This window comes from Meriones unguiculatus, chromosome 1 (genome assembly GCF_030254825.1).
Source record: "Meriones unguiculatus strain TT.TT164.6M chromosome 1, Bangor_MerUng_6.1, whole genome shotgun sequence".
Taxonomy (NCBI): domain Eukaryota; kingdom Metazoa; phylum Chordata; class Mammalia; order Rodentia; family Muridae; genus Meriones; species Meriones unguiculatus.
This window is the reverse complement of record NC_083349.1, coordinates 92,332,474-93,485,906: the sequence shown is the minus strand read 5'-3', so window position 1 is coordinate 93,485,906 and position 1,153,433 is coordinate 92,332,474. Positions and strand designations below refer to the sequence as shown.

The 1,153,433-nt window shown below is 45.0% G+C and overlaps 8 protein-coding genes and 3 long non-coding RNA genes across 19 annotated transcripts; 5 read left to right on the top strand and 6 right to left on the bottom strand.

Annotated features, from left to right (window-relative positions):
• Positions 1 to 93,410: 93,410 nt before the first annotated feature.
• On the bottom strand, positions 93,411 to 105,337 carry LOC132648715 (uncharacterized). The gene is made up of 5 exons (XR_009587104.1): positions 105,208 to 105,337; positions 103,336 to 103,489; positions 101,835 to 102,300; positions 95,745 to 95,854; positions 93,411 to 94,412 (listed from the first exon to the last, which is right to left on the bottom strand). It is a non-coding gene; the product is annotated as an uncharacterized LOC132648715 (long non-coding RNA).
• Positions 105,338 to 131,685: 26,348 nt separating this feature from the next.
• On the bottom strand, positions 131,686 to 293,528 carry Srbd1 (S1 RNA binding domain 1). 3 transcript variants are annotated; one of them, XM_021652684.2, is made up of 21 exons: positions 293,416 to 293,528; positions 285,333 to 285,412; positions 282,489 to 282,669; positions 280,178 to 280,543; positions 271,369 to 271,535; positions 269,195 to 269,312; positions 267,543 to 267,681; positions 262,150 to 262,246; positions 259,712 to 259,847; positions 256,115 to 256,218; positions 253,403 to 253,510; positions 250,338 to 250,495; positions 246,884 to 246,974; positions 246,163 to 246,270; positions 201,948 to 202,039; positions 196,824 to 196,906; positions 154,441 to 154,547; positions 153,215 to 153,391; positions 148,642 to 148,797; positions 135,273 to 135,457; positions 131,686 to 132,510 (listed from the first exon to the last, which is right to left on the bottom strand). In XM_021652684.2, exons 2-21 carry the CDS (start codon positions 285,410 to 285,412, stop codon positions 132,221 to 132,223), a joined length of 2,943 nt encoding a protein of 980 aa, XP_021508359.1. In that variant the 5' UTR covers positions 293,416 to 293,528; the 3' UTR covers positions 131,686 to 132,220. The 3 variants fall into 3 exon arrangements, with proteins under 3 accessions (XP_021508359.1, XP_060219404.1, XP_060219400.1); XM_060363421.1 differs by having other exon boundaries at positions 148,642 to 148,794; XM_060363417.1 differs by lacking the exon at positions 293,416 to 293,528 and adding an exon at positions 289,662 to 290,328.
• Positions 293,529 to 319,430: 25,902 nt separating this feature from the next.
• On the top strand, positions 319,431 to 802,087 carry Prkce (protein kinase C epsilon). Of its 2 annotated transcripts, none has more exons than XM_060363396.1 (15): positions 319,431 to 320,608; positions 497,748 to 497,811; positions 609,413 to 609,572; positions 611,301 to 611,335; positions 612,582 to 612,667; positions 616,921 to 617,050; positions 626,844 to 626,986; positions 629,541 to 629,637; positions 632,124 to 632,323; positions 635,127 to 635,300; positions 703,367 to 703,521; positions 765,536 to 765,674; positions 772,482 to 772,670; positions 776,684 to 776,830; positions 798,845 to 802,087. In XM_060363396.1, exons 1-15 carry the CDS (start codon positions 320,261 to 320,263, stop codon positions 798,989 to 798,991), a joined length of 2,214 nt encoding a protein of 737 aa, XP_060219379.1. In that variant the 5' UTR covers positions 319,431 to 320,260; the 3' UTR covers positions 798,992 to 802,087. The 2 variants fall into 2 exon arrangements, with proteins under 2 accessions (XP_060219379.1, XP_060219384.1); XM_060363401.1 differs by lacking the exon at positions 798,845 to 802,087 and adding an exon at positions 781,743 to 781,772.
• On the bottom strand, positions 635,930 to 636,713 carry LOC132646266 (uncharacterized). The gene is made up of 2 exons (XR_009584377.1): positions 636,592 to 636,713; positions 635,930 to 636,437 (listed from the first exon to the last, which is right to left on the bottom strand). It is a non-coding gene; the product is annotated as an uncharacterized LOC132646266 (long non-coding RNA).
• On the bottom strand, positions 689,569 to 695,383 carry LOC132648677 (uncharacterized). Its single transcript, XR_009587088.1, has 3 exons — positions 695,096 to 695,383; positions 690,736 to 690,991; positions 689,569 to 689,924 (listed from the first exon to the last, which is right to left on the bottom strand). It is a non-coding gene; the product is annotated as an uncharacterized LOC132648677 (long non-coding RNA).
• Positions 802,088 to 883,502: 81,415 nt separating the features above from the next.
• Positions 883,503 to 963,041, top strand: Epas1 (endothelial PAS domain protein 1). Its single transcript, XM_021643571.2, has 16 exons — positions 883,503 to 884,092; positions 928,603 to 928,793; positions 937,001 to 937,152; positions 937,562 to 937,646; positions 941,224 to 941,342; positions 941,453 to 941,658; positions 950,548 to 950,654; positions 954,373 to 954,520; positions 955,096 to 955,310; positions 956,285 to 956,481; positions 957,217 to 957,327; positions 958,355 to 958,860; positions 959,635 to 959,761; positions 959,952 to 960,069; positions 960,278 to 960,451; positions 960,849 to 963,041. The coding sequence occupies exons 1-16, from the start codon at positions 884,067 to 884,069 to the stop codon at positions 960,998 to 961,000; spliced, it is 2,634 nt and encodes an 877-aa protein (XP_021499246.1). The 5' UTR covers positions 883,503 to 884,066; the 3' UTR covers positions 961,001 to 963,041.
• A 75,738-nt stretch (positions 963,042 to 1,038,779) lies between these two features.
• Positions 1,038,780 to 1,044,764, top strand: Tmem247 (transmembrane protein 247). Its single transcript, XM_021643575.1, has 4 exons — positions 1,038,780 to 1,039,013; positions 1,039,655 to 1,039,969; positions 1,042,467 to 1,042,808; positions 1,044,615 to 1,044,764. Exons 1-4 carry the CDS (start codon positions 1,038,897 to 1,038,899, stop codon positions 1,044,762 to 1,044,764), a joined length of 924 nt encoding a protein of 307 aa, XP_021499250.1. The 5' UTR covers positions 1,038,780 to 1,038,896.
• Positions 1,044,765 to 1,064,180: 19,416 nt separating this feature from the next.
• Positions 1,064,181 to 1,067,326, bottom strand: Atp6v1e2 (ATPase H+ transporting V1 subunit E2). Its single transcript, XM_021643572.2, has 2 exons — positions 1,067,223 to 1,067,326; positions 1,064,181 to 1,064,947 (listed from the first exon to the last, which is right to left on the bottom strand). Exon 2 carries the CDS (start codon positions 1,064,859 to 1,064,861, stop codon positions 1,064,181 to 1,064,183), a length of 681 nt encoding a protein of 226 aa, XP_021499247.1. The 5' UTR covers positions 1,064,862 to 1,064,947; positions 1,067,223 to 1,067,326.
• Positions 1,067,327 to 1,080,714: 13,388 nt separating this feature from the next.
• On the top strand, positions 1,080,715 to 1,115,994 carry Rhoq (ras homolog family member Q). The gene is made up of 5 exons (XM_021643578.2): positions 1,080,715 to 1,081,190; positions 1,081,736 to 1,081,794; positions 1,110,324 to 1,110,488; positions 1,110,765 to 1,110,860; positions 1,112,819 to 1,115,994. Exons 1-5 carry the CDS (start codon positions 1,081,049 to 1,081,051, stop codon positions 1,112,972 to 1,112,974), a joined length of 618 nt encoding a protein of 205 aa, XP_021499253.1. The 5' UTR covers positions 1,080,715 to 1,081,048; the 3' UTR covers positions 1,112,975 to 1,115,994.
• Positions 1,113,170 to 1,142,143, bottom strand: Pigf (phosphatidylinositol glycan anchor biosynthesis class F). Of its 6 annotated transcripts, none has more exons than XM_021643577.2 (6): positions 1,142,028 to 1,142,143; positions 1,140,209 to 1,140,457; positions 1,138,226 to 1,138,317; positions 1,136,585 to 1,136,701; positions 1,125,059 to 1,125,167; positions 1,113,170 to 1,113,473 (listed from the first exon to the last, which is right to left on the bottom strand). In XM_021643577.2, exons 2-6 carry the CDS (start codon positions 1,140,434 to 1,140,436, stop codon positions 1,113,360 to 1,113,362), a joined length of 660 nt encoding a protein of 219 aa, XP_021499252.1. In that variant the 5' UTR covers positions 1,140,437 to 1,140,457; positions 1,142,028 to 1,142,143; the 3' UTR covers positions 1,113,170 to 1,113,359. The 6 variants fall into 6 exon arrangements, with proteins under 6 accessions (XP_021499252.1, XP_060219359.1, XP_060219366.1 ...); XM_060363376.1 differs by having other exon boundaries at positions 1,140,209 to 1,140,453; positions 1,142,028 to 1,142,118; XM_060363383.1 differs by lacking the exon at positions 1,142,028 to 1,142,143 and adding an exon at positions 1,141,852 to 1,141,873.
• A 93-nt stretch (positions 1,142,144 to 1,142,236) lies between these two features.
• Positions 1,142,237 to 1,150,130, top strand: Cript (CXXC repeat containing interactor of PDZ3 domain). Its single transcript, XM_021643570.2, has 5 exons — positions 1,142,237 to 1,142,387; positions 1,144,887 to 1,144,952; positions 1,145,624 to 1,145,678; positions 1,148,524 to 1,148,627; positions 1,149,239 to 1,150,130. Exons 1-5 carry the CDS (start codon positions 1,142,372 to 1,142,374, stop codon positions 1,149,301 to 1,149,303), a joined length of 306 nt encoding a protein of 101 aa, XP_021499245.1. The 5' UTR covers positions 1,142,237 to 1,142,371; the 3' UTR covers positions 1,149,304 to 1,150,130.
• Positions 1,150,131 to 1,153,433: the final 3,303 nt, after the last annotated feature.

Below are 1,153,433 nucleotides of genomic sequence, written 5' to 3'. Positions count from 1 at the left end.
AAACCTCTTTTTAAAAAGGCACTAGTCACCACTATAACAAAACACATGCTCTGGACCAATAAAATTTAATGTCGAATAAAAAATACTTGTTTACATGCATTTTTATTTGTATTTATGTAAAAGAAACCAAGCTCTCCTAAGATGCTCTCCTTAAACCCCTGGGTGCTGTCTCCTACTTCTCTGCTGAATGCGAAACCCACCCATTCCCCCTTCCCCTGCAGAGAAGGCTGGCTTCCTGGAGGGCAGCGCAAACTCGGGAGTGAAAACTTTATGATCCAAAGCTTAGTGATGAAGTTGATGGGACAAATGTTCTATAGACAGGCTGCAGGCATGAGATTTAAAATTCACCTCTCTGTCCAACGTACACTTGTGGACTCCAGGCAAGAGGAGTCATCCCTCTACACCACCGGCAGTGAAACAGATGCACATGGCATGTCAAGCACAGTAACGAGGTAGAGACCTTGCCCCCCCACCCCCCCACCCTACACCCCCACCCCACCCCACCCTCTCCCACCCATACCCTTACCGCATACACACCTCCCCTCCCCTCCCCCCTAGTCTACCTCATCCCTACCACACACACATTCCACCTAACCCCACTTCTGCCCACCCCCACCTCATCCCTACTCCACCCCCCCACCTCACACCCCTACCTTCCCACTCCTGGCTGGCCTTTTGCTTGCTTAGTACATAGGTTTCCACTGAGCTTCCCACTCAAACACACACCCCCTGCTACCCCTGCACCGCCATCATTTCTTTTCTTATGGAGGCGAGGGAGTCGGGGGTTGTAGATGATCAAGAGGTGCCTTTTTGTTGTTTTGTCCTGTTTGTTGTTGTTTGTTTTTCATTTGCCTGCTTGTTTTCTGAGGAGAGAGAAAGATGGTAGGGAGCTGGGTGGGTGGAGAGATGGCGAGGGTCTGGGAGGGGACAGGGGATGGCAATGAGAAGAAACTGTGACCAGAAAACACTGTAAGAATGCTTAATAAAAAGGGATATGGTATATATGTATGAACTCTTAAAAAATAAATAAATAAAAGTTGAAAAGAAAACATTGCTTACCAAATTTAACTCTTTACCTCATCACCAAAATAATGAAGTCCTCAGGGTAGAGCGGTTCTCACTTTAAGACACAGCTGCTCTGTTCCATCTACTCTAAGCTCCCTGCTGGGAGTCACGGGCTAGCCCTCGCTGATCCCCCTCCAGCCCTGGGCGTGCCACGTCTCTCCCACGTCCACAGCACAACACTGTATGCGTCTAGTAGGGCTACTCCTAACAATAGGCTCAACGACAGTTTCTTGTGAGCGGCGTTTCTCTTTCGAGTACTACCGGAATAATTAGGAGCTTAACATTTTATTCAATAGCAGTTTAAACAATTCATCAGGCGTATTAAGTAGACACCAAACTTTTCAAAAGGCAGGAGAAGGGCCGCAACGGCGGAGAAGCACACCCTGCAAGCTGTTTTCCAGTGTGCAAACGAGTGTAGCCACCACTAATTCTTCTTTTCCTCGCCTGGAAGCCTTGCAAATTCTAGACAACCGACTTCTCTGTCAGGGTTCAAAAAGTGAATGAAAAAGTAAAACTAAACTGACACCATTTTTTGCCCATGATGTCATTTTCTGTCTCCCAAAGCCCGTGGGACTGATTTTGATGTCAGGGTGCACAACTCTGCAGTGACAGCCCCAAACGCGGTTGAAGAGGAAAATAACCTTTCAGCTCCGCAGTGCTCATTTTCCCCCGTGAAGACAAATATAGCTTGGGCTGAAATCACTTAGTGTCAATCAAGGTAACCAGATCAGCTCAGCGTTAATAATGAATTTGATCACGTGCCCCCGTGGAGCGAAGAGTGTGAGCTAGCTGAACACTGCTTCCATGTGACACCCACAGGCTCCTGTGTCGGACCATGGTTCTTCCAGCCCAGCTGGGAAGCAACAGGGTAATTTAATCTGCCACCCACTCTAATTGCTAAACTGAGAGAAATATCAGGGTTGCCAGAAAAGGGCTTTCAGAGCCCAGGGTCCAGGCTTGGTAGCTAGCCCAAAAACTGAGTCATTATAAGGGGTACACTTAGGTTTTTCAGGGCCTAAAGCTTGCAGAAATTGAATTTCTTTTTAAGGAAAAAAAATTGCAAAACAGAAAATGAGAAACGGAAACTTAAAGTGGCTTCGTACAATTAGAAACCTGCAACTTAAGCTCTGTTAGCATCATAGGGAAGCCACCCCTGGTTGTCATGGAAACCAGCAGTTGGTTAGTCTCCTGCTTATATCCTAGACTCTGGGTTGTATGAATCATGGCAGTATATCCTCTCTGCTCATGGAATTGCTTGTACGTTTCCACAGTCTCTCAGGTGAAGATGTATTATACTATCTTGGATCACAAGAAGAGCTACTGCCAATCCCTCTTCCCGTCAAATACAATGTTGTGATCTCCAGGCGGTATGCACCTATTATCTGTGACATCAACTTTTAAAAGTTAAGAATACATTCCAAATACCCTTACATCCTCCTATAACTTTCTGTTGACCTCTGAAGAGAATAACTATGTATCTCATCACCAAAAGCCAAACGACAGGACAACAGAGTCAGTGGAGGCCAATGAAGCACTCGGCTTTCAGGCAGCTCAAATACTGCCTGTCTGAGTTAGGATTTATAAGCAAACTAAAATCACTCTCAACACAAATGAGAAAAATCAAACAGAATGTATTTCCTGGGATGTCATTTTGGTTCAACATTTCAAAACAGTGTTCAATTAACATACTAAAAAGAGAGAAAAAAAATCTATGATCATCTCAACAGAAGCAGAAAAACAATTTCATGAAACGTAACACCCACAGCAAGCTGACTCCTACAAGCTGGAAAGACTTTCCCCCCTTGAGACAGACTGTCAGCTAGAAACTTGAGCAAATGTCATACTCAGAGATGAAATACTGTAATTCCCGCTTCTGGTGTTCACAATTAGAAAGAACACCCATCATGATGAAGTCATACTGACCCGGGTAGAGGTCCTAGACAACCCAAAGATGAGAAAAAGTAAAATACAGAGATTTGAAACTAAGCTGCTGGTGTTGGCATACAACAAAATTATATTCCTAGAAAGTTTGGGAGAAGCATCTGGAATAAAGCAGAGTTGATTCAGTTAGATGGTCAAATACCATAGTAACATTTGAACATTCACAATAACTGGTGCAAAATATCATGAAGAGAGACCTGCTCGTGAAAACGCTCTGACTTCAAAACATCTCAAAGTGCTCAAGATCTAACTGAAGGAAGACAATAAAAACGTTATCAAAGGATATACAGGAAAACCCAAATAGTGAAGAGCATGTTTGTGTATCTGCCTCAAAAGATGCTCAGTGTCCTCAAGTCACCCTATAAATTCTGCGAGATCAAGATCAGTTCACAGCAGAACTTCTGAAAGGACTTATAAACAGGGTCTAATGTTCCTCTAGATGAGGAACGCAGACTGCATAAGGACATTTGGGAGGAGCTCTAAAAGAGAACATGCTGTTCCCAGTTTCTGAAACAGACGTAGAGAAGCTGGCTCAAGGGTGAGTGAGAAGGACCCACAGAACACACACTCTGTGACCTTAAATGGCACGAGACGGCATTAAGCACCGAAACATGTCTTTTTGATCTTCCCTAACTCTACCATGAGAACCAAGCTGGCGTGCCAGGCATGGTGAACGGCCAGGGGAAGCCTCCAGGAGATAGGAAGTCCTCAACAGAATTTTTCCAGCGTAGACGTTCCCAGCCACAATACTGCCAAACTCCAGGACACTTTTACAAGCCACATTAGCCAGACCACTATCAAGTTCAATTTCTGCTATATTGCTATCATGCCCAGTGCTGCACTAAACACAAAGGAAACGACAATAAGCAGGCCCAGCACGCCTGCAGGCACTGGAACCACACAAACAGGCCATCTGGGACGCCTGGCTCTCGTCACCATTCATCCTCACGCCCATCTCTTGCTGGACTACTTGGGGAAAGTAAAAGAGCATGTTCTCTCCTTTTGAGTCTATTTTTCAAGATGTCAGACACATCCACTCATCCACTAAGAGGAGCCGAGCAGGACAGACCTGGCCATTGTCTGCCGCAATATCAAAACAAGAGCACAGAATGAAACAGGACATGGCCTTCTTGTGAGTAAATGGGACCATGTGCTTGAGCCACAATGAACCCTCTGCCAGTCTCAGCCCAGGACTGTGGGGCCGGCCCTGTGATGGGTAAGAGAGCAAAATTTACTTCCCATCTCAACTGAACAGACGGGAGACTCAGAAACAAGGACGAGAAGAGAGGGAGGCCTTTAGGCAACTCTTTTACTGATCAAATAAAAGCTCTCAGGACCATCTCTGATGCGGAGGCTGAAGAAAAGTTTTATTTTTGCAAAGGACAGTGTTATCCATGGCTTGTAGCAGGTTTCAACTGTAAGGCAGTTCTCTTGCTAAAACTTTTCTTTCTGACTACAAGGTCAAAACTATACCAAAGTTAGGTGGATGAGGTTTTCAACAAAAATGTCTTTTAAATAGAGGCAGGTGGGGGAGATCTGCAAGACTGTTTTTTTTTTTTTCCAGCACTCCACAGTACTTTAATTACGGTAACAGTATGACAATTCGCAACACCTTTCATGTGAGGTGATCAAAAGCCATTTTATCACACTCGCGCTTTTATTTATATGAAGAAAATCTCTTCAGATTTCAGTGAAGAGGTGAGATTTATTACATATTTGCATCAAAGCTACCAACCCATATACCTGACAGCAAGTCATATTTTACCAAAAATGAAGCCTTAAAATTTTACTGTCATGAGGTTCGCAGTCCTTGCCTGTATGTTAACATTCCTGCCAAGCTTGCCAAGAGGGACGGCACCTTGAACTTTCCTGACCCTATTGTGTCAAACACATCTTCCATGTGCTCCGTACCTTGCCTTGGTTCTTTCTGACAGTTATGTCTGAAGTTTAAAAAATTCTCCACAGGAAAAATCCTCCCAATTCAGCACATGCTTTCTGTTCACATCTGGAGCCAGGCACAGAAACTGCCCGCCCTCCCCATCTTGGCTGCCTTTTCCTGACAGAATCAAGGCAATGTCCATCTCCCGACCTAGGAGCTAGCTCTCCTGAGTCATTCCTAACCCTTGTCTGCCCTTCAGAGGTCTCTTCTCCCTTCTAAGGTTCAGAGTCCTTGACTATACTAGAGTCCTCAGATACACCAAGAACCCCACAAATATTTTTCTCAACCAAACTAGTTTCCCCAGGGCTCATTCAGGGGGTGGTGACCCACTCCTATAGGCCTCTTCTAAAAGTAAAATGGCGCCATTGAGAAAGAAAAGGGATATGTTCAATGCTGAAACCCAGAGACAATTGTAATTCTCAAAACATACCAAGTGTCCTAGTTAGGGTTTTATTGCTGTGAAGAGACACCATGACCACGGCAATTCTTATAAAGGAAAACATTTTACTGGGGCTGGCTTATATTTCATCGCAGCGGGAAACACGGTAGCATTCAGGCAGACACGGTGCTGGAGAAGGAGCTGAGCATTCGACATCTTCATCCACAGGCCATGGAAGTGAACTGGCTTGAGCTTCTGAGACCTCAAAGCCAGTCTCCACAGTGACACATTTTTCCAGCAAGGCCACACCTACTCCAACAAGGTCATGCCTCCTAATAGTGCCACTCTCTGGATACGGGAGTCATTTTTATTCAACACACCGGACCCAAGCAGTTGGGATCTTCAGCCAGGCTTCTGAATCACTGGTTTCACAGCCTCTGAAAGACCCCAGCTCTAGAGACTGCCAACAGGTTACAGGAGTAAACCTCTCTACCGTCCTTCAGTTGACAGCACAAAGTGTGATGGCTAGTTCTGGGACGGCAAAGTTAAGCTGGTGTCTAGAGCTCTGTGCAGCTGTCTTGGCAGAATGGGAAAGAGCTGTGGCCAACCAGCAATGTCCTCAATGAGCAAAGGAAGAGAAAGGCATTGGGGACTTCCCTCAACCCGTCCCAAGGCAAGAAGGAGACCCCACAGGGAAACACTCGGGCACTCTGATTTGAATAGACCTCTCGGCCAATGTGGACAGGGTTGTTAAAAAGACATCTAGCTCTTCTCTTTTCCAAGTATGATTAGCTCTGGTAGATTTAAGATTGTTTCTCATTCTCATGTCTGGCATCTGGTTATTGGAACCCAGAGTTAAGGCCTACATTGTAGGAGGGTGGAGCTGGGATTGGTTAACTGTTTTTGTCTCTTCAGCAAGTTAGTTAGAATTCATCAGTTGATGGTTCAGTGCTTAGAACAGAAAATCACAAGCTTCATACAAGGCTCTTTTACAAGAGAATTCTTTAAGCTACAGAGAATAACAATGGCAGCCAGGTTCAATTGAAGAGGAAGTGGACTCCACTTCTTTAAACTTGTGTCTGTTGTGTTTAAAATTGCATTTATATGTTTATTGTGTGTGTATGTTGTATGTGAAAGAGCATGTTCAGATGCTGTGCCTGGCAGCATGAGTGTGGCGGTCAGAGGGAAACCTGTGGGAGATGGCTCTTTCCTTCTACGGTGGGAGTCCTGGAGCTTGAACTCAAGATGTCAGGCGTGTGTGGCAAGCACCCTTCCCAGCTGAGCCAGCTGGCAAGCCCCAGGCTCTTCGTGAGGGAATGCCCAGCCTGCGCAGTGAAGGGCATTCAGCCCATCCAGTGATCTGAAAAACTGGTCTGAATAATCATACTATGGAATAGGTGGGAAGATTATGTTGTTATTCCTGACAACTCATCGCTAATCTAAACTGTTTACATATTAATATAACCGCACACACTATACCTGGTTATATTCATAACCACATATTTGTGTTACTGCTTTAGTTATATCTGAATGCTGTCAACTGTGATCATTTGTCAGATTACTTTCTGCGCTTGTGGCTGCCGATAAGTGACAACGTTAGAGGGATCTTGATTGTTGTGGTCTTTAAGAATGCAACTGGCAGTAGGAGATTACAAATGCAATGAAAAATAGCGATTTCTACAGTTTTCTCTCCCCTAAACCAAAGCTGGCAGCTAGATAGGCTCTGGGCATTCATTTTCATGATGCAGTCCGGAGCATCACAGTGCAGAGAGGGAAATGACAAGCCCGGAGCCCCCTGGGTGCTGCACACCCCGGCTTGCCTGCTTCCTTTAGGGCAGTCGTTCTCAACCTGTGGGTCAGACCCCTTTTGGGAGGGGGACAAAGACATTTTTCATAGGGCCGCCTGCATATCAGATGTCTACCTTACAATTTATAACAGTAGCAATATTACAGTTATGAAGTAGCAACAAAATAACTTTCTGGTTGGGGGTCACCACAACTGTATTACAGGGTCACAGCATTAGGAAGGTTGATAGCCACTGCTTTAAGAGCTTTGCTCTCTTGTCCATGTCATTTGTACCCAGTCACATCTGTGCTGGAGTTATTCTGAGCAGTTAATATGAGATGACGCTTTGGAACAATGTCTCATTTGTAAGTGTGACATAATTGGTTGTTATTTCTAACACTTTATTACCACAGATTCTTTTCTGCTTTGTCAACGAGGAAACTGAGGCACAGAGAAGCAAGAGGACCAAGTGCCTGCAGACTGGGGTTGCCGCTTTCCTGGTCTGGCTCCCGAGATCATTTTGATAACTATGATATGGCCTGGACAGCAACGTATGAGTGTGGGGGAGCTGAGGACAGGCCTACAGAAGAGTCAGCAATGTTGCAGGGAATAGGAGGGGGCTTCCCAATGGTGAACTCAAGGTCGGAGGCCACTCCTGAGGGCAGATGAGGTCATCTGGGATGTGATAGGAGGGCACTGAGGGTGGAAAGGCCTGTGTCTTTTGATCACACCTGTTAGGATAACCAGCTTCCTCTTTTCAGAGTCCTCCCACCTAATTCAGAATCATGTCTCCAGAGGTGACACAAAAGGAACCTGGAGAGTGAGAAATTATCATAAAATCTCTATGCTATCACTCTTATGTTTCAGTTTTCTGCCTCTCATCCCAGTACTTCCCCCCTTCCCCTCGTGTTTTATAATAGTGAGGAAAGAAGTGTCACCAGGCTGGGGAGAGAGCTCCAAAATATAAAATATAAAAGCTGCCCAAGCAGTCATACCTGAACTCAGATCTCCAGCACCCACACAGAAAGCTAAGAGCTCTAGCAATGCAGGGACAGAGTCTCTGGAGCTCACTGGGCAGTCTTGCTGAATTGATGAGATTTAGGACCAGTGAGAAATTCTGTCTCAAAATGAAAGTGAAGAGCAATGGAGGAGGATGCCCAATGTCAATCTCTGGCCTCCTTGTTCCTGGACACATGTGTATAGAAACACACTTGTGTGCACACGTGCACACATGAACATGAACACATCACAGAGAGAGGGAGGGAGGAAGAGAAAGAAAGAGCCTCATGAAATAAGCCAGTGGCTCAGACCCAGTGTCTGAAAGTAAAACAGTTTATCCTCATCAGTGAACCCTCAGAAATTTTTCAGTGTCCATCCTGCTAGCCCTGAGTCTACAGTGAAACTGTCACACAAGATGGACGGTGAAGCACACTAGACTCTAGAAGAGCAAATGCGCATTGGTCACTCGAATGACACTGGAGTGAGAGCCACTGAACTTGAAATTAAATCTTCTCCTCATCTAAAACCACCTGTAGGCATTGATCCCACCAGTTATGAAACAGAGGAAGAGCCAAGATGAGCTCCAAAGGGCCCCTTCCAGCTGGGACCCCACTCCCAAGAGTGTCTGCACATAGCAGGCCATTCTATTCAAAGCAGGGCTGTGCCGTCAGAGCTAGAAGCTGGGCATCCAGCACCCAGCTTCTACATGCCTGTTTGGAGTTCCTCTTTTCTGTTTGAGCACTTCCATGCCTCCCTGTAGAATCTGCTTTGTAGCTTGAAATGAGATGCCTGTCTCCGTATTACTATCCTCACGCTGTCTGAATGCATTTTCAAAGCTCACCGAGCTCGGCAACCTGTGGCTCTGGCTTTGTTATTGTTGGTTGGAGTCTTGCATATTTGACTTAAAAATTAGCACCGAATGTGGACTTATCTGATCAGGAAAGCATGAAATAGAAGGAATGGGTAAATTTCCTTTGCAAAACAGACAATCTTGAGTGTGTTTTTCAGGCTGGAGATTTGCATCAACTTGAACAACACTGTGGTTCTCAGCAGGCAAAGTGAGTGGCAATGAGGTCGCAGGGAGGGCAAGACAGGAAAGAGCATGGGGAAAATGGCCTCATCACTTGGGCCCCCTGATGACCTCTCACCTCTTCATGATTCTTCAGCTTTTAGATTCTCTCATTCCCTATTTCACTCTATCATGGCATTGCTGGGTAGATGAATGGAGTGCAGACAATTAGGTGTGCTGGCAGGAAGCAGAAGCTCTGGGAGGGCAGGGCTTCCCTACATCGCCCTCCTCAGGCCGAAGCCCCTCCCTCCGGCCGAAGTCCCTCCCTCCTGCTGAAGCCCATGCTGAGATTTAAACATAAGCTTACAATGACAGGCTGCTTTACTCATCCTTGGGGCCTTGGGGCTTGGTATGCAGATTCAAAAATATGTGTTGAATTTCTTAAACTCTAGCTTGACTTATGAGAGGCTGACCTTTATCAATTTAATTAAGCAGGGACAGTAAACAAAATGCCAAAGTCCTCCCAGTACCCAACAGGTCCCATACAGTTTGTCTCCTGCTGGGTTTCAGTTGCTCACCTCACTCTGGCCGCGCTGATGGACCTTTGCTTTGGACCTTCTCGCGCCCTCAGACTCCTCCATCAAGCATTCTGAGCTAACTCTCCCCTTTCCCTCAAGTTATTTGCCCTCTGTCTAAGGCTTGCTCAACATCCTATGCATGCATCAGCTGCCTTCTACTACAACATTTACAGTTCTTGCCTTCTCCGTTCTCCAAGGTGACATTTTGGCCTTCTGCACATACTTCTTATGTTGTATGGTTATTGTTTGTCTTCCATCTATTAGAAGGTAGGCTCTATAAAAGGCATGAGTTTTTAACTTGCTGATCTATTCCAAGGTCTTAGCACAGTGTCTGACGTGAACCAGACATGATGAGTTAGTGAACGGATGAATAAATGGATGAGTAGATTTGCAAAGTCACTCATGGAGAGATTTGCAAAATTATCTCATGGAAACTTTTTTCCTGGCCTACCCAGTGTTGTTAAAACTGTAAACTGAAGTCAGACTACTTGGAGCTACTGGGTCACTGAGATCAGGGGCTATGCTGTCTTTGTCCAGGGGAGAAGGAGAAGTTGTGGCTTGGGTCACTGATCTAGGTGTGGTTCTTGGAGACAGGAATGGAGTGCAGATGGCAAAACAGACAGACTCGTTTCTCATGATAGAGACTCAGAGGAATTCTCCTTTCCATCAGAGCCAGGGTGCAAAATACAGCAATTCTAGATGTCGAGGAAGAATCAAGCTGTGCCCCCCAGAGCTGGTAAAGGACCAGCACGAGAACCAAGTAGGGATACAGGAGCAATCTGGTGGACAGGTGTGGCTTCTTGTGAACCCAAGCAAAGGAAGCACTGAGCAGAGGACAGTGGCCAGGATGGGAGACATTCCCAGAAGGTGTGGAATCTCAACCAGGCTGTTGAGCCCAAATGCAGACAAGCTGTGGGCATCTGTATGGAGCACACCTCGGCTGATGGGAGCTGATGCCTTAGGATGGTCAGCTGGCAGCATCCAAGAGAAAGTAGAGTCAGAGCCCCGAACCGGGTTAGCACAGCCTCAGTGGCCAGGTGAGCAGTAAGATTTAACTGAACGCCTTCCTTCAGCATCTCCTTACCTAGGCCTGTGCTGGGAACTGAAGACAAGGCACACTGAATGAAGGAGGCAGCCGGGGCCAGCCACAGCTGTGGAGAGAGGAGGGGCACAGGCCAGGGCAGCTGGGTAGGGCTGACTCCAGTACCCAGACACTTCTCCTTGGAGAAGATGGCTGAGTCTAGGCCCTCTTTATTTGGCAAGGCATTGCGGAAGCTTGACCACAGGATCTCGGTGCTGCTGACTGAAAGCCTTACTGCATCAATTGCCATCTCCTCCTGATCTTTCCTCATGCAGGAGTCCTGGAGAAGCTGGTGGGGGGGATGCAGGTGACTCCGGCCCTGTGAAGATTGCAGCAGGCATGGACACGGCAGCTCCCTCCTGCCCCATGCCCGGTCGCAATGGTTTGTTGGTACTAAACTTGAAAAATAAAAATGCAGCGTCCCTTCCTCTCTCCTTCCTCTGAACTGGAGGGGGCCCGTGTCCCCACCCGTCAGCTGCAGCAAGACAGCCCTGTGTACAGAGATCCTATCAGCCCTGAAGAAAGCAGAAATATTAGACGCAGCTAAATAAGAAAACACAGATTATTGCCGGAGACCCCTAAGGCCTACTTTGTCTGTGCAATAGTTTGTTTTACTTTTCACAGAATTTATTTTGGCTGCAGCCAGATTGATGGTGATTATATCTGAAATCCCTCCCACATATCTGTCACATAAACACTTCGTTTAACTCAGGTTTGTAAAAATCTACAGGCCAACTGGGAGCCTGCTTGTGGATTAATTAGCAGACATTAATGCAGGGCGTCTTGTCACTGAGATCCAACCTGGTGACTTTTCTCAGGAGTTCGATCTTGTGGGCTGGATAAGGGAAGCCAAGGAGGGAATAGAAAGAGAAGAAAGAAAAAGCTACTCCCTGCCTGGGCTGATCAGGGATACAGATTCCTGCCTGTAGAGTGAACCAATTCTGGTCTGGCCAGAGGAGGAGTGTTCATCGGCGTTTTGAAGTGGATAGAAAATAAACCCTTGCTTCCTCAAAGTTCCTGTTGATATCATCACTAGACCCAACACCTCCCAGAGGGGGAAGGGCCTTAGGGGCCAGGGCCTCTGCGCAAGCAATTAAAGGGAGTTAGGAAATCAGGAGCCCTAACAGCAGCCGCCCTGAAACACAGAGGGCCCCAGATCCTGCTCCCCCGTGGTTACCCTGGATCTGCAAGCTCTGGACAGGATTTCTTTCTGTCTGAAGGGAGCGTGCCCCTAGCAGGCTGCATATGCCTACCAGCTGCTGCTTTCCTTCTGCCTCTGCAGGCCAAGACAAGAAAAGCATTATTTCCTACTGGCCTTCTAATCTGCAGGGCCCTGACTCCACAGGCCTGCTCTGGGCATGGTAACTTAGGGCCTCTGGGGCCAAATTCCCCTCTGCTTAGAAAGGGCTCCTTTCTTTTCCCCGTCCCATTTGCTTTCTATTTAGGGTGGGGCTCCTACATGAAGCGGGCTGTGCTAAAAGCCTGTAGGACTTCATCAGGGCTGCTCGGTTCTCAAAGACTTTCCTACATCCTCTCTGCTTCGGGAAGGTTGTTCTCTCTGCGTGGATAGCCCGGGCCTGGGAGAAATCTGTTGGCCAGAAAATGAAGTGTGTGTGTGTGTGTGTGTGTGTGTGTGTGTACATGTTCACATGCATGGAGTATGTGGGAACACATGCTTGTGTGTGCACATTCATGCATTTGGTGGCCAACGCTGGGTTTTCCCTTGATTGCTTCCCATCCTAGTTTTCTGAGACAGGCTCTCTCACTGAACTTGGAGCTCGCCAACCGGCTAGGCTCACTGGCTGATAACTCCAGCTACCTGCCTTTCTTGCCTCTCTCCAGTGCTAGGGGAACTTACTGATGCATGCTGCAACGCTTGCTTCTAAGCGCATTCTGGGGATCTGAACTCAGGTCCTCAGGCTTGTGCACAGCAGGCCTCTGGACTTTATGTGCAGTGCCTAAACCCCCAAATCCCAGCCACTGAGCTCTGTGTGGGTCCATTTCACAAAGGAGAACTATTAATGGTGAGGGATCCAACACAGGAAGTGGGCCCCGCCTTTACTAGGACGTGCTTCTACACGCCACCCCAACACCACCCCTGCTTTCCCGAAAGGCATGGGGGGGGATGGCACATGGGGAGAATCTGCCACTCACCCTTGTCTTCGCTGGGTCACTGAGACAATCAGACCAGAATCAGGTCCCCAGGCCCCTGTTTCCCTTTGTGTAAGGGAGGAGGGTGCACTGCCCTGGGCCTGGCTCCTAAGGCTGCTTGCCTCTATTGCACCTTCAAAGAACCCCAGAACTGGGCCATCCCCAAGTGTTCAACCTGCAGCAGACCGGAGGCCAGAAACCCGCTCCAGCCCTCTCCAGTTACTAACCAAACACTTGTCTTTCTTCCTGGCTGAAACTGAACGTGCCTGTCTGTTGCTCGGAGTTCTTGACAAAGAAAGCAAATTTTTAACCCTTTCCCAACAGCATTTTTTTTTTCTTCCGCAGCACACAAAACACAAGGCACCAATTTGTCTGGCTGACTCTGCTCAGACCTCAGCTGGGGCTGTCTCTTGCCAGGAGAGAGGCCTTCAGGAGCCCGGAAGAACACCACATTTTTAGCTTAGCTTGCCCTAATTTTTCACTCTGTTTTTTTCTTTTTTAATGTGTCACTTTGGTAGTCTGATTATTTCGCCTCCTTTTAAAACAAAGGATGCCATTGTTTAGCGAGCAGGAAAGGAGGTTTGGAGGTGAGAGGAGGGTGGAGCAGGGATCAGGGTCAGGGGTCACCCTCGGGGCGAGCATAGGTATCCCCTAAGGTGGACACAGAGAGTAGGTAGTGTGTTCACTCCTCAGTTTTTCACAGAGCAGTCTGACCATTAACTCTTCATCTCTGCTCCTGTCTAGAGAGAAGGAGCCTGGTTTAGCATTTTGATCTTCTGACCAAAGATTATTTAAAAGCCATCCCCACCACCTAAACCAAGCCAACTTTAAAAAAGCAACCTTGGTGGGGGGATAGTACTATGGAAACAACGAGAACCCAAATCCTCCCCACCCCAGGGTTAAGGACATTGGTGAAAGTGAAATGGTGAGCCGAGCTGGGCTCTGACTCAGAGACCCAGTTTTCAGACTATGTTGCCAGATGCAAGCTTTCTGCCTTCAGCACAGACTTTTCCTATAACAAACCCACTTTTGGGGTCATCCATCAATACGTAAGTACACACCTGGGAGATGGGGGACAGGTCCCCATTTTTCTGGCTTTGTAAATACGGAACTCATGTTTCTCCAATTGACATTTGCAGAGGAATGATCCATCAAAGCACCGCCCCTCCCAGAACAATTTCAAATAAACTGGTGGTGAGCCCTGCACCCCACGCCCTGCACCCCGTGCCCTGCACCCCGTGCCCTGCACCCCGTGCCCTGCACCTCATGCCCTGCACCCCACGCCCTGCACCCCGTGCCCTGCACCCCGTGCCCTGCACCCCATGCCCTGCACAGTAACAATGCCCTGCCAGCATCTTCCTCCTCTGAATCCTGAGATGGATGTGTTGTAGTTTCGAGCTTTTCACCCATGAGGTGGAGAAAGGAGGGCACAGACTCATTCTATAACCACTCTGCAAACAGGCTGTAAACCAGAACTGCAAACCAGCAGTTCAAGACAGAGCAGCATTGGGAAAACCGTGAGTGTGTGGGAGAAACTGCCGGGAGGCAGGGACCGCGGGCAATCTCTCTGTGCTGCACCAGGAGAAGACTCAAACTGGAAAGATGTGAGCAGGCCACCAGCACTGCCACACGGCTGGAATACCAACTTCCCTATACCATAAAGACCTGTTTCCCTGTGTTAATTTATTCTTCCTAGGGCTGCTCTTTGCAGAACAGATGATCCAGGTAGGCGAATACTCCTTTGACTGAATATGCCCATCAAATACTTTTCACAGAAGGCAAGAGGAAAGTCTGCCAGTCTACCCTTCATTTACACATTGAAGAAACGTGGCTTTAAATGCATGCTGAGCACGATGCTAGCCAGATTGTCTATGAGAATATGAAAAACATGGAGCTGAAGCAGATACGGCCCTGGATTTCATGAGCCTACAGTCTGTCTCCTAGAGAAGATGTTCACATAGTCACTGCCACTGTGACAGGACAGGGGCCTCTGAGAGGCAAGGGCAAGGTCACGAAAACTGCCGCAGGGAGTCTTAGCCAGAGCTACCTGGGAGATGTACCACTCTGGTCCCATAGGACCTCTTCTCGCTCCAAGCCCAGCCTGGTGGTGCCCAACCCAGGCAGTTTCAGCCACTCTTCAGAGTTATGCACAGGCCACTGTCACACTTGCCTCTTGGATGTGGAGACGGAGCTATAAGGAGGGGCTTGTCTGTCCCCAGGAGACGGCTGACTCCTAGGACTGCCTGAGGGAGGTGTGCTCGCTAGTTTTCTGTCAACCTGACACAAGCTAGAAATATCAGGAGAGGAGGAGCCTCAATTGAGAAAATGCCCCCATAAGGTCCAGCTGTAGGGCATTTTCTTAATTATGATTGATGGGGAGGGGGGCTATCCATTGTGGGTGATCCATCCCTGGCTTGGCGGTTCTGGGCTCTATAAGAAAGTAGGCTGAGAAAGCTGGTAAGCATCGCTCTCCATGGCCTCTGCATCAGCTCCTGCCTCCAAGTTCCTGCCCTGCTTGAGTTTCTGCCCTCACTGCTTTTAATGATGAACTGTTATATGGGACCGTAAGCAGAATAAACCCTTTCCTCCCCAGGTGACTTTTGGCTGTGGTGTTTCATCATAGCAATGGTAACCTTAACCGAGACAGGAGCTCCTCCTGAAGGAGGAGCTGGGGATGGGGGAAGCTCCTGAGAGACAGCAGCATGGGGGAAGGTCATGTGAGAAGAGTGAAGGGACTGTGAGAGTCCAGTGTGGACGGGCTGTCATAAATGAGCACCAAACCCAGGTGAAAGTGATAACTGCTGGGTCAGACCTCTCCCGTGCTCAGACAAGCACCTCCTTATGGCACAGTCTCCACATCCAATGGGCAAGTGTGACTGTGGCCTGGGCATAACTCTGCAGAGTGGCTGAAACTACCTGGGTTGGGCACCACCAGGCTGGGCTTGGAACAAGAAGAGGCCATATGGGACCATAGTGTTGCACGTTCCCACAGGTGGCTCTGTCTGTTAGGCTGGCTCATGGCTGCCATCTTTACCTGCTCAAGTTCCCGGCCAGGAGCCTCTGTTCCCTTCATTTATGGCTGACAGAGAAACACATACCTGGAATAGCTGTGCCATGGCAGGCCCACTTCTGCTCACCCACCCACCACCTCAGGCAAGCAGCACACTTCCAGTTTGACAGGCTGCTGCAGCCTCGCACTTAATTATATTGTCACACAAGCTTTCAGAGATTCCACGAGGAGAGTTTTCTGAACGAAACTTAATTCTCCTCCCAGACCATTCCCTGGCTCCACTTGCCCTCCCCTTAACACTCTCTCTCTAAAAAGCTCAAGAGAAAGTCCTTTGAGCCCGACAGCCTGCTTGGTGTTGAAAGAGGGTGACAGGAGGAGGCTCCCCAAGTCATTCCCCTTTGTTTTTCAGTCACTCGAGGCTCAAGTTTCTACTTTCTGAGGCTGTACAAATGACAGAGGTGGAGAAGCCACCATTAGCAAAGTTCTGCAGAGAAGTAGTTTGGGGGGAAATGGGTGAGGAGCGGAGGGGGCAAGGGAGGGAAAGGCTGGCTGAAGCTTGGGTCACTTTTATTCACAGGCTTCAGCACTCTTGCTCATTAATCATCAAGACCCCAGGCCTCTTAATCTATGTGACCTGGCGATGTTTTGAGGTCCCCTCGAATGTGATCTATTACGTAGCCTGCCCAAAGTCCACAGACCTCCCCCAATGCTTCTCTTGATGGTCTAGATAGAGTTTCAGTTCTCTCACCTTTTCTTTATCCCAGACTTGTTTAGGGGAAAGGCCCCACGTACACTCATCCCTTCATGACTTGCAGAGAGGAACAGTTTTGTTGAAGGTGCCTGCCAGTCTCCAGCTTTAATCCCAGAACAGAGTCTACTGGCTCTGCTGAATTTGTCCCTGTCCTCTGGCTCTGCACCTCCTCCCAGCACACTTTCTCATCCTCCTGGTCTGGCCCACATCCTCCTAGTCCTTCTCCAATATCGTCTCCCACCCTGCTTCACCTTCCACCCTGCAACTGTTCAGGGCTCTAACCTTGACCAACCCTTCGTTCATTCGCAAAGCTTTGCTCAGTAGCTGTGGTGCCCCTTAAATAAATACTATTACCACCAACAACAGACACCAGCTCGAATGTGTAGAGATAAATACATATGTGTGTTCTGGCTCCAAGTCATCATAAGTAAAAATTACCACAACACAGCTTAGCTATGTAGGCTCCCCCTCCCCATCAATAGCGCCTCCAGCTAGCAAATGAGGAAGGAAATCACTGGGAAATGCATTATTCATGAGCTCGCCAGAAGCTGATGACTGGCAGCGATAAGAGCCCCAGCGTGAGCTGAGCGCAGTCTGATAGCTCCCTATCAGGTCAATCTATCCAGCTTGCTTCCTGTTTTCTGAGCAGGAGATCGGCTCTCATCACTCTTCTCCTCGCCTTCATTCAGGAGAGTGGGTCATGCACCTGTGGGAACTGAACTTGTCTACTGCCGGGGTCACCACACGTGGGAGAAGGGGGTGAGCAGGATGGAGCTGGGGAAGGAGCCACCGATTTCCTTCAGGGGACAAGCTGATGAGAGCTTAATTAGAGTTCTTTCTGCCTTGCAGCTCTTGAACACATGCCTTCTTGTGAGCACGGAAGACTCCCTCTCAGCTTTGGAGGAGTCCCATAAAGAGATGAAATCTCAATATAGAGGGAGCCTTTCCCCCAGTGGAAAGTGCCCCAGAAGTGTAAACATAGAGGAACAAAGGTTGAGATGTCCTGTCCCTTCTGCTCCCAACTCAGTAGCTGCCGCAGGAAAGAGGATGAAAGGGGAAGAGGGAGAGATGTAGGGCAGGGATGCCTGTTCCCCAAGTAAGACGGAGAGTCAGGAGGCCACAAGAAAAGAGACCTGAATTATTTCTGAAGTGCCGTGTGACCTACAGTGGAAGGGGGAAAACTGAGGAATGAAAAAAATTTGTTGGCTTCAAATTAAATTCCAGATCAGTTTCATACATAATTTATATACACTCCAGAAATGTGTTATGTAAATGAGCACAATGTTTCAGAGAGCGTCAGTCAACACAGCACCACATACACAGTGCTTGGGGATTCCAGGGCCGTGCATGTATATCACAGACAACCCTGCTAAAGAAACAGCAGCATCTGTGTGCTAAGATCTCATTTGCTCCTGAACTTCTAGCATGCTGCATGGTTTGTATTGAGAACGCAGGATTCACATCAAAGATCAATGGGTATCCTGCTGAGAAGAGTCTTCCAGAGGCCCCCTGTGGTAGGCTCCTGTCCTGTTCCCTGTTTTCTCCCTCTTCTGATGTCCATCTGTTTGCCTTTCTGAATGGGGATTGATCATCTTACCCAGGGTCCTCCTTCTTGATTAGCTTCTTTAGGTGTACAGATTTTAGTATGATTATCCTAAATTATATGTGTAATATCTACTTATAAGTGAGTACCATGTGTGTCTTTCTGCTTCTGGAATACCTCACTCAGGATGATCTTTTCTAGTTCCATCCATTTGCCTGCAAATTCCATGATTTCCTTGTTTTTAATTGCTGAGTGGTATTCCATTGTGTAAATGTACCACAATTTCTGTCTGCATTCCTCAGTTGAGGGACATCTGGGTTGTTTCCAGCTTCTGGCAGAGAATCTTACGAAAGAAGGGAGAGATGAAAGACATGGAGGGGACAGGAGCTCCGCAAGGAGAGCAATGGACCAAAATATGTGGCCTCAGGATTTTTTTCTGAGACTGATACTCCAACCAAGGACCATGCACAGGGATAGCCTAGAACCCCTGCACAGATGTAGCCCATGGCAGCTCAGTCTCCAAATGGGTTTCCTAGTAATGGGAACAGGGACTGTCTCTGACATAAACTCAATGGCTGGCTCTTTGATCACCTTCCCCAGGGATGGGGAGGGGAGCAGCCTTGCCAGGCTACAGAGGAAGACAATACAGCCAGTCCTGATGAGACCTGATAGGCTAGGGTCAGAGGGAAGGGGAGGACTATCAGTGGACTTGAGGAGGGGCATGGGAGGAAATGAGGGAAGGAGGGTGAGATTGGGAAGGGACGAGGGATGGGACTAGAGCTGGGATACAAAGTGAATAAACTATATTTAATAAAAAATTAATTAATTAAAAAAAGATCAATGGGTAGAGTTCCAAAGCTAGGGGGCTGGAAAGGAGGACCACATGCAAAGATGCAACCCTCCAGCCTCCTCTGTGGGGTTAGAAGGGAGCCCAAAGTGGTATCCTCGCCTTTTAGTTCTGGAAACAAAGATGCTCAGGTGTGGGTGAGTCAGAGAGCAGCCAAAACAATACAGGGACAGCAGTACTCAGAACAACACGAAAAGGAAAGAACGAACAACTTAGTCCAGCCACTGCTGGGAAAAGCCCAGCTTCTTCATTCTTTCATTTTCGTGCTGTGCTGATGTTTTCATATACACATAAGGCTTAGAGCAAGGACTGAGAGGGAGAAATGATATCCTGCTTAGCAAATAGAGGAATTGTTGGATCAAGTCCACTTCCTCAAGCTTGACAAGGGTCCTCTTGTTTGAGCTACATATCAGTCTATAATTTATTCATACCATAGCAGTTACCCAAAGAAAAGGTCTTGCAGGATTCTCGAGCTCAAAGAACCAGGATCCCTCCCAGAGGGCAATAGCAAGAATATCAGAGGAACACATAACTTTCCCCAAGCCCACGTACCTACAGTATTCTTCAAAAGATGCCGTCTTCTAGCCTCTTGCCCACATGTGGCATCTGTGATACAGAGCCTGGCACCACGCAGAACCAAGGCTGCTGGACTCATGATAGCCCACAGCCCAGAAAGTCGCCGGAGACAGTTCTGTTGTCTCCTTCCTTTGTGGGTCACAAGATAGGTCTATTTTGTGTTACAATGGAAAACAACCATCCAAAGCCTTTCCTTTCCTGAGCAGCCCCATGATACATGTTCTGCTACGAAACAGCACAGGACAACAGAACTATTAAAGTCAGCCTAAAACTGTCTGCTCCCTCACCTGCACGTGGATTTCTTGGAACATTTTTTCCTAAGACCTGTTTACCAGCAGGCAGCAAACAAGGTATCTCATTTTCAAATAAGGCTGAAAAATAGATAGTATTCTTCCTATATATTCAATACACGCTGAACTACTGAGGGCACTGAGAAGTACTGTAATAAGTGAAACTTGACTTTGGTATAGGCAGCATCTAACAATTACTAAGAATGGACATTTTTCTCCCTTAGCAAAGCCAACACCTGCAGACTGAGATCATTTTAGTTAAGTGGATATTGGTCTTCCTCTTCCCCATTTGCCCCCCTAAACTTTCTTTTCACCACCTCACCCAGTGAAAACCAGGAACCAAAAATGTTGGTTGAGTGGCCAAGATAAGACCCTCAGAATGCCTGTGTGACTTTAGCCTGTGATTGATAGTTCTAATGGCCTCAGTTCGTCCATCATTACCTCACAGGTGTTCTTACTCCCTGGTTTGCATAGGCCTACCTCTTCCCTATTCCACCTCATGCGCTTAGCTATGTCCAGTAGAAATGGTGGTGCGCCAGTTTCCAGGCTGAGCCTCAAGGGCTGGGTGGCTCCTCTTTCTCTCTCCCACCCGTGCCATTGTCACAAGACCATTCTCAGGCTGGCCTATTGGCGAGTGAAATGATAGTCAGAGCAGAACTGAGTCATCCTCGTTATCCCAAATGAGGCCAGCCCTGGATCAGCCAGTGACCATCAGCCCACTGCTGAATATATAAAGGAGCCTAGGAGAATGGCTGGTGGCTCTAAGCGGACCCTGAAGGGATGAACAATGTGTACCTATTGTCGAATGTCCCTTGTCATCATCATGCAGCATTCTGGAGGTGATAGGTAGCTGATAGTTCATAATGGAAATACCAAGGACTGTGGAGTTAGCATCAGCCGTGTTTAAACCTGCCTTGCCTGTAGACTGTATGTGCCTGAGCATGATATACAACTTCCGTTGGCTAAGCATCTTCATCTGTTGAACAAGGATGACCTCCCAGCATGAGAATCAGGACCAACTTAGATAATCTACAAAAGCACCAGAATAGGGCCTGTCACGCAGTAGGCGACTGACTTTCTTTGGTCTGGAATCCTGGTTAGCTGAGTGCAGAGAGCTTTTGGCTATGACTGTATCCTTTGGATTCTTTATTCGTAGATTTGAATAACCTGACGTTTGCTGCATAAGCCTGGTGACTAGAGTTAGATCCTTACAATCCATGAAAAGGTAGAAGGAAAGGACCACAGAGTTGTTCTCTGACCTCCGCACACACAACATGGCACAGGTGCCCTCATCCCCCCATGATACATACACATAAGTAATAATTATTATGGCTGAAATTTTTTTTAATGTAATATGTATTTGAAATCAGAGTTCACGTGGATTTACAATAGCAAGAGGCCATCCTGATGCTTCAATTTCAATGCCAGTGGTCCTCTGTGTCACTTCTAACAGCCACAGGGAACCCAACTGAGCGAGCACATTTATATCATTTGGGTAAGGAAAAGTGATACAGACACTAGGATAGACCAGGTGGCAGCACTACCTAACTTTCCTTACCCAACAGGAACAACCTAAGAAAGAAAGACTTACCTTGATGCACACTTCGGAGGGAACTCGTCATGTTGAGTGGCTGGGGTTCCATCCATGGTGACAAAGACATGAAATGGCTTATCTGGAAGTAAGAAAGATTATAACCCCCAAGGCCTGCCTTCATAAGCCTACACCCACCAGCTAAGGCCCTGATCTTCCACAGCCTCCCACATGAGCACACTAGCTAGGGGCCAAGTATTCAAAGCCTGTGGGGGACTTTCCACATCTAAACTCTAGCAATGATGTCATTGTAAAACAGTAGATAATGAAAAATAGGGATAGCCAAGGCAGGTTTCAAAACTGACATGCAATATAATAATTAAGCCCATCAATGAATATTTCGTTTCCTAAGTCTCTGTAGTCACTACAGAGACTGTTGAGGAGGAAACATAAGCAATACCTTTTTAGAAACTGCAGCTCCCCAATGACTAAAAGAGAAGCTTTGTTGCCTAAAGTAAAAAAAAAAAAAAAAAAAAAAAAAAAAAAAAAAAAAGTGTTGTCTAAGAAACTTCACTTCTGAAGTGTGCCAAAACCAGAGGGCTCAAAGTTACTGGAGACTCAAGAGAGCCACCGTTCAAGGCAGTCTTTCAAGGCTGCAACAGTCCAGGGGTTAGCATTGGTGACACTGGCCTCTTTGGTGCCCCTGGCCCAGCTTATTTCTTATTTCTAGTGCTTAAGGGTGTCAAACAGGAGTCGCAGTCTGGCCTAGGAGAAAGCCGGCTGCTTCCCCTCAGCCCCACTGTAAGCTCACAGGCCCTCCATATGCCACTTCCTGTTTCTGAGCCTCCCAGTGAAAACAATGAGGGAGTCTGAAGCAGCCCAGCCAGGCAGTCCTAAGGCGGCCACAGCTTATGAGCACGGAGCCCTGGCTTATACAGGAAGTCATAGGGTCCTACAGCGGAAGTCCATTTCCAGTTATTACCTCTAGACAAATGGCTTTTAAATTACACCCTAAAAGGCTAACAGGCCATTTGTCTTTGCAAGTAATGGCACAGAAATACAGTGCCACTGCTGTCCTCGCTCTTCGAACGGGGGGTGTGGGGAGCAGAAGGCAAAACACTTCGAGGACTGCAGTCAAAAAACAAAACAGAGTAAAACAAAATTTGTTAGCCTCTCTAGAGCTAGACTCGGGCGCAAGGTAAGAGCTAAACCTCCAAGAAGGTGAAACCAAGGCGCCAGAGCTAGGGAAAAGCGGAGCCAAAACCTGCGATGGGGCATAGAACTGAGCTCAGGAGCATGGCAGTGTCGAAGAGTAGACCAGAAAAAGCCATGTGGCAACCATGAGTGGCCCTCAAGCAGGTAGACAACCTGGACTTCAGCCTTCAAGATTCAACCTTGAAGGCCAAGGACTTCCCAAGGCAGCGGCCAGCAGAGGGAGCTGCCCAGATTCCCAGCCCAGCATCTCTCATCACTCTAAGGAGATACTAAAAGCTAAGAACTGCTACCCTCGTGAGACCAGGCGTTAGATCTGTGGCATGTTATGAATAGGGAGTCATTAAACAAAGAATTCTAGCATTCCTCCTCCAAGCTCTGAAGCCTTTGTTTGCCTTATTAGTGGAGGCCTGTCAGCCCCTCAAGAGCTGAAAGGTCCAGAAGGTGAAGGAAGCTGTCACTGCACCGCTTCCACGCTGACAGTCTGCTGCGATGCCATTTCAGCACACAGCCAGCATGGAGGCACCAAGTTGTATTCCTCTTTCAGTTTGTGGCCTCCCCAGGGCACAGCAGCCCTCGGAGCCCCCAGTCTGGAGCCCAGAGAGTCATACCGAGGGGGCCTCTGAGAACAAAAGCTTCCAGCTTTCAAGAAGGAAGTTATCACTGCCTCATATTGCTGGATTCACCTCCTTCCTCGGGGGAGTTGCTACACAAGAATAATCCTCCGTCTCCCTCTTGCTTCCTTTCCTGGAAGGATCCCATAGGAGCAGTTCACAGTGGCTGTTCAAGACACTCTGTGCACTAACTTCAGGTCCCTCAAACGGGACTTACTCACTCACAGCCATGCCTAACATGCAACAGATAAGCAACATATGTATCCAGAAGGGCTGCTGTTAGAAAAAAACAGAGATACACTTAAGAAAACAAAGTATGCAAAGTTTTCATGCATTTGCCAACAGAATGAAAAGTCCAAGAGAGTTGACTCTTCTGGGAGAAGCCAGGTTGCTAGGTCCTTAGACCGATGGTTCTACTTCTATCAGCTATTAGGGACACCTCAGTCAAAGTGTAAGAAATACTTTACCAACAAGACAAGTTGCTAACAGATTTGGGAAGTCTCTCACTAAGCCTCTCAATGTTTTTTCTTTATGATAATAAGAAAAATGGCATTGATGCTCTTGGCTTCATCCTAAGCCCTTCATGTTGGGGTATCTCCTTAAGCATGGCAACTACCCAATGAAGCAAAGACTACTATTATCGGCTATATCAGAGTTGGAGGGACTTGCCCAAGGTCACACAGCTTCAGAGTGCTGACATCAAGACACCAAGTAAATATGACATCAAGTAAATATGATGCCTGATCCTGCTTTTTTCACTCTTCATCTATACAGACTCACATGGTTCCAAAGGTCTCCAAGGCTCACAGCTGAAGAGAGGACCCAAAAGAAATCCTGTTTTCCCATGGACTCCTAAGGGGCTCTGGACAAATTTGCTGTAAGGGACAAGAACTTACTCTCACGTCCAAAAGGTACTTCCTAGAACGGCACGCTAGCCTAAGGCCCTGCCCTCTGCAGCTGCCTTTATACAAAGCAAATAGAGGTTGCTTTGATCCACAGGATCAAGCGAGAAGGTAATGTCCATGCAGGAGGTCCAAGACAAGAGGACAAGGGGAGGATCATGTTACAAGACCATGAGGCTTTGGTGGGAAAGCATATTATGTAGAGAGACCGCATCTTCCCCATGGTCCATGGATGGCTGTGGACAGTAACATGCCAGATCAGAAGTCTTTGGTTGGATCCCTGAGAATATGGGGCTTCTTATTAGCATTGACCTGAGCTTTCTCTCTGAATGCTCACCACCCCACCAGCAGTCATGTCTGCTTTCTTAGCCTCAAAACTTCCCTAAATCCATATCTTCAAATGAGGCCTTCAAGCCCAGGGTACCACTTAGCTAAAGATGTGAAGAAGAGGAGATTTTTAAAAGATGTAAGCATTGCTATGACTTGGATGCAACTGGGACTCCATCACACCCAGTCACTTCAGCCTTTTCATTTTAACCTTAAGCCGGTCATCCCATATTGGACAAACAGTCATTCTCAAACATATGTGCTAAGAAGAGTATACATTGGCTACACGAGCCTTTCAGCCCTTGATCCCTCCTCATACCTCATATGCTCCTTCCAGTTCCTAGGTCCTCCAGCACAGACCACCAAAGGACATAACGTGGAATCACTCATTCCAGCCTCCAAAGTATAATTCCATCTTTTGCCCTTGAAGGTGTCCCCTCTCCTCTCCATCACTGACCACTTCTCTAACACTGACTCCATCAATGCTTCCCTACATCCATCAGTGTTTACATCTCTCCCAGGAAAAGCATCGATGTTGTGAAGCTCAGCTCCTGCCTGCGTTTCGGTATGCTTTGGACTGCTTCAGTCATTAGTTCTACTGCCCACACCTCTCAGGCTGGGTGCTCTTTTCACAGTCTCATCAACCAGGAACAGGCTGAGCACTCCGCAGGAATTCAAACAAATCAACCAGTGGTTGGTTATGAGTTATATCCAGACACTGGCAGTCCCCTCTAAAGATGGGGCCTCATCTTCCTCATCTGTGTAATGAGATGATCCTGAACTATAGTCATCTGTCCACTAGAATCACCAAGGAACATAGTCACAACAGTGAGGGATGTTCCAGGGATTTTGGTTAGATAGTACTGAGTCAGACTCAACACTGATTTTCATCTATTGTTTCCTTTCCTTCCCTTCCCTTCCCTTCCCTTCCCTTCCCTTCCCTTCCCTTCCCTTCCCTTCCCTTTCCTTTCCTTTCCTTTTCTTTCCTTTCTCATTCCAAGTGATTTCAGTGTGCAGACAAGGCTTCAAACCTACTGTGCAAGGTCATCAAAAAGCCCCGTGAAACCCCATGATTTTGTGGGCAGAAATGACTAGGATGGTGTTCCCCATGACATCTTCTTCGAAAGAACAACTAGTTGAGAGCCCTGGTGACACACAGGCATGCAAGGACTGCAGTGCATGCTGTGTCAAAGCTCTGTCAACACTCAGTCCTGGCTGTCACCAATGCCTGTGGCAAGTTTCTCCACGGGCTCTGCTCCAAAGTCAGGCCTATCTCCAAAGGACTCTTAGACCTAAATGAAAGGGTTAAGGCTTCCCACCAAATCAGTCACTCTCCCACATCCCACAACACATTATGTGCTCTTTAAAGTGTCAAAGGAAGTTCAGGATCGCTGCTGGCAGGTTGCGCCAAAATTCTTGCCTGAACATATTGGATTATAAAATATGTGGGCATGACAAGCATAACTGACAGATCGAATGCCTAATACTAAGTGATGTTTAAAAGAAAGACATGTTTTTTCACTGTTGTGGTTTAGGGTTTGGGTTGTTTTGTGTGTTTCCTGGGTGTTTTCATTCTTTGCTCCTTCTTAAAATACGGTCCGGACTTTGAGTTGTGACATCAATTAAAAACTAAGCTAATAAAAACCCTAAACCCACAGGAACACATTAAAGGCCACTTAAGAAAGCTAGTTCCGGCTCCTTTTCAAAGCCAGATCTCAGACACCAGACCATGTCGGGATACACAGGCCTACATTATTCCCTGGGTCTAGAGTCTTTTTGTAACCTTCACTCATTGTGGGGTTCATAAATGGGACAAATTCATATTCTCTCTTTTTCTTTCTCCCCTTCTGCCCTCTCCCCAACGTGTTGAAACAAGCACAGTAATTGCATTACCAGGTTTCCAGGGTTAGCTTTTGGTTCAAGGGGAAGAGCTAGGTTTGAGCTCAGATCTGTAATTAGTGTGGGAGGGTAATTAGTGGCGCACAGCAAGCAAAGCTGCTGTCTACAAGGGGCCCCGAAGACAGTCTATTTGTTCTGTTTCATCAAACAATTTAATCAAACACTGAGTGCTTTGCTCAGAGGCTTCACAAAACAAATATTTGCTGATTGATTGAGTCATTAAATAACTGGTCAATTCAGTTAAACCAGCTCTTTGCTGTCTGGTGAGCCAAGGAAAGAAAAAGAATTGACCTAAGTTTTTGCTTTTCAGAAGACAGCTTTACTGAAGAAGGGCTGGGGGAAAGATGCTGGGAACTCTCTTTTCTTTCCCCTTCATGCCTTCTCCAAAGCAAATAGCATTTAACAAACAACAGGCTACAAAATGGAGCTCAAGAGACAGATCTACAAGAGGTGTTCAGAACTTGACAAAGGCTCACACCTGAGCATCGCGTTCTCTGGGGTGTCCCTCAGGAGAGGTCTGGGGACCATGTGTCCTGCGGTGGAGCAGCCACAGACCCTGAGGCGTGCTCTCTAGGTGCCAAGACAAAAATGCAGTGTACTACCAGGTGTGGACTGGATGCCAACATCCTGGGGCAAAGAGGAAGTCTAGTTGCTGGTGTCTCGCCATCTTTGCTACCTTTGCCACAGTTAGCAGAGTTCCAGGGCCTGGCTGGAGGCCCTCCTCTACCCATGGAGGAGATGCCCAGTGGGGAGCCAAGTGTTTCAACATGCTTTATTTTTCCATTCTGGAGCCACTGACCAAGAATATTTGTCTCTGTTGGGGCCAGAAGAAAACAGTCTGCCCCACAGCAAAGCAAGGACTCCAGCTGCATGCAGAACACCTGCCTGGAGGCTCTCTGCCCAGGCTGAGGAATGGCAGGGTCACAGCTTTCCATAAAAAGCAACTTAAAGTGACACGATGTTAAAGTCCAGGAGTCCGAAAAAGGCAAACAGCCCGTCACCTGTGAGCGATCCCCTGAGCCGGGCACATTTTTGAGAAATCCATCTCACAAATCGCTTAGTGTTTAACTTGAAGTCCATTTGTTAATTTGATAAACACGGACAAGATACTGACAATACTTCCTTAATCCAGGCAGGAAGGAAGTATCTAGTGTCAGCAACTCCAGAGCCTCTCCAGTCCCCCTCACCTGAGGGCTGGCTGGGGTGCACCTGGGGGTGACTGGGAGGGAGAATGACAGCTTAGACAGAAGGTGGAAGAGCAGGGGTCTGTCCAGGGACTGCAGAGCTTTCCATGTAGCAGCACTCTTGCCTGGGGGGTACAAGAAGAACCCACAGAGTCCCTTATAGTGGGAGAGGAGCCTGCGGAACATAGAGGACTTCTCTTATTTCCTGACTAATTAAATCTCCAAGCCTGTCCACTGGGACCTGCTGTGATGATTAATTTTATCTGTCAACTTGGCTGGGTAGGGTGCCTAGATATTTGGCCTAACATTCTGGATGTCAGATGAGATTAACATTTACATCAGCAGACTGAAGAAAGCAACATCCCCTCCAGGACGGGCACAGCCTCATCCCGTCAGCTGAAGGACTCGCAGGAGCAGAGACTCGTCCCCAAGAGCAGGGAGAGTGCCTCCAGGCCAGCTGGGACTCTTCCCCAGTCTTCTGCCCCCTGGCCTACCCTGTATACATACACCCATTGTCTCTATTCTGGAGGGAGACTATGACAAATAGTTGGTGTTTCCAACCTCACCTTACAGATGAGGGGATAGTTTTGTGAGCTTGGGTGCCAAGACTGAGCCACTGTGATACACATTCATAACTCAATTCAAGGTAGGTTAAGCACGAAAGATTGGGTCTCACAGAAACTGAAGGTGGGAAGAGTTGAAAAGATGAGAAAATGGTGGCCATTAAGAAGGCAGGGTAGACATACTTCAGTGCACAGACCCTAAGAATATAAGTCTGATGGGAATCTTAGGCTTCATGTCGGCCCACTAGTTAGGGGAGTAGGGGACATCTCTGACTATGTTGCCTGCTTTTTGATCACTTCCCCTGATGGGACTTCCCTACCAGGCCACAGGGAAGGAAGATGAACTCAGTCCTCATGTGAATAGATGAGCTGGGGTGTCTGTGCAGGGGCCTCCTCTATTCTGAGGAATAGGAGACAGGAGATTCAGGAGGGAGGTTGGGACTGGGAGGAGAGTAGGAAGGGGCCTACGACCGAAATGTAAACAGAAGGGAACAATTTTTCTTTTTCTCCAGTGGATTTATTTCTGTCTCTGTATTAACTCAGTGCGCACAGTGGACAAAGTTTCCTCCTTTAGGCTTCTCCTTTGTTCAGGACTCGGCAAGAACAAGGTTGTTAGGTTTTTTTGTTTGTTTGTTTTGTATTTTGGGTTTTTATTCTAGTTTTTGAGATAGGACTTCTCTGTGTAGTCCTGGCTGTCCTAAAACTCACTCTGTAGACCAGCCTGGCTTTGAGCTCAGAGATCTGTCTGCCTCTGCCTCCCAAGTTCTGGGATTAAAGGTGTATACAAACTCCCCCCAACACACACACATTAAGTTCTTATTATAGACTTGAAAGCAAACAATTCTGATGGTGGGCATGTAATCCAGGTGCCAACCTCTTATTCAATCATGGGATGGAGCTGACATCAGTACTGCTAACATGATGGCAGGCAGAGGCCTACCCTTGTGACCAATGAAGTAGGATGGAACAGGAATGTCAATCCCCAAATTGACAAAAACGCTGCTGTTTCTCAAACCTCTGCTACAGAAACCACAAAGAAGCCTCAGGAAATACACAAACTTCCTCCAGGGCCCTAGACCAGGAGCCTCATCTGTCTGCTTTTCCTGGAATGGCTTAGGAACACAAGCAGACACTCAGTAAACTCAGCCATACACTCCCCACTTCATTCTATGTGCTGTGTAACCGCTGAAAGACCTTTTCTTATGAAATCAGAAGTTGTGGTTTGGCTATGCAGTGTCTCTGAAAAGGTCTGCGAGTTGAAAAGTTGGCTCTCAGATGGTGGATCCAGTCACTGAGAGGATCATGAAGGCTCTGATCTAGGCAATGGATTCATCCCTTGATGGATTCAAAATCTAGTGGCATAGTTGGATGGTGGGTCTTGAAAGAAATAGGTCAGGGGACTGTCTTGTTCTGTAGCCTTCTCTGTCTTGCTCTCTACTTCCTGCTCCACCATGTCCTCTCTGCCTCACAACAGGCCCAAAGCAAAGGAAGCCAAGTGGCCATGGACTAGAGCCTCTAAAACTGAGGCCCACTATATGTTCTTCCTTCTTGTATTTTTGTAAGGTTTTTCTTTGAAAGGAGGTTGGGGGCACTAGAGATTGAGCCTAGGGCCTCGTACCCACTAGGAAGTGCTCTACCATCAAGCTATTATCTTTTATTTTGAGATGGGGGTCCTGCCAAATTTCCCAGCTAGCCTTGAATTCATTCTGTAGCTCAGGTAGGTTCGATTTAATTGATGCTCTTAAACACAGTTTTCTCAGGTACTTGGAATTACAAGCCTGCACTACAGCTGGATCCTCCTTTATGTCAGGTATTCCATCTCAGCATTGAGAAAGGTAACACACTGTTGTTAATATCAACAAGCAATGCAAGTAAGAGGCTAGAAATAGGAATGCAGTGACCCAGTATGACCCTTTCTCTACATAGCTTACACGCTTCCTAATAGCTGGTCACTGTGCTGACTGGGAGAACATCACCTCATCCCACCCTATTCCAGATGAGAACAGTGACATTCAGAGATTTATGTGGCTTGTGTTGACTTGCCCAACATCACAGTACTTGCATTTCTCTCTGTTACTTCCCTTAGGTCAGGAATGATATGGACCTGTTTGTGCTCATCCCAGCACTGAGGAAAGTGGCTCAATAGTTTTCACGGTGAATAGTATGTAAATGAGCAGCAACCTGAGGGTCTCTCGGTTAGACTGTTCCATGTCTACATTTTTCTCCAGCCAATCCCAAATAACTTTACAGGCCCTGATGGGTCATGGGTGGACTATATGACTTATCCTCTCACCCTCTGAGGCAGCCAGAACCCTGGACCAATAGCTTCCTCTGACTTCTTTCAGAGAAGATGCAGTCTTTTTTCCATCGATGCCAAGCAATTATCACTAAAGAGCAAAGACTCTTCCTGCTAATAAAAAACTCAGAAGGTGGCCTGTGTCCTTACCGTAAACCACATTGTTTATCCAAGCCTTATTCGGTGATATTTGTAAAAATTGCTCCATGCCCTCTGTCTCAGGAAAATAACTGCATGAGTCCTCATGAGCCAATGGTTTCCCATCTTTAGCTAGAAAACTCCAAGGGTTGCTTCCTTTTTGTCCAGATTTCATCTCAGGTTGGGGGATGGGGAGGTGGATGTTTCCTCTGGTACAAAGATGCTACTCCGGTAGAGGGCCAAGGCCAACAGCATCTGGCATTCCTCACATGAAACCCAGAGGCTCTAAGCCTGATGCCAGGACTCCGCAATGCCTTTCCTGCCAGGGGATTATGTTCATTTGCACAGGATCTGAGACAGAAATTCCAAAGAGATGATACTGGAAACCGAAGGCCTATATCATATTAATAATACAGACAGGAAGGCTCCCTCGGCAGCTGGTAGCAAACGTATATTAAATAAAGAAAGGAACCTGGCTCTAGCCCAAGACCCAGCAATCCAGCCAGGTCATTTTAGATTACAAATAGAAACAATTAAAGCTTATTGGGTTCATTACAGACTTTGTCTCTGGTTAGCTATTAGGTTTCTGCACTTACATGCTAATTTCTGAGTCAAGGGATCAGAAATCTCCCCAGATTAGGTATCTACCACAACTCAGCAGGCTGCACCAATCAAGTGGTATTTACACTTTCCTGAGTGCTCCCTGCCCATGCGGGGTGCAGCACTGAGCCGCAGCCAGTCAAACGAAGGCCAGGTTACAAGCAGAGAGGAGAAACCTCCACACTGGAGTCACAGGGGGCTGCCGCTGGGAGACATGGGAGAGGCAGAACCTAAGTTTGACCCGTTCTGACAGTAGTCTGCCAGAGTACCTCAGCATTCACCTTCCCTGACTCCAAATCCCACATTCCTATACCCACTATCCCTCAGCCAGCAGACAGCTCACAGTGCTAGTGCCAAAAGCAATCACACAAGTGATGTGAGCTCTGAAGAGGACAAGGAGAACCTGAGGTCTCTCAACTATATCCCCTGATCAGGCGTCAGCTGCTTGGATGAGGCTAGCTGATCAGTGATGGCCCCCACCTGGGCTCTGGGCCCACCTGGGCTCCTCTTCGCACGCAGATCACGAGTTCTGTAATTTTAGCTACTTAGCCTCGGCGGCCTCATCTGTGAAATGGGGACATCCTTCTGAACAGAGGTAATGAGGTGGTATAAGAACCTCCACTGGACACTGCTCGTTCTTGTCTCGTGTCCGCTTTTTCCTGCGGACATTTATTCTCCATGCAGGATCTAGGAAGAGCGTGTCCGCAGGGAGCAACAGCACATTCTGCACTCAGGTCCTCAGGGCAGCACTCACATGGGCCGGGACAGGCATTGCCAGTCCATTCACAATGGAGACCCCGAGGTTTTATATTTTCTTTAAAAACACTAGACAAGCTGGCCACGGTGGCCACACACCTTTAATCTCAGCACTAGGGAGGCAGAGGAAGATAGATCTTTGTGAGTGTGAGGCCAGCCTGGTCTACATAGTGAGTTCTAGGCCAGCCAGGACATAGAGTGAGAGCCTATCCAAAAATAACAATACAAACAAAACACCAGACAAAACCAGGGCAAAAATATGGGGTCTTGATCCCTACCAGTTACACATTTTCTGTGTACTGAGACCATAGCCAGGCAATGAGCTATGAGTCTGTTCTGTCCCCAGTTCCAGCTGCTCTTGGGGTTCCTCAACTCTTCATTTTCCCAGTAAACCCTGAAATTTCTGGAACCAGAGTCTCAAACTGAAAGGACCCTGGCCTCAGTGGCACATCTTGGGGTTTTTGAAAATGTCCCTGTATCATATGTCTAAGAAAATAAAACACTGTTCTGTGGGCAATTCAGCCAAACAGATGGCTACAACAGTCCCCATGAAGTCTCAGCTTATAGGCCATGCAGAATCCACAGTTCATCGGATAACTTAAGAGGTTTGTGCATCTATGAAATACCTTTGGTTTCACTACACCATTTGAAAACCCTTCCACATTTTAGTTCCTGCTAACTCAGCAAGGCAAACATAGTTTGGGTTAGGGCTGGCAGGGAGAAGATACTCCTGTCCTTAAATCCAATTCAACTGGCAGGCAAGATGGTCCCTAGTGGGCTCTATCCATCTTCATTCTTCCCATAAGCTCCTTGCTCCGCACACTTACACCCACTCACACCCATGTGTACAAACGCCTACCCCACCTCAGGGACTTTTGAGCAATCTGCACAGTAGTGAGAGCACAGAGGCGTACGACATAATGCGTGCCAACAGCCTCACGGAGCTCAGTGCTCTGTTCCCCTCCACCAGCCTTGGCACCATTGCCCCGGGAACTGCTTTGTAGGCACACTTAATCATCGGCTCTGTAGTCACTGAGCTCAGACACTGGATCAGATGTCTGGAGGTCCCCTCAGTAAACTGCAGGTCACATAATTCATCATGATCCCTCACTCCAGCCTACACTTTATGTGCTTCAGAGGACACACATCCGATGGCGAGAGAGATAAGTCCCTGCTGGGGGCCTGTGAGGTGAAGGAGTGCTCTAAAATGGAAAAAGTTACTCTGGTCCAAAGAGAAGCAGCTGGTTCAAAACCTCACAGAGGAGAGGGAGCTTCCCAGGGGACTCCACTCCAAGTCTCCATCTCTCTCCTTGTTGGAACCTGTGAGGAAAATGCACATGGCCCCTCTCTGTGCTTCAGGCAGAGTCCTGCACGAAGCTAGTTGTTGGGAGAGGGGCTGAACCCTAGCTCATGGTCTGAATGAGGAGCTAGAGACTGACCAAAAAGCAAAGATGCAAATCCTCTGAGCCCAGATGACTGTACTTGCTTCCAACCTCAGGACTTGGGACTCGACCTTGCAATCCTCCTTGCAGCGTCCTTGGGCCTCAGGGTCGTTTGTCCCCAGGGGCACCATTCATAGTCACCACAGGGCCTGGATCTTTCAAACCTCTCCCTGGCCACACAGACAAGCAGCCAGACAAGCGATGGAAAGGCCGCTGCACAGCACCACGTAGACACATCACTAACTGTTTCCAGCTGCCCCAAGAACCCTGTGCTATATGAGGTGAGACCCGCAGGGTTTCACTGTGGAGGCGAGGACAGCCAAGGGGCATTCTCTAAGCTTTTTTCTATTGTCCCCCACTTGATGAAAGACTTGTGGTTGAACCTTTATCTTCCATAAACATTGAAAATGTGGTTACCTTGATTTCCATGTCTCATTTTCATTTTATTAAAAAAATGGCTTCCTTGCAGTAAAACATCTGATACTCTGGATGTTCTGCTGAAAACAGATGTTTCCCCATGTAATAGACGTTGGCGGGCCTCCGTGTGCCTACCCGCCTCACGCTCACACTCAGACACACATGCACACACATGTATCTCATGAAAAGTCAGGATAGCGTTGGCCCCCCCAAAGGACCATAGAATCCGAATACCTACAGAGCCCTTGGGCTGGATAACCTACAGCCAGGATGCTTTTGAGTCAAGAGGCCGGAGAAAACACAAAAACACCAACCAAAGAGGTCAAGAGGCCTGAAACAGCAGCTGTGGCCCATGGCTTCTAAGCTCCTGTTCTAAATGTGTCTGCTGCAGCTTCGTGTGTCCTGCTGGGTCTTGTCAGACCACAGGGGAGGAGACACAGCCTAGCTCTCTGCTCTTTCTGCTTCTGTGGGAGACAGGACAGGGTTTACAACCAGACAGGCACAGTAAAACCCCATAAAAACCCCACAACTGTTTTCGCCAAAGCTTCAAACAGGTCCCTTTGTCCATTTTTCCTCCCCCCCCTTTTTTTTCATGTCACAGTCTTAAGATGAATAGAAGCTTACAAGGACCCCAGATCTTTAGCAAAGCCCCCCTCTTTTTTCCCCACCGTGGATATGTCGCATCCACCAGCTTTATAGTTCAGACATTGGGATAGATTTGTTCACTCATAGCCCCACGAATTTGGCTCCCCATTCCTTCCAAAGGCTTCCACAGAACTCGCCAAATCACCTGAACCCTGTCCCTTCCTTCAAATAGATGCACGTTCATTGAGAGTCTGAAAACTGAAGAACTATCAAGACCCAAAGGAACCAATCCCTCACCAGTGGCTTGGGCGTTGGGAGGGCTGTTTATGGCAGGAAGGACGCCACCTGCTGGAGGCGGTGCTTCCACCCGCTCTGTGCCTGGTTCCTCCTTAGCCTCCCTTTCTCCGCCATCTGCCCTCCCTGCCTCTCAGGTTCACTTCAGATGTTGCCCATAGCTCCCTCTGAGTGTCTGTTTCCCACAGGCTGACGCTTTGTGCAAGGGGTCCCTCGAGACCATTTTCCTGGAATAAGCTATGTTCGTGTCCATGTAACCTCATTCTCAATAGGATTTGTGGACGTGTAGAGAAGTCCACATAAGATGGGGAGGGGAGCGGGCTGTTACAGCAAACGAGAGAAAAGCAGGTAGAAATGTAAGGTGGAGCATAAATGCTTGCTAAGGAGAACTATAAATTTGACTCTGAGCTTTCAGATGCTTCAGAAAAGAAGTAGTTCTACCAGTTCCAGGACTCACTACAAACCATGTCTCGGAAGACTCACAGCTATTCCGGGTGGGTGAGAGTACAAAGCAGTTTCTCACATGGACTTGCAAAGGGAATCCACGGGTGTTGTGGTACACCAGCGGTTTTCATCTTGAAAAACAAAACCAAAACGCCTCAGCGAGATAAATGTTCAGACTATGTTCATTTTAGGATGTAAAGAAAGGTAACAGACAAAAAAAATTTTCCTGGCTGAAGGGCTCTATTCTGTGCTCAGGATGCCATCCACACCCTGGTCCCTCAAATGGCCCGGGCAGACCCACTGGGCACTGCATGAGTCACTGTATTCAAAAATTTCCAGAGGCATGAGTCCCCGGAGGGCTGGTTAAGTCAGGGATCCCATAGCCTGAGGCAAACAGACTCCCACGGAGCCCTCAGGACAGAGGGAGCCTGGTGTGTGGCCCAGGTGATCTCACGTCCAGGCCACACACTAGCACCTCAGTCATCCACCGAGCTGGGTGGTAAAGCCCTGACCTGGGCATCCCACCTTCACTGAAAGTGGGCGCCCCTGTGAATGGCTCAGGCAAAAGAAACAGTTGAAGACGAGAAACTCTGTGCTACAATTTGGGAATGGGACAGAGAATCCCCCCACCTCCTCCCCAGCAAAATGCCTTCTATCTTTACACAGGCTACCCGCCTCCTCCTGTCCTCTGGGCTGTGGGAGAAGCAGGGATCAGTGGCAACCCCACCAAGGATCAGAAGGGGGCACAGAGCTCCCTAACCAACCGGTCAATAACAGTGTGCTGTCTCCTAATCCAGCCCACCCTTCACACTTAGGCCGGCATGAGCCCCAGGAACCCTGCTCTCAGCGCGGTATCTCTGTAATGCACTTGCAGGATCTCCCATGGACTAAGCTGTTTGTCAGGCTGTCTCATGTGTAAGAGGTTGGGGACTAGATCCTGATTCAGAGCCTGTTGCTCCCACTTACAAGCTGTGTGTCTTGGGAAGTTCTTGAGGTAGCCAGAGGCCCGTTTTCTTCATTTGTAAAATGAGGTGGGGCTCCTGTCAAGGGCAACACATGCCACGCTGTGAGGCAGTAATAAAGAATCCCAAGTGTCAGAAGATTAAAACAAAGCTTCATTGTCTTTATTCAGGCAAAGTCAGATCCTGATCCAGAGACCTCCCCGAGGCAACCGTCGTCCGCACGAAACCTCCACAACATAAGCTGTTTCAAGTATGTGTCTGTCACCCTATCAACTGCATGCTTCCCAGAGACCTCTCAATGCATTAGCCAGGCACATCACTTCCACATCAACCACTGGCCAAAACCAACCACAAGGTCCTGCCTCCAACTAGGGTGTATCTGAGGACAATCATAGACAAGACCCAGCTATAAGGAAGCATTAAACATGGCGATGTTGAATGAGGTGCTGAGAATAAGAAAAAAAAAAACAACAACAACATAGTAATCCATGTAACTCCGTAGTCTGTTTTTTGCCAGAAGCTGGGTGAATGTTCAACTCTTAGCTCTTCTTCTGTTCCGGTTCTCGTCTGTTTTCTTCTCAGCCCATTGCTTCTTTCACTCTCCAGACTTAGGTGTGGCATTTCGCATTTCTATGGTACTCATTATCATCATGAGACTCTACAAGAACTCTAGATGCTACAACAGCAGGAGGCCAAGGAAGAGTCCTCATCTAGCACAGAAACTCTCTCTCTCTCTCTCTCTCTCTCACACACACACACACACACACACAATTTCTCTTTCACTTACACACACACACACAATCTCTCCTCTCTCTCTCTCCCCCTCCTCTCTCTCTCTTTCTGTGTCTCTCACACACACAAAGAGCACACTTACACTTGTCAGTGAGCACATCCCAGAGGCTGACAGTGTTTCATCAGCACTTCCATCATTCCCTGAATTGCAGGAGTGAACGCTAACACAGAGGGAAGAACATTTCTAGGGGCATGAAGTGGTGAATCTTGATTCATAAATGCCACTCTCTTACGTGTGAGAAGGGTGCTGATGCTCCTGCCGAGCTTGTTGGGCGCTGGATGGACCCCTTGAAGAAGGCCAGGATGCTGGCCCTCTTTGCTGTGACATCCTAATGCAGTGGTTTAGACTTGGGCTAAACACTGACAGGTGCCAGATCCTTTGGTATGTGTCTCTAGGAAAACTCATCAGCAGATTCCTTTGAAGATCTCAAATGTTTCTCTCTGTCCCTCGGGGTTTCTCTCTTCAGAGGTCTCTCTCTGTCTTCCATCCCCTAATTCTCTTTACAAGGATAATGGACATACCAGCAGAGTATACAAACCACTATCCTCCTACATCCAGCTCACTGGAAGGAAGCTGTCTGGTACATCTGGGGTTTGCACAGCTTCCGTGGGCTTTCCCGCCGAAGCCGAGCTCTGGGGAACAGCTCCCGGCTGCAGCAATCATAACAAGGCTCCCTCCACCGTTACTCCACTTTAATGCCAGCTTTAATGCGGGCATCTGGGGACATGTGTGCTTACGAGAAATTTGTAATGAAAGAAAAAAGAGACCAGTCTGCAGTGGGGATGGGAGGAGAGGGACCCAGAACACCGGGAAAGACGGGCCCCTTCACAGAGGCCGCCCCAGGCTCTGGGGACAGGGCAGCTGCCCCGGGATGTTTAAGATACCATTTGATCTCTTGTTAAGTTCCACATGGCTTCAATTTCCATGCGCTCTGAAAGAGAATGGAATTAAGAGTCAACAGATCCATCGTGTCTCTCATTAAAGATGGACCCTTAATCTAAAAGGAGAAGAAGAAAGGGGAATTCCACTCATATAAAGCCTACTGTGTGCCAGAACCATGCTGAGAGTTTTACCATCTCGTACAAACACACACAGAATAAAGCTTTGTTATTATCTATTGTGGTAGACTACAACAACAACAACAACAAAAAATCAAAAATAGCCACAGCATTTTGTATTATGTTCTATTAAAAATTAGAGTCGGTTTCTCCATCCTTTGGATCAGATTTGACCATCTTTCTCTAGCAAGTGGGGCTTTGAACACTTCACCACTATATAACTAAGTACAGGGTGGCTTCCTACAGAATGAGTGGTCAAAGAGAGGACACTCCAGCTAGTCAAACCATCACTGCTAGGGTCACAGGCACAGGAGTAGGCTATCTTGGACCACCAAATGCCAAAGAAGATAGCCCGGGCTTAGAACATTGCCTATTCAACCTACAAAATCATGGGAAATACTCCATGCTTATGTCTTAAGCCACTGTGTTTGGGGGAGTTGATTCTTCATCAAAAGCTACTTGATGCAGCCCTTGTGACTGAAATAGCTTGAATCACTTCTCCCAGCTCCCTCCGTTAGAAGAGCATCAGAATGAGGACTTGGATGTGGGTTATACTCCATGCACTGGCCTCCTTGTTTCTTCCCTAGAGCAGTGATTCTCAACTCTCCTAATGCTGCGACCCTTTAATACAGTTCTTCATGTTTTGGTGACTCCCAAACATATAGTTATTTTCATTGCTACTTCATAAGTTGGCTACTATTATGAATTGTTATGTAAATATCTGTTTTCCCACAGACTTGGGTGAAGTCTGTGAAAGGGTCCTTTGACCCTCAAAGGGGTTGTGACCCACAAATTGGGAACCATTGCCCTAGAACAAGGTAACAATGGAAGGAATTCCTGAGAGAAATTTTCCCTGAAATGTGCTAATTCCAAACATGGTAACATGGTCACCATTCCACATTGAGAAGCACTGGCTCTCTGCAGTCCTCTGAGGCTGTTTCTGCCCGGGTGGACTTCCCTTCTTACAAAGAGCACAACATGGAGCTACAGACTTCTTTCTAGGTAGAATTTTCACAATCCGAAATGTCTTCACCACTTCTCCTTTTAAAATTCCCTGTTCTTACCTTAGAAAAAAATCTTCAATGGGATGTGGCAACCCTGGTGAGTTCTCTGGTCCTCAGGCTAAAAGAACCACCTCTGGCCAGGTGTGAAACTGTTCGATTAACCTGGGATCCTCCTTGCTTAACAGTTATTTTGAAGGGAATCATTTTGGATTTATACATTCACCTCCTGAGCAAGCCATTTCCTAGCCTGATACCTTGTCTCAAGAAAAGCTTGCAGATGCATAGATTCACCAGGCTCAAGGACCCCGGTGATGACATAGTTATGTCCCATCAGTAAGCTCATGTGTGCAGATACCCACAGGAAAGTCTGTTACACTTGCTGGCATGACCTCAGGCAGCCTATGCTCCCTAATACAAGCTCTGGACATAAAGCCAGCCTTTGTCCTGATTCGAGGGTGATTTTAAGGAGAATCTGGAAAAAACCACTGGTATGCGTCAGCATGTCAGAGCTCCCTTTCAAACACCCAGTTTCCCCACTTTTGAAGGGACCCTAGCTCTTCTCTCACGTCCCTGCCTCCCACAGGTTTTATGCCCTGAAATCATATTCCCTCTGCTGTTTGACTATGTGGGCAAGACCTCCACGAGGCTTCCTTCAGCTGTTCTCTTTTGGGGGTTGGTGAGACAGGATCTCACTGCAGCCCAGGCTGATGTAGACTCTAGTAGCTCAGGCTGACCCCAAATTCACAGAGAGCCTCCTCTCTCCACCTCCTGAGTGCTGGGATGGCAGGTGTAAGCCAGAACACTGTGCTTTGTTTCAGTTTAATTATTTCTCGTCCTCCACTTAGACTAATCTATGTGCAATGCTAAATCGGACTCTAATCACATCTGGAATTTTAGATAGGAACTCTTTCATCTACAGTGAGGAGGAAGATTGTGCATTAGTCTAGTTCATTACTTAAAAGCTGAAGAGTGAACAGGTTTTAAAATGCATAAGGAGAAAGTAATCTTTTGATATGATTAATGGAGTACATATGGAGCCAGGGATTTATGCTTGAAAGCAATTGTGTGCAAAGAAATTAGCAGCTACTAATTGCTTTCGGGAGAAAATTGCATCTTATTACAAACTATTGGATTTTTTAAAATGAGCTTCTTCCCAGCAGTGTGAGCATCTGGATTCCCAGGAGCCAGAGGCACTGCCAGAGCCTCCTTCCAGCCGGAAGACGGCGTCTGCAGGCTGCTGCTGTACTGTGCGTAAGAGGCACTGCAGATGGAGGCTTGTCTAATGTTCGCTTTTGCACCACAGAGGGCCAGCGGGAACAGCAGTTGTTTGAACTCACTAGTCTGAGCTCAGCATTCTAACTCTCTAAAGCCGAGGCCTTGCAGCCTCCTTTCTCCTCACCTTCTATTTTACCCCCATCTCTGACCCCAACCCCGTTCACAAAGAACTCCTCTACCCCGGAACCACTTCCTCCCCATTCTTCTCTCATCTAACCCTGCAGCTGTCAAAGCCCACTCAGAGCAACTTGTTCCCTGCTCCCTGTAGATCTCATACAGTAGGGCCTGGGCCCCGACCCAACATCAGCCTGGAAGAAGTCCGGCGAGACCTCCTCAGGCCTGCCTCCTGATCACCCTAAGGAAGGAGACGGTGGGGCTAGGACGGTCCTCAAAAGCTCAGACACCTTCCCAGGCAGCACCAGCAGGCGCCCCATGCCTCACTCTGGGCGCTGATGTGCCAGGCTGAGAACGGCGGGGTTTTCCAGAGCTCTTCCTGGGCTCTACAGCATGGCAGGAATCCACAGGGCCTTAGCCTTGCGCGGTTTCTTCGGTAACACGGAATGGTCTCTGAACTGAGCGCATGGGCCCAGCTAGCGCCATGGCCTTGATTTTACGGATAGGGGAGTGTGAATTGCAGCCAGGCCGAGGAGAGGCTGCAGCCACGATGAGGGAGTCTTCTATGTCACAGCACCCCACCTCTCCTCCAAATGACAAGGGACAGACACAGCATCAGTGATGTTAGCCGTCCAAGGCTTTCCTCCTCATCCCTGCAGGAAGAGTGGGCGCCCCCAGCCTCTTTCTTCTGCTCATGGAGAAGACATCAGTTGGCCCCAGGGGACCCAAGAGTTGTGCTCTGAAGCACAGGCCTCGCTGGAAGAGCAGTCACTTGGGCCATTCACAGTCCTACTTCAGGCAGTGAACTGAGCTTCCAAGCACCTGTGGTCACACTCCCTCTCGTATCTGGAAGTTTGTGAGGTCACACACTGGCAGCCCGTGCTCCCGGCCCATCCTGGTCAGCTCTAGGTCCCCTGGGAGCTCCTGCCAGCTGCAGAGGAAGACAGGCTGGACCTCCACAGAGAGCCCACCTGAAGCCTGCCTGAGGCACATCTGACACTCAGACAGTCAACGACAGATGGAGGGTAGAGCCCTTTCCCTCCCTGACTTGCTGGGAAGGATAAGTGAGACAGAGACCGTGGCCAGTTAGCAGAGAGTGAAACTGTAAGGTCACCTGGGCTACCTTCCTCACTCTGGGGTACCATCTGTGCCCAGTGCCCTACCCGCAAGCCTGGACCCCATAGAGAGTGAGCCTCGATCTGGACCCATTTCCCAGAGCCCACCACACTCAGCTAGGTGCTGCTTACCTACTACATCCTCCAATAGCAATGCTCCCCTAAATACCACTGGTCCCCTGTACCTTAGAGACCTCTGTTGTGGACCTCATGTGCACATCTTACTCTTGTCACCCAGGCCAGATGCCTGACAATATTCCCCACCAATTAATGGTTGTAATAAAATTTTTTCTTAACTATTATCAAAAGTTAAAAGTTCTGTATATCATACATAAGTGCTGTACAAACATATATGTAGGCAAACACTCATAAACATAAAATATAGACAAATCTTTAGCAAAGTTCTGTATATCAAAAAATAAAAAAATGATAACCCCAGAAGAAGGGATATACTTGTAAATCACAAATCTGATAAGTGAGTGATATCCAGGATGTATAAAGAAAGAACTGAACAAGCTGGGTGCTGGTGGCACACACCTTTAATCCCAGGGCTTGGGAGGCAGAGGCAGGCAGATCTACAGAGTGAGTTCCAGGACAGCCAGGGCTACACAGAGAAACCTTGTCTCAAAAAAAAAAAAAAATCAACAATGAATAAAAAAAAAAAAAAAAAAAAACAGTTTTTTAAATGGACAGAAGACTTGGAAAAACGCTCCTGTCTGAGAAGCTACAGAAATGGTCAACAAGCACACACGAAGATGTTCAATGCCACCTCAAGATGCCACCCCACAGCCCTTCAGATGGAGGCTACTGTAAATAGGTAAACAGGTAGCCAGGGTGAGTGAGTATATGGAGGGACCAGACCCTTGTCCATTGCTGACGGGACAGAAATGACGGAGCTCGAATGGCCAACAGTACAGTCGTCCAACACACAGTCTGAAGGTGTTGCCGCACCTGGGAATAAACGCAAAAGAACTGAATGACCCTGACTATAGGACTGCCATGCACAGTGGTTCCAGGGTGGAGCGACCCAGCGCCCTCACCAAATGCCAAATACAATCGCTTTGAGGTCAGACTTCCCAACTCTAAAACTTGGAGAAATAAGTTTTTGTTATTTACGAACCACATATTTTATTTTGTTATAGTGGCCCAAGCAGATTAAGACAGATCTGCAAACACAATGAAATATTATTCAGCTTTAAAAGGGAGGAGAACTCTGACGCCTGCTACCACCCAGATAATTCTTAAGGACATTATGAAAAATACAAATGTTGCATGAGTCCATTTATCTGAGGACACTAAAGCACCAAAACTCACAACAACAACAACAAAACGAATGTGTTCTCAGGGGGTTGAGGCTGGAACTAAGGGGTAAAGGAAATAGGACATTTCTGTTTAATAATCACAAAGTTCCAGTCCCAGGTCGCATGCACAGTAACAGGGGCACACCTATGCTCAAAATGAGTATAAATAATAAATGAACCAATGAGAGCTCTTAGGTTGGAGCCTCCACACCTCCACTTCCTACTACCCACACTGTCAGCTTGTGTCAAGCCATTCCCCAAACATGCCTCAGGCACCGCGGTGCGTTCACAGTTCACCCAACTTCTTCCCAGGGAACTGTCTATAGAAACACAGCAGCATGAGTTCAGCACCGAAATGCTTCCATCAACAAGGGTAGAAAATGCCCGACCGGATTGTATGTGAGGACTTAACACCTGCAAACCGGGTCCGGGTCCGGGTCAGCTCTACCTTGGAAATCCCCGTTTTCTGCATGATTTGACACAGGCTTTTGATTTTGAATGTCTGTCCCACCAGAAGGCCTCCCGTTTGGGTTTGTTTGATTTCAGATAAAACATGAGTCATTTTTAATCACGTTCCCGGGATTGCACAGGACAGCACTACCTGTGAGACACTCTCAAGAACTAGAAGAAGCCGTAAAATACAGCCTGAGCTCATTATTGGACATCAGGTTCAGGAGGTAGAGCTGCTTCTGAGATGCATTCATTTTGAGGATTCTCTGATTTCAGGACACAGAATACAGGCCAGTTGTGGAGCCTGACCTCAGCTCCTGATTCATCTCCTACCCTCAGGCCCTGGCCACCCATGACCCTGGCTGTGGTATGGTCTACTTCAGCTCAGAAGCCTCAAGCCTTGACCTTGCTCCCCTCCTCAACACTGCCTCTTAGCCAGGCATTTCCAGAGTGACCACCAGCTCTGGATAGCCTACCTCCTGCCCTCAGGGGTCAGGTCACCTCCCTGTTTCCTAGAGCAATCATCTGACGCTTGTGGCAGTCACTGTGCATTGAAGGATCTGCCAGGACATCAGGTTTCCCCAGAGCAGTGCAGACCCACATCGACTCATAGCAGGCCTGCCTTCCCCCACCCCCCACCAGAATATCTGTCAGGAGAGCATAGGGGGAATCTGTAAATGTGGGTTTCCATCATCTCACTAAGCAGACCCGGCAGACACACCCTGGCAGGCATCTCCAGGCTCTGTGCGACACAGACCAAGGAGGAAAGACGAGCTGGGCCAGGGACGCACAGAGTCAGGGTATGGCGGAAGAAGTGAAACAGAGGCTGAACTGCAGGAATGTTCTCGGCTCTGGGTGACAGAACTTGCGGAAGCAGGCATGCAGACAGATAGAAAGATAAACACAAGCTCATCTTACTCCCAAACTCAAAAGCAAAAGAAAAGAAATTGAAACACATCACATGTTTCTCTCTGCTTCCCCTTAAGACACAGGAGGAGGGTGTCTCCTTAGCACCCAGTACACAGCACCCACTCAGTAAAGAACACACATGCTGTATGTAAATGGACAGGCATATGGGGGTGGCCGCCCCACCAGAACCTCCTCTTCACCTGGAGCCAAAACAATGGCTCAGTCCCAGCACTGTTCCTACGTGCGCTCTGACCTCGAGCAGCTGCTTGTGCTCCTCAAAACCTCAGTCTCTTCAGCTATACAGCGCTGTCTGTACTCACCAGCCTCACCAAGCAAGCACGGCGTGATGGAAGATCCAGCTTCCCTTCAAACAGCTTACTGCCTGGTCCTGTGCTGCCCATTACAGCAGCCACCAGCCACACTATTGACTGCTGGCTGGTACAAAATACACGCTGGGGCCCTGGGGAGATGGCTCAGCTGGTGAAGTTCTTGCCACTAGCACGAGAACCAGAGTACAGATCCCTAGCACCCTTCTGGAAGCCGGGTGCTGTGGCTTACTTACTCCTGTGACCCCAGAGCTGGGGCGGTGGAGACAGCCAGATCACAGCGCCTTGCCAATGAGCAAGCTCTGGGTTCAATGAGAGGCCCCATCTCAAGAAGGAAGGTGGCTGGGTAATGGTGGCCTGTGCCTTTAAACCCAGAAGTCAGGACGAAGAGGCGGATGATCTCCAGGTTTGAGGCCAGACTGGTCTATAGTGCGTTTTCCAAGACAGCCAATGATACACAGAGAAACTTGTCTCAACAAGAAAGGGAAGAAAGAAAGAAAGAAAGAAAGAAAGAAAGAAAGAAAGAAAGAAAGAAAGAAAGAAAGAAAGAAAGAAAGAAAAAGAAAAGACAAAAAAGAGTCATAGAGGAAAACATCTGACAATGGCAACTTTGGTCTCCACACTCGCATTCAGCCATACACACATACACACACAAAAATATATATACTGGGGAGTGTGTGTGTTTTAATAAACACAAAAGACATCTTGTTGCCATGTTTAAAAATAGCATGAAAATTGTATTGGATAAAACATTATTAAAATGTCTCAGTTCTTTTTGCATCTCTTAGTGAGGCTACATTTTAAATTGCATGTTTTAAATTGTATGGTATGTCCCCAAACAGTGTTGGTCTAGAGGACCACAAAACACAGGAATCCATTAGCAAACAATAAAGCGTCACAAAGCACAAAGTTAAGAGCAGGTTACAGCACCTCATGACTGCTTGGTGGCTGAGAGTGATTTATTAGCACACAAATACTGACAAGCCTTGAAATGCAAACCAACTATGCTTTCGTCTCCTTGAATCATTTTTCATCAGCAGAGCCAGCAAACATCAGAACTCTATGCAACTCTCAGGAAAATCCAATCCAACGCTTCATGATTTTTTTTTTCAAAAGAAGAATTTAAGGTTCAGAGAAGGTTGACACTCAGCCAGGATCACACAGCACGCTGTGCATTAGCCAGTGTTTTCCGTTCCACCAGCATGGGTCTTAGAGCTTGTCAAAGCTTTCTATACAAAGATTCCCAAATCAACTTCCATAACATTTCTAGAAAATAACCACACCTACATTAGACAGATAAGAAGTTAAGGCCCGAAGTGACAAAGAGACATGATCTATTGTGTCTTTGAGGTAGCCATAACCCTGACCTTTTACCCCCTCTCCCCCCCCCCCCAGCACAGCCCAGGTTTCCTCCCCAGATTGGATGTACTGCTCTCTCAGTGTGTCCTCCTACCCTGTGCAGGAAGAATTACCCATGAGCATTCTTCCACCTAATTAAATAATGGAACCACACTGATCCTTCCTTCAAGGCCCAGGGGCATGGCTTCCTCTCTGCTCCAGATTTGCTTGGGAATGTTGATTTTTTTTTTTTTAATGGAATGAAAAACACCTCGGCTGCAATTTTCAAATCAGCTGCAATTTTCAAATCAGAAACAGCCTCCAAATCCTCACTTAGCAGAGAGTAAGAGGCCTCAAAGGATTCTGAGAGCCGAGGGCCACTCTTCCCTTAGAAGTGGGGCTTGGAGAGAAAGAGAGATCATCTCTCTATCTCTATTATACAGTCTGCAAGATGGTGCCAGCCAGGTGTCCCAGGATTCAGATGAACGAGGTGAGATTTCTTCTCCGTCACTCCTCATCTAACACGGGGAGATGCCATGAGTGGCTGGACTGCCACGCAGGAGAGGATAGGCACCACACCAGGGACTCGGCGTGGAAAACCACAATCCATGCAGCCTTCCTAGAGGAGCAGTCTGACTTGGGTCTCAGAACAGGCAAAAGCATTGTAGGTTATTTCTGGCAGAAAAGTGAGATCATACCAATTCTGAGGACATGTGACCTGGCCTGGCTGGTCCTTCCTGGGGCGCTCTCCCAGGCTCTCCCTGAGCCCAGCTGTTCCGGCAGCCATGGTAACTCCCTACCTCTCTTGGGATTCTTCAACCCACAACACAAGCACCCAGGAGACAGGCTAGGCAAGCACCACCACATTCACTCTCCAGGCCATGAAAGTCACCCTGTGTCCTGCAGCTCAGCTCTGCCCCATTCACACAGCTCAGCAGCAAGGCATGTGAGGCCATGGTTCTCTGTACCCTCCCTCAGCTAGAGCCAGGTACCACTCGTGGGGCACTTTACATGTTCCCTGTGACTCATCTTAGGGCCTTTATCTTATCTCCATAGAGGATCTCTTCCTTCTCACAATACGAACTACAGTGCTGGGCACACAGTAGACTGACAGGCAGACCAACACAGGTAGAGTTATAAAAGAGAGCTGTGCTAGAAAAGGATTTCAAATACCACCATCACCATATCAATCCACAGACGCTTTCTCTGGAGGCCTTCTTCAGCAGAGCTAGCCCCACTGGTTGTCCCCTCAGGACAGACATCATGCCCATCACTCCTCTACACATACCTTCCTACTTGGCTAAATTGACTTTCTTAATCCCCAGCTCACCTGCCACCCTAGGATTTGACCCTCAGACTGGACAGAAGGTATAGGGGAGTGTCTATCTGTACCTGTAGGGGTGAGCTATGTTACAAAGAATAAAAATAGACTTGTGCTGACCACTAAGCTATTCTTTTATTTTTATTTCTTTATTTATTTTTGAGCCAGGGTTTCTCTGTGTAGCCCTGGCTGTCCTTGAACTAGTGCTGTAGACCAGGCTGGGCTCAAACTCACAGAGCTCCACCTGCCTCTGCCTCCCCATTGCTAGAATTAAAAGAGTGCACCACCATACCTGGACTCACTAGGCCATGGGGGGGGGTTCTTTTCAAGACAGGGTTTCTTTCTGCAGCCTTGGCTGTCCTGGACTCGCTTTGCAGACCAGGCTGGTTCCAGACTCACAGAAATCCACCTGCCTCTGCCTTCCTGAGTGCTGGTATTAAAGGCGTGCACCACCACGTCGGCTTCACTAAAGCCATTCTTAACTGAGATGCACAAGTATAATATACACAACAGATTTCGAAGGCTTAGTCCAGAGCCAAAGAGTTCATTAATACTGAATGTATGTGGAAATGATGATGTTAGACATATTTGGTTGAATAAGGATTATTACCACATTCATTTTACTTTTATTAATAGGGCTACTAGAAAAGCAAAGGTGGCTCATGTGACATTTTTTTCCCCTTTGGTACCATTCTGACTTGTAGAGAGGTCTAATCTGGAAAGGAGAGGATATGAACATCTAACTGAGAGTGGCACATGCATGCGTATGAGTGTGTGTGTGTGTGTGTGTGTGTGTGTGTGTGTGTGTTGGAGATCTAGAAGGGAGGATGTCAGAGGCCAGGTATTCTCCATGGCCTGAAGGCTTCTGATTCTGTGCTGGGAACATATCTAACCAGAGATACTACTGTGGCCTCAGGAGACCCGGACAGGTGCTCATGATGAGGCTGTATCACTAGATAAATTGGATCCCAGGCATGAGGAATGGAGCAGACTGAAGCTCACGAAACCCAGGAGCCAGCCCAGGTCCAAGTCTTGTGCAGACCGCCTCCCGCCCCTGCCCTGATGATGCGATTGCCCGGAGTCCTCAGTTGGAGCAGAGCAATCTGAGTGAGCATCCAGCTAGGACTCAGAACGCCCCTTCACCCACAGTGGGAACAGGGAGCTGGTGTGAGCATGGGGCCAGAATATCCTTCCCACAGCCACTTAACAATGACTGGCCCGGGGACACTGATGTGCCCCATCCAAATTCTGAGGATGCCTGGTCCCTGCCACCATTGTATGAATAGGACGTGCGGAGTTTCCGCACTCCTGCAGCCTGGTCTCTCTGAAGCTTTTCATTTTAGGAAGGCTGGAACCACTTCAGCTGTGTGAGTTTGCTGAGGTGTGGGTACACACCTCTCTGAAGCATTAGAAGGATGTGGGTGTTTATGTTCTATGCTGTCTGCACAGGCCTTTCTACTGAACTTACCACTTTCTGAATAGTTTATGGGAAGTGAAAGAAATAAATGAATGTGCAGTGTGGCATCACTGGCATGTTCGGGGTATGTGGGGGACATTAAAGGCACTGTTGGGATTTGATAACAGCTGCCAAAAAAGCTTTTTAAGAGTCATAAATGAGATAAAGATAAAGTAATAAAGACAACATTTAAAAAAAAAAGCCTGGCAAGGACCAGGGGCAGGTGTTTCCCTTGCTGGCGCTAATGACCTGCCAGAGTCTGCTGCTGGGAAGCATGAAGGCTCGCAGAAGCCTGGGGCTCAGGGGCTAGGAGGCCAGGGAGGCACTCTCTGGCTACCTACATGGTCCAGTCCTACCTGGACAGAGTTTTCCAGGATCCTAGCCTGGCTTGGAAGGCCTCTACTTCCATGCTTCCAGCTGTTAGCATCCCTGCCAATCTTCCAAGCCTAAGCTCAGCACCCTTTTCATCCCGAAAGACCTGTCTTACTTCCGCTCCCCTCCCCCTCTTAAGTGCACCTGGCTCACCCTGTCTCCGACTCTGTGCCTGCTGCCCATGCCCCCCCCCCCCGAATGGCTCGGCCAGTAATGTAGCGTTCCCTGGCTCCCCAGCCAGGAGCTCCGCTCTTCAGGGAAGTGTCAGTTGCACCCTGGATGCCGGCACAGTCAACACTGTGGTTTGTCTCTGCCGAGACTCCTGTTAAAACTCAATCCCCATGTGAAGAACTAGGAGGTAGGGCGCATGAGTTGAGGAAGTCGTGCGGGCTCCGCCCTCCTGGGTGGATTTCTCCATGTGTGGATTAGTAGGCTGATGGAATAATAGGTAGGATGGCTCATTCTGAGACCACAGAGAAGCAAAAGCTAGTTTGGTTCTGTCTCCTGAGTGTGCGCCCCACCACCACCACCATGTGATGACCTGTGCTGTCATGGGACTCTACAGAAACTCTCCACCAGCAAGGAAGCCCTCACTGGATGCAGCCTCTCTGCTTTGGACCTCCTGACCTCTGCCACTGTGAGCTGAGTAAGTCTTTAGTCTCTATAAATGGCCCAGTCTCTGATGTTCAGGTATAGCAACAGAAAATATACCTAGACTCTCACGGGGCCAACAGACCAGACCTTGTAGGTACTACTGTGGCTTCTGCTGCTGTTTATCCTCCAGCTCTCCTCTCTTTCAAAGGGGTTTCATTATGAAACTCTGAGTCAAATTCTGACTCATGACCAATCCAGTCTGTTATCTCAATGGAGACACCCAAGGGAGCAGAATCACAAGAGCTGTGTAGTACACAGAGAATAACACCCATTTCTGTCTTTCTTCACTGGGCTTACTCCCAGCATGCCTGATGCTACACTACCGGGGAATAGTGGGATGGGGTGGGGTGGAGAGGGGAGGGAGAAGGGTTAGTTATCGTTAGCTAGCTAGTTAACCTGAACCCAGGTTCAATGGGGCAGACCCCAGATGTCCCAGGAAACAAACTGTGGGAGCATAACTCCTCATCAGGACCCTCCCCCTGCCCAGGCCTGAAGCAGGATTGGAAGCCAATGAATATGCTCAGGGGACCCAGTCCAGCCCCCTTCTCCAGCACCAAAAGAAGCAAGCGAGAGGCTCCAAGGTCTGGCAAGGGATAAAGCACTTGATGGTCAGAGGCAGGGGACAGATAGAGGGGTGCAAACTAGTTTGCAACTAAGACCTCACCTTCTGCCTAGACCCGTTCCTCTGAGGCACTAGACCCACAGCTCCCAAGAGCATGCAGACCAAGCCAAAAGTAGGGCCACCTGACACCCAGTTCTGAAGGTCTCTCACTGGTTCATGAGCTGGAGCATCCCTCCAAGTTCTCAAACACAGCTGGGGAACCCACGAGTTCTAGTGTTTGGGAGGAAGACGCGTCATGGTGGGAGCCCTGGAGAAGCTCGTGGGAAACAGGGGCATTCTGCACAGAATGCAGGACAGCTTCCCCGAACATTTCTGTCACTAAAGGCACCTATGTCCACCCCAGAGCTGGCCTCTGCCCGATGGTGTACAATTCAACCCTTCTCACTGCCCAGACAACTGCTGCATATCCCCTACCCCACTTCCTGTCAAGGCCTCAGGCTTGCAGCCTCTCCAGGCTTCTCTCCTCCTCACCAAAGCAAAACAGTAATGGCAGGGATGACTTGCGGTTGTCGTGTGGCTCAACCGCAGAGTTGGCCCTTGGGAAGTGCCTTGGGAAGTATTCTGCTGCCACACAAAATCCTGTCTGGATTTTCCATCCTCAGTTCCCTTTTAGGTACAACTGAGGGCCCTGAGAGGCCTGGGGCCAGCATTGAAGAAGAGAGGGAGGAGACACAACCTACGTTGCTGCTGCTGGAATCCTGGCCCCCATCTCCTGTGCACCGAGGACACAGCACGAAACAAGGGCCCACACCCCTTCAGTCTCTGCGCACTTCTGAGCTTCTCCTGAGTGCTCAGGTTCCCCCCCGGGGTTCTGCCCTCAGGGTGTCCAGGCACCCTGCACACTCACATTGGACTTGAAGGAATGAACCTTAGCCAGGTTGGGTGGGTTAGCAGGATCTCGGTCTATCAGTGAGTTGGGGAACGGGGGTGGCTTTTCCAAGACTGTTTTCAGTGAAACACCTTTCCTTTATTTGGGGGGCAAGGGTTAGATGAAGCTGGGGGAGTGGGTTAGGGTTTTTGAGGTGTGTGTGCATCCTTGGCTGAGGTGCTGGGAATGCTTCAGGGGCTAGTTGGACGTGTCTTTATAAGAAAATAGGAAGTTTTAACCTGAAACCTGGCCACCAAAAGAGGTGACTGTCTTGAAGGTGACAGAGGGGTGGGTTGAAAGGCTACCAGCACTGACGCACACGGGTGGAGAACAGAGAAGGGACAGCCCTCAAGTTGAGATTTTTGGGTTTGGACACATCTCGACCTTACTCAACCTCCCCCAGTCGCATGGCTCACATGTCCCATATCCCGGTACAATGATACTGCTGTCCCAGGACCACCCTGTGAACCACAGCTATAGAACATGGCATGCATGGACTTTACTGTGTTGTCACAGTATGTCCCTATCTCCCAGCATGGCGCTTTTCACCAAGGAAGTGGTTAAGAACAACTGTCCTAGTTTTTGTGTGCCTTGATGCTTCTGTGACCACCTGGCACATAGTCTCACAGGTCCCTGGGTGTGAGAAGCCTGTTTTCTAATACACCTCCGCCGCTGGGGAAACCACTCAACCTGAAGTCCCTGCAGACATAGCGCAAGTTGGAGGATAGGTGGAAGATAGCAGCACTGCCCGTCGAAGCTAACCCCTGCCATGGCCAGTGTTATTAACTGGCCTGAGACAGAAAGGAGGCATGAGGTAGGCAGTAGGGTGGAAAGCTGGGCAGTCTAATCCAGAGCCAGCCACCCCAGCCTTTCCACAGCCCACCAAGCCTCCCATCTTTCTGTTGTTCCTGTTTCCTTCTCCTCATCCTCTCTGCCTTCTTTTCATCTACTACTCTGGTTTTCCTTCCAGTATCTTTTGTTCTGTCTTCATCTTTGAAAATGTCTTGAACGAAAACAAGAGCCCCTCCCAAGATCAGTGCTGAGTTTTAACCTCACCTCTGTTTGAGATCAAAACTCTGCAGGTACCACCAGCAGCAGGGCGACCCCTCCCATAGCGTGGCCTCCATTGCATCTGCCCAGACTTAGAGAAAACTCTCCCAAGCCTTCCTTTACAGTCGGCTCATTGCGCAGCCCAGGGCTTTTCTTTCTTCCTTTCTTTCTTTCTTCCTTCCTTTCTTTCTTAGATGAAAAAGAAAGTAAGATTAGAAAAAGAAGTCTAGGTTTATGCAAATTAATTAGGGAGCCAGAAATAAGAGTTTGGAAATAACTTTATTTTACCAAATTTTATTTTAGAATAATTTTAGACTTGCAGAAGTTGAGAGAACAGTAAAGAGAGATTGAATATACCTTTCACTCAGTTTCCCCTGGTGTTAACATCTTATGCAAATAGTGAATATATGTCAGAACTCAGAAATTCATGTTGTTGTATTATAATTAAGTCCATACATTTTTGAAGTTTAAATAGTTTTTCCACTAAAGTTCCTTCCCTCCCTTTCTCTAGGATCCAATTAGGCAAGTAAGTGGCTTCATTCTAACTTTGGTTTTGGGATGCAAATTTGTTCTTAAGAACTTTCTACCACAGCACCTGAGGGTGGTTCACCTAGGAGCTGCTATCAGACAAGGTGACTACCCTGCTGGTCATTTACATTTGTCATGCAGAACAAGCACTTCCAGGGAGGAAGATGGAAGAACATTCCTTCCAGACTTGTGTTCCTGGGAACAGTGTTGCTATATCTGGCTAGCTTACCACTGGACGATTCTGGCGTCCCATGTCCTTGTTAGGACAGTGCAATTCCCAAGATAAAGAACGTGTTTATACGCAAAGTGTACCCCACGAAAGATTCATGTGTTGAAGGCTTGTTCCCTAGAAAACGGGTGATGGAGAGGTGCTTAGAACCTTAGGGGTCTTGTGAGAGCCAAACTTATGTTTTAATTGCCATGCCAGCTCCTTCCTGAGACACTAAGGGCAGGGATTTTCAGAGTGTAGATTGGTGGGATTTCAAGTCCTGAGCTTGGGGAGCTCAGGGGTTGGTGGGCTTTCTTGTACAGGGATTGGTGGGGTTTTGTCCAGACTTTTCACCTCAAATTAGTGTAATCTAGGATGAGTCCTATTGAGTGGCTGGAGATGACAGTTACACAGGTGTGAGGGGAGGAACTGAGCTGCTGGAGCTTCCTCAAGCAGGCGTCTGGCCACTTTTCTACCTTGAGTAAAGTAGGCAAAGAATCTAAAATTTACAGAGTCCACTGTGAAGGCAGCAGACATTATGAAGCAGGAAAGGTGTAGGTTCCCATAGCAGTAGGCTGAAGCAGGGATAGTCACCATGGACAGCTACTGCTGACAGGTGCTGCCATTTTGTCTCCAGCCCCAGGGAGGGAAGGCGGGAATGATTGCCCTGAGGGGGAAAGAAAAGGCTGGCAGTGTGCTGCTTGAAGCTTTAGTGGCCCACTGCTCAAAAGCTAGACATAACTCTTAGGGAAGGGAGGAATCAGCTTTGGGGGGCTGCCTGGATTCATTGTTGTCTCACGGTTTGGGGAGGCAGCAGCAGATCGCCATAGCTTGGGGGTATCCGGACTGCTTGGCTCGGTTTACAGCAGCTTGCCACGGCTTGGGGCAATTTCTCCAACCGCTGCTGTGGGCCACCACTGAGGCAGGCCATACAGATCAAGGTTCCACTGCAGCAGCAGCCTATTTGCTCCATTGCAGCTACAACAGCAGAGCCAGAGGATCTGTCACTGCAAAGGACTGCAAAGTGGCACAGCTGGCCACGGCAGCGATGAAAGTCCTACAGTTCCCCAGCTCTGAAGCTTTCTCACTGAGTTACCCCCAAAGCTGTCCCTATGCTCCAACATCTAATTCACAATGCATGTGTAGGTCACGTGTGTGGAGCTGTGGTGCATGGGATCAGTGTCCTCATTTTGCTTACTGCCCAATTTCTTTTAGCTGTGGATTGCAATCCCATATGAGGTCATGTAATTAAACATAGGCGGTCTCGTCCATGCCACATCATGTGACATCACCGCAGCCTCGGCTAAAGCGAAGCAGAAGCTGTCCGCCCTGTGCAGGTCATCACCACACAAAGCCAGTGAACGCCACCAGACACACCTCAGCTCAGATTTGAGACTATCTCACATTCGAATTGCTGGGCTTTTAGTGTTCATACAAAGGTTTCTGCTGTTACAGAAACCTAACGTTTAACTACAGAAAATGAAGACTTGTTTTCTACCACCTCTTCAAGTAAGCAGCACATTAGCATATCTTAGATTATGTTTGATCTTAAAAATTACTGTTTGAGTTTCTGACTGAAGTTCCATTTTTAAACATCACTTTAAAAAAAATCACTAAATGAATTTTGGCTTGAGATCAAGACAGAATTCCCAACAATTTCTTAAATAACCTTAAGCATCCTTCTGCTATTTTATATTACCTATGAAAAGCAAAATTCTGAACATTAACAGTTATAAAATCAAAATATTGATCAACACTGAAAATCATTGAAGACTCTTCACATCCTGCAGTATCAGATATTTAGCCAAGACTTGACCTTTACATAAAAATAAATAAGTACATCCAATTAGTATGCAAATTTTCTTTTGTCTTTAATAAATGATAAAATTACATATATACAAAATAATTGTTTTAGAATAAGCTTTTTTATGATTGTGGTGGTTTAAATGAGAATAGCCTCTATGGGTTCATATGCTTGAAAACATGGTCCCCAGTCGATGGAACTATTTGGGAAGGATTAGGAGATGTGACTTTATTGGAAGAGCTGTGTCACGGGGGGGGGGGCTTTGAGGTTTCAAAAGCCTCCTGCGATTTGCAGCTCTCTCTCTCTCTCTCTCTGCTTTGTTGTGGGTCTCAGCTGTCCCTTTATTCCACCACCATGAACTCCAAACCTTTAAATTAAATAGTTTCTTTTATAAGTTGTCTTGGTTATGGTGTTTTATCAAAGCAATACAAAAATAACTAAGACAATAATTATTCTCTGTAAATGATTTATTTGCATATTTATTTCTTATATACCCAGGGCCTCATAAAAAGTTTTTTTTTAGGTGAAAAGAGGTCATAAATAGAGAAGGTTAAGGAAACCCTGCCTAGGGCGCAGGGTGGACAGGAAGATGTGCAGAGACAAGGAAATCTGTCTATGATTGGTTGGTCCTGAGGACTTCCCTCCTAATCCACACGTGATTAGCTCCACAGTGCAACAAGGTCCACTCAGAGTGCTGTATGGAAAGGTCAAGGCCAGGGTGAGCTACTCCTTACTCCATGGCTCTCCACACAAAACCGGCTTGTCCAGCAGCCGTAGGCCATGCTCACAAGTGCCCACGGTGGAGGGGAGGTAGGGATATATTCAACATGCTCCCCCCTCCATCCTTTCCAGACACAGCACACCCAGATGTGATGTTATGTGTCGACACCTTCCACCCCCTCAAACCTTCACTGGATGACAAAATAAAGAGAAGCAATGGGGCCAAGTCTTGCTCTTCACAGGAGGCCTGGTTTATTTGTTTTGCTGAGCTGGCCAGCTGCAAGCTGTTTGGTTTGAGGCTGGGGGATTAGTACTGTTTTTCTTTCAGCATTGATGGAGTCAGGTGAGAGGAAGGCTCCAGGGTTGAGGGTCCCCAGGACCTGGACTCTTGCCTCCCATTTCTCCCTGCTATTGCTTAGAATGTCTCTCTCCTCCAAACAAAGTTGGAAGATTCTGATTTTCAAGGGAGGGTGATTCCTGGATACAGACAGCTGTATCTGTCTGTATCTGGTCTGCCCCTAGGTGAAAAGATGGTTAGCCCTGGGGCTCTATCCTCACCGCCAATGACCCCCCCAGTACTGCCACCCTAATACCCCCACACTCAGTACCCCCACACCCAGTCCTTCCACCCCCAATCCCCTCACCCCTAATGCCCTCACTCCCAACTACCCCACCTAGTCTCCCAGTGGAAGTCTCATGGGGAAAGCTGGCAGAGGACCAGGTCCTCTGTCAGGCTGCTGCACTGCTAGGGCTGTCAAAGGCAGACTCTCAGCTCTGTCAGGACATGCAATGAGTGGTGTCCACAACGACTCTGTTCTCAAATCCATGAACTACAACTACCACTGATACCAGTTCTCCAGTGTATAAGATCTATACTTTCAGTCCTAATTTAGATGAGCAGCAGCTAAGTTCTGTTTAATGACTCATCTGTGTTGGTTCTTCCTCTTAATTTGATCAAAGTTCTTTTAGGGTGGACACATTTTCCCACAACCCAAAGAACTGGTTGAAAAATGATCAAATCATACTTGCTGAAACATGAAGCTAGAAAATCAACAGACAAGCGAATAATTGGACAAATGAATGGCATGTATCCTTTACTGAACGCTCTTCACAGCTGGACTAGCCTTTCTGGGCAATCTCCAACAACTTGTGTTGTGTGCTTGCCATAGCTTTAGGTGACTGGGATTCATTAATTAACAAAACAAAAAGTCGAAAGTCCTCATTCTCATGGAACTAATATGCAAGTGTTAGAAACCCAAATAATAAACATTTGAAGAAAAATAAATACATGCACAGGATGTCAAGTGGGAGGAATACCATGGAAACAACAACAACAACACAGAACAGGGTGAAACGGCTCGAGATGTGGAGGGTGGTGCTGTAGATGTGGACATGGCAACATTGAGCAAAGACTTGAGGCAAGGAGGGAGGCAGGCAGGGAGTAGTAGGTCATGGGAATGTCTGGTGACATTCCAGGAACAGAGAATGATGGTGCGGCTTGTCAGTCGGAACATGGCTAGGGTTTTGAAGAGCTGTAAAGGGACCGGTGGCTGGAGTGGAGTTGACAGAGGCAGGGTAGGAAATGGGTTTGAAGTTAGGGTCAGAAGGTCTAGCTACATGATCCCATAAAGCCTCAGGGAAATGGAGAGCGACTAGAGGATGTCGAGAAGAAGGCATGATCTGTTTCTATCTTAAAGCTCGTGCGCGCTCTCTCTCTGCCTTCTTCTCCCTCACTCTCTCCCCTCTCTCTCTCTTTCTCTCATAGACTTCAGAGAGACAGGGGTGCAACACTGCTAAACAGCCCAGGTGAGCAGTGATGTGGTCCCAGCCAGGACGGGAAGCCTGAGGGCGATGAGCCTGGGTAGCTAGAAGAGCGGAACTGTGCCAAGTGAGATAGAGATGGCTGTGGATGAAGGATCAGCCTTAAAGGACCAGGGAAGTGAAGAGGGCCAGCAAAGAAGACCAAGAAGCAGCAATCCTGGAGACTGAAAACAAGGAAGACAACAGCACAGAAAGAGGCCATGAAGTGGACAGGACTCTATCAGTGGGCGCAGCAGCACGCATAACGGCAAATGTGTGATGGAAAAGGCTGGAAGATTCTGTTTAAGACAGACTGGGAGGAGACAAGGGGTAGAAGTGAAACACAGAGAACTTTCTAGAGCAGTTTTGTAGCCTTGGGGAGCACACAAAAAGTTTTAGGTAAATTGGGCCCCAAAGAAGGTGTTCTTAAAACTTAGAAGTCAACTTCCACGTGCATATGCTGTTAGGAATGATTCAGGAGGAAGTGAACAGCTGGAGATGTAAAAAGAGCAGGAAATATTGCTGGAATGGTGTCCTTGACCAGGTGAGAAGGGCTCAGATGAAACAAGTGGACAGACTGGCTTTGCAGAGGCACACGGCAAGGCCATTCTTAATGTCAAGAAAACAGAGGACACAGTGCAGATGAGGGGGGTGAGGGGCGGGAGGAGAGAAAGGGAAGCTCGGCAGTCTATCAGCAGGAGGGATACAGAGGAAGGCATTAGAGGTTTAAAGACAGAGGTGAAGGTGTGGTCCTTCCTCTTGGCGAGTGGGAAGGCAAGGTGTTCAGGCCATAGTGCATGGTAATCCATGGGCACGGACTGAAGAAGAGAACATTCAACATAGTTGTGGTTATCTACCTACCCCCCCCACACACACACCAAACAAACATGGAGTAAAAGAAAAATTGGACTTAACCTTGGGGTAGCTTGACAAGGAGATAAGGGGACGGAGGCGTCAAAGGGACACACAGGAAGGAGAGATTATAACGATTGGCCACTGAAGGTAAGTTTCACTCTAGAAAGAAGGGTTTCCGGCTAAGTAAGTGGGAACATGTGAGGTCTTCTGCTTTGCCAAGACTGAGCTGTGGATGGAAAAAGTCTGAGCCTCATTGCCCGGAGCCGTCATTAGCTCAGTGGCTCCCTGATGACTTCATGGAGGTGACCTGCCCGCTGAACCTGCTCTCCTAATCAGCTCACCAAGAGACGGAATGCAGCATATGGGTTGGCAGAGGAACAGACGTAAGGGGCTGTCATATTTTATTAAACTTGCCATTAGGCCACCATGGAGGACCCCATTCACAAAAAAGAAAAAAATAAGCTTTCCTGCCTCATCAGCCAGTCTGGCCTCAGCAGGAGTAACTCCAGAAGCTGCCTGGACCTTGGCCAGGCCCCTCACTTCTCCCACTAAGCTGAGGGAGCAGCACCGGGTGGTTGTCTGTCCCGCCTTCCTGGAATGGTTGACCTCCCACCCAGTCTGTCAAGCCCAGCACAGTCCATGTCCTCTGAGTTCTTAGGGATGTCAGCATTTCTGTCCTTAGCTGCCTTGCTTCAGCCAGCCCTCCACTCCTCCTTACCTCCCTGGTTCTCATCAGGGAGGTAAATGGACCTCAGCAGCAAGCCTCATTCTTCTCCGTGCACACCAAGGATTGACTGGTTCTGCCTTGCCTACCCACTGACGGACAAGCTATCGAATCATGATAAGGACAGTAAACACGGCAGTGAAACACTGTGAAGATAAAAACCGCATCTCCACAGCTCACTGTTATGCTCAGAACCTGACACACAGCAGCTATCCAGTCTTTCTTTCCCTTTTTCTTTTCATATGTGTGTGGGTGTGTGTGTGTATGTATAAAATATAGATACCTGTACGTGAACTTACAAGTGGAGGTCAGAATTTGAATTTTAGTGTCTTCCTCCATCATTGCCCACCTTATATGTAAAGGCAGCGTCACTCACTGCACACAGAGTACTGCCATGGTTAGACTGGCTGGCCAGAGTGCTCACAGTATCCTGTCTCCATGCCTGTCCCTCTCATCACCCAATCCCACATGTTCTGGGATTCCCAGTGGCCTGCCATGCCTGTGCCAGATCTGTGTTAACACTGGGGATGCTGGTGCCCAGGCCTGCACGGTGAGTACACCACCTGCCGAGCCATTCCCCAGTCCTCCGGGTGTTTAAGTCTTATGAATGAACAAAAGTCTCTCCCACATATTATCTCAATGAATTCTCCCAACAACCACGAGTAAAAGCTGACGCTGTCCTCGCTTTACAGACGAGGAGATCAGCATAATAAAGAACCACACAGTTATCACGTGATCAAAATAGAAGCCAACTCTGCCTCTGAAACCCACACGGGAAGAGCAAAGCCACTCTGGACCCACTAAAGACAGAGCCAGGGGTTACAAATCAAAGGCACTCCCCAGTCAAGCTGTGTTTGCACTTGGTACAGCTCAGAATTGGGACGCTCAAGGCTCCAGGAAATGGCTTTGGCTTACCTTACGCTAGAAAGCAGGCCCATTGGTTGACAGGACCCGACCCCTCAAACAGCTTCACCTCAGGGATGCCAACTGACCGGCTAGATTTTTAGAGGTTCATAAGGTTAGGGTTCAGAAATTCCTCCCACTTGTGGCCATCCTCAGGCTTCCCTCACGGCACATCCATGTGCTCAGGTGCATGACTGAGACACCAAGTAGATACCAAGTAGTCCAACTACCTGCAGCAGGCACAGACGGCACCAGCTGATACCACCTGTCCAGCCACTTCGGGTAAGAGAACCCGTGCCCACACTTTAGAGGGGCGTGACTGTCCCCCTACGTTCTAAGCTGGAGGCCTGCACCAGGAAGTATCGTGTGCTTTCCCACATCAACTTACCTGCACGTGAGCATGGGACAGTGTCTGAAGACTTTCCCCACTGTCACTCCTGGGAGCGGTGACTCCTGCTATCTGTAAGGTAGATGCCAGAGGTGTGAAGCAGACTACACTGTACAAAACAGCAGCGAACACAAAGGAGTTGTTTGGCATAAAATGCCATCGGTGCCACAGTTGCAAAATTCCAGGCAATGCCCCGAAAAGGAATGCGTGTTACCTCCCCTGGTTCTTTCTTCTTCCTCTCCGAGTTGAAGGGTGAGGTTAGTGCACTCTCCTAGATTCATTTATTAGCAGAAAGTACAGGCTTGATGCCATGGCTTGCACATACAGCATCTCTGTGAAATGGCTGGTGTGTTGGAAGTTTAGTTGTAAGCTCGTGAATGCAATCACTGAGAGGTGATTTGGAGAACTCTGATGGAACTGGTGGATGAATCCCTGGATTCCTAGTTTGATAAGATTGCTGGGAAATGGGGGAAATAGCGGGGGAAGCCTGAGGAGAGGAAGCAGGCCACTGGGACTGTGCCTCCGCCTATGGTCCCTTGACTTTTCACTGTGGTGTCATACTCCCGTCACCATGATAGTCAAAAACCAACGGGACTATGTGGTCTTGGACTGCAATGTCTGAAATTGCAAGCCAGAATAAATTACTCCTCCCTTACTTTCTATCCTATATTTTGTCACAGCAATGACTATGTGGTCTTGGACTGCAATGTCTGAAATTGCAAGCCAGAATAAATTACTCCTCCCTTACTTTCTATCCTATATTTTGTCACAGCAATGGCAGGCTGTGACACACCTTGACATGTTGGTGTCATTTCAGCAGCCCTGGCTGCTTACGTCTGCATCTGCCACCAAAGAGAATGACCTTTTTTGCTTGTGGCATTGTATGTAGCAGTCTTTTGTTGTAGTGGCTCAGGCTTCCCCACTTTGCAAAGGACAGTCTGCAATGACAAGTTTCTAGAACTGAAACACCCTTTTGATTTTCACAGTATGCCTTAATTTTATAGAATTTAGGAGAACAGCAATGTGGAAGTCTCTAAAGGCCTTCTAGAGTCATCAAGCAATCTCTGCCCTTTGGCTTACTTTTCCAAACCATCTGGTAATTGTCTGAGGTGGTCTTTCATCCTAGGCACAACTGGACTTCAGATGGGAGTAACTTAGTGTAATTTCTATTCTCCTATTCTTTTATTCCCCCTCTTTCTCTGCAACAGCCCATGGCATGCAGAATAATGCCTAGCCTCCACCAATATGTATATCCAAGCCTCTAAAACTTGGCAATTCCTAGCACTGAAAAGCAGGCCCGGTGACTAACAAGCTAGACTCCTCAGATAGCTCTTACTCATCTAGAGCAGTGGTCCTCAACCTGTGGGGTTGCCTTTCACAGGGGTCGCCCACCTCCGACCATCAGAAAACAGGTATTACATTACAGTTCCCAACAGTAGCAAAATAACAGCTCTGAAGTAGCAACAAAAATAATTTTATGGTTGAGAGGTCACTGCAACATGAGAAACTGTATTAAAGGCCCAAAAAATAGGAAGGTTGAGAACCATTGATCTCGTATTTTGTCAGTCTAGTTACCTGCAACAGGTACAGACACCACCTGAAACTTGTGACTGTTGTTAGGCAGAGGAAGTACCCCTAGATTGTCCAGGTAAGCCTGACGTCATCACAAAGGTGCTCATAAGTGAAGGATGGAAGCAAGGGAAAGGGTCAAAGGAAGTAGTGCGAACAGACCTGGCTGGCCATTGCTGGGCTTGAAGATCAAAGGGGTCTCAAGCTAAGGATGGCAGATGGCTTCTGGGAACTGGGAAAGAAGGAACTTAATCTTTCCAGAGCCTCTAGAAGGAATCGATTCTACTGACATATTGTTACCATGAGACCCACTTAGGATTTTTGACCTCACAACAGTATAATGATGCCTGTTGTTAGGCACCAAATGTAACTCATAACAGCAGCCTTTGGAGAGAAGATTCACCAGACATCCCTTCCCCTATACCCACACACGCACCCACACCCACGTTTTATTCCTCTTTCCAGTTTAGCCTCTAAGGTTCTATTTCTCTGTGAAGGTCTGAGTTCGTGTGGAAGACACCAAAGCTGAGCTGGGGCATGTCTGTGGCCTCTGCAAAAGCCCTACCAGCAGCAAGGAACTAACACTAGAGAGGAGAAACTGCATCCTCACTAAGCTGCAAAGGGAAGGGGTCCGGTGAGTCACAGGTTGAGAACCAATTCCTCTTAAGATGTGCTTTCTGAAACACATCACCTGGTTCCTTGGTTTCGGCTACAAGCTGCTCATCCGCTCAGGCGGAAGGCCGCTCAGCACAGAGAGCATCTGCTCCTGCAGGGATGGCCACTCCTCAGAGGGGCTCAGTCCTAAGCCAAGGGGACCCATCGGAGTGAGCGAAATGGAGGTGGAATTAGCCAACCCTCTAATTCCAAAGTGTTTAGCTTTGGAGCACAAAAAGTTAAACACCTTCTTGCAACACGTTGTAAACATGTCAGTGTGTTTAACATGTTAACTGTGCTCTGTTCCCCTGCCCATGTGTTTAGAAAAGAAACAGGTTATGATGTTTAACTAGTAAATGGATGTATGTGCTCATAGCAGCTAACACTTTTTAAACACTTGTGGATGCTTAAAATTATGATGTGTTTAAGATTCAAACACGTTTGCTTTTCTACACTCTTAATCCAATGAGTGCTGGCTGTGCTCTTTGCTACTCACAGGGCTTGTCCACCTTGCTCCGGTCAGTCTGCAACAACTTCCTCCAGCTGCTGACTGACCTTCTTTTCTTTCTCTTAGCATTTTAGTCCACACATGGACCCCTTCTCAGGTGACAACATCAAGGAGGAGAGTGTAAATAATAGTCATTCTTCAGAGGACGTCTAGAACCTTGTTTAAAAGGGTTTTCCTGGAACCCTCTCTGGGGCCTTACCAACTCCATAGATGATTCCGGAAATGTAAAATGAAAAGGCTTGAAGTCCTGTGCAGGCCACACAAAGTGCAGAAGCAGGATAGGGTGAGGCCAGGCCTCCAGATGCTCTCCAGGCTCTGCTCGATTGTCTTCTCGGCCTAGTCTTTCCAAACCAGCATCCAGAAAAAGGTGTGACAATTAGCTTTCTTCATCCCTGTACGAGCTCTCACACTGCTGTCATGGAAGAGGGCTGGAGGGGTGGAGGGCTATTTCTTTCCTCCGTCCCTCTGTGCCCTCTCACCTCAGGGCTCTTTCTTTTCTTCTCTGAGGACTCCAGGGGTCTTCCCCATGCCCCCTTGCCCCCTCTCTGTCTTGGTCACTCCTCCATGCATTACCCCTGCCTCTAGGTCTGCCTTCGAATACCAACCCTAGCCGTGTGTGTTTCTTGCTAGCATCTCCAGCCACCTTTGCCTCCTCTCCATCCCTCATATTTCCTGCTCTGGGGCATTTAAACTGCCGTTCCCAGGGCCTGAAAACCATTCCTTTCTTCGTCCCCTCCACAGGCAGTTTTGAATAGCAGAGCCTCAGGAAGGCTTTTGGTGCAGGTCAGATTGCCCTTTTCTACGCTGTCCTACCCTAACACCCCTGGAGTCTCCCCTCGTAGCACCTAATTACCATTTATTTAGATTTGTTTTCCACCACTGAGCTCAATTTCCAACGAGAGCTGGTCTGTGGCTTTCTCGTTTACTATTGTATCCCGAACCGATGCCTGACACATAGTTAGCACCTAATGAACGTGTGTCGGATGGCCAGTGGGACTTCCAGCTATCCTGCTAGTCTTGAAGGAAAGAAAGGTCGCATTATGTGTTGGGGGCTGGGAGCGTAGTTTCCCACCTGGTGCAAGCTGTTTAATTTCTCCAACTCTCAGCCTGGCAGCATGCCAGGTGGGAGCTAGCTCAACTGAGCAAATGTTTATGAAGCCGGCCAAGTGGATGAGAGCGGTGCTGGACACCCTGGGGTGGGGGATGGCCGAGATGAGAGTCGGTTCCTCCCCTCCAGGAGCTTTGGGTTTAGTGTGTAAGACAAGACTCCAACAGGACTGACCTTAGTGTAGGCAAGCCCAACAATGCTCCACGGTAATTAACAGGGTAAGGAAATGCAGAGAAGAAAGAAGCCACTTCAGAGCCATACAGGCTGGTACAGAGGGGTACAGAGGAGGGGCATCTGGGCTACATTTACAACAGGCAGGGCTTCAGCCTGGCAAAGTGAGATGTGAGAGGGGATCCTCTCAGTCATGCAGAGAGTAACGACAGAGACAGGGAACAGACCTGAGGCATCTGGACCAGCCTAGAGCCACCTGGGACAAGAATGAGAAAACGAAACTGAGTCGGTGGACTGGAACACCAGTGGGCAAATGAACTCCAAACCCAGTGAGGGGTGGCTAGTGGCAGGCCGGGCGCAGGGAGGGAAGGGTGAGAGTCACGTGTTAGTGTGCATCCATTACTTTCCTACCAAGAACTACCTGAAAGAAGCAAACTGAGGCGGGACTATGGCAAACACCTTTACAGGCAGCAGGAAATGTGGGTCTTGAAACTAGAACCTGGGCTGATATCTCCACACCGTCAGGGGAGGTGACCTGTTACACAGGCAAGAGAAGAGCTGGGCATGGTAGCAGATGTCCATAATGCTAGTGCTCCTACCAGGACACGGGGGACAGAAACAGAAGAATTCTTGCAAGCTAGCTAGTCTGGAGTATGCAGTGGGGAACAATATTGAAGACAGGGATCTACGCCCAAGACTGTCCTCTGTCCTTACAAGAGTTACATGTCTGCAGTTACACTCACACATGCAAACACACAGATACACAGGCATGCACACAGGGACATACACAGGCGCACACACACAGGCATACACACATAGATTTAAAAATAGGGAGGTAAGGGAAGGGGTGGAGGATGAGATCTGGAAACGGTTAAAGACACGGCAGCTAATCAGACAAAAAGGAAAGGGAAAGAGAGGAGCCCAACAAGAATGCCAAGGCCGCAAGCCTGAACCATTGGGAACACGATGCTAAAACACACTTTAAAAGCAGGAAGCATGGGGCCAAGAGAAGTGGTGCAGGTCAGACAGGCTCACCACTACCCACGGATGAAGCCATGGCAAACACCTTTACAGGCAGCAGGAAATGTGGGTCTTGAAACTAGAAGCTGGGCTGATATCTCCACACCGAGGACAAACAAAGAGAGTTTACAAAGCAGTAGGCGCTCTGGACCACAGCAGCCCCTGTGTGCAGGAAAGGCATGGCAGTGTGTACATATATTACTGTATCAGATACACACCTTGATGTCTAAGTTAAAGATGAAGAAAATGTGTCTCATTGCATTTTCTCTCTCCTTAGAGACTAAAGTCCCAACACACAGAGGCAGCCTGTCTTCTGGGTGTTGAAACCAACCGTGAGCAAGCCCAGCGAAGGACAAGACTAAGACAGAATGGCATCGGGGCCTGGAGGTAGTGACAAGTGAGCCAAATTATCTCAGTGACACAGCACAGGAAGACAGGGGAGGCATGGCTGGCCGTACTCGTTTATGTGCTGTCCAGGGAAACTGATAGAAAAGCATCCCCCTCTCCACAGTGATGACCTTTCTCCCCGCACAGCTTCTCACACCGAAGCAAGGTGTGCACACATGCATACACAGTCCCACCCTGCTGCTGACTGGATCCGACCCGCAGAGACGCGGCCCGGGCTTCTAGTCTCATAGCAGCCTGTGAGGATGGCTAACGGCGGTTCCACGCGTGCACGATATACCCACGGCCAGCAAGACCGAGCCTCGGACCCTCTACTAGCAAATCTTCCCAGGGAGTGCTAGTGGAAGAGACATGGGTCAAAGAGAGAGGAATGGGCTCGGGAAGGGAATCTTACAGGGTAAGCGATATCAAGGTCTCCAAAACCAACCTTAAAAATAATTAATACGTAGAGAAACAAAAGAGGCACTTATTTTCCAACAATAGCAGTCAGCCTATTTTTATGACTAACGATTCTCACTAGTCTCAGAGCCTCAGACAGAGGGCGCCACCAACGCTTGAGCATCTTTGAAACGGGCTCTCATTTTGCTCTTCCCCAGGAAGTTTACAACATCCGGCCTTCACACTCACGGCATGTGGGATAACCTCTGTGGGCAGCAGCAAAGCCATACTCTGAGTATGACTTAGACGCCGTTTTTCCTAGCTTTCACTTTCTGTCATTCCGCTGGCATTGGGTGAGTGGGAGGCTGGGTCCCTGCAAGCGCCCCAGAGGCAGCTGGCTCTTGAGCACCCTGTGGATGCTCTGCAGTTTTCCGAACCAGGTAACGTCTTGGGAGATACACTGAAGTGTTTAGACTTGAGATTGAGAGTAAATAAATGGTTCATTTCCTGAGAACAGCATTACTTCTTGTATGGCGTGGGCTCAGATTTCAGCCGATGGTGCCCGCGAGCACTGGGGGATTGTCAGCTGGCAAGTCTCGGGATTGTTGAGGACGCCTGCAATGCACATGGGGTAAGCTGTAAAGGTGGGTTACCATACCACTCAAAGGGCAGTCCAGGGCCAGTGCAGGGGAAACTTTACCATGATTCCCTAGAGCACTGTGTCTGAGAGAACACTGCAGGTGTTTGAAATACGTTTATGACATTTTGATCTGTTTATTTCATTGGAGGGGGTGTACATCATCACAGCGTGCATACAGAGGTTCAAGGACAGCACGTGGGCTCTGGAGGCTGTCTGTATTCTTTGACTTGTGGCACCTTTGTTCATCTTTAAAGTCAATGGTGTACCATTGTAAGACCTGGGGTCTCACAGCTTAGGAGTTCAATCGCACCCTTCCCAGAAACTCCCCCAGACCAAGACTCGTTGCAAAAGCAAGAGGTTTATTAACCATTGTACAACGGGGTCACCCCTGCTGGTCAGCAAAGAGTGGCACCGGGAGACAAAGGCCTTTAGGTTTTTAAAAGAAAAATTGCGGGAGATTTGAAGTTCTAGTTTTGGCAATTTAGGATTGGATGAGGAAACTATAAAGTAAGATAATTGGTTAGTCTTAGGTGCTCAAGCTTGGCCAGTCCTGCCAAGTGTGGATGCAGCTGCAATTGAAGGTGGGGGTAGTTAGCTCATCCTTGAAGATTAGGGCTGCAGGCTCTTGGCTGGAGGTCAAAAGCTACTCAGAAGAAGTCTAGGTTCGTTGCTAAGAAACGCTATCTCAAGGACAAGGGTCTGGTCATTCTTTTGCTGAGTGAAGGTCATTGCTTGCTTGCCCTTTTTTTATATCTGTCCTCACAGATAGGGTCACATTCCTTCACTCTCTGGAAAGGTACTAAGAGGCTTTAGCTTAACCTGGACCTAAAACTCAAAACTATAGGCTTTAGAGGACATATAGGTTACAAATTTAGCCTAACCCTTTCACCATCCTCAAATTGCTTCTGCAATCATACCACCACGTGAAACCCTGACCTTCATGCTTCTGTCTTATAAGGACACTCTGGTGGAGGGCTCAGATGAAGAACACTGGGTATTCTCTTGCCTCTAACTCCTCAACTGAAACCTACCTGCAATGTTCTCTTACTATGCAGAGAAACAATTCATAGGGCCACAGATATCTTTGGGCTACATTATTCAGCCTTCCAGGAGACACATATATTTGTTTGTCCAACCGCTCTCTAACCTCACTGTGCAGGAAGTGGCCAGAAGATGACCTCCAAGTTAATGACTTCCCACACTGCCTACAGTGATACATCTTTTCTTTTGAACTGCGTATGGGAACTGACACTGGAAATATGGTACATTAAGGGAGTATCTAAATCTACAAACAACAATAAGTGTTCAAGGAAGTTCTAGAACATTCCATGTATGAATAACATGCAGCTACTGTGGATACTTGGTACATAACCAAGCAGCTAGACTTTATGGTCATTTTTTAAAACAAACTGCACATTTAAAAGACCTCAACCCTGAGGCAAACACATTAGCAGGAAATAGGTATGTTTATCCCAAGTGTCCACACAGGCTCCTCACTCTATCTGGAGGCTACATGCCTCTTTTTTTTTTTTTAATTATTACTACACTTTTAAATATCTGCAAAGAGCAAAGATGACTCTGTCATCAGGAAGCTCTCCCAGTGAAAATGGGGGTGGAGGTGTCACCAGAGAGTGGTTATCCCTTGGAAGAGAGACTGTGCCAGCTGTCTGTGAGCTCCTGTGGCTGGTAAGTCTTGCTGCCCTGTGCACTCAGGTCCTAGGTCCTTCTTTCTGTGCACCTTCCCTGACAGACAAGTCGGGATTTCTGAGGGAGGTAGGGGGCCCACTGAGCCATCTCGGGTAACAATGCTCACGCTCCAAGACGGCACATTGATAAGCATAGGCTGCTGTTCAGGTCGGCAAGAGATGATGGAGGCAAAGTCTGGGTATGAAAAGATAAAGAAAAGATAAGCCATCTTCCAGTGCGGCAAGGAGACGTGTGAAAAAAACGAATTCCAAGCAGGAGCTCTACAGCAGTGAAGAGTACAGATCTGAGGCCAGGCCATTCCTGGGGTGAAGTGAGTGACAGCTAGTATGTCACACAGACAGACTAGGAAACAGGCCCATTCAAAGACGGCAGACTAGTGAGAACCACGTGAACAGCAGGAGGGAGACTATCCCATCACAGAAACATGTCTAGCCAAGCATTTCCACTTGAAGAGATGCATCTCAATATAAGACAAAAAGCCACAGAGCAAGGAAAGAGCCATGGGGGCGGGGCTTGAAGGGAGAATAGGAGACCACATAGGCTCTGCAGTGGGAGAATATTAGGGCTTTGGTAGTTATATTTACTTAATTAAAAAACTTCTAAACAGAGGTCCCCTGCATGAATGGCCAATGCTGCTCTCAGAGTCAGGTATCTTAAACAAGAATCTCTGGGCTCCCTTTGGGTTATTTGCCAGAGAGCATACACATACACAGAGGTGGTGGGGGTAGAGGAAAGAGAAATAGAGAGAGAGGAGTTTTCGGAACAATGAGGGTCATTGACATTGCTCTTGGTCACCCTCCAGAACTGGATGGTAAGACCCTATTGCTGACGACACCACAGACTTGGAATGAAGGTACAGATGAATCAAGCTGGAGCTGGATGCAAGCCTCCTCACTGCTGGCTAACATCCATGGTGCCATGGCTGCTGGGAAAGAAAAGGCATCAAGCATCTTACCCAGCTGTGGATGCTGGGTGCTACTGACCTGCCAGGCAAGATGCAACCAACCACTCTCTCACTGGATTTGAAGAGCCCATAGGAAAAAGACATACCTGGTACTATTAACCAAGCACACCTCTACGGCTGAAGGCGTTATGAGCCCCAGGACAGAAGTACTGACATTAAGCTAAATAAATACTAGCCAAACTGCCTTCTAAACATTTATGTTCCTAGACTAGTACAGCCGTCCCCGGTAACCAGAGAAGCTTCTTTCTGCAATGGATAATAGTTGTTAATACAGGCACTCCCAACTGGTCAAAATGAAGGGAAAAAATGGCTACTGAGTGTGCAGTCCTAAACTGGACCCAGGGGAAAATCACAGGAAAGAGGTTAGAAGGACGGCAAGACCTGGAAATTGGGGGGAAATCCTTCAAAACATCTTCCAGCCATGACATGGCTGATGTAAGGATGGACACAGAGGGCTATGTCTACCCACACAAGACCTTTCACATAAAAATAAGACATGAAATTAAAAGAGGGAGGTTGAAAAGAAGGGGTCTGCAGGACAGGGAGGTGGGTAAGAAAGGGTAACTTGGGTGGATATGTTTATGATATATTATAATACATGTATATTTGTCTACATATACATACATGTGTACTTATATGTGAAACTGTCAAAGACTTAAATTTTTTTTAAAGGGAAAAAATAATAGTCCTAATGTTCAGGTTTATGAGCTTCATTTGGTGGAATACTATCCATCCTCTAACAATGTGTTTGAGAGAACGTTCAAGAAAGAAAAGATACTCACACTGTTGGCTTTTAAAAGCAGGATATGAAAAGCAATATATAAAATTACTCACATAGTATAATCTAAGTCCACAGCAAATAAGTAAATGTGTAGTTAGATGTCCCTGGGGGGGGGGGAACACTCCACAAAGCTGCGTGCGCTGTTGGGACCCTACCCCTGTGCACGGTCTTCCCTGGCGCCATCTGAGTGGGCAATGGAGAGCATGAGCTCGGGGAGTACTGCCTAGCTCTTCAGGGCCCTTGCCGCTGGTGCCCAGGCAAGAACTGAAGAGCTGAACATGGTTATTTTAAGGCCAGACCTGCAGTTCCTTTTGTTAATTATATATATATATATATATATATATATATATATATATATATATCTTCTTTCTTCAGAGACTTGAAGTTGTTTTTTTTGTTTTGTTTTGTTTTGTTTTGTTTTTTTCATACAAGTCTTTCCCTTGCTTAGTTAGAGTTACACCAAGGTACTTTTTGTCCTTTGTGGCTATTGTGAAGGGTGTTGTTTCCCTAATTTCTTTCTCAGTCCATTTGTCTTTTGTATACAGGAGGGGTTCTGATTTTTTTTGAGTTAATTTTGTATCCAGCCACTTTGCTGAAGGTGTTTATCAGCTGTAGGAGTTCCCTGGTAGAATTTTTGGGGTCACTCAGGTATACTATCATATCAACTGCAAATAGTGATACTTTGACTTCTTTCTTTCTGAATTGAATCCCCTTGATCTCCTTTAATTGTCTTATTGCTTTAGCAAGGACTTCAAGAACTACGTTGACGAGATATGGAGAGAGTGGACAGCCTTGCTTTGTCCCTGATTTCAGTGGGATTGATTTAAGTTTCTCTCCATTTAGTTTGATGTTGGCTATAGGCTTGCTGTATATCGCCTTTACTATGTTTAGGTAAGTGCCTTGTATCCCTGATCTCTCCAGGACTTTAGACATAAATGAATGTTGGATTTTATCAAATTCTTTTTCAGCATCTAAGGAGATTATCATTTGTTTTTTTTTTTTCAGTTTGTTTTTATGGTAGATTACATTGATAGATTTCTCTGTGTTCAAGTACACAACAAGGACATTTGCTTAACCATGTTTGTAGTAACTTTATTTGTAATAGCCAGAATCTAGAAACAACCCAGATGTCCCTCAACTGAGGAATGGATACAGAAATGGTGGTACATTTACACAATGGAATACCACTCAGCTATTAAAAACAAGGAAATCATGAAATGTGCAGGCAAATGGTGGGAACTAGAAAGATCATCCTGAGTGAGGTATTCCAGAAGCAGAAAGAGACACATGGTATATACTCATTCATAAGTGGATATTAGACCTATAATATAGGATAATCATACTAAAATCCGTACACCTAAAGAAGCTAAGCAAGAAGGAGGACCCTAGGTAAGATGCTTAATCCTCATTCAGAAAGGCAAATGGGATGGACATTGGAATTGGGAAAAAACAGGGAACGGGACAGGAACCTACCACAGAGGGCCTCTGAAAGACTCTACCCAGCAGGGTATCAAAGCAGATACTGAGACTCATAGCCAAACTTTGGGCAGAGTGCAGGGAATCTTATGAAAGAAGGAGGAGAAAAAAGACCTGGAGGGGACAGGAGCACCACAAGGAGATCAACAGAATCAAAAAATCTGGGCCCAGGGGTCTTTTGTGAGACTGATACTCCAACCAAGGACCATGCGTGGAAATAACCTAGAACCCCTGCACAGATGTAGTCCACGGCAGCTCAGTGTCCAAGTGGGTGTCCTAGTAAGGGGAACAAGGACTGTCTCTGACATGAACTCATTGGCCTGCTCTTTGATCACATCTCCTGAGGGGGCAGGGCAGCCTTACCAGGCCACAGAGGAAGATAATGCAGCCAGTCCTGATGAGACCTGATAGGCTAGGGTAAGATGGAAGGGGAGGAGGACCTCCCTATCAGTGGACTGGGGAAGGGGCATGGGAGGAGAAGAGGAAGGGCAGGATTGGGAGGGGACAAGGGGAGGGGCTACAGCTGGGATACAAAGTGAATACATTTTAATAAATTTAAAGAAAAAAAATTAAATACATTTGAAATGCTTCATCCTCCAGTCAACCCATGTATAAAACAAAACAAAACCTACCACTAAAGTTCATATAGAGCTGGGGTGTGGTTCAGTGGTAAAGCACTTAGCCAGCATTCACAAGGCCCTGGGTTTGATTCCCAGTTCCACAAGGAAAGACATCAGAATCCCCACACCTAAAGTTCTCACATATTCATAATCCCCAAACCCGCAGACTGTTCCCGAAGGTGCTGGCTGCTGGTTTCTGCCAGGGCTCCTGGATTAGCAGCAATTGCCTTGCAGCCATGTGAAACCAGTCGTAGGTGGAAAGGAAGCCCTCAAAGCCCTCCTCCCCCGTGGGCTTACCACCGTCATGGCAGAACACAAGTCTGAGTCTTTGCTAAGTCAACAGCTGCTTAAATACCGCCAACCCTGTGCTCCACTTTTGGGAACAGCAATGGTTGGTTTATAACCCAACAAGGCTCCAAGCCGACTGAACTTGCACCCCACTTTAGCTCACGCTTCAGGAGGGAGGGCAGTATAAAACGATACTCCTTCCCTCTGTCCTCCCAGGCCAGCTGACCTAGGGCTGACTGTACCTTCCTTTATATGACATAATAAAGACAATGAATGACCCCCCACACATTGACCATCTCCCCAGTTGCCACAGCCTCAGACAGCATATGACTGCTCTTCTAAAATCTGGGAGTCCTATCAGGGGTTTCTCTTCGTACAAGAGGGCAGTAATGGGGCTTTCCTGGCCAGCACACCTGGTTCCTTCTGGAACAAGACAGAGCTTCCGGCAAAGCTTGCACGTCCCGGGGAATGCTGATGCTGCGCGGCGACTACTTTAAACGAGACAAGCCTCCCCTAGCCATGCATGTTTTCTAAACTTAGTTTTAAAGGTGTCTCCTTCACTATCCAGTTAGGCATCTGTGATAATTTACTGCTCCGTGTCCACTGAGGGCCTTTCGAATGTTGATTCTTGGGTGAGTCTCTCAGCCAAACCCAGGACTTAGAAATATGGCAGGTTTTGCTAGCTAGCTTGCTCTGGGGGGTCCTTTGTCTCTACCTTCCAAGGCTGGGTGGGGCACCTTGCATGCCTGGCATTTTTGTGGGCTCCTGGGGATCTGATCTCTGGTCCTCACACTTGCGTGGCAAGCGCGTTAACTACTGAGCCACCTCCCCAGGCCCATTTATTCGTTTGAGACAGGGTCTTACTGTGTAGCCCAGGCTCCTTTAAACCCAGTCTTTTCTCCTCTGTCTTCTGAGTAGCTAGCATTACAGCCATGATCGCCACACACAGCTTGGCACATACGAATCACACCATGCCCACCCTGTCCTTACTGCCCGGCTGCCGTTCACAGCCCAGCAGCCTGCAGCCTGTACCATGGCTGTGTCCTCAATATGCATCTGTCTTGGGTCTAGACCTCTGTTGCAAGGTATTTTTCTCACCTCCCTGTGGTAACTAATGGACTTTGACTATAGCCTTGATTGATTGGGTGACAAAGTAGCCAGGGTCGGAGGCACCCTAGTGACTCTTTGCGCAAGAAAGAGGCGTCCAGGGCACATTCCAGCCCTGTCAGCATTGGCTTAGCCCCTTGCGGTATAAAATCTCACGCCTGGAGCCGTGCGAGCTCCTGGTACCAGCTGCAATTTTATTGGTGGTCTGTGACTTCAAAGGCCTCTCCTTCTGCATGGCTGGGCCAGGCAGTCTGCTGAGCAGAAGGCCCGTCTCTGCCAGGGCACTGGGGATCCCCCGGGAGCTGGACCCAGCTTGCCTTACCTCTTTCTCTCATATCCAAGAAAAATCTTTTTCCCAGTTCACTGTGGCCAGGACACACAGAAGGCAACTGCCTTCTTGGGAGACTTCTCTTAGGCCAGTGTGCACCAGGTTTACAGGGATCTTCTGATCAAAGATCTGTTCGCTATTTCAATTAGCTGAGGCTCTCCTCTTTTCGTAGTAGAGAAAGCCCTTGCAAGGGTGTGGTCTGGGTGACTCCAAGTTCTCACTTGCTGCCTCTTTCTTTCTCATCTAGCAAAGAGGGTGACGCTAGAGCCTGGCCACAGCCTCATGACTGTCTAGAGGTTAAATATGGAGAAGCAGGTGGCAGAGCTCTGGGCAGAAGGCATCAGTCAATCCATACTGCTGGGGCCCTTCTCTGGCAGTCCCAAAATGCAACCAAGAATAGTATTCAATGCTTTCAATATATCCAATGTCTGTATTCAATATATTCAAATATCCAACATCTGAATCTTCAATCTGACATTCCCCAGCCATGATCTTTTGGGAGAGTAACCCAAGCCCTCTGTCCCTCAGTTACGTCATGGGGATTAGTTAACATTGGTGAAACATACCAGTAGTCCCTGGTAGCACAGGTGCTGTGGAAGTGTTTGCTATTACTGTCACATCCACACATATGTCTCGTCTTGCTTATTTATTCCACATGAATATGTATGATCTGCCGATGAATGAGATGGCCACCTTCCAGTGCTTCTGCCTTCTTCCCACTTCTCTACAACACAAGCAGGCACACACATCCCAGGCTGGCATGGGAATTGAGGGCAGCCCAGCTTCTGGCTGTCTTTACTTACTTGTTCAGTGGCCGTGGGCAGGTTCAGTTAAGCCCCTGCGATGCAGTGTCCTCCCCTGCAAAGGGAGTTAAGAGCGACTGGTTCCCCAAGACATAGAGAGTTTACACGGGGTTTCAGTAAAGCCACCATGAAACATGAGCTGAACAGAACACCTGGCCTAGAGTGGGCATCTAGTCAGTATTCGTTCTCCCCAGGACATGGAACATGATAGCTCAGTAAACACTCGGGAGGTTGTGGTCCTTTCTGAATGGCATGTGTTCCCTGCAGATGTGGCATCAGTGACGGGCCCCGCCCTCCATCACTGCCACACTTCCACAGTGGCCTCTCATGGAGTGCACTAGACGGGTTGGTTGGCTTGAGCCCTTTGAGAGCAAGCACTATATCTCTTCCTTCACACCTGGCAGCATCTGGTACAGCTTTGCAAAGCCGCAAGACATAAGCCCACAGAAGCAGCCTTGGGCCATCTGACCTCCTATCCAAGGGGGAAAGTGAGAGAAGCCAAAGAAGGCCGAGCTGCCCTCCCTCTGCCCAGAAGCTTGCCGGAGACGGTGAGTAACGGGAATGGAAACATGACAGTGGGAAAACACACACCATTTTGAAGTCCGCCCGCCTGGGAGTCAAGCCGCATTGAAAATCAATAAGGCATTCAAGGCTGGGAGCTCAGAGCGCACTGGATACCTGTTGGGCCTCCTTTAAAGTAGGGAAGCCTTTGAAGTTGCAGATGACCAATAAAAATACAGCTGGCATTTACAACTTCAACCTTTCTGCCTTTGCTTTACCCTCTGTTGCTAATGCTCCACACGAAGGTACCTGAGGCAAGAATCTTGGCCTGGGACCACAGGGCCCCGGCACATTCTGCCAGCACGGGCAGGCTGTCTCCTTGGCTTCACTGGCCAGGCATTGACTGACTAGGCACCCTGCTGGGGAAAACCTGTCAAGTTTGGGCCATTAGCGTCTCCAAAGCGTGCAGGATAACGTGAGGTAGAAGCACTCTACGTTGTGGCCAAGATCCTCAGAAAAGCTCTTGTCCTTGTCAGAGACCATTCCTCCAGTATGTGGTCTCACCCAGTGTCTCATTCTGCATTTGTTTATGAGATGAAACACAGGAGCCCCAACACGTAATGAGGGTAGTCTACACAAACAGAGAAAGAGTGAACAGAGCTAGGCCCTCAGTCTACACAAACAGAGAAAGAGTGAACAGAGCTAGGCCCTGACTCCCTGCAGGAACACAAGGATTAAGGTGTGCCTTTGGAGGCTCTCTCCACTTCTCCCATTTCCCGCCTCACATTGATAAGAAGTCCGGGGACCTTAGCGTCCATTCAGTGAGCATGTAACAATTCCTTGGAACCAGGGCCTCAGGGCCCAGCCAAGAACATGAGACTCAGAGACATAAACCATGCTGGGGAAAACGTGCAGAGCAACCGCAGAATGAATGGACGTTAATACTACACAGTATATATAGGCGATGTCAGGGCTAATGACCAAGCTGAGCTAATGTCAATAAACAGAGAACTATTAGGAAATTCATTTATCAAGGCCTTGTTTATACTCCTATTTGTCAACCAAATTATTTGTTTGACTTGTGGCCTCCTCGGTTTCTTACCGTCGCTTCTGTCATCAGCACAGCAGAGCTAGAATCTCACACATCGGCCCGGGGAGCCGTGTGGGCAGCACACAGTTCAGCGGAGCTGTGGGGGCCAGCCTTCCTGGGGGCCTGTGTCCAGTGAACAGCCACTCTTTAGAATCGATGACTGGCTGGACCTTGACTGATCTGCTAACTTACTGCTTTCTGCTTCCCGAAATCAGCTGGAGAGTAGGTCCTCCGAGCTCTCCCTCCTGCTAACACAGCAGCAGGGATAACATGGGGATTAGCAACTTTCTGAGAATTCCAGAGTCCTACCCTTACCGATTGTGATCTCCATAACGTCACCTCTCACCGGGCCTCATATCCCCCATGCATCTGTATCTTGCTTTTCTCTGATTGTCCCTCCCCCTCCTCCACAGGGCCCCTTCCTATCCACAGAATCCAGGAAGGATTCAGCACCCCTCAACCTTCTTGGATCTTAGCAACCATCTGCTCCGCTGACATCAGTCAGCCATGGCTTTGCCCCCTATGCTGAGCAACAGGGCAACGGTGGGTAAGTTCCTGGAGGCCTGCTGATCCTCACAGGTCTGTGCCTCAGACTTCTGTGCCTCACAGTTCTGTGTTCCAATCCTCGGCCCTGCTCTTCTACCAATACCCATACATCTGTATGTTCATGGGTAATGCTGGACCAAGAGTATGGTACTCAGTGCAAATGTAACTGTCATGAGGAGGCTGAACCCCTACTGGCATCCCTGCTTAAGGCCCTGCCCATAAAAGGCAAGCAGGGAATGCTAACAGTCACCCTGGTACTGAAGAGGTCCTTTCCCTCCTTCATCTCCTCTATTGCACTAAGTCCTGGGGTTTCCACTCTTCTGAGCTGGGGCTTCCTATTCGGGAAATAAATGTGAAATGATTCCTCCATTCCAAGTGACAGACCACAGTAGGTTTCTGAGTAGCAGGCAGGGGAACCCACCTCACAAAAAGTCAACGTCCTTGATTACTTTGAAGGGAAAGGGGCGACAGGCCTTGTGGGGAATGAGGCTGAGGATCTGATTTCTCTAGAATCACTGGCGGCAACATCGATCCTCAGCGGCCATGCCATGGATTGCGACACATCTCAAAAGAGGAGTCTGGAAAAAGCAACAAGAACCTCTTACCTTCTGCAAAGGGCTACTGTGCAGTGCGTCCCTTTGTAGTTGTGTGTGTTTGGGGCTGGGGGGGAGTCAAGCCATCTTGGAAAAATCAGAAAGCAGATGCGCCTGTAATTGAACTTGGCAAGGGCAATAGAAACCTCGTTATGGGTGTTACAGCCACTCGCACCTCAATTAACCTGGGGGGCCGAGGGGCTGTTGGCTGCTTTGCACAGATGGCTGCGGGAAGAGATTTAGGTGCTCAACCTAAAGGCCCGTCCATGCCCAGCCTGGGTGCAGAATCCCTTCTCCAGGCTTCGGAGACTGAGGCCCAGGAGCGTCTCCTGTCCTTGGCGCCTCTCCGGTGAACTCCCAGTCGCCTGGGCCACCAAGCCCACCCCAGAGCAGACCCAGCGCAGCCCGAGGCTGGCTCTGCTCCCGCAGCCACGACCTGTGCCGCGTTTTACTGTCCGTCATTTACCATTCTGACGGGGAAAACAAATTTAAAACACCTGGAAATTTATGTCTCTGATGGGTCGAGTTGCACTGTTCCATTATATTAAATAATCCAGGCTGTGTGCTTCAAAGGAGGCCGGCCTCCCGGAGGCCTTTGTTAGCTGAGCAGGAGCGGGTGGCCTCACCTGCGCCTGCGCGGAGCCCGGGAGCAACTGGGCCCAAGACTCTTCCCACCCCGCCCCACCTCTGACTGCGCCTGCGCCCTGACAGCTGCAAGCTTGGCCCTAAAGCCCAGGCTGAGGGCCAGAATGACCCCTGAGGCCAGCCATGTCGTTCTTTTCATTCTCTCTGCCACCTGGCAGTCCTTTCCTCTCACCTGAGCACACTCGGAGCTTGAGCGGGTAAGACCTGCCTTCTGCGCAGGCTTGAGTTCCAAGTTTGAGGTCTCATGTCTCAGGGAGGCGTTTACTGGCTCTGAGTTGGAGAAATGGTTTCCTCTCCTGTGTTAGCCGGACAATCCCAGTGGGTAATTGTGTGTATGGCCCTCTTCACTCCCCAGCCACACACCAGCCCTCAGACCTACCTAGGAAGCAAAGCTGGAGGCTCTGAGCTTCTGTGCAGTTGTTTGTCTTGCTATTTAGCTCTTGCTATCCTGGAACTCACTATGTAGGCCATGCTGGCCTTAAACTCACAGAGATCCACGTGCTTCTGCCCCTCCCAAGTGCTGGGATTAAAGGTGTGCGCCGATATGCCTAGCTTGTTCCTGTGGGTTTGATTTCCCCTCCTGGGGTGAGAATTCTAAGAACTGAGAGAGTCCTAAAAGTGATTTGTGTCTTCTGATCCTGGCCCTGGGATTAGGTCACTGGCCGGTGTAGATTCGTCCCGAACAGACCACAGCTGGCTTGGATGTTGATACCCAATCAACACCCCACTGGCCACAGAAACAGGCAAACAAACTGTCCTCGGGGAACCTCAGGAAGAATCAGCGGCTGGAGGCACCTTACCCCTTCACTCAGGTCTGCAAATTGGAGGGGCCGTTTAAATTTCATACCACCCTGAACAGGAGCCCTGACAGGAAGTGCCCACCTCTGTAGGTCCTCGACAGTCTTTCCATGTCTCAAGGAAACCTTGGAGGTTTGAAGTGGTTTGTTCTGATCACAGGCATATGAGAAAATATCCCTCAAGTCACTGTGTGGACAAGGGAAAGGCTATGAGAAGCACCTGGGCATTAGAAGAGAACCATTGCCAGCATCTCGGCATCAGATGGCAGTAGCCGGAGCTGGAAGAGGACTCCAGAGAGCTACTGGTGCAAACCTACTCACAGGCAGGAAAGGTATTCAATCTCAAGGAAAGGGGTGAGCATCGGCAGCCTGTGATTCTGCTCTAACGAACGAGGGCTATCTCTAATCATTCAGACTGTACAGCCGAGAGGGTGTCTTTCAACCTGAGCAATAATGACGATACTTTATTACATGATTGTTTGCAATGCGCTTGCTTGCTGTGGCTCTGCATAGCCTCATGCAGCAGTCGGCAGGTGTTTGTGCCACTGCCTCATAGATTAGGTACCTAGTAGACGGAATGCCAGTGAGACTGTTCTGCGTGCCCTGCCTCCATTATCTTCCATGGGCTTGTCCTCATCCAGGGTGTCCTTACGTGGTTCTTGCTCTGAGTACAAGCAAGTGTTTCTCATTTGCTTTGTCAGCAATTTTATTTTTATTAAAGGCATAGATTGCATTCCCAATTACAACGATAAAACTCCAGATTATAAGATTATGTTTTAAGTATGATTCCCAGCTTTGAAAACAATTAGGTCACACTCACATAGAATAAAATGAGCAAAAGAAAACTCAGGAAACTAATAATCTGTGGTTACCCTTGAATTATGAGAACGTAGGTGACCTTCGCTGTCATCTCTCACCTTTCCATGCAGTTTAAGACCTTAAAACAGCACGTGTTAGTTTTGAATTTTAAAGTAAGATGTTTTACAAATTGAGTTTTGGCTCAGCAAAGCATGCAGGAGTTAAGATTCAGCGTGGCCCCATCTGTATCACTGGGAGTTTCAACATGGCACCAATCCAGTTGGGGATGGCAATTACCAGGGGAGAGCTTGTACTTTAGCACCCCAAGGAAAGCCCCAAATTAATGGCTGTTAGCCATCACAATGGCCGATTTCTCAGGGATCACTCCAATTAGGGTCTTCTCCACGGCTTACAACACCAGCCCTCCAACTTCAGACAAGGAGCATCTGTGGCACAGCTGGAGCAGCTGGGTTGGAAAGTCAATCACTGCCCAACAACTGTGCAACTGATGGCCCATCAATCAGAAACATAAGGCGCCCTCTCCATCTACAAAGCACATACATTTGCTTGCAAATCTGCAAATGTGCTCAGCAGCCTCGGGGCCTCCAGCCCTGGAGAAAATGCAGCCCCAGTCACTTCTGCCCATAAAGAATCACAGCCTGGCACCCCTGTGTGGAATGCTCCCACTTTGGGAGCCTGCCTGGGCAGTCTCCTTGGCCCTCAAATCCCCATCCATCCCTTGGGCCCCCTGATACACTTGGGGTTGGCTTCGAGGGTTTTACAGACCCTGAAAATTGCCCTGCTGTCACTCTGAGAGAAGCTGCACATGCATGCAGAGTTTAAGGCCCTGTAAAATGGCTCTCCTGCCTACCTGTGTCCATTGTTCCTGCTTTCCTTCTAAAATCCCAACTTTAACAGTGGCACCACGCATCTGTGATCCCAGCGCTTGGAAGCTCAGGGCAGGATGATGATGATTTTGGGAATAGCCTGGGCTACTCGGTGAAATGTCAAGAGAGTGAGAAAGACAGAGATGGAGGGAGGGAGTCGAATATTTTTTCTCTAGATCATGGTTGGGTGAAGAACAGACTTATGTGTCTTAAATGCCTATATATGAAGTGATTTCTGGGGTGGATTTATTTTCTCAGCCTCACAGAACATTGCTTTACACATTTTGAAGCCTCCAGGAAGTAGACTCTGAATAAACACACAAACAAAAGACCTCATGTCCAACTCTGTCCACTTGAAGAATATCAGAGCCACCTCTGCTCTTTCTGTCCCCTCCCTGGCCTCTGGAGAAGATGGGCAGACTTGAGGCTTTGGCTCCACTGGCCTGTAAAGGTAGCCCCGCTAAAATCAGCCGAGCCATTTCATATGTTTCCTAATAATGATGATGACAATTATCGTATACTGCTTTGTGATTTCTAAGTTATCTTGTTTGATTCTGAAAAAGCTGTCAAGTAAGCATCATAATTCCTGGAAAAAAAGAAAGAAAACTAAAGAGTAACTAGAGGAAAAGAATATTGGATAAATGTTTATTATTGGTGTGTTTGACCGTATAGTAAGCACTTTTCAAAAGTGATGTCCTTTGGGTAGACTTGCTAAAGTGAGGTGCGAGTGCACACACACACACACACACACACACACACACACACACACACACGAAGGCACGTAGGCACGAATGAACACATGCATAAACAGGGTTAGATTGATTTTACACAAAAGGAATGAAAACGCAGACTCAGAAAGGAGACAGAATCAGAGAAATTGTAGGCATGATAAGTTGCCTCCTTGCTCCTTCCAGTCAGCAGGAGCATGGATTATGGACTTCCACATGGTTTTTGGTGACAGCACAGAGCATGAACACAGCCCCACTGCAGTGGGCTCATGGACCCAGACGAGACCCTTAGAAGCAGCCTAGACTGTGGACATCAGCATGGCTTCCAGTGGCAGCCCAGGCCAGTCATATCAATATGGCCCCTGGCAGAAGCATGGCCCACAGATGTCCTCATGCACTTTGGTGGTAGCTTGTGACATGGACATCAACCCAGACCCTGGCTGCAGGAGGACCATGGGCCCAGACAAGGCCCTCTGCAGCAGCATGGAACTGGACATCACCATGGCCTCAAGTGACAGTGCAGTCCACTCAGGTCAGTATGCCACCCCCTCATCCCCCAGTGGTAGCATGGCCCGTGGAGATCAATATGGCTTCAGGGAGCAGGGCAGACCTCAGACATCATGGCCTTTGGTGGTAACATGGGCCATGGACATCGATATAGACCCTGACGTGGCCCTCGGTGGCAGCATGGAGTTGGACATCTCTATGGCTTTAGGTGGCAGTGTAAGCCATTTGCATCAGCCTGGTCCTCACCACTGTCATGTCCAGTCACATCTCCAGTTTTGCCTCTGTCCACAGCGCATATACAGCTCCATTTTTCTATCTTTCCCAGGGGTGGCCTGGGTGTCTTCTGACATCTAAGCCTCAAAGGCAGGGTGGCCTGGGTCTGGTTTTGTTTTTAATTGACGTGTAATAACAACAGACATTCATGGGGTTCCCGTGACATCTCAACACACGAGCACAGTGCATACTGCTAATCGAATCAATGTAATTTGGACTACAGCTCTGTGAGCCAAGGAGTCCTAAGGAGGACTGGCAAGATGGCCAGTGTGTAAAAGCATTTGCCATGCAATCCTGACTACCCGCATTTGATCCCTGGAACTATGGTGGAAGGAGAGAGCCAACTCCCAAAAGTTGCCCTCTGACCACCACACAAACACTGTGGCATTCATATACTCCCACCCTCATCCATCACAAACGTACACTTTTTAAAGAGTAAGTTAGTAGAATCATTGCTACCATCATGGAAGATTTTCTGGTTGGTTGATGACCTGGAGCTCAATATTTCTTATAAGTAGCAGGATACTGAACCTAGAATAGGCCAGTAGAACTGAGGTCAAGGTTCAGACTGACTCCTTGGAATGTTCCCTGTGCCCCAAACTAGTGCAACATATCCCCAAGACTAAATGGAACTTAAGGATTTTGGAGGTGCCGTTCCACACATACCAAATACAATGCCAGGCCATCTCTCAGTCCTTACCCACTAAGTCTGGAACAGCAAGCTGGGTTTTCTCTAGAGGGGATGCTTCCTGAACCCCAGTGTTCCCCACTACACTGCTTTCAGAGAGGAAGGGCTGAGCTAGCTGCACTTTTGGCTTTAGCAGCTGGGCCCTCAGTGGGCAGAAGAAAGGGCTGTGGTGGATACTTTTCCCACTCTGACAAGCCACCAGAAACCCCCGGGCAAGAGAAGCAGACTGCCAAATCATACGGCTTCTGGGGAAGAGCAGTGAAACCATGGGAGGACCTATGCACAGGAAGGAAGGAAGGAAGGAAGGAAGGAAGGAAGGAAGGAAGGAAGGAAGGAGGGAGGGAGGGAGGGAGGGAGGGAGGGAGGGAGGGAGGGAGGGAGGGAGGGTGGGTGGGAGGGAGGGAGGGAGGGAGGGAAGGAAGGAAAGACAGATGGAAAGAAGGAAGGAAAAGCAGAGAACAACACTCTGAGGAAGGAGGTGCTAGGAATTTTCCAATACTAAGGGGTACTCATAAGATTGAAGTAGTCACTGAGTATAGACAGGCATCCCTGTGGAAATGCAAGCCATTGGGCAATGGGGATCAGAAAAATGTCTTGGACCTGCTTCCAACAAAACTCAGGAAAAGATTATTCTAGTTAGTTCGTGCCCAGAAGCTAGAATCTCTGATCAGTTTTATTTTTTAAATATTTTAAATTTTATTTTGTATGTGCATGGGAGAGGTGCCTATGCATGCCTTCATGTGGTCAGAGGACAATTTGTGGGAGTCACCTTCTACCCTGTGGGTCCTGGGGATTGAACTCAGGTCATCAGGCTTGGCAGCAGGTGCTTTTAGCCTCTGAACCTTTTCATGGGCCCTAGAACTTTTTTTCATTTGTTCTTAGGTGAGGAGTAAGATCAGATCCAACACCAGGAAGGAACAGAGCCAACCAGCTACTGTCACCTGGGGTGGGGTGGGGTAGCTGTCCAGGTGCACAGGGGGATACATGTCCTGATCCGGGACATACCCAGCAGGCCAGTAGGCTCTGCCTGTACACCCAGTTCTGCCTGCTCTTTGCAGAAATTCCCGGATCCCTGACAGCTCTTAGTTCTATTTGCCGTGAACACAGACTGCAGAACTTTCAGTTGTGGAATAAATCCCAAGTTCTACAAGAAACAAGTCTTGTGGAAGGCATCTGATTTCTTTTCTTGCCAGTTGCTGCTTTTCTTAACTTTGTAACTTTTAGTTTTTCCCACAGTTTATCACTCTGGAAAGAATGTGGAAATGGGGCTTTTACATGTTTGAGAACGAGAACAAACTCCTGTTGGAAAAAATGAAATCTCCAACCTGGAGCCCCAAGCGCGAGTCAAACTTTCCACAGTATCAGAGCCTCTGCTTGCAACCTGAGAAGCAAAATTAAGTTGTAATATTCCGGAAAATAGCTAGGGCCATTCAGAATTCTACTTCTGGCTTCTTGGCTGGATCACAAACCAATGTAGAGGCAAAATTTAATTACCTGTCAGGAACTAAATAAAAAGTCTGCTTCATCTAATACTCCCAGTGTGCAGGACAGCTACAAAAACAAGTCTGACACTCAATCGATTGGCTGTTTACAGAGGCCTAAAGAGGCACCAAGACACATGAGCGAGATGCTTGGAGCTGGAAGTTTTCACCGTTGTTTAAATGCATTTGCCAACCGCTCTGTCTTCCTGACCTCCACTCAGAGCCACTGCCTACCCACAAGAGACCTTGCATTTATGTCTTTAAAATATCCCATAATCTTCCTTTTCAGAGGTAAACAATGGCCTCTAAGGTGAGGCCTAGGGCACTAGGTTATATATACAAGAGAACACCCATCTCTCCAGAGCAGGTTCTGCTCTGGGAGAGCTGATGTCTAGCATCACACCCCCCAGGCTGCTCTTACTCTCAGCAGTACCAGCGAGTCACGGTAGAAAGAATATCTTGGCACCCATTTGGGAAGCAACGCTGAAGTCACATCCATCACTTTAGACTTCATTTTCCCCTACTGCCACCTGGAGAAACCTACTCTGCCTACTCACAGGGCAGTGGTGAGTCTGAGTGTGAGTCAACGAATGGAAATACAAAACGCCCCCAACAGGCTCATGTGTTGAATGCTTGGTTTCCTGCTAGTGACATTGTTTTGAGAGATTGTGAAACCTTAGGAGGTGTGCCCAGTGTAGAGGAAGTAGATCCCAGGCAGTGTACATTTGAAGGTGGTACCTTGTCCTTTGTCTGTGCTTCCTGACCTTGTGAGGTAAAGAATGATGGTGCTCTACCCAAGCACACGGTCTTGTACTCCCATAGTCTGAATGAACCCTCTGAAACTGTGAACTAAGGTAAAGCCTCCCACCGGCAAGCCACAGTCTAGAAGTTTGTTCACAACCAGAAGAGTCTCCTCAGACAGGCATGAAAGAGCTGGGCCGCGTAGGGAGGTGCTCCCGTGTTTATCAGTGTTACTTTTATTGTCTGGTGTTGAGGGTCAGAGGTCAGGAAAGCAATTGCCATCTTGGGAAGGTGGTTCCCCACTGGAGAACAGAGACACCCATGTGGACTGCAGGGTGGAGCTGGCAGCAGCTCCCCCGAGAGTCTTCGCAGTGCCCTGCCTCCACTAGAGTTTTGCAGAAAGCAGAATGGCCCAGAGGAGAGCTCAGCACAGCCCCTCAGCTTCAGGACGCCCAGAGGAGTTTCAAAAGCAGCAGCTGGTTAGAGATAAAAATCAGACTCAAGACTAGGGGAAATACGGCTTTTAAAAGTAGGGTGTCCAGCCTGAAGTCAGCAGCGGTGCCTCTCGGAGCCAGGGGTGTACTGATGTGCTACCTGGATGAACCCCTTAACTTCTCCGGGCCTGAGTTTACTTGTAAACCAGACTCTGAAAACCGTCATGTGAACGCTTGAATCATCATAGCTTCAACTTTCTACCCAAAAACCTGAAGGACGTCCCACCCTCATTAGCCTCTCAACACTGGCTCCCTGGCCCAAGTGAGCACATCCATCAACTTAAAGACACCAGGAGCTCAGCAGGAATGTTGGCCAATTAAAGAAGGTTTCCCACCCTCCCCCAGCCCCATGCCTGGGCTCTGTCACCCCAGCGGGGCTCCCAGGATCAGAAGGCCCTAGTACCTCCTCCCCAGCTTGCTGACATGCAGGTGACTAAAGCTGGGACCGCTCTACCTCCATGCTGTCCATGCATCGTGGTCGGGGCTCTACCCATGTCTCCATGCCCCAGCTTCGTGGTTTTTCCTCTAACCACCAAAGACGTGTCCTACTCTCAGTGCAGAAGACCCAGGTGGCCTGAGCATAGCTGGCCCTGAGCTGAGAAAGGGTTGAATGACTATACAGAGCTTCTGCCTGCTCGCTCCGAGAGCAGAGCGGAGGAAGATGCTTCCCACATGTCTTTAAGGATCTGATGATCAAGGAGATACTGAATTTCTAAATTGCTCTCCTTGGTGCTTTTTCCTAAACAGTGCTAATAAAATCTTAAACCACGTGGCAGCCCGCTGCTCATCAGCCCTCCGCTGCCCTCAGGGTGCACCAGTCTGTGTGTGTTATAAATAAAGACTAAAATATGCAGCTCACGCCACACAGGCTCCTTGGGGCCCACGGGAAGAGAGCCAGCCTCCTACCTGATGCCTGCTGCCCCCAGTTGGGGGAAAGCTGTCCCGACAGAGTCCTTGCCTGAAGGAAGCTCCCTTGGACGTTAACAAACCACTACAAGGACCTGCGATCCATCCCTGGAAGCCTGGTTTAATTATTTAGGAGGAAGAGAGCGTTTGCTTCCCCCAAGCTCTGCAGGCCCCCAGAGCCCATGAAATCATTGTTCAATGCTTATTAGCCCTGAAGGCCCCCCAGGCACAGTGTTGCAGAGACCTCATTTCAATATTTACCACTTAGATCACTTAAGGGCTGTCAGCTTTAATAACATTTTATCAATTGGATACTTATATTATTCACAGCTTCATAAAAATAACAAGACCTGCCTTGGCATTTCAATCATACCCGCACTAATTTGGGTGACTGCTCAGGGATTTCATTTTTATTAACATTTAGATCCGAAGTGGCTGGTTCCCTTCCGAGATGCAGCGTCTGGGGCGGGCAGGCTGCGAGGAGCTTCCACAGAGCCCTTGCAGGACTCCGGACTAGTGCTCAGTGCTTAGGATGGCTTGGGGGCTGGTGGTGGAAAACTCCCTGCTCAGACCCTGGAGGATCTGGTCCCAGCTTCTCTCCTTCCCATTCTCTCTGGAGGATCTGCCGCAGGATGCAGTCCAGAGATCTGGCTTACCGTAAGCCCTCCCATGCTCACTGAGAGCCTGCAGCCAGCCAGATGCCCAGCGTGGGTCTGTGTAGTCGTGATGGGCCTGACTAAGATTTCATCATCTTCCTCGGGCCCCACAGCTCTGGCCTCCGCGAAGCCTCCCTTCTTCCTGCCATGACTCGAACCGCCCCAGACTTCCGCATTTTGCTTTCGGAAAAAACTGGCAACCTGATTTCTGACTCAAAGATATTTGCTGTTGCTGGTAACTGTAGGACGGTTTCCTCACTTTTGAGCCTTGAACACCTTGAACAGCTTCAGAGCTGTTGGAGGACACAGCACTTCCTACAGCGGCTGCTCCAGCTCCAGCAGCTCTCAGCGCCACTAACCACCACTGTCCCAGACCTAGGATCCCCCTTTACTCTCCAGTGTTTTTCAGCTCTGCTGAGGCAGCCGCATCTCCAGGCTTGTGCTCCCCTGTGCCCCTCAAATCCACCTACCTCACCGAGACCACGGTGCTACAACCTGACCTAAAGTCCCATGTGTGTGAGGTGCTCTCAGAACCAGCTCTGGGTTTTTCCATAGGAACAAGCCCAATCTTCGCAATCAGGACTTCCGGAAGTCAGTTTCTCCCAGCTGCCCCCAGCGACCGGTTGCGGCATCCCGACAGCCCCACAGAGCAGCCTGTGCCCTGCGGAGAAGGGGCCAGCTTGAGCACCTGGCCGCTCTCTTACCAGAGTCCTCTGACCACAGACACACCCAGACTCAGTTCACCTCCGTAAGTGGTCCTGTCGGTAAATGTCTGTTGCTCTGACTTCTATTTTAGAGATGTCAGCTGCCTCCCACACTACCGGGCTGTGTATGTCCGCCGTGGGGGGTGCCCCAGGACAGACTTATCCCCATGCCACCCAGGTCGCCTGTCCTTCCAAAGGTTACACGTGGCCAGAGTAGTCACAGGACAGGCCCTACCACCCACAGACTGCGCCTTTTGTTACCGACAGAGGTGTTGATCCCTCCCCAGTCAACAGCTTAATTAAGTCCTTGGAGATGAAAGAGACATTTTGACTTTGGAAGCTGATATTTATAGACAAGCCTCTCCCCAGCCCCCGAACCGGAGGTGTTAACAACTTGAGGGCTAAATCAAATAAAAATTATAAAACTCATTTCTTCACTCTACAAAAATTAGCAGCAAACACAGACCTCTCCGGATTCCGAGCTACCCCAGGAAGTGATGCCCCAGCGTCCAGCACAGGTCTAGGCATACAGTGGCTACTTGGGAAGCATTTCCTGAAGTTTTTTAAATTACATTTTATTTCTCTATTTATTATATGGAAAGGGAGGCATTCATGTTGTGTATGTGAGCTCAGAAGACAGCCGCGGGAACTGGTTCTCTCCTTCCACCATGTAAGTTCTGGGAATTAAATTCAGGTCGTCAGACTTGGTGACAGTCACCCTTCCCTGCTCAGTCACCCTGCCAGCCCATTTGTTGAACTTTACATGGCAGAGGTCACTGTGGCATAGCGGTTAAGAGCCTGGCTTGCAGTCACCTTGTGACTCAGCTTCTTGGCCCTGGGTAGGCTGCTCAACACCTTTAAGCCTCGTCTTCCACAGCTGTCCAATGGGACAATAGTTCTACCCGCCTACCCCTCCCCACGTCGGTAGCACTGTGTTTGGGACATAGAAATATACTCAGCATTGGCTATGTTGAGCAAAAGTGGTGCTAACAAACTCAGGCCTTCTGTTTCTGCGGAGGCCTTTTGGTCACGTTGAGGATATTGCCTAGACAGCTCAGTTCTATTTAATTAAATATTCAAGGCCCTGCGTTTGAGCCCCAGAACGGCACACAAAAAGAATATAGCAGCTTCGAATCGGGTGCAGCAGCACACACCAACAATCTGAAAGATCAGGGTTGTTCAAGGCCATATGAAATCTGAAAAACAACAATGTCAGAATGACTGTTGAGAGACTAGAAGCCGAAGGCATGGCTCGGTGTGCTCGGTGGCATAGCTGCTGAGGAAAAGGCTAATGATTCCTCATAAAGGAGCCCGGCTTGGTTCTGGGAGAACAAGGCGGGAGGACTGTGAGGTCAAGATCAGCCTGGTTGTATAGCAAGTCCCTGTCTCCAAGAGAAAACCGTTAACCATCTCAGTGTGCCACATCCAGCAATTCCTCTGTGTGTGTCTTGGCCTGTTCTGATGGAATGCGAAGAGACAAATCCATAGAGAAAGAAAATGGAGTCATGGTTGCAATTTTCTTTCCCTACAGTTTTGGATCACACCAATGGGCACAAGTTTCTTTTTTTATCTTTCTTCTTCTGAGACAGGTCTAAGATCAGCCTAGATTATGTGGCTTCAGATGACCTTGAACTTCAGATGCTCTCCCTTTCATCACTGGTGCTGAAACTTCAGGCACGCGCTACCATGTCCAGTTTATGTGGTGCTGGGGATTGAACCCAGGCTTCGTGCATGCTTAGGGAAGCACTCTGTCAGCTGAGCTACACACCCAGACACGGAACACCTACTTGGCATAACAGAACTGTCCTGGAATTAGTGCTGAGTTTCAAAGCCGCTGAAATACATTCCCTAAAGCAGTGAGTTTTGTACTATGTGAAGTAGATCTCAATTTCCAAAAGGATATATGGTCCTCCCAGGGACCGACTTCCAGCCTTCACTCCTGTTATACCCTCGTGAGCATGCTTGGCACAACCCCCCTTCACCCTTCTGTCTTATGCTTGGTACAACCCCCCTTCACCCTTCTGTCCTACGCAGTATAAAACTTCTGATACTTTACAATTTGCAAATCGCCTTCTCATTTGATCCTTGAAACAGGCAGGAAGGCATCTATTTCTGCAGAGGTAGAAACAAATTTAGAATTATGGAACACCACAGCCAGGATCACTCGGCTAAGTGGACAAGGCTGATACTCTGGCCGCCAAACCCCAGTGTCTTTTACTCTCCCTCTAATCACACACACTCTGACCAGTGGCGCCTCAAGTCAGCCCAGCCTGGAGCCAGCTCCAGAGTCCCAGCTTGCCTCTGCTTTCAGCCCTTCCCATCATCCACACCCACAGCTCTCCTGACTCTGTGGGCCTCCAGAGCTGTGTCCTGTAGGTCAGAGACAGACACAGACACAGACACAGAGATGCTGAGAAATGAACGCCCTGCTGAGAAGTTCACCTGCTGCTGACATTGACGTTAACCGTGGCAAACGCTTGGGGACAAGAAGTCCCTGTTTGTTTATTTCTGTCTCCTTCTTTTGACCTGTACATCTACTCGACTTAGAAGATGGCTTCTCGTGATGGTCTGTAGCTTTTACACAGAAAGGTGAGTGAACGAGATGCTAGGGGAACCCTAGCTTGCTGGGTCAGGGGAAAATGAAGGCCAGATGTAAAGAGGCTGAGGGGTGAAGAGAGCCCTCTGTTCTGGGTGTTGGAATGTAGGATGAGAGAAAAGTAAGAAGGAGGAAGCCAAGGAGAACATATGTGAAGGGGCCATGAGAGTATAGGGGCAGAGATGAAGCAGGGGCAGGAGAATGACCAGGTCACAGGCAGCAGGGTAAGGAGGAAGGGCCACTGTGTGGGCAGTGGCAAGTCCCCTGGACTTCCTGAGTAGAGGTCTGGTAGGAGAAGCTCAAAGGTACAACCAAGACACTTGCTCGTGGGCCCAAGTGCAGTTGGCATGAGCAACCAGGAGGCATGGAGGTCACCGTATGAGGAATGGAGCAAGCGACATGCATTCAGAAGTTCACCTAAAACTTCTAACTGGGAGATGAGAACGCTAGCATTTCTGGTTCTGATGGGACATCCTTGGCAAACTGTTGGCTTGCCTCTGTCTGAACCCCTGCAGAACAATGTTGTGTCCATCAGCTGGCAAAGGCCTGTCTTTAAAGGCTTTTAGGAACCATATCCTTAGATAAATTAAACCTTCCACTCATTGGCTCGTTCTACTCTGAGGGCTGTTCAGAAATGTTCTTGCTCATTCTCCTTCACAGTAGTTGCCGTTTCGCCTTCTATTGTGAGCCCAGCTCTTTCTCAGTGAGTCCTCTTAGCTCTTACAGGACACAGATCTTGACACACTGAACTAGCCTACGCACTTGGTGTGTGTGTGTTGCTGTGTATACCACTAAATGACAGCCCCAGCCCAGCTTGTTCCCTTACAATTCTTATCTTATAACGTACTTTAAACATTTATGTGTATGTGTATATGTGAGAGAGAGAAAATGACAGAGAGGAGACAGACACACACACATACACAGAGACAGAGAGAGAACATGCATGTGGTGGTCAGAGGACAGCTTGTAGCAGTCAGTTTCTCCTTCCATCATGAGAGGTCCAGGAATTGAATTCACATTGCTTGGCACCAAGGTCCTTTCCTGCTGGGCCATATATGTGGCCTTTATAAGGTGTTTTCTAGAGAGAAAAAGTTCATGTTTGTATTTCCTCTGAGGTACTTATTAATGTCCCTTCCTCTGGTTAGCACCAGAGTAAAGGCACAGTTTTATGTCTTCCTCACCTTCCAGGTTATCTGTCTCTGTGCTTGGTCATGGGGACAAGAGAACAGGGGCAGAACCTGGAAGTAGATGCATCAGCTGTGACACAGAAGCTTCTAGGAGGAAACCAGGTGCAATGACAGGTTGTGATGTCTACCTCTAACAAGCCTGAGAATGAGCAGTAGTTATCAAGGAGATAGTTCAACAACAAAGACTGCAGGAGGATCTATGGTTCAGACTAAACACTCTTGGCCAAACAGCCTTGAGCATCACTGGAGCCATTTTCAGGCATGGGCTCTGAGAGGTGACTGGATCGTGAAAGCTCTCATCTGATGAATGATCTGCAGCAATGCCAATGCTAAGAGGGGAAACTGGGCAATTGAGCATGTGCTCTTAAAGAGTACAGGTTGTTCCTGCTCTCTTCCTCATCTCTCTTCCTACTTTCTGAGGGAAGCAGCTTTCCTTGTAACCAGGACTGAGACTTCTAAAACTATGAGTCAAACTAAACCTCTTCTTAAGCTGATCGGTCTGCGACAGCAACAGAGAGACAACACAAGACTCTCTAGAGATAGACCAGGCATCCAAAACACAACCACCCCAAGACCAGGAGACAGTGGCATTGGGGAGGCTCTGCAGCAAGTAACCAACAAGCCTCAGGGCCAGGGGCTTTGTTTGAAGATTGGCATTCTGTGAAAGCATCAAAACAGGCCCAAAGGCACCTGCATTTGGATAAGGGACCTGGTCTTGGGCAGGATGTATGTCATTGTGAGTGTTGGTATAGAGTTCTGGGGCACAGGTTCTTTGGGGAACTCACCTCCTTCCAGTGATCCTTGCAAACCTTTGGCTCCAGGAGAGCCAGTCCCTCCTGTCATCGATGCACTCCCCACTCTGTTCTTCCATTCTCTGCTTCCCTTTCTCTAGGTCTCCACCCCACCATCTGTGCTGGGAAATCCTCTTCACTACCTCAACATCTTCCTTTGCCTTGGTCCAGCTGATGGGTGCTGCTGATACTGTATCCGTCTAGTTTTGAGATGCCAAGTTGCTGAGACCATTTCTAGAAAGGAGTTTCATGGTTGCTTACCAATGTCACTCCAGGTGTGGGAGGATGGGCAGCTGCTGTGACTTCTCAGTGTTTTCAAACCAGCCGCCAAGGCTGGGATCAGAAGGGAAAGAGTAGCACATGGTACTTGAAGCTGCTGAATTCAGCGTTGGAGCAGAGCTGCCTCAGTCCCTCCTTCTGAAGCACAGAATGAGGGCAGACTGCAACGTACCAGGGAGGCATTGCCAAAGGCAGGAAGGCACACTCTCCACGCCAGTGCAAGGCTCTGGTTGTTTACAACTCCTCCGAGCTGCACTGGTCCTTGGCTTTGCTTAGTTTAGGAGGGAGAGTGACAGATTCAAGAATTTGTTCCATGGAAGGGATTTTTTTTTTCAGTGTCAAAAGGAGGATGCCACCTGTCTCAAGTCCCCTCCCCCAAACCTAACAAATACATAGAGGAGCAGGAAAAGGTGACAAAGGAGTGGATGTAGTTAGGAGAGAGGCTGACTTTATACTAAGCAACTGGAAAAAGTATGTGAAATTTCACCACATATTTAAAGAGCTCCTATCGCGACTTGGACATAATCCTGCATATGAAATCTTGTAATAGAAACTGGCTGGGAAAGCTATGTGTGTTCTTATTGTAAAAATACCACACCCTTAACGAAGCACTGGAAAGTCCAAGGAGGCCACCCTGATGGACCACAGCCAAAAGGAGGGCAGACTATCTGGAAAGGATTGGAGCCTATCAAGGCATTTGAGCAGGATTTTATGCAAATATAATCAGCTCCAAAATCAAATCACAATTATTTACTCCAATATCTCTGGCCCTCAGTAATGCCAGCATGTTTCCCTCGCCAGCCCCTTGCCCTGTCAAGAAGAGGATAAAATAGGATTGTTTACTTTTATTATTACACATCCTGTTACAAACCCCACTGTTGCTAAGTATGTACAGAACCTTTAACTAAAGAAACTAATTGCAAGCCACTTTCAATATCTCTTGTTTTTTAATTTAATGCCCTCGGAGAGACATAATTGGGCTGGAGGGAAGAATTTTCACTGAAGTCATGAATTTGCTATATAAATACAAACAAGAAAGAAAGCTAATACAGTAAGGGAATATGGGATTAATTTTGAAATTGTCTGATTAGTGGATTCCTGCCCATCAATAATTGCCTTATATTTTCCCAAGGCCCTCTCTTTATTGGAGTTTGGCACTGCATCTGCCCACAGTCTGTCAATCAGCCTGCGCAGCTGGGAGGGTCTGGAGACGCCACAATTGGAAGCCTGCTGGGGCGCCTTGTTAGACAAAGCAATATATCCCAGACGTGAAAACACCCCCATCTCAGCTCGGCTGCTAACGTCTTTACACTCAGTCCTCCTACACTGGAGTCTGGCCTCCGTGGGACAGGGTCTGATTTATTTATTTATTTTTAAGGAAAGAAAATAAAAAGTCACAGTTGCCGGCTTACATGTATTTTATGGGCCTGGGCTCTGGTGGAGTCTGAGGTCAGAAACACTTCCTTCTCCCAGCAGCCAGGTTGATCAGCACTGTCATTAAGATGAGCTGGACAACAGCTGGAATTCCTAAAGTCACATCAGCTCTGTGGGGGATGTGCTTCCTACATGTAAGACTGAAAGATGAGCAGAAGGACAGGAGCAAGTATGCAGATGGCGGGTTTTTAAGTTAACTAATTCTGAAAATCTGAAATGTTTTTCCAGCCTCCAAAACATTTCCTGACTCTCATCCCTAGGCCTGGAGCTCCAATCATTAAAGACTCTTGATCAGAGAAGGGAGAGACAAGTTTGTTGGCTGACGGCACCATAAACATCTCTTCAGACCACACTTGCTATCACACATACACACAGAGTTGCAGCCTGGCTAATGCTATGTTTATACCATGTTCATTTCCAGAAATATTTATGTCTCTCTATCTTGCCAGCAATCAGTCAAAATATACAAAACGATCCGCATTCAGGGATGCTTCCTCTGGAAGACAAAACAAAATAAGACAAAGATGGCTCGGATCGTGCTTGTTTCTGTTTTGTTTTCTCATTATCTACTGTTTGCCTTCCCTGTTGGGTAAACTGAACATTTGTTTTCAGCAGGGAGTTCGTGCTTGCTAAGTAGAAAACATGCTGACTGGAGCATCGTCCCTGGGCAACAAGGTGAGGTGATTAGCTACCCAAAGGCAATGTCCTCTCAAAGTCTAGGTCTGTACTCTTCCCAGTGGCCAGGACTAGCTTTGGGTAGCATTCTTCATCCTGCAGTGTAGACATCTGTGGTGGTCTCAGCCTACTGGGTACAGGGTCAAGTTCTGGATCTACTGCAGCTCTGGTTGCTTGCTTCAGTGGAACTGATAGCTTCCAACTGAATTCTCTCCACTGTTGCCAACATCAACCCTTGTCATCTCCTCCTCCCCCAGGCCTGTATCATTTGTGGTTGGTAGAGATCACTGCCCACATGGATTGTTCATTTCACATGTATGGAGAATCTCCTAGTGCTATATACCATGCCTGCACAGATCCACATGAGAATATATGCACCTATGCCATTGGCTGTTATGTCCCTGCATTCTGCCTGGTACCTGAGAGATGCTCAAGGAACACCTTCTTTAGGTCAGGTCATAGGAGCTTACAGCAATCACCTTCCCACGAGGTAACGGACTCATGGCTCCAGCATGGCAGAACATCTTTCCAACCTCTAATTTTTCCAATCTACTATCCCTCCAAGATCCTTTGGGCACTGGACCAGTTTCCATTCTTACTAGAAGGAAAACGATTTCTTTTCTTTAGAGGGACTGGCTAAGGACCTTCCTTCGGGCCTTAATTAGTTTCCAGGACTGTACAGTGCGCTCTTCCCCAGATGTGCTCACCCTTCCTCTAAGCTGGTCTCATCACTCCTGGAAAGGCAAGGTTACCCCTTTGATCTTTCTCTTCTCTCTGTTGCTTCTCTTCTTCCTTCACCAGTGACAGTCTGCCTGCCTGCAGAGCCCAGCTATAATCTGATGGCCTCCAACTGTACTCCCTCCACTGTTGTCAACACCAGCACCCTCATCTCCTTCTCCCAAGTCTTGTATAATTAGCATACATCATATCTGTATAAATATCACTGCCCACATGGATTTTTCCTTTCACGGGTACTGAGAAATGCATGTGTACCATGCTTGCACTGATCCACATGAGAAATACACACTCATGTCATTGGCTCTTATGCCCCTAGTACCTGCATTCTGCTTGCTACCTGAGATATACTCAAGGAACACTTTCTTTGGGTTGTTTTGTTTTTTGAGAAATGGGCTTGCTATAGAGCCTTACTTACTTGCTAAGTAGGCCAAGCAAGTTGGCCTTGGATTTGTGGTGATCCTTCAATCTCTACCTTCCAAATGCTGGAACTATAGGCTTCTGTCACCAGGCCTGCCCAAGGAACACCTGTTGAATGAGTAAATTAGTGTGCAAATAGATAAGTGAATAAGTTAGAAGGAATATTGTCCTCATTATCACAAACACAATAACTTTCGTGGGGTAATCAAAAAAGCCTTTGTGTGTGTGTCAGCGGGGGGGGGGGCAGTGATTTGCTGAAAGAAAAAGCACATAGACTGATATCCTCAGTCATAAAGAGAACTTCTGGCTCCCATGACAGGGCAAAACTCCTGTCTAGCAGAACTAGAAGGGTGTGCTATGGGGGGAGAGGGGTGCTGGACCTGCCTTCCTGGTCTCTTCCTGCAAGTCTTCTGGTGGTTTGTATGAGAGTGGCCCCCATTGGCTCATATATTCGAATGCTAAGTCACCAGGGAGTGGAACTATTTGGGAAAGATTAGAAGGATTGGGAGGTGTGGCCTTTTTGGAGATGTCACTAGAGGTGGGCTTTGTGTGAGTGGTTAAAAAAAAAAGGCAAAAGCTTTGAGTGTGTTCTTTCTTGTCGATCAGTCTTGTCCACAAAGACAGGCCGCTTTGGGAAAGAAAGGTACAGTTGGGAAGGCAAAAGGAGGATTTCAAAATGGGAGTTTAGGTGTGTTTGCTCTTGTCAGTCTTATTATTGACTCAGGTTGGACACAAATACCACAAGTAAACATTATGCGAGGAGGAAATAACTGCAATCATGGGTACCAGACAGGAAGACTGAGGGACCTGGAAATAGGTCGCATCTCTGTTCCTACAGATCCCATTGCATTGAGGTCCCATTTTCCAGCAGAAGCCTAAAGAAGGTGGTGTGAGTTCACTTATATTGCAAACACGTGCTGTGGCTTGTCGTAAAACAAATGGTATCACCTTTGATTCTCCGTAATTATCACTCCAAAATGAGAGCAAGGAGAGAGAAAGTTCTGAGGCGAAGCTGCTCCCTAACCAGAAGGCCCAAACCGTGCGTGTGACTGATGATGTGATAAGAGGGTGTGGACCATAAGAAGAAAGCGCGACATCTATTCCAAGGTAACAAGTTGCATATAAAGAGCTGGGAGCAGTCTGCATATTAGAAACAGTTTCCACTCATTCATGTGGAACAGAACAATCTGCAGCATGAAAGGAGGGTAGTAACATTTGGCAGGCTCACTGTGAGCCGGTGAGAAGGCATAAGAGGAGAGATTCCTGAAAGAGACCCTAACTTAATCAATCACTCGTAGCAGGAGGCTGAAGTAGATCAAAAGGGCTGTATTGGCTCAGGCATGCACACACCGTATCAATCTCTGGCCCAAGCGTGGAGGCTCCAGGCATTGCCTCACAAGCATGCCCAGAGCAGCCTGATTTTATTTGTAAACGAATGGGGAAGGCTTGAAACACAATCTCAGGCCAGGCCCATGGGCAGGGGCCACGTGAAGGAGGAGTCAGGACCAAGTGGAAATTCCCTTGGATTTATCCTCCCACTGATTCCATTCCTGTGGTGCACATCTCCAAACTGACAAATTAGTGAGGCTCCATCTGAGTCTTAGATTTTAGGAGGTGGAAAAGGGCCTGAGGCAAAAAAAAAAAAAAAGAAAAAGAAAGAAAGAAAGAAAGAAAGAAAGAAAGAAAGAAAGAAAGAAAGAAAGAGGGAAAGAGAAAAGGAAAGGCCATAGCTGGCCTGTGCCAATGACAGAGGACTAGCCTCATTGGTTTATATCTATATGAACTTGACTCTCAGGGACAAAGAACTTACTTGTCTCCTAGATGAGCATTCAAGGGTCTGGCCCAACAGCCAGCCTTGGCCAACTCCCTGAAGTAAGCAGTGCCAGCCACAGCTTTTTAACTTACATGGGAGGAATTAATTTTCTCTCTTGCTTATCTTACTTTTGCATTTGTATTATATACTTTTAAGCTTTGTACTCTCCCTTGGAAATATTTTCATAGGAAGTGTGCATGCTTTGAGGCGACAATCAATGTCTTCTTGAATTCACTTCTCTCCTCTGAATTTGTAATGACACAGTAGTAATAACCTGGGGAAAACTGAGAAAAGAGCCATCCAGGTGGCCCTGAGGTTTGGGTGAGAATGAACCTTGCACCACAGCTGAGAATGTATTTAACATTCCCTCATTCCTAAGCAGCACACTGATCTTGATTCTGCCTTTTTAAAATTTTCTTCTCTCTTCCCTTTGCTGCCTGGAGTAGTCTTGCTGTGCAAGACTCAGGCTCAGACCAGCAGTGTGACTTTTAAGACTCTGAAGTGTGATGTCAAACATTCAACAGACCTCATTGCAGCTCCCCTCTCACTCTACTCTGCTGGGTGTCTGAGGGTTTTTTTAGGATCTGGCTAAAGCAAAATTAAGTTGGGGTTTGGTGGGATGCATTTGCACAATTCACCATCTCTACAGAGAACTAAGTTCTGACTAGCTGCCCTCATGAAAAAAAAAAAAAGCTAAACTCTTAATTTCACTAAAATTATGTCAAACAAATCAAATAGTTCCAGGGTCCTGGGAAAAGATGGATAATGCTAAGAGACATATAACCAAAGGCAGTCTACCTCAACTGTCCAAGATAATTTCAATTATTTTGACATCTACTCTAACATTCTCTTGACCTTTATCTCCATGCTTTCAAACAAAATTCTAATGCTTCACTTTTTAAATAAAAAAGAAGGCCAAACTTGTGGCTATACAAAACTCCCCTTACACAAGTAATCTAGTTTCTGTATAGGAAAAGATCTCAGTTTGGTTTTGAATATTATAAAATTTAAAAATGAAGGTAAGTATTGTCATATAACTGTAAGTTTGTTGGTTTGTGAATGTTAGATACTGTCTACTTATTTCAGCCTGCCTACTTCTCTCCCATTTTCTTTCTGTGGTTATACTGGGTTGTTTTGTTGTGTTAAATCAATGAACTTATATTTTATATGACAGGACTAATATTTTTGTAAACACTAAGCAGATGCATCATAACTTCCTCTTGTATAATTACTTCCAACTGGAAAGCTGATATATTTTCACCAAGAAGTTAAGTGCAAGAGTGTTGATAGCAAAGTCACAGCACCCTTTTACTAAATTTCACCTCTGACTGTCAGTAGCAGAGTGGGTAAATTGTGATACACAATTAAGCACTCTGTATGTCTGAGAATCCATGAACTACCATTGTGTGCAATGACACAAACTGATCTGAAAAACATAGTTAGCAAAAGAGATAAGACACAGCAGAAGCATATGAACCTTACATGGACACAGGTAATGTGTTTACTTGGAAGTTAGTAAATATTCTAAGGGAAGCTCAATGACTATAAAGAAGCCCAAGGAAGGCCTCTGGGTGCTAGAAAGACCCTATTTCTGGGCAGCTTCTTTTTTACATAAGTATATTTATATGTTTTGCCCTGTGAAATTTAAAGATATGAACATGTGCAATTTCTATTTTTCTATGTACATTTTACTTCCATAAAAAATGTAAATATCATTATAGAAAGATGTTTACATCTGTTATTAAGTGATACCATGTGACCTCCCTGCTTTTAAAGATTTTCATTTTATTTAAAACACATCTTTATCCCTTTTCCTAACCTCTGCTGTTTCATTCCATTTTCAGAGTATATTTACATTCTCTTCTGTAACCAAAATTCCAAGTTTGTTTTGATTTATTCCTATAGTTAGGTAGATCATCTTGCTGATGTCCCCAGTTCTCTCTTAGGGGATTAATATGTGTCTCTTATTTACCAATCAGGTTCAGGGACACAGTCATCCTCAAGTGAGTCTGGCATGTTCGAAACAATGTGTGGGTTGGGTTTTTTTGTTTGTTTGTTTGTTTGTTTTTAAATTTTATTTTAGGGTCAAAGCTTGACCAGCAATAGAAGTCTCAGGTCATACTTTATTGAGAAGGGATATTCTATCATCTTTTTACCATGGTGAAGTGGGTCTGATAAGCCCTATAAGTTACCTTCCCATCAGAAATCATTCTTGCTTGCCAACCTTCCCAAAGAATTCTTTGAAGTTCAGCACTTTTAGGAGTACACCCCTCCCAAGTGACCGTTCTGGCTAAGGATTTCCTAGTGCCTTTTCCTCATAAAGTTTTATACTTTTAGGAAATTTTTCCTGAGTTCTATCTTTAAATATTTGTTCTGTCCATTACTCCTGATGCCTTCTTTGAACATTTTACTTAGTTTGCTTCTCTTGTCTGTCATTTTTCCCTCAAGGCTTTGCTACTTGGCAACTTGTTCTGGTTTCCTTTTGCTCTGGCCTCTCACTTTTAGCTCTGTTAGTAGTCTTAACTGAGTATGCACACACTCAGGCATAGGCTCTCTAAGGATGTGAAAGTATGGGTAGTTTTAAGAGCAAAGATGTCTATGCTCTCAATTTTCATATGTGTTCTTTCCAAAAATTGATCTGCGAGGACACACATCTGAGGTTGAAACGTTCTGTTTCTTATTTTTCACTTTTCTGCCCTTCACCAACCCTGTATCTGACAGAGGGCTAATATGGAGAATATATAAAGAACTCAAGAAGTTAAACAACAACAAATCAAGTAATCCAGTTAAAAATGGGGTTAAAAACAGAGCTAAACAGAGAATTCTCAGTAGAGGAATATCCAATGGCAGACAAACACTTAAAGAAATGCTCAACATCCATAGTCATCAGGGAAATGTAAATCAAAACGACCCTGAGATTTTACCTTACACTCATCAGAATGGCTAAGATCAAAAACTCAAGTAACAACATAGGCTGGAGAGGATGTGGAGGAAGGGGAACCCGCCTTCATTGCTGGTGGGAATGTAAACTTGTACAACCACTTTGGAAATCAATCTGGCACTTTCTCAGACAATTAGGAACGGTACTACCTCAAGTCCAGCTATACCACTCCTAGGCATATATCCAAAATATGCTCAAGTACACAAAAAGGACATTTGCGCAACCATGTTCGTAGCAGCTTTATAATAGCCAGAATCTCTAACTCAGATGTCCCACAACAGAGGAATGGATACAGAAATTGTGGTACATTTACACAATGGAATACCACTCAGCTATTAAAAACAAGGAAATCATGAAATTTGCAGGCAAATGGTGGGAACTAGAAAAGATCATCCTGAGTGAGGTATTCCAGAAGTAGAAAGACACACATGGTATATACTCACTTATAAGTGGATATTAGACATATAATATAGGATAAGCATACTAAAATCTGTACACCTAAAGAAGCTAATCAAGAAGGAGGACCCTGGGTAAGATGATCAATCCTCATTCAGAAAAGCAAACAGGATGGACATCAGAAGAGGGAAAAAACAGGGAACAGGACAAGAACCTACCAAAGAGGGCCTCTGGAAGACTCTACCCAGCAGGGTTTCAAAGCAGATACTGAGACTCATAGCCAAACTTTGGGCAGAGTGCAGGGAATCTTATGAAAGAGGGGGGAGAGAAAAAGACCTGGAGGGAACAGGAGCTCCACAAGGAGATCAACAGAATCAAAAAATCTGGGCCCAGGGGTCTTTTCTGAGACTCATACTCTAACCAAGGACCATGCATGGCAATAACCTAGAACCTCTACACAGATGTAGCCCATGGCAGCTCAGTGTCCAAGTGGGTGCCCTAGTGAGGGGAACAGGGGCTGTCTCTGGCATGAGCTCAGTGGTTGGCTCTTTAATCACCTGAGGGAGGGGGCAGTCTTACCATGCCACAGAGGAAGACAGTGCAGCGAATCTTGATGAGCCCTGATAGGCTAGGGTCAGATGGAAGGGGAGGAGGACCTCCCTTATCGGTGGATTGGTGGAGGGACATGGGAGGAGAAGAGGGAGGGAGGGAGGGTGGGAAAGGGCTATAGCTGGGATACAAAGTGAATAAATTGTAATAAATAAAAAAATTAAAAATTAAAAAAGGAGAGCATTGAAAAGCTGAACTATGAAAAACAAAAGAAAGATGACTCTTCAGTCATCATTTGAAGTTGAGAGTTCTGTCTAAATCAACATATTGTGAATTCACTGTAGAGGAGGATGGCAAGAAAGATGGCAGATTTTGTCTGTGACTCTCACCTTTTCTAATCCATAACTATTGTCAAAGAGTCTTTGGAAGTGAGTCAGGCCAGACAGGTTCAACATTTACAGCATCTGCGCTGAGGAGAACAGGGATCTCACCCTTTATGCTGAGTTGTGCACAATGAGGGCAGAGCAGATACAGTATACAGAGCCCACAGCCTCAGGGATAAGGCTGGCACTGATGAATGCCAAGCTACATTGCCCCTAGAAAGAATCATATGAAAACATTCAGGGAAAAAACATGATATATCTTGTCTCCATTAATCCGAGAATTTTGAGTATCAAAGTGTCAGTCTACAAATTGCTATTTCTCACTCTGCACCAATCTTCATGATGGAACTTGGAGACCCTTCCATCCTCCCATTCTTTGGTCCTCACAGATGCATATCACATGGTCTTGAGAAGGAAATGAAAAGAAATCTCACACTAATTTCCCAATGCTTGTAGCAGGAGAGTGTTGCCTCTGGAGATAAAAATAAAATTATATAAATTAGAATTTAATGTTTCCTTGAACATTTATTCAGACGGATAAGAGAATATTTTCATAATCTTTTGCCAGTAGATTATGAGATGCATTAAGCTCATTTTTGTTTGATTATATGTAGCAAGAATTTTTGAATCTTTGTTAGTTTAAAAACCACAGAAATGTTATAAGAATATGTTTTTGTCTTAATCCCAGGAGTGGGGATATGGGGCTGCTTTGTAGCAGCTGACTGTGATGTGCCTCATGCTCTAGCAGAGGGGTGATTTCTCCAGCAGTATATAGTTTCTGTGAGTTTGTGATGTTTGGAATTCTTGGAACTTATCAGAAGATATGTAAATGCTAGAGCCCCAATTGTTGGTAGTTGGATACTGTTGATTGTAGTTTATCATGAGGTTATGAATGAAGAAATGAGAAGAAATTAGATATCCTGATGGCAAACACCAAACTTACCCCAAGGAACTCGACACACCTAATCAACAGAAAGTAGTCTAACAAAAAGGGTACCTTCTTTCCCCTCTATCCTTTTTTTCTCTCCTATTTCATGTTAGGGGGTTGAGAGGGAAGAAGTAAAGCAGTAGAGATGGGTGGAAGAAAAAGGAACACACAAAGTAGCCAACGCCAGCCACAGGTACATACACGGGCACATAAAGCACATGCCACTCTCCTGTTCTTTTCTCCTGGGCACTTGGTGGATATGGGCGCTATAGAAGGGATATGTCCTCAAGTCTACCGTAGAAATGCACACAGCAACAACTAATAGCACTTTATGAGTCCTCTGCTTATTGATGGCCCAGTGCCTTCCACAAAGGAGTTGAAAATGCAATCTGAAAGAGAACACCTTCCCCATACAGGCCTAGAATAAAATGTTCCCCAAACATATACTAGAACATGGTACCCCAAACTTTCCATGGCAGTTTCACTTAGGGGGAACTCTTCCATCTCCATAGAATGCTTTTCTAATAATATCAGAAGCATAATTACAAAGATGCTCATTTGAACCATTAAGTGAATTACCAACTGCTCTTGTCAAGGTTCAAACTTTCTCCATCTGTCTTTGTGTCCTTTTGAGATATTATGGGATGTTCCAGGAGATGAGAATTCAGCTTGAAGCTACCTCGTTCATAACAGCAGATCATTCTTTCTTGAACTCTGTAAGAATGAGACTCTTCTGAAAATAACAAGAATAATTCATTGAATTTATTAAATTTAAAATTTAAAGGTTTGGAAGAGGGGCAGAGTCGTCAGAAATTTGAAACGACTGGTTGGTTCTAAAGCTGGGGAAGCACAGTCTTTTGCCCAGGTGGGTTCTAATTCTAGATTTTTGACAAACTGGAGGCAGAACTTAACCCAGTCACCAGTCATCAATATTTGAAATAATTGTGATATCACATATGACTTTGGTATGGGGCTGCTCATAGCATTGAAACATTTATGTCTGTCTACCTAAGTAAAACAGGGTCTTATATCTATAAAAGAGGAGTATAATTAATGCTAAGGCTGCATCAGTGTGAAAATCAGTTGTATTTAGTTATAGCTATGTGAAGTAATTGGGAAAAGCTTTATTATCAAAATTTGTAACATTTACTTAGCTTAATTGTATACCAATTGCAGTAATTGGTTCAAAGGAAAAAGAATCCTTAGGAGGCTTACAGATAGATGGAATTATAAACTATTACATTTTAATTAAAATCAATTTAAATAAATTAATTTAAAATAATTTTAATATTAAATTTATTGCAGAGAAATATGACAAGGTAAGCAATAGCTTCTTCTAAATGTAAAGATATTATGTGGGGATAAAACATTACAGAAGAAGAAAGAAAATAAGAGGCTCAAGAGAAACAGAAATTGTATGAACACGGCACCTTCTACAATAAAGAGTTTGTGTGTACATTTTGGTGTATATCAAAGTATTCTGATATTTAATTTTTTGAGACAGGCTTTTCCTGTGTTGCTCTGGATAATCTGAGACTCACTATATAGACCAGGCTGGCAATCCCCCTGCCTCTGCCTCCAGAGAGCCGGGATTCAAGGCGTGTGCACCGTGTTTGGTATACTGTGATATTTATACCTGAATGGAGTTAAAACTTGTGCTGTTCAGGTGGCTCTTGGATTGTGATTTGCTGATCCCTCATCTAGATCTAAGAAAAGGGTAGAAAAAAATGTTGATAGTGTACAGTTGGGAGTCAAACCTGCGTTGTGTCTGTAGCCACCAGATTGTGAAGAGGAAGAGTGAAACAGAAAAAAAAAAAAAGAAAAGAAAAGAAAGAAGAGGAAGGGATTTAATTTAAATTAGTTTTCTCCCAGTAACCCAAAGAAGTGGCCCACGTGGCCGGCAGCTGGTGAGCAGTGACGCTGTGCCCTCTGTGCAGCTCTAGTCTCATCTCACTGAGGGACACAGAACTAATGGTCATGGGGGAGGTCCATCGGGCCAGCCAGTTCTTGTGCATGCTCAGAAGCACACACTAATGTGTGCCTCCTTCTTTAGCCCACTTAATTCCATGTCTGTAAACTCAGGTCAGGCTTGGGAGCTTCCTGCCCCAGCCTGTACCTTTCGCCTGCTTCTGCGCGGAGACCTTAAATGTCTCACTGCAGACTGTTCCTCAGCTCTAGATCTGTGGTGATGGACTTCTCTGCTGCTTTCTGCCTGCTGCCAGCATCCACAGCTTCTGGCTTGATTTTTAATTCAGTTTGAATAGCTCTGCCTTCTGATCAAAGAATATTTTAAGTAATTGTTGATGTTAGGCCTTAAAACTAGCCCACTGTTGCTTTCTATTTGTCCCATCCGAAGTAAGCTTTCTGGTACTCCTTTCTGTCGTTTTATAAGGACATTAACTGAATACATTTACTCTTGCATTTCTTTTTTGATTAGTTTGTTAATTATACCTCATTTATGAGTCTTTTCATGGTTACTCTGAGATTTCAGCATGGATCTTGATCTGTAAGAACCCAACACAAACTCCTGTTTTAATCAATGTAAAGATTATACAGAATTTTTCATTATTCTTCATTTTTCTTACTTTTAGTGCCATTTTCATTGTTTCTATTTCTACATATTTTAAACACCTCAAGATAACATTTTTAAGAGTTTGAGGACAGGAGCTCCACAAGGAGAGTAACATATACTGATTCACATGTTTTTCTGGCTTTCTTATAAAGATATGCTGGCTTCATGGAATGACCTGGGAGATGTTTTCCTCTTTGATCTTCAAGAAGTAATTCTGAGAAATTAGTAGTTTTTCTTCGATGTCCGCCAGACTTCACCAGTAGGACTTAACAACTTTCTTTGCATGAGAAATTTTAAGCTCTAAATCCAATACCATTAACAGATAAGACACAGTTCACATTACCCACTTCTTCTAGAATGAGCTTCTGGACTAAGTTTATGCTCCCAAGGAATTTGCATCTAAGTGTTGAGCCAATGGTCACAATGCTGTCTTTTGTCCATCTCTGCCCAGGGTAGAAGGCAGACAGGGTTTATTACAAACTGAAGTGAAACACTACGACAGGGTAAGAATGGCCAATAGTCAAAGAGACCATTGTCTCAATCCACATTTTAAAATTCATCCCTTGATAATTTCATGCATGTACCTTGATCATAATCACTCCTCATTACTTTCTAGTATCCCCTTCTGAAATGGGATACTCTACACTGCTTCCCAACAACTTTCCATCCTACTTTTATGTGTTGTTAAAAAATAGAATGACTGACTGAATTTAATTAGGATCACTCGCATGAACGTGGGTGTAGGGTTATTCACGGGAGCATGGACTTACCAGTGGCTACATCACTGAAGATAAATAACTGTTAATAGCTACTCAACAGGGGTGGGGTCTCCTGGACACCTTCCTTATTCATGTGGGAATGTTGAAGGGCTTTGCTATACAGGCCAGCCTTGTAGACACTGTTCTGCAAGGGAGCAGCATAGGTGTATGGAAACACGGGAAACAGAAGAGCCTGGAGCGCTGCATCACGGGAGTTCCCCCACATTGGCCCCAAGTGATCTAGGCTGACTCTAAATCTATGGGAAAAAGCAGTCAATAGTCTTTGGAAAATGGCAACATTCACCAGAGTCTCACGGCATAGCTATGGTTTTCATGTATTAGTGTCTAAATCAAGAAATTACCAAACATGCAAAAAATGTAGGGCCAAATGACCCAAAGTGAGGAATAGAGCAAACTGCAGAACCGACTCACAGATAACACAGATCTAGGAGTTACCAGCACAAATTAAAAATTACCAGGTAACAAAGCTCTAGAATCAACAATGACAAAAAGAATCAGAGGTAAAAGCTTGGGCTGAAAAATAGCAACTGACATTAAAAATTCATTAGACTTAAAAACTGAAAGGGCATAGGAGAAAAAAAGGATTTACTAATAGGTCATTAGAAGGTATCCAACCTGAAGCAAATTAGGAATAAAGATGGGTTCATTTGTACACGCAACACTAAAGTTACAAGATTGCATTATAATTACCAAATTGCTCATTCTGAAGCTGTTATTTTTCATGTGCTGATTGTCCTACCATCAGGGCACAGCAAACACAATGGAACAACAGCCACAGAAGAATTCTGTCATGGCCAGCAAATAGCGTGCAATAGCACATTAGAGCAACACTCTCAAGGTTCTCTAAACACTTACAATAATCTAGAATTCTACGTTCAGTTAAGCCATGGAGAGAGGGTAGATAGTGGTAGTTTCAGACATTTAAATATCAAAATATCAACAGTCAAACATTTTATTTCAAGAAAACATTAAGAATATATTCTGGTTAAATAACAACAAAAGAAATGCAAGAAAGAAAACTCCAGTTTCAAGGAACAGTGTCACCTACCTGTGAGCATGACTTAAAGATGTATGTACAGGCTAGCAGATAAGCAGCAGGCTTTGAGGAAAACCCACCCCAGTTGGCCACAAAGAATCTCCTTCCAAAGCAGAGTGGATGTTGTCAAAGGTTAGTGTGATAAAGGGGATGGATGCTTTAATAGTATGGTGAATGTGTGTGCTCTGTGCTATAAAGAATGTATAGACTATAAGCACCAAGAGAAAAAGGTAATTAAGAGGCTGAAGCAGAGGATGATGTGTTAGAAAGACAATAAACTCCAATGTATTACCTTTCTCAGAGCGTATGATGGATAAAGTGGCATTTGGAATGTTCTGCTGCAACAATAAGGGGCACAGGACCTTGTTTCATTCATTCACTGTCATTAAGTTTCCAGAAACAGTATTTGAAGCCACAGTTCATCATATTTTCATAGTCTACAATAATTAAACCAAATACTTTTTATCCAGCTTTTAAAACTGGAGGGAAAAACTCACAGAGAACACAGTTGTCTCAAACCTCAGTGTTGTAGGAATGACAGAGCACTAACAGATGGTGCAAAGCAAAATTTGGACAGGCAGGCAAAAGAATTGTTCATTTTCTTACTTCGAAAAATGATACTTACATGTGCGTTTAAAGGTAGGAATGAGTAATTTGAACTCTACAAGCAAGAACTAGAGGTTTAAATGTTGAGGGTATGAGAAATAGCCAAGAGAACTACAGAAGTAGCCAAGAGAACTAAACTAAACTAAACTAACGTTATCAGGTCTTCATTTTAAGATGGAGAACTAACGCTAGCTCCAACCTCTTATGCCTTCTAAATCCACCAACAGAAGATGAATACAAGAAGGAAGGAAGTCAAGAGACATCTATAACCTTGTACCATAGTGAAAATTAGACCGGGGGCTCATGTCTGTGGATCTCAGGTTATCAACAGTGCACAATTTTTCATGTTAGTGATTTACCCTGAGAAGTTCTTTATCTGAATGGAGTGGGGTACGCCTTCCATTCTGGCTATAGAATTCTTTCTCCTTTGTAAAATCACGTAGCTAGAAGGCCCTTGCAAAGAGAACCTTTAAGCCAGTAGAGAACGGTTATTGAGCAGCCCCAAAGAACGAATAGTTCTTGTAAATAAACTGTTGCAAAGTCTGAATTTATCCTTAAGATACATTCCAGTCAACTTCCACACAGGGCTTCTCTGAGCGTTAGAACTCACTGTTGACCTAGAAAGTGCTTGGAGTCTCTGAGATCCTTTCCATAAGGAAAATCCTTCTTTAACGTCTTTAAAAAAATAACTGAAAAAGAAAGTAGGGATGGTTTTACAACACTGTGGTCCTTTTAAAATACCAAGTTGTGAGGCTGGGAGATGGCTGAGGAGGAAAGTGATTGTAATTCATGTGTGAGGACCTGAGTTCAGATAACCCACACTACACAAAATCTACAGTGGATACTAGAAGACATGTTTGCAAACCCAGAAGCAGGGGCAGAGACAAATTTCCCTAGACCCCCATAGTCAATCAGGTTCAACAAGCGTCCCTGCCTCAGAAGCTAAGAAAGATTGGGACTAGGCAGGCACCTGTTGTTAGCCTCTGGCCTCTAGATGCACGCACACGCTCATATAAGCAAACATACACACATTAGCACACATACACCATGCACACATATTTTTAGATTGTGCACTTTAGGGTGGCAAATTATATTGCATGTGAATTGTGTTTCAATGAAACTTTTAAAAATGAACCAGGAAAAATGCAGAACAGATAAGAAAACAAATCTAGCAAATGTCAGAAAAAAACATTGTGGAACAACAGTTGAAAATGGTGACCAAATAGCTTCATGAAGATTCAAAGGATAGAGCAAGGACATGGCTTCTCTGAGTCACAAGTATAAAGCACACATAAAAAGAGCAAAGAAAGAAATGAAAAGAGGCCACAAGAAGATAAAACTGAACTGAGCAAACCCAAGAACATACGGAAGAGAAAAGTAGTGACCCTACAAAAATGGAGCTTACACGAACAACAGCTAGGTATCAAAAGAAGCTAAAGATGTGGAGGGAACTGAGACAAGTAAAGGGAAAAAGGAAACAGTTTTGAAGAATTCATGTATGTGAGAGACTGATAAAGAGTCACAGTTGAATTACATTTTGTAAGACAGCAGAAAGATCAAGCGCACAACACAAAATTCAAAGGATAATTCAAGAAAGTCTTCTGAAATAAGATACTTGAATCTATAAATTTCAAAAGCACCTCATCTTCCAGGAAGAACTAACAGAGGTTAATCAGCACTAGAACATTTTCTAATGAGGTTACTGCACTTCAAAAACATGATCATTCAGACAGAAAATCAAACCGCTTTGGGGAAAGGGCAAGGAATGAGGTGGGCTTTAAGCTTCATTAAAGCAATACTCTGCATTGTAGAAATTTGCTGTCTTCAAAAACCTCAGGAAAACTATGACTAAAGAATTTTTCTTTCCAGGCAAAGTCCAGTTCAAGCATAAAGAAAATATGTGGTTTTAAACATACAAATCTTCAAGGAGTAAGGAACAGGAATCCTTCCTTTAAAACTTCTTTTAGGGGGCTGGGAAGATAGCTCAGCAGTTAGGAGCACTTGATGTTCTTGAAGATGACTTGGTTCTGTACCCAGTACCCAGTACCCAGTACCCAGCACCCATATGGTGACTCACAAGTTTCTGTAACTCAGATCCAGGGCATCCCAACACTGATTTCTGGCCTCAGGTACACACTGGTAGGCTTATATACATGCTGGCAAAATACACATATGGATAAAATAAACCTTAACAAAAGAAAACAAAACAACTACTTTAGGTAGCAATAGTGCAGGCCTGTAATCCCAGCACTTGGGGAGGCAGAGGCAGGAAGATCTCTGTGAGTTCGAAGGCCAGCCTGGTTTTCAAAGTGAGTCCAGGATAGCCAAGGCTACACAGAGAAACTCTTGTCTCAGAAAAACCAAAAAACAAACAAACAAAAAAAAATCCCCACAAAAACAAACAAAAAAAGTTCAATAAGTTAGAAAAAGAATAGTACCCTAAACTTAAGTACAAAGAAAGAGAGATGACTTGGGAAGCTGAAAAGCAACGATTAAAGAGTTAGAAAAGAGGGAAGCTGTAGTGTTCTCAACAAACACATTTAGCTAAGCTAATCAAATGGTAACAAAGAAAGGACATGTCAAAACCATCAAGTATGAATATGGAGGAAGAAGCATAACTCTGAGAACATCAGACTTGCTCAGCTTTATAATACTGTTGTCCCTCTGTGTCTGTGAGGGATTTGTTCCAGGACCTCTGTGGGTACCAACATGTGTAGTTGCTCAAGTCCATTTGTATCAACTTACACACATCCTCTCCTACACTAGAAGATAGTCTCTGGATTTATCCTGCAGAGGCCATGCTGATAACCGTTACACTGTATTGTTTAGGAATAATGACAACAAAAAGTCTGAACATATTTAACACAGATGAGCTCAGATACAGGAATTGGATATAATGGGATCATTTATTTTATTTTCGTAGTCATTCTTTATAATTAACTTGGGCAAAGGAAGGAAGGAAGCAAGCAAGGAAGAAAGAGAGGAAGGAAGGGAAAGAATCTGTGTTTCTGTGTTCAGCAGGAAAGTCTGTGCTAAGATCAGACTGGAATCACTCTTGGTTCTGTACAGCATGCACAGGCTCGTTGCATGCATCTTGTTCCTGCCTCTATTTTCCTGTTAGTTTGTCTTCAGGAAGTCTTCTTGTTTTGGTTTTGTTGAATGTTTTTAAATTCATGACTCCGATGTAGTCCCTTGAACTTAGTTGAGTGAATTCTTTCAGATTGTGTTCATTTCAGCAGGTGTCAAGAACACAGTTATTTTAAGCTATATTCTTGGCTTGAGTCTGGGGTCACTCCGTCATATGAAACCAGCCGCAAGAAATGGCATTTTTGATAGGATGTATGTTCTTCCTCCTCCTTCTTTTTTAAACTGTATTTTCTAATTTTAAGTTTGTTTTTAATTGAAAAGAATTTAAACCTTTTATGTTACTAGTTGTTTTCTGTTTCCTGTATCACCTTTTGGAGCACTCAACTGCCAAACTTTACTCAGTCCTCAGTTCTCGCTTACTTGTATAGAAGAGTCACTGCACGCTGTCTCCAGGGCCAATGTTGTCACTGCGCTCGGGGTGGACGCTCTTTGTCCTTTTGGTTTGTTTTTGTTTTTATTACACATAGTGGCAGGTCTAATCCAGATCTTACCAAATTACTCCAGAGAAAAATTCACAGACAAAACCTCCTGGGGAGGACATCAATGATGAATGGACTCACCTGAAACAATAGAGCCATTGAAGCAGGGCAGCCAAACCTGCTTCCTCTCAAGACAGAGTTGATTTGTTTAATTTCTGAAAGGTCATTTGCCTTGGGAAGGGGAAGGGAATTCTGCATTCTCTCCCTGGGTTTGTAACTCCATCCTCAACAGCTGCAGGGACACGCGCACAGGGAGCCCCCGCTTCCTTGCTATTCACTCAGAACCACTTGGCAATTTGCTTTCATCACCATGGCCTGCAAAGGGTTTTACCTGCTAGACGTCAAGCTTTCCACAGAGGAAAACTGCTTTCGAGCTTCTCAAATTGCCAAACCAGGCACCATTCCCTTCCCGGGTCCATTGTAGGATTGACCTCAGTTCATCAAAAGTCCTAATGAGGGTAGCTATCCATTGCTGACTCCGAATCAGGGTCTAATCATCTTGATTTTAATGTTGCAATGTTCTGTTCACCACAGCAACTGACCTAGAGTATCATATATATTGAAATGTCTCCCATTTTACAAACTTCAGTAGACCTTCTTAAGGCACAAAGGAAGAGAACCAGAGATGAGAGACACAACAGGTAAGATAACAAATGTGACAGAAAAGCACTTAGTGTCCCAGAGGGATTTTGAATAATAACTACACCAATGTATTATTGGGTTTGTAGCATATAGTTATAACCATCACACCACTGGACAAAAGTTGTATAAAAGAGTATCAAAGAGGGCAGAGTTGCAAAGGAGTCGTGATGTTTCTGTATCTCAATGAGATCAAGTCAGTGTGAATCTGAGGTTGGTTGTGCTAGGTTAAGACTTAGATGGCAAGTGTGGAAAGTAGTACAGAAATCTAAGCAAAACTATCCAATGCAAAGAAAACTACAAGTCAACATCTGTTACAGATACAGACGTAAAATCCTTCAGCCAGCTACCAGCCAAAAGCAACAATATATAAAAAGGATCAGATGGCATATAAGTTCCAGGGATTGCTGTAACAGCATATCAGGAATGGGTATCAGTTCTGGATGCTAAATATCTGTGATGAATGTGCTGCACATCTGTTCTAGAACTCTCTTCTACCATGGCCCCATGGCATCTGCCAGCCTAACTTCCATCTTCACACAACTTTCTCCCTGGGTCCGTCTGTGTGAAAAATCTTCCTCTTTTATAGCAATGCCAGTGGTGCTGCACTGGGATCCACTTTAATTGAATAGGACCTTATTTTAACTAATTACATCTGCACTGACCTTAAAATTTGTAACTGAGGTCATCATATGCTGAGGTACTAGGGAACAGGGCTGCAACACATGCCATGACCAGTGTAATTAAGGTTGGGTTAGCATTTTAAAATTATTTAACATAACACTCCATATTAGAAGACAAGATCAGAACCTGTGTTATTCTCAAGATGCAGGAGGACTACCCAAATTCAACAACTCTTACCAAAAAACAGTTAGTAAAAGAAAGAACTTAAACCTCATAAAGGGTACATGGCCTTACACATATACACACAGTACACACACAAACACAAATGTATGTATACACATACACATGTGTATGCTCACACACACACGAGTTCACACACCAAAAAAACCAAAAAAACAAAACAAAAAAAAAAAAACAAAAAAACTCTACAGCTAATATCATACATAACAATAATAATAAAAAAACCCTGAATGCTTTCCTAAGATTATGAACACAAGAAGAATGACCACTACCATCTTTTTCTCAGCTGTATTAAGGCTCTAGTGAATGTTCCCAAGATGGCGGCAATCAGTGTGTACTGTATCTAAGGGGCAGAAGATCAGAGACTTGGAAAACAGTGAAAACAGGCAGCTGGATCCAAAACACCTGGACTAGAGGAGACACTTCAGGAAACAACCAGATCCAGCCCTCAGTGGCCGTCTCCCAGGCTGGGAGTCATGAACTGTGAACCCTCTGCCCTTCCACATATTAGAGAGAGTGAAGGACCCCAGGTTCAGGGACCCTCTGCTCTAGCAGCCAGACATTGGGTCCCTCCTACTCCCCCCCAACCCCTTAAGGGCAGCATCTGGATTCCTAGGACACCATCCCAACCTCTAAACCTTGTTTCTACTGGTCCCCCTGTGGCAAACAGGTAGACAATAAAATCATATGTAATTCTGGATCCAAGATGGCGGAACCCAGACAAATTTGAGCCCCAGGAGTGCAGTGTTTGGTAGGCCTGTAAACCAAAACAGAGCTGCCTTCTGAGGCACCAATCCCCAGCTATTGCCCCCCGAGGCAGACAGCTCCCCATCTTGTAGCTGCCACCGGAGGCATCCATGCACCTGCCCTTCAAGGCAACCACGCTGGCAGCCCCTGAGGTACCCACACCCATGCCCCTGCCCTTCAAGACACCTGTACCTGGGCCCCTGCCCTTCAGGGCACCTGTGACTGTGCCCCGCTTTCTCAAAGACAGACCCGAGCATGGCTGCATCTGAAACACCAACACCCATTTGTGTTTCCCTGGACCTCTCTTGTCATCCTGGAGACTACTCCAGACTCTAGACTCCAGAGGTGGGTGGAACCCCCTTTCAGTGCAGGTTCCAGAAACAAACAGTCAAGGCTATGAACAACCAGATGTCTAAAGGCCATCATAGGAAGGAAACAGGAAACAGGACAGGAGCCTGCCTCAGAGGGCCTCTGGAAGACTCTACCCAGCAGGGCATTAAAGCAGATGCTGAGGCTCATAGCCAAACTTTAGGCAGAGTGCAGGGAATCTTAAGGAAGAAGGGGGAGATAGAAAGACCTGGAGGGGACAGGAGCTCTACAAGGAGATCAACAGAACCAAAAAATCTGGGTACAGGGGTCTTTTCTGAGACTGATACTCCAACCAAGGACCATGCATGGAGATAACCTAGAACCCCTGCACAGATGTAGCCCATGGCAGCTCAGTGTCCAAGTGGGTTCCCTAGTAAGAAGAACAGGGGCTGTCTCTAACATGAACCCAGTGGCTGGCTCTTTGATCACCTCCCCTGAGGAGAGATCAGCCTTACCAGGCCACAAAGGAGGAAAATGCAGCCAGTCCTGATGAGACCTGATAGGCTAGAGTCAGATAGAAGGGGAGGAAGACCTCCCCTAGCAGTGGACTTGGAGAGGGGCATGGGACAAGATGAGGGAGGGAGGGTAGGATTGGGAGGGAATGAGGGAGGGGGCTACAGCTGGGATACAAAGTGAATAAACTGTAATTAATATAAAAAATAAAATTAAAAAGCCCAGGACATCATGGCTCCACCAGACCCCCACCCCACCCCATGAATAATCTAATGCAGCTGAAACACAGGAAAATGACCTTAAATCTATGTTTATGCACTTATTAGGGGCATATAAAGAGAAAACAAATAAATCTCTCAAGAAATACAGGAAAATACAACCAAACAAATAGAGGCCGTCAAGGACAGACAGGAAAGCACAATCAAACAGATGAAGGAAATGAATAAAATTGTTCAAGACCTGAAAATGGAATTAGAATAAATAAAGAAAACGCAAATGAAGGAAACCCTGGAGATAGAACCATAGAGGTAAACATCACCAACAGAATACAAAAGATGGCGGAGAGAATCTCAAGCGTTGAAGATACGATTGAGGAAATCAATACATCACTCAAAGAAAATATTAAAATAAAAAAATTTCTGACATAATACATCCAAGAAATCAAAGACACCATGAAAAGACAAAACCTAAGAATAATAGAATAGATGAAAAAGAAGATTCCAGGCTCCAAGGTCCAGAAAATATTTTCAAGAAAATCACAGAAGAAAATGTTCCCAACCTAAAGAGGTACATTTAAACATACAAGAGGCCTACAGAACACCAAATAGACTATACCGGAGAAGAAATTCCTCCCGCTACATAGTAATCAAAACAGTAAATCTATAGACCAAAGAAAAAAAAGTATTAAGAGTGGCAAGGAAAAAAGGACAACTAATATATAAAGGTAGACCTATCAGAATCAAACCCGAATTCTCTACAGAAACTGTGAAAGCCAAAAGGGCCTTGGCAGATGTCATGCAAACACTAAGAGACCACAGATGCCAACCTAGACTACTATACCCAGCAAAACTTTCAATCACCATAGATGGAGAAAACAAGATATTCCATATACAAGACCAAATTTAAACAATATCTATGCAGCAAACTAGCCCTACAGAAGGAAAACTTCAACCCAACAAGGTCAACTACACCCAAAAAAAAACCCAGGCTATAGATAACTTCACAACAACAAAGCCCAAGAAAATAAGCATACACACTATCACCACCAACTATACAATAAAAGGAACAAGCAATCATTGGTCACTAATATCTATCAACATCAATGGTCTCAACTCTCCAATAAAAAGACTCAGGCTAACAGAATGGTTGTGGAAATAGGTTCCAACATTCTGCTAGATTCAAGAAACACACCTAATCAACAAAGATAGGCACTACCTCAGAGTAAAGGGCTAAAAAAGGTTTTCCAAGCAAAGAGTTCTAAGAAGGAAGCTGGAGTAGCCATCCTAATATCTAATAAAATAGAGTTTCAATCAAAATTAATCAAAAGAGATAGGGAGGGACACTTCATTCTCATCAAAGGAAAAAAAATCCACCAAGAGGACATTTCAATCCTGAACATCTTTGCCCCAGATACAAGGGCACCCACATAAAAGAAACATTACTAAAGCTTAAATCACACATCGATCCCAATACATTAATAGTGGGAGACTTCAACAACCAACTCTTACCATCATCAAGATCATCAAGACAGAAGCTAAACAGAGAAATAATGAAGCTAACAGAGGTCATGAATTAAATGGACCTAATAGATGTCTACAGAACTTTTCACCCAAACACAAAAGAATATACTTTTTCTCTCAGCACCACATGGAACCTTCTCCAAGATTGATCATATAGTCAGTCACAGAAGCAAACCTCAACCAATACATGAAAATTGAATTAGCCCAGTTCTTTATCAGATCACCATAGATTAAAGCTAGACCTCAACAACAGAAACAACAAAAAGCCTACACACTCATAGAAACTGAACAACTTCCTGCTCAGTGATCACAGGGTAAGGGAAATAAAGAAATAAATTAAAGACTTCCTAGAATTCAATGAAAACCAGGGCACAATGTATGCAAACTCATGGGACACCATGAAAGCAGTGCTAAGGGGAAAGTTCATAGCACTAAGTGCCTTCATAAAGAAATTGGAGAGATTAGCAACTTAACAGCTCACCTAAAAGCTTTAGAAAAAAAGAGAAACAAATACACCCAAGAGGAGTAGATGGCAGGAAATAATCAAACGTAGGGCTGAAATCAATAAATTAGAAACAAAGAGAGCAATACAAAGAATCAACAAAACCAAGAGTTGGTTCTTTGATAAAATCAATAAGATAGACAAACCTCTAGCCAAAATAACTAATTAAAAACAGGGAGCCAGCACCCAAATTAACAAAATCAGAAATGAAAAGGGGGACATAAAAACAAAGACTGATGATATCCAAAAAATCTTTAGGTCTTATTTCAAAAGCCTGTACTCCACAAAATTGGAAAATCTAAAGGAAATGGACATTTCTTAACAGATTTCATAGACCAAAGCTAAATCAAGAGCAGGCAAACAGTTTAAACAGCCCTATAATCCTTAAGGAAAGAGAAGTAGGCAGCAAAAGTCTCCCAAGTCCAGGGCCAGATGGTTTTAGCTTGGAATTCTACCAGAATTTCAAAGAAGAGCTAATACCAATACTCTTCAAACTATTCCACAAAATAGAAATAGAAGGAATACTAACAAAATTATTCTATCAAGCTACAGTCACCCTGATACCTAAACTACACAAACACTCAACAAAGAAAGAAAATTTCAGACCAATCTCCTTTATGAACATTGATGCAAAATTACTCAATAAGATATTTGCAAACTGAATTCAAGAACACATCAATACATCATCCATCATGATCAAGTAGGCTTCATCCTAGGGATACAGGGATGGTTCAACATATGAAAATCCAATAATGTAATCCGCCATATAAACAAACTGAAAGAAAAAAAAATCACATGATCATCTAATTAGATGCAGAAAAAGCCTTTGATAAAATCCAACATCCCTTCATGATAAAAGTCTTGGAGAGATCAGGGATACAAGGCCCATACCTAAACATAATACAGGCTATATACAGCAAGCCAATAGCCAACATCAAACTAAATGGAGAGAAACTCAGAACAATCCCACTAAAATCAGGGACAAGAAAAGGCTGACAACTTTCTCTGTATCTCTTCTAGAAAAGTTCTAGCTAGAGCAATAAGACAACTAAAAGAGATCAAAGAGATACAAATTGGAAAGGAAGAAGTTAAAGTATCACTATTTGCAGATGATATTATAGTATACATAAGTGATCCCAAAAATTCCACCAGAGAACTCCTGTAGCTGATAAACTCTTTCAGCAAAGTGTCTAGATACAAGATTAATTCAAAAATATCAGTAGCCCTCCTGTATACAAATGACAAATGGGCTGAGAAAGAAATTAGGGAAACCACACCCTTAGCCACAAATAATATAAAATATGTTGGCGTAACTCTAACCAAGCAAATGAAAAGAAATTCGAGTCTCTGAAGAAAGAAACTATAGAAGGTATCAGAAGATGGAAAGATCTCCTGTGCTCACAGATCAATAGGATTAACATAGTAAAAATGCCATTTTACCAAAGGCAATCTGCAGATTCAATGCAATCCCCATCTAAATACCAACACAAATTTTTATAGACCTTGAAAGAACAATTCCAAACTTCATACAGAAAAACAAAAATCCCAGAATAGCTAAAACAATCTTATACAATAATAGAATTTCTGGAGGTATTGCCTTACCTGACCTTAAGCTATACTACAGAGCAGTAGTAATAGAAAGTGCATGGTACTGTCATAGAAATAGGCTGGCTGATCAATGGAATCAAATTGAAGACCTAGAAATAAACACACACACACACACACACACACACACACCTATGCACACTTGGCTTTTGACAAAGGAGTCAATATCATATAATGGAAAAAAGACAGCATGGTGCTGGTCTAACTGGATGTCTACATGTAGAAAAATGCAAATAAATTATATATTTATTGCCCCGCACAAAACTGAAGTCCAAGTGGATCAACACCTTGACATAAAACTAAATCTGCAGAGGAGAGAGTGGGTAAAAACCTTGAAATCATTGGCACAGGAGACAACTGACTGAACAGAATACCACCAGCTCAGGCTCTAAGACCTACAATTAATAAATGGGACCTCTTGAAACTGAAAAGCTTCTGTAAAGCAACAATATCAATAGAACGAAACAGCAGTATATAGATTGGGAAAAGATCTTCATCAACCCTACATCCAAAAGGGGCTAATATCCAGAAAACACAAATAACTCAAGAAATTAAATACCAACAAACAAAATAATCTAATAAAAAATGGATACAGAGCTAAACAGAGAATTCTCAACAGAAGAATTTCAAATGGTGGAGAAGCACTTAAAGAAATGTTCAACATCCTTAGTCATCAGAGAAATGCAAATCAAAATGACTTTAAGATTTCATTTTACACCTGTCAGACTGGCTAAGATAAAAAACTCAAGTGACAACACATGCTGGGGAGGATGTGGAGAAAGGGGAACACTTTTCCATTACTGGTGGGAGTGCAAACTTGCACAATCACTTTGGAAATAAATCTGGTGCTTTCTCAGAAAACTGGGAATACCTCAAGACCCAGATATACAAACTCAGTCCTCATGTGAATAGATGAGCTAGGGTGTCTGTGTATGGGGGCTCCCCTATTCTGAGGAATAGAAGAGAGGAAAGGTGGGACTGGGAGGAGAAAAGGGAGGGGCTTGTGACAGAGATGTAAATTGAATTAATAAAAAATGCTCTAGTGAGATCAACTGGTGTTCCACTCAAAATTAACAGAAAGGACTATGTCTATTCATTAAATGCACCATCTTATATAGAGAGAAATACCAAGAAATCCACTAAAATAAGTTAGTTTAGCCAGGTGGTAATATACAAGATCAAGACTAGAATAAAATAATAAAAAGTCAATTATATCTCTACTTACTTTCAGTGAGTGTACAGAAGTAAATATAAGGAGACAACCTCATTTATAATTATATCAAAATGAGTAAAATAGGAGTAAAAGTAACAAAGTTGGAAAAACAACAAAACAGGTGTGAAAGAAAAACAGATGTGAAAGAAACGTAAAAATAAATGGAAAGATCTCCCATGCTAATGACTGGAAATCTCAAAATTGCCAACATGACAGTAGTCTCCAGTTGCTCGAGGCAAACAACAGGACCCTACCAAATCCTCAGCAGATGTCGCTGCAGAAATTCACAAGTTCATTCTCAAATTTGTAAGAAAACACAAGGGTCCCAGAATAATCAAGATATTCTTGAGAATGAGGAACAAAGAGTACTCATATGTCCCACTCACTCTAATACTACAGTACTCAGAAGTATATGCTGCTGAGTACTGAGAACGATATTCCAATGTTCTCTGATGAAGTCGCTGGGTGCTTCAACCTCACTCCAGCACAGGCACCATGCCCAGGAGCCAGAAGTTGGGTAGGTAGGGAGGTAGGGAGGACCTGGGGGATTAGAGGAAAAAAAAAACACATACCCATAATATATTGTATGAAAATTTTAATTAAAATATTAAAATGTGTTATAGTGAAAGAAGGAAAGGAAAGAAAGAAGAAAAGAAAGGAAAGAAAGAAAGGAAGGAAGAAAGAAAGGAAGGAAGGAAGGAAGGAAGGAAGGAAGGAAGAAAGAAAGAAAGAAAGAAAGAAAGAAAGAAAGAAAGAAAGAAGAAAGGAAGGAAGGTACTGACCTAAAGGTCTATAGGACAGAGCACAACACCATGGTCAACTGATTATTAACAATGTCATAAGACAAATATGGAAGAAATGAGTTTGTTTGTTTGTTTGTTTTTTTCAATAAATAGTGCTGAGATAACTAGAAAACCGGATACTGAACAGGCCAAAGAGTCAGTTTAGGCCTCTGTCTCATTCCATGCATAAATAGACACAGAGTTTGAGGACTAGATAGAAACTTGACTGTTTCAGCTGAAATTATTACGTATAATAATTTTATATGTGATAAAAAAGAAAGCTTGCACCTCAGCCCCAGCCTCTTGAACATGAGGATTATCAGGATAGAATCACCACACCTGGTTTAAAATAATTAAAATATTGAGAAGAAAAATATGCTCATAAATCTTTGGGATCTTAGATTTGTCAATAGTTCATTAAACATGACATCAAAAGCTCACAGTAACCAAATTTTAAAAAAATTAAGTAAATTAAATATGAAAACTAAAAACATGATTCAGAAAACATTAAGGCAGGGAAAGGATGAGCAGCAACATGGGATAGTTAGTAAAAGCCGTGTGTCTTTCTACAGAACATACAAAGAACACTTACAATGTAGACAGGTATCCTAACTCAAATGCAGCCATAGACATTTCCTCAAAGCAGATATATGTACAATCAGAAAGCACACAAAAACATTAAAGACATCATCTGTGAAACAAATACATAACACCAAAATCACCAAAGTGGCTACAACTAACAAATGTTGATGAAGATGTGGAAAAATGTAACCTGTACAAAGTGCTGGTAGAAATGTAGGGTGTGCTGGGCTTGGTGGCATTCACCTTTAATCTCAGCACCCGGGAAGCAGAGGCAGGCAGATCTCTGTGCACTAAAGGCCAACCTGGTCTATATATAACACATTCCAGGTCAGCCAGGACTGCATAGTGAAATCCTGTCTCAAAATAAAATAAAATAAATAAAATAAATTCGTACTTTCCAATAATTTTATGCATAGGTATGTACCAAAAGACACACCTGGAAGGGTAGCTACACAAAAACACAAACATGAATGTTTATGAAAGAATAGTTATTAATAGCACCAAAGTAGAATAATGTGGTGCTCATGGACAGAGGGTCAGTGTGGTATACATACACATCACAGATTATTCAGCAATAAATCACAGTGCTCAGTCATGTTCCTCACAGATGACCTCTGACAACATGCCAAAACGGTCATAAAAGGCCACATAGCCTATGATTCCTTTCATATGACATGTCCAGACTGGGCAAAGCCACAAAGGCACCAAGTGGATTTGTCATTGCCTGGAGCTGAGGTTGATGGTAAGATGTGGAATTAGTACTAATATTGGCAAGATTGTTGGGGTGAAGAAAATTCTAGAGAATTTACTGTGGTAATAGTTGCAGAGGTCTGGGAATAGCCTGAGGCCCATCATTTGTACCTTCTATTATTATGTTACTGTCATCTTTTGAGGCAGAGTCTTGCTGTATTATCCAGGCTGGCTTTGAACTCAAGATTTCCCTTTCCTCAGCTTCCTGAGTAAAGAGAGTAAAGGCATTACTACCAAGCCCAGACTGGTTTGTATGGGTATATTAAATGGGTATATTGTGTATATTTGATCTCAGTAAAACTGTTAACTGAAAGTAAAAGCACAGGGTACAGTTTCTGGAGGTGAAGTGTGGCTGCAGACTGTTTTCTTTGGTCCTGGCCCTGTTCGCTGGGGCCAACAGACTGCATTAATGAAGGGTTGGCCAAAACCCAAAGGAACGCTCTGCACTGTGCTTTGCTTTGAGCAATTTATTTTTAAATAACCCTTTGTCAAATTAGACATACACAGTCCAGTTTTGCATATCCTCTCCTAGGGGTTTTGCTGTTTTTATCTTGGGGATAAAATAGGACATGGAGAGTGTTTTCCTCTTTGAAAGATGTGGGTTAAGGGCCATTTGTCAGCTTTAGTTTTCTTGGCCCTTGACTCACATCCATTTTCAGCTACAACAGCTTCCAGTATCAATCGCACAGCAGCCAGACTCCCTGAGCCAAAGCCATCTCCCGACTGCTCCGAGTTTTTCATTTTCCTTCATGGATGTGCAGCAGCTGCTTGGACGTTCTCAGAGGGCTAGGTGGGAGCAAAAGGAATCGAGGGAGCAATGAAGATGGGCAGGTTCTGGGCCTGCACTACCTGGGGCAAGGAGCATGGATTGTAGTTGAGGTCCCCAACTCCAGAATGAAGACAAGGGATGATGGGGAAAACTGGTGTGGTGAGGGATCATGATATACAGAAGCTGATCGCATTGGAGGAGACCAGTCCTAATGTAGTATTTTGTACTGGTTCTGTTCCTGGGGCTCCCCAGGCTTCTGTGGACTTCCTTCATCACCCCCAGTACCACCCCTCTCAGGCAGGTGTTTCATGAGAAGCCCGGATGCTACTGTGGTCACGTGGATAGCTGTTTTCTCTTAGCAGGGCATGAAGACAGGCAACAAGAAACAGACTCAGCACATGACCTCCAGCACAACCATTGCCACAAGCATCCAAAGTGCTTCTGGCACAGTGATCTGGCCCCACTGAACCCACCTCCTCACTTACTGACAACCAAGTAAAGGTTAAAAATATATGGGAAACCTGCGTGTGGTCAGGTGAGCACTGAGCAGTCAGGCAGACGCTCATTTCTTCCTTCCCCAGTTCAGAGCCTCCATCCTTTCAAACAGTGACTTCCAACTTGGTGACTGTGACCTGGCCAGGCTTTCCTATGAGGCCGTGAACAGCTTAGCCGGCAGCTAAGTTTGTTTGTTTTCTCTGTTGCCTGGGCTCTTCGATCATCTCTTCCTGCCCTGGGATTGCAACCCTCAAAACAACCTGGGTATGTGAGATTTCTCTGTGCTCCATTTTCTACAGAGAGAGTCTGAGGGAAACACACCAGGAAGAACTAAAGTAATGGAGAATGCAGGTCATAGCCAGAGCAGTGGCTAAGAGGGTCAGATGTCTGGATTAGCGTCAACGGTGGTGGACACACTGAGGCCACGACCCCCATGGAGAATGCAGAGGAAGACAGAAACTAAATGCTCCTGATTCATGCGAGTGGGTGGAAAGTGAGGGCTTCTTCTGTGGCAGGAGGAAAGCATATAATGGTGAACTTGGTTTTGCCTAGGAGGTCTGTAAAACTTTTCTGAGATCCCAGGTGTGGTGAGATGACTCCAGGGATCTGATGGAGGATGAATGTGAAGACTCCGTAACTGGAAGTGTTGATCCTCCTTGTCAACTGGACTGGAGTTAGAATCACCTAGGAGACACACTTCTGCCTGTTTCTGTGAGGGTGTTTTCCCAAGAGATGTGACTGAGGACCCAGCCTGGATGTAAGCAGTACTAGCTCATGGGCTAAGGTTCCAGGAAAAACAAAGGACAAAAAGCTGAACACCAGCATGCATTGCTCTCTGACACGTGACTCACATTCCAGCCTTTACATCTCTCCACCATGAAGGCCTGTACCCACTTTGAAAGCATGACCCTGAGGTAAATCCTTCCCCACTTAAGCTTTTCATCAGGCATTTGGTCACAGTAAGGAGACTAGTAAGGAGACACAGGAGGCAGCTTCGTTTTCACTCCTGAAAGATTTCTTCCAGGCATGACCTTCTCTTTTAAAATGTCACAAAACCCAATAAACAACACATCATATTTTACATCTTAACCCTTCATCAGCATACAGTGGCGGACATAGAGCACTAAGACCTCGATTCCATAAAACCATATTGATCCTTAGCTCTGGACATCCAAACATGCTTTTACGTGTCAGAGAAAACCTTCAGGACCAGTGTTCCAGCGACTGTTCCCACAGACGGTGCTTTTCTCGCTGCTGTCACACAACTCCTGACGGGACAGTTAAGGGAGGGAAAAAGGGAAGTCTTTTTGTTTGTTTTGGCTAAGGTTTCAGATTTCAGCCCATCACAGTAAGGACCGCCTTACGGCAACCAGGAAGTAGACAGCACAGGACCAGAACCAGGGACAAGTATAACCTTCAAAAGTCCATTTTTAAGAACCTCATAGGCCCCATCTCCTAAAGCTTCTACAGTCCTCACAAGAGAGTGCCACTGTCTGGGAATAAGGGCTCAAACAACAATTCTACCAGGGGCAATTAGACTCCAGTCAGGACCTGTGATAAGGGAGACATACTGGTGTTGATATGGCTCCGGTGTCGATATGAAATTATCATTCAGACTATACATATCATTCAGACTATACAATTTAGCAAAATAGTAGTTAAGGCCCCAAATTATTAAAGTCTTCATGGGAATACATAGGTCTGGGAAGTGCATGAACTATGAAAGTGGCTACATTTTTACACTGTCAATGTTTTAATCTCATTATTTGTACATTTTATAGCACAGTATGTTCCTTTTGTAATCAGGAAAAAAAGGCCATGAAATTATGATAAAATGGCCCTGAAGAACTTCAGGTCCGTGTTGGTTAAAATGACAGTCCACTTAAGAATTCAATCGATTTGGGTTATTAAAGGACCGAATTACACCAACTTGACCAAATGGGCATTTTGTGCTCTAGCTTCATGAACACCTTGACAGCACAAAGCAAAGACTTGAGAAAACGTTTTTTTTTGTTGTTGTTGTTCTTGTTGTTTTCTGTTGCCACCTTCCCTTTACTGAGGGAACTGAACCTGGTGTGCAAGTGTCAAGTGATCCAAGCGGACAATCACTGTGTCACAGCGACATCCATATGCAGGCTGCCATGCAGCGAATTTCACTCCCTGCTGTATGGGGTGGAAGGTCTTGTCCGAAGTGACAGCATTTAGCAAGCATTAGGCTCACACATGTTACTTGGACGCTTTGTAAAACACTGCAGTAAATCCAGAACTGTACTTTGCCTAATTACTTGGATAAAACGGGATTCTCAAATTTCGGTTCTCCAATGACACAAGCCATCACCCACGCACCCCGCCCCCATGTCTTACTCACCATCGTCTTTTCAGCTGTACATTTTCCTGCTCACGCCAGGCTACACAGCATACTAGGCCCCTGCTGGATGACCGTTCTGTTAGAAAAAGCTCCCTCTCACTTCTCTGTGGCACTTAGAGCGGAACTATCCTTACTTCAGTATGAGAATTTTTCTCCTCTAAGATACCTGAGGGGTGGGTATCAGAGTTTTCATGTAGAGACCCTGGAGTGGAGCAAGGCAGCAGTGCATCTTTTCTGGGGGCGATTCTTAACTTCTAAAAGCTAATACGCGTAGCGCTGTTAGGTCCAGAGTCTGCTAATCCTCTCACCTAAATAAGAAATTCAGTCTGTGTGAGCCATCCTATGAGCCGAATGAGAAGAAATCCCATCTTTCTTCCTGTGGAACAGACAGAGTTGGCAAGGAGCCCAGTCATTCAGGGGTTCTCCACGATCTGTTCATAAAATCCAACTCATAGTTATGACTGAATTTAGTCAGGAGGCTCAAAATGAAGAGACAAAAATTTATCTCTGGTTTTTCCATCCTGTGCCTTCTAGCCATTTGCAATTTTGAGGCAAGCGTTAACTCTGAGGTGAGAGTTAAATGCACACCATCCTGTCCTCACCTGAATACTCTATTAACCCAGAGCTAAGCTTTCTAAAGTCCCATGGCTTCCAGAATGATGAGATAACACTAATATTCTTCAGGGGCCCGCAGGCTGGTGAACTCCAAAATGCCCATGATACTGAGCCTAATGAATCTTTGAGTAATGCTTAAGTTCCAGGCCCACTAGGCTGCAGACAAACTCCACTCATACCTGCCTCATCCTAGGTGCCTGGTTCAGGGCCCCATCACAACTGCCTGGGAAATATCCTTCTGATTAGAATTTTTGGTTCAAAGAGTATGCTTTCTTCTCCTATTTTCTTGTATTCCACATAGCTATTCAAAAGTTTCTCCAAGTCCTTCTCTATTTGCTTGTAACCTTTAGAAGTAATTTTATTTATGTTTAACCATCTGGAATTTATTTTGTGTGTGATATGACAATATAATTTTGTCCCAATTCAAAATACCACTTGTTAATGTATACAGATTTCATCAAGTTGTTTTGTTTTGTCCAGCACCACATACTGTTTAAATGAGAGCAGCTTTAGTATATACTTTAATATTAGATGTTTTAATCTAAATTTCCAGCTTAATTATTCTTTCAGAGTATTGTTTTGCTTTCCATATAATCTTTAAGATAAATTTAAACAAATAAGACACCTGTTTGGAATTTGGGTAAATGTGTCAACAGAGTCTGCCTTGTGAGGTGCTATTTTTGAAGCTCTGGAGTTTCTAATAGAAAAAAAAAATCCTTTATGTGTATGGGTGCTTCATCTGTGTGTGCTGGGTACACCCATTAGCCACAGACCCCTGGAGCTGGAGTTACAGGAGGCTACGTGCCACTCTGTGGGTCCGGGGATTAGACCTCTGAAGAGCAACTGGTGTTCCTAACTGTTGAGCTCTCTCTTCAGCCCAGAGCTGGCCTTTTTATTATGTGCAGTGCAGTGCTGACCACTCAGCAACATGGCAAATCTTAAAGTAGCTGATCTTTTTTAAACTATTCAGTAGTAAAGTTTCATAATTTTTCATCTTTTATATTGTTTGTTGAATATTTGATAATTTATAGTGTATTATTATAAACAGGAATCTGTATTGCCTAATTCATTTATAGTTTTATTATATGCTCATTCATTCATTGATTTTTTTTTCCATTTTTTTCCTTTTTAAATTATTTTTTTTATTATAATTTATTCAATTTTGTATCCGGTTGTGGCCCCTCCCTTGTCTCCTCCCAATCCCACTCTCCCTTCCTCTTTTCCCCCTGTGCACCTTCCCTAGTCCACTCATAGGAGAGGTCCTGACAGAAATACCTGGAGGGGACAGGAGCTCCAAAAGGAGCCCAACAGAGCTATAAAAACTGAGCCCTGGGGGCCCTGAAGAGAATGATACCCCAAACAAGGACAATGCATGAAAAGGACCTAAAACCCTGGCTCAGTTGTAGCCCATAGACTCAGTCTCCAAGTGGAGTCCCTAGTATGGGGAGCAGGGGCTGTCTCTGGCATGAACTCAGTTGCAGGCTCTCTGATCACCTCCCCCAGAATGGGGCAGCCTTGCCAGTCCACAGAGGAAGACAATGCAACCAGTCCTGATGAGACCTGATAGGCTAGGGTCATTCATTGACTTTTATTGAACAACTATTATATCCTTCATGAAAAAGATACAGCTGGGACCAGTGGTGTGTATCAAACGAGGCAGTCTGGAGCTACTTTGATCTTCCACAATGCCAGGATGAACTCAGCAATCCTCGCTGAGCTCTCGCCATTGCCCCGCAGTCAGCACAGCCAATGCTCCAGGTAGGAGAGAGCAAGGACAAGGCAAGCGCTTCACCTATTCACCTGCTCTACCATTCCTAGAAACTGCTCAAAAGGTGGATTCTGTCTATACCAGACTACCTTCAATAGCTACAGTTTCCTTCAATCAGCATTCTCTCAGCAAGAAATAAATTCTAGTATTATGGAAAGATTTGAGAGTTTATGATTGAAAGCCATGGATTCTTGGAGCTTTTTTTTTTTCTTCCCTTCTTCATGTTCACCTGTTTCGCTAGTGGTCTTGTCCAGTAATTAGTTATAGGCTTTTCCAGAGTTTTCCCCTGAACTTTAGTCTAAAATAGTTAACTGCCTGTGATGGCCAGCTTTTTAAAATTAATTAATTACAATTTATTCACTTTGTATCCCAGCCGTAGCTCCATCCCTTGTCTCCTCCCAGTGCCACCCCCCCTTCCTCTCCCTCTATGCCCCTTCCCTAGCCTACTGATAAGAGGACCTCCTCCCCTTCGATGTGACCTTAGCCTTTTAGGTCTCATCAGGCCTGGCAAGGCTACACCCTCCAGGGAAAGGTTATCAAAGAGCCGGCCCCTGAGTTCATGTCAGAGACAGCCACTGCTCCCCTTACTAGGGAACCCACTTGAAAACTGAGCAGTCTATGGGTTTCCTCTGAGCAGGGGTTCTAGATCCTCTCCATGCATCCTTGGTTGGAGTATCCATCTCTGCAAGACCCCCTGGGCCCAGGGTTTTTTTGTTTTTTTTTTTTTTTTGGCTCTGATGGTCTCCTTGTGGAGTTCCTGTTCCCTCTTCTTCTATAAGGTTTCTTGCACTCTGCCCAAAATTTGGCTATGAGTCTCAGTATCTCCTTCGAAACCATGATTGGTAGAGTCTTTCAGAGGCCCTCTGTGGAAGGCTCCTGTTCTGTTCCTTGCCTTCTCCTACTTCTGATGTCTATCCTGTTTGGTCTTCTGAGTGAGGTTTCAGCCTCTTTCCTAGGGGCCTCCTTGTTGTTTAGCTTCTCTAGGACTATAAAATCTATAGACTATAAAATCTATAGTCCTAAAGCAGCTAAACAGGATGTTCAGTTTTAACTGCCCACTCAAACCAGTCCACAGTCACCTGGGAAGAGAGTCTCTGTGAGACTGTCTAGATTACGTTGGCCTGTACTCGTGTCTATAAGGAATGTTTTTAGCTGCCCACTGTGGGCAACACCCTCCCTGGGCTCTGAGTCCTGGACAAGATGAGTGAAGCTGAGCTGAGTTAGCATGCATGCATTTATCACTCTCGCCTGACTAAAGGGTAATGTGACCAGTCCTCTCTAACTCCCGCCACTGGGATTTCTCTGCCATGCCAAGATGGACTATAACCTGGAACTGTGGGCCAAATAGAACCTTTCTCCTTTAAGTTGCTTTTGTTGTGGTGTTTTTATCACAGCAACAGGAAGAGAATCTAAGACACTACCTAGCCTAGCACGCCCACTTTGCTGTGCTCTACTGAACTCCTCAGATCCCACTTGTACCAGATGAGCTCCTCACTCAAACTGCTCCTCTCACAGCCCTCCAGCTCAACAGATACCAGCTCTAGGCTCCCGGTGACCAATGATAGAAGCCTTGGAATCATCCTTGACTTATGTCTATTTCATCTGGAAATCCTATTTGCTTACTTCCACATATAGCCAGCATTTTGTGGGTTTTGTGCCATTTCTACCATGTTTTAAGATTTTTAATTACTATTTATGTGTATCATCAGTGTGAGTGAAAGCCCCATTGGCCCACATAGACCAGAAGAGGGCACTGGATCCCTTGGCATTGGATTAACGGGATGCTGGAAACTGAACTTGGGTCCTCTGGAGAATCAGTGAAAGTTCTTAACCACGAGGCAACCTCCCCAGCCTCTATTACAAGGTCGCCATGTTTTATACCTGTACTCCTTTGCAACCACTAAGATCTTTATCCACAGAGAACCCTTTCAGATTCTCAGCTCCTGACGTCTAGTGATCGCATTCTTATCTTGTTTCTACCTGCCATGTCACCACCTTTCTTCCACCGTCACTACCAAACCTTACGAGCTTCAGACTTGGAAGGTTCTGCACCCCAACAGGCAGCTACCCTCATTTCTTCCCCAATGTTCTTCAGCTCACCGTGCAACCCTTTAGCCTGCAGCTCCTCACTGCCTCTCACTTTCCTTTTCACCAGGTCTGAATTTCAGTTACTTCCTTCTTCATCCACATGCACTCAAGTTCCTGCCTTCTCACTTACTGTATACTCACTACTACAAATCCAAGTAGACAGCCTCTCCACCCGACCTGACCCTGCACCCCACAGCTCATGTGGCTGGAGAAAAGCAGACCATGAAGTCAGCCGCCCTTCCTCCATGTGTGAGTACAGGCCTCAGCCTTTTCTTTTCTTTCCTTTTCTTCTCAATCCTCTGACCATTTCCTTATTTTACTAAGAAAAATGGAAGAAATCCAGATACCTTCTGCTAGTTCTCACATGCACCCCTACCTCTGCCCATATACCTCATCCCCTCTCCTACCAATATGGATGAACCAGAGTATTCCTAGCTTTTAAAAAAATTATTTTTTATTGTTTAAAACATTTTTAAAATTTAAACATTTCGATCATATTCTTCCCTTCTTCATCTATCCAACTTTACGTTCTTTCTAAACAAACAAAAAAACAATACAACAGAAATTCCCCAAACCAAGAAAACAATACCATGACCAAAAAAAAAACAAAACAAAAAACAAAAACCAAAAACTATTAAACTGTAACCAACTAAAAGCTCACTCACTCTCTCTCTCTCTCTCTCTCTCTCTCACACACACACACACACACACAAACACACACACACACAAAAAAAACCTCTGTGGAGTCCATTGTTCATTATCTGTTAGTCAACTACTCCTGAACATGAGGCAAACTGATTTTCCCTCTTCTTAAACCACCCGCTGTGAACTGAATTCCATTTGAACTCACTCAGTTGAGGACATCATTCAGTAACTTTCTTGTCCTCTGTATCAAATGTCTGTTTTCATTTTTACACAGTACTTATTTTCTCGAGAAATACATAGAAACTCTCTTGGCTCCATTTCACCTTCTAGCCATTATGCTATTTCTCCCTCCTCTATAGGCAAACTCTACAAAAGTGTTTTATAGTCACTGTCTCCAACCTAACTCCACCTCTTAAACCCACATCAATAAGAATTGCAAGGATGAATGAGATATGGTCTATATTCTCCCAAGTTGGGCTTCACACACACACACTGCCCTAGCCTTCCTCACACTCATAGCACACATAGCTGCTCAGGCTCCTTCACCCAAAGCACCCAGGAGGAGGAGCTCCTTCCTGAGAGCACCCTGGGATGTCACCAGGCACCTATCTGCACACCATGAATCAGAGAACCTTGGGAAGAATGAGTAGGAAGACCAACTCAAAATAACATTAACATTCACTGTCAGGTGAAGACCAGTAAGAAGCAGAAAGAGCACAGGGGAATGAAACTGCCAGGCAAAGAGGACTTCAAAGACACCTGTGTGTGCTGGTTAGAAGTTAGAGAATAGAAAGCCAGCAGGCAGAACTGTCATGAGATACACTACTTCCTGACTACTACCACTGGGTGATCACATGGTCCCAAACAGCATCCTGAGGACAAAAAGCAGCAGCACTGAGATGTCTGCAAAGTTCATGGGTGCTTACTTACAAATTAGGGATTTTCCCAAGACGAACAGACTGGGCTAGCCACACTTCAGTGTTCCCCCTCCACACATTACCCATGGACTGTCAGGCCCTCAGCCACAAAGGCTTTACTGGGTCAACACTGGAGAGGCAGTGGTCAGTGTGGGCTCTACTTACCTCATTTGACCCTGAATTGTCAGGCAACACTTATTTCTCCCTGAACAAGAACAGAGAGTCAGGGTCACTTCCTCCACTGTCCCTGGCCCCTCTTACCTGAGAAAGCATGCCCTCTATGAGCTACTGTGTCAAGTAAAGTCATTTCTTGAAATGTCTAGAATCTCCCCTTTTCCCCAAGCCATCTTCATTTCAGTGTGGATTCTAGCATTCACTCAATAAACACAGCAAACCAAAGTCACTAGCCAGTCCTTTATTGTAGGGGTCAATACATATGTTCTAAGGAACACATGAAATCATTCACTTGAGAGTCATAGACACATGATAATCTCTTTCACTGGTATATTTTTACTTGGTTTGGTAAGCGAAAACGATGATTATTACAAAAATTATGAATTATGAGCAAAAGTCCTAATAACAACTCAACAGAACGGCAGGATTAAAGCCTGCCGGTGTCAATGTGTCAGCCAACACTGCGCACTTCAAATAAAGAAGACACGCTACCCGGGCCCAAGGCAGCAGAAGAGGGCAGGCAGACGTGAAGCACCTGCTTTGAAGAGGGCAGTCAATGAGGGATTCAAAAGGTAAAAGTGCTGCTCTCACAGCAATGAGGACGCCCGTTAGCTTTTTCTGTAGGCGAAGTCAGGATAGTGTGACAGCACTTCCGCCCAGGCTTCCCTCTCCCCCAGTGTCAGGTTCCCTAAGCTTCTGGCTTGTCACGGCCAGGCTGTAGAACGGAGGGGCACACTGGTGCCTGGCCTTCCGTGGGGCACTCACAGCACCCGGAGGAGGTCCAGCGAAATCCTGGACCGGGGGGTGTCAATGCTGAGGACCCTCACTTCGACTCTTTCCCCAGGGCCCAGGCCCAGGCTCCTTCTCTTCTTTGTTTTGGATAGCTTTGCTTCTGTTATGTTTCGGATGGGAATCAGCCCCGACTTTCCCACTCCAATATTCACAAAAACTCCAAACAGAGTGGCATTCTCCACTTTACCTGTAAGAACTGTCCCGACCTGCAGATCTTCCAGACACACTATGCTTCTCTTGAAGTCAGGTTTATCAAAGTCTATGAGGGAAGAGTAGAAACATTAGTGTAACCGAGAAGGCACTGTACTTAGAGGGCTGGTGTTCACTGTGCATTGATTGATAAGGAAGCCCAGATCAATATTGCTCTTTGAGGGGAGAGATAAAGAAGCTAAGGACAGAAGCCTGTCTTGAGAAAAAACACATCCTGGGACAAACAGTTCTTGAGAGAAGACAAACCAGTCAAGACAAACTTCTCAAACATTTTCTTTTCTCTGAATTCAGCCTCACTAACGTGAAGATGAGCTCTGCCTGGGAGGATTTGGTCTAGCGGTCTCATTTTCTGCCCTGTGAAGAGCGGAGTCTATCTTTGCTCAGGGACTACACTAGACTAAATCACAAAAGCTCAGAAAGTAAGAACCCTCTGCAGGGAGAGGGGATCTGGCTTTCAGTGTCTGGATTCTTAAATTGTTTCAAGGTGGTAAAGTTCCACTAGCTTTTGGACAAATGCGGGTGAAGTCAAATGGTTTCTCTCTACTTCTTCCCACAAACTGGGAAGTCAGGAATCAATTCTTTCTGTTTCAAACTCATTTAGTCAGAATGTATAGATTCCCCATTAAATATGGCTCAGAAACACAGCCAGAGCTGGTCTTCCCTCTCTTCCTTTGCTTAAGCTGTCTGTTTACTGACTCCTGTCATTAACTCATGGCCAGCTGCTCTGCTGGGCTCGCCATCTCAGGATCTTTACAGCCCTTTCCTGGCCCATCCCAGTATACGTATTTCTGATCACTGAGGCTAAAAACTGAGCACAAAGCAGGCCAAGGGTCACTATGGCTCTAGATAAAATGGAACAACAAAGGTTCTATGTGAGAGTGAGATGAGGAGTTTACACGGGGCTGTAAGTTATCCGTGGCCTGCATTCACCCCTAGGGCTTAGCTCCCCGCTCTGGGATCACTGACTGTTGACTCTAATAACAAAGAACACATTCTAGCTTGGATCTCCTTTCCTCAGACCTCATTCTCCCCCATCCAATCCAGTTCCTTTTCCTCCACAGCTGTTGGCTTCACCCTGACGACTTGTTGAAGCTATCCTTTACATTTGTACTAACAGCTGGTCACTTTTCTTTCCCTCCCCAGTGCAACCACCTTAAGACCAGGATCTTTGAGAAGCCAAGCTCCCCCACTCCTACAAAACAAGACCAAGCTCCATAAACCCCAAACCTCACTGTCCTCATTAAACACACCTGCATGGGAACTGACACTGGGATTCCACCTGATGCTGAGGCAGGAACCTCCGGTAATTAGAGCCACACAGGGTGAGGCCATGTCAAAATGAAGTGAAACTAGGGTGCCCAGGGCAGAGGCAGGATGGTCTCCAGGCCTATGTGGTGGTTTCATGCTTAGAAATCTCTCCCTCTCCTTTTCTTGCAGAAATCCAGCTGCTACCAATACCCAAGGAGCTCTAATCAGCTGCTCGGTTTAGTTTTGCATGAAAACCAGAGTCAGAAACCACTCAGCATGTTCCCCAAGACAGCCTGGGCCACTGAGAAACCAGAAATCCTCCATAACGTATGAAAATTTTAACACTTCAAGAGCCAAGGCAGCACATACAATTAGGCCACTGTCACCAGCTTGCTCTTAATTAAGGAAACTAACTTGCAAGGAGAGCTTTCATAAAAAGAACTTGATTATGAGAAACAGAATGTTGAGTATAAGGAAAAAATGTGGCCATAAGACAGGACATACTTTGGAGAAAATAGAGAAAAGAGATGCAATACAAATACTCTAATATGCAAATGCCCAAAGTAAAGTACTACCTACTGACCTCACCTCCAAAGTATGATTCATCTGCCTCTCCCTTTGGGAGTGTGTTGTGACATAACTATGGCAGAAATTAGTTGTAGAGTCTGCTTACGGAGAGCTGTTTGACATTGTGCCTGTCACCCTGGAAAGCTCAGGTCCCTGTGCATCCTGCCCAACAGGAGGCTCATGGAGGAGGGCCCACTGCTTAGCTGGTTTAACTGTTAACCCAGGTGCCTTTGTTTGAGTTCCACATGTAGCTGAGCTAATGGAGCAATCAACAGCATGACAGAAAAATAAAGATGGACAGGAAAATCCAGTTCTGACCACCTGTAGCTAAAGCGGCTTTGTCAACAATCCAGTGCAGTGCCCAGGCACATTACCAACCCACCCTGCATGAGAGACACTGATCCGAGAGTCCCTGCAAGAGACAGCCATGGCATCTCATGGCTTCTCACATTTCTGGCACTGGTCTTACTCAATTCTGTCTCAGCGGGTCATTGCTCTCAACAACTATCACTACTGCACTTCCTACTCCCCCTACCTGCACAGAAAGACAATCATCACAGAGGTATCATCTTATTTGCTCAGTGTGCTCAGCAATATGGACTCCAGAAATCTGGAAGGCTGTAATTTAGGAAGAAGACTCACTTTTTGGTGTAAATGGAAACCTTTACCTTCTGCCTCTTCAGATATAAAGACAGTTTAGAGGAGACACAGGGAGAGCAAGGCCTCTGTGCATACAGTGGCACAGCATGGCACGGCACAACACAGCATATCTGCTGGTGTACTGGCAAATAAACATGGACAAGGAGTCAGAAGTCCTGCTTCGGGTATTGGTGCTAGATAGAAATTGGAGTGACTGTGAAGGATGAGCCGACCCTCAGCTCTGTCATGCAGAGTATGAGAGAATCTGTTCTGCTCCTGGCCCCCAGGAGTTCTGAGGACCAAAGGTGATGATGGCAGCTCCATGAAGGCATGGGCTACAATTCAAGCTTAACTTACCTGTTCGGAAGTCAAAGCTTTCGGGCTGGCTCAGACCGTCTATGATGACCTGTAAGGTCTGTGCGGTTGTCTGCAACCTTTCTGCAGTTTTCTCTATGCCTTCTTTTCCAAGATATAAATTTATTTTTTGTTGCATTTCAGGCTTTCCAATCTCACGTAGTGTCCCTCCAATGAATGACAAAAACCTTCATTAGGAAGAAAAGCCCAACATTTATCAGTAATACTACTTTTTACATTTCCTTACATAGGTCATCTTCAAATTCTCTTACCCCACATAAGAGCAGAACAAGTCTCTACTGAGAGTCCACTGTAAGCTCCATGCCGCAGTAAGTGGTTTAGCTAAGGGGCACATGGGCAAGAGGAGGAGGTGGATTTAAGCTCTGTGCTAATTTTCAAGGACAGCACCTGCTTAGAGTTGGCCCGGGAACATTTTACACTATGCTGTTCGTGACAGTTTAGTGTAAAATGTATATTTCCTATGTAAGGCTATCATTATTTATCTCATGTTTCCTATAGTTTTCAGTTAGGAAAACATTTAAATTTAGTTTAATAGTCAAACACAATTTATTGATGATATGTGCCAGGCACTGCTAGCTTCTGACACTTGGCTTGGGATCCATATCCTTTCTGTATGTATATATATGCCTGTGGCCTGTGATGGGAGAGTGACCTGCCACTGCCAGTTCCGATGACATAAATGCCACTTAGCTACACATAAGGGAAACTGCATAAAAAGCACGAAGCATTCAACAAGAAAGTAAATCCCAGAGGGCAGCTAGGGGTGGGGTGTGTCAGTAGTAGCATGAATAGAAGAACCTGGGTACACCCCATAGCAACAGAACACTGCAAAACAGGGTATGTTTTATAGTTATTATTATTTTTTTTTCAAAAGGAGGAAAGTAAAACCGCAAGGCTACAATCTGAAGTTGTATGCTCTGTATATACTCTATACACCACAATAGCTGTGATGTTTCACCTTTGCCATGCTTGCTATGCCCCTCCCCCACTTGCCTGCACAGATGCTGCCCAGTTACTGAGCTGAGGTAAATCCATAACAACACAAAACAACAAATTACAGTTAAGATGCAGTTCGCTCCAATTTCATGTGAGTTCTGGGCCATGGCTCCCTTTCTTGACATTCCTTTCCTGGGTATTTTTCTACATCATTAAGTTCCATTTCCTATGATTAATAGCACTTTAAAAATGTCAACACAGTAATCAGACAGATAGTGATACTAACGCCCTCACATTCTTTCCTCTAAGAATGCCTCTTGAATACAGGAAGGGAAAAGGAAACTGCTGGAGGTTTGTCTCTGCAGCCATCCCACGTGGCAGGCAACTGCACCATGCAGGATGGGTTGCTGGCCATTCCCAGGCTTTGTGTGTACTGTGCTCAAGCAGAGCAGACATCTTCAGGGACACTCGGGGGCTGACAGTCTCATGGCTGGTGAGGAAAGGCTTCTCCCTCACATTTAACTGGGGTATTGCTTGAGTTCAAATGTGCAACCCTTCTACATTTCTAGAGCCATAGTTTTGATTTTTAGCATCCAACAAATTCTTCTGAGGATACATCTTAGCCAACAGTCTAAGAAGACTAAAGTGATGCTTACGTCCTTCTTTGGAAATATGCATCATCCAAATGGGAGGCCAGGGAGATCTGACTCCTTAGTCTGTGGCTACAGCCCTCCTAGAAGGGGAGAGGCAGCAAGCATGTTGTGTCTGTGCTGACTGGTGGACCGCAGCACAGTGGGCTAGTGACAGGGCCCAGCTGCTGGAGCTCTGACTGACAAGAGCAGATGACACAAGGCCGTGTCTGCTCACAACTCACTTCCTTACACAACTTTATCAATGAACCCTGATCCTTTGACAGCTTTTTCTGGTACTCACTGACTTGGTTTTACTGGTGCAACTGATTACTATGAAAAACACCTTCCATATCCTCCATACTCTGGCTCACACCCATTTGTCAATTAGTGGATTTGTTTATTAGCTGGCGATGTGTTAATTAGCCTAAAATTAGTGGTCTTTTAGAATACACATATATTTTAAAATTTGTAACCTTGAATGTACATACATATAGGTTATAAATCTATAACTTTGAATAGCACCTAGCAATTAGCAAAGCTATGGCAAGAAACTCCCCAGAGCACCTAGTCAGCAGGCCCTTGGGGTCTTCAGATTGTACTGTACATGCGTATGCACACACACTCACTGGAGGTGTTAGCTGCCACACAAGCATTTCCTTATTAAAAAGTCTGTTTACAGTGACTGCAGATCTCAGAAGAAAGTCGGTCTGTTTAACCTGGGAGTGTATTTCATATATTATTTTCATCCTCTCAGAAGCCTGAGGGGCAGTAGCCACTGAAATCAATAAGAAAGCACCACGTCTGCTTTCAGCTAATGCTCTGTATCGATCAATCCTATTTTTAAATAATGAAGGAACAAAGTTAAATAGTTTTTTGATTTTGAAAACTTTCTTAAAGCTAACCAGGTCACAGAGAAAGCCAACAGAAGGCAGAGAAACTGGGAAGAGAAGTGGAGCCAGCACTAGGAGGCTCTGGCCCTGACTGGGTCCCAGAGACATTTGGCAGTTCTGATAGGAGATGCTTCCTGCTCAAGCCGCTCCACAGACCTGGCTTCTCCACAGACCTGGCACAGGAAAAGTAGTCCCCAGATTCTAAGCTGCACAACACAAAGAACTTCCTAGCTCCAAAGCACAAAAAGAAGGCACACATTTTAAGAAGCTTGGAGCCCATAATGATAACTATATACCATGTACTGTGCTAGCTGCATATTCTCATTTAATCACAACAGCCTTAAGAAGGAGAAAACAAAAATTGAGGGAGGTTTAATAGCCTGTCCGAGGCCACAGAACTATTCCCATTCACTGGCATTTTATATCAATCACACAGGTGTCCATGCCACTGAGCACATGTAAAATTACTGTTCTATTTGCTGAGACAGAAAACACAATGTGGTGGGTAGTACTGCGCTAACACAATTTAATGGCAGATCACTTCCGAACATCAGGCAGTTCGCACCAAGTAAATTCCACAAAGAACTTACATGCATAAGCTTTTAGGTGGACAGTTCTGAGTCAATGAGTTATTAAACCATAGTCTCGTTTTCTCTACTGTCTCTGGAAGGCTTTTTCCATTTGCTAAGGACTGCTGTTGGAGCTGCTGTTTTTATTTAATATGTAATTTCATCCATCTTACTTAAAGTAAGAAAGTAGCATAAATGCAACAAATGAGCACATCATGTTCTTTTAGCACACATCTGCACAGAGTTAAAACAGAGCTTGCAGCACAGACCATGCTTACTTCTCAAATGCAAAGCTACACAAGCTAACACTGCTCATGTTTTCAAGAAACGCTTGCTACAAAGGCTGGGTCTCTCTCCACGAAGAAAAAGAAAAGTCTTTGCAAAACTTTCCCCCAAAGAGTAAGGAATTCTCCAGATTTGTAGGACTTTGGAAATGGCCATTCAGATTTACGTAATCATTTCCAGCCCAGGGATTTAGGAGCTGAGGGGTTTGTTACAGAGAGCAACATGGCCCCTGCAGAGCTCAGAACCTCTGTGATACAACACCCTCACTTTACAACCCATGGAGAGTGCCGTGCTACCACAGCACAGTCCACAGCTCTCAGACACTTTCATAGTTGCTCCATTTTATCTATTCCTTTTATTGGAATTTTGTCAACAAGCACAAAATTAAACCCAAGAGCACAGCCATTCTGGAAATGAAAGGAAACAGAGAGAGCAGGTCACAACTGCCAGTTTATGGAGAAATTCAGTGACACAGGCACATTTAGCTTTTAAACTGGGGTTGTGTGTGAAACAGTGGGGCGCTGACCATCAATGGTTTGCTACTCTAAAAAACCCCAGATACTGTGCATAGTTTCAAATCCATCACTGTAGAAAGTTGAGAAGAAATTTGAACTCAATGTGACAAAAGATAAGAGCCTGCTTTGCCCCTGCCCAGTCTGCTGTATCCAGGCGCGAAGCATACAGTGAGTTCAGCCTGGCTCGATGGAGAGGGTGCCATCTTGACCCTATCAGCTGTCTTGTGATCATGTCAGGTGAGACATGGGAACTGCACTTTCCTCATCACTAAGACCCTTCCAAGCTTCTCCTGGGTAAACCGACACAGACCTGGCCAAAATTCTTAAGAATCTGGGTTGGTAAAACCCACCAAGCAAGTATAAATCCAACTAAAGTGTGTTTGTGGAAGGCCCCAGAGCTACCAACTGTTCCACAGAAGCAGAAGCTAACAGAGTGCTAGTGAAAATGGTATTTAAGTGGCTTTTCTTAGCATTTAATCAACCACAGAAAGAACAGAGAACTCTCCATCAGAATGCACAGCCAACTAGTTTTAAAAACACAATCCAGGCAAAAACCCTGAAACGTGTAATGGGACCTGCTCTGACGGCTCTCACACACTGCCCTGGAAGCACAGTTTTAAATAGTGTGAAATGAGCCAGCATGAGGCACCTGTAGAGTAATTTTGTGGCGCCATTTGGAATGTCTTCAGAATGTCTCCTGTGTCAGTGAGTAGCAGAAAGTCACCAAGAAGCAAGAAGCTGCCGTGGATGGAGGAATGCAGGCTTCTCTTGAGCACTGGGCTGTCATCTGTTTTCACCTTTGCAGACTGGTAGATGCTTCCTTCTGTTTATGGGCCAGTTAGACAATGCTCAGCCTCACTGCCTGTCCTAGTAACTGCAGTAGAACCTGTCCTCAGGAGCTGCTTCAGTAACACTTCACATTCCTTAGCACTTCAGCACAGAGAATTAACTTTGCTTAAAAAGAAGAGCCAGTTAAATGCCTTCACGTGCCTTCTGAAGTTCAATCAGGATGATCGGACAGTTAGAGAAAGTTGAAGATGACACTCACAGTTTAACCAAAACACTGAAGACTGGTGAGGCAGTAATCAATGCGATTAACAGCAGTAATCACTCATTTGTGAATAGCTTGCTCTGAGCCTCATACTGTATGAGTATTGCAGTTTAACACTAATTTAAAAGCAGTACACATGCACACACTCATACACACAGAAATACCACAATTGATGTATAAATATCCAGACTCCTCTTGTCTTAATAACTGCCTTACAAAAACTTTACAAGTGTTTTAAGGAAATCCATTTTTTCACAATTTTAAAGAAAGCACTCCACTCTCCCCCACACAAGAGAGCCCAGTGAGTGTGTGTGTGGGGGCAGGATGACAGCTTCCCCTGTTTGATCACCTCCTTTCTAGTGAGCCTAGATGTTCTCAAATACACAGGCACTACCTCAAATAATGAAGATTTGCTAAAATCAAAGCCTTGTGACAAAGGAATGTGACAAAATGCTGAGGCCAATTAAAAATACACCAGAAAAGCATGCTTCACTTTCTTTCACACACATTTCTTTTGTGTGGAGGGAGACTACACTGAGAAAGCAGAGCCTTGGTCTTGAACACTCTATCAGAGGACCGGAGGAAGACCAGGCCAGAGATCACTTCACTTCCGCCTGTCCTCTTAGAGGCAGGGTGTCTGTTCAGATGGACACATACCCTCAAAGTGCTCCATAAATCATGCATTTCAGTCTCTGGAGAATCTTACTGTAGACATAGCTTTACACACACGAGACTCAAACCCCGAGAGACTGAGTGATGACCAGACTTAAGTAAAACTTACAGTCCCTCACATCTTCATCCATGCCTCACCCCTTACTTTAGAGGAGCGTCAGTGCAGACACAAGATTGAGACTGCAGATAAAATTTGGCACCCAGAACTACTGTCTGGGAGCAATTTATTATTATTTTTTAAACCAAATTTGAAAGAAAGAAACTTTGGCTCTTTTTGAGTTACTGAGTAAGGGTTGGACAAAATTAAGTTAGTGGTTTCAAAGGCTGCAGCCTCTATATAGTTCAAAAACACTGTGTTTAGAATTAATATAATTTAATTTACTGCCTGTAAAGCCATAATGTGGATTAGTGCCTGTGACTATTTGAAAGAGGAGGGTAAATAAAGCAATGCTATTCAGAAGCACACAGGCAGCTGACAGAAGGAATGGCCGAAGCAAGCCACTCTAGTGCTACTTGGACCAAGCCCAAGTGACAGGGGAAAACACCCAAGAAACAGATTTCATACCACAGGGCCAATCATCAATGGTGTTCCTCTCCAAAGACTAGCAGAGGCTTACTGGCATCCACCATTTCAGCAAGCCTCCTGCCTTCTGAATGGTCGGGGGACACTGTGTTAGAGTGGGGATGTGAGGTTGAAACAGCTCACTTATGATGACGCAGAACCAGAAGACAAGCAGAGACCCAAGGCCATAGCCAGCTGGGAGCAGGAAGGAGAGATAACAGGAGACGGAATCAATACCTTCCTGAGTGTTAGCCTCTAGGGTGAAGGCTCTAAACTTGAGCAAAAGCGGACAAGGAGAAGGACAGACAAGTGCTCATACAATGGAAGATTCTAAAGCCAGCACACTTCCACGGCTGGCTGGCAGCTTCTCTGTTCTCTTCCACGGGGTGTAGTAGATTGTTCTATGGTAGAAGGTAGAGAAACCAGCGTTCTTGGGAGCTGGTATTAATGTGAATTGGGAATGCTAAATGTGCAAATACATCCAGCTCAGATGGTAGTACAGGAACCAGCACCACCTTGGAGAAAGTATTGTGCCTTCCCATGCTTTTTTCTATAGCTTAGCTGACAGCACCTTCCTGATGACAGTAAAAATAACAGTGATCATACAGTCACTACCATGTCCCAGGAGCTGAGTATACAACATGCATTTACTTACCCAGGCCCATCGTGTCAGCACTATTTTACTTAGTTAAATGGACAAGAACACTAAGGCCAGGGAAATTCAAAACCATTCTCAGGTCAAATATCCAGGATCTGAACCCAGAAGAGACCTGAACTTCCTAGGGTTCCCCCCTAGTTCTGTCAGGAGCCTGATGTAGGCTGTGCTGGAACAATGGAATGTTCCACATCATGGCCTGGCCATCCAATTCTTCAGCAGTCAGATTCTCTTTCATCATTTCCTCCTTTTGTGATGACACTTTTGATATGCTGCGTATAATTTCTTGGGAACTACTGTGAGACATTTAGATTAAGTAATTATTATTTATTCTTGACTAAGCTTCCCAGCCTGCCCTCTCTAGGGACCTGTGTTTCCACCTTTCCAGGGCTGGAATTACAGGCTGGTCATTGTGCCCATCCAGAATTTACTTGGTTCTGGAGATGCAGACTCTGACCCTCACTCTTGTGTGGCAAGCACTGTGCCCACTGAATCATCTCCAGACCTCCTGTTTGCTTTCGTCACAAAGAGTAACTTAAACACCCTGTATTACAGTTGCTTGTCAGTTAGAAGCTTCATTCCTAGCTGGGCACAACTTGGTGTACAGTCATGAAACCTCTCTATACAGTTCTGAAAGAGATGCCCTTGCTCAGGGTGTTCAGTGCTGGGGGTTTGTCTTCTGCCTCACCTAGGGCAGGACCTCCAAAGAATTTTCCCAGATGTCCTACTGCTAATCCATAGGCGCCAGTCAGAATCTTCTACGCATCAGATGATTCAGTCTACTTTGGGTCTTAACCCAACATAACTTCTCAATCAATCAAAAGTCAACATTGTTTGGTTTTTTACAGGAGCTCCTCCCCCTTCTGCCAAGCTTCTGGGTCTATTGTCTTAGACCTGAATTCTAAATTTATGGTTGTGGATGCTCTCAAAATACAGTTTGCTGCATGGACTGCAAGAGCCTGTTCTGCAGGCAGATCTGAGGTAATAAGGGAACTTCCATAGCTCTATTATTTCAGCACTGAGCTGATAAAACTACTCTTTGAGATCTGCTTGCCAGGCACATGACAAGAGCACCATATACCTTACTCCCACTATGCTGTCTTTAAAAACTCTCCCTAATGGCCCGAATGGAAATAGCATATACTTTATCCGTGTGCTGAGTGAGTCATGACATGAAATTTCCTGGCATTTTTCAACTTAAGCCGAGAGCACACGGCACTGGCGCTTGACTATCTACCAGCAGTGCATCGAATTCTTAACACAGCGCGCTCCGGGTGAGTGCCAGGTCTCATGTGATGCAAAGGGCACAGCAGAACCTGCAGCCCAGACCTCCCTCCTCTCCTAAGTCAAGGGGAAATCAGATACGTGCTGGGCCCCTAGACAAACCAAAATGGTAAGACAAAGGGAGAGGAGGCATGAACCACACTCTTGACGGGCACACCTCCACTGTCACACAGTGACAGTATCCCACACAGTGAAACCACCCACATGTGGATATGGAAGCATTTCTCCACAAGAAATGCAGGAGGAAATGCCCATGACCTTCCTCTGCCTGTCGATTCTGTAAATTCTGAGAGGGCCCTGGGAGCAGACACAGTGCTCTGGGAAGATGCATGGGGACTCTGTTTGGAGGGCTGAAACCTTTTTGGCACACTGTGATTCTCAAAGAGGTACTTAGTTGGTATGGGGTTGGAGCAAGCATGCCAGGAAAGGATGATCTGTGTGTTCTAGCAATGACTAAGTTTGTACAGAAAAAAGTGTTGGAAGCAAAGCTAAACATTTCACATTGTCCTGCGAAATGTCATTCCACATGGTTTCTTTTCCTCAGTGTTCTCTTTCATTCTCTCTGTCATTTTTCCTGATCAGTCTTTGCAGGGCGCTGTGGATACAGTGTTGAGCCAGATTCTGATAGTCTCTAGCCAACTAGAACTTACAGCCTACAATAACTAATGTTTAATTTAATTGCTACCAGCCTAACAAATCTGATGCCAACTTTTCAGATGCATTATTTATGTTATGGGTTCAAGAAAATTTGTAAGGGGTCACAACTTTAACTAAGCTATTATACTGTGTCTTTTTTTGGGGGGGCGGCATGCAAGTCTATTGTGAATATGCAAGATCAATATAATGTGATTAATGACAAATTTTAAATCTAATCCTACTTTTCTTGATTTTATGTGAAATGAGTCTTTCTTAAGCTCCCTGAGCTCTAGGATCAGCTCAGTAGTTTTGTCTTTAAAGACTTATTTTTGTTTGGTTTACATTTACATGCACGTGCTGTGCATGGTGACCACTGAGGTCAAAAGATCTCCTGGAGCTGGAGTTATACATGGTTGTAGTCACCTGATATGGGTATTGGGAACTGAACTTGAGTTCTCTGGAAGAGCAGCAAGAGCTGTTAATCACAGAGCCATCATCTCTCCAGCCCTGTTTTTTTTTTTTTTTTTCTAATGGTTCCAACATTACCATATGAATTTTGTTACTCATCATCTGGGATGCGTAGCACACTGTGGCAGGGTGTGTAGAACCGATGTGATCCCCATTCTCAAGAAGCCTACCAAAGCAGGGGGATAAAACATTCTCAGATACTAGACTAGAGGTCAATAATTAGTAAGTGTTCATTGTGACGCTCAAAGGTATCTCTATCATACTTGATAAGAGCCATCTTACAAGATCAATTTCTAAACGTTAGTGCTGAGAAGCTAAAAGATGAACTGAAATCATCTGATAAAGAGGGTTGCAGTTGAAGCAAGATTTCAGGGCAGATCAGCATTTTATTTTAAATACACGAGACAGTGCTGCGTAGGCAGCTGGATGAGCTTAGGAGCAGCGCACGGTGATGGTCTTGAGAGCCCTGGGAGTGAAGGCATCACGGGGCAGTACCGACTCCAGCTTTTCAGCTTCTCACTTTGGCACCTCTTCCAACAGGGACTCTCTTAAACTCTGTCCTCCACAGAGTCCCTGGTGTTCATGTTCATATTGTTTTTGTCTTCCATAATTTGTTACTGTATTTCATGCAATCTGTCAGCGAAGCATATAGGTCTATTCTCAAAATACACAGTTGGAATGTACACCTGGCTCAGCGTGGCTGCTGCTGAGTATCAGGTCCCTCTCTTGACTTGAACTATTGCAATGGTCTGACTGATCGCCCTGCTTCTCCCCTCCCCCACCTTACACAGCAGACAACGGCAGCCTTCTCACATGTCTGTCACATCACGTTACCCTACAGCTCCACACTCAGCTGTGATTCTCACTGAATATTAAGACCACATCCTTCTGAGAGCCTTCAGTTGGTGGTGTCAAACATGGCAGAATGGGTAATTGGTTTAAGGATGCTTTTGAGGTCACCGGTTGAGAAAGTGATCTCAAAAGAGGAATAAGGACAGAAAACTAAGAGAGAAAAAGGAGTAAGAATTAGAGGCAAACAGTTCTAAGACATTTGGTGATGAAATAGAGGCACACTGGGCTACAAGTTCTAGGGAGAAGACAATTAAAAGCCATTTGCTGCTGTTAGCTCTTAGAAAGTAGGGAGCCCCTGGATCATAGCAGCAAGAAGTCTGTCAGCTAAACCAGTAAGAAAGGTGGAGGAGACATTAAATACAGAGGCACTCCTAGAATTTCAAAAAGCTAACATACATTATTCATCTAGCTACCACTTCCTTCCTTTCCAGGAAGAACAGTAAGGACACAGGCATCAAGACAACAGTCAGAGTCCTCAACAGTGGCATGGAAGAAGCAAAGTGGAAACAGAGTCCAGAAACAGGGTGGCTAGGAAAAGACAGAGAAGAATGTAGACAGTCCAGGGTACAGCTAAAGGGAGGCGATAGTGGGGAAAGTCTGAAGTTCTTCAGTGAGAAAAGAGGTGAAGTCACCCTGCAAGTGTGAGAGGAACTGGAAACAAGGTAAAAGAATACAAAAGACAGTGTGCAAGGGGCTGAAGGAATGTTGGTTTTCACGTTCTAGATTTGCATCTATCTTTTAGGGCATGTTCATCCACTTGTTTCATTTGAATTATATCAGTCCTCATACTTTCTTCTGGCTTTAGGTCCCTCTATTCTAGTTCCTACATCCTCTCTCAAACAGGAAGAAAGCAAATGTAGGCACTATTGATCTGCTTAGTGTGAAACGCCTTACTCTAAAACACAAGACAAGGGAATTCTTTTTACTGCAGTGTTCAGGAAACACATCTTCAGCAGAACAGTATACAACTCCACTGCTCTAAGAACAATTCATTTCCTGCAGGCCCCTCAATAAAATAAAATAAATAGGCAAAGCTTCACTCAGGAGGGGAGGAGGTGTCCCTTGAGAAGTAGGAAGGACGCTACCAGCCAAGGATGCTGGAGAACATCCAGGACAGATACTCCCGACACTCACTCTCCTTCCGTATGGGTGACCTCATTTTGTCAACACTGCACACAGTCTTTAAGAGAGCAACACTCTTGAAAGACCATGACCACAGCGACATTGTTCAAAACTGGCTCCAGTTTTAAAAGTATGATTCTGTGAAACAGCTCAGGCTTTGAGTGACAGCAGACCTGGCTCAAATCTTGCTTCTACTAAGATAAGTTGTCTCAGGTGATTTATTTTCTTCCTGTGAGACTTGGTCAGCCTGATATGAGAATAGCAACGGCACCAATTTCCTGGGGTTGCTGTGAAGTGTACACACCTTGTTCTGTCTAAATGCCTGGTAATGAGGAAGTAACCAATGGATGTTTGTTCTTCTTACTGGTCTATCAACAACTCCTTAATTCAGCCTGAAGTGCATTCTCCTCTCTAACCTGCTAACCACCCTGTGCCTCTTTTTACTGACTGAACCACCTGACGATGTAGTGCAGATGCCACTGTCTCATCTACATGAATCTGCAAGACATCCCTGTCTGGATATGAGCTCTCCTCCCCACCAAAAAAGCTCCAGGAGTCTTCAAGAATTAACATTGTCCTCCATTCAGTACCTGGGAACTTAAATTCTGTCCTATTTCAGTATGCTCCTGGAGGGGCCCTACCACATTCCAAGTGTTGAATAAAATCACACCAACAAAACCCATAGAGTAAATATTAGAACCATAAGGAATATATTTTTAAAAATAAGGAAACACCAGGCTTTCCTGAGATGAGGATACAAAAGAAGGCCCATCTTACATAAAAGAAAAATAATCAGTTCATAAACATTAAACATTCCTATTTCCAAACCATAACATTATGAGCAAATGCAAAAGGTAAATGATAGAGACTAAGTTTTCAGCTCATCCAATGACAGATTTAAGTATACCAAGAACTGAACAGGCAAATGGGAAAGAGAGAATCACACAAACATGGTAAGAATCGTACAATTAGGCCTCTGCATCTGCTTGTGCTGCCTGCAAAGACTCAATCAAGTACAGACCAAAAACATGTGGAAGGCTGAGAGATGGCTCAGTGGTTAAGACTTGTAGGAACTGTCTATGTTGAGTGTCATTTAGATGAGGTGTGTGAAAGCCAGAGGTGACTACTACAGCTCAGGACCCGACAGTTACACACCAAGGACAGTTCAATAACTACTCATTTCATTTCTAAGTTTCTTAGGTTATGAGGGGAACTATGTAGCAAAGAAATTTCCTATCAGCTAATCTACAAATGTCTTGCTCCTGGACAACTAGGCCACCCTAAAGAAGCACAGAGAACAGCAAGTCACCAGTTGCGCACACAATATTGCATACAAGCCAGTGATATTTAGCAAAGTAAGCAAATACATATGATTTAAAAGCAATCTACAGATCTCATATTTTTGAATCAATCAAAGTTAAAGCAAACTGGTTTTAAAGCCATTACTGTATAATCTAGTCAGAACCTTAGAACGTTTTGGTTATAAAGTATAGCAACTCACAGGTTTTGAACAAACAGAAAAAATTTTAAGATAATTAAATATGTAACTAAAAAGTTGTTTTGGGGTCAATAAGATGGGCTAGTCGGGGAGTCTTACTGTCAAGCCTGATGACTGTTCTGTTCTTGGGACCCACGTGGTAGAAGGAGAGAGAGCTGATTCTTCTTGCTAGCTGTCCTCCAACCCAGCTCCCCACATGTACATACAAATAAATATAATAAAAAAAAAAGTAAAGCTGTTCTCTTTGAATACCTTACATTAAGTTTCTCTTGTACTGAAAATCATCTCAGTATCATTCTCTGTTAATGTGGTCCCACTAAAAGAACATTAGACCCTAATAACCCAACAGGACAGAATTTCTTGGTAAAGTTGGCTGTTTATACTTTCAAAAAGAGCTTTGTCTTTCGAAGAGCAGTTATACCAGGTGCTAGTCAAGTGAGTCATGCTAATTTCCAAAACAAATAAACTGCCATGCAATTTCCACTCCACAGATTTCTCCCCTAGAACCAGGCTTATTGGCTTGACATGGCTCCAGGAATAGCGGCTTCACTTCTCACTGCTGTAAAATAATGTGTGGCCAACTCACCAATGTAGAACACCTAAAAACTGTCGTCATGTCAAACCCAGCCTTGTGTCTCAGCTCTCGTTATGCCCACACAAGGACCATGTGCTGTGCAGAGCTCGCAGGGCAGATAGAGAACTCTGGAGCTGGCCGCTGGCTCACCTGACTGCCGTGTCATAGGATTCCGGATGGATGCAAGTCTGGTCCAGGGGGTTTGGTGTGAAGGTGACATCTGCTTTGTTCTTCTTTTTGCTCGGCTTCTCATTCGTGACCACTGCAGCTCCCTGGCTCTGGCCTGAAGAGTCAGTGCGCTGACTACTATAGTCAGGTAAAACCATGATAAAACACATTCAAAGAGAGAAAGTTGGGCAGAAAAGCAAAGAAACTTTAATCAGTCCTCTACTATGCAAACCATACACAACAATCATTCACTTCACAGAAACTACCACATTTTGCTTAAAATACTATTAATACAATTTTCTGTTACTCAAAGCCAGAACCATTTCTACACAGTTCAGTCCATGCAACTGGTAATCTAGGGGAAATGAAGAAACAAAGTCTTATCATCATAGTAAGATGGCAAAGATGGTTTCTCAGAGCTGAGGAAAATTGAGTTTCCAATAGAACCTACTGAGTGCAGAATGAGACCATGAAGACAGACTCACGTCTGACATATCAATAGGACCCTTCAGAGTATGTATCTGAAAAAAGACAATGGCTGTCAAAAGAATAAAGTATTTAAGTTAAGGCAAGCCAAACCAGACTGGCACCAGGTTTCACACTGCAAACAGGAAACACAGTCTGAACACAGACAAAGTAACCTTGAAGGTGTAAAGAAAATGCCCTGAAATGCAGAGCCAAAAAAGCATTTATTAAGAGGACAAACCAAAACATCTCCAGACATGTAAGAACTTCAGCAAAACCTACTCAGCCTCTCCAGGAGTATCTTACATATGGACCCTCAAGAAGCAGTGACTGAAAACAAACAATAATATGTACTATAGAAACGGTGGGAAGTACAGAATCGAAAAGTGACATTAAGCAGATGCTTATGTTATTAAAATGTATATATATATAAGTGTATATATAAAAATCTAAATAATGCTACCTATGTATGTCTGTATGCATGCATTCGTGTGTGTGTGTGTGTGCGTGTGTGTGAATCTCACCATGCCGTGTGAATCTCACCATGAAGGGAAAACAGAGCTAAAGAAAATCAGGTTAGGAAACTGGGGAAAGTCCTAAGTTTCTAGCCTTTTTCTGGAGGACAGACCTGCTGATTAACTCCAGAGGTCAGTTCAGGATGGAGCAGAAATTGAGGGAAGGGCCAGCCAATGACTAGAACAACTTGAGGCCCATGTCATGAGAGCAAGCCCCCTCCCTTGATACTATTAATGATACTATGCTATACCTGTAGACAGGAGCCTAGCATAACTGTCCTCTGAGAGGTTTCACCTAGCAGTTGATGAAAAGAGATGCAGAGACCCAAGCCAAACATTAGGCAGATCTCAGGAAATCTTGTGGAAGAGAGGGAGGATGGATTGAAGGAGCCAGAGGTCAAGGACACCACAAGAAAACCTACAAATCAACTAACCTGGGCCCACAGGGACTCAATCATCAGCCAACAAACATGCTTGGATAGTAGAGTCCCTACACAAAATGTAACTGAAGTCCAGCTTGGTCTTCACACGGGACTCCTAACAGTAGATGCAGGGCTCTCTCTGACTCTGCTGTCTGCCCTTGGATCACTTTCCCCACTGGGCTGCCTTGTCTAGGCTCAGTAGGAGAATAAGTGCCTAGTTCTACCTCAACTGAATATGCCAAGGCATGCTGACATCTATGGGAGGCCTCCCCTACTCTGAGAAGAAAGGGTGGGAGGGGAGAGGAAGCTGTGATTGGGAGTAAAGTAAATAAACAACAACAAAAAAGTAAAAACAAAAAGAAAAGCTGAGGATAATGACTGGGAGGGCAGAAGGTGTCCAGCTTTGAAGCACCAAGGAAAGATAAAGCTGTGAGAGGAAAACAAGGAGTGACATGAGGAGAGTCTATTCTGTTCTTGGGACCCACATGGTAGAAGGAGAGAGAGCTGATTCTTCTTGCTAGTTGTCCTCCAACCCAGCTCCCCACATGTACACACAAGCAAATACATAGAATAAAATATTTAAAGTTGTTCCCTTTGAATACCTTACATTAAGTTTCTCTTGTACTGAAAATCATCTCAGTATCATTTTCTGTTAATGTCTTCACATGAATTCAACAGAGAACATAAAAGAAGACTCAGAAAGAAGAATGGGAAATATATATAAGACAGAGATTCAGTGCAATTAATTAGTTAATACATACAAAGGCATCAGAGTTGGACTAAGGCAAAGCATGAGGCCACGTTTATAAGAAGCATCAAAAGTTAAATGCACAGATGAATGAAGATAACACCAACACACTCTTGCAGAGGCAAGGAGAGTGGCAAGGCTAGCGGGTCACAAGGTTTCATGGCAAAAATCACCAAGGTAGCAATTTACACGATATTCTCATTAAAGGCATGAAGACTAACAATAACAACTTTTTTGTACTGATATCAGTTGAAAACTATAAAGCTTTACAACAACTCAAATGTTTATCAATAAGGCAATGATTGCATTAAATTATAGCCTATCTGTAAGTTAATTAAAATATTGCATGAGGCTTGTAGAGAATGACAGGAAAAAAGAAAAAAAAATCTGTTTATAATGCTTGGGAAGAGATATGAGTAAAACAAAGTTTCAAATAGATATAAGCACCTGCTCACACTTAACAGTAAATGCCACATACAAAAGGGTGACATAGAAACACATTTACAGTGTGGAAATAAGAACAAGAAACTTAAAGTGAGACAGCAAGGTACAACTCACTTCTTTTTTTTTTTTTTTAAATACTATTTGAATTTTCTGACTAAGCTTTTAAAAAACATATAAGTTAATAAATAATTCTTTAACCTCAACACTTTCACTTGTGGCTTATGGGTTGTGTGTGACATATGGAGGCCAGGGCTGCCTATCGGGCGTCTTCCTCTATTCAACTCACTGGCTCGGACAGGCCGGTGGCCACTCCAGCATAGCACCACAGTGAGCACAGCCTCCCTGGACTTTAATGTGGTGCCAGGTGACAGAACTCAGGTCCCCGTGCTTGTTTGCAGCCTCAGCTTCTGGGTTTTGTAATCTGCCTGGGAAAGTATCCTACCAACCCACTATTCTGTAAGAGTTCCCCACATATTCTGGTATACTTACAGTTTCTCTCTTTACATTTAACTATTATTATTATTATTTATTAAAATGTATTCACTTTGTATCCTGGCTGTAGCCCCCTTACTCATCTCCTCCAGGGTCTACCTTCCCCCACCCTGTGCCCCTCCTCTAGCCCACTGATAGGGGAGATCCTCCTCCCCTTCCATCTGACCTTAGCCTCTCAGATCTCATCAGGACTGGCTGCATCATTTTCCTCTGTGGCCTGGTAAGGTTGCAGCCCCCAGGAGGAGGTGATCAAAGAGCCAGCCACTGAGTCCAGGAAAAGACATGGAACAGGACAGGAAGGAGCCTGCCATAGAGGGCCTCTGACTCTACCCAGAAGGGTATCAAAGCAGATGCTGAGACTCATAGCCAAACTTTGGGCAGAGTACAGGGAATCTTATAGAAGAAGGGAGGTGACACATTTAACCCTTTGAGCTATGTTACTGAAAACAAGTGAGTTGGTATGCATATCCCAACCTTCTGAGTTACATTTTTCTGTGATTTTATGACAATTTTCTACCAGTATATGAAATGTCACTTTATCATAAGCTAAATTCCAACTCTGTGATAGTGCCTTTGAGATTTTATTCTGTTCCACTTACTTATCAAAACCCAACTGTTTCATTATTACTCTTATTACTGAGCTTTGCAATGTATTCTACCATCATACGTAGCTGACTCTCCATTAACCTGTTCCAGAATGAAACTGTTTTTTGCATGACCTGTACGATAATTTTGTGAAGAGGAGAAAATGTGCGTTAATGCGCCAGGAATTCCCAAAGGGACAGATGCATAAAGACTATTCCTCCATGGTTATAAAATGCTATCAAGTTTATCCACGTTCTCTGCTTTTGAGTAACTTGGACTAGAAGGGAAGGACTCGATTCAGCCCACACAGCTGGTGACTGGTGGTTGCTGTGAAGTCAGCAGAGCACTGTGAGCACGTCAACTCTCAGTGCTCCTTCCCTCACCACGCTCCCACCATACAGTGGTTCCTCCCTTTCCCCTGCTGTGTGGCTGTAATGCGGCTGCACCATGTTTCTAAACACATCAAAGCCGGCCCTGCCACAGGACTTCTCACACTTGACACTTGCTCTGATCCTTGTGCAGCTGGCCCCTTCATTCCACTCAAAACTATGCTCACATAATTTTGTAATACGTAATGCATCTAAAGCAGCTGCTTGGCTCCACAGGACAGCAACAAGTCCCTTAATTTTTACAGCACTTATTTGCCAGCTGAGACTACCTGTTTTACAAGTTGGCTTATTGTCCTTCCCAAGCATTAAAATATGACTCCATGAGAACAGGCAATTGTCTGTCTGCTGACAGCTATGTTCCCAGCCTAGCACAGAACATACTCAACCCCCATAGGGTGAAAGAATGAACAACGAGCATCGAGCACTTAGGCTATCAGCAGGGTAACAGTAACAAGACAGGAAGCTGGCAAAGCCACCAGGGGTGTCAGCTTTTACCTGCAGAACGTCTGGATGTAATCCTGGTTGATTCTGATGAAGCCAGCACACTGCTGGAAGGATTTTGGACCAAGCCCTTTAACCTTCCTCAACTGTTCTCGGTTGATGAAAGGCCCATTTTTCTCTCGCCATTCAATAATATTTTTGGCTCTGTTGGCATTGAGTCCTGCAATATGCCTAAAAAAATAAAGAGGTAATGTAAAACAACAGAAATAAGAGTAGGAAAAAAAAAAAAAAGAAAGCTCTCACCTAAAAATGCACTGGCATCAATCACCTGGCTCCTAAAATCAGCTGCAATTACACATTCCTGTATGTCTAAGCGAATGAAAAGCAGGACAAGAGAGAGGGGCAATGCAGAGCAGTTGTTGCTCGTGGCACTGGTGGAGCTCATGCAGCAAGAGCATCTGCACCTGCACATGGCTCACAAGCTTTGCATCTCCTGACTCCGGGAAGCCCTTCTGCTTGGCTTTGTACAGTAGCACGACATTATTAGCATCTTCGGGTCTGCTGGGTCCTCAGATAAGGAAAACTGAAGTACAGAGATGGACTTCCCTGAATGGCAGGGTTGGCACAAAGGCACAAAAACTGTATCAATAAGGAGTTTTCTTGCTTTCAATTAAAAGATTACTGGTACAGAGAACCCTAATTCTACTGTGTAGTTCCAAGCATGGAATTGCGACTTTCACAGATTTGGTAGGTAGTGGTGTCTTAGAACATAGAGGGTCTTTTTCCACCATCACCATTTCAGTGAGTAGGGTCTAGATCTGGGAACTTCACACAGCACCAGTAGACCTGTATATTCAGAACATGAGGTGAACCAAAACATAAAAGAAAAAGAAAAGGGACTCTTCTATAATTGCCAGGAGAACAGTCAATGTTGATAGGTGACTTATGGATCAGGGAGAACCCAGCAAACCACCTTGGACCCTCAGAAGGCCTCCCATTTGGGTTACCTTCAGCTTTGGCAGATGTGTGCAAGAGAAGGGCGAGTGACAGACATCTTCACTCCACCGGGGGCGGCAGCACTTTCTCACGCTAACCTTACTTCCCTTCTGTCAAAGGTTGCCACGAGCCCTTCATTCCAGATGAGCACTACCTTACTCAGTGCGAACTCCTGCAAGTCTTGCCTTAAGCGACACTTTCCTCTCTAGGCATCCCACAGGAACAGAGGAAACTTTATACACATGCCCCCTTCTCTTAGCCAGCAAGTTAAACTCTTGTCTCACCTTAACAAAACCTCAGAACAAATGTTAATATCCACTCCCACAAAGCTGACACATTCTTCTACAACACTATCCAGTGTTGCCTTGAGTAAAGTCTGGGATACATCATGCTGAAAAGACAAAGATGAATAGCAATCAAAATAAAGGAGATGCCATTTGTAGGCTTTTATTTCTGCCCATATTCATTGGTATCCAACTAATACACACCATGGGAAATTCCTTTATTCCTCTTAAGGACACTATTAACAGATGAAATTAAGGAATTTGCTTCTATACATTCTAAATCATGTATACCCCATTCACATACCAAACACTAATGGAAACGGAAAAAACCTAATAGGCTGAAGATGTACTTTTGGTAATGATGTCCTTGTAGATGACGTAAAACTCAATCCCTAGGAACCGACCCAAGTAGAAACAGAAAATCTGAGCAGATCTATCAAGGGTTCAAACTCTAAATCTTCCAATAAAAACAAAACAAAACAAAAAAACCTTGGGTCTAGATGCTTCCTTGGTGAATGTGACTAAACATTTCCAAGAATAATTACTGTCAATCCTTCTCAAAATCTCCAATTACAAGAGAAACTGCTTCTCGCCTCATCCTGCAAGCCCATTATTAACACCAAAGCCAAACAAAGACACAACAGGAAAACAACACCCCTTATGAAAATACGTGTAACACAGTACTAGCAACCCGAATCCACAAGAAAAGTTACAGCAGCTTAACCAGGAATCCTTCTCATTCAAGGCAGTGATAGCCAGTTTGCAAAAGGTGCAGCTATCAATTAAGGCAATGCAGTGTCAAATTAGATGTACAATTCTGAGTCTTTATCTATTGTAACCCTGTCCCTTTCAGGAATATCGCCCTGTAATTATGGTAGTGATACTAGGAATAAAAAATAAAAATAAAAATTAAGGTATTTTTTTTAACTTTTTAAAAAAAAGGTAGCATAACCTTGCCATACATAAAATGTACTTAATATGAATGAACTCAAGAACTGAATACACATATTTTAAATTGCAAATAATCCTTGACATTTAAAAGTTTTAAATTTAAACTCACAAAAAAGAAATATCTTGAGAACAGAATGCCATTTCCTTCTTAATCAGGGCACCAGAGACTGCAGCCACTCCTTCCTGTGCTCTCTTCCAGCTGATGGAATAATTCTCTGAGCTCCCAGTGGTCTTTGGAGATGGGAGTTTTGTGGGGGTTCCTTGTATGCACCTGGATGACAAGGAAGCTGTCATCCATATTTAGGTGAGAGCTTTCAGGGAAGCAGCTGTTTGGGTAGCCAGGTAAGCCCCCGAGTCAGCCTTATTAAATTCACTGCTTCACCATATCCAGCTGGGGTAGAATCTTTACTTTGGTCAGCCACAGGTGCTCTCTCTGGGCTCAATAAATGTATCTCTCCAGGAGAAGTTCACACAAGTAAAAAAAAAAAAAAAAAAATTTATAGTTTTCCATCGAAGACACATCAGTGCGTTTTCCAAATAGTAAGAACATTGTCACACATATGCATATTACAACTATTAAAAACAAGAAATTAACGCATAGGCCCATTCAAGTTTTCTGAAGTATCTTAATTATTCTGCATAGAATTGTGTTACCAATCCAGAACTCAACTTGGGATTATAAACTAAATGTAGTTGTTTCTACATATTTTTGTTATGCATCTTCCAAATGGTTTCTACTGATCCCCAAATCTTATTATTCATGCATGTCTGTATGAGATGCATTAATGACTATTATGTAGACCAATTATTGCTAATATTAGACCAAACGGGAATAGTTATTTTTTTTTACCTTGACTCAATCAAAAATATAAGAAGTGAATGAACAAAGCTTGAGTGTATCATGGAGTCTCACAGCATTGCCTTCACATATTCAGAGCTGGAAAAAGCTCACCAACAACCTACCAACATTATGTGTTTGGCTCCCACATATACATAACGTAGTGCTTAACCTTCTAATAATAGTGTTAGTCACTTTTCCATCACCACGTTAAATAGTTGACACAAACAGCTTACAGGAGGATTTGTTTCAGGTTTCCAGTGTGCCGGGGAGAACATGGTAGAGCAAAGCAGTTCACAGCACAGTAATCAGGAAGTGAAGAGAGATGGAAAGAGACACAGGGCAGGATACAACACCCAAGAACACGCCTGCATTCCCTGCCCCACATCCTACATCTTCTGGCTACGTACTATGTCCTAGTTTGAAGAACCTCCCCAGATGGAGGACGCAGGCTTCAGCACATGCGCCTTTTCCTGTGTACTTCATATACAAACCACAACAGGTGGTAAAGTTAGTATAGTGTTTTCAGGACATTTTTTTTAAAAAATTAGATTCTATTGTAAAGAGTGACATATGCTCAAACACATATGTGATGGGTAATATGTCCATGATACAAATGCACTTCCTCCAATGGGTCAAAGGGAATAAAAAGCAATATTCTAAGCCAACCACGTTAGTCCTACTTCATTTACTTATTGATGCTAAATAAAATGTGAGGGTAAGTCTGTCAGGGACTTAGAGTGAGATGCCACTATCACTCATTTGAGGTAATTGGGAGCTTTGCACCATGTGACAGGACAACCTTGAGAGTAGCTGACTCATTGAGGATGGTCTACATAAAAAGTCAGGAGCTCCAGAATGAACAGGCTCTGTACTCACTCCTCTGGGTTTTGGGTAATGAGGGTTTCCTCATTGCTTGACAAAGAATAATATATGTTTATATATATATGTATATATATATAATGCTGTTCTGCTGTTCAAGCAGCTCTGAGCTGAGACCACTAGTGTTTTTCTAAACAAATGCCTTATCTAAGGACTTAAAGTCTAGCAAGGAAGATAGAGACAATAAAAACTTACTACTAAGTATCTCTGAACCTTTTTTCTCCACTCAGGCATTATTTAAAGTTTTATAACATCATTTAATTAAATTATCACATCAATCTATAGCATGCCTCTATTTCTCACAGTATCGTCACCATAAGAATGTATTCTAAGGAAACAGCAACACAAATAACTGTAAAGCCAAGTGTGTCATTTGTGTGCGCACATGTGTATTCACATGTGCAATCTAAGACTACATCCACAGGGGACTCAGACAGACACATGATCAAGCAGCTACACAGTGTAATATTATGAGACCAAAAAAAAAAAAAAAAATCAATCAACCAACCAAACAGCAGAGGAGACCAGCTATTTCACCAAAATATTTTATACAAAAATATCCATGGCAATCCTGAGCTATAATGTAGTCCCTCAGTTGTATATCACTTATGAATGCACGTGGGTACTGCTGTCTGCCATCATCACAGACATCTCTGATGATTTCCTCCACCTTTCTGCTCAGGAAGGAGTTAATATTCTCTTGTCCATCTGGGGAGGAGGGACTCCTAAAGGCCCCACACAGTGCCCTGACACTGGTTAAAGCAGGAGTGTCCACGGCTACTCCTTCCCAGAAATTGTGCACAGAGCTCAGTGCTGCCAGTGCTGGGAAGTGATGTGCATGCAATATCTCTCAGAGATTCGGTGAAAGCTGCGATCTGACACAGGGCTCTACCTGAAACCACTGGTCCAAGAATTGAGGGCCCCGGGATTGACTGCGAATAATCCCAAGGGCCTCGGCCAGAAAAAGTGGGCCATTCTATTTATTTTCAGAAAGAAGTTACCCAACTCTGCTTTTTTTTTTTTTTTTTGGAAAGTTATGTGAATTATATAAACAGATGCCTTTAAATTTAAGGACATACTTTTTGGGCCATTATATTTTTACATAAAATTTATGAGATTAAAAAAAGGATTATAAATGGTCATTTATACTAGTCAGCTTTTTTTGAGGTCAGAATCCACATTTCTATTATTACTTTACCACAAACTTCAGAAGAACTGCTCACCAAACTGCTAGTTTTATTCTGTCCTGAAGCACCAAAGTTATCTCACAATGTTTCTTTCTTTCTTTCTTTCTTTCTTTCTTTTTTTTAAAGCCTTTCCATATGCAACAAAATTTCACTTTATATATTCCACACTAAACTTCAAGTTTATTCCTTTGTAGTTCTCTGGCACAGTACTCTTTTAGAGTCTTTATTTAATTATCATTCAGGACCTTACCGGTCCTCAAAGATGACCGAAACACGGTTAGAAACTAACTTGCGAAATGAAATGGTGAGGCAACATCAGTTTACAAGGAAAAGTCTACTCGATTTTAAGCAAGGCAAGCTTTTCCTGATTTTCTCACCCTGCATCTACTTTGCTTTGATTGACTAGTGGCAGTTTCTAAGAGTCATCCAGGGGAGTGTGTGAATGACCCATGAATGAAAGAAGTGACAGGAGCTGGGGAACCATTTGCGAAAACAGAATAGAAGACAAAGGTCTTTATGAAACCCCGTGGAAGACAGGACAGAGATCCTTGAGCCACTCTGTTCTAACGCTGGCTAATCACAGATAATTGTTACTGAAAGAAGACAAAAAATGACTTTGCAAAAAAACAAGAACAACAAGAGTTCTTCAAAAGCACATTCCTTAAAACACGCGCACTGAGCACCACAGAGGAATGCTGCGCTTCAAATGAGTAAACCATGCAGTGGCTTACTCACTGTGCTTATGGGGCCCTGGAGTTAAGATGGCAAAGGGCACTAGTCTTTCAGCAACAAAGGGATTTTCAGGATTTGGAAACAGACTGAAATATGGCCAGTGGGTAGAAGAAGAAAACAGGACAGGAAGAAGTCCTTGCAAATCCTCCTGATGAAGCATGTGGAAAGGGAGGCTGGCGACTGCTAACACGGTGGTAAGCATTCATTTTGCATGAGTTTTTACTATTTAGTGGGAATCAATTATTCAAGCCAATTTGACAGAAAAATCCTTGGGACTACAACTTATTTGCTCTGCACAAGACAAATTGATTAATTTTTAAAAGCCTAACCTTTCCGGGCATCAAGTGAGTATCCACAGATGTTTGGTGAGATTTCTTCACTCTGCATGGCCAGACTCCTGTTTCCATGACACAACGCACCTTTGGGAATCTTTATTCAGCTCACAAATCTCCAGCAGCTTTTCTGTGTCTGGCTTGATGGTATCTTATGTTATATACACCTTAACATTTGACAACTGATTAGACAATAGGCAATGCAGTGCTATTATCTGAGACAAAGGTACTAAGTAGGAAAACCACATAGAGCACACCCTCAGTTTCTAGATGTGAGGCAGTCTTATGAGCTGAGGAGGTACACACTGGAGCTTAAGAGTGCCAACAAACTGGGATTTTAGGAACATACCACAGAAAACTATGCCTGAAGAGCAAAGCTCCAGATGTTTGAATATGAGATACCGTACTTAGTTAAGATGAACACAAGCCTAGACCTCTATCTAGGACAAGAGTTTATGATAACACAGAAGAATAAGCTACCCAGAAGACGGTAGGTCACATAGAGATTCCCAACATGACACAAAGCCTGGAAACAGAAGATGCTCTATCCTTATCAATTTATTGAGGGAAGACCATCGCACTCCACCTCTACCCCAGATATTTGGTTGAGATACCCCCCCAAAAAAAAACCCCAAAACTAGTAGGCTGTTAGAGGCCCAGGGTGAGGCTAATGTTCCCATTTCAAAATACCCTTTCCACTTATGGGTCCACGGTCAGTTCTATAAGACATTAAAGAACGAACTACGACTGTTCTTCCAGAGGACAGGAGCAGGCACGGGACTTTGTAACTCATTCTAGCCAACATCACTGCTATACTAGGTAGAGACATTTCAAACAAACTATAAGCCCAAAACTCTCATGAACAGAGATGTAAAAATCCTTACCAAAACATGAACAAATCAAATTTAACAAGTTACAAAAAGAATTATATGCCATAACCAACTGCCATTTATTCAAGATATCAAAGAATAGCCCCACACTCAACAATCAACCAATAAATTCTATCTACCCCACCAGCAAGCCAAACTACATAGTTCTATAAATGGATACAGAAAACATTTGATAACACTCATGATAAAACTAGCATTTTGCATATAAAGGGAACACACTCAATTTGATTAAAACATTTATTTAAAAAATAAAATCACAGTAGAGAAGACACAAGCAGATATATTAACATAAAGTTCTGTCACATTTCAATTAATCAATGAATGAATGACACTTAAAATAAAAGATATCATTTACTTTTGCAGTTCAGAAATAAAGAATGTTAAAACTATATATGTAAGTAGTCTCTGCTTCTCTCTCTCTCTCGTGTGTGTGTGTGTGTGTGTGTGTGTGTGTGTGTGTGTGTGTAGAAAACCACACAACTCTGGCAAAATACACTAAAGAATTCAATGAGTGGAAGCTATTATTGTTCATGGACAGGACAGTCCAAAGTCAGTTCTTCTCAACTTGATCTATAAATTCAAATCAATACTAGTCAAAATTGTAGCACATTATTTTTAGGATACCAAGTTGGTCCTAAACTTTATAGAGACTAGGTAAGACTCAGAGTGACCAACGCAACACTGATGAAAAAGCAAGGTAAGAGGACTGACAAGACTGAACTTGCTATAAAAATTTGGGGAGGGTACAATGACAAACAACAGATTAAGGGAATAGAAACGCCCAGAAAAAGTCTCATACAAATGGAAAGATGCAATCTTTGACAAAGGAACAGAAGCAACAGTGAATCAACAACCATGTTTTCAATAAATTGTTACTACAACCACTAGACAAGGAAAAAATATTAAAAATTAATATAGACACAGAACCAAAGTGAATCATGGACCTAAATGTGAAATCTGAAACTATCAAATTCTTCACCAATCACAAGGGAGAATTCTAAGTGACCTGGCTTATAATGGGAATAAACTGATAAGATGACTTCATTAACTTGAAAATCTTCTGTTCTGAAAAGGACACTGTCAAGAAAGTGACAAGACAAGCCGCAACTTGTGAGAAAATATTTGGAAAAGTCATATCTAATAAAAAAAGCAGATTTCACAGGGATAGCAACCAAACATGGCGTAACAAGTTACGATAAGATTAGATATATACCCTTACATCAAGGCTGAATGTGGCAACTGAGTAGGAGGGAAAAGGCTCAAAAGCAGGCAGAAGAGTCACAGACAGGCCCAACTCCCACTGTTAGAAGTCCCATTACAATACCAAGCTATACAGCCATAATATATATGAAAGGTGAAACCCAAAAACTATTTTTTTTGTCCAAAATAAGCCACAAAAGAAAGAAAGGAGGAACAACTGGCAGATGAGAAAATAAAGGGAACATTCGCCCTCAATTCAGCAATATAAACACACTTACTATATTCTAGTGAAATACTTCAATTAAATGACAAATTTGCCTTTCATCACTTAAAGTCTTTGTATTTTATTACAGAGTTAAAAATTTTTATTAATAGTAAACTTAGCTGAGGAGATGGCTCCATCAGTGTCTGCCTGCTATATAAGCATGAGGACCTGAAAGAGACGCCGGCACCTGCAAAAACAGCCAGGTGGAGGGCTGTCCTCCTGCAGTCCCAGCACTGTGGAGGTGGAGCAGGCAAATCCCTGAAGTTCATTGGCTAGCTAGCCTAGCTACACTGATGGGCTCTGGGTCACTGAGAGATCCTGTCCCAATAAATAAGGTAGAAAGCAATGAAGAAGATACCTGCTGTTGACCTCTGGCCTACATATGCATGTACACAGTACACGTGTGCATGCATACACACACAAAGAAGCAAAACACCAATTCTGATGATCTCAGCTAACAGTTTAGAAGGGAACACTGATATTCCACTACGCTGTCCTTATCTTAGGTTTAATGGCTCTAGAGCAGAAGTCTGGGTATTTGTCCTATGGACCGACAGCAGATGACTTCCTAGATACTTCACACCCCTGACTTTAAAAGAGAATTTTCTTCTATGTGAAGTAATTCTTTTCAGAGCTGGAATCACTCTCATCATAGCCTTCCCAGACTACGGGAGAACTAAAAGAAAAGGAGTACAGGTAGATAGCGTAAGCTTGCTATTAGCTGCTTGTTTGGTCCCAATCCCTTAAAATTTGGATCTCACCCGTATAAGTTCCCTGTGATAATAAAGATTTAAATAAAATAGAGCTTTTTTATGAATCATGAAAATAAGAAATGAGTCTTTTCATATTATCCTAACTGTTCAGTGTTTACATTTTAACCAGCCCAGGCTTTCTCTGTCCTGCAGCAGGTGCTCTTATGTCCCCTAGTGGATACAGGATGATATAGTGGAGAAAAGACAGGCAATGCTGGCTCAGCAAAGACCCACAAATCCAAAATGCCTGCCTTGCCCACAGACCTCTATAACCCAAGGCTCTGTATGATCCACTTGGTCATAACAAGGAAAACATTCACACATCTGAACTGGGCTACACTTCTCTGCCTCATGTGTGGCCACCCAGCTATAACATAATCTTGGCTCATGACATATGCATGAACAAATGTATACCAATTAGTGACAAAGTTTGACATGACACAACACAAAAGAGCCGGCATTTCCACTGTAAATCTTTATTTTTAGTGATTTGTGGCTTAGTCAGAAAAGCAGACTTCAGAAAAAAAAATAGTGAAAAGACTTAGCCACAACAGAGATTTTTTTTCCTTCTAATAAACTAAAAATAAAACCATGTAGAAAATCTGATCTGAGCTACGGGACACGGACACGTCAGTAGCCTGGTGCGTAACTGTCTAAGGTGGAGTCGCTGGAGCGCAAAGAACAAACGCAAGGTTTTTGTTGTTTTTGAATAGAGAAAGTTGTCTGGTGACACCTCTAAGCTCTAAAGATATATATTTTTTTCCAAATCTCTCCCCCTCTCTCTCTCTCTCACACACACACAAGGTCACACACATAGCTGACTATCAATTGGCTGTTATACATTATTATTAGAGATAGCTTCCCCCAACACTGATCCACAGTAGCACATTTCTTCAAAGTTTCGGCATACAGACAGAAGGCCAGGTTCTCTTTGCCTTGTGGATCCCTTTCTTCAAGCTGCCATGGCAGCAGAGAGCCTGAGGCATCATGTGGTCTACAGTAATCCTGCACTCCGAGCTTTCTGCATTGCTAAGGGTAAACAATGAATTCTAACCTTCTGCTCTCTCATTTCCTGTTTTCATCTGTGTTCATATGCCATGCACATACCTGTGAAGAGTGAATACTTCATTTCTTTACTGGCATATTTGGTACACACTGACTGCTGAATCTTGTCATTGTCATTTGTATTTCACTGAGCACTAGATTAGTTGAGGATGTTTTTCTGTGTTCATGAGCCACTTACACTATTCTCTGTATTTCTACTTCCTGAGGCCTTGCTGCCAAGTACATGGTAGGTACTCAATACACTGGAGAAAAGAGGGACAACCGGGGCCAAATTTCTTGCTCTTGGATTCTTCTTACAGAGGCTGAGAAACTCTTCTAAAGAGTTTCCCTAAAGTCAGAAGAGATGCTGGGGCATAGAACAGTCTGACACCATGACGATATTAGAAAGAAAGCCTTTTTTAGCAGTACAACCAACAACAAACTCAGAATGAAGTTGTGCGCTAAAGCATAAGATGTTCTAGCATCCTATATAAGACTGACCACAGGCCCTTGTATTCCACACTCACCATGTCTGAATGAGAATGGTTTCTGGGTGAAGTTCTAGATTAAGGAGTTCTCCTGCTCATTCCCACCTGAGTCAAAACAATTTCTGATGCTCTGCACTGCAAACTTTCATGTCTTTTTCCTGGAGATCAAAAAAACTTAGCACCTATCATGAACTCACTTACCATCTTGAGCTCCACTAATTTGACACAACTTAAGAGACAACAGAAACTGGGGGATCTGAAACCAAAATACGAAGAAATTCTACAAAGCTCTCTCCAGCTCTCAGGCCAGCCTTGAACAGTCTTTCCTAACAGCGCTCATCACAGCCAGATATCACTGTAACCAGCAGCCAAAAGTGACTCAGAGCTGCTGCTGAAAAGGCCAAGTGGCTGCACGCCCTGACAGGCAGCTGACAGGTGTGGACACAGTTTGGTTTCCAGGATGAAAGCGCCACCTTTAGAGCCATTCTTTCGGACACAATCTGTCTGTTATCTGAGCGCTCTGGAGGCCAAGGCAGGATAGTCTCTGCAAGTCCACACCTGGTTTTCGAGAGGTCCAGTCCAGTGAAAGCTGTGTAAGGAGACCATGTTGACTTTCTTCTTTTCTTTCTTTTTTAAAGATACAGTTCAATATATGACAATTAACCCTTCTCCAGAAGTATCTCCATGGGTCATGACAGGATTAAGCAAAACCATACCCACTTGTTTGTTTCACAGAGCAATGGCTTGTAGGATAAGGGTAGCAAAGGAATATAGATGTTACCAACTCCTCAGAAATAAGAACTGAACACTGTCCTTACAGGTCAGCCACACAAGGTTAGGACTCATATACTCACTCACTATATTAATTCTTCAAACCACTAAGGAGAATAGTTTATTAGTGTAAGGTTTGGTTTTGAGCAGCTTGTTTTAAATAAGTTTGGTTTTTAAGATGAATTTGCACTCTGTTTCCAGAGTTGTTTGTTTTCCTGACACTGAGAAGAAACAGAAGGGAAAGGGAGCCACAGAGGGCCCTCTAACAATAGAGGTATTGCTACTGTCTCAGTCATAAGGACAGAACTGTCAGGAGTATGTGCTGTTCTCAACAGAAATTCAAGAGACCAGCACAGACCATTCTAATAAGAAGCAGTGGTAAGTGTCACCCTGTGTAAATGCCACACAGTGGACTGGGCTGTCACCCAGACCTGAATCCAACCCAGCACTGCAAAAAGGAAATCAAGCCAACAAACCCCAAGTCATCACAGGCCACCACTAAGGAAGCTGAAACTCCTAAGGGGACTGTCAGTTATGCCCACTGCCTGTAACCCTGTCCTCCTGATTGTGAGAAAGACCTGTGGTTTGCTTCTGAGTAGCATGTGGCCGTCATTCGTGACTTGAGGTTACATTATGGGGTAAAGACAATTATCTAATGTTGATGAAATAAGTAGTCACCCAGGTGGCAAGGAGTTGTGGGTGGCCTCCAGGAAGAGCTGAGGCTGGTCTCAGGTTTTTTAATACAGAGAAGCTTTAGTGAGGTTTGTAGCTTCACTAATTGGGTAAATGTGTTCAGCTGGGAGTAGAGGGATGCTGAGAGTTCTTTTTTATGCCTAGGTCTGGGCTGCCTCGCAGATTTCTAACTTGTAAACTATAGGTAGCACATATGGAGGTTAGGAGTTCAGAGATCTATAGGACTAAATGGGTGGACTGCCTAATCTACAGGTCAGAGGAACATACTGTCCATGAAAGTCTTGGGAGGAGGACAGTATAGCAGAACAAGGGTCCAGAGCATTGAGGAACAAAAGTGGAAATATAGTCTCTAAGTAAAAAAGTCCTAAGAAACCTGAGTACAACTTTTTATACAGTTGCTCTAGACAAATGATTCTGAGAACTCCACCAGTGAAAGAAGGAAGGCAGCCCTCTACTGCTTTTGCCAGCGCAGTCCCCGGGCCTTTATACATGTCCACCAGCTCTAGGATCAGGTGCTGAGTCTATAAGAGCAGGTATTCTGTAGGTGACTGGGGAGGAGCTAGATTTCCATATGAACTATCATTTTGCTCAGCTGTTTTTCACATGAGGAGCAGAAGGCAAAGTGCTACCAGGAACCCATACAAGGCTGCCCAAGTTCACCCACTTCTTCAGAGAGGATCCACTTTAAGTAGTAACATAGAAACATTAATCCTGGGTACTAGGAGATGTGTACAATCTTGGAATACTGTCTGAACCCATCCCCATAGGCGTTGGTATAAGAAACATTGTTTCCCCATGTTATAGAAGAAGAAACTTAAGCATAGACAAGTTAGGTAAAAAGCTGAAGTTCATACTGGCAATGCAGCTGAACAGAAAGCCTCCATCTTTGGAGCCCAGGCATTTACAACTCAAGCAAAAAACCCCAGCTTTTCTGCTTGAGGTACAAAGGAAACCCTTTGTACCTTAGCTCTCTGATCTTTTCTAAGGGCATGTTTTAAAAGTAATCATCAACATACCTTTTTTTGTTTATACTATTTCCCACTCATTCATACGATTTGCTACGACTAAAACTGTTCTAATTGAACAGATAAACTTTAAAATTCTGTATTACAAATCTTACATAAGTGGTAGCTGTGCGCAATTTTAGGAGAAAAAGAAGGTAAGTGATTTCTAAAGAAATGACATGGTAACTTGCTTTGACAGGGTACTAGTCTGATCTATCATAAAACTATAATTTACTTTCTCCTGTTTCCCTTCCCTCTAATTTTTCTATCCTTCTGTCACTAAGAAGGATCAACTGTACCATTTTATCTGACACACGGAAAATAATTATGCTCAGCCACCTAAGCAACTTGGCTATGAATGACAGATGTACTTCTTCATCCGGGGAAATGACTACTTTGGGACAATGTTCTTTCACAGAACAGTGTATGTGGGGCTGACATGTGTGCATGCACATAGCAGAGCCAGGCAGGAAGAAGGACTGTATCTCATCAACTGGTTTCTATTTGTTGGGCTTTTTTCTGTCTGGAAGAAATATCTAAATCTGATTTTAAACAACTGCATTTTAAGAGATAGGAAGGAGATGTGGTGACACACACCTTTAATCCCAGCACTCATAAGGTAGAAACAGGCGGACCTCTGTTGACAAGGCCAATATGGCCTACAAATCAAGTTCCAGGACAGCGAGGGCCACATAGTGAGATTCTGTCTCAAAAACAAGACAAAACAAAATCCAAATTTGGAACTGTACCTTCTGCCACAAAGAAGAAATAACATTACATTACTTGGTTTCCTTGGTTGAGCTTTTTCTAGAGCCACAATTCAAAATTCAACATTTTTTTTTCCTGTAACTAGAAAATAACTGAGGACAAAACAAGGGCAAAGGTCAAAGTCATCAACTGAAACTCAGCATGAGGTAAATGCCAGCTGATGATAAAGTTGTCAGTGCTGAATAGCAAAACAGAAAAAGGAACAGTGTGACAAGTTTTTCAACAAGATAATTTCCTTTTAAATAACTGTCATTTACTCTGTAATTATGACAACCCTGCTATTTTGATGCTAAGGCAGCCCCTTTACTTTTTCTCATCTCAAACAAGGGAAAACTTTTGAAATGCATCAGCTCTCCACAGCCACACTGCCTTAGTTATCTACTGCTGTGTAACAAATTACCACAAGCCTGGCCACTCACCACAAGCACTTATTTTCTGAGTTTCAAAATGGCTCAGCAGAGCCTCTCAGGAGGGTCTCCTATGAGCTTTCTGTCAAGAAGCAGGCTGGACTACAGCCAGGTCAAAGGTTCCTTGCAAGGTGGCTCACTTAAATAATTGCTGGCAAGAAGTGCCAAGTTCCTCAGAGGATGCTGCCGCCACAAGAGGCTCCCGTCCTCACCGTATAGGTCACTACATGTGGCTGCACATGGGTGGGGAATTTCCTTCCCAGTGAGTGAGACATGAGGATAGATCAAAGCAGCTGTTCACTGAAGTCTAGATTATCTCATACAAATGGGTCTCAGGGATACACCACTAATCCCCCTATAAAGTGCTAGGCAGAAAGGTTAGTACCATGGGGAAAGAGATGAGATCAGGGTATGAATACCAGAAGTCTGGAAACACTGACAAGTATCCTGGAAGCTGTTGCCACAGTAGACTTTTATAAGATGATACTAGTCCATGAAATACTAGAAACTGGCAGTTCAGTGTCCAAGTGGGTTCCATGTAATGGGAAGAGGGACTGCCTCTGTCATGAACTGCTCTTTGATCACTTCCCCCTGAGGGGGGAGCAGCCTTATCAGGCCACAGAAGACGACAATGCAGCCACTCCTAATGAGATCTGACAGACTAGGATCAGAAGGAAGGAGAGGAAGACCTCCCCTATCAGCGGACTTAGGGATGGGCATGCATGGAGAAGGGGGAGGGAAGGTGGAATTGGGAGGGGAGGAGGGAGGAGTTTATGGGGGGATACAAAGTGAATAAAGTATAATTAATAAAAATTAAAATTAAAAAAAAGAAATACTAGAAACTGCTGCTACATAGCAGATATAAAAAACAGTAGGTAAGAGAACACTGTTCTGGTAATAACTGAAACACAAACTAGTTACTGAGCTTTTACCTTTTTTATATAAAGGGGATTGGCTAACCAGCCCTTAGATGTCTTTCTCAATGCTACCATCTTACAATCTATAATTTTATAAAAGGAATGGTGCAGTCAGCATCTGAACTCAAGCAGCTGGGACGCAGAGCCCATGCTACCTGGTTCTCCCACCAGCACTCTTTCACGGAGCTCTGCCCCAACCTTTCCTCCCTCCCTTTCCATTTTATGGCAGAGCCTTGCTGAGCTGCCCAGGCTGGCCTCCAGCTTGGGTGGGCCTTGCCTTAGCCTCCAAAGAGTTCCTGTCATCTTAGTGGCTTCCTCTGAATGTACTTCTCAGTGTCCACCTGAAGCCAGAAGAGATTCTTGGTACCAGTCAAAACCAAGGAAAGGCAGGCCTTTGCTCTGTGGCCCCTCGCTGCGCAGGAAACACACACTTCTGACATAAAAAGCAAAGCTAGAAACCAATCAGAAAGAATGACACAAACTTTCTCAAAAACATTGCAGAGGGGCTGTACAGATGGCTTAGCCGTCAGAGGCACATGCCACAAATCCCAATGACCTGAGTTTGATCCCTGGGACCCATAGAGTAGAAAGGGAAAAGCAACTCCTGCAAATTTGCTTTGACCTTCATATGTTTGTGTGCCCCCCTGTCCACACACATACACACAGACACACAGACACACACACACACGTAATAAATTAAAAGAAAATATTACCAGAGGACAAGGAAAAATAAGAGCAAAAATCACACAGCTAAATTGGCTCTTCATTTTAAGAACTCGAGGCTGCTATTGCTGTTAAACGATACTGAAGAAAAACCATCAACATTTCAGGCTCTGAAGAATGACAACTATCTTTCAAATAGTTGCAAAGGACTTGACAAACACTTGTTGGACTAAATGGAATGTGTCTTAGCTTCTGTGGTCAAAATTTCTGGGACTCAGCTGAATGGTTCTGGCTTAAAACTTCCATGGTTTTCAACACCCCATAAACATTAACATTATTAATGCAGATCTGCCACATGAAATATTCTACCCATGTCCTCTCCGGCAAGGAATTCTCTTTCTACCCATTAGTCTCTAGTGACATATTTGTGGCACTTACAAATTTAAAAGGCTGTTGGAGTCTAATAATGGAGTCTTAAGGAGAGTCGTATGGGCATAGATCAGAAAGAACCAAAATTAATTTCTGAGAATTTACTGCATAGGTGAGGGGTCACAGTGAGGCAAGTTTCTCTCTACAATGTGAAATTACAGAGGCAGTGCCTTACAAGGGTCAAGAGAAACCAGAGGAGGAGTTAGTACTAGTCAAGCCACGAAACCCAAGTTAGAAACACATGAAAGAAACCAATGCATGGACAACATGATGAAATCCACACACTGTCGGGACTTCAAGCATGCCTGGGACATACTTGCTTTAAATAATGGCTATTATTAGGCACCAGACAAAATTCTCAGTCACTGAGAAAATTAACCTATGAAACCTTTCTATCTCAACAAGGACTAAATTTAAAGATGTAAGTTCTAGACTTCTGTCCCAGTGAGGTTTAAGAAAACATGAAGAACAACAAGAAGTAACAGGTTTTTTGTTTTTTTTTTTCCTTCCAAATCTTCTGTGGTGTGCCTGCCATGAGAAAATGTCAGCAGCCTGGGGCAGATGTTTGCTCAGGGCCTCAGTACTAAGCAGTTTGTGGAAGACGGTGGAGGCTTGCACATTCACAGAGGGATGGAATTGAGGAGGGGGCTTCCTAAGTCAGGGAGACACCCTCTCCAGAGCTCTGACTTGGGATATATGAGAGACCATACTGGATAAGACCAGCGGCATTTATTCAAAGTCAGCCTATACATCAGTAGCCTTCCAAGAGGGTAAAAATTAACAGGCCAATGACTGATACCTACTGGCTTCACACAGGAGCCCAGCATCTGAGCAGTGTAGAAACAGAAGCCCAGGACACACAACGATCTGTACAGGGACCATTCCAGGCTCTGTCTTCTCTGCATGATTTTAGTCCCTGTCTTCCTCTGTGTATGTGCCAGGTGGACTATGTTCTCATAAGGACATTGGTCACTAGATCAGGGCCCAATCTAATCTATTATGGCCTTATCTGGTAAGATATCTCAAATAAGATATTTCCAACTGAGGCATGAGTCTTGTCAAGATGCTGCTCAACCATGCTCAACCCAAGACTTAGCCCTGAACAGCATGTAAAACTCTATTCCACCTTCCCCCATCTGAAAGAAATTTATACAGAGACACTTGTCTCTTTACTGAGAGGCTCTATAAAGCCACAGGCAGACACTTTCCCCTCATTTTGTTTAAAAAAAAAAATCAAATCCAATTTGTGTTGCCAAACTACTTATGAGAGTGGGGCCTGCCCTGGAGAGTATCTGACCTACCAGTGACTATAACGTTAAAGAAATTTGCTATCTCCCAAGAGCTATCAAATGCCAACAGCACCTGAGCTAGCAGGACCTTTCTTTGATACTCTTTAGGAAAAAAATAATTCTTTAGCTCTTCTCTCTTCATAAATCACAGAATGATTTAGCTGGATGGAGTCTTACCCCAAGATCACCACCACTCCCTTTTTACTTGGTCTTTCTCTCTCTCTCTCTCTCTCTCTCTCTCTCTCTCTCTCTCTCTCCCTCCCTCCCTCTTGTCAGCACAAGTCTTTAAATTTCCTAATGTTTGTTTTCTCCTCAAACTGCGCTTCTCTTTGCCCCACTTGCTCTTTTTCACTGTAGACCTGCATATGAGTGATCACTAATAACCAAGTGACAGAGTCAATATTAGGCTTTCTTGAAATCCCCTCTGCCAACAAAATGAGTCCAAAACTCTTCAATTTGGCTTCAGACAGATTCTTAGAACAAGGGAAAAAAGCATCTACATTCTTTGCCAAAACATCAAGAATGGTCTCTAGCCCAGATGCTAACTAACATTGTCCCCTCTGAAAGCTCCTGAGCTGGGCTTCCACAGTCCACATTGTTCTCAGTACTATCCCAAGCTCCAACTTGCAGCATACCTAGTACAAAGTCCTACATTGCCCACATTACTCCAAAAGTTGTCCACAGTACTCCAAATATTGGCATGGTCAGGGCTGTCACATACCCAGTACCGATAGCCCATAGTCAGGCACCAGCTTCAGTCTTAAGTCACTTTTGTACTGTGAAAAGACACGGTGAGCAAGACAACTTACAGAAGAAAAAGTTTCACAGGATGAGTCCATGACTGGTATGACAGGGAGCACGGCACTGGAGCAGTAGCAGAGAGCTTACATCTCAAGCCAAAAGCATATGAAGGCGGGGGTGGGCACCCTAACTGGGAATGGCGCTGAGCTTTTGAAACTCCCCCCACTCCCTGCCAAACACACCACCTCCAACAAAGCTACACAGCCTAATCATTTCCAAATAGTTCTACCAACTGTGGCGCAAGTATCCAAATATTTGAGCTTTTGGGAGCCATTCTCATTCAAACCAGCAGAAGCAACAAACAACTTCAGAAGTTCAAAATACAGACTGCTCTTCAAGGGAAATGAAATTCAAATCACCAATGATAGAACTGGCGGTATAAAAGAGAATGAATGCAGAAAAATCTCTACAGGAAAATTATTTTCAATCTGAATATCTGTACCTAGTGAAACTATCATTCAAGCATGAAAGTAAAAATTCTTCAATATGGCATTTACACACCTCCCACGATTCTCGACCAATGCGACCAATGCAGATAGTTAGCTGTCTTTTCCTCCTCCCCAATACAACTGACACACATACTGTATTAAACTCTTCACACAGTCTAGAGCAGAGATTACTTCTGTGGCTTTCTTCTCCTTGCCCTATGCTTTGTAAACAATTACTTTTAAAAGGGTGTGGTACATTTTTGAAATGGGGCTTGGAAAAGACGTGATTTTTGCCTTCATGAGATTGTTACAAATTTTGAAGCATAATTATTTTTTGTTCCATAGAGAAACCAATTTTCTCCCTCTAAACAGAATCACCAAAACAGCTTCTTTTGTCAAAAGAAAACCAAAAGGGAATACTACATACGTATCTGTGATAGCAGGCATTAGGCACACAAGGCTATGGTGGTAGTACAAGAAAGGACTACTAGAGAGTTTATTTTATGTGCTTGTGTCCAGGTTATGATTCCAAATACATGCACAACAACACGGGCTGAATGCACCAAGCTACATAAGGATTAAAACACTGTTCCTTGGAATAGAGATGTGTACATCAGGTTTTTATGGTAAACACCGTTGTTTCTTTTCCACATCTTAATACATATTGAATGATAGTCAGTTGAAAAGCAGTAAGATACTAGTTAATAAAAGTATAAAGAACAGTACCAGGAACCTTGGTTATCATTTGTTTGCAGTATATAAACAAGAGAAGCAAGTATTTTGTTTGGTTGGTTTTGGTTTTTGAGACAGGGCTTCTCTGTGTAGCTCAGGCTGTCCTGGGACTTACTTTGTAGACCAAACTGGCCTCAGACTTAGAGATCCACCTGCCTCTGCCTCCTACACACTGGTGAGGAACAATATTTTAAGGGAAGTTTTCTAGAGGTATTGGTATATACTCACTATACATATAAGTTAGCTTTTAAGTCCACAGATTTTGAATCCAAGTAGACATAGCTTCAAATCTAGGCTCTACTATTAAAAAGTATGGGGTCTGTTGAACTTCTGTTATTTTATCAGTAAATAGGGGAATATAGTCCCTGCCTCTCTACAATTAAAAATGGCACAGAGAGACTGTAGCTTCAAAACTGTATTGCTTTTATTAATAAGGCTTCCCTGATGATCTGAAACCCTCTATAATAATGCAATTGGAAATGGGTAATTTTATTTCAACTATATAAATTGTTGGGAAGCAAAACTTGGGTAGTATACTAAAATCCATGAATATTAAACTTGTCATTTTTGTTCAATACAAGTGTATTTCTTATCTGCATTTCTGCCTTCCACAACTTCAGTTTTGGTGGCTAACCTTGACCCAAAATTTAAATGTAAAAATTCAGGGAAAAAAATAACTTTAGTTTCAAGTTCTACTGTATTCTGCCTGTCCCAGATGTCTAGCGCATCTGACTGTATTTACTGCCTGCCTGTGGAGTCATTCAGTGGGACCTTAGTTCAGAGCTCATCCCAGCACCTCGGTGAATAGAGTATTGATGACAGCAATTTACACATGCCAAAGGGAGGGGATAAAGTATTCCCTTTAAGTGTAAAAACAAATGTGAGAAAGGGAATATAGAAAGACCATGTTCACATTGTGCAGTTCATAATTGGTCTGTACCGTTATTACTGATAATCTCTCACTATGCTGACAGTAGAACTTAAATTTTTAACATGGGTACAGTATATATATTAGGGTCTGCTACCACACGTGACCTGAAGAATCATTTAGGGTTTTTCCAATTTATCCTTGTGGGTAAAAGTGGTAAGAACTACTGTATTCTCAATGAACTTCAACCCTGAACTTGAACTATAAGGGGAAAAAAAAAAAAAAACCCAACACTAAAACATTGTATCTTAGACCAACAATCTTGGAGGCATGCTGTGTAGATCTTGCTCATATTCTTATAGGTATGTATGCTTTCCTTCTAAGGGTAAAACAGCAATGTTAAACAACTTATAGTAATATGAATTAAGTAAGATTTCTGGAGACAGCTATTCCAAGGAAATAAATTTAGGCTTCCAAAGGCAATCAGAAGCTGAACATATGGGTATGTGCCTACAGTCTCAACACTTAGAAACCCAGACAGCAGGGGTGTGTCTGGTTTAAGGCTAGCATGAACAATTGTTGGGGGTTGGTCTGATGCTATGTATTTTAATGCTAATTACTAGCTCCCCAAATCTGGTCCCTGCCTGGAAAAGTACATTCTCATCTACACCTGTCCTTATATAAACCTCAACTAAAAAATTACTCCTGTTTAAACAATAAATAGCAGATACCTGGGCAGGACAAAGGTGAAGGCAGAGCTAAGGTTCCTGGGCTTGGAGGACACAAGAGAGAAGAAAGTCGCCATGGGTTATGCAAAGAGAGATCAGTGTAGGCAGGAAGGCAGGAAGGCAGGAAGGACTCCGAGAATGGCGTAGATGGAGAAAGCCACCCAGATGAAGAATAAGAAAGTATTTATGGAATTATGGATGGTAGGTAGACCAGACAGGAATGGTTAAGGCAGATGGCATGGGATGGGGGCTAGGAGATATGAGATAGTGTAGGTAGAATTATCGACCCAACCAAAAGTGTTATAAGGCAATTATAAAATCTAACAGGTGTCCATGTTTTTATTTGATTGTGATAGTGAGTGAATACAGCCATAATAATTATACGGTGAATAATAAACATATTTAGCCCAACACCTTTTATTACAAGCAATAATGTAAAATTCTATTTAAAACAATAAAAACAAAACTAAAAGATATCAGGATTGACAGTGATAATCTTTCCTAGTACTCTGTCTTGACAGGAACCAAACTGTCCCATAAAGATATTCAAGATAAGCAGCACACAAGTAGATGAGAGGGGAAAAAGTTACTTAAATCTTCCAAAAGATAGCAGATGGCCATAAAAAAGCACAACAGGCATATTTTCATAGTAATCTCATGAGAATGTTGCTACATAGAGATCAAATATAGATACAGTGAGAACCTGAAATGGGAAAAGCCCTTGGCAGCTAACAGCTTTAGGGAGTGGCAGTTACATATAATAAGATACTGAATGAAAAAGTTTCCTTGAAGCACAATTCATGTACTTAGCAATTACAATTCGTGTAATTCATGTACCTACACCTAGTACCCTGTCCTTGAAATTGTCTACTGATTGAATAAGCAGATGAATATTTGCATAGTATCATGTGCAGATCTGTATAACAACATGTAACACACTTTCCCATAAGGAATAAATACATACCACAGTAGGAGTGTATTTCCAAAAATTTCAGATCCTCTATACTAGAAAAAAAGCTTACAATATTTAAAAAATTTTTTGTACTTGGTAACATTAAGTTACAAATTAAGAATTTCTTTTCAATTAGTATTATATTTAAATGAAGGCCCATCCTAGTCCATTAGGTGTTCAAGAGGGGAAGAAGACGATGACTACATATGTCAATTAAAGCAACTACAGAACAGAAGGATGTTGGGATGAATGTCCATCAAGTTCCTTTTAGAACACATAAGAAGCATCAGTCTTGGAGGGAAAATAAAAGGCGAAGTGCCCCATCTTGGCCAAGTAGCACTATTAAATTCAGATGCAGGGTTCTATTTAGTTTGGACAGGTCCCAGCCACAGAACAAAGTCAGTCTGTCTTGGTACCATAACTGAATTCTACAAGTTAACAGCTTTTCATGAAAAGCTGCCATTTCAAAATGTCAATCAAGTCTAAGCATAAGTGGGAACTCCTGCAGAAATAACCAGCTGCAGGTTTGAAAAACATTTTTCACTGAAAGTGGAAACACAAAAGATGTTTGAATGGGATCTCTTTTCATTCCTGTAACAGTAGACGGCCATTTTCACAACATCAAGGACAGAAAGCAGAGGACAAAATTGCAAATAATGTCTTGAAAGGGTTATTTGCAGGGGTGATGACTGATTCAAGTTACAAATGACAGAATTATTGGCAAATGGGTTCTCATTAATATGAAATTGTTTGTTTCTCATTATGTGATCATAGTCTCAGACTGTGTTTTAAATTACACTTGAATGATTGTGCCACATAGAATGTATTGTAGACTTAAGTTTTGACATTTATTTTCTACTTGTTTATAGAAACTGATGATGATATCTCCTGGCTCTCTGGGAGAAAAATGTACTGAGGCTCAGGAACATATAAAAAATATCATTATTTTATTGCTCAGAATACCAAAGACAATAAAAACATTACAAATCAATACTAAACCTGTCTTCAAGAAAGATCTTTATGTAGGCAAATCTATAATACAGTGAGACCAAAGGACCAGTTCTAAATGTAAAACAGAAAACACAGTTAGTGAAGAGCTGCCAACCACGCATCTTCAGCAGCAAGCAACAGTACAAGAGTAAGCAGAAGAGAATGTTCAGAGTAGAAAGGGGAGCCTACTAGTAGCGTCTAGTTTATGCCTTGTTAGTCAAGACCCTGGTTTAATCTCCAAGACACACCCGTACACACATACACACACACAGATATACATGCACATACAGTATATATGAGAAGGAAGAAGAGAAAAAGAGAAAGTTTTTTTTGTCTTAAATAAACTGATACATTAAAGATTTTCCGAACAAAATTTCTTGTATCACACTTAAATATATTTTTTTTTCTCGTCTGTTGGCAGCAATCAGGGCAGTTAGTTCATAGAGATGGTGACCCTCCCAATACCAATCCAACGGCCAGGCTGTGCAGCAGAACTGGCATCAACGTTAATCTTCTTTTATAGACACAAAACAAGACTGATAGTTAAAAAGCACTACCCTGCTGCACACATCCTATTAGGCCCTGTTAGAATTACGTGGGGCCCCAAGTTAACTGTTTTCATGTCTTTCCAAGACTCACAGAACCTCCTGCACTGTATTTACATATTTAGCACACCCTATCTATCTCAGGGTCACTTAAATAAAAAACAAAAAGGAAATTAGAACCCCATCTCCAAATAAATACTACAAACTGTTGGAACCAAAGGAAGCTTTTGTATGGTGGTATAATGCACAGACATTAAAATTTGTGTTTAATTTTTTTCAGCTCAATTTTGTTTTTCACAGATTTGATCTTCTACTGTATTGTCAACACACACGCACACGCGCGCGTGCGTTTGCACAAACTGGCCACATTTACACCAACAGCAGATTTGATTTTCGTAGGTCTGGTCCAATGGACACATCTATCAATTGGCCTAATAGAGATCCTTGGGTTCCACACTTTGGGCAGACGTTCTCGTGGGCTTACACAACAGCAAAGCCCTTAAATAGCATTTAGTAAATTCACAGTATTAAGTACACAATGTGGAAAGAAGGACCCTTCTTTCCCAAAGGGTCACAACTACATGCATCATCCCAAAGAAATCTGAACAAGTGTATCCGATACCAACAGACATGTTTCTAAACACGGACACTTGCATCTTAACACGATGGGGTCTTCTGGTTACCTGAAGAACCTTTCACTTACTGCTGCCATATTCACAGATCTTTCTGTGAGAATATCTAAGATTTATGTGAGTTCTTTGAATTCCCGTGTGTTCAGTTGTATTAGGTTAGAAAGCTTGTTTAAAAAAACGAAAATTGGTCATGGTAGAGAGCATGAGTTCGTTACCAGTGTCACCCAAACACAGGCATTGCTTTCACTGGGATATTACAAATGAAATGGCTAACGCGGCATAAACTGTATACTAGGTTTAGTTAGAATGTCTAAAGCTATCACACTAGGCATCCATCTGCAGTCCCTGTTTATGGGAGAGAAATATGTAGTCATTTGAAGTTCACAATATGTATACTGTGTTTGTAATAACTGCAGATTTTACAAGCACATTATTCTTTCCATTAGGATTAAAACCTCACCAAATAGCAATTTGTGAAAGAATTCTAGCAGGGCCCAGAGCCCAGAACTCTGACCTCTGATGAGATACTTGGCAGCAACAAACTCTAGGTCTAGGCAAAACATCTGGTTTGAGTTACACTTCCTAAAAAAAAAATAGCCCCATGTACTGGGGGAACTGGTATTCACTCAGCTTTGTATATATACTTTGACTGACTTCAACATTTCTACAGGGGGGAAAAAAGAGGAAGAAAAAGAAAAGACTGCACTAGATGCTTGTCAATCATGACCAAGCTCCTTGGTGGCCCCACCAGAGTGAAGCACTCTCACTAGACAGAATAATCGATTTCATTCCATATTGCTCATTATTTTCTGTATAACAGCATACAGTCTACAACAATGATAAAACAAGCCCGACTTTGTTATTAATAAGCAATGTGTTTCTTTAATCATTCTGCTTACATGAGCAGAAGAGAAAAAGGCAAAACCATCACACTTGAGGGCTCTATAGATTTCACAAGGATTAAGATTTTTAAAAAATTAGTTTCCTAACTAGTGTTTCTTTATCTTACAATTTACAAATTCAATGTTAGTGGTGAAGTTTGGGAAGAAGTTCTACTCTGAAAGTCTGATTTATGAAAGATCTCAACTCAAAACTTGTTCCTCTAATATTGTAGGTAAAGGGGGAAAAAAGTGCTGCATCACTCACAAATATAAAACAACCCAGAGACAGGGGATAATCTAAGGGTTTTAGTCCTCTCCCTTTCTGCTGCACAGTGCTAGGGGAACAAATGTGATAATTCACCCACTGCAATGCACAAACCTCTAGCTTACTTTAAGTCAGCAGAGGGCAGTTTTGAAACTGTTCCCACTTCCTGCACAAATCCACAGCTTCTTGAGGATGTTTTAATACACTGGCTGGAAGATGATCCTAAAGCAGAGGGATGCTGTGTGAACAGTAAAGCAGATCTAGACAAGCTGGCTTTTACACCACAGGCTAGTGGGCAGCCTTAGGGGACACAGAACAGTGGCTGTTCAGCACAATACTGCCTACCTTGCTGGCTATTTGATGTGAAACACCTAGTAAAAGTCAATGTACACCATTCCACTGTAACTGTCTAGAATCCAGGTCATACGGGATAATCATGGGAGCGTGATTCAGTCTGAAGAACCTGGGAGAGCTTTGTTAATCTTAGGTGGTAGCAAATGGCCATTTTCTCTTTCTAGGTATCACCTTAATTTAATTATTACTTTTGTGAGTAGAAGCAAAAATGTATTCAAATTCAATCTTTTGAACAGCATGGAATAAAAAGCGAATGAATACCTGGGCAGTTATGTACAAATTAACTTTCTACTCGGTGCCACTCTGAAGGACCCATCAAATACTTACATGTTATGAAACATCAACATCCTTCTCTGACAAGTACCGAGACCTGCAAAACTCACTTTACCATACTTCAGGGAGCAATTCATGAATGAGTATAATTATTTATACTCCGCTACTGTATCAAAAAACAACAAAAACAAAAAGGAAAAAAAGGAAAGGAAAGGAAAAGGAAAAAGGAAAGGAAAGGCGTTCCTGTCCACACTGCACAGACCCAGCATCCAGCATTTGCATGGTCCTCATTTATCACAACTACTATACACCATGTCACAAAATATGTGTCATCTTAACATCATGTAATTTTTAAACATTTATATTCCTACTACAAAGTCTTGCTTTCTTCTATCCTGACCTAAGAATAGAGAATTTTGCTTCTCTGATTTTTTTTCTCGTTGCATAATTTTACATAAACTTTCTATTTGCTAGCTTTAGGCAAATACATGTAACTCAAATTCAACAACTCTTATTTCTACACTCTAAAGACCTGTTTGTACACACAAATTCCGTGTGTGCCTTAGTTCATGATACAATTAATACTTTTCTAAAACATACCCATTTCATCAACAAAAATAAACAGAGACCAACAAGACATATGCCTGTTTTCAAATGAATTTAATTTTATGAGGTTATATTGTGAAAGTTAAAATGCTTATTAATACTTTCCTACTTCAACATAAGATAATGCAAACCTGCTGGTTCATTTCAGAAGAAAGGGTGGTGTAGAAACAGCATTAAGAAATGCATGCTCTATTACAAACATGCACATTTAGCTGTAGGTATATGCTGGGAACGAGTGGTAAAGTTTTAGAATAATCATTGCCCTCAATGCCAACTTTAGTTTTATGTGAAAGATCACTTTCCCTTAGCAACATGAGCATGTAGCCATTTGTACTTGGGTCAGAGCTGACATGAGGAGTTTTCATCTTGTCTGAGGATGATAAAGAGAGCCATACTCCTAGTTCTGAAGATAGAAACCAACTTCCCGATAGTGAGAGCAGCAAGCAAACCACCTTCCTCAACACTGCACAGGGCACACAGTGAACCCTGAGGGCACAGGACAGAGAGCTGGACCTAACACTGAACAGAAGGAACAAGTAACAGCAGCGGTCTGTAGTCTTATACTACTTTTACATTGGAATTAAACAACAAATGTTCTTTTCCAAAAAGCATTAAGAGCACGCCACTCTCAACCTCATGCCTTTTTAAAGCTACAGTAACAAAGGCACATTTATGAAATAAGCCCCCACTTGTTAAAATTTAACACTGCCACCATCACTGGAGTTCACCTTAGTGACTTAGACAAATATAAACAGTTATAAACACTATATGTTTTATGGAGTTCTATGAACCAGGAAAAAAGTCACCTTACTAATAACTTCTGGCAAATGCAAATGGAAGCTAAACTTGGTTTGCTCACATTTTCTGAGTTCCCAAAATATAAGCAGCAGTGTGTGGAACTTAACCCCTTTCGCTGAAAGACGTTTGCTCATTTCATTTTCCACGCTGGCCTTTCTGGGAAGCAGGAGGAAAGGTATTACACGGAAAAGCATGGAAGAACTGAAGGAGCGCAGTCGATATTGGAACGATCGCTTGGGGGTTTACGAGGCACGGCTCAGCTTTTCAGAAGAGCGAGCTACAGCCCTTGCTACCCGTGAAGCTAGAGGCAGAGAGATCCTAAAAACAAGCTCTATGAGACACAGACATATCAGCTAGCTAGCCAAGGCGGCCAAAGTGCCCCACAAGTACGTTTCTAGATCTGCTTTGCTCAGCAAATGATGGTCCAACATCCCCAAATACTGCACCATCTAATACTGTCCTGGAAAATGTTAATTCAGAACATGCTAATGACTACTGTCATTTAAACAGCCTTTCAAAGATATATTGTTTCAGCCGTGTTAATATACTTTGTGGAGATTCTGTAAAGTTTGAATATAATTTTCGAGTCATCACCTGGATGACATCAACAACAACACTTATGTTAAATAAGCCCAAATTTTAAATAAGTCCAAATCATATTCAGTTGAGTAAATTTTAATTTGTTTTCATTTAAGGTCTTCTAAAGTTAAGGCCAGCATGCTGAAGAAAAATATTAAACTACCTAGAACCCTGTGTCAACACATGATGCTACTGGGAATGGTAAGTGAATTAATTTTCCCAGGAAAATTAATTACTTATGACTTACAGTTGTAAAAGCAAACAGCGTAACTGTGGATCAGCCACATTCAATTTCTGTTTGTAGTAGCGATTAAATTAATCTCATATAATTCACGGTATGTAATGGAAAGCAGAGCAAAACTGAAATTCTAGACAATGACTGACAGAGAAAAATGTATATATTTATGAACCTGATTAAAAATTAAAGGCCATAGATGTTATTTACTGGATAATAACGTAGTATATTTTAATGGCCTGAACATAATGGATTTTTAGCTGTTTTTGAGAAGGCATTACCAAACAATACAGAAAATCAAATTAAAAGGTATAATAATATCCTGTGGTGTCTCCTAGTAACCTATTACTCCCCACACAGGCCATTAGAGTCAAGATCTGTACATTTTTCATTTATAAATGATTGATGTTTATCCACATAAACTTGGAGGAGCTGAAATGAAATACAGCATTAAATGATTTGGGGATGAAGGTCTCAAAATTACAACTAAATTTTCTTCCCCTGACATGCAAGCAGAGAATTACCTTAAATGGATCCTCTGTGATTCATTCGTTTGCCTCAACTGTACATCTGAGAGTCCTAAAAGCAACAGGTCCAGGGTCCTGCCACAGGCACAGCTGCAAGCACAGGAAAGCCCCCTCACGCTCCACCTCCCCCTGCGGCCACCATGGCAGGGTCTTGCTCTTGGTCTGGATTCCGACACAGTAGTGCACAGCTAGTGTTTTAAGATAAGGACTAAATGCTGACACTAGCTGCAATCAACAGCTTAAAAGCAGTTAAAGAAATGCCATTTTCATGGTGTAATAAAGCTCACAAAGTCAGAATGTGTCAGAGCTGGTAATGACTCCCAAGTATTAACTGTCACTAGGGACCTGGTGACATCACTAGATGGTCTAATTCCCGTTAACAAGACTCATTTGGCAAGAGGAAGGATTTTGATAAATACTTTTAAAATAAAGTAAAATATTTTTATGACTTATACTTTTAGAAAAGAGATGAAAGAAACAAAATAATGAAAATATATATTATAAAATATGTATTTCAAAATTTTCCACACATTTTAAATACATTCTTTTTCCTAGTCAGTCTCTCCCCCAAAAAAAACAAAAAACAACAACAACAAAAAACTACTATTCACTGTATCTCTTAGAACATGTTTTTATACCGAGAATAACTGTTAATTTATGTAATGCCTTTATGACCAGAGAGAGGGCAAATACTACTTCAAGTATTTTAAACTCCATTGTAATTGCAAATGTATCATGCCAACAACAGAGCAATGAGAGACACACACACAAAGTAAAAGCAGAGCATCACACTGCAGTCTAAAGGGCGTTCTCTAAGGCATGCTGCACGAACAACCAGATGTGACTTAAACAGGGATTGGAAAGCAGCTTTGATTCTTCAGTAGGGTGTCATGAACAGCAGAAGCTCACCTTTCTGGTTTCTGTTCCTACAGCATGTTTCCTCATTTCAAATGGGACTCTCAGCAGCGCGGATTGCAGTCTGTTTATAAAATGGCCTGGAAATGTCTCTGCAGTAAGAGGCACATTCCAGTTCTTTCCAGCTGGTAGAGCTACCCTGGAGGCTGAGCCATCATTGCAGATGCAAAGAACTTTGATTTAACTCCATTTCCTTTCATCCCTTGCTTCACCTAAGTGAAATGAACACCAACTGTGTTCTAGGAGAATATGTCAAGAAGACCCCGGGCAAGTACGAATGGCCTCATAGATCAGAACATATTTTTCTACTGTCTGCATATGTGCAGACTACATCCATGTAAGCAGGCAGGATCCGTGTAAGCGAGCAGAAAACAGAAAGCCTTTCAGGCAATGGGTTCCCAAGAAGGTAAGCATTACACTGAGACAACCCCAGAAAACATGCATAAAAAGCCCCTCTGCGTTCCCTTCAGTTCAAAATGTACTTCAGAAGTTTCCTCAGGCATCTTTATTTTATTACAACCCATATCCATATTTCAGTAGAATGACTACAGGAGAATCACTAATTTTTTATCTAAACGATGACGTTTGGCAAACGTTATGTAACCAACTATAAATCTACAACAAGCCTCAAACACTAAAGAGCTAGTAATTGCATGATTAGAAACAGCTTGGTTATGAGAGAGGAAAGGCAGGCTGTCAACAAACAAACAGCTGCTTTTTATTGCCAATGCATAACCAGATCGTGGGTCCCAACGAACTACGGAGTTTGTTTCTGCTGTAGCTGCTGTGTTTGTTTTTAAGCATTCTGCCCTGTTCTGCTCCCACCTCCAGAAGAGCGAGTCAACTTGTGCACGGATAGCAAGGAAAGCACTATGGACCTGGATAAACGTGGTTAATCACTAACAGGCGCCTCACGCGCATGTTCCATCCAGCTCCAAGAGCCCATCTCTCCCTGTGGCAAGACGTTCCGTCATTACTATTGGTGAGAGGCAGCACAGCCTCATTTCCTCATTCCTGCATTATGACCACAGCAAGGCTGCCACTCTGATCCTTTGTTCTGGAAGTTTTGCCCACAGATTCTTCTGTCCTCCTGCCTTTTGGCAGACAGGAATGAGCATGTTTGTGTGTACCAGTATGAACTGAGTGACCTTGACATTAAATGATTCTATGAATACTGGATAAGCTTAACATATGAATAAATGTTTGGAATAAAATGGACTTTAACAATAACAACAAAAGGCCAAGAAATCTGAAAGTACATGGGATTCATTCAATATCTCCTAAGAAACAAAATCACTTTCATAGCTTTCTTCCAGCACTTACATGTCTACTTTTTTCTTTCTCTTTTTAACATTCTTCTTGAGAACATATAGGTATCCTTATTTTCCAACAAAGCATGAAGAAGTGAAATTATTTCCCCGGGGAGACATGGCAAAGGTAAAGCCAGAGTGCCCCTAGGCTATGTACTCTCCACTGAACCACGCTGAAGTGAGGATGGTGTCATGAGAATGTTTATCCAATTTAAGTTTAAGACAGGCTCTGTCTATGTAAGAATTTTAGCTCTTAGGGAAATTCTGATTAAACACACCCTGAATTACAGCTATTCAACTGCAATGAACATAGTTTTGTGCCCCAGATACAGTGACTAACCAAGAATTTTAATCTAGAATTCAAATTTCCTTTGACAAACTTAATGATAAATGCAACATTTACCACATTTTTTTCTTCTTCTTCCTGTCTCAGTTTCAACTGCAAGGTGACATTTCTGTTAGGCTACGCTCACAGAGCAGACTCAGTACTGTCTGTCTTCTGCTGCTATCACTGGGCCTGGGCTCAGTTAATGCTGCTAACTTTTGTAACATGTCTACAAACTTGTATATTGAAGAACCCAAAAAAGCTGTCTAAATTTGTTAACATGCATCTTTGTAAAGTTCCTGTTGCAAACGATGATTGGATCACTTTTTAAGGAAGACTATGAATATTCAAAGTATATGAAGGGTAAATGAGCCCGGAATGAGGGACTAGGAAACAAACTACTACTCAGGAAGCTACCTGTAGCCGATGAGAAAGATGTACAAAGATGTGCACTAAGCAAGCAGACACAGTGGGGCTAAAGGCAACTAGGGATCAAGCCTTCTCTAGGACAGGCTTTTAAATAGCTGTGATGTTCTGCACTGAGTTGTGGTAGGTATCTAGGTATCTAGAGAAGTGAAAGTAACAGACAAAACAAACAAACAAAAAAACAGCTCCCATGAATAATTGCTAAATTTCAATCTTCTAAACTGTACCAAAAACCAGTATGAAGAGAAGTCCACTTTTACAAAGTCACACATGGTCCAACAGTGTATCTCTCCTAAATGCTATCCTCCCAGTGAGAAGACACGGGAGTTGGAGAGACCCAGCCAGTATGGCTAAGGTAAGGTTTGCCTACTCTCCAACGTCTTTCAAGATTAAATTCCAGCCACAGTTGGGACTGTGGCATATTGCCGAGGACAGCTGAAGCAGCCTGGCATGCCTGGGCACACTGTCACCAGGATGGCTTGGCTGTAATGACTAGGAAGCATCTGTCCAGGTGCCACCACCCTGGCCATCCACAGCTTGCAGAAACTGCAGCCTGCACTACCCTCTACACTCTTTAAACTACACAAAAAATGTTTCTCCTGCCACTGCCAACCCTTCCTGGAAAGTATGTTCTGGAATGATCATTTTTGGAATAAATTTAGGACTCTGAAGGAAAATGGAGTCTGCTAGCCCCTAAAGACAAGACAAAATAGAAAAAGGATTGGTAATCCTTACCCCATGAAAACTGGGGCTGTGTCAGATACTTAACCGCCTTCATTTTTTCAACACAATGCCTGACTGGTTTCTAGTGCCCCTCCCCCCCCCCCCGGTCTATAAATGAGTGGTACTAGGCAAATCTGGAAAATGAAAGAGTCTTTCAAAAATCACCCCGGGAAGATGACCTATTTTCACTCACCTTCTAGGCAGGTTCACATCAGATTATGCCTGACATGGCTCACCTCCAATAAAAACAACCTTTCTCGGCCATTCAATGGCTGTTTATAAGTATACAACAGGAGCTTTATAGGCACTGTGAGCTTGTTAGACGCTCAGGTCCTCTTCCGACCTCACTCTGTAGTACACACACCTCTGTGTGGTGTAACGCCCTCAGCTCCTTCCACAACCACCCTCCAGCTACAAATAAACACTTGTGGGGCTGTTGTAGGAGACTTTGTGTAGCATTTGTGTGTGGATGCTGAGCAGAGAGGGGAAGCCCTCAGATGCCTCACTTCTCCCTAGCTGCTATCTAATTCTACAGTCATCTTCATTTACTGAAGCCTAGAGGTATCCAATTAGTCAATGAAGTCTTCTTCTAAGGCGCACACAGGGGCTTGGAATCTGTTAAGATATGCTACCCATTTTCCTAATGGCCTCACACATAGATTCTCAGCCCCGCTTTCACCTTGAGGTCACTGGCAAGGACTGTTTGGATTAGATTCAGTAAGTGCCCACAATAAAATAAAGGAAAATTTCAAGCTTAAAATTAGACAAAAAATATTACAGAAAGAGAGAGAGAGAGAGAGAGAGAGAGAGAGAGAGAGAGAGAGAATGGTGTTGTAGATAAACTTCACCCTCTGGTGTCGAAAGTTGAGGCCCACAAATCAAACAGCAGACTTGTCTGCAGAGCTGGGCTTTTCCACTGCACTCTCAGGGAATCATGCTGCGGTTAGTTGAAAGTGCTATTCACATAATAAATTAACCACCTCATTTCCTTCATCACCAACATATACACAGCACCCCCATGCAGATTTGTTTTAATAAAAGTAATAAAGCAAGCCCGGAGGTTATGCTGCTATGACATAATCACACCTCTGAGATTTAAAAACACTCACTTGCACATCATTCCTCAGAAGTCTTTGCCCCTCCAACAAAACCTAACTGTACCCATACCTTCTGGGCCCATTTATTCCAAATAAATAATGAAACAAAAGACTTGGTGCATCAGGAGAGACTTCTCTTTCTATTACACATTTGCAAGCGCACACTTTTTAGTAAAACTGAACAACAAACAACTTGGATACCTGATCTTAATTATTAAAAAAATACACACATCATCCTAGTTAACAGCATCCTAAGACTCCAACCAAGTAGCAGTCTCATCCCCAAATAAAGGTGTTTTCTAAAATCAGTTGTTTAAAATGCCAGGCAACAGATGCTTTCCTTCCTGTGGGCTGAGAGATAAATTCTATACAATTCCTAGCAAATGAACTTTCTTGCTAGGTAATGGTATTAAATATTGAGAATAGGAGAGAAGGGGAAATTTTTTCATAAATTCACACAGTCTTTCTTTTCTCTCTTGGATACTACAGTGCAAGTGTCCACAGCAAAGATGGATTTGATAGTGTCTCATGCAGCTGGTGAGCTCACACTGGAACTCAGCATGGCTGGCTCTCCTCTACTGTGTCACATTCTAATCACTTTGCAGAGTCAGGGTTCAGGGCTCGCCTGCCCTCTACACCCAAGTCCTTTCTAAGGGAATGTGGATTTAATATGTCATTATGCTACTGACAATGCCTTTCTGTGGATGTAAAATATAATGGAATCTCATGAACAATTACAATGACTAGTGTTGCTTTTGTAAAGCCCATGACTAATGGCCCTCCACATACACATATAAGCTAATGATCAACATTTCTGAATGTATCAGATATCAAAAATTAAACAGTTTTTAAATGCCCGGTTCACAGTGGCCTTTTTAATATTTACATATTTTCTTTCTTTTCTCAGTCACTAATTAACTAGCACAAATTTATAGTCTTACAGTACTTGGGTTTTCAACTAAATTGAAACCAGGACACATGTGGCATGTATACCACACATGTATACCAACAGCCTCTCAACTCCCCCCCACATGTGAACATTATTACATTGCAGATAGTTTTTTTTTCCTGTCAAAAATTGCATACAAGATTCTCCATGATGTGCCAGTAACCCAGACATAATTATATCTCCAAACTCAGCAAAACAGAATGTCCATATAAATACTCAAACTGAATATTTTTAGAGTAATCTTAAAGCAGTTTAGTATATATACTATTCGTCCCTATCCAACCAATACGAGGTTTAACATATTAAAAACTTCCTAAGGGCTCATATCAAACAAAGATCAGTTAAGAGAGCCAATAAACTTCTATATTTTTATACACTTTTGTTTTAAAGGAAAGATCCTGTTCTGATGCATGCCACTGGAAGGAAGGACTTTCTGATAAACATTGTTAGATCAAAGGCCATAGAAATACTGATTTGCTAATTTCTAACCCTAGAGCAGCGTCCACCCCATCTGTCCTGGTAAGAATTGCTTCCATGGATACAAACACACAGTTCAGAGGAGAGAGAATGAAGAGCGGTGTGCAAAGAGCCTTAGTTCTTCCATCAACAGTAACCGTTTTTTCCTCAGTCATTCTCCAAGACACAAGAAAACAGGGGAGGAGCCAGGTGGGGAAAACCAGCTCTTTCTCGTACCAGTAAGATCCTCACCAGGTGGTGAGAATTGTTAGTGAGAACAATTTTCTGTTCTCACTCATATCAGAAAATCATACCTACTCTAAATTTTCCGCAGGTTCCTTACTCAGCCTCCAGAGTAAGGAACTGATTGGGGTAAGGACTGGTATGAAGAAAACGACAGACTGATTGACTGACACAGAGAAACAGAAAGTTGGGAGTAGGTGGCCTGGGTTCTCTGATGGAGAAGCCTCAGCATCCCTGAACCTCAACATGTTTATTAGGTAGAGTTGAACAGAGAGGTGGATTACTGCATACAGCCCAGCAATGACTATCACATACAGACAGATAGGGAGGCAGGGCTTATGGTATACACCTGGATCAAGGGACAGGCTTATTTAGGAGCAGTCTCTATTAGGGAGCAGTCTTCAATCTATAAACATCTGGTGGGGTAGGGGGAGCTATGGTGGACATTTTCTACATATACTAGCAACATTCACACATGAACCAGAAGGGAACGTTTTGCTCTTTCCCTATGTGCTTCACTCAAAAGGATGGCTCTGCATTTTCCCATAGGTCTGAGGCTAGGGTCCTTGACGTGGCTGGCGCTCATGTCAACAGCACACATTCACTCAGGACTTCACACTCTCAGGGCTTCCTCTGCTCCAAAATTTTTCAATTGCTAATTTGAACTGAATATTACTCTAGGAAAACAGTATTATAGAGCATCTTCTGGAGGTGTTTTATGACCTCAGATTACTGGATAAATGGCATATTTAGAAGAGAAGGAATTACTTTGTTAAAGCGTTAATTAGTATTGCCTCGCTGTACTGGACATAAAGCATTAAGACAAGGAGCTGCAAGAATGTGGCATCAGTCATCAGGTCACTACCCCAGCTTTGGGCCAAATCACATTTACAACAAGGCCAGCAACCTATTATGAACTAAAGCTAAAGGCTTGCAATCCCCAGTAGGGAAAAAACAGCTCGGAGGCTGCATCAGTGTTCCATAGTACATGTTGTGCAAATGAGATAAAATATGTAAATGACAGAATATGTAAATAAGACAAAAATCTTCAGGTTACCAAGGTCTTAACAGTAAGGCTCTACATAAAACCTATATGCCAAATATAACTTACTAAAATGGGGAGTGAGGTGCGGAGGCTATTTATGAAATACTAAAAGCATATCATCTTAAAGAGTCTACTGCAACTATTCAATGAAATGAGTATCAGAGATGAAAATGCTACAAGTGAGGCACCTGCATGTGTGTGCACACAATCACACCAGTATCTTCCCCTCACACATTCCCCTGTGGCAGTGAACATTCTGCTGGAAAGTAGTTCAAGTACCTCTACAGCCAAAGAACTGTGAACTGAACATAAAAAAATGAAACTGAACATAATTTGTAAACTGAACTTAAAAAATGAAAATTTTTAAGAACCAAAATTTAAGACTAGAAGAAAATATGGGAAATTTTTAAGATATTTTCTAGAATGGAGTTTCATAAAGAAGAGAGAGAGAATGGCTGTTGATACAGAGAAGTGGTAGAACATTTGCCTAGCATATATATGGCCCTGGGCTCAATCTCTATTATCAGGCACACCCATGAGCTTCTCCAAGTCTTCTCGTCCATTTCCTGCTTAGGCTCCTTCTGTGGATGTGTATTCCTCACACACTCAATTTTTTCCTCCTCCAGTTCACACTTAAATTATTCTAGTGCTGACCTTTATAGATCTGTAAACGTGTCTCTATCATACACCTCTCATTTAGTCCTGAAATCACTGCTGATTTCCTCCTGTTATTCTAGTCAAACTATTCTTGTCATTGTCACCACTGACTTTTTCATTATACTAATCTTAGATTTTGAAAATATATAAAAATGTATATACTAATGAGGTATTAGATGATGCCTACTATATGTATACATCATAAAGTTTTTTTAATCAGGTTAACTATATCTATCTCTTCAAACATCAGTTTGTAAGGTAAAAGCAGGCAAAGCCCTTGCCTCTGTGAGAATAGCACACAACTGTTACATCCAGTCTCCCTGTGGGCAGCAGTGCACCAGAATTTCTTACTCTTACTTGAATGTAATAGTCATCAGTAACCCCTTCCCCATTTCTCCCTCCTTCCATTTCAACCTGAAATATGAAGATGCACCTTACGTTATATCTCACTTTCTATTTGTGATATTTTATATAATGCTGGTGTTTACTTTCTCGAATGCTTGGCTTCCCTGACTGAAATTTCCTGATCATCCTGTACACACTGTGATGTACACTCAAGGCTCTAGAAGTCTTGTGAAAATCCCATTTTGATTCGTTAGACTTGGGTAAGGCCTGGGAGGTCTTGAGCAGGGTGAGTGTCTCCCCATAATATGGGTGGTTTCTGGGAACACTAATCTCACTGGCCACCTCTGATCAAATGAACCAGAATTTATATTTTAACGAGACCTCCACAGGGATTTATAGCACAATCAAGATGAGAAGCATTAGAGACCTGGGCTCTTAAACCTCAGCTGACTAAACAGGCTCTCCACCCCAAAACTTCTTATTCTATAGGTCTTGAAAGGTCACAAGAATGTGCACTGTAAACCAATTCTAGAACAATACTGAGCAGCTTCTAGGATCCCACAGGACGTGAATACTAGTCATAACGAACTCTGTTGCCATCTGAGGTCCAAACCAAATCAAGCAAAATGAAATCTCTGAGGAGTACGATTATTATTATTATTATTATTATTATTATTATATTTTTATTATTTTTTAAAGCTTTCCTGCTTAACCTAACATTTCTAATTCAGATCACTTTGGAGTAAGAGAAAGGAGTAGTGCCAAAAAAAGCTAACAACAATACAGGATGAGCGGTCAGATTCGGTGCCACTCTGAAGAACGTTATCAGTGGTCCTATAAATGAACATTAGAATCTAATAGACTGTCTAGGCGTGATTTCTACAGTTACCAAGGAAGCAAAAGAAATGACATTTAATCATAAAATTCGCAGATCATGTTTGTGAGGTGAATGTTTTCTCATGACAGTATCAAAGCAAGCATTGAAGACTACTGAACTTTGTACAAGATTAAGTCTCAAAGAGAAACACCTGCATTAGCATTATGAAAACAGATATAACCTATGCGAGTAATTTTTTTCATTTTTTACTGAAAAGTGAAAAATCTTCTGATTATATATAAAAAAAAAAACCTCAACTCTCATACATTTAGACACAAGTGTATGAGAAAAACTGACTGAAAGTTAAAGTTCCCACATTAGGGCATGCTGAGCATGTGACCCAACTTTTGTGCATATTTTAAAGTGTAAAATACTTAACAATTGCTCTGGTGTACAACACTGAGGAAGACACTGTACAGTGCCATTCAGATCCTGCTGCTTCCTGTGCTCCATTCAAAACAGCTGTTGTCTCACGCTCTTGCTCGTCCCTGTATCTTTACTGTTTCGACATCTTCATGCCTGTATAGCCAGAAGGGCCTTACATCTTAGTTTTGTGTCAGCTGTGTGCTCCTATATATACGACACCTCTCCCTGTCTCACTGTCTGTCTCTCTCTCAGTATTATCTTTCATAATACCCAGTAGCTCTTCCTGGGTCATTTCACTATATAAAATATTGAATAGTGTAAGTATATTTGTCTAGTTTTTCTTTCCATTTCAGACAAAGGACGCCTCTGCACATTTTCACTACTATAAACACTGTTCAGGAACTTCTTGTACCTGACTCCTTGCAGCAACATGAGGTGATTTTTTTTTAGGCTCTGCACTTCTAGGAACAGAACTGCTGAGTTCAAGTCTCCACCTCCAACTTCACTGATTTCTAATTGCTCTCTAAGAGATTGCACCACTCTACACACCTACAAGAAATGTTCATGATCACCAATGTTCTCCTTGTATGTGGCCTAATAGTTTTCTGACCCAGAAACATTTTAGACTCAGGTGTAATTTCATCTTTCCCTTTATTGTCACTTTTTAATGTAATGTGCGAGTTTTTCAATGCTCATGTTAAGTAGTGTTAAAACATTGAAAATATCTTAAAGTTTTATAACTCATAATAGATTTGTGCTAATATATAAAAACTAGAAGAAGTTAAGTAGAAAATGACATTAAGTGTGGTTTCAGGACCAAAGTTTATGACATGCAAAGGGCAAGCAAATAACAGATAAAGAAAATTAGACATGTCACTATTTACTCAAAGCATTACTTGTAAGACGTTCTTCAAATAATATTAATAATTTACAACAGGGCACTTGTATGCACTGTCTGAAAAAAAAAGAAGCTAATATTTCAGTGTAGGAAGATTAATTTAACCACGTATAAGAAAACTATGCAAGAGATAATTTTAAAACTGAAAATCTGAGTAAAGATTAACAAATTCTAATATATAAGTTTGGTTCACACTGTTTATCAAGGTCAAGCTACTTGTTTACATGCAGTTAAGTTGTAAGTGACGAAACCTCTGAAATCAGGCTCTTTAAATACCCTTTTGAACTCTGTATATAGAGATTCAATACAGACTGGGTCCTGCTTACTTAAGGGATGAAAATGCAAAGTCATTGAGGCAGGAGGTAATTTACCTACTTAGTTAGGTTTCTACTACTATGATAAAGACCATGACCAAAAGCAACTTGGGAATGAGAATGTTTATTTGGCTTAGAAGTTACAGTCCAAGGAAGGAGAGGGGGACCTCCCCTATTAGTGGACTTGGGGAGGGGCATTTGTGAAGAAGGGGGAGGGAAGGTAGGATTAGGAGGGGAGGAGGGAGGGGTTTATGGGGGGATATAAAGTGATTAAAGTGTAATGAATAAAAGTTAAAAAAAAAAAAAAAACAACAAACAGTTACAGTCCATGATTAGAGGAACCCATGGCAGGAACTCAGAGGCAGGAACTGAAACAGAGGCCATGGACTAATGATGCTTACTGGCTTGCTCCCCACATCTTACTGAATTTGCTTTCTTATACAACCAAGAACCACCTGCCCAGTGTCAGCCCTGCCTCTGTAAGCTGGGTCTTCCTACACCAAGAAAATCTGTCTACAGTCCACTCTGATGGAGGCGTTTTTCCAGTAGAAGTTCCTCTTGCCAGAGAACTTCAGATTTGTGCCAAGTTGACAAAAACCAGTCAGCACAGTGGCTAATGCCTCAGTTTGAACATTTTCTGTTACCCCTTTGCCTTGGTGAATGCACTGGTGATGATGATAGCAATAATCTAAGAAGTCACCCAGATAAGTATGGGTATACTCAGAAGAATCTCACTATCATGACACATTACTCAGCAGTTCAAATGTGTTTTCAAAGATCTGAACAAATGACACCAAAAAAATCAAGAAACCTTACTTTTATACACCTAAATACACCTGGTAACCCCTGCAGGTTAACTGGAAGTGTTCTACTGACCCAACACTTTTCACCATGAAGAGCTGCCTTTGTTTTGTCTTGATTTACTTGTTTGCTATTATACAGGATTTATCCCACAGAGGAAAAGAGAAGATGCAAATTGCTACCTAAGGTTCTACCCAAAAGTCACGCATCTGGCAAGGCAACTTCGCCTTTAGAGTGACTCCTGTCGTTCCCAGTGAGGAGTAAAGACGGTCTAGGTATACAGTCCACTAAGGGTTCCAAAACACAACCATTTCATGCTATATCATTACCAAATGATCTAACAGAGAGGTACAAAAAGAGGAAAAAGGGTTATTTTGAGTCCTTGCTACTTGACTGAACAGCCTCTTTACCAAATGCAGGTGCTAGTGAATGGGAAAGTACAAGAACATAGTCCCAAGAAGAAATAAAGAACCAGTAAATGCAACTTATTTAAACTTAAACTCGGGGTACGACAAGGCCAAGTTAAGCTGTCATTCCTACATCCCACAGAGCCCAACCCAGGCAGCTCTGCGTCATCCTGCTCTCACCCAGGAGTGTTTTCTTGGGAGTAACACCAAGCCACTTTCCAGCAAAGTCTTTAGGGGTCGATCAGGGATATGTTGTCATTCGACCACACTGGCTGCCTTGCTCTCCAGAAATAACGACAGGCATGTGTTTTTAAAATCAGCTCTCCTCATTTTCTCAGACAAGAATTGGAGTGCTGCCGAAAAGATTTTAGCTGCTATTAAACCAAAAGCATTTTAGTTTCCATTGAAATTACACTGTAGTTTCTACTATTTCATTTAACTTTCTTTGTTTGAACACTTTTCACTTTCTCAGTCAGCAATGTTTACCTGGCTATTCTTGTGTTTTACGTCAGGATGAAATTTATATCAAAATCACAAACTGAAAAGTCAGTCCCACTATGGTCATATTGAAAATACACTGTATGAGGCCTTAATATTAAGTGGTCCATTGCCTGGGATATAGAAATAAGTATGTATTTTACAATAAAATTTCAGAACATATTCATTATAGAAAACTCCAAAATCAAAGCATATAAAAATCTCTCATCATGTTTAACCTGCCAGGTGCTGTCTTCTCTCTTTAACAGAAATTCACAGCTGCATTCTGAAACTCAGCTTGCTTCTGTATTAACAACTTTATGTAACTAAAAAACATCATTTCAAGAATAATTTCTCATATTAATAAACCCTCCTCAAAAAAGTGATTTTTGTTGTTTATTTTTGAGACAGGTCTTGCTATGGTACCTAGGGAAGATTGGACTCTTCTTGTTCAGTCATCCCAGTACCGGGGATAGCAGGTACTTAGGAGTTTCTGAAGCTCAAAAGTCTGCATTTTTAATGGTGACGTGCTATGCACAGGCTCTTGATATATTCTATGTAAATGTTTCAAATAAACCAACATATAAACATATATAAATCAAGAAGGAAAAAGACCCTTAAACTCTTAATAGTAAATACATAATTACCATACAACACATATGAATGAATGGCAAATGATTTCCCTAACACATCACCTGGCTTCACGCTTCTGTGTAAATAATGACTTCTACGTGTTCTGGGCTGTGGCTCCACCAGGCTTTTTCTGTATGAGGCTACTGTTTGTATCTTTCATATTCAGTCAGACTTTCATCACTGTGACAAAATACCTGAGCAAAACTGTTTAAGGGAAGAAAGATTTATTTGGCTCAAGATGTCTCACAGACCTTTCTCAGTCCAATCAACACTAAGCATCACAGACTACAGCTGGCTCTACCACCAGCTAGCATAAAATGCTAGCACTCTCAGCTGACTCTCAACACATGTGACATGTCAATCCAAGCCTTGCCACTGTGTGATTCCAGGCCACAGCATTTTGGTTTTGTTTTATTGTCAAATGATGTGGTGGAGCCGAATGATTTCTAGAGTTTCTTCTACTTCGGTAACCACAGAGGCCATGACTTAATATAATACTTCTTTAGAGAAAAAGTATAATGCAACACCACTCAAATCCTATGGAAGTTAGAAAAATACTGTACTTCAGATCTAAAAAGCACTTTCTTGCCAGGAACAGAGTCTATATTTTCAGCACTAAGAAACTGAGGCAGGAGGATTGCCATGACTTTGAGTTCATCCTGGGGTACATAACTGAGCTCCAAGCAGCCTAGGCTACAGTAAGACCCTTTATCAAAAACCAAACAGCAACAAAAAGGACTACTTAGGGGTGGGAAGAGACAAAGTCTTGCACATTGGCCAGGCTGGGCTCAAACTTAGGAAATCAAGGACTTGTCCTGTCTTAGCCTCCAGTAGTTAGAAGTTCAAGTGCATATCACATGGACAGTTTAGAAAAGAACTTCAACAAAGGGGAGAATACTTTTGACATGAACCTTCTGGACTCCATATAGAAGACTTTAGACTATTCTGGGTAAAAACCAAAATTAATAATGACCAAATAGAAATGAATACAGAAAGGTCACAGTAAATACCAGAGGCTCCAGAGAGACCAGTAACAATTGGAAGTTCATTCTGGTTTAAACAAAGAGCCACACAGCCCAATGGTCCACACTCCTTCCATTTTAATAAAATAGTTGAAGAGACCAGCTCTCCAAATCATGTACTTAGTTGAACTTAATATTTTTGTACCAGCACACCTGGACTAATGTTTTCAAAGTCTTTAAATCTGACTATAGTCAATTCAAAGCCTAATCAAAATAATTAAGACAAGAAAAAACAAGAAAGAATTTTTCCTTTCCCTGGCAGCTTTAAACTCTCTTCCTATCAACTGTATAATCTTTAATGATGAACATCTATTTCCAGTAATATCTAAGTACAATGCCAGGCTTAAGCATGTTCTTTGTATTGACGGGTTTCAAAAACTAAACGATCCACATTGCTTTACCTGGTACATTCCAACTCCGATGTGCTTCGGCTCAATTTTCACTAGCTCAGCTAATGGATCTTGAACACGCCTTGCTATGGAAACTGAAAAAACAGAATCAGAAAACAAGTATGACTTAATGTGAAAAGCAGTACTCAGATAATTATGTAGGCTAGTTTCTCATGATACAATCACTTACTCCTATTCCTCTAGTGCCCACCTCCAAAGACCCAACAATTTAATTAAGCTTTCTCTTTTTTTCCAGGCAAAAAGGAATGAATGCAAGATTTCAAATTTAATTGTGTCAATGGGACCCCAGAGATTATTTATTATTTTTGAGACAAGGTCTCCTACTGTGGCCTAGGCTGGCCTGGAACTTACTATGTGGCCATGATAATCCTTCTACCTCAGCCTTCTGAATGTTAGGATTGTAGGCACAAGCCAGCACATCTGACTAAGACTCTAAGACATTATTAAGACAAACCTGGAAAGGACTACAGATTGAGAAGAATAAATAAATATTTTGCTCCTAAAATTACCCAATTATCTGCACATAGGTAGAGAGCCTCCTGGTTTAAAGAGTATGGAGAAATTTGCTTCAATTAATTTTGCACTGTTACCAATATGACACGTCTAATATTCTTTTAAAAACTAGATCCTGCTAATCATGACTAGATGTTAGAATATTATAGAAAGGCATCCAGGTTATGCTGGCCAGTAAATACACTTGGATGATTATAAGATATACAAAGTATGCTCTGTAATCTACATATAGGCTCTAATCACACCCCTTTCCTCACCATTACAATTCAGAATCAAGAAACCTGGAACTATGGAAATCTCCTACTATAGAGGCTTCCTAAAATATATACATGTAAGAAAGGAACCTGAATGGAATGACCAAATAATAGGGGAAAGAATGCCCCACAAGACATGCCACCATGTATAACCTCCAGTGCCAGGAATGGGTCCTATCTGGTAAAATTATTGGCCAAAGGGACCCATGGAAACCTCCAAACAACACAGACTATTGCCAAGGCTACTGGCTACTCTCTTTTCCTGCTGCCTGTTGATCCAGATGTAGAACTCCCAGCTACCTGTCTAGCACCATACCTACCTGCACACTTCTGTGCTTCCCACCATGATGATAGTGGACTAAACCTCTGAACTTTAAGTCAGTTCCAATTTAATATTTTCTTTTATATGCATTATAGTGGTCATGGTGTCTCTTCACAGCAACAAAACCGTATGACAAGTATTTATTTTTAAAGTTTAGCACTCATCTCATTTTATCATTTTCCTTCTTATCAGAAAGTATCCTACTTAGCTTTTGTTGTTGTTTTTTGTCAACCTAACCTAACACCTCCACCAGAGTAGCCTGTAAACAAGTCTTTAGGGCATTTTCCTGAATGTGAGAAGGCCTGGCTCACTAGTGATGCTGGCTGGACAGGTGGTCCTGGGTTGAATAAGGAAGCAGGCTGAGCAAGCCATAGGGAGCAAGCCAGTAAGCAGCACCCCTCCCTGGCCTCTGCATTAGCTCCTGCCTCCAGGCTCCTGCCCTGACTTCCTTTAGGGATGGACTGTATCCTGTGAGCCAAATAACTCCTTTCCTCCCCAAGGGGGATCAGGGTGTTTTATCACAGCAATAGAAACTTAGCTAGGACAGAGGAAACACAGAAAATTAATCTTCCTGGTGTCATAATTTGAATAGTCAGTGCAAACAGATTGTAACCTTGACCTTCTACAATTGTGAACAAGAAGCTGACAATTACAGAAATATGATAAACCGTTTCTAGCTTCACTATGATGATGAGTTTGTTAAAATTCATAGATGAAGTTTCTTAAAAGGGTAGACTTTGGTTTACATAAATGTATCTATAAGCTGGCTGCTGTGCTACTAGGGTGGCTGCAGCAGGAGAGTCATCAGTACCAAGGGCAGAGACCCTGTCTAAAAAATAACATACCTGTGTGTATGTGTGGACATACTCCTCAAATGATGAAAATGTTTTGTTTTTCTGAGAAAATGGACTTCTTCCTATTTTTCATCTGAATAATTTGTTTCCTCCCAGCAACTTCTTTCTTCTACTGTCTTCTGAAAAGGTCTTTAATAATGCAGGGTTTTCTTACAGGAGGTGACCTCTGATTTTCCCCTAGTAGTATGGTTCTAAAAAGCTGACTATAGTATTTTACTCAAAGAAGAAAGGGTGTTGGGACCTTCTTTGGGCAGCCCTGATGGATCGTGAGGAACAAGTCAAGGCCATGAATCTGCATGAAAGCTCAGCTCTCTGCTAAAGTTCTGGGCAGCACACCAACATTTACACAGCTCCCTCCCTGCAACAGCGATTCCCACTCTAATATTTGGATATGCCCATTACTGTAGGGACTTTCCATAAAATCTGCTCAGTGAACAAACCTCCAATCTCACACAAAGACAGAAAAAAAGCAGTTACACTGTATGAAGGCCAATGTCTCCTACTAAACCAAGAAGGAGGCATTTTAAATAAATAAAAAGTCAGTGCAACTTACTGTACTCACAATGTGCAACGACCAACGCTTACCAGGTTCTAGCATGTTTAATTCACTGCACCAAGACAAAACCCTGAACCCATTAAGCAGTCACTCCCTAGTGCCATCTCTCCCTAGTCTCTGACATGCACACCTGGCTGGCTCTCTACACATCTGCCTATTCCACACGCTTCCTACCAGTGTCTCACTATACTGTGTGCTGTCTTTTGTGAGTGGCTCCTTGGACTTATCTGAATGTTTTCAAGTTTCATTCATGGTGTGGCAGGTTTTGGTACCCTGGCCTTCTTATGGCTGAATAATATCCGAGTGTGTGGAAACAATGTATTTTCTTTATTTAGCCACCTGCTGCTGGACACCTGGAATGTTTTGTGGCAAGTACTGCTGAACACTGGAGTTCAAGTACTTGCTTGGGTTTTTCTGTTCTATCCTGGAGTAAACAGCGAGGAGCACAACTGCCAAGTCATGTAGGACTGCTAGGTTTAAAAGGTCTCTTTCAACCAACCCTCTTCCTTGACCAATTCTGAAGCCCTCTCCAAAGGTATTTCACAGCACTCCATGAGTCAGTAGGGGCTCCACCATCTTCCGAATGTGTGTTTTCTATTATGCTATCTTAAGATTCAACTTGGTTGGGGCTGGCTGGTTCACTTAGTGTTCCTCTATCTGGCTTCAAATTTCAAAACATGCGGTAGCATTCTCTCTTCTCATTCTTTTTGTCCTTGTTTCTATCATTTTTAAAAAGAATTTCAGAAAGCAGGGATAGAAGGAAGGCAATATTCACTCTCCTAGGTTAACTCAGAAATCAACTAGGTATAGGAACACAAGCATTTGATACAAGAACAACTGCATTCAATAAGCTGATAAAAACATGTCATTATGAAGGTATTCAGCTAGGTTTTAATGCTTCTAAAATGTTAAGATTCTGTAATATTATAAAAGAGCAAATTAATACAGGATTTATATCAGTCTGTTTACAGTTCCTATAACAAAATACTTGACACTGGGTCATTAATTTTAAAAAGAGGCTCATTCAAATCAGTTGTATTCCATAAGGACAAACTTTGAAGACTTAAGTGTCTTGATAGGATGTTTTGAGTCAGAATAAATGAAACATCAAACTTGCACACTGATGTGAGCTGAGACGGAAGGAAGGCATACTTGTAGTGAGTTACAGACTGAAGACACAATGAGTAACACTGTGAAATCAGAGCAATAGAACCAGGCAGTGGCTTGTCTCTTTTTCATCCTCAGAGGGCACTGTTGGCCACTGGAATCTGGTTTCACCTATAATTTCCTGACCCTGTGCACCTGCACAGGCCAGGAGTTAAAGAGAAACAGCAGTGGGGAGGCCCACGGGATTGTTCCCTCCCAGAAATTATGGCAAAAATATTCTTCCCAACACTCCATTGGAAGATAAAGACAACTTGGGCAGTTCTTTTACCTTTTTTTTTTTTAAATAAAGAAAACTATTATTTATTCACACATTCTATATACAAATATTACAAAGTGTGTGGCTTCTTTAAGCCTTAGTTTTTTTCATTTGTAAAGTGGGAAGAATGACCATGTTTGCGGGGCAACTGTGAAGATGAGGTAATGTCAAATGCAATGTTGCTGCACACTGCGCAGGAAAGACTAGGATGAGCACGTCCCACCCTGCTGCCTCTTCCAGGACCATCACTCACGCTGTTTCAAGGCAAGCGAAAAAGGGAGAACATGGGAAGGAGGCTGAGCTGGTGTGATGGGGAGACCATCACAAAAGAAGCAAGGTTTGCTCTTTACAAGACAGTTTAGCCAGGGACTTGCCTCATTTCAACAATCAACTGAAAAAAGGCAACAGGGTCTTTTGGCTTAAAAGAAGTTTTTAAGCTTTAGATCGATGCAAAAGTTTTCAAAAATTATATTTCCAGGTATAGAGCAAAAGAACCTAAAAGTTAGTGAAAATATTTAAGGACAAAAATTAAAACATGAATTTCTAAGAAAGTAGCATAAAGTAGTCTCCATTACTTAGAAAACTTATCAGTCCAGATGTAAAATTTTATTTGTACCAATTATTTCCTGTAGATGCCTCAAAGTATTTTAATTTTCTATGACAAAATCTGAACTATTCCACAACCTAGACATCAAAGCAATCAAGAACAAATAAAAGAAAGGCATGCTTTTTAAAGCAGTGCATTACCATGACAGCCTCAATCAGAAGCCAAGAGAAAATATTTTCAGTTGCCAAGCATTTAGCAACAAACCAAAAGTGTACGTATGTTTACACACCAGAACCACATGTTTTATGTTTATGTTACTTACTGCCAAGAAAAGACTATAATAATTATTTCATAATTATTCTATTCTCTTTATTATTAAACTCTGGCATGTAATTTTAATAAGACATTTTATGTTAAATTTTCACCATTTCTAGAGTACTGCCAGGTGTTTGAAAACAAAAGAGGCCTCTTCCTCATGGTTTTCATAGTTCCCAGTGTTAGTTTGATCTATAAGTTACAAATGTACAAGTCTTATACATGGGGCACAGCTTTTTCACTTTCATGGATATGTAAGATATTTAGTCTGTCAGATACACAAATCTAAAATATTGCAACCCTGTGCTGGGTGATGCATCCAGCTTCTCACCTGCACTTCTCAAGTTCGGGTCCAGCCCCGGCATCTCTTTGTTAGCTTCGGGGCTAACGCTGTAGATAGAGGCCCCTGCTTCACTGACGATACTGAGAAGACAGAAAATGGCAATGTTATTCTCTATACTCTCCACCTGGTCAAAGAGAATAAACGAAAGTAGACATTACAAGAATAGCAAGGTAAAGTGCTCTCTTCAGAGCTCAACGAGACCTAGAGTATGGACCATTCCCCCATAGAGCGATAGTGAGTCATGTTTACATGCTTTCCTGTACTGCAAGGCTTAAATCCATGATGCATGCATTTACCAGTGAGAAGGGGTTTATAAACGAACACAATGAATACTCTTCCCGGATGCCAACTTCAAAAGTGCCGCAACAGAGTTAACTTCTCTTGTGTTAAGTGGGCTTTCTTGACTGACATTCATGATTTCCATCTGAACCGACCACCCTAAGCATCTTGAGAATACAGTCACAGGTGTGGAAGTGAAGTGCATGGGTGGACATGCAGGAAGAACCACTGCCACAAATGCTGCTCTGTTATTACCTGGTCGAGTGTATTCTATGTATGCAACAACATATGCGGAGAGGAAAGGTCATGGAGGCTACCTCCACGTCTTCTTAGGAGGTCAGTACTGGAAGCTGTCCCTTCAGACAGGTACTAAAGCAGTTGGCTCATCATTTACTGAATCAAAGCACCACACAAATCACCCCCTTGTTTCCCTCTATGCCCCCCAGTTCCTTACAGACCCACAGTGAGGACACTCCTACAGACACCCTTTGTACACTGGCTGACAGGTGTGTGCTTCATTAAGCATTTGAAATTATGACATAAAGCAAAGAAACACTACTTTTAAGCAACCATAAGACCTCCATCCAGGTATGAAGATTCAAAGAGAATCATGTCTTTAGTCCTCTTTTAGCACTTCTCTCATTCTGGGTTCCTCAAACTCCACTGCAACCATCTAAGACAAACTTTGATAATTTTTAACATATTTCTCTTTTCTAATAATAAAAAACTGAGTAATCAAATGGAAAACTCTCAATTGAAATGTGGCAAGTACAAGTCAATAAATGCTTGAGATTATTCCTAGCAGTGGTTCTCAACCTATGGGTTGAGACCCCTTTGGGGGTCAAATGACCCTTTCTCAGGGGTCACATATCAAATATCCTCACATCAGATATTCATACTATGACTCATAACAATAGCAAAATTACAGTTATGAAGTAGCAATGAAAATAATTTTATGGTTGGAGTCACCACAAGATGAGGGACCAACTGTATTAAAGAGTGAGAGCATTAGGAAGGTTGAGAAGCACTGCTCTAGAGCCTGCAGACAGGAAATAGAGCAACTGGATTGAAAAGCATGGCTGCTCTTTGTTCCTAAGTAACACCACTGTCAGAGTAGCATGGGAGGTAGCAGGGCAAACTTCTGAAGCACAAAGACAAGTACTCCACAGAAATACACTCATGGCGAGTTAGGGCCTATGTACATGTAGGTAACACGCTCGAGGTTACAGCTGAGCAACTGGGCTGGGTTTGTGCCCTAACCTGCCTGGTCCCCAAGTGTGAGCTCCAAAACTGCCACAACTGAGTGGCCGCTAATGAGCTACACTACCTTCACTAATGCAGCTACGTAGCTGTGTGCGGCGCCTCCCCGTGAGCTACTTGCCTAGCAACAGGTCCCTACAAACTCTCTCCCCGGCTTCATGTAGGACCCAAAGAGAAACTGAGGTTGTTTCTTTAGAACCTAAAGCATGTCCAACATCAAATGAAACTCCTAACTTGAGACCAAGTTTAAATTGTACTTTTCCCTCCAACATAAGACCCAGATTATCCTCATCTTCTACTACATAATAATCAAAGATAAAATGCAACATAAAATAAAACAAAGTAAAGAAAACATAGGCTGGTGAAACGAGTCAGCAGACAAAAGTGTGTTACCAACCTTGACTACCAACCTGAGTTCAATCCCGGAACTCACACGAGAGAACTGGAAGGAGAGAACTGGCTTCTGAAAAACTTCACTAGTGAGCCTAGGCACGCATGCCTGCACATCCTCACAATAATAATAAATAAAATAAAAAATGTAAAGTCCATGAATTGCAGAATCTTGGTGTGGCACAGCAAGATGAAGCTAATGTCACACTAGGAGGGAGTTCAGTTTTAATATGCAGCAGTTTTGTAACTGGCTTTTGAATGCCTAGGCAGTGAGAAAGAAGTAGGTTTATTTAAAACTACATATGAAATGCTTGAATTTAGGCCCACTTTGCTTTAGGAAAATAGGTTGTAGTTCTCACTGGTTATTTAAGAAAATCTATAATCTCCAAAAAGGTTATGAAACTACCACAGGAGAAGACTATTCAATGCTCAGCTATGGGAAGGGCCATTCCAACACAAACCAACACTGGCTAATAAAGTCCTTTCCAAAAAAATTAACTAGCGACAAAACGCAGGCAGCCAGGACCCATTATATTATGAAAAGAATATTTAAAAAATTTTTCCAGAAATGTATTTCATATCATTTCCAGAAATTTGCAAAGTTACAACAATTTAAGTGAAGGGAACTTAAATGTTAAGTTAAAATTTTAACTAACTGTGGCCTTTAGTAGCCGAGTACCTGAGAATTTGCCAAGTGATTCACTGTCTCTTGGAGGTTATAATTCTCGACAAGCTGAGGGAAAAGTGTTGCAAAGAAAAACACTCAGATAATAAATATTCCTCTAAATTCCATGCTGCCACTTCTTTTAAATAGAAGAATACAAAACAGATGGGACACATTACACCCAAAATTTTAGATTAACAATAATATTAAATCAATATAAAATGTAGTAAATTTATTATGCCAGACTTACTGAACAGTGCCCAATAAACAGTTGGGTACTAATCATGGATCAGAAAGCCAAATAATCCAAACAAACACAGAAACCTCAGTATTGATTACTCCAATATCAAACATATACTGCCTAAGATATGTATGTGCTTAAATAAAAAAAAAAAAAAAACAGAATGGTGATAATATTTTCCATGAGAACAAAAGCTCTGTTGCCCCTCTCCCACCTTTTCATTCCTGTTTCAAGTTCAAGGGCAGACACTCAACAGAATGCACATCAGACTTATTCAGGCATTTTCTGTTTAATGGAAGTCTCCAAGTGAACTAAAAAGAATTACCCCAATGGCCTGTAACATTAAGGAACATAAAGAAAACAACATTGAACTTTGTAAAACATCGTCTATAAAGATGTACTGAGCACTCTATTTAAAAAGTAAATTTCTCTCCAGTATAAACTAACCTTAAAATCATAGCAATCTGATCACTTTATAAACTTGAACATAAAGCCAACAGGAGTAACCGGAACTTATTATTTGGGGGAATTATAAGTGAGAACATTGTCAATGAACTAATGTTTGAAGAATCTCAAAAAATTATGACAGTCCTTCAAAGTATGCAGCTAAGACAAACACTGACCTGGAGACAGCTGACATCTTGGGCTGTAACATACAAAGGCATATTCAGAAGCCAACATGAGTTCCATTTCCCCAGACCCACAAGCAGTATGCTGACTCTCTAGAGTTAAATGTGTAACGTTGGAAACATTTTACCTAAACACTATCTTGGAGTCTTCTGTGCCTTTTTACACTTAAAAATCAAGCTATACCTTCATAAGCTAAAAAGTCAACCATCTATAATACAGAAACAGTTATTTTCAATTCACTAAAAAATTTTTCCTAAAACTATTAAAGTAAAAATGGTCTATTTTGTACTTCCTCACGTAAAATTCAATGATGCTGTTTATATAAAATAAACCATAAATCAATAATTGATTCTTCTTTTAAAGACATGTCAATTTAAAATTGAAGTCTCTCAAGTAGCTCACGGGGAGGCGCCGCACACAGCTACGTAGCTGCATTAGTGAAGGTAGTGTAGCTCATTAGCGGCCACTCAGTTGTGGCAGTTTTGGAGCTCACACTTGGGGACCAGGCAGGTTAGGGCACAAACCCAGCCCAGTTGCTCAGCTGTAACCTCGAGCGTGTTACCTACATGTACATAGGCCCTAACTCGCCATGAGTGTATTTCTGTGGAGTACTTGTCTTTGTGCTTCAGAAGTTTGCTCTCACATGAAAGACTGTAAGTTGATAAAAGCCTTTAAGGCCAGGTTTGTGAGTACTTGTTTTAGTGACTTAGATCTTAAGAGAGTGTGGTGCCTTTTGCTCTCTTTTTTACAAAATGAAGATGAAAAGTGAGACAATCTGCATAGGAAAAGGTTGGTTCCCTAGTGTTTCCAGAAGTTCCTAACAAGTCTCGCATCCACCTAAAAGGCTATTGGAAGCTTCTGCATGAATGTCTTCCTCTCTCGCCATTTTCCAAATATGAAAATAGCTTTGCTGTTTCCTCCGATTTTAAAATAAGTTACTTCCTTCCTTATGCTAATGAAATAATTTAATTCAGCAGTAATTTACTTAAATAAAAATGCAGTTGTGCAGGTAGGATTTATCCATACAGAATGGTGTGTTTCTAATTCTCTCTAAGACTGTAATTCTTTCTTTTTCTCCACCTAACATACATGCACCACACGTTCGCTACACTGAAAAGCTAACATTCCACTCAAGTCTTCAAAACAATTTCTCTAAACGCAGCTCTTCCAACTTTTCAGGCTGTAACACTCATGGAGAGACTGAATGAGTCCATTAATCTCAGTACAAGAAGCATTAGAAATCTGACTCTTGTGCTTCTCTTGGGCTGTTTGTTTGTCTAGTCCAACTCCAGTGCATTGGTTTTATTTTATCTTACTCTATTCTATTTTATTTATTGTATAATTATCCCTTAAAAATACTAACAACACACACAGTGATTCCTGCTCTGCCCATGAGTTAGTCTAGTTATGAAGAATGAATGAATAGTGGCTTATATTTTAAGGACAGGTTATAAACACAAAACTACAACTAACTCCACAAACAGAAGGGCTCCAGGATTCAATGCTTAAGGAATACAGCAAAGCTCTTTTTAACCCCTTTATGTAGTGGAGCTTACCATTTCAGAGAGTTCACACTCACTACTTCAGTAGGTAAACTAGCTGGGCATGGCATTATACCTGTAACTTAAGCATGGGACAGGTGGAGGCAGGAAGGCCACAAGTCTGTTTAGACTATGTAGGGAGAGCCTGTCTCAAAAATCAAACAACCAACTAACAACAAAATCAGAGGTAATCTGTTGATGATCAGGAAGATGATGGTTTAAAAAAAAAAAATCAAACACCAATAAGGATGCTTAACTATAAAGCTTAGTGGTAAATTAAAATTCAAGAAAAAGTTACAAAATTACTCTTCCTGATCTAGTGATTATATTTTTTAATATGACATAAATTTAAGAAAAAAAACACAAAAAATTAAACAGTACTGTTCATAGTCCAAAAGTGACCAAAAATAAATAAAAATCAAATACCTACCATTAAAGGGTTCAATGAATGGAAACCTAGGTTGTCAATGAAAATTACTATCATATTTGATTTCATATAAGATACTTGTGATAAATTAAGTGAAAGACTAACAATAAAGCTGCATGTCCACAAGATGTTGAGCTTTAAAATACATGTGTAAACAAAATAAAAAAAGTTTCACGTAAAGTGTAAGTACCTAAAAAGAAATTATTCCTTTTATTTTCTGCAATAGCCACATAAATACTTATTTGTAATTTTTTAAAAAGCTTCAAATGTAAGTATAGTTGCTAAATGATGAGGAAATATGCTACTAAATAATGGCTAATATTCTGAAATGTTACCAAATTTTAATTCTTGTATTTCAACTTAACTCTGGACAGACATACTTGGTAGTGACCTCTGAACATCACCTTTAGATCACTGTTGACATGGTGTTTTCATGGCTACATAGAAGGAAGGTCACTGAGCAGAAAACTCACGTTGGTTTTACACACAGGCCTGATAAGAAGCAAACACACCAAGAGAACTTTTACAGACAGGACACGTTACATGGCCCTAGGTGTGCCTCTCTGACTTCTCGACTCACTGCTCACAACGTTGAACATGAGAACCCATCTGAAAGCAGCCCAGGAAGGAGAATGAAGAAAGCACTAAGGAAGAATTAGAAAGAAAACACACCTTACCTCCGTGCTCCAACAGCTGGGTGGAGCTGCATTTGCCTTTAGGTGTGTAACACTAGCACCATCTGGTGGCAAGCAAGCCGGGAGCAACTCTTCAATCAACAATTGGGAAAAGTCTTAGCACTGTTTGAAATAACGACCATTTTCCTAAGAATAACAGCAGCAATGGTGCTGGCCTCACAGAGGATCCACCATGCGCCTGGGTAGATTTAGAGCACACCACCCACGAGACCTCCACGTGCTCCCAGGTAGATAGCCTCTCAAATGTCTACAAAGCAATTTCAACAGGACCAAGTTCCCTTGGCTTATTTCCCCGCAGTGCCTCTCAACACAGTGGATGAAAAGAATACTTTCTAGGCACAAAAGAAGCCTTAAAAGGGCAGATCCAGATTAACAGCTATTTGGAGTATTGAGGTTCCTCATAGCACTAGCCACCAATCTGCTATTCACAAACAAAACATAATAAAAACAATAACACACACACACACACACACACACACACACACACACAAACTGGGTATTGTGCTCATGCCTGCCATTCCGCATGTGGGAAGTGGGAGCAAGAGGTAGAGGAGTTCAAGGTTAGCCTTGTCAGCATGGTAAACTGGAACCCTGCCTAAGATACATGAGACTGTCTTTGCAGGGCTGGAGACACTGGTCAGTAGAAGCACTCGCTGCTCATCCGGAGGAATTCAGTGCCACGTCAAATAGCTCACCATGCCTCCAACTCTAGCTCCAGGAAACCTGATGCCCTCTTCTGCCTTCACGGGCACCATTGCATGGTACAGACATGACACCAACACACTTGAATAAAAATAAAATCTACATTTTAAAAAAGAATCAAACAAAAACCTGAATGAAAGCAGAGAATCTGACTCTCCTATACAGTGCCATGGACTTCTGTTCACACACTGAAATGGGTGATGTCTCAACATGTTAAGACACCTTATATAGCTATTCATGGATCAAGACTGATACACTCGTGAGATATGATCAAATGCAATTATAGGGGAAATCAAACCACCAAACTGAAAGAGAAAGGAGATGGGGAGCCTGTCCCCTATTGCTAAGTTGAGCCTCCTCTGACATATAAGCAATTACAATAGAAGGGGCAGAAATAGAAAGTGCTTATCTTCCTTCTGTGTACTTCTCATAGTAAGTATAACAATTCTTTCCCCCAAACCTTCATTATCATTTTTCACTTTGAAAAATCTTTCACACCCAGCCTCCCCCATGTATGAGACCAACACAAACTTGGTCTCATAAGCAAGCCTTAAGGTCCTCCTGAACATAGGACAGAAAGAGCAGCTCTGCCCACTACAACAGAACTGCACAGCTCCAGAGTCATCACCAACACCACACAGAAAAACTCAAGAAGGCAGGAAGCTCTGAAATCTTGAGAGTGGTCTAAGTCTATCATTAAATGCTCTTTATCAATACTTTGAAATGCATGGACCTGAAAACATGTCAACCTACCTGCAAGTCTTCACCACACCTGAAAGTATGATGAGTCTCCTGATTTACAGTAAACTCGAAAACAATAAGTGCATATTGTCTTGGTTAATTTACTTGTTGCTGTGATAAAATACCCTGTGAAAAGCATCTGAAGGGCTTGTTGTGGTTCTCAGTTTTAAGGTACAGGCCCTCATGAAGGGGAAGACCTGGCAGCAGGCCCCAGAAGCAGCATAAGCAATCTGTTGCACTGCATCTGAGTCTGGAAGCAGAGACAGTGGATATAATGCTCAGCTAATCTCCATGAACTTCAGGACCCAGGCCCAGGAAATGATGCTGTCCATTGTTAAGTATAGCTTCTCTACCTCAACTAACCTAATTAAGATAGTCCCTCATGGACATGGCCAGAGGCTCATCTCCTACATGATTCTAGATCCTGTCAACTTGACAATCAATTTACCAGCACAGAATGAATGAAAATCTGTCTACCAGTAAGCACACTGAAATCAGACTGCTATACCCATTCTCGATGAAACTTATTCCAAAATGTTCTTTACTGTGTAGTCAGATTCTAAAACCTCAGAGTCTTAGACAAAGAGAGTATTAATATAATACAATATTCTAATCCTCCAGTAAGAGCCCCATAACCTCATGCTGAGTAGTAAAGGCTCTAGCTAAAACAGCAAAAGCGAAACTCTAAACAAATGACTGGAAGAGACACAAGTCAAAGCGAGTGAGAGGTATATTTTAAGAGAGAGGGAGAGATTGCAAGTGGTTCCTCAAGCAATCTCAGCCCTGGGGAGGCTAACTCAGGGAATCAGGAATGAGGATGAGGCCAGCCTGGGATGTGTGTGTGCGTGTGTGTGTGCGTGTGTGTGTGTGTGTGTGTGTGTGTGTGTGCATGTATATTTGAGACTGGGTCTGAAAAATAACACACACAAAGTGGTAGACACATTAAAAGAGAAATACAGCAAGATACAGAAGAAGATGGAGTTTGCAACAATAGCCCAGATCTTTCATCTGCAGTCAATAAAGTTTGCACCACACTTTTAAATTAATACTTCTTAACTGGAATTGCTCACAACTGTGATTCCACAGACTGGTGACCTGTCATGCTCTGGATACCATACCTCTTTTTCTCTCCCTCACTTAGAGTTGTTTTATCCCCATCAAGCACTTCTATTCCTTCACAAAACAAGCCTCCTCTCAGAGGGGTCACATGTCAACTTCGCCGAGCCCCCAAATAAGCAAGAATCTAGGTACATATTCAACCTACCCGCACTCCAAGAGCATTCAAGTTGGATATCCAGGCCCTTGTGGAGCAGCTTCCACCATCAGAATTCCTTCTGGCCAATGCTGAAGGAATTCCAAAAGCACAAGCCAGGTATAAGATCTGCCCTAGAGCAAGCCTCTCTGTGAGTGTGGTTTGGAAGCATAGCCTGCAGAGTGAATGAAGCAGGGAATGACAGCTCAGTCCAGCCAGCTGCTCCACTTATTCTTTATCAATCGCCAGATCTTCACTTTTCCAGGATCACTGCACACTTCTAGCTCTGCTACATTACACTGTATAAATATTTAGAAGAAATAATTCGTTTCAAGGATCTAAACTTCCACTGTTGTTATGGCAAATGAACCTGTTTATGCTATGTTTGTTAACTAAAGCAAGGCTAAAGAGCACAGGAATTTACTAACATGTGGTACACAAACATTACCATCATAAAGCTTCTTGGGGGAACATATCAAGAACATGAAAGAAGTTTATTTTTACTTGCTTTGCCCTGTAATTTCCTTTAACTCTACTAGAACAGCCCTTAATTTAAACCTTTCTTGCAATTGCAGGAACAGGGTAGACTGAATGCACAAAAACTAGATTACACTCTCCACACATGCACTGCCCTTAATTCTAGAGTAGCAATTCTCAAAGTTCAGCCTGCATCAGAATCAACTAGAAGGCTTGCTTAAACACAAATGGCTGGCCCTCACCCTCACAGTTGCTGCTACACTGAAAATGGGAATTTGAATTGATAACAAGTTCAGTGGCAATGCTTTGTCTAGAGTCCTAACTTGAAAATGTATAAAATGTTCCTAGATGCATCTGATTCAGGAGTAATATTAAGATAGTTTATCTACAAGGTGAAACCCAGAATCACGTTTACTCTTTGATGATTTGTTTATAACCAGTAATGCAAATCCCAAAATGAAGAAACCATAAATGCTATAACTATTACCTAAGATGCATATTCTGGATTCTATAGAAGCTGTTACACTAGGAAGGATCCAATTAAGAGATGAAGAAAGACAGGTTGAGAAATTCTTTATATAATTCAATTCGACCTAAAGCAAGGGTTTTGTTGTTGTTGTTGTTATTGTTTTGTTTTTTACTGACTGTTTTATTACAAGGCTTCCAATATAAAATATTTTCAAATATGTATGATCTATTTCATGGATCTTATTAATGTATAAGTTATTTGTCCTCATTGCTTTCTAGTTTCTAATTATATTTCCACTCACCTTTGTAAATTATACTACCACGAGCAGGCCTGTTGACCAATATTCACTCTTCCTTTCCCACTGTGTCACTCAAAGCCACTTGAGAGACAGTTTCCAAAGAGAAGCCACAGTTTCCCATGTGACCTAGTCTCACCAGTGCTCTGGATCCCAATAATACAGTGTTTACAGGATCTTCTCATCAACTTTTTACTTTTTTTCCCTTTAATTGAAAATGAAGTCAAGGGAGCATCTTTCCTAAATCATCCTGAGAGCGGTTAAGTTAAACTTGAGATTCAAGGTAAATGTAACTTAGGAAATAGTTTACTCAATTGCATAGTCAATTATAATTCACTCCTAATTTTGCACTGTAAGCATAAACAAAGTAATAATAATAATAGTAGTAGTAGCAGCAGCAGCAGCAACTACAGTCTTCTCAACTTTCACTTTTATGCCAGAGTTTAGTTCCTTTCTTTAATCCACTAAACATCAGTAATATGAGGAACAAACTAAGTTATCACTATTTGTGCCTTAACTTAACTGAACAATTATCTGGTCTTCAAACTCTAAACAGTGGAAGGAGAACAACGGAAGCGGAACAAGGACCTGGAACAGGCGCTCTTCCTTCTGGGACTGAAGATGTGGAGCCACAATTACACAGCTGTAGCCCAGCTCCAAAGGCTGCTGTTTCCCACTTCAGTTTTAATAAGCATAAGAGGTTGGGAGGACTCCTGCCTGAACTCTTACACTCATCTAATGAAATCCAGAAATGGTTCTTAAAGTATTTCCTTATCCAAAAAGCATTTTACTGTCATACAAAAGAAGTCCAAGAAAGAACATAAATAAACACACCAAAATCTTGAACACAAATTTTGTGTAATCTCTCTCAAAAATAAGGGAACTGGCCCACTCTTCAATTCACCTACAAGTGTCCTCAGACTCCTTTGGGGATGGGGAGGATGATCAGCGATATCTGTCTTCATCTTACCTGAAACTCCTAACATTTTCCAGCAAGCACAGTTTCCAAATGGCAGGTGTCAGAACACCTTAGCATCACACATGGAGCTGGAGGGCAGAAAAAGCAGCAGCAGCAGCATGTGGCCATAGCACAGCCACAGAAGCTACCCAGAAAGCCTGTTCTGGAAAGAGCAAACCTCAGACTCAGTTAAATCAGCCCAGTGCCAGATGTCACTCTCACGACAAGGCTGCAATGCCTAGGCTTAGCTGCCCAGAGAATCATTCAACTCAAGGCTCTCATAAAAAAGGGGAGGCAACTGAATGCAATGGCAGATGCATGTTCTGTCTACATAACAACTTGGCCCAACTGGATCTTCCTCAGCAGAAGAAAATTGTTGGAGAAGTCTTTGTTTAGTCTACAAGTATTACTCTTTCAAGGCCATCTTCTGTTATTCTAAAGTAAATAATATGAATCTTTCACACTTAGCTAAATGCACTTTGTGTCCCTTGACAACAGGAACATGTGAGAAGTCAGTCAAGTGAGCAACTGTCATTTCCTAAAGATCACAGAGCAAACCTACATGAACTACAGTAGTGATGGCATCAATGGACAACACGACCTATGGCACCACTGTTGCATCGCTGAGCAAAAAGGCTTACTTAAACATGTGACTACATACAGCTTTCCAAGTGTACAGCACGGCCAACGCAAACACCCTTTCATATTCACAGCCTTCGAGCAAGTCTGCACCATACATAACCTCATTTCTGAAACAGAACAACATCAAAAAGGAATTAAATCAGAATCATCTGAAACCAAATGTAAAACCAAGATTCAAAACAAACAAACAAAAAAGCCAAGTCTCTGGACTAGCACATCTCCACCCATGCCTGTCCTCTCAGGCATCTTTCTCCATGATCTTTCCCAAAATAAAACTGGCAAAATGCTCAACTGTGTTTCCTCTCTGAGCAGATCTCAGAAACTGTGACGGTGCTGGAAGAATAATGAAAGCTGAGAATACAGGAAACAAATACATTGTTTGCTCAGGGAGGAGCATTCACCATCACATCAGCAGGTCAAATACATTAGAAATTAAACAAATGAGAACGTACTCAGCTCAGCAGGATTGCCACTGATACAATCCATCCATGGAAAAGTAAATTCAATATAACTTAGGGTTTTGTACCCAACTAGAATCAACACAGACAAGTACCTGCAATCCACCTGATACACCCCAACACCAACAACTCACAAGACAAAGCACACAAAGAGGCAGGGCTCTGCCTCGGTTGAGGTTAATGCTTTAATATAAAGGAGTCTCAGGTAAGCAGCCTTTTGAAGCATCATGATACAGATGGTATTCTCATTCTCTCATAAATTGTTTCTTTCTTCCCACTAACCAGATTTTACCCCATGACTGTATCACTAATCTTCGTACATTTGCCATACATTTGTACCCATTTTCCCACAGATACCACTCAGTAAAGCTTCCATTATCTTGCCTTGCTATCTAAGCAGCTGGCAAACACAGTTGCTGTGCAAACATAAAGACCCTAGTTAAAATCCCCAGCCCCCACATTAAATGCAAGATGTGACCTACATGCCTGCAGTGGTGGCACTGAATAAAGAAAGGAGGATTGCTGGAGAACAGGGGGTCCAAGTTCAGTGAGAGACCTTGCCTCAAGGGAATAAGGAAGACAGTGACAAAAGAGGACATTGTACGTCTTCCTGTTTTCCATACGTGCATGCAAAAGTGCATATCTCTGCATGTACACTACATGCATACACTATATACAAACCACAAACATTCATACATAAATATAATAACATACCATGAAACAAATAAAAACACCATCTTAGAATTGCATTCATGTAAAGATTAAAGATACTCTCATATATATTCTATAGTTCAAAATCAAATTATTAAATAAAATTAAACCTCAGTAAACAGAATAAAGATAATTTTTCTAAATTAATTTAATATCTTGTTCACTATGTATTTTTGCCATATCTGCTGTCTTTTTTCCTATACCCTTTGCTGACTTAAGTGATTCCAGACGTCCCAGAAGTACTTGTTTTTCTGTTTTACACATTAAAATGTAAGGCTGTTTTCTTTCTTTGTCATAAACCTGGAGAAGAACCAGTTTGTGCTCGTTACTAGAAAGATGAGCATGGGTGGAAAGAAAGGGGGATGCTTCTCCTAGGAATATTCACTGTGTAAGCCATGCAAATGATAAACACAGGAGGTGACAACTGCTGTCCTGGCATCAGGCTGATGTCAATTTCAAGTGAAACACAAGCAGGTCAAAGACGAGCCCGATTCAAGTACAAGCCCCAGTGCTGACGCAGGGTTGAAGTAACTAACAGTCAGCAGCTTTCCAGCTTACTTAGAAAAGATGGCGAACCAGGCACTTTAAATTATCACCTGGCACTCCCAGGAAACTCCTGGATCAAACCAAAGCACAGACTGCTGTGCTTATTAAAGTCATTGAACATTCGTGGAAACAAAATTAAATCCACACACAGTCTCAAGCTACCAGCATTTTCTTGGCTTTTCTTAACAATCTTAAAACTTTATTTGGTTGGACCTAACTTTCAGCAAATAATTTTTATCTTAATAAGTCTCAATACTAAAATAAAATCATAAAGTGGCAGGAAACAATGCAAGGAGGGCCGACAACAAAGAGGTAAACCATACGCTGCTGTCCAATCTTACATTTACCTGTCCCTTCTGAGCTTCCTGCTCCAAATAGGTAAAACATGGACAACACACAGTCACAGAACTTTGTTCATATATACAGCATTACTAACAGAAAAAGGTCTATAAATATTCTTGGAATTAACAATATATTTTAATACAAATTTCTGAAATAAAGGGATGTTTCCAAAGGTAAACAGAAAAGTTATAGCTGCCGCTGACATACACTTAACACAATGTATGAAGTAAAATGTATCAGCAGTATAATCTGACTCAAGAATTTAAACTGCAGACTCCCTGAGTCCTCAGAACTGGAGAGCGCTCCAACAACAGCAGTGTGGGACAGATGGGAGAACTTGCAAGATTATTTTATTTCCCTTAAATCTGATTTAAGCATGAATTTCTATTTAAAGTAATTTTTAAACAACCTGATATCTCAGAAACATGACATAACTATGGGCTTCCGTTAATTTTTTTTTGCGCTAATTTCAAGTTTCCTAACTCAAATTTTTAGAAATTTAAGTAACACTAGTCTTTTAGAATAATATTAAAACACTTATAGTCATATTCCAACTTAGTTTTCATGTGCAAATTAAAAAAAAAATTAGGGGGGCTGGAGAGATGGCTCAGAGGTTAAGAGCACTGTCTGCTCTTCCAGAGGTCCTGAGTTCAATTCCCAGCAACCATGTGGTGGCTCACAACCATCTATAATGAGATCTGGTGCCCTCTTCTGATGTGAAGGCATACATGCAGATATTGTACACATATTAAATAAATGAAATTTTAAAAAAATTAGAATATAAACTCAAGTCCATGATACCCTATGTTAACACTGGCATTTTTATGAACAAGTTTAACAAATGGATTGTTAAATGTACTTTAAAAGTGACTCTAATAAAAAAAAAGGTGTTTTTTTTTTTTTAAATATCCCATGTCTTCATGGGAAAAAAAGGCCATTAAATCATAGGTATGTCACAATAGTAACCAAATATGTTAGACCCTCCCCCATATTTACATGGCAGAAAAAAAAAAAAGGAAAGGAAAACAGGAAAGGTGGAAGGAAGGGAGGAGAACAAGAAAAAAAGGGAGGGAGAGAGAGAATAAAAATCCATTAAAATTTTTTAACATTGGCTGGAGAGATGGCTCAGGGGGTTAAGAGCTCTTCCAAAGGACCAGGGTTCAATTCCCAGCAACCACATGTAACTCCAGCCCCAGGAAATCTGAGGCCCACTTCTAGCTTCTGCAGGTACTGCATGTACATGACGCTCAGATAGGCAAAACATCCAAATACATAAAACAAAAATAAATGAACCATGATATATTAATAGAAACTAAGAATGTTTTCTAATGGAAACCAGGGTCAGTCAACACTGAGCGGTCTACTCCCCATCTGCTCATCTCTCTCCTGGAGAGCATTCGGAAGGTATATATATCTTATGGGTGTTTTCTTCACCAAGAACAAATCATGGTCACCGTTGGTAGGTTTGAGAGTATTCTTTTCTAATCACATCTAGTAGACAAGAAACAAAAATTAAGAACATGCAGAGACAGAGAAAACCGTGTCTAATGTATACACTCTGCATTTGCTTCAAGGTTTACTCCATTGTTTTTCCATATTAAGCCACAGAAACACACACAAATAATGTCATTGAAATTAATCTACTTTACCATTTTAAAGTGGGGAGATGTTAAAAGTACTGTTCTAAGAAGACTGTCAGAGCCAAGCTACCTCCTGGGCAGAGTACCTGCTTAGTTCACGCAAGGCCCAGAACTCCATCTTTGTACTACAAAAAGCTTTAAGAACGTAGACTATAGTATATGGAAAACAGGGCATAAATTTCATATGCTGTATACATCAACTTACTGCCCTTCTGGAAAGCTTTCGCCACAAAGAATTTATCACGTTCTGTTCTGCCCATAGTCTAATATCAATAGAAAAATGCCCAGCGATGAAAGTCTTTGAGTGAAGCAACTATACAAAAGCCCGCCAAGCAGCTGGGACTTGCCTAGCAAATGGCTCACAGGGACTTTCAAAGGCAGTTCCCACACTGAGGTCACAGTCACAGTTAGAGAAGCCTCCATTTCAGGCACGTGTCTAAATTCGTTCCCTGAATTGTTTCTTGTCAAATTAAAATGTCAAAAATTATTCTATCAAATGTTATCCCTAAGGAATCTAAGCTCAATCCAAAGAGCAGCTACCAATTAGCAAAGATGGGCTTCTGAAGGGAGGGGGCGTGCATTTCTATTAGTATGTGAAATTAGCAGAGTCCAAAAAGGAAAGTTTCATCTCAGCAGTTAGTTTAAGTGCTACTGATAGCTATAATCACATGCAGGCTGCAATTCCGACTGAAAGGCTTTTCAAATGAACAAACACAAAGAAAATGGAGAAACACAAGTGTTTTCACGGTGAATGACTGCCTAGGATTACAGAACTGTAAGAAGCCAAGGCTAGAGATCCAAGTATTCCTGACTATTGTGAACTAACAAACTCAAGTCAAATGAACCCTCATTCACTCCCTGACAAGGCCAGTGCACCTATCCCTTAGCACAATAACCAATTGAATTTCAAGTTAGACAACGGCTTGGAGAAAATAAAATTCTCCACAAGTCATTCACTATTCTCAACTGCCTTGAATGAACAAATGAATTCCTCTAAGAAAAGCATCTCCTTGACCTGAACTTTTCTCTGCTGTCTTTTAAGGTCCCTTTCCAGGTAACAGATTTCCTGGCTCTGTGGTTCACCTGATGACAAACAGACCATTTCCCATTCAATCTACTTACCTCATCAAGACTGTGAGAACTCAGTTGTGTAAAGAATCATTCTCAACAGTCACCTGCAATTACAAATGTTTGACTTGATCACAGACTTCAAGGCCAATCTCCTTTCATGTTTAAATACCCACATAAGGGCTCTCCAAGAAGCACAGCATGGCTGTTTCCTCTGTTTTCCCTTACCGAGCAAAGGGCCTGAGGTACACTGTCATGTCCATCTCTAGCAGGGTAGCACGAAGACCCACAGTTTTGACAAAGGGGTCTCGTGGTTAGAACATGGCTTTCCTAAGTGACTTTCTAACCTGAAGACTACTTAAAGAAAACATTTTCATGAGATTGACCCCATTTTTCCAGGTTTCTACCTAAAGAAACCATGCATTTTTCGGTTTGCCTTCATCTGCACAACCTGTATGTATTCAGAGGCTTCCTGCTGAACCAGTTCCAGCTGTTCAGTATAGTTTGAGTAAGGGAGGGTAGCTGTCCTTCACACAATGACAAGACAATCTGCATCTATACAAGGCAATCTCATCAACAGGCAAGTTTTACCTACTCAGTAACAAAAGCTACTTTAAACATTTAAAGAGCAACATGGTTTTTGGCACACTAAATCAGGGATTTTTTTTTTTAAGCCAATATGTACCAAGTTCTTTGCTATTTCTGTAGGACAACCAAGACTCTAGACAAAGCTTCCCTTTTATGTTATGGGTAGATTTAGGGACGCTCATTCCTCTGAAGAATTTTCATAATGCAAATATCCTTCTCAATTCATTTTATATGCAACATGGGAGTTCACCAACTATCTGACTAAAAAGCAAAACTTTTACAATGCAAAAGAATATTGGTAAAACAAATGCTTGCCTTTTCTAATGCTTTTAACTTCAACATGTCTATTCAGAATTTATGTAAGTGAACAATACCTTTCCTTATGCCAATGTCATATTTATGCTAATCGTGGAAATACGAGTCCTTCGTGTTGTTGGGAGAGAGAGCTTACCCCTTATGCTAAATGTAGCTTCTGTTGAGGGAAGTGAGAAGCAGTACAGGCCCCATGCTGAGGACCAGCCAAGCACAGAGCCCTCCACTCAGGAAGCACACCGGAAAGTCAGCAGTCAAGCTCCCCTCTCAGATGCCTTCCTTCTGGATCACGCCACTATTTGCTAACACTCAACCTCTGTTCCAGCAGAACCATAAGCCCTGGACAGCACAGTAGCTGTGGCAGAGAGACTTCACATTTCTTCCCCTGCATTCTTCATCAAGTGATAAAGTGTTAGTCCACAGGTAATTCTCAGTGACTATTTCATGACATTGACTAAGATCACAGGCTCAAAAATTCTCTGAAAGATCCATTCACCTAGAATATATCTTTAAAAAAAAAAAAACCTGACTAGTTAATGAAATAATTAGCTTCAAATAGCACAGAGACAAATTAGGTTCATGCTCAATTCTAAAATGTTCAAGAAGATGAATGATTCAGAGGAGGCATTACATTCTACAACCTTAGTAAGTTTAAAAACTACTTGAAAGAGTTCAGGACCTCTAAAAAAACAAAGTATGTATGGCCTGATTTGAAGGTATTGTGGCTCCATTCTCAACACTATTAATGAGTTAAGCAAACTTCTCAATTCTGAGAACAAATTCATCTGAGTCTCACTCAGAAGTTTCTTTTATGCTCAAAGGAAAAGGCTTACTGACTCCCAAGTCAAACCCTCTTGACTCTACTGCCTATTTGAATGGGAAAGGCAAAAAGGCTACAGAGTGTACAGAAATAGCTAGGATTCAGAATCTGGCCTCAAGTCTCCATTCCTGACTCTTTAATCCATATTAGACTGCAATTCAGTTTCCTAGATACAATCAGGGATCACTGTGAGAACTGAATGAGAAGAGGTATACAGGTACTTAGTACGCAGCAGTACATTCACTGGCTATTACAATGTATGCTCAAGTATAAACTACAATATCATCAACTAAGGGCAAGCTTTCTGATTTCTTTAAGCCTTAGTAATCTGTTTATATAACCAAAGAAACAAAGCACCTGAAACTCTCAGTAGATTCCCAGGCATGGAGCATGTGCCTGTAATGCCAGCACTCAGGAGAACCCCCAGTGTGGGCCATCTGGAAATGCTGTCTCACAGTTCCCAACGTGAGAGACAAGAGCACACTCTGCACATGTGAGCTAGAGCTGAACGGAAGAGCAAGTGTGTGTTTACTATGGAAAGCAGTGACCAGTGTAACTAATAAGTCCAAACAATCCAGACAGTGCCTCACAATTAAACAGGAATGCCACTGACCAAGAAACAAATGTGAGAAAAGAGTTATCTCTCAATTCATCTATGAGAGAAAGGGGGAAAAGACTGTTTTAGTGGGACACTTTATCTCTTAAAGCGGAAAACAAAAACAAACACCACTCAGAAACACAGACACTTCAGCTGATTTTATGGTAAAAAGAGGAAGGAAAATAATTTTCTCCCATGTCTACAATAACCCATAGCTGAGATGAAAACAAATATGTCACCCTTCTAGACTGTTCTTGGAAAGAAGCAAATGACTTGGGAGAAGCTGGAACTGTCTCCGCCCTGCTGGCTCCATCATTACTGAAACCAGTGAATTGTCCAAGTCAGACTGTCCAAAGGAAATAATACCTGTTTTCATCTCAGTGTCTCTGAAATACTTCCCGAAATGTTCCACATTTTATTTTAACCACTTCAAAAGTTATTAACTCCTTTACACCTTACAAATTTTATAGCACTGGCAATTTCCAAAGCATTTTTAACCAAATACTCCAAATCCTACATAATAAACAGCTGAGATAGACTATATTCTTCACCACACATCCTTATTCAAACCTCTAGTCTCCTTAATTTTGAAGGGAATTGTTTCCTGATAAGAAAACATCATTAAGCAATATGACAAATTAACTTGGATGTTAATGATAGTTCAAGAAAACAACTTTGCAATACAAAAGGAATGAGAGTACATAAAGTCATATCTTACTAGACATAAAATGTAGAACCTTGCAGAATCAGATTTCCTATTTGGTAATAGCTTCTCAAGTCAGCTATAACTACACAACTAAATAACACACTGGCTAATAGGAATACATGTAAAATAATTTTTAAAATCTTCACAACAAACCTATTATCAGTCTTTGAAACAGTTCAGAGGTCAAGGAACTATGAAGGTTATACCAACAGTTACTGGCACAGGTGGTTTCTACAAGCCTGATTCAAGAGCCTGATTCGTGGACACTACTTTCAACTATTTGTTATATTCACGCAATATAAAGATCCTATGTGGCGCACATACTCTTGAGAAGCAGGTATTTGGTCTATGCTTAGACTGAAAACCATGCCATCTCCTAAGAAGGCAGTGACTCTATACCACAACAGCCTCTCACCAACAGATAGGCCTTCTCCTTGGGTAGCTCATCACTGACTTCATAAGTAAGTGTGGGACCAAAGTAAACTATGCGAGGAAAACAATCAAGAAAGACCTGAAAGATCATATAAATACTGTGATATTTCTGGATTATCTTGACACAGAAAGATCACTGCTAACAGGAGGAGAAAGTAGAAGATGAAGAAGAAAAGGAAAAAGAAAGAAGGAAGAGAAAGAAGAATGAAGGACGGATAAGGAGAGAGGAGGAGAAAGTGAAAGATGATGAAGGAAGAAGAGGAAGAAAAAAGGAGGAAGGAGGATGAGGTGGAGAAAGAAAAAAGGAAGAAGTAGGGAGGAGGGAGAAGAAGAGGAGAAAGTGAAAGAAGAAGATGGAGGAGGAAGAGGAAGAAAAGAAAGGAGAAAGGAAAGAGAAAGAGAAAGAGGAGGAGGAAGAAGAGAAGCAAAGAAAGAAGAAAGGAGGATGGAGAAAGAGGAAGAGAAGGAAGAAGAGGAGGAGGAACCATGAAGAGGCAGGCCATAAACTTATCTCCCCATAATCATCATGCGTGCTTTGTTGGCTGGAGCATGGCCAGTCCCAGAGACAAACTCTAAAGAGAGTCCTTGGGTATACCTGTGATTTTCCTCAGCAACTCTGGACCTGTCTTCAAAGTCGGTTGTCTTTTCTACCCTGCATAAACCACTCCATCCAACCATGCAGCCTTGACTTTGACACCAGTGGAAACATCTCCAATGAGTCACTTTAAAGTAGTGCAGCCTATTATGTTCACTTCAAAAATAAGACTTGAGACTAAACCACTGAATATCCATATTGCATGAAAGATTAAAAGGAGAATCATTAATCCTTAAAAAGAGGACAAAAAAATTCCAGATATATAAATAAGAATACAGGACAGTACACTATTATATTTCAAAAAAACATTAATAACCAGCAATTATTCTGATTGGCAAAATCATGTTCTTAAATCTCTGTCAAAAAGAGTCCATATTAGGAAAAGTAACCATAAAATAAATATATAATAAAATGCTGCTCACAAATCCTTAAAATGTTATGTATGAATCATTAGTAAAGGAAAAGGTGAATACTGCTAATATTAAGTTATATAACAAACACATCCACAGAACAGAGGTAAATCTGGAATCCTATCCACCAATGAAATAATGGTTATTACTCCTGAATGAATTATTATCTACCATTCAAACTACCTGCAAAAGTCCATATCTCCTCAAAAGCAGCACCAACGTCCTTATTTTTTAGTACCATAAGCATAACAGGATACATTCTAAGTTTACCAAAACAAGCAGTTTTTAAAATGCTGAATAGTACACACACACACACACACACACACACACACACACACTCATATGCTGACAGAAATTACAAAGGAGTTCTAAAGAGAAAGGCATTTTGCAAATATAAATGCAAAACAAAATACCCTAGTGCCTACATGCCTTGGTTATGTAGAATACAGTAGCTATCAAATACTCAAGTGAGTTACCATGTGAGATACTGCTCTATCCTTGGAGACATATCAGTGAACATGTGCCCAAATGTTCCTTCTACCTGTAGAGCTCTACGTGTTAATGAGTATTAACTAGTCCTTAAGCTTAATCTACAAAAGCCAACAGTTAAAGCCTACCAGTAATGTGCACTGCAGCAGCAAAAAAGCTCAAACTCGCAGACAGTGAGTGTTCCAGAAAGGTAGGGGGATCCACATATAAGTCATGGGCATCTCCAGCCCACCAATACTCAGCAATAGTAGATATTATTTAAATATGTCATTAAATCAGTTCAGACATCATTAAAACATATTTCCCCCATTGTTTTGCCATAGCAACTCCAACTTTTCAGTAGTTAGTGCTGTTTTGACATCTATTTTATTTGCTACCCTCTAATATTTTTGTGAGTGTTCATGTTGCTTTGTGATATGCTAGCTTAGTTTCAATTTTTCTAAGATTTGACTTCTTCTGTTAGTGAGACTTTTCACTGAGAAATGCTGTGGTGAGAGGCAGTCTAAATAACAAGTAGGTTACAATAGGGTAACTCAGAGCTGGAAAAGCTGTTCAATCCCTTAGAAGAGATGAAAGCTGTTCCAGAGCAGAGAGGGGCTGCTGCCACAGGCTTTGAGCATGCCCACAGCCCAGTTTCACTGCATTAATTTGTCAGAAATCACCTGCTGACTCAAAGGCAAACTTCACTCTCAACCGAGTCTTTGAATACGTATAAAGTTTCAGAAATACTTTGCTTGATCTCATTTTAACATTTTATTATAAGAGTAATCTATGATAAAAATTTATGTCTAGACGATGCAAAAAGCTCTCAGTGATGAGAAAGTACAATGACAATTTAATAGGCAGGGTTTTAACAGTTGTATAAATATAGTGTGTCTTAAATTAATAGTGTCTCAGATTCACTGAAATACATTAATATATTTGGCCTCCAGAATAATCCTATTAGTATTATTATCATCTCGCTTTTATACAACTCAGAAAACTTAAGGTTAGTTCATTTACCCAGGGATACAAAAACTAGCAAACTATCAAAGTTGGCCTGGAATGCAGAACTCTTAACTCTGCTCCATTTTACCTCTCTGTTAATTAGCTCAGTCCGCACTGTCTCTTCAAAGAGTTTCCTAAATATCTAAGCAATTATCACCATTATCACCTCTCAATTTACTTGAGATGATCTCAAGAAAAAAAAAAAAGATTCAAAGAACATGATGAAGCCACATGTGGCCTGTTACATCAACATTGGTTGGGAGGGGAGAGACAGGAGAGGACCAGGAATTCAAGCATAACCTCCACTACATGGCAAACTGAAGACCAGCGTGAGACCTTGCCTCATAAAACAACAGGCAGAGCAGTTTTGTATAGTGATCTCGAGCTAGAAAGGTAACCACTGCCATCAGTTGCTTGCTTTGGGAAAGAGAATAGAGAGCCTGGCAGAGGTTCAGGGCCTCAGGTCACGCCTTTCATTTCCTTAATCCACAGCACCTTGCTGGGAAAGAGAGAGAAGCATATGTAGTCATCTTCCACTTTACACTTCTACAACATGCCCAGGCTTTCTTAGTATTAAAACAAGGAAACAGTCTTTATGTTGAGGATGGATTGTAAAGGGATAGTTTGGAAAGGCACAGACCATAAAAAATGCCCTGAAAGTTTTCTATATAAAGAACTCTGCTATAGACAAAGAACTGGGTTTATTTAAACACAATGTCTGTGTGAGTTATTTGGTTTACATTAATGAACCAACAAGTTACAAACAGTAAAAGTGAGGTTTTAAAAATTCTATAGCTACCATTTTATCATCTTTCTCAAGAAGAAACAGGAGATTTGGTTTTATCTACCTAAGGTGTCAAGAGGAAGAGGAGATGGCAACAGCCTAGGAAAAGCATACAAAGAGACAAAGAATTTATCTGATTTATGATGCTTTCAAGGAACCAAGTGCTGGCATTTTAGGGTTACAAAAGGCATTTTAGTGTTACTTATATTTGATTAAGTATGATTTCATGTGTCCCCCACTTCTAAAGAATAATTCATTCACACTCATTTCCTTACATATACGAAACATTTACCATATATTTTAATCTTATAACTCTAATAACTGTAATGTTTTTTTAAATATACATATATCAGTGCTCTATCTGCAAGTACATCTGCATGACAGAAGAGGGCATGAGATACCAGCATGGCTGGTTGTGAACCACCATGTGGTTGCTGGGAATTGAACTCAGGACCTCTGGAAGAACAGACAGTACTCTTAGCCACTGAGCCATCTCTCCAGGCCCATAACTGTAATGTTTAGTGAGTCAAAAGAAAATTTGAAAGAGCTGGAAAGAGGGATCAGAAGTTAATATAGCATATACTGCTCTCCCAAGGGACCCAAGCTCAGTTTCCAGGACTTGAATTGTGGGCACAAGACCACCTGTAACTTGATTTCCAGAGGAACTGGCCTCCTTGGACCTGCATTCACCTAGAACACATATGCATAAGTTAAAATAAAATATAAAATATTTTAAAGAAAAATTTGTTAATGGAATTGATTCAACCATACACACTAATGTAAGTTAAAATAAAAAACTGCTTGTTTTGGCTGGTGAGATGGCTCAGGAGGTAAAGTATTTGTCATGTAAGCATGAGGACCTGGGTTGGAATACATGTAACACTAAGTACATAATCTCTAATCCCCAGGTTCCTACAACAAGATGGGGGACAGAGAACTGAGAATCTCTAGAAGGACATGGGACCCTGCCTCAAACAAGGTGAAAGGTAAGGACCAGCAGGGGAGGCAAGCTGTCCTCTGGACTTGTTTGTGTTCTCTCTCTCTCTCTCTCTCTCTCTCTCTCTCATCTGCTTGGTCATTTTCCTGGAATTTTAATTCTAGATTCAATATTTTTTCCTCCACAGAATTTACCATGCTGTATGATAGTAGAACCCTTTCCTAAAATAGTAAGTCAAGCTTGCATATGAAGAGAATGAAACCTGTGGGATGAGATGGCCTAATCAAATCTAAAAAGCTATTAAGTGATACAGTAGGATTTAGACTCAGGTAGACTAGATACAAAAGTGACACCCTGAAGTATTTCATTGTACAAGTTCTTCCTGTCCAAACACAAGAAAAAATGATATTTTGACAAAAGCAGCATTATATATGTGTGTGTATGTATATATACGTACACACACACACACACACACACACACACACACACACACAAATACTAAAATGACAAAGGGTCTTTTTCACCAGCATAAAGAGCAAAGCAAGCCGGGCAGTAGTGGTGCACACCTTTGATACCAGCAGAGTATTTCAGGAGGCAGAAATAGGTGGATCCCTGCGTTCCAGAACAGCCTTGTCTACCTAGTGAGTTCTAGGATAGCTGGGCTACACAGAGAAACCCTATTTGGAAAAACAAAAACAAACAACAAAAAAACCCAGAGGAGAGCAAAGCCCCAAAGCTAACATATTTCACAGTAAAAGATTGGCTACATTTCCTTCCAATATCGGAGTAAGTTGAGAATAGCTGTTGTTGCACTAGGGATTTAAGTCAAGGCAATTGGTTAAGAAGAAGAAAAGACGTCCAGTTGGAAAAGAATTGAATCTATTTGTATAGGCAGATGTCAGACTGCATACAGAGAAAACAAAGAAAAGCTGAAGAGACAGCCCAGTAGGTAACATGCTTGCCTTACACAAGCGTGAAGACCAGAGTCTGTATCCTCAGCACCCACAAGTGGGACTTGCCTGTGATCCCAAGCTTAGGAAGTGGAGACAGGAGATCCTTAGAACAAGTTGAAGAACTAGACCAGCTATATCAGTAAGCTATGAGTTCAACATATAAAGTCAACAGCAATGAGGGAAATAACACCCAATGTCATCCTCTGGCCTACACACACTCTCACACACACACACACACACACACACACACACATCCATACACATTCAAATGAGTCCCAAATACACACACATAATCACATGCGTACACATGCAAAAAGAAATCAAATTTTTAGAAAAAGAATAGAGGAATCAAAAAAACACATGACATGCTGCAAGGCTTCAAAATAAATAATCAGTTATAAAAATAATGTATATGTATATGTTATATGTATGATAAATTCAAGGCAACACCAAAAGTGAACAAATCACAGATACAGGCATATACATAGGCATTCATCAAAAAATAAAAATAAAAAGGTAAGATAATCTTCAAGACGAAAACCAAGCCCCAGAAGAGACCAAGCAACTGTGTTCTATTTGTAAAAAGGAATCTTCATCAAAGATAGCACAGGAATCATCAGTACAGAACTTGAGAGATCTCTGTAGAAAAGATGGGAAACGTAAAGGAAGACAGACAGGGGCTTCCAATGGACTGATAATGTTTCATCTTAAACTAAGTGTCAGTCACACAGTTCATTAAACACCACTGTCCTGTTATTGTGGTGACTTTTTTAAAGATAGGAGACGAAGTAGCTCAGGCTGACCTCAGTTCAGTAGCTGAAGATGACTATGAACTTTTGACCTTCTTGCTTCCATCTCCCCAGCAATGATCCTCAAGTACATGCCACCATACCAGTTTATATGAGACTGCAGAGTCAAACTAAGATTATGCATTCTAGGCAGGTACTATACCAACTGAGCTACATTCCCCAGACCCTCTAACCCTCTATGACATTTTCAAAAACATTTTAAAACGAATAAATAACACTAGGTTTTAACCTAGAAGGCATAGCATTTTTTTTTATTCTTCATAGGCCTGTGAGAATGTCTTTACTAAAAGGTGTGTGTGTGTGTGTGTGTGTGTACACATACAATGTACACAGGCAAGACAGGGAGGTAGTTAGCTTAAATGAATTCAAATCTAGGACTATAAATGATCCTCAAGTAACAGCCAATATCAGGTGCAGTATAAAGATCATTACACATGAAGTATATCAGCAAAGCACATACAAAGTTTTGGGAGAATTTAGTGGAGGTAAGTTTAATTCCAACCTGAAATACCTAGTAGGATTTCATGAAGGATGAAGTATGCCAGAGGCTCTGAAGACTATCGTAAGACTGTAATAAGAAAATGATAAAGAAAGGGTACTCCAAGAAAGAAACATTGAAACAATAACATATACTATGCATTAGTCACTATGATAAAAATAATAGCAACTCGTGGTTGGTGGCTACATACTATGTACAAGAACTATTCTGAGTATTTTTAATGCCTTACTCATTTTAATCTGCAAAAATAAAAATCCTAAAAAAAAAAAAACAAAACAAAAAAACCAAAAAAACAGGTAATCTTCAGAAATGAAGAGACTGAGTAATGAGTGGCAGCACAGTAGGGAAGATGATGAAGAAAAGATCTGCAGAGGGACAGCACTTGTGGATGAGGGAAATGCCTGACATGTACATAACCTTAGTAGTGAGGGAGGCTGCATAGAAAACATGCTACCAAACATGTCACACTATCTAAAGGGATTGTGGACAGCCTGAGCTACAGAGTTGTGCTGTCTCAAGAGGGTGGGCATAAGGGGCATGAAACTAATAAGCCAAAACTGAGGCATTGCTGCTGGGCTGAAGTCATGTGGACACTAGACAAGGTTTGTTTACTCTTCAGCTCCTCTGAGCCTAGCACAGCCTCAGGTTCTGAATAAATGCTTGCTTAACTGAGGAGCAGATGAATTTTGATGGTCAAAGGACAAGTAACCAGCAGAAGATTCCTGAACACACGAACAAAGGTGAAAAGTACAGCGCAATGTCGAGCATTCAACTGTGGACAGGAATGCCAAGAAAATACTTCATTCTATGACATGCCAAGAGGACAAGCTCCCAGAAGATACGGAATTCAAAAAGACCAATACATTGTACATCCCCCACTAAGCACAAACCTCTCAGATCTCACTAAGGAAAGTAAGCAAAGAGAAAGAGGGGGTGGCAGTGAAATAAATGAAGACGAGCAGAAAAAAAAATCAAACTTGAAAGATCTGAGACACTGAAGAGGCATTCCTGAGATATCCTCCGATCAGTGTCTTCATCTTCTTCTTGGGTTCCAGAATAGGATATGCAACAGGGATCTATTTGTAAAAAGGAACCATCATGCAAAATAATAGAAGAATTGTTAACACTGAATGAGAGAGAGGGAAATGTCTGTAGGAAAGATGGGAAACACGAAGGGTCTTTCTGTACCCAGCTAAATTCTTTAAAATAAAAAATACTTAGTGTTTGGTTCAAATTTTAATTATTGCTTTTCCCACCAAAATGTAAAACATCTAAAAGTGGCATCTCCTAGTGAGAATTAGACATTAGAAAGTTTCTAAAGCCTTGAAAAGTACGAAACCCCCAAAGGAGGAGAAATAAAGACAACAGGTGTCTGACTTTCTCTTGTATAACTAGTAAATTCCAATTCAAAAGCAGCCTAGAAGCCTGAAGAGAAGGGAGTCTCTGAATGCTAGACGTAGAAGCTATGGTTCTCATAGGATGGAGCATCCCCAAGTATTTCTCATTACTGAAGACATTCTAAAGACTTTGCATTTACAGAAGAACACGTTTTGGCAATACCAACACCTGAATTCTAAGTCAGAAACACCTCAAAAACATTACTGAAAGTGACTAACATACCAACTGGAAAAATGAAAATTTCAGTGAAGACAGCAGCATGATTTCAAAAACTAGAACTACCTAATTCAAACCTGTAATGCATTAATAGGGAGGAGTATCAAACTTCTTACGGTCCTTTGTAGTCCTTAGACTCATGAAAATCACTATGTTGAAAGAAGAAATAAAAATGCTTTTAGGAACCATATAATTTTAAGTAAACACAGCCACTAAATGTGCTAAGTGTCTCAGCTGTGAACTTCGCCATGGTCTGCCACACTGCATGCAGTATGGGCGTGGGAGATCTGCGAGGGTCTGTGGAGGTGTAACTGGGCTGACCCATGTGAGTGTGGGCGGCAGCATCATAGGAATCCAGACCTGAACACAAAGTAAAAAGCCAGATGAGCATCAGCACTTCTCTCTCTCTACCCCGACTGTGGACCTGTCGTTACCAGTCACCTCACATTCCGACCTCCATGCCTTCCAGCTGCCGTAATGGACCCTAGTTCCTCAAGCCAAGAGTTAAAATAACCCTCTCTCAGCTACTTGATAACAGGGTAGAGAAAAGTAACTAAGACACCAAGCAGATATATGAATCAGTCAAAAATATATTGAAAACTGCTAAGCTGACGGCTCATTTGCAAGAAGTTGCTGACTATCAAGCAGTTCATAAATATCACTTCCTGTCCCTGATTATAATAACTTGTCAATCTAGAATACCTTGTAGTTAGAATGTTTGAATAACAACAAACATAACACTAGGGTGAATTTATGTGCTTTCACTGTGTTGATCCTCAATAAGGTAGAACACACAAACCCCAGAATCTTAAATAAATAATCAGTAACAAAAAGAAAAAAAGTGCTTTCAGATTTGTTGTCTGTGACTATAATGAGTCAAAACAACTTCTTGTTAAGCATGATGGAGCACAACTATAACACAGCACTCTGAAGGCTGAAGCAATCCTATCATGTTTGAGGCCAGCCTACATAGCAAGACAGTTTCAAAAGACGTAAAAACTACATATACAAGACTATTAACTAAAGAGGCACAGGGGTTGAAGGGCAATGGAGGCAGACAGAAACATCTGGATCTTCAGCCTTTATTCTGCTCCCTATTTCTTAACAAGTATCTTTTCCTACCCCAGGGGCCATTCTTTGAATGGCAAACAGAAAGCCACATATGAAACCTGGCAATGATAGCAACAACTTCTATGTTGCCTTTATTGGCAAGTGTGTAAGGTATGCCTCTCCCATCTGCCTTTCTTCATCACTAAGTTTGACTCCAAATAAACTGCACATATGTTCATTCTTCACATGGACTAGGCTATACCTCTTCATAAGCTTCCAAAAAGAGATCTCAGCAGTTCATTTTGTATTGATTATTACAGAGTGCCAAAAATAATCTGCCTTTCAGGAAGAAACTATTATTAAACTCCTCCATGTCACTCAAGTGTGGGTATCTTATATTCTACCAAATCTTTAGTCTAATAAACAGCCATGACGAGGGCTCAGTTAAAATTTATTTTCACATCACATATGATTAAAAATAAGCAGATAACTGCATAGAAAATTATAGGATATAAAAATACAGTAATTTGGGGGTTAGAGAAATGGCTCTGTAGCTAAGAAAGCTTACTGCTCTTTAAGAGGACTTGCGTTCAGTTCCCAGTGCCATCAGGCAGCCCACAACCCCTTGTAACACCACTTCCAGGGGATCTGATGCCTTCTTCTGGCCTTCTGGGGAACCTGCATGCACATGGGATATATAAACTCACACAGGCACATAAAATAAATAAATCTTTTAAATGTATCTATTATATATCACACACCAATTTGCAGTATTTTACTTGCATACAAATATACATTAGCATACATTGTTAACAAGCACTCTTATTATAATAGATTGTAAAAGACTTTTGTAAGTCAGTGGTATGTTAACATGTTAAAAATAAAAATCTGAAGACAAACAAATATCACTTTCTAAAACAGGCCATAATTTCTTTTTTCAAGTTGCATGAGGAAAGTCTACAGTAAAGATGACAGTATAAATCCTGAGAAACTGGTGACAGCCTTAGAAGTAAACAGCTTTTAACTGCTTTTTTAGGTAGGAACCAAAATGCAACCAATATTCACAAACGGAAACAAAACAGAAACAAGAATAAGTTCAAAACTTAGCTACAAGAAGTTGCACCCTCAGACATTTGGTCCCAAAGAGCCCTCAGCCCCTAAGAGATATATCTTCGGGAAACATATTCCACAGCACACATGGCCAGCCTTCTATTTTGACCCTACTTCCTTTGTCCTTTCTTCAGATTCTGTTTCTCATGAAGTGGATAAGAATAAACAGGCCATGAAGTTCAATTGTTTATACAATCTCTGGAAAAGATACTGACACTGTTTTTTATTTATTCTGTCACAAAAGTCTGAGAATTTTCTTTGGCCACTCTTTTCAAGTGATAACCAAGGCACATGCTTGCTCCATTGAATCATAGCAGTGTTCTGATCTGAAAGCCCTCAGCACACCAGAAAACATAAAATTGGACTAGGAGAAACACAGCTAAAGGAGCACGCTCTTAGCCTCTCAATTACTCTCCTCTCTCTGACTCAGTACTGTCTCCATCACTACGGTCACCACCACTGCTGCCATTCCTACTACCCACCCCCACCTCATCCCATGAACACTTGAAACAACTGCTTTAAATTTCTTTTAGTGCAGCAAGCAATAGCTTGTAAAAGGATGCAAACCAGCTGAAACATTTGACAGACAATGTTAAATACCAGGGAATTCCTATCAACCATTTTACTTTAAAGGGGACTTTGATGTTGGCTATCTTTCATGTACCTCTTTCATGGCACATTAATAAAGAAAATGGAGCTGAAGTAAATCAAGACCCAAGGTCACGTCTAGAATTACAGCACTGTAGGTACCTGATGAAATGCGGATTAATGCTGCATGAGTAGTGAATAAATAAAAGCACCTCAAGCCACCAATCATACAAGCTTTACAAGTGCTTCTGAACTTTCTTCTGCAACTAGACCTGCGACACCTTTAATCCTCCATGTCCCGGAAACCTCATTATCATAATAGGAACCCAAATGTTAGGGTTCCTTCAATATGCAAGTGCTATGAAGCAGAAAAGTAATGGGAATTAAGTTGGGTGTAACCTTAGAAATGTGCGGATGTGGGGAAACTTAAAAGTGGTATTTCGCTAAGTTAGGAGGACCTAATTCAAAGAGTTAGCCACATAAAACACATTAGAATAATAATAAAAAAAATCCACCATATCATGCCAAAATCCACAAATAAGGTGAAGTCAGAGCTCTTATTTTCAACTCTGAGTTTCTGGCCCCTGAATCAGCAAGTCCCACAGAAACAAATGAAAACTTTCTTAGCAAAGAATACCTATAATTCTGAATTCTTCTAACACAAATTGCAAAGAGAGAGAACCTAGTGATTCTCTGTGACCCAGACAGGAGCAGTAAGAAGCAATTTACATGGTCCTGAATAATCAATGAAACACTTCTTTTTCAACATGCTGGCCAAAACCTATGGAAAACTTAAAGGTATCCAATGTCACAGAAAAGACTATAATATGAATGAGAGCAGACTAAGAGCTCATCTCAAAGTACATGGCTCCATTATTTTGTTACTAGCTCTCAAACGGAATTCACACGGCAACTATGAGCAGAGCTAAAACTACTTGATGAATGTCCCAGTGCTTGGCCTGCCTGTGCTCCCTCTGACACAGAATCCATATAGACTGGACACTACGGGATGGCTATTACTGAAAGGCAGGCTCTACATTTCCTGTAATATGGCTCCAAGAACAGCATGAATGGAGAGGTAATAATTCCACTCATTTATTTGTAAGAGTTTTTAAAACTCTTCTTTTAAACTCAACTAACATCTGTAGAGAAAAAAGTCGTACTTATATGATATATATGTACTTGAAGAAATAAGTGAACTATAGACATAAAAATGGATGAATTCTTTACTATTTTTACAAACACAGGAACACGTCAGTTTAAAGAATGTAAAATTGTGGATGCACAAATTGAGACTATAGAGAAAAATATAAAATAATTGTTCGAAACAGGCACTATTTTTTCCCCATAACCTAAAGGTTATCAGAAACAAAAGTCCAAAGTTCATCACTTACTATAGTAATGTTGAGCACTCTGCTGTTTAATTGACATCTACATTCTGTTACAGCATGTGCACTTGTCTAAATAGAACATCTGTTTTGGTTATATTACACTGTATCTTTGGCAAGAACTTACAATAAAACTAACAAAAACAATCAGGAATCTGAATTGGAACTGGCAACAAAAGTAGATTTGTAACCAAAAACCTTAAGATGCAAAGTGACCATCCCTGGGCTCTAGGCCAGTTCTAATCTAAGTCAATAAACAAAGATCTACAAGAAGGGATGTAGTTAAGGGTGGGTTGGGGCAACTCCTGCAGATATTTAAATTGGACTTGGAGACACAAAAACACATGGGTTACCAAATTGGTAAAACACATTTTATTTTGATCCAAAACTGTCAAACCGAATTCAAATCTAAACATTCTTTTGAAAAACTCTCCCCTTATTACGTATTCCTCATGCCCCCTTTCCCACTCTACTTAGCTGAAGCAGTCTATTTAGCTCCATATGTTTAAAAGCACCCTGGCCTTTCAACAAAAGGAACACAAACTTACTTTTAAATTGACTGACTAGCACAAATATTCCTACAAGAAGCCTTAGTAAGAAGATCCAGCATGTACAGCCATGTGTGGGAATGGAGAGAATACTGAGATGTCAAAGCAAACAACATTCTGCCATACCTTACACCCCAGGTCATGACTACAGAAAATGCAGAATTGAAATACCTTAATGACTTAAAATGACCATGCTGAGACCCATAAAACAACTGAGGCCATCCCAAGTTCCAAGATTAATTCATGCCAGACACGAGACCACATGCCTGTGGTCTTAGCATTGCAAAAGCTAAGGCAGGAGGATCACAAGTTTGAGCCCTGCCTAGGATACATAATGATTTCATCGGATGTCCTTCTTATTTATAGAAAAGGCTCCCCATGTAAAGAAGGGAAGGAAGGGGCTGGAGTGATGGTTCACTGGTTAAGTGCGATAAGTCTTCTCTTCCAAAAGCCCCAGGTTCAACTCCCAGCATCCACATGATAGCTCACAACTGTCTGTAACTCCAGTTCCAGGTGGTCTGACACCCTCACATCAATACACATAAAATAAAATTTTAAATAAATTATTTTAAAAAGGGAAGAAAATACAATAATGAGAAAGAAGTAAGAACGATCACATTTTCTCACATAAAATAGTACTGACTTCATAGCATCGTGGGTTTTACACAGCTAAATATATCTGGGAAGTACAGTGAACTTCAGTAATTTGTTAGAAAGTAAATTTCTCTCAACTAAAGCAAACGGAAAAGGTTCAGATGGTTCATGAAAGAATTGCCCACAATCAGAAATCAAAAAAACCTAAGAAAGCATCCCTTCAAAATCTGCACCAAATACCCTCTAATCCCACAAGAGTCATTTATCCAAATGAAAGTTCAAATAAGACTTATCTAAACCCTAAGATCTTTCTGATTTTTTTCAGGTACTAATTTTAGGAGCTCAGTGTCCACAGACTTGAAAAGCATGCCTCCAAATCTGACTGTAATACCCAGCGCTTGTGTGTGGCAAAGCACCGGGTCCCTTACACCAGATGCTAACCGATATTCCTTGGGGAGCCACACAGCCACATCTCTGGTTCGCTCACAGTGTCTAGAAGCACTAGCAAGAGTGTGGCTGAGATCAGCAGTGTTCACTAGTCTGGTGTTAATTTCTAAGTGCACACTGACTTCCAGAGATCACTGTCATCTTGCCTGACAAGAACACATGGAACAGTCACTTTCAGAACTTTATTTATTCTTTGGCGATAATAAGCGCTTGTCTCCAGTTTCCACAATACCTCAGCAACACTGTGCTTTCCCAGTGTTAATCATAAATCCACCCAGAACATCAGGAAAGGTTTCATCTGCACAGGGTAATGAAATAAAAAACAGAGCCCCCCCCTTATTTTAGAGAAGCCCTATTTTGATTAAGTCCTCTTTTCTTTAATGAAGCCCATTCCTATTTTCAGCCCTAAAATGATTTTATTTCCCAAACCTGAAGGAGAGGTGAGCAACTCTACTTTGTCTTGGCCATGGAAGAGGTTTATGGCAATCAGAATTAGATATAAGCAGTGGGATCCGTTTATCACTCTTTCCCCTAAGAAAATCATTACAGGCCTTTCATGTTATACTTAGCACATCAGAGAAGGAAAGTAACTACATCTGGGCCTTAACTGAGTCTCTGAGAACTATTTCTGATCTCCCCTCCTACACTTACCCTGGTTACCCGCACTTTTATCAGCCGTGTATATATCTTTGCAAAAGTCATTCTTGGTAGGAAGTCTGCAGTCAGGACATATAAATTGGTTTTCACTTTCAGTTTCAATTTTTTTTTTTCCTAGCGGCAAAGCCCTAGAAACCAATGTACTCTATTTAGACCATGATGGAATATCTGCATATAAAACAGCATGATTACATATATAAGAGCTAAATCAGATACTAAACACTAGCAGATGCAAAAGAAAATGTTTGAATATAAAAGAAAATTTATACCAATCTTAGTTTAAGTAGAGAAAATTCAAACTCTTTAACACAAAAAATTACAACACTCTTAATAGATTGCTTAAAGCAATTATCTAATACATTGTAACAAATATAAGAGTTGTATAACGAACCAATCACCCAGTTTTGGTTTTCTATAGTAATTTTATATTCTCCTTTGAATAAAAATCTACTCCCAAGAGTTAATCTCAGTTGGCCTACTAGGAGCCTTCTCTCTTACAATGAAATCACAAAACCCTGACATGTGTCAATAACCAAGTGCTTAGAAAGTTTTCTTAGATACAAGAAATCTTACTGAGAAAATTCTATCATTAATTTAAACTTTTCAGAAAAACTTGGGAAGAACTGTGTTTTATGGTTGTACAGGTGCAACCTTGCTGTCTGGGTGAAATATATTGTGCTTTGTGAACTAGTGCCCTATTTTTTTTTTTCATAATGAGGCTATTTTGTCATTTTCTAAAGTAGCCCATCTTCTATTTCTAAAAACTTTCTACTTGCTCATTAAAGAGTGCTACTGGCCGATTCTCTCTCTTAGCAATTTTCAAGGTTTATAATCTTATTGCCTGATTTCATATAGCAATGAACCTCAAACTTCACTGATTCTGCTACTAAAAATAGCAAAAATGCTGCATATCACACACACACATACATACATACACACACACACACACACACCCCAGACATGCAAGCTAAACGGTCATGAGATGATGTTTGACCTATTGCATAAGACATACATTTTTTGTTCTTTTCAATTAAAATGTTTAACTTTCACCAGTGGACTGTATCTACATTATGAAAATCATGGCTCTAGAAAGCTCACATAAGAATACTGAGAGTAGATATCTAAACGACACAGATAAATTCACACATACCTTCGTTCAGCTTGGGTGGCTTTCTCAAGACCACAAAGAGAGCATTTCCCATCTACCTGAAATCTTCACTGCTTGCTCCTCTGTTTGTTTATTCTTCCTTTGCATTTAATTGTCTATGTGTAATTTATCACTAATTCACATGCCATATATAAATCCACACATATTGATCTGTAAGTTTTCCCTCTAGGATAAAAGCTTCCAGAGCAGTGGTTCTCAACCTTCCTAATGCTGCCACCTTTTAATACAGTACCTTATAACTGTAATTTTGCTGCTGTTATAAACTGTAATGTAAATATTCAGTATGCTGGATATCTGATATGTGACCCCCAAAGGACTCTTGACCACAGGTTGAGAACCATTGTTCTAGATGCTTTGTCTTGTTCACTGCTTTCATTCATAGCATACAAAACTGTGCCTGCGAGTCTGGATGCTAGTGGTATGTCCTGACTACATGGGATAAAGTACCCATTATGGAATGTGTTTGTTAGGATAAAAGCTACAAAGCACTCACACACATTTGCCCTAAGAAATGGCTGTGTCTGGGTATGAGGGCTAGGAAGAAATTGTGTTTAAGAAGGTGGCTGAAATGCTGCAGCTCTTGTTGCACCAACATTTCAAAGGCAGGGGCACCTTAGTTGATGCATGCCATGCTAGAGATCTTCATGTGGGCACGTTCTGAGTTTTGTCTATGTTCCCTGGACTATGGGAACCTTAGAAACTTGATCTGGAGAAGGGGCCTCTCCTGCAAAGACCCAAAGGAAGAAAAATACAGCATGGACTGCAAGACGAGGAAGAAAGGCAATTACTGCAAGCACAAGTTTATGATAAAGGAACTCAAAAACAACAACAAACCAACCAGAGCTATGCGCAGAAGTTAAGGGCCTCCTCCAAGAGGAGGCAAGAATGATGGAATAAAACAGGCCTGAGTGGAAAAGCTTGTGTGCTGGGCTCTAAAGAGATTCTATCTAAGAGCTTTCAAACACAAAAGGCCGAGCCAAAACAGTTAGAAGCCTAATCTCTAAATGACTCATAACTGGCCCCATGGAGAAGACACCACAACTTTCTAGTGAATGGAATCTAAGCAAACAAGCAAAGAAAAGAGTTCTTGAAAATATCATGAAAGAACCGGTGATCGTATTCGATCCACCAAGAGAACCCTATCTCCAGATTACAAACACCCTCGCTTCCAAAAAGCATTTTTATTTTCTTATTAGCCTAAACTCTGACGAATCAACTTAGAGGGATCAAGCTACTGAGATTGGGACAAAGAAAAGAATCACCAAGGAGAGGTAAAGCCACTCACAATAACTGCCAATTCCTAGAGGAGTATTTTCTGGAGGGAAACAGAACTGTTACAGAACAACTCATAAAGCCCTGGTTATTGTATTAGAGAAACATTTCAGTTGCTGAAATGATTTGGTTCTGATGACTGAGAAAGACTAAAAAAGCTGTGATATCTGCCATTATTCAGCCATCAATGACCTTCAATTCATTCAAAGATAGGTTAAATAATGAGCTGGGATTTGGGGAGGAGCTCTCTTCCCACAGCTTGGTGAGACTTGCTGAGTAAACTCAAACTTGGGTGTGAAAATACATGTGGCATTGAAAATATATAGATATATGTATATATATAATCACTTAAAAATCTATTGGAATTTCTGAGTAGTAGAATACAAATTAGTTTTGCTTTCCTCTGTATTAGAACAAAAGCTATGCCTTGTACAAATTTCCTCGTGATAACCCAAGGAAACAAGTAATTCTGTAAAGTGTAAACTGAGATGATTAAAAATGGACATCTTCCAAGAAAACAAACAAACAAAAGCAAAAAACAAAAGTAAACAAGCTGGGCGTGGTAGCATATGCTACCTGCACTTGGGAGGCAGAGGCAGGCAGATCTCTGAGTCAAGGTCGGCCTGGTCTACAAAGCAAGTCCAGGACAGCCAGGGTTTGATACACAGAGAAACCCTACATTTAAAAACCAAAAAAATAAATAAATTTTATTTATTTATTTTATCTTCAAATTTTCTTCTATGATCTGATTTCTTTCATTGGTGCCTAAAATCCAAAAAAATTTTAGACTTACAGGAAATTTTCCTTTGAGCAGTATTAGAGATCACATACCTATGTTGTCTGTTACTTACAACTGAAAGGCAAAAACAAAACATACCATCTTAAAGGCATCTGTAAGTGCGCATGAAGGAAAGACATACTAAAAGAGATGAAATGGATGTATGAAGTTTTCTTTCTGAAGCCTATGCTGAGAGTAGGAGCTGAGAAGAGAAAATATACTCTAAGACAAAAATAACATTTTATGTTCTAGATTCATGGCTTCATGGAGCTTCACAAACCCCAAGGAATGGTAGACAAAAACAAGGATCACCAAAGGTGTTAACTAGAGATTTCTGCCCCAAATCGCTAGTTAGGCCCTTGGCATTATGGTGAACTAGAAATGAATTCACCACATCCTTTACCCCAGAGATCACAATGAAAACAGACTGTCCTAAACCTTGTCACAGGCTAATGCAGGTACCTCACGGATGAGAATACAGAGCCCTACGTCATCTCTCCAGTTTGCAGATTAAGTTTACACTACCTGAGTAGCCAGAAGGAAAAAACAAAACAAAAAACAAAAACAAACAAACATACTGATTCCAACTGATGTCTATAGGAGCCAATAGAAGCATATACAAAAGTTTGAAGGCATACACACTCAATCCAGGGCCTGGAAAGGTCCTACAGAGAAAGGCCCTGGAAAAGCAAGATTTGCAGCAGAGACTAATGGCAAGGAATGTTAGGCTACAATTCTCAGACTATGAAATAGCATGCTCGCGATGACTAAGGAGGAAAAAGCAGGCTGAGGGCATGTTCAGGAAGAACTAAAACCTGTACGAGTGACCAAGCAGGTATGAGAAAAGCACAACATAAGAGACAAAAAAACAGAACTGAAATTTAAAATTAAATGTCAATTCTTTAAGCACTGAATGACAGATTTGGTGAGTGTTATTAAAACTACAAAATTTCTAAGAAGCTTATAGTATCCTTGCTTTTGCTAACTAAACATTTCTTAAATAGAAAATAAAAGGCAAAACTATTTTTTAAATTGATAGATTAAACTTCTGGACTTCATCAAAATTATAAACTATTTTGCTATTCAAAAATTTCTATTAAAAAGCCCAAACTGGCATATATCTTATAAAACATACACCTTGTAATGGACCTAAAGGTAAAAAACAAATATTAATACCTTCATTAAATAACAGAAAGAAAATAATTTAATTTTTACTGAATGTGTATGTGTGTGTGTGTGTGTGTGTGTGTGTGTGTGTACACATAAATAATGCACATATGGAAATCAGAGGACAAACTTCAGACTGAATCTTACTTTCCACTATATGTGGCCTGGAAATCAAAGATTACCAAGCTTGGCAACAAACATCTAACCCTTTGAATGTCCCATCGCTCTAAACATCAGAGCACTAATCAACCAGTATTTTAGGAAGAAGGAGACAATCAACCAGTATTTCTAGGAAGACAATCTAGCACATGGGTTTTGCTATCCCAGCATTCTTCAGATAAAACAATGATGAGTGGCTTCCTCAGATCTATAATCCATTGCTAGAATGTATTCAGTATATAATGCAAGTATATGAAGATGTCTTAAAAACACATTTATTTTTTAAATCTATATTCCATTACTAGAAGGTATCCAAAGAAATAAAGGTAAGTGCAAAGATACAAGCACAAAAGACTTGATTTAGCTTAGTTTAAAATGATCATGATTAGAAAACCTTCAGCTGTCAAGTAGGGATGACTAAAATTGGGTGTAGTCACAGAGACGTCTATCCATAGTGATATTTAAATGTCATGGAGTACATTGACAAGCACAGGAAGATGATAACATACTGAGAAAAAAAAAAAACAAAACATAAATTTCTTACAATTGTTAAGAGTTTCTGGAGGATACATCAACTTATCTCAACTGAAAAAACAAAAAAACTTATGATTCCTTAAATTATTTTTTTCCTCATAATAAAAGTTGATAACACACTAGAATGAAAGAATGAGCATCATTGTGCATTTCCCAGATGTTTACTGCCACGGCCTTCTTCCTAGTGTGATCTGGCCACTTCTGTTCCTCAGTAGCCAAGCCTCAGCTACACGTAACTTTCAAACCCCAATCCCCAGCCTCACCACAGCATCTGCCTTTGCTACCTTCCATCATACACTATACTTTTTCAAGCCATTCCTATTCTTGCTAAGAAAAGCGCTCATTGGAAAGTAAAATTAATTCTTCTTTTTGAGATTTGCCTGCTAATATCCATGTGTATAAGAAAGCTTTCAGTACAGAAATATAAACAAGTCAAATTGCAGCACAAACTGTTCTGCATTTCTAGACATCAGGCTCACAGTGACCTCATGCATCCATGATGCTCCAAAGTATCCACAATGCTGTGACTTAAAGAAATCTTCAGTGGAAAGCTCGCCAAATAGTAAAACATCCCATTATTTCATAATATGCAACTCTACCATATTATAATTTTATTCTCAAAATCAACATCTATCTTGGAAAATATATTAAGTCTATAAAATCCTAAATGCTCAAATATCTGAAAAATTTTAATGGTGACAGGGCACAAGTGAAAAATTCCATATATAGTTTTATGTGACAAGTGCTGGTCAAAGTATAAGGCACATTATAAATATTTTATAATTACCTTTAGGCTTTGTGTATAAGGTTTACATAGAACATACAAAAAGCCTCATGCTTCAGTTTGAGTCTTATCCATAAAATGTTATTATGTATAGGGAAATAGCCCCCCCCCCAAAAAAAAACCCAAACATTAAACATGTCTGGTGCCAAGCATTTTTTAAAAAAGAATTACTTATTTATTACATGTACAGTGTTTTGCCTGCACTCCAGAAGAGGGCACCAGATTTCATGTTGAGCCAGCATGTGGTTGCTAGGAATTGAACTCAGGACCTTTGGAAGAGAAGTCAAAGCTCTTCACCTCTGAGCCACTTTTCCAGCCCGGACACAGGCATTTTAGAAAAGAGATATCTCCACCTATCCTCTTAAGAAAATCTATCTGATAAAGATCAGTTTAATGTTTAGTGTTAATAAAAATAAACGTAGAGCAGGCTACGGCAGGTAAAGTACTTATTGCTCACGCCTGAGAACTTGAGTGCATCTTCCCAGCAATCACGCAGAAGCCATGTACTACAGCAGTCGCTGACGACACTGCGCTAATGCGGATAGCGACAGGAAAATCCCGGTGGTTTTCTAGTCAGCCAATCTACCCCAACGTCCAGCTCCAGGTTTAGTGAGAGTCTCAACCTCAAAAGATAAGGTTAAATAGAGGTTAAATAGATGGTACAGCAGTTACGAGCACTTGTTGCTCTTACAAAGGACCCAGGTTCAATTCAGTTCAGAACCATCTGTAACTCCCTCTTGTGGTCTCTGTGGGTACTTGCATGCATGGTGGGGCACATACATATAAAATTAAAAGAAAAGGAAGAAAAGAAAAAATATAGAAAGAAAAAAAGAAGAAAGGTAGAGAACAAAAGGAAGACCATTAACACTGACCTGACTTCCACATGTGCATGCACACACGCGCACACACACATACACGACTTAGATTTATCAAGGTAGACCTGTAAGTGATGAGCTTACACAGCGTTAGAACATGATCCCTTGACGTGAGGATGTGCCAACAAAGCAAACATTTGCTACATATATGTGAGCACAATGTCTCCTAAGGGCTAAGCACTTGTACATCTTAGCATTGTACCTACTATGTGCGAGAAGACTGAAAACATCACTCTACCAAAAACTATAATGAACTCTATGGACTCTACAATATTTCATGAATTTGCAGTAACACTTCAAACTTCAAATATAAGTGACCAGCTGAACCCCAGTCAAACTCTGCCACTTGGATCCAGTTTAATTTTTCCCCTTTATTAATTACAATTTGACACCCTGGATGATTTTCCCCAGTGTTGGTATAATGTTCTTGTGGAATGTATTATCTGGTTTCAATCTGGACATTGCATTGTGATACTCATCACCTGTCTCAAGTTTGTGTAAACATGCCACCATTTGTTCTCTATAATTTCAATGAAACAACCAGCCAATACAGTGCAATGGAGAGAATAGGGTGGGACATCCTGGTCTGGAGTGGGAGGAGTTGGAAAGCAGAGATCCGCAGGGCAGGACTTGGAACCATGAAGAGAGATGAACCATACCTAAGATATGACTAAAAGCAAGTATAATGTGGGAAATCTGAATGAGAGGAAACTAGGCAGGCTTGGAGGTTTACAATGGAGTAGCTATTGCCCAGCATTGCGCTCTAGGTTAATTAAATAAATCCTAGTCTCTGTGTGGTGATTTGGGTGGGTATACAGCAGGTTTAGAAATAACCACTTTTTAACTAAAAGATAAACCAATAATAAATATTAATTAGCCAAACACCCCAGGGTATGAGAAGTATCAGCGCTTACAAAGTATTTCAAGAATACAACAGAGAAGATGAATGGTTGTAATTTAAGCAGTAAGGCATGATATAAATCATGGCACATCTTGACTTATGCCAGCAAATCAAGATAAAAAGCATTGAACGGTGGATATGTAATGTACTGGAGGCTTCATTAAGATGTTTTGAAAAGATTTAAAGGCAGATGGTAAGTATCTGACAAGATTACAGAAATACATAAGAGAAAGTATGAAAAATGACAGACAGAAAAATCATGGAGACAAATGGAACGTCACAGCAGGTGAGAAAAAGAGGTTTCTTCAGACACTTTAAACTGCCAAATGACAACAAAATGAAATCAAAGACCAATTTTCCTAATGCAGTCACTGTAAACTCTGATCTATCTGCAACACTCAGACTTCAAGAGCCCATAATAAAATGCTAGCAAATAGATCTGAGCAAATAGACAAGAACATGAAGGAACAGTACTATGACACAGAGGTCTAGAATGAGAGTGAGAACAATGGCAACCAAGGAACAGACACTATACCTCACCATACGAAGATTAAAAACCCTATGTAACAGTTTCCCAATATTCTGAAGACAGAATGGAAGAAATGAACAGTGAGCAACATACTATGTGTCATACGTATTCTAATACAGAACAATGCAATTATACATTTCTTCAGTGTCTCTGAAACACTGCAAAACCAAAAATCCATGTGCCCTCTCACTTCTAGAAACTTACACATCGCAACTACTATATACACCAAATGGCTTGAATACAGCACTTATTTTTAATTACTATTGTTTAAAGATCAATCATTTTTATTCAATAGTTTAATAAATCCAGGTTTTTGTGCTCTCATTTTTCCTAATATTATATACTATCTAAAGTTCAATGAAGGCCTGCTCCATGAGCAAATTTGGACCAAATTCAAGATGTTTTCACTGCCTGTATATTTTGGTATTTTTGAAGCAGGGCCTTAGTCTGTAAGCCCAGGCTGTCCTCAACTTGCACCTATCTTCCTGCATCAGCCTTCCAAGTGCTGGGACTACTGGTATATATCATCAGTTCCAAAAGCAATTTTTTATGATTCCTAGGTTGTGTGTGTGTGTGTGTATACATGTGTGTATGTGTGTACATATATTTATATAAATCATTACAACTATTCTTGAGATACTTATACCAAATTAAGATGAACAGATAAGAATGAAATTGGCTGTGATAAACATAATCAGCTATAAGCAAGCAGTACAATCAGCTTCTTAAAGTCCTGGTGCCCATCTGCAGTTATCAGAATAGGGAAGATGTACAAGATACCCAAGCCAACTTCCCAGCACAAGAGGCAGAGGGGAAAATACTGAGGGGAACTTTCAATCTGCTTCTTTCCTGAGCCACATCCCCAAAGCACATAGTTTCCTCTGACATTCTTTCAGCCCTTTTCATTAACCTGAGTTTATTTTGATGGCTTATTTTGATTACATTCTCTGCTAGGTAAGCCCCTCTTTTCAGCCTTTCTTAAGTGAACCCTAGAATTCTTCTTGTGGGGGGCTTACTTTTTATATGCTGTGTTGATCCTGTTTACATCCTGTTCATTTACCGTTCTTAGTTACCGTTCTTAGTAATAAGCACAAGAGGATGGCACCGGAGCGAGCTTCATTAAATACAGACACTGTACTTCTCTATCACACAGCTGAACCCGTAGGACTTACAATGTGCTGAAAGGCAGAAGCAAACCTATGAAAAATGACAGCAGAGCAATGCATGCGCAGGCCTAAGAGGCAGGGACATAACTCCTAACAACTCAAACCAGCTGCCCGCCGGTATGGAATGGGAGCACTTCAGGAAGAGAAAATGACAATGGAACATCAGAAATGCTTTCATTTGCAACAATTATCTTGGCTCTCAGTTCAGCAGACAGAAGGGTAAGGTATCCACAGTCAGTCTTTGCGAATTTGGTGTTCCACCATATTGTGAGTTAATACTTAACTAGAGTCCTCATGTCAAGTATAGTCTGGGAGACTCCAGGTGAGTAAACCAAGCTCTGACAGGCTGCTGCTGTGAGAGCTTCTGACCTGTTCTAGTCACTCCTGTGATGTTCTTATTAACAGCAAGAGGCAGTCTGAGAGGCAAACAAGACATATATTTTCAAAAAGGAAAGAAAAAGTCATCACAAAAGAATCCTGACGTGTCTTATACTCTCCAAGAAAACAAGTCTCCCTATTGTCCTTACCAGTAAACAACATCCAGTGGTGCAAAGTAATTTTTCATTATCAGGTCAGCAAAGTACGCTTCAGTTTCCCGGCAGGCAGTTCCATTTCCAATCACCACTGTGCTGCAGCTTCAAGGGAGAAACAGAATAAAAACCTGGATGAGTTGAAGGCACACTCTGAAGTCGCCAGAGAAAGCTTACGGAGTGCACCAAGTGCCAGATGCTACTCTTACTCTCACATGTGTCCCTGCAGCCTCTCCACTGCTCTAGGCTACCATATGGCCCTGCATTTGGTCAGGGGACAAGGGGAGAAGCAGTTTACTGTCACCTTAACAACAGTCAGGCAGTTTCTTTTCTCGTCTACAAAGAGCCAAAATAAACGTAAGTAAACTCAGGCTCATTCTAAGCCATAATAAAAAAATACAACTAATTATATGATGTTAATTTCTGCAGTTCTAACTACTACAGTACCCCTTCTTCAGGGGAGAAAGGAAGGAAGGTAAGAGGGCTAGGGAGGATCTCCCAAGTACCACATCATCAGCTCTATTTAAAAGAGGGCAGAGAGGGAAACTCACGCCCTCTCCATGTACGCATTCTTAAACAATTCGCCCCAGCATTGTGCCCAAGGTCCCTTCTTTCTCCCCAGGCGTTTCCCTTACTTCCAAACTCCAAATTAGGAGCTACAAAAGTACCTATGATGGCCAAGCCGCTAAAGTACTGAACAGGCTATTTATTTTCTTACTTGAAATCCAGCAAAAGCCTCTTGATCTTCTCTGCCTCTCGGAAGCCTTGCCCACAGTGCAAATAAACCACGTCAGTATGAAGTATCTGACCTTAAAAGGAGGGTAGGAGGTGTAAAAAGATGTTTGCAAAGTATAACTCACTACTGTTTCTATTAAGCAAGTCACAATGGAACTGTCTTATCTTTTCAAATGCAATCTGAGGGTATGTGAGATGCCTCAGAAGGTAAGTATGCTTGGCACCGAGCCTGACACCCTTAGTTGGTTTCTGGGACTCACACAGTGGAAGAATAGAAATGACTACTTCAAGCTCTCCTCTGACCTCCATGAACGAATGGCTGTACATGTTCACATCCACACAAATTAAAATGTAAAAGGGATCATTAAAATGCAGTCTGAATCATCCATATTCACTAGATCAGGTTTTTCTGAAGCATTAAAAAATGCTGTTACTTTCAAAGTCAAAGAACTCCGCCTTTCCACACAAAATCTTTACCAGGTGGGCAGTATGCTACGGCACCTACAGGAGACATAGTTTTTTTCAGTAAGACCTCACAGTAGCTACAGCTCACACTAACTGGCTACCTGCTACAGATCAGGCTCAATTATACTGTTCTTTTTCTTTTCAGTTGTCAATATATGAACCTGTTTATTCTGATTCTCTGAGCTGTAGATTTTAAAACTTCAGGCTTTTTCTATCTTGCATTATGCATAAAGTATCTTATTTTTAACTGAAGTAAAGTTTCAGGGTGATCACTCAATGGACAGAAATAAATGAGCCAAGTAAACACAACAGGGAGCTGATAAAAGAACCACAGGATAAGTAATGCCCAAGAAAGCAAAGGCTAAGAGATCAGTGAGACTGAGCACTGAGAAGGCTGACTTAGGGAGAGTGCTTCAAGTTCTAGGCCAGCTAACCTCACCAAAAATAATTAATGAAAAAAGGGGGAAGGCAAAAGTATAACAAAAAGGAATTTAAAGTAAAATATTTTTTCAAAAAAAATGCTTTCAACAGTATTGATTAAGAAAGGGATGATATAGAAGACCAAAAGAGTCAAATAACCTGGGCCCAGGGGGACTTACGGAGACTGAAGCACGAACCAAGGACCATGCATGGATTGGAGGGAGCCTATGTGCAGCTTACTCTTCATGTGGGTTCCTACTAAAAGAAGCAGGAGCTGTCTCTGACATGTGCTTTGTTGGCTACTTTCTGACCATGACACCCTGGTGGGAGCTCCTTGCCTGGCCTCAGTCAAGAGGATGTGCTTAGAATATGCTGGGGTAGGTTTGGGGGGCTCCCCTTTTCTAAAGGGAGAGAAGGGGATGTAGGAATAAGAGAGAGGGATGGTGGGACCACGAGGAGAGTTAAGGAGGTGGATACAATCGAGATGTAAAGTGAATAAATAAAATAAAAAAGAAAAAGAAAAAGGACCATACAAATATATTAGAAATAAAGAAGGTATATAACCAGGGCTACAACAGCTTTAAAAAAATGAGACTTAGAGTAAATGATGAAACATAAGTCCTGAACAAAACTTTACCAACGCAAACTTGAGAAGAAATTTGTGTTTCAAATTATAACAAGAACACATTAACCACAATACTGAAAACTAATCTACCAGTATGTTCAGAAGATGATACTATCTTAAAACAAGTGTAATCTGATATTCTCTTAACCACTGAGCCATCTCTCCAGCCCCGTAGTCTGGTATTTTCCAAACAAAACTCCTAGCTGGACCCAGAATCCCAACAGTCAGAAAGCTAAGGTAGAAAGATCTCAGTTGGGGTTACATACTGAATTTAAGGCTAGCCTGGGCTATAGACTGAAGCTTGTTTCAAAAATAAAACAGTAAGAAAAACATCCAAATACTGTGATTTATCACAGTGGCACAGTAAAGGACAAGCACCTCAGTGAATACAGGAAAAATAATGATACTGTCGACCCTTTCCATACATGAGAAAAATTAATAAAATAAATGACAACTAGGAAAACAAAAAGCAAAAGCCATGGCTGTATCTATAACAAAGGTAACAAACAATCCCCACAAAACCAAAACCCCAAGCAGGTGGGAATGGCACAGCACAGCTAAAAGACCTCTACAGGAGGGCTCTAAGGGACAGAGTAGAGCAAAGCAACAGAGGTTGTGATGGACTGAGAGAGGCGCTCCCGTACTGGACAGCACAAGAGTCAGTCTGAGAAGGAGCTGACCCTGCACCAACCCAGCACAAAGGCTGCCAGTAACCTTCTGAAGACTGAGAAACTGATCCTCATGAACTCCGGAATCTACAGAAAGACAAAGTATCAGAGTGCAAAGAAAGAGCTGGGACAAGAACTAAACCAAGCAAGTCAAGGACAGACTGAGATTAAAGAGGAGATAGCTACAGAGAGCCTGTCTGAGAAACCATTAGGTCCCCTGTCCACACTTGGCCTACAGGTGACTTTTCTAATCACCGGCACACATTAGAGAAAGCTAGTTTTAAACAGTGAGAAGCCTGTCCTGACCCAGCTTACCTTCTTGAAAGTACTGGAAATATAACCTAAAAGGATGACAGACACAACAAACTGAATACAGAAAGATATTTGCTTTACAGCAGAAAATAAAAGTCTAGCATGATAATACCCACAAAACAGAGCAAGACATATGAAAATAAGATTTTAAAGAGAATGTTAGAGAAACTATGAGGATAATAATACATATCAGAATCATAAAACCACATGAATGAAATATCAAGAATTAATTTCATACGGAATAGAAAACATAGTTCTGGATTTGGTACCACATGTACCAACCCTGGGATAATACAGAGAAGGACAGCATGGACCTGTGAAAGGACAGTATGAAATAAGAAAGCTCCAGAGACAAAACCAGCCTAAAGATACAAAACATATGTCCTCAGAAAGAAAGCAAGAGATATCAAAGATGATAAACTTAGAGTGAAGATCACGTACATCTATATAACTAAAAGAAATTCTAAAAGTATAAAAAACTAAATAAAGAGATATAATACTATAATAACATTCCGTAGTAGAGTTCATGCAGACACATTCACACTGTTTTATGGTAACACAAAGAGAAAATTTTGGCACCAGAAGGAAAAGGACATGACTTTTAACAGGAACACTTATAAGACTCTGAGTTAGACATGCAGGTAGGTAGACAGACAGATGAGTTTTTAAAAAATGTGACATCTTTAATTACCAATAACCAATCCTCACATCTGACCCTAGTTAATGCTCAATATATTTCAATCCACTGACATGCAGGAAGGGGATATACACGTGATGGTACGAGAGTTCTCACCCAGAAATGAGGGAATACTCTGATTCCCTCTGTCCCATGAGAAAACAATTTCTAAACCACAAAAACAAACATTAGTTCCAAATCTTCACGAAATCTATTAAGTGAAACTTAGGGTCAACCGAAAAGCTCTCACAGGAAAAGCTCAAGAACTTACTCGTAGGAGAAATGATCGCTAGTTTGCATCCGTGTTTGTAGCCAGGATCTACTCCCATCAGGGTGCGGCCTGGAACAGGACTTGTTAAAAGGAGTTGGCGGAGGTTCTGTCCAAACAGCATTACTGACTGCTTCTCTGCATCTGATGTCAGTTTGGCTCTTTAGAAATGGAACAGAAGGGGATGACAAAAAAAGTACTTAGTTTTTCATTCATCTAAATTTTCTTTGTAGAAAATGAGCAGAATTTATTTTGTGTGTTCATTCCTCAGGGAAAACATCCCACCCCTGAGTAACACTGGGTCTCCATTTGCTACTTTCTGCCACAGCAATATGACACCACAAACAATTCTGAAGCAAATTGTCTAAGTCTATCAGGTGATTAAAAATATAAACCCAAAGCAAGAATGACAAAGCGCTGCATCACAACAGCCTCCACCACCCTTTAGTTCAGTACTTTGACTTGAGTCTCAATGGCATTGTCTACGCTCCTCTCCACAGCTACTGTCACCTTCAGGCATTCAGCAATGCCACAGACCCTAACGGCTAGTACAGAACCAAGCCGCGTGTAATCATGTCTCTGTTTCATCTAGAAACTGCTAGAAGTATATGTTTAATACCTTGTAGGATAAAAATATAAGTTAATGATAGGCCTAAAGGTAGCTTGGAACTTGAATCCCTCAATGTGTCATCTCTTGAAATTTATAAGAATTATGTCAGAAGAGGCATTTCTTTTCTATTAGGCCAAATAAGACATAAATGTCACGGGCTACAAGAAAACTGAGTACAAAGTAATTCAAAATGTGGTGTGTGTGTGTGTGTGTGTGTGTGTGTGTGTGTGTGTAGGGAGGAATTATGTCAGAAGAGGCATTTCTTTTCTATTAGGCCAAATAAGACATAAATGTCACTGGCTACAAGAAAACTGAGTACAAAGTAATTCAAAATGCGGTGTGTGTATGTGTATGTGTGTGTGTGTGTGTGTGTGTGTGTGTGTGTGTGTGTGTAGGGAGGGAGGGATTTACATATGTGAAGATGCACACTACTGTCTGTTTCTCTGGCTTATAAAGATTTGTTCTAAAGATTTTCTCTCAACGTCTCTTAACACTTCACTGTAATTACCTAACTTCTGCAAAACAGGATAAAAAATATCATTACAAGTATTGTAAATCTCATTTTGAACTTTGCTTATTGTGAAGTCATTGGTCAATAGTCTTTTCAAGGAACAATGATTGATTTAAGAGACACAAAGCTGAAAGAGCACATCCTTGCCCTAAAGATCACTGCATCCTGGAGGAAGCAAAATAACAGACAGAGAAGACTAAAACAATGAGGAGTGCTAAGGTTAATAAGAACCTAAGCCAGGAGCAGCTCAGGCGAACAAGCAGTAAAAGTGTGTAGGGTACACAAACAAAGGTGGGGACAGTAGACTGATAACCTAGAAATGACTCTGCACACAACGAGAGTGGCATAGAAGTCTACAGCATTACAGAAGAGGAGCATGCTCTTGCTTACCCACAATGTAAGCCAAAAAAAGGACTGCTTCCTACAGAATCCTACACCACACAGCTTAGCTGCAATGAAATCATTCCATATGCTATAAAGCAAAATGTCAAAATACCAGTGGATGCTGAATGCAACATGAAAAAACAAGGAAAGAGAAAGAAGTACCACATTGAAATTTTATAAAAGATTATTTTTCCCTTCAAAACAGAATGAATGGGGCCCAACAGTTCACTTGCTGCATAATCATGGCAACTGGAGTTTGGATCCTAGCACCCACATAACAAGGTGGGTATCCTAAAAATTCCTGTTACCCCAGCTCCAAGCAGAGTGTAGAAAAGTACATTGCTATGGCTTGCTGGCTTTCAGCCTAGCTCAGACACAATTCCCACGTTCAGAAAAAGATGTCCATTTCAAAAGGGTACGTGCACACAAGCACATACCTTTCTGCCTCTGCACACAAACACTGCACCATGTATATACATGTATACACACTCACATGCACAGACACACACAAATAAATAAAAGAGCATAGCCCTTAAAGTTCATGCTATAGCAAAAAAAGCCAGAGACTTGACATCACATGGGTAACACAGAATTCCAAACAGAACAGTATCTGTAGGCTACTTAGACTATGGAGGATGAAAAAAGACAACGTGGTACAGAGCAAAAGAAATTGAGCAATGGAGCGCCTCATCTTTAGAGCCCTACTTTGGACACTTTGAACTCAAAAGGCCAAATGTACAAGGGAGGAATAGAAAAACACCAGTCAGCTAGAAATCCTAGTGAGCCGACAGGACGCTGCAACTCCACCCCCCCGACCACCCCCCCCCCGCAAGGAACCTGTCTGAAGCCTACATTAAAAAGTGGGAAAGAAAGTGCTGCTGATCCATGGTCCACATGAAGGACTGCATGAAACCATGCTGGTCACTGGGAACTCAGCTACCAAGACAGCAGTAAGAGAAAGTCAGGAGAGAAAGCAAGGCTCTGCTGCCCTGAGACTGTTCCATGTCTGCTAGCAGCACATCTGCACCTCACGACTTCCCATGAGCCTGCTGGCATGGTTCTTTCAATCACCCCTCATCTGTGCTAGCCATTGCTCATCCAGACAATTCCCACTGGGAGATGAACACACACAATTGCTTTCTCTCCTCAGAAGAGTAAGATCGTCTCGTCCCTCACCAAGTTCCTTATGCTTTCTTTGGCTGTGTTACCTCCCAAAAATGTTTCCAAGTAACCTCTCCATTAACTCCTCAGTTTGTTTTTCCCAAGCCAGATCTCTAATCAATAAAATCATGTTTGGCTTGGTTGTCAAACTGAAACATCAGCAATTCAAAATTGGAAGGGTGTAGACATTAAGTGTTCAGGACAAAAAAGTGTATCACAATTAAGAAGACTGCTCTAAGATATATAATGGGAACAAATCTACAGAATAAAACCAAGGCTCACACTGAAGACCTGGTTTGACTTAGTTCTTTAATGTGGTTCATATTTGCAAACATTTACTCCATATCCCATGAAGACCATACATAATGATAAACAGTTCACAAAATTAAACAAGATGCATACCTGAACTCTCTACAGAGGAGAGGAACAATAAGGCGTTTAAAGGAGTCATCCAGTGAATTATGTAAGATCTTCATTAACTCTGGCCGTGCGAAGCCACGTGGCCTCCACCTACAAGAAGGAAAAGCTTATGATAAAACCCAAGTGACCAGTCAGGGAGGAAGAGGCAGGAGGATCTCTGTGAGTTCAAGGCCAACCTGGTCTACAAAATGAGTCCAGGACAGCCAGAGCTACAGAGAGAAACCCTGTCTTGAAAAACAAAAACAAAAACAAAAACTCTGACGTGACAATGAGAGTCCACAAAAGGGCACCTGAACGAGAGGAGTGGTGAACAGAGAGCGCCTGTATGGGGATCACAGTAACACAATCTGGAGGGAGAGGCTGTCCTGAGGCTGTGGTGTCTGAAAGGGACTACATGTCAGGTGGAGGGGGGCTTCTCTTGAGGAGGAGATTGTTTTGTTTGGGGGTTTTGGTCTGGTTCCTCTCCATAGTATCACTGGTAAAAGTGAACTTCTGAGACTTCTGGAAGACACCAAGACATCCTTACAGCACAACTAGAGGCTGAGTTTCACCTTCCCCAGCCCACATGTGGAAGCCTTACCTAGTGTGAGGCGCCTACAGAGGTACTACAGCAGCAGCAGCATTCGATAAAGTCAAACAGCCATTGCTCTGTCTCCCTATACCCTCTGTGACATGAAAAAGTGGCAGAAGACAGCCTCATGCAGGGCCTGAACTGTTAGCTCCTTGCTCTTCTACTTCCCCACCTCTAAGACTGAAAAAATAAATTTTTGTTGCTCATGCAACCCAGGCTATAGTGTTTGCTTTAACAGCTCTTCTCATTTCCTTATCTCTTCAATGAGATTAAAAATAGACTCCCAAGCCTTGGTTCTAGACACTCTCTTTCTCTTGGTAGAAAACTTTGACTTAAATCTTACATATCTCAAACTTAACAAAAAGTCAATATAATTCAAAGTTAGGTTCTAAAACCCAAAGACTGTAAGCGGACCCTGCTCTCACCAGCTTCTGAGCTCTTAATTTACCTCTTACACAGTCTCCTTTTCCATTTATTATGTGATACACCAGTGAAGATGTGTGTCACTGACAATAGGGTTTATGTTATATTATATCTAATAGTTCTCACTCTCTTCTTCCCCACCTCGTACACCTCAGATGAGAGGGACAATGTGGACTGCTGTCCAAATGCTTGCTATAGTTTAAAAATAAACAAATATGATAAAACAAAATTGCAGCAGATCCTGATGACATACTTTCAAAAAAGCTCAAAACCCATAAAACTAAAGTTAAGGCAAAGTTGAGCATCTTCAACTTAGTGGAGCTCCAACATTTCGGAGCATCATCTGTGCACTTCCAAAGAGAACCTGACCCCTTCTCAGGCCACACTATTCTACCGAGAGCATGTATGCACACTGACCCCTGCCCAGGCCACGCTCTCCTGCCCAGCAGCACGAAATCAAGCTGAACATAACCAACTGGACACTGGAGAAAGAACAGAAAAGTGAAGAGAAGCTGTCAGGGACAAACTCAACCACACAGACTCCAAACCTGCATTCGTACCCAGCATTTCTGCACCCTTCAATGTCTTCTTCCACAGAAGCCATTAGCAAAGTCTGAATAGTTTTTAAGAAAGCTCATGTACCTTAAGGTGATCTCTTTGTAACTTATGCTAAAAATAAAACTTCAGTGGACACACAATAAAGATCACATAATAGCAAATAAATGAATCCCTTCCAAAGGATGTTAGGTCAGCAATGTATAGGTTTTTTTTTCCAACTTAAACAAATGTGCTTTTAAGCAAGACATATATTTCATCATTCTTTACACCCAAATCTCTGTTACTCCTTGGAAGCAGATAGATATGAGTATTCCTCTCCATAACATAAAAAACCGTTGGTGCTGGGGTTCACACTTTCAGACTTTCTGACAAGCCCATTACAACCTACCCAAGCTTCTACAGCACCATTCACAATGAATTCTCTTGGAAGCTCTTTTCCTTTTCTTGCAGTTACTTTTTCTCTTGCTGCTCCTTTAGCTCTGTGCTCAATAAGTAACTGAATTTTTCAATCCCATAATAATTATGGAACCAAAATCATATACATGTTTTGTCTAAGGCTACTTTATAAACACATGACTACTCTGAAGTAAAAGTGCTCTCCTCAGAGACAGTCAGCATTAATAATCTCTTATCACCTTCAAAGATATTTTCTACTTAGGTATATTTCTCAAACATACTTACTTATTTGTTTTGGTGAGAGGCAGAGTTTTTCTGTATAGTCTTGGCTGTCCTGGACTCACCTTGTAGACCAGGCTGGCCTTGAACTCACAAAGATCTACCTGCCTCTGCCTCCCTGAGTGCTGGGATTACAGGTGTGCGCCACTGCACCCTGTGACTTTTCTTTATTCTTTTTTTTTTTTTTTTGGTTCATACTTATTTTGTAAACATTAATTTATTAGACACACACAGAGGATAACTTCTAGGAGTTGGTCTCTCCTACTAGGGACCAACCTGAGGCAGCAAGTGCCACTAAGCAATTGCTCTGCCCCGTGCCTATTGTTTCAGTTCAAAAATGAAATAACATTATTGTCACTTGTTGTCCCTTGCTTTTTTTAACATATTGTGCATCTTTTCATATCAATACACAAGAATATCAGAATGGTATTTCAGAAAGCAAATTTTATGGATAGCCATAAACAGACCTGTTTTGTATACACCACCTACAAAATTCGTTCTTCACTCCGTCAGGAATGTTGACCTTGACTGTCAGTATCTTCAAATTCTCTCCTCGGTTAATGGCCAGAATCTGACACAAACATATGGCAAAGACTGACAATCAATGAAGCAATGATAAACGTAACCAGTCAACATTTATGAAACAGATCAAGCACCTATCTAGCCAACAAGAGTATCATTTTTATTATTTACAAATGATGTATTAAAAACAATGTTTATACTTTCCTCAAGAAACACATCTCTCTCATAAGGAAAATCATAGCAGGGGCTGGAGAAATGGTCAGTTGGAAAAGTGTTTGCCACACAAGCATGAGAACCTAAGTTAAGATCCCTAAATCTACACAGCAGCAGAGAATAAAGGCTTGTGTCTGTAATGACAGCAGCAGGGCGGCAGAGACAGACAGGATCCTAGAGCTTATTGGTCAGCCAGCCTAGCCAAATCCATCAGCTCCATGTTCAGTGAGAGACCTTATTTCAAAATCTAAGATGATAGGCTCAGGGGTTAAGAGCATTTGCTACTCTTTTGGAGGGTTTGAGTTGGGTTCCCAACACCTATGTCAGGCAGCTCACAACTGCCTTTAACTCCAGCTCCAAGGGATCCTACTGCCCCTGTCAAGCAAATGCATGAGCTGCAGGCATGGGCATGTGCACTCATAAACACACACTCCCTAAAACCCATGTATATATAGAACCCATGATTCATGTCAACTGACTAAAATCACCTCCACAGACTTACAAACACCTATAAAATCCAGCAGCCCTTCCTGAAGAAAGCACTCAATAAACTGAGAGTTAAAAGTATTTTCTTAAACATGAGAAATCAGAGCTGGAGGCAGAAACTGAATTTACAACTATGTGGTGGGATAAAACAGAATTATTACAGAAAACAATAGTAAGGAAGAAAGACTAAATACAGCAAAGGATGTGGCTCAACAGAGAAAGAGGCAACAGAAAAAGAACAAGGATTCGAGATCTCCAGGGAGAATACAAAGGCTGAGGTACAAATTCGTGACCTCACGAAGGAGAAAGAAAACAAGATGCAGGAACAAATGAACTTAGTAGAAGAGCAACAGCTGTTGCAGCGCTGCTTTCCCACTGCCATTCATCACCCCATACCTCTATCTGCTGAAGGTTCCTCTGCTGGCCTATGTACATGGAAGATAAAAAGTATCCACTGCACAGAGACCAGAGAGCTGTCTGTTGACCAGCAGGACCTGTCAGGCATACGAGAACCTAAGAAGTTCTTAAAAACCCAGGAGTGTTTTTCCAACTAACTTTCTAACACTACTCTATCTCCTCAGGGTTGAGCACTCTCCTCTCCAGACGCCTGTATCATAATTTCACTTCAGTCACTAACTCAGGTATGACATGTGTGAAATACAATAGTTTAAATATACGCACACAAACAGACACACACAAGGATAAAATTAGATATCAAAGTCATTTCTGCAAAATAAATTTTAGTAAATTTATAGTTTTTAGCAAATTTATATAGTCACTGGTACATTTTTAGATATATTATGTATGTGTCCCTGTCAGCCTCTGTATGTCTGTTTGACTCTGTGAGTGTGTGTGTGTGTGTGTGTGTGTGTGTGTGTGTGGTGTGTGTGTATTACTATGGATTAGAAGCCAGGGCCTCCTAACTCTCTGCAACCACTTTACCAAAATTATGCCCTCAGCCTTCCCCCCAAGCCGTATTACAAACCAATGTTTTATTATCTTACATCTGTAATCTATAACTAGGTAATTGCAGCTGCACTGCATCTACACTTTTTAAATTACTGAAATTTTGCATTTCATCGCTTATGACAAATACAGTGCACAAAAAAGTAAAACAAGCAACTTTAGACATAAGAAAGGAGGGATGGAGAGTGGTTAGATTCCTTGCAACTCTTACTAAGGACCAGAGTTCGGTTCCCAGCACTTACATGGAGGCTCACAACCATCTATAAACTTACTTCCAAAAAATCCGATGCCTTCTTCCGGCCTCCGTGGGCACTAGGCATGTCATGTGATACATATACATACATGCAGATAAAACATTTATGCACATAAAAATAAAAACAGTAGTGAACTATTTCAAACCTTCAAGGGCAGTGGCCATGTCATCTCTATATGGCAAAACCCACTGCAATATAAATACTCAAGTATCTGTGGGATGAGTAAACACTTTTCATATCATGTTACAATGAGAAAAGTAAATTTCAGGTTTATGTAACCATATTTTTTAAGTTGCATTTTCATAATTAAATAATTAACTATCACAGAAAAAGTAAAGAATTCTAACATGTTTCATTAGCCTGTTCTCAGCTGTAAAATGTAAGGAAAATACATTTTGAAATGATTAGCGAGGACTTTCACTTTGGGAAAACACCAGCAGTCTCCTAACTCAAACCACTCCCTTGCCTCCCAAAAGAACCATAAAGCCAATAAAATGAATAACTGAAACAACATAGGACGTCTTTAGCATTCATAGGACACAGAAAATTAGACTGGCATCAGATTTCTCAAAAGAACAACAACAACAAAAAACAAAACAGCATTCACTTTTTGGGGTAGCAGATACATAACACTATGAATCACTAAACATCAAACATGTGGTAAAGAGTGTACATTTTGTATTGTGAACATTTTACTACGGTCAAATTTAGAAAGAGGGGCTGGAGAGATGTCTCAGTGGTTAAGATCACTGTCTGCTCTTCCCTGTCTGCTCTTCCAGAGGTCCTGAGTTCAATACCCAGCAACTACATGGAGGCTCAAAACCATCTATAGTAAGATCTGGCGCCCCCTTCTGACACGCAGGTGTACATGCAGATAGAGCTCTCATATACATTAAATAAATAAATGTTTAGAAAATTTAAAAGGGAAATGAATTATGACTCCACAGCAAAATAAAATCTATAGAAGTCTGTCTCAAGTACATCTACTCCACATGAAATATTAGTGTCCTTTAGGCTAATGAAAGACACTAAACCACAGCTCAAAGCCATATACAGAAATAAAGAACACTGGTTCTGATAACTATTTATGTAAATACAAAAACCAGTGCTATTGTGTTTTTCATTTGTAATGCCTCTCCTGCCCCTGTGCTATTTAAATCAGATTCTGCACAGTAAACAGCCTATGACCATATTTAGTAAAATAGATACTTAGGTAGACAAACTGAAAAATGAAATTAGAAGGCTGACATATAATGAGTATGGTTCAAAAAGCCAAAGGAGACCATATACACTGTATTCTAAGTCAGGCATCAGACCGTGATCTTCTTGGGAACAATTTGTGTTCACACCTAAACACACTGGGAGCAGGGTCTAATGAATGTCACTAGCCAGAAGCAAGTCACCTGAACTATCACACTGTCAGCTCTGTTAAAAATTCTCAGTGTCACTAATTTCTCTGGGCCTTAACTTCTACATTTGGGAAATCAGGAAAATATGACACTATTTTACAAATCTTACACAAACTAGTCAATAAGATACTTGGCATAAAACGTCTCAGTTCCTAGGAAAGTGTTACACTCATCATTACTGTTCTCAGCATGCAGAGGCAGGGCCTTTATTTACCTGGTGATGGTGGATACTCCTTATGTTGCAGGAAAAGTTCTGGTAAAGCTGAAACTTATCAACATCTTTCTCATTTAGGTTTTTTGAGGGTACTTTTGCAAGAGATGACTGAATACAAATATATCTATGTTTGCACCTGGTCAGATACAAAAACATCAAAAATAAGCATTTACATTTATGTGTGTTTTACATTTTATAAATTTATATAAAAAAGACAGAAAAAAAGCTAAACCATTATCAAATGAAATTTGGTTAATGATGCTCAAGTAAGAAATTGGCATTACTAATCCATCAAAAAGACTCTGCCAGCCAGCACCTTTAGTACAGGGGATCTCTGTGAGTTTGAAGCCAGCTTGGTCTACATCGCAAGTTCCAGAGCAGCCAGGGCTACATAGAAAAACCTTGTCTCAAAACAAAATCAAGGTAGCATATACCCTGAGGTCAATTTATGTGTCAACATAAACTGTCCAAAATGCCTGAGTTCAGATTTATCTATGTGCACAAAGGACTGAAATGATTAATGGGAATCAGATCAATCATCTAGTCACCCTTCTCTGATTAGTCAGGCATTCAAAGTCAACTTAAATATAAAAAGGAGAAAAGGAATGAGTACAGGAAAATTCAGAAAACTGGTACAGTGGGTTAGAGAGATGGCTCACAACCAAAGAGGTGAAACTGGTAGAGGAAGGAAGGAAGGAGAGCTTTAAATCACTGTCTCTGTACCCCTGACCATGCCCTACCCTACTTCTCCTGCCTCTGCCTCCTCAGTGCTGGAATTAAAGGAGTATGCCACCACACCTGGCTTAATGTCTCTTTTAAATAATATAATGTAATAATAATAACAATACCCATTTTTAAATGAAATAGTAAAATGTAAACCCAGGCAGGCTCTGGCAAAAGCACTCTGATCCCATAAAACTATGGGCTGTGATGCCACCCAGGGGCAAGCTGTGCTCTCCAAAATGCACTTCTGGTCTGAATTTTCACCCCTACCTAGTATCACACATTGTCACGGCATCCCAACCGCAGGAGCGGTGATGGCTTTATCGGTCTAAGTAGGTTTTGAAACACCCAGTAGGCCAGTGAGGCGCACTCAGGACACTGGCATGCCTGTGAAGGGACTGCCTTCACGGCACCAACGAGGAGGACCAGGAAAGTTCTACCAGGGATGTGGGCAGCATACTGTGATGGGGATGGGTTCAGCACAGTGACTGCAAAAAAGGGGAAAAGAAAGAAAGGTAGCCTGCACTGCTTTCCCTCACAGGTTCCTGGCTGCCATCCTGTGAACTGCTCAGCTCCACCAGACCCTCTCTACTGTGCTGGTCTAAGGTTCGTGAATCCATGAGTGAAAATAAACCTTTCCTCCATTAAGGTGTTTTATGTCTGATATTTCACCACCATGACACCAGAGGAACTAATACAACAGGTAAATACTGGAAATTACTTTTAAACTGAGCACACACAGCACAGTCCACATGTTAAATGAGCAATGCCAGTAGCTCTAGAAGAATTTGAGTCCCCCCAAGCACAGGTTTCTAAACTATTCATCAGAGGCTCCTTTAACTGCCTGAGAATGAAGAGGATAAGAAGGCAGAGTTCCAGGCACCCTGCCTAGACTCCAATTAAAACAACTTTAGCTATTGAAAGGACCAGACTAGCCTCATAAACTCCATTTTGAATTTTAGGCCCCATGTCAAACTAAATTCTCTCGGTACTTTTCCAGAAAGCGAAGGACACAGGCAGAGATGAGGAAGCGGGCAAGTTGAGACAGACCCTTGGACCCATCCTGTTGTAAAAGAATGACTGGCCTGCAATTGCGAGATATCGTTGCCAGGCAACTAACCCAGATAGCCCACCCATGGTTTATGACCAGAGTCACCATAGCCCCGCTTCTCAGAAAAACCACAGGATGTGCTAATAGCTCCCACTGCCCTCACTACAGCAAAATCAACACATAACAGGACATTCCAGGTGTTGCTCAGGATCAGATATCCTCCATGGCAGGGCCAGGACTGACTGGTCTTGGTGCCTAGAATAGACCAATTATTTTAAAAGTCAACTTCCCTATGGTCAGGCCCTTTTACCCAATCATGTAACACCAAGGCATGTAACTCCCTGCTTGCAGTTTCTCTCTATAAAAACCAAAGCTTGTTGTTCCTTCCTGCATTGGCTTGAATAAACCTCTTGCTGTTTGCATCGATCCCACTGCTGAGTCTCCTTCATGCCACTCCGTAGTAACTGGGCTCTTGCTGGGCCTACCACTATTTTAAATATTAGGGTTCTGTTGTTTGAACAAAGAATTCTAGTACCAAAATAAAGAGAGAAAAAAAAAAGCAGTCTGAAAACCAAATTTTAAATGAACACTGGGTTAGCACTAACCATGGGACCTTAACAGCATGAACCCCACAAAGCAGAAAACTACCCAAAAATGTACTTACGTGTCCCGAATGAAGTCAAGTGTATCTTTGTCTTTAGCAATCATGTCTGCTAAAATATGCTGTACTCCTGTTTCAATATCCTTGAGCTCAGAAAGGCCTTGAGAAGGGAGAGGGAGACCAGAAGAAGGTATAAGATTGGCTGTAAGGTCTATAATTAAATATATTAAACTAAATTTTACATTAACAAATTTAGGAAAGAAAGGCATCATGAGTGACTTGCATCCATACCCAAAGAAACAAGTCTCCAGAAGCAGTACGGCAGGCTCTTTCCTAGCACACCACATGCTGGTTGCCCACTCCACCACTTAACACTCTCAGGACCTTGAACAGGTTTTAACTGCCTTCTCAGTTTCCCATAAATATGGAGTAATCATTATCTCCTTCATGTGGTTTCAAAGATTAAATATTGTAAGAAACATGTATGTATCGATCATATCCCAAAATATGTAATTTTATGAGTTACAAAAATTTGCCTATTCAAGCAACTTCATTCATACTGACTGCTATTTAAGCAGGAGGCATTTCCACACTGTAAGTGACCCATCTGAATTTCTGAGATCCCATAAAGGCGATATCATCTACAAAAGCAGCACGGAAATACCTGCAAGCACTCGCCACTCCTGATCTCCAGCCCTGATTCTGACGTAGAATGGCCCCTGTGCTGTCAACTCATACACTGACAAGAGAGTATTTGGACTACTCTCTTTGATTTCTCGGCTTCACTGTTCTACTTGCATTTTGCTTTTGTTGATTTACATTAGGGATTTGTTGGTATAATGTTCTTTTGGAATGTATACAATTTACCCTTGTTCATTCAAATGCTGATTTCTCTACCCCACTATCTGGTTTCAATCTGGACATTGCATTGTGATGCTTACTCTAAGCATCACCTGTCTCAAGTTTGTGTAAACATGCCCCCATTTGGTCTCAATATGTCAATTAAACAACGAGCCCCAATGCTGAGCAATGGAAAGAATAGGGTGAGATATCCGGGTCCAGAGGGGAGAGGAAGGAAGCAGGAGGAAAGTAGGGGCAGAGGTCGTAGGACAGGACTTAGAACCATGAGAAGAGATGAACTGGACCTAAGATATGTCTAAAAGCAAGTATGGGTAAAATATTAATGGTAGGAAACTATGCAGGTTTGGAGGTTTTGGATGGAGTAATCATTGCCCAGCATTGTGCTCTAGGTTAATTACATAAATCCTAGTCTCTGTGTGGTGATTTGGGTATACAGCAGGTTTAGAAATAACCACTGCTTAACTAAAAGATAAATCAATAGTAAATATTGATCATTCAGTGTCATATATATGCTTTTCTGTGAACACAATTTTCATGAGAAAAGGCACAAAAGCCAAAGGCAATAGGACAAACTTATTTTGGCATAATTAATAAAGATAAAAATACCTATTGGTTTATGTATTAAAATAATCTATGGTAACTACTGAAGCAGTACTTATTTTAAAGAAATATGAATTGAAATTAATAGGAATTCTACTTATATATTAAAGAAATTTCCCTTTTAGGAAAATTTCAATGACAAGTTACTTTTACAAATGGAAACCCATGTATGTCAAGGATTTAGAATGGCTATAGCACACAGTATGCGTTCATGTGCTACTAGTTGGATCTTGAGCTAAGAAAACTATTCACTCTGCAGTAACATGTGGAGCCCCAAGCATCTCAGAGCAACATTACACAGAGAAATTACAACAGCAGGGTGATAACTCAGCAATAAAAGTGGCCTACAATGAAAACCATTACTGAAAGCAGCTAACAGAAAGAAAGTACAAATTTGCTACAGCAAAAGGACTTTGGAAAACCCTCATCACATGGGAGAATACCACTTGGAAGTCTTATACACTCAGTGAATGTTAATAATTAAAGTTATGCTAGGCTAAGGACTGTCCTTGGTCAAAAATGCATCCTCTCTGATGATAGGAGCATTCACATATGATTCTGACAAATGCTTTCTGACCACTGCTAGGGAGAGGCCCTGAGTTACCTCTCTGCAGTAGTGGTTCTCATTGGAAGGTAGAAATTACAGTTATTTGGGAAGTCTTTTCATATTGCATGCCTGCCCGACACCCTATTGCTCTTTTAGGCTTAATGCAGGCTCCAAGGTGAGTGTGTCAGTAAAATCAAGAGAAACAAGAAACAGTGAACCAGGAAAGCAATAATAAAATCTCTTCGGGGACAGAATCTAAAACATTTAGGAATAACAATTGTGACTGTAAAAAGAATTAAAAAGCCAACATTTCTTTATACTATATTTATACTTAGACCTTCTTACAGGACCTAACAATTAGGCAATTAGGTGCACCTCAGCACAGGGACGCTGGGACCTCAGGACAAAGCCCATGTATGGTATAGTCTATGTTTTCATTCAGATCAAATTCTTAGTGGCCTTCTACTGAGAAATATTTTATATATATATATATATATATATAGAGAGAGAGAGAGAGAGAGAGAGAGAAAGAGAGAGAGAGAGATACACACATATACACATATACATATATATGGTTTCTAAAAATATTTCTTGGAGGAATGATGGGAATGATTAAAATACTTCTTTGGAAAACCAACAGTAACGAACTTGAAAGTGATCATGTATATGTATGGAGCACAAAGAGTGAGGGAAAAATTAAAAAGAAGAAACATATCAAACAAAAATTTAAAAGCAGGATGTGGTGCTTTGAAAGAGAAATGTCCCTCATTGGCTCAGGCATTTGAACACTTGGTCCCAAGTTAGTGGCCGTGCAGGAAGCTGTATTCACTGGGCCAAATTTTGAGCGTTCAAAGCCTTGCCCTACACTCAGTTTGCTCTGTGCTTCACACTGTGGTTGAAGATGTGAGCTCTCAGGTGACTGCTGCTCTCACCATGCCTACTGCCCGCTGCCATACTTCCTTGCCAAAACAGACTCTTATCCCTCTGGAACTGTGAGCTAAAATAAACTCTCCCAGAAGTTGCTTTTGGTATGGTGTTTTATCGCAGCAACAAAGAGTACGAACACACAGTACATAGTTACAATTCTATCAACTAATTATAACTCTTTGTATTTGTGACTAGAATCAACAAGTGAGTAAAGCCAAGAGACAATCCTGCTGTGCCTGTAAGAACCACAGCAATGATGCAGAGTCCTGAGCTAGTCACACGATCCCAAGTGTCATTGCCTGGTATCAACCATCATGTATCCCATATATCGCCGTATGTGACAATCAAAAGGGATATAGTCAGTATGTATGTTTAAACCATAGTTTAGTGCTGCTTTCAACCTTGGCGAGAGAAGCATCTTTTGTAGTGTGCTTAAGACTCATAACTAATAACTAATAAGACTCATAACAGACTCATAAGTAATCAAAGTGCTGAGAATGAGTGACTATGGGGTGTTTACCCTTAAATAGCGCCTGTATAGCTACCCTACGACTCTCAAACAACCAAAGGGGGGGGGGCAGAAGGAACATGGAAAGATAGGGTAGAGTGCTGTGAAATGGTGTATTTGTGACAAGACATGACCACAACACTCATGAACTCACTGCAACTATGGTTACCTGTACAAGATCTGTCAACATTCCTGCAGGCAGCAGTGACAGATACCGCATGTTATACAACAACAAAAACCGAAACAAAAGGAGGAGACCTGAGCAACCAAGGTGGGAAGAGCACGTGTTAAAGGGTTTCCAGGGGAAGCGAGAGGAGGCAGCTGGGTGGATATGATCACTGCATATATGGATGAAGCTGACACAGAAGAGAAGAATTTAAGAGAGATGATTAACATCTTTCTTAAATTTTTTGGTAGGAATACAGTAGACCAGGGAACCAAGGACACTGGACCAAAGAACCAGCATAAGGAACAACAGGGAGCCAGCCCCCTGGAGCTCTTCTCCACACACAGGCCCTGACCCCAGCTGGGAATCTCAAGGCTACTAAGGCTCAGCTAATATTAAAATATAAAATGCTGTCAGCAAAAGCAAGATCTGCATCTGATGAAGGCAACACATGAAGAGAGCCCTGGGTTGAGTTCCCAGAACCCTGCCCAGAAAGAAAATGGAATTAGACTTTGTAAGATTGTAACTGAATAAAGCAAATTACAGCAAATGAAAAATTAAATGTTGTAAATCATTGAAAATGTAACTATAAATAAGCATTAAAAACTAATATGGATTGTATTCATTTCAATCTATCTCTAACTTCAAATAATACTTTATATCACTGTCCTTTCCCAAACATATTAAAATTATGTTTCTGTGAAAACATAATGTGTATTTTATAGACACATATCTCAGTTTTTAAAAACATAAAATCACACTGGCTGAAATATGGTTGATACACTGTATTTTCCTATAGTTAAATACACAGTATGAATTTTGTAATCACAGACTGGCCCCTGTTGACATGTATGTCTCCCAGTCTGAAGAATCAACACCAAGTCAAAAGAAACTAGAACAAGTTGGAGTGGACTTGCACACTCACAGGCTAACTAAGCCTGGAAATCTAATGTACAAGAAGAGGATTACAACTCATAATATAGCATGGAGTTCGGCAAAGAAAAGATTTGATTCCAGGTCAGTTTTGCTTGACTACAAAACTCATTTAATTATGCATATCAAAGCACTGTATCTTAATACAATTAATCACTTAAACAAAAGAACCAGTTTTTTTGAGAAATATTGTAATTTCAGCTCAAAGATGAGGCAAGAAAAGTGCAAATTCAAGTCCAAACTGAAGAGTAAGGCTAGGAAGAACAATTCTCATTTAAATCCTTCCCCTATGCCATATCATTCTTTTGCACACAAAGGCCAGAATGTATTTGGAAGCCCAGTTTAGAAACAGTCCCCTTATTACTTAGGAAACAGAAGCTAGGATCAGGCCCCAGTTTACACTTTGTGCATGCCAGAAGTATTAAAATGCTTTTTGAAGATATCTGAGTTACATGGTTTTAAAAAGGCAGAAATTAAATAAAAGCTTTGAAAGATAACAGAAGACTCTATTAGACAGTAATGTATAGGATTATTTGGAGTTAGAGATGGATATGGAAGGATTTCATTTAAAAGTACAAATGTCAATTATCTTAAAAGATTAATGAATTAATAATAAAACTGAGACCTTCTATTTACCAAAGATGGTGTTAAGAAAGACCAAATAGAAACTAGGGAAATGTATATTGTGAGAATGTATCTTAGAGATACTTGTAAATGAAAAAAGACACCTGGCAGAGAGTAGGGAGATGATCAAAAGCAAAAGGTTGTCCAGGACCTGTTTGTTATAACCACTTGTTCTTTATCTGCTGTTAACAGATGTTTGTACAGTCATTGGTGAAAACATGTTTAATATAAATATTTGCATTCTAAAAGCTACGCAACATCCAGACTGCCATCTTGCAGGAAGCCAGTACCTTTAACATCAGGTCTCACATAAGACAACAGGTTGAGCTGCCCCGGGTTCTCCAGCAATGTCCGCGCTGCTCCTTCTAGTCCCAACTGTTTTGCTCTCTGGGCTTTGGTGCCCTTGCTCCCTGTTTTATATGGAGCAGACTAGGGGAAAAGGCAAATAACATATCACAGGAGTCTGTTTTACCAAGCCAAAATTAGATTAAAAAAAAAAAAAAAGGATAAGGGGCTAGAGGACACAATGAGAATGCCATGAACATCCTTCTCTCTGCTCTGTCCTCTCCTCTCACAAATGAACTCTATGAACTACCTAAGACTATGGGAATGTCATGTGTTATATCTTTATCTTTATAATTTTCTATGGGCTTAATATATTTTTGCTCGGATTTACTTATCTTAAAAACTCATCATGAGGACCACAAGGTCCTCCTCAAACAAGCAAGCTCCTATCCAAGTTGTTTCGTGCAATGCTTAATCACCCCCCACCCCCCTTTCCTCGACCTACCACCTGCTGGCCTGCAGCTTCCCTTCCTACATAGTTTGCTGGAGTAGTATCTTGAAGATACAAGGCACTACCTTAAGGATAACGATTTTCAGCCCTTATCTTGCTAAAACCCCTCCTACGTTTGCCTATTCATCACCTCATTCACAAATCTCCTTCCTCCTGACCCACATACCATCACCTCCAGATTCTCTTCATAGTTCTCTGATCATTGTTTTCAATGTGTCCTCTAGATTCTCTGGCTCACTTGTATTTCAAAAAGTGCTAGTGGTCAGTCCTTACCTGCTTGTCCACAAACCCCTTTAAAGTGAATTCTTTCAGTCTCATAGCTTCTAATACAACCCTACCAAAGAACCCATGAGGGGCTGGCTTTTGTGAATACCAAATCCCTCATGGAAAATGGCATGGTGTGTCCATACAACCTATGTACTGCTTCCTGTAAACTTAAATCATCTCTAGATTACTTATAACTAAGACAATGTTAGGTGCTATGTAAACACTTGTTACATTGTATTATTCAGGGGACAGTAATTTTTAAAAGTATATACTTGTTCAATATGGATAACGTTAAAATATTTTCCATCCACGGTTGACTGAACACACAGATGTCAAGCCAACAAGCAACCAGAGTGCCAACTGTTCCAGCTACAGGCTGAAGACACTCATGTGTAGGACTCTAGTTCTGCCATCTCCCTTGCATGCCACACTCAAACAATCTCCTTCCCTACTTGACTGGAGATTCCTTGAGGGCAAGAACTATTTACTATATTGCCCATATGTAGAAACCAAAGTTCCTGGCACACACAAAAAGGTATCCAGTAAATATTTATTGATTAAAGGATAAAAAACCTTGATAAATAACAGTGGCTGATGGCTTTAGCATTTTGGTTTTTGTTTGGTTGATTGGTTTTTGGTTTTTCTGTTTTTTTGGAGACAGGTTTCTCTGCAGAGCCCTGGCTATCCTGGACTGGCTTTGTAGGCTGGCCTCAAACTCACAGAGCTCTAACTGCCTCTGCCTCCCTGAGGGCTGGGATTACAGGCATTCACCACAGCACCAGCTTGGTTCTAGCTTTTAATGGCTTGGTCTTCCTTAGTGACAAAAAGATCCCAAATCATAAGCATCTAGGCATTACATTAAGAGATAAAGCTCCTTACCACGTGTTCCAGTTCTTCAAATGTTTTACAGTTCAACAAGGCTTTCAGCAAGCACTCAGACATCTTCCCCTCCTTCTTAATTTTCTGGATTGTACTATGAACCTTCTTCGCAACGGCCCTGAAATTAAAAACATACATAATAAGTACAACCTGTATGTCCAACCTTTCTTCTCAAGGGTATCTCACATTTACAGAATAGTTGCAGGGAAAGTAAAAGATAACACAAAACTGTTTTTTATCTTTGACTCATTTGATAGTAACTTCACCCCAAATACTTTCGTATGCATTTACAAGAAAGAATAACCTACAAAGCACAATCAACCCATGAGTATTAGGTAGTTGACACTGATCTATCACTGTCCTCTCCCTCGTAGACCCGAGGCCCTTTTTAGGTGTCAGCAACAGCACTGGTGATGGCCTCTGTGGATTCTCTCCAGAATATGGGTAGCAGTCAGATGTGGTCTCTTGGAGCTGAATCAATGCTCCAGGCTCTCCTGGATTTCAAAGTCTTCATACTTTGAAATATGTCCTACCAGTTACTTTGTAATGTCTTTTGAGTCTGGGCTCCTGTGATGTTTCCTTACAGCTAAATTCTGGGGCCTCCTGGCAGATATCACACAAGTTACACTGCTCTTTTTACTATATCTCACTGAGGGGGAAATGGTTTCAGTGCAGCCTATCACTCACAGAATGTTACCACTTGAGGAAGAAGACACCTGTGGTTTCAGATACCAGCATTCTCCTTTTCCCTTTGTAACTAATACGTGATTTGTGGAGGATACTTTGAGACTACCTTATTCTTCACCAAGCTTCAATGTATTCACTGATTCATTCATATCACCACAGACTTATGGTTTCTTATTTTTATTTAGTGATTATAACCCACCGTTGTGACATATCTTAATGCTCATATTATCACTGGTTTGGCCAAAAGTATTTCTTTCACGCTACTTGTTATGCACTTCTGACTTGTCCCTCTTATTCTCTGGGCACTTTATTTTTTACTTTCTACAAAATATCCTAACTCATTTTTCACTTTCCCTCCTAAGCACTGAAATCATAAGAATGCCACCCAGAAAGCATTTGACTACTAGGTGTGCTCATTGTTACTAGAGCAAGGCTGCTCTGGATGAGCATACTTAGCACATTTAACTGGCTTCTAAATATTATTCTCCACTGGCAAGGAACTTGGGTTCCATGGAGAAGAGATGATTCAGGAATCAATGTAGATGGGTCAATGTACAGATGGGGCACAAGGAAGGGCAGTCACAGCACTTCCTCTAATTATCAGTAATTCTTTTTCCCTGTGAATATGCAATCCTGCTGTACGTGTCATGCTTGCCATCTTATTTCACTACCTGTTCTTATTTACAAAATGTGCCTAGCAATGATATTGGTAAAGGTGGCATGACAGAGGTGAGTACCAGCATGTACACATTAATCCAAGGCTCTCTACTTCAAGTCTCTATTGCCCTGATTTCCCTAAAATGATGGGCTCTAACGTGCAACTGGGAACAAAATAAGCCCTTTCCCCCTTAAGTTGCTTGTGTTGGAGCATTTATCACAGCATCAGGAGAAGAAATCAAGACAATATCTGTTCCTAAAAGTCACCAGCAATACAGGAGAGAGTTATTTTCCTTCGTGACCACACAGCTGACTGGAGCAGCATCATAAGGGTCACTACAACATCCTGCTAGCCAGGATGAAAAATAAAATTCATAACATTCAAAACAGTTTCTGCTGGTTTTAACTATAATGAAATTGCAATATTAAGTCACTCTATCATAGGTTAAAGGCCGTCTATCCTGGCAAAAACTCTCCATTTGGGGACTGTGGAGTGGTAAGAGTTATGCAAGCTGTTGAAGACATAGACCAACATTTTTAGTTTCCTGTTGGCAGTCTTGATTCTGCCACTATATCTAATCATTTCAATGCGAAAAACAAATGATGGTCAAGTCCTATAGATGCATGCCAAGGTAAGCAGTTAGTAGAGGACTCCATGTGCTAACAAAGTAAACAGACCTGCCTTTATCTGCAGAAGAGGGCAGTACTCAGATGACAACAATTTAAAAAAACAAAGCACCAGAACTGTCCAAACAGTTGCTCACTTGTTTCCTTGCTTCCCCTCATGAGCTCAGAGCCTATGACATCCATCCCTCCCTCGGGTTTTTTACCGTAGCTCATCTAGGGTTTGGCGAACTTCTCTCAAGGAATCAGCATCAAGGTTATTAATAAGCTCTTTTCGATAGCGCACAAGGAAGGGAATTGTGTTGTCATCATGAAAGAGGCATATGATGTTGGCACAAACCCAAGGTTCAATATTAGTTCTCTCAGACAAAACCTGCAAAGAAAGATAAACAGTGATTCAAAATACAAAGGCTGTAATCCCAAAATTTCAAAGGCTGAGACAGGACTCCCACAAATCTAAGACCAGCCTAGGCTATGAAGTAAGATCCTATGCAAAATGATCATCATCACCTGAATAACAAAAGCAATTCAAAACACATGATAGAATTGTTTTCAAAACAACAGATGCAGTAAATGACTGAACTCCAGAGACTAGAAAGATAACTCACTTTCTAGGCATCTTAACTACTGATCCTAAAGCTTCGCAGTCATTCTAATGAATGAATATCAAATCTCTGGGGAGGACAGCAAATTCACATCTCCAGGCTTGGCTCTTCTTTACATTACCACTAGATCTATGAACAATAATTTAAGATAATTTCCCAGGAAACTAATGGGTATTGCAACTCTGAACTTGTAAAGTGAGCTTCTTCCCAAACTTACTCACCCTCCACGTTTCCTCGTGTAACAGTAACTCAAACTAGAAAAGCAGCTGCTTCCAATTCTTCAGCCTGATTCATTATAAGAACCAGTCAATGCCAACCACAAACTATTTCTCTATTGTCTTCATTTCTTCTACCCACATCACTGAGACAGCCTTTAACTGTTCCCCTGCAGGATCTGCAGACTCACCTATTCCTATTTCTAAGAAGAGCACTGTGAATATCTTTTCAAAATGTATGTTAGAACATGTTTAATTGGTGAAAACCATCCCTGATGTCCCACAGTACCTGGAATTCAAACCCTGTTAGACAACTAAACAGGAATTAGTAATGTTGGAAGCCACTGAGGGCAGACCCGTTCCCCGTGGCTACCCTTGGACCCTTCACCCATTTACCTGGTAATCAAAACTTTCCTTTTTTAGGCCTCCTGGCTAAAAGAACAAAATACCTCTGACCCTGGGAGGTATGATATTCTGATCTGCTCCAAAGAGTAGACCATTGCATACTATTGTTTCTTCCAGGAGAAGTTAATTCAGCTGGCGTTATCAATTATCTGGAAGGAATATGCCCCATCACACCCCACCCCCAGAAAAGCTGTTTTACCTGAAAACATGGAAAGAGATAGAAGAATAATTATTTCCTTACTCCTCTCAAAAGCCTCTACCCTGATATACTGACTTACAGATCTTCACTGTTAAGCATTTTTTTAAGTTCTAAAAAGCGTAACTTTTCCTTTCTATGTCTTTTTCTAAAAGCCTAAGCACACTTACTCAGTCTAACCATGTTTCCTTGGTAATCTGGGTTTTCTCATTTATTCTCTGAAACTTACCACATCCTTCAGCCATGAGCTGCTTGCTAATCTTCAATGCTGAGCATGATTTTCTTAAACCGTAAATCAAAAATCATCTTAGGCCATGCTAATGCAGTGATTGTGTGTGCCTGTGTGTGTGTGTGTGTGGGTGTGTGTGTTTGTGTCTGTGTGTGTATTTATGTATGTTCCAGGACTAAGAAACAGCTCAGCAGTAACACACTTGCCTAGTATACATAAGGCCCTGGGTATAATTCTCAGCATCACAGAAAAGTAAAAACCAGCCCTCTCTCCAAAAGCTAGATGGCAAAGAAGCCAGTCAAAACCTGACCTCCCACTTCTGCGGTGCAGCTGCTGATGTACCTTGAACCTGCTACACTGTGAGAATCCATGAGCTCTGTGGACTACAGCCATAGTTCAGTCAGTGGTCCTCAGAGCAACAGCACCATCTACAGCCCCAAGGAAAATGCAGATTATTGGGTCCCATCTAAAATACACTGACCCAGGAACTCTAGTAAAGCCTGACCATCCTGTGGCATAGAAAAACAAGGCAAACAACAACAATAAAAGCAGAGCACAAGCCTGAAGAAGTGGAAAGGCAGAGCAGGGAACTGTAGTCTTTACTTTTAACCTATTCACATTAATTATTTATTAATGTATTTACTTGTTTACTTACATAAACCAGATACGGAATAGTTAAGGAAAAGTCAGAAAGAAGTGAAGAGAGAAAGGGACCACAGGGAGCAACACCATAACTATGTTAAGGCTAACTTTTACTTTGTGACTGCTGCTTTATGCCAACATCTGTAAAAGACTTATTGTGTTCATCATTAATGCTTGAATTATATGAGATAGAGACTAATATTATTCTTATTTTATACACACAAAAACTTGAGCCCAAGAGTAAATTGCCATAAGTCTCACTAGCCATATTACCTCTTCAAAAATTCAATTTGTATACAAGGCAAAAGATTTATCAGGCAAAAGTACAAAGGACTTAAACTGTCCCCTGTCCAGAGTACTAGAGCAAGTGGGACACAGTGCCTTAACACTGCCCTCTAGCTGTCTGTTGCAAACATCAGGGAAGATGCCCTCTCCCCAAGTGTCCAGAGATCTCTTCTGAGCTTGAGGGTTGAGGAAAACTCCCCAATCTTCAGTGAGAAAGACAACATCCTGGCATCAGCCAATCCACTACAGCTTTAATTACTCAGCAACATCTGCACTCTAAAAGAGTTACCACCAAATTCAATGACTCACTAATGAATAAGAGAGAATTTTCTATTCAGAATCATTCCCAAGCCAGCAACTTGAACAGCTCCTTCTGAAGTTGCTGATTCTGACTATTCACCACCTGAACTAAAGAGCTGATTATGTCACTAAGTCACGCAAAATGCTCATGTAAAGACAGCAGTGGGGACAACTATTATACACTGCCTGAAGTCAGAAAAGAGGTTATAGGAGAGGGAAGTGGAGATCAGAGGGGGATTCTGTTGTTTACAGCCTGGAAGTTGTTGCTTGGTTACACTTTTGAATACATCAAAGTGTGCTGACACACCCTAACACAACCCTAACCCTAACCCTAAATCTAACCCTAACAGTAACCCTTACCCTAGCATAACCTTTATCCTAACCTTAATCCTAACCTCTATAAATTCAACCAAATTCTAGGTTATAATAATAAAAAACACTTTTTAATCTAGTCAATCTCTCCCAGAGAAAACAGGCCACATCTACCAAGAAGTGTTGCATCTATAATTAATGCAGAATAGCAGTGTGGTAGCCAGCTCAGAGACACAAAGGGAAAAGTCTCCCTAATGTAGGAAGCCTTACTATGATCCACAGAGCAACTGCACCTGTCCAGGCTCATCCTCAAAATACAGAAACTATATCATATCACAACTTTACACAGTTTAATTCTGCCAACACCTAACTGTGCTGGTCGCCTTTTCAGTTTTTACTAACGTACTGCAAGGGACAAAAGGGGCCTTAAAAAAGACAAGTTTCCCATGGCAGCCATACATTCACAGTTTGGGAACAGGTGCAAATGGGTGCATTACTTCAACGCAAGAGAGCAGTCCTCAGTCCCTGGTCAGGAAATAGACACAAACTATGCCCGTAGGTAAAGTCTAAACTCTAGCTAAGCAATGGAGCTTGCCCACTAACATAAGATGAAGACAGCACTGAAAAGCCAGTGGAATTTCCAGAGTTAAGAAATATACCTCAACAGAAGGACAGAAGACCAAGGAACAGTGTTGAGCGGGGCCATGGGAAACAGCACTCAACTGAGTGACAAATGACACTGCCAAAGTGTTCTGTTAGTAAGAATTAATGATTGTATGCAATTAGTTTATAGCAACCACTCCCTTCTGGAAAGGGTTTGCCTCCAAAACTTGGACATATGTTTTATGGAAGAAGGTATGTACACTGAAGACATTTCTGTCAGCCTGATCTTTATGCAAATATTCAAGTCGCCCCAACCTCTTGAACATGCAGCTGATTCTCTCTCTGCCTTGTATTACTGGCTCTCCTCACGACCATGTTCTCCAACACCTGCACTAGTCTCAGCTACAACTAGAAGGAACAACACAGTTTTAAAGAAAAATTATTTTCTGTCCCACAAAGTTTTCGTGTGTGTGTGTGTGTGTGTGTGTGTGTGTATGTGTGTGGTGTGTGTGTGTTGGGGGAGCTGATATTTAAAAGCACAAAAAAGAAAGTCCACATAATAAGTAAGAACTGTCTGGAGAGTCAGTTAGGGAAGGGTTTACTAGGTTATAAGCATGTAAATTCCCAGGCAATTTCTCTACTTGAAATATGCTTGCCTTTAACAAAGCTGCCAACAACAGGTTGCTCAACAATCACAGACAGAGAGTTGAGATTCCCTCAGGAGAAGACAAGGGCTCCACCCAAAACCAAGAAGCTATCTACAACTGATAACCACTAGCAAAGGAAAAATTTATTTTCTCCGATGGAGTCTCAATTGGTATATTATCCACATTTCAAGGCTGTCACCATGCTCAAGATGAGCAGTTTGGCCATCACAAAACTAACACAGGCTTATTTTTGTGGACTTTCTGTCCCATTTTGCTCTGAGCATTTTTTTTCTTGTCTTACTAGTCTTCTGTATGTATAGTCTGGTTTCTGTTTCTTGTGGTTTTGTGATGATGGGTGGTATTTCTTGGGATCTTTTTGTTTGTCTCTGTTTTTTAAAGAGAAAGGAAGGGTGTGGAGCTGGGTGAATTGCGAAAATCTGGGAGGAGCTGGGAAAGGCACGTAATCAGAATGCATTACATTTAATTTTTTCAATTAAAAATAAAATCGCTTCCTAGTAACAGGAGGGAAAACTGCTTTGAATGTAGAGAGGGGACTAAGTATATCCATATCTTCCAAGTAGGCAAAGGCCATGAAATATTTCAAGGCCTTAAAATGAGTGAACATGTTTCCAACTGACAGTGGAATTAACACTGAATGCTGCTCCTCTGGGTTGCAATGAATCTTTCCTTACTACTTTGCTTCTGCCCCTCACCCTAGCAGTTAGGCACCCATTTCTTATCATGCTTTCCCCTCCTGATTCTCAGCAAGTAAGCTTACCTTGCTCTTGGAATGTACATTACAAAATGCCTTGTCTAATGCGATCTTACTAACAAAGAACTCATCAGCAAACTCAAGTAATCGCCCCTAAAGCTGCTGCTCATGGTGGCTCACACTGACAATCCCAGTAATAAGTAATTTGGGACCAGAGCTAGTTAAGTTCCAGGCCAAGCTGGACTACAGAGTGAAACCCTGCCTCAAAGAAACAAAAACAGATTTAAAACAAAAACAATTAAAGTCCAGGTTAACATATTTCAGAACAAACTTTCTCTCAAAGCCTGGAATCAACTTCAGTGATACCTGTTAGAGAAAGGATACAACCTATGGAATCCTACACTGAGCTAGCTGTCAGTAATTTGTAGCTTTTAGATGGGTTCTCTTTAGCTCCTACTGTTAGTACTTTGACCTCCCTACAGTGTCAGCAGGAAGTAGCCAGAAGAGAATCTATGCCCGTTATTCACTTGTTAACAAAAGGCTGAAATGGTGTGCTTCAGGACCAGGACAAGCAGCTCCAGGTTCTCTCAGCGTTCCCCAGCCCCTTACCCGCTGCCTTGCATGGCTGGCAACCTCTCTATTGACAACCCTCTACCCTAAATTTTCCAGGGTAGAGGCTTCCCTTACTCTTGACCTTGCAATCTGACCATTTTGTTGCTATAATTCTCTCTCTCAAACCCTTGCATGACAACCAAGAGCTGCTTCCAATGAGCCTAAATTTATATACTTTAGCTTACCTTATAAAAAGCAGCCCAAGCTCCCCATTTTTTAATTATAGAAAAAGGGAGGAATGTTAGTATTTTGGAACACAACCTGCTCCTGGGTTACCCAGCAACTTATGATGTCATCATGTGTCACCAGCCAGGTGGCCACACCTGGAAGGCATGCTTACTTTGCCCCTTAAAGGGTTAACCCCAACACGTGGTCGCTCTCGTACTCTCTCTCACACTCTCCTCTCTTTCTCTCTTTCTCTCTTTCTCTCTTTCTCTCTCTCTCTCTCTCTCTCTCTCTCGGTGCCCCTTCCCTTTTCTCTCTCTCCCCATGTACTGCTCCCCCCACCCTCCTAATAAACTTCTTTCAGAGAATATTGGTTGACACCAGCCTCATGCTTTCTAATAAGTAATAACACCTACTATGAAAACAAGAATGTTTCTTATAGTTGTCTCTTGCCATACTACCTTAAAGACACCTGATCTCACCTGAAACTCGACTCTCAAGGACATTTTAGATAGCCTACTCACACATTGCTCATAGACACCTGCCCACCCCTACACACACATACACACACACACACACACACACACACACTAAACAAATGTGAAATCATTTTTTAAAAGCAAGTTCTTGACAGGAACGTTTAATTATGCCGGAGGACTTTAACCAAGATGTCACTAAAGGACGGCAGGGTATTGATAAAAGCCAATACCAGAATGATTTTAGATGCTGCTTTAATCATACAAATCACACAAATATCTAAGAATCACACAGCACATCACACATTTCATGGGGAACACAACCTGATATCAGGTATGGGCTTGGACGCATTGCCTCAGGTGTTTTAGTGTCTTCTGGGCCCCGGAGCTTCTCTGCTCCACAGGCCTCAAACGTGTAGGAAGCCATGGTTTCTTGGATGCCACCTTCCAGGGCCGGTTTGTTAAGGTGGTCTGGGATTGATCAACAGCCATTTGGGAATTGGCTGGTTATTGGCAATCCTGTAGCCTCCAGTCTGCGATTTTTATACTTTATTCCAGGGCATTGCTCAGCTTATCACTCTTTCACATGCATCAGCTGCTAATCAGCTGCCATTACCTAATTTCACTATCTAATGCCTTAAGGGAGCTTACTTAGTTATTGTCACTAAGAGTGTTTCTTAATCTCACCCTGACAGCCTTGCTGTCTTACAAGCTCCTAACGCCTTAAGGGCGTTACCTAGTCACTGTCACTAAAAGTATTTCTTAATTTTACTCCTGACAGCTCTGCTGTCTTACAAGCTCATTACAGTTCTCATCCCTGTAATCTAGAGAAAAATAGTACAGTGGGGCTATATTAATCTCTTCTCCCATGGCAAAGGGTGGGAGACAGGACAAGAAGCAAATTGCCTAGAGAAGGCAGCTCTTCACTATGAATGACTTATTAATATGTCTAAAGCTCAGAGGGCTTCAAGGTCATGGAATCCCTCCTCCCTTCCTCCTGTACACTGTCAACTACCAGAGGTGGACATACCTTTGTAAAAGAAATAAGCTTAGCAGCACTAATAAAGGGCAAGGATAGGGCAGCGACATGTCCACTGACCCTGTGGCTCTGGACCAAGGATGAAGTTTATAGAGGGCCTCAAGGGTAAACTTGGTGCAGGTGGCCTATGATCTACCTATTCTGTGAAAGCATCACCTTGTAAAGCTAAATGAGTGAAGCAAAGGAAGACTTAGAAAGCTATTTACACAGCTTCTTAAGGACTCTCTGCACGGTATATTTCAGTAAAAACAGAAAGCTGAAAGACAACATTCTAAATTCCTTAGCTTGCCAAAGAGAAGAAACACAAAGACTTAAAAACTACTAGTGACACTCTGTAGATAACAGAAAAAACAACAGGCCCAAAACCTGTCCCTCTGAAGAACAAAGGTATCACAAAGTCCCAGTCTTAAATCCCAGAAGCCTTGAGCTCTACAGCAGCAATGTATAACAGAGGAAAGAATTCCTTTCAGAATGTCCTTAGGACAATAAGGAGAAAGATCACCTGTAGGCATAAGGTCACTGTATAATTCAAATGCTGATTTCTGTACCCACCCACCCCCATATCTGGTTTCAACCCTTATTCTGAGAATCTCCTGTCTCAATGTTGTGTAAACACTGCTCTCCAATTGTTCCCCCCCCCCCCAATAAAGCAGCTTACAGCCAATCCTGGAGTAGAGGAGAAAATAGGGCTGGACTTCCTGCCAGAGAGGGAAGGAGGAGCTGGAGGAGGAAGAAGGAGATAACCACAAGGAGATGTCCAGGAGCCACTAGGAGAGTGAGCAGGGAAAGCTACAAAGTAGAAGTATCCCTGGGATGTATGCTAGGAGGAAGCCAAATTAGCTTAGGTGGTTAAAAAGAGTAATAGCTGCTCAGTTGTTTTGTTATGAAGCTTATTATTAAACAAATATTAAAAAGTCTCAAATTATTTAGGTGAAAGCCAGGTTAAGAGAGAAATTGAGTTTTATTGTATAAAAATAACAGTAACAGTTAACCTCATCTAGCCTGAAATGGCCCCAGAATATGTTGGAGCACACAAGGTTAAGGCTCACTGCTCATGAGCCATTCTCAAAAGGAGCTTAAAAAGATGGGGATGGGGGCAGTGGAAAAGGAAAGGAAACCAGGGAGAAATCCTCAAGTTAGGATTCTTAAAGAAACTGTCTTTGAAACATTGCTGGGTCCATGTTCCTAATATACTTCGTGCTTAATAGCCAGGAACTTAATCATGTATACTGCTTTTATAGAGAAATACAATCCAAATGCAAAACAAAAATGTAGAGTGAACCTTTAAGGGCTTCCTCTGTTGGTGTGAAATATTATGATTTTATAATATTTCCCTGCACTGTGATATGCAGGAACACACCAGGGCAACGACCTCCCTTGGCAAGGGCATAGGTCACATCAGTGAAAGAGCTGCTGCTGATGCCAGATTACAAACAGTGGCCACAGCTTGATTCCAGAAATCACTGGCAAACTGAAAAGGGAGGTCAAAACTGCCAGCACTTCCGTTAGTGACCACAGTATGTGTGCCAGTCCAGGACTCACAGCACACAAGTGATACAAGGATGCACTTACCTGCACTATGTCCCAGTTCATTTCCACCTCCTCTGTAATGCTGTCAGGAATCTTGACAGGCCTCCCCTGAGGACATGCTTCGGTCCTGATCCTCTTTAAAGGGGACTGACCAAACGTGAAGTCGTCTTCACCTTCTTCCTTCTTGTGCACACCTTCCCCTGCAGTGCTTGTTGAGGACATCTCCATGTTGCTATTTCCACCTTCCAAGGGGCTAGCATGGCTGCTTTCCTCATCAACTTTCAACCTTTTCTTGGCCCTCTGCACTGTGTTTTTTTGTTTTTTTGCTGCAGTTTTCAGAGTCTTTGTCATATGCAATTCATGATTTTTCTCTTCCAAATTGGCATCAACAATAGGCACCGGGCTATTCTATAATTCACAAAGAGAAAGCATGAGAATTACAAGACTAGAAACCAACTGGTATATTGCTCAGAAGTTAAAAAAAAAAAATTCAATACACACAACAACTTAAATGGACATCAAGGGAACTATGCTAAGTTGGGAAAACCCCATCCCAAAGGGGATTGGAAGTTCAACGTCATCTTCAGTTACATAGCCAGCCTGGGCTACATGAGACCTGTCTTTAAAATAGGCAGATAGATAGATAGATAGATAGATAGATAGATAGATAGATAGATTTGTTTAAGTAAATTCAGACACTGATAAATAACCAATATAATAAGATCAAAGCCAACCATTTAGAAGGAGAAGAACAGCATCCACATACCTGTGAAATTCAGAAGACTACACTACCATCTGCTCAGACAGAAGACCAGGAGTAGAAACAGAGCAGGAGCAGCCAAAGGCAGGAAGTTTACTTTTGTTTTTTCTGAGATAGGGTTTCACACTATATCCCTGGCCACCTAAAACTCATTATGGAATCCAGACTAACTTTAAACTCACAGCAATTCTTCTGTTTTGGATTCCCAAGTGCTAGAATAACAAATGTACAGCACCAGAGCTAGCTTTGAGAGGAGGCTGCCCAGCAGCCTACACAGGTATCTAAGAAGCAATGCACAGCTCCACTGCGTCCTACCAATGTCACTTTACCTGACAGTCATCTCAGCACTGGGGATGGTGGCAATAACGCAAAGAGCTACCCTTAAGGAGCTTAAAGTCACAGGCCGGCTTGTCCATCACTCAAGCAACATAGCACAAACTCAGCTCCCAAGAATGTTTCAGTGAAAATTAAACTTCTATCGGGGATTTTTCCACAATAACTGACAGTGAGGACTGAGAACCATAATAAGTACCTTCTACCCCAATGCCAACCACCACATTTATACTTGAAATGCACAGTAGGCAGCCACTGAGCCTGCACCTGCACTCAAACATAATGGATCCAAGCGGAGACAGGAAGATAAAATGGCTGGGTCTACAACTCACAACCTAATCAAATGAATTGGCATAACTAAAAGAATATACCCATCATAAAGGAAGCCATCCAAGAAACAAAAATAATCTATAAAAGACCAAGTATGACCAGCCTTCTTCTATCTAGAATAGGGCAAATAAAAATCAACAACTAGATTCTGAGTGTCTCAGTCCCCATGACAAGAGAACCTGCTGTGAGATGGTGCTCCAGACTACCTTAACGCCACACAATTACACCCTGCAAGTGTCCCTGAGGTGACCAGGGACAGACCACAGGAGTCAATCAATAAACCCAAACAGGCTTGTCTAATTCCTATTCTCAGCCCATGCTCATCAAGCAAGTTTCTATTTAATGCCCTACTTTGGCCTCTAAGAAGAAAAGTGCTGCCAGTAAGAGTTTCAAGTGCTTGTGATGTAAGTATCAATTATTAAACCAGCATTCAGTGTACATACATCACTCTTGCAAGCATGGCTGATATAAAAGTACCCCTGAGAGGAATATTGGCTTTTGAACTGCTGACTAAGAAACCCAGTTCCATCATTCACTATCTGTGTTCTAGGAGTAAGCCACTTAACATCTCTTGCCTTGGCTTTATCTGTAAAATCAGGAAGGTAGCTGCAGCACTCACAAAGGTTGTAACAATCAACCAAGATCTTCAGACTGAAATGTTGAGCATGCTGCCTGGCTAATAATACACACAGGTATTTGCTGAGATCACCATCCAAACCATCACTTCCACACATAGCACACCTCCTCAGAGAGGACAGTGGAAGAGCTGAAGAAACAGGTGCTGCAATGGTTAAGTATTCCTGAGACTATGACCAGGGAAACCATCACTTTGAAGTCTTTATCATTCGCAAGATCTGTCCTGCTCTGTGTAAGAAACAGCCCCTCCTTGAGGCAGAAAAAAAAGGCCTTCTCACATCTAACACCACCTACCAGCTCCACCTTAACAGCCATGTCTTTAGACACATCATCTATCTGTGGGGTGTTCTTCTTCCCCCTCAACCCCGGCTTTCGTCTGGATTCCTTGGAAGCAGGCTGCTTTCGGTTTCTGGGCACTTTCTTCTGAGGTTCCCAAATGCTATCTTCTTTGTCATCTTCTTCAGAGCCAGACGACCTAGAAGAAAATGACAGGAGAACTTCCAGGAAAAATGAAACTAGATGACAAAGGGAGAAAGAGATATATGCTTCTTAAATAACTGGAAATATGTGATATAAAATGGAGTGATATGGACACAGGCTGTGAACAATTACTCCTAAGAATTGAACAGGTGACTGGAGAGCCTCGTAGGAGTGCCCACTCCATACCACACACACAAATCACAAGTCTCTCCACACTCCTCCCCACACCTGACGAGCATGCACACACACCGGCATGACACAGAAAATCAATCATTACCTTAAGAAACTTAATGGGTCATGTCATACCATTGTCAGCGTGAGCCTTTCAATCTTAACAATAAAAAGCACTTAAGTTCCTAAATGCCAATCAAATCCATTTAAAATGTACTAAGTTATTCAAACCAATGAAAGCACTGAGAAAGAGCCTTTAAAACACCCTAAACTGCATAAAAAGCCAGCACCAAGACCCTTCAACTATTTTATTGAATAAAATAAAATAGTTTTCCTTTCAAAGAACAGACCTCTGCCCTGAACAGATGGGATCAGGTGTAGCTACGTTGCTTTTCCACCAAGAATCAGACTCACATCAAGAGGAATGGCAGCACAACCCTCCAGCCCATCTGATTCACTCTATTTCTCCCCTAAGGAGGCCAGTAGAGGTGGGCAGAAAGACCTGAGATTAATCAATGAGGCTGTCTGGGTTCCTGAATGGTCCCAGCTCTACCCTAAGGCAAGAACCTGACTAAACGACTTCCCAGTTGAATTATGTTCCAAGAAGACATAATGATGGCAGGCCAAACCACTGACATCATCAAAGAGTTCTTTTCAAGGTCTGTAAGCAGCTTGAGACTAAGCAAAACAAAAAACAAAATCACTACTGAGACAGTGGATTCAAAGTGAACTATAATTTAAAAACCAGTGTTCTACCAGATATTTTCTGAGTACTCGGAGTCTGAGGGTAGGAGGGTCACAAGTTCTGACCATGCCTTTCTTCAGTCCTCTTCCCCCTTTTCCTCCCCAACCTTGAAATGTCTTAGTCCTCAGCACTATCTCTCCAGTTTATGTCTTATTCTACAGGTCAATAAAGACACCCCAATTTTACATCTCCAGATGACATTTCCCTTCCAGATCTACATTCAACTAGATATCTAACAATCACTACTAACTTGCTAATGCAAAAAAGAATTCTTGGTTCTAACACTCATATCTATTCCTCTAGTGTTCCCCGGAAGCCTGTAACCATCACCATGTCCTTTCTACTCTACCTTCAGAAATATATCCAAATCAGACTATTTCTCACTTCTACACCAACCTCCTTGCTTCACCTCATACTTCTGTTCTTCTCCCCTTATACTCTGTTATGCACCAAGAAACCATAAAAATATTATACAAACATAAGTCAGCTCAGGTCAGACCACTGCCCACAGCACTCCAGTGACTTCCCAACTGACTTCAAATAAAGCCCTACCACCTCTTCAGAGGCTCTGAGATCCTGTTCCTCAGAGGCCCTTGGATCCCACTCCTCATATAGGCTCTTAGATCCCACTGACACTGATTCCAATCTTACTTTCTACCACTCTCTGATATGATGGCTCCAAACTGGCCGCAGTGCTTTTGCTGCTCCCCAAACACACCAACTTATTGCTGTCTCAGTGTCTTTGTGATTGCTGCTTTCTGTTTGTAACGTAATCTAACTCTTGCTGAGGTACACTCCTTGCTTGTAAGCTTTGGGTCACTAGACTAACATACCCTAACTTAACAAATGGCTTATTTATCTCAGTCTCGGAGGTTCAATTCCAAAATCAGATTGCCCTCTTGGCTTGGGCCTCTGATGAGTCTTTGCAGGTAGCAAAGGCAGGATTTGCTGAAACACATTCACATCTTGAGGAAGAATCTGCTACACTTCTCTTGGTGTAAGAGCCTCAGACTAGGCCCCAACTATTAAAGGTCCCACCACCTCCAAATACCACTACCCTAGTAGTGACATTTGGGGGACATTTATCCAAACCACAGCAACTAGCAAATCTCAAATGGATCTCTTGGTATATCCTATGAAGAACACCATGAACTACTGTATCCAAAATGTCCCTCTACCACAACCACACAGCATGCTCCCTACCCCCTGCCTGCTTTAATTTTATCTTGTAATACTAGTATGAACTAACACTAATCACTTAGTTTTTTAACAAATGTCAGAGGCATATGTTATATAGCAAAGATTTTCAACTGAGGATGATTTTGAGCCCCTGGGACATTTGGAACTGTCTAAAGACATTTTTGATTGTCACATCAAGAACTATTGCCATCTGTTTGGTAAGGGCCACAGATGCCACTACACATCCTACAAAGCATCAGGCAACTACCAACACAAAAGGTGACCCTACACACAGTGTCAATGCCGTATGAGTAAGAGCTACTCTAAAGCAATGTAAACAACAGTTTGCCTTCTTTTACCCCGTCCAGAGTAAACATTAAGTAATATGTTAGTTATCTGCTTTCTTTTTCCTGGATCACAGCATGAGTGCAACAAATAGTTGTTGTATGGATGAAGAACACATGCTTCTTCAATTCAAATGACTTAAGTGTCTAAGTGACAGACTACATTACTTTTAAAATATCCACCATTCCCCCAACAACATATTACACTAATATGCTTACAACTCAGAGAAGAAAGAAAATTCATCTTTGGATTCCACATTCTTGGCCTGTATTTTTGCTCTTCTTGGCAATGAAGACATCTGGAAGAAATGGAACACAAAGTCAGCATAACATGAATAGTTTTATCATTTCGTCTGGCTACAAAATGATTCTCCATTCAAAATTAACACTCCAAAAGCTTTGCTGTTAGAAAATGCTATAGAAGGGAGAAAAACAGAAGATTTATTCACAAGCCCAAACACTGGCTCCTGACAGGATGTAGCCTGCTGATCAGAAGAAGACTGAGCAGCGTTCCAATGGTCTCAAAAGTGGGACCATCTCTTGAAAAACACAAGACCCTACAGGTTTATTTTAGAATTAAAGGTTTAAGTATTCTGCATATGTTGTTTTATGGTGACACTGCCAGTCAAATTATAAAGTTATCTATTAAACTATTTCTTAAATATAAGAATTTTTTCTCTTCTCTAGCTTCTCATAACATTGAAGTGTCTTCACAAAATTAGGAGTCAAACAAATGCCAAACAACTGAGTCAGCTGCAAGCTTATTCCTAAAACAAAACAACATCTTCCTGCAGTATAAATGATTAACCACAATGCCATCACAAATACTTACCATAGTCAAAGGCCCTGCACTAAAAAACAATAAATAAATAAATAGAATTAAGACAAATGACAAGAGGCATCACATAAGTAAATAAATTCACCTAAACTGGTAAGCATTTATTACCCAAAGAATGTCTGTCAAACCATAATACTGCAATAGATGGCATGTTTAGAATCTTTTAAACAAGTTCCTGGACTAGTTGCATATTGTAAGCCTCTGGTTCTAACACTACTTATAAGAGGTGGTAACACCTCACAGAAATACCAAAGAGGTTGAAACAAAGAAGAGCATGCTTTCCAGCAGCTCTGTACAGTGAGTACAGAATTATGAGGCAGACCATTTATATAACAGAAGAACAGTAAAAAACAATCTCCTAGCAGCAGACAGGATAGACACTCTCCCTAATGAATTATAACCAAGGAATACCTATGGGGGGGGGGGTCATGCTTCCTCAAAAAAGTAGTTCTAGCTATTGAGCACAAGAAAAGAGGCAAAAATGACTTCTTATAGACATTTTACCATAATAAAAATAAAATGTAAAAGAGGGCTGAACAGGAATGTGGCACACCTTTAATCCTTGTACTGGGGAGGCAGAGGCAGGAAGATCTCTAAGAGTCCTAGACCAGCCAAGAGCTACATAGTAAGATCCTATCTATAGATAGACAGACAGACAGACAAACAGATAGATAGGGATGGGTGGATGAATGGATGAATAGACAGACAGATAGGCAGGCAGGCGGAAGTTGGTGCCAATTCAAACCAGGTCAGGGAAGATTTTGCATTCACTCTGTAAATGGTAGTGAGACAAATAGCTGCTCCTCTGAAGGAAAGCAAGTTATTTAACTCCCACGCCTTCCTCAGGAGCAAAACCATGCTCTAAGATTTAAACTACACAAAACAAAACTTTCCAAGTTCTTCAAAAAGCAAAGAGACATCTTCAGAATGTTGACAAGGATGAGAAAATGCACGTGTCACTAGGCATGACTGAAAACTCAAATGCAAAAAAAGTAATAGATGTTATTACATAAAAAATTAAAATCCCAAGGAGTCCTTGGGGCATTTGAGAACCAAATCAATTTGTCCTTCAATCTCCTTAAATTTTGATTCTAATTTTTTAAAAAGGAAAGAAGGAGAGAAGGACAGATGGATGAACAAAATGAATAGGAAAGAAAGGTAGATGGATAGCAGAAATGATTGCTGAAATCTTTAGGGGCAAGGGTGAGGGATCTGGGGCTGGGTACACTGTGACAAAGAGTCTTTCTAGGTACCCTAGCCTGCATGTTACCAGGCAACTAACCCACAAAGAGCCTAAAAGTTTATTTCCCAGGACAGAGTCAGCAGAAGACAACAAATGCAACTGTATACAGAGAAAGCGTTCAAACTGATTGCTAATCACCAGTGAGGGCTGGAGATACAGGTCAGCTAGGAGAGTATTTGCCTGGTGTGCATGGAATCCTGGGTTCAATCCCTAGCACCTTAGAAACCAGAAGTGGCAGGGCAGCACTTGGGAGGTAGAGGCAGAAGGATAGGGAGCTTAAGGTTTTTCTCAGCTACAGTGAGTTCAAAGCCACCCTGGCATACAACAGACCCTGTCTCAAAACAAACAAGCCGGGCGTAATGGTGCATGCCTTCAGTTCTTCGAGTTGGAAGCCAGCCTGGTCTACAAAGTGAGTTCCAGGACAGCCAGGACTGTTACATAGAGAAACCCTGTATTGAGAAACAAACAAAATAGCCACCACTTAGATCCTTGTCCTCCAGGAAAGAGAATGGGAAGTCTCTTCCTGGGAAACCTGATCCCTGCATAAAAATCTAAAAGTGCTGGGAAGAAGAGGCAAGGTCAGACAGAAACAGAGGTCAAGACCAGCTTGTGCTACAGGAGACCCTGCCTCAAAAAAAAAAAAAAAAAAAAAAAAAAAACAGTTGGGGGGGGGGATCTAAAGGTGCTAACTTCCCCTTAGGCAACCTTCCCAGGCTCAGCTCACAACCCTGCTATATCCCAGTCTACAGCACACAGTAGCATCAGACCACCTCCACCAAGATCTGGCTTTATACAGTTTGTTATCTCAATCAACTCAAGACCATAAACAGTAAGCAGAAAACTCCAGAATAAACTACTACTACGTTTCCAATTGTACACTATTCTAAAGCAGCAGAATAAAATCTCTATCCTGTTCCACCATGAATTATCCAGTACAAATGATCCCTCTACCCAGCAGTAATTCTGTACACACCAATTTCTGCACGTCAGTGATTTAGCAGTCACTTCAACTGTCACTGTCTCACAGTGCTTGAGTTCAAGAACATGAACAGCAATGCTGACAATTTTATTACAATATTGCTATTCTGTCTTGTTAATGGTTGTTAATCTCTTAATGTATCTAATATATACATTAAGCTATCTATAATAAATATAATATATAAAACAAATATAAAAATAAAATAATACCACAGATATGTATACATAGAAAGAAACATGGGTATATGTAGTTTTCAGTACTGTTAAACATTTCAGACCTCTGTGGGGGAGGGGAGTGCAGCTGAGGTCTTGAAAGGGAAAACTACTACACCTTAATTCAAAACACAGATTATTATATACCAGATTATTATATACTATTGCTCTACTTCAGCCTTAACAGGAAGGTATTTAAAAAAAGAAAGATAAATCCTTGGCCAGTCCATGTCCTAGCTCATTGTCTAATGCTGTGATAAACACCATGATCAAAATCAATTTGATATAGAAAGGATTTATTTCCTTTTACAGGTTGGAGTCAGTCCATCAAGGGAAGCCAAGGTTGAACCCATAGAGGAACACTGCTTACTGGCTTACTCCCAGGCTTTCATTCAGCTACCACTCTTATTCCAGCCAAGCCTGGCTGCTTAAGGATGGCATTGCCCTCAGTGGGCTGGCTCTCCAACATCAATTACCAATCAAGAAAATGTTCCACACACGTGTCCATTGGGCAATTAAATGAAGGCAATTACTCGACTGAGGGAAAGCTCCCTCTTCCCAGGTCTGTGAAGCTGGCAACCAAGATTAAACATCACAGTTAACATTTAGATTAACCTTGGGCCTTTAAAGGTTTCCCTAGAACACATACTTTGGACCACCTCTTTGGTAAATAGTCCAGAGTCAATGTACCACAGAAAATTGGATAAGACATGAGTATCTAGTTACAAACAGAAAAAATATAAGTCAAAAGAAAGATGAGAAAGGAAAATATGTATGGATACAAGCCAATTTCATATAGATCTACTTTTGAAAGCGTATACACAGAAACAAGAAGTTATCATTTGCATGCAACTACCTATGTCAAGTATCTTCTCAGGAACTTGTATACTGCACTTTACCTGCTTCTTCACCTCCATTCCTCCCCATGTCTATAAAACTTGATGGGGTAACCAAAATCTCAGTGACTGACATGTCTCAAGTGCAGATAATGTGTCACAAAACAGGGACACATTCTGAGAAACACATCATTAGGCAGTTCTGTCACCTGAGCATCACAGTGCACATACACAACTAAGACCACTCTATGAGAGTCTCGGAGAAGCACTTTCTGGAGTTGTACATTTCTGTTGGCATCTTGATTAGTTTCTTTAGATGCACAGATTTTAGTAGGTTCATCCTATATTATATGTCTATATGAGTGAGTATATACTGTGTGTGTCTTTCTGTTTCTGGGACAGCTCACTCAGGATGATCCTTTCCAGTTCCCACCATTTACCTGCAAATTTCATGATTTCCTTGTTTTTCATTGCTGAGTAGTATTCCATTGTGTAGATGTACCACAACTTCTGTATCCATTCTTCAGTTGAGGGGCATCTGGGTTGTTTCTAGCTTCTGACTACTACAAATAAAGCTGCTACAAACATGGTTGAGCAAATGTCCTTTTTGTGTACTTGAGCCTCTTTTGGATATATGCCTAGGAGTGGTATGGCTGGATCTCTGACTAAAATGCTCAATCCCCATCCCGAAAGGCAAAGAGGATGGACATCAGAAGAAGAAGAAAACAGGAAACAAGTTAGGAACCTGCCACAGAGGGCCTCTGAAAGGCTCTGCCTTGCAGACTATCAAAGCAGATGCTGAGACTTATGGCCTGTTGGGCAGAGTGCACGGAATCTTATGAAAGAAGTGGGAAATAGTAAAATCTGGCGAGGACAGGAAATCTACAAAGAGAGCAACAAAACCAGAAAATTTGAACACAGGGGTCTTTCCAGAGACTCATATTCCAACCAAGTACCATGCATGGAGATAACCTAGAACCCCTGCCCATGGCAGTTTAGTGTCCAAGTGGGTTACATAGTAATGGGAAGAGGGACTGCCTGACATGAACTGATTGGCCTGCTCTTTGATCACCTCCCCAAGGGGGGAGCAGCCTTATCAGGCCACAGAAGATGACAATGCAGCCACTCCTGATGAGATTTGATAGACTAAGATCAGAAGGAAGGAGAGGGGGACCTCCCCTATCAGTGGACTGCGTGAAGAAGGGGGAGAGAAGGTGGGATTAGAGGGGAGGAGGGCGGGGCTTATGGGGGGATACAAAGTGAATACAGTGTAACTAATAAAAGTTTAAAAAAAAATCCTAATTCCTCTGTCCCAGACTTAGATTCAGATTTATGGGCTGGAGAATTGGCTCAGAGGTTAAGAGCACAGGTTCTCTTCTAGAGGTTTTGAGTTCAATTCCCGGCAACCACATGGTGGCTCCCAACCACCTATAATGTGATCTGATACTCCCTTCTGGCACGCAGATAGAGCACTCAAACATTAAATAAATAAATCTTTTTTTTAATGATTCAGATTTATATAATAAACTGCCTCTGGAGGTCTCATAGTTTCCCAAATTTGACACATACATATTGGGATTCTTGATAATCATTTCTCCCTAAATCCTGTTCCTACTCCTCTTTCCAGTCTCAATATCCATCCATTTGCTAAAATTTTGAAGACTTCTAACAGCTTCCCTGAGCTATAACACAAAATACCCTGCCCATGCTTAAAATGTTCAAATATGCTAAATTTTGATATATGTAGACACATTTTCACACTCAAAATAAGGAGTCCACTGTCCACCAGTGTTACCTGTAAAGCCAAAAATGAGAATCTCTTTTCCTCCATCTCCAAAATCCAGTCCATTAGTAAACTATATGTATTCTTCCTCCAAAACATATCTTACTTCATTAGTAGCTCCAGCTAGCCCCTAGTCTCTTTCTGTCTTCCATTGCTAGAGCAGAGGATGAGACTCTGGGAGGTAATTAATAAAAACAAAATTCTTTTGCATAATTCCAGAAACTGGTAAAAAGGTCTTCTTTCTGCATTATCCGGAAACAGAAGGCATCACATGGCTCATCTAATCTGCATTACCTTGCAAAGGCTCTCCCTCCAAACATATGAATCTGGGGATTACGCTCTAGGTACTTAGGGACACAAACCCCAGTAGTTTCCATCTCTTACCTAGACTACTGCACGGACTTCTCAGCTGACCGTAAGCTCTTCCTCTCTTGCTCCTACACCTAAAATGTCCTGAAAACGTTCAATGACTTTCCACCTTGTGCTTCCAAATGACTCAAACTAAGATGCTCTTCAGGAATGACACATTCCACTTCTACTACATTTACGCCTTAATCTCCCTGCCTGTTTCTAGTCACCATCTTTCCCACACCAAGTTCACTCTACCTGAAATACACTATTCCTATTCATAGCAAACATCTGGCTACTTCTTGCCCCTTAGATCTAACCATTCTTTTACCTAAAATGGGGTTTTGTATCCTGTTTTTCCCCTTCTATCCTGTACACAGTAATATACAAAGGATGCTAAAAGCACATAGCATTCTGGCACTTGGGGACGCAGATGCAGGTAGATCACTGTGAGTTCCAGGCAGGCCTGGTCTACAAAACAAGTCCAGAACCGCCAATGCTACACAGAGAAATCCTGTCTCAAAAAAACAAACAAACAAACAAAATCCACAAAGCATTTTGTTTTCTGCCTGATCCCCTCCATTCAGCAAATTCAGGGAGAAAAGGAATACATTTGTTCTCCTTCAGTACCCAAGAACCTAGAATCTAACAGCTGATCTCTAAGTATTTGCTGACTAAATATTTGTTCAAATATGCTCTCTTGAGCAGGGCATGGTGGTACACACCTTTAATCCCAGCACACATTAATCCCAGGCATGGGGATGTCTATGAGTTCAAGTCCAGCCTGGCTACACCATGCCAAAAAAAAAAAGAAAGGAAGGAAGGAAGGAAGGAAGGAAGGAAGGAAAGAAGGAGGGAAAGAAGGAAGGAAGGAAAAGAAAAATATGGTCTCCATGAAAATAAATGCATTTCGATCACTGTTAGGCAGTGCCATGGATAAAACTGACTGTTATCTGGAAAAGTTGCTGGTACATAAGGCCATTCCTATTCTTTAGTGACTGGGAATATTCTCTCTTCTGAGTTATTTTATCTCTGTGGGGATGAGCACATTTCAAATTTAGAGTTGCTCCGGTGACAGGAGGAGGCACGAGAAACTAGGAAGAAAAGAACACTCACTCACACACACACTCACACCAATATTCTGAAAGGGGAAACCTTCTAGCCCAATGGTTCTCAACCTTCCAAATGCTGAGTCTCTTTAGTTCCTCGTGTTGTGGTGAGCCCCAACCATACAGTTATTTTCGTTGCTACTTTATAACTCTAATTTTGCTACTGTTGTGAATCGTAAATACCTGATAGGCAGGATGTCTGATATTTAACCCCTTTGAAAGGACTGGTCAACCCCCAAAGGGGTCGCGACCCATAGGTTGAGAACCACTGGTCAAAAAAACCTTAAAAGGCATCTGTTTCCCTAAGGGGACCAAAAGTGCTTCAAATGTCAGCAGAGATCCTCACATGATTACAAAAAAAAAGAAAGAAAGAAAGAAAGCCCTACCTAGCAGGAGAGTGGCTGCTGTCACTCTGAGAAACCCTTGCTGTGCTCTTATGAATGAGACTCCTGAGACTCAATGGGATGAAGTGCTTTACTCAAACGGTAGAGGTACAAGACAAAAGTCCTAGAACTCAGGGCCACAGGCACCGAGACTATCCCCGTTTCTCATTGCACATATATTAACGACAAGCTGCCGTGTGGGAAACTGCTTAGCGTTCTCATTCATCCTTTTCCTCAGCTGTCCGAGTGCCTCCTCTGTGCCGGAGCACTACTGGAGAAGCAAGTGCTTCCTCCCTCACCTCAGACTCTATGGTCAAAAAAAATAAAAGTTTAACAAGGCTCGCCCCATTTTCTCACGCCTACCAAGCGCTAACAGCTGGTGCATACAAAGGATTTTCCAGGTGTAGACTGTGTGATAGACAGCTGATACCAAAATGTGGCGAAACTTCATTTTAAAAACTATTCTTTCACAAACGAACACTCAACGTTAAGTGATCCCCCAAAACGCCGGGGTCGAACGCCAACTCGGGACAGCCCGAACCACTGCCGCCAGGGCAGACGCAAAGCTCACCTTCCGGCCTGGGGAATCAGGAGACAGGGGCTCTGTTGCAGAATCTTCCGGTTCCCGCCGGAAGTTTTTTCAAACTCCGGAAGTTCCGCTTTGCTAGCCCCCCCTCCTCACCCTACCTCCGGAGCTGGACTACCAGGGCGGGGCGGGGCGGGGACGGGGGTGGGGACGGGGCGAGGAAACTTGAATCTGTGGGGAATTTGGCCACGCCCTTACCCAAAGGACCGGGTTACGGTTTGGCAAATGTACAACCACCTCTGTGCTTCCCTTTTTCCGACCTCTCTTGGATGGGTTCTTTTCACCCATCCTTTTGTTTTGGGTTTCGTTGTTTTGTGTTTTTGAAACAAACTTTCACCCTGTAGCCCAGTTCGGTCTTAGTTCGCCGCGTTGACTTGCTACAGCCTCGGCCATAAAGCCCATTTCCATCTTTTTTCTTTCTTTTTTCTTTTTCCTTTTCTTTCTTTCTTTTTTTTTTTTTTTTTAATCAGGAACGGTTCTTTTCATTGCATCATTCATTGGTAGTGGTAAAGGAAAAGAAGGTAGGCTCTTGTCACTTTTAAACGTTAAGTGACGTCCTTACTCGTGTTTTCAGTGTATTTCATTGTTTTCTAGACTGAAATAATGGGTTTTGCATCACTTTATGAAAATGTCGGAATATTTCCACCGTTGGTAAATCCTTATTCACATTGATTTACTTGATCAATGTTAGCTGGAGAGCCCTCAACATCTTACTCTGGTCCCAGGCAGTTTAATATACTGCTAAGTACATCCATTTGGAAGCTCAGTCGTCTTAGAAACTTCCTAGAAGATTTGTGCAAATTGCATTTTGACTTTGGACCATCTCCAAAGTTTCCTTAGGTCCCATCTCCAATTAACCCTCTACCTGTTAAGAGACCAGAATACTGGAAATAATAGTCACCTGATCATTAACTTGAGGCAAACACAGGTCTTTCCCAGAGAATAAAAAAAAAAAATAACGACTCCATTTCATATTCAGAGGCATAACCACAATTCTGATAAACTAGCTTACTCAAGTTTTCCTTTATATTCAGTGTCCCTGTTTTCCTTGCTCAAAATGTAAAAATAGCTTGACATATGTACTTGTCAAGGAAGCCTAGCAAGCCAGTTTGGATCCCTGGAACCATGTAAAGAAAGAACCAATTCCACAAAGTTGTCCTCTGACACAAAAATAGCTTCTGCCTTTTAATTAAATTAGGCTTAAATAACCTTTTGTCCAAAAGGAGGCAGATTTTTGTTTTGTTTTGTCTTGTCTGTTTTGGTCACATCAAATGCCCAAGCTGTTGCATAGTCAGTTCCTCGTGAATAGAATGGCAGATTCTGTACCTGGAACCACAAAGAACTCCCCTACCGCTTCTGGGTTAGGAAGAGGCCTGATTTAAACCCTCTGTGACAACCTGAATCCTACCTTTTTCTCCCCCAGTCATTCCAATTTAAAAGCTATAATGAATTCTCCAGCAATTCTTTTTGTTTACATTGAATACACCTCAAAATAAGTTCCCAGAGGAAATTAAAAATTACTTTTCTCTTTCAGTGTCAAACTTTTCATCAGCCCCACTGAACACTAAGCTCACAAAAACAATATAAGAAGTTTTAAATCAGAGAAGTGGGAGTGTAGTTGTCTAGATTAGAATTTCAGCTGTCAAGCAGAGCATGACCTGCAATCCCAGCTTGAGAGCTGCAGGTACAGCCTCAGCTATATAGTGAGTTGGAGGCCAGCCTGAGCTACATACAATTGTGTGTCAAATAACAGCGTCACAGATCAGAACCCATGAATGGACTGGTAAGAGAGCTTAATGAGTAAAGGTGCTTCTGGTAAGTCTGATGAACTCCAGACTCCACATGGTGGGAAGAGGGAGCCTCCTCCTTTAGGTTGCCCTCTGACCTCCATACATATGCACCTGTACATACACACAAAAACATGTAAGTAAATAATACGTAATATAAAATTTTTTAAAGGTGGATTTATTTTAGAAGAGTCTGAAAAGAGCTTTATTCTATTAATCTATCATTACCAGGGACTCTGGTATGCAAGGTATGAAATGATCCAGGAGTGGGCCTTGCTATGGGTCCAAACCCTGTCTTGGAAAAAAAAAAGTATGTTTTTGTTTGTTTGTTTGTTTGTTTGTTTGTTTGAGACAGGACTTCTCTGTGTAGCCCTGACTATCCTGGGACTCACTCTGTAGACCAGACTAGCCTCAAGCTCAGAAATCTGCCTGCCTCAGCCTCCTAAGTACTGGGATTTATGGCATGGCTCTACAAAGTATTTCAACATGATTCATTCCCTGAAGAAATTTGCACATAAGTCTAGAAACTTGATACAACCCAAGCAAGGTAGTGAGATTTATGGCTTGTGTTAAGCAGGCAATAGCCACAGTATACAGTGAGGAGGAGAATGGGAGTTGAGCAGCATATTGTTGGACTTTAACCAACAGCAAGGTTATTTGCCTTTCACATAGGACATAGAAAGAATTACTGTAATTCAGTGAGAATATGGACAACACAAATTGAACTCCTCTTCCTCCTCCTCCTCCTCCTCCTCCTCCTCCTCCTCTTCCTCCTCCTCCTCCTCCTCCTCCTCCTCCTCCTCCTCCTCCTCCTCCTCTTCTTCTTCTTCTTCTTCTTCAATTTCTTCCACTTCCTCCTATTCTTCCTCCTCCTTCTTCTCCTCTTCTTCGGAAGTCACAAGGAGATGAAACTGGGAGGACTGGAAAGTGAGTATGAGCAGAGTTCATGATGTGAAATTCCCCCCCCCAAAAAAAATTACTAAACTAAGCTAAACTTTATAAACTAAATAAATAAAACTAGTAAGGTTTTAGACATGAGACACCTGGGAAAAATAAAAGTTGGGGAAGAATCATCTAAAACTATGCTTGAGGTGGCTTACTCCAAAGGCAAGCAAGATTATCCAAAGGCCATTTCCCTTGGAATTCTGCAAGAGAGCCACTCCCACCACAACTGTCAAGGAGAATTTGTAAACCCTTAAGTATAAAACAGGCCCCTACATTAAAACTGCCTTTTCTCTTGCAGCTATTGTCCAATCTCTTGTTTACCTTTGGGTCTTAAGTACTGAATTCCAAGAAATTCCAACTGGTTTTGACTTACAGCCTGGGATACTTTGGACACTCACCTGAGATTATGTTTTAAAGTAATTAGAAAGTGTTTGGGAAGTGTTAGACTTTGCTTCATTTTAGTGCCCCCAACATTAAGGTCTCCTATGGTACTCACTGGTTCATTACCACTTGTGTGTTATTGCCTTGTTTGTGAAATGTTTCTCTGGGTTTTATATTGCTGGGAAAACATAAAAAACAATTTTAACTATGTACCATTATTGACGACCCACTTTATGCCAAGAATTAATTCTTTTTGCATGTTCCTGTGTATTCATTTCACAAATGAACTAAATGAAATTTTGTTATCTTTTTCATAAATGAGAAAAAGACCAACTATAGAAGGTAAGTTAATTTATCTAGGTTCACATTTGATACTAAGTTGCAGACCCAGGATTCAAATTCACCATCTACTTTGCTTCATAAGAAATCCATACACACTGGGTGTGGTGGCACATGCCTTTAACCCAGCACTCTGGGAGGCAGAGGCAGGTAGATCACTGTGAGTTTGAAGCCAATATAATTTACAAACCCAAGTCCAGGATAGCCAAAGCTACAATGAGAAATCCTGTCTCAAAACAAAAATAAAAACTAAAACAAAAGAAATCCATAGAGCACCAACTTAAAAAGAACCTTTCTTCTTTTCTGCCACAGTTCTCGTAGTTCTAGTAGGTAACTAATAATGTTTGACAAGTAATACTCAATAAAATAGTAGACCAATTCCTAGACCAGAGTAAAGGGAACCTTCCCTCATGCTAGAAGCATAGCTGCAGCAACTGCCCCGCAGAAAATAGGGCCATCAATTAAAACATACTGTACTTTTGAAGATGCATCCAATCTACAGCTGGGCGTGGTGGCCCATACCTGTGATCCCAGTGCTCTGGGAGGCAGAGGCAGGCGGATCACAGGGAGTCTACAAAGTGAGTCCAGGACACTCAAGGCAACACAGAAAAACCCTGTCTTAGCACCTCCCCCCACCCCGACAAGCAAACAATCTCATCCTTAGAGTCAATCACTTACTGTAATGATTCTTTTTCAGTAGATAGAACGGCATTATTTCTGTGTGTGTCTATCAGAGCGTTTCCCAAAGACCTTTGAACTTAGCAGATGAAGGATGATCTCTATATGATGTGGGTGAGCAGTGTCCAGTTGTCTGGGACCTAACTAGAACAATAAAGGCAAAGGAAAAAGAAATGCTGTTTTCCATAGCTAGACCATCCCTTTTATCCTGACCTTGGAATTCGAGGACTTGCATCCTTTTGATCACCAGTTTCTCAGGATAGATTCTGGAGCCCCTGTATTTAGTGAGCCACGCTCCCAGCTTCCCTAGATGGACTATTGCAGGACAGCCTCCATAATTGCACGAACCAATTCCTGTAGTAGATCCCCTCTGTCTGCCTACCTGCTTACCTAACTGTTGGCTTACTTTTCAAAAAACTCTTTAATTTACATTTGTTTTATCTTTTTCTCCTTACTCCACCCCAATCCCTTCCAATACCCCAACATCAGGTAGGAGAAAGGGTTAGTAGGAGAGGGGGTATAGTTCTCTTAGATGCTTCCTACTGGTTAGGGTTGTCAGGTTCCTTGCAGTCAGTCAGTCCTCCTTTCAGAAGATCTCCAACTTCTTGTCTCACAACAGCAACCAGGAGTTACAGGGGAGAAGCAGCAGCAGCCTTGTGCTTTTTCAGAGCTCCATACTCTCTGGGCTCTGGCATTTATTCCCTCTCCAGGGTCCTCAGATTTAAACTATCTGCAGCTGGCAAAGAGCTCCTCTCAGAACCTGCATGAGGCAAAAAGCCTGCTGCTATGGACCATCTGAATCAGTCCCACATCCCACGCCTGGGACCAAAACAAAAACCTGTTTATATCCACAACACCTGGCTACATAACTCATCTATGCATCGATCACATTGGCTCTATTTCTCTGGAAAGACCTGACAACTATGAACAGTAATAATGAAAGTGAGTTTCTAGCTATACAACATACAAATTGAGGTGGTTCTTATTTCATGAATGTGCGTAGAGGTTTCCATTCCACCAGGAGCTCTCAGTCCCAGACAGTAAAACTCATTGACCTCAATGAACTTCTTTGAATAATTCAGCCAGAAATTTACAAATTTATTGAAAAATCTAAGAGATTGGAACACAAAACGGGACTGCCTCTGTTTCATAAATAAAAGGGGGGGGGCGTCCTTGGTATACCTTCCTAAAGTCTTGCTAAGTAACCTAGACTGCTATGTGGAGTTCTCAAACTTAGGACAATGGACTGTCATGTTACTCTTTTGGTCAGACTGAAAGCAGCAGTTGTGAGCCAAAAGTGATAGTCTAGTGTTTAAGCCTGATTTTTAACCAATATAAGTTTGTTAGCCTTGCTTATAAAAGAAGAAAGATTCAATGAATCAAATTCCTGAGGCTTGGTTAAATATCAAACCAATCTGGAGGAGGCATAAATTAAACCTAAAAAAGTTAATTGTGCAGCTTTTTAAAATAACCGAGATCAAAGGGATTACATGTATTTAAATTTCTCACATGAAATAAATGATGAAACCCACACATTGGGTTATATTATAGAATGTAATTTCTATTTTGAGCTGAAATTTTGGAATTGATAATGTTTTACTCCATTTTATTTTTTTATATATCAAAGTATTATTTTACTAGATACAATTAAAAACAAAATTAACACTCAGGTAAGCTGGAGAGATAACTCAGTTGTTACGAGCTGCTTACTGCTCCTACAGAGGACCTGGGTTCAGTTCCTAGGATCCAAGTAGCAGCTCACAACTGCCTATAACTCCTGTTCCAGGAGAGTCAATGCCTTTTTTTTTTTTTAATCTCTATGGGGATCAAATAAAAACATAGACAGTAGATAAATCACTGTACCTACTGAGAGGTTCACTATTCTACTCATCACTTGTCTAGCAAATTCATAAGCCAGGAGTCATTTGGTTGGTTGCAATTAGACCTATTATACAATTTCCTCCTGATAAATGTCTCATCAGGGACTGCCTCAAAGATCTAAATTCACTAAACCAGCTGAGAGCCACGTATGGAAGCCCCAGAGGGCTCATTCAGATCCAAATGCTGCCATCTGGTTGAGTTGCAGGCAATAGATGAATGGCAGCATAGGGAGCTTGATTTAAGTTGGTTTGGTCTAGACTAATCCTAAGTGGACATAGCTATATGTCTTTTATATATCTGAACTTGATCTTAGATAGATCTAGTAGTTTAGGCCCAAATTCTAGCTTAGTAAACAGTGAAAAAAAAATCTGAAAACATTTACTTGAGGGTTAAAAGCCTTGCCACACTCACTGAGGACCTGAGTTCAGTTCACAGTACCCATGCTGGACAGTTCACAATGACCTGTAACTCCAGGGGTGTCCAATACCCTTCCCTGGCCTCTGTGGGGATCTTCCCATGTATGCACACACACACACAGGGAGATACACAAACAGATACATAAATAAAAATGAAGCAAAACTTTTTAAAAAGTTTACTGGAAACATTCAGTAATTCTTACAGTCAAAAATTTAATACTAAAGTATTCTTATAGTAACTTAAATTCTTATAGTATAGAATTTAAATTAAAAACAATTGTTTATCAGATCAGTTCATGTCTAAGTACATGTACACTTTATTTTTTTAAGTCAGGTATAATTTACATAAAGTAAAACTCAACATATGTGTGGTATTTGTGTTTAATTCTTTGAGACAGAGTTTCTCTCTGTAGCTCAGGCTGGTCTTGAACTTGTGATCTCCCTACCTCAGCCTCCTGAGTACTGTACATGAGTACACTACCATGGCAGGATAAAATTCAACTTTTTTATTCTAACAAATATATACAGTTGTGTAATGAACAGCATACTTAGTCAAGTTATGGAACATTACCATCATACCCCACATACACACACCAAACAAAGAAACAAACAAACAAACCAAAAATCCACCAATGCTTTTTTGTAGTTAGTACTCCTACCTGACTGGAAATCACTGATCTGCTCTCTAATCTAACAATTTTACCTTTTCCAGAATCAGAATTTCACAGGCTAACCATTTCAGGCTGTTTTCTGTCGGTGCTTATAATGCCTTTGGGATTAATGCATTTCACTGCATGTGTCAGTAATTCATTTCCTTTGATAACTAGTTAGTTGCATTCCATTGTGTAGCTCACTACAGTTTATCTATTCCTCCTGTGGGCATTTACATTGTTTCTACTTTATGACCATTATGAATAATGCCGCTGGAGCAACCATATACACGTGTCTGTGTGGACAGACGTTTTCATTTCTCTTGTGTAAATAAATATCTAAAATTGGGATTTCTGAGTACATAGTATGTGTGTTTAATTCTATATGAAACTATATTAAAATTGTTTAGCACAGTAGCTGTAATATTTTTCATTCCTAGTGCCTAGGATTTAAGTATGAAAATGACTCCCGTAGGCTCATATATTTAATCACAGACATCTGCACACACACACACACACACACACACACACACACACGTAATAAGTACACAAAAAATTAAAGTATTTTTTAAAGGTAACAAAATAAAAATAATAAATGGATAATTGTAATTCATCACAGGCAACTACCAACATAGCACACAAACACACAAATTCTTTGTTAAGGCAACTTTTATTCGCCTGATATAATTGTCATCTTGTCTTACCGCCTTTGTCTGCTAAGCTAGGCCTAGTACTGGAAGCTTCTAGCCTCCTTACAATCTTATCTAGACCTAAAATGTTTCCAGCCTCTGGGACTTACAGCTGAATAAGCTTACCCTTTCTAGTTCTTTCTGAACTCTGGCTGGCTGGTTCAACTCAGCTGTTCTGGCTCAGAACTCCTCCTTTCCAGATTGACTGATTCAGTCTGGCTTCTCTCAGTTTCTCACTGAATAGCTCTGCTTGGCCTTTAACTCTAACAATCTCTTCTAATTTTCTGGCTCCTCATTCTCTGTCTCATTCTTTTTTCACCTGTATCTGTAAAACTTTCCCAGTAATAAAAACTGCTTCTGAATTCCATGCACTGAGCTGCCATGAACTCAGCTCCACTGCACGGCTTCTCAACTCATTGACTCAACTGAGCCGCCTGAATGGAACTGGCTAGAACTCAGAGATCTGCCTGCCCTTGTCTCCTGAGGGCTGGGATTAAAGCCATGTACCACTATGCCTGGACCTAAGCTTCCCTTTCCCTAAAATTTGCTCTAGGCTAGGCTGGCCTTGACCTCAGAGGTCTGTTTGCCTCTGTCTGCTGGGGTTAAAGGTGTGTCTGTAATATTGTTGTATTAACATCCCTCTACAGTTGTCTTGGTTTATAAAGAAAATGGGCACGTAGCCGAGAATTCTTGAAGAGAGCCACAGGCAGGTGGTATCGAAGCTGCCAACAGCTTTGACATCTATGACTTTCCAACACAAGCATCATTTCAGTCAGAAACATTCTTTATAGAAAGATGACATAAATCTGTGCTGACCTATTATATATACAAGCTTTAAATGCATTCATTTATCAATGCAAAAGAATGATTTAAAGTAGTAAAAGAAAAGCTTCCCTCATGAGCCATGGAAAGTTAGGTAAGTTATGAACTGGGTATGTTCTGAATAGGAAGAAATCCAGACAGGTTACCAGGAAACTGTTTTTGGATGCCAAAGTTAGAACTGAAAGGGGGTATTGCACATGTAAGGGCCATTCATAACTTTCTACTGTGAGATTTGTCAGCTTGGAGGTCCCAGGTCTACAGTTCCTGTAACTGTCAGGCCTGTTTCCAGAAGTCAGAAACTAATGTTTCTCAACCCAGAATCGTCATCAGGATCTCTTTCATATGGTGATTCCCTGCCCTCTAGTTCTTCATTCTGAGCAGGAAGTCTTCAGGCCACTGGCATAAAGCCTTGAAAGAATTACTTGTAGAACTGTGCCCTCTTCCTCTCTCCTTTGCTTGTTGGTCATAACGTTGATAGTTTTATTCCATCACACATTATGATGTGCTGCCTCATCATAATGACCTCACCAGAGGTCAAAATAATGGGTCAACGAGGCATGGAGTTGAACCTGTTAACTGTGATTCAAAGTAAGCCTTTTTTTTTTTCTTTTCTTTTTTGTCTCCAGTACTTACTATGTTATAGACCAGCTGAGAAAGTTACAGCCCACCTTATACATAACACCATGCATCTTACAGTTCTTTATTTAAGCTGGGGACCAAGAGTAGGCTAGCACCTCAGAAAATCTCTTGGTGTGAAGCTCAGAGTTCTTAAAGACAAAACCCACAATGACATTATTGTCAGGTGTAGCTCAGGAGAAGCTGGTAACATTTGTCTGTGCTATGCATTGAACATATATATTTTGGTTATATGTTTGGGCCATGATCAGGGTCACGGAAAGTCCCTCACATGTTGCCAGAGTGGATGTGACCATTCATGGGTTCAGGGACTAAAAATCACCCTAGCACACACAAAATGGACTTAGGGTAAGAGCAGGACAAAATGGTGTGATAGAAAGCTGGTTAACACATGGTAGTTGTTAGGTGCTTTGTGCAAAAACAACTGAGATTTTGTGGTGTGTGTGTGTCTATTGTTCAAGACAGAGTTTCTCTGTATAACCTCCTTGGCTGTCCTGGAACTCATTTTGTGGACCAGGCTGGCCTCAAACGTACAAAGATCCACCTGCCTCTGCCTCCCAAGTGCTGGGATTGAAGGTTTACACCACATGACTGGCTCTACAACTGGGATTTTGTTTGAGTGAGTTCATTTTAAGAATTCAGCAAGAGGCCAGCCTGGTCTACAAAGGAAGTCAAAGACAGCCATGGCTACCCAGAAAAAACCCAGTCTCAAAAAAAAAAAAAACAAAAACAAAACAAAGAATAAAAAAAGAAAAAACAAAACAACAGAAAAGAAAAAAGAATTCAGCAAGACTTCTAGCAACAGTGTTGTAAAAAATTCAAAACCTCCATGAAACCCCTGTCAAACAGGCAGAGAAGCTGCTAGAAAGAAGAGTTTTTAAGGCCCTTTGCTATGTATTTTGAGTCTTTTTCTCAACTTATCCTTTGAGTTTTATTTGTTTATTTTCCTAGCTACGGGCATCTGAACTGACATTTCCTCACAATGATTTTTTCCATCTAAAACTGTTTGCGTTTATATTATCAACCTCTGAGATTTGTGTCCTATTTCTAAAGGACTTTCTCTTCCAGAGAGTGAATCCCTTAGTCACTGAAAGACAAATGCATTATCTTGCATGAGTTTTCTGAGTTGTTCTGGCTGCTTGATGAGATTTGGTAAGAGTCCTGGTGGGAAAGTAGAATGATGTTCCAGGCCCTTGGTTTGGGGAAATTGAGAATGTTTGAAATCCTGTTCTCCTGTGACAAGTTCCTCTGCTTGTTCAGGTGTCAGCTGCACAGGCTTCCAAGCACACTGACACCCGCTCCTCACACCATCCTGCCTGAACCCTGGACCCTTTCTATAAAGGTGCTAGAGTTTGAATCAAGGGCTCGCATAGGCCAGGCAAGCTTTCCGACATGGAGCTGTACCCGCCTACTCCTCTGGGAATATATGCCTTTTAATCAAATTCCAGAGACTGTGACGTGGCTCATTTACTAGACATCCATTTCCAATGCCTGTCTTAGAAGGCCATTCCCCACCCCCCTGATTTGGTCAAATTTAAGCTATATCTGCTATAGGAGAGTATATGAGTCAGAGTCCCAACATGACAAACTATATACAAGAGTCTGGGACTGAGTAAAGAGATCACAGGGAAAGGTGGGAAAACATTATTGCAAGTTCTGGGCAGGAAAGGATGAAGGGAAGGAAGGGAGTCTTGTACAGTTGGCCCCTTTGGAAGAAACAGTGGCTTTTGGTTTAAGGACACAACCAACCAGGGTTTGTAAAAGCAGGCAATAAATGCCACCATTTCATTCCCCTCTGTTCAAAATCTTCAGGAGTTGAACTGAGAAGGTGGACATGAGAGTCCCTGAAGTTTACCAGATGGTAGCTTCCTTGGGTATCAAGGAGGCTGGAGAGAGGTGGCAGGTGGCTCTGGAGGGACAAAAGAAGACACCTGGCACAAGGACTGAGGAAGAATTGTCGCATGGGGTAGAATGTGTGTGACAGAGAAAGGAAAACCACCATGGACCAAGTTATCCAGTTGCAGGAAAGAGGGTTGGGTGTAGCTCAGTTGGCAGAGTACCTGTATGGCATGCATGAGGCCCTGGGGTTCATATCCGATACCACATGAAACCAGGCACAGGAGTATATGTCTTTAAGCCTAGCACTTGAGGGAGAGAAGGCAGGAAGCTAAGAGGTTCAAAGTCACCCTCAGCTATGTATCAAATTTAAGGCCAGCCTGGGACACCTGAGGGATACCTTGACTCAGACACAAAAGAAAGAGTAAGCGAGGGTCAGAGCAATGTTTATGATCTAGTATTTAAATAAGAAAGCTCCATTTTCTGGAGATGGAGACACATTTCTATTCTTTAATTTTGAAAATAACTACAGGAACCACTTGGTGTTTGTTACACATTAAGATATCAACCTTTTTTTTTCAGTGCTAAAAATTGAACCTAAGACCTCATCATGTATGCCTGACAAGCGTTACCTCCCAACCCAAAGTTATCAATCAGGTTAAAGAGTAAATTTATGTAAAATTAGGTTTGTCCTAAGTCTAGCCTTAAAGCACTGGCCAGCTGATAAGAGTGAACCACAAAAGACAACAGAAATTGATGCAAATTACCCCGGAAGCTGCCCCACACACCCAACTAGTATTGACTTGGGTTCCATCTTTGTTAAGTTGGAAAGCTCTGGCCTTGCTTCTACTCTGTATTAAATGTTTTTACTGCTTGAGGCCTAACATCAGCTATTCATACGTCACAGGGTTATTGAGATTAATTTTTCTCACTTTAATATGACCTTATATAGAACCTTCAGAGTGGCTTTGGGAATGGCTATTAGCTCACGTAAATACCACGAACAGTTATGAATCAGCAATGGTGTCTCGGTGACATGCCCGAGTCTTCTAGCCACTGCCTGTGGTCACCTCACCATGTTTGAGTGATCATGGTGACATGACTTGTTGGCACCAATGAAGGTTGTTTTTTTTTTCTCTTTCTCTCTCTCTCCTTATCCCCTTGCTGTTGCAGGATATTTGATCACACTGTGAACCCTGAGATAGGATTATTTACTAGAAAAACCTGTTTCAAGTTGCAGTGTGGCTTAGCCTTAACACACATTTAATCCAAGAGCATTCTACCTGAATATTGTAAACAGGATTAAATAAAGTCAAGAGTCAGAGCAAGCAACCAGTTGACAGGAAGCAAACATAGGATTATTAAGAAAAAAACCATAGAGAGTAAGAGGAAGTCAGGAGGTCAAATTAAGAGATACATAGGAAGTAGAAGAAAGGGACATTCAGTTTGAGGGGTTTCTGAGACAGTGTGGGAGAAGGAGGATTCCTTCAGGAACATTGGCTGAGGAAGAAGGTCAAATGGGTGCTTTCTCTGCTCCTCTGAGCTAGCAGGCTTTCACCCCAGCATCTGGCTCCTGAGTCTATTGGTAAACTTGAATGGCTGAGAGTTTGTTAAAAACACCACCTCACCCCAGTGCTGTTCAAGGGGTCTTCTGGAAGGCAGAATCAAAGCAGAACATCTTAAGTACGTACTCCTTCCCTGTGGCAAAACGCTAAGGTAAAGAAAGCAGGGCGACAGAGTTCTGTTGAACTCAGTGGCAATGAGTGAGGCTCTGGGTAGCGTTTACGGGAAATGGGTGTTTGGGGAGGAAGGGTGATATCACTTGGAGCCAGACTCTGACCTGCTGCCAGGCTGGGCTTTGGATGAGGAATAGTACACCTAATGGCATAGTCCTGCCTTCCCTGTGCTGACTGACCTTCATTAAGAATGAGTGGAACACTGAACAAAGCAGTGGGGTCCAAAGGATTTGTGTTCAGTTGTCCTTTATAAATTGGAATCTATTGTTAAAATGTCTTATTTATTAATATAGTTTTTTTTTTTTTCTAAGACAGGTTTCTCTGTATAGCGTTGGCTGTCCTGGATTCACTATGTAGACCAGGCTGGCCCCATACATCAATCCACCTGTCTCTGCCTCCCAGAGTGCTGGGATTACTGGCAAGTGCCACCTTACCCAGCTTATTTACTAATACAATTATTTCATGCAAATATAAGAAAAATGTCAGAAATTATGTCAGCTCTGGAGTTCCTTACCTATATTCTTATCTATACTTGTATTCTCCAATCTTAGTTCTTGAAATTTTTGTTTGTTTGTTTTCGAGACAAGGTTTCTTTATATCCAGCATTGGCTGTCTTAGACTTGCCCTCAAACTCACAGAGATCCCCTTGTCTCTGCCTCCCAAGTGCTGGAAGTTATATATTGATTCTTAGGTAATTTTCTACCAATTACACTTGACTCTAATCTGACAAGTCAGATTGAATCTGGAAGGTTTGAGGTTTGATGGTGTCGGCAATGATATATTGGTGGAAGTGATGAAATGTGGGTTAGGGTCCATCAGATGACATTTGGGATAGAGGCCTGGTAGAACCATCCAGCTAAGCCATTCCTGGATTTCTTAGTTTGGGAACCATACAATATATGCTTACAGCTTTAAGCTTTAAGGGTTTAGGGTAATGTGTTTCACAGCGACAGGAGACTAACACGTGAACATTTGAAGGGATCTTGACAAACCTCAGAGTGTCCCAAAGACTATCAGGTGTGTTGCTTGGGTGTGGTGGTTTGGATGAGGATGGTCCCGATAGGCCACGTTTGAGTGCTTGCTCCCCAGGGGGTGGAACTGTTTGGGAAGGAGTTACAGCCTTGTTAGAGGAGGTGTGTCGCTGGGGGCCCAGCTTTGAGTTTTCACCCCCCCCCGTTTCCCAGTTAGCTCTCTGCCTGGTGCCTATAGCTCTTAGCTACTGCTCCAGGGTCATGCCCACCTGCCTGCTGCCATGTTCCTTGCCGTGATGATCAGGAGCTCTAAATCCGGAAGTCCCAAATAAATTCATTCTTCTCTAAGTTGCCTTGATCCTGGTGTCTTATCACAGCAATCGAAAGGTGATTAAAATGGTGGGGAGTGCTCTTGAGGTGTCTTGTCTGGGAGGAGGGAGTCTAACAAGGTCCTGTTTGTGTACTGGAGACTTGTAACTGTGAAGGGCAGACCTGTCGTGTGACCCAGCAGGCAAAATGCTAGCAGAAGCATGTTTAGAGTCTCATTTCAGAGTCATTTTCCAGCAACCATAACTGACCCACATGAGAAGGGCATCCTTAGGGAGAGCTGGCAGATGGGCCCTGAAGGAGGCTTCATGATGCTTGACAGTGCTGTTGCTGAGAAGCCTGTGTGGAAGAAATGTAGCTCCTTCAGGACACGTGAAGGGATTTTTTTCCCCTTCTTTGGGATGCAGATTTAGGACCCTTAACCTAGATTTTGGAGTGGATCACAAATGAGTTCTTAATTGAAATATAAAGAAATGTTCTCTCTCCATTAAACTACAGATTACTGACATTTAGGGTCTCTGCCTGACATTGCGTTCTGAACAACAGAGTGACAGCTGTCATCTTGGAGGGACAATTTTTTTTTCCCCCACAAAGCTGTTACATGGGCTCTTGTCTCTAGAGGTTTTAGTGCTTTTACCAGCCGCCTCTGGGCTGAGAGCTGCAGGGTGAGTAGGCGGCTGGGATGGCCAGCTTCTTTTGTAGGATGAGAACGCTGGCACTCACAGATACTAAGGGATTCACTCCAGTTTACACAGCTGGTAACTGGTCAGACAGGGACTTGAAACTTGGCTCCTATCCCTGTTCTAATAGAAATATCACCATGAAATTGAGCTGTAGGTGAGTAGGTGAGGGTGGGAGGCAACCAGAGAAGCCTTTGATTGGCTTCAAAGCTAATTAGAACAAGCAAACCGCTGAAGAGGAGCTCAGCCTTAACTTGAATCCCCAGAACCCTTCCCAAACAGAACCTCTCCACTGCTTCTTCTCAGCCACACTCATTAACTCAAGGAAAAAGTGTGTGTGTGATTGATCTGAAAAATTGGATAGTTGGACAGTTTCCTTTCTGGGAAAAGGACAATTATTGTCTAAAGAAGACAGGAGGTGGTTAGAAGGGAGCATAATTTTCCAAAATGTGGGCTAGAAGAGAGAAAAAGGTGACAATAAACAGGAAATTTGGGGATTTAAACATTGTGTTCCTCTGGTGATATGTTCTTTGCTTAACTTTTTCCCTTAAAAGCTGCTGCTCATTTGAAAGATTTTTTAGAAAGGCTGGAGGGAACGGGGACTCTGGCTTTGTTTCCAGTTAATCGATACCTGAGACCTCCTGGCCAGGAACAAACAGAATGAGCATGCTTTTTCCAGGATACTCTTGTTTTCTGGACCAGGGAGGGTGGGTTGGGAGCTAGGGGATGTAGGCTAGAAAGGGTCAAAAGCAAGAATATCTGCCAAGGTAACTTTCACGCATACCTATGCCAGTCACAAAACCTGGGCAGTGACGAGCCCAGAACCTTAGGAAGGCCAATTCTCTTTCTTTGTAGTGACAGGTAGTCCCAGAGGGAATCAAGCAGCTAAAGCCTCCAGGGAGCCCCATGAAGGCTGTGCCTCTTCACCCACAGGGGAGGCCACCTAAACTGTCCTGATACATCATCTGAGACCTGGTTGTTAGGATCGAGGGATTCTGATGTGCTTCTGCTCTGCATAGGCAGAGAATGGCCGATGTTTCTCATCCATCCTTTGACTTCTTTCTAGAGACTTTTCTGGATTCCAACAGAAGGTAGCAATTCCTAATGTAGAAAACATGGACTCTGGAGTTAAATAGATGACCTGACTCTGCTTCCACTGCGTCAGAACTGGGTGATTGTGGTCTTGAAGCCCTCCATGAGCCTTTGTTTACTTGTAAACCCTTACTTCCTATTCAAGGACAGTGGTTCTCCAAAAGCAGGAATTCCTAACCCTGCCACCCTGTAATACTGTTCCTCATGTTTCGGGGACCCCTGACCATAAAATTACTTCCTTGCTACTCCATAACTGTACTTTTGCTACTGATCTGAATTGTGATGTGAATATCTGATATGTAGGATCTCTGATATGCAACCCCTGTGGAAATGTCATTTGACACCCCCCCAAAAGGGGTTGCAACCCACAGGTTGAGATCCACTGTTCTAGAATGTCCTTATGGGGTCAAGTGAGTTTTTTTTTTTGTTTGTTTGTTTAATTAACATGGATCTAGCTCATGATACCTGCACAACTGGTATTAATTATTTGTCCCCAGCTGCCTTTCCTACCTCTTGTAGATTTTCCATTTACTTGAGTTGCCTGGGAAGATCCATTTGAGCAGATCAATCTGTCAAATGTGTACTTCTGATGAGAACCCAAAAGCTCACGGTGAGGTGCTCTGTATTGTCTCCACAAACTTCCTGGTGCTGTGATGAAATACCAGCGCTAACTTTAAAAAGTGTGAAGTCAGTTCTCTTTCTACTATGTAGGTCTCCAGGATCAAACTCTGGCCACCATGTCTGGCAGCAAGCACCCTGCCAACTCAACCTATGGTGCTTTCAAAACAAACTCTATTACCAAAACAAACTCTATTCTAGATCATAAAGTAAGCCCCAACTTACATATAAAATATTTTATGTGATCATGATATTCAGAAAGAGAACTGGAACTCTATTATTTGTAAATAATCCACGCATCAGAGAAAATATGTCAAGGGACATTTAAAAATGTTTTAGAACTAATGAAGACTATATAACTAAAACGGCCCTCAGAGGGACACTTCAACCAGTAAATGCTTAAATTTGAAAATAAGAATAGATAAAACAACAACAAAACTAACAAAAACAGAACTAAGATCAATATTATCCAGGAGTATTGATGCAAAAATCCCTAACAAAATAATGGCAAATTGAATACAGAAATATATAAAAATCAATGTCTTATGACCAAGTAGAGTTTATTCTGTGAAGACAGGCTTGTTCAATATCTTAAAACTGATCACTGTAGTATACTATTTTAAATAAAATTTTCATTCTTTTATTTTATGTGTATGTGTTTTGCCTGCCTGTATGTCTGTATACCATGAGCATGCAGTTGCTGAGGAGGCCTTTAATGGCACGGACCTTTAATCTCAGCACCCATGAAGAAGAGACAGGCAAATCTCAAGTTCCAGGACAGACTGGTCTATATAGTGAGTTCCAGGTCAGTCGGGGCTACAGACTAAAGCTATGTGTGTATGAGAGAGAGAAGGGGCTGAGGAATCATTGGTTCTTAGCTAGAGAGATGGCTCAGAGGTCAAGAGCAGATACTGCTCTGGCAAAGGACAGCAGTTCAATCTTTAGCACCTGTGTCTGGTGACTCATAACTGTCTGTAGCTCCAGCTCTAGAAGAATCTGTTGCCTCTGTTCTCCTCATATATCGACACCACACACACACACACACACACACACACACACACATCAATTTTTTAAAATATTGAAACCTCAGCAATTATAATTGTTCATTTTTGTTATGGGTTACAAAACATTAATATGTGATTTAAAAATATTTAGGGAAATTTAGCAATAATATTTCTTTGGTTTGATTTAGGAGTTGTTCAATATTAATGCCTGCTTCATAGGTCTCGGCCAATAGTGGTTGGCTATCTCTGCCGTGAAAGAAAAGTGGAACATTTATTGAAATAATTGTAAGATACTTCTCCAACTCCACCCTCCATCAATGTGCCCTAAGGAATTTGCTGTTGATTCTTAAGCTATGACATGTGCAGATACAGAAGAGAGGAAATGAAGCAAGCACTGCTTTTCAGCTCTTGAGGACACACAGCGACAGACAAGGTAAGTGTTGCGGCACCAGGGTCCAGCCCTGCATGGCTGCACTCTGGTTTTCACTAGATAAGAGAGGGGCATGTGTCTCTAGCTTGCGTGGAAGCTTAGGGATGTGATGTCATGCCCAGCAAGGACATGGACTTAGTCCGCCTTATATGGCCACAGTTGTCAGCCCTGGCACCTGAGGCCCATGACTCAGTGTCACCTCTGTTTCAGTTTGTCCTCCATGAGACAGATAACTAAGCACTTCTTTGCAGCCCTGCTAGGGAGACACATCTATTGAAGTTTCTGTTGGTTGAAATGAGGGGAGAACTTAGCCTCAGCTGCCCAAGGAAGCTGGCAAGCCATCTTGGTTCTCTTGTTGTAATTTTCATTATTATTCAGCTTCCTTGAACATTTCCCTTGCAGCCTTGAGTATTATTGAGCAGGGTGTGGGGATACCCAGACCTGGGCTTTCAGCCATTCTTCGTGGGATGCTGGGCCCAAGGAAAATCCCTTTGTGTTCCATGAGTCACCTCCAGGGAAGAGGTTGCTGTCAGCTGGTGAAAAAGGGATTAAGAACGAAATGTTCCCTAGGGAGGGCATTTCCTGAGAATTACTTGTGCCATGTGCTGTTCCTACCCATAATTCCACATGCTTGTCATTCTGTGTCTCCTACACTTGACTGTACTGCGGCCCTCGAAGACACAGGTAGTTTATTCAGGATCCCAGAGCAAAGTCCCCGAGTGTTGGATCCCTCTTGCACACCATGCTGTCCTGGAGAGTCAGGCATGCAGGCCGGCCATTGTATTACCCAGCTGACAGCGCTGAGGAGTCTCTGTGGGAGACATTGCTAACAACATTTTCTTTTCATTCTTTCATCCATATGATGTTTATTGAGAGCCTAGTGTGTGCTGAAGACACTAGCAAGGTCCCGAGGTATGCGGCACATGGCCCCTGATTCAGAGAGCTCGCTAGCCAGTGGTCTAGCATTTCTGTTTTCTGTTGCTCATAACAGGCCGTCACAGGCTGGGGAGGCTGTAAAACACACAAGCTTCTTTGGTCTCAGAAATGCACTCCAGTAGCAGGAGGGTTTCTTGTTGGCTGAGTCAAGGTTTGAGGTGCCACAGAACTTTACTTGACAAGAGACAGAGGAAACGTGTGTGTGTGTGTGTGTGTGTGTGTGTGTGTGTATCCTCTGGTCTCTTCTAAAGGTAACGGCAATGAGGCAGAGACAATGACTCAGTGTGTGAAATGTTTGCTGTAGAAGCATGAGGACTTGAACTCAGATCCCTAGTGCTCACATAAAGCCTGGTGTTCAGGGAGCTCCAGGTTTGGTGAGAGAAAAAGAATAAAGTGGAGAGTAGCAGAAAAAAAAAAATCACCTGATGTTAACCTTAACTTTTGCCCTCCTCATGTGCATGTACCTACATGTGCGTGCACACACACACATACACACGCACACAAGTACACACATCCCACTGAGTTAACTCTCATTTTCAAGTCTTGTGCGGTTAGTTAGCGAGAAGTTTGTCCAGCAGAAATGCTTCTATCCCCTTATTCAGGTCCATTTTCTGACTCTGCTTTTTCAGAGGGCCGTTCCTCATCACCGGAGGCCGAGGGGCCCTGTCTCTTCTCTCTTCAACCTCCCAGCGCATTATGGCCCTGGCTGACAGTTCAGCAGTGTTTGCACTATCATCTCAGCAGTGAGCATTATGCCCACCGAAGAATGATGATGCATTTAAGAGAAAGGCCTAAGGAGAAAAACAAAAGAAACTAAAGAGGAGGTAAGGGGGAAAAGCAGGGAGAGCTCAGATGTCATGGAAACCAGAGAGAAAGAATTCCAGGGAGGGAAGGAGGGGGGGAGGGAACCCTGTACTCCTCTACTGCAAAGCACAGCTCAGTCAGGTGGAGGCTACAAACCAGGGCTCAGGATGGGGGGGAATTAAAGACTGTCCAGTAAGCACAGAGGGTGGGCTCAGGAAGGAGTGGGCAGTGCAGAAATGGAGACAGAAAAAATAAAGAACTTAAGAAATGAGAGGAGGAAGGAGGGGGGCTGAGTGGTGGCAGGAGAGAAATGCGAAGTGAAAGGTTAAAAATACCCTATCTAAAATAGGCGAAAAGCTGCGTATGCTTCATTCTTGTATAGAGTGTGTGGGGTAGGCATCAGGCTTCAGAATTCTCCTAGGACCATGGCCCATAGTATCCTCCTGCTTTCTAAGTTCCTCTTAGGGGCCTTTTCCAAAAACCTAGTCAGAGAGGAGCAGAAACCTTTCCGTTGTCTACCCTGCTGTCCCCATCCAGAGACACTTTGCAGATGCTCAGCATGAGACACCAGAGCCTCTGGAACCCTCTTCAGTCTCAGGCTCTATTCCCCAATCCATTTAGCCTTGGCTTGGATTGTCGTGAGCTGAGGGACTCAGCAGCAACCAGAGAGAAACCAGACCAAACCAGGGCAAGTGAGGGAGGGATGGTCCTCATTAAGTCAGCTCACAAGGAGCAGAGACCTGCAGTGACTACCAATGTCCACTAGAGGGCGCCATGGGCTCACGGAGCCGGGCACGAGGCGAAGGGGCTGACTGCTGCTCAGGCATGAACCATCCTGCTGACTCGGGGCACTCTTTTGGACACACAAAGGAGAATACGCAAGAGAGCCATTTTCTTTTAAATACTTCTAGAGCAAAAGCTATCAATGCAAAAATGTCCTTTCTGCTGGACTCTTTCACCCAAACAACTTAAAGAACCCTATCATTATCATTGCCTCAGAAGAATCTTTCTATTATTATAGTGTGCCCAAGATACCTGGGAGTTCCAAGGTGAGGGATGCTTGAGCCTCGGAACATTTAAACTTTTGAGGGGAAATAGCGGATTAAGATGGGTATCAAATCGCTGTATCATGAAATAGGAGGTACAAAGAGGAAGTGGTAGAGAGTTACAGAAGAGGGCTGCAACTTCAGCTAGGACGGTGATGCCCTGTCCAGGGAGGGCCAGGGAGGGCCTTTACCAAACGTAAGACCTCCCAACAGTGCAGCTGTTACAACAGAGCAGGTGGATTTAACCAGTTCTGGTAATACATTTTATTGTGCCTGATTCTTATCAGTGATAAACAGCAATATTTTCTGCCCTTGAGACCTTGTTGATCCTGAAAGTTACATGAGAAAGTAGAAATGGATCGGCTAAATGTTCAGAGTGTGGTAGAGGCAGGGCAGCCAGCTGAAACACCTATTGCACTTGTACAGGGGTCAAAAGTCACATGCTGACACTGATGTATCTAGAAGGGACAGGAGTCAAACACAGAGGTTAGGCCGGGCATGGGGGTGCATGCCTCTGCTCCCAGCGTTCAGGAGTCAGAAATTGGGTGATTTCTGTGAGTTCCAGGCCAGTCTGCTCTACAAAATGAGTGCCAGGTCATCCAGAACACACAGTGAGACCCTGTCTTGGCATACACACACACACACACACACACACACACACACCTTTAAACACACAAGACAGATAGACAGATGGTACAACGTCCCCAGTGAGAGAAGTTGTGTTCCTGGTTCTAGCTATCGCTAGTGGGTAGCGAAGACTTAGCCATTTCCCAGCAGTATTTAATTGCCTGTGGAAGACCCTGCTCTGTGGCTGTCGCCAGGTATACCCAGGCAGCTTGGACACAGGAACAAGAGTGATGCTATGGGCATTTTGTGGAGGTCTTGCATATGGGGACTACTGATCATATCACAGCAGCATGCCTGAGTTAGTCTCAACTAATGAAGGCTCCACCCTGACTAGTAAACAACTAAATGAACTGATCTAGATATCTCCTTGGCTGAGTAAGAATTCATCAACAACTATTTTCTTCAGAGCACCCATCCTAGAAGTAAGTGTGCGTGTGTGTGTGTGTGTGTGTGTGTGTGTGTCTGTGCATTTTCTTGAGGACTGAACCCAGAGCCTCTCACATGCAAAAACACACAACAACCAAGCTACATAGCCAGTCCTCTATGCCTGATTCTTTTACATAGCACATACTAAGAAAGACCTTTGTGTTAATATGAATATTTAAAGGTTCTAGACACAGCACAACATGTGAGAAAGCAGCAGATATATGGAATGTTATCTTTATGCGGCATCCTAGCTGGTGGAATGTCATCCCAGGGAACTGCGGAAAGAAAGGAACCAGTCCATCACCTCCCTGCAACCATTCTTAATCTTTATGAGGTGACCATTGATCCCTCTATCTCTTTGCAGATTCAAGTGAAAGTTGCCCTCTGAGTCTCCGCAACAGAGTTCAGAGTGAACCAGGGCCAAAATAAGAAGCCCTGGCAGGCCAGGTAAAAACCAGCAGACAGAAAGGGGAGTCTAGGACAGAGGTAGGAGTGTGCTGGAGGGGGCGGAGCTGTGCTGGGGCTGGGTTGGCAGGACCGTGAGTGGCTTTTGTCACAGTGCCGGTGCACCTCCCCAAGCCCAGGAGGCTGAATCCTTATAAGTGGAGCTTGTAGGGGATGAATGACAGCCCCTGACCAGGGAGACCTTTTCAATGCCCATTGTGTCTATAAATGGCAGCAACTTGAACAGCGGGGGTGGGTTGGGGTGGGGGGGTGGACAGAGATATTAGGTGAAGATTCTACCCCATAGCTACATCCCTGACATCAAGCTGTTTTTAAAAGAATTAATTCTAGCAATGCTTCTCAACCACTGGAACAAGCAGGTCAAACCCATCAGCATGTCCGAGATTTTAACTGTTAGATTCCCATGAATCTCATCTCTTGTTCCTTCTTGCATAAGCCATACTAGATAGCCCTTCCCAAGTGCTTCCTGATCTGTTCTCTTTTCCTCCTATGTCTTTCCCTTTCCCCTGATGAACGTTCTGGCTCAAAGGGCCTTGTAGAGATGCTTCCCTAAGCTCCCCCAGGCAAGGGATGCTGCTCCTGTTCCCGGAACTGTTGCAACACGGCTTGTACCGCCCTGGGCAGCCTTGCTGCTCTGCTCCACTCATCCTTTCCCCATGCACCCTGGCTTGATCATCTTCCTTACATTCTTTCATCATTTCTTTTTCTTCCTCTCCTCTGCCCTGTTCTCAAAGATTATGAAATAGCAGAACCATTGTTACAATTCAAAATGGCATTTTACTCAATGTAAAACATAGTTGCCTTCCTGCCCTTTACGCTGGGTACAGGGGCCAAGAGAAGAATGAAATATGCAGTAATTATGATCAGAACTTTTCATTCTAGCTGGCAAGGACCAGTTTTCCTTCCCATCTGGAGTCTGAAGCAGGTTATTTTGGACCCACCTCTCCTCCAGGTAAATTTAAGAGTGCTTCCTTATATGGAATGTAGATATACAGGCCCTTGATCCCAGCACTTGGGAGGCAGAGACAAGAAGATCTCTGTGAGTTTGGGGCCAGTCTGGTCCACACAGTGAGTTCCAGGACAGCCAGAGCTACATAGTGAGACCCTGTCTTGAAATCAGGGTGTGTGTGTAGGGGTGGGGGTGGGGTGTTGACAAGCTGGTGCCTCACATATTAATAGTGTCCCTGGGGGAATTTTCATGTGGCTAAACTGGAGAATGAAAAGGTGAGAGATTCATTTAGGAACAAGGATGTAAGGAGAGCAAGTGTTTGCTGGAAGAGCACCAGCGTCCTCCCTTTTGTTATAAACGTTCATCCAACACGCTACTGGAATTTTGTTTGGCCAGGGTGTTTCATCAAAAAGACCTGCAACCGGAAGCAGACTAATACTGCGTACCCTCGAGACCGCAGTCTGACTGTGCACACGGGCAGTCTCAAGGCCTTCCTTTCTTCTCCTATAACCTTAACCAGGATGCAGGGCAACAATGCTGGGTGTGCGTGACCTATCTGTTTTGGGTTTTAAGCCTTTAACATGCTTGCCTGGTGGAAACTGGGTGTGGGAGGAGAGGAAGGGAATAAACTATCTCAAAAGTTCAAATTCATACTTTAATTCTAAACGTATTTCTTGCTTAGTTGGCCAAAAAGAAGGGATTTGGGTCAAAAATGTTCACTTCCAATTCTATCTGCATGTCAGATAGGGCCAACAGACCACATTAGAGATGGTTGGGAAACAGCAACCAGTTAAGTCAGGGTCTCTTAACCTCAAGACATGCTTGCCTTGCGGGACTCCCCCGCAGGGCCAGGACTAGGGGAGGGCAAAGGAAGCACCTTTTGTGAACCATTTAAAATGATCTAAAATTGGCATGAACGTTCTGCTCATCCTGGAAATTTATATTACCTTTTATTTTTTTTTAAAAAAAAATACGACTGAAACACTTTTTTGCTTAGTGAATTTTTGGCATTCTTTAAACTTAGAAATGTATCCCTACCATTTTTTTTTTTTTTTAAAGCTCTGGGCTTGCTTTCTGAACATATATTCTGAAGATAAAGTCTCACTTGCCATTACTTTTTACTGAATGTCCTTAAAGGAAGTTTTGAAATTATGATTATTTTAAAATTGTCAATATCTTAAGACCATAATTGTTCCAAGGATGCTTTTGTAACACCATCTGTATACAAAGTTATCCAGGGCTCAGGGGAGGGGCGTGGCTGGACTTTGGGAGGAGGAGATCTGCCTGTCAGTGAGACTCCTGAGCTTTATTTATTTATTTTTTTTTGTGGTCGTGGATGCCCTGCACTTGATACGTAGTTCTTGGACGCTGACTCTTTCCTCATCTTTAAACCCCAGGGAATGATAACCCTTTTCCACAGAGGGAAAAGTGAACTGGATGCGGTTTGTACATTTCGGTCATTTGATTTATCAGAGTCGCCAGATAAACACTCTGCTTTGCACGATCCCTGAAACAGCAGGGCTTGCCTTGGCACACGGATGAGGGCGGAGGTTTTCTTTTTCCACTCACAGAGCCCGGAGCTGCGGGACCAGCCCCTTCCCGGGTGCAGCCTGGAAGTTCCCGCTGTGCGGCGCCCCGGGCCTGGCGCGCTCCCCACGGCCCTACTAGGTTCCCGGTTCCCTCCGCGTAGGGCCATCCCACGCCGGCCGCCTTCCCCATCCCGGTCCCCGGAGGAGGAAATTCTTCCCTAGCAGCCTAGGGCTCGCCTCACGTGACCAGCCGCCGCCGCCGCTTCCAGGGAGAGTTTAAAGGTTACGGAGGAAATTAGCATGGATACAGCCACTGGCCCCCAGGAGGGCGCACCCGGCTTTCCCGCAGCCCAGACGCCCGCTGTCAGCGTGGAGACGCGAGCCGCGTCCCCTTAAGGGGCACACACGAGGTCCCGCATATGTAGGAGGAGTCACTTTGAGAAATAAACAGACACTCGAACCGGGCCCGGATTCCACTTGTCAACAAGTTCTCGCAGAACGAGCAAGTCCGGGGACAGATTCCCTGGAGGGGGGAGAGTCTCCCCAAGGAAAAGGAAGAGGAAAATTAGGTTTCAGAACTCACACCCAGCTAAAGAGCTCGGCAGTCCGGGCGCCCCCTCCCCCATCGCGACACAACAGAGAATCCCCGGGCAGAGTGACAGACAGGCGAGCTCGCTGTGGGCGCCTGAGCACTGCCGCGGACCAGGCGGGGCGGGAGGGGAAGGTGCCGAGTCCTCTGGGACCCTGCGACCCCGTCCCTCCTTCCAGCTCCGGCTCTAAACGCTAGCGTTGGCCGCGGAGTGTGCGAGAGGCGCGCCGCCCGCCGTTCTCCGGGCGCAGATCCGAGGCGCACAAGCTCGGCCTGTGACGGTCGCCCCCGCCCCCCCGCGCCGCCACCCCCGGGGTCCCGGGAGGAGTCCTCCCCCAGCTCCCCCGCGCGCCGCCGCCACTGGACAGGGCCGGCCCGCTCTCCGCCGCCTTCTGCTGGGTTCACTTTTCCCGTATTGCTCCCCCAACCGGCAAAACTTTCTATTTCCCCAAACAGTGGCGCGCGCGCGCGCGCGTGCACACACACACACACACACACACACACACACACACTCGCGCGCACACACACACATACACACACACACTGACGTCTTTTGCGCATTTCCTGCATTAGAGGGAGGGAGAATCGCTCCACGGCGATCGAGGGAAGGAGTTCGCAGGCTGGGCGCTCCGGCGGGCGGCGAGCCGGCGGGAGCCGAGAGCGCAGACGCGGGGAGCGCGGCGGGCGGGCGGGCGGGCGGGCGGGCGGGCGCCGGCGGCCGGGAGGAGGGGCCGCGCCGAGTCGCAGTCCCTGCCCCGCCGCCGCGCTGCGCACCGCCGGGTGCCGGCCTGCGCCCCGAGCCCCGAGTGGCGGCCACCTCCACCTCCCCAGCCCGCGCGGATGTGAGATCCCGGGCGCCGGCTGCGGCGCGGCACTGCCTGGCCAGGGAGGCGACGGCCGGGCTGGCTGTGCGGCTTGTGGATTTTTCAAAAATTTGGCTCCGAGGAGGACCATTTCCTCTCGATATGCATCCCTCCGGATAGACTGCACATCCCTCAGTCCGCCCTCCGCCCCGCGCCGTCCGAGGCAGGCGCTGGGTGGGCGAAGAGGATCCGGGTTGAAATCTGCGCCCCCGGTTCTCGTCTCCGCCCCGTCCCGCTGCCCCCTCCCCCTCCGGGAGTCGAAATTGCCCGGGGATTATGTTTCCGAAAGGTAGGTGAGCGCCGGGCGCGGCGCCTGTTTTTCCGTACGCGGACCCGAAGAACCGGCGAGGCGGCGAGGCAGCCCCCGCAGCTTGCGGTGGAGGCGACAGCTCGTCTCCTCCCGTGGAGGTGTCGCCGGTCGTGGTGAGGGGGGAGAGACTTGCTCCCAAAACGGACGTCTCCGGCTCTCCCCCCTCCCTGTTTTCCGTTAGGAATCCGGCGAGGAAATACATGCACTCTCTGAGAATCGCCGGCGCCAGGGCGCAGCGCCACAAGGTGTAGCGAGTGAGCGGGGTGGGGCGAGAGGGGACCCAGGAGTCCCCCAGCGCCTGCTGTCTGCTCTTCATTCTGCCCTCGGGGCGGACGGAGTGACCCCGGCCCTAGCTCCCCGCCCCGACCATGGTAGTGTTCAATGGCCTTCTTAAGATCAAAATCTGCGAGGCCGTGAGCTTGAAGCCCACAGCCTGGTCGCTGCGCCATGCGGTGGGACCCCGGCCGCAGACATTTCTTCTGGACCCCTACATTGCCCTTAACGTGGACGACTCGCGCATCGGCCAGACAGCCACCAAGCAGAAGACCAACAGTCCGGCCTGGCACGATGAGTTCGTCACTGATGTGTGCAATGGGCGCAAGATCGAGCTGGCCGTCTTTCACGATGCTCCTATCGGCTACGACGACTTCGTGGCCAACTGCACCATCCAGTTCGAGGAGCTGCTGCAGAATGGGAGCCGTCACTTCGAGGATTGGGTGAGTCCAGCCCCGCCACGTCCAGGAGTCCGGGGTCCCAGGAAAAGACTTGCTGCCTCAGCGTTGGTCCTGGGGTTCAAGGCTGTGTGTTTCTGTATACATATAGTCTCTATTCCCTTGGGGAGGGATTATTACGATTTATTTCATAGCTGGAGAGACATACACATTAGGTAGATGAGATATGGCAGATAAGCCCTGTCCCCTGTCACCCCTGTTCCCTCCCGACAGGGGGGCTTGCATACTGGGAGAGCCCCAGAATGCAGGTGCATAGGTTGGCGGGGAGGGGATCTGCTGCCTTCCACAAGTGCCTGGTGGGCTGGCGGAGCGCTGTGTGTGTGTGGGTGTCTGTCCTTGGAGAGACACGTGGAGCTCGGACTGGAGGTTTCTTGTGCTTGCTGCTTTAGCCTGGGTAGCCCAGTGAGTGGTTTTATACATCCCTGTGGTGGGACGCTTCCTCCTTCCTAAATCACTGTTTAGCTCATCAGCTGACATACAAGAAGAGGTGTTCACCCCCCCCCCCCCCCCATATCCCCTCTAGAGCCCGGAACATCAGGCCAGCTTGTTTTGCCCATCTATTGAGAATGCTGCATTTTAAAAAGGGCTCTGTTTGAGGTGGTAGGAAGTCGGGACTCTGAATCTTCCATGCTCAGATTGCCAAGATACAGTAGGATCAAACACTATTTCTGAAATTGAGTTAGCTGTTAACGGATCACACTGTCAAATGCTAGGGATTTGGAAATAGGCCTTGCCATACACCTTAAGCCAAACACATTCAACCTTGGCACTTGGACAGTCAGAGAAGCCAGTCCTCCTCCATCCTCTCTCTTCTTGCAGAAACAGTGTTATATTAAGAAATGAATGTCTCTACCTTCAGGTTTGTTACATGTTTCTATCTGGAGCGAGTGTTGCTATGGATGAATATATTTTCAGGATTCTTTGGTCTGCACAGGGAGCTGTCTGCTGCTTCCTGAGGAGTTGTAGAACAGTCACTTTGTGCGGAAAGCACAGAGAACTTCATGACTATGTTAGGGGTCAGAGGGTGCTCATGCCGTTGGTGTATCACTTCACATCATGGTTTTAAACATATGTCCTCAAGGACATGGAGTTTTTTAGGGAGGGGGGAGCCTTGTTCTTTTTACGTTCCTGGCTGTGATAGAGCCTTCTGGAAACCATGGTTACTAAAGGGGCTTTTAGCGCAACCCAGGTAAGCCCCGGCTCAGTGCGAGGAGCTCTGTGGCTCCCACTTTAGACAAGCAGGCAAGCCTTAGGATCCAGAACTTAACGGCCCTCCGTCCCGCTGTCACGTTACAGCTGTCCACGGTGATGTCCAGAGGGGCATGGAGGGATAGCTAACTTCAGAAGGAGTCTTCAATGCTGAACATCTGTGGTTTTGTATAAAAAGGGGAAGCAAACTTTGACTAGAGCATCAGGAAGGTGGGGCCTGTTGCAGGAGGTGCTAGGAGGGGATAAATGGTGGCCAGAGAGCAGGGAAGATGAGCAGCAGGTCTGGCTTTTCCACATACACCCGCTAGTTGGAAGGAAGTACCTGAGTTTTTCTGGTAACACTGTACTGGGGTCTACTCCAAACACAGAGCAGGACGGGATGCTGCTGTCTCTCCTCAGCTTTTCTAGGGAAGTGGCAGCCCAGGCAGTCCAAGGTTCTTACATTTGTGCTGGATTTGGCTCTAGACCAGATCTTCTAGTGCACAGGCAACATTTCCAGACAAGGACATTGAGTTCCAGAGAAGCTAAGTGGATCCCCAAGGTTGCATGGCAAGCACAGGTGGGTTGGAGGCTGAACCCTCACCTTCTATTGCTCACTGTTTGCACAGTGGGGAACAGCCTGTCTGGGCTCCCAGGCTATTTATTAGCCCTGCAGATTCATATGCTGTGGCCCTGACATTTTTATTGTGTGCGATAACATAAAGTGCTTTCAAAATCATTATCTCTTCTGCCTTATAGCAAGTGTGAATTGGATATGACAGGCATTGGACAGATTAAAAACAAGACTGAGAGAAGCCCAAAGAATGAATCAAGTGGCGGAGCTGCTTCTGACGGAGGCATACTGTGGCTGCTCTCTCAAATGAATATGGGGACCACAGCAACTAAGCTGCCCAGCCTGGAAATGGGGACCAGGAAAGGGGCCACCTTCCCCATGTTTGTCACCCAGGTATTCCTGCAGCATCACAGCTGAAGGTGGAATTTTCTTGGCTCAAACTCTTGTGCTACCTTCTTGGAAGAAATGAAGAGACGTACCCTTTGGTAGACATGGCTCTGACGCCCGGCCTGAAGTTAGGGGGTGTGGAGAGCGTGAAGGAGAGTGGAAAGCAGCCACTTCTATCCTTACTGTGGAATACCTCAGCAGGCTCTGAACTCATCTAGCCACTGAGTTCCCCATTTTAACTAACCCAGGGATTAAAAAAGAGGCCACAGGTTACTTTCAAGGGGCTTACATTTCTGTAGGGAAAGGACAGTAACGCACACACACACACACACACACACACACACACACCCCACTTAGTAAGTGCTAATTCAGTTCCAAATGAGCGGTACTGTAAGTAGGTTGGAAGTGCAAAGCCAGGGTGTGCTCGGAGGGCTGGGAGAATCCAGTAAGGCTCCTGGGAGGAGACACGCGCATTGAGGGTAAAGGTGTGGGTAACGTTCAGAGAGGACACGCTGTGCCAGGCTTGGACACCGAGGCAAGAAAGGTACGGAGAGCGCTTGTTTTCAGTGCTGCGGAATGGCTAAGCATGGCTGAGCTGAGGGCAAGGCAGAACAAAGTTTCCCCAATTTAAGACTTTCCATTTGAGTACGACTGGAACCAGAATTTAATATTGAAAACAACAACAATAACAAACAAACGATTTTTTTCCTTTGTACCGTTCTTTCCTCAGGCCCTACTTTTCATAGATTTGGTGGTTTCTGTTTTGTTTGTTTGTTCACATTCAAATACATGTGGATGTAAAATATAAAGAAAGGAAGCTCATCCCGATGCCTTTTAACATCCCGAGGGATGGGGGGCTGAACGTTGGAACTCCAGAGCAGAAGAACATTTAGAAGACTGAGGTAGAAACTGTCGTCCTGACAGTGAGACGAGAGACTCTGCAGGTTGTGACGACAGCAGGGGCTGCTGCAGGCAAAGCTGCTGCAGGCAAAGAGAAGGAAGGGCTTGAGCGAGCCTTTGACGAGCCAGATGAAACGCTGCTGGCCTGGTTGTGCACAGGAGTCATTAGGGGAAGGTTCTGGGATGGTAGAGGCTCTGCCTTGTCTGCTCAGAGATGTTGATTTTGTGGTTTGGGATAATCGGGAGGAATGTGAATGTTTAGTGGTGTGTTTCTGAGATTCAGACCCCGTTATCCTTACTTTGAGAAACAGATCTAGAGGAGGAACTGTGAACAAAAGGACTCCTCATTCTGTGCGGGCCAGAGCTTGATGCAGTGGCTTTCTTTTTTGATGTCCACCTGGCTTTTTCTTTCCTTACTTATTTTTGTTTACATAGCATGCACTCTTGTGTGTGTGCATGTGTGTGTATTATGGATGTATGTATGGAGGTCAGAGGATAACTTGGAGGAGTTGTTTTTCACCTGTCACTCTGTATGTTCCGGGATCAAACTTATAGTCAGTTTAGCAGCAGGCACCTTGACCAGCAGGCACCAGCCATCTTCTTGGCCTTTCACTTTATTTTTTGAGACAGTCTCCTCACTGAAGCTTGTTTCCATTGATTTGGCTAGCCAGCCAAACTATGTTGGAAGACATCTTTGGTTTGTGCCACTCCCTTGATTTTTCTTGTCACACATGTATGTATGTGTGTATTAAATTTGTTTATTTTGGTTCCCTATGACAGGGTTTCTTTATGTAGCTGTGGCTGTCCTGGATCTTACTTTGTAGCTCTGGATGGCTGTGAACGCAGAGATCTGCCTGCCTCTGCCTCAGAGGCAGAGCTACAAAGTAAGATTAAAGGCGCTTGCCAATACACCTGGCATAGATGCATTAATAATGTAGTGGCTATGTCTGAAACTCATCATCCCTTGAGAGGCCGTTCCCCAGAGCTTCTGTCCTAGTTTGCTTTCTGTTGCTGAGACCAAAACCAACATGGAGAGGAAAGGGTTTATTTCATTTTGAAGTCCATCCGTGAGGGAAGCCAGGTAGGAACTGAAACAGAGACCATGGAAGAAGGCTGGTTGCTGGCTTGCGACATCCAGCTCAACTTTCTTATATAATTCAGGACCAAATGTCTTGAGGCGGCATCACTCAGAGTGAGCTAGGACCTCTTGTCAGTTAGCAGTCATGAAAATACACCACAGATTTGCCACAGGCCAATCTGATGGAGAAGAGGTTCCTTCCTCCCAGGTATGTCAAACTGACAACTGAAGCTCACTGTGACAGCTGCTGAAAGTACATGCTGGGGCTATTCTGCCTGGGTTTGAAAGCCACCATACCCTACTTAATTCTCCTGTGACCTTTATTGAGCTATTTAACCTTTCTGAAATTTCATTTCTTTCTCTGTAGAAGGACGATGGTAAAATCATCTGCCTGAAATAGATGTTGCAGGGAAACCGAGTTTATACACACACTGTGCTTGGACCAGTGCCTGGCCCTTAGTTTCTGCTCCAAGGTTGTTTAATAGTTGCCCTGTTGTATACCCCAGCACTGGAAAGGGTAGCCCAGCAGACCAGCTCTGCCCGGGTCAATAAAAATCACTTGGGGAGGATCTTACAGCACCAGTACCAGAGTCCAGCCCCTAGCATGACATTCTGGGTGGATCCTGGGGACACAGCCCTGTAAAGCAGGCCTCCTCCTGATGGTGTCTTTGTGCATCTTTGTCTCCTTAGGGCATTTCTGTAAAGTTTTAGCATCATTTGTTTTTTAAAGACAGAATGAAGTAGAAAAGATCTATAAAGCAGATATGGCTAGGCTGGAAATTTTCCATCCTAGAGGCCTTCCCTATTCCAACAATTTTTAGCATCTAATTCAGTATTGCTCCCCTTGGCATATAGGGTGTTGTCTAGCTGTCTTATTGATTCCTGCTTGGGCTAGGGCTAGCACATCCAGATTCCTGCTTCATGGCTGGTCAAGCATTATCCGTGGTCTGTCTGTCTGTCTGTCTGTCCCTGTCTGTTTGTCTCTCTGTCTGTCTGTCTGTCTGTCTCTCTCTTTCTCTCTCTCTCTCTCTCTCTCTCTCACACACACACACATACACACCTCTACCATGTAGCCAGTCTGGGCTACATGTTAATATTTAAGAATATTTAAGAGTCTGGGCTCTTGCTCCCTGCCGTTGACCTGTCTTCGGAATTATTGAGTTCTCACTGTAAGTCCCAGACACTCACTGGTTATGACTTTGGACATGTGACTTAAACCCCAGATACCTGTTTCTTGGTTTGTAAAATGGGGAAATGATAATTCCTACCTCTTAGGACTGGTGTGTGAGTAAAGTAAGGAAGCCATATGAAGCTCTCAGCAGAAGATTTGGCCACATTGCATTTTAGCAATTCTGTTAATATCTGAAGATATTATATGTGTAGCTGTTCATAGATTTAGCATCTTAAGATGAACAGATGGCCCAGTGAAAGATATTTTTTCCTTGCTTTGTGAATATATTTTTTATGAAAAGTCTCAGATAGTCTAAAAGTAAATTTAACTTACTTATACTTAACAATTTTTTTTCTTTTATTAATTCTTTGAGAATTGCATATGAAATATATTTTGATTATAGTCATCTTCACAACTTCTTCCAGATCTACCTTCTTTATCCACTAAATTTTGTGTCCTTATTTTTCAAAACTCATCAACTACAGTCTGTGCTGTCCTTATACTCTTAGGTGTGTAAACATCCATTGGAGCTTGGTGGACAAGCCAGTGGCCCTACCCTTAACAACAACAACAACAACAACAACAATCCTATTTTCCTTCCCCTTGCTATTACCAATCGCTTATAGCTCCTCAGCTTTTGAAAGCAACTTAATCACTTGTCATTAGATTGCTTTGGAAGACCTAAGAATTGTGGCTGTTGTAGACACAGTTTCGTTAATATGGAAGCCGATTAGTGATTAGAAATAGGAGTATTTAGGAGAGGGTGTTTGGTTTGATTGTATCAGCTTGATTTATCTTGGTGGATTTAAATACAGTTTCAGTGCTGTTACCTTAAATTCCTGACTCCAGGCCATACCAAACTTGAAACTCCAGAATTTATATGTAGGCCTTTCTTATCCTCAGTGATACTTGATTGTGAACATATCAAAATCAATACATGTGGTATTGTTTCTTCCTCTCAATCTAAGCTACTTTTCCTCAGCTCAAGTGACAGCAACTCTGCCTTTCTAGATGGAGGCCAGCAGCCAGGAGGAGCCGTTCCTCACGCCTCTCATTTTCCCCTCTACCCGGTATCCAGTCCATGGCAGCATCTGCTGTATTCTGCAATATAGCCCAAGCGTTACCATTTTCCATGCCTCTCCTGGGCCCAAGTCACTTATGCAGTGTCTGGATTTTCTCATCAGTGCCTTAATTGGTTCCCTCCTTGCCTGAACTTTGTCAAAAGAATCTCTCAGGGAGGGGGGGGGAACCAATTCCTTCCTGTAAGACAACCCAGCCAGGCCTTCTGGACCTTCCTGGCCCTGTTGCCTACTGCTCTTCACCTTGTTTATGAGTCTCTAGTCATAAGGCCCATAGGCCACCTTAGACATACTCATCACATACTCTCCTCAGTTTTCATTCCTCTCTCAAGCATTAATTCAAATGTTACATTCCCAGTAAAGCCTTTTCTGGTGGTCTTGTCCAAAATGTCGCTCTCTTTCAGGATTTATGACTTCGTTTTATTATTTAATTATTGTTTTGAGACCTGGCTTTACGATGTAGCTTGGGCTGGTGACAAGCCCTCAGTCCTCCAGCTTCAACCTTCCAAGTGCTGGGATTACAGCCACCATGACTGGCTTTCCAGATCGTTTTCTTTCTATAGTTTTAAAGGCTTATTAATTTTTAAAGGAGCATACAAGTTCAAGGGTTTATCGTGGCATTTTTATATGTATATTTCATTGCGTTTTGCTTGTATTTTCCTCCCCATCTCCATTTTGTACACTCCTTTAGGTGGCCTCCTTTTCCTGAACGCTTATCTTTGTCTCCTACACTTTCTATTTTATATTATGTGTTCATGGATATGGAACCACACAGAGTCTAGGTAGCCTTTGACTACCTAGTGGCTGCATCCCTGAGGAAAACTGACTTTCCCTCTCCAGCAGCCATCAGTTACCTCAGCCAGGGTTGGGCATCATGGACCCTTTTCCGCACATGCTAGGCTTTTGTCTGGCTTGATCATGTATGAGTCCTATACATATAGTCATAGCCACCATGAGTTCATGTATGCTACAACCCTGCCATGTCTGGAAAATACTGTTTTGCTGTAGGCATCTAGTCCCTTTGGTCCTTACCATCGTCCCTTGCTCTTTTTCCTAGGGATTCTCAAGCCTTTCAGGGAGAGGCTGACGTAGATGGCCCACTTAGAGCTGAGAACTGCACAGTCTGGTGTCATTTGCACATAGACCTGTTGTGGATCTCTGAATTCATCTCTACATACTGCAAAAGGAAGGTTCTCCAATGAGGGTTGAGAGATTCACTAAGTTATGGGTTTGCACAAACAATCCCTTTGTGCAGTTGACAGTGAGGAGGAAGAAGGGAAGACTATTCTGCAGAAGTCTTTGAAGACTGGCCGGAGAATGCTCTGTTGTCTCCACAGGTCAATTTGCACTGTACCAAAGACTTCTTATGAGGTCTGAAGTTTCTAAAAGTGGGAGCTGTGTACCCTGTGGGCACCCAGGGTCCACACAAGGTGCTGTGGTAAGAGGAAGCACAGAGAGCCCACTTGTCCTTGTTTGTAGAGTTTAAATCAAGTGTAAAGTCTTACTGGGGTGTTAGCTATAAAAATGCCTCTTACCGTTGGCAGTGACAGGACGTGAAATGCAAGACGTCAACCCCTGAGCTCGTGGAGCTCACTAAAGCATATGTACCTGCATAGCTTCCAGAGGCTAAGAGAACTCCAGAGCAGCGCTGCACTGTTTTACATAAATAAAAGCCTCACTTGGCAAAACACATTTCTCTTCAGGTCCCTCTGGGTATAGATGGGCTTGTTAAGTAATTACAATCTATTATAATGTTAATCAGCAGGGCTGCACCTGGTTGAAATTTAGTTTTTTGACAGCAACCATATGAAGTGGCCAAAAGCCTACGCTGGGCTGAGAGAACCAAGAGGACAGGAACATACCGTGTCATTGTAACTCACCCATATCCAAACAAAATAGAAACTCCAGGGGGAACAGGTTTGGACTCTATAACATCCTGCCCAGAAGAGAAATTCAAGCCTGCCAACAAACCTCAGAGCTGCAATGACCTCCTGCTTCCCCTGTCTTCCCATCCTATCTCCCTCACCTTGAAGGGTTATGGAGGTCACCTTTAAGCCAGATGTGGCACTGAGCTCATCACCTAGGAAGCATTTAAGGCCAAAAACATAACCATTTCACAAAGCAGTTGGAAAACATCATGGTGGGTGACTCTAGTTTATCATTTAGGGGGAAAAGTGTGCTTTCGTTTTGGCTACATGCATCTTGAATAGAGCTGTTGGTTTGTTTTTCAGACAGTAGCATCCTTTAATGCCAGTCTTCTTGCCAGGCAGATGGAAGCATCTGTGAATGAGAAGTGTCTCTTCTCGCTCATCTGAAGGCTCTCCAGAATGTGAACTGTTCAGGAAGTCTGGGAAGCCCACTCACCAGTTAGTTGATGGACTGAGAGGCTCCCTCTTCCAGGCCTGTCTTGTCGGAGCTCCCCAGTGGATTCTGGGTGTGCTCTTAGCAACACGCCCTCTCAGCAGAAAAGGAAGGTGGTGGGCTGCACAGAATATGCCAAGCAGTGGCCAGAGTGGAGTGTTCATGTTTTCATTCTGGCCTTCCTTTCATCCTCTCCGTGAACTGGATGCCTTCTGTGCTGGGCACCATGTCACGTAAGCAAATAGCCTACTAGGAGACATGGCATTTATCATGGAGTATCAGAAATACATTAGTGTAAACTACCAACTGAGAGGACAAGCCCGGCATGATCTTTCAGAGTGTGCCAACACCTCAGCCTACCTCTGCAGAGATGGGGAGGCTGGTATTTTTTCTGCCTGGGGAACTCACTGACTGGAGAGTCAGGTGTCGCCTATCAGTTAGTGGCACTGCGCTTATATTCCACACGTATAATTCAGGTGTTAGCAAGGCCAGCACTTTTTGGGGTCCTGCTGACGATGGTATTGACTGGGCCCTCGAACCCCACATTTTGGGCTTAGACTATGCTCAGCAGTCTACCTCCCCATTATATTTTGTCTCCCCCCCAAATTGTCTTGTTTACGATAGACAATTGTCCAGTTTTTATTTTCTCCTTCTATTTTTCACCATGTTGTAAGACCACAAAGTTGTTTTCCATAGCTTGTTTTTTTACCGTTTGCACTGACGGTTATTTCAGCCATTTTAGGCGGCTGAGAGACTCATCTGTCAGCCACTGGAGAGGAAACATGCCATCAACCTGTCTTTGTCAACTGTCTCATAAGGGGGAGGAGCCCTGTGATGGTTTCAGGTCTCGGTGATCATGGAGTCTGAGAAGTGTAACAAAGTCAGATGCACCTTCCCGAGACAGAAGAACCATAGCAGGGCTGGAGAGATGAGATAGCTCAGTCGGCACAGTGCTTGCTGTGAAAGCGTTAGAATCCATTTGCTCCGGGAGGACCAGTGTAAATCGCTGGGCTTGGCAGTGCATGCCTGTAGTCCCAGAGTTGAGGAGGTAGAGACAGGGAGTCCCTAGGACTTGATGGGCAGCCAGTTGGGCCTGCAGGGTGAGTTCCGGGTTCAGTGAAAGACCCTGCTCGAAAAAGACAGTGGAAAGCACCTGAGGTAGACACAGCATCAACATATGGCCTACACACACACACACACACACACACACACACACGACATGTATGTGTGTGTCCCTGTGAATACGTGCATGGACACACACATACTCATACACACATTCACATAGATGATGACCCCCAAGCAAAGGGAGTTGTTCACCTCTGCGTAGCCAGACATTTCCCAGGTGTATTTTCTTATAAATACTAGTATTTGTGAAACGTCAAGAACTAGTACTTTGCAGATATAATCTATATGTATATATCATAATTAGATAAAAAATGAGCCTTCCTCAAGTGGACCTCTTGGAAAATCAGCATTAACATCCTGTGAAATAGTGGGTTTGAACAACTGTGGGAATTCAAGGGACAGGAGACGATTTGGGTTCTGGTAGAGGCGATGGGGAGAGCCTAAGGGACCTAGACAAATAGGGAAATATTTGCAGAGGCTATGGGAAGAGCCTAAGGGACCTAGACAAATAGGGAAATGGGGCTATAGGACAAGTAGGTCTCACAGTAGCTGTCTAAGGCAGCTGCAGCTCCGAGGCCACAGATGCAGAGTTTGGCATCACTAGCTCATATGCTTTGCTTAATATCATGCAGTCAAAATTTATGCTAGAATTCAAACCCAGGACCAGGGTTGGGGATGTAGCTCAGTGGTAGAGTGTTTGCCTAGGATTCAGGAGGCTCACTGCAAAGCTGGGACTAGCTGACTCCACAGCCCACATTCCACCCTTTAGCTTCATGAACTTGAACCAGCCAACCTTAGTTTCATTAAGAATGTGCTACTGATAGAAAACCATTTTCTATCCCAGTCAGGTTGTCAAGAAGTATTAAATAAATAAATAAATAGGTTTAGTTGAGGATACTATATGGGGGATTGAGGGCAGCCCTCATACTTGATTTCTTAACAACTAAGAGTTTGATGTATAGTGAGTGACTTGATTCAAACTCTTACCCCTAAAAACATTTCTGGGCATTCCTGTGAGGCTAATTGAGGGGGGAAGCTCCACCTTACATGCATTGTCCCAGGAGCTGGGGTCCCGGAGAGACTGAAAAGGAGATGAGCTGAGCACTAGTATACCTTCTCTGAGCTTCCTCATTATGAATGCAGCAACATGGCCAGCTGCCTCAGCTTCCAGCCATCATGGCTTCTCAGCCATGATGACTGTTTTTTCAAACTATTGAGCAAAATGAACTATCCCTTCCTTTTGCTGTCTTTGACAGGTATTTTCTGGCAGCCATAAGAGCCTTCCCTTTTCTCCTTTGCTGCCCTGAATATCTATTGTTTTTCTTGCAGCTACCCAGAAACAAGATTCCAGATGCCCGGTTAATTTGAATTTTAGATAAACAGTGAAGACTTGGTTTTTTGTTTTGTTTTGTTTTGTTTTTGTTTTTGTTTTTGTTTTTAAACCAAAGATGTGTCCTAAATATTACACATGACATACTTATACCAAAAAAAAAAAAGCTGTTGTTTACCTGGACATAAAATGTAAGTGGGGGCCTTCTTCTTTTACAGTGGTGTTCTGGGTCCATGTATGTTCCCCATAACCCTGGTAATTAACCATGGCCATGAGCAGGAATGGATTGTCATGCTTGTCATCTTGTCTCTCTTGAAAGACAAAGGAGGGACATTTAGCCTTTTGCTGAAATAATTGTATCAGTAATCAAAGTTAAGAGACATTTTTGATTAACAACTCCCTTCCATTGCCCATGAAATCACAGTGGTCACCACTGCTCTCGGATGTATCGTGGTTACTTTCCTAGTGGTTGCGACAAAATAGCTGACAAAAGCGACTGACTTGGTTTCATTTCCTGTTGCTATGTGAAGATGCCCTGACAAAAGTAACTTAAAGGAGAGTTTATTTGGCTCACAGTTTCAGGTTACAGTCTATCCTTGCAAGGGTCAAGGGGGCAGGGTGTCAAGATGGCAGGAATTTGCAGTAGCTAGTTACATTGCATCAAGAGCAGAGAGCTATGAATTAAGGCTCTGGTGCTTGCCTTCAGTTCTCTCTGCTTGTCTTCAAGTCCAGGCCCCACCGGCGAAACCGAGCAGCCCACATTCAGTCTTCCCACCTCGAGGGACGTAATCAAGACAGTCACCATAGGTATGCTGGCAGGCCAGCCTGATCTAGACAAGCCTATCTTGAGACCCTCCTCCCAGGTCATTCTCAACTCTGTCAGGTGGTCATGAAAACTTAACCATCTCAGTGACTTTAGGAGAAAAGCTTCATGGGGCTCATGGTTTGAGGATATAATCCGCCACGGTGTGGAGAGCACGGTGGCCAGAGTGTGAGGCGGCTGGTGACAGTGTGCCTGAAGTCAGGAGGAGGAGGAGAGATGAATGTCTTGGTGCCCAGCTCACCTTCTCTTTTTATTTTGTCTGGGACCCCATCCTGTAGGATGGTTCCTCCAGAATCAGGGTGTCTTCGGAAACTCCCTAGGAGTCATGCCCAGATGTCCTGGGTGATTCTACATCCTGTCAAGTTGACAGCAGGTATCAACCATCCCAAGGTGAGAGGTTCAGTTTATGCATTGCCCTGTCCTTTGCCATGGGACCCTGAACCTCTCTTCCTCCCATGGGTGACTGTCAGGGTTCTATTCCCCAAAGACGCACAGTGCCTGATCAAGGTGACTCTACTGGTTGTTTAGAAAGAATATCTTATTTGAGCACAGGTGACTGAGAACTAAGTCATGGAGAAGCTCTGGAGTTAGTTATTGTATATTTGTTAGTGTATGTCTAAGGAATTTGTGTGAGATTTGTGTATTATTGCTGTAGCATGGACCTTCCCACTCAGGCCAAGGGGTTGTCCTAGCCCAGCCATTCTCTTCACCTGGCCCATTGCCCCCCCAGGGCCTGTGGGGGATACACCCACTTTCTTTTCTTTCTCTTCAAAGTGGTTCCCTTGACTTTCCCGGCAAGAACCTCCCTGATGAAGCCTGGCCTATTGTGTCCTCCCTTTGCCCTCCTCTCTCTACCCCAATTCCTAGAACACCCATCCCAACCACCCTCTTTCTGGGCAGCTCCTGGCTCCAGCTCTTTGGAGTCATGGTGGTGTCTATCTTCTGTCTGTGTCTCTGTTTGGAAGCCTTCTCGTCTGGCAGTTTATGGTGTGGGAGCTTCCTGCCTGTTCTCCAGCAGGAAAGAAAGATTGCTGACAGGAAGAGTCTTGCTTTTGGTGCCATCACTTGACGTATTGCCTTGTGCACGGACATTGGGTTGGTTAGATACAAATTTAACATGGCCACTTGAGCAATATATGAACTTTAGTTACTTCTGCTGAAGTGGTTTCCTTGCTTCCTCCCATAAGCAATTAGAATGTGGTGTTAAAACTACGTTTGCATGCTTGTGTGCATACAGACACTTTAACATTTGAAAAGGCATGGGAAAGTATCGATACTTTGGCGTGACTTTCAATCATTTATTCATAGTCTTGTATCACCTTTAAAGTTATAACTATAATAATAACATTACTGTTTTATAATGCTGAGGGTAGAACCCAAGGCCTTATTTCTGCCGGGCAAGTGCTTTATCATCACCGAGCTACATTCCAGCCCCAATTAAAGCCATATATATATATATATCCGTGAAGCAGAGAGCACAGCGTACTCCTCCAATCCCCATAGTTTCCTCTGTTGTGATTATCAATGGGCATGTATTTTAAAACTTAAAAGTTGAGAAGGATGCGGCAGAGTGCCAGATGTTGAAGCAGGTAACGCTGTGGTTGCCATAGCGCCAGGGTTCACGTTAAAAGGATGTGGGCTCGAATCTCTGCCCCACTCCCTTGCCACTGACCCAGCGACATGACCTACGGACCAGTTGCATAACCTCTTTTATTTCTTCATCGGTAGCACAAAGCCTGCAATCTCTAGCTAAGTGCGTTGTTTGGAATAAATAGCATAGCGTATACACAGTGCTTAGAAAATGCTTGTCGCATGATAAGCACACAAAAATGTTAGTTATTAGGACTCTATTGTGAAATGTAAATAGTGACTTCTGTGGTTTGAGACTGTGTTGTTAAGGAGGCTGTCTGACTGAATTCTGTGGGTCTGACTATCGCGTGGGTTTAGGGGTTGCCTTTCATCTAAGGGCTACTTCTTAGACAGATGCTAGTTCTCATTATAATGAGTTGCATAGGAAATGGCTGTGGTTTGCCAAGTTTGTATTTGCTGCCCGCTTTCAAGCATTTATAGGCCAGTATATATTCACAAAGTGCTCCGTTCACAGCTAGCTTGTTTATTTTTCACCAGCCCAATGCTGCTGCTAATGAGCTCTGTGACCTTATCGAGGAAGCTTAACTTCTCTGAGCTTAGGGGTCTTTCAATGTGAAATGGGACAGTCACATTGGCTCTAGTCACCTCACTGGGTTGTAGACCCTTAAAGAAGAAAATGTGTCACACACATCTAAACTCTAGTGAGGAGCACTCAGGGATTTGGGGGAAAGGGATGATATCTTCATCTGAAGTGTGTTAAGTGAAGGTTTGGAGGTGAGAGAATGTCTCCTTGGTAGGGACCAGATTCAGACTCACCCCCAAGGTTCATCAACATTTAGGTGTCTTAGCCAAACTGTCTGCCTCACTTGGAACATTGCTAGGGGTGAAGGTTTTAAATTTGCTTCTAGGATGCTGCAGAAGGCGCCCTCCCCTCCCCCGCAGGGGACCGTGGGTTTCGGCTTCCTTATCCCTACAGGGCTCTTTAAGAGGTTTTCTTATCACTGCTTATCATGACTGTGTGCAGGCGCCCGTACAGCCGACTATTTCAGGGGAAAAGGGGAGGAAGACAGATAAGACCAGGTTCTGAAACAAGCAGAGGTGTGGGGGGGTGGGGTGGATGGAGTCACAAGGCTTTGGCTAAGGAAGCCTCTAGTGCCTAGAGGCCAAGTTAGGCCCCCGTGAAGGGGATTTACAGCTCAGATGGGTGTCCTTGGCCCTGCTAGGCGTGTGCCAGCCTTATTTTTGTGTTGTATTTTCTGTTGTGCAGGGGGCTGGGTCCTGCTCTGTTCTGCCACAGGGCTGGCACAATGAGGGGTTGTTGCGCCCACATTTGAAAAGACGGGTACATCATCAGTCACAAGGAGGGCAAGATATGAATACAAGTACCTCTTGGCAAGGACCATGGCAATCAGTGGCTTCAAAGGTTAAGATGCTTGTAACGGAGACTACACATTCTGTTTTTAGTATCAGGGACTCTGGGTACGTGTTCGTGTGTTCATGTGTGTGTGTTATAAATAGTAGGTAACATGTCCAGATGCCGTGTGTATTTGCTGGCCAGAGGCGTAGCCTTCTTCACAGTGAGCTTGACGCGTTCCTCTTTAGCGGGATCTGGGTTTTAGGGAACTCAGCAGAATTTATTTGTTCCTTTCCAAATTTAATCTTTCTTTATTCAAAAGCAAAAGAATCTCCTTATTCTTTTGCTACCCCTCTCTCCTGGGGATCGAACTCTGTCGCTTAGTGAGACTCCCGCTCTAATTAAAATAAATCTGAAATGACAGGTTTAAATTTGAAACCGGAATGCTTCTAGGACACTTACCTGCATACAAGGCATTGTGATACTGACAGTATCACGTATGCAGGTAAGTCCTGGTTTCTAAAACTTGTGGCATTTTTCTGAATGTGTTTGTGTGTATGTATTCACACGTGTGGGGTGTATATGTGTATGAGGGGTTAATGTATATGTGTGTGCAAATGCATGTGGAGACCAGAGGTCAATGCCAACTTTTTCCCTGCTTTTTTGGTTTTTCAGGACACAGTTACTCTGTGTAGCCTTGGCTGTCCTGGACTTGCTTTGTAGATTAGGCTGGCCTTGAACTCACAGAGATCTGCTTGCCTCTGCCTTCTCGGGTGTTGGAAGAGCGGCTCTTTCTCTACCGTCTGTGTTGGAGAAGAGTCTCTCCCTAGAGTTAAGCACTCATCTGCTCTGCTAGTCTTGCTAGCCACTTTGTTCTGGGGATCCTTTGTTTATGCCTCCTAGATGCTGGGATTATAGGCGGCCACCATATCTGCCTGACATTCTCATGGACTCTGGGGCCCAAACTCTGGTCCTCACAGTTGCAAAAGTATCCAGCAAGGCATCTCCTCAGCTTCAGTTTTCACCCAGGTGGAGGTAAGAAAATAAAGAAGGGTGCTCTGAACTTAGTACCTCACATTCTGTATCAAACAGTTCCGTAAAGTCTGACATATTAGGACTATCCAGGGAGAGACAAAGAAAGTGATCAAGTAGAATGGATCAGATTTACACGCATGTAGCGTGCTTCTTTGCCTGCCTGCTCTCCAGAACTAACCCTGTAACAGCTAAGGATGCAGATGTACCCCCATGAGCTGAAACCTTCTGTTTTCCAAGAGCCCCCATCTCTTACAGTCCTTGCAAGTGGCATTCAACATCAGAGAGTGATGCCTCTGCATTTCTGGTGGAGCCATTGGCATTCAGGGTTAGAATTCACAGCCTGTAGTATATGGGTTTCCCTAGTGTTGGCTGCATCCCAGCCAGCCTAGCACAGCTTTGCCTCTTCTGATTACCATGCAGAGACTTAGGAGGATGTGGTGTTTTGTCTTCATCCATCATGAGACTATACAGTGTTCATACATTTGCATAATAATATGCATTTTCTCTCTTCAAGCTAGTATGGTGGTTGTCTCAGTCACTGTTCTCTTGCTGTGAAGAGACAGCATGACCACAGCACCTCTTATGAAGGAAAGCATTTAATTGGGGCCTTGTGCACAGCTTCAGGGACTTAGTCCATTGTCATCATGGTAGGGAACACGGCAGCAGCCAGGCAGGCATAGTACTGGAGGAGTAGCTGAGAGCTACATCCTTATCTGTAGGCTGAGAGAGAGGAAGAGAGAAACATCGGGCTGGGTGTGGGCTTTTGAAAACCTCAAAGCCCACTCCCAGTGACACACTTCCTACAACAAGGCCACACCTCCCAGTCCTTCTAATCTTGTCAAAGAGTTCACTCCCTGGTCACTAAACATTCAAACATATAGGCCGTTCTTATTCAAACCACCACAGCAGTAAATATGCTGTCTTAGTTTGACATTTGAGAGCAAGCCCAGGGAAATTATGTGATGACTTGCTGGCTGAGGCAGATGACCAGCACCCAGATCTTTTGGGTTTTTAGGATACTGATATCCAAAGCTATTGATGTCAGAACTGTTGTGTGTGGATTATCATCATTCATGAACACATTGATGCTCTATTCAAAAGGCAGAATGCTGTCTTTTTTCCTTGCTGTCTCCTTTCTTTCTTTCTTTTCCTTTTCTTTCTCTTATGGACAATCAGGTATGGGAAATGCATATTTTCCTTCCAACTGAAAGAATGAAAAAAAAAAAAACAACCACTGACTAGTATCAGATATCATTATTTAATCCTTCATGAATGAAATAAATAGCTCAGAAGGTAAGTTATTTGATCAAGTAAAAAGAATATCCAGTAGACATAGAAGATATGGAAGAAGAGGTTTCCTGATTTCCATGGTGATTGTAGTGTTGTAATCGACTGTATCTACTACCCATCCATCCATCCATCCATCCATCCATCCATCCATCCATCCATCCATCCATTTTTTTTTTTTGAGACAGGGTTTCTCTGAGTAGCCTTGGCTGTCCCAGACTTACTTTGTAAACCAGGCTGGCTTTGACCTCATAGAGATCTGCCTGCCTCTGCCTCCTGAGTGCTAGGATTACCACACCCAGCTCTCATCTATTCATTTTTATCCACCACCGACCCATCCATTCTTATCCATCATCCATCCATCCATCCTTGTCTGTCATCCATCCATTTCTCCTTATTTATCATCTGTCTTTCCACCCACCCAGTCAGTTATTGGTCATATAGTGAGTGCTATGAAATTTGTCAAAATGTTTAGTACAATAGGAATTTTACATATTCTTTACGTTGCTCAACCTTGGCTGAGGCTGTGGTGAGCACAATGTTCTAAACTCATCTTTTTGGTAGCAATAAGCACGTGCCCAGAAGTGGTTGGTTTTTGTGTGTGAAGAGGGTGAGTAAAACTAGCAGAGGGAGGACCTTTGCTTTGGCTTTACTTTTTAGATTTGCTTTGCTTTAGTTGTGCCTTTTCTGTCTCCCCTGCTTCTAGAACTCTGTAGAATCAGGATATGTTTGCTTTTGTGACTCCATCAGCCCACTGGAATGACTTGATTATTGTTTTTTGTGATGGGGTCCATGGCTATCCTAGAATTCACTATGTAGGCCAGGTTGTTCTTGAAGAACTCCACCACCCATTGCTCTCCGAGTGCTGGAATTAAAAGCGTACACCACTGTATCTGGGCCTGGCTTGATTCCTTCGTCACTGAGACAGAACAGTTCCCCTAGAGCAGGGATCCCCAGATTGTGCTCCACACAATCAGAGGGGTTAACGAGACATGCATGGTTAATGCTCCCTCAGGCCGCAGTCAAGCACGGTGGGAAGGTGGTGGGCTGAAGGAGCTCAGCACTCTGGAAATTAGCACAGCCCCCGTCTGACTTCTGCTTTCTCTAGATGACCAGAATGTGAGCAGTGTTTCCAGAAGCATTTCGTCCTGCAGCACTGTTTGGGGACAGTACTCATAACTCTACCTGTCGTCTGGGAAACACTTTCTCCTAGTCTTCCTCCTGTCACTTAGAGCAGATAGTGCATATTTAGGGTGAAGCTAATGTGCTGAGCAGGAAAGAGCCATTGTTTATTGATTGATTGATTGATAGTGTTTTTTTGTTTTTCCTTTTTTTTTTTAACCCTAAAGGCTAATGTTCTGTTCGTTCTGTCTTTCTCATTTGTTCTTTCTTTTCTTTTCTTTTTCAAGACAGGGTTTTTCTGTGTAGCCTTGGCTGTCCTGGACTGGCTTTGTAGACCAGGCTGGCTTCGAATTCATAGAGATCCTCCACCCTCTGCCTCCCAAAGTTCTGGGCTCACAGGCGTGCGCCACTGCACCCAGCACCTGTTTTCTTTCTTTCTTTTTAAAAAAGATTTATTTATTTATATATATGAGTGTTCTGTCTTCCTGTATGTCTGCATGACAGAAGAGGGCATCAGATCCCAATATAGATGGTTGTGAGCCAACATGTGGGTGCTGGGACTTGAACTCAGGACCTCTGGAAGAACAAGCAGTGCTCTTAACCACTGAGCCATCTCTCCAGCCCCTGTTTTCTTTTTTTAAAGTATAGTCCCAGCTAGGTGTAGTGGTGGTTCTAGTTAGTCCTAGCACTCAAGAGGCAGAGGAAGGTGGATCTCTGTGAGTTCAAGGCCAGCCTTGTCTATATAACAAGCTCCAAAACAACCAAGGCTACATAGTGAGACCTTGTCTCAAAACAGAAAGTAGACTGCCATGTGCTGGCCCCCAGCACCTGAGCCTGAGAAATAGAGAAAAGCTTGGACTGTACAGTTGTTCATATATGAAAATAGTGCAGGCACAGTCTTGAGTAGCAGGACTTTGCAATGATAGTGTAGGAGTTCATCCTTGCTGTGTTTTTGGGCAGTGGCATTTATAAAACAAAACCCGCTCTGCCCTTCTGGAGACTGTGCATATAGAATGACACAGGCCAAGGTCAGGCACAGTTCAAACTCTGCCCTGAAGGTGGACCTCAGTATTTGGTTGCAGAGATATGAGCAGAGTCTGACTTGCAGACTGACTTTGGATTCTGGTCCTTGTCTTTTAGCTTCCCAGCTTCTCCTAGCTTAGCACTCATTTGAGATTCTCCATTTCCTTGTGTCTGGGAAACTCATTGACAGTGAGGTGTATAGATGAAAGGCTCTTTCTGAAGCTGACATTTAAAAAGTTTAGATTTTATTTTCTGTGTTTGGGTGTTTTGCTTATGTATATATATGTGCATCACATGAATGCCTGGTGCTCATGGAGGTGTCATATTCCCTGGAACTGGAGTTACAGGAGGCTATGAGCCAACATGTGGGTGCTGAGAATCAAACATGGATCTCTGGAAGAGCAGCAAGTGCTCTTAACTGCTGAGCCATCTCTCCAGCTCATAAGGCTGGTATTTTAGATGAGTTGTGTAGAGGGGCATATTCTTTCTCCCAGAGAGCAGCACTTCAGCCTTTCATGTTGTCACATATCAGTGACAGGTAAAGGGTGCTAGAGGGCATTTGAACCAGATCCTCACTGTGACAGGGCTCTGACTAAGACCTCACTCTGTCAAGTGCTTTAGGGTCTTTACATAAACTTTGTGTGATGGGTCAGGATCCAGCTCTGCTTTCTGGATATATTTCTTGATTGCATCGCATTTAAGGGCTGAAGGATTAGTGCTTTTCCACTATAAAGGAAAAACAGGCCATAAATGACTGAGGAATTTTATGGCTCTGCCCAAAGCTCAGATTGAAAGCCAAGGGAAAAGAAAACTCCAGCTTCCTGATAGAGTCAAATGGAAAAGAGAAGGCAGCTGTTGGAGCCAGAGAAGGGAGTCTACAACAGTGACTGTTCTGGGGTTCTCAACAATTCAGGTTGCATCCTTCCTTCCTTTTTTCTTCCTTCCTTCTTTTCTTCCTTCCTTCCTTCCTCCCCTCCCTCCCCATCTCTTCCTCCTCCCCTCCCTCTCTTCTTTCTCCCCTTCCTCCCTCCCTCTCCTTCCCTCTCTCCCTTTCTTCTTTCTTTGACCTTTGGCATTATTTCAAGCCTCATCTTTCCTTCCTTTCTATCCTTTCTCTTTCTTTCTTCCTTCCTTCCTTCCTTCCTTCCTTCCTTCCGTCCATCCGTCCCGTCCGTCCGTCCGTCCTTCCTTCCTTTCCTTCCTTCCTTCCTTCCTTCCTTCCTTCCTTCCTTTTCTTTCTTTTTTATTTTGAAATTTTCATTCATGATACTGTGTTTGTATAATTTCCACTCCCATCCTCTAACTTCTCCCACACCCCTCCTCAATTCATGACCTCTTATTCAATTACTATTACATATACAGCTGGCTGATCCCATTTAATGTTGCCTTTGTGTGTTTTAGGGTTGGCCTCTTAGGACTGCATGACCTATCAGGGGACTTGTCCCTAGAGAAGACTGATTGTCTCTCAGCAAACATTAATTGCCTGTAGCTCTTCATCTAGGGATGAGGCCTTGTGAGACTTCCTCTCATGCATGTTGGCATGTCATCTGGCCTTGCCATTGAGCAAGGCAGGTTTGGGTGACCGTATTGTTGAGGTTTCATGGATGCGGCTTCCCTGGCATACATAGAAGACACTATTATAGCAGATGTCTTTGTCCTCTGACTCTCCCAATCTTTCTACACCTTCTTCCACAATGCTGCCTGAACTGCAGGTGTAGTGCTTGTGCTGGTGGTGTATGAGTTGGGGTTAGACACCTCATGGTCAGTTGTTCTCCATAGCTGGCCAGTTGTGGCTCTCTGTAATGGTCTCTGCTGCAAAAGAATAAGCTTCTTTGATCAAGGGCAGTAACTACATCTGTGGGTATAAGGGTAAGGATTCAGAAATTATGTTGGTTTTGGGAAGGAGCGCTAAGTTTGCCTCTAGGGTCCTTAACCTCACGAGCCACAGGTAGTTGGCTACCTGTCATCCTCATGACCTTGAAGGCAGAGTAAAGCAGACACTGAACTTTCAGTCCGAGAAATGAATGACAGAAGTAATTCTCTTTGGTAATAAGATTTGTGTGTGTGTCTTTAGATTATGACTTTTATCAATCTGTCTTCCCCACCCCCACCCACTGGTGTGTGTTTGTGTGTATATGCAGGTACATATACCTGTGAAAGTGTGTGTGGAGGTCATAGGTCACCTTCAGGAACCTTTATCATTTTCCATGGTTAAGATGAGGTCTGTCATTGAACACGGAGCTCACTTTACCCCCTGAACTGTGTAGCCAGGAAATGCCCAGGATCTCTTTGTCTCTGCCCTATGCAGGGCAGGGGTTACAAGCACACATTGCCATACTTGGCTTCTGAGTGTGGGAACGGGGTCTGAGCTCAGGTCCTCTTGCTTGCATGGCGCTTTAGCCACGATTCACCTATCAAGTACTGCGATTTCCACCTGCCTTCCGTCATCTGCATACCTGATCTTTAATTTGGCACTTTACGTCAGAGAAGGAAAGGGGAAGGAGTGTGATGAGTTTCTGAGGTTGGCCAGCCCCAAAGAAAGCAGGCAGGTCCCAGGACTGGGCTGCGCTGTCATTTACAAACATGCTGCACAGTTCAGAACATTCCAAGTTCCGCACTAAGGCAGGGCTGAGACAAGCACGTATTAGTTGTCCCCACACTGGCAGATGGTTCCTCGGGAGCAGCATCTTCGTGTGCGCCTTCAGTTCCTCTCAGCCTGCTTTCCCTTGCTGTGGGTAACAAGATAGTTCTGAGTCTGCGCTTGCTTTCTTTATCCCGTCTTTTACTCCAGGGCAGCAAGAGCATTTGTGTCTTCTTTTGGGGAGATAAATACAGTCATGTTCGATGCCGTTTATCATTTCCGAACTGGAGTGGATCTAAATGAATCATCCCAGATGCATTTAATAAATGATTCTCCTGGGTATTAGCTAATTTTAAACCGGTCTGACAAGTTTCAAAGTCCGTTTTGGGGAAAACTCAGTGGTGCATGTCCAGGTTGGGCTGTGGCTTACTGCTGCCTAACCTTGCTCCTCTCCAGCAGGCTGCTCTGCTGGGAGCGGCTATCGCTTGCCATCGAAGGTGTGGCAGAACGGACGATGGTTCCTGGCTGGGCTGCAGGTGATGGAGGCACCAAGAGTTCAGGCCTCTGTCTATCACCTTGCCTGCATTTGGGATTCTCGGGGTCTTTAAGACTTGAACTGTGGCTCGTAAAGGGGCCTGGAATTGGGTAGGATGCACCCTCTACCACCATCAGGAGGCCTACAGGTTGGCAGCATGGGCAGGCTGGGGAGGGGCAGGGTCTCCCAGTAAAAGTAGATCAGCATTGACTGATCTACCTCAGGCATTGACTGGCTGGACAGCTTTCTGTCCCTGACAGTCGCTTCATGCTGAGTTTCTGCTGTGGCAGCTCTCTGCTCGATGCCAACAGTTACGGTGGTGAATGGACAACAGTTGATGTTTCCTTTACTTTTGTGTTTTGGAGAAGTTGAGCACCACAGCAGGAGGATCTTCTTGGACCTGAGAACCTCAGTGAACCCCAAGATGGTTTCAGGAAATATGTGGCTACCTAACCATTGTTGGTGATAGGTTTCCCAGGATAGCCCCTTGGTTGCTTCTCTACAGGGCGTTTGGCCCTGCAGACCTGTGGTGGATCTGCTCTACCAATCCGTACAGTCTGTTGTTTGCCTACCAAAAATAATTCGAGATAATTACAGCACATATTTAATAATGTCTTCAAAGCTTGCGAGCCAGATCTACTCTCATCCCATGCAGTTCTGAATTCCTCAGTGTGAAGAGGAGAACTAAGAACCTAAGACGAAAGCATGGATAGAGAGTATGGGGGTTCTCCTGTGAAGCAAATACTTATCCCTGCTCATGGGAAAAACCAGAAGCATGTCAGAGGTCAACTTTAAGTATCTTTTTCAAATGTTCTCTACCTCACTTTTTTTTTTTTTAAGACAGGTTCTTTGAACCTGGAACAGGCAGATTCAGTGAGGCAGGTTGGCCAGCAAACAGAAAAGCACTTTTTGTTTCTTCTTTTTCAGTCCTGGGATTAAAGGCAGCACCACCATGCCTGACTTTTTAATGCTCTGATGTGGATGCTGAGAATCAAACTCATGCTTACATGGCTACATGGCTTACATGGCTACACACGCTGCCAACTGAGCCATCTCCCCAGTTCTTTTGCTGTTTTTATAAACCTGTATTGATTACAGAAATTATCGAGATTCATTATGACATTTAATACATGTATCTAATGTGCTTGGTCAGATTCATTTCCTAGTCCTTCTTATTCACTGTGATGAGACATATTTGTTGCTAAATTATGATGAAAGGTTGTTATAATGAAAAGGGCAGCGGACTACTGAGTCCACTTTGCCCGTAGGTGACAATCAAGGCAGCACATCCTGATGGGGTCAGTCACCGCTGTCGGGGAGAGGAATCCAGCATGCCCATCTCTTTCTAGATGACTCGCTCATTCAGCTCACCAATATGGCACACCTACCATGGGCTAGGCCTTGTGGACACGACTGTGAAACAGGATAGATAGGGGCTTTGAGTGTGTTTAAATTAGGGAACAGATAAACAAAGGGAATACTTTTCACATAGCATGAAAGACGTTGTGATAGCTGTCACCAGAGCACTTAAAGGAGCCCCCGACCTCGTCTTGTGGGACTGGGGAGGGCAGAGCAGTGAGACTGCTGTGAACTGTGGTGGGCGGGAGTGAGTTGGAGGCATGAGGACGAGACAGAGTTCTGTTACCTAGCATCTGTCTTCCTCCCTCCCTTCTTTCTGACTTAGCTGTGGAATTGTGAGGGGCCACTTCAGGTGAAGAGCAATTTGGGAGTTTGGGCTTTTTACTGGGAATAATAGAGGAGTCAGGGAAGGATTTTAAGGCAAAGAAATAGCCCAGATTAGATCAAGACTTTATCTGGACTAACGATAGAAGTTTTTTAAAGGTGGTGACCCCTTAGTTAGTTACGAATACTGTGACCTAGCTGGGGATGGCAACACATACCTGTAATCTCAGAGTTTTGGAAGGTGGAAGAGAAAGCAATCAAGAAAACAATCAAGGTCATCCTAGGCCAGATAGCTTGAGGCCAGCCTGGGCAACATTAAATCCTGTCTTCAAACACACACATAATCACTCCCTTTCTTTCCTCTCCTCTGTCTCTTTCTGTCTTTGTGTCTCTCCCTGTGTCTGTCTTTCTCTGTATCACTGGCTCTGTCTCTGACTGTCTGTCTGTCTGTCCATATATCTCTGCCTCCTTCCCTCCCTCTCTCCCACTACTGTAACCTGCTGTCAAATTCTACTGACCTGACTTCTGAAAGGGGTAGGCATTGTTTATTTGATCAGTGCTTTAGATCTAGGTGTGACAATCTGTGTCAGAGATATGGCTGGTGAGGCAGTGAAGGGGACCACTGGAATGAGAGTGAGGATGGGTGATGTGAGGTTTGGGACCTGGTAGAGCTCCATTAGCAGCTTGTTCATTCTCTTCTCTGTTTCTACAAAGGTCAACAGCAGCTTCATGTTGAGTGCAGCCCAGGAGTCTCTTAGAATTCAGCCTCACAGGCTGCTGCTTTGTCTACTGATCTTGAGGAAAGCTTCATTTTTTTTTTTTTTTTTTTTTTTTTACCCTATGCAAAGGATGGTATGCCAGTTTCTCCCTTTTTAATCTATTCTCTTTTGGGGTTTGAGCTTTATGTATGGGTGATGTCAAAACTTAAAGTTTCCTTTAAGTTTTAGACTAGTTGTGAATCTATGTTCAGATATATTCAGAGCATACCATGCTATGAATTACATCATGACAGATTCCTTGTGTGCGCACACACACACTGAGGACTGAATATACTACCTAGGCTTTCACTCAAGCTGAACAGCACTTACTGCTGAGCTACATCCCCAGGCCTCCAAATTTAAGAATTTAAAGGGTCTCTTAAAAAGATATAATGATAACCCTGCCTGTAATCTCAGCACTCCAGGAGGCGGAGGCAGGTGGACCTCTGTGACTTCCAGGCCAGCATGTATACAGAGTGAGAACAGGACAACCAAAGCTATGCAGAGAAACCCTGTATTGAAAAACAAATAAAAACAAACAAGCAAAAAAATGTAATAATAAAATAATAACAAAATTAAAACTGACAAATTTTATTTTGGCAGTTGTCACTGGTTGAGTTGTATGGTTTTGGTGACATCTCTGGGTGACCAGGTTTTAAATGTTTCCCCTGTGTTGTTGCACTCTGCAGATTGCAAATGTTTTGTAGCTGATATTGACAAATGAAACATACATTTGCTAGCTAAGGTGACCAGAGAGTTGCAAACTTTTTTTTTCTTGTTTTAGAGGCATCAGAATGTACATGCATGAGTCAGAGTCTTAAAACAAATATTATGCCAGAACATTTTACAGATGGGAACTAAGAAGCCTAAGTTAAGAGTCCATAGTAAGGAACAGTTTGGGAGACTCTTCAAGATAACCGTGAAGGCTGTCTGGAAGTTTGCTGGTTTATCTGTAACCCCCAACCCCCATTTCCCGGTGGGGAGTTTTAGATCAGTCTCGGCAAACTCTGAGAGTTCTGGGCATGCAGCACATTTTTAAATTCTAGAGGATAGGGGAAGAGGAGCCCAACTTTGGGAGCGTGTGGAACTTGAAGCCAGCACGACGAAAAAGAACATATGCCTTTTGTTTGTGTTCTGTCCCCTTCCCGTTACTTTGCTGTGTCAACCAGGTGCATCCTTGGTGAGGCCTAGGCAAGCAAAAAGTGTTTTAGTCTTGAAGTTGATTGTAAAAGGAAGACCTCCATTGCTTTTGAAAGACAAAACGTGACATTGTGGTCTCTTTTTCTTTTATTTCAGTAGTGCCTGACTTCTACATGGCTGACTGGAAGCTGTTCAAATTTTGAGAGAGAAGGGAGGGGGCACGCTTTATTTTGGATCTGAAACAGTTGTGGAAATTTTTATCCTGGAAGGATAATTTTTCATAAATGTGGCAATGATAAAATCTGCCCATGGCCTTCCGTGGCCCATACCACCCTGCCAGTGCCAAACTTCACAAACACACCTGTCATTTCCAAAAGAAAAATGAGACATTGGAAGCCTGTTTATTTCCACTGGGACTGAGATCGCCCTCCTTTAAGATCTGGTATTAATACTTTACCTCTCTTCCACATGGATTCACAAGCTTTTATTGCATGCCTACCCTGAGAAAGGTGATGTTGTAACGCAGTGCCCTGCAGTCAATTTGCAAGGCAATGGGGAGGACAGGACACAGATGCTCAGAGCTGAGTCTGTTTGAAAGCCAGGTAGGTGGTGCACAGAGGAAGCCGTGGAGATCCAAGGAGGTCGAATCAATGCATACATGTATGTGATAGTTTAGGCAGTCTTCTTGTAATGGTTTAACTGGAATAATGGAATGGGCTTGAGTAGCCTATGCGAGGGGTATAGGCACAATGCTTACCTGCAAGGGGGTTTTGCTAAGAGTACAGAGCCTTGGATTACAGACTCATGTTAGGCCCTTCTGTGGATTTCTGGATGGACCTCTGTAGGTGCTTTGATTTTTCTTTATCCAGCTTCCTTCTGGCTGGGACAGAGAGGGCTGGCCAGCTCAGCACTTCCAAGTGTGACCAAAGGACTCTGCTGTATGAAGGTGAAGTCCTAGTGGAGCAAAGGACATGTGGAGTTTCTTCTCCAGAGCTAGGCTCAGCCTGTTTTCAGCTTTCATTTCATGCTCTTTAAGTGTGGGAGGCATGTCCTGTATAAGCAGGCCGCTTTGAGAGAGATTAGTAACTGTTGAGAGAGAGGCAGAAAGAAAGATTCAGATAAGCAGGGGTGAAAGGTTAGGAGTCTGGGCTGTCACACACAGACCAACACTGCTCTCTGAACAATAAAAGTGACCAGGCGAGGCATGGGGATTGCTTTGGTGTTCCTGCTGTGTAACTTGTGGGGTTTGGATACTTGGCTCAGCTATCGTAAGGGAGCCAGCACCAACGACTGTTCCTTCCACGTTAGGAGCTGCAGTATGTCGGGGTGCAAGGATGCTGCTCCATGGGTTCCTCTGGCCTTCAGTGGGATTTGGGATGAAAAAATGGTAATGTTTCCGATCATGTTAATAGGACCTAACCTGTGGGGGATGCTGACTCTTGTCCCTTAGGCTCCAGTCCGTGCTCTGACTGATGCTTTTATGGTACTTAGAGTTAAACATTAAAGTTGGACTGTTTACATGCTCAGGACATGACAAGCCAAGCTGGGAAAGAAAGATAAAGACAGTCTGATAGAGCACACCTGACCACAGCCATCATACCCATGCGCGCACACACACACGTGCACACACACACACACACACACACACACAGCCCCTCAGATTTAAGGCATCTTGTTGGTAAATGCTTTTTGGGACAACAGGCAAAACTGACAACAAATGTGGATAATGTAATCACTCTCTAGCACCTTCTACAGTTTAGCCTATGCATATAAGGAAGATGTGGCTTGTCCCAAGGTACTCGAGATAAAAAACAGACTATCACATCCAGCAATTAGAGTGAACATAGATCCACGAAAGCTCTTCTGCAGCACGGTGGCTCTTTGTTCAATGGACATGTATTGACTGTGTTCGAGGCCCCACGTTGGCTTTTAAAGCTCCGATAACTTAGGTGTTGCAGTCTGTAAGTATCTTTTCCAGAGAGAACCATTTCTTCATGTAATCACTTGGGCTAATCACTTCTCTCCCATGACCGTGTGTCAAAGGCAGTGGGCTTATTGTAGGCCTTCATCAGATGCTTTTCAAGTGGCCATTTGGAAAATAGTCCCACTACACCTGTCTATAAATAGTTGTGACATCTTCAGAACACACAAGCAGGGACTCATAATGTTTATAAACAGAGGGTTAGCATATCTATTTTGGTTTTAGTGTTTATGCCGGTGAGGAAGGCTCCAACAGATTTCTAGAGCAATCATATCTGGGAGAATATTCCAGATGATATGTGGTTCTGCTAAGGTTACTCCTCCTTGACTAAGGGGCTTAGGGCTCAGGTTATTTCTTGGTGTCACACTGGCCAGGACCACGTGAGTGGACATGATGGATACTGAGAGTGGGACACCATGTGCTAAGACGTGAGAGGCCTGTTGCTGTTTGGACCTCAGAATGGCTGTTGTCCCTTTGAGCGTAGTTAGCGATCCCTACTCTTGTGAGACGCAGTGTCTGAGTCATTCATTTTGCCCCACAACATCCTGTCTTCAGTTATTAGAGGCCTTCACATACGTTGGCTTCTCTTCTCAGCTGCCCTGCCTGAGCAGTATGGACACAGAGTTTTCCTCCCTTACAAACTTGGGTCTCATTTGTGTGTACAAAAGGAGGTTGATAGCCTTATTAACATAGAGGAGTGGTTTTTTTTTTTTCATTCAAAAATAATGAATTGATGTGTTGAACTTAAAATGGCTCTGTGAAGTCATTACTGATATATAGCAAACCATATATTTAAAGTCACAATTTTTGAGTTGAACTTGATAACCTGATTTCTCATTCATTCCACCCCAGCCCACCACAAGCCACAGTAGATTTAGTGGTCATGTGAACTGACTATTCCACAGTGTAGGCAAGAGACTGTGATAGTTGGGGTAGTATGGGAGATAACTTGGCTTGTATGTGGCACCTTGATTCTTGTCTTCTTCTGGGGTGAGGTGGTTGTTCCTAGCATGCAATAAAGACTGCTCGTTGGTAGACACATGTACAAAACCATGAAGTCTCCATGTCTGTCTGCCTATCATCCATCCATCTATCCACCTTCCTCCTATGTATGTATGTATGTATGTATGTATGTATCTTTCTATCTATCTCTCTGTCTGTCTATCTTGCAGTGCTGGTACTTGAACCTTAGGCCTCATTCATGCTTGGTGACTACTCTACCATTGAGCCCTTTTTATTTCTTTGATTTTTTTTTAAATGGGGGAAGAGTTTATCATGGTATCAGCAACTGTAGTCCCTTGATCTTCTGGACAAACAAAGCCAAGATTTGACTTCCTATGGGTGTTGGCTGGCTTGGGTGGGGTGGAAAGTTTTGTCAGGGTAAGTAAGTTCATAGGCCAATCACTGCAGACTCTTTCTATCTCTACAGGATCTCTTTCTCTCAGGAATTCTCTTTGATTTTCACAAGCGCTGAGCAAGTCCTGCAAGGCAACTCAGTGCCAGGGCAGCCCAGTGAGTTTTAATTGATTCTAATTAGCACCCCTGAGGACTGGAACCATTTTTCCCCAAGCCATCCGCCAAGTGGCTTTAGGAACTGTGAGATGTCTTTCTTCGGACTCACCAAAAGGGTGAAACTTCTCAGATTCTGCCTTCCTCTGAAACTGGACAACAGTGAGATTCAGCAGCAGCAACCTGGGGAGGACAGTGCTGGGCAGGCAGCCTTATAGATCCCACTGTGGGCCTAGGACTGCAGGGAAAGGACGCTATCCATGGTCTTTGGTCTCATAGACCTTGGTCTTTAGTTGGAAATAATGAGAGATGGAAAGGAACCAGATCTTTGCATTTCTTTTCTTCTCTTTTGAGACAGCATTCCATGTATCCAAGACTGGCCATGAATTTACTGTGTAAGCAAGAATAATCTTGAACTTCTGATCCCCCTGTCTCCACCTCCCAAATTCTGGGACCACTGTGAACCTGGTTTATTTGAGGCTAGGATTGAACCCATTTGTATTTTATTTGTATGCTAGGCAAACAAGCATTCTACCCACACATCCCTATCCCTTAGTTTTGTTTGGTTGATAGTTTTGAGATAGTATCTTCCAGTTGCCTGGAACTCAGCAGATTTGATTGCCTTGGAATTTACTATCCTTTCACTCCTGCCTCTATCTATCTATCTATCTATCTATCTATCTATCTATCTATCTGTCTTGCAGTGCTGGGACTTGAACCTTGAGTTTCATTCATGATTGGTGAGTACTCTGCCTGCCTCTAGTGAAGGGATTATGGGAATATGCTACCATTGCTGGCTGAAGCTTCGTTTCTTGGAAGTAATATTTATGGCTATCTTAGCACTTTTTTTTTTAAACCTTGAATGTGGTATTAGACCTAGGACAGTACCCTGATGCCAAGTAAAAATGGTATGACCCTTGACAGTCTTAAGTGTCCCCCCAGTTACACTCACCTGGATCAGGTGTCTGCCCTTAGTGGGGTGTTCCTGGGTTTCCACGCCTTGTCTAGACACACATTTTCCACTGATAGCTGGTTCTTGGTTATTTGTGGTGGGGACTGAAGGAATGTGGGATGCTAAATCCACAGTTGCTTAGGGCATGATTCGCGTACACCCAGAGAGTAGCAGCTGGGGGTGGGGAGGAAGAAGCGGCTCCATGAGAATGGGGAGGAGGGTGACCATAAGGGATGACCTCCCTGTTCCCTGTGATCTGTTTAGTGATGGGTACTCTCTGCCTGCCTGAAGAATGTGCTCTCGGAGACATCCACAGCCACTGAGCATATCATCATTGGTCAGTGAGTCCCGTTTTCTGAACTTTCATCTTTTCGATTATAGTGACTAGGAAGGTCGTGGGCCCTGGTAAAGGAAATGAAAGACATAAGGGAAGAGTCAGTCAGATTGTGAAAATGGGCTGGGGGATTTCTGTCTACGTGCACAGGCAGACTGGAGGCTGGGCAGTAGGCTGCTGGCCTGGACTCCTGGCCACCCTTCTGCCTGTGAGGCCTCTGATCTGTGTTAAGAGCCCATTATTTCATTAAAGTGTTGCTTGTCCTACTCAATTGATTTCACCACCCAGTAGTGACATGTGACTGAAGGGACTGGCCAAACTGAGGCTGTGGATTTCTCATGCCTGAGTATGTGGTTGGGGTGGGGCAGCGAGAGCACACCTGGGCCTGAACCTTGGCTCTCTTTCCCCTTCCCAACTGGAAGCTCCATTCAGATGGTGCTTTTGATAAGGCCTACAGTATGGCCTGTGTGTCCAGGATGAGGAGGCACAGGACTTGTGTGGCCGGCAAGCCCTTTTGTCGTTACAGTAGGATGTGTGAGGCTGGCAGCGTGCCTGCAGTGCACCATGCAGAAGAGCAGAGGGGAGTGTCACAGATGACAGCAGGCCGGAGGTGTCTGCATGGCCCTGGCACTCCTTCCAGCAGCTAGTCCTGGCTTCCCTTCAGTCCCCTTTCCCCGCTCTTTGTGGTGGAAGCTGCCGAGCAGTTGAGAAGAGAGGCCCAGGTGCCCGAACCACTGCCAGGGACTCTTGGGCAACTCACATTTGGCCAAAGGGAAGAGCTGGTCCCTCACCCCCACCATGTGAAAGCTAAAGGGACCAGGGAAGATCATGTGCTGTTTAAGCAGGCGCTCCAACTCTTTGTGGAATACAGTGCTTTCTAATTTGAAGAAAGGGAAAAAGTGATAGTCAAGTGAGGTGGCATCACTCACTTATCACTCCAGCACTTGGAAAACTGAGGCAGGAGGATTACCATGAGTTCCACGCTAACTTAACAAACACAATGAGATGCTCTTAAACACACACACACACACACACACACACACACACACGCACACACACACAGACACACACGAGTGTGGGTAGGAAGATTGGCTTGGTGATAGCATACTTGCTAACACGCATCAGCCCCTGGTGTCCACCCCTCACTCTGAACTTGGTCGTGTGCATGAGCACCCTCCTTGGAATCCTGACACTTCTAGCCCATTACTCAGCATATATTTCCTGAAAGCTGAGAAGACACAACTGCTCTGATTCAAATAATGGCCATTGTGCCAGGAGGGAGTGCCAGGGAGTTAATTAAAACAAACAGAGCATCTGCCAGGTTTCCTAGGGCAAGAAAAATAGTTTTCTTTTCCCTCTGTGATCTTGATAACACCCTGCAAAGTGCAGGCTTTTCTTTTGTGTCACTCCAAGTTAGTTATTTAGCAAATATCTGCTGAATTTCCATCATGACCTTCGATACTGATTAGACACCAGGGATGGAGCGGGACTGACAAATCCCTGGGGTGGGGCAGAGCTGGGAAAACAGAAGATAGGTCCCCAGACCTCCTTCTGTGGTGACTAGGTAGGCTGCCACTCAGTATATACCAGATAGAAGTTGGAGGTAGCAGACAGTTAATTGTGATTTTTGCCCATTGTTGGCAGGTTTTCAGGCCACGAGAGCAGGAAAGGGAACTGAGGGCAGCCAGGATGGTGCTGGAAGCATGCGGGCAGCTGTCCCCCCCCCGGCCGCTTGTTACATGTGATGCTCAGCCTCCAGCCAGCATGCTTCCAGCCCAACAAGTTTCTGACTGACAGCACAGAGGTAGGATTTATCTGATGCCCCGTGAATACATTAGGCGTTTGGCTCTACACAGCTTTCCATCCCACCAACTCTAGGGTGTGGCCTTCATTCACACAGTTCAAGAAGGCTGCCAGAACTCCAGCTGTCACAGAGTCATCCTGAGAGAAAGGAAGGCATTCTTACTTGCTTTGTGTGTGTGTGCACGTGTGCACACATGTACGTGCACATGCCAGCAGCATGCACATATGTACAGACATATGGAAGCCAGAGGTTGACATCTGGCATCTTTCTCTGTTGCTCTCATCTTATTTTTCAAGACCGGGTCTCTTGCTGAGCCTGGACCTCACTGATGTTGTAGTCTTTCTGGCTAGTGACCTCCAGGACTCTTCCTGTTCCTGACTCCCCAGTTCTAGGATTATAGGTGCCACTCCCTGGCCCAGTGAGGGTGCTAGGGTTCCAAAATCAGCTCCTCCTGCAAGTACTTCACTGAGCCATCTCCCCAGGCCCTTGGTACTTGCCTTAATGGAAGATCAGAAAATATAGTATTTATTCAAGATATTTAATTGCATGGCTGAAAATTGAGTTATCAGTCATGAAAGGAGGAGAGGCAGTAGATGTTCTGGTGGATGACTGGCAGTCTTTTGCCACATGTGTGGTGCCATGGTGTGGGAAGGCTCTGTAGGAGTGTGGAGCATGACTTAGGCCTTCCTCGAGTGGCTGACATTTGAGTGTGGCTGCTTGAGACCCTGTACATTGCAGACTTCTCTTCTAGGTGCATATACCTGTAGTAGAGCCTGTTCAGGCCAAACCTGGCAGTTTCTACCTACAGGAAGAACCCAGACCACCTGGGAGTCCCAAGGGACAGTTATAGTTTTGGCCACTAGGTTTTGGCTATTATTATTATTTAAAAATTTAAGTACAGGGAATTTGGCAGGAAAAAAATGGAGAGAATCACAAAGAACGTTTTTAGAATACAATCTTAGTCCCTTGTTTTATATTTGACCTTCACAAAACACATGCCTGTTCCTTTAAGAGGATGAGGCAAGCAGAAACCCAGAAAAAAACATGGCGGCAGTGCTGCGAGAGAAGCCTAGAGAAAGACCTGGACTCAGAGCTTTTCCTGCTCGTGTTGTGTTTTACCTGGACTCCAGAGCAGGCATCAGCACCTTGATCTTCTTTCTTTCTTCTCCTCAGGGTTTATGGAACACAGAGTCAGCAAGATGGCACGAGGCTTAAGGAGATACGGTGCCATAGACAAGGATGTCTGCTCCCACTGCTTCCAGCCACAGTAGTTCTTGGGGGTGGGGCTGTAGCTCAGTTGGTGGACGGCAGCATTTGTGGTGTAATGAACCCTGACTGCCAGTAGCTCATAAACTGGCTGCGGTGGTGATACCACATATAATCCCAGCACTTGCAGAGGGGAGGTAGAGGCAGGAAGATTGGTAGTAGCTATGTAGGGAGCCTGAGGCCAGCCTGGATCACATGATACACTGCACCAAAACCCAGCAGCAACAAAAATAGAAAAGAAACAGGCAAACAGAAGGGGCTGTGAGATGGTTTAGCAAATGGAAGCACTTGCTTCGCAAGCCTAATGCCCCAGAGTCCGGGCCACTCTAACCACAAGCTCTGCCACTGAGCTACCTACCAACAGTGTTTCTCATGAAGACTGCATACACGCGCTGGTTTGTAATCCCGCCTCCAAAATGTTCTTTGGAAATATGTGTGTACAAAGATGAGATGAGGGTGGTAGCTGAATTGTCTGAATGGCCCCTGTGGCTCCGAGTCATTCTGTTCGCCTGGAAGCTGGGAAGGAGTGTTGCCAGATTCTTGGGCAGCTCAGCAGTGAGCCAGACTGCCTGAAACCAGAAAGGTGCTTCAACTTAGGCCATCGCCCTAGTATTTCAGAAAAGGGGAGATTCCTCACCACCCAGTGATTACTCTGTGCCTTACCATGCCAGGGTGATAAGCCTAGAGTTACTCTTCAGTGGGAAAGCCCTGGCCTAGCATATTTTGAGTCCTGGGTTTGATTCCTGGCACCACCAAAAAGGAAATCGAGAAGAGAAGAAATGCCATGACAGGGGCAGTTCTGCTCATGGTAGTTCTCTGTGTTCATCTCTCTCTGTCCTGGCATCTAGTGCTCTGCTTGGAAGCCAGGGTGAAGGTAGTTGCTGGCCATTCTGGCCCCACCCCTTGGAGTAGGAATGCTAACACTCAGATGATATGTACCCTTAATTGGGGGAACTCCAGCTCTCTTCTCGTACGAATGCCAGCTGGGAAAATCTTTTCCGTCACCTGGGTCCCAGCAGGTGAGAAGCCCTCTGATTGGACATTCACAGCAACATCAATTTGACTTGGATAATAACCCAACCTGTTACTCAGCCCACTGACATAATTATAGACAAGGAAATTGCTAGGAGAGGTCCCTGAGCAGTTGGCCAGAAGGAAATCTTTTCAATTAATTAACGAGTGGGCAGGTTAAAAAGTTTTAATGTACATAAAAAAAAAATTCTCTAGAGTGAAATGTCAGAGTTGTTATTTGCCCAGAAAAGAAGAGAAGGAACTAAGCTTGATGGTCAAACTTGGGTTTTTAAGCTCTTTTCTCCTTCAAAATATTATTTTAAAGTACATTTAGGTTTACTTCTACTTCCCTACTCAACCCCAAAATAAGGTCAAATAAAATAACTGGTTTATAAACAGTCAGGGATAGAATTTAGCAAAATGAAGAGAATTTAAGTAGGATGACTGTCGTACACACAGCAAATAGGGCATTGCTTTGGGCTTTGTTGATGGCCAGTGCCTAAACCACCAAATGAGTGTGTTGATTTTGTGGGTTTCTTGAAAGAGAGCAAGTATGTAGATGCTCCCCAACTGATGTAACAGTGCAGCTTTTGCATTTCGAAGTCAGGACAAGCTAGGAGCAGAGAACAGGCAAGCACAGAGTTTCCAGAGGAGCTTGCTTTCTCACTGTTTGTTGTGGTAAGTTTTTAACTTCACCTGTGGCCAGTGCTCCTTGATCCCTGAGTCAGCATGTCCTAGCTGAAGGGACTGTTGTGTCAGAAGGTATCTGAATGGCCTGTGCGGGCATGATTCATGAGAGTTGCTGCCTTTCGGGAGCTCACGTTTCAAAGCACATGGAATGGTGCAGCCAAAACATAAGAACACAAGGATAAAAGAACATGGCATCAGTGCAGGCACGGATGAGCCTTGGGGTACTCTGTCTCAGGGACACCTCATAAAAGAAATGGGTTGGAGAAGCCTAGGAAGCTGGAGGCCTCCTTCCTGCTTAACAAGAAAGAAGCACAGCCCACGGCAGGCACACTGGGGACAGAGATTAATTCACAGGGATAGATCCACCAACTAAGCTGTCACAGGCCACGCAAGTGAAATAAGACCAACCAGGCCCCGCCTACCTGGGGAAACTAGAATGCGGGCATCACTAGGAAAACAGCACAGAAGGGAACAGAAAGGCCAGCAGGCCTGCCCTCAAGAACCTTCAGTCCACTCCTTCCCTTTGGTTTCCTCATGGTGAAGTGAAGGCATTGGTGAGTCAAGGTCTTTCTCCTTGTTAACCATGCCATAGTGGGCAGTGCTACACTGTGACCAAGTGAGTGGCTCTGCATAAACCAAGTGGGTCACAGAACAAAATAAAAAATACACAAAAGTGGACAGGGACATGATGGGAGGAAGTGGGCATTTGTGAGAATGGGAGCAAAGAAGAGGGTCAGATGATGAGTGTGACCAGAATTTATTATATATGAATGCAATTGTCAAAGAATAAATTAAAGTTGACAATGTAATTTATTTTGTTTTGTTTTTTCTCTTCTGAGACAGGGTCATATATGTGTGTATATTCAACATGCATATATATTGGATATATTGAAGTAAGTCTGGAAAAATGTATATATATATATATACATACATACACACACATATATGTGTGTATATATATATATATATACACACATATATGTGTGTATGTATATATCAGACTGACTTCAATCTCAGTCTATAGTTGAGGGTGACCTTGAGATCTTGATCCTCTTGTCTCCACCTCTCAAATGTTGGGGTTACAGACGTGAATCCCCATGCCTACTGCAATTTTAAATAAGGATTTATATTGTTAAATGCATCAATAAATTTGCAATTTCTTAATTATATTTATATTTTAATATTTAAAATTTAATAAATGAATATAGTAAAGAAAGGCAAATGGTTGGACATTAGTCCTGCTCTTATCTCAGACTCCCCTTCCTTCCCAAGAGGCTGGCGCCTTGTGTATCTTTCCAGAAATATCCTGGGAAGATTACAGTTGTATCTTTGCTTCTTTTCCTATCTACAGATTTTGCAAATTGTTGTTACACTTGTTTTGGGTCACCTTATTGTAAAGATGCTACACTGGGTAACTGGCTATGCTCAGGAAGTACTCTCACTGGTGCTTTTATGAATATTTTGTTTGTTTGCCCAGTTCTTGTCTTTACTTTCCTACAGCTCTTCATCCCTGTGACTTCAATGGTTAATTTAAAAAGATGCCAGAGATGACTGAGTGAGAAGAAATGGTTGTTAGAAACCAGATGCCTCACTCCTCTTGGGAAACACAGATCCAGATGTTACCGGTTTCTGACCACAGTTAGGTGTGGAGCAGGGCGAGGCTGCTTCAGTCTCCCTCGTCAGCAGAGCAGAGCAGCAGCGGGGAGCACATCCTCCCTCATGGTAGGGACGGTGGGGACCAGAGCTTCATGCAGGTGAAGCTGTTTCTGAGAGTGAGAGGTCCCTGCTTAAAGCCTTGATCTAAATGTACATTTAAAACTTCATGGCTTTTCAAATGTGTGTAAAAGACTTCTCTTTTTAAATGTATTTTTCAAAATCCCATGGGTTACAGATGAGCCCCGGAAAAGAGGATCGAGCAAGGAGCTACAAGTAAGAGAGTAATAGAGTTATGATTGGTAGAGAGTCCATGTGATTGCTCCTGAGCTCACTGGGTTCAAGAAGAGGGACTGGTGTGCTTCGGGGGATGGGCGTGTGGGCAGCAGTGAGTAGATGACAGAACACCCTGCTGTTCTCAGGGTTTAGGACCAGCTTGGCACAGGCCACACTGGATTTGGCCTGAGGGTACCAGTAGGGACACTGTAAACTTATTTTGGAAAGTACTTTATGTTTAATAATTACAAAAAATGTTTCAAGACAGTCATCATGGGAAAAGCCTGAACTGTGAGGAACTTTCTTCTCTGTGGCTTAGCATTAGTTTTATTTAAAATTACCTGCATGAAAACTGTGTTACCAGAGGCCGTGTCTGTAGTCCGTTGAAATTAGTCCATTGAAATTAACTGCATGGGTAGCATCATATTTCCGAGCTAAGAGATGAAAGATGCAGGGGTCTTGGGAAATCAGGAAGTATGTCCATTGCTGGCTAGGCCTGGTGGTTCTGTGTTTCTACACAGTGGAGAAGAATGCACCATCTGCATTTGCATTTTCGTGGCAGGGATCATCTTTTTGCCACCCTCCAGCTCTGATTTCCTCCCAGGAGCAGGCTGGGTGCACCTGTTGCTGGCTGGCTGTGTCCCCAGAGAGACTGTGTTTTTTTGCTGTGACTCAGACGTATTATTTATGGCCACCACGCTGGTGGAGACCAACAGACAGACAGCCTTAGAACTGCTTCCTCTCTGTCCATCAAAGGGTTTTCTGGAATGTTCCCCACAAGTTGGTTTTCAGCATGTGAATGACAGAAGAATGCATGATCTTCCCAGCCTTCCCCACAGCTGTGTCCTTCTGACACAGGCTTTTGGTTCAGATGTCCTCTTGGTTGACTTGAAATCAGTTCAGTGTCAGTGACGGGCATTTTGGTGTGACATCGATGAGCCTCTTCTTTCGGCATGCAAAGAGAGCCTGCATCAGCTGTCCATCTCCTTGCCCCTTCTGGGGAATCCAACTTCTGCTGGCTGGTATTTGAGGTCATTAGCTCCAGGAGGCAGAGGCTTATGCTAATGGGGACAAGGTCACAGTTTTGCACTGGCAGAGAGTCTCTTTCCTGTAGTAGGCACTCGCAGGCCAGCCACCTGCTGTGACAATGCTCTGGGAGATATTCGGAGACCAGGTGAGAGAGGTGAGGGACAGGTGACTTGACTGCAGTTCAATTCTACATTTTCTGGATACAAAGACTACCTCTGAGGTTCAATTAGTTGTGCACCGATAGTTATGCCTTTAAAAAAAGAAGGTCCAGCAGGATGGTTCAATAGGTAAGGACACTTGTTGCTAAGACTCCGGAGCCCATATGGTGAAAGGAGAGAAATGACTGTCAAAATTTTCTTGTCCTTGACCTCCACATACATATCATGGCACATACATCACACACACATACACACACGTTCACACAGAGGCACACACATGCATGCATGCACATATGATAATTTCTCTTTTAAAGGATGGTTTAATTGGGTCTTGTTGTACAGGTCCATAATCACAGCTACTTGGGACCTTGGCTATGGACTGAGTTTATGGCCAACCTGGACAGCTGAAAAGCAAAACAAAATGCAAAAGGAAAACTCAAAGGTAGAGTTCTTGCTAAGTCTGTACGAGGTCTGGGACTCAATCCCCATTATCCACCCTGGGACATACAAAGGATCATCTAAATATGAATGACACTTAATTTTTATAAAATCTTCACCCTTGAGAAAAGTCTCTTGGTGCACAGGCCTCATTTTCTTTGCAAATTCACTAAGAAGGTAATTCACTAAACATCTCAAGGACTCTGTGGACACTGAGGGGTCACAAAGCAAATGAGAGAACATTGCTACCTGCTTCTGTTTCCCAGGGCTGCCACGGCCAAGTGTCACAAACCGCGCTGCTCGCAGGAACGGAAGTGTATTCTTGGGAGCTGCAAGTTTGGAATGAAGGCATGGGTAGGTCTGTGTCCCTCTGGAACCCAGAAGGGAATCTCTCCTTGTCGACTGCAGCCCCTGGTTGTCCTAGCACAGCCCCACTTCTGGCTTTGTCTCTGCAGGGTCATCTCCCCTCCGGTGTCTATCTCCTCTTGTAAGGACAGAGAGTCATTGGATCCAGGGCTCGCCCTAATGGCCTCATCTTCACTTGATTATATCTGCCAAGCAAGGCCTTATTGCCAAATTGGGTCACAAGCACTGGAGCTGAGGGTTAGGGTTTCTGAAAAGTATTTTCTTTCTTTATTTTTATTTGTAAAATTTTTTAAGGAGGATGGGATACAAAATTTAGGCCAGAATAATAACTTCCTAATACTAACATACTAAGTTAGTAGGGAAGCTGATGAAAAAAAAAAAGACCGAATCAGTCGAAGAGGGGGTAGGGCAAGCAGTGTGCAGAGGCAAAGGGAGTGTTCATATGCATGCTGTGGTGCATGCGTGTTAACAGATGCACACACGAACAAGCAGCATCTAGAATGTTATGTAGAGTTGTTAAATTATGGAGTCTGTGTTGAGGTCACCCTGCCTTGTGGCCTTGAAGGATGGGCAGAATTTCAGTTATAGATGAAGAGGCCATGGAGGGCTTTTTAAAATGATCACATGAAAAACTGCAAACGGCCTGGCAGTCAAGATGCTTCTAGAAGAAACAGAGTCAAAGGATTGGAGACTTGTGAAATTCTTTATTAGGCCAAGGTATTTCTGGACAGCTTGAACTCAAGAATGGTGATGGGCTGAGGAGTTAGATAGAGAGAGAGAGAGAGACAGAGACATACACACACACACACACACACACACACACAGAGAGAGAGAGAGAGAGAGAGAGAGAGAGACGGAGAGACAGAGACAGAAACACAAGAGACAGAGAGACAGAAAGACACACAGAGAGATGGAGACAGATGCATACACAGAGAAAAACACACACACAGAGTATGTGTGTTGCAGATTGGGGTTGATGTAAGATAGTTATGCATTGTTAGGTGCAAGTTGGTCAGAGGACAGCTCACCCTGAGTTCTGGGAGGGCTGGCGGGAAGGGTGGTGGGTTTTTAGAAGGTGGGTGAGTCTGAGGGAGGATACTCAGTGTGCTCACGAACACGAACATGTTGAATTTGAGATCATTGCAGCCGCCAGATAGAGGTGCCCAGTGCCGAGTTAGAAACTTGAGCTTGGCATTCTGGAGGTGAGGCCAAGGCCAGTGGAATGGCTGCCAGTTGACAGTTGAGACTCAGGAGTGGCTGAGGTGACCTAGAGAGAAAGTACAAAGAGGCAGAGGGAGACTAGGCCTCAGCCTGGGGGAGTATGCCCGGGTGGACAAGGGTAGCAGGCAGAGGGGATGGAGGTGAAGGCAGCAGAAGGCCTACCTCATCGTAGCTGAGAAGAACGGGGAACGAGAGGCCCGTCTTGAGAAAACTCCCAGTGAAATGACTGCCGCAGAACCCAAAGTGTAAGAGGCTCAGGGGACGTGGGATGAAGGTAGTCAAGACCAACTCACTCTTAGGGAGTAACATGAGAAGCAAAAAGGAGTGGGAATCAGGGCAAAGAGAGGAAATTCTTAGTGAGGTACACAGAAAAAGAGGACAACTAATTGATGAGGAAAGTTTTGGAAAAGACAACAGACGTGGGATTGATATATTGCAGGGAGAGAAATTTCATGGAGATTTTCCAGGGAGTTGTAGGGAGACTAGATGCGGGTCATCGGTGTGAAAGAAGCTGAACTGTGGGGATTTTCATCCAAAGGGTTCGCTCTTGCAGGCGGTCATCTGCTGTTCGGGAAGACTGAGGAGTGGGCTTGCTGACCCATAAAGTAGACCTGGGAACTGGGGTCACTCTCCAGCTCCTGAAGTCTCCCCAGCATTTATGGATGCTTCTAGGACCGAGGGGTAGTTGTGCTTCCCGGGTAGGTTTCTGTAGGGCAAGTACTAGACTCTCATGGAATGTGTCATCTTGGGGACAGACAGCCTAAGGAGACTGACCCAGAAATAACTAATTTCTTCTGTCACCACTCAGGACAGTGGCCATGCTTTCCGCCTTGCCTCTGCTTCCCTGTGGAGCTCAGTTTCTGTATATGAGGTGTAGGGCAGAAACCGGAGCATGGGGTCAGGAGCGTTGGGGCACATATCACACTGTGCTCCATTTTGTAACAAAGAGGAGTGGGTTTTCTGTGGTTGTGGGCCTTGACAGCAGGCGTGGCCTGCTCGGGCCTCGTGGAGACAGGAGTTCCTTGGGGCATGTACACACATAGTTGTCCATTTCTTAAAAGAAAATCCAAGTCATTGTTGGTAACAGCGTTAGAGAACGGTTCCTTCCTGGATGGTGTGAATGGGTTTCTATGGGCTGCTAGACAAGTGATTAAGAAATGGCATTGAATCTTGGGGATCATTGAAGAAGAGGGGGCAGAAAGATTCTAAGAGGCAGGGGCGGTAGATGACTACAGAAAGACTATCTTCCAGACACAGCATAGCGGTTACACAGTGGTTGTGACAGGCTTAATCCGGACAAAAGCCCAGCATGGAGCAGAGAGGGGGGCACAAAGTCCCACCCCCAGCTGAAGAGTCATTGGCAATGGATAGCAGCTAGGAGAGGGAGAGTCAGTTTTCTATAGGGGCATTGCCCCTGGGAGATGGGACTGTGATCAAGTGGAAGGCCGAACATCCAAAAATATACCCTCAACAAATTGGACTTGATGGATTTAAAAAAGGAGGAGGAGGACGAGAGAGAAAGAGAGAGAGAGAGAGAGAGAGAGAGAGAGAGGACATAAAGTAGGGAAAGGGGTGTATGGATCTGGGACGAGCAAAGGGGAGGTGATATGATCTAAACGCATTGCACAAGGTTTGTTAAGAACTAATTTAAAATGCGAGAAAACAAAAGAAATGGTACAGTAGGTAGATGGAGGGGGGTGTGCAAGCAATGTGCTATGTTCTCAAGACACCCAGGCTGGCCAAGGTTGTGGGGATTATGTTAGGGGAAGGGGGATCTGTGATCAGATGAGGTACCTGAATTGGTCAGAGATCTATCAGTCTGGATTGGATTGTGAGATTTTTTTTTTTTCTTGAGAGTGAAAGCAGGCTGCTGAAAAAGATAAGATCATGTATGAGGCTGTTACTTTGAGAACAGCCTTCTGTATGCCTATGCAGTGCTAAGCCCTCGTGCGAGATGGTCTGGGCATGTCCCCTGCCCTTTCAGAACTCATGGGACAGACGAGGAGGTCTTTCCTAGTTTGTCCATCTTGGAAAGTCAAGGAACTTTCCTCATATGCTTAGATGTATTCTTCAAGCCATGTCAAATTCAGATTATCACAAAGCCTAAAGATGTCTCAGTTCTCTCTTTTCCCCCCTCTCTGCAACTGTGTTCTCCTGCTGTTAGCCTCTAAGGATCTTGGTAACATTCTCTTTGCATTTCTCTCTGTTTCCACAATGCCTGTAATGAAGCCCCCACCACCCCCAGAAAAGACCCAGTCTTGTACTGCAGCTTGAGCACTGCCTACATTTTAATCTTCCTTCCCATCCCTGCAGGGCGATGGTGTCTTGTGTGAAGCAAACACAAGCACAGCTTTGTGGAATAACTGCCCACCAAGGAGCTCTGTGAAGAAACCCTGAAATAACAAGAATAGAACATGTGCCATGGTTGTGGGATGTAAGGGCTCACAGGGAAGAGGTGGGGAGCAAAGAAAAGAAACAGATTTTAATGTCAGGCTGACAAGAGTTTATTATACACATCAGCGGTTAAAATAATTACCTTTAAAAAAATTATAAAAAAGGCTTTCTGGGGCCCTGTTAAATACCAACCACAGTTCCTCTATACTGGATTTGCTGGGGCTCTGACAGAGACACCTCGTTTCTCCAAATCTCTGTGAAGGTTTTGGCAGGAAGCTTCGGAGATACACGAGTTTCTCCTTGTCCTTTTACGGAGTTTCTGTCGAGGCGCTTCGTGCCTTTGCTCTGATTTCTCTGTTTCGTGTCTTCATTTTTGTATTCTCCTTCCCTCAGGGCTGCGTGGTGGGCGAAGAAGCCAGTCGCCAGGCACCATCTTTTCATTTGCTTTGAAACATCGAGGCCTTTCTGAATAAGCAGAAGACATGACAGCAGTCTGTGGGGGCGAAAAGGGGCCCTGGGAGCCTGGCTCTCAGCTTCTCATCCAGCTAGAAATGTTCTCATGTGAAGCAGGGAAGGTTGCCTTCCAGATTGTTCTGGCCGCCATGTGGAAGTTATTCTTCTAATTATTAGAATAATATTCAGAATAATTAGAAACATACATTATTCTAAGATTATATGAATATTAGAATCATATAATATTAAAAAAGAACTAATAATAATCAGAGTATAACATTCTACTATTAGAATTTCGGATACATAGATGCTCTAATGGTCTTAACCTGGCAGTTGAGGACCAGGAGGTGACTGCTTAGTGCTTTAGAATGTGTGGCTAGTTATCATGTGATTCTGGGATTCCACTACAGAGCTTGTATTCTTTTCCTGGGTATGATTTCTCTCTCTCTCTCTCTCTCTCTCTCTCTCTCTCTATCTATCTATCTATCTATCTCAAAGGTCAACCAACCATGGGTGCCATCCCTTCACCATCATCCATCATTCTTGGTTTCTGAGATGAGCTTTCTCCCTGGGACCTGGAACTCTAAGTTTAAGCTAGGATGGTTGGACAGCCATCCCCAAGGGATTTTCTAGCCTCTGCCTGCCTAGCGCTGGGAATATGAGCCTGGGCTACCCCACCCACCTTTTCCCCTGGGTGCTGGGGATTGAAGTCAGGCCCTTATGCTTTCATGGCAAACTTTACCACTCACCTATCTTTCTAGCCCCTCCCCCACTTCTTTTTGTTTCCAGCTTCCTTCCCTGTCTTGGATTTATTTTGTACCTGTCAACAAGACCTATTTTCGGGGCAAACTGAAAGCAAATTCCTTCCTGACCACACCTCTATTAATGAACATAGTAATATGGAGATTATCTCTCCCTGAGATTGGATTTGTTCCAACATCACAAGTGGATGTTGCTGAGCAAGAAGCCTCCGATAAAATGGACCACTGTCATACAGGGGACAGTGATTAGTTCCCCTTTCCAAGAGCTGGTGTCCTACCTGTGTGCACCTGCAGCGCTAAGAGGAGAGCGCCCCCTGCTGGCTGTACCCTGCCCCCAGGCTGCCCCAGTCCTGTTTGCTCTTGTTCACGGGCCACTACAGAGCTCTGGCACCTCAGAAAACACTGCTCTATCTGGCCTCTTGAAACGGTGTTTTTGACTCTATGATTCTTGATCAAAATGTGAGTTGAAAAATATATTATTCATCTAACAAAGGCGATAAGAACTAAAAAAACAACACAAACCCAAAAGAGTAAAAGATGTTGACCAGAACTAGTAAGAACAAAGAAGTGGAGGGGTGGAGTTCAGCTGGAGCTCTTCACTTCCTACGGACTGGTTGGCACCATGGAGATTGTTTCAACCCGAGAGACATACCCCCCCACCGCCAGAAAACATAGATATTTACATTACGACTCCTAACAGTAAAAAGATTACAGTTATGCGGTAGCAACCAAAATAATTTTGTGGCTGGGGGTCACCACAGCATGAGAAACTGTATCAACAGGTCTCAGCATTAGAAAGGTTGGGACCACTGCTCTAGCACGATGCTGAGCTCAGTCTTCAGGTGGTTTTCTTGTAGGTGCCGTCTTTACCTGAATGTCCCGGGAGCTACCTGCTTACATTCTCGGGAGCTGCCTTGTTTCAGACGCCTTTCCCTGAGCTTCCTACTTCCAGAGTGAACCGTCTGGCCAGCTCCACTGACCAACCCAGTTCCTAGCAAGTGTCTGCTGCTGAATCAGCACCCACATGTCCCTGCAGGGAGCTGGAATTTGTCCCTTGATCCTTCAGTTGTATATAGGTTGAGTATTTCTCATGCAAAATGCTTGGGACCCATAAATGTTTCAGGTGGAGCTTATTAGAGACTGGACTCTCTGTGATGGTTGTACAAGGTTAAATATCCCTAATTAAAACCCCCAAACCTCAAAATGTTCTGAGTTATAGATAGAAAAAAAAGATGGATTTCAGAGCATTTTTGGTTTTAAGGATGGTGATTTTCAACCTGTATTCCTTTTTTTTTTCTTTTTCTCTTACATCAAGAGAAAACGAGCATATTAAAGCTCACATGCCCATCCTTTCCAGCCAGAGTGAATGGAAGGCAGTCTTCTGACAGGAGAGAAAGGGGAAGAGGGAGAGAGAGCAATTTCCATTGAGTTGCTGAGCCCATGTCATCTCCCTGTAGACTTTGTTTCAATTTCCAGCAGTCATGGCTGTTGTGGACATCATTTGGTATTGGCTTTCATTTCCACAAATGCCCCATTGGGTGTAACATGCCAATACGATACCTGGCTGCAGCATGGGAGCCCATGCTCATTTTGTGGGCAAGCTTCTGGAAAAGTGGCCACATTAGGGGTTTATGTGTGACTTACAACCATAGGTTTATACAAAACTACCCAGATGAGGGGAGGGGTATATGGAGGGAGGAAAGGGAAGAAAGAAATGTTGCAACTAAAATATAAAAAAAAAGAAAAAAGAAAAAAAGATTATGTGATTTTGGTGAGATTGTTTTCTTCAAGGATCCTATCACATTTATTTTGGCAAAAATCAACAGTTTGACTTGTTATAAAATATTAACCTCCAGTTGGGTGAGTGAGCAAACAAAAAGGGCTGTGGGGTGAGGGTGGGGGTGGGATGCCAGTAGCCGGAGGGGATGCTTCTCCTGGGGGCATAGAGCTGAGGTGACAGGCTTGAGTTTGCCCAACAGCTCCACTAATGATGTCAATAAACAGCAAGCTAATGGGCTTCCCAGATATGTGAAATCCAGCAGCTGCTGCAAACAGCAGTGGGGTGGGGGTGGGGCAGGAGGGGAAGATAGGAATAGAGAAAGGAAAAGGAGAGAGAGAGAGGACCTGTGGAAAGGGCGCCAGTTATGTGAGCAGGGTTAGGATTCAGGTTTGAGTCCAGATTCTCAGCTCTCGGTGTGACCACAAATACATTATGGAGCTCACTTGGACAAGTGGCCAGGCTGCGGCTGCCTGAGGGTGACGAAACCCAGGTGTGGTGCGAGCCGTCTGGCTTTCTTAGGGTCTGGGTGTGCGTATAGATGTGAGCGGAGCAGAGGGGCTGCAGAAAGACAATGTGGCGGCCTCCCCTTTGCAGGAATCATGCGTGAGCTTAGAGAGGCACCTCCAACAAAAGGCGCAATTCATGTATTAAGGGAGGCCAACAAGTCACGCCTTGCAAGCACATTACCTCACTCTTTATAAGCGGGGCTCCGTAGTTTCATTGGGGCTCCGTAGTTTCATCTATTTTTATTTGTAACAGGCAGCCCGCACCTCAGACAAGTGGTGTGGTTTGCTGTTCCCACAACATCTCTCCCTGCCTCTTTCGAAGCTCTGACTCATGCCATTCAACTCCCTTTCCCCTCCCCGCCTTCCTGGCCCCTCCTCACAAGCTCCAGTCCTTAGGAAAGACACCTCCTTAGGTCACAGAAGCCATTTGCATTTCTCTTTCTTGGGTGCATCAATTTACTGCCTCTTCATTTAATTTTTTTTTTTTTTTTTTTTTTTTTTGACAGGATCTCACTTGCATAGCCTAGGCTGGCCTCCCAAGTGCTGGTGTTATAGCTGTTTGCCACCATGGTGGTTATACTCACTCAGTTCTTGTCTCTCTCTTCCTTGCTCAGGGTTAAGAGGCCAGCAAATTCATTTGGGACACAATGGGCCTCTTTTTCTCTGTCATCCCCAGTGTCCCCATTTGTTGTGGTGACACTATCAGCACTCAAGAAACATTGCCTGATAAGAAGGGTGAAGGAGGCCCAGCGAGTTACTAAGCAAAGGAGGGAGAAAGGGCCACGTGGCCTTTCTCTCTGCTGCCACACAGGGTCTCTCTGTGAGTCTGAAGAGATATCATGAGGGTGATGGATTGCTGATTTTTCCCAGCAGACATGGCTCTGTAGACCGTCTCTGTACACAGGCTAAGCCTGTTTTAGCCATATGTGGAAACGAAAGCTGACTTCAAGGCAGCCTGACATGTGATTTATGGTCCTGAAGGATTATTTATTTAGCACATTCGGCATGTGTGAGTGTGTGTATTGTGTGGCAATATCTTTCTTAGGGTGACACAACATACAGGCCTACTCATCACAGAGAGAGAACCATGATAAATTAAAGTACAGATACCCCCCAAAGTCCAACTTGATGAACCAATGAGTTTTATTGAGGTTACTTAGAGAAATGTAGATGAGGGGTTACTTACAGGAGCTGAAATGACTCAAAGATAGCTACGTCACCGAGGCTCACTCCGACACTGATGGTGACTCACGAAGTTGGGGACCTGGAGCTCACTGCACAGCATGCAGGCAACTCAACAGATTAGAGAGTGTCCTTTCCAAGTGCCGCTCTGGTCAAACCTCTTCCAGGCAGCTGGGCTGGGCTTCTTCCAGGTAGCTGCTCTGGTCTGAGTCTTCTTTGCAGCATGGTTTTGCTGGTCTGTGAGGGACTCAGCTTTTATTGCTCTCTCTGGCAGGAAAGGACCAGGAGAATCTGGTCAGTTTCAGGGACTTCCTGAAGCTATTTTTAGTTATTTATCTTCCTGTTTAAGAAGCTTCCTGCGGGAAGGAATGTTTTGATCTTCGAGGAAATGGCTATAAAACATGGGAAGCTTAAGGTGTTCCAGGTAAGACCTAGATCCTTCAGGAAGCAAGAGGTAAGGGCAGACTGCTATTGCTGCTGTTTGATGTGGAGGGTGAGGCGACAGGCAGGCATCTCAGCATCACAGAAGTACTAGTGTGGATACCTGTCTTCTGGTCTGGAGTAAAGATCAACACCTTGATGAGGGATTGAGGCAGTGCAGGGGGCTGAAGAGTCCAGGAGGAGGTAGGCAGGAGGCAGCTCTCTCTCGCTCTCTCTCTCTCTCTCGATCTCCTGTGATTGTCAGAGGTAGGGAAGGGGAAGTGGCCAGGTTTAGTCTGTTGAAGTGGTTAGGCACAGACCGTAAAGTGAATGCCTGCAGTAGGGCTGGAGAGATGGCTCAGCAGTTAATGGAACATTTGATGCTCTTACGGAGAAGCTGGGGTCCAGTTGCCAGCACCCACGTGGCAGCTCACAGCCGCCTGTGACGTCAGCAGTCCTAGGAGATCTGACACTCTCTCTTGGCCTCCACAGGCACCAGACATGTGTACAGTATACATACATAGACACAGCCACTCACACTTATACATTACATTAAATACATGACAAGATTTCTCTGGCTGTCCGTGGAACCATGGCTGTCCTGGAACTCACTCTGCAGACCAGGCTGGCCTAGAACTCACAGAGCTTCTGCTCCTGAGTGCTGGGATTAAAGGCATACACCAACATTGCTGCCCAGCACTTTTTTTTAAAAGTGGGTACCAGCAGTTAACTAGTCAGCTTGAGGTTGGGGAGAATATGGTGCTGGCCTGAGAGCCAGGATCTGAAGGTCTATGCACTATCCGTATGTGATGGTGACAGCACATCTGTCTAACAATCCTGTGTGTGATGACATGCACCCGTAATCCTGGCCCTTGGGAGGTGGAGGCAGGAGAATCTAACATTTGAGGCTAGCGTGGACCACACAGAAAGAGCCGGTAAGAGCCTGTTGCAGAACAATAACAGCAGCAAAACCAAGACAAGCAAAGAAACAACAAACCCAAACCCCAGACCAACCAAACAGAAGAGAATTCCCAAGGAATGGAAAATTGCAATAATGGTGACGTGAAGGCGCAGAAGGGGAGGGCCGGTGTGCGGATATCCTATAGGAAGGGCTCTGACCCAGGCCCAGGATGCTTGAGCTGAGGTGTGAAGGAGCATGGGAGAAATTCATTGAAAAAAGAAGAGTGTGACACTCTTCTTTCATGTGATCAGTTTCTTCAAGTGCTGAGGGCTATGCAGGAGATGAAGCTGAAATTTACCCTGACTATGATCTCAAATGTCTTTATTTTTTAATGTTAGGGTCCTGTATGTTGGCCGGGCTGGCTTTGCAGTCACTAGGTAGCCCAGGCTGCCTTCAGACTCCAGGTGATGCGCCTGCCTTCATCTTGTTAGTGTTGGGATTCCAGGTGTGAGCCAGCACGCCCCATCTAATCTGACCCTGAATGATGATTATTCCACAAGCGGATGCTGTGAGTTGAAGCCTGACAGCCCCCTCAAATGTTATGTTGGAGTCCCAACCTCCTTGGTTTCATAAGCAAGGACTGTATTTGAAAGTAAACTCTCTGCAGATAATAGTAAAAATGAGATTATTAGTGTAAGCTTGAGTCCACTATGATCAGTGCCTTTGTGGAAGTGGAAAGTGAAATGTAAACAGAGGCAGACTCAGGGAGAGGATGCTGAGGCTTGGAGGCAGGTCTGGAGTGATGCTGCCAGGAGCTATCAAATGCCTAGGTGATTCAGAAGCAAGGAAAGGAAGAGCCTCCTTCGGGGGCTCCTGAGGAACTGTAGCTGCCTTGGCCTGGGGCTTCCTGCCTCTAGAACGTTCAGAGGACACGTGTCTGTTGTTGTGACAACCCAGTTAGTGGTTCAATGCTATGGAGGCCCTAGGATACTCAGACACTGGTGAAGGGAGAAGTGGAGGGCTGTATTGAAGACCAAATGATGGTATTTATACCCAGGACAAGGCCTGGATCATAATGGTCACTATGAATAGTAACTATTGTCTCAAGGGAGGAGAAAACAGGGCAGGTCCTGTTTGTGTGGCGTTGGGTTTGTTTTTGTGTTTATTTTTGGAAAACCTGGAAATATTCAAAGGTTAATTTGTACAGACACCATACACACCACACACACACACACACACACACACACACACGCACATTTGACAATGGTAGCCTTCATAGACAATCCTTACACAGCTTGAAACATTGCTCTGTAAGGCTGTAGCTTCATCAGAAGTTACAGATTTAGAAAGCAGATGTGTGGGTATGGAGATGGCTCAGCAGGCGAGGGTGATTTCTACGCAAACGTGAAGACCTGAGTTTGAATCACCAGCATTCATGCAAAAAGCCCAGCATGGCCCTGTGTGCCTGTGGCCATGGAGCTATGGCAGGCATGGACCAGGGCATCTTGAGGGCTTTTTGGTTTTCCAGCCTCACTCCAAGTTCAGTAAGAGCTGATGTCTTAAGGGAATAGAGTGGAGAGTGGTAGAGCATGCCATCCAGTGTCTTCCTCTGGCCTCTGCATGTGTGTGGTGGGTACATGCACTTGCAGACACACATGTGCATATACCACACACACACACACACACACACACACACACACACACCGCATTTAAAAAAGTACAAATGTATCATAGAGACCAGAAGCTACACTAACTGACAGGTGACTGATCCCAGAACCTTCTTCAGTGTCAGTTTTGGTGTCTGAATGGTTAGTATAGTCCCCAGAAGGGCATTTGAGAAGAGGCAATGCAGAAGAGAAAGCAGGTTCTCTTCACTCCTCAGTTCCCGCAGGCATAATCCAGATGCAAGCGGCCTTTTCTTATGGTCCAACCAAAATGCTAGCCTGGTAAGGGATGACCTTTCACCTGGATACTCAGAGCCATCAGGAAGTCAAACCTGTTTCCTTTCTTCCTCTCTGGGGCTGTTGAATTTGTGGTTCAGCATCACCAGGAAAATGTAAGGATGAAGGATACAGTTGGAGTGGGTACCACTGGCAGAGAATGTTGGGATGTACAAGCCTGCTGAGGCATGTGGAGATTTGTCAGCCACTGAGGGATAGATGTAGGGTTGGGGGGATTAGCCTGGTCTCCGGAGCTAGCTAGCCTTGACTACTCGTCTGGCCCTTGTTAATGGTCACTTGTGTTTCTCCCAGTGCCAAGTTTTCATCTGTAAAGCATGGGTGACAAGCAGTCCTTACATTCACGCCCCGAGGTCGCGGTGTCTGTTATCTGCCAGGCGGTTGTATGGCTCGCAGTTGAAGAGTAGCGCAGAAGAGCAGCATTCATGGCGCGTCTGCCCTGAACGGAGGCTTCCCACTTGCTGAAGGCTGGCTTCTGAGGTAAAGAGTAGCATTCATGGCGCGTCTGTCCTGAACGGAGGCTTCGCACATGCTGAAGGCCGGCTTCTGAGGTTAAATATCTAGTTTTGTACCTGCTTCCACACCTGCCTCCAGACAGATCTGTTTACTAGCAATAGGACAAGATTTATCTGTGTTGGTATCCAAATTGCAATTATTTCTCTTAGTGGAATCTCCCTTTTTAGCATAAAACTCTGGAGAGGGGCAGTGTCGTGTATAAATCAAAGATGAGCTTCTGTTGTTGAAAGGAGGGTAGGGCCACCTGTCTCCATCCCTCTGCCTTTTCCCTCAGATGATGTCCCAGAAGGAGCCATTTGAATACCTTATGTTTGGTGCAGAAAGACCAGACACTGCCAGAAACTGACTTGAGAAAAGACGATTGTTCTACAAGAAGACTTTTGAGTCTCAGGACTCCTCAGACACCCTGTCAGGGGACAGTTAGCCACTCGGGCGGATAGGGGCCTCTGCTGTAACCACAGTTCTAGGAGGAAGTGTGTAAGAACTTCTGGACCTGAAGTCCTGTGTTTGTTTGTTTGTTTCTGATAATGATTATTCTATCTCATTAACCTGAGTTGGGGGCACAGTGATCTCTGCTGCGTTTGAGTCTCTAGCCCATAAGGAAATAAAAGCTGAGAAGCTTCCTGAAGGCAGGGCTTTGTGTGAACCTCACAAGATCTCCCTTGGGAAGGACACATGGAGCCTTCCATCCCTGGGAAGCTTTTTCTTTAGACTTTATTTTATTGTCCCACATAGAAGTCTTCACTTTTTATGAAAATTCTTTCCTGGAACATTTATTTTGTGTCTTACTTAAAAACAATAATTGGGCTTCTGTTACATTCCTTCGGAAACTATCTGAGCTATGCAGCCTGTTCATTCCCCACCAACAAAAAATTCATTTTCTTTTATCCATATGCTCACAGAAGGTAAAAACCAAAATAACTTGTTTGTTACTGGTATTAAAATGACAAATGTATCCTCAAATATCAAATAGAGAGTAGTGAAAACTTAAAATTCACTTGGAGTAGGGGAAATTGGAGAACGTTATTATAACATCCATCCATCCATCTATCCATTTATCCATACATTCATCCATCCATTGACCCACCCATCCATCATTTAGTTAGTGCAAAGTCTTGAGACACATGGGTAGACGTACCTACATAGAGGAAGATCAGGGACTTCCTGGTAGGAAACCTTGAATAGCGTGTGGAATTATTGGCATTTTATCCTTATTTCTTATCTATCATTGTTTTTTTTTTTTTTTTCCCATTGTGCATGTAGAGCATATAGACTGTAGATTGTCTGGTTTTCATATTTTTCATTTCTTCCCCTTCATTTTCCTCCCTTCCTTCCTTCCTCCCTCCCTCCCTCCCTCCCTCCCCCCTCCCTTCCTCCCTCCCTCCCTCCCTCCCCCTCCCTTCCTCCCTCCCTCCCTCCCTCCCCCCTCCCTTCCTCCCTCCCTCCCTCCCTCCCCCCTCCCTTCCTCCCTCCCTCCCTCCCTTCCTTCCTTTTTTTCTTGAGACAGAATCACATGTAGCCCAGCCTAGCTTTGAATTTTTCTGTGTAGTTAAAGGTGGCCTTGGACTCCTGGTCCTCCACTTTCTGTGGACTGTCACCTCTCGTTGCTAATTTTCATTTACTCTGCAACCCTCTCTCAGTAGTGATTGGGCAGTTGGAGAAGGATGGGTAAGGCTGCTTTTTCCTTTTGTCGTCCACTCTGGTTAGGTCCTAATTCACTGCTCACATCCTCTGTTGGCATTTCTGTATAAACTGAGACATTATGGAGGGATGACAGCCTGCAGCATCAGGTCCACTTGATTCTTAGCGCTAACTCTGCTGGTCACTGCCTGTGTCCCTTGTCTGAAAATTTAATGTGCTATATCAGTCTTGTAGAGTTTTCAGAAGGATGAAATGCTTGGTATGGTGCCCTATAAATGTCAGCCTCTTTCTTTCCTTCTATTCTCCAGGTGTCAGGCAGGAGGCTTCACCTAGAAGGCTGTGTCTAGGGTAGTTGAGTGTATGCTGTGGATTGGATACGTGCCCCCAGCACGTGCTGTGAGAGAGGTGGTGGAACCCGGAAGAGGGCAGACGTTGTGGGAAGTGTTTAGGTCACTGCGTGTTGTCCTTTGAGGAGATTAACGCTGTGATCTTGGAGTTAGTTCTTCTGAGAGTGGGTTCTTATGAAATGGGGTCATCCCATATACTTGGCCACTTTTATATATGTGGCCATTTCCCTTTCTGCTGTGTTCTCACATCACCAGGTACTCCCACCAGAGGCTGAAGAAATGAGGCCACCCAGCTCCCAAAACTCTGAGCTTTGTAGAATATCCATCTTCATATATTTTGTTTGGTAACAAATGAACTGCTACAATACAGTGTTTTAAGGCTCAGCTTAATTCTTATGCGTATTAAAAGACTATCAGATCTGGCTTAGGAGTACTGAAGTTCTAGACAGTGGTCTTGACCTTCCCAATGGACTCACAGTGCGAACTTATGTAACTATCATAATTCTCAGACTTTCTTTTGCTCCTAATTTACCATCTGTCAAACTGAAGCTTGGTTGGTCACTCTTCTCCCTACAGGCAGCTGCTGAGACATGGATGAGATAAGAGGAATGAAGTATTTTGAGATTTCTAAATCTTAAAATTGCCAGAGAATTACTATTATCTCTGTTTGGGAATGTCAAACGTTAAATTTCAGTTTCTCACTCAGGATCATTTTGTAGGTGTTTCTTTAATAGAACATGTTTAATGCATCCTTGCCCCTGGATCTGTGGAGTTTGGCTCCAGGTGACACTAGGGGCCTGAGCTATCATTGTACTCTCAGGACACAGTCTTATGTCAAGAGAAGCGATAACCTTTATTTTACCTGCTTAAAACGCTGATTGCAAAGGAATCTGGCTGAGACTTTCCAAAATAAATTTACCTTTGGGTTGAGTCCAGGAGTGGAAAATTTTAGCTGAAAATGTAGTTTGTCAGAAAAGACAAGAATGATTGGATATGGCTTTAGGTGCCCATCAGAGAAGGCTGAGTGCAACCCCATTGGACCACCCCAGCCCTTTTTGTTCATAGGTGAAAACCAGTGGGTGAGAGGCATGAAAAATCTTGAGGTTTGGCTGTTTTATTCCCACTGTCAGATAAACCTCAAGGCTTTGGCTTCTGGAGTGATGGGTGGGCTTGCTTTAGTTTTGTGGTTTGATGGCTTTTGGCTATGTAATTATTTCCCTCAGCCAAATATCCCTGAATACCCTGACATGATGCTGGTGTAGGTAGCTTTCCCAGGCATAATTCCTATAATCCACAGAGTGTCAAGAAGGTGCCTATTTTCAGATCAAAAGCTGTTGACCTGATTAAGCCTTCTGTCTTGCTTTGGAGCTCAGGAGAATGAAGTTTGTCCAGCACAGTGGCTGCCGGGACCCGGGGGTTTTTTGAAGATGGTTCTGAGCAGGCTTTTATACCAGCTGTCAGATGCTCCAGGTTGGATGTCTGTGCCAGTCTCTCTGTCCCTATTTACTCTGTTCCTGAGGTCATTGTGGCAGATGAAAGTATCTTTGGTCTTCGACGTTGGTCCTTGAACTTGATAGGGCTTGAGGACTATAAAGCATTTCTATTCGGATTTCAGCCACAGGAACATGTCGAGGGGAAGGCTAGGGGCTTAGGTGGGATGGGGAGGTGTGGAAGCCGAGTGGAAAGGCCACACAGCCCAGTTGAGAGATGGCGCATCCCAGCTGCTATTGTAGCTGGCCGGAGAAAGTGTTACACAGGATTGCTTTAGACCAGTGGTGCTCAACCTTTGGGGGTCAAGTGACCCTTTTATAGGGGTCATATATCAGATATCCTGCATATCAGATACCTACATTATGATTTATAACAGCAGCAAAATTGCCATTATGAAGTAGCAGTGAAATAATTTTATGGTTGGGGGGTTACCACAACGTGAGTAACTGTATTAAAGGGTCACAGCGTTAGGAAAGTTGAGAACCACTGCTTTAGACTCTCCATGGAAAACGTCCTTCCTTCCAACAGAGGAAATAAGTGCACCTGATGGTGATGAGAAAATGAGGCTCCAACAGTGCCTGCTTCTTTTTAGCCAGTAGAAACCCCTCCCCCGCTTGCCCTTCTAGTCTGACTTGGCAGCCCTGTTCATTGTCACTCAAGTTCAGGGGTCTTCCAGCAGGGTGTGTCAAATGGCCTTGATTGAGGGAGGTCTGGATGCCTGGGCTCTGCCCGTGCAGGGAGCAGACAGATGCAGAATGATCTTTAGAACCTGTAGTTCTGCTTTTCATCAATTCAGAGTGTGCGCGTGTCGCGGTACAGCCTCCCAAGTCTCGCCCCAGCGGCGTCCTTCCCTGTTGATTCCGAAGAGGAAGTTGATGTTGGCTACATGACCCAATGGCCCACAGCAAATTAAATCTCAGCAGAAGGAAAATGGGAAACTGCATTCTATGTGTAAGAACATTTAAGAGCGCTGCAGGATCTGATCAACAGCAAGAACGAGCTTTCATTGGAGCTTTGTCTTTTGGTCACAAAGTTGCTTTCTCCTTTTTTATGCCTATGAGGGTGAACTTGGGGCCGAGGGTGGCTCAGTTTTTGAGCTGAGTAAATGATGGTGCACACTAGCCTGGTATACCTTCCGAGGCTGATGGGAAATGGAGTCCATTTCTTTCTCATACTTGGGAACTAGAGAACCCCTTCTAGAGACAGGGGGTCTAGCCAGCAGAATTCTGGGACTGTGTAACTGGATTCCTTGCAGTTCAGCATATTCCATATCCATGTCTGAGAGTGTTATTCTGGCTTTTCATGAGTACAGTGGAAGTTCCTATGGGTCACAGCTTATTTCACTGGCCCACAGTGCCCGCTTGGACCATGTGTCCTGACAGTTGCCAGGACTTGGACCATGTGTCCCCATGCCCACTTGTTAGCTATGAATGCAAATACCCGAGATTATTGCTATACAAAGATAGCAATGGTTTGGTTTGGTTCACAGTGGTAGAGGCTTGAGTCCATGACCAATTGGCCCTGTTGCTCTGTGTTAGGACATCTTTGCTGGAGTACAAGGCAGGAAAATCTAGTTGTTTAATTGCTGGAAAGCAAAAGAGAAGAAGAGACCAGGACCCCACAATCCCTCTCCAGGAGCCTGCCCTCAGTCACCTGGCTACCTCCCACTAGGTCCTGAATCTTAAAGGCCCCCATCAGTACCCAACAGCATTGCTCATAGGCTTTTGGAGGGCAGTTAAGACTCAGGCTACAGAACCATCTCTGGAATATGGAGGCTGCTGTGTCTTCCTCTCATCAAGACTGAGTCTTACATTCCTGAGAATGAAATTGTTAGCAGACCTCTGCCTTCACTGGAGAGGCAGGAAGGATGGGTTGGTAATAACACCTTATATTCCCATATAAAGCTTTATGCTTTCCAGAACCCTTTAAACACTGATTATCTCATTCTAACTCCAGAGCAGCCTTTATTATCCCTATTTGATAGGGTGTGTGTATGTGTGGCAGAGAAAATGTGTCAGTTACCCAAGGTCACAGAGTGAGTTGGTAGCAAGTTCGGAGGCTATGTCTATTCACAGATGTCAGAGATGCTCCCTCCCCCCACCCCCAGCCCCCCAGCCCCCTCTCAGTTTCTCTTCTCCAGGATCCTTAGAGGGTGAGGATGGGCATTGCTTCTGTGGGCCACAGTTCATGACGAATATGAAAGAAGATGGAAACAGCTCCTGCTCGCTTCCCACATAGGTGAGCTGAGAATCTGCCTGTGATGTGAGAGCGGCAGGGAGGTGGCTCTGACTCTCTCCTTCTTCTTGGCTCCTGGCTGCCAGGCCCGGGAGCAGACCTAGAACCCCAGGCTGATCCTCCAGTGCCTCCTGCTCCAGAATCCTGTGGCTGTGGTCAGGCCTGTTGAATGGCAGGTTGCATTTGAGTCCTTCTTCTAGTTCAGCAGATTCGCAGTATGCCTTATTTGCGGCAAGCAGCGTGTAGGAGATGCCAGCCGTGCTGCAGGGGGCTGTGTCTATTTCAAAGGGTGTCCTGAAGAGCATCTCTGCCACCCTCCCTGCATACCAGATACTGGACACGAAGGGCTGCCAGACTCTCTTTGATATTTTCCTGGGCAGAGCTAGTTGCTGACTTATGTGGGGGCTCTAGTCTGGGACCATCAAACGGCACAGAGCAAAGTCACTGCTTTTGGCAGCAAAGGTAGCTTGTGTGTCCACTGAAGCCTGTCTACATCTTGGAAAGAGAGTTAGAACACACCATTTCTCTCCTTTCCTCTCCTCTCCCCTCCTTCTATTCCCTCCCCTTTTCTCCCCTCCCTCCCACCCCCCAAGCCCAGGTTGTCCTCAAACTTGCCATCCTCCTCCTGCCCAGACTTTTTAGTACTGGCATTATAGGCATGTGACTTGGCTTAGACAATGCCTCACTGTGCTTTATGCCCAATGTATGACCGCATGGCCAGCTTTTGGCTAGTGGAATGAGGATGAAAGGAGCCTCTTAGATAGTTTACAGAGTCCTCCTGGGCAAGCATTCCCCTTCCATTGGCCTGCATCAGCTATCGGAGTGGTCTTGGCCACGGGGTGAAGGTGGCAAACTCACAGCAAAGATGAATCTGGGACTCCAAGTCTGCTTGGATGCGAGCCTTTCCTGTGATGGGAGGTGCATATTCTGTTACCCTAGCATAACAGCTCCAGGACTGGCTTGAGCTAGGAATATGCAATCAGGGAGGGGTTTGGGAACCTACTTGAGCTAGATTTTCTGGCTCAGTACTCTTGCCCGGAGCCCCTTCTGGGTGTAAAAAGTGTAAGGGATGAGGCAAGGACTCCAGCCCCCCACTTCTGAAAGAGGAAATTGTGCCAAGCCCTCTAGATTCTGCCAGGGCTGGGTGGCTGTGGGCTTGTCCCAGCACACTCAGCTGTCCCTGCCAGCTCAGGGTAACAGCTGTTCTAACCAGGCTGAGTCTCATACCGGGCTCTCGGCCTTCTACAGTTAAAGCCAGAAAGCTGGTGTATTGGGCCATGCCTGAGTTCTGGTGATCTTGGCTCTTGCTGCATTACTCATGCCCACAGCTATTGCCCTTGGACAAGGTCCCTCTCTGGGCCTCCGCATGGTTCCTTTCCCTTGCTGGGTGTAGGCTAGGTAATCTTTGATACTTGTGAATTTGAGTTTTGAAAACATTAATCCTGACCAGCACACTATGTATTCCCTGACAATTTTTGTAGTTCCTGGGCCACCCCACTCTACTCCAGATTCCCAGGCTGGACCTCTGCCTGAGGACAGCTGCTGTCCCATGTGGCCCACCCCTGTGAGACTTCGAAACCTAAACACTCTTAAGGAAATAGTGTCCTAGAACTAGGGAGGTTCTTCTCTTGGTAAAGTCCTCGCCACGCAAGCATGAGGATCTGGATTTAATCCCAACACCATGTAAAGCCAGGCACATGCCTGTAATCCCAGCCCCAAGGTGGGATGGAAGGAAGATTCTTGAACATGGCTAAGTTTGTGAGAGACTTTTAAAAAGCAAGGTGAAGACTGGAGAGATGGTTCAGTGGTTCAGAGCACTTATTGGCCCCTCAGAGGACCTGGGTTTGCTTCCCAGCACCCCTGGTGTGGCTCACAACCACCTGTAACTCCAGTTCCTGGGGGTCTGAAACCCTTCTCTCACCTCCATGGATACCAGGCATGTGGTACATGCACACATATACAGGCAAAACATTCATACACACGAAATAACATGAATACATCTAGAAAATCAAGTGAGGTGGAGAGTGATTGGTGAAGATATCCAACATCAACCTCTGATGTCCACATGCAAGTGCATGCCTACCCACATATGTACACAGGAACACACACACACACACACACACACACACACCCCTACATGAGTGTCTTTATACACCCACACAAAATAATCAACATTTCACAAGCAGTTTCTGGTTGTGAAATGTTTATTAACTGTGATATTTTGACCTCCAGTGAGAAGAGATGGGACATTTTTCCACTGAGCCCATGTATATTATTTAATAGGCACATTGAGGGCCTGCCTAGGTCCTGGGCATTCTGTCTGTATATTGACCCTCCATCCCCTGTATCAACTTGATGATGTAGCTGCTGTTTGTATTGTCATATGCCTGAAGAGGTGGCAGAACAAGCCCTAAGTCTTCCAACCACAAGGCCAAGCTGAGATTTGAACCCAGGGAGCCTGGCTTCGGAGTCCATGCCTTAGGCCACAGGGATACAGAGCCTCTCTTCTGGGTCCCTTCAAAGTCCCTGCATCCCAAGCACCTAGCACATTTTGCCACAGGCTTTTCTTGCTTCAGAATCTAAGCTTTGTGCCAGCTGAGCCCTGATCATTCTCTGAGAAGCTGTTTCCCTTGTGTTCCTCCGTAAGAAGCCTGCTCATAGATTAATGACCCTGCTGTGAGGCTCTGTGCCAACACTCCTAGGCCCAAGAAGTGGCAGCAGAAGGCGCTGGACAGCGTGGCTCCAGCATGGCCCCGAGTCTGCCGAAGCCCACAGAGCTGCTGTCAAGAGGATTTACAGCAGTGCTGACTGATACCTCACTCTTGCCAGGACCTATTGGAGTGTCATGGCCTGTCTGAGATGGCCCTGCCATGCAACTCCTCCCTTCCTGTCCAAGGCCTGCAGAACCTCACCTGCCAGGGACTAGGGTTTTTGCAGCCCATGGGTCACATGCCCAGCGCTGGGCTGAGAGAATGGGTGCTTTCTCTCTGCTTCACACCAGGTGGGAAAGGCTGATGAGGCAGACTGTTCTGTCTGAGCTCCCCTTTATCAAGTGCTCCTCATCCCCCCTGGTCCTCCTCACAGTTTCCAGGAATAAAAAGAGTTGGGAAGACTGGAGAAAGCACAGATTCTGGCGCCAAACAGTCCAGTTTTTCGTTCACCCACTTTTTAGCCATGCAGCTTTGGGCAAGATACCCATCCACTCAGTCTGCTTCCTCATCCATAAAACAGAGATCCAAAAAAATGAAAAGAGTATCTGCCTCGAGGAAATACTGTGACGGTCGAAGTCACAAACAGCTGTAGGGAAGTTTCCACAGAGCTGGGCACAATGCAAGCAAGGGGCCGTGGACTTAGGCCAAGAACAGGGATGCGGGCCAGGCTTTCTGACCGTAAAGCACAGCCCTGCGACTTACTCCTGTGGGACTTGGGCTAAGTTTCTTAACCTCTCTGTGTCTCAGTCTCCTTATATGTAAAATAAGTCTCTGTATCATAGGTTTATTGTGGGGTGTAAATGAATCGATACTTGTGAAGCCCTTGGAGTAATGATGCCTAAGTACTCGTTTTCAAAGCTGTGTAAGTCATTAGTACGTACTGGCTCTCATTTCAGTCGTCATCCCATCATTGATAACCGTCTAATAGCTGCAAGACAGACACTTATTTCACTGGGTAGATGAAAACTTAAGGAATGGGAGAATCTCCAGCTTAACTCCAGGTTACATATCTGAATAATGACATCTTCATACTCGCCTCTGTGTCTGTCCTGTAGTGCTGTCTGCACTTCCTGATGTCTAGATAATATTATAAATGGTTTTGTTTTTATTTTGGCGTGTGTGTGTGTTGTAGGCCAGAGATCAGTGTTGGGTGTCTGCCTCCCTCACTGCCTTAGCTACCTTTCTAATGCTATGACAAAACATCATGGCCAAGGCAACATTTAGTTTGGGTGTTCATAGTTCCAAAGGGTTGAAGTCCGTGACCATCATGGTGGGTGGGGCCTGGAAGCATGGCGGTAGGCTGAAAGGCAGGAATAGTGCTAGAGCAGTAGCTGAAAGCTTACATTTGATCCACAAGCTTGAGGCTGAGGGAGCTAACTCGCTTAAGCTTTTGACACCTCAAAGCCCACCCCCAGAGACACACCTCCTGATCCTTCTCAAAGAGTTCCACCAAATGGGGATCAAATAAATGAGTCTAAGGAGGCCATTCTCAATCAAACTACCACATGCTCTACCTAAAGTTTTGAGCCAGGGTCTCTCACTCAATGTGAAGTTCACTTATTAGCTAGACCAGCTGGCAAGGAAGCCATTAGGGTCTTCCTGTTTCCACCTCCCTAGTGCTGGGGTTGCAGAGATGCACCGCCATGCTTGGCTCTTCATGTAGGTGCTAGGACTCTGCACGAAGGTCTTCACACTTCCACAACATCTCCCTGGCGAGACCAGCTATCAAAGATTCCCCCAAATGGAGGCCTGTCTTATGGGTGGGTCTCAGGAAAGGCTGTCCTCCTTAGCAGGGCATGTGCAGCCCCTGGACCCCGGTGAACTGGCCATTCCTGCCAGTTTGCATTTGTTCATCACCTGCCACACCTTCAGGGCCTGGACATGTTGCTCCTCTGCTTGGAAATGCTTTTTGCTTCTACTATGTCTAGCTCAAAGCCAGCTCTGTTCTTACACAGGGCTGGGCTGTCCTTTTTACACTCCCTTCCGCTTGTGATAGGGTCTTCATTCATTGGGAAGTTTTCAGCGTCTCCAGGGCATATGTCTTTGCTTGATGAGCAGGAGTCCTGCATCATTTATCTTTGTGTTTCCCTCCTTGAGCCTGGAAGTGCATTTGACATATGGTAGACGCTCAAAGACTTTGAATGGCTGAAGAGTCATGCCAGTGACATCACTATCACCTTGCTTGCTATACCTGGCATGCCTATTAGGATTTCAGAGCCCGCCCACTTTTGATATTTATCCTGGGCCTGGCTTAGTGGCTGGTTTACAGCATTGTCACTCATATGCAACCCCATCTCCCCATGCCTCACTTGCCCCACTTGCAGGTGATCTGAAGTTACCCTCTCCACCAGTGTCTTGGAAATGAACTTGATATGAACACTGATGCAACAATGTGTTTGGAATGGATCTCCAGACATGAAGAGGGTACCAATGTTTTTGTACATCTTGCCCTTAGATTAGTCAGCTCCATCACCTGGTCAGGTGGGAATAGCCTGACTAAGGAGAGTAGAAGCCTGAGGGAGGCTAAAGCATACATTTCCCGTACCTGGCATAGCTGGGCAGTGCCTGGTGATAATGGACATCTGTAAAGACTCCTGTGTCTTGCTAGCCGCAGGGCTGTGCTGTCTCCTTCTGTGTTCCTGATGGGGCTCTGGGTTCACAGGGAGCCAGCCAGCGTGAACAGGTGATTCTGCTGTAGGAAACTGCAGCCTGAGAGCAGGCCAGTGCCACAGCACAGGCTTGTTACTGAAGCCACAAATGGGTTTTCATCTTCAACCAGGAACTCATGAATATTTATAGATTGAAAGATTAAAACTTCCATAAGCAAGAGCTTGGCAGGCCCGAAAAGGGGAAGGCAGACAAGCCTAAAGCCTTGGTACTAAAGGCTTCTGATGCCAAATGAGACATGAACCTGGGAACGGTGAGGGTTTGCTGACAGCTCTTCACCAGCACCTGCTTTAGAAGCAGGTCTGCAGGCTTAACAGAGGAATCTTTGTTTACACAAAAGGACTTCAGTTCTGTACAGCATGGTTTGTAAACTTGGATCTTGTAAGAAGTAAAATGTCTCTCTCTTGCTGTCCCTGCACTCCCAGATTGAGAAAAGAGAGAAGTGGTGGAGAACCTAGGGCTGTGTTCTTCTTATGTTGCCAAGGAAGAAGTAGAGGAATACATTTACTATCATAATTATTTCATGAACAAATGGAACATTTACTTCAATAATTGAATATTTCTTCACTGAGAGCCAATGTGACCAAATCCTAAGCTAAGTGGCCGGGTGATGCAGGCAAGGCAGGCCTGGTCTAAAGAGTACAAAGAGCTCTCAAGGCAAACAAGGGGCTAACATCAAAGAGTGCCGAGGAGGCGTGACTTCTGGAAGCTTGGCTGCAGAGGGACCTTGGGAAGGCACAGTGAAGCAGGAGGGGTCGGAGACAAGACAGTGCTCAAGCGGAAAGAATGCACATGCCAGGGTTTCAAGGTGGGAAAGAACATGAAAGGCTTTCTTGACTCAAGAAGCACTCACTCACTCACTTAGAAATATATACCACCATCACTACCACCACCACCATCACCATCATCACCATCACCACCACCACCCCATCACCATCACCATCAGCATCATCATTACCATCACCACCACCACCACCACCATCACCATCACCATCACTATCACCATCACCATCACCATCATCATCATCTTTTACAGTACTGGGTCTGGAACCCAAAGCCTCACAATGCGTTGTTAAGCATTCTAGCCTGACGCTAGCCTGGACTTGAGTGCCATTTTTCTCTGGGTGATCTTATTCTGTTTGGTCTTGTCACTTGAGCCACACTTAAATCCTTGTTGGGAGAACACTTCATTTTTTTCCTTGCCTTCTGATGCCTTGACACCCCTGGTAGGTGCTGATGGACCTCAATCCTATCATTCACTGGCTTTTGGAGTCTTGTGGGACTCAGTCTTTAATGACATGCTGTTTTTTCTATGGTGGACCTTGGCTCCTCCTCTTGGGTGGAGCTTCCCTTTCATGTTTGATTGTTTTTTATTGTCTTCTGAAAAGCTCCAGCTTCCCCCTGACCGCCCCCCCCAAAAAAAAAGCACAACCCTTGGCTTTTGTTCTAGGATTTTTTCTACAAGTAGTCTCCATAGAAACAGCCTAGTATATTCTCAAGAGTTGAATCTTGTCAGAAATAAAACCTGAGTGCTGAGGGGACAGAGAGGAGGTGAGCTGGGAAAGGGAAGCCTATGTATGCAGGATGCTGGGAGCATTTAGACATCCTTATACCACCTCTGGCCTCACTGTTCTGAGGTAAACACATCAGCATCTTATAGAGTCTTGGGTTATAACCAGGGTCACTTGGGTTTTCAGTGACAAAAGTCAGGCTTAAGTTTGTGCGTGTGTGTGTGTGTGAGTGTGAGAGTGAATGTGTGTGCGCGCGCCCTTGCGCATACATGTGTGTACTTGTGGAGGCCAGAGGACAATCTTGATTTTCCTCAGGAGCTGTCTGTCTTGTCTCTTGATATAAGGTCTCTCGCTGGGTCCTGGGATTCCCTGTTGGGGAGAGTTTGGTTGACCAGCAAGGCCAGGGATCTTCCTATGTCTACCTCCACAGCACTGGTGTTAAGAGTGACCACGGTCACACCTGCCTTTTAAAACACGGGTTCTGGGGACTGAAGTCAAGTTCTCGTGCGTGCCATGTGAGCACTTTGTGAACTGAGCCTCCTCCATTCTGGGCCCTTTGGACACAAGAGCTGGAACAAACCCTCTGCGCCACCGTGCTTCACTTCCTGTGCTGAGCCGGAAGCTAGCCTCAGTTCCCGAAGAATGATGGCTTGAGGGGCACCAGCTTTTTTCCTTTCCGCTGTGGCTCGTGTCACTTTGTGTCTCCCAACTCTGCCTCTAGATCGCTACTCCAGCTTTTTTCGCAGTGTCTCCTTAACCACATCAACTGTGTTCTTGGCGGATCATTTGTTGCATCTCTTTTCCTGTTTGGGGAAAGATGGGACTCTTGTCCTTCGGGACAAGTTGAATAGTATCAGCTAGAGATATCCCAGAGTCTGTAAGACCTGTTGTTACTGCACCCCTCCTCCCTGCTTTCACCCTCCGTGGTTCTTCTCATCACCAAGCACCCCGGCATTCCCTCCCAGCTGGATACTCAGAGGTCTGGGGTTTTTAGACTTTTGTTCCCAGTGCTGGACTCAGCTCTGAGCTGAGTCTTAAGTCACTGTGCCAGTTGTGAACTTCTGAAGTGATTCTGAAATCCTTCAGTTCTTTCCCAACTTTCTGCACTTGTCTCTTACCTTCATGAAGTAGCCAGCAACACTAGACTCCTTGGCGAGGGCTGTCTCTCCCTTTCAAAGGCTGGTGCGGTGGGGATAACCCTGCTGTAGTGCACCTGTCCAGAGCCATTGGGTGAAAAGGACATAAATCCCGCTCTGTGCATTTTGCAGTCGGATGGCTCCGCCCAGTGTCGTGTGACTGTTGGGAAGGAGGAGCAGTCTAGTTTGGTCCCTCTTAGTTTCTTTTCCCAGCATCCAGCTCTGAATGTGGTCCCACACTGAGAGGCAGGGAGAGCTGTCCAGGGGAGCGAGGGAGCAACGCTTGGAGAGCAGAGCTTTATCCTTTCCCCCTCTAGCATAGGGCCGTTGTTAATCTCTGTGTCATCCATCTTTTCCTTCTGCTTGCTCACAAGTGGGCAAATGTGCCTGAACACAGACACACTGGCATTTTGGAGAGTTTTGTTTGCATCAGGAAAGCTGGTACCGAGTTCCCCCTAAAACACATTTCCAGGCTTAGTACACCTCCGTGGAGCCCATGGGACATCAATGTATCCCTTATTGTTGGGGTTCTTTGAGATTTTAAGGAAACCCTGAGACTTGTGTCTTCAATGGCAATGATGGCATCAAAGTTACGGAAGGGGCCCCATGAGAATACCTCAATCTGGCTTCTGCTTCTGCGCTTGGGAACTCCCATGTGAAGGGGCAGCTAAGGCGCCCACTTCCCACTGACCTGGCCACTTCCTCAATCTCATCATCACTCATTTGAACAAATGAGAACCAAGCAGAAGGAATGGCATTATGTGGTTGTTAATTGTGGGTAGAGGCTTGACAGATGTCCAGTCCAGAATACCAGGCCTCATTCATTTTCTGGGGATGCATTTATGCCTCGGATCCAGGGGCCATTGCTTGTTTCCAAGAAAGGCATAGATACAGGAATATCTCCTCCACCTAGCCCAAGAAACCAATGGTTGTTTTCTTAGGATCCCTTAAGGGCAACATTCACTGTCTTTGTTGATCTTCCAAGATTGTCAGCCTTGTAGACCAACATGATGGGTTTCCCAAGTTTACTCACTCAGCAAAGCTGACGTTTAGGCAAAGTGACTGTTACAGGCCTGTCCTGTACCTGCAGCATGTTGAGTAACATGTGTGAGTCTCTACCCATGAGGTACCAGGAGCTCTCTCCCCGTAGTTAGGACTGCCAGTAGTATTGCCCAACATTACTGAATGATTCTAGCCTTGATGGAGCTTCTCAGTTGAGGTCCACTTGATTAGCACTTCGTTATCGTATGTGAGAGGCTCCAGTCATTTGAGAGGGACGTGGTAAGGGCCACTAAGTGCTTGCCTGTCATTATTTGAAGTCAGTACATCAGTTCAAGTTAGACCACCTGGATTGTAGAAGCCATTCACTAATGCTTTGGAAGCAGGCTGTGAGAAAGCCAGACTCAGACTTGGGAAGACAAGTCCGGTCATTGCATAAAGTTAAAGAAATGTAAGTTGGGAGTGGTTGTATCTGCATTCCTCTGGTATTTGAGATGCAGGGAGGGAGTTGTGTCAAATGGTGTGCCATTGTGATCTCAGCCTGTTGACTGGTAAGAGTTAATTGGGGATTGGAGAAATTGGCGTTGCCCTTTGTAATAGTTTGGGGAGCAGTGTTGGAAATCCATTTTTTCCTGTGAGTAAGACAGAGAAGAGGAACCAGGGTACTGAGATCATAAAGATAAGAAAATGTCTAAGACAGACAACTGTGGTATTTGGCCACGTGGTCTCTTAGATGAACACACTGAATCTCAATAATTCTTTTGTCTTTTTTCTTGCTTTCTTTTCAGCACCCCCCACCCCATCGTAGAGCTGGGATTCAGATCTGGTTTGTACATGTCAGGCAAGCACCTTAGCTTTGAGATACACCTCTAATTTATAAATACTAATGGTTGCTGTTCATTCACATCCAGCAGTCAAATTGCCCAGTAGTCAAGTTGCCTATGTAGTTCTAACTGTCCCCATAGGAGAGCACCGTTTCATTTGTTTAGACTTGCTTTACTGATCTATACATCATTCATTCATGCCCTTATTTATTCTGAAGGTGAATTATGGTGGGTCCTGGCAGTGGTGGCTGTGGCATTGGGAAGGAAATTGCTTATCTTCCTATATGCCAGTAGCCTTGGATTTACTGCTGAAGATGGTCATCACAATTAACTCCCAGAAAGAGACTGAACTGAGTGGTATTGGAAGAACAGGTAATTGCTTGGCCTTCTCGGGGAGTTTCTCTGCCCTGCCCTTTAGAGACAAGGAAACTGAGGCTTTGTAACTTGCCCAAGGTCAGCCCTCTGTTTAGAGGCAGACCCAGATTGTGCAGTCCTGAATTGACCTGGGGAAGCAAGACACACCCTCAGGGAAAAGTAAATGACAGCAGGGGTTATATAACCCAGGATAACAGTGTGGAGAATGTAGCAGACATCTCAGACATGTATGGTGACATGCTAGTTGGCATAAAAAAGATAGGTGTCAAAATAGTTCAGAAGGCAAAATGCTCCAAGGCTGGAGTTGGGCCATCAGGAAATCTCAGTGGACTTGGACAAGACCCTAGGTGGTGGACACAAAGCAGTGGGTGGCTCACATTTAGCTTCTCAAGAAACACAGATGGATTGTAAGCAGCTTTCATGCTTATGAACTGATGGTTCTCAAACTTTTGGGTCTTATGACCAAAATTTAAGTTATTTAAATGTCAACATTTCAAAATTATTAAAGACTCCAGAGAATCTGTTTTTGTGGGTGATAGCTGCCAATATTTACACATAAAATGAAAATAGGTACATTTTAAAATTAATTAAAATTAAGCCCATTGAATGTTAACATATACAATGCATTTTCAAGAAACATAATTATATTTTTCAAGTAAAGTTCATTGAAGCATAACATCATTTTATATTTTTGAAAACTCCTCTAATATCCAGCTTAATAGGAGTCAGATAATGCATTAGTTGGCTTCTGCATTTAAACTATTGTGATCTATCTGTCACCCATCTTGTAGCCCACTGAGTCTCCAGAAAGCGAAGGAAGTCTATTGGAATTATTAGGAGAATGATTTTAAGCTCAGAGTTCTTTGAAAAGCTCTCAGGGAGCCCTCCACCCACTCAGGTGTTTAACTTTTAACCAAGGTGGAAGAGGGTGCTGAACTTGGATGATAAGTTGGGTTTTGATGGATCTCCCTTGGGACTGGGGAGGAAGCGGGAAAGGAGATGGCCTCACCTTGGAGTCTGAGCATAGTGACAGTGACTGATCCTGTCTTATATATGTGACAATGGCACCTTGGGACTGTCTTCTTCAAGATCCACTGTGCATTGCAGTGCTGAGTGAAATGCAGTTACTCTCTTTCCTGTCAGTGGAAAACATTTGGGAGGCAGTGTCTGCCCTCTCCACGCTCCCAGTCTGCATGGCTTCCACGTGTGGTTTCTCTGGCTCTACAGATCCTCAGTAGAAGATGCTATGAATCCTCCCTGTTAAAAAATGCAGTGGGGGGAAGCGAGGCCCCTGTAAGTGCCAGAATCCAGTTCTCATGTATTTCCAGGGCAGTAATTAGAGGGTGGCTGTAATGAGTCTCGGGAGTCTTCCAGGGCCTGAGGTTGAAGTGTTAATTTCCAGCCCAGATGTGCTTTGGGGCTTCAGGGTTCTTGGGCGAGTGAGCCCTGCTTGGAGTTGTTCATGGGGAATGCTGTCCATTTTCCGAACCAGCTTGCCCTCCTAATGGCCGTGACTCACTGCTCACTCCTGCCCACTGTGGCTTTTCTGTTTCTCAGGACAACTCGCTGGTTTTGAGTTTAACATTCCAACACATGTCCTTGAAATTTTTTCATGTTGTGGTGACATGGCCATCCCTTTAGGGCCCCCTTTTATAGTTCTTGTTTTCCAGAAGCTTAAGCGTTCTGGAATCTTCTGTTGCCACGCCTGGTTTTAGATGCTGGACACTGCTGGCATCCCAGCTGTAGAGTTTTTAATCTTATACAAATATTGCTGACTTAGGGAATCACATATAACCTGGATGCCTTTGGCTGCTGACATGATTATCTTATTTGTCTTGGTTTTATAGATCGCTCTCTGGGCTAGTTTTGGGAGATAAAAGGGGGATTAGAACTGATTCTGGATTCAACTTTGGTGCTTGCTAACTGGGTGACTTTATGGAAGTCACTTAACCTTTCTGGACCTCCCTTTTCTTTTGGGAAATGAGATTAATAACTCAAGTAAAGACCAAGTCAATATCTACTTAGTTTAAGAGTTCTTATAAATTCACCTGCCATTTGCCGGCCAAATTTTCTAAGTAAAGATATGTACCTGCATGAGTATCCACATACAGTCAGTCAGTCCCTCATCTGCCCAAGTGAAGTTGGCTTTGTATGACCAGGCATATAACTTGATTAGGGAAATGGTACAGTTGTCTTCTGAGAAGATAAGTTTGAGTACAAGACTGTTTATCTCTTTAGGGTACAGCTACTCACTCAGCTTGAGCTGAGCTCAGGGTCTTTTGAGAGATGTGGTCAGCTGCTTTGGAAGTCTCATGGGAATGATCTGTGAACCAGGGTGGGAGACAATCCATGACAGAAAATTCTGCTTGTCCCAACCAGGGCATATGACAGGCAGTACCACATTTCAGGGTGAGGCTGGACTATCAGCAGAAGCTTGGAGGATGGGGTTTGAACTCAGCCTGAAGAGGTAAGAGGATTTGGACCAGGACAGAGGGCCTTCTAGGCCGCTTAGTTAGAGGATTTTACCAAGCTTTACAGAACATCTGTCATTGCACCCAGATGCAGGGCTGTCATGAGCCCTGCTCAAACTGGTTTCTTGCTTTCACAGTGGTTTCTGCTTCCTGGCTGCACATTTGGGCATTCCATAAGGTACCAGAAGTCTGGGAAAGCAGGAAGGAAGGAAGCTGCAGGCCCCACCGCTTTGGCCTTGGCTAGAGACAGTGCTGTCCCATCTAGACACCATGCCTTGCTCTCTGTTTAGATGCATTTGGGGAAAACTTGATTTAGTATTGTTTCAGAAATCCCATAAAAAGCTGGTCTATACAGATTAAAGGTACGATCGGTTTTAACTTCAAGAACAAAGATCAAGGTTAGGGTGTCAGGGCTGAGGATCTCTCTTTCTCTCTCTCTCTCTCTCTCTCTCAATTCTAGATGAATTTCTTTTTTTAAAAAATAAGACCCCAATTATCTACCCACTACCTAGATGGCTAGAAAGTTCCCCAGAAGCTGGTATAGCAAAACAAAGCAATGCAAGCAGTGACATTTGTGGCTAACCACCCCCTTCATTAACAGCAGCCCCAGCCCTCCCACACCAAAACACACACTTCACCCAAGTTCTCGTGCCTGTCACTTCCTTTTGCCATGGTGAATGTGCCTCAGGATGACATTTTACATTACAGTTGTAATGTCCACTTCACATTTTCATCTTTGCATCTCACTCACGGGCTTCTGGAATGTTTGAGTTGGGAGGGAGATCGTCACTATAAATGTCTCATTTACACATAGGGAACTGAAAATGAGGTTGTATGTCCAACTTCTCCTTCGCAGCTCACATAACTCTTCAGAATCTGAGTCGGGTTTTCTCAGCTGCCTCTTCTTGAGGCTTTGTGCTGAATGCTTCTCATGACTCATATTGTTTACTTTTCATAACAAGTGTTTGAGGAGACCAGCATCCCTTCCTTATGGTTGATGAGACTGAGGAGTGTTCAGATATTGATAGGTTATTGTGTGAGGGTTTGGACTCAGGAGGCAGTAGCAGGGTTCCTAAGCAGCTATTTCTTCCCCAGCTTAGGCCTGTATCTCTTTTATCCCATACTTTCAGGGCCCTCATGTTCTCTTTGCAAAGGTAGGATTCTGACTGTGACTGCCAAGGTGACTCAGGGCCCTGAGGCTCACGGCAAGTGCAGGGAAGCCTTGTTCTGTGGTTCAAGGTCCTTACCTTGGGACTTACAGAGCGTCAGTAAGTCACTCACTTGGGAGCTGATTGCTGGTTAATTTGGAGAGTCAGGGAAGTGGAAGGCCCAGGGAAGTCTACCTTTCAATTGACACATATCTTCTTAGAGGTCAGTTGCTGAACAGTGGACTCCTGCCCAATGGAACAGCTGCTGCAGATGTGATAACATGCCAAGGGTGTCTGACCTTCCATTTCTAATATCTGTGTCTCCCTTGCAGACTTTTTTCTTTCTGTTTTAATTCTCCCCTACTTATAGTAGTGGCTTGAACGATACTACCTAGACCTCGTGGTGCTCTGATCACTGACATCTTATCGTAGTAATAAGAGCACCTGCATACCAATGATTGGATCTACTTTTGATTCCCAGCATTGCTGGAGGCTTCACCCTTCACAGGAGCTGAGTTTTCAAATCTCACCTCCCCCATCTCCTTGACCAGGCTGCATGCTGGCTGGACATTGCTGTCGCTACCCTCTACAAGAGGAAGAATGTTCTCGGCACCTCACACAAGGAAGGGCTCAGTATGGCAATGGTATAAGGTCCATATGAGGTCCTAGACTAATTTGGGGGTCTAAAGAAAAGCATAGACCAATATGGAGGAAATCTGTGGGTCATGGATGAAGTTTTCATTTTTTTTTTTAAAGTGTTAAATCATAATCTTATTGTTGGGCAATATTGTTCTGACAAAAATGGCTGCTGTTGAGTCCGTTAGTTTATCCTGAACTAGGACAGAGAGGAACGAATGGAAACTGCACATCAGACAAGAAGTCATGGTGCTGAGGGTGCCAGGCCAGAGGAGCTGCTTGGGACTTTAGAGCAAAAGAGTTTTTAACTGTCAACTGTTTTTTTCCTTGATGTGTTCCTGCCAAGAAAGTTTTCATAAAGACAGCAACAACAACAAAAAACATTGTCTGTCTGTCCAACAAATTATGGATGAGAGAGAACTGTTATTTGTAAATTTGTGTGTGTTTGTGTGTGTCCATAGACATGTGTATTCAAGTGCATTTAGTCAAGTGTAGAGGGCAGAGGTTGATACCAGTATGTCTTTATCCACTCTTTCTTTCTTTCTTTCTTTCTTTCTTTCTTTCTTTCTTTCTTTCTTTCTTTCTTTCTTTCTTTCTTTCCTTTCTTTCTTTCTTTCTTTCTTTCTTCTATGTATGTATGTATGTATGTTTGTTTGTATGTACGTATCTCTCTCTCTACCTACCTACCTATCGTCCGTCCATCCACCCATCCATCCATTCATCCATCCATCTGAGGCAGTACCTCACCTCACTGTTTCAGCTAGACTGGTAGGGAGTATGCCCCAGGATACACCTGTTTCTCCCACCTCAGTGCTGGGGTTACAGACACATGAGTCCAGGATGCTTTTCACATGGGCACTGGGGATTTGAACTTGGGCCCTTATGCTTGTGCAGCAAGCATTTTACCCATGGGGCCATCTCTCCAATCCTGCAAATTGTAAATAAACTTTTGCATTCATGAAACATAAAGTTTACAATCAAGATTTCATGGGTAAGGAAGATCATGTGCTGGTGATTAATTAAAAAATTTTGGAGGTAAAAGAAATGGAGGCGTGGAAAGACTAGAGATGTTAGTTACCAGCAGTCAAAGTCTCAGTCAGGTATTTCCAGATTCTTGACATCTTATTCAAGAATGAAATAAAAGCCCACATGGATTACAAAGTGGTGAAGAAACTTTATTTTAAGCAAAGCAGCAGTAAGTAGTAGAAAGGAAGACACTGTCAAGAATGACGGCAGCCTACATGAGTGAACACACTACCTGGGGTCTCTTTTTATGCAGTCTAAAGGAAAGAGAGTGGTTTGGGTGGTTCTCTATTTGAATCACTATACATATATTAGCTTATATAATCATTTCTCTACCAAGTATAACGAGTTAGATTTGAATCGTATGCATTCCCAATTATGCAGAGGTGTAAGGCAGTGAATGGGGGATTCTCCCTATTTACTTGAAGGCACAGTTTTGCCTTACTGCACATGCACTCTAAACTAGTTCAGGCTGTATTTCCCTTTCTGATAGTGCTTGGACCTAAGGAAAATATTACTGAATAGAATTTGCCTGAGATTATTATTATTAAAGGAAAGAGAAATGTATTGCGGTGTTTGGGATGGAGTTTTCCTATAACTAATGGAGTGGAGGTGATGTCCTGTGTTGCCAACAGGTTGCTGCTAGGTGCATTGTTCCGAGAGGTTGTATGCATAGCCCAAGCCAAGTGGAGTCCAAGTTGCTAAGTCAATCCCTATGTGTGCCTGCCTCAGGATCTTGGGTGTTTTCTGGCCAGGAAGAACACTCAGAAAATTGCTGTGGGCACTGGGGAGACTAGTAAGAAAGTGATTTTTCAGACTAATTGATTTCCATGCATAGTTAGCACTTGCCTTTGTTTTAGAGAGGAGGATATTGTTACTGGTAGAATCAGGAAACCGAGGTGTGCTTTAATGAAGGATGCGTGACAGTTTTGCTTATTTGACATGGTGTTTTCCTGCTGAGTAAGGATGGCAAACGTGTGATAAAGAGATTGTCTACTTTCCCAGTTCACTTCTTGGACCAAGAGAATTCAATTCAACTAGAAAGCAGCCTGTTCCCTGTGGCTTTCCCATCATGCTTTTGGACCATCGGTTCTATGATCTGTATAGGCTTAATGCACAAATGTGGGCCCTGGGAGAGATGCCCAAAGACATGAGGAGGTAGAATAATATGAGTAACAAACATTTGTCTGGAAAGATTTTGTTTACTATAGCTCTTCTGGAAGCAGAAAGTTAAGTTTCTTCAGTTCTCATGCTTGTTTTAAGAATGACAGAAAGATTTAGAGACATTAAGCATCTTGATCACAAATACAGCTTTTCTGTGCAGGAGACCTACGCCTAACAATCAAGGGCCTTTGAACTTCCATATTTTTTTTTTTTTTGCTACTACTGGGGGCTGCAATCTATGATGCAAATGAGGCTTTGATTATGACCTCCCACTCAGCATGGATGCTTTCCCCAGCAGTCTGTCACAGTCTTTGAAATTCTACCCTTAAGAAGCCTTTCCTAGAATTGAACTCTTGTTACGCTGAGGAAGAACCACATATCTTACCAGTTATTCGAAGAGCATTGTAAGTGAACCTGATGTTAGCTTTACCTGAGTCAGACTGTGATTGGCGGGGAAGAGAGAATTTACGGTCCCAATGCATGTCAGTGCAGGCAAAGGGTATGGCATGGGGATGCTGAGGACAGGCTTATCCCAAGGACTTGACTTTCCTCTTTGTGGGCCCCATGTGTCCTTGTAAATACATCTAGGCAGGTTGATGGGAAGGTATTTGTGTGTGCTGCATCTCTGAGCCCAATGCTCCTGGCATCTCACATGTCACTTAGGTTTATGGCATTTATTGATGTCTGCCTCTTTGAAAAAAGGTGTCAAGCCCGTCTATATGGTGTATTTTTTTCAGATGACTTGTTTGGGACAATGGCAGTGGTTATAACAGCATTAATACTGTAGATATCACTTTCTTCTGCTTCTGTAGTATCTTGCCTGGAATTCCTCAAGTCAGTACCTAATAACAAATTTGGTATTTTCCTCTTCATTTGCTTACCTGTCTCTTTTATTGTCACTCTCAAATAGGATTTCTTATCTGGACCACAGAACAACAACAATAACATATTATCACCATACATTATGTACAATGGTGAAGAGGGGAGATGCTAATTCATTATCATCCATGGACATTTACGATCAGGCATGACTAACTTCTTAAGGTCAGAAAGTAATTATGTTGGGCTTTGGGAGCTCTTCAGTTTCACCACATAGCACAAAAGCAGCCATGAACAGTAAAAATAAATCAGTTTATTTGCTAGACCAGGCAGTGGCTGAGGGGAATTGCATCCTGGTCATTCTCACTGTTTGCAATGGCTTAGCTTTAGGGACCCGCCTTCTCTGAGAACCTTCCTGAGGATGTCCTGGGCTGGCCGACAGGGAGTGCCAGCAATGGTGGCTGGTCCAGTAAGTGCTCAACAAATGCTACTTGTCCATGAATTCACTCAGGCACTCACTCATTCACTCACTCCCTTTCTCACTCGCTCACTCAGCAAGCCCTTGAGGACCTGCTGTGTTCTGGCAATCATTCTAGGTACTTGGGATTCATCAGAACAAAAACTGGCAAGATCCTTGTAAAACTGCATTTTAGCAAAGGAAGGCAGATGGTAACTACTAAATAACGATCACTGGTTAGGTCAATAATCAGTAAGGTTGTATGAGATTATGTGATAAAGGTGGACAAAGAGAAAGCTACTGAGTGTGACGAAGTGTGTTGGAATTCTCTGGGGTGGTGTGAGATGGGCAGGCACTTTTCATCCAGGCTGTTTAGCACTGACCTCATCGAGAGGGTCAGATATGTACAAAGACTTGATGGAGGTGATGGAGTCAGCGAAGTAGCTGACCTGAAATGCTCGTTAACCCAGCAGCGGCATGCTCACAGAACATACTTGCTCCACCAGCGTGGCTGGGGGGGGCAGGGGAGATTGCCAGGGCTTAAAGTGACTCTGCCTTGGTATCTTGGGTTTCCTTCTGCTCCTCTTGAGTCACAAGGCCACCAGGACCTGCTGACTTCATGGTATTCGGGATACAAAGCTTTCACAAGGGTGTCAGTTTCTTGGACATACTTCCTGGAAGGCAGGGCCAGCCCCTCAGTTTCTGTGTGGCTAGGTGGCACAACGTGGGACAGATGATTGAGGCTGAGTGACTGTGAAGTGGTTAAAAAGGGTATCATTCAGGCTGTTCAGCTTAGATGTGCAGGAAATGTGTAGCCAATGAAAAATATTCAGCTCTGAAATCTCACATGTCTAGTTGAAGCTTCTCTTAAGCAGCCGTTGCAATTTAGAAAGGTAGTGTGTCCCTCCATGTCAAGTAGCCTGAGTGGTGGCAGTCAGCCAGGGACAAAAGAGAAGAGATGACTTTGTGGTGAAGACTGGGCTCAAGACCAGCTCTCAGGGGAGACGGGTGCTCAGGGCTAGGTGCCCTGCATGCCTTCTTGGAACAGAAAGCCTTAATACCTAGGCTAGCATGTGTCAAGATCACCCTGAAGCCTGTGCATTAGATTCTCAATAAACAGCTCACCTAGTCCTGGAGGCCTGAAACACTCATACTCTGGGAGCATGTTCTGCTGATAGTACATCCCTGACCCCCTCCTTTCCAGGACTGTTAGACTCAGATGAAAAGAGCCCCAGACTCTCACAAGTAAAAGCAGCCAACGCTGGAGGATGGCTACCAGGGTCAGAAAGCTGAGCCCATTCACACTGCCTGAGGGAATTCTGCAAGGCCATCCTTGCCACAGTGTTCCCTTTGGCTTGGCTGAGATCGATTACAGATGTCTCCCTCTGCCTGCTCCTGCTTCCGCCACTCCTTCCCCAGGGGATGACCTTGGAGTAGTACCCAAGAAACCCACTGTGCAGATCTCCATGACAGTCACCAGTCCAGGTCAGCAGCTGGTAGAAATGCCCATGTCATGGACAGGTTCCTTAGAGCCTGGGGCATGATGCATTTGTGACACTATATGGTTCACCATCTCTATGGCATGGCTTAGTGTTTCTCTGCCACCCCATAGCCCGAGCCTTATATTTTGGAGCTGAACACTGATCTCATTGATGTGGACTCTCCTTTGGTGCCCTGAGTCCTCAGGGAGTATCACTTCCACATGAACAAGTACCTCAGTAGTTCAGTAAAGAGCAGTGGGAGAAACTGAAGGCACGTGAGGTGTGGGTTTGACTCGTGGTTCTTGGTTCTCCTTTGTGTTAGCTTTGACAGCCGTGGATGGGCTGTTTAGTTCCTGTGCATCTCACCTTCATCCTCTGAGGGTGACTCTGAAGTCGATGAAGTGATGTCTGCAGCTTGGTATATCTGTGCCCATGCTGCCTCTTTGTACATTAAGAGGAAAGGAAAGAGGATGGAAGCGTGTCAGAAGACCAGAGAGAAAATACATGCTTTCATTGCCATTTTATGGACGGGAAACGGAGGCTGGTGGAGAGCAGTTCACTCTTCTGAGGTCAGAGAACTCTAGGCTGTGATGGATGGGAGGCAGGACTATGTGATGTCAGGGCCCATTTTTCTGTGACTGGATCACATTACCAAAAGCCCTTTCCCCCTTGTGCTTAGAGGGGGACTAAAAGAAATGAGTGTGGGACAAGACAAACACAGAGGATCTGCCTCCTCCTGGTGGCTCGCTTGAATCCTCTTGCCCTGGAGCCTGCCCGTTACTCTGACCTTGTTAGCCTGTTTCACAATGACTCTAAGCTCCTCTTGTTTTCTACAAGGTGCTGTGGTTGCTTCAGGGTTTGGGGGGTAGAGGAGGTCAGGGGTCATCCTCATTCCTGTCACTCTGTCAAGCTTCTGGAGAACACAAAAAGCCAAACCACTTTCCTCTCATTGTCCTGCATGTTGCCCTCCCTGAGAGGTGAGAAGAATGAGCCAGTTGGAACATTAGACAGCAGAGAGACCAGGACCTGCAGCCTCGGGTGTTGCTGAAATCTTACAGAGATGGATAGGAGCAGCTGGGGAAATGAAAGGGGTGCCACAGTGAGGTGGTGAGACCCACACTTTGATCTTGGGGAATGGAACAGAGCAGGGGTTGTAGAGCAAAGAAGAGGAGCATGGCCACTCAGAAAGCAAACAGCCATTTTCTAGGGGATAGATGCTGGCCGTTCATTTACTGCTTCTGTGTGCCGTCAGAGATCTCTGGTCGTGAGAGTCTCTGCCAGTACACTGTGGGGGCCTGGACAGTTCCCCAGGGGAACATGGTTCTGCCAGCCCTGCCAACACAAGACCAAGCATTCCTCCTACACAGCTGTCTTCCACATGAAATCCTGCCGGGGAGGCGGGTGAGCCAGCGAGTGAGTGAGAATGAATTACCCGTGGCCCACGTCTTGGCTGGCGTGCAGGCTGCCTGCTTGCTTGAGCTTTTCCTTCATCTCTTGGATAAATCAGGAACACTCCTCATGGAATCATCCTGCCCTCCCCACCCAGCCTGCGCCTGCCAGGCCCAGAACGCTCTGTGCTTCTCCTCAGCACTCACACATACATCACCTGTCTGAGTTTGATGTGGGCAGCCGAGGGTGGTAAGCAGTGCCCCATTCACATGACAGGAGACCCAGAGTGGGAGTGGACTTGTCCAGGAGTCTGGGCTCCTGCTGTGTGCCTAGCAGAGGACTCTCGGCTCTCGGGTCTTTTCCTGGGCATCTGCCCCTCTGCCTCTGACACGGAGATGCCCCTGGGATCTGTCTCCACTGGGTCATCTCCCTCCCCTCAGCGGTAACATGTGTAATGTCAGGGTCCAGGTGTGGGCTTCCACTGCGTGGCCCTGTGCAGGTCTCCCCCAGCCTGCCTGAGCACTCTCTGCTTCCTTTCTGACTCTCTTTTCTGACTCTCAGATCTGCCTCTCTTCGTTCTGGGCACCAACAGTGTCGCCATCTGCTATACTGAGTGTTTCCAAATGCTGTGTGGGCAGCCTCCCAGCACCCCGAATTCAACAGCTCTACGAGTGAACCATTAGCCCACTGCTAGCTCGAGCTTCTTGTGTCCACCTGCACCTCTGTTGGTCCGGCCATGATTGCTTGGACTCCAGTGATACTCCGTGGCACCTTCCTCTCTGTTCTGTCTATTTGCCATTTCCCAGAAGCCACAGTGTCTCCTGTTCATAGGCTTTCTGCAGGCTCCTGGAACCTTTTTCTTAGACTTTTTAAGAAGTTCCTCTTACCTGGCTTTGGGACCACCCATCTACCCTGCCTGTAGTTTCATTCTTCAACCATTACAAATTGTGTGAGTTAAAACCATTAAAGAACACAGATTTAACTATGCGATTTATTTTCTCAAGTCTCCAAGGTTGGCTTAGCCTTTCTGATTCAGTGTTTCTAAACTCACAGACAAAGGATATCTTGCCCACAATTGCTTGTTTGCTGTTTCCCATAAGGCTTTGAGGTTCCTTTGTGAATTCGTTGGCCTCCCCTAAGTGCCGCCTTTTCTCCCCATTCTGTGCAGTCCCAGCAGTGCTCAGAGGCATGTCTCCCCCCCCCTTTAGTTTTGATTGCCTTTAGGAGAGAGACAATATTTGAATCCTTTTATAACTGTAGTTCTGCTTTGTATCTCCTGTTGAAATTATACTGAATCCTGGAAAGAGTCTGGGTGAGGTTTTGAGGAAGCCTAAACAGATGCTAATGACTCTTAGATGCTTGGTTAGTCCATGGGGCTCATGTGTCATGTGCACTTGCTTGACTTTGGCTTAATAGTTATATTGTATTGAAGGGATAGCATCTCTTGCCTCCCTGGCATTTGCAAAGCCCTGGGTCTCATCCCCGGCATGGGAGAAGAAGGCAGGTAGAGAGGCTAGGGGTTATGATGCATGCCCGTTTCCCCAATTACTTGGGAGGAGGGAAGGGAAGAGAGCCTACAAGTTCTAGATTAATCTGGACAACAGAGCAAGACCCTGACTCAGCCACAGCAATAGCAGCAGCAGCAGTAGGGCCTGACGGCTCCTAAGGCTACAGTGCTGGGAGCTGTGTTTTTAGAGACCCAAGAGGTGGACATTTAGTGTCATGCCTGTGCATGGCTTACATGGCTACTTTATGAGCCTTACAGCACCTTTGAGTAATTGACTTTGTTGCCTGTGTATTGTTTTTATGAAGCAAATTAAGGGGCTTTATTGGTCATGTAATGGTCTGGGGACAGATGGAGGCAGAGTTGAACCAACATGTTCTGATGGCATCATATTGCCGTCTTTGTCTAGACTGCTGAGTTCTGGTTGGTTATGTCCTCAGGTAAGCGCATCCCAGGTGGAACGAGAAAAGACTGTCACCAGCCCTGCCCTTACATTTAGCTATTAATGTCTAGGGAGCACAGAATGTTAAAGGAGCGTGTGTTTCCTGGTAGCCAGGAGATGTCAATGGGAAGAGCCATCGCCATGGTACCGAGGGAATGTGGCACTCTGGAGCTGAGTGTGGCCTTGATTTAACAGAGGAGAGGAATGGAAACTCAGAAAAACTGAGTAGATCACCCAAGATTGTACAGCAGAGCAAAGTTCGTGCTGTTTGAATTACTCTACTACATCACTTTGAACAGTCGGTGTCTTTTTGTGTCTAAGTTACAAACCTGTTTTGTACTGTAGGGACAGCTTGTTTGCAACCATTGCGAAGGTTGCAAAGAACACTGCTGTGTTCTTATTTTCTTCTTCCCGGTTCCTTTAACAGCCTGAAGGCTCAGTACCCAGTCCCTTTAAATTCTTTTTTTTTTTCTTCTTTAAAAAACTTGATACGGATCTCAAAAGTATTATGTGAAATGAAAGAAGCTACCACTAAAGGCTGCATACAGCCAGATCCCATGTTTGTGGAAAGACAGTGTTGAAGACATGAGTGTCTGCTGGGGTACGGTGGGGCTGAGGGCAAAGGATCATGGGAGAATCTTTTAAAGTAACATTTTTTTTCTGTCTTGATTGTGGTAGATATTATAAGATTGTACATATTTATCAAGATCATTGGGACTGAACTCTAAAATAGGTCCATTTTATTGTGCGCAAATTATGCCTAATGTTAATAACCCACATGCTTAGCTCCTGTTCAGGCCTGAGTGATGGTGGGATTGACAAGTTAATGAACATCACAACTGCAGGCTGTGGTGGACTGAAGCTTGGAGAAGCCACTCTAATCTAACATTGAAAAATAAGAAACCACAGAGTATTAAAGCCATTCAAGAATAGATTGCATTCCCTTGGAAAGTGATTAAGTCATCCATCGCAGGCCTTCAGCTGCCACCACCATCCTACCAAGGCCATGACACTGTACCACAACCCTCTTCCCTAGGTTGGAGGTGGAAGCTATCGAGGAAGTGTAGCATCTGAGAATCGAGGCAGAGGGCTTAGGTACAGCATGGGGTGGCAGAGCTCAGAGAAATAAAAGACTCAGGAGGAGGCTGTGTAGCCTCCACTCCCATAGTGCTGTGCGATCAATGCTTCTCAGCCAGCTGAGGGGATGGGAGGATCCTGGGAAAGCCTGGCAAATGTAGAGCTCCCTTTGTCCTTCTTCCCTTCTCTCCTTATTCCTCTACAAGGCCATCCTAAACATATCAAGACAAACCTAGGTGCTCCCTTCCTTCCACCCCTTGCCCCGCTTAGGAAGTCTCTCTGGGGACTCCTCCCAGTCTTTCTCCTGCTGGTGTTTGTATTCACTGCTCTTTCCAACTCCCAGCCCCTTCCAGCACATTGCAGTCTGGGAACTGTGCTTGAGCATGTCGATCCAGCCACTCTCTTCTGCACACTCAGAGGCTACAGTTTCTTCCTGCCCAGCTCTGTTGCTGCCTGGTGTCGTCTCTGACACACTGCTTGACAGTGAAGTGGAGCAGCAGCAGAGGGAAGGATGCTGTGTAGCACACAGTACACGGCAGCTTCTGAAATGCCAGTTGCCTTTCTGCTCAACGCCAGCTTTCCTGACAGAGAACTAATAGATGCTTTCAGTTGTGCATGTGGATTTTCTGATTGAAGACACCTGATTAAAAATACATAAGTTGCAAACAATTGTATTCTTTCTGAAATGGGCTGGAAAAAAAAAAGACAGAGAGAGAGAGAGAGAGAGAGAGAAAGAGAGAGAGAGAGAGAGAGAGAGAGACCTTGTTTACCAATCATTCCAAGGAAACAGGAAAAGCTCTGGGGTGGAATTACGGTCCTGGGGAGCCTGTATCAGGGATGTCAGATATGACGGTTTCTATGTGTGCCCGTAGGGAGTCACAGATGAGGGGAGCAGGCTCCTGCTGGGTAGCAGGTGAGACCCGGAGGCAGGAAAGGCTCTTAGTTGTGCAGCAGGGACAGGCGGCCTTCCTTGAGCTGAGAACTCAGATGGTGCAGCATATTCTGGCAGAGGGCCGACGCCCCAGCCACATACAGCTTCTGAGAAACATTTCCTCACTCTTCTTTATAGCTGACTTCCAGCATACACAGATCTGACACTTCAAGGCTTTAAAGTTGCACACCACACCCCATCAGTGGTAGGAAGCTAGAGAAGGTCTCAAGCCACCTGAAGACAAATAACAGGGGCCCTCCTCAACTAAGTGCTGAAAGCTTGGGGCCTGGCTATGGTACAGGAGCAAAGGAGCAGGCCCCAGATTGAGCTAGCAAGGCCCTGCTTGAGCACAGCCTGATATCCAGCTTTCACTGGGTTCCCAGCCAGACCCCACCGATCGGCTGGGAGACCTTGCCAGCACGGCCCAGCAGATGCAGATGGCATGTGCACATTTTGGGTTTGTGCCCAGGCTTGGCCAGTGCTGCTGACAGGCTGTGGGCTGTGGTCTCACGAGGGCAGGTTCAGGAGGTGGCTCGATGTTAATGTAGCATGTGCTGGATTCCTGGGCAGGTGGCCATGACCGAGAAACTGCACAGGGCTTCTCTGCCCCAGCAGCCACCCTCCCTGTGGGCCTGCAGAGGGTCTCCTGTGACTCTGATCCCTGAGAACTGCTCAGCACCCCCCCCCCCCGTGCACACTTGAATGTCTGTCTCGTGCTCTGGGGGATGTTGGAAAGGTGGCTGTGGTGAGACTGCAGGGCTTTCTTCTGTCGTCATGCCAGGTGTCTCCTCAAGGAGTGTTTGGATGTGATACCAAAAACTGAAACAAGAAGAGCAAGAATGTATAAACAGGGACACATCAAACCAAAAGCTTCTGCACAGCAAAAGAAACCATCAAGCAAATGAAATGGCAACTAAGGATGGGAGAAAATATTTGCAAGCTATATTCAGGACACGGAATTAATAGGAAAAGATGCAAGGAATGTACACGGCATGCTAATAAAGAACAAAACAGACAAACAAAACTCATTTTTAAAAAGGAAAATCCATGAGCTGCAGAGATGGCTCAGCAGCTAAAAACACATGCTGTTCTTTCAGAGGATCGAGGTTTGATTCCTAGCACCCACCCAGAGGCTGACAACTGTAATTCCAGTGGGATATGTGCCCTCTTCTGGCCTTTGCAGGCACTGCCACATATACACACAGACAAAACACCCATGAACATAAAATAACTATAAATAAATCTTAAACAATAAAAAGGGAAAACCCTAGAGCTACATGACCCATGACTCATGGAAGGAGACTCTGTTCACCAGCTCTTCCTATCAGGTTCACTGAGCATCTTATGAAAACCCACCCCAGAGACTCCGTTCAGAGAATGTATGCTTTAGCTGTGACTCCCACCTGGAGTTTTTATGCCAGAGAAACAATTTCAAGTAAATAAATACACAAATAAATGAAAGAGCCAAGGGCCTGAAAAGACATTTTCCCAAAGACGACAAAGAAATGGTTAACAGATATCTGAAGAGAAGATTTTTTTAAGCTACACTAATCATCAGAAAAAAACAAAAACAAAAAAACCGAAAATTACAATTGTGATGAGTTACCACCTTATACCTGTCTGGATGCTGTTAGCAAAACGACATGTGTTGGTTAAAATGCAGAGAAAAGGACGCCTTTCAGTAGTATTGGTGGGGATGTCCTTGGTAGCACCATGATGGAAAGTATGGTGGAAGTCCCTTCAAAAGCTTAACCCAGCCCTACCGTGGGATCCAGTCCTCTCACTTCTGGGTGTGCAGCCTCGTGAGATGAAGCTCATTGCTTCCAAGAGGCATCTGCGTCATTATGTGAGAACACCCCAAGTGGTGATGGGTAAAGAAAATGTGGTGCATAGAGACCACGGAGGTTATTCAGCTTTAGTAAGGGAATCCTGCCATTCATGACAGTGCAGACAGTGAACTGCGTAAAATAAGCCACTCGTTGGAAAACAAATTCTGCGCAATCTCTTGTGTTCGGGACAGAAAAATAAACTTATAGACACTGAGTAGAATGGTACTTTGGGAGGCTCGAGGGCTGGGGAAGAGAGATGTTGGCCAAAGCGTACAAACCTGCTATTGTGAGATGAATTCTGAAGACCTAATGTGTGGCATGGTGACTGTAATTGACAGTTGTGTACGGCCTGTTTGAAACTTGCTGAAGGAGTGCACCTTAGAAATTCTGACTGCAGGAAAGTAGCAGAGCCTAGGACTAGCTATTAGCTAGTTAGCCGGTTTGTTGGAGGCAATCATATCTATGGGGTATGTGTGCCTATTTGTTTTTTTTTTTTTTTGGGGGGGGGGGACGACAGGGTTTCTCTTTGTAGCCCTGGTTGTCCCAGAACTCAGCCTGTAAACCAGACTGGCCTGGAACTCAGCGATCCTCCTGCCTTTGCCTCGTGAGTGCTGGGAGTTCTGAGTTCTGCCCAGCTAGGTGTGTGTGCTTTAAGTCTTCTTAGTGCATATGCGCTCTGAATGCGTCGCACTTTGCATGTCAGTTATGCCTCAGTGAGGCTGAAAGGGACAGGTTGGTAGAGGTCCTCCTTGCTGTCTGTTCTGTCCTCACATGTGGAGGCCTGGGAGCCTTCGAGGTCGTTCTGGCGCTCTGCTGTCTTTGAAGTTGCTGAGGAGACGGGAACCAGGAGGAGCTGATGGAGGAAGTTAGCTCATCCCTTCCCACCGAGCCAGCTCTGCTTTATCTTTCAGCTCCCACCCAGCCTGGCCACATCTGTATACATTTATTTATCCCTCATATCCGTATTGTGGGCGTGGGTACTCCCCTCCCCCACCAACTGCTTCTTCAAAACTTTGCCCCCAAGCAGGAGGCTTTTTAGACTGTGTTTAGTCCAAAATGTTTGAGCCAACACATCCACAGAGCCTGGTTCCGGCTCTGGTCCCCACAGATGTTTGTCAGCTTGTGAGCCACAAACGTAGAAAACTGGCCTGGCTAGAATGACCTCATCCCTGGGCCTGGTAAAGGGCGCAGGGACCTGAATGTACAGGAAGACGCCTGACCCTGGGAGCTGAGCGGATTGTGGATTTGGCTGTTATTGTTTTTAGATAGTGAATGCAATAAAAATGACATATGGAAAAGAAGCAGATGGCTCTGGGTTCAAATCCTCAGCCATACTACAGAGCTCCTCTCTAAGCAACCTTGGGAGATTGCTTGTTTCTAAGATTAGACTGTCCAGGAAAGGAAAAGATGTTATCCCTGTGTGGGTTATGAGGAGTACCAGGAACTATATCCACCAAGTTCAAGTTCAAGAAAGACCAGGATCCCGGGTGGCTCTCAATCAATGGTAGTGGCTGTTACTAGGACTCTCACATGAACAGTCTACAAGGACTGCTTTCCAAAAAGCCTTTCCTTGAGAAGGCAGTGGTTTTCTTTCCATTCTGGCCACATATCAGAGTCACGTGAGGGTTTTTTTTTTTTTTTTTAACTGACTGGCCTGGTTTTTGAATCCTGGCATTTCTTTGAGAGTCTCAGGCCATGCCCTAGAATCTGTTTCTCCAAGTGTTCCGGGAGATTGCTCTCTGTTTTAGCTCAGAGGAATGAGTCCTACCAAGCTGAGTTCAGAGCAACCTTGTGGAGCCTCATGGAGCGGTGAGGAGCCATTTGGCGTGTCATGGAGGGGCGAGGGAAGCAGGGCTTGCTGGGCAGGAGGCTCGTTTCTGCAAACTTGAGCTCAGTAGTATCTTCCCACCGTTCCTGTCACCTTGATCTTGGAGAGCACTGCATTCCTCACGTTCTCCTCACTCCTGAAGCAAGGCTGGCAGAGGTGACAGAAAGACCTGGCAAGGTGGCCTGCACAGTTGCTGCTTTGTCCCTCTGCTCTGAGAGCCCTGTGGAGCTCTCTTTCTCCATCTCTCGGAGCACGGTTTGTTTCTTTTCTCATTCCTGTTCTAACTAGCCTTTCTTTTCTTGCGACCTGCAGAGATCTGACTTCGGATGCTTTCTCGCTGAGGTGGAAAGATGAGAAGGTTCCACTTTTCTCTGCCTGTGATGTGAGCCCATCACTGCCCTCAAACGGAACTGGGTATGACACTGAAAGTATCGGCCTTTCGCTCACAATGTCAGCCCATTTTGCTTCCGGCAGCTGATGGGGTGCTTTGGGCGCTGACCCGCCTCCTGTGTGTGTGTCTCTCATGGACACATGTGTGACCCAGCCTCATGGAGCTTCCCCTGTATCTGAAACACGGTGAAAGCAGAACACCATCAAAGCTTGTGTGAAACTCAGAGTTCGGATTTCTGTGTTTTAGTTTGTTCGGTGGCATCTCCCTTCTTTTCCACCACATTTTTATCCTTTCTAGCCCCAGGCCGCTGCAAATGTCAAATGGACGGCCTAGGTGATCATACAGATTCAGCCACAAACTTTGCAACTTTTAGGAAACTAAGTTTTTCCCTCATTCATAAATGAGTGTGTGCCCACAGGTGATAGCTAAACAAACAAACATGCAAACAAACAAAACAGACAGTGGAACGGAAGGAAATTAGGCAGTAGTCCTAAGTGTTTCTATCTCTGCCCCTTGCCTTTTCCTCCCTCCCTTATTCTCCTGTCTTTTTCTTACTTATGGCCTTCATTTGTGTTTGCAGTGAAAACTCTCATCTCACTCCAGTTCTATGGCTCCAAATATCCTCTATGTGTGAGGATCCTTTGGTTAACCCCCCTCCCTAATACACACACACACACACACACACACACACACACACACACACACAAACACCTCTCCTCTTAGCCAACACTTGGATGGTCAGCCATCTGTGTGCATTTTGTACCCCAGCTCCCCAAATCTGCACCCTCAGCAAACCTGCCATCCCCAGTGTCTAGAAGGCACAGAGTGGGTGTTTAGTAAACACTTGAAGAACAAGAAATAAGGAAACAGAAGTCTCCTGTCTGTGATTGGGGAATCTGTGTTTGCCATCTCACTCTATGGTAAATGAGCTTGGTGTGACCCACTGGTTACTTTCTTTCCACCCAGTGTATAACTTATGGAAATGTGGGCAGTGCGCCTGTGCATGCCTGCACTTCTGCGGTTTGCATCTGGGCAAAGAGAAGTGCATTCTGCTCACCTAAGGCATCACGTGCCTTCCCCATGGCATTCAGTGTTTTCTTCCTTATAGTCCTACAGAAACGGTGCGCCCAGCTCTTACAAGCACGCATGTTGTACCTCTTTCCTTTTCTAGTTTTACATGTTTAGATTTTATTTTTATCTCACGTGCATGGGGTTTGGCTGTACGTGCACTGTGTGTGTGCCGGGTGCCTGTGGAGGTCAGAAGAGGGAGCCGGATCCCTTGGGGCTGGAGTTGCAGGTGCTTGGGAACTGCCATGAGTGCTGGGAACAGACCCTGAGTCCTCTGGAAGAGCAGCCACTGCTCTTAGCCACTGAGCCACTTCTTCAGTCTGCTCTATCCATTGCTTCACCTGTGTCTTCTTCCCAAGGAGAAAGACTTCCTCATTGTCTCAGGAACATGTCATCGAATTCCTTCCCTTAAGTTTCCTCTTCTGGTCCAAGCCTGGAACGCACCTCTCTATCCGTGCCCAAGCTCTTCCACAGACTTCCGACCTTCCCGCCCCGCAGTTCACGGATTGCATGATTCTCTGCTTTCTCTAGTGCTGACCCATATTGGATCTGACCCTGCCTCATTTCACATGAATTTGTCTGGTTTCCTCTGAGACTGGAACCTCTTGAGGCCAAGACATTTGTTTCTTATTCTCTTACATCTTCATAGCACAATCACGAAGCAACTGAGTAATTATTTTCTCTCTCTCTAGTTTTAAAACAATTGTGGTATGATACACAGAGTACAAATTGTACCATTTTAATGAAGGAGGGAGGAAAGGAGAAATGGGAGTGAAGGAGGAAAGGAGAGAGGAAGAGAAGAGAGGAAGAAAGAGAGAGAAAGAGACAGAGAGGGGGAAAAGACAGAGACAGAGAGAAGGAATGAGAGGGAGGCAGAGACAGAGAAACAGAGTTAGAAACACACAGAGAGACAGAGAAGGAAAGAGGGAGACAGAGACAGAGAGGGAGACAGAGACAGAGAGGGAGACAGACAGAGATAGGGACAGAGAGAAACAGAGAGACAGAAACACGCACAGAGGGTGAGGAAGAGAGGGAGACAAAGAGACAGATAGTGATAGGGAGAAAAGGAAAGAGACAGAGAGATAGACAGAGAGAGGGAGACGAGGAGAGACAGAGAAACATAGAAACACAAAGAGAAAGAGGGAGACAGAGAGGGACAGAGAGAAACACAGAGAATGACAGAAACACACTCACAGATACACACACACAGATAGACACACACACACAGACAGACAGACACACACAGATAGATACTTGTGGTTCCTCAGGAGCTTTTAACCTCCTTTGAGACAGGATTTCTCCCTGTACCTGGGGCAGCGAACTCCATGGATCCTCCTATCTCTCTCCACCTCCCTGGCTCTGGGATTATAGCCTGTGCTTCAGTACCTGGCTATCTTATGTGGGAGCTTGTGGTTTTCATGCTTGTGTAGAAGCACTTTGCACATTGAGCCATTCCTCCAAACCCCCTCTTTTTAATAGTAGTGATCATTTGCATTTTTCTAATGATTTCTGGTGTGGCATCCCTTCATGTGCCTACTAGCCAAATGTATTTCTTTGGAGAAATGTCTGCTCAAATTCTTTGTTTGTGGTCTGGGGGATGTCTGTCACCAATCCCTGAGACCTTCATAGTGAAAAGAGATAACCGATTTTACAAGCTGTCTTCTGAGCACTGTGTGTGTGTGCGCGCGCACACACACAGAGAGAGACACACACACACAGTAAATAAATAAATGCAATCTAAAAAATTAAAACTATTCTTTGCTTTTAAAATTAGGCCTTGCTATTTTTGTAATGGAGTTGTAGGTACTCTTTAGATAGTTTGGATGTTGACACTTTAAAGATAGATGGATTGCAACAAGTTTTGGTGTGGATCTCATGAATAACTCACAGCAGCTGATGGTGAAGATGTCAGCTGGCAGGCATTCTGAATGGATAGGTAGGTAGGTGTCAGGCTATTTTCCATACCTAATATCCTGCAAAATCCACAACTCCCCTGAAAAGGTGTGTGGAATCACTTCTGTTTTATGGAGGAGACCCGAGGCTCAGAGGAAGCAAGTGATTAACCCGACGTCCCTGAACCTAGCAAGTGGCAGAACTGAGGTGTGTCAGACCATCCTGTCTGCCTCTCCACACTGCCTGCTGGACCTGCAGCCTTCATGAGAGTGCCAGGTACCGGGGGTGCAGGAGGGAGCGACAGCTCCACACACATGGTGGTCCTTAGTCCTCTTGCCTGGATTTTGTTAAAGAAACGCCTGTGCCTGGCTAACAGCTGCGGCAGCATCCCACAAAATGCCCTTTACTAAGGGTGGCTCCCAGAACGACTCAGGTCCCCAAGGGGGCTTTGTTCTGGTGTCTTTATTCTCATAATCTCTACTCCCCTATCATTAGCTCAGGTCTTCTCAGAGAAGCACATCCACGTTCATCAACTTGATTCAACAGAAGTCAGGGCTTGAAAGTCAAGCCTTCATACTGGCCAGGGGGAGGGGAGACGGTCCTTGATGAGCAAAATCTATTTATGAAAGAAATAGGCTGTAAATCTTCCAGTAATTCCTGGGTCAGGAGCTGCTCTACCCCTCAGTCTTCATTTACTTGGGGATTGAATGACCATCTGTGGCATGTGGCTTGGCAGTCCATGGACGCATTCTGATACAAGACATGGCCCAACTACTTGGATGGATGCCTGACATGAACTAAGAGGCTATTATAAATTCGCTTTGAAGAGAGATTCCACTAGGCATGGAACGACATTCAAACACTGTGAATTGCCTATTTAGAAGATTGTACCACATAAAATGAGCACTGCTAATGAGTAGCTTTTGAATGCTTTCATTTTCGTAATCTTTTTGTGGAACTGCCTTAAGGCGGTGGTTGCATTAGTGGTGGGAAAGGTAGCTTCTTCCGAGTCTGTAGTGATGGGGTCCAGACTCGATATGTGTTGTCCCATCTTTACTCCCCCATTCTGCACCAAGCCTCCCCTTTCCTTAGAAAATGGGGCACAGGCTCATCAAGGAGGGCAGGAGGAATGCTCTTGACAACTCCCTGCAAGCATTCTCCTGTAGACATTCACAGAAGTCAAGACGTGTGAAAGGGTGAGGGCTTTTCTGGGAAGAACACATTTTCCGTGTCACAGGGAACTATGGCGAAAGCTCGAGTCCTTCTACTATGGCTGGCTTGACTAGGCCCCTCAGGACACATGGTGAATAATATATTATCTTCAGTGACTCCTTTGCCCTGTGCCTCAGGGTTGTTAGGCATATGCTAGAGATACTTTATAAATCTCACTATCATCTGACCGACCCCAGAATATTTTCATCACCACAAAAGAAAACCCCACACTTACCAAGCGGCCACTCCCACCTCTTCCTTCCCCAGCTCCTGGAAAGCTTAATCTGTTTTCTGTCCTGGTTTCTGTTTACAGAGTCTTGGTTTTCATGTAGATGGATGCATACAATGTACAGGCCCATGTCACCACCCCTGGTACCTCCTTCCTGAGCTCTTCTCTAGCAGGAGGGCAGTACTAAAGTGTTGAATCCAGCCTTGGGGTCAGAGGCAGTGAGATGGATTACCTGGGGAAGTTACATGCCACCTTTGCGCTTTCAGGGCTTTTGGGACAGGGAAGTGTTTCCCAAGTCTGGGGCCTTGGGCAAGTTATTATTTCTTTGTCTTGGTTTGTGTGCTCTGTAACATAGGGGTGTACGTGTCTATGCCATGGGTATTTCTGAGGATTAATAAGGAAAACAGTGGAAATATTTAGAGCAGTGCTTGCCTGTGGGAGTTACCCAGTGTGGATTAATACCTTGTTCCTGGTGAGTATCTGATGCCAGTGTGTAGATCGAGCCCACAGCATTCACTAGGCAATCTTGGAGGCCCTCCAGTGGTCTTTCTCCTTGCTGTCTTCCATCAGAGTAGGCCTGAATATTGCCACTAGCTCAGTGCTGATCAAATCACTCCTTACTCCTAGAAACATCTGCGACTCTCCATGCCTGCAGGAGAGAGTTCTGGCTCACTAACTTGGCATTTGAGGCACTCTGCACTCCTCTTGCCTGCCCTCCTGGTTTCTCTTCCATTCCCCATCCTGCTCCTCGTGTATGAGGCCCCACACGTGTGAGTGCCTGGGCTTCCCTGCCTTCCGGCCTCCTGTCCACATGCTTCTCTCTGTTGGGAATGGACGCCAGGCAAAGCTCTGCTCCTTGCCTTCTCATGAGGTTTTCACCGCCATAACACTATGGAAACCTCTCTGAGGCTTAGAAAGTCCATGCTGGAGATGCTACTTGGCCCATAGCAACAGTAACTGAGCTGATGCATGTGGGCGATGTCTGGCAATTGTTCAGTGTGTTATCGTCCTCCTATCACATCAGGACCATTTATACACATCTGAGTTCTTAACTAGGCTGCAAATTCCTTGAGGGCATCCTATGCCTTCTTAATCTCCATAGAGTCTCATTCATGCTTAGTATTAACGCCCTACCTGGGGAAAACTTTTCCTACCATTTATGAAATTGAAATAAAATGCTATCCACCGCTAACCCAGAGTGCGAAACATGTGATGCACGATGTTATATGTGTATTATTAGATACCTTTATCCTTCTGCATTTCACTTACATATGTTGATGCCGGATAAAATCTTCACTTGCCATCAGGTACTAATTGGGTTTCTAAAAACAGTTGCTGTGTGTAGCACTGGCTCCTCTAATCAAATCAAAGACGACAGCTCTCCGAAGGAGGCTCTTCCACAGCACTTAACACTAGGTTGGGGAGACAGAATTTGATTAATTCCTCCCTGATTAATGTAATTGACTTGAAAATTCACCAAAACAACATTTTTTTGACAATACGAAGGAGTGAGAATCTTTGGTTATTAACCTCCGGATGTTCTTGGAACTCCTCCCTCCAGACTAACCATGGTGAGCATTAAAACATGTCTCTCTCCCGTGCTATAACTTGCATTTATTGAGTGATTGGTGTGTGCTAACTGTTCGCCCGATTTCACTCAGGTCCTGCTCTGTTCCTGTTGGGAGGCAGATGGTATTGTCCTCATGTTATAAAATTGGAAACTGAGGCATGAAAAAGTTAGTGTAGCCAAAGCCACGAGGCTTGTAATTACAGCATCTACTAGCTGAAGGGTCTTACCTCTGTGTTAGGTGGCTTTCTCCTCACCTTCTTTCACATGTCCACAGAGCCAGCCTACCCACACCTCCCTCCATGTTTCATGGCCCACCCCCTAACATGAGCACCCAAGAGCTGGGATTTCTTGGACCCTGTTGATTGTGTGCTGTTAGTTTGCTGTTAGAATAATCATTTCACCTCTTTGAGGTTTTTTTTTTTTTTTTTTTTTTTTTTTTTAAGAGCTGGTTTCAGTGATCTCCATTATTCATCCAGAACATTCTGTGATTTTTTAGGAGTTAGACACTAAAGGACACTAAAGCGAGGCCTGGCTTTTCTGCAGGCTCTCTTCTCTGCCTGCACCTGCAGGCATATTATCTTTCATAGCACGCAAGCAGGCGGTCAAGTCACCCTGACCCAGGTAGTCCCCCCAGCCCCCGCCATGCCTGTGGAAGCTCACGGAGAGGAGGAGTCCTGGTGGGGTGTACTGAACAGCAGAGACTTGGTGGGTTATGTAAGCCATTTATGAGCCCATTCATTTTAATAGTGCCTGTACCCTGTGAACTGCAGGTGGGGCTCCTGCTGTTTACAGGTCTTCCTGGAGCACGGGCTTAAGAAGAGGGTCCTGAAGATTTATGGGTGCTCCCGAGGGCATACACATTTAGCCAGGCCCGTATCTTTCCCTTTTCTTCCTCTGCCAGCCTTCTTGGCTAAGGCAAAGATGGTAGGATTAGGTTTATCTGAGCCCCATATGGAATGTATATACCTCTGCCATTTGTAGGTCAGGCCCTGAGTAACGTCTAGGTCACCTGGCACTGAAGACAGTGAGCCCAGAATCACCAGAAAGCTAATTAAGAGAGACGTCTGGTCTCTGTCCGCTCCAGACTTTCTGACTCAGGCCTGGGTCAGAGCCTGGTATTTACATATCTAGCAAGTTCCCTAGAGACATGGAAGCATGGGTCTAGGGATGAGCACATTTGGACAGCCAGTGTGCTAGAGAGGTTCTAGAGATGGTTATGTCCTGTGCGTCACTAAACTGAGGCTAAATGGAAAGGTTTCTGGCCAGACTTTTAGATGGAATCCATTTAGGGGTATCCCAATAAACAGAAGGAATAAATGCATGTCTTCTTCACATCCTGTCATAATCATGGCTGTCGTGATTATGGTTGGCTGCGATTCGGGTGTTCTGAGACCACCGTAAGGTTGAGGCAACCTGACTGAGTTGTTGTGCGTTCTACATCCACAGAACTTTCCTTTACAGCCTCACTGCCCCTCTCCCCCTGGGTGCCAGCTCGCGAGCATGCTTCCCTACCTAAAGCTTCTTCTCTGTGGGTCTGGCTGTTTGGGCTGCCTACACGTCTGTGCACCGTGTTTATGCAGGGTTCATGGAGGCTAGAAGAGGCATGAGGTCCCCTAGGACTAGAGTTAGAGCCAGTCCTGGAGTGCTGAGACTCAAACCTGGGTCCTCTTGAAAAGCAGCCAGTGCTCTTGACTGCTGATCCACCCTACTTTTCCTATTACAGTGTTTATACCTATAAAAATAAGGAGGCTAGAACAGTAAACTCAATCAACTAGGTTTTTAACATTGCTGTTTACCTTTGCACAAGTGTTCTCCAGCCATTTCAGACATCTCAGCACTCCCTCCCAAGGGTTTTCCACAACATAGGACGCTTTTCTTTGCATAACCACAAAACCATGACCACGGCTAAGTGGTCCAACAAGAGTGCCTAAGTATTATTATGTGAATATTTAATAGGCAATCCATACTCACATCTCCCCATTTTTTTTTTTTTTTTTTTTTAGTAGTTCCAGTTGAATTGGGAGCAAGACACATGCATATTGCCTTCATTGCTAGATACTTTTTCTTTTGAAATTTTGCCTTCAGGGGCAGGAGTGGGGTCTGAAGTGCTGGGAATAGACACTGCTAGGTACCCAGAGCTAATGAAATGCTTCTGAAGTAGGAACAGAAGCTGTGGGATTGGATAATTCTCGGGCAAGAGCCATGAGCTGTTTCCATTGCTTGCTCAGCAAATTTTATTTTGTTGCATTTTCTCTGACCTGGAAAGGCAAAGAGGCTGGGCATATGACTTTTAGATCAATGAGTGGGTCTTGAGTATAAGTGTGTATATATTGGATTGTATTTGTAGAGTGGCTGTATTGCTGTATTGGGAGAAGAGATCTCAGCCCTTAAACTAGCGTGTAGCTCTCCAAGAGGGCTTCGGACCTGTGCTTTCTTTCTCCTCCTGGTTTGTTTTCTCCTTCCATTAAAAACCATAGGGCTTCTGATGGAAAGTACTGCCTTCAGTTTCAGGCTCTGAGAGCACATGCTCACCTAGTCCACTTGGGTGGCCTGGGCTCTCTCCAGGATGATAAATGAATAGTGATGGCTGTGCCCGCCCCCAGGCCCTGGCCTCCTGCTCATCCTTCACGTAGGTGTTTTGAACATGTTACAGACTCCCTTTTAGCCTTCCCCTACAAATCAAAGGTCCCTTGATGCAGTCTAAATGCCATGGTGTACCCGTGGCTGGGGCTGACACAGCTTAGCAGGAGAAGCTGTCCTGCGTCACAGAGCGTCAGCTGTACCACCATATGGCCTACGACATGGTTCTGTGTGATGCTGCCAACGGTAAGCCTGGCTGAGAACTGAGGCGCAAAGCTGCCAGGATTTTTCCAGACAGGCACCTGGTTGTTACGGAGGGGTTCAGGGGGTATTTACTTACTTATTTTTACTGCAGCTTCGAAGAGGAGACACAGGAAGGCTCTGCGGGGAGATTCTGTGAGTGGGCCTTGGCAGCAAGGTCTGGGGGCTCAGGGAGCATGCGTAGGCGATGGACTTGTTTCTGTCCCATGAAGTTCTCTGGTGCTGTCTTCTAAGCATTAGGGGCTGGCGGAACAGTCCCTTACACATTCATGTGTGGTCCTCTGTGTCCTGAGAGTGCCAGCCACTTCGTGTCATATTGCTTTCTCATTATCTGTTTGGACTGGAAGGCCTTTGAAGATGGTGATGTTGATCATCTTGTAAATTTGGTACACACGGGCACTCAATAAATGTACATATATTCCTGAGGCTCAGAAAAGTGAGGAGAAGGAAGCATGTTTACAGTGAATTAGGTTACACGTGTGTTAAAAAGATAAATCTGAGGCAGTGCTGAGTGCCACAGTACATCCAACCTGCTCCAGAGGTGCTTCATTACAGTGTCACTGATGGCTACTGTGCTGTTGAGAAACAATCCCTTATCAGTATCATGTTCCTCATCTTCTCTTGCCTGAATGCCAGCTCCTCTGACCATCAGCATCGGCTCACATTTCTTACAGTAATTATTAGGTTACTTCGTGATGTTTCTGTTGTAACCACATCTTACCTTGATCCAACTTGGGCAAATAGAAGCTATTGATACTATCTCTTTCCATTCCTCTGACTCTAGGGTTTACTTATACACAGTAATGGGTGCTTCATGATACTTCAGGAAAGCCTCAGAATGGTTCTCTTTGAATCCAGTGAAGGGAGAGCTTTGGTGTTGGCTTCCTCAGGATCGCCTTCCTAAACATGGTTGGATTGGCCAGATGCCCTGCCTGCACTAGGAAGGGCGGAGGATGGAAATCAGATTTTATGTAGAGAAGGTCAAAGGAGACTGTGAACCCTCACTGCTCTGACCCATAAAGAGGCATAGTTAAGTATTTTGGAACCACTGACTTCCATTTGCATGATAGACACAAGGTCTGAGCTACCAAGGACTGTGAAAACTGACCACAGGGCAAGGTGACAACAAACGTCTTGATGACTGTGGTCTCAGTGAATGAAACTGATGGGAGTGAGTCAAACTAAGAAAGACAAACGTGCTTATCAAAGGGAGCTCCATCTTGCTGTCTAGGCCCTTGAACTTCAAGAACTCAAGTCTCCAGGCACCAGGGGGTAGAGCGGAGAGGTTAGTTAGGGTAGACCACTAACACCTTCCCCCAGGCTGTTAGTGGTCTAGCAGAACAGAAAATGCGAGGGTAGACTGAAAAGGGTGGGGAAGTCTAAGGTTTCAGATTTGGAAAGTAATGGCCATACAGACTCTTTGGAAAATATTTTTTTATAGCAACCTAAAATACTGATAGCTGACCATCAACTGCCCATCTCTGGGTAGTTAGGCAAGATAACAAAGGTGGAAACAAGCTTTTCTTGAAATTCTATCACTCCAGAACTCTCCTATTGTAAGGTTTCTATTCTGTTCTAAATCTGGAAGCTAACTCTTGTGCAGTTTTAATCTCGTACAGGAATGCTCATGGAAGCTTCATTTTGTTCCCAAACTGGAAACAACCCAAATGAAGAGAATGGATAGACAAACCAGCCTATCTGTACAATGAAAACAAGTTAGCAATATAAAAAAAAAGAATGTATCACAATAACTGCTGAATGAAAAAGCCAGATACCCTAAACAAACAAACAAACAAACGAAAAACCCAAAACAAACACAAAAAGCAAAAAATGAAAACTTCCCAAATCCCCCAACCCCTCAAAACCCCAAGCATACTCCATGATTCCATTAATCAAACATTTGTAGTGCCGACCAGTAAGAAAGTGATTGCTGTGAGATGGAGGTGATATGCGAGGGCCAGGGGAGAGGATGCAGGCCTGTGAGGACCCTTGGTGCTAAAGAATATTTTACAGCCTTGGGTCTGGTGGGATGTGAGCATATGCTAATGCTGACCTAGGTTTCCTCTCTAAATGCATTCGATTCTTTCTGTCTTCAGAGCGTTTCAAGAACACTGCTAAAAATAATCACGGTAGCTGGGAGATCCGAGGTTCTTCAATTGAAAAGGCCGTTTTTGTGAGGTCCTTGCAGCTGCCCTTTGACACCCTCGGGGGATTAGTTCGGCGACCTCTGAGAGGTTGAGCAGCCAAGAAAACACAAGTCTCTTCTATCAGATGGAATGGTGTTGGCATAAAACCAGTGCATATGTCTAAAATCGTGGCCTTCCTGCCACCTATTCCGCCTTGCCTTGGGTCAGAAGCAGTGGGATCAGCTGACCACGAACTGAAGCCTTTGAAATCATGAGCCCAAATAGATATTGCCTGCTATTGAAGTTGTTAATGCCAGGCATTTTATCACAGTGATGAAAACCTCGATGACACAGAGTGGGTGAAAAACGCTTTAAAAATAATTTTAACTGTGACTGGTTGCAATTGCCAGCGTGGAATTCAACAGATACAGAAAGCTGACTCCACATTCCTTCCCCTGAACTGGAATTAATTTATTTTAGTGGAAATGAGAAGAGGGGAAAAAAAATCAGCTATCCTCATGGAACCGAGGGGTGCGGGAAAGGACTCCATTATAGCTATGTATATGGAAGGAGCTGGGATGGCAGCTGAGCTGACAAGAGTAAGAGGTGCTGAGGGGGAGGGGGAACCAGTGGGAGGGAAACCAAGGACGAGGGGTGAGAGGTGGCCTTCACTGAACAGAGAATATTAAAGAAGGAAGGACTGAAAGACAGACCCACCAAGCTGTGACAGTGAATAGAGAGGAGACCAATGTGGAGAAGGTCATGGGCACAAGTGGACCAGGGCAAATCAAGACTGGATGGACAGTTAAGGGGAACGGGCCAGACGAGGCTGCCTAACCATGTCCTGGCTTCTACCTGGAGGCACTGGGCAAGCTCGGGATATATCACCTGACACTTCTCTCTCTCTCTCTCTCTCTCTCCCTCTCTCTTTTTCAACTGTAAAATGAGAATGATAATTACACAGACCTCACAGTGGTACAGTGAGCAAGTTCCTTGCTTACCCTCAGGCGTGTGAATTTGTCAGCACAACACCTACAACCGCCTTTCTTACAATGTTCATTGGCTCTTTCCCTCACATATTTCAGGACTCTGTTCAAATTGAGGCTCCACGAGAGAAGCCTTTGCTGACCACCAAAATGAGAATGAAAGTCTACTCACCTGCTACCAGATAGCAACAATCTGTATCCCTTCATTTGTGTGGATCTCTCCCTGCCCCCCCCCTTCTTTCTGATGGGATGTATTTAGCTTTGTAGAGTCCATGATGAGAGGGCCTCTGTCTAGTCTAGAGCACTTTGTGGCCTCGGAGAGATACCCAGGGTGTTTGCTATGCCTGTGGTAGATCAGACAGCAGTCTTGGGCCTCGGTCTCTTCCTGTACATTACGGAGGTCATATACCTGAAGATCATGGGGCTTATGTGGGTAGTCAGGGAGTGACATGATGAAAAAGGGGGGTGGGGGGACATGGCAACACATGACAGTGGATTAATTTTGTGTACAGGCTGGTTCCCCGAGGGCATGCGATTAGGACCTTCTTGTAGTTAGCCTGGTGTGGAGTATTATGGGATCCTAAGGGGGAAGTTTTGTTTCACATTGTACTTCTGATCTAGGCCAGTGTTTTTCGCCATTTTCTGTATCTGTAACAAAATATACGAGATCAAATAATGTACAAACGACAAAGCTCATCTAGCTCTAAGTGTGGGGACTGGCGAGCCCAAGAACATGGCACCCTGCTTAGCCCCAGGTCAGAGCCTGCTGGCACGGCCCTGTCACCTGCTCAGCTTTGGGTGTGAGCCTGCCTGCCCCCCCCCCCCCCCGTTAACATGACAGGGGCCTCCTATGCTGAGATAGCAAGTGGTCTTGCCTCTTTCTCTTTTCTTTTAAAGCCATTAATGCCCACATAGGGGACGACTGTCAGGACCTCATTTAATCCTAATTACACCCAAAGAGCCCATGCCCAGAAACCACTAACACCCTTGGGGGATTGCGCCGTTAATACGTTGGTGAGGTTACATTTAAACAGCATCCTTACCAGTGCTCAACCTGTGCCCCCAACTTCTTGACAACAGAGCACAAGTCACTTAGCATAGAATCCACCCATTTAAAGTGTAGAGTTCAATGGCTTTAAAGAGTCATTTATGCAACCGTTAGCCCAGAGCGTAGGACCTGGCTATCACTTCAAGGAGGAAGGATTGCCCATTAGCAATCCTTATCTGTTCCTCGCTCCCCTTGTCAACTAGTAATCCAACTTTCTGACTTTTCTTTCTTATTCTGCTGGAATTAAATCATATAATTTGTGCTATGTCTGGCTTCTTTTGCTTGGTATGTTGTCATTAAGTTTCATCCATGTCATAGTGTGGGTCCGCAGAGTGCAGGCCCTTTTCGTGGCTGTGGCCTATTCTGCTGCAGTGAATTCAGTGTGTGCTAGTTTATTGGCACATGCTAGTTATCAGTTCATTAGCCTCTGGATAATTATTTTCTTGGGCCGTTCTGAGTAAGTCTGCTATGAATGTCCACATGTAAATTTTTGCCCTTCAAAGCTCATGCTTTTTGGGACTTAATGCATGCCATGCCTCCCACATGCTGCTGAAATGAGAAAGTAGTATACTCTCTTCCGTTGAAGGCGTCTTTGACCAGGGCTTTCCAAGCTCTCCCCTCTGCACTGGGGCACTGTGCTTTCTCCGAGCCCCAGCCCACATTTCAAATCCCTGTTCTACACACTTGTGGGAAGAAAACACACCAGTGCAAGGCAGTGTTGATCTGTGGCAAACGAGTGGGTTGCCGGGTCATAGTTTACTATATTGAAGCAGTCCCACTGTGGAGGGCAACCAGCTCCAGGTCCTGAGCAGAAGGAGCATATTAGGCTGGGGGGCGGGGCCCTAGAGAGGAGCTGACACATGTGTCAGAAGAGCAGCCAGCCACATGGCTTTGATTTACCCATGTCAGTGCAGGGCTGGGAAGAGCTGGGTGGCTGGTTTGTGCCTTGAGGCTTCCTTACTGCCTAGCCTTGGTGGCCTTTCATAGGCCCTCCCCTTGAGCTACTGAGGGAACCAGAGCAGGAGGAACTGGGAAGGGGTGGCAGTCCCGCAGTTTAGCAAGCAGTGCCACGTCTTCAGGGCTCCTCATTCTAATCTGAAGTGTCAGCTGTTAGCCTCCTCTGGTTCGAACATGGAGGCACCTTGGTTCTGACCTCAGGAGAAGTAGCTGGTTGGGCTGGTGGGTAATCTGGGGAGGGGAGCTTTGTGAGGAACATCTTTGCACGTCTGCACCCATGCTCCCGCATAGCTTTGAAAAGGAAGGGAAGGATTTCTTTGGGAAATCTTGGGTTAGTCATTCTCACAGCTCTTGTCTGAGGCTATCTAGCAAGCACCTGCGACTCTTTTGAGTCTCCTCAGTGTGACTGTTTAGATCTTTTGGAGTTGTGGAAAGGCTGGAAGCAGCCCCGCATCCAATTAGGAGGCTAAATACCTGTATGTAAATAAGCTACAGCGACAGGCATCAGAGAGGGAGGAGGCTTTTGAGACCAGGGCAAGGCAAGTTGGTTTCTTGGAGGAGGCAGCCTGTGGAAGGTAAATACAGTGGAGGTGGAAGGTTTTGTTTTTATGTGGCTTCCTCTGTCTGAGGGTGGGTGCACGCCACTGCATGCCACTTTGTACATGAAAGTCAACATAAATGCATAGAAAATTGAGCTATAAAAAGAATAGAAAGGAAGAATGAGGAAAAGCAGCTAATACCACAAGCCTCATTCAACACTGGAGTTTATCTGCCTGTGTTGGCAGCTGGGGTGAAATGAAGTCCAAGTTTATTTCACACATCACCTTATAAGGGGAAAGTCTATTCCTAAGGAAAGTAAAAAGGATTTTTTTTCTACAATCATTTTCTTAATGTGCGAATTGACTTAAAGGACTCATTGGCATAAAAGACACATCAGTGACAAAAAGCCTCTAGAAACCGAGAGGGTTGCACACAGAGAGGGGACATACTGAAGCTAATTCAGATGGTTTCTGGGCTAGCGGGATCTGGAATCTGGGGACCCTGGTCTGATAGGACATGAACCAGCACATTTTCTAGAAGAGTAGGCAGGAACAGGAGCGGAAGCTCCTGAACATGTGGCCATAATGACATTATACCTAGCTAAAGGATGTGTTTCCCTGCCCTGTGTTGTGTAATTCCCATGGATATTGAATGTGGTGCTGATTGTTTTGATGTTCAAGGTCAAAAGAAGAAACACATGTCTGACGCTGGAATCCAGAGCTGGTCCTGTCTTATAACCAGAGCTGTGTGGAGTGTGAATCTTTGACCCATGTTAATTGGGGCACTAAAACACTCATTCTTGTCTCTGACAACTTTGAAAGCAATTTGAAGTCTAAGTTGTGAAAAAGAGGGATCAACATAGAGAAAGGATTCCATGCCTGCAGGTGGCTTTGCAACTATTCCTAGAACTGATAACTGTCATTTACGAAATTGGCAGCATTTACTCTGTTCTTAAGCATTTTATCAAGATGATGGCTATGTCATTCTCACAACCAGAAGCATGTGCTGTTCCTGGACTCTGTCACAGGCCTAGAGTGATATAGATATATTCTGAAGGCCCAGCCTGAGGAATACTCTAGCTGAGACTCTCCTCTTGCTGTGTCCTTCTCCTCCCTTCATTCCTTCCTCCATGGTGTTTGGGATGTTGTGCCAAAACTCTTTTGGCCTCCAGCAAGCCCTTGGCCTCTTGTTTGAGATAAGTACCTCTCTGTCTGATTTCAGACCTTCCCTTATGGGTTTCAGACTGCCATGTTCTGTTCCCAGGGTCATGGCTTTGGTGCCCTTCCTCCTTCAGCTAGTTCTGTCTACAACCCGTGCGTCCTTTCCAAGAATCATAAAAGCCGAGTCCAGGTCTCCTTGTTTTTAAAGCTTGCCTTCCCTTCTGGACCACCCAGCAAGTTTCTGTTTCCCATCTGGGAGATATGCACATTAGGCGCCTGGGAGGGTCCAGGCTGGGCTTCTACCATGCTGCTGACCTCTCACCTGGGTCCTTGGGTTGGTGTGGCTACACTCTTTGGGAGCAGCTGCCAGATAACATTGTGCGTTGCCATATGAAAAATACTGTAAAAAAATATGTCAAGGTTTGAAGTCTCATCGATGGAGGAAAACAAAGAGAAGGAGGAGGAAGATTTGAGACTCCTGTTACCTTTGGCCATTAAGATCAGTCTACATCCATTGGAATGATTGTATTGGAAGAGATTGTATAATCTGAGGTTTCTGCCAAATTGGTCCCACTGTGTTGGAAAAGATAGTGACCAACTAAATGAGGTTCGGATTTACACCCAAATTCCAGGCTTTGTTGCTATTCAGTGTAACTGTTTTGCTTCTAGCTGACCTTTGTCACTTACGAATAGGGTTGGATGATCTGGGTAGCTTCAAAGTTACACTCCTGTGGGCTTGGAGGGAATTCCCCTCTTACACACCAGGACTCCCTTTTATTCTTTGATGCTTTTGAAGCTCCCACGTACGGCCGGCTGTATGTGGGGCTGTCCGGCAAAGGGAAGGAAGGAGTTGTGTAGGAGGTTCGCTGTGTGTGGTTGTGGCATTGTCCAGCACACCTGGCACTGCACGAGAGCTCTGTTTCTTCCCTCTGCCTGATAGATGCTGCCCACTGACCCCCTCATTTGAGGCCAGTGCTGAGCTAAATTATTAAGCACAATTATTAAGCACACTTGCTTATTTAATCAGAAACCTAACACACACTTATCAGTCTGCTTGACACATGAGAAAGTGGCACGGATACACTGGGGCCCCCTGTGCTGTTGGGGGGGGGCTAGATTATAATGTGTAGAGTGGTCTTTGACTCCTTGAAAGAACTTCTTTTTTTCTTTTCTTTTTTAGCCAGTGTAGGTCTTTGTCTTGGGCCTTTCAGGGAAATCCTTGCAGGGACCGCTCTGCTGGATGACCAAGGCCAAGTTTGTTCTGAAGGGAAGGGGCTGAGATGACTTCACAGCATTCCTTATCTTCACCAGCCCAAACCAGACCTCCTGCTGTCCAGCAGAGTTCGGGAAATGTGTAGGCTTGGTTTGGTTAGTCAGTCACTCTCTCTCTCCCTAGAACTTCTCTCTGAACAACCCCACCCCTCGCTGACTTCTCTTCTCCAAAGTTCTCAGCTTGGGATGCTGTAATACAGAGTGTGGAGGATGCCTTTCCTGTAGAAGACCTCCCCTAGGCTTCTGGTACCCAGGCTCCTCCATTCTTTGTCTTCCCTTCTGTCCAGATGCAGTGAGTCTTGGAGTAGGGAAGGACCTGAGAAACATGTCGTTTAATTCAGGTGGAGAGAGAGGAGCAGGTCTTGAATCTCTTTCTCGTTAGAGAGAAAAGCTTACATAGCTGTTCACAAAATCTCAAGCCAGGGCAGGGCAGCTCCTTTAGTAAGGCACTGTCCTTATTAGTGGGGAGGGCCTCAGTGTGATTCCCCAGGAACCAAGTTAAAACAAATTTCAGATAGGGCATGGTGAGAGGGGCTTGCAGTTGGAGCCCTTGGGAGGTGGGGCAGGAGGATCACGGCTCACTGGCCAGCCAGCCTCCCCTACTTGTTGACTTCCAAGCAGTGAGAGACCCTGTGACGACAGCTGAGGTTGTCTTGTGGCCCCTGCATGTGCACACACGCATGCACACACGGGCATCTCAAGCTGAAGTGAGCAGATAAGGGATGTTTGCTTCTAGTTTCTCTCGGTGGACTCCTTTCCAGACTCCTGGTTTTCTCCGCTGAGATCTGAATTCCATCTACTTCATTAGAACCCCACACTTTATCTGTTCTAGGCTGCTTCTGAGTATTTGTGTGTTGAGCCACAGTATCTTAGAACTAGGAGACTTCGCTCACCTCAGAACCAAGTCCTTGGATAACTGTTTCAGTCATTGCCTTTTTATCTAATGAGGCGAATGTTGTCTCACCATGCAGCGAAGGCCAGGAGTGTCCAGAGTTGTCCTCATCTGCTTTTCTTCTTTAGATTGTTTTTAAAGCAAAGATGGTTTAGATGAATATCAGTAGGTGAGTTATTCAGTCAGCCAAAGACCTGATATAGCGAACTTACACACACACACACACACACACACACACACACACACACACACGGTTTCTTTGGGGTCCTAGCTTTCTAATCCGTGGTCAGTTGGCCTTAAAACCTGTGGTGAGAACACACATAATTGATGGAAGCATGCATGATGGAGTGAAACCGTTTACTTCATTGTACAGGCAAGGGGAGGTCTAGGGTCCCACAGTTCCATTCAAGGGAACACCCCCAATGACCTAAGAAGCTCCCAGGAGTCCCCACATTAAAGCTTTTCCATTTCTAAAAGTGACACACAGATGACCAAGCCTTTAGCATTCAGGCCTGTAGGGGACTTTCAGAATCTGACTGAAACAGTGAAAATACTGGCTCCACTTAATCTACATTTATTTGTTACAAGATGGGTGAAATCGTAACTTAGCTGAAGAAATTCAAACACATGTTTTACTAAAAGCCTCTAATTGAGGACAGAAGATTGTAGCTCAAAGAAAGAGGTGCTTATGGCAGACAATTAAAGCCAAGGTAGCGCCTTAATTAAGGATTAATTGATTAAGCAATTACTCAATTAATCTTCCGACTGGTTTCTGCTGTATCCAAAATTCAGTCTTCGAGCATGGCCCATGTTTGTATGATCGAATAAAGCCAAATATCTATGTCTGAGATTAATTGAGGGAGGGAGGGACAGGCCTCACCTGCACACCCATCAGATGAACTCACACCTGAGACAGCGGTAGTGGCAGCAGATCTCAAGCCTGTAAGCGTGTACTACAAAGTTGGGAAGATCTCACCTGGGCAATCGGTCCAGAAGTGAGGGGAAGTAATCACTTCTATGCCAGAAGCTCAACAGAAGAGTCAGTATTGGCTTATCGGAAAGTACCATTCAGTGTATTGGAATACAATGAATTGGTATATTGGACTATGATTGTCTTTTTAAATCAACATCAAGATCAGCGTGGATGTAAGCACTTAGTTTTTCTGATTCACTGTTACTTCTTCTGATGATCTGACTCAGTGTCTCGGAGAAGAAGGAAACTTTGGCATCTCTCATCCCCGTAGCCCTGAGAGGAAGACATGCCAAGGAGCCTGGACACCACGGAGCCACCCCCTTCTTCCCTGTGGCTCTGACCTTGGGCCCTCCTACTGAAGGTCAGCCCTGGAAATCCATCACTCACGGTACTTGCTTTCTTCAAGCCTGGATGGGGGAATGCCTTAGCCTTCATGTATTCCGGAGGACTGGGGGACGTCAAGAGAAATTTACCCACGTGTTTCTAATTAGTCTCCACTTCATTCTTCACTGTTTGCTTTCCTTTGTATTTCTTTTCAAATGGGTGTGTGTGTGCTGTATGATGATTAAGTCTAGAAAGCAAGCATTCTGAAGAGATTTTTCTTGACCCCCCAAAAAAAAGTTTAACACTTATTGGGAGGTGTAGTTGATGATCAGAGAGTATGCATGTTGAGTTGTAAGGTGTGAGGCGTGGTGGGCCTCAGGGAACGCTCTTTTTGGACCTCCTGGTGCCACAGAGATGAGGGTCACTACCTCTGAACTGGCCTCCTTCTCAATTTCTTCTCCCCAAAAGGCTGGTATGCTGGTTTGCTTCTGAAGGTCTTCATTCAATAAACAGGCCGCTGCCTTTCTCACTCACTTCTTTCTTCCTCTTTTCCTTTCCCTTTTATTTGGGGGGAAGGGTTGATGAAAAGAAAAAAAAAAGGTCAAGTATCTTGGCTGAAGTTGTGATGATGCTGGAAACACAACTGTGGGCCATTGACCCCCCATATCCTGGGCTCAAAGATGAGGCCACCCAGCAGGATCCTGGGCTCCCGTTCAGCCCTTCCCAGAACCCGGCTCTTGTCAGAGTTTGCCTTTTAAAAATTAATGTACAGAAGGGGATTTCCCCCTCTTCTGGACACCTCCCCATCTCCCACTTCTTCCAGAAGGCTCTGGTCAAGTTTGGGAAATTGAATGACACTGGGTAATTGAAAGCTGCATAAAGAACCAAGAACTCTATTGCTGAGAACCAAGAACTCTATTGCTGTGAACTTGCAGTTTCAGGAATTGGTTCCAACCTGAGACCCCACCCCTACCTCCCAGCAGCAACTGGGAAAGTTAAACACAGAAGATGGGGAAGATACTCTGGCAAACACAGCAGTTTCCCCATGATGCTGGCTGGTGCCCAAACTGAATCCCTGTTTATAGGGATTTGAAGCCTTGAGCTGTAGCGGATAGAAGCCAGGTCTGTAGACACCAATGTCAGTTAAGCCTTCTGTTCACCCCAAACTTCAGCCCAGGAAAATCAGCCAGAAGAAGGAAGAGCGCTGGTTGTTTGCCAGCTGAGGAACATGATACCAGTCTCCTTCTGAGGGCTGGGCAGACCACCGTCAATGCTCAATGAAGACTTGAGCAAGAGGCTAACCTGGGACTTTCTCACTGGAATTAGGAGATCAAAGTGAATTCACAGGTTGGTCCCATTCTTCCTTCTGGCCTCCGCTCCTATTGCTTTACTCTGTGTTGGGTCTTGGAACATAACTAGAGAATTAGCAGAGATCCAGAGAGACGCAGTGAGGAATTGTGATAAATCACTGTGGAAGAGCGAGCAGCAACATGGCACAACCCCAGTGATGGACTTTGGGAAGGAATCTCAGACCCTTGGGCAGCCTAATGGGCCAGGACACTTTTTGGTTAGAGTGAAGAACTTACCTTGAGTTTCCATTTCTACTCAAGTCATGACAGTGGCACCAAAGCGGAAGTCTCAGCCTGTGGGGGGTGCATACTGTGTCTACTTTGGTCTTTGGATTTGCTTTCCATGCATGCATACTTTTCAATTTAAACGGAGCTGGGTGACTAATCATGAAAACATGGAGATAGACAATAGTTTTCTCAAGTAATTCTCTCTTTCTGGGAGGAAGGCAGTGAGGATGGGCTCAGATGCCTGACTGGAGGCACCTGTGCTGTTTGTTACTGGTTTACAAAAGTGAAAAGTCCACACAGCAAATGTCTCCCTGTAGCCAACCTCTTACTGAGCAATTTCCAGCACTTTCAGAATTCAGACGAGTGTGTATTTTAGCAAATGCATTGTCTCAGCATCTTTGTTTTGCTTATCCAAAACTCTGGCTATTTCTTCTCATTCATCCTCAGGGTGTTTATGTAGAAAAAGAACATGCAGTCAGCTCAGCTCATACTGCAGAGGGAGCTTAAATACTGGGGTAGCTCTTATACCACTGAACTCTGTTCCATACAGAATTCTTAACCAGAATATATTACAGGGGCACTTTTCCACCTAGTCATTATATCTAAATTTTAGTGAGGGTCAGAGGAATGGGCTTACAAAGCATTTGCCTTCACTTTCATCAGGCCATCTGTGGCTCTGCTGGGGTGACCATGAGGAAAGGTCCAGGTATGGTCCAGGTATGGATTCCTCAGAGGGTTGGTTTTATTGGTGGAAGATTTAAGGCCTCTCTCTCTCTCTCTCTCTCTCTCTCTCTCTCTCTCTCTCTCTCTCTCTCTCTCTCTCCCTCCAGTCTTTCTCTCTTTTGTTTTTTGAGACAGGGATTCTCAGTGTACACTTGGGTATTTTGGAGTTGATTTGTAGACCAGGCTGGCCTCAAACTCACAGAGCTCCACCTGCCTCTGCCTCCCAAGTGCTGGGATTTCAGGCAAGGGCCACCAAGCCTAGCTAAAGACCTTTCTCATCCCACTCTTGAAGCATCATAGTATCAAGTATCTTCAGATCATGTGGCGCTGGAGCATCATGTGATAGTAAACTTTTGTGGGAAGAGTAGACCCAAAGAGCCTGATTTGAAGCAGTGAAGCTAATACTCCAAAATCTGAGTCTTAGGAAGGTTCTGGTGCTGTGTGCTGGCAGTACTGCCAGTGCCCTGGTGAGCAGCGAAATTGTTGGCCAGGCCTTGTGGACAGTTATCCAAACCCAGATGCCCAGGATCACGGAGAGGGACCTGGAGGAGGCCCAGCTTTCCACACCTTTCTCAGCCAGATGTTTCCCAGCGGGTGGACGTGACCTCACAGTCAATCTGACAATGCTGGTAGTGGGAGGAAGTCAAAACAAGAAAAGAGCCTCAGCAAGCTGCTGCATCACTCACTGTGCACTTCGGGAATGCTTTCTTCCCGTGCCCTAGCCTGCTCTGACTCTAATTATCTCCAGTGACATCTGATTGACTCCAAATGACACGGTCTGTGTGTGCCCCATGGGGGATGGGTTGGGAAGGATCAGCCCAGAATCGTATCACATTTCATGAGTGGGGCTTTCATGGCACTGTCCAATTCGTTTAGCAGTATGGGCACTCTGTGTGTGTGTGTGTGTGTGTGTGTGTGTGTGTGTGTCACTGTGTGTGTGTCAGTCACTGTGTGTGTGTCAGTCACTGTGTGTGTGTCTCCTCTCTCTTTTTTTTATTTTTTTTTTCTGCAGAAGCCTACGTAACTGATAGTTGACTATAGGAAGTGACATGAAATAGTTCTTTTCTCACCCAGAGCCCCATCTGGATAATGGACCAAACAGATGGATAAGAGAATGGGTGTTGAGCAATTACCGGCTTCTTTCCTCTGTGTTTATCCAAGTCTTGTTTCCTTCGAATGCCAGATGAAGGCCACCCTATCTGTACCTCTAGTAATCTGTCCTTTTTCTGAACATGTACACCAATTATGGCGTTTATCAAGCAGCTCAACACAAGTTTCACCCCTGCTCTTGCTGTTTCACACACCTACTGACATGTCTGACTGGGGTTCAGCAAAGTCATTTAAGATCCAGCAGTTCACTTTTCATTAACAATAAGTTTGACCTGTGGTACGGTTATTTTCTTTTCTTTAAAGGTGTGTTTTTCAGCTTGCTGTCACTGTAATGAATTACTCAAGATAATTAGCCTCTGAGAGAAAGGTTTGTTTTAGCTGGCGGTTTGGGGGTTCCAGTCGATGATCTCCCATTTCCTGCAGGTCTCTGGTGTAGGTGCTGGATAGCGAAGGTGAGAGTGTTCGACAGAGTAAACAGCTCATCTCATGGTCAGGAGCAACAAGGTTGAAAAAGGGGCTGGGGGCCTGCCTTCAGTCACCAAAATACTTCACACCAGCCCCCCCACCCAGTGATTTCAGTACCTCCCAATGGCCCCACCCCTTCAGGGGCCATTTTCCATTCCGATCCTAGTGATGAGCTTTTGCGTGTGGTGTGCATGCATCCATGCGTCTGTGTGTGTGAGTGTGTATATTTTGCTATCCTTTGCATCTTAGGGTTATTGGTAAGGGTCAGGCCCAGATATAGATCTAGGATATTTTTTGAAACTCACTAAAGGGAATGCTAGTTCTAAGTCCTCTAGTTCCAGCACTCTGGGTAAGAGAGTGGTGTTGGTGTGGGAACAGGGGGCTTCTGAGAACAGACCACTCCAACCTGAGACCTTATACTCACGTTGTCAATCACTCTATACCCCAGGATGCCCAGGTGATGTGCGTGCAATGCAAAGGAGGCAGGGCTGAGAAGCGCCCCCTGGTAATTTGTCCATAGAACCCTCCTGCCTCTTCTATCCCTCTTCATCTAGGCAGTGGTTCTCAACCTTCCTAATGCTGCGACCTTTTAATACAGTTCCTCACGTTGTGGTGACCCCGATCATAAAATTATTTCCACTGCTACTTCATAACTGTGATTTTGCTACTGTCTGAATTGTATTGTAAATATCTGATAGTCAAGATATCTGATAATGTGAACCCCAAAGGAGTTGTGACCCACAGGTTGAGAACTGCTGACATGGGGGCTTCTGGAGGAGTGGATACTATCCGAGCAGTGGTACCCCATCCTCAGGGACTGCAGTTGGGGGAGTGATGCTCTGTTGTCCCCCTCCTTCGCAGAGTTGTCTCTCTTCCCTTGACTTGGCCCAGCCCTGAGGGACAGTCTGGAATGACTATCCAGATCGATCGGGCACGTGGGAGCCAGGCTTCCTGTGTCTGAGACACAGCCTTGGATGTGGCTTTTCTATTTTAGGGGTGTGATGTTGCTGGTTTGTTTTAGAAAGGCAAATTTTGCCTGCCTTTTCACACTAAGGTGGATTATAGTTTTGAGACTCGGTTCTGGGAAGTCAGGTGCATGCTACTTCCTTTACTGCCTTGCTGGGTTTGCGAGAGACCCCTGTTTTCCCAGCAGCATGGAGATCACTGGAGCTGTGTACCTTCCGAGGAGGACAAGGCAGGGAACAGGGCAGTGCCAACCCTCAAACCACACAAACACCCTGTGATTTAGGCAGGCAACAATTAAGGTAATCTCTCCATCTTAGGTGGATGATGACATTGAGACAGGGGCACCAATGCTCTTGACCTGCAAGTCACCACCGGCCGCATCCACAGTGGATTGCCTCTTCCTTCCTGAAAAATCTAGTGCTCCTTGCCTCTTGGAGACAATGAGGTCCTTAACCAAGGGTGAAAAAGACCTGCTGAATCAAAACAAACACAGGCTTTCTTTTTATACATTTCTTAGGAAGTCATTAAGGAATTATTGAGCTGATTAATGTGGGTGGAAAAATATTTAAGTTTGGTCATTGTTTAGGCCGGCTAGTGTGATTGCGTTGGGAACTGGCTTAAAGATGGTTTCGTAGCGTTCTTCCCAAGTGTCCTTTTAGCTCTGGGGTGCTCAGATCAGGTGACCTCTAGGTTCAGCAATGGTGCTGGGTGTGTGTTTGGGGTGTCCACTGGTGAGCGATGAGCACTGGGGGTGTTGATCAGTCCACACTTCCCCTGCCAAGCTGTCTTCCCTTCCTGTGTTGGCCCAGATGGTGATGACCTAGGTGAATTGGAAACTGCAGGAAAACAAAAGGAAGGGCTCAGGAGGAAGGAGCAGGCAGGACATGTTTACTTGGGCGGCCAGGGGCTGGCTTAAGCTACATCCTTGCTCTGGCAGAGGCTGCTGGCTGTCTGCTGGGGAAGAGCCTCTCAGACAGCTAATGAGAGGTTCCTCTGTCTTGGCACTGCCGTTTCCCTCCCCAGTGGGTGGGGACAGGGAACCTGTTGGCCACAGGCTGACCTCTCGCAACAGTCCGGTGCACGTGTCTTCGAGACTCAAGCACAGCACCACACATGCTCTGCTCTGCTGCCCAGAGAGCCGCCTTCGGAGCTCCGCCCACTGTGATGTGGACTAGACCCTGGCCGCCGTGCCCTTCCTTCTCCTGTGTCTTTTCTTAGAACTTCTGTTCCGGTTTCTCACTTGCCTACGACACAAGGGAGGTCGAGTGACTCTAAGAGTGACTCTTGTGTGTGTGTGTATGTGTGTGTGTGATGTATGAGGTTGTGTGTGGTGTGTATGTGTGTGGTGTGCATGGTATGTATGTGGTGTATGTGTGTGTGCATATGTAATGTGCTGTGTATGTAGTATATATGGTGTTTGTGTGTCTGTGGTGTATGTGTGTAGTGTGCATGGTGTGTGTGTATGTGTGGTGTATGCGTCTGTATGTGGTGTGTGTGTGTGTGTGTGTGTGTATGGAGTCCCCACCAGATAGACTATATGTCTTCCTTTCCAGGGTCTCTTGCTAGAGACATGAATGACTTGGGGCATTGAAGACAGAACTGTAGCCAAGTGTGCAGCTGCTCCAGCTTCCTGGGTGACTTGCTTGGTGACTGCCATGAGGGCCAGCTTTAGTCCCCAATTCTGAATGCACATCGTGGGCCAGTGAGTGCAGTAAAGGAAGGGCAGCCCCTCCTCAGCCTTTATTCTCCCTAGAGCTCTTGGTCATGTGGTTGTCCCATTTGGCAGCAGGGAAAACCAGGGCAGGCGAGGTGAATGCTTGGTTAAGCCGGGAGACACAGTTATTGGGTAGCAGAATCAGACTATCACCCAGAGACCTGGTACCTACCTTGGTGTTTCATCTTCAGGAAGCCAGAGGCCACAGTGAAAGGACTGAAAGGAGAAGGCAAGCAGGCGTGTTGGGCAGGAGAGAAGGAAGTGGTGCAACCGGGGAGAGATTTAGGAGATATGAAGGGGTGCCCAGGCCTCACTAAATGCAGGCGTGCATTTCCCAGCGTGTGTAGATTTTATTACCGCGCCCTCATCTTTCTCAGTCACCTTCCTAGTGGGATGACCTTACTCTGGGCTTTCTCCCGCAGCAAGTGTGCGGCCAGCCCCTGATGACTGTGCTGGGAACAGTTAAGTGGCAGCGGACAGCTTACTGGCACACGAGCCCGGCATGTGCTCACGTTCCGTAGGACCTCAGAACAGGCTTTGAGTGGAGAGGGCCATGTGGGGCTTTGGGGGCAGCAGTCTGGGGAAGAAGAATGGGAGCTGAAGAAAACAGGGTGGCGCCACTCCCAGCCCCCACTCCCCCGTTCCTATTCCCATTCCCCTACTCCCCCACCCCACCCACATTGAACTGGAGCCTGGAGTGGTGTCTGTGATGGAACAACCTCTTCGCTCTTCCTTGTTAGGTTTAGAGTTTGGCTCATTTGCATGCAGTGATGTTGTACAAGCAAGGTGACTGTGGCAGTGTGGCCCATACCACAAAGGCTTTCTCCTTCCATGTTCTCTGTGTTCAGGCTTACTTGTGCTCTGGCTCTGTAGGCCGCAGGAAGCTTCACAGCCCCCCAAAATTTCTCAGGGAGACCTTTAAAGGCCATGACGCCAAGAAGATCTGTCCCCAGGATCTACAGCTCTCCAACTGTGCTGTTAGCTGGGGCCAGCTGGAAGCCATTGTCATTGTCCTCAGGAGGAGGGCCTCCCAGGTTCCGAAGGAGGAATCTTTATGGGAGTAGGAGTTGAGATATGATCCACGTCTGTTCTCTTGGTCAGTCATGTGATTTTGGGCAAAGAGGGGGACAGAGGCAGCAAATCACTGGTCATTACGCTTGACTTTCTGCTCAGCCCCACCGAAGCAAGCACCGCGTCGCTGTTCTCTTCCCTTTGTGGATGAACAGCCAGCATTGACGGTGCCCAGCGGCCAGGAATGGACCACAGGTCACTCTGTGTCACTGCAAAAACCTTCATGACAAACAGAGCAGACTCTGTTCCCTCCCTAGGAGCTAGCTTCTCTGTCCTAGTTTGTTGTTTCATAGTGATAAAACACTGACCAAAAGAATCGTGGGAGAGAAAGGGTTTATTTGCTCGTAGCTTATAGTCTATCATCAATGGAAGTCCAGACAAGAACTGAGGCAGGAGCTGAAGTAGAGATCGTGGGGGGATGCTGAATACTGGCTTACTTCCCCTGGCTTGCTCAGCTTGCCTTTCTTATCCAGCTCAGGCCTACCTGCCCAGGGAGGGCGCCCCCACCCACAGAGGGCTGTGCCTGCCTGCATTAATTAGCAATCAAGAAGCTGTCCCGCAGATGCTCAGAGGCCAATTAGATGGAGACAATCCCTCTTCCTAGGTATGTCTAGGTTTGTGTCAAATTAACAGAAACTACCTGTGGCATCCCATGCCTCTCTCTTCTCACCTATAAAGTCAGGACTGCCTGTGCGCTCCTTGATACAGTCATTCTAGAATTCTGGAGAGAGACTACTTTCAAGTGCGCCTTTGCCTTGGGAATGGGGATGCTTCATGAATGATGGGGAGGAGGTCTAGCCAATCACACTCCTGTGTGTCCCACGCAGCCCGCCTCAGGCATGTGGCTCTGCAGACTGGTCACTCAGCTTGCCTTTTTGACGATCCCAAGTGTCACACCTATCTGTCGCTCCCAGGTTGTCTGTCCTGATGCTGCTTAGCTGGGGTCCCTGTCTACACTGCCTTAGAAGATGGAGCCCTCTTAAAAAGACCCAGGGCTAGAAGAAGCAAGAGTTTGTCTGTCTGAGCAGTATAGGAGGGTCCTTGCCTGGGACGTATTGCAACCAGTACCCTTTCCTTGGTTGGAGTTTTGATTGGCTCCTGTGCCAATCATGGTCTCATGGAATGAACTGAAGCTGTCCTGGTCATGATGAGAGTGGCCTTATCATGCTCCTGAGCTTCTACCCTTCCCATTTGGAGGTGTTTCTTAAAACAGATGTTAAAACAGAGGTTATGGATATAGGACAGAGCACGTTCCCATGGGAGAAGGGGAGGGGACTGTGAAGGCAAGCTTGGCATGGCCTTGATGATTACATTCCTAGCTTTTCTGTCTTTCACTCGCTTCCCCTCCCTCCTATGCTTTGTCTCTGTGTCAAATCACCCTTCTGCCTTCCACTCATGTCGATCTCTCTGCTCTGGGGGGAGCTGGATGTTAGGAGTCAGGCATGACCCTTTGTGTGACCTTACTGAGCAGGCAATATGAGAAGTGGCATCCAGCCAAGGCTGTGTCCAAGTCACAGGCCCAGGCAGACAGTCAGGCTTGGCTTCCCAAACATCTGACCTCCAGCTCTGCCTCCTGATCAATGAATCCATCCAGGATGCCTGGTCACCCTGACTCTGACTCCCTCCCCGAGGGGTCCACCCAGTTTGGACAGAGCCAGCAGAGCCTTTCCCATGGGCCTCTGGGCCCTGGCCCAGCTCCTCCCATTCCTGAAGCTGTCTCCAAGTCCAGAGTATCACACTGACCAGAGGAAGCACAGCCACACAGCCCCAGCAGGGTGTGGTGAAGGAAGTTGTTTTTCCTAATGGTAAACAGGATAGTAAAGCAACAATAGAAATGGGGACACTTCACCGTTATCCTCAAGTGGGTCCCTCTGAAGTCTGGACAGTCTGGTGGGAGTGAGTCCCAGGAGCTCAGCACCGGAGAGAAAATGAGGGTGTTTTGAAACTGTATTTTGTGGTAGTCATTTTACCCACCATCACTCTGCATGGATGTTCGTTGATACTCGCAATCTGCACCATAACACCTATTTATTCATGAGGAACAAAGGCTTATGGACTTGAAGTCAGTAACTCAAGGTCATGCGGGAAACCAGGCTGCTGGGGGTCTGTCTTGCTGCAGAGGTTACTCTGTGGGTATGTGTATGTTTGTATATCTGTCTGTCTTTCTGTGACTCTCTCTGCCTCCTTCCTCCGTGTGTGTGTGTGTGTGTGTGTGTGTGTGTGTCTGTGTGTGTGTGTGTGTGTGTGTGTGTGTGTGTGAGTGCATGGAGCAGATTTGTAGACATGGATTCTGAGTGGATGCTTGCAGCATTTGAGCTAATGAAATCCTCCTACCAGCAAGAATTTATTCACACTCGCCTGCGTGTGTGGGAGCACTCTATGTTTCTTTGTTTAGCTTTGTTTTTGAGACAGGGTCCATGAGACTTTGGAACCAGAGCTGAACCGAACCTCAGATCTCCCTGCCTCCTCCTCCTTAAGTCCTGGGCCATTAGGTGTGTGCCTGTGCTTGGCTTCTGCGGCATTTGAAATAGAAATGACTACCCTGGCCATTTCTGTGTGGTTGTTATTTCCCCTTCTTCTTGGAGGATGGAAGGGAGTACTGAAATGATTCCAGATCGGGATGCAGAACACCAAAGATTGAAACCCGTAGTCTGACCCCTTCTCCCCAGCTCTACAATTTCAGTTCAGTCTGTCATCTTCTGGGGCAGTGCAGTAGCATCCTAACTGCTCTCTGCTTCTCCCTATGGCCTTTCCCCGTTGCCCCAGCTGGCATGACTTTAGGTTATGTTATTTACCTGCTTGGGATCCTGGTGTGCCTTCACTTAGGGTAACAAAACAAAACCTTTACCGTAGCTTCTAAGGCTGGGCCTAGCGGACGTTCCCCATCCCCCAGCCCTACAGTGGCACTTTGTAGTTTTGTCTTCCAAAACTATTCTACTGGATTCTTGTTCTAGGCAGTCTCCTGCTTTCATGATAGCCCTCCCTTCACCCTGGATCACTACTAATCTGACTCTTCCCTTCAAGGCTTTGAGCCAAAGTCCTCACAGTAAGCCCCGCCCTGAAAACTCTCCTTAAAACCATAGTGCTCCTCTCAGCTGTGGCCCTACTCCTCCTGTGCTTATCACAGTCTAAGACTTCATGTACTTTGTGTATTTACTTCTGGCATGGAGGCTCTCCAAAGAGGAGAGTTCCGTGCTCCTCGGTGTAGCCCGAGTACTTAGGAGGGTCAGGCCCATAAGAAGACCTTTCAATCAGTATTTGATGAATGAATGAAAACACAGAAAAAGTTCAAGAAGGAGTCGCAACGCAATTCCCAGGGTTTCCGCCCTATCTTTCGAGTAAATTTAAAGATTGACATGCATGTGGAAAGTGGACAGACTCTCATATGTTGGGTGTGACACCGTCTGCCCATTATTCCCCAGAGAAAAGGCAGACTCAGAGAAGATAAACGACAGTGGCCCCAGCCACTGAACGACAGTGCTGGGTTTAATCTCAAATTTGGCCTCAAAGCCAATAGTTGTACTTCCCTGGAGACAAAAAGCACCACTAATCCAGGTGTTTGTCCCGTGCTACCCTGCAGCTGTGTGGAATCCAAGTGTTGATGTTCAGGTCATCTGGACCCTCTACCTCTGCCTCAGTACCATGTGACTGGGTCCTTAGTCAGTTATTTCTTTTTTGAGATGACCACGAACATCGACAGCATCTGTAGGGACCTTCTCTTCTTAATCACAGTCTTGTCTTTGCCTAAGTTTCAGCTTAAGCAATGGCATGGGGGCATGCCAGCTGCTGAGTCCTGGAGCCTGATCCCACTGTAGTTGTGTTCTCTCCAGCCAGCCTTAGCTGCTGGTTCCCTGAGGGTAGCTTGCAGAGGAGTGTGGTCAAGGCCGACTTGCTGTTTTTTTTCATCACCAGTCTCCTCCCTAAATGAGCACGCATTGCTCATTTTAGAAAGTATTGTTCAGGTCTGTGGGGCAGGGCCAAAGAAGATGCGATGGAGTGTGAATTCATTCTTTTGACATGAGAAATTTCTGTTCTGCTCATGGAGATTAGCTATATCATAGGAAATCATCAGCTGAGCCTAGGCTGCTTATATAACCACAGTGAGCCCGAAAGATCACACTGTCTAGTGATGGCATCATTGTTAGTTTGTGTGAGCACACTGTATGATGCTTGTGACAATGGTGATGTTGCCAAGCTATGCATTTCTCAGATTATATTTAACTATTGAGTGTTGATTTCATTTTTAATTGATGAATCAGTGACATCAAGTATGACCTACACGCTGTGTGCTAGGCATGGTTCTTCAGCGGGTACCGTGAAAGTGAAAATCACTATATTCATGTGTGTTGTCTTTAAAAATGAGGAGAGAGAAGTGAGGACAGTACAGTAAACAGAATATCAGTCTGTGGAAGGGTGAGAGGCACCTGACTATAGCCTTCTGTGACAGGGGTAGCATCAGATCCGAATTCTGCCTGGGGTTGTGATAGCTTGCATTTTGGAAGTAGATGTCTCTTTCGCCAAGTGAAGGAGAGCCTCCTCCACCACCGTTGACTACTCTGGGGGAATGATTAAGAGTACACACACATTTACACACATATAACCCATTGAAGCCATTTGGTTTTACTGGCATCAAGCATGCCTTTTAGAACACTGAATTCCAAAGAAATTCGGGTTCTGTAGAATTCCATAGAGACAGAGTTGCCCTTCTGCCTTGTGTGTTCCTCAGGGGACCCATATTGAGTCAGTGTGCAAGGAGCTGGTGCATGAAAGAGAGAATGCACTGAAAGCACTCTCTGGGATTTTACTGACCAGTGGAGTTGTGTAGAGTTATCCTTTTGCATGCGAGGATAATTAATTAGATATTGAATTCCATGTATAACTGGGGCTTGAAAAGAGAAGGTTCCGGGAACAGACAATCTGCCAGGACCCTACTTAAACCCTCCATTCTTTTTGAGCTATTCTTCTGGCGTTTTCCTTGAGGTCAGGGGTCAGGTATTGTTTGATGCCTTCTGTGCTTCAGCAAGTATAGCCCATGAATTCTTCATGCTTGTTGACCTAGGAGGAGCTGAAATCGCCTGGACAGAGTGACCAGGAATATGCATACTGAAAAGTGAAGGATTAATTTTTTAATTAAAAATTTAAATTTTACACGTGAATACTGTATTTACATCTTTTCTATCTCTTAATCCTCCTCACCTAACGCTTCCTGTGCTCCCCCAAATTTCTAATTTATTCTTTACACACATACACAAAAACCCATTTGAACACATACACATGTGTACATACATATACCTCCTGAGTCTATTTGGCGGTGTTGTGGATGAATGTAGATGTGGTTAGGGCTGACCACTTGGGATAAGATGTCCTCTCAGGGAGCCTGTCTCTGAAGGTAAGTGATTCTCCTCCCTCAGCAGCTATTGGTTGCATGAAGCTCTTCATTTAGGGGTAGAGCCTTGTGAAATTTCCACTTCCACAGTGGCATATGAGCGGTGTTGTCATTATGAAGGGCTTGCTTAGGCAGCCATATTGTGGAGATTTCATGAATGCAGCCTCCCTGTCATGCTGAGAGGATGCTATGCAGCAAGTAAGGGTCCTGGTCCCCTGGCTCTTACAGACTTTCTGTGTCCTACATTTACCCTAAGCCTTCGGTTGTAGGAGTTGTATTGTTGATTGGGGCTCAGCACCCCACAGTCATTACTCTCTACATTTGAGCCTGCTGTGTGTCACTGTAATAGTGTCCACCTGTTGGAAAGAGAAACTCTTTTGTGAGAGGTTAGACCTATACTTGCTGTAGGTGTGGGTAAATATCAAGAATGAAGTCAGAGCTGGGCGTGGTGGCGCACGCCTTTAATCCCAACACTCGGGAGGCGGAGGTAGGAAGAGCGCTGTGAGTTCGAGGCCAGCCTGGTCTACAAAGTTGAGTCCAGGACAGCCAAGGCTACACAGAGAAACACCAAAAACCAACCAAACAAACAAAAAAGAAGTTAGACATCCTACTGGTTTAGGAGAACGACAGTGGTAGGTTTTCCTCTAGGTTCCATGCACTAGTCACGGGCAGTTGGCTAAGCTTGAGGTATCGGGCATGAATTTGTTCCTATTGAGTGTGCCTTAAGTCCCTTGGACAGCTGTTGGTTACCTCTGAGATGAAAATGTCACTTTTGCATTCTTGATGGTATCTTTCTGGCCTGGTCATTGTTGCGGCTTGTAGGCGTCACAGCTAGGGAGGACTACTCAATGCTTTTCTCCTTTGACAGCTTCCACAGTGCCTTCCAATACTACAAGAGCTACTTCCTCAGGGTGACCTCACAAACAGACAAACAGACCAAGCAGTCTCTCATTCACACTATTGAAGAAGCTTCTTCTCGAAGGGCTTTGGCCTTGAGCTCAGGGTTTGCTGTAGGTGGTCTGCTTGCAAACTTCTTTGCCTGTGAGAAATATTAACTCAGATGATTTAGCCAAAGCCACATACCAGGCTTTAATGATGGCATTCAGCCCCTGGTCCTCCTCTCAATTCTTCTCCCATCATGTGCTGATTCCACTTAAAGAAGCCCATATGTGCATATGTGATCACAGCACTTGGGAGAAGTTTCCGGGGGTGGGGGTGGGGCAACAGCATGATCTTTTGCTATAGCTCACTTTGGTACCAAAAGTCTCCAAGAAAACTCCTAGCCCTTGATAACAAGTCTCTTTCCCATTTGAATGTCCTCTGGTGTTCATGTGAAAATTCTGAGTGTATGAGACAGAATAAAAGAGCTGGGGGTTGGGGCTGGAGAGATGGCTCAGTGGTTAAGAGCATTGTATATTCTCTTCCAAAGGACACCGGTTCAATTCCCAGCACGCACATGACAGCTCACAACTGCTTGTAATGCTGTTACCAAGGGTTGTGACACCTTCACACTAATGTGAATAAAATAAAAGTAAATAAATTATTTAAAAAAAAAAAGTTCCCTGGGAACAGTGTGGCCCAGTGGGGGAGAATTCAGGGTCTAAGAACTGGATGATAGGTACCAGCACTGGATAGGTACCAGCAACTAATGGGGGCTGTGTGTTTTCTGTTTCCTGACCACAGTTCTGGCCACACAGTTGTGAGGTGGGTGTCATCAGGACCTAGATTTCTCCCCTCTTATAATGAAGCCCTGGAGGAAATGTCTGAAGAATGTTCAGGGAAGATGTGATTTCAAAGTGTAGAGAATCTCAGACAGCACTGGCTAACCCCCTTGGCTTGCCTCGCTCTTCCTCCATGCTGTCACTGACAACAAATCCAGAGAGATGATTCTCACTTGCACAGGGACCCATCTTTCGAGTGACAGAACTGAGGCTAGAATGCATGCCCACCCATTGCATGCCAGACACATCCTGGCGCCCTGCACAGGCGATGTATAATCACCAGCAACTCCCTGTGGTAGGCAGGTACTTTGTTTCCAGATAGAGAACCTGAAGCCTAGAGATGTTAGGTAACCCCATCAAGCTCATACCAACTCAAGACTGGAACCCAGGCTCACAGCGGAGCCCCGCGTGTCCTTCATTCTACAGTAGTTCCACCGAACATTGCCCTTTCTCCATAAAGCTGTGGGGAGAAAAGATAGTAACAACAAGCCAACACATTTATCAAACTCTTGGTCCTTGACATGGGCAAATGTGTTTAGACAATGTATGAATTGGGTGGAGACCTGGAAGGTGGTTTGGACATAATAGTGAGTCAGGGTAGCCTTTAGGCTGCGTTCTCTTTACTGGCAACATTGGGGAAGAGTCAAGGTGGGAGGGGCATGTTGTGAGGTACTTTCTGAAGCTCACGGCTGGTAGGAAGAAGTGCAGCTTTGGTCCTGAAGCCCTGGAGAGCTAGGAAGTGGGATAGCAAAAGAAGAAATTACTTTAGTTTACATTACATGAGAGAGGTGGAGCCTGACGCCTCCTGTCATGTCTCTCCAGAGACTGACCTTCCAAAATGATATGCCTGGAACATGGAGTGTTCATGGAGTTTGTCTAGAAGAGTCCCTCCAGAGAGGGACCATTTCCAGTGGTCACATGACTGCTGCTTTCCAGATGTGGAAAGCTGAGTCATGGTTCAGGCGTCTAGAGAGTTCTCACTTCTTGCTGTTCCTTCTTTGAGACAGAACCTCCACTTCCATTCAATGGTCCTTCTCCCCTACTCCTTCTGTTTTCACTCTCTGACCCCACCCACTTCAGAGAGACCAAGGATCTCCCTGGGTTTCATCATCAGTACTGTGGCTGTCCTGTTGTCCCATGCCTCAGGGTAACCTCTATCCCACTATTATGGTACACTAATGTAGAATTTTCCTCTTTGTGGCATCCATTTCAGAGAGGTTTGTTTCCCCTCTCAGTGGCCTTCCCCTCTATTTGCATAATGGCAAGAAAACAATACTGCCACCTAGTGGGAGTTCGGAATGTGACCTTTGGCGCGCCTCCTCCTGACCTCAGAGCATATGTCCTTAGTGTTTCAGCAAAGGGCTGGTGCCAGGGCAGCGTGTTCTTACTACAGTATGTGTCCTGAGGGACTATTTCATGTGCATGTGACTGGATCTTAGAAACAGGTTCAGAGTCTGCTCATTCTCCTTAACAACGCCTCACAGAAGTCCAGGGAGGGAAGGACTTCCAAGGTAAGTTAGTTAATAAGTGTCTAACTTACAACGTGAGTTATCTAATTAATAATGTGAATCAGCACATCTGTAATTTGTTTTGAATCGGACTGTTTTCAGCCATCTTCTGAAAAGTCAAACCACCATCCTCTTTTAGCTTAAAAAATACTTTTGCTGTAGTGTGGACCCTCCTGGACTGTCCTCTGGGCTGTGCACTGCTAGGCGAGGACTCCAGCACTGAGCTACATCTCCGGCCCTTGCTTTTTTTTCTTTTTTTTTTTTTCTTTCTTGAGACAGGTTTTAGCACATAACCCAAGGTGCCTTCACAGGCTTCTCAGTACTGGAGTTATAGGCATGCACCTCCTTGCCTGACCTATTATGGGAATTTTATCAATACGTGGAGGAGCGCATTTTTATCTCTGTTCCTTGCCATTGGTGCTCTCAGATGGACTATTTTAGGTGATGCTCCAAACAACCCACGTTGCTTCTGCAAATATATCTGGTCTATCTCAAAAGATAAGGGCATATCCAAAAATTACATAAGCCACAGTAGCATCATCACACTTTTAAAAAGCACAAGTTCCTTTATATCATCAGTCTTTGATCTGTGGTCAAACTTTTTCAGTTGCCTTACAAGCTTTTAGCACCTAATGTTGTTAGATGTTAATGATGATTCTTCATATTGCATTTGATTACTGCTTTCTAAGTCTCATTTGATCCACAAGTCTTCTTCCTGTTCTTTTTTTTTTTTCTCCTTTCCTGTCTTTTTTCCTCTGTTGAAGAAGCTAATCATTTGTAAGGTTTCCCACATTCTTTTTGTTTGTTTTGTGAAACAGGATTTCTCTGTGTAGCCCTGGCTGTCCTGGAACTCACTCTGTAGACCAGACTGGCCTCAAACTCAAGAGATCTGGCTGCCTCTGCCTCCCAGGTGCTGGGGTTAGAGGTGTGAGCCACCACCGACCGGAGTTTCCCCACATCTTTAGTTTTGCTGAGTACATCCTCGCAGTGTCTCTGAGCCTGGTTCTCTGTCTCTGTATATCTAACAAAGCAGTGGCTAGTGCCAGGACTCATGCCAGGCACACTTGAGGTCTTGACCGATAGGCTGGTGCTCCTTGAGTAAGGGCAAGTGATGACCCAGGGCAGGGTGATCGTTGGCTCTCTGACAGAAAGCCATAACTCACATGTCTCTGCTTTGGTTTGCTCTTTCTAGGCACAGGTAGAAAACAAAACAGTCATGCTCCAACCCCAGGTGGTTCCTTTCACTGGGGGCCCTGAGACCATCTGATGCTGACATCTGATCCCTTCTGACTGCTTTCTTTTATCATAGATCATGTCTTTCTCCTCGCAAGGTGGTATGCACTTGCTTGCTTCCATTTTAGTAAAGGAAGCACCAGAAAGTTTTTCTTCCTATTTCTAAGCCTTTTCAGCTGTGAACACTGCTGAGCCACCGAACACAGCTTAGCGGTTACAGCTCAGTGTACAGGAATTGCCCGAGCATGTGGTGTCCTTGCGTTACAACTCCATTGGAAGATTGCTTCATTTAGAAACCTAATATCTGACCTGGAAACCTGCATCCCATCCAGACCCTGGGAGCCGGGCTTCAGCCACGTTCTTCTTGAGTGATCAGCCTGAGTTTTTCTTTGTCTTTGATTAGCCTTCTTTCATCTTTAAATGGGAATGACACTTTCTGTTGATCGAACATTCATGCCCAGGGCTGCTCACCAGCAGCCCCTAGGTAACTTCTGCATTGACGTGATAATAACACAACTAAGACTAACATCTCATTAATGTCTCAGCTCAGGTGAACACAGGGTTTTCTTTGGACTTTCAGGAATATTAAACGTCGTTCTTCCTCATCCCTTTCCTGAGGTCACTGGAAGCTGGGGTAATACTGGGTTGGTTTCTTTAGATTTTGTTTTTTATCGTTATTCGATGTGTCAACTCATTGTTGGAAAGGATCATGGGTGATGGCCTGGAACAGGATTCTGCCACCCTTTTCCTTAGACCCCTTTACTTTAAAACTGTGTTCTAAACCCTAGAATCAACAGCAAAGAGAAGTGAGGCAGGAGCCTAGTCTTTGCTTCTCTCGGTTCTTCTAGCCCATAGGAGGATCTCACGCAGATGAGGACACACGAGGATCTGTCTTCACACTGGCGGCCAATGAGGTGGGAGGTTTCTCTCTCCTTAAAGTTGCCCTCTATACTCTAGCTGAGTGAGGTTTGGGAGGGATAATTTCTTGACTCAGCTACCGAAGCTTCGCCAAGCCTTCTCTTGCCCTCTCCTCTGCGCCCTCTGGCACTAGCCCATCGAGAAGTCACAGGCTTAGCTGGCAACTCTCTGGCATGTATACCGGTTTGGGGATCATACTTGGGGGCTTTCTTAGAGGCAGTGAAATATAATGAAATAAAGTGTGGATTGACCTGGGTTCAGATTCTGAGTCCCCACTTGGTAGCAGCTTGGTGATGCCGGGAATTCTGAGCCTCCGGTTCTTTATCTTGTAAGTGCGCTGACGGTCCCTACCCCAGCACTGGCGTGGTTATACTCAGTGGTGCAACCCTAGTCTGTGGCATGCATGGCATGTTTCATCAATAGTGGCCATTGTGGTTGTGGAAAGACAGGGTTGAATCTAGTCTCCATGGAAGAGGGGATGAGTGAGATTTAAGATAGAAGGCCAGTGTTTGCAGGATAATGCGTGCTTTTGTTTGTCCCTTAGAGTTGGGAAGGATGGTTGTTCTTCATTAAGTATTGGCTTTTCTTTTTCAGAATCTATAAACAGTTTTGAGATAATCAACTCTCTGTCCTATAATCCTTTGAGTGTGCTTTTGGATGATTATGTTATGCATACATGTATATGGACATATGTGTATGCATGCATGCACACATGCGCTTGTGCAAATAGCACGGGGGGAGAAACTCTGTAAATCGTTCCCCACCAGCTGGCATTTGATTTCTGGCAAGCTGTCAGCTAGCCACAGTTTCCTCCCTTCAGAGTCAAGACAGCAAAGCAGGTTCCCAACAGTTCCTGAGGAACAGCCCTTCAGATGGCTGCCGTAGGGGCTTCCTCTTTATCCTCTCGTTACTTTTTGTCGGTGAATTTTGCTCTTACAGTTTCAGGATATAATCAATTTATTCTCATGCTCTTTCTCCATCCAAATCAGATTACAAATATAAATAGCGGCTCTGCTGGCCCACTGGGCAGCGTGCACTCGCAGGCTGGTGCTTGGCAGTCCTGGTTTCCCCACCCTAGCCAGGCTAGGGCTGTCTGTTTGTTTTCAGTGGAAGCTCCTAGTGCCGGGATGGCTTCCACCTCCTTCACACACAGCCATCTCAAACCCCCCTTTGTTTTCTGGGGGCAAAGGACAAATGCTCAAGGTTTTTCACTGTGGTAAGAGTGCCAGTTCCCTCGAAGGCATAGTCCTGAGCTGCTGCCCCGTGGTTGGCCTTTTAATGCAAAATTAAAACAGCCGTGTTACACACACATGTGCGCACACACATACATACATACACTCACATGTACATTCACAAAATACACTCACATGTACACACTTAGACACTCACACCACATAAAGATCCAGTCACAGTCACATACACACTCATCCATACACACACTTACACACATAAACCCATACATATACACACACTCACACACACATGCATGCACACACACATATACACACACTTGCACACACATAGTCACAAATACACATATTCACACATGTGAGCACAGACTCACATATACCCTCTCTCTCAAGGCTTCACCATACTCCTTTACTGTTGATTCTGCTTCTAGGAACAGAAAACCAGTGCTGGGTAGGAGTATTGGGCCAAAAACAGTGGCTTTCTTTTGCTGTACCTTGGTTATGACCTCATGCAAAACTGCCATCTCTCTACATTTTGAAAGTGCATCGTTCAGTGATTGCATGGAGGTGGCTTTCTGATTGATGCCACTTCCAGCGATGGAAGTACGGTAAACTAGAATGCGGTTCAGGCTTAGTGTCAGGCAGGACCATGGTGCTCTAGATGTGGGGATGCTCAGGATCCCACTTGTTTTTTTCCCGGTCATGCATTTCCCTTGGTGTGGCTAATGAGCTACCAGTATTAGTGTTTGTCGTGAGTAGGGCCTGTGCAGGCTTTGGCGTCCTGCTGCAGACGCTCTGTTTCTACATACTTTCTTGGCTACAGAGTGAGGTCCTGTATCAAAAACACCAAGTTCCCCTGATCCCTGGAAAAAAAATCATGGAAGTTGTTGCTGCTGCCATACCCATTTCTACCTTGATCTTCAGGCTGTGGCTTTGAACCATGTTAGGACCTACTTGGGAAGCAGTTTTCATTTCCTTTGGGTCAAATGTGTTCACCAGCTATTACCCTGTTCTCAATGTCTATTCACTTGTGTCAGGCAATGTCTTTCCCTCAAGGACCCGAGGATCTGTTTGACAAACAGATACAAAGCAAGGAATTCCGTGTGCTAGCATGAGGCATGGACGTGGTTTAGAGGCGTAGGGAGGTCCTGGCATCGGTGGGGTCCGGATGAGGAAGGTGGTAGGACCAGAAGTAGAGAGGACAGCAGTCTCTATGGAGGGACCATGGCCTAGCAAGGAACAAAGCTAGGACTGTTCCTCTAGATTTCCTTTGGAGGAGATTAAATGATAATCAGATTAATTGGGGTTTAGTGGGAAGAAAATCAGTAAGTCAGCATCCCGTTGGGGTTTTCAGTCCAACCCCACCCTCCCAATGTGAAAGATAGTGTGGTGGATTGAACAAAAGGGAATGCCCCCCCATATGCCTGTAGGTTTCAATATTTGGGCCCCAGTTGGTAGAAGTATTTGCGGAGGATTCGGAGGTGTGACCTTGTCAGAGAAGGTGTGTCACTAGGGATGGGATTTGAGGTTTCCCAAAGAATCTGGACATTCCCAGTGTGTCTTTATCTCTGCCTCCTGCTGGCAGCTAAGATATGAACTGTCAGCTGTGCCTGCCACCATGCCTGTGCTCCGCCATCATGGACTCCAACCCTTGGGAACCAGAGCTCAGGTAAATGCTTTCTTTTATAAGTTGCCTTGGCCCCGGTGTTTCATCACAGCAATAAGAGAGTAACTAACAGATAGGGTCTCTGCATGACGTGTTCCTCGCCCTCCTGAAACTCACTATGTAGTTCGGCTGGCTTCAGACTCACAGAGTCGCACTTGCCTGTGCCTCCTGCTGGGATGGAAAGCATGTGCCACCACGCCTGGCTATTTAGAAATAATGCCTTCCCATTGTAAAATTTCAAATACAAAAGTAGTACATGAGCTGAACTTTGATTTAGCAACGAAACAACAACAAAACCTTCTGCGAGCCAAGTATGAAGTTCAAGAGCAGACCAGATCTAACTGACGTGACTAGAAATCCAACGGCGAGGCTCAGGCTCTTCACTGGGATAGTGTGTGTACATAGGAGGGGACCCTGCGGTTCGGAGATGATGGCATCGCTCCTTGTGTTTACTGTTTACTGTGGTGTGGGGTGCATGGCTGCACACATTTACCACACTCGGAAAACTGTGTGTTTAATTTTGGGGTGGTGTACTTCGTTTGATTGTGCCTCAGAAAAGAAGTTCTCTCTCCTCTTTTTCTCCAGTTTTTCTTCAATCTTCCGATAACATCAGGGAAACACTCAGCTCAGGGTGCCAGTACCATTAACCTCTAACACTTGCTCATTTCCCCTTTTAAACAAAAGCAGACAGCCTCAGAATAATATTATTTTGTTTTTATTGTAGCAAAAAATTTATGACTAATAATATTAGTTTTCCTAAGTAGTAATACTTTTCCTTTAAAATTAACACCATGTAGCGAGGCATAGAGGCACACGCCTTTGATCCCAACACCTCAGAGGCAGAGGCAGGTGGATCTCTATGAGTTCACGGTCGGCCTGGGCTACATAGTGAGTTCTAGGGCCATCTGGGGCTACATAATGAGACCCTGTCTCAAAAACATAAGACAACAAACAAATGACTGCTATCCAAGAAAGAAATGTAATCTGTAAGCATATACTGGCCAAGATTTGAGAAAACTGGTAGGGTTGGAAATACTTCAGGGCAGCGGGCCTGTTGAGCTGACAGGTGGGTTTTACAGGGGAATGAAAAGCAAAACTCTTTTTTTTTTTTTTGTCTTGTCATTCCAAATTGTTTGGACGTTATGTGTAGTTCTTAGCTTTGTTTCTTCTTGGAGTCAGGGCATTAAGTGGAAGGGTTAAGCTCAGGGCATCTGTGGTGGCCTAGAGGTCAGTCTGTCCATCCCAGGAAATGGAGCAGATGTGAGGTTCCACCAGGAAGCCAGGCTCTGACCTCTGTCTTCCGTATAGCAGTGGACAGCTGGAAGGCAGTGGGTGGTGCCTGCCACAGCGCAGTGGAGACAAAGGATGCAGAGGCTGCCTTGAAGGTATTGGTAGTCACCCAGCACCTTCTAGGGATCCACTGGCAATAGGAAACAGCCCTGTGTCTCACAGCCCTGCTAATCACTGAGGGATGGCTAGTTACCTCCTTGTTCCCGGGCACTGGTACCTTGCAGACACATGCTGAGATATTTGTATGGAGTTGGTAATGTCATAGGAAGCTTCTGGTGTTTTCTGTATGTCCTGTGTTCTCCCTTGCCTTCTGGGTTCCTGTGGCTGTACTCGCCAACATTTCCTGTTATGCCTCGCCTGATTGGTCACCCAGGAGGATGTGTCCCAAGACTCCAGGAGAGGCTACAGTAATGAGACAGTTCAAATGACAGTTGCTATTTAGCAGCCTCCTCCTCGGGTTCCAAGAAAACTGTGACATCAGTGAAGTTTGTATTCCCTACCCCAACTTCCGTTTCTGTGCCTGCCCACTCCTTCTCTGGTGTCTGCTTTCAGCCATTTTATCTTTAGGTTCCATCTGCACACTGCCTTACTCACAGCAACCGGTATAGCTAGCAGACCTGGCACTGCGGGGCTCCATTTCTGAGGTGTGGGGACAGGTGTCAGCCCTGAGGTTCAGTGAGAAGAGGTGGGGGAAGGTGGCTGGAGTCCAAGTGTATTATGAAGTAGTAACAGTAAACCTCCCGAGGGCTCGCCATAGAGAGGGTATGTCTTGTAGGTACTAAGTTCTAACAACCTACAGAGGAGCCACTGTTTGTGATTAATTGTCATTTAGTTAGCTAGCTAGTTCATGAATTTGCAGTACTGACGATTGAACCCGGGGCTTGTGCATGCTTGGCAAATACCTTGTCCCTGAACTACAGCTCTAATCCAAGATAGCCACTACCGCTAGCCCTGTTTTACAGATGTGTGGGTGGGGGTGGGAAGATGGAGGGAGACTGAGTGTTCACACAGTATAGCTTGTATAAAGTCACACAGGACTAGTCTAGTGAGGAGTCAAACCCGGGCCAGCCTGGTTCCAAAGCCTGCTGTTTGCCATGAAGCTAGTATTTCCCGAACTTGCCCAGCGAGTCACCCGAGGCTTTGGTTACAGCCCAGATTGCCATGTGAGTGGAATGGCTCACGCTGTAATCCCAGACTCAGGAGGCTGAGTTAGGAGGAGCCACGGGAGCTGCCGACCTCTCCCCCCCCCCTGCCCCCAAAGTCCAGAGTTCACAGGTGAGCTGCCTGACCGGATGACCCACAAGGTTGGGAACTGCTCGTGGACTGGAGACTGAGGGATGGTTTCCTGCTGGTGGCTAGGCTGTATAAAAGTGAGGTGCTGTGCCCCAGGCTGGGAGAAACCAGCCTTCTATTAAGACCTTGCTGGGGAACACTTAGCCTCTGCCATGAGCTCATAAGCCTGGACCACAGCCCGGCTTTCGGGACTTAGCCTAATGCAGTCTGGGCACACTTAGTAATTTCATCTAGACTGGTGCTGAGACGGACTCAGAGAGCAAACAGAGTGACCAGTAGAATGAAAATGTAGTGAGAGGCAGAGAAGGGAACGAAAACCAGAGCAGAACGTCAGCTAGAGTGTGGGCCAGGCGCTGTTGGCAGAATAGTGAGGCAGAGCCTGTTGGGCTGAGAGGAAAGTCAGCATGAGCTAAAGGCCAAGTGCTGTCCCACCCAGGCGTTTCATGGGGATTACAGGAGGGGTAGGTAGCATGGTAGGTTGACATGGGCACATGCTTCGTCCTCAGAGTAGATATGCGGTTGAATGAGAGATGGGGAAGACATAAACACCCGAGTTTCTCAGCTTCGCTGTGGTGAAACTGGGACGGGGAGGACAATGTGAGAGCATCGGGAAGTCTTCAGGATGTTCAGAAAACACACGCACGTGTTCCTGCCTCTGGCTTGGAATCTCAAATTCACTCCTAGGGCCTGTGGTATTTTTAGCTTTGTTATCAGGGCGCAGAGTGGGTTTTCAAGGGTTGTAGGATGTATCTATTCAAGTAGCCTACGCGACCCGATGGCTCCTCACTGTAACATTTTTGTTCTACCAAAATACAATGAGAGGAAGTGGAACTGCAGGAAATGGCCACTATATCAGGCCCTCTGTCATGGCCCAGGGTCCTCCAGGATTACCCAGGTCCTGACCATTGTGCTGGCAACCTTGAGTAGCCCCTTGCCGTGGCTGCTTGCTTTCATCTTCTGCAGGCTTACTGGGGGACTGTTGGGAGACGCGTGAAACCTTTGCAAGTTAATTTGTACGTCGTTGTGCTCCAATGCCTTCCACAGATATTCTCAAGCATGGTGCCTCTCCAGCCAAGCAGCTGGCGGCATGATTTCATGGTCCTGATGGTGGTGTTGGTGGTGGAATTGGGGAATGTGGTGCCATAGCTCGCCAGAGACCCGAGGCCAGTGCCTCCTTTGCAAAGGAAACAGAACAAGCCCTCACATGGCCTCTCAGCTTACTTTAGTGACAAAGGGAAGGCTGAGAGTGCTGTTCTCTGAAAAGGCTTGTAGATGTACCTCTGACAAGTCAGGAGGCCTGGGGAGGAAGGAGAGCTGCTTGCCTTCTGTTCCCTCTGATTCAGTCCGAAGCTCCCTTGTGTCCTTCCTGTATTGAAGGCTGTCTGAAAAGTAAAGAACCTCATTCTGCCAGAGTGGAACCTAACAGCAAGCCACTGGGTTCCAGGGGAGGAGGCAGGCTGTGGCTCTGCGCCAGTGGGCATGCTCCCTTCTAGCTCTGGGCAATGGGGCCAGCACTTCCCTCTTTCATAGCTTTCGTCTGCCTCCTTTTCTTGAGGCCTGGGATCATTTGATTGATCCGGAATACTGAGCCAAACGAGGATGACTTAACACGTGCAGAATGAGATGGTGAGAGCTTTCCATAAAGGGTTATAGTTTCCTTAAAAGTGGCCGTTTCCAGATGTGGCTTAATGCCCGCAGTCTGCCCTGCACTCCCTGACTGCTAACTTGTTCGAGGAGCTTGAGACCTGGCACCGCATGAGAGTCCTGCCTCAATGTTTCCAGGCTAGGCCACCCTTCTACCATCCGTGGGGCTCGGAAGCCGAGTCCACGGGGCTGAGGCCTGGAGGTAGCTGGTGCGCTCAGGGGCTTTGCTGGACACAGTGCTCAGTAAATGTTAAGTTACTACCAGTAGTCAGTAGCCACTTCTCATCACAAAACACACAGGAAACGGTTCCTCCACCGTTTTACACCTTGCCCTGGCTGGGACACACAGGGGACCGCAGTGACCGAGAATGGCTTCCACCGCCACGCTGCTCACGGTAGCCACTTGCCAGCTGTGTAACTTCGGGTGATCCTCTTAACCTGTCTGAGGTTGGGTTTCTTTCTTTGCAAAGGGAGGGTGAAGAACAGTTTCCATATCCACACTTATTTTTAGGGTCAAATGAGAGAATGCCTTTCTTAAACACACTCGTGCTACCATAACCATTGATAAAAGGCAGGGAGCACAGTTTCTCACCTTCCCTTGCTTCTGAATAGGTGAAAGCAGGGCACTGAAGAGGGGTCCAACAAACCGCACACCTTTGGAAGCTGAGGAGGAGAGAGCTCTGAGTGGCGCTTTTTTCCCTTTTGTTGAATCTGGGCAGCTGGCACAGATGTGTGGCTCTCAGTCACCATGGTTCTAGGTCTGTTGGAGCTGAGGCCCTTCCTTGCTGTGTCTCCTTCTTCTCCACTGTCATCAGCTTTTGGTTAGCTAACAGACTGAGTAAAGGAGAAACAAGCTCAGCCTTCTCCCCAGCTCCCCTTTTAGGAAACCTGAGAGCTGACCTGGGGTCCCGGTGACCGTGTTTTCTTGTTGCAAGAATTCCTAAACAACCCAAGCTTTGGTACCCAAGTTTTCCACAATAGTGGTGTCACCCGAGCTGTGGCCTCGGCTTCCTCATTTCTCTTCTACCTTCGAATAAGCTGGTGGCAGGCTGTTAGCCAGTTCCAGGTTCCACGTCTGTGATCAAAGCCGAGCACTCTGCTTTGATTGATGCCACTGGCAGCCATCAACAGCAGTGATTGTTTACATTTCCTGGGTGATGTATTTGGAAGCAGGATCTGGGCTCAGCTGGAACCTGTGCTGGTCGTCAAGGACAAGGACAAGGTCTCCTGCTAAGTGGTTAACAGTCTGACTGGAACATCAAGCAAGGAGGATTAGAAGTCACAAGTGTTGAGACTGTTTAGGGCCTGTTTCAGATACTGGTTGTGGATTATCAAGACACCCGTGGAAACGAACGTAGATCAAATCCACAGTAAACCCACCTCTCCGTGGCCAGATTCTGGTCATCCCGAGAGCTTGTCTCTTGTTGCCCTGAGTGGCAGCTGAGGACTCTGCTGGAGACGCAGAGAACACAGATGTTTCAGCTTGCTGCAAATGGAATTGGTGAGCAGTCAATGCAGAGCGCTTCCTCAGGCGTGTGGCATCATTGATTTATGAATTATGACCCTTTTAAACTCTCTGCTTGCTTTCTTAGATATCGACGTTTTAAAAAGCGATTTCTCATGTGGGTCTCTTTCAGAAACGCACACACACACACGGCACGATTATAACTCTTCTGCCAGAATAAATGGAGTGGAGTACTCTGCACTGGCATTTCCTCTGAATAATGAATTATGCAGGGAGTGATTTCTGTGTTTGGAAATGGCAAATGCATTGCCAAGACCTAGCGGAAGGAATTGCATTCCAGGGCTGGGTTTCTTATCTTCTAGGGAGGGACTCACCAAGCTAGAATGAAGCAAGGTACTTGCTCCTTCCCACTCATGCTTTACTCCAGGGCAGTTCCCGGAGCATACCTTCTCTGTGGCTCAGGGTACCCGGGGAAGAAACTGCACATTGCTGTCACTGGAAATCTTAGAAAGAGCGGGAATCTCACCTGACAGCCTGGCGCCTAAAGGGAGTCCAGGGATGCTGGTCTCTGATTGTTCCCTGTTCTCTCCTCTTTTTTTTTCTGAAGGTCTCACTTCACTCCAAGTGCCAGTTTGGACTCTGACCATAATAGCCCCCCCCCTTTATATTTATTTGAAATACTGTGTGTAACTCTAGCCACCATTTTTGGACAGCCTATGGTATGCTGTGGAGGAAGGACTACTCTTAGTCTCCTCCCCTACTGCCTTTCCCCCCACCTCCCTCCCTCCCTCTCACCTTTTTTCCCTTATGTTCTTCTCTTCTACTTCTTCTCCAATATCAAACCATAAAGAGGTAGAAACCTCAAGATGGCAGAACTAGGAAGAGCAGTGATTCCGTCTCAGTTGTTCTTGTTGGTTTATTGTTTACAAGGTCTTTCCCTTATCTCTACCTACTTGGCATTGTGCTGTCTTGGCTTCTCAGGCAAAGAGCCTGTCTCTGTTTTCCTGAAGAGGCCATCACCATGTCCTGTTTTCAAGGTCCTCCTCTAGGAATTCCTGAGAGCTCATCTGATGAGTCTCGTGGGCTCTGGTCCTTCTTAGCTGCAGTGTGTGGCTAAGAAAGCCCGGCTTTCCCTTGGAGTGTCTGCTCTGGAGGCATCTTGGCCCGTGCTCCTGGCTGCACCACTCTTCCCCTCCACCTTTGGTTCATTCTCCTCCTCCACATTCACACGCTGTTCACCCTCATGTCTTAAACACGTGAACACTTTGTCCTGCCTGTTGTGTGCTGCGCGCCCGTGTTGGCTTCTCTCCCCAGTCCAGACATTGCAGTCAGCTACTTTATAACACCAACCCTGGCTCTCTGAGCTCTGTGTCCTTCCTAGGGGCCTTCGTCCCCTTTCTTCCCACTATCTGCTGGTCCTTTTCCACGTGGCTAGGAACAGAGTGGAGCTAAGCAATACTGAAAATGACTCTGAACACCTGTTTGCGCCAATCTCTGCTACTTGGGGAGCACGGCGATGCTTTTACAACAGCAAGCATGTGGAACAATTGGAAATAATAGAAAGCAAACACCGCTCCCTCCACCCCTTCCACCCCAAGCAATGCCTGCTTGCATTTCTTTGACGGCAGTGACAGTCATCTGTCTTTGCCTATGCCGTGCTTTCAGTGGACGATACCTTCCCCTTGCTGAACCCCACTTACTTTTTTGATGTTTTCTTTGGGTCCCCAGCTAGTGTCAGCACCTGACTGCTTGTCCTCTCTATGCTAACAAGTGTCAGGGCTCATCTGTAGAGCAGATAAATTAGTAGACCATGCAGTTTCTCCATGCCGCAGTTTCCTTGTGGCTAAGAGGATAAGGATTGTTTTTACTTTTGTGAGATGTAAAACGCCAAGTGGGTTGATGACCCCTGTTATGCCAGTAAGCCTTAGTAAGTGGTACATGTGTGATCACTGCCTACTATCAGGCCTCTTATTACTTTACTGCTATTACCAAACGGAAATGATCAGCCAACTTGAAGTTCTTGAAAGAGCGCCGTCTTCCCTTGACTACAGCAATGCAATTCCAGGTAAATTAGCTGTTAACCTCTCTGGCCTCAGCTTTACCATCTGTAAGAGGGGTTGTCTCATAACTCCTACTCATTAGGTCGCTGAGACGATGAAATGAGAGCACATAGGCAAAGTCCTGAGAGAAGTGGCCAGTAGGCCCCTTTGGTCACTAAGTGGGGTGAGCAATTGCTGTTTATGACCAAGTTTTTCCCTCAGGACCTAGGTCAAGGACTGTGGAGCCTGAAAAGATTTCAGAGGCCACATCAGTTCTTAAACTCTGCAGATAAAGATCTCAGAGAGTACTTTCCCAGGGTCATCAAACCCAGCTTAAACAGGGTAGTCTTGCCGGGAGGGAGAGGACAGTCTGGCCGGGCTGTGTTTGATGTCTTCATAGATGGCCACTTCTGTGAAATAGGTCCAGATTCCATTGTTACCTCCCTGTCCAGGTGAGCAAGGTGTGCCCTAGTTCACTTTAGCAGGATACCTGGTCACCTTAGTCCTTTTCTCTACACAGGTTAGGGGTTTCAGGGAGGGAGCCACAAGTCCTACTTTGTTCCCCATCAACTGAAGAGGCCACTCAGCCTGGCTTGCCTAAGATAGTCCAGTGCACACCAGAAGACCCAGTAAAAAGGTCTTTGCCTGGCTCAGAAGCCATATTTTACGGGCCTTAGTTGTCTTCCAAGCATCAGGCTCAGGTCATTGCTGCCTCAGTTTACACCTTTCACAAACTTGCCGAGCTCACCAAACTTCTGGAAGGAGACAGAGATACTGAACATGTGGCAGGTCTAGAAGGCCCCACCCACCGAAGGACAGCCATTTGGAATGGCCGGCTGCAATATACATTCTTTCAGGGTTGGGTGTCACTTGAGAACTCTGGCTTGGCTGAGGCGCCTACTTCCCTTGCTTGACACTACAGCAGGGTACCTTTGGTGCTCTCAGCGTTGCTGCTGCTGTTCTGCATGAGCTTTACCACATCTAGACAGAGGTGTATGTCACAGCTGTAGCATTAGCTGGGTTTTAGCTGCAAGGAAAAGGCACATTGCTAGGCTGGGCTCACTGAGTCTCTTGGCTTTCAGGGAATGGAGGCTTGTTCTGGTCTGTGTCTTACCCAGCTCTCCCGTGAGGCCTTTGAAGGATGATGATGGGAGGTACTTGGTGTCCTGGGTAGGAAGGGCAGATTTGACAAGTCTACTTTCTCCAGCCTTGATTTCAAGGAATCTAATGAATCCAGTGGGTGTACCTATGAACCACACTCCAGTGGGGTCCCTTGTAACTATGAAGCACACAGCGGAAGGTGCTGTTCCACCGTGTTAGGCTGGGTGAGGTTACAGAAGGCAGGTGGGAACAATAAAAGGTAACTGTAGTTTTTTTTTCTTAAAAAGAGGGAATTCACATGTATAGATCATATAATACATATGATCTAGATTTTGATATGCCCGTTTAATAGATGTGGCAACTGAGGCTCCCAAAAATTATCACCTGCTTTGTAAGTAGCAGAACTGTGATTTGAACTGAGAAACCAAACTCTTTCCACTGAAACTTAACATCACTTTGTGCTTTGCCTCCTGCTCATGCCTGTAGCACTTGTAGCATCCATGAAAATCCTGTACCATAAGCCTAAATACTGAAAGGTTATAAGTCAAAGAAACAGAGTGTTAAAACATGTTTGAGTCTCCTTGCCTGATGCATACACCTTTAGAAAGATACATTAAACACACACACACACACACACACACAATGTATAAAACTGGGACTTTAGTGGTATGTTAACAAAATATTAATTCTAGTTGCACATTTGATTTGTGCTAGTTTTTTATTGTTTTAATCTGTACATGAGTCTTGGGTTTATTAAGTCAAGAATTTGTAATATTGTTTCAAGGTATGTATAGGTCAGGCTCAACAGAAGTCTCTCTTCCTTCCTGGGTGTTTTCTGTGATTTGGGAGGGACCTGGGGGTGTGCATGTATGTGTGTGTGAGAGAGGGAGAGGGCATTTGGGGGATGGGAACATAATTGCTCAGAACATGCTAGGTTCTAGGCAAACAGTCTGCAGCTGAACTATACTGCACATGACCTTTTTTTCATTTCTTTAAAAATGTAAGCATTTTCTTCATTATTGATTTTCTTTTTCCTGCTTTTCTTTTTCCTGATTTTCTTTTCCTGTTGGTTGGTTTTGGGTTTTGAGACAGGGTCAAGGCAGGGAAACCTAAGGAGAACTGGTTATGTGGGTCATCGCCTTCACGGTGGTCAAGCTGAGTAGTATTTCCCCATAATCACCCAGGTTGTGTAGCAAAGAATAGATGAAAATGTAGTTTCTGGGGTGGGGTGGGATGGTACAGATGCCTCATGCTGCCTGGAACTGGACACTGTGATCTAGTAGAGCCTAGAGCAATGCTCTGAATTCTGGAATGTCAGGGTGTTTCCAAGAGACAAGAAGGAAGAGAAGAGCAATGGGGTATAAACGCTCAGGGTCTGGTGATTGCAGGCCAACTCTTGATGCCCAGATAGAGAGAGTGCTTCCTAAAATCCTCAAAGCCAAGGCTCTGACTCCAGAGAGCATTCAGATTACTTAGTTATTGATGGTGGTCCCCTGTTAGGTTGGAATGGCTGGAACCCTGTCAGGCTCCAAGGAAGGTTTTAATCAGCGTTGGGCATGGGATGGAGCACAGGCAATAAGAACCATGCTTGAACTGGGGTTTGAGAGCAGCCTTCGTCCTTCAGAAGCAGGGGCCAGAGAGAACAGGAAGGAATCACAGTCTGGCTGGTGGGCAGGGGTCAAGGCCATGCCTGAAGCCTCATGTGGAGTTTCAACCTGGCAGTTCAAATCAGAAGAGCAAAAGGAAGTGCTAACATTTAAGCTTGGGGGAGGACTTGGAATTGAACTAACATTAAGGCTGGCTTTTCTTTTTCTGCAAATCTGCATTGACTAGCTTCTCTGCACCTCTGTATTCTACTAGGCATTTCCAGGTGGGAAGGAAGGAAGGAAGGAAGGAACGCTGTCTGAGCCAGTTTTAGAAGCCGGGTAAGAGTTACTCGGGAGGGTCGTCACTGCTGAGGGAGCAGCGTGGAGCAGAATTGGTGTGACCGAGTGACAGCTGAGCCTTGCGTCTAGTGCTGGTGTTCTAGAATTCATGAGTTTTATGAGAGTGGGGTCCTGGCGTGCCAGGCTCACGAAGGCCTCTCTTTATCTCATAGACAATGGTGGAAAAAGTCAGAAGCCAAAGAGCAGCCAGGACAGTTTGGGTTATTTTCAAAGACCACTTTCAGTTCTTCATTAGAGATTAGGTGTGACTACAATCTTCTCAGAGTTGGGTTTGAAAAAGCTAGAGAAAAGAAACAAGTAGATCGCTGCCTTGGAGTGTAGGCAGAAGGGGTTGAACTCCCCTACCCCACACAGCCAGGTCCCATATATGCTCTGTGATGGAGGAGTATTGGGTATGTCGGAGGGCAGGGGCTTGGGGCTGGGAGGAGTAGGGTTATGGCAGGTGGAGAATGCTCCCCAGGTTTCCCACTGGGGTGAGCTTCCAGAAGAGAACATGGGATCGTGGAGAGAAGATGAACACACTCTTTTGGAGCTGGATAGAAAGGCTCTGGAGCCTGAGAGGCACAAGGCAGGGTGTGGGGTTTCCTGGAAAGGGAAGCAGGGTCCCAGAGAGGACATCCCTCCAGGCCCAGGTGTCTCCTAGCTGTCACCAGTGGGTGAGTGACTTAGTCTGAGGGAGGCCGTGAGGTCTGAAGGAGATGCCAAAACCTAGTCTAGAACCCCAAGTTCCAAGCTTGCTACTTATGTTGGCCTTAGGGTTGGGGCCTCACTTGCTCCTCTCCTTCCCTTCTGGAATGATAGAGTTAATGATGTCTTGTCCAGGCTGAGAGTGAAAGCAAAATCATCATGTATAAAACTGGGACTTTTGTAGTATGCTAACAGAATATTAGATCTTCTCCAGTCTAAGCCATGTTTTCCCCTTTAGCCTCTTAGAATTCCAGATATATCTTAAAGGTAGCCTGCTGGACTTAACTGGCAGCATTTTTTTCTTCTTTCTTAATAACACATGAAGGAGTAGTCTGCCTTGCAGTGATGGGGCCTTAGACTGGATGAACCACCACAATTAATGCGAGCGTGCTTTGCAGATCTCGACAGAGTGGACTATTACAAGGCCTGTGACAGCTTGCCTCCCACCGAAGGTGAGGCTCTGCCTTCTGACTTAATCTTCACCACAACAAACAAATTAAAATGTATTATGGCCCAATTATGAAAGCAAATGGCCCAAGCCCTCCAGGGAAGCCCAATTACTTCAGAATGTGCCGTTCAGCCCCCATCCACAGCCAGGGACTTGACAGATCTTTAAAAGCAGAAGGGTTTGAACACACGCAGGCCTCCCTTTGTTTCTTTCATGGAATCCAGACTTCAAACTTCGGTGAGAATTAAGATCAGAGGACATAGAGATGTCTGCATATACACTGTAGACACAGGCATGCGATGAGATAAGTTTTCCTAGGCTTGGGTTGATCTGGAATCTGCCCTCAGCACTAAGGCCATTTTTTTTTAAATAATCTTGCCTGTTACACAACAGTTTTAATCACAGATGGAGGGTAAACCTCTCTTTGGATAGAAGGTGCTGCTATCGCCTCATCAGCTGCTGGCTAAGGAAGGCTTATGTGTTACATCGCTCAGGAGGAACCTGGGTCAGAACCAGGTAGATAACTGTTTGGGCAATATTCTAAGATGAGGCTTTGTGCACACACATGCTTATTTTGGATGTCTAAGTACAATAAAATATGTCCTGAGAGGTGGTACTGAATTCCAAACAGAATCCCAAGATGATTTAAGAGGAAACTTGGTGCTTGCCTGCTGCCAAACCTGATCACCTAAATTCAATCCCCAACACACACATGGTATAAGGAGAGAGCTAACTCCCAGAACGTACCCTCTGAATTCCCCACATATGCCAAGGTTGCACATATCCACATGAACACATGAACAATTTAAATAATTTTCAAATTTAGAATCAAATAAAGAGATATAGCCATTGCTGTGGGAAAGAAAAGAAATTCAAAACTTAAAATGGTTCAGACAGTAGTGAATCTTAGAGGAGCCATTTTGTTTTTTAATATGTTTGTTTGTTTTCAAGACAGGGTTTCTCTGTGTAGCCCTAGCTGTCCTGGACTCACTCTGTAGACTAGGCTGGCCCCAAACTCAGAGATCCACTTGCCTCTGCCTCCCTGAGTGCTGGAATTAAGGCGTGTGCCACCACATGGCCCAGCTTGGGCCATTTGCATTTTTGATAAACAAGCTCTGAAGACAAACATGACCATGTAGACATGAGACAATAAAACATGGGCTCTGCCCAGGGTTTGAATTGAACAAGATAATCTTCTCATGTAGCTGTGGCAATGTTGCATTACAAAATCATACATGGAAATTAAGTCCTGGGGTGCAAATCCTGAATAAGTGTTTTGGTTTCTGCTTAGCATTACAAGACCCGGTGCTGTCCCTAAACACAGTTGAGTTTTTCTGTGTCCATTTCCCACTGAAATTTTGCCATGTGGACAGTTTGAGCTCCTCCATGGGTCATCACTAAAACGTAGCCTGTGACATGCTTTTCCTACTGGCATTGTCATAGATGGTGGAAAGGGGCTGCTGGAATCCCTTTGGCCCTGCTGGTCATGTATGGCTTAAGGGAGTAGTCACAGTGCGCTTTGAACTTTAATCCCTCTCTGGTCCCCAGCTGTAGTTGGCTGCTAATATTTATTGATGGTTGGAAATGATCAGTGAGTCTCCCTAGCCATAAGGAGTGCTGGCTCCCTTTGTGGCTTATGCTCCACTTAGGTCAATGGAACAAATGTTTAGTAAATTGTTCCTGAAATGTTTTAGTAACAGAGTGCTTCCTTCTGAAGTATTGTGTACACTCTAAATTTAGTTAATTTTATAAAATATATTTTTAGGTGGAGAGTCCAATAAAATGGTCTGTCTGTCTAAACCTGCCGACCCATTCTATAGAAATTTGTTTTATGGGCAAAACTGGGATTTAGTGCTCCCATATCCTTGTCTTTGGCCAGCGTTAGTCCAATCAGGTCATGTAGCACTGTGTTTCTCCCCTTTCTGTATGGGTCATCCAGCTGCCTACCCTGTTGGTGGTTCATCCAGCTGTGTCCCCAGCCCTGCAGCACCTAGGCTGGCATCTTGCCTCATGGCTCCATGCCTGACTCTAGAGTGGGCTTTGTGAGGACACTGCAGCTATTGGAGTAGACAATTTGATATAGCCAAAGCCAAGAGCTGACCTAATCCTGACCAGATATCAGCTACTGGGAGGGGCTTTAATATACCATTGCCCACACTGCTGTCCTGAGCCCTGGGGAGAGGACCTGAATATGCCACCTAAACACGGCTGCTGGTTATTCTCAAGGCCGTCTAAAGTGAAAGCCCATGGTATCAGGGGACAGGGCAAGCCAGGAAAAGCTTGTCCTTTTCAGGATCAGCTCCTCCTGTTTTGTGTTGTATGAGCTGGCTAGGAAGACAATAAGCCCAGGGCAAGCTCTGCAGGCTGCTCTAGACCTCGTTAGAGCAGATGCCAGGAGGAGAGCTTCTCTCCTTGTAATTCAGCACAGAGTTGTGGGCAGAGAGAGTGAGCACGAGAGCTCTTAGTCCTCCTAAATACCCAGGACTATAGAGACTGAGCGGTTGAAGTCTGTAGACTTGACCCTAATGATATGTATATGGAGATTAGCGGTACAGGAATGCCAACCAGAAACCCAACTGGATTATTTCAAAAGCATTATCTGTTCATTTCCTTCAGACAAACAAATTTTAAGCCTTTTAAAGACCATTCAGTTAGGTTTATCGACTGTTTTTGTACATTTACTATGTGCTCTGCTTTCCTGAGAAGGAAATGATGATTCTAGGAACTCTTTCTAGAATGAGGCTGTATATATGGAAACAAGAAAGCACAAACACTCACACACACACACACACACACACACACACACACACACACCTAGCACACAGACCCAAGTCAAAGGCTTGGAATAGCTGAGCCAAAAATATCTTGTTCTTGTTCTTTCTAGATGCTGTTCTGAACACCAATTCATCTAACTTTCACAGAACTCTGTGCATTTGACATTATTATGCATGTTAACTTTTAGACAGAAGGCAGGGGTTTACAGAGGGCAAGTAACTTGCCGAGTATCACACCTCTGGATTCCAAGCCAGAGTGGCGTCACGTTTCTGTGCTCCCACGCATGGGGCCCGCCCGAAAGTTTTAAATCTGGTGGAAGATGATTCTACAATTAGAGCTGCATATTTGGTCAGGATCGGTGTCACTTCTTGATGTTTAGCCCCGCTCACAAAATGCGGTGATATTGTTTATTTGTGTCAACTCTTGACTGTGGCTTTGCACCACCACCAGCATTTGAGATGCAAACATGGAGACCCTTACTGCATATCAGGAGCTCTAGGGATGGGGTCAGAAACGTGCTCTTAAGTAAGCCCAGTAGGTGAGTCAGATGCAATTCAAGTTTGAAAGATCCAGCCACATCATCCCTCCATCACCAGTTTGACCTTCTCCCCCACCCCCACACTTTCTAAACATTCCTTGCTCTAGCCAGGCTCATTTTCCTTTCGAAAATACAAAAAAGCGATGGAGCACTTCCACCTTCAGGCCTTATTGCGCTGCCCAGGGCAGTTGGGTTGTTCTTAGAAGTTCACACATCCTCCAAGGCTGACCTCAGCTCTCATCACGTAGAGTGCGCCTCATCAGGTCGGCTTGTCCTGCTCGCTCCCTCGCTGGTCTTACGATGGACCTCTCCTTGCTGCTCAGTGGTCAAGAAACTGTCCTCAGACCTTAACTAAACGCCTGGCTAGGAAGGACTGGATCTCCAGTTCTTTCTCTCCTTTTCTCTCCTATAGCACTCAGTGTACCAGGGAAGGGCACATGGCAGGCATAGCTTATAGACCTGGTTTACTGACATTTGTAGCTAGAGAAACAGAACAGTTTCAGATCGTCAGGGGAATTCTGTTTCTGTCGTCTCTGATGGAACATCACGATCAACACTAACAACCATAAGGAACTGTTATTCCCTGGGTGTCCGACTTTTCACATCATTAGAGGAAACTCAACAGGTGCTGCCGGAGCGTCAATTTAACAATTATCACTCCTTCCTGGCTTCCTGTTTGCTTACTGTCTGGAGAAGGTGAAGTCACCAAGTGAAGCCAGCCCTCCCTCCCTTTCTTCTGCTGCTGAGCCAGCTGCCAGGGAGCTGCAGGGTGGGAGCCCTCACTGTGTGTGTGTGTGTGTGTGTGTGTGTGTGTGTGTGTGTGTGTGTGCGCGCGCGCGCGCGTGCGTTGGCAGAGATGGAGCCAGTGAGGATTGTAGACACCTGGCCTGTCCAGCTGAAGAGGCCCTCAAGGCTGCCAAGGTTACTTGTTGTTCTAGATAGGAAAGTGTAATTTTAGGGCTGGAAGCTTTGGAGCTCAATTCCACGTGAGCCATCTGAGGCCCAATGAGGGGAAGCATCTTAACTCCATCAGCAATGACAAGAAGACTGGATAGGATCCTGGCTCCTCTCCTTCTTAGCTTTATGCTCACTCCCAAACATGTCTGGATTAAAGTGAGTCGAATGGGCATTTAGGTGTCTCTTTATTATCCCTCTCTCCATGCCAGACCAGTTTTCCTGAGAGGACCACTTCCCTCCTGCCAGCTCGTACCTGACAGTCCAGTCTTCCCAGCTAGTACCTGACAGTCCTCCATCCTCACTGGTGACACCTCTTCTCTGACATCTGTGGGCATGGGGGCTGAATGAGCTCTGGAAGGAAAGGGACTTGATCTAGATGCATCTAGGACTAACAGGAAGGACAGGGACCCTTGCCCTAGAATGGAAATTCTGTAGGCATTTGTTCAGGCCTCCTGGGATGAAGGAGGGTGTGGGTCTGTAAGTTTATGTTAGAGGCTGGCCAGTTCTGAGACCCGTCCTGCTTTGTGATCCTGTTACCAGGACTGCTGGTAATTAGGTGTCATTCATAATCGTTTTTGATACTAATGGCCACCTAGTGTGTGACCTTGAGAAGGGTTTTGAGCCGTGGCTCTGTGGGGAAGAAAGCACCGTGACTGACTGATGGCGTCTGCCAGGAGCAGTGGAGTCTGCAGCTATGCACAGATGGAACCGCCACAGAGTCTGTTAGCGACAGTTTCTGAAGTCATTCCATTGTTAGGTTTGGGGGAATGGAAAATTCCCAAAGAAGAGTATCTTGAGGAAGAAAAAACTCTGGCTGGGAAGCCCATGGAAGACAGGGTGCTCTTACCAGTGGCGGCCTGAGTCTTATTGTCAAAGAGAGGGGTATCTCTCCCTCAGGAAAAAAGGATTAGTATTTTTTTATATGTGTATTTTGGTTTTTTGGGTCTGTGTGTTGAGTGTACATGTGTGCACAACATATATGCAAACAGTGGAGATCAGAAGAAGACTTTGGATCCCCTGACACTGGAGTTATAGGTGTTTCTATCATGTGGGTGCTGGGAACCCTGGTCCTCTGAAAAAGCAGTAAACACCCTTAACCACTGAGATTATTATTATTATTATTGTTGTTATTATTTATTTGTTTGTTTTTAGTATGTGTGTATGCTGTGCCCATGTATAGGTCCAAAGGTAACCTTCAGGAGTTAGTTCTCTCTCTTTCTGCAGGTCCCAGGAATCACACACATGTCTTTATACTTACCTGGTAAAGCAAACACTTTTAGACATTGAGCCATATTGCCAGCCATAAAAAAGGATTATTTTTAAGGATATTTTATTTAACATTTTAAATTATTATTTTGTTTATAAACGTGTATGTTTGGATCAAATTCGTCTCCTGTTCCATTCCTCCTGATCCTCCCAAATCCCACCTATTAACTTTTCTCTCCCAATTTTTTATGCTCTCTTCTCTCTTTAAAAACAAAACAAAACAAAACAAGACCCTCTGAGTCCATTTAGTGTTGCCCATATGTGCATGGATGTGGGGCCGTATACTACAACACAGCTAGCCTCCCAAGGCCTAAGTCCCTGAAGAAAACTGACTCCCTCTTCCCAAATGGCCATCAACTACAAAAGCTTCCCAAACAGAGGTGGGATTTCATGAGTTCCTCCTTCACCAACACTGGGATGTTGGCTGGCTTGATCTTGTACCAGTCTTATTCATGCAGTCACAGCCTCTGTGAGTTCATGTGTGCAACTTTGATGTCACATCTGACAGCTACGGTTTCCCTAGAGACAACTGCTCCCCCCTGAGTCTCACAGAATTCTCATCCCTGTCTTCCTCAATGATCCCCGAGTCTTGGAGGGGAGGTGTGTGATGGAGATGCCCCATCGAAAGCTGACTACCCTACAGATTCTTATTCTCTACAGGTTTATCTGTTGTGGATCACCATTTATTGCAAAAAAGTTTCTCTGATGAGGGTTTAGAGATGCACTAATTTATGGTTTAAAAAAAAACATAATAAAGTGAATAATAAATAAATTTAGTGCATAATAAAGTGTGTGTGTAGGGTAGTTCCATATTATGTCCATTTAGCAGAATAGTAGAACTTCTTCTATAAGAAGCTCTAGCTTCTTCCTGAGGCTGGTGACATAGCCAGCTGGCTTTTTGGCACCAGGCATGGGTTTGTCTTGTGAGGCAGGCTTTAAACCTAATCAGTAAGTCTTTGGTTACTGTGTGCCACTATTACAACATTGGGTATATCTTGCAAGAAATTATGTTACTGTATCTCAAGAGTTTATAGCTTAGTAAGATGCTGATCAATTTTCTCCCATTGTAGCATGGGAGAACATAGAATCTTCCAGAACTATGAAAGCTAGCCTGTGGGGATGAAGCTTCCAGGTCAGTTCTAGCTTGATTTCTCCATGTCCTGTGATTTAAGGATGTAGTATCTTCAGCAATAGGGTCTTACTGCCAAGTTCTGGAGGGTTTCCAGGGGCAATGGCAATAGCCTATAGTGCTTTGGGGGGAAGTCAGTGTACCCCACTAACCAACTGAAAAGAGGTAAGCCATGCCTGGCACTGTGCTTGTCACTTGATAAACCATGGTGTCTTGGGGAGGCATTGTCCTCCCGCATTATAGGGTAATCATTTAAACCCCTTAAACATATGTATGTACGTGTAATTTAGGAGGCTTTTATGGTAGTAGGTTACCGTATGTCATGTTGAAAGGCTTCAGTGTTGGTTATCCCTCCCCATACTCTCTTTCTACCCTACTCTTCCTGTTCCATTATTCCCCTTTTCCTCTTCACACCATTTGTATTCTCTCCTCCTTCCTCTGAACCTTACCCTGCCTTCTGTGGGCGCTCGAACTTGAAAACATATATTTAAAGGTTCAAAGATAGCATCTCATATGAGAAAGAACATGCAGCATTTGTCTGTTTGGATCTGGGTTACCACACTCAGGAGGAATATTTCTACTCCATCAATTTACCTGAGAATTTCCTAAGTTCAATTTCTTTACCACTGAATAATGTTCCCTTGTGTGTGTGAACAATATTTTCATTACCCACTCTTCTGTGGATGGACATCTAGGGTGTTTCCATCCCATGGCTATTGTGGATAGAGGAGCAATGAATATGGATGAGTAAGTATCTCTGTAGTAGGATACAGAGTCCTTTGGGACTATGCCCAGGAGTGGTATGGCTGGATCATATGGTAAATCTATTTCTGGCTTTTTGAGGATCCTCCACTCTGATTGCCTGGTAGCTGAACCAGTTGGCACTCCCGTTAAAAGTGACTTAAGTGTCCCCCTTTCCCCGTATCCGTGCCAGCGTTTGTTGTCCTTTGTTCTCTTGATCCTAGCCGTTCCGACGGGAGTGAGATGAAATCTCAGAGTAGTTTTAATTTGTGTTTTCCTCATGGCTAAAGATGTTGAACATTATAAAAGGAGTCTTGGCCATTTGCATTTAATCTTTGGAGAACTCTGTTTTGTTCCATGCCTCAAGTTTTGAATTGTTTATTTTCTTAGTGTTAGTTGTTTTAGTCCTTTGCATATTCTAGACATCAACCCTCTCTCAGATGTGTAGCCGGTAAAGACTTCTTCCATTCTGTAGGCTGCCTCTCCACTCTAATGATGATCTTGTTGGCTAAACAGAAGCTTTTTTAATTTCAAGAGGTCCATTTGTCCGTTGTTGATCTTAATACTCCAGAGTCCTGTTCAGAAAGTCCTTTCCTGTGCCTATAAGTTGAATCCTAGTCCCTACTTTATCCTCTAACAGAGTCAGGGTATCAGGTCTTATATTGAGATCTGTGGTCCATTTGGAGTTATGTTCTGGGCCGGGCATAAACTCGATAGTTTCAGTCTTCTGCCTGCCACTGTCCAGTTTGACCAGCACCATCTGTTGAGGATGCTCTCTGGGAAAATAATTATTAAAGGGTAATTTAAAAGTAAAGCAGTGACTGCCAAACACATGTAAAATAAATGCATCGTTAATATTTTACTTAACTCACGAATGGGGCAACCAGCAGGATGTTACAGCTGGCTCAAGGGGGAGTTTCAGTGCACCTGTGCTGGTTAGCAGGACTGTGGAAACGAACCTAAACTTAGATGCAAACATAATCAGTACCGACCACCTTCCTCTCTACTGGACGTGGCTTGTGCTTCTGGAGTGTGCACTTGGCCTTGTTTACAGCATTCTTTCCCTCACAGAGTTGTAAAATGACTCAAAGAAAGCCAATGTGGGGTAACACGGAGGTTGGCTTTGGATGGGAACTCCATTAAAAATTGTGTCCATTTCCAAGTCTCATAATTTTTCGTGTGTGACAAAATGCAGTTGAGGAGCATGACAAGAATACAGCTGCTTACACTTACAGAAAGCCCTTAAAAGGCATCCTGAATGCATTTTCTTAGCTCCCGTGGCCAGAGGTGAGTCACATGGCCACCCTCGTTTGTGAGGGAGGTTAGAAATATGGCCTGCATGTGTTCTCTTACACAGGGGAAGGGGACCATTGACATGAGTGCATCCAGTAGCCTTGCCTCGGCTTTGTTGCAGCCATGTTTTTTTGGTTGAAGACAAGAGAGCACTAGAGTGTAGAGCACTAGAGTATCAGGAAACCCATGATACATGTATACAGTGGACTATGACACAGCCCTTAAAAGGAGGCAAGGATATATGTAGTGGCAGAGAGATACCCAAGATTGAATACATACCAAAACACACATCCAAAAGAGTGTATAGCAGACTCTTGTTTTAAGTTGGAAAAAAAAAGATGAAAATGCTTATTAATATGCAGATTGCCACTGAAAAGGAAAAAAAAAAAAGAGCAAAAGTCTTGAGGTAACTGGGGGCCAAAGAAGGGAGGGAGATTGTCTGATCTTGCATTAAAATTGTTTGATGTTCTCTTTTAATTGTGACTGTGCTCATGTGTTCTCACTTGTTGATTAAAAAAAAAAAAAAAGTAAAAGTCACCAGTGACTAAGGAAAATTGGAATTGGCCTGTGTCTGGAAAGGAGGTACAGCTTCTAACTTGTTAAAAACAGATTGCCCAATTGTGGGGAAGAGGACTGTGGAATTCTTAGAATAACAGCATATGGGAGAGAGTCATTGCCCTCAACTCCCTGAACCCTTCTGCGATTCCTGAATTTCAAACGAAATGTATCTACATCTTTTAAACCCTTAATATCTTTTTACATTCACTACTCTGTGTGTGTGTGTATATGTGTGCATAGGTGTGTGTGTATGTGTTATCACATGTGAAAGCCAAAGTGTGATGCTGAGTGTCTTTCTCAGTTGCTCTCCACTTTGTGTTTTGAAACAGGGTCTCCTGCTGAACCTAGCTGGTCAGGAAGCCCCGAGCCTCCTCCTGGCTCGGCCTCTCTGGTGCTGAGGTTACAGATGTGTGCCACTACACTCGGGTTTCATGAATACCCATAGTCTCAGGCTTGGGCAGGAAACAGAAACTGTGCATTTCTCCAAACTCCTTAAATATCTTTAAGCATTAAATACAAATTTAATACTTACGGTGACTATTACAATTAAATTAATACCTTCACACATGGAGCCACCTCCCATTTATCTGTCTGTCTATTTATTTACTCATTCATTCCTTCGCTCATCCATTTTGTCGCTGTCACCTGGTGACTCAGCCATAGGGACAATTTTAGTACTATTTGTAGTGATTTCCTGTTACAGTAGGAAGAAAAGGGACTGGAGAGACCAGCAAACTGGGGTTTGCCTCAGCCTCCACCCTGAGCAGCAGCGTGACTGGGTGTGTCCCGCCCCGGGTGAGTGAAGAGTCTGCTTCTGTAAATGAGGTCAAGAGCACTTGTTCTACTTGGCCTATCAGAACATTGTCAGGGTAGAGAGGTAACCGTCAGGGCTTCTGAGAGATGGAAAGCCTTATTCACACACAAAGGGTTGTTTTTGCTCTCAGAGAGAGGAGGCCCACATGGGGCCAGCAACAGGGCGGTATGAGATGAAATGCAGAAATTGGAATTGTTGATGGTGACCCGTGAACCAATGAAGATACGATGTAGGGAGCACTGGGTGTGGTATGTGATGGCGAAGAGCTAAAGCTTGTGGCTGGGACTGTCCCCTCCCTCCAGGGGGACCTGGGGCATGGCTGCACCCCTGTGAACCTCAAGTGCTCACCTGTACCATGAGGGCGGGGTTAGCACCACCTCATTGTTGTGAGGATGAGATGAGCTAACCAGCTGGTGTAAACCACTCAATGAGACCAGCCTCTGAGCAGGGAACTTGCCAGGAAGTAACAGTAACAGTGTCCAGTCAGGAGGTTGTGTAAGTTAAGTGTGCCCTTGACCCTTACAACACCCAGTGTGGGAGCTGGCACCCACCCAGGTGGTGTCTTGGGAGAACATGTAGAATCGTTAATAGCGTTTTTCTGTGTTCTTGTTGAATTTGCAGCTTAATGGGGGGAGAGTCCTGTGAAACCACATACTCTAGTGAGTGAGAGTGTCTGGGACTGGCACTTCAACACCGAGTGGACAGATAAGAGTTACGAAGCCTCGTCAGTGTGGCAGGCACCTCGAGAAACCTTTCTTAGCTTGATTAAAACAAAATACACAAAAGACAAAATTGGAAGAAAATGACCACTGAAATTCCATTTCTAGGGTTCCCGGGCTCTGCTAGCAGCCCAGGAATGAGCCCTGTGTGAGTTGGGGTTAATACGTGTTTATAACTGAGTTCCAGGATTCAGAACTCTAGGGAATTCTGCATGACCTCACCACTGTGCTAATCACCAGCAGGAAGCCACACACCTATCTAACTGGACTCCAAGTGAGCACAGCTGCCTCCTGTGAGGGCCTGGATGGGCTTGCTGGCTTCTCTTACCAGGGCCTTCCTGCCCATGTTTTTTTTTTTTTTTTTTAAGGATCTTAAAGTGACTGGGTGAGTGCATTAGCAGGGAAGGGCAGGCCGGGGTTAATAGCCCGAGGCAGATGGCTCTTCCATTGCAACTCTCTGGGAAGAAGCAGATGCAGATGCTAATGAAGGGCCATATTTCTGAGCATCGATCACACAGACAGATTCGTTTTGCTTTCTCCTAGCTCTGTGCCCAGCCCCTTGCTGGCCATTGTGTGGCCCCTGGGAATACAGAGCTGGAAGAAACCCTGGGGCTAGGTCTTCCCCTTCGTAAAAGAGAAAAGAGAGGTCCAGAAAGGGTCAGAGAGGCTACCCCAAGACTCAAGCTCCAGTCCTAACTGTCATATATGACAGCTGGAGAAAGAGTACAGGCAGAGTGGGCACTTCACCACAGCCTACCCAAATTCCCTTCTTCATAATGTAAGTAACTATGGGGCATTTATCAGGACCCACTGAGAGGACATAAAGGCACCCACCAGCACAGTGTTCTAGCATGTGTTCTAACACCGTGTTCTGTGTGGGTTCTCAGGGTAAATGCAACCACAGCAGAGATTAGCTGAGTGTTTGTAAATCTAAACCTCCAAGAACATGTACAGTAAATTATAAACCAAGGAGACTGCATGTGTTCAACATGAGTCATAAATAAATTAACTCTTATCAGGGAACAGAGCCTGGGGCAGGGTGATCAGAGAGGGCCCGGAGTGGGACTGAGGAAAGGAAAGGGGTGCATTTCAAGTTAGAGTGGCCTAGAGGGTGACTACCTCCAGCTGTCACAGTGAAGCCTGCTTCAGCTGGGACCCTAGCTAGTGTGTGGTGCCTGGAAAAGAGGCATCTCCCTCCCCCACATACAGAGGACTAAGGAGTCCCCCCCCCACCAAGGCTGTGGACTTGTCTGGGAATGATTCACACTCACAGCTCAGTGAGGGGCTCTTGGGGGACAGGAAGGGCTTCCCCACCCCATGGCTCACCGCAGTTTCCTCCAGCGATGGAGGGCAGCGTTCTGCCTCTCTTCTGTGCTAGAAATGGAGAAGGCAGGTAGAACTCACAGATAATTCATGTGGTTCCGTGCGGGAAAGGAGGGGTGGCTCGCAGCTCAGCAGCACTGGCCCCAGTTCTGTGGAAAGGTGCTTGTAGATGTGAGCCAGGCATAGTGATGCCTTCGGACCCCAAGTATATTTGGGAGGTGGTTCAGGGGGCAAGAGTGGCTGATGCAGTGAAGTTGCTGGAATGTTCTAACCCCGATAAGCACTTTCTCCTCCAGTGGGACGAGGGTGGAGGGAATGGCACCTTTGTGACACTTATTCCAGGCTCCTGGGATGGCACATGTTTGCGGGTTTGTGAGGCTGGGTGATGTCATGTTCGCTTTGGATGTCCTCTTAGGCCTTTGAGGGTATAATGATCCATAGGGGTTGCTACAGCTCTAGCTAGCTACCCTGGTTCTGAGTCTGACGATCCTGTGCCCAGCCTGTTTCCTACATCCTGTCCACAAGAGGGTTACCCTCTGGAATGATTTTGTCCCCTAGCCAGAATTCATTACCATTTAAGAAGGTACTAATTTTATAAGAGGATTATGTAGGAAATGTGATACCCCTCTTGGTTTCCCCTTGGTGGTACAGCGTTAATAACATGACTTTTATAGTGTTTACCGATGAACACGTTTGGTGAAGTGCTGGTCTAGAAAGAAGGATGCCTTTTGAGCTATAACCAGGGCAGGTTGCTGTGATTCTGGGATATTCTGAATCTTCCATTCTCCTCCCCGTCCCACCCCCGACTTGACTCTTGTCCAGTAGTTTCTTCCCTTCTTGCTTTCCGTTTATTTGCTTTGGTTTTCTTCTTAGTGCACGTGTGCTCGAGGTGCGTGTATGTGTATGTTCGTGTATGTGTGTGCTCTGTGAGTCTATGTGTTCCTGTGTGCACATGAGCATGTGTGCAGTTTGGTGCACGGCGTGCATATGTGCACGTGAGTGGAAGTCAAATGCTGACATTGCTACAGATGCTCTCTACTGTATTTCATAGAGACGGAGTCTCTCACAGACCCTCCATGGAGCTCACTGGTTTAACTATCCTGGCTGGCCAGGAAACTCCATAGAGCTACCCGTTCCTGCTTCCCCAGTGCTGGGATTGTAGGTGTGCACTGCCAGTCACGCCAGTGGGTATCTGAACGCAGGTCCTTTTGCTTTCATGGAAATTGATGGATGCCACCCTTTAGGTATGTGATCACATGACCCTCCTCCAGGTGTCCATGTGGGTCACCTGATGATCACAGGTATCCTTTCCGTTCACATGGGGAGATGGAGGCAGTCTTGTGCTGTCCTGACTCCACACTTCCTGTGTAATTCCCGGTCTCTGCTCACTTTGTCTAGCTTCAGTTGCATCCCTGCCGTTCTCGTACTGTAATTACTTCTCAGGTGCCAGGCCCTTGTCTTTGATCGCTTGTTTTCTATGCTAGTCCCAGTACCCCTACTTCTTGTCCCCATGGCCATCTAGCTCTTTTCCCTGTCTGGAATGTCAGACAGATTGCTTCTTCCTGTCTTTCCAATTGTCTCTCTTCTTTGCATAATATTTCCACAAAAGTCCTCTTTACTAATCCAAAGAGGCTGAGCCAGCCTCTGGAATGATGGGTAGGTTTAATCCCTTCCAGAGGCACTTTTGAGAAACATACCTGCTTATGCTCTGGTGTTGTCAGATGCCATGGGGGAAACAGTTCTCAAAACCACCTCTCTGAACTTCTATCAAGACAGTATTTCTGAAAATTCATAAACAGTTGGGACATTTTTCCTTGTAAAGAAATGACTCAATCCCGGATGCTTAGGAGGCTGAGTCAAGAGGATTGGCAAGATCAAGTTCTGCCTGATTTATAGAGCGAGTTCAAAGCCACCCTGGGTGGGCAACTTAGTGAGAGTTGGTCTCAAAATTAAAAAAGAAAATGAAAAGAGGGTTGGGTAGAGTGCTTACACATCACAAAAATAAAAATCAAAACCAAAAGACTCAAATGGGAGATGACTCCAGGAAAGCATTTCTGTGTAAGCCTGAGGATCTGACTTCCCATGTAAAAATCTAGGCCCAGCTGCACAGCTATGATCCTGGCACTGGGCGGGGGCGGGCGGCTCTCTTATGGTTGGTGGCCGGCCAGTCTAGCTAGTGAGAGAACTCTGGGTTCAGTAAGAAACCCTGTCTCAAAAAGTAAGGCAGAGAGTGATCAAGGAAGATTCTAAACATCAACTTCTGGCCTCTGCATGCTTGTCATGTGTGGGCATATGCACACATGACACAGGCGTGCACACACAGACATGCATACGACATGGACGACTCATGTGATGCAGAACTATGCAGCGTGTTTATATATGTGTGTTTAAGTTAGAGACAGGCCCCATGGAGAGAGACTGGCATCTCTCTCACCGTCCCAGTCCCAACCCTCTAGTTTATCACGGTGGCAGGAGGTGAGCTCTCAGTGGACATTGCAGTGTAGGTGTCTGTAACAGGACTTTACAGTTTGCTGACTGCCAACTTCCAGATCCTCTGATAACTTTCAAACTCTGCCGAAATAGAAGATCACCCAGTTTTTATGGCCTGTCTGATGTCATTTTGTGAACAAAGGAGAAGCTGGGAATATAATCCTGCCTTTTAAGGCAGGCCTGGCGTTCCCTCTACCTGCCCTCTCCAAGCTGAGAGGGAACCCGGGAAGTTCTTGCCTGCTCTTTGGAGGTAGGCATGTTAGAGGCAAGGCTCTATCCATCCTCAGCCTTCCTGGAACTTCTCTTTGTCAGGCCTGAAGCTGGGCAGAGTTCGCACAGTTTGGTCTTTAGAACATTACAGGAGAAGAGAGATGGTACACTCGGGATTCTGTGACTTAATTCCTACCCCGCAGTAAGAATTTCAGGATCACTTTGCGTAATCAATTGTCCTGTGGGGTAAAATTTGTCATGTACCACAAAGAAATTTAAATTCTGCTTTTTTTTTTTTTTTTTTTTTTTTTGGCATTTACAGGACATGTTTTGTTACATCAAAATGTTCCTTCCAAATATTTGTGATTGAAGCTGTGAATGAAAATCAGTCTTGCCCCTTTGGAGATTTCTTTCATTTTGACTTCAGAGGATGAATGAACTGTGCGCACACGCACACACTACTTGCCCTCCTTCCTCTGGACTTGAAAGTTGGCTTCCATCTGAGCCATAAGGATAGTATGTATGCTATTAATACCCCACCGGAAGATTTTGAAAAGAGAAAATAAAGTGACTTGAGGTCGTAGTCATACCAGATGCTGGCTTAGGAAGGGTCAGGCCTCCGCTTGGTGAATGTCTCCAAGGCTGACATTAAATGAGAGTATCTGAGGGGCTCATCTGACTCTTGAGGACTGAACCCTCTACCCTCCTTTCATCCTCAATTCTTTCCATCTGTCTTATCTCTTTCGAAGGCCGGCTTTCTGAGCTGACAGTTTGAATTCAGAGCAGTAAAGCCTCCCAATAAAGCTGCTGGCTCCAGGGAGAATGGCCACTATCATTTTAATAACTAGGAGGTGGAGACCTGTTTTTGATCTTTTTAATGCATTGTTTTCTCCTTCGAGCAGCTTCAGCACTCACCACACATGTTTCCAAAACATGTCTAATGATAAAAACCTGTGTCAACATTCTTGCCCTGGCTACCAAGTGTATCCAGTAGCTTGGGAGAAGCCAGGCTGACTGCTGAGGAAGAAATGAAGGCAGGTCAGTTGCTGTGATGGCTTGAATACTGGAAGAGGCATGTGATGCTTGAAATGTTGAAGGCGCTGGGCTGAGACAGGGAGGCAGCATGATTTCAAGGAGGTCTGCATTGAGAGTGAAGCTTCTCCTGCCTAAGCAGAGCAAAGGGGGAGGAGATTACAGTAACCAGAGTGAACGTTTCCTTCTAGGATACATAATTCTGTACACTCTGTGTGAACAGACTCCACAGAATCTGGCAGCACAACCTATGAGGTATGTGTTTACAGATAGAGAAAAAGGCATGAAAAGAACTGCCTTCTTTAAAGTCACACGTCTAATTGGGGCGAGGATAGCCTCTCTAGCTCCCGAGTCCATACTGTTATATTGTGGGTGTGTCTGTTCCCTTTGCCTTGAGAGCTCAGAGAGAGCTGCTTCCCCATCCCTACCCCCTGGTGGGTTCTGGTGAACACTGCTTTTTTTTTTATGATTCAAGATCTGTAGCATAGATCCAAGAGGACACATTGTCCTCAGTGACTTTAGCCACAAAGCTGAGGGCCAGTATGTTCATCCAAGCCTGTGGTTTCAGGGATGGTTCTCCTCTTCTTTTTCTTCTTCTCCTCCTCTGCCTTCTCTTTCTTCCCCTCAACCCCCAACCCCATTCCCCTTCTCTCTGTCTCTGCCATGCTGGGTGGTTGATAGCATGTGGTTTTTCATTTTCCTGGGCCTGGGATGAGAGTCCAGGGGACAAGAAGGCAGCACAAACAGTACAGACGGGATGTGGGAGGTTAAAGGACTGAGGCAGGATCTGAATAACGCGCCGTGGCAAGCTGGGCTCTGAAGCTGTTTGACTCAGAGCCTTGAGAGCCACTGACTAAAGCTTTGAAAGCTGTGGAGATGTGGGATGGAAGGCAAGTCATAATTCATTTTTCCTATGAAGCTTCAGAATAGCTTTCTGGATTAAATAAAGAACAATGGTAAGGCAACTGGGAAACAGGAACAGGAGGAAACAATTGCATCAAGATGAGGTTGGGCCGTGTCCCTGTACAGCTTCTTGCAGCTGTATGGGTCTGGAGAGTGGGTGTGTCTGTGCAAAGTTCTAGTGAGAGTAATGGGGGTTGGAAGTAACGCCTGGTTTAGGGGTGCAGGGGATTCAGCTCTTTAGACAAGGACAGGAGTGAATCTTCAGTAGTGCCCCAGGTGACTCTAATAGAACTCTGGAGTGCCATGCTGTTATTTAATTACCTAAAGGACGTTCGTTGAGAACTAGCAGCATTCTACGTGTTCCTGATAGGAAGAGGAGTATCTCTAGGGTCTGGCAGGAAAAAAAAAAAAAGAGTGGGGAAGGGGTAGGCTTTAGCTGAGGCCCTTGCCTGTGAAGGAACCTAATATTGAAAGGGAAGCAGATTCCCGAGGAAGGTGGGCCGGAAAGTTTTTTGTAGACTCGCTTGAGTGGAGAGTTTGAGAGAGTTTGAACCAGCGGTTTTCAGGAAGGGTGTGAGGAGAAAGGCCTGGCGTGGTCGGGTGGCAATCTGGCTGGCACGTGAAGGGGTGGCAGAGCTGGAAATTTCATCTGGGGCTCCTCCTTGGAAGGATGTGAAATGCCAGCAAGGGATGTGACTGTGGAAGTAGGAGTGGAGTTGAAGACCTTAAATTTGTTGCTTAAAGCAAGGCCCTTAAGAGGCCCGTAAGTCCAACAGGACAGGAGCACTGCTGTGCTCTCTCAAACTGAAAGTTCGTTTCTTCGTCTGAGTTGTTGCTTATCCAGATCGTTGTGTTTTATTTGAGCTTGTGGTAGATCTTGTCATTGTGCCTGTAGGAGTTCACCTCTGAAGTGCTGGGAGACCGTGTTGGGTCCTGTGGACTTTTGCGGCTGAAGCAAGGCAGAAGACTTGGCCTCCTGGATCTCTCCCTGGAGCAGCAAGCCCAAGTCTGTGAAGGCTCTTTCACCCCTGGAAAGCTTTTTAGGTCTGGTGACAGATGATCTTACATAAGAGGTCCCAGAGCAAACAACTGGGAGGATGGCTCGGTCAGTGCAGGCTACTCTTTATTCCTGGCATTCACATACCTGCCTGTAACCCTAGCATAGCAAGGGAGGAGATTGGCAGATCCCCAAAGCTCGCTGGAAAACTGTCTAGCCAATCAGTGAGCCCCAGGTTCAATGAGAGACCTTGATTCAAAAATAAAAAATAAAAAAAGATGGAGAAAGATAGAAAAAGATACCCAATGTCAATCATTGACTTAAATACATAGTTTCACATGCATGTAACATGCACACATAAAAGCCATTACAGAGCCAGCATATTTAAATGTTAAGAGTTGAATGTAGCATGTTTGGGGCGTGGGGGTGGAGGAGGGGAGACTTCTAAGGAGAGACCAGCTCACCTTGCAAGCCTGCCTTCATCTATGATAATCTCATAGAGTGCAAGCAGAACATCATTTTGCAGTAGTTAGAAACCAGTGATTATAGGAAGAAGGTACCACCTGAAAAGCTATTTACATCTAATCTAATAAAACATCATATTACTTAGCATCGGGTACTTAGAAGTTGCAAAGGTGATCTCCCCAAGTCCCAGATGCTGAGGTTGGCGGTAGAGCATGGCAGCCTGGTGTGGAAGAAAGTGGAGATTTACTAAACATTGCTGGGGTGCTTGATCCTTTGAGGGACTGTGGAGCAGCTAGAGAGCAGCAGGGTCAGTTAGTCTCGCTGAAGCAGGGAAGGACCAGGGCCTGGGGAGATGCAAGCCCTCTGCAGGGTCAGAGCTGGCTGTAGATGAGCCTGTTGTGGGATGCGGAAGTGAGCAGGGGTGCCGAACTGGGCTCGCCCCGGGATGCCTCAGGACCAGGAGGAGCTTTGTGCTGTGAGATCGGCAACCTGGTTAACGGAGATGACTTGTCAGTGTGGGTGGTGGTAGGGGTGCATTTGGGGACGCTGTGGGGAGAGAGGTATGAATCTCTGTCACTTCCTGAGCGGGTTACACAATCAGGGGCCTTTTCTGCCTTAGTTAGAAGTGTTTGCCGCTTAAGCTCCTCTCATTAAGAGGGTTGTCTCCTAACTCTTTATTTTTATAATAACTCCCATATGCAAAATTTAAACTGACATTAGTAATTACCCTTATCTCTCACTAAAGGACCTATGATTGAGAGGTAACGGCCAAAATAAAACATAGTTACAGATGAGTGATTATTTCCTTGGGTTCTCCTACTCAGTTCTTTGTGACTAACACCTGTTACCCCATCCCTGATGGCAGGCTCCATGCTTGAAGCTAGAGTGGATTAAGATGAATGGGAACCTGTCCCTGGGGAGTCCAGGCTCCTTCTGAACTTATTCTTCAACAGCCAGCATTGTGCCCCAGGCAACTTGGCAAAGAAGCAGGTGGGCCCAGCTATGGCTCTGAGTATTTGAGTGGATTCTTGGGGCTATGGTTCTTAAGGTCTGAGAAAGTTGCCCTTGGCAAACATATTTTTTCTCATGGTTGCAAACAACACACCTGGACCCATGAAGTTTACCATCAGTCACTTTGATCCTCTGCTCCTTCTGAATAAAAGCAAACTGGAATTGGTTGGAAAATATTTCACATCAAGTAGCGGAGCTCCTGAATTTACTTTGTCAGCTGAGTCCTAGAAACTGTTAGATGTCTTCAAGCCAGGAGACCTGCTGTTCATTGATAGGTTAATAAACTAAACAGAGAGTTAGTTTGGGGAAGATGGCTCCGTTGGTAAGCTGCTCATCATCATGAGGACCTGCATTTGTGTTCCCAACACATGTGTCAAAAAACTGAACACAGAGGTGAGCACCTGCGATCCTGGTGCTGAGAGGAGGAGAAAGGAAGATCTATGGCCTTGCTCACCATCTAGTACACCTGACCCAAGCTCTGAGCTCAGCGAGAGACCCCGACTCAAAAGAATAACGTGGAAAGTGCTAGAGAAAGACACCCAACACCAATCCCTAGCTCTACACATGTGCTCACACCTTCACAAAGATATGTATAGACACACAAACATGTACGCATGCATTCATGACACATGCATAGGCGTACACACACAGAGAATAACTAGGTTATCTAGGAAGTAGAGTGGCAGACTCTCTCATATTTAATCAGTTGCTTATCAGAGTGTATGTTATACTCTGGGATGGGGAAATGTGTGATGATAATAAATCTAGGGAAAGGGGCAAGAAGGCAATGAGGAGGCCACAGTGTAAGGTGGCCCTGGCAGTGTGGCTTCAATGACACCTTCAGTCTTCCTAGGAGAGTAACTTTCACCTGCCTGTCATGGACATCTTCAAATGTAGCATACTTCTTTCCTTCCACATTTTGTTATTTCCCAGGTGTCTCCAGGCCTGGTTACATGTGCCAAGGGCATGCCCAGCTCTGCAGCTGCCAGTCAGAGAGGCATGAAGCTCTGGAAGTTGCTGCACCCCACCCTGGCAGAGATATTACTAAGCAACTGCCATGCCCAGGGGCATAGTGCCTGGAGTGAGCGGAGTGAGCTCTGCTCTTGCAGGACATGCCCATTGTGTCACTGGACTTACCTTGGCACTGTGCCCAGTGGGTGGCTTACTCAGTGCCCGGGAAGCTGCCAAGCCTCCATCTGGCACCATGCTGAGTCTGCATACCTTGCTATCTACTGGGCCAGCAGTGGGCCTGGTGGGCCACATGGAGAGGGCGAGGGGCTCTTGAACCCATCGGGGGGGATCTGAGATCACTTTCATCCTCAGCAAGATAGTTTGGCTGATGGCATTATTCCCTTAGTCCTTCCGGGCTGGGTAAGGTAAACAGCCAGTTGTAGTGGGAAAGCATCTTCCTGAAGGGCGGAAGGACAGTTGTTTTCTACAGTGCACTTAACTGTGAATCCTGAAAGGGCATTCAAATACTTACCCCCTACTAGGTCTTTCTAAGAGGGCCAGGAATAGGGCCAGGGAGGGGGTTCAGGGGGCACACTTGTCTCCTCAGAGGGTGTTGGGATGCCCAAAATGGACAGCTGTGGCTGGAGTTGTTTGTTCCTCTGTCTCTCCGTGAAGCAGCATTATGTTGGATTGTTGGGAAAGACTCTACTCTTCAATTGAGGTCTTTAGAAAAATCCAGGGTAAACCTTTGGAGCACAGACCAGTGGGGATATTTACACTGATAATTTCCTCTCTCCTACAGCCCCTTCCAACTGTCCCCTCATCTTCCTCTTTCTCTTTATAGTTTATGGAAGATTCCAAACACACTCAAATGGCAAGGAGAAAATGACCAGTTTTCACTGGTGTCTAATGATCACCGTGTTCTCTCTTTTGCATGGTGTTTCTTGTTTGCCTTTAAATTTTGTTTATGTCCATGTGTGTCATGGTGTATGTGTGGAGATCAGAAGACAGCGTGGGGAGTTTGTTCTCTCCTTCTATCACATGGGTCCTCAGACTCATCAGCGGGCACCTTTACCTGCTGCTCTGTCTCACCTGACAAGTGTTTCTTACTTGTTGAAAGCTGCACCTGCTTATAAATAGAGAGTTCTTGGGATTTCTGATAGTCGCTTTTCTGTCTTTTCTTCTTCTTCCTTAGAACTTGAATGGTTTTGATATTGAGTCACATGGGTTTTCTGGGAGCCTAGGAAGAAGCCGCCAGAGCAGAAATGGTTATGGGAGGTTGCAGCCAGGGGCCCTGGGAATGATAGCAGCCTGTGTGGTCCTGGTGGGCAGGATGAGTCTATTGTCACTGTTTACCGGCCACTTGTATTAGTACCTTTTTCATGGCTAGGATGAAATACTTGACAAGTACAAATACAGAGGGGTTTATTTTGGCAGAGATGTGACAGTGGCGGGAGTATGAGGCAGTTTGTAACATGTCAGTGGCCAGAATGTATCGAGCAATGCATTCTAATTCTCAGCTATGGTCCACAACCTTATTCAGCTGGGTCGCTAGCTCGTGGAATTGTGCCACCTCTATTGAGTGTGGATCTCTTCCTCACAGACATATCTAGAGCTTTGCATCCTAAGTGTTTTTAGATCTTCTCAAGTTGATAGTATTGACTGTCACACTGCCACATTCAGCGGATGAGCGAATGGTTCTGGAGCACGTATACCCACAGAGTAAGCTGGGGATATCCTCCTCCATCACAGCCCTTGGCATTGGTCCCCACTCCTCTTAGCCTAGCCTGTGTATTATATCACATGACATGCACCCCTGTTGCCTTGGTGGGCTCCTGAGAAGAGCTCACATTTTGTGCTTCAGGGCTTCCTTACAACGGGCCTGGGATGTAGAGGCCAAGCAGCTGCCTTCCGTTTCCACCCAGCAGAAGTTGGGGGTTTCAGTGGAGGGGGCAAGGCATGCAAATGTGTTAGAGTAATAGCAGCAGCAGACAGGCTGGAAATAGCAGGAAATATCTGCACACTAACTTCAAAGCTCAGTCTAGTTTCTGCATTTATTTTCACACCACACAGACTCGACCTTGCAAAGAGGGCCTAGAATGAGTTCAATGGTGCATGAGATCAGGGTTAAGACTAGACTGACACCTGCTCTTTGTGTGTGTGTGTGTGCGCGCGCGCGCGTGTGCATGTGCGTGTGTGTATGTGTGTGTATTGTCCAGATTTTTTTTCAACCCATGCCTTTGAAAGGCAGAGGAAGGAAAAAAAAAAAGAGGGCTTTTGGATAGATTATATCTGACTGTGTATGTTTGGCAGTGGCCCCTAGGAAGGAAAGAGGGAAGTTGGAGCAGTCTCCACTGGGGGAGGCAGAGGTCAGGCCTGTAGATGGAGGCAGATGTATTTTTGCTTTCCTGATCTCTGTGTGTCTGAGGTCCCCAATGTCAGTTTTTACCCTTGTAGCTTCATGGCTCAAATGTTAGATGCCCACACTTCATCCAAAACCTGCAGGATCAGAGTTTGTGAGGAAGCCAGACTTTACTGCATGTTTAGGTTAATTCAGTATGTATTTTATATATTACCTAAAGACCCCAGTAGGTTCTATGGCATGCATTCATGATCATGAAAATTAGCATTCATTTAAGAGCACAAATATGTAATTATTTACATTCAGTGGAATAGGTATAGATGAGAAGGCTGGTGAGAAGGCTCAGTGGGTATAGGCATTTGCTGAACCTGAGGACTTCAGTTCTGTTCCCTCAGAGTAGAAAGAGAGGGATGATTCCTGGAAATTGTTCTGTGACCCTCACACATGTGTATGGGAGTGAGTAGATTCTTTCTTTCTTCCCCCACCCTTCTCTCTTTCACACACCCCCCACACTAAAAGTAAATTTAAAAAAAAATTTAAATAGCCTTATGTCAATTTGGATTAGGTTTTGTTACCAAATTATTTTAATTCCAATTAAAAAACAAAACAAACTTAGGCTTTTGGGCCTTCAGGCAGTGTGAGGCCGTAGTTAAGGCTAGCCTTGATCCTCCTGCCTCTACATCCTGAGTTCTAGAATTATAGGCACACGCCAGCCCTCCTGAGATCTTAAGCTTGACCCTTTCACTTGACCTTCATATCTGTGTGCCCAGTTGTCCCCAGTGTTGTCTCCTTCCTCTGTGTGAATACTGGCCTGGAAGCCCATACCCATCCTGCCCCATTCCCCAGCCTCTGCTCAGGAAAGGGTTCTTGTGCAGGTTTGCAATCTCTACACCATGTTGAACTTTATCTCTTCTTCTCACACCTTCCACGCAGCCAGTCCTTCCTTAAGTTACTGTAAGGACTGCCAACATGGCCTCCTTGCTGCCCAAGGCTTACTCTCGTTTTCACCACGAGGCATGAAGGTGAGATATTTTAAAGTGGGAGTCACAATATGCTACCACCCCACACGAACTCAGCTCTGCCTCCCCCATTCCAGAGTGAACCACACACCCTCTCTGACTTCATTTCTAGCTGTTTCGCGTAGATAAATGCCTTCCTGAGGGCAATGCCAGCTCTTTACCACCTCTGAGCCTTTATTCATGCTCACTTCCCCCATTACCCCTGATTTGCACAGGCTAATCTTTTCAGCAATTAGGAAGGCTTTCCTCTTTGACCTTGGGCGATTATCTGTCTTCAAACTCAAACTTTTCACTTGCCTTTTGGCAAGTAGAGCATAACCCACTAGAAGTTAGAGCCAAATAAAAGGTTCAGTGCCTACACTGGCACAGGCTAGTATGGGGATAGACTTAAAGTCTTACATTTTATTTTCCTTGGATGTCTTTGAAAGGCTGAGAATCTCCTTTATACTTCAGAAGTGGCCCTTCTCCCCTTTAGTTAAAGTAGCAATTGTACATGGGCCTAAGCTGTCCTCGAAAGCCTGGATGTGATCTCCTTCAGGTCCTCTCATGTGCTCTCAGCCACAGTCTCTGGAAGAACAGTCTCATCTGTGTTGATCCGCATAGCCTATGGAAATCTAAGATCCATCATAGAAAGATACAAACCCCCTCCCCTCACCGCAGGAAGCATTCTAACAAGCAGAGCTTGGACGTGCAAATTTCAGTTTGTCTGCACTTAAGGAAGTATTTTCCCTTTTAGTTGACTTGTTGGTGTGAGCTTCTGAGAAAGGTGACCAGCTTTCTGTCTGTCTGTATTAACCCATTCATTTGTAAAGGCCTAGCCTTCATAAATGTAGCAAACAAGGCCTGGCTGCATAATGAGAGCGGTTCATTTTCAGAAAACAGATAGTCCTTGCTTTCATATATAATTTGTACCTGAAACTGTATGTGTTCACTTAGTTATGGGGAAAGGCTGCTGAACATTCAAACATGTCATTATGTGTAAAGATAGGTTCCATCTCAGAAAATGGAAAGCTGTGCCACACTTCTGATTTACATCACTCCACAGTTTTCACATAAACTTCGAAATGTTTTCAAAATTGGCTACCAGCGTACGGCAGAGTCAAGAGAGGAATACCTGAGGGTATATTGGCATTGATTTTGACTTGCCTAAATAAATCCTACTTTACCTGATGCCAGCCTGAGACATATGCTTGGTTTTTCTTAGAGGCCCTTTCCTGTTTTATTGAGCATCCAAGACAGAGAAGAGAATGCATTCCATTGTATGTTCGTGGAAACGAAGATGCTGGCCTTGACTGCCTGGTGAGGGGGGCTGTATGGACACACCATACACAGGTCTTTGCTCAACTCTGACCAGTGAGGTCTGTCTATGTCAGTTTGTTACTTGAAAGGTATAAAATATGAAAACAAGTGGCTGCATCGCCCTTCGTTCCTCCACACACAGACGGAACAACTTCACCATACAGAAGAGTCATGTGACTAAAACAAGCTATATTAAGTTTAGCTCATTTCTTAAAGATTTTTTCGTATTGATGCAGATGTTTGTGTCATGTATGTCTGGTGCCCGCAGAAGAGGGCATCAGATCCCTGTAACTGCAGTTACAAGTGGTTGTGAGCCGCACACAGTGTGGGTTCTGGGAGCCAGGCTTGGGTCCTCTAGAAGGACAGCCACTGCCACTCTCAGTCTCTTCCTTGGTGTATGTAAACCACCGTGTCCTTCTCTAGCAGCTCACCCGGCTTCTTCCAGCTGGTCAGGCGTGAGCGGCACTGTTACCATCGACCTCAACATTAAACTTTTGTGGAGATGCGCAATTTTAAAATCATGCCCCGTTTTTAACTTGTATTCCAAAATGAAAGAAATTAAGACAACCGAGCTTCTCTTTTCTGGTTGTTGGCTTCAAGCAGTTTGCTAAAATGCCTGAATGAATTTCTTAACCTCTTTGTGCCTTAGTTTCTTTGCTTGTGAATAAGGGGATTGATTTACATAATAGTCTTCAAAGAATAGCACATTTATTTTTAACCAAGAAGTGTGGTGGAAACTAGGAGAAAGGTAGAAAGTTTAAAAACTATTTATGAACACACACACACACATACAAAAAAAATCATCTTATTCCACTTTTCCATAGATCCTTTTTTTTTAAAGATTTATTTATTTAATTTATGTATATAGACACTGTTTTCATGCACACCAGAAGAGGAAATCAGATTCCATTGCAGATGGTTGTGAGCCACCATGTGGTTGCTGTGAATTGAACTCAGGACCTCTGGAAGAGCAGCCAGTGCTCTTAACCGCTGAGCCATCTCTCCAGCCCCCCCATAGATCCTTTTTTAAATCATATGTTTAAGTATATCTGTGACACGCTGGACTGTACAAGATTGGATCAGAGGACATATATTCCTTTATAGGCTAATTTTAACATTTATTACCACATTAGGGATAGTTTTTCATGTTATTAAATATAATCTTAAATATTTTTGCGTAGTTTATAATGATTTCAATAGGCCATCATTTATTTAAATAAATCAACTATTAACTAAACCATTGCTTTCTAATTTTATGCTCTTTAAAATGTTGTAATGATCATCTTTGTAGTTAAATCATTTTGCACAGATGTGATTTCCCCAAAGCAGAAGTGCAAGGTCAAGAGGTTTTTTGTTTTGTTTCGGTTTTTGCTGTTGTTATATAATGCCAAAATATTCCGTACAAATTTTGCAGCAGTTTGCGCTCTGTGGCACACTTTCATGTGAGCGTCTCTTTCTCCCTCATTCTTAGCAGCTCTGCAGAACATCATTTCAGGTGACATGTTTTGGAAATTTCTATTCCAGGTTTTCTTGAGGCAAATGTGTTTGCTTCTTTGCCCACTAAAGATTCCATGTATACAACAGGAAAGGATAAAGGGTGGCGGAATCTGTAACAACTCTGTGAGCAGAAAGAGCCCAGCAGCACACTTATCACACGTCTGTGGAAAGGAGGAACTTGTGGGGCAGCTACCCAGTGGAGCAGACTAGAGGCACTGAAGAGCCTCAGTTCAAAACAGGACAGAGTGGCGGTTCTCAACCTGTGAGCCGTGACCCCCCGCAGGGGTCACATACCAGATATCCTGCATAGCAGATATTTACATTACAAATCATAACAGTAGCAAAATTAGCTATTAAGTAGCGATGAAATAATTTTAAGTTTGGGGTCAGCACAACGTGAGGACCTGTATTAAAGGGCCACAGCACTGGTATACAGGATCCTGGAGCCCAGCATGGAAACTGCTTCTCTGCAGAGCTCTGAAAGGCTCCAGGCTGGGAGGATGCTTACCCCAAAGGCAGGAGTGAAAACCGGAGTCTAGCTGAAAGACCTAGCTGTAGAGCTGTACAGCTCCCATTCTTTTTGTAGAAGGATCTAGAATCAGGCTGACTGCCCCGGGTGAAAAGTTGGAAGGCCCTTTGCAAAAGAAACGGTAAAATGTTTGGGGCGAGTTAGAAAAATGATGTGGAAGTTATCTTCTTTCCAGAAAAAACCATGTCTCAAGGGCTCCCTGTTATAAAGGAGGGTTCCCCTACCTAACCTTAAGGGCAGATGAAGATCATATCCTTTGAAATGTGCTATATGTACAAGAAGAAGGAAAGAGAGCCCCAGGAAATAGGAAGGCATCTGCGGAAACGTAATGTATTTTTAGAAATAGTAAGTTCAGTGAAAGGGTTGTAAGATGAAGTCCAGGAAATCTAGACTATGGAATAAAAACGTATTTACATGGTAAGACACCTAGGAACAATTCTACTGACCCAACATCTGATTTTTTTTTAATGAAAATGAAAAAAAAGCCCACAACAAAGGATTAAAAATAAATAGAAGAGTGGCTTTCACAAGTTCAGTTTTGGCACAATGATCAAAAAAGCCTCCCTGAGGCATGTCCTTGTAAAATTTCACAACAGGGAGGATGAAGAAGGACCTCAGACTTCCAGAGTGGAAACAAAACAAGCAAGCATTGCCTCATGCTAAGCCACCGAAGTGAGGCTGACATCAGAGTCTATTAGCAGCGTTGATGTTAAAAGAAAGTTCTGATAGATTACGGTTTTCAGCCTAGAATTCTATATCTAGTCAAGCCATTGTTCACTTGTGAGGACAAGCATGCAGAGTCTTAGAACACCGGCTTCATACCCGTTGCTAATCGGCATTTCAGTCAGAGTACACTTTCCTAGTAAAAACCCAGAACAAGAGAGAACAGATTCTGAGGACAGTGTCTACATCCAGCAGAGTGAAGAGCTGGCTGTAGCTCGGCACCAACCTAGAAAGCTGTTGAGCTGAATCAGGGAGGAAAGTCGTGGTGGGGCTCCAGCAGGGCAAGTCCTAGAAAAATAAAAGGATCCTGGGAAAAAATGGGGATTATAGAAAAGCAACCGGCAGAATGAAAAATGAAGACTCCACTTGAGTCTGATGATGGTATATTGCCCACTGAATAGCATGTGAGTTGCCACATTTTGTAAGAATGTGACTGTAGTTACAAATATGTAAGTGTATAGATAGGCAATTTACAAAGCCATCATATGCAAATGATATTAATATTCAGATTTCAGAACCACTCTATAACAAAGCATGGAACTTAACGGTGGTTAGAGACCAAAATGTCTGCATGGTCAGCCTTGAGTGTCCAAGAGTTAAAGTATAAATTACAAAGGGGTAGGGATAGGGGAGGCCAAGGATAGGCAGGGCTGAAAGAGATGTTTCTTATTATAATGTTCAGGGTCAAGAGATAGTCTGGAGTCGATGTGATGAGAAATTGACACTTCAGTCTTTTTCCAGTTGTATAGAAAAATAGTGGCTGTGTCTTTGAGGATCAAACTTGAGACCCCATATATGCAAAGCAAGCTTGTACCACTGACCTTGATCAACTGCCTAAGAACTGAGAATCCAGGACATAGAATGCTTTGTGGAAAGAAAATGAGGAGGAAGGTGTTGTTAGCTGAACCAAGTCCTCATCTATTGCAGCTGCAAGGGAAAGAAAACACCTAGAGTAAGAAACCAGGAATTTAGGCATCTCTTTAGAGGCATGGCAGTAGCCATGAGACATGGCAGTAGCCGTGAGAGAAAACTCAAATGAGGATTATTAAAAAATGAGTCCCTCTTGGGATTGGTGGGGCAGAAGGCTCTCGTCTCATCATAAGCAGACAACTAGGTTTTGATTTCTGAAAAACAAACACATCATTACAGTCAGTTCGGGTTATATTTTAGTTCTAAGTAACACAGAAATACATAGCCCAAGAGAAAAATTGGTCAATTTGGCAAACCAAAGGAAAAAGATCTTACCGTTGTTTTAATTTATGTTTGTGCTTTTGAACCAAGCCATTTCTAAGTGTTTCTGACTCTTACATTTCATGCTTCCACAATCTTTACAAAACTGTTAATTTTCTCAGAGGGCAGGGTTCCAACTGTATGAGGCAGAGCAATAACGAATCAGACTTGATCTCCAGAATATCACTGTACAGAAATATGCCCAAAGGGCAGTGATTGCCTCCTCTTAGGGAGCCTGCGTCCTGTTGCCTGGCTGCTTTGCTGTGGGCTTCATATGCTTTGGACTCAGGACCTCGAGTGGGACATTGCAGGACCTTTGCTTTCATTGTTGTATCCAAAATGCATCTCTGTTTTTGTTTTGTTTTGTTTAGCTATGAAGCAGGGGCTCAAAGAATAGCTCACAAGGAGATGATGAAATCAAAGCAAGTGCCACACAGCTTGTAGCAGCCAGTGCTGGGATTCGAACCCAGACAGGCAGGGGTCAATGTCTGTATACTTCATCCCGGAGCCATCCTGGTGTACTGTGAGAAACAGGAAAATAAACTAAGCATAGATCTGAATGCACTCAGGCCGAGAGACTATTCCCAAACAGAATGCAGGCTAGTAGCAGGGAGCTTTTCATTTCTGAACAGCCAGGGTAAAGGATCACATTTCCTGGTCTTTGTTCTGTTTGTGCTCATCACCTTCTGTCAGGGCTTATAGCTGTGTATTGCCATTTTCTTCTGAGCTAGGAACACTATACTATGACCAGGCCATGCTCTGTAAACCATCGCACCTCTGTCACCAGCAGAAGCTGCTAGCTCTTCAGGACAATCTCTGAGCCACTGGAAAGAGGAAGTGCACGTTAACTTGTGTTTACTGCATTTATGGCCTATGGAGAGCTAAGATGTGTAATGCAGGTTTCTGGTCTAGACATGTGAGATTCACAGGGTAGCTGCTTTGCAGTTGGTTCCCGTGATCTGGCTATGAGGGATGGAAAAATCAGTGTTCTAGCCAGATTTGAGAGACACTTATTAAGGTGTGTCCAGTAGCCAAAGCCAGCCACTCTCTGGGGATAGAAGGTTGGAACAGCTAACATATTTGAAAGGACATTTTATTTTGTAAAGAGGTGATGACTTAAAACTTTATAAGAAATTATTTTGGATGAAAATATTTAAACAAAAGGATTGGGAATAGAGAAGACCCGATTCTGGTCTCCATGTCCCGTGGTGTCGATCTCATGAGGTGGCTCCTGTTTCCTGTTGATGAAATGTGCTGCTGGGGGTTGCCAAAGGTGGCTCAGTGGGTAAAGCCCTTGCCTTGTAAGGGTGAGAATCTTAAGTTCAGACCCTCAGAATCCACACAGAGCCAGGCAAGGCAGTGCATTCTGTAAGCACAGTGTTCTCACAGTGGGATGCGAGGCAGAGACAAGAGAACTCAAGGAAGCCTGTGGGCCAGTTAGCCTGGGCAATGCAGCAGCAAGGACAGAGCTCCCATCTGGAACAAGGTGGAAGGAGAGCGAGGACAGCACCGGAAGTTGTCTCCTCACCTCCACGTGTGCTTTAAACATGTGTCCACCTACACTCACACGCTCAGAGATGGGGGGGGGTTAAAAACAAATAAAAATTAAGAACAACCTTGTAAACAAGAGTCCCCGCAGAAGGCTCTGTCTCTGGGGTGCGTGTGTATATACACCACACCTGAACGCCTTTGGTTTGCACAGCACTTTAGCAGATACACTGCATCTTGCTGTTCCCGCTTCTCAACACCGGAGATTCTACCAGGCAGCACATTTAGAGCTTTTTCCTTCTTTTCTTTCTTTATGTGTAGAATGACATAGCAAATGATTTTTTTACTTACTTACCTATTAAGCTTTTTCGTGTAGATTTAGGTTATTTGGTCCACCACAATCACCACAGAGCATTTGGCAAAATCATATTCTTTCGTCTGTGAGGAAATGGTGATCCACACGCCAGAGAAGGAGGCTTGAATAATTCGGCAGACTCTTGAGCCTACGTGTTGGATGCGTTTCTCTTGCTATTATTGTATTTTGATCACAGCCGACAGGAGAGGGTGGCTCAGCTGTGTGCCTGGGAGTGTGTTCGCACGCGGGGGCTGCGTGCGAACGTGTGCGCCCACGCGGGTAGGTGTACATTATGTTGGGTGACAGATGTGCTCGTGAAAAAAAAAAACAACTCTGAATGAGTCTTTTCGGTTTTAAAAATGGAACCTGAAATTTTAAGGGCTCCGAGGGTGGAAAAAAGATGATTTATTGCTTAAAGGAAGCCTGTGGAGGAACCCTTTTGGGAAGGTTTCCCCTTCTTTATAAAGAGCAGCTCCATTGAGAAGCAGCCCCCATGCTGCCAGCGGCGGCCATTTCAAGCGCACAGCCTGACGGGTATCCTCCCGTGTATGCGCTCAGCCCGCCGCCGCGACCTTTGAGGCGGGAGACAGTCTCCATCTTCTTCCCTGCCTCTTGGCAGTCATTGGTCACCTCTACCCCCTTGTGGCTCTTGTCACTGTAAATTAGTGTTGCTTGTTTTCAGGACCGTCTATAAATGGAACCATATGGTGTTTGGTGTCTTTGGCACGGCATTCCTAGGAGTATCAGTAATTTATTCACTTTTCGTGCTAAGCAAGATTCCATTATGTGGCCGAAGCACGGCTAACTTATGTTCGTACCTGCTGGAGAACATGGCGTTGCTTCCAGTTTGGGGCCCTTCAGGAGCGTTGCTGCCGTGGACATCTGTGTACAGATTGATGTACAATCTTCAAAGCACGTCCCCTCATCCTCCTTCTGGGCAGAGCCAGCATTTGCGGATGTTGAAGTAAGTTAATAGGACATGCTTTTGTCGAGGCAACATGTGCAGACATCCATTAGTTCTGGGGCTGTAGCTCAGCTGAAGAGCACTTGCCTAGCATGCCTGAGGCCCTGAGTTCGATCCCAAGCACCACACAAACAGATGCTGATTAAATCCCTTCTGCATGCAGGACAGAGAGGGCCCTGCCCTGCAGAGATGTACACAAAAGCCTATATAATGATATACAGTGAGTGTGTGAGGGAGAGGAGTCGGGTGAGCGCTTTCATGTGCACAATTGGAAGCCAGAGGAGGGTGTCAGGAAGCTCCTCTTACCCTCCTCCATTTTAACTTTTGAAACAGGGTCTCTCACTGAACCTGAGGCCCTTGGGTAGGGCTAGCTGGCCGGGGACTCCTGGCATCTGCCTCTGTCCTCACAGGCTGGAGGAATAAACAAACATGGCCGTGCCCAGTTTTCTCACATGGGTGCCGGGGATCTGAGCTCAGGGTCTCCCGCCTTCATAACAGACTGCACCATCCCCTGCACAACAGCTTTACAGTGAGAGTCATTTGAGAAAGAAACAATCTCCCTCACTCCACTGTTTTATAGGAGCAGTTGCTATGGCCGTCCACTGTCAGAGTGGAACCCTGATCCCACAGCCCCTTGACCAGTCAGTGTGGGCTGCTAGCGCAATGAGTAGTGGGTTCCTCCCAGGGGAAGAGCTGCAGAATTAGCTGCTGGATTCCAAATCTGCACTTGGGAGCGACTTCAACATTGCTCATTGCAGTGCTTTTGTGATTTTAATTTTTATGTTTAAACTTTTTCCAATATACTATTTGTATACAATGGACTATGGTCAAATTCACACACACACACACACACACACACACACACACACACACACACGTATCTGAGCTTTTGGCCACTTATTTGGGTTCCTATATCTACCACCCTTCTCCGCCCCAATCCTTTCCAACCCTCAACACTAAGTAGGCAAGGAAGGTTAGAGGGGAACGGGGACATAATACCTCTTGCTGTTTAGGGCATCTAGTTCCTCTAGTCTTTGTCTTCAGAATACCAGCAACCAGCAATCTAGCAATAGCAAAAGCAGCAGCAGGAACCTATAGTGACAGTGACCAGCAGCAGCAGGAATGGCAGGGGTGGCAGGGGTGGCAGCAGCCCCCACAGGCCCTCTCAGGGTTCTCAAGGGTGCCCAGAGTTCCAAATGTAAACTATCTGCAGCTGGCAAAAATCATGCCCCTCCTGAAGCACAAGACAATCACAGTTAGTGGCTGTGGACAGTCTGAAGCAGCCCCAAATCCCACACCTGGGATTAAAACTAAAACATAGTCACATGGTTTTTAAAGAAACCAAAATTCTCACTTCACATGCACACACACACACACACACACACACACACACACACACACACACAGGAGTGAAAGGCTGATGCCATGTCCTTTTTCCTCAAACCTTTTACATCTTAAGTTTTTGAGATGGGCCCCTCACTCAACCTGGAGGTCACCTATGGGCTGGCTAGCCAGTGAACTCGAGATGCTCTCCTGTCTCTGCACCCCGTAAGCACCGGGGTTACGGGTGCTTGCCCTCACACCTGCCTTTCACATAGGCTGGGGATCGGAGCTCATGTCCTCACATTTAGGCAGCAGGCATCTGAGTGACTGAGCCATCTCCTGAACGTTTCACTGGATTTGGAGTTAAGTCCTACTCAGTTGCCAGTACTATCCGTAAACCAATTATGGCCTCGGCAGGCATTGGATTTATGGGCCTCCTGCCTCAGCCTCCCGAGTAGTTGAGATTACACACCTGAACCGCTAAGCTTAGCTTCCTTTCTGGATGGTTCTTCTACCTCCTACAGTACCCTCTTCAGTAAGGAAGAACGAGAAACAAATATTTAATTATATGAGTCCTTGAAGATGGAACCAGACCGGTCTGAGCCTCTCTTGCCATCTCTGCTTCCCTTCCAGCTTGTTGCCCGTGGATGGTTAGAGAAAGAAGTGAGACTCAGGTTTCAGGCCTGTGCCAGGCCTGGGGGGAGTTGATCTAGTGACTTTAGCTGAGAGTTGGCCTGTGCTTATCAGGACATGGTTGGGAGGCCCTTGGCCCTCCAGACACAGGCACGGATTGGTGTGGGTCCCCGAAGCCTGATATACCCTGCCGGAAAAGAGGTTGTTGGCTACTGATCATCAGCAGAGTTCTGATTATTAAGACAACTTGCGTCAGCATTCCTGATGGAACTCTGGTGAGGGGTGTGGGGTACTGGAAGGATCTGCCGCCTGAGAGTTAGGAGCTGGGGTTGGGAATGTAGAAGCTCTTTTGAGCTATCTATAATACTCAGCTATAGGGAATCCATTCCCAGACACAAGAGATTCAAGATGGCCCTGGTGTCATGTAGCAGGTGTGTACTCATCAGCTACCGTGGGTACATACACTGGCTACTCATCCGTTTTAACCCCAGTTTTAAAATTATTCATTCATTCGCAGTGCTAGAGTTTAAACCCAGAACCTGTGCTCCTAAGCAAACACTCTACCGCTGAGCTTTTGTGAAACAGAAATTTTGTTATGTATCCAGGGTTGCCTTCCAAGCATATTCCCTGCCCTTATATTGAGTATTGAGATTACAGGTGTGTGCTATCGCATGTGATTCATATTCACAGACAACACAGTACCTGTTACCTCACAAGTAAGTCATGAGGGATAAATAAAATCAGACACATGAAGGGCTTTGAAAGCGGGCACCACCCTGAAGTCCATGTGAGTCTTCGCTTTTGAAACACTGCTGCTGCAGAAGTTTCTGGGCGTTTGTTCCATCTCCATGGCATTGTCCTTCATTGGAATGAATGGCATCTTCACACAGACCTTCCCCCCGGCTCACTGCAGTGCTGAGGATGCGCCTTAAAAAGATTGGGCTTGGGAAGCCAATGGCCACTGAGGAGCAAAATGAGGACACTGGGGATGGGCCTGGGAGGAGGACTCCCCAGACAGGCTATCAGAGAAGCCTCTGTGGGATAGGTGTAGCAGGGGACCTGAGTCTGACCTCGGAGTTCATGCAAAATCAATCCCTTGCATGATAATGTCATCCTGCAGAAAGCTCCCACTTCCTGTCTGGAAACAGAAGACTATCATTGACCTCGCAAGAGCCTCAGGACCCCAAGGCAGGTGAAGGACACAGCTCAGTGTCTGAAGCAAAGTAGATGCCCAGGAAACCTGTAGTTATCCCTTCTTTCTGTCTCTCCTGGCACCATGGACCTTCTGATGTGCCTTGCCTGCACATGGGTTTCCCCTAGACTATGTACAAGCTTTCTGTTTTTTCCTAGTCACAGTATCACTAAAAAGTCACCTGATAGCCTGTAATAACATATAGTAATATCAGCTTGGGATTAAAAAATGACTTTTATTTAATGTGGAGGGGGGATTGTTAGAGTCGAAAGAGCTATGGACTATAAAGGAGGAACTTGAAGGCATGCATGTGTTACATATGTATGTATTGTGCTCATTTATACCATGACACTAATAAAGAGAGGTCAGAGGATAACTTAAAGGGTCTTTCCACCATCTGGGACTGAAACTTAGATCATCAGACTTAGTGGCAAGCGCCTTTACCTGATAAGCCATCTTCCAGACCCAACTTGCTTCAGGCCATCTAACCAGTCAGTTCTCTTTTTTCCACACGTTGAGTATTTTCTCAGTGCCAAGCGCTTTGCATTTTTGTCTCATGGAATTTCCATGACAACCCATTTCACAGATGAAGCCAAGGCTTATGGAGAGGAAATAATTGGCTGAGGTCATTCAGCGGGTAAGAGACAAAACTGGGATTCAGGCCTGGTATGAAGCCAAGGGCTGTGGTCATCTCCCCCACTGTTTCGTTGGCTTCTGGCCCTGGCTAGAGAAGAAGCCAGTGGTGATTTAGCTTGAAGGGGGATCATAGTCCAAGAGAAAAGGAAAGTAGCTTGGAAGTCTGTCCAGGAGAGGTAAGAAGTCTAGAAAGATTTTATGAATATGGCTACCTCTGGAGCAAGTGGAATGAGCCTGCATTTTAAGAGTGGTTCAGAATTTTCCTGTGCATGGTCAGAGGGAGGTGTGGGGTCTGTCCGGAAGTCATTCTAGCTGCCTGGTACTGATGCCTGCTAGTAGATTGCAGAGTTGTGCAGGTCTGGGGATGCGCATTGCATCATTTTCTGGGCTGTGCAACCATGGGCGGGATTTGCGATGAAACGGACTTGGCTGTGAAGTTGGACCACTCTTTACTACCCTCTGTACTCGGCCACCCCTCCAGTCACCGACACTGAAGTCCTGCCGCCCTGGATGGAAAGCCTCCTCACTTGGCTGACTGGGGCTTGGCCGGTGCTGCAGCCATCTGCTCAGCCTGCAAAGCTCTTTGTTGCTTTTGGCATGTTTAATGGCTTAATTTCTATTTTTCTGTTGGGAAATGCAGTTTGCCAGCATTGGGGGAGCAGTGGGTGCTAAAATGGCTTCTGATTGCTATCTTGAATGTTAATATCCTAATACATTCTACTGTCAATGACCTGTCCTCCCGGCTACGAGTCCCAACTCCCCTTTCGCAGAGATAGTCGTAGTGCCTGCCTTTGGATAGGCCTCGCTGCCCATCTCATTCCTTCATTGTCCTCCTCCCCGCCTTTCACAGATAGTATTGTGCTTCCCCAATACGGCCTGCAGCCGTGGGAAATCTTTGACTTGGAGGATATGAGAAAGTGTTTCATTTTGTTTGGGGGTTAGCAGAGATGATCTAATCTCCAAAAGGCATTCATCATTTGAATTCCATGCTCAGGGGCAAAAGGGTCCCTGATCATTTTGAACTTTGGCAGAGACAGAATCCTGGTTTAGCGCTTGCTGTTCAGCAAAGCCGTGGGCTGATTCTCCTGCCTGTAACTCCTTGCTGGCACTGGGGTGTGTTTCTGTGGGGTTGTAGTGGTGCTTGAGAGGTCTGGGGAAACCTGGCTTTACCCACACATTTAAAATCATGAACTCTTGTGGAAGGATGAGAGAAGTCATCGTGTAGGATCCCAGTTGGATATTTGGTTCTCATCTGGATCCCAGGCGCAGGCAAATGGATTCTGTGGGGCCTCTGAGGGTGGCCCAAATCTGCTCACTGCCCTCCTTCACTCTCTGACCAGACAGTGCCTGAACTCACCCCAGTTTTCTCATCCATAGAAGATTCCTTGATACAAATGAAATTTTGAAGCAGACAGAAAACACTCTCAGCCATGACAGGCTAATTCTAGCTATGTAACGGGGCTCCTGAGAGGCTCTACAAACCTTAATTCTGGAAAGGGTATGGTTGACTTGGAGAGGACAGCAGATCCACTTCAGTTTCTGTGCCTCTCACAGGTGCTCACAGTAGGTGTTCATCATGTAGCCACCTCAGCTCCCCTCTCCGAGTGTTATGCAGACGCCACTACAGTGCAAAACTGGTCCGTTCTCCTCCCTGTGGACAAAGGCTTGAAGGGCTGAGGGGCCCAGAATATACTTTAGAAAGCCTGAATTTAGAAGTCCTGTTCCCACCTGTATGAATGGGTTTGGGGTGTTTTCTGACCAAGAGAAACGAGCAGAATGTGGACCTCACACTTTCTGCCTAGCAGGGAGGATAACTATATGGGCATCATGCTACAGTTTAATAGAAACTGTGATTAGGACATGTCTCCCGTGCTGTGGGAACCCAGAAGAGGGAGGAATGCCTTCTGGTGGGAGTATCTAGAAAGCCTCAGAGAGGAGGCATTAATTGCCCTCGACCTTGAAGAAGCAGGAGATGTCCAGCTCACTGCCTCTTCCGAAGGATAACTTGCTAAGTGTACACTTGATCTTTCCTGGGGGTGGTGGGAGAATGACGGGAGGGGATGGTGGCTCCTGTTTTTAAGAAATGCACAGCTTGTTGGGGAGAGAGCCTGGCACTGCTTCGCCTATTGGAACTCCGCGTATACAGATGGATGGTTGGGGTGGGAGAGTTTCATGGTGTGGGCTTGGAGACCCAAGGCTTTACCACGCTCCACAAAAAAAAAAAAAAAAAAGAGTTCCTACTGTGCAAAGATGTTTGAACTTGAGAGGTCCAGCACCCCCCCCCCCAATTTCCAACCCACTGCCTGATTTCATCAACCTGGTTCTGTATAGCAGGTTAGCTGAGCTTGGGGGGGGGGAGCAGGTGGCAGAAGAAAGGAGAACTTCATTGGTGAGCAATTAGAAATACTGACTCGCTTTATAGCCCATCTGGAATCTGTGGACCACAAAACACTTGTGTAGCCAACATGTGACCTGACATGGGGGATCAGGGTAAAGGGCACCTTGCGAGCCTTTGTTTCTGTTCTATCTTCTCACACCTCTTCTTTCTGTTGCTTTAAGGATCCTTCCATACTGTTGCTCATTTTTCTGTTCTCCTCTTACTCACTGGGTTTAGCCCTGTTCTGTTTCTTAACTTCCCAATGAGATTTTAATCACTGAGAACAGGAGTGATGTCTTAAGGCTTCTCTTGTTTTCTGGGGAAGCATAAAAAACACAAGTTTCTTTGGACGATCTTGGCTTTGAATTTCAGCACTGCCACTTAGCCTGGACCGTTGAGCACAGTTTCGTTGTCTGTAAAGGGGCATAACACAGAGCCTTCCAACCTCCATGCAGTTGGCCTTGTAGGCTGGATGATTCTCAGCTGTGGAGATCATCTTGTGCCCTGTGGCTTCCCTAGCATCTCTACCCTTTAGATACCAGTTATGGCACGCTCTCTGCCAGCCGTGGCACTCAGTCTCTAGACACTCATGCCTCTAGAAGATCTTCAAGTATCCACTGGGAAGCAAGATCACTCCCAGTTTAAAACTGCTGATTGAAGCTGCCATCTGGGTGTGCTTCAGACCTGGTGCAGCCCAGTAGATGGTCGGTCAGCACCGATGCTCTTTCATGCCTAACTCACCTAGCACTTGGTGAGTGCGCAGAGCTGCGACTCTGAGGTACAGCAGCTCCGGGTGGAAATGTGGAGCTCTCAAGCTGCCCACACATACACTAACAGACCCACTGTCGTTTTCTTACTTGCAGATTGATCTGGAGCCAGAAGGAAAAGTGTATGTGATCATCGATCTCTCGGGGTCGTCGGGCGAAGGTAGGAGACCATGACCTTTCATCCCTGTCTTCTTCTGTTGAGCCTCTGGCTCTGGATCTCCCCCTTCCCGTCTTGGACAGGACGTTATCACAGTGACATTTAATTAGTTGGCATGCTTCAGCGGGAGAAGGTTATTTTGAAGATGTTATGCCTGTGCACCAAAAGGAGCCAGCCATCTGTTACTGGTGGAGCAGAAGGAGATTTCGGACTTGCTGAGCGACCAGTAACACAGGCATTTCCAAATGCTCTGTGCAGGGCAGGTGCCAGCAGAGCGGCACCGGCTCCCCGGAGGCTTCTGTGGGCTGTGTGCTGTGTAGGGTGAGAAGGAAGTAAAACCAGTTGGTCTAACGGTATTCGGAAGCGAAACAACCAAGGCGTCAGACTTTAAAAATCTTCCTTTTTTGGATTGTTTGCAGATTCTTTTACTAATTATTTCAAAGGCAAATGAAGTTGATGATATGATACAACACAGAAAAATTTCTCTGATATTTATACTCTTCTTCTTCTTACATCCTCTTCTTTTGATCCCCCCCACCCTTTGTTCACTCAATATGTTTTAAATGCAGAAGCATAAGTGTGGTGAAGACTGAACAAGCAGGGTGGAAGGGAAGGCAAAACGCAGCCTTGTCCAGACAGTTGCAAGGCTGTTATGACAGCTTTCAGCACTGGACAGGCAGAGGACAGGACTCACGTGTTCCCTGGCCTCCCCTTTCCTCTCCTTGCTCTCTGTGGGCAGGGAGACAGAAGAGTTTGTCTTAGTGGCATGCAGAGAGACTGGGAGATAATAACGGCTTTGCCTTAGAGATGAGGGAAGGAAATGGTGTTTGAGGTCTGTGTCCCCAAGTGAAAGGTGAACATTCCTGACCTTCAGCTCTCCGCCTGGAAGACTTGGGCCCTTTCATAAACTCACATCTGAACAGAAGCACAAAGTCTCTCTCTCTTTCTCTCAGTCTCTCTCTGTCTTTGTCTCTTTCTCTGTCTCTCTCTCTCACACACACACGCACACATGTACACGTGCACACAGTCTCTGGGTAAAGCCTGTGATGGGAAGAAACCTAAGTAAGTAAGGTCAAAAGCTCTAAACTGGAAGTTCTCAACCTGTGGTTCTCAAGACCCCTTTGTGGGTGACTCATGTCAGATACCTTGCACATCTTATATAACAGTTACTGCAGTTATGAAGCATGAATGAAATAAATTTATGGTTGGGGGTCACCCCAACCTGAGGAACTATATTTTTTAGAGGTTCGTAGCATTAGGAAGGTTGAGAACCACTGTTCTAGGCAAATGATATGCATGAGAGTGGATCCTGATAACTTTCATCTGGCTTATTGTCAGTCTCAACTGGTGTTCAGAATAAAGCAGTAATCATGTGTCTATGGGGACCACAGTAGAGTTGGGGCCTCCTTTAATGTGATTTGATGATTTGGCACAGGTTAAAAGCTTTGAGCATCCTTTCAGATTTGATTTCTTACATATTCTGCTCTTTATTGCAATTATGTTTGGCATGCCCAACTTCCCTTTGCTGTTGTCAGCACAGAACAGCCAAGAATAGAATATGCTGTTGAAGAGTTGAGGATTTAACAATATAGAGTATGAAATATTTAAGACCTAAAAGAAAATTAATGCAAAATAAATCAGCCAAGTTAAGAAAAAGCAGGCTACCCCAGCACAGGTGGTATGTCCAAGATCTCACCTACTCTGGAGGCCACGCAGAAAGAGGCCCCGAGCACAAGAGATTAAGGCCAGCCTGAAAATCAAGAAAAAAAAATTAGTAAATCAAACAAAAGATTGAAGGCTTGTAATTGCCTTGAACGTTTTTAGCGTAGTATTTGATCCCAGCCTCAGACTTGAGAGTTTACAATAGCATCCTGATTGTAGATGTTGGAAAAATGTTTGGTAAACAAAAATCAACTTATTTTTTCCTGTTCTTTTCCTAACCTTAATTAAACATGTATTACCTGTGCCAAGATGCTGGGCTACGGAGGGTGGGCTTAAATTATTTTCTTTCTCCTCAAAAAGATTAATGACTGGCAAAATTATAAACAACATTTTTTTTACATTAGAGAGAAAGGAGATGGACAGTGAATGAATAAATAAATCAGAAGCAATTGATTTTTTTTCCTTGTTTCTACGCTTTATTGCATGTGAATAAGTGAAGCAATTTTCATTGGGTTTAATTCTGAGTCTTTTTCGAAAAATCTCTTTCATCTAAAGAAAATAGAGTTTACTTTAGAAACACGGACACATGCCAGGATCTGTAAAGTACTAGCATGTGTTGCTCTAAAGAAAAGAGGGCTCTAGCTTTCCCTTGCTGTTCCTGGGCTTGGGATTCCCTTCTGGGAGCAGTGGGTGGACACTCCATTGTCCTGGGTAGTGCTGCATTTGTATCACACCCATCTGTCCTCCCAGTCCTGTGCCCTGGCCTGATAGGGCTCTCAATCTGGAGGTGGTTATGGTTGCATGAGGGTTGTGAGGGTGAAATAAACCCTCAGACGGGGACCACACAGGAGAATTCGCAGAGAAACTCAATTGTTCAGCTACCCTGTTGCACTACAGACTATGTACTCTAGTCTCAGATCCCTGTCCATACCCCTTTCGGGTGCTAATGCTAATTGTGTTCAGTGGAAGTCTGAGAGGAGAGTTGAAGTGAGGCTGAGTGAGCTTTCTGTTATTCTGCCACCAGCATCATTTCAGAAACCCTGTCTCCATGCTCCAGCCCCATCAGTAGGAAGAATATATTCATAGAAACTGCACACACTTTACAACACATGCAAGTTCCAAAGACTGCATAGAAGGTATGGGGGTGACAGTGTGAATACACCCCCTTCTTCCAGGGTGTTCCAAAGGTTCTTTTTCTTGCTAACATGCTGTTAGGAAGTTTGGGTGCTTATATCCGCTGGAGCAGGATATAATGAGATTTCTGGCTGTCTAATAAAATTCCACCACTTGCACATTCTGTGCAGCTCACCATAATGGGATTTGACTAGTGTGTGCTTTGACTAAACCAGGGAACCTGGCCCCAGATAAAAGGGGGCAGGCCTGATGCCACTGAAGGTCATTTCCGGTCAGGTGATGTTATTCTTCAGTGTAATTTGAATAGACATCTGTTGGAGCTCATGGCCAAGGAGTGGGTCGTATCTGCAGCTGATAGAAGGAGCTGAAAGAAAGGGACTTTTTTTGGGGGGTGGGGGCCATGTGTTGTCACAGATATTTCACTAATATCTACACATTTTTTTTTGTGTGTGTGAGCCCCAGTCTGTGGCATTCCTTAGTTTGGCTTTCATCATGAATAGCAACTATTTGGCTTCCTAGTAAGCCTTATACTATTGGCTCACCAGAAAATTAGGTCAAAGTATAATTAGCTCAGGTAACAAAAGTATAAACACCAACTTAATTCTCAAATTGTTTATTTTTTCTGTGTGCATAAGTTACTATTTCTGCCTTTGCTGTCATTTGTGTGTGGTTCTCATTTGTTATAATAAAATAGCAATGCATCCTAGCAATGGGAGATGGCTAGGGAAGAGACCTATGGGGTCTCTTCCTCTGCTTTGCATCCAGGGACAGTGCTCATCTCAGATTGTTCTTCAAAGACAACAGTGCAATATAAATAGTAAAAAGTCAGCCTCATTGGGTGTTGGGCTCACAGACCTGTGTCTGCAATAGTGTACAGTCTACAACGTAAGTTGAATGACTTTTGCCCTACAAACACCACACAAAGTAAAGTTGAATCTGGTCCCAGTGGGATTGTGCGTTGTGGAAGTGGAATTCGAGAAGCCAGAAGCAGGAAGCAGGGCCCACCTACCCCTCTTTTCTGTAGTCATATGATGCTGAGATGGCTGATGTCTTCTCTAGAAGAAAACATGGCCCTAGGCATCTCTGAGACCTGGGCCAAAATCCTGGCTGTTGTGATTACCAGCTTAGCTTTGGATTCCTTACCCAGAGAAGGGGGCCAACACTGGGAAGTTTCATTTGGACATAGTTTTGGCGATTTCATTCTTGTCACTCAGTGTAAGCCTAATTCAGACTAAAGTAAACCTGCCAAAGATACTAAGGAAGGGTCAATATAATTGTTTATAAGTATTTATGTTTATAAGTGTTTATGCATACCAAGATGCTCGGTTAAGTATTCAGAGTCCGGAGACCCAAGAGCAAAGAGGTAGGTACAATTCATCAGAGTCACCTTGAGAGCAGCAGGCAGGCTCTTCAGGGAAACGATAGGAGGGCGGGCTTCTGACTCTGGGTGTGGAGTTCTCAAGAGCAGAGCAAGGGAAGAGCTTGCCACTAAAGAACACATGGCTTTGTGCCTGGTGTTCCTGTAGAGTTTCCACCCAGCTGTAGTTGTACTTCTTCATCTTTCTTCCTCCCCCTCCCCCAAGTGAAGTGGTTCCCAGCCAGACACTGTGGAGCATCCCAGAGCCACTGGTTTGTGTCCTGAGCTTGTTAATGTTAACAAGATCTCTTGTTGGAGCCCGGCTCCTCCCATCGCCGCTCCTGCAGACTGAGGACACATGGTCTCCAGGCTCTCGATGGCCCTGGGTAAAGCCCTTCATCTGTTTGAAGTCAGTTATTAAATCTCTCTTCTTCAGGCAGAATCCATTAAATCCTTTAGCCTTTCTGCAGGTATGTTTTCGAAATCTTACTCCTCTTTGCAGCGTTCTGCTGGTTTTTTTTGGTTTGGTTTTCTTCTAGTTGCTCAAGAAGACAGATTTGATGAAGCCAGTTTCACTTGGCTGTGGAAAAAAAAAAGCGTGTGTAGAGATTTTCGTGAACCAGGGGCTTGACACCATCACCTTCACATGGAAGTGGAGTGCTGAGAGAACAAGAGATGTCCTTCAGAGCACACTGCAGGCCCCTCCCCAGGCTTCTGCTCTGTCAGAGCACTCATAATGAGTTTGTCAACATGGAAATGACCTCCTGATGTCATTGTTATTTTTGTTGTTCAGAAAGCCTTTAATATGAACATAAAGCCAAAGCTCTTAGCTTTTAACCCAAAGATGGCCCCAGAGTCCCCTTCATAAAGAAGTAGACAGAGCTACTTTTTCATTCTCTTGGAGAGGAAAGCTCCTGATCCCTGTTTCAGGAATGGCAGGGCCCCTCTCCAGCTGTCTGTAATGTGGTCTTGTAGATCTGGGTTGGAAACTAGATCTGACCTAAATCAAGCAGGATGATGATATTTCCTAGTGTTCCACTCTTTGTTGGAGACATTAGAGTCTTGTGTTCATGGCAGGCATTCAGGCACCGCCTTTAGGGTAAAACCTTGGCTCTCCCAGGCGGCAGGGCATATCTCAACAGCATCTGTAGGTTCCATAGTGCTGGTGAAGAATTCAGCCTTTTCTAAATCCCATGTTATTTGATCCGTAGCTTCTGGCTGCCAGGAAGTTAAAAGGAGTCACTTACTCAAGTGAGTGATCCTCACCAATTCATCTCAACAAACGAGCCCAGTTTGGTATATTGCTAGATTCGGGGAATGAGAAGTGGGGAGGGCAGTGGAAAATGGAAGACAGTAGTCTCAAGAATTGGAACATTGCCTCACTCTTGAAGGAGGAAGGTTCAAAGACTAGCACATTCCCATTGAGTTCAGAACTGGGTGTCAGTCGCCAGGGAGTAAACTAGAACTGGGATAACCCAGCAGAACCTGAAGGGAGTGGCAGAGCTTATGCTGGACCTCAGCAAGGGTGGGACGAGGCTCCAGTGGGCAGGGATAGTCCTTTTATCATTACCCAAGATGACTTTGAGGCTTACAATATTTAGGGATGACAGGATTGACAAGATAAGTAAGGCAGATGGAGAGTGTACTCTCTTGGAGCATCCAAACAAAAAGGTAATTATCAGTATTGCAATCAGAAATCGTCATGCTATGCAAGCAAGGAAAGTGGAGTGCCATGAATGATCAAGTCATATTTGAAAGTTGATGGCAGTTGTTCTGCCTTTGCCTCGTGGTCAAGGCCTCTGTCTCTCTAACATTCCCAAGGAGGAAGGGAGTGTTCCAGGTCAAAGCTAATCACATCCAGAACATCGGGTAGATAGAGGCCTGTTAAAACTATGGCACTGAGGTATTTAGAAGCTTGCATTCAAAGAAAGGCATTCCTCCGTGAGATGCCTTTGGATTCACCCTTTTCCCACCCAGACACCTGGTAAAGTCCTATGGTAATCAGGCTACTCAGTCTTCAGGCCGTCAGCCTCCTCCTCCTCTTCCTCCTTTTTTACAGGCTGGAAAATAAACTCCTGATTTCAAGCACGCTGGACAAGTAGCCCACCACTGAGCTATGGCTAGAGCCTTTCTAAGTTGCTCCAAATTAAGCCCAGACTGTCCCGTGTTTTCTCTTTCAGTTTCTGTTCAGTTTTTAATATGAAACCTCATAAGGACATTAATGAGAGTTTCCATCTTCCCTAAGCCACACCCAGCTGCGAGATACTGACCCATCTTCTCTGTAGGATGTCCCGTAGGCAATAGGATTCTGGCCATGTTCACCTCATGTGCGTCCTAGACATCTGTGATGTGTCAGATTTTCCAGAAGTGTGTTGAGTCCAGAAAATAAAGATTAACAACATTCAGATGTTCAAAAACATTGATCTTTTAATATGTACTCTTTACTCCTGACTCTCATCCTGGTGTAACTACTAGCCACCTGTGACACACAAACCCATGGAGCACATCCTTCGCTGTCCAGATTTGGAGGTCCGTCTTTGCCTCAATGGAAACACTGTTTGTTCCTAGAAGTGATTATCTGCATGGATGAGACCAAGGACTCCACAGGAGAGCAAGGACTCACCCCTGTCAGGGAGTTCTTGTGTCCCAAAGAGCCTTTGCTGAAATGCTCAATGGGAAATAAGCCAAGAAACCCCCATTTCCTTCTAAATGGTCTCTAGATGCATAGCAGTTCCTCTGAAATGAATCATCCATGGTTAACAATACCAAATGCCAGCCATTAGCAGATGAAAAACAGGATTGAACCCAGAGAGACTGGGAGCCACTCTCTCTCTCTGCAAGACTCCTTCCTGTCTGCCATTATGGGGGTGTAAATATATATTTTCTGTTGGCTGTGCGCTTGTTTTACTACTGACTTAATTGCAGAAGGGATGGTCATGTAGAAAGGGTGGGTTTATGATAGGTCCTCAGTGAAGACATGAGTCCCTTATTTCCTTCCATGTCCTCTCGTCTGTCTCTGTTGTTATGTATCATTTCTGTATCTTATAAAAGAGGGTTTGGGGGAAAATCATGTTTGCAACCCAGATCATATTTGGTTTAAATGGCCCATAATTGAATCATTTACTGTTGTTAATGTCCTCGTGACTTGGCTTAAAAGAAAAGGGTATTTCCATTCATCTAACCTAATTTAGAGAGTTGTCCTTCTGTACCAATTATTCTATTCTTTTATCTACTTGAAACTAGCCTGTGCTGACAGTTTTATTGATGTTCCTTATTACCTAGCGTTGTTGAAACACTCACATTTTCACAATCAAACACATTTGCCATCATTAATCTAGAGGTAACACCAAGGCTTTTATCTTCCTCTTTTATTGTAAACCTTTGGTGTGAGCTTGTATAGTCTGAGGAGACCTGAATACACACACACACACACACACACACAGAGAGAGAGAGACAGAGAGAGACAGAGAGAGACAGAGACAGAGAGAGAGAAGCACGCATGAGCACAAAGATAATCTCCCTTGAACTCACTCTTTCTTACAGTTTCAAAGGAATTCACTAGAAGAAGCCATGGGTACCTGTAGCAGAGAAAACATTCCTTTACACCACATTCCGCCATATTGTTAGTGTCAGGAGACTGGAAGGCCAGGGAAGGGGGTTTAACCCACTGGCAACCACCTGCTCTGTGTTGGTAACATCTAGAAGGTACCAACGCTAGCAAAACTACACATTTATGTAGATGAACAAGCTTGGGACAGGAAGTCACATGTGTTAAGGGAACACTTGCCGCCAGAAGCAGCACTGCAGGAACGTAGTAAGCAGAGCTGGCAGGAAAAGCAATGGCTCTGTGCAGGCAACCTGCTGAGGGGGCCCTTCTGCTGCTCTATTGGAAGAGCTGCTAGCCTCTCCTGCCGCTCTGCTCAGAAGACGCGGTCAGGGAAACCTCTCATTTTAATGTATCTCCTTGGTTGTTAGAGGGGTCTCTCGCAGTAAACAGGTAGCCAGCATTAACCGTGGGGCCCTTTGTGCCTACATCTGTGATCTGTATTCCGTGGAGCATTTCTCTCCAATGGGGATTTCTGGAACCTGCTGTAATCCCTAGACAGAGACAAGTCATTGGCCCTCTGTGTAAGGGAACAGTCACATTTCCACCTAATTCCTTTTTTGTTGTTTTTAAATCATTTTAAACAGCTCATACACATAAATTGTAAACTAGAAAAGAAATTTTTCCTTCCTTCCCAAATTTCCTTATTCCTTCCCCAGAGATGATCATTGCTCCCAGTGTACAGTGTGTCATGGCAGAGACATCCTGTATATACATAGACAGAGGAGGAAGGGAGAGAAAGGGAGACGGGAAGGAGGGAGTGCAGGAGGGGAGGATAGACACACACACACACAGAGAGAGAGAGAGAGAGAGAGAGAGAGAGAGAGAGAGAGAGAGAAAGATAGATAGACTTGAATGTAATCTCCAAGGGATTTCTGTTTGTATCGTTCATTCTGTGCCCCAGGACAGTGGGTACTTGATAGCTACATGTGTATATAAATTATATATTCCTGATATGGAGAATTTTGACAAGTCCCGTCCTAGCGTGGGTCACCTGCGGGCAGTAGTTCTGTTGTTCTTACAACAAACAAAAGAGACTATACTATCTATTATCTTATTATATAGTATCTTGCACTTTAGGCTAGTCATGTGAACTGAAGGAGCTCATTCGAGATCAGTGCTAGGGGCTGTCATTTGTTGACCTCAGTTGGGGAGAGTCTCATTGGTGGGCCCACAGTACCCTCTTCTACCAATAGCTGCATCATACTCTTGTGCTTCTTGCTCTATTCTTTGACTTCTTCTGTCAGAAGAACATGAGCGTGTGTGTGTGTGTGTGTGTGTGTGTGTGTGTGTGTGTGTGTATGCTTGATTGGAATCTTCATTTTAGTTTCTGCTTCATAATGAGCTAATTTCATGATTTACCAATACATTCAACAAGCGTATATTGAGCTGGGCCTGGCTCAATATACGCTTAATGGGACTAATGGCTCATGCCTTTAATCCCAGGGCTGGGAAGGCAGAGGCAGAGAGATCTTTGTGAGTTCAAGGCCAGCCTGGTACACATGGCAAATTCCAGGCCAGCAATGTCTACATACTGAAACACTGTCTCAAACAAGGCAAGACAATTGTATACTCAGAGTCTATTGTCCACTAGGTACCAATGAACACAATGAAAAAGGCAGGGGCCGGGAGAATGACCAGCAGTAAGCCATGTACTTTAATTGGTCCAATGGTCTTCTCTGTACATAGGGCAAGGATGTGCTGTGTTGCTGTTTCCCATACATTTTAGCATTTGTTTTTTTTGAGGGAAGAAGAAGAAGGAAACACACAAAATTCAGGAAGTAAATAAAACTTATCAGGCTCAGGGAGCTTTCAAAACTTACAAAGGCCACAAGGCATCTCTCCAATGTTATATAAGCAGCAATAATTGCTGGGCAGAGGAGACTGCTTCTGTAGGGGCTGCCTGCACATCATATGAGAGCAGCTTTTGTTAGCCTTTGTTAATACTGATCATTATTTGTATCCAAATGGATCTGTCATGTGGGTTTTCTCATCTCTTCTTTACATCTAGGGGAAATGAGGCTTAAGAAGTTTAAAGCTGAACCAGCCGGAGATGCTATGAAAATGCATATACTGACTCAGTGGGCCTGGGACGAGGTTGGCGATTGTCTGTGTGTGGTTGACCAGCTCCACGGGATGCCCATGCTGCTGGTCATTGGACCACACTTTTGAATAGCAAGAAACGGTAGTCCCTGGGGTCCCTCCCAAACCCTGCTTCGCAGGCAGCAGTTCTTATTGGAAGGATCTGTGTTCCTTTCAGTTAACCTTGCGGCCAACCCCTGCGCATGTCTTGGCGTCTGCTCTCTGGGAGGGGGTCAGAAGACACTCAGTCAGGGTCCAGCAGCAGGCTAGGCAGTGCCCTGCCCTTGCATGTTAGCCTGACGTAAGTAGCTTGCAGAGGAGCAGAATGGGCAGTATCTGTGCCCTCCAGAACAAGGGCAAGGACCAACTTGTAGCAAGAAAACAAAGCCCTCAACAGCCTTCTGAAAACCACTCATCAAGATACTGGATTTTTTTTTTATTGTTTGTGTTTGTTTTTCTATATATACGCCCAAAGTATTGTGTGGTGCTTGAATTTGATCCCGTTGTGCTAATTTTCTCCTGGTTCCTGCAGCTTTAATTAAAGAAACTCACCCAGGGATCTTGCTAGAACTTACCTCTCTGTGACCCTTCTCTGAGAAGCAGGTTGTACTGCTTTTCATGGAAGGAGAGAGTTCTGGATTAAGGGCTGAGTACACAGTAGGGGCATAATTTTTACTTGTTCGTTAAATGGATGTGTGACTAAATGAAAGTAACAGGCAAAAGTGTCACTTCTAAAGGAAACTATTGAGATAAATAAGGTGTTTGACTGACTTTGCTTCAGATAACCAGTTGTTTCGTATTCCAGTGTACAATCAGTTACATGGGTGGGTGTGGACAGAGTGTTTAAGCTTTTTTTCTGCGCCAGGTACTTATTAGTGCGATCTGAAGCAGCCTCGTTTCCTCCTCACACTCCAAGTCCCCGGTTATAATACTTCGGCCCTCCCTGGTTATTCAGCCTCTTCCCTATTCTTTTAAACCCCAATGAGACTGTGAGTTTGCCTCCTCCTGGGAGCCTTCCCACACTGGTCCATCCCACCTGCCCCTGCTGGTCTGTAGCCCTGCATTTGCCCCAGGCGTTCTTTACCGCCATGTCCTCATTCATTTTTATTGTTTGTATTGTAAGGAGAGTTCAGGCGAGGCCCTGCCTAGTCTGTAAGCTGCAGCCATACACCCCTTGCTACTCTTTTAAAGGGTAGAGAAAATAAGTAGGTAAGGTAATGGGAAAGGGGTAAAACAATAAATTCTAGTGTTTATTTTCAGAATAGTTACGTTTCTCGAGAATTTAAGAAAAAGAGAAAATGTTAACACTTGAATCTCGAAGCCATATGTGGTGATGTGTGCCTGTAACGGCAGCTACCGAAGATCATAAAACCAAGGCCAGCCTGGGCCATCCAGAGAAATGCTATCTCAAGACAACAAACATAGGCTTGGCTATCATTCTTCAAGTACTACAGAAGGTCTGTGTTTGAATGCCGTCAAATTATGTGAGCCATGAAGACTTTGTGAGAGAAGTAAAGGTCTCCTACAGCGTCACTGTTCCTCAGACTCTGTCACACGAGTGTGATATGGAGCTTGCTAATGAGTGGTCCTTGGTGTGCATAGATGTACAGATCCCCTGTGAGAAAGGAAAAAATGACAGCCAATGCCACTGTCCCTTAGAGAACTAGCCTTCTGTCATGCTTATTCTCCTGTGCCAAGAAGTAAGGACTTTTCTTCTCAGACTTAGGAAACTCTTGCCTAGAAGCCATGTAAGTTAGTAGAAACCTGGGTTTCCCAAGAATAATTTTGGGGAGCAAGATTTTTCACTAGGTAGAGGCATACTTTCCCAAATAGGCTAACCACAGGTTTACCTCTAGGAGGTGGATGCCAGCACATTAAAAACCCAAACCTCTAAACTCAACTATCTGCACAGCCTTGTCCTTCAAGAACAGCACCATTGCCATCTTCATCAGAAGCAGCTGTGACTACCCAGGAATGACCCTTGGACTGAGCCTGTTGACATCCCCTCATAGGAGAAGGGCAAGGGAAAGGCCATTAAACTCTCACCTGAGAACTAAGCGATGCCCCCTTGCATCCCATCTGTATGTGATTCTGCGGTAATAACAGTAGCCTGTGGCCTTGGGAGGTGCTAGAGCATACAGTAGAAGCTTCACCGAGAGCAGACCCCCATCTTTGCAGCCATGCTGGGGCAAGAACGCTTGGTGATGTGGCTGCCATGAGGGCACCATGCTCCCGTAACCAGCTCCTCACCCGTTTTTTCCGAGTAATCCAATGAACTCATTGATTCACCAACTGGACCATGATGGACTCATACTGTGATCTGTCATGGACACCCTATCCAGGGTGAGCAGTCACTTGTCTGAATCTCCCCAGGAGTGCTCGCAACACCAGCCAACAGGCCAAGCCCGGCAGGCAGCTGGACTCAGCCTCCCTTGTGCATGAGGGGCCCATGGCCGCTTTGGAGGAGGCAGCACTCCAAGTCTGCACATGATGCTTCTAAAAATACATCTGAAAGCCAGAGCAATGGAAGTTGAATAATTGAGTTAAATGCTGTGATGCAGGATTTCATTACCAGAGAACTAAAATGCATTAAAATCCTCTCATTATGTCTCATTGTTTGGACACACTCTTTGGTAATATTTCCAACATTTTGTGCTTTTAAAAATGCATATATATTCATATGCATATACACATACATATACAGATTTGTGTGTGTGTGTGTGTGTGTGTGTTCCTTAGTCATCTTGAGGAACATGTCAACCTGCTTAGGTGCAGGGAGGGTCCAGCTGAAACTACAGGTTATATGGCTTGTCCACATTGGCCTCATTTTTCTGAAGAGAATGTTAACTGTCTTTCATTGTGAGGATAACAGTCACTTTTTTCCCTGCTGTTTTTTGTTTTGTTTTGTTTTGTTGTTTTTTTAATTTTTAGTGGGCAAAAGGAAGCAGTATGGGATTTCAGTAACTGCACAAACATGGATAGTCTCAGCCGTGGTAAATGTTGACTCAGTCATACCTGTGTGTCTCAGGGTGTGTAGGATGTAGCCATACCTGGGGTATGTTTGTTATAGGAATTAAAGGTCCAAATGAGGGAGCAAGGCTGTGGAGGCGTTACAGATGCCTGGCAGGCAACAACCCTTCTCGGAATGCCTCGGCCTCTGATGGGTGGCTGTACCTTTGGCCCCTCTGCTGCCCAAAGGCTAAATGGATGAAAGTCAAGAATTGCCTGTGATTGGTGGGTTTGGGTCACTGGGGTCACCGTCACAGCTACCGGGACTTAGAAGACAGACTTCACTTGCTTAATTAGATACGTCTTTCCAGTTGCTTGACTTCCTCCTGCCTGTAATTACAACTCATGAAGCTACTCCACAGCCAGGTTAAACAGGAGCACCTAGGCTTGCCTGCAGGGGGATCTTAGTACCATTATTTAATATTTGATCAGGGACCTTTAAATCTAAAATTCCCTTGCTGTAGCTCACAGGCCTTTTTGCCTTAGAAAACATAAGAACAAACAAACAAACAAAGATTTTTCTTTGATTTAAGGTTAAAAAAAAAAAAAGCCTGCATAATTTGTTGCGTTTTAGTCATGTTGTCCTTAGCTGGTCAGCCCTGCCCTCTCCTCCTGGTATTATCTTAATTCTGACAACGCACCAGGTCTCATGCATCGTGTGAGTATAAGATGCAGTTTAAGGAGCAGCCCGCTGCCCCCCGTTAGCTCCTTCTGTGCTGGTCTTGCCTGAACCTTTCCTCCCCAGTTATGACCCTGAAGTTTGTGTTAATCCTTTTCTTGCGATTATTTATGATTTACCTGCCTGTGCACATATTCTGAAACAGTGAGTTGTTTCTTTTGAACTTTATTTTAATTCCTTGTACAAATGCTTTGTGATTCGTTTAACATTTCACCTTCCAGGCTCACCCTCATCTGAGTGTGGGACTATGGTTGATTCATTTTTGTTTCTTTGTATTGTTACATTGTATGATTATGATAAACTCATTCATCCATTCTTCCTTTTGCGGACTTCTTGGGTTTTTCCTGTTAAGGCCTATGCTGTATTTGGGGACCTTTGAAATCTGCAGTGTCTTTAGGTTATTTACCAGGAGGCTGATTTGATGGTTCAGTACCATGATAAATTGTTTTTGTACTAATTGATGCTACTGACAGACAGACTTACAGTATCTGCTTGCTTTACCTCTTCTTAATACTTAATTATCTGATTGAAATACTTACTTATTTTGTTTGTATGAGCATCTTGCCTGCACATATGTCTGTGTACCGTGCTCACACCTGCTGCCTGTGGAGGCCAGGAGAGAGCATCGGGTCTCTTAGGCCTAGAGTTACAGATAGTTGTGAGCCACCATGTGGGTGCTGGGAATTGAACTTGGGTCCTCTGGAAAAGCAGCCAGCAATCTTAACCATTGAGTCATCTCTGTGCTAACAAAAATTTAAACTACCATTATAGTTAAATTTTCTATTATTTTTCTTACATGAATGAATTTTATTTTGATCAAATTCACCCTTGTCTTCCCATCCAGCTCCTTCCAGCTGGATAAGGCTGCTGGCACCTCTTCACTTCCGGCAGCCCGCATAGAACTTTGTGGGCTTCCAGATCATATCGACCTGATTCCTCCGAGTCCTGAGACACAAGTATAACCACAGTGTCTTCAGCAAAAGGCTCTTACCCTCAAGTTCTGGTGGACAACCAAGAGCAATGAGGATAATCTGTACTGTTAGGGGGATCCCTTGGACCCTTTGACAAATAGCTTGAAGGGGTTTACTGTGCTGGGTCTGAGCTTTTTGTGTGATAGTCAGTGGTTCCTGAGAGGAGCTTTGTAGCCCTGTGCAGAAGTAATTCTGTTCACTAGGGTAGTTTTAATAGGTTATTTCTGATGCTTAGTGACACTGAGAGCCTTCAAAAGCCTGCAGCTTTTGAGCCTTCCCTCAGAAACTTCCCTCCTCTGGGGTATGGTTTTGCCCATCTGTTTCCTACTGTTCTAGAGGCAGTTCTGGGAGTGGCCAATGCCTTGCCCTAGTTGGTGGCTAACCACTGTGGTCATCTGATACACAGACAGTCAAAGTATGAAGCTTGGAGGATCTGGAACAAAGCATTTCACATGCTTGGGCTTCCAAACATGTTTCTGCTTGGGTCAGTGAGTCCCTCCATGCATAACTACTAAGTCAGCTGCTCATAACTGCATAATGAACAGATGTGCAGGACAGCCTGCTTAAAAGCAAAGCACCCCCCCCCACACACACACACTCACACACTACAGGGAGGGAGACCAGCTTTCTTCCCATGTCACCACATTGCCTCCATTTATATGCCTAATGCACTGTGGGAATAGTAGTCATTGGAGTTATGATTTGTGTTTTATTTAATAGTGCTTTATGAAATCATCTGCCCCACCCCTCTGGAGTATGATCTCTCAAAGAAAAGCACTTTATCTGATTTGCTTATCATTGTTTCCTAGAAACCTGGCACATAGTAGGTGCTCAACAAACGTTTGTTCTCTGAGTCATGGAATCAGTTGTGTTAGCAGTGGCCAAGCTACCATTGCTGTGAAGTCATGAAAATGCTGTCTTTAGCGGTTGCTCCCCATGCAGCTAACTTGCACACTTATATAGTATGTCGGTTCATGTGTCTCTGGCCCTTCCTCTTCCAGGGTGGAGAATTGCACCCTTGGGAGCAGAGAGCTCAGTGTTTAGACTTGTAGCTAGGGCCCCCTGATGGGCTGGCACTCCTCTGAGGACGGATTTCTAGGATGCGACTAAAATTTCCCAGGCTATTTTCTTTGCCCTTCTCTATGGTCGCTGTCAGGATTGCTGCTTTTACAAACCCTCTTGGCTTTTGCTTTGTTGCTATAGAAACCGGAGCTGGTAGTTGGGGGAAAATGTGTATGTTTATGAGTCCTAGGGAAGGAGGGTGAAGTGAAGTTGTTGGCTGTGGGTGGGAACAACTGAAGATGGTCACCCCGGAAGTGCTTCTGGAGGCCCTGCCCTCTTGGGGGCCCTCTCTCCAGAGAGCTGTGACTACATGGGGAGCTGGCTCCTTTTGTGGAGCTGTGGGGCTTCCTGGCACACAGCCAGCACTTCAGTGGAACATCTGGGAAGCTTTGACCACTCCCTGTGCCAAAGCCTCTGGGCCCTAGAGACAGGGAGCAATGACCTCTTCTTGGCCTGCTCCTTAACCTGTGTCCCAGACAAGTGTTTTTCTGGGAACCGCGAAGGCTGATTCTTGATGCCAAACTCAGTGTGCTCTTGCTGTTACACTTTCACTTCTGATTAAAGGGTGGGGACAGAAAAGGGCTTGGAGAGTGATGAGAATTCGGCTTTTCAGGAAACCCGACTGAAGTGGGGAGTCTCACTTCTTCTTCCTTCTCCCTGGGAGGGGAAACAGCCGGCTGAGCTGTTAATGCTACTGCAAGCTGAACTTGACCTGGGAGGCCTGGGTGCACTAGAGTCGAAAGACTAATTTGGTTCTAAGTGCTGCAGGCAACTCTGGCAACCTCTGAAGATCATCCTGAGAAGCTGCTTGGTGGCATTTCAATGCACAGACTTCACAGCACACTGGCTGTGCTGACGACAGGGAAGGAAACTGGTGATGTGTAACTGACTGGGAGTGACTATACCCTGTAATGGCCTGTTCTAGAGTTCTGTTTTATAGGATGCCCAATGAATATTCATCATAACATACACACACTCAACATGCATATGTATTCACACACACACACACACACACACAAAGGGAAAATACAGAGTAGGAATGCCCTGAGCCTGTCCCTCAGTAATAAACCACCTCTTTGCACTTGAGGTCGCATCCCTAAGAACATTGTTGTTGTTGTTGTTGTTGTTGTTTTGGTGTCACAAAAATAACCTTTTAGGCAGACTTATTTCTTGTACACTGTAGGGCATTTGAACTGTTGGCAAGAACAAAATGATAGTTTTCCACTTTTGTAGATAGTCTACTTTGTGTTTGTCCCATGGTGAATCTACCCAAGTGGTACGAAGGAAATGGCCAGGTTTGGAACAATAGGATACTGGGAACTAGCTAAATGCTTATAGCGAGGGGACATTTCATGCCTGTTTATAACTGAATGATGAGAGATCACTATAAGCTATAGACTTATTTTTATATATTAATGATTATAGATGTTAGAAGTGGTTAAGTAAAGAATGATAGATAGATGATTCATTTGTATAAAAAGTAATATATGTGTCTATACACACACACACACACACACACACACACACAATTTGTGTATATAATTTACCTCAGAAAAGTGAGAAGGGGATCAGGGACTGTTGCTTTCCCCATATCTTTTTTTAAGTATGAATGTGTATCTGTGGGTAGTTATGTGCATATGAGTGGAGGTGCTTGAAGAGTCCAGAAGAACACATCAGATCCCTTGGAGCCAGAGTTACAGGTAGTTGTGAGCTTCCTGGTGTGGGTCCTGGGAACTGATTTGGGTCTTCTGCAAGAGCAGCAAGTGTTCTTAACTGCTGAGCCATCGCTCCAGATCCCTTTTCCTCCTACGTATTTTTAACTTGTGGATCTTATTACCTTGATTCTGCGCATATATAGAATTTGTTGCTCTAAATTCTTCATGTTGACTCTTAGACTGCCATGATCATTTCTTTGTCTCCTAACAGTTTTCTTCTGGCCTTTCAGCACCATAGGCTGGGTTCTTCATAGCCCCACATAGAAGCTCCTAGCTTTTGGTGACAGCTACTCTCACATATGAGGGCAGTCTGAGGTGGTTCTGCCATACAGCTCTATGTTAACTATTCTGTCAGAAAGTGATTGTGGTACATATACCAGGTGACGTCAGAGGTTTTCTTCCTGGGCGCTGGTGGGTGGGGGCCTTTTGGACTTGGTCTACTGTTAGTTTATATCCTGGGAGCTGGGCTTTTCCATACCCAAGACCCACAGTGCTGTGAGCCTTAAATAGGTCACCCTCCAGGCGTTGAGAAAATCTGTAAAGCTCAGGGCTATGGGGATTGTTAGGACCTAGTGCAGGCAGCTATTACCAAAAGCTCCATTCGACCCTAAGGCTGTGTGTCTGGGTATCCTCCACATGCATATATGTGTGAAGGGTATATGTGAGAAGGGTGTGGTTATGTAATGTGCATGCATGTGTGTAGTGGGGAAGGGGTAGGTTGTCTGCAGACATGCAAATATGTGTGCACAGTATCATGAGCCGGGGCCTTAAAGCTTGGCTGTGACAGGAAGCATTTATAATGAGAACTCAGAGATCCTCCTGCCTGTTCTGACTGAGGACCAGCCTTATTGAGAATCAGCCTTTTTGGTTCTTTGTTCTTCTCTCCAGGGCTTGCAGGCTCTGGTCTTTTGGTTGGAGCCGCACTGTTGGAGGAGAGGGCAAGTGGGAGCAATGTGTGTGGGTTAGGGGACTGGCAGCCAAGGGGAATGGGAAGTTGGCCCACAATGTGACCTGAGACTATGTGTTTGAGGCATGTGGAACTTGGGTATGCAGAATGAAGGTCCTCATAATCTGATTAGAATTCAGCCCAGACTCTACTGTCTAGATTCTAAGTTACTTTATCTGGAAGATTATAACTTCAAGAAAGGAAGTGTTGTCTTGGGGGCCACTGTTTTGTCTACAGAATGTGGCCCTTGACACTTCATATGCATAGTGGAGAATTCACCAGCAGCTTCAAAAGGCTTGAGAGATAGAACGGCCTGAAAACACATCACCTTGTTAACAGCACTTCCCAAGGCCCGATAACTACTCTGTGAGTCTGGACCCAAGCATGGAGACTGAGAACAGAGTGCCTGCCCTCCCTCCGTCTCCTGTGTACTTCAGGGCTGAGCTAACCCTGGGGTTTCTGAACCACATCACACTGTCACTTCTCTTCCCTGTGGCAGTGTGCTTGCCAGCGGTAGGCACAGCGAATGCAGCTCGACGCTCACTGATCACAGTTTCTGCAGCTCAAAGGATGTCCCTTCTCGATGGAAGTAAACACGGCCTGGAAGAAGAGGTTCAGGATGAAGGTCTTCCCTGATGGGAAGGGCGTGTGCTCATGGGAATGACTTTACCTGAGTGTGTAAGGGACAGGCTTTGGGGCCAACTTATATGGCATAGGGGGTGGGGGTGGGGCTGCTGTGTGCCTGGCTGGGCCAAAGGGGCCTCCTGCTGGCCAACAGCTGAACCATTTAAAAAGCTGTAGAGACTTGAAGTTTGACCTTTTCATCGGCCCGTCTAGACTGGCCTCTCATTTCTTCAAATAGTATAGAGTGGTGTGGGAGAGATAAAAATTTCTCCCGCTACCTGCAGTTTCAATCAATGAGTCTCAAAATAAGTGAGCATTAAAAGGGGAAAGGTGCTCATCTTTGTTGTGTGTCTGGGCATCAGCTGGACCTAGGGCACAGTAAAGATTCAGGGCACAGGTGAATGGGCCCTGACAAGAACAGGTGACTGTGTGCCTGTTGGGGCCTGGTGACACCTCCAGCCCCCTGCGATTCCAGTTTTAACCTTTCCTGGTGGGTGACACTCCTGAAGATGGAGGTGTGGCAACTGAGTTTCTTCTGGAGGGACTGTCCTTCACCTGAAACACATGTTGAGCCCCAGAAAGCTCCTCCTTGTACATGCTGTTCCTCAAATAACTCTAATCTGAAGTCCAGGGTGGCCTGTTTTGAGGTGGCACTTCATGGATTTCTTCAGTGGCGGCCATAAAACAGCCAGTTTTAGGTAGAAGAGTCAGCTGCTAGGAGAGCTGTGACTCTGCCTGGCAGACATGTCTTACCCGGGGCTCCATTCTCCTTTCTGTACCTGCTTGCCAAGCCTTACAACGGGGCCCTTCTATGTCACACTGGTTGACCTAATGGGCTGAACCCTCCGACATCACCTGCAAAGTGTTCTGTATGTCACGGTAACACACTTCAACAAAATAAGGTCCACAGCCTTGCTGCAGTCCTTAGAAACATTCAAGATCCCCCAAAGCCTAAGAATAGCTGCTTGGAGGAGGCTTGGGTGGCAAAAAAGCCACCCCCTCCCCAGTTTTTGGAATGAGCTACCTGTCACGATAGGTGAGTATTTTCCACTTGAAAGAAATGTAAAACATTGCAGAAAAAAAATATTTCCAGAATGTAAACTTAGTTGCCTTCTTAAAAGACAGTGTGCTGAGCATAGCTTGGGCGAGTGTTTTGGAATTTTTATGATCATTCTTGCATTCTTGTAAAGTGAGGGGTGTGTAGTGTAGTCTATCCCCACATCCCAGGAGCCCAGGCTGCTTCCTTTCTTCCTCTCCAGCACTCTTAGGACTTGCTCTCTTATTGTATGGTAGCTTAGGGATAACTTAGGCTTCTTTTTTGGAAGAAAGTCCTTGTTTTTGTAGTCAGTGCTTGCTCCTGTCGCATGTGGAACTATGTTCTAGGCTCCGGAGCACTGGGTCTCAAACTCTGACATCGGGCAGCATCACCTGGAAGGCTGGTAAGATGCAGTCTGCTGGGCCCCACCCAGAACTGACTTTGTGGTTTTGGGGGTCTGAGGGAAGGTCATTCTTTCCATTCCTAACAAGTTCAGGTATTCTGAGACCTCAGGGCAGGGGAATCAGCTTTGAAGAACACTTCTATAGAGGAGTGTTTCTGAAACTGAAACTGTGCATATGCCTGTCAGTCATCTGACTGACACACAGGTGCTCGTGCACAGAGACAAACAAAATAGGTTAACACAGGGCAGTTCTTAAAGAGGTGTGAGTTATGTAGGCTATTCATCTTGAGCATGTATTGACATCATTGAGTATTTGTTTACAGTTCCAGAGAGTTCAGTTCATGATTGTTTAGCCCCAAGTGCTTGGATAAAACACCGTGCTGGCAAGAGCATAGTCTGGAAGGGTGCTTTTCCCTTCTTGGCCAACCAGGAAGTGGATCTTGGGGCATGTTGGTAAAGTGCAGGTCTTGAATCAAAGCCTAGGATGAACCCTGAGACTCCACTGGCCTAACTAGCTTCTGAGGGATTTTAATTCCTTAGGGTGTTGGAAAAGGCTTCATGTAGAAAGGCTTCAAAACCTTGTAGACATATCGGGATCAAGATCTCGGTGGAGAAATGAGGAGGAAGAGGAGCAGAAATAAGTACATGGAGCCCCTGAGCCTAAGCTAGGACGAGCTCCACAGGTGATGTGCACTGAATGCTCGTGGAGAGTGTTCTCAAAATTGGGAGATTGCATGTTCGGTTGACTGGCGCTGTGGTTGAACCGGCCCCTCTAACGTTCAGGTGCTACCAACTGAGTCCCAAAGGAGACACCTTTAAAAAGCTGTTGAGGGTGTTTGCTCATCTACAGCCATTAAAGTCTTTGTGAAAGAGGAAGAGGTGCCGTAGACCACTGGGTCCACTTGTCTTTCCTGCTCTACTCAGTAGAATACCAGGGCACTGTCTCTGCTGAAGCAGAAGGCACTTCTCGCCCAATAACTAAGCCCAGTGGGCCCTTGGTTTTGGACTTCCTAGCCTATAGAATAGAAAGAAAATACTTATTTGAAAATTCACTGGATCTCAGCAGTTTCGTTATAGTAGCAACAATGGACTAAGTCACTGGTTTACAACCATGTTTTTAGATTTGAACCATTGGAAAGCTTTAAAAGATAAGGGTGATATAAATTTAGTATTCCTGCCAAATAATTGGTTGCAGGCTGGTGGTGTGGCTTACTAGTAAAGCCCGTATCTATCGTGCTCAAGGTCCTAGGTTCAATCCCTGCCACACCCAAACAAAAAACTATTTCTGCACCCCCATATATCTAGGTGAACTAACTGAAGGTGACAGTGTTGGCCTGTGCTGTCCAATATGAATGTCACTGGTCACCTATGGCTCTTTAAATCTGACTATAAGATGTTTTAATGGAAAATCAAGTTTCTCCATGATACAGCATTTTTTAGTGGCATAAAGCACATTTTTAGTGCTCATTCACATGTGCCTCACAGTATGGATAGAGAACATTTCCAGCACTTGCTGATAACTGCTAGACAACCCTAGAGTCGGAAATGAGACTAGCCGTGAGAAGGTGGCTCGCCAGGTTTTCCTTATCTTGTAATTCTCACATATTTAAAAGGCTCCATTATTTGAAAAAAAAAGTGCATATATATATATATGTACATACACACACACACACACACACATACATATATATATATATATATATTTTTTTTTTACATACATACTTACATACCCAGGTCTCCAGCTAAAACAGAGTCCTTCAGGGCAGAATGGAGGCCTGGGAGTTATTGGCACCACCACAGGTGTTGAGCATATGCAGCCAGGGTAGTGCTTTGTCGTGTGCCTCTGGTCCCTGTGCTAGTCACTCCATGGCCTGGGCTCAGCTTCTGCTGGCATGCTAGATAAGGATGAAGGTACTCACCCTGTTCCTCTCAGGCATCAGGTAAAACCCAGAGAGGAAACAGTAGATAAAACTCTGACCCCTGCCCCCACCATCACTCTACACATGCAAGGGGTTCGTTGCTTTTTCTCCTTCTAAGGTCTGGCTTCCATGAGGGCCTGGAGCACAGTTGCCAAATACAGCCAATAAAAATCCAGGAGGCCCCGTGAAACTGGAATTTTCGGCAAAAGATGAATAATTTTTCATGTGAGTATGTTCCAGGCAATCTTTGAGACATATAGTAAAAATTATTTGTATTTTCTCTGGCAGCTCTTTGTTGGAGCCTCTCCCTGCAGCAGCTGGCAGGTTGGGGGCCCTGGGCTTTTCATTATTGCTGCAACTCTCCAGGCTGCTTTGCTTGAGAATTCCTCCGTTAGCCAGTGCTGTGAAGGACAGTAAATCCACAGAGAGAACTGTCGTGTGCCTTTAAAATGGCACGGAGGCACATCGTTTGGAGCTGACTTCTGTACCTAAGGGCTATGGTTTTCATTGTGTACTTGTTCATTGGCTTTATACCTGAGATCATTGTGGGTGCATGTGCTGGGTGTGTGCCAGTTTGTGCCAGTTCATTGCCGGTGTTTTGCTTCCTAAGCAAGCAGTGGATTCTTTATCTTGCCAGGGAGGAAGCCCAGTGTCAGAACCCTCTGGTGTAGGGGTTTTACACCTGTGAGTGTTACAGTACTAACCCAATACTGGACAGAAGCACTTGAAGGGGGAAAATACTTAATTTTGCTCAGTTTCAGGAATTACGCTCAGTCATACCAGGCAGGGCAGGGCAGAGATGCACACGTCAGGGTAGATGAGAACCAAACAGAACACTGACAGGAACCGGCCAGAGTAGAACACACTTATACCTCCAGCTCACTCCCTACTGACCTTCCCCCAGCCAGGCCCCACCTGCTGGTTTTCTCACCTCCTAATAGTCTATCCAGCAGAGGGTTAAACCACTAACCAGGTCAGAGCCCTTGGGATCTGGTTCTCTTTGGAAACAAGCTTCACAGACACACCGGGGTTGAGCTTTGCAGAGCTCCTAGGCCGTTCTCATTTTCTGAAGTTGAGAACAGGGACCATCAAACTCTCCCATCTGCTTTCTTCTGAAGGATAGACTTTTGGGACACTCCCCAGTTCACTGTTGTTTCTGGGGGCTTTTGATACCACCTTGGTTAGAGGGAGGTCACTTTAGGACAGAGTTGTCAGTCTATCTACATACACAGTGCACGCCCAACTTTGATGCACATGCTCTGTAAATCTCACTTGGGTTGGGTCTGCTGTACCCCTGGTCAGCTTTAACTGCTCCAGTTCCCTTGTTCTAGCTGGAGAGGTGCTCCTCAGTCCAAGCTTTACGCTGAAATTGTGATGCTAAAGGGAAAACCTCCATGCCTGTTAGTGTTCGTCTGGAGCGTATGTACTTTTAAGAATTCTCTCAGTGATTCTAGGGCCCAGCTTGTTGGGAGAATGTGTCGTTGGGTCTCAAACACCAGGATTTCATTTCCTGTTGAGGAACAAAGCAGTGGTGCTGCATGCCTTCAATTCCAGCACTTAGGAAGCTGAACTGAGCAGTTCAGGCAGAGGCAGAGGCAGGATGATCTCTGGGTTCAAGGCCAGACTGGTCTACAGATCAAGTTCCAGGACAGCCTGGGCTACACAGAGAAAACCTATCTCAAAAAACAAAGGTGGGGTTGTGGAGAAAGGAAGGGAGGGAGGGAGAGAGGGAGAGAGAGGGGGAGAGAGAGAGAGAGAGAGAGAGAGAGAGAGAGAGAGAGAGAGAGAGAGAGAGTTTCCTGGGTGAATTACTTGATCTTGGGCACTACAGTGATGTAATTAAATGGATTTATAGTAAGTGTGTCTGGTTGCTTATGCAGTGTCCCATCTCCCTAATCCACCCCAGTCTTCCTGAAATTTTGCTTTTTAAATAACTGGTAGAATTCTTAGCTGTGTGGCTTTGGGTCTGTGGTCAAGTGTAAGAAGAAAGGTTTTCACGGTAGGTGATCCGAGTTTTATAACTGCATCTAAGCTGATAGAACTCTTCGACATAGTTGACTAGATACTTCCAACTGTAAAAATCAGTCATAAATAACTCCAGTTCACTAATAGCTTTAGCCTGATGTAGCTGGTACTAAATGTTAGGTACCCATTGTTCTTGTCATTATGACCAAGTTACATCTCATGCCAACCGTGTTCTTAGGGAAAAGAGGATTAGCCGAGAGAGTAAAAACATGGAGTTCTATGGTCCACTTTGAGATTCTGCCTGTAATACTGCTAATTGCTGCTAATGACTATAAAAGCCACAAAGGGCTGCTAATGATGACTTAACACCCTCCTTCCCCCGACTTGCCATTTATTAAACACTTACTTTGTGCCAGACACCGGGCAGAGCTCTTTCTCATAATCACCCACATAAGGTAGGAACATTTACCCAACAGAGTGAAGGGATGCTAAAGTACTACGGGAACATGCTCAGGAACCTTGCTGTGTGCTGTACTTGGGCTGCCTCCCTCTGGTGCATTGTGGTCTTCTCTGGTGGGTGCTGCAGCTTTTAGCAGCCTTACCCAAGAGGCCGGGTATTTGAATCTGCTGTGAGCTTCAGGCTCAGGCACCTGTTTCAGAAGGACTCCTATGTACCTGAGATTTTTCTTGTAAGAGTATTAGAGGCTTACTCTACTGCACCTGGGAGGCAGGCCAGGTCCAGGATGGGTAGCCAGTGGCTGGACTAGGTAGCTGGGTGCTGGGTGGGTAACCAGACTGCTAGAAAAGCAACTGGGAAGCACTGGGGATTGGGGGAGGTAAGTGATCCCCAGGACAGGGTCTGCCCATTGTTTCAAGAACAGTCCGGTGAGATCCCAGCTAGCCACGAATGTCACACATTGGGATGTGCGGCTGGCCCTGAGATGATGACTTAAAAATACAATTGAGTAAAACCACTTCCTCTTCTCTTACACATTTCAACATCAGCTATTTGACTGAGGCATTTAAATTCCTCTTTAATAAGAAAATATTCACATTCCATTCTGAGGGGGTAGGGTGGAATCTTCATTTCTCCTATCAGACATGCAGATCAAAGTTTCCAACTGCTCCCATATTTAGCATCATGGAAGCAGTTTTGACATAGATAAGGCCTGGTGTGTAGGCCTTATCTATGTTGTTCATGTCCAGCTTCATTGTGCTTTGGCCCTATCACTTTGGTAGGTTTCTTTAGTTGTTCTAAACCTGACAGGATATGCTCATCCTTCCTCGGCTTGTAGTGGCTCCATGAAGTAAGCAAAGTTTGGGTACCTGATCCTTGGTACGAAATGGACCCCAGGTTTTTGAAGAGAATAGGACCAGCAAACACTTGGAAGTAAGCCTTTAAGCATGCTGTAGGGCCTGATTCTCTAGGATATTGTAAAAGGCACACTTCTTAAAGTCAGGCCTGCAAATGAACCATCATCAAGGATCCTGTAGTGTCCTGTGTTTTTGTAAGGAGGAAGAAAGCAGGTGGCTGCGTTAACCATCATGGGAGCCCTCCTTACTAGGAAGCCTGGGCCTGCCTATAGGCTCTGTCCTCTCCAAGGAGCCACTCATTTGTGTGTGGCCATAGCTTTAGCAGCATTTCCTGCCTCCCTGCTGGGGACAAATCACAGGGCAATCAGACTTGCACATGGATGTGCAGCTGCGGCCCAGGCTGCTGGTCTGAAATAGCATTTGAATGGATAAAGCCTTTTACCTGTTGGAGATTAAATGCCCTGAGAAGCCTGCGGTTAGATAATCTAGCACTGAGGAAAAAACACTATAAATAATTGCTCCTTTGTTCTGTGCTGCTTCTCTTGATGGGAATGAAAGCTTGCTTCTCAGCAGCTAAAGCAATAAAAACATCTTAGAGGAGGAGCCGAGCGCGTGTGCCTCCTCCAGAGCCACTGATTTCGAGGCATCCCTCCATGGGAGATTAAATAGGATTCAGGTAAACAGCTGAAGGGTTTACATGGGATTAAGCTTTAAAAACACCATCCTAGGGGGCATTCTCCTGTGTGGAGAGACAAGGGAACAGAAGCCGCTCCCACTCTCCAAGCCAGGTCAGTGGCAAGGACTTAAGGGATTAGGAAGGGACTTCCAGCAGCCAGTCCTGAGAGGGAGCTCAGAAGTAGAGACTGGCCTCTTTCCCACCTACTGCACCTTCCCTGGGCAACCTGAGGGACCACCCAGAGCAGGCACTCTTCCCTTCTGGCGTTTATCTCCTTTGTAGACAGTGAGGATATATTATGAACAGCACAGACAAATCTCTGCTCCTGAGAAATGCCACAGACAAATCATACTTAACTGAGAAATACAACTTTTGAGGAGAAAAAAATGAAGGGGAAAAAAGGTGGGGCAGAATGTGAGTGAACTGGGCAGTGTGTGTGTGGGGGACCAAGAGTTAGGAAACCAACCAGGGAGGTGATGAAATTAATTGTGCAGGGGTGAAATACAGCCAGGACAGAGGAGACAAGGAGTGCAAAGGCCCTACACATGAGAAAGCTAGTGTGGACAGAGAAGAGAGACACAGGAGGCACAGGGAAGGAGGCAAGTCTAGGGAGGGAGTAGAGAGCCAGCTCAGTGGGACTTGCAAGGTCACACTTAGGAGTTGGCCTTGCCTCCAAAGGAAGATGGGAGCCACAGTTGGGCTCTGGACAAAGATGTGGCCTTATTTGGTTTGACATGGCCGTTCTGGCTTCTTTGGTAAGAATGGGTAGTAAGAAACAGTGGCAGGACCAGGGGAGGACTAGGAGCTGAGCTGCTGCTATGATCTGGTTCAGTGATGATGGTATCCAAATCAGGTGGTGAAGGAAGGAGACTTTGGGTACTTTTGAGTCATACGGTTGGAGTGTGTTGACATGCTAGAAGCACATTGGGAGACTTAGGGGGGAGTCAATGGTGACTCCAGGGGGTCACCAACTGGAAGAATGGAATTGTGACTGACTCATGGCTTGCAGAGCATAGGAACTATTGTTAATTTCCATTCTGAACATGTCTACCTTGATGTCTGGGTGCTACTGTGCATGTTCTGGGGATGAGCCAGTGGCTCATGGAGGAAATGTTGGGGACTCACAAGGACACTCAAGTGGTCTACAGAGCTGGGTCTGGAGAGGAGAGCAGGATGCTTGGGACCTGGAGGTGTTCTTAGTAACTGATCCTGCTAGCCCGCCATCTTCTAAAGGGGATGGGAGCGAGGATTAGGCCCTTTAGTTAGTTGGATTAGAACCTAGCTCTGCCAGGGCTCACCCAAACACCCATTTTTGTTTGTTGTTTCTTAACAAGACAAGGCCTTTCATGTAGCTCAAGCTGGCCTTGAAACTGTTATCTTCTGCAGAATGACGACATTACACACACGAGTCACCCTTCATTATCGTTTTATAAAAGCTATACATTGGATAGAGTTCTCTGAGACTCACACATACATTCACCTGCCTAAATATACTGCGCCCACTCTCTAGCCTTCTCAGTCCATTCCCAAATGCCATTCAAGAATGGTGTGGACCTTGGGCAGTCTGCTACTGGCTAGTGAAGAGGTAAGATGAGAAATTGAGGGGAAACATTTAGAAATGTTTATGGCGTTTGCCACAGCCACAGTGCCCAAAGACAAAAAATGCTAAGTTCCTCTTGATGAGCAATATAAAGAAACACTGAAATGATGGTGATCTCATAGGTGGCTTTCCAGTGGTGTGAGAAATGCATGGAAGGTGTGGTAGGATCATGTATTAGATCAGAAATGAATAAACACAGGTCCTTTTCAGCAGATGGCTCAAGAGGCATGGCCCAGCATGACACCTGCTGAGGTTAGCCTTTGGGAAATACTTGTCTCCTCCTAAGACTGGAACCTTTCTCTTTGCCAAATGGTATCATCAGCTACTGCTCATCTCTGTGGGTCAGTTTTGCTTCTCCTTACGCCTGGAGTCTGGGGCTCCTCTCCCATGAGACACCCTCCATTTGCTCTCTGAGAGTTACTCTCCAATCACTCCAAACTATCTTAAAGTATAGGACCTATATGGGGGCTTGTAGCTCAGTGATAGAGAACTTGGGTAGGGTTCATGAGGTTCTGGAATGAGTCCTGGTGGCATCCCTTCCTCCCCAAAAGAAGTAGAAATAAATGAAAGATAAAGTGTGTAGACTAGAGTTGTTTAACAGGTGACTCCAAAAACTCCAAAATATGAGTCTCTCATCCTGGCCTGTGGGCCAGGGAGGAGATACATTTTGTTTCAGAAGGGAGTTTTGGTAGAGATGCTGGACCAATACCATTGTCATCTCTCTTGTCAATCTTTTTTCATTGTGAAGTGGGGCCATAGTCCCCAGTTCCTGGTATTGTTGGGTGGTTTGGTGAGATGCTGAGGAGAGGCCAATACAACACTTGCGGAAGCCTGCTCAACACAGTTCTATGAAGTCACACCATTCAAAGGTGACTTCCACCTTTGAATCCAGACTTGCTCCAGTCCTGCAGCTAAACTCCTTATTTAGTGGTAGCCTTCTCCCTGCCATCTGTTAGTCAACATGCGAGATCCCAAGATGCTGGACCCACTTCCACCTAACTCTCTGGAATCCTTCATTCTTGCCGGTGGTGAGTGGCTGCCCCAGGTTTTTGTAATTATTTGGTGTGCCCCAAACATGCCTGTCTTCTAGCCTCCCATCTTCCTGTCCACATGGGTAAAGATGGAGGTAGTGCAGTTGGCAAGAGCTGCTAGTTCCCAAGTACATCCTCCTGACATGTGGGCAATGCTTCCTGAGGCTGTTTGCCCAATTCGTCACTTGCCTCTTAGCAGGCTGCCAGTTGCCGCTCGTGCCAGGCTCCCTGCTTCCCTGCTGGCTCACTTGCTCTCTCTGGCTTGGGGCTCAGGAAAAATAACATGGGGAGGGGGAGGAAAGGTGTAGCCATAGGGTGAGTAAAATACTTGACTCAGGTGCAGCATGGATTTTTTTATTATTGTTATTAAAATGCCATCTTAACCTCTGCCTTCGGGTTTTAAATTCCTACTGATTAACTGCTGCTGGTGGCTTATAGTTCCAGCAAGACGCATACCACTGTTTACAGAGAGGATTCTTGCTTTCTGTCTGCTGCTAGCACTGGGTCTCAGATTTCAAAATATGCCACTAAACAGATGGTGGGTAGAGATACTGGGGAGTGAAAAGCTTTATTCTCTCTGGTTCTGGCTTGTTTGATTTTGGGGTATAGCTTATGTCCGTTTGGCCCACATTTATATCAGGTAAGAATATACTGCTTCATTTTCGAAGAACACTGTTTTAATTATGGAGGAAATATATATATGTCTGTGTATAGTTGTCACACATTGTATATATATGTACATGTACATATGGAACTTCAGATGGGTGCACCTGTCTCCATGGGTCCTTTCAGCTGCTATAGGAGTGACAGTGTGGATGATGTGGGCACCTAGAACTGGTAGGAATTTTAGGTGGCTCCTGCAGCGGAGCCCTGGAACAGACATAGTAAGGCAGAGTCTGGAAAGAAAGAATCAAAGGCAGACGTCTTTCCCACTAGGAGAGGCAGTTCTGCTGTTGAGTACAAGAGTCAACCATCAGCATGACGGAACTCTTGTAGCTTGCCTAATCAGCCTTAGTATTTGCTGTATTGGATCAGATTGTTCTGATGGAAAGCCTGCGATTCGACAGCCACAGCCATTATGAGTCCTTCTAGTTGAGGATCAATTCTGACGACACCTATTGAGGATGACCTTGAAACCCAAGGACTAGGAGGGGATCTGGAGCCTCCAGTAGAGGAGATGTCAGTGTAGACAATTTGTATCATATTCCAAGTCCTCCTGACAGTGATTGCATTTCTGGGAAGAATAGTTAAGTAGAAAAAAGGTCAATTAAGGGTAGGGCAATGGCTCAGTGGGGAAAAGGCTTGCTGTGCAAATGTGAGACACAGAGCCTGGGTCCACAGAGCCACACTCAGGAGGCAGAGGCAAGCGATCTCCCGAACAGCCTAGCTAGCTAGACTAGTCAAATTGATGAGTTCCAGTTTCAAATGAGAAACTGTCTCAAAATATAAGGAGTAGAAAATGGAAGAAGGTACCTGCCGCCAGTCTCTGGCCTCTGTCCTCCTGTACAGACATCCCACATACATCATGCCCTCATCTTAACGTAGATCCCTGCACATGCAAACATGCATGTGAACTCATGCCCACCACACAAAGAAATGGAGTTGATTTTATTCTTCCTCAGTGGAGCTTCCTAGTGTAGTAGAAAAGCTTAAGATAGTGTCCTCACCTGCAGTGCTGCTCTGCAGGGGGCTGAGCTCCAAGCCCAGGAATAGTTTATGCAGCTGACCTTTGGCCTAAAAGAGGTTCTGGAAGTGTCATGTGGTTGGGGAAAATGAATATGCAAACTCATAATTCAGACAATGAACGGCATATCTTCTGGCAGAAGACACCGAGTCTTGTATTTTTCCATAGTGCTGGGTAGACGTTAACAAATAAACAATTATTTGTTAGTGTTACAGGTAGGTTTTTATAATTCTAAATGAAGCAGCTTCTGGCATTTGGCAAGAACACTGGAAATCACTTTCCACGGATGCCAAAACCCACCATTTATTGACCGGGTCATGGCTTCCTATGTGGGGATATGAGAGACCTCATCCCTTCCCAACGTCTGAGTACCTGTATGCATAAAAAATGCTGCAGTGGCTCTGAAGCCAACTGTGGTCTAATATCTCACACTTCTGTTTTCTTTTACTTCTACCATCTTTCCCGAGTGGTTGTGAGTGCATGCCTCAGCAAATCACTCCCCCGTTTGAAATCTTTCAACATTTTCCCATCTGGATACATCGTCTAACTTAATTGATCCAGACACAGACTGCCACCTGATCCATACAGAGTTCTTTCAGGTCGTCTCCGACTTATCCTTCACCTCAACGTTGGCATTCTAGCCACATCCACCCAAGTGGCTCAGTGCTTCCTTATTTGTGTTTGAAAGGACTGGCTTAAGCCCATTGCCCTGTACCTTTTAGAACACGGTGGGGTTTCTTTCCTCTGCTGCTTTCAGATCTTTGGGATAGACTCCGTGTTACTGTCAGTCATTTCCTGGATAGGCTGCTCAGGCTCTATTTCAGCTGTAGTTCACTTTCCTCCCTTCCTCTCTCCACACTGACCAGTCACTTCAGCTTTTCCAGTGCTAGGCCTATGCAAACATATGTATTCTGCCTGGACTGTTAAATTTGGATAACTCAAGAGCATCTGATTCTTTTTAGTTTACCTTCTCTTGTAAACTGCATATTATTGGATACTAGAAAACCAATTCCAACTGTGTATGGGGGGGCAGGAGTCAACATTGTGTAGCTTCCTTAATTGCTGTCCACCTTATCTGTGAGGCAGCGTCTCTTGCTGGACCTGATACTCACTGGTTGGCCAAGTGGCTGGCTAGTGAAGTCCAGCGATCTGCATGCTGCCCATCTTCAACCCCGCATTAGGGTTACAGACTGTGCTTAGCTTTTTTTCAGTGATGTGCAGCGGGCACTTCAGCAGCTGAGCTGTTTCCCCACCTCTAAGCTTTGTCATTTAACTAGACTTGCTAGATCATGTATGTTACATGTAATTACTAATTATATTTGGGGTTAAATTTAGCATTCTTGGGTCTGACCTACCTTTAGGTTTTTTGCTTTCTCTCTTTTTTAACGTTTGAGCTGAGCTGAAACTTTTCTTTTCCACTTGCTAGTTTAGAAAATGGGAATTCTATTCTTCTTGTAACAACCATGGAAATTTCCACTTAAATATGTTTATTCCTACTTGCCAAGTTTTAAAGTTAATCAGAACCCTTACCCTCTTTGTGGATAACACAAGGACCTTCAGGTAATTTCCATTTTATTTCACCATATTCATTTTGTTGATAAAAATTTAAATTGTATTAAGAAAAAAAACTTACAAATAATATGCAATGATATTTACGGGGCTGTACTTAACACATTATTTCTCTTTACTCTCTACCCTTCAGACCATCCACACTTGACTTACTTGAAAATGCTGTTAATCATCTTAGATTATTTTCCTTCTTTTCTTGTTCCTGCCTTTTGTTGTTGTTGCTGCTGCAGATATTGCTGTGGGCTGACACTGCCTCCTCCTCGCTCTGGGTCACACAGTGGCCCAAGGCCATCAGTCCCTGGTGGTTGCCTCACTATGGAGTTGCTCTGCTGTTGGCTTGTCTTTAACAACTCCAGGGGTGAAGAATGAGTCAGGAGACATCACAGAGATGACTCCAGGGGGAAAATGGCATTTGGAAAATCATCATTGCAAAATACTCGGAACATCTTTCTTTCCTGAATTTCCTAGCAAACCGGCTTAATTTTCAAACTTCCTGTCCTAGTTTGCTTTTACCATGACCAAAAGCTGCTTGTGGAGGAAAGGGTTTATTTCCCCTTACAGATTCTGGTCCTTCTGAGTATCTGAAGTCAGATACTCTAGCGTGGCAGAAACTTGAAGGAGAGAGCAATAGAGGAATGCAGCTTCCTGGCTTGGTCCGAGGCTCACCTTGTTTTAGAGCCTAGCCCCCCCCCCCGAGGGATGGTACTGTCCACAGGGGACTGCATCCTCCTACATTAATTAGCAGGAAAAGGCCCCACAGACATGTCCACAGGCCAGTCTGCTGGAGGTGGTTCTTCAGTTGAGGCTTCCTCTTCCCAAGGGTGTCAAGTTGACAACCAAGATAAGTCTTCACACCTGCGAACTCCACGTACAGGCAGCATTGGCTGAGGAGCCAAACCCCACCTTAGCAGCTGGAGTTCACGACTCTGCTCACTTCTCTTGGCCAGAAGAGCTCTTTGCTTTAAAAGCTCACCGTAGTACTTCTGAAGCAGCTGATTCCAGGATACCTCTGGCCTCTGTCATCACCTCTGGCAGGCCAAGCTTCTGTGGGGGCAAGCAAACTCCACTCACAAGGACTGAGCAGTACTTGAAACAGCTGGCCCAGGAAGCATCAAAGTCCTACTTATGTTTGTCTGGCAGAGCCAAACTACACAGTGCACAGCAATGTGTCGCGTGAGTTGTCTTGGCTCAAGTACGTGGTTCTTTGGGCTTAGCTGGGTTGGAGAAAAAGGAATAAAGCCTTTCATATATTAAATTCATATTTGAATGCATTTTGCAAACTGCCTCCTCTGCTTAGTGTCCTGGGTATATATGTTTGTTTACTGCATTCCAACCCTACCATTTGGGGACTTCCCTAAACAGATTGCTCATGAATACAGCCAAGTATGTATTTGGATTTTGTTGAGATTAACTGGTCATTGCATTTGCATTGATTGAAAGCATTTGGGAGAGAGTTCCAAGGCTCCTGTAGGATTCTGTAGGGTTGCTTCTTGGCTGGCCCCTGAGCGTGGGTGCGTGTCCCATGAAGGCCATCATAGCCTCTGCTGCTGGCTCCGTTGTGGCCAATGCTCCTGCAGGAGCCAGCTGTGGAGTCTAGAGTACCTCATCCTGCAAGGGCTGAGCCGTCATGACTGACTTCTCCCACTTGATTATTCATGTAGGGGTTTAACTTGGTGAAGTGAGAAGAGTTAAATGTAGTTTAGTTTTTGCAGTCTTAGTTAGTCTCATGTGGCTGAAAGCTAATGCCCAAGACTGCAAGGCCCCTCTGCTCTATCTGCACCATGGTAATTGCTCTCTCAGAAGGATTCCTTCCATTCCTGTCATGTCATGCTTGAAGGTTAAGCTGGGCTGGGTTGTCCAGCCTTCAACACAGCCACTGTGAGAGCAGCGTGTGGGGTCAAGGCCAGGTAAAGGAGTGAGCAGAAGACTGTCAGCCTCCCTAGCCTGGGTGGTGGGTTTGGGGTCTGGGAATCTTTCCAGGCTCAGGGTCTATAAGCTGCTCTTGGCACTACTGTGCAGGGTGGGTGGCCTTATGCCTTGCCACTGGACTGCTCTCCTTACATCAGGTTCCAGAACATGTTGTGTGTTTGTTTGCTTTGTTTTTTAATGCAAACTGTCATAAACCCAGGACTTCTGTGAACATCTGGGACCCCAGTGCATTGTCAGGTAGAGAAGGATCCCTGGAGAGCAATGTTGGACTAGTAGCCAGGGGACTGAGTAAAGGCTCTGAGTTCAAGTTCCATCTCTGTTAACCAGAGTTTCTTGCTGCTTCAGAAAACGGATGCCCCTTCTATTGTCCTCACTCACTAAGAGGATCATCATAATAATGGCTTCCTCTTCCTGCTGGATAAACTAACGCCAGTAGTGACCCTCCCAAGACTCACTGAGTGAAGCACAGATGGCTCTCAGGAAGGAATCCTAATTCAGGTTCAACTCCCCCTGCTTCTAAAGCTGTGGTCCCAGGCAGGTTGTTTGAAAGTAACACATACGGTAAAGGTTGAAAGGGTGGCGGGTGAGGCACACTGTCTACAGGTGACTGTTCATCTATCATGTTTCTTTCTAGAAACATCATGTGCCTGGATACATACACAAGGCCACACAGAAATACACACAGCTAGTTATATAAGCTGCACGTGACTTATTATATACGAGCTATAATTTTTTTCCCCAAGAGCCCATGTGATGAAGAGCTAGGGTGGCTTGCAGGATGTTGAGCCACAGTGATGGAAGGGCTATTCTTCCTTCCGTCGTGATACTCCTGGATGTAAATCTGATGTGGAAAGCTGTGCCTACTTGTCCAAAGCTTTCAGGATTATTTCTTGCATTTGGCAGGATGAACCTCTCCTCAGAATTATGCTGTTAATAACTGTGGTTTTCCACTGGTCCACCCAGTTAAATTTAATCATGCCGTACGGCTTCTACATAAAATGATGTGTGTGAAAGGGACCCAACAAAGCTCCCCCCTTGTTTTTAGATCCTCAAGAATACAGCAATGCTCGGTCATTGGAAGGTCATGCTTTCAGAGCCCCCTTGCCTGTGACATTTATGTTTGCAGCTCACTCTCCAGTGTCTGTGGGGAGGCTGCTGTTGTTAATCAGGTTGCAGAGGGTGGCTATGTGGATTATAAAACGTCAAGCTGGGCCAACTTTATCTTTAAAAAAAATGTCAGTTCACCTACAAGAATTTGTGGATCTGTTCCATTGCATTTGACTTGGCTGGCTGTTGAAGTACTGTATTGTCATTTTCTACCCAGATTTCTTTACCTGCTATTGATGACAGATGGGATTTAGTTCTCTAGAGAAAGAAAATGCTTCAAACACCTTCAAACGATTATTTTTGGGTCAGAAGAATTCTTATTGTTTTCTGTTACAGAGTAAAATGTCTTCACTTATTTTTTTTTTTTTTAAATCTATGCACGGACCCATGAGGTGCTCAGTGAGGCAATTCCTGTACCGAGCCCCCAAATTCTCTGCTGATGCAGACCCTTCTGTGCCTTTCCCTGCCCAGTTTCCCAGCTGCCTTCTCTGCAGTGGTTTGGCCCTCTGAGCGACTCAGTCTGCCTGACGCGTCTGCAGGCCCGCTTGCTTCCCAGCTGTCCACTGTTGTCTCAGAGCACACTGTCTTTGAAAAGGACTCAAGGAAGTGTTGAGTAAGGCAGGAAGCTTACAGGAGACCAGTTCTCATCTCTGCATGGCAGAAAGCTAGAGGGATGCTGCTTTTGTTTTGAAAAGGGATGCTTCAAAATGAAAACAGCATCTAAACTCCAGTCCTACATAACCTGGAGTGCATCCTCTTGAAGAGTGCACACAAAGCTTTGGAGGTAAAGACACTCCAGAAATGAATCTTGAGACAGCACTAGTGAGGAAAAAGACTTTTCTTAAAGCCTCTCCAGTGTGTGGCTATAATCTGAGGGAAGCAGTGCGCTTTGGGCATCCTGGCTTTTTATGGAGCTTATAAAACTTTGTCTCCAAATGCCAATGTGCTGAAGTTATGAGTATTAAAAGATGTACCAGGTATCTTTAAGTGTGTAGAAAAGGGATTCTCTCCCCTTATAATGCCAGGTTCCACTAATAATATTAGTAGTAATAAATGGTCTCCTTTGATGGGATCTTTTCTCTTCAGAGACCTTCCAGGCCTATTCTCTTCCTGCCTTCCTATGAGGCACATAATGTCACTATCTCCTTAAAACAGGAATGGGAGCTGAGATGGAGCCTTTTACATGGGTTGGGATCAGAACTCACGTGTGTTCTCTCGTGTAGCTGTTGCTGCCTGGTGTTGATAGGGGTCCACACAGTGGTAGAGCATAAAGTCCTTACTCTCCAAGGAGATTCAAGTTCATTACCGCTCAGGAGGCAGGCGTCTGATCCAGCATATACATACAGTTGTAGAAAGCCACCTTGGCAGGTCGTGCTTGAGCCTTCTGGCCTCAGCCAGCCACATGGGCGACTTCTTGTCTGAACAGAACATAGATGCTGGTCTGCATTTGGAATCCTGCATCCATAAAGGTGAGTCTGGGAAGTATGATCCTCTTTAAGCATAGCTTGAGTTGGGCTGTTGGTCAAGGGTCAGTTGTGGAGAAGAGTCCATTATAGAAAGTTAGGGCACAGGCTGTCATGGGAAATGACAAGGTATCGTGAAGACAATTCCTCTGGGTTGAGGTCTCAGGGACAATCACCCTCAAACCATATTAAAAAACAGGACCACATGGGAACCTGCTTCCAATGGGAAGCTGCTTTTCCAGAACCTTTTGTAACTGCAGTGACTGAGATGGTCCCACAGTCAGGTGGCCATGACTATTCCAGACCATGCCATATCTACAGGAGCCAAACTGCAAACCAATGTCTCAGTTTTGCCTCCTTGCACCCATGAAAGCTGGACCCTAAAGCCAGAAGAGTGGCTAAGGAAACCATCATACAAAAGCCAGGTGCTGGGGCTTTGCTCGTGATGCAAATAGCAGCTGTTACTGAGATGTGTTCTCTCTCTCTCTTGTTCTCTGAATTTTGCAAACATGAGTCTTATTGACAAGACCAAAATTATCTCTGGAAGTCTGGCTACAGGGGTTCTGAGGGATGGGGATCTGACTTTCCATCCCTTTCAGGGGTAGGGTGTGTACAGGAAGGTGGCAGAGCGTAGGTAAAATCCAGGGTTATCTCTTGTGGCTATGATCAGTAGAAGTGGACCCTTGTTTCCAGGCCTGGCAAAGGAGGCCAGAGTTGAAGTTAAAGAGATTATAGAATAATTGTGAACCCTTTTCTGACTTGTGTCGACAATGCCATCAATGGGTAGCCAAAGGCCACAGGTCAGTTCTTTGGCTTCCTCTTAGCATCTGTGCTAAGAAGACTGAAGTTGACATGTCCTGAGGGAGGGGTGCTCTGAAGAACTCCAATCTGATTGGCTGTTCCGAAGGGAAATCATACACTAAAACATTGTCTTGTTGCATAAATGCAGTGTTTGTTGTAAACTTATAGATGAGATACAGCTTTCTTCCAAACTTGCTGGACCACAGGAATAAACCAATGCCCCTGCAAAAAAAAAAAAAAAAAAAAAAAAATTCCCAGCAATAGGAAAGGTTACTCTCTGAAGAACAAGAAGGACTGTACGTGGGGAAGAGGTTACCTTCACTTGTTGGGAACTGCCCTTTGACACAGCCTCTGTCAGGAGCCTCTGGCACAGTGATGGGCATTCCTGCCCGTCAAAGAGAAACCAAGACATGGAGATCCTGACCTGGTGGACAAGAAGAGTCTCTCGGGAATCCATCTGGCTTATGAGTCCTCTCAGGGGCTCCCTGGAGGGGCCTGTGATCACTGTTGGGAATTAGAGCAATCATAAAATGTTTTTTGTAGAGCACGTCTCATTTGTATTGATCTCTTGCAGAAGTGGATGCTGTTGCTCACGGGAAATAAGGGTGGTGAAGTGGGGAGCTTGTGGTCTGGAAGGAAGCAAGGAGCACAGCATCCTGAGATGCACAGGTGGTGCCTGAGTTGGGCAGGTCAGGAAATGCAGGTAGGGTGGGAAAAGGCTGGCTGTACCTCCTAAGGACTTGCAATCGGGACAGCAAAGCCCATTTGGCAGTAAGAATCAGACCCAGGGTGACGGTAGGTGGTAGGCAGCCTCTGCAAATCAGATAATGCAAAGGAGAATAAGAGAGGGTGCTCCAGACACGAAGTCGGCTCTGTAGCTCATAATTTTCTGCTTTAAATATCTGGCCTTGTGGCGTGTGTCATTCTAAAGTTTGTTGCTGGGTCACAGTTGAAACATGGGGCGGGGCAGCAGGTATGGGCTAAAGCCCTGAGCTCTGTGCCCACAGGCTTGCTCCCTTACCATGGGTTCTCAGAACTCAGTCAGGTCATTCATGGGCTTACTTTCTCAGTAGTGGGCAACTGGGGGTTACAAAATTGAGTGGGAATATCATCTGCATAACCATCAGCATGTTTCTGGCTCTTTCCAGGTTTATATATTTTGACTGAACTTGAACTCATGGGATTAACAGTAGGCTCCTGAACTTACCTGGAAGACCAGATTCACACAGGGCTGCCAGAGCTGGGCAGTGGACAGCCTCCCTGCCTTTCTCCTGCTTTTGTGCTCTCTGGATCAAATGCCTCAGTGCAGGTCCCCTTATGAGGGGCCTTTTGTTCTCTGTCAGTGCTTTAGTAAGTAGAGGGCTCGTGCCATTACTAATTCCCAGCTTTTCCTAATAGCGTGAAGCCCAATGCTTGCTTATCTGTCCTGCAGCGACTGCTGATCAGAATCACCCAGGATGTGAATCCGCCTGGCATGTGTACTAGGATTCTGAGGGATAATCATTTAATTTTGATAATGAGGATTTAATCTTTAAGTTTTTTATGTGAAATTTCTGTATTAATAGTAGAATTATATAATCCTATCTGCCCATGCTTAGATTAAAGAGTTATCTGCTGTTTTAGATTCCTTGACTGTAAGAAATACCTGAGGTAAATCAACTTAAAAAGAGGGAAGGTTAATCTGGTTCACAGTTTTGGAGGATTTCGGCCATGTTTGGTTCGGCGCCTTGCCTTTGGGCCTGAGAAGAGGCAGAGTGTCATGGTATGGAGTGTATGGGAGAGGCAGCTGCTTACCTCATGGTGGCTGAGAGCGAAAAAAAAAAGGGGGGAAAAGGGGAAGAGGAGCGGTTGGTCCATGCCCCAAATCTTCTTCAAAAAAACGATCCAAGAATCTAACATTCTTCCTCTATGCCCTGTTTCTGCATCCTACAACAGTATCACGGATTTGGGCAGCGGGTATCAACAGGTACACAGGTGCTCATAGCTGATACCCTCCATATCAGGTGTTTACATTACGACTCAAAACAGTAGCACGTTTACAGTTATAATGTAGCAACAAAATAATGTTATGGTTGAGGGTCACCACAACTTGAGTAACTGTATTAAAGGGTCACAGTATTAGGAAGGTCAAGAACCACTGGGTTAAAGGCTGAGCTTGCAACACACGGGCGTTTGGGGGACATTGCAGGATCCAAACCATAGCATTTGCTTTTGGCAAGTGGCTCCACCTATAGAATTGTCTCTTGGTCTTCTGTGGCACATTGGCTTCAGGCTTCAGCTGCCACCATGGACACCAAAGCCTTCGGTTCCCTCATGTTCCCTCTGTCAAATGGCAGTAGGTTTGCATGTGGGCCGCACGTCCTCCTGTGCTTTACACCACTGGCTCACTTGGGATCTAAGGCAGTGTGAATGGCACGTGGCTGCTGGCAGCGCTGTGAATGGCTACACTGTCCATGGTGGTGGTATAAGTGCTTATAGCATGTTCACTGAGAAACAGGACAAAGCCTGTGCATATTCTTCACAGCATAATCTTTTGGAATATTTTTTAAATGTTTATTGTGTGTGTGAAAAAGTGCAGGTGTACATGGGCTGTGTACACACGCCGTGCACATGTGTGTGGCATGTGCCATGGACATACACCATGTACATGTTCTACGTACAGGTGCCGTCGAATGTGCCTGTGGAGGTTAGGGAACAGCTTTGGGAATTTGGTTCTATCCTTGCACTGTGGGATCTGGGAACCTAATTCAGGTTATCAGCCTTTTAGCTGATGGGCCGTAACCCCCTTTTCTGCAGAGTTTTTAATTTGTAGTAGTTTGAATTTGGATATCAGAACTCAAAGACACAAAAGTCCTTGTTGTCGTTTTCCTGCCCCATAGATTACTTTGAGGCAAAAATTATCAAGATACAGTTGCATGTGTTATATCCCTTTTTTTAATTATTATTATTTCTCAGTATTTTTAGTGCATTTTCTAGCACTGAAGAGATGAGGAAATTTAAGGGAGGAACTTTTTGGGTTTTCACAGAAGAAATACATTCAGATCAGTGTTCTCATTTGCGGAGTCCCTCTGTACCAGCTCTGTGTTGGAGGCAGGGCTGCTGGGGGTGGGACTTGTCAGAGACAGTGGATAGTAGAAGGTTTTGAAGCTATGTGCCTGAGTCCTGACATCCCTTACAGATCAACTGGTCGTTGGAACGGTTGCCTAACTGCTGTGAGTCCAGGCCAAGTCCTGCGTGAATGTTTGTGTCCACACAGGCTCCAGTTGCTCAGCTGGTCAAGGGGCTCTGTCATCTGGGGACTTGGGGAAGGGCATTGGGGACCAGCATAAAGACTGGGTTGGTTTTGCCATTGGTACCAGTCAGTTACTCTCAGGTAATGGAAAGGGATTCTGACTAAAGGGACGTCCTGGAAACTCATTGCCTAACTAAAAAAATTACCAGCCTGGAGCACTGGCCTCTGCCAGGCCACAAGAAGATGAGCCTGAGTTAGGTTTCTTCACCACAAACTGTCTCACATGGGACTGAATTCTCATTCCATCCCCGTGGAGCCATCCGACTATAGGGGGTCACATAGCCAAGCAAGGACTGTGTTAACTGGAGAAGCATTAACTTCTCCAGCTTCTGCAGCAAACCTGACTCTCAAGAGCCCTGTAGCAGGGCTTCTCCCAAGAGAAAACAGATTTCAGCATCATGCTCCTGAAAAAGTTGAGTACCAGCTCTGAAGACCACTGTCTTGTTGGGCTGCAGCTTGGGCCTCTGCTTTCCATGACAATGCCATTTGAATATGTTGCTCTGATTTTCTGTCACCATGGCAACCACAAGAGCTCAGGTGTTCCTCACTGCCAGGTGCCTCAGAATCGTCTGTACAGGTTTCCTGCTTGAGTAGCTCCTACTTCCTGTCCTGTCTATACAGTGCGGGTGTGTTTGCTGCTATGGCCTTAACCTGAACCAAAGCATTGTTGTGGTTCACATCTTTGCTATTCCCCTTGAGGATCAAGACTGCGTCCTTCCTGGACCCTGCCCTCAACGATTTCAACCTCATCTATCACTCCAGAAACCTTTCCCCCACTTACTTACACAAACAGCATTGTACGTTGCCACATATGAGTCTTTCTCTTCTCTAGTTCTTTCTCTAATGCCTCCCCAGGCTGTAGTCTGCTGACCCCTTCAGAGAGGAGGCCACTTTCTTTGCGCTCTGGTGGCACTTGTGTGCATTTTCCCCCAGGCCCATTTGTGTCTGATGCCCGTTTGTTTAGCTGGATGCATTCAATGGGTGGCATGCCAGCATTCTTTATACTTCTCTTATTTACCACTACAGTGCCACACACGGGATCTTGCAGAAGACTTGATTCTTTCTTTTTCATAAGAGAGCAGCGGTGGAAAATTAGGAAGAAGGGAACTTTACAGGGCTGTGAGACAAGCCCTGTATGGACAAGCCAGAACAATGGGGGGAGCTGGGAAGGATGAGGGAGGGGGTGATTTTTTGCTGTGTTAACAAATGAAGACTTCATTTGTCTGCTTCCCACTGGGATATTGAAAGGCTAGGTGGCTCAATGAATGTCCTAGAGTAGCCTGGCACTGAGGATGCTGGCTCTCTGGAGACTGAAGCAGATGTCTGTATAACCAGAGTAGGTGCAGAATGAACTGAAGGGACGTGAGCTCCTTGGTGGGGTACACACTTACAGTACTCATGGACTGCAGCTGGGTCATCCTCATGACATGCACCAGTCTGGGACTCAGGTCCAGGCTTCATCCTTTGCGTGAAGAGCAATGGACCTGCAGTGGTCAGCAGTGCCGTCTTGGGATTGCAGCTGATGGAGTAACTTCTCAAGGGCAGCAGTTTAGTCACTTTGCTGTGAAATTCAGCCTAGAGAAGTGTTGAGAGATGCTCCAGCCGGGTTCTTCATGGTCCTCACAGAACTGAGAATGTTACAAAAGTTCAGGGTCAGGTCACAAACGAAGTGTTCAGCTGAGAAGCTGGGAATAAACTAAAGTGGCTTGCTCCTTCAGAGAGTATATAGAGACTTGTCTGTGAAAATGGCAGCTGTCGGGGGGAGGGGTGCTATGGGAGCTCACAGGTAGAGGTGGTCTTTCATAGCCATCCTCTGTCTTTCTTGTCACAGCCTGACACATGCCCTTCTACTTCAGGCCTCCCTCAGCACTGTCTCTTCACATGGGCGCCCTCGCGAGATGCTCACTGGTTTTCCCTGTGTTCACCCTCTTGAATCATAGGTTCTGTGTTTAGTGTCTAGCCAGGCATATCCCAGCCTGGGGCTGGTCTGTTGTTTGTGTGTCTAAGGAACTCTTAGCACAGGGCAAACCTCAGGTGAGATGCTCTGTAAAGAGTGGGGCTCTAGGAGCTCATCGAAGCTTCTATGCTTCCAGCCAAGGAACTTCTAACCTCTGCAAGTCTCGCTTTACTCCCTGGGAAAGTGAATTTGAAGGAAACGTGAATATATATCAGAGCTGGAGCTAATATGTGTACATATGTGTGGCCTAGTAGTTTATGGAGATGAGCTGTGGTATCAGCTTTTGTAGGTCTCCTTCAGAATCTCGGATTTTAGTCAACAAGTGCTCGGTACCAGGACTGATGAAAGAGCTTGGAATCTGCCTCATCTCTAATGAATAATGAAAGTTGTTGGATAAAGCAAGACTAGGGAAATGGCTGGCTTTGCTGAGAAGTGAATGCCAGAGAGAAGAAGGTAAAAGTCCAATAAAATTAATGGGATGAGTTTGAGATGGAGGTAAAAACAGAGCGAAATCTCTGGGAATTCTTATTACATTAACAGTGAAGACTCTACCATGGGGCAACTTGACTTAGCTCAGGTCTGGTAGTGACTGCTAAGTCCCTCCACTTGTTGGAGCAGAAGCTGCTGTAAGTGCAGGGTGTGGGTAGTGTTGCCATGTGTGGTGTCCCTGTAAGCACCGGGCTCAACTGTGTACAAAGACTCTACTTTGCCAAGCACAGAGTACTTCCTCCCCATTTCCTGTACAGGCAGCAACAGATGTTTACCTTAAAAATGAGCTCATGGGAGGTAAGGTGGTAGCTTACTTTGTGAAGTGCCTGCCCTATGCAGGCATGGAGACCTGACTTCAAATCCCTAGTACTCCCATGAAAAGCTAGATGAGGTTATGAGCATCACTGCACGGTGGGGGTCCCAGCAGTAGAGTGGAGACAGGGGGATCCCTGAAACTCACTGGCCAGCCACATAGCCAAAGCACTGAATTTCAGGTTGAGTGAGGCCATGGCTCTCAAAAACTAAAGGTAGAGAGCAATTTAGACACCCGGAATCAACTGTCTTGCCTCTATGTGCGGCTCCATCGCAGGAACAAGTATATGCACCATGCGTGACAAGCCACACGCAGTAAACACACAACTTACAAAAACAAGTTCATCTTCATCAAAGCATCTGGCTCTACCAGGCTGATCTTTGGAGCATCATGTGACAGTTGCTTGTTGAGGGTGTATGTTGGACTGCACCCTATGGGGAAGGGAGAGGCATATAGGTGTCACGTAAGAAATAACGTGATTAACGCATGTGTTTGCAGAGTGGCTTTTCTTTTGTTTGCTTCTGGTCATTGGTGCTCATTGCAATAAGTTTGTGGTACAGACAGCTATAGCAATGGTGGTTCCCACTGAGTGAAACTGAGCCTGAGCCAGATGCTGGTAATATTGACTGGGGAATTTCAGAGACCAAGGTATAATGAGACGTTATCTTCAACAAAGCCTGTGCCGTACAGTAGGGAGGAATAAATGGTACAGGTGATGAAGGCAAGACAGCCATGCAATGATTTAAAAGGGCATCTGAGATTACATTCTGAATTTCAATCCTTTTCCTACTGTAAGACATCAGGAAAAAAACCTTGTCAGTTCTTTACTATTGCAGTTTGGTTGGGAAAAAGAAATGAGTTCTGAGTTTATGCAAAACAATCATGTTTTATTCATCATCTGGTAGAAGTCATTCTTATGGCATGTGAGGTGAATGATGTCAGCTTTCCCGTCTCAGCTGGAGCAAATGTTACTGAACTCTTATCCTCTGTTTGGCACAGGGGAAAGCCAGTGGAAGAAGACCTGGCTCCTAGCCCAGGCACCGGAAATCAAGTCTTCTTTGGCTAAATCCATGTGGATGTAGCAGGAATACCATGGTGCCCACAGAGGCTTGGAGCTCTGATGTTGAGGGTAGAGAATATGGACAAAGGGCTGGAAAGAGGACTGGCATTTGAGTGCAAGCTCAGCTTCAGTGCGTGGCTCTGCCTCCCTAGGAAAAGGGCTTCTGTAGGGTGCCAGCAGTGTCAAGAGACCAAAGTCCTGGTCCCACATTGACCCTGGCCATGTGGCCACATTCCAAGTCACTTAGCCTTGTTTTAGGTGCATGGAGGTCATGGTTGGTTGGTTGGTCTTTCTGCCTGAGATAGTCTACACAGGTCCAAGGGAGGACATTTGGAGGTCATGGACTTAAAGTGGCCGTGGCCAGGAAGGCCTTCAGGAACTTTGGAGTCCACCCTTCTCCTTGACAGCATTGCCTCCGAGTGTCAAAGAGTTGTCCTGACTACCTATGTCCATATTTTCTTCTTCCCAGTTCCAGTATTTACATATTAGAATTGAGTAATTGGCTCTTTGGGGACAAAAATGGAATGTGCACATTTTTCTTGTGAAAATGGGTAATTTTCAGTCATTCTATCTACATTTTAATGAAGAACACAAATATTTGGTAAGAATAAATTGCAAGAAAAAAATCTGTAGCGGGCCAAGACTCAGACATGTTAAAAACAACCACCACCACCTAAGTGTTCATAAGTAATCAGAGGGACCCCACATGGGTCCATGCCTGCTTCTTCATAGGAAGGGCATACAAAGTGAAACAATCATTAAAATATACATTGGTATCACTAAGTGTATTTTAGAACTACCTGTTGTTGAGGCAGAGTGATGGCTTAATGGGTAAGGCACTTGCAGTGCCAGCCTGCCAGCCTGACTTTGGGACAGCACCATACCTCTGCAACTCAGTATGCTCACAGAGTTGAGAGGCAGAGGCAGGGCGATCACGCAAAGGCTTGTTGGTCAGCCAGCTTGAAGTGCACAGTGCAGCTGCAGAGGTAAAAAAAAAAAAAAAAAAAAAAAAAAAAAGGACCATGCCTCAAGCAAGGTAGACATTGAACTAACTCCCAAAAGTTGACCTCTGACCTTCAGTCACATACTGTGGTATGGGTGAGCCTACACTAATATATTCATGTCCGAACTCTCACACACATCACACCATACTTGTACACACAAACATCAATAAAGAGACATATCTAACATTGTGTGAAATATATGCCCCTGTTTAGAAATCTGTCTTCTAAGGAAGAAGTGTAGAAATTTGCAGCTGTTTCACTGGCCTATTGTCCATAGATCTGTGTGTTCTTGGCCAGCAGTCCCGTCTGATACTTAAGGATGGTGATCAGTCCTTTCAGACTTCAGAAGGACATAGCTGGTAACCGGCCCTCTGTCTGAGTCAGTTGCCCACCGTTTTTTGGCGCTCAGAAGTTTGTATAGGTCAAAGGGATAAATGGCTATGGGTGCCGAGTTACACGTAGTGGGGATGTTTATGGGAGTCAACACGTTGCTCGAGATACTTGCTACGCGTCCAGAAGCCCAAGGGAAGTTCTGCCACACTTTCCAAAACTGCATTCCACTGCAGAGAAGGCCTCTGCCTCCAGCCACAGCCACCGCCTGCATGAGCTAAGAGGAGTCAAGGTCAGGCAGGGAAGACTGAATTGGAAGGAGCATTGAAGTAAGGTATATGATTTCAGAAGCATGTTTCCTTAGCCACCAAAATAAGTTTTCCTTGGTTGCTTTTAAGCTCCATCCTGAGGTTCAATTCTGCAGCTGAGAACTGGCCCCCATTAGTAGTCACCGCTGGACAGGGTGTGATGAGAGAGACACGAAGGAGAACTGTTTTTAGCATATGTTTTGGCCCAATCTCTGTCATCCTTCAATATGTGTGACAGTTGCTTCTTACCTAGATTTTGCCAGTCTTTTCATCTCTGGCATTTACTTGCTTAGCAATTTATGCAAAGGACGTAGTTTGGCAGGTATATAGAAGATGTGTGAAGTTTTCTACTGTAGCCCAGAAATGAGAGAGGTAATGGATAGCAGTGCCGTCTTTTTTTATAAAAATAAAAAGGAGTTTGGCTAAGTATATTTAGAGACACTTAAACATTAAGTATTTCGCAGCTATCCCATTGTTGTAGATGTGTGTTTAGTGATTTGAAGATTTATTTATGAGTGTGTGTGTGTGTGTGTGTGTTTATGTGTATGTGTGTGTACAGGTGACTTTGAAGACCAAAACAGGGTATCAGATCCTTGGAGTCACAGAGAATCGCAAGCTGCCTGGTGTGCTGCTGAGAACCAAACTTGGGTCCTCTGCAAGATGAGTGATGGATGAGACATCTTCCAGCTCCTATACCTGCTGATTTGAAATAGCATCTAAAGGAGGCACTCTGAACTCTAACATGGCAGGTAGCATTCTTGAATGACAAGAAATAGATTCCAAATAGCACGAGCTCATTTCTGTAAAATGTGCGTACAAGTAGAAAACAGGAAGTTAGAGTAAAATGATTATTTCTGGAAGAGAATATGAGTAACTCTTCAGTTTGTCTTTTATTATCTATAGTTATAACAAAAGAAACATATTAATAGTATCAGGATAAATAATAAATTTACAAAGGTCACCTCTTCTTTCTTTTCTTCCCTCTATCCCTCTCTCCCTTCCCCTTTCCCTCTCTTTTTTCTTTTCAGGGACTTGCTTTGCAGCTTTGGCTGGTCTGGAATTATGTAGATCAGACTAGCTTCAAGTTCACAGAAATCCACCTGCTTCTGCCTCTCAAATGCTGGTAGCAAAGTTATGTGCTACCACACCCAGAAAAGGCCAGCTTTCTTCCAGTGTAAATGTTTGCTAGTGATAGAAAACAAGTCACCCTCAAACTACTCTCTCACAGAGTCTGTAGTGGGAGCTCAGGAGCTGCCTAGCTTTGCTGGCTTGATCTTGGGGACTCTCTCAGGCACAGCCAGTCTTCTGGCTGGTAAGCTGTGACTGGTTCTGGAGAATTGGAGACCCCCAAGTCCCACATGGCTGCCGGCAGGAGGTCTCAGCTGGTGTCTTGTGAGCCTGCACATGGCTGCTTGACTGTTCCCACATGGGGCCCTACAGAGCCTAGATGGAGCCATGGGCTAGCTCCTGAGATCATACACTGTCATTCCACATCACTTACTCATCATGGGCAATTAATCATCTGCAGCCTCCACAAGGAGAGAGGCAGGCTAGTCTACTGCTCCAGGGAGGAGGACTTAAAACATGTAAAACCTATTTTCAGCTGCAGCACGTACAGTGTAGATATAGCTCTTTCTTCTCAGTGGGTGATTGGGAATGGTCCTTTAGGATACGAGTTTTAATTTTGACACAAGCATATACCTGAGTGACATTGGAGGAGTTGGGAGCCACCAGAAGACAGATCTTTGGAGCACTGAAGCTTGGACTTGCTGTGTTTCCCTCCCATGTCCCTATTTTGGTTTCTTTACCTAACAGGATATGTGGAACATCAGATAAATAATGCAGTGTCAGCTGTAGAACAGTAATGGAAGGTGTTTGTTGATGTATCACTGCTGCCGCTGCTCTTGGGCATACAGTGCAGATGGGGAGGCGTGGGCTGTACAGACAGAGAGTTTTAAAGCTGTGATAGGCAATTGGTATTTTCCAGGTCTGGTTCTGGCACAGCAGTAGAGGATACAGTCTTCACCAAAAGCTGACAGGGATCTGTGACAACAACAGGTTCCTGTGAAGAGCCAATACCATGTGCCCTGCGTCTTCATTAGAAAACTAAAACCCAGCCCAGGAGCAGAACAAGTTGGAGCAAAATGAAAAGCAGAAAGGCAGCCCCAGTAGCTTCTTAGCTTGCCATGCATCAGTTATTGTCTCAGTGGAGAAGCGTCCACTCCTAGCTCTGTGCAGGCCCCATGCTAGGCCTGGGGAGACACAGTTAGGTGGACTAGGCTCCTCCCAAGAATCTGAGTCCAGTAGGCTGACGTGAAAGGGTTCTGGTGGCCTCATTTCTTGAGCCTGGATTTGAGCTTCAGGAAATGGTTCCCTCAGCTGGCCTTATTCTCTCAGGTCACAAAGCTCTGAAAATTTTATATCTTTGGAAATTAAATCCTTTTCCCTCCACTGATGTTTATAGGCTCTTAGAGTGTTGGACAAAGATAAAGCCAGGCAATTGCATTCAGATGGCTGTAATTTCCACTCTCTCTCCTTCCAAGTCTTAATGGCCCATGCCACAGTTTCCACAGGCACTTTTGTACACTTCCAGAAAGCAGCAGGACCTGACGTTAAGGGTACATGGAGCAACCTCTGCTGGGGGTGCCACTTCTGGTGACCTGGCCACTTGCAGAAAAGGCTAATGCTGGTATTGTGAGGGTGCTGCCAGCTTGAAGCGCCCCTCCCCCTTAAAGTGTTTTTCATCTAGGGATTCTTTGCATAGCCCTGGCTGTCTTGGAACTCACTCTGTAGACCAGGCTGGCCTCAAGAGATCTGAGCTCTGCCTGCTTCTCCATCCCAAGTGCTTGGATTAAAGGTGCATACCATTACCACCTGTCTCTGCTTAAATCTTTTTAACTTTCCTGTCTTATGTTTCCAATATTAAGCAACTGTAAATGTTCAGAAACAGTCCTTGTGCTATTGAGCCAGAATGGACTATGAAAGCTAAATTATTTAGTTATCTATGACCTCTCTATATATATATTATACAGTAACAGAACCAGTTTACTTTCTTATCAGATCCACTGACCTAAATAGGAGCTGTGTTGCTTTACATAAAACACAACACAAAATAAGGCATACCACCTCAAAGCCAAAACAAAATGCACCAGAAAATAACGAGTGTTTGCAAGGATGCAGAGAAAGTAGAACATTTGTGCATGGCCAGCAGGTATAGAAAATGGGAATGGCTGCTGATATTTTCTTGATATATGATTTTTTAAAACGAATGAAAATTTGTGCCAACAAGTCCACTACTGGGCGTGCTCCTCCAAGAACTGAGATCAGGGATTCAAGCAGATATTAGTACACTGCTCTTGGAAATATTTCTAATAGCCAAAATATTTCTAATATTTCTTGATGAGCGTGTGAATAAATAACTCACATGCTCACCAAGCAAATAGATAGACAAAGTATGATGTGTATATATGGTGAGAGATCTAGCCTGCAAAGGGAAGGGATCCTGTCACATGCCTCAACATGGATGAACCTTGAAGACATGCTATTAAGTGAAAAAAGCCAGTCACAAAACAACCAGTACGAGTCACAAAACAGCAATACCCTGTGGAGCTACTTATGTGAGGTCCTAGAGTAATCAAACTTATCGAAACCAGAAGACTAGCAATGGCCATCAGGCACAGTTCAGTGTAGAGAAGGTGGCGTTTCCATTCAGTGGGTTTGAATGGGGTGACCATAGTATCAAAATGTGCATGGACGCAGTGCTGCGAGAGTGCTGAGCTTCATATGATTTCTATTCTAGCATGACAGAATCATTTATTGGTATTTGGGCCGTGATCTAACATCAAGCATCTAAGCATCAAACTTAACTGACTACCTGAGTGCAAAGAGACTTTTGTTATTTTTCTACCAACAATTTATAGAGGAAAAAAAAAAACAATACAGGGGCTTAGAAAATGGTAAAATTGGACAGCTACCACCATAGGAGAAACGCATGGTGTCTGTGAGAGGCCATGGTCCACTAGCCAGCATAGACAGTGAAGGATTCTGATAAACTGAGACCAGAGTTAAGCCTGGAGTGAAGGGGACTTACTGAATATATTTGGATCTCAACGAGATTTCTGCACTCCATTAAAGTGGCCGTAAGACCTAGAACTTAGATTGGCATGTGCAGGGCAGCAGTGACTATCCCGAGTGCTCTTAATTGGCATTGCAGGCTTGGGACGAATATGACAAGGTGTTGATCTTTTCAAATGCTTAATTGTGTCTTTCTGGTTACCAAGTACTGCTTAGGCCTGGGAGTGATTTCACCCAGAAAGTCTATTATCCAGTTAATATGTTTCTCATTACCTTTTTCCGGGACTAAATATGATAACGTTTGCCATAGGCTTTCTTGGAGAGACTTTGTATGCATTTTGGAAAGTGATTAATCTATAAAATAAGCTGAATGCTGATTTTTTTTTTCATTTATAAGGAGACACAGGCTGTTTATTTAAAGCTTTCAATATGGAGTTGGAAGGTTGTATTATACCTGGCTTGAGACTGAAAAAACGTGCTTCTGCAACTTGTGTGCATAGTTGCTCTGTGTTTACAGGTTCCACTGTGGGTTGTGGAGAGTCCCTTGGTTGTTGCTCAGATCTCCCTTTTAAAGCCAGAGTCTTGAAGTGAAAAATGAGAGCTCCCTGGAGAATTTGGAAATGCATTTGATTGCTAGAAGTCTGTATTACACTGGCCTTGGTTCACGATGATGCTTGCAGCACTATGTCTATAAAAACCCTGAAGTCCAGCCAGGCCTGTCTCAAGAATACAGTGACTTCAGAGTTTGAGCAGGTCATTGTGTAATATATCTAAGAGTACCTAGCTACCTTTGCCTTGGGATACTGAAGAGTTGGCTAAGACAAAAGAAGATTGCATAATGCTTGAGACTTGTGAATACAAACTAGGAAATCATTTCACCCTCATGTAAGTCTCCAACTTTCTCAGGTTATTTCGCTTTTGAACTGTTTCAGCACTTTAGTGGAATGGAGAGTTTTCCCAGGACAGGCATTGTGGTCCTGGAAGGCAACTGCTTTCTTCTTTCCTGGTATGTGAGAGAAGCCAGGTCTTGGGATCTTTTAGAAAGTCTACCTGTTGTCCCTATGCCTAAAATACGTGGTACACAGGTGTTGGAATCATACTATCTGTACTCACCCAAGACCTACAGGGAGTCTCGCTGTGCTGAGGGGCTGTGGTCCAGCTGCACAGCATTCCGAAGGTAGCTCCAGTTTTGCATGAGGAGCCAGAATGTGGAAAAATTAATCAGACAAGAGCCAAAGAGTCCAATCAGGTGATATCCTGAGGGTGTGGGATGCGTGGCTAAATGGAAAGTCAGAGAAACTAGGAGGGAAGCGGTCATCGTGGGCTGGAGAGGTAAAGAGGTTTCTTGGAGGATGACATACTTGGATCTGGTCTTTTAGGACTACTCATAATTGAACGGGCCTGTGTCTGGGATAGGAAGGCTTCTGGAGGGTTCACCTGACTTAGGTAGAAATGACAGATAGAAGTGCTAAACTGGGAATGAACATGTGAGAGTGCTTATACTGTTCTCCTGGCCACTGTGTTCCAGGTGGGCTGATGGCTGTGAGAGGGGAAAGGGAGGCCAGTGGGCTCAATGACAGGTACGTATGGTTGGTGCCGGAATGAGCAGCTCAGGGCTTGACACCACCGCACCCCCCAGGCCTTGCATATGGTGCCCTTTACAGGGATTTTTACTGCATGATCGTCCCCAGCCTGTAGTTAGTTTCCTCTTTATTCTGTCCACTCACCATGCTGTGTTCCAGAAGGATCTGGAAAGGCTATAGTTTCAAATAACTGAGTTGAAAAAAAAATGCTAGCCAAAAATTATTTTATTTCAGTGTGTGTGTATGTATGTGCTTATGTGTATATGCATGTGTGTGTGTGTGTGTGTGTGTGTGTGTGTGTGTGTGTGTGCAAGTTACTATCGATAGTCATACTTCCAGTGTCTGAGGCCCCATAGGAATTGACTGAAAGGATGTGAGAGTGGCTTCCTTTGAAGAAACCAGTGAACAAGTGGTTCTCTGAGGAAGCCCAACCTGAAATAAAATACCTCAGGGCCACTTCAGTTCAGAAGTAATTCTTGATATATTGCTAGACACAAACCTTGGCTTTAAAAAAGAAAAAAAACATTTTTTTTGTCATTCCATTTCTTCTCTTGAGATATGACCTTGCCATCCTACTGGGACAGAGATCTAGATGTTAATGCCTGAGTTTGTGATGATGGTCAAACACAAAAGACCTGGTAGGATAAGGTTGCCAGATAAAGAATAGGACATCAATTAGATCTGTATCACAGGCCAGCTCCTCATGGTATGGTATAGTGTAGCAGTGTCTCCAATACCGCTTGAAACCTGTTGATGAAAAAAAAAATCGTGTCATTGTTCTTGTTTTGTTTTCAGGAATTGAAATTTAGCTGGGCATCTTGTGTTTTCTTTTCCTCAGTTGGGCCATCACCTGCAAGCTATTTAGGGAAACCTAAACACAGAGGAAAGGACTTAAAATGTGCAAGGTAGAATAGCACAGTTGTTCCTTGTTCCCCCTTTGAGGGAAGGATTGAAACATTCTCAAGTGCCTTCTCCACCCCAGCTCACCTTTGTCCTATCCTATTTAGTTGGGTAGCAGTTATGTAAGTTGTAGGCTAGCTAATGTTTTGTGTGATTCACATAAAATAAGGCAAATGTAAGAGTTGAAGTTTTACCAAAAAAGCTTTTCATTTTTTATAAGTGTATTTCATGGAAAAAGGCCAGTGGTATACAGGCCTAGAAGTCTGGCTACCCAATTGCCATTGGTGACCACCATGAGGATGAGTCTCTGTTCACCCAGGGCTGATATCAGTGGCAAGGAGATAAGATACAGTTTCTTCACTCTGCCACCTCTCCCTACATTGGAGTTTAACTGGGGGACTCGTAAGTAAAACTGGTTGAAGAGCTCGTGTGTCTTTGTGCTAACACTGGGTAAGATAAGCATTTTGAAAAGAAAAATACACAATTGGCAGAGGCCACGGGAGGCTCGGAGTGCGCATTTCTTTCCCCGTCAAGAAGTGAACCATCTTAGTGCTGTGTTTACTGGGCAGGTTTAATGAGGATTACCCAGGGGCCAGGGCTTTGCTGGAAGATCTTAGAGATCTGATCAGGGTGAGAATGAATCAGTGAACATCTTTCTAGGAAGGTGACTTAATGGATGGCAGCATAGCTGGCCTGAGTCATTCCCCTTTGTCTCAGGATTTGTCCCTTCCTTCTGACAAAAAGCCCTCCTTCCTCGAAGCTCTATGCAGGGCATGCTCCTGACAGCAAGGACTTTTGAGGGTGACAGTGGACCAAAAATATGTGTTGACAAGCCTTGGGGAGCAGTCAGAGCTGGAGAGAGAGGTTTTGGGAGGCTGTGTGTGAGGCCTGGAGAGTGAGTACAAGGAGACTGTACAGCTTTGTAATTTTTAAAAAACGATTATATAGATAGTGGCAGTGGAGTGCATGTAACTTCTGGAAGCCCAGAGCCACCCAGGACCTGCTGCTGTGGTCAGTGTTAACCACACCGTGGGTGCTTACCTACTGTATCCTATGGCAACAACAGCTCCTTATTATTTCAGAGCGATGCTGGGGTGGTCGGTGTTGCGACATACCTCACGCTGGCCGGGATGAACACTGGATCCTGTATGCTCCTGATTTATGCCCAAGTTCCAGGATCCCCCTCATTTCTGTCTAACACACTCCACCCTAACCAGTCATGGAGTCTGGTACTGACGGGGAGGGGAGGAGTGCTAAGAAGTGCTTTTCTGGAGGTCAAGCAGAACCCTGAATGAGGAGTCCATTAGCTTCCCCAATCGATATCCAGCTTTAAACATTATGTATATTGATGAGCTGATTGCTAGGAGACTCAGGCTGAGGGAATTGGAATCTATTTTACTAGGCCAAATTGGTTGTTGATGGGGCATAGTAGACTGTAGCTTTAATAATCAGCTGCAGACATCCTGCTGTTTAGTAAAAACACAGCTTAAGCACAGGACATCCCATGTGCTTGCCTTCTTTCCTGACGGCTGAGCAGAAGAGGACTCTCACTGGACCTACAGTGCTGCTTGCTCAGTGGTTCTCAGCCCTCCTGGTGCTGCAGCCGTGTCATACAGTTCCTCATGTTGTGGTGACCGGTAAAATTGTTTTTATTGCTGCTTCACAACTGTAATTTTGCTACTGTTATGAATCGTACTGTAAATCTGATATTCAGGATCTCTGATGTGACCCCTGTGAAATTCATTTGACCCCAAAGGAGTTGTGACCCATAGGTTGAGAACCACTCTTCTAAGGGTTGGGCGGGCCATGGCTAGGGCCCTGTGGGAAGCCTCTGTCGATGCTGGGTGAGCAGAGGGAGACTGGTAGGGGAGGAAAGCAATCAGACTGCATCCTGAGGACAAGGGCTCTTTTGAAGAGCAGGGGGAGAGTGGGTCCTGCCACTGATGATCTTGGGACACACATGTCTCCCTGAACTGTTTACCTAGCTCTCTTTTCAGGATTTACAGATTGCATAAGATGCGGCTCTCAGAATGGGTCAGAATTTCGTTGATGAACTTTGAGGGAAGGTGTGTGATCATACAGGGCATGGTGGACATTCAGCAGGGACAGGGGTAGGGGTACTGTCTCCACAGGTGATGGACTTTGACCTTCTTTTGCACCTGCATGAGCTTGTCCTGTTGTGGGGTAGCCTGTCTAAGCCTAGTGTATCAAAATCAGCTGGCCCCACTGCTCACTGCTCTTTGGCTCCCCCTACTCCTCACATGGCTCAAGCAGGGGAGGATGCCTCTAGATTTGGTGGTTCTCAACCTGTGGCTCACAACCCCCACAGCGTTTGCCTATCAGACATCCTGCATAGCAGATGTTCACAACAGTAGCAAAATTATAGTTATGAAGTAGCAATAAAAATAATGTAATGTTGGGGGTCACTGCAATGTGAGGGTCTCAGGCTTAGGGAGGCTGAGAACCGCTGCTCCGGATGATTGTAAGACCATGTAGACCAGCTGGACTTTAGACAGCTTGTTTGGGTCACTGATAGGCTTGCAGACACTGAGTCTGAAAAGTGCCCTCCCCTTGTCCCAGGGCACAGGCAGCTTTTTGTGGGACAAGACACTGCCCAATGGAGAGGACAGGTTCCTAAAGTCAGACAGTTAGAGGCAATCGGGCTAATTAAGCAGCTACAGATTTCCAAGCACATAATTGCTCTAAGGGACTCTGAAGATTTAAAACTGCACATTTACTAAATAAAACCGAGGCTTTCACAGTTAAAGCAAGGTGAGCCCCGTTTCCTTGTGTGGGGCTATGTTGGCTCAGCGGAATTTAGGGTGGGTAGATGGTGAGGGTTTCCAGTATTGCTCCTGAAAAATCTCTGAACCCATGTCCGGCTGTTGCTGTGACTCCTACCCTCTGCTAGGCTAAGCTGGCGGGGGAGGGAGAGTGTGGAATGTGGAGTATGGAATGGGAGCTGCCATCCCAGCCTCTGGCCTGTAGCAGCGCTGGGCATTGGTGTCCCAGCAGCTTCTCCGCTATCTGGCTAAGTATGACAGTACCCCACCCCCAATAGGCCTGGGGCCAGCTCTGATTGGAATGTCTGTTTTATTCCCAGAAACTCTCTAGAGACTGGTCACACCCTCCATGTGGCTGGGAGAGTATTTTGCAGGGTCTCCTCCTGCCATCCTTCCCTCAGGAGCTACAATTCAGCTTCCACTTGCTAGGCTCAGTCCAGAGAAAGAGGTGGGCTGCACTGAGTGAGAGTGAGGGTCCAGACAGTGTCTTCCCATAGTACTGTGGAGGAGCTAGGCTAGGCAGGGGCCCTGCTTGGCTCCAAAAGAAGGCAGTGGAAGGTACACAGAAGTGGCTACACGTGTAGGGAACCCGGAAAGAAGAAAAGAGATGTCCCACATGTTAGATTGCTGAAGAGCAGAGATAAAATGCTAGGACCTCCAGCAGAATGAGATAAGTGATGGAGGGGAGATCCCAAGAAGAGAGAAAAGTAAGCCTTGATGTCATAGATCATCTGACTCAGAATGAAAGGGTTCTTAGTAGACCGCTCTTGGCAGAGGGAGAGACAAATCAGCCCCTTGTTGGGTGACTCTCAGGGAATCAGAGGCAGGCAAGTTGGATATTTGAGGAACACTTGAATGGACCCAGTTGTGTTTAGAGGACAGGATCACCCGAGACCCTCTGCTGTGTTCTCAGAAGACCTCCTGGTGGTAAGTCTCCTGTGGAAGTGGGAGTAAACTGGGCTCATTGACTTGGTCTCTGAGAAGGAAGAGCACATTCCCCTGAGGGCTTTGTATAATACCCCTCTTCCTTTGTACTGGAGGTGGCCTGAAGGTGTAGCTGAGACCATCTCCCCTGTCAACTGCTTATGGTTCCCACAAAGCTGTTTGCTATTGTTCTTTTGTCAATGGCAAAGAAAGATGAGGTTTCAATGTGCTGTGTGTCCCTTCTAAGGTCCAAGAGAGTTGTTGCCTTCTGATCAGATGACCTTGGACAAACTTTAAATTTCTGGGTCTTCATTGTCTCACACAGAAATAGGTACCGTGGTGGCTACTTCACAGCTCTGAACCAGCTCAGTGGCTCATGTTTGTTAAGTACTGAGAACAGTGTCTAGCACACATATTAATAAACAAAATATTTTGTCTATGGCGATCTTTCCTGTCCGCCCATTTTTCTCTTTCTAAAATTCTATCTCCATTTACCCTTTCCAAGTGTGAAAGGGTCAAGATAATCATTCCACTTTGGGACAGAAAACCTTAGGTTTTTCAAGTGCAGGATGTCGAGGGGTAGGAACCAAGATGCCTGAGCACCTGGCCATGCCATGTGCAAAGGGAAGAAATTTGCTGTGTTTCCATTTATGCTCCATCTCCTCCAGTTTCCTAGTCTCACACTCACACTAATGGTTCTACTTTCTGGGCACTGGATGAAGGGAAGTGAATGAATAAAATAACTCCTTGGTGCTGAGAGGAAATAAGTGCCAAAGAGACAGCCGGGTCCAGGGAGCCAGGCATTGCATAGTCCGTTGTAAGGAAGCAGGATGGAGTGGCTAGTCCCTCCTTTTGTTCCAGTGAACCATGTTCCTCCATGACCCAGGAGCATGATCCAGGATCCATAGCTCATGAGACCCAAGGCAGGTGGGAGAGTCACTGTTACCTCAAGCCCTCTCCCTAGCACCTGGCTCCCAGAGCCTCACTGCTTCTCAGACGCAAATATGCATCCATGTGACCTTGAAGGGCAGTAAGTGCCGATTCTGATCCTGTGTGTGCACACGTGCTAGGCCACTGGTTCCACTGTTCTAGCCAGCTTCTGTTGCTGCTGATGCTGCTGTCCGTGAACCTGGCCCAATTCTCCAAGGTCTAGGGGACAAACTGGGGTGGACAATCTATTGTTCCCACGGAGGGTGACCACCGTTACCATGGGATGTCTCTGCTTTTTCTTCTCAAGCTCCCATGTTTTTCAGCACTAGCCAGATGGGGCAAAAGATGAGGCTAATGAGGTCTCACTGGGGTAATGGGAAGGGCCTCTCTGTGACAATGTTGCTTCATTTTCTAGGTATGGGGAGAATTAGTCCCCTGGGGTGGGCAGAAAACACAGCAAGAGGAGAGCAGGTGGGCTGTACGGCAGAAGGATTCCTCCCTATCCTATACTCATCTGCTCAGGCAGCTTCTGCTTAGGCTCTGATTTCTGTGTCCAATCGATTGGCCACTCTTTGTGCCATGTAAACATGCATGACTGAGCCTTGACCTTGAAGCCAGCCAGCCATGGAAACTTCTGTCTTTCACTGTCTTTTTGAACTTAGGAGGAAAAAAAAACCTTAGTGGGTAGAAAGCAGCTTAAATAATGTTGTCATTAGGAGCCTAGTTCTCTGCATTAAATTCTGCACTTATTAATAATTCAGCAGTGCCCGTCCCATCATTTGTGAGTTATTTGCTGTTTTGAAAAGCACTTCCACAGCCATCATCTTATTTGATACTCAAAACAGCATCATTGAGAGAAAAGATTATTGTTCCCAGGCATCTGAGGCTCAGGTTGGTTTATGCCTTAGCCAGGGATAACAAGGTAGTGGGCCAGAGACCTGGATGGATGCTCTTTTCTCTCTCACTAGAGTTAATATTGGCACTTCAGTAGGCTTGTCCACAATGCACAGATATTTGCCCTATTCTAGACATTATGACTTAATATTAAGATTCTTTAGATGTGACCAGGCTACAGCTGGGTGTCATGATTAAGATAATTTTGAGGAGAGTTCTGTTGCTCCTAAATACATGACTGAGAATCCTCCAAAGTTTACAAGGAGGTTAAAATAGCAAAAGTAATGAAAATCAGCAAGAGCAAATCTAGTGAAATTAACTGGAAAGTGTGCTTTATTTGGCCTCTACCCATCCTCAATCCCTCCCTCTCTCTCCTCTTACAACACACGCACACAATGCTTACGTTTTCCCATAAGGTTCACATCCCATGCTGAGCTAGACCATCTAGAGAGGAGTTCATAGGGCAGTGTTTGTTGGATTTGCTCTGTGAATATCACCTCCATGTCATCCTTCCTGTCGCCTACCTTTGGACAGGTTTCCCAAGCCACTACCTGTGACAGGTGAGACAGATAACATAACCAACCACAACTTAATTTTCCTCAAACCTGATTTAGGCTCTAATTCTACATGCTGCTTGAGGTTGCCATGGAGACAGTCTGCTGCACTTTCCCTTAAATAGAATCAGAATCACACTTCTGCCTATGTGCAAGGTAGAGGTGACAGGATAGTATTTCTATAAAGGGCCCTTTCCATAGACTTAGCTGCACCCGAGTGGCCAGAAATCTGTGAGCAGGGCACCGAGACTTCACTTCATGGCCAGAACCAAAGCAAAACAAAAGAAGTGTGTCTCTTGTGTTAATGATGCTGGGGATATTCTCGCTAAACTATTTTTGAAAGATTGTCATGTGCAGCTAAAAGTGTCTTTGAGGTCATTGCCCTGGCTTCATGAGAATCTCACACTGAAAGTAATCAGGAAAGGGTGCCATGCATTGAAGCAGTAGCCAAAGTGCCAAGGCAGGAGCCTCTTACTCCAAAAAGAATTGCTATCAATGGAGAGACACACGTATTCAAATACTCTGTCTTAGTGTTACATCGGGATGCAACCTGGGCAACAAGAAGAAAGGGAACATCTTTCATGGGTAGGCCAGGGCACGAATCATGGTTTGTCTGGCTGTAAGCTTGTATTCTTTTATGAAGGGTTTCCCAGCCCCAAAGCCTGCTTGCTTTGCACCCAGGCTGTGTGGGATATATCCCACACTGGTTCTGTCATGCAACAGACTGCAGTATGAAGGCCCCGAGGGAAAAAGTGCTAAGGGGTGTCTGAGGCCTGTGGAAAGGGAATGAGGCAAAAGTGGGATGGTATTGCCATGCTTTTTCAGGGTAGGAGATCTGGACTGACTGAAGCAAATGGCTTCTGTGTGAAGGACTGTGTCAAGCCCTGGGAAAATGGCAAGGGAATGTGATTTACCTGAGAGAGTCACTGCCCATCAGCTTTTGACAGCCTCAACAGGCTTTCTTTAAAAAGGTTTCATAACTGGAATTCAGGAACAGTGCTTATCCATCAACATTAGGAAGTGATGAGTAATTTCTATTTTAAAAAGTAGGGGGTAGGAACCTCTTTTGCTTATTAGCACCTTACCCGACCCCACCACCACATACAGCCTTGCCACCATTCCACTAGGCATGAGGGGATTCATTGAGAACATGAGTTGTGGAGCAGAGAGTGCCTGGGTAATGCTCCATGAGCATTTGACCTGCTGGGAAGTGCTGCACGATGCTCACAGAACCACAGTGAGCCTCCTGGGAAAGTGGGCCATCAAATCGCAAGTGGTTTGAAGCATTCCCTGGAGATCATGCCACGGGACTGTATATGGTCCTGTTTGCTCCAAACCCTGGAAGCCAGATGAGAAACCATTTGCAAAAGTAGTCTTCATTAGTCCTGCCTGCCATGATTAAACAGCCTACTTTGGGTTCATTCCCAGTGGCCCCAGGTTCCTCTAGGCCAGAGGTTCTCAGCTTTCCTCACACTGCAGCCTTTTAATATAGCTCCTTATGTTGCAGTGACCCCAACCATAAAATTATTGTTACTACTTCATAACTGTAATTTTGCTACTGTCATGAATCCTAATGTGCAGGATATCTGATATGCAATCCCTGCTCAAGGCCGGTCAGTAACTGTGTTTTGGGAAGATGGAAGCATCGTGGTGGAGGCTGAACAGTTATGAAGGTAGTAGTAAGTATGTGCCCTGGTCTCTGGTACGTCTTCAGAGAACAGATGTCCCCGCTGTGGCAGCTGCCATTGCCACTACCACCTGCTGATGACGTGGCTTAACTTTAAGGTGACCAAGAAACTACAAGATTTGGGGGGATGTATAAAGGCATATATGTGAGGCCCTATATTCAATTTCCAGAGTTGCAAAACAAATGGAAAAAAAAAAAAAACAAACAAAAACCCAGTCAGGAAACTAGAGGACTTCCAGTTTGCCTCAGGCCTGGGGGAATGTTTTCCAACTGTGATAACAGAGCTTAAGGTCGTGGATGTGTTTTGGGGTGATTTCTTTCCATCGGTTCCACTAGTGGGCCACAGGAGTCCCTGCAGTCAGAATGTTGGTAATAGTGGTGAGCACTTTGACCAGGGTTTTCCTAATCTGGGTCATTATACCACCGGGAAACTGAAGCAGAGAGGGTGTCTGTCTGGTGGTGTGGTAGGTGAGGTGAGGGTTGGGTGCTGTGGGTGGCGCTATGTGGCTAATTAGTAATGGACCATGACTGTCCTTCTGCAGCCAGTTTTCCCCAGGAGGGACAGGGGACGCACTCCAGGTGCAAGCTGGGTAAGAGGCAGAGGGAGGACTAAAATCACGCGTGGCTACCCCCTGAGCCTGCTGACTCTGCTTGCAGTTGTGGGTGGAGGAGGGGCATTTCCTGCCTAGGGATGGGAAGCTGGGCTTCTGCCAGAAGGGCCCTGATTGTGGTGGGTTGAGCCTCTCGACCCAGCCTTTGTCAGAGGAGATGGCTTCTGACAGCTCCCGGCAGCAGAGATAATTCAGGAGGCTGGCAGGAGCCTCTCTGGAGACAGTGAGAGACAGGCTTTGCAGGTGGCACGAAGTGGCGGAGAGCTGGAAATGAGCTGCAGTGGCACATACATCTTCCAAAACGCCCTACCCTTGACACCTGGCGTCAGCTGAGTAGAGTGGGGCGCTTCTGACGAAGGTTTCTAAGATGGAGGGGAGGAAGGCAACACTTTGCTTTACGAGTCCTGGATGCAACAGGGGAGACTGAGAGTCACTGTCTGGCAAAGGGTTGTGTACACATTTTCCATTTGCTGCCTGCAAGTCTCTCTTGGGGGTGGGGATTGGGCCACCCAAGCCCAAACCAGAGCCCAGAAGGAATAGCCAGGAAAAGTTCAAGTCCACGTTTTATGGCACCACTCAGGATACAATGACGGTGTATAAAAGTTTGGGACAGATGCTGAGGGGCCACTTACAGAGAGAGCTTGACAAATGCCCTTGTGGAGTGTGCCCTGTCTTCTAGGTCTGTGGGGAAGTGTGCTGTTACTTGTTGGCTGCACAGGAGGAGCCATTTCTGAGAAACTCTTCATGCAGCTGAACAGGAATTCTCCTGCACATACTTTTTGTTCAGCTCAGTGGGATTCTGGGATTCCCTCAGTTAGGTGTCTCTTACTTAGCTACCTGTAGTTTGGCCTGATCTTTTCAGCCCAATTATAAGCTCCAATTGGAAGACTGCCTTCTGCCTCAGTAGAAGTTTTGCTGTCTAGTTGTCCATGCATTAACCCACTTTAAGTTAACCCACTCCAACAAGCGCCATACTGAACATGATCCCACCTGCTGAGGAGAGAGCCTGCAGACATCCTGCCGCCCAGGTGTGTTTATGTGTGTGCAGGGAAAGGAGCCAGGTGTGTAAACAGCACCATCCTACCACAACGCAGTGCTGACCTTTCTTCTCTGAGGATCCAGAACATGTGATACAGCCAGCCAAAACGTTAATATCTATTCTTCTGGTGCTAGAAAGACAAAGCCACCTGCCCCGCCCCCTCCCCTTTCTTCCTTCTTCAGGCAGAATGTATTGAGATTTAATTTGTGGTCTTATCTAACAGAGCCTAATGCTTTTCTTCCTGGGTGGGCCCCATTAACGGTGCTAAGAGCTGTTAGGAAATACAGTTTTCCTTGTGTGTGTAGCTAAGTATAATTTATACTCTACTCCTAAAATAACTAATTGCGTGTTTAAATAATATATACATATATGGCATGTTAGCTGCTAGGAGCTTTTGTGTGACCAGAGAGATAATAAATTTGTATGTGAATTTAAAAAAAAAAATTGACATAAGCCAGGTTGGAGGTAAATGCCAGAGTGCTTAGAATAGCTGATGGGTGGATGGTGAATCCCATAAATGATTATGAGAAAAACAACAGAAGACTTGGCAGCCTCTGCTCTCACGTGGAGTGGCTATGGCTTGGGAATATATTGTCTAGAGGTCCAGTGGCTCCCTAGGTCTGGCATACAGGGGTTGGGGGGGGGGTTGTTCAGTGCTCCGTGTTTGGGTTTGGGAGTTGTCAGCATAATGCTTGTGATAGTTCATCCTTTACCATCAGCTCAACTGGATTTAAAATTGCCTAGGAGATACACCCCTAGGCATAGCTGTGAGGGCATTTCTGGAGAGGTTTAGCTGAAGAGTGAAGACCCCCCCTTAAGGTGAATGGCACTATCCAATGGGCTGGGGTACTAGACCGAATACAGAGGAAATAAGGTAAAAATGAGCCAACGCCATCCCATCTCTTCTTGACTACAGACATGTTGAGTCCAATGGCTTCACATTCCTGCTGCCATAATTTCACTATCATGATTGACTGTGTCCCTTCAGACCATGAGCACACTCTTCCTTGAGTTGTTTTTGTCATGTATTTTACCATAGCAATGAGGAAGAGTAACTAATGCAATGCTCTAGGAAGTGTATACACAGGGAATCTTCCCAGAAAGCCCGGCCAAGGACAAAGCCTGAGGAAGCCCTGGTCTATGGAACAGGCAGGGACAGAGAGCTTTCAGAGTGATGAAGAAGAATTAACAGGAGGAACGAACATGAAAGAAATTCCAGAGATGGGAACTGGTCTTCAGACTGTAGTACGTTATCAGGGTGGAAGAATGACCAATCAGAATGAGAAGTAAGGAGAGTTGAGGAGCCTCGTGCCCTGGGAGCAGTCAGGGAGAGATCACATGACTGCACTGCCTGAAAAGAAGTGAAGGCAGAGGGGCGGGAGATGGGTGGAGAAGGCCCAGGACAGAGTTTTGAGGTTCATTTTGGCTTTGTTCCTAGAAACTAAACATAGAACGTTCTTCTTGCTGTGCAACACTCTGTCACTGAGCTACCACCCACAGGTCTCCAATTGCCCTTCTCGAGCTCACCTAAGCTGGCAAGGCAGCCACTGGTCCTTTTGCTTTCCACCCAAGCCCAGGGTACAGGGTCCTCCTGCACCCTAGAATGCCAGGGCACATTGAGCTCAGGGCAAGTATTGCCTCATTTTTAATTAACAACCATTTTCTTCAAATAATAATGCAGATGCAAAGGAAGAAAACACTCTTTCAATTGCTAGTGTAATTAGGCCACAGAGATTGGCCTGATCTCACTGCCTCTCCAGAGCGCTGCAAAGAAAGATAATTCATGAACGTGGAGATTTTCTCAAATGTTTTGCTTCTGAAGGGTTGAGTAACTGGCTCCTCATGTTGTTTTTAAATTATGGCTGCCAGAGCTTGGAATACTTGTTTCCAGGATGAGCCTTCGTGGCCTTCCAGTGTTCTGAGGAGTGGGGCCACATCTCTGCACCTAAACCAGCCATGGCCTGGGCTACAGCAAGTCCTGCAGCACATTCTTTGCCTCACTTTTGTGTTTATTGGCTTCTTAGTGGTGATAGAGCTCAGTAGTTTCCAAACTGACATATTAGTGGGGTGTGAAATGAACTTTAGTGAATTCAATCAATTTAAAAAATATGAAGGAAACAGAAAGTGGGCCAGAGGCAGCAAGATGGCTCAGCGAGTAGAGGTGTTTACTGCCCAAGTCTGATGATGTGAGTTTCGCTCCTGGAACCCACGGTGGGAAGGTGAGACTCAACTCCTCCTTGTTGTCCTCTGACGTCCACGTGTGTGCCCTGGCATGTGCACATAGAATATGTGCAACCACCCGCGCTCACACACATCATACATGCTTGTACACATGGTAAATAAGTTTGGGGCCAGTGAGATATCTCAGCAGGCAAGGGCATGTGCTGCCCAGCCCAAGAACAATCCCTAGAACCCACGTGGGAAGAGGTGAGAACCAACTCCTGAAAGTTGGCCTCTGACCTCCAAATGGGAGAAGTGGCTGCACACACAGACACACAAAAGATAAATAAATGTAACAGAAATTTAATATGAAGAACAGAAAGTGTAAAAGTGTATCATCCGTTCGGAACAACAATTGTTTAGTGGAACTGCAAATTTTAGATAACATAATATGTGTACATCCTGAGTTTTATGCTGTGTGTGTTATGGATCAGGTAAGGTACTGTGAAAATTAACGTTCTTGTTGAGTGCCTCCCTAGTTTTGATCGTTAGAATCTCACAGAGTACTTTCTTTCAGTACCTATTTCCAGATGAGTTTCTACTCACTGGTTTCAGTGGTCTGTGTTTGAGAACATTTGCAGAGACTCCAGCCATCAAGCACAATTAAAGCCTACTGGTCTGGTCCCACTCCTACCCAAAAGAGAGATGCCGTTACACTGTCTCTTGCAGATGCTAACCCTTTGGGTGCCAGTGCTCGCTCTTCCCTTGCTCACAACTGAGCGTCTTGTGTCTGAAGAGCTGGCTTATGACCCCCCATCCTCACAAGGATTCCTGGAGCCCGTTCCTCACGGCATGTGTCATTAGAAACTTCTGGTGGCTGCACCATACCAGCCACCAGAGGCCGGAGCTCTCATGCTTGCAGCTTTGCTCCATCTCTTCGACTCTGCAAATACATTTCTCATGCCTTCCACCCTTAGAGCCAAGTTTCTCTGGCTCTTAAACTGTAGGCTACTGTAGCGATACCCTGCCTTTCTCCTCCTTCACATCTTTGAATTGCCCTTTAGCTGAAGAGAGAGCACAGTGTGCCAAGTGCAGGGTATGTGGCATTTATTTAGGAACAAGGACTTTAGCATCTGCAAACACTAGGGGTGGGTGTGGCCTTGGGCCTTGGTTTCCTCAGTTTGAACGCTGAGGCAGCTTGGAGTAGTTTACTTACCCGAGATGCGAATACATGACTTTCAAGAGCAAATGATATTCAAGTCATTGGGCATAATCAGGTTAGGCATTGCTAAGAGTCCGTAAGGCCTGTCAAAGCTGGTAGATTAATCAAGTGTTGCTTGTTGCCTTGACATACAGAGGAAACAATGGCGTCCTGAAGGACTAGCTGGGAACACCCGGCTTAGCAGGGTTCTACATCCGTGCTCAATCGGTAACTCGTTGTTGCTCTGTCCTTTCCAAATTTCATTCTTTCTACTTCTCAGCCACTGAAGAAAGTGCCCTTTGGCTGGATTTATCACAGTATGTTTTAGACTGAAGGGATTTCTGCTCTTCTCCCACACCTGAAATTCTGTACAAAATAATATAAAATAATGGAGGAGGAAGGCACAGGGTTCCTTCAGCCGAGAAAGTCTTTATTTACTGTTTCGGTATTTTGTGGGAATAAATAGATATTTTAAAGTGTCCGACCAGCACCTCTGCTGCTAGCCTCCAAGCATATCTTAAGATCCACGGCATGAATGTGCAAGACGCAAGGGTTTAAATATTAATAAGATTGGGAATCAGCTGTTCGCTATGAGCATTTCAGAATTTCTAACGCTCCAGTGAGCCCTAAAGAACCCGGCCCTAGTGCTGGAGAGACAGACAGAAGGCTCGCCAGGGCATGGAGGGAGATGGCCAGGTCAGGGTGGAGCTCTGGAGACAGAAAAGGCTGATCAGGCTCTGGGATGATGGGGTTTGTGTTGATTGTTTTCATCACTGCTTGGGTTTCTTTTAAAAAATGTATGAGCTAGTGTTATTATAACAGGAAGGGGGCTTGGCCTGTGTATACTGAAAAATTCATTGCTGAGTAATGTATAGAGTCAATGTTTGTCTGGGAAATTTCCATGCACTCCCAACTGAGAATTTCTTCTGCCTGGCCTGGTAGTGCACACCTTTAATCCCAGCACTTGGGAGGCAAAGGCGGGCAGATCTCCATAAGTTCAAGGCTAGCCTGGTCTATGAATGTGTTCAGGGAAGTTGGTGCTATTATACAGAAAAACCCTGTCTTGAACAATGCCCTCTCTCCCCCTCCAAAAAAACAAAAAAAAAAAAAAAAAAAATAGGGAGAGAGTATTTCTTCTACCAAATTGAGAGCCCTGATCTTTCCAAGTAATCATCTAAGACCATGTTGTCCAAACACAGTAAAGCCCTCAAGTGGAGACAGTGAGTATTGCAGGTGGAATACTGTGTGACCCTGAAGAAGGGATAGGAAATGCTTTCCTTCCCCGCACAATGAGAGCTTGGACATCACAGCTTCAGCTTTCTCTCTCTGCGAGTCTGTAATAGCTTTAGGCCTTCTACAAAAGCATAACTCAGTTCTATTTTGTTAAACTCCGATGGTTGTACAGTGTTACTATACCAACAGTTTCTTTGAGACTTAAGACTGTATGAGTCAGCCCTCTATTTGCAAGGGCAGATAGGGTAGGGTAGAGCAGAACCAGGCTTAGGAAGCACCGGGATGTGTTGGAGAAAGCTGCTGCCCCTGGTGTTCTTGAGGCTGACATGTGCAAACACGTATGTTCAGATGACAACCATGACATTATGTAGGATTAAGGACCAGAAAATGGCTCAGACAATAAATGAAATTGCAAGAGAAAAATCACTATATAAATCATTTTTAGGTTTCTATAGTTACTTTAAAGCCAGATGATTCAAATTCAGCCCAAATCCCTGAAGCTTTCATGGTTTGTGAGCCGTAAAGGAATCTGTCCACCAGCTCAGCACAAAAGACACATACAAGGTTTGCAGGCTGGTGTCCTCCACAGTGGCCCAGGAAGGTTGTGGGGAATGAGCCTAGGAGGAACTGAGCACAGCAGGAGAGGTAGAGGCCAGTGAGAAGCGTGTGACTTTATTGCCTCCCTGGATGTTGTGTCCTGCAGATGCCCAGAGGAGGGACTGTGGTTCCAGGGGAAGGGGGTGGAGGAATGTACAAGAACAACTGTAGTCTAACTAGAGCAGAGGCTGCGAACTTTGAGCAGTTTTCATAGGCTCCCAACTTCAGGGAGCTTTCCCTTTTCAGCAGAGATGAAAAGCTGGACAAGGCAGTGCCTATGGTATAGACACACACACACACACACACACACACACACACACACACACACACACACACGTCATTCTCTTTTCCGCAGGGGCCTGGAACTCAGCTTCCAGATTGAGAACAGAGTGACCTTGGGATGGGGTTTTGTTTCTCTCAGGAGAGACTAGAGCGTTTTAGGGGGAGGCCAGGTTGTGGAAAGAGTTTTCCACGGAGTGTTACAATTTAGCTCTTTTAGAATGAGGTCCCGGTGGTAGTGGAAACTTGGGCGTTCCAAAGCCTATGGCAATACCAAAGTGTTACAGCTCTCCTGATAAGCTTCTGTGCTAAGCATGGCAGAGGTTCAGGCAAAAGCCCCTGCCTGGTGGGCTTGCAGATGAGATACAGACTTGGCGAGGCCCAGGTCCAGTGGGCGGGAGGGCAGGTCTGGTAAGATGTGGCCCAACAGGAAGCAAGTCAATGGCTGCCCAGGCAGTTCCCAGCACAGGTGAACAAATGAACGGGAGCTCGCTGTGGCCAGTCAAGCCCCAGGCTGTCAAAAAACTTAAGCGGGTTCTCTCCAGGGAGAAGGGAAGCAAGCCCTCCCTCCCTCAGAATATATAACGAATCTCAGGTGGTCATGGTGGAGGGCTGATGGTACCCAGCAGGGCACAGCTCACAACACCTGTATTTGAAATCAGAGACTTACAAACCTCAGGCAGTGGGAGGGATTTTGAGGGTGAAGGTGTTTGATTCACTGGGGTCAGAAGGTCAAGATGTCTGGTTTACATGCAGAGGTACAGTACCTCATTCGCATGCAGTAGCACGGCCCCATCACAAGAGGGAGGAAATATAGTACTTCATTATTCTATGGTTAGGGGAGAGTCTTCAGGTAAAGTCAAAGGTCATTTTACTATATGACTAAGACTCTATGTTATATAATATATGACTGTGCTGATAAAAGTCATCTTATTAGCATAGGGTGGGTATCTACAAGAATCCCTGGCTGAACAGCTTTTCTTACCAGGACAGGGTCAGGCCTATGATTGTCCCTGAGGTACCCAGATGGGAGTGTGGGGTGAGAACCCTGAGGGGAAAAGGGAGTCTATCTCAATAGACAGAGCTTAGTTTGGCTATCAGGATACGCCAGACTTCAGGCTTATCAGCAGAGCTCCACACACAGACAGACATACACAGATACAGATACACACGCGCACACACACACACACCCTGAGAAGAAAGAGCCCAAAACCCTAATAGTGTTTAGCTGGTAGAGTTTTGAATTATTTTTCCTAACTTGTTTAACTTGCCAGGCTTTCTTTAGTGAGCTTGTTCAGTGCTTCCGATGTAAATAATGTAATACAATAGGTAACATCAGGAGACAGTACAGGGCTTAGGGAGATGAAGGCCAAGGAGAGAGGAGGCACCAACCGTGAGGGTGATGTGATCCTGGTGAGCCCCAGCATGGAGAAGGCTTCTGCCTAGTGTCTCAGACTGGGCTGTGGGGAGAGCTAGGACAGCTAGAGATGACAGAGGGAGGAGTGCATACATTGTTTCAGATTCAGCAGAATTCCAAGGATGGCAGAGAAGACAGTGGCTGTGGTGGTCCAAACAGGATGGCTAGCCTGTCTGAGGTGTCTGGCAGCCCAGGGGCTAGCCCCACCCAGGCTTGCTAACGTTTATGTAAATCAAGGTTGCTATGTGGAGACAGCTGGTTTCATTTTAGCTAAATTGAAAATAAGACATCAGGGTAGAGAAAAGAGATAGGAGTGGACAGAGGCAAGAGGGATGACTTGGGCTCTGGGGAACACAGCACAGCCCGTCTGTCAGGCAGGAGCTGAGCTGTGAGCATCTGCTTCAAACTCAGGAAACATAGGTGGGCAGGCTGGGGGTGGGGACCCCAGCAGCTGGCCAGGATTCAGAAGTTGCTCCCTTCCCGGAGCTTGCTGTTGTCCAACTGGCATCAGAGACCTGAGGACGCCAATGCTGCTAACGGTGTAAGCCTTCATTCTGCAGTTTTCTTTGGATCCACGGCAGTTTGTATCCAGACCTCAGTTTTGGCTAAAGTTTGGAGGCCCACCTGAAGGTGTATAGTGCTATTTGGCTTTCATGTTGGAGCACACTGAAAAATGTGTGGTAGGATCAGAAGACAAAGCCCATAGAGAAGCTAAAGCAAGTGGCCCATGCAGTCACAGATAGTTGTCACAGGGTACCTTTTAAAAGGCCAAGGTTTCTGAGGTGGTAGGGTAAAGACTGAGGAAAATTAGAGGAGCAACTGCTAGCACCTCCCAGCTGTATGAACAGGGTCCCCCTGACCCTTGACACTGGAGAAGACAGTGTGAGGGCCTCTGCAGAGGAGATGTGAGCCTATGTGTATGTCTTTGTCTTTACCACTAAGTAGGCACTCTGCCAGCCTTTCTCGGCCACAGCAAGGGTGAAGATGGATGCAGAGGAAGTGAGGGGCTTGGGGCCTGCATTTTCTCATTGCAGCAGCAAAATGCCTGGCAAGGGAAGGTGTCTCTGGGCTCACAGTTGAAGGCACAGCACATCACAGCAGGGCAGTCATTCAAACAGGACCTTGAAGCACTGGGCACATTGTATTTGTGGGGGTGGCAAATGCTGGTACCCAGCCCCATGGGGTGGTGCTGTCTGCTTTTAGGGTCACCCACTTAAAACCAGTCTCGAAAGTCCCTTACAGAAGTGACCAGGGGTTTATCTCTTAGGTGCTTTCAGGCCTTATCAAACAGACAATATTAAGCACCCCAAGACCTTCCCATCCCTGCCAATTTCTGACTGATCTTTCGAAGTTCCTGAGTTCCCGTTCCACTTCCATGTGTGGCCCTCGTCTGTTCAGACAGGCCCTCTCATGTCTTGGAGCTCACAGCTTCACCCCCAAATGAGGACCCAGACTTCATTTGCAGCGTGCAGGCAAGAGCTGAGCAGTCTCACTGTCAAAGTGCTGCATGAGGAGAGTGTATCTGAAAGTCTCTCGGGGGGTGGGGGGGTGAACTATGGCATCTCCTTGAGGGGAGAATGGAAAGAGAGTGCAGTGCACACACAGGCCTCTTCCTCCTCAGTGGTTTCCTGAACATGGGAATGGAAACAGCCCAGCTGCCTTGGAAACCAGTCTGGCAGTTCCTCAAATGATTAAGCACAGTTACCAGATGACTCGGCAGTTTCACTCCCAGGTATAATCCCAAGCCTAATGAAAATACATGTCCACACAGAAACTGTATGTGAGTGTTCATGGCAGCATTATTTGTTTTAGCCAAAAGGCAGAAGCAGCAAAAACGTTGGTCACCTTTTAAGTGGATGAGTAAAATGTGGAATATTAACGCAAGGGATATAGCCGAGTCATAAAAAGGAATGAAATGCTGACACAGGTGAGCCTTGAAAATGTTCAGTAAATGATGTCAGAGACAGAGCCCTGAAGCACACAGTCATTCTCACCCTAGACAAGTTCATAGCCTCATAAAGCTTACAGTTCTGGTACACACAGGATACTGGGGGTTGGCTGGTAGGATAGGTTTGGTTGTTTGATTTTTTTTTTTTTCTTGAGGTAGCCAAGATGTTTCAAAACTGGCTTTGGAGATGATTATCCTCCTGTGAATATAAAATATAAACATGTAACATTTGTTTATAATATCAATGGGCAAGGCTTGCCAGAAATTCAGAAAATGATATACAAGGGGGCTGAGCCTGGCAGTGCACACCTTTAATCTTAGCACCAGGGAAGCAGAGACAAGCAGTCTCCGTGAGTTCAAGGCCGATCTGGTCTACATTGAGAGTTACGAGCCATCTAGGGATGCACGGGGAGACCTTATGTTTAAAAAAAAATGATGTTGGGTTGGGGAGATGGCTCTGCAGGTCAGAGCTGTGCTTCCAGAGGACCGGGCTCATTTCCAGCACGCACATGGCAGATGACAACAATCCGAAGACCAGACGCTTCTGGTCTTCTCAGGTCCCAGGCATGGAATGGTGCACAGACAGGCAGGCAAAGCACCCATACAATTTTTTTTTTTAATTAAGGGGATATATGTGTAACAGGTGTTCCATACACCATCCCAGAGAATTACTTGTCCCCTCCATCCCTACATTCTCTTACTTTGCTTTGCTTTTTATTTTCCTCGTGAGACAGGGTCTCATTTAACTTCCATCTCCCAGATGCAGGGTTAACAGGCACGGACCATGACGCACACCATCCTCACTTTCTAGATTAGGAAATGTAGTCACCGAGCAGATGTACCACTTTCCCAAAGCCACAAAGTTGGAAAGCGGTGGACTGTGGTACCCAGTAGCCAGAGCCCTCGGGCAGTCAACCCTGATACACCAAGACTTTCCTGCGTGTATCCCAGGTACGTGCACAGGAAGGGAAAACCAGGCTATCTTCCTGTGCAGGGGAGACATGTTGTCTTCATATTGGTGTTTCTTTCTGGTGTGGTGCTGACGAATTTACAAAATGGACTCGTGTGTGTGTGTGTGTGTGTGTGTGTGTGTGTGTGTGTGTGTTGATTTGGGCTTAATTTGAAAATATAATACATAAGAGCAGTGAGATAGTTTCTAGACTGTTTTGATAGTTTACTGGTAGAGACTGAATCATAATCATAAGTAATATATATCCAGATGCTCCCTTTCCTGAGGAAAATGAACTGAGATTCAAATGGCTTTCCAGGTCCATGTTTTCTTAAGGAATGTTATAATGTAAACATGACTGCTCTTGGGCTGAGGTTCTTCTGGGAGGTCAAGTTAGATTACAGTGGGGTGGCATGAGTGTCGACATCAATTTGAGGTCATCTCTGACTCTAGAGAATTTCTGTAGCTCGGCTAGTTAAAGTCTACAGTGGTTGGAACCAAGGGGTAGTTTAGAAGTTAAAGTGTGTGTTGCTCTTGCAGAGGGACCTAAGTTCAGTGCTAAGCACCAACGCTTGCTGGTTCACCACCACTTATAACTCCAGGTCTGGAGGTTATTATGCTCTCTTCTGGCCCCCACAGGTACCTGCACACACACACACACACACACACACACACACACACAATTTTATTTTTATTAAAAATAAAATCAATATTAAAAATTAATAAAATTGGCTAAAGAAAAACAGCCATTAGGATCTGCTCTGTGGTCCCTGGCAGACTCCTATCTTGCTGAGAACTGCTTCTTCTCTCTACCCTTTCTACCCAGATTTCAGGTCAGTAGCCTGGCAGAGAGAACAGACAAATTTCTGGACTGCTCCGTGTGGAGTCACTTAACTGGTATCCCTCCATGCCACCTGACACTTTAGGGGAGGGGCCATCATTTGTCACAGTAGCAGTCAGCACCAGCTCTAGAGACAAAACCTGTTCCAGACACACGTTTTCCCCTTTGATCCATACAAGAACCCGGAGAGACAGGTGTCTTTGTCTTCCTTTTTGACAAAGCCATCTTTTTAGACGCTGGAACTTGGCAATTGCCCATTTAGGCAGCCTACACCCTACATCCTTTCCAAGCTACTGAGTTCCAAAAGAGTCCATTTACTAGTAGTTGAAAGAAAAATCCCTGAAAACCTTCCTATTATCTTAATGCCCAAATCCACAGAAACATCAATGTGTGTGGATAAAATGGTGTGATATTTTCACCTAACATACCTGTATCTTCCCAATAATTTGCACATTACCTGTAATACCTAACAAATTTAAGAGGTTGTTTAAACTCTTGTGATACCATAAACAGTTGTGATACCATATTGTTTAAGGAATAATGGCAAGAAAAGAAATATGCATATTTACTACAGGTAGAGAATTTAAAAGATATTTTTATTGTAGTCAGTTGACTATGGATGAGGATGGAGGTGAGGGTTAGAGGCCCACTTCTGCTGACTGAGCCACTAACTGCATGGTGTCTAAATCAAAGCTCCCTTATGCCAAAAAAACCAAAAACAAACAAACAAACCCTACAAATCTTCGAAAGTAGTAGAAAGAGGAGTAAGAAGCAAGGCTCCAGAGTCCCCATTTTGAATTCCTGGGTAGCCTGTCACCTCCCTTCCCACTGGCCGTTGTCCTTGAACCCTGTCACCTGGGTTGCGCCAGGAGGTGGCCCAGTCCTGCCTGGTCACGGCTCCCCGGGTGCCTGGCTCCTGGGTACCTACCAAGAGGCAGGAGCAGATCTCTAATAGAGATGTCGTGCTGATCCTGCAGCTGCTGTTGCTAAGCAGCTGGCTCTCCGTTGCCTGGAGATTATCATGGAGTTGAGACTGCATGCTGGCGAGTGTGTGTGTGTGTGTGTGTGTGTGTGTGCGTGTGTGTGTGTGCAATGTGGGGATCTGCTTGAAGGCCTAAGGACCTCCAGACCTTTCTCTGGAGCCTCCAGTGTTCTGTTAGCCAAGCTCTCTAACTTGAGGGAATGTTCTTTGTGTATTAGTCATGAGATATAACAAGGGTACAAAGGACCATTCTCTAATATCTCCTGGATTGTGGGAGTCCACAGTTTTGGGGGATTTATAAGAAGGGAGAAAATACCACAGCCCTTCAGGAAAGCCATCTAAAGCAAAGGAACAGGAACAGCCCCGTGCCTGGATGGAGGAAAGAAGTGTTGGTTTTCAGTTCCCTCAGAGTGGCTGCTTGATGGGAGAAATGGAGAAATGAGCTTCAGTGAGTATAGAGTATGGCAGAGTTTGTGTGGGAGAGACCGTGGCACAGCCAGTGCTTTGGAAAATGTAGATGAGTCAATGACCCTGGTCCCTTTACCCCTTTTTGAGGTTTGACACTTCTCCAAGCTGGTTGTAGGGAGTCAGGACAGTTTGGAGAATCTAACCAATTGCATTGCCCACAAGGATGTTGGTGTGCTCCTACGGAGAAGCCACTAGTTTGGTTCTGAGGCTCACAGAATGAAGCCTGAGGGAGAGAGGTGTCTCTTCCCACCAACTAAGAGAGATAAGATATGTGACTCAGCCTGCAGCTGCCATTTCCTCAGTGGGAGCACAGGAAGTAGCCAGTATGTTAATCTAGCATGTATGTTCGTGACCTTGCTGTGTTCTCAACCCTCTTTCATGCACTGTGGTGAGCACAGAAGTAGAGACATAAATTCTGCATCAAGAGAAGTCGAGGCAACACTAGTGAAACAATGTGTGGGATGAATGATTAAATACTGCCTTTTGTGACAGTGATGTTGAGATGGGGGTGTGCAGATCAGGGAGCCACTCCTGAGGCATGAAGGGCTGGGGAGACTCTTTGAGGAGGCGGGGGCTGACCTTAGCCTGGAGGACGAATAGTTATGAGCTGAGGAGATGGGGAAATATTCCAGGGAGAGCCTAGAAAGCATCGGTGATGTGGGTGGAGGAGTTTGGAGTGTAACAGGAACGAGGGGTACCAAGCCAAGCAGAACATTCGCTCTTGGGTGGAACAGCAGAAGAGGAGAGGTACTTACAGGGAGTTCGAAATTTAAGTTTGACTTTTCTTGGATTCTAGGTCTCAGAGATGCTGAGAGAGGCAGAGGTGGTTGGTGTTCCCTATTTGCACTCTGGTTGCCAAAACAGACGGACTGAATTCATGAAAGTGTAAAGCACTTCTACTTTTTAGTAGGAAGGAGAAGGGCGGAAGGCAGGGAAGTTCCTCAAACCACTGAGCCATCCTGTATGTGGGTGTTCTGTGGAAGCTCAGGGATTGGACATGTAGACTCATGACAGACAACCCAGGCTCTACCTCTGAGTGGAAGGTTGTTTAGCACAATGAATGTTCTCAATAAATCCCAGACCAGCTGCTGTTGTATCCCGGCCTCCATGTTACTGAGCACTTTCATCTGCACTGGTGTCAGCAGAGTTCTGCAGGGATGAGCTTGTGGGAGACGTGAGGCTGTAAGCACAGCTTGGGTAAAACATGTCCTCTGGAGTATGGCCGAGCTCCTAAAGCCAGCTGGACTGTGTAGAAACCATCACATCTCTGGGGGACTCTGGGCTTATCAAGCCACAGGGACAGGGGTGGCCCTGAGAATAGAGGGCCAGAGTGCCAATATGAGCCTTATGAAAGCCAGGGTGAGTACAAAGACGACGTATAAAAAGGATGTGAAAAGGGAATGAGGATGGCGAAAAGGGTCAGGCTAGGCAGTGATTGACAGAGTGGGTTTAATGGTACCCAGGTGCTTCCAGAGTAAGCTTGTTAAGCCCTTGAAGTAGAGAGAAATATCTGGAGCGTGATTTGGGGCAGCCAGGCAGAAGATTGTTTTTTAAGATGTCAAGTTTCTTATTTATGAGCTTTAGCACTTTTCCTTCTAAGGGGCTCTCTGAGCAAACAAATTGTCCTGGCACTTCACCTGTTCTCTTCAAGCATCCTGCATTTTTATCACAGATTATTGCCAGCAAGTGTTTACTGTCTACTGAGATCTGCCCACCTGCGCGGTGAGCCCAGGGACAGTCTGTACAGCCTGAACTCAGGCAGCGCCTCTGTGACTTGTCCTGATGGTGTGATAAAATACCTTGACAAAACCAGCTTAAGGGAGAAGGGTCTACTTTGGCTCACAGTGAAAGGTGCTCACAGTTCAGAGTGGGGAAGCCCTGGTGGCAGGAGCTTGAGGTAGCTGCTCACCTTGTACCACAGTCAAGAAGCAGAGAACTCAGCTGCTGGTGCTCAGCTTACTTTTCCATGCAGTCCAGGACGAAAATCCAGGGAATAATGCCTCACACCTGAGGGATGGCTCTTCCCTCCTCGTTGACATAACCATGGTAATCTCTCATAGGCATGCTCCGGGGATTGTCTCCTAGGTGATGCTAGAGAGGTATCTGTTGATAACTGATATTAACCATTACTGGCATCTCATTGTCCGGGCCAGGACTGTTTAGACTGAAGTCACTCTTCAGAGCTAATCCTATGGTCGTGATGAGAGAAAGCTGCTTCTCTCATAAAGGCCTTCATGTTCCCAGCAGTGGGTGAGACTAGAACTAGGTTTTGCCAAAACTTTAAGGTTTTGCCGTAACAGCAGGAGAGGTGAGATAGACTTGGTGGGCCCAGTTAGGGATACTGTAAGAGTGGGGCTTCAGTGAGGGGAGGGAAAAACTAACTCAGGTGGAGACAACCAGGCTGTATTCTGTGGCATAGGATATTAGTACTTACATCAACTATGGAATGGGAGGACTGCCTGCCTGTCCTCCTTCCTTCCTTCCTTCCTTCCTTCCTTCCTTCCTTCCTTCCTTCCTTCCTTCCTTCCTTCTTCCTGCTGTCCTGAAACTCCCTCTATAGACCAGGCTGGTCTTGAACTGAGAGATCCACCTGCCTCTGCCACCACCATCACCTGGCTTGGGATGGGAGTTTCTACAGGAATATTCCAAGGAAACTGGGAACTTTCTATCTCACAGGCTTGTGTGGTATAAATAACTTAAAAATACTGAAAAATGACAAGGTTGGCAGGCATGAGCTTTCCGTCTACTGCTTCCCAGCTGACTGCTGGGGCTTGTAATGATATGCATGGAAACTTGGCTAGCTAGTTTTGAAATTTCCTTCCTCCAAGTCAGGATGATAGAGTCAGGGAAATGAGGAGGAATCTGCAGTGTCCCATGGCCACCACCATACATAATCACCCAATTCAAGCAAGGCCGCTGTGGGTCTTGATTACACAGAAAGGAAGGAGCTAGACACACCTTCAAGTTGCATGTACACTCATCCTTGTAAGGACCCTTTGTTCTGATGATGGCGGTGCCATTGCAAGGAACTGTGACTGGTCCTGATGATGTGATAAAATACCTTGACAAAACCAGCGTAAGGGAGAAGGGTTTACTTTGGCTCACAGTGAAAGGTGCTCACAGTTCAGAGTGGGGAAGCAGGAGCTTGAGGTAGCTGCCACAGTTCCTTGCAATGGCAGTGTTTGTGATGATGGTGGTGGTGAAGGTGGTGATGTAGGTGTGGCGATGGTGACAGTGGCAATCCTTGCAGTAATGTTGATGGTCATGGTGGAAATTATAAGGATGTGGGTAGTGACAGTGGTCTTTGTGGTGATGGTGGTCATTATAGTGACAGTGGTCTTTGTAGTAACAGTGGTGTCTGTGGTGATGGTGGTCTCTGTGGTGACAATGGTCTCTGTGGTGACAGTGGTCTTTGTATTGATGGTGGTTTTTGTAGTGATGATGGTGGTCTCTGTAGTGACGGTGGTCTCTGTGTAGTAGTCTCTATGGTGACAGTGGTCTTTGTATTGATGGTGGTTTTTGTATTGATGGTGGTTTTTGTATTGATGGTGGTCTATATAATGACAGTAGTCTTTGTAGTGGTTTTGTAGTGACCATGTCCAGCCTCCTCAGGTTTCTGCAAACTCCCAAAGAGTCAACCACTGGGAACCAAGTTTTCATTCACATAGGCTTGTAGAGGAACATTTCACATTGAAGTTGAAACAAAGACTGATAATAATTCTCTCTGTCTGTCTCTGTCTCTGTCTCTCTCTCTCTCACACACACATACACCTGTGCATTGCCTGTTGGGCCAGGCTCTGTGCTAATTACTTCCAGATGCATTACCTGGTTGAACCCTCACAGCCTCCTTGGGGAGCAGGAGTTGGTACCCCTGCTTTACATAGTGACAAAAGGTTGCATAAGCAGAACTACCTCCCCCAAGGTTGCACAGCAAAGAGGTGAAAGTCCAGGTCTCTCCAATCCGAACAGCTGGGACAATTTCTAGCGCCAGGACAGTGCCTATCTTCTGCTCCAGGGGTATGCCACCTGCCAGGTCACTTCAGATCAGGGGATAGGTCGGGATAGGGTGTTGGAGAAGGAAGTTCATCTTGAGGACTGTGCATCAGCAGGAAGGCAGTCTCTTGGAGAGACCTAGTTCTCCTTCCTGCAGTACACTTGAATGTTTGTCATCTCGTTAAATCGGGAAGCGCATAATTGCTAGCTGCTGATGGATGCCGGGGAAAGGTACCACTTTAGTTTTCCGTTAGATACAGAGTGACTTCACATGCGCTTGGAAATATCTAGGGCTACAGGTACTTGCCTTCCGAGGTAGCTGCTGCCTGTTGGGTCACATCAGGCTGGAAGGACAGGGAAGGCATAGGCCTGCCTGGGGCTGCTCGGTGGGCCCCAGTGGACTGAGACTCACTTTTGATGTGCATTGAACGCGGGGAAGGCTGCCTGGCTTCTAAATGTGCTTGGAGGGCTGTAAGGTAGTTCCCTTAGCTATTAATTCCTTGACTTCTGAAGTCCTGTCTTCCATCCCCCGAAGCCTTTCTAGACTCTGCTTCTGTAACCGGCTCTAGAGCAGTGCTTCTCAACCTTCCTAATGCTGCACCCTTTAATACAGTTGTGTTGTGATCACCCAACTATAACATTATTTTGTTGCTACTTCACAACTGTAATTTTGCTACTGTTATGAATCGTAATGTAAAGAGTTTTGGAAGAGAGGTTCACCAAAGGGATCACAACCCAGACGTTGAGAACCACTGTTCTAGAGGGCCTTGATCAAAGTGTGATAGTCTAAACAGTGATCTCTGCAAATTGAACTTGGGGTACGTGGTCTGGCCATGCGCATGGTTCACAGTCATGGCCCTGGTGTTTCACATTGAAACAGAATGTTCAGCTCTCTTGGGTATATCATCCATATTCCCTTTCAGCCCTTCCAGCCTCCAGCGTGTGGAAGTGATGACAGAGCCTTCTCACACACAGCTGACTCCTGGTGCTGACCCCTGGTGCTGCCCCTGAGAAAGGTGGAGTGTTTTCTGTGGAGGACAAGGCACTTCATGCTCTACTTCATTAAACTCTGCTGCAGCTGGCCGAGGCCCTGGCCACCACGGAGGCTACCTGGGCTTCTGCAGTGTGCTGGGCTGCACCTGACTCACTTGTGTTTCTAGTCGTTGGTGCTCATTGTAGATGGAGCAGCCTTTTCTTAACACTCTACGGTTCAGTTTGGAATTGTGCGTTCTTTCTGCTTTCCTCTTTTAGAAGGGATAGATTTAGACCTGGCACGCCAAATACAAGCCCTCCCTTCATCTCCAGGGCTCTTTCCGTCCACCCCTCCTCAGGCAGGCTATTTACAGACTTGTCATGATCTACTTGTCATCCTACCACGCGGGTCAATCCACCAGTGAAATGAAAGGGATGAAAGGCCCGGAGCCAGCGACTTTGGGCAGATGAGCCTTATGTAACACGTGCTAAAAATATGCCGCTAATTGGACTGGAAAAGGAAAAAAAAAAAAAAAAAAGAAAGAGTTGTGCCTTAGTCGTAGTCTGAGACACTAAGGAACGATGGAGGAGCAATTCCCAGTAAAGATGCCCACATATAAATAATTTTACTCCTGTGTGTACTCTCCATTTTGTGGCTTTGTAACCATGCTCAGTTCCCACTTAATTCCCTGCCCCCCACTTCAGGGACCAAGTTTGGGCAGCAGGAACCAAGACTAAGAAAAGATGCTGGGAGCTGCTGCTAGGGAAGAAAGGAGATAGTCTATGTGGGTGACTTGCTGGTAAGATGCTAAATAAAGGGTCCCACATTGGTTCCTTCCAAAGCCCAACGCTTAGAAAACTCAAATCCCCAGAGGCTTCTTTTTGCTCCGGAAAATGGTAACCTCAGTGATTTCTCTGAGAATTTCATGGAGCACTGTCCTTTAGTTCCAGTCTCCATACCTCCCACCCCAAACATCACTCCACCACCTGTCTCCTTTCCTGTGTCTTTCATCTTTATCTACTGGCCTCTTCCCTCTGCTTCCACCTGCTCAGTTCTTCCTGAAGTGTTACATTGTATGTAGTTACTCATCTCCATAGAACATGTGCGCCCTGAGGGCATGGCCTGGCTTTAATGCATGATCTTTCTGGATGTCCAGCAGTGTCCAGGCCAGGACGGCTCCCAGCACTTTGCTGCTGAATATATGACCCGTTCAGTAAGTCAGTGAACAAAGCAAAGGCTGCACGCAGTCATTTCTGAAAAACACAGCATGAGGAAAAGTCTGTTTGTATCCTCTGGCAGACAGGTGACACTCCAAATTCAGCTTAACAGTCACCTGATTATTATGCTGGGTGACGCCCCACAAGGAAGGACCCACAGAGTCTAAAGATAGCAGAACAGGATGCTATTGGATGAGTTTAAAAGGGGTTGACTTTGGTGTTGGCAAAACACCTGGGTTAGAGAGTCACACAGTGATAATAAGCCTGGAGTCACACTGCCACTGTTTATCAGTTTTAAGGTGGAGTGGAAGCTGAAGGTATTCAGAGAATGTGACCAAAACTACATGGTTGGTGACAGACCCAGAATAGTGCCTGGTAGTTTACCTCGGACATACAACAACTCCCACAAACGTAGGAAATGACTCCAGAATCCAGTCCTACCCAGACCTTCCCACTTGTTACTGGTAAGGCAGTGGTCATGCATTGTTCTATGAACCCAGACAGTCTGCTCATACTCAGGCCACTCCAAGGGAGGGTCCTGCTGTCCACCTTCCAGTGCAAATGCCTGTTACAAGGTCTGAAGATGGCTTCACAGTTGCAGGTGCTCATGGACTCCACTGCCTCATCGTTGCTTGGGAGGAGACCACCATCAGCAGACAATTCATGGTGCCTGGAATCCACTTAATGGATTTGTTGTATAGCTGGCTTTGTATGACTCAAAATCTCTGGCTGCAAAAGACTGCAGGTGAGAGATCAGAGCCGCTTGCTGGAAGTTCATCAGGAGCTTGCTAGGGATATCTGAAGAGCTGAGGCAAGGGCAGGGAGCTGCACTTTTCCTGGCCACCACTCTGCTCTGGGTCGCGTCACCCGCGGGTTTTGCCGAAGGCCAGTTACCATGTTTGTTCGGATGCTGCAAGGTGCAGAACTGTGTTTCTGATTACCTGTTTCTGTTTTTTATCTGAATCTCATGGAACTTACCCAACTTTGACATCAACTCTATGAGATTCCAACAGACCCCAGTTGGAGGTTGTAGAGCAAAGACTCAGGGCATTATACAGCTTGGGTAAGATGTAGCATGCCTTAGGCTTTATTTATTTATTTTGTGTGTGTGTGTGTGTGTGTGTGTGTGTGTGTGTGTGTGTGTGTGTGGTTGGATATCCAGAGCTGGAGTTACAGGTGGTTGTGAGCCACCCAACATAGGTACTGGGAACCAAACTTGTGTCCTCTGGAAGAGCAGCATGGACCGGAAACTGCTGAGCCATCTCTCTAGCCCTGCATTAAATCTCAGGTTTAGGTGCATTCACATTGCCCGTTTTGATGGATTGGTTTTTATTTCCTTTAGCTAGGCTCTCATATGTTGCCCAGGCAGGTCTCGAACTCCTGGGCCCAGGTAATCCTCTTACTTACAGGCATGTACCACTGTATGTGCTGGTTTAGAATTTTTATTGTTTTGTAATCCCCTGAATTTTTATTTACTGTCATATAACTTTAGCACTATGGTAACTGAACTTTGATATTTATGCCATACCTGGCTCTGCTCTGTCACCTGTGCTAGAGAAAGCACTATAGAGGGTTCAGGTGAATATTCTTAGACATTCAGATGTGATTAGACGCCAGCACGGATGAGGGAGGAGCATTCACGGAGACACCTTGTAGTAGCGTCAGCTGACCGACCTAAATTTGGCCCTCGGGAGCAGCTCCCTGTTGTCGCCTTCCACCGTCTTGGAACTACATGCAGTGTTCTGCACCGCCAGGGCTCCGTTAGGGTCCCCCACACTCCATGTCCCGAAGAGTTACCATGAATGCTTCATTGTTTGCCGCGCTGCATAGGACAACTCTGCTAAGTTCTTATTCAAGTAGCACAGACAGAAGAATGCCCCTAAGCGTGAGGCTTGCCAAATCCGCACAGAGCGAGGATGGCACGTGCTCAGCATCCAGATGGAGAGACAGAACACGACCTGTCCCCGAGATGCTCTCTCCCAGCCCACCACCCTCCCGCCCGCTCGACTTCCAAAAACGGAATGCTTTCCCTTACTTTCCTGTGGGACACTCTCTTTTAACATCTTCTTTCTTTCCTTCAACACGCTTCTGATATGGTGTAGGCTGAGTGGCGCTTGCTCGTGTGCACTGTTGAACAGCCTGTCATTAGACTGCGTCCATCCATTCTCCTCTCAGTGGGAACGTGGAGGTTTTCAGTCTAGTGGCAGTGCAGTGTAACGCCTCAGTGAATATTGTAGTTTGTGGTATTGGTGTGTGCAAATGTGCGCGCTGCTATTGAGTGTGCGGCTAGGAACAGGACGGCTGAGTGTCAAGGCCACAAATGTGCACCCTTGGTGAAGGCCGTGTTCCGAGTGGCACACACTCCCACCACCTGCTGAGACTGCCACACACACACACCCTTGCCAACTGGGTGTTGCTCATCTCTTTCCCACTTTTAGCTGCTCTAGTTAGTATCTTTTACATTCTCTTTAACTAGTTGTGATAAAATAGATATAACATTAAACTTGCCATTTGAACCATTTACGTGCAGTATTGTGTAAACATTCCTTTTTTGAGGATAGTCATCCCTACCCTCCATTCCAAATGCTTCATCTTTCCAGACAAGCACTACGCCTCTAAACACGTCACTCTCCTCTTTCCCCATCTCTCTGACCCCATGAACCCATCATCTACTTTGTTCGTGTGGATTTGATCAGAACAGGTTTGTTGTGTTGTAATTAGGCAGTTTCGTTTTCAGGCTGTTTCTTTAGGATCCTTCCGTGTTGTGACATATATTAGTATTTCCTTGTCTTTAAGGCCGAATAATATTCTACCGTGCACAGAACAGTTTGTCTGTTGATAAACAATGTGAGTTTTTTTCCCTTCTTTAGACTACTGAGGTTAATGCTACGTTGAGCATTGTGATATAGTATCTGAGTCCGATATCCAGATCTTTCATGGTGTGTGTTTAGCATGCTGGTGTTTCCTGTTTGTTTCTTTGTTTGTTTGTTTTCTACTGTGATTTTTATTTTTACATTTTGAGTCTCCTCTGGCCTTAAATTCATCATGTAGCCCACACTGGCTGGACCTTATCATTCCCCTGCCTGAGTACTAGGTACTGAGAGCACGTGTGCTACCCTTACACCTAACTCCCAACACTTATCCAGGGCTTCATTCAGGCCCCATTCACAATCCCCAGACAGCTTTGCATTTCTCTTGTGCACTTTCTTGTAGGTGTACTGTGTGTTTGGCATTTGGATATCCTGTTAGAAGAGAATGCTCACTTCTTAGCCTTTATTCTCTGGGATTGTCCATCTTCATCCTGTTGAATCACTGGAAGCCTTCATAGATTCTGGATATGGGTCTTTGTTGAACATATGAATTGGCTTACCTTGTCACTTTTTACAGGTGTATTTTTTGATGAGCAGAAGTTCCCAAATAATGTAGTTGAGTTGATCTTTTTCCTTTGTGTTCTGTATTTTTTTGTGTTACAATTAAAAATATCATTGACTGTTGCCTGAGGGCCATAAGGATATAGACCCATTTTGTTTTGTTTTGTTTTGTTTCCTTTCAATTGGAGTAGACTTTTGACCCTAGGGTAACTAAGCTGCTTATGGCACAAGCTTTTACTCTTGGCTGCATTCCATCGAACTCTTGCTGACTTTGGTCAAGGGACTGGAGGAAGCACAGCTCCTTCCTCAAGGAATTTACCTACCTCTTCTCTTGTCTTCTCTCCTCTCCTTCCCTCTTCCTCCCCTTCCTTGCTCTCTCCTTCTAACTCTCTTCTCCTGCCTTCTGCTCAGCTCCTGTTCCCTCTCTTCTCCCTTCTCTCACCTCCCCTGCCCTGCCCTTTGCTTCCCCCCCCTTCTCCTTTCTCTCCTCTCCTCTTCCACTTCTCTTATTTCTTTTGTTTTAGTTTTAACACATGGTCTCATGTAGCACAGGCTGCCCTGAACTCACTAGATAACTAAAACTGTCCTTGAACTCCTGATCCTCCTGCCTCTGTCTCCCAACTGCTCAGATTACAGGCATGCATCATCATCCCAGCTCATACTTATTTTTTGTGACAGTTGCACAATTGGTAGTGAGTTTGAGTTTGGCAGCATTGGAGGCCTTTCTACCACGCGTAGCCACTACCTCCCTATGCTGCCAACTGCTACTGCAGCCATCCTGCACCCAGCTTCCCCTGGGGCATCAGGGACCCCTTAGGGGCCCTTGGCTGCAGTGCAGCCCCCTGCCCTCTCTCCTTCCTGCAGTGTCCCATCATTCTGGTTGGGTGTTTGTCAAAAGTCCCTTATTCTTGTTGTTCTTGCTTTAATCACATAATTTTGACCTACGTAATAAAATCTTAATCTTATATAATAAAATATGAGTGTAAGAAATGTTTCTATGAAAACTAAGTTGATTGTGAGGGAGAGTCAAAGTTGCTGCCAGCAAAGCTGTTGAGTCCCGAGCAAAAGAAGAATACGATATTAGAAGTGTTGACGACACCCACGAACACATCTGAATTGGCGCTCTTTTATCTGCATCACTAAGGGTTGCTCTGCTACAAAGATGCTAAGGGTGAAGAACACAGACAGTCTGCTGTCTGTGAGAGACAATGCCGAGCTCAGAAACAGAGACCAGGCCTTGGAGACCTTGGCCACGTGTTATTGCCAAATGAGTGTACACATAGGCTTTTGTTTTCAGATAAATGTTATGAGTTTAAATGCATGTTGTCAGTTAAAATATTTAAAGAGCTTGTTTTCCATCATTCTTTGAACGAATTGCCATTTTTTTTAAACCTAACACTGTTCCGAGTACTACAAAGAGAGAGGCAGAGGGAAGGGAGCATCCTCCTCATAGCCTTGAGCTATGAACGTCTAAAAGTTAAACAGAAATATTAAAACTTCAGAATTCATATGCTCCTCCAAGTTTATAAATAAAATAGTGATTTTTTCCCCCCAAATATTTCAACAATGTCAGGATGTAACAGCCTGAAATAACAACCTGCTCCACCTGCTGGGTCAGTGTGCGGTTGGGATCTTCCTGAGACTCCAGATGAGCCCGCCTTACCTGCCATGGTGCCTGGTGCTCCCCAAGATTTGAGTCCTGGTAAAGGCTCAGGGTTTCCACGTGTGCTGCTGCTAGGTCTGTGCTGTGAGAGGCTGTCCCTGTTGATGTGCTTTGCAAGCCAGCCTGCTCCTCTGTGTGTGAGGCTTGGTCTCACCTGAGAAGGTAGGCATTGAGAGCCAGCCATGCCCTTCATGCCAAGGACACTCTGGTGACCTGACCCACTGAAGAACGGGCACTTGCTCCATACCCACCACAGGCTTCCTGTGGGGCTATTCATTTGCTCTGCTAGTGTCAGCTTAAAGTGTTATTTTTATTGAAAACGGTGTTTGTTTATTCTGCTCTCCCTCCCCTCTCCCTGTGTAATAATTCAGTAACTGTGCCCCAAGCAGAGCAGGAATGTGCTTAGAAAGCGAGAGGAAACCTTTGGGCCGGCTCTCACACCCAAGGATGAACTGCCTGAGTCATTGCCTTGGTGGCAGTGAGCCACAAGGACTCATCCAGTAGTGCCTCGGCCCTCCCTGTCCTTCCCCCAGCGTGCTTTCCTGTCAGAGAATCCAGGGCAAAACCCCAAGCCAAGACGTTGGCTCTCATGCCCTCTTGTGGCCAGTCGTGGTGGAACGTTTCAGAAACTGCGGCCAGGTTTGTAACCTCACAACAATGTGGGGAATGCAGCCCTACAGCCCTGCAGTCACTTCACTTTGCATTTTGTGTCCTTTGAATTCCTTTCCCCCAGCGTTTCTTCTCACTTTCAGGAAGTTTGTGTTAAATCCTACCTATGTGGCCCAGGCTGACATCACACTGTGGTCTTCCAGTCTCAGCCTCCGAGGCTGGGACTCCAGGCATGACCACCGCCTTGCACGCCTGCCTGGTCGTTATCGCTCAGCAGCTAAGCGTCCCACAGCCACGGTTAGCTTGGGGGGAGGGTTGCAGGTTTTCCACTGGGATTGGGGAAGTCTTCACTGAGTTCTGACAGACTTCCGCCAAGCCACAGCCTGTTCTTATTAAACAGGGCAGGGACCAAACCCCCGAGTTCTGCTGATCTCACATGCTCGTGCTGTAACAGGCATCCACAAACACTGACACCTCAGAACACAGAATTTCCACATTAATCCTGAGTCAGACTTGGGATTCCACAGACACTTGGGCCTTTTGATACGGGATTATTTGGCAGTGACCCTAAAAATGCACTTTACATTAAAAAAACAAAAGTGGTTTACATTGGCTGGGAAGAAAAGATCCAGCTCCTTTCAAACATTTCCATTTAACTTATTTATCTGTTTTGTTTTGGGTTTTGACTTTTTGGTTTTGTTTGTTTATTTGCTGAGATAGTCTCATTCTGTGGTCAAGGCTGGTCTGGAACTCACTTTGTAACTCAGACTGGTCTTGGAGGCAAAGATCCTCCTACCTCAGCCTCCCAAGTACTAAGATTATAGGTGTGTGTCACCAACCTGACTTTGCCTATAGTTCTATAATAGGACTTAAATAAACACACATGCCCAGAGGTTGCAGCAAATCTTACAGCTGTTCCAGCTATAGCTGTATCTGTTGGCTGTCACAGAGATCCCTTGCGTAACCCACTTATTTCTTCCTGTTTCTTGAAGGTAGGGGCTAAAACCTGACAGGCTGCACATTTTTGGTGGCTTGGTTTTATCCTTCTGAGGTGCATGTCACTGCTGTCACATCAGTTCCCACTGTGTGCTTTTAGTGATATGAGCACACTGATTGGAGGAGAGATCCCGTCCCTTTCTAGACACCAGAAACTGAAGCAGCTCAAGTGACTGCAGGAGTCTGGAGCAGGTTCTGTTGGAAACTTCCCTCCTGCCTCCAAGGCCATCTATAGGACCCACCCTTCCGTCTCATTCTCTCTCCACTTCTAGCCCTTCTCTCTCTGTTCTTAGCAATCCTATGAATGAGGATTGTTTACACCAACCAGGGCCCTGGAGACAGCAGGAGCCCAGGGCAGGGTTGCTGGGAGTTAGTTCACCTCAGGTGAAGGAACAGTGTGGACAGACGAGCTGGAGGGATTCTGTCTCTCAGTTGTGGGGTTTTTCTGAGAACAAGGATGACTGTATAGTGTATAGTGTATCCTCAAAGAAAGGACACAGTGAAAGGGACATATGCCTACGGACTGAGGACACATGTCCTGGGTGAGTTGGAATCTGTTTCTTTCATTCCCTCCACAGCTGCCCCTAGATATTTCGTCCCTCGCTTCAGTGACTTGACTTCTCGGCAATTTTTGCACATGCGGTTTGTCACCTGCCAATCGTAGCAGCAGCTGGTGATGCAGTTAGTAAACTTTATGTGACTCTGGTTTACATTTCTTCCTAATGAGGGGATTCCTGAGTCAGTCCTTTTTGCCCAGGCTGGCCTTTCCTGGCTGGCGGGAATCATAAGCTCGCTACCTTGCCTTACCCATCAGCTTTCAGGACAAAACATGCAAGCGCGCAAGTGTGCTTACCTTGAAGACACTTGCATCTCCTCAGCCAGCTTTCTCTTGCTGCCCTACAAATCTCCAAACACTGGGCTGGTCCCTGACAGGACACTGTGAGTCCCTGAAGGCACGACCCCCATTGGGTCTGGCAGGCACCTCTCTGGTTACTCTCTGAGCTCTGCCCTTGTGGACTTAACCTGGCTGAACCAGCTCTCTGCAGTCTGGCACACCAGCTCTGACCTCATCCAACCCCACTGCCCTGGTGAGATCTAGCCCAGAGCCTCCTTCACGTGGCAGAAGGAGGAAGTGCCAGACCGAAGCTCTTCCCTGTGGTTTCTTCTAGGAAAAAAAAAAAAAAAAAGTAAAAGTAAAAACAAATACCCAAAGCTTCAGGATCTAGACCTCAAGCACTGATCCCTCTGAACCCACCCATCTGGTGCCCCCAGTTGATGGCAGAGTGGGTTTGAGCAAAGACAGTTGATACAAGTGTGAAAGGTCATTGAAGCCCTTCAGGGTTTGTGTTGGTGTCTCTCCTGTAGGGACACACAGGAGACAGGCATGTCTTCCTCCAGCTTCATTGGCTATGTCGCTGTATGTTAGGCTGTACAGTAGCACTGATTTTTAAGTCACCTGCTCTGCTTCCAGTCATCCCCTGCCATTTTCTCCTGGAAAGAGGCATCCCGGTTCTTTTTTGTTGCTGTTGATTTTTTTCTTTATTATTATTACTTATTACAATTTATTCATTTTGTATCCTGGCTGTAGCGCCCTCCCTGCATCTGGGTTCTTACTTTGACCAGATTTCTAAGACTTTCAGACCCCTTTTCAATTCTCTATCATTAGGAGAAAATATAATAACATAAAACAATGTTTTACTTAAGTGAGCGCAGTTGGCGAATGTATTTTGAAGGCGGGTTTGATGTATATTGCTGTAGGCATCTGCTGACATTTCTGAGGTGTGGCTATAGTCCAGCCCTTCAGCAAGCTGGCATGTCGGTGAACTGCAAGCAGATACATACAAAACAAGGGCATGTTCTCTTCTGTCCCAAGTCTAAGCTCCCAGAGTTGGCTCGCTCTGTTGGCCTCATGCTTTGGAGCTCATCTCAGCATCCACTGCCTTCATCTTCTCCTCTGGAACTTTCTGGCTCCTAGAAACTGGCAGCAGCAACACAATTTATGGGCTTCTCTCTTGTGCAAAAAGACACAGACCTCACTCCCAGTTCTCAGCATTTGCTTCAAGCAATCTAACCCTAACTCAACAGGATGTGTTTCTAGAGGTCAGAAGAGAGCAAAATTAGGGTAAATTAAGGCTTAAAGAGATCGGTGTGCAAAGTGGGTTTGCATGCAGCACATGGTAAACAAGACAGGCTCCTGAGATTGTAGGAAGGAACATATGTCTCTGCCTGTACTTGTGCTTCTTACCTAGGAAACACACACACACACACACACACACACACACACACACACGGACATGCACACATACACACAGACATTTGCACATGGACATGCACACTTGTGTACATACATGCACACAGTGACTTACTTTTAACTTTTAACATACTTTAGTACATAGATTGCTAGAAATACATGCTTACAATTTATAAGAAAAATATAGCCAGGCAGTGATGATGCACGCCTTTACTCCCAGCACTCAGGAGGCAGAGGCAGGCAGATCTCCGAGTTTGAGGCCAGCCTGGTCTACAGAGTGAGTTCCAGGACAGCCAAGGCTACACAGAGAACCCTGTTTCCAAAAACAAAACAAAAATGAAGAAGAGGATAGAGAAGAGAGAATAGGCTAATCAGAATGAGAACAAATAAAATGTTGACTTAGGTCCAGGAGCATGTCTGCATATCCATGCATATAGACTCATGCATCTATACACATTATACACAGCACATATTTTCATACTCATAGGTACTCATAAAGGTAGTATTCCATATTCACCATATACACACGTAACAAAAACAAACATGGACACAGCCCTCACACCTGTCTCATACTCTTGAACACCCATCCCTTCACTGAATAAACTACAGTGATTAGAAATATAATACACACCAATTCCTAAGTGAAAAAGTGACTTACTAATTAACCCAAAGCAGGGCCACATGCTCCTGTGAAGGGCAAGAGACACAGTTGCCTTGTCAATCACTATTTTAGTATATGGTACAAGGTGATCTGGGGGCAGATGGCAGGAAAAGCTGTGTCCAGGCTTGGGAATATCATAATTGGATTGAAAGATGACAAAGACCCACGTGAAACTGGTGCAAAGCACTGGGCAGTCAGGCAGCTGGGAGGAAGGAGAAACCTGAAAGACAGCCCATCAGAGGCTTTACCGGGCCATAGAGTGTTGACCTAATCACAGCCAAGGTGCCCGGAGTTTGTAAAACCACTCTAGAGAGAACAGGATCCCATCTTACACCTGAGTGTTGCTGTGTGTAAGACTTGGGTGACTACCATCCCTCGGCCGTACCCCTGCCTGTCGCCTGCATCTGGCACCGTTCCCGGCTGGACTGTAGGATCCTTGATAAGATCATTGCCCCACACTCAGTCAGCTGTAACTGACCATGCCCAATAGCCCGCTTGCTTTCCTGCTTGTTTTCTGGCTCACCCTCTTGAATCTAATAAAATTGTATAGAAATAGTTTAAGTCACAAGTGCTCCGTGGCGGAACGCTGGAATGTGCTGACTTGGCAGTTCCTGGGTTAGCTGGAGAATGCTGGGATAGCTGAAATATCCATTTGACGGGAGAGAAGGGAGTGTCAGGAGGCAGCATTCACCAACCCCCCAAGGGTACTAGTCCTCTAGCTCTTCAAAAAAGGTTAGAGATGGAAAGTCATCCCACCAGCCAGCTTTCCCTAATCTTAGCGAGAATAGTCACGATGGAGCCCGGGGAAGGAGCCATTCTTGTGTTGTGGTGGAGGTGGAGATGACAAAGGTACCAACATGATTTGCTGGTCTGCTGCTTCCCTGTCTGCTTCATGCAGCCTCTGTGGAAATAGTCTGGATAAAGGTGAGTGTGCTCTTGCTGTAGACAGTGCACAATGCCACATCCCCACAAGCCTTAGCTATGGCTGGCCCTCAGAGGAGGCTCAGCTCCCATATGGCAGAGGTTTGCGTTGTGGCCCCGGGGGTGCTTGTAGAGCCAGGAGGAACAAGACCCTCTGTCTGATGTGACTGTTCCAACCGCAACTTCACCAGCTCTTTGAGATGGCTGGCTCCTTCAGGCCCTCCCACCCACCGGAAATCTCCCTGAAACACTCTCCACTGTTCACTGTAGAAATTACCGTGAAAAGTGTGGTCTGAACATGCAGGGAGTGGCATTCAGCAAGGAGAGATGAGCTAGAGTTGCATGCTGCCAACCTGAACAAACCTTGAAGACACTGTGCCAGGCGGAATAGGCCAGTTTCCAAAGACATCTATGTAGCACTGGCTTATCTAAAGAGACTGGAAATTGGAGATTGCCGCTGACAAGGGCCTGGGGGAAGTGGAAGGCGCCTCATAGGGCTGCACCACCACAAAGTTGTGGTGAAAAAATGTGAAATTGCTGGTCAAGATGGGTTACACAACTCCGGCACCTGCACACCTCCAGTGGTGCGCCCTGCCCACATACTGAAGAGACGCTTGAGAAAGAAATGCTGCCAACTTAAAGGTCCAAAATGTTGACGAGGAAGTGCAAGTGTTTTTCATGCCACCACAGTTCGTTTTTACACACCTGATCTTCGCCTGCTTTTAATGTGAACGTTATCGCTGTGTGCTTCTGAAAGTTTTTTTTTTTATTTTTATAGCAACCTTGTGTCTATTTTGTCACATGGTGTTTTATAATCTTCCAGTTTTCGGTCTTGCCTAGTTTCTTTCCAAATGAGGCGTTGAGGTGTCCCGACATGTCACGGTGGTGTTTCTCTAGACAGTTTCTATAGAGTGAAGAATCAGGGAGGGTTTCTTGGGAGAGAGACTGTCATCAAGTTAGAATTTTTTTTTTTTTTTTTTTTTGCTGTGAAAAATGAAAATGTGTGTTCCTTTTCTAGCCTGTTTCCTCTAATACGGTTATGGAGATGAAAGGTAAATGAAATGCACAAAGGTAACACAAAAGTGAGTCTGCTAACGCATGTTTTTACAGTCAAAATCCCCTCTGATATCTCAGCCTGCACACACATGTTCAGGCATTGCTCACATGTAACCTTGCATGTAAGTGCTGAGCACTGCCTGTTAGCTCCAGCTCAGAGCAACAGTGGTTAAACCTGTAAATTGCATCTGCTTATAAGGCTTACTAAACAATCGATCACTTATTAGTGGGGGCAGTCCGTTTTCAACACATGGATATGGCACGCGAACACACAGAACTTTTAAGAATGTTGGAAATTGTCAAACACAGGTGAAAAGACAATAATGATTTAGCCACAAGCTAATTACCCATGATTCATAGTTAACCATGGGAAGCAGTATTTGCTTTGGACCTCTTTCATTTGCTTTGTTGAGAGGAGATATTGGACAGAGCTGAAGTCCCCCAGTGCCTGAGGAGATGTCTGCTCTTTCTCCAAGTGGTGGCAACGAAGCTGAAGTTGGTGTTTTCACAGCTACATGGTTTCTAACGTAATCTTTGTCTATGTATCTGTAAACCTGTGGGAAATAGGGTATGCATTATCCATTTGACTGAAGCTTGGTTTTTGTTTGTTTGTTTTTGTTTTTGACACAGTGTTTCCTGTGTAGCTTTGGCTATCCTGGAACAGACTCTTTAGACTAGGCTGCCCTCAAACTCTGCCTCCCAAGTGCTGGGGCTAGAGGCGTGCATCACTGAAGGCCAGCAAGTCTGGGCGTGGAGCTTGCTTTTTAAAGGCAACTTTGTGTTTAAAGATTTGTCTGTAGTGATGTAAAACTAGTTCCTTTGTGCTAACTGCTGCTGATAATCCCCTGTAGGACACTACCGCGTATTCTTAATCTATTCACTTGCTGGCGGGCATTGAAGGTGTTTTCAGCTTTTTACTGAACAGTGTCTAAGTGCATAGCTTCCCCTCAGGTGTGTGCTTCTGGGCTGCTTATTGGTAGAGAACGAATGCCCTTGGAGTAGGTCATGATAGTCCACACCGCCACAGCTGTTTACAAAACTGTGCTCATATCCTTTGCAGCCCTCAGGAAAGGAAGGGGTTCAGTTTCGCAAGCCCCCCACCCCAGTTAGTGTAACAGGGCATCTCATTTAAATTCGTGTTTCTGTAGTTGCCTGTGTGGTAGAAGTTCGTGTTAGGATCGCCAGCAACTTCATGTTCCCCAGGAAGAAACTGTTTGAATCCTCTGTTTACTTTTGGTTTTCTGTCTTCAGCCTTTATCTCACGGAAGGGGAATGTGCTGTATGCTTGACTATTAGTCTGTTGTAAGTATCTTCTTAATTTTAAAATTAAAGTCTTACGTTTCACTTCTTATAATATTTGAGTCGAATTTTCCCACAACATTACGGCCAGTGGGCCTGGGCTCCTGTTTTGAGCAGGTTGTTCCCACTGAGCCTCCACCTTCAGACTCGTTTCTTTCTTTTTGTCTGTTAAGGTCCCTGAGCCAATTTACACTGCTGTAATTACATTCCCTGTTGAAATGAAATCTCCTAGTGGGGCAAGTTCCCATTGTTCTTCCTTGTCAACAGTCTTTTTTTGGGGGGAGGGGTATTTTTTTGTTTTGGTTTTGTTTGTTGGTCATTTACTTTTGTTGATTTTAAAATTAGCCTTTCTAATTACATAGACATCTATTGAATTTTGGATGGGAAATGCAGTGATTTTTTTGTAATGACTTTTTTTTCAGATGGTTATAGATATAGTCAGGGTTTTTTGTTGTTGTTGTTTGTTTTGTCTCTTCCAGAGTTTTATGAAATAAAACACTTACCTAGAGAGACTCTTAGGGAATATACCTCTGGCTAAAGGCCAGGAAACATAACCAGGTAGTTTTCTGGAGCATTAACATTTCTATTTATTTTGTGTTTGAGACCGAGTCTTCCTTTATACACCAGGATAATCTTGAACTCTCAAAGCCCCTGGCTGAGGCCCAGTTGATAGCAGGCAGGTTTGTGGGCTACCATGCCTGGTTTGTAAAAGGAATCAGACCAGAGACCACAACTGTTTACGGCTTCATTGCTCCACCTTAATGGAAACAGTACATTAACCAAAAATTAATGCTTAATTTAAAAATGAGAAGCGAAGGGGGGCGTCATTGAGTGACAGATGGGGGATGGATTGGTCTGTGGTAGATTCCAGCCAATGCCTGGTCTTGGCGGGCGAGCACATTTGCTGTTCTTATTTGAGAATGAAATGCTGATCTTGACATTGCTGGCAGACTTTGAGTTGCACTTGCTGAGAGCTGATTTACTTCTGCTTCTCATATTCTAATTTTGAGGATCCTTGATAAAGATGTCACATTTGCATGAGGCACTCTGGCTGGCTGAGGAGAAAACAGCTGTCAAGGTCATTGCCAGAGTTTATTTTTGACTCTGCTCCAGTTTAGCCAGGAATTGCCAGAGCCCTGGCTTGATGTCGCCCCAGGTCAAATGTCTAACAGGCCATTTCTAGCACATGGAGGAGGAGGGTGGTTGGTGGGGCCTGTAGGATATGGCTCAGCCTCAGGTTTGCCCAGAGTTCTTTTATTCAAGCTTCTCTTGGATTGGAGTAAGATGTGTTTGGGGACTGGGAGCAGTGGCTGGTGGGTAAGCCTTACGATTGGCATCCCTCAGAGAACTTCTCAGTAACTGTCCTTGGCAAAGAACTGGCAGGCTCATTCCCTCCGCCTTTCTTTGCTTGGTGCGGCTGAGGTTTTCTGCCTGGGGCCATTCACTTGGCCACTGTTGTGGTTTGGATGTGAAAATGTTCTGCGCAGGCGCATGTATTTAAACACTTGGTACCCAGCTTGGCATGTTATTCTGGAAGCTGGAAGAACATGAGGAGGTGGGGGTCTAGCCGGGAGAAAAAGTGGGTGGCCCTAATTCTAGTTCAAACTCTCGGCTCTCCAGTCTGCTGAGAGTGTGAGGATCCCACCGCGATGGACTGTTACCCTGCCAGCCAAAACAAACCCTTCCTCCCAACAATCGCTTCTTCCGGGTATTTGACCATAGCAATGAAATACATAGAGCCACCATGACAGCCTCATGTGGAACCACTTCATGTCCTGTTGTGTCTGTCATGTTGTGTCTCCCTGGCTGTGGCTAGAATTACACTTGTAGCTTTCTTAGGCTCTGTTATTTTAGGAAATCTATTGCAGGTAACATTGCTTTAAACGGGTGTCCTTCAAAAGCAACAATGTTACCTGCATTACACTTGATAGGGAGCTGAACAAAACTACAGATTTAAGCCTCATCCCATGGGTTGGGGATGTGGGAATGTGGCCCTGGTGTCTGGTTGCTCCAGCTTCCCAGGGGGTTCTGATGAGTGACCAGGACCACAGCATTAGTCAGCTTTAACCTAAGGCTCCAGAAGGGACAGGCCATCTAGGCAGTAGGTCTGGAAAGATTGTGCAACAGTGGTGTTTCCAGATGTGTTCCTTGTTCTTACAGGCCTTTGGGCCGGTACTTTAACCTTGTCTCCTCACTGGAACAGAGTGATGTTACATGCCCATGGTCTTGACACCGAGGCAAGGCTGTCCAGGCCCAGAGGGAAGCCTTTTTGACACAGAGCCACACGTAAGTGCTAACCTGTGATTCATGCTTTGGTGCCTCCAGCTTTATGTCGCTCTCTCACTGGGACCAAGCAAGACTACACAGACACTAAGGAAGCCGGAGGCCTGATCTCGACCGTGGATCTCTGTGCAGTGTGCAGCCTACACAGTTGTACATAGCTTCCCTGTACCACCACTGTGCCAAGCCACACCAAATCGTTGACAGGCTGATGGCTCGGACTGTAACGGCTGACACCTCAGATGGCCCAGGCTCCCCAAATAACCCCAAAATTCTAGATATCAGAGCTGGAAAGAGACAGAAATTGCTCAGTCTGGTATTTCTTTCACCCAGATAAGCCAAATGAAGTCTAAACAAAGGAAGAAACTCAGTCACTGAGTGCAGAGCTAACGAAGGAGCCTCCAAGTTGGCATAGAGCACGCCCAGATGAATTTCATCTTAAAGGAAATTCATTTACTCTAAAGGGGGCTGGGGAAGGGGTTCCTCTGGTTTGGCAATGATAGCAGCAGGCATTTCTTCAAGAGTGGTTTTTAAGGAGAAAAAGGCGACATCTACGCTGAGATGAGTTGGTAAGTCCTGATTGTTAGCCAGTATAGCCAAGTGATGATTTTTGACAGCTGGACCTTGATATTTTGCCTCACGAATGAGTTAGGCATAAGGAAGCGGACAAATAAGGGAATAGACCTTGGGGGCTAGCTTTAGGAATATAATCTTACAGTTTCGCGAGAGGGGGAAATGGAGAGACAGGTTGGTGGCATGTTTGTCATGCTCGGGCCTGCTAGAGCCCTTCAGCCAGGGGCCTGGGTCCTCAGATTACAAGCTCATGTGGTCTCTCCCACTGCCTGGCCCTGATCTCCATGCACAGGTCGCAGCCCTGCTGCACCATTCTCTCCCTTTCTCTCGCCTTCTCTTACACGCTCCACACGAGAAAGCCCTCTAAAGTTTAAACCAATAGAGCACCCCCTTCCTTGGCTGAAAACAAGCACTCCAAAGGAGCTTGGTCTATTTGTGAAATGTGTTATGAAGGCCCCCAGACTCCCTTGCTAAGAATTCAAATTAAAGCAACCCAAAGAACCCCCACTTTACCCTGAAATTGCTATGTTAAAGTTTAGGTTTACTAAATAATTGCATTAAGGTATAATTATTAGCATTACCAAACCGTTTAGGCACTCTTCAAAAGCAATGCTCTACAGGACACCCTCCTATAGCTCTGAATGTACGTTTAAAGGAAGGTTTGATTGATGGAAAGTCCATTGACACTAGGCTCTCTGGGAACACAACTTCTGCAGAGGAAAGAAACCCGAAAAATGCTTTGTTTAGGTGATACTGTGCCACAAAACACCAAGATCCTGTTAGCCGACAGTCTCCTATTTGCAAAAAGCTCAGAAAATATCGGGGTGAAAGCCAAATAAAACTGCAGGTTACAGGAGGAGAGCGTCTTTTATGTGGTACGTAGCTTTCCTGCCCTTTGAGCATGAACAAGAGGGTGGAGCCTGTTAGCCCTTCTTGACTTTACTGATGGGTGTTTGAGGGAGGGTTCTCAGATAGTTCTGCACTGAGCCTGGACCAGCTGGTCTCACTGTCAGCACTGGAGTTACATTTTTAAGAGATCCTCACCTCTGAGGCCTCTTCCTCACTGTTATCTAGACACCCTAAGGTCTGTGCAGATGAGCACTTACGGCGCTGCAGCTGCTGCTGTGGGGGTATGTGTGCTTGCCTGTGGGCATGCATATATGTATGCATGTGAAAGTCAGGTTGACTTAGGTATCTTCCCTATTGCTTTCCTTCTTGACATGGTCTCTCTTTGAACACAGCGCTTGTTACTTTGCCCAGGCTTACTGATCAGTAAGCTCCACTTGTCTCTGGATCCCCTGGTTCTGGAGTTACAGGTTTGCACCACTATGTCCAGCTTTTATGCTGACCTCGGGCTAGAATGGCAAGCACTCCACCATGATGAGCCACTGCTCTGGCCCTAAACTGGTGATTTTAGCAGGACATGTCAGCCAAATCTCAGAATTATGCCGTAGCATTTTATCCTATAGAGAGTGAGGCCAAGGTAAGAGCAGTGACCTACTCAAATCTCACACACTTATCTGATCAGAGCCATAACCAGGTGGAGACACTTCAGTGAATTTGAATGCACCATGTTCTTTTTCCCCTTATGCTCCCCTCCCCGCTTCCTGAGCCTCTCCCTCTCCCTGCATGTCTACCAGACGTGCCTAACCTATGGCCTGCCTGCCCTTAACAGCTACACATGAGGCCAAACATAGATGTTAGTTACAACATGGTGAGCTTTGGTTTTTTTGCAAATTTTAAAACTATTGCTCAATGTTTTGAGTGTGAACTCGATAAATGGCAGCATCGTTCCCGCAGTGTCAAAGGGTTGGGCATGCCTGACTCTCACACCGTAGATACCACCTGGAATCTCCAACTGAGCCATGCTCCCCAAAGAGAAGGGGCAAAACAAGACAGTAAGCCAAAACATTGGCTCTGTGTAACAGGCGGATGCTGGGGCAGGGGTCGTGGTCATTGCCTCCAACCCTAAGCCCCTCTCCTGATCTTTGCTGACTGGCGTGCTCCCTCAAGGGCTGTGCCTTACCCCATCTCAGTGCCTGTCCCCACCCTAGCAAGCAAGCATGACTCAGTCAGCTGGCCATCCCGGGCACATGCTTATTCTCCAGGTCGAGAGCTGCCAGGGCTGGGAACCAGGGTCACGGAGTATCAGCTCTCAGTATTTTCCTGTATCGACGGAACCTCTTTTGGTGGTTGATGTAGGCAAGGTTTAGAGTGGGCTCAGGTATTCCAAGAGGTAAATGAGCTCCTAGACATGAAAGCGCACCCCCCCACATACACACTCCTTTGCTTATTACACTTACGGAGACATATTTAACTATTTTTCTGTATCTCTTCTGGCCTTGGAATGAAGCAAATGCACTCACTGTGAAACACCTCCCTATCCTTGGTGAAGGGCAAGGAACATAAGCAATGACAACACAGATTCACTTGAGCCCAGGAAACCCAGAAATTCACCCATGAGTTTCAATTTGATTCTTTAGTTAATTCTCGTGGGAAGCGTTAAGATGCTGGGTGAGAACTGAAGACTTTCCCAGGACCGCTGAAATGGAACTCTGTGAAGACAGGCCCAAGGCAGGGATGCATAGCAGACTGTCACTGTTTTATGGTGAGAAAGGCTCCCAAGTGTCTCACTACAGAGACCTAGAAAGAAGCTGGTTACAAACAAGAGCTTTGCCTCAGTGTCCAATGTTGGGGAAATACAAGTTGTTACTTGTAAGATGGTATTGACAGGGGAGGACTTCTCAGGGAGTCCTGATAAGTAAGTTCTAGCCACTTTCTCAAAGAAAGCCAGTGAGAGGAAGAGGACTTGTTATGCATAAATAATAAACAATTGGTTAGTACTTATTAGGCTCATTGGGAAGGTTTGGAAGTACAATCAAGACCTTCTTGTTTAAGTAATGAAGGAACAAAGCAAAGGGCAAGAAATATGCCTAATTGGAGAGGAGGAGATGGCACAGGGAGGAACGTACTTTCCACACAAGTGTGAAGATCTGAATTTGTGTTGGCAGAGCCCAGTTACAGCGGGATGCAGTGGCACAGATCTGTCTGTAACTAACACTCCTAAAGCAGGAGGGAGGAAGAGGTAGAATCCCCAGAGGCTTGTAGATCAACTAACTTAGCAGCTACAGTAATGAACAAGGGTCCAAGGGACCAGCTCCAACAAGGTAGAGGCTAGGGCCAGTATCTCAGCAGTTTCAGTCAGGCTGCTCTCTTTGATGGTTATCTCCAGTCTGGTTGCGGGAGGTTCATCCAGCTCTTGAGAAATCATCATCACTAGAAGTGACATTCTGGCTCCCACCAAGGTGACTGACCACTCCTGCTCAAAGAAGCTGCCATCTTGGGGGTAATTCTTCCCATTCAGGAGGTCTGAAGAGGGTGGGCTCATCGGGAGGTGATGGGGCTATGAACCTTGTTGTTCTGAGAATCTTAGTTCCTCTTTTATTATTACTTTTTAAAGTCTTCAATCTTTGAAGAGGACAGGTGGGGTCAGGCGTATTTAGGGAAAGGCAACCTTGTAGCACCAATTTTCAGATGGACACAGGAAAGGAGACAGATAGCAAATGAAAGCAGAGATGCCAGGCCTTCGCCCGTTTAGTTACCCTCTGGCTATCTGCAAGCCCCACGGAGGAGTCAGTGGTTGGCGGCATCCCTGGCACACAGCAAGTGCTCCGGGGGTGGGCGTAGAATCTGGCTGTTCTATTCGCTGGCACTGTTTTCCTTTTATGTGTACGCAGTTGTAGTCATTTGTTTTGCTGTTTGTCACCTACTCACGGCTGTAACTCAGCTCCACAGTAGATTGAAGAAGCTGACCTTGAGGGTGCCTTCTGACACCTGGAGACATCTTACTTGAAATTCTCAGGGAGCTGTCTCTCTGGAGTCACACTTAGCTACCTTGACTGTGGGGCTTTCTTTACTTAGCAAAGGCATTTCCAGTGACCTAGGAAACCATGGATTCCCTAAGGCAGAGGCCCCAAGCTGTGCTCAGTTCTGTGCTTGGCCACACATTTAAGGCGCTTGTTGGGACTGTGGATTCTCAGGCTCTAAACCACACGTGCTGAGTAGAACCTCTGAGGCAAGGTACCCATCTGCTTTGATAGGCCTGCAATACTCAGAAGCACAGAACTAGTGCTGTGTGTGTGTGTGTGTGTGTGTGTGTGCACATGTGTGTGATTTCTCCAGTCATATTTCTCTGCTTACAACTAGAAAGGACTGGTCTTGAGTCAAAATGCCTGTGTGGACCATGATCTCAGCCCTCCACCCTTTTCAGTGCTCCTCTCTCACACTGTAGCATACAGGGTGTATGTGTGTGTTCTGAGCTGAGAGACAAACAGTTCTCCAACTCATTTCCTGACACACCTCCATGAGGGTACCAAAACGGGGCTGCACGCACAAAGCCGACAAACACGAACGGTTTCCCGGGCAATGGAAACTCCATACAGAGGCAAAAGGCCTTTATACGCTGTCAGAAACTTCTGGAGAGAAGATAATTCCCTTACAACCAATTAATGCTTTGTCAGTATTGAACTGTCCACTCAGTCTTTCCTGTGAAGATAACCACAGCATGTGGAATAGGATATGACCGAGCCTGCACACAGTGGCATTGGTCTAGATGACTTCCCTGCATGCACCTCTGAAGGATGAAAAGGCTGATTAGATTAGCCTAGGCATGCATGGAAGTAGAAAATAACCAAAAAAAAAAAAAAGGTGCATATTAGCTCTAGCTGCATGGCCAAGGCTTGTAGAAGGAAAAAGAAATGTATAGAATTTTGTTTGAGTAGGATTAAAAAATAATTGGAAATGGAAACATCCCAGTGTGCTGTAATGTGAAAGAAATCTTACACTTGGAAACAATAGTGTGTAAGGAAGTGTATGTACTTACTGTGCTATTGTGTGTCCTTCGTGGGTTATTACGTTCTTTAGAACCACGGATGGCTTTAATTTTGTGAAAAGAAATTTCAATCGCACTGAGTAGAGGGCAAAAATACATAGTAGTTTTGAGCTATAAGTAGACAGATTATAATGCTCTCTTACTGTTATTGCCAATACTTGGGTGTTTTATTCAATTAGCCATGATTAGAAGTACTAGTATGAGTGAGGGAGAGGATGGGGAAAGGATGCAAAAGAAATCGGAAAAATTATTTTCTGGGAGTAAGTAGCCATCTCTTTTGCAAAGAACAGTGAGCACCTGATGTTCATCATTGAATGTTGATGGGTGAATTTGGCAGTAAAGACTCTTAGCACTGCAGAAGTTCAAAGAAGCGAGCATCGCTGTGGTTCACTCTGATGAGAAAAAAAATTCAGGAGGGATGTATTAAAGGATGGAACAGTTTTAAGCAGGGGAGGAGGGAGAGACCCTTATCTGAAAGGGAGGAAGCCCTCTGCAATGAGAGACTGGGGGAGAGGAGGAAGCCCAAGACGACCACGGTGGTAATGGGGAGAGACACCGAAGTGAGGGTGAGCATGAGCTGTAGGAGGAAGCCAGTCGGGGAGAGAAGCGGGCCTGACGGCTTCTGCCGGGCTCAGGCAGTCTGCTGAAGGGTTAGTCCTCAGTGACAGGCTGCTTTAAGGCTTCAGGTGTCTGTCCCCAGCAACTCTTCCCTCTGCAGCAGCTCCTGACCCAGGCAGGGCTGAGGAAGAAAGTAGACCTCCTTCCTTTGTTGTCTTCTTCCCTCTTTCAAAATGGAGCATTTAATTTGCATACAGTAAAATTTGCCCTTTCCAGCCAGTCAGTTCTCTGTTTTGACAAACATGTGCAGTCATGTAAGCTACCACAATGAAGGCACAGAATACTTTGAGCACCCCCAAAATTGTTCTTTTATCTTTTCCATTTCATAGTCAAACCCTCTGCCCACCATCAGCCCCTGGTAGGCTTTTTGGTGCCTGTAACTTTACTTTCTCTAGAATAGCACTTAAATGGGAACCCTAGGTCTGTTTGTAGCCTTTTGACTCCCCCACATTAGCATTTGAGATTCGCCCACATTTTTATTTCTACTCCGTATTTGTTCCTTTCTGTTGCTGCATAGACCTCCAATGCCTGAATGTGCATCAGCCCTTCACTGAGGGGTAGTTGGTCTTCCGGTTCTTGGTGATTGTAGCTAAAGCTGTTCTAAATATCTGCATGTAGATTTTTGGCTGGTGCAACTTTTTATATTGTTTGAATAAGTATACAGAAGTAAGATTGTTTATTCAGCTTTGTAACAAACTTTCCAAAGTGGAAAGAGGTATTTTGTATCCGACTGGCAGCAAAGAAGAGCTTGAGGATCATCCTCCAAGAACTTCTGGTCCATGACAAGTCAAGTTTCAGAAGTCTGCAGAAATTAACCAGAGTTCTAGGCCACATATACAGGGAAAGGATGAGTTTTTAAAGGCACTAAGCTCCCTGGTGCAGTAGGAACGAGGTCACCCTACAACTTGGGAGACCGTGGCAGCCCCAGCATGAAGGAGGTGGGAAAGCACCAGCTTGCTTTCTCAGCCTAGAGATTTGAAGGAACCTAAGAAAGGGTGCACAAGGGAGCTCACGCGGCTTTAACCCTCAGTTCTAATGTTACAGTGATAGGATTTGACCTGATTTGACCTAACGTCATCATAGCAGCAGAGGACACTGTATGTAGTGTGCCACATGTAACACAGAGAGGAACTTCAATCCTTGGAGCCTCAGGAGTGAGAGGGCACACTGTCACCATGGCTCCTCTGTCATCTGCTGTGACGGCTATCTGTCATGGCTGAGTGTGTGTGCTCTTGAGCTGCGTTCACTGCGTGCAGCTCTGCTGGAAGACGTGGGCTCATTGCTCCATGACTCAGCAATGGTCTTCTTACTCCGTTCCTCTTCCCCCAACTCCTGTCTTACCATTCTTCTATTGCCTTTTATCTTCCTCCTTTAACATTCTGACTTCTGAGAGTGCCCTTTCTTCAAAATTGCCTTAGCAGAGAAGTAACTCAAGAAAAACCACAAAGTTAGTTCCTTGTGGTTCCAGGAGTTGGGGCAGGCACTTATTTTAAAAGGCTCCTTGGATCCAGAGGGAGGAAAGGAGGGGCTAAGAGGCCCTGGGTATGAGAGGGGTGTTAGCTTACTCTACTTCAGCCTTCTCAGAACTCTGCCTGTTGAAACTGGAACGTTGGGATGGCTGCCGTTAACAGCATGAGGTGTTACCTGTTCTCATTAAGTAAGCTTGTAACCTTTTGGATTGTACCTATGGCTTTTAAAGGCTTGGTTATTTGAGGAGGAAGGGGACATCGTTGCCTACCTCTTGCCACACTGCTAACTAAACCTTGGGAACAAGTGGACACCAGTGAAGACTTCTGGTACTCTATCCCTCAGTGGGCTTTATCTCCTCATTTTAAGAATGCGAACATTGGGCAGGAGCTGACCCGGTGTCGTAGCCTCCATAGTGCTCGGGTACCCAGCACTTGGTGAGTTTCCTGTGACTCATCCTGGACCTCACTGGCACAGCAGGGACTGGGGCCCTTCCCTTGGCAGGTGTCCAACTTGGTCAATTTCCCAGGCTGGGAGCCTGGGGATGTTTTTATTCTTTGTGTCCCTCCTGGGGATAATGACTTTTCCTGGATACCAGAAATTCCACTGTCACTCTGACTTGTACCTGAACAGGTTGGAGAAGGAACAGGGGCAGAAGGCAAGTCGACTTCTTTGCGTGAACTGTCTTTCTGTGACTTAGCCCTGCTCACAGTGCACTTGGCGCTGGCAGCCATAGGCACCCGGGGCGGGGTACGTCTGCCTCATTTCCTCATTGTCCAGCAGTCACTTGCTTTGCCTCAGTTTACACCAGAGGTGTATGTACCCTCTGCTCCATAAGCATCCAGTGTCTTAAGGCATTGGGTTTCACCCCCACGGAGAGCATACACCAGCTACAGTTTTGGCCTATGACTGGATGGAGCGTAAGCTCTGCTGGGAACATGAAAGTCCTTCAGAAAGGAAGACGAAATTGAATTCCAGATGCTAATCTTGAAATGCCACCAGCAGTCTTCTGATTAGATTACATACACAACACAAGATCTGGACCCTCCCAAGCCTCCCATAGCAGACTTTCTGAGAATGCTGTGATTCTGGGAAGATACCCATCTAACTGTCTTTCCCGAGAAATCAATCGCTGCTTCCTCTTTCCTGTTTTGAACATGAAGGCTTTTTTCTTTTTTAAATGTATTGTATGAGTACAATATGCTGGGCATATTCTTTGGCGCCACATTAATATTTACTTAATATTTACAACTCATCGTCATGAAGCGTTTGTTCACTTGAAAACAACATCACCCATTTTCCTCATGGTACCGCTGGTTCATCCTTCAGGGCTTTGTTTTGTGTGGTTGCTTCTTTATCTTCCCATTTGCACTGCACTAGTTTTTCTTCCTTTCTTTAGAAGCCCAGCATGCCCACACGGTCAGACCAGAGAACTGTTGAAAGGCAAACTTAAATGAATGGGCAGAGGTTCAGCATTCTTCAGGCCCCAGCATACCCTGTGCTCCTTCCTGTGACATTCACCTGACAAAGTAACTTAATGAGGTTTATTTAGGTGGAATTTTCAAGGGGAAGCAGCCCGTCATGGTGAAAAGGCTCAGTGGTTGGAAGCATGAGCTGGTTACATTGTATCCACAGTCAAGAATGAAATGAATAGCTGTGCTCAGATCACATTCTTTTTATTTAGTCTTGGAACCTAGCCCATGGAATGGTGCCATCTGTGTTCAGGGTAGGTCATCCTGCCTCCGTTAAACCTTCCTGGATATATTCTCACAGATACATCTAGAGACCTATCTCCTAGGTGACTCCAGGTCTAGTCAAATTGATAAGATTAAGCATCTCAGCACTGCGCCTTCCATGTGTACTTGCTGAGCTTAAAAAGGAAAGAAAGAAAGAAAGAAAGAAAGAAAGAAAGAAAGAAAGAAAGAAAAAAAAAAACTAATGCAGTGTAAATAGGAAGAAAAAGAAGCAACCACACAAAATGAAGCCCTGAAGCATGAAACAGCGGCACCACGAGGAAAATGGGTGGTGCTGTTTTCAAGTGAACAAACGCTTCATGACAGTGAGTTTAGTGTTTGGGCTGGCTATGGCTTCTCCTTCTCTTGATAGATAAAAATACAGCAAACTGAAAGAGATTAATGATTGCCAAAATTTCAGGTTTGCAACAAAGGCAAAAATCTGGCCTATCCCCTGACACCTACTTCAAGTATACTGCAAAATAGGGAGTCGGTGGAGGGAACTCAGAAATAACCCCCTACGACCTGCTTGAAGAACTACTCCCATATGCCTCTGGGATAATGCCACAGTGAGCAATATCAGCAGTGCCCAGTGCTGGCCATTGCGCCTGTTGATTCTGATCCAGGCAAGCGTGAACCCTTGAATCTGGCAGTCCCTCCCACACCCAGGAATCCGTAACCTGAGTGAGAATTTCCTGCTGGGCTTTTGTAAAGTGAAAAACATCTCTAAAGGACTAATGCTGAGGATGCCCATGACCTCACGAGACGAGAGGCAATATTCAGTTCTGACTGCTTTTGTGTGGAAAGAGATGAGACTGGTTAGGGGGATGGCAATGAAGATGTGGATCCTTCAGTGACCCGCCTGCCGCCAAGAACAGTAAAGTGTTTGGTGGCGGGCCTGCCTGTTCATGAGTCTCCAAGGATTCCTACAGTCTAGAAGAGAAGGTCATCCCCCAACAAGGAGAGGAGGGCCAGGAAGTAAGTGTAAGTGCAGAGTAACAGCTACACAGCACATAATCCTTTCTGTCCTTGGAAGCACCCGCCTGCAGCCTCTCGTAGGTGCTTCTCCATGCTGACGCTGCTTCATATTGACTGGTGTGAAAGGACTGCGATACAGCAGTGAGCATCCTTCAGAGAGCTGGAGGTGTTAAGGGACACCTCCTGGAGGAGCCCAGGGATGTTTTTCTTCTGTGTGTCCCTCCTGAGTGTAATGACTTTTCCTGGGTACCAGAGAGAACACTGTGACTCTGACAAGTAGGTGAACAGGTAAAGGAAGAAAGCTGCCTCCCTGCTGGAGTTTGCCCTCTTGTGGTCATGTGCGCACCTGTGGTCTTCACACTCAGGAAGTGAAGGCTAGAGGAGTGCGGATCAAACGCCAGGCGGTACTACAGAGCAAATTCTAGAACAGCGGTGAGGTACACAGCAAGGCTGTACCTATGAATTGGTGGGTGGATGCAGCAAAGGATGGATAAATGCATAGATATGAAACGTGTTCTTTAGCCTACTCTCCAGGGCCCCTTCTGTTCTTGGCGGGGAGGCAGCCGACCACTAGGGAGGCATTGCATCACTTGACGATTTAGGCAGAGAAAAAAATAAAAAATAAAAACAACATTGCAAAGGGCACCAGAGGACAGTTTTAAAAATATTATCTAGTATGGTATAATTCTCCAATGTTACTCTCAGCCTGTTGCTGATAGAGGGTCAGAGTCTAGTGCATCATGGTGCACATTTTCACAGAGTCTAGTGCATCATGGTGCTTGTACATTTTCCATGTTAGTCTGGTGTTTGCACATGATTCTGAATCACTATAGATGTAATAATTAATTGCATTAATCTTAGACAAGTTAGTTCTCTTTGTTGGTTGACGTAGGCACGCAGTGAGGAACATCTGTAGTTCACGACTTCATAGCTTTTGTTTGCAGTCAGTCACTGACTTACAGGTGATTCGTCAGGAGTTGCCAGGTCCCATCTCTGGGAATCTGTTTGTGTTTGGTGTGTGAATGACATTGCTTTCTGAAAATGTGTGTCATCTGCCGTTTCCTCTAGCAGTAAATGAATAAATCACTTTCCCCATAGCTTGCCAGCACAAATAGTATCATTTTAAAACAAAGGTGTGGCTTTTTAAGGTATGAAATGATATCTCAATGGCACATCATAATGTTCTGTTTTACATTTTTTAAATCTCTTATAAGAGTGAATAATTTATATTTCTCCTGCAAATATTTTGCACCTACATTTTTTTTAGAGTTTCATACATGAGTACTGCCTTTACATCATTCCCACCCTCCTTCTCCCCATCCAGCTCCTCTCATGTTTTTTTCCTCCCAAACTAGTGACCTTTTCTTCTTTAATTATTGATAACACACACACATGCGTGACACTTTATTACCAAATATATCAGCCTTTATTTAAAAAAAAAAGACATTTTTTTTGAGACAGGGAGTCTGCTGTGAGACAGCGTCTTCAACATATAACAAGGAGCTGCACCCATGAAATCAAATAACACGGCCCACGTGGTCATCCTAGCAAGACCTGCACAGTGACGCCACCAGCTGGCATCCCAATAGGGCCGCACCCGTAGATGGAGAGTTGTAAGCAATTAATGGCTGCTGTTTTCTCCATGGACAAGCTCCTGATGGGTTGTCCAGTCCTAAGTGGTTAGCCCTAAACACACAGCACACATGTGTTCATGCACGCATGCATGCACACATCATACTACACACACACCACATACCACACACACACATACTGCATATACACTGTAAACACACCACACACACACACACACATACTGCATACACACCACACACACTGCATACACACCACACACACACCACAAACACATACACCACACACATACACACTGCATACACACCACACGCACTGCTTACACACAGCATACACACCACACACACACCACATACCACACGCACACACACACTGCATACAGACCACACACCACACACACACTGCACACACACTACATCTGTTGTGTAACATTTTCCTATTCACCCTGGATAGGGAGCCAAACACACGACCAAAGTGGGGGGGTCCATAACAGAGATTGGTGAGGCTTACTTACAGGAGTAGGAACTGCTTAGAAACAGTTACATAGCCCAGTGTGGGCCAGGGCTCACGAAAGCCGGGACCCTGGAGTTACCACACAACCTGCACACAGCCTGAGAAGCTCGGGAGTGCCCTTTCCAGGCAGCTCAGTTGATCTGAACATCCTTCCAGGAAGCTGGTCTGGTCTAAGAACATTTTTCAACAGTCTCCATAGCTTCCAGATGCTTGGGGAAGGAGGGCCTTAGGGTATCAGCTCATTCTCAGGGGTTTTCTGAATCTTTTGAATTATTTATTTCCTAGGCTGAACAAGCTTCCTTGCAGGAGGGAATGTTTCACTTTCCTTTAGAGCATCTTAGGCTCTGTGTGTGTAAGGAGAGGAAAGGAGGGGAAGGGGGATGGTGGGGGTCTCACTATGTAGGCTTGGCTGGTCTGAAGTTCACTGTGTGGCTATGTAGACCCTGATGGTCTTGCACTCGTAAAAATCCTCCTGCCTCAGCATCCTGAGTGAATGGGCAAACATGTCTGGCCAAACATCCTGCATCTGAATGGTCTTCCTTCAAGATGGAAGGTTTTATCTCAAAGAAATTGCCACACGATAGCATCACCCCTACCATGGGAGCTACTATTGTCTGTCTGTCTGTCTATCTATCTATCTACCTACCTACCTACCTACCTATTGTGGCAGCCCTTAATAAAGGATCCAGACTCCTAGCAAATGTTTACGTATATATTACACTATTGTAAACAATAGGGACTATGTTGTAGATCAGACATCTAGAACTTGTCTTGAACCTTGGTAATACCCTGAACCTGGTTTCTTCCAAGTTTGGGAAAAAAAAAAGTTTCTACTCTCTGCTTCTCTGAATTTGACTATTGATGAGTCCTTGTATATGTGGTATTCTGTGACTGGCTTGTTCTACTTAGCATGCTATGCCTCCTGCCTTTTGTCCTAAATGGCAGGGTTTCTTCTCTGTATGACCTGATAAACCTTCACTTATGCGTGCGCGCGCATGCACACGCGCACACATACACACACATTTCTCTTTAAGTGGTCAGTCATCAGTGGACATTTAAGTTGTATCTCTGTCTTTGCTGTTGTACACAATGCTACGTCAAACATGGGAGAGCAGATACCACTTCAAAGTCCCAATTTCAGTTCTCTGGGTGTGTAGCTATGGTGCTGGGTCATCCAGTAGTTGTCTTTTTAAGTTTTTGAGCAATTTCCTTACTGCTTCTGACAACACAAAAGTTAGCCATCAGGGAGGGGGTCTCCAGCTCTGTTATCACTTGATTTCACTATATCTTGCAAGAAAGATATACAATGTCTTCAGCAATAGAGTCTTAACAGCTTGTGCTGGCAAGCAACCAAGAAGAGCAAGAGCCTTATTTTTTATTTTATTTTTTGGGGGCAGTGGTACTCTGGCTTCTTGAGTTGAACTTTTAAACTCTTTGGATACTGGGACTTTTGTTTAATAACCCAGAATTAGGAATAGCATTGCCCAAGAATGAGGTATCTTATCTCCTTTCATGTCATTTCATCATTTCTTCTCATTGCTGACTCTTCTCAATCTTATCTCTCCTCTGTCTGTCTGCCTGTCTGTCTATATGTACACACATACATACATACACATACACTTTTTAAATTGACTTATGAAATAGTAGGTTTCCACATGGCTTCTTCATAAGTCCTTTCTGGTTGACTCTTTGCCCTCATCCTTACACTTTACTCTTGACTTTAGCCTTTCCACCCAGTGACCCTTCTACTTTAATACTGCCTATGTTCTGCCATCCCCCCTCCCCAGAAGACATCCCCCATCTACAGTGTCCTCTCTAGTTTCCTGGTTTCTACAGCTACTCCGAGTTGAACACAGAGAATGAGGCAGGGTGTCACTTTGCAGCCTGGGCTGCCCTTGAAGTTATAGCAATCCTCTTGCCTCGGTCTCCTGGGTGGTAGGATTACAGGCCTGAGCCTCCATGGCCTGTTGTTTACCCATACATTTGACATAAAAATCTAACTGGATTTTTATGTGCAGTGAGGAAGGCAGATGTGCGCAGGGGCTGAAGTAGTAGAACTCTCTGGGTAAGTTCTATTCAGACAGACCCTGTGTGCAGGAGTGACTCTTGGCTGTCACCTGACCTGCACAGAGGCCTCTTCTTCACGTATCTCCATAACTTTATAAAACTTTCCACTAGTATCCATCACCTCACCCAAGGGTATCTGAAAATAAATACAGCTGATTTTATTGGCAGCCATATTGTCCCTCCAAACGAGAGTGGACATAGTTTAGAACATTTAATTGGAGTACCAGGCATCTCTGCAGAAGGCTAAGAATGAGCTCTCAGGGAAGGCTCTGCCACAATTATGGCACTGTTCCTTTGAGAAAATTAGATTGGAATTCTCACCATTTTAATTGAAAACGGTTTTCCGGTGTGCAGACAACTAGCAAACTTGCAAATCTGATTGCATTTTACATGCACTAGAAGCTGATTCATGTTTTAGTGTGTTCTGCAGTTCTGTTTTATGAAAGAAGTAAAGGAAAGAATTTTGTCTTTTCAAAAAGAATTTTGTGATGCCAGGTTTGGGGTTACATTTTGTAGATCAAGTTTATAATAAGTAATTCTTGCTAAATGGATTGGATTTTTAGTCGTTTATTTTCTTCTTATGAAAACGAGGGAATGCTCAGGGCTGATAAGATACCTCAGTACCTCAGTGAGTGGAGCTGGCTGACAGCCCAACTTCTATCCCCAGGACCCCCCACGTGGAGGAAGGGGAGAGCCAACACTCCTGAAAGCTGTTTTCTGTCTCCAAGTGCACACCACGGCTGTGCATGCATATGTGTGTATACACACACATTTGTGCACACGTTTATACATACACATACATGCACGTGTGCTTGAAGAGAGCTCTGTGTTTGGCCACCAGAGGTGTTCCTGTGAGACCTGATCAGTGGCTTAAGGACCCTGCATGGGGCAGGGTGGGAAATGATGGGTTCTCTGTACTCAAGAGGGGACTCAGTGTCATCATTTTCAAACAGTAGTCAGCAGTTAAAAGGGATCTCAGGGCAGCAAGTCCCTGAGTTCACCTGGGGCCATGTTAGCTCCACAGCCTGGCAGCCTTGAGGCAGGACCCCAGGAAGCAGCGACGGGGGGGGGGGGGCTCTCCCTCAGCACAGGCTGTGTTCCCCAGATCACTGTTCTCGCCTCTGTCTTCAGGGACCTAATTAGATGCTCTTCTATCAGCACATCTGCTTGTTGGAGGAGCCCCCTGCTTTCTCTGTTATCCGCCCTTCTCATTCTGACCTTTGGGAAAGGTCCGCTGTTCTAAAGGGAGGAGGAAGAAGTCAGATTGATTAGATTCTACTCAAGGCCAGGCAGCAAGTAACTAGGGCTGTTCCTGGCCGTGCCCTCCAGCACCCCATGGGGTCACCAGTGGAGTCTGAGGAGACTCTGGCAGAGACTCTGCTGTCCAAGTTCACACCACTTAAAAGTTCGATAAGATTTGAATGTTAAACATTTTGACTCCATTGACCCTCAAAATGTGTAGGTTGGGCAGAGAGAGCATGAAGAAATGGAACAACTGGGAGCAGAGTCTGGATTGGGACAGACCCCAAGGACGCAGATAGACATGAGAAGAGAGTGAATTCTGGACCTACCCACCCAGGGTGCTCAGTCTCCTTGGCTGATCACTGAGTCTCCTCAGACCATCAGCCCCCTGGAAGCAGAAGGGCTGCCTCCCACTCTGCCCACCTCTGCCCAAAGGTCGGTGTTAAGGTGTGCTAACCCACACCGTTTCCCTTTCTGCTTGTGTGTTCTGCAGCCCCTAAAGACAATGAAGAGCGAGTGTTCAGGGAGCGCATGCGGCCAAGGAAGAGGCAAGGGGCTGTCAGGCGCAGGGTCCACCAGGTCAACGGCCACAAGTTCATGGCCACCTACCTGCGGCAGCCCACCTACTGCTCCCACTGCAGAGATTTCATCTGGTAAGTCCCTCACTCTGAGAGCCTCTGGTTATGCCTGCTCTATATTGAGAAGGTGGGGTAGCAGGCATGGGCTGGGAGATGAGCTTCAATCAAAAGTGCTAATGTGAAGGAAAGAGGTTTTCTTCTGGGTATGGTGGTGCACACCTGTGATCCCACACTCAGGAGGCAGAGGCAGGCGGATCTCTCAGGCCAGCCTGGTCTACATAGCAGGCCCAGGTTAGCCTGAGCTACACAGGGAGGGAAAAGGGAGAGGAGGGAAGGGGAGGAAAAGGGAGACGTTCCCAGACAGAAGCATCCTATTTTAATTTGAAACAATGGAGAGATTTCTCTAATAAAAGTCCAGTATTCTGTATATTAGCTTTAGGAGCTAGATCTATACTAATTTTGTCATCTTTTTTAGAACCTAGATTGTAAGGTTTAAAAGACAGACCTCAATAAGGAAAGAGTATTGCTTTCCTTGAGTCTCATCACAGAGTGAAGCCTACATAAGCCTCAAAATAGTCAATAATAACAGTAAAGGTTTTCCTTAATAAAACAGCTGGTATAAGGGTGTGAGATGCTCAAGCTTCACTGGAGTTAGAGTCTGATTTAGAATGAAATGAATTTTGCCATGTATAATAAATAAAAAGAAGCAGACTTTGTGGCACATTCTCTGAGCTCTCTGAAGCTGAAGTAGAGACCCACACACTTGGGTCCACTGAGGAGAGCAGATGAGGCTAAGGTTAAGAATGAACACCTGAACTAGGCTTCCACATGATCCTTGGCTTCTAGAAGGCACTAGTGTTCTCTTCGCTATAAAGCACGCCGCCGAGGTTGGCATGGCCACTTGAAGTCACTTAGTGCAGACAAACCCACCGGAAGCGGAAACAGTCCCTGCCCCCATGCTTCTCTCCAGCACCGACCCAGCTTCTCACCTCTGCCATTCCTGTTTGGGTTTTGAGGTGAATGAGTGGCTGGTCTTACTGGTCGAGTCTTCTCTCAGCCTGGGGGGAAGACCCTGGGCTCTAGTTCCTGGGACTGGCCCAATGACTTGTGACTTCTTCTTCTGGGCTGAAGACTCTAGGGAGCTCTCTAACATGTCATGTATCTAAGCAAGGGAGTCCCAGTGTGAACCTACACTGCAGTCATGAGAGTCCCCGATACAGTGAGGACAGGGAGATAGCTGAGTAGGTTTGACTGTTCTGTTCCCAGGCTAACTGACCATGCTAGGGGAATCCTGATGTGGCCGCGGAAGGAACCTTTGTAATGGTTGACTGAGCCCTAAGTCCTAACTGAAGGCTGCCCATAATGCTTGACAGGCTTCCAGATGCCCAAGGTATATGCCAGCCAATGCAGGCCTTATCTACCATCACAGAGCCCTCTCTGGCCATGTTCTGGTGCTAGGAGTTGGGGAATGACCTTCTTATCCACTAGGAGGGGAATGTTTTCACTGACTGGCTTCTGTCCGGCAAGGAGGATCACTTGTGGCTTTCTAGAACACTGCTGCACCCGCTGGTAGGAGTGTTTGTACAAGAAACCAAATCCTGTTGCGGGGAGGTCCCGTACCTGCTCCACAGGTGAGGTGTCTCTGTGGCCTTCAGGAAGGCATTCTTCACCCGCCAAGTGTCAGTGAAGTTGCACTGCTGAGCAAACTCCACAGTTCTCAGCACAACATGGATGGTGGCCAGCTGGGGTAGCTTTGTGTGCCTATTTTTTTGACCTAGTAAAATTCCATCTTCTTCCTTTCAGGGGTGTCATAGGAAAACAGGGATATCAATGTCAAGGTAAGAGTATCTTATTAACTTAGCCTTGGGAACCTACAGTTAGGCTAAGATTATAACCCCTTCTGGAAGGTGCATGCTGGTTTGGAAGCATTTAGGGTCTTAGTGCGAACGTTCCATTGTCCTTTCTCTACAGGAAGTGTGGCCCCTCTACTTTGTCACTGCCTGGCCATCACTCCCACATACATGTATGATACATGCCACAGAAGTGCCTGCCTATCTCCTGGCATCCCAGGAAATGCCCCTCCCTAGCATTTTGGCCACAGTAGCAGAAGGCAGCGGTACTTTAACTCCCTCCCCCTCCTCCCAGTTGGTGAATGTTACATGTCAATTAGAGGCTCTCGGGAGACTCCTGCTTTGCTTGGGTCTATGTCGTCCCCCCCCCCCCCCCGTCTCTCTGAAGGTGCCTCTCACCAGCTTGTTAGTGGCCCTGGATGGCTCTTCCTGATGCTCCCTGTGATTTCTACTGTGGGATCATTATTAGACACTTCCAGGTCACTTGAGGTGTTGACAATTTCATTTCTCTGGTTAATTGACTACAATGTAAGGTCAAGCTGCACTGAGGTGGAAGGAGATGTGGTCATGTTGAGACTTCCCTCTAGTGAGAACTGGGAGGCCATGCTGCCTCCCTGTAGGGTATAACTGAAGTTCTACTTTGAGGAAGAACTTGGGGTGGTTCTGCTAATGGTTGCTGTGATTTAGGAGGGTATGTATGCAGACAGGAACCGCCTTAACCATTGATGACTCACACTGCCCTATCTCCTGCAGCTGGAGTGGACTTACTAAATTCATTAGAAAATTTCAAGTTTGGCAAAGGGTGGTCATAAAACAGATTGTTTTTAAAGCTCAAGTATTCATTATGCTCCAGCTCTGACCCCAAATAGTCCTTCTGACATGGTACTGAGTGGGAAATGAAAGACAGCACAGAACCTTTAATAGAGAGGGCTCCATGGAGAGCCGGACAGAAGAGTGGTCCCTGACCTTGGTGATGACAGTAGGAGAGCTGGATGGCTTTCTCAAAGCTTGCTGTGACCTTTGAACATCACTTTCCTAAATGCCCCATCCATGATCTGATGGCAGAGTGTTTTGAAACATTGATATTAAAGGCTTGAAGAGGGATTCAATTAGATTAGGACATTGTCAGAGGGAGCACAATGCTGGTCATGACTCCACTGAGACCTGATTAAATCTTGGGGTGGAATCTTGCTTCCTCCAGTCACCACTCGGCTTATGATTTTATCATTCACAGTTTGCACTTGCGTCGTCCACAAGCGATGTCATGAGCTCATTATTACGAAGTGCGCTGGGCTAAAGAAACAGGAAACCCCTGACGAGGTAAATATTTACAACACTGGAATTATGGCTTTCTTCCTTACCAGCCCCTCCCTTTTCTGCCCCTGATGTGATTCCCCAGGGAAGCTTATCTCTCTGAGATCCTACAGTCATCTTCATTGTCCTGAGCAGAAACAAAGGGAGTTGCCCACTGCCTTTTGGCACATCTATTGAATGAGCACAGCTCTAAGTTAGTTTTACCCAAGGGAAATGGGAGCCCAGAGCTGAAGATGATGAAGAAATGTGCAGTTCTATTTATTTATTTATTTAACCATTCATTCATTCATTCATTCATTTATTCATTCATTTATTTTCAAGACAGGATCTCTATGTAGCTCCAGCTGTCCTGGAACTCACTGTGTAGACCAATCTGACCTCTAACTCACAGAAATCTGCTTGTCTCTGCCTCCCAAGTGCTACGGTTAAAGGCGTAAGCCCCTCTGCCTAGCTCTGAAATGTAGAATCTGTTTCATTACCTCACTAAAACACTGAAATGGCACAGTGATGTGTCCACGTGCAGATAATAATCAAACACAGCAAGAGCCTTACCTTGATGAGGTGATCGGAACCAGAGCGAAACTAACAACCCAGGAAATACTTAGGAGATAGTGATTAGGATAATGTCGTTGGGTACTTTCCGTGTTCTGACTCAGAAGCACTTTAGCATAAAGTATTTAATTCCATAGCAGCTTTAAGGAGGTAGATATTACTGCCTTCATCTTAGCACAAAGAGACTAGGAGCACCAGACTGGCCACAAAACTTGCCCAAGACACATAGCTACTGTGAGAAAGAGCCCCATGCAACCCCAGGTGGTCTGTCTGAGAGCCTGAGCCTTCCCTCCTGTCTCTTAGCTTAGTATCCAGTGTGAGACTGGCTTTAAGGAAATTTCTAGAGCTGTGAGAATGTGCAATTCCACAAGGGAGCCAGGTTTTCCCTTAAATCAGGATCAGTGGCTCTCAAACTTCCTAACGCTGTGACCCTTTAATACAGTTCCTTGTGTTGTGGTGGTCCTCAACCAAAAATTGTTTTTGTTGACCCTTCACAACTGTACTTTTGCTAGTTATTAATTATAATATAAATATCTGTGTTTTCTGGTGGTCTTAGGTGACCCCTATGAAAGGACTGATGATTAACCCCTGGGGGTTTATCACCCACATGTTGAGAGCTGCTAATCAGAATAGTGGTACCACTAGTAGGCTAGAAGACCTTCCTGAGGGAGATGGCAGGTGTGACAGTGAGTACAGATGTTATCAGTACCCAGAATGGGAATTTCGTCGAAGGTGTGTTTCCAGTTCCCAGTGCGGCAAATACCTCGTAGGCAGAAGTCACTTGAATCAGGCCAGAGAAACCCTGCAAGGACTGGACAGCTGGCATTACAGTGAAGTGAGCTTGCAATCTCACTCCCCAGAGTCACTCAGGGAGTCCTTCCACCCACTTCCTGAAGTGCCAGCCAAAGAGGAGTTTTCTACCTAGGACCTTTCTTTGAGTCTCCTTTTGCTTCTGTGTTGCCTCTGAAATCAGCAAGGCACTAGGCTTAGACTGAGCCTTCTACGCTCCTGAGGATAAACTGAGGCCTGATCCCCACAGTTGATTGCAGGGGGGTCTGTCTGCTGTCCTGGTTAAATGTGAAAACGAGGGACTGCAGTATAGCTTAGATGGTAAAGTGTTTGTCTAGCATGCGAAGGCCCTAGGTTCAATACCTGCCGTCACCTAAACCAAGCATGGAGGTATATGCCTATAATCCCAGCACTAGGAATATAGAGGCTGGGAGACAAAAGTTTGGGGGTCATTCTTGGCTGCATGACAAGTTCAAGGCCGGCCTGAAATACATGAGACCCTGTCTTAAAGGAAGGAAAAATACAGTGCAACCCCGAAGCTGGCTCTCCTGACCCTTGACCTAGGATCATAACCTGCATAACATTGTGACCGTCATTACGTCACAGGATGGTGGAGAGGGAGATAGCACACTTTACTGTGGGCTTCCTTCCCATGGACATTCCGTTGTCTATTTACTGGGTACTTCCTGCAGGCATTGTGCTCTGTCCAGTGGAAGCAAAGAGCTAAAAAAAACAAAACAAAACAAAATAGTGCTGTTTTTCCAACGTCCTCTACTCAGGCAGGGAGTTTGAAGCCAGCTTAGGCAACATAAAAGACTCCTATCTCAGATACAAACCAACAAGTGTTCTAATGATGGCTTCTTGGATATTTTTTCTTTTCCACCGTGAGTGCTTGGCCAGTTGCTTGTCTCAGTTCAGACAGTGTGTGTACTCCTTGTTGGTGCAGCACGTGGGAACACCCCGTCTTTGTGTCACCTTCCTTTCACCTGCTTTTGAATCTTGCAATCTCTTTCTGCCATGTTCTTTCTTCTGTTTTCCCTGAGAGTCTTCCTCATGTGTATTCTGCTGTAGTAGTGTGTACATGCATGCATGTATGTGAGCGAGTGTGTGTGCATGCATGCATGTATGTGAGCGAGTGTGTGTGCATGCATGCATGTATGTGAGCGAGTGTGTGTGCATGCATGCATGTATGTGAGCGAGTGTGTGTGCATGCATGCACATACTCACATGTACGTGTTTACTTGTGTGTGTCATCTTTGTGTTCGCTTCTCCATGTGACTCTGGAGTGATCTTGCATGTGTTTCTCATCGTTGCATCATCATCTTGCTGTTCTCTGATACTTGGGAGCTTTTGTTGATCCCAACTGAGATTCATACAGCAGCCTCCAACCCCGTTATGGCCTCCTGATTGCCTGGGGCAATTTCCCTACCTTTTTACCTTAAGTGTGTCAATCATGTCTTTATTAAGTTATGCCTGGTAGGTTGGCTTCTCGTCTCATTATGCATCACCATGTCTTCAGGGCTGTAGGAATGGTGAGCACAGCAACCTCATCCAACCTTAGGAGTCAGAGAGGGGGGCTCATGGTTGACAAGCATGACATCCCTAAGCCATAAATCTAAGGTAACCCTGGAGAACTTATATTCTGACAGGACCCTAATGGATGGCCCGTATATGAAAGAAGTATTAGTAGCATTCTGGCTCCATGGGAGACCAACCATTTCTGGGAGCTGAATAACAGGGAACTCCATAGGCCTGGCTTTGTATTCACACCCTCATCAGTGTCTGTATCTGGCTCTCATTGACCCTGAGCCCTCAAAGGGGCCTTTCCACTTCACACTGAGCTCACGATCCAAGCCACACTACACACTACCTCTCCGTGATTGCTGGAGTTAGAAGTGCACTTTCCTCCCCACGCTGTCCTGCCCTGTCTGAGAAGGGCTGTTTCATGTGGCTGCTTCACCAGACTGGCAAGGAGCAGCTCCAGAGAGGTTCCCAGGAGACTCAAGAAGGGCGACTGTCCCAACTGGTGACTTGGCTCTGTAGACCTCTTCATGCCCCCATCTTTTCTCCTCCATGAGTTTGCTGGCCCCACCTTCCTATGACATCAGGCAGGCCAGGGGGACCATCCTTATCTTCCAGATGAGAAATCTGAGGTCCTAGGGAGCCAGAAAACCTGAATGAGACCTCACTAGAGGTTTGTTGGTAAAGCTGAGCTCATTGCCCAGACACCTAAGTTTCTATGCAACATCCTTTGTGTCTGTCCTGTCCCACACCTTACTCCTCTTCTCACTAATGGGCACATAGCAGCAGAGGGCATTAGAACCCTGAGCTCTGAAATTGGACACATGGGGACAGAAGCCTGTCTTTGCATCTGTTGGGCTTATAAGCGTGTTTCTGAATCCCAGTGCTTTCGTTTCCTTGTCAGAGGAGTTGAGTAGACAGTAGCCCCACCTCCTATGGTGGGGGTAGGGTTTACAGCATTAGTACCCACCTCACTGTCCTGTGGCCACAGCTCTATTTTATCTTCCATGCTGTGCTACAATCATGTGCTACTTTATGAGATCCTGGGTTTCGTCTTAAGCTGCTGGAAGCTTCTCTTCCCCCAGGTAGTCCTCTGTGCACAAAGCCGTGCTAAAAGCACTTGGTGATGTCATGTGAGTGACTTCAGTGTGAGGTGATCATTGCTAATTGTGTGTTATGATCATGTAGAGGCCTGTAGCCTTGGAAGAGCATGCATGGGGACCAGTCTCGTCTTGCCTGTGAATGAGGATGACTGCAGAAGTGAAAGCTGGGCCAGAGGAGAGGCTTCCTTCAGGGGCCTACAATGTGCCTTCAGAGCATGGAATTCCCTAAGAATCCTCCCAGGAGTCAGGGAGCAATGAGCTGAGTGCTGACCCTGTGTCTTCCTGTCCCTGCAGGTGGGCTCCCAACGGTTCAGTGTCAACATGCCCCACAAGTTCGGGATCCACAACTACAAGGTCCCCACGTTCTGTGACCACTGTGGGTCCCTGCTCTGGGGCCTCTTGCGGCAGGGCTTGCAGTGTAAAGGTGAGTCTCCTCTGGACCCCTCAGCCCAATACCCATGCGTCCCTTGATTTCTTCTTCTTGGAAGGAAACATTCTGCCCTTGTAGCATTTCTTCCTGAAGTAGGTTCCAGATTTGGGTGGGGCATTGGCCAGCCAATTGGTAAGCCATTGTCTCCCGACTGCTTGCCTGTTAAGACCTCTCTTGCAAGTTATTGGTCATGAGTTTTGAGGAAACATAGCAAGGAGGACGTGACTGTGCCTTGTAAAATGGCCAGCAACTTGGGGGAAAAGAAGATGGGAGAGTTAAAGAAAAGAGGCCCTGGACCAGAAGGGAAGGCATCGTTTTGAAGATATTGAAGGAATGGCTATACACTGGTGGTTTCCTCGCTCTAGCCTCCGCTCAGAGCTGACTCATGGAGAGAGTCATGCTAGGACATTGTTACCTACGCTGTCCACAGCTCCTCCATGGGCTGAACGTAGATGGCCACATCCCCATGGTCGTGAAGTAACTTGTACACACCCACAGCTCATTAACAGAAGTGGAGTTTGGCCCTGCAGCCCGGGTTCCTCCCTCGGTCCCTGCTAGGCCTCTGCAAACTGTTTGCTCCCGTGGGGGTGCTGGGTAACCCTGGGGATAACATGGCTGTGCCAAGTGGGAACATATTCCTGGACCCCGAATAAAGGGTCTAGTTGTGGATATAATCCAGTGTACCCTAAACCGTGAACAAAATAAAATGCTTACATGGAGAATGGTCAGGTCTTTTAAAATTTTTTGTTCTGATTAATTTAATAAATAATCACTTTAAAAAGAAATAGACTGTAAGGAAATAAGCAGAATATGGACGCACTGATTATTGCAGGGATTTTACTAAGGCATGATGGACATTGTAAAGCATGGTTGCAGTAGAAATAGAGAGGAAGATAATATATTAAAGTGGAGTAATTCATTGTCTAGAGTGGCGGGACCAGCTGGAAAGATAATGGAACAGTCTCTGGAATAGGAGCTACAGGTGGGGGCCAGGGCTGGGGGCAAAGTGATAAGGTTGCAGTGGGGATAGATTGGTTAAATTGAGCATGTTCCTGGAAGATGGAGCCATTTTGTTGCTGGCCATTCTTGTTGAAACCCGGTGGGCGGATGGGGGTTGGCTTAGCATTTCCAATGATGCCACCCTCTGGCTAAGGCCCTCAGGTATGAAGAGAGAAGAGTCAAAAGATGGACATATCAGGGCCTGGGGTGCTTGAATCTAGCATAATCCTGCAAAGGCAACAGGAAGGAAGGACCACAGGGGAAGAAGAGAAAATAGCAAAGATTGGCGAGAAACAGCTCCCCACACATGTTAGGCAGGAGCAGGGAGAATGGAAGTGAAAGGTGAGTAGTACCAAATGCCATTAACATTTCATCCCAGCACTGAGAAGGCAGAGGCAGACAGGTCTCTGTGAGTTTGAGGCCAGCCTGGTCTATAGAGTGAGACCCAGGACAGCAAAGGCTACACAGAGAAACCCTGCCTCAACACACACACACACACACACACACACACACACACACACACACACACAGGACTTTACCTAAGGTAAGACATGAAACATGAGTTCCTAGTGAGAAGGCTCTTGGCTACCACAGGAGGGACACTGGAATTCCACCTCGAGTACATAGGCCAAAGTGAGAATGTGTAGGGCCAGTGTTTTCAGGATGTTTAGGCAGCCAGGAAGAAGATGATAATGAAGGAGCGACTGAGACAAACGTGACAGATTTTTAGTGTGGCCAGTGATCTATGTACAGTCGCCCCACCCCTCAGGGAGCCTGGTCCCCTAAGTGGCGTCATCTTCCAGGACCAACCTTGTCTATGTGGTCTATGGTCGGACAGTGAAGGGAATGTTGTGGTGCACTGTGAAACTGTGCTTCTGTTGAATGACGGAGAAGCAGAGAACTGACATACTGTGCAGTAAGTGCCAACACACACAGCCAGGAACCTATCAGGAGCTGGCCTCTGACCTTCAGGCTGTCCTTCCCCTGCCCTTACCCCAGAGGGACGAGGCTCTCACAGTTGCTGGGCAGCTGAGCAACTCAAGCATGGTCAGGCAGATACCAGCTCTAAGCAGGCAGATGGAAGTGTCCACTCCTTTCGTTGCCTGTGATTCTAGGCTGAGCGCAGTGTAGGGCCCTTGGCACCACCTCTTGCTCTGTAGAGCATAACAGCCATTATCAACAGCCTAGAAATGAGCTTCCAAGGTTCAGGTCACCACTTGTGCGTACCTGGACAAGTGTGCCATTCACCTCTAGGCCATTTAAATGCTCCCATTCCCCATTTCCATTCTGCCTGCGCACCCTCACTCCCATTTCAGCCCGGCCACCAGAAGTCGGAAGACACCAGGAGACAGTTTACTGAGGAAGCCAGATCTCCTTTACAGATTGCAGTCTGGCCTCTCCCAAAGCCCTGTGCTCTATCATGCCTGTCAGGGCTCCTCTGACTGTCACAGCTGTGCAGTGAGGCGAGAGGAATGTGTGCTTTGGGAATGGCTAGCTTGGAGGTTCTTCCCTGGCCCCAGCCGCTCTCTCTGAGATCCGTCTTAGGTGACACAGATCAGCAGAATTCTTGGGAAGCTGTTGTTTGTAGAGACTGCAGGTTGTGGGTTGGGAGAACCCCTCAAGGTCTTGGTTTGATTACTGCTTTGTTGGGGGACCACATGCGAGTCACCATCTGCCCTTCTGCCATTTGAATGTAATAGAAAAGTAATGTAGCCACGGACCTCAGAGGACAGCTGTGCAGGGCCACATGGATAGACAGGTCACCCTTCTTCTTCCTTCCTCCTTCTCCTCCCTCCGCCATCTTTTTTTCTGAAAAAAGATCTCAGTAGTAAATCAGTCTAACCTGGAACTTGCGATCCTCCTGTCTCAGCTCCTGAGTGTTAGGAATGCAGACAAGTACCACCATACCCACCTCTGTTTTCCTTTTATACAAAAGTGCTTTGGATATCTAAAAACAAAAGAATTTTCATTCTCATCAGTTTCAAATTTTGAGCCTTTGTTATTTATAAACCACTAGACCCCTTGTCACAACCTGTTGTTTATTTTTAGAATTAAATGTGCACCAGTAATATAAAGATATATCCTCGCTGTGAGCGATTAAAAGAGACTTAAAAGAAAATGTGTATAAAGTAGTGTGCTTTTTGTTGTCTTTATACTTCCACCTGAGACTTCACTGCTATTAAAGCATTTGCTTTAGGGCTTTCCACGCCTTTCTGTGTGCATTCGTGCTTGCCTGCAAGAGCCGCCTCACCCTAGCACGAAGCATTCTCGCAGCCCACTCAGGTCCAGGTACTGCTTCAGCTGTGGCTGTTACCCCTCCCCCTCAGGATGTCAGCCTGGGGAGAAGGTGAAAACAGAAACCCTTCCCCCAGTCATGGAGCATAACACAGAAGATGTGGGTCCACATGCCCGAATCCAGGACTGGTCAGGCATGGCCCTGCTGCTGTGGTCCCACCTGCACATAGTAGGTGCTCAACTCACCAGGGATGAAACCTAAGTAGCAGCACAATAGTGGCTCTTTAAAATAAATAAGAGCGTCACCTAGGCATCGTGGCTTGTTTCTTTTTGGCTCTTTTTTTTTTTTTTTTTCTCCAAGAACCAGGCAGTTCAGGGAGGAGTTCAGAACAGGGAGGAGTTTGGGACCACGACATTGTTTGGTATTCCCCCATAGTCTCCTGTGCGTGTGAGTGTGTGCATGTGTGCATGGGTGTGTGTGATGTTGATGACTCATTAGAACAATTCATGTGAACATAGCTCAGGTTTCTTTTATTCCCAGCTGGCACATCTATTTCACTTTTTGTCTGCTGCCTCCCCGGGTCACTCCAGCCTCCAGGAGCCTGTGCTTCCACTGCAGATACGTCAGTCACCCAGTGCCCCATGCCCAGCCAGCCTTGCCCCATGAGTTAGGCTTTCTCTGCCACTTCCTCAAGTTGTCTGAGTTGACTGATGTGTGCATTGGTTTTTCTCCTTTTCCCCCAAAGAAAGACAAAGCCCTTCTGCCAACCACCAGTTCACTCACTAACCTGTCACCCCAAATCTATCCCAAGGAAGGACAGGTCTGACATGTCAACAGCAGAGGGCGCCAGTGTTTAAACTGTGTGAACAACTTAGCTGCTCTTGAGCAAGGGAGTTAGTTGTCCAGGGTTGTCGCCGATGGGTGGGATGGCGTGGCTAGAAAGCCAAGCAGAGCAAAGTGTTTTGATCTGTGTGACCTGCCGGAGGATGCTCAGGCCTTCTTAGTGGTATCTGGCTCAGACCCACAGGGCTATGGTGGAGTTTTCTTTCTGTGTTTTTAACAGAGAAAGCTTCTCTTCCACACGTCCTCATGCTGCCTTCGTCCATTCAGTTGGACCATCTAATGCTGTGCCCACTCCAGGCCAGTGATCACGCTCTCTGGGGCAGGCAGGAGGCCTAGCACCCCCTGCTTGGTTTCATTCTTGAAACAGCTTCTTAGTTGCTTTATAGACCTTAGATTTTAGGGAAGTTTGGGTCTCATAGCAAAGCTGATGAAGTGTAGGGATTCCCCACAGATCCCTGTCAACGCACATGCATGGGCCCACCATGAGTGCTTCACCTCAGAGTGATACATTCAAGCTGAGCCTACACCAACACGTCATTATCATGTGACGTCCCAGTTCACATGGGGGCTTATGGTGGGCATCGGAAGACCTGTGGGACTGGACCCAACACTAGGCATGCAGGAGGCAGGAAGCAGGAGAAGGACACTACTGACCTAAAAGCCCCCGGTGATCTCCCCCCTCCTACTTCCCTCTTAACCCTTGTGTCACTCCCACAGTTTGACTTTTTCAGGGTGCCATTCAACCGGATGGTGCGGTATGCAACCTTTCAACTCAACGCTTTCATAGGAAAATGTTTAATAGTCTCCCGAGCTGTCCCATGGTGTGAAGTTTAATGTTTAAGACCAGTCAGCAGTCAAATGTCTGGCTATTCCAAAGGTCATTTGTCTGCCTTCACGAAGCCTCTCGCTGGCTTACACATTTGCATGATTTCACCAATACAGATGCCGAAAGCATCCACAAGTAGGTTTTTGGTGTGGATATAAATTTTCATCTGATTTAGGTGTAGTGACTGCCAGATGTGTAATTGCTGGATTATATGGTAAAGAGAATGTTTTGTTTTGGTGTGTGTGTGTGTGTCAGGGGAGAGGGGGCCCACTGAGCTGTCTAAACAGCTAAAATGGCTATGCCATTCTTCCTCCGCCCTTCAACTTGCAATTAATAAGGTTTTTATATCTCAAATTTTAACCAATATTTGATGTTGTCAGTATTTTGGATTTTGTCAATTTTAATATTAATAGAATGGTATAGTGATGTCTGATTGTGCATATGTGTGTGTAGGCATGGTGACCAGAACAGCGGATAGATCACATTTTAATCCACAAACAGGAAGCAGAGAGGAGACTGGGGATGTCTTTTGACACCCCAAAGCCCACCCCCAGTGACACACCATCATCAGCAAAGCCAATCCTTCCCTAATAGTTCCACCAAACAAGGACCAAGTATTCAAACAATATAAGCCTATGGGGTCCCTTCTCACTCACACCACCAAAGCGTTCAGTCCATAAACATGGGATGAAACTCCAGAAATTTAATTCTTTGACTTTTAAAAAATCATAGTTTCATAGTTTTTCATATTTTTTCATAATTTCATAATTTTCTCATATGAGCCACACACATATAATTTAGGAGTGATAGTTGAAGTAGCAATGGTTTTAGTGTTAAAATCCATGTATTCATTGGTATGTAGGTGATTGATTGCCTTTTTATATTAACCCTGTGTCCTGAACATGTTATAACCAATTATAAGCTCTAAGAGAGTTTTCTCTGTTTCTCCTCTCTCCTTCCTTTCTCTTTCCTTTTGACTTTCCCCTTCTCCCCACCTCCTCTTTCTTCTTTCTCCATTCATTTCTATTCTGTCATGTTTTCTCCAGACATTTGCCTCTGCAGACAGGGGCCCTTTGGTTTCCTCTCTGCACGTGTGTTCTGTGTTTCTTGTGTTTGTGTTTGTGCTTATCTCTCAGTTATGATCTCCAGAATAATGATGGCAAGGTTTAGGAAGAAAAGGTCTTGTTCCAAATATTGAAACTGCATTGCATACTTGGAATAATTCCATAAGATCATGGCATTTAATTCCCTGTTAGATTTAATTCATTGTTAAATTAATTTTGCTACTATTTTGTTAAGGGTTATTGTCACTTTTTTATTTTTATTTTTTGAGTGTTTGTGTCTAACAGGGAAGACCTTGCCTTGCAGCTTTTCACTGTCTTTTCTTGTTTTGATATTATGATTCATGATGAGTTAAGAAATATCTTCTCTGCCTCTGTTTCCTCAAAGAGATGTCAGAGAATTGGTTTTTCTTCCTTAAGTTTTTGGCAGCCTTGACCCATGAATGTATTTTGGCACAGTGCTTTCTTTTTCAGAAGGTAATTGATTATTGACTAAATTTTACTAGTGGTAAAGCTATTCCTGTTGGCCCTTTCTTCCTTTAGGAGCTTTGGTAGGTGATGCATTTAATTCTGCTATTTTTCATTTCAGATATATTACGGCTCTGTCGGGGCTGGGTTGTACCTCAGTGATAGAGCACTTGCCTACAATGCAGAAGGCCCAACAATTGTGGTTTTTTTGCACTTTTTGTTCCTCCCTGGTGAAAGGCTCATTGGTCTTTTAAAAGAGCCAGCTTTTTCCTCAGTTGACTTTGCATTTTCAATTCAATTGATTTTGATCTAATTTTTATCTTTTCCTTATCTGGATTTAATTTGTACATTTTTTTTCTAGTTTCTTACACAAAAGCTTACGTGACTGGTTTTAAGGCTTTTTTTTTTTTTTCTTTTCTATTATACATACATTTGGTGCTATAAATTTCCCTGTAAGCACTGCTTTGGCTACATCTCATTAATTTTGATAAGCTGTACTTTGCCGTGTCAATCAGCTTTTTTCTTGGGTGTCTTCTTTTAGTTGGGAGTGCATTGCTCATGATTCTCTAGTTATCTTTCTGTTACTGACATTCAGTTCCACTCCACTGTGCTCTAAATTCATATAAATATACCATATAAATGCTATACAGTTTTTGGAATAAAAGGTAAAAGTATGGCTTTAACAATCCCACAGCGTGAACTTCAGTGGTTAGCGCTCACCCTCTGAGCCAGACTGCCGCATTCCAGCCTGGTACCTGCCTCTTGGTGCTGTGTTTTCTTTTTGCTGTTTTACTCCCTTAGAATTTCAGCGGCTCTCTAGAAATCAGTGATCTCCCATTTTCTTCCAGAGCAACGTAACAGTTCATGTGTGCTGCTTTGATGACACAGTTCCTCTCTTATTGACATTTTGGTGGTGAGCCTAGGCTGGGCCATCTTTTCGGTCCCGCTTCCCTATTCTTTTTTGTTGTTGTTGTTTTGTTTTGTTTTTCTTCCCAAGACAGGGTTTCTCTGTGTAGCTTTGGCTGTCCTGGAATCACTTTGCAGACCAGGCTGGCCTTGAACTCACAGGTATTCACCTGCCTCTGCCTCCCTGAGTGCTGGTATCACAGTCGTGTGTGACCGCTCCCCACTGCACTTTATTCTCAGAGTGTATTTTGTTGTGATGACCACCCTTGTCCTGGACCTCATCCATCCAACGCTTGTGGAGAGTTCCCAGGAGGAAGCCCTTGTTTTGTAATACAGCTGTTTCGGATTCTTGACATGGTAGTGTGTGGATAGGTGTTTTAGTGGGCATGGGGTAGGCAGCTTGCTGATGCTACCAACTCCCATGGCTCCAACAGCCATGGAGCTCCTGCTGCCATTTCAACCCCAGCCTCAAACCCATCGTAGGCATGGCCTACCCTTGGTCCTAAAGCCTGCTGACCATCTGGCAGTGCTGGACCACTCCTGCTTTCACTGTCCTAGCATACAGCATGCTTGCAGCCTTAGAGCTGGAGTATAGTGATGGAGTCGCTACAGCAGTTACTTCTCTTGAACAGCTACCCCCTACCCCATCCTGGACCCAACTGCACCCCTGTGTACCTCGTACCATGGCCTGTTGAAGGCCAAGATGTAAAGTTACATCTTCGAAAACAGTTTTTAAAGGCATTTTATGGTCCAGCTTATGGTGAATAAAATGAAGTTTTCATGTGTACTTGAAGAGAATGTGTGCCTTTCTGTTGGGTGAAATAGCCAATTATATCCAGGTGATTGACACCATTGCAGCATTTGGCTATGGCCTTGATGGTTTTCTGTCTTCAAGGCTGTTCCTCTGTGATAGAGGAGTATTGAAGTCTAACTAACAGATCTAACAGTGGAAGCATCTATTTTTCATTTTTTACGGAATAAATTTTGATGTTCTCTTGCTAGCTGCATCCATCTTAGGAATTCTGTCTGCTCAGTGAGCTGACTTGATTATCACTGTGCGCTGCCCCTCTTTTACTACAGTGGCCTTTCTTGTTCTAAAATGTGTGCATCCGAGGTTAATATACTGTGATACAAGGAAGCAGATTTACTCTCAAACCCTCATGGAAGTGGCAAGAGATATGACCAAGAGCCCCCAATGGAGCGGGGAAACTGTAAATTCTATGAATTCTGTGTTTCTTTCTATATTATGCCTATGACAGCGTTTCATTTATAAATGAGGCACAATAGCTAATAACAGAACAGAATACTTGTGACAACTAGCTGCCAGTGCCAGCATCACGTCCTTTGCCGTTTGGGAGCCTCGTTAAGTAAAATAAGCACTGTCATACCCAATGGGATAGATCAGGTTTCAAGCATCTTCCAAAGGCCCCTGTGCCAGAGGCTTGGGCCATAGTTAGGTTTGGAAGGTAAGTGGAAACTTTTAGAAGACAGTTATCCTTAAACTGCTCCCCCTCCCCAGCATCCAAGATGGAACCCAGAACTCTGCAAGGGAGGTCAGGCAAGCATTCTACCACTGAGCTGCTCCCTCAGATTTTCTTAATGCATATTAGCCACAGTTTCCAGGGTCATAGTTCCAACATCCTTGCCACGTCAGAGTCTAGATCTGTTGCTCCATCTCCTCAGACTATTATATTTTGTATTTTTTTTTTCTTGGTAAGCAGATATGATCTGCCAGGTCAAAGGGCTGGCAGTAAATCCTCTGTGAGGTAGTATCTTATGGATAGCTTATGCCTATGGAGTATAAGGCCCCACAGGGCTCCCAGCTCAGGCTTCAGGTGAAATAGGATGACTAGAGGGGTCTAGACTTAATGTCTCCCCAGGTTAGTAAGGATCTGACAAAACCCAGCGATAAAGCTCAAACAAGATGTTTCTTCTCAGGGCAAGGCCTGAGTGGGACAAGCCAAAACCCATTGGCCTGTTTCAGGGCTGTTTGTTTTCCTCTGGCCCTGTGGGAAGCTGGCTGAACATCTCCTGTGATTACCAGGGAGCTCTCCCTGTGTCATGTGATCCACAGCAGAACAGTGAGCAGACCACATATGTGGCATGCATCCATTTGGGCCTAGAATCCAGCTTAGGTCAATGAAAAGAATTTGGTTCCTACAGAAGGTTCCTGTTCCCCTGTAGGAAGTGTAAGTGTGCCGTCTGCATGCTCTTATTCATGTAGGTAGTAAAAGCATCAGAGAGAAACAGCCAGAGACACCTTCCAGACATTCTCTGCAAGGCGGCTGATGGGTGATTGTGGTTCTCTGTAATGGGATGGGTGGCAGGCTTTCTCTATATTCTTTTTCTCCATTCTCCAACCTCTGTCAGATGAGCATGTCTGTAATTTGGTAAGGGCCATGTTTCAGGCATGAGAACTGGATGTCTGTCCTTCATGTTTCCTTACAGTCTGCAAAATGAATGTTCACCGGCGATGTGAGACCAACGTGGCTCCCAACTGTGGGGTGGACGCCAGAGGAATTGCCAAAGTGCTGGCTGACCTCGGCGTTACTCCAGACAAAATCACCAACAGCGGCCAGAGGAGGAAAAAGGTAGGGACCGCTAGGTGGGGTCTCTGGGCCTGCTCTTGAGGGTACTCTTGAGTGAGGGTGTATGATTCCTGGGTTTAGGCTTATTATTATTATCTTATTCAAAATAATATGTGTTTGTAGAAAGAGGCCAGGTAGCAGGTAAGTCTCAGATACCTCAACATTGGAGGAAGCAGGTGACCGAGCATTAAGAGTTATGTGTGGCTTGGGATGGCCTAGTGATAGAGTTCTTTTTCACGTGTCCTTGAAACCTTGGGCTCAATTCTCAGGAGCACAACAGAATAAAAAGTTCACCAGAGAAAAAAAGCTTTGCAATAAGGACCTTGAGGTCCCTTCTAGGTAAAGCACGGCGCTGTCATCCAGTGCTCGCAACCTTCCTAATGCTGTGGCCCGTTAGTACAGTTCCTCATGTTGTGGTGACCCCGACCATGAAATTAATTTAATTGCTAATTCATTACTGTAATTTTGCTACTGCTGTGAATCGAAATGTAAATATCCCTCTTCTCAGGTGGTCTTAGGGTCGTTTCCCTCCCCCTGCCCTCCCTGGGGTCTTGACCCACAGGGCGAGAACTGCTGCTCTAGCCGCTGAAGCAGACTGACCTGCTCCCAGAGCTGTCACAAGGCACTGCCAGTGTTTGAATTTGGCCCCCGGTGCTGAGGATAAGTGGGTGCACAGATGGGCCAACTCCTTCAGACAGAAAGCCATGGTTTCTGACAGCTCTCCAGCACTGAGCTGATGGAGGAATGCTTGAGAACACATAGCCTTTCTTTAGAGCCTTAAGAATATATTAAGCCTTTAAAGCCTTAATATATCCATATGATGTTCTAAGTGTGACGAAGAATAGTTGTATTTTCTGATGTGTTCTTTAGGCAAGTCAGGGCCTGTAGATGTAAACAGAGCTACAGGCATCTCTGGTGGGTTCTGCTTCAGTCACAATAGCCCATTCTGGAAAATTTAAGAGGCCTTTGGAAAATAGCTTATGAGAGCCGTGTTATCTGGATGGTCACTGCTGCTGTGGATAGGTACAGTGTAACCCCGCCTGCCAGGTCAAAATTCTCCAAGTCCTTTTCCAGAAGAGCAGGAATGTCCCTAGGTGCCTCACAGCCTTCACTCCTCACGTTCCCTCTACCCTTGCCTGAAGTAGCTCCCAAGAAGTCTATATTCCCCATTCTTTTGTTTTTGAACCTGCCCGTGTCTTTTCCCTCGTGCCCCAGAGAAGCCATGTTTCCAGTCATGAGGGGGGCTGGATAACGTTCATCTTCTAAACTGTCTCTTCTGTCTTCCCAACAAACAAAGCTGTTTTTCAAGCCATGCAGACCCTGTCCTCTCCCCGAGGACTGTGAGGCCTTGAACATTGGGTCTCTGGATTCTGTGAATCCTGCTGGAAAAACAAACAAACGCTTTGTTTGGGGCCCCAGGTTACCGGAGTTGCAAAGCCAATGAGTGACACTAGCCATTATTACTAGGGCCTCCTGAAGAGACAGGCTGAGCAAGGACTCTGGTGCCAGTGTACCAGTGATGGGCACCAGAGAGTCTGTCTCAGGAGAATTTCCCTGCTTGGAAGTATGACAGTCACGGAAGTATTCATTGTCACTAGCAGTTTAGAGGGAAATGCTATGCCCTGGCTCTTTCAGGCACTCACACCGACTGTGGTTCTGGTGGCAAGGTCCCATCTGCTGCCTTGCTTTTGCAGACTTAAGCTTGTGGACTCCCAGTGAGAAAGGGCGAGCGTGGGAAAATGTAGGAACGGGCAGAGAAAAGGCCAAGGGCCTGTCATCCAGCCATCTTCACCTCAGTGGCAGTCCTGATATAAAGCTTAAGTTTTAGGGGAGGAAGGGGAGCTGCGTCCTTGGTCAGGAGCTAAGTGGTCTTTACAGGGGCCTCAGACCTTTTGCTAGACAATGGGAAGACCACCAGCAGAGGGAGCAGAAACGCTTGTGATCTCAAAGTTCATTACTGGCACTTAGTCGGACATGCCAGCACTATTCCAGGAAACTAACGTGACTGGGATCAGTCCACTAAAATGTGCCAACAGGCTTAACTATAGCTGAAAATATTGACTGAGCATCTGTTATGTGTAGCGCTTCGTCCCAGCCACTAGGGGCAGTGAAAGTACTGGCAAGTTTGTCTGAGTAGAGGACCCCATAAAATATGCACCTGCAGGTGCTGTTATTGACATAAAGGTGAATAAGATCATGAATAAACTCCAAGCGGGAGTAGAGCTAGTCAGTATTGCATTGAGTTGGTGAGAGAGCTTGCATTGTATAGATGGTTGTGAGGGTGGGGATGACAGCAGGGATGAGGAGTGGAGGGGTATGGGGGGCCGTTGTTACAGGAAGCCTGGAACAGAGCTTTTCTTTGGAGAAGATAAATACTGAGGCAGTGGCAATCTTGCATGGTTTGTTCCTCTGTTGAATTGGCACGTGAAGCCTTAAGCACCTGCTCTCAGTTTGATGGATGCTGCTGTGCTCCTGGGCCTCCCTATGGAGCCGTCATGCTTTCGACAGCACCAGCCTGCTTCCTGATGACTCTCCCATCTTCTGTCCTTCCCTTTAGCTCGTTGCTGGTGCTGAATCCCCACAGCCAGCTTCTGGAAACTCCCCATCTGAAGATGATCGATCCAAGTCAGCACCCACGTCCCCCTGCGACCAGGGTGAGATGCTCAGATTTGCCCCTTACTCTGATCTCTGCCACGTGTTATTCAGTACAGCCAGCAGCCCCACCCACAGGTCCCCACACACTACTTCCCTGTTGATCTGGTGGTTCTGGCATGCTGCGAGGCTTTCTTGAGGGCACCCACTGGAAGTGCAGGCCCCTGTTGCCTCCAGCCTAGGATGAGAGGGAGGCAGGTGCGTGTGGGGCCACAGTTATCCTTCGTTTCTTTTCCTGGTCTCAGGTGTAGAGAGGAAGAGAAGTCCCCTTCTGTGCTCATCATGCCATCCTTCCATCTGGGCCTAGATGTGTCTGTACATTTGCTTCATAACCCTCCCCTCAACTGTATCATGGTATCTCAAAACTTGAGATCAAGCTGATTTAGGGAGAGTGCCTCATATCCTGTTCTTTGAATGACGGATAGAAATAAAGGTGAAATCTGAGAAGCAGGGATAGTCAGTGCTAGGCCCAACTTTCCTCTGGCTACACTCTGGATGTCTCCTTCCTTCTGATTAAATATGCTTAAGACAGTAAGATCTGTGGCCATGATGTGCATAAGAATAAGTTCATGGAATTTGAGATGCTAGGACCAAGCGAGGACTCCTGTCTCAAGTTTCCCCCTCTGATGACAGGTGGATCCCAAACATGCCTGAAAAGAGCTAGGTGTTCCTACAAGGCAGGGCTGACCTCACCGTATGCTGGTGCCTCTGTGTTCTGTAGCCCTTCTCTTGTTCTTATCTCAATCTTTTACTCACACCAGCTCTATACTGATGCTCAGGCCAGGTAACAGGCCTCTGCCCCAGGAATGGAAGGTCAGAGTTGAACTCCAAGCCCTGAGGCCAAGAGCCAAGGTGGCTGCCAGGACAGGCCTGTTCCCCTCCTGTGCTATGAAGTCCTCATTGGTGGTCATCAGTGTGCCATAGCCCTGAGTAAGCACAATGGCCTCAGTGGCCATTCCCCAGTCTTGAGACTATAAAACAATTGATCTCAGCTCCTCTTCCAGTTGCTTTTACTCTCTGTATCTTTACCTCATTCCAAAAGAGAGCCCAACCATTTCTAAGTAATCAGCTTGCAGATTCTGTCCTGGGCCAGTGAGGCATTTTCAGTTTTTCCCTTTTAATATTGATATGTCCCGGAACTTCAGAGCTGTGGTGTCCAATGATAACAGACCCAGGTAGAGTGACGCACCACGGGCTCCTGCTTTCTGCCATCCCTCTCAGGGCCTCTATTAGGCAGATGGACCAGGCCAGGCAGGTACCATGCTTCCCAGCCTGAAGGGAGAGCTGATGGATGCGAAACCCTCTTAGTAACACAACTATCACAAAACAGAGATGAGGCAGACGCTGTCTCCCCTCTGTTGTAAGGATTCAGAAAGCTCTGGGGTCTTCAGATGTCTGGGTTCTACCTTGCAAGATGCTCTTAGCAACTGACGCCTTCCCAGTGAGATAAAAGGTCATACTTTGGAGTGAGTGACATAGGTGGCTAGGCAGCCGCTGAATCTGTCATCACAGGTCTGTCATCAGATCTGTGTGTTGGCCTTCCACCCCAGCGTGAGTTTACTCCAGATCCCCTGCATAGGCCCTTATGACTAAAGTCCTTCTGTAAAGGAGGCTGAGACTTCCTCTCCAAAGGTGCTGGTCACTGATCTGTCTTCATTCCAAGGTGTAAACACTGTTCCTATCTGTAACCCCTCTTACTCATGGGACTCTTTTACATGTCAAGACGCCCCTTCTGCACAGATGAGTGCTCATGCTAGTGAATGAATGTTGACCTACTATAGACCTTCTTCAACTAGAAAAGGTCAAATGGCCACCCAACAGTGTCATCTAGGTAATTTAGGCCACTTACTCCAGAAGGCCACAAGACCGTCTCAGAGTTGTGAAATTGGACTACAGAATTCCTGCCCCACCAGAGGTAAATTTGTGATGTGTCATTGTGGGAAGCTATTCTTTTGTTAATAATAAGCCCGTGGCTCATTCTGTTAGCTCAAGTACTCAGAGCACAGCCAGCATCAAGGCTAAATAAAGACCCTAAGGAAAAAAAGGCCTCCTAGCTGCTGTGAGTGAATGAGTCTTTCACCAGTGATGACTGTGAGGGTGGTTTTGAGTGTTTGTTCTCATCTAAAAATGGAAATTTGAAGGGAAGGGTTCCCGTCATCTCTGGGCCTGCACAGTTCCAAGGAAGACATGAATTCTCACTTAAATTATGGACAAGGTTGTTAGGAGGCCTTCAGAAGCCTTTGGTGGCAGTGAACCCTGCCAGGCTGGAAACTATGTCCTCCTTCTCTTTGCAGACCTATGTCTAGTTGTACATTATGTACCAAAGGAAGTGGGTTAGACAGGTAAAGGAATCTACAGGCTGCCCCTGGCTCTGCCTCTCGGAAGAACTGAGGGAAGGTTGAGAGCTCATAGGCTCTGCATATCGAGTCTTAATGTAAATAGTTGTAAGTTGTGTTCTAATCTCATATCTTTTTACCCTTGATTCTAGAACTAAAAGAACTTGAAAACAACATCAGGAAGGCCTTGTCTTTCGACAACCGGGGAGAAGAGCACCGAGCCTCGTCTTCTCCTGACGGCCAGCTGGCAAGCCCCGGCGAGAACGGTGAAGTCCGGCAAGGCCAGGCCAAACGTTTGGGCCTGGATGAGTTCAACTTCATCAAGGTGTTGGGCAAAGGCAGCTTTGGCAAGGTCTGTGGCACATATGCATAGTGGTGCTGGTTCTGTGGTGGGCAGTCCAACCCCGTCTTGTAACCTTTTCTTTCCTTGGCCAATGGGTGCCCCGGTTCTGTTCTTCATTGGCTGTGTAATATGGGCACTTCTTCTCTGTAGGATTCCATTGTTCTCATTTATCAAATGGAAGGGGGGGGGGGGTGAGGGGAAGGAGGGAGCGCACTGAGTGGTTTCATGTGTTTGGCATGGGCTCTGCTTTTTACCATCAAGCCTCTCTGAATGTTTCCTCCTTTTCAGAGAGCCATCTGCCCTCTCAGTAGGATGACTTTGAGCATGGACTCTAACCCCTGCCCTCGCTGAACTCCAGGTTCAGAGCCAACCTTACCATGCAGGAAGATGAATGTCCTTTCACTGATTTTCCTGATGCTTTCTAAATGTTCTGCTCTTCCTCTCCATGTGACAAAAGAACTAGATAATCATGTGGATCTGGAGCCTCTGTCCTTGAGGACATTTTCCCCCATTCTCTGCCGCATCAAGCTCCTCATGGGGGCAAAGATTTGATTTTAGGAAGACAAAGAGCCCAGGAAACTGGGGAGTCAGACTTCTGTTTTCTTGTCCTTCTTAAAACACATTCCCTGGGGGACAATGGGACTTGCCTTTTGGGGCCCTTACGGAGAGAGCCTGCTTTGGGGACCAGGCAGCTCTCGGAGTCATGGCACTCTCATGTGTCTTGGGCTCCAGGAAGCAGTGTGCTGGCCAAGCTGAAGGCCCAGTCCATCGTTCCAGGGCCATTCTGAGGGAAGGCCCGAGGCACAGGCCCTGCTCTTCGGACCTTCACCTGCCCCATCTGTCCTGGGAGCACCTGGTGGGAGTAACTGGAATTTACTCAGATGGCAACTGCTGAAGCAATCACTTTCTTTAAAAACTAGCTAAATAAGAAATAGATCCCAGGCCTCTTGTCTAGGCATAACCCTGGCTTAGGCTGTGAGCAGGCTGCGTTGAGTTTGAGCAAGATTCTAGGGAAACGAACATTTTCAGAGCATCCAGGCTTACATGTGATGTAGGCAGGACAGGCGTTCTGACCATGCTGAGTTCTGACCATAGTTTCTTAGGCAAAATCACAGCCATCACAATACAGTTTTACAGGCTGTATTTTTTCTCTTTTTGTCTAGACAGGGTTTCTCTGTGTAACCCTGGCTATCCTGGACTTGCTTTGTAGACCAGGCTGGCCTCAGTGATCTGCCTGCCTCTGCCTCCCTGAGTGCTGGGATTACAGGCGTGCACCACTGCGCCTAGTGTATAGGACACGCGCGTGCACACACACACACACACACACACACACACACACACACACACACATATATTTCAAGACAGGATTTCCCTATGTAGCTTTGGCTGTCTAGACTTGCTCTGTGGACCAAGCTGGCCTAGGATTCACAGAGATCTGCCTGCCTCTGCCTCCCCAAGTGCTGGGATTACAGGCCTGCACCATCTCACGCAGCTCAGGCTGTATTTTTGAGCAAGTTTTACAGGCTGAACTTTGTGGGTAATAGAATCTTCAACCTTTCAAGTTCCTTGGGTTATGCTCTTTCAGTTTGACAGGGACTTTGGAATAGTGTACTTCAGGATCAGCCAAAAGGAGAATGGCCTGTGTCTATTGGAGATAAATGAAAATATGAACTGATAGGCAAATGTTAAGAAAAATAGGCCTACCCATTAGCTCATCAGGGGAAGTATTTGTGTTTTCACCTGCAGAACTGTGGAAGAAACCATAATGACAAACGCAGGGCAGGTTTATGTCTGCAAAGATAAAGGGTTATGTTTAGATAGAGAAAACAACAGATCGCCATGAGGTAGGCATGGGATGCTTGTGCAGAAAGCAATAGGTTTGTCTTTGCGTATCATATGTGAACCAACTTAGGAGAAATAACACAAGCCAGCAAATAATTAGACAGAGAGAAAAGTAACTCTCCCCGAAAAGTAACTCTCCCCAAAATAAAATTGATTCGAAAACAAATATTCCAGAAAGGTTGGCTGCAAGTTATAAACAGAATCAAGATAATATCTCCCACTTGTTAAGTAAGAGAAAGCAAACAAACAAACAAAAAATTATAAGTGAAAGCAGCCTCTGCTCATATATACTACACACTAAAATGGTTAGCCCTCTTAAAAAATGTAAAACGTGAAAAATGTTTAACCCTTTAGTTTTGACAGTTTCTGTTGTAATGCCAAAGAGAAATTTAAACTGTGTCCAAAAGCACCCAGTGTAACTTTATATAGTACTTAATTTGATATAATTTAAGTTCCTAACATGGAGATAACAGAATAAATTACCATGCATTTACTTTTTAACCGAGTACCAGCAGTCATGGTAATGATGGACCTCTTGTAGGAAAGTACGTATGTCACTTCTAGTGAAAGTCCTCTCCTGCTGTGTGGTGGGTGCACACCTATGCTGTCAGCACCTGGGAGGCTGCAGCAGAAGTGCCATGAGGTTGAGACCAGCCTGGGCTACATGAGTGAACTGTCAAGAAAGAAGGGGGAAAGTCAGAGGAGGGTAGAAGGGAGAAAGAGATAGAAGCATGCTCTATCTGTGCTCTGATAATTACAGTATCACTAATGCAGATAAAGACATGAATAACTACATAACCCCTGAGCACTGTGCCAGAGCTGAATTAGGCTGGGTAGTTTCCCTAAACATTTGAATTATTAATTTCCTAAGCATCTTCATTCAAAATGAAAGGAAAAAAAAAAAGCAGTTAGCATCATTGCTTGATTCTGTCTGCGCTTGGACTGACCAGATGGTTAAAATCGATTGCAGGTTATGCTGGCGGAACTCAAGGGCAAAGATGAAGTATACGCTGTGAAGGTCTTAAAGAAAGATGTCATCCTCCAGGATGATGATGTAGACTGCACAATGACGGAGAAGAGGATTTTGGCTCTGGCACGGAAACACCCTTATCTAACCCAACTTTATTGCTGCTTCCAGACTAAGGTATGCCTGCGAAAGGACTGGCCGGCTCGCTTGGATGGTATTGTGGAGCATAGCACGTTGCATCTCAACTGTCAGAAAGCAAGTTTTGACCCTCTGCGGGCTTCCCTCCAACACTGCGTATGGCAGAGTAGATTTTACCCCTTCAGAGAGGGGTAAACGCAATCTTCTTTAAGGGCATGGGACTTTTCCACTCAGTGTGCACTTGGGCAGGGACCGGAAGATCGATAGCACACTTTGCAAATAGTAGCAACACAAAGCCAAACGGCTAACCCTCGCGTTGACTCATTGGAAAAACCAACAGATATGGTGTGTACCCTGCTCTGGCTCCTAACTTTCTAATCAGTCAGATCACTTCTGGGCTGCTTTCATTTCCCACCCCCACCCCACCCCCCTCAAAAAAGAAAGAAAGCAAAAGCAAAAATCCTTCTTACTTGTCTGACGTCATAAGAGATGCTGAATCTAAGCAAATGCTTGGAATTCCACAGCGAGATTCAAGTATTGTAAAGTTTACCGGATGGGTGCCTGGCTGCCGGCAGGTGGCAGTCAAGGGACGAAGATCTTTTAGCACATTGTCGCTCCCACCTCATTTGGTTTGGCATTATATTTAGGGGGGGAAAAAAAAGCACATGTTCATCATAACATTCTTATTTTATTTTCCAGTTTTGAGATGCGTGCGGGAGGAAGTCTTCTAGCATGCATTATGGATTTGTAGTGTTTGGGTTCTTTGGAAGGCAAAGACAGCTTTAATGCAGACTCCTTCCTGTTCCTGCCGGGAGCCTAGGCAGGGGAGGGTTGCTTCAGGATGAACAAACTGGGGCGCTCGCCTCACCCGTGAGACTTCTGGCTCTCTGGCATGCTCTCACCGCCATGTTGTCCAAAGCGTCATTCCCTCTGCTCAGAATTAAGAAAACTATTCTTGTCATTCAGAATCCTTTTATTCTGTTTGTATTGAGTGTTTCCCATATGCTAGGTCCTGGTGGAGAAGATCCTAGTCGGGCCCTCTCTTTGCTGCAGTGTCCCCAAGGCTGGTTCTGAGAGCCCTGGTTAACTGAGGAGCTTTAAGAACAGAGAACTCCATGGCCCATGCTTCTGTCAGGGCTCTCAGGACACATTGTTGACCAGAGTCCCTGAAGAGTCCTGCAGTGGAGAAGAAAGATAGAAAGATCACCTTAGTTTAACCCACTGTTGCCCGACATCCCACACCTAGTCCCCATTGAGCAACACTGGTCTAGGAAAGTTTTCCTCTCCTTCTGATCTCCTCAGAAATGGGGAGCTCCTGACAATGCCTGACCGTTCTGTGGCTTCAGGAACACCAGGGTTGCTCTGCCTGTGAAACTGTCCTCAGAGACCCCCATTTCATAAGAATCTGTTTCTTTCTCGAGCAAGCCCAGGACTGGGTGGCTAGAGCTCATTTTTCTTTTAAATTTGTGTTGTGTAATGCCACAACAGGTTGGTGTGAGTTCACGTGTGTGTACAAATGCAGAGTCCAGTGTGATAAGCAGTCCAGAGATCGGCTCAGCTTGCTCCCCGCCCCCCCCCCCCGCCATTATAACTTGGCAGTTGTATTTTTGTTTTTGAGACGGGACCTCATTCTGAAGTTCAGTTCTCACTGGCCTGACTCTTGTGATGACCTTGTTCCCGAATCTTGAGTCCTGGCCTTACAGGCATGAGCCACTGTGTCTGACTCTTTTAACTCAAGATTGCAATGTTTCAGGAACCAGATGTCTTTCTTGTCCGTGGTCTCAGCACATGGGCTCACATCCACCATGTGCATATTGTCAGTCAGGTGCATGGAAGTTTTTTGAGTTTTGTCTTCAAAACAATAAGAACAACAAAACCCACTTAATCTACTTTTCTCTTAGTACCACTGAGAAAAAGTGTCAGAGATCCAATCGCCAGGTTTTTGTTTGTTTGTTTTGTATTTGTTTGTTTGGGGGTTTCTTGTTGACTGAGGTAGCTGTGTATGGAGGAAGCCCCATTACCATTCTTTCTTTGAACGTGTGGTCAGAAGGTCCAGGAGCCTGAAAGAGCCGGGTCTGGTCATGAAGGCTCTGTGGGGTTCCTACATATGGAAAGCCACACTTGGAAGCCACAGCTGAAGGGCTACTTGATAGATACAGAAATGAGAAAGGGCACATGCACTGAATGAGAAGACATGCACTGAACATGTCATGCATGCTCAAACATGCGTGTCAAAGTCAAGGTTTCTGGTTGGAACACAAAATGGCACTGAAGGTAACATGAATTTTGCTTTGGGCAGAATAAGTGAACCGGCATGGTTTTGAGGGTCTAGGTAGTCGCAGGAAAGAGGACAGACTTCCTCTGCACTTCAGAGATTTTCTTATTTTCCCCTTAGGCCAGTGTCAGCTAGGTTAAGTCACAGGAGCAGGTTGACACTTGTTTTATATAGCATTATGTAATGTTTTTCTTAATAAATTATCATTTAATCTTACTATAGGACATTGATTTACTAATAAAAGGACCTTTATGAAGAATTGTCTTAAAGACCCCATATTTAACTTTTAAAAACTGGCTTGTCCTTTCCTGGCCAACAGCTATGGCTTAAAAGGGTGGCTGTTCTTCTCCTGATCGACGTAGGCACTGTGTGTGGGGTCAGCAGAACACGGATTCTCTTGAGGAAGGGTGACTGGGTGACTGGGTACAGAGCTGGCGGCTCATACTTCTGCAGTAAATTAACATTGTTAGTGTTTCAGTGACATTAAAACCAAGAGGATTCTAGAGCTGCTGTTCTTCAGGGTCTAGTGCAGCAAAGGTGCTTTTGAAGGCTGAGATTTGGGCAGGACTGGTAGCAGGAAGGGCAGCTGCGTTCCATGGTCAATATTCAATCTTGCTTTCATGATGCTTTTCCTGAAAATGTACCATTCCTCGGCCACCATAAATTTGTGGTTTTGACTAAGATTTTCAAGCATGATCAAAACCACAAAGACCTGTTTCAATCCTGTCAAGATTGTTGTCTCACCCTTGATTAGAACATGCAGAGTCTCACCCTTGATTAGAACATGCAGAGCAATAGCCGTGCTAAGTCCGGTTTGGGGTGAGCCTCAGTGTGGTGGTTTGAATGAGAATGACCGTTATAGGATCAGGTGTTTAAATGCTTGGTCTGGTTGGTGGTATGTTTAAGGAGGCTTAGGGGGTGTGACTTTGTTGAGGGAACTATGTCACTGGGGGGTGAGCTTTGGGGTTTAGAGGCCTCTCACCATTCCCAGTGTGCTGTCTCTGTTTCCTGCCTGCTCCTTAAGACCTGAGCCTTCAGCTTCCTGCTTCTGCAACCATGTCTTTACATTGTGGACTGTAACCCTTTGGTGCCATAAGCACAAATAAACTCTTTGTTCTTCAGTTGCCTTGGTCATGGTGTTTATCACAGCACTAGAAAGCTAATAGACTCAACCTTTATAGTATATAGGGTGTGGGGTGGGGGATAGGTGTTTTGGAAACTGCTTGGATAATTTCCTCGCAGATTATGCGTTAAGCTGTGTGCCAGGGATAGGCTGGCAGGTAGAGCTTGGAAGAGTGTAAAGTAAGGTGCTGTGTCTTATGTGGCAATAAATGATGATGTCTATGCAAAGCCATTGACATTGACCATAATGGTCCACTCAAGTCTGGTGGCTGCAGCCCACTGAGGGAGCAAGACAGACTCAAATAGTGACTTGAGATTTTTCTGTACAAGACATTCTGTTCTTGGTGAGGAGTGTGCTGCAGTCTTTTTTCCTAGGCTGTGGAAGAGGAGAAACAAATGAAATGACTCCCGATTTCCAGTGCTAGTAAGGATGCTCAGATAGGGCAGTCAGTAGAGCCACAAGTTACATTTCGGTCAAATTCAGAGCTTCACTTGAGATCCTGCTGCGTTGTGTGCCTTTGGCTTTGTAGAAAAGCTGAATCAGGCTAGAGCAGCTACAGAACTGGACCTTGAAGTAGGGTTAGCATTGGGAAGAAGATAGGTGCCAAGAGATAGCTCCAAAATTCTTTCTAGATTTCATTTGACATTCTCCCCACACTAGACTTCACAACTCCTGTGTCCTGATTATTTGTGGGAAAATGACACAAGGAAAGAGGTGAAGTTTGGGAGGAGGAAGTACATATTGAGAAAGTAAGGAAAATAAGTTCTTGCAAAATTGGAGGTTGATGAGAAAGGGACAGCGGTACTGTGAACCCTCTTTAAGAGCCTGAGGTTCCCTCCTAGACTCTGAAGTGCATGGCCTTCCTGCTCTAGGTTAGAGCTTGGTGAAGTTACTTTTTAAGAAATTGCCTGTTCCATTGGCTGCTAGAGCTAGAGAACCCCAAGAGGTAGCTTTATTTTGATTTTGTGGTTAACAGAAAATTAAAATTCCCAGGCCCTGTTAGACTCTGTTTGTATTTTATGCTCCCCGTTGCAAAACCATCTCTTCCAACTGGATCCCACAAAACCTAACTTGAACAGTTTCACCCATGGTGTTGCCTCTTTAAAACTTGCAGTTCTATACCCGTCCCCCACCCTCTGGCATTTCCTGCCAGGCCTGGGAAGCCAAATCCTGGAGGACTTTGCTTTGAAGGAAACAGGCCTGAGCTCCTGCAGGATCTCCGTTGGCCAGCCTCCCTCCAGCCCTGGGGATCACACAGCATGGAAAATCCTTAAAAAGCAACCGAAGATGTTTTTCAAATGTGATTTAATCACTTCTGTGGGCATGAGGAGAGCTGCCCAGAGCAAGTGTTGACAACAGAAGAGAGAATTTGTAGTTTCAAGGAACTCTAATGTTTGTTTTGACTTTTAACAGAATAGCAAAACCTAAAGAAAAAAATGGTGGCAGGAATACGTGACTGGCAGAGTTTTAAGATGAGATGGCAAATCTAATAAAATCAGATGAGTCTAAGAGAGTGGAAAGAGCAAGCTGAATTGTGGACTGTGGTCCTGCTAGACCACATGATCTTGGAGGTCGCAGGGCCTGAGGGGAGCTGGGGGGATTTTCATCCTTTTGGTGGCTGTTTCTGGAGAAAAAAAAAGCCTGAGATGTTCAGTCCTGTGGGTTGTTTTGGATTAGTGGCCCACGGGATGGGGTGGGGTGGGGGGAGTCAATGTGCTTGCTTGCTGGTGGAAGGTTGTGAGTAGTGATAGGGTTGGTAATCTCTAGCAGGTATAATTGAATTGTATCTTTGTGAACTATTGGGGCTTTGTGTGACCTATGGCATAACAGCTTACCCAAGTGATTAAGGCTTGGAAACATGTCTCCCTGGGGCTGAAGATCACCCTATGTGATGGTGCTAGGCAACAATGCCATTTCTCCTGCCTGGCCAGTTCACATGGTCAGTGGCCCTGTGACTCACAAGTGAGGAAGGCTTCTGGAGACTCTCACAGGAGGGTCAGTGTTTAAAGCTACTGAGTAATCTCTGCTGCCCTGAGGAGGACTAAGGGATGTGTGTATGGAGGGGCAGAGGTGGGAATGCTTCATGCCACCAGGCTGATGCAGAAGGCTGTCACTCAGGTCTTAAAGCAAAGACCCATTCTTTAGTGAAATGCAAGGCGATGGAGTCCACTTTGCTCCTGTGCTCTGGCCCCACAACAGACATGAAGGAGTGCTGCCTCTTAGTCTAGAGTGTGTTAGACTAGGTGACCTCTCTGCATGTAAGGAAACCTAAAGCCTGACTTGAAGACTTGCCTTCAAAGACCTCCATTTAGCTCATCTTCTTCCATGTTACCGTGAGGTAAGTTTGATCATTCTCTTCTTTATTTCCACTTTTTCATTATGACAAATGGACATAATATTTATCATCTTTGGAACAGGCCTGGAGGCTGAGGCAGAAGGATAGAAAGTTTGAGGTCACCCTATGCTATATAAGATGACTCAATAAGAGAAAGATCAACCCACCAAACAAAACCCCCAAACCAACCCAACAACAAGCAATACCTTTGCTCTGGAGATGGGGTTATATGCACATTTACACACCTGTGTGCAGGTATGGTCACCTGCCCCTGAACATGCGAAACCAGAGATAGGTTTGGAGTATCCATCATGTTTCATATTTGAAACAAGGCCTTGATCGCTGAATCTGGAGCCTGTCGTTTTGCCTTGGCTAGCTGCCCAGCCAGCCCCCTGGGCTTTGCAAGTCTTGCCTCATCCACAGTGGGCTATTCAGTCATGGTATGTTGACCTCCTACTATGTGCCATGTCATGACGCACCACATTTCCTGTCATGGGATGTAGTGGTAGCCAGGGGAGGTCGTGATCTTACCTCATGGGAGCATGCTCATTGTGGTACAGTGTGGAAAGGGCTGCCTTCATTCTAGTTCCCAGACACTGGGCTTTGTTTTGGTTTTGGTTTCTGAGGTAGAATCTTACTATGTTCTGAGCCTTTCTGGCTCAGAACTCAGTACATAGACCAGGCTGGATTCAAAATCATAGAGATCCACTTTCTCAGCCTCCTAAGTGTTGGGGTTAAAGTCATGCCCCACAGTGCAAACACAAGAATATTTGTTCTCTGTAGAACTTTTGGAAAATTCTAAAAGGATGAGAAAGAATAATTCAAATGATTATTATAAGAACAATGATTATGTGGGTTTCCTGATTTTTAAAGATAACACATGTTTGATACATATATTCCTAAAATTGGCATCCATCATAGAGAATTTCTATTCTCCTTTTTCTCAGTAATCTTCAGCTATGTGACTTCTAGGCTTCTAGACTATGTAATAGCTCTAGTATAGAAGTTTTGCACTGGAGGTTGAAGGTGGCCACAAATGCTTGCTTCTAGCAGGGCTAACCTGAAACCAGCTGGAAGGTTCTAACTCATCTTTACCTGGTGAGAGCTGGTCCTGGCCTCTTAGAAATAGAACCACCTGCTCTGTACTTCTCACTTCTATGATATAAACTTGATTGTAGCTTACAAAATAATACACTGGCTCTGACACAGTATAGACCATGTGTTAAATGCCATTAATTTATGCGCACATGTGTGTGTGTGTGTGTGTGTGTGTGTGTGTGTGTGTGTTCTTCTAAGTGGGTGTGTTTGGCACATTTTCCAACACGAAGGAGTATACTTACTCATTCTTCTAAGCTATTTGTTTATTCTAATGCTGCTACTTTTCAAACTAGGTTTTGTAGAGGTACCTCAGTTGAGGTAGTGTGTGTGGGTGGGTGCTCATACAGACCCCATGCATGTCGTGACAGGATGGCCTCCATTGTCCACTCTTCCCATCAGGCAGAGCAGCCCTGCTTTGTCCAGCTTCACATGAACATTTCTAGCAAGACAGAGCTGGGATTCAGATCACAGCACCCACTTTTGCCTCCTGGAGTCAAGGAGGGCCACTATGGGGAATCCTAGGGGAAGAGACTCTGCCTGGCTACTGCTGAGATGGGGCAGAGTTTTAGGGAGGCAGAGATTTTATGGGAATAGATCCTGAATGCCAGAATGTCTAGAAACAACAAATTTACACTGGGAAGTTGTGCGAAAGGCAACGTCATAGAAGAGACTCTGGGTAAATGCCGAAACTATTAACAAGGTCAAGCAAGAGTCCAGACTCATTCTGAAAGAGACCTCTTTAAAGATGTTCTAGGCAGTGGTGATTTAGAAAGCACTGTCCCTGCTTCTCATTCTTCTCTTTAATTCATGTGACACATGAATGAGAAGCAGGGACATCAGAGGAATAACCCAGGATCCCAGAGCCCATGAGAGGTCTTCACGGGAAGTTTGACGTAGGCTCTTTCATTTTCCTCTGTATCTAGAAGTCTGCTTGTGAAGAAGGAATAGCATTCTTCTGACTAGTGTGGGCCTATCAGTGGGGAAGCTCAGGACTGAATGAGCTGGGTGAGTGTAGGCTGCTGTCAGTTGTGGTCAGTGACAGGCACGCTTCATTGTCAATTGCTCATTTCCTAATCCAAATGAAAAGTTTCACTTAGAAATCTAAAACTAGAAGCCAAAGTTATCTAACCTGCTGACCAAACAAAGCCAGTTTCCTTGTGGTTGACGTCAGCCCTCTTAATCTTTCCCCAGCACCCCTATCTATTGGATTTCAGGATTTACCTCTTTTTTTAGAATGTCTATTTTTAGATTGGTATTGAATTTTGATAGTGGTGTGATGTTTTCTACAGAGAGAGTCACATGGGGCACGCCAGGGAGAAGGTTCTGCCTTGTCTATTGAAAGTTCTCAGCCAAAGCAATGGCCTTTCCTCACAAAGCCTGGACTTCTTGTTCCAGTGGGCTCTGATATTTCAGATAACCCCTGGCTTTGAAGACCTTGCCAGCTGGTGGGTACAGCACACTAGGTATTTGAGTTCACAGTACCCTATTGATTTGTAGAAACCAGGACATATCAGAACGAGAACATTGTGTGTCAAGAATGCCCGTTCGAGCTCTGGCTGCTGCCTACAGGCTTGTCCAGAAACACTTCTGTGGGCAATGATTTGCCCATCGTGATCAAATATGGCACAGGCCATGAGGGAACTCAGAATATGTGATTTGAGATCTCATCCAAATCTGACGTTAAGATGCTGTGAATGTGACATTCACCAGGAGCCCACAATAAGGCCACTCTAGTCTGACCTGTTGCAAAGGCATGAATGGGATGAAGACACTGATAAGATGCTCAGTGGATAGGCCTTCTGTTTACTGTTTCTTTTCCAAAGCTCAATTAAGTACAATTTCCTACCTCAGCCCAGGCCTGACTACAAGACCCTTCTTGTTGTTGTTGCTTGGTTTTCGTTTTTTGAGACAGGGTTTCTCCGTGTATCCATGGCTGTCCTGGAGCTCACTCTATAGACCAGGCTGGCCTCAAACTCAGAAAGATTTGCCTGCCTTTGCCTCCCAAGTGCTGGGATTAAAGGCATGAGCCACCACCGCCCAGTCCAAGACCATTATTATTTTTTTTAATCACAGTTTCAACTCAAAATCTTCTCAGTGACTAAGAATCCTACATATGAAGCTGCATGATGAAGAACTATAGCTGTCTAATTAAAGCACAGCACAGTTTCTCATATGCAGCGGGTGAAAAAAAAAAATCTGTTGGTTCCTTCTAAGAGTTCTGGTGTCACTGGTACAGACAGACCCCAACTGGACTTGGAACTTCGCTGTGTTTCTCACTGCTACACTTCTCTTGGGCGTGTTTGTGTTCATCAGACGAAGAAGAATTGAGAAATGACTGTTAGGCTACTTGACCTCTGGGCACACCAGCCAGTTTCATAAAGAGAAACAATGGGCTACTTATTTCCCAGCCTGAGCCCATATTGTTGACAACAGCTGTGGCCCAAGCTCTTCGTCTGATTGTACGCAATGAGGGGGGCACCACCAAGCGAGAGAGTATCGACCCACTTCTTTGAGAAGCTGATCCAGTTAAGAGGACACATGCTGTGTCTGCCATTTTGTTTCTTAATCATAAGGTCTAGTTATACATTTGGAGTAACAGCTGATTGATATGAAAGTCACATATTTGGTGAAATAGGGAGCTTGTCTTTCAGATTTTTCAGCCCGTAGTTCAAATTGGACCAAGACAAGCCACACACCCCCAGAGGAGGGGCTTCTTGAATACCCTTGTCCATTCTCCAGATACCAGGGAATTTCTGTGGAAGCCTCTCTCTTTCTTGTCCCCAAGGAAGGTCACATTTGGGGATCATCTCACCAATACGGAAATAGATCATATAATTATGTGGACCTGAAGTGTTTCCCCAGAGGCTTCTGTATTGAAGGATTGGTCCTCAACACAATAAGTTCAGAGGTGGGGCATTGGGAAGGTGACTGGATCTTGAGGGCTCTAGATTCAGTTCAATAGGCTGTTAGGAGATGATAGAAACTCCAGAGGTGATACTTCACAGAAGGGAGAGGGTCCTTGGGGAGACATATCTTACCCCTGGGGAGACATATCTTACCCCAGCCCCTTATTCATACTTTAAGTTTCCTGCCCACCATGAGGTATGCCTCCACTCCGCCACCTGCTCTTGGCATGACCTCACAATGCCACAGGCTCAGAAGCAATGGTGCCAGGTGAACATGGGATGAAACCATGAGCCCAAATAAATCTTGCCCCCTTTTGGTTGATTTTCATGGGCATTTTGTTATAGATGGTTACTGGTTCTAGTTAAGAACATTGGAGAGAAGGGTCTTCTAGGTGAGCTAGTGTTCTTCTTCCACTTCAGTCACTATTGGCTCAGTGATGATACTATAATCAACAACTCACAGAGTACTCCAAATTGCCAAGGTCAATTTCAAGCAATTTAAATACTGCTAACTCCATCTTTATGTGACCCCAGGAAATAGGAGTGTCATCGCAAAGAGAGGCCACACAGCAGAAAGCAGTAGAGCCTGAATTCAAACCCAGTTATTTGGCTTCCAAAAGCTTCTTTTTTCCCGACCACTCAGAGTCCTGAGGATTGGCGAACAGAAACTAGAATCCCAAGAGGACAATATGTAACTGAAATGTCAGCTGGTTTATTTAGAGTGGTGTAGTCCAACTCCGTATGCATAGATCCCAGGGGCCTCTGGGATGACTGTTTAGGGCTGGGATCTTGGGCAATTAATGTGGAACCTGGGAAGCGAGAGGAGAAGCAGACCCTCTCTTGCTGGAATGAGGATGTCACTGGCAGAGCCAATAGGAAGTTGCATCTCCCCACCCCCACTGGAACATTTTGTTTTCACCATGATGTTCTAGGGAGAACACAAGGATGGATCCCAGGCAAAAAGAATTTCCTCCATCAGCCCCCGTAGTTCGGGTGGATGTAAAAATGAGCTCTTTTGCTGGGCCAGTAGGGCATCCATGTGGGATTCATCAGCAGTGTGTAATCTGCTTTATCAGGGACGTTTGTGTTCAGGTTGCTAGGGAGCTAAGCTCCTTACCTGGACCTGCCTGGTAGCACTGGACCTGCTAGCCTGAGGGCTGGCTTTGAGCCTCACTGGTTGGTTGTTCTCCAGACCCTACCCTCCAAAAGGAGTAAGGGAAGCACAGCGCGATACAGTCTGCCCTGTAGCCACGGAAGGCGATCTTCGATCTTGATGGTCTGCCGCACTTAAGCAGCCCAGGCTAATGTTGTTGTTGTTGTTTGTTTGTTTGGAGGCACAGCAGCTTAAATGAATCCTCTTGTCCATGCTCCAATTTATGGGCATTTTCTAGGTTAACCAATGTTATTAGTAAAAATAAATAAATATATAAATACTGTCATCACCAAGCGAAATGCTACTATATTGTTGAAACAGTTCTGTAGTCATATTTCTCCAATATAATTCTTTTGAGGAAGTTTATTAGTTATTAGAAGCCACATTAATCTGGACCAAAATAGCCCAGCATCATGGGAACTACATAAAGTCTGTGCTCTCCATACTGGGTAAGCGCAGGAAGTTGGTACCTGGTGTATGCATTAGACAAATACAGAATTAGCCTTTCCAACACTTGGGAGTGTCAGGTAGGTGCTTCCTGTTGTGAAGTTGTTCTTGTTTGGGGATTTTCTTGTTTGTTTGTTTTAGTTTTTTTCTTTTCTGTTTTATTTGTTGGGCTTTTTTTGTTCTTTTGTTTTGTTAAAATAGATATATGTTATATAGGCCAGGCCACTCTCAAACTTTCCATTTAGTCCTGAGTGGCCTTGAATTCCTGATCCTCCTGCCTTAGCTTCCCACGTTTTGGGATGAAACACTCCATTTGGCAAAAATAATAAACAAGAATGAATTGTTCACTCTTCCAAAGTCAATTCCCATTATAAATAAATGTATGAGGTATAGGTGTTCAGTGGAGTAAATGAAACCTGATGTGTTAAAAGACACCTCTAACCTGTACCATGAGCCAGCCGCAAGGGAGGAAGCGTTTCTGCTTTGGTATACATAAGCTAATATTTTTTCCAACACCTGTTTTTGTTGTTGTTGGTTTTTTTTTTTTTTTTTTGGTTCACTATCAGGATAGTCTAGGGATTGAAAAAATGTAATTCTTGTCCAAGAACTTCTGACCTACCTGGCAAAGTAGGACTCGTACTGGTGACCCAGAGAATAGAAGTGATTCACTGTGAAAATTTGCCCCACAGAGTTCATACTAGAAAATCAAGGTCAGAGAGATAAGCAAGCCGAGGAAATGAGCACAGTCCTACAGGTCGGAGAAAACTGATCTCTTGGAGGCACTCTCCCCTCTGTATAAGGACATTATCTTATCACAGGACTAAGAACCTTGGTCCCTACCCCCCAAGGGCTCGGTGATGAGATAGACTTGCTGTGTGGTGTGTCATTGTGTGGAAAGAATAGAATGGGAGACTAGATCTGGCTATTTACATGTAGGTCAGAGGCTACCATCTGGATGCTGGACCCCGTGCTCATCTATACAGCCTTAAACCCACATTAATTAGAAGGGGGAAAGCTAGCACAGTGCCATGGGAACCAGCGAGAACCTGCACCCAGGCACTGGGTAAAAATGGAAGTAAGCACCTTGTGGGTGTCATAGATAAAACAGAGTTGGCCTTCAAACACTCAAGATGGCAAGTAGATGGGTCCATTTTAAAACTGATAGGTATGTATCTGTAATCCAGGAAGGATGGAGTCTGTTCAGCTCTATGAGAAAAGTTCCTAGAACCTTGAGGACACTAAGGTTCGTTTAAAAGTTGGGTAACCAGTGTGCAAGCATCACAGAGTTCAAAGCCCATTGGATCCCAGTGGCACTTATTCAGGGAGAGCACATGTTTGAAAAGCTACATGGAAAACTGCACTGCAGAGCATTCAAAGGTTAATGTAAAAGCGTGTCCATACAAAAAGGACATTTAGGCTCCATGGACAAAGACAGTGCATGCAGAGCTGGATATGAAAATGTAGACCTGTTATCTCAGCCCTTGGAAGCAGAGGCAGGAGGATTACATTTGGGGCTCGCCTAGGCTAAGTAGATGCCCACTCAAATGAAAACAACTATGCAAAAATATTCAGAATATGGTGCTTGAGAACCGTTACCTGCTTGGCAGGATGACTGTAGTCCTTTCATGTTTAAAGCTACCAAAACAGACACAAAGATGTTAAGATAATATGAAAATGGGGGATTGGCCACAGCCCCTTCAGTGTTGTAGACAATTTTGATTTCCAGTGCATCCAGTTGTTTGCTGTGTTTGGATAGTTTAGGGAGACTATGGTTGTTTTATAAATCTATTTGACACAGAGATAGAGAGAGAGCGAGAGAGAGAGAGACCTAAGCCATGAGTTGATGATTATAAAGACGACAGCTTACACAATGATAGAACAAGAGAACCAATCCTATAGTGATACCTGCAGAATGATTCTGTAGGTGAATTTTCATCAAATGTCCCCAACCAGACAAAACCAGACATAGTATTTAGAGATAAAGCTATAAGTGATGGAAATAAATATCTGGAAAGTCAAGGCACTGAGGACCAGGAAAATCCAAATGGTGCTTACTCTTGGGGTAAGGGCTACATCCAGAAGGCCTGACAGTCCTTTTAAGATAATAATCCATGTTCTATTTTTCAAGTTAGATCACAGCTGAAAAGCAGTTTCTTGTCTTTTATTGTTCTAAAACTATTTGTGTATGCTCTACTTACACTGCTGAAGGGATAGTTTAATAATGAAGGGAAGAGAAGAACATATTCACATTTTCATATCCTAACATTTTAAACAATGACATGCCTTCAACAAACAAAATTCTAACAATACAATCGGAGTTCAAAGAGGACAGTATCTGCATGTGGTTAGGAGGCCACTGAAGTTTTGATTTTCTTGTCTTTCGTAGTGAGGGCTGTCTCAAAAACAGGAAGTATGGTAACTGGTTCTATGGTCTGCATAGCTAAAAGGGAAGAGCATGGTCCCATTGCTTCTCATAAGACAAAGCCAAGATGGGGCTGGAGATGAGGGGATCACCTTGAGCCTACTCTGGGTCTGTTCCTGCTGCTTAAAAAATATTTATCTTATTTTTAAATTATGTATATCATGGGTGTCTGTGTGTGGGTATGTGCATGTGAGTGCAGATACTCATGAAGTCCAGAAGAGGGCATCAGATCCCCAGACCTGGAATTACAGGTGGTTTATGAAGCCTGAGTACTGAGAACCAAACTCAGGTCCTCTGTAAGAGCAGTGTGTGCTTTTAACAGCTGAACCATCTCTGAAACTCAAACCCTGTGCCCCATTTCTTAATGACTGAGAGTTCCTAAGGAGTGGTCCAGCCTTCTCTGACTCTGTACAATCCCTGACTCAGCAAGAAATCTTTCTCACCTGCTATACCTTTGGGGTAGAAAGTTATAAGATGCCTTTGTGTTGGTGTGTGTGTGTGTGTGTGTGTGTGTGTGTGTGTGTTTGCACGTGCACGCGCGTGCGCGCGTGTGCGCGTGTGCATGTGCTCAGCATAAAAGCCAGAGGACAACCTCAAGTGTCACTGTTTACTTGTTTGTTTGTTTATATGAATCTCCTATTGGCCTGGAATTTACCAGATAAGGTAATCTGGAAGAACAGTTAAGACTCGAGGACCTACCCATTATAGGACACTTATAAGTAAGTGTCACTACATATGGCTTCTTTCCTCCATGTTGTTGAAGTCATGTTTTATAGCCAGGAAGATATAGTCAGACATTTTATTTGGCAGCAGGTATTCTGAAAACCATCAGCATCTTAGCATTTTACCTATTAATTACATCATAAATTATTAAATAGACTTTAATGCCCTAATTGTTGGGTGTCCCTTCTGAATTCTGACTTGTGCTGTATGATCATGTTCCTGCCACCTTTCCACCTCTGTTCCAGCTGCTGGTTGACAATATCTCCTTTCCCTGGTGTCACCAGTAGCTAATATAACATTTGAGTGTGTGAGAGTCACTTCAAGAAGCTTACACTTTTTCAGCACCTACCATGTGTCCGTCATTTTTCCAAGCTCAGTGTAGCATACCTCCCCCAACGTGAGCTAACCAGGGTCAGAACTCTAATTTGAACTGAGGTGGTCCCAGCTCCCTTTCCCAGCTGTTCTAATTCCCCTGTGCTGCCTTTGGTAATATGCTCTTGGCTTTATGGACATGAGCCCGTTTCTTCCTCACCAGCCAGTCTCATCTCCCCGCCTTCCCCCATGGATAATGACACTGAGGTAGGGATGAGTATTTCAGCATGGCTCCACAGCAGAGGGAGCATCATAAGTGCCTTGGAGATGTCCAGTGAGGACCCTCTGTGCTCACTGACCTTGATCCTTTCTCCTTCATCCCTCAATCCCTGGATGCCAGGGGGAAGGTAATAGGTCCTATGACAGGAGGCAGGAGCAGAGCTGGGACGGCCTGCTCATGTACACTTTCTGCAAAAACATCATGGAAAGAGTAGCTTATTCTGTGCGTGTTTGGGATGGCTGGGAGTGGGCGGGGGTGGGGCAGCTTTCTTACAATGCTGGCTAACTCCTGAGCCTTAAAGTAAACAGCTACGTCATCCTGTACAGAGTCAGGAAAAGGAAACTTCAAGAAAAATACCAAACTCCTCCTGCAGCATTAAAAAAAATAAGTGAAGGAAATGATGCTTAAGGGGGTTTTCTGGGGTCCCTATGATAGAAGGCTTTGCAACTAATAGCCCTCTTTCTAAGCCATGCATTTCCCACACTGCACAGAGCCTAAATGTCCTCCCTGTGACCCAAAGAGGGAAAGACACCCCAAAGCCAGACTAGAAGATCCTGTAAACCCATTAAGCTACAGGTTTGTTAAGATGCTGTAAAGATGTTTCCCTGTGCAAAACTGTGGGGGTGACCTAGCCCACTGCCTCCTGGGCTTACATCATGCAGCGACAGTGATCTCCCTAGTGGCTTCCTCATCTAAGAAGATGGTCAGAACTGCAGACACCCCTCAGCACATGGGAAGGACATTACTGGAGATGGCTTCTGGAAGTCTGCACACCCAGGCTTCCCGTAGACTTGCTCAAAATCCAGCTTTTTCTCACCAGTCTAACAGCAATGCCTGTGTCCTTTAAGGCCACAGCAGTAGTCTCTAGAGGGTTTTTTTCTGGCTTGCTGGCTGGGTTTAAACATTTCCTGTCATCCCAGAATACCTCAAGGCAGTGGCATTTGACAGTGGTGGTGGTGGTGGGGTGTCTAGAAGATACAATTCTCAAAATCACTTGGGTATTTCAACAGCACACTCACTGTGGGAATTCCCCAGGTCTGCCCCCTCTCCTGCGGCTGGTGTTTCCGAAAAGCTCTTGCATCCTCCAGGGTGATACATTAGATGGGGAGCAGGTCTGAAATTAACATCCCCTGGGGTCTTTGCCATGGGATCCTCTCACAGCAAATTATAATTATGCCCAACCAATAGGAATTCCCCATCTCTGCTCTTTTCTCTCCTGAATTCATTGCTTTCTCTTCCGTCTTACATGGAGTACTTTTTCCCTTGTTACTCTTCTAGAATCCTTGTTGGTTTTGTCATCTACAGAATCGGCATGGTTTTCTTTCTCAAAACAGTCTTCATTTTGCATGCCCTCTTTTAGTCGGTGGGAACTTACCTGGGTGCTTGCCTTGCACCAAAACACACTGATTTATCCTTACTTCAAGCACCCTCCATGTGATGAGGAAGCAAGTGCCGTGCATATGGTAATGCATGTTTAAATGTGCTTTCCTCAAATCCTGTTTTGGATAGTAACAGAAACAGCAGATTTTGGGAGGGTGGCCACTTAGATTTTTATTTGCAATCATTCATTCATGGAAGAAGTTTTCAGAGCCGATCAAAATAGCTTGCCTAATTTTGCTACCATGTTCTGCAAGTGGGGACACCACTCAGCCAATAAAGTAAGATGCCAATCTGTCTTGGATTTTAACCCGAGCTTGTAATCTCAGTCCTTGCTTCCTGGACATTCCAGCCTATAAACTCCTGCTGTTCCCATTGGTCTGAATGGCCCAGCCCTGTCTACCTAGTTATCCTGACATCCCCCAGTCTTCTTCCATCCTGGTTCTCACACAGACCCATCCATCTCAGATTCTCTGCTATCTGTATATCCCTCCTCTCACTAGTACCCAAATGTGCCTCACACCTGACTTTTTAGATTTGTGTGCACAAACTGAGCTTGATGATGCATGCCTTTAATCCCGGCATTTGGGAGACAAAGGGAAGCAGATCTCTGTCAATTCAAGGACAGCCTGGACCACATAGCGAGTTCAAGGACAGCTGGAGCTACATAAAACAACAACAATAATAAAATAAACATATTTGTGTGTGCAGTTATCTTTTCTAACTCAGTTCTAAGCATCTAAAGGCAGATACAATTTTTGAAAAATCTTGTATGTGTATAGGGAGACCACGTAGCTACAGTAAGCTCTCAATGTACACATATCACATCAGTAATGTAGATGGGGACCACACCTATAAGAAATCCTTCCTGGAATTAAAATTAGCTGAAGGATGGCTCCCATCTCAGCACATGTTTCTGCACATCATCCCTCCTAGAGAGTGGGGATGAACATGGAAGAGAATCGAAGCACTTTTTTTTTTTTTTAACATCTCTTCATAGTTCCTTGGGAGTGGACTAACTCACTGTGGTTAGACATTTAGTTTTCAAGTCTCTGTTTGATCTGATTTTTTTTTTCCCTCTTTTTTAAACTTCCAGCAGATGTTAAGAAAACTAACCAACCTTGCTGTCTTCCTCTACAGAGCAGAAGTAATAGGAGACACTGTCCCTAAATTATGACAGTGAGAACTAGAGCTTCACCTGCCATTTAACACAGCCCTTGGCGTGTAGCACGCATGCAACTTTCAGTGTGTTCCCTAGTCCTTTTCATGTTACCAGCTCACTTTCTCTCCATGGCACCTGTGAGGTGGGCAGGACGCCTGCCTCTCCTCTTCCTGGCACGGGGAGAAAGGTGCAGCCTTCGCCCCTGCAATGAGCTCTCCAGCTCCCTGCTGCTTCAGAGACAACCAGAATCCCTCTCCTAAAATGGGTGTGAATTAGCTGGAGTACTTGTCCTGGCTTGTAGCCAAGCTGCCCCTTCACTCCAGCCTTCCAGAACCTTTCTCCCTGTTTGCCCCTGTCCCATCTAAGAAGGGGGCTCCAATTCCAGAAAGGAAGCCTTGTCCCTTCAGGTAGCTCTGTGAGAGCTACACCAAGCCATACTCCCTGTCTCCTTGGCACGATGGATTCTTTGGCAAAGAGCTTCCCTCTCAAGCTCCCAGACACTGGCAGGCTGTGGCCGTGGATGCTGAGTTGGGAAAGGGGAAATCTTACGACCTCTAAAAGCACACGCCTTGGAAGAGAAACTTTATCCATGACCAATTAGAGTCATTCTTAATGAGGAGACTTCAGGGAGGATTAAAGAGCTTCGTTCCTTTCCCAGCATCCTGATTAGGACCTTCTAGGGTTACAGGCCCTTTCATAAAGTACTTCTTGCCCAGCCAATCTGACTCCAAGCACCAGTACATCATCACTGCCTGAGTGTTTTCAGTTTATCCAGTAAAAGCGCCCAAATCGCCCAGCCCCTCCTGAGGTGACTGGGAGGCAAGAAAATAGGTGGTGGCCAATGAACAAAACACTCTTGGAGACAATGATTAAATAGGGCTGGAGAACTTTGAATTTTTAGATGTAAGGCCACTGTTAACCATTCCTTAAGAAATGCTGCATGATAATTGGTCACCCTCTTCTTGGAGAGAGATAGTTCTGTTGGGAGCTGGTGTGTATGTAGAGGACAGAGGACAACCTCAGATGTCATTTTTCAGGAGCCAGCTACCTTGTTTTCAGAGACAGGCTCTTACTATGACCCCAGGCTCACTGATTGGGCTGTTCAGCCATCAATCCTCAGGGATGCACTTTCTTTGCTTCCCAGCACTAGGATTAAAAGGTCATGAAACCTAGCTTTTTACAAGGGTGCTGGGGATGGAACTCAGGTCCCAACACTTCCCTGGCAAGTACTGACTGAGCCATTCCCCTGCCCCAAGAGAGTTAGCTCTGAGACGAACCAGCAAGTGACTTTTGAGACTAGGGAAGCATTCTTCTCTCTCATTCTCTCTCTCTCTCTCTCTCTCTCTCTCTCTCTCTCTGAGATTCACATCAAAGCAGTAAGAAGACTGGGATATGATGAGATCTGGTGCCTGAAGAGTCAAAATTGATTGGACATAGGAGGTGGCATTTCAGTCACCCTGGGATCTAGAGGGTCATAGAATTCCTGCTTATGACCCAGAAGGGACAGGGAGCCTACTGAGAGAATACCTCAGGGGTCACCAGTGTAAGGACAGCCTTGAGCTTGGCAATCCCTCAGCCTAAAGGCTGTGTTTCAATTTACAGAGAGCTATAGCCTCAAAGTGCATTATCCAGGGCTCCCTAAAGTTTCATATTAATGTGCCTAGAATGGCCACCTAGAATGGCCACCAGGTCTCAGCAGATGGTCCAGCCCATTCATCAGCAGGTAAAGACTTGGTTTAAATCATTGTGGGGTTGACAGACAACACACTGACTTTTAGAAATTTTGCTTTGAAAACAACAACAACAACAACAACAAAAACTAGTGTCTTGAGCATCCTAAGATAAAAATTCAGGGTTCATACACTTTAATGCTCCCTATAGATGCATTGTGGGTTTTTGAAGCACAGTGTGGTCCTTAGATGGGAGATACTGCCTACTCTGTATAGTTGGAATGAAGATCATCAGGCGTAGCTTGAGCTCAGCACTCACCCACTAGCCTCAGGCCCATAGTAAACAGCTGTAAGTGATGGCAAAGGGGAGGGTGTTCCCTCTGCTCTCTTATGGAGGGGAAGCATGCTTTGGGGATTGCACATCATATATTGTGTCCTCCTGTGGGCAGACTATCTTCTCATTGACTCTCAGTTTTGAGGTCCTTTATGGCTTTCTGGTCACTTACCCACTAAAACAAAAAATATTGGCATTGCTATTTTTTTTTTCCACAATTCACATTGGTTGTCTCAGGGGAAGTTTAGCACCCTGGAAAGAACCCAGATGAGGTGTCTAGTCTGGGCTCTGGACAGAACATACAGTAAATACATGCATAGAGATACAGATGTTAGCATTCATGCTTACACACATAGATAGACACAGAGAAACATCTGTATGTAGGTATGTGTCCATCCAAACACTATGTGGTTTGCCACGAAGGAGCTATGAAAGCAAATATTTGTTCCGCACACGTGGTTACCCGTGTGTCTACTACATGCAAACACTGTTTCGTTAGAGATGCAGCAATGAACAAAGTAGCTGGAAAACAGCTTGCCTAGAGCATGTGTATAATCTCAGAAATGCAATGGACAGACTGCTAAAATCCATGGTATCGAGTGTGATGACAACTTTGTGAGACCCACAAAGTATAGGAAAGTGGATCTGTTAGGAAAGGTTGTGCGTGTGTGTGTGTGTGTGTGTGTGTGTGTGTGTGTGTGTGTGCTGTAATCCAAGGAAAGCACAGAAGTCTAATAGCTGGCAGTAACATATGAGCAGAACCATGAAGGAAGTGAAGGGATGACCCACTCATCCACCAGAGGGGAGAAGGGTTCTAAGCAGAGGACACAGCCAGTGCAAAGGTCCTATGGCAGAAACGTGCCTGGCTGTGGCTGGAAGGACCAGCTGGTTATTTTGGAAAATAACACAATTGAATTAAAACTGAGGTGACTGAAGGCAGGTAGGTGCCATGCAAAGGCGCCCACATGGCTGGTTTTAGACACACAGATGGAATTTTCTCTGGGCTGGTGCCTCCTACAAAAGGCTGTGTGGGTCTCCCTAGCAGGAGAAAGGGCAACAAAGCGCAGGGGAGAGTTTGTGTTTCTGTCTAGAAGAAAGGACTGAGGCCGGGGCTATGTTTATGTTAAAGCAGCCTCGGTGGCAGGCAGAGAATGTTCTGCGAAGCCAAGGGCAGTCTGGCTGCCTCACCTCAGGGAAGCCTGGCCCCAGGGCTGGCGGAACTGCCCGCTCAGCTTCTCAAGTGCTGCCCAGGCCCTTGGTCTCCATGGCTTCTGTCCCCGCAGCGAACCTGCTGCTTCCACTTGCTGACTCAAGACTTTCTCACTTCCCAGGATGTGTGGCCCTCTTTCAGGGGCACAAGCCAGGTTCCCTTGAAGCTACAGACAGAAAAAAAAGCCTCCTTGGAGGCCTCAGCCTTCCTGGACTTGCTTGGACCCCTCATCTGTGAGTGGGGGAGAGGGAAGGGAAGGGGGGAGCACCTTTTCTAATAGAAAGCACTCCTGGCTTTCTGAACCAGGAAGGCAGCTAGGGCTTTAAGATAAGGAGCCCAGGCTTGAAGCCAGACTCATGTACAAGCAACCCTGAGTCTTGCTCCCTCCTCACATCACTCAATAACCTGCGTGTGAGAAAAGCAGGGAGGTATTTTTACCCAGTGACAGGGCAGCAAAGGATTACCAGCTAATGTGCTTTGGTTTAGTGAGGCATTGTTACATAAAATACTCAGGAAGGGTCGAATATCCCCTGGACTAATGCTCCTGTTCCTGAGTTGGTAACACTATAGCTAGTATTGTTTTACTCATTTGCCATTTTTTTTTTTTTACAGAGGTAGAAAAATACCTGAGTCATTATTGAGCCAGCAGTCATACTTTAGAAAGCTATAACCACAACCCCCGAAACCGCTGAGAGCAGGATCTCTCATGTGGCTCTTGTTCCTTCTCAGGATGGCTTTCAACCTACAGAAATTGCTCTAGTGACCTCTGTATTCCTGCAGCTCTGAGGAGGCCTATGCGGAGCCCCAGAAGGTCTCTTAAAGATGGTAGGCCCCGCACCCAAAAGGGAAAAGGCCACTGGCTGCCAAGTCATGTGTGTGAATGTCCCGCCATCCCCACCCCCACCAAAAAAACGGGGGCCTGTCTCACTGGTAAAGCATCCACCTCCCAAACATAAGGACCTGAATTCAGTCCCCAGAACTGACATAAATGCTGCCATCTCGGTGGTGATGAGCTGGGGGTCTTTGGCCAGCCAGTCCAAGCCAAACTGGTGAGCTCCAGGCCAGTGCGAAAAACTCCACCCAATGGAGGTGAATGACAATCCTGAGGGTAATACTCAAGATTGTCTTCTGGGTTCCATGCCCACACACACACACACACACACACACACACACTTTAAAAGTTGAAGGAGGGTGTGGAGAGCTGGCTCAGCAGTGAAAAGCTCTGCTCCTCAAGCAAAGGCCCAGGCTCAATTCCAAGTCCCCACATAGCCACTAAGGACTGTCTGAAAACAGTTCAGGGGTCTGACACCCCCTTCTGGCATCTGTGGGGACTGGATTGGTACGTAGACATACATGCAGGGAAAACATCTATGCACATAAAATAAAGATAAATAAATGTTAAAAAGATGAAGTGCAGGGTTGGGTGAATGACCTTTTTAAAGAGTTCTTTCATTGTTGAATGCAGGAGTATACACTTAAGGCCCTAAATAGAGACTAACCGCCAATTCTTGCGTCACCTCAGCTGGGAATGCAGAGGGAGGGCAACTGAATATGGCAAAGGCAGCTACAGCCTTTATATTTGTATTTATCTTTATATTTATCTTCTCTATAAGCCTTTTATACTGTTGGTATAATATGGAGGGGAACAAGACCAAATGGTGACATAGCATTTAAATTTCTTTTTAGATAAAAGTGGAGGTGATGCCAAATTGTTGGTGTTCCCAGACAAGAAAGCCAATATCGGTTCTTGGCACAGTGGGGTGGGGATTTTCGGAGTGTGATATTTGAATAAAGACATCTGAACTAGAGGAAAAATGTTTCTCCAGATCTTATCATCATACAATGAAGACTTGTGCAAAAACTGTTTGTCCCAGCCACATGTTTACTCACCAGTGGGAAGGATATCTTGCAGGCCAAAAGTTCAAGCTGCTATGCGCTCCCAAGTGGTGTGTGAACCTAAAGTGAACTGCTTTCAAAAGAGGCTCCAAAAAGGAACTGGCAAAAAGTCTTGTCTATGAAATAGTCCCCTGTGCTTGATGGGGTCCTTCTTGAAGAATTTGAAATCTCTAGAGAGATAGAGTGAAGGGTTGTGACACCTCCACCAGCACATACACATACACACCCGCACACACAAGCAATAAATGGGACCTCATGAACCTGATTGTTGCTCTTAGAGCCTTTGCTGTTGGTGTTCTGTTCAGGAAGTTGTCTCCTATGCCAAAGAGCTCAAGGCTCTTCCCCACTTTTTCCTCTAATATGTTTAGTGCATCTGGTTTCATGTTGAGGTCTTTGGTCCTCTTGGACTTCAGTTTTGTGCAGGGTGATAAGCATGGATATATTTGCATTTTCTTTATGCAGACATCCAGTTAGACCACCACCATTTGTTGAAGATGCTATCCTTTTTTCATTGTATGGTTTTGGCTTCTTTGTCAAAAATCAAGTATCAGTAGGCATGTGGGTTTATTTCTGGGTCTTCTATTCCATTGATCCACCAGTCTGTTTCTATGCCAGTAATATGCCATTTTTATTACTTTTGCTTTATAGTACAGCTTGAGATCTGGGATGGAGATAACTCTGGAAGATCTTTTATTGTACAGGATTGTTTTAGCAATTCTGGGTTTTTTGTTTTTCCATATGAAATTGAGAATTGTTCTTTCAAGGTCTGTAAAGAATTGTGTTGTTGTTTTGATGGGAATTGCATTGAATCTGTAAATTGCTTTTGGTAGGATGGCCATTTTCACTATGTTAATCCTATAGGTCCATGAGCATGGGAGATCTTTCCATCTTCTGATTCTTCTTCAATTTCTTTCTTCAGAGACTTGAAGTTTTTTTTTTTTTTCATATAGGTCTTTCACCTGCTTGGTTAGAGTCACCCCACAGTACTTTATCTTATTAGTGGCTATTGTGAAGGGTGTTGTTTCCCTGACTTCTTTCTCAGCCCATTTGTCTTTTATATACAGGACGGCTTCTGATTTTTTTTTTTTTTAGTCTATTTTGTATTAAACCACTTTGATGAAGGTGTTTACCAGCTGAAGGAGTTCTCTGGTAGAATTTTGGGGTTCACTCATGTATATCATCTTGGTGACCACAGGTTCTGGATTTTAGTACTATCCGGAAATGTTCATTGAACACAGGTTATCTAGTTTCTTGGGCATCCAAAACCCCACTGAGATGCAGTCTGCTATGGGGGGAAGAGTGTGGCTTTAAGTGGTTATTGTGATTTCAGTCTCACCCCTGATTTAGCTCACTGTATCGTGTTGGCCAAGCTATTTAAACTCCTCTGGGCTTCAGCTCCACTCCACACTGAGGAGAGTAGTGGCCACTAGTCAGCCAGTTAGGAAGAGTCAGGGAGTAGCTCAGTGTGAAGTTGTTCCTTCATGACACCGCGACTTCTTATGCTTCACATTCCCGTTTGTGTCCACGTCTCCATCCTGCTCCCCTGCCTTCTACCCAGCTTATCTCTCTCGACCCTTCCTGCCGAAGCAGGTACTTAGAATCTGGTCATCGTCCTGCTACCCTTTTCTCTTCGTTATGGCGCAGCCGAGTGTCAGGTCCCCACACTGGCACTTCAGAACCTCCTTGCTAAATAAGCCTGAGACTGATCCTGGGGCTGTCCTTGAGCATTTGTTTATAAGTCCGAGTCATCAAACAGAAAAATAAACAAAAACCCAAACTGACTTTGTCCCTAGGGTCTGAATGAGATTTCTGGGTTGGCTGTGCCTTCCTTCTCTGCAGCCTTCAGTGTCCTTTGTCATTTCAAGTGTTTTCCTGTTATTTATTCTAAAATAGAGAGGACAGTCTTGAGATCTGGCGGAGGTTCTGAGGCCTGCTCAGCTGCGGGCAGAGCTTGGCTTCCAGTTGCCTCCATGGCTGTCTTCTTTGTAGACGCCCGGGGAATGACTGGGTTAGTGCCACACTCTGCTGTGGTGGGCTGGCTGGTGAACCTCACTGACATCCGAGGCTTGGTCCCTACTCAGATGGGCTTGTGCTTGTGTTTCACACCTATGGGCGTATCTTGGAGAGGAGAACGTGTGTGTTGAGTAAACATCTTAGAAAATTCTGACATCTCAGTCTAGGATAGAGATCTATTCTCTGTGACTGAAGGCCCTTGAAGGCAAGGTCTGCTACGCTCTGGGTCTCCGCATTGCAAAGATTATACTCTTTATCCATCGTACAGCAGGTGCCTAGTGACAAGACAGCCACTAGAGCTGAATTGGGCCTTGAGAGTCAACTAAGGTTTTAGCTGATAGAACTGGAGAGCCAGAGCATTCCTAGGGGAGGGTGAACATGAAACACGATGGAGGCGGGAACTGGGTAGAGTGGATAGCAACCAGTCTACAGTTTAGTGACGCACAAGAGGAACTGAAGGACAGACAGACAGCAGAATTCTTGGAGTATCTTAGGGCTGTGTGGTCTAGCCTGACTTCAGTTAGACCGCTTGGCTGGTGTGAAGATGCAGTTCTTCTGCACTATATTCAGTGTCATGTGAAGCAGAAGCCCAGAGCCTGGGGCTTGCACAGGGTGTCGAGAGGCCCTGCTCAGGACTTCTGGGGACATTTATCAGAGAGCCCACCCAAAAGCCATCTTTGACTAGGAGTTACCAACACTCCCAAGAGGATAATGCCTCAGTCTTGAGGTCAGAGTTTCAGAATGAATTTAGAAGATTTGGGTAAACATCATGGAAAGAGATCTGTCTGGCACCACATGAGTAAAGGCTCGGGCCCACAGTGGACTTTCTCAGACTATCCCGCCCCGACATTTCCTAACCGTGCCTTCTGCACTCACAAAACCGCTCACTTCCCAAAAGCTTGCAAACTGACTAATTTTGATTACAGTTAAGACCCTGCTCTATATCTAGTCACAGCTGAAACCGCTGTACGTACCAGGAAGGAGACATTTGGGAGTTACATGGGGTATTCATTTCCAATTGTCAAAACCAAATCATTCCATTTAGCTGACATATTCTGACTTGTTGAAAATCATTTCTGTAATAAATGGTAGAAAGTGGTCATTTCTTAAGTAGTTTGTGTCTCACAGACCATCAAGCTCATAGCAGGAACATGGTTAAAGCAGCATTAAAACAAAATTATTTTCATGTGGAGATGAGTTCATTGATCTTTAATTCAGGCTTTCAGAGCCACTTGTGCCCCCTAGGGGCCACCTTGGGATTTGGAGAAAAACACGTGTGTTTGTTTTAACTTTACATCTATGCTGGATTCTGGAAGGATGATGGGAAACTTTATAGCACAGGAAGGAAGTTTTAGTATTTTGCTGGAACCATGGAAACCTCTGCCCGTCATCCTGGAGACGCTTCTCAGTCATTTACTGGTCCACATAACCATGAAGACATGGACTTTGGTTTCAATTCCTAAGTGAACTGTGAAGTCACAAAGAATAGCTTTTTTAAACACCTGTTGTAAACAAACATGGCATTGAAGGGTTTCTCGTGGATGTTCTTCCATATATCTCTTAAGACATTGTAGATTAATTTACTGTGTGCTGTTTAAATATGACCTGGAAGAATTTGCCCCATGGCACTGCACTGTACTACCAATGCTTTGATGCTGAAAAAAAAAGCCAGCCCGTGTTTTGATATCTCTGTATGAACAGTCTGATTTTTCTGTACATGCAGTATAATGTGAGCTTTTGTCCCTAGTGGTTTTACTCGTAGTTCTCCAGACACATGCCTCAAACCTGGGGTTTTAATGTAATTTGGTGTGGTAGTCTCCTTGGCAGAAATCTTTTTTTTATTTTATTTGTTTTTCTAATTCTAACACTGCAGGTTGAAACTAGGGTCTTGATCAGCATGGGGCCACCGCTCAGTTGTATTCCAGTCCTCTTTTCACATTTTAATTTTGAGACAGAGTGAATAAGATGAAGCTGATCTTGAACTTTTCACCCTCTTCTTCAGTTGCCCTAGTGGCTGGAATTGCAGGTCTGCAACACCAAGCTGGACTTTTAAAAAATTACGTTTAAAGATATATGATTATACATTGACATTGTAGTTCATACCTATGTTCCTAGCACTTACCTGAGACAGAATGATTGCCATGAGTTTGAGGCCAGCCTAGGCTACACAGGGAGTTTTAAGCTAGCCTGGGCTGCAGAGTGATACCCTGTCTCTGAAAAGTAAAAACAAAAAATAAAAATAAACAAAATACGTGACTATGGTTAAACTCTAAGAGTTGACTACTGAGAAAAACAGTTTGTGCTGTTATTACAGGCATTAGTATATTAATTAAAATAAAAAATAAATTCAATTTGCAATTTTATTTAAGACAAAAATACATGCTGGTCTTGCCGTTATTTTTGAGGGGGGACTTGTATGCTGCCAAATCTGGTCTTGAACTTGTCAACTCAAGTGATCTCCACCTGTAGCCTTCCACATACTGGGAACCATGGACATGCACCACCATGCAAGCTGTTGCCATAGGTTTCCAGGATCCCCCTGTCAGTAAAGGTAGAAACCTCCATGGCTGACCCATATTGTCTCTGAGTTCTCCCCTCTTGCCCTGTGTCCTTTGTGTCCTAGTCCCAAAAGAGTTAGGCCATCCCCTTTTATTCTTATCAAGTTCTTATGTTTACTGAGTAATCAGTTGGAGTTGTTCCTATAGGAACCTCGGTGGAAAGGGAAGACACAACGAAAGCTAACAGGAAGTTAGAGTGCATGATTCTTGAGTAAGTCCAGCCTTGGGGTTGGTTGACCGACTAGTCTAAGAGGTGTGTGCAGCAGTGCACATGTGTACCTGTGCATGTGCATGTCGGCGTCATTCCTTAGGTACCGTGTACTTTAAAAAACAAGCCTTTGAGACATGGAACCTGCCTGTCTCCACCTCCCCAGTGCTGGGGTTACCCATGCTACCTTGTTCATCTTTTCTTTTCCTTCCTGTGTCCTGGAGACTGAACTCAGGTCCTTGTGCTTACACTAAACACTCTCCCACCTAAGCCATCTCTCTGGCTCCCTGCTATACTTTGAAATAGAAAAATAACACGGATGCAGAAACCATGCGGCTTCTCCCCAGTGCAAGCCTTTTCAAGCCTTTGCGAAAAGGCTTGGTTACAGAGAGACCCCTCTGTCTTCTAACTTCATTTAAACCCTCACAAGACAAAGGTCACATCCAAATTTAATGCTTGCCCAGGGAAGACTCGGTAGGGGCCTGTGTGGAATGGATCTGCAAAGGTGCCATGAATACAGGATTATTACTGATGCTTTGCCAAAGTCAAGTTCAATCAGTGTCGGATCTGGACTTTTAGTGACCCAGAACTCTCTTTCATCAGAATCATGTCCTTAATCTGTTCTAGGATCATTGCCACAATCTTATCACTCTAATTATAGCTCCTAAAAATGTGAACTATGTTATATAACTCGGAGCTTGTTTGGACTTCTTATAGACATGCTTATATGGCAAGAAAAACAACTTTCAGGCCAACTGAAAAGGATAAGAGTCACACATGCAGTAATAGTTCCAAGAGTTTTTTTTTTTTTTAATATTAGAAATGCCCTATTGATGTTTTTAAAAAATATTGCATTACTTAAAAATAAATACTTAAAGGGCAGTTACATAGTGTGTCCTAGAATAAACCAGTCAGAAGGCAGCTGTTGCCTCTAAATTGTGGAAAGTAAAGAAAATATCCACCAAGATTCTTCATTATTGGTTAAAATAAAGCATGTGTGTCTGTGTGGTAGGCATGTGATAGAGTTTGGAGTAACTCAGGTGACATCAGAAAACTACAGTGATGTTGTTTCTGATTCTGCCCCTCAGACTCTAATCTGATTACATCTAATCCCAGATGTAATCAGAAATGCATTTCTCCATGCTTACAAGTCATTTTACTCAGGGATGGATAGATGGCTCAGCAGGTAAGATCACATCCTGTTCTTGTAGGGGACCTAGGACCAAGCACCCGTGTGATGCCTTATAACCATCTGTAATTCCAGCTCCTGTAGATCTTATGGCACTCCTAACCTCCTCAGGCTCCTGTATGCACACGGTGTGCAAACATGCCCTCAGGCACATACACATGTAAAAGAAATATTTGTTTAAATCTAAAGAGTATCTTAATGGAGAGACTAAGATATAGATGAATGAATAGTTGAGAAATTCTGGACTCTTTTTTTTTTTTTTCTTAATTAGTGGGAAAGATTTGGTTGCACAAAATGATTCAAGGGTGTTTTAAGTCTCACCTATATATAATGATTTATAATGAAAATTGTTGTCAGTGTGCAGTGGTCTAGAGGTCCTGGGTGAAATCAGGCAAGTAGGGTGGTGGGATGGTGGTATTTCGGGGTAAAGGACAGGAGTGAGGCTACTCTCCCTGCCCCAGGCGCTTCCCCAGGCAGGCTGAGACCAAATCATCACAAGCTCTGGATTGCACGGTGAAACAAGGTTGTCGCATCCTTCAACACAGAAATGTATTGGATCCTCCTGTTTCCTGTGCAAGCTGGTCAGCGGCACCGGGACTCCACCTCTCTCGGGGAGGCTGATGGCCCTGCAGCCACGCACCCTGGTCTGTGTGGCAACGCTGAGTCATCGGCTTGTCACTCTGCACAGTGCTTCAAGGCCCTTTCCCTACACAGTGGTCAGGCAGGGGCTCTGGTGGTCTTTCTGCTTAGCCTTCACTATTTTTTGAACTGACTGAGGGCTCTCAGGAAAGATGAGCAGTGGCCTTAAGTGAGCTTGTCTGGGGCCTTCGGGAGTTCGGATTTAAAATGGTTACATGGTGCTTTTCTTTCTTTCTTTCCTTCCTTCCTTCCTTCCTTCCTTCCTTCCTTCCTTCCTTCCTTCCTTCCTTCTCTTTCTTTTTTTTGGTTTCTACTGGAGACATTCATGTTGTATTGAATGTATTCATGTTGTTGTATTTAGTGGTGCACATTTAGTACATTATCAGCGTTTGTATCATTTAGCATTTTAGATGCAAAGTCCATCTGATGGGCCTGCAGCTCTTTGTACCGCCAGGAATGCTGTGGGGTCACTATGGGCAAAGATTTAGGGCGCTTTGTAATTTCTTGCTACGTTTGTTGATTTGGCTGGGGGTTCACGTGCCTCGGCACACATGTGGCGGTCAGAGGACAGTTTTCCGACTTCAATCTTCTCCTTCTGCTGTGTGGGTCTCGGGGACTGAACACACAGAAAGCACCTTTATATACTGAGCCATCTCCATAGTCTCAATTTATGCTAATTTATTTTATAAAATGTCACCAAACCCACCAGTTAAGGCAGGAGTGCTGAATTTCCATCCACTCTGAGGTGGGAGTCATGCTGGGGTAGGGATGTGCTCAGTGTTCAGGGACATCAGCTTCTCTCCTCTCCAAACTGCAGAATTTGTAGGTATTGAGCACCAAGCTCCCCACATGAGGAGCCAAGACGATGCCTTAGAAATGAGACAGGATGCCGCAGGCATCCTCAGCTACCAAGGAAAATGGCATCTGGAGGTGAAGGAAATCTCTCTTCTGATGGAGAAGCCAGGATCCCGGTCGCCTACCAAGCAGTCTGTGTCTGGGAGTCCTGGTGGGAGTGCTTCATGAGAACTCCAGGCCAAGCCAGATCCTGGAGGATCAGTTGTCCTTCTTTTCCAGCTGTCGTTTTCCAGCTGCTGGGCGTGGGCTCTGTGGTGAATCTAACCATGGAGGGCAAGTCCTTTTCCCCAGCAGCATGGGGCGTGTCTAGTTCCACAGGACAGCAAGTCTTCAAGAATGGCCCTTAGAACCTTTACTTCTTAGCTGGGCCGGGTGGCTTGCTTCTGTAGTCCCATCAGCGGGGACGCTACGGCAAGAGAATTCCTTAGATATGAGAATTCAAAGCTGGCCTGGGAAACACAGTATGACCCCGGTGTGGAAAAAATAATAACTGGCAGAGAAAGAGTGAACACACAGCTATTTATGACGAAATTGTCCGTAAGGCAGAGCTGAGCTGAGGGCAGGTGATTTTAAGCTATTAATCTTGTGGGCATTCTCTTGAATATTCAAGTTGAATATTCTCAACTTTTGGGTTTCTTTAATACAAATATCACCTTGAAAAGTGGAAGATTAAGAATATGGCAACTTTTTATTTAGTTTTTATTTTCTTATGCTGGAGAGATAGCTGTGTTCAAGGAGTATGCTGTGCAAGTGTGAGGGCTTGAGTATGAATCCCCCAAACCCATGTAAAGCCATAAGTCTATAATACCATACACACAAACAGGAGTCCTTGGAAGCTCACAGGCCAGCCAGCCTGGCATTTGTAGTGTAATGGCAGCCAACAAAGAAACACTGCCTCAAACAAGAGGAAAGGTGAGAACCAGCACCGAACAATGTCCTGTGACCTTTACCTCTGTGGTGTGCACACACTTTAAAAAAGACACAGATGGTTATTTTGGATCCTGGTACACCTTAGTCGGGATTTATATAGCCAGTTAAAGCTTAAAAAGGGGGACAGACAAGTCAATGGCTGTCCTGAGGCACTTCTCTGAGGAGTGACACTATGGGCAAGGCCCCTTTCGAATCTTCTCAGCAACAGCATCTGGGCGCTTTGATGAGCAGCGTTCCCGGGGTGGGATTTGAGAGCGCTGTGCTCTCTTTCCAGCCACCAGCCTCATAGGCCTAGAATGGTGTAGTCTCTCACTGACCAGCTCACCGCAGCTCTGTGAATCTGCCACATGCAACACTTCTCCACTCAGTGTGGACGGGCCCTGGGCTGCCTTGCATGCACTTCCCTGCAGTAAATTCATTGTAGGATAGGAGAGATGGAACCGATACTCAAAAATGTCTGGAGAAAGGAAGCCTATGACCTTTTCCTTTAGGTAACCATCCTTCCCAGCCATCTTTATACCAAGTTAGAGGTGTTTCAAGGCACGGGGCTCAGAGCAGGCTTTGCCAGGTGCATGGACTGGCTACAGTGGTCATTGAAGTGGGCCACGGGGCCTGGAGAGATGGCTCAGAGGTTGAGAGCAGTATCTGCTCTTCAGAGGTCCTGAGTTCAATTCCCATTAACCACATGGTCGCTCACAACCATCTATACTGAGATCTGGTGCCTCTTCTGGCCTGCAGGTATACATGCATATAGAACATTGCATAATTAAATAAATCTTTAGAAAAAAGGAAGTCTGAAGTGGGCCACGTTGTCCTAAAAGCCCCTCAACCAAGCACTAAGCTGCTTTCTAAGTAGCTGTTGGGAAGAGCATAGGCTTCACAACTCCATTTGGCCAGGAAAACCGTGGCCTCCGTGAAGGGTTGATAAGCATAGTTGATAGCTGGCAAGGCAGCTGCTCAAGCCATGGGGGAGAAAAGGAAGATGCTTGCCATGGAAGACATTGTTTGAGATATTCTTTGCCTGCCTGCCAGGCACTGTGTGACCAACAAGAGGAGCACGCGGCGGCTCATCCTGTGTAACTTGCTGAATGAGAAGTCGCTAAAATTCAGTCATTTACCATCCAGTCACAGGCTGGATGTTCAGTGTTTGAAAAGCTGTGTATTTCACAACACTGTACTTGAGCACGGCAGACTCTGGGAATGTTCACTGTTCTAATCAGAGTGGCCCCTATCTCCCTCCCCCTGCTTAGTGACATAATTAATTTATTTTTGAGTGAGAATGCTAAGCAAAAATGGGGGGGGAGTTTTCTTTCCAGTGGAGGGCATGTTTTGGCCTGAAGTAAATCCCATCAAAGTATTCCATTACTAGCCACCGTCCTACCTACAGGAAGTTTTTTGTCATGTATCAAGAAGGCCTGGAAAGTTGCAGTTGATTTTTAAAAAGCAATTCTCTCTTGCCTTTACAAGAACCAGATGGGTATCTCATTAAATGTAAGAAGTGCCTTGAAAATTAGAAAGGTGACAGGTGTGCAAATTAGGATCATGAGTCTTAAAGTACTTATCTTTTTATCTGCGTATGATACATTTTTGTATGTACATGTGTATAGATATGCATGGAGGCCAAAGGTCAGAGCTGGGTATCTTTCTCAATAGCTCTCCATCTGATTTTCATAAACAGCGTCTCTCATTGAACCTGGAGCTGTTGGTTCAGCAAAGTCTGGCCAGTGAGCTCCTGGGACCCTCTTCCCTCTGTCTCCCAGGGCTGATATTTCAGACATGTGCCGCCATGCCTCATTTTCTGTGTGGGTGCTGGGGGTGTAAATACACGTACAAGGTGCTCTTGCCGGCTGAATCATCTCGCTGCTCTCCAAGTCCATGTCTTTTAACACATCTGCATCTCCCTCTGCTCCTTGGCACAGAAGCAGGTATGCCATTGTTGAGGGCTGCCCTGCTGTCCTTGATCCCTCTTTGTTCTAACACTTGGACGTTGCCAAGGGGTGTCAGATGATGGGAAGATCATGGCAAAAGAAAAGCAGAAAAGCCCTGCATAGGGGTTCTGTCGGCTCTCACTGTGGCCAAGGAAAAGCACCTAGCTAGGGGAACTGCGAGCTGACATGACCTCTCTCTCTGAAATGCATTGAGCTTTCGGTGTAAAGGGCCTGCTCAGTAGGCCAAGAGGCTTCTCTACCTGAGGAAGTTCATTCAAGACCAATTTAGCCTCTCTCTGTCTCTCTGTCTGTTTTTGTCCCTATGTATCTCTGTTTCTGTCTGTCTCTCTGTCTGCTTGTCTCGCTCTCCTCTCTCTACTCTCCATCTTCCCTTTCCCTCCCTCCCTTTCACCTTCTCTCCTTCTCCCTCCTTTCCCCAAGGGCTCTATGTAGCCCAGGCTGGCCTTCATCATGTGTTCTTCCTGTCTCAGCCTTCCCAATACTAGGACTGCAGAGTGTGCCACCAAGGCCAACTTGCTCTTGCTCTTTCGCCATGCAAGAGCTAATGAATTCTTCACCACCTTACCTTACTGTGGCACAAATTATAGGGTCAGACCTTGGTTGAAGTGACTCTCATGTTGATGTCCAATCCACAAAGGAAATGCTCCATGAAGGCTCTGTTGGAATTTAGTTTGGCTCCTCTCTCGAATTAGAGTTAGAAGGCCAGAGGAAGGGACAAGGCCCTTTTTTTTTTTTTCATCTGGACTCTCTGGGGCAAGATTGTCCAGACTCAACCTTCCTAGGCTTTTCCATACTGCATCTCTTCCTTCATTCGGTATTCTCAGTGGCCTTGGCATTCCCACCACTGTTGCAGAGAAGACTCCCACCCCTCTAGGTGAATGCTACCAGGTTCTCTTTAATCCCACAGTGCACGAAATCCAGTGTCCCTCAGGCTTACAAATCCTTGAAGCCTCTCCTAACTTAAGTGGCCGGAGACAGGCCAGCATGTATCATATTGGTACAAAGACCCACATAGACATGAGCCAAGGTCTGAGCTTGGACCAGAGTACAGCTTATAGGCAGCTAACTGACTAGCACCTGGCTTATTTCTGCAAGGTTCTATGTTTAGGTGAGAGGTGCCGTTGATACTTTCTGTGGAAGAGACTTTGTGTTGTCATTAGACTCTAGAGGAGTCTTTTTGCTAGGGTCCCTGTTCTGGAGGTGCAGAGCATTCCTCTGTGTTCCTGCTGCAAAACGACCTGAGTTCTGCCTGTTGCAGAACATTGACCTTGGTGTACCGGCATGAGAGTCTTCCTAGTCTGATGCTCCTTGTTCGCCTTTAATGAAATCCTATATTTAAGATTTGAGACAGAGTTTTGTTTTGTTCTGAGAAAGGATTTCTCAGCTCTGCCTGGCCTTGAGCCTGCAATCCTCCTGTCTTATCTTCCAATGTTCTACAATTAGAGAAGGCATATGTCACCACATCCAGCAAAGCCTATAATAGATTTCAGTTTTCCCATATAACTATATGACTCTTGGGACAAAGACCACAGCAGGTCCTTCTATCCAGGTAACCAGTACAGTGCTATCTAGGTTCTCTGAGAAATGCCTGAAGCCATCATAGTGGCCAGTGCAGAAGGGTGGAGGGAAAACCCAGTGCCTGCTGCCTGGAGGGAGCCTTGTTTCCTTTGGGGCATTCGGGACATGTCCTCCACTGGGCTCCCAGTCTTCTCCCATGGCCCTGTCCATGGTGTGACCGAGGCCATGCCGCTCCCCACATCTGTAAAGTCATGTTTGCCTTTCACAAGAAAAGAACCTACGTAAGAAAGCTTGGCAGAGGCACGGCCACCGAGACACAAGCCCTGGTAATTTCTTCTGGGCTCTTTGTGATTGTAGAGTTTATGAAATTTAAGTAAACACCCTTCTCTAATCCCCAAGCCGTGAGAAGCCTTCGGAGCATTTATTTGCCGAGCCGTCTCTGCAGGCCTGTGCCACGGCACACCTAGGCTCCAGGGTTCTGCTCATTAGGGGGTGTCGGATTTCGGCAATCAGCTTGGGGTTGAATGAGTTTAAACCATGTGGGCTGCAGTTGATGGAAAACATCATTTCTCATCTTCTTGTTTCTTTTCCTACCTTCCCTTCCCTCTCTCTCCTTAACCCTCCCCTGGGAGCTAGATAGATTATGTAATGTTAGGTGTAACCCTGAGATGGGGGTTGGGGGAAGGTCTTGTTTCTTTCTCATTCTCCAGCGCTGCCCCTTGTAGTTCCAAAGGTGACTGGGGATACTGCTACCTATGGCCTGGAAAGAACGTGATTTTTATTGAACTAACTCTTTCTTTCTTTCTTTTTCTCTTTCTTTCTTTCCTTCCTTCCTTCCTTCTTTTGTCATATCCTTCCATACACATTTGGATGCATCTCCAATTTCTTTCTTTGTATCCTCACTCCTTCATAAAAGCAAATATAAACATAGTCTTTCTCAAAGCCCACTGAGCAGAAACTTCCAGGCCCTCAACTGGAGTCCATGAAGTCATGAGCCATAGTCTGCTTCCTCTCACTTCCATCCTTTGTCTAGCAGGGGAGGATCAGGAAGAGGGAGGTGACTCACCTATGTATCCTTTAAGGGTAAGAAATTTCATTTTCTCCACGGGTGCCAAGCTCTGTTGGGCAAGCCCACTGTTAATACTGAAAAGGGTCTAGATTCTTCCATAAGGGCTGTGCTTATAATAATAAATATCCCTGCAACTGTAATTGTCACACCATCTCCAGCTTTCTCTTATGTAATTTAACACTCAAGGTTGACCTTCTCAAGGGTAACACATGTGGCTTACAGGCAGGTGATGTAATGGCTCTTCCTTTCAAGCTCCAGGGGCATCCCTGGAGTAGCCTGAGGCAGGGGGATCCTGAGATGGTTTCTGGTGTTGAAGGGGCTGCCCTTACACCTCACTGTAGCAGTTTTATGCTATCACTTTCTATCTGTGCCATGACTGTGAAGGTAGGGAACCCAGAAGTTCTACACAGGTGACACAGAGGACCCTCAGTGTGAAGCAACACCCCACCGTGTTCCACTGGTTGAGAGGTAGTTAGTCTGGTCTTTTGGGAGGAAACTGGCCTATGGCATTACAGTTTATTAAGGGCTGCCTACTGGCTTCCTGGGGACTTTCTCACACAACACACCTTGTCTCTCTTCCTCCCTCTCCATCTCCACTCTACTGAAGCCAAGTGAGAAACAAACAGTGGTGTGCTTCAGTGGGAAGAGATAACACCTACCTTTTGTGGCTTTGGATGAAGTTCCCTCTTCTACCGGTTCAGCCACCTGTTGAAACCATTTTCAAAAAGTTAAAGTGTTCAGAGTTCATGATCCTTTATGCTGGAAACATAAGAGAATGTCAAAATACACAGGAACACCCTACACCTAATAAATGAAGGGCAAGGCCACAGGAAACAAGAAAAATATACAAAAATCAATCCCTTTTTTTATATGCTAGCAATGAGCAATACAGAAGTGAAATTAAGAAAGAAATTAGGTGCATAATCATGTCAAAAAGATTTACATACTTGGATATAAATTTAACAAAAGGAATGGATGTCAGGTATGGTAAAAATGCAAAGCACTTCTGAGGGAAGTTAATAAAGCACTAAATAGAGGAATGGTGTACACTTACAGAATTTGAGATTCAGTGTTATTAACCAGGCAGTTCTCCCCAGATTGCTCAGACAGCACAATTCCTGCTGGTAAGAATCCCAGTGGATGAGCAAATGTCCTTGTTGTATACTTGAGCATATTTTGGATATATGCCTAGGAGTAGCTCAACCACCTAGAACCCCTGCACAGATGTAGCCCATGGCAGCTCAGTCTCCAAATGGGCTCGCTAGTAAGGGGAACAAGGGCTGCCTCAGACATGAACTCAGTGGCTGGCTCTTTGATCACCTCCCCCTGAGGGGGGTGGCAGCCTTACCAGGCCACAGAGGAAGACTATGAAAGACAGTCCTGATGAGACCTGATAGGCTAGGGTCGGATGGAAGGGGAGGAGGTCCTCCCTATCAGTAGACTTGGAGAGGTGCATAGGAGGAGAAGAGGGAACGATTGGGAGGGGATGAGGGTGGGGGCTACAGCTGGAATACAAAGTAAATATATTGTAATAAGAACCATATAAATAAACAGTAAATAAATAAATAAACAGACAGACAAAAACAACAAAAGAATTACAATGGATTTCTCTGTAGAAACTGACTGGCTACTCTTCAAAATCTTTATGAAAAGAGAAAGGACTCAGAAAAGGAAAAACAGGCTGGGAGAAAAAGTTAGTCTGTTTCCTAACTTCAAAATGTAGTGAAAAGCCACAGTAACAAATGCAGCACCTTGGTGCTGGAGTCAGGACTGGTTATGTAGATCAGTGAACACAATTGAACCTTTAGCTTTGTGGTGATCAGTTTCCTCCTAGTGCCACAACCATCCACCAACAATGAACCTACCAAGCTTTCTTTCCTCAGACCCTGTAACCCAGCGTTAATGCAGTGGGCAATGCACCTTATATATGGCTTCCCATCTATTTAATGAGGGTGAGGGTGATGAAGGCTGCTAGCTGTATCAGACATATAACGCTGCCTTTTTGTCAAGAACCTCAGTGACTGAGAAAAGTTAGATGTGAGAAGAACAAAAAAGGTATAAACACAAAAAGACTCCGTTGAGTCTGAGGCGGAAGCTGTTGGGCTTGCATCTTAAAGAACTGGGCTGGGAGATGACCGGGCCACTAAAGTGCTCTCTGATTTCTTTCTTTTTTCTTCTTCTTTTTGGTTTTTTGAGACAGGGTTTCTCTGTGTAGCTTGGCTGTCCTGGGTTCACTTTGTAGACCAGGCTGGCCTTGAACTCACAGTGATCCACCTACCTCTGCCTCCCGAGTGCTGGGATTAAAGGTGTGCGCCACCATGCTCAGCTGTGCTCGCTGATTTCTTAATGTCCTTCCCTCTCACTGCTGTTTTCACTATATCCCATAGGTTTCGATATGCTGTACTTTCATTTTTATTTGATTCTAGGATTTGTTTTTATTTCGCTCTTGATTTCTTCAAGGACCCAATTTTTATTCCATAGCGTATTGTTCAATCTCCATGAATTTGTGTATGTTCTAGAATCTCCCCTACTGTTGTTTGGGATCAGGTGGAGTACAGGACTCTTCCCTGTATTTGTTGGTACTTCCTTTGTGTCCTAACAGACAGTCTGCTTTAGAGAAAGCTTTATGCACTGTTGAGAACGTGCATTCTGATGCATTTGGAGGGATGTTCTGTGGGCATGCATCTGTTAAGTCCATCTGATCAATGGTGCCATTCTAATGTTTCTAATTCTTGTAGTGGACAATCTGTCAGTTGGTGAGACTGGCATGCTGAAGATCTCCCACTGCCATAGTGCTGGGCTTAGTCTATGCTTTTACATTTAATAGTCCTTGTTTCATGAAATGAGTTGCATCAGGGATATGGTTATACATATTCAGAATTGTAATGTCCTCTTGGTGTGTTGTTCCCCTAGTTTGTATGAATTACCCTATATCTTTCCTCACTAGTTTTGGTTTGATGACTGTTTTGTCAGATACTAGAACAGTAAAACCTACTTATTTCCTAGGTCCATTTACTTAACATGCATTCCCACATCTTACCCTGAGGTAGTTAGTGAGTTAGGTAGTTACTTTTGAAGTAAGGTGAGTTTCTGGAAGGCTGTAACAAATGGATGATTCCTGTTTTTTCTTTCTTTCTTTCTTTCTTTCTTTCTTTCTTTCTTTCTTTCTTTATCTTATAGTTTGTGTCTTTTTATTGGGGAATGAGACCATTGATATTCAGAGCTATTATTGAAGTTGTTTATTGATTCCTGCCATTTTGTTGACTTTGCAGTGTTTGGGATTTTTCCCCCTTCTTCCTCTCTTGCTATTATTCTAGTGTGGTTTATTATTTCCTGTGGCCTCATGGGTGGATTTGTTTTTCTCTTCAGTCTGAAGGATTCCTTCAAGTATCTTCTATACAGCTGGCTTAGTCGTCACAAATTCCTTTAGCCTATTTTTATCATGGAAAGTTTTTATTTTTCCTTCAGTTATAACCTAGAACTTTGCTGGGTACAGTGGCCTGGGTTGGCAGTTATTATCCTTCTGACCTGGAAATACGTCTGCCCAGGTCCTCATGGATTTTAAAGTTTCCATTGAATAATCTATCGTTATTCTTATGGCCCTGCTTTTATCTATGGCTTGGTACTTCTCTCTTACTGCTTTCAATATACTTCCTTCATTCTGTATAGTCAGCATTGTAATTGTAATGTGAAGAGGGGAAGCTCTCTTCTGCTCTTCTCAGTTTGGCATCTCTTTTTCTAACTCTGGGAAATTTTCTGTTAATGTTCTTATAAGAATATTACCTATGCTTCTATATTCTGTTAGACACACAGACATATAGATATATAGTACCTGTTATCCTTGGGTTTCACGATGGTGCCTGTATCTGTATAGGTGTTTCTGGTGTCTTCCTTCTGTTTTAGCCTTCTCCCTCTTTGATTGCTCCAGTTCCTGTACATTGTTTTCAAGATCAGGGCTCTGTCTGCTCCTTGGGACTTCCATGAGATTGTTAATTTTTCCAGGCAGTTCCTAGGCCTCGCACTCCACCGGGACTGGTCCGGCCCTGCAGATGGCTGGGTGTACAGGAGGACCACCACTTCCTTAGAGTCTCTGCTCTCTCCTGGATAGCTTTTTTGTTGTTTTCTTGAAAACAGGATCTTACTATGTAGCCCTGGCTGGTCTAGAACTCACAGAGATCTGCCTGCTTTCTGAATTAAAAGCCTGTGCCTCTGTGCCAGGCCCTGGGCAGCTGTATTAGGCAGGCAGGCCTGCACACAGAGGCCTTCCAGCTGGCTTACAGTTCTCAGTTTCCTTGCCTGCTTCCCTGAATGTCTCTCCCCTGGCTAAGTCTGCTACGGTCCTGTCCCTTGTAGGGTAAGTGCTTCTGGGTGTCATCTTCACTGCTTTCTCTCACTGAGAGTCACTGGGGAGGCTTCTGGTTGGCCATTTTGCCCAGAAGTCTCCAGGCATCAACTTCTTATCCCTTAATAATATTCCTTATTCCTTAATAACGAGGAACCTGAAGTGCAGAGACATTCATTTCCCATTCATTCAAGGCTACGCAGCAGGTTGCACTTCTTGAGTCTTCCTCCAGTATTTTCCTTCTGTCAAATACTGCCTCAGCCTTTGCCAGTTGAGGGTGGGTACCCTTGTGTAGGGGGAGGGAAAAAAAACTTCAATTCCTAGGGAAACCCATCCCCAATTTAAAAATCTCTGTGATTCCAAATGGCCACAGAATCCCAGGTTTGAGTATGTCCCTTTGAGATCTGCCACCGGAGTTTCAGTCAGAGCTGAAATTCTGGGCTAGGGGCGTATTTAGCTCAGTGGTTATATATCAGCTTATCCAGCTCACACTTGCCTTGTATCAGACCTAGCAGACCCTTCCCCGGTCCCACCGACTCCCTGGAGCTGTCATTTCTTTTGCACATCTACTAAGTAGAAAGTTCTTTGAGGGCTTCCATCAAGGTTGGCTTCCCTCTGACTTGCTCTCTCAGTCCATATTATGCTCTTCAGAACGAGACTCAATACATCTGATTGTTGTGTGCCAATTGTCCATGGTTCATGGAGCTCACATGAGTGCGACAGGAGTCAGGAGCTCACATGAGTGCAGCAGGAGTCAGGAGCTCACATGAGTGCGACAGGAGTCAGGAGCTCACATGAGTGCGACAGGAGTCAGGAGCTCACATGAGTGCCGCAGGAGTCAGGAGCTCACATGAGTGTGAAAGGAGTCAGGAGCGCACGGTTTTGGGCTTGACTCTGGGCCCTCCAAGTGCACATCAAACATTAGGCCTCAGTTTGCTCAGCCAGAAAATGGAAATAAGTGATTTACAGATGTGACCCAGGCATGCCAAGTTAGTAGGAGGCCCAGCCTGCTGCTTGCTTGTACTGAACATGAGATCTTTTCATGGACCATCTTTGCTATTAATATCTCTGGGTCCTGGCCTTTAACCTTTGTTGTCTTTTCCCCACTACATCGCTTCCCTGTCAGACTTTTATGTCTTCCTTATAGAGACTTTCCGTTCTGGTCTTGACTTCCCATATGTCATCTGCAGGGTTTATGTGGTCCCTGCCCCAAGCCCTTTCCTCCTTCCTTTCTCAAAAGGTATTGTGCTAAGACAAAAACTGGCAGCAGTTTCTGAGTTTAAGTGTTTCTAGTTTTAGGTCTTTTTCTCCCCCTTCCTGAACCTATTCATTGAGAGCCTTCTTCCAGCCAGGCCTGGTGTCGCCCACCTTTAATCCCAGTACTTGGGAGCCTGAGGCAGGAGGGTTGTTATGAGTTCTGTGCCATTCTACACTACAGAGTGAGTTTCTGTCTTGAAAACAGAGAGGAAAAGGATGATGAAGAGGAGTGAGAATATTGTGGAGGGAGAAAAGAGAAAGGGAGTGAGAAAAGCAGGGAGAGAGGACCTTGGTGGGGGGGAAAGAGAGGGATGCAGTAGAGACAGGGGATTCAGAGCTTGGACTTTGGAATCATGTCACCCGGTTCAGGGTCTTAGCTGGCCCCACCACTGAGTCTCTGTTTCCTGACCCCTTAAGAAGAGGTATTTTTATTATCTCTTCATTTCTAAGATTTATTATTTATTTACATGTGTTTGTGTGTGAGTCTGTGTTTGTGTGTGCATGTTCACATTAGAGCTCATAGAAACCAGAAGAGAACAGCAGACCTCCAGAGCCTGGGTGGCAGGAACTGAGCTCCTTCCTGTCTTCTAACAAAACAAGTGCTCTCTTGCTCACTCCTAGCTGTGGGCCATCTACCCTGTCCTGTGTGTTGTCTCTTTAACATATTGCTTGTAAGGACCAAGGCACAGAAATCACAGTGACATTACTTCCTTTCCCCAAATCCACTTCATTTGGGGGCCAGACAAAATGGGAAACATTGTTACAGCTATCTTGGGAGCACAGAGTGACCTCCCCACCAGGTTCCCCTGAAATTCTAAGCTCCTTTCATTGTAGTTTAAAATTATTGCTATAGAGCACTGCAAAACAGAGCAAGACTTGGAATAAGGAAACGGAGACCCCCTTTAAAGCCTTTGCTGGATGAGCCAGTGATCTGGCTTTTTGTTCTGCCTCAGTTTATGTTTCTTACTTGAACTGTGGACGGCACCTCAGGGAATCACAGGATGCAGACAAGGCTGACAGGAGGGCCTGTACTGGCAGCTTCTGGCAGCTCTTTAAAGAGGACACAAATGTCCAGGATGTAGTAGCCATGGCAGATCAGACAAGAGGCGCTCAGTGGCCCCAACATCTATCCAGCCCATAGACACCTAGGAGAGGATCCAGGTACTCTATGGGTAAGGGTAGAATGAAATGTTTCTAGAAAATCCAAGTCAGTGTTTAGGATGCTACATATTTGTTTGCTCAAACCAAACTTCAGCCCAAAACGGTGGAAAATAGGAATTTTACATCCCAGAAATCCAACTGGGAGACAAGAGGTAGTAGGGAAGGGGGAAGTGAGAATTACTACAAATGAAAAAATCTAGTAAAGATGTTCATAGAGACTGTTCACCACAGCAACTGAATTCAGCTGGTTTTCTAAGTGTCTCTAATTCCGTGGGTTGGGTCACACTGACTAACCCAGCAAGCACTTAAAATGATAGGTGCAAATAAAAGTGTTATTCTCTCGGTCTTCTTTTGGCCAGAAGAATGTTTTGCCTCAACAGAGGCCTCAGCCCTGAGTACTTTGGTCATTCAGGATGAGTCTCATCATGTACCTCATTTAAGGAGCCAGTAGCAACCCGACCAGCCAATGCAGCACAGAGTATCCCAAGGTCTGTTTGAGAAAATGACATCTTTAAGGTCATCGGGATTCAAGGAGATCGGCGTTCACGGAGACTTTGCAAAGATAAGCAATTCTGCTCACTTTCCAAGCAAATCTGAGAGGCCATTCATCCTTGGCTATTTCCCCCAGTGACCCCTTTTGGCATTCTCAAACACCTGCGCTTGGTCAGGGCCGCCTGCTGCCGCTTGTGTTTTCCTTCTTAAGGCAGCATCTGAATTATTACTCTGAAGTAAAATTGTCAGAGTTGTTGAACATTCAGAGCACAGGCAAAAGTGTTTCTGATGGCTGTGTGATATTTCTTTCTTGTTTTCTGTTCAAGGTTAGATGTTTGCAATATTACCATATAAAGGAAGGAAACATTCAAAGTGAATAAATTGAGTGTTAGTTACTCTGGGTTTTGTTTGTTTGGTTGGTTGGTTTTGGTTTGAGTCTTGCAGCCCTTAATGGTTTGGAACTTGCTATGCAGACAAGGCAGGCTTTGAGATGGCATGAGATCCACCTGCTTCTTCCTCCTGTGTGCTGGGATTAAATGTATGTGCTGCCACCAAACAGCATATTCCATATTTTATTAAGGAATATGGGAGCATTTCTTTGACTCATAATTTGAAAGAAGGTGCATTTGGTCCAATATATATTTTCTCTGGAGAACAATCTTTTATTACAGAACTGTATCCTCCGTCCCCCAGTTCCCCTACAGCCTTGTCCTGTGACTTGGGAAGTCACCTGTCTGGCCCTTCATGAGCATTACCCAGACAGCCCAAGAGCCTGCCACACTGCAGCATTGCTGGTGCCCAACAAACCTTTCACGATACCTGTTGTAGATGAGCCTGGAGTGGGTCTCAGCATTTCCATGCCCCAGGTGACCACACACTCACAGAAACTGAGTGACATTTTGAGGGAGATGGGCAAAGCCAGGGAAGAGCAATGGTATTCACTTGTGTTAGGCAAACAAAGAAGGCTTTGCTTGCCATGTCCCTGATGGCCACTGTGGCAGACGATTCAGAGCCAGAAGAACTCCTTGTGCCCATCATACCGCCCTCCATCATCCTCACTACTCTTTCCTTGCTGTTCATCCCAGGGACCCAAGAAAATACAAATAGCCCTGTCAGTCTTGCAATCAGGCTGAAGGCTGGTTGGTTGGTTTCTGTAATGATTTCCTCTCCTTTTTTTTTTTTAATTTTAAAATTTAGTTTGTTTTATTGTCTCCGATTCCTCCATGGTCAATGTTATTGTGGTTAGCCCAGTGTCTTAGAAATGTGCTTTCAGTCAGTTTACGGAAATTGAATCATTCCTTAAAATGGTGCCTGCAGAAGGGCTGGCGTGTAGCTCAGTAGTGGGGCATGTGGTTAGTGTGGCAAGGTCCTGGGTTTGATCTAGGGGGATTAACTTGGAGATGGGGAACGGCTCAGTGGTACAGCATTTGTTCAGTATGCCTGAGGGCCTGGGTTTGATTCCCAGCATGACTGAAAAAAAGTGCTAAGGAGATCTTCAGTAACTGAAATTATAATGGGGAATGCCTCCTTGGCACCCATCAGGATTCATAAAGTGGAGTTTTGGATTCTTCCTTCTGGCTGGTGGGGAAAATCAGGACTGGCATTCAGGTTCCTGGAGCTCAGCACAGTGCTGGCTTTCCTAAGTACCCCATCAACACCTTTCCGTCATTCAGTCGTCAGTTAGATATTCCTTGCTGTCCTGCTTAAGAGTCAAGTGCTGTTGAGTGCTGGGGTTGAAAAGCTACACATGGCTCCTGCTGGAGACAAGATGGAAGGCAGGGCGTGAGAGCCAGGGAGCATGCTGTGGTCTCCCTGTGGGCACTTCCTGGCACATCCAGTCAAGCCTCTTCCTGCAAAGGTTCTCCTCAGCAAACCACGAGAGGTCGTGTGTCACGAGTGTCCCACTGGGTTTCTACAGCTGTGCCTGGGAGTTAGACACTGGATGCAAACTGGAGACTGAGTGGTAAAGGGGAAAACAGGACAGGATGGTGCTGGGATTCTTTGAGACCCACTGCAATCTTTTCCTTAGCTGTAGCTCGCCGTCCCCTTCCACCCCCAACTATTGTTCTTTTAATTTCCTGTGTCCTTTTCATTAAAATTGAAGGATAAAAGTAGTTTATTGATTCCTATGTTGTGCACTTAAACAAAAACACATAGATATTCAAGCAGTTTTTCCATTTTACTAGATAGATTCTTAGCAATCACATTAAGATTGCCCAGTGGAGAACGTGAACATTTTTCTATGGACATTACCAAGTATCTTGCAGTTAGCCATTTCAGCCACTAGATGGCGAGAGTAATTGGAAAGGCAAGTGCTCGTGAGTAACTCCTCCAGGGCCAGGCAGAGGAGACCTAAAACGGTTTAACTTAGCAAAGTGAGCAAACCTGCGCCATTCTCAAGGGAGACATTCTAGAGCTTCTGATTTCCAATACTGGCAGATACTTTCCTTCAGGTACAAAATTCTAAATTCAGACAGGAAGAAATAGCCCTCCAGTAGGAGGGCTGTCTCTTTCGAAAACTAAACCCAGAGAAGCTTGCCAGTGTTTGTTCCTACTTGATATTGTCTGTTTTACCTCTGAAATGCAGACAACTGAAACAATTTCTGGGCTCCTGAGCAGACTTCAGTCTCTGAGGCTTCTCTCTAAACCCCACCTGGTGGAGGAAATAGCTCCTCATTGGAAAGAGCTATCTGAGGCCCGGCGAAACAGGCCAAGTTTGTTTGTTTGTCCTCTTCTATTTTAAATAGACGCCCAGCATGCCCCCAGGACAGAGGGTGCAGCCACTGTGGTCAACTCGAAAATGGACAGGAAAGGATTCGTCAAGTGTTTGGTCAGACGGAGGCTCCACTCCGTTCTCTCTATCAGGGATTCCTGTTCTGTCTAAACAGGAGCAACATTTTTCTATCAAACTCACACTAGGACTCATTAGGGAATCCAGGAGGAGGGCAGGACATACATTTTTAACGACTTCACAGAATCTCCCTTCCTCTGTGAATAACTGTCCCAGGCAGAGTCCTCAGATTCTCCACTGGCTAATGACGTTGTATTGTCTATGAGAATCACTAAGTGCCACTGAGAAATGCAGTCTCTCTCATTCCTCTGACAGCTGAAGCTGCCTAAATGCACTCACATGAGTTTCCCTTAGTGATGCATTCCTCTCTACTCACTGGTAGCCACGAATTAATCAGATTTCTTTGTACGGATGCTTTCTTTAATTGTGGTATTTGGTGATAGTGGAAGAGCAGCCCTAGCAAACAATGGTTTAAAGCTAGCCCAAGGGATTCAGATCAACATCAGCAGTCTACACCTGAAGCAAGATCTGGCCTAATGCTGTCGCTTTTCTAGATTAGATAGAAGAAAGAAGGAGACATTTTTCTATAGGTGCTTACGCAGTGGTTTTGACTACAGTTCAAACAGTGGAGACTAGAAAATGTCAGATTGGCCTAAAACTGGTGACATAAATGATGTTAGAAGGCAGTGCTGTGTTTACAATGTCAATAGAATAGCTTTTACTTGTTGTTTAATAATGTCATACATGTAAACAATGTGTCTTGATCATCTGCACTGCCAGTGCCCCCTCCAGGAGCATCCCAACACCTTCCCTACTTCATGTAGCTTTTTATGACTTCTTTTTATTATTTTAGTTACGTGCATGTGTGCCCACAGAAGTCAGAGGTAGGAGGTCTCTCTGGAGATGGGATTACAGTTGTAAGCCACGGGATGTGGGTGCTGGGAATCGAACTCAGGTCTTCAGGAAGAGCAGTTAACCGCTGAACCAGCCCTCATGTACCTTCTGAAGAGATTTGTTTATTTTCCGTTATGTGTTTATTTTGCCTGCATGTATGTCTGTGTACGGCCTGTTCCTCTGGTGTCTTCAGAGGTCAGAAGAGGGTGTGGGATCCCCTGGAAGCAGAGTTGTTACAGATGATTGTGATTCTCCTTGTGGGTTCTGGGACACGAACACACATCCTCTACAGTAGCTGCAAGTGCTGTTAACCACTGGACCATGTCTTCGGCCCCTCCGCCCTCTTTGTTATTGTTGTAATCCACAAATGCAGGCTCTTCCTGTGAGTTCCTTAGTTTGGTTTGATATTCTGCTTCATCTTCACATGTATCTGTCTCATGGCTTGGGCTGTGGGCATTGCCATTACCTGTGGACATGGGGAGAAGGGCTAGGGCCATTGCTGATACTCCTGAGACCGTTAGCTCTACACTTCATTTTCAACCAAAATATGAAGGGAAAAAGTGGCAACGTATCTTGTAAACCTGCAAGACCATTGCTTGAATTTATGTGACCCTTAGACATTCTTGATCTTTCCAAATTTTCTATCTAAATTCTACCCAGCTTCGGAGCTGGGATTAAATGTTTTATGGTCATAATTCTTCAAACTGTTCTTATTTAAACAGGTTTTTTTTTTAAATGAAGGAGAGTAGTAACATAGATCCTGAATGATGTGGAGCTAAGAGATAGCCAGTGAGCTGGGTCTGTAGAGTTGCTGGAATGGCTTGCCTGGCATGCAGGAGCCTCGATTCTATCCAAAATATCACACATCTCCTCTCCCTGGCTAATTTTTAAAGGTGTCTATTAAGAAAGAAAAATGGGAGCGATGGCTGTTTGAACCCTGCACCTTGAAAGAATGCTGTCTGTCTAGTGTCCTAGGGTCAGATAGAAGTGGGTAGCTACGCAAGTCCTCCAAGAATCGCAGTGCCAAACGGTGGTGTAGGCCTGTCATGTTTTCTCACATTCTTTGGAAATTCCTTATTTCCCAACAAGGAGAAGCAGGTATCACTAATGCGATCACTCTCTGAGACTCCTCTAACAGCATGGCCACCTCTCTTGTCCCCTTAAGCTCTTGTTTTGGAAGATGAACACCACCAAGCTGGTGACAGACGTCCTAATTCTCTCCATCAGAACGGGAGAAGGCAGCTTGCGTGTGGGGAGCTCGCAGTACAGGGCACGTGTGCTATTAAGTGTGGGGGCAATGGCTTGTCAGACATCAGCAGAATTCCTTTCATTTTCCTACTCCAGAATGAGATGCTTCTGTTGGGTCTTTATCTGCAAGGTCAAGATCTTGTTTCGTGGAGTGCTTTTGAGACAAGGTTCTCAATGTGTAGCCTGGCTGGCCAGGACCTCACAGAGATCTACCTGTCTCTAACTTTGGGATGCTGGGATTAAAAGTGTGTTCCACCATACCTGCCCTTCCCCTTTGGTCAGTGAGCAAGACAAATAAAATAATGCCTCTGCTCTCTGAGACTGTTCTATTTGTTTACATGTATATAATTATATATATGTATGTATGTATGTGTTTGTGTGTGTGTATATATATATATATATAATTGTGTGTTTGTGTGTGTGTGTGTGTGTGTGTGTGTTGTCTTTGGAGGCCAGAAGAGAGCATCAGATTCCCTGGAGCTGGGGTTGCAGGCAGCAGTAAGCTTCCCCATGTAAAATGTAGATGCTGGGAACTGAACTCAGGTCCTCCAAAAGAGAAACAAGTGCTCTTTACGCCTGAGCTATTTCTCTGCCCCTTAAAGGACCAGAGATATTTGTGAAAGCCAGCACGCAAGAAGGAAGAAATTAAACCATTTTTAAACAGGAAAGTTAGCATAAAATAACCATATTGTATTTCCAATCCACAGATGATTGTAGACATTTTGAGTCCTATTGCTGGTTTCAGGAAAATATTCTCCCAAGTTTAGAAACTGGGGCATACCAAGTGATTGATGCTTTCGCTGGCCCCACTATCTGGAAAGCTTACTTGCTCTTGCCTTATACCGTTCGAGCGGTGGCCTTGAGTGTGCTTTAAGACCGTTGGCTTCCTCCTTGCCTAGCTGTCTGCAAAGGTCCAGTGCTTTCTCCCGATTCTGCTGTTGTGCAGCATTCCAAAGGGCTAGGCGATGATGGCCCAGCCCTCATTCAGACTTTGGCCTTTCCCTGGGGAGAATGGGGTAGCAGGCTCTGACCTAGAGGGGGGACGTAGAAGAGGGGAGGGCCTTCAGGGCTGTGGAATGAGGAGATGGCTTCTATAACATCAGGTCCAGAGGAAGCATTTGCAGACTTCCTCTCCCTGTTCTTGCTGGGTCTGTTGCTCTTCGCCAACACACCCATGAGAATGCTAGTGTAGCTACAGCCACCTCAAGTAACGGAGGACTAGGGACCAGCTATGCCATCTGTCTTATGCCACATATTTGCCCTTCACCTTCTTTCCCTTCCTTTCTTTCTCCTCAAATTTATGAATGGGAATAGTTAAGGAAGGGTAGAAGTGGCTAAGAGCTTCCTGCTGGCTTTGAACTTGCCGGGGGAAGAAGCCTGGCGACCATGGACTTCAGTTAAGAACTCTAGACATACAGTCGTCGGGGACCTTATATTACCCGTTACATTTTGTTCAAATGAACTGTGAGAATAAGTTATGTCAAGGACGCAGGGTAAAGTTTATGGACTCATCCGACTGTGCCTCTCATAAATTCCCCATTTGGATGACCACAGCAGGGCAGAAGTTTCTCTCTGTGCTGGTAAGCTGCAGGCAACTGTTGTCACTGGCTGACCTTTGAGTTCTGAGTCCGTGGGAACCACATCCCAGCCTTCATTGATGGGTGGAAGAGTTAGTTCTGTGGCGAGGTCTGTCTCTGACTTAGAGGGAAGCACTTGTGAGATTTTTGTTTTGGTCAGTGCTTTTGCTATTTTGACCAACCTGGCAGTATTTTATCTCATTCGAACAGAGAGCCATGAGAAAAGACAGCTGCCAGTGGTTGATTTTGGTTCTGTGGAATACATACATGCACTGCTTCTCTACATGGTCAAGAGTCAGAACTACTATAAATTGCTGTCAGCTGGACAGTCTGAGGAACCTACCATGATTTAAAAAAAAAAAAGATGAGTAATGTTTAATTACCTTACTTGTAAAATAGGTGGATGTTACTGACGTGCTGAAGAATGTTGGCTCTTAAATTATTTAAAAATGTATGCATTTGGCTTAGTTTTCAATTGTCAAAGCAATATATTTTTTTCAGAAGATAAATTTCCACTTGGTCTTTAATACTACTGTATTGGGGATGGGGGTACATAGGATGAGTTTGAAGTCCTAGGTTCGGCCACCATTCCTGAAAGAATAGCAGGGGTATATCATCACACTGTACTTGAATAAATGTCAGACAACTGATGCGCACTATGAGTTCATCACAACTGTTTGGTTGGAGTAATGAGGGCAGAGTGGTGCTCAAAGCATCAGTTTAAAGCTGAGAGAAGCAGCCTGAATGGCATCTGAGAGTTCTCCCTGCCAGGCTGAGGAGACTGAGCCCAAGGCCATGAGGTCTGTGTGCTGGCCTGGGCTTCGCTGCTGGAAGTCTTGTCTTTTCTCCCTCTTCTGGGTATTTGTGTGTGGGCCCAGCTGACCTAGGGGATGTGAAGGATAGCTGTGTCCTCATGCTCTGAGAAAAAGATGGGGAATGGGCATCATTGTGGAGGCATTCTGCTGGCATCTAGCAGACGCTCCACAATGCCTGCTAAAGTCTGGTATTCACAAGCCATAGTCAAAACTTCCAGTTAGTTTAAAGCAGATCTTGGAGGTCCAAGGTAGAGGAGTTGCTCTTCTCTAATAAGCCAGTTAACCTGATAATGACGTAGCTGTCTTCCTGACATGGCAGACAAACCATGCAATTCAAGGTAAAGGGAACAGTCAAAATCGCATGCACCTTGGAAACAAGCCAGCTTCTCATGTGCTTGCTCAGTCTCCTCACACTGAATGCTCCTAGGTGAGGATTGAAAACAAACAAACAAACAAACAAAAACACTTCTTACACAATTCCATAGTAGAAAGGAGAGTTTCCACACTGCTCAACAGTCCTGCCCTCAACTAAAGAAAGCCGCAGCAGACAACTAGAAAAGCTTCAGTGGCTCGCCTCCCCCTTAATACTGTTCATGGGTAGGTAGCACGCTGCTATGTGCTGCTATGATCAAACACACTGACTGGAGGGAATTTGAGAAGAGAAGGGTTTATTTTAGCATATAGGTCACAGCCCATCACTCAGGGAAGCCAAGGCAGGAACTCAAAGCAGGGGAAACATGGAGGGAGGGATTAGAGCAGAGTCCATGGAGCCTTGCTCTCTTTCAGCCCAAGCCCAGCTGCCTAGGGATGGTACCACCCACAGTGGGCTAGGCCCTTCTACATCAGCAATCAAGAAACTGCCCTACAGATATGCCCATGGGCCAGCCTAATAGCGGCAATTCCTCTACTGAGGTTCCCTACCCCCAAGTATCACGTTGACAGTAAAACTTACCAGGGCAGTTAGGCGCAGCCTTTAGGATTTTTTTTTTCTTTCTTTTTTAAAAAAGAAAGGTCATGCAAGAGTAGAAAACTTAGTCCAAATCAAGAATGAAGAGAAGCCATTTGTCTGGGTGAACCCATTGAGGAATCAGTCATTTACACTGTGAGTGTGTCCATTCTGCTGGTAAAGGCTTCAGAAGGACACAGGAAGGGCTCTCAGAGTCAAGAACTTGATACGTTACTGCACTGGGTGTCTAGGAAATGGTGTTCACTTGCATTGGTAACTCAGCATCAGCTGAGTAAAGAGACGGTAAACACATAAGTTGGTAACTCGAATTGGTAATAGTTTGTAGGTTGGTTATTACATATAAAAAACTGAGAAAACCCATTTGGAAAACAGAAAGGCAAAAAACCACCACCAGATTAAATGACCATGACTGATATCAGGATATAAGGTATGGCATAAGGTTTGGTGGGCACAGAGTGGGTGTAATAATCAGATGGGTAGTTACGGTATCTCCATAGATTGAGAAAAAGGAAACTTGCCTCAGGGCTGCTTTTGTTTGAAACTGACATAACCAAGAGGAGAAGGAAAGTGTTCCGAAGCTTGTGGAAAGGAGGGCTTGGGGTACCTCCTGGGCCCTTCAGAAGCACCAATAGCAATTGGTAGTTGTGATGGGGCTGGGCTATCAGCTCCACTCAGGAGTTCTGAGAGATCAGAGGGAATTTTTTAAGTTGAAATCTTAGGTTAACATACAAAGTAATGAAGTTCACTTGGGCCTTCCTAGATCTCTGTCGTTATTCTCTGTTCTAATTCGTCCCCCTTCCCCATGTCCCTCCTCCACACCTGCTTCTTCCCGGATTGCAGTTTAGTTTACTATCAGACTGGGGGTGGTGATACCAAGCCACAACTTTTAAAGTGTGAGCCCTACTTGAGAACATCGCAGTGTCAGGGAGCTGGTTAGAGAGGCAGGATTTTAGCGTTCAGTCTAGACATACAGACTGGGGATTTGGATGCAGTTTCCAGAATCTGGTTCCGGAAGGTTCCCATTGGAGTTGTCTGTGTGCTGAAGTTTGGAAAGCACCGTGGCTGATCAGTTGGGTTTTGCTCTCAGTGACTGTGGAGAAGGAGACCTTGCGGGATGTCTCCTTGGGGGAGTGTCGTTGACTTGGCAGCCTTTTCTCCCTTTTCATTCACCTGCTTGCAACATGGATTCTCTTCACTGCCCATGACCTACTGTTGCCGAAGCCCTTTCACTGTTGCCAGAAGTCGTCTCTGAAGCTTGACCAGAAACCCTGGCTAGATCGGGATGGCCATGCCTTTATGCTGTATGTCTACAAGAAGGGTGTTGGGTTTTTGTTGTTATTTTGTTTTATGTTTAGTATGTGCTTTGTGGAAAAATATTGAAATCAAACAAAAACAGACACCAACAGTGGTGCTTATAATTTAAAACACAAAACATATTTGTATGCTTGATGGCCTCTTAAAAATCAATTTTTACTGTTTTTGAAACACTTCGTTTTATCTAGCATCTGTCATAAAATTTAGATTTCTCTTGACATCCATGCTCCAGCTATAAAAACAATGTGAGTGGAGTAAAATAACTTAAAATTGAGCCCTATACACATACTCCCTACCCTTGGGCCCACACACGTTAATTTTGGATATTTAAATGTGACCTTTATTGATAGTTTTGTTGAATGGCGTTGAGGGTGCTTCCTGGTGTGAGGGAAAGGGCTAAGGCTCTGAAACACATAGTTCTGGCTGATCTGCTTGCTTAGCTTCCTGGCCTTAGGCATATCAAGCAACAACTCTGTATCTTGAGGTAAAATGTTACAATGTAGATCTTAAAGGTAGATGTTAACCTTTGCTTATTAACTGTTTCCCCATTTTCCTTGGGTTAGAATTTCAAAGATAGAAAGAAAAAAGAGTCAAAGAAGGCTTGTTTCCAAACAAGGGGTCTCCCCTTTGTTGGCAGACCACATGAAATGCAGGAATGTCTGTGTCTTGTTGCTTTGCTTCAGATGGACTAGCGAGACCCTAATAATTTTAGCTTCATTGTCCTTGTCAACCCCATCTTCCCCTCTCACACCTTTCCTAACAACTAATAAGATGCCATCTTTAGTGTAGACCTCTTATTACCCTGGGGCCTCTCATTCTTGCAAGTAGACTTTTTGAAAGCCCTCCATTAAGTACAAGCTAATTGACTTGAACTTTGTGTATGCCCAAGCTCCACACAGCTACAGAATGACAGATTGGGAGTGAGAGTTCAGAGCTCATATTTTCCTGTTCTGTTTTTAATGAGCCAGGCACCTACCATAAAGATAACCTATTTGAAAATTCTCTTTCAGCATCTAGTTGAATCTCCGTTTCATGGGTGGGGAAATCAGTACTGAGTCTGCCGAGTTCATGCAAGTCAGAATGTAGCAAAGCATGCCTTGAACCCAGCAGTCTGCAGCTGGAAGGGGATTTGGACCTCTACACCACAGAGTGTAGAGATGAGGGCAGGGAAAAGCTGTCAGGGAAAAAAAATGGTGAACTCTGGTGTAGAGAAGGCTGCCAGCAGGTATGACTACAGTCAGGCTATAGGCTGCTCAGCTTAGGTTTCCATGCCTAAACTCGTGGTACTAGAGAATGGATTTGTGCATTGGGAGAGACCAGCCTCCTATCTGAGTTGTCAGCCTGGAGTCCACACCAAAGCTTCAACCCTTTCCTGAAACTCACCTGTTCCATCTCCATCACCCCTCTCCCGAGAGCTATGAACAAAAGGCCTGTGCACAAATTAAACACAGGCTGTTTTTGTTCTGTCTCTGCATGTACCCATGCCTGCTTAGTGCAGACACATGGTGCTGACTGGAGTCCATTCTCGTATATTTTAAATAAACACATTCAGGAATCCAGCACCTCCTTCCACTAACACAAGAATGGCTCTGCAACTCTCTGCAGAAGTTCTGTGCTATTACATCAAATATTTACAGCGTTCTCTTACGGCACTGCTCAGTGCTCAGAGCAAATCTGAGTGGGCATGCAGAGATCAGAGTACTTCATTGCTGAAAAGCCCCAGTTGATGCTCTGCCTGAGAATACCAGTAGAATGTTACGGAAATGTTCTTCTGCACACACACAGCCAACAGCCTTGCCATTGAGTTCTAAAACACTGTCACAAAGTGTTCAGAATCCACAGGATTGAGTTGTATGTGCACATCATGTATTAGGTCCAAGCTGGCAATTTCTCACATTAGCACACTTTAATTTCAGCTCTATTCAAGCAGACACCACATGAAAGGGAACCGAGCAGATTGGAGATGTCAGGTTTACTCTCTTGCTTTCATGAAGTGGTTTCTTTGGTTTGAGGCAGCCAAGCAAATGAATCCAGCAACATTGTCTAGAGCACTAAAAAGCAGGCTGGAGATGAGACCCAGGTTAACGTCAAACCACAGCTATCATGCCTTGGGAAGAACCGCAGGCCTTTGATTTGATTTCTGTGTCCTTACAGCTGTAGAAACACAATACACAATGGCATCAGTTACACAACAAGTGCTTTATGAAGGCACCCTGAGATAGTGTGAGTGAGCCCAGCATGGTATTAACGATGTTACCAGAGCTTTGCGGTCAAAGCCTGGGCTCTGGCAGTGCTGTTCAGCCTCCAGTCCCCAGTAGAACAGTTAAAGAGACACATTAAAAAAAAAAAAAAAAACAGAGCCAGATTGTTATTTGGTGTGGCCCCGATGGCAAGAGGAACAGATAAAGGGTCCACGACCCCCAGCTCTGTGTTCAGGAGTTCTGACGTGGGATTTAGATTTATATAGAGGGCAACAGATGTGCACTGGCAGCCCTGGGGAGTTGTGGTCCCGCCTCTGGTTTGTCTTGTATGGTGTTCTTATAAGTAGTCGGAATTGTGTGGAATTCACCATTTACCAGCATGGGGCAATTTTAACAATATAGGGTTCATTGTTTCATTGTCTGATGACATAGGCGTCTCTTTAAAGTACTTTTTCTTCTACTGGGATGGCTATAGGGACACAGCCAGGTTCAGGCAATACAGCCCTGGTGGCTCTAGGAGACAGCCCTTACTGTAGAACCTGTACCTTGGAGGACGGTGCCTGTCTGTCACTGTGCCAGCTTAGAAGAACAGTGCATACCACTGTCCAATGATTTATCTTCTAGTTGATTTCACTAACATGTGAAATCATCAGAGGAGAACACAGAATAGGACGAACTAGGATTGCCAAGCCCTGATGTTAGAGAGTGTCCTGGCCCCTGATCAGTCAACTGGTTACTAGCCATTATTATTCACAGGGACCTACCTGAGCATGCATACTCTGGTGGACTCTGACAGAAAGGTCTGGTCTGGTAACCTGTATGCTCCTGAGGCCTTCTGACACTCAGCCAAGTCATCTAGTTCAGCCTCTCCGCAAACAGAGGGTATCTCTGTGAACAGCCCTGATGGATGATTATCCGGCTGAGGTAAGCGCCCTTCACGTTGGAAGGAACTCAGTGTAGAACAAAGCGGCGGGACTCAACGTTGACAAACTGTTGGCACTGTATAAAGACTTTGGTCTGCTGTAACAAAAGAGGCCTTGATTACTTTCTGTTCTGCTCATTGGTCTCAGCATGGCTCGGTAACACAGACAGAATCTCCTTGCAGCATGAAGTCTTTCCAATGATTTAAGAGAGTTCCCCTCAGTAGACCCTTTTATCTGATGGTCCGTGTGTTTATTCAGTTCAGATGCTCAGCCTCTCAGACAGAACTCGCTGAAGCTTGCCGTGCCCTGTTGTTCCTTGTAAGCCATGGCCTCTCTTCACCCTCCCATTTGCCTTCCTCTGTATGAACTTAAGTCTGTCAGTGTCAAACATGGCACCCAGAATGGATACCACACTGGCCACTGCTCTGACCTTCAGAATCCAACAGGGACAGCAGGAGTAGTCTGTATTCATGTCTGTGACCTGCTTCCACTCAGACTCTTCTGAAAATACTCAAAAAAGGCCAAACTGGTGATGCCAGAATGTTCTGTGGCAGATCAGGAATGGAAAGGGTTTGTGTGGTTACAATGACCAAATGTGAATGCACCCTGTGAGAATGAAGAGTTATCAGCCCTATGGCATTGTAAGTCAGGAAACATTTGAGAGAGAGAGAGAGCGTGTGTGGTTTTTAAGATGAGCAGGTAATGGCTGTGTCATTGTTCCTAATATGTACAATCAGCCCTGACTGTCACACCAAGCCAGGGAAGCACGAGGAGGGTTGCTTTCCTCCTCTTTCTGTTGTGATTAACACAACTACAGCCATCTAAGTAGGTTATTGTTCCTTTCCACGACTGAAGGGAAAGATTGATAGACTTCATTGCAGTCAGATTTCCAACCTTGCCTGTCTGTAAAAACAATGCAAGCTATTGAAAATTCCTCTCTAAATAGGACATCCCTTGCAAGACTCAGGGAACATTGTGGAAGATGGGGCAGAAATATTTCCTTTCTAAGAGGGAGAGGAAGAGGGGAGAATTGTGGAATGTTGTGGACATAATCTGGCCATTGCACTCTTGAACTCTGAGCGGCTCTGATCACCTATACAAGACTGGTCCCATCAGCTTCCAATCATGGAATAGGGAGTGGCTCCTAATGCCAAGCCCATCGCTGAGGATTTGTGGGCAGTTCATGCTTGGTAAGGACAAGAGACATTTTTTTTTCTAGTGGAGTACCCGCTGGTAAGCCCGTATTCCTGTAAATAATCCCTCATCCACGCTCTGGTAAACAACCTTAATAACAGTACGAAAGGAAACTAGTTGGGAAGAGCAAAGAGGATCAGTGGGACTGGGGGAGGGTAGAGGGATGTGGATGTGATCAAAATACATTATGTGTGTATATGAAGATGTCATAATCAAACCTATTGCATATAATTAACATATGGTAATCTTAAAAGTGTAGCCTTTATAGAGGGAAAAAAAGTGTGCCCAAGAGCTTGCACATTCTAAGGCTGCTGAGAGCACACTATGCAAGTGACTGGTCAGTAGTTCTGTAGCAGGAACTAGCAAGTGTTGTTTGTGTTTGGTTTGGTTGCCTTTCTCTGAGCTGATTTTAACGTAGATACAGACTCCTCTAATCCTCTGTGTTAGCTAGCAGGATTTCATTGTAGATAGAAGTAAGCAGGCTAGCTGTGGGACAGAGGATTAAGATAGAGAAAGCAGAAACAACAGGCAATAGCAATAAGGACCCAGCCCCAAAGCTGCAGCTGTATTGACAGTGGCATGCAGCTTGTGAGCCTCCTGGAACCCAGGACTCCAGCATGCCTTCTCTGAGTTTTACGTCTTCTGTTGAACGAGGGGATAAGATATATCTTGAGTTTCTGGGGTTATAGTATCAGCCTCCTGACCAGCTCTAGTTCTGTGTGGGGACCATCTCCCATGTCACTGAGCTGGAGGCTGGAGTTACTCATTAAGTATTGCAGAATTTCACTACATAGCCTACAGAGGCTCTACAGATAGGGATTTCTAAGAAGGGGTGCCATGAGTGCCAGCTCTGGCCACTTGGATGTACTGTTGGAACATAGGAAAGCATATGTGAATGGATGAGTTGGATGTAGGATTTTTGGGAGGTAGTCAAAGCTCACAGGCAGAGTGTTGGTAAAAGGCAAGCCCATCGGTAGAACTTGACTGAGCTGAGGAAATGAAGTTAGAACAACCCTTTTCTTCATATGTTTCAAAAGACTTTTAAAGAGCATCCTGTAATTGCTTCACCTTGGCCTCAAACAGTTGATGACTGGCCCTGGAAGGCTCCAGTGCAGCAACTCCCCTTTTCTCCCTTTCTGCTTAAACTGTTTCTTGGTGACATCAAAGAAAGAGTTTGTGTGTGTCTTGCGTAGCATGGGTAGTCCATATCTAGGGATCCAGTTGTACTGCAGAGCGTCACACTTTTAAAAGATGACCAGATCTCCCCATTGGGGACGTGACTGGGCGAGCGTGTGGAAGACTCAGTGCTTTCCTGGAGTCCGAGTGGGTAGCTGGAGACAGAGGACGTCGGCCAGATGCCATGCTTTGTGAGTGCCAATTAATGGAGAAGGCCTCCAGTGGGGTGGAACCAGGAAGAAGCCAGGATGCTGGGAGGAGGCAGCTCAGCTGGGGCATGATGCTAATCAAACAATGGAGGAAAGGAAAGAGCTTCCGTGAAGCAGCACCACACTGTCCTTCGCGGATGGAAGGGTTTCTGTCTAACCTCTTTCTGTCTTCCAAAGAGGAAGCCGGGGACAAGGACACTCCCTTACCGCCTGACCATGGAGGTGGCCTTGCTCCTGGAAGGCATCCCTCTGGTGCCCAGCACTGCTGAGGTGTTTGTAGTTGGGCCTGGTTCATGTGGACCATCGTAGCCTCGGAGAGGGCTGTGTCTATGGGTGTTGATGGTCCCTGTGATTGGGAAGAGTCCTCTGCAACCTTCTCTGTCCACCTTCCACATCCAGCCGGGAGCATGGGAGGGCAGGAGACAGTGATTTGAGGTTGGTTGTGGGGCTAAATGTGGTGCTAGGCAAAGGAGGAAATGTTTATTTGAGTTTTACTAGGTGAGTCAGTTTGGCCCAACTCTAGGTCTCTTTGAACTTGAACTTGAGCTACACCGTTTAAGTTAAATAATCAGAGTTTTAAGCAATTATTACATCTGTCATGCCTGTACCTTCTCAACCAATAGTCTGTAGTGTGAGTGTTTGCCATTTAGGCAGTTCTGGCTGTGTGGAAGTTGTAACAGCGATAATTTTAAAAGGATCTCCTCTTTACCAGAAGTAGGCTTGGTTCCACTCTCTTTGCAGTCTTGTCTATGGACAGGGAAGTACTATTTGTTCTTAAAGAAGTCTCTATTTAGAAAAACATGGATGAAATTGGGGGATGTTATGATAAGTCTAATAAGGCAAGTATAGAAGAAAATACTAAATGACACCACTTACATGATAAATTCAAATTATTCAGACTGGTGAAAGTGGGGAGAAAGACGATGGTTACTAGGGACCAAGGGAGACAGAATTAGGAGTTACTTTCAGCGATGTAAGATGATTACTTCCTAGAGTTTTTCTGTGTGGTATTTACAAATGCTGTATTAGATACTTAAGATTTGACAGAGAGAGGGTGCTTGTGCTCAAACACACACACACAAACACACACACACACACACACACACACACACACACACACACCCCTCTTCAATGTTGATATAACATGGGAAAGAGACAGATTAATTCTTTTTTTTTTTTTTTTTTTGAGACAGAATTGCATGTGGCTCAGATTTGCTTAAACTCACAATGTAGCCAAGGCTGACTTGAACCCCTGATCCTCCTGCCTCCACCTCCCAGTGCTAGGATGCTAGGATTGTGGTTATGCATCACCATCCTTGCCTAACGGTAGAACAACCTAAGCTGCCTTCTTCTATCATACTGCTTCAAAGATGATTCTCCTCAAAGTCAACTTTAATTATGTCACTTCACAACTCAAAAGCTTTTTAGAATTCCAAGTTCCACACTTGTGTTTGAGAACCCTCCCTCACCCCCACCTGCAGCCCGTCTCCACCCGTGTCCTGGTCAGGATTTATACAGTTTTGTGGGCGGCAGGTTTGGGGGATGTTGGAGGGTGGTGTGATTTTTATTGTTTAGTGGGGTCATCCTACCTGCTTTGTTCCCACGTGCGCATTTCTACTCACCTCCATGCTCAGGGCTGTGCTCTCCCTTTCCAGGCCTTCTTCTCCTGCCTCACCCTGTTCAGGACAGGTTTGGTCTTTCTTCCAAACCAGGTGAATCTGAATCAGATCCCATAGCAATGGCCAATTCCATCAGGACATTTGTGTTCTGGAGAACAGGGAAACCAACCTGTCCTGTGACTATTTCCCATAGTGATCCCTGGTAAGGCCTAAGTGAGAAGAATCCAAGAAGATTCAGGTCAGATTCCCAGTTTTCACAACCTGCTCAGATGCTGGAGAGTTACACACAGAATCATCTAGTGTCTGGAACTTCTCTCTGTGGTTTCTTCTGTTGCATTCCAGGCTCCTGGATACCAGAGTCATAACTTATGTAACCTTCTGGCTCCCCGAGACACCTAACTGCAGGCTGAGAACTCAAGAAAGACCGTCTGCGTACATGGCGTAGACCAGTGGTTCTTAAGCTTCTTAATGCTGCTACCCTTTAATACAGTTCCTTGTATTGTGGTGACCCCCAAACCACAAAATTATTTCTTCATAACTGTAATTTTTCCACTGTTACGAATTGTACTGTAAATATCTGTGTTTCCCTGATGGTCTTAGGTGACCCCTGTGAAAGGGTCATTTGATCTCCAAGGGGGTTGTAACTCACAGGTTGAGAACCACTGGCTTAGATGGTGTGGACATGAAGGACACGTGCAGAGAAGTTGTCTCAGAAGATGGGGTGAAGGGCCGGGGTGTCACTCCATAGTAGACCACTTGCCCAGCGTGTATAAGCCTGTGAGCTGTATCCCCAGCATTGTCTGGGTGAGTCATATAAGACGGGGGCCCATGACTGCCTTGGTACACTGGAGAACTCATTTATGTCATGGTGGGTGCAGCAAAGGCAGACTGTCCCAGGTCTAGTTGTCTGCTGTGCCTTTATGTGAAATCAAAAAGAGATAGAATCTTTGTACATATAAACATCTAACAAATGGTGGAGAATGTGTGTCCAAACAAACCCAACTGGCAGGACACACGGTGCTGCTGGGAGGAAGCCTCTGTCTTATCAGTAATACCTTGAAGGGTAAACGGGGCTGCAGGCTGGGGTTGTTCATAGCCAAGAAGATGGGCGGGCCGCAAAAAGGAGGCTAGTGGGGATTTCAAAACTATGCCGTGGCCCTTCCAAGTGGCAGGTCATTCTTCCCCCATTCTTCCCCTAAATGGCCATGACACATTATCTCTGCAATTTTTATTATTTTTACTTGCTATCACAAGACCGTAACATTTTAGACAGTCAAGGGAGATTAAGGGAGGAGGTGGCAGAATAGGCTTTTCAAACCTTTGATTACCTCAGAAAACATATTTGCTTACTTTACCAGGAAGTTGGTTTTTGATTTTGTTTTCTGAGAGTGCCAAGAGGGGATTAATGAGTAGCCGCTGGCTTTGCCAACTTTCTTTTGATTTCAGTTTATATAATTAAGCAGTTCCCAGAATGACTTGAGGTTCTCTCCCTCTGCATCAAAACACCCTTCTCAAATGTGTCAGAGGTCAGCTGCAACCCACACTGAATAGAGGGTGGGGAAGGGAAAGCTTATCTTGCTTTCAAGCACCCCTAATGTGTAGGAAAGGTCAGCAGTTATGCTTTGGTGGAGGGCACAGGACCTGCATGGGGAAGAAAGCGATTCAAAGGAAAAGTTTAAAATGGACTAAGGTGAGAACAGCTCGGAAATAACATGGGAACATCTGGTTCCTTTGGAATTTCTAGCAATGGTGGCATATAGTGGACAATCAATTGATGGTGTTACTTTTTATACTATTTTATTTTAGTTTCTCATGCCTCTTTCTCCCATCTCCACCCTGATCCCTTCCAACACCCCAGCACTGGGTAGGCGGGAAAGAAAGTTAGTGGGACAGGGGGCAGAGTTCTCTTAGGCTACTTCTTGCCAGTTAGGGTTGTCGAGTTTCTTGGGGAAAGTTCAATCTTTGTTTCAGGAGATCTCCAACTTCTCATCCAACTGCATCAACAGCAATCAGGAGCAGCAGTGGGGAGCACCAGCTGCCTTCTTCTTTGGAGTCTTCTCTCTCTGGGCCTGGGCATTTATTCCCTTTCCAAAGTCCTCAGAATTAAACAATCTGCAGCTAGTAAAGAGGCTGCTCTCAGAGCCTCTACTAGGCAAATAATTTGCTACTGTGGACAATCGGAATCAGTCCCATATCCTGCTACACCTGGGAGCAAAACAAAAACATGTTTACATCCATAACAGTCAAGAATGCAAGCACTCACCATAGTTGTGCCAGGAACCTACTACATGCTAGACTTGGCCCTAGTTGGTGAAGAGAGTACGGAGCAAAACTTGGTCCCCTTACGAAGCTCAGTAGAAGGAAGGCATCCTCACGAGACCTTACTGTGCACTGTCTTAAGCTCAGGTTGGCTGGGTTGGTTGGCAAGAGTGTGGCCCTCAAAGCGATGTTCATCTCACTTTAAAGTGAGGACATCTCTCCGCTGGACAGCAGAACGCCTGTGGAAGGCTCTGTCGCTGCGCAGATGGTTGATGCAGACAGGCACCACTGACTGGAGTGGTCTTTCCAGATTCCGCAAGCAGGAGGTGCCTGTAGCGGGCTGACTCACCTTTGTGAGACCAGCATTAGACCCGGCTATAGTTCTGTTTCTTACAGCCCTGCCCCCAGCCCTTTTGGGTTTTCCACCTATGCAGTATTTCTGAGACAGGGTCTTATGTAGCCGAGGCTGGCATCCAGCTCACTGTGCAGACTAGGCTTACACTGAACCTTTGATCTTCCTGCCTCCGCCTTCTGAATGCTGTTTGTGTAACACTGAGGATAGAACTCAGGGTGTCCTACATACTAAGCAAGTGCCCCACCCACAGAGCTACATCCCCAGATCTGTAGCACTTATTTTTAAGAAGAACTAAAAAAAATCTCTTTGGGGCCTCTAATTCCCTTCAAAAGAAAAAAATAATAATAAAGCCCAGGCCAGAACTACCCACAGCCCCTGTTTCCTGGAGCATACAGACTGCGGAAGTTAGGGTTTCTATCACTGTGATAAAACATCTTGACTAAAAGCCGCCTGAGGGGGAAAAGGTTTGCACGATCTTGTAGATTATAGGCCCATCACTGAGGGAAGCCAGGGCGAGAACCCTAGGCAGGAACCTGGAGACAGGAAGTAGAGTGGAGGCCATGGAGGGGTGCTGCTTCCTGGCTTGCTCCTCGTGGATTTCTCAGGCTGCTTCTCTTACAGCACCCAGAACTGCCAGCCCAAGGTTGATAGACCTCCCAGAGTGAGCCGGAGCAGAGCCTCTGTCCCCAAGTATCATCAATAAAGAAAATGTGCCACAGACCACGGGTGGAGGCATTTTCTTAACTGATGTTCCTTCTTCTAAAATGAAATAGCTTGTGTCAGGCTGACATAAATCTAGCCAGTATATAGATACTGGGAAAATCATAGTCAGTCACACACATACAACATCCCCTGAGCTGAATGCTGCAACAGGGCACATACACAAGACCAAGAGATTGTACCTTGTCAGAAAGTTAGAAACAGCTTCCTCAAAGAAATGGCTGTATTGAAACCTCTGAGCTAAGGAGATGTGTAGAACTCGTTATAGGAGAGAAGGAAGGGGAGGCAATAGCAAGAGCACGAATTGAGGTTCTAGGGCAGAAGGAGTAAGGGACAGCTGGAAGGCAAATGACTCAGAAGATCATGAGTCCTACAGTATGGAAAGGTGTTTTCTACCTAAGCCTTTAAAAGAATTAAGGAGGGCTTGGTGGATGTCTCAGTGAAGAAAAAAACACTTGCTGTGCAAGTGTAAGAGCCTGAGTTTGAACCCCCAGTAGCTATGTAAAAATCTGGGCATGTCTGCATGCGCCTGTAACTCAAGTATTAGCTGGCAGAGAGGGCCAGTTCCTGCAAATGCCTTGGCCAGCTAGTCTAGCTAAAAGGACAAGCGTCCCGTTCACAGAGAGACCATCCCTAGGCAATAAGATGGAGAATGATAGAGGAAGATGCTTGATAGCCTGCACTGGCCTCCACACATGCTTACACATACCCACACACTCGTGGACATATATAACTCCATATAACACACACATAAGAATTAATAGCAGCAGTTTAAGAAGAGGAAGGTGGTGGATGAGTACAATCAGATTTCCATCTCAGCAGAGTCCTTTCACCTATAGAACGACCAGCATCAGGGCAGGAAATGGAAATAAATGTAGAAAAGCTCCTAACAAAGCAGAAATCTGGACAAGAGATAAAAGCTGCTTGAGTCAGAGAGGTGGGCATAGCAATGGTGGAGACCCAGAGAAGTGCACAGATGTGAGAGATGAAAATGTATAACAGCAGGAGCAACAGCGATCAGGGAGGAGGGAGAGGGAGATTAAAGATGACTGCTGCGGGTCACACTTGAAAGCTGGTTGAAAGTGAAGACCAGACCCCAGACAGGAAACTCCATGTGAGGACCAGTTTTCTGAGAAAGGTCGTGGGATCTGTTTTGACATGTCACCTTTGAATGCCTGAAAAGTATCTGGGTGGAAACTAGAAGTAGATCTAGAGCTTACAGAACAAGTCTAGTAAAGAGTCCTCCATGAGAGTTATCCATGCACAGAGCTGTGGAAGCGATGGGCATGCAAAAATACACTCCTATCCCAAGGAAGGCCCAGGGTCCAGCTTTGTGAGCTTAACACTTCATGGTTGTGGGGAGGAGAAGTCTACAGAGAGACAGAGTCCTAGACACAGAAAAAAGAAAACAGACAGAGGAAAGGAGATAGACCCAAGGGAAGAAACCAGCCTGAGGACCAAGGGAAGCAGTGTTTGTTACAAGAGAATGTAAGCAGGGAAGAAAGATGGGAAAAGGCCTGAAAGAAGAGCTGTAGCCATCATAGCTATTCGTACCGCCAATGATGATAGTCCTTGCTCACCCTTATGGAGCCCAATGAGCTGGGCATTTTAACCTATGACTTAGGGTTAGGGATGTGGCCTACCCAGCATGCTCAGACTCCTTAGTTTGAGACCTGTTATGAATAAGGCAACAATAGGCATGGACGTACAGACTCTCTCTCTGCTGCACTGGTGTAGAATCCTTCACACCTGGGAGTGCTCTGGCTGGATCTTGCTGTGGTCCGTCGTCAGTTCTCTGAGGAGCCTCCATGCCGACTTCCATGGAGCTTCACTAATTTGCATCCTCACCAGCAGTGTATGCGTCCTTCCCCCATCCTTGCCAGCAGATCTTGTACTTCTACAGTTTGCTTTCTTGATGACAGCCGTTCTGAGTAGGGTCAGGTGAAATCTCAGTGGAGCTTTAAATGACATCTTAGAGGGAATCTTTGAAAAAAAAGTAAAAACCTAGGTTAGAACACCTAAGTTTTACTGTTGTAAAAATATCTTAACAGAACTAGATGGATGAGCGTTCTTCACCTTGGCTGGACATTAGGATGACCTTGGGCTCCACCAGTGACTGTCTTGGTCCCACTCCTAGAGTTGCTGACGCCTTTGGGTGGGAGTTGGCCTGGGCACTATTGGTCTTGAGGATATGAGTGGGAAGGAATGCTTAGATGACCAGTCAGCAAGGCAATGTGAGCTGAGGACAGATTGATGCCTGGGGGTGGGGGAACAAGGGAGGCCTTAAAGTGTGAGAGAACTGGAAGAGAAGGTCTACCTTGAGCCATCTGTCCGTGAGTACAGTAAGGCAGCCTGTGGTAGAGGTTAGCATGGGCTTTCCTCCAAAGAGGTGCTAACAGTGAAGTAAATGTGCTTCATGAATAAAGCGCTATTGTTGGTTTTTTTTTTTTTTGTTTGTTTGTTTTGTTTTTACTCAGCCTTGGGAGACAATATTGTCCTCCAGGAAGCTTCTTTAAAAACACATTTCTGTGTTAAGAATATGTCGGGGGCTGAGACTTTTAGCTCAGTCAGAAGACTGCTCCCCAGCCTAGCATGCAACGGACATGGCAGCACACTAATGCCAGCACTGAGGATGGGGGGGCAGGAGGATCAAAGTTCAAGATTGTTCTTGGCTACATAGCACATTCTAGGTCAGCTTGGGCTACACAAGGCATGAGAATAGAGAGAGGTAAGAAAGAGAGATATTGGGGCTGGAGAGATGGCTTAGTGGTTAGGAGCACTGTCTGTTCTTCCAAAGGATGCCAGTTCAGTTCCCAGCACCTACATGGCAGCTCACAACTGTTTGTACCATCAATTCCAAGGGATCCAACACCTTTACACATAAAATAAAATTAAATAAATTACTAATTTTTTTTTAAAAAAAGGAAGAGAGGTATTGGTGGAGGGGGCCAAGACACCTTCTGTGTCTTTGGCCTCTCAGACCTCCACTCTCCTCGCTCTCTCTCTGGTCCTCTCACTCCTAAGCACGTTCACTCTGCTCCGATGGTCCAGCTCCTTCTAGACTCCCTCCTGGCTCCCTAGTCCACACAGTACCTGGTTCTTCACCTTGCTCAGCTCCCTGTGGGTTTTCTCCCCACTTCCCATTTCCCAGCTCCATCCTTGGCTGCAGGACACCAGGACACCGCAGCGTATACCTTCCTCCTGAGGTCCTGAACAGTAGCCCACATACGAGATGCTTAGGAAGTGATCAGCTGTGCAAAGTGGATTCAGGCTTCTTTCCCCTTGAATTAACACAGATGCGGATTAGGAAGGTGACAGGTGACTGTGGCTTGGCTCTGTGACGGCTGTGCTGAGGGAAGAAAACCCTAGAGCAGGAGTTCTCAAACTGTGGGTCGTGACCCCCTTGGTAAACCACTATCTCCAAAAATATTTACATTGCGGTTCATAACAGTAGCAAAATGACAGTTATGCAGTAGCAACAAAAATAACTTACAATTGGGGTCACCACTACACGAGGAACTGTATTAAAGGTTGCAGCGTCAGGAAGTTTGAGGACCACTGCCCTAAGGGGAACATTTGTGCATACCTGATGTGTGCCTCCTGGGATTCAGGTATGACATCCTTGACTGCTGTTGGTTCTTATAAAATGCTGTAGAGGTTATTTCATGTTAAAACGTTGCTGTCCTAACAAATTGCTACAAGCTTGGTAGCTTCAGACAGTAGAACATACATGTAGGTTGCATCCCTGGAGGACGGACATCTAGTGTTAGTTACTGGGCCAAATCAAGTTGTCAGGGCCCTAGGCCATTTCCCTCAGAGACTCTCCTCCTTCTGCCCTTCTTCCAGTACTTAGGGCAGTGGTTCTTAACTTGTGGGTCATAACCCCGTTAGAGGTTAAACAACCACTTCACAGGGGTTGCATATCAGATATTCTGCGTATCAGATAGTTATATGATTTATACGATGTTTGTACAATTTATAACAGTAACAAATTACAGTTATCAAGTAGCAATGAAAATAAATTCATGGGGTCACTACAACATGAGGAAATGTATTAAAGTTGCAGCATTAGGAAGGTTGAGGACCACTGGCCCAGGGACTTCTCCATCCTTTGGTGTGGCTATGCTTCCATGATTAGCTCCTCCTCGTCTCTTTTAAAATGTCCCCTGCCTCCCTCCTCACTTCTCAGGATGACTGGCCTAGTCACACCTGCAAAATCCTTTGGTATCCAGAAAGCACCATTCCCAGTTTTCATGGGTAGGACCAGGTTTCCTTTGAGATACTCGTCATTTTGTTTACCCCACATTTCATGATACCTTGTATTTCCAAAGAGGGGAGACTTGTCCAGGGCCACACTTCACTGCAGGGTCAAAATCAAAACCCGGTCCTCTTTTCTGTCAATCTCAGGCTGGTGTCACAAAAAAAAAAAATGATAGAAGTGAGGTATGTATGTGTGAGAGAGAGAGAGAGAATGAGGGAGAGGGAAGGAGAGAGAGGGGACAAAGAGAAGAGAGAGAGTAAGAGAGAGTGAGTCTTTTGTAGACCAGATGGCCTTGAGCTTATGTGGCAAAGAATGACCTCAGACTTCTGATCCTACTGCCTCTACCGACTCCCCAAAGCTGTGATTGCAGACTTGTACCCCCAGTTTATGTGGTGCTGGGATCTAATCAAGAGCTTCTCGGATACTAGGTAAGCCCGTCCGGAGTGACCTATGTCTGCCTCCCAAAAGACAAGATATTACACAGCGCTTGACACGCTGCCTCACGTGCATCCTCCTCTCGTCTCCCTTCTGGACTACCCCATCAGCCTTCGCCTGCCATAAGGCCTGCCTTGCCCTTCTTAGAGTCCTGGTGATCTGTCAGGATCACCCGAGAATAGGTGGCCCTAGCTAGGAGCTGCATTGATTTGGGCTTAACTAGCATTTTCTTATCTCCTTCCAGGACCGCCTCTTCTTTGTCATGGAATATGTAAACGGTGGAGACCTCATGTTCCAGATTCAGCGGTCCAGAAAATTCGACGAGCCTCGTTCCAGGTTCTATGCTGCTGAGGTCACGTCTGCTCTCATGTTCCTCCACCAGCATGGAGTGATCTACAGGTAGTCTCTTCTCCCTTCCCTTGGCTAGAAACAGACACAATGACTTCTCCAGACACTTGAACTACTGCTGGCCCTTGCCCAGCTGGTCTCCCAGCAACGGGCCTTAACTTAGCTGTTTGTTTCAATTTGCATACAGAGGACACAGGGGGAGGGGGTTGTTTATCATTATGAATGTTAATATTTGAAAGGCCCCAGGAGATTTGACCGACTGTTTGTGCCTGTTTTGATTTCATGCTCAAGTGTGACATTTAAGGCTTGGTTCTGTGTGAGCTTCAGGCCACCTTCACTCCTCTGAGTCTCCTCCACCCTCTTCCTCAAACATCAGGGCATTCTCTTGACTTTTCCTCTTGTGCCCCGAACTTCCTGCACTTCCTGATCTCTTGCCCTTTCCTGAGTTTGTTTGGCTTAGTTGTCTCCAGTCAATAGAATCTGGGAAGGAGAAGTCCTGGAGAGGGTGGGAGGTTTATGCTCCAGGGGTGGGGGTGGGGGTGGGGGTGGGGGTGGGGGTGGGGGTGGGGGTGGGGGTGGGGGTGGGGAGTGGGAACTAGACATTATCCAACAGGAAGTGACTTTGAAAAAAATTGATTGCTAGTAACCCAGTCCCTTTCCAACACACACACACACACACACACACACACACACACACACACACACACGTTTTCCAGTAAAAGAGCAAAACTCTTTACGCAGGCTTTTCTGTGAGGTCAGGAATTCTGGGAGGGAGGGAGGGAGGGAGGGAGGGAGGGAGGGAGGGAGGGAGGGAGGGAGGGAGGGAGGGAGGAAGGGAGGGAGGGAGGGAGGGGTAAATATTTATAATTAGCAACAAGGATACCAAAGTTCCTGATAGTTTCAGTGACTATCCATTTCTTTACTTGGTCTTTGCTTCCTCCTTTTCTAGAAATTGGGATAGGCCAAAGTCAGTCAGGCACCTCAACATGTCTGATCCATTCTGGGAGCAGCGTCTTGACTTAATTCTTTGAAAGGTTCTGGTCATGCCCACCCTAGGCTTCTCTTCCTTTTGCCATCCTCCAGCTTCACGAAGTTGAGGGGGAAGATAGTGTTTCCCTGCAGGCCATACTCTCTAACCCAGTGGTTCTCCACCCTCCTGATGCTTTGACCCTTTAATACAGTTCCCATGTTGTGGTGACACCCCCCCCCATTATAAAATTATTTTTATTGCTACTTCACAAATAAAGGCTCTCTAGCCAGCCCGGTCACGGTAAACATGGCTCTGGCAGGCATTCCATCTGCCATGCTGGAAACCATTAGAGTACATTTGTAAAGCTAGCCCCCAAAGTCTTCTCTTCCTTGGCTACTTCCTCCTGAGGCTGGCTACCAAGAAATCACAGTACTGAAGTCCAGCAATCAAAAGTGCCCTTTGGCTCTACAAATTAACATGCCCATTCAAAATTAAACATCCTAACATCCTAACACAGGGTTTCCTTTTTCCCTTTATAAACTGCCATTTATTTACCTGTGGCCATGCCTGCCTCCTCTCTATCCAGAGGCAGTTTTTTGTGGTCCAGTCCATTTGTGTGTCTGTTCCCCACACCCAACCCTGGAACAAATATCCCTTCTCCCCACCCCCACCTTCTTTCCTTCTTCTCCCTTATCCTCTATCTGCTGTCTACGTCTCTTATTCCCTGCCCTTTGTCCCTCTGTGGCAAATACATCTCCTCTGCTGAGAACTTGGTCTTGGGGTATCTTGTATCGAAACTGGTCTCTTCAATAACTGTAATTTTGCTACTGTTACGAATCCTAGTGTATGTATCTGAATATGCAGGATGTCTGATATTTGACCCCTGCAAAAGAGTCATTCACCTCCCACAGGTTGAGAACCACTGCTCTTGCCTGTCCTATGGGAATCCATACATGTGCCTTTTGTTGCTATCTAGCCCATCCCACACAGACTTGGAGTCTGGGAACAACTCCTACTTATTATTTCCCAGCTTCTCATCTGTGTCTTATGCTCAGTGTCCCACCGTGCTGTGGTGGAGGTGAGCTGAGCCAACATCCCATCTCAAGTCTGGGTTCTACTCCCAGCGTCGTGTGCTGATTAACAGAACTTTTGCTCTGGAAACTTTAGAGTTCATGAGGCTTGCTTGAGGCCAGCTGGAGAGAAGGGCTTCCTTCTCAGAATCTCTAACATCAGAGGACCACATCCTTCTCTCAAGGGCTAGTGGGCCCACCCAAGGTAATCCCCCTTTTGATAAAGTCAAAACACCGTGGCATGCACATGTGATTCCAGTTACTTGGGAGTCAGAATGTGGTTCCCTAAGGGTCACCTTCAGTTCTGTTGGCTGCAGGTCAGTGAAGCCTTCTCTCCCTTCTTCCTCATAGCATGTTGCTATGAGCCCATCAAGGTCGGTAGCTATGCCCACAAGGGATCAGAATTCTGCTTTACTAGCTCCTACCTTCCTGCCCTGTCCTTCAAGGCTTCGGTCTAGAAACCTTACTTGGGATAGTGAGGGCATGTACAGAAGAGCTGGTGTCTGAAAAAGCTGCACCACCTCCCCTACTGGAATAATTCAGAACCCCTAACTGCTCTCAGCAGGAGGTGTTTTTGCAGGTGAGAAGTCTCAGGCTGCAAACACCCAGGGGCAGGAAGTTAGAGTGCCCAGTTTTTGCGCACACTGGTCAGCTGTTTGTAAACAACAAATGTGGACCTAAGGAGGGCTTCCCCAAATTCCCATGGGTCCCTGCTATGGCTCTGACCATGTCAACAGCACACATTCACTCAGAACTTCATTCCCTCCTTCAGATGCAATCAGAGTTTGCTCTGCTTCCCGCACCTTCCTCCATTCATTCCAGGGGCCTCTAGCCATCCCTCCTGCCCGGACTCATGTGCCAGGGTGTGTCTCTGCAGCTCTCTTCCTGTCCCTGGGGAATTAGTTGTAGTTTGAGATGTTCACCCACCCCTGGGGGAACCCACCGTTTAGACCAGCCATTCCCAACCCCCACAGAGCTTGCCTATCAGACACCCTGGAGACCAGATATTCCCATTATGATTCATGACAGTAGCAAGTTACAGGTATGAGTGGCAATAAAATAATTTTATGGTTGGGGGTCAGCACAACATGCACACTGTATTAAAGGGTCTCAGCAGAAGGGAGTTGAGGACCACTGATTAAAACCATGGTGTGGACACTTCATTAAATTCCGGGCTCTCCGAAGGACCGTTTCTTCTATTTTAAACCTGTAGCACTTTTTAAATTCTTATACTATATTTTCTTGTACACAGTAAATTGAGTATGACCATTGACTTTAATAGTTTTAAACTTTAATCCGTACCACCACCCCCCAAGCAGTTTACAAGCTAGTTGGAATTATAGAAGTTATGTGTGTGTAAAAGGTCATCCCAACTTGAAGATGGTGCCTTATTAGAGGTCAGTGACAAGAACTGTCATTCCTTGGGATGTGTCGCTCTTTTTCTTGGGGACAATCATCCATGTCTTACAAGCAGAGACAGAACCTACCTGGAATAAGTGGCTAAGTACTAAGTACTTAAGCCACTAAGTACTCTGACTCCCTGTCATACTGGCTGTGGGATTGCTATGCAAACAGTGGTTTGGAAATTGAAGAGTGACAGATACAGGCAGAGTAGAGACAGTAAGTACCCCCTGCTCCACTTGGATGGTAGAAAGGGGTACCCTTTCTAACCCAAAGCATCCTGCTGTGTATCTTTTGGAGCTGCTGTAAGAGAATACTTGATACTGGGTAATTAATAACAGAGAGAAGCTCCATGGATCCCACCTGTGGAGACTGGAAGTCCCGCATAGAGATGCTGCTGTCTGATGCGGGCTTCCATAACCTGCTGTGATAAGATGAGAAGCATCACGTGGCTGAAGGGCGAAAAGAAGAGTGGTGGTCAAAGGAAAGAGAGGACATAGTAAGAGAAAGTAAATCCTCCCCTGTGGTGATGGCATTAGGGCATTGGTGAAGATGGAGACTATGTGATCAACAGCTTCTAAGGACAATTAAGTTTCAACATGCATTTCAGAAGGACAGACGTTCAAATCATAGTGTCATGTTTCTTGTAGGTACCACTTGTGCTCACGGGACCTTGGTGGCCTTTGAACTTTCACCCTTATCATCATTTCCCTTAACCACGTACCCCACCCCCTAGGTGATCCAGATTGCAGCCATTCTGTCCCCAGTGCCATTATCTTTCATCTCTCTGTGTTACGATGAACCCCTGACTTGTCTTCATCAGAGGCTCCCAGTTCACGTCAGGGGTGAATGCTCACTGTCTCATGGTACCAGGTTAACATATAAATATGGATGGCATAGTATTGGAGGGGCTGAAATAGAGAAGGGTAGAGGTGAGACAAGAATGCCATGAGTTGGTGTTTGTTGAAGGGGTATGATGGGAGCATAGCCAGTCACTGCTCTCTCTGCATATGTGAACATTTTGTCATGATAAAATCAGAATTCAAATTTTAGGTAGTACTCCACGAGGTGCATACTGCTATGGGGTTAAGGAACCTGTGTGTGTTTTAATGTGTTCCCAGGTAACTTGGTATCTTCTTCAGAGTTCTATTTCTGTAGAGAGACACCATGGCCAAGGCAACTCTTAAAAGACAAGCATGTGATTGGGGCAGGCTTACAGTTTTGAAGGCTTAGTCATTGTCATGGTTAGAGAGAATGGTGGCACACACAGTGTTGAAGCCCTGGCTGAGAGCTTTACCTTATGACCAGCAGACAGGCAGGCAGAATGGCAGGGGAGTGTGACTAGGCCTTGAGTGGGCTGGTGAAACCTTAGAGCTTAACCCCAGCAATCTCCTCCAACAAGGCTACACCTACTCTAACAAGGCCACACCTCCTAATCCTTCCAAGAGCTCCAACTGGGGACTAAGCATGCCAATCTATGAGCCTACTGGGCCATTCTCATTGAAAACAACACATTGAACTGCAACTCCAGAGAAGTTCCCTTCTGCCTTCAGGATAATGACCTGTGCCCCAGCTCTGCATGGCCTTCCCTCCCTCCCAGCCCACCACGGCCTTATGCTTCTCCTGAACAAGACGGCATCTCTCTAAATCATGTTTTTGGCAGACCCTTTTGCTAACCTTACTCCTTTCACTTAGATGTATCTTCTCTCAGTGACATCTGCACCCATGAGTGCTTGTGTGGGTGGCATAGGCCAGCACTGTTCTCACCGATGGCATTCAATGCATGCTTGCTGTTCTGGTATGTTCTGTTCTAGAACTGTCCAGTCTGGGACTTGCTGCTTCATAAGGCTGCACTTCCCAAAAGTCTGTTCTGAGCATTCCCAAAATGACTTTTTTTTTTTTACTCTGCAGCCCACCTCGTTCCTTTCTATGTTTTATGTTACAGATTCAGGAGGACCATGGATCACTGTGTCCCATGTTGCCTTCATCCCAAGCTTGAGTCTGCAGCGACACAGAAAGGCTGTGAATGTGTGTCCTTGCCTTCCTGCCTTTGCCTGCTCTAGTGCTGGGCAGCCACTATAATCTGTGTGATCTAAGGCGGGTGGTAGGAAACAAGGGCCTATGTGGCAGCTAGCTAAGGCCAGCTTGTATGGACTCCACTGTTAAAGTTAAGATTGGTTTTTTCCATCTTTCCCATCTCTCTGGAATCTGTGTGTACACCAATTAACAGCTTATTAGGCAGGGTTCAGTAAGACAAGAGGTCGCTTCTCTAGTCAGTGGCTCACACTTAAAAGAAAGTCCAAGTTGATATTTTCTTCTAGTCTGTCTTAGACTCAGGCTCTCTACTCCAGGGAGCGCAGGGCAGTCTCTGTATCCCTGGATGGCTGTTTTGTGCCAGTTCTTGGTGCTATAGGAGAAGAAGACATTCAAACACTGTTTCTGCTCATTCTGACTATGGCTGTTAAAAGTCTTTACTGATGGAACCAGGAAGACAGCTCAGGAGTTAAAATACTTGCTGTGCAAATGTGAGAACCAAGTTCATACCTCCAGAAACCCACATAACTGACATGTTGGTATGGTGGCCTGCCCGTACTTCTACTATCAAAAAGACAGACAGGATCCCCAGAGAAAGCTGCCTAATGACCCTAGCCATATTGGTGCATTCTGAGTTTGGTTGAAAGAGCCTGCCCAGTGGATAAGGTGAAAAAAAAAAAACTATCTAGGATGATTACTAACCTCATATCCATACATGTGCCCCCACACATGCAAAAAACATGCATATACACAGATGCACACATACACCAAAAATGAAAGTAAAAGTTTCTACTCCAAGTCTTTCACATTCTGTGAGAAGTGGTTATGAAGGGTAAACCTTGACCTGAGTTGACCTGAGGAGCTTTCTCCACATTCGCATCATGCTCAGTATTTAGCAGCAGCCACTCTCAGAGATGACACTTCTACCTGTGAGGTACGAGAGAGAAAAGAGAGCTGTGGTCGGCTTGGAAGGATGGGAGAGAAGAGCCAGAAGAGCTGGAAGCCCAGAGGCCCCACATAGCCCAGGGTGGTGAAGAATGCACAATACAAAATTTCTGACCAATTGTCTCACTCTTAGAAGGCAACCTGCAGCTGAACCTATCCCATGAAGCGGCGCAGATTCGGTGAACATAGGGCTAAATTCAAAGCTGATCTTAAACTTCCAGTAGTTTTCATTAAAAGATAGCAAAAAAAAAAACATTGAAAATCTCCTGCCTAGCTCCAGCTTCTAGAATCACGTAAGAAGCATGAAGTCCTTCTTACTCATGAACTCCCTTCTCTTAGAGGTGAACTTTGAAGATGATGAATGGGATTAGTCAACAGGACAAATAAAAACAGAAGCAGTAAAGAAAGGTGTGACGTCATTTTCCCCACGGTGAACCTCATGGCGACCCTAAGGTCAACAAGTACAGCTGTTTTCAGAGGGTCCTTTGAGGAGGACAGAGCAAGTACGGAACCTCTTGAGGACTGGTCTCCTATTGAGGAGTTCCGAGAACAGCAGCTCCAACTACTTCATGAGGTGCTTGAGGGTGGCTGGAAGACTGGGGTCCAGGACGAAATGAAGGAAATGCGACAGCCACTTATTTACCTAAAGTGTTATGCAAGATTAACATCTGACATTCTGAACACTAAAATTTGGTCTTTGGTGGCCAAGGAAGGAAGTTGTAAGCACTCCCGTATCTTAAATTCCCCAAGACTTTCAGTTCTCAATGATATTTGGACATAACTCCCAAACCTGTATTTCCAGATGTTCTTGAAACTATTCTCCCTGGAGAGTGCATGCTAAATTGTGATGTAAAAATGAGGTTGATTTTTGACAAAGATGCCAAAACCATACAATGGAAAAAAGATAGCATCTTCAGCAAATGTTGCTGGTCTAACTGGATGTCTACATGTAGAAAAATGCAAATAGATCCATACTTATCACCCTGCACAAAACTAAAGTCCAAGTGGATCAAAGACCTCAACATAAAACCAAACATACTAAATCTGCTAGAGGAAAAAGTGGGGAAGAGCCTTGAACTCATTGGCACAAGACACAACTTCCTAAACAGAACACCAACGTAGGCTCTAAGAGCAACAATCAATAAATGGGACCTCATGAAACTGAAAAGCTTCTGTAACTGTCGTCAGAACAAAACGACAGCCTACAGATTGGGAAAGGATCTTCACCAACCCCATATCTGACAGAGGGCTAATATCCAGAATATATAAAGAACTCAAGAAATTAAACAGCAACAAATCAAGAAATCCAATTTAAAAATGGGGACAGAGCTAAACAGAGAATTCTCAATAGAGGAATATCGAATGGCAAAGAAACGCTTAAGAAATCCTTAGTCATCAGAGAGATGCAAATCAAAACGACCCTGAGGTTTCACCTTACACCCATCAGAATGGCTAAGATCAAAAACTCATGTGACAACACATGCTGGAGAGGATGTGGAGAAAGGGGAACCCTCCTCCATTGATGGTGGGAATGTAAACTTGTACAACCACTTTGGAAATCAATCTCTTGCTTTCTCAGACAATTAGAACTAGTACTACCTATATATCCAAAATATGCTCAAATATACAACAAGGACATTTGCTCAACCATGTTTGTAGCAGCTTTATTTGTAATAGCCAGAAACTGAAAACAACCCAGATGTCCCTCAACGGAGGAATGGATACAGAAAATGTGGTATATTTACACAATGGAATACTACTCAGAGAATAAAAACTGAAAATCATGAAATTTGCAGGCAAATGGTGGGAACTAGAAAAGATCATCCTGAGTGAGGTATCCCAGAAGCAAAAAGACACACATGGTATATACTCATTTATAAGTGGGTACTAGACATATAATATAGAATAATCATACTAAAATCTGTACACCTAAAGAAACCAAGCAAGAAGGAGGACCCTGGATAAGATACTCAATCCTCATTCAGAAAGGCAAACAGGATAGACATCAGAAGAGGGTGAAAACAAGGAACAGGACAGGAGCCTACTACAGAGGGCCTTTGAAAGACTCTACCCAGCAGGGTATTAAAGCAGATGCTGAGACTCATAGCCAAACTTTGGGCAGAGTGCAGGGAATCATATGAAAGAAGGGGAGAGAGAAAGACCTGGAGGGGACTGGAGCTCCACAAGGAGAGCAACAGAACCAAGAAATCTGGGCCCAGGGATCATTTCTGAGACTGAAACTTCAACCAAGGAGATAACCTAGAACCCCTGCACAGATGTAGCCCATGGCAGCCCAATCTCCAAGTGGCTTCCCTAGTAAAGGGAACAGGGGCTGTCTCTGACATGAACTCAGTGGCTAGCTCTTTGATCACCTCTCCCTGATGGGGGAGCAATCTTACCATTGCAACAGAGGAAGACAATGCAGCCAGTCCTGATGAGACCTGATAGGCTAGGGTCAGATGGAAGGGGAGGAGGACGTCCCCCATCAGTGGACTAGGGGAGGGGTATGGGAGGAGAAGAGGAAGGAAAGGGAGGATTGGGAGGGGAGAAGAGAGGGAGCTACAGCTGGGATACAATTTATAAATTGTAATAAATATTTTTTTTAAACGAGGCTAGCCTTCTGCACTGGTCAGGGTTTCCTAAAGGAACAGAACGGATAGAATGACTGTCTATGATTTGTTAGAATGGCTCACAGGCTGTGGTCCAGCTAGTCCAACAGTAGCTGTCTCCCAACAGAAAGTCCTACATCCAAGTAGTTGTTCGGTCCATAAGGCTGGATGTCCCAGCTGGTCTTCAGTATACATTGGAAATGACATAGGCTCTAACACCTTTGAAGGAATGAACTTGCCAGTGAGACTGACGGCACCTGGCAAAAATCAGAGCTTCAGTCTTCAGTGTTCTTTCCATGGGCTGCCAGCAAAAGGTGTGGCCCAGATTTAGTGTGGGTCTTCACAACTCCCCTGATTCAGTCGCAAAAAATCCCTCACAGATGTGCCCAGCTGCTTAAGTTTCAGTTAATTCCAGATATGCTCAGTTTGACATACAAGACTAGCCATCTCCCTTACCTTGGTCCCTGGAATCAGTGTCCACCGTTGGCATAGTAGATAACCCCCTCTTCAGAGGTCTCTAGTTAAAACTGTGTTACTAATTAAGAGGTCTGATGTATGTTTACTTTTGTCTCATTTTCAGTGCATTGTCAGTTTTTTTTTTTTAAACTTAAGACAAAGCAGCAGGGGAGGTGTGGTGGACAGCTAGTTCCCCAGGCTTGCCAGGTGTATGGAACCCGCTCCCAGAAAATATTTTGACAAAGTGTTACCAACAAACATTGTTTTCAGCTGTCAGCTCTCCCGTCTTCTATAGAAAGTAATATTTCAATATAAAATTCCAATAATTGAGTTTTTAATGAGGGTATGACACCATGACAGGAGTTACGAGTGACTTGTTAAACCAAGGGCCTAGGAGATTGTATGATCCCACTCCTACATTTTATAGATGTTAAACCCAGAAGCCAAACTAGGGCAATAACACACCAGGTTTACACAGTGAGATAGCATAAAACTTAAATGTTGTTTTAATCAAATATAAATACAGACATCTCTATAAGGTGTTTAGAAAAACAAATAGTTCCTTTCTGTGGTGGTGGAGGCACACGCCTTTAATCCTAGCACTCAGGAGGCAGAAGAAGTAGGTGGATCTCAGAGTTCAAGGCAAGCCTGGTCTACATAGGGATTTTCAGGACAGCCAAGGCTACAACAAAGAATCCTGTCTCAAAACCAAAACCAAGCCAAACAAAGAAAAAGAACTTCCTTCTACCCTCCTTCCCTTCTGAAAAAGCTTCTGTTGTCTGTTTAGCTTTTAGTGTCCGCCGTATTTCTGGATGGGATTACTTCACTGCCCCCTTTCTGTATTTTAGGTGTTATCTAGAGACTTGCTGCTGTGTTATCAGACTTTAGTCCTCTTTGTTGACCGTCACCTGATGCCACCACCCCGCCACATACATGGCTCCCAACCCTGCCTCCTCTCACTCTAGTTTCCACAGTCCTGATTACGTGGCGATAGACTGCACACCTCATTAGGAATGAGCCATGTAGAATACTGTAATTATACTGCTTTCCTATACATTACTCGGGTTTGCTTTCCCTGGAGTTAATAATTATGCATTTATTATTGATTCAACCACAAAATTTCACAAACGCTTGCATCATCCTTTACGACATCCATTTGCAGCTGGTGTTCTACTTATTTCATATTCTTGGGTGACTTTCTCGTGCTGCATTCTAAACTACTCCTGTGCAAAGGGTTGTCCATGGTGCCAGCTCTGACCTGCCAACCCTGTTCTCTGTTATCTGATGCATCATTGATGGACTCTTTCCTGTATCCCATGTCTTCCTTTTTCTTTTTAAAAAATATTTTATGTCTATTCTTTGAAAATACTGTTCATGTATATAATATATACCCTCACAATTTAGTGAGGCTCCAAATTGAATGGTTTTCCCAACACTGCATTTTTTTTTTTAAGCTTCCTTTCTGCTCCTGTGTTAAAATCGCTCTGACCAAAAATAGTTCTGGGGAGGAAAGAGTTTATTTTGCTTTACACTTCTAGCTTATGGCCCATCACTGAAAGAAGGCAGAACAGGAGCCATGGAAAAATGCCACTTACTGGCTCCCTCTCTGGCCTGCTCAGAGACTCGTGCTTAGCAGTTTTCTTATATAGTCCAGGGCCACCGGTGTAAGGATGGGCACACCCACAGTGGGATGGGCACACCCACACCAATCAGTAATCAAAATAATCTCCCTCAAACATGTCTAGAGGCCAATCTGATCTGTGCAATTCTTCAGTAGAGGGCTCTCAGATGACTATACAATTTGTCAGACTGACAATCAGAGCCAATCATAGGGGAAGTAAAATGTTGAGACCTTCCCTTTATACCGGAAATCATCCTGTCTTTACCCTCAAATGATAAAGACTGAAAACTGTTTTCACTCAGAATTGAAGGTCCTGCTCTGTTATTGCCCGATTCAGAGTTGCCTCTAATGATATCTTGATTCTTGATCCTCAGTTGAACCTATGTATTTTTTTTCCAGAAATATGTTAAAGTTTTTCTGTCACCAGTATTTCAGAATTACCTAGTGACAGGGTAGATGTCTATTTTGATTGGTTGTCCAAGCCACTGATAGATCTTTTCAGTTTGGAAAAATCAAACCCCTCCATTCTGGAAGGTACAGCGCTATTTCTGAAGGAACCCTTCCCTTATGCTATCTTTCTCCAAAATTACTTTCTGAATACAGGACTAGTCAGGTTGGATTGACTGTAGATTAATCTGGATGACTGCTTCACTGGGAAAATTCTATGGCTATTTTTAGACCTCCACTCTTAGAGTGATTATATTACCACGAGAAGACTCTTGTCCCTGTAGGGAAATGTGAATTTACGATGTATACCTTATTACAGCTGCTTGAATTCTTTGGAACTGAGTGATGAATCTAGGTCTGTCAGAGCCAAGAGAAGGGAGAGGATGGGAAGACTGACCATCCTTAAGCCTCTGTTTGGTCCTGTCATCTTCACTGTCTTGGTACCCACCCTCCAGATCTAGCAACATTCTGGTTCCCTCCTCCAGAAAAATAAGTCTCTGGGTACAGGTGAAGGGATGGTGTTAGGCATTCCTGGCTACCTGGGTTTATAATTTCATCTCAACTAGCTCTCATTGTCTCCATATTGCCATCTCTCTGGAAACAACCTATCGCTTTTTTCCTGAATTCTGGAGGGGAAATGAAATTTTGCAGAATAAGTTTATTTTTTCTTGATTTCTCTCATGGCTGGTCCAGAACTCGGCTTTCTTTGCCCAGATGAATCTGTTCCCACACATCCATGTGCTTCATTGACCCTTCCAAAATTGTATGGCCATTGCCTCTTCTCTTGTTTTCCTCATTTTTGTGTACAGCTTTGGGACCTCTTTATTCAGAGGTCACTAACTACAACAAAAACCATGGACTCACTGAAGTTGCTATAGTTACTACCCACAATATTTATCATGTTTCCCAAGAAATCACTCTTACCAGATCCCATCACCTTTACCGCCACTGTCAGGTCACCCTGTCCCTGCCACTGCCTGGCTCAGTTTCACATGGGAAGCAGAATTTTATTTTGGAGATGACACTGAGTTTGGGGTCAAAGAACTGGGGCTGCAGGCTGGGTCAGTCTCTTCTTTGTTGTGTCTCCTTAGCCAGACTGTTTGAAATTTTTTTTTCACCATGCCATGAGAATTATAACATAAACCTCATTGGACTGGTTTGAAAATTACATGATGAAAACATCCTCAGAAATGCTGTGTGTATGCCCCAGCACCTGGAAGGTTCAGAAAATACTGATTGGATAGATGAGAGTATTGGATTTTGGAATCAGAGAATATATGAAACAACCCCTCCAAATTCATGTGTTGAAGTTTCAATCTTCAACACATCAAAACATGACTCTTTGAAAATTAAATCTTTAGAAAAAGGTAATTACGGTCAAGTCTGGGTGGGCACCAATGCAAGACAACTGTTATTCTTAGAAGAAATGAAAATTAAGACCTAGAAAAGCACAGAGAAAGGACCATGAGAAGACATTTGGAGAGGACAGCCTTGTTAAGCCAAGGAGAATGTCCCCAGAACCAACCAACCTGCCAGAGTCTTGACCTTGAGTATCTAATTGCCACAGCCGAGAGAAATCAATTCTTGTCTTTTAAGTTGTCCAGTTTCTTGCAGCTCTCACAAACTAATACAAAGAACCTGGCTTCGAGCACCCAAATAGACGCTCGTGTGTAGGCTCATTTCAGCCATGTTCACATATGTCAAATGGTGCTAATAACAACATGAGGTGCAAGACCTGTGGGATTGGCATGGGTTGTTTAATAAGCTAGTTGACATAAACATGGTCATGGGGGTGGTTTTGGGGCTCAGCCAATGAACCATGTGTAATGAAGGCAATGTTATAAGCCTGTTTGGGTGAGTGGGCTGATGGGCATGTGAGTTCTGTTGTGCAAGTTAAGGGCCTATCAAAGTAGAGCCTCTAACTCAGCCCCAGACAGTATCCCAGAGAAAGGAGCCTCTCATTGATTATAATCCATTCCTGTTAGAGCAGTGGTTTTCAGCCTTTCTAATGCTGTGACCCTTTAATACAGCTCCTCATGTTGTGGTGACTCCCAGCCATAAAATCATTTCATTGCTACTCCGTAACTATAATTTTCCTACTGTTATGAACTGTAATATAAATATTTGATACACAGTATATCTTTTACGTGACTCCTATGAAAGGGTCGTTGTGACCCACGGGCTGAGAACCACTGTGTTAGAGCCACAAGACAGGAAAAATACGCTCTTTACTTCTTCTCTGCATACCTTCGGGATCGCTGCAGGTTCTCAAGTCCAGAGGCACTCAAGCGTCTGATGCAAAATGGAGTCTGTTGGCAAACAACTCAGTGCATTTCCTCTGTAAACCTGTCATCTCTCAATTCCCTACACTACCTAAAGCAGTGCAGGGGTGATACAAAAGCTGTCACACTGTAGTGCTTAAGGAACAACAAGAACAGATGCATTGTTTTTTTAAACATACTGTGCCTTTGAGGTTGGGTAATTCCCAAGATGTAGGGCTTGTGGGTACCTGTGGAAGCTGGCTGTGCTGATCCCTGCCCTGATGATAGTCAGTGAGCTGGATGGTCCAGACGGTCTTCGGATGTGGGAGAGCCTCGGAGTGTGCCACTGGCATCTCAGTTTTTCTGCTGGGTGATTTTTGCCACACCCATGAGCTGCAACTGCATGCCCACCCCAGGTCCCTCAGTAATGTGTGTTCTATCCCCGACAGCTGCGTAAGGCCTCCCCTCGTGAGGCGCACTAAATATTATCCCACAATCTTGAGAGAGAGCTATTTTTTTAGGGGTCCAGATTTATTTCAAGATGAGGCTTTATTTATTTGTTTATTTATTTACTTATTTCTTGCCCCACACTGATTTCCGTCTGTGTTTCCTACTAGTAATAATAGCATGGGCCAAAGTCACTGTGACCTGATGAAGAGGAGGGGACCAGGAGGGAGAGCACAGACAGTTGGTTGGAACCAAAGCCATATTTACATTCCTCAGAGGAAGCCTCAATACTGCTGACCAGGTCAGAAGTGAAATTACGAATTTCGTTGACATAGAAGATTCAGAACAAACAGGAAGTTAGAACCAGAGGGAAATTCCTGATGAAATTTGAGCCAGTAGTGTGTGTTCAGAGGCAACATGGCTAGAGATGCTGTTATCTCTTACACTTATACATGACCTGGTACCTGACGTAGAACTGGAAGCCCAGTGTCGAGGTTTGGAACACGACTCACGCTGTGCAGTCTGCTTCCTTAACCGTTTGTTTCTCTGCCTGTGAAATTGGGGTGATAGCTCCTTCACAGAGATACTGCGAGGATCACATGAGTTAATACTCGTGAATCCTTAAGGTCCTGACTGGTACAGAGCACTCACTCGTGTTAATGGCTGGATATAGTAGAATTCACATTGTCCTCAGAAGTTTCACCCTGGATGTGGCCTGCCAGTTGGCAGATTGCTAAGAACATCTCATCTAGTTAGGAGCCTTCCAAAAAAGGTGTATTTGAGGCTCTGAGGTGTCAGACCTGTCCTGTGAAGAGGAATTGGAGAGCTGCATATTTCTTCATGAGCACGCAGCACTCTAAAGATGCAGAAATCTTGGACCGAGTATCACTGCGTGGATTCAAGCAGAGACTGAATTCTCCAAACTTGAGTCATACAATTTTGTTTCTTTAAGGCCCTTGGTTAATGATTGAGCTACTAAAAATGGGAATTCTTTTAGCAAACAATCGGCAGCCTTGCCATGGTAGGCAAAGTCTTGTGTGAAAGTCTGAGACTGGCTCAGTGGCCCTCCCCATTGGCTGTTTGTTTTGAGGTGACTTAGGTCATAGGAGGGGCAGAGAAAGGAACCGTGAGGGCATCACAGTGAGCAGAGCCCCTAGGGGCCATCCTTAGTTAGCTTTGCTTCTTTTTCCGGTTGTGTGCTAACAGGCAAAACTATCAAGGCAGCTGTTTGTACCCTCTGCTTGCTCCTTGCCTCTGAGTCCCTTCTATTGACCCTGCCCAGAAGTTCTTTATAAAGCAGGGAACTGGGACACTTGGCTGCTGAGAAGCACATAAGGACTAGCTGTCTCAAGATAATGTCTGGAGGATTTGGAGCCTCTTACACAATAACATCCACAAGCTCAGGCTCGTTGGCTTTGCCACCGAGAGGCTGGGCACTGGGACTTGTATAAAAGTCTCCTTCTATCTCACAGGATGATCCCCATATATCTTCCTAGCTGCTTCTCCCAATGACCTTCTCTCTGAGTCACCTCTCAGGCCTACCAAGTGTGGTTTTGGACTGACCTCTGACAAATCTACACTTACTCTGTCCTGGACAGTAACTCCCGACACCCGCCTGTTCCTCTGTGCTTCTGTTTAAGGGCGCTGGAACTTTTCCTAGAACATGGTGGGCATTGTTTGCTGAGCTAGCTCCTCCTCATCCTTTAAATGGCGTTTTCCAGAACGCTTGATTATCCCTCTCTCTCTTCACATGGCATCTGCTACACAACGTTAGAGCTGTTCTCCCGCTGGATTGCGTCTATTTCTTGGTTGAGTGATCCTATAGGTATTCTGTGAATTATCTTAAATTGATGGTTTCCCCTAAGGAACCATAATCTCTTAATGCATATATTTAGTTTATAAAAATGAAACAAAGATTAAAAAGAAAAGCCTATCCCCAGGGTAGTTGGAGGTTGGGGGTAACACATTTGGCTACAAGGATATAATTTTTGGTGTCTTGTTGCTGGACTGACCTTTCCCTGGACTTTGTTGGGAGTGCACTGCCCTGTATCCTGTGTCCTTCTGTCCCTACTGTGTCTAATTGCTGCTGGGGAAAGAACGCCAGAGTAGAAACCAGAGCACTAGGAAAGCTCTGCCTCATCTGAGCAGCCTTGAACAAATTACTTTCCTTTGCAGAGCCTCAGTTTCCCTACTCATACCGTATGATGGCCAGATAGGATGAACTTGCTTTGTAATGCAAAGGCTGTTTGGTCTGAGGATGCCTTGAGCATAGCCTGAAGGTGGTTTACTAATTTTTCTTCATCATCTCTGTGAGGCCCTGGGAAGTATTGGTACCCAAGGTAGCTCCTGGAGGGTCTAGGACAGTGGCTCAGGGTTCCTGTGGTTCCCTCGGGTACGTAACTTCATTGGCAGGTGACACTAGTGACAGGTGCTGACTATACACATGCCTCCAGTTTGTTCACAGTGTTCCCTTATTAACAAAATCAGTAGATCTTCAAGGCTCCAATGTAGCCAACTTATGTTTTTTACTCCCGTGGCGAGCACACCACCTGGAGGGGACATGACTGGTGTGTGTGCAAGGACATCTAGCCAACGGCAGTTTGCATACTGGGAAAGTCTTAGTCCTGATAGGACTGAGACCCTCATAGCTACCTCCCTCTTGGAAGCAGGGATGACAGTTGCTCCTTTGCTAGGATATGCTCCTCTGCCATCTCTTGAAGGAAAAGGTTGCTGAGAAGTCACCAAGAAAATGCCTGTTGTCCAGACAGTAGGGTAACGATGTTTGCTAAGACGCTTTGACGTGCCAGGTGTGCTTTGGGATGCTCTGTAAGGACAGGAGACATTCAGGCTCTGTCCTCTTGGCACTTGGGTGGGAACAGCAGACAATACAGCACGCAGTAGTAATAAAAACTGATGAGTTATGACAGGGAAAATATATGAGGCTGCCAGAGCAACGCAGAGAGGTCCCTGGGCAGGCCTACAGAAAGTCAGGGAAGGTCTTGGAAAGGAAGTAACCTCTTCCAGAGAGGCCTGAAGCGGTAGGCAGGATGTGGCCGGAGTAAAAGGATGTGGAAAGGAAGGAGGACAGGGTGTGCAAAGGGTTCATATGGAGAGGGGAGGACTCCAAACAGACCTGTTTGGCCTGAGGAGCTAAGATATCCTGGAACTCAAAGCACAGAAGGCAGCTAAGTGAACAATGAGGTCAGACCTGGGAAGCAAGGGACTCTCGGTGAAGGGAATTTGGAATGAGCACCAAAGCATGGTCTTGGGGTATACTATATGTGGAAACCAAATGATAAGCCTGATGTTTCCTAAAATTTGAGAGGTGGAAGAAAATTTGGAAGGTAGCTACTCAACCTTTTTTTGTTTTCTATAGATGAATAAATTGGAACTTGGACTTGTGTAAGGCCACTCCATCTCTTACGACACAAAGGCAGAACTTTGAATCGGGACCCCAGGGTTTTGATCATGTGCACCGACAAAACTAGCTCCCAACAAAACAAACCAGATTTGCTGCATTCTCTTATTTCTATAGTGTAAGTGTTCTCCCTGGGGCCGGTTTCCTACTACCAGAACTTAATAACCAGCTCACTAAATTGCCCAAAACTTTGTACTGGTGAACCGGTACATGCCAGCTGTAGGATCCAGTGGGGAAGAAAGAGCCTGGACATGTCCTGTCCTTACAGAGCATCCCCAAGCACACCTGGCCCATCAAAGGACCAGGACTTTCCCACTGGGTCCCGTGTGAGCCTGTGTCTTCCCAGCTCAGCGTCAACCGCTGCAGAGTGATCCTGACCAGAAACGCAGATGAAGTCCCCTCACTATTGGAGAGCCATCATTAGTCACTCACTAGTGTGCTACTTGAGTACATTTTCCACTTGACAATTGGCAGAAATTTCCCCCGGAAGACATTGCCTTCCTATACTGTTACCTCACTGCTCTGGGCTTAATTTTCAAGACTGTCGAGTGATCGGTACATTTAGAACAGCTTTGATTTTAAGAGTAACTGGTGCTTTTAAAAAAATTTTTAAATCTTTTTGTTTTGTTTTGTTGTTGTTTGTTTTGTTTTACTTTGGCTGGAAAGATGGTCCAGTTAGTACCGTGACTACATCACAAACACAAAAACCTGAGTTTGAGCTCCACAAATCAAGTTGAAAAAAAAAAAAAAAAAGGAACACTGCTGGGCATGGTAGCTTGTACTTGTAACCCCTGGTAGCATGTACGTGTAACCCCAGTGCTGAAGACACAGAGACAGGTAGGATCGTAGTTCGTAGCCAGCTGGTCCAGCCTCTTGTGTTTCAAGTCAGTGAGAAATCTTGCCTCAAAAGAAGGCAACAGGGAGGGGGAAGCCACAACAACTGAGGAAAAACAACCAGGCCTGCATATACACAGATGTCACATGCACTGAACTCATGCATACACACATACACACATGCACATACACACACGCTTTCTATGTTAGGATAGTTTCACATGTACAGAAAAGTTTCAGAGAATAGTTCAAGGAAATGTCGCATGCCCTCCAGCACCCCCACCCCCGGCTTCTGTGATTGACATGTGTGATGGCTAATCTCTTGTCAGTTTGATTGGCTTGAAAGAACCCCTAGGAGATTAAGGCAACAGCCTCTGGCTAGTTTGTGAGAGCATTTCTGGAGACGATTAGATCATGAGGGGCCTGACCAAATCAGAAGTTTAACTTCTTGGTGGATTCAGAACTTGAGTAGACATTTGAAAGGTTATGGAACTGTGGAAAGTGAGGCCTGGCTGGGAGAAAAAGGTCACTGGGACATTTCTCTGAAGGATGCCAAGAGGCCCTGACCCTCTCTCATCTCTCTCTCCTTCCTGGCCACCATGAACTGAGGTCTCTGCCACATAATGTGCTACCTGATCTTCGGTCCAAAGCCACAGATCCAGCCAGCACCGTGCCCGAATCCCTGAAGCCGACACCCTTCTCTAAAATTGCTTTTCATAGGTGTTTGCCAAGACAGCAAAGAAATCTAAGACAGCGTCTAAAGTAGTGTGTTATTTTGTCATAATAGACCAATATCGGTACTTTATTCAGCTCCCTAATACCCTTCTGTTTGCTTGCTCAGGACCTGACATGCAGCAGGCACTGTGTTCTCAGGCTCCCCTTGGCTGTGGGGTTTTCAGACTTGCTTTGTTGCGACGGCCTCCACCATTTGAGGAGTGCTAGCTAGCATTTTGCTCAGCGTCCCTCCACTGGAAATCGTCTGGTAATTTTCTCAAGAGTAGACTGTGGCTTTGGGAGAGCAATGCCACAGAGGTGAGACCATCAGCACCCAGGGAAGGAACCTGCTGTTCCCGAGTGACTGCTGGCTGTGGTCACCAGCAAGGGAGCATCTACCTGGTTGCTCCCTTGTCAGGTTGTTTTCCCTCCTTTTCTGTTTGTGTTTTTAGAAGGAAGCTGGTCTGCGACGTTCAAGCCCAAAGAGTGGGGACTTGTACTGGGCGCAGAGTAGTTACCTGCATTACTTAGAATTCTCTTACATGAAGGAAGATACCGTGTTTTGTTCACTAATTTATATCAGGATGGACCCACAGGTACTTTATTGTTTAGCTTTTCAAGATTTCATTTGGAACTATTTCCTTGGATTCCTATGTTGCTTACACGCACGTGCACACACACACACAGGTCATTGTAGGTAGCTTGTTTGTTTCAAGCACTTCCTTATTTCTGCAACTACAATATGATTCAGGCTCACCTTGCATATTTTATGCACCCATGCCAGAATCAGCCTTTCTCCCAAAGATCCCTGAATTATTAGATACTTGGATGTTTTTTGCCACTTGGGTGTCATTTGTTTCAGGTCCCCTTAGATGGCAAAGTAAGGAAATACATGCTCACCAACATATAGCTATAAACATATTTATATTTCAGTGTATAAAATGTCTGTCTGTGTTAAGCTACATATAAGCTTACACTGTTATAGAATTAGCAGTTGTAACGTGCTACCCATGGATCATTCTGTGTAGCTCCCCTTATCTGGAAGCTCCCACTCTGACAGTTAAACAGTAAAACCTAAAGAGACTGCAGAATGCCTAGTTCTAAATTATATACTGCATTCTCTCCTCCAAAGACTCAGGGATCCTTGCAGAAGATGGGGAGGAAAGAATGTAGGAGTCAGAGGCAGTGGATAGGTATAATTAAACAGAGGCGCCTTCTAGACATAGCAGGACAGCTACTCATGTAACCCACAGCAGTTCTTACAGCATGTACAAGACCTGTGCAAGCACAAGCCAGACCAGATCCCAGCAGGAAGAGGGAAGTTGGGCTCATATTACCACCAATAGCCAAGGAGTTATTGGCAATTTTTTGCTTCTAGGAGAGGAAGGGTCAGCTTCCTCTGAACGTGTGTAGCCCCTGATAGGAAGGCCATGCTCCAGTGGAAGGCTACACATCCAGGAATATTGGGGCATCACTGATTGACACTGATGGGACCAAAGGGGGTGGGGGACACAGTGTTAGAGGAGAAGGGAGGGGGGGTCTGGAAAGAGTTGGAGAAGGGAGGATGAATATTATTAAAAATCACACAAAATTCTCAAAGGAAAGAATGGTTAAAGCTAAAAATAATAAAACTGGCTCCCACCATTTGCTATCCATATAATTGTTTATTCCCGGTATTTATCTAAAAATGTTCTCTCATAGCACTGTAGCCAAGTACCTGACAGAGACAACTCAGGGGAGAAAAGTTGTATTTTGGCTCCCAGTTTCTTCAAGATTTCAACCCTCCATGGCAGGGAAGTAGTGGCAGCAGGAGTTGGTATTGGTGGCTGTTCAGCTGGGGGAAGACTGGAAATGAAGTTGGGGCTAGAGCCAGGGCCAGGTATAACCTCCAGAGGCCCACTTCGTTTGTTTGGTTGGTTGATTGGTTTTTAAGGCTCTTTTTTTATTATCTATCTGTCTGTCTGTCTATCTATCTAGTTATCTATCTAGATATACAGATATCTGTGTACCAGAAGAGAGCACTAGATCTCATTATAGATAGTTATGAGTCACCATGTGGTTGCTGGGAATTGAACTCAGGACCTTTGGAAGAACAGCCAGTGTTGTTAACCTCTGAGCCATCTCTCTAGCTCCCAAAGCTCACGTCTAATGACATACTTCAGTCAGTCAGTACCCATTTTCTGAGGACTCCTTAGCCTTGAAAAAAGCACGATAGACTGGAGGACTCAAAACATGAGCCTGTTGGGGCCATTCCAGATTCAAACCATAACATGTATGTGATACCAGCACTGACAACCCAAATTAACATGGGAAAGAACATTTTCTATCAACCTACTAAATGAATGCTACTGTAACAGAATACTCCAATCTTGGTGGCTTAAATTACATAGGAATTAATATTTTCTAAGATCAAGATACTGACAAGGTTGTTTTCCCATGGGGGCTGAAGGGAAAGATCTGTTCCTCCCTGGGCAAGATAACCAACCCCCAACCCTCATCCCTGTGTTTCCTCCTATGGTCGTCTTTTGGTATATGCAAATACCTAGTATCATGGTTTGCTCTGGTGTCCCGTTTTGAGAAGGACAACAATCAGATTAGATTAAGGTACACTTTGATGGCCATATTTTTACCTAAGTGAAGGCCTTGTCTTTAAATTCCGTCACACTCTCTGACATACTAAGGGTTAGGGCTTCCATGAATGAATCTTAGAGACAGAATTCAGCCCAACACATACAGAGCTTACGTATGCTTTCTTTTTACTGTTGTTCTTTACAGACTATTAATGTCCTGTTGTTAGTTAGCCCCTTCCTCCCTCATGCCCTTTGATGACTTTGCTGTATGCAGTCACAGTGCAGATTATTTTGTCAACTTTACTTTCTGTCTTGGGATCCCCCAGCGTCCTCAGCGATTTTAAAGTTGCATGCATTTAGGCTCAGTTTTAGTACTGTGGAATTCTGTGTCTTTTTCCTTGGAATATAAACTTTAGGAAAAATTTTAGAGGTCAGAATATATTTGCCAGTATCTATAAATTAGGTTTATAGTATTTATGTTCAAATTGTATTGTGTCAGAGGGGACTGGCCTCCTGATACAGTGCTTTCCAGCCATGAATTTAGAGTACCTGTCTAGTAGGTAGCCCTTGATTTCTTTCATTTGAGGTCTGTAGTTTTTCATAGAATGCCTGTACATAGATTTTGTTAGGTTGGCAGTCAAGATTTAATTTATATGTGCTTTTTAAAATAATATTTCTTATATGAAAATATACAAGAAATCAGTTGGCCTTATATGTTAACCTTATACTGGTTTGCCAATTCCAAGAAATTGTGATGAATTATTTCAGATTTTCTGTACAGACAATTCTGCCATGTATAAGTTCTGTGGATTCCTTCATATTCTGTATACTTTTAATTCCACTTCTAATTTCATCACAGTAACAAGGATTTTCAGTATACCATTGAACACTAGCAATAGGAGAGGAAATTACTCATGAATGTAGTGGGAAAGCAGTCTGGTTTTTCACTAGTAAACAGATATACTGGGAGTTTGTTTTGAAGTTTTTCTTTGTCAAGTTTAGGATATTCTTTTAAGCCAAGAGGTTTAAAAAAGAAACAATTTATTCATTATATATCCCAATTGTGCTGAGAGTTTTTATCATGAGCTTTTCTTTGTATTATCATGAATAGGCATTCGATGTTGTTGGGTGCTTTTATGTTATCAATCGATATGCAACACATTTCCTCTGTAGGTGACTAGTACATACAGTAGATTACATTGATTTCTGGAGGTTGAGCTAGCCTTGCATGCCTAAACGAAATCCTTCTTGGTTGTGTATTTGCTCCTTCCTGAACATCACTGTATTTGCTAACTGTACTTTTACTTTCGGCAGCGTCTTTGTCTGGTTCTAAGTTAGGATCATGCTGGCGTCCTGGAATGAGTTAGTAAGGTTATGAGTTATCAACATCTGAATGTGGCTGCATGTGCCGAGGTAAGGGTTGAGGAGGCAGAATTGCCAGGAGCTCAAGGTTGGCCTAAGTTACAGAATGAGTATCAGATCACCCAGCACTACATAGCAAGACTTTGTCACAAAAAATAAAAAAATAGAAATTTTAAACAGAGGCCTAATTCGATTATGTTTTTCCTACATAAGACTTAATGGTTTGTTTCTTTCAATAAATTAGTCCATTTCATTTAATTATCAAATTTGTGAACATATAATTATTCTTAGTGTTCCTTTATTTCAGTGTTCACATGTTCAATAGTAGTGACACCATTGAGTTTCTCCTTTTCACTAAAAATCAAGTATACTTTATTATCTTTTCTGGTTTTTCTTAAATTAAGTATAAAGAAGCACAAAAATCACCCGAGAAAATGAGCAGTTAGTCCAAGTAAATACTGACCCCTGTTATTTACACTCACATACCCCAACCCTCTTCTGCAAGGCTCTGTAGGCTCATAGTATTCACAAGTGTCACAGTTTCCCAGAAGTCTTCTGGCATGTTTCCTGAAGCTCTGCGGTAAAGGCAGGCGTGTGGGATCAGCTGTGCAGGGACCTTCACCTCAGACTCTGGGGTCAGCCATCCCCTTCCCGGTCTGTTCACTGGGCTGTTCCTTTCCCACCTGTCAGACAACAGCCCTTCTCAAATCTTTCATCTATGATTTTACCTCTCTTAAACCTTTTCAAGAGCCTTAAGATCTTCTGGCTGGGTGGTGGTGGCACATGCCTTTAATCTCAGCACACAGGAGGCAGAGACAAGTGGGTCTCTGAATTTGAGGTCATCCTGGCCTAAAGAGTGAGTTCCAGGGCCACACAGAGAAACCCTGTCTTAAAAAAACTAAGAAGAAAAATGAGAAGAAGAAGAAAAGGAGGAGAAGGAGGAAAGAGGGGAAGAAAGAAAGGAAGGAAGGAAGAAAGAAGAAAGAAAGAAAGAAAGAAAGAAAGAAAGAAAGAAAGAAAGAAAGAAAGAAAGAAAGAAAGAAAGAAAGAGAAAGAAGAAAGTTTCTCCATATTCTTACTATGGCAGAAAACTTCACCCTTTTTCCTATTCATCTTTTTATTCCTTTTCTTTTTGGCCTTCTGATAGGACTGAACTTTATTTTTAATAAATTTTTTTCTGCCTTCATTTTCTGTTTTTCTCTTTTCTTTTTTGCCACCAAAGTTTCTGCCTCTGTTTTTCTTCAGTTTTATGTTGAAATGGAATTGTGTCTGTAAGGAGGTACAAGTTCTGGAATCTGCTTCCCCCTCAGCTCTGGCCTCCTGATCATCCTCAGCAGAGCAAAACTGCCGGCAAGCCAGCAAAGTTAAGATCCTTCATCCTGAAGGTGAGGCTGCACTCTCATGCCTTACGCAAGTCTGGACATAGTTCATGAAGGCTTTCACACCCTGCTCAAGCACTGTTCTGTCAGCCATGACCATGGCCAGGGTTTTCCGTGGAGGTCTGCTGTATTTCTCTGGAGGCTTATCTCCTGCAGAGGGCATCTCTGGTTGTGACCAGGAAGCTGATGTAGGCCTTCTCTGTGGGCACCAGGAACGCCAGAGTGCTGCCTCGGTGGCCAGTGTGCAGCTGCAGCAAAGCAGGGAGGTGCCAGGTAGCCAGGGTGGGGCAGTGTCCCCGGTGGCAGAGGATACACAGAGCCAGGTCCCACAGCTCAGGGTCCCCTGGGCCATCCGTCAGCGAGCGTAGGAAAGCTGCAGTAAAACAGATGGGACTGCAGACAGGACAGTGAGAAATGCTTTGTGGGATCTGAGGACACCTGACCAAAGCTGGGCTTCCTCAGGCCACACAGCAGGATGAAAGAACTGATGAAAGGCAGAAAGATGACAGAGCACCCTGGAATGACAGAAGTCCGTGACAGCATCATCTGGGGTTTGAATTCAGACTTTGATATTTAAAAGCATGTAAGAGATGTGCGGTCACTGGAGGAGATTCTATCATTTCCTTAGAATGGTTTGTGTAGTTCTTTTTCATTTCAGCATTCTGTAATTTGTACGTCTTCAAAAACTTTCATTAATGGGAGTTTTCTTTTCCTTATTTTTTTATTTATTCCTTCATTGTCCTCTCCCCCTCACTTCTTTGTTTGTTTGAGAGAGGGTTTCTTTATGTAACAGCCGTGGCAGTCCTGGAACTTGCTTTATAGACCAGGCTGGCCTCAAACTCACAGAGGTTTGCCTGCCTCTGCCTCCTGAATGCTGGGATTGAAAGTTTGCACAACTACTCCCAACTTCCCCATTCCTTTTGCAGACAGTGTCTCAACCCAGTAGCCCAGGCTAACAAACTCACGATTACTCTCCAAAGCTCAGCTTCCCAAATATTGGGATTGCAGGTCTGAGCCACCACATCCCAACTGTTTGAAGGTGATTGCTAGAAAACACGCCATTGTTAACACACCAAAAGCTATTTGGCCGTTTACCTGCTTCTGCAATTAACGGTTTTAGGGGCTGGAGGGGTAATTCAGTTGGTAGGCTGCTTGTCTAGCATGCGTGAAGCCCTGACGTCAGTTCCCAGCCTAACATAAACTAAGTGTGGTGGTGCATGCTTGTCACCTCGGCATCCAAGGGGTAAAGGCAAGAGGGTCAGAAGTTCACGATCATCTTTGACTACAGGTCTAGGAAAAAAAAAAGAAAGAAAGAAAAGGAAGACGTTTGAATGACGGACAGAATTTTTACTGCATGGTCATTTTTCTCCAGATTCTTGTCTTACTCATCCCAGGACCTAGACAGGCATGCAGCAGTACTTTGCGTGCCTGGAATTGCTTGGAGGTCACACTGCAATATTCAGTTTAGTTCAGGAATGTCAGTTCCTGCGCCATCATGGCAGTGCACACCAAGATCCCATTCTATAGCCCGTGGAACTCCACGACTACTTGACTGTGCCTCATCTTCCCCTGGGAATACAGGAACCTCCCTCACACACTTCAGCAGACCCTCCAGGGCGGTTTTGCTAGTACACACACACATGTACAAGGATAAGAGAAGACCTCGTGTGTCTCATGAGTACTATTCCAAGGGAATGGGCTAGCTGCTGGGATCTCTCACCTGCTGCATACACCTCCACACTCAAACCTGGGGCCCAGTGCAGGACCCCTGCAGTAAGGCAAGCCTGGCTCTCCAGAAAGGCGTGCTGGGGATGACTGAAGGGCCACCATGGGGCCACCTTGGGACAGGTGCTCGATCCAGACCCAAAGGAAACAAAGGAATATGTTTCCTAGGAATATGTTTCTCTGATTTTTAGAAAAACTAACAGTGCGGTTCACAAGTTTGTCCAGTGCAGCGTGGCGGAGCTTATCCGTGATCTCCAGGGAGGATGGAAGACAAGGGCTCTACTTTTGTATTTCTAATACTCATAATTTACGTCTTTTCGCTCTTTCTTGGTTAGCCAGCTAGATGTGTATTAAGATAAAATTGATATTTTATTAGTTCTTTGGAAGTTTCATACAACATTTTTTGATCATATTCACCTCCATACAACTCTTCTCAGATCCACTTCTCTTCCCTTCCCACCAAACTTTGCTCTTGTTTTATTTTCATAATCCTTCAAGACCAAGTTGTGCTGTCCCAGTATCCTTCCAATGGGAAGTGGTCAGTGTACCAGGGACTCTTGGAGAACACTGTCTGTCCCTTTTCCAGCAGCTAACAGCTGTCAGTAGCTCCACAGTGAGGGGCGGGGTTGTGTGCACAACTACCTTCTTCATGGTCTGGGTTAGGCGTGCACAGGTTTGGCACATGCCTGGTGCACACTGTGACAACTTCTGAGAGTGCATGTGTGCACTTGCCCTGCTGTATGCAGAGGAGATTCTACAGCAGTAGCCCTCCGCTGCCTCTGCTCTTACACTCTTTCCGGCCCCTCCTCAGCAAGGATTTCTGAACCTGGGCCCGAGGAGGTGGTGCATACTTCCCTTCAGGACAGAGTATTCTGAGTTCCTCAATTCTCTGAGAAGAAGGTTTTGATCTTACTGATTTTCTGTTATTTTCTTGTTCGTAATTTTGTTGATTTGATGCCCGAATTTTTGTTTGTCTATTGCTGTTTGCTTTAACTTTAAAATTGTTGCTCTTTTTCTAGTTTCTCAAGACCTAGCTTAGTGATTTTAAGTCTTGTTTTATAGTATGTCTAACCACATAATGTGTAAATTTCTCTTTACACACTAATTTTGATGTTATATTTTCAATCCTACATTCAACATATTTTTTTTAAAGGAAAGAAAACTTTGACCTGTAAAAGAGACTAAACATTGCTAACCCTTCTATATCTGGCTCACTTCCCTTGACATACTATGCTTTGGTTACATCTTAAGCCTGCTCTGTGTAAAACTAAGATAGGCACCCCTTTTTATTTCTTTCAGAAAAAAATGCGTTTTCCACAAATTATATAGCTTTCTTTTTATTAGTTTTTGTATCTTTTTTTAAATCTTATTATGAACCTTCATGTTAAAATTGGTTTCTGGTAGACACACACAAGTTGCCATTTATAATCATAATATGTATCTAATTTCAAATTTGTTAAAGGTGAAAAGGTGTGTTCTAGAATCTGTGACAAGATCAGAGTCCTGCCTGTCCCTGCCCCAGGAGGTGTGGAGGATTAAGCAAGACAAAGCATTTAAATCCTTAACACATTATTTCAGTTGGCGATAAGCACCAGCTATTAGCCGCTACAGTGATTACCATCTAATTGCTTTATGGCGCTTGTAGCTGATTTACACATTCCAGTCCCATCTCTGCATCAAGGTTGGGAGTAAATTACCCTAAACATAGCACTATAGTTCTAAGCTGCTTCTTTTTTTTTTTTTTTTTTTGTAGTCACTGTGAGCATCCTTATTTGTTCTACAGTCTGTCATTAAATACAAAACTCTGGAATTGAGTACCCTTGTGCTTAAACACCAGGCTTTCACTTACTGACCTCGTGAGCATCTCTTTGTCTCTTGAAAATTGGAGTTTCCTTATCTGTAAAATATTACACTGGTCCCTTTCTCATAAAATGTGCTCAGGAGCCAGTAGGTGCTAAAGCCATGGGTATTGCTGCTATCAGTGGTCATCAGATGTCCATCCCCCTAGGTAAAATGCTCCCTGTACTCAGTTCTCCTCTCTATGCTCCTTATGGGAACACTTTGGGCCTTATGGAGGGCTACATGATGACTAAACAGTATCAGAGGCAATGCCCTGAGCCACAAATCTCTACAGTTAAGTTTTCAGCCACAAACTCGGGTATGGGAAAGGATGGCATTACATTCTGCTATGTGTCATGCAGGGGGTCCCTCTCAGCACGGGCTGGGGCAGTTCTCAGACAAAAGAACTCCCTGAATGACAACAGCAGCAAGGGAATGTGACAGCTGTCATTCCTCTCTTCCCCACTGTGGACCAGTGAATCTCGAAGCAGTGTGGGCACCTTGTTCACCTCAGCCTTGGCGATTATGGATGCCCAAGCTGAGAGCCCATGCTTCGTCTCTGTAGTTTTTACCCCAGAAACATTCTAGATAGTCATTTATTCCTCTTCACTTATTTGTTTTTCTCTTACATCCATTTTCTGGATCGATAGCTTTGGCTTACTGGTAGTAAGTCATTGTCTTTTTTCTGCAGACATTTCAAATGTCAGAACAACTGCCTGTCTAAATCTTTGGATCCAGACAGGCAGGGGGAAGACACTGTCAGAAATATCCTGAAGAATTTGGCTCCAGTTGACAGCAATGGTGGGTGCAAAGCTAGACTTGCCCAGTGAGGAACCTTGTGAGTTTCCTGTGCTCAGGGGGCTTTATTGTAAATTCTGAGTCATGGCTGTGATTTTCCCAGAGACTGGACATTGTTCGGTCAAGATCATTAGAAACACAGCCTCCTGGAACCCAAGACTTTTGGGAAAATGAGAATGTTTCCTTCTTTCTAGGAGTCACATTGCTATGCCTTATGAATCACTGAGAATTCCAGGATACTTTTATCAGCTTAGAATATGCATCTGATATAGATTATATATGCTGTATATCTTAATATATGCTTACAGAAAGAATGATGGCAATGTGAGTTTTTTATATGTTCATAGATATGACTTATATATAGTGAGAATTATAGGTATTTGCTAGATTACTTAAGCCTAGAACGTAGAATTTAGTATTTTAAGCCTCAATAATATATATGGCATATTATATATTATATATGGTATATTATGTGTGTTATATATTATATGTGATATATAATATGGTATATATTATCTAAATACCACATATAGTAATATAGTGTATATAGTAATATATTATATGTAGTATATATAGTATATAATATAGCAGCAATGTAATACTAGTGTATATTATATTATTAATACATACATATATATATCAAGATTCCATTTTCTAAGATCATGTCACAGAGGACAGCCAGGATTCCTGGGCTGCTAAGACTGCAATCCCTCAAAGGCTCCCAGCCTATTCTCAGTGGCCCTCCTTGGAGTCAGGCTGCTGGACCATTGCTCCACCTGATTTGCTCCCTAGAGATCGGGGGTTCCAGTCTCAGGCACTGGCAGCTTCTCCGTGGATAAAGCAGTAGAGAAGTGGTCTGCAGCGGTGATGAGCTGTCTGAAGCCCAGCAACGTTGTCTGAGCTCAGCTGTCTGCTGGGACTGTGTCTCCCAGCCTCCCACCACCAGCAGACACTACCTTTCACTCCCTCAAGGCTCCTGAGAAGCAGTCAGCGTTGCTGTTGAGTCTGAAAGGCCAACTCAGGCACAGAGAAAAGTTTCCTTTTTAAAACCCAGTGGAAAATTTCTACCCAGCCAGAGCTGCCCAGGGGTTTGTACAACCCACCGGTCAAGTGGCAGGAAGAACAAATTTCGGAATGTGGGGCACCCAGAAGCTGGTTTTCCCGCAGGTTACCCAGGATTCACCAGCAGGGAGGGCGCCCCTTATCTACACGTGTGCATTGTCCAGTCAGTGGGAAGCGATTGTGTGCAGGGCTTGGCTGTGGGGACATCTCCATGCACTCCTGCTCGTTCCAAAGCTGCCTTTTTCTCCGTGGCAGCCTGAAGAGTTCAAGTGTTGTAGGTCAGAGCAGAACAGAAGCTGGCTATAGTTAGAACCTATTTGGAAGGAGACCCAGGCTACTTTTCTCTGTAGCTCGAACCCATGATGAAGTGTTCTCCTTCATGGGGGCACTCCACTCAGAGAGGGTGTGACCACCCCTTCCCTTCTTTTCTTTTGTCCCCCAAATGGTCAACAGTCCTATGCCTGGTAGTTTGGGGGGTTTCCAGTGTGAGTAGGGATCAGTGCTTTCTTGACCTCAGAATATTTCACCTCCTGCCGAGTTTCCAGCTAGTGTCCACCTTCGGATATCAAGGAGCATGAATTCTTCTCTCAGGTGCGCTAATGTGCCTGGCTTAGGGCTGTGCAGAGTAACGTAGGCCTGGCGAGCCTGAGTGCTCTGAGCTTCTCCGTGAAGTTTAGGTAGGCAGACGCAGGTAGGCATAAAGTGTAGCAACTATATCCCACAGGATTATAACCTTCAGCATCACCATGACCTGACCATTCATAAGCCATGTGGTCACCACGACCTGACGCTTTCATTATAATTTCAAATAAAAGAGCATGACTGAGAATGATGAAAAAGAAATCAGTAAAATGCTGAGGTAACCTGTTACTGCTGGCATTGTGGAGTAAGATGTATGCACACACACATATAAGCATGTGTGAATACACATGTACACACACATACAAACATACACTAAATAAATAAACATTTAGATTATCAAAAAAAGAATTTCTAAGTGAAGTTTCACAGAAGAAGAAACATTAATTAAACAAACATTTCAACTCTAAGAACTCAATTTGATATGTGAGTAAAAGAGGGAACATTGTCTTAAAGAATGAAAAAGAAAAAGCGTGGGCTCTCAAAAGTGCTGTAGAACCTACCAATGAGCACATCCATGTGAGGGCAACCGGGAGCTGGAAATGTTTCCATTTTAACATAGGAAAACACAGTGCTTTGTTTCTGTTTTTTCAAGAAAACATGTCAGAATTTACAGATCCTCCAACAGTCTTCTCAAAAATACCGCTTTTATTTTGAATAATTTTATTTTCTTCTCTAGGTTTTTAGAATAGTTTTTAATGCCTATAATTTCTGAAAAGCATTTTATATATTAAAATATGATTACTAAAGGGCATGTCTCTGAGATGCTTGATTCTCAAAGAAATGCGTGCAAAGCCTGGAAACCACATAGTCAGAACCCCCAGTGCTTGTGTGGTGCCTTCTGGGAAGGCCTGCCTGCAGGCTGGCTGTGATGCACACCTGTGGGCCAGACACCCCTGTGGAGGCCCTGCCTATACACACAGCTGTTAAACATGTTCCTTTCCCCTGCTGACCTCCCATTTTCTCACCTAAAGACTGGGGTAGGGGTTTGGAGAGATGGCTCAGCAGCTAAGACAACTTGTTGCTCTTTAGTACCCAGTATCAGTTTCCAGCACTCACCCGACAGTTTACAACCATCCCTAACTCTAGTTGCAGGGGACCTGATGCCCTCTTCTGTCCTCTACCAACACCAAGCACTCATGTGGCACACAGACATACCTGCAGGCAAAAAACTCATGAACGCAAAATAAGTCATTAAAAATTCAAATAAAATTTAGAAGGTTGGATAGCAGCAGCGCGTAACTTGTGATTACGTTGACTATTGAAAGAAGAATGCTTGGGAAAAACACATAGAGCCCTTTAGGTGCCTTAACATGGAGTCAGGTTACAGGCAGGCCACTGTTGGTCGTAAGGGTGATTCCAAGGATGCCAAGTGTGGGCTTGAATGTCCGTCCACCTGTATTTGAAGAATAGCGTCACCCAAAGTTACTGCAGAAGGACTAAAAAGCATTTCTAATTCTCTCAGGTCAGTGCCAGCTCTAATGGTCTGTGAAACTGTGATGCCGAATTACACAGGACAAGGGGATTAATGTGAACACCCAGAAAAAAAATGTTAGTAAGTGGCATGGAGAATTGGAGAATAAAGTATTGGAGCCAGGTAATCTCAGAGGGTCACCTGAGAGGATGTGTTTATGCAGTCAGCACCCGTGGAGGCTCCTTTATGATTGTGCCACTTAAGAAGATAAAGTAATTGTTCCCATGAAGCAGGCAAGCACAGCTCAGGGGAATGTATGTAAATTCCACCCACCAAGGAGAATGCATACGTGGGCGGTTGTGGGTCCAGGTGGAGAAAGAAACTGCCCAAAGTTGGCCAAAAATCTGCACACTGTTATGTAATGCTCTCAAATCGGTAAAAAGAAGCTTTTTCAGAAAGTCTAGAAGACAGACGAGCTCCTGGCAGCTGTGGAAACACCGCACTGACTACAAAAACTCAGTGTGATCCAAGATGGTAAGCAGCGTTGAGGTGACCATAAAAATAACCTCTGGGATCTGCGGAGACAGAGCCCGGCAGATCCTCAGCACCAGCGCTGCCTTCTGTCAGCGGAAGTCTGAGCCCCAGAGCACACGCTGGAAGAAGCCTGCCTCCTACAAGTTGTCCTCTAACTGTCCCGTGCACACTCTTGTGTGCGTGAAAACACACACACACACACACACTCACACACAGGGTGGAGGGGTATGTGCATCTGAATGTGAAGCCTATAAAGACCAGATCCCCTAGAACGAGAGTTACAGGCAGTTAACTGTTGGTACTGAGAACCAAATGAGTACCCTGAACGGAAACTCTAGAACCATCTCTTAGGCCTAATAAATCTCTCATGTTCTGTCTCTGTTTCTCTCTCTCTCTCTCTCTCTCTCTCTCTCTCTCTCTCTCTCTCTCTCTTTCTCTGTGTGTGTGTGCATGTGTCTCTGTCTTTCTGTGTGTGCATATGTGTCTGTGTGTGTGTGTGTGTGTGTGTGTGTGTGTGTGTGTGTGTGTACGTACATAGGTGCCCACAGAGGTCAGAAGGCATCAGATCCCTGAGGTCCAGAGTTACCTAAGTTTCTGAGACAGCCTATGTTGGTACTAGGATCCAAACTCTGGTCCTCTGATAGAGCAGTCCATGCTGTTAACCACTGAGACATTGCTGTAGCCCCCTAACAAACAAATATTTTTTTTAAAAGAAATGTAACAAGATTAAAAAGAATCACAGTAAAGACCAATTTCTGGAAAGCTCTGAGGTAACAAAAGCTAAGAGCAATAAGCTAGTATTTTATGCTTACTACATAATACCTGGCTTCAACAAAGAGACTAATAGGAGAGGCTCTGAAGAAAGAGCGAGAGAAATGGCACTAGCTAAAGCTGGACATGGAAGGACGACGCAGGGAAGAGCACCTTGCCTCTTTTAGGGAGGTAACTGGCCATGAAAACTCTGGTGTCTGAGGTTTAGGAATCATCCTGGCCTAAGACAAGCCACTGACCCACCCAGGAGCCTGGGTCTCCTAAAGTGGGACTTGATCCAAAACCCTCTTGTTCAAGCAACCCGCAGCAGATGGAGCATTTGCTCTGCCTTGGGATGCTGGCACTGAGCTAGGATAAGAACAGAAAAGGAAGTACCGGGATCCGCTCTCCTTGGAGACCCAGTAGCCCTCCGAGGTTTTCCTGTCTCGGGCTTGAAACCCTACAGTCAACATGATAAAATTAGCCGAGCTAAGTAGGCAGCTTTGTGGGTTTAGAGGCATAATTGGTCCTGTTTTTCTCCAGCCTTGACCTAACTGGAGTTCACTGGGTATGTAATGGAAAAAAAACAACCAGCTTGATATAAAAATGCAGGAAATGCCTTCAATCGCTGTTGATTACAGTAGCAGCTTTCCTTCTGTTATTTTTGTGGAGAAAAAAAAAGAAAGAAAAACAAGGCCCACCCCCTTCCCCACCACACACACACCCCAGCTACCCCTTCCTAAGCAGTAGAAACAAGTTGGATTGTTAGTTCTTTTTAGGATGTTCTTTATCCTGACTAAATGCTGTCACTTATTGTTCATAAATGATAAATGAAAGCAAGGCACTTAAATTCTCATCAATAAAATTCTCTGAGTGTAGCATGCAGCCACTGATTTAAAGTTTGGTTGCTTGGCCCTGAGATTTGTGAATTCCAAATTCTATCAATATCTGATCTGTCCAGGATGGGCTCACATTTTAGCCTAATGCCTTCTTATGTCATGGCACTGAAAAAGAGAATGCTGCTCACAGTGGCTTTCCTAGAATCTGTCACTGCTTAGCAAATGAAGACGCACCTGCAGAGACCCTTTCGAGCCTGTCTGAGAAACACACTGATCGTCCTCATGGAGGAAAGTGTCTGGTTCAGGCTGAGGGTGTAGGTCCGGTGGTAGGGTGCTTGCTGAGCATGCACAAAGCTGTTTGGTCCCCAGCACTGTTTTTCATAATCCTGTAATCCTAGCACTCCTGAGGTGGAGACAAGAAAATCAGACATTCTAGGTCATCCTTGGACACATAAAAAGTCCAAGGGCAACCTGGGCTTCAAGGCACCCTAAGAGTTGAGGGGTCAGGGAGAAAAAGAGAAAAAGAAAAAAGCTAGATTGTCACCAAAGGGAGCTAGCAGGGATAGAGGTGAACGTGCCATCCAGACTGTTGGTACCACTTAGTTGGCACATTTTAATTTTGGCTTCAGGACTCTCAGTTTCTATTGTAGTGGGATAGAGTGGTCAGTGTCTATAATGTTGTGTCTTGTAATGCTGTGTCGTATTTGGACATGTTGGGTTCTCCTGGTTTTCACTTGGTGGGTTCCCTGGGAATGGGCAGGTCATGGGCACCCCATAGGAGATTCTATGGTTCACCTGTGAGTCCCCAAGCATCCTTTGTTCAGAAAATTCTAGGAGATGCTGGCGGGACAGAAAAAGACTTAGGAGACTCAATTCCCCTGCTCAGACAGAAAGTGGGATTTGCTTAAGTACCTGTCTTGTTTTGGAAAAAACAAAAACAAAAACATGCTGACCTCACTGCAGACACTCAGTGGCCGTTTTCCTTCACCTCTTGATGAAAACAGGTAATTCTTATGGGTCCTCTGGCAGAGAGCCGCTCAAACACTAGATGGCATTTGGCAATGTCTGGACTTGGGTCATCATAGCCTGACAGTGCTAAGGGGAGAATGCACTTCAAGTTAAGCAAGTAGAGTCTAAGAATGCTGCCAATTATTCTGCCATGCACAGGATGGCTACTGCCACAGAGGGCTGATACCCTCGCCATCAGCAGTGCCAAGGCAGGAAAACCCTGCTGGAGCACTCAAATTCTATTGATCATGTGATTCTCCAGACTTTGGGAGCTAGTGTATGTAAAAGGCCTCCTATTTGTCGCCATGGCCTTAGGTGGAACACAGCCAGATACACACGTTGGCATATCCTGCAGAGCCTAAGCAAGCTGGCGAAGGCTTTTGAACCCTTAAAGATCAGAGAAGGCAGAAGGCAGAAATTTCCACCTGTCATCTCCTTTCCTCTCTCCAGTCAGGAAGGTCTTACAGCTTAGTTTCCCACGCTGTATTGAACTCTCTTTCAAAGGATACCACCATCTTTGAAAAACCAAAGGCTCTTTTTTTTCCATAAATACTAAGTCAAGAAAAATAATTAATCTACACTGTGAAAACTAGAATGGCCTAAGTTTTGGATGGCAGTGCCCTTCCACCTGTGTGTGGCCTATGACTTTGCGTTGCTTTCCTGGCGTCTAGAAGGCAGTTAAAAACCTAACTTAGCCAGAGATGAAAAGCATATTGTCTAAGTCCGCACATGCTCCTTTGGCCCACTCAGATCCATTTCCCCTAAGCAAGACCATCTCTTGCCACATCAATTTTGCTACAAACAAAAGTATTTTAAAGTCATTTTACCACCAAAACTTGATATAACCAGTGTCTTCTCTTCCCCACCCTTCCAGAATCTTTTATAAGGTGTTTATGCCAGTAAATGGTTCCGTGTTCTTAGGGTTTAAAGGATTAAGAATGCACAGGTAGACAGCTTTCATTTCCATCTTGGCACACTCACTGTAGACATTGTGTTGTTTATGGCCTGTTGGAGCCAGACTGCCTTGAACGGTTTATGGCATTAGATCAGCCTGAAGAAGACTGTCCCCAGGCTCTGAAACAGGCTCCTCTGTACTGACAAGCGCCTTTCATTTTCTTCCCTCAGATAGCAAGGGGTCCAGGACAATCCCTCCCAATCTCTGATACCCACAGGCAGATTCCCACAAACTCCTGCTTGGTCTGTACAGCCCCACACAGGAGGCCTACAATATTACAAGTGTCCACGGGGCCTTTCTAAGGCCTGGCATAGCCCTGGTTCACAAAGGGAATGTCTAAAAACACATTGGCCAATTGATTGATAGAAAATCCTGGACTGATGATCATGCTCACTATGTTTGTTTGTTTGTTTGTTTGTTTGTTTGGAGATAGGTCTTGCTATGTAGCCCTGACCAGCCTGGAACTCTAAGAGACAAGCTGGGCCCTGCCACCCCAGTGCTGGAATTGTAGGTGTGTACCACTATGCCTGGCATTCATGCTGACCATTTGCTTTTAATTTTAAAAAATTGAGATGTATTTATTTTTTCTTTATGTGTGTGGGTGTTTTGTTTGCATATATTTCTGTACATGCATATATCACTTGAGGAGGCCATAAAAGGACGCTGGATCCCTATAACTGGAGTTTCCGACAATTGCCACCATATGGGTACAGGGAATTGAACCTGGGTCCTCTGGATGAGCAAGCAGTCAGTGCTCTTAGCCACTGAGCCATCTCTCTAGCCCCAGTGCTCACCATTTTTAATAAAATGATCATTTATCAGCAGACATTCAGAATATGGCAGCACACACATTTGAAAAGCATGAGGAGCTTCAGGGGCTCCTACACCTAAATATGTCCCTAAGTGATGCATCAGAACTTAATATATAATTTATTTTTATTTTATGTTCATTGTTCATGTGTACCTGTGTGAGAGTGTCAGAAGTCCTGGAACTGCAGATACAGGTGTCAGCTGCTATGTGGGTATCAGGAATTGAACCTGTGTCCTCTAGAAGAACAGCCAGTGCTCTGAGCCATCTCTCCAGCTTCCTGATTCTGGTTTCAGGGTTTTTTTTTTTGGGGGGAGGGTTAAAGACAGGGTTTCTCTGTGTAGACTTGACTGTCCTGGGCTTTGTAGACCAGGCTGGCTTTGAACTCACAGAGACCTGTCTGCCTCGTCTCCCTGAGTGCTGGGATTAAATTCGTGTGCTCCGTACCCAGCTGTTCTGTTTTGTTTTAAGCCCTTCATCGACAAGTACTTAACCTCCATTGCTAGCTGGAAACATTCTTGTCAAACCCATTATTCATGGACAATCAGGTTCTGTCCTCCTCTGTAAGATTTGAGGAAAGGTTCTAGAGCTCTTCAGACGCCTCGAGGTTGGTTGTTGCAACAGTGCTATTGCTCAGTGGCCGTGGTTGCTAACCCACCCCTGATCTATCCTTGACTTTAACAAGTTGGCTCAAGTTTATAGGCAAAAAAAGAAAAAAGAAAAAAAAGTAAAAGGAAAGGAAAAGCTTTACAAAGAAAAACACGAGGCTTTGTGTTTTCATTTTTTGGTGTGTCCCCTGCGTAAAGGAAACACAGCATAAAAAGATAAGCAACTCACACTCTTTCATGTCTGAAGCTTTTGCCTCTAACTATGAAGCGGTAACTGGCATTTCTGAGGCCAAAATGAGGATCCATGAGATGATGAAGATGAAAGAGTGGAGCAAAGTGTCCCAGGCAGTAACCAGAGTGAGCAGTGACTGGCTGAGCTGATGAATGCTTTTATCCGTTTGCAACTGCTGGATGCCACAGCTCAACAGCGAACAGGATGGTTTGTAGGCTCCAACTTACTTTACCTCCTCTTCAAGACTTTTTGGTATTTAGTGGAAAGGACTGTGCCTTTCCGAACCCGAAGTTGCAGAAAGTTAATGAAAAAAAAAAAAACACAAAAAAACAGCCATTTAAAAGATACATTTCTAGTTAAATGGGAAACAAACCCAAATTAGTACTTAATTCAAGTAACTCCACCCAACTGAACTTGCTAAAAAGTAATGAGCTTTGCTTACTTTGGTTCTGTTCTGTTTGTGCGGTGTTGGTTGAGGCCAGAGCTCTGTGCACACTGGCCAAGAGCTCTGCACTAAGCCCTTGAAACATTAAACTCTTTGCATTCTGATAAAGAGATGCTGGTGTCAAGTGAATGGCACCACTGTTGTTTTCATTTAGGCATGTGTCTTGACACATACTGACCGCCATCAGAAAATTCTCTGTATGCATCTCATTCTTAGAAAGATTTGTTTTTCTTTTATCTACATGGGTCTTCTGCCTGCACATAGCTCTGCTCTGCGTGTGCGTTGTGTCTGTGGAGGCCAGAGGAGGGTGTCAGATCCCTTGGAACTGGAGTAACAGTTGTTAAAGCTACCAGGTGGGTGCTGGGAAACAAGAGCAGCAGGCGATCCCAACCACGGAGCCAATCCTCCAGACCCTGGAGATGTCCTTTTAAACTGTGTGGTGCAGTCAGTTGGTATTATATAAACGCCAAGTCTCTCTTCCCCTGTGAAATCTCACATGGCCAGCTCGCTGGCCTCTATCCCATAACTTTATGCTTATTCTCTAATTAGTGACCTCTCTCTATGTTGAAAATTATCTTATAAATCCATGGCCCTTTGAGTTGGGGCTTCCTTGTTCCCAACATGTCATCCGTGGATCTCCATTTGACAGACTCGTTAGAGGCTGGAACTGTGTTTCAGAGCTTTTGGAGATTGCAGTCTGACTTGTGGAAAGCATAGTGAGGGGTGTAGGTGATAGATGGCAGATGGTGGCTACAGATTATCAGATGAACCCTAAACAATTGAAATATTTCTCCATGAGGGGAGGGGCTCATGAGGTCCCACTCTTCCCTGATGAACTATGGGCAACTGGCAGTTGCTGATAGGAATGTAGAGGTTTTCCTCAGTGGTGTAGCCACTGGCAAGATGTCAGTGCCTCTGTAAATGTGCCTTCATCCATTCTCCTATAAATAACCCAAAGAAACACACTCTTCCCAATCACACATAAAAGACGTGAAAGCTGTTGAGAAGTGTCCCAGTGAGAGTTAAAGGAGGAGAGAGAGGACAAGGAGAGGGTAGTAGAGAATTAATATAATTAAAATATATTATTTCCATGTAGGAAGTGTCATAATGAATCACATTATTATGCATAATATATACAAATGAATTTTTTTAAAAGGAAATGTTTCCATTAGTAATTTCCACTTAATTGATGAATGTAGTGAATTTTACAGAGAAATTTTTATGGGACCAGCAAGATGGTTCAGCAGACAGAGACACTTGCCACCAAGCCTGAAGACCTGATACCCACACAATGGAAAGAAAGCTATCCTCCGCCCTCCATACACACACCCACAAAATACACCAATAAGTAAGCAAATAGGAAATGTAAGATAACTAACATCTTACATTAGTTTTCCCATCTCTGGAGAGAGAAATGTGCCGTTTGTTGTGGCACAAATAAAGGCCATTTGGTGGCTGTCTGCATTCATGTCTAGTCAGCCCTAGCCTCTCACTGCCTAAGACTTGTTCCCTGTAGCAGTTGTCCAGGTCTACCTTCACTGCCAGGCTTAGTTTTGTGACAGAATCTAGACTTTAAAATAATAGGAGCTCGAGTGATGTGGAGGTAGTTTAATGGTTAAGAGCTCTGGCTGCTGTTCCAGAGGACATGGGTTTGATTCCCAGCACCCACATGGTGGCTGGGTCTTTTCTTGGTCCCTGTTCATTCTTAGGCACTAAATATTTACTAAGAGCCCACTGTAACGTGGAGGGCCACTCTAGGGACAGAGAGTGATCTTGACTGCTCCTTATGCCTTCTTTGAGGGCCTCAGTGCCCAGTAAAGTCCTTCACATTTCTTTCTGAGTTCTGTGGTATAGTAGCTCCGGTGACATTGAACCTAACTGGGAAGTCCATACATGCTTCCTGAGGGAAGTGAGGAGAATCACTGGCTGGAGAAGAGAAAAGCTCAAAGCAAATGCTTACATTTGCACGCTTTGACACTTATTCAAGTTCACGCTCCTCATTCAACGCCAGATTCAAAGCCTTCTCTTGAAAGTGCTTTTTTCTTTCCCTAACTTTCTTGTGTTCTCCCTTCCAAAGAACAAATGCTACCGGCGAAAGTATTTGCCTGTACTTTGCCGGTAACAAAATGGAGTTACCTCCCCTCTTCCCATGAGAACTCATAAGGGAAGGTAGAGAGGCCTGGGATCATGGGTGCGTGTTGGGAGACCAGAGATATGGAAACAGGGAGAGCAGCACAGAGCACAGGCCAGGGTCACCGGAGAAGGGCTGCACCAGTGAGGAAGCACACAGCGATTTGGTGTTTGACACTCTTGTTCTGTATGACATCCCCTAAAGGGTGGGCGTTGCTGAGCTCAGAGCTATTTTAAGTTTGCAGACCTTTACCCTGAGAGTTGAGGAGCAAACAGAAAAAGAGAAAAGCTCAAGGGTCAGAGAGTCTGCAGACCTGGACCTTTGCGGATCCTGTGCTGCTTGAGTTTCGATTCTTTATTTAGCTTTCAGGTTTCTGGGGCTGAGCATCATTGATCCTTGCCCTTGAGCAATTCATCATTGATATTTTGTTTGCAGATTACTGAAATCCTGGATTCTCAGAATCTTTTTAAGACAGCCCATTGTGTGACGATTCAGCTTAGTATTTTCTTTTATTTTGAAGTTGGACTAGAAACAACTGTTTAGATTCTATTTTTTAAAATAAACATAGGACAGCATCAATGTGCCCTATTCCTAAGCTTGATCCTTATCAGCTTCTAGATCAGTGGTTAATGCTGGGATCCTTTAATACAGTTCCTAATGCTGTGGTGACTCTAACCATAAAACTATTCTGTTGCTTCTTCACAACTGTAATTTTTCTACTGTTATGAATCATAACGTAAATATCTGTGTTTTCTGATGGTCTTAAGGGACCGCTGTAAAAGGGTCGTTCCTGGTCCCCTTACCTTCATGCCACTGCCTCAAAAGCCACATGCTAGTCAAACCTCAGCATGCCCTGTGCTGCTGCTGCTCTGACAGAGGTAAACACCGACCCGTGACAAAGCCTGCTACCGTGGCAAACGAAGACGAAAGCGTGCCAGTAGGGACAGCCAGCATCCTGCAGTTTCTAGGCTACTCAGCTCATGGCTCGTCTAAACTCTTGTTCAGGTTTTGTCTTTTGGTTTGGCAGTTGTTGTTTCACTTGTAATGTAGATAGTCTAAAAAAAAATGGGCAGACATTAAAGTATGCCCATGTACCACACAATAAATACTTTTATGCATTAGAGAAAAATATAAAAGTGGACTTTTTGAATGTTATTTTAGAAACTGCATATGAAAGAGAATCAGACAATATTTGCCAAGCACCACTCTGTGCCAGGAATGGTTCTTTTAAACCTTTGCATTTTATCTCGCTTAGGCTTCGCAGGAAGCTTTTGAAATGAATATTGTTATCCCCATTTTATAGATTAGGCAGTTGAGGCTCTGTGAGATTAACAGTTGTCTTATGTCATTAGTGACATAAGACAAATCTGAGCAATCTTCAAACTCAGCTCTGTGATGTGTAACGTTTTCCTGCCCAGTCATGGACAGCTTTGTCCTTCTAATCATTCAATCACATCCTGGGGCATCCCATTCTTGGCTCGTTTCACCAGTTTTGTAAGCATCTCCAGGTCCTGATGGACAGCTAAGAATATAGTCAAAGCCTGCCAAGCCTGCAGCCTCAGCTCTGCATGCAGAAAGAGAAAACCAACTCTTGCAGGTTGACTTTTGACCTCCCTTTGCATGCTATGGGACATGTACACACATATGCTCACACATACATACACACATACACACATACATACATACACACACGGAAAGAGAGAAGACCACTCACCTTGAGCTACATTTTTCAAAGATGCCCAGGAGAGCAACCAAACAATCAGTATTCCCTGGAATGTGGCATTGTGGACCGTGGGAGAAGACAGAGCTTGTAACACAGGCAGCAGCTCTCTGCTCTTTCTCCACCTATCCCAGACTTACGTGGAAGATGGGATTTACACCTTATTTTGTAGGGTCCTGCTGTGGGCTTTAGGGGACAGTGTTCACCTTTTTAAAGTCTAGTTAGTCACCTCCAAACTGCGAGTGATGATAGATAGGACCTGTGTCAGAGTTTTGAGGAAAACCAAACGAGCTCACTAGTAAATGCTCAGTAGATGGTGCCGTTAAACATCACGCCCTGTAGATTTCTCCTCATTTCCATCCTAGCCTGGATGTCCGTGGCACTTCCACTCTTGACATTTCATTATGTATTCAAGCAGCTGTCTTTCCCATGCTACCATGTCCATACCACAAGGACAGAGACCTCGCTTCCGTAGAGCCAAGAACAAGTGTGTGTCACATACAACACGGAGATAGTTGCTCCGTAAGTCCTCCACTGCACCGCTGAATGACTCATTCTGTATGAGAGGAAACGGGCAAACACCACTCGTGGGCAGCCTCTGTCCTAAACCTCCCAAGTCCTACTGGCTCTGTCCTACCTGGGATTGCAGCCAAGCTCAGCTCCTTATTGGAGACCACCCAGCCCCTGCCCGTGCCTGTGCCTGCCCTGCCCAGCCTCTCCAGGGCCCAGGGCAGGCTCGGCAGGTTGGCAGCTCCTAGTTCCATGTCGTAAGACTTGCTGGGAGTCGCTGCCATTTGGATTTATTATTTTAATTGTTTTACATTTTATACTTGTGCCCTGCAGTGATTTTCCACTAAATCAGAACATTTATGTTTCTAAAAAGGAGCAGGTATGGTCGTGGGTGTTTATCTTAACAGCTAATCTCTGGCAATACATCTTCTTTGCCAGTCATACATCTAACTAAGCTCCATTACAGACTGTTAGCGAGTGAAAATGGTGATTTTGTTTTAGCCTAATGAGAAGAGAAAGTTTGGTTTGTCTGCTTTTAAGTTTTCAGGAGTAATTGCTTTCATTGTTGTTTATATTTCTATTATCATAAACTATTTTGGTTAAAAATGCAAAATTGGAAAGGGTCCGACAGCAAGAGGCATAGCAAGACACTGATAAGGACAGGCTTGTTGATTTGAAGGAATACGTACACTGTATATGTGCGTATTATGTAGAATATAGGTAAGAGTATATAAATAATTCTGAAAAAAGTTACAGATTAATTGTATCCTATATTACACATAGTTTATATAACGTATGCAATAAATTATATATGGAGACTTATAGCTTCTAATTTATTATACATATATACGCTACACATTAATTGCAATCTATCGGATTAAAATATACTTTGCATTATGTATGCCTTATTGTACAAAGAATAAGGCGAAGCTATATCGTGTTCAACAAGGTTTCAGTGTCAGCTGAATAGACCCATTGCAGTGTTCCATCTACTGACGTGGTACCCACCTTAGTTTGCGTTAAGTACACTCATTGGTGTTTGCACAGAAATGAAATTGTCTGATGACTCACTTCTCCAAACACGTCCTATCATTGAGAAGCACAGAGCTATATATGATTAATAAATGAGACCCACAGATTGAGAGTAATGTGCTGTCTGGGCCTATTCTCATACCACATAACTACTTTATTGTACAATGATATACATTATTCTGAGTAAAAGTAATACATAACTCTCAATCTCTCTCGGATCTGTATCTCCACATCTATTAATCATACTGTACATTACACGTACACCTCATACTTAATTATACATGTATAGCATGCTACGTAAATAATGACTATTATATATGTATGTGGCAAAAGGCTACATTGTGACATAATCGGTTAAAGATCTAACTGGCTGTCACTTAGGAGTCATGAATCAGAGCTGCCTTCACTCCACAGAAGGAGTTCTGACTGGGTGTGCTCAGGCTGTGTTAGGAAACAGGATGGTGTGGGGAAATGGTTCGAATCAGGCCACTATTTTGTAAGGGTTAAATCAGAGAGGACTTCCTTGGTGTCTGAGGATCTGGCTATAAGCAACCTCCCTGTCCCTTTCCCCCCTCCCCAACTCTGTCCTCCATCCTACCCTCACAGAAGATCAGATGGACAACTTGGTTTTGCCTTGGTGATGTGGATCTTTTGATTTGGTCTATGAGCAGAGAAGAGAATTGGGGCCGTGCAGCCAGCAGCTTGAGCCAAGTGCAGTCTAAGATAGAAACCTAACAATTTTTGTTTTTGTTTTTGTTTTTCAAGACCGGTTTTCTCTGTGTAACCCTGGCTGTCCTGGACTTGCTTTGTAGACTAGGCTGGCCTCGAACTCACAGTGATCCACCTACATCTGCCTCCCTGAGTGCTGGGGACCACAGGTATGTGCCACCATACCCAGCCCAACCCAAATTTATAAACTTAAAACATTAAGGTTTTTCTTGCTTTGTTGTTGTTGTTGATTTGATTGTGCAATTCTTGAGTGTGAACTTTGTAGGTGATGTTGTGACTAGAGAAGCCAAAAGTTGACCGATAAATTTCATTTTACAAATATGTGAGCAAAAGGATTTGGCATGGTCCCTATTCTTTAGAGATATAGCTACAGAGAGAGAGGTTAGGAGCTACCTGTTGCCTGGCACTTTCTCATAGCACGGTAACTTCCTCCTTAGTTCCTGCTGAAGTGTCCCTTTAGGCTGTAACACTTCCCATGATTTTCTTTTCTTTTCTTTTTTAGGATAGCATGTTAAAGGCCTTTCTTGCCAAAGCTCTGAGCCACTAACAGTCACCTGAGTCACTTTGTTTTCTTGCTGAGAAATGTCCTTTACACAAACCTTGCCACTTTTCTTTACTTGGTTCGCCTTACCCTACACACTAGCTCCACTGAGAAAACTTAGTACTAGAGAGATGGCTCAGATGGTAAGCATGCTTACTGCTCTCCCAGAGAACCTGGGTTCCGTTCCCAGGGCCTGCATTGTAGCTCACAGCCCTCTGTAGCTCTAGTTCCAGGATCTAACTCCTGGCAGGCACCAGAGTGAATGTGGCGCCCGGACATACATGCAAGCAAAAACTCAAACAGGTAAAATAAAATCAACCCTTAAAAAAAACACAAAATAACGTACTCCATGAAGACAGAATTTGTACTCAACCCTCAGAGTTACCCAAGAATGGTAAAAACTATACATTCTTAATTTTGTAACATCTAAATACACAATACCCTCAGAGCTCTTCTAGGACCTAAGGAGACATTGTTTGAAAGCTGAGGTCAGTTTTCCCCAAAGCAGTGAAACATCTTTCTCCACCAAACATAACTTACTATTATTTCATACCTATGCCCAAACATCTGTTCTAGTGTGAGGGTCACTCAGCTGTGACTGCCCCCAAAATTATTCTCTCAGTATCTGTTGAATGGTATCAAGAAAATGCAAGCACTGCTCTAAGAAAGCTGTAGAGTTATAAAAGAAAATTAAAGACAAAGCAAAGCAAAATCCAGGAGGAAGCAGTGGCCTGTAAGACAGGGGTGAGGCAGAGGCCACCAGGCTTCCCCTGAGGAGGCAGGGCTCTGTGACCTCCGCCACCTCCACCTGTGCCTAGTCCAGCCCCACAGGGCAGCTGGGGAAGCTACATTTGAAGTCCTTGTGTGTCCACCTGAGTTCAGTGATGCAGAACTGATTTGCAAGTCATTCAGAAAGGTCCAGGTATGAAGAAGGGTGGGTTTTGATGGGAAGATAGTGAAAGCAAAGACCCAGTGTTCAGATGGCCCCTGGGAGCTTCCAGCAAGCCAGAAACCATGATGCTTGGTTAGGTGGGGGTGGGCTAGGGCATGACATCTCAAGGACAGCCTGGAGGAGGAAACTGTGCAGGGCATGGAGAAGATGGAACCAATGGGGTTTCTCTGAATGAGGTGTCTTCCCTCAGGGGCGCTGCTGCTGTCTTGCGTAAGTGTGTCACTCAGGGCCACTTGCGATTACTGCTTTCCGTTTTTGTTTACCCTGGGGAATTCTGGAAATCCCCTCCTGTTTTGAGATCCACAACACTCTTCTTTCCTGAGGTTGTTGCTCCCTGGGCCAGCCTTGGCATGCCAAATCTCTCTTGGTCTGGAAGGACATTCCTTAAAAAAAACTTAACTTCTGCTATCACATACTAAAGTTCCAGAATTTTGCTTTGTGTATCAAGTGCTGTGGATCAAACCTAGGGCCTCGTGCATGCCATTCAGGTATTCTACAACTGAAATTTGTCCCTAGTTTATTTACGATTTCTAGTGTGGAATCTCAAAGCTTAGAGAGAAAAAAATTAAATAACTTTAAGACAATGGTTCTCAGTCTATAGGTCATGACTCTTGGCAAACTTCTATCTCCAAAAATATTTACATTATGATTCAGGAACAGCATTACAGTTATGAGGTAGCAAGTAGTAGCAGTTATGGTTGGGCATGTTCACAACATGAGGAACTGTATTATGAAGGGTCAGAGCATTGGGAAGGTTGAGAACCACTACCCTAAGGGCAAATGACTCTCCTCCCTGGAACACAGCTCACTAAGGAGACTTTGTCTAGATTGAGGACACTGTCACTAACTGACTGTCTTTTTGTCGCACTTCTGCCTCAGGACTTGAGGTAGACAGTCTCCTTGCCTTGCTGCTCTGTCACAAATGCTAGTGGCTCAGTGTTGGGCTCGCTCCCAACTCTGGTCCATCCCTCCTCTCACACTGTTCACTTTCCTCCTAAAATCTCCCTGTCCCCTACAAACCACGTGACCAGGTAATCACCCACCCTTTAAGACATCTCTGAGGCAGCTGTGAACTCAAGCATACCTTGCTTGTGACCTCACTGCAAATCTTGCAGCTCTGTGGCACACCGTAAGAGCCAGTAAAGTTATCAAATGGAACAGCTGGCTGTATTGTTAACTCCCTCAGACTGTGTGCTCCTTGATGAAGACGAGAATCTTAACCTGCCTCATCCTCTCAAGATGTATCCTCCTCCTCCCTTCGCCCACGTGTGGGCATGATTGTAGCACTGCATGCCTCCTCATTGGTATGCATGCACGTGCACACACACAGACATACGCACACACACACAAACTTTGGATAAGCTGAAACACAACACACAGTCTAAAGCCAAATTAAACAAATACAAATGGGAACCTTCTTTTCTTAAGAATAATAAAAATATGTTTTCTGTCCCTTCCGAGGTCAGCCCATTTTCAGCACCCTGGCCTTGGGGGAGGCCTCTGATATCCTCCAAGCAGCCTGGGTGACCTCCTGTTTGCAGGGAGACGTGCCTTCCCAACATCTCCCTCAACTTGTGCAGACTTTCATTTGTGTCTCCTCAGCGCTTTATGGAGGTCATGTGACCTACAAGGGCTGACCATTCTCCTAGCCCATGGGTCTTTATATGGCAGGACATGGAAGATAGATAGGAGCTAGTTTTGGCAGCTTAGATTTTTTTTTTTTTTTTTTTTTTTTTTTTTTTTTTTTTTTTTACATAGGAGCTTAGAGGGTGGTTTTCTGGCTTTCCTGTCTGGGAATGCTGGGCCTCCACTGGGTCTTGCAGACCACTCCTGGTCCTTCCGTTGGCATGGGCCTTTCTATGAGGACAGAGTGTTGGCTGGACTAAGAGTTACACATCTCTGGGTCCTAAAAAGGCTAAACTCGTAGCTGCTTCCTTCTAAGGGCAATGGTGACTTCCTGCTTGCCCTCTGCTGTGGGACTCGCCACCCTTAGTGCTCTGGCCTCAGTTCAAGGTCTCCCTCTATATCCCAGAATCCACCTTGGGGACAAGACTGTGCCTTCTCCCATGGTATCTTCAATGCTCACCACAAAGCAGACTTTGGTAAAACTCAGCTAACATGATGGAACTGGTACAGGGCCTGGGGAGTAAGGGGTAGCTTATTCGTTATGGTCATACCATTAACTGGCTGGCTACTCAAATGGACTTAGCAGAGGCCCTGTCTAATTCTTCACTCCAATATTCAATGAGAATTAAGTACCAGGCCCTTACAAAGGCTCTAAGATCTGAGCTGTGACCACAAAGACACGGTTCTTGTTCTCACAGAGTTCAGATGAGGGAAACCCAGTCGATGAGCAAGGAGAATAATGACAAACGGTGAGCATTTCAGTGAGGGGGTAAGCAAGGTGCTGTGGCTACAATGATGGGTGATCACTGGGGAGGAAAAGACTGTTGAAAAAGAAGAGAATGGCTGACAGCGTCTATACAGAGAAGATCCCAGAGTCTCAGAGTCTCTTTTCTAGCAAGAGGGAATGCTGAGGTGGCAAAGGTCCCCAAGGCAGGAAAGAGTGGCTGAGTATGAGGAGCTGTCTTGTGATCATGTGATCAGACAGAGGAGGAAAATGGCAACAATGAACAGGGAGAGAGCCTGGTTTCTGGCTGCCTCTGGTGGTTTGGGCCTTACTTTAATAGTTTCGTGTGTTATTTGGAAACATGGCTGATAGGGATGTGATCTGGGAAATCTCTACTTCCTTCTTCCTGTATCTGTTTGACCAACCACTATGGAGAGGCTAGAATGCACCAGGCACTGTGGCCCCTCAGAAGCTCCTTCTCTGGGGAGTAGTTTATTATACATAAAACACACAAAGTGAGGCCAATGCTGGGAAAACAGGGATGGACACAGGAACCAGCTAACGACATCTATGTCTGCAGTTTGGATTTTGAAGGGACACGGTAAAGTGTGAGCACAGAGGACTAGACTCATGAAGATGACAGAGGGTCTCCCACCAAGTGCCCAGTGTTCTTGGGACACTACTGAAGAATACAAGCAGGATACAGCCTCATCTGCTTTACATTTTGTATGAAAACAATGTACCCTGGCAAAGATTCATTCCCAAGTGGAGATGGTAGCATTTGGCGTGCAACAAATCAGGTTTGAAGGTTCAGGCCTTGTGGGCTCCAGCTGCCAGCGCATCTAACAGTGTAGGCTCCTAACATTATCCTCAGGTGTGGCTCACCTAGCCATTTCATCTCATCTCATTTTTGCTAACAGTAGGACAGGGAAGAAACAAGCTCGACATCTCCTTCATCCTTGGGTTAGTCTATACACTGAGCCCCAAGAAGCTACCTTAGTAAGTATAGAGTAATGAATAACACGATGAGGGATGGGGCACTGGGTGGGAAGTCATATGGGCCTTGGATTCTATTCCCTGCCAGGGGCACAGATGCCCATTCCCCATCAGCAGGGCTCAGGGCATTATCCAACAAAAGCTAAGCATGTGTTTTCCTTGCTGGGACGTATTTTTGCTTATGTGCACGTGTGTGTGTAGTTGCCCATGAGTGCAGGTGCCCAAGGAAGTTAGAAGATGGCCTCAGACCCTCTGGAACTGAAGCTACAAGCAGTATCCCCTGCTGTGGGTATTGAGCCCCAGTTTGAGTCCTCTGCCAAACAAGTACGGGCTCTTACCCACCGAGCCATCTAGCCAGCGCCTTGCTATAGATTTGCAAGAAGCAATTGGCTGTCTGTGCAGTCAGATCAGCTATTCCCTGGGGATTCCAAGTCTTAATTCCCAGGGACACCCCTGGGCTATTTGTCTTGGCTATAAACCAGCATGCTGCTTGACACCTTCGCTTTTGAGCTGTTAGAATGGTAGCTGAAGGTCTGCTCTCTCTGGAGAAGTCTGTGTAGTGAAAATACCCTGTCTGGCGTATCCGCTCCATCGGGATGTGCTTCCACGGGTCAGAAGCAGCCGCCTGGTGGTAGCTGCAGTGCTGTGTGTCCCACCAAAGGGCAAAGTGTGGACACACCAGCTTCTCCCCGGGCAACATAGCAAAGTGGTTAAGCACATGTGAGTGGTTTCCTGCCACCTGCGTGTTACAGACCAGTTTAAAAATCTCTGCAGACCCCTTTTTTCCTCGTTTGGAGAAAGGCAGGTAATAGCCCTTCCGGAGGGTGTGGTAATGCTCACATGTGTTTGCAGCCACTGGGAAGGCCGAGTCCCAGCTCAGCCTGGGTAATGCGTCAAAATAAGAACAACAAAAGCAATAAGCCTTCAAGTTCACAAGGTAGGAACACATTTTAAAAATAGATGTCAAAAGACCTAATACTGAGCATGACATATAAAGCATTGGGAGAACATCTCTTTAAAAGGCAGTTAAGGCCACATGGGAAGTGGTGGTGCACACCTTTGCAGATCTCTGAGTTCAAGGCCAGTTTGGTCTACAGAGCGAGTTCCAGGACCACCAAAATAACAATAAAAACAAACAAGCAAACAAATAAATAAATGGTAGCTGTTGGGGCCTGGAAATAGCTCAGTGGTTAACAGACCTGGCTGCTCTTGCAGAAGACTAGGGTTTGATTCCCAGCTCCTGAATGGTGGTGTATGACCATCTGCAACTCCAGTGCCATAGGATTCAATGCCTGTTTCTATAGGCACCAGGCACAGATGCGGTGCACATATTTACACGCACGCAAAGCAGTCAAACACATAAAATACCGATGTTATTTTTAAAAGACAGTGCTAAAGTGAGTTTGGGAACCCCATAGTCCATGTAAAACAAGGAGAACTTGCTTGGAGAACCCATAATCCTATTATTGATAAGGCAAGAGCATCCCTGAGCCTTGCTGACTCTTAAGTTCAGTGAGAGCTGTTCTCTCAAATATGTTAGGTGGAGAGTTACTGAAGAACCTCACAATGTTGACCTCTAACCTTTACGCTCATAGGTACCCATCTGTGCGTATAACTCCCCACCCCAAACACTCAGTCACACACACACAGACACACACAGACACACACACACACACACACACACACACACACACTCACACACGGCAGTTCTTTAGATTCTAGATGATTGAATTTTATTTACAAAAAGGTATAGAGCAGATTTTCCCTCCAGACTGACACAGAATGAAGCATTAAATCACTTCACTCAGGCTTCATACTGCAGTATGCTTCCCTGCTCGACCTCATGTGGCCTTTGAGTGACTGAGCAATCTTGAAAGAGCTTGGGACCTTGCCACAGAGGATCTGGGCAGATGGTACCAGCCAGCCATCAGTGTTTGCTCCAATAGCCGAGGGCATTTAACTAAGGGCAGTTTGACTGTATGGAGAAAGGTTGCCTTTCTCCTGAGCGTGTTGTGAAATATGGAGGTGTTTGGTAACAAGTGCAGAAGGTTCCCTTTCCCATCTGATTAACCACAGCCATCCCAAAATAAGCCTTTTCTTCACCACCTCCCCCTAGGGGCTGCTCTCTGATGATCCAAATTCTTGGCATCCCTGAAGGCATTTTTCTGATCTTTTATCTCAAGTAACTGCAAGAATTTCCTGTCATCTATGTGGCAGTGGGGCCCAAGCTCCGTGGAATGAACAGTCAAGGGGACTGGAACGTTCAAACACAGGCCATGGTTTACAGACTTGAATTGTGTGTCCCAAATGGGGAATGTGATAATCATCAAGAGGGACTCGGGCTCCACTGCCTGCAGTTCTGGGTTTCACTCATCTCTCGGCTTTGACTTGCACACACACACACACACACACACACCTGCTGGAGATCCCTACGAAGTGGGCACTCCCAAAAATGACCCTGGGCTGAGAAGTTTGCTCTGTTAATCCTGGCTCCTGCAGCCTCATTTCCAGGACTACCCCACCACACTTTCAGCACAGGCAGAGACAAAAAGACCCCGGGGGCTTGCTGAGGTTTTTCTCACTGGATTAAATGGAAAAATCCACCCCCTCACCTTGGTGACTTATGCAAAATAAACTGTAATAAATACTTGATTTCAAAAATAGAGTTGCAGCTGGGCACGGTAGCCACACCTTTAATCCCAGCACTCAGCACTCAGGGAGGGAGAGGCAGATGGATCACTGTGAGTTCAAGGCCAGCCTGGACAGCCAAGGCTACACAGAGAAACCCTGTCTCAAGCCTCCCTCTCCCCCACCCCCTAAAATAAGAGTTGCTATGGAATCAGTGCCTTATCCTAGCTGGGGATATCTGTTGTAAATTTTGATTGTTTAAAGACCCCTGGGAAGGAGCTTTCCACACCATCCCATCTTTCAGTCATGGCAATTAACACATAAGGTAATGAATTCACAAAGATCCGTTTGGGCTATTCTCCCTCCCAGCTAAGAAGGAGCAGAATTAGGATTCATACCCAGAACCACCTCACTTCATACTTAATCATCAGAAACAGAGAGTTCGGGGCCTACTCAGCCTCTCACCTCACTGCATGGAGAACTAATAACTCCTTTTCATATGGTATCACACAGGTATTGTATACTCATACAGCTATATCTTGGGGGCAGGGAGGAGGCAAGTCACAAAAGTCTTACTTCAAATCAGTCAAAATGTTCCTGGTACTCTCTACAGTTGGTTCTTGTCATATTCAAATCATTTACCTTGAGTGGTAATTCACAGGTAGAGAACATACCTCACCTGCAAAAGGGGCCACTCCTAGCATCGCAGAAGAGAAAGGATCAAAACAAAACACAAAACCAACATATGGGGCTGGAAAGATGGCGAAATGACTCAGAGCACGTACTGCTCTTGCAGAGGACCTGAGCTGAGTTCCCAGTACTCACATCAGGTGGCTCAAGCCAACTGTGACTCCAACTCTGAGGGATCCAATGCCCTTTCGTGGCTCTGCAAGCACTACGCTCACATGCTGGAGCCTACACACAGTTAACATGCATTTATAGACAAAAATCTTCTCTCCTCTCTCTCTCCCTCTCTCTCTCTCTGAGACGGGATTTCTCTGTGTAACCCTGGCTGTCCTGAAACTCACTCTGTATACCGGGGTGACCTCGAACTCAGAGATCTGCCTGCCTCTGCCTCCTCCCGAGTGCTGGGATTAAAGACGTGCTGTAGCCTAGCTAACAAAGTCAAAATCTTTTAAAACATCTTTAAAGCATACTATTTTTTTTTAAAGACAGTCTCACTATGAAACCCCGGCTGGCTTAGAATTCACTGTGTAGCCCAGGCTAGCCACAAACACAGAGATCTGCCTGCTTCTAGCTCCCAAGTACTGGGGACACAGGCGTGCACCACCACCCCTGGCTGGAGCATACTTTGCTAAAGGCACAATTTTCCCTGTTTTCACGCCATCAGCAAGACAGAGATGGCTTCCGCTAGAGATACATGCCCTAACTTTCGGTGGTATAGCGGTGTCTCTCTACCTCACAGCAAACTTATTTTAGGAGCCCCTCCCCACCTCCCCACCTTACTAAGGCAGCAAGGGTAGCTCTTGAAGTCAAGCTCCTCCCCTCCCCTAAATTAACTGCTAGACTTTATTTTGCTTCCCTCGGGTGGGCTCTATAAGGGTTTTTAAGTACATGTTTTGGGAATTTCCTTTCTTGACATCCTTTGGTTTTCTGGAAGAGGTCTGTGTTCCTACCCCAGGGGAGCTTTAGTTATATCATCCTGTCTCTAAATCAGTCTGTCCCTGCCAGCAGCTGTGACCTCTTAGGCCCCGTGGCTCCCTTCTTGCCACAGTCCTCTTTTCCTATTCCAAGAGAATCTGGCTCTAAGTAACACACGTAGAATCCATCTCATCCTCCGTTCTCTGCAAAGATGATCACAGTAGACATCCATGAGGCTTTAAGCAAGTTTACCCCTTCTGACCCTCAGTTTCCCCATCTATTTTCAAAGGTGGGTTTGATGAGGCCAAATATTACCAGGGTCAGTACAGCCAGGGTTCCTGTCTCGAAGTAATAAAACTGATACTCTGGGCCAATCTACACTTCCCCTTGTTTGGCTTAACGATCTGAGTCAGGCCATCTCAGAGCCATGACTTATCAGAATCAGTGTGACTTCCATGAGAATGATGGTTTCAGCTGTAGGCCCTACAAGACACATCTGGCATGGATGGAGACATGTTTGACTCTGCCGTGTAGAGGAAATTAGCATTAACGTCATACTAGGACTAGGGATGTCACTAAACGTTCTGTAGTTCCTAGTGCAGCCAGCACAATAGAGATGACCCTTCCCGAAGGCCAGGGCTGAGGAATCCTGGACCAGATTTTGGAGGGAGGGCCTGCGCTTACCCTATTAACCACAGCCCCCCCCCCCAGCAACCAGAGAAAGTAGTGTGGCTCCTGGGACGTTCTCACAGATCCTCAGTCTACTGTAGAGGAAAGCAAGGCAGCTTGGAAGGCAGGGATTTTATTTTGCCTGAGGGACACTTTTGGAATGACCCTGTCCCTAGAATCAAATGCCCTTCAGTGCTCAGGACCAACAGTATTTGTTTTAATTTATGAATAAGTATGAGTCATGTGTGTTCAGGTGCCCAAAGAGGCAGAAATGGAAATCAGGTCCCCTGGAGTTTGAAGGAGTTCCAGGCATTTGGGAGCTGTCTGATGTGAGTGCTGGCATCTAAATTTGGGTCCTTCAGAAGAACAAGCCATCTTGACTTGACTACTGAGCCATCTTTCCAGATCGAGGGTCACCCAGATTACTTGATGTTGTTCCTGAGACTCTAGTTCATATATAGAGTCAGACAAGAGAGATGAAATCAAAACAAATGCTGAAAAGGAAGAGGTGGTTCGAAAAGTCTAGAGGAATCATCCATGGCAAAACTTAACAAAAACTAAAAGAATTCAATATAATGGCAGGATGCAACAGAAAGATGCAGTAGAAGGTGCAATGGAAAGAATTGCCTCATCTATGGAAAGATTGAAAATATAAAACAATAGTTTGCATTCTTTAGAAGTAAGTTCGGTACAGTTAGCATGGCAACACGACTCAGCAGTGCTTTCAGTCAGACCCAGGCTTCTGTCTTTGTCATTTGTGAGTCATCCAGCCATTCCCTGGGCTTGATCATTGTCTTTATGGTTAAAAGTGACAGCTAGTGCCTGATAGCCATGTGCAAGACCGGAGAGAGGAAAGAGAGAGGAACAGTTCTGCACAGGTGACTGTCTAGAACTTAGTCCTAGCCACACCCAGTTCCAAGGGAGGCTTTGAATTCTAGTTAACAGATGCATAGCTTATACAACCACATGTACACACAGACACAGACACAAACAACCTCACTGTTCTCTTCCTAAGGAAACAGGGTTCACTGGGACAATCAGCCACCTGCCACAAAATGTAGCAAGAAAGCGTCAAGATCTGTTTGAGAGAATCACTAAAACCCTCCCAAAGGGCACAGATAAGACTTGAACAAATGGAAAGACAAATATATTGGCCAAGAAGATTCAACATCACAAAACATCAATTCTTCCCAAGTTAATTTATAACTTTAAACATGTTCCCAGTAAAAACAGAAGCAGGATATATATGTATACACAGAAAGAGAGAGCGAGAGAGAGACAATTCTAAGGTTCATATGGAAAAATAAACAAAAATCTAAGAACTAAGAAATTTTGAAAAGAGAGACCAACCACACCAAGTATTAAATATACTATAAATTACAATAATTTAAAAGTGTGCTGTAGAAAGGTGTTACTGGGCAAAGGGTGCAGCAAAAACTCCATTTGCATATGAAAATTTGCCATTCAGTAAGGGAAAGATAAGGTTTTTTTTTCTTTAATTTTAAGTTTTAATATTAATTACAGTTTATTCACTTTGTATCCCAGCTGTAGCCCCCACCCTTGTCCCCTCCCAATCCTGCTCTCCCTCCCTCATCTCCTCCCATGCCCCTCTCCAAGTCCACTGATAGGGATGGTCCTCCATCTGACCCTAGCCTATCATGTCTCATCAGGACTGGCTGCATTGTCTTCCTCTGTGGCCCGGTAAGGTTGCACCCCCCTCAGGGGGAGATGATCAAAGAGCTAACCACTGAGTTCATGTCAGAGACAGTCCCAGTTCCCCTTACTTGGGAACCTGCTTGGACACTGAGCTGCCATGGGCTACATCTGTGCAGGGGTTCTAGGTTATCTCCATGCATGGTCCTTGGTTGGAGTAGCAGACTCAGAAAAGAGCCCAGATTTCTTGATTCTGTTGCTCTCCTTGTGGAGCTCCAGTCCCCTCCAGGTCTTTCTATCTCCCCCTTCTTTCATAAGATTCCTTGCACAACTATACCACTCCTAGGTATATATCTAAAATATGCTCAAGTACACAACAAGGACGTTTACTCACCCATGTTCCTAGCAGCTTTATTCGTAATAGCCAGAACCTGGAAACAACCCACATGATCCTCAATTGAGGAATGGATACAGAAATTGTGGTACATTTATGCAATGGAATACTATTCAGCAATTTAAAACAAGAAAATCATGAAATTTACAGGCAAATGGTGGGATCTAGAGAAGATCATCCTGAGTGAGGTATCCCAGAAGCAGAAAGACACACATGGTATATACTCACTTATAAGTGGATATTAGACATATAATATAGGATGAACATACTGAAATCAGTACACCTAAAGAACTAAGCAAGAAGGAGGACCCTGGGTAAGATGATCAATCTTCATTCAGAAAGGCAAATGGGATGGACATCAAAAGAGGGAGAAAACAGGGAACAGGACAGGAGCCTGCCACAGAGGGCCTCTGAAAGGCTCTACCCTGTAGGGTATCAAAGCAGAGGCTGAGGCTCATAGCCAAACTTTGGGAAATATAAATATTAAACATCAAGATTGCTTCCAGATTTCTAGAAACAAGGAGAGTTGGAGGTGAATGTCAAACTTTTGTCAGAATAAAGACAAAAAATTTATGTTTATAAAGTGAAAGGGAAATAAGTAGGAGAAACATTGGTAGAATGCATATATTACTTGAAAAGGAAAAAAAAATTCAATTTAAGACATGGAATCCAAAACCCATAAAACTAAATATCGATCAATTATGTAAAACTAAATGACATTAGTAAAACCTCCATGAGCCACACCCAAAGTCAGAGATTAATCTGAGGGAAGTGTTCGCAGGTTTTATCCCATACCAAGTCCGGGTCCTGACGGGAAAGAGCTTCTGAGAATCAGTAACAAATCCCACAGTGAAAAGAAGGCATGTGCACATGCGCACGTGCGCACACACAAACACATACGTACACACACGAACATCTATGTACCCACATACACACATATGTACATAAGCACGCACACATGCACACACCCCCCAAAGCTTTCTCTTAAACATATGAAAGCAAATGCTCCAACTTTACGGAAATGTACGAATGTCCTGGGATACTGTTTAAGCTAGCATGAATCTGAAACTTGGCAGTGTGGTGCGATTGTAAGAATGGAGGGAGGCAGCACTGTTATCTGTAGCCAGTGTAAGGCTAGGCATTTTACATCTCAGGAGGGCAGCTTGGTGACATCAACCAAAACCCACATCCGTGCTTCAGATTCAAAAACATCTATGAAATGCATGCAGTTCCTTGACATACATGTAAAGTACCACAGGTCTGAGGTTGTCGACTGTAACAGTAATAGCACAATGTTAAGGGTGTCTTAAATGTCCCTTGATACAAATGCTAGAGCACCGTGCTGAACAAAGAAGCTTTCTCGTGGGTTCATGGGAAAGATCTCTGACACATGCCACGTTAAAAGATACTCTATGGGAAAGTACCCCTTTTGATAAACGTGGGGGAGGCGAACATGTATTCACACTTTCCTATGTATAAAGCATGACCAACATAGGAAATGGACACAAAATAATTGCCTGTCAGGAAAGAAAAGACAACTGAGGAATCCGTGCCAAAGAAGGCTTTATTTCATTTGCCCTAACATACTTTCTTTCTTTCTTTCTTTCTTTCTTTCTTTCTTTCTTTCTTTCTTTCTTTCTTTCTTTCTTTTCCTTCCTTCCTTCCTTCTTTCTTAACATGTGAATATATGATTTGCTAAAAAAGAAATCATGAATGAAATTAGCAATAAATTGAGAAAGTAAAGGTTATCACATTGGTCTATAGGGAAAGAAGGGGCCACTAAATGTTTTATGTTGAAACTGTGATCTTAGTCCTTTAAAAATAAAGACGTCGTCGCAGACTATGGATGGGCTCTTGTGTTTGAGAACAGAGAAGATGGAGTTGGTACCTGGGCAGTTGTCTCTCTGCAAAGCTGTCAAGTTTGCTAAGCACTTGCTCATGTTAGGATGGGTACTGAGTATCTGGGAGTTCTCTAGGAGGACTCTCCCCTGCGTCTCCAGCCCCTCCCCTGCCCTGTAGTTGGACCTCCAAGAAGGCAAAGCTGGGCATCATTCCTCTCAACCCTTCCCCTTTTAGAGAGGCCTATAGACTCCTGTTGGGCCAGCAGCAGAAAGACTCCTGGGCAGGACTGGGGATATGGAAAGGAGCCAGGGGCCTGAGAGAGCCATGGATGAAGAGGAGAAGGGAAAAAACCAGGGGGGCAGCACTGTCCTCCATTGCTTCCTTCCAGCACCCCCCTTCCCTCTTCCTCATGGGGAAGGATGTCTCCTCCGCCCTTAGCAGACATGGCCTGGCTTCCCTGAGGATCCTATCGCTAAAGCTACCCCCAGCCCCTGCCACCCTTACTGCTTCCCCTGACAACTCTGTACCAGACAAGCTTGCCCCACACTTTGTGAGAAGAATGACTATCTCCAGAGGAATGACATTCTCATAGCAGTCAGGCTGGCTCCCAGGGACTGTCCAAACCTTCTGTCCCCAAAGAAAGAACTAGAAGTCACTCACTCATCCTGTGTTTGGTTTTGTGTTCAAACTTAAGAGTTTTCAAAGATTCATATATCAGAGTAGAAATGGAAGTAATGGAGGTAAGATTTCAGACGTCAGTGGCTACAGGGTGGGAAAGAGTATTTTGGTGAGGGCCAACCCAGATCATAGCCAAGGGTGCCCATAGGACTTGCTCATATGACAGCCACTGGGTCAGCTTCTTCCCGAGGGAGAAGACAGGCAGGAAGCAAAGAGGCCAGGGAGGAGTGGACTAGAGAAAACAGCAAGATCTGGAAGAAACGAGGTGCTGTCTCTAGCCAGAAGCCCATGAGAGAGGGGTGGTGTCTGGTGGGCGCCCAGAGGACTCCACCTGACAGCCCGAGTCAGACCAAAGACTGGAATTTTTAGACTCTCTTCCACTTGTAACATACAGCTGTACCCACAGACAGTGCCTTGTTCAACTCACCTCAGAGAAGATTCTTCTTGCAGATAAATTAACACAAAGGCCAGGTGCAATGACACACGCCTTTAATCCCAGCACTCAGGAGGCAGAGGCAGGAAGATCTTGGAGGTCCAGGCTAGCCTGGTCTTCAGAGGTAGTTCCAGGGCAGCCAGGGCTACATAGAAAAATGCTGTCTCCAAAAACCAAAAGAAAAAGAAAGAGAGAGAGAGAGGAAAAAAAAGAAGAAACACAAAGGCTCACTACTGGAAAATATACAGATATGCAGAGAGTGAGAGATGTTGGAGCACTCAGTCGTAAATGAAATGTCATCCTTAGCCCCCTCCCCTCATGGTTCAGGGATCTATGTGGGAAAGGAGGCAGAAAGATTTTCAGAGTCAGAAGCTCTGGGCGTCCCCAGACACAACAGGATGGATGCACACGTGAGCTCACAGAGACTGTAGCGTCACACACAAGATCTGCACAGGCCCAGCGCTGACAGCATAGACACGGGGTCCCAACCCTAAGCAAGACACTATCTGCAATTGATACGCGCTAGCAAAGGGAAAATCAGCTTTCTCTGGAGTGTCACTGGGTGTATTAACTATTCTCCAGGGCAGGTCCCATGCCGAGAACTAGCTAGCCAAAGTTAAAGGATTTTAATGGTGTTTTGTGGAGTTTCTGTTTCATTTTGCTTTGATGGACCATTTTTTGTTTGTTTACCTTCTGGGGCTTTTGCTTGCTTGTTTTGGTTCTCCTGTTTTTGGTTTTAAGAGGCGGTCAGCTTGGATGAGTAGGGAGGTAGAAGTGGTTGGGGGAGGGAAATGTGATCAAAATATATTGTATAAAAATTAATTAAAAGAATTATAACCCCCCCAAAGGAATTATAAGTCCCTTCTATGGTATCCTAAAGACAAACAGGCCCTGGGGGCATTTTATCTAGTGAAGATGGTGGCTAGCCCTGGAAGGGTTGGAAGGCAGAGGAGAACAGCACAGCACAGGGCTAAGACAGCAGCTTTTGGAGTAGGAGACCCTGGCCACCTAAAAAACAAGTCACTTACTACTGGGCTTGGGGGTACATACCTATAATTCCAGCAATCCAAGCCAGAGGTAGGTGGATCACTGTGAGTTTGAGGCCAGTCTTGTCTACAAAGTAAGTCCAGGTCAGCCAAGGCTGCACAGAGAAACCCTGTCTCAAACAAAACAAAACAAAGAAAAAAAAAATTCAAGAATAAGTCACTTATCTCCTCCCTCGATGGTTTCTTATTTCTACAAGGGTAACCTTAGCCATAAGGCATGCTCTTCTGAACTCATGTCCCAAGCAAGAATGCTGGCTTTGGTAATCCAGGGGTGAGCGAGTAAACAGTATCAAACAGAAGCATTTCACTGGTTTTAAAGCCCTCGCTCTTGGGATCTTTGTGACTGTCATCTGGACCTTGTAAAGGCAACTCTGGGTCCTACATGGAGGAATGTTTGCCTCAGCCAGTTCCATATGCCCAGCTTCCCAGTAACAAAACTTCTGCAAGAAGTCAGACCTCGCAGATCCCTCCAACTCAGGTGTTTCATAAAGGGAGTGGACAGAATGAGGGGAAGACTTTCACCTTTCACACACTTCATTCCATTAGTCCTTCAAAGAAGCATACAAACATAGTGTGTGATCCCGATCTGACAGATAGGGGACCAGCCCAGTGAGGTGACTTACAGCAGAGTGATGAGGCCCTGGCAGTCTGGATCCCAGCCCAACATTCATCCTGCTTTCCCACCCCAGCTAGAGCTGAGCCTTGCCCTCACACAGTGCCAGGGCTGGGGTCAGGAGCTAGGCCTGGTGGCCCAGCTGGTTGGGCTCACTGCTCCTTCTGTAATTCTGGAGCATTTGCTGAGAGCAGCACTTTTCTGTGTGCGCTCTTCTTTCTCCGGGAATCTCGGCTGTAAGCAGAAACAGGGTCACAGATGCAACAAGGGCAGGTCCATAAGTACTTCCTGCTCCACCTCCCCTCCAGTCTGGGCCCCATGGAATGCCTGGAGCTCAAGTTTGGATGCCAGGAGGGGCCTGAGCATGGCCCTTCCTGACCTCTGCTTGTAGGGCAAGAGGCCTTTTTTGTCAGGCTCACCTTAATAGCCCAGATAGCTGCTGAGGGAGGCACAGGGTGGTAGCCTTCAACCAAATAGTCTAGATTCATCTACAGGGCCAGGCCTGGAATTTGCAGGGCTATGGAGGGGAGGATCTTATCTAGAACCCTGGTTTTTAGATAAGAAGTCTTAGAACCCTGTAGTATTAAAATGGACCACAAAGGAACCACCTTGGTTGAGGCAGCCAGGACTCCCACCTCTCCTATACAGAAACATCCAGATCTAGATTATCTCCCTGGCCCAGGAGATTAACCTTTCCAAGGCACCATGCTCCTGCAGGCAGGGATCGGTCCCCATCAGCATGGATTTCAGATCCCTCTTCATGGCATCCCAGGCTCTTTGAGGCTGACTCTAACACATCTGTCATATCTTACTACTCTCAGGCCCATGTCCCCTGGTCTGCTTACCTTTGCCTCTGCCTCCCTTCTCCTTGGATTCCTGTCTTCACAGTCTGCCCAAACATTACCTTCCATCCAACCCCGAGGCCCACTGCTGCTTGCTTATTTTTACTGCCCACACCAGCCAGCCATTATCTCGCCCTCTGAAATCCAGCAGCTCAAACTCTTGTGGTTTCCTCTGACCAGGTGATGTTGTATATGTCAGCCTGAATCCTCCAAGCTAGTTAACTTGTGAAGAATGGGGCCAAGGGGAGCAGGGTCTAAACGCCATGAGTTCTAACCTTAGTACAGTCCCAAGGCTGTGGAGGATCCTGTCTTTTGCTGGGTTGCTGTAAGTATTGTTGAGATTTGACTAGCTGGGAGATGACCCTAGAATGAGGTTAACTTGAGGCAAGTTAAAACCTCCTCCAAGACTCCCTTGACTGGAGATTTCCCCAGGGCGTGTGCATCTCTCTAGATCAAGGAAACCCTGCTGTGCCTGTGAACCTAACCATGTGGCCTTGACCTGTGTCGCAGGGATTTGAAACTGGATAACATCCTTCTAGATGCAGAAGGTCACTGTAAGCTGGCTGACTTTGGCATGTGCAAGGAAGGGATTCTGAACGGCGTGACCACTACCACCTTCTGTGGGACTCCAGACTACATAGCTCCAGAGGTAAGTCCTGTGTCAGAGAGTGTCATGGAGGAGGTACAACCCAGTACCATACATTTGGGGGTCATCGAAGGGTGCTAGGTGAAGGCTCTGCGAAAGCAGGATGAATTCTGGGAATAAGAAACAGGAAGGGAAATGGTCTGGTGATTTTTCTGTAAGGTTGTGGTGGTAGTGAAGACGGGATAGGTGAACTGAGAGTCCCCATGCCAAGATGGGCCCTTGCTAAGTGTCGTGCCTCCAGCCTAGACCAGAAACAATGTCAGAGCTGGGACTGAGACAAAATGGTTGACGTGAGCCAGTGTTCCCCTTTCACTGATCCTAACAGTGAAATTCCACTGAAGAGGCATCAAATGGTTTCCCTGGATATAATATGCACAGCAAAACTAGGAATGCTTTGACATTTCCCCTGAGGTGGTAAGTCTACACAGGAGGCACGTGCATGGAGCAAGAGGACCGTGTAAGCAAAGGTCAGGGGTGGCCATTGTGAGCCTCACCAGGAGGGTGCCTGTGTGTAAGTTGAGGGAATAAGTGTGCACACCATGAGGGAACATTCAGCTTGTATCCTTTCAGGGCAGTCGGCCCCAAACGGAGAGATCTCAACAGGAATGCTCAGCCATCAGCCACACAGCCCCACAGATGCCTAATTAAGTTTATTCCATGGTTTTGAGACATAAGACGGGAGAGAGGTACCAATCCCGTTAAGCTTTGCCTGTGTAGAGAAGCTTCCTTCTGTAGGACATTGTTTGAGCACCTGCCAGGCGAAGCTACGTGGAGATAGAGTTGACGGAGGCTCTGATTGCTCCTCTAAAGGAGCTTTTGGTCTAGACAGAGTGACACATGAATAAACAGAACAAAAGGTCTCTGAAACAGGAGAGTGCTTCAAGGTATGGGAAGGTTTCATGGGAGCACCTGAAATTGAAAAATTGAATTGCAAAGAATATATTTTAGGTTTCCTTTAACTATAGGGATGAGAAAAGCAGTGTTTAAAACAAGATCAGAGTGGGAGCCACATAGAAAAGGAAGGCCATTATCTCTAGGCTTTGAATCCTCTCAAGGCAGGGTCTGTGTTTCTTTTTATATATATATATATATTACAATTTATTTCACTTTGTATCCCAGCTGTAGCCCCACCCTAATCCCCTCCCAATCCCACTCTCCCTCCCTCCTCTCCCCCCATGTCCCTTCCCCAGTCCATTGATCATAGAGGACCTTCTCCCCTTCCATCTGATCCTAGCCTATCAGGTCTCATCAGGACTGTCTTTCATAGTCTTTCTCTGTGGCCTGGTAAGGCTGCTCCCCCTCAGGGGGAGGTGATCAAAGAACCAGCTACTGAGTTCATGTCAGAGACAGTCCCTGTTCCCCTTACTAGGGAGCCCATTTGGAGACAAAGCTGCCATGTGCTACCTCTGTGCAGGAGGTCTAGATTATCTCCATGAATGGTCCTTGGTTGGAGTATCAGTCTCAGAAAAGACCCTTAGGCCCAGATTTTTTAGTTCTGTGAAAGGGTCTGTGTTTCTAATCTGGATACTCTCAGGAACCAGCAGACAGATTCTAAATAATGGTCAAATAAATGAATGAGACATTTCAATATAAGCAAAAGCCAAGGGATGAAAACACCTTGGCCATTTTCAGGAGATGTAAATAGCATAACTAGAGCTAGCAGGATGGCTCAACAAGTAAAAGCACTTGTAGCATAGGCCTGACAGCCTGAGTTCAATCCCTAGAATACACTTAAAGGTAGACTAGGAAAATCAACTACTGAAAGTTCTCCTCCGACCTCCTCCACATATATACCATTACGTGTGACCTCTATACACATACACACACACACACACACACACACACACACACACACAAACCACTCTAATCGATAAAGTAAAAACAAAACAAAAAACAAATCAAGAAAATAAGCAAAACTTGTTAAAAGGTTTATTAGCACTTGTAATGATGAAAACAATAAGGATAAAGGAGCCAGGAATATGACCTCAATCCCATAAGATCTATGGACCTACTTAGTGTTTCTTTAGAGAATAGTCCTCATCGTGTCCATCCCAGAAGAAGGCGGGCCACCACAGTACACATTAACAGGCTGAGTAGGGCTGTTACAGTGCACACCTAGCAACTATGTAAACCAAACGTGGTGGTGCAACACTTGTAATCCCAGTACTCAGGAGGTGGAAGCACGAGACTCAGAAGTTCAAAGTCATCCTCAGCTGCATAGTGACCCTGAGGCTACCCTGAGCTTCCTGAAACCCTGGGTCACAAAATATTTTAAATATCTCAATGAACTTGAACTGAACAGCTGGAGGATGTAATTGTTTATGTTGCATATTTATTTCTTGGTCCTGGGAGTCACATTGTTAGATACTGTTTCCCTGTATATGTCTCCTGGAGTTAGTGTTGCTTTTCCAGAACGTTCTATAGTCTCCCATTCACTTGAGCTGATTGTGGATATAGAACATCTGTTGGGTTCACTCTTGTATGTGGGTCATGGTAGCAGCTTTAATGGCTTCCATTTGGAATCTTAGTCTATGTCTTTGATTGGAAAGTCTTATACTTCCTCTTTAAGATACTCACATAAAAATGTTTTAAGTACTCAGGGAAGGATCCACCCTGTGTTTTTTATGTAGCCACTTACACTTTGATTACACTATAACACATCCAATGAATGTCTGGTGAGGTCTTTAAGAAAAGGGGTCATTGTCTTTGTTTCCTTGTGCTGATATTTAACATCTAGTTTCAATTTATTCTCAATGCAATATGAATTGATAAAGTTTCTGCAAAAACAAAACAACAACAAAAAGACAGAGTAAAGGACAGGCCTCCAACAATCTGTCCCCAGATCAGACAACACGAGAGGGGCCAGGGAGAGCTCTGAGTGTGGGCTCAGCAGCTGGTACTCTGCAGAGCTTTGATCTTCTAAAAGCAGTGATTTCAGCCTTAGCAAAATATACCAGCAAGTCAATCTGCAAGAAGAAAGAAATGACAGGGGGGAACTCTCCCCAAAACTTACTTTCTCACCTTCACACTCACTGTTTACTGTAAAAGTCTTTCATTTCTGTCCCTCTTTGAGCCAGTGCCATAGTGGTAGAAGGACTGACAATAGTTAAGAGCCTCCCCCCCCCTTGCTGCCCCAAACATGCCTTTTACAATAAAGGAGAAGCCAGTCGTCTGCCTCCATGTAAAATAGTAGACTAGCCAGATTCTTGGGTGTGCTTCACACAAGGCTCCATAACTCTTCCTGCCCTCACTATACTTTGTGCCCACTGAACAGAATTGCTACAACACTAAATAGCAAATAAATACTGGCCTTATGGTAGGCAAATGGTAGCTGATAAAGAAAGGTATGGCTGCCTTGACAAGGCCTTAGCTTCTTGAGACCTTGTGTCACAAAATATTTAAAATATTCCTATCTGATGAACTGGACAGCTGGAGAATGTAATTGTTTACATTGCATTTTTCTTTCTTGGTCCTAGGAGTTAACATTGTTAGATATAGTTCCTATATGGTTAGTTTCTATATACAGTGTCTATATAATTAGATCTGTATAGACATATCTATATACATAGTGGGAAGGCGAGAAGAAGTTATTCCCCTTGAGCACTTATCACAGTGCACAGCTCATAACAAGGACTAGCCAAGGGTAGCTCCCTCTCTTGGTCTCTTCACTGTTGGGTTATATCATGGGGTTTGAGAAACAGCCCCGAGAGCTGAGTCCAGACCTGCCCAAAATGTCCCCATGTACCTTTGATAAAGTCAGGAAGTGTTTTGGAGCCTTGGGTTCCTATCTTTCCCATGGGAATCTTAATGCCTGCCCTGCCCGTCTCAGCAGGCTGCTTTTAGGCTCTAATGGGATTAAAGTGGGAGTGCTTCAGAAGGCGTACCCTTTTATTCCATTTATTCCAGTAGGAGAGGCTAGCTCTGAAACCAGAGCCACCTTCTGAGGGATCAGCTCTGCCAAGCTGTCTCTCCCCACCTTGCACCGTTGGCTGACCACCTCCCCCCCCCCCCCCCCGGCACCTTTCCCCTTATTTCTCCACACCTGGCCCTGCTACACAAGAAATGGCTATCAGTTCTGGGCCACAGCTGGTTCCATCAGGGCCTGTGCCCGTTCTTCTCACCCCAACCCTTGACCCTCTCGAGGGGCTCGCTTCTATCCCAGCTACCCTGCCAGGGCATACAGAGCTTTACCTCCTTACCAGATTTATTGCTGGCAAGGTAATCATGCCAAAGATAATTAGGGTTGAGCCTAAAAGGAATTATACAGAAGATTCCACCAAAAACAAGGCTCAAAGAGAACCTGGGAAGGCTGAATAAGGCCACCCTGCCATTTCCACGGCTTCACCCAGTCCCAGCATAGACAAACCCAGAGATGCAGCTGCCAGCCACACACCAGACCTGCCTAAAGGGGCCACCGTGTCAGCTAAGAGCGCAGAAGCTGCAGAGTTAACGGGGTGCACTGAGTGAGACACACGGGAAGGGGGTGAAGGGGGAGCTGTGTCTTGAGGGTGCCAGTACGAATGGGCTGGCCACAGCAGCAGGCTCTGGAGAGTGATAGGGAATGACTATCTGGGACTCTCCAAATGCTCCAGGGAGAAAGCTGTGAAAAGTGACTAAAAATGCAGTACTGTAAGGGAAGTACACACAGACCTTAGAAACAGGCAAGACCTTGGGATGTCAGAGGATAGGAGAATATTAGAGAAATCCAGAAAGGCTTTCTGGAGGAGATATGGCAAAGGCATGACCTTGAAGGACAAAAACAAATATGACTTGGTAAGCCAGGCTGACTACTAGATTTCAGGAAGTTGAGGGAAGATCTAGCTTTCCCTGGGGAACCAGCCCATTGCAGCCTGTAGTTGTGAGTTTACAGATACCCTGAACTAACCACTGGGTGGAGACCCCCCAGATGCTAAGGAAACAGGTCATCAGTCAAAGGTACTGTAGAGGGAGCTGCATTTTCTCAGTCTTCTTCATCTGAAACTGAGGTGGTTCCTAAACTATGTCTGTACTTGGGGTCATTAGATGCTGCTAAATTTTTCTGTTTGATCCCAAGTGGTTTGAGATTGCTCTAGAAAGGTATTTAGCATGTTCTGTGTGGGTTTATTACACACAGAAGTTTATTACACACGGAAGTTAATTCTCTGACTACTCATTTGGCCAAATAAGCAGTGTCTAGGAGGAGGGGACACTGTCAAAGATAAAAATCAGAAAACAGTTATAGAATTGATTGAATTTTGGCTTCACCCATAGGGATAACATTCATTCACAAGGTTGGCCCAAGAGTATCATTTATTCTCCTGAAGTAATTGTCTTTTTGGAGGCTTAATGCCTCTGTTTACTCCCCTGTGCCTAGTCCTGGAAGCTTCTAGCCTTTATATAATCCAATTTAGGCCTAGAATATTTTCAGCCTCTGAAATTTACTGCTGAATAAGCTTGCCCTTTTTAGTCCTCTATGAACTCTGGCTGGCTGGTTCAACTCAGCTCTTCTGGATCAGATGCCTCTCCAAGCTGACTGATTAAATCTGGCTTCTCTTAGTTTCTCACTGAACTGCTCTGCTTGGCCTCAAACTAACTATAGCAATCTGTTCTAATCTTCCGGCTCCTTCTCATTCTCTGGCTCATTGTCTTCACTTGTGTTTAGCTTTTTCTGTCTTCAACCTCTCTTTGTAAAACTGCTTCTGAATTCCAGGAACTGAACTGCTACAAACTCAAATTCGCTGCATTGTCTCTCAAGCTGCCTGAACAGCACTGACTAGAACTCAAGAGATCTGCATGCCTTTGTCTCCTGAGTGCTGGGATTAAAAGCGTCGACCACCATGCATAGATCTAAGCTTATCTTTACCTGAAACTTGCTCTATACCAGGCTAGCCTGGACTCAGAGAACTGCTTACCTCTGTCTCCTGGGATTAAAGGTCCTTGGATACGATCTCTTGCCATATTAGCCATGTTCTGAATTAAAATTCCTCAACAAGAAAAGGATAGTCCCTGGGTTTATTCAATAAAAAGTTTATTGGTGAGACTCAGGGAACCAAGAAGAAAGATGGAGACATACATGTCTTTTAATGTCAAAGGAAAGAGCATAGTGGTCCTTTCTGGGTAAAACACACGGGCTGGGGGAGACATCCTTTCTGTGGTTTTTGTCCGTGGAGCATGGGGCTCAGGTAAGTTGAGTGTTGTTACCCCTTAAGGAATATCAACTTTCTGGTTCAAGCCAAGCATGGTGGTACATACTTTTAATCTCAGCACCTAGGAGGCTGAGGCAGGCAGACCTCTTTGAGTTCGAGGACTCTCTGGATTACATAGTGAATTCTGGTCTTGGTAGGGCTACAAAGAAAGGCCCTAGCTCAAGGGAAAGGAGCGGGGGGGGGGGGCGCTGAAAGGGGGCCTGCTCTTAGTTCCATGTGGGCCATCAGCATGTCCCAGCTACCTGTGACAGAACCTGAGCTTGCTGCACAACCAGTCCCTCTCAGCATTTTGAAGTTCATACCTGGCTGCCCTAACTGGGAGTTTGATGTCAAAGAAAGTGGCCCTAAATGTAACTCAGGAGCTTCATCGGTCATTCAAACGAAGAAACAGTCATTTGTTCCCAGCAGAGTTTAGATGGTAGATGCGCACTGTGAAGAGAGGATAGTTGACCTCCCACACTCAGTTTGCCCTGAAGATGTAGCATCCCTCTCCGGTAACACAGCTCCACTCTATGGTGGAGCAAGATGGACAGAAAGGCACAGACCTTCCCACAAGAGCTGGTGGCAGGGTTGTTGCTGGAGCAGGGCTCCTAATGATCCTTGGCAATACCTGTTTCCTGAACAGATCCTGCAGGAGCTGGAGTATGGCCCTTCAGTGGACTGGTGGGCCCTGGGGGTGCTGATGTATGAGATGATGGCTGGGCAGCCCCCCTTTGAAGCCGACAATGAAGACGACTTGTTTGAATCCATCCTTCACGATGACGTACTATACCCTGTCTGGCTCAGCAAGGAGGCCGTCAGCATCCTGAAAGCTGTGAGTCACTGTCTGTCACCTGTGGCTCTGCTCCCTGAAGGCATTCTACCCGTCTCTTCCTCCACCCCGTCTATGTGTGTGTGTGTGTGTACATGTCTGTGTATGTGTGTCTGTGTGTCTGTGTATGTGTGTGTCTGTGTGTATCTTTGTATGTGTGTGTGTATGTGTGTCTGTGTATGTCTGTGTGTGTGTGTCTATGTATGTGCATGTATGTCTCTGTATGTATCTATGTGCTTGTGTATGTATCTGTGTCTGTGTATGTCGGTGTCGGTGTCTGTCTGAGTGTCTCTGTGTGTGTGTGTCTTGTGTCTGTGTCACTGTATATGTATTTATGTGTCTGAGTATTTGTGTGTGTGTCTGTGTATCTGTGTGTGTGTATTCTGTGTGTATGTGTATTTGTGTCTGTGTGTATCTGTGTGTGTGCCTGTGTGTGTGTGTCTTGTGTCTGTGTCACTGTATATGTATTTATGTGTCTGAGTATTTGTGTGTGTGTCTGTGTATCTGTGTGTGTGTATTCTGTATGTATGTGTATTTGTGTCTGTGTGTATCTGTGTGTGTGCCTGTGTGTGGGTGTCATGTGTCTGTGTGTGGGTCTCTGTGTCTAAGTATCCATCTGTGTCTGTGTGTCTGAGTCTTTGTGTGTGTCTGTGTATCTGTGTGTATGTGTATTTGTGTCTGTGTGTATCTGTGTGTGTGTGTGCTCACCAGTCAGTTTATCCAGGATCACTGTGCTGGGCCTAGGCAGAGCCACTTGAAAGGCCAGGAGCCTGAGCGCCTAGTCCTGCCTTCTGTTCTCCTTCAGGACACCCCAGAGTTCAGTCGTGGACCAGCCTCGTTCACAAAGCCAGCCCTATCAAGGGCCCTGGACTCACAGTCCTCACTTTATTCTACATACTTCATGAAGAAAGTTGACTGTCTAAATGACAGATGGGGAATTGGCAGCACTTGTCATAACTTATAGGAGTCGTGACATTGTTAAGACTTACACACATTTTGCAGGAGTCTGGAATCACACACCCTCCCCTGCCTCACTTCTCTTTGCTCCTCTACCTTCCATGGCTCCCGTGTTAGAGGACTCATGACTTTAGCTGAGACCCTGTGTGAAAGCCTTCTTAAAGACAAAAAAATTCTTGGTGGCATTTGTCCTGGGCATCTTCTTCTGCCTCTCACTGGACATGTGTCCTGCTGTGTAGGAGGCTGTTCTGTGCCACTCTCGTTCCTTTAAAAAATGGAAAATTCCTAGAAACTCTCGTAGCTTGTTTTGCTATGAGAGTTTTGCTGCTCTAGGGGACTGGGTATGTGGCTCAGTTGTAGAGCGCGTGCCTACCGTGCATGAAGCCCTGGGTTCTGTCCCAGCAAAATTTAGTCATGGTACCACATGCCTGTCTGTCATACTTTCACAGGGGAAGCAGAATGGAAGAGTTCAAGGCCATTCTTCAGCTACACAGTGAGTTAGGGGCCAGCCTGGGCTCCCCGAGACCTTGTCTCAGAAACAACAAACAGCATCAGAGAGGTGGCTTAGGCGGTGAAGCACCCGCTGTCCAAGTGTGCCGTGTGCAGCGTTTGTTACAGCAGGGAAGACGGCTCCTAGCTCTCTGGTTGTCCCTTTCCCCTGGTTTACAAGGTGAAGTTCCTTTGGTGTACAAGAAGGCGGTGTGGCGGGTGACCTGAAGCATGGTAGGGTGGAGTTTGCTTGAGAGACACACCTGCCCCTTGTTGGCTCACTAGGGTTTCTGCTGGCCCCACGCGGTTACTTCGTAAGTGGAGGACAGCCAGCACCCACTCCCCGCCCCGTGTTCTCACTTATCAAATAACCGAGACACATGATGGGTCTTTAAAATGCCAAAAGGATATCGTGAGATGCTGCGGAAGTCCTTTGTCTCGCCCCTGCTGCCATCTGCCTGTTCACCACACTCTGAACCCCATAGATGACTCGGGTATGGAGTTTTACACAACTATCCATGGCTTCCTTAGGTGTCTACCGAGAAGATACAACACTGCTCTCACTGCTTCACCTTTCGTTGTTGGCTCAGAACTTAGAAAGCTCCACATACATTCCATCCTCCCGGAAGGGGCTGTCACTTCCGCAGATGCTGTGCCAGCCTGCCTCCGCACTGAGAAAAGCTCTTGGCAGCTGTCACGTGGGTTCCCCCACCACGGACCATCCCAGAGTGATCAGCTAGGGTGGAGATGTGAGCCTTCAGCTCTAGTTCCCAGATCCCCACCTGGCCCCAGGCAGCGGCTCTCCATCACCAGAGAGGAGAGCTCTGTGCCTAGCAGACAGCACTCAGCCCCCTTCTGAGAGTCCTCTGCCCACAGAGCAGGAGTGTGTGCGTGTGCGTGCGTACGTGCGTGCGTGTCCTCACTCTCTCCTCCCCTCCTCTCTCTTTGGATGGGCAGCACCGTGGTTTGGACGTTCTCCCTCTAGACACATAGCCAGGAAGTCTGGAGGTATTGAAGTTGACACCGTTGTGGGGAACACAGTGGGTGCCGTCATGATTTATACTGAGATGTGTCAGAGCTGCTGCTGAAGAGCCGGCAGCACGCAGGACAGCCCCACAGTGAGAATGTCAGCAGCACCGAGTGTGAGAACTAGGGACACCGGGGGCAGCAGAGGTGACTCTGAGGTTAGGAGCTGAAGTGTTGCTACAGGGGGCGGGTTTGATTCCTGCTACCCATGTTAGACAGTTGGCATCCGCCTGTGACTCCAGCTCCAGGACACTGGGCACTGAACTGCATCACACACACACACATCAAAACGCAATTTAAAAATTAAAAAGTACATTTTGGAAAGGAAGGAAGGAAAGAAAGAAGAAAGAAAGAAAGAAAGAAAGAAAGAAAGAAAGAAAGAAAGAGAGAGAGAGAGAAAGAGAGAGAAAGAAAGAAAGGAAAGAAAGAAAGAAAGAAAGAAAGAAAGAAAGAAAGAAAGAAAGAAAGAAAGAAAGAAAGAAAGAAAGAGAAAGAAAAAAAACATTGACCTACAGAGACTCAGAGGTTAAAGGTCATGCTGTGTTAAGTGCTTCATGTCTGAGAAGAGAGCCTCTGGCCCAGTCCCCACAGGGGCTCATCCCTAAGCTCATCTGTCCTCTGCTGGAAGAGGGAGGCAGGAAGGGCCATGAAAGGGAGGAGGAGTTGGGACACCCCCATTCCCTTAGAGTGTTATTCCCTTGATATTTCTAGCCCACATTTCTAAGACTCTGCCCTTAGAGCTATGTCACTGAAGGATACTACCCATAGGAAGGTGGGTCAGGAGCCAGAGGAGGCCACGTGTGGCAGAAAGCCGGGAACAACCTGTGCAAGTCAGCAGCCATCTTGATGCTGTCGTACTCAGTGCAATTGCCTGAGACTCAACCGTCAGCCTCCTAATCAACCTTCAGTTTACCAGGCTCTGGGTGGAGGTGGGAATGGAGCCTGTTCTAGGTGACTGTATCATGGGTCTCAAAGGAAAATGACCTGTAGGCAGCTTATAATTTAGATTGCCAAGAAACGTGTAGCTCAAGATACTAGCGGAAGAGTCATCATTTTGATAGCTTCTTAGAGAATGCTAAGACATTGCAGGGGACACTGAACCAGAAGTTAAAATTAGGCAGAACTCAAACTGAGACATTGCCATAGAGTATAGACCAGTGTGGGACATCTGAGGTCATCCAGCTGGGGTGACTTCCTGGACATGTAGGTGAAGGAGATGAAGACCATGACTCGTCCTCAAATTTGAGGATTCTCGGCACTCCTCAACCCTCTTCTCTGTGGCTTCCCCTTCCCACCCAGTCATCTTTCCTTACCTCCTTGCTGTGAATGATTTTTCAGATTTTGGTCTCTGCTGAAAAGACTTGAACATCTGAGGTAATCGGAAAATAGGAGTCAGGTCCTCAGTTTGGTACCTTGCTGGCTGTGCAAGAGAGTGAAGTCCCTAGTGTGCAAATACAGATATGGGAAATAATGTAGAAGATGATCCCCCATGAACCATGCTTGGGAGGCTCCATAGGTAATTCTCTGATGTCTTCCTTCCACAGTTCATGACCAAGAACCCCCACAAGCGCCTGGGCTGTGTGGCGGCGCAGAATGGGGAAGATGCCATCAGGCAGCACCCATTCTTCAAGGAGATTGACTGGGTACTGCTGGAGCAGAAGAAAATCAAGCCTCCCTTTAAGCCGAGAATTGTAAGTGGGGCTCCCAGCCCTTCCCCTCCATCATCAGCTGGGACTTTTGCACAGTCTGTGGGGACAGCCTGGGGTATGGCTGAATGCCCAGGGAGGAGGAGTCTCCCCAAAAGTGTCTGAAGCGCTAGCATTGACTGTCAAAATTATGACGCCTACAGCGCAATGCTCTTATCTCAAACTTTGTTGTTTGTTTTAATCAGGTATAATTATGCTAGTTTTCCACATGACATAGAAATACATACAATGTTTTGTTCTGTTTTGATTTGTTTTGAAAGATAAATGGGAGTGTGCTTTGAAAGCATCCATGTAAAGGAAAATACTAGCTCAATGCTTGTCATGGTCCTTATATGGTAGAGTGGGAGGTAAGATTCAGTGACTATTGCAAGAAAGGCTGACCCAAAGTCCTGCAGGGAGGATGGCCTCTGTCCTGGCCTCCATCACAGTCCCATCTCTCATATATCCCTGCCCTCCAGCCTATGCTGACCTCCATGTACAACCCCAGGCACAGGTGAGGAGCGGGGATCAATAGGATGGGACACTCAGACGCTGGACAGTGGCGACAGTCAAGGCTCAACCAGGGAACCAAAGACGATGTCTTGCAGGCTGACCTACTGCGGAAGTGCTGGAAGAGCAGGCAACATAATCCCATAATCACAGTTTCAGTATTTCACAACCCACTGAGGTAGTCATTCAGACTGAGAATCTGGCAGCCAGGGTAAGGCACCTGGGAGCCGAAGGGAAGAGTTTCTTAGACAGGAGCTCAGACCTGTGAGGCTGGCAGCGGTTCTGAGATCATGACCCAGCTGCGGGCCACCATGTTCTGTGAGAGAAGACCTTCCTCCCCCAGCTGCAAGAGGAGAAAAGACTGTCAAGGGTTCAATGGGTCCCCAGAGAGGAATTTACCTTAATGTATTCTGGAAGGTGGTTGCCTAGTGATGAGCTCCAAGCCATCGAGTCAAGAGTAACGGGTTGGTATGACGTGGTGCTAAAGCTTGCCACCATTCCTACATTGCTTTCTGCTTTGCTCTGTGATTCTTGAGAGACACACAGCTTAGAACAGGCCAGGTTTGGGGTCCATTTCTGTCTGTGAAGCCCTCGTCCACTCTAACTCATCTCACCACAGCTCTGCCCCCGCCACCCCAACGCCCACTCCATGTCAGGCCCGTGCTGTGGGTTTTGTAGATGGGGTGGTTTCAGGTTCTGGCTGGCTGCGTGTGCCAGCCTGCCTGATGGCTAGGCCTGGAGCCACTGCAAGTGGTCTCAAAGGACAAAAGTGACTACTTGACAAAATGTGTGAAGCAGATCACCAGAGGCCTAGCTGAGGAAAAGAAACCAAAGGATCAAGCCTAAGAGGTGAATTATAATTTCCATGTAATCTAACTTAGTGGATCTCTAAATAAATGAGAAGCAGAACTCTAATAGTTCAGGCCCAACTAACAATAACCCAGATGAGACCAGGGGCTAGTCAGATGTCATTGCCATCTGTAGAATGGCTTGACCTTATGTTGAGACTCTAGACCAATGAGCCACCTTCAGCCAGATGAGGACACAGGCACAGCCTCTCAAGAGAGTGTTTGGAGAAGAGGTCTAAGGAAGCCCTGTGGAACGATGAAGAGAAGCAAAAGCTACTGTGGACAAGGGAAGCTAGTATAAAGAAACTCCTAGAAAGGAAGAAATGAGGGAGAGCTTGAGCCACAATTCCCAACGGATGCTGAAATCAATGGAGTCACTAGGACTAGGCTCTCCATGGTGTCCAGTGGATGAGGGATATAAGAAGTAACCACAGGCCTTTCCAAGAATATTTACTCAAATGCAAGGCAGGCTCTGGGATTTAAGCAGTTGTGAGAAGTTCCAGCTCCCAAAGCATCTCTTAAAATCCATCAGTCCAGGACATCCTCACCAGGTTTTCAATGTGTAGTTTGGGCTGAGATCTTTTAGTACTCTTGTCCTTGCATGGCTTCTGTGTCTTCTATAACAAGGCATTCTGAGAGGAATCAGACCTTGATCAGTGGCCATCCCACTCACAAAGTAATAGCCGAATGACAGGAGGGCTGTGAAGAACAGTGTGAGGTGACTGGCAGCCTGGGATTTGGGAACTGAACCCAGACACTAAGGAAAGGGTGAAAGAGTGGGGAACAAATGGGAGTAGGCCACTGCATGTTCCACTCTGCCAGTCAGCAGGTTTCACCGAGGCTCAGGCAGGCAGAGAGCCCCTTCAGATTGTCCGCAGCCAGATGTGAAGATGTTCCTGTGGGTAAAGGTATAAAGAGTCCCGGAAACCAGAAGCAGAAAGGACTCCCCTGGGTGTGGGGTCAGGTCTGAGACCACATTTTCCTGAATCCCAGTGTGGAAGAGACAAAGACTTCTTTTGCTTCAGCCTCTGGGAAATTCCAGCTGGGACTAGAAGCAAGACCCTGCTCAATTCCTTTGCTGGGGGCTCGTGTGAGCTTCTTCTGCTTTCTTCCCCTGGGAGAGTGTGCCCCAAAGAAAAGACTGGGCCGTGTCGGGCTTCTAACACCCATCTTAGTTTCCTAAAGTTGTCTTCACCATTTCCATGGAAACTGTCGTGTGTACGTGTCCCCGCTGTGCCCCAGACTACCATTCTGGAAGTCAAGGAAGGATCCATTGAGCTTGTCTGAGCTGCAGTGAGAAAATTAGGACATTAAGTATGAAGGAAATGGGAAGGAAGTAAGATTGTGCAAAAGGTGTCTCTTGTCATACTTTGGTGGAACCCTGTGAATCCTTCAGAGCTACAGTCGCGGTCTTCAGAGAATTATCAAGGAGTTTAAATATTTGATCACATTTCTATCCTTGGGATCTGAGATGTCGTCCATAAATACCAAATTTGTGAGTAAAAATAAAGGATATAGAAGGAGGAAAAAAGAGAAAGTTGTTATCAGAAAAGTGTCCTAGCTGTGTCCCAAGCTAAAGCTTATTCCTAAGACATGGAAACAGCACCTAGTCTGTGTTGCCTGTATGCCCAAGACCAGCAGAAGAAGATACTGAATTAAATCAAAACCATTCCATGCATCATCTGGGCAAACCTCAAGGGGCCAGCATAGAAACTCACCGGGTTTTATATGAGCCCCTGTCCTCCTGTGGCCAACTAGCCCAGGGAGGCCTGCCTACATCAGGCAGTAGCAGAGAGGCAGACCAGCTCTGCTCCGTTAGCAGGTGCGACCTTAGGCTCTGCACCCGTAGGTCCCTGGGGAGAGAGTACTGTGGCACATTGCCACAGAGTCATCCTCCTGATTGTGGGTCAGAGACTCCATTACAAGACTGGCTTTCTTTGGCTCACAGTGTCTTGTAACTTGAAGACATGTCATTTGCCTTCCTAGGGGAGCTCAATAAGGCAAGGTTTTGACAGCTAAAGGAAAGCCAGTGCATGCTGGGAAGAAGCAGTGAGGACAAGGAGCCACTATCAGCCAGGGACACTGTGGGATTCTTGGATCCTGTCTTACAGACTGATATCAAATGAAGGGATAGATACCATGTGAAGGAAACAATAAGAGTTATGAACAAACGGCACCAGCCTTGTAGTTGTTGCTAGCCACAAAGAGACACTGGCTACACGTTTAAACAAGCAAATGAGGCAGGTTCAGAAAACCCCACCTACTAATCCCGAACACCTGAAGGGAAGTGTGGTCAAGTGCTGGGATGCAGGAAAGTGCCTGGGCTTCTTTTCTTTGGAATGAACTCTACTTGCTCTTCAGCAATGCCCTGTTGACTAGAAGGCCATTGTTCCTCAGAAACCTACTCGGTAGCCTTTGCCACACTTCCCTTACTGGCCACCACAGCAGTCACATGGCAGGTAACCTGCTTGTCGAATTCAGAAAGGAATCAGTTTTGTTGGGCCCAGGAGTGGTCATAACATCCAGTCTAACATTTGAAAATAGCCACAATGTAGTTATTTTGTGCTTCCAGAACTCTTTAAGTCTCCTCAAACTCATACAGGTAAACCTGCCTCTGTCATGACTGGCTCACCTGGAGACTGGGGCCCTGCTCAAACCCACAGGGGCTCGAGAACAGCTTCTGACCTGGCTCCCATCCCCTCCACAGGAAGCCTCCCGCCTCTGAAGATATCACCAAAGAGATTGTCCAGATTGGAGGCTGGAATTTGGCCTCTGGTCAATTTCCATCACATACCTCCACTGGCTGCTGTCCCTGCAGGCTCTGCCTTCCTGACATGTTTGCTAAGCTGAGATTCCAGTGCCCCTGGCGCCTCAGCCTCCCTGTGTAACCCTTGCTCTGATTCCCCGGATGTTAGGAGTACAGCCAGGTTTCCAGCCTTCAGGCTGTCACCTCTTTGTGTTGGCCACTATTGAGTGGCCTCTACTTCCGCATGGAAAATGTCTTCTCATGTGTCCTCTCAACTCCTATATGTCCTTTTACCACATGGTCCCTGTATGTGCCTCCTGTCCCCTCTCTATGCACCCATGCACTGAACTGACCTCACTCAAATGATATGCCATCAACACCAAACCAAAAACTCTATGGATATAAAATCTAATCAGCAAAAGCCAGTGAAAAGCCTCTGATGCTAGATATAATGGAAGAGTCCGTCTCATTGGCGATTTCCTTTCAAGATTGTGGTGCTGTCTAATCACTAACGAGTGTCTCTCGTTTAGCTTTTGTGCTCCTGGTAGGCTTACCTCTGGGGGACCACAGAGGAAAGAGATGTATTTGGTACAGTTGATATTGCAGACTGTTGGGTCTGATTCATTGCACCCCGAAGCATTAGACTCTGAGGTCACAGGCTCCTGGGGCTTTGCCACTGGAGTGGGAGCAAGCCAGTTAGGAGGGAGAGAGCTGCCTCCCCAGAGCCCTAGCTGTCCTCCGTGAACGCCAAAGGCAATGAGGGAAATGCTGGCCGAGTAAACTTGTCTTTGTGTACGTGTTCTCTCTTTTCAAGTTTGCTTCAGTGTGATTGTCCCTCTGTAAGGTAAGGCTTCCAGAGTGGGGAGTCTCTCCAGGTAGGTGAGCTCACAGGCCCGGTGACATAGAGGCCCCTTTCAACCTCATGATCCGTCTCCATTCAGCCATCCACGCTGCATGGCAGGACCCCGAGGGAGGCCCCTCCTGCATGCTCCTGCATGACTGGGCTGTGCTGAGAGAAAACCTGGGAAGTGGGCTCGAGAATTCACACCTGCACTTACTTAGCCCTAGGAGGAGCCCTGCTGGGTAGTCATCTCCTACCCCCACAGCTAGTCCACCTTCCCAGGGACCCCAGTAGCATGGATGGTAACTCAGAGGCCAATGAGATGCCATCATCATCATCTTCCATCCTGGTGGACCAGGACCAGGACTTCACTGAAGACATTTCCAAGACAGTGTCCATGTCAGAATGAGATCTTTGGCTCACTAAGAGGGTATTGACTCTTGCGAAGAGCCATGGGTCTAGAGCCCAGCTCCAGAGGCCATGGGAAAAGCCCATACAGCTGTTTTTTTTGTTTGTTTATTTGTTTGTTTTTTGTTTTGGTAGCTTGCTTATGTGGTGGCATGGTGCAGTGGACAGGGGACTGGCTTTGATCACAGACAGACCGGGGTTTACTGTGATTGTTGTCACAGGATAGCCTTGTGATCATGAGAAGTCACTTCACCCTGACCCTCTGACCTTCTCCATGAAATGGAGTGACGATAGTTCTCTCATAGAATTGAAAACGTGACCAGTAGTAAGCCTAAGATGCTTTGTGTACCCCTGGCTTCTTGGGGAGGTTTCGTTCCCCTCTCTCCTTATATGACTCTTTCCCAGAGTCTGAAGGCTCTCTTCCTCTCTCATCAAGGTTCCAGGAACCAAGAGTTGAGCATTACAGGAAGCCATGTAATGTTTGGAGGCTGGGCTTGGGAATGGGATACAGCCATAGCCTTTTACTTGGCCTATGGGATCTTAGACTGAAGAGCACTTTGCCCACTACCCAGCAAACGGGAAAGCAAGGAAGACCAGGAGCCTAAGGCAGGGGAAGACTAGTCTGGATACTCCCTCTGCCACACAAAGGTCAGCGCCACCACTCAGGGTAGTAGCCATCAGAAGACAAAATCATATCTGAAGACTGGGAAGAAATGCCTCTGAGGGTTCTATGCAGAGCCTGCTGGGCTTTAATTCTGATGCAGTCATTGGTGCTACAAGAGCTTAGGTCACTAGATGGGTCATTAGCAAGTCTGTGCCCTATGATAGTGCGAAAGGTTCCTTCATAGTTTTGAGAATAGAGAGCTATGTAGTCCAGACCGGGCAGGAACTAGCTGTGTAGCCCAGGCTGTCTTCACCCTCTTCCCTTAGCCTCCCAAGTGCTAGGATTATAGGCATGTACCACCACATCTGTCCTAAGTCACCTCTTTTTATTCTGTAAACTTGATGAGCACATGTATTCACCTCTGCTTCATCCTCAGGAGTGTTTTGGATGGATGCGGCTATATGGCTTCTGGTACCCCAGCTTTGACATGGCAGCTGTCACCAGTAGACGCCGCAACAGGGTGCAGATATCCAGGTGTCCCTTAGCCAAACAGTTATGGTGGTGAAGCCCAGACAAGACATTTTGCTATCTGAGAATTGTGATTGGAGGAGTATCCCTGTGGATTGTGAAATAACCACCTCAGAAAAGTGTCTGAGCCTGACTAGTCTGTTCTGAACTTGATTAGACATTTCTTTAGGCTCATGGATTTTCCATTATGGCTTACTGTTTTTTGGGTTGGGCTATGCCTTGTATAGGTTCATCAACATAGTATATCTTGAAGTTAATGTGCTTCTTACCCCACCAATATTTGAACACACTCATACACCCCACACTTACCTTTTGGAAGCATGGGAGGATCAGTGAAGCTGGAAGTTATAGAAAGGGAGAGAAGCAAGAGAAACGGGAACCAGCTGCTGGAAAAGCCAAGTCTGGGCAGACAAAGATGGTTAAAGAAAGAAAAGCACTTGAGGAAAGATGGCTTCAGACCATTTATAATCAGCAGGATTTAGGGAACCTGTACCTGAGCCTTTGTCTGCAGTCCTGGAGGAGAACACTGGCAACAAACAAGGCAAAAATCTTCCCACCAACACTCTACCAGCAGTACTAGGCAAAGTTAGAGTGCAGGAAAAGATTCATCAAAATATGTAGGTGACAATAGTGATTACAGGATCCTGGACACAGCCAAGGAGAGGAGCTGTAAGCCTTGCCTTTCAAAGTTATAGGACACAGAGAGAAATAGGGGGTGAAGAAGCAGATCTTACCAGATGGGCTGGAATCCAGGTTCTCCATGACCCAGGAGGCTTGTCAGCTCATGTCCCACTCTCCATCTTACAAGATGGGGTCACCTGGTTAAAGGAACAATGTTTTCCTGCCTGCTTTTGTCTTGCAGAAAGCTCTGAAGGATTGTCCAGCCACTAGGAGCGCAGACACAGTACTCGGAGGCTGACTTTGTATAGCCAAGGAAAACCAGAAACAGCCTTACTCTGCCCAAGGAGGGGCTCATTCCCGAAGCCTTTATGGCCTCTGGCTCTTTGCAGAGTGCAGGAGTATGAGCACACTATATTCTTATGGGATCCCCTGCCTGCATCATCCCCCTAGTTCAGGCCTTGAATCTCCAGGTAGTCATCAGTCATGTCAGAAGGAAGCCTCCAAAATCATTCTGTTGTTTGTGCTGGGAATATGGAAGGAGCAAGTAGCAAACTTGGATGTAACCTAAAAGTAATGTTCAAGCATGACTGTAGAATTCTGGGATTTGAAAAATGTATATCAGGTTTGCTGTCTATGACGACTCCACGTCAACGTTTATCTTTTCAAAGTGAAGGGGCTTAACCACAAGCATGCAAGCCATCCTCTAGCCATCGTTTTTTGGAATCTTGTTTCCAAGTCATACTCACCTTGAAGGGTTTCCACGGAGCACAGAGTATCTTTAACATGTGAGTCCAGATGAGTCAGGGTTGGTAATGGCTGGGCCAGTGAAGCATGAAGCCTCCTGCTACAAGCCCTACAGAGAATGCTTGTCAAGTTGAGATGACCTGAAGAGTGCACTACCTCTTTCCTGGAGACTGTAGCTGGCCTCCTCCCCCTCCCACAGCAGCGGCCATCTCCCCCGGCATTGGGTAACAATAGAGCTTGAAGTCTTCCCAGAGAAGCAGGGCAGACTTGAGCCCTAGGTACTGAACTGGACCCAAATAATCCAGAATAGAGTCGTCACAAACTATGGGACTCCAGGATTACACGCTCATTCCATATCAAGGGCTAAGGGGAAGACACTAGACACCCGGGCGCTGGTCCCTGTTGTCCGCACCACCCCAAATGAGTTACTAGAGTTGTCTACTCCCTTCTGATGGGACAAAGTTTAGGTAATCCTGAGTGTCCCTTGCAGCCCTCCATGACAGCGTATTCTATGAGGGAAGGAATCTGGGAGGTTCTAAAATTTCTCACAATAAAATGTCCATGGACTATAATATTTTGGTGAATTCTAAAAATATCTGCCTCTAGCTCTTAGCAATGATACTGCATTGAAATGTCCATAGTGAGTGAGAGGGGTCGCCACAATTAGCAGCAGAGTGAGCTCAGGTATGCCACAGTTTGCTGCCTGCTTCCAGCTAGAGACACAAAACACAGATGTTCATTTCCACTGTGTTCCCAGCCAGGTGCAACCTGCTCACTGCAGAGGCCTGCTCCGTGGCCTTGGCACAAGAAGCAGCAGCAGGCAGGGTGATATGTTCTCCTACAGCTTTTCATTCCTGCATTCTCCATATCATTCTCAGCCTCTTGGCCCCCAGGTCCTTCTTGTTGCACAAGATCTACCCTGTAGCAGGCTGTCTGAATCAGTTCAGTGGGGAAAGATCCTGAAAAGGCATAGGTTAGAATGGGGTAGAAAAGAATAGGCTGGACAGATCATTGGCATACAATACAGAACACATCACGGATAGGACATGCAAAGTATGGTTTGCTGGATCTTGGAGTGGTAGCATGAAATGATATGCACTAGGACACACATAAAGAGGCCCCAGATTCCTAAGGACTATGAATTAGGTGCATACTACATCCATAAAGTATAACAAAGGACTCTTAAATCTTTTTAAATGTTTATTTTATTTGCATGTGTTTGTGTATGTGTGTGTATGCATGTACCTAGCTGTATGATTACACAACACATACATGTAAGAGCTCACAGAGGTCAGAAGAAGTGTCATGCCCCATGGAACTGGGCTTTTAGATGGTTGTGAGCTGCCATGTGAGTGCTGGGAACCAAACCCAGGTCCTCTGCAAGAGCATTGAGTTCTCTTAATCACTGAGCTTTCTCAAATACTGATAGTCATGGTGGCTAATGAACCAAGCAATGAAAGGTGAATGCATTTTTTTAAATGTAGCCACATGCAGCTGGCAGAAATCATAGAACTGCTGGCTTTGGCTGAACAGAGTTCTTGTAGCCAATACATAGATCATCACAGCTAGGCCTCCTGGCAGGGCCCAATAGAAGGCAGGCTGGCACATGCCAGGGATCACGGCCCCAGGCACAACGAGCTAAGCACAAGTCCTGACTGACTGCTTGCTGACTGGCTGAGGGCACCGTGGACAAGTCGTTTAATGCCGATCAGCCTGGTTCCCATCTTCACAGAAGGACATGGCAGAGTTCAGCTCCTCTCAGAGCTTGTGTAGGCATCATGTGTCAGGTGCCTAAAGCACTCCATGCAGGGCCCACATCTAGCCAGGTCTGTAGCTCTGAGCTTTATTACTTTTTCCTATAAGAAGAAACTGAAGCTATCCCAGGCACCCCAGTCAAGAGAAACGCTAGGCAGATACCCACACAGAGCTCCAGGCCATGGAAGACAGCCACTGGCTGAGCCATCAGTTTTAAGTGCCAAGAAAGATGAGTTCCAGGCATGGGGGAAGGGAGGTAGAGGTGTGAGGACAGTGGCTTTGGGTATGGCTCCCCAAGAAAGGGCTTTCCTTTCCCATGTGGCACCAAAAGAACCCCTGTCCTTGGAAGCAGCTTTCTGGGCTGGTATGTGAAGGGGGTTTAGCCCTCCCTGACCCTCAACCAGGGACAACAACCCTGGTACTGTCTGTTGGACTCTGCAGAGTTCATTCAAACAAAAATAAGTTTTTATGTCAGGCCTGGCTGGGCACCGAGGGTGACAGGGGAATATACAGCAGGCCTCCTTGCTCTGGGTACTGACAGCTTTACTGGGGCACCAAGGCTTGGTTAGAGACACCTCCAAATCATTTGTGAATTCTAGACCTAGTTGTGACCATGTACTGTTAGCTGGAATTTAGGCTTTCTACTTCTGCTGCCAGGTTTTATAGTCAAATGGCCCAAGCCAAAGCATTCTCTTGTACAGAGCTGGGCAGGCCTAGGCAGTTGGTCTCAGGCACTGCCCACAAAGCATCATTCCCAAGAATATGGAAAAGCTCCTGGAGCTAATGGTCTTAGACAGTTGGCTCTACTTGTCTTTAAAGCTACCTTTTGGAAAGAGTGTTTGATACATGGTCTATATCCAGGAGAGGCCCCTGTCAGTTATGTACACACACACACACACACAGACACATACACACACACACACACACACACACACACACACACAGACACATACACACACACAGAGAGAGAGAGAGAGAGAGAGAGAGAGAGAGAGAGAGAGAGAGAGAGAATAATATAGTTGTTGAAGCCTGAGTGGTTTCTCCTGCTGGGGACTCACTCCTGTGTTCTGCAGGTCTTACGCCATCTCCAGTCCTGGAGACAGTCTCAGGGCTTTTCCCTTTGTGTGTTACTCAGAGGGAACTGTGATACCATGGAAAGCCAGTCTTTTATAAGGGAGTGCTTTAATCAGTGATACCCATGGCTGCACTGAGGGTAAAGCCAGAGTCTTGCATGCTAGACAAATGTCCTGCCACTGAACTGCACCCCAGCTCTAAACCAGTGCAGCATCATCTTGACAACCTAGCAGGACACTCTCACCAGGAAAACCTGCGTTTCAACACGCGCAGCACGTCTGTAGCATGCTGCAGAGTGTTCATGAGAATCGGAATTCCCTCCTTGAATCGGCAATCCAGGTGGGAAGGCTGCGGGAGTCTGATGTCAGCGTCCACGAATAAAGTTTTATTAGAATGCTATCCAGGGTCTTCCAGTGTTCCATGGTGCCTTTGTGCTACAAGACTGGAATGGTTTGGTTGCGACAGATGCCTCATGGCTCACAGAGCTTAACATGTTTACCATCTGGCCTTTTAGAAAATGTTGTCAACTCTTGCTTTAGGGAATGTTAGTCACCTTTCTTGCTGTGTGACAAAACAACTTAAGACAGAAAAGGCGTCCCGAGCTCACTGTCAGAGAGGGTGCCTTCCCACTTGGGAAGACACGGTGGCAGGAACAAGTGAACCACACTCTTAGCAGGCCCTCAGGAATGCTGCCGTCCATGTCCAGGGCAGGTCTTCCCCTCTCCAGTTAAAAGTCTCCGGGGAAACACCCATACAGACATGCCCAGAGGTACCCGGTCAAGACCACGGGGCGAGCTAACTGTCTCAGTCTGGGCACCCAGATCCAGAAGCTTCTGGGAGCTTCCCAACCAGCAGTATGGTTTTTTTGTGCATGCCAACAAGTGTTTGAGGTTTTGTAACTGCCTGCCCTCTCCTGTGATAGAGAATCCGTGGTTGTCCACGAGGCCCAGCTAATGCAGAAATAGTAACTGGCTGAACCCTCCAGCTTTTGGAAATACTTGTTGGGTGTCAGGAGAGGAGTAGGTAGTGCTGGAATTCTAGACTTACTCCCCCTTTCCTTTTCCTAAAGTAACTCTGCAAATGGAACTTACTGCTTTAAAAAAATTAAAAGTTTAGCAAACAATAACTGAGAGGAGGAAAAGAGGAGAAAGGAATTCCATCCAAAGGCTGGCCTGATAGAACTCAGTTGTGGTTACTTGTGCAGAATGGCTGGTGGTCTGAGGTAGTTTGGTTCATTTTAAAAATACATTGGGAGCCAAGTATAGTGACTTATTATTCGCATAACCCAACTCTTGGGAGGCGGAGGTAGGAGGTCCAGGAGGAGTTCAAGATCAGCCCTGAGCACCAAAGACCCTGTCTGCAAAAGAAAATAAGTATAAATAAACAAACAAACAAGCAAGCAAGCAAATGGCCTGGGAGATGTCTCATCATGTAAAAGTGCTGAGTACCCAAGCATGATAACCTGAGTTTGAGCCCTAGAACCCATGTAAAAAGCAGGATGCAGGTGCACACCCCTATAATCCCAGCACTCTGGAAGTGAGAGGAGGAGATGAAGACAGGAGGAACAGCCAAAAGCTCATGGACCAACAGCCTGGAGTGCAGAGCACAAGAAACAAGAGACCCTGCCTTGACAAGGTAGATGGCAAGAGCCAACTCCAGAAAGTTGTCATCAGACCTCCACATCCATGAAGTTGCACGTGTGTGCACGTGTGCACACATACCAAACTAAAAAGAAAAACATTTATACATATATAATGTGTATATATAAAGACATATACCTATAAATGTATATGTTTTACACTTGCATATAAATGGATGTATCTGAATATCCCTAGGGATGGCGGGTAATGCCTGAAATCCCAGCACTAAAGAGACAGAGGGTGACCCTGAGCTCTAGGCCAGCCATTCTGTAGAGTAAGAGCCTCTCTCACAAAGGGAGAGGGACACACAGAGAGAACGAACAGAGATAGGGTAGAGAGGAGAGCTGCCAGCCTGTGCCAGAGCATGTGGGTTCCCCCCTCTGGGGCTCCCCTGGTCCCTGTCTTTGTATTCCAACCACCTCTCTCCAACCCCCTTTTCCGAGTGGCCAGGAACTGAGGGGTTCTGAATTTAGCTGCTGAAAAGCTCATCACTCATGTTTAAAGGGAAATTGGTGTTGGCTTTCTTCTTCCATTCAAGGTGCTTGCGAGCAACTTCATGAAATAAGAGTAGAGGCCACACCCCCAGGAGTGTCTATGGAGAGTTAACCCCCATTCCATTTGGAGAATGGATAGTTGTCTGTCGAAGACTGAATTGGCAAATTTTGAATATCAAATTCAGAAGAATGCCAGTGGGGGCACTTCTGGGGGATGGGGAGGACCTCGGGACCCAAGTCTGTGTTTCTGAGAGGCGGCATGAGCAGGGGAGGCACATGTCCCAGTCTGTCCGGCTCTGCCGCTGCCCATGCCCAGGCTCCCAGCACTCTGTGCACGTGAGTTTATCAGAGAGAGCAGGAACTGCTGTGTCACGGCAAACAGTCCTCAAAGCAAAGCCTGGCTTTTGGTTTTGTTATGTTGCTGTGTTTCAGAAAGCGTGAAGATGGCCCACCAGGATATGCCTGTACACACCGCTACCATGAACGTTATAGCAGGGAGCGTAAAAAGGAAGGCTCTATTTTTCTCTCATTTCTTTTTGTTCATTTTTGATATTGTAGCTTACTTATCACATTTCTCATTCCCCTTTTCTCCCTCTAAACCCTCCATATTCCCCTCTCCACTCCCCTTCAAATCCCTGGCCTCTTTTGTCATAATTGTTGCATTTATGTGTTTGTATATACATACATATTCCCAAGTGTAACCTGTGAAGGAAAGTTCTTTTGAGCGATCACATGTGGCAGTTTGCTGTAGGCGAAGGCTGGTCCGTTCTAGATCTAGTGGGCATGGGAAGCACACCATTGCTGGCAAGTGAGACCAGGCAGAAACCTCTCCCTGGATCACCCAAAGATACTGCTGTTTGTTGACAGTTTTGATCTGTTTGAGAAGCATCGTGCTAATCATTTATTTTGTTCGTTGGCATTTAGGGTTCCCACTTGGGTGTATTCAGTCTCTTGATCCTTATAACAGACATGTGGGGAGCAATACTCAGGAGTCTTCCAGCCTCAGCCAAGCCTCTGTGGAACGGCTCCTGCAGACAGTCAGACACTTCCTTCCCTGTGATTCAGATACTATCACCTTGGCATCCCGTCCATTTTGTGGATGAACAAATGAGGACACAGATATGATATAATTTGCCCGAGGCTAGAAAGGTTGATAATTATGTGGAGAACCCAGAATAAAATCTAAGGAACTAGAGAGATGGCTCAGCAGTTAAGAGCACTGGCTGCTTTTCAAGAGGTTCAAATCCCTGCACTCATACAGGAGCTCAGAACCGTCCAGATAGGGAATAAGACCCTCCTAACGCTGAGACTCTTTAATGCAGTTCCTTGTATTGTGGTGGCCCCAACCATAAAGTTACTCCATTGCTATTTCACGTCTGTAATTTTGCTGCTGTAGCGTAAATGTCTGATTGCAGTATATCTGATATGTGATCCCTGTGAAAGGGTCCTTTGACACCCGCCCCCCAAAAAAAGGTCACACCCCACAGGATCAGAACCACTGGTCTAGGTGTTCAGGAAAGGGAATGAAGGCTGATCCACTGAGTATCCTATCTCTCAAAAAGTGGCTTGGCAGGACACCAGTGGACTCGCTGGTAAGCTTCCAGATGTCTCCATTTGATTTTTTTTAAGGGCTAGTTAGCCAGATGTGGTGCCACACACATTTAATCGCAGAGAGGCAGAGGCAGGTGGATCTTTGTGAGTTCGAGGCCAGGGAGTTCCAGGACAACCAAGGCTACACAAAGAAACCCTGTCTCAAACAAACTAAAAAAATTATCAAGTATATGGATAGAAGTGGGGAAACTGAAAAGAAATGCCAGAGTTAGCATGAACTTCAAGGGGCTAAATCCAGAACTGTAGGCCCTGGCTTAAGCTTGCCGACAGCAAAAGGCCATTTGAAACTAAGAAGAAAAAGAATGCGATCCGCCCCTCCATACCTAGCCTCAATTGGGCTGTGCATCTAAATAACTCGGAGCTTTAAAATACAGAGGCTGACCACCCGCCCCCTGCAGAGTTCCTGAGGTCTGAGGCAAGCCTTAGGTTTGTGTACAGCTGTGTTTGTTTTGACAGACCAAGAGCCTCTATTAAACAGTGACCAGGCTGTGGCTGTAGCTAGGTGGTATGAAGCTATGGGTTCTAGCCCCAGCACCGTCCTACACAAGCACACTCATATACACAAAGGCCAGAGCTAAATGAAGCAAAGCTGTGACTGTGCCTGCAATGAATTTTCCCCAAAGAGAAATATATTTAAAATACAAAGATTAGGGCAAGAACTCCTTAGAGGGAACTGAAAGCCAAGAGAAACTAATTAATTACGTTTCCTAAATCCCACTTGGGCATCCCTACTAGCTCATGCCCAGGCCAGACCTCAAACCAATTACCCAGACCCTGGAGACAGCACTGGCTGATTGCTGAAGGCCCCCACAGGTGGTTCACGTGTGGCTCTGGGATTGAGCCACTGTTCTAGGCCCTTGTTGCCGAAGATTCTGCTTTGTCTGTTCCAGCTCAGGGTAACTTGAACATGACAAAATAGACCAAAAGAGCCAGAGACAGGCACAGAGGCTCCTAGCATTCAGGGATAGTATTTAGGAAAACATGGGGTTATTTTTTAGATGGATGTTGTTTTTAATGATTTTACATTTACTATTTATGTGTGTAGGGCATGCACATGTGAGTAGGGTCCAGAGGTCAGTTTTCAGGAGCTGGTGTTTTCTACCATGAGCTGGTGTTTTCCCAGCTGAGGTCCTCGGGTTTAGCAGTAGGTACCTTTCCCCACGGAACCACCTAAGCATCCCTGAGCTGGGTATTCTTAAAGCAAGCATCTAAAATTTTTTAAATTACTTTTATTTTATGTGCATCAGTGTTTTGGCTGCATGTATGTCTGGGTGAGGGTGTTGGATCCCCTGGAGCTGGAGTTACAGACAGTTGTGAGCTGCCATGTGGGTGCTGGGAATTGAACCTGGGTCCTCTGGAAAAACAGTTGGTGCGCTTAACCGCTGAGCCATCTCTCCACCTAAAATTTTTAATGAGAATCTAAAATTTCTGTAAGAATTAATTTGTGGGTGTTTAGAGAGAGAGAGAGAGTGGAGAATCCCTCGGCGCCAGTTAAGCTCCGGCTGGTGGAGAAATGCTCTAAGGGTGTGCACACTTCTCCCGGACAATGCACTGAACAATCCCCACTCTCCTCATAGACAAGACGTCTAGCAATGGGTGCCAGTGCTTCCCAGGCTTCTGCCCAGCGACTGATGCTGCCCACGCTTAGAGTGAGTCTGCCCGCTCAGTTAAACCTCCGTGGTGCCGCTCTTACAGAAACTCGTAGAGATCTGTCTTCTCCGTGATTCAGATCCCGTCAAATTGGCAACTAAGGCAGTGCAGGTCTAATTTAAGGGTCCCCACCAAGGGCAGGCTAGCACTGCTGCGCTTGCATTTCTCAGACAAGAGCTCTGGCCACCACTGGGTAAAAGATAGATGAAAAAACACATGACGCCACCAAGGGATCTGGGCTGGCTGGGTCTACGGCAAACCCCGTGGGCGAGTTAGTGCTGGAACAGCTCTCTCTATCTTCTGCCCCGTTTTCTATAAAGGAGATCCAGAATTATGAAGGGAAACAGGCAATGATGATTCATGCCTTCAGTTCTAGCACTTGGGAGGCAGAGGCAAGTGAATCCCGAGTTCAAGGCTGGCCTGGTCTACAGAGTGAGTTCCAGGACAGCCATAACTACGTAGAAGAACCCTGTCTCAGAATAAACAAAGCGAAAAATGAAAATGAAAAAGAAATCTAACAGCCAGTTTATGCTGAGCAAGGTGATATGCACCTTTCATCCTGGCACTCGGGAGGCAGAGGCAGGAAGATCTCTGAGTTCGAGGCCAGGCTGTGTGTAAGCATATTTACATATACTCTATTGATGAAAATATGTTTATAATGAGCCTATGTACCCAAAAAAGATACAGTTAGTAGATGTTGAGAAAACACTTTCCAGATCGAATTTCTTGTTTTTCATTTTAGAATATGAAACAAAAAAAAGTGAAACTTAGAATAATGACATTTCAAAGCTGGGGGATTGGATAAATGAAATCAAACTATTTCCAGCTCATAAGCACGAGTTATCCCCTGTTTTTTCATGTTTGGAGTGGGTACCTCAAGGACTATCACCCATATGTGATTTGTGGAGAACTGTTACCCATATGACACACGATAAGAGCCAAATGAAAGAGGCAGTCCTGTGGGGACTTGGGAAGAGAGGGGGATGGGAAAGGCTGTTGTTGAGGGAGACCTAAGAGCTGTATTCAGGCCTCCTGTACCCCTGTTTCCAGCCACAGCCAGGAGCTGTGGTTTCCCGGCTCCTTTGTGCTGTGCTATGTTGTCACTCACGCCAAGCATGGGCAGAACATGAAAGGGACCAGCAAGATAGACACTTGAGGGCCAACTCCGTGACGCAGTCTGGGAGAGCACTGTCATCAGCCACTCTGGACGTCACATTAGGACAGAGGCAGATGTCACAGAGGCAAATAGCACCACACCTCCAAGGGCTGCCATTAAGGGCTCCCTGTGTGAGAGCTATGAGGGACGCATCCTTGCCAGATAAAGAGTTGCCAGAGCCCATCTTGGTGGTAGACCCCAGGGCGCCTCCTGGCCGAAAGGAGAATGCCGGCCCTGGAGCTTTGTTCGCTGGGTGCAGTCTCTCAGCTGCTCCCCCGGATTCTTTCTTCATTATCCAGAAATGTGCCTCTTGCATGAAGTCAGGTTTATATCCCCTGAGCCTGAGCTTCCAATCCTCAAGACGTGCAGAGGAAGTAGGAATTCTGTTTTCCTCTACTGTTGACCTCTAACATACCTACGCATCAAGGCCCTAAACACATTTGCCTTGATGGGATTTTCCCAAACTCCAGCCGGTTACTGTCTCTACCTTGTACTAGCAATTAGAGAACTAACTCCGTGCCTCAAGCACTGGGACAAGAGAGCCCATCAGTTAATGCCTGACTCCCACTCACAGGCCCCTGCGGCGCTGTCCTTGCAAGGCTGTCCAACTGCAGACTCTTCATGAGTCAGACCTTAGTTTCCACCCAACTCCCGCCTCCACTTCTCCAAAGGACAAACTCCTCTGGCAGAACGGCAACCATAGGCCCTTAATCCAGGTCACTTTGCTGGCTTTAGATACAGCAAGAGCAGCAAGAGAGGCCTACTCACTTCTTCCAGCAGGCGCCTATGGGTGTCGATAAAATGACAGGCAGAATGCTAGGATGAAGATGGGCTGGTGAGGTCAGGCGCATCCCTGCTTGTGCAGAGCTCTTGGGGAGGCCCACCATATGTAAGGGTGGAGATGGGGGCACGTCCATGCAGGCCTCCTCTCAGACACATGCAGAGGGACAAGCCAGGCTTTCTGAAGGAAGGGCGTTCACACTGAGAAAAAGAGCAACAGATGAGGGCCTACAGGCAAGGGAGAGAGTGGGCGCTCCCAGCAGAAGGTAAGCTGTGCAGAGAGGCCTGAAGAAGCCCTTTACGTGTGGAGCATCTTACCGTTCAGCAGAGCCCAGAGGTGATGCCAGGCTGCACAGAAATATGGACCTTGGTTCTCAGAATTGTGAGGCAACTGGAAGACTCTAGATCATTAAAGAAAGTTCTGGGACATTTAGGCAAGCCCAAAGGTAACACCGGTTTAGAATTTGGAGGCATAGAGAAAAATGAAGGATGGTCCCTTAGCTTCAAGACGCCCCTCAGTGGCACACCACAGGCACTGCTGGGTTCCATACCTGACAGGCGTGTGGTGTGGGCCCTTGGCCCACAGCATGCACAGCTCTGAGGCCTGCAGAGTCAGAACTGTGTTGTGTGTTGCCCATGCCACTTCCGGGGCTGCACAGCATGAGCCTCAGGAAGGCATGTGGACTGACCAAGGAGCAGAGTCAGCCCTGTCTCTGAAAGTCTGATCTGGAACTAACTGTGGAGTGAGTCTTGTGTGCTCTGAAGAATGCAGAAGGATTCCAAAAAAATAAGATTAGGGAGTGAAGGAGACAATCTCAGCCCTGTCTGATCTGGGGGATGCTATGCCGCCTCTATGCCAGCAATGGGGAGACAGGGTGATTTGAAAAGCTTCCCAAGCGTCTGCTCTCCAACAGTCAGGAATTGCATCCCCAGGGGCTGTTATCTATTTCAGCTGGGAACCGGTAACTAGCATGCCCATAAAGTGTCTCCAAGGAAAATAGGGCCTGGTGCCAAGCCCTATTGTGACTGATCTGCAGAGGTCAGCAAGAATGGCATCCTCTGGCATGGAGATGTATGTGACTCAGTGGTAGAATGCCTGCCTGTCATGTGCAAGATGTGGCTTTGATGCCCAGCAGTATTCCTAGATGTAGGAAGGAGTAATGGCCTGCTCTCTTGAATGCACTCAGGTGATTTCTGGGATTCATGAAAGAAACCCAGAAATGACCTAAATGATTCTCCAACCTAGTTCATGATAGATTCATCTTTAGATGTACTAGCAGAGCCTGGTTCTCAAAGCACATAACCAGTGAGTTGTGAAGTGGACACAAGGTCAACTCTAGCTCTGTTGATGTGCCCAGCTGACCTCAGGAAAACAACAAGCCAGTTTCTATTACTAATGAGGACTAATCTGTCACTAATGACTGGCTAATGAAATGCACGCAATTAACAAAGGCAGCCAATGCCAAAGAGTTTATGGGTTTTCTGAGGTTTTTTTCTATGCACGCTGCCCTCCATGGTGGCTAGCTGAAAGGGTGTACCAGAAAGAAGTTCCTGACCAAGAGTTCCAGCTCATCCTTAGCTATGTTCCAAAATGGACCTTCCCTCCTGCCCTAATCTGTGGACCTGTCTCCCTCCTCTGGAAACCTTTCATTCCGGCCACCAGAGTAGGTGCCACTTGGTTGCCCTTTGGACAATACCTTGTCCTTCACAAGATGTAGTCACTACCTCTCCACCTCCCAGATCCCTCTGGCCAGCCTTCACTCAACCCAGCACTCCCATCCTTCAGCCCTGTGATTTCTCCCTCCTCCCACAGGAGCCTCTGAAGAGCTGCTACCACACTCTTTCCCCAGCCAACACCCTCCCAGAGCCAGCTTGCATCACCCTGGGCACCAGTCTTGTTCATCTCTGAAGCAGCTCTTTGCTCAGGCTCTGAAACTCCGGGAGGAAAACAGCTAGCCCTGCCCTGGGCCAGCCTTCCAGTCGCAGAAGACCACACTGTGTCAGAGTTCCTCCTCTGAAGGGAACACAGATATCCCCAGCCACAAATCTTGTTTCTGTGAATTTCTCTCATTCTCTTTGATTCCTCTCAGAAGGAGCTCAGCCCCTGCTCCTTCCTGCCCATCACTCTGTCTAATCTGGGTCATTGGGTTGGCTCCTCTGCCAGCCTCCTCACGCTATCCCCTCGCACTGCGATGCCCAGCTCTCCCTGTTTGCCTGTGCCAGGCCCTTCTGGCTTTATTTCAAACGCCTACTAGCTTCTTCTAAAAACATCTCCTGGTTGAACTTGGCCCTTGCCATGTATGCCGTCTCATTTCTATGGGGTCCACATCTCCATAACTTCTGCAGGGGCGGGAGGCATCGTGTTAGGCCTGGATGTGAGTCTGGCTCTTTCCCAGTTGGGTTAGCCCAGCCAAGCCCCAGGTCTCTCCGAGTCACAGTTTCCTGTGCTGTAAAGCTGGAATCAAAATACTTGCCTATTCCGAGGATCAAGTGAGTGAATGAATGCAAAGATGCTTGGAAGAGCTCTGGAACAGCACCAGTTACCCAGTGTCCAGAGAGGCACTGCCAGAGAGCCTCCAGCCTCCACTGCACCCCATACTGTGCTCAGCCCCGTGGGCCTGGCACGGAGGGCCTCTACGGTCACACTCCAGCCTTACCTCCTGACCATCCCTCACTGGGCTCTGGCGCAGGCAGCTTGGCAGACATATGGTTCTGTGCATACATGTTACATGTTCTTGACCTCTGCTTTACCCACCTTCCTGCCATCTATACACCACAGCTATAAACCATCCTTCAGATCTTAGTCAACCCCTGGCTTCTCTGTGGAAGTTCTTCCTAAAACACATGTCCCACACAAGTGCACTGGCTTCCTCACGCGTCTGTAAGCCCTTAAAGGTAGAGCATTGTGGACACTCCCTGATCCCCTCCAAAAACCAGGCTATGTGAGTTGGTTGATTGCTCTGTACTCAAGCCCGCAGAACCAGGAGCGGCCCAGTTTTCCTCTGGGAACTTGAACATCTAGCTGGGCTGTCCTTCTGAGCTGGGAAATAAGTCATACTAGGTTTTCGACTTAATCCAGTAGATGCTTGCTTATCGTGGCAGAACTGCCAGCAACCTAAAGAGAAGTTGCTTACGGTCTAGACCCGTGGTTCTCAGCATTTCTAACGCTGCGACCCTTCAATACAGTTCCTCATGTAGTGGTGGCCCCCAACCATTAAATTGTTTTCATCGCTACTCCATTACTATAATTTTGCTACTGTTATGAATCGTGATGTAAATATCGGATATGCAGGGTATCTGATATGTGACCCATGTGAAAGGACCATTTGACACCCTCCAAGGGGTCATGGCCCACAGGTTGAGAACCACTGGTCTAGACAAAAGTATCAAATTATCACAACAAGTTCATGTGTTGAGTCAACATTGTGGTAATGGCCATAAAGTGAGATGATGGTGAGGGCAGATGGAAGTCAAAGAAGGCATCCCTGTTCCCCTTACACATATGAAACAGATATGGCAGGACTATCAGGTCTGTCTCTACAGGGATAAAAAGCACTGGGGACTTTGAGCTGATGGATTTAAGTTCGTCCCCTGGGCATAACAAGGACTGTCTTCATGGAGCTTAACAGTTATGGTAGATGCTATAAGAGGATATGAGATGTAAGCTATGTATCACTCACACACACACACACAAACACACACACACACACACACACACACACATTCAGCCTGTAGGAACCCCACTTCCCTGCTTTTCCATCATACTCACACACCCTCTTCCTTCTCACCTTGACTCATTCTTGTTCTCCTCCTCCTCACCTCTGGGTCCTGGGGCCATCCATTGTTACCTCATTGGAACAGCCCTGTTTCTGCTCCCAGTAGCTAGAGGCTGGCTTTGGCGAGAGGCTGGTCACCTCAATGCCCAGTCTCCACGAGGGAGGGTGGCGGTGGGGGTCCCTCAAGAGGAAAGTCAAGCCTCAACTCAGCACCTTCTCTTTTTTTCTCCACAGAAAACCAAAAGAGATGTCAATAACTTTGACCAAGACTTTACCCGGGAAGAGCCGGTACTCACCCTTGTGGATGAGGCCATAGTGAAGCAGATCAACCAGGAAGAATTCAAAGGCTTCTCCTACTTTGGTGAAGACCTGATGCCCTGAGAAGCTGCTTCAGGTGGAGTTAGCTGATGCTGCAGGGAGGGTGCTGAGAAAATCCTGTGTTGCAGAGGTCTCGAGCCATTCCTCCTCCCAGGGCCCCCATCCCGTCCATGTCCACTCTCTTATTTATTGCATTCCCTCACCATGCCATGCCCTTTCCCACCCTCCCAGTGACCAGAAGGCACCCTTGGGTCTAGATTCACCAACAACACAGATTTGAATTGTGTCCACTCTGTGGGTATCTGTGTGCAGAGCTGGGTTTGGAGTGTCCGTCCATCTGCAAGCCTGAAGCAACTTCAGTTCTTTTATTACAAAGGAAAAAAACAAACCAACATGAAGACTCTGGCTCTGCCACTGGACATAGAATCCTGACTCTTCTCTTTTCTCATTATCCCTGTTCCCCAATCTGCCATCCCTGCTCATCTACCTAGGAGAAGAGACTGGATTTTCTTCCATGTGAGAACCAGAGGCATGCCCTTGACAGGAGGAGCCTGGGATGCTCAGGCTGGCCAGCTGTGGCAGTTTGCTCTGGAGTTGCACATTCCTGCTTGCTTTGGTTTTAGCTTTTTTTGAGCATGCCAAAGTTGTGTATGTTTATATCTCATGGAAGAAATCATTTTGATTTTGAACTCCTAACATTTAAAAAACAAAAAAACAACTATTACCAATTTCACTTTCTAATTGGCCAAAAGATAGGTATCCCAGTGTGAATGCAGGTAGATATTAAAGGGCTACTACACAGTGAGAATCCAGTCATCCAAAGCTTATTATTGATGCTTTAGTGACACGTGAGGGCTATGCAAAGAGAGCAAAAGAAAACTCTGCCTTCTCATTATGAGAATTCTCCCTGAGCACCATGGCCACCAGAGCAGCAGCCAGTGCCCCAAGGCTCCAGAACAATCCAGCTCCCAGATTCTCTCTCCAGTTTTGTCCCACGTTCCCAGCGTAAGCTCTGTTTTCTGTTGCACTTCTACAAAATGGCACCACTGTGTTGTGGTTTGAAATATACAATGTGTGGAATGAACTGTGAAGTATCTGCTTTGGGAATGCAAGGAACAAAACTCAGCCTGGGTCAGGCGGAAGGCATCGGGGGACTGATGCGCAGCTGATTTGAAGACTGACGAAGTGGTGGGGTGTGGCCGGAGTTTTGGTGACACGCCATGGTGACTCACGTGGACTCTATTTAATGGACTGATATTACCTCCTGTAGATATGCTGACAGTGTTACAGTCTTTGGTTCCCAGGGGTTCTCTGTGGCTTCGTGTATATGTTCCCTGGAGGTCATTTGATTACCTATTTTATTGAACTGATTTAGCAGGGAATGGAATCCATTCCAACTGTTGCACGTGGATTTCCCAACTGCCCCTAAATATATATACTTGTGAGTGGCAAAGTGGCACCAATGAAGCTTTTTGCCTTTTGTACATTTGAGATTTTTTTGTATATAGTGTTTGCTGCAAGGCCTGTGGAATTAATTCATTGAATATAGAGGTATCAACTGCTGCATGTTCAGGCATATTCTAAAACTTTAGTCTATGAGAGAATAACTATAATAATGTCCAGGTGCAATCTTCTTATCAGCTATTGGTTCACGTTACTGAGAGAGAGGTGTGTTTCTTTCCAGGGAGGGCTGGGGTCCTTTATATTGTTTATTTCCTTTTGGGTTAAAAATGTAACCATATATTGAGCTGTATTAAAATCACGTTGGTTCTCCCGTGCTCTATCATGCCCTGATAGAGACAGCAGACAGGGAGGAATGTTCTCAATAGTGGTTTCCAAGCTTGGACAGTGACTATTTTGAGCCCATACTAAATGTGTCCCTATTTGCATCTGGCTGGTCACAGCCTTTGTTCCTGATGACCTTTAGTTCCCTCCTGCTTTTTTTTTTTTTTTTTAAAGAAAAACTCAGGTGTAACTGTGATCTGTTCTTAAGGTGATTGCAAATATTAAATACTATGCTGTATCAATCTGTATGTTTGGCATACCAGGGAAGTGATGAAGAACATTAGGTTAATTTAATTTATCTTCAGTGACTTGACATACTGGGGGAAGACTTATCTTTTTGAGTAGATAATAAGCACAGAGACATCTTCATGGTGGTACCATCTCATTGTTTAGAAAAACATGATAATACACCCATCATACTCAGATCTCTCTCTCTCTCTCTCTCTCTCTCTCTGTCTTCCTTCTCTCTCTCTTCTTCCTTCCCTCCCTCCCACCCTCCACCCCAGCTTCCTTTACCATTGAACATTGGACAGCGAAGGCCAATATTAAGTGGCTTTTTTCCCCAGGGCTTGGTGGTGTTCACGTGACAGTGGGGCTAGGTCCTTCCTCCCAGCCAACGGGCACTGTTGCTGGGAAATCAAGCAGTACATTCCACCAGCATCTCTAGGCAGTCAGCCCCCTGGCTCCCTTTTGGTGCCCGTAGCCCTGCTGGCTAGAATGCCGCTAGCCAGTGCTGTCCTCACACAGGCAGATTTGAGTCCAGGCGCATGTGTGTGTTCCTTGGATGGATACTGGGTCCTTTCAGCAAGAACTTGGGCAGAGGGACTGTGCTCGGTGGTAGGGCTCTTGCCTGGTGGTGTGCTCTGGCTCCAGTGCCATGAAAACAGCAAAGGCGGGGGTGGCCACACTGATAGATTTCTGACAGGTCCCTATCTTTACAACTCTCATTCTCTTTCTTTTAAAGAAAAAAAAGCGCAAAATTATGCCAAAAACCTACATGAAGGATAGTAATTCCTCCCTTCCTCTCATTATGGACTTTGTAAAGTAGAAACATAATTTTTTTTCCTCCAAAGGTGAAAACACAATTCATTCTTGCTTTAAAAATAAAAGAAGGCTAAAAAAAATTACCTCTTTTTAAATTATGTGCAAAGTAATTCTGGCTAAATAGAAAATATTCAGTTTTAGGGGTTTTATTTTGTAGTGTGAAGCTTTCTTTGTACACACTCTTTCTTTCTGGATGTGATTTTAATCTCTTGCCATCCATTAGTGTAATTTCATTGTAACATTACTGTGCCAAATGTACTGTACTCAAAAGGATGTGAATGTGTATTGTTCCAGAACGTAATAAATACGATAATAAAATATTAAATCTTACTTCTCCGTCCCAACAAGAATGTCTCTGTCCTTTTGCCTTTTGCATACTAGAGATTCAAAACTTCCAGGATGGAGTTGTTAGAGTGCTTGCCCATCATGAACAAAGACCCAGATTCAACGCCCAGCACCCACAAAACTCAAAACAGTGACACACACCTGTGACCTCAGTGACATAATGGGTTCAGGGCCAACCTGGGCTGAAAGATATGGTGCAAAAACCAAACACCACCTCTAAAACCTCATCCCAGTACAGTGGAACACACTTGTAATCCAGCACTCAAGGGGCAGAGGCAGGAGGGTCATGAGCTCGAGGTCAGCCTGGGCTACATAATGAAACTTTGAAAAATAGAACAAGCACACAGGCAGGATGGCTCAGTGAGTGAAGACACTTCCCACACAAGCTGGTGGTCTGAGTTCAGGTCTGAAACCTGTATTAATTTGGGGAGAAATGTCTCTGGGTTCCCTCTGGTCGCCACATGTGTGCCATGCATGCCCACCACCCTACACACCAGAACATGCACAACGGCTAATTTTATTTTATTCCGGGTGTGAGTGTGTGTGCAGCAGAAACCATGTTTGCAGAGGTTAAAGGCCAGCTCTGTGGAGTCAGACCTCTTCTGCCTTTACGGGAGCTACGGAGTCGACCTTAACTCATCAGGCTCATATGACCAGCGCTTTGCCACCTGAGCGATCTCTCCTGCTCTAAAATCCTTTTTAGTTCAAAACCAAACCCTTCAAGTCTAAAACCTACATGGCGGAAAGCCTTTGCTCTTTTATTTGCAGGCACATGAAGGCTGCAAATGATTATTTGCTTATTCTCCGGGCACATATCAGCTAGCCAACTGAGAAAGAAAAGAAGGCCTGTACAGGTCGGATGTGCCCCTGGTGCCTGAGCATGGGAAGAGGAGACTTCTTTCCCATAGTCAAGCTCGGGGAGACTGGCTCAGTGGACATCTGCATGGGGCTGACACTATACCGTGGTTGGTAGAGTACATTTCTAGCATCCATGACGCCTTGGATTCAGACAATAGGAACCCATAAAATGGGCATGTAACACATACCTGAAATCTCAGCACTTTGGAGGAGTACACAAGGACCAGAAGTTCCAGGTCATCCTTGGCTACATAGCAAGTTTGAGGCCAGCCTGGACTACATGAGTCCCTGTCTCAAAAACAAAAATGAAAACTAAAGCAAAACAAAATGGCAAACAGTTCACAGTGGCTAGACTTTACAACCGAAGTTCACGCAGAATTCTGCTTCTGGCTGCTGCTCCCAATCCCTGTAGCCAGGACAATACTTCTAAGCTCAGAGTCCCTCAGCTACCAACAGCTTGGTTGATGGAGCTGGTGCTCTGCTCCCATTCATGTCCCAAGCCAACATGTGGCTGTGGCCATGCTAAAGATTCTCATACTTCTTCTTCCCCTGTTTTACAGCTCTTTCCCTGCTTGGGCCCTTTCCCACCATTTCATTCCTATAGTCCTGCCCCTACACACAGGGGATTGGAGGCACAATAGTGGGTCTTAGGTTTGTTTGGTGGTGCTGGGGATAGAATCTAAGCCCTTACACACTAGGCAAGTACTCTACCATAACCTGCATTCTATCCCTGAAGAACGTTGGAAACTCAAAAGCTTCCTCTTGGGCATACAGAAACTTTAATTAATCGATGCTTCTGCTCATTGCAAACATACCAGCCTTCATGTTTGCCAACTTATCCCCCTTTCAGGCCACAAAACACATTGATATGTTTTATTTTGCAGTGTTGTAAAAAGGGCCCAGGGCAGTTAACACTGTACAAGGAGCCGCAGATGACCTTTTCAAAAAAGTCCAGGGACTTTGCTGTGTAATACTAAAAGGCCACCTCTCTGTTTATTCCAAACACAGCTTGCTTACTTGAAGCTGTGTGCATGGTCTTCAGACTCACCCTGGAGAAGGTGAGTCACTGTCCTGTAATCTTCTTCTCTGATTCAGTCAGATGTTTTCAGGTAAGTGGCCACCGAAAGAGAAGCAAGCTTCCAATCAACATACCTAACTTATCATGAGTTTAAATAAGGGAGAGAGAGATTAAAGATTAAAAGCTTATGATCTGGTTGTCTCCAGATTGGGAGGTGGAGAGAAGACATCAGCTAAGTCAAATACGGTGGCCCAGGTCTACAGTTCCAGCGTTAGGGAGGCTGAAGCAGGAGAACTACAAGAGTTTAAGGCCAGCCTGGAGTACACATTAAGACGATATCAGCCAGGTGGTGTGGTGCATGTCTTTCATCCCAGTACTCTGGAGGCAGATCTCTGAGTCAAGGCCAACCTGATCTATATAGTGAGTTCTAGGACACCCAGGGCTACACAGAGCAGCCCTGTCTTGAAAAACAAAAAATCTTATCGATCAAATGATAACCTAGCATATATTGGGGCTTTCAGGTTATCTTTAGCTACTCAGCAAATTCAAGACCAGCCAGGACTATATAAGACCCTGTTTGAAAATTCTATGCTGTAGGGCATGGAATTTTGTTGATACATGCTAGAAAACGGCTGATGGTGGTTGGTAATGACCATCTCCTGTCCTCAACTAGGTTCTTGTTCTACCGCCTCCTAAGAATGGAGTAGGCAGACAGCACAGGGTATAAACAAGAGGTAATTTATGAGTAACTCATGAATAATGACCTTAGAATGGGATAAAATGGGTACCCATATTTAAATAAAGCAGGCTTGAAGTCTTGGTAGCAGCTAGATGCTCAAATTTGCAGGCTTGGGAAGCAGGAACAGTCCCTTGCAGAGAGAGAGTATGTGGGTCTGAGAAGTGTGTGGATATAGAAAAGATGACATTGATGTTGGAAGTAAGGAGACTGACAAAGACACTTAAAACAAGTCTCCATGTTAAAAACTACAATAGTCTAGTTGGGCCTGGCGGCACAAATACTGCAGAACCTGGGGCAAGCCGTTATCTTAACATATCAAGCAAAATGGGAACAGTGGCTGCAGCTCTACCACCAGCCACAACTCACCTTTTAAACAGTCTTCAGGGCCTTCTCTGCATGCCCCTCCCAGCGATATGACTTCTCTACCTGGAGTTGTGAGCATGGATCTTCAGAAGGATCTCAAGAAGGAAGGTGCGTTTTTTTATGTATTTCCTCGTCAACTCATCCATAAGCAAGACCCTGGGCTCAATGCCTGGCACAACAACAACAAAACCCAGTAGATATTTGCACACCTAAAGAAGCTAAACAAGAAGGAGGACTCTGACCAAGATGCTCAGTCCTCATTCAGAAAGGCAGAGAGGATGGACATCAGAAGAGGGAGAAAATGGAACAGGACAGGAGCCTGCCACAGAGGGCCTCTGAAAGACTCTACCCTGCAGGGTATCAAAACAGATGCTGAGACTTATAGCCAAACTTTGGGCAGAGCAAAGGGGATCTTATGAGAGAACTGGATAAGAGCTGGAGAGGACAGGAGCTCCACAAGAAGAGCAACAGAACTAAAATTCTGGGCACAGGGGGCTTTTCTGAGACTGATATTCCAACCAAGGACCATACTCGGAGATAACATAGAACCCCTCCACAGATGTAGCCCATGGCAGTTCAGTGTCCAAGTGGGTTTCATAGTAATAGGAACAGGGACTGTCTCTGACATGAACTTATTGAACTGCTCTTTGATCACTTCCCCCTGAGGGAGGGAGGCAGCCTTACCAGGACACAGAGGAAGACAATGCAGCCAGTCCTGATGAGACCTGATAGACTAGGCTCAGAAGAAAGGAAAAGAAGACCTCCCCTATCAGTGGACTGGGAGAGGAGCATGGGTGGAGAAGAGGGAGGGAGGTTGGATTGGGAAGGGAGGAGGGAGGGAGCTACAGGTGGGAAACAAAGTGAATAAACTGTAATTAATAAAAAATATAAAAGAAAGAAAGGAAGGAAAGAAGGAAGGAAGGAAGGAAGGAAGGAAGGAAGGAAGGAAGGAAGGAAAGCAGGCAGGAAGGCAGGGAGCCTTCTGCTTTCCAGTAAAGACTGTGTTAATCAGCCATTCTGATGAACAAATCAGACCGGAAAAGGAGAATGTGTAGCAGTAGCACTCAGCAGGTGCTTCAGATATAGAACCTAGCGGGGACTTTTGTGTTTCTTCTCTGAGCATAAAATGATGCAAGGTCTCTTGGTGCTGACAACATCTACTAACATATGCATGTGTGTGTGTGTGTGTGTGTGTGTGTGTGTTATGAATTAATAAAAATGAGGCTGTAGAGATGGCTCAATGGTTAAGAGTACTGACTGCTCTTCCAGAGGAACAAAGTTCATTTGACAACAGAAAATGCCACTGCCTCAAGAAAGTTGTGTTGGCTACTGTGGTTGTCAAGTTGACAAGCATGCTAGGGTCATTTGGGAAGAGGGGACCTTAACTGAGAAATGCCTCCATCAGATTGGCCTGTGCTGCTGCTATTCCTTGGACATCCAGTGCCCAGACGGACAAACTTTCTTTACTTTGTGAAAGTGACTCTTCAGAAGCCAGTATCAGGTGGTCTGGAGCAGCATGGAAAATTTGCCAAGATGCCTTCATCCTTCTCTCCAGGATGGCACCTTGGATTGGCCCTTTGCGTCTCCATGCAGGGTTTATGTTCCTTTGGGTGCTTGTTTGCTTGTTCTTAAGGCAGGGTCTTGCTATATAGCTCTGGCTAGCCTGGAACTCACTACATACGCTAGGCTGGCCTTGAACTCTCCAAAATCTGTCTCCCTCTGCCTCTGCCTCTGAGTGGTGAGATTAAAAATATGCACCACTATGCCCAGTTTTTAAAAAGGAAGAGTCACATACCTTTCATCTCAGCACTCTGAAGACAGAGAGAGGCAAACCAGCCTGGTCTACAGAACTGCCAAGACTACATGTGAAACCCTATTTTGAATCTCCCCCCCAAAAAAGAGAATTATTTATTTTGTGGAGGGGAGCGTGTGCTGGACGTGTTGATGGCCACAGGTCAGGAGTCAAGTGTTTCCTTCTACCGTGTGGCTCCCAGGGATTGAACTTAGGTTGGCTGGCTTGGTGACAGGTACCTTTACCTACCGAGCCATCTCTCTGATCCTCCATGCTGCTTTGACACAGAAAGGATTCGCTAAGCCTCTCCTTTGAACCATATCAAGATCTCGTTGGTAAAAACAAACAAACAATCCCAAGGTACACTTCACAAAATGGATATAGGGAGTCAGCATCAAACAAGATTTGGCCTCAGCTACTTCACCACGGGCAAAAGACGCTAGATAAGCAGCTAAAAAGGAACAGCCTCTGGTCTCTCTGCTGATTGCTACTCTGCAGTGCAAAACGGTTTCATGCCATCTCCTTTGCTAAGTCTTCCTGTTGCTTCCTGAGCTCCTGAGGTCCTGTTCAGAAGTCTCTGCTTCTGGCTTTAGCTCGAAGTGTTTGCCTATAGCACTTTCAGAGTTTGACGTCCCATACAAAGGCCTTTGATCCACTTAGTTCCAGTTTCACCGGCACCATCTGTAAAATGTCAGTGAGCAAAAAGGCTAGCAGGAACAATGGCTAGTGTCTGTGTTAAGATTTCTCCTTGATAAAGTAAGCATCCCTGACCCTTGATGAGCCGATAGCTAAACATGGGGTCAGACGGGCTGGTGTAACTAGGGCAGCTAATATTCACTCTCTGATTTTCTTTTTCCATCTATGCCCACCCACCCCTTCAGGGAAGACAGCCCTCCCCCCATCCCAAGGCCCCACTCTAAAGCAGAAAGGGAACATAGCATCAAAGACAGGGTTTTTGGTCTTGCAAACTAACTAAAGACAGGCCTGATGCTTAAGGCCAAAGACAGACAAGCAAGACAAAGAAATTCCTGCAAGCTATTAACATAGCGGAAGTGCGGAGAAAGGTGGACTGCCTTATCAAAGTAGACTTTCTGGAGGAGGCAGGATGATGAGCATGGTTGGGCATAGGGCAGGGCAGGGCCTCACCGTGGTTGTTTAGTATTGCATGGCCTAGGAGAGTTGGGAGCTTGTCCAGGGAACTTTGAGCCATGACAGCCCTCAGCTTGCTGCCTCAGCCCTAGGATTGCTTGCAGTGAGTGGGACAATCTCTGAGTGTGCCCAACCTACTTCTGTGTATGCTGAGAGAGTTCAGTCCATTCACTGCTCTCTTTAGTGGATCAGATGGAGATCCCTTGAGAGGTGGCCAGGCCCATTTGAAGGACCTAGCTAGGGAGTGAATACGTATACCCTGATTTCCTTCCTCCTATGGGCCTCCTCAGCTCACCTCTTCAAAGTCCATCCCTGTTCCTAAGTCTCAGCTCCCAATGCCTAGAAACACAATTTACCTGGAAACGTCACCTATCAGATCCCAGAAGAATTTCCTACCAGGCAACAGCTGTCATGCTCTCCTAAGAACCAGAAAGGGCAAGAGAAACCAGGGAACAAAATACCTACTAAACAAAGACAAGATCAGATACCAGCACCTAGAATCACAATCTTCCCAAACCCAGATGACCAGGAAAACACAATCAATAACAGGCAGGACTCTATGTCTCCACTAGAGCCCAGCAACCCTATCACAGCAGGCCCTGATTAACATAACATAGCTGAAATACAAGACAAAGACCTAAAAAGACTGTATGACTATGACAGAGGTCCTTAAAAAGGAAATGAATAAATCCCTTAAAGAAATCTGTAAAAACACAAACAACACAGTAGAAGGAAATTAATAAAAAAACAAAACAAACAAACAAACAAAAAACAGTTGAAGACCTGAAAGTAGAAATAGAATCAATAAAGAAAACCAAAGCTGAGAGAAATGTGGAAACTGGCAATTTAGGAACTCTAATAGGGGCCTTGGAGGCAAGCACGAAAAGAATCTAAGAGATGAAGAGGGAGTCTCAGTCACTAAAGACACCATAGGAGAAATGGATACCTGGGTCAAAGAAAATGTTAAAACTCAAAAATCTGGACACAAAAGATTAAAGAAATCTGGGACACTGCGAAAAGAACAATTCTAAGAATAATAACAATAAAGGAAAGAGAAGAAACCTAGGTCAAAAGCCCGGAATATAGTTTCAACAAAATCCTAAAAGAAAATCTCTCTAATCTAAAGAAGGATACAGAACACCAAACATGCTGGGCCAGAAAGGAAGTCTCCTTAGCACATGATAATCAAAACACTAAACATACAGAACAAAAAAAGAATTTTGAAAGCTCCATTCTAGCTGACCACGACAGACTAAAGCTAGATATCAACAACAGAATCTTACAAACTCATGGAAACCAAACAACTCACTACTGAATAAAAAATGGTTTGAGACAGAAGTTAAAAAGATGTTAAAGACTTTATAGAATTGAATGAAATGAATTCACATCATACCTAAACTTATGGTACACGACACAATGTGTGGTACATGATGTGGTTCTAAGAGTCAGGTTCACAGCACCAAGTGTCTACATAAAGAAATTGGAGAGCTCTCACACCAGCAACTTAACAGCACACCTGAAAGCTCAGAACAAAAAGCAGAAATCACATTTAAAAGGAATAGATAACAAGAAATAGTCAAACTCAGAGCTGAAATTAATAAAGCAGAAACAAACAGAAAATAATAATAATAATAATAAACTGAAACGAACAGTTGGTTCTTGGAGAAAATCATTAAGACCGACAAACCCTTATGTAAATTAGCTAGTATTTTCTTTCTATTGAGATTTGTTTGGTGTCTGTATATGTGGTCAATTTTGGAGAACATTCTATGAGGTCTGAGAAAGTATATTCTTTTGTGTTTGGGTGAATTGATATATAATGTCAATTAGCTCCAACATTTCTCTGTATGTTGTATGGATGACTTGTCTGAGAATGGGATATTTAAGTGGGTACTTTAATTTCTAATTACAAAATTAGAAATAAAAAGGGAGACAACAGACACTGAGAGAATTTAGAGAATTATTAGGACATACTTTAAAAACCTGTACCCCTGAAACTGGAAAATCTAAAAGAAATGGATTATTTGTTGATACATACCACTTACCAAAGTTAAATCAAGACAAGATAAACAATTTATTTTGGATCTTTCTTTCTTTTGTAATGCCAGGTTCACGGGACCCTCAGAGACCACCAGGAGATGACTCAGTGCAATAGCAAGAGAGTTTTATTACGAGAGTGATCAAACTCATGACCCAAGTCTCACTGACGCAGCAGTAGAGAAGTGGGACCTTGAGCTCTGAGTGAGCAGGATTTTTAAAGGGAAAGACTGCAAGCAGGAGGTTTCCATGGGAGCAAGCAGGGGAGCACATGCCTTGGCATTACAGGATTGGGTAAAAGTCAGAGGGGTGAGGTGACCTTCTCTGAGGCACATAATCACAATTGCCTAAGGCATATAATCACAATTGCTATTCTTCTAAACTAAATCTGGAACACTGGGGAGAATTTTCCCACTGGATTCCCAACCAGTTCTCATTGATTATTGCCAGGGAGATTGTCTCTATTTTCTATAAAGCATTTATTCTGTAATATTTCCTGGAGGCTGTTGCTAGAAGAGCTAACTCTGTTGTTTGCCAAGTGTACGTTCTAGGATATTTCCTGGTACCTGAATTCAGCTCCCAGTCAAGATGGCTCTTTATTTCAAAATGGAGTTATACCCAGGTTAACTTAAACTCTTCACTTTCTTCTTTCTTTCCTTGTTTCTTTCTTTCTTTTTGTCTTTCTTTCTTTCTTTCCTTTATATTTTTTTTTAAAGAGGGTTTCTATGTGTAGGTAGCCTTGGCTGTCCTGGACTCACGTTTTTATAGAACAGGCTGACTTTAAACTCAGAGATCTGCCTCCACAATTGCTGGGATTAAAGGCATTTGCCACCACCATCCAGCTTTACCAGACTTTCAAAGAAGAATTCATGCCAATACTCCTCAAATTATTCTACAAAATAGAAATAGAAGGAACATTACCCAACTCAATTTATGAGTCTACTTACCCTGATAGCCAAAACACTTAAAGACCCAATAATGAAAGAAAATTATAAACCAATTCCCCCTGTGAACATAGTTGCAAAAAATTCTCAGTACAGTACTTGAAAACTAAATCCAAGGACACATCAAATAGATCATCTACTATGATCAAGTAGGCTTCATTCCAGAAATGCAGGGATGGTTCTAAGAGAACCAGGCCTGACACCCCCCAAAGTTACCAGGAACTAGTGCCCACCCCCTCAAAGTCATGAAGAACTAGTCCATAGGTCACCAATTCCAGAAACAAGGTCATAAAATTTCCTATCCAAGGAACAGCCTGAGGATAACAAGAATAGGAAGGTATCTTATCTCAGGGTAGGGCAGCTGTGCTGGGCAGCCCACAGACCTTGTAGCATCTCAAGGCACCGAAAATACCTAACATTCCTGAGGCCTATAGACAGCTCCCTCAATGTTGTGTTAGAGAGCCAATCACTTTGTAACAAGCTTGCCCTTTCTGAATGTCATCCAATCATGTAACTGCTAAGCTGGGAATTCCCAGTTCTTGCTCAAACCCCAGTAAAAACCCTGCTGTGCAGCTGCTCAGGGCTGTTCAGGCCCTCCTGATCCACTGTGTTGGTGATGGTGAAAAGACCAGCTTAGCTTAAACCAGATTAAAGCTCATTGCTCTTGCATACATAGTCTGGCTCCTGGTGATTTTGGGGGACCTTAAGATCTGGTCATAACAGTTCAACATACATAAGATAAATGTAATCCACCACATAAACTGAAAGAAAAAAACACACAGTCATCTCATTAGATACAAAAAAGGCCTTTGACGGAATCCAACAACCCTCATGATAAAAGTCCTGGAGAGATTAAGGATACATAGGATATACCTCAACGTAATGAAGGCCATTTGCATCAAACCTGTAGCCAGCATAGACTTAAATGGGGCGAAACTCCAAGCAACTCCACCAAAATCAGAAACAAGACAAGGTTGCCCATTCTCTCCGTATTTATTTAATATATAAAGTCTTATATATTTGAAGTTGAGCACTTAAAGTCTCAACTTCAGCAATGGTATGTTATGTTATATATTATATTATATTATATTATATTATATTATATTATATTATATTATATTGTATTATATTGTATTATATTGTATTATATTGTATTATAATTACATTTTTATCCCTTTAGAAGCCTGTTTATTTTCTGAGTGACAAAGGGTGGACCCAGAAAGAAGGGAAGGTAGGGATGATGTTGGAGGAGTGCAGGAATAGAGGGAGGGGAAATCATAATCAGTATATAGCAGATGAGAAAAAAATTCTCATTTCCATAAAAGGAAAAATGTATATTTGTACTTATAATATAATAAGTACATAATATTAATAATAAAAACAATAATATCCATGCGCTTTATCTGTCCCCAGTAGGCATGAGCAGACACAGCTCTACAGTATCATGTGCTGTAGCTTGGGCTGTCAGAGAGACTTCTATCCACGTGAGGCTGAGCTCTGTGACTTTGCCAGAAAAGAATTCTGGAGTGAGGCAGTGGGAAGAGGAGTTGGGGTTCGCTGGGAAGAGATTTTCACATTAATAGAGAGGTCTGTACAAGCATGGTTTCTCAAGAGGTCCACTGGTAAGTGGCCCCACAGAAGCCACAGATAGGACTTTTGTGGTGTCCGAAGCTAAACCTCAAACTTTTTTTTTTTTTTTTTTAATAAGTGCGGTCACAGGGTTGTTCCTGAGGCCCATGAGATGGGACTCCGACTGATAAGGTAGAAAGCTCTGAGCCACAAGGAGTGTACCAGGAGGCTCAGATGTGCTTTTATTACGAAGTTTATATTCTCGGCGAGATTCCCAGGAATTGGAAGGTGAGTTTCTGAGACTAGAGTAAGGCCATCTTAAAGACAGTTTATATGAAATATCTTTATGTAAAGGGAATATCTTCTCTATATAAGCAACCTGCACAGGAAATGTTGGTAATTGTGCTGGAATTCTTGACTCCCTCCTGGCAAGATATTTAAGCAGACTCCAGAGGGAGGGGTTCTTCTGCCTCCCATGTTCCTTTCATTTTCCCCTATTTTTCTTTGAGTTCATTACCTCAATTAATCCACTTACATATTCTTTCTCTTTCAGGCTTTTATGGACATCCTGCTACTTCCTACTGGCCATGCATCTAGGTCCATGGTTCTCAATTGTGAGTTTGACCCTTTGGGGGGTCAAACAACCCTTTCATAGAAGGTTGCCTAAGATAACAGTAAGCAGCACTCCCCCATGGCCTCTGCATCAGCGCCTGCCTCCAGGTTCCTGCCTTGACTTCCTTCAGTGATGGACAACAATGTTGAGGTGTAAGCCAAATAGACCCTTTCCTCTTTCCTCCCCATGCTGCTTTTGGTCTTGGTGTTTTGGGTCAGCGTAGTTAACCCTGTCAAAGACACTCCCCCTCCTTCTGTTGGTCTGTTTTTCAAGACAAGGTTTCTCTGTATAGCCTGGCTGTCCTGGACTTACTCTGCAGACCAGGCTGGCCTTGAACTCCATTTTATCTCTGTGCTGGGATTAAAGTCGTGTGCCACCACTGCTCCCTCTTTCTTTGTTTCTTTTCTTTTTCCTTCCTTCCTTCCTTCCTTCCTTCCTTCCTTCCTTCCTTCCTTCCTCCCTCCCTCCCTCCCTCCCTCCCTCCCTCCCTTCCTTCCTTCCTCCCTTCCTTTCTTTTCTTTTCTTTCTTTCTTTTTCAGGGTCTCTCTATGTACCTCTGGCTGTCCTGGAACCTTGTGTATAGACCAGGCTGCCTTTTCTTCTTTTAGCAACTTCCATACAGATTTCCATAAGAACTAACTTACATTTTCACCAACAGTAGATAAGCTTCCTTCCCCTTATCATGCCAACATTTGTTGTTTCCTTCTTGAGGTTGGGTTTTTTGGTGGTGTTTGTGGCACACACACCCCTTGCCCACGCACACACTTACATACACACTGGATCTGGTATATAGCTTCCTGCCTCAGCCTTCAGAGCACTGATTCCTGCCTCCTTGTTTGTTTTCTTGCTGATAGCTATTCTAATTAGGACTAGCCAGAGTCTCAGTGGAGTTCTAATTTGCATTTCCTTTACAATTAATGTGATGCTTTTTCCATGTATTTATTGAGCATTTGAATTGTGTGTGTTCATCCACAGTATGTATATAGAAATCAAGGGCAACTTTCAGAAACCGGATCTCTCTTTCCACCATGTGGGTCCTGGGTTTTGAACTCAGGATCTTCAGGCTGGACCTACGGAACCATGTCACCAGTCCCATTTGTACTTCTTTTGAGAAATGTCCATTCAGTTCATTTACCCATCTATTCATTAGACTGTTTGGTGGTTAAGTTTTTAAATTCCTTATAAATTATATATACTTACCCTTCATCAAATACATAGTTGGCAGATTTTTCTCCCCTTCCACAGACTGTATCCTCACTCTGCTGATTGTTTTCTTTGCTGTATTCTTTTCTTTACCGGTTACTAGGGTCTTGGTTATTTCTTGCAATCTCACTTTTCAGTTCTTGCCATTACTCCCTGAGTTATTTCAGTACTCTTCAGAAAGTCCTTGTGCACGCACCACCTTAAAGCACTTTTCCTCTAGCCCAGTGTGGTCCTCAACCTTCCTAATGCTGTGACCCTTTAATACCGTTCCCCACGTTGTGGTGATCCTCAGCCATAAAATCTTTCCGTTGCTACTTCGTAACTGTAATTTTGCTACTGTTATGAACTGATATGCAGGGTATCTGATACACAACTCACAAAGGGGTTTCAACTCACAGGTTGAGAAACCCTGTGAGCAGTTTCGATATTTCAGGTTTTAAAGTAAGGTCTTGAATTCATTTTGAGTTGATTTTTGTCGGGGCCAGGCCATCTGGGTCTACTCTCCTGTGTGGCTAGTTGGTATTTTCAGGACCATCGCTGAAGAGGCTGCCTTTCCCCCACAAATGTGTTTTGATAGCCTTTGCCAACAATCAGGTGTCTGTATGGGGTGGGGGGGTGTTTCTGGTCCTTCTATCCCATTGCCCTACAAGTACCATGCAGGTTTCTGTGATTTTGTAGTTTAATTTGAAATTAATTTTTGAACACCTCCAATATTCCTGTTTTATACTTCCATATGAATTTTAGAATTGATTTCCTAGTTGTTTCTTATTTCTTCCTTTCTTTTTCTATTTTTCTGAGCTACCTTGTTTTTCTTAATTGAGAGGTTTTTAAAATTTATTTCATGTTATGTTAGTGGTGACTAAATCTATGTCTGTGTGCCATATGCACTCAGTGCCTGCGGAGGCCAGAAAAGGGCATTGGATCTCCTGGAACTGGTATCACAGACAGCTATAAATGGCGGGGTGGTGCCGGGGATTAAACCTGGGTCCTCTAGAAAAGCGGCCAGGGCTGTCACCCACTGAGTCAGCTTTCCAGCCTTTAGTCTGTTTTTCTGAAGAAGCTCCCTTTCAGTAATATGTTACTCCACAGCCACAGGGCCTGGGCTGTGCCACTGTCCATGTCTATACAGGCAATGACAAACATTTCCATTATTTCCAGATTGACCAGGACTACCTCAGTCTCGTTTTATTGCTTCATGACAGACAGGTTAAGAGAGAGAGAGAGAGAGAAAGAGAGAGAGAGAAGAGGGATATGGAGAGGAGTCAAAAGGAAGAGAAAGATGAGGAAAACAGAGGCAATGGCCAGAGGTAGGCTGTTCAGTGTTCAGATGACTGAGGACCTAGCAAAGTCACTGACTCAGTGCCTGCAGCTACTAGATAGCTCTGAGGAGGTTCCTCTTCAACCCTAGTGTTGTCACTGAGAGGCAAGGTCAGTCACACAAAAGACACTGAGTACAAACAGAGTCCCAGAACAGGCTCAATGGGTGCTTCCTCCTCAGCCTCTTTCAAGGCCTTCCCTCTCGGCCAAGGCCAGTGCCAAGAGAATTAGGAGCGGGCCTCACCTGGCCAACACCTCCTTCAAATCCATGGGCCTTCTCTCCCATTCCCTCATTCCCTGGGTGTTTTATCTACCTTCTAAGCAAAGCTCGGGATGAGGAATTGCCTGAAGGGAACACAGGTGGCTAAAGCCAGGTGGGTGGGGCTAACAGGAAACCCCACCCTTTGACTCCCCCCGCCCCCCTGACTACCTAGGAAGCAAGAGCTCTTGTGTAGCTGATTGGAGGGCAGAGCTGGAGGCGCCAACGAGACTGTTGGGAAGTAGAGTAGGCAGGCCCCACGGAGGGGTCAATTGCCCCAGCTGGGGTGTCATTTTGACAGCGGGGAGGGGGGGAATCCCAGGAGTGCTTGGAAACAGAGCCTTCTGCATGCCTCCTATGGTTCTAGCTCCTGTTCCGTGTCGGAAGAGATCAGTAGAGCCCCATTTCTGCCTCCTGTTGTAGAAACGGAGGCTCTCAGAGCGCAGGAAACAGCCCAGGCAATACAGCCTGTGTGACTGGGACAGAGATCAGAGTACTTAATCGGTTGAGTCTGGGGCTGGTTGGGGCTAAAGATCCAGCCTCTTACATGTGCTTTGCATCTCAACACGAGCTTTCTGAAGCTTTGCTTTATTTCTGCCGAGAAGTGCTCTTCTGTATCGGTGAACTAACCATACACAGTTGAGACTTAGACTTGCGCTGTTCTCCCACACAAGAGCAGAGCCAGGAAACAAGGCAAAAGCATCTAGGGTTCTTTTCTCTCCTTTCCCAGCCTCCTTCCCATGCCACCACATGAAGCAGGGTCCTGAGAGCTGGTCCTCAAGTCCAACAAAGCCTGCATCCTCTACCCCAGACACCACGCCCACCACTAAAAAAGAAAAAAGAAAGAAAGAAGCCATCCCTGCGGACTATTCCAAGCAGGAAGCCCTTTTCAGTTCACTGGAAAACAGGAAATGCCTCCAAAGGTCTGAAGCCTTTTTAATAGCTGTGCCCTTCATGCAGGGTCTGTGTCCCCAGCCAGCTGCTGCAGACAATCTGGAAGCAGAGCGCCTCCCAACCCCCAGCCCTGAGAGTATGAGATCCTTGGTGTCACTCATGAGTTCTCTGTCCTCTAGACCTAGAGGTGGGCGGGGGGAGGGGGAGAGGACACTAGCTTCCAGGAATGCCACACAAATCACCAGATAAGCAACTGGCAAATCGAACACTGGTGGGAATGAAAACCTCACTAGGTCAGAATTAGCTCTATACCAGACCTAAGATTGGCTGACCTCCAGCAGAGGCCGACTTCCTAGTGCCTTCTATGGCCGACTTCTCTCCTCTTCTGCACTTTGACCTTATAGAAAACTAACCTTTACTTCCAGCAACCTAACACTGGCCAGAGGCCAAGCTCGGACACTTGATGGCTGATTCAGTCATGCCAGTCACTCATTAAGCTTCCACGAAGCACTAAGGGGTGTGCAATCCTCACAGCCGCCCAGGTGGGGGAAGAAGAACATAAATGCAGTCTGAGACCTGCACAGTCTCTACTTTGCTGCCTGACCTTGGCCCAGTCTCCTCATCTCCAGGCTGAGGTCTCCATGGCCTCCTCTCCTGAAGGGTGATATGCTGTGTGGTTCCCAAGCTACCATCCTTAGTGGTACTCGTCAGTAAGAGGAAAAAGGCAGAAGTAGTGCTGTGTATTCTGGGTTTGGTGCTAGGACTGGGAGGACCTAAGAGATGGGATACCAAAAGGAATCCCTTCTATTTGAAAGTCATTTCTCTGGTTCTAACATACTGTGGGGCTCTGAGTGGTATGACAGATGCTGACGGGGACCAGCAGTTCCTTGGAGGGCAAGCACCCAGACCTCTGTGAACATACATGCAGGCTGAAAAACAAGGTCCCATTCTGGTTGTCTGTTAACCCAAAAGACAGAAGAAATGAGATCTACAAGTAAGGCTGCCCAAGCTACAGGTTTGCAGGTTAGTTCCCCGACCAACACCAGGTGGGTGAGCTGAGGGAGGAGGCCATGGTCTCGGCCTCATCCCACTCGGCACCTCTTACTAACTGCACAAGACCTGCAAGCCCACCACGAAGAAGCAGCTGGCTCTGGCCTGTCTGGGGACTGACACTGGGCACCTTTACCTACTGCGATCCCCTTCCTCAACTGGTCCTTTCCTGGAGGAAGAGGCAGGTGCCCACCGGATAAAACCTACTCATGAAGGTATAGTTAGAACCAGGGGAGCTACCCTGCAAGGAGGTCTGAGGACTCCTAGGGTCCCTCAGAAGCCTTTTAGGGTACTGTAAAATCACCCCCAGATGTTCATTCTTCAAACAAGAATTACAGGTCCCACACTACCCCAGTAACTCAGGACTCTGTGGCTTAGTGGAGATCTCAGGTCTCTCATGCGTTCTGTTATCTGGGCTTCGTGAAAGATCTGGAAAGGACATGTGGTCCCCAGGTCACTGTCCTTAGTGGAACATGCCAAGAGGGGAAAGCCAGAATGGTGTTGTTTCATGCTGGGGTTAAAGCCCACAGCTCTCCTATTGCTCTATTCAGCTGATCAGGGAGGCCTCAGTTTCTCTCTGGAATCCGGCAGAGACATCTCTGGATCCTTCTCAATGGGGGTTCTCTATAGCGCAGCTTAGGACAGGCTACCCCACTTTGAGCTAAAGGGAAGAAAGGGCATACTGAGTGTGGAAGCCACAGTCTTTTTGTGACTTAGTCCTTAAAATGACATCCCACCAAGTCACTCTGGGGAGGAAACTCCTGAGAGATAATTTGGAGAAATGGGAGGACTTCTCTTTCTCAACTCTGTCTCAGATCTCGATGACCCTGGATTTTGTTGTGGTTGATATTGTTGTTGTTGTCTTGTTTTATTTTTTTCTTTTGAGACAGGGTTTCTCTATTTACCTTTGGCTATCTTGGCCTCACTTTGTAGACCAGGTTGGCTTCAAACTCACAGAGTTCCACCTACCTCTGTCTCGCTGAGTGCTGGGATTACAGGCATGTGCCACCATGCCTGGCTGGATTGTTGTTTTTTTTTTTTTAACATGTCAACCAAAGCATTTCATAGAAGCTTTACTGCAAAGCAGATATGTGAACCTAGCTGTCTCCCTTAAACTGATCACTAAAGAAATTTATAGAAATGTACAAGGGGCTGGAAAGATGGTTTGTTGTTTGCTCTTCCAGAAGAGCTGGATTCAATCCCCAACACCCACATGTTGACTAATAACAGTGTGTACCCCAGTTCTGGGGGAAATCTAACCCCCTCTTCTGGCTTCTGCAGACACCAAGCATGTATGTGGGGTACAGATAAGGCACAAAGGCAAAACACTCGTAGACATTTACAAGAAATATCCAAGAATACCCTTCTGGTGATATCCAGAACTCGAGAAACAAAGCTTCTTGATTTTTAAGAATGTGGGCAGGTTCTGAGGTCAAGAAACTGGAAACAGCAGGTCCGGAAAGATGGAGCTTAATGAGGGGTGGCCTGAGTGACCCAGACGTCAGGAGCCTCACAGCAGGCCGGCCTGATCAAAGGCCTAGTCTCCAGCTAAAACATTGTCAAGCACTGCAAGCAGGAGAAAGCTCTAGACTCCAACTTCCACTGTCTTCACTTTCTGCACACAACATCTCTTAGTAGCTTTGCATTGTCTGTATTTCTATGCTTTTCTCCACGCACATCTGTTGGTAACATTCAGTCATGTACATGCATATTATTTGGCACGTTGTACATACACATGTATGTGTGTGCTTCTTCAGGTGCAAGTATGTCTGGACTCCCTGGGAGTGGGCAGGCCTGGGGTATTCTGGGAAAGAAAAGCGTCGGCACAGACCGCTAACCCCTCCATGGCTGCGTATCCCTAAGATCCCCTGAGCCTGCTGTTCTCAGCACAAATATCAGATGTTTTCATCTTCTATGGGAACTTCCTGTTCGGCTTCCTGTTGATCTTGGACTTTTTTTTTTTTTTTAAGGATGTGATTCTTTATTTTGCTTTTTAGTTTGCCCAGTGAGGAACTGTGGTTCCCAGCTACCTCTGAGAAACGGATAAAAAAGGATCTTGCCACAGTGGGTCAACTTGTTGGCTAGAGTTAAAGGCTCTAGAAACTGAGGGCAGGGCGTGCATTATCATGAACATGTTCAAGTGTCCCGCCTTGCTCTGTGCCAGTGGGAGGTGTGGGGAGAGAGAAGGATACCTCAGGACAGAGTTCTCCCAGGGTCCTGGAGGGCCTGGTCTGAGGCTTGTGGGATACCCCAGCAGTTCTATCCTTCACTTTGCCTCTAGCTCTGAGGCTGCCCGGGGGAGAACAGCTACAAGTCTCCCACAGAGGAGAGGACAGGCTCAGCCCAACTCTAGGCATTCTCAGTAAGCCCCCAGCTTTATCCCTCATGGCAGTCCCTTTCCTCTAACTAGAAGTTCATCTGGGGCCTGCTCGCTGCTGACGTCCTGCTGCTTTCCTTTTTATCCATGTCCTCTCTACTTAGCTAGAAATTATTATTATTATTATTATTATTATTATTATTATTTTAGTATTTTGAGACAGGGTTTCTCTGTGTAGCCCTGGCTGTCCTGGACTCACTGGACTCACTTTATAGACCAGGCTCACCTCGAATTCACAGAGATCCACCTGCCTGTGCCTCCCAAGTGTCCACTCATCTGTTATTGTTCTTTCAAGTTGTCACTGAAGATCTGTAGAAGTCTTTTTGTCACCCATGATGTCCTTTGCTGCTTTTCCTCATGGGCTCTTTCTTTGTACTATTTCCTTTCCTCTCCTTGCATCTGGGGCTTTGGTCAAGCCTTCTTTTTTTTTTTCCTTTGAATTTGAATTTCCTTCATGCTCCAGGCTCTCTATTACTGAGCATTGAATCTAACCCCTTCTTCTCCCCCATTTCTCTGCTCCGAGAAGACACATTCTATCACTTCTCCCTGTGGTCTCACTTGTAGGACTAGGACCAAGAATAGGTGGACCCGAATAACTCTTTCATAGCTCCAGTATCACAGTCATCCAGCTGTCAGTAGCTGACCACCCTTTTCCTACATCCTTCCCGGGCCCAGCAGGGAAGCCTTTGCACTTTAATGAAGCACAAACTTTCACCCACCCAATCCTGGAAGGTGGGGTTTGAGGCTGCCTGGAGCTTCAGTTCAATCTTAAGGCAGAAGTCCACCGCAATAGAACAGAGGGGATCCCAGCTGAAAAGGAAAACAGTTCCCTTCCACAGCTGATGGCCTAAGAAGGACCTTCCCTTCCCTTCCCTTCCCTTCCCCAACCTTTTGCAAATGTAGGCTAGGCTAGCATTGTGATTTCCAAATAAGGCCAAGTGTAAAGGGACTGGTTGGCTCCGCCCCTTACTAGGTGAGTTGGAATCTGAGGAGCAGCGCTTAAAGGTGATTTCTGGACCAAGAAATGTGACACTGTGTCATCCTATGGTCAGGATGTTTCCCAGGTTGTAGTTGAGTTACTGACACGATAGGTGTCCAATAAATATTTGAAGGACTAAGTAAGACACAGAAGATTTGGTGCAAGAGTGCAGGTATGAGAATCATCACCAGACAGGAATCAGCAACCTCAGGTGTTTACAGAAGTGAGGAGACGTAGCCCAAGGCAGCCATTTCCCTCAACTACCCTTTCTCAGCCCAAGCCAGAAGGGCTCCTTAAAATCAATGTGTGTGTGGCTGGGATTGCTTCTCTGGGCCCAGTCCGGACAAGCAGCATTCCTGGAATCCGTTCAGTGGTAGCAGGTTATAGAGTTCAGGCCACCACTCGGGTTGAAGAAGACCGTGTCTTCAACCTTATCTTGGCTAACACCTTTACACTCAGCCATGCACAAACCTTTGCCCCACAGCCTGTCTTCTGACCCTCCACAGTGCTGATGAGATTTTTGGACTGTAAGCCTATTGATTCACATTCTCCTTCAGGGTCTTCCTTTCTGCCCCACTGGCCTTTGTCTGGAAACCCCCTCCTGGAAACTTCGATCCAGAATCTAGGCAGGAACCCTCTTGACCAAGCCATCAGCAGCAATTTCATTCACACTGATAGCTTTTCTCGCCCTGTCACTGAAACATCTAGAAAAGTACTGAAGATGGTTATTTAAATATTTTCTTTAAGCTCCTCCAGAGAAATTTCACTTAGTTCACCCCTTGCCTGTAAGTGTTAAGATTTCCTATGTCTTACTACTATGATTTTCACGGGGGGAGTGTCTATTCCTTCCTCACACCCTCCCGTTGGGCCCCTGGGACCTTCAGCCTGCAAGCTCCCTCCATCTTCCTCCAGCGCTTCAGGTTTGCTCTGGATTTCAGTATGTTTTCCTCACCCTGCAGGGGACTTGATTTTCTGTTTGTTTCAGCTTCTGCGACTCTCAGTCCATTTCGGCATGTGGTTTGAAATGTCTATCCCTCTGTCCCTCTCGCTCCTCTCCTTTAGACCTTAGTTCATGGCTTCTGTCCCCTGAATTCATTCCATTGAGACTTCACCACCCACGTGACCACCCCATCTTGCTGGTCTTCCGGTTCCCTGCCCACCAGGCCTCCGACTTCACCTATAACTCAGCTACCTTCTACCTCCATGGACCCTGTGCCTCATTTAATCTTGGAGTCTGCAAGCATGTGACTTTGTATAGCCCAGTTCTCCACTTCCATTGCACGTGTCTCATCATTTTTCAGTGTGCCACCTTCCGCTTAACCCCGCTTAGAATTCGCTATCACTACACAACTTGCTTAGCTTCCTTGGAACTCAGGATTACTAATCTAGCAAAAGCTAAACTTGGTTTAAGCACAGTTTCACAGTGCTCATCAAATTTGGGGTCATGGTTTCTGCTTTATGTTCATGACCACAAATCACATTAGATACTTAACTTTTCCTGGCAGTCATGGGATGATCCTCAGTGAGCTTCCTGTCTTCGTCCAGTAGAGGATTAGTCAGTCCCTAACCCTCTGGCCAAAAGTCTGACAACTTCTCACCCAGATCCCACCCCTGTAGCTCATGACCTTGTCTCATGCTTCTTGAGAAACATAAAAACTGAAAAGAATTTCTCGTTTCTCTCATCTCCAAAGCTTACTTCATAAGGATAACATGGGCAATTTTAATAGAGGCCGTGATGGTAGACATTCTTCATTTGCTGCTGGGGTCTTCAAGGGAGGGGCAGAGAGGTAAGGTCTTATGTATCCCAGGCTAGCCTTCAACTCACTATGAAGCGGAGGGTGTCCCTGATCTCCATCCTTCCAGTGATAGGATTAAAGGCATGTGCTATTATGCTGTGCTGTTTCTGGTTTTAATGGAAAATTTATAGTTTTAACATTAAATGTGATACAAAGGTTGAAATATATTTTTCGTGTTCTCTTCTTATTTTTATTTATATGTGCTTGTGTATGGTTGTCTGCAGATGTCAGAAGAGGGCATTGGATCCCCCGGAGCTGGAGTTAAAGGTGGTTATGAGCTGTCTGTTGTGTGTACTGAAAACCAAACTCACATTCTCTGCAAGAGCAGCAAATTCTCTTAACCACTGAGCCATCTCTCCATCTCCCTCATGCTACACTGTAAGACAGTTTTCTGTGGAGTCTGTTTTGATTCTTTAATCTGACATGAGTTGAATGACAGATTAAATACATTTTCCCTACTGACTGATGAAACTAAGGGGGAGCTACTATAATTTACACTCCTCTAGGGGGATATAATTTGTTGTTTTATTATTAAAATGAAATCTCAATGATATGCTTTGTATAGTCACCTGGACTCTTCTGTTTAAATTTTGGAGGTGTATGGAAGAGGCTAAGTGTGGTGACTGAACCCAGGGGCTTACCAGATTACATTTACACCCTACCACTGAGACACACCCTATTTCTCTCTTCTTTTATGCCTATTAATTTAAAAAAAAAGTGTTTTTCCATTCTCTAAAATGAAGACTCCATGTTAAAATACCCTTCCTAGTGTCTTTTGCAAGATGGAGGCTTTGGGTTGCTGACTGGCAGTCTTTCGGGCTTACTGGTTTATTTGCTTTTTAAGTTTTTAGTCATGAATCAATTCCTGCTGATTATATTGTTCCAGGAATGCTCTTCATTCAGGCTTTCCAATTTCCAGTGTCTTTGATATAAGTATAATATTGATCAAAAGAGCATGAGGCCTTACCACAGAGCCTGGCAAGTTGGCACAGTTGTACTCCTGGCTCTTCAGGAGCCTGAAGCACGAGGATTCCAAGTTGAAGGCCAGCCTACTCTACAGAATTAGTTTCAAGATAGCATGAGTATGATGAGACCTGATCTCAAAAAGACAAAAGACACTGGGGATCTAGCTTGGAGACAGAGTGCTTGCCTACATTTCTGTTTCTCTTTGGATCCTGTTCTGAGCTTCCACAACCATGGAGGAGAGAACTTATAGAGCAAGAGATGTGTTTGGTAGGGATTGAACCCAAGGACTTCTACAAACTAGGTAAGTGCTCTTCCACTGAGCTGTATCTGAAGGCCCAAAACTTCCTTCTGATAACAGTGGACTAGGTAAATCCAACCTACCTTCCTACTGTGAAGAAGTTGAAAATCAAACATCCACACCCTCCCCCAGTAGCTTGAGACTGTAGTTGTTTACCACTGAGCCCAGCTTAAGTGGTTGCAACCCAAGACAAACTTTCCCAGAAAACAAGAGTGTTCCATCAGCTGTTATGAGACTAACAAAAATCAATATTTAAATAAGATAACTGGAGATTGGAAATGAAAATTGCAGGCCCATTTCATTCAAGAAATACAATGCAAAAATGCTAAACAAATTCAAAGCAAGCTGAACACTGGCCTGGCGTTCATGAAGCCTGAGGTTTATCCTTTAGTGCTACAAATACAAAACAAGCAAGATTCACTTCAAAGAATATTCTTTTCGAGACACGGTTTCTCAGGCTGGTCTCGAACTCACAGAGATCCACTTGCCTCTGCCTCCTGCCTCCTGAGTGCTGAGATTAAAGGTGTGTGCCACCACTTCCCAGCTCAAAGAATTTTCTTTAAAGCATCAAGAGCTTTCCGGAGACTGAGAAATGATTGAGAAACAAGGAAAATCCAAGAGCTGTAGCCACATGAAGATAGCCACTAGCTGAAGAACAGGGGACTAGCCGTGAAGCAGACATGACTCCTGGCCATGTTACAAAGCTCAGAGAAGGTGACAGGAATTGAAGTTGAAACCTGAGCAGAAGTAGGTATCCAGTCAGAACACCTCTCATTGCTTTCAGGACAGAATAAGCCAACAATGGCACCATACCCATCTCCCTGACATTGGGAGCTCAACGTATCTCAAGCCTTTAATTTGTGTGAATATGATTCTGGTCAGCTTATCCATGTGGGAACCTGGCAGAAGCAATCAAAGAGCTGCTGGAGAGGAAGATAACGTCATTCTACATATTAAACGATTTCTCAAAATGGTTTTGACCTACTACTTATCAGTAACCATAAGGAAACAAGAGAGTGAAAACACACAGAAGCAACAGATGCAGCCCACCGACCTCTAGAATTTAGAGGGAGAAGGACATTGCAGGCCTAATAATGAAAAAAGAAGGAAAAAGTAAAGATCAGAGCAGGAATTAAATAGAAAACAGACATTTGAAGTAGAGGAACTAATCAAATTAAAATTCCTTTTTGAAAAGACTAATAAAACTGGTAACTCTCCAAGCATGTCAGCCCTGAAGCCTATGGGCTTCGTGAGCCCAGGATGGCCCAACACAAAATCATAAGCATATTTAAAACCTGGTGAGGAGTTGAGTTCTGTGAGGTTTTTCGGTAACTCAATTGTGTATGAACTTTATAGATAACCATGCCATATTGTAATGCCAAGAGGTTGGACATACCTATAGGGTAATAGACAAATACAAATAAATAAACAAATACCAACAGACTAAATACAAATAAATAGAATAAAACAAAGAGAAGCACACATGCACACATGACAAACATAACAAATAAAAGGAAGCGGGTGTTCTTAGTGATTTTTAACTATTACAAAGATAACACACTGACATTGTGAAAAGTCTGTAAACACATTTGAAAATGATATGAAATAAACTCAGAAACTAGAATTTCCTGAAACAATGACAAACATGCCCCCACACACATGCCCACATGCACACACATGGGTGCATAAAAATCCCTGAACCTGGTAAACTGAACCTGCTGGTTCAAAATCTTTCCACAGGGCGGTAGAGAGAGTAAAGGTGCCTACCCTGCAATCGCAATCCTGCTATCTGGGCTCAACCCCCAAATTCCAGGGTAGAAGGGGGGAACCAATCCCCAGGAGTTGTCCTCAGCCCTCCAAGGACATGTCGTGGCATGCAAGCACCCACACTTTTTCACACACCTGAGACACACACAGTGATAAGGCATACATTTTTAAAATGTTTTCAATTAAAAACTTCCCACAAAGAAAGCCCTTGCCTGGGAATGGCATCTGACAAAGAAATTATCGCAATCTTTTTTGTTGAGATGGGGTTTCAGATCGTCGCCCCTGCTGGTCTCTGACTGGCGCACACCTTTAATCCCGGCACTTGGGAGACAGAGGCAGGCTGATCTCTGAGTTCAAGACTAGCATGGTCTACAGAGTAGCCCAGGACAGCCAGAGCTACACAGAGAAACCCTGTCTCAAAGAAAACAAACAAACAAAAAACCCAAAAAGGAAAGCAGATTATAAATATGTATAAGCATGCCTACTTAAAAAGCATTAAAAAGCTTTTCATTAGTAAGAAGAAGTCTGCATAGGAGATGGCTTCTCACCCGGAACCAGTCATTTGGGGGGCTGGGTGAGTCTGCCTGTGGAGGACTGGCTTATTCTTTGTAGACTTCTTACTTAATAATATCACTAGCCAATATGTACTGCCTCCCCTTGCCTCCATATGTGACAACTGACATTGTCTGCAGACGTTGCTGAATAATCTGTTGGACAAGAACCACTAATCAACATTCTATAATCAATCAATATGACTCGCAATATAAATAATGGTACCCTAAAATCTAGATAATGATTTCTGAAGACACAAGCAGATGTTAGGGTTTCTATTGTTGTGAAGAGACACCATGACTGTGGCAACTCTTATAAAGGAAAATATTTAATTGAGGCTGGCTAACAATGCAGAGGTTTAGTCCATTATCATCATGACAGAAAGCATGGTGGCATGCAGGCAGACATGGTGCTAGAGAGGTATCTGAGAGTTCTACATCCAATTAGCAGGCAGCAGAAAGAGAGGGTGACACTGGGCTTGGCTTGGCAACTGAGACCTCAAATTCCACTCGTACTGACACACTCTCTTCAACAAAGTCATGCCTGCTCCAGTGAGGTAATAGTTCCTATTAGTTCCACTCCCTATTCAAACCATCACAACAGTTAACCATTGATGAAAACGATACCAAGTGAGGTAGCACAGTCTACAGGGAGGGTTCTGACACTACCCAAAGAATGTTATCCTGCTCATGAAGAAGGCGAATATCACAGTTCAAAATGAGAAAGGACTGTAGATCTTGTTGGCCATTGGCCTCTGCTGTTCAACTGACAATCTCTTCAGGGTGACCTTACTTCAGAGCAGCATTCCTGGGTTTTCCTTTGCCTGGCTACCAGTCACCATGGATTCATAAAAAACGTAGCACCTACCAAAATTCTGGGCTTTCGACACAGTTAGGTGCAGTCAGGCTAATAATTGACCTCAAGAACATCAATAAACCCTTTTCTCCATTTGCCTATCAAGGGGCTCGGGTCTCAATAAAGTTATTCTTTGATTGCCAGTAGCAATTAAACGGCCAGCATAAAAACTTTGGCCCAGTGATGGTTTGGAAGACAAACACAGCGCAAACCCCATGAATTGATTCTGGAACTCAAGGATGAAGGAGAGAACCAACTCACAAAAGGTACTCTCTGACTCTACAAGGTGTATGCGGGTACTCACACTTATTATACACACACTCATAATACAAGTTTAAATTTAAAAATAGCCAGACATGGTGTCGTACAACTTTAATCCTAGCACTTAGGAGGCAGAAGCAAGTGGATTTTTCTGAGTTCAAGGCCAGCCTAGTCTACAAAGCGAGTTCCAGTACAGCCAGGGCTCTGTTACACAGAGAAACCCTATCACAATAAGCCAAATAAATATAATAATAATAGTTCCTTTTAGCAAATTAAGAAAACAAAATCTCTGTATGAGTAGTAGTACATATTAGGCCAATAAATAAAAAATTGAAAGCTTCACTTGCAAATCGGGATGACAGTAAAGATGACCGCTATAACTCGTTTCTCTCTAATATTGTCTTAGGATGTCCCAACCCAGCATAGAAAATCAAGATAAGTGAGCAAATTAATAAACAAAAAATGACACCGAGGAAAGAAGAAACCAAGATTTTTTTCTGAAACATGATTGAATAGGAAATAAACCCAAAAGATTGTAGATAAGTAACTAGAATTTCTCAGAAAATTTAGTAAAATATTTTTACATAAGTCCAGCATTCAAATACATTGTGTTTTTATATGCTAGCAACAAATAGGCAGAGAATGACTTTTAGAAGATGCTGTCAAGATAGAGCATAGTGACAAATGCCTGTGATCAGGCAAGGAGAGCGGAGCAGAAGACCAAGGTCTTCCCATGCTACATGACAAGTCTAACACTTGCCTGGGCTACATGAGTCACTGTCTAAAAAAAAGAAAAAGAAAGAAAGAAAAAGTTACTACAAACAAAAGGATTTTTAAAAACAAAACAGGATAAATTAATATAATACCAAGAAATCTGTAAAACATTAGGAGACATTAAAGAAGATTCAAAAGTGAAAACATTAAGCAAGTTTGTAGACTGGGATATTTAATTCATCCAAAGATGTAGCAAAATCTGAGCCAATCTGATTTTTCCCCTTTAAGAAGCGACTTAATCTTTTTGTGTGGCTGACCACATGTCCTTGTCCAGTGTTTAAATCCCTGCATTGGCCACCCTGGGTTAATTGGTTTGCTCTGACATGCAGAACACCTCTGAATGTTGTCCTTAGCTGGCTGTCATGTCAGGTGAGTCCTGTTCTCTCTCTCTCTCTCTCTCTCTCTCTCTCTCTTCCCCCCCCAGCATTCAAATATCTTCCATTTCATTTTTCCTCTTTAATCATGAGTAATTCCAAGTACACACATTTTAACGTGCTTTGTCTTTCTAAGGTCTGCCAAATTCTTTGAAAAAAGACTCTGCCTTACTCCATCCATCCATCCATCCATCCATCCATCCATCCACACATCCATTCATACATACATTCATTTTTTTGTGTGTATCTGTGTGGTGGTGAGATCAGCTGGAGAGGTGAATTTTCTCCTTCCATTAGTGGGGCCTGGGGATCGAACTTAGATCATCAGGCTGTCAGATCAATAGGCAGTCAGTGCCTATCCCCACTGGAGCCATCCTGCCAGCCCTTTTAGTTCACTTTTTGTGGCACATTTTTAAAATGTGGATTATTTCCTAGCATGGCTGCTTTTGCATGATTCCCCTCTCATTTCGTCATTGTTCCCCTGTACTCTTTTCTTCTCTTTCCTGAGTGGCGTCAGTTCATGTTCACACTCCTTATGATTTCATCTTTCCTGAGTGGCGTCAGTTCATGTTCACACTCTTTATGATTTCATCATCAGCTTTCGGTTTCAATAAGGAATTCAATACAAGGAAGAAAAAAAAGTCACCAGCTTGATGGAGAGAGGATTGCCCAAGACCACAGCAATGTGCCAAGTGCAGAGGTCACGCAGAACAGCCTTGACAAGGTCGGGGAGTCAGAGGCTGTTCCGAGCAAAGCCTCCACAGAGGGAGCGCCTGACGTACCTGAACACACTGGGAAGAGATCTACACAGCCCAGGCTGGCCTGTAACGTTGGATCGGTGTCAAATTCTTCTGTAAAAGTGAGAGGAAATTTCTCCCAGCTTTATTCCTGGAATAAAGAGACAGATCAACTAGAAGGAGGACATACAAATTTATATAGTGCAGAGTGCATCATGGGGCTGTTAGGACCTGCTGCTACTGAACAGTGTTTAGGCAAGTTTTGCTCTTCCATGGATAAGTGAGAGAATGACTAATGTGGGTGGTTTTGAGGGCTTAGGAATGAACGACTCTGCCATTTGTTTGGAATTTGATTGGGCACAAGGGAGAGAAATTATCTGCAGTTCCACCAGGTGTGGTTAGATTCTTTGTCTGGTTGTCTTCTCTGAGATCCAGGATAGGACCTCAGGGGGCAGTGAAGGACGAGTGTGTCCCCAATTACAGTCTGGTCTTAATGAGGATGAGGAAATGCCAAAGAAAAACCTTTCTGTTTATATCAAGTTGCTCAGTATGCCCTGCCCCACCCTCAAGCCATACAAACACACATAAAAAAATCCTTTAGATTTCCATCATAATTCCAAGAAATAAGACAATGGAAAAATAAATTAAGCACCAGTACCGGAAAAACAAACAAAAACAAACAACAACAACAACAAAAAAAACAAAAAACAAAACCCAAGACACTGGCAGAAATATAAAACAATCAAAGCTTGCTCTACACCTCCCCTGGAACTGGTGTTTATGAAGTTACAAACACAAAATTTCAGGCTATTGATCTAGCTGCATTATTGGAAGACTGGAAGACTGGGAACGAAAAGTGTGTGTCTGCCTGATGACGCCCATGATTAAAATACAGCTATAGTCTACCCTTTCCACAGTGGGAAGTCAATGGATATTATCTACAATGGAAAAGTCCACTAACAGAAATATCATCACATTATGTTGAGATATGGAGGAAAAACTTGAAGTGAGCAACTTGGAGTCTTTGCAACTGGCTGCCTTTATCAAGCAGTAATTTGTGCAGAGGATGAAAGAAGAATTGCTCATTTTTGTAATAAGCCTTATGAAACTACACTGTTTCACCTGTATTCATATACATTTCCATGCCAATAAAGCTAAAACCCATTAATCCCAAGAAAAAGGACAAAGTAGGGAGTGGCCAGTTGTACTGGGCATTGAGAAACAGTTAAGAAAGATAAGAACAGGAATTGGAGATGTCACAGTGGTGGAGCATGCGTAGTATGACACTGGGTTCCATACATAATCCCTCCTCCCTCTCTCTCTCTCTCTCTCTCTCTCTCTCTCTCTCTCTCACACACACACACACACACACACAAAGAAATAAACCATATATAGTTCATTAAACTTGACAACAGAAAGGTCATCAATCACCATAATAACAGACACCGTAAGGAAAGTATAGTCATCAACAGACACAGGAAGATGCTCTGCTTCATTAATAACTAAAGATTCAAATTAAAGAAATGTCCATTTGGCTATATATTAGCAACTGAAAACAACAACAACAAAACAACGTTGGAAGATACTGGCCGCCTCCGACTTGGAGATGACCATACAGATGAGGCAGACACGGAAGGCTCGCTTGGATGGCCTGTGAAGTCAGATCTCATGCCTGCCTTCTTTGTAAGCCACTCTTCTAGGATTTTATTCCTCTGACGGTATGCTCCTGTGAGTATACTGTCCATGTCAAGGACACTCCTTGGAAATAACACAAATGTCTCAATACAAAACTAGCTAATCATCACTACTGCCTTCTCATGTAATTCTCACAGAACTGTGCACGTCAACAAACTGAGCTGGCTAATAGAAAGGCTCAGCTAACAAAAAGTGGTGGCACATGCCTTTAATCTCAGTACTTGGGAGGCAGAACAAGTGCATCTCTATGAGTTTGAGGCCAGACTGGTCTACAAAGTGAATCCAGGACAGCCAGTGCAACACAGAGAAACCCTGTCTTGTAAAACTTCCCTGTGGAACTATAAGACCAAGTTTCAAAGCAACATATAAACTAGTAAGACACACTGGGCAGAGCCTCGCAGCAGGCTGCAGAGGTGGTTAGAACCTGGACTTCATATTACTTTGTTGTTTCTACTGATCAATTTAGCACTGATTACATGTGATCAATTTTAATTTCTAGAAGCTATAAACACAAGAGTCCATTTTATGTGTTTTGTCATTTACCACACTGAATAATTTTAAATAAGCTGTCTTTAAAATTTATATAATTCCTTCCCCAACTGCCCTGTACTTTCATGATCCAAGAAGATATGACCTGAAAGAAGTCAGTAGATGTGGGTGCCAGTCCTGGCTCCGCTCCCCACTAATGGGTGACCTTGAACACAACTCTTAGGCTCTCTGACAGGATCTCCTCAGTCATCCCACTGGGCACAGAACCTTTCCCATCCATCCCACAGGGACCATCAAGGACAAATGAAGTAACAGGGATAAAAGGCCTTAGCCAATAAGAGGCTTTTTATTTTGCAACAGAAGCTCCTCCCAGAGGCTGAAGCAGTTGGTCTCTGGTCAATGCTCTTCCCCAGAAAGCCTCTAGTGCCTTTTTAGACCAGGCATTGTACCAGGGGCTGATGATCCACGCTGACTCGGTCTCCCTTCTAGAGGCTCAAGAGGGGCACAGTCAAGCGTGAGAAACATGACAGAATGGCTATGGGCAAGTAGTGCTGAGACACAGTGGGGTCACTGAAGAGGTGGTGGCTTTGTATTCCAATGCTGTGAAGAGACACCACGACCATGGTGACTTTTTGTTTTGTTTTGTTTGAGACAGAGTTTCTCTATGTAACCCTGACTGTCCTGGAACTCACTCTGAAGCCCAGGCTGGTCTCAAACTCACAGATTTCTGCCTGCTTCTGTCTCCTGAGTGCTGGGATTAAAGGTGTGAGCCATCATGCCCTGCTGACTCCAACAACTCTTATTGGAACTTGGTTAGAGTTTCAGAGGTTTAATCCATTATTATGACAGAAAGCATAACAGCATGCATGCAGACACAGTGCTGAGGAGCTAAGAGTTCTACATCCAGACCCACAGGCAGCACAAAGAGAGAGAGCCACTGGTCCTGGTTTGGGCCCCTGAAACCTCAAAGTCCACCCCCAGTGACACACTTTCTCCAACAAGGCCACACCTCCTAATCCCTCCCAAATAGTGCCACTTACTGGTGACTAAGCATTCAAACACTTGAGCCGATGGGGCCTGTTCTTATTCAAACCAACACATGTGGCATTTACATTGTCTCACTGAACACATCAGAATTTTCCATGTACAGAACTAGGAGATTTCTTGGCTTGAGTTTAAATTGCCATAAAATCCTCATCTGCCTTCCCTTGTCAAACCTGCCTGGGCCACATTGTAGTGGGGCATCAGGAACTTCCTCTCAGCCGCCTGCCCTACTAGAAAGCATCTGTGGAAAGTTGTTACCTTTACATTCCCATGCTGTCTTCACCAGGTGACCAAGGACATGCCGCCTACACAGCCTTGTGTCTAGTCTCTGCCCCTCCCCCTTCCCTTCCGTCTTCTCTCCCGCTTTTTCCAGCCTCACTTCAGTCGCACATGCACTTAGGATTCATGGCTCTTGCTTAATTAGTTTTGTGAAAAGAGTAGGTGAGTTGCACTCATCCCAACATTTGATACTCTCTGTCTTTTTTAATAATAAACACGGGTATGCATAGTGTTTTCACGATGATATAAGTATCTTCTCTGTGGTTTTGCTTTTTTTCTGTGTATCTTATTTGGAGAGGCAGCTCCTTACATATTGTGCCCATTTTTATTGGATTATTTCATTATTGAGTTGTAATAACTCTTTCCATATTCTGTAATAATTCTTTCCATATAGCTCAAATGTTTGAATGCTTAGTCACCAGTAAGTGGCACTACTTGGGAGTATGTCAAAAGTCCTTTGTCAAAGCTATTGGGGGAAAAAAAGTAGTTGGGTTCAATGACCCAAGAGCAATCCCTGGGACCCAGACAGTAGGCAGAGAGAACCACCTCTCAGATACCCTCTGACTTTGGCAAACTGGGTCCTGTGCATGCCTGTCCCAAATATAAATAAATCCAATTATGTCTTTTTATTTTTTAAGTAGCTGATTTGAATTCTATATGCCAAGAAGAAACAAAGTCATCTTATTGGATGGTTTTATTAAGCAATTATTAATTGTTTAATAATTGCAAATTTTTTATTTTCTGGCCATCAGTTAGAACAAAGACCTGTCTTTCCACTTTAGGTTCACACACTGCCCACACAGGTACCAGCTAGCCCTAAGTCTCTTGTGTCTGGAAGGTGCTCCTCCCTGTTGACTTCGCCATTTTTCTATTATTTATAATAGCCCAGAATCTGGAAATAATCTAGATGTCTCTCAGCAGAGAAAGGGTGCAGAAATTGTGGCACACTTACACAATGGAATATTACGCAGCTATTAAAAAGAAGGAAATCATGAAGTTTGCAGGCAAATGGATGGAACTAGAAAAGATCACCCTGAGTGAGGTAACCCAAAAAACAGAAAGACAGGTATGATATACATTCACTTCTAAGTGGATATTAGCTGTATAATATAGGGTAGCCATATTAAAAGCTACAGATCTAAAAAGCTAAACAACATGGAAGACCCTAGGGAGGATGCTTGAATCTCATTTAGAATGGCAAACAGGATAGACACCAGAAGTGGTGGAAGAGAGGGAACAGGATAGGAGTCCAATATAGAGGGTCCTCTGAAAGGCTCCACCCAACAGGGGATTGAAGCAGATGCTGAGACTCACGGCCAAACTTTGGGCAGAGTGCAGGGAGTCTTATGGAAGAAGGGAAGATAGAAGGACACGTAGGGTCTCCCACAAGGAGACCATCTACAGGCTTATAAATAACTCCTCCTCCATGCCTTATAAATAGACCCAGTAAACACTTCACTCAGAAAGCTGGACTACAGTGGAACCACACTTTGATTTTTCACTGGTGACCTACCTGAGGGAAGTAGGCACTGTTTGTGCTCCCCCCACCCTACTCCTTCCAAGAAAAGGTCATGCAACACTTTTTTTTTTAGATGGAGGCTAGCAATTGCCTTCAAGATGGGACTATTCCTTATGCTGTTGTACAAATGAAGAAATGGAGGTTCACAGGAGTGAAATCGTTAGGAGACAATGGAGCTGGTGTTTGACTGGGGGCTCTCTGAGCTCAAAGCCAGCCTTCCTGCCGTCTAACCATGCTGACTGATAAAACCGAAGACCAGTTAGAAGCAGTCTGCAGCCAGTCATGTCCTGGGGAAATGCTACTTGTGACTACTTCAATCAACAAGTTTCAAGGGGGCCCGGGATATAGCGCAGTTGACAGAGTGCTTGTGTGAAGCCCTGGGCTCAGTCAGCAGCACTGCAGAGAGAAGGCATGGTGCTTGCCTGCTGCTCCCGGCATTCAGTAAGCAGAGGCAGAAGGATCAGAAGTTCAAGTCCATCCTTGATTACATGGTGAGTTTGAGGCCAAACTAGGCTTCATGAGAACCTGCCTCAAAACAAAGCATAGTACTGTTTTGGGAGCCAGAGAAAACTTGGATGACATTTATAGACCCCTCCCCCTGAGCCAGTCTGGCTAATACATTTCAGAATGATGGCTGCCTTTCCTGGACCCAAGACAGGAGCCTTGTGGTTTCAGAGACAGAAAATCTTGATGTCTGTGGTCAGTATCACCTAGCTCACCATCATCATAAACGATGATCTAGAATATATGGTGTTCATCAGCTTCCGGCTTCTATGAGGCACGCTGAGGTGCTAAGGTTTAAGGGCTAGTCTCCACAGTACCAAGCCCTAGCTGATAAGTTTTCAGCATGTTCTGGAGATGGGGCTATAGAAAGCAGCAGTGAGGAGGTGTAAGAAGACAGCTGATTTCCTTTGTCTCCCCTCTCAGCTTCAGCATGGGTCCCTGCGTCTGGCTTCTCTTTCCTCTGCCTATCATAAACTTGTCTATGCCCTTTAGTGGCATCTCTGTAGGCCTCGGGAAGGACAGCGCATGGAGAGAGAGGACAGCAGAGTTCCGCAGAGTCAGCAGGAGAAAGTCCTGGCCTTCGGGACACAAGGTCCACTGCTCACTGCTGCTGGACCTCAGTTAGAGCAGGTCTTCCCCTCCCCCACCTCCTCCAGTCTGCCAACAGAGAGAGATAGTGCCACCTGCTTCCCAGAGTAAGCTTCTCAGAGCTTACAGCTCAGCTGCTCCCATAATGCCAAGAGGGGGAAAGGTCTTGGCAAGATGGAAGTGGAAACGCAGCCAGGAGAATGCTTGAAGCACATGCGGTACAGAGAAGGACAGTGACTCACTGAGGGAGCTCAGCACTTGAGACCTGGCTTGCTGACTGCTGTTGTAGGCTCCTCTTGGACAGCTGCTGTGGCCAAACATGGGGCAGGCTGACAGACAGACAACCCAGTCCCAAGCTCCACACCTGCGGTTAGGCCTGAAGAGGGCCTCTGCATCTACACCCTGTGCTGTCTTAGTTAGGGTTTGTGTAATACACACCATGCCCCAAAGAAGCTGGAGAAGCAAAGCACTTATTATTACTATCATCATCATCATATTATCATTATCATTATTTTGCTAACGCGATCACATCACAGTCCACCACTGAAGGAAGTCAAGGCAGGAGCACAAGGCAGGAGCTGAAGCAGAAACCATGGAGAGCGCTGCTTGCTGGCTTGCTCTCTGTGGTTTACCCAGCCTGCTTTCTTACGACAGGGAAGGGATGGTCCCACCCACAAGGGGCTGGGCTTTCTCACATCAATCATCAGTCAAGAAGCTGACCTACAGACTTGCCTACAGGCCAGTCTTAGGGAGGTGTTTTCTCAAGTGAGGTTCCTCCTCCCAACTTTAGCTTGTGCTGGGTTGACATAAAACTAGCCAGCATACATGTGTATGCAGTAGAATGCAAGGGAGGAAGGGGTGCTCTGTGTTACAGGGTAAACTCACTTCAGTGCCATGGCTCTGCAGACAGTTATGTGTCTGCATGGCCGGGTGCGTGGGTATCTGTGTCCAGCCCTAAAGCACCTGTGTAGGTCTTGCTAGCTGTTAAGACAGTGGTTCTCAAGCTGTGGGTCATGACCCCTGCGGGGGTTGAATGCCCTTTCATAAGGGACTTCTAAAACCATAAGAAAATACAGATATTTATGTTATAATTCATAACAGTAGCAAAATTGCAGTTATGAAGTGGCAACAAAAATAATTTTGTGGTTGTAGATCACCACAACATGAGGAACTGTATTGAAAGTCACAGCATTAGGAAGGTTGAGAAGCACTGTGTTAAGTGGAAATGGGTGCTCTGGTCTCTAGGCAGCTGGAGGCACAGGGGAGGGTGCTGTGGAGTGTGAATGGGAACCACAAGGGCACGAAACCAGTTCTCAGTGGGAACAAGCCAATGTCTTAGCCTGACACTCAGTCATCCACAGTTTGCAGCACGGAGTCTCTGTCCCAAATGCTGTCAGCACTCACACCAGGCATATCTACCTGACATGTGACTTTGGGCTCGTTACTTCCTTCTGTGTCTTATTCTATCAAATATCAAATGATCTCTGACAGCAGTTTACAGACAGTAGAGCAAGGCACAGCTACAAGGATTATTTCCCGCTGTCTTGGATTTGGGGCTTTCTGTGCCTTTCTTCTTGCTGTCCTTGGTAGGAAAGCTACCTGTCTCAGTAGAAAACCCGGGCCGCCATTGCCTAGCTGTACCAAGGATCTCACTGCACTGAGGACCTGCTCAGGCTGAAAGCAATGGTGACTCATCCTCCCATGGAGGTGCTCTGGCCAGCCCTCCTCCTCTTTCCCCAGAGCCTTGGGCTTTGCCAGCCAGGGCAGAGGACAGAGCCTCATCCATTCATCCTCTTTCTGGGGCTGTCCACAGAACTATGTGGTCCTTCCAGTAGAGCCAGAAAGCCTGTTCACACAGAGGCCTAGAGCAGGCCAACCCCATGGGGAAGCAGGGCCCCAGGTGTGTGACCATAGCTCAGGCCACCTGATAATAGCTGCCCGAGGCCTTGTTTCTGAGAAGCCTACATTTGAGAGGCGTAGAGGTAGCTGCTGGGAACCTTATTTTCTCTAGTTCACAGATAGCCAAAGACATGTTAAACAATCGGCACTAAGGAGGAAATCTCGATCCTCCATTAGCTGTCCACAGATGGGACCATGCTGGGTTTAGTCGGGAAAGCAGAGCAGAGGGGAAAGAGCACAAAGCAATCATGGGGAAGAGCTGGAGGATCTAGAAGGTGGTCCCCAGAGAGTCACATGTGCTCAGAGTGATGGCTGTGACCCCCTCAGTGGAGGAGGAGGAAACCAGGTGCTGGAGTATTCACTGCCTGTGAGCAAAGCAGTGCTATCATCAGACATGTGATCTCCAGCAGTGACAGCTCCTCTGGCTATTTCCTCCCTTCACAGCAAAGCAGACAGGACTTCTTACCTCTGAAGGCTGTTCACTGGAGTTTCATCACTCCTCTGCATGAACCAGCCCTCTAAAGAGAAACACCCCTCCTCCCATTTTACTTAACTTGAATGGGGTAAAAGATGGTACTCTTTGGCATCTGTGACTTTCATTTATGAAAAAGTACTTTTCCTCCAAAAGGTAGATAGTGTAGGATTCTGCTAATATGAGGATTTAGATTAGTCAAACTCAGAGACAGAAAGAGTAATGACTGACAGGCAAGGGGCAGGGAGATGGAAGAGCACCAGTCATAGGTACGGCTTCCATTTTTACAGAATCAATGGCTTTTGGGGATGGTTGACGAAAATGTGACTATCTTCTACCAAGCTGTGCATGTCAGACGGCTACAATGGCAAACTTTATGGTTTGTGGTTTTGGGGAGAGTAGAACATCATGGTTTTATTGTCTTCATCACATAATCAGCTTAGAAGTGGCTCCTTGGTCCTTCCTTTTCTTGTCTTCTCCAGTTCAGAAATGCCCACACTTCTTAGTAGCCAGCGCTGTCTTAGATCTGCAGGTGGGCTCAACACACTCATGTCTCAGCACAGTCTTCATTGTAGAAACACGGATTGCTTCCCACATCTGCTTGCACAGGGGCCGTGTTCATCCTTTCTGTTCTGTTTTGATTTTAGAGCATGCACTGCCTTTGGGAGTAATTAGTGAGGAAAACTTAAATGGGAAAAGGTCCAGCGTTGTTAGTCTGTGCTCTGGTGAGGGGGCCTCTGGTGAGGTGGAGTACCATGGCAGGGAGTGTAGAGACAGACAAAGTGTGTCCTAGGGATGACCTCAAATCCTCAGCCTGACATGCTGAGCTAGCATCTCTCTCTCCTAGTATGAACTCTTTTTTTTTTTTTTTCTGGACTCTTTCCCTTTGCTCAGTGTTTTGAAATTCATCAGTGTTGTGTTTATTTTTCATGGCTGAGCGGTACTCCGCTGTAGATGTGGGTGGCTGATTATCTATTCTCGTGATCGGCTGTGTGCTGATGGCAGCTGGGTCTGTTGCAAATACAGCCACGGTGAGCATCTTTGTGTACACAGATGGTTTCATTGCTCCTGGGTGAAGACTTGACAGTGGAGTGGCTGATTTATACAAGGTAGGACCAACCGTCTGGAACACTGCCAAATTGTTTTGCAAAGTAATTGTTCTATTTTACAGTTCTTCCAGGAGCCGATAAAAGCTGGTTGTCTCACCTCCCACCAACACTTGACACAATCAGCGCTTAATTTTTGACACACTAAAATTACTATGGGATTTTAGTGTGGCTTTAATTTGTTTTTCACTAATGAATAACGACTTTAATTTCTTTTCGTGTGTTTATTGGGCATCCACATACTGTCTTTGCTAGTGTTGTCTATTGACAACAGTTGAAAACAGCCATTTTCAGTTTGGCTATGCACTTACTGACAATAGGGTTTTTTATTGTTGTATTCATTTTATTCTGTGTGTGTGTGTGTGTGTGTGTGTGTGTGTGTGTGCCTTTAGAGTGTAAATCTAGAAGTCAGAGGACAATTCTGAGGAGTCAGCTCTCTCCTTCCAAGCCTGGGTATTGAATACGGGCCAACAGGCTCGGTGGCAAGCACCCTTACCTGCTGAGCCAGACTGATACTGTTTTAACTTAGAGGTTAGACTGGAAAGAATTGCCACGTTAGGTTAATCAGCTTCCCTGATTCTATTTATGATTTCAAAATATCGTGTAGTAACATTCTCATTCTTTAGTGTCTTTGTTAGATTTATTCTTGCAGATGCATATTCATTATGAAATGTAAATGAGATTTCAATTTCATCATGTGCTGCTGGTCTAAGAAGCATCACTTGAGCTGGGCATGGTGGTGAACATTTAATCCCAAGGAAGCAGAGACAGGCAGATCTCTGTGAGTTTGAGGCCAGCCTCGTTTTTATGTGAGTTTCAGGATAGACCTTGTCTCAAAAAACAAACAAAACAAACACAAACAAAAAAGCACCACTGACTTTAATTACTAATTTATAACCAGGCACCTTGACTAGTTTTCTGGGATTTTAGAACACTTGTCTTTGATAATTTAAATTTTCACTACATTGTAGGTGGATTTGATATTCTCCATCTGTCTTTGCCTGAGTCTGTTCTTTCTGAGGTTGCTCCTCCACTAATTTTAGAAAAGTTGTCTGTATTCTTTTCTAAGTTTTAGTTTTCTTTTTCCAGCTTGACTTCTTTTCTGATAATCCTTTGTATCCAGATAGTTAGCATTTCTAACATAAAATCCTATCTCCTGTCTCTCACTCCTGTTTCTGTTTGAGTGTTTCTCTCAATTTTGTCTTCTGGTTTATCATTTCTTAGTATGACCATTCATCCAACTGCTGTGGATACAATATAATATATTTTCTTCATTCCTCTTCTATGAGGTTCTCCAGGGCTTCTCATTTAAGCTAGGGCTCTTTTTTTTTTTCTTTTTGGTTTTTTGTTTTGTTTTATTTTTTGGTGGAGGAGGATGTTGGCTGCTCTGTCAGGATGCAACAATGGAGTGAGGAAGGCCAGCCCGTAGATCTTGTAGGTTCCAAAAGACGCAAGCAATGGGAATGACTAAACCTTAAGGTGGGTAGAACAAGCCTCAGGAAGTTGAAAACCGCAATCCCGCCCACCCCCGCAGGACAATTTAGTCTTTAGCTACAGTATAATTAATACCTCGAACCTGGAATATTTATTTCTTGTTTATTTATTTATATGGTGCATAGGATAAAACTGAGAACCTTGGGCATGGGAGACGAGTGTTGTACAAGTGAGGCATATTCCAGCCTTCTTCACTTTCTATTTTGAGACAAGAGCTCACTGAATTGCCCGGGTTGGTCTTGAACGCATGCTCCAGTGTAGCACAGGTGGTCCCCTCCCATCTCACCTGCACTGGCCTACCCTTACCTCTGATGTGTTGCAAATAGGAGGCAAGGTCCAGTTTAATCCAAGAGAACGGTGATGAAAAGCAACAGCAGAGTGGGTAGGGGCTGGAAGCGGGGGTGATTTTAGTTCCAGCTGTGGCCACCACTTCCCTCCTAAGTGAAAGTCACTCCTGTCAGCCTAGGACAGCCTCACAGCTGTCCACCTCATGGCTCCCAGTAGGTCAGGCTCGGGAGAAAAGGGCTAGAAAACCACAAATGACTCTGTAATTCCCCTGTCTCAACAGCCTGAGGACCTCCCCATTAGGCTTCCAGACTCTTCGCCTGGTTCAGGTCCCTGTACTGTGACCTCTGGCCCATCCTACTCAGGTTCAGTCTGTACTTCCCAGCTCTCCCCTGGGAAGCAGCAGCCCAGATGCTGGATAAGGACAGTTCCTGATCTGGTGTCATGGGGAGTTAGCAGGAGTGCTGTGGTGTGTCTTTCTGCTAGCTGCCTGGACAAGGGGAGCCAATCTGAAGACTTACTCATCTGGCTCTTTTCTGCCCTTAGTTTCTTTCGCTTAACTCCAGCCAGAAGCCCATGTGCTCATAAACCTTGGAGTAGACGTAGCGACAGGTAGGAGGCCTCATGCTGCTTAGAGCCTACGTCATACTTCAGCCCACCTTTTGCCCAAGGCCTTGACTTGTCAGTGCAGTTCTGCTTCTTGTTTTGTTCCTGTTCTATGAGGCTGAAGGGAAGATGGAAATGATCGTAAGGACAGAAGCCAACCATGCAGGCTTCTGAGCTGCACCATCTATTGTCAACTGCACCCCTTGCTCTCTGACAAAAAATGTTTTCCAGCACCATTGTCAGCTGGCTTCTACCCTGCCATAATGCTCAGTCTTGTTTACCACATTTAGCATAATGCCTGGCACTTGGCACAAACACACAGGCACACATGTGTATGCACACAGACAGATACACACATGCACATATGCACACATATAGGCACACGTGGGAAAAGTTGAATGTGTATTGTTACCCCCTTTTCTGGTGTGGAATACTGAGGCATAAAGTCATTTACCCAAAATCGCATAGCTCGCGTTAGCTCTCTGACTGCCATCATGCTGGCCTACGTCCCAGGCCCTGCTTTACCCTACAGGGCAAGGCAGAGTGGCTTTCCTTGGCATGGCTCCACTTACACAGAGAAAGGGAAACTTTGCTTGACGAGAAAGCTCGCCTGGCAGGCTGTTCATCTTCCCACTTATCTGCTGTCTATCGTCCTTACTGATGGCAAGAGTGTGAGCATAGTTCTCACTAAATGAAGCATGAGATTAAATCATTTCTCTAAAGCCTATTACCTGTCCATTTCCCCAGGGCAGTTCTTTATTAAGTAATTTCTCACATTTTCCGAGTGAGTCAGTCAAGGTGATAGGTGCTGAGCCAGGGAGGAGAGAGAGAGGAGGCAGAGAAGGCTGCTAACAGCTGGAAGAGAGAGCTCAGTAGTTGGGGCAGAGGATAGAGAAAGTCTTTGGAGTTGAGCGTGAAGTTGAGCCTCTTCTCCAGAAGCTCAGGGGCTCTCATTGGAAACGTGCCCTTCTGAGCTACTCCTTTGGGAAGGTTATGTTCCCTTGAGTGCTCTCTGCTGGGGTGGAGTCCTCAGAGGTCTGGGTAGGAAGGTGGAAGGCTTAGAAAAGAGGGGAAGGCACAGGTACTACTAGAAGCTTTGCTGCATCTGGGGAAGAGGGTTGATGGACTGGGCCCCTGAGAAGGAGAAAACTTTCCTGAGGGGATCTGAGTCTGAGAGGGTGGCAAGGCTAGCAGAGCTGAGGGTGGCCACGGCCCCATCACCACTGCTGTCAAAACTTTGAGAAACACAGAGTAAGCCACTGAAGAAAATCTGTAAAGAAAGAGAAACAGCAAGTCTGGGGCTGACGACTCGAGGCCGAGTGTCATCCGGCTCTCAGACCTTGATGGACCAGATCTCTTGCCTGGTCAAAGGTTCCTGATACGCTCTCCAGACGGGTCCCTGAAAAGGTCCGCTTTGCTTCCGTGTGGGAAACACACGCAGGGCTGGTGGAGATGACTTCACCCTGAACTCAGGGTAGACGAAACATGTTTTGATAATAACTCAGAGTTCAGAGCCTGCTGGCCACCCAGGCAGCCTGCTACAGTTGTGGTTATAGAGCGTGTGTCTGGATACCTGTATTCTAATTCCAGCTTCCTGTCTACCTTCGGTCAGGAGTCCAACATCTGTGGCCTCAGCCCTAATGAGGAACGTGATGAAACCTACACGCCCCTCCCGTACACTGCAGTGGAGCTTTAGACGGAATAGGGCTGGGAAGAGCATGGCGGGCCTTGCAGAGCTAACATTAGGACACATGTGGCTGTCGCCCTGCTAGGGTGAAGAGAGGGCTGGGAGGCATGTACACGCTTTAGAAGAGGCATCTTTCTTCGATTCAGCTCACAACACATCATTTGGGAGGCTATTACAGGAGGATCATAGTTTCAAGGTTAGGCTGAGCTACACATTGAGTGAGACCCTGACTTGAGAAGAAAAATACTGTTTGCTTATTAATAATAATAAATCATTCTAGATGGGCCATTCCACTTGTGTGCAGCCCAGATGGCTGCTGTGCCCAAATCCTGAGAAGTTTCTTAGGGCATCCCATTGGTGCTCTAGAATACTTAACCTAGACACAGACAAAGGACACAGGACACAGGTGGGCAACTCCAGTCTGGCAAGAGAGCAGGTGTGAGTTCAAAAGGAAGACCTTAACGTGAACTCTGGACTTCAGCTGATGTGGTGTCCTGAGCGAGCAGTTTCTCCAATGGGCTCACGTACTTCAGTACTTGGTCCCAGTAGGTGGCCCCGTTTGGGGAGGTTATGGAACTTTTTGGAGGTGGAGATTTGCTGGAGGAAGTACATCACTGGGGGTGGGCTTTGAGAGTTTGTAGCCCAACCCCACTTCTGATGCTGTTTCCTTTGTGCTATGGAGATGTGATCTATAAAAATTGTGTGGGTAAAAATGGTCAAGGTACACGATGTACTGGAAAGAAACTGTCTTTACCAAACCCGTCACCACGTACAGCAATAACACGTGCCAATAAAGGTTGCCTGTGAAACAATAACAACAAAGCCATTCATATCACGTCCCTAAACTAAACTCTGGCAACTCTCGTCTTACCTGGGACCTCATGTCCCAGCCTCTTCCTCTCTCCCCTCCGTGTCTCCCAGCTACGAGTCTTTGTTCTCTTTCTCTACACAACAAGAAAATCCCAAGCTCCCCCAGCCCAGAACTTCGATTTCCTCTTCCTGCTGCTTGGAAAGCTCACGCCCGGTGTGTCCCCGGCTTGCTGCCTTTCTGCCTCAGATCTCACCTGAAGTTCAGTCTGTCCATTATGCTTCCCCACAGGAAGCTCTGGGTTTAGGTACATTGGCTACTGTTAGCAGTGTATAGATGTCTGCAGAAAAACTAGGAGGCTTGCATCTGCCTTCCTGCCTCTCCCTGTTCACACCAATGTGTGGTTTTTGTTGTTGATGATGAAGTCTTCCTTTGTTAGAGTAGAAACAGCCTAGTTGCCTAGTGCAGTGGTCCTCAGCCTTCCTAAAGCTTGAACCCTTTAATACAGTTCCTCACCATAAAATTATTTTCATTGCTACTTCATAGCTGTAATTTTGCTACTCTTATGAATCATAATATAAATTTCTGTGTTTTCCAATAGGCTTGGGTGTCCCCTGCGAAAGGGTCATTCGATCCCCTAAGAGGTGATGACCCACAGCTTGAAAATCACTGGCCTAATGCAATATCTTTGGAGCCTAAATAGTACCTGGTTAGTATTTAAAAACCGTAGAACAAATGACCAGAGGTTGAAAAAGCCACAGCAGTAGATGGAGCGCAGAGGGTGGCCCAGGCTCCCCTATCGCTGAGAGGGACAGAAGAACTGGAGTGTCTGTTGCTAAGGCGATGAGTAAACAGCATGCCACTACAGCTGTGTTGTTCCTAAACTACAAAGTCTTCTCTGCTGGTGGCTTGGCCTCCCCGAGACATGAACTTCACTGCATTTCAGGTGGTTTCCTGTCCTTCGTGTCTCTGTACCCTTCCCAAAAAACTTCATTCTGGAGTCAACCCAAATAACTCCTCTTTGGTTTGCAAGCAGAAGACACCAGGTTCACACAGAGACTTCCATCTTCAGGCCCAAGACTAAAAAGCGACCATTTTGTTTATATAATTTTTATACTTGTTTTCCTGACCAATCTCAACTTGTCCCAGGTTTCAGAGGATAAAGAAACAACGCATGATAATGTCCTCTCCAGATCTTTGGTGTTATAAAATAATGTCTGCTCACTTCCTCCAGCCTGTTCCTGGCTATGGCCCCTGCTCATGCGCACACAAGTGTAAGTACATCATTTCAATACTGAATTAGTCCTCCAATAAAAAGAGTGGCTTACTGCTAATTATGTCTGAACATCTCTATTAGTAGATCTCTTTAAATTACATTTGATCCAGGCAAGAGATGGCTTAGTGGACACAAGGTACCTGCCGCCAAGCCCAAGTACTTGAGTTCAATCCCCAGGACTCAGAGAACTGACTCCTGCAACCTGTCCTCTGATTTGCACACACAACATGGCACAAACACACATGCACACACACATGCACACGCACGCCCCCCCCAACTTGTTGGTTTGTTTTTGGCTTTTTGAGACAGAGTTTCTCTGCGTGTCCTGGCTGTCCTGGACTTTGTAGACCAGGCTAGCCTCAGACTCACAGTCACCTGCTTCTGCCTCCAGAGTGCTGGGATTAAAGGTGTGTGTGCCGCCACTGCCTGCCTTGGTTAATCAGTTAAATCACTCTTAGCAGCAGTAAAGGAAAGGCGTGAATGCAGTTCCTCTCAATCCTGGCTGGATTCTTGGGAGTGATGTATGTGTAAAGAAAATATCTGTTCAAGTGGGTACTCTAGTAAGGGAAGTGGAGACTGCACTGGACACACACTTGCGAGCTTTTAGATCACTTTCCCCTGGTGGCACTGCCTTGCCAGGCCACAGGAAAGAAGACAAGTTCAGTCCTGATGCAAATTGATGGGCTCTGGCAGATGGGAAAGGGAGCTCCTCTTTTCTGAGGACAAGGGGAGGAGGAGGAGAAAGGAAGAGAGGGTGACACTGGGAAGGAAGGTGGGAAGGGACTACAAGGATGTTAAGTGAATAAAATAAATAAATGAGCAAAAAAGGGAAAAAAAGAGACTATCCAGTTGTAGGTCAAGCACATAACTAGTTTGTAGAGTTCTTTCACAGTGTGTAAGAAGCCGAGTTTAGTCCCCGGCATAGAATAAACTGCACCCCTGCAATCCCAGCACTTGAGAGGTAGAGGAGGCTCAGAAGTTCAAGATCCTCTGTGACATAGCAAGTTTGGGACCAGCCTGGGCTACATAAGACACTGTCTCAAAAATATTTTATCTGGTTCAACCTGAGGTCGATGGTAGCCAATCCTCTATGGGTGGCGTTGGGCGTCAGTCCTTTCTGTAAAGTTTCCCAGCTGCTTCCAGTGTTGAGAGAGTCTCTGTCCCTGGCATCCAAGAATCTAAAGGGATTATTTGTCATTCTTGGGAATGTGATTGCATCTCCCCTTATCAGCTTGTTGTCAGCAAAGAGACACACTTAGCCTCGCTGAAGTATAGATGGCAGATAACCCTTCAAAGGAGACTCTAGCCCTGAGCAGGAGGGGCCTAGGGGCCTTCTGCCTCATGTCCTCCTCTCCCTCACTCTGCACCCCATGGTGGCCAGCTGTTTCCTTTAAGGCCTGTCAGATTCCGAAAAGGCCCTCTTGGGCTTGAGTCGTAAAGATGGAGAGATCAGGGCCACAAGGAGATCTGAGCCTCTGAGCAGGGCAGTGTCTCTTTAATTTGCTGCTGGGATTGGGCAGAATCTGAGAGCAGGACCTTTGAAATATTTATCTGCTTGTTATTTATCTGGGCAGGGTGGGAAGGAGTGGGGAGAAGAGGTCCTGGGAACTATGCCCAAAGCCAGAGAGAGCACAGGGAAAGCTGGGCTAAATCTGTTTGAATAACTTTTACTGTACTCTTTTTTTTTTATGATAAAAGTAACAAATGTTTGCTAGAGAAAACTTGAACTACACAAGAAAAGTGTAAAGAAATCAAATCGTCTGTGCATCCACCACCTGCTAAGATCAATCTCCTAAATGTGCACACCTGTACCTATATAATTACATGCCATGCCATGTCCTCAGCCTTTTTCATGAATGGCGTCCTGTGTGTGCATCCCCTTGTCACACAAAGCTGGTTGGTTTGTATGTTTGTTTTTGCTTTTATTTGGAGAAACAGTTTCACTATGCAATCCTGGATGACTTGGACCTCACTTTGTCTATCAGGCTGGCCTTGAATTCACAGAGATTTGCCCACTTTGGCTCCCTGGGTGCTAGAATTGTTTATTTTTATATTTGTGTTTGCAGGGGGTGGGGCAAGAGCACCCACAGAGCCCAGAAGATTTAGGTGCCCTGGAGCTGGAGTCCTGGGTGGTTGTGGGACCTGAGCTCAGCTCCTCTACAGGAGCAGTGTGTGCTCTTGGTCACTGGTCCATCTTCCCAGCCCCATCAAAACTCTCTTAAAACATGAGTTGGAATGACTCCATGGCAATCTCTCATTTGTTATCTCACAATTTAGGTAATTTCATTTTCTATTACTGGACATTTAGGTTATTTCCAAGCTTCCATTTTGTGTGTGTGTGTGTGTGTGTTTGTGTGTGTGTGTGTGTGAAGAATAATGGAGCTAGCATTTGCCCACAAAGCTTCTCATATTTGTAATTAAAATTTAGTTTGTCCATAAAGCTGGCATAGTATAGAGAAAGGTAGACTTGGTCTTGTTTGTCTGCTTGCTTGTTTTGGGGGCTTTTAAAAATCAAGTCAGATTCATACACTGTAAAATTCATCATTTTGAAATGTGTTCTTGGTGACGCTTAATCATACACTGTAAAATTCATCATTTTGAAATGTGTTCTTGGTGATGCTTAATCCAGTCACTACGTTTCTCAATGACCTCTGCCATTTGTTTCTAGGAATTTTCATTTCCCCCAGAAGAACTCTGCTCATGACGTAGTCAGTTCCACCTCGCCCTTTACATCTGTGATGCTATTCCTTTTTGTAATAAATTCCTTGGGAAAACAATTGAAAGGAGGGAAGATTTATTTTGACTCTTTGTTTCAAAGGTCTCTCTCTTTCTCTTTTAATGTTTTTTGTTTGTTTGTGTTTGGTTTTGCTTTTGCTTTTTTTCAGGGTTTCTCTGTGTAGCCCTGGCTGTCCTGGTTGTCAGTTCAGAGGTTTCTTGCTCTGGGCCTGAGGAGGGAGAGGCATATGTCACAGCATGTGTGATAGGTCAGAACTCACCTCATCCATGAGGAAAGCTGAGAAAGACAGAAGAGGGCCCAGGACAGAACAGACCCCCCAGGGACATGCTTCTCTTAACTCGGCCTCACCTCTCAGAGTTTCCATTACTTCGTAACAATGACCATTGATTACAGATTATGAATCCATCAGAGTTCTTAGTGTCTGATTACTTCCTAGAAATCATCCACGCAGACACATTATAACCAAACCAAAGCAGGTCTCCTTTCAACCCTTTAAACGAGGGGGTTAAGGCTTCTCATAATATTTCCTATAAGCCCACACCTGTTTGTTTATATCCCCCATTTTTATTCATTATTAGCCAGATAAAGCCAAGTAATTGTGGTGATGATACTTACTTTTTTGCCCAACGCTGGAATGCTAGTGAATTTAGGTATGCCCTGGTTACTCGCATGCCTCGCTGGGTGCCTGTGCCCACTGATGCCCCTCACGCTATGACTCTCTTCAGACAGAAAAGGGATCTTGGAACTACAGCCGCCACTGTTACTGCCATCTCATTGGCGGCTGTTGGAGCTACCACCGTGGCATTAGCCGTGAGTCATACTGTGCAGACTGCTCAGACCCTGAATAACCTTTTAGCCAATGTAGCTCATGCCTTAGATGTACAAAAAGGAATTAATGCTCAACTAAAAGGAGGGTTGATGGTGTTCAATCAGAGGATTGACCTCGTGCAGGAGCAAATTGATACCCTATGGCAAATCGCTCAACCTGGCTGCCAATGAAAGTATGCTGGACTTTGAGTCACTAGCATACAATATGAGAATTTTTCCTGTGCTGCAAATCTGTCTAAACAATTGTCTAGCTATATTTTAGGTAATTGGACTGGAGAATTCGATACTACGATGGAGCAGCTAAGAGTGGCCATTATCACAGTAAATTCTACCAGAGTGGACGCAGGACTAGCCACAGGATTATCACCATGGATTGCTGCAGCCATGAATCATCTGAAGGAATGGGCGGGCATGGGAGCGTTAGCAGGCCTTCTGGTGTTGGTCTCCTTGGTTTGCCTGTGGTGTATATGCAAGATTAGAGTCTCACAACAGCGTAATGCAGCCATGACCATTCAGGCCTTTACAGCCATTGAAGCAGGACATTCTCCCCAAGCATGGTTGGCTACCATAAAAAGCTAAAATGTTACACTCAGGATGTGAGGCTAAGCACTGCACTCAGGGTCAGCCACTATCGACCCAGAGAAGAGCAAGTCTGATTGCATGCGGGTTGATGCCCCAGGTCCCGCCTCTGAGAAAAAGGTATCAAACGGGTCTGATGCTCTTTGGGTGGATGACACCTAAATGAACATCGGTACAAAGTCCCAAGTTATTTCTAATATCAGAGATCAGACCTCTACTCTTGCCTGATGTGTCTAAAACAAAAAGGGGGAACTGTAGAGAGCTGCGAAATGCCGCGCCTTAAAGATGGAGCTGGTTTCCGCCTTCCACCTTCCCGATGGTGAGTGTTCTCTGTCACAAACAACTCCACATTTGGCTAAGGCTGAGGATCTGGCTTGCTTCCATGTATGTGGACCTATCTGCATTGCCCACGTGGCACGCTGGGGTTGGCTACCCAGAGGCTATTTAAGCTGTGGGCTGGGTTTCCCCAGGGTCCGATGATTGTTCAAGGTTCCTGAATAAACTGCATTGAAAAAAAAAATATTGGCTCAAAAATAAAAAAATACTTTCAAGCTTGAGAGCTACAGTTCTATGGATAACACACAATTTATTTTTATTTTTCACAACTTTATTATGATCAAAATTTTCAAACCTAAGAAAGTAGATAAAAAAAAATAGGGTGAATACCTTTCCCTCCTTTACTTCACCCACCTTTGGTGGTATAATATACACACTTACATATTCCTTTATATAATCTCTCACAGAATTTCTCTTCTCTCTCTCTCTCTACATTCATACTTTCTTTTTGGTTAAATGGATTGAAAATATCAACACCATGATCCTGCACTCACTTCTCAGAACAATGATATACTTTTATAGGACCATAATACTCTAATCATGCTTGAAAAATTGGACGTGATTTTAAACATTTGTGTGTTCTCCGAACGCATGCAGATGTGCCAGATAAGCTGTATGTGACTGTATAAAACTAATCACGATGTTCCACGTCCCTCTGTGGCTTGAAGTATGCCAACCTGGAGCTGAGAGACACCAAGATTCATATTCCGATTCACCTGTACTCGAGGCATGTGTCTGTAGGAAGTTTCATAAACCTCTTCAGCACAAGATTCCTCCTGTGCAAAACCTGATATTTTAAATTTTGAAATGAGCTGTAGTATGGGAGAATGAAAGCAAATGGAAAGTTTTCAAAAGTTCAAAAGGGTGCAGCTGAAATGGACATTGGGAGATAACCTAGACTGATCGGCTGTGCAGAGGAGAAAACTGGGGTCCAGGATAGGAAGTGGGGTCCTCCCACTGTAACCGTATTTGAGCTCCTATATTACTTTCAATGCATGTTGGAAGTTTATTGCTTTAACCCAAGGGGAGCAGCATATGGACTGCAATCCAATGCACTCGAGTTTATGCCTAATTAGTATGTCTACATGTTTTGGGTTGACAATTCTCTGATTTCTGTGGCAAGTGCAGTCTTTGCTTCCAGTGGTCACAGATAAAAAACCCCGGTCCTTAAGGGCAGAGACCAGCAGCAGGTACCGGCATCATGAGTTCCCGTACACCTGGCCTCAGTAACTAGGCAACTGCTGATTCTTGTAACATTGTCACTTTTTGTGCAAAGATTGCCAAATAAGCCAGAGGTGACGGTCTAAAAGCTCTCTCCATTGATTACTTTTTACTTACAAAGGGAAACAAGGTCACTTGACAGTGGAGATTGCCGATGGAAGCCACCTTGACTTGGACTCAGTCAGCATAGAGTAAACTGATCGCATTTGTCTCCCGCAGTGCTACACCGAAGGACATATCACCTCTGCAGTGTCTGTGCCAAAACCCATCTTAAGAAAAATCCAGATGCCATCTTCAATCAGCCAGCCAGGCCTCTTCTAGACTGTTCTGAAGACAGGGAAGGTAGGCGACCTCTGACTAGTAGGGGATGCCAGAGGGCTTGACAGCTAATTATAATATGTGATTCTAGATTATTCTGTGGGTTAAAGATGAGAGGTGGCTCTTTGGGTAAGAGTACTTGCTACTCTGGCAGAGAACCAAGGTGGTTCCCAGCGCCCACATGCCTGCTCACAACCAGCTGTAGCCCCAGGTGCAGGGAATCCAATGGCCTCTTCTGGCTCCTGCACACACTTGAGCCTGCAGACACATGCAGGCTCACACACATAGACAAAGCTAAACAATAAAAATAATTTTTAAAAAAAATCAAAGAAAAAGTATAACTGAGGAAGAGTATTGCCTATCTATCAAATACCTTATCGTGTTTAGTGTTTCAAACATGATTAGAGTATCATAGTCTTGCAGAAGGAACTCCTTGTTCTGAGAAGACAGGCTGAAGTATTGAGACGTGCCTGGCTGTCTGGAAGTCAGTCTGTAGTCCAGGCTGACCTCCAACTCAGAGAGCTACCTCAGCCTCCGAAGTGCTGAGATTAAAGGCATGTGGCACCACTGCCCAGCATGGTGTTGAGAGTTTCAATCCATTTAACAAAGAAGAAAGTACAAGTTTCGGGAAGATGTGCGGATAGGTGTGTGTTTACACATAAAATGCCAGCCGAAGGTGGCTGCAGTAAAGGAGGCAGGAACACTCACTCTAGCTTTATCAACATTCTTAGGTTTAAAAATTCTGAACATAGTAAAGTGTGAAGGATAAAATTAAGTTGCATGTAGGCTATAGAAATGTAGCACTTAGGTTTTATAGTGTTTAAGTTTTTTGAGTCAGTATTTAAATGTTGGAAAACCTTCTACTTAGAAACGTAATTCTCAAGTTTTTAAAGACAACTACTGGACCAGGGCACACGACACCCACACTTTTGGGCACGGTGACATTTCATCTGCTGTGTGGACTCTGCCGACTATAAAGGATCTCTCAAAGGATGTATGCCTGGGTCCTCCTACTCATGGGTGTGGGAGCAACTAACCAGGAAAGCCTTGGCACAGGAGGATTTTTTCCTAACTTTAAACTCCACATGGGGAGTAGAAGGCTCTGGATCAGAATCCCTCAGAAACTTACAGAGTACACTGGGCTATCTGCACAGCCAACTAACCAGCATGTTCAAATAACAAGAGCTCAATACTCCTTCCACACAGCTGGCTCATAAGGGTTAGGCTGCACCTCATCTTAGTCCCTCTTTCTCCATGAAGGGGGCTTCCTGAGCACAAGACTGCACATACACCTTGATGCTTGTTCCAGAGAAAAAGGACATATGTCATCAACAATAAGGCATCCAAGTAACGTTTTAGGAATCTTGACTATATCAATGCATACACAATAACATGTTATTATGCCATACACATCAATGCCAACCATAATAACTATACCAGAAACAAATAAAAAAAAAACATTTGCCTCAGAAACCTATGAAATACTTGTGGCCAGTCCATAGTACTCATTATCTTGGCAAATCAATTACACATATCCCTGCAGAGGAGAGCCAAAGAAACACTTTGCATCCTTACCAAAAGTCATGGCACTTAATTGGCCAAAATGAGTCTAACTTAGGAGACACATACACACCTCTCATGGCTTCAACGTAAATAGGATGATGTCTTTGTCATTGGTGGAGAAACAAAACCTCAATTCTAGTCTTGGCTTTAACAGTGACTCAATCTCCAAGTCTGGGTGAGGCCCCTATTCCAGCTGAGCCTTCAGCTGCTTCATGGATTGATCATAGATAATTGTCCACAGCCACGCACACTTCCAAGGATGTTGTGGTGAGAGAGTATGATATATGTAGGGAGGCTTAGAAACGTAAGTACTGAAAGACTACCGCCAACTATTCTACCATTATTTATCACAATCATCTTGCCTTACTCCAGACTTTGCCTTGTCCCATCATCCTGTTCTCAGAGCTCACAAAATGGCTTCCTTAAAGCATGTTTGCCCTACAGCAAACACAGCTGAGACCTGGCACTTGAATTGCAGACTTCCATAAGAGCGACAATGGGTGTCTTAGCTTGGCTTCCATTGCTGTGATAAACACGTGATCAAAAGCAACCCCGACAGAGAGGGGTTTATTTCAGCTTACACTTTATTGTCCATCATGAAGGGAACTCGAGGCAAGGACTTAGAGCTGGGAACTGAAAGAAAGACCATGGAGGGGTGCTGCTTACTGTCTTTCTCCGCATGGCTTGCTCAGCCTGCTTTCTTATTCCACCCAGAATCACCTGCCGAGGGGTGGCACTTCCCTGAGTGAGATGGACCCTCCCACGTCAATTATTAATCTATGAAATGCCTTAAAGACTTGCCTACGGGTATTTTTCTCAGTTGAAAATTTTTCTTCCCAATTAAATTGAGCTTCGGCCAAGTTGACAAGAAACTAACCAGGACAATGGGCATCTCCTGTCTCCGTAGCTCTGGAAAGACGCTAGGAGTCTCTTCCCTGGATCTGGTGTTGGTGGTGAGGGACTCAGGGCTGTGGATGGGTCTCTGTTGAGAAAGCCTAGTGTGAGGGAAGATAGCAGGGCCAGTATGAGCTATGTTATTCTGCAGAAAAAAATGGTACCAGGAGTGAGCAGAAAGGGCTTGGGTCAGGGACTAAAGGGGACCTCTTAGGGGAGACCTGGCTTGAGTTAGTGCCCCCTCATTCCCCTCATCAGAGATATAAGAGCCATTGAAGCATGAACTTCACACCTTACTTGCCACCTGATGAGAGAGGCCTTTAAAACCACTATTCTTGGCTTCACCAATGTGAAATGAAAGAAGTACACTTTAGCACTGCCTGCTTTAATCCTACCGGCTTCTTCTTTTGTTTGCTTGGTTTGGTTTGGCTTGGGTTTTCAAGACAGGGTTTCTCTCTGTAGCCCTGGCTGTCCTGGAACTTGCTGGCATTGTTGAATTTAGAGATCCTCTGTCTTCCTTGGTTCTGGGACTAAAGGCGTTTAAGGCCTTACTACAGCCTCCAGGCTTCTTTGAGACCCTTTTACATTTACATTTTACATTTACATTGGAATACCAGATGTTTCTACATATTGAGAAAAGGCCAGGTACTGTGCTAGGCAATTTTGATAGAAATAAAAAGTCTACAAGATTCCCAGACCCTCAAAACACTTCCAGTAACAAGCAAAGAGGCAAGAAAATGGACAGGCAACTGGAAAGCAGTGTGGGGCTGGAGGCAGCCCTGTGTGGAGGAAGTTGGGATGGGACACCCCTGACTAGGACAGTCATAGGAAAGGAAAGGTCAACTGAAAAGCAGCCTCTTTGTTAACAAAGGATTTTCACATGAGTGTGTGTGTGTGTGTGTGTGTGTGTGTGTGTGTATGTGCATGCGCGTGCTAAGGACAGCTAACGGTTTAGAAATTGCTGCTGTGATCTTAATCTAACTGCTTCAAACAAGAATGAGTCTGAAAGAGAGGGTGGGAAACAATGCAAGGTGTAGAAATAAACACTCAGAATGAGGCTTTCTCACATCATTACAGCCCCTCCCCATGGCGACCTCGTAGGCTCCCTTGGCGCTCTCACCAATTCCTGTTTTAACCCTTACTTGTGCCATGAATCATATTCTTCTTCCACTAGCCATTTCCTTCACTCAAGAAAGACTTGTTGCATGTATGAAATAAGTGCTCTGGGTTCTGTTCTAGGGATGGACAGAGGGCAAAGCAGATTAAACAGTGCCCTACAGGGGTTTTAGCACACAAAGAAATAAAACTCTGTATCTCGAATGAACATGAGATGCTGTAGTATGCTAACTCCAGAGAAAACAAAGTAGGAAAGACTAGAGAACGTGAGGTAGGTGTGGCTGCCTGAGAAGACTGAGCAGGGCAGGCCGAACTTCTGCAGAGAGTGGACCAAACAGTAGACACTGTGGATGCAGAGCCCTACAGCAAGAGGGCCCAGCAGAGCCCAGGGGCCGTGTGGCTGGGTGGAGGGAGAGATCAGAAAGATCAGGACTTCAGAGGCCATTGAAAGTTTCCTGCCTTCTTTTTTAAACTGAGATGAGTATAATGTTCACTTGGGGGAATGACAGATTTGAGTTCATTTTCATCAGACAACTCACACTGAGACGACACTGTGTGGGGCAGAAGGAGAAATCACAGCAGTTGGGCCGGAGTGGCTGGAGTGCACATAGGTGTGACACAGAATGGATTCTGCTGTGTCTCAACTCAAAGCGTACAGGTGGTGCTAATGAATGGAATGTGGATGTGAAAGAAAGAAGAAGTTCAAAATGACCCTAGGGCTCCAGGATAGGTCATTACTGCCAGTGGGGAAGTAAGATGGACTAATGGTATTCGGGAAAGAGCAGAAGATTGGCCTTAGGTGTTTTGAATCTCTTAGCCGCCCATGTAGAGGTGTGGGGTGGGCAATTGTGTCTGAACATGGGACTGGGGAAAGAAGTCTAGGCCATAAACTTATACTAGGTTGTCAAATTTATACTATTTGCGTATAAGTCTGTCTATGTCCGCATAATGCCTTATTCATCTTTGAAGTCCCATGTAGCTCAGGAGTGGCTTGCTTACACTGGTGGAGACTCATTAACCTTTATAGAACATGTAGACATAGCTATAAAAATAAACTTAGGATTCATTTTGTTGAGATGACCATAGTGTGCCTTCCCCTCCCCCCAGCATGCACACACACACACACACACACACACACACACACACACACACACACCACGGAGCTAGAAGTGACCTAGATCAGAGTTCTGTTGCTTACAGCAGCTGGCTTCCACTGGGTCACCTAGCTAGGGCAACGAGCTCTCCCAGCCACTTCCCCTATCTGTAAAATGGGAGTGAGCTTAACAACCAGTTCAAAGTGCACTTTTGAAGCACAATGGTGGTTGTGTGTTTAAAATGTAAAAAGCACCTTAGAAAGGTAATGTTATCAGGCTGGGAATCATCATAGGAGTGACAGGCATCTTGCCCCTGACCTTCTCTCTCTTCGTTCATCGGAAGGTCTTGCGGTCCACCATAGACCCCAGCAGCTGGGATTCAGCACACACAGACCAACCAGGCTGGCCTCTGCCTTCCCAGATCCTCCCCACTGTTAAACAGCTCAGCTCGCCACACCATTCCCACCCATGCACACAGCTCAGGCTCTCTTCTAGACCTCTTCAGCCCTGACCACTTCTTCCCCAGTCACCCCTACAGCAATGGCCTCCAAAGCTGCATTAGGGGTGTGGTAACGCAATTACAGCAGAAATATTAAGGGTTTACTCATACTTACTATTAATTCGAAATACTGAGACATCGTTAGTCACTGCTAATGTGTTAGAAACACAATGAAATACCACTGTACACTCATTAGAATGTCTTAAAGTGATACAAAATTTGGAGCAGCGAGTAACCCAATAGTGTTATGAGTAAGTGACTGATCGGAGCTTGTGTGGGTACAAATGGCACTGCAACTTTGAATCGTGGTTTTGAAGTTTCACATACACATATGATGTAGAGATCTTACTCAAGGGTCTTTATCTTAGAGAGATGAAAATTCAGTTACATTAAAACCTATGTCTGAGGCAGTTAAGATCAAGTTCTGCTCTGCCAGAGATCTGCAGAGGCCAGCCCAGTCAGTCTGCACACGCTGAGTCCCAGAGCTTGGTTTCCGGCAACCACCTGTAATTCCAGCCCTGGGAGATTTACCATCCTTTTCAGGAGCCTGCAGGCACAACACTCATGTACACACACCCATACTACATGGACACACACACAAACATATTATAAAAATAAAGTAAATCTTTTTTTAAAAGTGAAATGATGTCAGGATGCTTACTCATAACTGCCAAAAACTAGAAGAAACTCGCGCCCATTAAACACTGAGTAGACAAAGGTATTGATCTATATGATGGATGAAATGCTACCCAGCCATCAAAACGGACAAAGTACAGATGGTAGCAAAGTATCTGAAGCCATGAGGCTCCATATTGTATGGATCCATTTATTTGACGTTCTGGAACTGGAAGAACTATAAGAGCATGGAAGAGGTCAGTGGGTGCCAGAGGTTGGGAAGAGCTGATGACCAAAAAACAGCATAAGGGCCTCTTGGAGTGAACACACAGTACTGCCTTATGTCTGTGACTGACACATGAGTTGGTTAGACCAGAAGAAATACATACAAAGAATAAGAGTGAGAGGATGCAAATTAAAAATAGAATGCAGGACACACACACACAGGACAGAAACTATAACAAATGAACCTAACTATTATAAATAGGCAGTGTTGCTGGGTGAGGTGGTACACACCTGTAATCCCAGCACTCAGGGAGGCAGAAGCAGGTGGATCTTTGTGAATTAGGGGCCAACCTGGTCTTCAAAGCTAGTCCAGAACAGCCAAGGCTACACAGAGAAACCCTGTCTCGAAAAATCTAAATAAGTGAACAAATGAATAACAAACAAATAAATAATGAAATAAATAAACAAGCAATGTCACCACTGAAGGGGGTGATGAGGAAAGAGCTCCAGAAAGCAAGCAATCAAGTTAACGTAGATAAAAACAGCCAGTCTCTCCCTATCAGGAGTAACAAGCAAGAGTTACAAGGAGAAAGGAGGCCAGAACAAACTCCATTGTGTTTGACTTGGAGACAGCAGCATGAAGTCATGTTTGTTTGTGGTAAAATGCACACGGCGTCAGGCAGATCATTTAATCATTTAATTGTACAATTCAGTAACATTTGGCACATTCGCAATGCTGTGCAACCATTTCTACAATTTTTCCTCATCCCCAACACTCTGTAACAAAGACACAGTAACTCCCCTTTCCTTGACCTTTGCTCGCCTCTACTCTCCTTTCTGTCTCCGTGAACGTGCCTTTTGTAATAATTTTTTATTTTTGAAATTATAATTACATTATTTCCTACTTTCTTTACTACCCTCCAGGCCCTCCTACGCACCCTACCCCCTAGTCTTTAAATTCATGGCCTTTTTCTTTAGTAGTGGTTATAAATGTGTGTGTGTGTTCCTAAATACATAGAAACAACTGCTTTTGGCTGTATAATGTTATCTGGCTATCTGTATGTGTTATCTCGTGCCTACTATTTGGTATTGGATAACTAAGGCGAGGGAGGGAGGATCTTTCCTGGGGAAGATTATTTCTCCCACTGTCAGCATTCTCCAGTTGCCTGAAGTTCCTGTCTAGGGTTGAGGCCTGGGAGCTTTCTCCATCTGTGTTAGCATGTCTGTTGGTGATGTCATTGTTGGGTCTGGTTTAGGCAGCCATGTTGATGAGACATCAGTGTAGCTTCTCTGATGGTTTTAGAGACACAGTCACTCAGCAAACTTCCTGTTTCTCTGGCTCATAGGATGTTCCCTCCCTATTCTCTGAAATAATGCCTGAGCCTTGGGTATAGGAATTGAGTTGTAAATGTATCAGTTGGAATTGGACACCACAAGATCCCTTGTTCTCTGCATTTTGGTCTTGTGTGGTTTCCTGTAATGGTCTCCATTCGGGTAGAGCCTGGCAATGGGTGTGCAGGATCTGGCTGGGCAGAAGGGTTGAATGTGGCATGATGAATGTCTTTTCAAGGTACCTTTTCAAGGTAAATGAAATTGCAAAGTCATTTTTCCTCTGTGCCTTGCTTGTTTCACTCTCTGGTTTCATCTGTGTCATCCCATGATTGGAATTCCTTTTTTTTTTTTTTCTCAGCTGAATAATAAATATTAAGCTGTGTGACTACATCAGTGTGTTCCTTGTTTTTCCTATGCTGGACACATAGAGACAAGTGAGTGAACAAATAAATGAGGGAGGTCTGGGTCAGTAGGTAAGGGCATAGGATCCATGCTCAGATTCTCTGAACTCACATAAAGAGTCAGGAGTGATCCAAACACTTGGAATGCCAGTGCTGTGGGGTTGTAGGAGAGACAGGAGGATTGTTGCAGTGTACTGGTTGCTAAGAGTAAGTGCGAGGGCTGCCCAGCAGCACAAACGTTGTTAATAGCTCTGATTTGTACCCCCAAAATGATTAACATAGTGTATTTCAGGTTATGGGTAACTTACCTCTGCCCCCCTTTTTTAAGAGCTTCAGAGTTCAGCATTTGAGTCAGTAGCTCTTACTTGCTTGTTGCAGATTAGACTTTTTCCAAATAAGTGCTCAGGTCTGGGTAAGACAGAGCACCAGGCTGGGTATCAGATCATACAAAATAGGGGTCAACCCAAGATGCGAAAGGTCAGGGTGCTGAACAGGACAACCTGCGTTTGTTCACCAAGCTAGAATTCATTAGAGATTATCTTCATCTGCAGAGACCAGACAAGGCTTCCTTCAGATCTTTGAAGCTTGGCAACTCAGGATTGAGAGTCACCAAGAAGATGCATGAGTCCCCTCTCTGCTCTATCTCTGTTTGCCTCTGGAAGCAGCCTGAAAATGGGTGTTCCTTCCTGCAGGGTTGAAGCTTAGCCCATCTGCAAAGGCAGGATTATGCGTGGCAGCATACAGGCCCCACATTTCACAGGCTTAAAACCTCAGAGGCTAAACCATGTCACATGTCCAAGCATGACTTAAAATAGAGGATGGATTTCCTTGGCCCTTTACATGCCTGGTTCTATTTCCAGGGTTTCAACCAATGTGGAATGGGAGTATTGCGGTGGGCGGGGGGGGGGTGTGGTAGGGTGGGCTGCATCTGTGCTGAAGCAGCTTTCTTGTCACGTGATAAACAGTACAGAGGAACCACTGCTGACATAGTGCTACATTTTTAAAAAATCTAAAGATGAGTTAAAGAGGAGGAAATGAGTTATATGTAAAGGAGAAGATGAGTTATAAGGGAAGAAAGGCGAATATAGGTTATATGTAAATATTGAGATGTTCTGTATAAGGGATTGATTATTCTTGGATTTTTGTATCCATGGGGTTCCTGAAGCCAATCCTTCTTGAATACCAAGAGAAGACCGTATGATCCTCCTGTAGGCAGAATGTGGTCTGTCTCTAGTGAACGCTGATCGTCTACTTCCTGTCTCTCCCAGCCCCTCTTCCATGCATGTCCCTCACCCTCTGTGCACTGGGTCCACAGAAGGAGACGGGATAAGCTAGTCCCAGACACATTCTGTCCCATGGGGAGAGCCTCTGCTTCCTGGAGGTATGGATTCAAACCCAGGGAAAAGTTTTCTTGGGTGATGATGTCTCCCATGTACCCTGGAGTCTGTCTGTCTCCTATGGCGCTGTGCATTTCAGGCTGGATTTGCTCACTTATGTGAAATACCCACCCTTCTCCTTCTCCACAGAGGAACTCATACAGGCTACTGGGGCCCCGTGACTCATTGGCTTCCCAGCAGCTCGTTGACAGCTGGTGGTGAATGATTCCCTGGCTGTCTTCCCCCCTCGGCCACTACTGGGAATCAGCAGCTGCCATCCTGGAAGATGAGGAAACATTATCCATAACAGGCACTTATAAAATATGCATTTTGTTGTTTTGTTCTTGGTTGATTGGCTGTTTATTTGTTGTTATTTTTTTTGGGGGGGGTGTTTCCTTGTTTGTCTGTTTGCTTGATTTGAGACAGTGGTTCACATAGTCCAGGCTGGCTCTAGAATGTAACAGCTAGCCTCGAACCCCTGATCTTTCTATGACCTCCAAAGTACTAGGTTTGTAGTTACGTGCCACCCTTCCTGGCCTTATTTTCTTACACTACGGTGTTTTGTCTCTGTGAGACAGAGTCCCACAGTGATATGGAAGACTTTTTTCACCCAGGCAGGCCTCAAATTTGCAGCAATCTTCCTGCCTCAGCCCCAGAGTGCTGAGACTGTGAGCATAGTCTGGATGGTTTGCATGTTTAAAGAGCAACAGAGGCTGGGAGATGGCTCAGTTGATAAAGTACTTGGGGCGCACTGTGAGGATCTGGGTTCAGATCCCTATCACCTATGTAAAAACCCCAGGCACAGCGGCTGCTGACTATAACCCCAGCCCTAGGGAGGCAACGACAAGATGATTTTCTTGCACTTGGCAGTCTAGGCAAATCTACAAGCGCCAGGTTCTGCAAGAGATAATAGAGGAAGACATCCAGTATGAACCTACGCCTTCCACATGTGCAGCTTCATTACAGACCTAACATGTGCACACACACACATCTAGAGCTGACAGTGCAGGACTATCAGCCCAGCTAATCTAGGAGTCGAAGCAGGAGGATTGGAAGTTCAAGGCCTGCCTGAGTAAATTGGGAAGACCTTGTCTCAGAAAGTAAAATAACGATTGGGAATATATGTATCCTTGAAGCCCTAGGTTCAATCCCCCACCCTGGGGAGAAAGAAGCAACAACTGTAGTGAGATTTATAGTTTAAATAACCTAGTGCCATCTATCTTCACAACTGACTCCTTAGCAGCCGTCGGAGAATGATGCCGGATCAGGCAGTGAATAGGCATCCACATGTGTGCATAACTTTTTTGTTTTAACTGTGTTCAGCTTTACACTAGTTTATCAAACTGTTCTCTTTTTACACAAATTCACAGCATTCTTAAAATAACCCATTCTCATTGTGCATTTAACTCGCTAAACTATTTGAATAAAAATCTGACTTACACCCAACTTTTCAAAAGCATTGTTCCTGCATAAAGCAAAGTCCTGCTGTGTGGAGGTTTCTCAGCAAACTCCTAGAGCCATAGACAATATGGAAATGGAAGGTCTTGGATATAACAATTGGAATATTTGTGACTCACCCAAGACTTGCTTCCCTTTGGGGATGGGGAGTTTCTGGCTAGGAGGAAATAGATGAATTCATTCATTTGTTCAACAAATATTTATTTGGCTAAGTAGCTTGGAAGCCCTGAGCACCCTTCGAAATACTTTAGAAGATTTGTGGGAAGTGAAGCACTCAGTCCACCCTGTCCAAAGCATCCTCCCTGGAGTGATGTCTTCCTGACCCTAGACCTGGTGAGGAGCCACACCCAGAGAAGAGAGACCTCAGGCCCTAGCTCTCACTTTCCTAGGTCTGTTCTAGGTTTACTCTACTGGACAAGTTCCTGGGCAGATGAATGCTGCCAAGGTTGCCCTTGCCTTGTGGACAACTGCTCCCCTTTTCTCATCTACATACCCTTGAGGTCACCCTCCTCAGACAACAGTCTTTACCAACCATGACTTCCCAAGACCCAGCCTTGCCAAAAAATGGGCTGTGGCCCCAAATGAGACAAGTCAGTTCAGCGCACAGAGTGCCCCAGCTCAGATTTCTCTGTTTGCAGAAGTTAATCCTTTGTTATTGTTCAACATTACCATATTATTAAATCAGGGTGGACCTTAACTGGCATGTGAGTGCTGGTGGAGATGACAGATTTTCAGGGTTGGCCATAATTGTGTTCTGGGGACAGAAGCCAGCACCTTGGTTTGCCTGGGTGTGGTGGTAGCAGCAGTAGCCTGGAGCCATTTGTGAGAACCTGTCCTCTGGGCAGTCCCATAGCCAGGCAAGTAAGTGGGACTGCGATGGCTTTGGACAGCTGCTGGGAAGAGTTCATGCCCTCTTTATGGTTCAAGCGCATGTTGGTCCAAAGAGAAAATGAGTCTAATATTAATGGGAAAATTCGAATCAAACCTTGTCTAAACCCAACTTGATAGGTTTCAAGGCCTCTAAGAATAGTATCACAAACTTGCTGCGAAGACTCCAGCTTCTCTGAAAGCTGCTCTGAGGGCCCAGAGCCTCGGCAAGAAAACCCGTGCTGTACACGAGGGCCCCAGGGAGAAGGCACACACAGAAGAGTGCCAGTGTCTCTCAAACCCTTCGGAGTCCCAAGGAACAGCACGGCGGCTGATTCAGGGACATGTGTTGAACTGTTGGGATTTGAAGATCTGATCTACCAAACACAGTCCCCACTGCTGTTGGACAGGATAACATGAAGATAGACGGTTGCTTTGGTTTTGTTTTCCTGCATGCATAGTCTCTGGTCAGGGCCATATTCTAACACTCTCCCCTCAGCTGTCTCCTTGGAGAAATATTGCTTCCTCCCCTCTGTGTGCTCTTTACTCATTCCTCAGGTCGAGGCAGCACAGCATGAGCTTCTGCACTTGAGAAAGTCACAGGCAGTTCTTGTATTTCCCAGATTATCTTGGCACCCTGCGCCAAGCGGATCCTGAAAAAGTGTTGTGGAATTGAATCGAAAACTTCCTCCCTGCCTGCCAGACACCCTTGATGGCTGCTTTGCTTGATGCTTTCCGGCTCCCCTCAGCCAGTGCCTTACCCCCGTTCTTAACTCCACAGTTCAATCAATGGCATCTGTCAAATAAATTGCAGGGGGGGGGCAAGTCCCACCCATTGGCTATTAAGCAGAGGGAATCTTCTGTGTCTGCCCTGCTGGCTACCCACTCTCCCTTTCCTCCTTTCCCACCCAGGTGAGCTGTGGGGATCAGCTGGCACAGGAGTTGAGAGGGCAGAGCAGCTTGCCTTCTAACTGCTCTGCCAGGCTCAGAAGGGCCTACCCAGCTAAGGGGCCTGTGGCTGGGTATTTGCTGAGGTTGCTTCTCTCCAGGACCCCAGCCGGATGCCTCTGTCATCGGGGGCTCCATCCACAGTAGAGCTGATTTTCACTCCATTTGCTGATTCTGTATTTCAAAGCTTGGGTGGGGAAATTATGAACCATATAATTATTCAATTTCTGATAGACATGGAAGAGACTAGAAAAACAACTTGAAGAACCATCTTATTAGAGGCACATGTTAGGGTGGCTCCTAGGCCCCAGAACCATGCTTTCCAGAGCAGCCATGCGGGTCTCTGAACCCACTGCCTGCTCCTCTCTCTGCAGGGCCTCTTGACCATGGAAGGCTCTGAAGCTGGTTCCTGGGAGTTGCAAAGCATAGAACTGCCACTGTGAATGGCCCAGTGTAATTGCCCAGGGCCAAAATGAGTCAGCAAGCAATCCAGAAGAAAACCTGTTAGTGGCAATACTGCACGTCCTGTGCCCAGAGACTCTGAAGGAAGACTTGGGCTGAGCAGGAGGTGTGCAGGAACCCCCAGGATCTGGGTTAGTTCTGGGTGAGTAGTGAAGGACAAAGAGTTTCTTAGAAGGAAGGTCAGGACAGCCTGCGTGCGATTCTTTTCTTGTGGCTAAGTAACCCCAGCATGCCCACAGAGCGATGCTGTTCTGTGCCCCCCAAAGTGCTACATAATGGACAGACGTTGAATGAAAGATGAAAGATGTGTCTTAAGGACTTTGACCAAGCTAAACTTTTAATGTATATATTTCTTGTTTTATTTTGAGACAGGGTATCATTTGTAGCCCAGGATGACCTGGGCTATAGCACTCTATAGCACATGGTTGGCTCAAACCCACAGCAATTCTCCTGCCTCATCTTCCTGGCTCCTTGAGACAATTGTGAAGGATTTTTAGTATAAACCCCTTCCCTTTGGTTATCAGAATATGAGGTTCAAACTTGGGGTCCTGCACATGGTAGACAAACTAGGCAAGCATTCTACCACGTAACCCAGGCTCTCAGCTTTCTGGCTCCCTGAGTGATAACCATGGACAATTTTCACGGATAGCTAGCTGTTCCTGTGAAGAAATCCTTAATTTCTGATCGCACAACTAAGTCTTTCTGGAGGGCCACTCAATCTTCAACAAACTCTATGGCCCAGTGGAACAGGAAGTACCTAGTTCAGGGTGATTTTATGGCTTAAATGGCCATAAGCGGTCACTTCCCTAGACAGTAGTTTGATCATTTACCAATCTTTATAGACTAGCACTTTAAACAAAACAGTCCCAACCAATTCTCAATTCTCTGGGGTACTAGAAAGATTTATTTCAGGCTCTCTCTCTCTCCCTCTCTCTTCCTGAAAGCATATATATATATATATATATATATATATATATATATAGTTTTTGTTGGATATAGGAAACTAGGACTCTGACAAGCAGGGGTGGAAGGGATGCTGGCTTTCACTGGATCTCACATGTACCTGACAATGTTCTTCAGCACCCCAGCGCAGCCCACTATCTGGAGATTGCAGTAATGGAGACTTGAGGAACCCTGAGATGACACTGGCAGATCCCTGTGGTCAGACAGTGTCCCTTGGGTTTGTTCTGTAGTGCCTCCTTCACATGCCAACAGCAGAGGTCCAGAGGAGAGGCAGGAAATAAACCCAAACAAGCAACCAAGCCTGGCCTGGTGCTTGGGAAAGCGTGCAGGACATCTGTTGGTGAGACTCCAGAGACCTTAGAAAGCTGACTCAAGGGCTTATTAGCTAAAAGCATGGACTGTTTTTGCAGAGGAGCCAAATTCAGTTCCCAGCACCCAAGTCTGTAGTAAGTCTAGGTCCAGAGGAGCGAATGTCTCTGGTCTCTGTAGGTATCTGCATGCACATGTGAGCACATACCTCCACACAGACACACTCACAAACACTAAGTAAAAATAACAAATTCATCTTGCTAGTTGTGATGGTGCATGCTTTTAATCTCAGGTTTTAAGAAAAAAAAAAATGGTTGGGGGAGGAGGAGAAGAAAGCTCCTTTGTCTCCTCAGCTGATACCGTGCTGCCTTGCTCTCCCGGATGCCAAGGCTCTAACCCAGGGCACTAAGTCAGTTCACCTGACAGAAGGGTGTGGCTTTCTTTTTCATTTAAGTATAAATTGAATCTAAAGCTATGAATTAATACAGAAACACCAGGATCTTTGTCAAGGGCCCTGCTGAGAGGGTCTTCCGTGTCTGTGGAGACGGGTTTGCCAGGGAGTGTAGTAACTGGCACAAAGCAGCCAAGGGCCCTGATGACCCCAAGCTGGGTCTCCTCCTCCAGAGGAGGAGGCCGGCACAGCCAGCTTCCTAGAAAGCCCCGCCCAGGCTTCCTCCTCTGCTTGGCCTTTCCTGCAGGCCATTGTCGCATTGGAGGACCTAGCCAGTCTGCCTTGCAGGGAGGCATTTCCGGGAGGCACAGAGCAGGCAGCCTGGCAGGGCGGGGCCCGCTGAGGGAGGAAGTGCTTGCCGAGGAGTGGCACGTCGCCCTGGGCTATGCCAAGTGCCCTGCTGGGCATGGGGAGGGGACTGTGCCACCGCTAGGAGCCGGAACAGGCTTTGAAGGCTTAGAGCGGAGGTGGGGGCATTCTCTCCTGCCTTGACTCCCACCAGTCAGGATAGCATTTCCTACCTCTTAGGCATCTTCTTAGGGCTCTGTGTTGAGAAAAAATTACTGCATTCATTCATTCATTCATTCATTCATTCACTCACTCACTCACTCACTCTCTCCATCCACAAACAGTTGCTGAGCGTCATCTGCCTGATAGGGACAGAACAAGGAGCAGAGAGCAGGGAGTGAAGAACACAAACATCCTTGATCTGCTGTAGCAGAAAGACTAGCAGACATAGTAAGTGCAGCATGCACACAGTAGGCGACAACTGGTACCTAGGAATGGACAAGGGGGAGGGGAGCAGACAGCTCCCTGGGAGGAGCATTCCAGGTAGAGAAAGGAGGAGGGGCATCCATCCCCAATGCTCTCCCCCACCCCCAGTCATCGGGAGTAGCCATAGCTGACTTCCAGTGGCTCCAGTGATTGGCAGGATACATTGTATCACTTTGGGACACCTACTGACATCCAGTCACTTGGACCTAGTTTATCTTCCAGTTGTGTTCCTTTTCCGGGCCTGTAGCTTAACTCAGGGCTCAGGGCTCAGTAGCTATACCAGGCTTCAGATCCAGGCTCCTCCCACTTGTGTCCACCTGACAAGCTCCGTCTTCCTCTGAGATTCTGTGCCAAGTCGCAACATTCTCTGAGGAGCCTTTACCACTCCCCCCTGCCCACTCCCGCTGCATCTACTGCTTATATGACGCTTGGTACAGTAATCCAGGGCCAGCGTCTAGCCACACTACAGTTATATGTTGGTGCATTGGAAGGCCCCATCGGCTGTGACTGGTTGCACCCTTCCCCCCAGAGTCCTCAGTAGCCAGTGCCTGCCTGGTACAGAGCAGGCCTCAGTAATGAAATGCAGAATGATGATGTGAGCAGTGCTTGCCTTCTCTGGTCCCCAGAGAGGGCTTTGGAAGCCTTCAACGGGCAGCCTCTACCATCCTTCCAGCTACTTAACAGGCTGTATTCACAGCTGTGGACTCCTAGGATACAGCTATCCTGTGGGCAAGCGGCTGGTAGAGGGGGAAAAGTCTCATTTTCATTATAGAAAATGGCTGGTTCAAGAGGCATTGTGTCCAAGAGAATAGGAGCAGCCACCCTTCTCCCTGACTCCACCCCTGCCCTGGGTGCCAGTCTGGGCTGGCCACACAACTCCTGGAAACCCTGGTCATCAATGTGCTTCCTCTCCCTCCCTTAGGACCTGAGCACTCCTGGGGCTGTGGCGCCTCTGCAAGGGAGGCCAAGTTCTTATAAACATGAGCTGGGCTGGCGGGTTGGCTACCACTAGGCCTGCAAGGTCAGCTGGCCTTCCCTTGAAGATCCTTACACTGCCCTTGTCTCCTGATTCCTGTCCGCACAGTCCTGATCCATGCATGCCCTTGTCATGTCACCTGGATGGAATGGAATGTCTCTGACTCATGGATTAGAGGGAATTTCTGAAGCTTCTCTTTTCAGGTCACCTCTTTACTCAGAAACCTGCAAGGGATTGCCCAAAGGGCAAGGTCCAAACACCCACGCCTGCAATTGTAGGTTCCCTGCAGACTGACCCTAACTCCCTCAGATATACTTCTCCCTGCTCCCATTCACCAATCTCTTCCTACCAATGGGCCGGTTCTGAGCTTTACGTATCCTAAAGGCTTCCTACTCTCCTGTAGCTGCCTGGACCTGACAACCTTGGCCTGCTCTCCAGGCTCAACCATCTTCCACATATGTGTGCAAAGATTCTGATTACAGGGTCAGTAAGTCTAATTTTATTCTAAATAGTTTTTATTTCTAATTTTAAAGTGATGCTTATTTATTGTGGAAAACTTTAAAAACATGAATAGGAAAAAAAACACATAGCCTTTCTCAAATTATTGTTATTAATGTTTGGCATTGGGAGAATTTTTCAGTTCTGTGTGTGTGTGTGTGTGTGTGTGTGTGTCTGTGTGAGTATGGTGTGCATGCATTTGTGTGTAGCCATGTATGCGTGAGCAGAAGCCGGAGGAGAGTACCGGTTGTCTTGCTTTATCCCGTTCCACACCTGGAGCTAGACTGGCCCTAGCGATGCTCGTCTCCATCCCATACAGCCCAGCTTTTTACCTGAGTGATGGGACTCAGACTGAGTTCTTTGTGCACGCCAACACTCTAATCTACCAAGGCAGCTCCCATCACTTTCGATCTCTTTTCTAATGTCATCTGGATATCAGTATAAAAAATGAAGACAAATAAAATTGGAATCTGTGGTGTTTATAATGCCATATCTCATTTGTCTGCAGGCATTGTATTATAATAATTATAGTCTTAATTTTCTTTAAAAACATCCTAAGAGTTATGTAATTTCAAGTCAAGTTCTCTTAACAAACTAAGCATTCTTTTACTCATGGCTGATTAGATTTTCATTTCTAAGCATTTCCTATTAGTAACTCTGATGAACATCTGAACATCTGTGAATATTAATCTTTGACCTCATTTCCAATTACATCCTTCAAACATATCCTTAAAAGTGAAATTTCTAGGTCAAAGTGTAGGGCATTGTTAGAGCTCTTGGTACGTATGGCCAAACTTTGTTCTCACAAACATTCCCAGGACAAAGGAAGATGGAACCAGACACTGTCTGATTCTGATTATTAAAGACTGAAAACTGCTCTAGCAGCTGGTGGTGTCGGTACACACCTTTAATCCCAGCTCTTGGAAGGAGAGACAGGCAGACCTCTGTGAGTTCAAGACCTACCTGGTCTATAAAGCAAGTTCCAGGACAGCTACACAGAGAAATCCTGTCTCAAAAAGCCAAACCAAACCAAACAAATAACAAAACTGCTCAATCATTTCATAGGCAAAGTGTGCTTGTTTTCTTTTCATTTCCTGATATCACCAATTAAACACAGGGCCTCATGTATGGAAGCACACACTCTGTCACTAAATCACACACCTAGCCCCTGAGGTATACTTCAAGCCATTTTATGTGTTTGTTTTTAATTTACATACCTATTATTATTGTCACTAAGCACAATTGAAATATGGTTGCTTGTTCTTTTTAAGGATCATTAAGTAAATAATTATTTATTTATTTATTTGTATGGATGTTTGTGTGCATGTATGTCAGTTCACCATTTGCCTGCCTGGTGCTCATAGAGTCAAGAAGAGTCAAGTCATATGGACTAGAGTTACATATGGTCATGACCCCACCATGTGGGTATCGGGAATCAAACTCAGGTCCTGTAGAAGAGCATCCAGTGCTTTTAACTGCTGAGCCGTCTGTCTAGTCCCCTAGTTCTTGTTCTTTATCTTTGGAAATTATCTATTATAAACCTCCAACTATTTGTTTTTATCTTAGAATATTCTTGTTGTTTTAGGTGACCTCTTTCTATATAGTTTAAATGTTTTAGTCTTATCCCAACATATTCATCCTTGAAGAACTTTCCAGATGAAGAGGATCCCTCAAAAGAAGAGGAGGGGGTTAAAGGGGAGGAGGAGGAAGAAGAAATATCAATTTTTACAGACAGAGAAGTCACAAGTCAATGCAGGAAGTGAACTATATAAATCCGGTTAACTGGAAAGTGTCTAGCTGGGGTTTGAACTTCAGTATGACATGTTCCAGAGCTCTTAATTAGAAAAAGAAGAAGATGAGGAGGCAGAGAGAAGTAACAGTACTTGTGAAAGTCTTAACAGTGAAAGCTGAGTGTGTTTGGTAGGATCACTAAGGAGCAACTATCACAGGGATTGAGGACACTTATAAAGGAGGAGAAGTTACAGACCAAGGAAGTAGTCTGGTTTGTGGCCAGCTGAGTATCTCTCTGATCATTGCCTCTGGGCTCAGGAATGAGTTCCTTGCACCCTCTTCCTTCAGTGACCCTTCAGAGTATGGCCTCTAGCCAGGAACCCAGAACCTCTCCAGAGCCGTGGTGCACACAACAGTGCATGCTTTGGTTTGCCCTCCACAGATTATCCTCAAAACTTTGAGGGGGCTCCTTGTTACTTCCCGTGTTGCTCTTTAGAAATGGCAGGGCCTCAAATGTAGCATTGTCAGTCAAGTCTAGACTCTACAGATTTCTTCCATCATCTGTTCCTACCCAATCACATTTGTTCCTACCTCAAGTTCTACTGATCTTTGATGATTAACAGAAAAGTAGGGAAAGAGAGGGAAGGAAAGAGAGACTGGGAGGCTCATCTGCTCAGGATGGGTACCCGAGGCCCCCTGATGAGTCTGGAAGACTCTTGACCTCTCTGAAGTCCCTCATGCCCCACTTTCTAGGGTCAGAGAGGCTGGGAGAGACAGGATCAGAAGGAGGAAGAACAGAGGTCTCTTGTTCCCTGCCTTCTCCTCTCTTTCATGGCTCTTTCTGGATCTGGCTCTAGGGAGTTTAAACTGGGTGGAAGGTGCAGATTTGTGGAAGGCAGATGACAGCGGCAGGGGCTCTTCAGGGGCCACAGAAGTGAAGAGAGCTGCGAAGTTCTGCAAACTCAGAGGGAAACTTGACCAAAGACAGAATGGAAACTTGACTTACAGAAAAGAAGGGGCCAGCAAGATGGCTCAGTGACACATCCCCCAAAAAAATAAAAAAGTTTGCCTCACAAGCCTGATAACCTGAGTTCAATTCCCAGGTCCCATGGTGAAAGGAAAAAAAATCTGACTCTTGAAAGTTGTCCTCTGACTTCTACACATGTGCTGCAGCAAACACACTCCTGCACACATGCACATCACCCCCCATAGCAATAATAAATAAAAACTTAACATTTAAGGCCAGAAAAGAAGCAACAGAAATTTTATAGGTTATATATATATATATATATATATATATATATATATATAATCTGGGATATTTTTAAAGCGTTATAATTTTAGGTCTTAATTAGTTTAAAAGACAAATTTTTAAGCAATAAGGAGAACAATAGGGGGCTTATACTCATGTAAGGCATTTAAGGCATATTTGACAACGGTAAAATAAAGGACTGGAGAGGTAATGGGGAATTACATTGTTTAGGCTTGCGTGTAACTGTGTTGTTTGCACGCATGTGCAGATGTACCCTTGCTTGTGTGAACATGGCAGCCAGAGGAGGACACTGTGTGGGTCAGAGAGGGATTGAGCAGCACAGAGTGTCCTGCTCTATCATGTTCCACCTTGCCCCTTTGAGATGGGGTCTCTCAGTGTACCTAGAGCTAGTCTGATGGCCAGCAAGTTCTATCTATTCTCTTGTCTCCACCACTCACAGCCTTGGGATTGCAGGTATGTAATTTCCCTTACCCAGATTTTGTTTGTTTGTTTGGCTGTTTGTTTTTTTTGTTGTTGTTTTTTCCCGACACAGGGTTTCTCTGTGTAGTCTTGACTGCCCTAGACTCACTTTGTAGACCAGGATGGCCTCAAACTCTCAGGGTTCCGACTGCCTCTGCCTCCCAGAGTGCTGGGATTACAGGCACCCGGTCCTTGCCAAGATTTTTACATGGGTTCTGGGATCTGAACTCAGATCTTCAACCTTGTATAGCAAGCATTCCTATCCACTGAGCCATTTCTTTAATTGCTGGTTTAGGCTCTTGTATGTAAATTCAAGATAAATAATAAATTAAGGATATATTGGATGACTACATTGTGATGCAAGAACAAACACTTAAAAAACAGAGCTTTAGATAAAAAGTAAATATGGAAGCTAAATATAAACTAATATTTATTTGATTGACTCAAAAGAAGACAAGACATAGGGTCAAAGTGCCACTGGGACAAACAAAAATAAATACCATTTATTAGTTATAATATTATCCCAAAAAGAAAGAAATGAGGCAATTTATAAGGTCTTTTCATAATCCTCAGTGTCCTGAATTCTCACTTCAGGAACTGTGGCCGGGTTGGTGTTGGCTAGATATGGCAGAACTGTAATGAGATAGGCCTGATGATTCCTGGACTTGTGATTGGTCCCCTGGGTAAAGGGGACTGTTCTTAGGGGTTCCAGTTGGCCATTCAGATTAGAGTAGCAAGTTAAGGAGATGATTAGGCACAGGGTTCAAGTCAATAAAGATGTTGGTTCCGGCACCCCAGCCTATGGGGATGCTGAGTTAGAGACAGAATCAGCTTCACGGGTGATGGCTAAGTTTGGGAGGGAGGAGACCAGGCCCCTGCCTTATGTTGGATAGGGATGGGCAGACCCAATAACACTGAGCAGTCTTTCACAGAGCCATCCAATACATAAGTTAGGCACAGCACTTCCTATTGCTAACAGCCTCTTTGTCTCTGCTCTCTGGCCTAGTCCAGAACATTGTCTCTCTTACTCTGATCAATGCAGTGATTGCACATAAATATCTATTTATTCAAAAAGCCACCACTGCTTACCTTGTCTGCGCAGGTCCTATTCTAGATCCTGGGAATTGAGCATGAACAAAATGACCTCCCTGACCGTGAGGTCTGCTGGGTAGAGACAGGCAGCGTTAACATTCAGCAAATAAGTGGTTCCAGAAAGCAAGAGCTAGGCAGTGAGAGAGGCTGGCCTGGAAGCCTGGGGCTTGAGGAGCAGAAAGAGGTTGAAGAACAAGTAGGGGAAATGGGAGCCTGGGCAGGGTAGGCCTGAGGAGGGGCTTGGTATAAGAGCAGGTGGGAGAATAGCCAGGTGACTGGGCCAGGTAAGCCCCCGGGATTGAAGCTATCTCCAGTGAGAAGCCATTGGGGCCCATAAGCCAGGAAGTGACATACACTCATCAGAGGTCATGAGACCCTGACGACTAGGGCTGCACTGTGGAGAATAGCCTGTGGCACTGACAAGAGAGAAGCAAATAAAAGAAAACAATGGTCTAAGAGATAAGAGCCCTAGATTCCTCAATATGCTTTGTGATCTGAGATGCTCAGATGCGCCAGTCATTTAGTCTAATCTATCTGTAGGATTATCTAGTTGTAAACGGCCATTGGAAGTATCTATACTATTTATGTCATTGAGGCATGGTGGGAATCAGTGATAGAATGTTTAAAAAGTTACTTTTGCAGAACAAAGGGCCATGCAAGAGCAAAGGCTGTGCTTATCTGCTCTCCTCCTCCACACACTGGACACTTGCTAATCCAGTTGGCTAGCTGGGATCTGGAGGATAATGTGAGTTAATTTCCACTGTGAACACTGTGGTTTCTACGATATTGGTGACGATGTGGCTGTTTAGTTGATTTGGGTAATGAGGCCAAACTCAATGATGGGACCCCAGGGCAAGCTGGATTCTTCCCCTCTGTTTCCAAACCAGCGATGGCTTTGAATAGGGTGTTGTTGGTCATCAATGACCTTGCTGAAGGAATGGTGATAATCCTCTCTGTTGTCCATCACCATGGAGGACACCCACCCCTGGGATAAGAAACAAGGGCCATATCTGACACAGATATTTGCTTCAAGCTGCCCCACTGTCTCTCTCCTCAGAAGCAATTAGTTGGGGACAGAGACGGATGCACACATTTGGGGGTTTATGGGCTCATTGGAAACCCCTCAGGAAGTGTCCAAGTGTTACTTATGCTATTGCTTTTGCCAAAAGACAACTGCTCCAGCTGTCAGAGGATTGAGAAATGAAGCCTGTAGCATGTCAAGAAAGATCACAGTACCTAGTGTTCCTCCAGCATTGTCACCTGTGCCCAACCGCCACCCTGCAGGCCAAATCTCAGTAAGGAGAATTTTGTTTAAACACATATACATATATCTACCCTTACGAAACAGCCACACATTAATAATAATAAGGAGGAGGAGGAGAAGAAAACAGACATTGGCGTGAAGACATTAGTCAATGGTAGAGGACTTGTGTGGGAGTCACTGCAATAGAGTGAAATTTAAAAAGGAAGAAGACAGATAACATCCATAAGTATGCTTCAGGTAGGGGTGCAGTTTATTTGTTAACCAAATCACTCCAGGCTCTCACTGCACCCTTCTGAAGTGGCCAGTTGCATCTCCATTTGAGAGACAAAGGAAACTAGTATTAAGAGAAGTTGGTGGAGTCAGCCCAAGTCAGTATGATTCTATCTATGATGGCTCCCCAGTCTGCAGGATTTTTGTTCTAAAGTATCTTCTATACCTTTCTAGCTCTCTTTATAAAGGCTAGTGCTCCCTACATCCCAGTAACCTCTCAGGCCAAGGATGACAAACTCAACTCTTGGGTCTGTTTTGCTCCTCTGTCCATTAGAAGACAAAGGAGGAATCGGCCAGAAAATATTGAAAGCCTGTGTATGAGAGAGCTGGCAAAACAAGGGAGGCATGCACCTATAAGAGTAAGAACTCAAGAGTGAGACCCAGTCATGTCTACCCAAATGGGACGCAGTGATGGTCACAGGGGAAAGAGATGACAAGAGACTGATTGAGGCAGAGCCAAGTGCTTCCTTCCGGGTGCAGGGGGAAGATGGACGATACCATTGATTTAGCCACCACCTTCTGGAAGCCAGGTAGCCTGACCTCTTTCTCTCCTGGCTCTGGATCCCTCTGGAGCTTGGTAGAAGTGGAGGCCAGGGTCACTGGACATATTCAACACAGCCTAGATGTAGGTTGGTTCTGTCCAGGTGATTCAAGCACAAGCCACAAGGCCCTTTCTTCTCTAGAGCTGACTCTTAGAAAGTGACTGAGGCCAGCTGGGGCCTGGGTGAAAGTCTGAGCCAGCAGGAGAGGTTTCTTGCTAGGCAAGGAGAGGTCTCAGCAGCAAAGAGAAAACTACAGGGGGCCAGCCCATGGAAACATTGCACAGCACCCCCTAATGGTGGGGCTGGGTTGACAATTCACCGGGGTGACAAAGTGACTAGGTGTGGGACAGGCAGGGAAGGAGAGGTAGCAGGAAAACCTGCCATTCCTGTCAGGTGAGTCACCATGCCTGTATCTCTGTCAACTCTACTTTAAAAATATAACCAGATTACCATGAAAGAGCAGGGAGAGAGCCCCTTCCCAATCCTTAGAAAATCCTTTCATATTGTAATAAAAACTGATTGTAAAATATCTTTTTTTAAAAAACTGAGATTGGGGTTTCTTTTTCTGAGACGTGGTTTCTTGTATCCCAAGTTGGCCTTGAAATTGCTAAATAGCTGATGATTTTGTACTTCTGATCCTCCTGTCTCCACCTCCCTGTCGGAATCACAGGAGTGCACCCCCACCCCAGCTGTCAGGAGATTGCCCTGAGTACTCAGGTACTATAGGACTTCACTCTTCCACCTAAGCCACATGCTCAGCCCCTCCAATCAAGATTTTACTTTATTTATTTATCTTGGGTTGTTTGTTTGTTTGTTTTCAGATATGTCCTCATTATGTAGCCTTTGCTGGCCTGGAACTCACACAGAACTATCTGCCTCTGGGATTAAAGGCACTCACAATCATGCCCAGCCTGCAAATTAAGTCTTTAAATCTGTTGACCTTGTGTTACTTTGGAATATAAGACTGACTTTCTTCAGTTCCTTCCCACAGTCCTTTATCTTCTCCAGACTCTATGTTTGAAAACTCATTGCGGGAGTTTCACATGTCATCCCTCCTGGAGAAGAGAGGAAGGTGGAACCAGGAGGATTACCACGAATCTCAGACCAGCCTACACTATAGGATAAAAGTCTGTCTCAAAAAAAAAAAAAAAAAAAAACAAACAAACAAACAAAAAAACAAATTATAGTGTAAGAAACACCAGGACCTAGGGTAACATTTGTGTTATACTTTAAAGTGTCTTTCGGCTATTACACTTGACCTTGTCTCTGAGTCTATGAGGTAGAATGTTTTCTTTCAGACAAGGAAGCTGGGACTTGGACATGTCTGTGGGAACTTGAACTTCATAGCTACCCTACGAAGTGGAGGCCAGAACTTAGACTGCAGGCTTCCAGCTCCAAGTTCCATGAACTTCTAGACCAGAGGAGGAAGAAGGGCATGTACACTGCTTATAGCTCCATGGCCAGCCCAGCAGAGTGCTCTGACCTTTGCAGACTTGAATCTGTCCAGCTTAAGCACTTAAACTTGTACTTTCCACTTTTTCCAGCCCGTGTCATTTCCTCCTTCACCGTGCAAGGAAGACTGACTTCCTTCGATTTAGCAGAAAGGCTGGTTGAGGAACAATAGGGCTAGGGAACTCTCTCTCTTACCTCCTCTGCCGTTTCTCTAGCAGCTCCCGACCCCAGGCCTACCCTAGTGCCACTGGAAGGCCCAGCACAGAGCCATGCTATCACTACCAACCTGGGTGACTTAAGGCCTCAAAAGCTGACTTAGAACACAACACCTAGCTGTCTTTCCCTCAGTTTTTCGTCTGCAGGAGCCTCCTGGGCTCTGCTGTCTCCCAAGGGGAAAAGCACTGGGCAGTGCCTCCTTATCTACGAGATCAGCTGTAAACAGCATGCTCACCGACCCCTTTAAACTCAGCAGAAACTTCTGGAGCCAAAACAGATATTCAGTAAGAGAATGAAAAAGAAGGGAGAGGAGGCGGGGGAAGGGTTACATAGAGAGGGCAGGTCCGGGTGGACTCCAGGTGAGAAGGTTAATAAAAACTGAAAGGGTTCCAGGATTCCCCGAGGTCTCCTCTCCCAGCCTTGCGCTTCCCTCTGCATCCATTCCTACAAATAATCTCTTGAGCCGCACTTTGAAGACACTTGCATTTGCCTTTGACCCGTTGAACACTCCTAAGACGTTATGGCCAAGTGTCTAGACCTCAGTGCCACTCCTGCGCCCTGAGAGTCAAAGAGTGGTGCTTTGCTCAGAGAAGCTGGCTCTCAGAAGGTCTAGGACCCATGAGAATCTCCCTCTTGTGTGAATGCCTATTGTGCAGAATGTTGGTTCATAATAACTGTGCTGAACAAGAAAGATAGACTTTCCCCTGGAAGGTCGTGAAGTGTGTTCCTGGTTCGCTGAGCAGGAGCTGCACTGGCCAAGGACACTTGCACATTTGCTGCCATTTGCCAAAGGAATGCTCATTCACTGCCACACCCAGGTGTCATTCTTTCCTCAGGGGTCGCTGAATTATCAGAATTATCAGGAACAAAGGAAAGGAGGGAAAGCTGGAATGTCAGGTCTGCAAGCTGAGGGTCATATCCAACTCACATTTAGCAGAACCACAGTTCACCATCTACCCTCTGGCAGCCACTGGCCTGACTATCCCAAGTACTGTAAAAGTCAGTAAAAGCTGGAGATCAAGATGAACAAAAACTATAACTCTAATAAAGGTTTGACATGCTTCTGGAGGGCTAGTCCTTGGCTTTGAGTCTGAAAGAAAAGACTTAGTTGTCATCCTCTACCCAGAATGCCCTTCTTCAGCTTTTTTCACCAGGGAACTACGATCACCCTTCAGGATCCAGTCAAAATGTCACCTTTTCTAAAGGGTTTCCCTAGATTTTCTCTCCCTCTCCTATTTCTAACCAGTCATTTCTGATCTCTGAGAAAAGCAGGTTTTGAAACTCAGAGGTGTGATGTTTTACCTATTTTGACAACTCTCTCCAACAGCAAACTGTGAGGTTTTAGTAGGTGGGTCTATATGTCCGTCTCTCTTAAGTGAGCATCAACCACAGGGACAAGTGTCAGCTGAACACTTAGGTGCTGAGTTAGAAAAAGAAGAGATGAGGGAAATTAATTAAGCCAAGATTCATACAAATGCAGTCAAATGGGATAATGTCTCCGCAGAATTTGAAGGAAAATTAGAAATGCTGTGTTTTGTCAGCACTGTCATTCTACTAGCTTTTTAGTGGTGTGTATAGGTAAAATTGGCTCAAATCACCTGAGTTTTCCCCAGTACTTTTGTAATTATGGCTGTAATTATTCTTTAAAGCCTTGCCATATGCATTTTACTCTGTAATATGTAGATATACAATGAACTCTGGGCTATCTATCCTGAAATTATCTGCTTAGAGTGTTACCTCTAGCATGATTTTAGGCCAAAAAACATCTTGCCTCCATAAATGACTGAGCAGGAGCCACTTCAATTTAGCCAGAGTAGAAATAATAAAGAAACTAATGCACTACAATATAAAACCAGCAACATGCCCTATTATCTGAAGGTTTCCAAATATCCACTTCTCTGTTCAGATAGGACTCTGGGTACTTTGGGTATAGCTGGCCTTGGGCTCCCAGGATTCATGTACCAGAACCTTCAACCCTCTGAGAAGGCAAAGAGAAAATCCTCAGGGTTTAAAATCTTAAATATTTACAGACACATTCTCAGCATTGTGTTCCTGGTTCTCTCCAAAAGGCAAAGACAGAGGTGTGTATTCAGTCTGTGTGAGAGCTTATTTCTTGGTATGGCACCTAGAGAGGTATATAAGTATGAGTGAGCATGTGCATACAAGTGATTTTAGGAATAAAATGTATGTGCTTCAGTAGTTGTCCCCGCCCCCGCCCCTGCAAACACCTAAGCCCCAAAGAAAGCCCAGTTTCCATGCCCATTGTGATGCAGATGCCAGGGCTCTGATGCAAGCCATTAGAGACCATGGAGGGGCAAACCTTCCCCACTGTGTACATTATTTATCGCATACTCATTTTATGCCAGGTACCCCATTGACCATTTAGGATACCAATATACATTGCCACCCCGAGTCTCTTCCTGTTTCAGCCTGACCTAGCCTTTCTAAGGGAGGAGGGAGGAAGAGTCAGGAGGAAAGATCGCCCTTCCTTCCTCCATTCTTCTTTCCTTTCTTCCCCACCCCCTTCTTTTAGAGCACAAGTTTTCTGTGGACACGGCAGGTGGCTCTCTCTTTGGTACCCCTGTGTTATACTTGCAATCACCGAACTTGTTCCTTCCAGCAGAAATTCTTGTGGTTCTAGAAGAGTCTCCTTCAGACAGCCCTCATGACCTTCTCTCATCTTCTGCCTCCACTGATATGTTCAGCCTTTTCTTCTGAGGACATTCATGTAGACAGCCTCTCATTAAATATTCCAAAATATCTTTGGGATCCCATATCTGGTCCTGGATGTCATGCTTCATGCTAGACCTTTCTGTCACTACTCTGACTTCTCCAGAATTAACATATACTCACCAACCCAACCACCTACTCAGATGGTTCCACTTCAAATTCACCTAATGATTGCTCAATCAAGACCTGCTCACCCTGCCTCGAAACAATTGTTGGAGCAATCCAGCTCCAGATCTCCCTAGAGCAGCATTTCTCAACCTTTGGCAGTTTTCACAGAGGTCAGATATCCTGTATATCAGATATTTACATACAATTCATAACAGCAGCAAAATTATAGTTATGAGGTAGCAAAGAAAATAACTTTTATAATAAAAATAACTTTTGCCACCTAAGAGTGTGTCCTAAATAAACCTCCCGTGAGCGCTCGAGTCAGAGTGCAGGGAGTCCTACTTGTCCCACTGCTGCGATGCCAGCAACTGAAGTCACTTCTGGATGTGGACATAGTATTTCCCCCACTCTCCGCACTCCTTGCATCCCTCAGGCTCCAGGAATATGCATGAGCTCTCTCTGTGGTCTCCCAGAGCCCCAGACACTGGCCTGGGAGTGAGTGTTCTCCCTTGGGTGGACCATGATGCTGACAACTGCATCCTGGAAATCTAGCTGTTAGTCTTACAGAAAATCACATGTTCCCTTGAGGTGGACAGTGGCTAGGGAAAACACACAAAACCATTTTCAAAAGCTTTCTTGTGCTCTCTATTTTGGAAATGGGGGCAGTGGACCACCATTTCAACAGAGATAGAAGAGGCTCATTTTAAGATCCTGATGTAGGTCAAGGCTACTCCAACTGAATCGAAGTCATTCTAACCCCTACTCTGTGCCATTCTTGTTCCTCCAGACTCCAGGGCAAGGATAGTTGGGCCAAGTGTCATTATTTTTAGTGACCAAAGAAATTTCATTTATGCTCATGCTTTTTCCAAGGTGGGGGTGAAAACATTTCTTTCCTAGTGGCCATTGCTTGTCACATGGGTGTTACTTTATCACCTCGGATGTCACACCTACCAGCCTGGTGCCTGGCCAGAACATACTGGCCTTTTCTAGGTCCTAGGTGGACACAGCTAGGATTCGAGATTTTTTTGCTTTTCATTCTCTCTCCACCCCTCCCCCCACCCCAACACACAACACCAAATTCTTATACATCTATTGTTCAGAGAGTTAGAGTATGGTTTGTGCTCAATTTTCATATATTTAAGAAAATCTAGGTGTATACTCATTATTGTTCTAGTTTGCTTTCTATTACCATGATAAACACCATGACCAAAAGCAACTTGGAAAGGAAAGGGTTTATTTGGATTCTACGTAAGCCAAATCATAGACCATCACTGAGAGTGAAGCCAAGGCAAGAATTCAATCAGAGCAGGAACCTGGAGACAGGAAATGAAGCAGAGCCCATGTTGGCATCCTGTTTACTGGCTTGCTCTCCATGGGTTCTTTATCTTGCTTTCTTACAAACTTAGGTCCACCTGCTCAGAGATGATGCCACCCGAAGTGGGATGGACCCTTCCATAATCATTTAAAAAATGTCTCTACAGGCTTGCCTAAGGAGCGCTCTGATGGGAGCATTTTTCTCAGTAGAGCTTCCCTCTTCCCACATGACTAACTGGTGTCAAGTTGACAAAACAAAACACAACTAACTAGCTGATACAATTATATACATTTACCAATTTTAAGGCTATTTGGAGGAAACGAAAGAATCATCACTTAGAAGTTGTCTGCTGGTTTCCAGGTTTTAAAAGGTGAGCAAATGTTGTGTAAGCGGGCTGGGTCCTCCAGCAGGGAGGAGACTAGGCTGACACATTGTTTTCCATGGAGCAGCACAGCAGAGTGGCAGTGGATAAAGGACTCCTTCGCTGGCTAAATGACACAGGGAGAAACATGTAAAACCTCTTACTGCATTCCTAGATCTGGCAACAGAATACACTAGCCTCTAAGTCACTGGCAATCCCGGGGTGAAGGAGGGGCTGTCGGATTGGTTCTAGCCAAATGGCTTTATCAGGAGTCCTTTAGAAAAACCTGGTTGGCCCTTTCCTCAAAATAACATCAGAGAACCTCTTTAGAAAGATAACAAATCCTGAGTATATGGGCCGAATGTCATAATGTTTAATAGCATATATAGATTCGCCAATGAGATGACCTCAGCATGTTGGCCAGGGGCCACACCCAGGAATATTATTTTTCTGGTACCGGAGTTCAGGGGTAGAGAGCGAAGACAGAAATAGGTTTTGTAAACTTACAGAATGGGTCGGCATTGTTTAGAATGGAGGGGTGGGGGTAAGCATGCCTATATGAGTAAAAGTAAAAACTTTTAATATTTATTATTGTGGCAAGATCACTGACCAAAGCAATTTAGAAAGGGTGGGTTTACTTTGATGCACGGTTTAAGGGTACCAGCCATCGTCTTGGGGGGCTGGTGTAGCGGTGAGAATGGCGGTTCATTTGACAGAAGTGTGACGCAGCTTGTCACACTGCGCCCATGCACAGAGGAAGGGGAGAGAGAAGAATGCTGGTGCTCGGCTCACTCCCTCCTGTTTATTCAGCCCAGAATCCCAGTTCATAGCGTCTGGAAACTCCCTCATCCACAAGCCCAGAGTTGTGTTTCCAAAGTGATTCCAAATCCAGGCAAGTTGATAATGCAGATTTTTCTTAGAGGTGACTCAGAAGGGAGGAGGGGCAACGGCCTTGCCCAGATAGCCCTTCCTCCTGTCTTGACAATCCCAGACCAATCCTCAGGCTGGGATCAGAGGGCTGTCACATGAGACAGAATAGGCATAAGACAGCTCTGTCTGGACGGAGAAGAGTCCTAAGAAATCACCCAGCAACCTCTTAGAGCGAAGTCTTTCAAATCACCATCAGGCGTATCCGTTTATTTCCAAGTTCTCAAGCAAAGTGTCTGTCGTTTCTGAGGTTTGCGCTCTCCTCTTATCGGATATGTTCCCAAGTCTCTTGGTGCCTAAACAATCTCCTTCGCCCCTGCCCCAGCACACACGCCGTCTCTGCATATAGTTTTACTGGGAAATGTGGGTGCGAGAACAACGCGGCAAGCACAGACTTCGGGTCCCAGGGCAGGCCTTGTTTCCTCTGCACTTCACACCTATGTATCTCATGGGCCCTTTTCCCGGTCTTCAACAACCAATGGCGTCCCTTGTTCCTTCTGGAGATTTTCCTGCTGGATCACCTAAGCAGGAAATGGGAAGGCCTCTCAGATCAGCGCCGGGGTGGAAAAGGCCAGAAAGCTCTCTGCTTGCCTATAGACGTGGGGACATGCTATCAACTCTTACCCCAAACCACGCGCTGGGAAGCCCTCCGTGATGCGGGGTGCTGGAAGCTGGCATTAGAGGCCAGAGGGCTCCAAGACCCCCGCTCTCAGGCACGCACTGTAACCTAGCAGCCTACCACAAGCACCTCAAACCACCCATAAACTGGTGGAAGAAAAACAGGCGGGCAGAAGCAGCCCTAGATCATTTGTGTCAGTTTCTCCCACACCTTTCTGCCTCTCCGGACTCAGAAGTCAAGGTCAGCTGCGCTTCTCCCAAAAAGAGCGCACCGCCAAGGCAGGCACGCTGCACCGAGGTCGGGGTCCTGGGAAATATTCCCACCGGCCGAAGGCAGCCACGCCGCCAGGTCAAGGACACGGATCATTCCTCAGAAAGGGGTGGGGAGTGGAGTGGCGGGACGCTGCACGCCCTGGTGGCGCGCGGGACCCCCGACCCTGCGGTCCTGTCCTGGCTCCCAGGGAAAAGCGCAGCTGAGAGGACGCTAGCGTCAAGGCACCCTCGGGGCTCGGGTTGCAAACTCCCGCCACTACTCAGCCCCGCGCCAACTGCGCCACCACGCTCGGAGTCCCACTCAGTTCCTCGCCACCCCGCAGACCACAAAAACAAATCGCCGAGCTGCGGAAGGAGGAGGCGGGGCCGTCGGGCGCCCCAGGAGCGCGGCCCGGGAGAGAGGGGCGGAACGGGGTCAGGGCCGAGGCTCGGGCCGCGCCTCCCATTGGCCGGGATGCGGTGGGAAGCCGGGGCAGGCAGCCAGCGGGCGGGGCGGAGCTTGCCTGGCGCTCCGCCCCGCCCCTCCGGCCCCGCCCCCGCTCGCCCCGGCCCCGCCCCCGCCCGCTGTCCCACTCGCGCGGCCCTCGCGCCCTCCTGCGGGCGGGCCCTCCGAGTTTTTAAAGTGGGCTGGCAGCCGCGGAAGCCGGACATTCGAGAGCGGCCGGCGCACAGCCCCGGAGTCCCCAGCGCTCCGCCCCAGCTCTCCTGAGGCGGCCGTACAATCCTCGGCAGTGTCCTGAGACTGTATGGTCATCTCAGCGGCCGCGCCCGCCCGGCCCCGGATTCCCTCCAGCTCCCTCTCTTCGAGCCGCTCTTTTTGGCTGCTTGGTCGGTCGGTCGGTCTTGTTTTCTGCGAGATCCCGGGAAAGTGACTCCGGCTCGGGGATAAACGGAACTTGTGGTCCCCAGGCGCGGCTCTCTCCTTCGGCGTCTTCCAACCTCCTCCCACTCCTTTCCCCGGCCCCGCCTCCTCCTGCAGGTTCCTCCCTGTCGCCCCCTCCGCCCTCCTCCTCCGCACCTAGCCGGCCGGCCGCACGCTGCCACCTGACTGTGCGGGACGCACCGACCTGCGAGCGCTCGGGACCTTTCACACCTGCCGGGGCGACCGAGGGCCGCCAGGGCCACAGCGACGACAGCGGCCGCAGCCCCCGCGGGCTTCAGGGCAGCCGGGCGCCTCGGGGCTCGGAGGGCCACGGCGACGATGACAGCTGACAAGGAGAAGAAAAGGTAGGCGGGCGGGCGTCAGAGCGGGCGGGCGGCTCGCTCCCGGGCGCTGCCGGGGCCGCGCGGGGCGGGCGGGCGCGCCGAACACGGGCAGTTGCGGGAGGCGTGCTAGGGGGCTCAGAGGCCGGCGGAGCGCCCTTGGGGGCCGGGGGCGAGGGAGCGAACAGGTGCCGGCTCCGGGGACGCCGAGGCGCGGCTTCGCGGTGGAGTCGCGAACCGGGTAGTTAGTTGCGAGACCTTGAGGCACGGAGAGATGGCCCTGGAGGTCAGGGGTGCTTCCGCGGCGCCTTCCAGAGCCTGTTGTCCCCGGAGCACCGGGCCTCCCCGGCCAGTGGCCTGAGATATTTCCGAGTTCACACGGCCGAGCAGCAGACGCGCCTTTCCTTTCCCGAGACCCCCCGGGTCTCTTTGGGGTGCGCGTCTGCGTGGGTTCTGTGCCCCGGACGAACCAGGGATAAAGGGCAAAAGCGCGACTCGGGGACGCGTCCCGGTCCGAGGAGTCGGGGCGCGGCCAAGGGTCCCGTTCCAGGGGACATTCAAGTTTGTGGGACCCCGCTTCCTTCACCCTGCACCTAGGCTTCGCCAGAGGGTGGGTGGTGACCTGGATTGCCCCGTGGCTCAGTGCGCAGGGGTCGGAGGGCGACGCCGGGCCTCTCCGACTGTCCGACTGTGCAGACAGAGAAGGGCCAGCACGGAGGCCTGCCCTCGCCAACCTTTCCGCGCTGGGTGAGAGGCAGCGCTGGCGCCTCCTCCAAACCGGCCCGAACCTGGCGACACCCTACTCTAGGTGGGAGCAGAGCCGGGTGCGTCCTCGCCTCCTGCAGAACTTTGTAGCCGAGCCCTTTGCTCCTGTTTCGATCGCTGGGAGCCCGCGGCCGGAGCTCCCAGCGCTGCGCTCCCCCGGCGACCTGGCTGGGGGTGGCCGGAATCGAACGCGAGAAGGCGGAGTGGCGCGAGCCGCGGGAGATCCCAGGCTAGGCTGGAAAAGACGGGAGGCGAGGACCCGGCCCCGGAGCAGCTTGGCTTTTGTTTGTTTGGACTTCCACTTAGGGAGCTGAGCCAGGGACAGTGTATCCTCTGGTCGTAAGCGGTAGCTCCCACCTCAGGGCACCGATAAGGATTTGATAAACGCGAGCGATCGCACCCGTCCTGGCCGGGCGCCAGCTCCCTGCGCTGGCGGATCTCTAGGGGGAAGGTACTGAGTCCGGTCCTTGATTTCCCCATTGCTGCCCACCAGACAGCTCTGAGATGCGGAGTCCTTTCGGGGTAGAGAAGCACGGAAAAAAAGACTTAAGTTTCCACCTCAAGCTGTAAAGCCAATCAGCAAGTGATCGCAAACAGCCAAAACCTTGAAGTTAGACAGGCCAGAGCCGCCACGAGAACCTACTGAGAGTTTGATTACTGCGGTACCTATTGCCGAGATGCCGACTGTTGCCGAGATGAGGCCTGGTGCTGTGCTCATCAGTGTGAAGGGTTATCTTGCTCTTAGAACTGTCCGTCCCTGGGAGAAGCGGGAAAGCGCTTCTCGGGGCCCCGCTTGCAGAGCCTCCTTCGCAGAGGGCTGCGGGGAGTAGAGAGGGAGCTGCAACCCGAGGGGAAGAAAGTTGCATAATGACGCTACAGATTATCGACGACAGCGGCCACTTTAAGAACCAGGGCAAAACAGCCTGGGAACCTCCTCGGAGGCTGCCAGTGCCCCCGTGGTAGCCCGTGCCTGCAGGGATTCTTGTGTGTGTGTGTGGGGGGGGGGAGGGGTTACCGAAAAGCAGGGTGAGCAGTGTGGAGGTCCCTCACGGTCGGTCCAGAGTCCTGTGAGTAGCCAGTCATCCAACACCTGTTAGGATAATGGTTTCGAGACTGGTGGAGCTGCCTGGCTTCTTGGGGGGGGGGGGGGGGCATCAAGAGGTAGTTTAAAATTGTGAAGCAGGGAATTGAAAGTTGCTGTCCCTTCAGTGGCCGCGCCGAGCTACTCAGTGCTGCGGGAAATTGATGGGAGCAGTAGGGGTTCCCGGGTTGGTATTTCCATCCACTAGTGGTTCTGAAAAATTTGTATTTTTACTGGTTCAAGAGCTGTTTCTTCTCCAGAACATAATTGAACATTTGCATTGTTCATTCTAGAAACAGCCCCTCCAGAAGTCAGAAGGCTTGATTTGTTCTCAAACATCGCTCTGCGGGTGGATATTTTAATCCGTAATAACTAAGAGCCTGCCTTTTAATTGTTGGCTGGCCAGCAGGCTTTGATAGGGGGGCCCATTGGGAGGTCTCTTGAGTTTTGATGAAGCAGGGTTTTTGCCAGCCTGCCAGGGTTCCTGATTCTAGGGAGGGCTAAGTGTAGATGCTCTTAAGTGGGGATTTGCAGGGCAATTAAGATAAACACAAATGAGGTCCCTGGAAAGCCAGGGATCCAAGTCCAGGCCCCAAACCAGACTCTGGTCCAAGTACTTTAAGGAGTGCTGCTGGTACTTGGTGTCAGGGCAAGAGTGGACAGGGAACTGAAGACAGCAGGACCTTCAAGTGCCCAAACTATGGCTAGGTTCTCATGCCAGCTGGACTTAATTGTTGCTCTGTTAACGTGAACTCAAAGTCTGTCGGTTTTCCAAGTCAAGGAAACATAATGCTGGATGGCTTTCTCAAGTGAAGCTTATTTTCTAATTAGTGTCCCTCAACATTTGACAGCAGTTTTCACTGAATTACCAGAAATCTAGAATGGCGGAGAACTGGTGTATGATACTGTTAGCCCCGTCATGGAAACTGTACTTCAGACAGCTTTTGTAGAGTTTGTAAAAAGCATTGTGACTTCCAGGTTTTGTTTGTCTGTTTGTGGTAGTTTTATCGTAGGGCTTTAAGATTATTTTATAAACAAGCATGGAAGCCATAAACATATTTTCTCTTTCTGGATAAGGCCCAGGGAAGGTAAAATGCCTTCTCTCCTAACAGGGAAAAATAGTGCTGATAAGAATCAAAATGTTGCCTCCTTAGAGTCAGTTAGTATGTGGCCAGCAGAGCCCCCAGCCCTGGTATGCCTCTAGCCAGGGAGGATTTCCAAAGACTTAGTGCAGCTCACCCCCACCACCAGACCCCTGAACCTTCAAAACGGAGATTTACTTTCCTAGATAACTGTAAGAGCCTTCCAGCTGTGGCAGGTATGATGTCAACCCGTCAGTCTAAGGTGCTTTAAGTCTCTACAAACTTTGGAAAGTGTGAATCCACTACTTGAGGATCTTTTCTTTATTTCAGTTAGGGAAAACAAAACAAAACAAAAAAAAATCAATATGCAAACAAACAAACAAACATCCCTACTATTTTAGGGAGACTTCATTAGGCAAAGACAATGGGAGGACCCTCCTCAGTTCCTGCATGTATCAGATGCTTTGTGAAGTAGAGAGCATTCCACAGCCAGATGGTTGCACGGCACGCTTGGGTGCTTTCTCGGGGCTGGCAGCCTTGAGAAGGAACCAGTGTACCTTATTTACCCTGTGCACCAGTCTCTCCGCCTCTGTATATGTGTGTGTTTACATGGCGATTCCCAGTATGGCAGAAATCTACGATGGTAAGAGTTTAGAAATAGGAGGGACCGCGTAGGTAATTCTTAATGCTCTAGGACTTCAGTGTTTGAAAGTGCTGAGATTAATTCCTTCACGATTTAGGCCTTTCCACTTTTGAGGAAATCTTTTCTATTAATAGAAAATACTTTCTACTAAGTGTTTACTTGCTTTAAAACAACAAACAAACAAACAAAAAAATTCTCCCCCAGTTCTGTCCTGTCTCAATATAATAGTTTCCCTTTTCATTTTGCCCTGATGGCTCTTTCCTTAGTTTTGAGTCCTAAGGAAATTTTGTAGTATATAAACTACCAAGTTTTTACCATGTTGCTGAGTGAGTACTCTTTTCTCCCAGGCCTCACTATCTCTTACCTGTATTCCCCATTCCAGCCCCATGCTGGCGAGTCTCATGACAGTACTCAAACCAAGATGCTAACCAGTAAGGCAGCAACGGGTGCAGAGCAAATGCTCTTAGTCTGAAAAAAAAAAAGCTGAAAACTTAAGAAATGGGGAATATGTTCATTACTTTTAATTGCTTGGTCTGGGTCAGGGGCTGGACCACACAAGAAATCTTAGGTGTCAGCACCCATGTGATTTTTTTTTTCTTTTGTCGGGTTCAAATACCTGAAGCTGAAGAAGAGAAAGAAGAAGACACACTCTCTGAGTGGTGTCTCACCTGGTAACTGCACACACCATCCTTTAAATGCATTGGTGTAAGTGGGGAAGCTGGCTCGCAGGGTGCCTGAGGTAATGAGGGGTAGAGGCTGGCACCAGCATGAACTGGATCCCAGAGACGGTCTGGTGGTGGACGTTAGCACTTGGGGATAATATGGGCAAAGGCGCAGAGGCTTCAAGGGTGTTCTTCACCGTGCACGTTGACACTGCAGACAAAACGACTGCCGGATTTAACGGCCTGATTTACACATGTGCTTTGAGCGAGGAATATGGAGGCGAGGATGCTTGCCTCCACAGTGACAGCCGGAGGCTTCTGCTTCCACTGAGGACAGCGGTGAAGTTGGCTGTGACTCCACCAAGGCTGTGAAGGCTGTGGGCTCCTTTCTTCAAGCTCTGTAATGGGCTTCCAGGGTAGAATTCAGCCTCTAAAATTCCACAAAGTGTATGTTTTGTTCTTTTGGCCTTTTAAAAATGTTAATCTCAATCTTGCCTACCCATTAGGATTAAATCCAGAGCTTTGTACACGCTGGGACTGTACAAGTGTTCTCTACCACTGAGCTATATCCCCATCCCTTTTTCAGCTCCTAGCAGCTTTTCAAAGGTGGTGTGATCTGGAAGAGGCAAGGCCTTCTCCCTGGTTTTCTGTCTAGCAGCCAAGAACTGCCCTCCCTGAGTTTTAGGATCTTTCTATGGAGGCTACAGACTGCCTGCTCCTACTTTTCAGTGTCTTTTCCTGTCCTGGGGAGTGCTTATGAAAAGAAATTTATACTCACAATTTCCACTATTCTCCACTCTTTGGAGATTCTTTTGTACCCTAGAAATGGATGTGTTCTTAGGGGAAATGAGCCAATATATGCAGGAGGACAAGACAAACAGCTGAGCACCGAGTCCTCCCGTGCCAGTGCTGTCCTCAGAATTTTACACGGATTAACTCTCTTAATCCTTGTAACAACCCTGCGAGATAAGCCCTATTATTATCTTCACTTCACTGATGGGAACTCAGGTACAGCGAGGTTGCTGCTCCACGTCACAGGCATTATGGCAGCTGAGCCTCTTCTGGGCATGGTATCTCCAGAGTCCACACTCTCTCCCACCGTTCCGTGCCTCCTGGCCTTACCTAAGAGGCCCATAAAGCATTTAATACCATGTCTGAATGTGGTAAGCACTCTATAAATGATAACTTCTTTTGTTGCTGTGTTTATAATTATTATAATGACTTTTCTCTCGTGACTCATCCCTGTATCAAACCTCACACAGGCAGGAACTGAAGACCCAAAGCGTATTCCTGGAACCCCTGGAATTTTTTTTTATTTTTTAATAGATATTTCCCCAGCCTGGACAGGAGACAGTTCTCTACTGCCCCTGGAAGTTCAAAGCTTTCTGTCCACTCTTTGCTGGTGGCAAGACTTCAATTACTACCCAGTCTTCAGACTCCATTGTGCTGGGGAGGGGGGGTTGTTAGGAGCTCTTCCTCTGTGGCTTCTGAAGAACCATCTCCGAATCAAGATGTATAGGACTTCCTCTGATTCTTTTGATCTTTTGAAATTGCACGCACAGGAAGGAAAGAATGGATGGGGGGGATAAAGAGTAGTTACAATTGCTGTGATCATATTTTGTATTTTGATAGAGCCCTTTCTCTGGTGAGCACCACCAGTCCCTGTGCTAAGAACCTTGAGATCTTCTGGTATTTTCTTGCCACAAACCATGATTTCATTGAAACATATCATAATATCATAACACTTGTGGGCACGGTGTGTGCGGAGGAGTTGGGGGGTTAGCATCTATGGATATATACAGCTAGAACACGTGCTGTTTTCGAGTAGACTTTGTATATAGTTTAGTGTCAGTTCTGTGTCTGTTACTGAAAGACAGAACTGATCTGAAAACATGAGATTGAGGAAAATGTGGAGATCCATTGTGATTCCCAGAACCAAAGAGAGAAGTGTGACAGCAACCAGAGTGTTATGCATTTCTGATTGGTCTTTCTCTGCCTCATAGCTCAGGAAATACTGGTTTGCTTATGGCCTCAGGCTGTTTCCAGGAGCCACCAGCATGTCCTCCAGGCTCCTGTTATATAGTGTCTCCTACCAGAAAGCACAAGATTCTTTAAAGTTATAAGTAATCTGTATGCCAGGAAGCAGATACTTTGTCATACAGAACAAATTTCAGAAAGTGTGTGTGTGTGTGTGTGTGTGTGTCTGTGTCTGTGTGTGATGGCTCAGCACTTAAGAATACTTATTGATCGTACAGAAGACCTGGGTTTGGCTCCCAGCTCCCATGTGCTCATAATTGCCCCTAAGTCCCATTCCTGGGAGATCAGACACCAGCCTACAGAGGCACAGCAGTCCAGTGCACACACGTGAGTGTACACACATACTAAAAATAATATATATTAAAATAATACACACACATATATCCATGTATCCATCTGGCATTTTTTTAAGATTTCACAGTCATGGAAATGGAGTGTTAGAACTTTTCTATGTTCCCCCAGTGACTCGCTGCTCTCACCCTTCTAGTGGTAACTTCCAAATTAAAAAAAAAAAAAAAATTAATGTCATAGGTAAGTGCTAAGAATCAGATGATTCATGGTTTTCACCTTGTTAGACTGTGTAATCTAACATGTATCTACTGTGCTGTTCTATTGACCATGACATTCTGGAGGTTGACCGCTGCTGCCATGTTGGCTACCCCCAAATGCTAGGCCACAGCCACTGGCAATCTTAGACGTTAGTTAGGAGTTTTAGTAGCCTCTTTTGGTCTTCTTTTGGTTTGAAGTGCACAGTTAGCCTCTAACTGTGGGAAGTTAGTGGTTTGCTAAGAATAACAGGATACATAGGTTCCATCTAAGAAAGGTAAAAAATGTTTTCTAAATCGTTTAAAATGCTTCAGCTCTAGTGTATGATTTGGGATATGATTTGGGACGGGTAATGGTTTAAGCCAGTATGCTGTGTGTCTATCTGTGTAGTGTTCTCTCTGTCTCTTGATGGTGCGTTCTTGTTAACAAATATGCATACTTTACTCATGATTGAAAGCTCTTAGACTGTTGTGACTGTGTGAAATTTGTCCTGTCGGGGATGGGGGAGAGAGGACGGCACAATATCATCTTCTTGCCTTTGGGAAATGGATCTGCTGAAAGAACCAAACCATCTAAAGCCAAACCTAGACGTAGATCTATGTGTGGCAAGGCTGGGCCCCAGTTTACCACCTCAGCTCCTGGTTTTGTGTTGTGTTGTTTTATTGGGAGGGGGATAGTCAGGAACTCAAAGGAGCCACTCAAGCTGCAGCACTAACTCCTCTCATTACTAATGAGTAATTACAGCAAATATTTACAGGTCGCCTTCCTACCTTTATGACTTCCTGTTGGCTGAAGCACTTTGGAGTGTTGAGAAAGATTGTTCTGGAAAATACGTCATACACGGTTGCAGGAAAGAGTGCCTTTAAACACACACACACACACACACACACACACACACACACACACAGTTACTTGGTTTTGTTTATGAATCCATGTGGGAATAACAGAGAATTACACCTTCCAGGGGCTGAGAATCTTACTTTTCAAACTAAAGTTTTAAAAATCAATTCTCTACTACTATCTGTGTGAGGAAAGCAGGCTTGTGACGTTTTTAGAGCAACCAAGAAATAAGAAGACTGTGCGTGTTTATAAAGTAAAAGCTTCGGGTTGAAGCATAGCCATGACATAAATACTTTATGACCATGCCACCTCAACAATATTTTTTTTATGAACTGTGACCCCACAGTGCTTTCTGAATGAAAACAGTGCTTAATATTAAATATGTATATAAAAATATTAAATGTGCCACATGGGCAGTTTTCTGAGTTCCAGAAGTCCTGATAATGTTTATTTCTTACGAAGTTTTTTTTTTTTTTAATCAGTCTAGGGAAGTGACATTCTCAGTAAGTTTCTGTGAGCCACCATACCCTAGTGTTTCTCCCTGGTGTGTCCAAGAGTTCCCAGAGGCTATTTTAGAATGGCAGCCTTCACTCCAGCACTGGCCGAGGTCGATGCTGCTAATTTTGGTGTCTAGGGTAAAGGGAGAAAGAAAGCATGTGCAGAGCCAAGAGGCTTTCTTGTCCCAGGCTTAGAGCAGTGTGGTGTTACCAGACACACCACATTTCACCTTTAGACCTTTATTTGTGTACTTGCACAACAACTGTTTACCTAGATATCAAGATAAGGAAAATATGAAGGTCACATTTCACTGGTGACAAGGGAGCGTCTATAATTTTAACTCTATCACCGTGTGGCAGCAGTCTCTTTTATCCTACACCCAGGACTTCAGGGAATCAATGGTGGGTGTGGTGTAGAAGCCACGGCCCTTCTCAGTTTCTCTTTCTGGCTTTATTACTGCTGGTATGCTTTCTTGGCTCAGCCAATGTGCCCCACCCATTTGGTGCCTTTTGTGGTGGTCAAGGAGTTAGGGGAATTCTAGTGCACTCTGGAGTCATCTGCTGATCTATGGAAACTGGTTACCCATGCATTCACTAAAGAAAGACCCTGGCACCGACACAGTTTTCCTGGGCTCTCAGAAGATGTTTACCTGGTGCCAATACTGCCTTGTTTCCAGCCTTCTCCATTGTCTTGGGAGCACAGCATATTTTCCCTGTGGCAAGAGGGTTCTATCTGGACTTGGGTGCTTCTCTGAAGACCCCCAAGGGTTAGCTAAGTACTCAGAGCCTAAATAAAGAGCTAAGAACTTGACCCAAGGTCCTTCCCAAGAGGAAGCTATGTAACAGTTGACTTTGCTGGCAATGAGGAACCCACCCCTGCTCTCCCACTTGCTTTACTCATTATTATCCATGGTACCTCCTGAGTTCCGGTCACAAGCCTAGTTCCCCGGCCACGAAGGCATTGTCACAGTACTCATCCCTGTTGCTTCACATTAGTCCATGCTTGGATGGTTTTCCCCTATTTCTACCCAAATAGCTCACATTTTTTTTCCTGCCAGGAGCCTAAGCAATCTTGCCTTTAACAGAATGTCCCCTCCATTTGCTGTTACCTTCTGTTTATGTTTACCAAAGAGACGGTTATACTTCCTTGTTATCTAATGACATTTTATTTGTTCTTGCCTTTCCAGGAAGGGTGCACATAGCTAAAAAGCAGGGATGTCTGAGTTTCTGGTATAGCCTATAAAACATTGATCCTTTTCATTTCTCTCTGAAATCATGTTCCATTAAAAATACAAAATGGCTTTGTTGATGTCCCTTGGGTTAGTTACAAAGCTCACTCCTTAGGCTCAGCTGTCTTCATCCACACAATTTTCCTTCACCTGTTTCTGTTTAGAAAGAAAAAAAAAGAAAGATAAATGGGGTGGTTGGGTGAACTAGATGAGCATTATTTGCTATCAAATGCAAGGATCAGGCAGCTTAGTGGGATAATACTTAACATCGAGAATGCACAAGATTGTAAGGCAAATACCAGCTAAACAGTAGAATTCCCCAGATTAACTCAGAAGTTAACAAATTGCCAGGTAGGAAAATTATGCAGATAGATACCAGCTCTCAGAAAGGGTATCAGTCTTCCTGGAAATCAGTCTCTGGTTAGAAGCACATTGTGTAGTCTTCTATCAATTTGGTGTTCTGTCTGAATTTTCAAATTTGCATCATGATTTTAAAACTTGTTATCTATCTCCATTTTAGATGGAATTCGGGAATAGGGGGACCTTAGTGCAGAGAGATGGATAACACAGGCAGAACCCTTGCCTCAGATCATCTTACGCCATCCTTATTTGATACCACCATGTAGGTGATGAGGTTTGTGGTAATGCCCTGTACTGAGTGTACACATTTATAGGTGATGTACTAATTTGGGGCTGTGCTGCACAGAAAGATCACAAGAGGCATTTGATGGTTCAGGTCCCTTCAAATGACTTGTTTAAACCAGTGTGTGGTGGTTCACACTGATGCGTATCCTAGCTGCATCTTCTAGGATGTTGCCATCTTGTTATGGAGTAAAAACTAGTCCAGATAAGGCATTGAGGCAGGAGTGGGAAATGGGTAGGAATTGAGAGCATTAAATAAGACCTCAGTCTTGAAGATTAGAATTTGGGTTTGCACCAGGGGCTACTGTGGGCCACTCCAATGGAGATGGACTAGGAATGAGCAGATGGGAAGTGGAAGGAAGCAGAGTTCACAGGAAAGGGCTGGTGAGTGCTCCTTTCAACACTGAACCAGTAGCTCTTGTAATAGAAGAGATGGGGCCTGGGCCTGAGCTAGGAAATTTGGGGACAGGCCTTCTCAAGTCAGTTTGATGGAATCTTTAGCCTGCCTCTTCTGGGGACATTAGAAGCTATTCATTAGAAGCATTTTCATTCTCCTTCTCCCATGAACCTAGCTAGGGTGTGAACACTTAGGAATGACTGATCCTTCATAACAGTGACCTGAAAGCACTGCACCCATAGATCTTAGAGAATCAGCCACCATTCAGGTACACACTTCCTTTTTTCTTGCACTACTACTGGGGAGTAGTAGGTGTTAGAATTCAGAATGGGAACTGGAAGGAGGGGGTGGCTTGCTATTGCCCTAAAGCGGCATCGCCCTTCATCCTCATGTTCTCACTCTGACAGAAAGCCTTTGTCCCCTTGGGGATTTGATAAGGCCATTCATCCATCCCTTCTTGCCACTTCTCCTCAGAGAAAGATAAGACATCCCTTGAGCACCTAGCACGTGGAGGAGGTTGGTGGCCAAGGCCAAGTCAAATCTTTCCTTTTGTTCCTCTCTACTCTTCATCACACACCCCGCCCAGAATGCTCTGGCCAAGTTGTTCCGTGACCTTCTCCTTTTCTGTTATGTAGCCACACCACTCCCTAAAACCCAGCTCTGCTCTTCTGGGTCCAATGGTGCCAGAGGAGTGGGGGAAGAAAAGGAATCGTCTTTCGGAGTCACCTGGGTAGGACAGTTGGAGATCTTTCCTCTCCAAAAGCAGGTGTAACCTTTTCCCCAGAAGAATTTAGAAGCACTGAAGGTCACAGCTAAACATTTGTGGGCCAGGAGTTGGTCAAAGATCCCAGGGACATCAGAAGCCAGCAACTCTGATCCTAGTTACATTACCTTACCCTTTCCAACAGCAGTTCAAGGGAAGCTAGAGCGCCTCAATGCTTGGAGCTTACAATTTAACCTCAAAATGACAACTGTATGTCTCAACTCTTATTTTCTGTTCTGCAGTACTTGTATAATGGAGAAACTGCTGCCCAGTCCTGGCAGTTCTGTTAGGTCAGTGGTTTGCTTTAACATGTCTAGTGTGTAAACATCATGCCTGGGCCTGGAGAAGAGTCTTCTGGAGCAAGGAGGCCAGATAGGGACAGGAGACAGCGGAGCTTTGCAGCACAGCACAGACTTATCTAGGGGCTAGGTGAGGCTTTGGGTGTGTGCCTCTGGAAGCTTCCGGAAGCTCTAAGAAAACCCCAAGATCTCAGATCTCGTCATACTATAAATGTGAGTCTAGAGTCAACATTCATAAGGGGCGTCAGGAAAAGGAAGACGCGTTAGCCAAGTTCACCTGTGACTAGACAGCTGTGAACCTGTGAGTGGCTCCATGTCAGTGCATCTGTGTTCATCTTCTAAATGTGTTTTTTAATATGCAAATGTGTTTGCATGTGTGTGTGACACATGTGTTCAGGTACCCGCAGAGAACAGAAGAGGGAGTTGGATCCCCTGGAGCTGGAATCACAAGTGGTTGTGAGCCACTGGGCCTGGGTGTTTGGACTGGGCCTGGGCCCTCTGCAAAAGTAGTCTGTGGTCTTAACTGCTAAGCCTCCATGTTCATTTTCTTTTCCCAAGTAAAAGGTCCTTAAACAAAAAATCTACCTTTGCTTCTCCTGAATTCATATCGAGTTCTGCCCTGCCTCCGTCGGTGAGGTGCAAGGGCCTGAGCATATCTCAAGCTAGTGTGCTTCCTGCCTTCTCTAGCTCACTCTAGGCTGTGAGGCAATCCAGGGGACTAGAGGTCCCAGGCAGCTCTTCAGATGACTGAACGTGGATCTCTCCACCCCAAGCCATTTCTTAAGCACTTTAGAAACTGTATTTCATCTCGATCAATGGGTGCCTTATGGTTCTGGCCACCTGTAGTTTCTTGTATAGTTGAAAATACCACAACAAGGGTGGTGGCTTCACCTTACTTCTCCTTGAGTTGGTCTCCAGGGCCCTTGTTTATTTTGGGGAGTGACAAGCTTTCTCCCACTTGAATTCCTTTGCTTCCAATAGCGTCAGAATGACCACAAGCATTCTGTGTTTCTTCGCTTTTGTTTTGCCAGATTCTAAATGCGGTAGGGCCACCTTTTCTTGTTTTGTGTCCCAGGCAAAGCTGGCCTCCCCATGAAGTTCAAAGCTGCTTTCATGAGTCTTTAGCAGTCTGAAGGACTGCTCTAGATTGTCCTCTGGTTTGCGTGACCTAGGATGGAGATTTCACGTCCCTGTGTGTCTCTCCTGGGTGGTAGATATATGTGCTCCTCTTTCTCTGAATACCATTAAGGGATTAAAGCTAGGTAATGTTTTAATAAGACCACATATTTTAAAAGAGTATATTTAAAAGCTCATTTTGTAAGCATTATCTCAATGGAAAGAACTTTGAAAAGTATAAAGTACAAACCTTCGAGGCATTGTAATTAACAAGCACAGCAATATAATCATTAGGCATATTATTACCTCTTAAAGTGAAAGGACTGCAGTCGGAAGGGCGCCTTGGGAGAGTTTAAAAGGAGACTCTGGTCTCCAGGCCCCTGAGGGTCCCTCCTCTCTGGGCTTTTAGGCCTGTGGGCTCTTGCCAATCATGACATTGAGTTTAGTGATATTTTATTTTATTTTATTGCCCATACCTTAAGAGTGAGGAAATCTGATTTACATATTAGGAAGAAAGTCCTAATAAGTATCAGATCATACAACCTGCTCCGCGCACAGGTTCTCTGGGCACCGGTGGAGAAGGAGAGGCCCAGGGCAGTGTTCATGTCAATGGCAATTCCTTCCACGCAGCACACCTATTCTGTAGACTGCTGGGCTGCTAGCTGGTGCTGTAGCTGCTCAGCTCTACTTGTTGCTTTATGTTAGGTCAGAGAGAGTGAATGACAACCTAGAAGCAGAGGTGACGCCTGAAAGAGACCTTGGTCTCCTGGACTTGCTAGAAGTGAGAATGCAGAGGCCTGGCTGTGCTACATGATCATCAGGAGACTTGGCAGGCCACCTCAGCTCTGGCCTCAGACCCGTCGTCAACTGTGACATGTCTGAGCTGCATGCCTCCAGTTTGCTCTTCTCTCAGCCACACCCAGGAGACTGGCCAGCTGACTTCAAGCCCTAGGTCTCAGCTTAAATAGCGCCTCCTCAGGGAAGCCTATCTTGACCTCCTTCATTTGACCTCTAACCCTGTCCTATTTCTCTTCCAAACACTTCCCACATGTTGTAATTGACATGTTTGCTTACGTCTGCCGTGCTCCTCCCTTGTGAAGGTGCAGGCTCCTCGCATGCCTTGCTTACAACCTAGTCCTTAGCCTTTAGGGCAGAGCCTGCACAGATCGGTGCTTCTTAAATATTCAGCGAACCAATTGCTTCGACATGGCTGGGGCTCCACGTTACTGCTCTTTACAATTGTTTAGTGTTTAATGTTTTCTAAAGCCGATTTTGTTTTGTTTTCTTAGGTAGGGTCTTGCTATGTAGCCCCTGCTAGCTTCCCTTGTGCTGGGATGGCAAGGATGCCACCACACCTGGCTCTTTCCAAAGCTCTTGATGTAAACTTAAGGAGACGTCATTTTGGGCATTGAGATGAGGTAACTGAGACACAAGAGTGTAATGACCACACCAGGAATTGACAGTGCCTACGTGAGCGGACTCCTAGCCTCAGACTGTTTGCAAAGATCCTTGCTGCCTCTCTCGGCACCTTAGCTTTCTGTCGTGGCGATGTTATTGTTTGTCATATTTGGCAATGTTTACAGCAGAGACGTAGGGGCCATTGTGTGCTGGTTGTGTCTGGGAATGCACCGAGTCCCAGGGGAACGGCCATGGCCATTCCCACCACAGTTAGGAACCATCAAGCCAGGAGGAGCAGCAGGGTGGGTGCCGCTCCTACGTAGCTGGTTCTGGGTGTCCATGGGGTGGAGGTGGGGGTCTTAGCGCCACAACCCCAAGTCTGCCCCACCCTGCCTCTCCCGCTCACATTGAAGAATGGACTTCTTCTGGCTGTGTTCAGTGAGTTTTCTGAGAAGAGGGGGGTGCTAACCAGCCAGCTAGGTGACGATCCCTGGCCTCAGCTTCCCCAACTTCAAAATGAACCAAGAGGTGGGAACCAGGCCAGATTACCTCGTAGCTCTCCGGGGTCTAGCTCCACCCTGAGGTGGAGTGGTCTGGCCTCCTGTTTCCAGATGGTGACTTGGGGTAGGAAGGTGGGAAGTTGGAGGTTTTTGGCAGGGGTTAAAGGAAGTCTCTCCATCGCTTTGTAACTCTTCCTCTCCAAAAAGATATTCCATTCAGCCAGGTGTTGCTGTTGGGCCTGGCTCAGACCATCTCTGTCAGTGCAGCAGGACTAACACCCCTCCCCCTCCCCAAAGCTGACTGAGGTGTGATAATGTGATATGATAGAGGATCCCCAAAAGGAGACAGCTGAATGACCAGGAGAGGCCATGTCTTTATCTCCTGGTGGTGCAGGCTTCCGGGGTGAGACAGAACACGGAGATTGGAAAATGGATGCTCTGACACTCTAACGGGGTCAGACACTGCCTCTGGGCCATAGTTTTCACACCTGTCATGAGACTGTTAAATGCCCTGCCTTTTAGAACAGGGCTTACAAACGTAAGGCTGCAAAGGAAGGGGTCATTGCTACTATGATTCCTGTACATGAGTGTATCTGGCATGCTCAGACCTGGCAGCGACATGAATTGGTTGACACAAGCAACCTGAAAATACTGTGTCCTGAAGCAGTGGGGGAGAAGCAAGCTAAAAAGCCAGTGAGGCCTAGAGAGACTTAGCGTATTGAGTGAAGTCATGCTGCGCCGGGGGAGGAGAGAACACGCTGTAGGACAGAGGTGAGTCACAGTGCAAGAGTGTTGGGGAGTCACCTTGAACTTGGGCCAAAAAAGTAGAAATATTGGGACTCGTTTATCTGCCTTCTATCAGGTACATCAAGTTCTGGATGGCCACCCACTGGCCAGAGACACGCTGTGGACGGCCTGCTCTGCCGCCCTGGGAAGGCTTTCTGCTGGCTTCAGCCCCGCTGAGCAAAGTCCGCTTGTTCACTGGAGTTCACACAGACTCCTTGCCAGGCCTGCCCAGAATCCTGTCTCCTCTGACTTCCTGTGTTCTTGCATAATATTTCCTTGCCTCTTGAATGGCTAGCTCCAGTGCGGGGGCAGCTCGCTGGCCCTGCTGGGTGGAGAGTAGGATGTGGAGGGAGGATGGGTGATACTTGAATGTAATCCATGGGTGCTTGGGGGCCTGTGGCAGAGCCCCTCAAACTGTGTGGCGGGAGATTTTAACAAGAAGGGAGTTAGGGAACACCGCAGACATATGCACATACTCACTTGCTCATTCACACTCCCCGCCCCCGCCTTATATTCATGAATCACCTCTCCTGTAAAATCGTTAAAGTAGTTAAATTGTTTTCTTCTGATCATAAAATATGTGAATTATTCCCATAAAGTCACCATACAAGAAGCCTAAAGGTAAAAAAAAATTAAAAAATCATCAAAATTCTACCACTGCAAGACAACAAGTTCTGATAACGCAGTGACATAGCTTCTCCTACATCAGCGACACTGACCCGACGACCCACGCTATGGGACGTCAGCCATATTAGCTGTATTAGGTTCTGCTCAGAGATGCATCTTTACAGGACGCCTATTCGCTGTGTGTCCACCCTCGAAAAGCAAGTGTTAACCAGCCCAACAATTATTTTCAAACCCGAAGAGCAACGTTTCCCCTGAAGTTCTGACCAGCCAGCTCTGGAGTCCCAGAAATAACTGCAAAATAAAAGGTTATGCGCCCGTGTAGGCCTTTCTGTAGGCTTAGGATAATTCACATGATTACACAGGAGGAGGCTGTGCCCATGACAGCTCTAAGGGCTGGGCCAGGTCTCTCACTTTGGGGAAACACTCTCCGTAGGAGCCCACTAGCTGGTAGAACAAGTTTTACTTTGGTGGCTTTCCGTGCCCAAGATTTTAAAGGAGCTCCATTTAAATTTTACTTGGCTGTAGACCTCCTGGAAATTTGTAATGCAATCCATATCTTTACAGAAGTGACCTTTCCTTGTCCAGTGTTGCTATCATGACACGAGAACTTGGAAGAATCCCTAGTGCTATTCAGATTCGCTTCTAATTTGATTATTAAAAACAAGCCCAAGAACATGCTGTAGATAGAGGGTTTCTGTCTCACCTCCGAAAACTGTACTTTTTAAGGGTGGTGATGAGTAGTTGCACTTCGTATCCTGAAAAGGTGACAACTCTGCAGTAAACACCAGCACAATGACTGTTCCTGTGTTAGATCAAAGTGTCTGGCATTTGCCTGTTTTACTTAATTCTTCTTTAAACTGAATCAACCACTCCCAAATTTGTATTGGGGATTGCACCCAGGGCCTCACAAATTGCTAGGAAAGTGCTCTACCAATGACCCACATCTCCTGCCCAATATATAATATATATTATATAATAATAATAATCTATAATTAATAATAATATAACATATATTATTTGTAGGCATACATATGTATGCACTCACACACATATTGGTTAAATACTTATTTAACCAAAAGTTTCTGTTTGACACCAGGCTTAATTACTTGCCATTGGGTATGCTTTTGAATCAAGACAAGTTGTTTTCTAAATTCTCTGGCTTAAACTTTTTACCTAAATCAAAAAGCAGGGGAATGCCTCTCAGCTTAAACACATTTATTTTAAACCTTTCAAGAATCTTTTAAAACAAAACTTGATACAAAATTTGGCACCAGTAGACTGCAAGGGTTTACCTCATTTTGTTGCTAGTTGCCTGCAAATGATCTATTGTAACAATTTGCATAATTACAGTCTCTCCTTCAATTTATTCACCCTGCACTCCCTATTCTAGATTTACTGGCCAAACTATTATTACATCAAATTCCTTGATGCTGTATTCCTGAGGAATGATTGGACTAAGACTTAAAGAGAGGAATTAATGAACTTTGTCTGCTTTTCAAAGTTGTCAGTATGTACTAACTTAGCCCCGGGGGTTTTGAGATTGCCCTTTACGTGGTCAGTACCTGATTTTGCTGGGTTTCTGGCCACGCATGTGCAACTGGGAAACAGGAAGGGACAAGAAGCCTGAATTTGCAGCCAGAATTATGAAACAGGACTTTGTTAAAATTGATAGGTCTGTACAATGAACGTGCGGCAGCTGTTGGCATGGCAACTCCTACGTGGCAAAGTGCACGGAGTTTGCAGATGACTTTAGCAGTACTCCGTGTTAATTTGATAAATGTCTTTTTAAATAGTAGTTTGTGGGCTAATGGAAAGGTTGAAGCAAACCCTCATTAATGGAAGGGAGGATGGGGATTTTGAAGCCACTGGGTGAAGCCCAGAGCCTCAGCCAAATCTCCATTTTCAGCTCAGGGTCTCTTTTCACAGATGTGCTTGAACTGTGGCAAACCGAAGCACAGTCAGAAGCTGCCTTGAAAGTAGGCATCGGCCCTAGTTTTTAGTTTTAGGCATGAGGAGGTTTCAGGGTCCTTCTTACTCAAAACATTTACTTTGTGTGGGAGTGTGGCTTAGGGACACGGTAAGGGGTTTGCATTGTCTCCTTCGTGGTAATATGGGTTGGGGTTATGGTGGCTGACATGTCTGGCATATTTTAGCCATGTTTGTTTGGTTGGTTTTTGGTCGTTTATCTGGGTTTGAAGAGAGTTTTTTTTTATTTTGTTTTTGTTTCTAGTTTGTCAATAGAGGGTCTCAAGTAGCCCAGGCTGGCTTCAAATGCCCTACATATAGCCGATGATGACCTTGAACCTCTGATCCTTCTGCCATCAACTCCAGAGTGCTGAGGTTATTGTCATGAGCTGCCATATCCACCACCCAACCACTGCGCCGTGGCGTTGGGGATTGCACCCAGAGCTTCCTGCATGCTAGGCAAACACTCTATTAATTAGCTGCATCCTCTCCTGGTTTTAGCCATTTTTAATTGTACAATTGGGTGTTGCTCACACAACTTTGCTATGCTCCCATCTGCTGTCCACCTCCGGGACCAGTTACTCATCCTCCATCGAAACTCTGCATTCGTTAAGCAGAAGTTCTCCCCTCCTGCCCATACCTGCCCCGGTAACTACATTCTGCTTTCTCTATGAATATGATAACGCAAAAGTAGCTCATATAAATGAAAAGATGAGGTATCCTTTTGTGACTGGTTTCTGTAACTTAGAATGTTTTTGTTTCATTCATGTCACAGTAACGATCAAAACTTCCTTTTAAAGCTGATTATATATTGTATGTATTTATCACATGATGTTTACCTACTGACATCAATGGACATTTTGCTTGTTTCCCTCTTTGGCAGTTGTGGACTGTTCTGTGGTAGCGGTTCTCAACCTGTGGGTCGAGGCCCCTTTTATGTTTCATAGGACTTGCTTAAGACCATCGGGAAACACAGATACTTACATTACAATTCTTAACAGCAGCAAAATTACAGCTATGAAGTAGCAGTGAAAATAATGTTATGGTTGGGGGTCACCATAACACACGAGGAACTGTACTAAAGGATCGCAGCATTTGGAAGGTTGAGGACCACTGCTCTGTGGGCGTTGGTTTACAAACATCTACTTGAGCCCTTGATTTTAGCTCTCTAGGACTTATTAGCTTGTAAGCGAGGCTGCCGGGTCATAGATAACTTAATATCTAATCTCTAAGGCACTACCGTACTGTACTGTCTTCCATAGCAACCATACCATCTTGCATTCTGACCACTGCTCAAGGCTTCCAGTGTCTTTGTATCCTTGCCAGCAATTACATTCTGATTTTTCGATAATAGGCATTCAAGTCAGTGCAAAGTGTTTCCTCATCCTGACACCCCGGACACATGTGGCTTGGGTGGGACTGAACATCACCGAGACACTGTTTATGTCTTTGAGGCAAAGGAGGCTTTCAGGTAATGTGAGGGGAAGGAAGGGTAACAGAGGGAAGGAGACACCACCTGACCATCATCTTTGGTTCAGGCACTTTGGGAGACTCACTTCCAAAGTTGTAATGTGAAACAGATAAAGCAATCTTAAGTAGAAGGCCTTTGAGACTTAAATGGTGGCGCCTCTCAGGGGGAGTTTCAGCTAAAGCAAGCAAGCTGTAGGTTGGCATAACCTGTAATCTCTCTGGTTCGGTGCTGCATGTAGGTATCAGCACCCCTTTGCTCAGAGACAAGCACTGCTGCCGTGTGCTGTAGGATCCTGGGCCCATTTTCTTTTCTCTTCTCCACTCAGACATCTTGCCAAGCATTTGCTTAGGGCTTTGAACCACGCTGCTATCTAGTTTTTACTGCTTTGAGCAACGTATAATTTCTCCTCTTCCTTACCCTCGGATGTTAAATTGGCAGCCTCTATTCAGCACTTATAGGGCACCTGCTACGAACCTGAAACAACTTCTAGCCATTCGTAGTGGATGGGAAGACAGCTCTGTCTGAATAAGGAAGTACCACAGGACTTATAATATCTTCCTTAAAACAGGCTTCTGCACTGGAATGCACATTCAGACCCTACAGGGGTCATCTAAACGCAGAGTGCAGGCTGGGGAGATGTCTTAGTGGTTAAGAGCACTTGTGAAAATGATAAGACCCGAGTTCAAATCCCCTACAACTGTATGAGTGCATGTCCTTGTGTGCCTGTGATGCCAGCATTGGAAGGCAGAGACAGGAAGATTCCAGGTGTTCACTGGCCAGTTGGCCTAGCTAAAATGGCTATCTTCAGATTCAGTGAATGATACTGTCTCAAAGAATAAAGGTGAGGGCGATAGGAAAAGATCAGAGCCTGTGTGTATACACACCCCCATCTGAATGAGTTCACACACGCACTCCAAAACAACTCTGCATGCTGGAGCTCCTCAGTTTCTTATTGATGAAGCCTGACATATATACATACAGACATATATCCTTTCTGACAAGCTGACAAGTTCCCAGGAGACACCAACATTACTGGTACTCAGTCCCCACTTTGAGAACTAGTTTGTTCCAGGGACACTGAGAAATGGGGAACAAGGTATAGAGGGGCCACATGACGTGCATCTTAAATGCTATGGGGACAGAGCTTTACGGTTGGGATTCTAAAGCACCTGCTGTTTCTATCATACCAAAAAAAAAAAGGCAGAAATACAGTATGGAAGCATTCCTCTTCTACTGTTCAAAGGATACACGGTATCATGGTATTAGCTTAGCATGGTCAGTCCAAAGGTGGCTGAGGAAGCCTGCTGCCCACAGCCATCCCTACTCATCATGGAAGCTGATAGTTATTACCCCTGTGCTAACCTCCAATGGAGACAGCCAGTTAAAACAAAACAAAAGACTTTATCTAGGCTCTAGTCTGGGCTGTCTGGTAGTTTAGAAATGTAAGGGACATGCCATCCCCATATTGTTTAGGCCTGAACAGATCAGCTAGAGTCTTCATTCAGCTCTTGGGTAACTCAGGGCCCTTAAAAAGCTTAAGACACAGACAAGGTTATTTAAAGAGGTTTGTTTGTTTGGTTTGGTTTGGTTTTTACATTTTCATATTTTTTTTTCCTTAAGTCATATCTCCTATGTTGCAAACATTCCATTATTTGGCACTAGATATAATAATAGATATTAAAATAGTGCTCAATAAATATTTGCTAAGAAAGGTAAACATAGTAGGTGCCAGAGGCAGCCATGTCCAAATATGATGAAATATTTAACCCAAGAGCAGGAGTGATAAACAAGATCGAACAAGAGGATAACACCTTGAATTTACAAAACACATTTGGTCCCAAAGCCGTCTTCAGATTTGTATCTTTTCTACGTTAAAAAAAAAGCACATACATGCACATACGCACAGACACAAACGCGTATACATAATAAAAACAGTAAGAGTCTTACAAGAAGAATTTAAAAACTCATGAATTGCTGCTGGTCTGTCCTAGGACGCTTGCACATGTCCTCCACAGGAGAGAGCGGGAGCTGAGGCAGCATTTTGTGTCCATCAGAGGTCTCCTAACCAATGGCTGTGATTCTTCTGGCTTTAGAAACAACCTACCATCTTTCAGAAGTTTTTGCCAACCCACACGACACTTATCCCTCATTACCACCACCACCAAATACTTAGTCTGTGGCTATTGTGTATACAGGGCGATCTCTTGTCTCAATAATTGTTTATAAGCAGCTTAAAAGCAAAGGCATGGCAAGGAGGTATAGCTCAATGGTAGAGTGTTTGCTCGGCATGCACAAGGCCTGAGTTTGATCCTTAGCATGGGGTCAGAGTGAGAGGAGCAAGGGCAAGTTAAACCATGTTTTTGATGGTGGTGGTGATGGTGTGTGTGTGTTTCTCTGCCTGCATCACTTACTCAGTGAGGCATGTGTGTAATAAATATTATATTTAATATTTACTATTTATATTCTCTATAATCTAATACTCACTATATTAAATGTTATCTGTAAATGTAAATTTAATTTGTGAAAAGATAAGGTGGCCTGGCCCTGTCAGTCGAGGAGGAGAGGTGGCTGCAAACAGGCTGCTGCGGATGAACCAGTCAGGAGCACGAACGCAGTGAGGAGCACGAACGAGCGCCCTGCTTTGGCTGTAATGCACCCCGTGGCAGAGAAGACTCGATAAATCAGTTAGAATGAGAAATGGACAGCTTAGACAACTCCCAGATGCCATGGGTTTTCCACATCACATTTTATCTTATAGTTAAAAACTGTTTTCAATGCAGGGGATCACCACATAGGGCCTCACATATGCTAAGCAAGCCTTCTTCCACTGATCTGTACCCATCAACCCATGACAATAACTTTTAAAGTCACATGCTAAAATCAGGTACATAAATGGGAATCTGACTGCAGCTTGTAACGACTTCACAAAAGTGGCAGGGTCCATAATTTGGAGCTCTTCTGTTAAATGGCAAGACTACAGAAACCTAAAACTGGTTAATATTTCTGCTTTATGCTGAAGCCAGGCTCACAACCTTCTCTGGTCTTACTCAGTCTCCTGTAGCTAGGGTATAGCCTTTGCTGTAGTTCCTTAAGCAGAGATGTTCCTTAGTAGGGAGGTATGATCAGGCGCTCTTTTGAAGGAAGGAAACAGGGTATAGTTAGGGATGGGCTGAACTTTCCTGATGGAGCTGGGAGATTTCCTAAAGTTGGGTCTTTGTAAAAGCACCCTTTGTACTTAAAAGCCCACCATGTAAGGTGTCCAAAGGCCCAGCGGACCCAGGGCTCTGCTGGGCAATGGTTCTGGATGCTTAGGTAAGAATCTTAGCAATAAAGGTTTTGGAAATCATTACCAATTGACATCGGAGTACTAATATCGTTTGGAAGTTTTTAGGTCATTCCCTCTGGAAGGAAAGCTATTGTGTTATCCATTGGAGATGGGAGGAGCAACATTCTGCTGATGTGGGTGTTTGCTTGGGGCCCAAGACTGGGAGAGGCACTGAGGGTGTGCTTCCTTTATAAAAAAAAAAGCCCTGCTAGCCTCTGTTTAAGAATATCCCGTAGGCAGGTGAAGGAGGGCATGATTCATTTTGTGCTGACTTCCTTTTGGTTCAGCTGAGCCCAGCAGGTCTGCTCAGTAGAGGCAGGGCTCTCTGGTACTAGCCATCCTTTCCATTGGCCAGCCGCTAGGCTTTGGCCTGGGCGCTGGTGCCAGGCAGATGTTGGAGGATGAGTTCCAAGTGTTTCTCTAAACTGTCCAAGATGAACAAGCTCTACTGGACTATTCTTACTTCAAGTGTGCTTCATATCCCCTGTGGCTGGTGCCTGCATGAAAATTACAGCGAAAAAAGCTGAAATTCTACTGTCAAGATTTTTCAGAATTCCTTTTGTTTTTAAAACAAAGACCAAAAAAGTAGAAACAGAAACCCATGATGCATGAGGTTAGTGAAAACTACCCCTGCCCACCTTTTAAATCTTAAAGAGATGTTGTCCCCTGCTACGGTGACTAAACCCTGCAGAGAAACTGGGACTGTTCTCCCATAGGGACAGCCTGGCTTAACATGGGTGCTATCTTGGTTATCTGCGAACAGAGAGATGATCAGGATGAAAAGGAAATGTTGTGATGCTGGGCTGGTTCCTCCAGCCATCAGCTGTCCCCAGGGAGAGCCGTCTCTTCTTGGTGGATTTGGGACCTGCTGGAATCTTGTCATTGTTGTCCACTTCAGAGAACCAACTTTTAGTCCAGGGAGATGCTGGGAGAGTAAGGATAGTGCCTTTCCCTTTCGGTTTCCAGTCCCAGGTGTGTTTTCTCAAGAACCATCCTGCTTCCCGGTGTGGCTTGCCTTGAGTGTGAGGGCTGAGATGAGTCTGCCAAGGGAACCAGCATGGATGGGTGCAGGAAGGAGTGGCTGCATCACCTGCCTGGGGGATGAGCACCCATATGACTTCATGGTTGTGCAAGAATTGGGCAACATTTGGCCAGGGTGGAGAGGTCTTGGCAAAGGTGTTTTCACTCCTAATAGATTCCTATCTCCTCCATGAGGAAAAAAACAAGTATTAGGAGACCTGTACCACATTTTAGAGGACATCGATTGCCTTCTCAGCAGTCAGTGGACATTTATTTACTAAATATAAATAACGAGGCAGGGGGAACATGGGCTGAGGTCTCCTGAAGACCTCAGAAGATTAAAGAAGACATCCTTCCCTTCCTGTGGTGGCTATGAAAAAGTGGAGGGTGGGTAGAAGCAAGGCAAGGTGGGTGACAGTCAATGCCAGGATGTGGAAGTGGGAGAAATGGTTTTGGAGCTTCTGGAGAGTGTGGTGTGGTGGTAGGCACAGTGGTGGTAGGCTTGCAGGTTCTAGAGACAGAGTATCTGAGTTCAAGTCCTGGGTCTACCTCTTAGCTGAGGTATCTTGAGAAACTAATTTAAACCTCTGTACCTATGGGCTTAAACTACAAGATGGAGGCCATTGTATTTGAATCAGAGGGTAGTGGCTTAGTCATCATAAAGGTTGGTCCTCGTTCCAAGACACTGGAGGAAAGGCTGTGTTAACCTTGAGTTCTGACTTACCAGCCTTCAGGTCTCAGTTTCCTCGTCTGTACAATAAAGGGACTAGACCAGATAAAAGCTAACTTTTTTAAAATTCTAAAATGATATGATTCCAAGGTTGAATAAGTATTAAGTGTCTGCCGTATGCCCCAGTGCTGTACTGGAATGCTTAAGTAGTAACAAGTAGACAGTAGGGGTCTTTGCCTTTAAGATCTTGTCTACGTGAGCAAAGAACACACAAGCATTAAAGAACATTAGAAATTTAAAACCTGGAGGCATGGCTGGGTAGATGATTCTGCTGTCAAAAGCCCTTGCTGTTCTTTCAGAGGACTGGAGTTTGACTCCCAGTACCCACATGGTAGGTCACAGCTGTCTGTAACTCCAACATCAAGGGATCTGATGCCCTCCTCTGGCCTCTACAAGCACCAGTCACACATGTGAGGCATATACATAGATGCAGGCAGAAGATCTATGCACATAAAACCAAAGTAAACAAACAAACAGTTGAGGCATGAATTTGAAGATATTTGGAATAAGAAAATTCAGAGTGGTCCGAGTGAGGAGACTTGACAGCAACTATCCAGCCTGTCACATCCCATAATCCTGACATTGAAACACTGGCATTAATATTGAAGCTATGGAAAACATCCTCCCATTTGGAACCTAGACCAAAATTTGTAATATCAGTATAGAATGAAGGTATGAAGTGGTTCAAACTGGTTTCCCATATATTCTTGGATGCTCGTTGTACCAGAACAGTGTATCTGGCACAGGAGAGTCACTTTCCAGTGGCTGGGAAAATCTGGGGCTCTGCCTTGTTCAACTTCCACAGCAGGTGGTAATCTCAGCCATGCCTCTAGAGGGCAGTGCACAAACAATGCCCATCTTACCATAGCTCACAGAAGAGCTTCCTCTGTCCCTGTGCTGCCTAAGCCAGATTTTTCTAAGAGAAATTCTTCTAGTAAACTTTTGCTACCTTGGGGGAGGAGGGTGTAGACATTTCTTTCCCTGCAGTGTTTACATCTACATTTTGAGGAAACTTAGTGACTCCCTCAAATTTTTTTCATAATAAATGAAACCATAGTTCTTCAGGGTTCATATGCAAATTGGCTGACGCAGGCAACAAGGAAAAACTCAGCAGACTCCTAAATGCCAAAACAGTGGAATAGATGGTAGTTCAAGTCATCTCAGTTGGAGAATTGGGAAGGGTGAGGAAGAAGCTTATGGTCTTGAGGAGTCAGAAGAGGCCATGCTAGGAGATACATGGGTGGAGGCCTCAACTACCTCCCAGTTTTCATGCTACCTCTCCAAAGCACACACACATGCACACACACACACACACACACACACACACACACACACACACACTAGCCAAGCATAGTAGGTAGCTGATGCATTTGGACCTGGTCTTTATTCTCAGGGAGGAAATGAGATGTAAATGACAGCTGAGGTGTGTGAACTCCCTGGCCTGGCCCAGTCACTGATAACCCTCACTGATCACCCCAGCAATCAGAGGTGGCCTGGCCTCATAGGATGTTCATGGCATCCTAACTTCCAATCAGATTACTGCTTTCTGCTGAGACCCTAGAAATCCTGGTGAGACGTGGCATTCTTTGCCTTCTGTAAGGGGACAAGGGCATGCCACATTTGCCATGGGAACACCCCTTTACACAGGCACCCCGGCAGCAGGTAGGACTGATGGAGTCACGGGGTTCAGAGAAGGACAATGATTTGCTCTTGAAGCTCTTGTGCTCCTTTCCGGAGGCCTCCTTCAGCACTTCTCTCCCAGATGTCACCCCTGTGTCATTCCTGTCCCCTCCCCTTTCTGTTCATAAAAAAAGTTATTTTCTTCCAAATAAGAAACTCCAAAATATATGAAATAAACATTATTTCTAATGAGCCTCTGGGAAAGTACTCACCTTTGAACTCTGCCGAGGATTATGGAGGGAAGAAAAAGTCGTAAGAACTTGATAGAGTGTTAGAGCTTCCTGGATATTTTAGCTGGGTTATGTATTACATTTCTTTTTTCTTAATAAGGGCAGTTTCAGAACTCTGTCCTGAATAATTAGGCCATGCCTGAAAGTAGAGGCCTAGGATTGGTTACTGACCCTAGTTTAGGGATTATTATCTGGGTGCTAGGCAACAATAAGGGTAGGAGGCCCTGTTTCTAGAATGTTCTTTCTTTCCAAGGACTCAGAACCTTTTCTGATGGTCCCTGTGGGGAGTCTGAGACCAGGGAGACCTAGGAAGGGACAAGATGACATTTATAGAAGGCTGACAGCTAAAGGGGGGTAAGACTAAGGAACCAGCCCCCTGAGACAAGCTTATTTTCCCGGAGACCTTGCCTCTTCAAATAACAAATCATTTTCTGGAATACAGGCTCTCCCTTCATCTGGGTCACCTCTCCCTGCTTGGCTGGAATACTACACATATGAATTTCCCTAGCATCCTCCTCACAGAGCAGCGGTTTGCTTCCAGCCATTGGCATAAGTCATCCCTAAGAGTGACTTCAATCTAAGGAAGTGTAACTACAACTTTAGCAAATCCTGATTAAGGTCTCCAAACATTTATGCCCCGTGGCAGTAGTAGTCCTTTTCTTTTCAAAGCTCTTTTCTTTTCTTTAAACTCTTTCTTCTTACTTTCATTTTAATACTTTTACCCTTGCCTAATCAAATAAGCTCTGTCTCACATCCCTGCTATCCTAGAGGGCCTGAGCATCACTGGTGTTCTCATGCTCCAAGGAACCAGAGACCTAAGGCTTTCCGAAATCTAGAAACACAGAAGACCTTTGCTGGGCTGAAGGTACCGCTTCATAGCATGGGCTGGTTTTCTTAATTTTTCCTTCCTTCAGCCCTTGCATAGATTTTTTTGCTGGCTAGAAATGATCCCGTGCGTGCCCAGCCCACCTTTTGCCCATTCAGTAGAGCCTAGTCTTTAGAGCAAATCATCCCTAAAAGGGCAATTTCTCTGGTGGCTTAGAGGTTTGCCAGGGGCTTCTCTAGAATTGGCAGCTTAGCTGTGACCTCTGAAATCTTGGCGCTGGCAAGGCTATGTCTTTGCACTAAAGTGGGCTCAGCGCCCATGGAGATAATCTCCTCTTGTAATATCCACACAATCATCTCATTGTGGAAGCACAAGGAATGCAAAGGCAGAAGAAATGGCACAGTAGGGCTGCCCGTGGCTCAGTGAGCCAGCCTGCTCTCTGCTGAGGGCACCTTGGGACAGCCCAGCCATCACCCCCAAGGGGCAGCCGACTCCTGAGGTGTGGCCTTATGTAGGAGCCCGCACCTACAGCCTGAGCTCCCTAGGTCTGACACTGCCCTGTGTTCTGGCTGACTCTTGTTTGTTGTTTGAAACTCAAAAGAGAAAGCTGCTCCCCACCCCAGCAACCGCCTCCCTCTCCACTCTGAGTTATGTACCCCTTTGTTTCCCCAGAGCACTTGCTGCTGACTTTGGTAATAGCAGCAGTAGCTGCAACACTTGATAGGCATTGGTAGGCAGTAGACACAGTTCTGAGCATGTTACAAGTGTGTGTCATTTCTTCCTCTCAAGTGCTCAATGGAGCAGAGGCCTGTAATGAAAGCTAAAGTAACTTGCCGGAGATCAGAGCAAGCACCCAGGCCCTCAGGCCCAGGCTGCCCAGCTGTCTGCTTGTCTGGCTCCTTCCTAGGCTTTTGGCCTTTTAAAGGCAGAGGTCTGTGTTCCCACCTGGAAGGTAGGCAATTTTAGATGTTTTAGTAAGCCAAAGCTTACCACTCATAAATACCAGGTGGGATTTAAATTCTGAAGAGCTTACAACATCACAGAAATGCAAAAGAGTACTTGCTTTTCATTTTAGCAAAGTAAGGGTGATGTTTATCTGTTGTTGGTGCTTTAATTTTTTAATTACACTGAGAGGAGAGGGAGAGTACAGCACAGCAGATATGTGGAAGTCAGAGGACAACCCGAGGGAACCAGTTTTCTCCTTCTGTCCTGTGGATCCCAGAGCTCAGACTCCTTAGGGCTTGAGAACGGCACAGGTCCCATTACCTACTCAGCCATCTAGCTGGCCCAAGGATGGTGCGTTAGAACTCTAGGTGCTTCTTTCTAGGTAGCATTGTCAGAACTGTGGGAAAGGACCGTGAGTTTTTCAGAATATTGGTGGCCATTAGATGCTATTTTAATGGAGCCAAAGCTGCATCTGACATTTTAGAAATAAAGGAAGTGAGCAGTAGAGAAGAAAAGAACATTTCACTGGTGGTTCCAGAAAGGCGCCTTTGCCTAACACCCATCAGCAGGTCTTGGAAGTGTCCTAGGCTTAGCTGAGTGACAACTCAAGTGGGCCTCTAGGGTCACACAGGCCCCTTCCATTCAGGGCCATTTTCCACATGGTTTGGTGGGACACGGTGCTGCCTCTGAGACTACAGGTTCTTAGTGGGTTTTACAGCCTTTCTCTGTTGCTTTCCACACAATAGAATTAGCTAAGCTCCTGACTGGAGGTTACACAACTGTATACGCCAGGCAGAGCTGAGTGCAAGTGACCAGTTGCTGTGTCATTACCATTGCTTCCTGATGGTCAAGGCAGGGACTTTTACAGGCCCCGGCTTCAGTAGCTCTGGAAAGAGGTTCCGGACACTCTGACTGCTTGGCCAGGAGACAGACAGTATTGAGCCTTTTCACCAGGATCTCATGGGAAGACAGTTCCCTATCACCTGTCAGCATTAATAGGCACAGTGTTGCACAGGAAAAAAAAAAGAAAAAAAAAAAAAGCAACTTGTTTTCTTCTTGACTGCTGGGCTGGATAATGATGTAAAAAGGACATTAGCCCTAATAAACGTGATTTGCAGAGATCGTTGGCAACCCAGCAGCAGAGACTTGCATTAGCAGGTAAACAGATAAGAGAAACAGCTGTCTCCACCATCTCCTCCTGAGGTGGTGCATGGCCTAGGTCGGATAGGAGTGGAAGGCTGGGGGTGGAGTGCAGCTTTTTGAAGGAGAATCAGGCTACGAAGAGTTTGTCTTAAGTGTTGGCTAGTCCTTAAATGTACTTACTGATGTTAAGGTTGTCACTGAGCTGTCTATGTGTTTGTTTTGGTGTAATTGGGGGGGGGGGAGGTTAGCTGCTTGTGGGGTGTGTGGCTTGTCCTATTTTCTCACCTCTGTATTATATCACTAAAAAAAGGTGGGAACCCTAGCAAGCCTAGCATCCTCCCTGCCAGCAATGGCTCTGAGGAGGGCAGCTACACAGGCATAAAGGCTGTGGATGGTGGACAGCGCTGAGTGATATGCTGCTCTCTATGTCAAGGAGTTGGGTTCTGGGCAGGAACTTCCCCAGGTTCTTAGAAGAGGGTTGGGGAGGGGGCGGCCCCTGTCTCTGCCTGTTTCCTTAGGCCAGTGGGCACTGACTGGCAGCTGGTTCATGAAACACCTGGATGTAGGTGGCAGGCACAGGCAACCTCGTCTTGTGAAAATATTCTCAGGATATGTGTATTAGCTAGTTCTCTGGGGACAGTGAACCCCTGGGTGTTGGATAATCTGGCTATGAATAAAGCCACCATTACTTCTCTTTACGAATCCATAATCCCCCCCCCTTTTTTTGGCAGAAAGCACCAAAGCATTATAACTCTGCCGCACTGCTCACCTCTGACCACACTGTGTCTGAAAGAGCTACCTGCTGCTGTTGCTGTCAGGGGCAGGGTATATGATTTCTAAATTTGTTTGGCTTGTCCCTCAGAGGGGACCCTCGAGATAGGGAATGACAAAGAGGCCTATACCTCAAGTTAAGTATCACCATCAAACCTCAGTGCTCACGCCAAGGTTGGGGATGAAGCCTGCACGTGGACTGGGTGGAGTGGCCAAGACAGCCTCTACAGGATGGCAGGCTACGCTGGACCTTAACCCAGAGGGCTTGGAAGGTCAGGAGGAAGAAGAGCCTCTCAGCTAAAGCAAAGCGCCAGGGGACCTAGCTGGGTGGCAGATAGGCTGTGACATTTGGGGAGGCACTGTAGTATAGCTGGTACAGACACTGGGTCCTAGAGGAGGGAATCCAAGTCTAAAGAACAAGGCTGGTGCTAGGAGACCTCAAAGGGCATGCTGAGTGTGTTCACCACGAGGGCAGTTCTGGGACACTTCCCGTTGTAATGAGAGAAACAGTCCTTGAGGAGGGCCTTGGAAGAATGGGCACTAGGCCCCTGAACTGTTCTCCCTGGGGTCGCATGGCAATTACATCGTTCTTAATCCATGATAAACAGGCAAGGGGCAAAGGGACACAGCTGGAAGACAGGGCCAAACGTCTGTGGGAATAAATAAAATACCCATGCAGCCTGAGAAGGGGTATAGCCTGGGAAAGGCATTATTTCCCACCCCATGGGTTACATGTGCAATGTGCTCTTCAGCAAGAATGCCTCGCCAAGTTCTCTGTGGACCCAGCTGGGATCTAGCCCACGGCAGCCCAGCCACTGCTGCCATATTTAAAGCTTTTGACAAAGATTCGTTTCTTGTGGCTTTGGTGTCAAAAGAGAGATTCTCATGTACTGTCCAGTGTGGCTGAAGCATGGCCAACAGACCGAACAGGATCTGCTGCCCCTACGGCAGCCTCTGATTGCCTGCGTGGCACTCTACAGACGTGACTGTGCACTCCCCCCACGCGGACTTGCCACGTTGTGCCCACCCGTGTGCTGTCTCCTGACCAGCGGGCCCCGCTCTTCCCTCTGCGGCACCTGTGTCCCATCTTCCGCCTTCCTTCCTCCATCAGCTCTACCTTCCAGTTAGCTCTCCAGCCTTTCCGACTTTCTCCTCTCACACTCTGGTGTCGACTGGGGAGTAAGCCAGCCCTCCAGAATGTAAGCCCTCACATCTCTGCAAGCTCCCTGATGTCACTCCCTGATGCCAGCGTGCGAGGAATGAGTGGAGGGAGTAAGCCATTGCAGGGGAAGACAGCCTGCTTCCCCACGTTGCTCAGGGTTACCATTTGAGGGGAAGCCTTTTGGCATTTCCCGTGGCTTTGGATGACTTCTTTTCAAGGAATGGAATAAAGCTTCCAAAATATGCACAGATACTCAATTCTCATGGGACCAAGAAGGGACAAATTTGGGAGAAAACTAGTGCCTGCCCTGTGGCCATGAATCAGATCTAGAATGCCAGACATGTGACCATATAAACAGGCCACAAATCAGAGCTCTTTACAATAGAACCAGAAAGATTCTCCATCAGCTCATTCTTTTTCTTTTCTAGTTTTCTTTCTTTTTAGAAACAGGATCTCACGCAGCACAGGCTAGCCCTGGATTTGCTATGTAATTGAGGATGGCCTTGGATCCTCCTGTCTCTACCTGCTGAGTGCCGGGTTTACAGACATGCATTAGCATGCCTAGTTTAGGTGGTGCTGGGGATCCAACTCAGGGCTTCGTGTACACTAGGCAGGCACTCTAACAACCGAGCTACATCCTCATTCCTTTGGCTAGTTTTAATAGTGTATGGATAGGTGGATATGGACTGTGGCAGAAGAATAGAGATCCTGCAGGGATTTCAACCTTGCCTTTACTTGTTTCCAAACACCACATAACTGCCAAAAACTCTGGTATTGACATGGATTCGTATAGCACATTCCCAGGCACTTTGCCTTAGCATGTGACCAAGCGTCCGTCCTGATAAAAAGACCACTTTTTTTCTTTTTATTTATTTATTTTTCTTTTAAAATTAAAAGTAAAGAGAGGATTAACCTGTATTTGAGAATGCAACCCTTAACAGCCATGCATTCCACTTAGGACTCCTCCCCATCCCACCTTTCCTCCTTCCTCCTCCTTCTCTTCTTCTTCACTTTCTACATCCTAATGTCTAACACTTCTAAAGGAATTTCTGCCCCTTCTTCCTGCATATACCCAGTGCTGGCCCCAGAGGCAGCCCAGCTCTGTTTTCTCATGACACAGTGATTATTTTTGGCATTGCACATATTTTCTCTAATGTTATTATTACCTCCTCCACCCTCCTGGTTGCCTTTTGAGGAGCACTCAGTTTTTTGGCAATTCCACATAAAATCAGAGGGTTAATTTTAGTTCAGTGGTGAAGACAAGGCAGAGAGAGAGAGAGAGAGAGAGAGAGAGAGAGAGAGAGAGAGAGAGAGGCCTTCTTCTTTTGCACCACTTGCAGCACCTACCCTCACCTTAAAAGAGATGAGGTTCTCCGTGCCTGCTCATGAAAGAACTTGCTTGCTTTCGCTGGCTCTGAGCTCACCATTCACCCTCTGCTGGGCCTGGGCCTGAGGGTACTGCTCTCCAGAGGTGACATTGGGGGCTGCACCTCAGGGCTGGCATCTTAATGACTTGACTTGGCGGGCTTAGAACAGCCTCATTCAGAGTGAGTTCACTCCCTGCGCAGTTGGCCTGCTCAGCCTCTGTCCATAGAGTTCTCTTGTTTGAGCTGCAGGAGGAAATGGAGATTTCCAAGTGGGAAGCAGCCTTCCCAGTGCTTTAACTCTTCCCTGTAGGGAAGAGGAGCCACAGAGCAAAAGAAAACCCAAGCTGGCCCAGCTGCAGTTCCCTGGGAGAGAGGAGGGAGTGTGGCTGGGGGCTGAGGCTGGAGCCAACACAGCTGGGATCACTTTCTCTTTTCTTGGGGAGGTGGAAAGGGAGAGAGTAAAGGGCACATTTGAACTGCTCTTACATCGATTAGCAGATATTTGCCCAGTTTGTCCAGAGCTGAGGCCCCATGAAGAACATGCAAAAGTGAAGTGGCATGTCTCTGCCGCCACTGTCCTCAAAGCAGCAGGACCAATGAACAAAAAAGGCAGCAAGATGGGACATCCTTAGATAATGGTGTTAGTAATGTGAATAGAGGTACCAGAGGGAGCAGAGGGAGCAGCTACTAGGGGAAACAAGGTGTTGGTTTTTAAGAAAGGCGAGATGAAATGATAGTCAGAAGAGAGTGATGTCAAACAAGCTTAGAGACATTTCATAAGTAAACGTACAAATGAATGTGATTCCTGGCAGAGGAAAGGCCCTGATCCATTAGATAGTAAGTATCCTTGGCCAAGGATGGCAGCAGGGTAGTGGACACAGTCCACGGTGTCATTGGCCTCAAGATCTTAAGGGTCCTGTAATTCTTAATATTGTAAGTGTGTGAGGTCACAAACTGGGAGCAGCAGCATCACTGGGGTGGTGCTAGAGATGGGGACCCTCACGCACTGGTCCAGACCTCCTGAACTTAAAAAGCACACTGGATCAAGGTCCCTAGTGTTCTGTGTACACAGTATAGGTGACATCATAGGTCCATGTCGGCATCTTTAGTTCATATGCCAGTGTTTATTCAGAGGGAATCAATCACAACACACACACACACACACACACACACACACACACACACACACACGTACACACTTTTATCTTTGAGCATCTCTGCATTAATAACTGTTCCCAGGTGGAAACTTCTTGCTCTAACCATGTGCTGGATTAGAATTCTTTGGAAGGGTTTAGAACAGTGAGCAACTTTGAGGAATTTACACCACAGAAATCGCAGTGGTGGTTTTTATGTCTTCATTAGTACTCCTTGTGCTTTAGAGGACTCTGGGAGAACGAAGGGTGGGGCCCTTCCCAGAAGAACATGTCTACATGGGTGAAATAAAAAAGAGAACGGCATGGGGCTGACAGTGCAGTGTGGAATCTCTGGAGCAAGATGACATGCAGAGGTCAGGACGGGCAGGCGGGCCCTTCCCTTAGAAAATGGACTCCTCGTGGAGGTGAATAGAGCACGCACACGCTTAGATGGTGATGAGGAAACATTCTGGAGGGCTGTAGAGGGTCAGTGCCTCGAGCCGCATCTTCAGGGGCTGCAGGGAGCTGGTCAGCTGTTGTCCACACCACAGAGCCTTGTTTCATGTTAGGGAGTCCTTTTTACACACAGATCACCCTTTCCTTTCTTCTGCTGCTGTGCATTCTGCTCTCTTCACTGAAAGCAATGCCGGAGGAACAGGCCGCACACGTGAGCCAAACCTCAGATTGTGCTGTTGGTGCTTGTGGGGATCCAGTAGAAGACTTCGAGGACACAGGAGCCTGAAGGAAAAGCCCTAGAGCCCATCTCACAGCTTAGGCAAGGGGCTTATGCCCAGGCCTAGAGAAAAGGCCCAAAGGAAACAGACCAGAGAAAGAAATGCTCACCAGTGACATCCATTCCCCCTGCCAAACACAGTAAGCACAGTCCCTCATCACCCACTCTGTCTCCATTCCCTTTGCTTCTCTCCTTCCTTCCTTCTTTCCTCTTCCCTCCTCTCCTTCTTCCTTCCTTCCTCCCCTCTTTTTCTTCCTCCTTCCATTTTCTTCCTTTATCTTTTTGTCTTTAGACATAGATCTTCAAACAAAGGAAAACTTTCCCTCAGGGCACGTTTGCCCCTAGAATTGATGGCCTAGAGTAGAAGGTAATCCTGTTTCCCCTCTTTTGCTGCTTCCTAGATCAAGAGGGTATTTTCAAAGGCTTCAAATTCAGTATCCTTAAAGGGCTGTACCCTCCATGTGCCCAGCTCAGCGAAGCCTTCTGTGCAGCAAGAGGGGCCTGCTTATTGGCATTTGGGGAAGGCTGCCCAGTACAAACCAGTGTGGTATACGGGATCTGCTGACCTGGGTGTGAGCGTCAGCTCCATCGCTGAGTGCTGAGCATGCCAGCCTCCGGCCATGGGGGCTGCTTCCTCGTGCCGCGTGACCTGAGATCATACTCACTTCATGAGACTTGAGGATTAAATCAGAGGCGGTAGGATGAGTAATCTTTTTTAAGAGGAAAGTATTGCCCATGGTTATTTCCTAGTTATAGCAGCAGCAATAACAACAGCATCTCAATTTGCTGATGCTAAACAATCCCTTAGCTAGAGCCCGCACAGTGGGGGGAGTCGGGGCAGTAATGGGCATCGGAGATGAACAAAGGACAACACCTAGATAGACGAATGCCCCCTGCTGCTTGCTGTCTCTTCTTTTACTGGTAAACATCTACAAGTCTTCTCTAGACCTCGCTGTGTGGGGAAAGGGAAGATGGAGAGAATGCTAGCTTATAGTGAGGGAAGAGGAATTGCTGACCTGCAAGATGGCCATCATCTCAGGACTGGATGAGAGCCAAAGGTGGACTCCTGTTTCTGTGTGATAGGTCTTCAGATGTCTCAACCTGGGTGTAAAGAAAGGAGAGAATGGCTGCCTAGGGATGGAAAGCCTATGGCGCCTAGACCCAAGGAAGAGCATGCGTGATTGGTTTCCTTTTCCTTCTGCTGACACCCCTGCGACCTTTCGGGAACGAGGCTATAGTCCTGAGGCTGCTGGTATTGCCACATCTGTGTACTCAGCTCTGAGGTGGCTGTGGACGTAGAGTTGGCAACACGTTATGTATATTATAAAGCATAAGCTACAATGCAATACATGGTGCATAAGCCCACACCATAGTGTCACTCACAACAGCCAAGTGTTGGAAGCCCTAACTGAGCAACGGCAGAACGGGGCTCATCAAAGACCGGGGAGTGTCTGTTCACACAGTGTGCCGTTGCTGGTCTTTAGGAATATTTTGAAAGAACTCTGAGCATTATACATAATGGTAAGTAAAAAGATCAAGGGGAAAATCCATACATTCAATGAGATCCCTTTTGGTAAACATCTGCGTATTTTCCAAATTGCCTATGCCAAGTACGATTTGGCCTTACCTCTAGGTTACAAGCAAAAGGTCTCCTTCCACGTGTATTGCATGCCTAGAGCTGGTTGTCGATAGACTCTGCACGAGTCCTTGAAAATGTATCTAAGAAGTTTCATCCACTCCCCTGTAGTCCATGTGTTCTGAGCCTCAGTTTTCCTCATCTCTGAAACAGAAACAGTGGTAGCTGTTCCTTCTTGGCTCCATGCAGTGTGAGATTCACTTACTTATAGAGTCAACATAAAGTGTCTTATCAGCTGTCACGTGTGATTCAGAAGTAAAGTAGCTGTATCGACTAATATGTACGTGTTCATCTACTGTTGCCGGCTATTCAGACTGCAGAAACAAAAGCCGTAGACTGGAAACTTTGCACCAGCAGGGAATTATTGTTGTGCCGGAAGTCTCAGGAGCTGGACAGCCAAGATCAAGGTGTGAGACTGCTGAGGATTCCCTTTCTGCTCCACACAATGGCACCTTCTGTGTGGTTCCTGATGGAAAGTGTGAGGGAGCCATTTGGGCCTGTTTTCAGAGGGCATTAATCTCATCCCAAGGGCTCCACCTTCACATTAGAGGCAAGGATTTCAACATACACTTTGGAGACATAAAATTCAGACCAGAATACTTGCTTGAATGAGGCTAGCCCAAGGACAGTTTGTCACAGCTACTCCTGTCCTTGTCCAGCTTGATCAGCAGGGTTAGGGACTCTGTGTGCTCTAAGGTGATAGAAGGATCTGGGTATCTGGGTCCCCAGATGGGCCGCTCAGTAATTGAATCTGCTACTGTCTTCTGCAAGGCTGCCTGAGGCAGGGAGGCCAGTCTGATAAGCATCTCCAGTCAGCCCCTGCAGAATTGACCATTAGAGGGCCAAGTGGGGTGAGCCCCCAGACATTACTGTCAGCTCTGAATGTAGTCCAGGCCTGCTGCTCCAGGGACACTGACCCTCAAAGAGGGTCAGGCAGCTGGAAGCTAAACTCCCCACAAGAGAGGAGGCTGGGCTGAAAGACCATTATCAGGACTTTTCCCTCAAAGATGGGGCCATGATAGCTTCACCCTTACTTCAGCCACTCCAGCAACCCCTCCTCCCTCCTTTTTGCCACTCTGTGTTGCTAGTCTCCTGTTCCAGAACAGAGACTGTCCTCTTCACAAAAAGTTGGTTTGTCTGAGTGCACTGATGTCTCTCCCCCTGGTCCAGGTCTCCATTTTTCCTGAGTTCTTAATTCAGTATCTTCCATTTTGACTGATAGATTTTTCCTTCCCTTTGTAATAGATGGTCCCGACTGACCACTACTGCCTTTGGACAAATATCACAATGCTCCCAGAAAGTGGACCATCAGAACATTGTCTCCACGGGCCGCATTCTTTCTAGCCGTTAGAATTACCCTCTGAGAAATTGTTCTAAGTCGTCTTGTTCTTTTGAGTACTTCCAGTTGTGGCAAAAAGCTTATCAGTTGCGAGCATATTTTATTCTTTCCAAGAACTATGAGCTGTCCACAGCCTGGTCTGGTGACTAAAAGGGTGGCTAAGTTGGGGAAGGTAGTCAGGGGGTTAGAACAATGTCGACGCTATTAAATGTTGTAACTGATATTCTTGTGTGGTTCCAACATTAATTCTGAAATGACCTTCCAAAACACTTAGGGCAGTGGCCACCTCAGCAGGATAAGCCCTAGCCTTCTTCTGAAATGACTCTTATACTGGTCACCACCTTTTTGTGACACTCAGTGCGAATCTCTATGTCATTGTTTTGATCTCTTCCTATTGCTATAGATTCTAGTAGACAATAGCCCCATCGTTGCCCAGATGTTTGGCTTATGATAGTGACTTCAGATTTGCCAGACAGGATGATTACAGACACCATGTAAGGCAGAGGGGGAGGGCATGGTCGGGTGTACACTCAGGCTTCCTGCTCCCTGTGTTGTGTGGTAATGAACCCTGATGTCTGTATCAGTGAGAATCCGGGAGATTTTGATACAAGCAGATGTTGAAAATGTCTGTTTTGCTAAAATGACATCAATAATGTAAATATGTAAATGTAAATATGGATCAAATGGGATCATTTAGGAAAAGTACTATATTCCAGAGCTTCATAAATGCCAGTTTTCTTTTCCTCCTAAATGTTTGAGAAAAGGGGTAATTGATTATATTTCCAAGATATCTTTAACTTGAGATTACATACATAATGCACACAAAAATCAACAAAAGGGGCTTTTACAATTTGACAGCTTTGGACAGAAGTAGTACCACATAAGACAGGCAGATCTCTGAGTTTGAGGCCAGCCTGGTCTACAAAGCAAGTTCCAGGACAACCAGGGCTACACAGAGAAACCCTGTCTCAGAAGAAAACAAAACAAAACAAAAAACAACTGACAGCGTTCAGGGTAGTGTGACTGTAGACCAACTGACAGCTTTAGAACAGTAGTTCTTAGCCCTGGATTCATAAGAGCTACAGAAGGTAGGAGCCACAGTGCCCTCTTTGTGCTTGAGATACATCAAATCCAAGTCAATCCAAGCCAAGACCCCAGCGTCCATTTTTAGGCTCTTCCAGTGAAGAGCCAAGATGGAGACACAGAGGCTTGGATTCTGTTCTGATTTCATCTGTGAAACAATTAACTGCTAAGCTTGGGGTCCAGTGACTCTTGATCCTCTCTAGGATCCAAACCTGGTATTCTTCTTCTTCCTTTTTAAAAAAATACTTATTTATTTCATGTGTTCCATGTGGCCTGCCTGTATGACTGTGCACCACATACATGTAACACCCACAAAGGAAGGAGTGGGATCCTCCAGGACTGGAGCTACAGATGGGTGAGCTACCATGTGGGTGCTGGAAATTGAACCCAGGTCTTCTGGAAGAGTAGTCTACCCAGTAGGCCACGCTCTTAGTCACTGAGCCATCTTTCCACCTGAACCTGGTGTCTCTCCCAGTGTGTAGTTCTGTACAGCAGCTTCACAAACTCACTGAGGAGCCTACCTCCTTCCCAGGTGCATTGGCCCCTATTTCTTGCATTCATAGCCCCCCTGTGATTTAGCATATGTTTAGAACTTTGTCACCAACCAACGGATTGACCGAAGCTGGTTTAATGAGCCTCCTCCATCTCCCTGACCTACTAAAATTCACTTGACTTCTTGGTCACTTAACCTTCTAGGGTAATAGACATATGGCTTAGATACCTGATGACTGTAGTCACAGTAAAAGCTAAGAGTCTAAAGTTAACTGGGCAACCATAGTATTGGAGATATCCAGGCTGCCCTTCAGGCTACGGTCACTTGGAGGCCAGAAATAAGGATCATCTGGGCCAAGAGTAGGGCACTGTGGATGAGCGCATCAGGGATCCACTGCCACACTCACAGCGTCTTGTGCTCTGGCCAATGGCTGCCTAGCCTTGTTGAGTGGCAGCATCTAAATTCAGCACGTCATACCCCTAAGGTTCTGTATCCTTTGATTCAGCTAACGAGATCTAGAACATTTGGAAAAAGGTAAGCAAGTGCTGAAGATGTTCAGTCTTTTTTTTTTTCTTATTATCATTCACTAAAACATAGTGTAATAATTACTTATAAAGCACTCACATTCTAGGTAATCCAGAACTGCTTTAAAGTATCTAGGCAGATGTGTGCTGGTTCCTGCAAACACTGCACCCCTTAAGGACATGAGATCTGAGGACTTTGGTGTCTGTGAGGGGTCCTAAAGCCACCCATCCACTAGTAAATGAACAGTTGCGCCTGGACCTATCGATCGAGGCTTCTGGACAGTCAATTTTGTTTTACCTTTAGCTTGCTTCTTAGTCCCCAGAGTGCTTGCTTGGGATTAAATCTTTCAAAATCACATGCACTTCCCCTCAGGGAGAACTACTGTAAAAGAGTATGGAAGGGACAGAAAAGCTCAAGCCAATCAGAAGCTGGCCCCAGCTCCTGCTGCAGTGTGGCAGGGGGATGTGCAAGGCTGTTTGATGCAGCGCTGGACTCCCATTGAACACCTCCTGGAAGGCCAGCTCCACAGCGATGCGGGCTGGATGTGTCGCCTTCTGACTCCTCCCACTTTGCCCTCCAACACTGGCTCTTCTCCTTGGGTCCCAGGACTTCTCTAAAGTTACTGGGTACTGATCCACAGACAGAGCTGCACACCATGTCCTCTCTGAGTCTTAACCCTCCTCTCTTCCCATAGGGTGAGGATCTGATTTGTAGGACAGTCTGTAATAACACTAGGCATGTCAGAATGGCATGGTTTCTTTGCTGCCAGGAGATAAATTTGGGGGTTGGGACCTAGAAAAGCTAGGATTGAGACAAATGATTTAATCTCCCGAGCTCCTCTAAATATGAAACTCATTTAGATAGTGTTTTCCAAACCCCCGAAGCAGTTGTGAGTGTATCATCATTATTGTTTGAGGTTGGCCAGAACCTGCCCAGAGTCCTTGCTCTTGACAGGCCTGCCTCTGTTTATTCCTCTAGTTAATGATGGCAGTTGTGGTTGTTGCCCCCTAAGATTGCTTACTCCTGGAGAGCAAGGCTTGTGGGCCTCATTTGCTCTCTAGTGACCACAGGGCTAGCATGGGGCCCAGCAGGCACATCTTGGTGAGCCAGAACCACACTTAGGTGGTGTGTTTCATATACCACGTATTATACAGAGCCTCTTTGTGGGGACAGGAGTGTCACCAAGGATGGGAGGAGAGACTTAGAAGAAAAGAGCAACATGGAGGAAGAAGCTACCAAGACCTTTCTAATTATTTAAATATTTAGGGTATGATATCTTTTTTTTTTCTTTTTTTTATTATTTAACTTTTCTTTTTTTTTTTTTTTCAATGCAGTTTATTCAGGAACATTGAACAATCCTCGGACCCCGAGGAAAGCCAGCCCACAGCTTAAATAGCCTCTGGGTAGCCAACCCAGGCGTGCCACGGGGGCAATGCAGATAGGTCCACATACATGGAAACAAGCCAGATCCTCAGCCTTAGCCAAATGTGGAATTGTTCATGACAGAGAGCACTCACCATCGGGAAGGTGGAAGGCGGAAACCAGCTCCATCTTTAAGGCATAGCATTCCGCAGCTCTCTACAGTTCCCCCTTAGAAGCCAATGGATTCTAATATGTAAATTTTAGGATAAATTCAATAAAGAAAAGCAAAATGTGATCATTATAGGACCCATCTCAGAAGAAGACTATTTCAGGAAATGAAACACATTGTCAGCCTAGGAAGATGCCCAAATGCGCTATGCAGAGCCAGTCAGGATAGCCTGTATGCCGTACATAGTCCTGTATCCACAGACAGCCTGCTTGGTGATGAAGGACGGGCATTTCGGCAGAGTCCAAATGCAACTGATGCTATGGTAACCAGATGAGGATCTTCAATCTGCCATGGCAGTTTTCATTGCCAGACAACCTTCTAAGGCTTCTGTGCTTTTCTCGCTTTATCCTGAGAAGGCATGGAGCCTTCTTCCTACTTCACAGGTGAAGGAACCAGAGCCCAAAGAACGGATTTTCTTTTCCAAACTCAGATGGGTCTATAGCGTTGTGGCCATCTCTAAGCTCGGGCTTCTGTTATCTGCAGCTTCGTGTTAATTATTCTTGTTCTTCAGGGTTGCTAATTAAATGATTTCAGTGCTACAGATTTTTGTCTATTTTTCCAAGAGTCAACATTAGACATCTCTGGATTATGTCAAGGTTAAGCAGGAAATCTAATTAAACTCAACCTAGTTCTAGAGTGCAACTGTAAAAACAAGGTAGCTAAAATGGAGTGCACAACTTTTAAATCAGGGGCCTGCCTCAGTTTCTGAGCCTTTCTTAGGATGCTGAAGCTTATTCTTTCTTGCCAAGGAAGGGTCCTGCCCCCTACGGATTAACACTGCAAAGAGTGCTACCTTGTGGTGGGGAGGAGTGGAGGGAGGGGCAAAGTTTATCCCTAGTTCTACCACTAATTAGATAATTGTTCTGGGTGTGCAACTTAACCTGGTTGGGTATGTTTCCAAGTCTCTGAAGTAGGGACAAGGGCACCACTGCCTGCTTTGAGCACTAGGATACAAGGATAAAATTAGGCAGCCTGTCTGCTCACTGTGTAGAAACCCTCTAAGGGCTTATGTAGGTTCTGGCTTTAAGACCTTGGGGAAATGACATCATATGTTCTGAGCCTCAGTTTCCCTATCTGTAGATTGCACAGTCTACCCAGCTGTGTTGGTGAAAGGAGTATAATGGTGTGATGTGCACAGTTTTTGTACGGTGCTGAGCACACGCTGTATTAGTTGAGTGTTGGTGTGGTTGAAGAAGCGTGGTGCAACTCAGATCTCTAATGCCAGCCAGAACCCCGAGTCTAAGTAGCCCTTTCCCCACAGCTCTTCCTCAGCCATGGGGGCGCTTCTTCTCCAAGGCAGGAGTCTTGTCAAGGCGAGGGCTTTGTCCGTGAAGGTGTTGCTGCTAATACATAGCCTGCGTTGCTTACCCCACCCCAGCATGCTGCTCCAGATGCATCCAATGACTGGGTCATGTGTTAACCCTGCTGTGGTCAGGAAGTGTGAGGGCTGGTGTTGGGACTGGACCTCATGACCCAGAGCTGTAGTACTGCACCGTAGGCATCCCTCCTGCCTGCCTTTCCTGTGAGTCCTTAACACATCCCACTCCATGAGCTCAGGGTTAAGACGCAAAATCTAGGGACTAGTAAATGCCCTCAGAGTCTGGTAGAAGATTCAAAATCTCCCAAAGGGCAGGTTCTGAGAAGGTGAGGTAGAGAGGGTATAGAGTGTGGGGTTCCTGAGAGCTAAAAGTCAGAGAGAGGGGAAGAAGAAAGGAATAGACAAGGGAAATGGGAAGGAGAGAGAGAGGACAAGAAAATCCAATTCCCTCATTTTGCAATTCCTCACGAGGTTCTGCCTGACCACCCGGAGTGTTGTATGGCTCTTCCTGCAGTCTGGTATCCAACGGGTAATCCATCCAGGGAGCTGGATGCTCTGTGTCTGCAAACGAGTGGGCTGTGAAGTCAGAACAGGGCTTCTGCCTCAAACCTGCGGGGGGCGAGAGGCAAGCCAGCATTCCAGGAATCCCCAAGTAGCGATCTTCTGTCCAGATAATGAGGGGCTCAAAGCAAATGAGAGGGAAGGTAGCCATGCATTTGGAACCGTGGAAGGTAAGGCAAGGTGAGCTAGCCTAGAGCTGATTGTGGCCTTGAGAGCCACAAAGCACATTGGACATCTACAGAAACAAAACCAAATTCATTTCTTTATTAAGCAAGTAATGTATGTTATTTATAGAAACACGAGAAAACATAGATACTCACTCGGTGGCTGCAGAGTGGGGGCCTCTAACTGCGTTACCCTGCAACTCTTAACAGTCACTAATGGCTAAGTGCCTGGATCCTGGGGTTGCTCGGCCCAGGGCAAAGTCCGCTGCTCCTCTTCTCAGCTGGCAGCCACCACGGGTGAACTGTTTAGCTTCCATGGGCCTGTTTTCGCCTCTGTATGTTAGGGATGCTAAGAATGTCTACTTTCCCAGCAAGCTGTGAAGTGTAAGGATGCTCACATGGTACTGCCTAAAATAGCAGGTGAACTAGATCCGACACTATAATTGTGTTTCTGTGACCATTAAGAGAATGTGTCTTTCTAGCTGTTTCCTTGTATAGCACACATAAAGTGTTTATGTGCAGTGCATACATGTTTTTGAGGGCATGGTTGCCCTACGCTACTGATAGGTTGTCTGTTCATGGACAGATTGTCTTCTGTGACTATTAAGCTAATGCTGTTTGCTTATAGTGGGATGTGCCCGGTGCTAAAGTTTTCACTTAAATGATCACGCGAAGTCTTTGCAATAACTGTAAACTGGGTACCAGTGGCAAGATGCTGAGCGCCTCCATAGTTGCAGCTTACCGAGTTAGCAAGCAGAGAAGTTCAGACTTCTGGCCCAGACTTTTAAACTTGCCCATGTTAGTACTTGATACGGGCTTCATAAGAAGATCTGGTTTCTTTAGGACCTCCAGAGAGAGAGAAAGCGAGAGTGTGTCTTCCTCACCTACACTGCAACACAGGACAATAAGCAAGCGTCAGTCTGGTGCGGCAGGCCAGCAGGGACTGTGCCCTCTGCTTACACGATGCTCCTTGGAGGGGAACACTTTAGAACAATCTGAGGTGTGTCCGCCTGAGTTCTCCTTGGGCTGAGTTTTCTCCTGGAAAACGAGAATCTTGCTCTCAAGGGCTTTTGACAGCACCGTGCGTGCCACTGAGCATACCTTCTTCACCGTCCCTTTCCATCATCATCCTTTGACCCCTGTCCCCAAGGTCTTTTGAATTAATCTAATCATCAAGTCTTTGTTGAAACCCTACCCATATGAGGCCCAGTTCTGTCCCCCACAGGAATGTAGAAGGAAACCATTTGAGAAGCAGAGCCAATAACAAAAAGCAGCTTCCTGTGGCTCCATGGAGCTGAGCCAGATTGGTTTAGTGGGAGAACTGACTTTACAGTGGAGAGGGTGGTGAGTGTACCAGGAACATGAGTGGAGGCAGTGATGTTCCGGGGAATAACCCCTCATTTCTCCACTCAGGAGCAGCTCAGAGCTGAGGAAGGAGAAGTCCCGCGATGCGGCGAGGTGCCGGCGCAGCAAAGAGACGGAGGTCTTCTATGAACTGGCTCATGAGCTACCCCTGCCTCACAGTGTGAGCTCCCACCTGGACAAAGCCTCCATCATGCGACTAGCTATCAGCTTCCTGCGAACACACAAGCTCCTGTCCTCAGGTAAGGCTGGAAGGTCCTGTCCCAGGCTACCATGTCCCTAGACCTTACTCCCAGACACATCACTCTACAAATATCCACCCACAAACAGGCACCAATGGGCCTTTAAGTGTTACATTTATTTATTTGTGTGAGTATCTGTATGTGGGTGCCTGTGGAAGAGAGAGGGCAGCCTTTGGGAGTCGATTCTGCTGTCTTCTTCCATCATATGGATTCTGGGGCTTGAACTCAGGTTGTCAGGCTTGGCAGCAAGCACTTCTACCCACTGGGCGATCTTGTTGGTCCTGTTTTTTTGTTTGTTTTAATTTTACCCATCTTCTCTCTGGCAATGGTCTGATCATGAGGACACTCAGGGGAAGAGGTCAAGGACAGGCTCAAGCAAGAGTGTAAGCACCCAGAAGCAAGAGTGAACAGGGCTGCCAGAGCTCTGCCATGTCTGGCTGTGAGCCCTGCTCCACACTGTATCTCTATATCTCTACTCCGTACATCTCTAGGACCTCAGAGAGGGAGTGCGGAGCCCATCTGTCCCCTCCTTCCAGCCAGTGAGGCAGGCCATGCCATCTCGTAGAAACTTGGTTTCCTTGTATGTGAACTGGAATGAGCCAGGTGTAATGTGGTGGAGGGGGATAGGAATTACTGGAGACAGTGACTTAGCATCATTTATTTATGTAGGGATAGCTCCTTGAGAGATGAGAGCCTCAGCCACCACCCATCCTCAGGCAAGCCAATGCTTTCTCCCTTCCCTAGCATCTCTTTACCAACAATTCGTAGAAAAAAAAAATTTTTTTTTCCTTTCTCAGAGTTACATTCTTCAAAAACCATTTCCTGTTAGGCCTCACCAGGAAGAGGCAGCCTGGGATTTCCACTTTCAGATCTTGTGGGCAGTATTATCAAATTTATCAGTTCCGAAAGGAAACTGGCAGCATGTAGCAGCCAGTCTGGCACTGCAGTTGGGCAGTGTCTGCGGGTGTGAGCAACAGAGGCCGTCAAGGGGGAAAAGAGGTTCTGAGCTCACTTTCAGCTCTCCTAAGTGAGTGTGGTGCTCTGGAGACAGACTCCTTCTGCCATCCTGTAACAAAATAGCTATTTTGGGAAAGAGCCACCTGCACAGAGGGAATCCAGTGTGAGGCAGGGAAGCCAGTCTGGCCTGTGCTATTCTGGGCCCCGCGCACAGGAAGGATATGTGGGAAAGACCTTCAGAGGAGAGAATGACTGCTCAGGGGCCCCGTCCCCAAGGCTGGAGGCTGAGCTGTGCTGCAAGGCTGAGGTGACTGCGCTGTCACAGAAATAAGCAGTGGGGGGGGGGGGAAGAAGCGAGACAGCAGGGCGATGGTAAGCAGTACAGACGGCAGAAGGAAGCACAGGCAAAGGCCCGTAAAGCTAGAACTGCTACATAAAAAGGCAGACTCCTGGAGGAGCCATCCCCGGTCCCTTGCATGCCTTTCTTTTACAGAGGTTTGTCCTCTTGGAGAAGTGAGGACGACAGATAGGTGATTTGTGGGATTCTGTAAAGCTGGTCAGCAAAACATGTTAAGGGCCAGGGAGCCAATGTCTGAGTGAGCTGGAGACTAACCAGGGCTAGCCACAAGCAGTGGGTGGACAGGCGGTTCCAGAGCTGTGTCTGTGTCTTGCTCTTGTAGCAGGAACACATTGTCTGTGCTCTTCCTCGGCGCGTCTGAGGTTGATTTTCAGAGGGCTCAGGTAGGGTTGGGTCTTCTGAGCATGTCTGCCCGTCCTAGTGCAGCCTCTCCCACTCTCCACATACTACATGAAGCCACAGAGACAGGACCAGACATCACACATCTCCCCTCAGGAGCTCTGCATGTTGAGAACAAAGACTGCCCACCCTCTAGACAGCCCAAGCACAGACAGTCCAAAACCCTTGGAACATCAGCTCTAATGCTCTCTGTCCCGGAGAAAGAAAAGTCAGAAAATTATTTAAAAGTTTTTACTTTCGGTCATCTGGTCCTGGTGTCCTTGAGGGAGAAGTGCTCATAAGATGAGTACAACTAGGGAAGAAAGGAGACGGTGGCTTGGTGCTCCTTTTCTCTAACATGCCTGAGAGGCTCCTACCAGGCATTCTCTGGACCGGCTGTAGAGACTGTTTTCAGGAACAGAACAGAAAACAACCTCCCTGCCCTCCCTTTTGTTTTAGTGTGTGCATATGCACTCCTGCAGAGGACAGAGAAGAACTTGCTACCTTATTTCTTCTACCTCATTTCTTGTAGACAGGGCCTCTCACTCAACCTGAAGCTCTCCATTCTGGCTGGATTGGCTGGCCAGCAAACTTCCAGGACCTGCCTATCTCTGCCGGTCAGCAGGGGGTTACAGGCACACACAGCCACATAGCGTTTCAGGAAGGGTTCTTATGCACTCAGCCACCTCCCTGGTCCTCATTTTCTTTTCATTTTAAATAACTATTTAATTTTTTTTTTACTTATTCGTCTATGTGTAGATGTGTGTGCAGGATCAGAGGACAACTTTTGGGAGTTGGTTCTCTCTCCCCACCATGGGCTTTAGGGCTCCAACTCACGTTGACAGGCTTGCACAGCAATCCTCTTACCCGTAGGCTTTTATGTCTTGTTTTATGTTTTACTTCACGATGAAAAGATTACAAGATTGTTGAGCAGATATCTTCCTGCACTTGGAATATTGGTGGGCTGGCATCTCTCCTTGCAACTTTGTACACACGTTTCTCTCACTGTGCCTTAGATGGTCACCTGACACATTGCTGGATGATATGAAATACCGTCTTTAGCCTGCTGTACAAGTTATAGCTTAGAAATAATTCTAACAGAAAGAATTGATCTTTTAGAAAAATGAGATAGAAGAAGAGCCAGGGTGAACCCTAATGTCCTTGGACCCACCTTTCAGCAGCTCCAGTGTTACGACATACACTTTTCCCAAGTCAGAACAAACTGCAGGCCCATTGAGGTTGAGGTCGTCTGCCTCAGAGTTCAGACAGCTAAAAAATGCCAGGTCTGGCATTCGGAGGACTTCTCCTTCACTTAGAAACACACTCCGCTTTGATTTTCACAGTAGGCTGTTTTGTGTGGGAATGTTGGAGAGGAAGCCTCAACACTGAGAAATCCAGGCTGTGAGTCGGGGCCACCGTGGAGATTCGTATCACAGGAAGCAAACTGAAACAATAGCTTTAGGATACTCGCTTCCACAGGGGCTAAGGACAGAACACATTCTGGCGGGAACATGAATGGAAACATCACTTGATTGTCTTAAATCCTCTTTCAAGAGGAGCCCTGCACTCTGCTGTATTCTGAGAGGTTTAGACCACAGTAAATGTGCAAACTGGGCTTTTCACGCTAATTCTGATTTGAGGCTTCCCTAGACTCGTCCCTGGTTAAAACACACACACAGACACACACACACACACACACACACACACACACACACAAATTCTCTTTACTGTAGAGGTGGAGATCAGCACAAAGCCATGTTTCTAGACCTAAAAGTCAGATTTATTTTTTATAATTTTGATTTGGATTTATTTATTTTTGATTTTTGGCATTACCTAGTGAATTTTTTATTCCTGGCATTACATAGTGTGCACAGGAGATGATTCTCTGATCCCCAGACTGCTCAGAGAGAGACATTAAAACCTAGGACATGTGATTTTAAAGTTCTCACCATAACCTTTTCTTCAGAAAAAAAGCGGGGGGGGGGGACAAAGGGGACAAAATTATGGCAGATGTGGTTTCTGTGCCTCGTATGCCTTGTGGTAAGACCTATTTTCCTTGGTTTTCATCCCAATTGTTTACTGTCCCACTCCCTCGACCCACCTATACTCCAAACCTAGGCCGTTTTCTGTCCTGTTTGGAAGGAAGCCAGGAAGATGATTCATTCCAGGATGTTAATGGATGAGAGAAGCCAGACATCCCTTCAAGAAATACAAACCTTAGACACAGCATTCTTCTAAAGCAAAAACTTCGGTCAATAAATAGATATCAACTGAATGTTATCCCGCATGGCGTTTTCTGAACGCTGACACAGAGAGGGGAGATGGCATGAGCAGATGTGGAAAGAACAAAATAAAAGTCTCCAGTAGTGGACTTCTGGGGCACAACACCAGGAGTCCAGCAAGGTCAGGGGGAGACCTGTTCCTATGCTGAGAGTGTGAGATAGCCCAAGCCTACCCATAGTGTCGGGTGTAAGACGCAGCTGATGACGTAGTAAGTGGCCCATACTCATTTCCTTTCAGCCTGTGTGGGACTGGGTTTGCTGTCCGTGTACCCGAAGGGCACGAGCACTGTGGTGGTGCTGGGAGGGGAGGAACTGCAAGGGCAAAGCCTCTGAGAGGAGAGACCCTGCAGAGATAACTAAGCTCCAAGTACCCCTGATGCTGAACGCCTACATTGGAGCCTGTTAGGAACGGCCCAGCAGTTCTAGAATTTCTTGAAGAAGGAAATGTGTAGAAGAATAACCCTGGTCGAATAAGAATGTAACCAGCATCATGACCAGCCTAACCACGGGCACAGCCTGGTCTCCAAGATCCAGTCAGAAGCTGCCTGCACTGCCACCTGCCAGTTTACCCGAACAACTGGCTCCTACCGTCCTGGTGTGCCACCCAACATGGGCGGTGCTGCCTGAAGGAAATGAGCAGTGCTCCGGAAAAGGTGCTCCTAAACCTTCTCAGCTGCACATATCCTGGCTTTAGGGAGTCATCAAAGCCTGTTTACTGGGGCTATTTTTAGTATCTTGTTGTGCTCCCTAGACGGCCATGCTCCTTCTCAGAGAAGGCAGCTCACTATACCACAGTCTTTCTTTGAGTTTGCCAGGACTTGGGAAGCAAATGGCAAGGAGGGAGAACCTGAGGTAATTAGAAGAGCCATCCAGTTCCTTAGCGAGCACCTACTTCAGCTTGCACCAAGGGCTGGCTTTCCCCTGCTGTCAGCATCCCCAGAAGACTCCTCTCAGCACAAGGCTCTCCTGATAGTTTGGTGATTCCTGAAGCAGTGGGATTGCTTTCATCCTTCCCAGTTCTCTTCAGGACAGGTCTGAGTGGGTCAGGAGTGGCTGGTGAACCAGTGCTTTCTCCAGGCCAGGGCAGACACAGAGGAAAAGCTCAGTAACTGCAGTGAGTGAGTTCTTCTTTGCCCGTGCCCAGGGCAGGGTCAGACATTTGTATCGAGGGGGAGGCCAGAAGTGCAGAGTGTTGAGGCAACCTCAGTTTTCAGCAGAGGCTTTGGGCTCTGTGTGCAGGAAGGGGATGTCTGCCTCCCTTGTCCAGGCTGGGAGCGACCTGGCCAAGTTCCTTCAGAGACTCCCAGGAGGATAAGCAGGTGCCGCAAGAGCAAATAGTTCCACTGAAGGAAGAGGCCACGCCTGAGCCTGGCTGCCCCCGGGTCCCAGGGAAGGAGGGGGGCTGCTGGCAACTTTGACCTTGTAACCAACTGTGACTTCAGTCTCAAGATGTTCTGTTTCTCCCTGTGGCCCCAGAGCACCCTTCAGCCTCAGTCAACCTGCCACTGTAGCCGGTTTCACCACCTCCTGGAAGTCAGCCGACTGGACACTATGGAAAGAAAACCACTCGGCTGTGCTAGGCTGTTAAAAACAGGAAACTTTAAGCAGAACTATTTTCTCTGGGCCTAGTTAAGCCAAATAGGTTGTTTTGGGATTACTCCAGATTTTGAAGTCAGTGTTACCACTGAGATCAAAGAAGCTGAGGAGAAAATAACTTCTCAGGAGGCCTCAGGGCTCGCCTCTGCTGGTCTGGAGAGAGTGGCTGCCTTGCTAGCGTAACCCAAACGCAGCTGAAACCCTCTCCTTGCCCAGTTCCCGGTCAGGCACTCTTGCCGAGCCTGGCCGATTTTCCCTACACGGGGGAATGTAATATAAGGTGGAGGTGAGATAACCGTCGTCAGCATGTGGTCCCTGGAGCACAGAGTTGACACCCTCTGAACATGGTAAAACAAAACAAAAACAGGAAGAAGAAGAAGAAAGCACTTTCCCAGCTCCCCTGAGTTCGGAGGGAAGCCTGGGGAGAAGGGAGTGGAGCCGTCCAGCACCCTGGGTGGAATGCAGCCTCTTCACACTTGAAGCAAGGGTCTTGGGTTTGGCTTAATTTTTTAGCAGGGCGTACCACACTTTCCACAAAGCCCCATAAATTGCATAGCAGTCCTGGGCCTGGGTGTTCTTTCTTAACCTCCCTGCAGGAGGCCCCGCTGCACCCACTGAGCTTACCTTCTCTCCTACAACCCTGTTTAAGCATGATGCCCCCAGGAGTGCTAACGTTAGCACTTCACTCGCTCCTTCACAGTGTGCTCGTCCTTGGTAGTCCAGAGCACTGCTTAGCTGCTGGAGAGCGTCAGACAAGACCCTAGGAGGGCATCAGGGTGGCACAGGGAGGAGGTAGAAAGCTTGAGCTGCTTGAACCAGCAGTCCCCGTAGAGCCCTTCGTAGGAGCATCCATCCACACATTTGGGTCTGTTCTTCTGATATGTGTAAGGGTTCACAGAAAGTAAGGCCAGATAAGTAAGTGGACCCACTGTCCTTGCTTTCTCAAGGGCCTTTGATCTTGGCTGTACAGTAAGTGATGTCACTTACCCAAGTGGCCCATCCATCTAATTGCATTTTATACTCCCTGGAAGAGTTTCCATTTGAAAGGTTCCTTATACATCAGTGAATATTAACGATCTTAAGAGACAACCTACCCTCTAAGCCTCTTGTTCTGAAAATCAAGCCAGGTGTTCTTGGACTGATGCTCATGCTAGATGAATGTAGATTCATTTTTGCCTCCTGATAGCTGTGATTAGAGGCTTGCACACATTTGGCATTAAAATATGAACTAGAAGAGGGTACAGTCTGTGGTATGAGGACAACCAAGGGCCGGGACAAGGGCTGAGCCTATGTTTTGCAGATAGCAGAGGCGTGCTCAATGGCCCTGGATATACAGAGCGCATGGTTTGCTGTAGATTTTTTCCCCATGTCATCCCTAGCATCCACCTCTTTAGCTGGACACTTGCTCCCTCATTCTGTTTTGTGACTTTAAATTTTATTCTCTTTATAAACTATTTTATGTGCTGTTGCCAGACTAGTGTCCCCAAAGCAGTGCTTTGAGATCCCAGAATACTGGGCTTTCCCGCATTCCCAGTCTCTGATACTGGTACATGGATCTTCTGCAGCCAGCTGGGCCCTTCTCGGTCCTGGGAGGAGGCCTGTGCCCGTGTGTTCTGGCGTGGTGGCCCAATCCTGTCCAGCCACCTGGCAAGCCTCTCTTCCCATCCTAGTGTGAACTCCATTTCACCACTCTCCTCAAGCCTGCTTCTTTGGAAATAGTCCTTTCACCACTGCAAACTAAGTCTCCTCCTCTGGCCCCGAGCACTTGCCTTCTGCACCCTTAGTTGGTACCCGACTGTAATATGCTTCAGTGCCTATTTAGATTTGTGAGCCTGTATGTTATGATTCTCCACCTTGGCTCAGAACAATTTGAGAATAGTGTTGGTGACAGAGTCTTAGAGCAGATCGGTTCATAATTGTTGACACCATTTTAAGCAGTTTACATACTTGATCTTTACAATTTAAGGAGATGGAAATCACTATTCTGGTTTGCCCCCAGGAGTGCTAACGTTAGCACTTCACTAACAAATTGATGTTCAAATAGTTGTTACTCAAAGTCATAACCGAGTGGGATACAAATCTAGGAGTAGATATAATATTTGACCCCAGAGCCTGTAAGATGGTTGAAGGTTGCCATTACATTTAGCCCTCGGGGCTTGCTAATTTTCTAGACTTCAATCTTTGGCAAATGGTTTAACTCTTATAACTCTATCTCTGTAAAATGAGAATAGGAATGGTACCTACCCCGTTAGTCATTGTAAAGCCAGGGTAGAAAATTTAGTGCAGTGTCTTTCTTGGTTGTTTCTCCATATATGTTAGCAGCTAAGCTATCTGTTGCTGCTGCTATGATGACTTGTGTTATATCTCTAGCCTCTGTCACCACCATTAATTACTACTGGTACAGTAAGTACCGTTACCACAAAAAACACACTATCCCCAAATCATTGTCAACATGTCCTGGGTGTTTCATTTGAGGTCCACTCATCAGGCATGTGGCAAACGCTTAGATAGTTGGCGGTATGCATTTCCCAGGTCTACCGTGTGCCCCAGAGCCATGCCTGATAGTCCCCTCTCACTTCAGCCATGTCTGTTTTAACACCACACTCACGGGACTTGTCCATTTTCTCTCTTTTCAGTCTGCTCTGAAAATGAATCTGAAGCTGAGGCTGACCAGCAGATGGATAACTTGTATCTGAAAGCCTTGGAGGGTTTCATTGCTGTGGTGACCCAAGATGGTGACATGATCTTTCTGTCAGAAAACATCAGCAAGTTCATGGGGCTTACCCAGGTGACACCCTCCTCTGCCTCTTAAAAAGAAGTCTTCATTTGCATAGAAATGAATGGGAGGTCTTGGCCAGCATCTCTCTTGACGTCTCCTTACACATTTCTATCCTAATGATTATGATCCTCAGGCCACAAAGCCTGAGAAATGTGTTCCCAATGGCGGGGCTTGACATTGTTTGTGTGGCTGTCCTTGCAGATCTCTTCTAGCTAGATTAGCATGGCATCCCTCATGAATCAAGGCCTTGTTTCCATTAACAGTGGGCTGTTACATCTGTAATCCATGGACCTCATACTAGCCAGAGACTGCCAATGACCACCCAGTGTGTCCCCATCCCTGTCTTCGAATCCCAGCTTCCTCCTGGAGTCTGAACTCATCCTTAGGAGTAACAACATCTGTCTTGCTTTCGAAACAGGTAGAACTAACAGGACACAGCATCTTTGACTTTACTCATCCTTGTGACCATGAGGAGATCCGTGAGAACCTGACTCTCAAAAATGGTAAAGTATTCTTCTATGTTTCCATTCTTCTTATGATTCCCTCCCGAAAGCCTACACAAATAGGCTAGATGGATTATGCATGGTATCCATAAGCTCCAGTTGGACTAGCTTTTGGTGGGTGTGCAGCCTTTGAGAGGAGATTAAATGACCCAGCACTTAGAATAACTCCTCATGGCCACACATGATGCCTGATGTCGTACCACCAGGGTACTCCTTCAGGTCAGGGAGCCATCTCTAGGAGGTTTCATCACCTGAGAACAATTATCTCTGCCAAGTGACACCACCCAAACCAATAACTTCATCTACGCCAGATTATTTATGGTAACCACTACAGATGCCTTTTGCCATATATCAAACACCCAATAGACAGGCTTAAGCAATCTCCCAAGTTTCTGTGGGTTCTGTGGGCAGGTCTCTTGCTCTATGTGACATCAGCTGGATTGCAGTCATCAGGGGATGGACTAGGCTGAAGTAGTCAAAATGGCTCACCTGTAGCCTGTAGCTGGGACACAGTGACCACAGCTCTCACTCTGCAGGGCCTCACAGCAGCCTTCTTTATCTGGGGGCTCTAGGGTAGCCACTGGCAGCTTGGGGCCATTTATCTCCCTTCCTCCTGCAAAGTGCAGCAGGAGGAGCTGACAGACCTTCCCAGGCCTGAGTCTTGAACCTGGGGCTTTCTCGCTTGACCCCCTATTTTGCTGGTTAGTACGAGGTTCAGGCCTGCACTGGCTGGGTATGTGTCAGGAGGCAAGGCCCTTTAAGATCACCACTGAAGACTAACTATTAACAGGAGCATGGAGATCTTCAGAAGAACTAAAGCTTTGGGAGTGGAGAGATGGCTCAGTAGTTAAGAGCGCAGGCTGCTCATCCAGGGGACTTAGGTTTGCCTTCCAGCTCCCATGACCCGTGCTAGGTCACAACTGCCAGTAACTCCACTTTCAGGAGATCTGGCCTCTGCAGGTACCTGTACAAATATGCACACAAACATGCAGACAAAAAAATGCAGTAGATCTTTCAAAAGCAAACAAAAGGAGCCATGGCTGTAGCAGCTGTGGTACCCAATGACTGCCAAGATCTTCCATGAACTTGAGAACCTATCACTGGTCTGGACAGACTGCCCACATCAAAACATCGTCTTTTACATCTCTCACCTGTCACTACCTTGGGGTGTGTGCTCATCCAACCTGAAAAACAAAGGCAGTGAGACCACACCTGCAAGGTTTCTCAGTGCCATGTGTGCTGCAAAAGCTGGGGCTTTATAGGCTTACCTCTCCTGTTGGTACAGAGCATTGTAATCCATACTCGGACTTACAAAGCTTTGTAAAATTAGAACCACCTCCCTTTTCAGTGCTGCCCCAACTTCTCACTGGGATCACTGCTTTCTATCTGAAGGCCTTGGCCAACTGGCTCCCACGGTCCATAGGCTGGGAACCTATGGATGGTGCCTTGTCTTGCCTGTGGTGCTGAGAAACGCTAGGCCATATAGAATGATTGGTTCTCTATGGTGAATGGAAGCCTTTTTTTCCCCTTTTTCTCCCCCCCCATCTCTTTTTGAGATAGGATCTTACTATGTAGTCCAGGTTGGCCTCAAACTTGTAGTCCTCCCTCCCAAAGTCCTGGGATTACAGACATGCACCACCATTCCTGGGTTTCAGAAAAGCACTTTCTGAAGAGCTGCCTCTCATTGCTTCTCAAATCAAGAACCCGCTGGTCCCTAGGTCCTGGTCTCAGCTCAACTCCTGACCAAAATCTCTGATTCTGTGACCTGAACTAAGTGTCTTACTCATGTGTTCTCGAAGTCTTTCTTTTCAAATTGATGGTACAAGACAAGTCCTAGGATCTTCCATTTTTCAGGTGCCCTGGCTCACAGCTACGTGGCCCCTACCTATCTGAGTAAAACTTAATTCTTTTGGTTCATGAATGGGGATTCGGGACTTAGTCAAACTAAGTGAATCAGCAAGCTTTCACTGAAGGTTTCAGTCTGCATAGACACATGGTTTAAAAGCAAGGGTCAGTGTGAATTCCTAAAGGAAGAAAAGGTGGGGAGACAGGCTGTGGGCTGCTTTGATGGTGAGGTGGAGGGCCTCAAACTTTGTCCTATTGAAGATGTGTAAGCTGAGGTGATATTATCAGATGTGAGAATGGGGAGACTCCTCAGATTAGCAAGTTAGGAGCCCACAATAACAATACAGACAACTAGTCACAAACGAATCTCTAGCCCCCTTATTCTTAGCTCCCAGGGGCTCCCCTAATACAGTTATAACTCATCATATACAAACCCCACCTAAAGACTAAAGTTATAAGCAGACAATTTATCAGAACACATTTAGTCTGCCACTTAGTGGGTTCCCAAAAAGAAGTTCAGTTCAAGGGTGCCAGGTCTTTGGATATATAGCTCTTCTAGCCTGTGTCAGTCAGATAAATCAAAGTTCCTCAGAGGGATGGGTTGCAGAGGTTGGCAGAGTCTCTTAGAAAGAGCAGTGTGACTTTTGCAGAAAGGTTCTAGATTGCTCTGGGATGCCAGGCCTTTGGAGGTCAAGAATGGACACAGTGTAGACACAGAATGGACATGGTATAGACACAGTTTAAACACAACTGGCCTTGTGTTTACAACTCTGCATATCAGGAAGTAGAAAAACTGGGCAGGTTTTGGAGATGTTACGGAAGGAAAGAAGCTCTATGTTCTTTGTCTCAGTGATCTATTTAATCCTGAATGAAAGGTGATCTAATTGATCTTTGTCAAGAGCAGCTTGAAGATAGACTTGTCCACCCAGTTCCAGTTAAAAACAAGGTGTGTGTGTGTGTGTATATATATATATATATATATGTGTGTGTGTACATTCTCCTTTCCTCCCCTCCTTGACACATGTCACCTTTAAGAGAAAACTAATGTTGCATTACCCAGAACATAGTGATTCCAGGATGCCAAATCCTGAGAAATAGGCTAGGACCAAGGATAATTCTAACTGGAAAGACTTAGGTCCTTGGAGTAACCATGATCACTCAAACTTCCCATTAGAGAACCCAGGCCTGCCTCAGGACAGACATCTGAAACTGGTCATAGCCTGTCCGCCCTCGTGACAAACATTGAGTGCACCAAGTGATTGCATGTTAAGGGCAGTTGGTACCAAACAGCGAGGCAGCTCCTGCCTTCTGGGTGTTCATGCTCTTGGTGACACAGTAACATAAGAGCGTCTACTCTGCCTTCCTCTGGCCCAGCACCTCTCTCCCCAAGGTGGACATCCAGGGCATCTGGTTTCTGTAGGGGAGCCCCTCCACTCTAAGTCCCCACAGACCTGGTGTTAGCTGATAGCCCCTGAGTAGAACTGACCATTACTAGAAGTTTTGTAAAAGCTCCCTTGACATATTTCTGTCCCCTAGTTCTGACCACAATTCAGCCAGGACTCAAGGTGCAACAGCTGAGGGGTATCATTAGTCTTTAGACTATGAGGGACTCTGTGCCCACGGCAGGCTGCAAGCACTGAACTACAAAGCAGTAGAACACGTGAATGCGAGTTGCCCAGAAACATTGTGATTTGGACTAATTCAGATGGTTCCCACACCCGCCCCCACCCAGGCTCTGGTTCTGGAAAGAAGAGCAAAGATCTGTCCACCGAGCGTGACTTCTTCATGAGGATGAAGTGCACAGTCACCAACAGAGGCCGGACTGTCAACCTCAAGTCGGCCACTTGGAAGGTAGGCTGTAAGTCCCAAGTGTGAGCTGGGAGCCGGGGTGCCCGAAGCCCGGGGTGAGAAGCCCGCTTCTCAGCGCTCCCAGCCTTGTCTGACTCCTGCTTCACCCCCAGGTCTTGCACTGCACCGGGCAAGTGAGAGTCTACAACAACTGCCCCCCTCACAGCAGCCTCTGTGGCTACAAGGACCCCCTGCTGTCCTGCCTCATCATCATGTGTGAGCCGATCCAGCACCCCTCCCACATGGACATCCCCTTGGACAGCAAGACTTTCCTGAGCCGCCACAGCATGGACATGAAGTTCACCTACTGTGATGACAGGTGGGATGGCACGGAGCAAGGACGGGTGGTTCTTACCTGAGTGTGTCTGTGTGAGAGAATGCACCTACAGCACAGGGGTGGGACTGGGACATAAGTGTTGTGAGCCTGTTGCAAGTTTGTAGACTTATGTCATTTTACCGGTGCTAGTCAGAGCTCTCCCATTGACAACAGCCTCAGTCTTAAGAGCTGTTCTGGTGTGTAATTATTATCATTACTATGATATGTGCATATTTGTCCATATTTAGGTATCTAGTTCCTGAAGACATTTTCAAGGGCAGTTTCTTGTCCCACATAACTAGAGTCTAGAAGAAATTCTACAAACACCCCCGGCCAGCTGGGAGTGTAGGGTTTTGGCTTGGATACTGACCCGCACTAGTTGGCTTTCCCTAGTTCTTGCCCTAGTTCTTGAGTGGCAGGTTTCTCTCAGCCTTTGCCCCTGCTATGTATAGCCTCATTCTGGGTATCTAGCTAGACTGTAGATACTGTTAAGACTGTAAAGTGAAATGAGCTACACTGGACTCTGATCCCCAATTTCAGGACAACTGGACGTTCTCTTGCGGTGGAGTGGGAGGACAATACAGACACAATAAAAAGTGCAGACTTGGACTAGATAGCCTAGGCTCTGGTACAGTCATATGTGGTCAGAGTAGGTTCTTGTTCTTACCTTTATGAGAGCTGAAAGCACACAGAAGGATGCACGGGGAAGGCCTGCCATCTTTATTGTTGGGGTTGTCATTAGGGGCAGAGTATGTGCAGTCTGCACTACAGTTCATAGCTCCCTCCTGTCCTGCTACTGAGATCCAGACGTGGAGGAGAAAGATGGTAAGAACACATTGTGATTGGCAGTGGCTTGCACCCGCTGAGGGACTGGGCTGGGTTGTGCCTAGCCTAGGAAAATGGTACCACCATGCCTGACTACTTTGTCCAGCAGGAGCTCAACTTTGCAGTATCTCAAGTCAACTGTGTACTACCTGAGACTCTAGGCCACTCCCTCTGAAATGAATGATTTGTTCTTGGTGTATTTCATAGGGTCGTTGTGAGAAGAGGGCACAGCTGTGAGCACATTTGGAAAAGCACAATGCCATAGCATAAGGAGGTTTTCTTTCTCGGCCCATATTCATCCCTGGCCTCCTCAAAGCCAAGACCTTCCTCCTGAGCTCAAAACAAAAACAAACAAACAAACACACACAAAAAAAAACAAAAACAAAAAACAAGCTTGCTTCTGAAAGCCTATGCTCCCTATGAACAGAACAAGAAACTGCCTGCCCTTCCCTGATAGCAAATCCCCAAGCCGCAAGCTAGAAGCTCCTGCCAGCCTCCTGCAGGCCCAGCTCCTCCCAGATAGGCATGTATGGGCATTTGGTTCTCACAGGAAGGCATTTCTGCTCTCCAGATTAAGCTCACATCCTCTGCTCTGAGTCTAGACAGACCTGATGCAAGTTAGTGGCCTCATCTTGGAATTGGCTAGCATTCATGGCCCCATTTCAGAAGTTATGTAAAAGAACCCTTGACATATTCCTGTCTCCCAGTTCTAACCACAACAGAGAAGGCTCATGGCACTGGGAGGTAGTAAGTGTCTATGTAATTAGGAAAAGTACCACAACCTTACAGGGAGAGAAACCTGCACTTCATTCGTCAGCACTGATGGTCATTTTAGTATTGCTACTGCTGTTACAGTGCTGGTCTCTGGAACCCCTGTTCAGGGAAGGTTGTTCATCACATACAATCCTTGTAGCCACATGAGCACTCTGAGCAGAACAGAGTTTGGTGTTGCATGCTCTCAGCAGTCTTTGGAGATGCTCTGAAAGTCCCTATGACTGATCCATGTCACCAGCTTTGAGGTGAAATGGTATTTGGGACCCTTATCCCAAGTGGGAGTGGCCAGGGCTGTGATGGAAGGCCAGTGAACAATGGATGCTGGAGTTGCCCCTGAACAGATCTCAGCCATCACCAGGCTTCATAAGCAGAGAAAGCACCGTCATCCTCAAATAGCTTGCCATCTCTAGGTAACAGAGAAAAGAGAGTTTATAAAGGAACTGGCCTCAAGCTTTGATTCTTTTTAAGGTGAGGGGGAAATGTCCCCCAGAAAAGTTGATTTTAATGTTAATCTGTTCATTCATTATTGTGGTTTGAATGGGTTTCAGGTTAAAACGCTAGCCTTGGGTTATCTCGAAAGGGGGGAAAATCACAAGAAATGGGCACCTAAAGGGACCGAAGATGCTGTGTACACAGAAGGGGGCGGGGGACCACAGGGACTTCTTTAGTTTGGCTTGGGACTGGCAGGTAGAAGGAGACTGTGATTTAGGGTTTTGTGACTCATCATGGAGAGAGCTGCTTATGATGTCTAAGGACACATTGTATTTTCAGCATAATCTTGCCTTTCAAGGAAGCTGACTACATGGCCCAACATGAATTTGGTTATGCTGGAGGGCCGACGGAAGAGGGATGCAAACACGGGTGCCACACGGAGTGAGCGTTTAGCAGATTAGCAGATTAGTTAACTAGGGTACAGACGCGCCAGTTGATGAAGGGACTATTTTAAGTGTTTAATCCCTTGGTGTTATTTCTCCATTGCGGTGGTTGGGGGGAGGGCCTTGTTCTGTTTCACTGTGTTGGGGTGTGGAGCATCCCTTCTGAGAGCTATGCCTCGAACCCAGCACCTACATGTGATGGCCCATGCAGAGCAGGGCTCCCCCCTTACCCATGAGTCATTATGGTCTGGGGACATCTGAGAGAGGAGGGAACATCTGGCACAAAGGGGGTTCTTTTCCCTTGACGGAAGCTAGACAGAAGCTGAAGAAAGGCAGTTGGAATCCAGTCACATTTGAGTCAGTTTGGTGCTTTGTGCCTGTGGTCTTCAGATAGCTAATGAAAGAAAAAAAGGGAGTCATAGGTAAAGAAGAGAGGAAGGAGAAAGGTGAAACAGAAGAGAGAGGTTTCTGATCACTTTTGGACTCTCAGGTTTCCACAGTCAATAAATTTAAAACAGTCCCATTTATGTCCCCTAGTGGGGGAGTGGCTTGATTAATTATTAATTATTTGAGACAGTAAATACTTTAAAACCCTCCAATAACTTCTGTCTCTCCCATTCATATACTGGGCACAGTCGTGGCTTAGACATTATTGCTTAGCAAAGCTTGGAAGTACACGTTTCAGATTTGAGAGCTTGGGGAAAATTTCGCATAGACTTTCCTAACGGAACCCAGAAATTGAAAATCCAAAGTGCTGTAAAACCTGAACTTGTAATGTGTCAGGTTGACACATTTTGAGCATCAGATTTTCAGATGAAGGGTGCTCAGCCTGTTCAGGGCTGACTGCTGTAGGCCTGCCAACAGGAATGAAGTTGCTTAGCTAGGTTACAGAAGACGCACCCATCCTCCCAAGGCTGGCCTGCAGTTTGCTAAGAATGTCTTTGTTGTCAGTTTGAAGCTCTCCCCACCGTGCACGCGAACATAAGTGCTACAGTCACTCTGTTTCTTAACGTCCTGAGGAACTAACTCAAAAGCTGTTGTTACTTGGGGCGCATCTGCCATGTATTGAAATATTCGTCAGAGAAGGAGGAAAGGACCCCTGGTGGCTAAGGGTTTCGAGTTTGAGATATAAGCAGCTTGATGAAACCGCAGTGAGTTTGTAGAACAAAACACAAGGTGCCATTCATCCAGAAGGAAAACTGAAGTCACTGTCAAGTCCTTTTTAGTTTGAATTCATGTGGAGATGCCATCTAGTGGCCTAGTAGAATAACTGTGGAAAAGCCACTTCGTCAAGACCAACCGTTTTCTTAGAGAGATCACGTGTAATCTCAGTGTTAATTTGTGAGTCTTTCTCTAACTTTGAAAGGTGTATGAAAATGGTAATAAGCATTTAAAACGGATGAGTGAAACCATTTAGTCTTTACAGGCAAAGGATTTGAGAGCAACCCTGTTTTATCAAGACAGTACAAGACAGCCAGGAGTAGGTCTGGAAGTTAGGAAGCCTGAAGGTGCGGGCTGAAGAGATGGCTCCGCAGTTGAGAGTCATACTGCTGAATGGGGTTCTCAGCCCCACCCAATGCACACAATTACAGCTACTTGTAACTCTGATTACAGGGGGATCCAAACACTGGCCTCTGAAGACATCTGCGCGCGCGCGCGTGCACACACACACCATGACATATACCCACCCACACACACACATAATGCAATTTTAAAGAAGAAATTATAAAGAACCAAAAGGTGTGAGACATGCATGTGTGAAGAAAGCTATAGGTGTTTTAAGTTCAAGAATAAAACAAACTGATTTTAAGCAAATTCATTGTTAAATGTTATGTTCTTTATTGCACATTGGAGACGTTTAATAAACCTTTTACTGCTTTTTCTAGAGGATGGTACTGTCTTAATTTCAGAGTTATCTTTTACAAGGACAGTACACATACTTTGGTTCTAAATACTTTTGCAGGCCTATCCATCTTTAAATTAGCCTTTCTCTATATATTCCAGTCAGGGGTTATCATGTGCTTCTTTAGATCCTGAAGTTAGACTCTAATACGCTCTGTGTCCTTCCATCTGCTCAGCTGACAATGTTCTGGACTCTCCCCTAACCATTTTTGAATGTGTAAAAAATACGCATGTGTCTCATCCAGACTGTCAGAAATGCTCTACAAATCCCCTCTGGAGTTTGTCTCAAAGTTTACTAGCTCTCACAGGTCAAGCACGACATGATCTCTGTCTCACATTCCTCTCCGACTGTTTGTGGGGTTTTGTCTATTAAAGATGGCAGTGGCATTCAGGGTAGGACTGGTCCAGAATGGACACAGGCTGCCTTTTGGTGTGCAACATCACCCTACATCTCAGAGATAGGCTATTAACCGCAGCCCTGGCTGTATAGACTTCCTATAACTGGGCAATGTTTTAAGCAGTGTGCGAGGCTGAAGGGCTGTTGCTTAAGGCAAATATAATCTAGATAAAAATATATTAAAATCCGGGGGTCTTGAAATCTGAATAGTGAATAACCTAGATATCATTAAAGAAATGCATTACCAATACTTACAAACATACAGAAACTAAAATGAGTGTGTCAGGAGTCATTAAAGCATGGAAGGAAATAGCAGATGAGTGGAAGTATTTATTAGTTGAAAGCATTCTTTGGAAAACAAGTAGGTGGCTAAAAAGTGCCCAAAACTTTCCTCTTTATAGAGAATTCTAATATTCCCTAGCCATCGTATTTACATGATTAATTTACTTAGCAAACCCTTTCGCTCTATAGGGAGCAGGGGTAGAAATGGCACACTGGCCTTCCTGGTCTCCAGATAATGGCCTCTGAAGGCAGCAAGTGCTGTCCCTCTCATAAACAACCTATGGTGGCTAAAGGCTGGGAAAAATAGAGTGAGGCCCACGAGGCATGTGGCTGGTTTCTCCTGTCTCTTGAGGGGACAGCACTCAAAATAATTTCCTTCTTCTGGCAGTCCACTCTACACAGCACTTCTAGAAGCGTCCTTTAACACACCACACCACATTTTGTGTGCGTCCATGTGTACATTTATGTGTGGATTTGCTTGCCTGCATTCATGCACCTGAAGGTCAGGGGTCAACATTGGTCATCCACCTCTCCCACTCTCCTCATTTTTTGAGGCAGGCTCTTGAAATGAACCTAGAACTTGCTGTTTGGGTTAAACTGGTTGGCCGGTAAGCTTCTAGGATCTATGTGTTACACCACCATCACACCCCATCTCCCACACTGTTCTTTCTGCAAGTTTTTACATAGAGGCTGGGGATTGGAACTTAGGTCTTCATGTTTACACAGTGGGCACTTATGCCACTAAGCCACCTCCCCAATCAAACTTGTAGACAGCTTTAAGAAGAAAGAGCAATTGTGGGCAGTGAGTAACTCAGCTCACGCTTCACAGGCACACTTCACTTTGAAGACCAAAGCCAGAGTCTGGTCCACCTACTTTCGTTTTTCGTGTACGGGGACAGTGACTTCAGGACAGCATGACCTTCTCACTGTGCATTGTCTACTTCCTCTCCTGCCTCCTTGTCCAGCTTTGTTCGAATCTCTGCTCCCTTCATCTTTGTTCTACTTCTTTTTCTGCCTGTTATTAAAGAATACTCTCTGTCTTCAGCTTTAAAAGCTGATGAAATAAATCTTTTTACATTTTCCTCTCCTCTCGGATCAGCCCTAAGTTGACTTTTAAGTTTATGGGTGACTCCAGATGATTCTTCTCCCGGGGAGTCAAGGATCTCTAATTAGGAAGAAAGAGATGGTTCCTCTGCCCTGATGGAGACAGCAGATGCCACCCTTATCACAGCTGGTTCTGGTACAGCTGGGGAAATGAGCAGGGAAAGCCCCAGGGGCCATAGCAGCTACTCTATAAACAAGTTGGGTTCCTTAACCTCCCCGTGGCGTCGGTGTGCCTGCCGTTAGGGGCAAATGGCCATTAGCTTTGAGTCGGGGCTTCCTGGCTTTGTGAAGCCTGACAACCCGAATGTTCTGCAATTGTGTTTGGGCTGTGTGTATTTCCCAGTTTTTACAGTAGTGTGTTTAAAGAAATGAAGAGGGAGACGTTAAATATTTATTTTGGCTGACAAGATAAATGAAAGCTGCTATTGGGAAGATAACTGGCAAGTCTGAAATCTAGGTTTATTTGTCTTCCAGAACATGCCCATTGTGTGTCTTTGAATGGATGATACAGTAATTAGATAAAAGCATCTTATTATGAGGTTAATTATAATATTTACTCAGAGCATTTTGATGGAAAGATCCTAATCATGAAAGGAAATGAGATTCCTTCATGAACAAGTATCATGTCTCTCTGAGAAGGCCAGTGGGTTCAGTACTAAGGATGTCTAGAAAAGTCTACATCTGCCTGGTGTGGCTGGCAAACGAGTGGCCCTTTAGGTGGTCTTGTTGTCACTGTAGTTCCAGCTTCCAGGCAAAGTTTGGCTTACCAGGAATGCTATAGGGTGTGGGTACAGACCACATCGCTCCTCACTTCATTCTCCCTTGACCACCTCAGCTGAAGTGCCTTTGAGTAACAGCTCCAGGGTCCAGGCTACCGATGACATGACCATAGCCAGTGAGCCTAGAGAACAAGTGGGGACAAATCCTCTTGCTCTGAGATGCCCAGCTGACACAAGCTCTCTGCCAGCCTCTCCCTAGGGAACCTCAACAGGGCTGAGTCTGCTGCACATGAGCTCTTTAGTCAGTGGAGCTAAGCTTTGCCTGACAAAGACTTGGACCTCTAGCATCAGATCTAGTCAGAGCACTTGCCTCTTCCCTGCTCACACGGTAGCAGACACCATACAGAACAGAAGGACAGGCTAAAGGTTATGACGGATGGCTAGAGACACTCAAGTATGTCCATGAGTGTGCACATAGCTGTAAAGGCGTGCACTGAGTTGGTTAGCCACACTCGAGGAAGGAAAGGAGATGATTAGTGACCAGTTGCTTAGTGGTGCTGGATTGGCAGGCCTCAGTCATACCTTAGGTACAAAGAGATTAGTACTCATCGTGGGAAGGCAAGAGGAGAACACACAGGGCGTAAGAGGCAAATGCATCCTTCTCAGGGCCACTGCACAGCCTCCGCTAGGGATGAAGGACTTGGAGGGGTCTCTGTGGAGGAAGAGAGGCCTCTGGCTGGCCCTGCAAGAGTTAAGGCTTGCAGACAATTGTAGGAGAGGAGACCAGGACAGAGGGTACATGGCACTCTACATGTTAGCTGAAAATCAGATTGCTTGGAAAACAAGACTGGACTCTGGAGAGATCCAGAACCCGGGCAGTTGGCTCCCGAGAGTAGCGGGCCTGAAGGAGGATTGAGTCTGACAGCCACATGCAGGTTGCCCACGTGGATGGAATGGATACAGAAACAGCAAAGTGAGCATCTGGGCCTTTCATTTTCCTCTCCTTGTCCTTAGCCTCTGCCCAGTGGACACAGAACACAACTGTGTCCAAGTCAGATTGTCATATGAGCCCCTGTCATCAGCTCTGACTTGTGATGTGCTGAGTAAACCGGACAATACACTCATGAGAAGAAGGTGTAATGTATCAAAGATGGAGAAATAGCACATAGGAATGACTGGCACAGACGGTTACCAGTGCAGCGGCTCTAGGGGAGACCTTCGTTCACCCAAATGTCTCCACACAGAAGGCAACAATGTTTCTTCATGGCTGACCGTATTTGCTTTTCCCTGCCCATTCCCCACCAAAACCAGACAGCAGACACAGTGAACACATCCATGCTCAATGCAGTCATGCCCTATTCCGGCTTTATTGCCTGTAATCTGTGAAGACTGATTTTGTGTTTCTTTCCCTTAGAAGCCCCTGTCCTTGTCCCTCCTAGAGATGAGGAGAGTCAAGCAGTGTGGCCATTGGAGGCATTCCTCGGGCCACCCGTGGTGCCTGAGAAGCGTGGCGGGGTGACACTATAGCACAGGAGCCTCTTTCTGCCTGGCTCCTCCTGCCCTGCTAGCATCCCACCTGGGCTACAGGATTCCCACTCAAACAACCCCACCCTCTACTGGAAGGAGCTTGAGTTGGCAGTCAGGAGGCCTCAGCTCTGAACTGGGTGCTGTGTGAACAACAAGCCAACCCTCTGCCTTCCTGGACCCACTCGTTCCTCAGCATGAACCAGGAGGTTGGAGCTGTGTGAACCCTTCCTGACCCCAGGACTTCTTAGATAGTAGGCTGTGTGCCCGGTGGGGCCTCTGAGATAAAGCCTGAGGCAGGGCAGTAGAGTGTGGGCTCCCAGATCGGCAGTTGCAGGCCAAGGGTGGTGGGGTTTAGCTGGAATAAGGAAATGGTATGACCAGGTATGTGCTTGATACTCCCTTGGTTTAGCTTCTGAAGCCCCAGATTGCACGCTGTGCCAATGTTACTTGGTCTGTTCTCCTCACCTGCTGCTTTCTTTTTAACCAGAATCATGGAACTGATTGGTTATCATCCTGAGGAGCTACTTGGCCGCTCTGCCTACGAGTTCTACCATGCCCTGGATTCAGAGAACATGACCAAAAGTCACCAGAACTGTGAGTTCCTAGAGTACCTGTGTCCTTGCAGTGTGCCCTTGATTAGTATGATTGACAAGACATGACCTTGGTTACTTCCTTCCCAAAGTCACCATCTTGGGTAACAGATAAGGTAGATACCCCTTTACAGCTCCCTCATCTGTAGGAAGAGAGAGCATAAAAGCTGCTCCTATCAGTTTGCAGCTGACCCCTGGGGGAAATATGTTGGAAAAACTTTTTGGTTGGATGTTGTTTTTACTTACTCCATATATTTAGTCCCCCACCCCCAGCACACTTAAAGATAACTCACAGTCCAAATAGGAAGTACAGATTCTGGTTTTGGGGGGATTTTGTTTGCTTTATTTTTTGCCCAGTGGAAAGCTGCCCTGGCCACAGAGGCCCCGATTTAGCTAAGAGGCCTGCATCAAGCCAAATCTACGTGGGCTGGAAACAGGGTCAGTGTCAGTTGTGACAGGAATCTCCACCCTGCCTCCCCCTACAAGCACAGCGGCACTGTAGATCCCCTGCGGGGGCGGGGGAGGCTTGGGTTTGAAGCAGGTCTACGTTACACGTGGGGGGACCCCTGCTCATCCAGGTGTATCTCAGCCCGAACGTGTTTCTCATCAAAATGCCTGGAGAAGCTCAGTCCTCAGCCAGATTTAGATAATTGAAAGTCACATTTCCAAATGACTTAATAATTTATACATTGTGGCTGTCAAAGGAGGGATTGGTCTGGTTTCTCTTTGTTGTACTCCTAGGAAAACAAGATTAAAAGCCATAAAAAGCCTATCTCCCTACCAAGCGGCAGGCCCCTCACCATGCCTGGCATTAATGAGATGATTACAACGCTGGTGTGAATTAGCGTCTACTGATCGAGCAGGCCCTTGCCTGCAATTACTAGAAATGCAGTTAAAACCTCTGCCCAGTGAGCTGTTTCATCAAAAAGAGTAAGAGCCTTGAACATGGTTTGCATTAATAATTGTCTAAATGAGTTAATTCCAGGCTTGAAATCATGCAAGAGTGTAGCTAGGTGGCCTCTGTGGCACCAAGGAAGGGACAAAAGAGAAGATCAAGGTCCCGTCTCTGGCCGTGATGGTTTAACAGAGTGGCCATACCCGACATTGCCTTTTCACTTGCTTCTGGCTCAACATAATGTAGTCAGAGAGGATCGATTGTCCTGGGGATCAACCGACTGATTATCTAAACGCGTTCACTGTTGTCCTTGCGATGTGAAGCTTGGCCTTCCTGGCCTGAGTTTCCTCGTGTTAAAGGATGACGTCTCTCCTCCCTCCAGCACAAGATTCCATTTGAAAGATTAGATTCGATGAAGATGACACAACCATGGTGGAAAAATAATTGTACTGCTTCTGATACTGAAAGAATGGTCTTAGCACATAATCTAGAAGATTCACATCTAGCTACAACCCCATAGGAAATGAAACCATGATCAGATAAAGGTTTGGATACAGATGTCTATTACAGTGTTAGTCACAGCAAATGAAAGCTCAGGCATCCAGGTGGAGGAATTACCTAGTCATTCGATACCCATATAGTGAGACAAAACTCCCCCATGAGAAAAGACGAATGACAGAAACATCTGTAACAACAGGAATCTCAAAAACATGCTGATCAAAACACATGAACTAGACTCCAATGACCCTGCTCCAGTAAAAGTCTAGGAAGGACAGGAGATAGTGACGGGAAAAGATCAGTGGTTGTCTGGAATCAGAGGCTGGAACCAGGATGCGTTAATCATCTGGACCTTGGGGATGGGAGAGATGAAGTGTTTGGTGCTTTTGCTCTGGTGATTATATTTGTCAAAACTCATTGCACTACATGCTTAAAATGGGTACATTTCCATGCCAGGCAAATTAAAATCCAATAAAGGCTTGTTTTGGAAAGGCAAATAAAGTTGAAAGTGGGAATCAAATTTTGACTCTCAAATCTGAGAGTTTGTCCAAGTCAGCAATAATGCTTAGTAAAAGGGTGCCTGTGAGGGCTTCAGCCGCGGGCGGCAGATGTGAAGTTGGTGCTGCACCCACTAATGATAACCTGTGCTGTTGCTCAGCAAGTGAGGTGACACAACGCTGACCTCCAGGTGTATGATGTGCAGAGCCCCCGAACTGCCACACAGACTTGAAGCCATCTCACAAGGCAGTTGGGCTCTGCAGAGCCAGGCACATGCAATCCTCAGTCACTCCTGCCCCTTGCTGGTGCTTGTTAGAATTTTCAAGTGGGTAAGATGTGCCAAGACACAGGTTTGTGACTGGCATGACTGTGAATGAGGCTGTTCCTCTCCCATGCAGGGTTGAAGGGGAGGGAGGTAGCCCCCGAGCCGACCAGGAGACCTGGGCAGACTGTCTACAGGGAGCCTGGGTGTTTGCTCATAGAGCTCGGAGACATTGCCTGTAAACACACAATTCCGAGTAACATAACTGGCACAGTCCCTAAGCACTGGGCATTAGTAGCTTGGGGAAGAGAAGATTTCCAAACATTTGTGTCGCCAATGAGGCCACAGCGCAAACAGCGGCAGCATCCTGGACAGTTAATAATGACAGTGATGAACATTACTGTTATTGTCAATACTGCATTCCGCAGAAGAGGAAACCACACCAGGATTGTTCCTTCCCCAAAGTCCCCCAGCCAGCAAGACTTCCTGAGCCTCTCATCAGACCCCTCTCCAGGTCCCTGTGACCTGGGCACTTCTCTGAACAATGAAGTCCCAGGGGATGACGAAGTCGAGTGGACAGTTTAAAAAGTTAGCAGACACTAGTGAAAAGCAGCTCTCATCTCTTTTTAACGAAAATGGAAAATGTGTTTGGAAATGGGGAAGACAACGGTCTAGGATGCGGGACAGCCCCTCCCCTCAGGGGTTTTTAGGTAGTGATAACACTTGGAAAATGAATGCTTAGCACAGTCCAGAAAAGGAAAGAGACTCTAAGCCAGCATTCTGGGTAGTTGAAAGGTAAGTTTAAAGACCTTCCAATGGTTGAGGAAGAAGCTGTGAGGTCCTGAGTTACAGGTCTTTCTTTACCCCAGGTGTAAAGGGCGGCAATTTGTCTCATACTATCTGGCCTCTAAGGTAGTAGACCTAACAATTGACCTTGAAAGTTCAAGGGTCACAAAAAAAAATTTTTTTTTTAAAACCTCAGCTGGGTCTTATGGCACAACAGTAAGCCCCAGTTATTCAGTAGGTTAAAGCAGAACTGTTAAGTTTAAGGCCTGCCAGGGCTTCAGAGTGAGTTCAAAGCCAGCCTGGGCAATTACTGAGACCTTGTGTCCAAATAAAAGCAGAAAGTGTTGGGGATGCAGCTCCACGGAAGAGCACTGGTCTAGCATGCGTGAGGCCCTCTGTTCCATCCTTCCCATCAGAGGGTGGTGGCAGGCCTGCCGCCTTTCGGCCTTTCTTCCAGATGCACCCTAGCCCCTCCCACCTGCAGTGGGTGAAGCCTGTGGAGGAAGTTGGGTGCTGCCCTTGGTGGTTTTCAACTGAGCTGTCCTGGAGTCCAAGACAGCTTTAAGGCCATGGCAAAGCTGTAGAGTGGGTCAGCCCCACACTGAGAAGGCAGTGTCTGCTTTCCCTCAAAACGCCTATTCCTCTTTTTTAAATTAAGAGATGGCCGAAATGCTCTCCAGCTCACTCTTCCTGGCCCTCAGTGTCCTCCCCGGCAGGTGACACTTCCTGTGGGATCTAAGAGGTGCTCTCCCACCCCTCATCTCTGGCTCCTTTCTACCCTAGTGTGCACCAAGGGGCAGGTGGTGTCTGGCCAGTACCGGATGCTGGCCAAGCACGGAGGATATGTGTGGCTGGAGACCCAGGGGACGGTCATCTACAACCCCCGCAACCTGCAGCCCCAGTGTATCATGTGTGTCAACTATGTCCTGAGGTGAGTCAGGGAGGGAGCGGCTGGCCTCTCGGGACCCTGGGCAGTACCTCCACACGTTGTGATGTGAATCCTAGCTGAGAGGATTTTACATTGAGATCTTAGAAGTAGAGTTCTGGACATTTCTTTCTCGCTTTTCACTTTCTCTGTTAAGGGTCATGTCTCTGACTTGTGCCAAGTGGGAGACTCCATACAGTAGTTGCTTCATGTTGTGAATGAGAGACGAGAGGGCTGCTCATGCTTTTCTGGGGAAATGTGACCGCTGGGCCTTCCCTCCTCCACCCCTGGCAAGAACCTGAGAGACAGCCATTGCTAATGTGAAGAAAACTGACATAGGCAGCCATGCCTCTTGTATACCAGCAGCTCAAGCATAGGGTAGGCCCACAAAAAGCACAGAGGTAGAAGTTATTCTGACTGTCTCTGTTTCCATGGCTCATGTGAGATTCTTCCCAAAACACCAGAGTGTCCCTGCCCAGCTCTTGTCTGAAAGGTTGAGCTCTCAGGATTCCAACATGGGGGAGCCCAAGGCTCATGCTAAAAAAGTGCAGATGCTCTAAACAGTTCTCTCATCCCACTAGTGAGATCGAGAAGAACGATGTGGTGTTCTCCATGGACCAGACTGAATCCCTGTTCAAGCCGCACCTCATGGCCATGAACAGCGTCTTTGACAACAGTGGCGATGTGGCCGTATCTGAGAAGAGTAACTACCTGTTCACCAAACTGAAGGAGGAGCCTGAGGAGCTGGCTCAGCTGGCCCCCACCCCAGGAGATGCCATCATTTCTCTGGATTTTGGTGGGTACTTCCCAGCCCCAGCTGAACCCATGGAACCCTCTTGGACTGGGGGATGGTTCTTACTATGACAAGCCTCCCCGGCCACAGCTTCCCCAAACCAGAGCTACTCTTGGCACGTGCCATGCTAATCACTTGTTCATGGTCAGGGCCCACCAGGCACAAAGGAACCACAAACTCCCTGGCTGCTGAGCTATTGTATGCCCTCATGAAGGGAAGTGGACGATGAGAGGGCTCCCTCTTGAGGGGCCCATTCTCCACCTGGCTGTGAGTTGAGGGAGTGAGGCACGTGTCTCAAAGAGCACCCTCTAATTTCAGTGAAAGGCTAACTAGGAAGAGTAGAAGGAATAATGCCAGGAACACCAGGGGAGAGAAGATTCAGGCCCAGGATGAAGCCCGCAATCGCTGTCTGCATTAAGAGAAGTCGTTGTGGTCCAGGCAGAGTTCTCAGCTATTCTCAGACTCCTTGAACTATCCACGGAAAGGCCTCTTCCAGTTTACACACTCCCCCAGCCCAGCTCTGACTGCTCCTCTTTACACTCACTTGCCTTATGTGGCTTTGAGAGGCTACAGGGAAATTGACTCCTCAGAGAATCATGAAGGGCACTGAGCCCTTGCATGAGATACCTTGCAACCCTCAGCTTCATGATGGTATTAAGGCAAATGGCCCAGTTCTCCTCTGGTAACTTCCTCGTCTACATGCTGAAGTATTCTGCAGGGAACAGCTACTTCTAGGAAGTTTAGCCTCTGACAGCCAAACAGTTGGAGACTGTTCTCTTTATAGGGACTCCCTATATTGAATCATAGCTCTGTCAAAGGCTTTTTGGTCCTTGCTAGGCTGCAGGGTACTGAGGGTGTCAACCCCAAGTCCCCTTTCAGGACCCTTATAGGACCTTTTGTGAATCTTCTGGGCTTCTTCCAACCTGGGATGAGCTCAGACCTCATGAATGTTCACCAAGCATGTCTTGTCTTTACAGGAAGCCAGAACTATGATGAGTCCTCAGCCTATGGCAAGGCCGTCCTGCCCCCAGGCCAGCCGTGGGCCGCAGAGATGAGGAACCACAGTGCCCAGAGTGAGTCTGGGAGCCTGCCTGCCTTCACTGTGCCCCAGGCAGGCTCCCCAGGGAACACCACGCCCAGCGCCACAAGCAGCAGCAGCAGCAGCTGCTCTACGGTGAGCAGGATCTCCTCCAGGGAGAACACAGGGTGGGCACGCCCCTCGTACTCTGCTGCCAGACGACTGAAAAGACATCCTGAGAAGTACCGTCCCCTTGGAGTTATTATAGTGGCCCCTGGGAATGGCTGGGACACTTACCTGCCAGGTGTAGAGTTGACTGGTGGCTCTTAGTATCCACCTCTATTGAGATCCTGAAGCCTGAAATCACAGAGAACCTAGTTTGGTGTCTGTGCAAACCAAGGGCTTCAGCCACACAGCCCTACTGACCACAGCCTCTATCTAATTCACACCTCAAGACACCCTAGGACAGCAGTTCTCAACCCCTTCGGGGGCTGTCAAGTGACCCTTTCATTGAGGCCGCCTAAGACCATCGGAAAACACCATGTACGTCATGATTCATAACAGCAAATTACAGTGATGAAGTGGCAATGAAAATAATTGTGTGGTTGGGGGTCACCGCAACATGAGGAAGTGTATTAAAGAGTTGCAGCATTAGGAAGGTTGAGAGCCACTGGTCTAGGAAGTGATACAAGCATCTCCTTAACGGGAGACCAAGGTTCAGAGAGGTTGATGAACTGACCCACTTCACACAGCTTGTCAATAGCAGTCCCCTTCATAGGGATTTGGTGGAGTGAGGCAGAATGAATCCAGAAACACGCCTGTCTGTTCCCACTGGACTTCTGGGAGGCGGGCGCCATGTTCTCGACCTCACCCTCTCTCCTTCGTCTCTAGCCCAGCAGCCCTGAAGACTATTACTCATCCCTGGAGGATCACTTGAAGATAGAAGTGATCGAGAAGCTCTTTGCCATGGATACGGAGGCAAAGGACCAGTGCAGCACCCAGGTAGGCCCTGTGTGTGGGGAGCAGTCTCCTGCCATCCCTTTACAGAGATCCCTGGGGTGCCGAGCACATCTTCGGGGGCAGGGAGCTGTGATCACCCCTCCTTCCACTGTTTCATTGCTCAGTCCTATGCTTCTGTTTGTAACTGTCAGCTTCATCTCCTCCTAATTTGGACAACTGCCTTCACACATGTGCCAAACCACAGCTACATGTCCAAACTTGTAAGGAGGCATCTCTGCCTCCTTGGTGCAAGATGCATTTTAAAAAATCATTTTTCTTTAAATCACTGACAAAAGTGCTTCATTGCACAAGGCCGCATATTCTTGCACAAACGCTATGAGTGCTTGAGGTAGGTGGATGTGGCAATGACCAGCTCTCCAGGGGCAATCCTCACACCCAAGTCTGTCTCAGACTGAGTTCTCCATCCAGGCTTCCACCCTGCTCCTCAGTGTGTGCCTTCATCTTATCCTGTAAAACTTTTCACTGTTTCTGTGCATGTCTTTCCCCTGTGTGTCTGTGGCACTTCTTAGCACAAGCAGGCAGCCTTTCTTCAGTACCATTCTCTGGGCACTAGTTACAAAGGTCTGTCTGCAGTCCGGGGTCAGCTTTTGTCTGTTTGTGAGTGTTCTACTGTGACAGATGGGAAGGGGTCTCTGAGTACCTGCTGGCGAGAACGGCAGTCCCTTTACAGGGCGCATGAGGGTGGTGAAGCTGTCCTTCATCCCTGGAGCTCAAGTGCAGCAAGAGTAGGATGAGGGGCAGCCCATGAACAGAGGCAGGGGTCTTGCCTGACTGAAGGAGAATGGGGAGAGAAGGCACTGCAGGTCAGGGGTGGGAGCTCAGAGTATGAAGTGAAGGGATAAATGCATGAAAAGTTTAATATCCTGACAGAAAGTTTTGCACACTCAATGGTAAATCTGAGCCTTTCCAACAGAGGTGTTTGAATGGAGAAGTGACACTTCGAAAAGGCCCAGGCAGGACATGGTTGGGTTGGGCTACGGCTATCTAGCTTTGCTCTGTCTTTCCCCAGACGGACTTCAATGAACTGGACTTGGAGACCCTGGCACCCTACATCCCTATGGATGGGGAGGATTTCCAGCTAAGCCCCATCTGCCCAGAGGAACCACACATGCCAGAGAGCCCCCAGCCCAACCCCCAGCAATGCTTCAGTACCATGACAAGCATCTTCCAGCCACTAGCTGTGGGGGCCACCCCCAGCCCCTTCTTCCTGGACAAGTACCCGCAGCAGTTGGAAAGCAGGAAGGTGGAGCCTGAGCACCAGCCCATGTCTTCCATCTTCTTTGACGCTGGGAGCAAAGGGTCTCTGCCCCCATGCTGTGGCCAGGCCAGCACCCCTCTCTCTTCTATGGGGGGCAGATCCAACACTCAGTGGCCCCCAGACCCACCATTACATTTTAGGCCCAAAAAGTGGCCTGTTGGTGATCAGAGCACTGAAGCGTTGGGGGCTCTGCCTTTGGGGCCATCGCAGTTGGAGCCTCTCAACAGCTCGCCTCATGTCTCCGTGTTCAAGATGAGGTCAGTGACGGATGTCTGCCTGGAAGGGGACCTGCTGGGCAGGACGGGGATGGGTGCACACGCAGCAGTGAGAGCTCTGCAGCTCCACAAGGGCTTCCTGCCCCACTATCTCCCTGCACTCTGCAGGCAGCTGGAGCTCTGCCTAGCCCTTGGGCATTTGAGGGACAGAACCCCAGAAGAGAGGAGAAGGGGCTTACTTAGGTACCCCAAACATGCTGTCTGTCTACCTTTTGATCACCCTGAGGGTCCTTTTCTTACCTGGGGTTCGTCTTTGGGCACAGATAGGTATTTGAGTGACCTTTTCTCCATCCTCCCCGCAATCCCGTGCTTTTCGTCTGCCCAGGCTCCTACCCCAGAGCCTCCGTGGGCTGTGCACAGATGCCAGCAGTTCCTGCTTCCACAACAGGCTCTATGTCAGCAACAACTCATTGGCTTACTGCCAGAAGCCGGTGTGTTGTCTGTAATATGTACCCTTTGGACCATCTGGGGGTGGTCCTCTGGGTGGGAGGCACTGAGCAGAAATCCTTGTAGAGACTGATTTCATCCAGCTGGGCAGCCAGCCATGAAGGCAGGACGGTGGGCTGCCTGAGTAGAGCTGAGGTAGACAGGTGTGTGGAGGGAGGTACAGGTGCTTGAACTCATCAGCATCTTACCTGTAGCTGTTCGGACCTTTAGGCCCTCTGTCTATACATCGATTTAGTCGTGAGTATTGGGTCCTCGCAGCGGGAGCCTGTAGGCTGTCTCACATCTGCTGTCTACCCTTGGGCTTGGCAGGTCTGCAAAGGACTTTGGGGCTCGTGGACCATACATGATGAGCCCTGCCATGATAGCCCTCTCCAACAAGCTGAAGCTAAAGCGCCAGCTGGAGTATGAGGAGCAAGCCTTTCAAGACACAAGAGGGGTAAGCCATGTCTACTGTGAATGCACATCATGGGCATCTCAGCCTGCTGGGCGAGATGAGGCCAGGCAGAGATGCACACAGCTCCTTCGGGGTGAGCACCTCCCTGTGCTTGTACCTGCTGGGTCTGTGTGGGACTCCCTCCCCACTCCACCCTCCGCCCTCTTCCTCCAGTTTCACTTTACCTCTGCAGGGAGATCCTCCAGGCACTAGCAGCAGCTCACATTTGATGTGGAAACGTATGAAGAGCCTCATGGGTGGGACCTGTCCTTTGATGCCTGACAAGACCATCAGTGCAAACTTGGCCCCTGGTAAGAACGCCTGGCCCCAGGGGTCTGGTGGAAGGTTGGAGGCCCAGGGCCCACTCCCTGAGCCTGAGATTGGGCTATGTCCATGCCGTGAGCGGGCTCCAGGTTCTGAAGTGTCTATATGGCTGCTGAAAAAAGAAAAAGCGGCCGAGAGCTACCACCTGTCCCATCAGACAGCACCACATCTCACTGTCTGGCTTGGATCTTCCAGATGAATTCACCCAAAACTCCATGAGAGGCTTGGGCCAGCCACTGAGACACCTACCACCCCCACAGCCGCCGTCTGCCCCGAGCCCAGGGGCCAGCGCCAAGAGTGGGTTCCCGCCACAGTGCTATGCCTCGCAGTTCCAGGACTACGGTCCTCCGGGAGCTCAGAAGGTGTCAGGTGAGGGCTTTGGGGTCTGATGAACACAGTGGCCTGCCTGGGCAGGGGGCTGGGAGGCAGCCACTGACACACAGCAGCTCAGCATCTGGGGGGCAAGCTGCCTTCAGAGCCCCTGGTGACAACTGGTTCCAGTAGGTAGGGCTCTTTATCCCGCAAGGCCGCAGGAGGACTTCAGGCTTCCCTGGCTGTCAATACTCCTGCGATCTGTTCTCTTCTGGCTTCGTCCTCTGAATGGGGACTGGAGCTCAGGACAAGAAGGCTGTTGCACCTCAAGTTCCTGGCCTGGCCGCTGGAGACAGTTATTTTCATCCTTCTCCCTCACCATCTACGGTGGAGTAGGTACTGTGCCAGTGCACGGGTCAGACCTTTAAAATACCCTCCCCTCCCCGTCTTTCAGGCATGGCAAGTCGACTGCTGGGGCCATCGTTCGAGCCTTACCTGTTGCCAGAACTGACCAGATATGACTGTGAGGTGAACGTCCCCGTGCCTGGGAGCTCCACACTCCTGCAGGGGAGAGACCTTCTCAGAGCTCTGGACCAGGCCACCTGAGCCAGGGCCTTTGGCCGGGCGTGTCCCTGCCCTGCCATCTTGTCCTGCCTGCTTCACCTTCCATCTGTGTTGCAACTAGGTATCTCTAACACCAGCACACTTAGGAGATGTCCTGACCTGGCCGTGTGGCCAGGGCACCAAGCAGTGGCCTTTTCTGACATGCTCACTTTGTTATCCGTGTTTTAAGACTACATAGTTGTCTTACCTGCTATGTTTTACTGTCAATGAACATGTCCTGAAATTTTGTAAGATTTCCCCCTCCCTCCCTTGAATTACATCTAATTTATATTCCCCAAAGGTTTCTCTCTCACATTCGGTATCCATACTAACAAGCATGGTGGATGTTGGCTCTCCTGAGGGAAAGATTTGGCTTCACTCAACTAAAAAGAGGTTTTGTCCTTGTTGTTGCCAAAGAGAAAACGATTTTGCTTTCCAAGCTCCACTGTGGATTCTCTTTCTCTCTTTCTCTCTCTCTCACACACACATACACACAAACACCTAATCACCATATTGTAAAATTTGGTGTTATTTTTAAAGCCAGCTCTTTGCTCTGATTTTCATATGATGGATGGGGAAAAAAAAAAAGAAAAGAAAAGAAGAAAACGTGAAGGGTAAACTCTAGGTTACACAGTGGCTTTCCTAAACCATTTGGTGGTGTCCTTCACCTCACCCCCAGGTCCAATGGGTTTTTTATTACTATTACTCACAAGCAAAGCTGAGGTTTTTTAAAGAGAAATTTATATCTGGGTTTAGTGTTTATCGTATATATGGGTACTTTGTAATATCTAAAAGCTTAGAAATGGATTCCTGCTCACAAAACCACTTCTGAGATCTTTTTAGGGCTGTTAATTTAATTTGTTTCTGTGTTCTAGACACTGTAGAGCTGTACAGTACCCCCACAGGCCTGTACTAACCCCGCTCTGGGTCTTCTCTGTCTTGCTTTCTCTCGGATGACCTTTGGCTTTGGATACGCCATCGGTGTGACAAGCAATCCCAGGAGAGGATTAGGGGGAGCATTGCAAGCTGTCTTCTCTCCTCGTGCTCTCTGTATTGTGTATGTGTGCATCGTTATTGCTGCCGCGAGGGCTCTAATGGCATGTTGGGGTGGGAAGGAAGCGCTGTCATTTTTTTCAGGTCGTGTTGCTAGCCCTTCAAGTGCACTGAGCTAGGTGACTCCCGATCTCTCCCACGCGGCACATTTGGGGATTTCCACGCTACCGTGACATTGTCTTCATGGGAATTCACACAGCAAGTGAGGGTTCAGAAATAATGTAGTGACCCAGTCCTCTGAGCTAAACTGGGAGAGGGTGCCAAGTGGAGGGTAGCAGGTCCACCAGCCCTATATACCCTGCCATGTCCACAGCTCGCGGGGCGGATGGCCCTGCAAAGCTAAGGTGCAGCGCCCCCTGCTGGAGCGCAGCAGGCAGACCTCCAGGGACAGCCTCTAGCTGAGGTCTGTCACTTGGAAGTGATGTGAATAGGTCGAAAGCACTGAAAATAATGTTCCCAGAGCACTTTGTAACTCACTGGGGAGGAGGGATAACACCTTTTGGGTTTGTGATACCAATCAACATAAGATGTTGTTGACCTGGGTACAGTAAAACTTTAAATACACACAAAACCCATCAGGCAAGAATGCAGTAAGCCTAAAGGGATTTACTGCTCAAACCAAAACTTAGCTGTCAAAGTCAATCTACCTAAAATTACCTAGGCATGGTGTTGTTCAGGTTCATGTTGGTGCACACTGTGGCATGACACATGGTGACAGAACTTGAAGGGTTGTTGACATGTAAATGCTGATAGTTGATTTCCTGTGTTCTTGCCTCAGCATTAAGGGCATTTTTCCCTTTGCAGTTTTACTAAAAAACACTCTGAGAAATATTCTGAGCTTTGTATTAACCTTTCCTGTCAATGTGTAACAACTTCATGAACATTACTGCATTGTCAAATTCCTACTGACGACATTATAACTGTACGGGAGCTTAACTTTATAAGGAAATGTATTTTGACACTGATATCTTATTAAAGTATTCTGATCCTATTGCTGCTGCCGCCTCTTGTTTCCTGTGCATTTATCATGGGCTGCACCAATGGAAAATGAAGTCCTTACTCGTAGCAAACAGAAATGAGCATTGGAACTGAACTGGACCCGACTGATGAAGGAAGGGACACACTGCGCCCGGCAGATGCCCAGTTTCGGAAGCCATGTGATATCTTCTGTATTTCTGAGGATGCTGTGTGCTTAGGAAGGGCCCTTTCTCCGCATGCTAAGAGGGAAGGAAAAAAGCCTTGTCTCTACCCTCAGAAATCCACATGAGACACTGAGGAGCATGCTGGGCCTGGATCTTCACACTGTTTGTTCCAGCAGAGGTTCCAAGGAGAAGGGCATCCTGGGCGAAGGTCAGGAAGGACTTCAGTGTAGAGCCAAGGTCTTCCTAGGCAGATTGTAGGTAGAAGGGAAAAAGACAACTTCAGCCAGAGACAGAACACAGAAGAATCCTAGTGCTGAGCATGAACCTGATAGTTCCAAAGGTGGCTTCTGTCCAAGTCATCCCTAGTAATGTAGTGGGTATCTTTGTGAAGTGATAACGGATGGGAACCAGAAGGCCGGCAGCATCTCTATTCCTACAGTCAGCCCTGTGACCACCTATCCCAACATCCTCTTGTACGCCTAATGTCTTGGGTTCAGGGTTACTCCGTTAGCTGCCATCACCCTAAGCAATGCTGTGCCTTTGCATTTTGTAGATAAAACCAGGACTCACAGTGACTTCCTCTTGTCCTAGCTCATTTATAGGAGCCATACAGGTCTAGTCCTGCTCTTCCTTCATGCCCCAATGCTGGCTATGAGATATATCTTATACCAGGGCCCATTTTCATTTTCAAATAGAGAACTCCTGTCTGCGCTGGAGAGATGGCTCGGTGATTAAGAGCACTTGCTCTTGTAGGAGACCTGCGCTGAATTCCCAGTGCACATGTGGTGGCTTACAGTTATAATTCCAGCCCCAGGGGATCAAATGCCCTCTTCTGACCTCCACGGGCACCAGAATGACCACGCTACATATACATTCATGCAAGCAAAGCACATATACCACATAAAATAATAGATAAATCTAAAAGGCAATTAAAAAAAAAATAACACTCCAGTCAGCCTTAGTCTGGCTTTAGATCTCCTGGGTTTTTGGTTCAGGTCATCTTTTTCTCCTGACTCAGTTCCTGGACCTTGAGGTAGACTATCTAGACCCTGCCAGGCTCCTCCTTACTTCCATCTACCATCTTGGGCTTCCTGCAAACATCACCTGTTCTTTTCCTAAGCTCTCCTGAGAATGACACCCTTCCCCTCGAGGAACAGATCAGCTCAGAGCATGGGCAAATAAATTCAGGACTCAAGCCTGGAGGAGCAATCTCCTGGCCTAGAGGGGGAATGGGCCTGAGGGGCCTAGAATGCTCTTCTCTGGCCTTAAACGTACCTGAAGCTGTGGTTGACCTACCAGGCCCTGGCGGAGGGGGCAGAGTGACTTCCCGTAGGCAGGCAAAGGAGAAGCATATGGATGCCATTGTTCCTGGTGGGCCAGCAGGGTTCAGTGTTCTTTGGGGTATGTAAGCAGAAAACACAGCCTGCCCTTGCCACTGCTGCTTCACATTTTTGCCTCAAGGCATCCAGAGAAGACTCTGGCTCAGTTCTCAATTTTTTATTGTGGTTTAGAAGCAGGTATGTGCCTGTGTCTGATGTGCACAGCAGCAGGATCAGATCCCTACAGGGAATGACAGCTGTTGAGCCTCTTGAGCTCCTCCTGATTGTAGGTGTGTTCTCCTCAGTCAGTGGGCATGCTGTCCTGGCATCACTTTAGCTTGTAGCCTCCAGATCAGAACTCTCTGGAAACTCAGATCTCGAGGTTAGAGCACCAAGAGATCCTACCACCCTGTGGAGCTTGGCCAGTCCCATCGCCTCCACGCAGGACAAAATGGCCAAATGCTCAACTGTGGTTTAGCTGAAGATATGATGCAGACTCATTCCCTTTATGCCATTTAAGCTTCGGCCATCTCCCGCCTTTTTCTCTTTGCCCGCCCATCCTGTGCTTTGGTGGAAAGGAATGTGTACTCTGTACAAGCATGGCCAGAGTAACTGTGCTTTCTTCCCTGAGGCAGGGGTAGACCTGGAGGCAGGGATGTTAACACAGATTGACTGTGGGTGCTAACAGGAGCCTAGAGAGGGCTGAACAAGCCTCCTCCTAAAGTTTTCGACTTCTGTATTTTCGATCCAGGGAGACTGAATGCCAGGAAGCAAATCTTTAAAGCGACTTGCTTAAAGTCACACAGAGCTTGAGAGGGCTGGGAACAGAGCTCAGGCTGGTGTCATAAGGGCAGGACCAACTTCTTAGCTGGGGATGAGGTAGAGAGGACCTCCTACACACTGCCCACTCCCCGGCAGGGCCTCATAGTTCTCCAGCCTCTCCCTGTTCCTCTATTTCTTTCCAATTCTAAGATGACCAAAATGTCACCTCTGTGCACTTAAAATGCTCTCTAAACCCAGTGACCCCTAAGGGAACTGCGTGGCCACTCTGTAACCTCAGTTGATTTTTTATTTTCTTACAGACCAAACCCCCTTTGGCCTCGCAGCCAGGACTGAAGATTCATACTTTGGAAGACAAAATGGGTAGTTGGTGCTTTAGTCCATGAGAGGGGATAAAAAAACGATTCTGAGATAAATGACAAATGAATGCGGAGGTTCTTGGAGAGGCCCGGGGCCACCTTAGCACTGAAATGAGGGGGACTCAAGAGGAACAGTGAGCAAGACTCACCAGTGAACAGGCAGCAGTGCTTCACCAAAGGGGACCCAGCCTTGCACTGGGATGAGAGCCTAGATGAGAATGAAAGGTCTCTGGAACTTGCTACCAAGCAGGCCATGATTGGAACAGTCTGGGCGAGGAGCTGAGGTCAGGAGCAGCCAGCTGAGGAAGCTGGAGTGCGGATGCACAGATGGCCACACTTTATGACTCTTCCAAGAAGTTTTCTTGAAGGGCAAGAGTTTTCTGAAGCAGGGGAAAGAGCTGGGCAGGAAGAGGTGTGCCACAGGAATGAGCAGGCTTTCACTTTTTCTTTCTTTTCTTTTCTTTCTTTTTTTTTTTTTTTCCAGGCAGGGTTTCTCTGTGTAGCCCTTGGTTGTCTGGACTCACTCTGTAGACCAGGATGGCCTCTAATTTACAGAGATCTCCCTTCCTCTGCCTCCCTGGTGCTGGGATTAAAGGCATGTGCCACCGTGCCCAGCTGGCTTTCACTTTTAATAGTAAAAAAACCAGTTTAACCTTGAAGTTAAGGGTGTTATCATTTCTTGCTCTGTACTCCCCCTTTGTTATCATCACTATAGTATATATGTTACAATTAATTAGCCAATGTCAGTACATTATTTAAAGTTTATACTGTATGGGCATGAGCGATGACTAAGTAGTTACAAGCACTGGCTGCTCTTCCAGAGGACCTCCCTTATCAGTAGACTGGGGGAGGGGCATTGGAGGAGAAGAGGGAGGGAGGATGGGATTGGGAGGGAAAGAGGGAGGGGGCTACAGCTGGGATACAAAGTAAATTATAATAAATAATAAGACAGGGTTTCTCTGTGTAGTCCTAGCTGTTCTGAAACTCACTCTGTAGAACAAGCTGGCTTTGAATGCAGAGATTGCCTACCTCTGCCTCCCAAATGCATTGGCCTTTGTTATGTGTTGATGACTGAGTTTTGGAACTCACGCTCTGCAGAACATCCTTTAATTCAGATCGCTCTGTGTGTGTATGTGTGTGTCTTCTGACTAGATAGAAGGGATGGGCATGGGAAGGAAGACGTCAAAAGCTAGATGTCATTCTTATCACTTTATATCAGGGGTACACATGATCACTACAATGATCACCGCAACTTATCATGGCCAAAGTGAACCTTGATCCCTCAGCTGAGGTTGTGTTTGTCATCTCCTTACTGTAAACTTGCTGTTTTTTCAGAAGGTGTTGTGTATTAGGAAATGTTTACATATCAGTGATAGATGAAGCACATGATAAAGGCATTAAAAAGAAGAAATACTTGCAAAAGCAAAGATGAAATTTAAGATGTGGTATTAATAGGAGCTTTTTCTACCACCCACCCTAGCTCCAAATAACAACACAGAGACCTATTAGATTTCTTTAGTAAGCTTTAAGATCTATAACTGGGCAGATATTCATCTATTCTAACCCACACGCCCTTTTACTTGCCATCTCAGTCTTGCCTTGGCCTTCTGCTGTATTTCTCTGTTCTCATGGTGAATTCCTACTCCTCGTGGTCTCTCTCTCTCTCTCCCTTCCTGCCCCACACTGGAATCAGAAGTCTAGCCTCCCTATTTTTTTCTGCCCAGTCATCGGCTGTCCAGCTTCTCTATTAACCAATCAGAGATAGTTAGGGAACATTGTTTACACAACATTGATACAATAATTCTTCAGAGAAATGTCAATGCCCACATTCAGACTGAAACCAGATCTCAGAGGACAGAGATCAGCATCTAAATACACAGTGCACAAGACCAACCCCCAACATCTCCTGTTTTTAGCCCAACAAAAGGCTCTTCTTTTACAATAATAAACTATGTACAATAAAAACAATTATGAAAACTGTCATGTGAAAGAATTACATTCACAAAGTTCAGTCCATTTGTATTTGGCAACTTGAGAGAAAGTACTCTATTTATCCTATATTGCTGAGTTCATAGTTCTGTACTTAAATCATTTTCTATTATAGCTTGCATTTTTCAACCTAAAAGAAAAAAAAAACTACTTAGACCTGAAAACACCTTTAAAACATTTTCTTAAATCCTAAACAACTTAAGCTTAATTATGAGATGATAACTATCTAGTCTTCAGCCCCATCAGAGACTTGAGAAGGAATAATTATTACCTGAGTATGCAATAAGTGCAGAGCAAGCAGCTTCCAAAATTATGGAAATGACAGAGATAACTGGACAGTCATCCAAGGTTCTTTTGTAACATCAGAGCATCAGCTTCAGCCTTCTGGCCCCAGTCTATGACAGACTTTTGTGAAGCAGGAATTATGAAGGATTGCCTACCTTGTCTTGCCAGAGTTCGACAGTCGACTTCCTTGGATGTACTTTTTGTCCTCAGCTTGGAGGGCATGGTGTTTGCAGTCCAAGGGCATTTTTTTCCTCAGTGGCTAGCTTGCCACTTTTGAAACAAACTCCATGTGGAGGTTCTTTGATGCCCATCATTTTCTTTGAAATAGGTTGGGGTTGCTACCAGTAGCTAACATGTCTCACTGCCAAAAGTCTTTTATTAATAAAAACATCTTTAAATGCCATATTCTGTAGATCTCTGAGTTTTTGAAGACCATCTATTTATAGTTATCTGAAAAGGAAAACATTGCTTGTTTAAAGCTATTTGCTATCTGATTGACTTTGAAAACATTTACAGACATTTTTTTTAAAAAAAAAGGCTTATTTCTGTGAATAACTAAACTAGTACCTAACATGACCACAACTTTGATTGCCTGACTACTAACTTACATTTTTTAACTATCTTAAACAGTTTGTAAAAGCATCTTTCAAGGACTAGAACTTCACATTACATTTTAAAATGAGTTGCATAGGTACAATACCTTATCTAAGAATTGAAACACACACACACACATATTATGTTGTAACAAAAATTATCTTATATCTGTATCAACATATCATAATCTATACCAATGTAAAAATAGTTTAAAGGTGATTCAATAGTTTACCTTTTTATTTCATCATTACTATATCTCCCCTCTTTTTTCATCCCTTCTCTCCACTTTTTCCCCTAAACATTAGATAGGATAGAAATAAGAATAGAGGAAAGAAAAAGAGAAAAATCCCCGAGTCTAATCTCCTTTACCTTGTTTCCTCCATGACCAAGACCATTAAAAGCTTTCAACCAACCTCCTCTCCCATTAACAATGGCAAACATCCATCACTCACTGAATTACCAAAACCCACCTTCACCACTTTCTGGGAATGTGTCATTGTTCTCTTAAAATTGCTTCTTGTTGTTTTGGGGGTGACATTTTGAGGGTTCTGAGAAAATTGGAATAATGGCTAAGTCCTAGGAGAGTTAAATGTATTATTTATTGTCCAGTCTCTGGGTACTGAAGTCCTGAAGTCCTGTTCCTGGCTGGAACAGCCTGTCATGCCAGATAATCTAGCTATCTGTTTTAAACTTATTTTGAGTACAGATTTTTGAGGAAACAAATATGGAAGCAGTCTGTGAGGCTGAATCAAGCAGGATGCTGGAATAAATAAGCCTCAGCATCTCCGCATCTTTATCAACATCCTCAAATGTGAATCTTCTCAGGGCTACTTTAACTTCATTGGTTTCTGGTCCTTTTGTTCTGAAAACATATAAACTTTCACAGGTATTATACATTTTTTTTTGCATTAACACATGTATGGAATGTGTAGTATACACAGATGAGCTAAAGATGATTCTCTACTCTTTGAGTAGGTAAAAGGCATCTGTCTTTACAAGTTAGTTTGGAGTGCATAACCAAACTGTAATATAAATTTCATCCTGTCATATAAAAGGATGGCATGAGGACTGTATAGCCAACAAGATTTATTGGCTATGAATAAATAAAGTCCTAACTGGAGACATTTTCAAGTCTCAGTCAGTCTCAGAACTGTTCTCATATAGACGGATCAGCAATATATGTTACCTGTTTTGTTGGTCTTATTTATTTATTTATTTATTTATTTTATTTATTTCTGCTTGAGGGCTTCCCTTGTCATATCTGATTTTTATTAATTTGGATGGAATCCATAGAATTTCTTTTGTTGAAACAAATACAAACCCTCTTCTCCAAAGCAACACATTTCATGGCCTCCATTCTGACTTTGTAAATGTATAGGCTGATCTAATTCAGCAGTCCTTTCTAAAATTCAGTGTTTTACAGAACCTGTGCTATTTGTCTCATTAACATTTTAAAAATTTAAATTCAATAGGGCTTTATTTAATCTATCTCTGGGAGATTCCATCTCTCTCTTTTGATCTATGATCATTTTCTTTAAACTCCTATTAGATTTTTTTGCTTGTCCTGTAGGATTGTGAGATATACCTGTAGCATATTTTATGCCATTATGCCTAAAATATTGTTGGTTTTTTTAATGGATAAATATGTTGGCATATCATTAGCTTCAAACTATAATGGCATTTCCAAGATAGCCCTTATCTTTAATAAATTTGCAATCTCAGAATCATTCTTTTCAGAATTCAAGGCAAAAGCCCATTGAAATTCTGTATGTGAATCTATGGTATGATACGGATATTTTATTTTTCAAACTCTGCAAAGTGAAACACATAAGCTATTGTATGGCATTGCTCTAAGGTGACATTAGTGAACACAATCTGTATTTTTCATTCAGCATATAGTCCTTCATCTGGTAATTGATCCTTATCAATATAAATATATTATACAGTCTCAGCATGCTGGTTTATAGCTGAAGCTTTTTGATCCAGCATCTCTTTGGGTTGCCCACCTATAATTTCCTTAAGCCTTTGGAAACTTCTCTCATATGAAACTAACTTCTTTGTTGTTGTTATAGCTTCCAAATTGGATTCCTCTGAAGATTCTTTTTTCTGATTTAAAGAATCCTCTAATTTCTGTTCTATGACCTCCATTCTAGCATTTAATTATTCAGTCTTTTCCTTCTCTTAAGTCTTTCTTTCGATCTCTCTTAAAGAGGATATATAAAATTCCAATTATTACTGAATATACAATCAATTTTATGCTGACAGTAAAGAAAAAAAACTATATGGAGTCCAAATGCCCTTTTCTACAGCATATTCCATTTTTTAATGTGGAAAATATTTTTTTTAAATCTCTTTCTTCTTTTTCTTTTTTTAATTCTTTCCTTTCTTCAAAGATCTTATTATTCAAACTTAATATTTCTTTCCATGACTATGTTCGCCTTGTTTCCTTTCTTTAGCATCTATGCACCTTTAAATACATATTTATCTATTTTTCTTTCTTTCCTTTGTTTGGAGACTTAACTTTCTATGTGCATTTATTTATCTCTCCTTTACCACTTTTTAATGTAATATCATTTTCTGTATTTAATTTTCTGTAAGCTCCTTTTCATCCTTATATAGCTTATTATTTTAATATTATTTAAGTCTCACTTTGTGTACTTAATTGGCATGCCTTCTGCCATGCCAAGTTTCTCTGTTCCATTGCCTTCTGCATAGGTGCAGGCTTTTTTTGTGATTCAGCAAGCACAAAATGCTGGCTGTTGGCCCTGCACTAGCCCGTGCTTGATATATAGCAGGGTGACTGTCCTGGGCCCATGTGTGCACCTCTGACCTCTGCCCACTCTGGGTAGCTGCATTAGCCACTGGGACACAGCTGGTTCTGAATGGGCTGCAGATTCTGTTCAATGTCTGTACCTCAGGTTCTGCCTACCATTCAACGCTGGCTGGAGCCATTCTGTGCAGCAGTAAGTGCCCACTAGGCTTTTGTGGGTTTTGCCCACCACTTGTCTTGGTCCCCTTTCTGTACCGCACCTCTGGGAAGTTTTCCACCCTAGGGGCATGCTTGAAGCTCCAGTCTGCACTCTCTTAAATGGACCACATCCAGGGGCTGAATTTAGCTGCTCTGTTCATCCTAACTCCAAGACTTTGTTTAATGTCTCAATCTTTTGTCTAAGTCCTAATTTCTGTCCAACTTTGAATTACATGCTCCACACTGGGCGCCAAATGTAGAAATATGGTATTAGTAGGTATTAGTACCCACCCTAGCTCTAAAATAATGACACAGAGACCTGTTAGATTTAGCCAATAAGCTTTAAGTTCCATAACTGGGCAGATATTCATGTATTCTAACCCAGTTTTCCTAGTCTGGCTACCACTCAGCCACGTGCCCTTTTACTCGCCATCTCAGTCTTCCCTTCGCCTTTTGCTGTAACTCTCTGTTCTCATGGTGAACTCCTCCTCCAGGAGACTCCTTTCATCCTCCCTCTCTGTCTCTTTCTCTCTTCCCACTCCTAGCTGGGATCAGAAGTTTAGCCTTTCTATTCCCTCTGCCCAATTGGCTGTCCAGCTTCTTTATTAGCCAACCAGAGATAATTGGGGAGTATTGTTACACAGCATTGATACAGGAGATTCTTTGTAGAAATGATCATGCCTATGTCCAGACTACAGATTTCAGGGCACAGAAATCAGTATCTGAATACACAGTGTGCAATACTATCCCCCAACAATGAAGAAAAAGTTGGGTGGATATTGAGAAAAGCCAGTGTACCAAGGGATGTGAGGTGAAAACTCTGGATAGAGGAAAGGGCAGCTCATCATTCTGACAGAAGGACAACAGAGAATGGAAAAGGGACATGATCAGTCAGGTAGAAGATAGTGGGAAGATGATGAGCTAGCTCCAGCCTGACTGCTTCTATTCCTCAGAGAGCAAACCATGAGCTGAGAGAGAGTGAGGCTATCGGATCTTTGAGGAAATACAAACATGAAACAGTCATATTAGAAGCTTGCATTGATGATGAATATCAGAGATGTAATGGAGAGTTGTGGTCATATATGGACCTATTATCAGAATGGACAGACACTTGAGTCTACCAGGATGAAGGCTCGGCCAGAGAGGTACATGAAAGGAGTTTAAGAATATTGCAAAGCTGGCCTGTGAGATGGCTTGATGGGCGAAAGGACATTTTGCCAAGCCTGACAGACTGAGTTCTATCCTGAGGATCCAGTTCAGTCCTCAGGACCTACATGGAAAAGGAGAGAAGTGAGCCCTGCAAGTTGTCCTCTGACCCCCACATGTGCACCACAGCACGCACATTCCTGCTTTTCCAACACAGACAAAGTAAATAAACAATCTTTAAAATGAACATTCCAGCCAGAACGTCCATTACATCAAGCGTGGTGGCTCATGTCTTTAATTCCAGCACTTGGAAGGCAGAAGCAGGCAGACTCCTATGAGTTAAAGGCTAACCTGGTCTACAGAGTGAGTTCCAGAACATCCAGGGTTGTTACACAGAGAAACCCTGTCTCAGAAACAAAACAAAACAAACAAAAATGTCCATTACAATGGACTGTGAAATCTAAGTTGTGTGATGAACAAAGGAAAAACAATTAAGAGTTGATGGCCAATAAAACAAATGACAGGATTGGTAAATTAATGGTCAATTAATGGTCAGAGAGAGGGAAGCAAACAGAGAGAGATACTGAGAGAGAGAGAGAAAGAAAGAGGTTGTCAGAGAAAAGGAAACTTCACGGGTTAACCACAGGAGACAGTGATACCACATCTAGACACTTTTATTCTAAAGAAGTGAAAATGTGAAATTCATACAACCTCCGCACACAAATGCCTAATGTCCATTTTTAAAATAATCACCAAGAAACAAAAACAGCCTGGCTTCGACAGGGGCACGGGTGACAGCAGCTGGGGCACAGCTGCACACTGAAATGGACACAGTGAGCTCTAGAGCAGCATGCTGGACTCGAGCAGCAGGGCGGGGATCCCGGACGTGGTAGGCTCAGCGAAAAAAGATGGGCAGAACAGGGCATCCTCCCTTACTCTATGTCAGGCTCTGAAAAAGACAAAAAATGAAATGGAGAACAGATCTTTGTCGGAGCAGAGGAGTAAAGGACAGCTTGACTATAGCGAGCTCTTTGACAAGCTGTTCCATACACTATCTATGATGATCGTAAGTATTCACACACATACACAGACACAGAACATAACAGAAGGAGGACTTCTAAAATATGCAAACTTGAAAACGAGAGCAAGATTTGAAGTTTCAGAAGTGGTTTAAATAAATAAAAGAAAAGTCTTAGGGATGCTTACCCTGGTGCAGGGGACAGTAGAGATCAGGGAGAGAGAAGAGCCAGGGAGGATAGAGATCATGACCAGAAGACAGGGCTGGCAGCTTGGGCCATTGGTGAGGAGGGCGAGGAGAAGTGATTAGGAAGCAGACAGAGTTCCTGAGACTCCAATGCAAAAACCTGGAGAGTGGAGAGGATTGTTGACCTTGATATTTTAACAAAACTACTTTATTTAGTGTTATTAAATGCTTCTACCTCCCTCCCTTCCAAATCCCCCAACACCACGTAGGAGGGAATGAAGGTTAGTGGAAACAGCGGAGGGAGTTCTCTCTGCTACTTCCTGCTGGGTAGGGTCATAGGATTCCTTTGGGGGCAAGACCAATATCAGTCGTCCAGAAATCCAGAAGCCCATGTTACCATCAGATCAGCACACAGCAAATGCAGCAGCAGGACGAACCAGCAGCAGGCAGTCCTCCTCCAAGCAGCCACTTTCTTCCTCTGCGCTGTCGTTATTTATACCCCTCAAAGTCCTCAGAACTCATCTAATTTTACCTGGCAAAGACCATGCTCCACACGAGACACTGAACAGGTGTGGACAAACTAAAATCCCCAACTTGGAATTTTAATAAAAACATGTTTACATATCATAAACCAAAACATCCACAACAGAGGAGTGAGGAGCGGGAGGGAGAGCAGATGTTCAGGACCGTGGGGACAAGGACCAAGCGGTGACTGGTGGCCTGGAAGGCTTGGTCTATATTGACTTCTGAGATAAAGAGGCTTGAGGAGCATTGTGAATCCTTGTGATGGTCTCTGAGAGGCTCAAGTCTGGGGCAAATTTCACCTGAAGACTGAGAGGGCCAGCATAGCTGAGAGCTTCTCTGGATTCCTGGGTATGTATGAGAATTTCCTAGCCCCCCTCACTTCCTATAGCATATAAGAAGCATCACACACATGCACGCTGAATATGTGGGTTTGCATGTGTTTAACGTTGCTTTCTAGAAGCAAGTATAAGAGTTGCCAGGGCAGCCCCCTCCCTCTCTATCTGATCTGGGCTTTAACCCCTGTGAGGGGGCCCAGTCCTTGGACAAAGATAAAAAGGAGACAGTTGCTGCTGGAGACCCAGTTGGCCTCAAACAAAGAACACTTCCCAGGCCTCATTAGCCTGGGGGAGGCGAGGGCAGCTGAGCGTGAACACTGACAATGGTTAGGGAGCCTCATGAAGGGCCAAGGCTGGGCTCCAACATTCAAATCTGGATGGTGAGGACGACTCAGATTGAGGTAGGTTGGCAAGAGGGGGTTTGAAAATGCAAAAATCTGTGTGTTCCTTCCCGCTGCTTAAATCCCAGAGCACTGACTGCACCAGCCAGGGAAAACCATTCTGATGGACCACTCAGAGCCACTCTGGGCTGAGTGCAGGTCCTGGGGCTAGTTATGGGCATGTTCTACCTAACCTGGGGGAGGGGATTGCAATGCTGTCAAGAGAGTAAAGCTCATTTATTTAATAAGATAACAATACTGTGACCCCACTCTGCAGTAATGAAAAAAACAGGACTGAGTCAAAAGGAATTGGCAATCCTATAGTATTGTGGACAGCTAGGGAGCCAACTCCACATATTATGTCCATCTCTGGGCACCATATTTTAACAGAAATATAGAAAAGCAAAAATTAATTCAAAGAAAGATGAGCAAAAGCACAAAGAAACTCTCAACTGTGTCACCAACATTAATTAAAGTAGATAAGGAAAAATTTCCAGAGTTATTAAGATTCAAGGAGGCTCAAAAGCCCACCTTCAGACACTTAGAAAGTCACAGGAAATGGGGTCCTTTCCAGTGCTCCACAGGAGGGGCACAGGCCTCCAGATGAAGGGTGGGACTCTGCCTGTGTGGGTGTATACCCTCACCCCTCACCTTTGTGTTTGTGTTTTCTCAGTGTGACAAAGATAGCATAGCAGAGACAGGAAGAACACAATATCCTACAGAGATGTGTGAAGATTAAAAATTGCCCTTTCAAGTCTAGGGTCTTTGAGCAGGCTATCCTGGTCCTCTGGTGACCAGAATAGCCCCAGGCTCTGGGGACCCAAAATGAAGAGAGAAGAATGGTCCTGCCCCTGGGGGCAGAAGAAAATGTGAAAATTATGTTCACTAGAAATTTTTAAACATGTTGTTACTGTGGATTTGGACTGTGTGGTCTCTAAGAAGTGCTTTCTAAAGCATCCTTGAAGATACTATGGAATCACACTTCAAGCCAGTGGCTAAAGCAACAAGTCACATAGATCAGCCCTGAAGTGACCCGCCTCACACCTGGTGGGTCCTTTCTCTGGTGTCCGCATATGAATTCCCTGGCACAAATGCTCTGCACAGCGTTTAACGTCCACAGGAGATAACCCTCGGAGAAAGTACAGTGTTGGCACAGCTCCTCTTGACACAGCCAGGGGACGCCTGAAGACAGACAGACGACAGAGTCCATACATCACTTCCTTATCATCATCCTCAGAGATGTGTCACTTCGACATTCTGGGGTCAGTTTGGATCATGAGGATCCAGCTGATAGCATATACCTCCACGACAAAAATAATTGAACATGCCTCAATGGCTTCTCCATCCAAGGTCTCTAACTGGTGCAACTTATGGAAAAGACCTCAAACAAATCCCAAAGGACAGAAATTCTTCAAACTAACCTCACCACTGTTCCTCAAAGTGCCAGTCTCTCCCAGAAAAAAACTATGTTGAAAATGGTCTCTACTAAGGACAGCCAGAGGACAAATAAATACAGTGTCACCTCTTAGGATGCAACACCAGACACAAACATACTTGTAAAAACCAAAAAAATGTGAATAGAGTAAGAGCTTTCATTCCAAACAATGTGTCATTTCATTCCAAATAATTGGTTCACTGCTTTTTAAAAAAGTGTATCCTAGTCATAGAGCACATTGAGAGGAAAAGCTGGGAGTGAGTCTGACAACTCAGCATTATCTTTGTCAAAAGAGCTAGTCCAAAAACAAAACTTGTTTAAAAAACGGTCCCTGGTAAACATATATACAAAGATATGCAAAAAAATATAAGAAGGCATGCAAAGCAAAAAGTATGCAAATGAGCAAAGGCAAGTGAATATTAACTGTTAAAACAATATTGATTCAAAGGAAGAGAATATAAGTGGACACATCTAAGTGAAACTAAACCGTGGGAAGAGATGGCACAGTTGCTCTTGCGAAGGACCCAGGTTCGGGTCCCAGCACCCACAGGGTAACTCCAGGTCCCGGGACCTTTGGATGTTTGCAGACACTAGGTGCACAGGTGCATGTGCCTGTGAGCACAGTGAACACGTGAAAATTAAGCAAAGGGATCGAAAAAGCAAGAACTGTGTACTTTAAAGTAAACGTAGGATTGATATAGAGTAAATAATAGCACAAAGATAGAAAACATAAATGGAATTAAGTGGGGGATAGTCTTTGAATTATCTAGAAAGTAGTAAATAAACTGATTGTATTAGACCTTAATGAGGGATGGGTGTATATTGCAATCACTTTGGCCATCACAGAAGAACGCTAAAGCAACATATCACAAGATAACTAGGGAAATTTAAATTATATTTTTTTAATTATAAGATTTTTTTTTTCAGAAGAACAGAAAGAGAAAAATTAACTGAGAGTAGCAGGACAAATGGAAGCTGGCCAGTAAGATATTAGATTAAATCTACTATCTTAGCAGTTACATAAAAGATAAGCAGCTAACTATTCCTATTAAGTGTCAAACATAACAACAAGTTAAGAAAGTAAAAAGAGATTACACTGGAGGTGTGCTTTAAAAGTAAGGATGCAGACAAGAGAAGAGAAGAGAAGAGGGCATAAAAGATACAGGGCAGATGCTAACTGGAGAAAGGGCCGAAGCAGACCAGTGCCTGACAGGAAGACATTAAAGTAGAAATCCTCCCCGCACCAAAAATAAAAAATAAAAACCACCCAAAACTCTGAGCACGAGCTGCAGTTCACAGCAACGAACAGGTCCACAAAATAGCAAGGTGCAATCATGCTAGGTCTGCCTGTTGAGTTTTCCTCTGTCGCTGTGGTGTGGGTTCAAACTCAAGGCCTTGCACATGCTACACATGCTTTCTCTTAATAATGCTCTGTTTATATATGCCTGATAAACATATTAAAACTAGAAAACCTTCCATCCTTAGGGAAGATTTTGTTTTTAAATTACTTGTCACTCCGTGACTGGTGGAGCAACTAGGAAAGATGTGAGCGTCAAGAAAGTGAAGACACCCATACAAATGAAGGTGCTGTTTTCAAAACAAGTATCTGAGCAGGATACATAAAGGACATTTATACACCATCAACGTGAATAGACATTTTTCTAAAGAAGACAGACAGATAGCCAACAGTTTAGATGCTATTCGCTGCCATTGTCAGGAAATGAAAACCAAACCACAGGAGGTACCGCATCACACACCAGTGAAACCTTGATGGACAGCGCTGTTGGAGGAGTGTGAAACGGTCCGGACTGTGGAAGCCTTCTAGAGACTCTTACACAGAGCTACCACACAAAGGTGCAGCTCCTCCACTCCAGGGCACAAATCCAAGAGAGTCAAAACACATCTACACAAAGAAACTTTGTACTCAGATTTCTGTTTGTGGCTGCATCATTCTTAAGTGTCCAAAGTGACACTTAAAATAAGTCCAAAATGGCCCACGTGTCCAGAAGCTGATGGATAAATGAGCTACACGTGGGCTAGCCATACAGGGAGTATTATCAACCACAGAAAAGCCATGGAGTATTGAGGCACACAAGCCAGGAAGAACCTTAAAACATGCTGTGGAAGGCGCTGAGCAGGAGGCCACATGCTGCACGGCTTCACTTAGATGGAATCTTCAGAATAAGTAAATCTGCGGTTTTAAGAGAGGGGGCGTGGCAATGGATTCTCCCTGGAATTGTGGAAATGTGGAATTAGACATGGTTTCCTAATTGTGATAATACACTAAAAACCACTGAACTGTACATTTTAAAGGGTAACTACTTTGGTAGGTGGATTTTATCCCTATGAAAACAAAATAATGATATAACAAGTTAAAATACGTAACTAAGAAGCAGGAGGTAATTGAAATATTCTTTACCCCACAACTACAAACTAAGCGTTTTGAGGAGCATATGATAATTTCCTAAGGCCACAATACCAGCCCTAAGCAAGCTGCAACACATTTCAAAGGTCTAAAATGACTCAGAAGATATTTCCTGACCACAGTGAAATTATGATAAAATCAATAACCACATGTAAGTTTAAGAATCACTAAGTATTAAAGTGAAATGACCCGTGGATCGTAAGAAAGAAGATAGGGAGGAGAGAGAGAAGAGGGAGGGGACACTGGGAGGAGGGGAAGTGCTGACCCAGTATGACTAGGGTCAGTTCTCAGCACCCGCAGGAAAGTAGGTAAGCAAGTAAGCAGGGAAGCAAACAGAGGCACTACCAGTCAGGCAGAGTGGCTCACACCTGTAATCCCAGCACTTGGGAAACTGAGGCAGGAAGATTGCCATGAGTACCAGGCCAGTCTGGGCTGTGGAGTAAGACTATCTCAAAAAAAATTAAAACAGAAAATTGGAATATATCTTAAGTATGTAAGGGAAACAATGACTCGAAGACTCTAGAATTCAGTTTTGACTCTAGAAATCAGAATTGATTAAAGAGAGACGCAGTGTTAAAGCCTTAAATATGACCATTAGAAACAAGGGCAACCTGAGAGCCAGTTATATACATATTTATAACAAGAAGCTGGAAAGGTGTCACAGTCTCTAATCTCAACATCTGGGAGGCTGATGCAGGAGGCTCACCAGGAATGACCAGGCCAGCCAGGCCTACCTCAAAACAAAAGCAAAAGCTAAAAAGCAAACAACAGTTAAACATAACAGAAAAAAATAAAATTATCAAAGCCATAGATAGCTCTTTGAAGATAACAATAAGATTAATAAGCAGCTACCAAGATTTATCAGAGTTAGCACTAATTGATAACAAAAATTAAAATTTAAAGTTAATATAACCTACATTGTGTGAAATAGACTAAGTCTTTGAAAAACCAAATTAACCATGAGTAAGAAGACTGTACATGAATTGCCCTCTACTTATCTATTTATTTATTTATTTTTATTTTTGTGTATGTATGTGTATGCAGCATGTGTGCATGTGCAAGAGTTTATATGTACCACATGTGTGCAGGTGCCCACTGAGGCCACAGAGAGCAACAGGTCTCCTGAAACTAAAACTGCCAGGTGACTGTGAGTTACCTGATGGGTGGGAATGGAGCACCACAGGCTGTCGGCCACTGAGCAGTCTCTCCAGCCCTAGAAAATTTAATTTAAACAATAGTTTCCCACTTGGACAACTTTAGTCCCAGACGTCTTTAACATCAAATTCTCCCAAATGGTTAAGGAGTATCACTCTATCTCAAATACACTTAGATAACAGAGAGAAAGAACTGCTCTAGTGACGTTTGAGGGCCAAAGCATAGCAGGTACAGGCAGGAAAGCTGGCTTATAGAAAGCAGCCTCTTACAGGCACAGCAGGACAAGCATCTTCAACAAGATACCACCAAATGCAGTCATGCACAAAGGACTTTGTATTGTGAACAAGCTGGGGTTAGCAAAGTTATTTCAACACAGAACAATAGATCAGTGTGATTTCCTAAATTTAGAGGACAGAGGAAACCCTACAGCAACAGACATAGGGAAAATGTTTAGTTTAGTAAAACTGAGTGCGTTGTGTTTTAATTAGGAATTAACTTCTTCAGTGTGACTAGGATTTGTGCCAAAACTCTTATTTAATAGTGAAAAAATGGAAAACTTTCCCTAGAGAAACAAGACCATGACACTGATCCACATCCCTTCAGCTTTAAATGAGATAGGAAAAAAAAAAAAAAAAAAAAAACAGTTTTTCGTCCTGCCCTGTTCTCACACTGAAGGCCACACTTCTGACGCCCTGGGAAGGGTTTTCCCCACAGACCAACCGAACAGTTCTCCAGAAAACACCAGCTCATTCATTTCTGACACTATCTGCTGGAGATAGCATCACATCCCACCTGTTGAGGACTCGGTCCCACAAGACTTCCTCCATTTCCGACTTCCAACTCCAGCTGCAAGTCATCGATACCACCTCTACATGACTAACACAGTCCATAGATGTCAAAGAAGCAATAGGTGAGCAGTTGAAAGTACTGGAGGACCGGATGTAGAACTCCTACCCTGTTCCCAGAAGATGATCAGCTGTCTGAAAGCTCTTTGAACCCTCTCCTCCCGGAGTTTTATGTTCATACAATTAAAATAAAAAATGCTTACGAATATCTATAACAGAAAAGAAAAGGGAAAATACATCAAGATATAGGTGAATGTGTGCAGACTTTCTGAATAGGACTCCAAGAGCTCAGGAAATTATTGAAAGAACTGACAAATATTCGGGAGATGAAGGCAGGTAGATATCTATGAGTTTGAGGCCAGCCTGGTCTACATACCAAGTTTCAGGCCAGCCTGATCTACAACCAACCTGCTCAGCAAGCACCTGGGAATTCCTGGAAATACCCCACCCTAAGCAAAAGAGATATTAGCTTTCAACAAATGACCTTCAATTTTACCTGGAGATTTCCCCCAACCCATGGGATAATTAAGTACTGTGTTCTCCTTGTGATAGGACCCTGCTATCGCATGTGAATGAGGTACTGTACCACTACACATAAATCAAATATCCACAGCATTTCTAGCCCAGTGAATCAAACACATTAACCCTCAAAAGCCCCCCCACTGCCCAAGGTTTATAAGTCCCTGATTTCACATGGAATAAAGAGGCTGGGTTATACCATCAGCTTTCCACCATGGCCACCTGGGAGTCATTTATTCAGACTCCATTCTTTTAACCAAATATCATGCAACAAAGTAGTTTTAAAGAGAAAGAGAGAGGTTTTTGTTTTGTTTTGTTTTTTTTTTTTTGTTTGTTTGTTTGTTTGTTTTTTTAATGAGCTTGTGGAAACAGCCATGCTTCACCAGGGAGAAATAGCCTTCCCTTGTGCTAACTGTCCTTTAATGTGGTATTTTCACATTTTAAATGGGGACAGATGTTGTGTTTTCTCCCTTCTTCACGTGGCCTCTCAAGTTCTGAGCAGAAGCAATTAGGAGATTGCCCTCAACCATACTATTTGGCACTTGCAAAATCAGTGGGTTAGAAGGAGCAGAGTGGGTGGGGATTGGATCAGAGGATGGTGAGGGGCCCACCCTCAGTGATCTTCATGCCTGCTAACCTCCAACTAACCTCCAAAGTCAGAGACTTGTGTCCCTTTCATTATCTGACTATGATTTATTTTTCACTCATAAAATCTGTGTGTTTAATAGAAATCCAGAGGTCGGAACAGAGGCTGACCTCCAGTGACAAGGCTTCCACTTTCCACCTGTAAAGGGATGGCATTACAGAGAATATTGCCAAAGCCAGAATGCTTAGGAGTATTACGTTCATGAAAAGTGATTTACTCTTTCAAAATTAGGGATTGGACTTCCAGGTAAGATGGCGAAACAGGAGCTGTGTCATGTAGCCTAGTTATGGGGAAGAGTCAACATAAGAACAAACAGGATATTATAAGGAGAGAGAGAGAGGAAGAAAGAACTTTGAAATCCACAAATATGCTAATAGAATAATGGAAAAATGCTAAATGTGGACAGCAGACAACCCACACAGCTCTCTGGAGTGCTGTAAAAGTAACTTTTATTTGCCTGATGTAATTATGTCTCTAAGGCTCATTGCCTTCATTTGTTAATAGAGTAAGCCTAGTCCTGGAAGCTTCCAGCCTCCACACAATCTAATATAGTCCTAGAATGTTTTCAGCCTTTAGGACTGCTGAATGAGCTCACCCTTTCTAGCGCCTTCTGAATTCTGGCTGTTTCAACTCAACTGTTCTGGCTTAAACTTCTCTCCAAGCTGACTGATTCAAACTGGCCTCTCTCAACTTCTGACTTTTTGCTCTGCTTGGCCTCAAACTAATTCTAGCAATATGTTCTAATCTTCTGGCTCCTTCTCATCCTCTGGCTCATTCTGTCTTCACCTGTGTCAAGCTTATTCTCTCTTTAACCTCTCTCTGTAAAACTCTCCTGGTAAAAACTGCCTCTGAGTTCCATGAACTGAACTGCCATAAACTCAACCCCACTGTACTGCCTCTCAACTCACTCCCCACCAAAATGCTTGAACAGCACTGACTAGCATGTCCCAGCATGCCTGGACCTAAGCTTTTCTTTACCGGAAATTTGGCTCTCTACCAGGCTGGCTCTGAACCCAGAGATTTACTTGCCTCTGTCTCCTGGGATTAAAGGTGTGTCTGTATTCCAGCCAGAGTAGTCATGTTGCTGAATTAGAATTCCTGCACAAGGCGGGGTGGGTGGATCAGAATTGACATTTGATAGAGGTAAGAAGTAGGTAGATCCTTGGAACAAGAAAGAAAAGGACAAGGGTGGTGGCTACCGTGAAAACTTGTCCTTTCTGTTACATGAGCTAAGGACCAGGAACATTCTGCAGTCAGAAACTGAACACAGAAATTCCATCTGCAAGATCCTGAAAACAAAAACAAAAACCTGGGTTATAAGTCATTTAATTTTCCCCTGATTTTCAGGCCTCTAGAGAATGAAAGACCTGCTTCCTCAGTTCATTTCCTGAACATGCACTGTAACATTAAGGGACAGAAAGAGGAGGACAAGCCATGGACCTAACTGAGAAATCTATTTTGTCTGGCAAACTTTCTCCTAGTTGGTACTTATCTTCTCACCTAATTTGCATTTAAACAAACCAATGAGATCCATTGCCTGAAAACTCTGAGACACAGTCTCTTCATTGGCAACCTATCTTTAGGTTCTCTCTAAGTCCCCAAGAGCTTTGTTTTGCTTTATATAATCTCTGCCTTGCTCACTCTTTGTTGTCTATGTATTTCATGACAGCATAAGAATCCAGCAGAGAAAGAAAACCTGTAACATGACCAAGTGAATGGGGAATGCAGCTCAGTTGGTTGAGGGCTTGTCTACTATGCATGAAGCCCTGAGTTCAACCCTTAACACCACGTAAGCCAAGCACAGTGATGCACACCTGAATCTTCACCCTTGGAAGGTGGAGGCAAGGGGAACAGAAGCTCAATACTGAAGACACTTGGATAGTACAAGGGTTTGGTGCTGGTAGACGGTGGGAAATGAGCCCCAGGGGCAGGGTAGGGATTTTCTTGCCTTCTTGTAATACAAGGTTTTCCCTGGAAACCCCAGAAAACATCCCAAGAGCACCTGCTTTGTGCTTAACCCCAGTGGGTTAACAAATTTAGGCAGTGCATTTCTCCAAATTTATTTCTCTGCCAAGCACCAGAATGAACAGCCTTAAGATGCCAAAGCAAATAAAGCCCAGAGTTCTCAGACTCCCAGTTTAAGACATATGAGTGAGAGAAATAAGTTCATGGTAGAGTTAACAAACAGACGGCCCTTACTCTCTAGCCCAATATTGGTTTTTCCTTTTAAACTTGAGCTAAAATATTTATTCTTGGAGGAGAAAGACCTGTGGCTATTGTCCAAAGGCTGTTCTAGGTAATATACAGCCATTCAAATTATGTATTTTCAAACTAAAGCTACAAATTTGGAATGACTTTCTGAGACCAAAAGTTACTTTGACATTCTATAAGTTGAATTAATTAGATCACCTCATTCCATTGTGGTGAAGGAGAATTTGGTTGGTGTTTATCACATTATTTTTATAGACTTATAACTATGTAATTATAATTAACAGAATTCATTTATTGTTAAGACTAATATATATCTGGCATGGATAAGACTGTGATAGAATCAAATAAATCCAGATAATATGGATGACACATTTTTCTGGTGCTTGACAAAACACTGAGTGATTCATCTCCTAAGAAGTTGGTAGTCTAAATTCAGGCACAGTTTTAAAGTTGTTGGCTAAATGATTTTTTTTTTAAACAGGGTCTCACTGTGTGGCCCTGACTGATCTGGAATTCAATTTTGTCGACCATGCTAAACTTGAACTCACAGAGATCCATCCATCTGTACCTCCCAGTGCTGGGATTAAAGGTGCATACCACCATGCCTGGCCCCAGCCTAATAATTTAGATAGCTTTATTCTTCATTTGTGGCCATCCTGCAGTCTTTCAGACTCATCACTGATCCCTGCTCAGTCTCAGGGTTGAGAACCTTGTTTGTAGTGATCCTCCCCAGCTTCTCCTTGGGTGTGGTTGAGGTCTGAGGTGGGAAAAGCTCTGTCTCAAACCTGGCTGGTCCTCTCAAACCTGGCTGGTTAAAAAGTTTAACCAGAAAGAGCAGACTTGCATAAAATTGCCTCCTGTTTTAGAAGCAACACTCAAAGGTCTTGTATTGATGACAGAAAAGAATTTAAAAAGGGGACAAGATAGTGAGTGAAGTTGGACCCTTTCTGTACAAAGGATAAGTGTAAAAAGAGATTAGTAGCCACATGTGGTGGCACAAGCCTTTGATCCCAGTACATGGAGGCAGAGTCAGGAGGATCTCTGAGTTCAAGACCAGCCTGTTCTACAGGGTAGGTTCCAGGTCAGCCAGGACTATACAGAGAAAAAAGAAAGAAAGAAAAAAAAAGAGAAAAGAAAAAGAAGAAAAGCCAAAAGTATACAACACCTAAACAGATAAAACTCATAGCGTCTGGAGTGTGAAGTTTTTTAAATTACATGCAAAGAAAGAGGAAAATACAAATGAGGAATAAACCTAATAGAAATATATATAAAATGCCACAAATGATAAAGTTAGTAAGCAAAATTATTAAAATAATTAGCATAACCATATACAACTAAGAAAGTGAAAGAATGGCCAAAAATGTGAGGCAGAGATAGTAAAAGTGTAGAAAAGACTGGAGTCAAATGCTAAAACTAAAAACCTTGATGTCCAAAAATTAACATTATACAGGGTATGCAGGTGCTGTGCAGCTTGTAATGGGGAGACCACATCCATATCTCCCAGACAGCATACTGACAGACTAAACAAACAATTCCATCCATGTCTAGCTTGGAGAATGACCTGAGAGGAATTACTTGCAGGAGAATGGAGGATGGGGGATGATGAGGGATGATGACCTGTGAAAGCTCCATCACTGGAGATCCTGGTGTAACTGGCAGGCAGCTGTGGCACAAAAGATCTCCTTTCCCTCATCAAGAGTGTACTACTCACACTGCCTCAAGGAAAGGCTCTCTGAGTCTCTGGTGAGTTTTGTGACCCTGGTCACCCTCCCGATTCCCTCCAAGAAAGGGAAACAGCTTTACAAACAGAAATGATGACACAGCAACAGAAAGTATCAGAAATGAAATGGAAAAGATGGAGGACAGGGAAGAAGGGATTGGGGGCACACAGTTGCAGTTCCACTGCAGCCTGGTGACCACAGTTGTTGATCATGTATTGTGTATTTCAGTTCTGTTAAAACTGATTTTTAATAATCTCACCACACATATGAAAGACAATCTCTGTAGGTAATAAACTAACTAACTAGTAAGACTAATTTTCCTATAATGTATACATAGATTAGGTCAAAACATCACATTGTAAAACACATATACAAAACAAGGGTCGGTTTTAGACTGTCTTCATAGGTTTATATAACTGTGAGAAAATACTATGAACAAAAGCAGTTTTGGAAGAAAAGGGGTCTTTCAGCTTACAGTCTATCAGGAAGAGAAGTTGGGGCAGGAACTCAAGGCAGGAACCTACAGGCAGGAACTAAAACAGAGACCAGAGAGGAGTGCTTGCTCTTATAGTTTGCCCAGATTCTCTTACAGTCCAGGGATGGCTCCACCAACAACATACTGGGCCCTCATACCTCAACCATAAATCAAGAAAATGCTCTCGAGACTTGCCTACAGGCAACGTGATAGAGACTTTTTCCCAGTTGAGGTTCTTCTTCCCAGATGACTCCAGCTTGTGTTAAGTAGAAAAACGTAACAAAAACAAACATACAAAAAAAAAAAAAAAGACAGGACATAAGCTTAGGAAGACTTTTAAGGTCATGAGAGAAAAGAATGTCAGCAAAGTAAATTTATTTGGAGAAAAAAAAGAACAAAAATACTATTTGAGAAACATTCCCAAAATGATACAAACTGTAGGTCTACAAACACCAAAGTTTCAACAAACCTCAAGCAAAATAAACATTAGGAACAGAGGAAAGGGAGGAGGAGGGACCAGGGAGCTAGCCAAGCCCAACATGAGGACCAGGGTGCAGATCCCCAGCCGACACAGGAATGCCTGTGGGCATGGCAGTCTGCCTGTAATCCAAGGGCTTTCGGAAGGGAGACCGAATCCCCGGAGTAAGCTGGCCGGCTAGACTAGCCAGCACAGTGAGCTCTGGGTTCAAGACACACACTCATACACATTCACAGACACTCACACACACACACGAACTCATACACATACATGCATGCATACCCTACACACATATACATGCCAAAACAAATGAATGACACTAAACAGCAGACTATAATTAATTTACATAAAACCCCAAACAAATAGAACATCTTAAAAAAAGACTAAAATATGTGCCAAAAGGGAGAATTTTGCACAGTAATTTTCATTGGTAGGATGTCATCTTAGAATTAAAAGGTTTTATGTCACATGTAATATGTTCTCTGACCGTAATAGAATTATATTAAACTGTAGTAACAAAACTAATTTAGGAAAATGTCCAAGTATTCAGTAACATCAGTTCAAGAATGAGAAAGAATTTTTTTTTTCTGCCCTGGGCTACATCTGTGCAGGGGTTCTGGGTTATCTCTATGAATAGTCCTTGGTTGGAGTATGAGTCTCTGGGAAGTTCCCTGTGTTCAAATTTTCTGGTTCTGTTGCTCTCCTTGTGGAGACCCTGTCCTCTCCAGCTCTTACTATTTCCCACTTCTTACATAAAATTCCCTTCACTCTGCCCAACAGTTGCCCATCAGGCTCAGCATCTGCATTGATAGTCTGTAGGGCAGAGGCTTTCAGAGGCCCTCTGTGGTAGGTTCCTAGGTTGTTTCCTGTTTTCTTCTTCTTCTTCTGATGTCCATCCTCTTTGCCTTTCCGGATGGGGATTGGACATTTTAGGGTCCTCTCTCTTGCTTAGTTTCTTTAGATGCACAGGTTTTAGTGGGTTTGTCCTATGTTGTATGTCTATATGAGTGAGTATATACCATGTGTGTCTTTTTGCTTCTGGGACAACTCACTCAGGATGATCCTTTCCAGATCCCACCATTTACCTGCAAATTTCATGATTTCCTTATTTTTCATTGCTGAGTAATATTCCATTGTGTAGATGTACCACAATTTCTGCATCCATTCTTCAGTTGAGGGGCATCTGGGTTGTTTCCAGCTTCTGGCTATTACAAATAAAGCTGCTAAAACATGGTTGAGCAAATGTCCTTTTTGTGTACTTGAGCCTCTTTTGGATATATGTCCAGGAGTGGTATGGCTGGATCTTGAGGAAGCGCTATTCCTAGTTGTCTGAGAAAGTGCCAGATTGATTTCCAGAGTGGTTGTACAAGTTTACATTCCCACCAGCAGTGGAGAAGGGTTCCCCTTTCTCCACAACCTCTCCAGCATGTGTTGTCACTTGAGTTTTTGATCTTGGCCATTCTCATGGGTGTAAGGTGAAATTTCAGGGTTGTTTTGATTTGCATTTCCCTAATGGCTAGTGAGGCTGAGCATTTCTTTAAGTGCTTCTCTGCCATTGGATATTCCTCTACTGAGAATTCTCTGTTTAGCTCTGTTCCCCATTTTTTAAATGGATTACTTGGTTTGCTGCTTTTCAGCTTCTTTAGTTCTTTATATATACTGGATTTTTAATTTAATGGAAATGAAAAAAAAACATCAAAAATTATAAAGTAAGAGGAAATACTTTTTTAAGGACAACTCTTTTTAAGAGACTATGTCACAAATGAATGATTTGAAACCATACTTAATAACTAGAAAAATATAATGGACATAGATGCAAAATCCTCCACAAATGTTAGCTAACCAAATTCAACGGCTGTGTAAAATATTACTTATCAGAATCATGTATAATTTACTCCTTGATGTAATATAAAGGTGGCACATATATATAAATTAAGAAATGCAATGTGCTACATTAACAAAATGAAAGCTAAAAATGAGCGATCATCTCAATGGGTGTAGAAAAAGACTTTGACAATATTCAACATCCTTTTATGACCAAAGTTCTCAACAAATTAGGTACTTGAGTGATGTTCCTCTATAATAAGCTGTCCCCTGTCTCATGGGGGGTGTGGCTCTCGCCAGCTGCTAACAGCCTTCCCTGTGCTGCACAGAGAGGGGAGTGGTCTAGGACTCTGAGGAAAAAAATGGAGAGCCCAGAAGGGGGTCACATAGAATGCAGTGTTGGTGACGTGTAGCCATTTGGAGAGACCAGAGAGACGGACGTTTCCCTGCGCAGCAGCGTGGATGAGGAGACAGCTGGCTGTGTCTGCTGTTATTAGAGACTGGTATAGAGCCCCCAAAAGACTCATCAACCCTGAACAGCCAGGAGAAGGAAAGGGGCCCTCTCTCCCCACTAACCTTCTCTCCTACTAGGGTTGGGAGGTTGAAAGGGAGATTGGGGCCTAAACACCCCAAATAAAGTACAGTTTTAAAACACGAGAACTACATTCCTCACCACTACAAACCTCTAGCCAGCAAACGAAGGGTGAAAGTTTAGTCAAAAGAAACTATAGGGAAAAAATGCAGAGATGACACAGAGGGGCTGACACAAGGAAGTAGACGCATTTGCATGATCCACAAGCAAAGCCAGAAAATAATTTTTCCAGTCTGCTTTCCAGATCATGGCATCATCTTTGTCACAGTGTCTGAGCACTGAAAAGTGTGACAATAATAGAACTTAACTACGGTAGGGCTCTAGATACTGCTTTAAACCGATAAGGATTTTTAGCGAAATTCTGTGGTGTGTTTCTTCAGAAACGGTCTGTGCTGTGCGACTTTATCTGCCCATGTATGCAAAGTTTGTCACAGATCAAAGCAACGCCTTGATGATTTCAACTGCAATTCCCTCAGCGGATGGTTTTGCCAATAAAAAAAAAATATATATATATATATTTTGAGAACTGCAAAGACTCGGAAAAAGACATCTAATCTGACATTACTATCGATCAAATACAAACCTTGTGAAAATCTTAATTTTGAGAAGCACACTAACTTTATTTAAAAGACAAAAAAATAAAGTTTTCTTTTTTTTTAATTTTTCATTCTTCTCTCGTACGTTACATCCTGACCACATTTTCCCTTCTCTGTAGGTCGTCCATCTTCACCTGCCCCAGTCTACCCCAAATCCTGTTCTACTTCCCCTTCCCAGGAAGGTCCGCGTGTTCCTTGGGCCGTCCCTGTTACTCAGCCTCTCTGGGTCTGTGGACTGTAGCATGACTGTCCTTTACGTAACAGCTAACATTCGTTTATAAGTGAGTACACACCATGCTTGTCTTTCTGGGTCTGGGCTACCTCACTCAGGATGATTTTTTTTTCCTAGTTCCACTCATTTGTCTGCAAACTTTGTGACGTCACTGTTTTTAATAGCTAAGTAATCCTCCCTTTTCTGTATCTATTCTTTGGCTTAGGAACATCTAGGTTGTTTCCAGTTTCTGGCTATTATAAATAAAGCTGCTATTATCATAGTTGACCAAATGTCCTTGTGATAGGATTTATTTTATGAGGCCATAGTCACTCTGATACCCAAGCCACAGAAAGATTCAACTAAGAAAGAAAATTACAGACCAATTTCCCTCTTGAACTTAGATGTAAAAATATTCAATAAAATACTCACAAACTAAAAAAAAAAATGTTTTTTTTTTTGTGCTGGGATTACAGGCATGTGCCACTGTTCATGGCTCAAAATAAAGTTTTTATTAAGACACTATTGGTTGTTTTCAGCAACCTACTCTCCTACCGTAGATTATTGATCCACATGCAGAACACTCGAAATACACAATAAAAATAATCTCAGATGTTTTAACAATGTTAGCCACATAAAAAGCACAACTTTATGTATTTTTATCTTCTTGTTATATAGATCTTACTTGTGAAGATAAAATAGACCATATTATTTGATAGTTTCTTAATTTGACTTATGACTATATATACACATGTAATCGATTTATATTTTTGGCGTAGAATTTGGGGTGAATAAATATAAACAAAAATGTTTCTTTTAAAATATAAATAAAACTAATAAATTATAGTTGTATTGTTCAAGAAAGTGAGAAAAACCAACTATCCAATGCTATGAATGAAAACAGGGACATCATTACAGATTCTACGGAGATAATGCTCTCAGTCACATCACAGAAGAAATATTTAAAATAGAAAAAATAATAATTTTGAAATTTTAAAAGAAATGGACAAATTCCTAGAACAAATAAAATGTGCTAGAGTGATGGCTCAGCAGTTAAAAGCGCTTGCTACTCATGTCAGGCATAGTGGCCCACGCCTTTAGTCCTAGCACTCGGGAGGCAGAGGCAAACGAATATCTGTGAGTTTGAATTCAGCCTGGTCTACAAAGTGAGTTCTAGGGCTACACAGAGAAACCCAACAAACAAAAAACCTTGCTATTCTTACAGAGGAGCACAGCTTAATTCAGCACTTACATCCAACACCTATATCACAGCCGTCTGTAACCACAGCCCCAGAGATTCAACCTTTTCTGATCTCCGTGGCACCTACACCTGTGCACATACACACAGGAAGATACACACATAAATAAAACAAATAAAAAAAGCATAAAATGAGTAAGATGTGTTCAAACTGATAGAAGAAAGCAAAAGAAGAAACTTAATTTATAAATCTTCTAAGAAAAATTCTAGGTTCAGATGCTTGCGAGTGAACTATACCCTATAGTTAATTAAGGTAATTTAGGAATCTCTCAAATTTTTTCCATAGTATAAAAAGAGAAACCAGCTTTGAAAGAATTTCTAAGATCACTATGACCTTAATATCAAAATATAACCTTACAGTGTTTTAAGAAAGGAAAATTACAAGCCTGTGTTACTCACACATATAGGTGAAAATAGCCTACACACCTGAATGGGTTTAGTCATGCACCTAGAAGACCACTGACCCACACGAGAACTTTTCTCAGGGTTGGGACTGTACTCACCCATGCTAGGCCACAGCTCTGCAACTGAGCCATGTCTCCTGTCTCAAAATAAGAATTTTAGCACCATGTTCTCTTATCCTCAGGAATCTCTCAGTTGCTAAAATAATGACTTCTGAGGACTAAGTCAATATGCCTGTGGCCCCGGGTCACCACAGGGCTTAAAACGTCCTAAAGTGTTTGCCATCCTGAAAGTCCCCATCTCTTAAACTCAAGCCTCCCTCCTACAGCACCAGCTGCCAGCAGCCTGCCCTTCCGTCCTGATCCATATGTATTGTTCGCCAGGTCCTGGTGCTTTGACACCTGCCCAAGCCATAGGTGACTTGATATCAGGACTCTGGCTTATATGTCATATTTCACAAACTTCTGCATTGGAAGTTTGGCTTCAAAACTCTCATAATTCCAGCTCTTATAATTCTGATTTTTCTTTAATGATTTTTATGCCTCTTAGAAAAGCAAAAGGCAAGACTTCCAAACAGTATGTATCAATTTCCCCCTAATCTGTTCAGGGATACATTCCAAGACTCACAGTGGATGCCTGACCCTCATCTTTCAAAAGAAATGTTTCTAGCTCGATTTGCTAAATCCAAACAGCCAACATCATTACTCATGCTTTGGGCAATTGTTAAATAAAAAGAAAGAGGGATTAAACACAAACATTGTGATACAGGAACACTCAAGCTGATAACCGACAGGCACTAAGTGACTAAGGGGCAGGGAGGCGACTTAGTGGGGATATTCTGGATAAAGAAACACTGTCCCGAGTGAGAGGGAACAGGACAAGTGGTTCTGTCATGCTGCTTGAAATAGTGTGCAACCTAAGGGTTATGAATTGCTTATTTCTGGAATTTTCCACTTAATATTTTCAGACCACGGTTACTATGAATAACCGGAGCCTAAGTGAGAAAAACCTTGGATGAGAAGAGACAGCTGCTGGGCAGCCATCGTTGGGGGACTTTTCCAATTAGTTACTAATTGACTTAGAGCAAAGACTCAAGAAGAGAACTAGGGAATGATGAAGAGGAGAAGGAAGACTGGTAGGGAGAGGTCTCAGACCAAACTAAAAAGTCCCTTAACCAGACAACTCAGTGATCAGTTGACTGTAGAAATAGGAGCTCTTTAGAGTTACCGATTTTCCTGGAGTGAAACTCACAGTGTAGGCATTGTGTAATAGTGGGGGTTGATGGGGAGGCCTCCAGTAGGGCAGCTGACAGAAGCTCAGTGGCATCCATGTGTATAATTTTCAATTTCCTAGTAGCCACATAAAGAAATGGAGGGAAAAGAATAAAGATTAATTTTAATAACAAGCTTTGGCTAACCCAATATATAAAAGAATTATCCTTTCAACACATAATTTAAGGCCTAAACTATTATTAACAAGGGCAGTAGTTAGTGTTGATGAGCAGCTTGATTGGATTTCTTAAGGAACAGTTCTGGGTGTCTGCGGAGGCTCCTCCAGAGGTGACTGCATCACAAGGGCTTCAACATAATTAGTACATGAATTAATTCATGGATTCATAATATGGCAGCATTATTGTAAGAGGTGATGACAGGAGGTGACACCTACTTGGAGGAAGGAAGTGATCAAGGCCATGTCCTGGGGGTTATAGTTCATCTTAGCCACCTCCTGTGTAGCCTTTTCCCTTTCCATTCTGGCCCACTATAATATCAGCTGACTTCTGCACCCTGTCTTTCCTGCCATGATGGACACCTCTGAAATTATGAGCCCAAATAATTCCTTTCTGAATTGTTTCTGTTGAGTATCTTCATCACGGTAACAAGAAAGATCACTAACAAAGTATTTTACTGTCCAGTTGGAGGGAAAATCGTGGAGGCAATTTTACATCAAATGATCAGCTTCAGAAGGCAAAGTTTAAGCACCATCAGGAAGTGTTATCACACTGCTGGGCAGAGGTAACATACGTCTTTAATCCCAGCACTAGGGAGACAGAGGCAGGTAGCTCTGTAAGGTCGAGGCCAGCCTGGCCTACAGATCGAGTTCCAGGACATCCAGGGAGAAACCATCTCAGTCACCCCTTCCCAAAAGATAGCTAGTCCACAGAGGATTGAGCAGTGAGACTGTACAGAGTCGCGTTAACAGAGGCTGATACAGTCATGTGCCACACACCCAGAAGCCGCCCCAGATTCCGTCAGCAGTCACAGGGCACCATGTAACTGGGGAAAGGAAGAGGAATCAGCATGTCTCGAAGAGGCCATCAAATCCCTGCTTCTGGCTATTTCTGAGAAAGCAGCCATATGCATGTCTTCCTCTCAGGTTGTATGACTGTCCCTGGACGAGGTAAAATTCACACAACATCAGTCAAACACTCGAAAGTGTTGTACTTTTATATGACGTATGACCACTGTCTCTATTTAATTCCAAAATCTTTCACCACCCCCAAGGGAACCTCATACCTACTAGTCAGCCATTCCCCATTCTCCCTCCTCCTACCCTCGGCCCCCACAATCCCCGCCCCCCAGTGCTGCTAACACTCTCCCAGGTCCAGCTGACCTTGAACTCAGTCTTCCTGCCTCTAATATAATGTGTATGTGTGTGTGTGTGTGTGTATTGTTTCCTTTTCTGTCCAAAAACATTGTCATTTGGTTCAACTCTAGTCGCTGACTCTTGCCATCTTGCCCTGAGCTACACGTCCTTTCAGACGGTCTTTTCTGTGTTTTCTCTATGCTTACCTCTAGCAGTTTCAAAGTTTCAGGTCTTACACTGAGGTCTTTGATCTGTTTTGAACGGAGTTTTGCACAGGGTGAAAGATAGGGCTCCAGTTTCATTATTCTCGTGGATTTCCACTTTCGCCAGCAGCATTTGTTGATGAAGCTATCTTTTCTCCTGTGCATATTTTTGCTACATTTGTCAAATGTAAGGTGACTATTTGTGTGGTTGTTTTGTTTTTTGTTTTTTGTTCTTTGTTTTTCTGGATCTTCTGTTCTTCTGCATTGCCTCATATGTCTGTTTCTGTTCCAGAAACCATGCTGGTTGTGTTACTATTGCCATATAACACAGTTTGCATTGCAGTTTTGTATGCACATTGCACACACACATATAAGATACAGGCTTGGTGAAACAATTTTCAACTCTCACACATGCAGTTTAATACTCTGAAACTCTCCAATCTATTGCATTTCATAAAAAAAAAATTCATGACCCATTGAACTGATTTCAAGACAAGACTCAGCCATGATTTGGACCAGCGATTTGGAACATGTAGTAAGAGAGTGTCCAGAAAGAGAGCAGGTGTCACTGTCATCAGAGTCACCATCGGGGATAAAGGCAACTCCAGCAGGACTTTTGTCCTTAGGGTACTAGGAACAGAACCTGGCATGCAAGGCAAGTCTTCTGCCACTAAGTACACACCCAGTCCCAGAAACCCTTTGACATGTAAGTACTTTAGAGATGATCTATAGGATCTTACAGCAAATGGAGTGCCATTGTCTGGAAAGGAAAAAAAAATGATGGTACAGGCTAAAGCAGGACACAGGAGAAGATAAAATACACATATTTAAACACCGATGAAATTATCTAAACTTTTCTTGTGGTAAAAACAGGACTGAAATGGGAATATTTCATAAGAATTCAATATCCGAACCTCAGTGTCCAATGTCTAATCCACCAGGCAGAGCAAGATATAAGATAGCTCAGCAAAATGTCCTACTCTTCCCCACTCCTGGTTCTTTTAGAATGTGGTCCCAAGTCTCATCCTTTGAACTGAATGCCCAGCTACAGGTGGGATGCCCTCCCCTGCGCATGCCAGGTCCAGCGTGTGATTGTTGGAGAGGTGGACGGACGTGACACCGGAAAGGGTTTCAGAGACCATGGAAGCTTGTTCCTCGGTGTTTGCACTTCCTCTTGGCTGAGGCTCATCTACAATCTCGATCCTTCCTCATCCCAGGTCTCTATTAAGAAGCCATAGAGAGTAGGGCCACAGCTAATGCAGTGTTAGCCAGATAGAAGGGAACCTGTGCTGTCCAATCTGCTCACGCTCAGGGGGCGACTTGTTACCCCAGCAAGTAGAGAAACTGAGCCCCACATACAGCCAGTAATAACACCCAGAGTTACAGAGACAATGCAGATGGCAAGGGAAGAGGAGAGGGAAGAGGGTTAGCTTTCTGTTTTCCTACGGAATCAAGGCCGTGTCTACAAAAATTACAAAATGATAGTTGAGGTGTGTGTGTGTTTTCCTCTAGAAGTTTAATATCTACCTGGAGTGGCAGTGCTCTGGTCTGGTCATGGCGACAACAGAATGCAGGGCCAAACGTGTTCCAGACCACAGGCTGTAGCAACCCATGTGTGGAGGTACGCTGTCAGTGTAGAGAGAGAGTGATGAAATGGCTATGAGGGGCCTGGAAGAATGTGCACGACTACTCCAAAAGTGGAGTTGTTGTAGGCTAAAAACACTAGTTTGGGGAGAGCAGAAGGAAAGAGGCCATGGCCAAGAACATGTTTCTCACCTTGAAGATTGACATCTCGTGGAGAAACCAGCCTCACAGAAATGAAAGTATTCTGAAGGGCCGCAGCTCTCAGTCTGAATGTCAGACTACTACAGTTAAAGTTGTGTTTCAGTGATAAACATGGGCTGAAGGAAAAATAGAGAAAAGAGATAACTCAAGAAGTAAGGCAGGATGTGAAAGAGAGAGGCCATGTGTGATGATATACTTCTCTGTGGCAGGTTCACAAAGGGTAATGTTGTTTACAAGTTTTCCAGTTTCTAAAAGATTAAAACATATGCCTTCATGAAGCGCTGGAGCTGGGAAGAATTTCCTCCCCCTCCCCAATCTTGTAGATTGGAATAAGTTCCACCTTCAATAAAGGTCCGTGGTGAATAGAACAATATATTTAAATTCCTTGATGCTGACTTTTGGTATAAGTCATAGTTCAACTTGTGCAGGGAAAGTTTTTGAAAGTTCAAGCCATGGCAGTGCAAGTCTGCAGCCATCTGATTGTCTTCTATAATCTATCATTCCTGTGTCAGAGACTTATATTCTTCCTATAAAATAATTTTCTGGTGTAGGTAATACAGCTCAGCAGGTACTTACTGTACAAGCCTGATGACCCAAGTCAGTCCCTGGAACCCACTTGGAAAAGCTGGCAGACATAGGTAATTGCAGCACTGTTACCAGGGAGGTGGGAGGCAGAGACAGGAGAATTGCCCAGAAGTCTGAGGGCCAAGCTGTCTAGGATGCACCGCTCAGCAGAAACAGTAAGGAAGAGCGTGCCTCCATAGGGTGGAAGAGAGAACCAATCCCTATAGCTTCTCTAATCTCCACAGAGGTACACGCTGGTACTCACCCTTCGCCCCCTCCCTAGCTTCCTTCCCTTCCCTCTCCCCATCCCTTCCTGTTCTTCTATTCCCCTTCCCCCTCTCTCCCCACCCTTTCCTTCTCCCTCCCTTCCTCTCTCTCTCTCTCTCTCCCTTTCCCTTCCTGTTTTTCTCTTCCCCCTCCCTCTTCTCCTTCTCCTTCTCTCCTCTTCCCTCTCCTTATCCCCTCTCCTCTCTCCCTCTTCCTCCTTTTCCTCCTCTTCCCTCTCCCCCTCTCATTTTCTCCCCTCCTCCCTTCCCCTCCCACTCCCTCTTTCCCCTTCCTTTTCCTTTCCTCTCCCTCTCTGTCTCTGCCTCTGTCTCTCACACACATACACATATTTTAACTTAAAAATTTTGTAAATGGCCTTCTGAAAATATCAGTAGAGTCCTGAGTTTTAAGCTATATTATGAGGGAAAAGCTCAGCATCTTTATAATCCATTATTCAATTAAGGGGCCATGAATCATCAGCCAAGTGCAGAGTGGGGCCAGTGTTCTCACTGCCAACTTAAAGGATCTACTCAGGCTTGGAGCAGCACAAAATCCAGAAGGAAGCTAACAAGAGCAGCAGTTTCCTGAGGAGTTAGTTCTACACCTCTTCCCACTTGTGGAAAACTTTGAAAGCTGCATGCTCTAGAGATCAGCTACTAGCACAGTAGCTTAGAAAAATGTTCCAAGCAGTCATTAACAATTGTTCCCTAAGACCCCAATACTTAATATAGTACCCAGAACACTGGGATCCTAATACTAGTTCACAGCTTTAAAAAAATTGCATTGCCTCATCCCAATGAGCCAGATATAGTTACCTTTATAACCTATAAAATGAAAGTGCTGGCATGAGAAAGGGGAGAAGACTATAACAGTGTTTGAAAAGGTTTGGCTATCTATACTCTGAACTGTCTTTGATAATAGTTACTTGTGCCCACAAGTCTTTTGATGACATGAAAAGAAAGTTCTGAGGAATTCTCATGTGTTTTTTTCCTCCCATCTCACTGTCTAGACAATTCATTCAGCTCACCCCATAAACCCGAAAAGTCAACTTTATTTTTCCTACAAGTACAGCACTGACTTTGGCCATCCCAAACCACCACTAGCAATTTCAACTTAACCGATCGTAGACCACCTCTGACCCTAAGAAGCTATATTATCCCACTGAACATTTGCTTTTCAAGCTGCACTAGTTCACGGGCAAGTGAAAGAATAAAGCTCCCCATCTTTCCATCTAGATCAATGGACTTAGGGTGTTAAGAGGGGAGGGTCTGCCAAAGTACCTCCCATTCCCCTGTGACAGAAAGCATTCTGCTGCACTGACATCCTGCAGGCAGCAGCATAGGAACTGAATCATAGTGACTGCCATTTACCTAACTCTTCTTTTACTCCAGGAGTTGCATTTGATGATGCACATAAATTATTCCATGCATGCATTTGTCATTTATTTTAGTAACTCTCCTAGAAAGGTCCTAACCCCATTCTTAAGATGGGGAAAGAGAGGCCCTGGGAAATATATGGACTCAGCCAAAATGATACAACTTGCACCTAGCAGTCTCTGCTTTGATACAAAACTGTCCAATGCTAAAATCCAAACTTTCCAGTTCCCTAGGCTTCCTCACATTGTTTCAAGAAAGGTGTAAGTTCCCCCACTGAAGACTATACCAGTGAGGAAAGGCACAGGTGTGCAAACTGGGAATGTCACATAAACCATATAACAGCTACAAAGCGCAGCAGCAGAACCATGAGGTAATAAATTCTACAGGACAGAAACAAGTCTGTCTGAGTCGGTATTGAGGAACCACCGCTCTGGGTGTCAAGCTCAGTTAGACAGTCTCAATTTGTAAAATCAAAAATAGATTGATTCTAAGAAATGAGACAAAGGTTTAATTCAATTTTTTTCTTTCTTTCTTTCTTTTTTTTTTTTAAGCGTACATTAAGTGCCTTCTATATGATTTTCTGGAGAAACAGGAAAAAAGTCATGATTGGTGATGTGGAAGGAGTCACTATTTGAGGGCAGTATCAAAGAAAAGTTAGGTGTCAGAAAATGGGGGCTAAAAACCATCAGTTGTTTTGCCAAGTTATAAATGGAGGAAACAGGATATTCAAAAAACACAGAGGAGGCTTAGAGAAATCATGGTACTTCCCCTAACATAGGAAGAAATGTACACTGAGGCAAGTTGTGGAGGATTTGAATGACTACGAGATTTGCATTTTTGGCTTATTGTATTTGGGAACGGTTACATCTTTTGATTTCTTTCTATACCCTATATAGATTAGTCTGAATCCTAAATATCAGAAAATAGAATCCAGCTATGTATAAAACGACTTATAAACTGTAACCAAGTGAGATTTATCCTAGGCTCAACATTTGAAAAAGAAAATGAGATAACACAACACATCAAGGAGCTAAAGAATAGAGACACGGCTCAACCATTAAGAGCCCTTACTGCTTTTCCAGAAGACCCAGGTCAGTTCCCAGCACTCACATTGGACAGTTCACATCTGTCTGTAAACTTCCCCCTACACACACACAATTTTAAAAGAAAGCTAAAAAGAAAAGTCTTAGGTTTACATTAATTGATACAGAAAATCAAGAAACAAATCTAATATCAATTCACAGCAAAAACTCTCAGCAAACTAAAAATTATGGGAACTTCATCAACTTTATTGAGAACATCAACAGAAACTCTTTAGATAATATCACATGTAATGCTGCACAAAGAAAGAAATTAGGAACAACATTACAATGTTCAATTTGCTCTTACCAGTACTTTTTAGAATCATACTGGAAATACTTGCCATAGCAATAAGATAAGAAATGAAAAAAAAAGAAACTATTTTTCTCCATAGACAACATGATTATCTATGCAATTAGATAAAACTGACAGCAGTGTTAGAGAGACCTTGTTAATTTAATGGCATAATTCTGACTCAAGAAAGTAAAGAAAAATTTATTAGATTCTTGGTACAGACTACCAGAAACCACATGATAAAATAAAAATAAATAAATAAACTGACTAGGATATAAAGCCATAACAGCAAGTTTGAGCCAAGTTGATATGGATGCCAAGACCCTTTAAAATAAAAAAAGATGCAGAACTCAATAAGATGTCAACTTACTGATAAAACCTGTTTGTTTAGGCCATTTGGATTATAGCAGCCTTCTCTACCAAAGGCTAGCCCAGACACTGACTTCTCTATTGTTGGTTAAAGAGGCATGATATGGTAGGCGAACACAAGTGAGCTACCTTAAGATGTCAATATTTACTGCACTACTCTTCTCATCTTCTTCTAGACTCAGACCAAACAATATGTGCTTTTTCAAATGGCCATAATAAACCAAATGTGTTCGTATTTTCTCGATGGTGTCTAGGTGTTCTTTTGTAGCTATGAACAATTCAATAGATGAGACTGTAGACGCATGCCAATAACATGAGATACAACAGATAATAAAAAAAGAATAGGTGATAAGAGTGTAATGAAAGAGAAGAAGCAGATGTGGAGTTAGACAGACAAGCCTAAGTCTTACTGTGTCACAGTCACGCTTCTATCAAGCAAGTTTCTTAAGCTCTCTGAGCCTTGTTTTCTCACCCTTAAAACAAGAATGAAAAAAAAATGTGTGTTGGGTACAATGCACATGAACTTAGCTGGCTGAAAATTACTGAACATATGATCTGGAGAGATGGTTCAGTGGTTAAGAACACTGGTTGTTCTTCCAGAGGTTCTAAGTTCAATTCCCAGTAACTACGTGGTGGCTCACAATCATCTATAATAGGACCTGATGCCCTCTCTCTCATGCAGATGTACAGGAAGACAGAATACTCAGATACATAGATAAATCTTAAAGAAAAAAAAAAGAAAAGTACTGAACATGTGTTTGGTTTGTTTGCCCAGCTGATAAGGTCAGTTGCCAATGCCTACTGCCTTAAGTGCCCAAAGACGGACAGAGGAAGCAGAAAAAGCAGAATTCTACAGGGTGTAACAGAGAGCAGTGCCATCCCACACAGGACACGGATCTCGGAAGGCTCTTAAAGAGTTTGGAGTAGGATTCAGAAAGGGAAGAGAATGTTGTGAACACAAAGTCACACGGAATTAACTGAATGAGTTCATGAATGAATGCATAGACTAAATGAATGAATGCTTAGGGCTTAGAGAAAAAAAAAGAAGAAGTTGGAATGCCTAAGAAATAACTTAGAAGCAGTTAGTAGACCAGAGCATAAAGTAAAAGGTTAGTCCTTGAGTGGTGCAGAGCATAAAGTTAAAGGTTAGTCCTTGAGTGGTGCTTCAGTAAGTCAGGCACCTTACAGGCGCCCATGACTGACTACTCGGGCATTTTCTCGAGGTGGGCATTTACAGCTCCTTAACCTGCAACAAGGTGTCTACAGAAACCGCACCGTGTCTGCTTTGACCCCTGCTTCTACGCTATCTCCATGACCTATCTGTGACCTGCACTTTTGGGTGAATACACTTCCTGTACCCTTGTGGGACAAGACACCATTTGCACCTGCTGACATATTTAGACACATGTGTTATCTTAACGGCCACTGTTCTCTGTTGACAACCACCACGTCACCTAGATTGCTAGTCAGCTTCCTCCACAAACCACAGGCCAGAAGATTCTCATGGGAAAAAAAAAAAAGAGTCAAGGCATTGTTAAAGTGTGCTGTTTGTGTTTCCAAAAGGAAGCTTTCAGGTAAGAATAATGTTCAGGGTCTCTAAAGACAGGATCTCCGGGGACGTGCAAAGCGATAGGCTGAGACTAAGGAGAAAAGGTAGGAAAGAACCCTAAAGCTTTCAGCTCCAGCTTAGGACGTTAATTTCTGTTTGAACTTGAGCAAGTCATGGGACCTATTTGGATACCAGATTTTCCAGAGGATGGTAGAAGTCACTTCAAGGAATCTTGAAGCTACAACCTTCTGGAACTGCAAATAAGGAGGTCTTTGTTTTCTATGGCCAGGGGAAAGCAAATACACCCCAACTTCCTTTTCTGGTTCCCTTTATCTAGTCCCTACCTCTGTCCCCTGATGGACCAGGCCAGTAAGTGGGTCTGTCATTAGGAAGCCAGCGAGTGAGCCTGTTTGTGTTGATTCAGTGTGTAAACTTCTTGCTTTATTTATTCTTTCATAAAGAAGAAAAGGGCACTAGAAGGAGGCCTCCTCTGCCTGCTGAAGCTATATATGGGACTTTTCATCAAAGTCTGATCCCAGAAATGTCACCACCAAAAAGTAAAAGACTGGGCTTTGCCAGGAGAAGACTAACCAGAATGGTAAGCCTGTCTGATGGAAGAATAAGAAAAACAAGAGTGAGGTAGGTAGAATGGGTGAAGACACAGAAATATAAAGTCACTGTTCCAGCATCTGGATGGACACAGGTTTGCTTGGTACTCCTCTGCAGGCCTACCAGAGCAGACACCTAGAAAGTGAGTGCATAAGCCCGTCAGAGCCTCCCAGGGCAGCTCAAGGGGCAGCAGCCAACTCAGAAAGGGTTCCAGCCCACCCAGCTTCGTGGTCATGAGCGAGGAGACCCCAGAAAATGCAATCAGCAAAGCAAGGGGCCCGCAGCCCTTTCGCCATGTTGAGTCTAAACTGAAAATCCTGCTCATCACACTATATGGTGGCTGTGGCTTTGTGAGCTGCTTAAATTACAGTCAGCTGGATGCTGTGACATGCAGTTCTTTGCCTCTCCTCTGCCATAGACCTTCAAGGGGTCAGGGAGGCCCGTGCCTTGGCCTAAAGCTCCCTGTTAATTGCCTCCTTGCCCAGTCAGAAGATCACAGTCCCAACCATTGTGACCAAGCACAAAGCACTTAGTAGATATAGGTCTTATGGACACAGAATCTATAGAAGTAGCGATGATTTTATGAAAATAAACAATCACTTTATTTTTCGAGTTGGCATAAGTCAACGATCTCTCTGCAAAATGAACAAACAGCTGTATCTTTCTGATCCTACGCAAGAACTTGTCTCCCTTGTTGTGCACTGAAGAATGGAATTTCTTTCAGAGCCTCTGGGTGGACCTTTCCCCAAACCAGGGACAAACTTCAAGGGATGCAGGCACGTGGGTACACCTCGAAGGTCATCGAGGCAGCAGGGAACATCCCACAGTGTGGCTCTGGAGCAGAGGTTTCCACTTTCCCCACCTACACTGGAGTCCTCTGCCCGGCTCTCATTTCCCAAACTGCTCTCTAATTTGCACTCAGAGCACCTCCCCTCAGGAAGCCACTGAACTTGAGAGGGTAACCCTGTTTCTAGGTGAAAATACGAGTCAGATTCTCCTACGTATGAGGGATGTTTTCCTCCACTCTAAGTGGCTGGCTCGTACAACACAACCTTGGAAAGGGACATTTAAAGCCATAAGACATTCATGTAAAAAGGCCAAGACAGATGGACATACTAGCGTCACAACCTCTATAAAACATGCACTCAAATGCGCATTGATGTATGGCAGGGAGGGTTCCTCTTCCTTCTTCCCCCACAAACCTATACTTACATTTTCGGCTAATTTCTGAAAATTGTTTGCATAGCAGGTCATAATTTATACAAATATTTGGTCATTTCAGTATTGACCTTTTAGGGGCCAGTATCCACACGCACACACACCCAGAAAAAGGAGAGGCACGTGCTAGCAAGGGCTTGTGTGGTTGATCTGACTTCTGTGTGAAGTATCCGCAGATAGTTGCCTCTGAGGGTTCTATTGATGAGATAAGACCATAAGAACGTCAGTAAGTTGGAGCCTTCATTTTTCTTAGCCAAGAAAGGTTCTAAAGCCCTTATAACAAGGAAGCACAATTTTCTAAAGACAGGCTGAGCTCAGGTGCCAAAACAGGTACTAGCCAGCTGTCACTACTTAAGTATTTAAGTTATTGCCACACAATTTTCAGAAGAATTTTAAAATATAGATGCCAGGGAATACTGCTCCAGGTGTCTGAGCTTAGTCTTTCTTGCCGGAAGTAGTATATTCCTTGATTTTTGTTCAGTTTAACCCCGAACAGGGTTTGTACCCACAATGCAAAGCTCAGTTCAGCCCCGAAACAGGATCCTGTGTGTTTGGCCAAGTTCTCCAGGTTGGAGTCCAGTTCTCCAAGACCTGTCCTGCCAATGTTTGCAACTCTTATAAACAAACCCTCACTGGACCGCAGGCAGCCTTGGAAACAGAGCCCTCCCTCCGTGTTCCTGGGTGATTGCCCCCTGCTGGGTCCTGAAGTGTGTGTTTCAGGGACCCCTCTCTCCTTGAGGACAAACTACATTGATTAGAAGCAAGATACTGGTCAAGGCCTTGAACACTGCTCTCTCTCCCTCTCCCTCTCCCTCTCCCTTTTCCTTTTCCCTCTCTCTCTGTCTCTGTCTCTCTCTGGAGAAAACCATGCCTAGGAATACATGTGCAGGCTCCCTGGGCTGCCCACACCCCCAGGCTCAGTGGTACCTGTGCGAAGGTTCTTTCCAGAGAGAGCCACACAGGATTTTCTAGTGTCTTTACTACCAAGCCCTACACCGCTTCTTCAGTAGGGTTCAAAAATCACGTCCACTTTACTGAAGGCAATGAAAATGTATGACAGAGAAGGCCACAGCATGCCGCCCTAACAGACCGTTTGTCCCAGTTCCACTCAGCTCAAAATCGGTTCATTCTCAAATTCCAATCCACACCGGCCCTGACTGTACATGTGCCTAAGTGCTTCCTGCATGGGTCCTACTACAAGGGCTAATTCTGTCTCTCTGTAATTCTTTTTTTTTTAATTTTTATTTTTTTAATATTAGTTACAGTTTGTTAACATTGTATCCCTGCTGTATCCCACTCCCTCTTTCCCTCCCAACCCCACCCTCCCATCCTCATCTCCTCCCTTCCCCTTTCCAAGTCCACTGATAAGGGAGAACCTCCTCCCCTTACATCTGATACTGGTTTATAAGGAGTCTTCAGGACTGGCTGCAGTGTCCTCTTCTGTGGCCTAGCAAGGCTGCTCCTCCAGGGGGGGCGGGTGTCAAAGAGCCCGCTATCGAGTTCATGGCAGAAACAGTCCCTGATCCCCTCATTAGGGCACCCACTTGGGTACTGAGCTACCAAGGGCTACATCTGAGCAGGGGCTCTAGGTTATATCCATACATGGTCCTTGTTTGGAGAAACAGTCTCATAAATGACCCCTGTGCCCAGATATATTTGGTCCTTGTGGAACTCTTGTCCTCTCCAGGTCATACTAACTCCCCCCCCCCTTTTCAATTCCCTGCATTCTGCCGCAGGTTTGGTTATGAGTCTTAATATTGGTTTTGATACACTGCTAGGTAGAGTCTTTCAGAGGCCCTCTGTGGTAGGTTCCTGTCCTGTTACCTGTTTTCTCCTACATCCAATGTCCATCCCATTTGTCTTTCTAAGTGAGGATTGATCCTCTTACCCTGGGTCCTCTTTCTTGTTTATCTTCTTTAGGTGGATAGATTTCAGTATATTTATCCTATTTTATAGGTCTATATAAGTGAGTATATATCATGTGTGTCTTTCTGCTTTTGGGATACCTCACTCAGGATGACTGTAATTCTTCTTAAAATATTTTTGATCATATTGTCAAGCACACGGCAGACTTTGGCTCAATGACTCATCTCTGCCTGGGAGCAGGGAGGTCTCCTCACAATGAGCATAGCAATAGCCTGAAAACACCTGGAAAGTAGGCTATTTTGGGAACTGAACTCAGAGCAGTACGCACTCCTAACCTGTAAGTCCTGTCTCCGGCCCCCTAAGCATGTCATTCTGAATAAGCATCTCGTGGGCCAGGTTTTCATATCTCCAAGGTGCTCGTCCTTGGAAGCCTGATTCTGCAGGTCAGCTCAGGGCAACAGGCCTTTCTCCTCAAGGCTTGGCATGCATGACAAAGAGCTGTGTTCAGAAGGTTGAGTTTTTATAATTAGAAAAGTGCAAAATTTCTTGCACTTAAAAGCACACAAAGACATAAAAATCCACACTTACTTTAAGTGGGACAAAGGAAAAGAAACAGTAAAAATCTGCATGTTATGTAAAATTCCGTTTTCTTTTGAAAAATGTCTTTAAATATGTGTATTTGCATGTGTGGGTGTCACATATGTACACACGCTCACACATGCCAGAAGGGGTATTGATCACTACGGCAGATTGTGATCTGCTGGATTTGGGTGCCGGAAACTGCACGGGGTTCTTGGAAGAGCAGCTCCTAACTGCTGAGATGAGTCTCCAGCCCCTAAAAGTGCAACTTCAATCTGCTCATGCACATACAAATTTTCTCTCACTTCCAGTCCTATTGTTTCTTGAGTGGAAAAAAAGGTCAAATATCTGTTAGTTCAAGATAATTGTTTTGGGCTAGAGAGATGGCTCAGAGGTAAGAGCACTGTTTACTCTTCCAGAGGTCCTGAGTCCAATTCCCAGCAACCATATGGTGGCTCACAACCTTCTATATAATGAAATCTGGTATAGCTAGAACATTGTGTACATAATAAATAAATAAACAAACAAATAAATAAATCTTTTTAAAAATATTTATCCATTCCATCTAAATCCCCAAACTTATTGGCATAAAATTTATAATATTAGTTTATTGCTATGTAATATTAGCTTATTACTCTTTTGTTATCATTTTTCTCATACTTGATATCCGTCGTTTGTGCTTTATATATTTTCCTGTAAGTTTGGTGACGGTTTTGTCATTTTTCTTGACCTTCTCTCAGTACCACTTCTTCTTTGGCCTGGTGTATTAATTCTTTGTAGTGTGTGTGTGTGTGTGTGTGTGCGCACACGTGCGCACACATGCTTACACACACGAGTGTAGGGATACACCCCTGTGTAGGCCAGATGTTGACATCCAGTGTCTTCCTCTATTAACATCTTTAACCTCTACCTAATTTTTTTGAGACAGGGTCTCTCGCTGAACCTGTGCTGTTTCCTTTAAGCAGCGGCAAGCAAGCCCCCTGGATCTGCCTGTCTCTGCCTCCAGCACTGAGCTTACAGGTGTGCAGCTGGGCCCAGCTGGGTGCGGGGATTCAAATTCAGGTCCCAGTTTTCACTTTACCCAGTGAAGCGCCAGTCTCCATGGGCTTCTTACCTGTTCTAAATCTTCTTTTCTTCTGCTTACCTTCTACGGTTCTGATTCCATCTCTTACTGTGTTATTCTTCCACACTGGGGTCTGGAACTCACGGCCTCAGGAAAGGTAGGTAAGTACTCTACGACTGACTTGCATCTCACCCCTAATTCCTCTCTCTTGTGGTAAAAACTGAGGTCATGGATTAGAAATCTTTCCTAACACAAGTACTTTAGGTCTTTAAATTTCTTCTTAAATGCTGCTTTAGCTGCACACTACAACTTTGAAGGTCTTTCTATCAATACTACTTACTTTGAAAAACTAATATTCTTGGGGTTTCATATTCAACTCATGTGTCATTTATGAGTGCATTACATAGTTTCTGAATAGTGGCTGTATTTCCAGATACATTCGATATTGAATGTATAAAAATACTGAATGTATTCTTTTTTAATTAAATTTTTATTTTTTTATATTAATTACAGTTTATTCACTTTGTATCCCAGCTGTAGCCCCCTCTCTTCTTCCCTCTCCTTCCCTTCCACTCTCTCTCCCTCATCTCCTCCCGTGCCCCTCTCCAAGTCCTCTGATAGGGGAGGTCCTCTTCTCCTTCCATCTGACCCTAGGCTATCAGGTCTTATCAGGACTAGCTGCACTGCCCTCCTCTATGGACTGGCAAGGCTGCTACCCCCTGGGGGGTGATAAAAGAGCCAGCCACTGAGCTCATGTCAGAGACAGTGCCTGTTCCCCTTACGAGGGAACCCGCTTGGAGACTGAGCTGCCATGGTACTGAGTAGGGGTTCTAGATTGTGTCCATGAATGGTCCTTGGTTGGGGTGTCAGTCTCAGAAAAGACCCCTGTGCCCAGATACTTTGGTTCTGTTGCTCTCCTTGTGGAGCTGTCCTCTCCAGGTCTTACTGTCTCCTCTTTCTTTCATAGGATTCCTGGCACTCTGCCCAGAGTTTAGCTATGAGTCTCTGCATCTGCTTTGATATACTGCTAGGTGGGGTCTTTCAGAGGTCTTCTGTAGTAGGCTCCTGTCCTGTTTCTTGTTTTCTCCTTCTTTCAATGTCCATCCTGTTTGTCTTTCTGAGTGAGGATTGACCATCTTACCCAGGGACCTCCTTCTTGCTTAGCTTCTTTAGGTGTACAGATTTTAATACTGTTTATACTATATTATAGATCTAGTATCCACTTAAAAGTGGGTATATACTGTGTGTGTCTTTCTGCTTCTGGGATACCTCATTCTGGATGATGTTTTCTCGATCCCACCATTTGCCTGCAAATTTCATGTTTTACTTGTTTTTAATCACTGAGTAGTATTCCATTGTGTAAATGTGCCATAATTTCTGTAACTATTCCTCCATTGAGGGATACCTAGTTGTTTCCAGGTCCTGGTTATCACAAATAAAGCTGCTATGTACATGGTTGAACAAATGTCCTTGCTGCATACTTGAGCATATTTTGGATATATGCCTAGGAGTGGTATAGCTGGACTTGAGGTAGTACCGTTCCTAATTGTCTGAGAAAGCACCAGATTGATTTCCAAAGTGGTTGTACAAGTTTACATTCCCACCAGCAATGGAGGAGGGTTCCCCTTTCTCCACATCCTCTCCAGCATGTATTGTCACTTGAGTTTTTTATCTTAGCCACTGAATGTATTCTTTCCTTTGTTGATCCCTAACTTAATTCTACTGTGGTCAGAAACATACTTTGTGTTTCCTAATCCAGAATATTACCACTGGGTAAAAAAATGCTAACTCAATTTTTTTTTAAGTTTCAGTGCTTGATGATAATGCCCACTCCACTATTTTCTCACATCACTTCTAAGAACCGTTGTCATTCTTATCTTTGCTTCTTTTTCCTTTCCTGGTTGTCTGATTTGTCTTCATTACAAATCTTAAACAACTGTACATGCTTTTATGTAGTTTCTTCCTATTTCTGGCACTTCGGCTTATTGAGTTTCTGGTGATGGATAGTTCTTACCAAATTTGGGAAATCTTGGGCTAACCAAATCCATAAATTCCAGGCTCATGAAAGTACCTCAATACCCGAGGTAGAGAGCTCTGAAGAAACAATTCCCAGGGTTGACCTTCAGCCTTATGCTGGATGGATTTTGGTTTTATTGTTTGGTTTGATTTTGTTCTGTCTGCTTTTCTCAACTTGAATAAATTTAGGGACATTGGGGAAGGAAAACCTCAACTGAAAAAAAAAAAGTGCCTCTGTAAGGCTGCCTGTTAACAAGTCCATGGAATGTTTTCTTGATTACTAATTGATGTGGGAGGGTCCACCCTCCTACTCCTGGGCAGGTGGTCCTGTGTTGTGTAAGAAAGCAAGCTGAACAAACCATGAAGAGCAAGCCAGTAAGCAGCGTTCCTCCATCGTGACTGTTCAGTTCCTGCCTCAACTTCCTGTAATGATAAGCTGTAAACTGAAATAAACCATTTCCTACCCTGTGCTGCTTTTGATCAGTGTTTTTGCATCAGACCTTAGTAGGCCCTAAGACCTTAGCACAACTGAATCAATCCATGGTGAAAGTACCATTCAGGCTGCAAAACTCCACACATGGAGAGCACTACCTGCCAAAACTAGAACAGAGACCTAATCCATTGAACTCCACATAGTTCCCGGAAAATCTCTAAATGTACTGGCCTTGCTTTTTGGCTTCTGTAGTTCCAATTCTGGCTAACTGTTCTTGTGAACTGAAGTATGTCAACCCAAAGCATGGTTTTTGCTTAAGATCTCACCCATTCCATAAGCTTCCACTTTGTCTGAATAATGGTGTCCTTTACCACACAGAAGCATCTCAATTTCATGAGGCCTCTATAATTAATTGTTGGTATTAGTGCCTGTGCTAATGCTATTCTGTGCAGAAAGTCTTTTTCTGTGCCAATGAGTTGAAAGCGATTCCTCATATTCTCTTCTGTCAGGTTCTGTGTATCTGCCTCCATGTTGAGGTCTTTGACCCATTTGGAGCTGAGTTTTGTGCAGTGTGGTGAATATGGATCTATTTGGAGTCTTCTGTGTGTAGGCATAAAGTTTGAACAGTATCATGTGTTGAACATGATGTCTTTTTGCCAGTGCGTATGTCTGGCTTCTTTTTTAAAAAATCAGGTGTTCAGGGGTATGTGAATTTATGTCTGGGTCTTCAGTTTGATTCCATTGATAGACATGTCTTGTTTTGTGCCAATAATATGCTAGGGATTTTTGTTTGTTTTTCTTTCTGAGACAGGGTTTCCTGGCCATCCTAGAACTCTCTCTGAACACCAGGCTGGCCTCAAACTCAGAGAAATCTGCCTCCCTCTGCCTCCCCAAATGCTAGAATTACAGGCATGTGTCACCACTGACTGGCTCATGCTGTTTTTATAACTACAGAACAGCAGTACAGCTTGAAATCAGCAACCTCTTAGACTTTTTTTTAGAATTATTTTATGATTAAGAATTGTTTTAGCTACCTTGGTTTATTTGTATTTTTGTATGAAGCTGAAAATGATCCTTTCAGAATCTGTGAAAAATTGTGTTGGAATTTTTATGTGTAGTACATTAAATCTGTAGATTGCTTCTGTTAGAATGGGCATTTTTATATACTAATCCTACTGATCCATGAGCATGGGATATATTTCCATCTTCTGATATTATCTGCAATTTCTTTCTTCAGAGACTTGAAGTTATTGGTATACAGACCTTTCACTTGATTGGTTAGAGTTACACCAAGATATTTCATATTTTTTTTGTGTCTGTTGTGAAAGGTGTTGTTTCTGTAATTTCTTTCTCTGCTTGTTTATCATTTGTAAACAGAAAAGCTACTGATTTTTTAAGTTAATTTTTTATCCATCCACTTTGCTGAAGGTGTTTATCAGCTGTAGGAGTTTTTTGGTAGATTTTTTGGGGTCACTTTTGTGTACTATCATTATCTGTGAATAGCGGTACTTTTGACTTCTTCCTTTCCAATTTGTAGCCTCTTGATCTCCTTTAATTGTTCTACTTAGGACTTCAAGTACTATATTGAATAGATAGGGAGAGAATGGGCAGCCTTGCCTTATCCTTGATTTTGGTGGAATTGCTTTGAATTTCTCTCCATTTAAGTTGATGTTGGCTATTGGCTTGCTGTAAATGGCCTTTAAATAGGTTGAGATATGTCCCTTGTATCCCTAATCTCTCCAGGACTTTTATCATGAGGAGTGCTGAATTTTATCAAAGTTCTTTTCTGCATCTAATGAGATGACCATGTGGTTTCTGTATTTCAGTTTGTTTATATGGTGTATTACTTTATTGATTTATATATGGTGAATGATCCCTGCATCTCTGGGATGAAGATGGATCGTGGTAAATGATTTTTTTATGTGCTCTTGGATTTTATTTGCAAGTATTTTATTGAGAATTTCTGAGCCGATGTTCATGAGGGGAAATAGTCTGTAATTTTCTTTGTTTGGTCTTTATATTGGCTGGGTACCAGGGCAAATGTAGCCTCATAAAACAAATTGGGTAACTTTTTTTTTTCTGTTTCTATTTTGTTGAATAATTTGAGAAGTACTCCCATTAACTCTTCTTTGAAACTCAGGGAACTTTTGCCAAAACTATCTGGCCCTGAGCTTTTGTGTGTGTGTGTGTGTGTGTGTGTGTGTGTGTGTGTGACTGCTTCTATTTCACTAGGGGCTGCAGGTCTGTTTAAATTACATATCTGAGCTTGATATAACGTTGGTAAATAGAATGTATCAAGGAAATTATTCATTTCTTTTAGATTTGAAAATTTGGTGGAGCATGGGTTTTAAGGTAGGTCCTTGCAATTCTTTAGATTTTCTCAGTGTCTGTTATGTCCCCTTTTCATTAATTTTGGTGTTTTGTTAAGATTTTGTTAAGTTGGATATTCTCTCTGTGTGTCTTTTAGTTAATTTGATTGTTTGTACATCTTATTTATTTTCTTAAAAACCAACTTTTGATTTCAATGATTCTTTATAATTTTTGTTTGTTTTTTATTTTATAGATTTTAGCCCTAAATTTGGTCTCTTGCCATTTCTTCTTTTTATTCCAGAGTTGTCAGGGGTGCTGTCAAGTTACTCATACGAGACCTCTTCGGTTTTTGTTTGTTTATTTGTTCCTTTGTTTTTATGTAGGCATTTAATGGTATAAGCTTGCTTCTTAGAACCACCTTCATTGTGTTTCAGTATTTGTGTTCATTTTTATACAGTTCTATCAAGTCTTTAATTTCTTTCCTGGTTTCTGTCTTGACCCATTTTTTTCATTCAGTAGTGAGTTGTTTAGTTTCCATGAGTATGTGAGCTTTCTGTTGTTCCTGCTGTTGTTGAGATCAGGCTTTAATTTGTCATAGTAATGCAGGGTGTTCGTTCAATTTGCTTGTATCTGTTGAGACTTGCTTGGTGTCTGAGTATGTGGTTTGGAGAAAGTTCCCTGAGATCTAAGAAGAAAGTATCTTTTTTTGTGTTTCGGTGAAACATTCTGTAAATATCTATTAGATCTGTTTGGTTTATACCATCAATTAGGCCCAGCATTTCCCTGTTTAGTTTTTGTCTGGATGAGTCTATTGGTGAGAGTGGGGTTCTGATGTCTCTCACTATCACTGTGTAAGAGTCAATATGTGGTTTAAGCTGTAGCAGTGTTTCTTGTACAAATTTGGGTGTCTTGTGTTGGTGCATAGACGTTAAGAATTGCAATGTCCTCTTGGTGGATTTTTCTTTTGATGAGTTTGTTGTGTCATTCCCTATGTCTTCTCATTAGTTTTTGTTTGCAGTCTCTATTTTGTTAGATATTAACATGGCTACACTAGCTTGTTTCTCAGGTCCATTCGCTTGGAATACCTTATGTCATCCTTTTTCCCTGAGGTGATGTCTTTCCTTGATGCTAAGGTGTGTTTCTTGGATACAGCAGAAGGATGGATCCTGTTTTTATATCTGTTCTGTTAATGTATGTCTTTTTATTAGAAAATTGATGTTAATAGATACGATGAGCAATGTTTGTTGTTTCCTGTTATTTTGTCTTTGTTGTTGTTGTTAGTGGTGATGGTGGTGGTGCTGTTATGTATGTATCCCCTCTTTTGATTTGCTGGTCTGGGACTATTCCTTCTGTTTTCTTGGGTGTGGTTAACCTCTTTAAATGGAGTTTTCCTTTTGATACATCCTGTTAGGATTTGTAAACATATTGCTTCAATTTTGTTTTATGACAGAATGTCTTATTTTCTCCATCTCTGGTGATTGAAAGCTTTTCAAAGTATAGTAGTCTTGGCTGGCATTTGTGGTCTCTTTAGAGTCTGGAAAACCTCTGTCCCGGCCTCCTGGCTTTTAGAGTATCCATTGAAAAGTCAAGTATTATTCTAATAGTGCTTCTTTTATATGTTTTTTGTTTCTTTTTCTCTTGCAGCTTTTAACATTCTTTCTTTATTCTATATATTTAGTGTTTTGATTATTATATACCAAAGAGACTTTTTTTTCTGGTCTATTTGTTGTTCTGTATGCTTCTTGTGCCTTGATAAGCATTTATTTATGTTATGAAAATTTTCTTCTATGATTTTGTTGAAAATATCTTCTGTACCTTTGACCTGTATTTCTTTTCCATCCTCTATTCTTATTATTCTTAGATTTTTGTATTTTTATGGTGTCCCTGATTTCCTTGATGTTTTGTGCCAGAACAATTTTTAGTTTTAGCATTTTCTTTGACCTAAGTATTCATTGCTCCTATGGTGTGTTCAGTGCCTGAGAGTCTCTCTTCCATCTCTCCTATTCTGTTGGTGAAGCTTGCCTCTGAGGCTCCGAGTAGTGTTTCTAAATTGTTAATTTCCACTCTTGTTTCAGCTTAGGTTTTCTTTATCGATTCTTTTTCCACTTTTGGGTCTTGAACTGTTTATTTCCTTCCACTGTGTTGTTTGCGTTTCATAGATTTCTTTAAGGGATTTATTCATTTCCTCTTTAAGGACATCTATGATATTCAAAGGCTACTTTAAGATTTTTTCTTGTGTTTCAGCTATATTGCAATACTCGGGACCTGCTATGATAGGGTTGCTGGGCTCTAGTGGAGACATCGTGTCCTGCCTATTATTGACTGTTTTTACACTGGCTTCTGGACATCTGGGTTTGAGAAGATTGTGATTCTAGGTGCTGATATCTGGCCTTGTCCTTGTTGTTGAGTGTTTTGTTCCTTGGTTTCTGTTGCCCTCTATGGTTTTTTATTTTGCTTTTTAGTTACATTTTGTTAACGCCCTCTATGGTTCTTAGCAGTGTGGCAGCTGTTGCCTGGAAGGAAATTCTTCTGGGTTCCTGATAGGTGTGGTCACTGGGGTTCCAGATAAAATGTGTTTCTAGGCATTGGGAACTGAGACTTAGGAATGGAGATGGGAAAATTGGGAAGGGGGGCTGAGGGAGTTCATAGTAAGGAGGAAAGCAGGGTGTCCCATCAGGATCTGCTTAGTCCCCTGGGAATGGAAGCAGAGAGTAAAGAGAGGCCATAACAGAAGCTCTGATCTTCACTTCCCTAGTTGGAGAGGCCAGTGGGCTCCCAGGAAGTGCCTGCTGGGGTTAGGGGCTGGGATGAAGAAAGGCTCTTGGGAGGAAGGTTAAGAGGTGACGATCTGTGTGGTGTACTGAGATGAAGGGCAGAGGAAGCAGGGTTCAGGTGTTCTGCTGGGGATGGGAAGGGGTCTTCTCAGAGGAGCTGAGGGTGAGGGGAAGCTCTGCACTTCAGGTTTCCCTTGGGTGGCCCTTTGCCACATGGCAGGCACTTTTCTCATCAGCCAGCACAGATTGGTAGCCAGCAAAATCCGGAGAGAGACGCTGTACACACAGCCGGGGACTCGTGAGGTCCTCCCCGTCTGTTCTCTGCCCCTTGGAGCCCCACCATCTTGACTTCTCCACTCTCACAGCTACATGGACTTAAGGAGATCAGTGCAAGGCTCCTACTCACTCTCCCAAACCCACAGCTACTGTTTTTTCTCCAGGCACCCACTCTGAAAATTGTAGGAGCCATCTTGGTTTTGCTTTTAGTTTTTGGCTTTCGGAAATTATGGTCCTTTGCTGCCTAATATTCAGTGTCTTGAGATGCATTATTTTATAGACTCTAGCCGAATCTGCTGTTGTTCCAGGCAAGGAGGGCAGCTCAGTCCTTGTCAAATCTATTAGACGAAAGTGTGAACTGTGAATATCATTTTGATATTTAGAACAGTAACTGAAAATCCGCAACTGAAAATTATAGGAATCAGGGGGCCTGGGGAGATGAGGCATGATCTATCATAAATTCAGTGATAAGGTTCATAAGGTGATAAAATTGGAGGTGGGGTGTGCAGAGATAGTTCAGTGGTTAGCTCAGGACTAAAGGTTAATTCCTAGCACCTGTGTCGGGCAGCTCACAGAGCACCTATACCTCCAGTACCAGCTGTCTGTAACTTCAGTTCCCAGGGGAGTGACACCTCTGACCTCTGTGAGCATCAGCACCCACATATAAATACCCACACACAGGCACACAGGCACATAATTAATAAAGATAAATATTAAGAAAAGAAAGATGATAAAACTGGTCTGCAGGGGTGGAGTGTGGGTTCCTCAGTAAGCCTAAAAAAATGCGACGCTAGCAGAAGAAGACAGAGCTGCTTGCACTCCGAGCATTACAAAGTCACCAAATATCAGGCCCTGTGCAACTTGGGATGCACTGTACAGTTAGGGGCTGTGGTGACTACCTGTATCCTGGGGACCAGAACCCTGCTCCTGTGTCTTGAGCATGACCCAAGCTTTGTGTCCTGCCTGGGATCTATATATTTGTGTTTCTAGTCTAAAGAAATTTAAATTTAAGTATAGAAATGACTAAGGTTTTCTAAAAGTAAGATATTAAAATTTAGGAACACGACATATAACATAATGTTCAGCTCCATATCATGTTTAGGAGAATTTTTATATTAGAATATCTAAACATTTAGAATTGTGGGTTTGATTTCTTTTTTTATACTTTTTAGATCTGTAAATTTAAGTATAAGGCTGTTTTCTTAAATTTGTTAGGAATATTGACAAATAACACATTTAGGTATTCAGTATAGTTTTGGAAGACATAAGATATGAGCTATCTCAGAAGATAATGGTGATTAATCAAACAGTTTGAAAAACTAAAATAGGATGTATACTTTTTTAAGATAGTGGCTGAGGCGATGGCTCAGTGGTTAAGAGCACTTAATACTCTTCTAAAGTACTTCCAGAACTCACATGGGGGTTCACAACCATTGTAACTCCAGCTCCAGGGGATCTGACCCATCTTCAGGCCTCAAGGGCACCAGGCACACATACAGTGTACAGACAGACAGGCAGACAAAAGATCCATAGATATAAAAATAAATAAGAAAAAAACCCTAACTTTAAGAGGGTTTCAGTCCTTAAGAGGAAATTATATTTGATGTAACTTTAAATATTTTCTGTTTGGTCAAATAGAATTTTCATAAACTTAAGATTTGAACTAGAGGTTCAGTTTTCATTTTAGAATGTTAATACAAAAGTTGATGTGAGTAGACCCTGAATTCTCTCTCATGTGTCTTTCCTCGGAATGTTCAACACATGTGACATGCCAGAGTGGCCTGTGAGATGGACTGCTGCGAGCCATTGCTCAATGGGCTCTCACATCACGCTAGTACAGACACCGGTGTCAGGCATGCTCCAAAAGGCCACTCCCTGAATTCTTGAAAAACTCCCCAAAGCAGAGATTACGTTTAGTCCTTGTTTTACCAATGAAACAACTGAGAATTTCAGCCAGGATGAGGTAAAGCCCAATGGTCCTTCATCCTCTAGCTGGCTCCCAGGGGCCACTCCATGAGCTGCACAGTCCTTTGTTTTGTTTTTAAACTTTTCCAGCAACAACACAGAAAATAGCTGGCAAAAGATGGAGTTGGGGAAGTCAACGAAAGACCAACTGTCCCCAGCTAGGGGGTGAACAAGGAAGTGTGAGCTATGACTATGCTACCAGAGGTAGACAGAGGTTGGCAGGCTTAGAGGATGGGAGCTGGGCCACTTGGGAAGCAGCCACTGAATAAACTCTGAGGGAAATGAGACTGATCATTGGAGTTTGTATGCAGGAGACAAGCGGCAAGAAGGAGGAGGTTTCAGAGAGGAGAGAGAAAGCATGGATTGGAAGTGACCCTGGAAGGTCAGTAAACCACCATCCCTGAGCACTGAAGCTCAGAACAGGAATTACTCCGTAGGAGGCAAAACCCTTCCTACAGTCACGGTGGTAATCCAATCAAGTTACAACCAGTTCTTGGCTTGCGTCCCCTCTGCTAAAAGAACTTAATCCAGGCTTTTGTCTGCAGTTTTTTAGTGATCTAAGTCTCTAAGGCCAAAACCAAATCAATGCGTGAACTAAAGTCTTCCACTACCTCCGCAATGAGAACCTGACATAGGCAGGTTATAGGGCTATACTAAGACCAAAACAGCAAGCAAAACGGAGCACCCCCAAACCAACCATGGACAGCGCCTGTGCCAGCTTAGGCCAGCATTGTGGGGGCTGCCTACGCCCTGCTGTCCCCTGAATCTGGATATCCTTGACCCATCACCAAGCTAAATGGATCATCCCAGTGTGTATTAACAAGTCCTGAAGTGGCTTCCATGATGTAGGATCTGGTCTGGCCTTGAAGTTAGCAGGTTCTAGAAACTTGGTTAATTTTTCTTTTGTTCACTTGAATCATCAAAGGAATTGATCTGATAATTGTTTCCATTGCTCAAGCAGAACCCATTACAGTCACTAAGAAGTTTTAATTGAGTTTATCAAATATAATTAACTCACCTCCTCCTCAGTTTGCCACTCTCAATCTGGAAGGACCAAGTCCAGCTTTCACAAAGGACCCTTGCGTGTTCAAATGGCTTCCCAGGAGTCTTTGAGAGGAATTTAATAGCATGTAATTTAATTTTTTGGTCATTAGTCCCAGAGGCTTTGATCCATGCTTTCTGTTATCCTGTGAAAAGGAAAATAAAACTCCACCTCAAAGTAAATATTTGTCTTTGCCTACAGTTCGCTGCTTATTGTACACGTAACTGCAAGTTTGACTCCTCAGGGTTTGGCATCGCTTTTGCCCCCCTAGATTTTTTGCTTCGGTTTTGAGGGCTCCACAAATGCATGAAAACTTAGGTTTCACCAACATTTCTAGATCTCAGGATCTCCCTAGAGACACACAAGGAATCCTAGCCTATCTCTTATTTTTCATTCACATGAAAAATAATCAACAAATAATCAACAATTATTGAACTTGAACTTTGAGAATGGGACGTTCCTGTCAAAAATACAAACTGATTTGAGCCGAAAAAAGTGCTCATCAGTAGGCTTCAGGCAATGGGACCGCTGTTTAACCACAAACTGGCCAAGCCCATGTCTTTGAAGCAGTGTGGGGTTTATTAAGAAAAAGTTTTAGCTTCTTCCCAAGTTGGCTTTAGTTGCCTATAGTGAGAGTGTGCTATCATTGCTCTCCAGGATCAAACACTATTGTAGAAGAGGGCTGGGGAGGTGACTCAGCAGGTAAAAACACTTGCCGTGTGAGCCTGGCGCCTTGAGTTCAGAGCCCTGAAACTCACTGAAAAGCCAGGTGCAGCAGTGTGCTTCTGTAACCCCAGCATGCCTGCGGGAGACAGGAGGCGAGCCAGGAAACTGCCAGTCAGTCCAACATACATAACACAGCAGCAGAAACAGAAGAGACCCTGCCTCAACTCCCAGAGTTGTCCTCTGTACACACGCACACCGTGGCAAACGTGTACCTATACTTTATCACTCTCACATACACACACATATAGATTAAAATGTGTGTGTGCATGTGCGTGCATGTGTGCATTTATCCAGCAAAATGGCCTAGCAGTTAAGGGAACTTAACCCTGACAATCCACCGTCCTCTCTGGAGCACACATGGTGGAGAGAAAGAGATTTCCCTCCCACATGGTCTGATCGTCACACACACATTATGAGCACACATGCACACACACAATAAATAAAAACAGGAGCAAAAAGGTAAATCTTACATAGAAGACAAGTCAGCAGAAGTAGAAAGCCAAAGAGAATACACAGGCATGAATCTATGCAGGACTTCTGAAAGAAGCACAGAGTTAGAGGCCATCCCTCTTCGGCTTTAGGGCAAATCTCCCCATCTTCCCTCTCTTGGCTTGGTGCTCAGGCCACGGGTCCTCTTTTCTTCAACTGCTTGTTTCCATCACCCTTTTAGGAACCACTTGGGCTTTCTGCATCTTAGAGTGAGGAATTTATCGTTCTCACTGACTTCCTTTATACCCCACTTCCTGCTCTCCTCTTGAGAGAACTTGGCTTCAGATGAATGATAACCACATTCCAGTACAAGGCATTTTAACCTCCTCTGCCTTCGCTCAGTATTGAGGTATCTGTGCCCCATTATGTCTTCCATCTTACCACCACCCGGAACTACCTTGCTGCTCCTGTCTTAGTCATTGTATACGCCATATTACAACATGCTGGTCCTCTGGTTCTCTCAAACCCCCCACTGCACCCACTCTGACCCCTCCCCCTTGACCCCTTAGCTCCTTGCTCTACCTGGCTCTTTGGCCTCTCAGCATCTACTGGCTTTACTTCGTGACTGCAGGAGGGCTTGGGTCAATTGTTCAGTCAATCCCCTCAGCTCTATCAGCTTTCTTTCTCCATCATTTCTACCCCTAGAGGTGATCCAAACACTAAGAAACAGAAGAGGCCCTGCCTCAACTCCCAAAGTTGTCCTCTGTACATACGCACACTGTGGCAAACGTGTACCTATACCTAAACATGTCCTGAGCCAGGAGCTTAGGGCTGCTGGAAAAAACATCACTATCATGCTTATGGCACCAGATCAATCAGCACTCCCCTTCTGGTCACTTGTGAACTTTTACATCCTTCTGTGAGTTGCCAGACAAAGTCTCCTTTCTCTCATTTAGCAGATGTTTGCTTGTTTGTTTGTTCCTGAAGCTAGGTTTCACATAGCTCAGGCTGGCCTTGAACTTCTTGTATAGTCTTGGATGATCTTAAACCCAGGATCCTTGTGTCTCCAGCTTCCAGGTGTTGAGATTGTAGGTGGACACCACCACACCAGCTTCACTACCACATTTCTTTTTTTTTATAGAAATATAAATAAAAATATCTTCATTTCCCAACCCCATCAGTTCATCACCTAGAAATCTACCTGCACCTGTCCTAGGTCTCAGCCCTCCTCAGAGGAAAAGTATGCTAGGAGCATCATTATAACTGACATCCTTGGGGACTGGCTCCCCCAGAAACATGTTCTCCTGACTGTCAGCTTCGGGGTTCCCACTAGGATCATTCCTTTCCCTGTAAAATGAGCTCATACCTGAGTCTTGTCTCGTCCGCTGTTCCCAGCTGCTACCTCATCCTACAGTACATCTTTCTCTCATGGCCACACGTATGTAGTGTTCACGCAGCCCATAACCTTCGTCTCCATTGTCACACCTCTACTTGCTTCTCCAGCAAGGCTAATCTAGTCCATCCACCACCCCAATCCCACACAGGCATGGAGTGTCTGATGGACAAATAAAACTCAGCCAGAACAAAGCCAAATGGAGTCTTTGAACACAAACTTTTATGGGTTTTCCTTTGTTTGTTTGTTAGTTTAGTTGGTTGTGTTTGTTTTGAGATGTTGTCTCATTGTCTCTCCAGTTTGACTAGAACTTGCTATGCAGAGCAGGCTGGCCTTGAACTCACAGAGATCCACCTGCTCTGCCTCCTGAGTACTGGTATTAAAGGCGTCACCACATCCAGCAAACCTAAACTTCACCCAGTGTTTGCTACCTCTTCTGAGGGCAAGGCCACCCTCACACTAACAAGTCCAGGCTGATGAGTTTCTCATCTCATATCCCACTTGCCAATCCACGAAGGGTCCCCATGAAGTGGGATATGAAGGATTCCCATGAAGTGGGATATGAAGGGTTCCCATGAAGTGGGATATGAAGGGTCCCCATGGCTCTACTTCTAAAACACACCTACAGTTTTATCATCGGACCATCTCAACTGTTGTGAACCCTGATCGAGGGCACCCACATCTTCAGCCTCAGCAGTGACTGCTGCTGGTTGTTAGGAATGCAGTAGCCAGAGTGTTCACGGCATAAACCAGACCATGCTAGCCACCAGCTCAAAACCTTCCAGGCATTTCCCAAAGCAAACCGGTGCAGCAGCTCCCTCCGCCGCCGCCACCACTGCCACTGCCACCGCCAGTCAGGGTCTAGCAGAATTACTTCCATCCTGCCCCTTTCTCCTTGACTGTACCTCCATCCAGTTCCTCCTCCTCCTCCTCTAGCCTGGCCACACCGGCTTCCTCCCTGATGTTTTCAGAACATTTTGTACATTCCCCTGAAAGCCCACCCCCCCCACTCTGCCTTGTCACAGTCAGCTCTTCACTGCCTTCAAACCTTTGCTCATGTGGAACTTACTGACCAACACATTTAAAACTACAACCCCAACCTAACACCCTCAACTCCCCTTTGTATGGTCTGCATCTGTTTCTTCATGTCTAGCCTGTGCCTAGCTCAGAGATGCTACTCAAGCAAATTTGTTGTGTCAACTCTTTGTTGGCTATCTTCTGTCACTAGGATGAATTCTTCTCTGGAGCCTGGGTCTAGGAACCCGTCCTTGGTCTATTGTCAGCGCTTGATGCATTTGTGTAAAATTAATTAACTCTTTACCAGTGACCTGCCAAACACAAAGAGAGCTTCCCGGGCCACATCTTTCTGACACTGTTGACTGCTGTTACCTTCCCCGCACTTCTTTCATTTCCCTCCTCTAGCTCAACACTCTCCCCTACCTCTTCACTAGACCCTTGCTCCCCTCTGTCACCGCACCCAGGGTGTTGGCTACTGTTTAAAATCCAGAGCAGCTCTCAAGAGTACACCTTCAAACAGATGCCAAGCGCCAGACCAATGACCAGCTGGTTGCAGGGTAACCTCAGAATCAGTATGACCAAGTCTACCCCTTTGCCGGAGCTGCCTTTCTCAGTGAGCACGTTGGTACAGCTGGTCCTCCAGAAGGTCACTCCTTCCACCATCCTTCACACCTGATGGATGCCTTGGCCCCTTTCGCTCCCCCTGCTATCTGTTAGCCAACACTGACTTGAAGGACCATCAAGTCAGTCTCTTGCTTCTTTCTTTTCACAGAGCAACTGTACATATTTTGAAAGTAGAGTATAACGTGTATACAACACATAATGGCCAGGTCACGGTAGTTGGGAATACACTACTTCTTTGCGTCAGGAGCAAAATCCACTCTCGTAGCTCGTTTCTCAGCCACAGCTGCCACCGTGCTGTGCTAAAGGACAGCTCCACTTCTAATCTCGCTCCTTTGCCCTGTCAAAGTGTAATCCTTCATCCAGATAGCTGTCTATCTACAGGGAGATCTAAATGATACCCATGAAGGTATCATTTACCCTTGGAGGAAGCGAACATGAGTTCCCACCCCTAACCAAGAAGCAATCTGCAATGGACACCTGCTTTCAAAGGAAACATTCGTCTTTGCCAATGGAGCCACTGGGCATATTAACCATGCTTTAGGGTAGGTCTCCTGCCAAGCAGTCCATGCCAGCACAAAATGAACTCAACGGTATTTTTATAGACTTTTGTCTCATGCTGCTTTGTTTGGGCATTGTTTTTGTTTTGTTTTATTGGTCTTTTGCTTGAGTATTATCATTTCCAACTTCGTGTTTATATGTGGTGTGTGTGTGTGAGAGAGTTTCTTGTTTTGTTGTTTTTGTTTGTTTTTTTTTTCTGTTTGTTTTCTAAACAGAGAGAGAAAGAAAGGATGTAAAGTTGCGGAGATGGAGAAGTGGGAGAATATGTGAAGAGTTGAATAAGGAGAAAGGCATCATTAGAATTTATTATGTAAAAAAGTGTTTTATATATATATATATAACTGGTATATATCATATATATAATACTGGTATATATCATATATATAATAAGTTTCAGCCAGACACAGTGGTACACACCTATAATCCCAGCACTCAGGGAAGCAGAGGCAGGCGGATGTCTGTAAATTCAAGGCCAGCCTTGTCTACAAAGGAGGTCCAGGACAGCCAAGGCTACACAGAGGAACCCTGTCTCAAAAAAATGAAAAAGAAGAAGTTTCCCTCGGGCAGGAGTGCCAGGCCCTTTGTGGAGGACCTATAAGTCTCCTGAACCCTAGCTGCCATCTTCTCCACATCCCACGTCAGCAGTCTCAATGCTATGCTGTCCCCTTGAAGTGCCATGCTACTGAAGGCTGCCCATCGGACTCTAAACATCTCCTTCTGCAAAACTCAGGTGTTGCAGCCTTCCCCAGGCATGAAGCATCCCACCTGGGAGCCTGCCTCATTTCCACAAGCCTCTACCATGGCCATGACCTTATAATTACAGTGAACTTTTCCTAGTGACTTCCCATGACAACTGTGAGGAGAAAGTGATAAAGGGGGGGAAGGAGTCAAAGTCCTAAAAGAGATGTTAGGCATTGAGAGGGGCAGGAACCATTGCCAATGTTCAGGGACCCAGAGGGTAATGACACATTGAGGTTGTCGCTGTCACAGCGATGAGAACTGGGAGCTCTGAAACCATAGTTCCCTCAATAATGAACAAAAAACAAAAACAAAAACAAACAAACAAAAAATCAAAACAAAAAAAAACAATCCAAGCATCCTTACTGAGAAGTGCTGACGGGGTCAAGAACATCAAAGTTTGTTGCCTTTCCACAAACTACTATCCTATGGAGAGTTAGGAGTTTGCAGGCAAGCGAGGCACAGGGTGATAGGCCTGGCCACCAGAAGTGACCGTCAGATCCTAACTCACCTGCCACAGGACCTGCCATCCTGGTTATAACTGGAAAGGCAGAAAGCGTAGCACACAGACTATTGCCAAACCTCCAGTCCCAGGGTCAAAGGGACACCTGAAACCACTGATGAGCCGCCATACCATAGAGCAAGAGGCTGGATGCCAAGTCCCTGTTCTAGAAACATCCACACCCAGAACTCTGCGCACTGCTAAAGGAGCCAGCACTCACACGGCCTCCTGTTCACTTCCACCTTCAGAAAGCATCTTCGGCCCAGCACCCCAAGAGCAGGAAGACATACGAAAGGAATTGGAACTGGGTGTGATTCGCCAGTCTGTGATACCCAACTTATTCTGGAAAAGATCCCCTAAGCGAAGAAGAAAGTTTAGCTTGCTTTGTGTTTTAGAACAAAGAGTTGCGAAACATTTCAGTTCCTTAGATAAGAGTAAGTTTTTGCTAATATTAACTGCTGAAAGAAATGTGTGATGGTGGGCGAGGGCCCTTCCAGAGTGGCCAGGCTGTAATGTCTGAGGACCACATGTTGGCTGGCTTTGATGAGCTCAGAGCAGACACAAGGGACTTCCTCCACTGATCCTTGTAGAGGACTTTCCACATCATGAACATGGAATCTAGAACCTCACTTGTCCCCGTGCCTGTCTTTGTCTCATCTGGCCCTTCAGTTGGCCATTGCCAAACTACCCTGCTCAGTGTCTATGGGTTCCATGGAGGAGCCTGGGAGCTGGCAGGCATCATGAGGGTCTGCAGAGCAGGCTCTAGACCCTTCTACCAAAACAGCTGGGTTTTACCTGCCTTCTCCCAACTCCGCAGACAATGTCCTTTCATAGAAGAGCTCCATTGCTTTTTAAAATATTTGGAAGTTTACCTTGGATACTTCTCTTCAAAATGTTTTCTTACTTTGATAAGAGCTGGAAAAGAACATGAGGCTAGGCACTGGGGTAAAAGTCCACAGTTCTACTCAGACTAATTCAGAGTTTTTGAGAGACTGAAGATGGCCAGGTCTGAGACTGGCATGTCGTTACTGTCCCCTCCACCTAGTGCCTGAACGCCACAGCAGGCTGAGATCACAGCGTCAATCACGGAAAGTCGCCACACTAAAGGAGCTCGGAGATTCTGGCCCAGGTGTGTGGGGGGGCACCAGTGAGCAGCAGGCCAGAATGACTTTACCCCACCCCCAACTCCTGTGTGGCCCTTCCACCTGTCTCCTGCCAGCGCCCTGTTGACTTGATGCCTTGCCCTGCCTCTGCAACTCCCTTAGAATGAAAATGCACCCCTCACAATGCCAGAGCGTTCTCCTGCAGGGTACCAGGCATTTATTAGAGATCTGTGATCCCGGCAAAACAACAGCAAATAAATGTCACCATCAATCATACTAGCAGCTGTCTCAAAGGGCCTAGAGTAGAAGAAAGATTACTCATGTTGCCTGTTTCAACTTCCAGAGAGTTCTCTCTGTCTTTCTCTGTGTCTCTGTCACATCTCTCTCTCTTTCTCTCTCTGCCTGTCTGCCTGCCTGTCTGTCTGTCTGTCTTTCTCAGCTGGAACTCCTGGTTTCATTTCCTAAACAGACCCTTCCAAACAGGGCTACATTCTCTTCCTACCTTCCGAACAACAGCCAAGTCCCGGCACTCAGGGACAGACCACCTGCCTTCAGTGAGGTGAAGCCATGAGGGCTCTGTTCTAGGCTATGGTCAGAGCTCAGGCCAGAGCCTTGGCCAGAGGCGGGGGGGGGGGGTGCCTACTTCTTAAACTGGTTGGCAACAGAGGCTGAAGGAAGTGGGTAGTCAGAGTAAGGAGTACCTTCTGAGGGGTCAAGGAGCCCAGAGTGAGAGACAGGGCCACAGAAGGGTCTTATCTAACTATGGGCTCTGCTGTTCTCACACAAGTGACCACATGAACAGGTCCCTTTGGGAGCACCTTAGAGGCTAACCCTTCTACCCATACCAGGCTTTCCTGCATGACCCTCTGTGTCATCCTCAACACCACTGTCCTGGTCTCTCAGGGATCTGTGTCAATTTTTCCTTCAGGATGGGGTTGACATCTGTCCCCAGGCATCTTCTTAGTTTCCCACATCATCTAGTCTAGCCCAGAACTCACAACACCCTAAATGGTTCCCTTCTCCCTCATCTTGCCAGTCCTCTCTCATTAGAGCCACATTAATTCTAATACTAATTTCCACACAGCCTTTGCCCAAACAATCAAAGTGCTCCCCAAATGGCTGTGACAAGGCCTCCATAATCACTCTCACACCAGCTTTCTGATGCCCCCCCTCATGGGTTCCCTCCTCACAGATGACCTTTCCACGGGTGCCCTCCTCATTGAAGCCCCTCCTCATGGATGCTCTCCTCACGGGTGCCCTCCTCAAGGGTGCTCTAGCACATGGTTAAGCCAGAAGGCTGTACCTCCTGACACTGGGAAAGTCTCACACTCCTGCCTTGTGCCTCTCTCTCCCCATTCCCACCTGACAGACCCTACACATCGTGAGTGCATTAACTTCACCCGATGCTTCCTCCCTTCCCTTTTTTTCTGTACCTTCCGGGCCCACAGAGAGGCCTGGCTACCTTGAGTGCACACCCCACTGGCCCCCTGCACTGTCGATGCACAGTGGACCAGGTGACAGGCAGATGTCGGTACCCTCATCCTACGAGAACAGACACTTCCTACACAGCTGAAAGTTCCATCTCTCCTGTGCACACCAGTGGGTCCCCAGTCCAGCGGCGTCCTCTGCCATTTCCTCCTCAATGACAGACGCAGAGGCACCAGAGGCCTAGGAAGCAAGAGGAGACAGTAAGCAGAGAGAGAAAAATGACAGGCCACATTGGGATGTCATCCATTCTTGGTCCAGAGACCCCGAAAAGGGGCCTTTCCAGTCAGCTACGAAAAACAGAGCCAGAATGAGGTCAGGGGAGGAAGATCCTAGCCCGGCACCCACCACACACTTGACCAGAGCTGAGCAGCCTCGAGGACACAGCCCTGTCACCATGCAGTGGATCCCTGAGGGGGCAGTGTTGCCTGTGTCCTGGGAAGGGCCACTCTCTTTGTATATTTCCATGTTACTGGCTGGGGGAGGCCTACACCATTTGTCGGACCCTATAGGCAAACACAGTGGCCAGGCCTTCCAAACAGGACGCCTTTGTCCCTGACTGACACCCTGGCCTAGAGCCCAGCTCGACTTCAGGGGAGGATTTAGGTCACAAGAAAGTGGGGGTGGGGTGGGGTTGGCTACAGCCTTAGAAATCTGTCTCTCTAAAGACTGGGGAGCCATTTCTCCCTTTCCCAGGGTAACACCTTTGCCCTTGGCCAGACTGGTTCACCTTACTTTTACATTAGGCTGACTTTGAAGATGCAGTGTTGGCTGGCTTCCTCAGCCTCTTTAAAAAAGCTGCTGGGCAAATTCTCACCCTGCTGGAACCTCTCCAGTCTATTTTATCTCTTTCTAGTCAGTTCAAATCAGCGTGTCTTTCCCAACCTATGTTGAACACAAAGACCCCTGCAAAGATGAACGCGAAACCCCTGGAGGCTCCCAGGACACTGGAGAGTTATCAAGGACCACGAGCTAGGACTGATTTCCAAAGCAAGCGAGCTTCGCAGACTCCAAGGCTGTGTCAGCCTCGGGGTGAACTCACGGCGGGTATTAAAGCAGCCTCTTGAACGGCCCAGGCACAACCTGCTGCGATCTTTCCACTTCAGCCGCCCTTTCTAAACTGCTCGTTTTCATGGAGGGCGGCCAGAAACCCTGCCTCCCAAGCCAGTTCTTATCCTCGCTGCATATTTATAAGCTTTGGCAAATTCTTTTCCATCCCTGTCTCCTTCGTGAAAAGAACTAACTGCTCACTCAGGCCTGGCCCGGAGTTAATGAACCTTGCTCCTTCTTGTTGGCTTTGTTCGCCATCTTCTGGACAACGGCAGTACTGCTACCGAGGAAGAGACGCTTCTTAGAGCAAACCTGAAAAGCTGTTAGGAGAGGACCCAAAAGAGCTGTTCTGAATACCAAGTAAGCGATCACGAGCTTCAGTTTCTACTGCAAAGGAAATTATTTTGAGAATCCATTTCTGGGGCACCTTGACAGGCATGCGACTGAGCACCTGCCCTGTGCCAGTGCCCTGCCATGTTCGGCGGCGGACACAAATCACGTGGTCCCTGACCCAGAAGAGCCTGAAGTCGAGAGTCAGGCATGTGAGCCAGGTTACACTTGAAGATGTCCATGCGTAAGAGCCGAGATATCACCCACTCCAAGTCCGCAAGGAGGAGGTCTGCTTGAAGCAAAGGGAGATGGCCAGAGGAGATGATAACGCTGACATTCGAACGAGGGTGGAAGAAAAAGAAAAAATAAAAGTGTTTAACATCGTGGTGAATCAGAGAATTCACCGTTCCTTCATGGCCATTGATCTGGTGACACGGTCTAGGAGAGAGGGGGTATCTAAAAGAAGTGGGAGCGGGGACCAAGTGTGATGCCAGAAACCTAGCAATAAGGAGGTGGAGCCAAGAGAACCTGGAGTGCAAGGCTGGCCTTGGCTACAAGTTCAAGGCCATCCTGGTCTATATGAGACACTGTCATAAAATAAAATAAAATAAAATAAAATAAAATAAAATAAAATAAAATAAAATAAAATAAAATAAAATAAAATAAAATAAGGAGGCAAAGGAGGAAGAAGAGGGATATGAGAGAGGAGAGGGGATTATGAGTGCTTTTTTTTTTTCTTTTGACAGCTCTTGAGGACCTGTGGGTTAATTGACCTACATGTGTGAAATAGATCTACCTGTGTGACATAGAACTGATGAAAGGAAGAAAAAAAAAGCTGGGCATGGGGGCACATGCCTGTGGTCCCACACTCAAGGAGACAGAGGCAGGTGGAACTCTGTGAATTTGAGGCCAGCCTGGTCTACAGAGTCCAGGACAGCCAAGGCTACACAGAGAAACTCTATCCAAACAGCTTTGGTTTTGAAGCTCCACTCTGCTGGGTAACAGCTGTGTGACATGGTAGACCACTCACCCTGCCTGAGCCACAACCCTTCATGCGATTCCTCAGAGGGAATAAAGTGTGGGAACTTGCATACGCCTATAAACATTCCGCGGTGGTAGCATCAGGAAGCCATGCCATGGTCCCAGCTGTTGTGCCCAGAGAGTTCTTCTCTTCAGGCTGCTGTTATGCCCAGATCTTAGGGTCCCCAAAGACCACCAGGAGCCGGACCACGTATGCAAGAGCAAAGAGCTTATTCGGGCCTAAGCTCGATCTCTCCACCGTCACCAACGAAGTGAGAGAGAGGAGAGGAGAGCCTCCAGCAGATTCGAGGCAGGGTTTGCCGGGGTTCGAGCAAGGATTGGGAATTTCCAGCTTAGTGGTTACACAATCGCACGACATTCAGCAAGGGCGGGCTTGTTACAATCTGATTGACTAACTAACGCAACTCCCATTGAGTGAGCACACGGACTATTGCTTATGCAGAGTACAGCTGGCCTGCCTCCGTTAGGACAGTCTTCTTTTAAACCCTGTTGGGGCTGTGACTGAGGTCACCAAAAGGGGCTTGTGGAAGTAAGCTGTGCTGAAGCCCCTCAGAGCCGAGAGGAGTATGTGCCGGGTCAGGGATTTGCGGTAGTTTCTGCAGATCAAAGCTTCCTTTTTATCCTCACTCTGATGAGCCCGGTGTGAGAAAAGCAGGTTCCTCATGAGCTCTGGGGGACCAGTTCGCAGGGGAGTGAGTGGATAGCACAGTGCACGTGGGGGAAATGAATCGAGAATCAAAGAACTTTGGAGACATCTGTGCAAGCCAATGTGTTCCCTACCCATTTATTGCTGGGCTCTTGGGCCTGCCCACCTTACCCCAGTGTGAATTGTGAGCATCTGGCACTATCTAGCATCAGCATAGCGGAGGGGACTTATGAAACTCGTGTGATCACATATAAAGCTCATTCACGTGAGCTTCCGGCTACATCCCTTAGAGACATGGTGCCCCGTAATTCTACCTGTACAGCCAAAATGCTCTCATTTGGCTTAAGAGACCTTGATTCCATTGCAAATGCAAATATTCACAAAGAGTGTTGTGTCTGCATCTCCATGACTTTGTGTGTTTAAGTTACACCTGTGACTCCTTCTGTGTTACCACTCTAGCCCAAAGTTTTGATTCCCTAACAAGGATGGCAGAGCTGCGTATGGTAGGGCAATCTAAAAGATGGGGTGGGGAGTGAGGGGAGGGCAGAGCTTGCAGAAAAGAAACTCAGGCTAGCTGCTTTCAGTTTGGCCTAACTCAGGCTCCATGGAATCCTAGAAAAATCCAAACAGGCCTGGGAATGACAACCCCACAGCACTCCAACTTTGTGCTTGTCCAGCTAACCTCTGGAGACTCTGATGCATCCAGAGCCCTCTAAGCCCCTGCTGGCACTGAAGGGCACAGTGGGCCTTGGGCTATTCTATATTTTCTGCCACTTCTAGTTTCCAGCTCTTATCCCTATATTCCTTGTAGGGCCAGAGAGCCCTCTCCACCCAAAACCCAAAGCGAAGCTGGGAATATATTGCCACATCTCAACATGCTCCTGTAGGCCAGAAGAGGCCTCCGGGGACCTTGTTCCACTAGCTGCAGATGGCTTCCCACTGAAGACTCTAATACCTAATGCCCTTGGCTCCAACCTTCTCAGCCTGCTGGTCCAGCCCCCAGGGATTCCTAATGGCAGCCGATGCTTCTCCTGCCTAAGACACGGACCTCCAGATCCTGGGCCACAGGTCTGGACTGCCCTGAGGCACTCTCTGGAGCTGAAACCCTTCTGCACGGGTCTGTGAGTTTAGCTTCTCTGGGGGTGGCCTGATCCTTCTGCCAGGAGACAGGAATCCCTGGAAAAACTGAGCCATGGCTCAAAAAGGCCACAAGAGGGCAGAATTGGCCCATCCTCATTGCAGTCATTGGAGACCTGTACTCACCATTGCTTTGGAGAGAAGAGGCTAGACTAACAGAGGTTGTCAGCGAGAACCTGTGTTACTGTAGACAGATGAGATGAAAACAGACATCAGATGAGGCAGAAAGGAACTTTTTCGGGAGAGCCCCTCCATTACTCAGGTAATCGAGGTCAGCACCTGGAACCAAGAAAGCTCATTCTCAAAGGCCAGCGAAGTGTTGGGCCCACAATTGCAGTCTGGCTCGTGCATGACTAGTTGAAAACAATAATGGAGACCCACAGGAAACAACACAGGCTTCACTGCATTGCCCGCACGGCCCCCAGGGTGCTCAGGACCTGCCTGCCAAGCTCTCAGCCCGCTGGCTGCAGCGCTGTGCTGTGCATAGCATCTCCCACTGTGTCCTCTGATCCCAAGCAAGTAAGCAGGACCTTGATCACTGAGAGTCACTGCACCCAAGCTGGAAGAAATTCAGGCCCTTCCATGTTTAAGTGATGAGATCCAGGATTCCATCCTGGCAAGGGCTCTTTCTTGGAACATCCCTCCTCCAGAAGCCCCAACCTGGCTAAAGCACAGGACACCTTCACTCAGGTTTCTCTGGAGACCCCATAAATGGGCTCTGCTATCACAAGCCCCACATATGAAAAGTAACTGGAATCTCACAAGTATACACTGGGATAAAACAACTTTGTTAAATTAGGCAAAGAGCCTTTAAATAAGCTGGACCTTAGTCCTAGCACTCAAGAAGATGAGGCAGGAGATTCATACATTTGAGGCTAGCCTGGATCATATAGTGATACCCTCTCAAAAAAAAAATGTGTGTGTGTGTCTGGCTGGGAAGATGATTCAGTCAATAAAGTGGTTGTTGGACAAGCATAAGGCCTCCAATTCAGATCCCCCAGCTCACGTGGAAGGGAAGGAAGGACAAGAGGGTCTCTGGGCCTGCTGGCAGCTAGTCTTGCTGAGTTGCTGAGCTTCAGGTTCAGTGAGAGACTCTGTCTCTAAATAAATAAATAAATAAATAAATAAATAAAGGGAGGAAACAATAAAGGACACTGCATTGACCTCTGGCCTCTACACACACACACACACACACACATATACATATATATACACATATATACACACACACACATACGCATACATGCACATGCCACACAAGCAAAATAAAATTTCTTTAAATAGCAAAAATCACATGCCTATCACTGTTGCCAGAGCTTTTGAAATAGAACTGAATATAGGAGATAGATTTGTGTCATCCACTGCAGACTCACCCACAGCAAGGTGAGAAGTGAAAGGAAGAATGTGGTTGAGAAGTGGGGGACCCCTGGTTCTCCGTGGAGTGTCCAGACCCGGGGTGGGGGTATGGCTCCCTGACCCTTTGGTCTGCCTGCCCGTGTCACATTCACTGGTCGAAAGGAAGCCAGTATTCCAGCAAGGCCACTAGCTGAACAGCCCCCTTTCTGGCATTTGCTATGAACAAGGCTGTCTAATCCAGTAATCATTTTCCCAGGAGCAGCCAGAGACACCCCTAGAAGGCTCTCAAGGCTCCTGGTGAAAGTAGGGAAGCAGGCATGGGTGTTTGGGGAGCACAAAGAAGCCAAGGTGTGTTCCCTCTCTCTGGTGCTGTTACACGCTCCACAGAGGGAAGAACTGTGCATGATGATCCTTGCTATTTCTCCTACAGGATGAGGAGCACGGCAGGTTCTTGGTGACTTCTCACAGGGCAGGGCAGTGAGGAGGTGTGTGGAAAAGGAAGCGACTTGCTCTTCTTTGCCCCTCTTACAATCCGAAGCTAACAGTCCCTGCACGGTGTCTCTTACTGGCCTAATCGTCTGCCTAGGGTGTAGCCCAGCCATTGTGGGCTGCGTGGCTGTGCTTTCTAATTCTAGCACACTTTCCTCTCTTAGGAAATGCTGCAATACGGCCCCAGTGCCACACACCTGGACAACCCCCCCCCCCAGAGTTTCAGCAGAACGTAGGTTTTCAGCAGTGATTTCATGCCAAGTGCACCATCTCCTAGGCAACTTCCCTTTGAGTTCTGTTGGCATTCCCACAAGCTGGCCCATATTGACTTTGACTTCGGAGAGCTTTTATAACATCCGGTAACTCAACCACACCTCTGCCTCTCTTCACATTCCCAGTGCTGGAATTACAGACACGTACCACTACACCCAGCTTTTACATGGTGCCGGGACGTGAACCCACATCTTTGTGCACTTTACCCCCACCATGCCCCAGCCATCTCCCTTTCCTCACCTTTCTGATCTTTTCTAAACTTTTATTTTTTATGTGTATGCTTGAAGGTCCACATGTATGTGCGTGTACCTCTGGAACTGGAGTGGCAGGCGGTTTTGAGCGCCCACGTGATTTCGAGGAAGCAAACCCAGATCCTCCATAAGGACAGCAAGTGCTCTTAATCACTGAGCCACCTCTTCAGTTCCTACCTTTTTCATGTTTTGCATTTCTCAACCTCCAGTTACTAATAATCCTTTTATTAGAATTGCTTCTTTCACTGCTGGAATGACTGTGTGGGTTCTGTCTCCTCGCTGGCTCTGACGCTTACAGCACTCACGTACATCCTGCAGGCTTCTAGGATGCTTCAGACAGCTCCTTGCCTCCACCTCAACGTGTCTTCCTCCGCAAATCCTTAGAGCATCTTTAGTCACTTCCTCTCTCGACTATCCAGAAGTCACTCCAAGTGTTTCAAATCAGAATGGATATACAGCAGGAACATTCAGTCCTGGCTTCTTCATAGCGATGGCTGGGCAACTCAGCCTCTCTAGAACACAGTTTCTGCCACTAGAGATAATATGCCTAACCTACAGGCTGTTCTGAGACATAAGTACATATGCCATGAAAAATCTCCAGTGTCTAGCAATGGTTTAGCACCAGATAACTGCAAGCTATTGCTGTGGTTGCCATTGTAACCCTCTAAACCACTCCAGCACACCTGAGTAAGGCACCTCGAAATCACTGAGCCCATAGCTGAGGCGACCAGGAAGGGAGGCTGCATCAACAGGGGGATGTCACCTCTGACTAAAGAACAGACCAGATGAGGTTGAGTGACATGCAGGCCCCATAGGACAACATGCTTCTAAGACTGCCTGTCCTTCAAGTCACACATCCTGGCCTCTCTCACCTGTGCTGAGTAGATCTCTCTCGGCTGCGAACACTTTGAATTTTTAATTAAAATATAATATGTGCACATTTTTTAAAAGTCAGAATACAAATGGCATAGTGAACAAGAAAACAAGTTCTTACAATCCCCAAGCCCAGTCCCTCAGCTCTCTCGTCCAGAACAGCCACATGAAGGGGCTTTTCAGACATTATCTAGACATGTGTGATGAACTCAATAGATTTTCATATTTTGGTGCATATAGCTGCTTTCACTTTTCTGAATTATCCCTCTTTGAGGACAAGCTATTTGTTTAAATGCAGCTACCTTTTAAAAAAAAAAAAAAAAAGAAGAAGACAGATTTCTCTGTGAAGCCTTAGCTGTCTGGAATCGCTTTGTAGACCAGGCTGGCCTCGAATTCAGAGATCTGCCTGCCCCTGTCTCCCTGAGTGCTGGGGTTAGAGGCGTGAATCACTGAGCCCAGCTGCTGCCTTCTTTTTTCACTACCATTCTTTAAAATATCTGTTTTGTTTTGTTTGAGACCGTACCTTATTATGTAGCTCAAACTGGTCCTCAGTTCTCAGTTGTCTTGCTTCAGCCTCTGAACTGCTGAGCTCACTGGCCTGCACTGCCACGTCTGACTCTGCTTAGCAGCTTTGACGCAACACTGGTGATTTAATCAGCTCCTTCTGATTCTTGCTATTATAAATAAAAACCTGCTCTGGTCACAGAGCAGGTTATAAAAATCCTCTGCAATACATAAACTTGTTTATTTTCATAATGAAGAAAATATCTCAAAATATTTCATAATGAAGAAAATATCTCTCCAAAGACCACCTTTATGATCTCGTATTGAAACACAGGGGTAAAAAATAAAAGCCTGCACTCCAGCCCAGACAGACTGCCTAGCTGCTCTGCATGGCCAGCCTCACTGCATATGAGGCAGTGGGAATTGTGCCTGCCCTGCATGGCCTCACAGTGGCATCCTGAGGACCAAACATACAGGAAAGCTCAAGAGCTCCGTACTACACAGCAGATTCTGTGCCAGGCCTGCAACTGATGCATGCTTTACCATATGCCCTCCATCTTCAGCGTGCTGTTTGCTCCAGCTTCTCAAACAGCGACTGGCTTACCTGTAGCTCCTGCTGCTTGGCAACCTAAGGCTGCTAGGCTCTGTGGATCCTTCTGTTTTCACACCACAGACGGAACAGGACTGGTCACCTCTGTAAAGCTGTCCAGTGACTACAGTGAATGTCTGTGCATTTGTACCAGTAAGCCAAGTCATTCTGATTCTAACCCTTGGAATAATTTACGAGGCAAATCACAAGTGACTACAGACAAACAAAAAGGCAGAGAATAACCATACCATGATGGACCACTAGAAGTTGATGTCATGAGGAAGCTGAAATCAAGAAGGAGCAGAAACCCACACACTCTAAGGCTGTGAAGGAATTCAAAACAAGTGAGGCAATATCAAGGGGTGGAGACACACCTTTAATTCAAGTAAGCAGGAGGCAGAAGCAGGTGGATCTCTGTGAGTTCGAGGACAGCCCGGTCTACAGAGCAGGTTCCAGGACAGAAGAAAAAAAGAAACAAGATTAGAGTGAGACTACACAAAAGCAGAGATACCCATCCCACCCCCAGTCATAGCCAGGTCATAGCCACAGTAAAGCACAAACAAGGGTCTCAGCATGAGGAACACCAGCCCTGGGTCCTGGATCCCAGAACTGCCTTGAATCCAGAACTATCCTTGTGAGGCCAGGTCATCCCAAGCCCTCGAGGCTGGGCCCCCATGTGTTACTGACTTCCTCTTGGGGCTTTCCTGAGAGCCTGCTTCCTCTGAGCTCAGTAAAAGAGGCAGGTGTGCTTCCCATGGTACCATGAAAGTCAAAAACAAAACAAAACCCCACAGCTGGTGAGAACCATTTCTCCAACTTTGGGGTAGAGCATAAAGGATAGGCTATGACCAACACATTTTGAGGGGGGGGGGGAAGGTCTTGGGTTTTATTTTGCTTAATGAATTAATGCAACTCCATGAAGGTCCTTCTAGAGGAAGGACAGAAGGGCAGGGAGTGAAAATGGGTGATTATCCATGAGATTTCCCATCCATGCTTGTCCTTTTCTCTATTCAAATCCCATGCACCTGACATGTCACATCTTCCACCAGCCTCACCCAGCGCTTCCAATTACATCATCACTCCCCTCTGACCCCTTTGCTGTATTTGCCCGGCCCCAGATTCATACCCTATAGTCATACCTTCCAGCCCTTCTTTGAAGTTCTGCCAACTAACAGTGTACTCCCCCTGTATTCTTGAGCCTGGCTTTAGGCAGTAGCATAAGATGGAAGTGCTGGTGCGCCCATTCTAAGAGCCCCTTGTAGCCCTTTCATTGCCATAAGAGTTTGCCCAGGCTAGCCCACTCATCACAAGATGATGGAGACACACACGATATAAAGCTGAGTCAAGTTTTCAGAAGTGTCTAAGTCAGGCAGCCGCTAGGTGTCTTTACTGTTTGCAGTTACTGTACTGTACTGTTTGTAGTTATTTAATATATGGCTGATATATACAGTGATTAGCTCTCACTGTACGTTTCTGTGTGTGGTGGTTTCTGAGGATTATTTGGTCATATGAATGCTGATTTGGGCAGGGCTCCCCTACTTAAGACCTCAGAGTTACCAAATAAGAATACAGGGTGCACAGTTAAATCTGAATTTCAGTATGAAAGTATCCTGAGAAAAATTTTAGGACATATTTATAGTAAAATTATTTATCTAAGATTCCGTTCCTCTGAGCACCCCATATGTACCAGGCAGTCCTGCTCCTGTCCTTACAGTAGGTGGGCACCACCACAGCCTCCATCAGGGAAAGAAATAGTTCAGCTAACCTGGAAGGGCAAAGGGTAAATCCTGGGGCTGGGGGATAAATCCGTGAATAAAGAGCTTGCCTGCATGGACCCCTACCACCCATGTAAAAGATGGGTGGTCGTGGCAACCGGCATGGAATCCCAGCCTCGGTGGCAGAGACAGGGGATCCCTGCAGCAAATCTGGCCAGCCAGACTAGCCGGAACAGCAAACTGTAGGAGATCTGTAAGTTCTGTAAGAGATCCTGCCTCAATAGATAAGGTGCAGAGTGATCCAGGAAGACCCTCACTGTCCTCTGCAGGCTGTTAAACACACACACACACACACACACACACACACACACACGAACACACACATCATACTTTACACATATACAAAAGGGTAAATCTCTTAAAGATTTTAATTAATGCACCCATGTGTCTGTGGATGTGCTGGTATCCATGGAGGCCAGAAGACATCTGATCCTCTGCAGTTGTAGGTTCAGGCAAAGCCACCTCTTTTATTGTTTATTATTATTATTATATTACAATAATAATAGTGGTAATCATTTGCTTAGTCCCTTATTGAATACATCATTTCCTTTTTCTATTAGTACTATGTCACTTTTCCCCATTCATATATGAGGGCACTGAACATCAGATTCAAAAAACAGCCCTTTTGGTCACACAGCTCGTAATAAGAACAAAGCTTTTCTCCTTCCACAATGTGACCCTGACTCCATTTGTCGAAAGTGTTCTGTTATAGTTCTTATAGATGACAAAGTGTATTCCCAGCCTTCCTGCGTCTTCACCCCTCCTCCACTCTTCATTATCACTGGGATGTACAGTGCAGGTTATATCCACTTCTCCACTTCGAGGTGATTCTGCAGCAGGGTCCCATGATTGATTGGATGGCTCAGTCAACTGACGTTTATGTTCAGTGTTCTGAAGGCTAGGTGTTAGGATCAAAGCAGAAGCAGGCTCCGTTTGTTCAAAACACCAAGCCAGAGGGCTGTGATCCAAGCCTAAAATCATTCATTTTACGCATCAACTTGACCAGGCCTTACGATGCCTACTCATCTGGTTGGGCATTATTTACAGGCGTATCTTTGAGGGTGTTATCAGAAGATATTAACCTTTAAGGAAATGGAGTAAGAAAAGCAGACTGTCTGCCCCAGTGTGAGTGGGCCTCATCCAACCCCCTGAGGTCTTCAGTAAAACACAATGGGAGGTTGAATGAGCTGACTGAACTAGTGAATTCCTGGGTCTTCTGCCCTTGAACTAAGTTTATATCACTGTTCTCAGGACAGTGAGTCGGTTATAGCACCGACTCTTGTGGGTTTTCAGCTTGCAGACAGGAGACTATGAGCATTCCAAGCTCTATAACCTCATGGGTTAATTCTCGTGTTTCTTTGCTTCATCACCTATTGGTTCTGTTTCTCTGGGGAACCCTTGCTCTCTGTCTACATCATCGTCCCTCTGCACTTATCAGTGTCCTCATCGAAAGACATTAGTCACATTGGATTGGGCCCGCTGCAATGACATTGTTTCTAGGCAATAATTTCTATGAAGATCCCATCTCCAAATGAAGTCACAACCTTTGGTTTGTTTTTTAATTTTTTAATTACATGTATTTATTTGGGGGTATGGTGTACACACACGCACCACAGCAAACATGTGGAGAATCTGGTCTCCTCTTCTACCACATAGGTCCCAGGGATCAGACTCAGGTTACCAGGCTTGGCAGCAGGCACCTATGCCAGCTAAACCAGCCTGCTGGCCCCCAACCTTCAGTTCTTGCCAGTGACCTCAGAAGTGTCATAGCCTCTGCCAAAAGTGCCCTGGCAACTGGTAGAATGTGGCTATTATGAGGCTAGGGGATTATGATGGCGGCCAGAGCCTGGTGAAGCCAAATGTTATTGTCTCAAAAGATGTCCTCTGGCCCTAGTTGGCAGCACTGTGGTTATCTGGATGGCAACAGAGGACAGAGAGGTGATGGAAGCCCGGGGGGCAGGAGAAAGCTGCCCCACCCTCTCCAAGGTGGCACCTGGTGACAACACGCCCGAAGGGAAGCCAAAGGCTTCTTTGGTAAGAGGAGTCCTCTCCTGATTGCCCTAGCCATTTCATGGAGGTGGGGAGGGGTGGGAGAGACTCTAAGCCTTAGGGTCTTCAGGCATGTGCGGCGGCCTAGAACAACAGGGCTATGTAACATCCCCAGGACTGGGACCCAGCTGCCACTAAGAGCCAGCAGCCCTGCACAGGGTTGTAAGGTTACATGAAACTTTGTCTCTATCCCTCTAGTTGAGGCCTCTTCTCCTCTTTGTGGATAGAGGACACACACACACACACACACACACACACACACACACAGTTAGATCTCTCAACACAGACCCTAGGCTTCTTCCGTACTCTGGAGTTCCTGAAAGACCTGTTGTCTAAAAGTTAGGTGAAATTCAGGGGATGGGAATGTAACCTCTGTGGTGACAAGAGCGGCTACCTGAGCAGACGCCTACCTCACCTATCAATGCTTCACAACTTCCGGGCAACACCCCTTCGGGTCAGTTAGCCTTCTCCTGCTCTGGAGCCTCTTAATGCACTTCTAAGCAAAAACCCCATCCGGACAGTCTTTGCAACACAGCCTAAGCTGCTGAAGCTTGGGGCAGAGGGAGTGGTTGCAGGAAAGCCCACAGTGAGCCCATCATCACTCCACCTTTTCTTCTCCGTCCCAGGAGGCAGAACCCCCAAAGCTAGAAGAGAGTGAAACATGTGAGGACAGAGATTGCCCAGGCTCCCCTAAGTCACAGGCCCCAAAGTCTAGCCCCACCACCAAGGGTCAGGCTGGCGATGGACCTGGGCTGGATCCAACGGAGCTGCCCCTGACCATGGAGACAGAACACCACAATGCAATGGAGCTGGAGAAGGTGCGCATGGAGTTTGAGCTGACGCGCCTGAAGTACCTGCACCAAGAGAACGAGCGGCAGCGGCAGCATGAGGAAGTGATGGAGCAGCTGCAGCAGCAGCAGCAGCAGGCTTTGCCTCGCCAGGTAGTGGAGTGGGGCTCGGGGCGAAGGGCCACCCCTCTGGACCTTGGCAAGGTCATCTTGTCTGCCGGTCCCAGGTCTGGCTGAGAGGCAGTGAGCATCACGTAGCTGTCTCTAGCTGCTGGTGCCTTGGGTCAGTTTGCAGGATGGTCTGAGATCACCGTCCTGTCTGATTAGCTCTACTAGAGCTTCCACGTTAAAGGAGATTCAAGTCTCCAAAGAGAGCTGAGAGCAGGAGATAGCCTGAAGCCACTTCCTCTACCCAGAATCCCTTTTGATAGTCTGTGTTCAATACTCACACCACCACTGGGTTTCCACTGATTTTATTTCTCTTAAGATGTGCTAGCCGTCCCTGTCAATTGATCACCGAGCGTCAACAGAGCCATCACCTTACTTCCAGGGCTGAGTTTTCTCTGTTGAGTACTCTGTCTTATAACCAACTAAAGCAACGCCCTTTTGACAAGAAATGGATACTCAACCCCTACCATACTACATGGAGCGCTGGGGGATGGGGTTCCAGATCAGCTGGTAAGGTTCTTGACTATGCATGAAGCCCTGGGTTCGATCTCCAGCACCAAATAAACCACACGTGGTGCCTCCAAGATCCTAGCACTCAGGAAGTGGAGGCAGAATGATCAGGAGTTCAAGGTGACATAGTAAGTTTGAGGCTAGCCTGGGCTATATGAGACCCTGTTTCAAAAGAAAACTTGAGATAAAATGCCATGAGAGGTACCTATCGCTCTGGCCAGACCATTCTAAACACTCCACAATGAAAAATGTCACCACTTAAAAAAGCTGTGCCTCCCGGTCTCGAAAGTCATAGGTTCTGGGTAAAAACCCTGGCTCGACCATTTTGTAAACCATTTAACCTTGAACACATTACTAATCCCTCTCGAGCCTTGGTTTGCTCCTCCCTGAAGTAGAACCTAGCTCATGGGTCATTGTAAAGAAGAAGTGAGAATGTGTGCAAGCCGCTTTGCAATGAACCAGCACATTAGGTAAGTGCTCAATAATTGTTAGCTATTACCATTTTTATGAACTCATACAATTCACTTCTTGACCCGAACGCAGCAACTTACATTCATCACTTCTAAGTTTTACTGGGGTATGATGTATGAGCTCTGCTTCCCAGCTCTGAGTCACCCTCGATTCTGAGAAGCTTGTCTTTGTCTATAATTGCTATAATTGTTGAGAAGGATACGACCTAAAGTAAATCCCATCACAAGATCTTACGACAGACGAGCAGTTTCCATTCATCAACGCTGTGCTGCTATATCTTCTCGGGCTCATCCTTCTGCAGCTTGCAGAAACCTGTCCTGAGCCTGTGTCAAGAGGCTTCCCAGAATAAGGCATCCTGTTACCTGATTCAATGGTCCAACTAACTGCCCAATTCTTTAAAGAGAAAATAGATTTGTTTTACATGATTTGTTCTCAGTGAACACATGCTGGCTTACTAATTATTTTTCTTGTTCACAAGATATCTGTTTAATTATAGATTAAATGATATTGCTGAGCCAAGCCAAGCTTACCAAATTGGGACATCCGAAATACAGTTTTCTTCTTTTAATATCTAGAAAACATTTGCCTTTCTCTAGAATTTCCTCACACTCTCTGGTATTTTCCAAGTCTTTTTGGTTCTTAGATTTTTTTTTCCTCAGTGTCCAAGGATAAAAACTGTCACAAATTTGAGCCAGACAGAAGCAGGTGTGTTTTAAAATCAGGTGTGGTACTCATATTAGCTTCTTCTCTGATGGCCGTGACAGAAGCAGCTGAAGGAAGGATGGGCTTGCAGCCCCAGGGAACAAGCCACCATAGCAGCAGGAGCTCCCGGCAGCCGGTCACACTGCTTGGTCACTGGCATTCAGGTCACCTTTTTATTCAGTCCAGGACACCAGCCCGCCTGATGGTGACCGCTCACAGGTCACCACCCCCTCTCAGTTAACCTAGCCTCGATCACCTCCCAGGCATGCTCAGACACTATAACTCTAGCCACCTGCCCCAAGAAAGAGCAAACCCTGGGGCAGAAGATCACACACTAATCATGTGACATATTCCAGGACACTAGGAGTCTGAGACCCTCGCTTGTGCTCTAGGGATGCTCCACCATAGTACCACTGTCCAGAAAACTAGGCTATCAGGAAATGATATCCAAAGTCTACGTCTAAGAACCAGATTCCAGATCTGGGAACCTTGGAGCCCTAGAGAATTTGCTCACATGGGTAACTGTACTGGGCAAGATGAGGTAGAGAGAGAAAGGACAGTGTTGGCCTAGTGTCCTGGGTTAGGAGAGATAATGCAACCTCAAGACAAAATGAACGAGACCCTCTACGCACCAGTGACCTCACTAGGATTGTTACTAGCTTTATTTACTTTCTATTTCCTCGTGATCTTGGGAAGGAGGTATTACTACACAGGGACCTACTTGAGATCACCTCCAGAGTCAGGGCAGGACTGAATCCAGATCTGGCACTACCAGCTACACTCTCTTCTTTCCCCACAGTTCTCAGGAGGCCTCCAGGATCTCTTGCTCCCTCAGAACCAATTTGCCATGTTCCTGTACTGCTTCATCTTCATTCACATCATCTACGTTACCAAGGAGATGGTCTTCTTTCTCTTCTCCAAGCATTACCTGTTCTGCCTCGCAGCCATATTGCTGTGTTTGATTAAAACCTTGTGGTCCTACTTCCAAGTGCCTTTGCTTCTTCCATCACCAGCAACGTCATCTGTGGACCACCAGATTCCTCCCTTCCCATGGCAACCAGGCTTGACCACACAGCTGCCGGCTGCTGACCCGAGTGTGAAGACGCACAGCCAGGCCCCTGCCCTGAGACTGCTTCTCACTGTAGGACTATGTCTCCTTCCCAAGGGAGAAGTTAAGTTGGGAAGGGGATATTAGATATTCAAGGTCCTAGAAAACCTTTCTAGAATTATAGAATCACATTAATGACAAGCTAGCTCGGATCCCACATCTCATGCTCAGTTTTTTTTTAATTGCAAGGTTGATGTGAGCCCCTCCTCCATAAAAAATGTCCTGTCCCAGTCCCCAAAATCTTGAAAGAGTTGCTTTATGTCACAAAAGAAATTCTTACTGTTAGTTCAGCCTTGGTCCTAAAAGCCTTAACAAACTGGGCCTTGCCACCTGTCCTAAACAGGCCAGTTAAACAGACAATAGTGAAAAGCAGAGAATGGAGAGGTATTCAGTGTGGCCACATTGGAGAGAGGGTCAAATGAAGAGGTCCAACTTGGGGTCCTAGCACAAAGTTTAGATTCAAATAGAGAGGTATGCATAGCTCAGCAGTCTAGGGGGGCCCTACGTGCCATCACTGTCTTAGCCAGCCTCTCCTGCAAGGCCCAGAAATTGCATGAAATCTTTTTCTAGGAGACAAGCTCTCCGTGGTAGGTCCCAGGCTTTAGCTTTCTTCTCCCAATAGGAGAGCCATGGGGAAATTCCTACTTTTTGTGGTCTGTCGTTTCAGTAGTCTGATGGCCAAAGGGAGAGGAGCTCAAGAGCCTCTTCGTTTAGAATATGTTCATTCCTGTTACACCTCTGAGACACATTCAAGAACATTGATATGGAAATTGATCCTGGATTACCCAGCTGTGCCCAAGATCATGACAGGGGTGAGGAGAACTCCTCCAGCCTCAGAGTTTTGAAAGGCCAGGACTGTCTCTAGGAGTGTGGGCAGTTTTTAGAGGCTAAGAACATCCAAAATAGAGATTCTCCCTAGGGCCTCCAGAAAGAAACAGCCCTACCAACCCATTTTTGACTTCCAAACTCTGGAGCTGTAAGGGAAGAAAGCTCTGCGATTTTAAGCCACCAAGTTCATGGTAATTTGTTTCAGTTGCTACAGGAACCTCATAGGAGCGAAGGCTCCTGGACCCTTCCAGGGATGCAACAAGCCAACAGAGGAGCATCAAATTGTTGAGAAGGTCCATTCAGGCCAGAGCCTTCAGACAACTGATTAAAAAGGAGACACCCTGACACCCCCCAACACATACACACATACCAGGAAACTTGGGATAGGTTTCCAAGAACTGAGAAAGGTACCCTTACCTCAAAGTAGCCAGAGCTTCCCTTGGCAAGACAGATTAGGAAAATAGAGTCACACCCCCAAGACCCAGAAAGGAGGGACTTCAATTCAGCCTGAGACTGCAATGGAAATGCACATACACACACACAATGGGACTGAGCCTGGAGGAAGTCATCACTGCTGCTTTACTGGAAAAATGGGAGGAAGAAAAAATACCAGATACATAAAGCCCAACACACGCACACAGGCTAAGCACACATACTCTTAAAAATGTAGATACAAGCCAGGCAGGGATGGCTCACACCTTTAATCCCAGGTCTCACCTTTAATCCACCTGCAGAGCAGGTGGATCTCTGTGAGTTCAAGGCCAGCCTGGTCTACAGAGCTAGTTCTAGTATCCAGGGCTAGTTCTTTGCCAGCCAGGGCTAGGCAAAGAAACCATGTCTCAGAAAAAAAAAAAAAAAATGTGGATACAAACACACTGAGCTTACAGTGGCTATTCGCCACCTCCAAATAAACAAAAAAGGGTTCAGAAGCAAAACTGCAAGGGATACACAACAAAAGTCCAACTCCCCCGAGCTGGCCCCACCCTTTCTCCAACACATCTCTCTTTACAGACTAACAGCTCTGCTCCCACCAGCCCCAGCAGCAAGATGGCCAGCTCTGGCCCTGAGAGTCACATGAAGAGATGGAGCGGCAAACAGCTGGATGCAGCTATGCTCTCAGTTTACATCAACTCTTTCCCTTGTCACAGGCCTTCGCCTTAAGAGCAATGGAAATAAGTTCCGGCTGGCTGGGTTTTGTGAGTGGCACCCAGTGAAACAAAGAAGACTGCCTTGGGACCCCACTGTCAGGACATATTAGCATGTCATTTGTGTCCACAGTGACTTCCCATTTCCCCCCAGTCCGATGCTTCCACCCCCACTGATGGCTGCGTGTGATAGGCACTTATAACCTGCGAATGGTAGCACCGGCATTTCTCATTAAACTTTCAGTGATGGAAATGCTTGCTAAGAGTCAATTCTCAAGATCACTTATTTGACTCAGGTTTGTGGTATGAGACTTGAGGCAAGAGATTAGGAGAGCAAATTGTTGCAGGCCCACCTATTCACCTGTGGCAGACAGAGGTGGGCACTGGGTAAAAACTAAATGTCACTCCTGTTGCCGGGCAACAATGGACCTAAATGCTTTTGTTCTTTTTCTAAGAGAAAGATTAACTCCCTCAAGTCATTAAATTAGTTACAGATACAAACTCTCTGTCTCCCTCTACCCTGGATCTAGTGTCTGAAGACTGATGCTTAGGAACACCCAGATTTGCATGATCACCCTCCAACGCAGTTCAAGTGTCCTTGTTGAGATGCAGAGCAGTCAGTCAGGAGGGCACAGCCATGAAGGGCAGGAAAGAAGCACAACTAAGTGGTAACCAAGCCAGCAGAAAAATCAACACACCAGCAGCTCCGAGTCCTGCCAGTGCCGAGCGCCCAGCTCAGTGCTTAAGGAGGCCAGCTTGCCACGACCCCAGGGAGGCACAGGCATGTATTGTACCAGCCTGCAGGGAATTCCAGGCTTCAGAGGAATCTAACTCTGAAGTAGACTCTTCCCAAGTCCCTACAATCCTGCTGGCAAGGCAGATTTAACACACAAGGACACTGATGATAGCTTACAGCCTAGAGACCCCAGGTATGAAGGGGAGGTGGTTGGAGCCAGGAAAGGCTTCTTGTAAGAGCAGCCCCTGGAGGGTTAGTAAGCCTGGGAAGGTAGGTGGGAAGGAGGAGGGAGCACTCAGGCTAAGATCAGCACGCGGGTGTATCCTCTATGTGGAAGGCATGGAGTGCTCTTGTTCAGGTGAATGGTATAAAGGCTAACAGTTGGACAACTGGCTCCAGCCTAGTTTTATAGTCTTAAGTGTTAGTCTTGGGAATATGAACTTAATCCTTCGGGAAGCTGGGAGTCCTGAAGTTTGCAGAGTCAACTAGTGAAAAAGTGACAGGAGAAAAGCTTCCCCTCCCCCCGCAAAAAAAAGACAGTCTGGAAGCCATGCTTACCTTGACCGTCTCTCCCCATTTCTAGTCTAGAAACACTGTTTTAGGGGTCCAGAGAGGGAGTGTTACAATCAGCTGTTAGAGAGAGAGACTGCAGCTTAACTTAACAAAGGTTTATTATGTTTGTACAAACCAGGTGGTCAGGCTGACGAAAGTGCTACAGAAATGAGGGAGGACTCTGGCTCAGGGCATCTCCATCACCCTCACAGCAACAGCCTTTATCCCGATCCTACGGCTCCAGCTTCATTCTCTCACAATGCTGCCCTGGCCCCAGGCACAAATCCACAAGTTGGGGGGGGGGGAACTGCCATTTAAACACTTTCTAAACTGGGAGTGGTGACCCTTACCTTTAACCCCAGCATTCAGGAGGCAGAGGCAGGCAGAGCTCTGAGAGTTCAAGGCCAGCATGGCCTACACAGAACTTTCCTCAAAATCTTTTTTGAAAGCCAACAACAACAAAACTAAGAAACCCCAAACAGAGATTCCTGATCCTATCTCATTGGTCAAACACAGTCATGGGGCTGCTTCTAGCTACGGGACATCTGAGGTAATAAAGTTTTGTCATATGAAGCCCACCAGAGATGATCACTCAGACACAATTTATAGCCAAATGAAAGTCTTTATTTCAGCCTGATGGGACTACACCCAAGTATTTAGAGACCCAAGTATAGAGCCCCGAGCATTTAGGCCAAGGGTCTTAACAGCAAATCCCACATCCCAGTATAGCAAGCAGTTTAGCAGAAGCTGAGTAGTTTGCTGGAGGAGAAGGTTTACACAAGCAGGAACTTTAACAGAAGTTTTAGCTGGGACATGCTGACCTTGGGTTCCTAGAATAGAGTTGGATAGTTTTCCATGGGATTCTCCATCAAGGAGATCAAATTCTAGTTAATACTGAAATGGCATCAGCAAGAGTACAGGATGGAGGAACCTCTGCACTGTCTTGTCCTGTCACAGTTTTTACCTGAGCACTTTTGGAGCCTTAACCAAAAGTGGGATTCTGACAGGAAAAGGGAAGGGTTAGTAACTGAATAAGAAACTAGCTGCCCACCATTCCTGCTTTAGAAGGCCTGAGTTACTGAGTTAGAGACCCTGAACCTTGAGACAGGCAGGGACCAATCTGGGCCTGGCTCCATGCTATGTCCACCTGAGGAAGGCCCTACCAGGCCACAATCACACAGCACAGTCCATGGTTTCTCCTGGATGCATGCATTCCTAGAACTGCTCTGACCTCCACCCCCAGGGCAGAGGCCCTGCCTGCAACCTTAGAACGGTGCACAGATCAGTGTCAGACCTCCTCCAAAACTACAAAAGAAGATGTGCTCAAGGCTAGAGTCTTTCCCCTTTCTGATCTTAGATCCCATAGAACACAGCTCACTGTCGGCCACAGGACCTACTCCATGGTCCAAGGTCCACTCTGATTTAGCCCAAATAATGAGCCCTTAATAACATTTCAAGGAGGCATAAGGGGCCAAAGACGCCAAAGTTTGTCTGCCTCTAGATAAAATATCATGGATTCCCAACCCCAAGTCCAAGGATAAGCTGGAGCTAAGAGACCACTGTCACTTACTGGGGGGAGGGGGAGCACACATAGTTACGGAGGCCACTTTCTCTACCTTTTCTGTTGTCACCCCTGCTGAACAGGCGACTACAAGTTCTTTAAGCTTCTTGGGCTTCATTGCAGTGACCTGTATATTACCTAGAGACTCAGTGAAAATAAGAAAGGGCAAATTTACAGTGCCTGGTTGAGTGGACCCGAGATTGTGTCTGGAGGTGACTTTCTAGCCTGTCATGTCCCCAGCTGATTCTAACGTGCAGCCAGGATCTGTGGGCCAGCAGTATCAGCGGAGCCTGGGGAGCACTGTGGAGATGTACATCCTGGGCCCATCCCAAGCCCACAGAGTCAGGAACACTGTGATAGGCAGCACCTTGCGTCTAGGAGCCTGCTGCGTAGGCTGAGACCCCATTCTTTTCTCAGACTGGAAGGCCCTGTTCTTGGCCAGGATGACTTTCCAGAAGGATAAGAGGACAAAGATAGAAAATGAGGTTCAAAGAAGACCTGAGTGTGAGTCCTAGAAGTGCTGTGACGGCCTCCATCTACACCTGGCACAGGCAAAGGCTAGCAGGAGCTGGCAGTGTGACCACAGGACTCTGCCATCTGTCCCTCCTCCTTTGCTGTGGGCTTCTGAGGAGCCAGTTGATTTCACCCAGCACCCTAGGAATCACCAGACAGGCCTGTGTCTGCCTCTTCCGATTTTTATTTTTTGAATGTCGCCTGTGCGTGGCTTTGGGGGAACTCTTGCTCAGATCCATTCATTCATTATTTAAAGCTTGCCATTGTTCCTTCAGGAAGGTTAAGCATGATTAAAAGATCGGATTTTTCCACAGGGCACAACAAAACAGCTACTCCCACATTTTGAAGCTGGTTTGGCCAAGCCCTGTTACATAATTTAAAATCTGTGACTTATTTAGATTTAATTAGCCAGAGGGGCACAGCTGCAGGTTCGTTATCAATATTTCCTAAGCTTTGTGGGATCTGAGACTAAAGCAGGGATTGGCTCAAACTTGCAGGTTCCTCACACTGTGTGAGATGGTGTCAGGAGGAAGGCATATTTGTTCCTCAAAAAGCAAAATGGTCTCTTTGGGCAGGTCCACACAATGGCCCAGTCAGAGGTGTCAGCCCACCGAGGTGAGCTGTGATTAACATGATTGATTGTGAGGTAAAAGCCTGGGGTGGGGAGAGCAGGCTGAGCAGGTGAAAGGTGTTAGCCTTAATTTAAGACCTGAGAGTGGTGGGAAGGGCACGGCTCTTGAGCTCAGTGTGAAAGGACAGTACAGGGTCCCTGTTCAAAGCCAATGCCAAGGGCTGAGGAGACAGGTCAGCTGGTAAAGTGAGTTCCTGCCTTAGAACCCATGTAAAGAAGCCAGGCTCACTTGGTTGGGGAGCAGGGAGGATATGAGTGCAGGGGAGTGGGGTAGGGGAGAAGAGAAGAGAGGAAAGGAGAAGAGAGGGGAGGGGGAGAAAGGAGAAAGATGGGAGAGAAGGGGTGAAGGGATAGGGAAGAGAAGGGGTGAGGAGAGGGAGAAGGAGGAAAGAGAGAGGGAGAAGGAGGGGGAGAAGAAGAGGAAGAGAGGGAGAGAAGAGAAGGGGAAGGGAAGGGGAAGAGAAGAAGAGAGAAGAGAGAGAAGAGAAACCACAAAGTGGCCAGCACCAGATGCTCTCGGTTGTCCTGTGGTACCTACATCACACATGCACACACACACACACACACACACACACACCAACAACGATAAGATTGGGAATTCCTGCTGCTGACAGAGCACTAAAACAAGCATGGGCCTCTTACACCCTCCCGCAGTGTGCCCACAAGGCCAGCCCTGGCAGTGAATGAAGAACGCTCAGGGGTCTAGGTTTCCATACTGCCTCTCAATCCCATCCTGACGAGGCAGTCCTTGGGTTCCATCTGCAGCAGGGACCAACCGGCTCTGTGCACCAAAATGCACCCAGCTTCAGTCCATGGTGGCCTTAATCTCCCGAATCAAAAGAAACTGTTCCTGGGACAGGAGCACCCTCTCACAGGACCTGGATTCCGCTCCCAGCACCCAGACCTGAGGTTCACAGCTGCCTGTAAGTCCAGTGCCAGGGGGCTGTGGTGCCCGCTTTTGGCCTCTTCGGGCACCAGCACTGACATGCGTCCAGCTCTGGGCGCTCAGTAGGCACCTTTGAGAGCGCATGTCACACTGCAGGCCTGCAGCCAGTCATCACCACAGGGCTCACAGGGGTCTCAAAGTCTGCAGCCTAGCGGCACATCTCCTCTCCCTCCTGCCTTCCACCTCATACTCTATTTAGCTGACTCCTTCTCCAGGTCAGAAAACCCCCAAATAGAAGAAAGTGACATTGTTTATTCTCTTGAGCCTCCTGGATCAGGTGACAGTCACTTCGACTCAAACTTTTCATCAAAGGGGCCTTTGTTTGATCCTGGGACAGAAGGAAGGCCTTGGACGACAGCCACCAGGAAGCCCTGCTCAAAGTGCTGAGCCAGGAGACCCGGTAGAAGAAGTGGGGGGGGGGGGCTTCCCCACCCCCAGGAAGGGTGGGACTCTCTCCTACCTTGGGTGGCATCTCTCTGAGCCAGTCTGCCATAGCTCTGGATTCTGGAGGAGCCTGAGCACTGAATAGCGTGGCTACACATGCCGCCCAGTTGCTGGCCCCAGCAGCAATTCCGCAGGAGCAAAGGACAAAGGTGGGCAAGGGAGAGTGTGGGGAAGGCCCTGAACACTTACAGACCATATGAAGGCTTCCTGCAAAGGGGCACCTTGTCCAAATTCTTCTTCTTCCAGTACGTTCCTGTCATCCCACAGCCGCCTAGTCTTGGGCTGTTCGTGTGGCCACAACAAATGGCACAGGTGGCTTAGACAACAGGTATCTCATCCAGTCCCGGAGGTTGGAAGCCTAAGACCCCTGGCTTCAGGTCGCCTCCCTCCATGCAGGCATACCCCAGCTGTCCCTCTGTGCCAGGATGTCCGTGCTGCATGGCTTCTCCTGGGAAGACAACGGCATGTCTGATCATCCCAATAGGGTAAGGAGACCAATAAAGAATTGCACTGACGTTCAGCCTGGGGAACTAATAGCTTTATCAGGGTCACGTACAGAAGCATGGGAACCCAAAGTCAGCTCCACAGCTCATCAGAAGTTCCCTGGAAAACCACTGAGATGCCCCATCTCGGTCAACTGTTCACGTTTTGTGAGTCTCCTGCCTCATCCCACAAGCACATGACGATAGGCCTGTCTCACAGAGGGCTCGTATGCGGCTCTGGAAACGCTGTGCTGTAACGGTGGTGGAACTGCAGGAACTACAATGAGGACAGCACTCAGACTGCACCAAGGCCTCATCTTCGTTACCTCTCCAAGAGCCCTGACTCCAGGGCCTGGAGCCACAGTCAGTCAGGAGAAAATGCTTGTCAGACACAAAAAGTCATACATGGTGACACGTGCTGATGAGCACAGCACTGGGGAGGTAAAAACATGTCACATACATACACTACTCACCACACATACCCAGCGCATACTACACACACCACACATAGAGATATACCACACACACACCAAACATACAGGCGGATGCTGCACACACACACACACACACACACACACACACACACACCAAACATACAGGCGATGCTACACACACACCAAACATACAGGAGGATGCTACACATGTATACACACACACACCAAACATACAGGCAGATGCCACACACACACACCCACACCAAACATACAGACAACACACATACATACTACTCAGTACACCTATCACACACTTATACAGACCACACATTATCGCATACTACCATACACACACGGACATATCATACATATACCACACAAATATTTCACACACACAGTACACATATACACACATACCATCATACCACCCAGGCAGACCACACACATATCTGCCACACATGCACACCTCACGTACGCTACTCATTTTACACACTCTACACACTACACATGCCACACAGTCCCTCACCTGTATACTGTGCAGACCACACATATATCACACTACTACATACTAATAAACAATGCACACAGCCATACACACACCACCCGCAGCACACAATACTCAAACACTCACTATTCACACCACACATGCATTCCCAGTCCTTGCACATTTACCACACGCTGCTCACATATGTGTTATACACACCACGTATACACAGAACTCCACAACATACACACCGCACACACACCTCACATATGTCCCATTCTACACACTACTACACATAGATCACACACATCATACAGTACCTCACACATGTACAGTACACGAACATACCAGATACCCATCACACACACATACCACATGAACACCTCAAATATCCCATACATATCAAACACGCACCACACATTATACCACACACTGCTACATACTACCATATACCAACCACACATCACACACCACAGTACCAAACACAGCTCACACACATGCCACACATAACACCGTACAAACAACATTTACAGGACACACACCACACCAAATACACACACACATACACCATACTCCATACAAACAGAACACACACCACACACATATACCACAAAACACACCCCGCAAGACAGTCCTGATTATCACAGCAGAGCAGCCAGGGGGAACATGCAGATGCTTGGATGCCAGGAAACCAGTGCAGCAGGTAGAGGGAGCTGGCCAGGCGCAGCTAGCAGGAAGCAGAGCTAAAGCAGGCTGCCCTGACCCACTGCCTCCCTGTGTGGAGATGCACACATCACACCCGGTCCAAGGCAGCCAACTCCAGCTTTCATGTGAGGACCTGCTGGCTTCCAAATGCTGGTTCAATTGTCTTTGCTCACTCTGTGGCCCTGAGGAAAGTCTGCGGGCTAGCAGCTCAGAACCCCTGAACCGGAGACACTGTTTCCTTTCTGGTAGTCTCTGTTTCCCTCAGAGACACACTGGAGGATTTCTTCAAACAGAAGCACTCCTAGTGCAAAAATAGACTGTGATTCACTCCCTAACAATGTTGAAGCTCAGAACAGCAGTAAGGGACGCTTCTTCCCTTCCCAAATTGCCTCACCTTGAGGTGTTCCAAAAAGACAGATCTCTTAATGCATTTCAAATCAGGTTAGAGTGGCAAAAATCTAATTTTCATACAACTTCTTATAGATGGGAATTTAACTAAAGCCTAGATCAAGATTAAGGAAGTCTCAATTCAGAGGCCTGGGAGAAGGGGGATGAGATGGGAGAAGGGGGGAGACACTGGGGACCCTGGCTGGAGTTGGGAGGGGCTGGCAACTGCTCCTTGAAGTTGATGAGACAAAGACAGGTGGGGCCTGGGGACCAGGGAGCCAGAGAGGAGGAGAGGAAGGAGCATCATTAGTTACCATGGTAATGAAGGAACAAGGAGAGGGGAAGGAGAAATGGGAGGGAGGGTCTGGAGGAAAAGCTGCCTTTGCTGTCACCTACAATACTCCCTTTGTCTAAGACTCCATGGCCCCCTGATGCTACTCACCCCCAGCACAAGTCAGGACTGTGGAGTTAAGTCAAAAGCAGCGTTAAGCACAGCTAAGATGAGTGGGCTGTGCGTGGTGAATCAGTGAGTCTCTGAGTCCAGAGCCCCCTCGGATTCAAAGTGTTTCCAGCCCTGTCCTGCCACGAAGCCTATGAGTCCAGTGTTAGAGCACATCTCCTAAGACTTTGTTCCTGGTCAGTTATAAATCTTCCTTAGAAGGTTTAATGTCTTGGCAATCCATTTTTAGGCTCTCAGGAGGAGGTGATCATTGCGTGCAGCCAGGACCTCAGCGTCAGGAGTGTCCACACCAGGATTCTGAATGTGTTACGCACAATAGTGGGCTGACTCCAGAGAGAGCATTGCCTACAATGGTGCCATGGACAGCCACTATATGTTTATCCAAAGATTTTTCCTCTGACTTCCTTTGGGCGGGGGGAGGTCTACCTCTTCCTCCATGAGGTTTGGGTGAAAACGACTTGTGTTAATTACCTTTCTTGTGTCTGTAACCAAGGGACAGAAGCCACTTCTGGTTGATGTGTTTATTTCAGCTCACAGTTCAGGAGATATGGTCCATCAAGGCAGAGAAAGAATGATGACTGGAATGGTTTGGAGATTGTGATTAAGATTCACTGTCAACCCTGGATTTGGTTACCCAGGAGAGACACCTCTGAGTGTGTCTTTGAGGGAGTTTCCAGACAGGCTTAAATGAGGATGAGAGGCCCACCCTGCACGTTCGTGGCATCATTCATGAGCTGTGGGCCCAGGCTGAATTAAAAAGAGGAAACTGAGGAGGGCTGTAGGGCGGCAGCCTTCATCCCTTATTTTCTGACTGAGGCATCTCAAGGGAGTGCTAAGCAGGGAGAGGAAAGTACAGAACTGCTGGTAAGCGGTCTTGTCCGCCTTGGGAGAGCTACCTGGGAATGAGGCCAATATAAAGAAAAGAAAAACCCAGGGAGAAGACACAGGGGACAGAAAGGAGAGAATGTGAGTCCTAGATGGAATACTCCAAGCTCTAGATCCACCAGCATTAAGACACATCCTTGAGCGGGCCACTTTTCAAACTTTGGTTTGAACTGTATTTCCGTCACTTGTAACCAAGAACTCCGAGCCACACACGGGCAGAATTTCCCTTTACACGGTACCACCTGGACTCTGCAACAGTATAAAGGGGTAGTGTAGCATCTCTCCAGGCTCATCTATGCAGAAAGAGGTGGAATGAAGCCAAGCGAGAGTTTCCAAGCCACGGGGAGAGCTATGCCTGTGAGAGAGAGCATGAGTCCTTCTGCAAGGAATAGAACCGTCCCCTCCGTTCTGGGGTATAAAAAGCCCTGCCCTAGCACGGGGGGTCATTGATAAGATAACGGTGCCAAGAGAATCAGAGTGGGTCCTGGCTGGAAAGGCAAGCCCGCCGTGCAGTCCAGGGGACAGCAGGTGCTGCCAATAGACAGCGCCCTGTCAACCTAAATGCCCAACACATGATAGATGAGTAATAAAATGTGCGCCGTCCGTATGTTATCCCACAGTGGAGAAAAATAAAGTGCTTAATCCTGCTACAGCATGGACAGATCCCGAAAACAACTATGGTAAATCAAACCCTGCCCAAAAGACCACACTTTGCCTAATTCCGTTTCTATGGAATACCAGCATAGGAGACGCTGGAGCTGGGAAATGTATTTGTAGTTGCCTAAGATTACAGGAACAGGGAAATTTTGGGTTGACAGCTAAAGAGTATAGGGTTTCCCTGAGGGTGTTGAAATATTCTGAAACAGATTGTGATGGTAGCTGGCTATACACTCTATGAATATACTCAAAGCATTTCAACTGTACATTTTTAGTGGGTAAAATGCACGTTATGTGAATAATTTTTTAATAAATCTGTTACCAAAAAAAAAAGAAAGCAAAGCATTGAGGTCCCCAGTCTGTGTGTGGTAGGGTGGTTCAGGGAGCGGCTCAGGAAGTCTCAGGACACAGCATGCAGCTGCCGCCACTGTGGACTGACTCTCCGTCCCAAGCTACAGAGGCCTTACTCGGGGCTGGTACTCCAACAAACCGCTCCAGCCCCAGTCATTACGGAATCTGCCTGACCCAGGTGACATATCCAACCTCACTCAGGATTTCTCTTTCTGGACCATACCCCAGGGAGCACAGAACCCTGGAGCTCCCCCACCTCAAAAGCCTAAAACCTGTTTCTAGGGTCTGCTGGTGCTTGCCCAGGCCCAACCTCCATTTGGTCAGAGCTGGTGTTGAAAGGAGGGCCACCTATTGGCTCTGAGTGAAGCTGAGAAGGTGACCAAGACCCTGGCTGCAGCCAGCTCTCCCCACAGCTACGGCGCTCTCATGAAGCCATGAAATTCTAAGTTCATGCGGATTCTAAATTTGATCTTGACCTTCCAGGTCATTATGAAGTATGACTCATCAGGATAAGAGGCTAGAACATTAGACCACATATCTGTCCACTTCCTATTTGTAGCTCTAGCTTTTGTGGTGCTCCATTTGTAAGCCTCTGCTGGGTGTCTATAAATGTAAGGAGCTGAGATCCTAAAAAGTGTTATATTTGAGAGAGGAATCTATCCCAGCTTGTCTTTCTAGTGAATCAGGGTGTGAGGTTTCCCAGGCTGTGATTGCAGATTTAGAAAACACAGTTTATAGATTCCTTGCTCCAGTCTAAACAGAAAGCCACCACATTCTGCCTACAACCTTGAAGTTGAAGGATTTCTCTCAGCTAGGTCTCAGCTGAGCCTGGAGATTTGGGAATGTGAGGCACAGGCTGATTGGAGTTCTATGAGCTGGACTAAGGAATTCCATGTCTGTCCTTTTAAAGATATAACAGAGTCAAAAGGAGAGAAGCTCACTGGGAACCTCTAAGAACAAGGCTCCACATACTGCCCATTGCCTCCTGGAGGCCACCCTCACCCCTAGCCCTGACAACCCACCCCACCCCTACCCATAACCCACCCTCACCCCTACCCATGACAACCCACCCCACACCTACCCTAACCCACCCTCACCCCTACCCTTGATAACCCAGTAAGAAGCACTGTTGTCCAGCCTGTTACATTTGTCTGGTGTTCATGGAAAGAACTACTTAAATTGGTTCTCAAAAAAATGGAGAAAAACTGATGGATTTAGCAGTCTAGCATGGCTCTCATGCTCCAGGGCAAAGAGACACAGTCAAGCAGCACCTGCATATGCCCATACAGCTCTGTGAAGCCAGAGGGTCTCCATCTGGAGAGACACGTGAGGGCTGCAACCCTATCTCTGTAGGATGTCCAGGTTACATCAGCAGTCAAAAAGAATGGGAGCCTTTTTTTTTTTTTTTTTTTTTGACTCTACATTGGCCTAAAGAGGACTTTTTTCCTAATGATGAAAAGTGTGCTGCAGAGGCCAGCAAGGGCATCCTTGGATGGCCCGCCTGGGGATGACAAGAAGAATGTATTAGTTCCTTTTCTGCTGCTGTGATAAATTCCGATCCTCAAAGGCAACTTTAGAAAGTGTTTATTTCAGCTTATGGCTCCAGAGGTTTAGATGTTCATAGCGGTAGGGAGAGCATGAAGGCAGGATTGGGGGTGCCAAGAGATCATAGCTCTGCCACACGCAGGAAGCAGAGAGAGATGGAAGTGAGGAGATGTGATACACTCTCAGAGCTCACCCAGTGATGTGCATCTTCCTTCATGGCTGTGCCCACTAAAGGTTTCATAACATCTCCAAATAGCATGATGAACAAGTGTATTCAAATATACCCTGTTGAATGAGAAATCGCCCTCATAAACCACCAGAAGAGACAAACCAGCCAAGAAGGCCATTGTTTTCTCTCTTGGAGATTACATGAGACTCCATTTTGTTGCTTCTCTCTGCTCCTCTCCTGACTGGTCTGAAACAGACCTTGCCCTGCACTTAAAGAGGCTTTGGATGGAAGAAAGAGAACAAAGTTCTTCAAGAACAGTGATAGTCAATCAGAAGTCTGGGTGGGTCTGGAGTAACCAGGACATGAAAAAAAGTCTCACAGAGGTAAGGCGTGGTCCCTCCAGAAATGAGAGAGCATCTTTGTGCCTACAAATAAACTGTCAGAACCTACCGGGACACTCCAGCCTGTCACTGCCCCTTCCTTTATCACCAGCCCAGCAATGGGACAAACTAGTGAAGTGTTTGGTGACACACAATGCTTTTGGAAGGGAAAGTGTTTGGACCTGGGTCATTTTAAGAGTCTCACACAAAACGTCCTCACATCCACATGTCCGCTGTGTACCGGTGACCTGATACCATCTGAATACACAGCGGCACGGCTTTTCCTGTCTCCCTTTTATGTCCCCCCTTTTCTTTCCCTAGCTCCTGAGACATACAACTCTCACTCAGCCTAAGTCTTAGCATCGACCTGAGGGGAAATAGCTGGAACAACAAAGGGACAGTCTCAGTCCTGGGGTGTGTGGAGGGAAGAGAGGAGCAGCAGGGACTGGGCAACAGCCCCCAACTCGCTGCCTTCATATAATGTGAAAGAATCTCTTCATATAATGTGAAAGAATCTCTTCATATAATGTGAAAGAATATTTTTTTCTCATGTAACTCAGAGTTTAAAAAATTAAGTCCTTAAAAGTCCTTTCATTTCTTTGTACTTACTTGGAAAATGTTTCTGAGCTCAACTCTTGTTTTTTAAAAATCCACAGTAATATAGCTAATGACGACTCAACACCTTTTAACACGAGTTAAGGCGCGTGGAGGTTCCGTGGTTAGTGGCTAAGAGATCAAGAACTGCTTTTCCAGAGGACTGGAGTTGAGTTCCCAGGACCTGTGTCAGAGGATCAAGACACTTCTGACCTCAGTAAGTACCCGACTCACCCACACACATACCCCAACACGCACATGCGCATAATTAAAAATCTTTTTAAAAAGTAATATCCATTTGTGGATATCTGAACTAAAGGAAGGGGGAGAAAGTTCCATCTACTTACACATGAGTTTCCAATGAGACTCTCATGTTTTTATTCACTTATTAGCTGTGAGTTTGAAATAGCACTTGTTTTAATTGTGCACTAGTTGTGATTTGAAATCAGACCAAATGTTAACAAGAGTCTATGGTTGGAAGAGGAAGTCATTTTCATGAGTAGTCACTGACTCGCTAGGTGTTCATGCTGAATTAGGAGATACACAGACACAGAGAGAGAGAGAGACAGAAAGAGACAGAGAGAGAGAGAGAGAGAGAGAGAGAGAGAGAGAGAGAGAGAGAACAGGAGGGAAACTTGTTGGGAAGAAGTTCGTGGCTGTGCATAGTGATACATGGCTTTAATCCCAACACTCAAGGAGGCAGAAGCAGGCGGATCTCTGTGAGTTCAAGGCCAGCCTGGTCTACAACATGAATCCAGGACAGCCAAGGCTATGAAGAGAAACCCTGTCTCAAAAAAAAAAAAAAAAAAGAAAAGAAAAAAAAAGTTCAGTGGTTCAGTGGGATTAGAGAGAGTAATGGGGCAAATATGATCAAATATACAGTTGTCAAAATCATTTTTTACATGACAAAAATGGTACAGTCACAAGAAATGTTTTAAATAAACTCATTTCATATGAGTACATACATAGGTATACAAAAATAGCTTTGCTGTAGTGAGGGAGGCTGTGATAGGGACACATAAGCCTTCCATTCATAAAAATGTGGGCTAAAATGAGAAGTAGAATAAAAATGTATGCTGAAGAAGAAAAAAGATGAAATGGTTCCAACTTGTTCATATATTTTTAAAAAGGATGGTGGTGGGTAGCCAACCACTGTGGTATTGCATTTAGAAACATCTTTCAGAGTACTGTAACCACTTTATTTTAAAATGTCAATATTTGCAATATACCAGAAAGTGTATTTCATGTAACTATTTAAACTTAGGGAAAAAAATGTTTGAATGCTTGAACCTAAAAATGTACAAGAAGCTACGTGGATTTTTTTTTCTTAAGAAGTCTAACAAAAATGTTACGATTGTGTGTGTGTGTGTGTGTGTGTGTGTGTGTGTACACAGGCATGTGTGCCCAGGAATTCACGTGCAGGGGGTGTGGGGCATTTGAAGGCTCACTTGCCTGAGAGGGAATTGGCATTTGTATGCAATAGGAAGCTGTCTAGAGCGCATGCAAAGTCTGGGGCTGTAAATGTTCCCTGGGTCTTTGCCAGGCTGTCACAGGCATCTAGAGGGGCAGAAGTGGAAACCACAGGCGCTGGGTAGGTGGGAAGGGAGCACCCCTTCGCTCTGCCAATACTGGCCTTCTGCCTTTCAGTCCGTTTATCTTAGTGTTTCTCTCAAAAATGCCCTTTCTGCCCTGCAGACCCGGGTAAGTTCTGTCTGCTTCTACACCGTCCCATCTTGCCTCTCCCCCCCTTTTTCCCCCCAGGAAGTACCCGCACCCCAGGGGTCCCAAAAGGCCTGGTGTGCATGGGGGTGCCTAAAGCAGCCTCTCCAGTCCTCACTTCTTGGCTGGAACCTAAAAGTTTTCTCATTCTGTTTCCAAGACTATTTCCTGGGCAATAAGATGTGGATAATGAGAGTGCACGGAGAGGAAATGGGCAGATCGCCTGGCACAGGGATTGGCCTTGCAGGCGGAGCTGAGCACCCAGCTGCACGCAGCAAATAGTTGCTAATGAAGCAGCGAAATGCCGTTTCCAGTCCACCAGAAAAGTCGGAACATCTCCCTCCCCTGCACTCAGGGGACGAAGAAGAGTTCCCAGGCCTTCAAGTCTCCTTTAAGTAACTTGCCAACTTGGGGTGAGGCAGCCGGCCGAGCTTCCCTCCCCTCCTCCCACAGCTGCTGGGCCTGGCACAGGCCCGGAGCTATGAGGTCATGTTCATGCCACGTGACCGCTGCTGCATCTGTCAACCGTGATACAATTACTAAGACACTCAGTCAGGGCGTTTATGACATTCAAACCTGCTCTTGCTGCCACCTCCTCATCTTCCTCCTTCTCCACTTCCCCCTCCTCCTCCTCCACTTGCTGGCCCCTTTCACAAGCAAGGGATCATCTCAAAAGTTCAGGAATCTGAAGTATATGCCTTCCAGCGAGAACTTTAAAAAGGAGGTAAAAGAAGGATGAAAACATCCAAGATTGTAGTTTCTGCTGCTGCAGTTTGAAAACCACTGGAGCCCTGACCTTAAAATCTCTTCTGTTGAAGCAATTTAGCATATGCTTTAGCAGTCTCTTAAAAAATTATGATACCCTTTAATTCATTGACACAAGTGGAAATAATTAAACTGGGGCAGAACTTTAGACACCCCCAAATCACTGCCTTATTATTAAGATAAGCAAAATATAGAATGATATTGGATAAATCAAGGTATATAAAACAACGCAGGACTGGGATGTCACGGAACATGATGATCTTGGGACTGGAATAATGACTCGGCAGTGAAGGGTATTGGCTGTTCTTCCAGAGAACTCCGGTTTGATTATCAGCGCCCACATGGTGGCTGACCACTGTAACTCCAGTTCCAGAGGCTCTGACACCACCTCTGGCCTCTGAGAGTACCAGGCACCACCCACACAGGCCATATACACATGCAGGCAAAACCCAAACACATAAAACAAAAATTAATCTCCAAGAACGCTTCATGACATGGAACATGCATGAAAAAAATGAGAATGGCAGTGTTTATGGACATACATTTACTGTATGTCGGTTCTGATGAAGGCTTTCTATGGAATGATTCTTACACCTGAAAGAGGCAAGTACTGCAATTACTCCTTCTAAAAGGGTGACCAGAAGAAGGAAGTTTCCCAGCGTTAACCAGCCTACTGACACATAAATACTGAGACTTAGAGTTTATTCAAAGGGTGAAGTGGCAGAACCTGGATTTGAACTAGGTTCATATTGGTCTAGACTCTGACCTCCTAACCCATCACTCAGGAGACAGGGGCAGGCAAATTTCTGAGAGTTCAACACCTGCTTTACAGAGTGAGTTCCAGGACAGCCAGGGCTACACAAAGAAACCCTGTCTTGAAAAAAGCAAACAAACAAAAAAGAAAATGAAAATTACAAAGACCCAGGATCCCATTATGTGAAAAACCTGGGTATAAAATGATAACTATATTAAATATATTGTGCATAATTATTTGAAGATACCATTTTTTTTATTCAGCAGGAAAAGTGATCACACGGTAACTTTAAAAGGATGGTCAAATTTTAAACTTCAAATACTAAACTCTAAAAGTCTTAAGACTTTTTATACTTTCTGAACTTCCATAATGTTTTCTTATTTCTTGTATAATGCAGTAATAAAAATAATCCCACTGAGTTAAGGTTCTGTATCAAAATTAGCATGGAACACACAGAACTCTATTTGGCTTTTTCTCTATTTTGTCTCATTTCACTGTCAAAACACCCCAAATGAAAATAGGCATTTCTCTCCTGCCTTACCAAAAGGAGAGTTGGGGCAGAGAATGAGTGAGTTACTTGGTTACTTCAGCAAATGGTTTGCAACTACGGAGCGCCTCGGCCTCTAACATGCTGATTTCCTCATATAAAGGGCTGCTGAAGAATACAGCTGCTTTTATGAAGACCTCAAGCTCTAAGACTCCAGTGTGGTGAGCCTTTGCAGTGCGTGAGTCTGCAGGCAGGAAACATGCTCTATTCATACTCTCTGGGGACACCTATTGCCTGAAGCATTCTCCTGCCTCTCTCCCAACCCCATAGAGACATTGCAACCCTTGTACCCAAAAGCAGACTTCCTGGGAACATGCCCTGCCCTTGGATGAAGAGAGAAGCCTGGGTTCCATCCTGACCACAGAGTAAAACAACAATGACAACAAAGTACAGCTTTGGGTGGGGGATCGTAATTAGGAGCACACCTTCATGAACAGGATATGTGCCCTTTCAAAGAGAGCCCAAGTGAGCTTGCTGACCCTTTGCCATGAGGAGTCCTATAGAAGACACCACCACCTTTATGAACAGCCATACATATACCATATACCAAAGCTTTGGGACTCTGTTAGGATTCTGGAGCAAAACCTGCTTCTGGGTTGCCTAGCAACTTATGATGTCATCATGTGTCACCAGCCAGGTGGCCACACCTGGAAGGCGTAGTTACCTTGCCCCTTAAAGGGCCAACCACGACACGTGGTCTCTCTCTTGGTTCTTCCTCTCTTGGTCCCTCTCTCTTTCCCCTTCTCTCTCTTTTCCTTTCTCTCTCTTATCCCCATCTCTCTTTCTTTCCCCTATCATGTCCTGCTCTCCCTTCTCTCTCTTTCCATATCCACCTAATAAACCTTTTTTATATATAAGATCTGTCATACGCCTAATCGTCTTTATTTAATTTTGTCCCATAACCTAACAACAGCCTGGTCTACAGAGGGAGTTCCAGGACTGTACAGAGAAATCCTGTCTCAAAGAAACAAAGCAAAAATGTGTGGCATGGCAACTCTGTGAGGAAGAGAATTTGGCACAACACGGAGACATGGAGATTGGATTTAGGAGAAAGAAGATTCAAGTGACTCTCTGAGTCTTAATCACAGTCTTTTGCTGAGGCCCTTCTTAAGAGACTTCTACTCCTGGGTTCTGTGGAGCGCCTCCATTTACTAGCAACCTGACCCCAGATTTGTGTTTGGATCTCACAGGGCTTCGATTCAGTCCATGGTCTTAATCATGTTCTTAATCACAGAACTTAGCATTTGGTCCAGAAAGTTGCTTGGAGTTATTTTTGTTCCAAACCTTTTAATCAATGGCATGTACTCAGACAGATTAAACTTGAAAGCATACACACCCACACAGAACTAAATATGGAATTCGTGGGGTCCAGTGTAAACTAAAAATGAAGGATCCTTTGTTTAAAGAGCAGGGGAAAGTGTGATGACGTAGGAAATGCTTTCTTCAGCAGCCTCTCCACTTTTCATGCTTGTTTACTATTTAATGTCTTCCTAAATAGAGCACAATAACAGATTTCACTATCCATTTTACTATCCATTTATCCATGTGTGTTATGTGCGCCGTATGTATGCCTGCTGCCTGCAAAGATCATAATGAACTGGAGCCCCTGGAACTAGAGATGGATGGTTAGCCACCCATAGCCACAGTATGGGTGCTGGGCATTGAACATATATAATCAGCCCACTAGTCATTTTACACTATGTAATGTCCACATGTAAACAAAAATGACCACAATTTGTGTTTCTTGGCTTCTCCCAGAAAGTACTTCGAGCTTTCTGGGAGTGGTAGCCCAAATCCCATATGCATTCAACTATCCAAGGGTGTGAGGATTCTTGGCAGGCCACAGGCATACTCTCAGAAGCTCCAGAGGGTCCTACCTTGACACTTGGGCCCAGAATGTTTGACAACTTCTGGGTTTTCTTTCCTATCAGCCTCAAGAACTATCCACTGTATTTGAGCTAAGACCAGGGATGTCTATCATTGTAGGCCCTGAACTCCACAGAGCACTCTGACCCATCATGCATACAGGGGGAGCAGTGTTAGCTAGTAATATAGAAGGTTGGGCCTTGGACTAGCAGGGACATGGATGATACAGGCCAAGAACAAGTTTCAGGGCCCCAGGCAGGCTTCTGAAGGCAGCAGGATGTGTAAGCCAAGGCTCCAAACCCACGGTACACGCCCCAGCATCCCACTGCAGTTTCTCCTACATATCTCCAGAGAGATCATCAGGAATCTCACGGCAGTTGCTACAGGGACATTAAACTGTGGGCAAAGTTTCTGATTGCCTGGGACTTTTCTGAGCATGAGCCTAGGGAAGGTCATCCATGATGCTGAGCATCATTAAATGCCATTGTCACAAGTTACTACAGCTCAGCAAAGAGAGTTAAAAACCTACCTCATAGCTGAATAAGCTTGGAGCTCAGACACACCGGTCAGTGGTACAATTCACATCTCACCTAAGACGAAGCTGACAGAGACATCTTCCCTCCCTTCATCCAAGACTTCAAAATGCCCCAGAAACTGTCAGAAACACACATGAACTACAATTTTATTTCTGAGCATAATTTGAGCTTTATTCCAAAGTTAACGTGTGATGCTTTTAGCTATTCTAAGATAGGGAAGAACTACAGAGGAAGAACAAAGAGGAAGATGAATCCCCTTAGTTCCGCTTGTCCAAATGACTAAGACTTTTAAGAGTCTGCAGTTCAACCCGAGCTTCCCTTTCCAAGCCTCAAATAAAGAACTTTCTATTGGCATTACTTCCAAACAAAGTCCTTCGTATCTCTGGCATCTTTTCCAGGGCTGCGATGCTCAGCCGGCTTTCTAGGGTATTGGAAACCTTTATTTTCTGGTCGCCACTGTAGACCTCCACCCCTCCAGCGGCACTGGGGACCAGGTATGCATCTTGATCGACCTGGATATCTGAGTGCTTTTGGCAGAGCACCATGTACTGAGGGGTCACCCTCTGCACGGCAGCCTCCACCAGGTGGAGGTCCTGTGACCTGCAGCGGACAATCATCACAGGCTCCAGCAGCCGGAGCAAGGCTTGGAGCACGAGTTTATCCAGCAGTTCTTGGTAGGTATCTACATCCAACACAACTCTGCTGAGTCTCTCCTTCGCGTCCCTGAGCAATTCTAAGACGAGATTGTCTCGGGCTCTCAGGACTGTTAGCCTCGCCTGATTCCTCATGGTGGACAGCTGGATTTTTTTCTGCTGCTCTATCTGTTTCTCCTTCTTCTCATAATAATCCATGATCTTCAGTCGCTGGGTTTGCACCAGGCGGCCTTTCTCAATGTTGAACTCTTCCTCCGCCTTGGCGTCTATCTCCTCCGCCTTCTCATTGGCTTCCTGCTCAATGAAAGCCGTCATGTGTTTGATCTGCTTCTGCACATCGATGTCAGTCAGGGCCATGGCTGGTCCCGGAAAGGGGAGACAGAGGGCCTTCTGCTGTCGTCAATGTAGAGTTTCCAGAGTGGCACTAATGTCCCAGTTCTTCCCTGTGGAGTTCACAAAGAAGGAAAGGGGAAATCAGGGTCTGAAGGGAAGGATCCTGGAGACCAGCTCTAGAGCCCTTGATTTATAGGTGAGTTAACTGAAGTCCACAGATGGAAGCGGTTCCCTAGAACTTCAACCTTTATTCACTCATTGTTACCCAATTCCAGGAAGTCAGGGCCATTCTAGTCCAGGATTCTCTAGGTGATGACCTAAGACTCAGAGACCAAAGAATGCCTCAACGTGGGGCTGCAGAGATGGCTCAGCCATTAAGACTTGAGGTCAGTTCCCAGCATTCACATGGTAGCGCACAGCTTCCTGTAATCTTCTAGTCCCAGGGGATCTGACACCTCCTTAGGACCTCTGCAGTCACGGCATATAGGTGGTACACAGACATATATGCAAGCACCCCCCCAACATTTAAAACAAAGATAAAAAAATAAACACATTATGGGGTGGGAAGGACTGAGGAGAATCTGAGAATCTGAGAACCTGGTGATGCAGGGTTCAGTCCAGGAAGACTGCTCAGAGGCAGAAGGATTCGATGCAAAGACTCAGTGTAAGGTTAAGTGCATAGGAGCACTGTGGGAGAGGTGTGGGGTCGGAGAGGAGGCTGAAGGCAGTCTCTCTGCTAGGAATGGCTTCCAAGCTTCTGTGTATACTTGACTCTCCTGGAGGACCTTTAAGAAGAAATCCATCTTTGAAGGCCTCACTCCATACCTGCTGCTCACGCTACGCCTGCTGTCATCAAAATCTCTGCCAGTGTCGTCTGGGATTTTGTATCCTAGAAAGACTCCCTCACGGGCTAGAGAGCAAGCATGCTTGTCAAGCAATCCCAACAACCTGTGTCTGATCCCCAGAACCCCCTCTATGGAGTCTGTCCTCTGACCTCCAGCACTACAGTATGTGTGGATCCACACACACAAACCCTCATCACACGCACATGCACATCCTCCTCCAATAATAATAGCAATGAAGAAGTGGAGGAGGACGAGGAGAATCCTCAGCCTTGGGGTATGATTCAGTGGTAGAGCATTTGCCTCACATGCACATGACCCTGGGTCTCATCCTAGCTCACCAGAAACAAACAAACACAATGAGCAAAAAGACCTTTCCCACTAGGTAAAATGCTGCCCTTTGGGCCTGATATGGCCATGGCACTCAGGAGCTCAAAACAGTTCCTTCACAAGACTCATATGCATTCAGTCAGAGACAGATGAGGGGTTAGCCGGATCCCCACCCCACCCCGGAAAGCTAACAGCAGTCTCGAGCTGACAGAGGAGAGAAAGCCACTTTCTTCAGTAATAGAGCCATCTGGGAGTGACTCATGCCACAGGAGATAATGCCACACCCACATGACTGACCTGCTTAGATGCGGCAGGTCACAAAGCAAAACCAAAACTAAACAAAATCAACAAAACAAAAACAAAAAAAAGAAGAAGACAAGAAGGCATGTGGAGATGTGGAGAGAGGAGGGAAGCATGGTGTGGGAGGAGGATAAGGAAGGGTGAAGGATGAGTGTGGCCAGAATGTATTATATACACATAGGAGATTGGTAAAGAATAAATTGATTTAAAAATAAACCTCAAAAAATCTCATAAAGCTCTGGAAAATGTCTGAACAAAATGAGAATATTCAAAGAAGAAATCATAAAGAGACTAAAATTTTAGAGCTAAAGGGTTAACGAGAGTATGAAGGCATAATGAGGACTAGTGAGGTGGCATTGTAGGTGATGGTACTTGCCACCATGCATGAAACCCTGGGTTCCATCCCTAGGAACCACGTGGCGGAAGAAGAGAACCTGTTCCAGTGAGTTTTCCTTTGAACGCCACACCTGTGCCCTGATACACATTCATGCAATTTTAAGTTTTTGTTCAAAAGGCCAAGCGTGGTGGTGCATGCCTCTAATCCCAGAGCCTGGGAGGCAGAGGCAGGTGGGCCCTGTCTACATAGTAAGTTCCAGGCCAGCCAGAGCTAGATAACAAGTTCCTAAATAAAACAATTTTTATCCAAAAAGGACATTATTGAAGTCATGTTGTTTGGAGGCACACTTCTGAAAAACCAAGTTTTTTGTTTGTTTGTTTGTTTTTTTTGTCAATGAAGCAAAATATTCTCTGCTCCTACATCAGACATGTCAATTAAATCAGCGTTGAAAGGCCCCCCGAGGGACTCTGCTGGTTCCCAGCTTTTGGAGCCACTCCAGAAGAAAGGATGAGGAGTGTGAGATGTAGGGCACCCGGCATGCCTGTGGAAGAACAAACACAGCAGGCCAGCCCTTACCGCTTCCCTGCCAGGAGCCGCCTTTGGTCTGCTGGCGCCGGGAGTCTGACACAGAATGTGGAGCTTGGAACACACGCTGGAGCCTGGCACTGCCATATCCTTCTGCACACATGACCCTGGCCATCTGACTGGACAGCTCGAATCACAGAGCCAGGCCGCCCCTTAGGAGGGCTGGCCAGCTCTGCCAAGCAGAGTCCAAGAGAGGGTTCCTTGGCACCTGGGCTGTAGCCGGAGCTGATTCTCTCACACTCAGAATCTCAATTAAGTTGGCACAGAGTTGGCCCCACTCCAGGGTGGACTTCCCTTAACGGACATTCATATAAACTCAGGCAGCCAGTTTATTAATTTACTAATGAAAAATACAGCTGCCATGCTGGTGGGTCATGGCCTTTTTTCTTGAAGGCAAGTTGCCCGTGGAGCCAAATCTGAAGGCTGTTTAATGAGCAAGCCGTCCAATGACAATTCACCAGTTGGTCTAGGAGTCACTCTTGTCCCAGGGCTGCTGGGCTCCTGTTCATGATGGGGGTGCCTCTTTGTGCCCAGACAGGTCCACCTTCCACTGTGCAGGCTCCTCAATAAGGCTTCCCGATGCCCAGCTCTGCACTGACCAGGCATGTGATTTTCTGAAGCAGCTCAGGCCCCTCCCCATTTTCCTCAAGAGTGTAATGGGAATGTGATAGCATCCACATGGTGGGGCCATTGCTTAAATCGAAGTGAAGGTTTATCACAGTGGTGGGCAGAGTCAGCCTTCGTGGATGGTCACTGAGGTCAGCACACTGCTGCTTTGACCTCTCCTTGGGTTTGGGGACCCCTCCTCATCACAGTCCCTCTTTGGTGTAAAGGCTCTAGATGAGATCTGACTTTCACTCACTAGCCTTGCCGCTTTATTAAACTGGTACCCCTGGCCAGAGTTCAGGATTCTTCTAACATTTCACGGTGCCTTCATGCATAGTCCAGACACAGACACAGCCTCGGTGGCTGTGGGGAAAGGTCTGAATTCTAAGGCTCCGGGCTGGGGTGGATCAGCTCGCAGCTCGTGCAGCCCACAGTTCTATGGCCCTCCGTGTGCACCGGCTTCTGCAGCAGTCATTACCGCTGGACTTGGAAGCAGCTGCAGAGTGGGCTGGGCTGGAGTTCGGGGCTGGAGCGAATTTGTCTGCAGGAACGCGGCTGCCCATGTCATGTGTCTGGCAGATGTAACTTCCCGCCTGTCTGGGATAGAGATTATGAGCTCACATGGTTGTGGTTCAAGCAAAACAACAAATCGAACTGAGAAAAGCCCATGCCTGCCTGAAAGTAGCATTAGCTCTGTCCGCATTTGGGGCTGAGGCCGGGGTTGGGGCCCCTAGGCCAGACACACCTCCCAGCATCTACCCCACGTACAGTAGCAGGACATCTTCGCTGCTTCGAACCCCAAACACACGAGCCCAGTTCCACCTGGCAATGTTTCTTCACCCGGTTCCCTCAAAGAAAATGTCCACTTGGCTATTCCCACCTCTACTTTCAGATCCAGCATGAGTCACACTGCTTCTTGGGACTCTGGACTCCTCAGAATGATGACATCCGGGGCTCCAGCAGAGGCAGGCACAAGAGAATGCTACTCCAATGTGATTGATTGGACTAAGGGCTTAAAATCAGAGGGAAAAAAATGGCCTTTCTCTTCCCTGTCTTCTTAAATTGCAAAATACTACACAGATTCAGAAAAGGACACAGAACGCAGATGTGCAGCTTAATGAATTATTACTAGGCAAATATTTGGTAACTACCACCCAGCTCAAGAAAGGAAATGTCAAGGGCTCAGTGGGTAAAGGTGCTTGCGGCCAAACCTAATGGCCCGAGTTCGATCCCTGAGACCCACATGAAAGAGAACAGACTCCCACAAGTTGTCCTCTGACCTCCAAACATGTACACGCCAATACACGAACACTTCCATACAAAATAAGCTAGTTCTTTCTTTATATATATATATTTTTTTTTTTTTGAAGGAAACAGCACTGCAGAAGCTCCTGCTGTGACTGTGGGGATGACATTTCAGACCTCATGATTTTGTATTTGTGGGTGTGGGAAAGGTCCTGGTGAGGAAGTGTGAGCTTGGAAGTCTCTGTTTCTTCAGGCCCTCACCTGTGCGAAGCCGTATGCATCCTAGAAAAGTGAGAAATCCTGCACCGAGGAAGAAGCCAGGAACCTTGCTCAGATCATGAGGCAACCATCCCTCACTCCCTCTTTGTAAGCAAGCCTGGGGCAGATGTGTGTGGCATGGTCTCACAACCCCATCAAAAGGGAAGCAGAAGCAGATCAGGCCTCCAGAAACTTAGGGATTGCCAAGCAACAAAAGGAAGGGGTTTTCCAGGGCTTGGGGCTTGAAACTCAGGACTGTGTGCAGAGACCAGGAAGTAGGTGAAGAAATTTGAATGCAAGGGAGGGGGGCATCCCCTTCTCTGTCTTTCCAAAAAATATCGGCTGAGCAGTGTGTGAGGCACTGTGCCGGCGCCAGAACAGAATGAACAATAAGGAAGATGCTAGCCTGGCTCCCAAGCCCTTGGTGTGATGGGGGACATGATTTGTGAGCTAAGAATCACTGACCAGAGCGTTAGGCACTAGCAATGTCAACAAAGCCACAGGAATGAAGGGTTCCAGCCCCCAGTCCTTCCCCCGCCCCCAAGCCCAGCTAGGCTCTGTTAGAGTGTATTGCCCTGCAGACAGCTCAGTCTTGCAAGTGGGTGGTTTCAAATGTCTGGGTGTTGACAATAAAATTCAAATGGGAGACAAGGGGAGGAAGATAAATGAAAGGGTGTGTAGACATTTAGAGATACTCAGACCAAAAAAAAAAAAAAAAAGAAGTTTCAAGGTGATCCAGTACAGTGTCCTAATTTGGAGTTAAGTCACCTGGAAAGATAGGACCTGAGTAGAATTCACAATTGGGGGGCTATCCAAATTGACAGGAATGCTCAAGACTTCATGGAGACCCAGTTCCCTTCTATTATTTTTTTTAACTTTTTATTGATTCTTTGTGAATTTCACATATCATCTCCCTGTCCCTCCAAATCTGCTCTCCACCCTTGCAACCTTCCCCCTAAAAGGAAACAAAAAAATAAAAATAACCATCACCACCACCAAAATCTCACCATGGAAGCTTCGGTGTCTCACAGTATATGGTTTTGCTTTACTTGCAAATGTTCATCGCAATGAGTCACTGGTCTGGTTGGAGGCCTCTGGCTTCTGCTACACTTTTAACACTGGAATCTCATCAGGACTCGTCTCACCTATCCTGTTGCTGCCCTGTGTCCTGGAGATCCTGCAGCACTGGATCTGCGGGACAGGCCCCTTCACATGCTCCAGCTCCGTAGATGGGGTAGACGTTGGGGTGGACCAACTCACAGCCCTGGGACTGGGCCTCGGTGACGGCTGAGTTGTTCATCCCACCATCTCTGCTGCACCCACGCCACCAGGGCCAGCTCAGAGGAGCTGGCCAGGGTAGGTAGGAGACTAGTTCTGCTACCCCCTGCCACCACACATGGGGCAGCTTTCCCATGCTCACGCCAGCAGGACCAGCTCTCCTGCACTGCCCAGGTAAGGGGAGGGACTAGCTCTGCGCGTTCCTGGAATATCAACACGGCCCAGGCAACAGGCCAGAACAGCGATGTCCACATTGACACAGGACCACAGATCCAGACAAGGCCCTCAGCTTCGGCATGGGGCAGGACATCACTATGGCCTCAAGTGGCAGCACAGGCTTCTCACATCACCACCCTTGGCAGTGACTTCAGCTGCCCAGAAAAGCCTCTGGCTAAGATGTGTGGAAGTTACCTGCCACTCAGAGTGAGAAAGGATAAAGGGGAAAGAGGGGCACAGAGAAAGTCCGCTATAGGTTTCAGGTGAGTGGCAGATCCTGTGGCTTCCAAATAGGGTTGTAATTGACCAAACACTGGTCTAGGAAGACTCACCAGGTGTGGCAGAGGCAGGTGAGACTGCCCAGCTATAAAGCCAATAGTCATTGTGCACAGATGGGGCCTGGAATGGAAGCAGAGCAGAGATATGCAAGCTATCAGGTTTGACACTTGAATGCATCAGCTGGGCTGGGGGAGGCTGTGGGAAGGCAGGAACCAAGCACCACTGCTTGCTCGCTCTCAGGAGCAAGCTGGAAAGAGGGAAGGCAGGAGCAGAGCGTTCAGCTGATCCGAGAGTAAAAGCCCACTCCTAGAGAGAAAAACCAATGTGTCTGGAAAGTTCAGACTTCTTCAGTGCTCACAGTGAGAACCGCATACAGTCCTGGACACTCCATCCCAGCCGCTAAGCAAGTTCTGGCCCGGGCTGCAGAACATGAAACTTCTGTTGGGGCCGGCCTGAAAAGGGAAGAGTGAGCCAGACAAGGCCACAATTTACATTAAGAATCCACAACTGGCGGGGGGGCAGTGGCACTTGCCTGTAATCCTAGCACTCAAGGAAGCAGAGGCAGTCAGAGCTCTCTGAGTTCCAGGCCAGCCTAGACTACAAGGCAAGTCCAGGACAGCCAAGGCTACACAGGGAAACTCAGTCGTGAAAAAACCAACCAACCAAGCAAACAAAGGAATCCACACACAACCCATAACTTGGCATCTTCTAAAACATCTGCAGGACAGGCATTTCAGATCAGGTTCTCCCCAAGGGCAGTTTGCTTCAAATTAGCTTAGCTTGGTAAATTAGCATAGCTTGGTTTCCAGGAACAAGTACTTCCAGAATCCTCCCCTAAACGACACGGCCAGGTCTGTCATAATAGCCTATTCCCCGAAAACAGCTCCTGTCCCAGCTTACTTCCTATTGCTATGGTTATACACTGTCCAAAACCAACTTGGAGAGGAAAGAGTTTATTTCCTCTTACAGCTTAGAGTCCATCATTAAGGGAAGTCAAGGCAGCGACCTGGAGGCAGGGACTGAGGCAGAAGACAAAAAAGGAATGCTGCTTCATGCCTTGCTCTGCCTGCTTTCTTATACAACCCTGGACTACCTCCCGGGGATGACACCACCCACAGTGGGCTGGGCCCGCCCACACTAATCATTGATCAAGAAAAAAAGTCAGGCATAGCAGCACACACCTAGCTCTTAGAAGGCAGAGACAGATGGACCTCTGTGGGTTTGAAGACAGCCTGGTCTACAGAGTGAGTTCCAAGACAGCCAGGGTTACACAAAGAAATTCTGTCTCTAAAAACCAAATGAGAAGGAGGGAGGGAGGGAGAAAAGGAGAGAGAGAGTGTGTGTGTGTAAAAGAAAGAGAGAACGAAAAAACATGTTCAACAGATGTACCTGTGGGCCAGTCTGATAGGGACATCTCAAAAACTGAGGTGACTCTAGTTTGTGCCATGTTGGCAAAAAGTGAACTAGCACAGGGTCAGAGGATCTGGCTTTGACACAAAACTCGAATGTGTAAAAGAGATGTCGGTGAGTAGCCTGCCACCCTCACAATGGCCCTGGAAAGGCCAGTGGAACCTGCTAGGTGAGTCATCACACAGTATAGCTTCCCTGCCTCAGCTCCAAGATCCCTCCCTCCCTCTGACCTTACACAGAACCACAGTCCTCTAACCACCTAGGCCACCAGGAAGCCTCCAGCGAGCAAGCCTCAGGGTGAGGTGAGTGAGCAGCCCTGGGATATATCTCCTCAGAGGGAGCTATCTGTCCAAGATTCCAGCCTGCAAGCAGAGAATGGCCCCAGGAAGGAACACAACTGTTCAACCTCAGAGACACATGGCAGCCTCAATGACACATTCAGAGCAAGCGCTGCTCAGATACCAAATACACTCTCATCATGTGTCTCCTCAGAGACACAGCTCACCCTCTGGCACGGGACAGTTCTGGTTTGCAAGGAAGAGAGCGTAAATATCTAGCCTACACTGTCCTTCTCCATGCCCAGGGTCTCTTTAGGGACTTCTCTGGAAAGAGAGCTATTTCCCCTTTTCTTTACTCATCTCATTGCTTCCCACGGAGGCCAGCATGACCCAGCAACCATAGCTACCCACTGGGCCCACAGATAGTATAGCTGGATAGTAAAGACAGTGCCCCTATAAACTGCCAGCAACCTTGAGGGAGGTTTCAGCCCTTTGTAAGAACGAGAGAGGACTGAACATGGTGATGGTGAGAGGGGGCACAGTGGCCAGCTCCAGTGGGCCGTATATAGTCTACATCGCTGGACACAGGGCTCCGAAAGAATTTGTCCAGTGTGGGGGTTGTATGGATTTGTCTGGAGGCTCTAAGACTCTGTGACTGTAAGGCTGTCATGACTCTAACCTACACTCAAGCAAAAGTGACACCAACCAGACTGGTCCTGCCTCCTGGGAATGTTTCCCCAAGGCCCCTGCATGAGCCCTCCAGATACCAACTCAGGAGGTCAGAGGGAGCCAGGGAAAGGTTTAGGGTAATTCCCCGGGGGAGCTCAGGGTGGAGAGTGTTTCCCAAGCAAGGGAAAATTATTTCAGTTCCTTACAACCTGTTTAGCCATGGAGCATGTGGTGTTTCTAAGCTGTAAGTTAGCTCTGGATCTATGGAACATTCTGGAAGTCCCCACACTTAGGTCAAGGGCTGTAGTGAAGGACAAAGGAATTTTTGCCTCCCATACTGATAGGCATTCTGCACCAAGGAAATGAACCAAATCAAGCCAAATTAAAAGTATAAACACAGGTCTATTGAGGGGAGCTCTCAAGCAGATTAACCGGACCCAAGGAACAGGGCCAGGAAAGTCGCCAAGCAGGCAGGGAGACAGAGGGGTGCTATTCTTACTGTAATTTTATTTCAATAGGTGTTATAAACCATGTAAAAATTTTTTATTAGCAAAGAAAAGTGTCAAATATTTGTCTATATATTTTACCACTTCTGGGCTCTTAATTTCATTTGTAGAGATCTGACTTTTGTTGTTGTTGTTGTTCTGTTTGTTTGTTTGGAGACAGGGTTTTTCTGTGTAGCTTTGGCTGGCCTGGACTCACTTTTTAGGCCAGGCTGGCCTCAAACTCACAGAGATCTGCCTACCTCTACCTCCCCGAGTGCTGGGATTATAGGCACGTGCCACAGCATCTGGTTAGATCTGACTTTTCATCTGGTATCACTACCTGAAGAACTTTCTTAATATTTGTTGTAATAAAGACCTTATAGTTCAAGGTTTCTTTACGAGCCCAGAGAGATGGTTGAGGAGTTTAGAGACTGGCTGTTCTTTCAGAGGACCGAGGTCTCAATTCCCAGCACCCATGACTGTCTGAAACTCCAGTTCCAAGAGATCTGATGCCTGCCTCTGGCCTCCTTGGGCACTAGCCATGCGAGTGGCGCACAAATATGTAGGCAGAACACCCATACACGTAAAAAGAAATAAAATAGCAATTTTAATTAAAAATATTTAAGCCTTTTGATACCTGAAAAAAAAAAGCCAAATTTCTTTTGCCTTCCATTTTGGAGGACAGTTTTTGCTGACTGTAAAAATCTAAGCTATTATGATGCTTTCTTTTCTTTTTTTTCCAATGCTATAAAGATTCTCTTCCACTAAACTCAGATCTACATTATTTCAGATGAGAAGTCAGTTATCCTAGCTTTTGCTCCTTGCTACATAATGTCTTTTTTACTTTTTACTCTCAATCTTTCTTATTTTTAGTAGTGATTTTTAGTAAAATTTTTGTTTGTTTTTTAAGACAGGGTTTTTCTGTGTAGCCCTGGCTGTCTTGGACTCACTTTGTAAAACCAGGCTGGCCTCGAACTCACGGCAATCTGCCTGCCTCTGTCTCCCCGAGTGCTGGGATTATGAACATGTGCCACCATGCCTGGTGTTGAAATTCTTGATTAATAACTTTCATAAAACTGGAATGACCTCAATCGTTACTCCCCAAACTTTAGACTCCAAATTTGTGTACACATAAAATCATTTAATGTTGCTGTGCCCATGCATGTGGGCACGCACGCGTGCGTATATGTTCTTTAGTTTGGATAGTTTCTATTGATAAGTGTCAAACACTGATGCTTCCTTTTCAATGTCCAGTGAATCACTCCCTTCAGGCAGTGAAAACTTCTACTCTAAAACTTCTATGTGGTTCTAAAATAATTCTTCTGTTTTTCTCCTTATGTTCATGCTTTCCTTTAAATCTTTGTGCATATTTTAAACTTCTCTTTAAGTACTGGTCTGCTAATTGCATTCCTGGTTTGCTTCTCTTGACTAAATTTTCTATAATTTTGTTGCAGCATCCCACCCATTTGCATGTGCAGTAATTTTTAACTTCCTGAATTTTTTTTTTCTGGATACCTGTATTTTGTTGTTAAAAATGCAGATTTCTTTTATCTGGCAGTGTTTGTTAATAAACTCGCTCTTTCTGAGGCTCATCTCTAAACCTTGTTGGGGAAATAGCTAAAGTCACCTTGACGTCAGGGCTATATATAACCCTTCTACTGGAGTCGCCATTGAATTCCCTGGACTTTCAATAAGGCCTCTTCATATTGGCTAGCTGAAACCCACCTGTCTCCTGCAGCAGCGTGAGCCCTGCCCTTCGCTTAGCCTGGGAGAAGCTCACCCCACCCATATGCAACTTGGTATTCAATACCAGACCAGGGGTCCCAGGAGCCACTTTTGCTTTATACCTTCTCCTCTGTGATATCTGGCCTTGGAAAGCCTTCCCAGCAATCTCCTTGGCTGAGCAAGGCCACTGTTCTCTGCTTGGTGCTTCCATAAAGAAAATACTCCTACAGAAATTTAGGGAGGCAATAGGGCTCTCACTACTTCATCCCTTTCCTCAGGAACTTGTCCCTGTCCTCTACACAGTCTGATTTTAGGAACCAGTGGTCTTATGCAATTGGTGCCATTTTCAAGTTACATGAGGAAGATTAGTCTAGCACTGTTGCTATGGCAGGCGTGAACATCGCTACGTTGCTTACACGAAGTGCGTTAATGTGGTTATCTGCTTGTCCACCCCCTTCTCAGGAGGCTGGGTTGCAAGCAACAGAAACCATGGCTGCTTAAGCAGAAAAATGCAGAGAGAACCCTTAGAGAGTCAGAGATAGCATACAGGGCTGCGGAAGGGCTAGAGACTGGCGGAGATGGAATGATGTCCAGCATACAACCTGGGAGCCACTTCCAGTGAGAAAGCCGCCTCCAGCACCACTGCTGTCACCTAGCTTTCAACAAGCCATGTATATACCTGCCACGTTTGAACCAGGAACTCAGTCACACCACATCCACAACTACTGCCTGCCCTGAGGTGCCACGGTCAGGAACTGACTTACATGCCAGCCACGGAAGCTGAGCCTCCAGAGAAAGAGTGTGGCTTATAACTAACGCATGAGCTGGGCAAGGATGGTCTGCACTGTCTAAGAGCTTCACTTTAAGGCTAGCACATCTCTTCCCACCGAGACTCAGCAACTAGAGCAGCGGTTCTCAACTTTCCTAACGCTGCGACCCTTTAATAGTTTCTCATGTTATGGTGACCCTCAACCACAAAATCATTTCGTTGCCACTTCAGAACTGTAATTTTGCTGCTGCTATCAATCATAATGTAAATGCCTGGCAATGCAGGACATCTGATAAACAACTCCAAAGGGGTCAGGACACACAGGATGAGAACTGCTGATGTTCCACACTCCAGTTGTGTTTCTGATGTTCACTGACCAAAACATCCACTGTGAAAGAATAGCCACACAGGGGTTTGGCTGGTCAACATCACTGCCTCCAACTAGATCTAAACCCCTCACGTCTGTGTCTCTTCTGAACCAGGAACTCAGTCATACTACTCTTAGGACTGAAGCACAGGATTAAAACACTTGTTTCATTTCTCATGGAGAAATCTGTGTGCCATCTTTCTTTGAAGCTTATGGAAGGGGACAATTTCCAAATTATATGAGTGTCTCACTCCAGCATCCTTGACCCCCCACTCTCTTCTTCACGTTCATGATAATGCTTTGTTCAGCCTTTCCCTGTCTCTCCCGTCCCCACTCTGACTGAGTCTCCTATTCTCCAAATCCATACTCCAGTCCCAGAGCGGTCTCGAATGACAGGCCTAAGTTCGTTGTTTCCCTCATCTACAGTCTTCCACGCATCGTGATGGACCGTATAGCAAGTAGCATGAGCTTGGAAACAACTTTTCAAACCCTAGCCCTGTGCTTGGCTGAGTAACTGAGCAAGGTTCTTAAAGTCTTGGCAAATCCTTACCTCGGCTATAATGAGGGCACCGTCAGAATTCTTTTGGTTACCAGTGGCTGCAAACTAACTTCAAATCACTAGGCAAAAAGGAGAGATAGCTGAAGTAATTGATGGTCTCCTTAATTGACCTCAATTTGACAGTCTGAAGAGCTGGTAAGGCCTCAGGAACAATAGAGCCATAAACTTAAATTACCTACATGCACGCTTCGTGTTGACTGTGTGTGAATGCATGTAAGTGTATGCACCCTGCCTTGAGGACAGCACCTCTCTGCTTTTCTCTGCTCTCAGTTTCCTGCTCTGGCTAGTTCCTGAGTGGCCAACAGTTTTCAGACCCACACAAGCCAGCTATGAACCCCAAATTCAAAAATTTCAGGAAAGAGCTTTGAGTGTCTTGCCTTAGATTCGGTACCCATGTGGGGTCAGTCCTGGGTGTGGCGGGGATGGGGGTGGGGGGACTTCAGGCAGGATGTGTAAGATGAAAGCTTCCAGTCAAACCACATGATGACAGACATGAAATTACAACGGATGTTTATCAGAAGCAAACGGTGCTGTCCTAGACAGACCAACTAATAGCTGCTGTCTATGAATCTTATCTTGCGTAGTCATGTCAGAGATAAAATAAGATTATCTACATCCCTGAGCACCAAGTACCCCTCACAGCACAGGTACTGCCCTCAGCAACACCCTGCCAATCTCTCCCTCATCCACCATGTCCTTGCTTTTGGGGCTACCGCCCACACAGACGGTGCCTCTGGTCTGTACTTGGTGGATGAGATATAGCCCCCTGATTGTGTGCACCCCTATAGGAACAAGGTTTGACAGACTGTCCACCTCAGGTGATCTCCATGCCCTGAAAGCTGGCCACTGCATTCTCTCTGCCTTTCCCAGGCCTGCCTTCTCCTGTCTGCAAATCCTCCCTCCGAACACCCACAGCTGTGCCCTGCTGCCTCCTCAGCTCCTCCAGAAGCCCGTTCTGTATTCTCTCCCACAGTACTGATTGCATTATATAGCAATTATCTGTTTGCCCATCAGTTCCTTTCCGCCCTCCCTCTAGTGATTGTGGCTTGCCAGCTAGCTCTAAGTCCTCTGCCCAGGAAGAAAGCCTGGCTTCTAGTCGACCTCAATTCATGCTTGTTAAATGGAATACTGAATGAATCAATGAGGAGGAGGAAGGAAGGAGTAGAGGAAAAAAGAGAAGGCTGCCTAGACAAGTTCACTGTTCTCACACAGACCTGCATCTGTTTCAGCGTTTGCAGCTCAAAACAAAAGGAAATAAGCAGAGGCCTATGGGATGCTTAGAAACAAAGTTGTTTCCTGTCCCCTAGTCCTTGACATTTGAGAGCTGGTTTTGGTTTTGTTCGGTTTTACCACTTGGACATTCTTTTTTTTTTTTTTTTTTGCCCATGGGAAATGGAGGGTCTTGCAGAGGTCTAATTATTCCAGCCGAAGGGGAGCAGGGAGGGGGGCTGACAAGGCAGCATTCTGGATGACTTTCCTCCCCCCCAATCCACATCCATACCAGGTGTGACCGTCCCCAGAGCTCTAATATTCTTGGCAGTCTGTTTGGCATTACTGTGGGCCAAGGGAATGAGGTCACTGTCGCCAATGAAATCACCACTGCATGATTCATCCCACATTAGTTCCCAACTTGGAGCGTGCGTTGAGATTCCCAAAGCTTCCCACAGCCATCCAGAACCTGGGGTCCCTGTGAGATGAGCTCACATTTTTAGAGCAGAAAACTGAGGCCTAGAGAAAGGCAGCCACACTGCTAACTTGTGGTGCTTGGAGCAAATTCAGCTTTCTGGCAGAGCTGGCTCCCACAGCTCTTTAACCTTTTCCACAGATCCTTCTTTCAGAATACTAGCCTCTGCAAACAGCAAACTTTCCTCTCTTCCCCTCAATGGGAAAGTGGCAAGACCTGACTTCAAGGCAGTGTGTGGCCTTTCTTAAGCTTTCAGAATGCATGAAGTAACTTTCAGATTTATTAATGCAGTCAACGCAAGTCCCTCCACTGAAACGCAAAGGGCGGGTGTGGAGAGGTGCTCCTCTGCGTTCACAAGGAACTTTAAATAATACGCGGAATCTTCCCTGGTAGAATTGAAATTAGGTTTAGGATTTCAGAACTGGCACCTGGGAATCGTGAGCGCAAAATGAGGACATCACAGTAAGCACTTCCCCAAGTACTCCTCAAGTCCTTGACCGCCGGGAGTAACACGAAGCCTTTTTGTAACCACTTCCCAGGTACCGTATTTTCACCTAAACCCCGGGTTGAGGGTCTGAATGACCCCACGCACCTCTCAACACAGCAATCTGTACCACCATGAACCGGTGCGAGGAAGCGATTTTCCTGTCAGCAAGCTGGGGATGGGCTGCGGTGTGCGCCTTTGCCCCAGTACCGTTAGGTTTAAAGTAGCACTCAGCCACAAAACTGGCCCTGGCCAGACAAGTGTTTCCGGACTTGCCAGACAGAGAAGCAGGGTTGGCCCTGGATCACTGGCCAGATCTCAGAGCATGAGGACAAACCAGATCTCAAAGATCACAACAGAATACTTTTGGAGAGATATTTGGGACCCAAAGGAAGCTTCGGACAATGTCGCCTCCAGGGGGAGCACAAATAACATTCGCGTTCTCCTGACAAGGGCTCGCCCCTTTGTGGCTGGTTGAGGGTGCAAAATGCTGCATCTCTCTTAGTCACCAATTTCATAGAAAATGACTCAAGCTCGTGCTGCGAAAGGCGTGGGGTGGTGATGCTGAAGAGCAAGCAATAAGCCAGGAGTCGCAGGTCCCCAACTCAAGAGGACCCACCACCCTCGCAGCCTCCTCTCGCCTTTCTAATTATTGTCATTAATTATTTGTATAACCCTCCTGGCCGCCGTTCCTGATCTCTCTTTGCGTGGAGCACTTGCGGGCCGCTAGGATGGCTCCTGCCTTCCAGGCAGAATTTAAACCTATACATCTGTGTAATTTTGCACAATTGCGTCACCGCTGAAGTCGTCGTGGTTCCCCCAAAGGCCTCCACGTCTCCTCCCCGCACCGGGGCCTGCGGACGCTTCCGGGCTGTGGCCGCACTTTCGCGAGGAGCCCTGGGCTCCTCCCGACCGGCGGCCCGGGAGCCCCTCCCCCAGCCCGTCCTCCGGGCCCCCGGGCGCCTCCTCCTCGGCCTCCGCGCCGGCCCCGCGGGGAGTCAAGCTAGGGTGAGCGGCAGGACCGCACGGCGGGCGCGGGCTCGTGGCGCGCGGCCCCCGGGAGCCGCCGGGACCGCCCTCCTCCCGGCCCAGGCGGGCGGGGGCCGGGGCGGCGCGGGGCGGGCAGAGCTGCCTGGCCCCTCCCCTCCGCCGCCCTCCCCAAAGTTGCCGACTCCCCAGGGGCCGGACGGTCTTATGATCCGGCGGATCCTCCGGGGGAGGCCGGGCCGGGGAGCGGGTTCGGGCGCCGAGCGGCGGGGCCGGCAGGCGGGCGCGGCGAGCGGGGCCGGGGCGGGGAGCGGGGCAGCGATCGAAGCGGCGGCGGCTGCGCTCCGGGCCCGGCGCACCTCCCCCTCGGGTCAGGGGAACCGCTGCATGGGGCCGGGGGGGCGGCCCTGCTGCGCCGAGCGGCGGCGACGGCGGACCCCCCAGGCGGGCTGGGGCTGAGCCCGGGGCCGGGAAGGGGGCTCCGGGGGGACCATGCCCCGAGGCCGGCCGGCCGCAGCATGGCTCACGGGCCCGGCGCGCTGATGCTCAAGTGCGTGGTGGTCGGCGACGGGGCAGTGGGCAAGACGTGCCTGCTCATGAGCTATGCCAACGACGCCTTTCCCGAGGAGTACGTGCCCACCGTCTTCGACCACTACGCAGGTAAGCCTCTGTCCTGCTGACTAAGGGCTGATCCCGGGCCGGGAACTTTGGAGCAACTTTGGCCGAGCCCCCGGCTGCCTCCCCTGAGCGTGCTCCCCTCCCCCGCCTTGCCCTCTGCCTGGCGGTCCCACCCCCGAGACTGTGCCTCCAGTCACCCCTCGCAGCAACTCCCACCTCTTTTCTGTCACCCCCGCCCTCGCTCCTTCTCCCACACTTCTCAGTTCCCCGAGCGCCCTTCTTGACCTTCCCACGGTCTCTTCCCTCACTGCCCCAAGCCCCTGTGGGGGAAACATTTGGGAATACTCGGGTAGACGTGGCTACGGGACTTGGGGAGAAGGAGGGGCGGGTACCAGGGGCCAATATTACACCTATATCTCATGCCACTTGGCAGTGAACCGGACTCAGAGAAAAAGGGGGTGTTCTCTCCCGGGGAGCACCCACACGCTTCCCATTGATTTGGGAAAGGGAGGGTACTGAGGGAACGAATTTGCTAGACCTCAGGTCATTGTGAGCTTCTCTCCCCACCCCCACTTCTGTCCTTGCAGTCAGCGTCACCGTGGGGGGCAAGCAGTACCTCTTGGGACTCTATGACACAGCTGGACAGGTGAGTCTTGGCCTCTGGCCGGTTCCCTCTGCCCCACCTTTCGCCAGCTCTGTGTGTCTGTGAAAAACCTTTGGAGACTGAGGTGTCTAGGTGGGAGGGTGTGTCTCCCGGGGGCTCCCTCAGGATCAGATTTTTTCTTAAGTCAGAAAATTAAGGAAACAAACCAAAAAGAAAATGCAGAGCAGCGTGAACCCCCCGGGACGTGAAAGTTTTTGACTGTGTGGGTCGTTATGTATGTTGCCTAGTGTGCGGGTCCCAACTCCTGTTGCAAAGTGGCGGCGGCCAATGGTGAGGCGCTCTTATTTTTAGTTGCTGCTGACCAGGGCTCCCCCTCACAGCCTCTGTCTGGGCCCTCATTGGTGAGTGGTCTGCCTGCCCGAGGAGCCTGATTGGTGGGAAATGGCATCATCTAACATGATGGGAAGGCATTTGGTCCTGGTTATGTTTATTACAACATCATTGCACTCTGGGACTCCAGTCCCTGAAAACGTAATTTGTGGTGTTACCAGAGGACCACAGGGAAAAAAGAAAGAAACAACAACCATCAGCTACTCCCTGGGGTCCGGGGTGCGTAGGGTTAAGAGTTCAGCTTGAGTCTTGGAGGAAGAGCTTTCTTCCCCTTGGAGGGCCAGGTGACTTTGTGTTTTCTTTGGAGAGATTATTGTGCAGAAAGGAAAGGAACACTTTTCCTCACAGCCTCTGGCTAGTGTTTGCAAACCAGAAGGGCCAGGCTGTTCTCCTGAAGGCTTATGGCGGTTTGTCTCCCTGACCCAGCCTTTCCAGACCCACTTTCTTTCCTCTGGGGTAAGGTGATGACGTTTTGCAGAATAAAGCTCTGTAAGTCTTCCTGAAGTCTCAGGAGGAAGTTTCTGTGTATTATGCAGGTTTGAGCACCCTGAGGACTTGTCAGCCGTTGAAGGACTAAGGATCTGTGGGAAGTCCAGTCACTGAGGTCTTTATTTGTGAACAGGGGCTAAAAGAAGAAAGAAGGAAGGAAAAGAAAGAAATAACACCCAGATACTGAGTGTTAAATATGTTTGTCTAGAATTGCCTTTCAGAATTCTGTGTTCTCAGATTCCATATTGAAGTCTAGAAATAACTTGTGGGTTGGGTTTTTTTGGGGGGTAGAGGGGAGAGAGGGGCTTGATGTGGTCCTGATTTCTGAACTGTTATAACAGTGGTTCTCAACTTGTGGGAAAGGGGTCATATATCAGATCTCCTACACAACAGAGATTTACATTATGATTCATAACAGTAGCAAAATTATAGTTATGAAGTAGTAATGAAATAAGGCTATGGCTGAGGATCGCCACAGCATGAGGAACTATATTAACGGGACACAGAATAGGAAGGTTGAGAACCACTGTGTTAGAACATCTGAGGATGGAGAATTGCTGTCAGGCAGGTTACAGTACCAGAGGTTTCATTGAAGATGCCCGGGCCAGTGCAGCCATGTCTGAGTCTCAGCTTTTGGGGCCTGTTTTGGTTATTATTTAACCCCACCACCATCTGCATCAGTTATGGAAGGCAAGTACTACCAAGTTTTAAGTAGTGCTGTTGATAGATAAAAAGTTGATATTAGTTGAAAATACAGAGTTTGGGGGGGGGGAGTTTCTAATTTTAATTTCTCATACTACCACATTTCTTTGTTGCAATGATGGTGTTTTAATCATGCGCTTTATTCAGCAGGACATGTGAATGTCAACTTTGTTTATACAGAGGTCTCTTAATATGTTCCCTCTACGTATCAGAGACCACATGTACATGTATGTATGTCTCAGGTCGCACAGCTTACAAAAGCTTGCTGCTGAGGTAAAGACCCCTGCATCGCTCCAGTGGAAGTGGTCCTTGGAAGTGCTGAGAGGCGCCAGGGTTGGTCAGATTGTTTGTATGCATATAGTACTTGAAGTAGGAGGGGTGGGGGGTGAGGAGTGGGGAGGGTGTGATCAGGGCCATATGTCACCTGATGGTAAGCACTGGTGGTTTCTTAGCCATGGACTAATACTTTTGAATTTAGTTTAAAGTTATTGATAGTTCAGTTCATTAGTAATAAGAGACACAGCCATTACCAGACAAAGGGGTGGGGCTGTTGTTTTGTGCTCAGCAGCTGGGATGTGCAAAAGAAAACATCTAAATTATGGGCCCGCAACTGCTGGTATGGGTATATGTAAAGGGTCCAGATCAAATGATTGTTCATGTGTCTTATGGAGCTTTCTGTGTTAAGACCCCATTTCTCTATAAATAGGTATCAGATTCATTTTATGATGATAATAATAGTGGCGAACAAATATATATGCGTACATTCTTATACATAGATGTTGAGAATTTTTAGCCAGATAGACAAAAGAGGAAATCCTGTGGGCTTTGGGACTAAAACATCTTGGGATCAGATCTCTGTCTTGCTATACTGGGCATATAATTCTAACTGAGTTATTTACTTTCTTTGTAATAGTAAAATGTGGATAATTAGGATCTACACAGTAGAGATGTAGGCTGCCTTAAATTCATTAACCTTTGCAAAAACAGTTGGTATCAACAGTTCTTTGTGTATAGTAGGCGTGCAAATGATATTACAAGAAATTACTGTGCTCTGCTATGGGCAGGGTAGTTTTTGGGGGGAGGGGCGGTAGCAGGTGGAAGAGGACAGTGTATCCTGCCTAAAGTTGATATACCCCACTGGAGGGCCAGATCTTAGAATTATTAGCAGCGGTGTGGAGCCAGAAATAGTTTCAGGTTCTGAGCAGAAGTTGAGAAGCAAGGGGCATATGTAGATTTCAGTTAGTTCTTTTTCCAGAGATGGTAGGATGAAGAGGAAGATCACAGCGCTGGAAAGCACTTGCCTTCTCTCCAAACTCTTTGCTCATGTGTGTGGGTGCTTGGCATACCTACTTAACTAAATGCAGCAAATGCCTCCCCCAGGTTGGCACCTCTGGTCCACTCTTTTACTCTTGGCCCTCTTGATGACTCCAGTCAAGTCCAAAGCTACAAACATCCTTTGCCCAGTTGACATAATAGGAATCTCTTGGTCAAGGGAGGATGGTTAGGAGATGACCTTTGGTCTTCTTGAGAAGCCTGCTGTCTACTTGACCTTTGCTGCTATCAGCAGAGGGAGAATGAGAGTACAAGAGTGTGTTGGGCATCGGTTCCCATCGTGTGCTTTGTCTAGGGACATCTCTTAAAACTCCACTCACTCACAAGCATTGCTGCTAAAGGGAACTCCCCCCAACCCCGACCCCAGAATGGTCCAAGGACAGCCTGCCATTTTGACTGCCAAGCGTTTTGGAGTAGAAGTGGATACAGGCCCCTTCCTCTACCATGGGGGCCTTGCAGGGAGGTCTGGCTTTCTGCCTAGGTCTTTGTGGAAGTTCTCCTTTTGTGCCTGGCTTTGGGCCCTCAGTGTGGGCTGTGTACTAGCCCTCTGCCTGCTCTGGGAGGGAATTAGAAAGGTGGGATTGTCCCCACTGACTCTGCTCCTGCGAATGAAAGGAAGTGGGGTGAACTTTCCCTCTGCCTAAACAAGCCATCAGGGATCTGCTTGGCAGGCTGCTCTCTGGCTGCAGGCTCCAGGCTCCATCTCTTAATCCTTGGCAGGAAGGTAGAACTTGATACTCTGAAGAGGGAAGCACCAGAGTCGGGTTTATCCAGGTCTCAGAATACCGACACTCAGGAGGGTGTGTGGTGGGGTGAGTTTGGGATCCCTGAACTTCTGGATTTAGCCACTGTCTCTGCGTCCAAGTTCACATGTACGTTTTAGGCACGATGTTGCTATATCTGGCAACTTAAGCTTCCAAGTTCAGAGTTGCATACATGAGAGCTATAAATATCCCTGCTCCAGTATCCCCTGGGGTAGCTTTTCAATGACAAATGAGATTTACTTCACACTTGTCATAACCCAGCAGTTGTAGCTCCCCTGTCCCCCTTCCTCCGACAAAGGGAACCTTAGCTGGAGGCAGTGGACAGGAGGTCCCTCCCCTCTTCTACATTTCATGGGACAGCACTCAAGAACCTAGCATAGTGAGAGGGGTAGAGGGAGGACTCATCAAGTGCTTTCTATCTTTAGGTAGGGTTTGTTCACAGCACCTTCCCAGGTAGACTTTTCCCAGAGAAGAAACAGCAAGCGAGTGAGCTGATGGGAAAGAGATAGGTGGGTCAGAAAAAAGTTTTCCTGCTTCAGTGTAAGTATGCATTTCACAGATGTAGGATTATAGGGAATGGCCCCTCCCACCCCTCAGACTTCAGGTTCCCTTAGCCTCACATTCCATCCTTGAGGGAACAGAGTGAGAGGAGCCTATGAGCTACAGCAGGTGAGAAGTGGCACTGAGCCTCTGCTCTCCCTCAGTAACCGTTTTCATCTGCGTTTTGCTAACCTCTGCGGAAGCTGTTTTCTACCCAGGCCGCACTGTATCGTATCTCGCCGGCATGTTTGGTCTCCTCCTCTGTACTGTGAAGGTGGGCGGCCTGTCCATTCAGAAGCTGTTGCTGTTTGAAATACACCATGCTTTCCTGTGTGGGACCCAGTGGTCAGGTCCAGCTCAGGCTTGGGTCCGCAGGCAGGGACCTTGGGGTGGGGGCAGTGCCCAGTGGAGCCTCAACCTTTCTGAGCCCTTTGATCGGCTTCCAACATGATTCTCCTGAGGTCTGGTGACATTTCCAGTCTTTAAACTAATGCTTCCTGACTGGCATGCCAAAGATGAGTGCTACAGACATAACAAGATGCTGCTCCGTCAGCCTTGGGGAGCTGGTAAGGTAGAGGGAGGTAGGGGTTGGGGCTGAGCCTGTATTGCTGTGCGTGCCACAGAGCTAACCTTTATTTATTTATTTATTTATTTATTTAGTAATGTGGTTTGAACTTACAGCCTCACACCCAGGTCAGGGTCTTTTGGAGTATTGGACTTTTGTGGTTTTGTTGTGGACTTTGGAGTTTCGGGGAATGAGAGCAAATGACAAAACCAACAGCTTTCTGCAGAGTATCAGTCTTTAGCAAGGACATGTGTTGGCGGCAGCAGCTACCCCCAAGCCTCCGACGCAGTAGTGGTGTGCAGAGAGGAAAAAGGCAAAAAAAAAAAAAAAAAAAAAAAAAAAAAAACCTTGACAATTGTGATAGGCCGGGTTTCCTTTCACACCCAGGGGGGTTGATTTTGCCCTAATTTGGCCAGCTCTGGTCAGGGAGCGGCTTTCTCTGCCCTCAGCACTTCGCTGTTCCTCTTTCAGTGCCGTTACAGCTGCTGTGCGCCCAGGAAAGCCTGCAGGTGGCAGGTGGCCAGCTGCCCCGGCCTGTCATGCCCTTGCACCAGTGCGTGCAGTGAGACCACTCCTTGCCATTGCCTCTGTGGATGCTTCCTGCCCTGGATGGGCTCCAGGATGGTGGGGCACCGTGTGTCCTCCGCAGCCACATTCTGGAGCCCAGCCCAGTGCCTCATGACGCCAGGTACATGTGTCTTAAAATGAGATGGTTTTTATTTGGCTCTCAGCTAAAGGCTAACCAGTGGCTAAGAGCTCCTTCCCTGGCGATTCATCTGTAAGAGGAGTGAAGCAGGTATGTGGATGGTGCATCAACTACCAATATGTCTCCAACTTGGCTTGCTAGGCTTGATGGTTACCAGGCTCAGGCCTTTGCATCTTCAAGGCCTTTTGCCCCCCGCAGTCTCCTGACCACAGGTAGTTTGGCAGTGGGATGATGGGTTTTGGATTCTTCAGGTGAACACCAAATCCTCTTTATATTTGTATGTGGCTAGGATCCGCCCACCAGCCAGCTCCTCCCGTGGCCTCTTCCCAGCCTTCTCTGGGAGAGAAAGAAAGGTGACGAGCCCCTGGAAAGTATATTGCACAAGTTGGGGGGGCTCAGTGAGAGTGGTGACACAGAGTGAGGATTGCTGCTTGGAGGACATAGGGACAGGTGGGAGGCTGAACACCACCAGCCAGGGTAGGTCCTCTCCCAAACTGATGTCCTCATTCCTATAAGAGGGTTATGATAGTACCTTCTGGTAGGGTTTGAGGGCCGAGTCCGACCTTCCTAGGTCCCAGCAGAGAGAGTTCCTCCCCTCTGAGGGTGGCCGGGGGGGCTTGGTGTCTAGCTCTCCCTTCCAGTCCCTCATCCATGCTCCGAGTCCCCACACAGCACGTGCTGAGCACAGCAGCTGCCATCTCTCTGTGCCACCAAGTGCAAGTTTGAGAAACATGGCACCAAGCGAGGCCATGCAGAGAGTGTATGAGAAAGCTCATATCTGGGCGGGGAGTGGGAAGCAGTTTGGAGAGGGCAGGCATGGGAGGGCTTCCACTTGTGTCTTTAGGGGCCTGGGGTCCCTGCTATCCTTGCCAGCTTGAGGTGAGGGCTTGATAACTAAATCATAGACTTTTCCCCTTTTGATTGACAACCTAGTAATTAGAGAGATCTTAATCTGCCACCTTGTTGCTTGTTGGTTTTAATAGAAAAGGAAGCGGAAGAGGAGGCTTTTATTGTTGCCGTTTCTTTTGTAGTAACTGGCCAGAGAAGTGAGCCAGCCTTCTCTCCAGATTCCCAGATAACTGGACCTCAGGGTGAACTTGGGGGCTCGGCCCTGAATGGTGTTTACCACAGTGCAAAGCATGTGACCTCTTTGCCTTCTCACCTCTGTGAGTCAGAGGCTAGTCGTGTTTCCTCACTTTACAGGACAGGGGAGGTTAAGTCCTTCCAGGGCAGGACTTCGGATTGCAAATCCTGGGATCCTGACACCAATCAGCTTGCCCATAGGCAGTGCCTTGCTCCACGATCTATGCTCCATTGTTGACTGTTTCATGAAAAAAAAAAAAAAAGAATGCAGTCACTTTTCTAGACAGAAGAGTTGATGGGGTGGTTTCTGCAGGTGGGCTATCAGTGGCTGGGGCTAGAATTGCTCCAGCAAATGCTGTTCCCGTGAACTTGAGGCCGTTTTGTCTATTTGCCCACATACCACTGTACTTCCTTAAAAGGGACATGCCTGGGGTGGTGCTCATGCCCCATTGCTGAGGAGTACATGGACAAAGCTTTGTGCCTTTTGCCTTCTGTCCTGTGGACTTCCCTCTAGCCTAAGGGATAATGTCCCTGCATGCCCCTTTGTGCTTCCTGTGCCCTGTTCTACCCAGTTGACCTGCTGTCAGTCTGCTGCCTGGGAACTGCCCCACGGTGGCTACTCAGGTCTCTCTTTTATCCCTCCAGAGTTTTCTTATTTAGGGAAAGTTGCCTCTTCACAAACGTATGTCTGGACTGTGGGTGTAGCCGAGTGGTAAAGAGCTTGCCGAGTATGTAGACTGAAAATAAATTGTCTCCTTCATCTAGTTGCATCCCATATCCTCAGGTGCCACTCGCTGCCCGTATGGTTTACCTCCTTGGGCCATCCGCATCACCACCACCTTGTCCATGGGCTCCCAGACCCTCTAGCTTCTATCTTTCTATGTTCGCTGTCTAGATGAGAGCCTCCTTCTGGCCAACCAGGAAACAGTCCCTGAGCACCAAATCTGGACTGGGGCCTTCTAGGGAAGTACAGTGGGGTCTGTTTCTAGGGGTGCTGTGGAGGCCAGGATCTGTTCTTCTAGTAATGAATCCCGAATGGGCTCTAAATCATAGCAGGGCTTCTTAGGGCGGTGGACAACAAAGTGCCGGACTGGATCCCTACAGGTACTGGCTTCTCAAAGTGTGGTCCTCTATGCAACAGGCCACCTGGGGGCTGGTTAGGCATCTCAAATCCTAGGGTCTACCCCCATCTCAACAGCTTGGGGAAATCACTGTTGGTCCAGGCTGGATGAGTGATTCTGATGTAGGCCAGAAGGTCAGAGCTGCACAGACAGCTGGTGTCTGTGAGGCCTGGTGTCTCCTATCAGCAAGCTGCCTTCGTCACCCACCTTACACACTGTCCCAGTGTCTGAGGGACATGACTGAACTCCATGCTTTGTCATCTCCCTCCTAAACATTCACCCGCCTTCTTCCTCATTTTGACCACGCATTGGGACTCTCTACATTTGCTTAATAAACGGACTCCTCCCAGCCCGCCTGTGGGGCAGGATGTCACATGGCAAACCTTGACTTCATGAGTGTGCTTTCTGCCTTAGGCATGTGCAGATAGTAAACTCCATGGGTATTCCCTGATGAAGTCTACACGCCAAGCCACGTTCTCTCCTGCACGTTAAGTAGCTCAATAGATCTGGTCTCCTCAGCTGAGGTTTGTTTGTGGTGTCAGACCCTGCACCCAACCAGGATAGTAGCTTGGCTCTGTGCGTCTCAGTTCCAGAGTAGTGGACAGGCTGTGATGCCCTTCTGGTGTGAAACCCCAGGCAGGGCAAAGGCTTTGCAGGTTGAGGAAGTGCTGGCTTTGCTCAGCAGCCACCTTGGGAGTAAATCCTCTTTCCTCTTTCCGTCGCTGACCTCAGTGTTCTTGAAGTGAACTCCTCTTTCTCTTGTCATCTGCTCCCTTCCTTTCAAATGTTATCTTTTTGTTTCCCTTAAGAAACGTTCCAGTCTTCTAATAGTGTAATGGTTTGGGGTATGGGTGAGTTGGCTCAGGGGAGCTCCTTGTAAAAGCTGCCAATGAGCGTGTTTAATTCTCACTCCCCAGTTCAATTAAAACCCCATTTCTTCAGCTTAGTTGCAAAAGGCTGCCCTCTCCCGCCAGCTGGGTCAGGGCTTACTTACTCTTATTACCTGAAGGTGTTTCTCGAAGCCTCCTTGGCCCTGAAAACCTGGGGATGGTGCTGTATGTGAGGACAAAGGAGGGCCAGGGAATGGAGATTTCTGATCCACCCACCGGGACTGTCCAACAGGTGAAGTCGCCCAGGCCTCATCCAGGAATCAAGGAAGTCGTTCTGAGGTGGCCCACTCAGCAGCCCCCTCCCAGCTGAGGGTGACATATACCTCACTTTTGAATTTTAACTGAGTAACTAACTGAGCTACAACCTGACACTTGGCTTTGTTCCTGGATAGATCTTTATTACCCGTGAAGACTGTTGAAGCCCCTAAGGCAGACTATATGTGACACTACATTTTAAACAAGGTTTGGAATTTACCATAGAAACTAGGCGAGGGTTGGATTTCAGAGAGTCTGTTAGTCAAATTATTATGTGGAGAAACCCGACTTTCATAATGGCTCTGCCATTTGGAGGAGGATTCTGACCTGTCTAGACATTATCGAAGGCTTTGGAAGCAGCTTGTAGGTGGTGGTTTTAATGCATTGCCTGTGTAAGCACAATGGCATCCATTGCAAAGCCCTGAACAGACAGACTTCTGGGCCCATGTGGATGTAATACTCTGTAGGTTTGAACTGTTCTCCAGTGAGCCTGGGTCACACAGCTATGTGCTCTGTTAGGTATGCCTCCAGAGTGGCCTGTGGAGACGAGAGGAAGAGAGCAGGAAGGCTGTATTGTTCGGAGGTGGGGGCGGGGAAGGGGGTAGGCAGGCATAGGCACCTGTGCATTTCATGTGGCCACTAGGGTAGCAGAGGCATCAGTAACCAGGAAAGTGGGCGAGAGACATTCATGGTGGCTCCAACTAGTGATGTATGTATTTACTCTTTAATATTTAAAGCTGAGATGTTGTAAAGCACAGGAAAATTTTTCATCCCCCACACCTGTGAAGAAACTTCACCCCCATTGTTGGTCACTCCCCCAGCCTCTTCCTCACACCCTATAGCAACCACTGATCCACTTCTGTTCCATAGATTTGCCTCTTCTGGGCATTTTGTATAGATATTTGGCTCTTTTCATTTGATGTTCATTTCATGAACCTTGTTTTCAAGGTTCATCTGTGTTTTTAGCTGGATTTTTGCTCTTTTAGCTTTTCTTCCTTGGCCATTCTCCTCCAGACTCTGGGGATCATACTTAGGTTGGAAGCAGAATGCAAAGTCAAAGGAATGGGGCCACTGTCCCCCTTTCTGCCCGGGCAGTCTCTGTAGAGGCGCTGCAACTCAGAAATGGATTTATTGGGAACAGTCATGGATGGTCTGGTCCATGGGCCTGCATTATGTTGTTTTGTAAGAGGTAGGAGTCTAAGTGAGGGTGCCACCAGGCATGTGGTGTGACAAAGACAAAGACAAACCAATAGGTTACAGAACAAGAAAGGCAAGTAGCCAATCAAAACTCCAGCCAAGTTACGTAAATATGAAATGGTGATAGCCAAGAGCCAGAAGTTAATCATCTACCAAGCATGGCCAACCTATGGCCTGTGGGATGCATGTAACCCAAGATAGCTATAAATGTGACCCAGAAAAAATTTATAAACTGATTTAAAACATTCTGAGATCTTTGTCAGTGTGAGAGACTTTTGTTTGACCCAGTTATGAAGTTCTTGGGTGCAAACTTTGTAGATGACAGTGTGGTGTTGATTCAACAAAGGGTTGGACACACCACATTCTTGGGAGTAAAAGCCGTCCCAGATAGCGTGAAGAGACTCGACAAAGCTCCTTGAATTTTCATCGATCCATGTCTGTGAGTTTATAACAAGAAAACAATCAGAGTACATAGAGTTACACAAAATGGTATTCTTCGCAGCGTGACTTACAGCAGTGACCATTTGTGAACACATGATGAGTGGTGAAAAGACGATTGTTAAGCACAGGACAGCGTCTCTTAGGATAATAGCAGCCATTAAAATCTGCCTTCACAAAAATGTAAAGAAATGTAGAAAGCTAATGATGCATGTAGTGTGAAAAGCATGGATGAACACTATAAACTGCAATGATTACAGCGTTAAAATGTACACTCGTGTAATAAACGGGAACGAAATAGTCAAAGCAATTGGTTCTCAATGATACTGAATGATTTTAGAAATTTACTTCTTTATTGAGTTTTTTTTTTCAGTCATTTTATTTTTATTAGAGTTTAAATGCAGATGGCTTAAGAGTCAGCAGTCCTGAGAGGGCCCATTAAGGAGAAACAAAAGCTGTCTCCATGCCTCTCCTAGAACAAGGACGTGTCCCCTCCCTTGTGCTAGCCACTGTCTACATCCAGCTGCTTATTTGGTGACAAACATTTTGTCTGCACTCCACACCACGAATACTCCAGCTCTCTCTTGATGCTAGCCATTTCCCAGGTACTCTCTCCGGTGGCCGTTTCATAAATTCAGCCTGACCCGCGATGGGTGCTTATGCTTGGGACTCGGCGGACGCGGCCGGGCCACGCGGGGTGCCACACTCACCACCCATCTCTGCCCTGTGCTTATGTGTAGCAGGGGGTTGTCGTCTACACTCGCTTAGTCTTCACTCCGTGCCTCACTCTTTCACCCTCAGCCTACCCTCCCTGCAGTCACCTACGTCCAACATCCTGGCAGCCTCTCTTTGGGCATGTCCCTCCTGAGCCTGCCGCCCGCTCCTGGTGGCCTGGTGCCTCGCACAGGCGGCACACTTGTGTTTGTCTTATCCCTTAGCTCGGTTCCCGTGTTCAGGGTTTCCCGGCTTCTCCTTAAGTTCCTCGTGTGATGAGGGATGTATTTTAATCAGTTTCCTGAGTGAAGGTTCATCCATGGCAAGTTTTTTGACATCTAATAGGTTTTGTTTGTTTGTTCTGTGTCCTCCCCTACCCCCACCCTAGGCGGGGTTTCTCTGTGTAGCCCTGTCTGTCCTGGAACTCCCTCTGTAGACCAGGCTGGCTTCGAACCTAGTGTGTTCGTCACCACCGCCAGACCTCATAGGCTTTTTGTTGTTGTTTGTTTTGAGGTGACTGGCTGTTTTCTTCCTCAGAATCTCAAAGGCATTGCTTTGTTTTCTTCTAGTTTCTGTTATGCTCTTTGAGTGTCATACCAGCTGGGTTCTTGATCGTCTTCAGGAACCTGGCTCAGGAAACAGTCAGGACCTTTGATTTGACCCTCCTGAAATGCCACAGACACGAGCTGTCGGGAAGGGTCCAGCTGGCAGCTGGCAATCGCACCACTACAGTCTAGAAATTTGTATTTTGCTTCTGGGAAACTTTTTGCTTAATTTCTTCACTTCCTGTTTCTTCACTTCTGTTACCTAGATTCAAGGCCAGAGTTCCTGGAATGTCTTCTTAGTTTCCTTAGAGTTTACTTTCTCTGTGTCTTTTTGCTCTATTTTAGGTTTATTTCCTCAATTTTATTATTTACCACTGTATCCCTATTTTGTTTTTCAAGTGTGATTCTATTTTTAATGTTCAAGGGCCTTTCTTGTTTTCTGGATGTTCCTTTTTCCCGCCTCTGTCACTCTTCTAGGGGTTTTGCTCTTGGAAACAAGGTCTCACTATGTAGCCCTGGCTGGCCTTACTCATTCCATAGATCAGGCTGACCTCAAACTCAGAGATCAATGTGTCTCTGCCTCCTAAGTGCTGGGATTAAAGGCTTGCACCACCACATCCAGCGTTTGGTTTATGTTTTGATTAACTACCTTCTGTGATTTCTCTAAGAATGTTAATGCGAATTCCTTTGAGGTTGTATTAACTGTGGTATATGGATATAGTTTATTATTTGTTTTGATCTTTTGTTTTGCCTAATTTATAAATTGAACTTTATCATAGGTATGTGTATATAGGGGAAATATAGTATATTAGGTTTGGATACCATCCATAATTCCCTGTGTCAGAGAGTCTTAGACCGTATGTCCTGCAGATCCAGGAGGCATATGTTATATGTTAGGGACTGACTGAGTGTAGGGACTGCTATACATTAGGGACTGACTGCGTGGAGTGACTGTGGAGTACATTAGTGAGTGACTGAATGTACATTGCGGAGTGACTGGGTCCAGTGACTGTCCTGTAATACGTTAGGGAGTGGTTGACTCTAGCACAGTAAAGTCTCATCGAGTCCCACATCTGTGTTTCTACAGGGTGCTTGCTGGAGATATACCTTGGTCCTTTGAATGGACCTTGCTTTCTTGTGTCTTTGTTCTTTAGAAGGTTTTGTCTCTGTGTAGGCTCTCATCTCAACCCCTGCCACTCAAGAAGGTTAATTGGCATTTCTGCAGACGCTTACTCACGCTTAGCGTGTGGGAGACAGGTGTATGAGGGGTCTGCTTGTAGGTCAGGGTTTCTCAATAAATATGGGCTGACCTGGTATTCTTTATTGGGAGGACACTGTCTCTTATGCTATAGGATGTTTCGAAGGACCATCTGGATATCTTCCCCATAGATGCTAATAGTACCATCTTCCAGCTGTGGCAGTAAAATGTCTCCAGATGCTGACATATGTTCTCTTGGGAGAACACCACCGTACTTCCTCCACTTGCATTTGAGAACCATGATTATATTGTGACCTATCTAAAACTCTGTAAAGTCAGTAGGTTTTTGCCTTTCCTCTAGTGGTAGGACCATAGTCTCCAGAAAAGAATTATCAGTTCTCCAGCCCAAGGGCTCTTACAGAGTTATTAGTGTCCCGGGAGGCAAGTGGAAAAAGCAGCTTGGGGGGCCTTAATTTTAAGCACATCCTCTTCACCTTTTGCAAGATTAAAGAGTGTATCGTGGTAGAGAAAGGGGTCAGAAATTAAACCATGACTTAACCTTTGTCCTACATCCAGAAGAGCACACTGCTCCAGCCCTTACACCTTCAGCCCCCTGTGGCATGGTGATATTGCAGCCAGCTGCCCCTGTGTCCCACTCTGCTGGCCCAGCAGCTGCCACTCTGGGTCTGCTAAGTTGGTTCACTTTGTTCTCTTTGCCCCTAGATTCTAAAATTTCATGGTTTGTTGTCTTCCTTCCTATTGGTTTTTTTCCAATGTGGCTTTATGCTTTAAAAAAAAAAAAATCACAGTACATCTTAGAGGACTCTGGAGAGAGAGGAGATAAATGTATGTTCAGTCAGCTGGGCTCTAGCTGAAGTCGTCCCCCTATATAATTAGAAACATAAATATATTCCAGCAGCGGTTCCTTTGCAGCGCCTGCCTCAAGACACTGGGAAATGAATCTCTAAGAAGCTCGCTTGGCATTCAGGCTTTGGAGCAAAAGTCATTGGTTGTCTCAGAGATTTTGTCCTTCGGGTTCTGGGACCACATCACGGCCTTTTCCTTCCACGTGAGAACCCGGCTTTCGAGTGACAGGCATCTGTGCCCACCAAGCCCAGATCGTTCTCATGGCAACTGGAATGCTAATGTATCCTAGCTGTGACTGGACTCTAGGACCCTTACAGACCATGACTTTCCAGTGAACATGTTTTTCATGCAGTCCCAAAGACTGTCTTTTAGGTTGCAGCTTTCTTTGATTGCAGTTGAGTCACCTTGATTAGATTTGGTTGCTTTCATGTCCCCCAGTCACCTTAGTCACCAGCCCTACTGGTGACTAACAAACACAGATTTCCATTCATTCAAATCTCAAAAGGTAGCCTATTGCCAGCGGCTGGAGAACCTGTTGGGACCTCTTACATTAACTGTGTGCTGTGTGGTTGATACTGGAAGGCAGGAAAGAGAACTTCTTGCTTTGGGTCAAGACTGTCCTAGTTTGGGTTACTGTTGCTGTGATAAAACACCATGACCAAAAGCCACTTGGAGAGGATAGGGTTTATTCGGCCTACGTGACCACATCATAGTCTATCATTAAAGGAAGTCAGGGCAGAAACTCAAATGGGAAGGACCTGGAGGCAGGAAGGAGCTGATTCAGAGGCCATGGAGGAAAGCTGCTTACTGTCTGGCTTAACCTGCTTTCTTGTAGAATCCAGGACCACCAGCCCAGTGGTAGCTCCACCCACAATGGACTGGACCCTCCCACATCAATCACTATTAAGAAAATGCCCTACAAGCTGACCTGTACCCTGTCTTACGGAGGCATGTTCTTCTCCTCACAGATGACTCCAGCTTGTGTCACACTCACATTAAACTAGCCAGCACAACTCACCCCTTATCAGTTTGACACACAAACATGTCACGGTTAAGCCACAACCTTTTCTTTCTTATTTATCCCCAAGATCACACATCAATATTAACATTACAATAGAAAACACTTTACAAACTTGAAAAGCCCTTTGCTTCTGAGACAGTTTGGTCACTGAGTCACCTAGAGTTTGGCTGCTGCCTTTCACTGCCCTGGAGGGAGGGAGGAGTAAGGAGTGAGGAGGATGACCCTGCCTCCGAGGCTGTATAAGGATTGGTAGAACACTTGTCTAGCATGCGTCAGGCCTGGGTGTTACAAACCTGTAATCCCAACCCTGGAGGACATGGAGGCTAGAAGGTCAGAAGTTCAAGGTCATCCTCAGATACCTATCACATTTGAGGAGTGACAGTCTGGCTGCAAGAGACCGTCTCCAAAAACAATTCGCCAAGAGCAGACTTGAAGCCCCCATACACCCAGAGGCTGTTTATCTGCCATTTCTAAAGGTTGCCGGTTACTCATCTGCTGAGGTGCTGCCTTGGTTTTGTCACTGGCTCTTAGTCAGTGTTACATGTGTATCTCCCTAACTAGGGTCTTTCCAGTGGGAAAGCCAGGCTGGCCTGGCTGAACAAAGGCTGTGTGGGTGAACATTCCTATTTGTGTACGTGTGTACGACAGCCAGAGGTCAACCTCAGGCGTCATTCCTGAGGTAACATCTGCCCTACTTTTGAGGCAGGGCCTTTCTGGCCAGTGAGAGATCTGCCCGTCTCTGCCTCTCCAGTGCTGAGATTACGGCACCACATCCAGCTTTTTAAGGTGGGTTGTAGGGATAGAACTAAGATTTCCATACTTGTAAGTGAAGAGTTGACTGACTAAGCTCTCTCCCTAGCCCCAGGAGCACTTTTATTTTTGAGACAGGGTTTCTCTGTGTAGCCTTGGATGTCCTGGACTCACTTTGTAGACCAGGCTGGCCTCGAACTCAGAGATCTGTCTGCCCCTGCCTCCAAAGCCCTGGGATCAAAGGTGTGTGGCACTGCCACCTGGCTGCCCCGAGCACAATTTTAAAGATAGGTATATTGATTTAGCAAAGCGTTTCCAAGTTCTCAAAGTCAATTTCACCCACAGTTCACACACACGCACACGCGCACACACACCTATTCGCACCTCTGCCTCATATCTGACGCTGAGTGGAGGAGACGAAGCTGGGGGGATGGTTGCAGACTAGCAGCCACCATGTGCTAAGGGCCTTTCGTACCCCAGCTCTTAATGTCCCCCGCCTCACCCATTGTGAGGCACTTTAGTAGTCTAGATAAAGGAAACGAAAAGTGATATCCCGGAGACCAGGCAGCTAGTAAGCCCAGCTCAGGTTCGGAAGGTCAGTGTCTCAAACCTGTGATGCACTGCTGGCAAAAACTCTCTGGTTAGAAAACTTTGTTTGGCCTAGAGTTCTGCTCATCTGTTCATGTAATACTGGATGAGTGATGAGTTTCCTTGAGCCCCTGTTTTCTCTCCAGTAAGTGGGGGGGGGGGGCAGCCCTGGGCTGATGGTGAAGCCCAGGGGGATGGTTGGAGCTTACGTGAAAGCAAGAACCGGGTAGCCCTCCCAAGACTGCAGGACTCCATGGACATTACAGTACAACAGGGTCAGAGCTGAAGAAGGCAACTAAGCGCTGGGGTGGGGTGGTGTCTCACACGTGCCGGGAGGGTAAGCCATGCTCAAGAGTGTGGACTGCATATAGCATTCTGAGCCCCAGGCCCCTGTCTCCTGAGGGCTGGAGCCCAGGCATGTGCATGGCCAATGGCGTATGTGGCATTGGTGATGTAGCCCCGGGGCTTCTCACGTGCTAAGCAAGCGCTCTACCAGCCTAGCTGCATCCCAGCGCTCCCGTGGACTTTAAGTTCTAGGTTTCTCACAATGCCTAACACAACAGGTAGTTCTGTCACTGTGTTATTAAGAAATAATACCGCGGGGGGGGGGAGGTCTTGGAGACAGGCACAGGTTCTGTGACTCAGTTGTCACATATACAGAATTAGACTTTTTCAAAGACTTCCCAGGCTTCTTTGAGAACTAGAGGTGAATAGGGACACAAGACAGGCACTGACCCATTGCTAAGGACACCCTGGCCTGACTCCGTGCACTGCAGAGATTGGGCCCATGCTTGGTAAATCCTTACCTCTTGGAGAGAGTGACAGAAGGGATGTGAAAGGAGCAGCAGGAGAGGCAAGAGCATCTAGGACAGGTCAAGTTTTGCTTCATTCTGATTGGACAGTTTAGGTCACATGCCCATGCAAGAAGCAGGGGCAGGGAGTAGAGCTCACCATTTAGTTTAACCCAAGTATGGCCTTTCTCTAGCCCAGGATGGGATCAGGCTCCCCAGGCTTATGTGTCTAACTGGAAAAGGGCGGGCCTTGAGCTGAATCAGGGTTCAGGAGAGAAGGGAAGTACAAGGGTACTGGATAGACAGTGTCCTCTGCACTTGGCAGCATAAATGCCAAGATGATGTCAAGGCTGAGGGGAAACAGCAGAAGAGCCAAAATGCTGGGAGTATCTCAGTGTGAGGCCCCTGGGCTATGAGGTCACTTCTGAGTGAGTCTAGAGTGAACATCCTTCCACAGAGGAATAGTCCTGGTCTCAGGAGCCAATTTGATTCCTCCTTAAAAGTGACAGTAGCAACCGAACAAATTAGCATGACGCTTGAGAGTTCAGACAGTTAATCTACTTTCTCCAGCTCCAGCTAGCACAGGGCCAGCTACCCATGACCTGGCTGTAGACAGCTTCCTGGTCTCACCTCCTACGAGAGATACCTGATATCAGACACTGCAGACCTGCTCTTGGGGCATCCCCAGGGGGTGAGGAGAAGAAAAGAGGCACTACTGTTTGGTGTGCGGGAACAGGAGCAGTGGAAGTGCCCGGTGACAGGTGAGAGATCTGAATCGAGCATCCCTCCGAGCTCTGTCACATGAAATGATTTACAGACCGAAGCTTAGAAAGCGAGGCAGTGCTGCCCAGTGAGGAAGTGTGCAGAGGGTGGAGGACAGAAGGAGACTGGTGCTCCTGAGCAGTCGGCTGGCTGGAAATGTGTGCTTGGATTCCTGTGTGCCTTTGAGTCACTCCCAAGGATTTCTGGGTTTCTAGCTTGGGCAGCTTGAGTGGGTAGCATTTTCTTTTATTGAGGCAGCAAACTCCTGAGTTTCAGATTTGAGAACTGAATTTAGTTCAGAGGTGTCAACCTTGGGAGGTTCTGATTCAGCCAGAAGGGGCAGTACAGAGGTCTGTCTGGAGCTACCTGTAAGATGTTCCAAGCCTAGCAGAGCCAGCACTTGCCTCCGGTTTCCTCCCCCTCTGCTCTGTAAAATCTACCAATTGCCCTCTTGTGCTAGCAAGAACCCCATGTCTGACCTGTCATAGAGGAATTTGCCTCTTGACTGGATGGAGACGCCACCAGTTCTCTGGGGCCAGCTGCTTCCTCTTGATCCAGGCCACCGTCTTCAGCCTCCAGCACCAGTAACAGCCTATCTGTGTCCTTGTTCACCTCCAGTATTAAGGGAATGTCCGATTCTGGGATACCCCTGCCTCCAGGTTTAATGAGAGTCCATGACTCCAGTGGTTCGAGTTGACTCCCTGTCCAGCTCTCTGTCCCCATGGCCTTTCGCAGGGCATCAGGGTCCATCAGGCCTCTAAACCTGCTCTCAGACCCCAAGCTCTCCCTGCCAGAATCCGTCTTTCTAACCTTCCGCTAGTCCCCGAGCCTGCCCCTTCCAGCGCCTGCCCCACTCTGTGCCCATTACCCTTGGGGCAACTCTTCCCGACTCAGTACCCCAACTTCATCAGAACCGGCTCCCCACCCCCATTTTGTAACAAATGTTTATCTTCTGTTTATTCCAAGTGAGATCTGCAGATGATGGCGCTTCTTTAGGCTCATGATTTTAAGTCAATGTTTAACGTTCTAGAGTATGAAGGAGTGATATGGGGAAAGCAATCCATCGTGAACTCACTTACCTTGGTACTAAATTCCTAGAGTGGAATAGTCCTGAAAGCATAATTCTGTACTCAGGTATCTGAAGGATTGCCATAAATGCAGCAGTCACTGAAGTGACTGACATAATCATATTTTTATTAGCCATTTGCATGCTAAGAGCAATATTGCAAGCAGCCTGCGACCTTGGGCAATGGCAGGTCACCCTGAGATGTTCCAATGCTTTGAACAAAATTGTTTCTCTCCTTCAGTTTGCACTGGGATTATCATCCTAGAAAATTTATTTAAAAGCTGTGCAGTGGTGACACCTTTAATCCCAGCATTTGGAAGGCAGAGGCAGGTGAATTACTGTGATTTTGAGGCCAGCCTGGTCTACAGAGTGAGTTCCAGGACAGCTAGGATTACATGGAGAAACGCTGTCTTGAACAACGAAAGAAAGAAAGAAAGAAAGAAAGAAAGAAAGAAAGAAAGAAAGAAAGAAAGAAAGGAAGGAAGGAAGGAAGGAAGGAAGGAAGGAAGGAAGGAAGGAAGGAAGGAAGGAAGGAAGGAAGAATTTAAACCCTGCTTAAAAACAAACAAAAACCAAAAGGAATCAGTTATGCTTATCTATTCAATCATAGCAGGTCCTAGAGTCATGCATGTAATTACAAAGTTGTTTTCATGTTTCTGAATGCCTGTACTCAGTAGTTGTGTGGGATCCAGGAGAGCAACCCCAGAATGCCCAAAGAGGCCCCACTTTTACTTAAACAATCAAAGCAACTCCCGGCCTCCCGGCTTCCTCCAAACAGAGTTGTTTTTAATTTTTTATTTAACTTTATTTTATGTGTTTTAGTGTGAAGGTGTCATATCCCTTGGAATGGGAATTACAGTCTGTTGTGAGCTGCCATGTAAGTGCTGGGAATTGAACCCAGGTCCTTTGGAAGAGCAAACAGTGCTCTCAACCACTGAGCCATCTCTCCAGCCCCACTCCAGACAGAGTTGTACCGCCTAACTGAAAGCCCCTTGCTAACTCCCTCATGTTCTGCAGGAGAGCAGGATTCACACCTGCTTCTCACTGGTGTGGTCACCACACTCAGCACCTTGTTGCCAGGCATATGTTGGAGGAAGGGAGTGAATGAGTGAGTGAGTGAGTGAGTGAGTGAGTGAGTGAGTGAATGAATACATGATCCCAACGTGAAATTCCTGCCAGAAAGTCAAGCAAGACATATACCCAAGAGTGAGTATAGACATAGAACTCTTTTCCTGGTGCTGGAGGCCAGCTGACCTCTGTTTTAGTAGAAGGCACTGTAATTATAGCTCCCGGCAGTGTAGAATTTCAGCTCCCAAACCTCTCCAACCAGGGGAGTCACCTCACCCTGCACAAAAGACAGAGCGGTGGCTCAGCTGGTCTGCAAGAAGAGCTCAAAGCACTTACTCGGCTCTCCTCTCTCAACATGTGTGTGCTATATTTACTGTCGCCCACAGATGGGGAAAGGAAGCTTGCTGGACGGAGGGCCGTGTTTAGCTGAGGCTTCATCCTATGCCTTGTGGGGTCAGCTCAGATAAAACAGAACCCTGAGACTTGAGCCTTATCTAGGAGCACAAGTCTTTCCCTACGGCTGTTCACAGAGAGAAAGGCAGAGATGCAAGGGACCTGCTGGTTTAGTCCTCTCCTTTAAGAGAGAGGAAGTACCGGTCATGAAGGTCCTTGCTGGGTGCTACTCTGCCCTGCCTCATCAGGTACATTTCCTGTCCTTTTGGGCTAAAACTGGTGTTAGGATCAGTCAAGTGGCCACAAAGAAGGTATTGATGGAGAAGCCCACAGTTTGAGTCCAGAGCTCCAGAATAATTGGTAAAATAATGGGGGAAACTCACTTGTTAACACACACACACACACACACACACACACACACGCACACACACACACAGATGAGACACTTTAGAAGTCAGAATGCAAACCCTCAAGTTCAGTAATTCTTTGACTAGAGCTAATCCGGCCCATGAATTACAACTGCTGTCTCATAACTAAAGTGAAGGTTAAAAAAGTAGGAAGAGAAAGAGACCAAACACACAAAAAGGGTTTGAAAAACAATCACTTCTTAGGAATTTTTAGCACCCTAAAAATCATTTCTCCTCCCCAAATTTCCTCTGGTCTTGCGGTAGCTGGAGGCAGTCAAAAGGAAGTAGGTGACCTCCGAAAACTCACTGGAAATGAGCTTTGAAGCGTATTCACCAAGGTCGTCCCCAAGGCGCACGGGCCCTCGGCCCAGTTTCTGTGCTGTTCACAGTGCTGAGGACCTCATCCACACTGTGAGCACCCACCACCGAGCTACACACCCAGCCGGAGGATTGCTTCTTTTTTTTAAAGATCAATCTTTATTTTTAGTTCCGTGTGTGCAGTGAGAGCGTGGGGTATTATGTGCACAGGAGTGCGGGTGTCCACGGAGGGCAGAGGCATCATATCCTCCTGGAGCCACCATAAGCTGCCTGGTGAGGGTCCTGGGAACGGAACTCAGGGCCTCCGGAAGAACAGTGTGTAGTTTTAAAGTCTGAGCCATCTCTCCCGCCCCAGAACAGTTACTCTGGTTTATTTGTTTTCTTGTGGTGCTGGAGAATCGAACCGTGCACCATGATGGTCATGCTGGGCACGGGCTCTACCACTAGTTCAGGGGGAAAAAACGATGCTATTTTTATTTGACAAAGTTAGATAGGAAACAAACTCAAAAGTGACAAACTGACTATACAAAGAAAATGAAGTTTCCAAAGCTATTGTTACCATAGAGCCTGAGCCCACTTGGCCTCCCATGGCACCCTTTGAGGGCTGGGGTGTTTCCAGAGGGCAGGGAGCCTAATTTGGGCTACGCATTCGAAACAGATGTTTCAGGCAGGGGTGCCTGCTGCAGGCATTGGAAGTGACAGTTGCTGCTCCCTGTATAGCAGAGCCACAGTTGTCAGGGCGTTCACGGTCGTTAGACAGCTTTTCTGTCTCCGAGAATAATCGGCAGCTGTTTGGACTTAGAGGCTGGGGCTTGCCTGAAAGAATTGGCCCTCTGTGGTCCCGCTTTCTCATTCCAGCCCGTCACAGAGGGAAGCTTGTACACTCTGATAATGGACCGTGTCCCGATGGCTGAGGAGTGTGGTTTGTCGCAGCAGCATTTTTCTGGCCTTCGAAGCATTTGTCACTGACAACCTCTCATTTTACAGAGAAACTGGGGGCCCCAGGAGAGGCGCGACGGAGGCCTCACTCGGCGTGAGTTCAGGCCGCTCCAGCTGCAAGGAGCGACTCACACCGTGTTCTGAGAAGTTTCTTCTGAGTATATCACCAATGTGGAACACGCAGCGTTCTGACCCGTTCACACACAGCTTGCCTGCCTTGCCATGCACTTTCTGAGAGCTCCGGCTGTTGGACATTTGAGTGTCACTCCCCACCCATGCAGTCTTCGCTGGGGCCAACCTTAAGTGTACTTCCACGGTCGCCTGCAGTTTCACCCCTTTTGGGCTGTGGCTTTCTGGTCTTCAGAGCCCTAGTGGGTTGCCAGGTGCATTGTAGATCCATTTAATCCCACGGCCTGATTTTTAAACACACATCTTCATGAGAGAACTTCGTAGATGTTTCTAACAGATTCTATAAATTGGAGTTTGGGTCTTGTCCTTTCTTCATGTCGCTGTTGATGATAGCACATCCTGAGCACTTTGGAGCTGTTTAATGGTGTCTCTTGGATTAAGCATTTATCTATTCCCTTGATGTAGCTTCAACCTCTGTCTGTTCTATTGTTGTAGATGACCATCCTTCTCTGTTTATGTCTTGAATGTCCAACTAAATGATAGGCTCCACAAGGTACAGTTAAGTCCCTTATTCGTGTGTGTGTGTGTCCCTAGGACATGGTCACGCAGTGTAATCTCAGCGAATATCTGCGGTGGCCGTGGACCGGCCAGGGTGATGGGATGGTCACTGGCAACGCACAGCAGAGGCAGCTTGTCTGGTGCCAGTGGCTGATGGGATATTTGTACTTTGGATATTTATTGTAAACAGATATTTAAAGGCCAGGGAGGGAATGCCCAGGTCTTCATGATTGATCAAGGATGGAGTGGAAGAGGGGCGGCTTGTGCAGGAGTGCAGGAGCCTGGTAGGGCACCGCTTTAGTTCACGTTGCTCCTGTATGTCTTTTGTTATCTCTCCGAGTGCATTCTCTTGTCGGGGTTCTTGTCACATGCTAAGTGTATGATTTTTTTTTTATCAGTTCTGGTTTTCAATAATGCAAAACCCATCCAATAAGCAGTCGTAACACGAGTTTTTGGTTTTGTTTTTTGTTTGTTTTTGAGACAGGGTTCACTTTGTAGACCAGGCTACCGAAGCTAAAGAAATCCATTAGCAGTCCAGAAGTCCTGTTGATGAAATTCAGTATTTTGATGTTGGATATTTGTCCTATAATACATTTAGCTGTGCTCCTGAGAATGTTCTAGTTAAATGTCCAAATGCTTGTTTTAAAAATTACAACTAAAATGTATAATTGGTTTGCTAATTAGGAGGACACAGGAGACTCGGTTGAGAAATGTTCTGACTTGGATAAATGGTCATTTAAAAGTAAGGGTGCTTGTTCCGCACACAACTCTTGAGGTGTTTCTGTTTACAGTATCTAGCCTGAGTGAAAAACTGCATAAGCTCCATGCCCTTTCTCTCAGACCCACCGTTTCACATGAAGTTCGTGCAGACATGGTACAATAGTGAGAAGCAGTTTTATGTGGTCCCGGGTACAGTATGCATGAGGGATAATTTATTTTTTAATTCATTCTCTATTATTAGCCTTCTAATTACTCAGATTGGATGAAAGCAAGAGAGATCTCATTCTTAAAATAACTGCTAATTATTTAGCCCAAGATGGCAGGCAGAAGCATCTCATCTTAGGGAGTCTAGATTGAAGAAGCATCATTTACTTCTGAGACGTTCTGTACAAGCTTATATTTTCATTGTTTTCTAGCCCCAGCTCCCCGCATGTAATTATTCATAGACGCAATTTCATAGATACCTAGAAAGAACTGATCCAGTTGTTTACACGTCTTTTACTAGGAAAAGTCAGGCTTGAGTCACCATAGTCATGGAAAATATCAGTATTGAATGAATGTGACTGACTAAGCATTGCCAGAGAGCTTTGAGTTCTACTTTCTCTTTTCACAGCCCCCTAAAGAAAGAGTACCCATTTCTGTTTCCCTGATGAAGTAAACTTGACTGAACAGTAAATATCTACGTTGGCATTCTTGAAAAGGACAGATATTTCTTTGATGTCTTCAGTTGTCTTAAGCTGGCTGTGGTCCAGAGTGCCCAATTAGTACAGTGATAACCACTCATTCTCCTGTTATTCAGAAAAGCATTTGTCCTCCAGACTGTGGTTTGGGTGTCTTGACGAGAGTGTAGAAAATTTCATTTCTCAGTAAAGAAACTTCTGACAGGAGATAAAGCCAGGGGTGCGGGACTTTTGGGACCTTGCAAGGATTGCAGAGGAATTGGAGAGTTGCCTTGCCTGGGAAAGGACTTCTGTTAAAGCATGGTGGGAGTCCTTTTGTGCTCTAGGGTCACTGTGGAGCACTTCAGTGGCCTTCTCTCACCTATTCCTCCTCGTCCTGGGGATAATACCTATATTTTTTTGTGTCTGTGAAAACTGGAAATCTAAATATGGGTGAAGAGCAATTTTTAATGAGAACACCCAACCCTTCAAACCATGCTGGGTAGGATGCTAAGAGTGCAGGCTTCCCCTCTGTCTTCCTGTGTGTTGGCCACTGATGAGGCCACAGAGCATGGGACACATGCTCAGTGCAATTGATCATACTACTTAACACTCAAGTAGGTCTTCCAAAACAGGTTTTTGGAATTTATTTTAGATTTATTTTATGTTTTGCCTGCATGTATGTTTGTGTGCTACATGTGGGCCAGGTACCCTCAAAGGTCAGAAGAGGGTGTCCAGTCCCCTGGGACTGGAATTGCAGTTGGCTATGAGCTGCCATGTGAGTGTTGGGAGTTGAACCTGGGTCCTCTGTAAGAACTAGTGCTTTTAACCCCTGAGCTCACATGTTATATTTTAAAATAATAATTTTTAATGCATACTAACTGCCTGTATCATGTTTTGCTGTGACATTTCCGTATGTTCATATTTATATTTTGGTTGTATCTTCCCTCCTAACTAGACGCTTTTCTCGTCCCCTCTCTCTGGGTCTCTTACTCTAACAGTCCCTCACTACTTTCCACAAATGAAAGTTATCATGTTGTCTTTGTCTGGCTTATTTTGCTTAACATGACAACTCCAGTTCTATCCATTTTCCTGCAAATGACATTTTGTTGAATGAAAGTCCATTGAATATATGTACATCACATTTCTTTTAAGCCATGTGCCTTCTGATGGACCTAGGCTGGCCCTATAACTTGGCTACCGTGGATAGTGCCATGGTGACCATGGGTGGACCTATCCCTAGGGTAGTTCTGGCCTTCGAGGTTGTATATGTGTGATTTAGGACTTACTGACCATTTTTCTTAGTGGCACTACTAATTTCCATTTCCATTAAGGGAGTATAAAGGTCCTGTCTCCACCCACAGCCCTGCCAGTGTGGCTTCTTTTTGTTTTCTTGATGGTAGCCATTCTCACTCAGGTGAGGTAGGATCTTAGTGTAATCTTGACTTCATTTTCCTTCACTGTGGAAGACGTTGAGCTTTTTTCAGGTATGTATTAGCCATCTGTTTGGCTTCTTTTTAGATAAGTGAATGCTTGAATTATTTGTTTGTGTTATAATTTTGATCTACTTTTTAAGTTGGCCAGGGTATAGCAAGCTTCAAGCCTACTCTACTTGTTTCCTCACTACTGATACTCTATATTTCACCCTTTTTGATCAGAATAGGAAAAGTAGTTAATTGAGAACACTGCAAGAGTGCAACAAGTTGGGAGTAACTAGACTATTGCCTATGATTTCTGAACCCATGGCACAGATTTAGTTAAAAGCAAGTAGAAACTTCCACAATGAAAGTAAAGACTTTGAGGCCAGGTGTGGTAGCACACGCTTTTAATCCCAGTGCCCAGGAAGCAGAGACAGGAGGGTCTCAATTCAAGGCCATCCTGGTCTACATAGTCAGTTCTAGGACAGCCAGGGCTGTCACACAGAGAAACCCTGTCTCAAAAAAACAAAGAGAAAAGAAAAAAAAAAAAAAGATAAAGACAGAAAGTAAGTAAAAACTTGGGGCTGGAGAAGGGGCTCAGTGGTTAAGAGCACTAGCCTTTCTGTAGGGCACCCACATGGTAGCTCACAACCATCTGTAACTCCAGTCCCAGGACATCTGACACCTCTTCTGGCCTTGTGGGCACCAGTTATGCCTGTGATGATAGACACAGACACACACACGTACACGCAAAGTACCCATACACATCAAATAAATAAATAAAAAAAATATAAAGAAACATAAAGATTGTAGAGGTGGGGGATGGCATTTTCCCACTGTCCCGTTATATCAAAAGTTTTCACTGCCTGTGCTATAGAGTTTATGCCCAGTGAAGGTTTTCACTGCCTATGGTATAGAGTGTACGGCCATTGATGAGCCAGCAATATGAATGAAGCTGCTGGTAGAACATACTGTCATTTGAAGACTCACAAAAAAATAGTTAAATTCCATAGATAAGAATTTGAGATGTTATGCAGCCAGCCCTCAGTGTGTACAGATTTCACATCCAACTATGAAATTTTAGCCAAGTGTGGATTAACAATATTTGGGGGAAAATAACATGTGCAGATTTTTCTTTCTCCCATTATTTCCTAAGTGTCTTACTTGGAGTTTCTATTCCTGTGATCATAAAGCAGGTTGGGAAGGAAAGGGTTTTATTTGGCTTATGTTTCCACATTGTAGTTTATCACTGATGGAAGCCAGGACAGGAACCCAAACAGGGCAGGAACCTGGAGGCAGGAGCTGATGCAGAGGCCATGGAGGGGTGCTGCTTACTAGCTTCCTCCCCATGGCTTGCTCAGCCAGTTTTTTGTTTTTTTGTATTTTTTAACAGAACCCAGGACCACCAGCCCAGGGATGGCCCCATCTACAATGGGCCGGGCCCTTCCCAATCAATCAGTTTTAAAAACTCCCCTACAGGCTTGCCTACAGCCTGATCTTATGGAGGCATTTTCTCAGTTGAGCTCCCTCCTCTCCAGAGACTCTAGCTTGCATCAGGTTGACATAAAACTAGCCAAGACACTAAGAAATGTAATAGGATAACTCTCTGTGTTCATAAGGCACCGTAAACAATGTATCAGCAATTTGTACAGAGGTGTATAGGTTACACATACCATTTTACAGAAGGGAATTGAGCACCTGCAGATTTTGGAATCTAGAATTGTGGGGATTTTGGAACTAATTCTTCTCAAGCAGGGGGAGAGTTGCTGGAATTCAAAGTTACTGTGAGCAAACTGTCAGATCACACGGAAGGACAGTTTGTCTGTAGGAAAATTAATGCTGCAGAAACTAATGGGGGATCTCTTAAAAAACACTCTCTGAGTTCCATATTTATACTGTTCTAGCAGTGGAGTGGGTCATCTAAGAAGGTAGTCTATACCAAAACCAGTTTTCCATGAAACCAGAGGAGTCCAGCCATGGAGGAAATGGAATCCTGACCCCATTCTCTTGCTTGAATGTAAGCAGAATTTTGTGCTTAAAAATAGCCCATGCTAAATGAGATAACCACAGCATTTTGGGCAGAGACTAAAACACTTCTCAGAAAGAGAGCCATGAAGCAGCAGTTTAACCCATACAATAGTCCAGCATATTTTGGTATGGAGAGGTGGCCAAGACAGACTGGATGAGGCAGTCACAGAGCAGGATGCATTGTTTGATCATGTGTGTGTCTGTTTGGATGTGTGCAGTTCTAGGCAAGTACATGCAAATAGAAAAACAAAACAAAACAAAACAAACAAACAAATAAAAAACAACCCTGGAGAATATACAAGAAAACATTTAGAAAAAACAGGAAGGGTTGTGATATATACATTTGTCTTTAAATACCCATATTTCATATACACAAAGGATGTGTGTGAGAGAGACTTTGAGAGAGACAGAAAAGAGAGACACACAGAAAGACAGAGAGAGGATGAGGACAAGAAGAGCAAAGATAAAGGGTCTTCGTGAAGGTTCATTAAGTAGTAAGAGCGCTGCCCCACATTTGAGCCCCAAGTCTGAGGCTCATCATCTTTAGACTGTCTGCCTTTTCAGATTCTTCGCCTCAGTGCCTCTGTGTGTGAATCAGCTTTAAAGATGAAGTCCACGGAAGAGCATGTGGCCAATACCTGTGCTACTGCAATGAGCCTTGCAGTACATATTCAGTGATTATGTTAGAATACTTCAGCAACCGGCTCACCTCGGTTCTTCCTGCAAACTTTACAGTGATAGCTATCGGAATCACAGTGTGGTGTATCTCTCCCTCCCTCCTTCCCTCCCCCCTCCTTCCCTCTCTCCCTCTGTCCTTTTCGCCACCACATGTGTGTATGTCTCTTTGTGTTTTGAGATGGGCTTTCACTGTATAGCCTGGGCTGGCCTAGAATCCCCATCTGTCTTAGCCTCTGGAATCTGGAGTTACAGAAGTGTGCACCATAACCCTCTATATTCCTAGTTCTGATTTGATTTGTTAATTGTACTAAAATTTTCTACAAAAAAAGAAGAAGAAGAAAACCAAAGCCAAGTGGAATCATCTTATTTCATGGAGAGATAAATTCCTGGATGTACTTTTTGACCACATGACTTAATGTATTTACTGCTACTAACGTGTAGACATGAAAGTATAAATAATGTCCCCCCTTTTTTTCCCATAGGAAGACTATGATCGGCTGAGGCCTTTATCGTATCCCATGACTGACGTCTTCCTCATATGCTTCTCTGTGGTAAATCCAGCCTCATTTCAAAATGTAAAAGAGGAATGGGTACCAGAACTAAAGGAATATGCGCCAAATGTCCCCTTCTTATTAATAGGAACTCAGGTGGGCTTGCTTTGATTTTACTCATTTAAGAATAAGCTCTATAGTTGCCTTGGGGGATTGTTCTCAGACAGGACCTCATGATTAGAAAATGATGTGTTAGATACGTTTCATATTGGTAATTCCTCTCATATTTCTACATAAAAATAATCCCCCCAAGAATATTAGGATCTTTAAGATCTTATTTGTTTTTTTAATATGTAGCAATTAAATGGGATGCTATGCATTGGTTTCTTTTAAAATAAATATTATAGGACATTATTGATCTCTCCTAATTAGATTGATCTCCGAGATGACCCCAAAACTTTAGCAAGACTGAATGACATGAAAGAAAAACCTGTCTGTGTGGAACAAGGACAGAAGCTAGCGAAAGAGGTAATGAGTCCCTGCTGGATTTACGCGACTGTGAAGATGACAGCAGGGGCCCGCTGTGCTGTGCCTCCTGTCAGGACCCTGCTGGGTGTTACTCTCCCATGATTCCCCCTATCTCTGCACCGACACAGTGAGGCGGATCTGTTTCCCTGGCTGTAGACAAGAAAGAACGGCTTTTAAGTAACAGGAGCCTGAGATCTTTCAGTAAAAAAGTAGAAGAGCTGGGCTTCCAGCTGGACTGCATGTCCACCTGTGCTATGCTTACTATTTTGTCTTTAAAGGCATCCGTGGGAGATAGCAGGCATCAAGGCCGCGACTTCACACCCTTCTTAATTATTTAAACATTTGCACTGTGCCAAGTCAGGCTCTACTTTCAGTTTACACTCCTGCAGGTGCAGCTGAAGTGACATTAGGTGGCAATTTAAATCTGTGGTTAAAGAAAAAATTATGGGTAGATTTCTAAAAACCATTTATAGATACATATATCTTTTAACTTATATTTTCTCTTAACCCAAAGCTAGATTCTTTTCCTTACCATATGGCTACAAGATTATTGAATTCTTCTAATTCTTCATCATCATCATCTTTTTTTTTTTTTTCCTGTTTTGGCTTGGTAGGATTTTTCAGTAAGTACAATCTATTAAAATCTTTAAAAATGCGCTACTAGAAGATAGAAAGAAACAAAAGAACTTTCTGGAGGACAGCTTTTCCACAAGCAAAGAGAAGTGATATCACCAACAGATCACTTGAGAAATTCCTTGCATTGATGTTATAATCTTGAGCAAAGAAGGAATTTCTAAATGTATAAAGGCAAAAGTTATAAATGCAGATGCTTTGACCTCATAAATATGTACTATGACATTGGAGGCCAGAAATAAATCAGATGGACATGTCAGGAATTAACGTGATTCGTGGACAGGAGCCCCTTGCATAACATGATTTCATCAGAAAAGTGGGCTGAGAACATTCATCCAAAGTCTCCAGGTTTGAGGGAGTGATCATGAGCTTCCACTCCAGAATGAATACACTTGTGCACTCTAGCTGGGCATGGAGTTGCACGCCTTTAACTTCAGCACGCAGGAAGCAGAGGCAGGAGGATCTCTGTTAGTTTAAGGCCCGCCTGGTCTGTGGTTTATAGAGTGAGTTCCAGGACAGCCTGAGCTACACAGAGAAACCCTGCCTTGAAAAACCAAAATAAATAAATAAATAAAAGAAATTGTGCAAAACAAATACCTAGAAATTGTGCACTTACTTGGCAGGTGTGACAACACAGCAAAAACATTAAGTCTACGCAAAAGACTTTTTTTTTTTTTTTGAGGGAGAGAAACCAACCCTAAAGCAATGAGCATAGAACTAGAGTGCCAGAAGGTTAAGTACAGTCTGAAGAAAACAGGTAGAGAAAGTGAAAGTAAGGGACAAGCAAGCCTGAGAAGCTGACAGTCGAGAGAATGACTCACATCCACACAGGGAGAACAGTCCAGCCTGTATTCTCTCCGCCCCTGGCTTCTTTACTGTGTCTTGCATATGGCTAGTATTTCCCCTTCAGTCTTTGTTCAGTTCTTGGCTCCTCGGGACCCCTCACTGCTCAACCTTGCCCTGTGAGAAGGCCTTCCTGACTAGCACCATCCTCCCATTTCCCTCTGCTCTGTCCTAACACTTACCAGTGCCTGCTCTGTATTTCTTTTCTTGACACTCAGCAGGACACCGTGGTATTGACATGTCCCTAGAACCTAAGCAGCTGTGTAGTGTGTAGTGAGTATGTAGTATTTGATGGCTGAATTTTCCAGAGAGAAAGCTAGGCCATACAGTAGTACCTTCACACCGTCTCACACTGGGTTGTGGATATGCACAATGAGGTTCATTTGCATAGCCATATCTTATAACTTCCCTTATAACGTGTTGTTACTGAGTTGTGTAAAACTGTTTTATATAACTGTGGCTTTTTTTTTTCTCCTTCCCAGATAGGTGCATGCTGCTATGTGGAATGTTCAGCTTTAACCCAGAAGGGTTTGAAGACTGTGTTTGATGAGGCTATCATAGCCATTTTAACTCCAAAGAAACACACAGTTAAAAAAAGAATAGGATCAAGATGTATAAACTGTTGCTTGATTACGTGAAAACATCTTTTGTGGCCCAGGAAACTGTCCATTTCTCCCAGAAAGCATTTGAAATGCTACAGCAATGTCCTGACCTGTTACAATGAAGCAGTTTAATTCATGGGGCAGGAGGCCTGTCCCCAGCATTTCACAGAGTTCATTGAGAATGTTTCGTAAAGGTCTAAGCAGCAGCAAACAGCATCTCAAGCCACAATCTACTATAAATACTTTATTTCAACTAGAAGGTACAATCTCTCAGGGGTTTCATAGTTAAAAAGCTACAATCACATCATGTTGAAATGACATTTAAAAAGAACAACAGTGCTGTAAATGGACTGCTTGGCTTTGACATTTCTGCACAGCCCTATGGAGTCTGCACAAAGAAATAACGTCTCCCTTTCTCCTCTTAATTGTTCTTGTATGTAAGCTGCTTTCTATTCCAGTATATCCAGAGTGGTGAGATAGCCAGGCCAGCCATGTAGCCAGAGGTTGCTCCAAGTGTACAGGAGATGGGCCACACCTGAGGACAGAATTAGAGATAGAAACCCACCGGTTTTATTACTTGAGCACAAATTGAGTGTAACATAAACATTTCTATAGCGAGGCTTAATGTGCTTTCTTAAAGAATGCCAAAAGTTTATAGACTGTAACTGTATTTATCATGAACAGTAAAATGTACACATTTCAGTTAATGTGCATTCAGCAGTAACAAGGCTTCCGGCGATTATAGATTTAGTTTGATGTTCCCCAAATTGCATGAAATACATGCTAAAGCAAAATTTAAAAATTGGGTCATAGTTTTCCATAATCCTGAACTCAGTTTAGCTCTCTGAATTAGTTGGCCGTTTTTTCTAATTCCTATATTGGCTGTGTACGTCAAATGAAACAAGCAAGAAGTATGCAGGCTGACCAAACCTTAGAAACATTAAGTTGTGTCAGAGGGAAGACCTGGAATCTAAGGCTGTTACGTGGGATTGTGGGTATCCGCCTCCATAAAGCTGACGTCCAGTCTGAGCTGCAGATGCCGCACCCACAGACGGTACAAGCCACACCTAGAGTGCGAGGCAAGCGGAATGCTGCTGGCTCCCTAAGACTCTTTCTCCAGCCATTTCATTAGACCAGAAATAAAGAATGGTGATTCTTCTATGCCATAGGAAGGGTGTGTGGGTCCCTAGGTAAGAGGCTCTGTGTAAAAAAAAAAAAAAATCTTGGAAACAAACTTTCATGTTCCTTTGTAAAGCTTATTTGGTGTACTGGAGCCATTCCTAACCCCGCTCTGGGGAATAGGCCATCTAGGCCTGCTGGAGACAAACCATCTTAGTAACTAACTGGCTGGTACCTCATTTGGCTTTTCTTCAGTCTGCTATGGATCTGCCTTATTCTAAATGCCATGCGACAGACAGTAGTAGTTTTAGGCAAAGCTTCCAATGTGAACCACCTCATGCAGTTTAGAGAAGCATAATCTAATCCATACGTTGTTACCAGCCTTCCTTAGGTTCAGATCTGCTGCTGCTTAAACTACGACTTCTTTGTCTTTAGCAAGCTTCTGTTATCGTCCATGATTTGTGCTCACAGCTTTGTCTATTGCACAGATTGGGTAATGGAACACTAAACATAAATACTTGAAAATGACAGCCTTAAATGTTCATACCAGTCACAAATCTAGATGTACTGTCTTGCATGTGAGCTTTGTAGGAGTTTTTAAAATGTAAGCACCACACTCCCCCACTCGGTAGTGGACAGTCTACTGGACAAGAGCTTTCTCTTGGAAGTGGACATAGTATGCCCTTCAGTGGTGGTTCACATTAAGTATATCATGGCCTTATGTATGCTCAAATGGGATTTCTGTAACTTTCCCATTTAGTTTTGGTCCGTTTTTAGATAGAATTGAAAGAAATTGTATAGTCAGTTAACATATTAACTAAGTTGTCAAACCTATGATATGAAGGAATCAAGACAGTAAAGTATTATTCATTTCCAAGTTGCCTATGGAGATTTGATGGGTTTTTTTGTTTTTTCTACATCTGTGAAACCCTTGACACTTGGTGTATTAGGAATGAAAGTTAGAGTCAAGGACTTTCTTGCTCCACGAGAAATGGATTAGGAATCTGGAATGCGCACTGGTGTCACCTCAGCTTCCTCCTGTGTGACCATGGGAACAATCTCCAGTGTCCCTCCCATTCATAAGCTCTTACCACTCTCTTCTGATTCACAGCAATCACAGTTGGACATCACTATTTCAGCGTCACCTTCTCCAGATGGTAAGAATCATGTATATAGAATATTCGAACTCTAAGCAGATGATTGCATCACCTGAACCTGAGGTGCCTTAGGTACTCTATTTACCTTGATGGGGTTTGGAGTTTCCCATTGCTTGTTAAGAGCTCTTTGTGTTGGTTATTTAGTATTTCTTTCTGCAAAATCTTCTCTGCCACTTTAACCAGAAAACCAAAGATTTGTTTTCTATTCATGAGCAGATTATAGAAAAAAATGCCTTATTTTCAGAAGCATATCTTCATTAAAGGCTTAGGCTGCAACAGAAATTCAGACTAATCTCTGGAATAACCCAAACTAGTGAACTATTTGGGAAAGAAAATGCTTGTCAACAATATTTTATTAACACGAGTTGTGTTGGTGAGTGCAGTGCTTCAGATAAGGTCAAGTGTGAAAGAACTCAGAGAAAATTAGAACTGATCAGTGTTTGCAGAGAAAATTTGTTCTCAAGTCCTTTGAAAAATTTTAGGGGAACCCTGAAATCTAATAGCACCTTGCTAATGTATGCCCTTACTCTGTCCTTACAGGTACATTGTAGCTTACTTGCGATGAATTATCATATTTCCAATAAGTAGAGCTTGAGTTTATGCTATTTGTTATGAATTATCTTAGTTACTTTAGATACTGCTTCCATTTGATTTTTAATTATTGGTTTTAAATAGCAAATTAAGTACTGGTTTGTTGGTTGTTGCTTTTTAAATGATTGTTACTTCAACAACGTCCCTTCCTAACGTATGGGGTCATAATAAAGTGAAATGCATAATGACTGTTTATGTAACGCACTGAACTTCTTACCTCAGTAGTTTTTATTTAATTCCCTTCCTTCTGCTGTGAGGCGGCTCACCCCGGCAACATGTGAGCATCAAACCCCTTGCCCTGTTATTCAGGCTGTGGGGGAATAACAATCCCTGTGGGTCTCAGCCACATTCCACTTTGGGGTATCAAATTCTGTTTTAATCACTCTGTGACTTCAGTGTGGTTCATTGTTCTCAGCACACATATAAACATTTGCACACATTCTTTAGACAGTTGCCATACTTCACTTCCAAAGAATGTGAAAAATGAAACAAATGTTGGTTTCAACGGTTTTCTCCTTTAAGGGGTTAAGGCTTGGAACACTCAGCAATTCACTGTTATGTAGAACTCAAGAAATCCCTGCCATCAGCAAAATAAAGTTTACAACTTTTCAGATGGTTTCCTAGTGCTGTCCCAGCTTCTGGACACACGAGAGCGCTGGCGTGGTGCCCTGCAACACTCAGTCCTCACTTTTGAACGGTCTTCTCTTCCTCAAGCAACTTCTTTCCGCCCTTCTTATGATTGCTTTAAGATATTTAAAACCACACCACAGCATACAATTCATCCGGACTTGTCCAGTATAGTTTAATTATACTTTAATAATGAGATCTTAAGTTTTCCACTTAAAACTATTTCCTCCTTCCACAGAGATACTTCTATTTTAACATTCTTTAAGCTACAACAGTATTTTTTAAAAAATATGTAGTACCTATTAGCTAGTTCAGCTGCAGAGATATAAATATTTCTCCAAATTATGACAATCTGAGATAGCTATATATAGTTATTTTGTTTTATGTAAGGAAAATAGGAAATTGAGAACAACGACATTCACGGCTGGGTGTGGTGGCATATGCCTGTAATTCCAGCACTCGAGGAGACAGAGATAGGTGGATCTCTGTGAGTTCGAGGCCAGCCACATCTACAAAGTGAGTCCAGGACAGCCATTCACAGGGTTCGCCACCAAAGTGACAGTCATTTCATTTTATCTAGTTTCTTTTAACTTCAAATGCTTCTTAAAAGCCACTCAATGGAAAAAAAAACATCTTGTGTTACATAACAACATAATGCAATACAAGTAGATAAAATTAGTAAACTACCAAAGGAAAAAACCTATTTTAAGAGATGAATGGCTAAATCAGGTGAAGAAGAACCAGCATCCTAGATATGCACAGTGCATGCATAAATCAGGTGAAGAAGAACGAGCATCCTGGTGTGCATAGTATATGCATAAATCACGTGACTAAGAACCAGCAACCTAGACGTGCATAGTCCATGCATGAATCACGTGTCTAAAAACCAGCATCCTAGATATGCACAGTGTGTGCACATGCTTCTCATCCCAGCAATTTGGAGGCTAAGGAAGAGAAGGATGATTCATTTGAAGCCAATTAGGAGGATGTCTTAGGGCTACTATGGAAACACAGTCTCCAAAAGCAACTTGGGGAGGAAAGGGTTTATTTGGCTTATACTTCCACATCACTGTTCATCATCTAATGAAGTCCAGGTAGGAACAGAAACAGGGCAGGAACCTGCAGACAAGAGCTGATGCAGAGGCCATGGAGGAGTGCTGCTTACTAGCTTGCTTCTCCTGGTTTGCTCAGCCTACTTTCTTAGAGAACCAGGACCACCTGACCACAGTGGGCTGGAGCCTCCCGAAGGCCTGTCTACAGCACAATCAACTGAGGTGCTCTCCTCACAGATAACTCTAGCTTGCGTCCCATTGACATAAAATCAGCACGGCTGAAAAGCAAGACTTTCATCTCACAAAATACACCCTGGGCTGGTGCTGTAGGCCTGTGACCTTGTGACCTTATACTTCAGAGGCTTCGGGGTGGCCAGCAAAGGTAGACCACCACAAGTCTGAGGCCAACATGGACTATAAGGGCAAGATACTATCTCAAAAAACAAGACACCAAAAGATAAAAATCCAACTCAAATAACCTTTAAAGAAAAAAAAAATGCTTTGATCTTTGGGCACCATTATGGTCCTTCCTGTAAATCAAGTGACTGTGGATTTATTTATCACTTGAACCAAAAAAGCCCAGTTTTCTCAAAGTAATAAGTATTAATAAAGATTTTATATTACCTAACAGAATTTAGACAAATGAAATCTGTAATAAAGTTTTTTTAAAAAGAAGAAATTTTTATCTTCATAAGGCTAAGAGCACTCTTAAATATATAAATAAATTATTAATGTCAAATAAAAATTGTTTGAGAGGAACATATGGTCTGGAGCAGGAGGCTCAGCAGTTCAGAGTGCTAGCTGCTTCCTAGAGGATCTGAGTATGATTCCCAGCACCCTGCGGGGCTCACAACCATCTATAATTTCAGATACAGAGCCCCTTTTGGTCCTCTATAGAAATGTAACATGCACATTATACAAAGACATACATAAAACAAAACACATAAAATAAGTACTTTAACCAAAGACAATACAAAACAAACAAACAAAAAAAAAACAAAAAACAAAACAAAACCAAAAAAAAAAAAACAAGCAATAAGTGTGTATGTCCACTCTGGCTTAGGGACAGCCCTGCTTCTGTGTTAGGAAAGGAAATGTTTCAGCACAGCTATACAGGGTTTAACAGTTCTCAACTGTGCTTTAGCTAGCATAGAACAGTGATTAAGAACACCGATTTTCGTATTAGACAGACTGGATTGGAATCTTGGCTTTGTGGTTTACCGGACACATGGTTCTTGGCAAGCCATCTAGACATTTTGGTGCTGATCCTGGTACCTGCAGGTGCTCACACATGGCAATAATAAATACAAACGTAAAAAAAAAAAAAATCTATGACTCCTTTTCTCCAGTTTTACCAGGATAGAAAAAAAAAACTTATGAAACATTTATTTTCTAAAATCTCAGATGCTACAAACTGAATTGGTTACTTCAAAACGCCAGAGTAGAAGATAAAACAGGTCACAAATTTGACTGAATGAAAACTTGTAAGACTTTAGGTTAATTGGTATTTCCCTTACCAAAGGAATTATATTGTCTTAAACTAAAATGCTAATGTACAGTTTATACGTTTCAAGACTGAGAAAAAATATCAACAGTGGATGAGTTTGGGTTAAAGCTGTGTTCACTGTCGGCTAACTGTTGACAGGACTGTAGCAGGACTTCCATGAGAGACATTACTGGTCGGCTAACTTCCATTGTGTGCATGTGTCCAGAAATACTTATTGCCACTTCTGACAGGAGTCCTGACCAGGAATTCAATGTGCCACGAGTAACAGGTTCCTAACTCTGTGTTCTTTGTGGTAGGAGAGAGGTCAGAGTAAATGCAGGTCGCTGTCTATTTACAGTTTGCAAACTAGAGCCAGAGAGCAGATGTCATTCACGTGTGCGTTTCCACCAGACTGCTGCATTTGCATTAGGAAAACACTCAAGACCAGACTCTGAGCAAATGTAAAAGACCTGAAGGCAGCAGAGCAGCAGGCTTTGTCAGGTCAATTCTAACAGTCATACACATGAAAATTTCTTCAGCATAATAAAAACACACTAAAAAGTAGCCTGTGAGAGATGCAGAGCTGGCTTGCCTGGCCTCCTCTGCAGAGCCCTCCGTTTACCCCTAGTTAATCTGACGGCACCCACATCTGGAGGCTCACACACACCTATAAGTCTGCTAAGGATTCAAAACCCCTTCTGGACTCCATGGGCAACAGATACACACAAACAAACAAATCTTAGAAACAAGTAGAGTAAGAGAATGACAGAGCATGGCATCTGTCATCTTCCTATGGCCACATGCACACACACGAAAAAGAAAAAGCTTGAGTTTTTCAGACAAAGGCATTGTAAATTAGCTTTAAATATGTTCCTACAAGTGTATTAAATTTTGGTCTAAAAATACAGACATCACAGTAATCACAACGTTTAGAAGAAACAATGTGAGAAAAGAAGCAATTTAATACTTAAGCTATTCTAAAGAGAACAAAGCTGTGGCTCAAGGAAGCAAACACTGTTTCAGTCTCCAGCAGTGAACAGAATCACCGTGTAGGTGGGGCTCTTATTTGAATACCAAATCTTCCTCTTGCCAGTCAAATAACTGTGAACACGATGTGTGCCCCTCCCTCCCACACTTTGCCTTTGTGGTGGGTAATAACAGGAATGCATTCTACCTTGCACTACAGTTGTCATGATTCCATTACCTTTGGCATAGCACCAACACCCAGGCCTGGTTCCTAAAGACCCACAAATGATACCATGTTCTGTTATTATCTGAAATGCCAGACAGAACTGAACATGATATGAAATCCAAGTAACTCAGTAAACTGGCCTAACAAAATACCAAAGAAACAAAAGGAAAAGAACTCACTTAAGGACTGCTAGCAAAAAGAACAAGACAGAACACAGTGAGAACTCAGTATAAATAATGAAGCTTGCATTTGTGTATGCTGAAAGTATTGTAAGCAAATCACTTCTTTCATAAGTCACAGCCACTTGGTAGGTATCATCCTCCCCTGCTTTCTGTGACCTTTGCTGCCTTCTACACAGAGGGGTCTTCCTTCACCGTGCAGATCTTCCGTCGTGTATCACTACTAAAATCATTGAAGGTTCATATAAGTTGAAAATAAATTTCATTGACATTAATTTTCAGTGGGCCTTCTCTGTCACTTAATGAAGAATCCATGTGAAAGCTATAAGTATGCTTGCATTTCTCGTTATGGAACACATCCAATGCCTAGCCACAGGAACATCACACAAAATTAGAGTTCAAAGTAGAGAAATCGGCAATCCCACATATGATGGGTCGTGTTGGTCCTGTGTGTTCATGCATGTGGATTTTCAAAGAAACAGCTGTTCCTGTTTCTCTAAAATACAACAAACATAACCTAGAGGTGCTTGCTTAAACATAGTCTAAACATCTCAAATGTATACCAAGCTACAAGGAGCAAAGAACTAAAATCTCTTTTTAAAAGCATGTTGTATTTAGACAGAAGAGTCTATATAGACTATCTTCTCAGGATGTTTTGCTTTAGCAGATTGTCCATGTTTAGGAAATGCCATCATCCCCTTATCTGATTTACTGCTTTGTGACAGATTCTGTTACCATTATGAGCCATGGTGAGGTCTGGTTCTGTATAGTTTGAATTATTGGAAAATAACAATAGCACTGCAAAAACCTTGTTTGCTGAAAATGAAAAGTGAAAGAAAAAAATGAAACCTCATCATTTCTCTAGCTTATTAGAAAACTAAAAAGAGATAAGAAACTGAATAAAAGGTTTTGAGACATCTCAGTTTTATTCTTCCCCCATCAGTCTGTATCACACTTTAAAAGAATAGTGCTTTTAAAAAAGTAAATAAGCCAGCCATTAAGACCATAAAAACCAACAATAAAATTAACCAGTGTATTCCAGATAAATGAAATATTTTAGGCATGCGACACTACTGCCTGACCAGAATGAAATATTTTAAATATTTTAATAACTTGTAATAATTTCAAATTAGTTAACTAGAAAAATTTTTAATCCATAATTCAGGAGATTATGGCTCAGTGGGTGTCACAAAGTGTGATCACATGAGATCTGATCCAAAGCGTGCACATAACGCTGCACAGTTGTCCACGCAGCTGTATTCCCAGGAGATGGGAGACAGAGCCAGGAGGTCCCCAAAAGCTAGGCGAGCCAGCTAGCGTGGCCGATGAAGCGGCCACGAGGCCTTCCACAGGTGCAGTAGCACACGTGTGCTTATGCACACCCACTAAGATTGAAAACGTCCCTGCAATCCCTGTACATGGGATCTGGCGAAAAGAACAGGGGTTTGAGGCCAGCCTTGGCTACACAGAGAATTCCAGGCAAGTTTGGGCTACAAAGTGAGAGTCCATCTCAAAGCTACACCTCTCTCAATGTCATATGTCAATGGACAACTATAATAATCTAAAAAAATTGTTAATTTGAATCTAGTTCACTCCTTAATATAAATAAATACTGAAGGAGAAAAATTTGTAGCAGAAAGCCTGAATAATCTAAAAACGGACAGCTGAACTATAAATAATTAATGTCTTCTAAGAAAACCTAAATGCATACTTTAATCAGCACATCTACTTTCCACAATTCAGCTTCTACTTCTGTAATCTTGCAGGGAAGTTCTGAATGTGTAAGATCAAACCTTTACACACTAAAATAGGCAAAGTGTATACAAACTGAAATTTTACCAACTCATTAAAGCTTATTTATTCATATACTATATTTACTTTTTCAAAGATTTATTTATTTATTATGTATGCAGTGTTCTGCCTGCACTCCAGAGGAGGGCACCAGATCTCATTATAGATGGTTATGATGCACAATGTGGTTGCTGGGAATTGAACTCAGGACCTCTGGAAGAGCAGCCAGTGCTCTCAACCTCTGAGCCATCTCTCCAGCCCAGTATTCTATATTTAGATTTACTTATATTAACTGGAAGTCATGAATCTAGTAGTTTAAAACAATTCATGTACCCTTTTCAATAACTTTGTCCTCCAATTTAAGTCATGGACATTCTTTAGTTGAATGAAACTAAGCATAGATGAGTGTAAGGAGATGCCAGCTTGATCACCAAGATAGGGGGAAGTAGGATTGTGTTTCAGGAGCACTAAAGCTGCCACCAAAACATCAGTACTACCATATTCTTCATATTTTCTGAGACCGCTACAACATAACAATCAAAATGGGGAGGGCATTCACCAGAATTATTGAGTGTGAAAGAAAAATACAACTGTCTGGAAGAGAGAACATCTAAGTGAAAGCACAAAAATGGACCTAAAAATAGGCAGTTATGTTCAACAGAAAATTCCGGTCTTGTAAGTGAGGTATATATGAAAGATTTAACTCCAACCATTTGTTACCTAGGAATTTACCCTACAAATCTAAAAAATGTACAGATAAATGCTTAAATATGACAGTAATAACATTGATGCTACTACCAGTGAAAACTGAAAGCAATCTAATTGTCCATTCCTTAAAAACTGATAAATTATTCCGAAACAGAATATTCTATTATAGTATAATACTGATAATAAACTAAATAGAATGTTCTAGTTATAGAATTCTTCACTAACACATAATAGCACCATAATATAAAGTTGAAAGAAAAAAAGCAGATTAAAACATGTACTTTATGAACAGCACACAAGACTGAACTGCAAAAGTTACCATTAGAATACAAATGGTGGTTTCCTCCCAATGAATGAAAAAAGAAAAGCAAATTTTAACTTTCTGTAGTAATTATTGATACAGTTTAAATATAAAAGGCAAATACATTTTCTCTTTGAGTCAAGAAAAACATTCTCTTGCTGGGCATGGTGGTGCTTGCCTTTAATCCCAGCACTTGGGAGACAGAGGCAGGCAGACCTCACAGTTCGAGGCTCTACAAAGTGAGTTCCAGGACAGCCGGGGCTAAACAGAGAAACTCTGTCTCAAAAAAACTAAAGAAGAAGAAAAGAAAAGACATACATTCTCTTCATGCTGGAAAGAAGTACATTCATTTTTAACAGCATTGTTCTCTTTGGGAAGACTTATCTCAGGAAAAATGCATGATGCTGTAGATTAAGTATGTTTATGAAAGCAGTTGTTTATTACAGTAAAATACTGGCAATATGCTGAATGATCAATAGTGAGTTTATTATTATAAAATAGCTTTAATTAAAAGGCACAGTCTAAAACAAAAATTAGTGAAACAAGATTTGGGGTACAAAAGAATGGTTATGGTCTCACAGTGATGCTTTGTGTGCTAAGCTGACAAAGTATGGTGTGTCCTGGTCAGCTTTAACCGTCAACTTGACACAGCCCAGAGTCAACTGAGAAGAAAAGCCTCAACTGAAGGATTTCTCTGCCCAGAATGGCCTGTGGTTTGCTTACTAATTGATGCAGGGGTCAGGGGGTCGGGGGGGCACCATCCCATAGCCTCGCTAACATGAATCCTGGAACAAGCAAACCAACCATATTTAAAACATTAAGACATTGCTGCTGGGTATGGTGACTCACATCTGCAATCTACTAATCATGAAACAGGAGCAGGAGGAGCATAAGTTTCGGGCCAGCATGGATGACAGGAGAAGCTCAAGGACAGCGTGAGCTACACAGTGAGACTGTCTCAGAGCACCAGGGCTGGCGATGCCTCCATGGCAGGGTACTGTCAAGCTTCCTCTCAAACCACCTGCCTTTCTTTTTAAAACTGCGGGGGGCTGGCAGGACAGCTCAGCGGGTAAAGGCTCCGGCTGCCAAACCCAACAGCCTGTTTGATTGGTAGAACCCGGCCGGTGGAAGGCCAGAACCTCTTCTGACTTCCACTTTTGCACTCCAGCATGCATGCACGTACAGACGTGCACAAATGAAATAAAAGTAGGGCAAACTTTTTTTAAAAAATCACTTTGCTAGATGTTTGTTTATATATTTCAAGGGAAGTAATGTAATAGCCATCAATCTATTTAAGAAAATATAACCTAAGATCAGAAGTGTAATAACTTTAAAAATGAGGCGGAGGAGTGCCCTGTATGTATTGGCAAAATACGCTTTTCAGTTTAAGAGTGGGGACTGGGAGTGACTACTCTGCATGGTGAGGTCCTGAGTTTGGATCGCCAGCACCCATATGCAAAGCCAGGCACAGTGATGACACACTTATAATCTCAGTGCAAGAAGGTGAAGACAGGAGGATCCCCTGGACCCATGGCCAGCCAGCTTTGCTCCTCAGTGGTCACCAGATCCTGTCTCAAAAAATGAGCTGGAGAGCCATGAAGACATGGGTTGTCAACCTCTGACCTCCACACATAATAAATGCATCAGCATACATGTCTGCACACACATAAGCACATACATACCTACAACACACACAGCTTAAAGAGAAACATACAGAAAATATAGAAAAAAATAGAGCTGGATGGTCGATCCGGGCCAACATGGATGCCTATGGCACTGGGTCAGGTCCCATGAAGCAGTCACCTAGATTGTGCTACATACAGTGGGAAACCTTGCATCACATACTAGCTTTCTTCATCAGCTTTCCTACTGCTATGCCAATATACATTTTGTTAGTTTAAAGTCTTTGAAACCAACCTGCCATGGTCTTTCCCAATCCAGTGGAATAGGAAATGCTCCAAGCCATGCTCCTATAAAACTAGAAATTGTAGTGATCTGTAGACTGTTCTCCCAAATGGATGTAACACTGCAAGACACAAGACACAAGTCATTGGCAGTTTATGTCGTAAGAGCTAGAAAATCACACAAGGACTAGTACATGTTGATGCTACACATATATTTTTCATCCATTTAACAAAATCAACTCAAACTGACATAGAAACATGAAGATACAAAGGTATTTCCATTGTAAAGTCCTGCATGTGCACTGTGAGAGGCAAATAAAATAAAAACACTGCAGTAACAACCAAGTCCTCTTGTCACAGCTCCTGAGTCCTTTCCCCACAGGGAACTGCCATGTTCAAGTTATTATATGCCTCTCCAAAAAGATTCTATGCAGGTCGATATTCACACAGTTTTATCTTAAACTACATACACATATCTGCAGAAATGAAATGTGTGTATATATTTTTCCCAAATTACATTTAAGTGCATCGTTCTATAACCCCAACTTAGCATTGTTTTCTGTGTAAACAGCCATAATAATTTATTGTACAGATGGAGAATGGTTTTCTCAACTAGTCTTCATGCTATACTTCATTCAGCCACACTGACTCCATCTATTTGAAACATAAGGGACAGAGAACAAGAACTTCAAAAGCTCCCATGATAGTGGACGTGGTGGCACACATCATCCAGCACTCCCAGGATGGCTCTGAAGCAGTGACTTCAAAGCCAGCATGGACTACCTACTGAGATTCTAGCTTAGAAAAAGATCCCAGTGATTTTCGCCTACCATTCCCATATTACAGGGGAAGGATAGAACTCTTGCTCCTCTCACAGGTCAGGACTTGATTTCATCCTCATATTGTGAATACTTAAATCATGTGGAACATGTTTGTCATTACAGTTAAGGCCCAAAGCAATGCAGCAAGTGGGGTCACAGGTTAGTCTGCTTATAGTGCATGGTGGAGTTCATGGGGTGTTAATGCAAAACAGCATCTTCTAGCTAATACAGCAAAAAGGAACAATTATTTGTTTGATTAGATTTTTTGCATTAGAAACTTTCCAATAATTGCATATAAAATATACAGTGAATTACAGACATCCAAGTGAAAATTAGGCCATTCCAGCCCTGTCCAACATCCCTACATCCAAGAGACTCTTGTTCCTTTTAAAACTTGGGGCTTGGAGGAAGAGGTAGAGAAATATTTGTATTGTTTGCTGGGCCTTATTGCTCTGTATTTATGTACTATTTGTAAATGCTAGCCAGTTTCAACTAGCACCCAAGAATGAAGAACTATTCCTATTCTGAAGAGGAAAAAAAGTGGCTAAATATAAAAAGAGGCTCGCCCTATCCCGGGCACCTAAAAGCATCTCAAGGGTAAGTTTTGACTAGACTTGTGTTGACAAATGATATTAACACACAGTTGATCCCGGCTGTAGCACAGGAAGTAATGTGCCCAGACACAGCAAGTGTGGGAGAGGCTCAACATGAACTTTACTCTCTGCTGGAAAGATCTTGCTGGTCTGTTTTACAAAAGAGGCATACGGTCATCAAGACTTAAAGGAATAAGCAGTGTGAGACCTTAAGGTAGAAAAAATGCACTGCAGATATGATAGCAAAAATAAGATGGGAATCAGCTGGAAATGGTAGGTGAGAATTTTTTAAAACAACAACTTCCAGAGAGGGGCAATTCCAGCGATCAGGAGGCTGAGGCTGGAGGAATACTGCAAGTTCAAGGCTAACTTGGACTACATGGCAAGTTCTAGTCCAACCTGGAATATAGAGGAAAATAAAAAAGGAAAACAACAGCTTTACTGATACGGAACAACAACAAAAACAAAACAAACAAAAAAACAAGACTAAGGAAATCCTTAGCCACATAACTTACTCATCTAAAGTTTATAATGCAATGTTTTTATGACAGTCAGTGTTACATGATTATCACCAGCCATGTTTGGAGTATTTTAATCACTATAGAAAGAAACACTTTACCCATCAGCTGTCTCCATTTCTCCTTCCCCACAGCCCTAAGCAACTGAGCTACTTTATGTCTACAGATTTGCCTGTTCTAAATATTTCATGTAAGTGGGTTAATGTGGCATGAATTCTTTCACTTATCTCTTTCACTCAGAATACTCTCTTCAAGATTCATCTATTGTGTAGCATGCACCAACACTTCAAAAACATCAGCGGATCACACACCCTTGTATAGATACTGCAGATTTTATATCTCAGTATAACAGCTGCCAAGCATCTGGCTTGTTTCTGCCCTCTGGCTATTAGAAATAATGCTGTTAGGAGTATCTGTGTGCAAATCTCTGCATGGACACGTGTTCTCTTCTCCTCTGGGATCATACCTAGAAGGAAATAGCTGGGTCACCTGCTGTCTAATTATCTGAGGAACTGACAGCTTCCCAAAGCAGCTAAAACACTAGATTTTCCCTCGAGTCATATATGAAGGTTCCAGTTTTTCGACATCTTCCTAATTATCTGGAGATTACAGCCATTCTAGCCAGTGTGAAATGGTATCTCAGTGCAGCAGATTTATGGTGAAGACTGCATTAAAGTCACGCTATAAAAACCACTGAAGGTAACAATGTGATCAGAGCCACTGGTGGCCAGAAACGCTTTTCTTTTTGATTCTTTTTGTTCTTTTTTCTTTCTTTCTTTCTTTCTTTTTTCATTATTCCAGCGTATTTGTAAGCAGCTTCTGCTTATTAAATAAATAGTGCAATTATCTGAGAGGATGTTTTCAATTTTGATTGTTTGGCATATCCATGAGTGTTTGTGATCCTACCTACATATCATAAACCTAAAAAAAAAAAAGGAACCAAGACCTATAAAACTATAGCCTGTATTTTAAAGTAAATATACTTATCAAAAATAATTTATGTAATATCTTTAATATTAGAATAAGAATCTTCTCCTCTGATTTCTACACCCTATAGATATTTCCAATTAAATATGTGTATTTCACATATTATATGTCAAGATTTCATTACTTCTGCATTTTACTGCTAGAGAAGACATCTTTCCTTTTATCCATACGCTTCCCATATCAACATAGCCATATTTTTCTCTTTGTCATCTCTTCACTAGTAAAACTGGTCCTTTCAGCCGAATGGCTAACAAGTGTTTTTACCATAACTATGGAAGCACCAACCACACAGCATACCACAATTGCATGTCTTTTCCCTCAGTAAATACAACTTTTAATTCTACATTGGTACTAAGAACTGTGTCTTTCCTCTTCTCCCACCTATTTACCTGTCATTAACTCATCTTTAAATATTAAACAAACAAACAAAACTACCTCAGCAGTACCTCTAAGTGCTTGCCTACTCTTCCTCCTTCCTTCTTTTTGAGGTGTGTCACTCTCTTGCTCCAACCTGGACCAGTTGCTGCTGTCCTTTGTCTCTGTTCTGCTCCTTTGGAATCTCTGCCTGGGTTCTGAGTCGGGTCTTGATCCATTCGCCCATTCTTTTTCTCTCTTCCATGTCCCATCACTTTTCCTTCCCCTCTCAAAAACAGGTTTGAAGAGATATTTTAAATCTGAAAAATGACTTTATTATGACTGCTGCAGATATTTGGCCTCAGTTTTTCCGAGACATTGTTCCACTGGGTTCTGGCTCCCACCAGGGAGGCTCAGTGCCACTGTAGCCCCATTTCTGTAAGTAACATGCCTTTTCCATGCTGCAAAAATTTCTACTCATCTCTATCCCTCCTTAGCTAACATTTCACAAAATCGTCTTTTTGTTTGGATAAGATTCTTTTCAACTTCATCTCTGCTTCTGCTTTTTCTACAGTGTTTCATTTTCAAAGAGCTTTACTGATCTCTGAGTACTCCCACTGCCTATCTGTTCATGTTTTACAGATTTAAAAAGGTGTGTGAGGGGGGAGGTGTCTATCCTCTCTTCATTCTATTCTCTTTGCTTTTCTTTGTGTTTTCTTTTCTGTTTCTACATTTCATTTGAGATGAGATGACCTAAGCGTTGCTTCCTGAGGGAAAGCATTACAGGTGAGAGAGTAGATTCACTGTTTGGTGTGTAGAGGTTCACTTATGCTGTACCCCCTGCAGTGGCTGAACAAATCTCAACACTAGCTGAAATGAGGCTATGAAGGATACAACTATATTTTCTTCGTTCCTCTTCTTATATTGTTCAACTTGTCTGTGTTACTTTTACAGTATGTTTAACTCTACAACCCTAATTTATTCAAGTATTTTCTTGATGCAATGAGCCACTTTCATGCAAAAGCAGAATAATTCTTTCAATCAGGAAAAACATCAGTTTTCTCTTTTGAACTACAGGAGCATGCATTAGTCTTATGTTTGAGTCTCCTTGTCCCTTTTCTGTATCTATCATATGTCCTCTGGTTACTTTATGGTCCCCAACTCCTTCCTTATCTCTCATTCATTCTGATTATCTCAAACCTTTCCTTCAGGCTAAAATTTGATTTTCTAACTTGCCTTATGCTTCCTGATATCTCGGTTTTTTAAAGATTTATTTTAAAGGTTTATTTATTATGTATGCAGTGTTCTGCCTGCACACACGCATACATGTGTGTGCCTACACTCCAGAAGAGGGCACCAGATCTCATGGTCATGAGCCACCAGGTGATTGCTGGGAATTGAACTTAGGACCTCTGAAAAGAGCAAGTGGTGCTCTTAACCTCTTGAGCCATCTCTCCAGCCCTCTTGTCTTGTTTTTTGAGGCAGGGTCTCACTACATAGCCCTTGGCTGTCCTGGAACTAAATAAGTAGACCAGGCTAGCCTCGAACTCAGAGATCTGCCTGCCTCTGCTGCCCAAGTGCCAGGAATAAAGGTGTATACCACTCAGCTGCTTCTTGATATTTCTAATACATGTTTTACACATGTGGTTTAGGTTCTAATTTATGACACAGATTCTAAAACCCGGTCTTTCTCATTTTGGCTGATTTTCTATCTTTGCTCTTTTTATTAACTTAATGCACATAATAACATTTTTCTATGGCACACCGTGTGAAACTTGTTTGGTTTTGGTCCAAGGCCATTATTTCCCAGATCACACTATCTGTCTGCCTGGGCAGGTGTCTCTGTCCGAGGGGACACCCCCTCTGTGCCCACCTTTCCTTCACAGTTGACGTGTCACTCTATTTCTCTTTCTCACACTTCCCCATGGACAAAGTATTTACTGCCCAGTTGCTCATATATAACAAATGAGTTCTCTTTAGTACTGTCTTCCCACCTTAACTGGCTCTACTTTTTCCTGACCTGAATCTGCATTTTAAACACTGGGTATTATTTTCTACCTGGTATCATGAGGCAGACGGAAAAAATGAAGAAGGTAGATGGTATATCTGTGATTCAACAGTAATACTCAGCTGAAATGTAGTAAATGGTAGCTCCATGATCAAACTTTTTGAAATCCTGGCCAGGACTTACACATCCTTTTAGAAACCAGATGAAGCTATTATGGTACCGTCTGTACCCTTGGCAGAGGCCCAGAAGAAAGCAGCCTTGTAGATTCATAAAAAGCCAGAAGATCTGACAATGAGTCAGGGATGGCTGTTGTGTTGGTGAGAAAATCCATGTAGCTGTATACACATTCTTTGCATTCGAATCTTAATTTGACAGTGTCAATCAGCTGCCTTTGATCCCTAAGTTCTATTTAGGAATTTAGTTCACAGAAACCCTGGCCTAGGTTTTGCTGAAACAAGGATGAACATTATATTATTTACAATTGTTAAAGAAACCCTTGCTCAAATTTGATGAAGCAAAGACGTACATCACCTTACTTACAACTGTGAAAATGTGGTAACAACATTCAGTAGTAAAATGAACCGCAGCATAATTTTAGTGATATAATGATTAGACTAATTTGATCACGGTGACCTATCTTCTCAGTAATCAGGACAGGAAGGCACAAGAAAAGGAAGCTACTGTCTTCTCCATCCTCCACCAAGGACAAGGACCAGAGCAATCCCTAAGGAGCACAGCACACCTCATCTGTATCCAGAAGCAGTGGATGTCTGCATTACAGCATAACCATGCTTCTTCTTGGTACAATAGCACAGGCTGAAGTGCCATTTCACTTAAAGATACAATAATCGAGTGTGCTGTGCAAAAAGTGGTACATTCTACATACACACACATAAAAGTGCTCATATCATCAGTGTCATAAATTAAATTATAAGGCAGGAACTAAAGCAACCGCTTTTGTTCCAAAATTGCACATTACATGAAGAAACAAAATTAGAGTACATAAAGTGTAATTACTGCCCCTTCAGTAGGATTACTAGGCTCTAACTTTCTATGTTCGATTACTTGAATTTTTAACTGGAACTACATTTAATATTATATATTTTACTACAAAATCTATATATTTTACTACTTAGAATAAAAAGTACATACACGTGTGCATTTTTCTGTAACAAAGAAATGAGAAAAATTGAAGCAGGCAGATTTCTACTAACTTCTTGCATGACTGACATTGGCCAATTCTCCTTTCATAAGTTTCCATAATAACCTTGTCTAAAATGTATGATTACTGCTATGCTGTCTTAATTTTAGAACGTTTGCTCATAACCCATCGCTGAGAACAGACCAAATGGTCTATTACTCTACTGTGAAAAACTTTTAAGGTAACTAAAATGTTATAGATGACTCATCATGACAATAAGGCTTAAGTACCCACCCATGTTATTTGACTTCACTGAAATTTGTTATATCAAACACCAACTGAAATACACCACTTTGAATGCCTTCCATATGTCAGTGTATCAGCTACTTGAATGCAAAAACAGTGAGCACATGCAGCTTAGGGTCTCATCAGAACAGGTTCAAGGATTTGATCTAAGGAAAAGGGGGTTGGGGGGGTGCAACTCCTCCTGGTAGCTAAGAATATTTTACACAATTTTCAGGGTAAACTTTCCCCACTGGATGCATATTAACATCATTGCCTCTTTGCTACTAATTATTTTTACTACATTCAGACTCTGCTACCTATTTTTTTAAAGATTTATTTATTTTTATGTGTATGAGTGCTCTTTCTGCATATACACCTGCATGCCAGAAGAGCACATCAGATCACAGTATAGACGATTGTAAGCCACCATGTGGTTGCTGGGAACTGAACTCAGGACCTCCACTGAGCCATCTCTCCAGCCCTAAGCTACCTATTTTTATACAAGTAAGTCTTTGGCCTTTTATTATCCTTTCACTCTTAATGGTAGTTTTCTCACTATAAAATCTGTATCAATATAAGGATGACAAGAAGAGATCTGTTGTTTCTCTACAGAAGGGGTGGTACTGAGAGCTTTCATGCTGACAAGACCACAGTCCTGTGCATCCTATCCAGGAATGAACTTAGCTCAAGTGACTAACTCAAAACACTTAAAAAAACAGCATAAACAAACTGACAAACCAAAAGGCAAACTTCAATACAAAACATAGGTCTATGATTGGTTACTACTTTCCTTTATAAGAAAGTCCACAGGCTGGTGAGATGGCTTAGCAGTCAAGAACACTGGTTGCTCTTCCAGGGGTCCTGAGTTCAATTCCCAGCAACCATATGTGGCTCATGAACATCTATCTATAAAGGGATCTGCTGTCCTCTTCTGGCATGCAGACGTATGTGCAGACAGAACGCTCACACATTAAAAAAGAATACAGAAATAAAGAAAAGGGGGAAAAGTCCACAAGTAGCAACGAACTGAATTAAACTCTTACAAATCAAGCCTATTCAATATTATGCATAACAACAAGAAACCAAATCACTTTTTGTCTTCTGTTTCTTGACAAAACATTCTCTTGGGGTTGGTTTCCTTTACTTGTCTGGAATAACTTTAAGGATAACTGTTAAGATACTGAAATTAAGTGTCTTAATCTTAAAAGAATCAGAATGATCTTTTATTCTCAGGATATAATTCTCAATCTTCAAGTTCAAAAATTTTGTATTTTTAATCTACACATGATTATCATTTGCTCAGCACTGAATTTACATGAACATGCAAATAAACACATGAAGCCTCAGAGGACCTGATGGCCAAGAATAGCTGCCACTCTTCCAGAGGATCCAGGTTTGACCCCCAGCACCCACATGCCAGCTCACAACTGTCTGAAACTCCAGTCCCAGAACAGACTACCTCTTCTGGCCTCCATGCACCAGGGATGCATGTGGTACATGGACCTATATGAAGGCAAAACACCCATACACATAAAGATGAATAAATAAATCAAAATAAATAAAAGTAAAACTTATTCATTTCACTTAAAAATAGTATAAACTGTTCATACTGACTTGAAGCTGGGTAGGAAGACTTGTCAGTCAACAGGCCTATTGACCCTCAACTTCTTAGGCTCACTTCATTGCTTGTAATTACACTAATGAATACAGAGATACATTCCAGCTCCACTGCTTACTGACTATGGAGCTTGAGCAAAGCACTCCTCCTACCAGACAGCCAGTGTCTCCAGAAAGAACATGGTGAAATTCAATGGACAAAATTCAAAGCTGAGAAATAACACAAAGTTCTCAAACAGGTTTTAAAAGTTATCAAAATCTGTTTATTAGAGTTTACTTCATTATTATTTTATGCCATATTGCATACGATAGTAAATGGAATGGTCTGTATTACAAACTGACATTTTAGCCAAGTCGTCTAGCAGCTGACTGATTACCTGTTCATCAACTAATTGCATGTTGGAAACTTTGGAAGGGTAGCTTCTACAGTCTAGTGATAGTTAGGTGGCATCTGAGAGACCCAGCAGCTTCTATAACAGCCCTAACTTTCAGGAACCAAGAAATCAATTCACTATCTAACTCATAGTTTTCATTCTGAAGAGGGCTCAGATTTCACAAGCTAGCTAAAAGGCTTCAGTGAAAAGTCTCCAGCTTGACTACTAGCCTCTTGGATGCCTTCTCAGAAATAATCAATACTTCGTCAACTTCTGCATTCTTCTGAGAGCCACACATCCATGTCTTCCAGCCTTCCAACTCTGAGCGCAAGTGCTGCATCCTGTGCACAGGCTTTAACCTTGCTGTGTCTTCTCTGCTTAACCGAGTAGTGCTGGTTAGTAGTGCTGGGGACATAGCCCCGTTGGCAGACTGCTGGCCTCCCACACAGGAGGCCCACGGCTTAACCCCTAACACCACTACAGAAGGAAGTACCAATACGTGCTACAACATGAACGGACCTTGAAACATTATGCTAAGTAAAACAAATCATTTACAAAAGATTTCAAATTGTATGACTCATTTATATAAAATGCCCAGTACTGAGATAGCAACAAGATTCATGGTTGCTTAGGGAAAGAAATGGAACAATACAGACATAATACTTCTTTCTGAATAATGAAAATATCCTAAAATTTACTCTGGTGATGGGTATGTATATCTGTGACTATACCAAAAGCCTATCATACATTTTCAATAGGTGACATTTATGGTGTGTAAACCACATTTCAACATTTTTTAAAAAAGTGTTTCCCATGAAGTGGCAAGATAACTCAGGAGGTATGTTTTATTTAGTTTTTTGTCACCTTGACACAAACTTACATCAATTGAAGGAACTTCAATTGAGAAAACGCCCCCATCAGATTGGCCTGTAAACAAGCCTCTGGGGCTTTTCTTGATTGATGATTAATTTGGGAGGGCGTAGCCACTGTCAGCAGTGCCATCCCTTGGCAAGAGGGTGTATAAGAAAGCAAACTGAACAAGCCAGGAGGAGAAAGCCAGGAAGCAGCACTGAGTTCTGCTTGAGTTCCAGCCTTGAGTTCTTGTCCTGACTTCCCTCAGTGATACGCTGTGACTGGAACGTGTGAGCTAAATAAACCCTCTCCTCCCCACGCTGCTCTTGGTCGCGGTGTTTTATTGCAGCAAAAACCTAAGCAACACAGCAAATGAAGGCATTTGCTGCCAAACCTGCAAACCAGAGTTTCACCTCTGGGGCCCGCACAGTGAAAGGAAAGGACCAACTTCCAAAATGTTCTGTGACCGCCACACATGCCCTATAGCACAGCAGCACCCATTCATATATACACAAATGTGCATACACACATACATTAATTAATTAAATATATATAAATATACCTCCCAACTATATCCATTTATTTAATGTATCATGAGCCATATTCATCCACATCTGGTGTTAGTTCTTGGCCAGATTTCCAACACCATCTTTCACTACTTCACAATGACTGACAAGGCACAAACTTCAAGGCTTTTCCTAGGAAAACCATTGTTTAATGTAATATTTATGTGCTTTTGAACCATCCAGTGTAACACTGAATTAAGTTCCAGCTTCTCTTTTTGTGTCATTATGAAGTCCCCAGCACATGTCTTTAACTCCATTCTTTCCCATCAGTAACCTCTGTGCTATTTATTGCCTAATTTTTGCAAAGTACAGTGAGAATTAGAACATATACATCAAAGAGAAAAAAAACATCTATAAAACCAGATGACATGTGTCCCCAAATATATAACTTAGACACAAAATTCAAAGCTGACTAAATCATTAATTTAAATAAACCATTAAAGTTTCAAATGAAATAAATGAATTTCATTGGAATTAAAGTAGGAGGCTGAATTCACTTGTTATGGTTTTGTTTCTAAAAACTTTATGACTGGACAGCAGTTCCAGAAAAATAAATAAAGAAATTAAAACACAGCAAGCCCAAAGCTATACAGACATGAATAACCAATATTCATTCCCAAAGAAAAATGCAGTCTATAGAGACGGGCGACCCAGGACCCATTCTCTGCTCTCCTTTTGCTGCTGGTTTCCAAATTACACAAACAATAGCAAGCTTACTTCAGTTTCCACACTCCCTTCACAGCCTGCAGAAGGCATCTTTCCCTTTTTTGATTTCATCAGATCTTTATTTATGACCCAATCCATCACAGATCAGTCTCCTTAACCTGCCGCTACTCCCCTATTCCTTCAGCACTAATTTGCAGGGTTTATACACTTTTAGTAACTTACTGTCTGCTCATTGCATTCTCAGCCCTTGAACACACAAGCTCCTTGGGGTAATCTGAGCATTCTGGAATCCACACAGAGCTGGCATAATGGGGAACTCAGAGTAAATGCTCAAGAAGTTTAGCTGTTGAGTCACAAATAGGACAAAACCTTGAGAACTAACTTGCCTGCTTTTGTTAGCTAAAAATTAACCATTTTTAGTATGTATCATTTCAAGGGCTTAATTTAAAGAAGGTAAGTTTGACTTAGCTACACTGAAAATACATACAGCAGCTACAGAAATAAAGCCTGGCAAAGCCCGCATCCTCATGTCTTACCATGGAGTACTTTCTCTTGCTAATGTGGAGGGAAGATCTGGAGTTTTCCCTGTCTGGGGTTCTCTCAAACTGTCTGCTTCCAGCACTGGTCCTTCTGACATCCCTAAGAGGCAGGCAATGCCTAGAAACCCTCATAGGATGAGTGTCGCAACATGAGTAGAAAATATTTCTCTAATTCTCTTAAACTGCTAACATGATTAAAACATAAGTTTTAGACTTACCCATTTCTACTGAAAACCCTTAGCCATGCTCTGAGGTTTGGTCCTAACAGACATAAACAAGGAACTGTAGTAAACGTAGACAGAATAACTGCAAATAAAAATGTCTCCAGCACCAGCCTAGGATAAAAAAGAAGTGTTAGCTTTCAGAAGTAGTAGAGGTGTACATATGAGCATACATAGTCATCTTTATAAGTGCATTCACTATTCAGATGCCTTCTTATACTTTACTTCAAGAAACTACCTAAGCCACCAAATAAGGACTAAATCAATCTACTAGCTTCAAAAACAACTTAGCAAATTACCTGGTTTTAACCATAGATCTCAAAAATGTTAAAAATCTGAAGATCCAGCTGAGTGTGATGGCACAGGCCTCTAATCCTAGCACTCAGGGAGGCAGAGGCAGGTGGATCTCTGTAAGTTTGAGACCAGCGTGCTCTACAAGAGTCCTGGACAGCAAAAGCTACACAGAGAAACCCTGTCTCAAAACAAACAAACAACAACAAAACCCCCAAACAAACAAACATCTGAAAATCCATACTAAGGCCTTCTTGAAAAAGAAAGAGAGAGAGAGAAAGAGAAAATAAATCTTAATTTTAGATAATTAGCTTTCTCCCTTATCAGTCTCCAGAATTCTTAAAAGTTGAACTGCCTTTCTTTTAGCCACATGAAGGGACTAAACTAAAGATCAGCAAGTTTCACCTCAAGAGTTTATGACTAAGGTCTAACAACTTGCATTTTGATAAAATCTTGAACTATGAAACACATTGTCCATTCGCTGATTCTCTTATGATGGATTAGCCAGAAACCATTTTCTATGACAAAATACTTCCCTGACCGACCTAAAATAGAATGTGTTAACTTAATGTGTGTAAACAACTATGTATGCACATACATACGTACATATCTACATCTGTAGCTTGTTATGTATATATGCATATATAATCACTCATTTCACGATATCATTAATCATTGCTAAACTGAAATGCCTCATAAGAAATATTTGTGAATTTAGTTTCCACTAATTTGAAGTTGGTCCAGTTTTAAAAACTGTTAAATTTTAATATAAGCATTGGTATTTAATAAGGGAATTTCTGTCCCTTAAGAAAATAAGCTCAGCTACTCTAGAATCATATTTATGAATCATTGAAATGATATTTATAACCAACTTACCATAATACCACAATAGTTAGTTGCCTGCAGCCCTCAGCCAAAGATAGCTATGAACGTATCCCAGATCATAAACTTGCATCAGAATTGGGGGAGGGGGGTGTAATGTAATTGCAGGGTTGATAAATACAACTTTGTAAATAACCACATCTTACTTATACTGTCAAAAGGTTGGACATCTATAGTTTTTAATAGCCATACGTTTATTACTATAATATCTAGCAATGGTGTTATCCTGCCCTGCGCATGATGTACAGCTGGGTACCGGAAAGCTAAATAACAGAAATATGTAAAGAATTAAGTTGTCTTGATGTTTTAACACAGCAGTACTAGAAACAGAACAATGGTAACTGTTTCCTACCTTGATCCATTAATCAAACCCACTATGATTCAACTCTAGTTGCTAAATCTTAGCATATCATTTAGAAATTAATATATTAAAACATAATTTTAAAGTAAATATTCAAAACTCACTCTATTAGTGGTGCTCCATATAGAACAAAAATGACATGAAGGAAAAAACAAGACATAAGAAAGTAGATACAGCATTTCAAAACTCTGGTTACCTAAAAGAGAAATGAATAATCTGAAGACTCAAGAAAACACCGAAAAAGCCATTTACACACAAATAAAACTTGTCCCCATAGCATATGAAGTGGCTGAATATTTGTAGGATCACATGGGTTATCACATACACAGCCCTCAAAACTGAGTGTTAAAACAACTTAAAAGATAGGGCCATCAAGATGATCCAGCGGGGAAAGGCCTCTGCCTCCAAGCCTGACAACTTGAGTTCAACCTTCGGGACCCACATGATGAACTACCCTCTGACCTCAACATGAGAGCTGTGTTGTATGCACACATGTATATGCACACATATACAACACACGCTAAATAATTTGTTATTTAAATACAAATATCACAAAGATATTCGACCCAGCAAAAGGGCTAAAACTGATTTCTGTTTATATGGTGTGATTGTGATATTACTAATACTTCAGAAATACTGATAACACTGATAAGATAATACAGATAATACTGATAAGAGTGTTAGGATACAAAAACCACAATGACCTTATTATAGAAAGACACGAATTACCTACAGAAAATAATGAATGCTATGCTTTTTTTCATCTTCAAACAAAACTGGATAAATTAATCAAAAAGCAAAATGCTAAATAATTTCCCAAAATAAATTTCCCAAATCATACTCCTAGTTGTATAAACATTAAAAACAAACTAACACTTCAACATCTACAAATAGGCCCATGCCTGAACACACTCAATCTGAAACTCAAGAAGATATAATTATAAAACACATATTAACATTTTACACTGTAAGTCAATTAAGGTGTTTAAAATGTTCCAGCAGGGACTTAAACATAGTATTGAAATTCCAGTGAGGATTTTGATTTAACATAACTGTCAAGTGTCATAGCATAGTGACTATTGCAGAAAAAAATAGATTCTAATATCTGAAAACTTTTAACAGGTTAGTCATGGAAGACCACATGTAGAGTAACAGTTCTTGTGACTTAATTTGCAGTTAATTCTGGAAAGCTCACTTCTTATTTAAGAAGTGCAAAAATATGGGCTGGGCCTCAACGGCTGGCTGAGGGAGCTGCTGACACTTGACGGCTACTAAGGCAAAGAAAGTCAGTTTTCTTCAAGAGTGTGGTCCCTGCTAGGTTGACCATGCCTCAGTGGATGGCCCATATCCATGAAATATAGGACTCTGGAAGTTATAAAAACAAGGATATGAACGGGGCAGGGGCTAAGAGGAGAGTAGGGGGTGAAGATGATCAAAACACATTGTCTACATGTATAAAGTTATCAGAGAATAAAAAAATATTTTTAAAAAATGTACATGGGCGAAGGGATGGCTCAGTCAGTAAGCAACAAGGCCCTAAGTCAAGTCCTAGAGCCCATGGTAAAATGTCAGCTGTGGGGCACTGGAGAGAGACAGAGGTTCTCTGGGCTCAGTGGCCAGCCAGTCTAGTCTAATTGGTGAGCCTCGGGCCAATGAATGACCCAGGTCAAAGCAGGTGAGCAGTGTTTCTAAAGATAACGCTGGAAGCTGTCCTCCAGCCTTCACATACACATGGTGTGAACCCCAACATACACGCATGCGTGCGCGCACACACACACACTATACAAAAATAACTGGAAATAAACTGCAGTGTCTTATAAGTTGTCTGCAGTGATGATATAAAACAATGCTTATACCGGTTCATAATATTTATATTGTGATGCATTGAAGGAGCCACAATTCCACAATCAATGCACAACAAGAGTCTATCAAACACTTAAGGCAAGTCACAGGCTGCTGCTGGGGGTGGGGTGGGGTGGGATGTGGTTCCCTTTATATTCTGTAATACACTGTAATTCAACAAAGGTAAAACAATTCATACACTACTTCCTCTGTCTAAAAACTGGTTATGAAGAACTAAAGCTTACCTTATGAGATAATGAACTTCTTTTAGAGGATAGATTCGGTTTCACTATTACATATAACAGGAGATTGACAGCAGCCACAAAAGCAGAACAAGTACACAACCAGGTCAAGTGACTTTCCAATACTGAGAAGTTGTCCAAGAGGAAGGATGGAATAAAAACGCTTAGAAAAATTGAAAATATGCACAAAAGATTGGTATATAGAAGTCTCTTGATGTCAGTATCTTTCATGGTGTTTTCTTGGATAGCTATCTAGTAAAAAAACAAATTAAGAAAAACATGTAATAATGACTTTTCCCATGTCCCAAACACTTCAGCACTCTAAAACTGAATCATGAAGTAATAATAATTTTAAATGGGCAATATATTTGTTTTAAAACACATAAGATGCATATGTAAATTTTATATTCTCTTACAAATCTCTTTCAATGTCTTAAAAAGAAAACTTCAGTAAAATTTTAAAAGTTTATGACTGGATCAGAAGGAAGGAAAAGAAGTCCTCCCCTATCAGTGGACTTGGGGAGGGGCATGCATGCAGAGGGTGGAGGAAGGGAGGGATTGGGACTGGAGGAGGGAGGGAACCACGGGGGGGGGGGGGAGGGATACAAAGTGAGTAAAGTGTAATTAATAAAGAAAAAAATAAATGAAAGTTCATGACTGGTTTCTGCAAAGGGGGCATGTCTCATAAGCAACTAATTTTAATTGTTTTTTTGCCCAAAATCAAGAATATGAAATCACTGTAGTTCCCAAATGCCAACCAAGTATATACTCGACTATGCAAATGGTGGCAAGACCGTTTGTTAGATGGTCATTATGCTAAACTAAGGCCTCCCAAGACCTCTGGGAAAACAAAGTAACACTGTCACTGATGCTCAGTTCTAGTCAAAAGCAGAAACAAAGGTTTACAGTCTCAAAATACATACACTTGACCTAACAGACAGTTTATGTGTTATATTGATTAAAATTAAGAAAGAACTTGTGGTAAAAATCCCGCCCAAACAGAACATCCACACAGCAAGGAAGAGGGAACTGGCATTAAAGATAAAAGTGCAAGTCTGGGCATTGTCCTATTAGCCCTCATTTAATTCACACGATCGTTTTCAAAGGCAAATTTGATACTGATTAAACTGGATGAACAAGTCGGCGGATAAGGCCAAGGTTACACACACTAAAGCCATTTCAAGCATCGCCTCTTCAACAGGAAGATATCGGAAACTAACAAATGGCATGAGAAGACTTGGGCAAAGTTTCTCGGATTCGTCCCTCCGCGGCCGGGGTGAGGCAGGTGGGGGGGATCAGGAACCCATCTTCTGAGCAGAGAGCGCTCCTGGGCCACCTGCAATGACCGACCTAACAGCGAGCGGTACCCAAACGCAAAGGCTTGTGGAATGGGCCCTCCTCGGACACTGGCGGGCCCTGCGTCCCCCCTCCCCCCCGCACCCCAGACCTGCGAGGCCGCCTTCTGGCGTCGCGACCGCACGCGAGCCGGGTCGGAAGGCATGGCTGCTTCTCAGCCCTCCTAAGGCAGCCTTTGCCCAGGGACGGACTCAGCCCCACCCAGGGTGGCTAGAGACTCTGCCCAAACACCGGCCGGCGCGAGTGCGGACAGCTGAGGGGCGTCATTAGAGAGCGCCCGCGCTGCCCACCCGGGTGACAGTGACAGAGGGTCGGTCCCGCGGACGGATGCCGGGATCTGGGAGGGTCCGTCCACCGGGGCATCCTTTGCTCCTCCGGAAGCACGGCGCCCCGGAACCCAACGCCGCAGTCGGCCGGGCCGCCTGCACCGTCCCCGGCGAGCATGACGGGTATCCCGCCGGCTTACCTAACTCTCCCACCCGCCGAAGGGAAGGGGACACCACCGCCTCCCACCCTCAGGTGCGAAAGCCTGCCATGGCCCTCGCGCAGGCGCGGGCCCAGGAGGTGGAGCCTCACCAGGACATGGCCAATCGCTGAAGAGTAGGGGAGGGACACTGAAAGAAGCTCCGCCCACTAGTTCACTTTCATCCCTCCCGCGTCTTCCCAGGTGTAGGATAGGCGGGAGCGGGAGGGCTGAGAGAACGGAAGCGAGCTGACGTAGCCGGAAGAGGAAGCGTTCTCAGGCTGTGTTGTTGATGTTTTGTGGCGCCTGCTCCTTCTTTGCCGGTTGAGGGGACAGTTAGTGGAAGGATGGTGTGCGAAAAATGTAAGTAAAGGGGCTGTTTCTGTGGGAGGTAAAGGCTGGAGGAACCTGACGACATTCCCTTGGGATCTCGGCCTTTGCCTTTCTCCTACAGGACTGTGGTGTAACCGTTGTCTTCCGGGCGTTCTTGCCTGTCCCTGGAACCACATAGCCTATGCTCTGGGTAGAGTGGTCTCGGTTCTGCACCTCTATGTTTGTTTCTGTTGCCCTCCCCCCACCCTTCCTGGATCTCTTCAAATCAGATTTCTTGAGTGGCTCCCAGAGGCTTAAAATGGATCTTCAGAAATCTTTCTGGTAACATCTAGAGTTCCCAAGTGTATCAAGTAGAAATTCCAGGCTCTCAGTTACATTTTAAGATGATAAACAATGAACCATTTCTATTACTATGTCCCGTATAGTATTTGAATCTTGGCTTTCTTGTTGTTCTTTTCAAAAGGAAAAAAAAACAAAAACAAAAACACGCAACCTTTAGTACAGATTTTACTTTAAAATTTAATTCAGTGGTTATCTGAAAGTGTAACTGGATATTTTGTACCATCTCGTCCATTCTTTTCATTAATACAACATTGGGTCATGGGAAAGAGAGAGTCTTATTATCACTAAAGAAATCTATGTAGTCAACCCTCGCTTTAGAAAGGTCTAGTTATCACTCAGTACTTCTAATGAAACCCTTGAAATTTTTTGAAGATATTTTATTTATTTATTTATTTATTGTTAACTGCAGAAGATGTTGGTTTGTGTAAAAACAACTTTTTTATCCCGATTTCTTTTCCTCGGGTTAGACATTCTTTTCTCTGACGAGATTCCAATTCTTTGTATCCCAGTTACTGTGTAATGCACATGATTCATTTTGTTTATATCCCCTCAGTACATGGAACTCTAGAAACAGACACTCCGAAGTAGCTGGAATTACAGGCCTGTGCCAACAGGCCCAGCCTCCATCCTTAAGCAATTTTTAAATTTTTTGAAAGTGGGGGAGATGTTTAATTAGATGTGACTTAAATGTCTTTAGATTATGAAGCTGCTCATTTATGCTGTGTAATTCTCACATATGCAGCTTGGGTCTTCTTTGTAGTTTTTGTCAGTTCTGTACAGTTAATAGTTCATGTCAAAAATTCTGTCTACTTTCACTTTTTTGTAATTCTCTTTATACTGTAACTGCTGTGTCCCAACAGAAATTGAGGATAGTAGGAAATTGTGAATTAGTATCTCCAAGGAACATAAAAATTTTGAGAACTCAAGATCCATTGTGGTCTTGAAGTAAAATGCATATACTTTGGACTTTAATGTATGCCATATCATTTCCTCCTATTAATATTTACTTCTCTGCTCTTCTGAAAAGTCTGATGTTTTTATTTTCAGCCTCCTAGTCTGTCTGCTCAGTGCACTCACCCTGTAAGTAAACTGGAGTCTTGCTCATACAGAAGACATAATGTTAGACACCTTAGTTCTGTCGTTCCTTATGTCAGTAATTATTCAAAGAAGCTATTTGTCTGCAAATTTTTAGAGTTACTTTCAAATACAAACTGAGTTTTCATACTACTGAAAGAACTTTTAAATGTTCACCAGTAGTCTTCCATTTACTAAGTTCAGGGAGCTTTCCTTTGGTTTACTTTCTTTCTCTGGCGCTGTTATCTCTTTAGGGAATGTTTGGCCTCAGAAGCACATCCATACTATTGAGTATTAGAGTCACTTCTCCACACTGACCTTTTCCTTACTTAGACAGTAAGAAATAACTCTTGTCCATCATGGAGCTTGGTGTTTGAGACCCTCTATTTTGTGTACTGATGTACATCCTGAACTTCTCATGCCTTTTCTCAAGATGAGTTATTTATCTATATGGTTTGACTTTATCTTCTTTATATTTACGTTGCCATATGCTTAAACTTCATCTCTATTCATTCACAAATTATTATACTTTATTTTCCACCGTATATTTTTACTGAATGGTTCTTCACTTCTTTAAAAGTCTCTGATGAACTCTTAACAAAAAAATTATAAACACACATATTAGGTTTGTATACAATTCCACCTGGTTCATTTATCTCCTGCGAACTGCCTACAAGCTCTTAAGAAACTAGTGAACTGTATAAGCCCCCCCCCCCGAACCTGATTTTATTTTCATCAGTACCTTGTATGGTGCTTTGTACATATTAGGTGATTAGAAAATGTTGAAGGAATGAATATGTTCATCAGAATTGTTGAAAGTATGAACAGTGAAACCTATTATTAGAGCCTGTTTTTGTCATATAAATTTTACTTAGAATCAGAATCACTGCCCACAGTTACTATCTGAAGTTACTATCTTACTACCATTCACTGGCTTCTACCCCAACATTAGTAGGTTCCTACTGTAATCTGACTTTGATATCGTGAACCTCAGGCATGATATAGTATATTTATTATTTTTAAATTAGCAAAGAAATGGGTTTCACTGTTTTATTTCTACATAGTATGCATATTACATGATAATTCCGTTTCTCTTTTGCTAACTCATAACAGGTGAGAAGAAACTCGGCACAGTTATCACTCCAGATACATGGAAGGACGGGGCACGGAACACCACGGGTATGGTTTCCTCGTAAAAACCAAAGGCTGCGTCAAATATTTCTGGATACTGCTTTAGTGCCTCACTGTTTGCAAAGTGAAATGTTCAATGTGTTTATCTCATCTATCAAACACTGAAAAGTACTGGGTTCCCCCTGTAATTTCATAACTGCCTCTTCACCGTCTGAATTACAAGTATAGATTCCTCATATAGTCCAGAAATAGTAAAATTATTAAATTATTTCAGTGTATGTCTGTTTGATTCAGCTTAATAAGGTTTGTGTTTAAATTTCCTTCCCATATCTAAAATGTTCTAGAACAAACTTAAACTGGTTTTATTTTACTTTTTTATTAAATACATACAGCAAGGCCAGGCATGGTTGTTCGTGCCTTTAATGCCAGCACTTGGGAGGCAGCAGCAGATGGATCTCTTGAGTTCAAGGCCAGCCTGAACTACAAATTGTGTTTCAGGACAGCCAGGAGCTATACAAAGAAACCCTATCTCAAAAAAAAAAAAAAGCAATATTTTAAACAAGTGTTTAAGAGCTGAGATACTGTATGAGTATTTTAAAAAGGGTAATTTACTGGCACAGAGTCAAAGAGTAAACTTTTAAACTAATTCTGCGTATTACACATTGTGTATTAAATGCAGAAGTGAGTTGACTGCTATGTCTGTACTTTCTTATATTTAGAAAGCGGTGGAAGGAAGCTGAACGAAAATAAAGCTTTGACTTCAAAAAAAGCAAGGTAAGTGAGACCATCGCTAGGGCTGTCACAGAGTTTGCTTCACAACGGCAAGCCTACTGGAGTGAACGCTCACCTGCCCTCACCGCGGTCGAGTTAGGTTGTATTGGCACATAGAAGCAGACTGTGTGCTATAAGCTATTTGTCTACCCTATGCCAACATATGAAAAGATTAATGCTGCTCCTTTTTTTTTTTTTTTTTAATTTAAACTTTTACATAACCCCTTCCTACTGCTATTCCGTTTTCTGGCTTCCTTTTACCACTGAAAGGTTTTATTAGCCAGAATGGTCATCTGGAAAGATCATGCAGTTTCTTTGCTTAAAGCCTTCCATTGGTTTTCCTTTTCCTGTAGAACAGAATCTAAGCTCTCTACCATCATGTCCAAGGCCCTTCATGATGCGACACCTTTCTCTTCTGATTTCCCATTGTACCACACTCCTCTTCTGTCACGTAGCTTTCTCATTACATTGATGAATCCCACTGTCACCTGAAGTAGTTTATGCTTGCTGCTCTGTGGTTCCTCCTGACTCCTTGCTATTTGAAATTTGGCTGAGATGTGAGCTCCTCAGAGATGAGTCCTTAAACAGTGTTTTTGTCTCCTCTGCTCTGCAGTTTTCAGCTGGGGCTCTCTAACACTTACTACTTATCTAAAAAATTTGTTTTGTTTTGGATTGTCTTTATTTTTTTCTCTCTGTCCAGTCATATGTGAGTTTGGTGAGAGCAGGGAATTTGTAATAATAATAAAGCTTTTACTTTATAAAATGGCTGGCACATAATAGGTGCTTATTAAAATTTTTATAAAACAGCATAATAGACTTAAAGTTTAATATAGCATCATCCTCCCTATTGTTGGTTGACTTGATGTTTTTTAAGACCATTCAGTTTTTATGAGTTATGTGCAATTACACATACCTTTGATTCCTTTATGCTGTTAAATTTTTCTGATTTCTGAGGTATAGCTATTATTTTTGAGTACTCTAGCTAATTTATTTTAGAAAGTATTCTACTACATTACATTGACTTTTCAGTACCATTATTTATAAGAGGAAACTCTGGGAGGCTGAGAGACTGCTCGGTGGTTAAGAGCACGAACTGCTTTTCCAGAGGACCTGAGTTCAGTTTGGACATGAAGAGGCTCACAAACTTCCAATGTTTCCTGTAGGAAACTATGTTTATTTAGTAGAAAACCCGTTACCCAAAGGGATTAGTGTAGAGAAATGTTAATTCAGAACATGGCTACTGTGGTAGAGATCACATCCAAAAATCTTCTAGGTCTGTGTGATCCAGCTGGAATACAAACACACCTTTAATCCAAGAGACAGAGCCAGCAGATCTGAGTTCAAGACTAGCCTGGTATATAGCAAGTTTCAGGTAAAGAAAGGCTGAGATCCAGGCATGGTGGTATACACCTTTAATCCCAAACAATGAAGAGAAAGTTAGTTTGTAGAAGGAAGTACCCATGTTTGAAAGTGATGCCTAATTTAGTGGAAGAAAAGGTGACAAATCAGAGACTATTTGATGGAATAGGATACTCCCAACTCCCACCAGAAGAGAAAGGAAAGGGAAGCTACTTAAGGAGCAACACAGGGAATGAGAGAGAGTTTTACTGGGACAGTAATTAACAGACAGGTTGCAGAGAGAGAACAAGTTAGACCCAGGTGAAGACAGAATGAGCCAGAGAATGAGAAGGGGCCAAGAGATTAGAGCAGATTGCTAGAGTTAATTGGAGGCCAAGCAGAGCAACTCAGAGGCCTAGAGAAAATCCAGATTGAATAAGTTAACTGGGAGAGGAGTTTGAGCCAGAAGAGCTGAATTGAACCAGCCAGTGCAGAGTTCAGAAAGAACAAGAAAGGGTGAGCTTTTTAAGCAGTAAGTCTCATACGCCTAGTTTAGATTTTACAGAGGCCAGAAGCTTCCAGGACTAGATTAGTAGAAGGAGGCAGTAAGCCTCTGAGACAACATTTGAACCAGGAGAATAAAACTCCTTTTACAAATTAGCCCTGTCAGTTGAAACTGCTTGTGAACTTGAGTAGTCATTAGGAGATGTACATGTCTTACTTTATTTTAAAACGTAAACTGTAGATGTATCCATTTATTGTTAGGTTTTGACATAAAAAGCCTTTACAGCCTGAATCTACTGACAAGAGTTTCATATCCTTTTCCTTACATAAACTATCACCAGAATACATATTCTGTACCTCATGCCTGTGATCCCAGTGCTTGGAGGCTGGTGACAAAGAATCAAGAGTTCCAGGTCATCCAGCCTGGGTTCACAACACATACATATATACATACTTACATACTTATGGCAGCCCAAAACCACCTGTAACCCTCTCTCTAAAGGACCTGCACTCTTTTGGCCTCCATAGCTATCTGCACACATGTGACATACATATATAGACACACACACAAATATGGAGTCCTTCCCCTTATTTTTAGTAGTTGGCTTACTTGAATGTAATTCAGTAGTAGTTGTAACAGTTCATATTTATTCATCCCAAAGCAGTAACTTATATTTTTTTGTACAATCAGTCATTCCTTGCACTCACATTTCATCAATTTTCATGTTTATCATACAAATAGAATGACACAAGTAATAGGAACAATTCTGAAAATAAATACAACTGGTTGTTCATAAGTATAAGCTTCTATGGAAGGTCAGAGGAATATAGATACATTACACAGCAATGAGCCAGAGGAGGGCTGTGGCTCAGTTATGGAATTTGATGAAAGAAATAACGATGCATTCATTAATCATGGGTGTTGCTTACCAGGGATTAAGAGTTTCTATTATGGTATGAATATCTTTGTTTCTTTCTTTTCTTTTTTATTTTTCTGTCTCTCTAGGTTTGATCCCTATGGAAAAAATAAATTCTCCACTTGCAGAATTTGTAAAAGTTCTGTACACCAGCCAGGTTCTCATTACTGTCAAGGCTGTGCATACAAAAAAGGTAAGTTTCTTTCACTTAATTTTTCTATCTGTATCAAATCTACTTCATGTGCTAATGATTACAATGACAGAAAGGAATAGCCTTTCATAAACTGTCAAATATTCTTTTTTTTACTAAGATAAAATAGAATTTAAAATAAATTTGTAGTAAAAAGATGGTTTTTCTCTTTTATGATGCTTTGAAGTTCTTAAAGATTCTATTTGTTCTTACACATGTGTGTGTGTGTCTGTTTTAGCGCATGCGCACATCTGTGTGCCGCACGCCCAGGCCTGGAAGCCAAAAGAGGGCGCCACGCCTCTTCCCTGTCATTCTCTGACTCTTCTGTTTTGAGGAGGGTCTCCTCCTGAACCTTAGGCTCCTGTTTGCTCAGTTTGACTGGAAACCAGCAAACCTGGGGAGTCCTTCTGTCTCCACCCGACTTGGAGCTGGAATTATGAGCATTTGTGAACCTATGTGAATGTTGAACTTCAAATGCTAGTCTACAAGATTACACAGCAGATGCTCTTAAGCATTGAGCCATCTCTCCAGTCACACTAAGTGAAGCTTAGATAGCATAAGTAAACCACACAATCGGTTCTACTGGGTTGCTCACCTGTTTTCTTTTGTTTCAGGCATCTGTGCAATGTGTGGCAAAAAGGTTTTGGATACCAAAAACTACAAGCAGACCTCTGTCTAGATGTATTGATGAAGTTTTTGGCTGTTTATGATTGTACTTTCTGCTTTGACTTTTCAAGGTATAACATGGATGTTTCATCTTACAAAATAACCTTTTTGAAGATTGAGTCTAAGGCAGGGAAGTTGATCTGTATTCAGTTGTTTGCTCCACAAAGTTCTGAACAGCAATGATATAACCAGTCCTCTGCCTTCACTGGTTATTTTCTTTGTGAGCATTTTAGTGAACTAGAGTAAGTGACAAAATTAGTGGAAAGGTATTCCTGAGTTCTCTATGCACTTTCTCTGTAATGTTATTCACAGAATTCTTATCTGATCTGTGTGTTTTATTTATGGATATTGCAAATGTGAAATTACTGATCCTTTGCTCTGAACTTGACATCCAGACTTATTTCTTTCTTATTCACAACTGTCACAGTTCTTTAGAATCAGCAGCCCCTCAACTAAATGCATTTTTATGAGCTGTAAATGTTCGAGGCCATTATTGCTGAGTGCTTTCTTAGTGACCAGTCCTGCCACACATCTAAGACAAGCTGAAAGTTTTATTTTAAATTTTTGTTGAATCTAAAGTGCCAGTTCCTGTCACCTATGAGCAAGAGCCCATTGAGTGCCCATTTGTCCACATGAGTGTACTGTATTTCAGACAGATGCATTCTGTCAACATTATCTTCAATTCAAGATGTCATGAAATCCGGGAGAGCAGTATTTGTCCATATACAATGAGAATAAAGTTCTTCTGTTTGGGTATGTCCTTTGAAGCAGGAAACAAACTTTTCTAAACCTCTCTACCCCTCCCCAAAGAAATAAATAAAGCAAACATCCTGGCTCTTTTCTGTGTGTCTAAAAGCTGTCACTGTAAACTTCTATGATATTGAGGTTTCAAATGAAAGTTTTTTTCTCTATTGCCATCTTAGGGTTGAGCCTTCTGCCTTTAAAACTGTCAGCCTACAGGAGACCAAAAGCATAGTCTCTGTGTCCATCTGTAGGATCTTAAATGTATATCACTGTGTAGTGTGGGAGCTACTGTAAACAATGAAAAAATTACTGTGAAGAAAAAGTCTACTTTCATTTTATCTATAAGATTTCTCAGTGTTTTTCTAGGATGCTTTGTTATTTGTGTTTATCAGAAAGAGTACAAGAATAATGCAGAATAGAAATAATATCGCTCAGCCAGGTGGTGGTTTTTATCCCAGCACCCTGGAGGGAGAGGCAGGTGGATCTCATAGTTCAAGGCCAGCCTGATCTACAGAGTGAGTTCCAGAACATCCAGGGCTACATAGGGAAACCCTGTCTAGAATAAAAACAAAAAATATCTCTCAGAACAAAAAAAACAAAAAACACCTTCCTGTTTAATCAGCTTGGGATTTGGGGGGTTTTGTGTTTTTGTTTGTTTTTTTGTTGTTGTTTTTGTTTGTCTGTTTGGTTTTTGTTTGTTTGTTTGAGGCAGGTTCTCTACATAGCCTTGGCTGTCCCGTAGACCAAGCTGGCCTCTCAGAGTGTTGAGATTTGTAAACCATAGTCTTAACACAGAGAAGTCATAGTAGGACCCATCTGGGCGCAGATCTGCTGCCGTGTACTGCACTCTGACAGCAGGTCCTCGCCAGCACAGGCTGTTCTGTTTGGATCTTGGGCTTGTTTACTTTTGTCCTCCCACCCATAGCCCTGTGGTTGGCTCTTTTTCCAAATGTCATTGTTGTAAGTTGGAAACTTTGTGGGCAAGCCCAGAAACAGTATGTGTAAGTATCATTTATCCGTCTGGTCATATAGGGAACAGCATGGTAACAGCATTTGCTTTTCCCAGCTAACTTAGTGAATGAAGCTGGGTGCTTTAAAAATTCAACCCGTATTTATTGGATCTCCGCTTTATTACCTCTAGCCACACTGCTCATTCCAAAATGTTTGCACATAAAGTAGAATCTGAGCCTGTTTCAAAGCAGTGATTTTAACCAATCAATTTGGAAGCTGAACTAAGGTAGTGGTGAGCAAATGGGAAAAGGTACACGTGTGAAGGTGCTAACGAGAGGCTGGCAGGACTGGCTGGCCTCTCAGTGGACCTTTTCAATGTGCTAATAGTAGGCCTTTCCACCAGATGGCAACCATGCTCTGCTTGGTTTCAACTTGCAACCACGCTAAGCTGTCTGTAGTTAAAGCAACCCAAAGATCAAATGTGTGGAGTTAAGTCCCCTGTAATACTGTGAATAAAGCCAGAGAAGTTTATCATAAAACATTTAAAATGTGCATAAGGGCAGTTGATAGGGCACTTGCCTGAGTGCATGATGCCCTGTACTATATACGCTAGGTGTACTAATCCAGCACTTAGGAAACACAGGCAGGGTTAGAGGCTAAAGGTTACCCTTGACTATAAACAAGGTTAAGGCCATGACTATCTTTAACTAGCCCAGGGACTAATATATATATATTACATATATATATTATATATCCATACATACATATACACTGTATATAACATTCCTTGACCACTGACTACACAAGACTGTCTTGAGGGGGGCAGGTTAGTGGTTAAGAGTGTATATTGCAATTACCCAGAACCTGGTTTTGGTTCCCGGCATCTACTTCATGGCTCACAGCCTTGCCCTGGCCTCCTTAGTCTCCTGCACACACAACTAAAAAACAAATCTTTTTTTCCAATTCTGGAAAATGTATTTTAAATGTTATTAAACAGGCAATCTTCAGAACAAAGATGAAAAATGTTAGAAAACAAATCCAGTGACACACAAATTCCAGCCCCCACAAAATAACCTAGGTGTCACCCTGCAAATGCCTGTAACCCAGGACTGAGAAGGACAAAGACAAGAGAGTCACTGCAGCCTGTGTTCTTCCAACCCAGCAGACCTAAGCCCGGGTTCAATAAGAGAATCCGCCTCAGAGGAAGGAACAGGAAAAATGATGAAGGATGCCCTCTCCTGGCCTCTGCTTGTACAAAGAGGTGAATGCACTCCCACATGCAAATAGATATCTAAATAATGAAATATTCTAAAACTTCAATTATAATGAAAATTGTTATAAAATTACAATAGACATTTCCTAGCAGCCTACTAAGGAAGCAAAAGGCCTACAGCAAATGCCACAAATGTCAACTGCGTTTGAAAATGATGTGCAAGGCTTTGATCTCATGAGTGATCATATTTGCTTAAACTTGCTCTTCTGACACTTTTTTTTTTCTTTTTTAGCTCTGTTAGGAAGGATATAGAGGAGCCTCCTGTAAGGATAGTTTTGCCCCAGTATGAGGGTGTGGTCCTTCAAAAACTACATCTGAGGCCTGGTTGTCAGTGAGGGCTCCTCCACTCTAGTTGATGGCGTTTGTACAGGATCCGTGTAGCCCAGGCTGTCCCCAAGCTTACTATTATTCTGCCTCAGCCTCCAGAACGACGGGGTTACAGGTATGAACCACCACACAGGTTCCCTGTGTGAGCGTATTTTGGAGAGTCACATGCCTGTGTGAAGCTGGGAACTGTCCGCTTCCAGCACAGTCTTATTTTTCCCTAGCCTTGAGGGCTTGCACACTAGAGGTGTGACAGAAAGATGCCTACGGAAGATTTCTGGAACTTTCTGAGGAGTTTCATTCTTTCTAAAACTCGGCTCTGTCTCTCTCCTCACAGCAAATAGGATCCACACTGGTATGGACTCAACACCCTCTCAGGAATCACAGCCCTGTGGTGCCTAGTCTTTAATATCCAAAACTGGTTTTCTCAGTTGTTCTCACTTTTTAAAAATTGATTAGAGCAGGAAGATAAATGTGACCCTTGGTAGTTTGTCATGGTCACAAGCGAAGTCCATTACAGATGGACCGAGATGTTTGATAAGGTTCTCCTCCCAATAAACCCATTACAGGCTACAAACATCAATACACTTCATACACCCAGTGACTGAACATCACAGTGCACTAAAGTGAACAGCATAGTTCACTAGAGTGTCAGGTGTCATCCCTCACACACGCTTCCTTGATGGTGGGGCTGGCTGAGACCTGCAGCTCCCTGCTGCTGCCCAGCGTCTTGAAAATCATCACTACCTCTCACCAGCCTGGGGACACAACAGTCCAAGTCCAAATAGTTTCCTCTGAATGTATAGTGAGTCCTCACCATTCTGAGGAAGATCTGAAGTCAAGATAGCATA

What these genes read in the sequence shown, in the direction of transcription:
- Rhoq (XM_021643578.2), top strand. Translation starts at nt 1,081,049, where the DNA reads ATGGCTCACGGGCCCGGCGCGCTGATGCTCAAGTGCGTGGTGGTCGGC. An exon ending in CGTCTTCGACCACTACGCAG is followed by an intron (nt 1,081,191 to 1,081,735) that starts GTAAGCCTCTGT and finishes CTGTCCTTGCAG; the next exon opens with TCAGCGTCACCGTGGGGGGC. An exon ending in TCTTATTAATAGGAACTCAG is followed by an intron (nt 1,110,489 to 1,110,764) that starts GTGGGCTTGCTT and finishes TCTCCTAATTAG; the next exon opens with ATTGATCTCCGAGATGACCC.
- Tmem247 (XM_021643575.1), top strand. Translation starts at nt 1,038,897, where the DNA reads ATGGCAACAGAGGACAGAGAGGTGATGGAAGCCCGGGGGGCAGGAGAA. An exon ending in GGAAGCCAAAGGCTTCTTTG is followed by an intron (nt 1,039,014 to 1,039,654) that starts GTAAGAGGAGTC and finishes TCTCCGTCCCAG; the next exon opens with GAGGCAGAACCCCCAAAGCT. An exon ending in CCCTGAGACTGCTTCTCACT is followed by an intron (nt 1,042,809 to 1,044,614) that starts GTAGGACTATGT and finishes CTCTCTTTACAG; the next exon opens with ACTAACAGCTCTGCTCCCAC.
- Cript (XM_021643570.2), top strand. An exon ending in CGGGGCACGGAACACCACGG is followed by an intron (nt 1,144,953 to 1,145,623) that starts GTATGGTTTCCT and finishes TCTTATATTTAG; the next exon opens with AAAGCGGTGGAAGGAAGCTG. An exon ending in TTGACTTCAAAAAAAGCAAG is followed by an intron (nt 1,145,679 to 1,148,523) that starts GTAAGTGAGACC and finishes CTGTCTCTCTAG; the next exon opens with GTTTGATCCCTATGGAAAAA.
- Atp6v1e2 (XM_021643572.2), bottom strand. Translation starts at nt 1,064,861, where the DNA reads ATGGCCCTGACTGACATCGATGTGCAGAAGCAGATCAAACACATGACG.
- Pigf (XM_021643576.2), bottom strand. Translation starts at nt 1,141,706, where the DNA reads ATGCCTTCCGACCCGGCTCGCGTGCGGTCGCGACGCCAGAAGGCGGCC. An exon ending in TATGGAGCACCACTAATAGA is followed by an intron (nt 1,136,702 to 1,138,225) that starts GTGAGTTTTGAA and finishes TTTTTATCCTAG; the next exon opens with GCTGGTGCTGGAGACATTTT. An exon ending in AGGGTTTTCAGTAGAAATGG is followed by an intron (nt 1,125,168 to 1,136,584) that starts GTAAGTCTAAAA and finishes TGTGTCTTGCAG; the next exon opens with TGTTACATCCATTTGGGAGA.
- Srbd1 (XM_021652684.2), bottom strand. Translation starts at nt 285,412, where the DNA reads ATGTCTTCATTGCCAAGAAGAGCAAAAATACAGGCCAAGAATGTGGAA. An exon ending in AGGCTTTTGCTGGATTTCAA is followed by an intron (nt 246,271 to 246,883) that starts GTAAGAAAATAA and finishes TCTCCCTTGAAG; the next exon opens with CTGCAGCACAGTGGTGATTG. An exon ending in TCGGAGTTGGAATGTACCAG is followed by an intron (nt 154,548 to 196,823) that starts GTAAAGCAATGT and finishes TTGTCTTTTCAG; the next exon opens with CATGATGTATCCCAGACTTT.
- Epas1 (XM_021643571.2), top strand. Translation starts at nt 884,067, where the DNA reads ATGACAGCTGACAAGGAGAAGAAAAG. An exon ending in GCAGCAGCAGCTGCTCTACG is followed by an intron (nt 956,482 to 957,216) that starts GTGAGCAGGATC and finishes CTTCGTCTCTAG; the next exon opens with CCCAGCAGCCCTGAAGACTA. An exon ending in CAGTGCAAACTTGGCCCCTG is followed by an intron (nt 960,070 to 960,277) that starts GTAAGAACGCCT and finishes TGGATCTTCCAG; the next exon opens with ATGAATTCACCCAAAACTCC.
- Prkce (XM_060363396.1), top strand. Translation starts at nt 320,261, where the DNA reads ATGGTAGTGTTCAATGGCCTTCTTAAGATCAAAATCTGCGAGGCCGTG. An exon ending in CTCGGGGTCGTCGGGCGAAG is followed by an intron (nt 497,812 to 609,412) that starts GTAGGAGACCAT and finishes TGTGTTCTGCAG; the next exon opens with CCCCTAAAGACAATGAAGAG. An exon ending in CACGTCCCCCTGCGACCAGG is followed by an intron (nt 629,638 to 632,123) that starts GTGAGATGCTCA and finishes CCTTGATTCTAG; the next exon opens with AACTAAAAGAACTTGAAAAC.